Source organism: Anomaloglossus baeobatrachus, chromosome 2 (genome assembly GCF_048569485.1).
Source record: "Anomaloglossus baeobatrachus isolate aAnoBae1 chromosome 2, aAnoBae1.hap1, whole genome shotgun sequence".
Taxonomy (NCBI): Eukaryota; Metazoa; Chordata; class Amphibia; order Anura; family Aromobatidae; genus Anomaloglossus; species Anomaloglossus baeobatrachus.
The window spans coordinates 58,424,647-59,578,079 of NC_134354.1; the positions used below are offsets into that span (position 1 = coordinate 58,424,647).

The following is a 1,153,433-nucleotide window of genomic DNA, read 5'->3' on the forward strand; positions in this document are numbered from 1 at the left end:
AGAAGGGGCGGTGCCTAAGCCAATAGGAAAATTTTGCTTTCTGATATCAGCTTTGTTGGCTGAGGCCCCACCCCTTCTTGTCACATGGTATCACCTCAACACAGGTCCTGGAAGTGAAAAGTTACATCGATTGTATAATACTTATGTAATTCTAACAGGAGGAGGAGATAAGTATGAATTTTCCCCCATGGCAGACGCCATGCCGTACTTTTAGTACCCTTATGGTTGCTAATTGCAGAAACCCCCCACAAGTGACTGTATTTTCACAACTAGATCCTTCAATGATTTTATACAGGGTATAGTGAGCATTTCGAACCAACAGTTACTTTACAGAATTTGATAACATAAGGCCGTCATATTGAGAATTTTCTTTTTTATTCACAAAAGTGTTGCTTTAGCCCAAAATTTCTCAAATTTTGAAGTAGGTAACACCAAAAAGTGGACCATACAGTTTGTTACCCTTTTTTGTGTGAGTGCAGTGGTACCTCCCAAGTAGTCAAAACGTTCTGTTTGGAGAAACGGGACAGGTCCTAATGGAAGAAGCACTATGAGAATTTTGGAACACAAATGTGGCCTTACTTTGAATACATTCTCATATTTTCAGAGCCTGTGTTTTTCAAGAACAAAAGAAAACCCCCATAAATGTCTTTTCAGATAACTATACCCTCAAATTTATTATCTAAGGATGTAATGAATAGTTTGATATCTCCTTTTTTATGTAGTTGATGCATTACAAGTTTGAAAAAATTTCAATTTGCATTTTTTTTCACTCATGTGTATTAATCTTTTTGTATGTTCTGAGGAACTTACTTAAAATTTTATTATATTATTTTTCCAGTATTTAGAAATACATCCAATGTGGTAGCAATGTGAGTACTGGACACATTGCTGTGACTATAATAGATGGTGCATCATTTGGTCTTCAGAGTAAAATTAATGGAATTTCAAGACCCAATTCAAAGCTCAAAGAGACATTAAGCTACTGAACAGGAATATCCTTCAAGGAATTATTACTCACAAAGGGTACACATGCCCCTAAAAACACATTTGCTGATTAGAAAATGTAGTCTTGCTAACAAAACAGTTGTCCTATAATTGGGTATATTGTAGCAGGAAGAGAAAACTATTCTGGGGTGAACGGCAAAATGTTCAAAATGTGGTGGAAAATGCAGCCAACTATGTGGCAAACCTGAGTTTGTTCCACAGATGAAAATAAGCCATGAGAACTAGAAGGATAAATCTTTCAAAGAAACTAATCGTACAACATCTGTTAAGGTCCATCAATTGGTATATATGAGGGTCGAATGCAACAAGTGATGTGGTACACCACATGAGGCTCTGGCCCACCAAGGTAAGAACAGATTTGTACACAAAGCAACCAATCTCCAACAGAATTCTGATAGTATTGTTTGGTACAATATATTCAGCAAGAACCATGCAGTAAAGCCCATAATGTATACAAACGGTACAGCCTCATTGTTAGAGATCCCCCAATAAAATGATTGTGCCCGTATCACCAAGATAAATAATATATAAGAAATATGAATACAAAGAAATGTTTAGCAAGACGTTCGTAAAAACCGTCAAAGAAAGTAAAATGGTTAAAAATGTTTATGTAAATGATCAAGTCCTGGAATTGTCACATGACCGGACTTTTCAAGAACATTTGTGAGGTCCACATTCTGGACATTACAGACATGGCCATGTGGATGAGAATTTGTCTGAATAAAAGTTTATGTGAGTGATCAAGTCCTGGAATTAATTGTGAAATGGGATAAAATGTGTTTCAATTAATATACTCTTTTTGTTACCTGTCCAATAAAACGTCCTCTCTCATGCGGACCACTATAAATTATTAATTATTAACAAAAAAAAAGACGCTACCACACTAGTACTGGAGAAATGCGAGTGCTTCTTATTACTTTTTATGCAAAGTTGTTATATGTAGCAATCTGTATGAGGTAGATTATTCCTTTTTTGCACCAGGTCCTGATACGGTTAAAGCACCTTGTCCGATAGGTCAACGCTACCGATAAATTTCTTGTACTTTGTTATGCAGACCGGTTTCTCTTTGTCGTTTGTCGTGCTCCTGTCTGATCATCACAGTGGTGTCTGCATGCAGGGTGGTCGTATGTAGACGTCTTTTCTATCATCCATATCTCTTCACGTAGTTGGGCACTTACCAGTGAGAATGTTGCCCCCTTCTCTAAATGTCTGCACATCACTTGTGATGGGAAATCAGCTTTTTTTTCTGACTGTTCCATAGGTATTTGCAGCATGGAAGGATTTGTATAGAGGCATACTGGTATAATTATTGTTGGTGAACACAATGTACATGTACACGTAACCTTTATGTGGAAATGGTGTTATTAGCTTCCAGACAATTTTACCAGGGATGCCATTGTCTGGGGACAGTTTGGTGGGTGGATTTGGTGGTCCATACCTTCATATATTAGAAAGGTGCATGTGTACCCAGTTGTGTTCTCACACATTTTGTATAATTTGATCATATATTTGGATCGCTTAGAGGAGATAAATCGGCGGAATGCTAGACGGCCCTTGAAACTCATCAAGGACTCGTCAACTACAACATATGAATTTAAAAACAAATCTTTTAGGAGAAAAATACAGGGGGGGGTCACAATTTATTTCCCCAATCATAGTTGGGGTCATTTCTTGGGGGGGGCTTAATACTTGTCAGTAAAGTAAGGGAATCTCAAAATGGCTTTATAACAGGACATGACAGCTGAAAATACAGGGGTCCTGTGGACAGATTTTGTTGCCCAGTAGGAGCGAGAAGTGGGTTTTTTTTTTTTTACTAATCCCATGTTCAAGGTAATACGAATCCTTAAGGAGGGAAATCAGGAACCTCAATTTATTTAGCTGATTATAGCTAGTCATTTCTTGGGAGGGCATGGTAACTGTCACTAAAGTAAAAGAAAAGGGACTCATAATGGAAATAGGACATGACAGATGCAAATACAGGGGTGCTGTAGACAGATTTTGATGCCCAATAGGAGCAAAGAGTGTTTATTTTTTTAACTTAACCCATGTTCAGGGTAATACCTAAAAAAATAATTTTATTTCAAGGACATGTGTGAGGATCCATGAGTGAGAATGAAGTCTATTGTCGGGGATATAATTTGTTTTGTGGGCAATTAATTGGAGGACTTCTGGGGAATCAAATATTTGTGACAAATCAAAGGGGGTAACATTTTTGACATCTACTTTGTTGTCAGGACTGCTAAAAAAAGGAGTAATTTGAGAGGAAAATGACTGGACAGGATAACACAGAGGAGTGGGGACTGCAGAACTTGACCCTGGCTTGAACATTTCAGCAGTGACGACTGACTCCACCACCATCAGGCTGTGGGATCCCATGGTCTGAAAACAGTTCTGCTTCAGATGCAAATTCGGTATATGTCCTAGAACAGGCAAAACAAAGCAGCGTGTACCTCTTCTTCACAGTAAACATTCTGCACTCTTTTTACTTTATATCACTGCCTAGCTAAAAAAAAATAACCTAAAACCAAACTCACTAATATTTTCATATATATAGCCTTAAATCCAATCCTAGTTTTAACCCTAACCCTTACGGTAACCTTAACCATTGCTGGGAAAAAATGAAAAATTATAAAATTATAATAGCAATAAAAAATAATAATAATTTGACTAGGGACATTACACAGGGGAAAGGGAGTATGGCTAATAGGGTAATTAAGATATTGTGGAAGGATTTATTGGAATCTAGCTAGAAAATGTTATTGTTCACTATTTCATCCCTGTGATAGAACCTGGTAATAAAAATAGCAGCCCCCTGCCGTGGCACACCACATTAGATGCACCAATTCTGGTGCTTTGCCTCAGCTCTTCCCGACTGCCCTAGTGCGGTGGCAATCGGGTTAATAGTAATTGCTGTTCATGTCAGCTGTGTAGTGTCAGCTGGCATCAAGTCTTCCTATTATCAAAGGAGAGGTGTCTATTAGACTTCCCAGTTACTAACCCAGTAATGCGCATTTCCCTGGCGTGATAGACGCAATACACATCAGTGCTCATTCTCCTGTGACTTTTTGATTTACTGTGTGAAATTTAATCGGATGAAGGTCAAAGTGTGACCGAAACGTCATTTATATTTTTCACACAAAAGAATTACTGAATAAAGTGTTTCTTCTTTTTGCACAATCCATTGTGAGTGCCGGATTCTTTTTCTGATATATAAGGGTTTGGACCCTATCCTGGCACCTCCTTGTCTAACAGAGTGCCATACTTCTTTTTTTAACACACGTACACATAGATTGCGCCCAAACAGAACATGGAAGTCATATGGAACATACACATGGATGGTCAAACAGATGAATAACATGGAAAGTGACATATGAGCATTTTTTGTGGGCACATATGAAGGTGGCCTAATGCAAATACAATTATAATAATGTCTGAGAGAGGATAAATGTATGGTATTTTTCACTGCTGTTTTGTCACACACTATGTATAATGTGTATTGAGTGTTTTGTGGCTTTTTCACTCTATCTCTTACTCTCATTATCCAGATTCACCACAAAACAGCTGCTGCATTCACTGCCTCAGCTTTTTAACAGACTATGACAGCTTAGCTATACAATGTGATGTGACAGCTGCCAGACATTTTGGGTAATGTACAGTATGTGGCCGTGTTTGGGTTCATTTGAGCCTTTTCTGGCTAATGCAATCTTCTAATTTGTGTAATATATTATATTTTGTTTTGAGTAAATCATTTGCAAAGTGTTCAAATTCAGCGGGTCCAGGGAATTTCTTAAAATTTAACACAAATGTATTTTGCTTTGTGGGAACCTGGGAAGAACATTACATTTTAAAAATAGGGGTACCTTTATTTATTGAAACATTTGAGTAATTTGTATTTATAGCTATTTTACACATACAGTATTTAAAGATATAGCGGCACATTTAAAGATATTTTTAGACAGAGAAAAAGAAAAGTAGACAATATCAAAATGTGCCAACTTTCTTAAAGGAGATCATGTTGTTTGATAAATCAAATTTTAAGAATGTCTGGTCTACCTTTACACCACCTATTAGTTGATATGTACTCTGTGCCAGAAATGGGTGCCACAATTTTGTTGTCTTTTTATGTTCATTATCCTGCATGTTAAGCAATGTCCCTGCTCGCAGATGGGTTGAAAGAACCTGTATAGGGATGTTAGGAAGATTTGGAGTCAGCTTGAGGTGAGTGGAGGAGGTGCCCCCCCTCCCCTCTCCCTAGCGGCAGGGACCTCTATTGTATCATGACCCCGGTGTTCCCCCCCTTTTTGTGTTTTTGGTAGTGTGTCAGATGCCTGTGGGTCTGATTACGTATGTCACGTGTTATTTATGGACATATTATCCTCCGTGCATGACAAAAATGTGGTGCAAGTCACAATAGACTATTTTTTGTGTAAGTTACTCCAGAATTCTGTTACACTAGCTTGATAAATATTACACATTTTTGTCAAAATTAACCAGCTCTGTAAGTAACTTTGGCGGCAACTGAAAACACATTTTCTCTTCCAATACGAATACATTTTCAGAGTAAACTTTTGGAGTCATCTGCTCTTTACTTTTTCTTACCTGACTTTCCTCTTCGTTTGTAAGTAACATCTATTTTAGCCAATTTAGATTCACCAGAAGAAATTTGCAGAGCCTCTAATGTGTGTTTGGCTACTTTCTTGTGTAAATGTTAGGGTCTCTGCGAAGGATTACATAATGTCAGTGATACCCGTGGGAACATCTTTCATGGCAGGACATCTCTGTTATATGGTCGGAAGGATAGATAGTTATAGTCACAGAAGAGGGCACAAGAGTAAAGGGCGAAGAAATGACTGATACTAACAAAATTGGCATTTAGCTAATTTTTTAATAAGTAGACAATCAATCACATTCTTTGACTCTTCACTTACTAAATTATGGCCTTCGGTAAATATAATGTTAAAAACTCTTTGTCAAAGAAGAGTTTTTGGGAATTTTTTTCCTATAGTTATTCCCGCAAGCTAACTTGTCATAAAGAGACTTTGGCCCCATTCTTAGTTATGCTAAATATCGTATAGATTTCAGCTAAATGACACTCATATCCGTGCAATATAAGATATACAATATCTTCACGGTATTTAATATACCACAGGAGAATGGTGTACCCATAAAACCATTTGGCAAACTAGAAAGTCAAAACAAAGAAAGCTATGCTTTTGTTAGAATTCATGGTTAGAGATAAGCAAATATATTTGTCATGCTTGCCGGGTGTAGCAAGCACAGCGGGGTGCATTCAGACTTAAGTGCATCTGATTCACTACAAAAAAACACACATAAAAGGGGTTACCGGGGACATTAAAACAATGGGAGGCCCTGGAACTAGTGAGAGGGTTAGATGGGCACCTCCTAACCTCACCTGAAACTGTCCCTTCTCTCCTCACCAGTCCCTATACAGTCTCCACAACTGTCGCCAAGCAAGATCCTGAGACCTAGTAAAGGCCCTGTAGTAACCTTGACTAGTGAGTGGCAGGTGGGGTTCACTAGACCTCACTGCTGCACTAAAAACACACCAGGGTAACAAAGACAAACAGGGGGGAAAGTAATCTTCCTCAATGGCGGCCAGGACACAAATTACTTTGTATCTTTTTTTTTTTAAATTCTTTTATTTATAAATGTAATCCTTTAACAGTACACGTAACAGTTCTTAAGATCAAATGGACCTTTGTAAGATATATTCAACACACCAAAAAATAGGACATAAGGCACACTTTACATTTTTACATCGTGACAGAAAATGTTCCCGCAAATGCCCCCTTTCAGGTGTATAGACATTCAGGGTTCCATCTAGCTTTTTCAAAGAGTAAATTCACATTTAACAGGTAACATACGTAACTCACCAAGAATAGTAATAAACGAAAGAGGAAAAGACCAGAAAGAAAGCAAGAGAAATAAAACAAAGAATAGAAAAGAATGAGAAACTGGGGAAAAGGAGGAGAGGAGGAGGGGGGTGAGGTGAGTGTAAGAAGGGGTGGGGAGGGCTGGGAGGTGGAGGGGCCAGGTGAGTGTAACAAGGGGTGAGGTCTGGGGATCCGCTTATGTATTACTTTCTGTGGTTCCCTCAGCCGCCTCAACACCACCCACCAGAGCACGATAGTCCTCCGAGTGCTGGAAGTCCATCCACTCCCGCCACGTGGCCCAAAATTTCTCATATGAGTCGTGTAATGATGAAGTTAGATCCTCCATATACATGAGGTCATTGACCTTATTGATCCATTGAACCAGCGAGGGGGGTGCCATGCTCCTCCATCTCTCTGGGATGCACACTCTCGCCGCCATGATGAGGAATTTCCTCAAAGATTTTTTGTATATTTTTTCAGAAGTCCCGCAGTGATGTAACAGGGCAGCAGCAGGTCCCAATTCCTCCTCTCCACTCGTCACCCGTGAAATGATATCAGACACTCCCCTCCAGAAGGGCCGGATCGCCTCACATTCCCAGAACACGTGTAGAATGTTGCCCTCTGCTGTGCCACACCGCCAGCATATGGGATCAACCATTGGGAACATCGCATATAACCTCGAAGGTACTCTGTACCATCTGGTTAGCAGCTTGTAACTGGCCTCTTGAAACCTGGAGCTGATGGAGGATGTGTGCGCCAATCTGAAGACCCTTTCCCACTGTGTTGGTGTCAGCTGGATTCCCAGATCCAATTCCCACTGTGAAGCAAAAGGGGGGATTTGTTGGTCCGGGGGCGAAGATAGGAGCGAATATACTGCCGAAAGAGAATGCCTATCATGCCTGGTCCCATACATATTTGTTCAAACTGTGTCTTGGGTCGCTGAAAGAGGGATCTGGCTGGAAGGCTACTGAAAAAGTGTGCCAGTTGCAAACATCTCCAATGACCAAGTGAGATGGGATCCTGTTTAGCTGAGAAACCCTCTACCGACGGCCAGGTGTCCCGGTTTTCAAAGCCCTCTACCCGATCCACCCCGCCCCGAACCCAAGACTGAAAAACTGGATCCGCTCTGCCTGGCTCAAAGGCAGGATGGCTCAGGATCGGCGTCAAGCTCGATTGCCTGGGTAAAATTTCTGATTGCACCTTCCCCGTATTACAGTATGTCACAGTTGACCCGATAGTTGGATGTGTTTTCAAGCTTGCAGGGACCTCTGAGAGCACCCATGGCAATTTGTTGAGGGGAATTGGGGAAAAGGACTGCTCAATTTGTATCTAAGCCTTTTGAGACCCGTTCCTGCACCAATCAATCATTCTAGTTAGATGACCTGCTAAATGGTACCTTCTCATGTCTGGCAGCCCAATCCCCCCACTACACTTGGTCCTGTGCAAGATAGCTTTTTTTATTCGTACCGATTTACCTGCCCAAATGAAGGAGGACTGAATGGGCTCCAGAGATTTGAAAAATCCTGAGGGTATTTTGATTGGGAGCGCCTGCAGTAGATATAGAATTCTAGGTAAGATATTCATTTTGTAAATCTGGCTTCTGCCAAACCAAGAGAATAATGATTTCACCCATCTGTCACAGTCCAGCCTAATGGAAGGCAGCAGAGACGGGAAATTCTGAGAATAGATCAGACCAAGATCCCCAGTCAGCCGTATCCCCAGGTAATTTAGAGATTGGGATGCCCATTGGAAATTAAACGATCCCTTCAACTCTTCCACCTCTTTGGATGAGAGATTTATGTTAAGGGCCTCAGATTTCGGGAAATTTATCTTGAAATTTGATAAACTGGAGAATCTCCGGAATTCCCTCATTAAGTTGGGCAGGGAGATCCTGGGGGCTGACACGAAAAACAGGAAATCGTCCGCATATGCAGCTACTTTGTGCGTAACATGGCCCACTCCAATACCCGCAATATCTGAGTTGGCTCGTACGTGTCTGAGGAAGGGTTCTAGCGTCAAGATGAAGATTAAGGGAGACAGCGAATATCCCTGATGGGTGCATTAGATATTTTAAATGGGTCCGACAGAATCCCATTCACTCGGACTCTCGCCGAGGGTACCTAGTATAAAGACATGATCCAACCCATCATTCCACTTCCCAACCCCAGACACCCAAGCGTGGCTTCCATAAAGGTCCAATCCACTCTATCAAAAGCCTTTTCGGCATCTGTTGACAGCAGGATACAGGGTAGACCCCCAATTTTAGCTTTATATATCAAATTAATGGCCTTAACTGTGTTATCACGTGCCTCACGACCCGCCATAAACCCCGCCTGATCTGGGTGGATTATTTGAGAGATCAGAGGTGCCAGCCTGTTTGCAAGGATTTTAGCAAATAATTTTGTATCCACATTCAACAGGGATATCGGGCAATAGCTAGCACATTGTGTTGGGTCTTTCCCCATCTTAGGTATTACCGTGATGTGTGCTCTCAATGAATCTGCATTGGGAGTTGAGCCCTCTCAAGCCCTAGAATTAAAGGCTGACAGGAGGTGTGGGGATATAATCTCCTTAAGTTTTTTGTAGTATATGAGGGGGAGTCCATCAGGCCCAGGCGCCTTTCCCGATTAGGATGACCCTATTGCGTCCACCAGCTCTTGATTTGAAATTGGAGTTTCCAATGCGGCAATCTCAGAGTCTGTCAACCGTGGCATTTTTGCTTCTCTGATGTACTTTAAAATTTTACTTTTAATAGATGATTTTGACAAAGTGGGCTCATGTGTCTCTATTATCTAATTGTCTAATTATATAAGAATGCATAGAATTTTTGGAACGTCTCCGCAATTTCTGCCGAAGAATGTAATATTGAGCCCTCAGGGTGTGTAGGGGAAACTTTTGATATAAAGGTTGTCGCCTGTTGTTGTCTGAGTGCTCTCGCTAATGTCTTGCTACACTTGTTCCCGTATTCATAAAAATGTCTACGGCATCTATTAAGGACCCCTTTTGCTTTGCTGTTAAGTAATTTCCGTAGCTTGTCCCGGACTTTGAATAAGGCTCCTCCCACCTCTGCCGAGGGCATCTGCTTAAGTTGTGTCTCCAGATCTCTCAGCTGTGTTAGCAGTCTGTTGACCTCTAGTTCCCTTTCCCTCTTTCTTCTTGCCCCTTGCTGTATGAGAACCCCTCGAATAACACATTTGTGGGCCTCCCAGACCGTCTTTGGTGATGTATCCCCACCCGCGTTCAACGTAAAGTATTCAGTCAGGGAGTTCTGTACTGATTGAAGGCTTTCAGGGTCCTCCAGTAGGGAAGTGTTCAGTCTCCATTGCCACTGCTGTGGAAACGGAGACTGTAGCACCATAGACACAGTGCAAAGTGCATGGTCAGAGGATGTTATGCTATCTATCTGGGCTTTGGAGATCCTTTCGAGGTCTTTATGTTTTACAAAAAAGTAGTCCAATCTGAAGTATACACCATGTGCATTTGAATAGAAAGAGTAGTCCCTGTCAGTCGGGTGCAACAATCTCCATGTGTCCACGAGCTGCTGCTCATGTAATAAGCACCGCAGCCTGTGGAGGGCTGATGTAGAATGTGCAGAGGCCCCCAAGGAGGTGTGCTGAGCTGGGTTTAGAGCGATATTGAAATCCCCCCCCATAATGAGTGTCCCCACATTGGGGAGGTATATAGAAGCTAATGTGTAAATATGCGTAGCGATCCTGCCCTTCACCAACAATAGCCGTCCCCTGTCATCACTGCGAGAGTCCATGAATTCCCAAGGGATTGCGCGCGAGACAAGAATACTAGTACCTCGGGAGTTCGGGTCTGGCGAGAAGCTATGATACGCCTCAGGGAACCAGCGTGATGTCAATTTAAATGGTTTATGTTTGCACAGATGCGTTTCTTGCAGGAAAGCAATTTGGACCCCCGTTTTTTTTAATGTATTTGCCAGGATAGACCTCTTACCCGGGCTATGTAAACCTTTCACATTCAATGTCCCACATTTCACCTCCGAGTTCCCTGGTTTATGCATGTTGGGTCAGAAACAGTGTTGAACCCCCTACAAAACACTGACCGAATACGGGAAAGTGGGGTAAGAATCGGGTGGGAGGGGGGGATCAAGAATCAGGTAGAAAAAAGAACTAGCAGCAGAGAAGAAAGAGCAGAGAGAGAAAAAAAAAAGCGATAAGTATTAGCAGACAGAAGATATGAACAGTAACAGCTGGCCTAAAGGAATGGCCAGTAAGTTTCACACAATAAAACTATGCAGTCTCTGAAGAACTTAGAGACCTGGTGCTCTCCAGATGGGAGAACCACCCTTGGAGTGCGTGGAAGACCAAGGGCAAAAGCCAAACAAGCTCGAGGCAGAAATGACAATATTATAGTGAACTGAAAACCCACGTCTCACCTCCCCGTTACACGACAGGGCAATGAGAGGCACATTTCTTAGAAGAACAACACGTTTATCAGACTATCCATCAACATTATCAATTGAAGGTTCCATGTGAGACCCCCTCAGGGGGAGAGAGAGAGTGGGAGAGTGAGAGGGGGAGAGAGAGACAAAGAGAGGGGGTGTGAAAGGGAGAGCGAAAGAGATAGAAAAGGGGAAGAAAGGGGAGAAAAAGATAAAGAAGAGAGAGAGTGGAGGAAGAGAGAAAAAGGGGCGAAAGAGAAACGATAGAGCACAGAGAAAGAGAAGAAAGAAAGGTACGAGAGAGAAAAGGAGGAGCAAGAAGAGAGAGGAGAAAGAGAGGGAAGAGAGTGAGAGAAGAGAGAGAGAAAAAGAGAGAAAAGGGAGGAACACAAACGGATAAAGAAGAGCATAGAGGGGGAATAATAATCTCTCCACCTCTCTCCCTCCCACCCAAGAAAAGAGATATAAATACATTTCAAGCAGCAATTAACCCAATATTTATGATGATCGCGTCCGGCCTATAAGGGGCCATCCTCCCACATCTCCCGCTCCCCCCACCAAAAGATAGAAAACCGCAATCAGACCCAAGTCTTCAATCTGGCTCCTCCTGGGAAGATTCTCCGGCCGGCTTGGGATCTCTGGAACTCTTCTGAGGTCTTGCACGGCGGTGTCCACCTCCTCTTCTTCTTTGGGGTAACCCGGCGGGTCTGTCCATATGTAGCCAGTTAGGGATCTCTACTGCCGGTGTATCAAGAAATTGGATCCACCTCCACCTCCTCCGGCCGCTTCAGCAGATATTGGTCTCCATTGTGGCGTACTATTAGGTGAAATGAATGTCCCCATCTGTAAGATGCTCCTTTCTCTTTAATTTTTTGTAGAATAGGGAGGAGCAGACGCCTCATATACAGGGTTCTGGCCGATATGTCAGGAAAAAGCTTGATTTCAGACCCTTCATAAGAGACGGTTCCATGGACCCATGCCTTCCTCAGTATGGCTTCTTTATCCATGTAGTAATGCAGTCTGCACAGAACATGTCTCCTGGCAGAACACTGTGTGGACTCTGTCGATCACATAAGTGGAGTCCTCTGCAGCTCCCATCACTTTGTTGAAAATTAAAGTTACAGACTTAGGGAGGGCTGCTGCTGCTATCTCTTCTGGGATGCCTTTAAAACGAATATTATTTCGCCTCCCCCTGTTTTCTTGATCATCTAACAAGATGGCGACATTTTGCAGGTGTGTACTGGCTTTGGATAGATTTTGCTCCAGTGTGTTAACTCTTTCAAATAGTGTAAACACATCATTCTCCACTGCAGTGGTGCATGTATCCAGAGCATCAATGTCCCCTTTCACAATGGACAGAGCCCTCTCATGTGCCGCCTCCATTTTAGTAACTAGATTGTCCAGGTCATGTTTGGTGGGGAGAGCAGCCAGTAGCTGCAGGATGCGCTCTGTATCCATAGTGGAGCTTCCTGGGTTAACTCCTTGTGTGATCTGACCTCCATTTTGGTTCCCCTGACTATGTGGGGATTGACTGCTTTGGGAGTCTGACAACTCCTGACATGCCTGGGAGGCCCTGCTTTCATTACCCCCATGCATATCTCCATCAGTGCCCAGACTCCTGCTCTCTTCACCAGCATGGCTCATCAAGCTCTGCTGTGGGTCCTGAACTCCACCGCCCCCCTCCTTCTGAGTATTCTGTGCAACAGCCTCATCTCCTGTATACCCCTGCACCACTGATCTCTGTGACAAAAGCGGAGATCTCGGTCCCAGCTGATCTCTGACGGCACCGCCCTGTACCTGCACGCTATGCATCGCCACCGCCACTTCTGTCCCGCTGCCACCACTGACGGCTGCTGTTGCTGCAGGCACCTGCCTCATGGATGCAGGCACCATTACTGGAGCAGGCCTGGAGACCGGAGAGAGCTTCCCCCCTTTGAACAGATGATCCACTGCTGCGCTGCTGCTTCTCAGGGCCGGTGGTCCGGTCTGTGGTGCTGTGCCTCTCTTCCCCGGCATGTTAGAGAGTGCCAGGTGGGTTTTGCTATGTTACTTGCCACCTCAGCCTGCAAGAGCTCCTACAGAGCACGTCTGCCTGCCATCAAGCTCAAGCCACGCCCCCTACTTTGTATCTTCAGCAGGAATTGCTAGAATACCCTGCTATTTAAAGCTTAACAGGAACTGCTTAGGAAAAGCTGCAACTGAAAAACTGGCACTTAACCATTGAAGTGCCAAAAGAAATGAAACCCTTTTAAATGAAAAGAGCCCTATGAGAGGTTCCTGTAGAAAGGCTGTCAATGGTCTCAATATGCAGGGAGACGATCGTGACAATCTTTGAGTGGAATTGATTTTTACTTGATTATAACAAAATCTGCCTTCGCCAAAATGCAGATTTTTTCATATTCACTTCTGGGCAGATTCAGCAAGCAAAAAAGGAGATAGCTGGCTGTCATTCTACTGGACTGTAATGTTTAATGGTTAATTTTTTTTAAAATACTTACACTAACCATACCAGTTACCTCTCCTGACCTTCCGCTCCTTACTGTATCGCATACGGTCCTCATCACATCTTCTTATCACCGCCACCAAACAGAGAATCCCCAGACCTCTTCACATTAGTTGAAAATGTCTGGCCAATACATTTCTGCGCATGCACACGCAAGGACACGGCACACGTCATGATGTTAAGATGTCGTGAACGTAAAAAGCAATTGTGCTATAACATCCCAGGTAACAACAGATCCAAAGCTCTATATCTAGCAAGAAGAAGCTGGGGATTCAGAGCTCAATGGGGGTAATAAGAATATGTGCCGAGGACCAAGCAGTAGACAGTGAAGGGTGGAGAGCCACCCAAAGAATGGGCCGCACAAAGGTGGAAATAAATATTTTGTTTATCGTCTACATTTTATTTTTATTATGCCCTGGGGTCTCCCAAGTCCCCAGGGCATCATACGGGGTCATTTGATTTCTGTACAACAACTTTCCTGATAATCAAATTTCACCAGGAAAATCTGCGCAATTTGACAAACTGAAATTTTTGTCAGATCTGCTCATCTCTATCCATGGTTGTATATTTTTAAACATTTTCTTATTCTCTTTTGAAGATTGGGCTCTGTTGGCAGGAAGAATTAAGAACTGATTGCTAGTGTGTGTTTTTTTTCTTTTTTTCCTTCTATATTGTATGTCATATGTACAGATAAAAAGTATTGAGTTCATAAAATACTTTTTAATTTTAACCAAAATATCTTGGTATCTGGACACCATGGAGTAAATGAATGGGGTGTTCCTGGACTGAGGACCTATCTTTAGGAAACAGCAATAGGAAGAAAAAAATCCAGGTTCAATGAACTGGGAATAAAATCTTTCCAGGCTTTATTACAAACTTGCTCTTAAAATCCAAAATCGGCATAGAGCTCTGACAAAGGACCATGTGTCTGAAACGCGTTGTCGTTTGTTTTTTATACTCCTTTTCTAGCCCCTTGGAGTCATGTAATGTCATTTTATCTTTTCTATATGCCGCTCTTGGATTTTAAGAGCAAGTTTGTGAAAAAGCCTGTAAAGATTTTATTCCGAGTGCATTGGAGCTGGTATGTTTCTTCCTATTGCTGATTCTTACACCGGACAGGGTACCTCCGTGTTCCATGGAGGGGAAGCCCAGGTACAGGTGATCTGGCTATACTCCACTTTGCTATCATTAGGAAAGGTTATAAATATGGGATCAGAGACCCAGCACCTTATGAACAGCTGCTACCTGGAACATTGTATAGATCTGATAGTCCAATAAATTATTTCTTCTGGAAAATCAACAAAACTCCTTAATTCCATGGCCATTTTCCAGTTTTTCACCCCCGTCATCCAAGAGCTATAGCTTTATTCTTTTTTTCCATCCCATTAGCCGTACGAGGGCTTGTTTTTTGAGGGACAACTTTTACTACATACTGGAAAATGTGAAAAAAAATCCAATTGCCGGGAAATTGCACAAAAAGTGCAATCCCTCAATTGTTGTCTGGATATTTTATTAACCAGGTTCACTCTATGCCAAAACTTACTTGGCAATGTGATTTTCTAGGTCAATATGGTACATAGATCCAAAACATGTATATCTTTTTAACCTAAGTGATGACCTTTTTTATTTACAAATTTAAAAGTAAAAAAAAAAAATTGCTTTTGTTGCCTTTTTCTGAGACCTGTAACATTTTGACTTTACAGGATTTGGAGTTGAGTGAGGGTATGATTTTTGCACCCTGAGTTGATGGTTTTACTGATACTATTTTTGAGTAGATATAATTTTTGGATTGCTTTTTATTCAATTTAATTACAAATTTGCAACCGACAAAACCCCATACTTCTGAGGTTATTTTTTTCTCTGTTACACTGTTTACCGACTGAATTAATTTATTTTAGATTTTGATAGACTGGTTATCTTTGAATGCAGTGATACCAAAGATGTGTATTTTTATTTGTTTTAAATTTTATTTTCAATGGGGAAAATGTGGCTGATTTGAGTGTTCGTTCACAGGAGGATCGTAATGACAGGCACAAGGGTCATCAGCAGATAACTGGCTGTCATTTTTCCCCATTGGCGCACCACAGTTACACAACAGGCCTGCCTATGAGAACATGGAATGATACATTTCCCGCTAATGCATGTTAAATTCCGCTGTCAGAGATTGACAGCGGGATTTAGGCTGGTTTCACATCAGAGGTATTTTGCCGCAAATCTGGATCCGTCACAAATGCAGTACAGTTCAATACAGTTCACTGGGATCGCGGCAAGCGGCTGTCACATGCGGTCATGTGACCGGAACGTGCCACGATGCCTGTGAACTGTATTGAACTGTACTGCATTTGTGATGGATCCGGATTTGCAGCAAAATACAGCTGATGTGAAGCCAGCCTTAGCTGGTTAACAGCTGCAGCAGGTCTCTGATCCACCCTCGATTGTTAAGGCTGCTTTACACCAGACAATCTATCGTGCGATAGATCGTCGGGGTCACGGTTTTTGTGACGCACATCCAGCATCGCTCGCGATGCTGGCCTGTATGTCACCTCCTAGCAATGCAGTATTGCTCACAAATCGTGAGTCGTGTACTGCTCGCTAGGTTCCATAATATCGTTTAATTTAGTTGTTCATCGTTTCCGGGGTAGCACACGTCGCTCCGTGTGACACCCCGGGAACGATGAACAGCAGCTCACCTGCGTCCCGCAGCCGCCGCCGGCTATTTGAAGGAAGTTGGTGGGCGGGATGTTTACGTCCCGCTCATCTCCGCCCCTCCGCTTACATTGGCCGGCGGCCGTGTGACGTTGCTGTGACGCCGAACGTCCCTCCCACTCCAGGGAGTGGACGTTCGCCGCCCACAGCGTGGTCGCACGAGAGGTAAGTACGTGTGACGGGGGTTACTGACTTTGCGCGACACGGGCAGCGATTTGCCCGTGACGCAAAAAGGACGGGGGTGGGTACGATCGATTGTGTAATTGCACAATCGGTCGTACCGTGTAAAGCAGCCTTTAGAGTCACATGATGGTTTATTAAATCAATGTGTCTTCCAGTGTCTCTCTGGTCCTCTTCTTGGTCGCATTACTTGTACTTCAACTTTCTGGTTCACACTGGTAATTAATTATACAACAGCAGCGCCATGGCAACACGATCCAATGCCGCCGCATGAGTGTGACTTTGTACCAGTCAACTTTCAGCTTCTTTGATGCTGGGTGTATGCATCCTGGCTTCAAAAAGGTTCACTGCCCATCATCTGAAGTTGTCCGTATTTCTGATCATACACATTACTCCTCTCTGTAGTCGGGACACATACACCGGGCTTCTGAGTAGTGCACATGACCAGAAGTGTGGTGATTTCTGATCCTGCACATTGAGCCTACGCCTAGCACTGGACGCGCTGAATACTGAGAGGTACACATGGCCTTGTATAGAGATACAGTGATGCTGGGTATTGTATAACATGTTATCATGCCAACAGGACCAACTAGCCAGGGAACTAAGACTCCTGCAACTAGACACAGCCCCCATTAGCTTCTCATAAACAATCTTTACAAATACTTTTTCTAAAGATCTGTTTATATATGCTACTATAGGTTGGGGCAGTTAGATTCTAGATATACACCCAAAACCGTTTGTGGTTCTGGGTGCACTGGGGACCTGACAGATTCCCTTTAAGAGAATTTAATTGGAAGCTCATTTTTATGCACATGTAAATAATTAATTTTTATTTTAAAGACGTTTTCCCCTCAAACTGTTTTATTGCATAAAACTGTGTTACTGTGTATGAAGTGTAGTATAAGGTTGGTAATATATTAATCGAATACCATCTTACCCGTGTTCCAGCACCTTTCCGGTCCCCTTCTGGGTCACATTACTTGTATGTCAACTTTTCAGCTCACACTGGTGTTTATTTGAGAGGTGGAAGTGGCTCTTAGGCCATGTTCACACATTGAGTATTTGATGAGTTTTTACCTCCGTGTTTGTAAGCCAAAACCAGGAGTGGGTGATAAATACAGAGGTTGTGACATGTTTCTATTATACTTTTCCTCTGACTGTTCCACTACTGGTTTTGGCTACAGATACTTACCAAACATTAAACGAGTTGCTGTGGCCTTACTATATAATTCTATGGAGTGTCAGAATAAGATTTCATAGGCTTACATTGTATCCTGTCTTCACGGCTCACACATAACCCAGAACGTGAGTCATCAACAAAGGATAGCCATCACGTAACCTAGAATGCAGGGCTAGGAACAAGGTAAGTCGGCGATCAGAGAGTATATTACTGCACTGACAAAACACTAAATATTCCCATGTTTAGGCAATAAAAATTATGATGAGGGCTTTCTTGAAGTTACCCATTAATATTAGATATATTGTAGTACATTGGACAGAGGTGTAACTACAGGGGGTGCAATAGCTGGATTCAGGGACAAGATGACACCAGTATTATAAATAACACATTAGGTTGGGCATAGGGATTTTGCTACAGATTTTGAATGATCATTCAGAACCCCCCAAAAATGGGGTCCACCATTTATAAATGTGTCTTTTGGAAACTGAATAATTAAAGTTTTTTTTATATAAGTGTTTTTTTTTTGTTTCTTTGAAATAACTAGTGATATGTAGAGATGGGCGAGCACTACAATGCTCCGGTGCTCCGTCCTCGAGTCAAGCAGGTCGGACAAGTATAATGGAAGTCAATGATTGGGCAGTTTGCCTCTCCACCCACAGACACTCAGCCATAAAGAGAACATTTCCATGGGGAGAGAGGGTGAGGCTTTTTCATTTGACATACTACATCTGAGCGCATTGTTTTAACCCCAGTGAGAGCTGGTAAGAATCCGTGAATGGCTCTCCTAGGGGTAAAATTGAAAAGAATGTCCAGCACCATAGGAATCTTTGAATGAATTTTTCTTCTTCTTTATTCAAAAATCACAACATAGTGAAATGCAACCATAAGTAAAGATTCATTCCGAAATGCATCAGGTGGGAATTGACTGAGACTTACACTATGTATTTTAATATGTTTTTAATTCACTATGTTGTGATATTTGAATAAAGAAAAAAGAAAAAGTCAGTCAACAAATATTATGGTGCTGGAATTTCCTTTCATTTTTTTCCTCGTTCTGTGGTTGCAAGCCACGTCTGTGCACCTGTGGGTCTGCAAAATTACGGTGAACCATTCCCGTTTCCCCTCTCCCTGGGGTGCCTGCACACATCATGCACTGAAGTAACCCTGATCATTGTGATCATTGTTTCCCAGCTGAAACATCCAAGCACTCCTGATACTTGACCCAGCTCCACTCGTATCTGATCACCCCAATGCTCGATTAAGTAACAAGCAGTGGCGAGCACGCTCACTCTTCATTAGTGGTGAGTAAGAACTACTATGTTCGGATGCTCAGTACTAATTAAGAGCAGATGAATGCTTGGATGGGCGAGACCTGAGTACCCAAGTATAGTGGAAATCAATGGGGGTCTCAAGAATTGTTTCCAGGAAATTTTCCGGAAAAATGCTCGAGTTCCCCATTGACTTCCATTATATTCAGGTACACGAGTCCCGACCATCTGAGCACCAACTGCTCAGAACGAGTACAGAGCATGGCAGTGCTCGCTCATCACTAGTCAGAATATTTGCAAGAAATGTACTTGATATATTAATTCATGTTGAGTGATATCTGTGATATGCTTGTTTGCTAAATGTTTTTGACTGTTGTGTAATAAAATAATAATTTAATGTATATATATATATATATATATATATATATATATATATATATATATACACATGGTGGGCCATAAGTATGGATATACCGTGGGTGGGCCATTCGCTTGGATACAACCTGATAAAATGGAAGTGGTTGCTGATATCACCTTACCGTTTGTGGCATATTAGTACATGGGAGGGGCAAAACATTTGAGGCTGGGTGACCCCATGTTGGTCATCTTTTTTACCAGGGTGCATCCATACTTTTGGCCCACCCAGGGTGTAGCCATACTTATTGCACACCCTGTTTATATATATATATATATATATATATATATATATGTATATACTGTATTATATATTTATATATATATATATATATATATATATATATACATATATATATATACATATATATATATATATATATATTTATATATTATACAGAGCCTTCACCAATGTCTAATTGTCCATGTGTTTTGACATATCATGTGGAACTGTGCTTAAATCAATCGCCACAAAATATTTATAAAAAAGAATCTTTATCCAACCACATTTCCAAGTGAACAACCTGTGGAACATAAAGAACTTCACAGCTGGATGACAACAGACTTATATTTTTTCCCATAGCATAGTATATATTTTACAAAAAAATCATAAAAAAGCATGAAAATGTTAAAAAAAAAGTTCCTATGCACATATGAACAAAAGAGAAGTGTCTGTGTTCATCTGAAAATATTGACCGTTCATGTTAGGAATATTCGTTGTTGCATCTAGAAATGAACATAATAACTAAGATTGTCTTTGCTTTGTGATGTCAGCCATGACCATTTAAAGGGCTCTCCACCTTCATATGACTTTATGATTTATGTATATTTAGCTAATGTATTACCAAAGTTGACCTATTATTTGGATTTTCTTCACACAAATATTTATATCAAGGGTACGATTTCTTGGCAAGCCATCCTCTATTGACACATTTTTATACCGGAACCAAAACTGAGATAAGTTCAGTTATATAAAGACATTAAAGTGCTGCCCTAAGACCACCAGGCTTGAGGGTGTCCCCATTAATAGCCCATCAGTGCGGAATATAGATTGATACAAGTTTCTTTCCTCTTTACAAGGTCCTTAATCCAGTGTTCTCCAACTCCAGTCGATAAATCCCACCCATAGATCATGTTTTCAGGATGTCCTTAGTATTAGGGTACATGCAAACTTTCAGTATTTGCATTATACAAATTAATGGGTGCATGAGACTTAGGGGTACTTTGCACACTACGACATCGCAGCTGCGATGTCGGTGGGGTCAATTCGAAAGTGACGCACATCCGGCATCGCTGTCGATATCATAGTGTGTAAATCCTTTTTGATACGATTAACGAGCGCAAAAGCATCGTAATCGTATCATCGGTGTAGTGTCCGACATTTTCATAATTGCGCAGCAGCGGCAGTACGATGTTGTTCCTCGTTCCTCTGCGGCAGCACACATCGCTGTGTGAGAAGCCGCAGGAGCGAGGAACATCAGCTTACCTGCCTCACCGCGGCTCACGCTGGCAATGCGGAAGGACGGAGGTGGGCGGGATGTTTACGTCCCGCTCATCTCCACCCCTCCACTTCTTGTGGCCGCCTGCCGTGTGACGTCGCTGTGACACCGCACAACCTGCCCCCTTAGGAAGGAGGCGGGTCGCCGGCCAGAGCGACGTCGCAGGGCAGGTGACTGCATGTGAAGCTGCCATAACGATAATGTTCGCTACGGCAGCGATCACAAGATATCACTGCTGTGACGGGGGCGGGTACTATCGCGCTCAGCATCGCAAGCATCGGCCTGCGATGTCGTAGTGTGCAAAGTACCCCTTAAGAAATTTCATTCATTTTGCTGTCATCGGCAAACCCTTCAGGTCTGAGGCCCCGATAATAATTTTATCACCTTTGTAAGGCCACCTTCACACATTCAATATATCGTCAGAATTGTAACAGTATTTGTAAGCTAAAACCAGGAGCAGGTGAATAATGCAAATGTAGTGCCATGTTTCTATTATACTTTTTCTATAATTGTTTCAATCCTAATTTTGGCTACAAATAATGATGCAAAACACTGACCACATACTGAATTTTTTAACATGACCCAATAATACGGAAATCCTGAAAGCACGATGTTTTCGTGGGCCTTGAAAATAGAGTTGAGGGACACTGATTTAAGCCTTGGAAGAAGGTCAAATAACTCCCTTCTTATCCCCCATATACAGAAAAAGTCTCAATCTCCAGGATAAAAAGTTGGTGGTGGCTTCTTATTTCTGGTTCTCAAACACCATGTGTTGGGTTTAATTACAATGACCAGTTCAGTTTTGAGGATCATGTGCATGTCTAAAGTCAAAGCATGCCCTAAAAAATTTTTTTTTTCTCATTTTAAAAGAGAGTCAATGAGATAATATATTGAAATTATCATAGCGGTTGTTACTGCACTTTGTTTGGGGCACTAATTAGTAATGAGCGAGCACTCAGTCAGTACTGGAAATAAGCAGTTGGATGCTAAAATGGGCTCGATTTAAGTAATGGAAGTCAATGGGAAGCTCTAGCATAGAAGATTGTCTAAAAAATGCTTGAGCTTCACTTTGTCTTCCATTATACTCGGTACTTGAGTTGCACATATCCGAGCATCCAACTGCTTGTTTTGAGTACTGAGCACCCGAGCATAGTAGTGTTCGCTCATCACTAGTTATGAGTACGAGCACCCAAGCATGGTAGTGCTCACTCATCACTAGTTACGAGTACCAAGCACCCGAGCATGGTAGTGCTCACTCATCACTAGTTACGAGTACCAAGCACCTGAGCATGGTAGTGCTCACTCATCACTAGTTACGAGTACCGAGCACCCAAGCATGGTAGTGCTCGCTCATCACTAGTTATGAGTACGAGCACCCAAGCATGGTAGTGCTCACTCATGAAAAGTATCAATTCAAAATAAATGCAATGATACCCCTTTGAATAATTTGTAGCACAAGGTATCTATCTCTGAAATCACCACTTATCAGAAGAATGGGGTCTCCTGAGAAGGTTAGGTGTTTGCTAAGTGTTGAAGCAATCTTTCTAAAACTTCTATACATTTAAATTGAGGATTGTGGACTGGTCACTTATCTATTCAGTTTGTGGTTGGATGCAGCCACTCAGCTGGATGAAAATGTGGCTTTAGTAATCCTGTTGACCTGAAAATAGAGGTGGAGTTATCATTTACTGGACCTTACAACCTGTGGATTGTCCCATAATGTCTGAATCACCTTTGGAATACCCCTTTTCTCACTTTTGAAAGGTCCAATATGTTCATCTGTGGACAACCCCTTCTGATTCCACTTGCTTTCCTGGTTAAACTTAAAGACCCTATACTCACCTCCCATTTAGGAGCCGTTCCATCACTGTCGGTAATCATAGTTTGAGGCTCATGTGACTTTGTGACGATACATGAGCCACACGTCCAATCACCATCGGCTTCTGTCTCCCCGCCCTGATATGACACTACAGTTGCCACTTACGTTCTGTTGATTACTCCTTTTGTCTGAAGTAGTGGCGAGAGAGGCCAGTGGTGATTGGACGTGGGGCTTGCATGATGTCACAATATCTTGTGAACCCCAAATCGTGATTACTGATGGTGCTGGAATGGTGCCAGAATAGGAGGTGAGTGCAGGGTCTTCTATTTTAACTGTGGGAAATAAGTGTAATCAGAAGGGGTTGTCCTAGCAGTGGACAACCCCTTTAAATGTATCTTGCCCATGCACGTTTTATCAGGAGTATAGGGTGCCTTTTACTTTCTAGGCAATGAAAATTAAAAAAAAATCCTCCTGATATAAATATATGTCTAAGAAATAGTTACACACAACAATTGGGTTAATTGGGTATTTAAAAGAAAAAAAATGCTTAAAGTCATGCGAAGGTAGAAAACCCCTTTAATATAATTTGCAATAATAATTAGAAGTTTAATCATCGCAACATGTGTCAAAGAAAATAAACCAGTTCAACGTATAATACAATTTGGAATCACATTTTGACAACATAAGCGATAGTTATACAGATCTCTGTAAATATCATATAAAAATGTAAGAATATTTTTTTTTTCAGTTTTGACATATCTTACAAGTTACTATAAACTGTCTCCCTCCCGAAGACATTAAAAATATACATGAATAGATTGTAACATTTGTTTCTCTTTCCATAAAATGCTTCCATAGATTTTCGGCATGCCCCTACTGCATACAGAAACGTAGCGTTCCGGGTCAGAAGTTTTACATTTGCTAGTTACTGTATCTAGTTTTATATTCCATTACACAAATGGTAACATTCAATAGCAGTAAAAGCACTAGAATCTGGTTTACATTGTATCTTCTAATATATATTTTAAATCTATAAAAGCTAGTCTAATATATAATGCATACTTGTATGTATCATAAAAAAAAAAATATCAGACTCCACCATGAACAAATTCCACATCTTAGTCCAACTTAGGGTCTTCATATGTAGCATGAGCAACCTTACTATACACTCTAGAAAAGATAGGATAGATATATACAACCAGTTCCTCAATATGGAACCCATAAATAAACCTCAAAAACCAAGAACATTAATCTTGAGTTTTGACTGATACAAATTAAGACCATTCTGCATCTTCTATAAGATCTGTTGAGCAGTCCCATGTCATTGAGAGGCATAGTTAACATTTCAGTCAGTTGTTGATTTAAGTACGTATCCATCCTCACCTTTCCTCTTAGCTCCATATATCTCAAGATAATTGAAAGGAGGTGACAAGATGCCCCCCAAAAAACCCCAATAAAATGCTACTTTTTCGATAATCTGTTAGGAAACGTTTATTATTAGTGATTGATGAGCACTAAAATACTCGAATTCTTGTTTCTCGATTCGAGCAGGTCATACACTCAGACAAGCTTGACGCAACTAACGAGCATTATGGAAAGTCAATGATTGGCCCATTCGGGTGTCCACCTACATATAGTGAGCCATAAACATGCACGAGGGAGGGCGTTTTTTTTTGGACACATTACATCCAAGAATGTTGCTTTATTCCCCAGAAGAGCCATCCAGAGACTGGGGATCCTGCATATATCATGAAGTGAAGCAAGCCTATGCCTTGTGGTCATTTCACAGACAAAATATCAGAGTACTCACGATACTCAGTCAAGTTCCGCCAGTACCTGAGCACCCCAATGCTCTAATGACTAACAAGCAGGGCAGAGCATGCTTGTTCATCAATTGTTAATATTATGTACTGTATGTGTCTATATGGTTGTGATGTGGATTATAGGCTGTATTTTTTTTGGCCAATATGTTAAGCTAATGTATTGAGTTTGTTTTGTAAGATATTGGAGACTTAAAGAGGTTGTCTAGGACTTTAACATTGATGGTCTATCCTCAGTATAAGTCATCAAGATCTGGTCAGGGTGCAACACCAGGAAACTCTATTGATCAGCTGTTCCCGCTATCACCGTTGGCCAGAAGAGCTGCACAACAAAGCTCTGTCAACTGTATAGTGGCTGCCATTGTAAACTACACATCTTATTGATTAGAATAGGAGATGGATATCCAGAACCGAGCCACGACCACTATACAGTAGATGGAGCTGTGTTGTGTATCTTTGATGCCAAGCAGTTCTGGCCAGCAGTTGCACCAGGAATAGCTGATCGGTGGGCATCCCAGGTGTCACACCTAGAGATGAGCAGTTCTGTCGAGGCTCGGTTTGCTGGCAGCAAATGAGCCTAGCTCCACAGGCTCAAGCTTGACCCGAACTCCAGGTCTATCCAATGATTGGCAGTTTGAGTCTCCACTCACATACAGCCAGCCATAAGCAGATCGCTTCCTGGTGAGGGTGGGCGGGCTTATTCAAACCTTTTTTTGTTACTTACTACATCCGAGCTCACGGTTGTTACCCCCAGTGTGAGCCGATCAAATACTGCACAGGGCTGAGTATCAAGCGTGTCTAAGCACAGTGTTACTCGCGTGAGCTTTGTTCGCACATAAAGCATCCAATCTCCTGAACCTAAACAATGATTTTTAAATTTGGCGTTCAGTTCAAAAACTGAACTTCAGGTTCGCTCATCTCTAGTCACACCCCCACTGATGACACATTGATTGCCTATCCTAAAGAAAGTTCATTAACGTTTAAGATCCAGACAACCTATTTAACAAAATGTTAGGAAAGATAAAGGTGGACACAACTTTATTTACAGCTGCCATTGAGGAAATTCAATTACTCTATGGGTACTCAAATTTTTCAATAACAAATGTTAAAAAAAAAGAATATTTACCCTTTCACGACCAAGGACGCATCTGTACGTCCTTGGCCACGTGTGTCACTTTAATGCGGGTTTGCGTGGTGAGCCCACATTATTCCCCGCTCACGTCTGCTGATCTGATCAGCAACCCCTACCTCATGCTGCTCTCAAATTAAATAACAAGAACTGCTGACCAATTCTCTTAAAGTCCCAGACAACCCCCATATGCTGGAAAGTGAACTCCCACTTTATGATTACAATACCAGATCATGTCCTAGTACGTAAGTCCTTGTGAATTTTTTACTTTATAGTTAGAGTATCTTGTAAAACATATTTTATGTTTTTTCATGAATTTAATAGCATTGGTCCTGAAAATTAACAGGTTTTACAGTACAAAATATCTGTAGAATTTTAATGTCTGATTCGGGGAAGCCCAACAGAAGGGTTCAACAATACCCCTCAAAATCAACTAAGAGGTTTTTGAAGGATCATTGAAAGAAAATTGTGGAGAACCAATCAAGTGGTCTTTGTGAAAAGTGACAGCTCACTGCCTGGGAAATAGGGGCACATTTCCTTCTGCCTCAAATACTTCATGTTAGTGAATCGCAGTAGTGAGATCAATGAACAATTTAATGGACTGCATGTATGTTTACTCTCTTAGCTTGGCAAGAGTGGATCATCAGAAAATGGTTGTTTCTAATGTTTAAACTTTTTTTTGTGTTTAATGTCTTGTTTAAAACATTTAAACATTTTTTTTGAACCACAATCTGTCTAAAAATATTTTAAAAAATTAAACATCTCAACTTCCTTTTCTTTCAGGAAGCCTTTCAGGAGTTTCATTATCATCACAGACTGGATTACAATAAGGCCAGAGTCACACTTGCGAGTGTTTCGGCAAGTCTCGCATCGGCATCACCGGGCACGGCCACACACTCTCTTGACAGGAGTGGATAGGCTGTTTGTATTTCTATACAACTGAAACGCTCCTGTCAGGACAGTGTGAAGCCATTCCGGGTGATGCCGATGCGAGACTCGCCGAGTCACTTGCAAGTGTGACGCTGGCCTAACAGCTAACACCTCTGTACACAGTTGATAATACAGAATCCTCCATTCACAATAGGCAATGTTGCAGCTCCTAGTGTCTCCCCGCAAGCTTCTTAGATGCTTCAATACCAAAAATTGGGTCAGTCTTTGCTTTTAATGTAAACTTAGATTATTTGAAAGATTTAAAAGTATACATGTAGAATATATTGTCCAGTGTGAAAATCGCTCAATTTTAATTTTTATACCGATTGTGATGTGAAAAATAAATAAATAAAAATGACAAAAATTAAATAAAAACACAAATTTAACAGTAGGTTATTTTATAATTCCCTTTATGGGTTTACTTGACAATATATGGCAATCTTTTACTTCTACCATCTGTTGTCAGCTGTAATAGAGTGTGCCACAAGTGTTTAATTTCCCTGCAGCACTCCCGCTGGTAGAATTAAGTATTACACAATTCTCATTTAAGTCAGTTAGATATGAATTGGGAGTTCCAGAGCAAGATATGGTATTTATGTATATATATTAAAACGTGTTTTGAACCCAACAACAACCCCTTGCAAGTATCGAGCAGCATACAAGCATCATAGTTAAACAACTGCAAGTAAAATGATGAAAGCATAGAAATGTACAGTTATTTCTGTGATGTCTAAATTACTGAAGAAAAAGCTTGATTACATTCTCTCTAAATAATACAAATCAATATGAGCTATCTACAGTGTGTCGTAATTACATTAATTTTGCAAGAATTAACTTGGAGATTTCATTTTTGCAGTCATTTTTGCTTGCATGCTCCCATTTGTGTACTAATGAAATCTGAATGTATTATACATTTCATAAATATGCATTTAGATGTGGTTCATCTACTGTTGCCTTCGGATTTTGGATTCGAGTAATAAAGTTGAGGTCAGAGTCGAGAGGAAGATCTCTCAGAAAATGTATATATGCAAATGCGCCACGAACATTACCAAGGGAATGTTCATACAATATCTTTATGTTGGCTGTAGAGAAGACCCTGCTCCTAAATCCACTTTAAAAACTGCTTAATTTTAATTAAAAATAAACTTACCGTATTTTTTGGCTTATAAGACTCACCGGATTATAAGATGCTCCCCAAATTTAGAGAAAAAAAGTAAAATAAAAAGGGATCAGTCTTACATTCCACTGATATCTTACCGGGGCAGGGGATGGCAGTGGTGGTGGAGCAGGGTCGCAAGAGACAGGGGCAGTAATGGAGCAGGTCGATGCTGAAGGCAGTGCGGGCAATGGGTGTCCCAGATGCTTTGAAGTAAGCAACTTCCAGAAATTGTCGGCAGTGCGGGCTTCAAAGAAATGGCGTCCAAAGTCAGTGCATGCGCAGATTGAGCTATCAGCTCAATAACAAGCCGAAGTCTCATCTGTGCACCCACCACCTCCGGGCACTATTTTCTTTAAATCCGCTATTGGGAGATCAATGGGCCGGAGGCGGCATGTGTGCAGATGAGGTCTTAAGCCAAAAGCTCCATCTGCGCATGCGCTGCCTCCAGTCGCCATTATTTGAACCCCAAACTGCCAACATTTTCAGAATGCCCCTGCCTGAAAGCCCACAGTTGCACCAGCCCCAGCACAGCCCGCCGCTGCATAGGCCCCAGCACAGCTCACCACCGCACTGGTCCCAGCATAGCCTGCTTTTACACAGCCCACCACCAGACAGCCCACTGCTGCATAAGCCCCACCATCCTGCGTCTCCTCACCACTACCTTCCAGTAAGGTGCAGTCGGATTTTAAAATGCACCCCTAATTTTCCTCCCAACTTTTTTGGAGGAAAAGTGTGTCCTATAAAACCAAAAATACGGTACTAACAATATAAAGAGAAAACATCTCTTGTGTACATGTTGCTCTTTATTTCCATGTGTGAAAAAGAACAAAGGTGTTAATCCTTTAGGCATTTTCCCCCCCAAAACAGTTCAAAATTTGCCCTCTTTATGATAAATCCAAATTTTCAGCAAAAAAGCATATGGAAAATAGAGGCAGAAGGAACATAAAGGAGGGCACCAGGTATGGAAACTATATCGTAATGTTTATTCAAGTTTAATAGAGGTATAAATAATATAGAGATGATTTATTAAAATGTGTTCAGATTTTTGCATTTTTTTAATTTTTAAAACATTTTGGAAATTTTGTTTTCAAGTTCCAACCACAATTTGTTTGAAAAAACTGAAAACTTTTTAATTTTGAAACTGGCCACCTGGGTCTATTTTAGAAGTGAACGCTACTACAGTTGTCCATGATTTAGGATTGGTCCTATTCACGCTATTAGACCTTGTGAATCTGACTGTATTTTCAATCTGACTGTTATCCACAAAAAAGAAATGGATTGCACTCGAATCAATTTAATGAAGCAGTGCAGATAAACGTTTTATTTCACTGATCGATTCAGCGTGTGAAACAAATTTCAGATTGGACAACGTTTGTCGGAGAATCGGTTGGCACTTGGATCAGATCACACTTGGATGCCATATGATGGCATTCTGATTTTCATAGACTGAAGTCATGGAGAAGGTGCTGAAACAATTTTTTTTATGTATTAGAGGTATAACAATTGCAAACCAAACAGAAAAACCCTCTAAAATAAATTAACCTTTATTAAATAATTATGCTAAAATCCCACGCAAACAAATCCAAATAAAAAGGTGTTCTGTACAGTCTAGACAAAGGTATCTTAGTGGACTAACTACGGTAGTGGTAGGGATCAGTGGTAACTAGTGAGGGTTTGGGTATCGGCAGTCCAATCACAATGTTAGAATATGGGCCTAGTCCTACACTTACTGCTGCCTAAGGCCGGTGTCACACTTGCGACTGCCTCGCGTGTATCTCGCGCGAGTCTCGCTTTGCATCACCCGGCCCGGACTGTCTCCTCACAGGAGTGGGTAAAATGTATAGAGATACATGCAACTGACCCGCTCCAGTGAGGAGAGCATGAGTCCAGGCCGGGTGATGTAACACGAGACTCGAGCGAGATACACGCGAGGCAGTCGCAAGTGTGACAACGGCCTAAGACTGATGGTATTGCCTCTGTTGTTAGGCAGTGGTAAGTGTAGGGCTAGGCCCATAATCTAACATCGTGATTGCACTGCCGATACCCTAACCCTCGCAGATTACCACTAATCCCTACCCCTACCGTAATTGGTCCACTAAAGCTGGTGTCACACACAGCGACAACGACAACGACGTCGCTGCTACGTCACCATTTTCTGTGACGTTGCAGCGACGTCCCGTCGCTGTCGCTGTGTGTGACATCCAGCAACGACCTGGCCCCTGCTGTGAGGTCGCCGGTCGTTGCTGGATGTCCAGCTTCATTTTTTGGTCGTCACTCTCCCGCTGTGACACACACATCGCTGTGTGTGACAGCGAGAGAGCGATGAAATGAAGGGAGCAGGGAGCAGGAGCCGGCGTCTGGCAGCTGCGGTAAGCTGTAACCAGCGTAAACATCGGGTAACCAAGGGAAGACCTTTCCCTGGTTACCCGATATTTACCTTCGTTATCAGCCTCCGCCCTTGCTGCCAGCGCCGGCTACTGCTCTGTGCACATGTGGCTGCAGTACACATCGGGTAATTAACCCGATGTATACTGTACCTAGGAGAGCAAGGAGCCACCGCTAAGCGCGTCTCCCTGCTCTCTGCACATGTAGCGACGTTATGATCGCTGCTGCTTCTGCTGTGTTTGACAGCTAAGCAGCGATCATAACAGCAACTTACAAGGTCGCTGTTACGTCACAGAAAATGGTGACGTAACAGCGACGTCGTTGTCGCTGTCGCTTAGTGTGAACCCAGCTTAAGTTACCCTTGTGTAGACTGTACACAACACTTTTTTGTTTGGATTTGTTTACTTGGGATTTTAGCATAATCATTTTATAAAGGTTAATTTATATTGGAGGGTTTTTCTTTTTGGCTTGCAATGGAGAAAATACAGTCATGTGAACCCAGCCTTATAGAGTTGATCTACAATACCAAGATTGAAATTGTTTATGTGAAAAAGAGAACAAAAATACTTTTATTTTTTCCGATTTCGGATCCTTTCAAATTTATGCTATTCCAAAAATAAGTATTATTAAAATCATTTTGCTTTCTCTATTGGAGAGATCTCTGAAAATAGAGAGAAGGATTTGTTTATTCCGCCAAAACCATACACAGTACTGTAATACCAAAGAAACTCTATAGAGAGCAATTTTTAAAAAATTGCTCTTTTTCCAATTTTCAACAACTTGCGTTGACACATATGTCATATTAGATTCATAAAGGGCTACCAAATACACGTCATGATGTCCTGGTTAACCAATGAAACAAAGACGATGATTCCTTTTCTTAGCTCCTTACTTCTTCCAACAGTAACCCTTGGCTGAGAGTTTATTGAAACCGTTCAACTTTACATTTCACACTGTGTTAACATTTAACATAGTTCATATAAAAAATAAAACTTTAAAATTTTTTAAACTTAATTTGTAAAAAAATAAAAACAGCTATAATTAATCTCAACTTTACTTATTTTACAGGAAATCTAAGTGGAAATATCCAGATCTACATTATTCTCTACGTTGGCCATGTTTACCAATCCCTACCGGAAAGCCTGATTCTGGCACGACCCATTACACATTAGTATATATTTTTCTTTTCTGGATTCTACCTAATGAACAGACTGTACTGGTCATCGGTATTAAAACTTATGTAAATGAGCCGCACATAAGAAAAAAAAGTATGCATTATATATTAGCGTAGCGGATTTGCCAACCACAGGACGTCTTTTTAACAAGGAAATAAAAGGAAATATTTTATAAATAGTACACTTTATTTTATAATAAATTAAAGGAATTTTTGCAGTCATTTTCAACTTTATACATTTATACTGTTATCAGTCAGACAAACATACTAAATTAATCAACAAAACCTTAAAGTACAATAGATGTGAGTTGTTCAGGTATGGACACGGACTGACAATCGAAAGCTAATATTAGCCAATAATTGCCTGCAGCAGAGTGCTGACATTGGGTGTGCATCACCAATCTCCCTCATTGAGTGATTATGGGCTGAATCATGCTATGCTTTACTGTCAGTTTCTTTTGTTTGGATGATGTCATTCGATATTTTGATCTCAATTGTTTCGGCACTGAGAGCTTCTTTGCCATTTTCCTCCTTTAGTAATAATTTCCTACAGAAAAGACAAACATAGATCAGTAATCAAACAGAATAGGAATACTGTGCCAAAACATAGAATATAACATATGTGTATGTATATATATATTTATATATATATATATATATATATATATATATATATATATCTGTATATACACACACACGCACACACACACACACACACACACACACACACACACACACACATACATATATATATATATATATATATATATATATATATATATATATATATATATATTTATATATGTACTGTATATACACATATGTATATATATATATATATATATATATATATATATATACATATGTATGAATGTATGTATATATGCGTGTGTGTGTGCACTGTATATATATATATATATATATATATATGTGTGTATATATATATAAATATATATATGTGTGTATATGTATATATATATATATATATATATATATATACATATATGAATATATATATGTATATATATAAAAATGTATATAAGAATTAAAAATATATATATGTATATATATAAAAATATATATAATAATTCTCTGAGAAAATGCCATATACGCAGATATAAATAATGAACAGACTCCAGGTATAATATGTTTCCTATAAGCAACAATAGAGCAATGAGTCCAACAATTGAGATATATTCAGAAATTGCAAAATGTTGATAAAACAGAAATGTTTATACTCATACTGTAGCAAGATGTATTCACACTTGGCATACTATTATATAACACCTAGTATCAGCACATGTAGGGGTTAAACGTTATTCTGTCCCCCATTGTTTTTGAGGCTTTAAATAACATATGTTTATATTTCTTACTGTGATCCGCCTGTATTCACATACATGCTTAACATGTGTTTATACCCACACTGTGATCAGGATGTAATCACACTTGGCATATTGCCATACAATACTTAGAATTAGTACATGCATGGGTTAAATGTTTTTCTGTCCCCCATTGTTCCTATAAGCTTACAGGGACATATGTCTTATTTTGTCTTACATGCTTATCTTTTATACTGGTGTATATTGTTCCTCTAGGGTAGCTTTCATGTTTTGCATGTTCCTGGGAATATTGGTCTTTAACAAAATGGCGATCACGCTCCGCGCATCCGTGCTCACGCTTCAGATCCTCTATGCTTCTGAAGGAATCTCAAAACTGGTGAGGGTGGGTCAAATGACTTTACTGAGGATTTCCTCTTACCCCGCATGTCAGTGTGATTGCTGGAAGAAAATAGTATGTGATCATGGCCATTAGCATGCATGCACAAATTAGCGCACCCCCTTATTACACCTATCAGTATGGTATAGAGGATTGTAGGACACACAATCTCACATAGCCTTCTGAGAAGTGTGCGAAATGCGCATCGGGGCCCATGGTCGTCATCCTTTCATCCCCTAAGAAGGACAAAATGGGTGAGTGACACTGTGCTCAATGATTGAGTACATTCTGCACTAGCAATGCATCTTAGTTATACAGTCATGGCCAAACGTTTTGAGAATGCTACAAATATTATTTTTTACAAAGTCTATTGCTTAAGTTTTTCTAATGGCAATTTGCATATACTCCAGAATGTCATAAAGAGTGATCAGCTTAACAGCAATTACTTGCAAAGTCAATATTGGCTAAGAAAATTAACTTTAACCCCCTAAACACATTTCAACATCATTGCATTCCTGCCTTAAAAGGAGCAGCTAACATTGTTTTAGTGATTGTTCCATTAACACAGGTGTGGGTGTTAATGAGGACAGGGCTGGCGATCAATCAGTCATTATTAAGTAAGAATGACACCACTGGACACTTTAAAAAGAGGCTGGTGCTTGGTATCATTGTTTCTCTTCAGTTAACCATGGTTATCTCTAAAGAAACACGTGCAGCCATCATTGCTCTGCACAAAAATGGCCTAACAGGGAAGAGTATCACAGCTACAAAGATTGCACCTCAGTCAACAATCTATCGCATCATCAAAAACTTCAAGGAGAGAGCTTCCATTGTTGCCAAAAAGGCTGCAGGGCGCCCAAGAAGGACCAGCAAATGCCAGGACCGTATCTTAAAACTGTTTCAGCTGCGGGATCGGACTACCAGCAGTGCCGAGCTAGCTCAGCAATGGCAGCAGGCTGGTGTGAGTGCTTCTGCACGCACTGTGAGGCGGAGACTCTTTGAGCAAGGCCTGGTTTCAAGGAGGGCAGCAAAAAAGCCACTTTTCTCCAGAAAAAACATCAGGGACCGACTGATATTCTGCAAAAGGTACAGGGAGTGGACTGCTGAGGACTGGGGTAAAGTCATTTTCTCAGATGAATCCCCTTTTCGATTGTTTGGGACATCTGGAAAACAGCTTATTAGGAGAAGAAGAGGTGAGCGCTACCACCAGTCTTGTCTCATGCCAACTGTTAAGCATCCTGAAACGATTCATGTGTGGGGTTGCTTCTCAGCCAAGGGAATCGCACCACTCACAGTCTTGCCTGAAAACACAGCCATGAATAAAGAATAGTACCAGAATGTCCTCCAAGAGCAACTTCTCCCAACTGTCCAAGAGCAGTTTGGCGCCCAACAATGCCTTTTCCAGCATGATGGAGCACCTTGCCATAAAGCAAAGGTGATCACTAAATGGCTCATGGAACAAAACATAGAGATTTTGGGTCCATGGCCTGGAAACTCCCCAGATCTTAATCCCATTGAGAACTTGTGGGCAATCATCAAGAGACGGGTGCACAAACAAAAACCAACAAATTCTGGCAAAATGCAAGCATTCCTTATGCAAGAATGGACAGCTATCAGTCAGGATTTGGTCCAGAAGTTGATTGAGAGCATGCCAGGGAGAATTGCAGAGGTCCTGAAGAAGAAGGGTCAACACTGCAAATATTGACTTGCTTCATTAAATCATTCTAACTGCCAATATAACCTTTTGGTACTCATAATATGATTGCAATTATATTTCTGTATGTGATGTAAACATCAGACAAACACAATTAAAAACCAGAGGGCAACAGATCATGTGAAAATATAATTTTGGTGTCATTCTCAAAACGTTTGGCCATGACTGTACACTGGACAGTCTATACAATTATTAGGGGGTATCCATATAGGATTACTTAGCTTTTAGCTTGGTCTGGTTGGATTGCATGTTGTGACTAGCTTCTGCCATAAAAGCACCTTAAAGTGATACATGTATGTTAATATCTGGTGGACACTGTTAACCTAGATGGCATATTGATTCTTTGTCACATATATCCATGTTTTACTAAATGTGTTGGCTGGGGATGTTGGGATGTATCAACTGTCTGTTTGCACCTGAGCTCTTCTGATACCTTTATCTTGAATGGATTTTTCTGTCTGTAAGTGTTTAATAAAAATTTTGCATTTTTTGAATATATCTCAATTGCTGAACTTATTGCTCCTTTTGTTGCTTATAGGAAACATAATACATGTGGGACTCTACTCTTTCCCTGATTACATAACTAGGATTGGAGTTGAGCGAATCTATTCAAGACTAATAGAATTTGAATTAAAAAAAAAAGGATAAAAATTTCTTGCTATTTAGTTCGGGCAAATCTCGCAAAATTATGCTGGACCATAATGGAGCAGCTATTTCTATTTTCCTGGAGCCTGGTCAACTGATTGGCTCTTCTATCTCCTGACTTCTATCTTCTTCCTTCCTTCCGGTCACGTTTTCCAACCACTAGGCTCCATGCATTTGTGGTTTACAAAGCATATCAATGATGTGCATCAGGCTTCACAAGGTCACATGTGGCACAATACACACCATGACTTTAAAGTTGCCGCTCAAGACATCAAAGTAGGGCCCAAATATTGGAAGGTAGGAATGTAGAAGAAAAAAAGATACCAGATACTATGTTTCTCCAAAAATAAGACAGGGACTTACAATATTTTTGGCTCCAAAAGATGTGCTAGGGCTTGTTTTCAGGGGATATCTTATATTTTTATTGGCATCAGCGATTGGAATGTGTAAATAGAAAATGAATATTCACCACTTCCCTCACCCATAATCCTACCCCCCCCCCCCCCCTTGGATAACTGATCAAGGGGATGGCTTGTCCCTGAAACACATTGTTTGTCTACAATAGAAATGTATCACCTGTAGTATGAAAACTTCTATCCACAGCAGATCACATTTACCCATTCTGTCCACATATCCGGAAAAGGGTACAAAAGCCGTATCTCAGGGTAGTATTATAGTATAGTACACAACTAAGACTTAATTTTTAAGTAGGGCTTATATTATAAGCATACTCCAAAAAGGCCAAAAAACCCTGCTAGGGCTTATATTCAGGGTAGGTCTTTCTTTCGGGGGAAACACGGTAAATAAAAAAGCCGATTGGATGACTTGTATAAGGTACAGGCATCATCAAGGATGACTATAAGATTTTTCAAAAATATCTTCTCAGTCTTTTACCTTTTTTCTTGAATTTATTTAATGTAAATTTCTTCCCTGAATTGAACAACTTTGCTAAATTTAATTTTGAGAAAATCGCCCAGCCCTAACTAGGATCATACCGTTATTTGCGTGCATTCTCAAAAACTTTCATATACAGGTCATGGCATTTACGTGATACATTGTGAATCAGCATAGATGATTTTCAGTTTAAAACAAACAGACATTGCGTTAAATACCTTTAATGAAAGTCATTGGCGATATATTTACAACCATATAGGCAAACAGTTGCACATTCCTGGGCAAAATGTTTTTCTGTGTCACATGGCTATATTGAATTAAATGCTCATGGTGGAAACTTATCATTATTGTTCATTACCAAAGGAGTGATAGAAGTAATTAAAACTCCTAACCGGGACAGAATATCATCTGACTTTGAATCGATTCTTCAGTTTCACTTGCCATAATTTTTCTTTTATAAGATGCACCGGATTATAAGATGCACCCCAAATTTGGAGATAAAAAATGTGGTCCGTCTTATACTCCTGTGGCGTCTTACCAAAGGGGGGTGGCAGCGGTGGTGGAGTGGGGTCACAGGAGGAAAGGACAGTGCTGGAGTATGGCGACGCTGCAGGTGCCATGCTGGCTGTTTGGAGCAGGGCAGTGCGGTGGGTGTCACAGATGAAGCTCTCGGCTCAAGAACTCATCTGTGCACACGCCACCTTCGGGCGCCATTTTCCTTAAGTTCGCTGCTGGGAGATCAATGGGCCAGAGGCAGCGTGTGCGCAAATGAGATCTTGAGTCAAGAACTTCATCTGTGTATGCCGATTTCAAGCGCCATTATTTGAAGCCTGCACTGCAGACAGAGGATCTCACACACTGCACCACCATGCTCCACACAGCCCCCACCGCAGCTAACATAGCACCCACCGCAGCTAGCATAGCCCCCATCGCAGCTAGCACAGACCCCACCACAGCCAGCACAGCCTCCACTGCAGCCAGCACAGACCCCACCACAGCCAGCACAGACCCCACCACAGCCAGCACAGCCTCCACCGCAGCCAGCACAGACCCCACCACAGCCAGCACAGCCTCCACCGCAGCCAGCACAGACCCCACCACAGCCAGCACAGCCTCCACCACAGCCAGCACAGCCCCCACCACAGCCAGCACAGCCTCCACCACAGCAAGCACAGCCCCCACCACAGCCAGCACAGCCTCCACCACAGCCAGCACAGACCCCACCACAGCCAGCACAGCCTCCACCGCAGCCAGCACAGACCCCACCACAGCCAGCACAGCCTCCACCACAGCCAGCACAGCCTCCACCGCAGCCAGCACAGACCCCACCACAGCCAGCACAGCCTCCACCGCAGCCAGCACAGACCCCACCACAGCCAGCACAGCCTCCACCACAGCCAGCACAGCCCCCACCACAGCCAGCACAGCCTCCACCACAGCAAGCACAGCCTCCACCACAGCCAGAACAGCCTCCACCACAGCCAGCACAGACCCCACCACAGCCAGCACAGCCTCCACCACAGCCAGCACAGCCTCCACCACAGCCAGCACAGCCTCCACCGCAGCCAGCACAGACCCCACCACAGCCAGCACAGACCCCACCACAGCCAGCACAGCCTCCACCGCAGCCAGCACAGACCCCACCACAGCCAGCACAGCCTCCACCGCAGCCAGCACAGCACCCACCACAGCCAGCACAGCCTCCACCGCAGCCAGCACAGCACCCATTCTCCACCTCCCGATAAGCTACTTTTGCATTATAAGACACACCCCTCATTTTCCTCATTTTCCATTTTGTGAAAAACTTTGCCAAATCTGGTAAATTCAATTTTGAAAATATTCAATCATTTCTAGTTTAGACACATTGTCATTAATCATCTACCAACAGATTTTTGCAAAATCCTGATTTATTTAAAGTTGATCATCTCGCATGACACATTCAGGATTTGTGAAGCTAAGAGGAAAGGTAGGAAGGTCATCTGTCACAAGGAGGTTTTTACAAACATCGCCGACTGTCATGGTGGCATCAGGATTTGTGGAGACTACAGATTCTGGCACTCTGCCTGCCAACTTCTCTGATGTCTGTAATCAGTGCAGGCAGACTCAGGCGTTGACCCACAGACTTGTAGTTCATAGGCGGATTAGAAAAATGTAATCTCTGCTGGGCTGCTTGTTAGTTTCCTTTGATCACATGCTGTGGGTGAGCCAGTCACATTCGCTCTCCTCCTATACATGCTGGCTGGACACTTCCTTTAATGTCAGCTCTAGCTTCTCTATACTGGTCTGGAGAGGTTTTGTGAACTAGACTTACTAGTGGTAGTTGTACTTTACGGCTGTGAGTGGTTGTGGGGTTAGCCCTTGTTGGCCTTTTGTTCCTGCTAGAATCTTGCTTTTTTCCTTAGTTTTCTACTGTTTGTTCCCATGAGTTTTAAGTGTGTCTGATTTTTGTTTTTTCCCTGTCTGTCTTAGGCCCCCTTCACACGCACATGTCTCCGGTACGTGCTCGGTCACGGGCACGGGCACACATAAACCCATTAAAATCAATGGGTTTATGTGCACGCACATGTGCAGCCATTGGCCTGTGCCTCCGTGTGGAGCAGATGTGAGCCCATGTGCTCCACACGGATGAAAAAGAAAAAATTTCAGCTCACCTGCTAGCCAGACTGCTCAGATCTTCAGGGTGCACGGATCCGCTGGTAGGTCCAGGCCAGCCTGAGGTAAGTGGTAACAATGAAGGGGAAGGAGGATCCAGCACAAATTCCTTTAGTTAAAAATAATTTCTTCCTTTATTTAATGTATTAAAAACATTCTGAGACCGAAGATGAAGACATATTATAACGCATAGGTACTCTTTACGCGTTTCGGACTTAAAAATTAAAAACAACAAAGTCCTTAGTCATAAGTGCATAAGTGCTTAGTCCATAAGTTATGACTAAGGACTTTGTTGTTTTTTATTTTTAAGTCCGAAACGCGTAAAGAGTACCTATGCGTTATAATATGTCTTCATCTTTGGTCTCAGAATGTTTTTAATACATTAAATAAAGGAAGAAATTATTTTTAACTAAAGGAATTTGTGCTGGATCCTCCTTTCCCTTCATTGGCTCCACACGGATGCATGTCCATTTTTCTCTGGCAGCACGGGTGTCACACGGCCCGCACACGTACCACACGGATGTAGTGTGGATGCGGTCCCGTGTGACACGCGCCGGAGAAAACACACGTATCAGAGAAAAAAATAACAAATCTTTACTCACCTTGTCCTGCCCTGCTGTCTCTGCCGCTGCTGTCACTTGCTGCCGACGGCCGCTCATTATGCTCATTTAATGTTCACTTCACTGCGGCAGAAGCGGTAGCAGCGGGGAGTTGGCAGGAACGGAGATCGAAGTTCAGCACCACGGACAGCGATGCCAGGGGCAGGTGAGTTGAAAGTTCTCGTTCTCCGTGTGTTATCACGCCATGCCATAAACACGGCACACGGAGGGGAAAACACACCTTTGACATGTCTGTGAAACACGTAAGTGATTTTCACGGACGTGTGAAGGGGGCCTTAATCTGTGTTGCTATCACACTCCTGTCCCTATTTTCCTGGAGGGGATACTTTAGTTATCGTCAAGCGAATAGTGGACTCTGGCATCTCCACCATGAGGGGTAATCCAGAGGTTAGGAGTAGCCCAGGTTCCCCCACTATGAGGGACAGTATAGGAACCCCTGCCCTTGCTATCCTACAGTAACATTGTGACAACATCTTTAGAATGTGCCATTTATAAAATTAGTGTGGCAAAGATATGTGCTTGTAGGCCTGTTACTCTACCTCTGCCCAACTCTACAACTCTACTGTCTCCTCCCCAAAATCCTATAGAATGTAAGCCCCTGAGGGCAGGGCCCTCTTCCCTTCATACCAGTCTGTCTATTGTAATTTGTATATGTATTCTGTATGTAACCCCCTTCTCATGTACAGTACCATGGAATCAATGGCGCTCTATAAATAAATAATAATAATAATAATAATAATAATAATAACTTCTCGCTTCTACCGCACACAGACATTTTAGTAAAGCATGTTTGTTTGCTAGATCATAGAATGACCATATTTTCAGATGTAATAACTAGAATCATATAATCATATTACCAGCCATTACAGAATAATATGTAAGAATTATTACTTTGGGTCTGATTCATTAAGACATTATTAATGAGTCTACTGTGGTGAGAGTTGCCTAATTCAGTAACAGGTGCACACCACTTAAAGAAAAGTTAACTTGTCAGCAGAAACAACCCTTCTAAGCCACCTATATGGACATTTAGGTCAAAGATAGTTGAATAAAATGATACTTTACTATTTGAGATCCGATGTCTAATTCCAGAGAAGTCCCTGGTTTTTTTATAATATGTAAATGAGTTGTTAAGACCTATTGGCAAGACATAGATCTCACTGAGAATCTGCTTTCAGAACTTATTTTAAATGAACGGGGTAAGCTACCAGTGAGAGACATGTAATGACTGACAGTCAGCTTTCCTGATCTACATGTCTCATACTGATAACTTCCCCTTTTATTTAAAATAAGCTCTAGAAGCAGATTCTCAGGGAGATCTATGTCTGTCCATAAATCTTAACAGCTCATGTACATATTAAGATAGATATGAATGTCTTTGGAATAGCAGATTGGATCGAAAATGGCAAGATATTATTTTATTCAGCTTCCTATGACCTACATGAACATATAGACAACTTCAGAGGTGTGAGAGGGGTGATTCTACTGATAAACGCCCTTGAATGAATTAGGCTCGTATTACAACTGTCAACCAGTCTATTGGCACTCACCATGTAATCAGATATAAAACAGCTATTTATGTTCCTTACATGCTAAAGAGATATACAAAAAGAATATTCTACATGCTTTACATGGTCCGGTCTCTAAAGGCAATTTTAAATGCAAAAACTATTCCTACTGTAGATATACACTACAGTTTAAAAGTTTAGGGTCACTTAGATATTTCCTTATTTTTGAAAAGAAAGGCACAAAGAAGCTAATATTAAATTAAACAGAAATACACTCTATACATTGTTAATGTGCTAAATGACTATTCTAGCTCCAAACGTTTGGATCACACAGAAGAACATTTGTGAGACACAGAACTACTGAAAAGATGCTGGAAGAGTGCCTGACGCCATCTGTCAAGCATGGTGGAGGCAATGTGATGGTCTGGGGTTGCTGTGGTGCTGGTAAAGTGGGAGATTTGTACAAGGTAAAAGGGATTTTGAATAAGGAAGGCTATCACTCCATTTTGCAACGCCATGCTATACCCTGTGGACAGCGCTTGATTGGAGCCAATTTCATCCTACAACAGGACAATGACCCAAAGCACACCTCCAAATTATGCATGAACTATTTAGGGAAGAAGCCGGCAGCTGGTATTCTATCTGTAATGGAGTGACCAGCCCAGTCACCAGATCTCAACCCTATTTAGCTGTTGTGGGAGCAGCTTGACCCTATGGTACGCAAAAATTGCCCATCAAGCCAATCCAACTTGTGGGAGGAGTTTCAAGAAGCAAGGGAGGAAATATCTCCAGATTACCTCCGCAAATTAACAGCTAGAAGGTCAAAGGTCTGCAAAGCTGGAATTGCTGCAAAGGAGCATTCTGTGACGAAAACAAAGTGTGAAGAGAAAATTATTATTTCAAGTAAAAATCATTATTTCTAACTTCATCAGTGTCTGGACCATATTTTCCATTCATTATGCAACTCATTTGATAAATAAAAGTATGATTTTTCATGGAAAAGACAAAATTATCTGGGTGACCCCAAACTTTTGAACTGTAGTGTTCTTTATTCAAAAATTCATTAAAATTTTCACCCATAGAAAAAAACACAAAATAAACCAAATCGTAGTCTCACACTAATCATCAAGTTTTTCAATAAACCTGATATAGTTATATTGTTTATAGAGCTGTAGTGTAATTTAGTATCCACCATTTAGTTAAACAATGTATTAATTGTCCAATTCAGTTATCTATGCTTTTTTTTTTTTACTATTGTCAATTATTTTACTTAGGCAAAATCATCCAGAATCTAAGTAAGCTATTAAGTAAGGACATTGAATCTATTAATACCAGCAAAGGTAGCAAGTGGCCAATTAATCTACAAGATACAAACAATGCAGACCCACAGGTATTGTGTTTTGTAGCTATAGAACAGCTCCTATTTCTTCCACAAAGGGACTGCAATAAAATTCTAATAAAGGCTGAAGCCAAATGGATTATATACATCGGACCACTGGGAAAACAGGGCCTAAATGATAAAAATGATTGAAGTGTTTTCATATGATGCTTGTGTGACTATTTTGAAGCTTATAGATTTATACTTGTATGTATGTGTTTTTATCTTTGTTCTAATTGTCTATTAGAGTGGAGTGTATAAATTATAAATGAGTGCACCTTTATGTAAAAAGCCATTGACCTTCTTAGACGTGTCCTGAGACTCCCATTGCATGTAACCATACTTAGATTTTTAATGACTCAAAACTTAATGAAGAAGAATAGTGCCTTGGATGAGTGTCGTTCTTTACTTTTGACTTTGGAGTACTTTAAACCCTATTGATTATTGAACTAAGTACCACTTTTATTGGCCTTTATAGCCCACATACTCTTACATAATATATACATTAGATTCTTATTAGTGATAGTGCTGGTTCTGACCTACATAAGAGACAAGTAATAAATAAGTATTGCATTTAGTGTTGAGTGAGTAGTTAACTATTTGTACTCGCTATGCTGTTAGCGAGTACTGTCCGCTACGTATATTCGTTACGAGTAGCTGGCGCAATGTAAGTCAATGGGAAATACTCGCTAAGTAGCGAGTAACCTGAAAGTCCTACTTTTCATGTAAGTAGCGAATAGTACGGCTTTCGGGTTTCTCGCTACTTAGCGAGTATTTCCCATTTACATATATTACACCCGCTAATTGTAACGATTATGCAAGTAGCGGACAGTACTCGCTAACAGCCTAGCGAGTATGAATAGTTAACTACTGGCTCAACACTAATTGCAATATCTAGTCATGGCATAATGACCCATGAATGAAAACAAAAGTATAAGAATGCCAAACAGAGTATTGTTATGCTACCAATCCCAGAGGTGAAGCAAGCAAGAAAACCCATCATAAACGAGTCATAAACCTGATAAAAAAAATCCAAAACACCACAAATGCAAACTTTCCAAGAGGATATAGCATCATCAATAAGTACAATATCCTTTTTTTTTACAGAGATTTTGTCACAATTTCTATGTGCATAACATTTTGTATTGTTCTGCTATGCTCTCCTGCAGAGCCGGTATACATTGCTCATGGTGCAGAGCATTTTGCAGGATGAATGCTCTGCTGGTTAGTTCACAGCATTAGGTTCTACGTTGCTCCTGGGTGATGCTCATACAGATGCTTCTCAATCCCTGTGATTGCTCTGCTTCATTAGGGAGCTTGTTATATCAGGATGCCACCAGTCGTACATTCTGTTCACAGTTGTTCTGTTGGCTCCCGTGGTGCTCTGTGTTCATATCTTGGCTTCTCGACTCCGGACTTTTGTTGCTCCGTCTCAGCCTGCCTCCCCCTGTTTCTGTTGTGACTTTCTGGCTTCTGACCTTAGACTTCCTCCTGACCATGTCCCAACCTGCTCCCTGTATTTTGTTTGTACTCTCTTGGAACCCTGACCTTCGGCTTGTATCTTCTGACCTTGTCTCTGTCTGCCCCGTAAACTGTCGTGTCCTCCTGGTTTATGATCTCAGCCTGTCTGGCTACCTTTCCATTTACTGCATGCAAGTAGCTTCTAGCACCACCTAGTGACAGTCATCACAGATCTCTGAGTTCTCTAAAGTGGAAAGATCCATTCTTCAGAGTGGACTCACTTTTTCACCTATGAATGGTCTTGACAATTTCACTAAGTTTGACATACTCTCATTTTTCAGACAGCTATCCTTCAAGATTCTTTAGGACTTGGAATGGTGTAAAGTACTTAACATATTAAGACAAACAAGTTTCAATTATTTTAACAGCTACTAGAAGAGAGTACAAAATCTATGAATACGCAATCATCTACTTTCTGAAGAAAACCATCCACCTCTAATGTTCCATTTAAAGTCTTCCCCAACCTTGGAAATTGTTTCTAACATTTTGCACAAAAAAATAAAGAAATAAAGCCTTAAGTATGTAGGGCAACACTAGACAAAGAAGATATAACGGGTTATTTAAATCATCATATAATAATACAGGATTTGTGAGAGGTTGATAAAGGAACACATATCCTGTGGCTGTTTGAGCCACATTTCTGAGCTTAAAGGGAAACTTTTTAAAAGGATATTTTTACCCTTTTACGACCAAGAATCAACTGGCAAGTTACCTTTAAATTCTAAGACTATAGCCTGCTTTACATGTTACGATCTAGCATACGATATCGTATGCGATCGTAACCGCCCCCATCGTATGTGTGGCACGTTCAATTTGTTGAATGTGCCGCAAAAACGATTAACCCCCGTCACACGTACTTACCTTCCATACGACCTCGATGTGGGCGGCGAACGTCCACTTCCTGGAGTGGGAGGGACGTTCGGCGTCATATCGACGTCACGCGGCAGCTGGCCAATCGAAGTGGAGGGGCGGAGCTGAGCGGGACATAAACATCCCGCCCACCTTCTTCCTTCCGCATTGCTGGCTGGGAGTTGTAGGACACAGGTAAGATCTGTTTATCGTTCCTGGGGTGTCACACGCTGCGATGTGTGCTATCCCGGGTACGATGAACAATCTGACGTTCAATTCTAGAGAAATGAACGATGTGAATGCGAAGAACGTTTTACCGTTCAATCGCAATCGCACTTACCTGTCACACACTGCAATGTACCTTACGATGCCGGATGTGCGTCACTTACGACGTGACCCCGCCGACACATCGTAAGATACATTGTACCGTGTAAAGCGGGCTTTAGACACTAATGCATTAGACACCAGAAATTAGGAAAAACTATTGAAACACAGAAGTGACTGGCTATATTCAAATAACTTGGGCACCAAACCAATAGACACCAGAAACAACAGCAATAAAACACAAAGAGGAGGTAAGTAGTGAAACCAATGGAGAATAAGTCACTGGAAACATGATTCTCAACTGTAAACCTAGCAATTAAAGAGTACAGTGCATCTCTACAGCCAGTAATACTGACCTCAACATATTAAGGGGGCCTCAAAAAAAAAAAAGGGAAAAAAAAGGAACATTATGGGACAAGCAGATGGGTTAGAACAGTTATTGACCATTATCTCTGTAGAGAGCAGCAGGTATTTGCAGATTTTACACTTGCAGGACCTGTGCCGGGTACAAGTGGGCAGTATCTTGTAGTGCAATCAAAGTCCAATACCCACTCCGTAATGCTCCGACTGCTAAAATCACACCGTCTGTATCCCCGCCATCTCTGAACGCTGACAAGACAGGAGAGGTAGTGGCTCAAAGTCTCCTGTGCGAAGAAGCCAGATCTGGTTTACTCCTGTAAACCTCAGTTTAGTGGAGGCATAATTGTGCAAAAGCTACGGGCGCATCATACGGGCGCATCATACGGGCGCATCATACGGGCAGGCCGAATCGGTGCTTCTTTTTCTTGACAGATTTGGAATTTGTCAGCCTGCGGAAGCCGTAAATGACGTAAAAGTGCCGCACATCTAGATTAGCCAGGGTTTAATCAAAGGATATTAATAGTCACATACACACGTACAGTATATACACACATATATACACACATATATACAAACATATGACTTTTACACAGCTAAATTTAAGGCCAATATTATCTTGATGTTTATTTTTTATACTTCTTTAAAAAATGGTTTAACAAAATTTATTTTATTTTTTTTTGCAAATTATTCACTTTAGGTTTTTGATATATTGATATTTACCAAAAGATTGTACATTGATAATAGATCATTGTACACAGAAAATTGTGCACAAATCCTAACTATTGATGATGAAGGAAAAAGCTAAATATTTCTTCTGGTTTTAGATTGCATGTTTGGGCAGAACACTTTTTGCATACTCATTACTAATATGGATTTTGCTTCCCTTAGGTTTGCACAAAAGACATATTGGTCACCAGTATAGCACTACTGACCATGTTTACTATCTTAGTTGACACCAATATCTGAATAAAAGGCTATATGGCACAGTTTGGGAACCAGTGCATATGTATCAGTGATGGTGAATTAACCACGGTTTTGTGGTTGGATCATTTCACCAGAGTTGAGGGAAGGAGGTTGTTAGCCAAAAATCTCACAATACATGACCCTATCCATTCTCTTTTCAATACAGTACAATCATCCTGTCCTCTTTGCAGAAAAGCACCCCTAAGGTATGATGCTTTTACCACCATGCTTCACAATGGGGATGGTGTTCGTGGGGTTGTACTCAACTCTTTTTCCCCTACCTATATAGTATAACTTGCTGATTTCAGAGGATCTTTCTACTAGGACTTCCAGTGATCCAAAAATTATAGATTAGGGTGTCTGATAGATACTTAACTATCAGGCACCCCATTACTAACCCAGCAAGCATAGAATTAAAAGAACATACACAGGTAAAAATAACTATTTGAATAAACAGTCCCTCACATGCCCTCATTCACCAATTCATTAATGAAAATAACAACTCGCACTAGGTGTCAAATATAGGCAACACCACATAATATTTATTCCATATTCACATTTGTTTGCAGGGCAATTACCCCTGTTTTGATTCCTTTTGCAGCCCCGTAAGCCCTTTGAATGACTATTTTACAGCCATTTTACAGCTCACAAGTTTGGGTCTCCATTAACTTACATGGGGTTTGCCATCTGGGGTGCATTTTGGGTCAAGTTTGGGTGCTGAACTGAACTAGTTTTTTAAAGTCCGGCCAAACTCAGCAAACCCGAACATCTAAGGGTCAGCTCATTACTATTCATGAGAGCAAGTACAGATGAATGACCACAAGGTGAAAACCATTATTCAGGCTGAATAACAGAAAGGCCTGATTAGACTTTGCCAAAAAACATCTAAAGAAGCCATCTCCATTCTGGAAAAGCATTCTTTGTACAGATGAAACTAAGTACAAAGAACACAGTATGGAGAGGGCTTGGAATGGCTTATAATCCAAAGCACAACACATCCTCTGTAACACATGGTGGAGGCAGTGTGATGGCCGGGCATGCATAGCTTACAATAGCTGAGTCACTAGTGTTGATTGATGATGTGACTGAAGACAGAAGCAGCCAGATGAATTCTGAAGTGTACAGGGTGATATTTATGTTCAGGGTCTACCAAATGCAGCAAGGTTAATTGGAAAGTGCTTCACAGTACATATGGACAATGACCCAAAACATATCGCAATAGCAACACAGCAGATTTTTAAGGCACGTAAGTGGAATATTTTGCAATGGCTGAGTCAATCACCAGATATCAACCCCATAGAGCTGCATTTCACAAGTTTATGACAAATCTTAAGGCAGAAATACCAACAAACAAGCAACCACTGGAGTCAACTGCAGTAAAGGCTGGCAAAGCATCAGAAAGGAGAAAACTCAGTGTTTGGTGACATCCATGGCTTCTAGACTTCAGGCAGTCATTGCCTACAAATAATTCTCTACAAAATATTAAGAATAAACATTTTATTTATGGTAAAGTAAATTTGTCCAATTACTTTTGACCCTTAAATTGTAATCGGCTATGTAGAAACATGGTTGCAATTTCTGAACGGTTCACAAGATATTTTTGTTTAACACCTTACTTAAACCTGAACGTCACATCTATTACATTCAGTTGTTTCATTTTAAGTAAAAAAGTAAAAAATAGTGACATACAGAGCTCAAATCACTAAGATTTGGTCACTGTCTAAATATTTCTGTACCTAACTGTATGTTGGAGATGTCATTATACAGATATTGATCCTATGGGGGAAGACAACAATACACACATAATCAGTGTTCCCATGCTCCTGTTGTCATATATTAGGTAGTGATGAAGACTAATGATGAGCAAGGGAGCTCGACACTGCTTAATACTCGATCAAGCATCAGGGTGCCCGACTACGCTATTGCGGGTGCTCGGATGTGTCATTCATGAATGATCTAACTCAAAGAGCTGGATCCTTTCATTGAATGATGGGAGCTGCTACCCCAGTGAGAATTGATTGCAGTATCTGGGGGTAAAACCAATGTGTTTGGATGCTCTGTGTAAAAACGAAAAAAACAGCCCACCCTCCCGAAATCCTCTGGTTATGGCCGGCTGTATGTGGGCTGAGAGCCAGACTTCCCAATCATTGACTTCCATTACACTTGTTACTCGATTTGAGCCCCTCAGAGAATTCGACCTGCTCTTAAGGCCACTTTACACACAGAGATAAATCTTTTGCAGATCTGTGGTTGCAGTGAAATTGTGGACAATCAGTGCCAGATTTGTGGCTGTGAACAAATGGAACAATATGTCCATGATTTCACTGCAACCACAGATCTGCCAAAGATTTATCTCTGCGTGTAAAGTGGCCTTTACTCTATTCAAGTAAAGAGCATTCAAGCATTTTTGTGCTCGTTCATCATTTATGGTGACAAACAATAGTGCCGTATATTCCAGATATTTTTTACATTCCAAAATTTGGTGACCTTTTATACATTACAGTCATATGAGATCAGATGAAAGCAGCAGCACTCTTGGGTTTGGTCTGTATTGCAGTTTATTCCCATACAAGTGATTGCCAGACACATGTTGCCTACAACTGGATCATCAGTTCTAGGGGGGAAATTACATCCGTTCTATAACATTGGTCAAGCTATTTAAAGGGAACCTGTCAGGTCCAATAAGCACCCAGAACCACGAGCAGTTCTGATGTATATTGCTAATCCCTGCCTAACCGTCCCTGTATACACTAGTATAGATAAAGAGATTTTTAGAAAAAGTATGTCTAAAGATCTTTTACCATATGCTAATGAGCGCAGATAATAGTCCCCTGGGGGTTAGTTCCCTGGCCAGTCGGCCCCATTAGCATGTTAGTACATCCCTGTGGGTGTACTAACATGCTAATGAATACGCAGGGTCAGAGGATGATCTCACTCACCTCTTTGCTGTCATCGCGTCTGATGGGGGATTTCGGCTCAGTGCGCATGACCCCAGAGTTTGGGTCATGCGCACTATGAATCTGGGTGTACATGTCCTGGCTTCAAACTGAAGTAGTGTGCATGACCCAAACTCCGGGATCATGCGCACTGAGCTGAAATCCAGCGTCGGACGTGATGGCAGCGGAGAGGTAAGTGAGATCATCTTGCACATTCATTAGCATGTCAACACGCCCACAGGGATGTACTAACATGTAAATGGGGCAGCTGGCCAGGGAACTAAGCCAGGGGACTAGTGCCCTCCCTCATTAGCATACGGTAAAAGATCTTTAGAAATACTTCTTCTAAAGATCTCTTGATTTATGCTAGTGTATACAGGGACGGTTAGGCAGGGATTAGAGATATGCAGATATGCACCCGGAACTGCTCGTGGGTCTGGGTGAATATTGGACCTGACAGGTTCCCTTTAACTATTTCTTCACTGAATATTCCACTAATTACATATTAATATCAGCCCTCACTTCACCTCCATAAAAACGCTTCATAAATATCAGTCACAACTTCTGCTTAACGCTAGCACCTACCAAGAAAAAGCAAGAAAAAACAGACACGTAGTGTTTATTGTGGATTTTAAAAACACATTTTCTGCTGTCGCCACTTTTTATCATTTACACTTCAGTTACAGGCTTTTTTGCAAATGCGATTTAATGAAGCACCGATTCTACACATGACAGCAAATTTCTACACCACTCAGACAGCTAAGGGCAATATCTGCTAAAATGCTTTCTCTCGCATGCCTCCTAAACAGACATCATTTATTTACAGGTGCAGCAAAAGGAAACATCAATTTAGCAGAGTAGAATTTGTCATATAGTGTGATGAGGATTTTTGTATTGTTTCATCGAGCTGTAGATAAACCTTCTGATCTAACATCTATTGCATTTACTACATCAAATATGAACTAATCAAGGTAAGCTAAAAATCATTATAGAATGATTTCTATAGCACAAACTTTCAGAGCTTAACCTGGTCCTTTCAGCTATTTTGATATTTCTATTTTAGTAAATCCTGGAACACCTTGTCTTATATCTCTATATTGTGCCTTTTAGTGATGAGCGGGCACTACCATGCTCAGGTGCTCGGTACTCGTAACTAGTGATGAGCGAGCACTACCATGCTCGGTACAGTACTCGTAACTATTGAAGAGCGAGCACTACCATGCTCAGGTGCTCTTTACTCGTAACTAGTGATGAGCGGGCACTACCATGCTCGGTACAGTACTCGTAACTAGTGATGAGCGAGCACTACCATGCTCGGGTGCTCAGTACTCGTAACTAGTGATGAGCGAGCACTACCATGCTCAGGTGCTCAGTACTCGTAACTAGTGATGAGTGGGCACTACCATGCTCGAGTGCTCAGTACTCGTAACTAGTGATGAGCGGGCACTACCATGCTCAGGTGCTCTGTACTCGTAACTAGTGATGAGCGGGCACTACCATGCTCGGAAGCTCGATACTTGTAACTAGTGATGAGCGAGCACTACTATGCTCGGTACAGTACTCATAACTAGTGATGAGTGAGCACTACCATGCTCAGGTGCTCTGTACTCATAACTAGTGATGAGCGGGCACTACCATGCTCGGAAGCTCAGTACTCGTAACTAGTGATGAGCGAGTACTACCATGCCCGGTACAGTACTCGTAACTAGTGATGAGTGAGCACTACCATGCTCAGGTGCTCAGTACTTGTAACTAGTGATGAGCGTGTACAACTATGCTCTAGTGTTCGGTACTCGCAATTAGTGATGATCGAGCCCTACCATGCACGGGTGCTCAGTACTCGTAACAAGTAATGATGTGCGAGTGCTCTTCACTCTAGTGGAGATGGTTGGACACTCTTACGAGCTCAACTCGAGTATAATGGATGCCAATTATTGCGCAGTCCTGCTCTACGCCCACATACAGCCAGCCATAACCAGATTATTTCCAGGGGAGGATGGGCTGTTAATTTTTATTTTTTTACACACTGCAACTGAACACGTTTTTACTGCAAATGAGAATCATTCAGAAACTGAAAGTGCCTCCCACTGGGGTGCCGGCTCTCATCATTTCCTGAAGGAGCTGGCTCTTTGAGTTGGATCATTCACAAATGACACATACAATGACTCCAATATTTGGCTGAGTACTAAGAATATTCAAGCACCCCATTGCGCGATCTAATATCGAGCAGTGGCTAGCACACTCGCTCATAATTAGTAACAAGCAGTTGGATACTCGGAGGAGCGGAGCTTGATCGAGTATAATAGAAGTCAAAGGGGAAACATGCTCGAGTTCCCAATTTCCTTCCATTATACTCGGGTACTTGAGTCGAGCCCATCCAAGCATCCAACTGCTCATTACGAGTACTCAGAGCCCAAGCATGGTAATACTCACTCATCACTAGTGCATTTCTTTTCTACAATTTCTGCAGGTTAACATCATTTTTTACATTTCAGGTTCACTTTAGCAAACACATAAAATGAGGGAAAAAAATCAATCTAAACACTGGAGACCAAGATTACAGGTGTCTTGTAAGTTTTCTGCCCTTGACCATACACAAAAACTTTGTGAAGATCAAAGTTTCAGTGTTAATGTACAGTATATGCCAAGAAGCTAAATACAGCCCTAACCTGACACTTTGGACTTTATATTAAAATTATGGCATATTTTCATCATCTATAAAGGTTATGTGAGAAAAAGGAAATGTTCTGTTACTTTCTCGTTTTAGGTTCATATTTCTCATTCCACTAAAAGCATCTTAATAGCACATTTTTCATTTTAGTAATCTGTTAATAATTCTTTAGGTCAGCACTTTATTAAAACCATGATATTAAGCTTTATTTTTCTAAAGTGTACACCATAAGGTCTAGTTTTGCATCATAATAACATGACCACATTATTGGGTCGACATTATGGCCACAACATTATGATAGGATGCAATTCATTCGTAGACAAACTTGAGACTCTATAGTGAAAAATACATCTATGTAGAGCTGACATTTTATTTTTTTGCATTTTGGATAACTTGTCCAAAACTCATTAGTAGCCATTGTTTTACATGACAGTTGAAAAACAAAGAATACATAACAAGGATGGGAATATGAGGTCTGGATAACTTTTAATTTTGTTATAAATTCTGCATTTTATATATTGCTGATAATACTGATATGACCACTTAACACATAGCCAACATTCACTGTGAATGGGAAATTAATGATAATTATACAGTAAACTGCACACGCTCCAACTATACTGTGTAAGCTCTGTTGTACTATGGTAACTCTGTTGTACTATGTAAGCTCTGCTGTGCTTTGTTAGCTCTGCTGGACTATGTACACTCAGCTGTAAGGTGTTAGCTTTGCTATACTATGTTAGCTTTGCTGTTCTATACAAGCTCTGTTGAACTGTAGTAATTCTGCTATACTATGTAAGCTCTGCTGTATTACCCAGTCATGGGTACGGGATTGAAATAGACCAGGTGAGTGCTGCCAAGAGCAGTTCTACTATTCATATGTGAGGCCGTATGGCACATTTTATAAAAATATTTTAGTGTAGGACTGCCTCAAATGAGATTTGCCGTGAAGTGGCGAGGCAGCTCAAGAAATTGCAATTTTTTGCCAAAAATCTCAAAAAATTTTTTTTTATAATAAGTACAGTTTGGAATTGTTGGTGCTGAAGTGCACATTTAGTGCTGGCTTTTTGTTTTTTCTTCATTGAATTGGTCGGTGGTTGACCTCCACCTTGCTATGCACCCCAATTTGGGATGTATTCCATCTGTCTAGATTTTGGCGGTTGGTGACTGTTCACATTAGGTCATCAGGCCTTGTCCACGGGCTATTTACTTCATGCAGCGTTTGCTTGGACCTGTCCCGCCCACAGCCATGGCTCAGTCATGGGTACGGGATTGAAATAGACCAGGTGAGTGCTGCCAAGAGCAGTTCTACTATTCATATGTGAGGCCGTATGGCACATTTTATAAAAATATTTTAGTGTAGGACTGCCTCAAATGAGATTTGCCGTGAAGTGGCGAGGCAGCTCAAGAAATTGCAATTTTTTGCCAAAAATCTCAAAAAAATTTTTTTTATAATAAGTACAGTTTGGAATTGTTGGTGCTGAAGTGCACATTTAGTGCTGGCTTTTTGTTTTTTCTTCATTGAATTGGTCGGTGGTTGACCTCCACCTTGCTATGCACCCCAATTTGGGATGTATTCCATCTGTCTAGATTTTGGCGGTTGGTGACTGTTCACATTAGGTCATCAGGCCTTGTCCACGGGCTATTTACTTCATGCAGCGTTTGCTTGGACCTGTCCCGCCCACAGCCATGGCTCAGTCATGGGTACGGGATTGAAATAGACCAGGTGAGTGCTGCCAAGAGCAGTTCTACTATTCATATGTGAGGCCGTATGGCACATTTTATAAAAATATTTTAGTGTAGGACTGCCTCAAATGAGATTTGCCGTGAAGTGGCGAGGCAGCTCAAGAAATTGCAATTTTTTGCCAAAAATCTCAAAAAAATTTTTTTTATAATAAGTACAGTTTGGAATTGTTGGTGCTGAAGTGCACATTTAGTGCTGGCTTTTTGTTTTTTCTTCATTGAATTGGTCGGTGGTTGACCTCCACCTTGCTATGCACCCCAATTTGGGATGTATTCCATCTGTCTAGATTTTGGCGGTTGGTGACTGTTCACATTAGGTCATCAGGCCTTGTCCACGGGCTATTTACTTCATGCAGCGTTTGCTTGGACCTGTCCCGCCCACAGCCATGGCTCAGTCATGGGTACGGGATTGAAATAGACCAGGTGAGTGCTGCCAAGAGCAGTTCTACTATTCATATGTGAGGCCGTATGGCACATTTTATAAAAATATTTTAGTGTAGGACTGCCTCAAATGAGATTTGCCGTGAAGTGGCGAGGCAGCTCAAGAAATTGCAATTTTTTGCCAAAAATCTCAAAAAAATTTTTTTTATAATAAGTACAGTTTGGAATTGTTGGTGCTGAAGTGCACATTTAGTGCTGGCTTTTTGTTTTTTCTTCATTATGTAAGCTCTGCTTTAATGTGTTAGCTTTGCTGTACTGTGTTAGCTCTTCTGTATTGTGTTAGTTTTGCTGTACTATTTAAGCTCTGCTGTACTGTGGTAGCTCTGTTGTACTATGTAAGTTCTGCTGTGCTGTGTTAGCTCTACTGTGCTATGTTAGCTTTGCTATACTATGCAAGATATGTTGTACTGTAGTAAATATGCTGTACTATGTTAGCTCAGCTGTACTATAAAGGTTCTAATAATAATAATAATAATAATAATAATAATAATAATAATAATATACTGTATTAGCTTTGCTGTACTATGTAAGCTCTATTCTACTGTGGAAACTCTGCTGCACTGTGTAAGCTCTGTTGTACTGTGGTAACTCTGCTGCACTGAGTAAGCTCTGTTGTACTGTGGTAACTCTGCTGCACTGAGTAAGCTCTGTTGTACTGTGGTAACTCTGATGTACTGTGTAAGCTCTGTTGTACTGTGGTAACTCTGCTGCACTGAGTAAGCTCTGTGGTACTGTGGTAACTCTGATGTACTGTGTAAGCTCTGTTGTACTGTGGTAACTCTGATGTACTGTGTAAGCTCTGTTGTACTGTGGTAACTCTGATGTACTGTGTAAGCTCTGTTGTACTGTGGTAACTCTGATGTACTGTGTAAGCTCTGTTGTACTATGGTAACTCTGATGTACTGTGTAAGCTCTATTGTACTGTGGTAACTCTGATGTACTGTGTAAGCTCTGTTGTACTATGGTAACTCTGATGTACTGTGTAAGCTCTGTTGTACTGTGGTAACTCTGATGTACTGTGTAAGCTCTGTTGTACTGTGGTAAGTCTGATATACTGTGTAAGCTCTGTTGTACTGTGGTAACTCTGATGTACTGTGTAATCTCTGTTGTACTGTGGTAACTCTGATGTACTGTGTAAGCTCTGTTGTACTGTGGTAACTCTGATGTACTGTGTAAGCTCTGTTGTACTGTGGTAACTCTGATGTACTGTGTAAGCTCTGTTGTACTATGGTAACTCTGATGTACTGTGTAAGCTCTATTGTACTGTGGTAACTCTGATGTACTGTGTAAGCTCTGTTGTTCTATGGTAACTCTGATGTACTGTGTAAGCTCTGTTGTACTATGGTAACTCTGATGTACTGTGTAAGCTCTGTTGTACTATGGTAACTCTGATGTACTGTGTAAGCTCTATTGTACTATGATAACTGTTGTACTATGTAAGCTCTGCTGTGCTGTGTTAGCTCTGCTGTACTATGTACGCTCAGCTGTAAGGTGTTATCTTTGCTATACTATGTTAGCTTTGCTCTTCTATACAAGCTCTGTTGAATTGTAGTAATTCTGCTGTACTATGTAAGCTCTGCTTTAATGTGTTAGCTTTTCTGTAGTGTGCTAGCTCTTCTGTATTGTGTTAGCTTTGTTGTACTATTTAAGCTCTGCTGTACTGTGGTAACTCTGCTGTACTGTGTTAGCTCGGATGTACTATGTAAGCTCTGCTGTAATATGTTAGCTCTGCTGTTCTATGCAAGGTCTGTTGTTTGTGGTATCTCTGCTGTACTATGTAAGCTCTGTTGTACTGTGTTAGCTCTGCTGTACTGCATTAACTCTGTTGCACTGTAGTAACTTTGCTGTATTATATAAGATCTGCTGTACTGTGTATGCTCTACTGTGACGTTAGCTCTGCTGTACTGTGTTAGCTCTGCTGTACTGCATTAACTCTGTTGCACTGTAGTAACTATGCTGTACTATTTAATAGATGCTGTATTATGTAAGCTCTGCTGTAATGTGTTAGCTCTGCTGTACTATACAAGCTCTGTTATACATGGTAACTTTGCTGTACTATGTAAGCTCTGATGTACTGAGTTGTCTCTGCTGTACTATGTATGCTGTGGTGAAAATACATTAGCTCTGCCTTACTGGCTAAACTCTGCTGCACTGCGTTGGCTTTGATTGTACTGTGTTAGCTCTGTTGTACTGTTGTAATGTGTTAGCTCTGCTGTAGCTGGTTAGCTCTGCTTTGGTGGGTTAGCTAATTTGTAATATGCTTGCTGTTTATTTCACTGCAAAACTGAAGGTGTTTATAACAGCAAAGTGTCAGTCATTACATGTCTCTCTTGTAAAGCTAATAGGTCCTGAAGGCAGACTCTCAGGCAGGTACAACCCATAGAATTTGACAGCTCATTTGCATAGAAGAAAATGTGAATTTCTGTGGAATAAGACATCGGATCATAGATAACAACCTATCATCTCATGCAGCTTTTTACCTACACACCCATATAGATTGCTTAGGAAGGTATAACACCCTTACCGGCATTCCTGCACTGTCCTGCTCCCCTTCAATTGTGTGCTTGGTGGTGCTCTCAACTTCCTGGCTGCTCAGCAGTGGCTGCTTTATGCACATGCTGAACAGGGCTCCAGGAACTGCTCTTAGTGTGCCTTGTCTTAAAGGGTCAGTGCACTGTAACCTGACAGTGCCTCTCAGACTATGGCTTAGAGGTATTAGGTATTTAAGGCACCTTCCCCTTAAGGAAGGTGCATGGGCAATATGGTCTTTACGTTTTTAATTCTCAGATCTCTAAGTGCTGCTGCTGTTTAGTGCATTGAGCCACATTGCTAATACCATTCTGTGTTCCAGTAGCTGACAAATTCACTGCTGCTGCATCGCACCCTGTGGGTCAAGTCTGCTATACCGGCTGCATCATACTTTATTACCCAAGTCTGCTGCATCAGCCATGCCAGTTGCACCTATTATCAGTTACTGTCCATGTACATACCCCTGCGGCCAGCTGTCACAGCTCCAGTGTTCCTGAGTGGCACCTGGTTTCCACCTACAGCACAACACCCTCACCTTTAGAAGCTCTGGTGAAAACCTAGTGAGATTCTACAGTCAAGCTCCTCTAGTTTTCCTGTGTGTTGTGGCCCAGTGGGTCCACTCCTTGCTCGCACCCACAAACATTACAGAAGGTTGATGCTACTGACAGATTCCCTATAAGCCTAGGGCTACACAGCAACTTTGACAGCAACACCAGTTGTGCTTCCAAAGTTTGCTAGGTGTTGCTGCTACATTGCCGTGTAATACACGTTAATCGGGTTACACTTTGATCTCGAGGGTCCTGTACATGGAGGTTTCAAGAAGTTGAACCAGATTCAAAGAAGTCGTAGTACACTCAGGGTCGCAATGAGATCTTAATAATTTATATTGCAATGTAAAAAAATTGTTTAAAAGAACTGAAGTCCTCAGTGGTTGATACCTTTTAATGGCTAACTGAAAAGATGGTAATAATTACAAGCTTTCGAGACTACTCAGGTCTCTTCATCAGGCATGGTATAACACAAAATCTGAAGAGTCACATATTTATACACAACAGGACTTAGAATAGTGCAAAAAAAAAAAAAAAAAAAAACAAGTTATATAAAACAGAACTCTCTCTATGGCAGGGGGGCAAACTGTTGTGGCCATAAATATTGCTGCAGTTCAGTGTGAAACTTTTATTGTCCTCTGATCAGGGTCTGGTCCAGGCTGTGACACGCTCGGATGGTCAGAGGAGCACATCTTTTAACTGATGTAAAAAGACATGAATCCATGAGACACATTCCTTCCTACTCTGAATGTGTCAAAGGTCATCATAAGTTTGTACTCCCAAAGTCTCCTGTCTCTCTGGGACTTGAAATTTCCTTTCAATACCATGGGGGAACACTATTCTCCTTAAGGAGACTTTGCAAGCCAGCCTGGCTGCCAGGTAAGGGGACTTATAGCTGCCACGCCCCTCTAAGAAATATTCAAATTGTCTCTCCAGTAAAGGAGACAAACTCTAGCACAGCGCCACCTATTGGAAGTAGCGATCCTAAAAGTCACAAGTGGATTTTCAACAATCCTTTGCACTATGACTCAGGATATATAAGCCAGATCAGAATCCCAATTTGCAGACACGGTGTTTCGGGGTGCTTGCTCCTCGTCAGTGCAAAGTATGGGGGTGTCTGATCTGGCTCATGAGAAAGCTATGTGGGGACAATACCATACTACAATACAATACTTTCAATACCAGCAATTTCATGTCCATGATGCTGTGGTCTGAGTTACAAAAATGTTTGATATATACGATATATGCAATATAATATTGCAATGTAGCAATTGACACTTAGCAAACTTTAATTGCGCCCAACCTGTATAGCCCCAACCGTAACCAAACTCTTTAGGTAGCCACATTAATTATATTTTATTATATTGATAATAGTATTGTGTAATTTTCTCAAAGTAGCTTATATTTTAGTAAGTATTGGCTTGACAATATTCACTTTGGTTATGTTCCCAACAAGTATATCAACTTTTTATTATCGGAGACCAGTAACTGAAGTTGTTTTATGCTGAGTAGACGCCAATAAACACTTACATGAAATATTGCAGACGAGTAAATTACAGTTCCCTTGAGATGTCCAGCGGTATGACATATATGGTCTTCAAAACCCAAAGTGTTTTGACATTTTATAAAATACTGATACTATCATATGCACCCATGGTAAAGATTATGAAATGGCAGGTGTTATAGCTTGATAGCTACACTGACAGATGGCGCACTAGAAAATGGTTTTAGATAGTGTATATAAAAAGAGAAGTTTTAAGAAACTTTGCAAAGAAACGATGAAGTGTACGCATGAAAGATGGGATGGAAAACAGAGTAAGAAGCTGCATTTGGCTCCAATAGGATGGTGGGAAATGCATGTAATGAAATATTTCTGTTTGTGAAAGTTTCATTCAAACACCAAACGAATAATGCATCCAATATGGTGTTAATGTGGTTAGTGCTGGTGAATGATAAAGAAATGGAACCTATCATACAGAAATAAGACTAAACTGTGTAGCAGTAACTACACTAAAGGCCGCTTTACCCGCAACGACATCGCTAATGAGATGTCGTTGGGGTCACGGAATTCGTGACGCACATCCGGCCTCATTAGCGATGTCATTGTGTGTGACACCTACGAGCAACCGCTAACGATGCAAAATACTCACCTAATTGTTGATCGTTGACACGTCGTTCCTTTCCCAAATATTGTTGCTGCTTTTGGATACAGGTTGTTCGTTCTGCGACCGTACCTGTGTCCTCCGGCAACAAGGTGGTCGTGACTTTCCTGCGGCTGCTGTCTGCCCCTCCGCTTCTATTGGATGCCTGCCGTGTGACGCCGCGCAAACCGCCCCCTTAGAAAAGACAAAGGTAAGTCCATGTGACGGGTACTAGCGATTTTGTATGCCACAGGCAGCGATTTGCCTGTGACGCACAAACAACAGGGGCGGGTGCGATTGGCAGCGACATCGATAGCGATGTCGCTGTGTGTAAAGTGGCCTTAACACACCAAGAATGTATCAGAAATTCCTACCTGAGCACTATATTGATATTAATTGACATATTGTACATTGAAATCATTCATCAGGATTCTCTTTTTGTGAAGGCCAAAATTAGAGAAAACATTGAATAAGTGTATAAAAAGAAAACGCAAAAAAATAAAAAAATGCAAACTATATAATCTCATATGATATCTAAGTCCTCATGCACATAGCTAAAGATGAGCAGATCTTTTGAAATTCTAATTTGCCGACTGCTAAATTTTTCTGAAATAAATTGCTTTGCGGTATATAAATTAGTGTGACTCTCAATACTGGAAAGCTTCTAATTGCTTAGAAAATCCACATGGAGAAGAGGAGAGAAAGGAGCTTCCTTATACTTATGTTCTACAGAAGAGAGATCAAGGACTCCACTGTCCATAATAGCTTACTCACTATAGGAGAGAGGACCTTGCTGACCATAAGAGCTTACACTCTACACAAGAGAGATGATCCTGTTGAATATAAGAGCTTTCTCTCTATAGAAGAGAGAGAGAGAGAGAGGACCATACTGACCTTAAAAGCTTACCCTCTACAGGAGAAAGAGAGAGGACCTTACTGACCATAACAGTATTTCTCTCTACAGGAGAGAGCTTGTGAGGACCCCACTGACCATAAGAGCTTACACTCTACAGAAGAGAAAGAAAACCCTGAAGACCAAAAGAGCTTACACTCTACAAGAGAAGGAGAGAACCATGCTCATCATAAAAGCTTACACTCTACAGGAGAGAGAGAGGGCCCCATTGACCATAAGGTCTTTCTCTCTGCACTAGAGAGAGAGAGAGGACCATGCTGACCATAAAAGCTTACTCTCTACAGAAGAGAAAGAGAGAAGACCCTGCTGACCATAAGAGCTTTCTCTCTACAGAAGAGTGACAGAGATCCAGGCTGACCATAAGAGCTTATACTCTACAGAAGAGAGTACCCTGCTGATCATAAGGGCTTACTCTCTACAGAAAATAGAGAGAGAAGACCCCACTGATTATAAGAGCTTACACTCTACATGAGAGAGAGGACCATGCTGACCATAAGAGCTTACATTCTACAGGACAGAGAGAGAGGACCATGTTGACCATAAGAGCTTACTCTCTACAGAAGGGAGATTTACAAACCACCATTGTACAATATATGACCCGCTAAATATTGTAGTTGCAGTGCATTATGGGGAGTTTAACACATAGACAAGAAATTACATTTGCCTATTTTCTGATGCTTCAGCAGTGTGAGAAATGGTGTTGGGCAACTTTTTTCTTAGTTATAAGAACCACAAATCAAATCACAAAATGTTTGAATTTGCATAAAATCACAAAATTGAGGAAGTTCAATTTGAACTTTATTCTCAGCAGATCAATACGATTATCTCTACACAGTTTCTACACAAGCTCCATGCAGGGTTTCTAACCTAATATTTTCTTTTTGTGGACTATTAAAGACTAATTAAATCTATAGATTCTAAGTGATACTTGTCCAGAGATTTGACCACTATTAGGAATGTAATGAATTAACAGTATAACCATGGGCCTGCCCAGCCTTAGAATATCAGCCCCCAGCTGTCGGCTTTATCATGGCTGGGTATAAATACTGGAGGGGACCACACACCTTTTTTTAAAATTATTTATTTAAATAATTTAAAAAAACTGCATGGGGTCCCTCATATTTTGACACACAGCCAAGACAAGTGCATGGCTGGGGGCTGCAGCCTGTAGCCATAGTTTTTATCTGTGCTGGGTATCAAAGTATGGGGAGACCCTACGCCAAAGTTTTCAGCTATTTATTTATTTTTACACCAGTATAGGTACACACACAGCATGTGCAATTGCAAGCAGTCACACTGTCACACAGGCTGGAGGCACAGTCTGACTGCAACCAATCACAGATACCGGGACTGCCAGTGGGCAGGGAAAGCAGTGCATACGCATGAGATTAATGAGCGGCTATGGAAGTAGTGTTACAGCCACGTGGAGACTGGTAAGTATAATATGCCTGCTCTAAGCCGCCTAGCCCTTTCTACCACCATTTTAAAGCACTAGATTTGGGTCCCAGCAGATTTATATGGGGATCACTGTCCGGCCAGATATCTGGAAATAATTCCAGGCCCAAACCATTTTTTTTTTTTTAAATCCGGTTGGTTCAGTTGACTACAGATATCTGCGGGTGTGCCCATCACTAATTACCAGCATTTACTCTGAGCTGAAAATGATAATTACAATAACAGTCACACTTAGGTAGAAAAAAAAAATACATACGCATATTTTGTTTTGTTTTTTTTTCTACAGAAAATGAATGATGGAGTAGAGAGATGGCTGCACATCTGGCAGTTCTCAAACAAACAGGAAACTGGGCAGTCGTAGTAGATAAATAATAGTGGTAGTTTATTGTACGATGGTGTCTCACAGAATATGCTTAGCATTTTGGTCACAATGACCTTCTTCAGATTTACATGATTCTGTGGAAGGGTTAATATGGTGCAGATAATTGTTGATAATTAGCAGATCACCGCTGTGTAGAGGAGCTGATGATAAGCTTATCATTGGACACTCTACACAGCGGTGATCCACTTTACAATCAGCGCTTATCCACACAGAACCTTCAGCAGAATTATGTGAATCTAAAGAAGGTCATTGTAACCAAAACTTTCTGTGAGACACCATCGTACAATACACTGCCACTATTAACTATCTACTATGACTGCCAAGCTCTTTGTTTGCTATATAAAAGGTGTTGGACCTTTTTTGAGCACCAAGTTATACAGGAATTCCTTGTCCCTATTTACAATCTACCAGATCTCAACTTTCATTTTTTTAGAAGTACCAAATATTGTCAAGGAAATATTCTCAGATGCATTTCCATCTCCCATGGCACTGAAAAAGAAAACTCAACTCATTGATGGTCAGACACTGGCCGTAATGGTGGATTGACTAAGTCCTTTCTGGTGATAGGTGGAAATCAAAGGTGGGATAAATGTCTCTCCTTCAAAGTAAAGGCTGGATTCACACGATGGTATGGCATCCGATGCGAGTGCATCGGATGTGATATGCTAATGACCCTCAGCCCCCGCTGTGTAGCCAGCGGGAGCCAAGTGTCATGTAACTGTGTTCTGATCCTAAGATTGGATCACAGCTGCGGAGGAGAAGGTGGGCGCTGCGGAGGAGAGGTATAGATTAATTTCTGCATCTCCTCCATTGTCAGCCTGCGTATATTGCACTGAACTTGGATGTCATCTGAGTCCGATGTTTTACTCGCACCCATAGACTTGTATGCGTGCGAGTGACACGTCTCTCGCTGACAATTACAGCATGCTGAGGCTTTTCCAGAATCTGGATGAGAAAAAAGCTGATCATCTGCTCTGCCTCAATGACTAACATTGGTCCAAGTGCAAAGCGAGATTTTCATATGAGTGTACCCTAAAGGAGAGTATTTTTCTAGTATTTTGCCATAGGTAATCTGTGGAAAGCGGTACAGTCTATGTGCACAAGTCATTGCCATTAAAATGAAGCCAAAATCAAGAAACTTAATTTTTAAAAAAAAATAAAGCAAAGTAACCTTGGTAAATATAAAGAATATGAATGATGAAAACTATGAGTTTAGAGTTCCCTACACTTATTTGAGTGATAAGTTAGCACTTGTGTTGAGTGGACCCGGATCCGCAAAATCCGGATCCGCACGGTTTGACCGCCCGATCCGAGTCCGACCAGTACCCGGGATTCGGGGTGCATGATTCGGATCCGTTTTTTTTTTCTCTCTCTCTCTCTCTCGTCCCGGATCCGGCTCCCCATTGATTTACATGGCCGCAGATTCCGGATCGGATCCGGACTTCGGCGGCAACTTGATCCGGATCCGACGGACCCGGATTATTACCGATCCACTCAACTCTAGTTAGCACTTTACAGTTTCTACCCTACCTGCAGCTTGTTATAAATAAACAAACTACGCTATACTCACCTTCCATGGGGCATCCAAGATGTCTCTCCTGCTGCACTCAGTGCCCGACTTTGGCTTTGGCACTATCATCATGTTGACAGCACAGCAGCCAATCAGTGAGCTCAGCAGTTCAAAAGGGACATTCCATCTATATTGACAGAACTTCTAAGCTCCCTGATTGGCTGCCGTGCTATCAAGGTGAAGTTAGCACTGAGGCCAATGCCAAGTACCATGCGCAATGGCATAGAGTAACCAATGGATTGGGAGCAGGTGAGAGTTTAGGAGGGTTTGTTAATTTATAACAAGCTGCAGCTGGGATAGAAGCTTAATTAAAAGGGAACAACCACTTTAAAACTAACAATAACATAAACTGAGCAAAAGGGTCAAAATGAAGTTGACTTTCCTATTTTATTCTAACAGTTCAACTTGCCTACAAATAAGTGGTGGGTCTCAGTAAAACAGCCCTATATTTTTCTTTTTTGATTTAAACGGAATGATGCTTGTTGGGTCTCATTTATCTATGGTGTCTTACAGTAAATAAATATAAATATTTTTTGCACATAGCAAATAATAATTTTCAAAATGTAGTATAAGAAATAAATGAGGTCAATCATATTCTTCCCTGACAGTCGAGTTCAAGTCAATGGAAATGAAGAAAGGGCTAATCTTCTGTGCCGCCACACAGTTCAGATGATGTAGATCAAATATGATTTATTGGTCAACGCATTTCAAAGCCCTCAGAGACTTCTTCATCAGGACAATAATATGATATGTGGTGCAGGGCATGAACCCTTTCTTCATTTCCATTGTTTGATCTCCGTGTGGGTTCTGCAGCGGCCTACAGGGTTTTATGGTGGTTCTGACCTGCACATCCACATGAGGTGAGCCTCTTTGTGTTTTTTCTCTTTTAATTTCTAATTGGATAAGACCCTTTTGAGCAATTTTTCATTCCAGCGCCTTCTATTGCCAGACTTGTCGTATTGTAATAGTGGAGACCAACAATATGTACACACAGGCTCATTCACGCAAACACACAACTAATCTGCCGGTCCATTTCTCAACCTTGCCATTCCAGCACAGATAATACATGATCAATGACAAAAAACAGACAGTCAATGTCCAGGACAAGATTATGAGAAGCCAAAGGAAGTGGCTGAGGAAATGTTCCAAGCAGGTGGACTTCAGCAGAACATGTAGACGTGTACTGACATTACTTCACCAGAAGCCATGTTGCGTGTTGGCAGTGCTAAGAGGGGATACAATATGATCAGAGATCTAAATAGGTTTCTTATTTCCCAAAAATGGCCACAGAGGGTTCAGATTATTGTAGTCTACCTCAAATTACACCAATGCACCTCTTTTTTTACATTGAATTTAGTTGTATAAAACATGTAAGCTAGGACATGGGATATCATCAAAAATACACGATTTTAAAGACACCTTGTGAAGTCAATGTCTATCTTACTGTATGATTTATGCATTACACAATTTTGACACTTTCTAAAGAAAGTATTACCGGTGTGATTATATTTTGTAAGCTGCTTTCCCAAATTGGTATGTTGTATTTACAACCAATTAACACATGAACATAAATGACTGTACAAATTACATAACCGAGAAAGCATATCCAGAGAAGGTGAAACGAAACATTTAGATAGGCATTGTGAACCGCAAAGATGTCTTAGAATTGTTGGCTTTACTGCTATGTTTATAAGAAACAACAAAACATGAATACATACTCAGGTTCTGTAAGAGGTGTTGTTTCATTGGGTTCATTAACTGGGCTCCCATCATGATTTGTAACTCTTTCATCCTCAGCTCTCATCTCTACTATGGGTTCTTTTGATGCATCTTTCCTACAAGATATCAAGCATTCCCGAAATTATGCATATACTACGTAGATATGCAGCAGATTGGAAATTATAATTTGTTTTTTTGCAGTAATGGATATAACGGCCTACTGAAATGACTGAGCGATAAAGGTGCCCGATTAGCGGAGCTGATTACCCTCATCCAGGTAGAATGGATCGAAGTGGGGATTTGCTACTAACCAAATATACCATCTATCCATAGGATGGATGATAAATGTATATAGCATCACTGTTGGGACCCTCATGATTAGTAGTATTCTCCCTTTCCATTCCAACCAAGGAATAGCTTGAATGAAGTGGCAGTCAAAGGTGCCTATGGCTTTTTCCATCATTTCCATAGAGTTAATATGGTTATCCAGTCGTATAATATTATTGGTCAATTATCTCAAAGCATAAGGGTGGCGTTACACGGGACAATATATCGTGCGATCGCATTCGCGATCGCATTCGCCCCCATCGTTTGTGCGTTATGGGCAATTTGTTGCCCGTGACGCACAAAGTCGGTAACCCCCTGTCACACGTACTTACCTCCTGAACGACCTCGCTGTGGGCAGCGAACAACCTCTTCCTGAAGGGGGAGGGACGTTCGGCGTCACAGCGACGTCACACAGCGGACGGACAATAGAAGCTGAGAGGCAGAGATGAGCGGGACATAACATCCCGCCCACCTCCTTCCTTCCGCATTGCCGGCGGGACGCAGGTAAGCTACGTTCATCGTTTCCGGGGTGTCACACGGAACGATGTGTGCTGCCTCGGGAACGATGAACAACCGGCGCGCAGAAGGATGATCGATTTTTTGAAAATTAACGACGTGTCAACGAGCAATGATAAGGTGAGTATTTTTGCTCGTTCACAGTCGCTCGTAGCTGTCACACGCTACCATATGTTAAACGATGCCAGATGTGGTTCACTAACGATGTGACCCCGACGACATATCGTTAGATATATCGTAGCATGTAATGGGCCCTTTAAAGGGAACCAACCATCAGGATTTTGCTATATGAAGTAAAAGCAGTGCCATACTGGCACTTGGATGCTGAATCCAGACATACATTTTGTTAAAAGATCGGATGCTTCATTGCAGAAATATCTTTAGTCAAAGTTGAAGAAATGCACATTGATTGACGTGTTTGACGTGATTGATGTGTGCACCTGGGGCAGGCCTCTGTGGGTCAGGCCCTCAATGTATATTCTTCCTTCTGCATCTTGTATTGAATGTCAACCACAGCAATGACAGCATGGCACTATATTTAAATAAGGAAAAGGGTGTTTGCAAAACAAGATGCAGGAGAAGGAATATACACAGGACCCGACCCATAAAGGCCTACCCGCGATGCATATGTCAATCAAAGTGCAGTGCATTTCTTCAACTTTGATATTTCATCAACCAAGCATCTGATCTTTAAACAAAAGGTATGCTTGGATTCAGCATCCGAGTGCCATTATAACACTGCCTTTACTTTATATAACAAAATCCTGCTGGTTGGATGCCTTTAAGGACACTTAGTAATATAAGTATCCTGCTAATAGCCCATTTGGGACTATAGTTACTTGTCCTCAGAAGTATTTTAGTGCAATTCTGTGAGATGATGCTCCAATACTTGCCTACAGTATAAGACAAGAGCTCCTTGAAACCATTGTGTAAGAGCATTAGTAACTAATGTGATCTTTGGGGATCAGGCAATATGATGTTTCTAGTGAGGAAAATCAATCTTTCTTTAATGGCAGTGCCTCACGCTGCATTTCCTGGCAACAAGATTGAGAACTGATGTCTATATTTAATTTTGTGCATGCATGATATTTGGGTGGGTATGTAAATGCACATTGAAATATTTTTGGGTTTTTATTTTTATTTTTTAAGGGGAGGGGGTCTCTGGATAACCGATTTAAAGGGAACTTTCCTGCTAAGCTAGCCCTTCTAATCTGACACCATGGAAGTATAGCATCTTTTAATGTATTCTAAAAAGCAACTTTTTTGTAGATAACATATTGAACTAATATAAAGTTAACCTTAAAGCTGCACTTGCACTATGCACATTAGTGGTTCACTAGTCAGGGGGTGTTGGTGAGCCTGGAGTTATCCTCCCACAAGTCATGAAAGTACGCCTCTGTGGGCATGATTTACTTGATTTGTAAGATCATCATCATTGCAAATATCACACACAGCGCAATGTTTTACCTCCCTGGTAATGGGTAATGAGGCTGCACATGCCTCAGTGTAAAGCTCCTCCTCGGGTGTCAAAGTCCTCTGTCAATGTTCTCTCCCTGGGCATAGTCAAGGCGCCGATGAAGCTAGGCACGTACACCTGGCTTCATTGTACATTCCCCTGGAGGGAGAACACTGCATTTATGTACAATATTTGCAAAGCATAATTTACATAAATCTTGGCTGTTTAGGGGGTTATGGCAGCTGTCACATTCCCTTTAAATAAAGCACCATTGCTCCTTTTAAACTCCCTCTCACTGACGCTTCTGTGGTAACAAACGGTATGGAACCCTATGTTCTAGTGATCCCAAGAGTCACAGAATTTGGGTTCCCAGTGATCAATCATTTACCGATCATCCTTTGTAAAGATTATAAATATAATTAAAAACCCTTTTTTATTGCTACTAACTGCATAGTGTCCCTCACAAAAAAAGGACCAACAGCTATTTCAAATGTGGAACTTAAGCTAATAACTAGTGGATTGGTAGACCACTGAGTTAATTTGATGATTGAAGTCAGTTTCATTACTAGCAAATAGTGATGAGCGACCTTTACCATGCTCGGATGCTCAGTACTCGTTAAGAGCAGTAGAATGCTTGGATGGGCATTACTTGAGCACCCAAGTTTAATGGAAATCAATGGGGGACTCAAGCATTCTTCTGGTAAATCTTCCTGAAAAATGTTCGAGTTCCCGATTAACTTCCATTATATTCTGGTGCTCAAGTAATGCCCATCAGAGCATTCAACTGCTCTTAATGACTACCGAACACCCAAGCATGATAGTGCTCGCTCATCACTATTTGTGAAATAAATTCTTTTAATTAGTAGTTTTTAAACAAAGGGCTATTTACTGTAGCTTTCCCTCCTCAATTCCAAAAATAATTTATTTTTTTAGTCATTTCAGCCAAATACTATTGTGTTTACATTGACCAAAATATTGTTGGTCAAAATACTGTAGATTTGCCAACCTTGTACAGCATTGTTGCTTTGTAGAAAAATATATAACTTAAAAAGCTTGCCCGCTTGTTTAACATTAATGGACGATCATTAAAATAGGTGTTTAATGTCTGATCAGAGGAACACCTGGCACCATCGCCCATCAACTCTTCCCAGTGTCTGCGGCACCTGGTATTGCTAAGTTGCGGAGTTGCACAGCGCAGCTCCGTCAACGGAAAACTGGCTGCTCCCTATTGATTTGAATAGGTGGTTGATTTCCAGTATCCTGGTATGACCATTATATAGTTGATAGAGTTGTGCAGAAGTTCTAGCTGGCAGCTCCGGTATCAGGAAGAGATGAACAGTGGGGGTGTCGGGTGTTGGACCCTGGCCTATCAGACATTGATGACCTATCCTAAGGGGTATTTTGCACACTACGACATCGCAAGCCGATGCTTGCAATGCTGAGCGCGATAGTCCTCACCCCCGTCGCAGCAGCGATATCTTGTGATTGCTGCCGTAGCGAACATTATCGCTACGGCAGTTTCATACGCACTCACCTGCCCTGCGACGTCACTCTGGCCGGCGACCCGCCTCCTTACTAGTCCCAGTGACGTCACACAGCAGGCGGCCAATAGAAGCAGAGGGGCAGAGATGAGTGGGTCGTAAACATCCCGCCCACCTCCGTCCTTCCGCATAGCCGGCGTGAGCCGCGGTGATTCAGGTAGGAGATGTTCCTTGCTCCTGCGGCTTCTCACACAGCGATGTGTGCTGCCGCAGGAACGAGGAACAACATCATACCATCGCTGCAGCTACATTATGGAAATGACCGACGCTACACTGATGATACGATTACGACGCTTTTGCGCTCGTTAATTGTATCATAAAGGATTTACACACTATGATATCGACAGCGACGCCGGATGTGCGTCACTTTCGATTTGACTCCACCGACATCGCACCTGCGATATCGTAGTGTGCAAAGTACCCCTAAGAATTGGCCTTCAATGTTAAAGTAGTTGGTAACCCCTTTAAAGCATTTTAACAAAATAATTATTTTAATTCAGTTGAAAGGGAGTCTAACTAAGTGCGTAGCCATGTAGAAGATATAGATACACCATAGAACAATTGCACTTTTAGTTCTGTATCTGCCAAAATGCTCAGTGCACCAATCCTAACAAAGGTTTTGCATGTGCCCACCTTTATAACGTGTGATTCACAGCACAGGCTTGACTGAGCTTTCACTGTAGACCGAGCTCGCAACAGGCAAAAGTTTATATATTTTGTAAGAGTTATATCCCCTACAAGGCTAAAATGCTTAGCTGATATTAGTTTGGGCTGACAGAACCTCCATAACTTTGAGGGTAAGTTACATAAACCATAACATTGCAGTGATTTCAGTGTTATGCTATAATAAAAAAGTTACAGTATATATTAAAAGTGTGTGGAAAATATAGAATTCAATATTTCCTCCCAAACACAGGAACATTGAAGTTGCAATTCAACTATGAAAACTGTTGCTTGACGTTTTGCTTTCTTTGGACATTCAATGTCATGTTGAATATTAGAGAAAGATTTAGCTAGGAAAGTGTTGGCCAGCCAATGGTCTGGAATGTATGTGTGGATCTTGAGCCCATTGTATTTAGATCCCCAACAGGAAAGTTATAGTAATACTGAACCTATGGACAGTGTATGTCTACCATGCATGCGGTATGTACTTGGGCTATAGTTTTTCTTTTAGTACACCAATTGCCATAAAAGAAAGTGGATCACTAGCTCAAAATAATAGGGGACTCCTAAAATCAGGAGATCTTAGGCTGTGTTTATATCACATTAAGTGTTTTCTTTTAATGAGTATGTCAAAAGGATCTGCTGAAATATGACTTCCATTGTAGTAAGATATGTAGGCTATTGGGTGCCTTTAAGAAAAAAAAATGATATATACACCACACAATATAGTTCTGGGTGTAAAATAGCTCATTATACATTTTAGAGCAAAAAGAAAAAAAATATGCCAACATATTCCAGCCCAATGGAGGCCAAAAGGACCCCTATAAACATATTGTATGTTTCTCATGTGTTGTGAACAAAGCTTATGGAGCCCATACACCTATACTTGCTTCACAGGCTTTGGGCCAAAAGCTATTACCTCCAACCCCACTATAAACATGTGTGATCATCTTAACCATGCCAATATGTATTCTATTTATTTTATTTCCACGGAGGGGAGTAGTTCACTAATGGAAAACTCTTGTGATAGTTTAAGATGGCCATCAAAAGTAAAAATGATCTTTCTTCCCCCACACAACATCTGTTTAAGAAAAATCGAGAATTGGGAGGTTTCCATACATTTATGACAGACATCCGGTCTCACCAAAACTGGTAGATTTGACCAGCTTTGCTCTAAGGTACAAGGAATAAAACGAAAAAATATATGTATATCGCAAGGTATAATGAATGGTGAAAAAAATATCCGAAAAAGGAGCAGCACAGCAGAGGAATGTGTAAATATGGTAGCAAAAATCAAACAGACATATAGAGAAAGCCTGAAAGAATCTATAAATGTATTATTAATATTAATATATTTATAATATATTAATAAGTTAATATACATTAATTAATTTAATTAATTTAATAATTAATATAAATTAATATTTTTTATATTTTATATATATATATATATATATATATATATATATATATATATATTACTTATAATTTACATTATATATATTTATTATAAATATTTTGACCACAAAAAAAATATCATAGGGGAGAAATAATAAAGCCAATAAAAAAGGTGACACTGCATGTAATAATAATAGTAGGATATGGTGACAAAGGAGCAGGCCAATACTCAAATTATACCATATAAATATTTAATAAATAAAGGTAGGTATTGGTTTTAAGAGACTTTACCTGCAGTCATAACTTCCCTCTGCTGTGCCGACACAAAATCCCGACGCGCGTTTCGGTATGTTACCTTCATCAGGGTTAACATACCAAAATGTCACCATTCATTATACCTTGCGATATACATATATTTTTTAATCTTATTATTGGCTATTTTTTTCATTATCGGTTGTATAATTATAGTAGCCTGTCCATGTATTTTGTGTGGATGTAGTTGCATATTATTGCCACTTGGTATTTATTGCCTACACTCGCTTTGTTTTGGCATATATTTGGTTGTATCTAAGCTTCGAGGGTAAAATTCAATAGTCAATAGAATTAGCCCCAAAACAAACAACAAACCTCAAAACTGCTCAAGAAATGATATCTGGCATCTGAAAGAACCAAATAATTTAAGTTTATTTTAATTATCAGTAACATCAATGACATAGGTAAGTTTCAGTCACATCTAACATTTTGAAATCATTTCTTGCCAAGTCAAGACCGGAGTGTGATACAAGAAGCGTACAGTTACACATTACTGTACTGAAGAACTCTTGAGCAATGAGTGCTTTCTGGGTTAGTTTTAATATCCCGCAAGATGATCCAATAAATAGAAAAAAAAAAATCTGTATCAAAGAGTTCACATTGAAAGAGGTTTTCAGTACATCGAGTGCTTCAATTGTACATTTCATTCCTATGACACATTTTCTGATCTTCAGAGTGCACCTTATTAAGGTCTGTGCAATACATATTTTTTTCTAGAGAAACACATTGGTTAGATTTGAGAGCTACAGATACTTACATAAAAATCTGCCGAAAGCTTTAGAAATGGAAATTGACTTGTTTTAGGACATTACTTTTAGCCTAAGTATACATAATTTTACCTAACTTAATCAAAGGTCTTCTTTTGGGAGATATAGACAAATTCTTTGGGGAATTAAAGTGAGAATACTATAGATGTTGCAATGTATAACAATCTTGGACCTTCTATTTAGAAGGGGTTTTCTTCCCAGTATTTTTTTTTTTACAAAAGGCATAGAATAAGCTGGAAAGAAAACCCCTAAATTTGCAAATACCACTCCACCCATGTCCTGCAATCTTATTACAATGCCCCCCCAATTTTTACTTTCTTATATGGCAATGACATTATTACAAGAAGACATGTAACCACTGCAGATAGTCATCTTGAGTGATTTTTTACAGTGGTCAAATGTCTATGTCATGCCACAACAGGAAGCAGGAACTTAAAGGAATCGGACAGTATTAGAATGGGAACGGAGAGGAATAAGTGAAGTATTACCGTATTTTCTGAGGGAAAAATGGGGGTGCGTCATAAAAACCGCATATGGCTTACTGGGGCAGCAGTGGTGGCACAGGTTAGCGATACGGCGAGCTCGGAGGATGTGTCACTGCAGTAGAGCAGCTCAAGAGGGTCAGTGTGCAGCAGTGGAGGGCCGGCGAAACTACAGGCTCATGGCGTGTCACGGCGGCGGGTGCCATTAATCTGCAGGCGGAGTGCGGGCTGCTTTGAATCGCCAGCGGTTTACGCGATGGACTTCCAAAAAATGGCCACAGAGGGCAATCTTCGTACGTACCACCTCCACGGCCATTCTCTTGCAGTCCATTGCGTCAACCGCTGGCAACTTAATGGAGCCCGCAGTCTGCCGGCAGATCAATGGTAACTCGCCACAGTAACACCTCATGAGCCCACAGTATCGCTAACCCTGTTATGCTGCACACTGACCCTCTTGAGCTGCAACACCCCTTCCTCCGAGCCTGCAGCAACACCGACCCTCCTGAGCCGCGATACCCCCTCCTCCGAGCCCGCAGCATTGGCGACCCTGCCTCCTGTGACTTCTTGAGCTGCTCCACCCCCGCTGCTCCCCCCTGGTAAGCTAATATAAGAAGCACTAGGATTACAAGACAGATCCTCATTTAAAAGTAACAATTATTTTTTTCATATTTTCCTCCTTCAAATTTGGGGTGCGTCTTATAATCCAGTGCGTCTTATAAAACGGATTCTACGGTAATTCCTTCACTGTCTCTATTATTGTTGTAAAAACAAAAAAAAGCTAAAAAGAAAACCCCTTTAAAGTATAATAATTGTATTAATCTTGCTTTTGGCCTCCCACAAATGTTGGCAATTTGGAGAAGAAAGTAACCATGATTTTATTGTGCAACCTATTTGTATATACATTTTATTTCTTTTGTAATACATATTTCCTAAGGATTGTTTTACCAAGATTTGAAAATCTCAGAAACTTTAATTACAAACTTAAAATAAAAAAAATGTGTAGATGAAACCATGATGAAATATAATGGTTGGAGGAGATAGCCAAAAGGTTGCTGCTGTCTTTCAGGAACAGTACCAATCTGATTGTCTGTGTCTAGTGATGTTGTTCAGCACCATGCCCTTGTTCCTGTTTTCTATCTCATACAACCTTTTTAATGACATTTATTAGACATATAAAATGTTAAACACAATATTATGTTTGGATAAACATGGTTTAATGAAAAAATGATGCTTAGTGATGAGCGAGCACTGACATGCTCAGGTTGTTGGTACTCATTAAAGGGAATCTGTCACCAGTGTTATCGGATATAAACTAAAAACACCACCTTACTCAGCATCTATGATGCATTTTAAAGGTTTTGAATTATCCTGCCCCCCTGTATAACCCAAAAAAACCTTTTGAATATCTTCTGTACTGCATGCAAATCTGACCAGTTCGATCAGATGGATGTCATTGCAGCGGCTCCTGTCCCATTCTCTCTACTGCTAATTGAGATCTTTTTGATATGATTGAGGTGGATGACGCATCCAGCGTCATCTACATAGGTGAGCAAAATCTCGTGACTCTGCATGGACATTGCCATATCTCAGAGGCGCACTTTGATCTGCCCTTCTCTGGGCAGAGTCTGAAACCTAACTGCGCATGCGTTAGCACACATATTTCTCGCTCCTGCTTACCGGAACCATTTGAAGTGAAGGGCACCTGTGCGAACCGTTGATGTCCCTGTGCAGGCGTGAGATTTTGTTTGGCTATGTGCATGACGCAGGATGTGTCACTCACATCAATCATATCATGAGGATGGCAATTAGCTGCTGAGAAGAAGGACAGGGGCCACTTCAATGATGCCCATCGGACTGGCCAGTCAAAGTTCAGGAGCTATTCAAAATGTTTTTGAGGGTTTATACAGCGGGGTCAGGACTCAATAGACAAATTTCTAGAATGCACCACAGGCACTGAGTAAGGTGGTGTTATTAGCTCATATATGAAAAAAACTGATGACAAGTTCCCTTTAAGAGCAGTTGGATGCTCAAATGAGTGTGACTGGAGTTCCTGAGTATAATAGAAGTCAAATGGGGGACTGGAGCATTTTTCAGGAAGGTTTCAAATTCCCCATTGATTTTTTTACACTCCCATAATCCGGTCGTGCCCATCCAATCATCCAACTGCTCGTTATGAGTACCGAGCACCTCAGCATGGTGGTGCTCACTCCTCACTCATGATGTTGCATGCATGATTGTAAGAGCATTTATAAGCTCATGTAACTCCCATAAAGGTCAAAGTTGGTTTGACGATAAGTGAATCTCTCCATTAAGATTAATTTCAAGAACTGACCCTGCTCCGTGTCCTGTCTCCCAGATCTTTACTAATATGACATTTATGAATTGTCTGTTTAACATGTCAGTAAATTCTCTCATGTAAATGTTAATTATTTAGGAATAACTAATACATTTTTAAATAAGGTCAACATTAGAGATGAGCAAGTCTTTTGAAATTCAAATCCAACAGCTTTGTTAACTTTTTTCTAATAATTTGATTAATGACAAATTGATTTACAGTGAATCCAAAGTACATTAATTATCCTAAAAAGATGGGTAATACATTCTGAAGTCTCCTGGGACTGTATCAAACCCTTTATGTTACTCACCAGTCTCCGTTTAGGAGCCAGGCCTTGTTTCCTTTTCCCTATGGCTGTTTCCCTTTGTACTAGTCCATATCATGATAACCAGGTAAAAACCTCTGATCAATTGTTTTTGGGCTGTTTACACCCTAGTCACTTCAATCAAAATAATGCATCATACAAAGCTAGCTTTCCAACTGCCTATAAATGTCTGCTAATTATTTGGGAACCTCCCCTCTGCAAGTAAGAACCAGTTGCCACTACTTTATTGCTATTTTGTAATTAACCATTACCTAGCTACAAGTTTCTTTTTGCTTACATCACTGCTGAAAACCATAACTGTGAAGCTAGTTACCAGATTATTTATTCAATTACTCCTGTGTCACATCTTGGCAAGCATGAATAAGTTGTCATTACATTATTGCTATCCTGCTATCAACTTCATTCCTGCTGGAAAATAGTAGATTGCACATACTTCTCTGTTTTCCATGTAAACAAATATATCAGTGCTAGAATATATCAAATTCCTTTTCATCTACTAATCCCATGTGTATCCTCAAACTTGATTCTGCTTCCTCTGGTGTTTTCTACTTTGCTTGTCTGTCTGCCATCATGAAAGTCTGTCCAACTGTTTTGGACCTAGCTAATCCAAAGACCATTTAGAAATATCTCTTTGCTGCTCTATTGCCTCTGGCTTGTGCTGCGCAATATGATTTACAGCTTAGTACTAGTGATGAGCGAGCATGCTTGTCACTACTCGGTACTCGCACGAGTATCGCTGTACTCGGGCTGCTCGGCGGGGACCGAGTAATCTCGCGATACTCGTGCTGTACTCGTGGTCTTCATTTCTGCATGTTGGCGCTCTTTTGAGAGCCAGCCCTCATGCAGGGATTGGCTGGCAGACCACTGCAATGCCACAGCCCTGTTAGTTGTGGAATTGCAGTGATTGGCCGGCCTGCACAGCGTGACCGAGCCTTTATATCGGCCGGCGCGCTGTGCTCTGCTCACAGCTATCCAGACTGTCAGTGCAGGGAGAGTGTCGCTGATTCAGGGAAAGCTTTGCGGCCCTTTATAGCTTTTTCAGTTGCAGGGCTGCAAACAGTGTGACCAAAAGTCCTTCTCAGGACTATTCTAGTTGTATACAGGCAGGCAGGGTATAGCCAGGTCGGAGTACAGTAGCAGAGTCCTTCTCAGGACTACTGTTGCTATATACAGGCAGGGTATAGCCAGGTCTGAATACAGGCTAGTGACCAAAAGAGTCCTTGTCAGGACTATTGTACCAGTATACAGGCAGGCAGGCAGGCAGGGTAGTGGTGACCGTATACCAGCCTTCATCATATCTGGGGCTGGTGTACACAGTGTAAAACAGTCCAGATAGTGTCTGACTTGTCTGTAATTGTCGCTCCCCAAAAAAACCTGTTAGGTTCTTATTGCGTCCGTGCTTGGTTTTTAAAACCGCACGTGTGTGCCTGTTGGTGGCAGCGTACAGGTGCACTTGTGTGCAATTTCCAGAAACTTTAATATAACGCACAAGTAGTGAATATACACGTCAGCAGTGCACAGCATTGCAAAATGCGCAAGGGCATTGGCAAGGAACAAGGAAGTGGACGTGATGGTGGTGCAGGCAGAGGCCGAGGTCGTGGGCAAGCTCTAATTTCGCCACAACAAAGGGCCACATCTAGTCGCTCGCACGTCCTGTCCCAAATTCTTGGGGACCGCAGCAGTACACCGCTCTTGAACCAAGACCAGTGTCAACAGGTTGTTAGTTGGATAGCAGATAATGCTTCCAGTCAGATTGGCACCACCACAAACACTCTGTCTTCCACACGGTCAAGTGTCAGTAGCCGTGATACTGCACCGCACATTTCTGAACCTGATCCTCCTTCCTACCACCAGGCTGAGTACACGTCCTCCTCGGACATTAATGATCCCACACTTGGACACTCGGAAGAGCTGTTCACGTTTACATTCACACATTCTGGCCTCTCGCCAGCTCATATTGAAGTGGGTCATGAGGAGATCGTCTGTACAGATGGCCAAATATTTGAGCAGCCACGTTCTCATGAAGTTGGCAACATGTCTCAACAAGTGGTGGACGATGATGAGACACAATTGTCAGGAAGTCAGGAGGAGGAGCAGGGTGCGGAAGAAGAAGACGACGTGGTGGATGACCCAGTAACTGACCCAACCTGGCAGGAGGATATGCAGAGCGAGGACAGCAGTGCACAGGGGGAGGGAGGCGTAGCATCACAACAGGCAGTAAGAAGCAGGGTGGTGGCCCCAGGCAGAAGTCAGGCAACCGTTCCCCGGAACAACACGACGACACAAGGTGCCTGTACAAATGTTAGGTCTTCCCGAGTCTGGCAGTTTTTTAAGTTGGATCCAGATGATTCAAAAAAGGCCATTTGCAACACCTGCCGTGCCAGCATCAGCAGGGGTACCAAAACTAGCAGCCTGACCACCACCAGCATGATCAGGCACATGTCAGCCAAGCACCCGACTTTGTGGGAAGTACAACAGAGTCGAGGAGCAGTGCTTGCTGATGTCACTGCTACGTCTTCGCTGGTTGTGCATGCGAGCCAATCCCCTGTCCATGCTGCCTGCGAACAAGCCTCCTCCACTCCTGCACCTGCAGTTGCCTACGCAGAAAGAACACCATCATCAAGCACGTCCTTGTCCCAGCGCAGCGTTCAGTTATCCATTCAGCAAACCTTTGAACGCAGGCGCAAATACACTGCCAACACCCCACATGCCACAGTTCTAAATGCTAACATTTCGCGACTGCTTGCACTGGAAATGTTGCCTTTTAGGCTGGTGGAGACAGAAGCATTCCGTGACCTGATGGCGGCAGCTGTCCCACGTTACTCGGTCCCCAGCCGCCACTATTTCTCCCGGTGTGCCGTCCCCGCGTTGCATAACCACGTGTCACAAAACATCACACGTGCCCTGAACAACGCTGTTTCACCCAAGGTCCACCTAACCACAGACACGTGGACAAGTGCTTGTGGGCAAGGCCGCTACATCTCGTTGACGGCACACTGGGTTAATATTGTGGAAGCTGGGACCCAGTCTGAGCGAGGGACGGAACACGTCCTTCCCACACCAAGGTTTGCAGGCCCTACCTCAGTCAGTGTTTCACCCACACTCTACAGCTCCGGAATGTCATGCTCTTCAGCCTCCTTCTCCTCCTGCGCATCCTCATCCACTGTGCCCTCCACACCAGTCACAAGCTGGAAGCACTGCAGCACTGCCTCGGCGAAGCGGCAACAGGCTGTGCTGAAGCTAATCTGCATAGGTGACAAACCCCACAATGCAGAAGAGCTGTGGACAGCTCTGAAACAGCAGGCAGATCACTGGCTCACACCTCTGAACCTAAAGCCAGGAAAGGTCGTGTGTGACAATGGCCGGAACCTGGTGGCGGCTTTGAGGCGAGGCCAGCTGACACATGTTCCATGCGTGGCCCATGTGCTCAACCTCGTGGTTCAGCGGTTTATAAAGTCATACCCAGAGCTGTCTGATCTGCTGGTAAAAGTTCGCCGCCTGTCTGCACATTTTCGAAAGTCACCTACTGCTTCAGCCGGCCTTGCCGGCTTTCAGCGCCGTTTGCATCTTCCGGCTCACAGACTGGTGTGTGATGTCCCCACGCGTTGGAATTCAACTCTGCACATGTTGGTCAGGATATGTGAGCAGAAGAGGGCAGTTGTTTAGTACCTGCATCACCTAAGCCGTCGGGAAATGGGTCAAACTCCACACATAACACCTGAGGAGTGGAGATGGATGTCAGACCTATGTACCATCCTCCAAAACTTTGAGGACTCCACCAAGATGGTGAGTGGTGATGACGCCATTATTAGTGTCACCATACCACTACTCTGCCTTCTAAAACGGTCTCTGCTGAAAAACAAACATGATGCATTGCAGGCGGAGCGCGATGAGTTGCAGCAAGAAACAGTAGTGGGTGTGGGTGATAACACACAGCCCAGCCTCGTCTCATCACAACGTGCAGTGGAGGACTATGACGAGGAGGAGGATGAAGACATGGAGCAACTCTCCGGCCAAATTGAGGATATGACATGCACACCAGTCATATCCTCGGTTCAGCGTGGCTGGCCAGAGGACAGGGTAGATGAGGAGGAGGAGGAGGAGGAGGAGGAGGAGGACAGCATGTTCAGTCATCTTGTTGGTCAGGCTACTGAAGTCCTGGCTGTTAAGAGTCTGGCGCACATGGCTGACTTTATGGTAAGCTGCCTGTCTCGTGACCCTCGCGTTAAGAACATCTTGGCCGACAATCATTACTGGTTGGTAACACTGTTAGACCCACGCTACAAGGAGAACTTTTTGTCTCTTATTCCCGTGGAGCAGAGGTCAACCAAAATGCAGCAGTTCCGGAAGGCCATACTCACGGAAGTAGGCAAAGCATTCCCCTCACAAAACGCTAGCGGCATAGGTCAGGAATCAGTGGACAACCGAGGCGTACAGCCGAGAGAGGCACAAGTCCAATCCGCCAGAGGTAGGGGAACAGTCTTTAAGATGTGGGACAGTTTTCTCAGCCCCTCACGTACCACAGCCCCTGAGGTGCGGGGTAGTGCCACAAGAAATCCTAAGTTTGCCCAGATGCTGAAGGAGTACCTTGCAGATCGAATAACTGTACTCCGACATTCCTCTGTGCCTTACAATTATTGGGTATCCAAGCTGGACACGTGGCATGAATTGGCTCTCTACGCCTTGGAAGTCCTGGCCTGCCCTGCTGCTAGCGTTTTGTCAGAGCGTGTTTTTAGTGCCGCAGGTGGAATCATTACAGATAAACGCACCCGCCTGTCAACTGAAAATGCTGACAGGCTGACTCTGATCAAGATGAACAAGGGTTGGATTGGGCCAGACTTCACCACACCACCAGCAAATGAGAGCGGAATTTAAAGTTTGCCATGTACCTCCACTCACCCATGGGTACACACTTCTGGACTTTGGATAATCGCTGGACTGCTCCTCCTTCACCTCATGCGCCACCATGATGATGACCGTTACAAATTGCAATACTTAGGCCTTTGTTTCAGGTATACCCCCAGTGGTAAATTTTTTCGCCCATTCTTTGCAGAATGGACATTACAACGACAGGAGACCCGCTCCTTTGCAATGGGAACAATGTTTTGAGGCCCTCATGCACGTCTCTACCCAGGGACAACGTGGGGCCTCCCAATTTTTGGCTGCCCTGCCTAAGGGCTATACTATAATACACCCACTTCCTTAAAATGGACACTTAATGTTTTGAGGCCCTCATGCACGTCTCTACCCAGGGACAACGTGGAGCCTCCCAATTTTTGGCTGCCCTGCCTAAGGGCTATACTATAATACACCCACTTCCTTAAAATGGACACTTAATGTTTTGAGGCCCTCATGCACGTCTCTACCCAGGGACAACGTGGAGCCTCCCAATTTTTGGCTGCCCTGCCTAAGGGCTATACTATAATACACCCACTTCCTTAAAATGGACACTTAATGTTTTGAGGCCCTCATGCACGTCTCTACCCAGGGACAACGTGGAGCCTCCCAATTTTTGGCTGCCCTGGCAAAGGGCTATACTGAAATAGACCCACTTCCTTACAATGGGCACTTCAGGTTTACAGGCCATCATGCACGTCTCTATCCAGGGACAATGTGGAGCCTCCCAATTTTTGGCTGCCCTGGCAAAGGGCTATACTGAAATAGACCCACTTCCTTACAATGGGCACTTCAGGTTTACAGGCCATCATGCACGTCTCTATCCAGGGACAATGTGGAGCCTCCCAATTTTTGGCTGCCCTGGCAAAGGGCTATACTGAAATAGACCCACTTCCTTACAATGGGCACTTCAGGTTTACAGGCCATCATGCACGTCTCTATCCAGGGACAATGTGGAGCCTCCCAATTTGTGGCTGCCCTGGCAAAGGGCTATACTGAAATAGACCCACTTCCTTACAATGGGCACTTCAGGTTTACAGGCCATCATGCACGTCTCTATCCAGGGACAATGTGGAGCCTCCCAATTTTTGGCTGCCCTGGCAAAGGGCTATACTGAAATAGACCCACTTCCTTACAATGGGCACTTCAGGTTTACAGGCCATCATGCACGTCTCTATCCAGGGACAATGTGGAGCCTCCCAATTTGTGGCTGCCCTGGCAAAGGGCTATACTGAAATAGACCCACTTCCTTACAATGGGCACTTCAGGTTTACAGGCCATCATGCACGTCTCTATCCAGGGACAATGTGGAGCCTCCCAATTTTTGGCTGCCCTGGCAAAGGGCTATACTGAAATAGACCCACTTCCTTACAATGGGCACTTCAGGTTTACAGGCCATCATGCACGTCTCTATCCAGGGACAATGTGGAGCCTCCCAATTTGTGGCTGCCCTGGCAAAGGGCTATACTGAAATAGACCCACTTCCTTACAATGGGCACTTCAGGTTTACAGGCCATCATGCACGTCTCTATCCAGGGACAATGTGGAGCCTCCCAATTTTTGGCTGCCCTGGCAAAGGGCTATACTGAAATAGACCCACTTCCTTACAATGGGCACTTCAGGTTTACAGGCCATCATGCACGTCTCTATCCAGGGACAATGTGGAGCCTCCCAATTTGTGGCTGCCCTGGCAAAGGGCTATACTGAAATAGACCCACTTCCTTACAATGGGCACTTCAGGTTTACAGGCCATCATGCACGTCTTTATCCAGGGACAATGTGGAGCCTCCCAATTTTTGGCTGCCCTGGCAAAGGGCTATACTGAAATAGACCCACTTCCTTACAATGGGCACTTCAGGTTTACAGGCCATCATGCACGTCTCTATCCAGGGACAATGTGGAGCCTCCCAATTTGTGGCTGCCCTGGCAAAGGGCTATACTGAAATAGACCCACTTCCTTACAATGGGCACTTCAGGTTTACAGGCCATCATGCACGTCTCTATCCAGGGACAATGTGGAGCCTCACAATTTTTGGCTGCCCTGGCAAAGGGCTATACTGAAATAGACCCACTTCCTTACAATGGGCACTTCAGGTTTACAGGCCATCATGCACGTCTCTATCCAGGGACAATGTGGAGCCTCCCAATTTTTGGCTGCCCTGGCAAAGGGCTATACTGAAATAGACCCACTTCCTTACAATGGGCACTTCAGGTTTACAGGCCATCATGCACGTCTGTATGCAGGGGCATTGGTGAACCTCACAATTTTGGACTGCCCTGGGAAAGGAAAATACTACAAAGACTCACTTCCTCAAAATGGGCACATTAGACTCAAGAGGCCTTCATGTACGTCTCTTCTCAGGGACATCGGAGTGCCACACAATGTTTTCACGTAAAATCTTTCATGTATTAATCTCAAAAAGTAACATACACCAGCTCTATCTCACTATAGGGTATGTGCCCTTAACATTTCTGCCATGAAAAATCATTTTGGGGTCATTTTGGAAGGTTTTCTGGTGAGTCCGTAAAAATGGCGTGAAACGCGGACAAAATTGTTCACAGCTGTGACTTTTGAGTGATAAATGCTTCAAGGGGTCTTCCCCATGCTGTTGCCATGTCATTTGAGCACTCTTCTGAGACTTTTGTGACATTTTTAGGGTTTCTCCATGCTGCCGGGGGGTCATTTCACAAAAATACTCGGGTCTCCCATAGGATAACATTGGGCTCGTTGCTCGGGCCGAGTACACGAGTATCTTGGGAGGCTCGGCCCGAGCTTCGAGCACCCGAGCTTTTTAGTACTCGCTCATCACTACTTAGTACTTCATTCTCACCAAGGAATCTAGAACACTTTTAAGCTCAATGATGCAAATACAACCTTAGTAAGATGAAAATGATCTCAACATATGTGGTGTCACGGGTGACAGACAGTCATGTGATTTCTGGCCATAGAAGTCACAGCGTTAGGCTGCACAGAATGCTCCCTGACTTTCTATTGTTCCTGCAGTCAGTATACATTGGTATAGGGAAAAGGGAGGGAGCCAGCACTGCCTATGAATGGCATGCAACAATAAAAAGTGTAATATTCACAAATTCATTCCCCCTGTAACAATTCAATGAGATTTTTAGCAAATGATTGATCAATGATTTGAGACCCTCTGCCCCGTCACTGCAAAATATCATTATATGAGACCGTATGGTACAATATTAATTTATTATATAGAGTAGGGACTCCCCTATAGAGATTTGCCGTGACGTGGCAGGGGGGCTCAAATCATTCATCAATCGTTTATTACAAATCTCATTGAATTGTTACAGTAGGAATGAATTTGTGAATATTACCATTTTTATTGTTGCATGCCATTCATAGGCAGTGCTGCCCCCCCCCCCTTTTTTGCATTCATTGGTATAGGTAGCTTTCCTACTGGATTCATCTCTCTTCCTTTCGGACCCAGCAGGACCTTACCTTTCACTTAGCTGCTGATCATCAGCATTCTCTTGGTGCTTAAGTACCCCTTCCTTTCAATCCTATGCCTGGTGCTAGTGATATTTTCATTTCCGGCAAGCCTTGGTTTTAAGCAGGTGGCTTTGCACTCCTCTGTTGTATCATTGCTGAACTCCAACCTGAGTCATCTAATGATAAGTAGTTCATGCATTTTCTCCCTGTGTGTCCCCCCTTGTGTCATCTATAGTGTTTAGTGGGGTTAACGAAGAGCTCATCCCACCCGTTCCCTATTTAGGGCCCAGCACTAGGGATACCTACGGTCAAGTATCCAGCTGAGGTTTTTCCTTCCTTTCTCTTTTGTCGTTCGCTTGGTACTTCCCTGTACCTAGTGTGATATATTGCTATGGGGAAAAGTATTTTAACATGTGGAAATTAATAGATTGTTCCTCATGCACTAATCTTCATAACTAATATTCTGTCACACACACTGTCTTGTTCATTGTTTTCTGTCTTCCTCTGCCTTTTTCTATTGCTAAACTGTGAGCTATAATATCCTCTGTAGATTCACCACAAACCATCTGCGGCAGACCCTGCTTCTCCTCCCATACAAGGTATGATAGTCGCTACTGATTAGATGGGCTATACCATGTGAAGTGATAGTTGCAAATCAATCTGCGTAGCATAGAGTTTGAGACAAATGTCCTAAAATTTGCAGTTTCACATCAATTCAAACATATTGAGATTCAATACCAGCTTGTGAAAAAAAAACCCTTACTCAGCACCATTTCCCACACTACTGGAGCATAAGACAATGAGCATATGTCTTTTTGCATGACTGCGCCGGCCTCCCCATAATTCCCAGCAGATATTACATCGAGAAGTATGATATGTTGTACAGTGGTGGTCAGTACCTGAGTAATCACAGATTAGTGTTTCCCAGAGGAGCAACATTTGTCAATGCTATCCGCATCCAGAGTCACAGGATAAGTCTCTATCTTCTGTAGAGTGTTAGCTCTTCTGTTCAGCAAGAGGTTCTCTCTCCTGTAGAGTGTAAGCTTTTATGATCAATGGGGTCCTCTCTCTCTCTCTGTTTATCTCTCTCTCTTTCTCTCTCTGCTGTATAGTATGTGCTCTTATAGACAGTGGGGTCCTCTGTCTCTCATGTAGAGTATAAGGTCTTATGGTCCGAGGGGTCCTCTCTCTTTTTCTCTCCTGTACAGTGTAAGATCCTATGGTCAGAGGGGTCCTCTCTTTTTTCTCTCTTTCCTGTAGACTGTAAGCTCTTATGGAGGGGTACTCTTTCCCCATTACATGTATTTTCTGGGCAATTACAAGCTTTCCAGTATTATGATTCTTGTAAATTTATTCGCCGCAAATCAAATTTCGAGGGAGAATTCAGCTAAATTGGCGAATTTGAATTTCAAAAGATCCTCTTTTCTCTAGTTGCAAGCCAAGGTGGGGATGTCCATCTGGCCACAACTATGGAAATGTTAGCCTACTCATGCAATCTTCTGCAATGTGTAAATTAGTGGCAACTATTGCAGATGATTTGAGGAAAGGAAAGAATCCATCGTTGAAATTTGTCTAATTTCTAAAACTTATCAATTGGATTTGCTCATCTTTTGCAACTCAGAGGCCCCTCTTTATTACTTTTGAAATATTTAATTAAAATTAAATTATAAAAAAAATTTGTGAAAAAATAAACATGTTTATTATGTAATGCTACACAACTTTTTTTATATGATATAGAAAGGAAAAGAGGTGCAAGGACAATGAAATGTTTATAATTCTGTGACATAATATAGTAAAAAGCATTATATAATTACATATAGATGTGTTCAATTTTGTAAGGGATACAAGAGGGTCTCTACCACATCTTTAGTACAATTCACAGAATTTGCAATATCATATGTTTCACAAATCTAAAACCTGAGCTCTATTACTCAAGAAGGACATGGTTGTGTTGTTTAGACACCATATAGTGTTCCTTTTCGGCACATGATATGATTTGGATAGTGAACATTTTTTTTTATTTTTATTTCTAAGACTAATTTGTCTGTATCATTTTCACCTTTTACCTATAGTCTGTTTTTCTTATAAGCCTTCCTTAATAAGCTTCTTCTTAATAAGGTATAAAAAAAAGAACACTAAAAATATAAAATATGGGAATTTAGAAATAATTGCTTAGATACCATCTTAAGATGTTTTAGGGATAAAAGGTTTTATTTTTAAAGGTTCAAATAATCATCCTTCTCTCAATGCCATTAGTAAAGACCACAACAACATGTACATGTCCAACTAATTGGCACAGTGTTCAGAGGACTTTAAGGGAACCTGTCAGGTACAATATGCAGCCAGAACCACAAGCAGTTCTTGGTGCATAATTCTAATCCCTGCCTAACCATCCCTGTATACACTAGCATAGATAAAGGGATCTTTAGAAAAAGTATATCTAAAAATCTTTAACCGGTTGCTTATGAATGAGGGGACTAGTCCCATGGGCGTTAGTTCCCCGGCCAGTCGCCCCTCATTAGCAGGTTAGTATGCCCCTGTGGGCGTGCTATCATGCTAATGAATACGCAGCATCACAGGACGATCTTTCACCTCTCCGCCGCAATCACGTCCTATGGGGGATTTCGGCTCAGTGCGCATGACCTCGGAGTTTGAGTCATGAGCAATGTGAAGCCGGGTGTACGCGTCCTGGCTTCAATCTGAAGTAGTGCACATGACCCAAACTCCGAGATCATGCATACTGAGCCGAAATCCAGCAATGGCGGCGAGAGGTGAGTGAGATCATCGTGTGACTCTACGTATTGATTAGCATGTTTGCACGCCCACAAGGGCGACTGACCGGGGAACTAACGCCCAGGGGAATAGTGCTCTCGCTCATTATCATACGGTAAAAGATCTTTAGAAATACTTTTTCTAAAGATCTCTTTATCTATTCTAGTGTATACTTGGAGAGCTAAGCAAGGATTAGCAATAACAAACGAAGTGGAGTAAAGCTTGACACGCCCAATGGAATAGGTCACCACACATCCATGGAGTGCAACGACATGAAGTCTGCCAGTTAGACTATAACTTGAATAGGAGGAAAAAATATCGGCACATCCAACGTAAAATAATTTATTTATTTATTTTCACATGGTATTAAAAAAGTCCATCCATATTTAGAAGACCCTGACGCGTTTCCGACGCAAAAGAGCGTCCTTAATCATATGCTAACATTTTTAGTGAGCTCTAGACATTTATAGGCAAAGATCAACAATATAGTTAGAGACAATTTGTAACACATGATTAAAAATCACACACTAAAAACAAAAAGTAAGATTGGACAAAAGGAAGGGTGAAGGGATAGTGAAACACCATAGTATAGAGTATCTCATATAAAGTGCCATTAATAATATTTCAGCAATGACATAGATCAAGTCATATTTAATCTCACTGCAATGAACAAGGATTAGCAATATGTACCCAGAACTGCTCCTGGTTCTGAGTGCATATTACACCTGACAGGTTCCCTTTAAGTTTCTGAATAAAAGCACATTATCATCCTGGAACTGTTAAAAATGAAATCCATCCAAAAAATAATCAAAAGCCAAATTGCCATAAAGTTAGTGTAGGAAAAAAGATTACAGGACTAACCATAGTGGACCGAAACCCCTTTAAAAGCCAAAAATGCTCTCTTCGGCAAATCATTGATAGTCCTATGTCATTGGTCCCATCAATGAATTTCTACGTTCAGTTGTAGAAACACCAATATAATGTAGTGAATATATACAGTAACAACATACAAACCACATACACACAACACACTGTATGTATATATATATATATATATATATATATATATATATATATATATATATATATATATATATACTGTAGATAACTGCAGGTCAGTGGACAAATAAAAGAAGTATCTACAGATTTTCGCAACATTATATATAAGGACGACACTTACAATAATGTTGCTAATGTTGAAAATCTTGATTACATTTACAATATTGAGGGATAGCTATAAATAATAGATGATTGTAGCGACAAAACCAAAACTTAAAATCAGCAAAATGTAAAAACAATTATGGTAATTGAAGGTTGAAAGGTATGTGAAGTTCTTGATATCTTCTGAAATATCCATGAGCTGAGACCACCACTAATGAATGGGTTGTAGCAACCTCCAGATCCCCTTAGTTTTAGCAACCTTTAATTATCTTCCAGTTGAAAGTAAATTATGATCTTATTGATTTTAAGTCAACGACTTGACTGTTAAAGTCCCCAAACACATTAGATAGATTTCAGCTAAATAATCGTTCAACTAGCAGGTATCTTCGTTGACTCCTTCATACACAGGAACACTTGTCCAAGACATTCTGTGTTTTCTATGAGAAGGTCACTGCTAGACTCCTTCAACCAAAGAATGAAATGATTGTCTGTTGAACATCAGACAAGCCAGATACTTTTGTCGGGATGGAGCTGGGAGACCACCATACACATTGGTACTGTAGATCTCACTAATATAGGAAGGTTTGGACAATGCTAGTCTAATGTATGGGGCATTAAGAGACTGAAGTCAAAGCAAAGTAGTAGAAGCCAAACAAGACAAAACCATTGGTAGTGATATTGGCAAACGTCTGATAGTTGGGTTAAATTTTGTAGTAAATTAGCAAACTCTACAATTTGAAAGGATAATGAAAAACTGAATATGAAAAGATAAATTCTTCACTAGCCTTAGCTCATTGATTTCACTTATCATGCACAGAACTTTAAGGGCATAGCTGTACCCTCTTTATATTATGGCTGTTAGGGTATATAGAGGTAGTGGTCCTGGAGTTTACACACGGCATACATTCTAGTTTCCTTAAATTAGGCTTGGAGAAAAATTGTGCTGGCGATACTGATAAAATATAAATGTTCATAACATAGATATGGTTAAACATTTTACTATTCCATTTTCCTTTTTCTGATATCCTTCTTTAGAATTATTGCACCTTATGTTTGTAATCACCAAAAAAAGGTATAACAAGTTCATATATAATTCACTATACTTTTTGTGCAAAATTTGAGATTTTTTTTTGTTCAAAAGGTTTTTTTTCGGACCTTTTAAAGGACATTTAAAAGAGACAAGTATTTTTTCTCACAAGTATGCAGCTTTTCCTTCTTCTAATTCTTTACTTTTTCCGCTGGAGCCACTTTTCTTCCCGCAGATCCGTCTGGTTATACACATAAGCAATCCGCACTGTCTCATAAAGAAGCAACTGACATCCGTCACAACGAGAATTAGAAGGAGAGCGGCTATTGCCAAACCGATGACTGCTCCAATTCCAAGGCCACTGAAGAGGGTATCTAAAGGGAACAAAAAACATTTAATACTTTTGATTAGCTTTATGTATAGGCCAATTATCATTATTTTGATTTATGAAAATGGATCTAGAATTAAATGTTGCAATGTCAGAAATAAATGGCTGATTTGTTTGTTATATATTGACTTTCAAGGTAAGGGGACAGATCATAAAAATCATTAGTAAGATTATGGGTTTTTTTTCCAGTATTTTGGATTCTGTTTATTATGAGGCTATGAATAATGATGTGCGAGCACAAAAGTGCTTGAGTAAAAATAAGGAAGAACGACCGGGCACTGCAACCCCAGGTATGTACTCATGGGTTGTGGTTCACATTAGATGTTGGATCTCTGGCAGACTCCAGTGGTGCTCAGCTAGTGTAGATATAGTGATCCAGTGAATTCTTTGAAGTAGAAAGAGTGGCACTTCACGAAGGAGTATTTGCGATGTTTTAATATATCATTGTAAATAGAGTTACAACATAAATGGGGAGGGGGAGTGCAGATATGCCGGACGACGGCCATTTCGCACTAAAACAGGTGCTTCCACAGGTCGGACCTGTGGAAGCACCTGTTTCAGTCCGAAGCGGCTGTCGTGCGGTGTACCTGCATTCCCCCCTCCCCATTTATGTTGTAACTCTGTTTACAATGATATATTAAAACATCGCAAATACTCCTTCGTGAAGTGCCACTCTTTCTACTTCAAAGAATTCAAAAGTGCTTGAATGCTCTTTACTTGAGCTGAGCAGGTTGGAAGCTCTGATGGTTTTGACTCGAGTAACGAGTATGATGGAAGGGTAATGATTGGGCAGTTTGGCTCTCTGCCCACATACGGCCGCTATAAGCAGACTATTTCCGAGGGCTCTGTGTCGGATCGCTCATGAACCACACAACCGAGCACAAGCTATACTCGGCTGAGTAATGAGTGTACATGCTTGAGGATCAAGCAGTGTCGAGCACGCTTGCTCATTAGTAGCTATCAAAGCTATGCCACATAAAAGAAATTGCAGTTACGAGCAAACCCTAGTGGAGCTTTTTAATTTACTGAGCTCTATCTAATAGCACTATCTTTGCTGTTAAAAACACTGGAAAGCCTGATGAGCAATCAGTATATAAGCATGTATTGAGCCTTATTGTCATGCCTTGGTTATGGTCCGGGTGCCTTCTGTGCTGTGGTCTGTTTCCCTCTCCCCTGGAGCACAGTTAGTTTCGGTCGCTGTCGAGGTTCTGAACTATTAGTCTCTCTTATTTACACTATTGATATTCATTGCCTTTCAAAACACGTATTTCCAATTATGTAATTTGGTCTGTCCTATTACCCAGTTGGTGTTACTATTTAAAATCTCCCCAGGCTTCCATTCTCCACTGGTGATATTTCTAAAGTGGACCCTGCTTGGAATGACAGTCTCTTGGTTTTGTGTGTTTGCTGGTTTATTTACTTTTGATTTACCTAATTTTACTAATTTCACCTTCCCCCGATTTCTTAAGAAGGTGCGTGAAACCCTTGATGGCCACTTAGGGATCTATTGGTCCAAGTGGTTATCTGAGTTATCCTGTCAGGTTTTTTTGAGTCTGCACAAGGACCTATAGGGACTGCACAGCTAGGACCTCAAGCCTGGACAAGAACCGTATGGTTCAGATGTAGCAGTCTTAAGTAAAACTTATTTTACATTATTTACTGCAAGTGCACTGTTATGTGCAAAACACTTTTCAAAATAATTGACAATTAATTCTGTCAAAGATGCAGTAAGGTGGCTGCATGACTTTTTTATTGCAGAGTGTAAGGTAAAAAAAAATATTGGGGTTATAATAGTTTTCTACTCTCTCTGATTTTGTCAACAATGAGCATTAGAATCTTTCCCTATTGTTTCCTTTTGCATTGGATCTGCATTGTACATGGCTAATACCTCTCTGTGAAACTATGGAGTTTAAAACCGAGGTTCAAATTTCTACAAACAGGTTCTTTCTATTGCCATAGGAAGGGAAGGGAAGAGATGGAGACTCCTTAGTTATTTGTTCTTAACTACCGCCTCTCCATATTAAAAGAGTGTCACAGAAATGGGTGGGGGTGAAGAAAAACTAGACAGTACTCAACACGTCTTAAGGGTGCTTTACACGCTGCGACATCGCTAGCGATAGCTAGCGATGTCGTGCACGATAGCACCCACCCCCGTCATTCGTGCGACATTTGTTGATCACTGCCGTAGCGAATATTATCGCTACGGCGTCACACGCACATACCTTTTCAGTGACATCACTGTGACCGCCGAACAATCCCTCCATCAAGGGGGAGGTGCGTTCGGCGAAATAGCGACGTCATTGCGGCGTCACTAAGCGGCCGCCAAATACCAGAGGAGGGGCGGAAATGAGCGGCTGGAACATGCCGCCCACCCTCTTCCTTCCTCATTGCCGGTGGATGCAGTTAAGGAGATGTTCGTCGCTCCTGCGGCGTCACACATCGCTATGATGAACAACCAGCGGCATTCACCACCAACGATATTATGAAAAGGAGCGACGTGTCAACAATCAACGATTTTTGACTTTTTTGCGATCGTTGATCGTCGCTCCTTGGTGTCACATGCTGCGATGTCGCTAACGGTGCCAGATGTGCGTCACTAACAACGTGACCCCGACGATATATCGGTAGCGATGTTGCAGCATGTAAAGTACTCTTTAGACCTGTAAACAGGTGATGCCACATGAACAACAGTAACAAAGTGGTCAAATTGGGACAATACTTGTCCATTTAGCAGACCAGTTTTGACTTACACACCTGGTTCAGCCAAATGATAAGGAACCATCCATTATAGTACTTTAGTGTGAAATGACCCTTGAAGACGATGAAGCTCCATAAGTTGAATAGGACATTCCATGCTATTGCAGCATCCAGGAATCCAGTTTAGCTATTAAGTTCTTTGAATCCCACATATGTATGGTCCCAGGAATCTTGGTGCTTCTTCTTAGGCCGGTTTCAGATGTCCGTGTTTTAGGTACATGTGACATCCATTTTTAACACAGATGCCACAAATACCCATGTTATTCTCTGGAGTTACACAAATATCTGAGTTTTCACATGGACCGTGTGACCCCGCGTGGCCCCACATGTACACACAGAGACAAGTCCATCACCAGAATCACACAGATCACACATTGCTGGGGACAACATTGCCGGGGGGGGGCAAATCCCACCAAGGACAACATCTGCAAGGAAATTGTATGTTCTCCCCGTGTTTGCTAGGGTTTCCTCCGGGTACTCCGGTTTCCTCCCACACTCCAAAGACATACAGATAGGGACTCTAGATTGTGAGCCCGAATGGGGACAGTGTTCCTGATGTATGTAAAGCGCTGCGGAATATGTTAGCGCTATATAAAAATAATTTTTTTTTTTTTTGCTGAGGTCAGCATCGCTGGGGACATCATCGCCAAGGACAGCATCGCCGAGGACAGCATCAATGGGGACAGCATAGTCGGGGATAGCATAGCTGGGACAGTGCCGGACACAGCATCGCCGGTGACAGGTGAGTATTCCGCAAGGAAGTAGTGTGTGCACTGATGTCCTGGAGGTCATCCAAGTTCCCAATGAACTCTAGTGAACCCGTGAAGTCACCATCGCGACACACGCTGTAGCGTGGGTGTCACGGTGGTGACATCAGGAGGTCATCTGAGTTTATTGGGAACTTTAATGACTTCCAGGACATCACTGCACACACACTGCTTGCTGGATACTCACCTGTCCTCAGTGAGGCTGTCCCTGGCAATGCCCCTGCTTCCAGGTCTGAGTTGCAGTGAATATTCAATGAGTATAATTAGCGGGGGTCACAAGCAGGACACAGCAGAGCTGAAGAAAACAGTGCTGGATACAGGTGAATATAGAAAATCTTTTTATTACAAAGACGCATGTTTTCTCCGGCATGTGTCACATGTATGCAAACACAGATGTCACACGTGTAACACACGTATGACCATACCCATGAATATAGCTTGTACCAGATTAAACATGGATGTCTGAAACCGGACTTAGTGTTCTTAGCTCCCTCTTCCCAATCTCACATGCTCGCTGCTTGGGGGTAACTCTAGACTCTGCTTTCTCCTTCAAGTCACACATCCAAGCACTCTTCACCTCCTGCCATCTCCAACTCAAAAATATTTCCTGGATTCGTACATTCCTTTCCCAAGAAGCTGCAGAAACACTAATGCATGCAGTTATCTCCTGCCTGGTCTTTTACAACCCCCCTACTTTGTGGCCTCCTTTCTAACACTCTCGCACCCCTACAATCTATTCTAAACTATGCTGCTCAACTAATCCTCTTGATGACCACTACTCCCTGACACCTCCTCTCTGCCAATCCCTTCACTGGCTTCCCACTGCCCAAAGACTCCAGTTCAAAACCCTAACCATGACATACAAGGCCGTCCCCAACCTCTCTCCTCCATAGATGTGTTTACTAGTCTTCTGGTACTTACCAGCCCGTAACCCCTGATCCTCATAAGATCTCATTCTCTACTCCCCTCTAATTTCCTCTTCCCACAATTGCATCCAAGATTTCTCCTGTGCATCTCCCATACTCTGGAACATTTGGCCAAAACATATTAGACTCTTGCTTACCTTGAAAAGCTTTAAAAGGAACCTGAAGACCCACCTCTTCCAACAAGCCTACAACCTGCAGTAAGCCTCAGTCCGCTATAGCACGGCATGACCATCTCCACCCTCATCTACTGTATACTCATCCTTGTAGATTGTGAGCCCTTATGTGCAGGGTCTTCTTATTCTCCTGTACCTGTCTGTGCCTTGTATTGTTTATTATTGTACTTGTCCCTACTATGTATACCCCTTTTCACATGTAAGGTGCCATAGAATAAATGGCACTATAATAATAAAAAATAATAATAGTGTATGAGACATCTTTAGTGTAAAGCATCCACTTTTTTAATTCATTTTGTCTTTTTTTGCCTTAAATACTAAAAGTACATTGCACAGTTGCACATTTAGAATCTGCAGTGGATTAGCAAGAATTCAAATACATTTTCCTTTGAATTATTTTAGAAAAATATAATATTTCCTGTTGTGTGATAGGGATCTATGTCTGATAATGAGGGCTGTGTAGAAGGCTCACGTTGCTGCATTAAAATATTATTTTTGTACTGACGAGTTTTGTGATTGACTGCTGTTTGAGTATGTATCAATGTTCTGCCATGCTGATGCCATGCTGAGATACAATGCAGCTAACCTCACTGTATTTTTAAATATATTTAATCACTAAAATAAGCTAGCTTCTTAACTTCTCTTTTCTTTAACACAAGAGAAAAACATTTTCATTTGTCATTCTTTTATTTCTATAGAAAATAAAAAAATTGCATATAAATTGAGCAAGCCAATTTAGCCAATTCACGGAAAAACAAGTTGCAAATTGTTGGAATTTGTTGGGTTTAGTAAATTCTTGAAAATTCATCACAAATTCAATTTGCATTAAATCAGTTTTCTCATTTCTGCATACCACCTTTCCGCCTATTTACTAAGACTCTGACAATCATAAGAACAGGGGTCTGGTATCTACCCTTCAGTAGAGTGGTTCTTGCACACTAGCGCCGCTGCTCCATTCACAATGTGCAGACTAAGGGGTACTTTGCACGCTGCGACATCGCAGACCGATGCTGCGATGCCGAGCGCGATAGTCCCCGCCCCCGTCGCAGCAGCGATATCCTTGTGATAACTGCCGTAGCGAACATTATTGCTACGGCAGCTTCACATGGACTCACCTGTCCTGCGACCGTCGCTCTGGCCGGCGACCCGCCTCCTTGTTAAGGGGGCGGGTCGTGCGGCGTCACTGCGACGTCACACGGCAGGCGGCCAATAGGAGCAGAGGGGCGGAGATGAGCAGGATGTAAACATCCCGCCCACCTCCTTTCTTCCGCATGTCCTACGGAAGCCGCAGTGACGCCGGTAGGAGATGTTCCTCGCTCCTGCGGCTTCACACACAGCGATGTGTGCTGCCACAGGAGCGAGGAACAACATCGGACTGTCGCGTCAGCGTAATTATGGATTACGCCGACGCTGCACCGATGATACGATTACGACGCTTTTGCGCTCGTTAATCGTATCATCAAGCCTTTACACACTACGATGTCGCATGCGATGCCGGAAGTGCGTCATTTGCAATTTGACCCCACCGACATCACACCTGCGATGTCGTAGTGTGCAAAGCCCGCCTAACAATAGACTGCCGAGTACAGTAACTACCTTATCTTTGTCCCATGAACTATGAATGGGTCGACAATGCGAATGTGCTGCACTGCTTTGTCAAACACTGACATACCCTTTCTCAATAATGATAATGGTTGGGAATCCCAGTGGAGGGACCTATGCATAGAAGACAGCTCTCTAGCCCTGTAAAGTTTTAAACCATTCCTTTTGCCTGAAAAAATGAAGGGGTATATTGGTTCTCCTTAAAAGAAACCAGTACGGAGTCTAAGCATTGATTGTTGGGGGTTTCAGAAGATGAACTTATCAGTAATAACTAGCAATGAGTGAGCGCGCTCACTACTCCTAGATACTTAATCAAGTATCGGGGTGCTCGGTTACTCGTGGTGCTCAGCCGAGTATTGTGGTGCTCAGATGTATAGGCTGTGAAACAAGAATGCAAACAGCTGTCTCCCTTCACTGAATGATGTTTGCAGGACCCAAGTGAGAGCCATCTGCAGTGTCTGAATGGCTCTCTCCTGGGATAAAAAGAATTTTTTTGGATGTAGAGTGTCAACAAAAAAATAAAAATAAAACGTCCTAATTCCCACCGGAAATGCTCTGTATATGGCAGAGCTAACATACCCAATCATTGACTTCCATAATACTTGTTACTCAAATTGAGCCTTTTCAGAGTGTCAGACCAAATCGACTCAAGTAACGAGCACTAGAGCATTTTAGTGCTCCCCTTCTCTAATATTAACCCTGTGTTGCCTCAAGGAAATTACATTTAACCAGACAGATTCTACTCTTCATTGATGAGAGGAAACATCCCGAAACAATCAGTACATAAGTTTTTAGTTTGCCATTTATCTCTGTTCATGTTACAAGGCTCAGCGATAGACAACGACTTATAGGGTAGATATCTAACCTCATATTTTTTTGTTTGGACAGGATACAGCCAGGCCCCTTTCTGTTGGGCCTTGCATTGTAGAGTGTCTGTCCGTGCATGATACACAGTGGGGTACGGCTTGGTAGCCCGCCTGATCTAATAGTATAGGTGTCACCTAATAGGCTGCGGGTTTGTGACTGTGCCATCTGCATGTGAACAGCGCTCTATGCAAGCCACTAGTGTGCAGTTTTATCATCTAGCAATCGCCCTCCTCCATTCCATGGAGGTGTGTGTGTGATTTGCTCCTCCTGCACCTGTGACGCTTCCACTTTAGTGGGGGTTTAGCTGTATCCTGCTAGAGTACTAGTTTTTGGCCAGGGCGATGTACACGCTGCAGCCCATCTTGCTGTAAGTAATACTTAATTTTTGGAGGATATTTTCCTCTTTTTGTTGCTATGTTTACGATCTCGTTATGTGTGACGGTACCTTAAGTCTCCTCGTTTGCACTTGCGAGATAGTTTCTTTTAATCTGTGAGAGAGTTTAATTTGCCTCCTTTTTTTTAATAGAATACCAGACACAGCTGGTATCTTTTAGAAAAAACAGTAATACCAACAATTTGCTTAAAGGCTATGTAAAGGCCCCTTTACACACTGAGACTTTCTAGCGATCCCACCAGCGATCCCAACCTGGCCAGGATCGCTACAAAGTCTCTGGTGAGCTGTCAAACAGGCAGACCTGGCCAACGACGCAACAGCGATCCGGACCTGCAGAACGACCTAGCTAGTCTTTGGGGACGTTGTAAAGCAGCTTTTTGAAAGGGAAGTTGCTAACAAAGTCACTGTAAAGTCCTTTTACACACTGAAACTTTGCTGCACAGCGGGAAACAAAGGACCAAAGAATGGTCCTGAACGATTTGTAGCGATCAGCAACTTCACAGCAGGGGCCAAGTCGCTGATGTGTTTCACACACTGCAATGTCGCTGGGGAGGTCGCTATTGCGTCACAAAACCGGTGACGTTACAGCGATGTCGTTTGCGATGTTGCAGTGTGTAAAGGGGCCTTAAGTCAGACAAAACCCACACCGATGAGAGGCGAAAACTACAAAGAATGTTGTTTGTAAATTAGCTTCCGACTTGGAATTTAATATTAAGAAGATTGCAAGGCTCGTAAAAGCGTTTGACAATGACTTATAGGGTAGCTAGCTCTCCTAGGTGGTGAGTACTAATTTATTTTGTTTTGTGAAAGAACTAATTTGCATAGTAAAAGTTAATAAAATATACAGTGTCCGTACAGTCATCGTACACAGAACTATAAGAGGATATGAGCATGCTGACCGTGGGTTGCCATATGGTTTGACACAAAAGATTGAACATACTATTACTCCCCAGCACAATGCTTTCTACTAGTAGGCTCGAAGCACATCATTTAGTCCTAAAACGCAACTTAATTTTCTATTTTGTTTTCCTGTTGCTATCAATTCCCAGCTCTCTGCTGGGATCAGTAAGTGACAAGTGGGAAAAAAGTGAAATGACTTTACATTTCCAAGTTAATAGCAAAATACAGAGGAGAAATATAGTCACTATAGTCAATAACAATGCAGGACTACAATCGGGTCTCAATGTTCTACTGTTTGACCAAAACGTCCATGAGAATAACGGCCCTTTCTCTGTAAATTAATGATTTTTTTAGCCCTTGAAATTATAATTTAATAGTAAAAAAGAAAATTGAAATTTATGAAGGTGGAGAAGTGGCTTTGTGTGCCAGCTTCACTGTGAAATCTTCTAATTAAGTAATTAAGATGCATTAATTCAAGGAATCAGAATGTGCCTGCTGACAAGACCTACATAACAAGAAAAAATATGACTACGGGGAGTAGAGAGTACTCATATATCTACAATACATAATGTTATGTATGTAGGTATATATATCCTGTATGTGCATAAATAACATGCAGAAGAGCTGAATTTATTATTCTGAGGAAAGTACTGGCAGAAATCGACATATTTAAGACAGATTTGACCCTCCTTTTTATATTAGGTCCAAAGTATTATTCTGTACCTAGCTAATAGTATATGAATAGAGCTTTTCCAGTGTGTACTGTAATGTTGCCAAAGGTGAACTTTCATCAGTTGGAGGACAAAAGTAATTGCAGCCTGTGTGTGGGCGATATACACCAGCATGCCGTTTGTTTCACTGTATAAGAAAGCACAACTGACTGTGCTTTCCTATACAGAGGGACAATGCACACAGAGGTATATTATGGAGTATACAATTCTTAACAGTGGGTACCTATGGTGGTCTGATGCTGACTGGACCTAGCTTTAGTTGTACAAATCTAGGCTGAGAAATTATATTATCCACCAAAACACATAATATTGACTGATACTTAAAGGGAATTGGTCATTAGAACCAACCAACTGTAAGAACTGTAAAGATCGGGGATCGTACTGATCACACAGTGATTGTGTACACGATCCCGTTCACGAGCTTTCCTGGGAAGCTCGTGTTACAGATCGGGTCCAAGGGCTGTAAAAAAAACTATATTGTGTCCCGATCTCGATCTTTACTAAATGATCGGGCGAGGCTCCCAATCCCGACCATCGGGGGGATCGCCCATTACTACTCCTAAGCCATCTACATGGAATGCAGTTCTTAAAAAGATGAATGAAATGATACCTTGATAACTGCAATCTGATGTCTTACTCCAGAGTAATTCACAGTAAATACATAAATCAGCTGTTAAGATCTATGGGCCGGATGTAGATCTCACTGAAAATCTGCCTACAAAGCTTATTTTTATAAAAAAAAGGGGTGTTATCAGTGTGAGACATGTAATAACTGACAGTCTGCTCTCCTGATCTACATGTGTCACACTGGTAATGTTCTGTTAAAGCATCTCTTTTAAGACTTTTGTGGCACCTTCACAACCAGCGGGTTTTTTTTAGATTGTATCTGTTAAAAGGGGTGTTCATCCTAGGTACACAAGTCTGCAATCTGTGTAACTGAAGACTTGTGAATCCTCCCTAGGTGCAAAGTGCACACTCTCAGGATTCTACAGTGCCTTCGCCAGGAGTGGGCTGTCAAGTGACCACAAGTGTGTGATTTGCACACTTCCAGCCACATTATGACAAGACTCAATTCACTTGTACTGATCTAGACTGCGCTCATCTAGTTGGCATGTAACAGCATGTATGAAAATCACATACTCTCATTATACCGTAGAATACTCACAGTGCACACTTTGTGCGTTGTGTGGATTCACAAATCTACAGTCACATAGAGTGATTGCAGTCTTGTATCCCAAGGCTTGAAAATGCCTTTAATAGTGAATATTTTCCAGGTGGATGCTCCCAGAAGAATGATCTGGTCACAACTTATAAACTCTGAGGTTCTAGGAACTTGAAGCTATTAATAGAACTTCATAATAGACTGAATATATGCACAGCATGTCATTTTTATATTGTTGTACATATATATATAGTCTTTTGGCAATTTTTTTTTATTATTATTTGTTCTACTCAGAATTTAGCCTAGATCTGCTTTAAAACTACATCATGTGCACATACGCTAAAAGAGTTTTCCAGTTCCGGCAATTACGTCACATGTCATGATATTGATGACTTGCATTTATGACCTATGGGCAGTCATCCAAATGAAGGTCAATATCAACAGCCCCTTTCAACACATATTGCAGATCTAACCTAGAAAGGCTGAACTTTGTGGACCAGTGTCTTTTTTTACCATTTCCACGGATGATTAAATACGCCATTATAAAGTTACCTATGTCACAGTCTAAAGGGTACTTTACACACAACGATATCGCTAATGATATATCGTCGGGTCACGGTGTTCGTGACGCACATCAGGCGCCGTTAGCGATATCTTTGTGTCACTAAAAGGAGCGACGATTAACGATCACAAAAACATCAAAAAAAGTTGATCGTTGACACGTCGCTCCTTTTCATAATATCATTGGTGGTGCATGCCGCTGGTTGTTCGTCGTTCCTGTGGCATCACACATCGCTGTGTGTGACACCTCAGGAATGACGAACATCTCCTTACCTGCGTCCACCGGAAAGGAGGAAGGAAGGAGGTGGGCGGCATGTTCCTGCCGCTCATCTCCGCCCCTTCTCTGCTATTGGGCGGCCGCTTAGTGACGCCACTGTGACGCCGAACGAACCACCCCATTAAAGGTGAGATTGTTCGGTGTCTCCAGTGATGTTGCTAAGCAGGTATAGGCGTGTGACGCTGCTGTAGCGATATTGTTCGCTACGGCAGCGATCACCCCCATGACGAAACAGCGACGTGGGCGGGTGCTATCGCGCACGACATCGCTATCTAACGCTAGCGATGTCTCAGCGTGTAAAGCACCCTTAAGAAGAGGAAGGAGAAGGTAAACTGCATATTTGACCTGTAAACAATGGCATGATCTTTTACTCCAATTTCCTCTTGCTGGAAAACTTTGATAGTTAGAGGGCTAAGGCAGCAAATGCAATCACTGTCCATAAAAAAAAATATCTAAATAAGGGACTAGAATTTTTCCAAATCTACTTTAGCGTTTTCTTTGTGATGAATAATTCACTGCTAAAAGTAAGAAAATTATTTATATTGGAGAGAATTCGGCACTAGAGATGAGAAGACCCATTGAAATTCGGGTTCTGTGGGTTCAACTGGGCTTTGGATAATGTTCAGACGGGACCGGTGACTGATTGGGCAATTCGGCTCTCCGCTTCCATGCAGCCAGCCATAAAAAAAGCTCTTCTGGGGAAGGGAGAGTGGTGTTTTTCCATATTTTTGGTGCACACTACATCCAATCACACTCTTGTTACCCCCTAGTGTGAGCCGTTTAAACACTGCAAATGGCTCACACTGGACTGCGTATCAAGCATACCCGAGCACAGTGATGCTCGCTTGAGGAGTTTGCATACATAAAGCAACTAAACTCTGGACTTGAAAGTGGATTTTTTTGTAAAGTCTGTGTTTGGTACAAACATACAACTTTACTGTTTGAGTCTGCTCATCTCTATCTACACTGTTAGGATAGACGGTAGAATAAATTACTTATTTATCAGTAATACAAGTGTAAAAGGGTGTGACGTTTCATTCTAGTCTATGAGGCATATTTAATCTATGAATCAAAAAACGATTATGTACAATACAGACCAAAAGTTTGGACACACCTCCTCATTCAAAGAGTTTTCTTTATTTTCATGACTCTAAAAATTGTAGATTCACATTGAAGGCATCAAAACTATGAATTAAAATTTATGAAATGAAATACTTAAAAAAGTGTGAAACAACTGAAAATATGTCTTATATTCTAGGTTCTTCAAAGTAGCCACCTTTTGCTTTCATTACTACTTTGCACACTCTTGGCATTCTCTTGATGAGCTTCAAGAGGTAGTCACCAGAAATGGTCTTCCAACAGTCTTGAAGGAGTTCTCAGAGATGTTTAGCACTTGTTGGCCCTTTTGCCTTCACTCTGCGGTCCAGCTCACCCCAAACCATCTCGATTGGGTTCAGGTCTGGTGACTGTGGAGACCAGGTCATCTGGCGTAGCACCCCATCACTCTCCTTCTTAGTCAAATAGCCCTTACACAGCCTGGAGGTGTGTTTGGGTTCATTGTTCTGTTGAAAAATAAATGATGATCCAACTAAATGCAAACTGGGTGGAATAGCACGCCGCTGCAAGATGCTGTGGTAGGCATGCTGGTCCTGTATGCTTTCAATTTTGAATAAATCCCCAACAGTTTCAGCATCAAAGCACCCCCACACCATCACACCTCCTCCTCCATGCTTCACGATGGGAACCAGGCATGTAGAGTCCATCGGTTCACCTTTTCTATAAAGACACGGTGGTTGGATCAAAAGATCTCAAATTTGGACTCATCAGACCAAAGCACAGATTTCCACTGGTCTAATGTCCATTCCTTGTGTACGTTAGCCCAAACAAGTCTCTTCTGCTTGTTGCCTGTCCTTAGCAGTGGTTTCCTAGCAGCTATTTTACCATGAAGGCCTGCTGCACAAAGTCTCCTCTTAACAGTTGTTCTAGAGATGAGAAGGTGTGTCTAAAATTTTGGTCTGTATGGTATGTTTGACTATATTAGAAATCTTTTCATTGTATGATTCTTTCTTTCTATATAGGCTCTCACTATTATAGTGATGCTATTTCTATGTGATTTCATGGACACCTCAGGCCCGGTATAATATATATCCATATTATATTACATATTTTTTTATTTGTACTTTTTAACATTAGGTCATGATTAGTTATGTTTAATTCTCATGATATATATCCGTATTGTTTTTGAATTTTAGTCTGTCTGATGATGGTTGGCTAGACTGAAACGTCATGCACTTGTAGACTTGTATTACGTATGAATAAATATTTTCTTCTATATCTTAAGAGTGACAATATCAGAAACATTTCCATTGGACATGTTAATGCTGCATTGATTTTCCACAATACAAAGCCACTCCATAGCAAGGAAACTTTTTAGCAAAAATTATTGACAAAAAGTAGTTTTAGCTCAAAATAATACAAATTTTTATTAGAAAACATCCAAAATTTATTACAAAAATCATTATAAAAAAAAAAAATCAGAACTATATCATTAAAATCTATATGAGGTAGTGGTGTGACTGATACACCCAGTCAAAGGTGGTGAAGGTAAATAATAAGGGGTCCCAGATAGGCAGGGAGATTTATTGCCAGGAGAGCATCTTTAAAGTAATAATAGTAAACCTGCATTCAATAGTCCTAGGAATCAAATTAAATAGTCTCGATCACCCATCTGAGAAGTAGTCCCCACCAGGACCCTACGAAAACTGATTCAAACGGGCGTTTCACATGACTGTTATCCGCTTCTTCAGGAAGAGGATTGAATTAGTGTTTTTTGTAATGATTTTTCGTGATACATTTCTGGATGTTTTCTAATAAAAATTTGTATTAATTTGAGCTAAAACCACTTTTTGTCAATAATTATATCGTAAGATTGCCTGATTCCTATATGTTTGGATGTTCATGGGATTGAACCCTATCCATGTACCTTTTTTGATAGGGAGTGCCGTATTCCTATTATAGTACTTATATAGAAAGTCATTTGCCATTTTATTGAAAAGGTGACTTTTTTTTAAAGCTCATGTGCTTGGTTTATTGGCACACCTATTTATTAATTGTGTCTGATGATAAGCATGCATTTCCAACATTTATTGTATACAGTGTGTCCACAAATATTCGGTCCACCGCCATTAACTTGAGAACGGCGGCAGCTATAAGCATAGAAGTGGTGCCTAGGTATAGTAAAGTAGCCATGCGCTATGCAATGAAACCACCTATAGCGCCACTGGGTGGAAAACAACGGAGTTAGCATTTTTATCTCGAAAACGTAATGAGATAGAGAAAAAAAGTGAATTAAAAAATTGTAAGGCATCATCAATTCAATATAAATCGACACTTTGCATACAGAAATGCTATGATATGAAACCTATGACCCCCTCCCAAAACATTGAATGCTGGTCACGCTTATGGCGCTCATTTAACTTTGATGCTCAAAGTAGCCACCGTCAGCTGCAATGCACATCTGGACTCTGGACAGCATACTGTATCTTGCTGCACGTTGTGCAATATGAAAAGTGACACGTTTGCACAAGCATGTGTGATACGTCGTCGTAGGTCCTGCAATGTTGGTGGAGGGGGTCACATACACCTGCTGTTTGATGTGACCTCACAGAAAGAAGTTCAATGGGGTCAGGTCAGGTGAGCGTGGAGGCCACTCCATGCAGCCACCATACCCAATGACTTGTAGGAAGGTCTCCATGACGTATCGCTTCACCTCCGCAGCCTTGTGAGTTTTACACGTTCTAATCATAGCATTTCTGTATGCAAGGTGTCGATTCGTATTGAATTGATGATGCCCTACAATTTTTTAATTCACTTATTTTTCTCTATCTCATCCCGTTTTTGAGCTAAACATGCTAACTCTATTCTATTGTTTTCCACGAGATGGCCCTATAGGTGGTTTCTGTTGTGAATGTCAGTTATGCTTTAGCTGCTGTGAGGCTCCCTCTTGTGGCCAGGAATGGTTTGGACAGAGACCTGGTGTGCTGGAGCAATGGGCGTTTCCATTGCTAACTGTCTGCCTATTTAAACCTTGGTCTGCTAGCAGGCTTAGCCACTTCTCATTTGTTCTTCAGTTTACCAGCCTTCTCATCTTGCTCCAGACCACATCTACCCTAGATAAGTGCTTGGTTCTTTCTTATGTTGTTTTGTTCTTATCTGGGTTTGTCATTTACTGTGGTTATTGTCAGTTCATTAGCTTACAGGAATCTTCCCTCTCTGTGCTTAGCTGGGAAGCTCCCTGCAGCTATGTTTGGAGTATTGCTCCTATAAGTCCATGTGTTTTTTGCTTCTTGAATTTGTAATTGTTCCTGCTTTCTGTTCATTGGTTTGACAAGAGCGCCTGATATAGGACAGAGTTCAGATCGTGCGATCTGTGGACTTTTTGTACTATCAGGCATTTGGATGTTTGTAGGGTTTTTCTCTGGCCACCATCAGCCCCTTTCCTATCCTTTGCTATTTAGTCAACGGGGCCTCACCTTTGCTAATCCTATCATCCATCTGTGTATTGTGTTTTCCTATATCACCGTAGTCTTTGAATGTGGGGGGCTTGCTATACCTTTGCGGTCTATTTCTGAGGCAGAGAGCTATTCATCCTTCCTTCCTTTAGGATAGCTAGTTCTCCGGCTGGGTTCGCGGTGCATAGGATGTTAGTTCACCCCTCAGCTACTTCTAGTGTTGATGGTTAGTAAGGGGGTGGCGGCCAGATTAGTTGCCAATGCTCTTGTCACCTTTTTTGCCAATGATCTATTTTGATCTTCCATGGCTCCGGATCATAACAGGTTTCATTTCGTAGTGCATTGCTACTTTACTATACCTAGACACCACTTCTATTCCTATAGCTGCTGCCGTTCTCAAGTTAATGGCGGTGGACAGGATATGAGTGGACACACTGTATAGTAGATAGCAGAATTATACAGTGGGTACGGAAAGTATTCAGACTACTTTTAATTTTTCACTCTTTATTTCATTGCAGCCATTTGATAAATTCAAAAAGTTCATTTTTTTCTCATTGATGTACACTCTGCACCCTATACCCCATCTTAACAGAAAAAAAACAGAAATCTAGAAATTTTTGAAAATGTTTTAAACAAAAAAAACTGAAATATCACATGGTCATAAATATTCAGCCCCTTTGCTCAGTATTAAGTAGAAGCACCATTTGTAGCTAGTACAGCCATGAATTTTCTTGGGAATGATGCAACAAGTTTTTCACACCTGGATTTTGAGATCCCCTGCCATTCTTCCTTGAAGATCCTCTCTAGTTCCATCAGGATGAATGGTGAATGATTTTGGACAGCCAATTTCAGGTCTCTCCAGAGATGCTCAATCGGTTTAGGTGAGGGCTTTGGCTGGGCCAGTCAAGAAGGGTCACAGAGTTGTTCTGAAGCCACTCCTTTGTTATTTTAGCTGTGTGCTTAGGGTCATTGTCTTGTTGGAAGATGAACCTTTAGCCAAGTCTGAGGTCCAGAGCATTTCTTCCAGGATATCTCTGCACTTGTTTGCATACATCTTTCCTTCAATTAAAACCAGCTGTCATGTCCCTGCAGCTGAAAAACACCACCATAGCATGATGCTGCCACCCCCATGTTTCACTTTTGGAATTGTATTGGGCATGTGATGAGAAGTGTCTGGTTTTCTCCACACATGCCACTTAGAATTATCACCAAAAGTTTTATCTTCGTCTCATCAGACCAGAGAATCTTATTTCTCATAGTCTGGGAGTCCTTCATGTGTTTTGTTTGCAAACTCTATGCGGGCTTTCATATGTCTTGCACTGAGGAGAGGCTTTCGTCGGACCACTCTCCCAAAAACGCCCGACTGGTGGAGGGCTGCAATGATAGTTAACTTTGTAGAACTTTCTCCCATCTCCCTACTGCATCTCTGGAGCTCAGCCACAGTGACCTTGGGATTTTTATTTACCTCTCTCACCAAAGCTTTTCTACCACGATTGCTCAGTTTGGCTGCATGGCCAGGTCTAGGAAGAGTTCTGGTGGTCCAAAACTTCTTCCATTTAAGGATTATGGAGGCCACTGTCCTCATAGGAGCCTTGAGTACTGCAGAAATAATTTTGTAACCTTGGCCAGATCTGTGCCTTAATTCTGTTTCTGAGCTCCTTGGGCAGTTCCTTTGACCTCATGATTCTCATTTGATCTGACTTGCACTGTGAGCTCTGAGGTCTTATATAGACAGGTGTGTGCCTTTTCAAATCAAGTCCTATCAGTTTAATTAAATACAGCTGGAATCCAATGAAGGAGTAGAACCATCTCAAGGAGGATCACAAGGAAATGGACAGTATGTGATTAAATATGAGTGTCTGAGCAAAGGGTCTGAATACTTATGACCATGTGATATTTCAGTTTTTCTTGTTTAAAAAATTTGCAAAAATTTCTACATTTCTGTTTTTTTTCTATCAAGAAGAGGTGCAGAGTGCACATTAAAAAGAAAAAAAATGAATTTGAACTTTTTTGAATTTACCAAATGGTTGCAATGAAACAAAGAGTGAAAAATTTAAAGGAGTGGGAATACTGTCCGTACGGACGGTATATGTTGCTCTGTGATACTGTATTTTTCGGACCATAAGACGCACTTTTTTTCCTCCAAATTTGGGATGAAAGTGTGGGGTGCGTCTTATGGTCTGAATTTCAAAGCGGGGTACCTGCAGGTTAGGGAGCTGTGGGGAGGGAGCGGCTGTGGAGTGGGATCACAGGAGGCAGGGAGGGTTGCTGCTGCAGGAAGCCGGCGGCTGGAGATACCACGTGTACCCGCTGTTTAAAGTAAGCGAATATTCATTAGCTGCTCCCCGCCCACCTCTCTCTGTTGTCTTCAGTCAGTGCCTAAAAGCAGGTGTGAAGAGCAGCAAATCAATACTTGTTTAATGTAAACAGCGGACACACATGAGTGCTCCAGCCGCCGGCTTCCTGCAGCTGCTGGGGAGACTGTGTGTCCGCTGTTTAGGAGGCAGGAGCAGGGTACCGCTGCAGTTTTGTCTGGCCCGGAGGAAGTGCACATCACTGCAGTGTCCGGGCCAGAGCACGGCATACCTTCACAGCACAGCCGCATTCTCTGTGCTGAGTGCTCACATTGCTTTCAGTTTGGTCCTGCCTCTGCACTAGAAACAAAGTCTCCCGTAGCTGAACAAGGACCTGCAGTGATGTAATGAAGAGGGGTGGGCCAGAACAGCACAGCGCCCAGCCTCTTCATTACATCATGCAGGTCCTCTTCATATAAGGGAGACTTTGCTTCTAGTGCAGAGGAAGGACCAAACAAAGTTAGGTGAGCATCACATCTGTAAAATTCAGGCAATAAATAAATTTAGTATATAAAGGCATTATATACACACACACACACACACACACACACACACACACACACACACCAAGTTGGAGGATCACACACATAAGGATGGGGAACATACATATTCCATGATGGGGGCCATATCTACCTGGAAGGGACTCAAAATGGGGTTATGAGTACCGAATTTGGGGATATTATTACCTCCATAACATCGTCAGCAGCAGACCCCCCCCCCCATAACAGTGTGTCATGACCACATTTTTTTACTTTATTTTTTTGTTCTATTTTTTTCCTCCTCTAAAAACAGGGTGCGTCTTATAGTCCGGTGCGCCTTATAGTCCAAAAAATACGGTATATATAGCGCACCATAATACAAAATACAACCACAAATCTAAACCGACTGAAAATGGAGATGATAGATGATAGATAGATAGATAGATAGATAGATAGATAGATAGATAGATAGAGTTACGTATATACATATTTGAGACAAACATTTTTCAAATTTTTTTTCTGTACATTACCATAATGGATTTTGAATAAAACAGTTCAGATGCAGTTGGAGTTCAGACTTTCTGCTTTAATTCAGTGGGTTGAAAAAAAAAATGATTTTTTTAAACTCAATCTCTTCATTTCAGGGGCTCAAAAGTAATTGTATAAATTAAAAATTTGGAAATAAAATGTTAATTTCTAATACTTGGGTGAAAACCCTTTGTTGGCAATGACTGCCTGAAATATTGAACTCATGGTCATCACCAGACACTATATTTCCTCCTGTTTAATGCTTTGGCGGCCTTTACTGCAGTGGTTTTCAGTTGCTGTTTGTTTTTGGGTCTTTCTGTCTAAAGTTTAGTTTTTAACAAGTGAAATGTGGCTCTATTGTGTTGAGATCAGGTGATGACTCGGCCATTCAAGAATATTCCACTTATTTGCTTTAAAACACTCCTGGTTTGCTTTGGCTTTATATTTTGGGTCATTGTCCATCTGTATTATGAAACACCGACCACTCAGTTTTGCTTCATTTGGCTGGATTTGAGCACATCATATGTCGTATGTCTCTGAAAACGCCAGAATTCATCTGACTGCTTCTATCCTATGTCACATTATCAATAAACACTAGGGACCCAGTGACACTAGCAGCCATGCATGCCCGGCCATCACACTGCCTCCACCATTTTTTACAGATGATGTGGTATGCTTTGGATCATCCACTGTACCATGCCTTCACCATACTTTTTTCTTTCCAAAATTCTGGTAGAGAATCTTGGTTTCATCTGTCCAAAGAAAGTTTTTCCAGAATTGGGCTGGTTTCTTAAGATTTTTTTTTTTTAACAAAGTCCTATCTAGCCTTCTTATGTCTGAGGCTTATCAGTGGCTGCACCATGCAATAACCCCTCTGTATTTTCTTCAATGCAGTCTTCTCTTTATGATAGATTTGGATATTGATACACCTACATCCTGGAGAGTGTTCCTCACTTGGCTGGATGTTGTGAAGATTATTCTGTGATCATCCACCACTGTAGGTGTCCAGGTCTTTTGCATTGTTGAGGTCACCAGTGCTTTCTTTCTTTCTTAGGATGTACCAAACTGTATATTTAGCCACTCCTAATATTGTAGCAATTTCTTTGATTTTTTTTTCTATTTTCGCAGATAATGGATGGCTTGTTTCACCTACATGGAGAGCTCCTTTGACCACATGTTTACTTCTCAGCAAAAACTTCAAAATCCAAGCACCATACCTCAAAACAACTCTAGGCCTTCTATGAGCTTAATTGAGAAAGAAATAACAAAATAAATACAAACAGGGCTCATTAAATAGCCTTTTAGACTATTGTCAAATTACCTTTGGGCCCTTCAAAAACCATATGTAAAGGAGCTGAAACTCCTACACGCTTTATCAAATTTTATGTCATTGTCCATTATATAACTATAACCTGAATATGTTTCAGTATACGGGTAAAAAAAAAATTGCATCCGTGTCCAAATATAAATGGACCTAACTAGATAGATAGATAGATAGATAGAAGGAATGGAAGGTTAATCTTCCATTAATGTCAAAATTGCCTAAGGTCTTTGCTGAGGGAGGTTTTGCTTTGTGTTTGTGAAATTTCTCAAGAGACTATTTCTTGTGACATCTGAAGAATTAATAAACTCCTATCAGAGTTAATCCCCATAAATACTGAACTTCACTGTATCGATTTAATACTTACACCTGCATTTCCCAAAAGGTATTTGTCACAGCAGCATCTTAGGCGGTGATGAGAAAATGGTCTTCATTTTTGTGCTTTATTTTTATGGTGAAAAAATATTACAATTTAATTTTCTACTTAAGTTATTGGAAATGATAAGGAATCTGGTGCAGACCAACCCAAGAAGAAATGTTTTGATTTCTATATATCTACATAAGATCTACAGATTGGCAGTATTTTCTGACAGTTCAATAGCTTTAGTATTATCACATTTGCAACATAGATAAATTCTAAATACTAAAAAAAATTATAGTTGCTGTATAATAGATTATTGTTAAAAAGAACTCATCATAGTATAAAAACATAATAATTAATTAAGATATGCAAGGAACTCAGCAGTCACCTGGTTGTAATATACACTACTCTACGGTGATATCAGGGAGAACCAGAAGATTTAGTACCAACACAGATAGGAAACAAGGAATACTATAATAGTATATATATATATATATATATATACATATATATATATATATATATGTATATATATATATATATATAGTATTCCTTGTTTCCTATTTTTATTGGTACTAAATCTTCTGGTTCTCCTTGGTATCATCATGTTCTTTGAAGTTTGCATCTGGTTGAGGAACATCAGTTGAGGTATTCCTGGCTTTCACGAAAATCAGTATGGCCATGATTAAATTGTATTCACTATTCTACGGTGGCTGGATTGACTAATCAAAGCCGCTAAAGGGCGCTTTACATGCTTTTAATGCTCGTTAAAGCACCCGCCCCCGTCATTTGTGCGTCACGGGCAAATCGCTGCCTGTGGCACACAATATCGATAGGATGCATAGCGACGTCGCTGTGGGCAGCGAACAACCTCTTTTTTAAGGGGGAGGTTCGTACACCATCACAGCAACGTCACACAGCGGCCCGCCAATAGAAGCAGAGGGGCGGAGACCAGCCACATTAATGACACGCCCACCTCATTGCCGGAGGACGCAGGTACGTTGTTGTTCATCGTTCCCGGGGTGTCACACATAGCGATATGTGCTGCCTCAGGAACGACCAACAACCTGCATCTAGCACCAGCAACGATTTTTTTAAAATGAACGACGTGTCAACGATCAACGATTAGGTGAGTATTTTTGATCGTTAGCGATCGTTCGTAGGTGTCACACGCAACGACGTCGCTAACGAGGCCGGATGTGCGGCACGAATTCCGTGACCCCAGTGATATCTCGTTAGCGATGTCGCTGCGTGTAAAGCGGCCTTAACACAAAAATCCACAAGACGACAATCAGGTAAACTTTGGAGACATTGGGTAAATCACTTTGCAGGCTCATTCAGTAGTACTTTCTCAGGATTCCTGATTCAGAAGCAATGACAATGTAGCGTGGCCCCACATATTATACTGGTCTGGTAAACTACCAAAAAAGATGCTCACAATATAATGATTGTTTTACATCAACACTTGTTGTTCATGTAAATGAAAAAAAAAATGTATTATGTAGTAGCGGATGAAGTTTTCTGTACTTCAGATTACTTTAGGTTTTTGCATGGAGGTGTCATAAATAGTGATGAGCGAGTACGCTTGTCACTACTCGGTACTCGCACGAGTATCACTGTACTCGGGCTACTCGGCGGGTACCGAGTAATTTTGCGATACTCGTGCTGTACTCGTGGTCTTCATCCCTGCATGTTGGCGCTCTTTTGAGAGCCAGCTCTCATGCAGGGATTGGCTGGCAGACAACTGCAATGCCACAGCCCTGTTAGTTGTGGAATTGCAGTGATTGGCCGTCCCACACAGCATGACCGAGCCTTTATACCGGCGGGCGCACTGTGCTCTACACACAGCCATATCGTATTCCCTGTTTTCCCCGCCCACAGGCGCCTATGATTGGTTGCAGTGAGACACACTCCCACGCTAAGTGACAGGTGTCTCACTGCACCCAATCACAGCAGCCGGTGGGCGTGTGTATACTGTGCAGTGAAATAATTAAATAATTAAAAAAACGGCGTGCGGTCCCCCCAATTTTAATACCAGCCAGATAGAGCCATATGGCTGAAGGCTGGTATTCTCAGGATGGGGAGCTCCAAGTTATGGGGAGCCCACCAGCCTAACAATATCAGTCAGCAGCCGCCCAGAATTGCCGCATACATTAGACGCGACAGTTCTGAGACTGTACCCGACTCTTCCCGATTTGCCCTGGTGCGTTGGCAAATCGGGGTAATAAGGAGTTAATGGCAGCCCATAGCTGCCACTAAATCCTAGATTAATCATGTCAGGCGTCTCCCCGAGATACCTTCCATGATTAATCTGTAGGTTACAGTAAATAAACACACACACACCTGAAAAAATCATTTATTAGAAATAAAAAACACAAACCAATTTCCTCGTAACCAATTTAATAAGCCCCAAAAAGCCCTCCATGTCCAGCGTAATCCAGGATGGTCCAGCGTCGCTTCCATCTCTGCTGCATGAAGGTGACCGGAGCTGCAGAATCCACCGCCGCGCTCCTGTCAGCTTCACACAGCAACTGAGGTGAGTAGCGCGATCAGCTGAGCTGTCACTGAGGTCACTCGCGGCCACCGCTGGATCCAGCGGTGGCCGTGAGTTACCTGACTGACAGCTCAGCTGATCGCGCTACTCACTTCAGTTGCTGTGTGGAGGTGTCAGGAGCGGCGGCGGAGTTTAGTGAACAGCTGTGCAGCGCCGCGGCAGTGATCGGGGAACGGTAAGTGTGACAGAGGGGGAGACTGACCGATAGACTGTGAGAGGGGGACAGACAAGACAGAGAGAGACCGACCGATGGACTGAGGGAGATAGAATGAAAAAAAAAAAAATGACCGACATCGCTAGTAAAAAGTGCGTTTTGGACATCGGAGTGCCACACAATGTTTTCACGTAAAATCTTTCATGTAATCTCAAAAAGTAACATACACCAGCTCTATCTTACTATTGGGTATGTGCCCTTAACATTTCCGCCATGAAAATTCATTTTGGTGTCATTTTGGAAGGTTTTCTGGTGAGTCCGTAAAAATGGCGTAAAACTCGGACAAAATTGTTCATAGCTGTGACTTTTGAGTGATAAATGTTTCAAGGGGTCTTCCCCATGCTATTGCCATGTCATTTGAGCACTCTTCTGAGACTTTTGTGACATTTTTAGGGTTTCTACATGCTGCCGGGGGGTCATTTCATAAAAATACTCGGGTCTCCCATAGGATAACATTGGGCTCGGTGCTCGGGCCGAGTACACGAGTATCTTGGGATGCTCGGCCCGAGCCTCGAGCACCCGAGCTTTTTGGTACTCGCTCATCACTAGTCATAAACATTTAGGGTCAGACTTCAATTTTTGAACCAACCTAATAATTGGCATCATGATTAAGGGTGAATGCACACCTGAAACGCATTGATGCATTCGCTACTATAGCGGTTTTCTTGTGAATGTTGATATCCCATGTACTTGAATTTATCAACTAATAAAGAAGACATTGTTCATTTGAGCTGGGCCTTCCTGTTGTCCCTCAACCTAATAATTGCCCTTATTTCGGTACATATATCTTAGAATTTTAAGACTGTAATTGGCATGAAATGTTTGAGGGATCTTAAAGGATATTTAGCACAATAACGGGAACATTTATTCATAAAATTAAAGATATGATCCTTAAACTAATTAAAAATAGAATGACACGTGACATTAATGGACTGGAATCTGACCACAATCACTTAGAATACCCTGGAAACAGCGTCTTTATTTCCAATATACCGTAGTTAGTTTAGTACCAGACACCAACAATAAAGAAGAGTTATGCATATTTTGGAAGACAATAGACTGTTTTCTGCACATCCTCTTGCAAATTAACTCTTTCATCTGAATTTGAAATTATTGTAGAAAGCAAAGAATAGTCAATAATCTTACCTGCAATAATATTAGGTTTTGGTGGCATTATAAATTCATACATTGTTGGCTCCGAATGTCCAAGTCTATTTGTTGCTATGATCTGAACTTCATATCCCATATTCCATTGTAGATGCTCTAGAACAATATGGTCTTTATTCCCAAGGAACTTTTTCTCCAGCCACTGATCTTCTTTGTCTTTCTGTAGGATAAAATAAAAATGTTATTGTTTTCATGAATCTAACTATACAAGTTTAATGCATTATGTAAAAATAAGCGAAGAATTCAGGTTCCAGTGTTGGGATAGTGTGAATGCTATGACGAGATTGGTCAATAATGCATACGACGCAAGAACTTACTGCAGAAGGGTATTTTGACTTTACATAAAACGTTGAAAGGTGTAGGTGCTCGTGAGGTATGTATTATCGGTGAATCATGTGTTCCAGAATAGATAAAAGGGATATTGTTGACTATTACTATCAATTGGTAAAAGAAAGCAGTGCCATACTCTCAAAATTGAAAGGTTAACACAGTTTACAATGCCCCAAACTTTAGATTTGAGAATTACTCAATGGATGTGTGATGCCCTAGTACAAGGTGTTGGGTGTTGCTAGATACACCAGTGGAGGAGAGGTATGATGTTGAACACTAGATGTCGCTAGAAAACACTAGTAGAGTAATCTGAACAAACCAAAGATCGGGAGCTGGGAATACACATCAGGTACAGAGGGTAACAGCGGAGCCGAGGTCAGAATACAAGCCAGGGTCAAGAAGTCACGTAAGGTACAGTGGGCGAGAGCGGAGCCGAGGTCATAATACAAGCCGGGGTTCAGGGAGTGAGGTCAGAGACAGGGAGATAGATGGAGGAGGGTACTAGGAACGAGGTAGCAGGACAAGATCAGGAAAGTTACTCACGTAAGCCAGCAAAAACAGCTGCGATACCAGAACTATCACTGGCAATGTTCGAGGTAAAGTAACTCCAAGATAAAGCAGGGCAATCACCTGGAGCAAGGCTCTAATGAAAAGACCCCTCCCACAGGGCCCGGCACCGGCACAAACAGTCCACTAGAGAAAACTACAAAAACACACATTGGCTCTGCAGGAGAGCAGAGACGCTAATTAGAATTATGACAGCCTGCTTTTGATATTTGCTACTAAATTGTATGCGGAGTTTAATATAGATTATTATATATTGTTAGACTACAAATTAGATATCAAAATATATATTTTTATAAAATTTAAACTTCTTCCGAGCTGTATAGTCATATCTGTATGGACATATCATCTGTCATACATCTCATTTGGTAAATGTCTTAACCTTATTAAATGCGGATATTAAAAAGAGTGATTCAAAAATTTAATTTGGCATAAAGCAAAGCGAAGACCTAAGGATAAGATCCGCCATACTCGCTAATGCAAAGGGCAACGGCTTAGGTGTTGCTCTAGACTAAAGGGCACTTTACACGCTGTGATCTCGTTAGCGAGATCGCTAACGAGCATACCCGCCTCTGTCGGTCAGCGCACAACATCACTTGTCCCCGTCACATGGACTTACCTTCCCTGCGACGTCGCTCTGGCCGGCGAACCACCTCCTTTCTAAAGGGGGCGGTTTGTTCGGCATCAAAGCGACGTCACACGGCAGCCGTCCAATAGAAGTGAAGGGGCGGAGATGAGCGGGCGGAAGATCCCGCCCACCTCCTTCCTGCCTAATTGGCGGTGGACGCAGATAAGGAGATGTTCATCGTTCCTGCGGTGTCACACATAGCGATGTGTGGTGCCGCAGGAACGACGAACAACATCATACCTGCAGCAGCAACGATATTATGAAAAGGAGCGACGTTTCAACGATCAACGGCTTTTTACGTTTTTGCTAACGTTGATCGTCGCTCATAGCTGTCACACGCTGCGATGTGGCTAATGACGCCGGATGTGCGTCACAAACACTGTGACCCCGACGATATATCGTTAGCGATGTCGCAGAGTTGAAAGCACCCTTAACTCCTTAACCCCTTCACGACCGCGGGCCGTAAAATTACGTCCTATTTTAACGTGACTTAACGACCAGGGACGTAATTTTACGGCCTAAACTTCATTTGATTGCCGTGGCCATAGCAACGGCTTTCAAATGATGTCCCCTGCTGTTTCTTACAGCAGGGGACCTTTGCTTGACCCCAGGGGGGGCGGCATCGCCACCCCCTATCGACGATCGATGTGATTGGCTGTTCAAATCTGAACCGCCAACCACATCGATCGCACTAATTTCGGCAAAAATAATGCCCGAATTAGTGCGATCCTGTGAGATCCAGCTATGAGATGCCGCAGCTGCAGCAGCATATCATAGGTGGACCTCAAACATGCCGCCCCCAGCCCCTGCAGCACTGATTGGAGCGATCGTGCTATGACGCGCAATCGCTCCAATCAGTGTGCAGTGGGGCGGTCTGATCTGCCGGTGGCCGCCCTCCCCAGGCCTGTGCTGGCCTGTGAGCCCTCCCCCAACATGTCTGCAGCGTGGAGTGGCTGGTACTTTTGGTACCACGCCACCGCTGCTGCCGCCGCCGCCTCTGATGTCTCCACCGCTGCAGCTCTAATGGTAAGTATTCCGCTCCCTGCGCGCTCCCGTGAAGGCCCCTGCGCGCTCCCGTGAAGGCCCCTGCCCGTGCCCCCCCCGATCTGCCCCCCTACGCCCCGATCTGCCCCCCTACGCCCCGATCTGCCCCCCGGCATCCCGATCTGCTACCACCGCTGCTGCTGAGGTCACCGCTGCTGCTGCAAAGTGAGTACTGTGCTCACTTTGCAGCCCGTGCGCGCTCCCGTGGTGCCCCTGCGCGCTGCCGTGATAGCCCCTGCCGTGCCCCCCCCGCGATCTGCTCCCCCCAACCACCACCCCCCCCCCGACATCCCGATCCGCTCCCCCCGCGATCTGACTGCCTCCCCCATTATTTCTATTCTGCTTCTGCAGCTCCCTCTCCGGTCTCCCCCTCTGCTCTCCCCCCCTCCCCCTCTGCTCTCCCCCCCTCCCCCTCTGCTGTCCCCCCATCCCCCTCTGCTCTCACCCCCCCCCTCTGCTCTCACCCCCCCCCTCTCCCCCTCTGCTCTCCCCCGACGTCCTCTTACCTGTCTTCACCGGCCTGATCACATCTGCGTCCATCGCTGGGTCCTTCCTGGGCATTCTGCTGATCTGCCTGCTGCTCCTGTAAAGCTGTCCATCTCTCTGCCATCTGTTCCTCTGCAGCTCTTCTGGTCAGTGATCCTCCTGCTAGTCCTCTGGGTACTGTGAGTATAACTTTTTTTTTTTTTCCGTATCCCCTGTCCATTTTTACACCTCATCCGTCCGTGCGTCCCGCCAAGCGCTGATCAGGGATGCAGATAACGGATCGGCATCCCTGCTCAATTTTTGGCGTGACTTTTTTTTCCGTATTCACGACGCTTTTTGTATCGCATCCGTCCGTGCGTCCCGCCGAGCGCTGATCAGGGATGCAGATAACGGATCGGCATCCCTGCTCAATTTTTGGCGTGACTTTTTTTTCCGTATTCACGACGCTTTTTGTATCGCATCCGTCTGTGCGTCCCGCCGAGCGCTGATCAGGGATGCAGATAACGGATCGGCATCCATGGTCAATTTTTGGCGTGACTTTTTTTTCCGTATCCCCGACGCTTTTTGTATCGCATCCGTCCGTGCGTCCCGCCAAGCGCTGATCAGGGATGCACATAACGGATCGGCATCCATGGTCAATTTTTGGCGTGACTTTTTTCCGTATTCACGACGCTTTTTGTATCGCATCCGTCCGTGCGTCCCGCCAAGCGCTGATCAGGGATGCACATAACGGATCGGCATCCCTGCTCAATTTTTAGCGTGACTTTTTTCCGTATTTGCGACGCTTTTTGTATCGCCTCCGTCCGTGCGTCCCGCCAAGCGCTGATCAGGGATGCACATAACGTATCTGCATCCATGGTCAATTTTTGGCATGACTTTTTTTTTTACGTATCCCCGACGCTTTTTTTTATCGCATCCGACCGTGCGTCCTGCAGCGGCCAATCAGTGCACTGCGTCTGTGCGTTTGAAAAGTCAAATGGCGCTCCTTCTCTTCTGAGCCCCGCCATGCGCTCAAACAATTACTTTCCACCACATGTGAGGTATCTGCGTACTCAGGAGAAAATGCACAATACGTTTTATGGTGCATTTTTTCCTGATAGCCTTGTGAAAAAAAAAGCTACCTAGTTGAAGCAACCGTTTTGTGGTAAAAAAAAAAATTTTTCTTTTCACGGCTCAACGCTATAAACTTCTGTGAAGCCCCCAGGTGTTCAAAGTGCTCACCAAACATCTAGAAAAATTATTTGAGGGCTCTAGTTTCCAAAATGGTGTCACTTGTGGGGGAGCTCCACTGTTTAGGCACCATAGGGGGTCTCCAAACGTGACATGGCGTCCGCTAATGATTCCAACCAATTTTGCTGTCAAATGGCGCTCCTTCTCTTCTGAGCCCCGCCATGCGCCCAAACAATTACTTTCCACCACATATGAGGTATCTGCGTACTCAGGAGAAAATGCACAATACATTTTATGGTGCATTTTTTCCTGTTACCCTTGTGAAAAAAAAAGCTACCTAGTTGAAGCAACCGTTTTTGTGGTAAAAAAAAATTTTTTTCTTTTCATGGCTCAACGCTATAAACTTCTGTGAAGCCCCCAGGTGTTCAAAGTGCTCACCAAACATCTAGAAAAATTATTTGAGGGCTCTAGTTTCCAAAATGGTGTCACTTGTGGGGGAGCTCCACTGCTTAGGCACCATAGGGGGTCTCCAAACGTGACATGGTGTCCGCTAATGATTCCAACCAATTTTGCTGTCAAATGGCGCTCCTTCTCTTCTGAGCCCCGCCATGCGCCCAAACAATTACTTTCCACCACATATGAGGTATCTGCGTACTCAGGAGAAAATGCACAATACATTTTATGGTGCATTTTTCCTGTTACCCTTGTGAAAAAAAAAGCTACCTAGTTGAAGCAACCGTTTTGTGGTAAAAAAATTTTTTTTTCTTTTCACGGCTCAACGCTATAAACTTTTGTGAAGCCCCCAGGGGTTCAAAGTGCTCACCAAACATCTAGAAAAATTATTTGAGGCCTCTAGTTTCCAAAATGGGGTCACTTGTGGGGGAGCTCCATTGTTTAGGCACCTCAGGGGGTCTTCAAACCCGACATGGCGTCCGCTAACAGGTGCAGCTAATTTTGCACTCAAAATTTCAAATGGCGCTCCTTGCCTTCCGAGCACTGCTGTGTGTCCAAACATTTGATTTCCACCACATATGAGGTATCTGCGTACTCAGGAGAAAATGCACAATACATTTTATGGTGCATTTTTTCCTGTTACCCTTGTGAAAAAAAAAGCTACCTAGTTGAAGCAACCATTTTGTGGTAAAAAAAATTTTTTTCTTTTCACGGCTCAACGCTATAAACTTTTGTGAAGCCCCCAGGGGTTCAAAGTGCTCACCAAACATCTAGAAAAATTATTTGAGGCCTCTAGTTTCCAAAATGGGGTCACTTATGGGGGAGCTCCATTGTTTAGGCACCTCAGGGGGTCTTCAAACCCGACATGGCGTCCGCTAACAGGTGCAGCTAATTTTGCACTCAAAATTTCAAATGGCGCTCCTTGCCTTCCGAGCACTGCTGTGTGTCCAAACATTTGATTTCCACCACATATGAGGTATCTGCGTACTCAGGAGAAAATGCACAATACATTTTATGGTGCATTTTTTCCTGTTACCCTTGTGAAAAAAAAAGCTACCTAGTTGAAGCAACCGTTTTGTGGTAAAAAAAAATTTTTTTCTTTTCACGGCTCAACGCTATAAACTTTTGTGAAGCCCCCAGGTGTTCAAAGTGCTCACCAAACATCTAGAAAAATTATTTGAGGCCTCTAGTTTCCAAAATGGGGTCACTTATGGGGGAGCTCTATTGTTTAGGCACCTCAGGGGGTCTTCAAACCCGACATGGCGTCCGCTAATGAGTGCAGCTAATTTTGCGTTCAAAAATTCAAATGGCGCTCCTTCCCTTCCGAGCTCTGCCGTGCGCCCAAACAATTGATTTTTACCACATATGGGGTATCAGCGTACTCAGGAGAACATGCACAATAAATTGTATTGTGTACTTTCTCTTTTCTCCCTTGTAAAAATGAAAATTTTATGGCTAAAGTAACATTTTTGTGTTAAAAAGTAAAATTTTCATTTTTTCCTTCCACATTGCTTTGGTTCCTGTGAAGCACCTAAAGGGTTAATAATCTTATTGGATGTGGTTTTGAGCAGTGTGAGGGGTGTAGCTTTTAGAATGGGGTCACTTTTGGGTATTTTCTGTCACCTCGGCCTCTCAAAGTCACTTCAAATGTGATGTGGTCCCTAAAAAAATTATTTTGTAAATTTTGTTGGAAAAATGAGAATTTGCTGATGACCTTTGACCCCTTCTAACTTCCTAACGGAAAAAAATTTTGTTTCGAAAATTGCGCTGATGTAAAGTAGACAAGTGGGAAATGTTATTTAGTAACTATTTTGTGTGACATATCTCTCAGATTTATGGGCATAAATTTTCAAAGTTTGAAATTTGCGAAATTTTCAAAATTTTCGCCAAATTTCCTAAATTTTCACAAATAAACGCAAAAAATATCGGCCTAAATTTACCACTGACATGAAGTACAATATGTCACGAAAAAACAATCTCAGAATCGCCAGGATCCGTTGAAGCGTTCCAGAGTTATAACCTGTCAAAGTGACACTGGTCAGAATTGCAAAAAATGGCCCGGTCATTAGGGTGTTTTAGTGGCCGGGGGTGAAGGGGTTAATGGACAGACTATAAGCATCCATAAAATAGATCGGGATAGGAGGAGGTCAAATCTTTACCAAGAACATTCAAGTTTTGTCTTTTATAACTAATGTCCACATATCAATGACATTTTATTCTTCTTTATTCTTATTATTCTGAGATAAAATAATAATAAATAGCTTTACAGCAGTTTTAGGGGTTTTTTTTTCTGATGTAGCGCTCCAAATCTCAGTTTTTGGCATAAATTTAAAAATGACGCACCATTAAAATAAAAAGTGACCAGTTTATGTTATTCTTTTATTCATGCTGCTCCTCTGATTTTGCTTGGTTTTTATTTGACCGATTTTTTACAAATCAGTCATATGGTTACATGGTTAAGGGCGTGTTATATAGTGCTCCTCTTCCAGGGGTCATTGCTCACAGAATTTTCTGGGTCCGTACCTTTCATTGTTTTTCAAGATTATCCGGTATTATTAAGCAATAAAGCCCCTATTATTCCCCACACATGTCTGCTGATCTCATCAGCAGACATGTGCAGCTAACAGAGATCCACCCATGCCTGTTAACCCCTTAGAATGCGCTGTCAATCTCTGACAGAAGAACCTATCCTGCTCCGGTGGGGATCGTGCTGTTCCCCGCCAACACTGGTCCCGTGATGCCAATAGGTTGTCATGATAACGGGCGTCAACTGATGACCTCTGTCGCTGTCATGACTCACTTTCTGTGTATGCCAGCAGAGCGTCGTCATTCACAGGAGATCAGCAATTCTGATGATCAGAGCAATGCTGAAGCACCGCTCTTATTAGCAGAAGCAAATGGATAGTGCACGCATAATGTTCCCTAAGGGGACTGGTAAAGTCAATTTAAAAAAAAAGTTTTAAAAAACAACCTTAAAAGTTCAAATCACCCCCTTTTGCCCCACTGAACATAAAATTATTAAAAAAAACATATTTGGTATTGCTGAGTTCAGAAAGGTCCAATCTCTCAAAATATAAAATCAATTAATCTGATTGATAAAGGGCGTAATGAGAAAAAAATAAAAAACACTAAAATTACATTTTATTACTCACTGCAACATTGCATTACAATTCAATAGCAGGCGACCAAAACATCCCGTCTATACAAAAATGGTATAATTAAAAACATCAGGTCAAGAAGCAAAAAAATCACTGAGCTCCAGATCCCCAAAAATGAGAACCCTACAGGTCTCGGAAAATGACGCCAAAAGTGCATTACATTTTTTGACAAACTTCTCAATTTTTTTCACTAGTTAGAATTAAAATTATACATGTTTTGTATCTACAAACTCATACTGACCTGGGGAATCATGTTGCCCGGTCAGTTTTGTAGTGTGTAGTGTAGAGAACATGTTAAATAAAAAAAAACAATTGTAGAATTGCATTTTTGTTGCAATTTGACTGCACTTACAATTTTTGTTTCCTGTTTTCTACAATATGGGGCAGAATGGATAGTGCCATTCCAAAGTACAACTCATCTCACAAAATACAAGCCCTTACATGGCTATATTGATGGAAAAATAAAAAAGTTATGGCTTTTGGAAAAATAAAAAAGTTATGGCTCTTGGAAAAATAAAAAAGTTTCAGCTTCTGGAAAAAGAGGAGGGACAAAACAAAAACGAAAAACAGAAAATCTCCCCGAGGTGAAGTGCTTAAGATCTGAAACCTTGGTCAAAGTTATCTGAGCACACAAATCTCCAAGGGTGTCAAAACTTTTGCATTGGCCAATTTTCCTTTTTTTTAATTTTTAAAAACAGGAAAATATTTTTTTTACCTAAAATACAATGAAAATTTGTCATCTTTAACTTTATGCCATTTAGAGATCAATTCATCTTCAACTTGCTTAACTGTTCACAATAACAGTAATTTTGACCAGGGGTGCACAAACGTTTGCATGCGTCTGGTGTGCAAGCTTTCGTGTAGCCTGACCTGGGTTTGACCGGATATTCCGAAGCACCCATTTCAATAAATGATTTAGACTAGGCTTACGAGAGGAAGGCATAAGTTGAATCTGTGAAGCTTCACATTGACCTACTAGGCTTGAAGGCACATTGTTACATTCCAAAAAGTTTTCTATGGTCTATTAAATGTAAGAAATTCAACCAATAAATTATATGGCTTATAATTACTAGGCAATAGTTTCATGGTAGATACATAGAAGGTGCTCGATGATTAGGTACTGGAGACCATAGGCCCAAATTCCTTTCTTCCACATCTGCCATCTGCTGTCTAGTCTACGTCTGCCGCAGGGTCTCAATCACAGATTTTCTAGAAAAGGAAACACTTTGGCTGCAGTACAATATTTCAAGCAGCATAATTTGCTAATATATACAATTGTAAGAAAGGACTTATACACTTGAACGCAAAGAAGTATTGAAGACTGATGCTTATCTCACCAGGGAAGCAGCTGAACTCATGAAACAATGCAAATGAGACAATTAAAACAACTACTTAAAACATAAAAGATTCTTCTACCTAGATGGGGAGAAAGTATAGTAGAGCTTGTATTATAAAAGCAATTATCTACAAGAGCTCCCTTTGGCCATAGTTGAATTAGAAACAGGAGATTTTAGCAATTAATTGTCACAAGCTACAAACAGCTTGACAACCGGTGAAAAGTGGTGACGATAAACCTGGTTAATAAAAATAAAAATAACAAAGAAATGGCGTGTTTTTTTGGCGTTTTCTGCTATTTTGAGTTTTTTAAAAAAATTATAGTATTCAAGGACTAGTCAGAACTACAAAATGCTAGAGGGAATTTGCAATACAAAGATAGAAATATTAGATAATACTAAAATATTTAAAAAAAAAAATAAAGATTTCAATGTTTTAAAAGTATAAGCTTTTTAAAGGGTATTTTTTGTACTTTTTAGACCTTTTCCTGCACGCTAACCCAGGTATACCTATCATGCTAGATACGGGGAAGTGACAAGAGAGAAAGGTAAGGGAAGGGGATCCCTGTGTCTAGGCAAGTTGGAGATGGTGACCCCTGACCAAACCTACTGCTAATCCCTCACCACCCTAGATAGGTTTTGCACCTTTGCGCTGAACCAGATACCTGATCCTAGGTATCCTGGACCCTAAATAGGGAACAATTGGGATGAGTTCTATGTCAACCCTACTAAACACTAAAGGAAAACATAAGGAGGACACACGGGGGAAAAAGGATGAACTATTTTATCACAAATGACTCAGGCAGAAGTTCAGCAAAGCTTCAGCAACAATACTACAGATGAGAGCAAGTCATCTGCTTGCAACTAGAGCTTAAATGAACTGAATAAGATCACCAGCACCAGCCCAGGGAAGAATATTTGCGCACCAAGAGAATGCTGATGATCAGCAGCTGGGTGGAAGGTTAGCTCCAATTGGGTCCTAAAGAGGGAGAGATGAAAATCCACCAAGAAAGCTACCCAGCACAATGAATACTGACAGCAAGAACAATAGAAAATCAGGGAGCATTTTGCGCAGTCAAACACTATGACCTTCTATTGCCAGAAACCAAATGACTCTGTCACCTGTGACACACCCATGGAAATAACTCATAGTTTGCCATGATGTACAGTAAGGTGCAGATGAAAATATGGCTAGAATAGTTGTGTCTATGCCAGTTGATAATTGTAAAGACCATGACATAGAGAAACCTACTATTCCAAATGTTTTAACCCTAAATTAGTGATGGGTGAGCGTGTTTGGCACTTGATCAAGCATTGGTGTGCTCAGGTATTTGCGGAGCTTGACCAAGTATCTTGGATGCTTAGATGTTTTGTCCCTGAAACAATGGCCATAAAGCACAGGCTTCCTTAACTGCATGATGTGTGCAGGCACCCCAATGACAGCCATTCTCAGGCTCTGAATGGCTCTCTCGGGGATAAAATAACATTTTTGGATGTACTGTGACAAAAAATCCATCTGCTTTCTCTCCCCCTTGAAATGCTTTATTTATGGCTGTCTGTATGTGGGCAGAGTCAAACTGCCCTATCATTCCCCTTCCATTCCATTTGTTACTCGAGTTTAGCCCTTTCAGAGTATCTGACCCATTAGAGCACCCGAGCATTTTAGTGCTCGCCCATCACTAATAACAATCTGTTCCGATAACTGTACTTTTTTGACCCCTTGCATTAAAATCACTGGGAATAATGGCTTTATGCTGAAATCTTAAGCCTCTTCATTTGTCAAGCACTGCATTATGCTATTCTTAAAATATACCATATTATCCGGTTTATAGAACACACCGAATTATAAGATGCACCTCAAACTGAGAGTTAAAAAAAAGGTAAAAAAAAATGGGTGTTCATCTTACAAACCGGTGGTGTCTTACCGGGAGCTGGCGGTAGCAGTGGGGGGCAGGGTCACAGGAGGCAGGAGCGGTGGTAGAGTAGGGCGAGGTTGCAGGGGGCAGTGCGGCGGGTGTCCAAGATGCTCACTGTGGGCTCAGTGAAACAGGCACCTTCCAGGAACAGTCGGGCTTCAAGGAAATGGTGCTCAGAGTCGGAGTGTGCGCAGATGGAGCTCTCGGCTCAAGATCTCATCTGCGCACACACCACCTCTGGGCACCATTATCCTTAAATTCACTGCCGGAAGATCAATGGGCCCGAGGCAGTGTGAGCACAGATGAGATCTGGAACCATGAAGTCCATATGCGCAGGTACCAACTCCAGGCCCTAGCACAGTATCCATGGCCAGCAGCCTGTGGCTCGCAGCCCGCAGCCACAGCACAGCACCCACGGCCCCAGCACAGCACAGTGGCCGTGGCCCCGATTTAGCACCCGTGGCCCATGGGCTCGGCATAGCACCCGTGGCCTGCAGTCCCAGCACAGCAATCATGGCCCCAACACAGCGCCCGCAGCATTGCTCCTGCGACCCCTCTCCACCATCCCAGTAAGTAATATTCAGAAATATATATACAGTGGGTATGGAAAGTATTCAGACTCCTTTACATTTTTCACTCTTTGTTTCATTGTAGCCATTTGGTAAATTCGAAAAAGTTATTTTTTTCTCATTAATGTACACTCTGCACCCCATCTTGGAATAAAAAAACAAAAATGTAGAAATTTTTGCAAGTTTATTAAACAAGACATGACGGAACTGGATAGGATCTGCAAGGAAGAATGGCTGAGGATCCCCAAATCCAAATGTGAAAAACTTCATTCTCAAGAAGATTCATGGCTTTACTAGCTCAACACTGAGCAAAGGGTCTAAATACTTATGACCATGTGATATTTCTGTTTTTCTTGTTTAATAAATGTGCAAAAATTTCTACATTTCTGTTTTTTTTCTGTCAAGATGGGGGATGGGGTGCAGAGTGTATATTAATGAGGAAAAAAAGGAACTTTTTTGAATTCACCAAATGGCTGCAATGAAACAAAGAGTGAAAAATGTAAAGAGGCCTGAATACTTTCCTTACCACTGTGTGTACTAAATATATATATATATATATATATATATATATATATATATATATATATACAGTACTGACCAAAAGTTTGGACACACCTTCTCATCTCTAGAACAACTGTTAAGAGGAGACTTTGTGCAGCAGGCCTTCATGGTAAAATAGCTGCTAGGAAACCACTGCTAAGGACAGGCAACAAGCAGAAGAGACTTGTTTGGGCTAAAGAACACAAGGAATGGACATTAGACCAGTGGAAATCTGTGCTTTGGTCTGATGAGTCCAAAGTTGAGTTCTTTGGATCCAACCACTGTGTCTTTGTAGAAAAGGTGAACATATGGACTCTACATGGCTGGTTTCAACCGTGAAGCATGGAGGAGGAGGTGTGATGGTGTGGGGGTGCTTTGCTTGTGACACTGTTGGTGATTTATTAAAAATTGAAGGCATACAGAACCAGCATGGCTACCACAGCATCTTGCAGTGGCATGCTATTCCATCCGGTTTGCGTCTAGTTGGACCATCATTTATTTTTCAACAGGACAATGACCCCAAACACACTTCCAGGCTGTGTAAGGGCTATTTGACTAAGAATGAGAGTGATGGGGTGCTACGCCAGATGACCTGGCCTCCACAGTCACCAGACCTGAACCCAATTGAGATGGTTTGGGGTGAGCTGGACCGCAGAGTGAAGGCAAAAGGGCCAACAAGTGCTAAGCATCTCTGGGAACTCCTTCAAGACTGTTGGAAAACCATTTCCGATGACTACCTCTTGAAGCTCATCAAGAGAATGGCAAGAGTGTGCAAAGCAGTTATCAAAGCAAAAGGTGGCTACTTTGAAGAACCTAGAATATAAGACATATTTTCAGTTGTTTCACACTTTTTTGTTAAGTATTTAATTCCACACGTGTTAATTCATAGTTTTGATACCTTCAATGTGAATCTACAATTTTCAGAGTCATGAAAATAAAGAAAACTCTTTGAATGAGAAGGTGTGTCCAAACTTTTGGTCTGTACTCTATATATATATATATATATATATGTATATATATATGAGTATATATATATATATATATATATATATATATATATACTTATATATATATATATATATATATATATATATATATATATATATATAAACATAATACAAGTTAATGAAAACTAACCATAATATGAAGAATGGCTAAAATATTTTTAGTGAAGCATTTCTAAATTAAAGAAATTTAGCAAAAATAACAATAATAATAGTAATATTAAAGGTATTAATAAAAATGTGATTTTCCTCTAGCTAGAAAGGGAATAAAGTTGTCAAGTCTTCTCTTTTCAAAAGCGCACCACTCCCCTGCCTCCCTGTTTTCTGCTTGGCGGGGAACATTGCATTCCTGAAGATTTATGAAAAAAAGGCCTCTATCAAAGTTGCAGTTTTTCTTTAATTAAAGTCAAAGAAAAAATAGTTTAAACAATATAAGACCCAGAGCATGTGCACTAAAAATGGGAATTCAGATGTTCATACATTCCATTCATACATTTCCATTCATTAGGATTCTTCATGTGTCTGCTGCTCCACAAAGTAAATTGTAATTGAATAGGATTTTCTACTTCACAATACAACACAATCTGCACAAGAATAGTAAAAGCCATGATGGATCCCAAAGAGAGAAAAAGAAGAAAAGAAGGATTTATACTTTGGATCTAATCCCCTTTTGGCTAAAAAAAGAAACACATCAACTACTGCGCTGTGTTAACAAGACCAAAGAAGAAGTTTAAGAATATTTCACTTATTTTAGTAACGGTTAGGAATTTAGATGTAAGGTAGGAAGCCGAGTTTACATTCTACAGTTTTGGTGGGATATGTGAAGGCTATTTTAATAATCATTTCAGTGACAATAAAAAGTCTAAATAATATTTTTTAATTAAAATAAAAAAGTAAAAAAAAGAAAATAAAATTTTTTGTCGGCTTTACACTTTTCATTTTGGTGCAGTATTTGAAGGCTATTTTACTAAATGACATTTATAACAAAAAAAGTCTAAATTATCATTTTTTTTAAATAAAATAAAAAAGTAAATAGAGCTTTATATCATCTTTACACAGTTTATTTTGGTGCGAGATCTCCAAAGATTTTTGAAAGTAAAGTCAGTATGTTACGTGTAAAGATTGGACACATCAAGTCTGCCATTATTGGAGATACTTCTAAAGATTTGCTCTTCTTTTTGACAAATCCATCGACAAGGAGGCCAAATTCCCCTATGTATTTTAATATTAATGAACAAAATATGACATCCATAGATCAAAATGTACATATAGACAGGGATTATCCTGCTAGACCAAAACTATCAAGCCATAACTTGTACTCTTCAAAAGGCCTACACAGGACTATGAGCACCAAACCCTTCCATCAGAAGTCATCAGATACTTGGAGGCTATATCCAAGAAATAATGGAAACGTAGGAACCTTCCATCAGAACTGATCAGATACTTGGAGGCTATATCCAAGAAATAATGGAAACATAGGAACCTTCCATCAAAACTGATTAGTGATGAGCGAGTACTAAAAAGCTCGGGTGCTCGAAGCTCGGGCCGAGCATCCCAAGATACTCGTGTACTCGGGCCGAGCAACGAGCCCAATGTTATCCTATGGGAGACCCGAGTATTTTTGTGAAATGACCCCCCGGCAGCATGGAGAAACCCTAAAAATGTCACAAAAGTCTCAGAAGAGTGCTCAAATGACATGGCAACAGCATGGGGAAGACCCCTTGAAGCATTTATCACTGAAAAGTCACAGCTGTGAACAATTTTGTCCGCGTTTTACGCCATTTTTACGGACTCACCAGAAAACCTTCCAAAATGACCCCAAAATGATTTTTCATGGCGGAAATGTTAAGGGCACATACCCAATAGTGAGATAGAGCTGGTGTATGTTACTTTTTGAGATTAATACATGAAAGATTTTACGTGAAAACATTGTGTGGCACTCCGATGTCCCTGAGAAGAGACGTACATGAAGGCCTCTTGAGTCTAATGTGCCCATTTTGAGGAAGTGAGTCTTTGTAGTATTTTCCTTTGCCAGGGCAGTCCAAAATTGTGAGGTTCACCAATGCCCCTGCATACAGACGTGCATGAGGGCCTGTAAACCTGAAGTGCCCATTGGAAGGAAGTGGGTCTATTGTAGTATAGCCCTTAGGCAGGGCAGCCAAAAATTGGGAGGCTCCACGTTGTCCCTGGGTAGAGACGTGCATGAGGGCCTTTAAACCTGAAGTGCCCATTGTAAGGAAGTGGGTCTATTTCAGTATAGCCCTTTGCCAGGGCAGCCAAAAATTGGGAGGCTCCACATTGTCCCTGGGTAGAGACGTGCATGAGGGCCTCAAAACATTAAGTGTCCATTTTAAGGAAGTGGGTGTATTATAGTATAGCCCTTAGGCAGGGCAGCCAAAAATTGGGAGGCTCCACGTTGTCCCTGGGTAGAGACGTGCATGAGGGCCTCAAAACATTAAGTGTCCATTTTAAGGAAGTGGGTGTATTATAGTATAGCCCTTAGGCAGGGCAGCCAAAAATTGGGAGGCTCCACGTTGTCCCTGGGTAGAGACGTGCATGAGGGCCTCAAAACATTAAGTGTCCATTTTAAGGAAGTGGGTGTATTATAGTATAGCCCTTAGGCAGGGCAGCCAAAAATTGGGAGGCTCCACGTTGTCCCTGGGTAGAGACGTGCATGAGGGCCTCAAAACATTAAGTGTCCATTTTAAGGAAGTGGGTGTATTATAGTATAGCCCTTAGGCAGGGCAGCCAAAAATTGGGAGGCTCCACGTTGTCCCTGGGTAGAGACGTGCATGAGGGCCTCAAAACATTGTTCCCATTGCAAAGGAGCGGGTCTCCTGTCGTTGTAATGTCCATTCTGCAAAGAATGGGCGAAAAAATTTACCACTGGGGGTATACCTGAAACAAAGGCCTAAGTATTGCAATTTGTAACGGTCATCATCATGGTGGCGCATGAGGAGAAGGAGGAGGAGTCCAGCGATTATCCAAAGTCCAGAAGTGTGTACCCATGGGTGAGTGGAGGTACATGGCAAACTTTAAATTCCGCTCTCATTTGCTGGTGGTGTGGTGAAGTCTGGCCCAATCCAACCCTTGTTCATCTTGATCAGAGTCAGCCTGTCAGCATTTTCAGTTGACAGGCGGGTGCGTTTATCTGTAATGATTCCACCTGCGGCACTAAAAACACGCTCTGACAAAACGCTAGCAGCAGGGCAGGCCAGGACTTCCAAGGCGTAAAGAGCCAATTCATGCCATGTGTCCAGCTTGGATACCCAATAATTATAAGGCACAGAGGAATGTCGGAGTACTGTTGTTCGATCTGCAAGGTACTCCTTCAGCATCTGGGCAAACTTAGGATTTCTTATGGCACTACCCCGCACCTCAGGGGCTGTGGTACGTGAGGGGCTGAGAAAACTGTCCCACATCTTAAAGACTGTTCCCCTACCTCTGGCGGATTGGACTTGTGCCTCTCTCGGCTGTACGCCTCGGTTGTCCACTGATTCATGACCTATGCCGCTAGCGTTTTGTGAGGGGAATGCTTTGCCTACTTCCGTGAGTATGGCCTTCCGAAACTGCTGCATTTTGGTTGACCTCTCCTCCACGGGAATAAGAGACAAAAAGTTCTCCTTGTAGCGTGGGTCTAACAGTGTTACCAACCAGTAATGATTGTCGGCCAAGATGTTCTTAACGCGAGGGTCACGAGACAGGCAGCTTACCATAAAGTCAGCCATGTGCGCCAGACTCTTAACAGCCAGGACTTCAGTAGCCTGACCAACAAGATGACTGAACATGCTGTCCTCCTCCTCCTCCTCCTCCTCCTCATCTACCCTGTCCTCTGGCCAGCCACGCTGAACCGAGGATATGACTGGTGTGCATGTCATATCCTCAATTTGGCCGGAGAGTTGCTCCATGTCTTCATCCTCCTCCTCGTCATAGTCCTCCACTGCACGTTGTGATGAGACGAGGCTGGGCTGTGTGTTATCACCCACACCCACTACTGTTTCTTGCTGCAACTCATCGCGCTCCGCCTGCAATGCATCATGTTTGTTTTTCAGCAGAGACCGTTTTAGAAGGCAGAGTAGCGGTATGGTGACGCTAATAATGGCGTCATCACCACTCACCATCTTGGTGGAGTCCTCAAAGTTTTGGAGGATGGTACATAGGTCTGACATCCATTTCCACTCCTCAGGTGTTATGTGTGGAGTTTGACCCATTTCCCGACGGCTTAGGTGATGCAGGTACTCAACAACTGCCCTCTTCTGCTCACATATCCTGACCAACATGTGCAGAGTTGAATTCCAACGCGTGGGGACATCACACACCAGTCTGTGAGCCGGAAGATGCAAACGGCGCTGAAAGCCGGCAAGGCCGGCTGAAGCAGTAGGTGACTTTCGAAAATGTGCAGACAGGCGGCGAACTTTTACCAGTAGATCAGACAGCTCTGGGTATGACTTTATAAACCACTGAACCACGAGGTTGAGCACATGGGCCACGCATGGAACATGTGTCAGCTGGCCTCGCCTCAAAGCCGCCACCAGATTCCGGCCATTGTCACACACGACCTTTCCTGGCTTTAGGTTCAGAGGTGTGAGCCAGTGATCTGCCTGCTGTTTCAGAGCTGTCCACAGCTCTTCTGCATTGTGGGGTTTGTCACCTATGCAGATTAGCTTCAGCACAGCCTGTTGCCGCTTCGCCGAGGCAGTGCTGCAGTGCTTCCAGCTTGTGACTGGTGTGGAGGGCACAGTGGATGAGGATGCGCAGGAGGAGGAGGAGGCTGAAGAGCATGACATTCCGGAGCTGTAGAGTGTGGGTGAAACACTGACTGAGGTAGGGCCTGCAAACCTTGGTGTGGGAAGGACGTGTTCCGTCCCTCGCTCAGACTGGGTCCCAGCTTCCACAATATTAACCCAGTGTGCCCTCAACGAGATGTAGCGGCCTTGCCCACAAGCACTTGTCCACGTGTCTGTGGTTAGGTGGACCTTGGGTGAAACAGCGTTGTTCAGGGCACGTGTGATGTTTTGTGACACGTGGTTATGCAACGCGGGGACGGCACACCGGGAGAAATAGTGGCGGCTGGGGACCGAGTAACGTGGGACAGCTGCCGCCATCAGGTCACGGAATGCTTCAGTCTCCACCAGCCTAAAAGGCAACATTTCCAGCGCAAGCAGTCGCGAAATGTTAGCATTTAGAACTGTGGCATGTGGAGTGTTGGCAGTGTATTTGCGCCTGCGTTCAAAGGTTTGCTGAATGGATAACTGAACGCTGCGCTGGGACAAGGACGTGCTTGATGATGGTGTTCTTTCTGCGTAGGCAACTGCAGGTGCAGGAGTGGAGGAGGCTTGTTCGCAGGCAGCATGGACAGAGGATTGGCTCGCATGCACAACCAGCGAAGACGTAGCAGTGACATCAGCAAGCACTGCTCCTCGACTCTGTTGTACTTCCCACAAAGTCGGGTGCTTGGCTGACATGTGCCTGATCATGCTGGTGGTGGTCAGGCTGCTAGTTTTGGTACCCCTGCTGATGCTGGCACGGCAGGTGTTGCAAATGGCCTTTTTTGAATCATCTGGATCCAACTTAAAAAACTGCCAGACTCGGGAAGACCTAACATTTGTACAGGCACCTTGTGTCGTCGTGTTGTTCCGGGGAACGGTTGCCTGACTTCTGCCTGGGGCCACCACCCTGCTTCTTACTGCCTGTTGTGATGCTACGCCTCCCTCCCCCTGTGCACTGCTGTCCTCACTCTGCATATCCTCCTGCCAGGTTGGGTCAGTTACTGGATCATCCACCACGTCGTCTTCCTCTTCCGCACCCTGCTCCTCCTCCTGACTTGCTGACAATTGTGTCTCATCATCGTCCACCACTTGTTGAGACACGTTGCCAACTTCGTGAGAACGTGGCTGCTCAAATATTTGGCCATCTGTACAGACGATCTCCTCATGACCCACTTCAATATGAGCTGGCGAGAGGCCAGAATGTGTGAATGGAAACGTGAACAGCTCTTCCGAGTGTCCAAGTGTGGGATCATTAATGTCCGAGGAGGACGTGTACTCAGCCTGGTGGTAGGAAGGAGGATCAGGTTCAGAAATGTGCGGTGCAGTATCATGGCTACTGACACTTGACCGTGTGGAAGACAGAGTGTTTGTGGTGGTGCCAATCTGACTGGAAGCATTATCTGCTATCCAACTAACAACCTGTTGACACTGGTCTTGGTTCAAGAGCGGTGTACTGCTGCGGTCCCCAAGAATTTGGGACAGGACGTGCGAGCGACTAGATGTGGCCCTTTGTTGTGGCGAAATTAGAGCTTGCCCACGACCTCGGCCTCTGCCTGCACCACCATCACGTCCACTTCCTTGTTCCTTGCCAATGCCCTTGCGCATTTTGCAATGCTGTGCACTGCTGACGTGTATATTCACTACTTGTGCGTTATATCAAAGTGTGTGGAAATTGCACACAAGTACACCTGTACGCTGCCACCAACAGGCACACACGTGCGGTTTTAAAAACCAAGCACGGACGCAATAATAACCTAACAGGTTTTTTTGGGGAGCGACAATTACAGACAAGTCAGACACTATCTGGACTGTTTTACACTGTGTACACCAGCCCCAGATATGATGAAGGCTGGTATACGGTCACCACTACCCTGCCTGCCTGCCTGCCTGTATACTGGTACAATAGTCCTGACAAGGACTCTTTTGGTCACTAGCCTGTATTCAGACCTGGCTATACCCTGCCTGTATATAGCAACAGTAGTCCTGAGAAGGACTCTGCTACTGTACTCCGACCTGGCTATACCCTGCCTGCCTGTATACAACTAGAATAGTCCTGAGAAGGACTTTTGGTCACACTGTTTGCAGCCCTGCAACTGAAAAAGCTATAAAGGGCCGCAAAGCTTTCCCTGAATCAGCGACACTCTCCCTGCACTCACTGTCTGGATAGCTGTGAGCAGAGCACAGCGCGCCGGCCGATATAAAGGCTCGGTCACGCTGTGCAGGCCGGCCAATCACTGCAATTCCACAACTAACAGGGCTGTGGCATTGCAGTGGTCTGCCAGCCAATCCCTGCATGAGGGCTGGCTCTCAAAAGAGCGCCAACATGCAGAAATGAAGACCACGAGTACAGCACGAGTATCGCGAGATTACTCGGTCCCCGCCGAGCAGCCCGAGTACAGCGATACTCGTGCGAGTACCGAGTAGTGACAAGCATGCTCGCTCATCACTAAAACTGATCAGATACTTGGAGAAAATATCCAAGAAATAATGGTAACATAGGAACCTTCCATCGGAACTGATCAGATATTTGGAGGCTATATCCAAGAAATAATGGTAACATAGGAACCTTCCATCAGAACTGATCAGATACTTGGAGGCTATATCCAAGAAATAATGGAAACAAAGGAACCTTCCATCAGAACTGACCAGATACTTGGAGGCTATATCCAAGAAATAATGGTAACATAGGAACCTTCCATCGGAACTGATCAGATACTTGGAGGCTATATCCAAGAAATAATGGTAACATAGGAACCTTCCATCAGAACTGATCAGATACATGGAGGCTATATCCAAGAAATAATGGAAACATAGGAACCTTCCATCAGAACTGATCAGATACATGGAGGCTATATCCAAGAAATAATGGTAACATAGGAACCTTCCATCAGAACTGATCAGATACTTGGAGGCTATATCCAAGAAATAATGGAAACATAGGAACCTTCCATCGGAACTGATCAGATATTTGGAGGCTATATCCAAGAAATAATGGAAACATAGGAACCTTCCATCAGAACTGATCAGATACTTGGAGGCTATATCCAAGAAATAATGGAAACACAGATCCTGAGTCAAGGTGACTGAATTTATTCATGAGGAATTGAATCCTATTCAAATTTTACAAAAATCAGTATTATCCAGAATGCAGATTTTATTGCAATTTGCTCCTCATGAATTTAGTAAAAAATGGCAGGTTATTTGTCATTTGCTTGAATAATAATGGGCTGGTAAATAACTAATATGCACCTCGCAGCTCACCTCCCTGGATACTTTATCTGCATGAGCTCCACCATTCGGTCCTTGGTGCCTCTTCTTATTGAGGCCGTGCGCTGAAACCATAGACATATTCATACTTTTTTCCATCTTATATACTGTTTCATGCATTGTAAGCAGGGATTTGGTAATCAAGTTCTTTTAGGCTAATCCATCATTTGTAACTTTCAGAAGTGCCGCAAATATTTTCTGAGCAGCTGTACTTTAGTCTTCCAGTGGAGTAAACAATGTATATAACTGTTTTTTGCAGTATGTACTGGTACGTCCAAGGTCGTGTCCCTGCCTTTGATGCGCTCTCGCACACCGATCTTGCATCTTTCCCTGCACATGTCAGTTGATCTGATCAGCCGAAATTTGCCTCTAGCTCTCTATCAGAGATCCACCTGCGGCTGTTAACCAGTTACATTCTGCTGTCAATTGCAGGATTTTACATTACAACAAAATGCAATAAGAGGCAATCAAAACATCGCATCTACACAAAAATGGTATCAGTAAAAATGTAAGTTTAGTGAGCAAAATATATGTCATTACACAGCCCCAGAATCAGAAAAATGGAAACATTCTGAGTCTCAGAAAAAGGGACTTTTTTCACAGCATTCTAATAAGTTGTAAAATAGGTCTTAAAGGTGGTGTCTGTACTTTATATGGTAAAACCTGGTGACAGGTTTCCTTTAAAGCGTACCTCTCATTTCTGTTGATTTCTCAGTATAAGTTGTTGTGTGTAGATACATAAGGAAGGACACTTCCTCTGAATATTATATTGCGTGCATCGTGAATTTTACACCAGTTGTCACTTCTGCAGATTCTACCACTCATTTTTCAGTTCTAGTGGGTGGAGACCTTCTACTATGCTATCAACCACACACATCAATTATATGAGGGAAATGAGAGCTTCTTGCTCTTATTTTCCTACGTATCACATAGACAGAAGAAGAATCAACATGGTAGACATTATGAAGCACGACTAAGCAGTGTACCAGTGAATCCAGCTCAGGGAGAAGCTAAATTATTTACTCCAAGAGCTGCTGCACATCTGTGTGTTTTTACCAATCTGCTGCACACTCTTCCTTCACCTATCCAATCTGTAAAGTACATTAGGAAGCGTAACCTGACTCCTCACTAAAATGACAGTTTGTCTTGCTTTAGCCAAGATAGATTTGAGATGTTTTTCCAGAGTTGGTGCTGAATAAAGAAGACAAGGATGATGGAAAGAAGTGGTTCATTAGTAGAGAAAGAAGCAAATTACTCTACTGAGAATAAATTACAGTTATGTGTCTTCTATTTATTTATACTACTGCTTGATTCAAGCTTGTTAAACATTAAGTGATTAATAAAAAAAATCTATCACAGTAGATCGTATATGTCTGTTGCTAATGTTAGAAAAATTCTAAATATGAAAAAATATTCACTATTTTGTAATGTTTATGAAATAAATTATCTTTTTTAGTTTTTAAAAATAGTCAATGAGTTTCAAAAACTTCTCCATTTGATTGACAGTGAACGAAATAGCAAGTTTGTAAATCACTTTATCACTAATGATATCCATTAATACTGCCGTCTCCCCTACTATGCTGTCACCTCGATCTCATCTCTCATTATAGTATTGTCAGCTCCAGCTCTTCTATCTACTTCTATATTAGTCTTACCTTGATCCCTCCTCGATTTTTCTCGTTCTCCCCCTTAGTCTCAGCATCATCTCTCCTCTCGATGTCACTATGCTGCTCTCACCAGATCTTTCCTCTTTCTTTCTTAGTTTTCTACCTTGGCTCAGCTTCATATGTCCCTTCTTTGACATACCTAACACAAGTTTACCAAAAGGGAGGAAATACTGTTTAGGGCTGACATCTGATTGGTCACTGCAGTTAGGGCAGACGTTCCATCATGTATAGTCCTGGCAGGGAGGTGACCTCCCATTGAAACTTTGCAGCAGCTTAAGGACTTTTTTTTTTTTTATAAAAATAACCAAGATATGTTCTCCAAAATTAGAACATAATGGGAAGACCAGAATAACAAGCTTATGTATTTATTTCATATACTGATGAAACATCAGGAACAGGGTAAGTTATAGTATTTTTGCAAATTTGCACTAAGGTAATTATTGTTAAATGGACAAGAGCTATATCTTTGGGTTCATTCAAAAGTCTAATATTTCCACGCATTAAAAAAACTGACTGACTTTTTTGGATCAGACTTTGGTCTAAGTTTGATCATAAAGTGGTCTGTGTCATCATTCTTTTTTCAACCGTAGAGACAAAAAAACTTTGTCTTTCCTGATAGTCTGTGAAAATCGAACCACGCTCAAATGTCATCTGAGGGCTGACCGATTTTTCCATGGACTGCAGATTTTGATCCAACCCTTGTATCAAAATTGGACTTCTCTGCAATTGCCTATAGATCGCTTGATACATGAAAAACCATGGACATTAGAAGAGCCTCATTGTCTATTACAGGTCCGTGGAAAGAACACATGAAAATCGGACATCTGAATGAGCATAAATTTTGACCATGACGACCACGGTCAATAATAGTTGGCCTCCCAGTGGTGATCTCATGGAGACATCTTCTATGTCTGCATGATCACCCATTTGTACATGTAGTTAAGAATGTTTGATTTACTTTGAGATAATAATATACTGTGCAGATACAGTCATATGAAAAAGTTTGGGCACCCCTATTAATGTTAACCTTTTTTCTTTAGAACAATTTGGGTTTTTGCAACAGCTATTTCAGTTTCATATTTCTAATAACTGATGGACTGAGTAATATTTCTGGATAGAAATGAGGTTTATTGCACTAACAGAAAATGTGCAATCCGCATTTAAACAAAATTTGACTGGGGCAAAAGTATGGGCACCTCAACATAAAAGTGACATTAATATTTGTAGATCCTCCTTTTGCAAAAATAACAGCCTCTAGTCGCTTCCTGTAGCTTTTAATGAGATCCTGGATGAAGGTATATTTGACCATTCCTGTTTACAAAACAATTCCAGTTCAGTTAAGTTTGATAGTCGCCGAGCATGGACAACATGCTTCAAATCATCCCACAGATGTTCAATGATATTCAGGTCTGGGGACTGGGATGGCCATTCCAGAACTTTGTAATTGTTCCTCTGCATGAATGCCTGAGTAGATTTGGAGCGGTGTTTTGGATCATTGTCTTGCTGAAATATCCATCCCCTGCGTAACTTCAACTTCGTCACTGATTCTTGCACATTATTGTCAAGAATCTGCTGATACTGAGTTGAATCCATGCGACCCTCAACTTTAACAAGATTCCCGGTGCCGGCATTGGCCACACAGCCCGAAAGCATGATGGAACCTCCACCAAATTTTACTGTGGGTAGCAAGTGCTTTTCTTGGAATGCCGTGTTTTTTTGCCTCCATGCATAGCGCCTTTTTGTATGACCAAAGAACTCATCTTTGTTTCATCAGTCCACAGGACCTTCTTCCAAAAAGTAACTGGCTTGTCCAAATGTGCTTTTGCATACCTCAGGCAACTCTGTTTGTGGCGTGCTTGCAGAAACGTTTTTCTTTCGCATCACTCTCCCATACAGCTTCTCCTTGTGCAACGTGCGCTGTATTGTTGACCGATACACATTGACACCATCTGCAGCAAGATGAAGCTGCAGGTCTTTGGAGGTGGTCTGTGGATTGTCCTTGACTGTTCTCACCATTCTTCTTCTCTGCCTTTCTGATATTTTTCTTGGCCTGCCACTTCTGGGCATAACAAGAACTGTACCTGTGTTCTTCCATTTCCTTACTATGTTCCTCACAGTGGAAACTGACAGTTTAAATCTCTGAGACAACTTTTTGTCTCCTTCCCCTGAACAACTATGTTGAATAATCTTTGTTTTCAGATCATTTGAGAGTTGTTTTGAGGAGCCCATGATGCCACTCTTCATAGGAGATTCAAATAGGAGAACTACTTGCAAGTGGCCACCTTAAATACCTTTTCTCATGATTGGATACACCTGCCTATGAATTTCAAAGCTCAATGAGGTCACAAAACCAATCTAGTGCTTTAGTAAGTCAGTAAAAAGTAGTTAGGAGTGTTCAAATCAAGAAATTGATAAGGGTGCCCATACTTTTGCACCAGTCAAATTCTGTTTAAATGCGGATTGCACATTTTCTGTTAGTACAATAAACCTCATTTCAATCCAGAAATATTACTCAGTCCATCAGTTATTAGATATTTGAAACTGAAATAGCTGTTGCAAAAACCCAAATTGTTATAAAGAAAAGAGGTTAACATTAATAGGGGTGCCCAAACTTTTTCATATGACTGCAAGTCAACTTATAGAATGGGTTAATAAATAGAATTACTTTTAAGAAGTAAAATGATGATACCAATGTAAACAAAAAGAGTAAAATTACAAAATATCACTACTAAAGAGAATACTTACTATACTACCTCTGGTGCGGAAAATAATCATCTCAACAGTAGGATCCGTTCTGTGAACTATACAGGGAGTCTTTCTAATCATCTTATTTTTCTGACATTATCCTGCTCCTCTCAGCTATTTATTTAGAAGATCGGACAGCATTGTTTATGTTGTTGCTATTACATATGACATGGAACTACACTCTGGATACAGTTCTAACCAATATACAGAGCACTGTCATATCTACTATTTATCAAGACAAACCGCGGTGTCTGCACATAGAAATAATAAAGATATTACTGGTAAAAAGCTGGGGAAAAAACATCAGCTAATTAAAAAACAATAATATAATTGAAAAACAATAATATTTATTATCATCCTTAACCTCTTTGACATCCAATACAATTTCCTGTTCTGGCCATTTAAATCCTATTATAATTGAGAAAAAAACATCAAAACAGAATTTTTCAATATGAATGAATTTTAGTAAAATAAATCAACAGGAAATCAATTTATTCACATGTGAATGATAAACAAGGCATGAGTTTGGGTTTTCTTTAGTTGCAGTTGAATTTTTGGAATGTCCTCCCCCGGGGGGACTCAGTATAGGAAAAGGTTAAAGGGAATCTGTCACCCCGTTGACTGTTTTAAGCTCTTACTATGGGCATACAGGTAATAGGATGGTGAATATTGTCCTAACTATATGACTCATAGTAGATGTCTTGTTCCACAAATATTACTTTAGATTACTATATGCAAATTATCCTACTAGGCTACTGGGCGTTGTGTTTTGGCTACTGGGTCGTTGCTTCTCTGTAAGAAATCCCCAACTCCGTGCTGCATTATCCTTCCTGTTACCTCCTCTCGGCGTCACAGCTTGCAAATCCTGCGCATGTGTAGCAGAGTGTTCTTCAGACTGCGTTCATTCACCCCCCCCACCCATTGAATCTACTGCACATGGTGAGTCAGGTCCACTTCTGTTATTGGTGCGCTGTTCTAAGTTGTCCTCCCAACTTCCTGCCTGCAGCAGGGCAGGTAGACATACACACATACCTGAGCGATTTTGCAGGCAGGGAGTCGGGAGGACAACTTAGAACAGCGCACTGATAATGGAAATGGAGCTGACTCACCAGTGCATGCGCAGTAGATTCAATGGGGGGGTGAATGAACGCAGGTTCAAGAACACTCTACTGTGCACGAGCAGAATTTGCCAGCTGTGACTGTAACACTGACTGAGAGAAGGTGATAGGAAGGATAATGTAGCATAGAGGAGGAGATTTTTGACAGTAGAACACTTAACCAAGTTAAAGAAAACCAAATCTCCAAGTGCAGATGATTTACACCCTAGAGTTCTGAGGAAATAATAGTACCGCTGCCATAATCTTCAATAAGTCATAGGAAACAGGAGTGATCCCTGTAGATTGGAAAAGAGCAAATGTGATTCCTATGAACAAAAAGGGGGAAAAGGAGGATACAGGGAATTACAGGCCAGTAAAGGCCACGTCTCACTAAGCAACATCACTAGCAACATCGCTGCTGAGGTACGACACGACTTTTGTGACGCAACAGCGATATTGCTAGCCATGTTGCTGTGTTGACATCCAGCAACAACCCGGCCCCTGCTGTGAGGTCGCTGGTTGTTGCTGAATGTCCTGGACCATTTTTAAGTTGTTGCTCTCCCACTGTGAAGCACACATCGCTGTGTGTGACATCGAGAGAGCAACAACTGAATGTGCAGGCAGCAGGAGCCGGCTTCTGCGGACGCTGGTAACCAATGTAAATATCGAGTAACCAAGAAGCCTTTTCCTTGGTTACCCGATATTTACCTTCGTTACCAGTGTCCGCCACTCTCACGCTGTCAGTGCCGGCTCCCTGCTGCCTACACACGTAGCAGAGTACACATCAGGTAATTAACCCGATGTGTACTTTGGCTAGGAGTGCAGGGAGCCAGCGCTAAGCGGTGTGCGCTGGTAAACAAGGTAAATATCGGGTTGGTTACCCGATATTTACGTTAGTTACCAAGCGCAGCATCGCTTCCACGCGTCGCTGCTGGCTGGCGGCTGGTCACTGGTTGCTGGTGAGATCTGCCTGTTTGACAGCTCACCAGCAATCTGTGTAGCGACGCTCCAGCGATCCCTGACAGGTCAGGTTGCTGGTAGGATCGCAGGAGCATCGCTTAGTGTGACAGTACCTTTAGTCTAACATAGGAAAATCCTTCGAGCAAATTGTCAAGGAACATTTACTCAGGTATCTGGATGGGAAGGCATTAATTAACCAGAGCCAGCACGGCTTTATGACCAACAAATCTTGCCAGACCAACCTGATATCCTTTTATAACAAATTCACTGAATGGTCGGAGCAGGAGAATGCTGTGGATATAATATACCTAGACTACAGTAAAGAATTCGATAAAGTATCACATAAAATCCTCATTGAAAGAGTGATCAGTTATGGAATCAACAAAAAAATCAGATAGATTCAAAATTGGCTTAATGATCTGGCACAACGAGTAACACTAAATGACTACACATCAAAGTGGTGGAAATTCAAAAGCAGGGTGCCACAAAGCTTTGTCCGGGCCTGGGCCCAATGCTGTTTAATATCTTTATAAATGATCTGGACAATGTAATTATTGGGAAACTTGCAACATTTTCTGATGATGCGCAGTTAGGAGGAGTAGTCAACACTAGAGAAGCAAGACAACGTATTTAAAAGGATCTAGACACACTCGAACAATGGGCTGAGGAGAACAGAATGGTGTTTAACTGTGAAAAATGCAAAGTCCTACATCTGGGTAAAAGAAATGTAATTTAACATAAATCCCTAACTAAAACTTAACATTTAATGATACTCTTAAAAGGTACAAAACCACAATTCAAATTGATAAAACAAACCGGTGCACAGAAGAGAGTGCCTACAATATCCACTTACTCCTGTGCCCTACCTAGCCGTAGAGGTTGGCTAAGTGTATCTTATTGTCCCCGCATTTGTATAGGTTCTCAATAAGAACACTGGTGACCTCCTGAATCTTGAGGAGGTTTTTGTGAACCCAATTTTTTCACATTATCACTTTATGTTATGCGCACTGCACTTTATCTTTAATTGTAGGGGTTCACAGGGCAATAGCAGAGACAGCTGTCGGTGAGTGGGGGTGCCACATCGTATCTTTAGGGTGCCAACCTACATGGCTAGATAGGGCACAGGAGGAAGTGGATATTGTAGGGACTGAGTTTCGCTCTCTCTTCTGTGCACCAGTTTGCTTTATCAAATTGAATTGTCATTTTGTATCTTTTAAGAGTATCATTAAATGTTAAGTTTTAGTTAAGGATTGGTATGGTAAATTTAAAAGAAATGTGAAAAGCATAAATAGTATGGGAGGAATAGAACTAGGTGATAGCACCGGGGAAAAGGACTTGGGCGTAATAGTAGATTTCAGATTCAACAAAAGCCAATGGTGTGGTGCTACAGCTAAAAAGGCCAACAACACACTACTACAAGGTGACAAGAATTAGACATTACTACAAGGTGAGGACTAGAATGGGCACATTACTACACAGAGACCAGAATGGGGCATTACTACAACATGAGGAACAGGATTGCACATTACTAGAAGGAGACAAGGATTGGGCATTACTACAAGATGAGGACCAGGATGGGCACATTACTACAAGATGAGGACCAGGATGGGCAAATTACTACAAGATGAGGACCAGGATGGGCACATTACTACAAGCCGTTGGTCAAAATTATTATATGGTGCTAATTGTAAGACGATATTACTAACAAGAAGGGGATAAAATGTAAAAAAAAAGTTAAAAAGCATGTAAAAAAATTCAAAAGAAGGCATGAATTTTTTTTTTACCGCTAAAAATGCTGTTTTCTATTTACACTAAAATATACAAAACAAGTGTACGTTTGCCATCTCCACATTCGTAATGATATAAGCTATAAAACTGCACCATAACTCATACAATGAATGTAATTTTAAAAAAAATAATAGAAAAAAAACAAAAAATGTTAAAAAAAATGTGATCAAAATGTGTATAGAAAAAAAATGGTATCACTAAAACTGTGACTTTGTCCAGCAAAGAATGCGGCTCGGCCAAATTCAAGTTTTTTCTCTGTGCGGCCCATATACCCAGCCAAGTTTGAGACCCCTGGTTTAAAGAGTTAAAAACTCAAGGTTTGATTATTGTGAATTTTTCAGAGTTTTTATCAAATTTTAATTCTTGTTTTCATAAATAAACGCAAATCATATAGACCTAAATTTACCACTGACATGAAGTACAATGTATCATGAAAAAAACAATATCAGAATCATTGGAAAAAGTTGAAGCATTTCAGAATTATTACTACGTAAAATGAAACTGGTCAAAATTGAAAAATATGGCCCGGTCTGTAACGTAAAGACAGGTTTCAGCGGGAAGGGGTTTAATTGGAAAAAAAAATGTCCCCAAAGGTGGACAACCTCTTTACTAATATGCAATATGCTCTATCAGGGACAAAACAAATGTACAGTATACATTACCTTGTTTACAAATTTTATACTGAAATTATATTATGTATTTTTCTCCATTTATGAGTAATGCTGCATCAAACAGGATATAAATTATAAATGCATGTCAGACAGGTAACCTCATATTGTAAGACATTTTAAACTTATATGTAGTCAAATAAGAAAAGAAGCCCAGAACAAAATATTAGACTTTCATACTGTGCCCCTGGTAAAGTGGTGAACTGCAGCGAATATAAGAGGAGCTTATACCGCCTCCATTCAGTACATGGTTATCAGATCTATAAAACCTCCAAATTTTATGTAGCTGTATTTCTGCATCCTTGTTGGTCTCGGGGCACTATTCATACTTCATATTTTTTAAAAACTTGCATGTTAAATAAAGTAGTATGCATTGCTAACAATATATATTATATAAAGCTGAGTGTATGTATGTGTGTATGTCCGCTAAAGGAATTTGCACCGTCGCATATACAATCACAACATTTTGCACAGACACTCCATTTGACTCAGGGAACGTCATAGACTATGTTTTGAGGGGAAATTTTAACCCCGCACTTTACAGTTATTTGTCAAAAAACCTGCCTCCATTAAAGTTAATGGAGCTGGGAGACACAATCCAGCCACAACTTCAGAAGAATGCGCAGCCACGTCCTTAAATGGAATGATGGTGTGTCACAATGCAGCCAGGAAAAGAGACAAAGACAGTCACAGACACAGTCACAGAGAAAGGGAAAGTGACAGACAGGCACAGGGAAAGAGACAGACATAGGGAAAGAGACAGACAGGGAAAGAGACAGACAGGAAAAGAGATAGAGAGACAGACAGGGAAAGAGATAGAGAGACAGACAGGGAAAGAGAGAGACAGGGAAAGAGATAGAGAGAGAAAGGGAAAGAGAGAGACAGGGAAAGAGAGAGAGACAGGGAAAGATAAAAAGAGACAGACAGAGAAAAAGACAGAGAGACAGACAGGGAAAGAGACAGAGAGAGAGGGCAGACAGACACAGACAGAGACAGAGAGAGGGAGACAGACAGAGACTGGGAGAGAAACAGAGAGACAGTTACTATCCTGGGCAGCACTGGGAGTTACAGCTAGTTATTAATATTATTTATTTTTAGAGCACTATCAATTCCATGGGTCTGCACATAAGAAGCGTTTATATATAAAACACAAATTCGAATGACAAAGAACAAACTGACAGTGACAGACTGGTACAGAGGGGAGAGGGCCTTCGCAGACGTACAGTCTACAGTATAATGGGTAGGGAGACAGTAAGTTGAGTGTTTTCAGCAGCTCTGATGGTGTGGAGGCAGCAGGTGGGTTATAATATTCATTTCCACGAAATAAGCCAAAATCGTGTTACTTCCCTAGAATCTTTCAGCCTGGAAAACGTCTGTTGATTTATAGCTCAATCTCAATGTATTCTGAGTTTGATGTGACAAACAGCAGAATCAGACAAAAGAAGGACTTAATCCACCCCTTAATGTTACTGTCACTGTGAGATATGCACAAATAAAGCATACTGTCTGTTTCTTCTCCCTTTTACGTAGCATGATGCGCCTACAGCTTTGCTACTGTATTTACAGTATGATGGGCGCACAGCTCCTCTATAAGTAGTATGATGGTTCTCACTGCTCCCCTATATAGAGTTAAATGGGCCCACAACTCCTCTATACACAGTAAAATGGGCTCCCCTATAAGTAGTATAACAGCCAACAGTTCCCCTATGCACAGTATGATCAGCACACAGTTCCCCTTTAAGTAGTATGATGGCCCCACGGCTTCCCTATACACAGGATGATGGGCACAAAACTCCCACTTTATAATGGCCCCAACACTATGTAATGGCCCTCACATTGTATAATTGCCAAACAGTAGTCCCCAGACTTTAAATGGACTCTCACTGTATGAAGGCCACACTTTAGCTCCAAAACTGTATAATGGCCCTAAAATTAGCTCACACCCTGTATAATGGCCCCCACAGTTGTCTTCACACTGTATGATGGCATCCACGACATAGCGCAAATATATAAGTGACTGCAGACTTGTGGATTTAGACTTGACACCACCTTTAAGTTTTGCCTTAAGCACATGAAATGCATGCTCAATAGGGTTGACCCGAATATTATAATTGGCCCTTGGTAAATGGGGCAGTTTTACAGATTTTTGAAAACTATGTCCCTTGGTTATTTGATAGCTGCTACCTTTTCATCATTTACTTTAAATTTATAATTATGATAATATGATACCCTGGCCAGGCCAGGTAGTCACAGATAGGCCCCTGCACAACACCTTCCCTCACAGGTAACAGCAGCCGACCTTTAAACCCTAGTCATCCCCCCTCAGGGCTAGATGGACACACCAGGGGGCGGAACCAGGCGATTGGAAGACGCACACCAAGGAGTCTAGACAGCCTGGGGCGGGAAAGTAAACAGTAGAGCGTTAGAGATCAAGTTGGAGAGGAGTGTGGGCTAGAGCTGTGTCCAGCTCCAGCAGAGGCGAATACCCCAAACTGAACAACCCCAGGGTAGGAGCTCTGGTGCCTTTGGCTAGGAGGCAGACGGCGGTCTCCGTCTGCAGGAGCCGGGAAGACGGCTTGGTGGAACCGAGGTGGACCGGGACAGGGTTGTAGCCCGCTGTTACCGACCCAGGGAACTGACTCGGAAACCGGAGCACACAGGGGGGTACTCGGACCCTGAGGTCGGGACCAGAAGCGACTGGAACCGGTTAGTTAATTGATTGAGGCCAGGAATAGAGGTCCTGTCCCACCCAAAGTCCCTATTAGAAGACAACAGCCCACCGAGGTGGATAAAAGGCTACCGCCAAGGCTCAGAGATCCTACGGGCCAGCGTCTGCGGGCAAGGGCTCCTTAGGCCACATCCAGCCGGGAGCAGACTCCTGAAGTTGCAAGCACAGGCAGTCCACAATTCTAAAAAGGTACAGGAGAAAGACAGAGACCACCAGCCGGGTGGGGGAACCAGAACGCAGCCGGCTGCGGGCACCGACCACCTTCACCTTGGTTTACCAGAGACTCATGTGTTTCCTTAATACTGAGTACACCAGCACCCTTTGGTCACCCATCTCTCTGCACCAAACCCCAACGGATCCCGGCGCCACCATCCCTGCCCACTGAGGGATTAACAACTTGCTGCATAACATCTCCCACGGGTGCCTGGTAACTGCAGCGATGGTGTCCAACCTCCCCACACACCGTGGGTGGCGTCTCGAACTTAATACGGCTCAGCCCGTACATACACGTCTTACATCCACCACCTCCTACCCTTTTCATTCGGAGTGTCCGCGGGACTTCCCGGGTCCTGAGACCCTCGAGCCACCCACCGGAAGGTCCGGATCCGAGCAGCGGCAGGCTGCTGGCACGGGGGTGGCACAATAATTTTTGGAAATTTTCATATACCAATAATTTAGTTAGTACATATTTATTGATGCTGTGCAACCCCTAAGTGCATTGTTTCAAGGGAACCAATCAGGTCCAATATGCACCCAGAACCAAGGGCGTTACTTCCCCCAATTAGTCCGCTGTCTTAGCATGTTAGCACATCCACGGCTCTACACCTAGTATTGAACTAGCATTCTCCCCCTCCATCCTCTGCATCCATCTCACCTGGTTCTCAGATCTGTTCCCGAACATAAAATCCTTTGTCTCCAGACATACACAACTACCTCATAGCCTCTCACTTACTCTCATAATTTCTGCTTCTTCGCACTGCTGGTGATATCTCTCCAACTCCTCAAGACTTCTGCCTCCTATTCATGATCTAACACTAATTTCCGCAACCTATCTAACCTCATACCCATTCACCCAGCACATGCTTCCCCAGTCACTCCAACAAGAGCTCTATGGAACGCTCACTCTGCTTGCAACAAACTTTTATACATACACCTTATCACCATTAACAAACTTTTCTTCCTCGGCATCACAGAAACTAGGTTCGCCTCTCTGACACAGCCTCTCCAGCTCCACTTTCTTACAGTAGTTTCCATTTCTCTTACACACCTCACCCCAGCAACAAGCAAGGTGAAGCAGGTGATTTTCTCTTGTTTGATAATTACTCCTTCCCCTCAATTAGACAGCCATCTTTCATTACTCTTTCTTTTTTGAGGTGCACTCTGTCTGCTCCAATGCCCCTTTCAACTTCCAATTGGTTGTCATTCACAGCCCCTCCCCCAAGGCCAACCACCAATGTTTTTGACCACTGCACCACCTGGCTACTTAATTTCCTGAAATCTCCACTATCATCATGGGTGATTCAACATCCCCATTGAGACTTCCCATTTAGCTGTCTCTAATCTTCTAACACTCTCTTCCTCCTTTGGCCTCACTCAATGGTCCTCTACAGCTACCTAGAAAGAGAGCCACATACTGGACCTCATCTTTATCTTCCTCTGTTCCCTATCTAACCTCTTTAACTCATCTCTCCCCCTGTCTGACCACAACCTACTTACAGTTTCTTCCCTTTTCTTTTCAAGTGCACAATCCCCATCCCACAAACTTACACACCCTCGCAGAAATCTCAAAACATCTTGTTTACACTCACTCTGTAAGTCCCTATTACCTCTTGCAGACATAGGTTCCTTACATGATGCAGATGCTGTTGCAACTTTACATAATACCATAATTACTGCATCTCTCAAATCAGCTGTTCTCCTCCAGCATACTAAAGATCGCAACATTGGCACACCAGCCTGACCATAGAACTGAGGTGGGATTTCAGGGTTTGCTGAGCAGAGATGGAAGAGATCCCATTCCCACGAGCACTGCACCAGATTCAAACAGTCGCTCAGCAACGTCCAGTCCACACTCACAACTGCAAAACAAACCTACATCTCATCTCTCATATCCTCCTTGTCTCACAAACCTAAACAGCTATTCAACACTTTCTATTCTCTCCTCTGCCTCAGCACCTCCTCCCTCTCTTCTCATCTCAGCTGAAGACTTTGCCTCATTCTTCAAACAGAAGATTGCAACATCAGAGAAAGCTTTGGCCTACAGTCCCTCATAATTTCTTAGCTCTCTTCCTCCAAAACCAGCTTTTTTGCTGTGACAGAAGATAAACTTTCCTTTTTTACTCTCCAGATCACATCTCACCACCTGTGCACTTCACCCTCTCCCATGCCTTCTGATCTACAAGCTCACCACAGTTTCCATCCCAACCCTAACCCAGCTCTCAATCTATCATTAACAACTGATGTCTTTCCATGATCATGCTTTAAACATGCCATGATCTCATGCATCCTCAAAAAGCCCTCTGTGATCTCACCCATCCTCTGTGTCTAGCTATCGCCCAATATCACTTCTCCCTTATGCCTCAAAACTAATGGAACAGCATGTCCAACTTCAACTGTCCTCCTACCTCTCCATCTGATCCATCTTTCACTGGTTACAATCGGGCTTCAAACCACATCATTCAACTGAAACTGACCTAACTAAAGTCACTAATGACCTAATAACCACCAAAACCAAGTGACACTACTCTGTCCTCCCCCTCCTGGACCTGTCATTTGTCTTTGACACAGAGGACCATTCCCTCCTATTACTGGTTCTTTCATTTCATGGTATCACAGGCCTTATCTTGGATCTTTTCATACCTAACAGACCAGACATTCAGCATCACCCACTCACAAATCGCTTCCTCATCTCGCCCCCTATCTGTCAAGGTTCAATTCTTGGACCCTGCTTTTCTACATGTACACCATTAGCCTGGGAAAGCTCATAATTTCCTGCGGCTTTCAGTATCATCTTAATGCTGACAACACACAGATCTATCTTTCTGGACCAGATATCACCTCCCTACTAACCAGAATCCCACAAAGTCTGTCTTCTCGGACAAAACTGAATTAATCGTTTTGACCCCATCTCACTTAAGCCCCTCAACAAGATCTCCTACTCTCCTTCTCTCTTACCTCCTATTCCCACAATCACATACAAAATTTCTCCCATTCATCCCTTATACTTTGGAACGCTCTACCCCAACATATCAGACTCTCGCCTACCATGGAGACCATCAGAAGAAACCTGAAGACCTACCTCTTCTGACAAACCTGCGACCTGAAGTAACCCTACATCTACTATACCACTGCACTACCAGCTCTACCTTCACCTACTGTATCCTCACCCATCCACTGTAGACTGAGCCCTCACGGGCAGAGTCTTCTCTCCTCCTATACCAGACTTTGACTTTTACTGTTCATGAATATTGTACTTGTTTCTATTATGTATACCCTTTTCCACATGTAAAACGCCATGGAATAAATTATGCTATAAATAATAATAATAATAATAATAATAATAATAATAATAATAATAATAATAAAAAATAATAATAATGTATGGATGACAAAAAATTCTAGATAGTAAAAAGAAAATATAGCAAAACTTTACTATTGTGGATTTTTTTTCCATTGTCACTTTTCAAGGAAATACAAACATTAGTTCATCGATTTAAATTAAATTGTATTCTTTCACCTATCAGTACACACAACAGAGTTACGGCCCGACGCGCATAGGTAACATTTCCATTTTTAGTGGAGCTTCGAATTAATTTAAAATGTAGATTGCGTGAACATCAGGGAATAAATTTAACATTTTGACAAATGAGTGAATTGTAAATTAAAACATTTCAGAATTAATGTTATTTGTTTCAGTGTACAACTCGACAATGAATTCCTGTTCATCCAGTGTATCATTAGAATTCCATCGAATTCACTTACCATGAAAAATAAGGCAACTGATACTTCACTCTCAACAAAGTTAACTGCAGTGATTTTTTTTTTATGCAAATTGATACAAATAGGAGATAACATACGAGCAATACAAGATAGATTATGTAAGGATTTTTAATGAAATCTCCATCTTTTATCATTCTGTCAACTTAGATTAAAAATCCCTTATTAATTTCCTTATCTTTAGTCATGGAAGATAGATTATTAGAACACACAGCTCCAAATACAATGTACAGACACAAGACTAAAAGATAGCATGCTACAGTTGCGGACATAGACAGAGGAGGGCCTCTGTGAAAGACTTTTATATGGGCCCTTTGCAGTCCAATAGCTCATCATAAAGCACAATTCCACCTGTTTTAGATGTAGAAATGGCCCACTAAGCTTTTGGCCCCACTTCAGCTGCATACCCATAGTCACGACTAGTGGGAGCTTAGATGCTTACTGTATAGAGAGTTTTATTAACCATGACATACAATGCCATCCACAACTTGTCTCTTTCATACATTTGTGACCTGCACACAACCTCAGATCATCACAAGACCTCCTTCTATACTCCTCTCTTATCTCCTCATCCCACAATCGCATACAAGATTTCTCCCGTGCCTCCCCCATACTCTGGAACACTCTACCCCAGCATATCAGACTCTTGCTTACCGTGGAAAGCATCAAAAGGAACCTGAAGACCCACTTTTTATGATAAGCCTACAACCACCAATAACTCTCAGACCAGTACACTACTGCACAACCAGCTCGGTCCTCACCAACTGTATCCTCACCCACGCCCTATAGACTGTGAGCCCTCGCAAGCCGGGTCCTCTCTCCTCCTGTAGACTATGAGCCCTCTTGGGCAGGGTCCTCTCTTCTCCTGTAGACTGTGATCCCTCGCAAGCCGAGTCCTCTCTCCTATAGACTATGAGCCCTCGCGAGCCGGGTCCTCTCTCCTCCTGTAGACTATGAGCCCTCTCGGGCAGGGTCCTCTCTTCTCCTGTAGACTGTGATCCCTCGCGGGCAGGGTCCTCTCTCCTCCTAAACCAGTCTGTTTTTGTAATGTTCATGATTATTGTACTTTTTTTTATGTATACCCTTTCAACTTTTAAAGTGCCATGGAATAAATGGCACTAAAATAATAATAATAATAATAATAATAATAATAATAATAATAATAATAATAATAATAATTAGATTTAACCGCTTTTCACTTCATTATGTATATATTCATCATGACGTGGGTACAGCTGTAAGGCCCCCTTCACACGTCCATATAAAACATATACATGAAAAGCCGGTATTGATGTTTTGGATCAATGTGTCATCACTGTATCATCGGTGTATCATCCATGTATTATTTGTGTGCCAATTTTTACCATCCGTGTGTCATCAGTGTTTTATCCAGCATGGATCAAGAAATAATAAAAAAGGTTGTTCACCACTTTAACATTGATGGCCTGTCCTTAGGATAAAGCATCAATGTCTGATCAGCCGGGGTCTGACACCCTGCACCTGTGCCGGTCAGCTGCTTCAGGTGCCAGCAGCGGCAGCAATGCTCACTTTCAGAGCTGCCCCGTCAACTGATTTTGGCTGCAGCCGGGTACTGCACATCCGCCTCCCATTGATTTTATGGGAAACTGGATGTGCCGTACCCTTCCGTGGCTGCTATTAAAAGACGGTGAAGCTCCAGAACTGAGCATTTCCGGCAACCTGCTACTGCCACCGGCACCAAGAACAGTTGACCGGCACCAAGAACAGTTGATGCGGTGTGTTGGACTCTGGCCAATCAGTCATTGATGAAAGAGGAAAGAAGGAAGCACTGTGAGGGACCTTAGTAAATTGGACCCTAGCAAAAATGCCAAGGGCGCTTACCTGGAGGGGTTGCACACCCTTGTACAACAGCGGTGAATTGTGAAACAAATGAGTACAATAATCCAGCCAGACGCTGACAATTCCTCTGAGTGTTTCTGTGGGCGTGTCCTTCAGAAGGTCATGTGATTGGTCGGATCACATCACTACAGGTACTAGCAGCTCACAGAGGATCACGTACCAGCCAGTGAAGTAGTTGATTTAACCCAGGCTGCTCCCGCCGTTGATCCCCCAAAGAGAATAGATGAATGGAAGACAGGAAAAAACAAGCGGTCCAGCGGAGTGCCAAAAAGGAGATTTTCTTCTGTCTTTTAAAAGCCTTTATTGAGCATAAACCACAACGTGTTTCAATAGGCAGGCTATGTTCATCAGGTGGATGAAGGTAACGTGCCTATTGAAATGTTGCGTTGTGATTTATGCTCAATAAAGGCTTTTAAAAGACAGAAGAAAATCTCCTTTTTGACGCTCCGCTGGACCGCTTGTTCTTTTCTGCCTTCCAATCAGACATTGATGAACTATCCTAAGGGTAAGCCATCAATGTTAAAGTAGTGGACAACCTCTTTAAATTACAAAGATGCTCCTATAATTTTTACTTAAACACATAAAGCACAGACAGCACACTGATGCCATCCATGGGCAGTACAGGTTTTTCCTGGCCCCTAAAGGCTGCTTTACACGCAATGACATCGCTCGCGATGTCGCTCATGAAAGCTCCCGCCCCCGTCGTCTGTGCGTCATGGGCAAATCGCTGCCCGTGACGCACAATATCGCTAACACCCGTTACACGTACTTACCTTCTTAGCGACGGTGGGCGGCGAACAACCTCTTCGTTAAGGGGGAGGTTCGTGCGCCATCACAGCGACGTCACACAGCGGCTGACCAATAGAAGCGGAGGGGCAGAGAACAGCCGCATTCACGTCACTCCCACCTCGTTGCCGGAGGACGCAGGTAAGCTGTTCGTCGTTCCCGGGGTGTCATACGTAGCGACGTGTGCTGCCTCAGGAACGACGAACAACCTATGTCCACAATGACCAATGAGATTTTGAAAATGAACGACGTGTCAACAATCAACGATTAGGTGAGTATTTTTGATCGTTAACACTCGCTCGGAGCTGTTACACGCAACGACGTTGGATGTACATCTTGAATTCCGTGACCCCCAACGACATCTCGTTAGCGATGTCGTTACGTGTAAATTGGGCTTTAGACTTGTATTGGCCCTTGTCATCCATGCTTCAGTAAAAATGGACATTTCTTTGAGTAGTTTACACGAACACAAGGTCCATGTAAAAACAAGTCTCTCTATAGAGATTGTACATTGACAGTGAGGTGTCAGTTATAGGAAGGAGCATGTCGGACTGCTGTGACAATATAGTCCAGCAATGATAATCACTAGATGATAAAGCCTTTAGTTTAAGTAAACAACAGTACAAAGCCTAATAAAAGAGGCATAGTTGATTTTTATTTTTTTAACCCCTACGTCATGCTGTCCTCAGATTACATAGCAAAAACCTGATGGCCGATTCCCTTTAAAGAAAACAGGTCACTGAAAGCAAAATGACTTGTCATAAAGAGATAGTAGGCAGGCAGTGGGCGGGGAATAGGAAGAAAGGCAGGAGTGGTACAAGTGCAAAGTCCAACCCTACTGTACTTGTGACTCAATTGCATAAGATTATTAAAATGTATTTTTCTAAAACGGATTTCTAAAAGCATGAGATAGATTTATTCAGCATCACAGCGCTTTTACACATATCACTAGTTTGAGGTAAACAATCCTCATGACAGGTTTCCTTTTAGGGATAAACAGTATGCACTAAGCTCCTTAGCTCCCTCTAGTGGCAGCTGTAGATACACAGGATTTACAACATTGCAACATAAAAATGAACCTTTGACCAGGTGCAATATTTAAAGAATCTTTTCAAGATAAAAATTGCTATTTAATATTAAACATGTACTTTATTAATTTTTGAATGAATGAAATAAAAAATATGCAATACTCACACTTTTGTATTTGACAACATAATTTAAGATTGGAGCGCCGCCATCATCTTGCTTCGTTATGCTTAGCTTAAAGCTCTTGCCCGCACCAGGCTGTCCATGAATAGACGGAGGACTTGGCTCACCTGAAGAATACACAAAGACATCCACTTTTATAATGATATGTTAGTGATGATAATTCTTCATTAAAGATAATCTATCAGGAGGTTTCTCCTACTTAATCTGAGAGCAGTGTAAAGTTGAGGCAGGGATCTTGATTCCAGTGATGTATCACTTACCAGGCTACTTGTTATAGTTTCAACACAATCTGTGTTTTATCAGCAGGAGATTATTACTGCAGGACAAGGAGTCATGAGCCAGGCAGTCCAATTAATCTCTGTAACTCCACCCCCCACTACTGATTCGCAGTTTGCTGATAATATTCAGTGTACACAGGAAGCTGCTAATCAGGGGTGTGGATGGGGTTATTCAAGATTCTGACCACAGCTACATCTACTGCAGAAAAAAAACAGAGATTCTATCAAAACTGCAACAAGAAGCCTAGTAAACGACACATCACTGGAATCAGGAGTTCAGCCCCTACATCATGCTGCTCTCAGATTATACAGAAAAATCTGTTGACAGATTCCTTTTAATAACCTGTGTTCATGAAACCATTTTACTTTGCTGTTAACATGTCATTGTGCCTCAGGCTGGCAGAATTTTATTTTCAATATTCTAGAATATTTTACACTGTAAGGGTTGAGGATTGGATTTTATATTGGAGAAGATCTAGGTCTCGGTGTAGATTTGTCGCTCATGTGACATAATTTTGTTGGTAAAATACTATGGAAACTCCTTAAAAATGTGCACATAGGGCTTTTTTTGCTGTTTTGTATGTTGGGAATTTTATTTTTCTGATCTGTTTGATGCAGTGGTTAAATACTGAGAGCTTTTTCTAGAACAACTCAAGAATTGATATGTTGCTTCTACAAGTCCTGGTAGACGGCTGCGCTGACTTTGGTCTTGATAAAACACAGTGGAGCTACACCAGCAGGTGACATGGCTCCCCAAACCATCACTGTTTATAGAAACTTCACACTAGACCTCAGCAGCTTGGATTGTGACCTCTCTACTCTTCCTCCAGACTCTGGGACTGCGATTTCCAAATGAAATGCAAAATTTACTTTAATCTGAAAACAACACCTTGGACACTGAGAACAGTCCAGTTCTTTTTCTCCTTCGCCCAGGTAAGATGCTTCTGGTGTTGTCTATTGGTCATGAGTGGCTTGACACAAAGAATGCGACAGTTGTAGCACATGTCCTGGATATGTCTGTGTGTGGTGGCTCTTGAAGAACTGACTCCAGCAGCAGTCCACTCCTTGTGAATCTGCCCCAAATTTTAAAAAACCTTTTTTCTTAACAATCCTATCAAGGCTGCGGTTATCCCGGTTGCTTGTGCACCTTTTTCTACCAAACTTTTTCCTTCCACTCTACTTTCCATTAATATGCCCGGATACAGCACTCTGTGAACAGCCAGCCTCTTTAGCCATGACCTTTTGTGGCTTACCCTCCTTGTGGAGTGCGTCAATGACTGCCTTCTGGACATCTGTCAAGTCAGCAGTCTTCCCCATGATTGTGCAGCCTACAGAAGCAGACTAAGGGACCATTTTAAATGCTTGGGAAGCCTTTGCAGGTTTTGTGGTAATTATTCTAATTTTCTGAGATAATGACTTTTGGGATTTTATTGGCTGTAAGCCATAATCATCAATATTAACAGAAATAAACACTTGAAATAGATCCCTCTGTGTGTAATTACTCTATATAATATATAGGAATAGATCACTCTGTGTGTAATGACGCTATATAATACATAGAAATAGATCCCTCTGTGTGTAATGAATCTATATTATATTTAGGAATAGATCCCTCTGTGTGTAATGACTCTATATAATATATAGAAATAGATCCCTCTATGTGTAATGACTCTATCTAATAAATAAAGCTGTGTGTATGTATGTGTGTATGTATGTGTGTGTGTGTGTGTGTGTGTGTGTGTGTGTGTGTGTGTGTGTGTGTGTGTGTGTGTGTGTGTGTATGTCCGCTAAAGGAATTCGCACTGACACATTTACAATCACAAAATTTTGCACAGACGCCTCATGTGACTCAGGGAACGTCATAGACTATGTTTTGACAAGAAAATGTAACCCCGGGCTTTACAATTACTCTCCAAAAAACCTGCCTCCATTAAAGTGAATGGAGCTGCAAGTTACAAGCTATTAACAGTATAATAAGCTTATGTGTGAGGTAATATTATGTCGATGGAGAGACAGATACAAACAAACAGACACAGACAGACAGACACAGACTGAGAGACAGACAGGCACAGATAGAGAAAGAGGTACACAGGGAAAGAGACAGAGACAAACAGAGACAGACAGAGACAGATAGGAAAAAAAAGCCAGACAGACAGAAAGAGACAGACAGAGGAAAATAGGGAAAGAGACAGACAAGGAAATAAGCAGAGAGAGACAGACAAAGACAGTTGGGGAAAGAGACAGACCTGGAAAGAGACAGACAGCAAAAGAGACAGACAGAGAGACAGAGAAAGACAGGCAGGAAAAGACAGGGAGAGAGACAGACAGGGAAAGAGACAGATGGGGAAAGAGAAAGACCGGGGAAAGAGACAGATGGGGAAAGAACCAGACGGGGAAAGAGACACACCTGGAAAGAGACACCTGGAAAGAGACAGATTGGGAAAGAGAAAGACCTGGAAAGAGACAGAGAAGGAAAAAGACAGACAAAGATAGATAGGGAAAGACAGGGAAATAGACAGACAGGAAAGAGACAGACCGGGGAAAGACAAAGACCAAGGAAAGAGACAGTCCGGGGAAAGACACAGATGAAGACAGAGAAGAAAAGAGACAGACGGGGACAGAGACAGACGTGGAAAGAGACAGACCTGGAAAGAGACAGAGAGGGAAAGAGACAGACAAAGATAGATAGGGAAAGACAGGGAAAGAGACAGACGGGGAAAGAGACAGACCGGGGAAAGAGACAGACCGGGGAAAGAGACAGACCAGGAAAGAGAAAGACCGGGGAAAGAAACAGACCGGGGAAAGACACAGATGAAGACAGAGAATGAAAGAGATAGACCGGGGAAAGACACATATGAAGACAGAGAAGGAAAGAGACAGACAGGGACAGAGATAGACATGGAAAGAGACAGACCTGGAAAGAGACAGACAAGGAAATAGAGAGACAGAGAGACAGACAAAGACAGACAGGAAAAGACGGGGAAAGAGCCAGACGGGGAAAGAGACAGACCTGGAAAGAGACAGATAGGTTTAGACACAGACAAAGATAGACAGGGAAAGACAGGGAAAGAGACAGATGGGAAAAAGACAGACGGGAAAAAGACAGATCGGGGAAAGAGACAGACCAGGGAAAGAGACAGACAGTGAAAGAGACAGAGACAGATGGGGAAAGAGACAGACCTGCAAAATGACAGACCTGGAAAGAGACAGACCTGGAAAGAGACAGATGTGGAAAGAGTCATATGTGGAAAGAGTCAGACATGGAAAGAGACAGACAGACACAGAGAGAGAGAGACAGACACAGAGATAGAGAGAGAGATAGACACAGAGATAGAGAGACAAAGACAGACAAAGAGATAGAGGCAGACAGACACAGAGACAAAGAGAGAGACAGAGAGACTGATACAGAGATAGAGAGGAATAGGAATAGATCCCTCTATGTGCAATGACTCCAGAAAATATATGTTTCCATTTTTGTATTGAATTACTGAAATAAATTAACTTTTTGATGATATTGTAATTTATTGAGATGCACCTGTATTCCTTTTGTGACTTTTGAAACAGTTTTATTCCGTAAATATGGCTACATACTAAATTTGTCCTCATATTTGGCTAAAAGAAATCACAAGAGGTAAATGCAATGGAAAAAATAACTAGTAAATGTAGCACATGCTGTAAAATCTCTTCTTCCATAAAACGTAACTTGATGATTAGTATAGATAATTAGGTAACACTTGTCATCAGTGTGCTTACTATAATATCCCAAAATATTAGACCATATCGATATTAGAGAGGAAGAGCCATAAGCGTAAACTCCCTATAAAAGTCAGAGAGAAATTACTAGGCCGGGGCCACATGGGGGACTACTGCGATCCTCGCATGACACTCCGCTCATGCTGGCAGCACAGCGAGAGATGAGTGTCATGCGAGTGTCACTGCGACTGAGGTCTGATCATGCGATCGGATCACAGCTGTGGGGGAGGGCCAACTCTGAGGAGGGGTGAGCCAGCGCTGAGGAGGGGTAGGCCGGCTCTGAGGAGGGGTGGGCTGGCTCTGAGGAGGGGCAGGCTGGCTCTGAGGAAGGGAGGGCCAGAGCTAAGGAGGGGAGGGATTTATCTCCCTCTCTTCTCTGTTGCCAGCTATTGCCATTCTCGCTCTGCACTCATTACACCGGTGTACTACGAGGGTAGTGCGATTTTTCTCTCGCCCCATAGACTTGAATGGGTGCGAGAGAAACAAGGATCGCATTGCACCCGCAGCATGCTGCAAATGTTTTCTCGGTCCGATTAGGGCTGAGAAAATAATCGCTCATGGGTGCTGGCACATAGGCTAATATTGGTCCGTGTGGAATGTGATGTTTTATCGCATCCCACTCGCTCCGATTTTCATGACGTGTGTCTTAGGCCTTAAAGAATACCTCATACTCCGACAGACGCAATTTTCTAAGGTTTGAATTCTATGGATCTCCTTAGGTTGCTCGTCATATAAACCTTGTAAAGCACACCCCACGATAAAGACAATAAAAACTAGCATACTGGGAGCACTAATTGACAAGGCCCATATCTCTGAAACAGTTCAACCAAAAAAAGAGCTGAAAAAAACCCCAAATACTCATAGGAGAACTGGGAGGTAAATACAAGCAACACTGGCTACTAGGGATGAGGAAGTCTGTAGATCAATTGAATTTGACGGCATTGCTGAATTTTCCCCAAAAATGTGTTTTGCAATAAATACAGTAAATTCGCTAAAATTTCATCCTCCACCGGCCGCCATGAAGGTACAGTATATGCAGTGTCGCTATGCATTCATTAGCATGTTGGTACACCCACAGCACCGTGCTACCATGCTATGTGGGCCGACTAGCCAAGGGAAGTTACACCCTTGTGACTAGTCCCTGGAATCATTAGCATATAAGACATGATCTTTAGAAATACTTTTTCTAAAGATCTCTTTATCTATGCTAGTGTATACAGGGACGGTTAGGCAGGGATTAGCAATAAGCACCCAGGACTGCTCATGGTCCTGCGTGTATATTGGACCTGACAGGTTCCCTTTAATCTTATACAAGCTTTTTTAACAATGTACTGTTCAGGAATAACAAGCTTGCATTGAGGAGAGTAGAAAACCTACTGACTAGGCTTAAAATGATAGCACTGACTGCAAGGTTAAACTGTAAATGCGACATTTATGCAAAAACAATTCCCAACTGGCTTTTAATAAAATTTTCCACCAGTAAACTGCACAAGTCAAGAAAATCCAAGGTTGTGCTCTACTTCAGAACGCGATAAATTTAATTGATCCAATTATTGCAAAAAGGTGTTTAGTTTTGTGCTCAATTTGTGTGAATTATGGGCTCTATTGTAAGAGTTCAGAAAGCTTTATAGTAAGGGACGGCACCTAGGTGAGCGCTGTGTACGGCAGCGGGCGGCCCCTAATTAGCCGCACTGTCTCTACGCTCCTTAAATTACAGAGGGACCAGTAAAAAAAGAAAAAAAAAAAATCAGCTCTGTACTTTTCCTTTTTATCAGCAGTTTTTAAACAATTCTACGATGCTGCACACAAAGGCTTCTGAGGAGCACAGAGAACAAACTTTCCATTCCCTTGATGTTAAAGACACAATGATCCAATGAATGAAAATAAACTGAGAATGGTGTAGAAAAATATAAAAGACACACCTCACTGATCATTCAGCGCTGCCGACCTGATACTGCCTGGCCCTCCGCCAGTCTCTACTTCCTGCTGCAGTCAAAACATCATGGGAAAGGAACATATGACCGCTGCAGGCAATCACTGGTATTACAGGGATTGGTGTTGGCCGTGGGAAGCTGCTTTGTAAGTACGATAATTTTTGTACATATTTCTATGGTGTTATAACTTATTTTTTTTTGGGTCATATGGGCGTCTCCGGTGCCTCCTTTTTGGGCCATCTTTGTTGTCCTTCTTCTGAAGCCGGGGTGCATGACGTGTCTTACGTCATCTACACTCACCGGCATCGAGGTCCTGCGCAAGCACAATAATACTTACCTAAACGGACGCTGCGGTGGAGTTGGATCATAAGGGCATCTCCGTTCTCTGGTGCCGACACCTCCTGTTTCGGCCATCTTTGTCCTTCTTCTGAAGCCGGGGTGCATGACGTGTTTTACGTCATCTATACTCGCCGGCATCGAGGTCCTGCGCAGGCGCACTTTGATCTTCCCTGAGCAGGGCAGATCAAAGTAATGTAGTGTGCTTGCGCGGGACCGGCGAGTGTTTATGATGTAGGATGCATCATGCACCCAGGCTTCAGAAAGAGGACGAAGATGGCCGAAAGAGGAGGTGCCAGCACCAGAGAACGGAGACGCCCTTATGACCCAAGTCCACGGCAGCGTCCGTTTAGGTAAGTATTAGTGCGCCTGCGCAGGACCTCGATGCCGGTGAGTGTAGATGATGTAAGACATGTCATGCGCCCCGGCTTCAGAAGAAGGACAACAAAGATAGCCCAAAGAGGAGGCGATGACACTGGAGAATGGAGACGCCCATCTGACCCAACTCCACCACAGCTACCGTTTAGGTGAGTATTATAAAGTGATTTTTGCGTTCTACACAGCGACCTGGGCTCTTACAGTATATACAGCATGTTAGAATGATGTATATAAGAGCCCACTGGTGGTGGCCACAGCTTATAGGGCCCAAATCTGGTGACAGGTTCCCTTTAATGTAAATTTCAGTCTTCATTAATGATGAGCAAGCACTAAAAAGCTCGAGGGCTCGTTACTTGAATCAAGCAGTTTGCATTTTTTTACAGGATCGGCTCGAGTAATGAGTATAATGGAAGTCAATTATTGGGCAGTCCGGCTCTCCACCCACATACAGTCAGCCATAAATAGAGAATTTCCCGGGAAGGATGAGTAGACTTTTTTCTTTTACACACAGCATCCATACAAGTTCATTTTACCCCTAGTGAGAGCCATTCAGAGAGTGCGAGTGACACTCATTCAGTGAAGGGAGGCAGTACTTTGTGTCAGATCAAGAGCAACAGAAACAAGCACCCGCGATACTCGGTCGAGTACCAAGTGCAGTTGCTTTAAAATACTTTTTCTAAAGATCCCTTTATCTTTGCTAGTGTATACAGGGACAGTTAGGCAGGGATTAGTAATATACACCTAGAACTGCTCGTGGTTCTGGGGGCATATTGCACCTGACATGTTTTCTGTTTACAGTGACTATTAGATGTTGTTCTATACACATGGTGGGCCATAAGTATGGATACACCCTGATAACATGGAAGTGATTCCTGATATCACCTTACCGTTTGTGGCATATTAGTACATGGGAGGGGCCAAACATTTGAGGCCGGGTGACGCCCATGGCGGGCATCTGCAAAGCTGCCATTTTGAATTCAACTTGAATTTTTTTCAATGAGAAGGGGGTCATGTGAAACATTAAATACATAGAGAATTGCACAACAAAAACAATAGTCTTCTCGTATTTAACGTATCTTTATTCATTATCGAGTTGTTGACACGTTTGTGACATGGAACAACAACAGTAACCCACTAAAGGATGTGCTCAAAGTGCTGCCCATTGTGTTGAATTGTCAACCCAATTATCTTCTCCCACTCTTGACACACCGAGAGCAATACCGCAGATCCAGGATGTGGGGCACATGAAACAACAGACACAGGAGGCCTGTAGGAGCATTTCTTCTGCGGTATTGCTCTCGGTGTGTCACGAGTGGGAGAAGAGAATCGCGTTGACAATTCAACACAATGGGCAGCACTTTGAGCATATCCTTTAGTGGGTTACTGTCATTGTTCCATGTCACAAACGCATCAATAACTCAATAATAAATAAAGCTATGCTCGTATGAGCCACCATTGTTTTCTTGTGCAATTCTCTATGCGTTTGATCTGTCACATGACCCCCTTACCATTGAAAAAACTTAAGTTAAATTCAAAATGGCGGCTTTGCAGATGGCCGCCATGGGTGTCACCCAGACACAAATGTTTGTCCCCTCCCATGTAAAAATATGCCACAAATGGTAAGGTGATATCAGGAACCACTTCCATTTTATCAGTGTGTATCCATACTTATGGCCCTCCCTATATTTATGTATGAATTTATTTTTCTTTTCATATCTATATCTATCATCCAATCTACATCACATCTGTCTATTTACCTATCTAATAGGATGAAAGAATAAAGCAGCACTGATTCAAAGGTATTTATGGGTGCAAGCCTTTGCCTACCCTAACCTACTGTATCCTCACCTATCCCCTGTAGACTGTAAACCCTCGCGGGCAGGGTCCTCTCTCCTCCTGTACCTGTCTGTGTCTTGTACTGTTTATGATTATTGTACTTGTCCCTATTATGTGTACCCCCTCACTTGTAAAGCGCCATGGAATTGATGGCGCTATAATAATAAATAATAATAATAATAAGGATCACCTTTATTCCATGCCATTCAGGCTACAAAAACGAGCCTTTCTCAAGTAAATACATGGTGTACTTCAAAGCTTGAAAAGAAAATTAGCATAACAATACAAAATAAATGTACAGGAACCAAATACATGATTAATCAGTGTACAATACATAATTGTGCAATCTCCAATAACAGTGGCCACAACAAAATGCTATAGTCAGATGTGTAAGTATGGGTTCAACGCATGAGTCCAAGACACCATTGAGCGGGACCGTTGTGAAGTGGCTGATTACAATTGTAGGGGCGCAATTTAGGTGTAGTGACTTTAAACATTTAAGTGGCCAATTAATTCTACATTATTATGCCAAATTATGCTACTACATCGCTATATTACTAAATGGGCTTCCGATCTTTTTTGGCAAGAGCACTGCTTCCCTGCCACCGAGCTTCCTGCTTTCCAGAGCCCTGTGCGCTGGCCTAATTGACAGTTTGGACCAGCGGCATAATAAACTGCAGCCCTGAGGGTGATGTTATGGAGACAGGTCTGCAATGTAGGAAATGGCCATCGGGGAAGATTTGGCATTCCCCTGATTTAATTATCCTTCACATTATTCTGTTTTAAAAAGAAAGGGAGGATAAGAGGCGGGAAAAAGCACCGTGATATGGAGAACTATGAAATTGGTTGCATGTTGAATTGACAGCCAGCGGACAATGGAGCCAGAAGAGGTCAGCAAGATTATGTCAGTAAGAAACAAAACATTCTTGGATAATCTTAACAATATTCTTATGATGTTCTTTTTTAGACAAATATTTCATAGAGTAGCATAGTCTAGCATATTCTAGAATAGTTCAAGAGAGCAGCATTGTATCAGAAGAGGGAGCTAATGACACAATAGAACGCATACAAAGAAATCACTACATGATGACTCCACAACCAAAATAAGACAAAGGGGTGATTTTTGAAAGTTTATCAGATGTCTAGGTTTCCCTCACGCTAGGGGAACTAGACTATCCCTGTCCTCCAGATTACCCCTGATGATGGAGATGCCGGAGTCCCACCTTACTATTCTCCTGCGTAAAGATGATCTGTTATCTCCTCGCACAGGCAAGGAAGGGGCAGGAGTGTGATGAAAACACAGGTGAGACAGACAGGGATAAAAGAAACTCAGCAACATCGCACACTCAAATGAATAAACATTAAGAAATAAAAAGGAAAAAGCAAGAGAAGTAAGGCAGCAACAAAAGGACAACAAGGGTTAATACCTCAACCACACACAAAAATAATATCACAACAAGCCCTAAGTCTGAATAAATCCACCTCTCTAGGTCAGTATAGTCAAGCTATAGCTGGCACTATAAGAACCGTCCAGCCAGCATACATAGGAGGAGAGTGAATGTGACTAATACTCCGAGAGCAAGTAGATTAACAAACAGTCCACAGAGATTAAAACCTTGATAGCCTGCCTATGAACAGGTCTGTTAATCGACAACCAAGTCACGCTAAGCTGATCACATACATCAGTTAGTAGGCAAAATGCAAGAATCTGAAGTTTCCTCAGATCCACCATGACTGTATGTGATGCTTGGCAAAACCTTCTTGTGACACTTACTTGATATTGATCTGTGCAATCTTTTCTTAGTAGACAAACTTAAATCTTTGTTTCTTTCACTGAAAGATTCTAAAGTAAAGCGGGCTTTACGCGCTGCAACATCGCTAGCCGATGCTAGCGATGTCGAGCGTGATAGCACCCGCCACTAACGTACGGCCGATATGTGGTGATCGCTGCCGTAGCGAACATTATCACTACGGCAGCGTCACACGCACATACCTGCCTAGCGACGTCGTTATGACCGGCAAACCGCCTCCTTTCTAAGGGGGCGGTTCGTTCGGCATCACAGCGACGTCACTAAGCGGCCGCCCAATCAAAGCGGAGGGGCAGAGATGAGAGGGACGAACATCCCGCCCAGCTCCTTCCTTCCTCATTGCTGGCGGGTCTCAGGTAAGGGAAGGTTCCTCGTTCCTGCGGTGTCACACGTAGCAATGTTTGCTGCCACAGGAATGAGGAACAACATCGTTACTGCAGCAGCAACGATAATTGGGAATAGGGGGGATGTCACCGATTAGCGATTTTGAACGTTTTTGCAACGATTCAAAATTGCTAATAGGTGTCACACGTAACAACATCGCTAACGCGGCCGGATGTGCGTCACAAAATCCGTGACCGCAACGAGATCGCTTTAGCGTGTAAAGCCACCCTTAGGCTGCATGCCTCATCTATGGGTACAGTTGTACAGGTTAGAAAACACCAATTTTTACACTACAAAGATCCATAGCAGACATTAAATCTTTTCTTTTTTGCAGTTAATCATGATGTATTGGCGCTGCAAAACATTGGTGATAAAAGTTTTTCATATCCAAATATGAAAATAATTTGGATTGAATTTTTGTCTGCATTTAGCCATGACAGCAACAATGCCATTAAACCTGCAAACAAAGGAGTTTGGTCATTGTAATGGACAATGTGGTATAAATAGCTTAAATAGAGGTTTAAAATTAACTTTTTTTGAATGATGGCCAAATAAGCATAATTACTAATGAAAACTTCAGGAATGTATCTATAGTTAGAACATACAGCCAGATCTTTAATATACTGTGATGTTCCAAATCCACAAAACTTTAAACAAATCTCTTGATGTTCAATTGCTTTTGGTACTGGATCAATTTTAGCACAATAGGTGTCTTCTAATGATGAGCGAGCATGCTCGACACTGCTCGATACTCGACTGAGCATTGGGTTGTTTGGGTATTCTCGGCACTAGGCCAAGTTTCACAGGTGCTCGGATGTGTCATTCATAAACGATCTGACACAAAGAACTGGCTCCTTTTAGTGAATGATGGGAGCTACCTCTCAGTAAGAGTGGCTTGCAGTCTCTGAATGGCTCGCATAACATTTTTGTATGCTGTGTGTGAACAAAAAATAAAATGCCCTCCCCTGGAAATCCTCTGTTTATGGCTGGCTGTATGTAGACATAGAGCCAGAGTGCCCAATAATTGATTTCCATTAAATATACTCATTACTCGAGTAGTACCCGTCAGAGAGTCCGACCTGCACAACTCGAGTAACGAGGAACAGAAGACACTCATCGTTAGTGTCTTCCAAAATGGAAGGCTGAACCAACTCGAGAAATAGAGTGCATCTTATATACAAGACACCTCTGAACTTTTACAGAACTTGGGCCAGTTGTTTTACCCTCACCTGGTCACCTATTATTAGCACCTTTTGATGTATCATTACACACAATCATGTCATGAGAGCAGTATCTCTGCAGTTAGTTGTAAATTATTGTCTACAACATACTTAGAGTAGAGTGCTGGTGTTTATACACTCCTTGTTGAAATTAGTAATTTTTTTCCTTGGTTTAAAGATTTTTGTGCTGCAATGTGTTACCGCCATAGGTGAAAACATGATGCCCACATATGCAAACATTGTTATGGGGGAAGTAGTGGAGGACCTTATCTATGTGTACAACTATGTTACTCAAGTTTTAAAATGGTGGAGATTCGTAGATGATGTCTTTCATGTGTTCCTTAATTTTCTTTAATTCCCTTGATTTAGAAATTCAATTCACCTTGAGACTTTGAGAATAGTATTCATTTTTGGTCATGTTGGTGACCCAAGAAGATGCATAACAAATTGCAACACTTTATGTCACAACAAAGGACAGGAATAATTTTTTGAAATATGAGAGCAATCATTCCTTGAATATGTAAGATTGCTAAATATATATACAATTTGTCAGAACAAAGTATAACACCACAAAGGTATAGAACAACTTTACTATGATGGCACAGAAATTGGAGCAAATGTTTAAATACAAAAAAAATTGTGCAAACACCTATAAGAAAGTTTGAATACCAAAATGTTGAAAAGGGATAACATTATTATAGACCACGCTTCATGAATAAACCATATAACCCATGCAATCAACCAAAATAATGGTTGAAGAAAAGTGACAAGGTCTTAATATAAAAACAACAATATTTATTAATCTCAGGTTAAAAAATAGAAATGGATAACATACAATACAGCAAAATGGTGCTTCATTGATGGTAATACATATGCACTGGGGGACACGAATGACCAAATGACCAAAACCTTTTAATTGATAGCAGAATGTTACTCAATTTGTCATACAGGTTATGCTGAAAATTATTTAAACAACTAATAGGAACATTAGGCTTTCAGAAGCAATCACCATTTACATACTGTGTGTATATATAGCCCAGACATTAATATGACTACATAAATATCTCTTAGAAAGTAAAATAAATGCCCAGAGGCTGAATAAGAGCATGAATATATGCAGCCAAAAGTAAATAAAGAAGAAAGGTCATATACCTTAGAATAGGCTGGTCTCGGTGCCTGGTCAGCGTCACCTCACCCCGACACGTGTTTTGCCCAAAGCGTCCTCAGTTTTTCTGAGGATGCTTTGGGTGAAACACGTGTCGGGGTCACAGAGCACCCCACTCACCCACTTATGAGAACTTTCTCCACTGTAGATTTCTGTTTTGCTGCTCTTGCTCTCTTGTCTGCTTTCTAAAAATCTTCACAACACACTAACGGAACCAGGAACTGACGGCATTGGTCTCCATCCTGGCTCATGAGGTATTAACCCTGCCATTTCTAAACTAGAGTCTATCTAAGAGCTATCTAAGAGTGAAAAGGAAGAAAGTGACCTCTTGTATCCAGTGGTTAGTACTGCAGCACAAAGGGAACTTAACACCTGTTACCAAAGGAAACCATTGTAGAAATACAAACATTACACAAATATGATTGGTGTCTTCAGAGGTGGAATGCAACAGCCTGCCCACCTCCTCACAAATAGTCCCAGGAAAAAGGTATAAATAGATTAGAGTATGGATTTCAAGACAGAGCCTTAAAGGACACCAAGAGAGAGGGCAGAATGGGGAGGTTGCATGGGAATGGGAGATGCTAAATGTACAATTAGAAAGGTAAAAGGAGATCCAGAAGAGGGCAAAGTCTTTGAGCTCAAGGGAAGAGAAGATATGGGGTGGGAGGGAGTGGTAAATTGTTTTAAAGGCATAGGACGTCTAAAAGGAGGAGTATAGATAATTGTCTGTTAGCTTTGGTGGTAAGTAAGCTGTTTGTAAATTTGTTTAGGGCACTTCAGTGGAGTGATGGGGACAGAAGTTGGCTTGTAGGCTGTTGCATAGTGAGTTTGATGAGGAGTGGGAGTAAAGTTCAGTACATGCTGTTTGAAGAGTTTTGGAGGCAAACATGAGAAGCAATATGGTATAATAGCTCTACACAGAGGGTGGGTTGAGGGGTGGCTTCTTAAAGATGGATGTGATAGTGGAACGTCTGAAAACAGAAGGGAAGATACCAGAAGTTAATGATAGCACACAGAGAGGATTTTTCTTCAGAAGTTAATGATAGGTTTAAGAGAAAGATTAGAGCCAAGATAAGCATGGTGGTGAGATTGGGGAGATGGTGGAATGGCAAGGTGATCAGGTGGGATATAGAGAGGACAATAGTCTGCTATATGGAGGAGTTGTGGTGGTTGATTAGTGAATACTTGTCTGATTAGTCTTCTGGAGAGAAGAGGGAAATCGGAGAGGGCAGTGGTGTTCGGAGGATCAATCTATCTGTCTCCATCTATCTATTATCTATCTATCTATTATCTATTCATCTATATCTATCTAATATCTATCTATTATCTATCTATATATTCCTCTATATTTATCTATCTATTCCTCTATCAATCTCTATCTATCTCTATCTATCTATTCATCTATCTATCCATATATCTATTCCTCTATCTATTATCTATTTATCCATCCATCTGTTTGTACCAAGGACTATGACAAGAACAAGGGGGCATTCTTTTCGATTGGAGGAAAGAAAATTCCTACATCAGCATAGAAGAGGGTTCTTCACGGTAAGAGCAGTGAGGCTCTGGAACTCTCTTCCTGAGGAAGTGGTGATGGCCAACTCACTGAATGAATTTAAGAGAGGAATGGATGCATTTCTTGTTAGCAAAAGTATAGAAGGTTATAAATAGCATAATCTTACAGGTAGATAGAAGAGCGACCAAGATTATTAGAGGAATGGGTGGGCTGCAATACCAAGACAGGTTATTAAACTTGGGGTTAGTTAGTTAGGAAAAACAAAGGCTTAGGGGGATCTAATCACAATGTATAAATATATGAGGGGACAGTACAGAGACCTTTCCAAAGATCTCTTTACACCTAGGCCTGCGACTGGAACACGGGGGCATCCGCTACGTCTTGAGGAAAGAATGTTTAATCATAATCACAGATGAGGACTCTTTACTGTACGAGCAGTGAGACTATGGAGCTCTCTGCCGTATGATGTTGTATTGAGGGATTCACAAGTAAAATTTAAGCAGAGCCTGATCGCATTAATTGAAAAATATAATATTACCAGTTATGTATATTGGATTTTATGACAGGGTGTTGATCCAGGGAACTAGTCTGATTGCCGTATGTGGAGTCAGGAAGGAATTTTTTTCCCCATTGGAGCTTATTTGACACATTGGGTTTTTTTTGCCTTCCTCTGGATCAACATGTTAGGCTACAGGTTGAACTAGATGGACTTAGAGTCTCCCTTCAACCTTAAAAACTATGAAACTATGAAACTATGAAACTATTTATTATCTACCCATCCATCCATCCATCCATCTATCTATCTATTATCTATTCATCCATCCATCCATCCATCCATCCATCCATCTATCTATCTATCTACTTACATGACAGAAAGCTTAGAGATGGCATTAAATGTGACAGATAACTTTGTCCTAACAGTAAATTGCACTAAGATAATTTTATGGGGAAAACAAAACAATATTACACTGCCATGAATAAAAAGAACAGCTATTGATGTTGTTTGCAGGCCACATCAGATGAGTGCCGCAGCCTTTGCTTTCACGGGGAAGTCAGCAGCATCAGGGTCATGTCCCTTCTGTTACACAACAACGAATGTTCAGTACAATTGCAATAAAAGCATTGTCTCAGGTTCACTTTAGAGTTAATATGTTCCACTGCTGCAGAAAGTTCATGTGGTCCCATTAAGGTAGAGCCAATAACCATATTGTTTTACTTACAGAGAAAATAGGGATGTCCACTTTTAGGGGACTGACAGTTCTCGTAGGCTATTCGTGATGGAATGCAGAGTGCTGCAATTTCCAGCAGAATAAGATTGTCAGCCATTTTTATACTTTTATAGAAATGGCAGTCATTGAAATTAAAATATTTCTGTGGTGTATTTTATACAATAGTTAGAGGATGTCACTGGATAACACTAAGCTTACGATCACCGTTGATGTCGCTCAACGATGCAAAGTGAATAGTGATGATGTATATGCAGCACTCGGACGAGAAGCACTCCGCTCAGCCACAACTAAGCAACGGTACAATAGGATAAAGAGTTGCACACTAGTCACAATGTGTAGGGGAATACTGAAAAGCAAAACTGCTATGGGAATACTAGAATGAAAAATACAATGAACTATCTGAAAAAATGAAAAACATGAAAATGGAATATACATAACTGCTATGAATAATATGAATATAAGAGATGTTTAGCCATTGTATTGATCAATGCAAAAGAGCCCCAAACCCATGCCAAGGTAATCTCTATTTTTGGGGTCTGAGAAACCCGCTCCACCCATAGCCATTTGTGTTATTTCACATGTAAAGCTTGATCCTTTGCTTCCCATACAGAGCAAGTTTTTTAACTGCAGGTGAGGTTACACATAGGTTAGGGACCCCAAAAATAGAAATTACCTTGGCGTAGTTTGGGGCTCTTTTGCATTGATCAATACAATGGCTAAACATCTCTTGTATTCCTATTATTCATAGCAGTTATGCATACTCCATTTTCATGTTTTTCATTTTTTCAGATAGTTAATTGTATTTTTCATTCTAGTATTCCCATAGCAGTTTTGCTTTTCATTATTCCCATATACATTTTGACTATTGTGCAACTCTTTATCCTATTGTATAGTTGTATGTTTTTGAATCTTGCACCTTGTTCACACCATTGGAGTTCCAGACGTACATTCTTTAAAAACTAAGCAATGGCACTATGACAGTTTGAACCTCTTCACCCTTAGGTGAGTGGAATTACACATATTCACCTTTTACTACTATAAACAAGTGCATCTCAATAAATTCGAATATCATCAAAAAGTTTATTTATTTCACTAATTCAATACAAAAAGGGAAACACATATATTATATATAGTCATTACACACAGAGTGATCAATTCCTATATATTATATAGTCATTACACACAAAGGGATCTATTTCAAGTGTTTATTTCTAATAATGTTGATGATTAGGGCTTACAGCCAATGAAAACCCAAAAGTCATTTTCTCAGAATTATGTAAGATCAACTGAAAAAATGATTTTAAGCTCAGAAATATTGATGCCTACTGAAAAGTCTGTACAGTAAATGCCTCAATACTGTACAGTCGTTATCTCAGAAAATTAGAATAATTACCACAAAACACCTACATAGGCTTAATAAGCATTTAAAATTGTCACTTATTCTGGTTCAGTAGGCTACACAATCATGGGGAAGACTGCGGACTTGACAGATGTCCAGTAGGCAGTCATTGACACACTCCACAAGGAGGGTAAGCCACTGCTAAAGAAGCTGGCTGTTCAAAGAGCACTGTATCGAAGCATATTAAAGGAAAGTTGAGTGGAAGGAAAAAGTGTGGTAGAAAAAGGCGCACAAGCAACCGGGATAAATGCAGCCTTGATAGGATTGTTAAAGGCCTTTTAAAAATGTGGGGGGATATTCACAAGGAGTGGACTGCTGCTAGAGTCAGTGCTTCAAGAGCCACCACACACAGACGTATCCAGGACATGATCTACAGCTGTTACATTCCTCGTGTCAAGCCAATCATGACCAATAAACAATGCCAGAAGTGTCTCACCTGGGCCAAGGAGAAAAAACTGGACTTTTGCTCAGTGGTCCAAGGTGTTGTTTTCAGATGAACGTAAATTTTGCATTTGATTTGGAAATCGCGGTCCCAGAGTCTGGAGAAAAGAGGAAGAGGAATCTCTTTGTGAGAACCCCAGTTTGATGCACAGTAAGCTTCTTAGAAGGGAAAATTATCCGCTTTAGCTGGTCATAAAATTTAACCATCACCAGACTGTGGCTTAATGCCCTTTTTACTGAAGAAAACAGAGGGAAGCCAAAGACTGATAAATTGACTAAACAACATTTTCAACCAAAAAGTTCAAAAGTGTTCCTAATCCCACCATAAAAGACTCAACTTTCTTGCAAACAGTTGGGTCCAAGCGTGCATTTGGTGGGATCCTGACATGCAGAGTAGAATCTCACAACGCCTGTGGTCCCCTCACTGTGAAAGCACAGCATCTCATGTATTTTTTGGATCATTTTGTGTACTATCACATCCTTGACAAAGTGTTGATACCCTCCATGACCATCTAATAAAGGATGCATCAGAATAATTTTAGCTCAAATGACAGGATCTTGCAATAACATGAGATCTTGTGCTCTCACTAGCATGAGGGAGAAAGAGTGGTGGGTTACTGCTATGCATGTCGGGATCTCCCAAAATGCAATGCACCCAACGTTTGGTCCTTTACGGAAAAAGTTACCAGTCTAGGACTGCTCACTGCTATTGTAAAAAGGGCAGCCGCTACAAACCAGTGATAGGTGCTCTTTACTTATCTGGGCTTGGGACAAAAGTGTCACAATTCCCAGTATGCCACTATGGCATGTATGTATTTTGCATATTTTTGGTCGTGTGCCAACTAAACTTCTATTGAGAGAAGCCAAATAAGTCCATATACATGGACATGCTGCCATAATTCCTGGTTTGTGACTGCCATTTACAGTCACAAGTAGTGACTGTAACATTTTATTCCAAGCCTGGACAAGCTCGTTATCAGTGAGGTAGTGATTTAAGCAATTTGATAAGCATAAAGCAAGTTCCATAGAGTTTAGAGCATTTAAATTTGATTTGTTTCATTTACAACAAATTAAAGTGAATTTTAAGATGATGTGAATGGTTCCTAGGTACTTTGCACGTTGCGACATCGCTACTGCGATATCGTCGGGGTCAAATCAATAGTGAGGCACATTCGGCACTGGTAACGATGTCTCAACGTGTAAAGCATAGGAGAGAAGATGAACTAGCGTGAAACAGTCAAAAATCGCTGATCTGTGTCACGTCGTTCATTTTCATAATGTTGGTGTGTCCGCAGGTACGATGCTGTTTGTCGTTCCTGCAGCTCCACACATCGCTGTGTGTGAAGCCGCAGGACCGACAAACATCTCCTTACCTGCGCCCGCCGTCCACCGGCAATGCGGAAGGGAGAAGGTGGGTGGGATGTTTACATCCCTCTCATCTCCACCCCTCCGCTTCTATTGAGTGGCCGCTTAGTGACGTCATGGTGACGTCGCTGTGATGCCGAACGCACCTCCCCGTTGAAGGAGGGATTCTTCGGCAGTCACAGCGACATCGCCAACCAGGTATGTGCGTGTGAAGCTGCCGTAGCGATAATGTTTGCTACAGCAGCTCGCACTACATATCGCATGTGCGACGGGGGCGGGTGCTATCACGCTCGGCATCGCTAGCATTTGCTTCTATGAAAGTGCCATTTTCTGAGGCGGCTGCAGACTGCAATTCGCAGCAGTGGGGCCCAGAAAGCTCAGGCCAACCTGTGCTGCGTATTCCAATCCCCAGCTGCCTAGATGTACCTGGCTGGACACAAAAATGGAGCGAAGCCTACGTCATTAGTTTTCTAATTATTTCATGAAATTCATGAAATAATAAAAAAAGGGCTTCCCTTTATTTTTGGTTCCCAGCCGGGTACAAATAGGCAACTGGGGGTTGGGGGCAGCCGTACCTGCCTTCTGTACCTAGCTAGCATACAAAAATATGGCGAAGCCCACATAATTTTTTCAGCAAAAAACTTCTGCATACAGTCCTGGATGGAGTATGCTGAGTATGCTGAGCCTTGTAGTTCTGCAGCTGCTGTGTGTCTGTATGGAGAAGAGCAGACAGCAGCTGCAGAACTACAAGGCTCAGCATACTCCATCCAGGACTGTATGCAGAAGTTTTTTGCCCACCAAAAAAATGACGTGGGCTTCGCCATATTTTTGTATGCTAGCCAAGTACAGCATGCAGCCACGGGCTGCCTCCAACCCCCAGTTGCCTATTTGTACCCGGCTGGGAACCAAAAATATAGGGAAGCCCTTTTTTTTTTAATTATTTCACTTATTTCATGAAATAATTAGAAAACAAATGACGTGGGCTTCGCCCCATTTTTGTGTCCAGCCGGGTACAACTAGGCAGCTGGGGATTGGAATCCGCAGCACAGGTTAGCCCGAGGTTTCTGGGCGCCTCTGCTGCGAATTTCAGTTCGCAGACGTCCCAGAAAATGGCGCTCTCATAGAAGCGCCATCATCTGGAGCTGTATCCAACTCTTCCAACAGCCCTGGAGCCGGGTGGCTTGTTGGGTAATCATGAGTTAATACTGGCTTTGTTTTACTAGCCAGTATTAAGCCAGAGATTCTTAATGTCAGGCACGTTTGACCCGGCCATTAAGAATCTCCAATAAAGGGTTAAAAAAAAGACACCACACAGAGAAAAAATACTTTAATAGAATTAAATACACAGACACATTAGAGACTCCATCTTTATTACCCCCTGTCAGCCCAATAAATCCCCAATAAACCAGCGCTGATAAGAGGTTTTTAATAGAGGCTTAAATTATAAGCAGCAATTTCAGCGTTCCAAGTGCCTTTAAATGAATTTGAAGAAACTGCACTTCAGGATTGTAGTGAGGATTGTAGTGAGGATGAGGTGCCCCAGCCCATTACTTGATGGGCTGGGGCACCTCATCCTCACTACAATCTTCACTACAATCGGGAAGCAGCGTGCAGCCTTCCCTCCGTGAGTGATCAGTGCTGCTAGCGGTAACAGCGGTAACGCTGACGGACGCGTTACCATAGCAACGGTGCTCCCGGAGCCGCCGTTAGCGGTGACGTCACCGCTAACTGCGTTGCTATGGCAACGGTGATCTCCGTTACTGACCGGCTGTGTCAGCCGGTCCCTAACGGAACGGGGAGTCGACCGTGTGCTAGAGCATATCGCCGGTACATGGCGATACACAAATGTGCACCGTGTACCTGAGAGATGCACTCGCAGGTCCTACATGACGTGCCATGTGACCAGTCTGTAGCCAATGAGATAATAGCCATGTGACTGGTCACATGGCTATTTTGACGTCACGATAGGTCCTGCTTCTCTGCTGGCAGTGCCGGTCACCGGGAGGATTCAGCGATCATCGGATGGAATAGCGGCAGGAGACAGAGTGCAGGAGGGATCGCGGGGACCGGTAAGTGTTATGGCAATGTTTATTAACTGTTTGTGTACATTTATCATGCATTTTTATGTGTTTGTGATTGCCTCCCATTATAGCCTATAGGTTCGAGTTCGGTTCGTCGAACGTTCGACGAACCGAACTCGAACGGGCCCCCCGTTCGGCGAACCGACCTCGAGCCGAACCGCGACCGGTTCGCTCATCTCTACTATGGAGGTCTTTTGTAGGCTGATATATATGTGAGATTGTGAAGAAGTCATTGCCCGTGAAAGCACCCCTAGAGGTGCAAAACGGTACCGTCGTCCTTGTGCTCCGCTCCCCCTGCTCCCTCATGTTTGTATCACCTGTCTGCAAAAAGGAAAATAAAATAGATTTCTTGACACCGCAGAGTGCTGCCAAAACTTCTCTTTTTTATGTCATTGCCTATTTTATCTTCTATAATGTCTACCAATGGAAAAAGCCACAGCGAAACGCGTCAGGATGTTATTGGTGAGGCTGTTATAACATGTAGCACTGTGTTATTTTCTCAGTAGGCATTTTTTTTTATACCTTTTTTTATATATCAGGCTTTATCATAAGCTTTTTGATATTGATTGTTACTATACCGTTATTAGTATTTATTTGCCTATACAATACCCTCTTGTCACAGTTGCTACCTAATTAGCCTGTGTCTTTTCTTCGTGAATAATCCTTTTTCTTATTGCATTATTTTTTTGACCCCTTTGTTTGGCATTTGATATTTTGTCATAATTTATTTATTTGATGCTATATCTTAGGGGTACTTTGCACTTTGCGACATCGCTACTGCGATCTTGTCGGGGTCAAATCAAAAGTGACGCACATCCGGCGCCGGTAACGACGTCGCAACGTGTAAAGCGTAGAAGCACCGATAAACGATCGCAAAAGTGTCGAAAATCGGTGATCTGTGTAGTGTCGGTCATTTCCATAATTTCGCTGCAGCGACAGGTACGATGTTGTTACTCGTTCCTGCGGCAGCACACATCGCTGAGTATGAAGCCGCAGGAGCGAGAAACATCTCCTTACCTGCGTCCCTCCTGCAATGTGGAAGGAAGGAGGTGGCGGGATGTTTACGTCCCGCTCATCTCTGCACCTCTGCCCCTCCGCTTCTATTGGCCGCCTGCCGTGTGACGTCGCTGTGACACCGCACGACCCGCCCCCTTAGGAAGGAGGCGGGTCATCGGCCAGAGTGACATCGCAGGGCAGGTAAGTGCGTGTGAAGCTGCTGTAGCGATAATGTTTGCTATGGCAGCTATCAAAAGATATCGCATCTGCGACGGGGGCGGGGACTATCGCGCTCGGCACAGCTACAATCGGCTAGCGATGTTGCAGTGTGCAAAGTACCCCTTACAGTTTGTCATTATGACTATTAATGTATGATATATTTTGATACTCAATGTTGGCAAACTGATGATTATATAGTGCCATGAGGTACATTTGATTGGTATATCTTTTACGTTTCCTCTGTACTATTGTTTTACAACTTTTAATAATAAAGATATTTTTGCAATAAATTCGTTTGAGTCCTTTCAGGGTAGTGTTTGTAGGTTTTGTGTTTACCACTGTATCACTGCCCGGCTTTATATACGTCTGAACTGGCCTTGTTTTTTGTGTGGTGGTCAAATTAGTAGGTTTAAAGAGTATTTTCTATCGTTAACGGCCGCTCGTTGGTGTCACATGCAACGACGTCGCTAATGATGCCGGATGTGCGTCACGGAATCCGTGACCCCTGCGATATATCGTTAGATACGTTGTTGCGTGTAACGGGGCCTTAAGGTGAGCTCTTTCCTTAAAACTTAAGTCAGATAACAGCCACTTTCTTTAAGGCCCACTTCACACGCACGTGTCTCCGGTACTTGCTAGGTCCGTGCCCGCATGTACCGGAGACATGGGCACAAGTAAACCCATTAAAATCAATGGGTTTATGTGCACGCACGTGTGCAGCCATTGGCCCGTGCCTTCATATGGAGCAGACGTGTGTCCATGTGCTCCACACGGATGCATGTCCATTTTTCTCCGGCGGCACGGGTGTCGCACGGCCCGTATACGGACCACACGGATGTCGTGTGGATGCGGTCCCATGTGACACGCGCCGGAGAAAACTCATGTGTCAGAGAAAAAAATAACAAATCTTTACTCACCTTCTCCTGCCCTCCTGTCTCTGCCGCTGCTGTCACTTGCTGCCTACCGCCGCTCATTATGCTCATTTAATATTCACTTCACTGCGGTGGAAGCAGCAGCATTGGGGAGTCGGCAGGGCTGGAGACCGAAGATCAGCACCACGGACAGCAGCGCCAGGGACAGGTGAGCAGAAAGTTCCCGTTCTCCGTGTGTTATCACGGATAACACACAGAGAACACACGTAGTGCCATAAACACGGCACATGGAGGGGAAAACGCACCTTTGACACGTCCGTGAAACACGTGCGTGATTTTCACGGACGTGTGAAGGGGGCCTAAGATGAAGCCTTTCACGCTCAAGTTTGATTAGAACTGATGGAAGTTTGACATCTTATTGGTGGTAAAAGAAATCTTGGCAGGTTGGATTTGGTGACTTTTCTTAGTAGGGTACAGATTGATAATGAAGTGCTTTGCTTCCTCCATGTGATCCATTTCAGTAAAAATGATGGAAAAGTACAACTTAATATCTGCTTTTTCAAATTTGGAAACTATTTAAATCTAAGCGAAAATATCAACCAATTCTGCTTCCATTAAATCTAGACCGATTAGCTTTCAATAATCATTCCCTGAAATGAGAATATAGTGAAGGTTCTTTGGTTTCATCATTCCAGTATGAAAAATTTCCAAATGTGTTGAAAGCCTCTTTGAATGAAGACTTGGAGATCTATTTGTTTAGGAGCCTAAAAGTATATTTTGAAAGATCTAATCAGTAACCAGTAGAGAACAACAAATATATTCAATTGGAATTGAATTCTATTGAAATATTGGAAAAACTGCATTTACCAAAATGCAGATTTTTTTGGAATTTAGATGTATTTAGCAAAATGACAATCTTCTGGTTGCCATTTTGGTGAAACATGAAGGGTAATCAAGAGACTTAAAAAAACAAACATACTTATACTCTAAGGCGGGCTTTGCACGTTGCTATATCGCAAGCCGATGCTGAGATGTCGCACGCGATAGTCCCCGCCCCCGTCGCAGCAGCGATATCTTGTGATTCCTGGCGTAGCGAACATTATCGCTACGCCAGCTTCACATTCACTCACCTGTCCTGCGACGTCGCTCTGGCCGGCGTCCCGCCTCCTTCCTAAGGGGGCGGGTCGTACAACGTCAGAGCGACGTCACACGGCAGGCGTCCAATCAAAGCGGAGGGGCGGAGATGAGCAGGATGTACACATCCCGCCCACCTTCTTCCTTCCGTATAGCCGGCGGCGGCAGGTAAGGTGATGTTCCTCACTCCTGCGGCTTCATACACAGCGATATGTGCTGCCGCAGGAACAAGGAACAACATCATACCTGTCGTGGTAGCATAATTTTGAAAAAGTCGGAGCCTACACCGATGATACGATAACGACGCTTTTGCGCTCGTTAATCGTATCATATAGGATTTACACACTACGATGTCGAAAGGGACGACGGATGTGCGTCACTTTCGATTTGACGTCACCGACATCGCACGTGTGATGTTGCAACGTGCAAAGCCGCCCTCAGGGTGGCTTTACACGCTACGAGATCGCTAGCCATTGCTAGAGATGGCGAGCGTGATAGCACCCGCCCCTATCGTTATGCCGATATGTGAAGATCGCTGCCGTAGCGAACATTATCGCTACGGCAGCGTCACGCGTACTTACCTGCTCAGCGACGTCGCTGCGATCCTTAAAACAAACAAAAAAATGAAAACAAATTATAGGTTAAAAATATTGTTATTAGTGATGAGCAGACCCAAAGATATTCGCGTTTGGTGAACCAACACGGGGTAAAAAAAACATCGCGATCAGTGAACGAACTTAACCCTGAAAAATGAACACAACACAAGTCAATGGGGAGCCTAAAGGCCGCTTTACACGCTGTAACATTGCTAGCAATTGCTAGCGAGGTCGAGCGCGATAGCACCCGCCCCCGTCGTTGTAACGATATGTGGTGATTGCTGCCGTAGCGAACATTATCGCTACAGCAGCGTCACACGCACATACTTGTGTAGCGACGTCGCTGTGACCGGCGAACCTCCTCCTTTCTAAAGAGGCGGTTTGTTCAGAGTCACAGCGACGTCACAGCAGCGTCACTGAACCGCCGCCCAATAGAAAAGGAGGGGAGGAGATGAGCGGCCGGAACATGCCGCCCACCTCCTTCCGTCTTCCTTTTCCGGTGGACGCTGGTAAGGAGATGTTTATCGTTCCAGCGGCGTCACACATAGCGATGTGTGCTGCCGCAGGAACGACAAACAACATCGTTAATGCAGCAGCAACGATATTTGGGAAGATGGAAACATGTCACCGATGAGCAATTTTGAACGTTTTTGTGACGATTCAAAATCGCTCATAGGTGTCACACACAACGACATAACTAAAGCGGCCGGATGTGCGTCACAAATTCCGTGACCCCAACGAGATCACTTTAGCGATCTCGTAGCGTGTAAAGCCACCTTAAGTTCGAGACTGTAAAGTGGTTGTAGTAAGGGCTAGGGGGCTGCAAAAGTACCTGAATAGAGGTAAGAGCATGCCAACTGCCATGCAAACAAATGTAAATAGGTAAATGACTTAAAGGGCTTCTGACACCATACTAATTATGGTTACCTATCAAGTAAATGAAGAAACTTAATATTTTCACAGTTACTCCCCCAGAGATAGATTTCAGAGATTCTCCACAGACCAACTATTTAAAAATTACAGAGGTGTTCTAATGAAACCACACAGTCAAGATTTCCAGACTTCCTCCTCAAGGCAACAAGTTTAACCAATGTCCTCTGTATAGCTTGTATTCCCAGTTCACCCACATAGTCAACATTGCCAGTGTAACTAAAGAGTGTGAATTACACATCGAGGCCACAACAGAGCCTCTTTAAACAGTTGCCCCACACAGCCAAGTTTGACAAAGTTTATGCACAGAGAGTAAGCTTAAAACGTAGGCCTCAATAGAGCCTCTTTAAACAGTTGCCCCTCTCAGCCAAGATTGCCAGACTTCCCCCACAGAGCAAGAAGTTTAACAAATTTGCCCAATGTAGTCTGTATTCCCAGTTCTTTAAAGAACCAAGATTGACAAAGTTACACCCCAGACCACTGAATTGTAAAAAAGGCCCATAAACAGCCTCTCTACAATGTTAACTCTCACAGCCAAGATTGTCCGAGACCCACCACACAGCACTTAATGTTTAAGTCCTCTAAACAGCCTGTTTACCCAGTTGATCTTCACAGTTCTCATTGCCTGAGATCCACCACACAGTACCCAATTAAAACAGAGATGGGCCACTGAACCCCATTCAACAGAGTTCTCAAAAACCAGAAGTGACAGGTGCCTGACTTGTTAAGGTCCCCACTATTTTCCTTATTTTCAAAGGGGTGACGTTGATGGAAAATGGCAGATCTCTTCAGGTGCCAACTTTCAGCAGGAAACTGATTCTATGACTGCCTGTTTTAACAGTTCCTACACAGGAGCTAATTTTCTCCTCCAGTGGTGGACAGTCTAGTTGCTGCATTTAAAAAGCTTGCAGTTGCATATGGAATCGAGCCATCTAGATTTTTTTACTGCTAGCCCAAGCCATTTACACTGGAAGTGGCTCACCCAAGCTGCTCAGTGTCTATCCCGGGAATCCAAAGCATTTATTTTGAAAAAATTGCAAAGCAGGTAGCTCTGAATACAACAGCTTTGAATAATGAACTAAGACTCCATTTCCATTTTGGGGTTTGGTGATAGTGCAACCATTAAGAGATTACAACGCTTGTATGCTGTTTTGTAGCGCTACACAAAGCTGTGAGAGTATAAGGTTGCAGAGCTATTGGTACAGTAAGAGCTATTGGTATAATAGGGCACACTGTGGAAAAACTGTTTTTTCAGCTAGATTGGGCAAACAAATTACACCTCCTGTATGCTGTTTTGTACTACTATGCAAAGCTGCGGGATGTCACACTTTTAGACTTGCAGAGCTATTAGTACAGCAAGGTAGCTAGAGAACAGATTCAGCAAAGATGAGGCCCAAACTATCTGCATAGGAAAGGATAGGAAAGAGCACTGACTGCAGCTGTAAAAACGCTAGTAAATACCAGCACGCCTGATATGGAAAAATACTGAGCCTACACAGGTTCTCCCCCACTATATCAGTACTCTGGTGTTACTGGGATCCAAGAAAAACATTGATATAGAGGAGGGACTGAATTTTGTACCAAGCATGACAAAACACAATACATAGCAGTACATGGAGCAAGGTACACAGCCATTCCCAGCAGGGAATGATCCACCTCCACCAAGAACTCCCCACAGGCAAAATAACAAGAAAGTGGAAACCATAAGCAAAGGTACAAAGACCGACTTACCTGAGAGGAGTTTTGACAGACACGGGAGAAAAGGGCTGGCTTCAGAATGTCTTTAGCACACAGGAGATACATTGAGCACCAGCAAGGAACAAAAAAACACTACTCAGTTATATAGACCCAGTCAGAATATCCTGATTGCCAATCCTCCCCAGCTGTCTGGTTTCTATTCTGCAAGCCAATTTCACTACCACTGACAAAAAGAGGGAGCACCAAACTGGAATCCAATTCAAATGTATTGACAACAATGTACACTGCTGTTTTTAACATACAAAGCTGTGGGATGCAGTGCTGTATTTGATTTACAATTAAATGCACCTATAACTATCCCTCACTCCTACAGTATCCTATCACTACAATGTATTTTTGTCCCTAACTGCCCCTATCACTGTCCCTCACTCCAACAGCATACTCTCCCTATTCTAGTGAAGGCAAAATGGCGCTGCGGCCTGTGATACGGCCTTTATACCGGCCGAGTCATGGGGTGCAACAGCAAATCAGAGCCATGCCAATACTTGGCATCGCTGCAATGGCTCCGGAAGTGCCCACAGCCTAAAAACTTGCTGATTGGCTGCTCTGCAACCTTTCATCAAGCTTTATTCGGATCACAAACCCAAACAGGATGTGGACATAGAGGCAAAAGTCTGTGTTCGGTGTGTAGCACCAGACACATGGTGTTCAGCACAAACATTAAGCTTTACAGTTCTCGTTCGCTCATCCCTATTTATTATAAACAATATATTTTTGCTACCTGCTCATTTTTGGTGACCAAAGGAAAGAAAAAGTTATCACTAATGTTGGTCCATAAAGTGCCAAGATGCACAACTTTTTTCTGGTCTGAGGGTTACATTACCAGATTAAGTCTTTTCAATAGGCTAAAGGTGTATTACCATCTGAGATATTTTTGGAATAAGGAGAGCTTGTCCATGACCTAAGGCAGAGAGTGACATGATAGTTTTAATGTGGGCCCAGGGATGCAAAATGTCTACACTGTCCAGCTTCTAATGAAGGGCCTAAAGGAGTGTTGCACAACTTATATTGTATCCTTTACATCTTTATATCATGCACCAGCCTCTAGATCCAGAAAAAAACAAAAAGTAGAAGCTTTTCCTGGAATGTTTTTATTAAACAATAATGTTCCACACTATAGAACATAGAATTACACAATGCAATAATCAAATGCATAAAACACAAAGGATCAAATAGATGTAACAGGTGTTTTATACTTACGAACAGGAAGAGTCTGAAAAATTTCTATTTTACTGTATTCTCCTTGTCCTTTTCCATTAACAGCAGCAACCTTGACTTCGTAAGTCGTATTAGCTTCTAAATTGGCCAGAACAACAATAGCTGCAGGAAAAAAAATACCATTAAAGTAATAACATTAAAATACATAACAGTAATTCACATAGCAGCTTGTAAATATACCATTTAAATAGTGTCACATCTCCATGTCCTACTTTTTCACATCTTAGAAAGAACTGATCTTCTCATAGGAAATCCGTGATACAACCATGATGCTTGTCTACGGAAATATCTAAAAGCATATTTGCCCTGGAATATAACAATGATGCAGAGTCTTACTAGATTTTACTAGCATCCGAGGCTTTGTATTTTTAAACAACTTGGTCAAGAACGGATTTGTTGGTGCACCTCTCCTTGGATCAAAGCATGCCATGTACTCTACAGCCCATCTACCATACTTGATATTCCTGTTCATAGTTGAAGAAAAACAATTCATTCTATAGACAAATTTATAAATTGATGTTCTAGAGTCTTATAATGAACTAGAAGGTGGCCCGATTCTAACGCATCGGGTATTCTAGAATTTATTGTGTAGTTAATGTATGAGTTTTGTTATATATATAGATGTTGTTGTGTGTAGTTGCCAAGTGTTTGTGTAGGGCGCTGTAAATGTTCTGGGTGTTGTCTGGGTGTGGGAGTGTGTGAGAGCGGTGTTGTTTGTCTGTTGCGTTGTGTGTCTTGCGTTGTTTGTGGAGCGCTGTGTGTCTGCAGCATTGTGTGTGTGTGGTGCTGTGTGTGTTGCACAATTTGTGTGTGTGTGTCTGTGGGGGGGGGTGCGCGTGTGTGTTTTGGGGGGAGGTATGTTTTGTGCAGTGTGTGTGTGTTGGAGGAGTATTACTGGGGGGAGAGGAGTATAATAGGAGGAGAAGTCCCGGGGAGAGAGGAGTATAATAGGAGGAGAAGTCCTGGGGAGAGAGGAGTATAATAGGAGGAGAAGTCCTGGGGGGAGAGGAGTATAATAGAAGAAGTAGTCCTGGGGGAAAGGAGTATAATAGGAGGAGTAGGCCTGTGGAGAGAGGAGTATAATAGGAGGAGGAGTCCTGGGGGGAGAGGAGTATAATAGAAGAAGTAGTCCTGGGGGAAAGGAGTATAATAGGAGGAGTAGGCCTGTGGAGAGAGGAGTATAATAGGAGGAGGAGTCCTGGGGGGAGAGGAGTATAATAGAAGGAGTAGTCCTGGAGGTGAGGAGTATAATAGAAGAAGTAGTCTTGGGGGAAAGGAGTATAATAAGAGGAGTAGGCCTGGGGAGAGAGGAGTATAATAGGAGGAGGAGTCCTGGGGAGAGAGGAGTATAATAGAAGGAGTAGTCCTGGAGGTGAGGAGTATAATAGAAGGAGTAGACCTGGGGGGAGAGGAGAATTATAGGAAGAGTAGTCCTGGGGGAAGAGGAGTATAATAGGAGGAGTAGTCCTGGGGGGAGAGGAGTATAATAGGAGGAGTAATCCTGGGGGAAGAGGAGTATAATAGGAGGAGTAGTCCTGGGGGGAGAGGAGGATAATAGGAGGAGTAGTCCTGGGGAGAGAGGAGGATAATAGGAGGAGTAGTCCTGGGGGGAGAGGAGGATAATAGGAGGAGTAGTTCTGGGGAGAGAGGAGGATAATAGGAGGAGTAGTCCTGGACGAGAGGAGTATAATAGGAGGAGTAGTCCTGGGGAGAGAGGAGGATAATAGGAGGAGTAGTCCTGGGGGGGAGAAGAGTCTAATAGGAAGAGTAGTCCTGGGAGGAGAGGAGTCTAATAGTAGGAGTAGTTCTGGGGGGAGGAGTCTAATAGGAGGAGTAGTCCTGGTGGGGGGAGGAGTCTAATAGGAGGAGTAGTCCTGGGGGGAGAGGAGTATAATAGGAGGAGTAGTCCTGGGGGGAGAGGAGTATAATAGGAGGAGTAGTCCTGGGGGGAGAGGAGGATAATAGGAGGAGTAGTCCTGGGGGGAGAGGAGTATAATAGGAGGAGTAGTCCTGGGGGGAGGTGTCTAATAGGTGGAGTAGTCCTGGAGGAGGTGTCTAATAGGTGGAGTAGTCCTGGGGGGAGGTGTCTAATAGGTGGAGTATTCCTGGGGGGAGGTGTCTAATAGGTGGAGTAGTCCTGGGGGAGAGGTGTCTAATAGGTGGAGTAGTCCTGGAGGGAGATGTCTAATACGTGGAGTAGTCCTGGGGGGAGAAGTCTAATAGGTAGACGCACGGCACACACGCGGTTCCCCTTCTCCATCGCTTGCCTACACATACGCATTGGTATCCCCAGCAACCGCTATACCTCTCAGGCTTTCCACATAGCCCTTATCTCCTGACATTGAGAGCCCCAGACCATCTGAAACTATTTGTTTTAGTCTACCTATACCACAGTGCATAGTCCTATGCATACATATTAAGATTGGCATCCTGGCTCACCATTGAGTCGGGCACTATGTGAATATCCCACAATAGCAGAGACGGCAGCCTTTTCCCTACATAAAGAACCACATACAACTCAGACGGGTTTTTATTACCGATCTACGATTGGAAATATCTACATCTATCACTAGATAAGATATTTCACATATCCAGACAAGTGACTGTCCATACCAGCACTGTTCTTTCCGTCCATATCGGTACTCTTGCATATCTAGTCAGTCTGTCCGACCAGATGAAGGCCGAGATTAAGGCCGAAACGTTTTAAAGGCGGACTTTCTGCAATTGTACAGCAATCCCTACTTTTCTTTCAATAAAAAGATATAGAAAAGGATCCAGACTTTTCATTACTTTTATTAATTTTGACTTCCAATTGGGAAATACAACAGTGTGCCGGAGTTATCTCCTGTTTCTCGTGGCATTTTTTCCTCCTGAGCACCTGTGATAGGTGACGCTAGGTCCTCTTCTGTTTTTAATATGTAGAGTAGTCCTGGGGGGAGGTGTATAGGTGTCCAATGTGTGCGGGGGGCGTGGCCGAGCAAGCAAAGTGTTTGGGGGGCGTGGCCCAGCGGGCAGAGTGTGCGGGGGGCATGGCAGAGCGAGCAAAGTGTGCAGGGGCGTGGCCAAGTACGCAAAGTGTGTGGGGGGCGTGGCCGAGCAGGCACAGTGTGCGGGGAGCATGGTCGAGCGGGCACAATGTGTGGGGCGTCGCCAAGAGGGCAAAGTGTGTGGGGCGTGGCCCAGCGGGCAGAGTGTGCGGGGGGCATGGCAGAGCGAGCACAATGTGTGGGGGGTTTGGCCGAGCGGGCTTAGTGTGCGGGGGGTGTGGCTGAGTGGGCACAGTGTGAGGGGGGCATGGCCGAGCGGAGCCGAGCAGGCACAGTGTGTGGGGGGCATGGCCGAGCGGGCAAAGTGCGTGGGTGGCGTATCCGGGCCGAGCCGACCGGCCAATGCGTGCGGGGGGCGGGGCCGGGACGAGCCCAGCAGCCAATGCAACGGTTGTCACTGTAATGACGTCATTTTGGAGCAAGACAGACAGACAGAATAAGGCAATTATATATATATATATATATATATATATATATATATATATATATATATATATTGATGGCCCCCAAATGGTAAAGTTTTTAATTTTGAAGCTGTCATGATCTGCGGTGCTCTGATCTCCAGCAGAGCCAATGCTTTGTATTATGCTCACAGGTTGCTTCTCAGCCGTCGGGTCCTGTGCTGGTGTGGGAAGAGGCCTGCATTCAGGTGCTGCATTCTGGGTAAGTGCTCAGCTTCATTAGAGAGCAACTTTACCCAGAATGCTGCAAGTCATAGTTTCTGCTCTGCAGTGAGTTCTCTGGCTCCCGTGAGATTTGTTGTTCTGATCTTGCCTCACTACCACCGACCCTTGTTACCCTTTTCTGCCCAAGCCCATGACTCTGATGTTATCCCCTGGCTTCTGACCTCCGGCATGTACCCTGACCTCACCTCCGCTAGCTCCCTGTGTACCTTATCTGACTTCCAGGCTTCTGGCCACTGACGTGTTTGACTTCCCTGTCTCTAATAGCTTCTAGTGACACCTAGTGGCGTATCGTCACATTAGCATCCCATCCAAGGTAAGAGTTGTTGACTGTCAAAAAAGGTCCTAATAACAACACAAACATAGTCATCAAATATGCTCTACATTTATTTCAAGACCTCCTCCCAATAACAAATTACAAGGGTTTTTCATGGTGATAAAATCAAATGGATAAATGGGAAACAAGACAAAATAGAGTAATAGATTTAGTACATATTTTGCACAGTTTTATGGCAGAGGTGGAGAGATGAGAATTTTAATTTAATGTGGAGAAGCTGGAGGCGTAAAATATAATCACATGATCTATTCATGGAGCTGCACGAAATTGTAACTTTAACACTTAACTTCCCTTTTCACGTTCGAAAACCCACAGTGATCATAAATATTTCCCAAAGAACAAAGAAAGAACCCTGCTGGAAAGAGTTGAGTCTTAGGATCGAGGCTCGGGGTTCGGGCTCAGAAAGTAACATGAAAATTCCTGTGGTGAGAATCACGCTGGGCTCATGCGTGAGTGTTGTCCTGCATTATACGCGTTGTGGTTAGTGTATGATTGGCTCAAATTTGGCTTACATTCAGCTTTCTGAGATGTCTTGTTCAGGGAGAATAAAAAAAAAAGCAACAAACACTGCCGCCCACCTCCGGAAGTGTTTTATTTTTGGCCCATAGCAAAACATTTTTGGAGGAGGGTGGGCGGTGTTTGTTTTATTCTAAGTTTCCGTGAACAAGACATCTCAGAATGTTGAATGTAAGCCAAATTTAAGCCATAAAATCTATTTTATCAATAATCGTGTAAGTTATACCCTAAAAACCAATGGACAATCTTCAAAGAGACCTACTCGAATTATATCTCCAAATTTAGCTGCTTTAAAGGTCCCATATACAGGGTGGCCTATAAGTATAAATACACCCTGGGTGGGCCATAAGTATGGATACACCCTACCGTTTGTGGCATATTAGTACATGGGAGGTGCAAAACATTTGAGGTCGGGTGACGCCCATGGTGGCCATCTGCAAAGCCGCCATTTTGAATTCAACTTTACTTTTTTTATCAGGGTGTGTCCATACTTATGGCCCACCAAGGGTGAATCCATACTTATAGCCCTACCTGTACAATAGACTAATCAAACTGAAATTAACGGATTTGACAAATAGACATATATATATATATATATGTGGGCCCCAGATTTCGGACTGCCAATCCTTTTGTTCTCCCAGGGATAAGGCTCTCTCATAGCGAGCACAAGAAAGCTTGGTCAAATTATTGCGTCTGTGTACTGGAAAATCAGCCTAGGTGGTTGTCGGACAAACGATTGGCCCAACCATGATTCGACTGAAAGCCATCTAATATGTATGATGGGCTTAAGTCCATTATGACTTAATGTAATTACAGTGGATCAGTCATCTGACTATGTGACCTGATGTAAAGGCCACGTCTCACTAAGCAACATCGCTAGCAACATCGCTGCTGAGGCACGACTTGCTAGTGATGTTGCTGTGTGTGACATCCAGCAACAACCTGGCCCCTGCTGTGAGGTCACCGGTTGTTGCTGAATGTCCTGGACCATTTTTTAGTTGTTGCTCTCCCGCTGTGAAGCACACATCGCTGTGTGACAGCGACAGAGCAACAACTAAATGTGCAGGCAGCAGGAGCCGGCTTCTGCGGACGCTGGTAACCAATGTAAATATCGGGTAACCAAGAAGCCCTTTCCTTGGTTACCCGATATTTACCTTCGTTACCAGCGTCCGCTGCTCTCACGCTGTCAGTGCCGGTTGCCTGCTCCCTGCACACGTAGCCAGACTACACATGGGGTAATTAACCCGATGTGTACTCTGGCTAGGAGTGCAGTGAGTCAGCGCTAAGCGGTGTGCGCTGTTAACCAAGGTAAATATCGGGTTGGTTACCCGATATTTACCTTAGTTACCAAGCGCAGCATCGCTTCCACGCGTCGCTGCTGGCCGGGGGCTGGTCACTGGTTGCTGGTGAGATCTGCCTGTGTGACAGCTCACCAGCAACCCGTGTAGCGACGCTCCAGCGATCCCTGCCAGGTCAGGTTGCTGGTGGGATCGCTGGAGCATCACTTAGTGTGACGGTACCTTAAGGGCAGAAGAGCATTGGGTCTACAATCTATGACCTTCTAAAAATTAGTTAGTATAATTACTCACTTTGTGTTCCATGTGAATGGACAACTTTCCATATATCTGAAGACACTTCTTTAAAATCCATTTGGTAGTGATGTATAGGGACACCACCATGGGAGTCCGGTTTATTGAAAAAGATTTTGGCGTATGTCTGTGAAAGCTCTATAACTCGCAAACCATGTGGACTGGAAGGCACATCTATGGGACAAAAAAAAAATCTAAGTTAATAAATATAAAGTCTTCAAGCATGAAACATGAAAAAATAAAACTTCATACTTCATAAAAGAAAGATATGTCGGGTTTTGCTTTCTATTCCCACTCCTGTCTGCCTTCCTGTCCTTCCTCCCCTGTCTCTGTTATTACAGGAAGAGGAAGGAGGGAGGGAGGACAGGCAGCATACAGGAGCGGGAATAACTAGCAAAGCCCGGCCCAACTATTAGATATTCTGCACCTATCAAACAAGTAACAGTGAATTTCACAGACTTTATTTGCCTATATTTCAGAAACTACGGTATACATCCAATCTCACAACTAAAGGTATGTTTAGCATCAGCCTGAAAGCGCCAGTATAGCACTGGGTTTAGTTTACATAGGAAAATCCTGGTGGCTGGTCCTCTTTAATTGACATCAATGACATGGGTTATACCCATGGGGAGAACCAAGGAAACATGAGGATAAGAATGGTTTAGCCTCTTCCTGACCTTTTGAATTTCAGCTGCCATTTTGGAAATGATTTTGGCAAATAGGAATTTTCAAGGAAATTAATAACAAATTTAGTTTATTTCAAATTAATTTGCACATCTCAGTGTATTGCCATTGGTAGTCATGTATAAACAACACATGACATTTATCATCTCCGAAGCATGTAATTTCCAAACCATGTTGACTAAGTTTTAAGGCCGCTTTACAAGCTCGAGCGATCTCGTTGGGGTCACGGAATTTGTGACGCACATCCGGCCGCTTTAGCGATGTCGTTGCGCGTGACACCTATGAGCGATTTTGCATCGTCGCAAAAACGTGCAAAATCACTAATCGGTGACATCCCCCCTATTCGCAATTATCGTTGCTGCTGCGTGTACGATGTAGTTCGTCGTTTCTGCGGCAGCACACATCGCTATGTGTGAAACCGCAGGAACGAGGAACCTCTCCTTACCTGCGGCCGCTGGCAATGAGGAAGGAAGGAGGTAGGCTGGATGTTACGTCCCGCTCATCTCCGCCCCTCCACTTCTATTGGGCGCCCGCTTAGTGATGTCGCTGAGATGCCGAATGAACCGCCCCCTTAGAAAGGAGGTGGGTCGCTGGTCACAGCGATGTCGCTAGACAGGTAAGTAGTGTGATGGGGACTAACGATGTTGTGCGCCACGGGCAGCGATTTGCCCGTGTTGCACAACCAATGGGGACGGGTACCCACGCTAGCGATATCGGTAACGATATCGCAGCGTGTAAAGCGGCCTTTAGTTGACATTACAGAAATGATATTGCACTTGTATTCAGAAATTGTTTTACTCAACAAAGAATCTGTCTAGAATAAAACAGTAAAGAGTGGTCAATAACCATCATGAGGGCAGAGTACAAGTGCATGGTCTCCTCTACAGAGTCTATTTCTAAGGTGTATGCTCCAGTAGGGGATTGGGAGCATCGGAACAGCTCAAACACAGCAGCCACCAACACAAAAAGCAAGAAGAGAGAAAATGTACATTTACAAAACCTAACAAAGAGGTAAAAAGTACTTAAATATGCTTCTTTAGAACATTTCAGGCAGTGCAACCTTTTTTATAATGATAGGTAGAGTGTACTCTTTAAAGATCATAGCAATAAAATGACCCGTTTCACTATGTACAGAAAACCATCATGAGCCGTTTCAATGCTCCCTTAAGACCACTCTCAGAAATGATTGCAGTCTTTGGTGCCAAAATCCAAAGGAAAGAAAAAAAAATGTAATAAAAATCAGATTTTATTCTGTGTTCTTCCAGCAAAAGGTTACGGCAAAGCTCTACCATGAGTGTGGCTGGTGAAACATCAGTTTTCTCCAATTACATGAGTTAGTTTTGATTTTAGATGTTAAACTATTTGTCACATGAGATATGTTTATTTTAGATTTTTACATATACAAATTTATTTTATATTATTTTTACCACATTTTTTTCCTATTATGCTCACAACAGTGAGCATAATAGGAACAGTGAACAGTGCAGTGAGTGCAGTGTTTGCTGCAACTATTATTACTTTAGCCTTGCTTTTGGGGTACAAATAAAAACTTTCTGGGTACAAATAAAATAAGAATTTTCATTGAGTCATGCATATTATACCTGATTTTAAAAATCAAGAACTCATATACATGAATGTATTACAGCTCCTGGCATATGCAGAATTCAATAAGTCCATAATATACAGAAATGGTTCCCAAACTCCAGTCCTCACGACCCCAACAGGTCATGTTTTAAGGATTTCCTTAATATAGCACAGGTGATGCCTTGATAATGATTCCATCACCTATTCAATAGTAAGGAAATCCTGAAAACATGACTTGTTGGGGGCCATGAGGACTGGAGTTTGGGAAACACTGGTGTACAGTATATCGTTGGCTATGAAAAAACATACAAAGTTTTCCTTCTTAACTTTTTCTCTTGGCTCGATATATCATGAAATGACCAGTTTAAAAAAAACAAACAAAAATAACAATAATTTTGTGACACTCTGTTTTGAGACGTTTATCCTGTATGTGACAATATGTGGACACTCAGTGATTTTCAAAGGCACTGCAGCCTGTCAAGGGTTTTTTCTAGCATGTCCAAAAATGTAGTGAATTTATACATTATCTTGACAAATTGGAGTTCTTAATAAATATCCCAAATATGGCTAATGTAAATATATCTTTCCCTGACGCCTCATTGGGGGACACAGGACCATGGGTGTTATGCTGCTTAATCATAGGAGGACACTAAGTAGATGCAAAGATGTTAGCTCCTCCCCTGCAGTATACACCCCCTGGCCCAGCCAGGCTACTTCAGTTTTAGCTTAGTGTCTATAGGAGGCACATCTCTGCAGACTACTGCAGCAAGAATTTTTTGTTTTTAGAGGGCGACGGTTCCTTAGGGGACCGATTTCCCAAAACCATCAACAGGCAGGAACGCAGAGTGTTGCCTCCCCGTACCCCCTCTTGCGACACTGGATCCTGGGCTGTTACTCACTGGACGACGGGTCTCACAGGCACCGATTTTCCAGAGCCCAGAGCTGATGAAAAACGTCCTCAGTCCCTCTGGCAGGCTCTGAGTTGACACACGCTCTGCACCAAGTGTGACCAGGCACAGCAGGCATCAGAATCTCCACACTGGAGCTGAGGTGAGATCCTCCCTGACAGGAATTGGAGCTGAGGAATCGTCCCTGACAGGAATTTTAGCTGTGGAATCCTCCCTGACAGGAATTTTAGCTGAGGAATCCTCCCTGACAGGAATTTTAGCTGAGGAATCCTCCCTGACAGGATTTTTAGCTGAGGAACCCTCCCTGACAGGATTTTTAGCTGAGGAATCCTCCCTGACAGGAATTTTAGCTGAGGAATCCTCCCTGACAGGAATTTTAGCTGAGGAATCCTCCCTGACAGGAATTTTAGCTGAGGAATCTTCCATGACAGGAATTTTAGCTGATGAATCCTCCCTGACAGGAATTTTAGGTGAGGAATCCTCCCTGACAGGAATTTTAGCTGAGGAATCCTTCCTGACAGGAATTGGAGCTGAGGACTCCTCCCTGACTGGATTCACATGGGCTGATTGCAGACTCCTGCATAGCATCCACCGGTGGTGGGGGGAGGGGGAGACCTCCCAGGACTCAGTGCACCCACAGCTGTGGTACACTTATAGAGTTTTTTTCTGTCCACCATTGTTGTGCAGGGCTGGAGGGGGGAGTCCCTTCCCACCATTTTATTATATTTCCTCATGTCGACATTGCTGTCGGAGCTAAGCCCCGCCCCCTCCGACACACGATAAGCCATGCTCCCTCACGAAAGCGCGTGTAGCTCTCCTCACACAGAAGCTCTGCAGAGCACCGCTCCCTCTCATTGTGATCAGAGCCTGTGGGTGTCTCTCAGAGCTGGCTTCCTCCTTCCCACAGGAACTGGGACACAGGAGGAGGAGGGGAGAGGGGTCATCAGAGTTCTGGGTGAGTTATATCCTCACTTGTTTTCTCACATTAGCTCTGCAAAACATTGCTCCCTCATTACAATCAGAGTTTGTGGCTCATCAGCCAGGGGCTGCAGTCACATGTTTTATGCCCTGCACAACTACAGCAACAGCTATAAGACTTCTAAGTACAGCTATTATTCAGCCTGCACTACCTGCCACGCTGAGCTACTAGGGGTTGATAGCACCTTTTCCTTCTGTGAGTCCGGTGCCCCTGTAGCTTTCCACCCCACCAGCACCGCAGCAACCACTGCCAGCCCAGAGCCTACGGCTCCCAGTCCCCCGGAATGGGCACAGTTCCCAGAACATGGTGCTGGCTATGCAACATCGTCCTCACACCCTTCGGGGCCCCTGGACAGACCGCAGCCTGTTGACACCTCTATAGAGGTTCCTTCTGATAAGAATCAGCCCTCTGCTTCACCGGTTGCAGATCAGAAAAAGGGCATGACCCCCATGGTTCTCCCTCAGGGGTACACAGATGGGGTTCTCCCACATGTTCCTCAGTCTCTGAGGAGCCGGAGGAAGGGGAATGATGTTTGTACCAGGATGATTCCTTGGTTTCAACCTCCCCGAGCGATCAAGCTGCAATGGACTCCCTTATTGCAGCAATCAACCAAACTCTGCATGAGGAAGCTCTCCCATCCATTACTACTGACCATGGTGTCTCCTTTAAAAGGGTGAAGAAACCTCAAAAAAAAAAAAGTTTTTGCCGGCGCTTCGGTATCCGTAAACTCATGGAGTCCCGGTACTCCTTTGGCTTAGCTGTCTCTAAGGCCTGGCCCGATCCGCCCTCAGTGGACCCCCCCCTCTCCCGGCCTCCCGCCTGCCTGAAAGACCCTCCTATCCTTTACTTGATGGATCCTCCTTCAAGGACCTGACAGACAGACAAGTAAAGCAGCTCGATCGCTCCGCCTTGAGGCAGCGGGTCCCTCTCTCCTTCCGTGTGGGTCGCACAGGCACCAGGAATACCAATTTTCCTCAAACCCTCACAGAAGTAACAGTTCACATTGCTGCGGTGGCAGAGTACCTCATGCAGGCCTGCCTCGACGCTGCTACCTGTGCAGTTTTTGCCGCCTCAAATACCATAGCCATCCATAAGGCCCTCTGGTTCCGTTAATGGAGAGCGGACTCGGGCCTTAAGAAGAAGCCTCTCACAGTACTCCTTTCCAGACCAATGGTTTGGTGATCGTCTGGACAGGCTCTTTTTTCTGACGCCGTGGGAGGAAAAGAGTACCTCCCTCCCTCAACTCTAGCCCAGGACATTTTTTACTAGACATGCAGGGCCCGACATTCTCAGCCCTCCCCAAGTCCAACTCGTCCTGGCAGTCTAGACAAAGTCCAAGGAGTCTCGTCCTCCTCCATCTGGGCTGCTGCCTCAGACCATAAATGGGTGCAAGACCCTGTGTCTTCCGGTTACCACACTGAATTCTGGACCCGATCCCCGGGTCGGTCTTTTCTCTCAAACCCCCCAAAGACTCCAAAACACTGCGAGGCCTTCTCCTCAGCAATCCACTCCCTCCAAACGGCGGGGGTGATAGTACCTGTTCCAGACGGCGAGAGGTTCAAGGCCTTCTATTCCAACCTCTTGTGGTCCCCAAAAAAGGACGGGTCAGTTCGACCCATTCTGGACCTGTAACACCTGAGCAAACATGTGCACGTAAGGAGATTCAGAATGGAGTTCCTATGGTCCATTATTACCTCTATGGTCAAAGGAGAATTCCTTGCCTCCATAGCTATCAGGGACACGTACCTGCACTTACCCATCGCCCCAGCTCATCAAACGGTCCTCCGCTTTGCGGTTCAGGACTTCTTTTTTTTATTTTCATTTGTAGCCCTACCCTCGGCCCTGCCACAGCACCAAGGGTGTTCACCAAGGTCCTGGCGGCCGCCATGAGTGCTCTTCGCGCCAGGAGAGAATGGCTGTTCTGCCTTGCTTGGATGACCTCCTCATCAAGGGCTCAACCAGCGTGCAGATTTCTGTGGCACCCTATCCCGCTTAGGGTGGCTTCTGACTCCAGTCAAATCATCTCCCGGTCCCATCAAAATCCATCACCTCCCTGGGCATGTCCCTGGACACCCTTCAGGGCTTGATATTTCTCCCTCAAGACAAGGCGACCGCTCTACAACAAGCGGTACACTGCCTTCTACATACTCCTCTCGCTCCATACGATTCAGTATGAGAGTGCTAGGTAGAATAGCGGTGGCTATAGAGGCAGTGCTGCTCGCTTAGCCACACCACCGCCCACTGCAGCTTGCGCTTCTAGCTGCCTGGGACAAGAGCTCCTTTTCCCTGGATGAACTTTTCACCTGACGCCTTCAGTCAGGTATGTTCTTTTTTGGTGGCTTCAGCCCTCTTCCATATCGAGAGGGAGATTTCCTCTCCAAAGCTGACTGGCTACTCTTGACCACGGACGCCAGCCTCTTAGGCTGGGGAGCAGTGTACTGGCTCCACACTGCTTGGGGATGTTGGATGCCCCAGGAGTCTTTCCTTCCCAGAAATCATCCTGAAAATCAGCGCGATCTTTCTCGCGCTCAGCTCGTTCCCCCATCTGCTCCACCCAGAAGTGTTCCCACACATCTGCACTCGCTGGGGTACACCAGACGTGGATCTAATGGCCTCAAGGTTGAACGCAGGTACCCGCGTTCTTAGCCAGGTCACGCGATCCACAGTCCATCGGCGTGGATGCTCTAGCCTCCTCCTGATGTCGCTTCCATCTACCTTACATGCTTTTCGCCTCTGCCCCTGCTGCCGCGAGAAAACAGATAGCTCAACGCAGAAGGAGTCCCAGTGATACTAACAGCACTGGACTGGCCCAGGCGTGCCTGTGACGCCAAATTAGTACAATTGCTTATGGCGCCTCTTAAGCATCCGAGACCTGCTGACCCAAGGGCCCATTTCCCATCAGAACTCCAGAGCCCTGAAGCTGACGGCCTGGCCATTGAGACATGGACTTTAACAAGAGCGAGATTCTCTCCCGCGGTCATCTCCACCATGATCAGTGCCTGAAAGCCGGCCTTTATCCCGTATTTACCACCGTACGTGGAAAACTTTCCTTTTCCAGTGCAGGGAATCTAATGTCCAACCTATACCTCTGGCAATACCCAAAATTCTTGATTTTTTGCAGTCAGGTTGCAAAAGGGGTTGGCCCTCAGCTCCCTTAAGGGGCAGGTTTCATCTCTCTCAATATTCTATCAATGTCGTCTAGCTTGCAATCCGCAAGTCAAGACCTTCCTCCAGGACGTTTCCCATCTAGTTCCCGTAGTACAAACGGTCACTGGACCCATGGGACCTCAATCTTGTTTTGGACAGTCTCCAGAGGTCCCCTTTTGAACCTCTTAAGGAATCTTCTCTTGCTCTTCTCTCCTAGAAGGTAACCTTCTTAGTGGAGATTACGTCCATCAGACAAATTTCAGAACTGGCAGCACTCTCTTGCCGCAAACCCTTTCTGATCTTTCATCAGGAGAAGGTGGTTCTACGCCCCTTCCGGATTTTCTTCCGAAGGTTACTTCCCCGTTTCATTTGAATGAGGACATAGTTCTACCTTCCTTTTGTCCACACCCAGTCTAAAGGGTGGATAGGTCTCTACATTCGCTATACCTTGTGAGGGCTCTCAGATATTACGTATCCAGGACAGCCCCTTTAGGAACATGGACTCCTTGTTCGTCATTCCTGAAAGGCCTAAGAAAGGACAGGCAGCTTCATAGGCAACACTGGCTTGCTGGATTCGCTCTGCAATCCAGGAGGTCTACTGCTTGCAACTCAAGCCCATTCCTAGTGGGCTGTGGACTCATTCCACACGAGCAGTTGGCGCCTCTTGGGCCATTAGGCATCAGGCTCCAGTGGAACAGGGGTATAAGGCTGTGACCTGGTCTTGCCTACATACTGTTTCAAAGCATTACCGAGTCCATACCCAGGCTTCTGCTGAGGCGAACCTAGGTAGGAAAATTCTGCAAACGGCAGTGGAGCACCTATTTCAGTAGGTGCTCCTGGCTATCTAGGACTGGTTCCTAGTCCTTGGGTTGCATTGTTTATTGTTTACCCACCCAGGGACTGCTTTAGGACGTCCCATGGTCCTGTGTCCCCCAATGAGGCGTCAGAGAAAAACGGATTTTTGTGTACTCACCGTAAAATCGTTTTCTCTTAGCCATCATTGGGGGACACAGCACCATTCCTGTTGCCCTGTTGGGCCTTAGCTTCTTTCTGTCTCAGTACTATTTTGTTAGGAGTATTCACTCACATTTTTTGTTACTTGTTCTCTTACTGCTTGTGTACTAAAACTGAAGTAGCCTGGCTGGGCCAGGGGGTGTATACTGCAGGTGAGGAGCTAACATCTTTGCATCTACTTAGTGTCCTCCTATGGATAAGCGGCATAACACCCATGGTCCTGTGTCCCCACAGATGGCTAAGAGAAAACGATTTTACGGTGAGTACACAGAAATCCGTTTTTTAAGGGAACCTGTTAGGTGCAATATGCACCCAGACCCACAAGCAGTTCTGGGTGCATATTGCTAATCCCTGCCTAATCGTCTATGAATACACTAGCATAGAGAAAGATCTTTAGAAAAAGTATTTCTAAAGATCCCATATGATATGCTAATGAGGCCAATGACTAGTCATAAGGGCGTTAGTTCCCATTTCTAGTCGGCCCCCTTTGCAATGTTAGTACACCCACAGGGGCGTGGTAATATGCTAATGAATGTACAGCATCAGAGGATGGTCGCACTTGCCTCTCTGCTACCATTGCGTTCAACTCCTGGATTTCGGCTCAGTGCGCATGCTCCCGGACTTTCGGTCATGTGCACTACATTCTCTGATGCTGCGCATTCATTAGCATGTAAGTACGCTCACAGAGGCAAGCTAACATGCTAAGGGGGCCGACTAGCCAAGGGAACTAAAACCCTTGTGACTAGTCCCTGGTCTCATTTGCATATCATATGGGATTTTTATAAATACTTTTTCTAAAGATCCCTTTATCTATGCTACTTTAGGCTGGGACTGCTAGGCAGGAATTAGAAATATGCACCCAGAACTACTTGTGGTTCTGGGTGCATATTTCACCTGACAGGATCCTTTAAGATTTTTTTTTTCTCATACATGTAACTCCAGGTTCCATCATATCACTTCTCTGACAGAATATGGTCCTATACTGATAAATAAATTGGCAGCACAAGGTGTGCCCATTGTCATGCCCACAGTTGTGGACCCATTGCTCCAAGTATTAAGCAAATTTGTGATCTGAACTCAAAAAGAGAAATGGGGTTGGTCTCTCCCAAAGAGGATGTTGTGGAGCACATTCCTGGGCTTATGTTAATGTTTCTGATATTGTGATTTAAAAGTTTGATAATTAAGTTACTAAAATGGTTTCTAAACTATGGTTTTCTAATTACCACGCGACTACATGTAAGATATCATTAAGGTCACTGACCACATCTGAAACTCATCAGCTGGTGAGAATTTATGAAACAGTTTTGTGTCTTTTAATTGCACCTTTTTGAGACAATAACCTTTTGTCATGGCTCGACTCATGGGCTCGATCCAGTGACCTCTGGTTCTGTGGTCAGTTTCACTCTCCATTGGACCACAGCCTGTTTGGATCAGTCCAACTGTTAGTTTTCTTTTCTTTGTCATACCTTTTTGTTTTCTTTCCACTCAGGTGAGTTCACTTCCTTGTTTTGTTTGCACTATCACATCTTGGGGAGGCTATTAATTCTCACCATGCACATTCTTCAAGATGGCTACATTCCAAGGTTGATGGATGTTTGGAGTGCCAGCTCCTCAGTTCTAGATAATCTTGCTTAATTGTCTTTTTTGTATTTCCCTGCAGTTTGTTTGTGTGCTCACCTTCCCAGCATTCTCCAATTCCGTTTTAATTGGGATTTGGAGCAGGATTTAACCCGTAAGTATTTTTTGGGTTTGTTTCAGCTTCTTCCATCTGTATGACTGTGTGAACACTTATTTAGCCCTGTGTTTCATCCACTGCCTGTGTGCACTTATTTTATGCTCGTTGGTGTTCTGTGTTACACTTGGTTTATAGTTTAGGGCACAGTTATGGACACTCAGGGTCAGCCGACGTTGAATGGTGGTGCCATTCCATAACTTTACGGTTCCAGCTCCGTGGTCAGAAAGGGACAAAACAAGGTCAGGTTTAGGGCACTTATAGTCTGTATGGGGACCTGTAGTTAACATTTCTACTGGTTTGTTTGTCAACGTGTGAATGGAAGAGCTCAATTATAACACCTTTATGCTACACACTCAATCACTCTGGACATATTGTCTATTTGCATTATTGTACATTAAGCAGGAACAAGATTTGTACTGTATTATGGACCCAAACCGAAGCAGCTAATCATATTCTTACTATGAAACTACATGCTACTCCCAGTGATCATGTTAAGGCATTCTGGAAATTTTATATCTCTTAAAGTATGTTATACATCCAGAATGGTGCTATTAAATAATCATAAGACCAATCTTCATAGATGATCTGTATGCTGTGCTTGACTAAGACCTGCTGGTGAGACAACAATATCTCATGGTTGGATGTAAGCATCAGATGTCTGGTCAGCGGTACATCATGCCCAGTCATGAGGTTTTCCGCTTGGTGATTTTCGGCTTTACACTATAAATACCACACAAGTTATACTTTAGGGAAATCATCCACTCAATTTAACTCATATCCCAGACTGTCAAAATGCAACATTTGTAATCATGTATAAAAACGAAATACCAACATCTCAAAGGGAATACAAGACAAATATAAGTCCTTAAGCCTTTTCTGAGTGACTAGCAAAATTATTCATCTCGGAGGCAAAAGAACCCAAATAAGCATTAGTAAAAATCTGTTATACAGGAATCACACTGCACATACCAGCCAATGTCAGCACATACTCCTGAATCCTTGATCCTATTGAATTGATCGCTGTGCAGTTGTATCGGCCAAAGTCATTGTCTGATATTGGAGTAATCTAAAAAAAAAAAAAAGAAATAAAACCTTTTTATACATAAAAGTTATGCTCAGGACTTGAGAAACCTAAGTACATTGCAACATTATTCTTGTTAACTCTGTACCATTTATGCTCCACCACATTCATGTCATTGTTCACCAGCTGTAAGCAATCCTCTGACATCTGCGTAATGCCATGCAATGAGATCATGACAGTCAATCAATGTCTGGCTCTAAGACATTCCCTTCATGAGAACATTTGTTGGCCACCATGCTCACCTGACATGAAATTACATGGCAATCAAATCATTGTATGATGCTGGAGAAAAAGATGAACCATAGGCCTCGAGTAAGAACATCAATACAATAGGTATATATTTGGGGGTAAAGCAAACCTTGTATTGGGTTTATAAGTTGTTTAAATTTGATGACATCCTTAGAAAAGGATGAAACTGCAGTGTAAACTGTGGAGTTTTTTCCCCTGCATTTCTTGATCATTCTTACACTCTTGGAAGTATCAGATTATGATGATCCTTTATCCAACATATTTAGGTTTTGGATGCAAGCCTTGCTAATTTTTGATTTTTATTTATTATGCAGCATTAGATTTTTTTTAGTTTACTTTTTTTTTACTACTTCCCTATTCTGCTGTGTTGTTTTTTTTAACTTGGAAACATACATTTTATATATATATATATATATATATATATATATATATATATATATATATATATAACTATTTTCAGAGCAGCACTTGAAACTTAATCGGGTGCAAAAATCCTTCACAATATCCTACCATCCTTTCAATATTTCCAAAAAATCAGAAGGCAGCACTCCACTTTTCTTTCAGGTAAAAACTTCTTTAATGGCCCATACCACAGAGCGTTTCAGTCAAAGGCTGACCTTTTCCAACAGTGACAGTTTATATACAGTATATATCCAAGGAGTAGAAAGCCACGGCATACACCATCCAATATTCCAAGGTGCTTTATTTCATGATGAAGTGCAGATAAAAATAGCGGGGAGAGAGCTGGGTGCAGGCCCCATAAAGATGGCCAATGGCCGTTTCGCACCTCTAAGAGGTGCAAAATGGCCGTCGGCCATCTTTAGGGGGCCTGCACCATGCTCTCTCCCCACTATTTTTATCTGCACTTCATCATGAAATAAAGCAACTTGGAATATTGGATGGTGTATGCCGTGGCTTTCTAATCCTTGGACATTGGTCTGGATTTTGTTTTCCTATGCCCCGTGCACCCATCACTTTTTTCCATGAGGAGGACTTAAGCTGACATGTTTATCCAGTTGTAAGGTAGAGCACGGTTTGTTTCAGAAAACGCTTCTATTTGAGATATATATATATATATATATATATATATATATACAGTATATACAGTGCCTTTCAAATGTATTTCGCTCCCTTGAATTTTTGCAACCTTTACCCACATTTCAGGCTTCAAACATAAAGATAAAAATGTTAATGTTCTGGTGAAGAATCAACAACAAGTGGGACACAATTGTGAAGTTGAACAATATATATTGCTTATTTTAAACATTTTGTAAAAAAGAATAAACTGAAAATTGGGGGGTGCAATATTATTCGGCCCCTTTACTTCCAGTGCAGCAAACTCACTCCAGAAGTTCATTGAGGGATCTCTGAATGATCCAATGTTGTCCTAAATGACTGATGATGATAAATATAAGCCACCTGTGTGTAATCAAGTCTCCGTATAAATGCACCTGCTCTGTGATAGTCTCAGTGCTCTGTTTAAAGCACAGAGAGCATCATAAAGACCAAGGAACACAACAGGCAGGTCTGTGATACTGTTGTGGAGAAGTGTAAAGCCGAATTTGGTTACAAAAAGATTTCCACAACTGTAAAGTTCCAAGAAGCACTGTGCAAGCGATCATATTAAAATGGAAGTTGCATTATACCACTGCAAATCTATCCATGACCCTGTCATGCTGTCCCTCAAAAATGTCATCTCAAACAAGGAGAAGACTGACCAGAGATGCAGCCAAGAGGCCCATGATCACTCTGGATGAATTGCAGAGATCTACAGCTGAGGTGGGAGAGTCTGTCCATAGGACAACAATCAGTCGTACACTGCACAAATCTGCCTTTATGGAAGAGTGGCAAGAAGAAAGCTATTTCTCAAAGATATCCATAAAAAGTGTTGTTTAAAGTTTGCCACAAGCCACCTAGGAGACACACGAAACATGTGGAAGAAGGTGCTCTAGTCAGATGAAACCATTTGAACTATTTGGGCACAATGCCAAACGATATGTTTGGTGTAAAACCAACACAGCTCATCACCCTGAAAACACCATCCCCACTGTCAAACATGGTGGTGGCAGCATTATGGTTTGGGCCTGCTTTTCTTCAGTAGGTACAGGGAAGATGGTTAAAATTGATGGGAAGATAGAAGGAGCCAAACATAAGACCATTCTTGAAGAAAACCTGTTGGAGTCTGCAAAAGACCTGAGATTGGGATGGAGATTTGTCTTCCAACAAGACAATGATCCCAAACATAAAGCAAAATCTACAATGGAATGGTTCACAAATAAACGTATCGAGGTGTTAGAATGGCCAAGTCAAAGTCCGGACCTGAATCCAATCGAGAATCTGTGGAAAGAGCTGAAAACTGCTGTTCACAAACACTCTCCATCCAACCTCACTCAGCTCCAGCTGTTTGCAAAGGAAAAATGGGCAAGAATTCCAGTCTCTCGATGTGCAAAACTGATAGACACATACCCCAAGCGACTTGCAGCTGTAATCGCAGAAAAAGGTGGCGTTACAAAGTATTAACTTAAAGGGGCCGAATAATAATGCACGAACCAATTTTCATTTTATTTTGTATAAAAGTTTAAGATAAGCAATAAATTTCGTTCAACTTCACAATTGTGTCCCACTTGCTGTTGATTCTTCACCAGAACATTAACATTTTTATCTTTATGTTTGAAGCCTGAAATGGGGGAAAAGGTTGAAAAATTCAAAGGGGCCGAATACTTTCACAAGGAACTGTATATGCATACACCCACACACACACACCCACACACACACACCCACACATTCACTATATACAGTGCCTTGCAAAAGTATTCAGCTCTAGCGATGGGCGATCCCGATCTGTAAAGATCGGGGATCGTACCGATCACATACAGATCGTATATGATCCCGACCACGAGCTTTCCTGGGAAACTCGTGTTACAGATCGGGTTGAGATCGGGTCATCATGGGCTGTTAAAAAAAAGCACATTATTAAAAAACATTGTCATTATACTTACAGGTCCTGCAACGCATCCTGCAGACTCACAGCCACTCCTGCTTCTGAGTCCTGTGCTGCCAGTAACCAGCAATGACTTTCAGGACCTTCAGTGACTGTCTAGTGTTAATGTTGATTGGCTTACAGATTGGTCACATGACTATGACGTCATTGAAGGTCCTGGTAACTGAACTTTCATGTAACTGTGCGAGTGTTGCATCATGGTGCACAATCTTCCTACAGGAGCGGTCGGCTGCATCTACTTCTATGTAGCTGAAGTGCTCCTGTCCTGAGATTGTCAGACCATACAGAGTGATGCAATGCGAGACACAAGTGCAATTATATCCTCACTGTCAGCCTGCATCTTGCTCTGTACAGAGCGATGTAGCAGAGCTGACTTGGCTCTCTGTGCTTCTCACTGTGTCTATGCACAGTGATGAAGCTGACAATGCTCTACCTGTGGATTATGTCGGACTAAGGATTGTTTTAAAATAAAGATGGAATCTCTAAGTATTTTTTTGTTTTATTTCTAATAAAGAAAAAGTTTGTGTTATGTTTTTTTTTTTTACTGTTTACAAGAAATTCATGGTGGCCATGTCTAATTTGGCATGACACCATGAATTTCAAGCTTAGTACCATCTGAGAAGAAAAGCTGGTATTAACCCTTTTATTACCCAGCGTGCCACCGCCATATGGGCCACTGGATGAGCCGGGTAAAGTGCCTGGAAAGGGCGCTAAGAAACAATGCGCCATTTCCAGGGAAGAATGCAGGCTGCCGAAAATCACAGCCCCCAGCTGCCTAGCTTTACCTGACTGGCAATCAAAATACAGCGGGAGCCCATGCATTTTTTTTTAATTATTTTTTTTCTAAATAATTAAAAAAAATTAATGGACTTCCATGTATTTTGATCACCAGGTAGGTAAAGCCAGGTAGCTGGGAGTGGCAGCCCATAGCCGTCCACTTTATCTGTGCTGATAATCAAAAATACCCGGGAGCGCTATGTTATTTTTTTAAATTATTCATCTTTATTTATGCAACTATATATTGTTTACAATGTATATATATATATATATATATATATATATATATATATATATATATATATATATATATATAATCTATATACAGTGCCTACAAGTAGTGTTCAACCCCCTGCAGATTTAGCAGGTTTACACATTCGGAATTAACTTGGCATTGTGACATTTGGACTGTAGATCAGCCTGGAAGTGTGAAATGCACTGCAGCAAAAAAGAATGTTATTACTTTTTTTTTTTTTTTTTTTTAAATTGTGAAACGTTTATTCAGAGGGTCCGTTATTATTCAACCCCTCAAACCACCGAAATTCTGTTTGATTCCCCTAAAGTATTAAGAAGTATTTCAGGCACAAAGAACAATGAGCTTCACATATTTGGATTAATTATCTCTTTTTCCAGCCTTTGATGACTAATTAAGACCCTCCCCAAACTTGTGAACAGCACTCATACTTGGTCAACATGGGAAAGACAAAGGAGCCTTCCAAGGCCATCAGAGACAAGATCGTGGAGGGTCACAAGACTGGCAAGGGGTACAAAACCCTTTCCAAGGAGTTGGGCCTACCTGTCTCCACTGTTGGGAGCATCATCCGGAAGTGGAAGGCTTATGGAACTACTGTTACCCTTCCACGGCCTGGACAGCCTTTGAAAGTTTCCACCCGTGCCGAGGCCAGGCTTGTCCGAAGAGTCAAGGCTAACCCAAGGACAACAAGGAAGGAGCTCCGGGAAGATCTCATGGCAGTGGGGACATTGGTTTCAGTCAATACCATAAGTAATGTACTCCACCGCAATGGTCTCCATTCCAGACGAGCCCGTAAGGTACCTTTACTTTCAAAGCGTCATGTCAACGCTCGTCTACAGTTTGCTCATGATCACTTGGAGGACTCTGAGACAGACTGGTTCAAGGTTCTCTGGTCTGATGAGACCAAGATCGAGATCTTTGGTGCCAACCACACACGTGACGTTTGGAGACTGGATGGCACTGCATACGACTCCAAGAATACCATCCCTACAGTCAAGCATGGTGGTGGCAGCATCATGCTGTGGGGCTTTTTCTCAGCTAAGGGGCCTGGCCATCTGGTCCGCATCCAAGGGAAGAAGGATAGCACGACCTAGCTGGAGATTTTGGCCAAGAACCTCCGCTCCTCCATCAAGGATCTTAAGATGGGTCGTTATTTCATCTTCCAACAAGACGACCCAAAGCACACAGCCAAGAAAACCAAGGCCTGGTTCAAGAGGGAAAAAATCAAGGTGTTGCAGTGGCCTAGTCAGTCTCCTGACCTTAACCTAATTGAAAACTTGTGGAAGGAGCTCAAGATTAAAGTCCACATGAGACACCCAAAGAACCTAGATAACTTGGAGAAGATCTGCATGGAGGAGTGGGCCAATATAACTCCAGAGACCTGTGCCGGCCTGATCAGGTCTTATAAAAGACGATTATTAGCTGTAATTGCAAACAAGGGTTATTCCACAAAATATTAAACCTAGGGGTTGAATAATAATTGACCCACACTTTTATGTTGAAAATTTATTAAAATTTAACTGAGCAACATAACTTGTTGGTTTGTAATATTTACGCATCTGTTAATAAATCCTGCTCTTGTTTGAAGTTTGCAGGCTCTAACTTATTTGCATCTTATCAAAACTGCTAAATCTGCAGGGGGTTGAATACTACTTGTAGGCACTGTATATATCTATATATATATATATATATATATATATATATATATATATACACTGTATATACAGCTCTGTCAAAAATTAAGAGACCACTGCAACAATTTCAATTTTTCAGATTTTTCTCTTTATATTTTTGAGTAAAATATAAGTTGCTCTTTTATTCTATAAACTAGTATTTTCAGAAAATAAATACAAAAATGTATTGCTTGGAAATTCGGAGACATGTTGTCAGTAGTTAACATTTTACTCAATAGTATAAAGAGAAAAATCTGAAAAACTGACAATTTTGCAGTGGAACCTTAATTTTTGGCAGAGCTGTATATGCATATATATATATATATATATATATATATATATATATATATATATATATATATATATATATATATATATACATATGTATATATATATATATATATATGTATATATATATATACACATGCATATATATATATATATATATATATATATATATATATATATATACACACAATATATAGTTGTATAAAAATACATACATAATTTAAAACAATGACCAATGACGTAGCGCTCCGCAATATTTTTGATTCTCAGTGCACAGAAAGCAGACGGCTACGGCCTGTCACCCCCATCTGCCTGGCTTTACCTTGGCTGGCAATCGAAATACAGGGAAACACTTTTTTTTTTAGTTATTTAAAAATATAGTTAAAAAAAATGTGTTGGCTCCTGCTGCATTTTCTATTGCTAAGGTTAATCCAAGCAGCTACTGGCTGCTACCCCCAGTGCTTGCTGTTCCCTTCGATGGCAATGGAAAATCCAAAAACTAAAAAAAAAATTACTTATGCTTTGCCATATTTTTGTATGCTAGCCAGGTACAGCAGGCAGGTACGGGCTGTCCCAACCGCTAGCTGCCTATTTGTACCCAGCTGGGAACCAAAAATATAGGGATGCCCTTTTTTTAATTATTTTATGAATTTCATGAAATAATTTAAAAAAAAAAAAATGATGCGGGCTTTGCCCAATTTTTGTGTCCAGCTGGGGATTGGAATCCTCTGTGCAGGCTGGCCCAAGCTTTCTGGGTTCTCCTCGCTGCGAATTGCAGTCCGCAGCCACCCCAGAAAATGGCACTTTCATAGAAGCGCCATCTTCTGGCGCTGTATCCAACTCTTCCAGCAGCCCTGGTGCCTGGTGGCACCCTGGGTACTAAGGGGTTAATATCAGCTTTGTTTTACCAGCTAGTATTAAGCCCAAGACTCTTTAATGTCAGGTCAAATTTGACCTGGCCATTAAGAATCTCCAATAAAGGGTTAAAAAAAGACTCCACACAGAGAAAAAATACTTTATTATAAATAAATACACAGAAACACTTAGAGAATCCATCTTTATTACTCCCTCTCACCCCTCCACGATCCTGGTCTTCTGTCTTCTTTAACCAATCTAGCGCTGCTATATCAGACAGCGCAGGTGGAGAAGAATGCTTCTGCGATATTTAAAAAAGGTAAACAGGGTGGATCCAGGTACATCTAGTAACTCTGACATCAGAGGTGTGCATGGTTTTTGAGGGCATTTTCAGAAATGACATGCAACAATATATTAGAGAGAATAATATAATAACTGATAATCAGCACAGATTCACAAAAGATAAGTCATGTCTAACCAACATGTTGGATTTCTATGAGGGGGCAAGTTTAAATCTGGATATTGGTAATAGAGGTGTTGAAATTTATTTGGACATTGCAAAGGCATTTGATACTGTGCCACATAATAGGCTTGCAATCAAGCTCCAGATGCAGAGACTAGGGGAAACTATAAGTAGATGGGTAAGGAATTGGCGAAAAGATAGGAAACAAAGAGTAGTCATAAATGGTACATTCTTTATTTTGGCTGTAGTCAGCAGTGGGGGACAGCAGGGATCTTTGCTAGGACTGATTCTTTTTAATATCTTGATTAATCATCTTGTGGATTGGGTTGAGAGTAAACTGACAGTCTTTGGTGACGACACCAAACTATGTAGGACATTAAAAACTGACCTTGATAGTACCATATTACAAAATGATCTGGATAAGATGTTGGAATGGGCAGACACTTGGAAAATGAGATGTAATGTTGATAAATGTAAAGTAATGCACCTAGGATGGAGTAATCCTATAACTGCGTATATATTAAATGGAAGCAAATTTGTGACTGAAGAAAAGGGGAAAGACTTGCATATTGTGGTTACAAGTAAGCTGAGCAGCAGCACTCAGAGCATATAAAAAGAGAGATTAGATCCCGTAATCCCAACGTAGTTTTACCCCTCTATAAATCACTTGTAAGGCCACATATAGAATATGGGATCCAGTTTTGGGCTCCACATTTTAAAAAGGATAAAAGGATATTAAACAGTTAGTCAGCTCAAACTAGATTATTGGAAGGAATGGAAGTCCTCCCATATGATGAGAGGTTGAAAAAGTTGGATTTGTTTAGCTTAGGAAAAATACATCTTAGAGGATATCTTATTTATATGTATAAATACATGTGTGGTCAATATAAAGGACTGGCACATGACACATGACATGTTCCTTCCATAGTCAATACTAAAGACCAGGGGGCCTTTCAGGCAGCAAAATAGGAAATAGTTTGTTACAGTTAGAGCAGTCAGACTGTGGAATGCCCTACCACAAGAGGTAGTAATGGCAGACACTATAACAACTTTAAAAAAAAGGGCTGGATGATTTTTTTTCAGTACACACAACATTGTCAGTTATAAATGATTTACTGAAAAAAGGTATAATTGGTGGAGGAAGGTTGATCTAGATAGACCTACTTTAGGTCCTTTTTCAATCCATGCAACTATGCTACTATATAATGCTGAATGTGTCCTTTTGTCTAAAACTGGGCCAGCACGTGTGCAGTGCTATATTCACGTGAACATAAAACTGCACACACACCAGCCTTTACCTCCACCCAGCCACAACAGATGCGTCATGATGCGGGAGAGGAAGTGTCTCATTACAAAGATGCCACACAAGAAACATCTTATGATGGTTAAAACCAGCAAGCTGTTTCAAGACCTTTGCAACCAACTTTATTGTTGCAAAACATACTCATTACATTGGCTACAGAAGAAATTCGAAACTACTTAAGGTTCCAGGGAGCACTGTGTCCGTCTCAGAAGAGAATTCAGCTACTCTGAGAGTTAACTATTTAGTATGAATAAGTAATGGACATTGCTGTTGCTCGTCTGTATTCACAGTAATTAATGCATCATATCATTATTGTTTGATAACAGCACCACCTGCTGACAATTTGTGCATTGTTGTGGTTCAGTTCGGAAGGTATTATGTGAATTTTCGGGATGCACTGTGTTTTTTTTGTCAGAGAGTTCAGCAGCCATTTTCATCTTTCCTTTTCATTCGTAAACATGTTAAATCCTCATCTGTATCTAGATGTATATTAAGCCTGTTCACTAGCATAGATGGTAAGAGAATTATTTGTATCTTATATGTGTTTGTGTACTGTTTAGTCATGCAGTTAAAATTCTGTTGTTGTATCTGTATCATCCTATAGTTTTACCCTTTCCTGTTATATCTACCATGAATAAAGACGTTTACAGTGTCGCGGGCGGGGAGGTACGCCGCCGCTGCGCTCGCTAATGCTCGGGTCTGGCGCTGCTGCGGCTGCTGCTGCTCGGTGGCTCGAGCGGTGGGCCGGATCCGGGGACTCGAGCGGCGCTCCTTGCCCGTGAGTGAAAGGGGTGGTTGGTTTGGGGGATTTAGTCCGTGACGTCACCCACGGGTTGTGGTGAAGATGGGCACCACCGCTGCTGATGACGGGGATCCCGGGAGCGATGGTAGGGAGCAGCTGGGATGTTGTTTTCCCCCTCTGTGGGTAGGAGTCGGTGGTCCCAGGGCCCGGTGGTGTGACGGGGAGACAGGGTCGGTGAGGTGCAGGGTTGCAGGGACAGCGCGACGCGGTGCCGGATGGCACGGGTGTACTCACTCAGTAAGAGATGCACAAAGTCCTCGGTAAACCAAACGGCTGGATGGACGGGTCCCGCAGCCGGTTGCAGTGTCACTCACCGGACAGGTGATGGCAGCTGTCTTTCCCTGCACCTTTGTGTACTTGTTTGACTACGATGGATCCCCAACGGTAGTCCGCTCTCCGGTGTATGGGTGCCGGAGAAGCCCGTTTGCCCTCAGGCGCTGGCCCTTGGGTCTCTAGCCTAAGGCGGTAGCTGTATACCCTCACGGTGTGGGCAGTTGCCTTCTGTTGGGTCTTTGGCTGTTAGGAAACCCCTGGGGTTCCTGTCACACTCGGATTTGACTGTTGACGGTGACTCCAAGCCTAGTCGGGGTCCTATGGCCCTGCCTGTGTGTGCTGGCTTCACTTCGCTCCCCGGTCGGTACCGGCAGGCCAACGCCCGACCCCGGTCCTACGGTTCCGCGTCAATTCACCACTCCTGCAGACGGCCACCACCGTCTGCCAACCTTGTTGTCAGTGCCTGGGCCCCAAACCCAGACACCCTTCACTTCAACCTCCTCTCACTTCAACCTCCTCCACTGTTCTCCTGAACTCAACTCCTTCACTCCTAAAACTGAACTGCACTTTTCCTGCCTCCAGGCCTGTGAAATCCTTGGTGGGTGGGGCCAACCACTTGGCTTCGCCCCACCTGGTGTGGACATCAGACCCAGGAGGGAGGCAACAAGGGTTTTGTGTTTGGCTAATGTTACTGTCTAATGGGGGTGGGGGTGTTTGTGTGTTACCTGTGACGACCTGGCTAGTCCAGGGCGCCACAACAGTACAACAGCCTAGTTCTTAAGTAGAAGACATGGGGGTTTATCTACATGTCACACTACAAACCATGCTAACGTGTGTGAGGACAGTATAGGTCAAAATCCATAAGTGGAAAAAACATGATTTCACCCTAAACTGGCCACAACCAGATGCTCCCTGCAAGATTTCAGACAGAGGAGTGAAAATAATTATGAGACGAATTGTCCGAGAGCCAACAACCTACTGTGGAGAGCTTTAGAAAAATATGGAATTATCAGGTACAATTGCTTCACAGAAAACGATAAGTAATGCACTCAACCTCCTTGGCCAGTATGCTGTCACGCTAGGTATAGGGAAGTACCTAGCAAACAGTGAAAGAGCAGGGACACCCTGTGTCTAGCGAAGGGGGAGATGGAGACCCCTGACCAAGTCTACCGGTGGGCCTTGGCTTCCCTCACCACATTAGATAGGTTCTGCACTTATGCGCCGAGCAGGAGACATGGCCCATGGCTGACCTTAAATCTGGGCTCTAGGTAGGGAACAGATGTGATTAGCTCTACATCAACAAGGAAAAAAAACAACAACTTATCTAAAAAAAATTCAGGAAGAGGGACAGCAAAATACAACAACGTTACTCCAGATGCTTTCACATTTTTCACCCAAAATTGACAGTAAAATTAAACCTAGTAAAAAACAAAGACCAACTAGCATGCCTAGGATTGAGACGTTTAGCACACTCAAGGTATGATAGGTGTTTATGGTCTGTGATTACGGTAATGGGATGCACTGCCCCCTCCAACCAATGACGCCATTCCACGAAAGCCAACTTAATTGCCAAGAGTTCTCAATTGCCAACAAAACAGTTTCTCTCTGCAAAAGACAATGTTTTGGAAAAGAAAGGTCATGGACATCATTTAGAAGGAGACGTACCCTGTGACAACACAGCCCCAACCCCTATCTCAGACGCATCAATCTCAACGATAAAAGGCTGTGAAATATCAGGCTGGAAGTGTGGAAAAACATCTGTTTGAAGAGAAAAAAGCCTGCTGGGCAGAGTCCGCCCATTTAGGAAAACCTGACCCCTTTTTTGTCATGTCAGTGAGAGCTTTCACAATTACTGAAAATTTCTGAATACATTTCCAGTAAAAGTTAGTAAACCCTAGAAAGCACTGCAATGCTTTCAGGTTTTCTGAACATAGTAAAGTAACACATGAATCTTCTCTGGACCCATCCAAAACCCCGAAGACGACAACAGGTACTCCAAAAATTGCACATCTTGAACAGCGAAAACAAAGTTCTCCAGTTTGGCATACAGTTTGTTATCTATAAAGTTTGTTATCTCTTAAAATCTTAAAATCTGTAATACCTGTTTTACAAGTATCTGAAGTGTCTCCATATTAGGTGAATAAATCAAGCTATCGTCCATCCAAATAAACCACCACAAACCTGCCCACCAAATGGTGAAAAATATTATTCAAAAATGTTGGAAAACAGCAGGGGCATTAGTGACACCAAATGGCAATTTCAAAATGCCCCTCAGGTGTATTGAAAGTAATTTTTCATTCATCACCTTCTCTGATTCTAACCAGACTGTAAGCCCCCCTTAAGTTCAGCTTGAAGAGCCATTTAGCGCCCACAATCTGGTTGAATAAATCTGGAATCAGAGGAAAGGGATATGGGTCTCGGACGGTAATCTGATTAAATTCATTTTTTTTCTTAACAATGAAGAACCCTGCAGCCACGGGCGAAGAGGAGGGTCTGATATGTCCCTTCTCCAGACTATCAGCAAGGTAATCTTCCATGGCTTGTCTCTCTGAACCATAAAAATTATACAGTCTAAATTTGAGTAGTTTTGCTCCAGGAAGCACATTAGTGGGGCATTTAAATACATCATGAGGAGGTAAATCCGGACACCCCCTCTCTGAAAATACATCCCCAAAACCCGACAAAAATGCTGGTAAGGTCTCAGTAGAAACCAAAAAGAGAGAAATGTTCTGGCAATTATCAAGGCAGTAATCTGCCCACTCCACAATCTTCCTGGATTGCCAATCCACTGCAGTATTATGTTTCACCAACCAGGGTAGACTCAATACAATAGGAGTGGAAAGGCCCTCCAAAACATAGCAGTAAATGACTTAACAATGCCGGGGTCCTACCCTCAGTCTTATATCATGTATAATCTATGTCAGGCATACCTGAGCAAGTGGCGCTGAGTCAATGGCATAGATTGAGATGGGTTAGCCAACATACTTCAGGTAAGCCCATGAGTTCTAACAGAGCTTTCACCATGCTGACTCCTGCTCCATGGTCCACAAACACAGAAATGTCTCAGGCCTGCTCTACAGCACCACCTTTGTTGTCAGAACAAACCAAGAATTACATGTAGAAGACAAACACACACCCTGATTGTGCACTCCCACACCACCAAGGGTCAGCTGAGCCCCAAATGTTTCTTTTTGCTTAGGAATCGAGAGGCAGGCTCCAATAAAATGACCTTATTTACCACAAAAAAACAAACATTTTTTATGGCGGATCTCAGTGGAAGCATGGGAAGTAGTGGGACCTTCAGGATTTGAAGAATGTTTGTGTGGAAGAAAGGACCAAAGTCACACCTGAGCAATGCAGGTGACTAGGTTCTCCATATAGGAGAAATCTTGAAGCTATGATCAACAAAAAAGGCTTTCATATGAAGTATTAAATAAATGTCAGTTAGCATATTCAATACTTTTTCCTTGGGTGATTTTTCATTATTAGACCCAACTTAAAGAAGTGGTTCACCCATATTTTTTACTGGCCACAATGATATTATGTTAAGAACCAAGGTTTTTATCAAATACTGAATTTTAGTCTATGTTACCTCTAGAAATACATCTATGCCTAAGGTTCAGTTTATATAACACAGCAAAAGGACCATTTTTAATCCTTGTAGAAATTATCTTGGATTTAAGTGTAAAATGAAGGTCTGGTAAATGGACTTGATCGTTTTTGTACCAGAGTTGGGTATTACCAGCAGGGTGTAGTTGATAGTAACACCATAAATTAAAGGGGTTGTTCATCCATATTCATTATTGGCAACAACGATATTATGTTGAGAAACAAAGTTTCTCTTAAATACCTTGTGTTGCCATTAATGCCTGTGGTCGGCACTATTGCGGACTGTTCACCCCATCGCCTGACCCCGAGCTCCGTGACCATGGGGATCCAGTGATGTCACGTCAACTTCCTGCTCACCTGACATCATGGGCCAGCCCCAGTCTCTGTGAGTCACTGGGCTGTGGGCGAAGTTTCACCACTCTTTACAGCCCAGCATCCTTTCTGCTTGCACGCTCTGCAAGCAAAGGAGAAGTGAGCAGGAAGAAACTGAGCTGTGATCAGTGGGGAAACTGTACCCACAGTCCAGTGACTCACGGAGACTGGGGCCAGCCGTGGTGATGTCTGGTGAGCAGGAAGTTGACGTGACGGCACTGGATACTCAAAGTCATGGAGCCCGGGGGTCAGGTGATGGGAAAGAGCGGACTTCAATAGAGCGCTCACAGGCACTATTGGCAACACAAGGTATTTGTGAGAAACCTTGTTGCTCAGCATAACATTTTTGTGGTGAGTAATGAATATGGGTGAACCACCCCTTTAATTTATGGTATTACTATCAACTACAGCCTGTTGGCAATACACAACTCTGGTACACTTAAGATCAAGTCCATTAACCAGCCCTTCGTTTTATACTTTCTTCCAACATAATTTCTACAGGGGTTAAATATTGTTCTTTTGCTATGCTATATACAGTGCCTACAAGTAGTATTCAACCCCCTGCAGATTTAGCAGGTTTGATAAGATGCAAATAAGTTAGAGCCTGCAAACTTCAAACAAGAGCAGGATTTATGAACAGATGCATAAATCTTACAAACCAACAAGTTATGTTGCTCAGTTAAATTTTAATAAATTTTCAACATAAAAGTGTGGGTCAATTATTATTCAACCCCTAGGTTTAATATTTTGTGGAATAACCCTTGTTTGCAATTACAGCTAATAATCGTCTTTTATAAGACCTGATCAGGCCGGCACAGGTCTCTGGAGTTATCTTGGCCCACTCCTCCATGCAGATCTTCTCCAAGTTATCTAGGTTCTTTGGGTGTCTCATGTGGACTTTAATCTTGAGCTCCTTCCACAAGTTTTCAAATGGGTTAAGGTCAGGAGACTGACTAGGCCACTGCAAAACCTTGATTTTTTCCCTCTTGAACCAGGCCTTGGTTTTCTTGGCTGTGTGCTTTGGGTCGTTGTCTTGTTGGAAGATGAAATGACGACCCATCTTAAGATCCTTGATGGAGGAGCGGAGGTTCTTGGCCAAAATCTCCAGGTAGGCCGTGCTATCCATCTTCCCATGGATGCGGACCAGATGGCCAGGCCCCTTGGCTGAGAAACAGCCCCACAGCATGATGCTGCCACCACCATGCTTGACTGTAGGGATGGTATTCTTGGGGTCGTATGCAGTGCCATCTAGTCTCCAAACGTCATGTGTGTGGTTGGCACCAAAGATCTCGATCTTGGTCTCATCAGACCAGAGAACCTTGAACCAGTCTGTCTCAGAGTCCTACAAGTGATCATGAGCAAACTGTAGACGAGCCTTGATATGACGCTTTGAAAGTAAAGGTACCTTACGGGCTCGTCTGGAACGGAGACCATTGCGGTGGAGTACGTTACTTATGGTATTGACTGAAACCAATGTCCCCACTGCCATGAGATCTTCCCGGAGCTCCTTCCTTGTTGTCCTTGGGTTAGCCTTGACTCTTCGGACAAGCCTGGCCTCGGCACGGGTGGAAACTTTCAAAGGCTGTCCAGGCCGTGGAAGGCGAACAGTAGTTCAATAAGCCTTCCACTTCCGGATGATGCTCCCAACAGTGGAGACAGGTAGGCCCAACTCCTTGGAAAGGGTTTTGTACCCCTTGCCAGCCTTGTGACCCTCCACGATCTTGTTTCTGATGGCCTTGGAATGCTCCTTTGTCTTTCCCATGTTGACCAAGTATTAAGGCTGTTCACAAGTTTTCAGGAGGGTCTTAATTAGTCAGAAAAGGCTGGAAAAAGAGATAATTAATCCAAACATGTGAAGCTCATTGTTCTTTGTGCCTGAAATACTTCTTAATACTTTAGGGGAACCAAACAGAATTCTTGTGGTTTGAGGGGTTGAATAATAAAGGACCCTCTGAATAAACTTTTCACAATTTAAAAAAAAAAATAAAAAAAGAAATAACATTCTTTTTTGCTGTAGTGCATTTCACACTTCCAGGCTGATCTACAGTCCAAATGTCACAATGCCAAGTTAATTCCGAATGTGTAAACCTGCTAAATCTGCAGGGAGTTGAATACTACTTGTAGGCACTGTAAACAAAACCTCAAGCGTAGATGTGTTTCTAGAGTTAACATACACTAAAATTCAGTACAATGTACAAGAAAAGGAGATCCAGCACTCTTCTGAAGTCAAAAGATTTTCATCTTTATTGTCCTCAGTTGTCCTAAATCTTTCCATTCCAAATATATTCAAAGTCTGTTGGCCAAGCTTGGTTCTGTTGGACCCACTTGGTAACCGATACATTGGATGTTACATACCTGGAATGGTTTTCCTCTAAATCTTTAGGTAAGATATATACAGTATGTTTGATACTACTTGTATTTTTTTTGTGCTTATGTATCTAAAGATATTGCCTCCAAATAGTAGTTGCCCAATCTGTAGCTCTCTAGCACATCTCCTATTTGTACGAAAGCATTCATAGAGTATCAGGACTTGTTAATTGCAGCTACGCTCTTGTGACTCTGTATCAGTATTCTGCTGAGCTAATAAAAACAGATTATAGAGAATTTTGATAATATAAAAAACCACACTCTTGACTTTCAAAGAAAATCATGTCTCTGAAGAGTAATAAAATGGATTTGAGCTAAGTAATGAATATAGTGATAGAACGTGTAATTTTAATAAATACATCATTTTTGTCATCTGAGACATTGTACTACTCAAAGAAAATAAAACTGTGCCATAAATAATGAATGTGGCAGTGATTATACCATGTATCTACAAATATCTGAACATGGGTTTATGACTTACAGCTTGATAAATGTTTGTTTAGTCTGCCTGGCCCAAGACCTTTGATGATTAATGGCACAAAAACTCCCCATAATTCTCCCTGGTGCTAAGAAAATTGAGAACTTGTAATATTCAAGAAGTTGAACCTCGCCCAATTTTATGAGTAATTGTCTGAGAAAGAACACTGCCGAGAGAACAAAATCCAAACTAGTGTAAGGAAGAAGAAAATCCAAATGATCAATGTATGGATTATCGACTTGTTAAAAAATGTAAAAAAAAATATAAAAATGAAAAGTGCTGGAAATAACCATTCTGCACTTAAAAGCATAAACAGGAGAACATCTGTTGGGGCACATTCATAAGTTTCCTATTTGGTGCAAAAAAAGCTTCAGTGAAAACTCTAACCATGACATACAAAGCCACCTGCAACCTGTCTCCTCCCTACATCTGTGACCTAGTTTCAAGATACTTACCAGCACGTAACCTCCGATCCTCACAAGATCTCCTTCTCTACTCCCCTCGCATCTCCTCTTCCCAAAATCGCATGCAAGATTTCACCCGTGCCTCCCCCATACTCTGGAAATCTGCCAAAACACAACAGACTCTTGCCTACCTTGAAAAGCTTCAAAAGAAACCTGAAGACCCACCTCTTCTGCCACACCTACAACCTGCCGTAACCCTCAGTCCTCCATAGCACCACACAACCATCTCCACCCTCACCTACGGTATCCTCACCCATCCCTTGTAGACTGTGAGCCCTCGCGGGCAGGGACCTCTCTCCTCCTGTACCAGTCTGTGCCTGGTTTTGTTCAAGACTATTGAGCTGTGTCTCTATTATCCAAAGAAAGAAAAGTCCGGCACTAAAACCACATTCACTGCTCCTCATCCATTTTTAAGTAATGCAGTGCAACAAATAGGTCACAACAGAAACTGACAAAAAGCACCTGTGGTGCAACACTCCATTAGATCACATAAAATAACTCTGAAATAGAAGAAGAAAGGAGGTGGCACTCACCTAGTAAAAATCTTAGTTTATTCTTTAAAAAATAGACATCAAAAAGCAGGGAGGGATGTGGGGGGCATCAGAGATGACTGCTGCCATTTTGCGGCGCTTCATCGGGTCAAGACTTTTGTCGTCTCTGACGCCCCTCACATCCTTCCCTGCTTTTTGATGTCTATTTTATAAAGAATAAATGAAGATTTTTACTTGGTGTGTGCCACCTCCTTTTTTCTTCTATTCCGGTGTGTCTCTATTATGTAGCAATAGTAGATACAGGCTCAACCGCCTACAGTAGGTGCTTAGCGGAAAAAAGTTACTGAAAATAGCAATGTATAACTCCAGCACTCAAATGAAATTTAGAGGCCAAAACATTTTTTGATGCAAGTGAATTTATTATTACTAGACAGACTGCAAAGTGAACCTCAACAAGAGCAACACCACCGACGTTTCAGCATAGAGCCTTTTTCAAGGTAGTTGCATTATGTACAAGAGCAGGAACACATTGGTCACAACGGACGACAGATATGAGAAAATAGAAGTAAGGTTTTTCACATTTGCAGAATGTGCTCACTTGTAGGGAGTGCTGATATCGCTAGAGAAGGTGAGTGCAGGGATGGCCCGAGGAGAGCAACAGTGGCAGTGGTCGTGGCAGCAGCGGCGTGTTTCTATTAGATAAACCCTTTTTTATATGTAAAGCACATTGGAATAAATGGCACTATAATAGTAAATAATAATAATAACAACAACAACAACAACAACAACAACAACAACAACAACAACAACAATAATAATAATAATAATAATAATAATAATAATAAAATATAGTACCATCTAAGTAAATAAGATTTTAACAAATCCCATCTATGTGGATTTTTTTTTAATTTTTGAACAGTAATTGACATTAGGTGCAGATTTTAAGAGCAGCAAAATGGGTTGTTTTTTGGGTAAAATCTATGGGAAATGTCAGCCATTCCAATGGAAATCTGCAGCATATCTGAAACAAAATCTTCAGCAGATTTTGCTGCTGATAACCTGCAAATATATTGTAGAAGAACCTGCTCCAAATACACGACATGGAATATTAACATGAAATTGGTGAAAAAGAGGCACAGAAACTAGGGAAGCATCTACAACAAAAACCTAAAGATTAGAATCACCAGATCCATATTGTACTTTTCACATAACTTTTTTTGCTATGGTCCCCAAAAGTGCTATAAACCTACAACCGATTCATAGATAATAATATAAAAATATAATAATATAAAGTAGTCTCCAAGTGGATTTGAAATATCACTTTATTTTATTAGATAGAAAATGTATATATTTTTTATATTTTTTATGGATACACACAGTGCAGAAAGTGCAGTATAAAAACACACAGTACGTTTAGGTGAACAAAAACAAAGGACAGTGTGACCTAAGGTCCCCACATGGCAACCACATTAAACCAATTTATATTTATGCACATAATAGAGGATTATTCAACATTCAGAGAGCAGCCTGATTATATATATGTACACAGAAATATATCACACCAAAATTTGCAAATAAATAGTAGGATAAAGTGCTTAAATATAGTACTTAGTTACCAGTCTCATATGCTGTCATATTGCACACGTCATATTGCACATATCCCAACCATTGTTATCATAGTTGATCCACGATTACAGTTAAACATATATTGCACATAAGATGGCCTAATTCAAGAATTGGTGCTCACAAAATTTTTTTTTTGAATAACACTTATCAACAATGTAAGGTGGCTCATAAAAACAGATTGAATGGAAAAAATGAAAAGGTTGCAGCCTGTATGGGCATTAACAATCAGCTCAGCAATTACAACATCCATCAGTTTCTAAGTACAATATGGGGAACCTCATCCCCTGAGATAGCCACCTGATGTTGCCATGCCTGGTCCATGGTCACACCGCCCCACACACCTATTTTTTTTGTGAGCACCAATTCTGGAATTAAGCCATCTTATGTGCAATATATGTTTAACTGTAATCATGGATTAACTATGATAACAATGGTTGGGATATGTGCAATATGACGTGTGCAATATGACAGCATATGAGACTGGTAACTAAGTACTATATTTAAGCACTTTATCCTGCTATTTATTTGCAAATTTTGGTGTTGGGATATGTGCAATATGGTAAGTGTGCAATATGACAATATATGAGACTGGTAGTTAAGCACTATGATTAAGCACTTTATCCAACTATTTATTTGCAAATTTTGGCGTGATATATTGCTGTGTACAAATATATAATCCGGCTGCTCTCTGAATGTTGAATAATCCTCTATTATGTGCATAAATATAAATTGGTTTAATGTGGTTGCCATGTGGGGACCTTAGGTCACACTGTCCTTTGTTTTTGTTCACCTAAACGTACTGTGTGTTTTTATACTGCACTTTCTGCACTGTGTGTATCCATAAAAAAATATAAAAAATATATACATTTTCTATCTAATAAAATAAAGTGATATTTCAAATCCACTTGGAGACTATTTTATATTATTATATTTTTATATTATTATCTATGAGTCGGTTGTAGGTTTATATCTAAGCCTGTGGAGCCCAATGACCATTTTGCTATAGGTGAACAGAGTTTCTTATCTCTTTGCTATGAAGTCACTATGTGCTTTATTCATTCTGATTATGTCTTTATTATCTTCACATTGTTACACTACTGCAGTCTTTAAAAGAGATGTTCACCCCGTGGACAATTTCAAGTTAAATACCCGACTATCTGTTATGATCGTCCCCTAACACTCTCACAGTGATTGACAAACAAGGGTAGATGTAAAACCAGAAATCCATAGGTCCCAAAACATGCCAGTACTGGTCCTAGACCTGACCCTGATTTATCCCTGCCTGACAGTGGAGGTTGGCAAACTAAAATTACGTAAAGGCTCCCCCACTCATTGAAAACTAACCCTGAATGTCCTTAACTGCTCTCTAAGCAATAAACCAAGTATAACACAAAGACAACAATAAATATAAATAAAGTGTACACAGGAAGAGGGTGAGACACATGACTAGGAACATGCAAACACAGTTGTAAAGGAATGATGGAATACAAGAAACCAAAAAGTTACAGAATATGTACAAATCTTTCTAAACCTAGTAGAAACAAAATAGTAGATAACTGCGAAGGGATTGACACAAACAAACTTCAGGGAATAGCAAGAGCAATGTCTCAGTAAGAAAACCTTAACTGAGGAGTTGGGACTCCAGACAACCATCCATCCAGAAATATAGCAAGCTATGAAGTATGTGAGTAGTGAGGATTAATAGCCCCTGTGAAAATGTGATTGGGCAAACCAAACAAGAAGGTACACACATCTGAAGTTAAACAGGAAGGCAAAGCATAATAAATAAAGACAAGAGATCCTTCAGAGATTGGGCCAACACAAAACAGGCTGTGGTCCAACCAAGTGGGAAACCGACCATCAACCAGAGAATATTGGTTCAAATGCTGGAGTGGAACAATGACCCTATCCCAAGTAAATTCACAAAGACTTCTTCTCACGTCCCACACCGATGCCGTTACAGCAAAGTCAGCATTAAGTCTTTCGTAGTTTGTGTATCGTATGTCACGCGATCGCTGCAGCCAATCACTAGTCATTAACCGACATACTGCCTTTAGTATGTCATCAGAGAGGACACTTACTCTGAAGGAATAGTGATGAGCAGTAGCCGATCCGCAACTTCTGGCTGCAGTGCTCATGGGGCATTCTAATGGGACGAGATTACCGAGAAAACCAGTACCAACATCAATGGAACTGCACTGGTACAGGAGTTGATTATAAGCATTGATTATTTTACCTTTTGAGTCAGACATTTAAGAGTTTAATATTTAGACAACTCCTTTAAAACATACTTAAAATGTTAGATAAATACGTCCAAACCAAATTCCTGCAAGATCGGTCAACTATGTAATGTTTATGGGGGCCTACCAACTGTTTTCTAACAGATTATGTAGGAGGACATAAGGAGAGGGTGGTTTGAAATCAATCACCTGATTCAGCAAGCTGATAAGCCTTTGCTAGAGGTTTCTGGAAATGGCTCTTTGATAAAGGACATAGAGAAAGATAGCTGCCAGTTGAACGATATCTAATGTTTACTGTTAGTTTTAGCTGTAACATAACTATGCTTACTAGCCTTGTTCCATGTCGATATTGTATTTTATTAGCCACCTAATAACCTCTTTAAAGGAAATCTATCAGCAGGTTTTTGCTATGTAATGTGAAGACAGCATGCTGCAAGGGTTTTTATAGAGATTTCAGCCATGTGCCTCTTATCAGAAAGTGTGTTTCTGTTTACCTGCAATGTCAGTTTAACCTTCAATAGCTTTATAATTAGTCAGAATAAAAAGCGCATGAGCTTAAGTCCGATTCTGCCCCCCTTTTCAATTAGCAGTTTCTAATAGTCTATAGAAATGTACACTGAAAGTGTGGGATAGGTGGGGACAGCTTTTTAAGCTTTGCTACATACTAAAACTAAAATCTTTGATTGTGTCAGAATGACTGCACCCAGTAATTTAAGTAATACATTGTTGAATTCAGGATCTCTTTGCTTACATCATGCTACCTTTAGATGAGGAAGCAAGAAACTGTTGACAGATTTGTTTACTTGTCCCTGACTTTCCCTTTCAGCAGTCAAGGGATTAGTGCAAGACTGCTGTCAATCAATGTCATTGCTACGGAGGAGCAGTGTAATTCACATTCTGACATGCGCGGGGACAACAGGGAGTAGTTGAAAAGCCATCCCTTTTCTCCACCATTCTGCTCTCTCTGCACAAAGCAGGATGGGCCTCCTCCACTGCTCAGTGGTATTAATTGTCAATGGTCCAGGACTCGTTCAGTGATTACTGGCAGGAAGAACACAGACAATTACACATTTTTTGTAACACCTTTGTTTAACATTTATGGCTAATTCAACCTTCATTACAGAGTATTAGGAGGCTGATAAAGGGCTTAAATACTTTTTATGAGTACATCCAAATTCCCTTTAACTTCACCATTTTGCCCATTGCTCTTGTGCTGTGACAATAAAAATAATTATCTATACATCATGACATATTAGTATTAATTACTGTACTTTTATTATTTATTAATAAAGCTCTGGGATTTTACCCTGTCATATGACATCACTGCAGAGATTATTTCCATACCATAACATCACTGTGAGCAGTAACCGTGTCCTATGACTCCCCAGTGTTTTTTATTCTTATATTGGGGTCTAGGGGAAAAACATTTTTCCTTGGGGAGACTGACACACCAATATTGCTTGCCAGTGAGGAGACTTAGAGTTGCAATGCTCCTCTGAGAAATATGCAAATTGTCTCTTCAGGTAGGAAGAAGACGAACTCTAGTGCCACCAATTGGAAGTAGCAATCCTAAAAGTCAAAAGTAACCCTTTAACGAGTCTTGTCATATGACTTGGAATTTATGCCAGATCAGAACCTCAATTTGCAGACAAAGTGTTTTGGGGGGATTGACCCTCATCAGTGCAAACTATGAGATCTGATCTTGCTGTATGAAAAGCTAAGACGGCTCTAAGGGGAAAATGTTTCTCCTTGCGGAGACTGACACACCAATCTGGCATGTGAGTGAGGAGACTTATAGCTGCAATGTTCCTTTGGTGTGTTAAGCCTGCTTTACACGTTGCAATTTCACATACGATTTCGTATGTGATTTGCAACGCCCCCATCGTATGTGTGGCACGTTCAATTTGTTGGACGTGCCGCACATACGAGTAACCCCCATCACACATACTTACCCTTCCATACAACCTCGCTGTGGGCGGCGAACTTCCACTTCCTGGAGTGGGAGGGACGTTCGCCGTCACAGCGAGGTCACACGGCAGCCGGCCAATAGAAACGGAGGGGCGGAGATGAGCGGGACGTAAACATCCTGCCCACCTCTTTCCTTCCGCATTGTGGGCCGGGAGCTACAGGACATAGGTAAGATCTGTTCATCGTTGCCGGGGTGTCACACACTGCAATGTGCGCTACCCCGGGTACGATGAACAATCTAACGTGCAATTCTAGAGACAGGTACGATGTGTATGCGATGAACGTTTTAACGTTCAATCACAATCGCACATACCTGTCACACACTGCAATGTACCTTACAATGCCGGATGTGCGTCACTTACGATGTGACCCCGCCGACACATTGTAAGATATATTGCAGCGTGTAAAGCGGGCTTTAGTCTCTGCAAGGAGAAATGTTTTCCCCTTAGACCCTGTCTTAGCTTCTCATAAAGCCAGATCAGATTTCATACTTTGCACTGATGAGGGTCAATCACCCGGAAACACCATGTTTGCAAATTGAGGTTCTGATTTGGCATAAATACTAAGTCATATGAGAAGACTCGTTAAAGGGTCACTTTTGATTTTTAGGATTGCTACTTCCAATAGGTGGCGCTAGAGATTGTCTCTTTCCTCTCTGAAGAGACAATTTGTATTTTTCTTATATTATGACATCATTGTATTTCTTATTCTTCTTTTAAGATATCAGTTTGCTCATTTTGTGTTCATGAATATTGTGCGATGACATCACTGTGTGCACTATTTCCATATTAGTTACAGTGAGTTTTCTGTTTGACCTCATATTCTTGATTATTCCTATTTTGTGACATGACTGTATTCATAAGAGAATTGTGCTCACCTCTAACAGAATCTTCTTCCCGTCCCTGTAGGTTTTTATATTTGTTATATTCCGTGCTGGTAACAGAATTTTTTCTCTACTCCAGAAAATTGATGATGGTGGATTGGAAATAACATCACAACTGATATTAATTGGATTGTTTTCCCAAGAATAATAGATGGTTTGATTTGAAATAAATTTCGGTGCATCTGTTGGAAGACGAAGTTTGCAGTGAATATTACAAATGAAATACGTTTGCTTTGGAACATTTAAATTGATTTGTCACATTTGCAGATATAACTTCTATATGGATCGAATGAGGCTCTGGTGAAAAAGAAAGAAAAAAAATCATAATAAGGTATGAAAGGTAGAATTGCAAACAATATTTGAAGCAAAACAAAGCAATATGAGACAAATCTACAGTAAACTAAAACAGAATGTGCCGGAACATTCACATGAGCTGCTCCCGAGGTACTGAGTGCTATCAAACCGGGTAATTAAAATGAAGCATGTCGAATAAATTAAAGGAGTATTCTGAGTCTTTAAAAAATATAGAAATATACCTACAAGTGCATTAATGCTTATCAGGCCTTAATTAAAAGGATCGAAAAATAGGATAATTCCTTAAAAAATAAAGAAAGCAGTACTCCAAAATTCCTGTTATGAAGAGTGAGGAATTGGGCACTGCATTAGGTCAATAATTCCTCACTTTTCACAACTAAAATTTCGGAGTGTTGTCTTTATTTGTCTTTATTTGTTATAGATTGGCCAATTTGCTTATGCCTACCAGCCACGACAAGGCATGCCTAACTTTACTGGTACCCTAAACTATTTTATTCGACATACTAAAGCCTACAAATTTAAAGAGCAGGTCGGATCCTGCAATAATCAAATGCAGCCTTAGCGTTACTCACCTGTCCCGGGCTATAACAGCGGGCTTTGCATTCTTCCCTTATAGCTAGTTCTCTCTTTGCTTACCCTTACTGGGATACTACGATAACAAACTAAGCAAATATGATGTCATCCCCCAATTCCTCCTAAGGCTAGCTCAGTCGATACTGCACAATTTAAAGAGTACCACCCACCAGGATTTTCCTATATAAACTAAAGCCAGTGCTATACTGGCGCTATCATACTGATTCTATACATAGCTTTAGTTGTGAGATCGGATGTATAGTTTCTGAAATATAGGCAAGTAAAGTTTGTGAAATGCCCTGTTACTTGAGTAACAGCAGCTACAAAATATCTAAAAGGTGGGTTAGGTTTTCCTAGCTATTCCCGCTCATTTCTGTCTTCCTGTCCATCCTCCTCTTGTAATAACAGAGATGGGGGAGGAAGGACAGGTAGGCAGATAGGGGCGGGAATATCTAGCAAAACCCGACTCACCTATTAGATATTCCGTTGCACCTATCATCAAATGGTGCATTTCCCAAATTTTACTTGCCTGTATTTCAGGAATTATAAATCCAATCTCACAACTAAAGGTATTGTGAGGTAGCGTCGACGGCTGCGCTGCAGAAGACACGGGATCCAGGCACCAAGGTTCACAGCACACGGTTTGTTCCAAAGAAAAAGTCCACAATAGTACATATGTGCCTTTCCGGCAGAGAACTCAGGGAGATGTGATCACTCCCTCACACCCGGCACACCTGCCCTTGTTCCTGAATCTATTTAACCCTCCCTTCAGCCTGTAGGGAAACAGCATTAACCCTATAGTGGATTATCATGGAGTGAGCACAACCGGGGCGAGACATACCGGCCGTCATAGATAACCCCGGTCACAGTCTCACACACCCCCCCCCTCAGTTCAAGCGTGCGGGGTTGAACTCCTGCCATCAAACACGGGCCGCGGGACATGGCATCGGCGTTGCCCTGCAACCTACCGGCCCGGTGTTCAACCGTAAACCGGAAGTTCTGCAGAGAAAGGAACCACCGGGTAACCCGGGCATTCCGTTCCTTGGCGGACCTCATCCAGACCAGTGGAGAGTGATCCGTCACCAAGCGAAACTGATGTCCCAGCAGGTAATAGCGTAGGGACTCCAAGGCCCACTTGATCGCCAGGCACTCCTTCTCCACTACGCTATAATTCCGCTCGGGAGGGGTGAGATTCCTGCTTAAGAAGGTGACGGGGTGTTCCACCCCCTGAACCACCTGAGACAGCACTGCTCCCAGGCCGACCTCCGAGGCGTCAGTCTGTACTATGGACTCTTTCCGGAAATCAGGGTTTACAAGAACGGGCTGTCCGCACAGGACCCCCTTCAGGGCCCGGAAGGAGTCCTCGGCCTGCGGAGTCCAGCGCACCATGACGGACTTCTTGCCCTTGAGAAGGTCCGTCAAGGGGGCTGATAGTCCCGCAAAATCTTTTACAAACCTCCTGTAGTACCCCACGATACCCAGGAAGGCCCTAACCTGCTTCGTGGTCAGGGGTCTAGGCCACTTCTGGATCGCCTCAACTTTGTTAATTTGGGGCTTAATCACTCCTTGGCCTATTACGTAGCCCAAGTAGCGGGCTTCTGTGAGTCCCAACGCACATTTCTTGGGATTGGCTGTCAATCCGGCTGTTCGAAGCGCGTCTACCACCGCTTGTACCTGTTCCAAGTGGGTCTGCCAATCGGAGCTGTAAATAATGATGTCATCAAGGTACGCTGATGCATACGCCTGGTGCGGTTCCAGCACTAAGTCCATCAACCTCTGGAACGTGGCCGGAGCGCCATGTAACCCAAAAGGCAAGACAACATAGTGGAAGAGACCCTCCGGCGTAACAAAAGCGGTTTTCTCCTTGGCGGACTCCGTTAGTGGCACCTGCCAGTACCCCTTGGTCAGGTCGAGCGTGGTAAAATATCGCGCCTGTCCCAGCCTATCAATCAGCTCATCCACCCGGGGCATGGGGTAGAGATCGAACTTGGATATTTCGTTCAATCTCCTAAAGTCATTGCAGAACCTTAAGGAGCCATCGGGTTTTGGTATTAGGACAATCGGACTAGCCCATTCACTCCGGGATTTTTCGATGACCCCCAGGCGTAACATTGTCTTTACTTCCTCCGATATGGCTTGTCGTCGAGCCTCCGGTACTCGGTATGACTTCAGGCGTACCTTCAGGTGGGGCTCGGTGACAATATCATGTCGTATCAGACTGGTCCTACCGGGCAGCTCGGAGAAGACATCGGGGTTCTGCTGAACCAACCGTCTGGCCTCTCGCCTCTGAGTCTTGGTGAGGGCTTCTCCAATCCTTACTTCCGGTTCGTCCTCTCCAGAGGTCGCTGGAGCCGGATGTGAACGACCCGAAGAGGAGGGAGGTGGGGAAAAAACAGCCATCAGGCTTTCCCGTTCCTGCCACGGATTTAATAGGTTGACATGGTATATTTGTTCAGGTTTCCGCCTACCGGGCTGCAATACTTTATAGTTAACCACCCCGACTCTTTCCTTTATCTCGTAGGGGCCTTGCCACTGAGCCAGGAATTTACTCTCCGCCGTGGGAATCAATACCAACACCCGATCCCCGGGATTAAAGGTCCACATGGTGGCTTGTCTATTGTAGCGGCCGCTTTGCGCGGCCTGAGCCTCCTGTAAATGCTCCTTCACAATTGGCATGACCGCGCTTATGCGGTTCTGCATACCCAAAATGTGTTCAATCACACTTTTATGGGGGGTGGGCTCCTGCTCCCAGGTTTCTTTTGCCAGGTCCAACAATCCCCGGGGATGTCGCCCGTATAACAATTCAAAAGGCGAAAACCCCGTGGATGCCTGTGGCACCTCTCGTATGGCAAACATCAAATAGGGAAGCCTCATATCCCAGTCTTTCCCGTCTTTGGAAATCACCCTTTTGAGCATGGTTTTCAAGGTTTTATTGAATCGTTCCACTAAACCATCCGTCTGAGGATGATACACGGACGTACGCAACTGCTTGATCTGGAGTAGCCGGCATAGCTCTTTGGTCACTTTAGACATGAATGGGGTCCCCTGATCCGTAAGGATCTCCTTGGGCAACCCCACCCGGCAGAACACAGCAAACAACTCCCGAGCTATAAGCTTGGCTGCAGTATGTCTGAGAGGTATCGCCTCTGGATACCGGGTGGCATAGTCAACGATCACTAGGATATGCTGGTGCCCTCGAGCAGACTTTACGAGGGGCCCCACCAGATCCATCCCTATCCGTTCAAAAGGGACTTCTATAATGGGTAACGGTACCAACGGACTGCGAAAGTGGGTCAGGGGTGCGGTAAGCTGACACTCCGGGCAGGTTTCGCAGAACCGTTTTACCTCCCCAAAGACCCCGGGCCAATAGAACCTTTGCAATATTCGCTCCTGCGTTTTCTTGACCCCTAGGTGACCACTCATCAGGTGTTTATGAGCCAAGTCGAGGACCCGCCGGCGATACGGCTGGGGCACCACCAACTGCTCTACCCCTACGCCCCGTATTTCATCTACCCGGTAGAGTAAATCCAGCTTAAGAGCGAAATGGGGGTATCTTACCTGGGCACCAGGCAGCTGTGCCACCCCGTCAACTACTGTCACCCGACTCCGGGCATGTATTAATGTAGGGTCCTGGAGTTGGGCTGTCCCAAACGTATCCGGGGACGCCTCCAACTCCGGGATGGGCTCGACCGTCTCAGCCTCTCCTGCCAATACCTCTAGGGGCGACCTATCAGGTTCACATCCTGTCCCTATCATGGGGACCCCTACGGCAGGCGTCCCGGATTCAGGATTGTAGGGCTCAGGTCCCGGACTGACCAATATCTGAGGGGACTTAGGAGGTCCCTTCCATAAAGTCCAAAAATAGGGCAGATCCCTTCCTAGGATCACATCATAGGGAAGAGTATTAATAAGTCCCACCTCATGTTGCACCTGACCGCAAGGTGCTGTGATGGTGACTATCCCCGTGGGATAGTCTCGGCGGTCCCCATGTATGCAAACCACCCCCACGGTACGTCCTGTGGCCTTTACTTTAGCCCTTAGGGTTGATCGCACAAGGGTCACTAAGCTTCCGGAATCCAACAAGCCTGTAACCGGACATCCATTCACCTGAATTTGGCACAAGTGGGGCTCCGTCTCCGGGGAGACCAGGTCAGCGGTACACACCACCTGAGCATACATTGAACCCCGCCGGGTAACCCCACAATCCATGGGCTCCGTGGTGAGTGGACACTGGGCTTCCATATGTCCCACCCGCTGGCACCGCCAACATCTAATAGGGAAGGACACCCCCTTGACGATTTGTCGTTTAGGGTACATAGTTTTCCGGACCTCAGGGACGGAGGGTGCGGCTTCAGACGGGACGGTAGCGGACTCCCGCACCGGTGTCAGCGGTGGGTCCTTGGCCCTAGGCTTGGAGGGGCCGGACCGACGGGCGGTACGCAAAGTCTCAGTGTCCCGTATCAAGTCCTGCGTAGCCACATGCCGCTCTACCAGGGACACTAATTGGTCCAGGGTACTCGGGTCACCCTGTCCGACCCACCGTTGAACGGTGACGGGTAAAGTGCGCACAAAACGATCCACTACTACCCTTTCCACCATTTGCGCCGGGCTCAGAGTGTCAGGCTGCAACCACTTTTTTACAAGATGTAACAAGTCATAGGCCTGGGAGCGTACGGGTTTGGCTTCCTCAAAGAACCACTGATTTACCCGCTGAGCCCGTACATAGGTATTCACCCCCAACCGAGCCAGTATTTCGGCTTTCAGGGTCATATAGTCAATGGCGTCCTCGGTACAGAGGTCCAGGTATGCTTTTTGGGGTTCCCCCGTCAGATAGGGTGACAATACCTCAGCCCACTGCGGGGTCGGCAGCTTTTCCCGCTCGGCCACCCGTACAAACACCGCCAGGAACGCTTCCACATCATCACCCGGGGTCATCTTTTGCAACGCTTGTCTCACCGCTTTCCGGACGCTGCCGTCGTCACCCGGTCCCTGGGTTGTTGCTGCCGGTCCGGCACGGATCGACTTGGCCAGGAGAACCATCTGTTCTTGGTGCCTTTTTTCCTGCAATTGCAAGGCTTGCTGCTGATGTGCATTGGCCTGATCCATCTGTTCTTGGAATTTTTTTTCCTGCACTTGCAAGGATTGGAGCAGGTGTGCATTGGTCTGTTGCTGCTGTGCATTAGCCTGTTGCTGCTGTGCATTAGCCTGAGCCAAATGCTTTATTATGTCCTCCATGGCGTCGCCGGGTTTGGGCTGTAGTATAGCCGCTCGAATCCAGGACATGCGCAGCTGGGTCACCAGGGATGGATGCTACACCTCACCGGCTGTCATGCCCGCCGATTCTCCACCATATGTGAGGTAGCGTCGTCGGCTGCGCTGCAGAAGACACGGGATCCAGGCACCAAGGTTCACAGCACACGGTTTGTTCCAAAGAAAAAGTCCACAATAGTACATATGTGCCTTTCCGGCAGAGAACTCAGGGAGATGTGATCACTCCCTCACACCCGGCACACCTGCCCTTGTTCCTGAATCTATTTAACCCTCCCTTCAGCCTGTAGGGAAACAGCATTAACCCTATAGTGGATTATCATGGAGTGAGCACAACCGGGGCGAGACATACCGGCCGTCATAGATAACCCCGGTCACAGTCTCACAGTATGTATAGAATCAGTATGATAGCACCAGTATAGCACTGGCTTTAGTTTATATTGGAAAATACTGGTGTCTATTCCTCTTTAAGTATTGAGATAGTAATGAACTTTGATACCATGTGGTTTCCAAGAGTGAAGTTACCTTTCCACAAATCTCTGCAACAGCCAGCTTTCTGTTTATCTGCTTTCTTGCTTCCAACATAAGTTCAGCTAATACTTTAGCTATTAACACCTACAACTCCTTTACAAGAAGGTACCTGTTAATGAAGTAATCTCAGCTAATGCGGAAGGTTTTCTATCAACAACTCAGCTGTGTGTTGCCTCCTAATAATGACCTTGTCTATGTTATTCTGGCGCTGCCACATGTACAAATCTGCTCTATCAAGTAAAAGCCGCTTTACACGCTGCGATATCGTGACCGATATCACTAGTGTGCGCACCCGCCCCCATCGTTTGTGCATCACGGGCAAATTGCTGCCCGTGGCGCACAAAATCGCGCGGACCCGTCACACGTACTTACCTGCCTAGCGACGTCGCTGTGACCGGCGAACTGCCTCCTTTCTAAGGGGGCAGTTCGTTCGGCATCCTAGCGACGTCACTAAGCGGCCGCCCAAAAGAAGCGGAGGGGCGGAGATGAGCGGGACGTAATATCCCGCCCACCTCCTTCCTACCTCATTGCGGGCAGCCGCAGGTAAGGTGAGGTTCCTCGTTTCTGCGGTGTCACACATAGCGATGTGTGCTTCCGCAGGAGCGACGAACTACATCATAGCTGCAGCAGCAACGATAATCGAGAATAGGGGGCATGTTACCGATTAGCGATTTTGAACGTTTTTGCGACGATTCAAAATCGCTCATAGGTGTCACATGCAACGACATCACTATAGCGGCCGGATGTGCTTCACAAATTCCGTGACCCCAACGACATCGCTTTAGCAATGTCGTAGCGTGTAAAGCGGCGTTTACTGAAACTTCATTTTAGCTTTTCTGGTGCTTCAATATCTTCTATTCAGTTTTCCAGGGCAGTCTTCACATTTGGCTCTGCTGCATCTAGTGCAAACTGCTTTGCTTAGTGTAGTGCTGTCTTGCACATCCAGTTGTTATGGTCATCACTGTTCCACGTGCCATCCAGCAAGTCTTACTCTGCTGTATCATCACTTCCAGTCTGTGCTACTCACTCTGACTTATGGCTTAGAGAATTCAACTGACCACGATAGTCTATTTCACATACTAATAAGAGGAGTACTCAGCCAACTATGGAGCCAGTCAATAACTTCAACAATAATTTCAAATGTATGCTACAAAAATAGAAATGTGACCACATCATCCAAACAGAATGAAGAAGTGTGAACAGGTGTAGACTTGTCACGGCCAGGGATAGAACCTTTATCGGCCATAAATGACAACACACAGGAATGGGGAAGGAATGTCTTATAGCTAGGGAGTGGGTGAAGTGGTGACACTTGACTAGGACCTGCAACTCAACCTCACAGTCCTAACAGACTCTACAGGTTCCACACCAGTCGCTGAGTTCAAATACCTGGGGACCTATTTCACTCTAGCAAATGGGCCCTAAGTAAGGATGGAGGGTATGAGCTCTTCGTAAACACAACTATCACTAAAGGAGGACCCAACGGTTCCGCAATACAGGGAAAACACAACAGCTATCACCAGAGCTCTGGTAGATAGCAAAGACAACACTTATCTGAGCTGACGCAACCACAGGAGTCTGGAGCAATAGAACAACATGACTTCTCCACAGCTCAGTCAGGGACAATCTATAAACCACACCAAATATCCCCAGAGTGAAGCTTATAAAGGAAGTCAGAGGCTGCCAACAGAGATGAAAAACTGCCAGATACCCAGGGTCCTAGAGTCCGCAGCTGAAGAAAGAAGGAACTGTCAGATGACTACACATGCATCCAATCTCTAGGATTTTCTTACACTCACCACTACAGGATTGTCAGCCGGCCGTGAGACATCCGTGACAAGACTCCCACCAAGTTGCACCTGTTAAGACTTCATTAATTCTGTTAGCTTTTTTGGTCATATCTTTTTTGTACCATACATTTTTAGGTGGTGAGTGCTTTCATATGTAGCCAAGCACTCCTCCAAAAAAAGGAGGGGTTTTTTTTACTAGTGCTTGATCCTATCAGCGCTTTAACTTTGGAATCCTTGGCTTAATACATGAAAGGTTTGTCTGACTGTAGGGTCCCAGCAAAAAAAAGTTACACTTTGTCTTGGCTGGCATGCACAAGTGAATTGGATAATTTCTGGGCTAAGTTCCTGCATTTCAGAGCCTCAATTCTAATAATGTTGGGACATAAAGTACAAAAAGCATGAATGCAGTAAATTGGAAATTTCTTATAGACATATTTTATTCAAAACTGAACACAGAGCAGAGGGTGAAAGTTGGACATGTTTCCAGTTCTTTAGAAAAAAAGATCCATTTAGAAACTGATGGGAGCAACACATCTCAAAAACGTTAGCACAGGACCATGTAATTGCTGGAGTTTTGGGAAGGTAACATTGTCCTATTCTTGTCTCATGTAGAATTTTTGCTGCTCCACCGTTCGGGGTCTTCTGTACCTAATTTTTTGTTTCACAATGCACCAAAGGTTTAAAATTGGTGAAAGGTCTGGACTGCAGGTGGCCGATTTGTCACCAGAACCCAGGTCAGTATGAGTACAGAGATCTCCTTCATTATACTGTAGAGCTCCTTCCAGGAAGCAGTGGTGTACCTAAGTGTTGGTAACTAATTGCAGTATGCGGTTGTATAAAGAGCTGCTGATAGGAAAGTTATATTATAAGATTGGCTGGTTTCAGGCAGTAGAAAGAAGATATACAGTATATACACTGCAAGATTGGATTCCATATAGAGAGGGTAAAAAAAGATCTATAGTACAGGATGGGGCTCTGTGTACAGGTGCTATGATTAATTGAGCTGCTTATTGCCTGCTGTTGAGAGATAAGGGATGTTAAACTCCATAATGCTGCTCTGTTGATGCATATGATAGAGGATAATCCTCCCGAACATGGATAAGCAGAGGAGTATTTTGAGTTTTGATAGATGTGGGTCCCATTGTTGGGGCCCCATCCGCTATATTACTACCCTGCTGATATGCCCTAATTGTACAGGATGGGAATAACCCTTGACCCATCTTAATGTTATAGTTAAAGAACATTTGTCACCAGGTTTTTGCACCATATATGAGAGCAACATGATGTAGAGACAGTGACCCTGATTACAGTGCTGGGCTGCCTACTGTAATTTTGATAAAATGTAGTGCATTATATTCATGATCTTCGCCCCACTGTTTGGCAGCTTTCCGCCCATGCACAGTGTATCCAGAAGGCTGTTTATCAGTACTGTGGTCAGAGTTATACAGAGCTCTGCTTTAAGAGTTAAGGCCGCCCCATTACACGCAACGACATATCTAATGATATATCGCCAGGGTCACGGATTCCGTGACGCACATCCGGCATTGTAAGCGACGTCGTTGTGTGTGACACCAACGAACAGCCGTTAACGATCAAAAATACTCACCTTATCGTTGATCGTTGACACGTCGTTCATTTTCAAAAAAATGTTGATTGTTGAGGACACAGGTTGTTCGTCGTTCCCAAGGCAGCACACATCGCTACGTGTGACACCTCAGGAACGACGAACTACAGCTTACCTGCGGCCGCCGGCAATGAGGAAGGAAGGAGGTGGGTGGGATGTTACGGCCGCTCATCTCCGCCCCTCCACTTCTATTGGGTGGCCTCTTAGTGACGCCGCTGTGACGCCACACAAACCGCCCCCTTAGAAAGGAGGCGGTTCACCAGCAACAGCGACGTCACTAGCAGGTAAGTCCGTGTGACGGCACCTAACGATTTTGTGCGCCATAAGCAGCGATTTGCCCGTAACACACAAACGACGGGGGCGGGTGCTTTCACCAGCGATATTGCTAGCGATATCTCTGCGTGTAACACCCCCTTTAGATCTGTATCAGATTAAACTGTGATTTTATCAAAACTGAAGTAAGTGGTACATCATTGGAATCAAGATCTTATATGTTATTCTCAGATATAGCAACAAAAACCTAAGGAAAGATTCCCTTTAACATTTTTTTCTGTTTTTCATTATCCCTGCAAGAATTGACCAATTGACCACAGGGATAAATGATATTAATTGCAATAAATCAGATCTTTATGATTATAGAGTCTTACCCATAGAAAGTAGCCCCTACAATGTGCTGCTCACTACCTAGATAGATTTCCAACACGCGTTTCGTGATGTTACATTACCGCTTTGTCAGGGAGAGATACGTCTGTCCTTTATAGACAGTAATATTTTCATTATCTGGTGTGACAACTTTGTCGAAATAGCTAATCCAATGCTCTATTTCCCCTTGACAGACATAATACACAGAAAGTGACGTACATTCCACATTCAGGTACATGCTCTTTTGATGGCCACCAATCCTGCTTGCGGCTTCACAGTCATATCTTCCTGCATCTGATAACATCACATTTCTAATGCGTAAAGAGGACTTCCCATGGTGTCCTATGCTTTCTATACGATCATCTTGGCTCTGTTCATGTTACATGTCAAGAAAATAAGTAAAATGTTATTTCATAATAATACACAGTAATTACCAATACATATATAACTGAACCCAGCTCAGGAATATTTCACAACCTACAAGGGGCTTCAACCACACGACAAGAATTTTATACACCAAAATTTTGAGTTGTCTAATTTAAATTCATTGCTAATGAAGAAGCTTGAGATTACATTATTGCATTAAGTATCAAGAAAGGAGAACACTTGGAGCATTAAGCGGCTTGAAATGCAAATACTTTTATTAATCAAAAAAGTATAGAGATTATTAAAAAACACACATTAAAAATAAGGTGCTACAAGATGTTACAAAGAAGGGGGATAACAATCCAAAAGTGAGCAGACAACAAAGTGTTCCTTTGATGGTGGAATATGGGGGGTTGTGTATAATTTTGTGTAGGTTCATATTTTAGGCATGGTGCTCTGTCTATTCTATGTATTATTTGTCCTGTCTGCAGGTTTATAACCCCCTGCAGTGCTTCTATCCCTAGGTGTGGGGGAGGGGAGCCTGGAATCCACCCAAACTCTCTATTTACCTGGGGGATTATTCAGTCTGTCTCTGAACTTCAAGAGAGGAGCAGGAAGATTCATCCTTTGGGGAGAAGCTGCAGCTACAGGCAGCACCCCACAAAGACATTAATAAACCCCGATTTCCCTGGAGAAGGACTGCTGGGGGATTGTGACTGATCCCTGGGACATTTATCCCATTACTGGACTATTTTACCCTCTATGTGGTGGATTATTTTTATGGACCTTCTAATTTGCTTGGAATAAATGTTCTTTGGATTACTCACTCATCTCTTGCTCTTTTGACTGTGTGCTATCGGAGAAGGACCCCGTGAAAACTCCGTATTGGAAAATCCAGGGAAGACAACCAGATTTAGAGACAAATGGGAAATAGAGCATTGAATAAGCTATTTAGACAAAGTTGTCACACCAAATAATAAAATATTACTGTCTATAAAAGGACAGACGGATCTCTCCCTGACAAAGCGGTAATGTAACATCACGAAACGCGCGTCGGACATCTATGTAGGTAGTGAGCAGCACATTGTGGGGGCTACTTTTCTATGGGTAAGACACTATAATCATAATTGGGGAATGTATTTAGGACAATGCTTTTTTAATGTATTTGTGTCGTTTATAGACAGTAATATTTTCATTATCTGGTGTGACAACTTTGTTTAAATAGCTTATTCAATGCTCTATATCCCAATATGGAACACTTTGTTGGCTGCTCACTTTTGGATTTTTACCCCCCTTCTTTGTAACATCTTGTAGAACCTTGTATTTAATGTGTGTTTTTTAATAATACACTCTTTTGATTAATAAAAGTATTTGCACTTTAAGCCATTGAATGCTCCCAGTGTTCTCCTTTCCTTGTATTTCATAATGGAGTGGCTTTATTATTAGACATTTACTAATTTTTGAGATGTTATTCATTAATTCAATGTTGTATATTGCATTAGGTTTGTCTAAATTGCAATGTCAGGGGAGAAAATGCTGGAAAGACAATAGCGCAAATATGATCTTATCCGGAGAACCAAATTGTAGGAAAACTATTTGCAAATAAAATACGGTTTATTAGTCAACACGTTTCAAAGATTAAACACTTCTTTATGAAGATAATCCATGGCTCTGACAAATGCATTTTTCTACATCCATTTTATAGCCTTTTCCAGGTAGCACACAGTTAACTGAAAGTTGCAATGTCAGGCAGAGTCCATCGACAAGTATGATGTTGGAAAATATCGGCTGGTTTTGCATTACTCTCATACAGTTCTCTATTTTCGTTAATGAAGCAGTATAACTAGCCATACGTCATGTCTTCCCAGCGCACCATGGGTGGGATGAAACAAGAAAAACCCTTCTTCCTATAGTTTTGCAGACTAGCTCAAAGTTGATTAATCAAAATACAGCATCTGATCGAGACTAGCCATCGCAATTAGAAGAGTATTTCTCATGCCTGGAAAATAATTGCTTTTTAAATTAAGGCATAAAAGTAGTTGTCTCTAAAATGATAACTAGTCATGAGCGAGCACTATCATGGTTGAGTGTTTGGTACTCGAAACGAGCAGGTTGGCTTAGATTACCAAGTATAATGGAAGACAACGGGAAATTCGAGCATTTTCCTGGAAGATCTTTCTGAAAAATGCGCAAGTATCCCATTAACTGCCATTATGTTTGGTCTTCAAGTTGAGCACTTTCTGAGTGTCCAACCTGCTCGTTATGAGCACCAAGCACCCGAGCATGCTAGTGCCGCTCATCACTAGTTATGAGTACTGAGCACCTGAGCATGGTAGTGCTCAATCATCACTAGTTACGAGTACCGAGCAAACGAGCATGGTAGTGCTCGCTCATCACTAGTTACGAGTACCAAGCAAACGAGCATGGTAGTGCTCGCTCATCACTAGTTACGAGTACTGAGCACCCGAGCATGGTAGTGCCCACTCATCACTAGTTACGAGTACTGAACACTCGACCATGGTAGTGCTCGCTCATCACTAGTTACGAGCACTGAGCACCCGAGCATGGTAGTGCTCGCTCATTACTAGTTATGAGTACCGAGCGCCCGAGCATGGTAGTGCCCACTCATCACTAGTTACGAGTACTGAACACTCGACCATGGTAGTGCTCGCTCATTACTAGTTATGAGTACCGGGCACCCGAGCATGGTAGTGCTCGTTCATCACTAATGATAACCCCTTTTTATATATCCTGTAAGGGCATAAAGTTAGAAGTCCATGAGTAATAACATTCTCTTTTATGCAAAGTGAAGAGTTGTAAGAAACAACCCCAGCTCTGGAGAACTTATTTGAGTGGACACCATGTAATGCCACGTTGCTGCTGCTATGGCCACTGCAGAAGAACTGTAAAGGTGGGTCTAAAAGTGATAATTTGCCAGACTAAAATCAATTATTAAAAATCAATTAGTTGATCCGTAGCAGATGCGTATTTAGAGAAGGGCTTGCCGAGACAGGACAACTTTTTTCATAAAATGTAATTTTAACTTTTTAAGAAAATAGCTCCTCACTGTTAATAAAAATATGCCTTATGGAAAGAAAAAATAAATTGTGTAAATCTGTTTTTTTGGAATAGAAGCACAGTGGCTTATTATACACCTTTGATAAGAATGGAGTCTGACTGATGGCTGTTCTCCTTGCCCAGAATTGACAACCTCATTCTAAGTGAATCAACAATCATAGTTAATGTGATATGAAATAGCTAGAAGGGCATGTATATTGGCATGGCCCTGGACTATAGCATATAATAATTGTCAAGAAATGAGTTTTTTTCCAAGTGGGTTATAATATATCCATCTCTCTACATGTTTGCATTTTTTCCAAGGCTATTTAGAATAAAATAACAGACACGAATAAGGAAAGAGGAAAAAAAATCTCATTCTTCCAGGCGAGAAATATTTCAAGTTCATAAATATAAACAAGAGCATCCATAATTTATGAGGCTTCCAGCAAGTGTCCGTACTCTCAATGTTTACCACTAAACTCTGGAAATAGCAGTAGTTCCTTTTTTTTACTGAGAGGAGATAAACAAAGGATAAATTAATGGTTTAGGAGTAAGAAAAATTGCAACTAATGACTCCAAAATGTGATGAACTGCACTAATCAGCTGTTATGACGGACTCCATACTCATAGACCTCCGGAAGATCACAGTGTACAGAGACAAAACACCACAGCTCCATCCAGTGAGCATTCTTGGGTACTGTCGATTAGCTCCTATTGACGTAAATGGGAACAGAGATGCAGTACCTGTGAACGGTTGCTAGTCACAGAGCTAGTCTACAGAGTTGTGGTGTGCCACCTCCGTACACTATGTACTTTTGATGTAAATGGGAGCTGAAATGCAGAGCCCAAGAACGGTCACTAGTTTACAGAGCTAGTCTACAGAGTCTAGTCTACAGAGTCGTGGTGAACCACCTTCGTACACTATGTACTTTTGAAGTAAATGGGAGCAGAGATGCAGTACCTGAAAATGGTCACTAGTCTACAGAGCTAGTCTACAGAGTCATGTCTACAGAGTCTAGTCTACAGAGCTAGTCTACAGAGCTAGTCTACAGAATCTAGTCTAGTCTAGAGATGCAGTACCTGTGAACGGTTGCTAGTCACAGTTAGTCTAAAGAGTCTAGTCTATAGAGCTGTGGTGTACCACCTTCGTACACTATGTACTTTTGACGTAAATGGGAGTTGAGATGCAGTACCCGAGAACAGTCGCTAGTCTGCAGAGCTAGTTCACTGAGCTAGTCTACAGAATCTAGTCTACACAGTTTAGTCTACAGAACTAGTCTACAGAGTCTAGTCTACAGAGCTGTGGTGTACCACCTTCATACACTATGTACTTTTGGCGTAAATATGAGTTGAGATACAGTACCTGAGAATGGTCGCTAGTCTACAGAGGTAGTCTACAGAGTCTAGTCTACAAAGCTGTGGTGTGCCACCTCCATACACTATGTACTTTGATGTAAATGGGAGCTGAAATGCAGTACCCAAGAACGGTTACTACTTTACCGAGCTAGTTTACATAGTCTGGTCGCTAGTCTACAGAGCTAGTCTACAGAGTCTAGTCTACAGAGTCTAGTCTACAGAGCTAGTCTACAGAATCTAGTATACATAGCTGTGGTGTCCCACCTCCATACACTATGTATTTTTGACGTAAATGAGAGTCGAGATGCAGTACCCGAGAACAGTCGCTAGTCTGCAGAGCTAGTCTACTGAGCTAGTCTACAGAATCTAGTCTACAGAGTCTGGTCTACAGAGTCTGGTCTACAGAGTCTAGTCTACAGAGCTGTGGTGTTCCACCTCCATACACTATGTACTTTTGACATAAATGTGAGCAGAGATGCAGTACCTGAGAATTGTTGCTAGTCTACAGAATCTAGCCTACGTAGTCTAGTCTACAGAGTCTAGTCTACAGAGTCTACTCTACATAGTTGTGGTCTACCACTTCCATACAGTATGTACTTTTGAAGTAAACGGGAGAAGAAATGCAGTACTGAGAATGGTTGCTAGTCTACAGAGCTAGTCTACAGAGTCTAGTCTACAGAGTCTAGTCTACAGAGCTAGTCTACAGAGCTAGTCTACAGAATCTAGTATACATAGCTGTGGTGTACCACCTCCATACACTATGTATTTTTGACGTAAATGAGAGTTGAGCTGCAGTACCCGAGAACAGTCGCTAGTCTGCAGAGCTAGTCTACTGAGCTAGTCTACAGAATCTAGTCTACAGAGTCTGGTCTACAGAACTAGTCTACAGAGTCTAGTCTACAGAGCTGTGGTGTTCCATCTCCATACACTATGTACTTTTGACATAAATGTGAGCAGAGATGCAGTACCTGAGAATTGTTGCTAGTCTACAGAATTTAGTCTACGTAGTCTAGTCTACAGAGTCTAGTCTACAGAGTCTACTCTACATAGTTGTGGTCTACCACTTCCATACAGTATGTACTTTTGAAGTAAATGGGAGCAGAAATGCAGTACCTGAGAATTGTTGCTAGTGTACAGAGCTAGTCTACAGAGCTAGTCTACAGAGTCTAGTCTACAGAGCTAGTCTGCAGAGTCTAGTCTATAGAGTTGTAGTGCACCACCTTCATACACTATGTACTTTTGACGTACATGGGAGTTGAGATGCAGTACCCGAAAATGGACGCTAGTCTACAGAGCTGTGGTATACCTCCATACTATGTACTTCTAGTAGACTCACGATCTCATAACAAGATTGTGGGTGCTAGATGATGAATATTGCTATAACTACTGCTTGAAAAGCTGTAGGCCAAATAAATTTGGCTGTTCAATATTAATATCATTAAGAAACAGGTCTAGGTCTTCACAATTCTGTAGAGATCAACCAATAGTGACAGCATAACTGCTTAACGATGTATGTTGGCCCCATGTTAACAGTGGACATACTTACAGTGGACCTTTTCGCTGATCCACATGGGAATTCTTAAGTATAACACCCCTGTCAATAAAAGGGCGGTACTCCATTTAAGGGAGAGCCCTTCTGGTGGACCTGCCAAGCTCATGCTCAATTCTGCTGCCCAGTTATTTGAATGGCTTCCATGGGAATACAAGAATCCAGACTTATGATGATCTGCTCATTGCCAGAAAGTTCCTATCTTCATGAGACAGCAATTTTAACTTGACAAGTTTAGTTGAAGAACTCCAACGTCCCTTCTGCTAAGACCAGAGGATTCTCTATAGAGGGTGTATTGTCTTTTAGTTTGCAGAAGCTAAAGGATATACCTTGGAGATCAAAATTAGAGAACAATATATGATCACTTGCTCTTTTCAGTAATTATGTCATCTACATTTGATTTTTTTTTAAGGGGTGCACCATGCCACTAGAAGTGTTTTACAAAGATAAAGTTTATCAACATAAAACATTTATTTTGCCCAAAACATGATGATCATAATTAGAGAACAACAATGACTGTAGCACAGAGAAACATTATAACTACATTTTCTGAAGGTAACAACAGTCACCAATCAGTAGGATGTGTACAGGCCTTTTCTTTGAATAACCACAGCACATCTGCAGCCACAGGACATCACTAGTCTCTCACACTGCTCTGGTGGGATTTTGTTCCACACTTCCAGTCTCTTCCACAGTTCTTTGACTGTTGTGGGTTTCTTGACCATAACTTTGTCCCCAAGGATTTTACAGAGGTTTTATATTGGGTTTAGATCAGGACTCTGGGCAGCCATTTCATTGTTTCAATATATTCTGTTTCAAGGAACTGCTTTACCCATTTGGCTGTGTGATGGAAGGCATTGTCCTGCATGAAAATTGCTGGCTGATTGAGTGATGAATGCAAGGAATCACGTGTTGTTGAAGAAGGTTCTGATACACACTTGCATTCACTCTGCCATGTAGCTATATGAGAGATCCAACTCCTGCTGCAGAAAACATTCCCCAAACCATGACCCTTTCTCCACCACCTTTTACTGACTTCTTAACACACTTGGGTTCAATCTTTCCTCAGTTTATCAACAAACCTAATATTTTCCATAAGACCCGTCACTAAAATGAACTGTGGACTACTTCTCCTCTGCCCACAAAACATGCTCCTCACCAAAGGAGAGTCTAGCCTTTTGATTCAATCTGTTAATGAGAGGTTTTATCACTGCAGAGTGGGCTTTCAGTCCAAATGCTCTTAAACGTTGTGACACTGTATGACGAGACAGATACTTGACCTGTTTAGTGCTTAACTGGTGAGCAATTATACCTTCAGTGTTAAAATGGTTACCCATGGAGATTCTCCACATTATACTTTCCTCTCTTGAATTTGTCTTTTGAGGGTGACCAGCCTTCTGGGGGGACTTGAAACAGATTGTGATTTTGTAAAGATGCAATATTCTTGAAATCACAGACTTGAAATGACCAACATCTCTTTCTATGGCTGATAGGGTCACCCCTTTAGGCCTTCATTTAGACAACCTGCTGCTTGAGGGTTTCAGTCACTTTGGAAATAGACACCATTTTTATGAAGTCAGTGGAAACTGGAAAGTTAGGCTGCCAGTTACATAGAGTTTGTCAGATAGTTAAGGAAATTAGCACCATGTGCCAGATTAACACCAATCACTTGGAGGTATCTGAAAGTGTTCTCTAATTTTGATTATTTACATTTTAAGCATGTGCTTTACAATAAATTCAATTTATGATATAGGCTTAAAATAGTGCGAGTTTCCTCATGTTAGGATATAATCACATAGGATGACACAATGACCGCAATATTTAGGAAATTGTGTGCTGTTCTCTAATTTTGGTCTCCATTGTATATTTTTTTCTTTCTAATTTGATTGACTAGTTGATATGATGTAAATGTAAAAAATTACGAAGCTCCCACCTTATCTCCATCAGTGAAAGTCTTTCCGTCACTTGCTCTCTTCCATGTAATCTCCGGTATGGGTTCTCCTTCAGCTTCACATGTCAGGGTTACATGACCATTTTCAACCGTAGTCTCATTTTGTAATTGTATAATATGAGGCTGCACTGTTAAGAAAATTAATTAAATTACTGCTTAAATTATTTAATAGTGTAACTTAGCAACAAGACTCGTGGGCTGGAGACGGGCTTGTATTCCATATCGCCGAGGTTCGTTTCATCTACTGGCGACAATAACAGTAAATGGCTTTCCTGTGCTATACTGTCTATTCAGGGTTACTGTCTGGACACTTAGTTTTATTCAGCAGGGTTTTATATAATGGTCCATGAAATTAAATTAATTCCCTGAAGATACACTTTTATTGTATATATTCAACAGCACTGATATAATGGTAAACTCTGTATTGTTGCAAGATACAGTTATACCAAGTAATATGGCTATCATTAAGGCAGCAGTTGGGAGTGGTACCCATTACTGAACATCCCCTCCTTTGCATAAGGCTGGGGCTACATGGTGACTTTTGGCTGCGTACCAGGCTGAGCAGGGAAAGATCGCAAGTGTGATGACTGTCATAAGGTGGCGCTAGACAATACTAGTATGCAGTAAATGGAGAGGTAAATAGACAGGCTGGGATCATAAACTAGGATGCCATGACAGTACACGGGGGGCAGACAGAGACGAGGTTGGCATACAAGATGAAGGTCAGGGTTCCAGGAGAGTACATACAAGATACAGGGAGGAGGCAAGGATGCGGTCAGGAGGAAATTCGAGGTCAGAAGCCAGGAAGTCACAACAGAAACAGGGGAGGACAGGCAGAGATGGGTAAACAGCAGTCCGGAGTCGTGAGACCAAGATCTAAACACTGAGCACACGGGAGCCAACAGCACAACTGTAAATAGGACGTACGACTGGCAGCGTCCTGAGCTAACATGCTCCCTAAAGAAGAAGAGAAATCACCGGGAACGAGAAGCATCTGTGAGAGCACCTCCCAGGACAGCATGAAACCCAGTGCTGTGAAACAACCAGCAGAGCATTCATCCTGCAAAATGCTCTGCACCATAGGCAAAATATACTGACTCTGCAGGAGAGCATGGCAGAAAAATACAAAATGTTCTACACATCGGAATTGTGACAGCAGGTAAATGGAGTCACATTATGACCTCTAGGCCGCAACAAGCAATATGCAAAATGTCCGCTCCAGTTGAATTTTTTTTTCAACTTGTTTGTTGTGGTAATGGTGGTACTCTGGGGGTCAAAATGTGACCTGAATTAACTGCTTCATGCTGCAATCTGAAAAAACTGACAACACTTCCTAACAGACAAGTGTGAACAGGTGCAAACTGGACGTGAAATCCACTCTAACAACTAAACAGCTTCACTCTGAAACGCTAAGGCATGCAAGAAAGGTGAGGTCAAATGCAGCAGAATCACCTCTAGGCCCATAACTGCTCTGAGTAAGCACCTACTTGCAAGATCCTAGCACCATAACAAAAATAGGCAACGTGCTGGATAACCCCTTCAACTTTACACAGGGGGTTTCAGGCTCTGTATCAAAAAAACTAAGCTCTGGGCCACTTTAAAGAAAAAATAAGAAATGATGACACAAAGGATGTCAGAGTATTTAGTGGTCTTCAAGGGTGAACATCCACTGTTAAATGCCATGAAATGCAATAAATCAGTAGAAATAATAAAATATCACAAGCTGCATAACAATAATAGTAAACACCAAATATACATATATGTCAGTATAAAACTATACATTTTTATAAATTCTGAATTTCTTTCCAGGTGCAAATTGCAATGTCGTCTGTAATTCTTCCCTTACAGCAGGAGATTTCACATTGTATAGCCGTAACACTGAATAATCCTCCAATTCTCCGCTAAGGTTATAAAATCAGAAGTCCTCAGTGATTTTTTTTGTATTCTCTAAAATGACATTTTATGTGCCAAAAGTGCTGGAAGCAACAGTACATTTCTCAAAGAAGCCCTTGTGAAAAAAAAAAGAATCACCGTCAAAATGTTACTTTCTTATATTATCTCAGTGTATATATTTAACTCCCAGTATAAGATGCAGTGTATAAAAATGCTATTGCTGCTTCCTAACAATATAGTATAGAAAATGTGTATTGTCTTTTCCAAGTTAAACCTGTAAGTATTTGATTGTGATTTTGCATAGTGATGAAAGTAAAGAGAACCTTCCATCATGGAATATTCGTTGCAGAGCTAAACAAAACATAATTTTTTTTTATTATTATTTATTCTCTCTGTTTTGGATATATTATCTTGTAAATTTTGGGATATAATTTATGATAAGTGCAAGGGGGCATTATCAGTGATTTTTATCTGGGGGTGTGTACATCTTCCCCTGTATGTTGCTGACCAATCATAATAAGTTAGCAACATACAGGGGTAAAAAGAACCCACCCCCACAATAGCTTACATCAGGCTTTCTGCTGTATGAAATATGTATAGACAGTCAGGTTGCTCTCCTCCCTGATCACACTGCAGAGACATGCGTGACTACAGTACCAAACAAACGTTTGGACACACCTTCTCATTCAAAGAGTTTTCTTTATTTTCATGACTCTGAATAGTGTAGATTCACATTGAAGGCATCAAAACTATGAATTAAAACATGTGGAATGAAATACTTAAAAAAGTGTAAAACAACTAAAAATATGTCTTATATTCTAGGTTCTTCAAAGTAGTCTTTTGCTTTGATTACTGCTTTGCACACTCTTGGCATTCTCTTGATGAGCTTCAAGAGGTAGTCACCGGAAATGGTTTTCCAACAGTCTTGATGGAGTTCCCAGAGATGCTTAGCACTTGTTGGCCCTTTTGCCTTCACTCTGCAGTCCAGCTCACCCCAAACCATCTCGATTGGTTTCAGGTCTGGGGACTGTAGAGACCAGGTCATCTGGTGTAGCACCCATCACTCTCCTTCTTAGTCAAATAGCCCTTACACAGCATGGAGGTGTGTTTGGGGTCATTATCCTGTTGAAAAATAAATGATGGCCAACTAAACACAAACCGGATGGAATAGCACGCCGCTGCAAGATGCTGTGGTAGGCATGCTGGTTCTGTATGCCTTCCATTTTGAATAAATCCCCAACAGTGTCACCAGCAAAGCACCCCCACACCAACACACCTCCTCCTCCTCCATGCTTCACGGTGGGAACCAGCCATGTAGAGTCCATCCGTTCACCTTTTCTACAAAGACACGGTGGTTGGATCCAAAGATCTCAAATTTGGACTCATCAGACCAAAGCACAGATTTCCACTGGTCTAATGTCCATTCCTTGTGTTCTTTAGCCCAAACAAGTCTCTTCTGCTTGTTGCCTGTCCTTAGCAGTGGTTTCCTAGCAGCTATTTTACCAAGAAGGCCTGTTGCACAAAGTCTCCTCTTAACAGTTGTTCTAGAGATGAGAAGGTGTGTCCAAACCTTTGGTCTGTACTGTACATGTGTCAGAGATCTATGTAATTTTGCTAAACTGTACAAAGCCGGCAAAAGGTTAACATATCAACAACAACAACACATTGAATAGCTCATCCCTCATTATTCCAACTGCCTTGATGTCTAAATGAGGGATAAGAAGGGAGACACCTAGGGTCCGATTAATCAAAGCCTATTTGCAAGAATTCAAGAATTCTGAAGAGAAAACCTTTGAAAAGTTGCAAAATGAATGGAAATGAGCTGTAGTATTCACTCATCAGCCCTGTTCAAGATGTGGCTAAAGAAATTCACATTCTGAGGTTCCAGAGTAACAATCTCAAGATTGCTGAAGATTGAGAGGTCCGGTTAGTGGGCCTCAAGAAATCAGTAAGTTACCCCCTTTTCAGTAGTTAGGAGTTCTACAATTTTGGAAATGGTCTTTTAAAAGAAATTCTTAAGCACAGAAAGACTAATCAATAGTGATGAGTGAGCGTGCTCACCACTGCTCGATAATCAATCGAGCATCGGGTGCTGGAATAAGTTCATTACTCAATCATTTATCAAGTTTGCTCAATTGCCATGCACGAGTCCCTGCCCAGTATGTATGCAGCTGTTAGCCAATCAACATGCAAGGATTGTCTGTCATACACGGTAATACTGCAGCCATGTTGGCTACGAGCATTACTCTGATGGGTCCGCCACATCGCATCATCGGGTCTGTATAAAGTGACAAAATGACCGGTACACTCTCATCTGGAAGTAGTTAAGGGAGAGTTGATCTGGGAGGGAGAGGTTACATTAGAGCAGGCATATAGGCAGGATTTAATTGCTATAGCAGTAATTTTATATCACTGCTGCACCATTAAAACAAAAGTCCTTTACAGGGCCACATACTGTCCTTTCTCAAGTAAAACAGCAGTTACCTGCATATAGTGTAGGGATAGGTGGTGACAGAGGGATAGTTTTGGATTAGATACATATAGGCAGGGTTTATTGCTTTACAGTCCTTCAATAGGTATACTGCTGCTGCAACCTAAAACAAAAGTCCTTTTCTGGGCTACATATTGTTTTTTCACTCTTAATACTGGAGAGTTTGCAGGCATACATATACCTAATTTAATATGTGCAAAGTGTGCAGTAAGGGATGGGGAAGTGGATGTGCTATTGATGGTGACTACAGAGCCAAAGACAGTGGGAAAGGTGAAACTGAGCCTGCTGCGGCAGTAGAACAAACACACTCATCCACGAGACCTAGCTTTGTGTCCCATTTTTCAGCGGGTGCGAGACACCAGAAGAGTACGAACAGCCAATACCCATGGCTCTTCCCACCCTCATAAAACCAGCGCCCAGCTGTCTGCTTTAATTTGGCTAGTTATCAAAAATGAGGGGGACCCCATGCCGTTTTTTTTAATTATTTAAAATTTGAAGAAATCCCTATTTTTGATAACCAGCCCAGGTAAAGTTGACAGCTGGAGGCTGCTATTATCAGAGTGGGAAGAGCCATGAATATAGGCCCCTTCCCAGCCTGATAATATCAGCCCACAGCTGCTGCTTTATCTTGTCTGGTTAGCAAAATAGGGTGGAACCCTAAGTCATTTTTTAAAATTACTTATTTATTTTTACACTACAACAAAGCAAACTGTCTGCAGAACGTTGGCAGAGAGGGCAGTGGGGGAGTGTATATTAGTCTGCCTGCAACCAATAACAGGCACAGGCATGCAGTGTGGGCGGTGGGGGGAGTGTACATCAGTCTGATTGCAACCAATCACAGACAGCAGCACACATGGTGGGGGATGTGTATAGCAGTCTGACTGCAACCAATCACAGGTGCAGGCACAGAGCGTGGGCGGTGAGGGGGAGTGTATATCAGTCTGACTGCAGCCAATCACAGATGCTGGCACAGAAGTTGGTGGGGGAAGCAGTGAATATTCATGTAGTTTAATGAGCCTGCTAAAAAAAGAGTCTGAACGCTGTGTTATCATCTGGGAAACACAATATGTATAATTGTCCAATTCTTACCCCCATTTTGCTTACTTTGCAGCCCCCTACCCCTTAGTACAACCATTTACAGCCATTTTATATCACAGAAGTTTGAGTCTCCATTGACTTTTATGGAGTTCGGCATCCGAGATCAAGTTCGAGTCAAGTCCATTTATCGAACTGAACTTTTTATTTCAAGTCCGGACGATCTGCCAAATTGAATCATCTCTAGTCATGTGTGATAATGACTGTAACCTGGCTGCAGCTCTAAAGCTTGGCAAACCTCCAAACGTACTTGATTTGATCAGGTATTGTTTGAGGACAGACGTGCTTTAGGTGGTGAAAATCACAAATTCCTACATTGATTGTCTGTGGAAGCAAGTTTGAAGTTGACTCTTGTGCTACAATAATATTGTCCTGGAAACAAATGCCTTTATCTTCTGCCCTTTGAATATTTCATAATAGTGTAATGTGTATCTTCTGTCACTAAAGAAACAATTTGATTTTTGAAAATATTTGAGCTTTCAGAAAAGAGTGTCATTAGTACATAACAGACTTACCAAACACTTGTAGAAATGACTGCTTTTCTGTAAATCCTGCTTTGTTAGTTGCTCTGCAGGTGTAGGATCCAGCATCACTGTTAATTATATTTTTAATAGTTAGCTCTGTATTGTCTTCTCGTAATGAATACTTGTCATTTTCATCAATCATTTTTCCATTCCTACAAAGAAAACCATCAATAAGTAATCACAAAGCAAATGGACCCTAATATAGAAAAAGAAAGAGGCTGATATCTGCATACAAAAGAGTCCTCTATCTACCTATCTATCTATCTATCTATCTACCTACCTATCTATTTATTTATCTATCTATTCATATAGAATGGTTAATAGTTTCTGTATGTCTGGATTTTTAATACTTTATTTACATTAGTACATCTTGTTAAAGTTCATAGCCGCTGTATAGTCTCTCTAAAAATTCAAGGTTTTATTGTTGTCTAGAATATTTTCTTATCTTAGGACCCTTTGCACACTACGACATTGCAAGCCGATGCTGCGATGCCGTGCACGATAGTCCCCGCCCCCGTCGCAGCTGCCATGTCATGGTGATAGCTGGCGTAGCGAAAATTATCGCTACGCCAGCTTCACATGCACTAACCTGCCCTGCGACGTCGCTCTGGCCGGCGACCTGCCTCCTTATTAAGGGGGCGGGTCATGCGGCGTCATAGCGACGTCACACGGCAGGCGGCCAATAGAAGCGGAGGGGCGGAGATGAGTGAGACGTAAACATCCCGCCCACCTCCTTCCTTCCGCATAGCTGGCGTGAGCCGCAGGACGCAGGTAGGAGATGTTCCTCGCTCCTGCGGCTTCATACACAGCGATGTGTGCTGCCGCTGGAACGAGGAACAACATCGTAACATCGGTCATTTCCAAATCATGGAAATGACCGACGCTACACCGATGATACAATTACGACGCTTTTGCACTCGTTAATCGTATCAAAAAGGCTTTACACACTACGATATCGACAGCGAGGCCGGATGTGCGTCACTTTCGATTTGACCCCACCGACATCGCACCAGCGATGTCGTAGTGTGCAAAGTGCCCCTTATATGCATGACTCTTCTGTACTTCTTAACTTAAAGGTCATATGATTAACTGGTAAATTTCCACTAGAAGCATTTATGCAATATCATGTTGGTCTATAAATGGTATAAATTATCTGTGCATTGGCTAATAAACAGAAACTGATCATGCTTACAGGAACTCAGGTCTTTTCTTTGAGTGCTCGATGTTGAATATGCCTAAGGAAGCCTAATTCTGTCAGGACATCATTGGTGCTCCCATAAGCTGACCTTTGAGTCAGAGCAGAGCAGCTACATCAGTTTTTGGCGCCCAATGTGGGGCCATTGCCAACCAGCCTATTTGGAAGAAGTGTCAAGGGCCCTTGAAACAGTGAAATTTCATCTGCAGCAAGGTTAGAAGTGTTATTCTTAAATTTTATTTCACTCTAATTTCTTGAATTTCTGGGTAAGGCTATATACATGGTTCATGAACTCTGGCATCACCAGTGAGTATTGTGTTTTTCATGTATGTCTGAATGGGAGTTGAAAAATAGAGTAATAAGTTAATCTGTTGTCTGTCTATTAACTGATTGCATAGTACTGTGGTACGGAATCAGTCTATGTATGATTACATTTGCTGTGTTTTGCTGTGGCCATCTTTGATGGGCAATACACTGGTACACTGGTCTAGGTATATGTGTTCATAGTGAGTTTCATACTAATTCCTAGATAAAGTAGGCAGGCGGTAAGTTTTATATTAATGAGAAGCCTCCGAATAACATAAGTGATGAGTAATTGAGATAAGGGACTTTGTGTAATAATATGCACGTATAAATTAATGGTTATAGGCCATACTGTTCATTGTGCAAAGGTGTTTTGGTTGTGAAAAGTCAAGGGGCAGAGCCATATAGAATATTTACGTGGATACCTGATGAGACCCCATCCTTGGAAGGTGTATTGTTATATATCCATACATCCCATATCTATACTATATGAAACTTTGACAAAATTTAAAGTAGTCAGTATACAGCTTGGATAACAATGTAAATTCGGTGCCTTCTAAATAAGTCAACACAGCCATTAATGTCAAAACCACTTACAACAAAAGTGAATACATCCCTAAGTGAAAATGGCCAAATTGTGCACCATTATCCATTTTCCCTCCCCAGTATCATGCCCACTCATTAGTGTTACAAGGTGTCAGGTGTTAATGGGGATCAGATGAGTTATATTTCGTGTTATCACTCACACACGCTCTCCTTCTGGTCACTGGAAGTTGAACATGGTGCCTGATCGCAAAGAATTCTCTGAGGATCTGAAAAAAAGAATTGTTGCTCTACATATAGATGGCTGAGGCTATAAGAAGATTGTCAACATCCTGAAACTCAGCTGCAGCACAGTGACCTAGACCATACAAAGGTTTAACAAGACAGGTTTCACTCAGAACATGCCTCAACTAAAGAAGTTGAGTGCAGGTGCTCAGTATCATAACCAGAGGTTGTCTTTCAAAAGAGACATATGAGTGCTGCAAAACTTGGTGCATAGGTTACAGGGGTAGGGGGTCCACCTGTCAGATCATACGACACACACTGCATCAAATTTCTCTACACAGCTGTCGTCCCAGAAGGAAGCTTCTTCTAAAGATGATGCACAAGGAAGCCAACAAACAGTTTGCTGAAGCCAAGCAGACTAAGAACATGGATTACTAGAACCATGTCGTGTGGTCTGATGAAACAAAGATAAACTTAATGGGGTCAGATGGTGTATAGTATGTGGTGGAAACCAGGTGAGAAGGGAAAAGACAAGTGTGACCTGCCTAAAGTCAAGCACGATGGAGGGAGTGTCATGGTTTGGGGCTGCATGAGTGCTGCTGTCGCGGGCGGGGAGGACGCCGCTGCTGCTGCGCTCTCGCTAATGCTCGGGTCCGGTGCTGCTGCTGCTGCTCGGTGGTTCGAGCGGTGGGCCGGATCCGGGGACTCAAGCGGCGCTCCTCGCCCATGAGTGAAAAGGGTGGTTGGTTTGGGGTATTTAGTCCGTGACGCCACCCACGGGTCGTGGTGAAGATGGGCACCACCGCTGCTGGTGACGGGTATCCCGGGAGCGATGGTAGGGAGCAGCTGGGATGTTGTTTTCCCCCTCCATGGGTAGGGGTCGGTGGTCCTGGGGCCCGATGATGTGACGGGGAGGCAGGGTTGGTGAGGTGCAGGGTTGCAGGGACAGCGTGGTGCGGTGCCGGATGGCACGGGTGTACTCACTCAGTAAGAGATGCACAAAGTCCTCGGTTAACCAAACGGCTGGATGGACGGGTCCCGCAGCCGGCTGCTGTGTCCCTCCCCGGACAGGTGATGGCGGCTGTCTTTCCCTGCACCTTGATGTTCTCATTTGACTACTATGGATCCCCAACAGTAGTCCGCTCCCCGGTGTATGGGTACCGGAGGAGCCCGTTTGCCCGCAGGCGCTGTCCCTTGGGTCTCTAGCCTTAGGCGGTAGCTGTATACCCTCATGGTGTGGGCGGTTGCCTTCAATCAGGACTTTTGCTGTTAGGAACCCACTGGGGTTCCGGTCACATTCGGATCTGACTATTGTCGGCGGCTCCAAGCCTGGTCGGGGTCTCATGGCCCTGCCTGTGTGTGCTGGCTTCACTTCGCTCCCCGGTCGGTACTGGCGGGCCAACACCCGACCCCGGTCCTACGGTTCCACATTGCTTCACCACTCCTGCAGACGGCCACCACCGTCTGCCAACCTTGCTGTCAGTGCCTGGGCCACAAACCCAGACACCCAAGTGCTCACTCCTCTCACTTCAAACTCCAAACTCTATCTGTCACTTCTCCCGCCTCCAGGCCTGTGAACTCCTCGGTGGGTGGGGCCAACCACTTGGCTCCGCCCCACCTGGTGTGGACATCAGACACTGGAGGGAGGCAACAAGGGTTTTGTGTTTGGCTGGTGTCCCTATCTAATGGGGGTGGGGTGTTTGTGTGTTATCTGTGACGACCTGGCTAGTCCAGGGCGCCACACTGCCAGCTGTGGAAAACTACAGTTCATTGAGGGAACCATGAATGCCAACATGTACTGTAACATAGTGAATAATAGCATGATCCCTTCCCTTTGTCTTCCTACATGATGACGACCCCGAACTCTTTTCAAAAACGCTCATTGCCTTGCTAAAGAAACTGAAGGTAAAGGTGCTGGACTGGAAAATTATTTCTCCAGACCTAAACCCTATTAACCATCTGTAGGCTTCCTCAAATAGATGTGGAGGAGCTCTAACATCCACCAGCTCCGTGCTGTCATCATGGAGGAAGGAAGAGGGTGCAGCCGCTCATGTGAAGGTCTAGTAAGCTCAATGTCAAAGAGAATAAAGGCAATGTTCGAAAATAAAGGTGGTAAGATAAAATATTGACATGTTGGGCATAATTTGGCCATTTTCATTTAGGGGTGTACTCACAATTTTTTTTGCCTGTGGTTTATACATTAATGGATGTGTTGAGTTATTTAGAGTGAACCAAATTTACACTGTCATATAAGCTGCACACTGACATTGTATCACAGGGTCAGATCTTCAGTGTCGTCCCATGAAAAGGTATAATAAAATATTAACAAAAATGTAAGGGGTGTACTCACTTTTGTGATATAATGTATCTAATTATCTATCATTACAAATAATTATAAAAAAAGAATAAGGCTCCATACTCCATGACTATCAACTATTTAAAGGTTACTGTCATTTATCCATGACTATAGCTGCGACTCCATTTATCAGTCAGGCTTCCTAACATTTGTTTCTGCTACACTGGTAATTACAACCAATCTATTTTCTGTCTCTCTTTCCCTCTCTAGCTGCATAATAAATACAGATATTAAAACACAATTTGAAAAAAAAAATTGAAGAACAAGAAACTTTGTAATATATCCTTTAAGGAAAATGTATTTTTCTCAATTTAGGAACCACTTCATGCTCTTACTCCTGACTCCTAATTTTTCATACTGAAATATAACTAAAGTCTGCCAAGCTCAAGACAAGATGGAATTGTCAGACTCTGAGGGTTCAGATGACATTTGCTATTTGAGTTCTATGAACATGGTAGGAGGAGGGAAGAGCAGAGTAAGAAAGATTGTGATAATCACGTACATGCCTTTGATTTCATTTACTGGCAAATTTGTATTAGGGTGATGGCTAACTGATGGTCGGGGAAATGTCAATCGCACATGTTTGATTTCAGATTTGTTAGGGAGATAAGTAGAGATGAGCGAACCTTTGGAGATTCGATTTTCTGGCAGCAGTCGAACCGAAACTCAACAGGCTCGAACTTGGCCCGAACCGGTTCAAAATGACTGTTTGGCAGCTCTAGACTCCACCCATATACAGCCAGCCATAAGCAGATCACTTCCAGGGTAGTGTGGGTGGGCTTTTTTTTTTAGTGCACACTACATGTGATCATGTTGTTGTTACCCCCAGTGCAAACTGCTCAAACACTGCAAGCAGTTCATAGAAGGCTGAGCACCGAGCATAACCAAGCACAGGGCTGCTCGCTAGAGTCAAGTTCACACATAAAGCACCCGAACTCTGTTTTTTTTAAGTTGGGGTTCGGTTCGAAAATTGAACCTCGGGTTCACTCATCTCTAGAGATAAGCTGCCAGCCGACGTTTGAATTACCAGATTTCTCAGGAGGAGTGCTCAGCCGAATGAGTGCTCCTATGTATGGTAGAGTCAGCTGAGATAGCGGTTGACAACAGCATTGCTTAGACAACAGCACTCTAATGTATATGGCCGGCTTAAGAGATTCTCAGATTTACAATGTTTAACTCTAGGGATGATCGAATATCACAAATATTCGGCAATATTCGGCTTTGCGAATATTCGATGAATAGGTCGCCGCTATGTGAATATTCGATGCGCAATGTAAGTCTATGGGAAACCTGAATAGTTGTTATTCGGGTTTCCCATAGACTTACATTGCACATCGAATATTCACAAATAGTCGAATAGTGGCGATCTATTCATCGAATATGTGCGTAGCCGAATATTAGAGGTATTCGATCATCCCTATTTAACTCCTATACAGATTTTCACTGCAGGGATTCAATAGGTCACATTCTCAGGTTAAAGTAGATTTTAACTTTTAATGGTACTGTTGATATTATCAAAAACAGACCAAAAATGTTAGCAATAGTTAGTCATAAAATGCCAAGAATATGTTCAAGTAAACATCGTGTGATATTGTAGATCAATTCACATTAAAATTGCAAACACTGAGCAGAGTTTCAAGGGTTCAGCCGAAAGGCAGTGTGAGAAAACTAACCAAAGTCAGCACTTAAGGTAATAAAAAGAAGAAATGGTGCAAATAAATGAGTTACACCAAGCTCAATGACCATATCAATAGTCTGTGGTCATTAGACTGGAGCCCTTTACCTGCCAGAATTAGTGGCACAACAATGACCGCCAAGGTTAGCTAAGCAAAAGAAGGGCGGGAATGCCATTGGTAAAAATGTCGCTCGTAGGGCTCCTAAACATATTTTGTAGCTGCTGGACTAGATACTGCAATATTAGCTAGTCAGGAGTCACCAAGACAATGTCCAAAATAAGAAAAAACACAGGCGCTGACTGTTTCCCATAATAGTAACTGGTTCCATATGTATAAAAACTCCTAATGTATCTACCACTTCATAACTGCTTACTGATAATTGATTACAGAATTGCAATCACTCAATGTACCTGAAGACACGTGATATCTCGCGAAAAAGCCATAGGCTCTATCCGGACAGTGACAGAAGAAAAGTTTAAATAACCAGCTTTGTGTTGTTAAGAGCTTCGAAACAAACTCAATTTTTTGTTCCTAGTTTTCCTCGCTGTCACAATTCCTATGTGCGGAACATTCTGTATTGTTCTGCTATGCTCTTCTGCAGAGCCGGTATATGTTGCCCATGGTGCAGAGCATTTAGCATTTGCTATGCTGGTTGTTTCACAGCACTGGGTTTCACGCTGGTTCTGGGAGGTGCTCTGCTTCATTAGGGAGAGTGTGTTAGCTCAGGACGCCACCAATCATACTTCTTGTTTACAGTTGTTCTGTTGGCTCCCCTGGTGCTCAGTGTTCAGATCTTGGTCTCTCGACTATGGACTGTTGTTTACGCGTCTCTGCCGGTCCTCCCCTTTTTCTGTTGTGACTTCCTGGCTTCTGACCTTGGACTTCCTCCTGACCACGTCCCCGCCTGCTCCCTTTTTTTTGTATGTACTCTCCTGGAATCCTGACTTTCGGTTTGTATCTTGACCTCGTGTCTGTCTGCTCCCCCTGTGTACGGTTGTGCCCTCCTGATTTATGATCTTGGCCTGTTTGACTACCGCTCCATTTACTGAATACAAGTATTTTCTAGTGCCATACAAGTAGTGTCTAGTGCCACCTTGTGAAAGTCATCACACTTGCAATATGAAATCTATCCAATAGATGGGTAGGAGATTTTGGGCTGAAAGAGAATAAGTGGATGATGCTGGTTGTACAACATTAGCTTTGGCGGATACAAAAAAAATGACACCAAGGGAAGGAAGATGGACACTGCCGATGGCAAACCGCAATGAATCATCCAGAGAAACCTGGACTTAAGGGTGCTTTACATGCTGCGACATCGCTAACGATTTATCGTCGGGGTCACGGTGTTTGTGACGCATATCCGGCGTCGTTAGCGACATCGCAGCGTGTGACACATACGAGCAACCTTCCCGATTGCAAAAGTGGTATAAAACCTTGCTTTTGGAGAGGTCGTTCAAACACCTAATATCGTTGTCTGGTGAGTAGCGATATTGTTTGTCGTTCCTGCGGCAGCACACATCACTATGTGTGACACCGCAAGAACGAGGAACAACTCCTTACTTGTGTCCAACCAGCAATGAGGAAGGAAGGAGGTGGGCGCGATGTTATGTCCCGCTCATCTCCGCCCCTCCTCTGCTATTGGGCGGCCGCTTAATGATGTCGCTATGATGCCGAACGAACCACCCCCTTAGAAAGGAGGAGGTTCGCCGGTCACAGCAACATCGCTAGGCAGGTAAGTCAGTGTGACAGGTTTAAGCGATGTTGTGCGACACGGGCAGCGATTTGCCCATGACACACAACCGACGGGGGCGGGTACGCTCGCTAGCGATATTGATACCGATATCGCAGCGTGTAAAGTACCCTTAACACTAGACATGAAACTTCATGTATGATGATGCCCTTTACCAAAGAGTTGTGAAGTGAAATATTTCCTTTTAGATCAATAGTGATCAGGTAGTTTTAAATTTTGACCCACAGGACATTCTAACAGACTTATTAATGCTATGCTTGTATGAGCTAAGTTACATGGTTAATAGTAACATCATTATTACGGTTGAAAAAAGACAAATGTCCATCAAGTTCCATTGAGTAATGGACATTCCAAAAAAATGACCATCAATAAAGATTAAGAATACGTTTCTTTTGTAAAACAAAGAAATGCAGAAAAAAAAACAATTGACAAAAATGTATTTCTGAAACCTTTCTATTGATTTTTTTAACATTATACAACAGGGACTAAATAGTTAGTAATGATATAGTTCTGCTAACTCTAAATATTCCACATGGTTGTCTACAGGCTGCTAAATTATATATGACTATATACTGTTTTTCTGCTGTACGCCGACAAACATAAAATGAAACTTGCTTGCCATTGTGTTATTTGAGCCTAAGGGGTCTCATTCCTCTTTCTGGATACCGACTACTGATGTAAAGAACCTTACATGAAAAGCAATGGGAGACAGGTATGGAAAATAACACCTCAAGTACAAAAAAAATCTTTTTCTATAGTACCACCTATTGGGCGCAGCTAACCAAAGCAGTAGACAGAGAGAGTGAGACAATAGGGGTCAATGAGGGTTTGGGGGGGCAAGGGACATGTAAGGAAAATAGGAAGACGAGGAGTAAAGAATGTGTTAATAGTATTAAATGTCTGGTGTAAAATGCAAGAAGTTTAGCAAACAAAATTAATTAATTGGAGACTCATGTCAACCACGAATTATGATGTGATGGGTATTACGGAAACCTGGCTGGATGAGAGCCATGACTGCGTGACAAACGTAGAGGGTTACACTACCTTCAGGAAGGACAGGAAAGACAAAAAAGGTGGAGGGGTGTCTATATTTATCAAATCTAACTTAAGACCTGTGCTCAGTGACGACGTAGGGGGGAGCAGTATGGGTAAATGTACACTGGGAGGGGAAAAATGGAAAGCTGCTAATTAGAGTTTGCTATAATCCTAGTAACAGCTGAACAGGTAAAGGATGAAATGCTGCAACAAATTAAAAGGCAGCAAATAATACTAACAATCAGAACTTATTATGGGGGATTTCAACTATCCAGACATTCAGTGGGACATAGAATCTTCTGGTTGTGCTAAATTCTGTAAATTCTTATTTACAATTCAAGACAATTACCGCTCTTAGTTGGTAGTTGAACCGACCAGGGGAGATACTTTGCTGGATTTGGGCCTGTCGAATAGACCATATACATTTTCAGATCTACAGGTCCGAGAGTCATTGGGCAGCAGTGATCATAATATGGTAAGTTTCAATATAATATTCAATAGAACATTTCAAAGGGGAAATGCTAAAACCTGGAATTTTAGAAAACCCAATTTCAACAAATTAAGGGAAGAGCTTAAATGTGTAGATTGGGACAAAGTCATGGTAACTGAGAATATCGAACATAAAGAGGGTAAGTTTAAGGATATACTACTAGAATCTTGTGGAAAACATATACCCTCTGGTAATCAAATGTCAAGGAATAAAAAGAAATCACTATGAATAAATAAGACTGTAAAAAGTATAATATAACAAAAACAAAAGGCAATCAAAATCCTGAAGGCTGAGAATACAGTAATAGCATTTCAGAAATATAAAAATATCAATAGGAAATGCAAAAAAAGAAATCAAGCAAGCAAAATTAGGTACTTAAACAAAAATTGCCAAGGGCATTAAAATAAATCCCCAATTGTTTTATAAATACATCAATGCCAAAAGGAACACAAAGAATGATATTGGCCCCATAAAAAAATAACAGGACAATTATAAAGGACAAAGAAAAAGCTGAGATATTAAACAGGCACTTTTTATCCGTTTCACCAAGGAACTGACTGTTCCAGGGATCATTCAGCAAGTTAAAAATCAAAGTTCACCACCTCATTTAACTAATTTAACACAAGAATAAGTACACCTGTATCTGAGTAAATTAAACATTGACAAATGCTCTAGGCCAGATGACATTCATCCACAGATATTGAGGGAAATGAGCTCAGTAATTGACAGACCACTGTATCTCTTCTTCTTAGACTCTCTTGTAACAGGGTTGATGCCTCAGGATTAGAGGATTGCTGATGTGATACCGATATTTAAAAAAGGTAAGAGGTGGTAAGAGGTGGATCCAGGCAACTACCGTCCAGTAAGCCTTACATCAGTGTTGTGCCAAGTTTTTGATGTCACTTTAAGAAATGAAATGCAAAAATACATTTCAGAGAAATATAACTGACAACCAGCATGGTTTCATGAAAGATAAGTCGTGTCTAACCAATATGTTGGGGTTCTATGAGGAGGTGAGTGCAAATCTGGATATTGGTAATGCAGCTGATGTGACTTATCTGGACTTTGCAAAGGAATTTGATACTGTACCACATAATAGCCTTATACTAAAGCTCCAGAAGCAAGGACTAGGGGAAACTATAAGCAGATGGGTAAGGAATTGACTAAAAGATAGGAAAAAAAGAGTAGTCATACATGGTACATTCTCTAAATGGGCTATAGTCAGCAGTGGGGACTGCAGGAATCTGTGCTAGGACCAATGCTTTTTAATCTCTTTATTAGTGACTTGCGGTTGGGATTAAGAATAAAGTGTCAGTCTTTGCTGATGACACCAAACTATGTAGGATATTAAAAACTGACCTTGATAGTACAATATTCAAAATGATCAGGCTTGGATGTCGGAATGGGCAGATACTTGGCAAATGAGATTTAATGCGGATAAATGTAAAGTAATGCACTAGGACGGAGTAATCCTATAACTGCGTATACATTAAATGGAAGTAACGTATTGTTACCCCTCTATAAATCACTTGTAAGGCCACATCTGGAATATGGGATCCAGTTTTGGGCTCCACATTTTAAAAAGGACATTCAGAAGTTAGAGTCAGTTCAAAGATGAAAACTAGACTACTACAAGGAATGGATGGAAGACCTACCATATGATGAGAGGTTGAAAAAGTTAGATTTGCTTAGCTTAGAAAAAAGACGTCTCAGAGGAGATTTCATTTATATGAGACATAGAGAATATTATGTATTATGTGCTCTTGTGAATTATTTGTGTATAAAAATTAAATTCTGTGAGTTTAACATTTCTGATAATTTATGTTTGTTTTGCGCTATGATTTATATAGTAAAAACCATATCTTTATAATGTTTGCCCCTATATATATATATATATATATATATATATATATATATATATATAGGGTTATTTCAATCTATGTAACTGAAAACTATCTAAAATATAAAGGGACCCATCTATAGCTGTTTCAGAATTCTTGCTCCTCATCAGTGCAGAGCAAGGTGCTTATAGGCTGCACAAAGAGCGCTTAATTTAAAGGTAGACTAACTAGGTTCTGAAATGTTCTTGAAACATTTCTAACTTCTTACATGTGTGACAGATTTACACTTTTTTCATGGAAATCCAAATTTGTTGCATGAATCCAGCACAACAACCTGTAGTTACCATTTTTCTGGATTATTTTTAGGACCAGAAAAGAGTTAATAATTGAAAAAAAGTTATTCTCACCAGCTATAAGTCTACCCTTCATCTGTATTTTCACCACGACTCCCAGATGCTAGCTTTGGATCGGTCATCAGACTGGTCTTTGCTCTTCGAACTGGATTTCCTTCTGCTAACTAGGTCTTGTGGTGACATGGAGCATAATGCACGATGAGTGATGACATGGGGCTACGTCAGTGCTGGCGGATTGAAGACTGATCCAAAAAACAATCCAATGACCATTGCAAAGAAAGTATGAGTATGTGGGGAGCTGCAGCTGCAGGACAGAGCAAGGGGCAGGCCTATGACAATATGTCTAAGCTTATTTTTACTCCCTTTCAGGTCCTAGATTTAATTTTTCCTGCTGAATAGAGAGACCTCTGAGCATCATAAATATCTTTCTGGTGCAGACTAGCTTTAGACTATATATTTAGCGACAAATCAAAAATCTCTATGCTGGATCACTACTAATAAATGTCATTATCAAAAATAAAGGTAAAAGAAACACCCAATAGAGGATAAAGTGATGCAAATAGAAAAAGTAAAATTCAAATATTTTATTTAATGAAAAAAATATGAAATCAAATATTAAAAATATAAAAAATAGTAAGCATATATAGAATATAGACAGGAGGATACCCAAAAAGAGGGGGTTAACAGGTATGTATTATGGCAGACCTTCCAGGATTTGTAACCAGGAGAAACAAATATCAACAAAAATAGTTCAGCAGCAGTGATATGTCATAATAGGTGGTGGTGTGCCTTCATAATGCAAGTAGAATTTGAATACCATACTGTGTAAAATACACAGTGATATTTCAGTAGCGTTCAGAAAAATGTTTACTATCACCTAACAAAATAATACCATGCTGGATATGCTTATGAGATTAATGGTCATACCTGTTGTGTGGCTGATTATTCCGGTGCCCCGCTGGCCCCGACGCGCGTTTCATTGTGCATGACTTTCTCAGGGTAGCGTTAGTGTTGCATCACTTTATTCCCTACTGGGTGTATTTTTATTAATGACATGTTATATTTAGATTGTCTCAAAATCTAATTTGAGTAAATTTGCCGTAAAAAAAACTCCAGGGACTTTCTCATCTCTGGTTAATGCTCCAATTAATTTACAAAGAACACATTAGGGAACCAAAGAATACAAAAAAATTGAATGAGAAAATATTTTATGAACAAAATAAAAGGTGTTTCTAGCTTTTTAAGAAGCTCAGGCAATCTGCAAGGAAGCTACTAAACAGAGAAACCAATAACAGGGGTCTGGACTGAGAGACCTCATTATTGTGGTTTATATCATTACATGGTAGATAGTTGGATTCTTCTGGGTTAGTTGGTTTCATTGTTCCCATATTAAACAGAACTTAGGTTAAATGCCATTGACAAATCACTTTCTAATGGGTGACAGTCCAATGTTTATCACACTATCTTTAATGAGAAGCCGCATTCACTTCATCAATGCAATGTCAAGATGTATTTTTCAATGGAGCTGCTTTAGACAAGACCTAGCTACCTGCATCTCCCTTTCTTATCATTGATATGCACCTCTTCCCAGCTAGTGCACAGTGTTTAGTTCTCCCTGGAATAAAATGTGTCAATCACAGTAAATCACACCGCACACTGAAGATAGCTGTCAAGACCTCTCTTCTTACACAGTGTAGGCCTGGAGGCTCTTCGTTAAATCTGGACATTACTGCAGATCCTATGGAGGTATGGAGACCAAGAGCTCAGTACACAAATTACAATACCTTTCAGACTAGAAGAGACAAAATGACACATCATGTACTCATCCGATTTGTTCGTTCTAGGCGGAGAGCCAAAAAATAAAGAAAAAGGAAAGGAAACAGTATAAGGTCTGTAGATGCTTCACTGCTGCTAAGAAGCAACTTGCCTGGGGAAATCATGGCTTAGTTATGTTGGCAAAGTTTGAATTTACAATTGTATTTTTTATTATTATTGCCATGGCCAAGTTTGAGTTGGTGGGACGCCAATGCCATCTTTTAAACTTGGATCCCTTAACAGTTATCACAACTCCATTGACTTCACCTTTTCTACTCTATTGACGTCAGCGTCGAAATTTAAAACTTTTTCAGCAAACATGGATAAAAAAATCACACAAAGCAAATTCTGTAACTCCTCATTTAATATATGTCATCTATAATTTCTTTGTCCTTTTTTCTGAGGGTGTTTTTGATCCTCTTTAGCTATCATGACTATAACAGGGTAGGACTCCTATCTCACCATCTCCTATGGCTACACCTTTTGGGTAAATAATTTGTCTTTAACTCCTCAGATGAGCATACAACAAATACAAATATATAATAGAGGAGCCTACCTGAAGCATTAATGAGTTTTTACGTAGAACACATGGGTTGCTTTCCTTCTGATCTCTTAAATTTTCAAGGGATAAAAGTCTAAAGGGACAAGGCTAAAGCTGGCCATACACATTAGGTGCTTTGGCTGATCATGCAGCCATCTCAGGCCTCTCTCCAGTTGTAGGGTATCAGCTCTGGTAGGCAATGGCAGGGACATAGTAAAGAGTAGATATGAGCGGACCTGAAGTTCAATATTCAAGGTGCGGGTTCAATCACAGACTAAAAAAGCCCAGAGCTCAGGTTCGACGTTCAAGCAAGTTATGAGTGCAAATGTAGTGCTACTGAGCCACTCAGGGCACTACAAGGAACTGCATCCTCAAGGGGATGCAGGACCTACCCTCTGGGACCTGGAGTATTAGTGCCGATACCACCAAAGCACAACCAAAATCCTAGTTCTCCACTCCATACTGGGCATACAGGGTTAATCTGTAAGGGGATGGTCGCCTGGAGATAGGAACGAGTCCTCTGATTAGCCAGCCCAGTAGGAGGGTCAGACAGTTAGCTGGTGGCACACAGTGAGGTGTGCACACGTGTCCGAGCTGGGTCGCTGCAACGGTGACCCCAGGGGCACAGGAGAGAGGTCGCCAGAGCGGGTATGGACAAGTACCGCTGGGACCGGAGCACGCAGGGAGCACAGGGCCCTTGATCAGGCGCAGTTCTATACGGTCTGATAAATACCTGCATGGTGGCATACCTCTAAGGACTTTACTGAACCAAATAATCTGGGGGCATCAGCAGTAAAATACGATCGGGGTTTTGACACTTACCTCCCCACAGGGTCCGCACTGCCCGCTGTACGATGAAGGAGACTGATACCCCAAAGGGACAGTTGGGCCCCAATGCTTCAGGCTAAGGGACCCAACCAACAGAGAGTGTCGGGGACAGAGCCACCTGGGTCACTACATTGGCACTGATACTCCAAGGGACCTGAACAAGTGGTCCAAAGGTCGGAGTGAGTAGAGACTGTTCCTTCCAACTCTGTGTGGTCTCCGTTATTGCCCCATACATCTCCCAGGCACGGTCCTACCTGCGCAGGGCCCAACAACATTGCTGAAACCACCACCATCCCAGGGAGTACCCACTTCAGCAGTGGCGGTTCCACAATTTTAACCACAACCCGCAGCTGGCATCACATGAACATTAACTCCTATCTCCCCTGTAAATACTCCCTTTATAAAAAGCACCCAGGGCACGGGACCGGGCAACGGCCACCACAGTGACATCCCCAATTGTATATACTGCCCGAGACCGAGTACCCCATAACCCTGGGCGACACATATACCACTCAAGTGAGCAGCACTGTGCTTGGGTATGATTGATGCTCAGCCATTTGCAAGCAGCTTGCGGTGGTTGATCAGCTTGCACTGGGGGTAAAATCAGCGTGATCAGATGTAGTGTGCAAACACAAAAAAAGTGTTCTGCTTATGGCTGGCTGAATATGGGTAGAATCATGAACTGCCCAATGAGTGACTTACATTGAGGTTCAGGTCAAGTCTGGGTCCCAAACCGAACTTTATCTAAGGTTCGACTGTACCCTCCAACTGAACTTCCAAAGGTTCATGCATCTCTAGTATAGAGGCATACAAAGATTTTCAGTGCAAAATTTCTGTTTTATTCACACTGATAACAAACAGAAAAACACACAGTATTACTTCAAACAAGAATGTAAAGAAAAGGTCCAGCTTGTCCAACAGCAAAACAAAAGTCCAGTCCATTCAGGTATGTTTTTCCCACAAAGCCTGTTACAGCTTCCCAGCCCAAATCAAAGTGAGAAATTCTGGCTGCCTATTTATGCTGTGCTAATCCTACAGCTGTGCAAGTCAGGCATTGCCCCAAAAACCTGGATTAGCAGTGAATATTCAGGCCAGGTTTGACCTCCTTACCTGCTGCTTACCAGTGCAAAAATCACTTGTTAGGAGGAATATATCTACCCCCTACCACCATACCCTTTACAGCATCACACCTACTCAGAAGTGCTCACTTGGCTGAGAGCTCCTGTGTTCTCTATGAGAAAGCCACAAATAGACATCTCAGTAGACAGTTCATCTCTAGGAGAACTATATGTTCGTCAGTCCAAAATTGGACATGCCTGATCGACATCTCCTCTGACAATTAGTTGGCGACATCCCCATACCCATTGAAGTGTGGGCCAAAGTCTCTAGGTTTGACTGTCTTGAATTAAGGTGCTGAATTTAATTATCTTTGTGTCTTTGGTGTAGAGAGAAAATTGGGGAGAGGCTTCTGCTGCAGCCACCTGTCTTGAGGTCTAGACATTATTTCTCATTTTAAATTGCAATGTGAAACAAAATATTTTTCCTTTTTTTGTAATTTTTCTATGTTCACTCTTCATTTAAGATATTAAAAGTAAATTCTTACCTGTGCCAGCTGATATGAGGTTTGGGAGATCCAGTAGCTCGGCAGAATATGGTAATTTCCTCTTGGCGATCTGCAGTTGCATTGAAGGATCTTTGTTGAATTAGGATAGCTGGTGGAACTGAAAAAAAGATATTTAACAAATAGTTTACCTCTGATTTTATATAATCCGTAATAGAATAAATTGATTTATTACTTTTTCATAGTTTTTCCGCTTAAAATTAAAGTGAACATGTTTAAAAGCTCATTTTAATATCAGGCAAAAAAATATTTCAGAGGGAATACGCAGTCATTCTAAAATGCATTTCCAAAGAAAGTACACCGGCTTCATCAGAGCTAAGAAATCTATTCACTAATAATTAAAGTTTGTTGTCTTGCTGTACAAAGGCTAGTAAGACGTAGTACAGAGTATTCCGCACTAGGAGGCAGTAGAGTAGTGATTTAGAGACAAAGTCACACTGTAACAGGAAGACAGCTGAAGTAAAGCAGAGTAACTTCAGCAGGCAATTAACAGGTGAACCACCAGGGGGCAATAGAGTAGTCAAACAGTCAGGGTCTAGGCAGAAAAGTCAAGTCACTGCAAAGGGAGGATCAAAATCAAGTCAGAAAACAGAACCGAGTCGGAAGCCGGGAGATCAGGTATGCAGAGGGAAACACAAACAACTGAAAGGAGAGGGAAGTCAGGGACTGGGACAGATGGATGAATGGGGAAGGGTACAGGTCAGGACACAGTAGCAGGGGGGCAGGACAGATCAGGAACACTCACCAGAGCCAGTATACATGCTGCAAGGCAGAAATATCACTGGCACTGAACAGGTAGAGAGGCAATAAATAGCGTCCTGGAATCCGGAACGAGGCAAGGGAAGTGAAGCCCGAACATGACCAGGCCAGAGCTGGGTGCAACCACAGGAGGGAAAAGCCGGCCTGGATCATGACATTTGTATTGTGAAAACTGGTAACAAACCCACTTTATGGATGTTTCACAAGAATCGTTTCATCCTACAAGTCACATAAACGCTCGTCCACAATCATTGCCAACGGAGAACATGTCCAGGGATCAAATGAAAGAATGTTTGAATGTCATCGATCTCATTTTTTTATGCATGAATAAGAACATTCTCTTATTGGCAGTATGTATCTTCACTGGAAACTTAAACGAGGGTAGAGGAAAAGAATAGAACACAATATACTGTATTTTTGATGATCACACCCTATGCGTTCTTATCTGTCCCTGTAAAAAGATCCTTATATAATTTCCTCTGATGCAAAATATAATCTAGGAGTGAAATAACGAGAAGTAGCAGATACCAATATTTTCATAACAGAATTTTTTTCGTACGGTCACATAATGTCTGCGAGTAAACAGCATAGAAATATTTGTAAACAATATTCAAGTATCTAGAAAGGTTTCTGTTCTGATCGTCATGATCACTCAATTCTTCGAGGCGTCATATGGGCATTTATGTGTAAATGCAAATCCTGTACATGTTCTCAGTGTCACCAATTCACTAACCATAATAATCTTTCCTCATCTCCCTGTTTCTCTACACCAGTCACATTCCTGATAAAGCAGAAAAATAACCTGCAAATACAAAACAATCCACCGTTTACTCATTCTCAACTCCTCTCCTGCCTCCTCCTGCCCACGACATCCTTATAGTTACTCTCAACATTATTATTCTATTATGTAAATACCTGCGTAATATAACATGCAATAGGACATGACACCATTTTTCTTTACAGATTAGTTTTGAATATATTAAAAAAAAATCTACTCTTGTGACCCTATATATTAGAGGCAAAGAGAGATTTAAGGTGGGCACATAGACTATGAGCACTGTTGTATGGATCTGTACTGCTTAGATTCATAATTCATAGTGGCTCTATTTTTTCCATTCCATGCACACACACCGCTCTATTGTCCGTTTCTTAGGTTTAGAGGGAATATGTAATTAGAAAATAGCCTTTTATTTAAGGAGGACCTGTCACTTGTCCAAAAAAATTGAGTTAAAGGGAACCAGCCAGCAGGATTTTCATATATAAAGTAAAGCCAATGCTATACTGGCGCTAGGACGCTGAATGTAAGCATAGCTTTTGCTCAGAGATTGGATGTTTTATTTCAGAAATATGTGCAAGTAAAGTTCCAGCAATGCCCTGCTATTTGATTGACAGGTGCAACAGGAAGGGAATTTGTGAGTCGAGTCTTGCTATCTTTTCCGGCCCTTGTCTTCCTGCCTGGCTCCCCCCCCTTCCCGTCTCCGTCATGGATGTTAATTACGGCACAGGCAGACTGACAGGGACTGGAATAGATAGCAAGCCAACCCACATATTCCCTTCCTGTTGCACCTGTCAATCAAATATCAGTGCATTGTGGGACCTTTACTTGCAAATATTTCTGAAATCAAACATCCAATCTCTGAACAAAAGCTATGTTTACATTTAGCATTCTAGCACCAGTATAGCACTGGCTTTACTTAAGATATGAAAATCCTGCTTATTGGTTCCCTTTAAATAGCCTGTAAAAATGCATGGCCACCCCTGATTCTGATGCTCTTTTCTGTTTTGTGCTGTGTCACTCCATTGCAGAGATATTCCCATCTTTTTCTTTGGGAGCGCTCTGTGAAATCTCTACTTTGTAGACCAACTGGGGGTGTGAAATTTCACCCCTACCTCCCAGATGCTGATTTAGCAGTCTATCAGTCTCAAAGTCATTGACTGCATCTGGGAAGGAAGGGTTAAAATGCATGCCCTAGAGAAGATTCTGAAGAAATGCCCTGTTGGTCTGCAAAGCAGAGATTTCACATTGTGTTCCACAGAAGAAACAAGTGTAAATATCTCTACAATGGAGATACAGTGAAAAATGGAAAAAAGTGGCACAATCAGCAGAGCTCAGGAATGTTTAAATGGATTTAACTTAATGTCTTAACTTAAGAGCATGTCCTCTTTAAATCATATTTCATTCTAAATCTATTTTTATAGCGCGTTTTTATTAATTTTGCCTATCAGAATTTAAAAAATAAAAAAATAAATAAATAACTTGCAATTTTTACACTGGCCACTAAGCCATGTATAATTAGAGACTATTTCTTCTTCAACATAAGGATATTAGCAGCAAAAGACTGGCCCAGTGTAATGTAAAAAAAAAGAATGACAGCGTCCTCCTTAGTGCTTGTCAAGCATGCTTGACAAAGACAAACTTATGTTGAAACGTGCATATTACTGCCCTTTGATGGAATAAAGAAAGGAGAGAATCTGCATTCTTTTTTTTACATGGTATGTGGAATCAAGTGATCCCTTGATACTGGATGGGCCTCCCATTGCCGTCGGATTGTGTGCTTGACTATAGGTGCTCAGTCTGCTTTGTTTCTATGATTATTGGCCCAGTGTAATGTCTGTATGAAGACATCAACTTAAAAAGCAAACTTGGTCAGACTTTGCACTAATCACTTTGTCTAGCAGGTCTCAGAGGCGGGGACCATTGGGTTGCATCCACAGAGAAGCTGCTGGCCAAAGGAGAAAGATTGAGGGAAATGTTGTCAAACTAGCTAAGTAAGTAATTAAAGGGACAGAACCAGACACCAAACCAGGAAACAAAACATAGTCACAGAAATAGCTGGGGTCAAGTACCATGTGGTTAGTAAAGAGCAAAGTCAGACAAGAGTCAGGAAACAAGACACATCAGGATCAGAATATCATAAGAGCACACTAGCAGTGCAAAGATATGAAATACAGTAACTGGTAACTCCAATCAGACTGGAGTTTCAATAGGGTGTGGTATTACATCATTGGCCCCAGCAGTGAGCTGATTGCATCTGCTGAGCAGCTAGACCACGCACATCCATTCTACCTAACTGGGCGTTACAACAAGTCAGAGCCATACCAGAATCCTTAACTGGACAGCCAGAAATATTGGCAAAAGCAAACACAATACAGCTTTCACTTTACCAGAGCGATAAAAGCTAAGGTCTGATTGGTTACTATGGGAAACAATGACAGTTTGACTATTAGACAGTCTTGATAAACAAGGCCCAGCATGTCTTTCATTTTCAATGTGAATCCGGAGCCATGGGTACAGTTTACAATATAAATCCTGTCCACAGGAGACTTACTATATCTAAATTACATCAATGCAGTGGGGACCCTAAACCAGAGGGGGGTGAGCTGGGCACTTGCCAGGGCGGAGCTTAAAAGCGAGTGCTGTTGGGTCCCGACGTCCAAGGTTTCTCCCAGGTGGCTGCATTATGTTGCCCCCTCCCCCCGGACTGGGTATGTCTTATATATAATGGGGTTGTCTCAAGTTCAGAAACTGATAGAACTTCAAGGTGCTTTTAAAGACAAGCAATTTTGTATTTTATCCTTTGAATAAAAATCCCCTCCGTTCTCAAGAAAGGAAAGATTTCTAATTTTATAGTGCACAGCTTTTCTTAGGTTACTGACTGTTCATCATGCAGTCTAAGAGTGATTGGCTAACCTAGGCAAGGAGGGTGGCATGAGCATGTTCTATGAATTGAGCCTGCTTGTGCCACTCTGACATAGTCCTCTTATACTTTCTCCATGGAAGGGCGCTCAGTTCGGACCAGTGGTGTAACCATTCAATTGGTCTAAAGTGTCAATCTTCTGGAGCACACCACCCCTAGTAGGGTGGACCAAGACAAAAGAGGACCCTGTGCTAGAACAATGCCTGGACCCTTTGCAGTCTGGTAGCTCATCATAATGCAGAATTTGACATACCTTGGAGGTGTTAGTGGTACCCTTACCTCTCACGTTTTTAGGAGAACACCACCCTTAGTAGAGTGGACCAAGACAGAAGAAGGCCCTGTGCAAAAACATTGTATGGATACTTTGCAGTCCGGTAGCTCATCATAATGCAGAATTTGACATACTTTGGAGGTGTTAGTGGCACTCTTACCTGTCACGTTTTAAGGAGCACACCACCCCTAGTAGGGTGGACCAAGACAGAAGAAGGCCCTGTCCAAGAACATTGTATAGACCCTTTGCAGTCCGGTAGCTCATCATAATGCAAGAATTTGACATACTTTGGAGGTGTTAGTGACTCCCATACCTCTCGCGTCCTTATTCTGCCCAGGTGGCACCTGTGGTATGACCGTCTTTGACCCCCAATAAAGCAAGAACTCGGCAGCCGTACAGCAGTACGCTCCTCTAGATTGATCTTGAGAATACCATTTAAGCCCTCGATTAAAGCCTTGACATCAAACATGTCTGATTTTACTTGCAACATTTTATTATTGTTCTCATGGATGACTATTACATTGGGAACAGAATTTCATTAGTTTATAATCCAATATTGCTAATTGCTGTGTTTTGTGGAAACGGCAGAACGACCTCTACAGGTTTGCCGATCGGCATCACTATTCCACCTGCCTATTTATAAATATTGCTGCTACTGGTGCCATAATATTAGGAACTCTCACTGCTGAAATATTTTATGTACTTGTTATTTAGCAGTTTCCATGGTAACAATACAGCGCGGGCACTGCATGTGTCACCAGAATACGACTTGATGCCACATAAGCTCTCTGAAATATTGATTTGTAAAAGTAAAAACAGACCTGTAAGCCGCATTCATCAATTTATTGAGAAGAAAAGCCACATACTTTTTGTCCTTAAGTGTATGATCAAAGGCAGAAAAGAAGCGTGAATGTCACACCTAATGACTAGATAAGAAGGTGCGGAATACACAGTGAGCAGGAGGACTATACTGTATGGTCTCCTACCCAAGCTAGAAATTACAAGTGATGCTGGAAAAAGGCACATTTGCTCCTCTGCCAAGCACCACTGTGGCATGAAACTCCGTGGTCTTCCAGAAATAATTAGAAAGTGATCCATGCCAAGTATAATTACTAGCTACTTGATAATTCCACAATAGATATCCAGCATCATCAGGAATGCTAATTTTTGGGTTTAATTTGACTTTCAAGCTGCCCTCTATGAGTTTCCTAATTATTTCAAAATGTGATTGTTGTGTTACTTAGTCAGCATTGGTGAGATATTGATCCAGCTTTAGGGTATGTTCACATGTAAAGTATATCTGCACTATTTCTGCATCTCTTTCAAGGCAAAATGCAGTGGCAAAAATACATTTTTAAGTGATTTTGCTGAGTGATTTTTGTGCAGATTTTTCCCATTCATTAGCTGAAAGTACTGACATTCTGCAGATTTAGATCTGCACCAAATTCAATAGTGTGATAAGCCTCTGCCAGGCTTCCGTTCAGGAGTTCCACTAACAAATGCACCCAGCCAGAGTGGGGAACCTCCATCATGACACACTGCTGCTCAAAATCCTTGAAGAACTCTTCCACATCTCCAGAAGCCTCATCAAATGGCTTGAAGTCCACCCGGGTGATCTGCACAGGCTCCTGGATTGCTGAGTTTACACTCCAACTCACATTACTCCCTCTGTCGGACTCCACTGCTTCATCTCCGCTGTGCTCGGTGAGCAGCCTCCTCCTCATACTGCTGAGATGAACCAGGTCCAAGAGCTGCCATCTCTATTTCAAACCACACCAACCACTGGCTTTTTGGGGCAGGGATCCCCGTCCCCAGTGCTTGTCCGTCAGACATCTGTAAGGAGGTGGACTGGCTCGCACCCACCAGTAGATCAACTAAGGCTTCTTTACTCAGTCCCTGGTAGCTCAGGCCCAGATCTCTGGCTCTCTCCTTTAGGCCTGTGCCACACATCCGTGCCTCCGGCACGTGTTTGTCATTTTTTACACGTACCGGCGGCACGGAGACACTTTAACCAATGCTACCCTATTGTAGCAGGCACACACACGTAAAACCACACGGAACGTGTGTCCGTGTGCGTTTGTACGTGTGTGCGATTTTCAAAGCGCTGACATGTCCGGTTTTTCGCCGGCAGCACGGGTGTCACACGGCCCGCACCCGCACCACACGGGTGTAGTGTGGATGCGGTCCCGTGTGACACGCGCCGGAGAAAACACACATGTCAGTTAAAAAAAAAAAAAACATTAACTCACCTTCTCCAGCCCTCCTGTCTCTGCCGCTGCTGCCTCTTGCTGCCGACCGCCGCTCATTATTCTCATTGAATATTCACTTCACTGCCTGGCAGCAGCAGCAGCGGGGAGACGGGAGGGCTGGAGACCGAGGATCAGCACCACGGACAGCAGCGCGGACATCAGGAAGGACCAGGTGAGTATAATAATTACTGATTCTACGTGTGCTATCGCGGATAGCACACGTAGAACACACGTGTCACGCACGTACCAGAGACACGTACTTACCTGCACACAACACGCAGGGAAAATACGTGTCTCTCGGCACGTGCGTGAAATTCACGTGAGTGTGGCAGAGGCCTAAGACTGGATGCAGTCCCGTTTTTGTACTCACTCTATGAGTTGATCTCCATTAAGCTGTGCTCTGTTGATCTCACCGCTGCCACCAGTTGTGACAGGGTCCTTCTCCCATATCACACAATCAACAGAGCGAGAGATAGCTGTACAATCACAAGAGCATTTATTCCAAGCAAATCAAATGGTCCATAACATAATCCACGAAACCGAGGGTAAAATTAGTAAAGAAACACGAATATAGTCCAGAATGCGATAAATAAATGTCCAGGTCTCCCTGGGAAGCTGCAGCTTTCCTCAGAGGTTCAATCTTCTTCCTTCTCTCTTCAAGTTCCCAACAGACTGATTGAATCTCCAGGGTAAGCAGAGAGTTTACAGTAGGTGGACTCTAGGCCCACCTCCCTCCACACCCAGGTATGGAAGTGCCTCAAGAGGCTATAACCTTGCACTATAGGGGGTGATTACTTATAAACAATATAATGTACACACAAGCAGTACAAATAATGGTCAGTGAAACAAGCTTAAAATAGGAATCTGTACAGCAAGATACACCTCCCCCCATATCCCACGATCACAATGGTGATAGACAACTCAGCCATCCAATCAGAGGCATGCTGAGCTGTCAGAATGGTGATAGACAGCTCAGTTGTCCAATCAGAGGCTGGGGAGTGTTGCGCTGTCTATATGGTGATAGTTCAGCCATCCAATCGGAGGGTATGGTGTGCTGGAGAATCAATCCAAGGGAAGGGGGGGCGGAAATATCCAGCACCGATGTTTAAAAAAGATCCTTTATTTAATCTTATTAAAACATGTCTTCAACAAATAGTGCAAATACGCCTTACGTTTTGGAGACATGGACCTTCTTATTCATAGGCGTGCTGGGTTTCCTCCTTGTGTGTCCAGTTCGAAGTAATTTAGCTGGCTCCCTGCCTCCAATTACTACTGCCAGTTTTAGCTTTAAGCTCAGTGGTGTCTGAGTGCCTTGTTTTCCTGTGCTCAGTATCTGATCTATTTTTACTCCCGCTTGGACTTTTCTTCTATCCGTTTGCCTAGCCCCATTGTCTTTATCCACTACCCTTCTGGAATTCTGACAATCCCTCTTGGTTGCTGACTCCAGGCAAATGAACTTACCAGACTCAAGGCTAGTTCATGAGTAGTGACTAGAGTTACAATTTTGCAGTATTTATTAGAGAGCTGTTTATGGTATATGTATTTACTTAGGGCCATCCAGTCGTTGTGATGTGGATTACAGCCTATCAAGAATTATAGTAGCAGGGAGTAAACAATTATTGAAAAATGTATTTATTACGAAAAATCATGTCCTATTTTTTTTTCAGAAAACGTAAGGGTTGATACATCTGTAAGCTTCTGATGCTAAAGCAGGTAAACAATTGCTGATTCTCAATCTTTAACATTACTCTCTATTTCCCTGTATCTTATTTTAAAAGGAGAAAGACAAAAAACATTTAAAGCCGGTAAGGATTAGGAGGTATCAAAAAGTGATGTAAACTGCAGTATAATAATAATAATAATAATAATAATATTAATAATTTTATTCATTTATATAGCGCTATTAATTCCACAGCGCTTTACATACATTGGCAATACTGTCCCCATTGGGGCTTACAATCTAAGTTCCCTATCAGTATGTCTTTGGAGTGTGGGAGGAAACCGGAGTACCCGGAGGAAACGCCCGCAAACACGGGGAGAACATACAAACTCCTTGCAGATAACAAGTACAATGCATGCAAATATACTAATGCGGGCGTCACACGAGACGATCTATTGTGCGATGCATCGTCGAGGTCCGCCCCTCCGCTTCTATTGGCCGGCGACTGTGTGACATCGCTGTGACGCTGAACGTCCCTTCCCCTTTAGGAAGAGGATGTTCACCGCCCACAGCGAGGTCGCTCAGCAGGTAAGTACATGTGACGGCGGTTTAACGACTTTGTGCGACACGGGCAGCGATTTGCCCGTGACACACAAACGATGGGGATGGGTATGATCGCTCGTGCGATCGCACGATAGATCGTACCGTGTGACGCCCGCATTAGACTCAAAAACAATGCTTTGCATCAGGTATTGTAAGAAAATAACTATAGGTATGCTTATATACATATAGCAAAGTATCTTATGGCCCAAATGTGTGTTACGTCAATCAATTTTTTAGCAATACATGCCTCTAAAGGCCCTGTCACATGCAACGACGTATCTAATGATATATCGCCGGGGTCACGGATTCCTTGACGCATATCCGTCATCGTTAGCGACGTTGTTGCGTGTGACACCAACGAGCGACTGTTAATGATGGAAAATACCAAATCGTTCATCGCTGACACGTCGTTCATTTTCAATAAATCGTTGATTGTTGAGGTTGCAGGTTGTTCATCGTTTCCAAGGCAGCACACATTGCTACGTGTGACACCACGGGAACGACGAACTACAGCTTACCTGCTACTGCCGGCAATGAGAAAGGAAGGAGGTGGGTGGGATGTTACGGCTGCTCATCTCCTCCCTTACGCTTCTATTGGGCGGCCGCTTAGAGACGCCGCTGTGATGCCGCACAAACTGCCCCATTAGAAAGGAAGCGGTTTGCCGGCCACAGTGGCGTCGATAGGCAGGTAAGTCCGTGTGATGGCTCCGATTTGCCCGTGACGCACAAACGACGGGGGCGGGTACGCTCGCTAGCGATATCGCTGCGTGTAAATACCACTTAAGGCTGCAGTCACACTTGTGTGTTACTCGCACGAGGATCACATCGCACTGCCCGGACCGGCCGGTGGCTCTCCTGACAGGGATATTTTAGCTGCATAGAAATACATGGATTTGACATGCCAAGTCAGGAGAGCCACAAGTCGATCTGGTAGTACGATGCGATCCTTGTGGGAGTCACATGCAAGCGTTACTTCAATCTCAAAAGTAGATAATTTATAAGATGTCCAAATATTAATACATAGTGAGTATAATAGCATCTATAATACTTAATGACCCTTCATTACAGAACCCCCTAAAAAGGAAGTTTACTCACTTACTTGTCCAGTGACTGACCGACAGAAGAGGTAAATCATACAACTGTCGTGCTCTTTGCCTGCTGTCCACCCACCTCAGTAAATCCAATCCAGCTTCCCACATCCAACATCCCTTGTGGCCAAAAAAATCAGCAGCTTCAACTGGCCAGTTAGTAAAAAGAGCTTAATGTGCTGTGCTTAATGGCTAGAAAAGTCCTTTGTTGTTTCAAGCTAACCACTGTGACTGCATCTATGTGCAATGAATTTGCCTGACCAAGCTGGGTAGAGGTCAAATTAGACATTTTCTTATGGGACCTCAAGATTTATTTGACCCAGTGGCATAGTCTGTGTTGGCCACTTGGGTGGTTGCAAGATTTCACACCCCATCCATACTTATGATTCTTATTTAGCAGTACTGGAGAGCAGTGTGGCCCACCAGGATAGGTGAGGAAAGCAGCAGATGGTTACCTTCTCATTTCGGTCTGCCCCATTGTATAGAAGTGAAAATGAGCATGTATTCGACTGCTTCTTTCCTCAAAATCGTAAACCATAGACGACAAAGCTCGCAATGTTAAAAATTAAGCTTTCTTATCTAACTTGCTGCCCTTGCAGAACAAAGCAGCCAAAGCTAAAGCCAAACCCACAGTTCTCTCACCTGGGCTTTTTTGAGAGGAGAGACAGAGACCTGCCATAAAAGCTGTCCCAAATTTTAAAAAAGTTACCCTCATAAAAATAAATACATAAATAATGTTCTAATAAACTTTAAGATTTACATGCGTTATATTTAATCATAAGCAGGGTTGTTTTAATCTCTTTAATGCAAAAAAACAGCTGTATTAATGTGCCAGTGACCCTAACCTATTTTCCTAGGAAAAAAAAAGATGGAAACAAATAGCAATGAACAACAGTATTTGGGTGGTATGTACTGGCTTATTATTGGACTATTACAACATGGAAGTGTGCAAATTAACAAACCCTAAGGGGCATTGTTTCTGCTTTTGGAGTGGCATGCCTGACATATCAGTGTAAGGAGACACATAAGCCATTTAATGCTCTGCTGGGAAATTAAATATGCAAATTGCCTCTTCAGGAAGAGGAAGTGGATTTGAACCCTAGCACCACTTATTGGAAGTAGCAATTCTAAAAGTCAATATTTACCCTTAAATAAGTCTAGTCATATGACTTAGGCGGGCTTTGCACACTGCGACATCGCAGCCCGATGCTGCGATGCCGAGTGCGATAGTGCCCGCCCCCGTCGCAGCAGCGATATGTGGTGATAGCTGGCGTAGCGAAAGTTATCGCTACGCCAGCTTCACACACACACTCACCTGCCGTGCGACGTCCCTGTGGCCGGCGACCCGCCTCCTTGTTAAGGGGGCGGGTCGTGCGGCGTCACTGCGACGTCACACGGCAGGCGGCCAATCAGAGCGGAGGGGCGGAGATGAGCAGGATGTAAACATCCTGCCCACCTCCTTCCTTCCGCATATCCTACGGAAGCCGCAGTGAGGCCGGTAGGAGACGTTCCTCGCTCCTGCGGCTTCACACACAGCGATGTGTGCTGCCGCAGGAGCGAGGAACAACATCGGACCGTCGCGTCAGCGTAATCATGGATTACGCCGACGCTGCACCGATGATACGATTACGACGCTTTTGCGCTCGTTAATCATATCATCGAGCCTTTACACACTGCGATGTCGCATGCGATGCCGGAAGTGCGTCATTTTCAATTTGACCCCACCGACATCGCACCTGCGATGTCGCAGTGTGCAAAGTGCCCCTTAGTATAAAAGCCAAACCAGAATCTGAATTTTGAAATATGTTTTTGGGGATGTTTGGCTGTATGAGAAGCTTACACTAACATATGAGGCATGTCATGCTCCACATAGAGAAATGTTACCCTTTAGTAATCAGAAACCTTTCATACAACACATCAGATCTAATGTTTTGCACTGATGAAGGGCAGCAGCCTAAAAACATGTCTGTAAACTGAGATTTTGTTATGGCTCCTTATCCTAAGTGAAAAAGGAAAGCTTATTAAAGAGTTAATCATGACTTTTAACCCCTTCAGCCCCGGGGCACTTTCTGTTTTTGCCTTTTTGTTTTTTGCTCCCCTTTTTCCGAGAGCCGTAACTTTTTTATTTTTCCGTCAATCTTGCCATATGATGGCTTGTTTTTTGCGGGACAAGTTGTACTTTTAAATAAAATCAGAAGTTTTACCATATAGTGTACTGGAAAACAGCAAAAAAAATTCCAAGTGTGGAAAAATTGCAAAAAAAGTGTGATGGCACAATAGTTTTTGGGATCTTTTATTCACAGTGTTCACTATATGGTAAAACTGATATCTGGGTATGATGCCTGAGGTTGGCACGAGTTTGTAGACACCAAACATGTATAGGTTTACTTGTATCTAAGGGGTTAAAAAAAAATCACAAGCTTGTCCAATAAAAGTGGCGTACGTTTTGCGCCATTTTCCGAAACCTGTAGAGTTATCATTTTTGGGATCTATGGCTCAGTGATGGCTTATTGTTTGCGTCTCAACCTGATGTTTATAATGGTACCATTTTTGTGCATATGTTACGTTTTGATCGCCTATTATTGCATTTTGCGTAAAACTTGCGGCAACCAAAAAACGTAATTTTGTCGTTTGGAATTTTTTTGCCACTACGCCGTTTACCAATCAGATTAATTGATTTTATATTTTGATAGATCGGGCATTTCTGAACGCAGCGATACCAAATATGTGTATATTTATTTATTTTTTGAACCCTTTACTTTTCAATGGGGGGAAAGGGGGTGATTTGAACTTCTAGGTTTTTTTCTTTTATTTTTTAAAACTTTTTTTTTACTTTTTTTTATTTTACTAGTCCCCCTAGGGGGCTATAGCGATCAGCAATCCGATCGCTCTTATATATCTGCTGATCACAGCTAAACAGCTGTAAACAGCAGATATAGTCACTTCCTGTTTTCTTCTGCTCGGGGCCGAGGGAAAACGAAAGTGAAACATCATAGCTGTAGGCGTCATCACATGACCCTGTGCTACCATGGCAACTACCGAAAGTCACGTGATCACTCACGTGACTTCCGGTGGGGGCGGCGGTAAGTACAAAACATGGCCGCACGCATATAGATCTCGCTGCCAGACTTTGGCAGCGAGATGTAAGGGGTTAATGTTACGGGTGGAATACGATTCCACTCGTAACATGCAGACACACATGTCAGCTGTTGAAAACAGCTGATATGTGTGCCGATCAACACCGCCTGCCCACGGCAGGGGGCGGGACTTAACGGGACACGCTCCATGACGGAAATATCCGTCCATGGTCGTGAAGGGGTTAAGGTTGCTAATTCCAAAAGGAGGCTATAGAGTTTACGTCCTCTTCTTCTTCAAAGAGTCAATTTGCATACAAAACTATTACAACACGCACCCTTTGTGAAATAGGCAATTGGTTTTAAATTACTAAATTGTGGACAACAAAAAAATATGCTTTGCACATCTTACAATCCATGAATTTCCAACTTATCAAACTATTTTGAGGATCATCAAATATCAGAAATTCCAAATACATGCGGGCGGATTAGGGGTTGAATACTTTTACAAGAGACCAACTTCACAAAACATATGTACAAAAATTTGTTCAAAAAATTGTGTGTGATGATCCTGTGTGAATTTATCATGTACAATATTAAAAAAAAGAAAAATTAACACTTGTTGAACCCAGGATATTTTTATATCATTATCCATCTTTTTAATATTTTTCTTGTGTGTTTGTCTAATAAAATAATAAAGAATTTAATGTTTCATGAGAATTTGGGTCATTTGAATTATTTGGAATTTACAATCCATGAAGTTCACATTTTGTGACACACAAGCCTTGGTTTCAAGATTTAGATTTAATAGTAACATATGTGTTAAGGAGTTTAATGCTCTCCTAATTGTTTGCATTCTATGAAGAACAAAAAAAGGCTGTTATTAAAATGTTCTTAGAGCAGTATATCTGAGATCAATAAATTCAGTCACACTGAGTGACCATATAGCTACTGTAGCTCCCTATGTATCACTTGAATCTTTGCATTAGTCTTTACAGACTGAAACTACTTGTCACGGCTGAGGATAGAACCTATACCGGCCATAAAAGACAACACACAAGGAAGGGGGAAGGATTGCCTTACAGCTAGGGAATGGGGGAAGTAGTAACCCCTGACTATGACCTGCAGCTCACCCTCACAGTCCTAACAGACCCTATACAGGTTCCGCACATGTTGCAAAGCTGTAATACTTTGGGCTCTATTTCACCCTAGCAACTAGGCCCTAAGTAAGGATGGAGGGTATGAGCTTTTTGTCAACACCACTATCACTAAAGGAAGTCACAAGGGAACAACAATAAAGGGGAAAAACAACTGCAATCACCAGAGCCCTGGTGTTATGATTCAGGGACCACGGAGGATCAAAAAATGCAGAATCCCAAATAGTAACAAAGTGGCTGGAACCTTAATGGATTGCAGACCTAATCCTGATACACAACTAGAAGTAGCCGTGGGACGAGCCTACAATAACCTAGTTGTCTCGACACAGCCAGAGAACTAAATATTCTCACAGATAGAAATATAAGAAAGCTAATCTGCCTCGTAGCAGTCCCCAAAGATAGATAGCCCCCCACATGTAAAGGCTACGGTGATATAGAAAAACACAATACAAAGCCAGAAAAGACAGATTCAGCAAAGGTAAGGCCCAAACTATCTTCATAGAAAAGGATAGGAAGGAGCACTGTCAGTAACCGTAAAAACCCTAATATATACCAGCACTTCTGATATGGACAAATCCTGAGGTCACACAACCTCTCCCCCACTGTATCAGCATTCTGATGGTACTGGGATCCAAAAACACTAATACAGATGAGGGACTGAATTAATAAAAAGCATGAAAAACACAATATCTTGCAGAATCATGGAGCTAAGTATCCAGACACTCCCAGCAGGGAATGATCCCATTCCACCAAGAACTCCACACAGACAAAATAGGAATCAAGCATTAGTATTAAGCATAGATAAGACAACTATAAAGTGGAAAACAAACAACAGAGGTACAAGACCACTTATCTGAGAGGAGTTCTGGCTGTGAGCAGAGCTGGTAACAGAATGTCCTTAACACACATGAGACCATTGAGCACCAGCAAGTAACAAGAGAAAACTACTCTCAATTATATAGTCCCAGTCTGACTCTGATTGCCAGTTCTCTACAGATGTGTGGATTTCATTCCACAAATCAACTGCACTGCCAGCACTGACCACAAGAGAGAGCCCCAAACTGGAAAACATATTCACAACACCTGGTAAATAGCAAAGACAAATACTTATATGAGCTGCAGCAACTACAGGAGTCTGGAGCAACAGAAGATTACTTCTATGCAGCTCAGTCAGGAACAAACTATAAACCGCACCCAACAACACGTGCTTCCAATCTCTGGGATTTTCTCACACTCGCTGCCACAGGAGTGTCAGCCGGCCTTCACACATCCGAAACACTACTACTACAATTTTCAATGTACCTTAGCTTAGCACAGCAGTAGTATACCACAATCAGATAATGACTTTTTCTCTCCCTATGTGGAATGAGCTGGGCTTTTTGACCTCCTATCACTACAAAGTACGAACATAAAATGGTATTCCCTGGCTAGTCTCCATTCTCCAGCCTCTCTCTTGGCCAATTAGTGTATTATTATTTTGACATGTTAGAGATGTGGCACATTAGATTAGAGAGACAAATGTGTTGCATATAATGCTAATATCACAATGAGGGCATTAGGAATGCTCAGAGGCATAACTTGTAATTATTTCAGCCTATGTAAAATACCTACCATGAGTGAAATATAATTTGGTTGGTTCCTTTTCTGACTAGCAGACCTATGGGACGCTTTAGGTATCAAGGGGGAGAGCAGCTGCTTCCTCTACACCTTCTAAATTTATACCCCTGTGAATCCTTTATATTTAGTGTGTACAATTCAGAACCTGAATTCCATAGCAGTAAACATCATGTATTCATTTTGGAAAAGGAGATTTAAAGGGGTATTCCCATCTCCAAGATCCTATCCCAATAATAATAATTATAATAATAATAATAATAATAATAATAATAATAATAATATTAGCAAATACCTCCAATTATAAATGTAGTATATCTCTCCTGATATAGCCATGTCTCTTACCTCATGTGCAGGGCATTGGAGCTTTGGTATCTATGATTACAACCAAGAGCAACTAACTGTCACTATAAGTGGATATAACCATATGTCATGACTCTTTTATGGCTCTGCTCGTGTAGAGCCACTGCATGTGTTTTTTTTCCTTCTGTCGGTTTCCTCCGGGGGTTAGGAAATTAGGGAGGAGACTATTCTGGCCGGCCTTGTTCCGGGGCTTCACGTTGGTTTTTATTGGAGTTGTTTCTCTCTGTACTGTCAGTAATAGTTAATGCTTTGCAGTATGCACTGCCAGGTTGCGGTGAGTTTCTGATCTTGTCCCACTTCCAAGTACTCCCTCCTCTGATCTCCGTTCTGTCCCATCCAGTCCCGTCTTGTCTTACTGCCCTGTCTCTATACCACTCTCCTCTGACGTCCATTCCATACAGTCTTGTCTTACTTCCCTTGTTTCTGTTCTCGCTCTCCCCTTGCAATCCCCTCTCTGCTCCCTCCTCCATACTTACTTGTCTGCTTGGCTTTTGACCCCTGTGTGTACTCTGACTTCGGCTCTGCTTCATTCTGGCTTTTGACGTGACCTCCTGGCCTTCCGACCCTCTCCTCTCACTCGATTTCAGCTTTGCTTGCTCCTCTGTACAGACATGACTTCCCGGCACTGACATTAGGCATACTGACCACACTCTTGCATCCCCGCATTGGTGCTATTGACCTCCAGTGAGCTTGTGCTACACTGCACTTAGGAGCAATCCATTCTCCTTGAGTTCCTGCGCTCCCTAGTGGTAGCATCACAGGTTACCTAAGCTGCAATGTCCTGCCCATAAGTGTAAGGACATGGCTATATCAGGAGAACTATAATACATTTATAATTTGAGGTATTTGCTAATATTATTATTATTTCACCTACTACATATTGGGAGACGAATACCCCTTTAAGCCTAAGTTCTGCATTTGCCTAATATATAATTAATATCATAATAAGTATAATTGAATTAGGAAATATTTTATTCAGCCATATTATTACATAATTTAACACTTCGGTCCATTGCAATTACTTAAAGACTAGTTAATTCTGAAAATAACGTTCAATAACACAGTTCCTTGGGATTTTCACGGTTATGAAACCATCATGCATCAGTCTATTCAACTAATTAGCAGAATTCGCAATATTATTACAACTCTTGGTCAATGATTTCTTTGTCAGTTGCACGGTTTAGCCGAGGACAATCATGATTCATTGTATTTACCAATTCCATAAAGAATGAGCAATTGTATTAAATTCACTAGTAAAATGAAATTCCCATTTCTGTACTTGTCACAGTACGCACTGACTCTTCAATATGTCAATCATCCTGTTGTCAGTTTTTCCTCAATATTTTGAGCTTAATGATGCAATTTTTTTGTGTTCGTACGTCTCCAATCTGCTTCATATTTACCTATTTAACATTTTTAAACATTATGTAGAAATGTACTTAATAATCCTAAACCAGGTACAGACATTTTTACCCTAAGCATGTTTGTAGAAAAAAAATCTCAATTCACGTAACAAAGTCTGTAGAATTCTGATTGCAGTCCCTATCTGGAATTTCTTTTCTTTGTCATTCTGATCTTAGATGTCCAGTGGGTGGAGCTATGAAGTGGGTGGAGCTATTAAGTGGGTGGAGATATGGAGTGGGTGGAGATATGAAGTGGGTGGCGATATGAAGTGGGTGGAGTGTCTGCTATCTGTGTCTGTGTTCACATGCTTATACAGGGATGGCTGTCAATCATTAAGTGACACCACCCACTAGAATCTAAAGTCGAGAATAAGCAGAGTTGTAAATGAACAAAATACAAGTTACACTAATGAGCAAAAGGGTAACAATGTTTTGAACTTTTGATTTTCAGGCTCCATATCTCACCATCAACTACAGCTTCGATGGTGAGTCTATGTTCATTTTATAGGCAGTCATCTTGGCTATCATAAATTTGACTTGCAACTATTTAGCGTATGATTAGTTATGCAGATTCTTGTCATGTCACTGTATTGCTACTGTTTTATTACTGGTGGAGGAAATATCTTTTTGTTCCTGTATACTACAAATTACAACCTGTTCTCACATTCCCTAATAGCTCAGTGTGTTATTAGGTTGACTCCTAAGCAAAAGGTCACTGGTTCGAATCGAGGAGAAGCCATGAAGAAGATTTCCCAAGAAAAGACAAATAGCATCATCCAGCTCATCAATAGTGGTCTCTTGGCCAAGAAAATTGCCAAATTGTATCGTGAAAGTGCCATGACAGTTGGAAGAATATGAAATGAAGTTCATCCATTTATTCAAAAGCCAAAAGGTGGACATCCAGGCAAAATATTGGAACCAAAAAGTCAGTTCTTCACAAAGTATATTTGCAAAAAACACAGCAGTGGAGGCGGCTCATAGCTTCATAATAGTGAGATCACAGATGTCCATGCAAGCACCGTGAGATGCAAGTTACACAAGTCTGAAATGGTGACCCGAAAATAGGTAACAAAGCCTCGACTTCAATATCACCATAAGAAGCATCGGCGCAAGTTTGCAAAAAAGTAGGAAACGGGGACAGCAGAAGACAAGTGATTGAGATGAGAAAAAAGTCAATAAATTAGGCTCTGATAGGTGTAAATGGTTCTGGGAGAAAAAAGGTAAAAAGGGGCTATCAAATCGAGAAATTGAAGGAACTGTCACATTCAATGGAAGAAGCCTGATGAAATGGGGTTGTTTTAAAGCCAAAGGCATTGGCCACTTGACCAAGATGGTCTCTACACACATTTGTATCATCACCGCTCACACTGAAACAGCCAGAATCATGATGTCATGATGTCCGCTGTGAAATTGTGCACACTTGTGAAGAACCATCCTGGGTAGAGCCCAGCAGACTCGAGTAGTAAATTTTAGTGTTCATACCAAAGATAGACTTTACACAAAAAATCAGTGTCCAAATTCAAAATTAGAGTGCTTTACGTATGCAAACCACTCAAACAAGCATTGATGTGCTCAGGTACACTCGGTGCTCGGCCCAGTGAAATCTGCTTGCAGTGTTTGAATGGCTTGCAATGTGGGCACAAGAAAAAAAAAATGAAAAAACCCACCCTCTCCCGGAAGTATTCCATTTATGGTTAGCTGTATGTGAGTGGAGAGCGAAACTGCCCAATCAGTGACTTAAATGGAATTCGGGTCACATCTGGCTGAAACCACCAAACCGAACGTCAATACTGGAGATCTACTGATCTCTTTTCCTGGGCTTTCTCACGCTGGGTCAGGACTAGAGTTGAGCGCGGTTCGTGGTTCGTGGTTCTCCAGTTCGCGGCTCGAGTGATTTTGGGGCATGTTCTAGATCGAACTAGAACTCGAGCTTTTTGCAAAAGCTCGGTAGTTCTAGAAACGTTCGAGAACGGTTCTAGCAGCCAAAAAACAGCTAAATCATAGCTTGGTTTCTGCTGTAATAGTGTAAGTCACTCTGTGAATCAAACTATTATCACATTTCAGTGTATAGTGTGCGTGAACAGCGCCTTCAGATCACTGCTGTTTCTATAATGGCGATCGCCATTTTTTTTTTTTTTTTTTTCTTGTCTTCCTTCCCTAAGCGCGCGCGTCTTGTGGGGCGGGCCAGCATGTCAGCCAATCCCAGACACACACACAGCTAAGTGGACTTTGAGCCAGAGAAGCAACGGCATGTGTGATAGGATCTGCATGTCACATGTCCCTGCATTATAAAACCGGACATTTTCTTCACGGACGCCATTATCTGCCTTCTGCGTCTTTGGTGTCAGACATCACTGTCGCAGCTCCGTCTTCCTGAGTCCTATAGCCGATACAGCTGTATGCGCTGCATACACAGCGTTAGACAGCTTAGGGAGAGCACTTTATAGCAGTCCTTTTAAGGGCTCCAACCGGCAGGGTCAGAGAGCCATAGGTGACAGGTCCTGCAAACAGCAACAGCGTCTGTGTAGCCCAGGTCAGGGATTTCCTACCTGCATTTCACCATTAGGAGGGAATAGAAAGGCAGGCTTCCATTCCTCTACCCAGAGCACCACAATCCTGCCACTGTACCCTCTTGTCCTCTGCACACTCCAACTGATAACTAAGCCATTATACTAGCAAACACTCAGTGTACCTAGTGGCATCCTATACGTGGCTATTGGACTTTGCTATAGTCCCACTAGTGCAAAGACATTTGCAGAGCGCGTCTGCCTGCATTGCACACTACAACTCATTCTAACCAAGCCATTATACTAGCAAACACTCAGTGTACCTAGTGGCATCCTATACGTGGCTATTGGACTTTGCTATAGTCCCACTAGTGCAAAGACATTTGCAGAGCGCGTCTGCCTGCGTTGCACACTACAACTCATTCTAACCAAGCCATTATACTAGCAAACACTCAGTGTACCTAGTGGCATCCTATACGTGGCTATTGGACTTTGCTATAGTCCCACTAGTGCAAAGACATTTGCAGAGCGCGTCTGCCTGCGTTGCACACTACAACTCATTCTAACCAAGCCATTATACTAGCAAACACTCAGTGTACCTAGTGGCATCCTATACGTGGCTATTGGACTTTGCTATAGTCCCACTAGTGCAAAGACATTTGCAGAGCGCGTCTGCCTGCGTTGCACACTACAACTCATTCTAACCAAGCCATTATACTAGCAAACACTCAGTGTACCTAGTGGCATCCTATACGTGGCTATTGGACTTTGCTATAGTCCCACTAGTGCAAAGACATTTGCAGAGCGCGTCTGCCTGCGTTGCACACTACAACTCATTCTAACCAAGCCATTATACTAGCAAACACTCAGTGTACCTAGTGGCATCCTATACGTGGCTATTGGACTTTGCTATAGTCCCACTAGTGCAAAGACATTTGCAGAGCGCGTCTGCCTGCGTTGCACACTACAACTCATTCTAACCAAGCCATTATACTAGCAAACACTCAGTGTACCTAGTGGCATCCTATACGTGGCTATTGGACTTTGCTATAGTCCCACTAGTGCAAAGACATTTGCAGAGCGCGTCTGCCTGCGTTGCACACTACAACTCATTCTAACCAAGCCATTATACTAGCAAACACTCAGTGTACCTAGTGGCATCCTATACGTGGCTATTGGACTTTGCTATAGTCCCACTAGTGCAAAGACATTTGCAGAGCGCGTCTGCCTGCGTTGCACACTACAACTCATTCTAACCAAGCCATTATACTAGCAAACACTCAGTGTACCTAGTGGCATCCTATACGTGGCTATTGGACTTTGCTATAGTCCCACTAGTGCAAAGACATTTGCAGAGCGCGTCTGCCTGCGTTGCACACTACAACTCATTCTAACCAAGCCATTATACTAGCAAACACTCAGTGTACCTAGTGGCATCCTATACGTGGCTATTGGACTTTGCTATAGTCCCACTAGTGCAAAGACATTTGCAGAGCGCGTCTGCCTGCGTTGCACACTACAACTCATTCTAACCAAGCCATTATACTAGCAAACACTCAGTGTACCTAGTGGCATCCTATACGTGGCTATTGGACTTTGCTATAGTCCCACTAGTGCAAAGACATTTGCAGAGCGCGTCTGCCTGCGTTGCACACTACAACTCATTCTAACCAAGCCATTATACTAGCAAACACTCAGTGTACCTAGTGGCATCCTATACGTGGCTATTGGACTTTGCTATAGTCCCACTAGTGCAAAGACATTTGCAGAGCGCGTCTGCCTGCGTTGCACACTACAACTCATTCTAACCAAGCCATTATACTAGCAAACACTCAGTGTACCTAGTGGCATCCTATACGTGGCTATTGGACTTTGCTATAGTCCCACTAGTGCAAAGACATTTGCAGAGCGCGTCTGCCTGCGTTGCACACTACAACTCATTCTAACCAAGCCATTATACTAGCAAACACTCAGTGTACCTAGTGGCATCCTATACGTGGCTATTGGACTTTGCTATAGTCCCACTAGTGCAAAGACATTTGCAGAGCGCGTCTGCCTGCGTTGCACACTACAACTCATTCTAACCAAGCCATTATACTAGCAAACACTCAGTGTACCTAGTGGCATCCTATACGTGGCTATTGGACTTTGCTATAGTCCCACTAGTGCAAAGACATTTGCAGAGCGCGTCTGCCTGCGTTGCACACTACAACTCATTCTAACCAAGCCATTATACTAGCAAACACTCAGTGTACCTAGTGGCATCCTATACGTGGCTATTGGACTTTGCTATAGTCCCACTAGTGCAAAGACATTTGCAGAGCGCGTCTGCCTGCGTTGCACACTACAACTCATTCTAACCAAGCCATTATACTAGCAAACACTCAGTGTACCTAGTGGCATCCTATACGTGGCTATTGGACTTTGCTATAGTCCCACTAGTGCAAAGACATTTGCAGAGCGCGTCTGCCTGCGTTGCACACTACAACTCATTCTAACCAAGCCATTATACTAGCAAACACTCAGTGTACCTAGTGGCATCCTATACGTGGCTATTGGACTTTGCTATAGTCCCACTAGTGCAAAGACATTTGCAGAGCGCGTCTGCCTGCGTTGCACACTACAACTCATTCTAACCAAGCCATTATACTAGCAAACACTCAGTGTACCTAGTGGCATCCTATACGTGGCTATTGGACTTTGCTATAGTCCCACTAGTGCAAAGACATTTGCAGAGCGCGTCTGCCTGCGTTGCACACTACAACTCATTCTAACCAAGCCATTATACTAGCAAACACTCAGTGTACCTAGTGGCATCCTATACGTGGCTATTGGACTTTGCTATAGTCCCACTAGTGCAAAGACATTTGCAGAGCGCGTCTGCCTGCGTTGCACACTACAACTCATTCTAACCAAGCCATTATACTAGCAAACACTCAGTGTACCTAGTGGCATCCTATACGTGGCTATTGGACTTTGCTATAGTCCCACTAGTGCAAAGACATTTGCAGAGCGCGTCTGCCTGCGTTGCACACTACAACTCATTCTAACCAAGCCATTATACTAGCAAACACTCAGTGTACCTAGTGGCATCCTATACGTGGCTATTGGACTTTGCTATAGTCCCACTAGTGCAAAGACATTTGCAGAGCGCGTCTGCCTGCGTTGCACACTACAACTCATTCTAACCAAGCCATTATACTAGCAAACACTCAGTGTACCTAGTGGCATCCTATACGTGGCTATTGGACTTTGCTATAGTCCCACTAGTGCAAAGACATTTGCAGAGCGCGTCTGCCTGCGTTGCACACTACAACTCATTCTAACCAAGCCATTATACTAGCAAACACTCAGTGTACCTAGTGGCATCCTATACGTGGCTATTGGACTTTGCTATAGTCCCACTAGTGCAAAGACATTTGCAGAGCGCGTCTGCCTGCGTTGCACACTACAACTCATTCTAACCAAGCCATTATACTAGCAAACACTCAGTGTACCTAGTGGCATCCTATACGTGGCTATTGGACTTTGCTATAGTCCCACTAGTGCAAAGACATTTGCAGAGCGCGTCTGCCTGCGTTGCACACTACAACTCATTCTAACCAAGCCATTATACTAGCAAACACTCAGTGTACCTAGTGGCATCCTATACGTGGCTATTGGACTTTGCTATAGTCCCACTAGTGCAAAGACATTTGCAGAGCGCGTCTGCCTGCGTTGCACACTACAACTCATTCTAACCAAGCCATTATACTAGCAAACACTCAGTGTACCTAGTGGCATCCTATACGTGGCTATTGGACTTTGCTATAGTCCCACTAGTGCAAAGACATTTGCAGAGCGCGTCTGCCTGCGTTGCACACTACAACTCATTCTAACCAAGCCATTATACTAGCAAACACTCAGTGTACCTAGTGGCATCCTATACGTGGCTATTGGACTTTGCTATAGTCCCACTAGTGCAAAGACATTTGCAGAGCGCGTCTGCCTGCGTTGCACACTACAACTCATTCTAACCAAGCCATTATACTAGCAAACACTCAGTGTACCTAGTGGCATCCTATACGTGGCTATTGGACTTTGCTATAGTCCCACTAGTGCAAAGACATTTGCAGAGCGCGTCTGCCTGCGTTGCACACTACAACTCATTCTAACCAAGCCATTATACTAGCAAACACTCAGTGTACCTAGTGGCATCCTATACGTGGCTATTGGACTTTGCTATAGTCCCACTAGTGCAAAGACATTTGCAGAGCGCGTCTGCCTGCGTTGCACACTACAACTCATTCTAACCAAGCCATTATACTAGCAAACACTCAGTGTACCTAGTGGCATCCTATACGTGGCTATTGGACTTTGCTATAGTCCCACTAGTGCAAAGACATTTGCAGAGCGCGTCTGCCTGCGTTGCACACTACAACTCATTCTAACCAAGCCATTATACTAGCAAACACTCAGTGTACCTAGTGGCATCCTATACGTGGCTATTGGACTTTGCTATAGTCCCACTAGTGCAAAGACATTTGCAGAGCGCGTCTGCCTGCGTTGCACACTACAACTCATTCTAACCAAGCCATTATACTAGCAAACACTCAGTGTACCTAGTGGCATCCTATACGTGGCTATTGGACTTTGCTATAGTCCCACTAGTGCAAAGACATTTGCAGAGCGCGTCTGCCTGCGTTGCACACTACAACTCATTCTAACCAAGCCATTATACTAGCAAACACTCAGTGTACCTAGTGGCATCCTATACGTGGCTATTGGACTTTGCTATAGTCCCACTAGTGCAAAGACATTTGCAGAGCGCGTCTGCCTGCGTTGCACACTACAACTCATTCTAACCAAGCCATTATACTAGCAAACACTCAGTGTACCTAGTGGCATCCTATACGTGGCTATTGGACTTTGCTATAGTCCCACTAGTGCAAAGACATTTGCAGAGCGCGTCTGCCTGCGTTGCACACTACAACTCATTCTAACCAAGCCATTATACTAGCAAACACTCAGTGTACCTAGTGGCATCCTATACGTGGCTATTGGACTTTGCTATAGTCCCACTAGTGCAAAGACATTTGCAGCACGTCTGCCTGCGTTGCACACTCCAACTAATTATAACTAAGTTGCATTGTCAGGGATATTTATTCTTTATTATTCTGCTGTTAATAAAGCTAGACCACCACTGCAATCTTCACCACCTCTCAATTTTTACTACCACATTTTCAGTCCACAATCTTGTCGCAATCAACATGAGTGGCAAAATGACAGATGCTGGTGGAAAGGGGAAGAGGCGTGGTGGAAAAGGCAAAAAAGGTTTTGTCCGTGGGGAAGGTGGCAAAGCTCCATTATCATCTGCTGAAGATAGACCATCTACCAGCAAAAGTAAGATGTCTACTACTTACCGTGGACAATCCGATGTGCTCCCTTTGTTACGGACACGAACAACAGGAACAAAGGTAGATGATGGGCAAAAAAGGAAAATGCTTGAATGGATCTCAAGTGGTCCAACAAGTGCCCTCTCTGCCACTTCAAGTACCGCATCCAAAAAACACCAGTCCTCTGAGTTGTCATCCCAATCAAACTTGCTTTCTCCCAGCTCTGAAGTCTCCATCAGCCCTGCACAGTATGGTGGAACTGAGATGGCTGAGTCTGCAGAGCTGTTCAGTCACACTATAGCCTGGGAATCAGAGGTCTGCTCCCAAGCTACAGTGAGTACAGAACAGGAAATGGTCTGCAGTGATGCCCAGAACCTTTGTGACTCAGATTCAGGCCGTGAGGACCAAGTTTCTGAGCATAATGTTGACCCTTTGTCACAAACTGTAACACCTGTGGTTATAGACAATGAGGAACATACTGATGAAGATGAGACGCAGATACCCGATTGGGATGACAACTTAAATATTCCGTCAGGGCAAGAAGAGGCTCGGTCTGAGGGGGAGGGGAGTGCAAACACAACAATTGATGATGACGTTCTAGATCCCACCTACTGTCAACCCCCAGTCAGGCACTCGAGGAGGTCAACAGAGGCGGTGGAGGAGGATGCAACCGACGACGAAGTTACCTTGCGCCTTCCTGGACAGAGTCGGAGCACTGGTAGCACGTCTACAACTGCATCCTCAGCCACCACTCTGCCTATGAGCATTATTCGGGGTGGATCAACAGGTCGCATGGCCTCTAAGCCTTGCCTAGCCTGGGCCTTTTTTCACATCGAAAAAGATCGCCCAACTCATGTGATATGTAACATTTGTCATGATTCTCTTAGTAGAGGTCAAAAGCTCAGCAGTTTGACAACTTCTTCCATGAATCGTCACATGAATAAATATCATAAGTCCCGGTGGGAAGCTCACCGTGCTGCAATGCGGCCTAGCGGAGCGAACCATCCACCGCCCGCCCCTTCCACTGCATCCGCGCGCTCTTCATCTTCTAGGACTGTGGGGACAGCTGCCACACCTGTTTTTCCACGCAAAACTTCCACCACTGTAACCGCAACAGGCAGTTTGCTTGTAAGGTCGTCAGTTGGTTTGGAAGGGGAAACAAGTGAGTGTGTACAGCTCTCTCAGACATCGATAGCACCAACGTTGGATGAAGGCAACATCATGTCTCCGCCTGCACTTTCCTCACAAACCTGCATTTTTCAAGGGACACCCTACTCAACACCGTCTACACACAGCAGCCAGATCTCTGTCCCTCAGATGTGGTCAAATAAAAGGCCACTTCCTCCGACCCATGACAAAGCTAAGAGGTTGACTCTATCCCTCTGTAAGCTGTTGGCTACCGAAATGCTGCCTTTCCGCCTAGTGGACACACAGGATTTTAGAGACCTTATGTCTGTCGCTGTGCCCCAGTACCAGATGCCTAGTCGCCACTACTTCTCTAAGAAAGGTGTGCCCGCGCTACACCAGCATGTCGCACACAACATCACCGCTTCCTTGAGAAACTCTGTGTGTGAACGGGTGCATTTCACCACCGATACTTGGACCAGTAAGCATGGACAGGGACGTTACATGTCGCTGACTGGGCACTGGGTAACTATGGTGATAGATGGTGAAGGGTCTGCTGCACAAGTCTTGCCGTCCCCACGACTTGTGTGTCAATCCTCTGTCTGTCCAAGTTCCGCCACTGCTTCTGCATCCTCCACCTCATCTGGGTCCTCCACCTCCGCCCCAAGCCTGCCTGGTCAGGCCACCAGCGTTCTCACTGCGCAGAAGGAATCACGCACCCCTCATTACTATGCTGGCAGCAGAGCGCAACGGCATCAGGCGGTCTTTAGCTTGACATGTCTTGGTAATAAGAGTCACACAGCTGAGGAGTTGTGGTCAGCTTTGCGGTCCGAGTTTAATAAATGGTTGTCTCCACTCAAACTGCAGCCTGGTAAGGCCGTGTGCGACAATGCTGCAAACCTGGGTGCGGCACTTCGCCTGGGCAAGGTGACACACGTACCTTGTATGGCTCACGTGTTGAACCTTGTCGTGCAGCAATTTTTAACACACTATCCCGGCCTAGATGGCCTTCTGAACAGGGCACGAAAACTGTCAGCTCACTTCCGCCGTTCAAGCGCCGCAGCAGAGCGACTTGCATCGCTCCAGAAGTCTTTCGGCCTGCCGGTTCATCGCCTGAAATGCGATGTGGCGACACGCTGGAATTCAACTCTCCACATGTTACAGCGACTGTGGCAGCACCGCAGAGCCCTGGTGCAATACGTCATGACGTATAGCCTGGGCCAACGAGATGCAGAGGTGGGGCAGATCACCCTGATGGAGTGGTCTCAGATCAAGGACCTATGCACCCTTCTGCACAGTTTCGACATGGCGACGAATATGTTTAGCTCTGACAATGCCATTATCAGCATGACGATTCCAGTCATTTACATGCTGGAGCACACGCTAAACACTATTCGGAGTCAGGGGGTGGGACAACATGAAGGGGAGGAACTACAGGAGGATTCATATGCGCAAGGGACAACAACATCACGAAGGTCCAGACGTTCATCATCACCAACGCAGCAGGCATGGGACCATGGGGGACAGGGATCGACAAGGGCGCATAGTAGCAGGCGAAATGTTGAGCAAGGTGCAGGAGAACATGAAGAAATGGAGGACGAACTGTCCATGGACATGGAAGACTCAGCGGATGAGGGAGACCTTGGTCAAATTTCAGTTGAAAGAGGTTGGGGTCAGATGTCAGAGGAAGAAAGAACGGGTAGCACCTCTATGCCACAAACACAGCATGGACTTGGTCCGCATGGCTGCGCAAGACACATGAGTGCCTTTTTGTTGCACTACCTCCAACATGACAGTCGTATTGTCAAAATTAGAAGTGATGATGACTACTGGATTGCCACACTATTAGATCCCCGGTACAAGTCCAAATTTTGTGACATAATTCCAGCCATAGAAAGGGACGCACGTATGCAGGAGTATCAGCAGAAGCTGTTACTAGATCTTAGCTCGGCTTTTCCACCAAACAACCGTGCAGGTGCAGGGAGTGAATCTCCCAGTTGTAACTTGACAAACATGGGACGGTCTCGTCATCTTCAACAGTCTACCCGTACCAGTAGGACCTTTTCTGGTGCCGGTAACAGCAATTTTATGGAATCTTTTCATAATTTTTTTAGACCCTCTTTTGCAAGGCCACCAGAGACAACAAGTCTGACACATAGTCAACGGCTGGAGAGGATGATACAGGAGTATCTCCAAATGAACATCGATGCCATGACTGTGCAACTGGAGCCTTGCTCCTTTTGGGCTTCAAACCTACAAAAATGGCCAGAGCTCGCAACTTACGCCTTGGAGATTTTGTCGTGTCCAGCTGCCAGCGTTGTCTCTGAACGTGTATTCAGTGCTGCTGGGTGTGTGCTGACAGATAAGCGCACGCGTCTGTCCAGTGACAATGTGGACAGACTGACGTTCATCAAAATGAACAAGTCATGGATCCAGAAGGAATTTACTACCCCTGTGTCATCCTGGGGAGAGTAAATGCTTGTGGATTTGGAATGTGCTTGATGCAAATCAAAACATCCTGTTTGCAACTAGGGCCCAAGTGCTGCCACTGATGGGGTGGGTGTCTGTGTGGCCCAATTTTTGGAAAAAAGGGAGACTCCGCTTGGAGTAACCCTTGCTTGCTGTGTTTTTAAAAGAAGCCAAGATGAACAGAGCTGGGATCAGGAAAGACTTTGCTACCTACCCCGGTGTCATCCTGGGGACGGCTAAGAATAGCGTATTTTTGAATGTGCTTGATGCAAATCAAAACATCCTGTTTGCAACTAGGGCCCAAGTGCTGCCACTGATGGGGTGGGTGTCTGTGTGGCCCAATTTTTGGAAAAAAGGGAGACTCCGCTTGGAGTAACCCTTGCTTGCTGTGTTTTTAAAAGAAGCCAAGATGAACAGAGCTGGGATCAGGAAAGACTTTGCTACCTACCCCGGTGTCATCCTGTGGACGGCTAAGAATAGCGTATTTTTGAATGTGCTTGATGCAAATCAAAACATCCTGTTTGCAACTAGGGCCCAAGTGCTGCCACTGATGGGGTGGGTGTCTGTGTGGCCCAATTTTTGGAAAAAAGGGAGACTCCGCTTGGAGTAACCCTTGCTTGCTGTGTTTTTAAAAGAAGCCAAGATGAACAGAGCTGGGATCAGGAAAGACTTTGCTACCTACCCCGGTGTCATCCTGGGGACGGCTAAGAATAGCGTATTTTTGAATGTGCTTGATGCAAATCAAAACATCCTGTTTGCAACTAGGGCCCAAGTGCTGCCACTGATGGGGTGGGTGTCTGTGTGGCCCAATTTTTGGAAAAAAGGGAGACTCCGCTTGGAGTAACCCTTGCTTACATTGTTTTTAAAAGAAGCCAAGATGAACAAGTCATGGGTCAGCAAAGACTTTGCTACCTACCCCGGTGTCATCCTGGGGACGGCTAAGAATAGCGTATTTTTGAATGTGCTTGATGCAAATCAAAACATCCTGTTTGCAACTAGGGCCCAAGTGCTGCCACTGATGTGGTGGGTGTCTGTGTGGCCCAATTTTTGGAAAAAAGGGAGACTCCGCTTGGAGTAACCCTTGCTTGCTGTGTTTTTAAAAGAAGCCAAGATGAACAGAGCTGGGATCAGGAAAGACTTTGCTACCTACCCCGGTGTCATCCTGGGGACGGTTAAGAATAGCGTATTTTTGAATGTGCTTGATGCAAATCTAGCTGTGAAGTGTACAACTGGGGCACAACTGCTGCCACTGAAGGGGTGGGTGTGTGTGGGGCCCAATTTTTGGAAAAAAGGGAGACTCCGCTTGGAGTAACCCTTGCTTGCTGTGTTTTTAAAAGAAGCCAAGATGAACAGAGCTGGGATCAGGAAAGACTTTGCTACCTACCCCGGTGTCATCCTGGGGACGGCTAAGAATAGCGTATTTTTGAATGTGCTTGATGCAAATCAAAACATCCTGTTTGCAACTAGGGCCCAAGTGCTGCCACTGATGTGGTGGGTGTCTGTGTGGCCCAATTTTTGGAAAAAAGGGAGACTCCGCTTGGAGTAACCCTTGCTTGCTGTGTTTTTAAAAGAAGCCAAGATGAACAGAGCTGGGATCAGGAAAGACTTTGCTACCTACCCCGGTGTCATCCTGGGGACGGATAAGAATGGCGTATTTTTGAATGTGCTTGATGCAAATCTAGCTGTGAAGTGTACAACTGGGGCACAACTGCTGCCACTGAATGGGTGGGTGTGTGTGGGGCCCAATTTTTGGAAAAAAGGGGAGACTCCGCTTGGAGTAACCCTTGCTTACATTGTTTTTAAAAGAAGCCAAGATGAACAAGTCATGGGTCAGCAAAGACTTTGCTACCTACCCCAGTGTCATCCTGGGGACGGCTAAGAATAGCGTATTTTTGAATGTGCTTGATGCAAATCAAAACATCCTGTTTGCAACTAGGGCCCAAGTGCTGCCACTGATGGGGTGGGTGTCTGTGTGGCCCAATTTTTGGAAAAAAGGGAGACTCCGCTTGGAGTAACCCTTGCTTGCTGTGTTTTTAAAAGAAGCCAAGATGAACAGAGCTGGGATCAGGAAAGACTTTGCTACCTACCCCGGTGTCATCCTGTGGACGGCTAAGAATAGCGTATTTTTGAATGTGCTTGATGCAAATCAAAACATCCTGTTTGCAACTAGGGCCCAAGTGCTGCCACTGATGGGGTGGGTGTCTGTGTGGCCCAATTTTTGGAAAAAAGGGAGACTCCGCTTGGAGTAACCCTTGCTTGCTGTGTTTTTAAAAGAAGCCAAGATGAACAGAGCTGGGATCAGGAAAGACTTTGCTACCTACCCCGGTGTCATCCTGTGGACGGCTAAGAATAGCGTATTTTTGAATGTGCTTGATGCAAATCAAAACATCCTGTTTGCAACTAGGGCCCAAGTGCTGCCACTGATGGGGTGGGTGTCTGTGTGGCCCAATTTTTGGAAAAAAGGGAGACTCCGCTTGGAGTAACCCTTGCTTGCTGTGTTTTTAAAAGAAGCCAAGATGAACAGAGCTGGGATCAGGAAAGACTTTGCTACCTACCCCGGTGTCATCCTGGGGACGGCTAAGAATAGCGTATTTTTGAATGTGCTTGATGCAAATCAAAACATCCTGTTTGCAACTAGGGCCCAAGTGCTGCCACTGATGGGGTGGGTGTCTGTGTGGCCCAATTTTTGGAAAAAAGGGAGACTCCGCTTGGAGTAACCCTTGCTTGCTGTGTTTTTAAAAGAAGCCAAGATGAACAGAGCTGGGATCAGGAAAGACTTTGCTACCTACCCCGGTGTCATCCTGGGGACGGCTAAGAATAGCGTATTTTTGAATGTGCTTGATGCAAATCAAAACATCCTGTTTGCAACTAGGGCCCAAGTGCTGCCACTGATGGGGTGGGTGTCTGTGTGGCCCAATTTTTGGAAAAAAGGGAGACTCCGCTTGGAGTAACCCTTGCTTGCTGTGTTTTTAAAAGAAGCCAAGATGAACAGAGCTGGGATCAGGAAAGACTTTGCTACCTACCCCGGTGTCATCCTGTGGACGGCTAAGAATAGCGTATTTTTGAATGTGCTTGATGCAAATCAAAACATCCTGTTTGCAACTAGGGCCCAAGTGCTGCCACTGATGGGGTGGGTGTCTGTGTGGCCCAATTTTTGGAAAAAAGGGAGACTCCGCTTGGAGTAACCCTTGCTTGCTGTGTTTTTAAAAGAAGCCAAGATGAACAGAGCTGGGATCAGGAAAGACTTTGCTACCTACCCCGGTGTCATCCTGGGGACGGCTAAGAATAGCGTATTTTTGAATGTGCTTGATGCAAATCAAAACATCCTGTTTGCAACTAGGGCCCAAGTGCTGCCACTGATGGGGTGGGTGTCTGTGTGGCCCAATTTTTGGAAAAAAGGGAGACTCCGCTTGGAGTAACCCTTGCTTACATTGTTTTTAAAAGAAGCCAAGATGAACAAGTCATGGGTCAGCAAAGACTTTGCTACCTACCCCGGTGTCATCCTGGGGACGGCTAAGAATAGCGTATTTTTGAATGTGCTTGATGCAAATCAAAACATCCTGTTTGCAACTAGGGCCCAAGTGCTGCCACTGATGTGGTGGGTGTCTGTGTGGCCCAATTTTTGGAAAAAAGGGAGACTCCGCTTGGAGTAACCCTTGCTTGCTGTGTTTTTAAAAGAAGCCAAGATGAACAGAGCTGGGATCAGGAAAGACTTTGCTACCTACCCCGGTGTCATCCTGGGGACGGTTAAGAATAGCGTATTTTTGAATGTGCTTGATGCAAATCTAGCTGTGAAGTGTACAACTGGGGCACAACTGCTGCCACTGAAGGGGTGGGTGTGTGTGGGGCCCAATTTTTGGAAAAAAGGGAGACTCCGCTTGGAGTAACCCTTGCTTGCTGTGTTTTTAAAAGAAGCCAAGATGAACAGAGCTGGGATCAGGAAAGACTTTGCTACCTACCCCGGTGTCATCCTGGGGACGGCTAAGAATAGCGTATTTTTGAATGTGCTTGATGCAAATCAAAACATCCTGTTTGCAACTAGGGCCCAAGTGCTGCCACTGATGTGGTGGGTGTCTGTGTGGCCCAATTTTTGGAAAAAAGGGAGACTCCGCTTGGAGTAACCCTTGCTTGCTGTGTTTTTAAAAGAAGCCAAGATGAACAGAGCTGGGATCAGGAAAGACTTTGCTACCTACCCCGGTGTCATCCTGGGGACGGATAAGAATGGCGTATTTTTGAATGTGCTTGATGCAAATCTAGCTGTGAAGTGTACAACTGGGGCACAACTGCTGCCACTGAATGGGTGGGTGTGTGTGGGGCCCAATTTTTGGAAAAAAGGGGAGACTCCGCTTGGAGTAACCCTTGCTTACATTGTTTTTAAAAGAAGCCAAGATGAACAAGTCATGGGTCAGCAAAGACTTTGCTACCTACCCCAGTGTCATCCTGGGGACGGCTAAGAATAGCGTATTTTTGAATGTGCTTGATGCAAATCAAAACATCCTGTTTGCAACTAGGGCCCAAGTGCTGCCACTGATGGGGTGGGTGTCTGTGTGGCCCAATTTTTGGAAAAAAGGGAGACTCCGCTTGGAGTAACCCTTGCTTGCTGTGTTTTTAAAAGAAGCCAAGATGAACAGAGCTGGGATCAGGAAAGACTTTGCTACCTACCCCGGTGTCATCCTGTGGACGGCTAAGAATAGCGTATTTTTGAATGTGCTTGATGCAAATCAAAACATCCTGTTTGCAACTAGGGCCCAAGTGCTGCCACTGATGGGGTGGGTGTCTGTGTGGCCCAATTTTTGGAAAAAAGGGAGACTCCGCTTGGAGTAACCCTTGCTTGCTGTGTTTTTAAAAGAAGCCAAGATGAACAGAGCTGGGATCAGGAAAGACTTTGCTACCTACCCCGGTGTCATCCTGGGGACGGCTAAGAATAGCGTATTTTTGAATGTGCTTGATGCAAATCAAAACATCCTGTTTGCAACTAGGGCCCAAGTGCTGCCACTGATGGGGTGGGTGTCTGTGTGGCCCAATTTTTGGAAAAAAGGGAGACTCCGCTTGGAGTAACCCTTGCTTACATTGTTTTTAAAAGAAGCCAAGATGAACAATTCATGGGTCAGCAAAGACTTTGCTACCTACCCCGGTGTCATCCTGGGGACGGCTAAGAATAGCGTATTTTTGAATGTGCTTGATGCAAATCAAAACATCCTGTTTGCAACTAGGGCCCAAGTGCTGCCACTGATGGGGTGGGTGTCTGTGTGGCCCAATTTTTGGAAAAAAGGGAGACTCCGCTTGGAGTAACCCTTGCTTACATTGTTTTTAAAAGAAGCCAAGATGAACAAGTCATGGGTCAGCAAAGACTTTGCTACCTACCCCGGTGTCATCCTGGGGACGGCTAAGAATAGCGTATTTTTGAATGTGCTTGATGCAAATCAAAACATCCTGTTTGCAACTAGGGCCCAAGTGCTGCCACTGATGTGGTGGGTGTCTGTGTGGCCCAATTTTTGGAAAAAAGGGAGACTCCGCTTGGAGTAACCCTTGCTTGCTGTGTTTTTAAAAGAAGCCAAGATGAACAGAGCTGGGATCAGGAAAGACTTTGCTACCTACCCCGGTGTCATCCTGGGGACGGTTAAGAATAGCGTATTTTTGAATGTGCTTGATGCAAATCTAGCTGTGAAGTGTACAACTGGGGCACAACTGCTGCCACTGAAGGGGTGGGTGTGTGTGGGGCCCAATTTTTGGAAAAAAGGGAGACTCCGCTTGGAGTAACCCTTGCTTGCTGTGTTTTTAAAAGAAGCCAAGATGAACAGAGCTGGGATCAGGAAAGACTTTGCTACCTACCCCGGTGTCATCCTGGGGACGGATAAGAATGGCGTATTTTTGAATGTGCTTGATGCAAATCTAGCTGTGAAGTGTACAACTGGGGCACAACTGCTGCCACTGAAGGGGTGGGTGTGTGGGGCCCAATTTTTGGAAAAAAGGGAGACTCCGCTTGGAGTCACCTTGCGGTGTTTTACATGACTTTAGAAGGGCGTGCCATGCCTATATCTGTGTGTCCTCCTCTTTTTCCTTGTCCAGCTGTTTTGTTTTCGCATGAGTACATGTCCTTGTCACTTTCCCATGTGTTTGTGTTGTGTTGTGAGTTGTTTGTCACCTTTTGGACACCTTTGAGGGTGTTTTCTAGGTGTTTTACTGTGTTTGTGATTGCCTGCCATTGTTTCCTATGGGCTCGAGTTCGGTTCGTCGAACGTTCGACGAGCCGAACTCGAGCCAGACCCCCCGTTCGGCGAACCGCCTCGAGCCGAACCGGGACCGGTTCGCTCATCTCTAGTCAGGACTTCAAGCTTCCATGGGACTTGGAGGAAATTTTAGTGTGAGAGGTAGATATAAGAAGAAGTGCTGAAGACTGCGTGGGTGATGTTGAGGAGTAGAGGGGTCGGGAAGGTAAGAAGGGGGAGTAAGTTTGTTATGGTCCTGACCTGGAGTGCATTTCTGTACTGTGACTTCAGTGGAGCCTGTATCTACCTGTGTGCCGCATTAAACATCCTGCTGGGGTTCAGTGTCATTCAGTAATACTGTGACGGGCTGTTTCCCTGCGCCGGAGCACTCGCTGGTTGTAGGAGGGGCTTGCTCACTTGCCTAGGATTCTGGGTGATTGCTATGCCTTATCTGGGAGTGCTTGCGGATAGGTGGCGTATTTCTGTGTTCATTGCAGTAAGTGCCTGACTCCTGTTTGTCTCGTATATTGATCTTGGTACGGACCGTGGACTGTTTCCTGACTTTGCTCTCTCTGCTCCACTGACCCTGCACTGCCATCTGACTGTTAACCTCTGATCTCCTCTTGACTACATATTTGCTTGTCTCTCATCCTTTATGTTACCTACTTGTTACCTGACCCCAGCCTGTGCCTCAACGTCGCTCCTGTCTGCCCCTTGTGTTTAGGCGCGCCCTACCGGTTCTGACCTCGGACTGCCTGACTTCCCCACTGCTCTTGATATACGCTTGCTCACATCACCATCGAGTGTATGACACCATATTTCACCACCTAGTGTCAGACTCTCACCCCACAGTGTGAGCACAGTATCATTACAAAGTACTTTTTTTGGTTTTTTTTTAATATCTTACGCGTATTATACTTGGGAGTCTGGATAGACCTCAGAGGCACATAATAGGGCACATTACATTCCCGTAAGTTCTCTATGAATCCAATTTCATGGCATAAGCAGGCAAATGCGAATGTTGCCCGATTCGCTCATCTCTGTAGATAACCAATTTAAACCTTTCTTAACTTCTTTGTATTTGTCAATATTTCCGTTATCTAATAAATGAAAATCCCCTGTTGACATTATAGGCAGAGAGCCGCAAGAACACAATTATAATAATATTATGTAACAATTATTTCTCACCATTCACAATGACAAAGATATCTCGGAAATCAATTTCTCCTCTAACCTCGACTCGCCCCTCACATCTGTAAATGCCTTCATCTCTTTTACTGATGTTCATAATCTGAAGATTATTGTTTGCCAACATTGCAAATCGACCTGAAAGAGAGGAAGAAGTAAACAAGGGTCAGGAAGAAATGAACTGAAGGATGATGTGGGGCTGATGATTCGGATTTCTAAACAGTTTTGCTCTAACACTATCAGACATTTCATGAAAAATGCATTGCCCGATTTGAAAGTAAAATGTAATTTTCAAAGTTTAATATTTTTCATCTACGCCAAGAAAGACTACAGTGTACGCTAGAAAAAAAGCAATATTTTACCACCATTATTACTCCATAGATTGTTAAACCGATGAAGAAAGAATCTGGTTTTGCACAACAATGGCTATAAGGTCACGATTAAGGGATGTTATTATATTTCTTCACATGTATTAACCCTGTCACCGATAGGATAAATGATGGCAATAATCAAACCCCAAAATCATTTACTGTCCTGGCCAAATATTGATGTTATTTTCTGAAAAGAATATAAATGTAAAAATTATGAGGAAAATATAAATATTATCAATGGAGTCTTTGTTTATTTTTAAATTAATGTAAAATATTTGTTTTTCGCTGTGCTGCTCACTCCATCTTCCCCCTCTTATCTCAATAGAGTATAAAGACCCCGTTACATGCAACGACATCGCTAACGAGATGCCTCTGAGGTCATGGAATTTGTGACGCACATCCGGCCTCGTTAGCGACGTCATTGCATGTGACACATATGAGCGACCGCTAACGATCCCAAATGCTCACTAAATCGTTGATTGTTGACACGTCGTTCATTTTCAAAATATCGTTGCTCGTTTGGTACGCAGGTTGTTCGTCGTTACTGAGGCAGCACACATCGCTACGTGTGACACCCCGGGAACGACGAACAACAGCGTTCCTGCGTCCTCCAGCAACAAGGTGGGCGTGACGTGAATGAGGCTGCTCTCCACCCCTCCGCTTCTATTGGTGGCCCACTGAGTGACGTCGCTGTGACACCGCACAAACCGCCCCCTTAAAAAAGAGGTTGTTCGCCGGCCACACCGACGTCGTTAGGAAGGTAAGTTGGCGTGACGCGTACCAGCGATATTGTTCGCCACGGGCAGCACAAATGACGGGGGCGGGTGCGATCGCTAGTAACATCGCTAGCGATGTCGCTGCGTGTAAAGCAGCATTTATACAATGTATAATCCAACAACTGGCAGTCAAGATGGATTTGAGCTGTTTTCAGAGTGGATGATGAGTTTAAAGAGTCAGATGACGAGGCGAAAAGGGGCTCATAAATGGAGAAAGAATCATATTTCTCAGATAAGAATAATCAGAGCTAGTTCCACCTTTAAAGGGAACCAACCATCAGGATTTTCATATATAAACTAAAGCCAGTGCTATACTGGCACTATCTTGCTGATTCTATACATACCTTTAGTTGTGAGATTGGATGTATACTTTCTGAAAAATAGGCAAGCAAAATTTGTGAAATGCACTGTTATTTGATTGATAGGTGCAATGGAATATCTAATAGGTGGGTCAGGTTTTGCTAGTTATTTCTGCCCTTGTCTACCTGTCTGTCCTTCCTCCCCTTGTCTCTGTTATTAGGGAGGAAGGAGGGAAGAATCACAGGAAGGTAGAAAGGGGCGGTAATAACTAGCAAAACCACATCCAACTATTAGATATTCTGCAGCACCTATCAATCAAGTAACAGTGCATTTCACTAACTTTACTTGCCTATATTTCAGAAACTATACATCCAATCTCACAACTAAAGGTATGTTTAGACTCAGCATGATAGCGCCAGTATAGTACTGGCTTTAGTTTATATATAAAAATCCTGGTGGTTGGTCCTGTTTAATGCCAGCTATAATCTATACAAATCTATGGAAAAATTAACTGTAATCATTTGGAGGGAGAAAAGAAAACAGAAGTGAAATAATGAAGTTGCTAAAGTGTGAGCACTTATAAATGGGGATCTGGTTGTGTTCAGAATTAGCCAATCATGCTTAACCTCATGGTAAATAGTAGTCATTGCACAGCTAACATCATTTACAGTGATTCTGACTCTCCCCTTATAAAGTTTAACTGTTGTAGTAGGATTTTCTTGACATTTTCTGAGATGTATGTTACAGCACAAGTCATGGTCCATAAACAGCTTTCAACACAGCAAAGGAATCTCATCATTGAAAGGTATCAGTCAAGATAGAGCTGCAACAAAATTTTCAAGACATTTGATAAACAATTAAATATTTTAAAGATGGTCATCAAGAAGTAGCTCAAATTTGGCACAATTACCTAGAACTGGATATCCTTGAAAATTGATGAAAAGAAAGGAAGAAAATTCCTGCAGGAGGCTGCCAAGAGACCTACAGCAACATTAAAAGAGCTGTTGGAATTTTGGGAATGACTGGTTGTGTACTGCATGTGACAACAATTGTCTGTATTCTTTATATTCTTGCCTATGAAGTAGGGTGGATTGACAGAAAGCTTTTCTTACAAACAAAAACATCCAAGCTGGCTATGTTTACCAAAACCTACATCGAGACTGCTGAAAGCATCTGGGAAAATGTGTTAGGGCGGCTTTGCACGTTGCAACATCGCACATGCGATGTCGGTGGGGTCAAATCGAAAGTGACGCACTTCCAGCGTCACTTTCGAGATCGTAGTGTGTAAATGCTAGATGATACGATTAACGAGCGCAAAAGCGTCGTTATCGTATCATCGTTGCAGGCTCCGACTTTTTCATAATTATGCTGCAGCGACGGGTACGATGTAGTTCCTCGCTCCTGCGGCTGCACACATTGCTGTGTATAATGCCTCAGGAGCGAGGAACTTCACCTTACCTGCCGCCGGCGGCTATGCGGGAGGAAGGAGGTGGGCGGGATGTTTACATCCTGCTCATCTCCGCCCCTCCGCCGCTATTGGCCACCTGTCGTGTGACGTCGCTATGACGCCGCACGACCCACCCCCTTAGGAAGGAGGCGGGTCGCCGGCCACAGCGACGGTCGCAGGGCAGGTGAGTGCATGTGAAGCTGGCGTAGCGATAATTTTCTCTACGCCAGCTATCACAAGATATCATACCTGCGACAGGGGCGGGGATTATCGCGTGCGACATCGCAGCATCGGCTTACGATGTCACAACGTGCAAAGCCCACCTTAGGGTCTAATGAGACCAATTTTGACTTTTTTGGCCATAATTCCAAAAGATATGTTTAGTGCAAAGCCTACATTGTACATCACATAAAGAACACCATACCCAAAGTGAAGCACAGTGAAGGCAGTATTATATTTTCAGCTGTTTTTGGCACCTAGAACTGGTGCTCTTGTTATTGTGAAGGCAATTATGAATGACTTCAAGTATCATGTAGTGTTATATCCAAACCTTGAAGCGTTTGCTAAAAAGATGAAGATGAATAGGAATATCATTTTTCAACATGACAGGGATCCTAATCATAACTCTAAATCAATAAAACAAATGGCTTTGCAAGACAACATCACTGGTTTGGAATGGTTCAGCCAAAGCCCAGACCTGAATCCAACTAAAAATCTATGTGATGACCTGAAAAGGATGCTGTATACAAGAAATACCCTCAAAATCTGACAGATTTTGAGCTATTTCACTGAAGACTGGGCAAAGATTGCCAGTTCTAGAAGTGCCATGATGATAAACTCCTACCTAAATATATTGAATGATGTTATAAATTGAAAAAGGTACTTCAACAAAGTACAGATGCATCTCAATAAATTAGAATATCATCAAAAAGTTAATTTATTTCAGTAATTCAATACAAAAAGGGAAACACACATATTATATAGAGTCATTACACACAGAGGAATTTATTTCTATATATTATATAGAGTCATTACACACAGAGGGATATATTTCTATATATTATATAGAGTCATTACACATAAAGGGATCTATTTCTATATATTATATAGAGTCATTACACACAGAGAGATCTATTTCTATATATTATATAGAGTCATTACACACAGAGGGATCTATTCCTATATATTATATAGAGTCAATACACACAGAGGGATCTATTTCTATATATTATATAGAGTCATTACACACAGAGGGATCTATTTCTATACATTATATAGAGTCATTACACACAGAGGGATCTATTTCTATATATTCTATAGAGTCATTACACACAGAGGGATCTAGTCCTATATATTATATAGAGTCATTACACACAGAGGGATCTATTTCTATATATTATATAGTCATTACATACAGAGGGATCTATTTCTATACATTATATAGAGTCATTACACACAGAGGGATCTATTCCGATATATTATATTGAGTCATTAGACACAGAGGGATCTATTCCGATATATTATATAGAGTCATTAGACACAGAGAGATCTATTCCTATATATTATATAGAGTCATTAGACACAGAAAGATCTATTCCTATATATTATATAGAGGCATTACACACAGAGGGATCTATTCCTATATATAATATAGAGTCATTAGACACAGAGAGATCTATTCCTATATATTATATAGAGTCATTACAAACCTTGGGATCTATTCCTCTATATTATATAGAGTCATTACACACAGAGGGATCTATTTCAAGTGTTTATTTCTGTTAATGTAGGTGATTATGGTTACAGCCAATGAAAACCCAAAAGTCATTATCTCAGAAAATTAGAATAATTACCACAAACCACCTCCAAAGACTTCATAAACATACCGTATATTTAGAGAAATGCACTAAAAATGCAGATCCACACACGACTGCATCAATAAAGTTTTATATAAGCCAAATACCAGGAGTAATTAAAAACAAAGCAGTTGTATTTAATATGACATACCAAAAGTGGAAAGTTTAAAACGCGTGTAAAAAAAATCACTAAAAAAAACCTCCAAGAAAATCCAGATTAACCTAATTTACATAATAGGTGCAAAGATGCTGCAGATATTCTGTAACATCAAAATTCACCAAATGCTCATTGTGAGAACGTAGCCTTAGAACCCAGAAGTTTCAAGTTACTCCTCTGCATAGGCAGAAAGTAAGATTTTCCACCATCTTTGTATTCAGTTTCTTGCTTTGCCCCAGGCTCAACTTATGAGACGTCTGCCTTTTATCATCCTAAATATGCAAATATTTATCACAATGAACACCATCAAGTTCTCGGTCATTCATCTTTGTACATAGGTCAGTTTTCTGTTTTCTGTTTTTGTATTTTCACTTTTTATTTATTATGCCATATAGGGAACCTTATAAACAGCCCCTATAATACAGTGTCCGGAGGCATTAAAATGCAGGACTGATTATTTGGTTGACATTTCACTATAGGTCTGCCTGCAAAATTTCAGCAAAAGATTGTCATTTAGTGAACTTCTAAAAATGACAGCACAGGACTCCAAAAAATTATTGCTTAAGGTCGTCAATTACATTTTAAACCCAAAAGGTCAAAATAATAAAACATTAAAATGGCTCCTTCAGGTTTCTCTTTGGTTTAGCAGTAAAATTGCTGACACTTTCTACTTTAGATTTAGCTGCATTGATGTATAAATATGGGACTTTTTGCTTACACGTGCATGTTCATCAGAGCAATGGCTATAGATCAGTCATGAAAAAAAGGCCGGCAATGTGGCGGATTTACTTCTCCTAACTGCGCCATATTTATCTAAGTAGTTCATGATGTCTATAAATGTGGCACATCTGTGGATTGTTTAATCTAAGCTTATACATTAGTAGAAGAGATGAATGGATCTTTTGAAATGTGAATTTACTGACTTTGTTGAAATTTCCCCCAAAATTTGATTTGTGGTGAATAAATTTGCGTAAATCTCAACAGTAGAAAGCTTTTAGTTGAGAGCGAGGGCAAGAGAGGTAAAGGGAGAGAGAGGGAGAGAGAAAGGGAAAAGGAGGAGGGGGAGAGAGAAAGCGAGAGAGAAAGGGGGAAGAGAGGGAAGGAAAGGGGAAGGGGGAGTGGGAGAGGGAGGAAGGGGGCGAGAGAAAGGGAAAAGGAGGAGGTGGAGAGAGAAAGCGAGAGAGAAAGGGGGAAGAGAGGGAAGGAAAGGGGAATGGGGAGTGGGAGAGGGAGGAAGGGGGAGAGAGTAAGGGAAAAGGAGGAGGGGTAGAGTGAAAGTGAGAGAGAAAGGGGGAAAGAGAGGGAAGGAAAGGGGAAGGGGGAGTGGGAGAGGGAGGAAGGGGGAGAGAGTAAGGGAAAAAGAGGAGGTGGAGAGAGAAAGCGAGAGAGAAAGGGGGAAAAAGAGGGAAGGAAAGGGGAAGGGGGAGTGGGAGAGAGAGGAAGGGGGAGAGAGAGCGAGAAGGGGAGAGAGAGGGAGAGAGAAAGAGAAGGGGAGATAGATTGAGAAAGTGAGAGAGGGAGGGGGGAGGGGAAGAGGTAGAGGGAGAGAGGGTGAGAGGGGGAGAGAGAGAGATGGGGAAGGGCAGAGAGAAAGAGAGAGAGAGTGAGGGGGAGGGAATGAGAGGGTGAAGAAAGGGAGAAAGAGGGGGGGGAGAGGGAGGTGGAGAGAGAGGGGGAGAGAGGGAAAGAGGGAAAGGGAGACAGAGGGAGGGGGAGCGAGAGGGAGAGAGAGGGAGAGAGGGAAAGGGGGAGAAGGGGAGGACAAGAGGGGGAGGGAAGGGGGAGAGGGAAAGCAAGATAGGTGGGGAAGGGCAGAGAGAAAGGGAAAGAGAGAGGGAGAGGGAAAGAGAGAGGGGAGGGGGATAAAGACAGGGGGTGGGAAGAGAAGAGGGAAAGAAAGGGAGAGAGAGAGGGAAAGGGGGAGTGGGAGATAGAGGGAGGGGGAGAGAGAGAAAGGGAGAGGGGGAGGGGAAGAAGGAGAGGGAGAGTGAGAGAGAGATGCGGAGAGAGAGGGGGAGAAAGAGAGGGGGAAGGGGAGAGAGAGGAAGAGAGACAAGGAGAGGGAGAGAGAAAGCGAGAGAGGGAGAGGTGAAGGGGAAAGAGAGGGAGAAAGAGAAGGAGAGGGGGAAGGTAGAGAGATGGAGCGGGGGAGAGCAAGAGGGGAGGAGAGAAGGAAATTAAAAGGAAGAGTGAGAGAAAGTGAGAGAGAGAGGGAGAACTCACTGATCCACATAGCTATAGCACTACAGAATACAGAGACTGACTCAGTGACTAGAGTTGGAAAATGACTACCATACAAACTGCTCCACTGTGAGCCGCTGATCTGTGATGTCCCAGGTACTGACCACCATTATAGAAGGTATGATAATCTGCTAAATGTCATAGCTGCAGGACATTATAAGGAGGTGCGTGCCATGCAGAAAGACATCGGCCCGCTCTCTGATGCATCAGTAGAAATTTGATCTTCCTTGATTCAATCCACTTGTCTCTTTCTATTAGGTTTTCTTTAAGGCCACGTGCACACATTCAGTATTTGGTGAGTTTTTTACCTCAGTATTTGTAGCCAAAACCAGGAGTGAAACAATCAGAGGAAAAGTATAATACAAACACGGGCACCACTTCTGTATTTTCTACCCACTCCTTGTTTTGGCTTACAAATAAAAAACTCACCAAATACTGAACATGTGCACATAGCCTTACGGGATGTTTCCACGATGCTCTTTTGAGGAGTTTTTGATGTTGTTGATTTTCTGCACCTAATATGTAAATCATGTTAGGGTATGTGCGCCACTAGGCGTTTTTTTCACGCTGCGTTTTTATGTGCGTTTTTGTCTCAAAAAACGCACCCGCGGCTAAAAAATGCAACAAAAACGCATGCGTTTTTACCGCGATTTGGTGCGTTTTTTTGCTGCATTTTTGCTCACTGCGTTTTTAATCAGTGCACAATGCCATTAAAGATTGTTGATGAAAGAAAAAAATGTCTGATGTCATTTCCTTCTTCAAAATGTTCATTGTATGCAGGAGAGCAGACAGCTGCAGAACTAGTGTATGCAGGAGAGCAGACAGCAGCTGCAGAACTACAAGGCTCAGCATCCTCCATCAAGGACTGTATGCAGGAGTTTTTTGCCCAAAAAGAAAAAAAAAATGACATGGGCTTCGCTATATTATTGTATGCTAGCCAGGTACAGCAGGCAGGTACAGGCTGCCCCCAATCCCCAACTGGCCTATTTGTACCCGGCTGGGAATTAAAAATATAGGGAAGCCCTTTTTTTTTTTTAATTTCATGAATTTCAAGAAATAATTAAAAAAAAAAATTACATAGGCTTCGCCCAATTTTTGAGTCCAGCCAGGTACAACTAGGCAGCTGGGGATTGGAATCCGCAGTGCAGAGTGCCCATGCTTTCTGGGCACTCGCACTGCAAATTGCAGTCTGCAGCCACCCCAGAAAATGGCGCTTTTATAGAAGCGCCATCTTCTGGCGCTGTATCCAACTCTTCCAGCTACCCTGGTGACTGTGGCTCACTGGATAATAATGGAGTTAGGGCTAGCTGTATATTTTCAGCTGGCCCTAAGCCCGAAATTCATGGTGTCACGCCAATATTAGACATGCCCACCATGAATTTCTAGTACAGATAAAAAAAACCACAACACACAGAAAAATATTTTTATTGGAAATAAAACACAACACAATTAGTCACTCCATCTTTATTGAAATAAAGAACCCACCTCCGCAGTAATCCTGGGTCAAGGGTCTCGCGTCGTCCAATCCGGATCCAATATCATCTGATCGGTTTGCTGGAAGGCAAAGCGATCAGATGATGTGTCAGGTTAAAGGACGTGAATCACATCACACATCAGCTGATTGTATAAAAGCCGATTATACAATCAGATGATGCATCAGTGCAAAAAAAAAAAAAAAATACTCACGTCTGTGTTGATTACCGGCAGCTCCTGCAGCGATCGGATGAGAGTCTGATCCTGTCCCATCGCTGCAGGAGCTGCCGGTAATCAGCTGATGAAGTCCCCTGACGGCAGGATCAGCCGATAGCCGGCCGGGCGCGAAAAAGCCGGTGACACCGCGAGAATTACCATCAGCTGATGCGTCAGGTGACTGCATCAGGTGATCCACCGCCAGGTCCTGCAAGCTTCGTACGTGCCCCGGGGAGACTGCACACAGCCAGAGCGGCGGTACTGGGAGGAGATGGGAACGGGCATGGCACCGGGATCCTGCAGACAGGTGAGTATATATGACATTTTTTTTTTCTACTGTTCACTTTTGTTTTCGCTGCTTCCTCCACCTCCCACCCAGACATGGTGCCGCACGGAGCTGACATGGCACCGGGCGGGTTGTGGACGCAGTGGTGACGGTACCGGGAGGATTCATGCTTCTGTGTTTACCAACAGAAGGAATCCTCTTCCTGTACACGTCACTTTACTGCCCACCCCTTGCGTTTATAGCTGCGTTTTTAGTCATAGAAACACAGCTATATGCATTTTTCACTGCGTTGTTGAACATCTCATTGAACTCAATGGGTGAAAAACACAGTGAGAAACGCAGAAATAATTGACATGCTGCATTTTTGTGGTCACCACAAAAACGCAGCTACAAAAAAACGCTGTGTGCAGACAGCACTTCTGAAAACCCATAGACATTGCTGGGGAAGCAATGTCACTGCGTTTTCAGCACAAAAACGTGGTAAAAAAACGCCGCTAAAAACGCAGCAAAAACGCCTAGTGCGCACAAGGCTTTACTTGTGTTTTTTTCCATGTGTTTTTTGTGTTATTTTTCGTCAATGCATTTTTATCATTTTTTTGTCTTTTCCTGGTGTTTCATGTTCTAAATAAAGTTACTCTACTTCCTGGTAATTAGCTTTGCCAAAACTTTATTACTAGACAGATGTGCGGATTACATGCACTTTTGATGTTTTTCCACAGTGAAAACGCACTAAAAATTAATGTGCGTTTTTTACCTGAGGATTTTCTGCATCTAACACATGTCTGTGAGAAGAATTTGCACAAAAAAACTTAGCATAACCACAAGAGAAATTGACTTGTTGCGGATTTAAAGCATGCACCGCAGGTCAGTTTACGATGAGTAAAAAAGAAGCATTGTGGTAGGAGATTGATAGAAAGTCCATCTACCTTTTGGATGCAGCAAAAATACGCATTGTTAAAACTCACTAAAACTCACTGATCGTGGGAACACAGCCTTAAGTCTTCACACTTAGAACAAAATTTTACATCAGCGGTTATTTAAATTTACAAGACCAAATAAAGTTTCCTATGTTATCTTTTTTTTTACGTACCCATAAACTTAAATAGCCAGATCTAAATATAGAAAACACTAGTACATATTGTCATTTTGACTTCAAGGGAACATTCAGCCCGTGGCACCCTACTGAATATCATTGGTCTGACAGCTGTCATAAGTTTTTACGAACAACACCTGGTCCAAAAATAGAGACGTTTGAACAAAGCCTCAAGTCAATTTTTTGTACTTCTCTTTGTAAGGCCTCCTTCGCAAATCTGTGTCTCCGGTATGTGTGATGTCTGATTTAACACATACCGGAGACACGGACTCACGTAGACCCATTAAAATCAATGGGCTAGGTCATACATCCGTGGTTTCACATGTGTCCGTGAGGAATGGAGCACACGCGTGTCCATCTGCTCAACATGGCAACATGTCCGTTTTCTGCCGGAAGCGCTGGTGTCACATGGACCACACACTGATATGATGTGTGACATCAGTGTGAGACGTGTGAGATGTACTGCAGAAAATACAGGTGACATAAAAATAACGGATTTGTATACTTGTTTCCAGTGCTGCTGTCTCTGCCTCTGCTGTTACTTCCGGGCCCGCTCATTATACTGATGTATATTCACTGCACTGCACTGACCGCAGCCCCGGATGCAACAGCAGTGCCAGAGACAGGTAAGTATACCAGCTCATGCTGTCCGTGTGCTATCTGGATGTCGCATGGATAGCACAGGAACAGCACACGTAAAACCCACACACGAACATATGCACACACATATGCACTTTTACCATGGACCGTCCAAAACTTTTGTGTTTTCACGGATGTGTGAAGGAGGCTTAAGATAGCATATTACATGCCAAATGTATCAAATGTGGTTGAAGAAACACCGATATGTGGTCAATGACAGACTATATGACAGAAGGGAAGGTAGAATTATTGTAACTAAAGAAATATAGCAAATACAGTGGAGAAAAAAAGTATTTAGTCAGCCACCAATTGTGCAAGTTCTCCCACTTAAAAAGATGAGAGAGGCCTGTAATTGACATCATAGGTAGACCACAACTATGAGAGACAAAAGGAGAAAACAAATCCAGAAAATCACCGCGTCTGATTTGGCAAGATTTGTTTTGCAAATTATGGTGGCAAATCTAGAAACATGGAAGATTTCTGGCTCTCAAAGACCCGTAACTTCTTTTTTAAGGGGCTGGTCTGTCCTCCACTCATTACCTGTAGTAATGGCAGCTGTTTGAACTTGTTATCAGTATAAAAGACACCTGTCCAAAACCTCAAATAGTCACACTCCAAACTCCACTATGGTGAAGACCAAAGAGCTGTCGAAGGACACCAGAAACAAAATTGTGGCCCTGCACCAGGCTGGGAAGACTGAATCTGCAATAGGCAAGCAGCTTGGAGCAATGAAGTCAACTGTGGGAGCAATAATAAGAAAATGGAAGACATACAAGACCACTGAAAATCTCCCTCGATCTAGGGCTCCATGCAAGATCTCACCGCATGGGGTCAAAATGATCACAAGAACGGTGAGCAAAAATCCCAGAACAACACATGGGAACCTAGTGCATGACCTGCATAGAGCTAAGACCACCGTAACAAAGGCAACCATCAGTAACAAACTACGCCGCAAGGGACTCAGATCTTGCAATGCCAGACGTGTTCCCCTGCTTAAGCCACTACATGTCCTGGCCTGTCTGAAGTTTGCTAGAGAGCATTTGGATTATCCAGAAGAGTATTGGGAGAATGCCATATGGTCTGATGAAATCAAAGTAGAACTGTTTGGTAGAAATACAAATCATAGTGTTTGGAGGAGACAGAATGCTGAGTTGCATCCAAAGAACACCATACCTTCTGTGAAGCATGGGGGTTGGCCACATCATGCTTTGGGGCTGTTTCTCTGCAAAGGGACTAGGACAACTGATCCGTGTACATGAAAGAATGAATGGGGCCATGTATCATGAGATTTTGAGGGCAAACCTCTTTCCATCAGCAAGAGCATTGAAGATGAAACATGGCTGGGTCTTTCAGCATTATAATGATCACAAACACACCACCAGTGCAACAAAGGAGTGGCTTCGTAAGAAGCATATGAAGGTTCTGGAGTGGCCTTGCCACTCTCCAGATCTCAACCCCATTGAAAACCTTTGGAGGAAGTTGAAAGTACGTGTTACCCAGTGTCAGGCCCTAAACATCACTGCTCTACAGGAGATCTGCATGGAAGAATGGGCCAAGATACCACCAACAGTGTGTGCCAACCGTATGAAGACTTCCAGAAAATGTTTGACTTTGTCATTGTCAGCAAAGGATATATAACAAAATATTGAGATGAACTTTTGTAATTGACTAAATACTTATCTTCCACCATAATTTTCAAATATAATCTTGCCAAATCAAACGCGGTGATTTTCTGGAGTTGTTTTCTCATTTTGTCTCTCACAGTTGTGGTCACCTATGATGTCAATTACAGGCCGACCTCATCTTTATAAGTGGGAGAACTTGCACAATTGGGGACTGACTAAATACTTTTTTCCCCACTGAATGAAGAGATATCAGAAAAAAAAATATTTCTATTTCTGCAATTCGAAATGGTGCAAACTAATAAAATACACTGCATATCATTATTTTAAACAATCATATAATGGTATAAAATACATAAAACAGAATTGCGTGTTTGTAGGTATGTTTTAAAGCATTCTTTAAAGAAAGAGGAAAATACAGCTCTGGCAAAAATTAAGAGACCACTGCAAAATTTTAAGTTTAACTGATTTTTCTCTTTACAGGTATATTTTTGAGAAAAATGTATAATGTTCTTTTATTCTATAATCTACTGACAACGTCTCTGAATGTCCAAGCAATAAATTTTGTATTTATTTTCTGAAAATGGGAAATGGTCAAAATCACAAATAAATGCACTGCTTTCACACCTCAAATAATGCAAATAAGACAAGTTCATAATCATTTAGAAAAAAATAAATACTAATGTTTTAACGCATGAAGAGTTCAGAAATCAATATTTTGTGGAATAACCATGATTTTTAATCACAGCTTTCATGCGTCTTGGCATGCTTTCTACCAGTCTCTCACACTGCTTTTGGGTGACCTTATGCCACTCCTGGTGCAAAAATTTAAGCAGTTCTTATTTTGTTTTATGGCTTGTGACTAGCCATCTTCCTTTTGATTACAATCCAGAAGTTTTCAATGGGGTTCAGGTCTGGAGATTGGGCTTGCCATGACAGTGACCTACAAAAGGGAATGGCAAATGGCAGCTGGGGTGAAGTCATGTAAAGCCTTTCATCAATGAGAAGCAAAGGAAAGCCAAGTTGAAATTTGCCAAAGACAATAAGACTTAGGCGGGCTTTGCACACTACGACATCGCAGCCCGATGCTGCGATGCCGAGTGCGATAGTGCCCGCCCCCGTCGCAGCAGCGATATGTGGTGATAGCTGGCGTAGCGAAAGTTATCGCTACGCCAGCTTCACACACACACTCACCTGCCGTGCGACGTCCCTGTGGCCGGCGACCCGCCTCCTTGTTAAGGGGGCGGGTCGTGCGGCGTCACTGCGACGTCACACGGCAGGCAGCCAATCAGAGCGGAGGGGCGGAGATGAGCAGGATGTAAACATCCTGCCCACCTCTTTCCTTCCGCATATCCTACGGAAGCCGCAGTGAGGCCGGTAGGAGACGTTCCTCGCTCCTGCGACTTCACACACAGCGATGTGTGATGCCGCAGGAGCGAGGAACAACATCGGACCGTCGCGTCAGCGTAATCATGGATTACGCCGACGCTGCACCGATGATACGATTACGACGCTTTTGCGCTCGTTAATCGTATCATCCAGCCTTTACACACTGCGATGTCGCATGCGATGCCGGAAGTGCGTCATTTTCAATTTGACCCCACCGACATCGCACCTGCGATGTCGCAGTGTGCAAAGTGCCCCTTAGACCATAGAGGACTGGAGTAAGATAATCTTCTCTTATGAGTCTAATTTTCAGCTTTGCCCAATACCTGGTCATCTAAGGGTTAGATGGAGACCTGGAGAGGCGTACAAGCCACATTGTCTTGTACCCGCTGTGAAATTTGGTGGAGGATTGGTGATGATCTGGGGATGCTTCAGCAAGGCTTGAATTGGACAGATTAAACTCTGAGAAGGACACATGACTCAAGCCACATACAAGGTTATCCTGGAAAAACAGTTGCTTCCTTTTGCTCAGGCAATGTTCCCCAACTCTGAGGACTGTTTCTTCCAGCAAAACTGTGCACCATGCCACACAGCTAGGTCAATGAATGTGTGGATGAAGGACCAACACAACAAAACCCTGTCATGGCCAGCCCAATCTCCAGACCTGAAACCCATTGAAAACCTATGGAATGTGATCAAGAGGAGGATGGATAGTCAAAAGCCATAAAACAAAGAAGAACTGCTTACATTTTTGCACCATGAGTGGCATAAGGTCACTAAAAAGCAGTGTGAAAGACTCGTGGAAAATATGACAAGACGCATGAAAGAAGTGATTACAATTCATGGTTACTCCACAAAATATTGATTTCTGAACTCTTCCTGAGGTAAAACATTATTAGTATTGTTGTTTCTAAATTATTATGAACTTGTTTTCTTTGCATTATGTTAGGTCTGAAAGCAATGCATTTTTTGTTATTTTGACCATTTCTCATTTTCAGAAAATAAATACAAAATGTATTGCTTGGAAATTCGGAGATGTTGTCAGTAGTTTATAGAATAAAAAATAATTTATATTTTACTCAAAAATATACCTATAAAGAGAAAAATCAGAAATACCGAAAATTTTGCAGTGGTCCCTTAATTTTCTGCCAGAGCTGTATATAACATAACATAAATCAGTAATAAATATACATAAATCAAATCTTCTCAGCCACTCAGGCAGTCTACTAGTTTTGCACAAAAGAATTGTTAATTTAGGTGCAAATTAGATTGATAAAAATATTGCAAATGAATAATACATTTTCTACATGTTAAATTTGCTAATTGAAAAAGGTGCAAATTTCTATAAATTAATGGAAAATGAATATTAACTGGGCCCCCATAAATGTGGTTCAAGATATAAGTCTGTGTGCACACAGCATCTTTTTCCGGTGGATTCTGCACTGTTTTTGCCTGAAATTTGAAGCAAAAGTGCACCCATAAAATGAGCATAATGCATAGAAATGCCAATATGACTTTGCTGTGCAAATGTTCTGTCTTCTGCTGCTTTTTTTAACTACTTTAGGAAACCCTGAAGTGGGCAAAAGAAGTGGCATGCTCATTCTTGGATGGTTTTCAATGTCAAGCCAACCGCACTCTATACGTAACAGGACAGCAGCAGCGGAGTCACCACAACAACAATGGCAAATGGCACCGCTGCTTCACAAAAATGGCCATCAGTGCTATCCTAAAGCAGTTTACCCTGAGGAATCTTGACCAGCATCTAAAGGAGCCCAGGTGCACAGTCTTAGGCCTCATTCAGACATGTGTTTTTCATGCACACAAACGGCACCAATGTCATCAGTGTTTTTGAATCCATGTGTCATCAGTGTGTAGTCAGTGTTTGGTCAGTATTTTAACTGTGCATCATCAGCGTTTTTCACGTATGGTACATGTTCTTTCCGTGAAAAACACAGAATACGTGTGCTACAGACTCGTCTGAATAAAGGCTGCTTTACACGCAGCGACATTGCTAGCGATTTCGCTTGTGAAAGTACCCACCTCCGTCGTTTGTGCATCACGAGCAAATCACTGCCTGTGGCGCGCAATATCGCTAGCACCCGTCACACGAACTTACCTGCCTAACGACGTTGCTGTGGCCGGCGAACTGCCTCTTTTCTAAGGCGGCGATTCGTGCGGTGTCACAGCGATGTCACATGGCAGCCGTCCAATTGAATTGGAGGGGCAGAGAGCAGCCGCAGGAAAGTCACGCCCACCTCGTTGCCGGAGGACGCAGGAATGGTGTTGTTTGTTGTTCCTGTGGTGTCACACATAGCGATGCGTGCTGCCTCAGGAACGAGGAACAACCTGCGTCCAGCACCATCAACGATATTTGGGATTTGAACGACGTGTCAACGATCAACGACTAGGTGAGTATTATTGATCTTTAGCGGTCGTTCGTACGTTTCATCCGAGGCCGGATGTGCGTCACAAACTCCGTGACCCCGACATCTCGTTAGCGATTTCGTGTGTAAAGCCCCCTTTAGGCTCATTGACATGTCAGTATTAGGGATGATCGAATACCCAAATATTCGGCTTCTTGAGTATCCGACGAATAGGTCGCCTCTTTGTGAATATTCGATGCACAATGTAAGTCTATGGGAAGGCCGAATAGTTGTTATTCGGGTTTCCCATAGACTTACATTGCGCATCAAATATTCGCAAATAGTCGAATAGCGGTGATCTGTTCAGCGAATATTCGCGAAGCCAAATATGTGTCGAATTCGATCATCCCTAGTCAGTATTTGATCAGAATTTTCCATACCAAAATCAGAAGTGAAACAACGGCTATGTTCCCATGTCCAGTAACCAGTAGTTTATGGAAATTAGATTTGTTAATGGATTGCTATTTATCTTCCATTTGAAACTGATTCAGTAAGAAAAAAATGAATCCTTTACAAACTAAAGAAAACAGGGGGAAAAATAATCAATTAATGAATCCGTTTTCTATAGACTCCCATGTTAAATAAACATCGAACAAAAATCAAATTTTTCAAACTGAACAAAAAAGTTGTATCTGCATAACTTTTTGCCAATGGATTGCTGCTGGATCAAATCTAACGGATCATTATTGGACATGTAACCTTAGTCGTAGGGTACGTGCCCATAATCAGGGTTCATAGCGCTTTGGGTGCAGAGTGTTTTCACTGTGTCCAAAATGCTGCATTGTGCTGTACAAGCACAGTGGACGGGATTTAGAGAATTCCCTGCCCACAGTGCTTCTCTTTAATGCTCTGCAAACTGTTTGTTCTTGCAGAGATGCGAGTGTTCTCAGTGGGAGAGCCTAGCGAAAATACGCTGCATCAGTGACCCTGATCGCGTGTGCAGACAGCACATTCTCCCACACATGACTGATGGACTAGTGAATTGCGCTCCTGGTAACCTAATAAATAAGACACCACACACTGCGTGACATGGATTAAAATTTTGGCCACAGCAGCCCTTTATTTTTTATAAGAAAAAACATCAACAAGAAAAAACAAGATTATCGGCCCAGAGATGTGGTTGTTATAAATCCCAGCCCCATATCCCCCTCCGCCGTGTACACCTAGCTCAAGGGGGAATCTGGGTATACCCCTTGATCATTTTCCTTGTGTCCGCTGAGCTCCTCCCCAGGGACCCATCTATTCCACTGTCCACTGAGCTCCTCCCCAGGGACCCATATTCCACTGTCCGCTGAGCTCTGGCCCAGGGACCCCATTAAAAACATAATTCTCCAACCAACAAAGAGGGGGTTTAAACAACCACATCCCGCCGCCGCCAAATGCTGCTGTAACATACAATATTAAAATGTTAATACAATATTAATATGTTGATATGACATTGTCAATTTGGATACATTACTGATAACAATTGATACAATACGATACAATACTAATAATGTTGATAAAATACCGATGATGTTGAATACCAAAACATTGTTAGAACATTGACAGTGTTGCAAAGTCCTGATATTGATACATTTCCCTTTATTATAGGGAGGGTGGGTGGGACAACTGCTGGTTCAGTCTTTGAGTCCAGGACAAAGGAATGACACCTTAACATGGGACCTATTTCTTATATGGCCCCTGCCCCCATCTCTCCTCCTGCTCGCTCACCCCCCACCACATTCCTTAGGTAAAAACCCCATCCCTTACTCCTTAACCCTTTCCTGGATCTATCACTGCCTCAGTCATGTACGTTACGGCTATCTGCCTTCACTCTGCTTGACTGATGGACTAGTGAATTGCGCTCCTGGTAACCTAATAAATAAGACACCACACACTGCGTGACATGGATTAAAATTTTGGCCACAGCAGCCCTTTATTTTTTATAAGAAAAAACATCAACAAGAAAAAACAAGATTATCGGCCCAGAGATGTGGTTGTTATAAATCCCAGCCCCATATCCCCCTCCGCCGTGTACACCTAGCTCAAGGGGGAATCTGGGTATACCCCTTGATCATTTTCCTTGTGTCCGCTGAGCTCCTCCCCAGGGACCCATCTATTCCACTGTCCACTGAGCTCCTCCCCAGGGACCCATATTCCACTGTCCGCTGAGCTCTGGCCCAGGGACCCCATTAAAAACATAATTCTCCAACCAACAAAGAGGGGGTTTAAACAACCACATCCCGCCAAGACTCGCTCTTGTGACACCTTACAAGAGTGAGTTCCTCCACAACTTAATGGCTCGTTCTACTCCTTCTTGTATTCCCAACATCCATATATCAATGCCAATGTCATTAAGATGTACCTTATCATCTCTCCAAAATTGTTCCTTTGTATTTTCCAGCATCTGGTGACGTATGGCCACCCCTCCGTTTTCCAACACAAATTTTGTTATTTTTTTATTAACCTTTATCCTTGTATTATTGATGCGAGCCACTGATCGCGCTGTTCTCCACATTTGTCTAGCTACTATATCCGACCAGACCACCACTGTTTCTGGGTAAGACCTCCATAAATTCAACATATCAAGCTTTATGTTCCTAACTAAATGTCTTGATGTTCTTATTGCTAAATCATTACCACCTAAATGGATAAGTAAGACGTCCGGGGGGCGGTAGAACTCCACATGATACTGGATTTCTTTTAACAGCTGATGCCACTGCATTCCCCTCTTTCCTATCCATGTCACCCGTGCCAAGGAACTGGGCAACCCCAACTGTTTGCCATTAGGCCTGACTGCTGCACGTAAGGCCCCCCAAAAAACAAATGAATGTCCCATGATCCAAACCAGGCATTGCTGTTCAGCTAAAACAAAAAACAAAAACACAATTATCACACAATTGTCTAAATGAAGACACAACTACTATAAGATTACCAAAATGTACACATATATATATATACATGTACGCCATTTATAATAAATGCAATCTAATGTAACTCTTAAATCTGCTCGATTCCCATCTCCCGATTTTTTTAACTATGTCAGGCCCTAAGCCCCATCTAGCAGCTTCTGTGGCTGCTCCTATCCTAAATGAGTGTGAAGTGAATGCGTTTGGAGACTCTCCCAATATTGTCAGGCATTTTTTAAGAACTGCTGTGAATTGAAATTGTGACAATGACTTACAATCCTCATGAATTAGTAATGAACCTTGGATATTTGGCCTTATTGAGACATAGTTTCTAAAACAGATGACCGGGCAGGCCCTGGAACCGCTTAAAGGAAACAATGTGATCCATTTTCCTCTACCCTGTTGATCAGTTTTTGACTTTGCCAGAAAACATTCCAATCTGTCTGTGTACTGATGCACGTCCTCGGCTTGTAGACCCCCACTTCTGGTGGAGCTACTCGACACTAACTCGCTGATTCTAAAAGCTCCAAAAAAGGCCAGTGTGAATGCACAACTAAAGAGAAACACTTCAAACGGACTGCTACAGACGCGGCCTAGTACACTCAGTATCTGCTGCAATAACTGGAAAGAAATCGGACGCCGTTTATCTCTGGTCTTCTTACAACTTTTCCTGTAACCCTTTAAGGCCTGCTTAACTAAAAAATGCTTTGTGTAATCAGTGAAGTCGTGCAACTTAAACCAAAAAGCTAATCCAGACATTTTACTATCAATACTGGACAATGAAGTACCGTCCACAAAGGCCCTGCTAATGTAAAATAACAACAAGGAAACATTGTCATGTACACTGGCATCATGTGCCACTAGAGCACACAAGTCTTCCCATTCCCTCCATGCTGACTGGTACCTCTGCCATGTGCTTACACCCACAGACCGTTCTATCAGAGCGTATGCGGTGTCACTGGCAGTGACCACAGAAAATCCGGACACTTCTTGCCTTGTACCTCTGCCATCGGGGCTAACGAACGGAATCTGTCCCACTGAAAACGAGACAGAGCATCAGCCACAGAATTGCACACACCGGGGACATGCACAGCTGTAATCTGACAATTTGACTTTAAACAGCGCAGCACTAGATGACGCAGCAACGTAACAACAGGCAGGGAAGAAGCTGATTGTTTGTTGATGACTTCTACAACTCCCAAGTTATCACAATGAAATCTCACTTTTCGGTTTTGGAAAATATTGCACCAAATTTCACAAGCAACCACTATGGGGAACAATTCAAGGAGTACTAAGTTTCGTGTTAACCCATTGTTTCTCCAACTCTCTGGCCACCTATCTGCACACCACTGTCCAGAACAATATGCACCCAAACCAGTTGACCCCGCTGCATCAGTGTGGATGTCTAGATCAAAATTTGAAACCGGTGGTCTGATCCACAATGACCTCCCATTAAACTCCATTAAGAACTGTTCCCATACCGCCAGATCGTCCTTTAATGTTCTAGCCAGCCGCACAAAGTGATGTGGAAAGGTTATGCCTGAGGTAGCTGCAGCTAGGCGCCTACAAAAAACTCTACCCATTGGAATAATGCGACACGCAAAGTTCATTTTTCCTAACAGCGATTGTAGATCCTTTAATCTGATCTTACGGTGAGATCTAGCTTCTCTGACTGCCTCCAGCAGATCAATGACCTTGTCATCCGGTAATCTGCACTCCATTGCTTCACTGTCAATCAAAATTCCTAAAAACTTGATAAGTGTAGACGGGCCTTCTGTTTTATCTGATGCTAATGGTACTCCGAAACGCTTAAAAACCGACTGAATCGCTGCCAATAATGAAGCACAAACAAATGACTTTGGTGGACCAATACATAGGAAATCATCTAGATAATGCAGGACAGAACGCACGCCGGCTTCCTTCTTTACTACCCACTCCAAAAATGTGCTAAATGATTCAAACAAGGAGCATGAGATGGAGCAGCCCATCGGTAAACACAAGTCTACAAAAAACATTCCCTGCCACTGACAACCCAAGAGATGGAAGCTTTCTGGATGGACTGGTAGAGTCTAAAGGCAGCTTCAATGTCTGTTTTTGCCATTAAAGCTCCTCTGCCGTACTTCTGTACCCATGCAATCGCTATATCAAATGACGTATACGAGACTGTGCAAAGTTCCTGATCGATTCCATCATTAACTGAGCTTCCATGAGGGAAGGACAGATGATGGATCAGCCTAAACTTATTGGGTTCTTTCTTTGGGACCACTCCCAATGGAGAGACTCTTAAGTTTTCTATTGGCATTTTGGGGAATGGGCCTGCCATGCGGCCCAGGTCAATTTCTTTGTTTAGTTTTGTGGAGACAATGTGAGAATATGTATAAGTTGAAGCAAGGTTACGAGAACAGGTTAATGGGCCCGAAGTAGATGGGATCTTAAAACCTTCTGAGAAACCCTCCCCCAGCAATTGTGCTGCTTTTCTATCTGGGTACCTGCTTAGATAGCCCACCATCTCCCCGAGTCTAATTGGGGTTTCCCCCTTTTTGGTTAATCTCTGCTGTTGGGGTTTTATTTCGTGTAAAGCATTTTGATAGGCTATGGTTTCCACTACAGAAGGTGCATTCATGTCTGTACCTGCATGTGTTTCCGAATCTGCACTGGCTATCATTGAACTGCCAGCAGCAACCTTTTCTGTTTGCTGCCGACAATCCGATTGCTGATGATCTGCCGACATAGCCCTGAAAGGGCTGATTAACCCCACGTGGCGCTGTCATGAGACGCATCCATAAACCAATATCTTTGTGATCCCAACGAATCCCTTGGCGACCAGCCTTTCGTTGGCGAAACTGCTCATCATAGCGCAGCCATGCTAAACCTCCATACACACGGTGCGCCTCCCCGATAGAATTCATGTAACAAAATAAGGCAGAGCAATGTTCAGGAGTTTTTTGGCCTATTACACTTGCTAATATGGCAAAGGCCTGGAACCAATTGCTAAATGTTTGGGGGATGAGACAATACCGTCTTTCTTGTTCCTCTCTTTTCCTCTCATCAAACCTTACTCTATCCAAGTTATATTTTTCTAAGGGCAATAATGAAAATATTTCCACATATTCGTCGGCCCAAATCTTCTCCCTAACCTCCTGTTTCAAATGAATTCCTAGAGGACCCTCAAAACATACATATAATTCTCCTTTTGCTGCATCAGATAATGTAACCCCTTGTGAAATTACTGCGTCCTCCTGTGTCTCTGGATCAGCACACGACTGACTTACCATCTCCGATGTCCGGCGACCATTCCCGCACCATGCAGCAATAGGAGAAGAAGTTATGGGTAAGCTAGACTGACTCAAAGCCTCCTTAACCCCTGACACTAATTGCTGTACTACTGAATTAAGATCCCATCCTACATTGCCGGGACCCATACCCCCAACTGCGCCCACTGGACTCATTACAGGTGTTGTTACACTAGATATAGGACAAGAAAAATTGTTCTCACCAATACCTGGCTGCGTCCTAGGTTGACCAGCCGTCCGTGACGTATTAGTTATAGTCTCTACAGCCCCTTCATTATTGAAGTGCTGCGTGCTGCTGCCCTCTAGTGGGGAGTCGTTATCTGTGTCATAGTCATTGTGTGGAATCTCTTCTGAGTCTTGTAGCTGTAGATTTATTGCCTGACTCACATCCTGAGCCGGCCGATGAAGTCTTTGTCTGGTTAAAGTACTTTTGCGCAGTTGTCTTTTTGGATTCCTACCACTCCTCGTGTAATGAGAACACGGATCCGGAAATGTTGTGTGTCCTAAGCCCATCCCCCCGTGTTGGTTCATTTCCTGGGGTGAGGCCGTATGATGTCCTCTAGAATGATGCAAAGTTTGTTGAGGAAGTTCTAAGGATTCATGGTGGACTGTGGTCACGTCAGTTGTAGCTTGTGTGGCTGCTTCTCTGGCTGGCATCTCAGTAGAGCTGGACTTTCTCCTTGGCCTTCTTGGTGTCTCTCTGGTTAGATGGTCTGGCTCTTTTCTCTGTCCCTTGTTCTTCTGACACTGTACTTTCCTTCCTGGTTTGTAAGAAGGATCAGAGGCCGTGCTGCGCTTTGCTCTTTTCCTAGAAGTAACAGAAGGACTTATGATCCTATTGTGAGTCCTATTGGCCATTTCAGAAGTTAGTCTCTCAGGAGGTCTTGATCTTCTTAGAGTTTGATGTTCAGAAAGTTCAGAAGGGACAGATGCTGTATCCCGGGCACTCTTCAGCAATTCGTCTAGCTGGGCCTGAATCCATTCGGGCCTACACGTCAAAGCCGCAGCCTGAACGCTCTTCAGCAAGGCATCCATACTGCTTGTTCAGTCTTTGAGTCCAGGACAAAGGAATGACACCTTAACATGGGACCTATTTCTTATATGGCCCCTGCCCCCATCTCTCCTCCTGCTCGCTCACCCCCCACCACATTCCTTAGGTAAAAACCCCATCCCTTACTCCTTAACCCTTTCCTGGATCTATCACTGCCTCAGTCATGTACGTTACGGCTATCTGCCTTCACTCTGCTGGACACTAGCATCTCCGCAAGAGAAAATACGCAGCATCCAGAATGTGTGGAAGGCTGACCATGGGCACATGTCCTTACCGAAAAAAACTATAATTAAAAAACTGACAGCTGCTTTGTGTTTTAGAGACACTCTTGGTTTTGCAACACAAATACTGATTAAAAATACTGATTAGGCCTCTTTCACTCGTCAGTGAAAAACATACATGTTTTTCACTGATTAAAGGTGCGTATGTCCCTTCGTGTGCCATGATTTTGGCACATGTGTGTTCTCTGTGTGCTATCCTTGATAATACACGGAGATCAGGCACTTATACTCTGCTGTCCATATTGCTGCTGTCCAGGGTGCTGAAGTCTCTCGCAATGCTGTGTCCGGCCGCCACTGTCTCCCCTCTGCAGCTACTTCCAGGTAAGCTGTGCAGTGAACATGCATGAGAATAATTAGCCGGCCTAGAAATAGAAGACAGCAGCCGCCGGAGACAGCATCGCTGGAGACGGGTGAGTTTAAAAAGCTTTTTTATTTTAAATGTACGTGATTTTTTGGTACGTGTTTCATAGATCACACCATAGTGTGGTCCATGGGACATCAGTGATGCCAGAAAAAAATAGACTTGTCTTGACTTGCGAAACACACGGACATGCAGGTACGCCACACAGTGAGAAATCACTGATATGTGCGCAGAGCCATTGATTTTAAATGGGTCTGCGTATGTCTGTGATTCTGATACGTATAAAAACAGTAACATACGTACCAGAATCACTTAAACTGTCTTTGGGGCACAAATTAAGCCAGAACTCTATTCTTATGAAGCTTAGTCAGTCCCACTGTGTGCAATGGCAGTATTAAAACAAATATCAGCTTTATTTTTTAATTTATTAATTTTTTTATTCTAATCCCTTATAGTTTGCTTTAGGATTTTATCGAAGGCCTACTGTAGTTAATTCATAGATGTTTTACATTTTTGTGACAAAATACAAATTAATCAGCACAGTGAGGAATATTAACAAACTGAAACCTGTGAAACCCAAACTAATTAAAACTGCGATAGACAACGAAGATGAGAAAATTTAATTAACAAACTATTATTTGAAAGTTATCACTAAGCGTCCAATTCATTATTATATGATTAGTATTACTGCATCTCCTGATCAGTTTTCTTATTGTCAAACAAAGTAGCTGAAGGACGAGCAGTCCACTTTCCCATGTGCAGTGATTTTCTATTGAATGAGGCTGATGTGCCGGTCTGTGAATGCTCCTCCATAGGTAGCCGTTATGAGAAAAGGAGAGTTGTGAGGGAGGTTTCAAGAACAAGTGCAGCAGAAGAGCCTGTAATCAAGGGCGTAATGATTGCAGTCACAGAGGTCGTGTCCACGACCGGGCCCAAGGGGGACCGCCAACCCCAGTACCTGCTTTAGCTGGTTATGCTTCTGAAGGCACACATACAGCTTAAATACATTGCTGCACAGAGACCTGATGGGCCCCTGCGGTGCAATACAAGACATCAACTAAACAGTGACTGGCTGCTAACGTTGGCAGCACCGTGACTGGGGGAACATGACAGTGATGTCATGCATCATTACAGCGCGGACGCCAATGTTAGCTGCTTAGCATTGCACACTGGCTATAAAGGAGGAAACCTCGTGACAAGGGAGCCGGGAAAGGTGAGTCGAATCTTTTTATTTTGCTTGCGTTAAGATACACAATAGAGACATATAATCCAGAAAGGGGACATATTTACCAGCATGGTGACATATATAGCAGGGTGACGACCAGGATGGGGACATACAGTTGAAATGAGACGTTTACATCTACTATCTAAAATAGACACATCTGCATGTTTTTCTCACTATCTGACATGAAATCAGAATAAACCTTTCCCGTTTTAGGTCAATTAAACTACCAAAATTATTAATATTTGACAAATGCCAGAACAATGAGAGGAGAATGTTTTAAGGCATTTTTATTACTTTCTGGAAAATCTAAATTTTACATATACTAAGAGTACTATGCCTTTTAACGATATGGGACAGCCCATATGATGATGGATGTCTTTGGAAGCTTCTGATTCTGAGTTAGAGAGAAACCTGTGGATGTATTTTTTTTTAAACATCTTTTTTTTTTTTTTTTATTAAACTTTTAAACATATTTTGATGCACACTTGAAACACACTGCTTCTTTGTGTAGCGTCATGGGAAAGTAAAAATTATTCAGACAAGATCTCAGGAAGAGAATTGTGAAGTTGCACAAGTCTGTTTCATCCTTGGGTGAAATTTCCAGATACCTGAAGGTGCCTCATTCATCTGTAGAAACAATTATACACAAGTAAAAACAAGATGGGAATGTCCAGTCATCATACCGCTCAGGAAGGAGAAGCTTTCTGTGTTCCAGGGATGAACGTGCTTTGGAAAGACATGTGCATATCAACCCAAGAACAAAAGCAAAAGACCTTGTGAAGATGCTGGCTTAAGCTGGTAAGATTGTGACATTATCCACAATGAAATGAGTACTGTATCAACATGGGCTGAAAGGCCACTCTGCCAGGAAGAAGCCATTACTCCAATAGAAACATAAAAAAGCCAGATTAATGTTTTCAAAGGCACACAGGAACAAAGACCTTAATTTTTGGAGACATGTCCTGTGGTCTGAGGAAACTAAAATTGAACTGTGTCGCCTTAATAACCATCGTTATGTTTGGAGCAAAAAGGGAGAAACTTTGAAGCCTTAGAACACCATCTCAACTGTGAAACACGGGGGTGGCAGCATCATGTTGTGGGGTCGTTTTGCTGCAGGAGGGACTGATGCACTTCACAAAATAGATGGAATCATGAGAAAATTATGCTGCTAACTGCAGACCTGTCTCTAATCTCCCATTCATCTCCAAACTCCTGGAACGTCTGGTCCACTCCCGTTTAATCCGCTGTCTGTCAGATAATTCTCTCCTCGACCCTCTTCCGCTCCATACATTCTACTGAAACTGCTCTTACTAAAGTCTCTAATGATTTACTAACAGCTAAATCTAATGGTCACTACTCCCTGCTGATCCTCCTGGATCTCTCTGCTGCATTCAATACTGTGGATCACCAGCTCCTACTCACTATGCTCCGCTCTATCATTCACTGTATCCTTTGCTGGCTCCTCTTCCTCTCCTCTTCCCCTTATGATCGGGGTTCCTCAGGGTTCAGTCCTAGGCCCCCTCTTGTTTTCTCTATACACAGGCCCTATTGGACAAACAATCAGCAGATTTGGTTTCCAGTACCATCTCTATGCTGATGATACCCAACTGTACACATCTTCTCCTGACATCACCCCTGCACTATTACAAAATACTACCGATTGTCTGTCCGCTGTCTCCATCATGTCCTCCCTCTATCTAAAACTGAACCTGTCAAAAACTGAACTTCTCCTGTTTCCTCCCTCTCTTAACCTTCCGAAACCCAATATTACCATTTCTGTGTGTGGCTCTACCATTACGCCCCAGCAGCACGCCCGCTGTCTTGGGGTTATATTTGACTCCGATCTCTCCTTCACTCCCCACATTCGTTCACTTGCTCGTTCTTGTCACTTCCACCTCAAAATCATCTCAAGAATTTGACCTTTTCTTACCGTTGACTCTGCAAAAACTCTTACTGTCGCTCTCATTCATTCTCGCCTGGATTATTGTAATTCTTTACTAATTGGTCTCCCTGTTACTAAACTCTCCCCCCTCCAATCCATTCTGAATTCTGCATCCAGAATCATTTTCCTCTCCAACTGCTTCACTGATGCCTTTGCTCTTTGCCAGTCATTGAACTGGTTGCCTATCCGTTACAGAATCCAATATAAACTTATCACTCTCACTTACAAAGCTCTCCACAGTTCCGCACCACCCTACATCTCCTCCCTCATCTCTGTCTATCACCCCACCCGTGCCCTCCGCTCTGCTAATGACTTAAGACTGACATCTTCAACAATTCAAACCACCCACTCCCGTCTTCAAGATTTCTCACGAGCTGTGCCTATGCTCTGGAACACACTACCAAGAGAAATCCGATTAATTACCAACATCCACACCTTTAAGCGGGCCCTAAAAACGCATTTCTTTAGACTAGCCTATCACCTCACTGCCCTGATCTAATCTAGTCCCTTTCTGCCCTTCAAAAAATTTGCTTCCAGTTCTCGTCCCCTGTACCTGTATAAATTCTCACCAATGCTTTTGAATACCCTATTAAATCGATGGCTGGAACATATATGACAATCTTTTCTCCCCCCCATTCACCTTTTGTGTCTCCCCTATTTCCTCATAGACTGTAAGCTTACGAGCAGGGCCCTCACGCCTCCTGGTATCTTAATTTTGTTATTTTATATTGTCTCATATTGTCTGTTCATGTCCCCTCTTCATTGTAAAGCGCTGCGGAATATGTTGGTGCTATAGAAATAAAACTTATTATTATTATTATAAAGAAGATTATGTGGCAATACTGAAGCAACATCTCAAGACATCAGCCAGCAACTTAAAGCTTGGGTGGAAATGGGTCTGCCAAAAGGACAATGACGTGAAGCATACTGCCAAACTGGTTACAAAGTGGCTTAAGGAGAAACAAAATAAATGTTTTGGAGTGGCCATCACAAAGCCCTGATCTCAATCCTATTGAAAATTTATGGGCAAACATGAAAAGGCCGGTGCAAGTAAGGTGACCTACAAACATGGCTCAGTTACACCAGTTCTGTCAGGAGGAAAGGGCCCAAATTCCTACCAACTATTGTGAAAAGCTTGTGGAAGGATATCCAAAATGTTTCACCCAAGTCATAGAGTGTAAGGGCAATGGTATCAAATGCTAATGAAATGGATGTAAACTTTTGACTTTGCAGAAAGTAATACAAATGCCTTAAAACATTCTCTCTCCCTCATTATTCTGGCATTTGGCAGATATAAATAATTGTGGTTCCTAATTGGCCTAAAGCGAGAAGGGCGTATTTTGATTTCATGTCAGATAGCGAAAAAAAAACATGCAGATGTGTCTTTTTAGATAGTGTATGTAAACTTCTGGTTTCAACTGTATATATCAGGAAGGGGACATATTTACCAGGAGCAGCCCAGGATGAGGGCACATATACCAGGAAGGGGACATATTTACTAGGATGGGAAACATATTGTCATGGGTGTGTCACAAGTGACAGCAGTCCTGTTGTGTCCGGCTATAGAAGGTCACAGCCTTTTGGCTGCACAAACTGTTCCCTGACCTTCTATCATTCCTGCCTGGTTTTCATCCTTTTTTCTCTAGGACAATAGGGAATTTTTCAGCCTGTCAGCTGCTGTTCATCAGTACTTTCCTTGTCTATATATATACCTTCACTTCCTATTACTTGGTGCTGGTAATATTTGATATATCTTTATCAAGCCTTCAGTGCAAGCAGGCAGTTTGCATATATCAGGAGAATCTTGGTGGTTGTTGCACCTTCTCTCCCTGAGACAACTAGAGATAAGTTGTTTGTGGGTTTTCCCTTGCTTGTTTTCCCTGTATGTACTTTAGCACCTAGTAGAGTTGACAAAGAGCTCATCCCATCCTTTTCCGACCTAGGGCCCAGATCAGGGTCAGCCTAGGGTCAGGTATCCGGCTCGGCGCATACTTGCGGAACCAATCTAGTGCAGTGAGGGAACCCAGGGCCCAATAGTAGGCTTAGTCAGGGGTCACTATCTCCCTCTTCCCTAGACACTGGGTTTTACCATCCCTTCCCTTTCCTTACGCTATTCATTTGGTACTTCCCAGTACCTAGCGTGACACATATATACCACAATAAGGGACATTTTTACTAGGATGGGCCCAGGTTGTAGGGCATTTACCAACATAGGGGACATATTTACCAGGAAGACACATGGGATGGGTACATTAGAACAGGGTGGTGGACACTTCTACATATTGGGGGATGGCAAGTGGTATGTCTTTATAGGAGTTAGAGTGGGGCAGGTCCGAATTTTGCACCGGGGACCATTAAACTCTACTCACCCCACTGCCTGTAATAATTATATAATAGTAATTATGAAAAAATCAGGTCCTCAACACATTTTGTTAAAATAAAGATAAAGTTCATAATTCACAATGGACTTTTTGTGTCACATGTCCACTTAAATATTTTTTTGTAGTTATTTTAAACTGTAATGGTAGATGATGGTCCTACATGAGGGACCTCTCTATTAAATTAGCAATCCATGTAGGTTGCTGAAGATAGATTCTCCAAACCAGAACCCTTCAAACCAAATACCCATGAAAATAACACAAACTACATCCACTTTATATAAGACTAGCTGTACTATCCGACTTCGCCCGGGTTAATTACTGTTGTTAACAAAATACAATGTATTAACAAAAATGTATTCTGTACACAAAAAATCACAGAACAAATAGAAATGTAATTATTAAAAGGCAAAAACTAAGCTAATAGAAGCATTTTGCAACATATATTTCAACACCACAGATATTCCACACCGATTTAACTAAATTGGCAAAGTAATGTGCTCCGTCTGTCTCTTTCCAGGTCTCTTTCCCCGTCTGTCTCTTTCCCTGTCTGTCTCTTTCCCCGTCTCTCTCTTTCTCCATCTGACTCTTTCCCCGTCTGTCTCTTTCCCCGTCTGCCTGTCTCTTTTTTTCTCTGTCTCTATCTCTCTGTTTCTATCCCCATCTGTCTCTTTCTAGGTCTGTCTCTTTCCCGGTCTGTCTCCCCGTCTCTTTGTCTGTGTCTTTTCCTGTCTGTCTCTTTCCCTGTCTGCCTGTCTCTGTCTGTCTCTTTCCTTGTCTGTCTCTATTTCTCTGTCTCTTTCCGCATATGTCTCTATCAAGGTCTGTGTCTTTCCCCATCTATCTTTGTCCATCTCTCTGGCTGTCTCCTCCTTCCCTGTCTGCCTGTCTCTGTCCCTGTCGGCATGTCTGTCTGTCTCTTTCCCATCTGTCTCTTTCCCCATCTGTCTCTTTCCAGGTCTGTCTCTTTCCAGGTCTGTCTCTGTTTGTCTCTTTCCAGGTCTGTCTCTTTCCAGGTCTGTCTCTGTCTGTCTCTTTCCCCGTCTGTCTCTGTCTGTCTCTTTCCCTGTCTGTCTTTATCTCTCTGTCTCTTCCCCTGTCTGCCTCTCTGTCTGTCTCTGTCTGTCTCTCCGTCTGTCTCCCTGTATGTCTCTTTCTATCCGTCTCCCCACCGACATCTTATTACCTCACATACAGTTAGGTCCATAAATATTTGGACAGTGACACAATTTTCACAAGTTGGGCTCTGCATGCCACCACATTGGATTTGAAATGAAACCTCTACAACAGAATTCAAGTGCAGATTGTAACGTTTAATTTGAAGGTTTGAACAAAAATATCTGATAGAAATTGTAGGAATTGTACACATTTCTTTACAAACACTCCACATTTTAGGAGGTCAAAAGTAATTGGACAAATAAACCAAACCCAAACAAAATATTTTTATTTTCAATATTTTGTTGCGAATCCTTTGGAGGCAATCACTGCCTTAAGTCTGGAACCCATGGACATCACCAAACGCTGGGTTTCCTCCTTCTTAATGCTTTGCCAGGTCTTTACAGCCGCAGCCTTCAGGTCTTGCTTGTTTGTGGGTCTTTCCGTCTTAAGTCTGGATTTGAGCAAGTGAAATGCATGCTCAATTGGGTTAAGATCTGGTGATTGACTTGGCCATTGCAGAATGTTCCACTTTTTTGCACTCATGAACTCCTGGGTAGCTTTGGCTGTATGCTTGGGGTCATTGTCCATCTGTACTATGAAGCGCCGTCCGATCAACTTTGCGGCATTTGGCTGAATCTGGGCTGAAAGTATATCCCGGTACACTTCAGAATTCATCCGGCTACTCTTGTCTGCTGTTATGTCATCAATAAACACAAGTGACCCAGTGCCATTGAAAGCCATGCATGCCCATGCCATCACGTTGCCTCCACCATGTTTTACAGAGGATGTGGTGTGCCTTGGATCATGTGCCGTTCCCTTTCTTCTCCAAACTTTTTTCTTCCCATCATTCTGGTACAGGTTGATCTTTGTCTCATCTGTCCATAGAATACTTTTCCAGAACTGAGCTGGCTTCATGAGGTGTTTTTCAGCAAATTTAACTCTGGCCTGTCTATTTTTGGAATTGATGAATGGTTTGCATCTAGATGTGAACCCTTTGTATTTACTTTCATGGAATCTTCTCTTTACTGTTGACTTAGAGACAGATACACCTACTTCACTGAGAGTGTTCTGGACTTCAGTTGATGTTGTGAACGGGTTCTTCTTCACCAAAGAAAGTATGCAGCGATCATCCACCACTGTTGTCATCCGTGGACGCCCAGGCCTTTTTGAGTTCCCAAGCTCACCAGTCAATTCCTTTTTTCTCAGAATGTACCCGACTGTTGATTTTGCTACTCCAAGCATGTCTGCTATCTCTCTGATGGATTTTTTCTTTTTTTTCAGCCTCAGGATGTTCTGCTTCACCTCAATTGAGAGTTCCTTAGACCGCATGTTGTCTGGTTACAGCAACAGCTTCCAAATGCAAAACCACACACCTGTAATCAACCCCAGACCTTTTAACTACTTCATTGATTACAGGTTAACGAGGGAGACGCCTTCAGAGTTAATTGCAGCCCTTAGAGTCCCTTGTCCAATTACTTTTGGTCCCTTGAAAAAGAGGAGGCTATGCATTACAGAGCTATGATTCCTAAACCCTTTCTCCAATTTGGATGTGAAAACTCACATATTGCAGCTGGGAGTGTGCACTTTCAGCCCATATTATATATATAATTGTATTTCTGAACATGTTTTTGTAAACAGCTAAAATAACAAAACTTGTGTCACTGTCCAAATATTTCTGGACCTAACTGTATAAGCTTCTTATACTATGAATGTCTTTTGTTCCTATAGCAACCAATCACAGCTCCTACTAATAACCTGTAGTTCCAGGCTCCATTTACTTTAATGGAGGCATGTTCTTTAGAGAGTAACTGTAAAGCGCGGTGTTAAATTTCCCTGTCAAAACATAGTCTACGACGTTCCCTGGGTCACATGAGGTGTCTGTGCAAAATTTCTTGATTGTAAATGCGACGGAGCGGATACACTTTTCGTTTCACTTTTTCCCCATTATGTAGATAGGTGCAAAATTAATTGGTAAATTGGAACACACGTGGTTAAACTTTCGCCTCACAACATAGCCTATGATGCTCTCGGGGTCCAGAAGTGTAAGTGTGCAAAATTTTGTGGCTGTAGCTGCGACGGTGCAGATGCCAATCCCAGACATACACACACACACACACACACACATTCAGCTTTATATATTAGATATTCAATTATTTTCCTTATAGAAAAAGTGCTGTTGGATTTATATAAAAATAAAATCCTTTAGTTAATAATCCTTCTTAAAATTCCATACGAACCCGACTAATACAAACCCGACTAATACAAACCCGACTAATAGAAACCCGACTAATACAAACCCGACTAAAATTCCATATGCATTTCTGTGAAAAACGTTTCACAAACCACGCGTTCTGACTGGTAAACAGTAAGTTATTATTATAATTAAGGTCATTTAACAGCCGAAACGCGTCATGCATGAGTTTGAATCAATATTAAACAGAGACCTCATATTTTTATAGCAATCCAGCCAAACTTTTTCTGTTTTCATATTCACTTGCTGAAGCTGACGGGTTTCTTCTGCATACTTCAAGACAGCTGAGTGTATATATAGAACTACTATAGGTGTGCATATTATTCAAAAATGTCTTAATAGTCTGTATGTTAAAGACAAAGAACATGAAATTACTTCTGAAATCGAAAGAACAAATTAAGAAATATCTTACAACTTATGAAACAAAAGATAAAACCTCTGGTGAAAAACATAACTTAAAACGTTACCAAAATACTAACTGTCATCAATGTCTGTTACATCTCCACCGTTACTCAACCATCGGACCATTGGAGCCGGCGAGCTGCTGACATGGCACACCACTTCTGCATCTTCTCCTTTCCGGAATTCCTGGGGTGATCTGACCTCTTCAAATGTCAGTTTCTCTAACGTAAAGAGAAATTTAATATTATTTCACTTCCCTATGAAGAACATAAAAGAAAAAAAATACTGTAAATACAATTCCTATTTCATCTTTTCATATCTGGCAAAAGTTGGCGGTGGAGTCAGGAGTCTAAGGGGTCCTTTGCACATTACGACATCGCAAGCCGATGCTGCGATGCCGAGCGCGATAGTCTCCGCCCCCGTCGCGGCTGCGATATTTTGTGATAGCTGCCGTAGCAAATATTATCGCTACGGCAGTTTAACACGCACTCACCTGCCCTGTGACGTCGCTCTGGCCGGCGAACCGCCTCCTTCCTAAGGGGGCGGGTCGTGTGGCGTCACAGCGACGTCACACGGCAGGCGGCCAAAAGAAGCGGAGGGACGGAGATGAGCAGGACGTAAAAATCCCGCCCACCACTTTCCTTCCGCGTTGCAGTCGGGACGCAGGTAGGAGATGTTCCTCGCTCCTGCGACTTCATACACAGCGATGTGTGCCGCTGCAGGAACGAGGAACAACATTGTACCGTCGCTGCAGCCAAAATAATGAAAATGACCGACACTACACCGATCATATGATACCTGACGCTTTTGCGCTCGGTAATTATAGTTAAAACGATTTACACACTACGATGTCGAGAGCGACGCCGGAAGTGCGTCACTTTCGATTTGACCCCACCGACATCGCACCTGCAATGTCGTAGTGTGCAAAGGGCCCCTAACTATAGGAGCACAAAGCTAGCAGTCACGCCCCGGTTCCTTTGCCCAGGAATGATTTCATCAATGCTATAAGTGACACAAGGTAGATAAAGGGTCTGGTTAACTCTATAATAACTGGGCAATTTTTAATTTTTGCTTTTTCGTTTTTTCCTCCAATTATTCTAAACACCATATATTTTTTATTTTTCCCTTGACATAATCGTGTAAGGGCACAGGCATCCTTTCCCGGCAAAGATGTGGGTATGGCTTGCGACCACCAATATGTCACCATAACCTTTGATGTTGCAGAATTTCAAGGTTACTTGTGTCTTTTCATTGCGTTTTTTGTGTTTTATTATTTTTTGTGCTGCCTTTTTTATCTCTTTTGTTTTGTCTTGTTTTAAATAAAGCTCCTTGGTTTTTCATACTTTCTAGTATATGGCTTTGACAGGAAATGCACTAAAAATGTATGTGCACTTTTTACCTGTAAATTTCATGGATCTAATGCAAATTTATGGGAAAAATCTGCACATAGAACTCAGTGTACTCGCATGAAAAATTGACGTGCTGAGGATGTAAAATGCACCACAGGTCAGTTTACGCTAAATAAAAAAGCACAGTAGGTTTTAGGCTTTGTGCCACCGATGAGTTTTTAGTGAATTTTTAAAGCGGCATATTTAAGTGGATGGTATTAATTATTATTATTATTATTATTATTATTATTATTATTATTATTACTATTATTATTTTTACATTATATATATTTATTATTATATATTAATAGAAATCTCCTGTAAATTGGCCTGCGGTGCGCGTTTCAAATCTGCAACAAGTCAATTTCTCTTGCAAGTATGACTACATTTATGTGCAGATTCTCCCAATTGACTTGAATTAGATCTGGAAATTCCACAAGTAAAAAACACACATGCATTATTAGTGCATTTCAACTGTGGAAAGTCTTCAAAAATGCTTGTGATCCGTACATCAGTAAAAAAGTGAAAGCTAAGTACAAAAAAAGTGTCAACAGCTAAAAAACCCCACAAAAACCTTAGCGTAAAAAGTGCGATAAAGAATACTGTAAAGAAACCTAAACTAACCTCATTTACAAAATATGGGCAGAAATGGTGCAAAAATTCTGCAGCATCAAAAACTCACTGAAAATTCCTTAGGTGGGTAACCTAAAGGGATATTTCTACATTATCAAGTTAGTAGAAAAAAAGCTGGAAGACAAATAGAGCACAAATAGGGTCTTACTAGATGACACCAGGGTGAAAAAAAACTCTCAAGGAGAGCTCACCTTTGGCAGCTGTGTGAGCCACAACTGACTGTTAGGCCGCTTTCACACTGTGTTGTGACCTCCCTTCAGTGGTCCCGTCTAAGATTCTGTCCGAATCCCCCACAAAACACGGTTCGGACACATGCGCCGACAGTCCCATTGACCATTTTTGGGAGTATATGCGACTGAGTGCCCGCCTGCAGAAAGCGTACAGTATACGGCAGAAAATGGTGCAAGACAGAGCACACGGTGAATCTGTCTGCACCATTACAGTCAATGGCCTCATGCTTCCGAAACACGTTTTGTGGGGGGGTTTCATACGGAATCCCCGACAGGACCATTGAACGGAGGTCCCAACGTAGTGTGAAAGTGGCCTTAGAAACCTGAACACCATGGCTACTGCGGCTCCACATGGAGAAGAGGATGACCGTTGGATAGACATGGAAGACGTCATGCTATTGTGAAGATAAAAAAGATCCAGCGGGTATTAACAGTGATTTTTATTTCAACATGTTTCTGAGAGAAACCCCTCTCCTTCCTCAGGAACAATCACATGTGATTGTTCCTGAGAAAGGAGAGGGTTTCTCTCCGAAATGCGTTGAAATAAAAATCTCATGTTATTATTCCTGAGGAAGGAGATGGGTTTCTCTCTTAAATGCACTGAATTAAAAATCACTGTTAATACCCTCTGGGCATTTTCCATCTTCACAGCAGCACAGTATCTTTCTTGTCTTGTCTATCCAACAGTCATCCTTATCTTATCAAGTTATCACCTATCCATAGCTGATCACTGGGGGTGACACAACTTGAACCTACATTGTTTCTGGGCATTGGCCCCTGAAAGGGCCCATTAGAGTGTGGAGCAGTTGTGATGTATGCATGCCACCTCTCCTTTTCATGGCCTTTGGAGCTGCTGGACACAGGTGTGCATTGTACTCAACTATTTTTAACAGTCCCATGCACATTGAATAGGACCTTGACACAGTTATAGACAATGTTCCATTCTATCGTGCCATTTTTGAGACCTATTGTCTAGATCATGGGTCCCAACCTGTAGCTCAGGAGCCACATGTGGCTTGAAAGCCCGTGATGTGTGGCTTGCGACTGTCTTCCAGCTTGGTATATTAGCACTAGGTCTAGCAGGTCTCCAGATGGTGACTTTTGGGAGTAGCCACTGTAGAAGAGCATATATGGATTGGTATAAGGTTGGGACCCCTAAACGTCCTTGGTGCGATTTCTGGGAACAAGCTTTGGCTGTCATTATGCCGGTAATGGGGGCTCTGAATGTCCCTACTGTGATGGGGCAGGAGCTGGATGCGACTCTCGACATCTGAAAGGTTGGAGACCTCTGGTCTAGATCAATGAGGATCACCAGTGGTCAAAAAAGCTCTGAACAATACCTAGGTACAATTAGAAAAAATATGTACAGTACAATTTGTACACACCATTATAATGTGTTGCTCCCCTATATATACAGTATATTAGTCTTTGGGATAACATTGGCAATAAATAGTTGTAATTGTGGTGATTAAATTAAAAGGAACACATAATTGTTATTAAAGGGGTATTCCCATCTTCAAGATCCTATAACAATATTCAGTAGGTATAATAATAATAAAAATAATAATAATAATAATAATAATAGCAAATACCCCCAAATAGAAAAGTAGTATAATTCTCCTGATATAGCCATGTCGTTACGTCATATGAAAGGCATTGCAGCTTAGGTATCCATTGTTTCGATCAAGTGAACTGAGTAACTAAGTGCCATTATATGAGCCGTTGTAACCATAGATACCTAAGCTGCAATGCCCTGCACATGAGGTAAGATACATGGCTATATCAGGAGAACTATACTACATTTCTAACTGGAAGTTCTTGATAATATTATTATTATACCTACTACATATTGGGATAGGATCTTGGAGATGGTAATAACCCTTTAATCGTGATCACATGATGTTATTTTTCCTGAACAAGGCACCATAAGATGCAAGAGAAAAAAATCTGTAATTCTCAGCCACAGCATATTAATCACATATGACATTGTTTCAAAAATACTCACGGTAAATTTCCAGAACAACTGTAGACTCTTGAGTATGCCCCCTTGAATCAGTAGCTTGGCAACGATATATACCGGCATCATCTATGTTGGCATTGTATATTGTGAGCCATGATCTCATGCCCTCTCGTTGTGCCACCACTCTCTGGTTTGATGTTATCTTCTCTCCTTGCGGATTATACCAGTCAATTGTTTCAGCCTCTCCTAAAACTATTACAAAATAATACTTTCATTACCTTTTAATTCAGCACTTTTATAGCAAAATAAAAATAATCTTTAATTGGTCAAGGTTTTACAAAACACAACATAAATCAATGATAGAGGCAAATGTAAGAAACATTGTAATATAGCTGTCATATTCCTCCACCCTTCATCGGAAAGTCATATTTCTTCCTGAAAAATCAGCCCAGAAAGAAGATAGTCAATCATCTCACTGCGGGATCAGATTACAGCCGCCTATTGAAGTCTACAGAATGAGGGAAGAAATCGAGAGAAACAGATCATGCACCAGCTTTCGAGTGTTTTATTTCACCCCAGAGATTCACGGCTGCATTGATTAGTTAAGTGGAACATCTGCATCATCTTAACCTCGTGCAACGTCTTTTTATTGATCTGAGATTTAAGAGAATAGCATCCCCTGACAGGTGAAAATGCAGCAGCTGTTGGCTGTACACTACAGCTGACACCCTGCTGCAGCGACCACAATCAATGTTAGGATCGACCATGGCCAATTATCCCCTTAGATTGTCAATAGTGACAATGGCTTTTAGGCTGAATTCAAGTCCTGTAATCATCTGTTAAGCGGATCCTGCAGAGGTCTGTTGGGAAAAAAAGTTGTGCAAGCACATCTTTTTTGACCTTTTTTAAATATCTGATGTCTCCCGGATCCGAATTTTTAACATGGGAGCCTACGGAGAATGGGTCAGTTGGGAAACTTATTTCTGCCGGATACAATTTTTTAACATTTCCCGTGAATTGCCATCAGGAAAACAAAATGACGACCTCATGTGTCAATGGGGGTAAAGAGGGACACCCCACACTCTGTTAGGCCTCTTTCACACATCTGTGAAAAACCACGCATATTTTTCACGGACGTGTCAGAGGTGTGTTTTGCCCTCCGTGACCCGTGTTTATGGGCTACGTGTGTTCTCCGTGTGTTATCCATGATAACATTTAGCTCTGATAAAGTAAAAGGGTCTGAGCTGTTATACTAATCACAACCTGTGGATTGATATGACATTTTTTTCAGCAGAAAGCAACATTTTTTAACAAAAAATTCTGGAAAGCCCAAATAAATCAAATATCTCTTTTTCCTTACATTATAAACAAAAGGGTCAAAGAATCTAAGGACTAAGGTTGTATTTGCTAGGATGGGGGCTACACACTGTGCATTGAATTTGCATCTCTGTTTCTGTCTGTAATGTAGAATGATAGAGAAAGAGAAACATATACAGTGTGTCCACCCATATCCTGTCCACCACCATTAACTTGAGAATGGTGGCAGCTATAGGCATAGAAGTGGTGTCTAGGTATAGTAAAGTATCTATGCGCTACACAATGAACACCTATAGCGCCACCTGGTGGAAAACAACGGAGTTAGCATTTTTATTTCAAAAATGGAACAAGATAGAGAAAAAAAGTGAATTACAAAGTTGTAGGGCATTATCAATTCAATACAAATCAACATCTTGCATACAAAAATGATTAGAACATGTAAAACTCACAAGGCTGCGGACGTGAAGCAATACCTCATGGAGACCTTCCTACAAGTCATTGGGTATGGTGGCTGCGTGGAGTGGCCTCCACACTCACCTGACCTGACCCCATTGGACGTCTTTCTGTGAGGTCAGATCAAACAGCAGGTGTATGCAACCCCTCCACCAACATTGCAGGACCTACGACGACGTATCACAGATGCTTGTGCAAATGTGTCACCTACCATATTGCACAACGTGCAGCAAGATACAGTATACTGTCCAGAGTCCAGATGTGCATTGCAGCTGATGGGGGCCACTTTGAGCATCAAAGTTAAATGAGTACCATATGCGTGACCAGCATTCAATGTTTTGGGGGTCATGGGTTTCATATCATAGCATTTCTGTATGCAAGGTGTCGATTTGTATTGAATTGATGATGCCCTGCAACTTTGTAATTCACTTTTTTCTCTATCTTGTTCCGTTTTTGAGATAAAAATGCTAACTCCGTTGTTTTCCACCAGGTGGCGCAATAGGTGGTTTCATTGCGTAGCACATGGCTACTTTATCATCAGTGCTGAATTTACATTATGATTTCATCCTTGGCAACTTTACACATTCTATATATAATAATGATATAAAAAGTGAAGAACAATACGAGAATAAGTGACATACCTGTGCATGTGAAGTACTTGGACTGTCCTACGCTAATCTCAACTTTGCTCAGCGATATCGACACTTGAAGTAAAGCTGTACAACAAAAAGAAAGATATGATGGAATTACTCATTAATTTACTCTTTAAAAATATTAAAAAATATATTCAATTTACAGATGTGGCACAACTTATTTTGCAATCAACTCGTAATATCATAAAGATGACCTCCATCTGGAATTCTTTTCTGAACACCAAAACGTAGGGTTCATTCACATGTCAATGATTTGTAGACTCGAACTGGGAAGTTCAATTGAATCAACACCAGACATATCTCGGTGCTTTTGTGTGGACCAGTCATTTTGAGGGAAAAAATTGACATGTAAACTGAAGTTGTTGGTTGTATTAATCACCTAGGCAGGTTAACAATGCAATTATCTTTATTTGTTCCATCAATGGTCTTACAGCAACTACAGGTAAATGGCCAAAACGAGATGCCCACAGTCCAAGAGATCACAAGCCAGGACCGGTAGTTCCACTGCCACTGTACCAGGCAACATCCATTGTCTACAAACCTTTTCTTGCCCTCAGCTTTTGAATCATCAGCCAATATAGTCTGCAGTCATAGCACAGCGAGCAGACAGTCCAGCACCACTGACTCTAACGCGAGTTAAATTAGCAAAAGAAAAATCACTAGCCAAGGAGGAGATCTGGGACACAAAAATAGGAGGTGCCAATCATAGGAACCATAAAGGCAAAATCACAAATAAGAAGGATGAGAAAAGGCACTCACCAAAATTGAGAATAGGTAGGGGGAGGATGAGGAGGGCAAGGACGATGGCTGCCATTTCTCACTTAGAGTAGCGCTTCTACGGGTCTACGGGTATGGACCCATAGAAGCGCTACTCTAAGTGCAAAATGGCAGCTGTCATCCTTGCCCTCTGCATCGTCTCCCTACCTATTCTCAAATTTATTAAATAAAGGACCTTGTTTTACATTTTGGTGAGTGCCTTTTCTCATCCTCCTTATTTGTAGTCTGCAGTCTCAACCTATCCTCCTCCAGATGATGGATACCATGACTATAGGATGTATATCGAGCTCAAGCTGACAACAACCTCCATTTCATTGTCGGTACCTCAAGCCGCTCTCTCAGGATTGAATCCAGCCCCCAAAGCTAACTGTGCATTGGTGGAGGTATTTTCTTAAGGATGAACCCCTCACCTTAGACTGCATGGGAGAGTCCCTGTAGTGATGTCACCTCCAACACAGGGGGTCTACTATTCCCATCCCCATAATTGGACTACTTGCTGGGAGAACAATGGATTAATTAAGGCCCTTTAGACACAAAGGGGAGTAATAGAAGAATTGTTTTACTCTAATTATTAATCTCCTGCCTGGCCTTCTGTGTATCTTAAAATGACAAGCAAGTAAACACAACAATGAGACTAAAAATGATATTGACATAACCAGTGCTCCATTGTGGAAAGAGTCTAAATCCCTTAGAGCTATGGGCTCTGCTCTATGTAGATTGGTCCATTAGTTTTTAGTCCGCAGTCAGCTCCTTACACTGAACTATCCCACAGAGTATAATAGGAGTGATATCTGTGAAACATATGGTTAGCACTTGCATGAGAAAAATAGACAGCTTAGGCTTCAGATGTTACCAGTCCATGGATTACATGGCTGGCCATTTTATTGAAAGTCCAGCATGCAATGCTCCTTTTTAACATGGAGTAAAGATGAATGCCAAGACAAGTGAGAGCTTGCTGACCAGTGTGGGTCCCATCACAGAATAGGAGACTGAAATGCTCTGTAAGAATGGTGAGGTAGTTGCACATTTATTATCTTTGGGACTACCAGAGAAAGCTGCTTACAACAATCGGCATTATCTGTTTTTTTCCAGCAGTTTTTCACGGGTAGTCTCCGGTGAACCCAGGCAAACCTAAGCTGGCCCTAAGACTGCCGCCCCTGAGCTCGCCCTAACACCCAGAGGTACTCTTAATGGTAGGGAGGTCCAGGTCTCCAACCTAGGCCATATCTCCTGTCCTTGTCCCTGGTGTTATGAACCCCGCTCCACAACCCACCAGTTGGGGGGAATGGGCAAGAACAGAAGACTACACCGCACCGACAAATATGGACAGACAGGGGTAAAAATAAAACAACAACTTCTCGTACATATGGCAACCATACACAAAGAAGCCTCTACAGTGTATGAGGGAAAACAACATAAAAGTGGGGAAGTAGACAAACTACTGGGAAACTAACATACAATAAACAACCACACCCGGAAATGCTGCAGCAAACACCTATGCTGCAGCCCAAAGCAAAACAAATAGAGAGAGTTCCACAGCTCCTTCCATCACCTGGCACAGCTTCCAAATGATAGGAAATAACCCCCCCTGGGTGGATGTAGAGGGCATTTATAGAACCTGGGCGTGGTCCCAACTTGAAACACTTGACCAATAGTCTAGAGCTGCTGAAGGAAACCTAGCATTAACCCTCTGCTCCCCAAAGGAAAGGGAATTAATTTAATCAGCAGAGTCCCACAAGACAAAGTGAGACTTTGACCCAAAACATGTTGCAAAACTCCACAACAGAGGAAAGTTCATAACACAGTTCCAAGTGTGGCCACCACTTTATCCTTTCTGGTTACAACCGCATTGAGCAGTGGTTATTCATGAGCATCAACAATTCATTAACTGCCTCTGGACTTCCGGAGATACATTAGCTACTTATATCTTTCTTTGGATATTCCAAGCATGGTCATAGCTCTATTGCATATCCCTGTTCTCAGAATCATTGAAAGTCTCAGCAGACGGACAAACCTTTACCAATCACCTTAAATAACAACCATGGGCTGCCCTTTAAAGAGGAGTGTTCACTAGATTTTTTCATTTTAATTGAGCACCTCTTCCAATTGCTATTGCGTCACTGATTCTGGACCAGTCTTTCTTTTTCTTTTCTATCCTTCTGTTCTAAAGATATACTCCCTGATAATAAAGGTGAAAACTGTGTAAGTAGCATAAAGCTTGTTTTGGGAGTGGCCATTTTTTGATTGGTCAGCATGAGAGGAGAAAAGGCTAACGCAACAGAGAAGTTCTGAGGCACATGCCCGGTTTGCTGAAGGATAATTTTGCGAAATTATTAATGGGTGCCAAAACTTTTTAAGTGAGGGACTTAGAAGAAAAAGAATAACTGTTCCAGAAACAATGGAGCAGCAGTAGTTGGAAGATGTTCTCAATTTAAATTAAAAAAAAATAAATCAGTGAAAAGTCCACTTTAAGTGATTAAAATGAACTTGTCTTCCCTAACCTATGCAATCATCTGTAATGATCAAGGGTCTCTTGGTGCAGGGAAAGCTTGTGTCACAGAACTAGAATTCTCAGCTGTGATGACTGTTACTAGGTGGCGCTAGACACTACTTGCATGCAGTAAGAGAGGGGAGCCAGCACGATCTGAAAATGGCATGCATCATATAAAAAATGCAAATTCACAGATTTATTCCAACTGTACTATAATATAAATTGAGATTTTTGGCAAATAATTGATCAATTCTTTGAGCCACCCCTGGCAACGTCACTGCAAATCTCAATAGGGGGGTCCTACATTGCATGTAGTAAATGGAGAGGTAATCAGACAGGCTGAGATCATAAACTAGGAGGCTGCGACAGTACACGGTGGGGTGGGCAGACAGATATGAGGTGAACATACAAACAGAAAGTCAGGGTTTCAGCAGAGTACGTATAAAATACAGGGAACGAGCGGGGACAAGGTCAGGAGGCAGTCTGAGGTCAGAAACCGGGAAAGTCACAACAGAAATAGGGGGGAACAGGCAGAGATGGGTCAACAATAGTTTGGAGTTGAGAGGCCAAGATCTGAACACTGACCACCATAGGAGCCAACAGCACAACTGAAACCATGAAGAACGACCGGCGGCGTCCTGAGCTAACACACTCTCTAATGAAGAACAGCAATTACAGGGAACGAGAAGCATCTGCGTGAGCACGTTCCAGGACCAGCATGAAACCCAGTGCTGTGAAACAACCAGCAGAACACTCTGCACCATAAGCAACATATATATCGGCTCTGCAGGAGAGCATAGCAGAATAATACAGAATGTTCTACACATAGGAATTGTGAAACCAGCATGCACTGAAAGCCTAGGCCTATCATAAAAGGCTGATAGCTGAAACATACGGCGACTACTGTACTGCACAATGTATTCATTGTGTATATGAAAAAGTGTCTTAATATTACTTCATGTGCTGAGCAGAAAATCTGTGTGCTGCACCAATGAGTTCAACTAATGGAAAACATACTCTCTGCGGACAGAGCTCCGTCACACCACTGGCCCATGTCATAGTCTGTATATTCAATGAGGAAAATATTATCTGTGACAACCGCTGTGTAAATAGCGCTCAGAGAAGTGAGTCCGCCTTAACTAAATTTCTCATTTGCACACTGCCACCAGAGAACAGCTTAAAGCGCTCCACAATCCTTGCAATTAAAAAAAGAAAATATTCAACTTAATTGCTTATTTGTGCAGGTCAGTTACTATATCTGTTTAGTGAGTAATATTTCTCTAATAGATTTCAAACTACATGTTTAAAAAACATATATTTTTTATTTTTTTAAATTTCACACCATTGTGTAAATTACCTAATGAACAAAATGTGCCTATTGGTTTTTTAATTAAGTAAAAAAAAAATCTGAGTCACCACTAGCGGGATATTATTGAAGGCACATTTATAAAGCTGCTAGGAAATTCTAGAATGCATCTGACTTTAGTAAGCTCTTTAAAGCAGTTATCAAAGTTAATTACGAAGATGCCCACAAGCATCAATACTGCTGAAAAACAAGAATATAGATACAGTCAGCGATTTCATCTCCTTTCAATACTTCTTCTCCGCACTTGTCTATATTGGTTTCCGCTATCATAGCTGGTAAACCCCATGTGATTGCGTCAGCCAATCATTTCACTAAGTAGTCTAATGCAATGTATTATTAAGCGTTGGAGGAGATTGAAGAAAGGATCACTGAAGATCGATGAGGATTAAAACATCTGACTTTAATGTTCTACATGTTTCGGAGTTGTATAACCCCTTCTTTAGGAACAAAATGTACATTACTGATTTTTGTTCCTGAGGAAGGGGTTATACAGCTCCGAAACGCGTAGAACAATAAAATCAGATGTCTTATTCCCCATTGATCTTTAGTGATCTTCTTCTGGCAGTGTGGATTAACTCTTTTCTTCCATCTCTTCCAACACTATCTTCCTGGGTTCTGCAGCAGCCATCCTTATCACGTGTTTTTAATGGTTGTGTTTATAACACAACCGCACCAGGTTAGTGCACCTAATTAAATTCTTTCTAGTACCACCGGATAAGACACCATTTGCTCCCTCCCCTTCTTTTTCATTTCAGTTTCTACTACGTAATGTATCACTAAGGACAATGATTGGCTACCTATGGCTGACTACAGTACATGAAAGACCAGCAGAATCTATATTTTTATCGTACCTTTATGAGTAGGTCACCACCATTTTTATTTTTTTTTATCTTTATTTTTTTACTGGGAACAAAAGGTGACTTAAAGGTTTATGTTTTTATTATTTTTCTTAGCAATTTATTTTGTTTTTGTTTTATTTTATTTTGTTTTTAATTTTACACTTAGTTTTTTAGTTTGCCTAAAGGACTTGACCCTGTGATCATTGGATTTCTTTTACTATATACTGTAATATTTCAAGATTGAAGTAAAAAGTACAAATCATGGTCTCCTATGCAGCTCAGCTAAAGGCTACTTTACACACTGCGATATCGGTCCCGATATCGCTAGTGTGGGTACCCGCCCCCATCTGTTGCGCGACATGGGCATATCGCTGCCCGTGCCGCACAACATCGCCCACAGCCGTCACACATACTTACCTGTCCGGCGACGTCGCTGTGACCGGCGAACCGCCTCCTTTCTAAGGGGGCGGTCCGTGCGGCATCACAGCGACGTCACTGAAACGTCACTGAACCGCCGCCCAATAGCAGCGGAGGGGCGGAGATGAGCGGGACGTAACATCCCGCCCACCTCCTTCCTTCCGCATAGCAGCCGGGAGGCAGGTAAGGGGAGCTTCCTCGTTCCTGCGGCGTCACACGCAGCGATGTGTGCTGCCGCAGGAACGAGGAACAACTTCGTTACTGCTGCAGTAACGATTTTTGAGAATGGACCCCCGTGTCGCCGATTAGCGATTTTGCACGTTTTTGCAACGATGCAAAATCGCTTATCGGTGTCACACGCAGCGGCATCACTAATGCGGCCGGATGTGTGTCACAAATTCCGTGACCCCAACGACTCCACATTAACGATGTCCCAGCGTGTAAAGCCCGCTTAAGACTTTGGTTTAATAAGGGTACAAGCATTATGTATATGGGGGCCTTTAGCAGGAGCTGTGCTCCCATGGCATGATGATGTTGTGAGGGGATCAGTGGGGGTGCCATAATAAGTCACACCACTTATATATCACTGTTAGAGATCGAAATGCTGCAGACAAACAAGCGCAACAGGGTCTTAGCAAAACATAAGGGTGGTACTATGCTAGCAAGTAAGTAATGGTGGTGTCACCTACAACCAGAGCAAGTGTGAAAATTGCAATATTACTATTTTTTTTAATGCAGATTATGATATAAAAACGGCCACTGCCAAATAAAACAGAATACATTTAACATAAAGCCTCATCTAAATAATAATTTTTGATGATAAATTCTCTTTAAGTTGACTAGTTTCTTAAGCTGTAGTCACATGAGCGTTATTCTCTCATTCGAGAGAACTGGAGCGATTATGGTAATGACACTCCGATCAAACTCTGATCAGTGATTGAGCTGAGTGCCATTCACTGTGACCTGATTCTCAAATTCAAAACAGAGGTGTGAAGAAGACGGAGAACTTCTCGATCTTCATTTTCCGTGTCAGATGCAGACCGATGTTGTGTGCGCACCCATAGACTTGAATAGGTGCGTGCCATCCCATATATGATGCCATTTTATCTCATGACAAACTGGCATGAAATAAAATTGCTGGTCAGCACTGACTTGTAGCAATAAGATTGGTTCGAGAGCTCAATTGTGTTATACGCTCATGTGAGTGAGCCCTTAGAGAGATGGTGCTTCTATATGACAAACACCTAGTCAGGAATTGGTAGCCAACTGTGATCTTGGGTTTGATTTCTTGCACTGCAGGCATTGGTGCTCAAGTTGAAAGGTAATGGCATAGCAACCCCAATGAGCCTGTCATGTGCTGTCCGGATACACACTACTGGATGACAGCAAAGGCATCGGAACCTGTTCACATTGCAGAGTTCGACAGTTAATCTGGTTTCTCTTTTGTGCTGAGCTCTGCCGGGCATTGGCAGAGTTGTGTCCACTGCTCCCAGCCGTGTAGGATGTAATCCTTCTCTGAGAGTCAGGTTGCTGATTACATGCCAACTGGTCTCTCCCAATTTAACACTTGGTAGTTTGTTAGGATGTCACCAAAGATAGCATCTGCTTATGATCTTGTGAATATCCTGTGTCCTTGGCAATCCTCCTTGGTGACTCGTATTCTGCTGCTTGTGTGTTATGGAAGTGCCCCTTAGTGTACATTTTGTCCTCCCTTATATTTTATTTCCCCCTGTCCCTTTATTGTCAGTGCTTTATGGTTGTTTGCAGTGTGAGCGATTTTTTTTTTCAATTACCCTGTCCATGTCTTTTGGGAGGAGGGGGGTTATTTTGGTTACCTGCCCCCAGCCTAAGGAGGAGAGCTTGGAGTTAGTTGGTCTAAACCTTTTGATAATATGTGAGATGTAAATCATCAGTGTGAGGTGCCATAGAACATGCTAAGAATTTGTGAGTGAGGAAGCCCTGGCACAGCCACCATGGGGGTGCACCTATGGGCTGTAGACAAAGGAAAATAAAGTGCCTAAGTGGAGCATGTTGGTTGGACAGAATGAAATATGAAGTGATCTAATTTGCCTGAGTTGAGGTGCATAAATAGACCATAATATTGAATAGAGGAAAGTCAATGAACTGATAGAATGAACTGACAGACCAGCAGAGTGAGAGAATGGCTGCCCAGAGGACAAGTAAGGGTCCGGTTCCTTCAAAGCATGTAGAGTGGGTGTACTAATGGAGCTCAGATTGATGGACATTTAATGGGTTAATGTATGGGATAATGTACAAACTCCAACCGTGCCTTTTGTATGGCATCTAATGAACATGCACAAATGTCATTTTATAGGGAGGAGGAGCAGGGCAGCTGTGACATTGTTTATTGTGATTGGTGTATCCTGTGTTATCAACTGTGTTTACCGTTGTCATTCTATGATAAGTAGTTGCTGAAAACTCCAAAGATAAATTGTATGAATGTTAGGAGTACAGGGGTGTTAGGTCTGGGCCTGTTCATGAGACAGGAACATGCTGGAGGCCCAGACCTGGCTACCATCAAGCCTACCTCTGGAAGAAGGGTCAGCACTGAGATCCCACTCTGAGGGCCTGTTTAGGTCTCCCCTGCTATCCTAGCCCACCTGTGACAAAGCCTTACTGTTAAAGGAAAGGTGCAACCTTGAGTGTTGCTTGAAGACAGAGCCAGCATCTACCACAGCAGTATAGTAGGATGATGAAAGTCCGGTAAACGTTGGCATAATCATGGTCCATTGATTACTCAGAATGTAGTCGTGCCATTGCTGTAATAAAAGGTTAACAGCAATGTTTTAGAATCTTCTATGGGAGGAATAGCATCAGCTGAGACAGCTCAGTTCACCTTTGGTTCCTTTACTGTCAGGACACGGCATTCTGTAAACTCTGAAAACTCTGAATGTGAATACAAGGTGGTGACATACGGAAGCGTATTGTGCAGCCGTAAGGTGAAACTAAAGTTATTTTGTAAGCCCTTTATATAAGATCAAAAGTAACTCCAAAAATAATCAATAACAGGTGTCAAGAAGTCGATCAACAAAAAGTACTCGCAAAGATAATTGTGTCGGAGAAAGTGCTCTCAAAATGATGATACATTTTCCAAATTGATTTTCATGGCACTTGCTTAACCTTGTAGCTTTGGCAAGTGTTCCCTTCATTCCTTACTTAGTACTAAATTTACTTCTCTTTAAACAAATCAGCATTTTTCCCAATGGTTGCTTATAGAACGTGCAACTCTAAGGGTGAAAAGGCTTAGCACTAAAACTATAAAGTGAGGCAGTTACCCTGCTACAATCAACTTCATTTAATAATGTAAGTGCCTCCAGGACTAAGTGCAGAAAGCTTTTATTTTTGATGGTTACCTCATGTGCCCCTTGCACAACATTCCATGTACCTCTCTGAAAATGGGGGTAAGCAAGGTGACGCATGGCGCTCAATGTTTTTAAGGGTCTGGAAACACAGCTTATCTCTATAAAAAAGTCAAAGAAAACTAGAGCTCCTTTTTGTAATGGATGATAGGATCCCTCTACTCTGTTCTTCCTAGACATCACCTAAATTAATTAAGGGAGGTGCAAAGTAAACAGAGATATGTACCATCCAATACAAATGGAAGTTAGTTGGAACCTATTTGGCATGGAGTGACTCTTCAGAGACTGACAGAGGCACACCAAAGAAGACGGTATGTTGTAAGTCACTCATGATGGAAATTATTGAATCAAGATCAAGAGAGGTAATTATTCTCCTATACTCTGCCCTGGTCAGACCCCACCTGGAATAATGTGTACAGTTCAGGGCGCCCCGATTCAAGAAAGACATTGATATATTGGAGCAATTTCAGAGAAGAGTAACCAGGATGGTAGAAGGTCTGCAAACCATGTCATATGAAGACCGGCTAAAAGAACTAGGGATGTTTAGTTTGCGAAAGAGAAGGTTGAGAGGAATCTTAATAGCGGTCTACAAACATCTGAAAGGAAGTCACCGTGCAGAAGGACCTACTCTATTCTCATTAGCATAAGGAAGTACAAGAAGCAATGGGATGAAAGTAAAAGGAGTGAGATTCAGATTAGACATTAGGAAAAACGTTCTGACAGTGAGAGCAGCCAGAGAGTGGAACAAGCAACCTCGGGGGGTAGGGTGGGCAGTCAGAGAGTGGAACAAGCAACCTCTTTGGGTAGTGAGCTCTCCATCAATGGAATTCTTCAGAAACGGAAACTGGATAAATATATAGCTGGGTTGATTTAGGAAAACCTGCATTGGTTTGGACCTGATGGTCCTTGTGGTCTCTTCCAACTCTACCATTCTATTCTTTTCCATTACAGCAGGTCCCCATCCCCAGTAAGGGCAATGAATAGTAATGAAACGGTCAACATAATAAAGCTGTTGGGATGAAAGAGTTCTTTATATAAGTTGAAGGATAGAATTAGGGTTCACAATATCTTTTCTCTCCCTAACCTCTTTTTAAATCAAGAACAAGAATGTATGAGAAAGAATGGTTTACAATTAGTTGAAAAAGAAGTCTTCCCAGAAAGCAGCCATATCATCTTGAAACCTCTCAGAAAGCAACAATGCCATGTTTCTTAAGCATAACTCAAAAATTATCTGTAATGAGATGTAGTCCTAGCATTTATTATCATTTTATTCACTATAATACAGATTTCATAGGCTTTGATGGACCAATGAATGCTTTCAAATTTTGTATGAGAGCAAAAAGAAGATTTTTAGCTGTCAGTTTTTATATAAGTCCAAGAAAATACATCACTGAAGCTGGCATTATGGAGCTATTCTTCACGAGAAACATTAAATAAACTACTACTATACACGGAGCACCATATGGTGGATCACACAATTTCTGCAGATCCATCTTACTGGGCTGTTATCTTCGATTTCTAAAATTAACAAAGTCAATGAATTTTGTTGGGTTAATTCCCCCTCTAATCACTGAAAACTGTTTTTGCAGTAATATGTGATAGAATATAGCGTTAAAATATAATTAAAGGGAACCTGTCATATGTAAGAAAGCTATTAATCTGCATATATGGGGTTAATAGAGTTGAAACCTGCCCGACACCTGCACATGAAACCCTGCTGCAAAGAGGAAAAGACATTTAATCCTCCCGGCAGCATTTGGCTTTCAGTTACAGGTGTGACACCAATTTATTCAGTCACCGTTCTGTGTATGGAGAGTGGGTACTGTAATCACGCCCCCGTACTGACTGAAAGTCACTCAATATTAGAGGAGGCTGTCAGTTAGTGAATGGGGTGTAGTTACAGACGACACACTCTATACCTAAATCAGTGACTGAACCTTCACCGGCGTTGCTCCATTACTTTAAACCCTAAAGCTGCCAGGAGAATTAAAGTTCTTTTCCTCCTGACATCGGGGTTTATTGTGCAGTCACAGGGCAGATTTCAAACGCTATTAAACTGCAGATTAAATCCAAATCTGCAGGTAATAGCAATTTTACATGTGTCAAGTTTCCTTTAAAAGCAAAAAAAAAAACATTTTGTTTTTACATATTTTAGCAGGTATGTGTGAGGATTAGGGGTTGACAGAAAATTGTAAATGTTGAGTAAAGAAATATTTAATAACAGATATTTTTTCTATAGTGGCATCATATACCACAATATACAATAAATATTGACAAAATAAGACATTAGAGAGTAAAACAATATTATACACACAACAAGGGCAGTGAGAGCCCTGATTTCAAACTAAAGGCCGCTTTACACGCTGCAACATCGCTCAAGTGATCTCGTTGGGGTCACGGAATTGGTGACGCACATCCGGTTGCTTTAGCGATGCCGTTGCGTGTGACACCTTTGAGCGATTTTGCATCGTTGCAAAAACGTGCAAAAGCGCTTATCGGTGACATGGGGGTCCATTCTCAAATATCGTTGCTTCAGCAGTAACAAAGTTGTTCCTTGTTCCTGCGGCAGCGCACATCGCTCCGTGTGACACCGCAGGAACGAGGAACCTCTCCTTACCTGCCTCCTGCCCGCAATGCGGAAGGAAGAAGCTGGGCGGGATGTTCGTCCCGCTCATCTCCGCCTCTCCACTTCTATTGGGCGGCGGTTCAATGACACAGCTGTGACGTCGTTGTGATGCTGAACGAACCGCCCCCTTAGAAAGGAGGCGGTTCGCCAGTCACAGCGACGTCGTAGGGCAGGTAAGTAGTGTGACGGGTCTGGGCGATGTTGTGCGCCACAGGCAGCGATTTGCCCGTGTCGCACAACCGATGGGGGTGGGTCACGATATCGCAGCGTGTAAAGTGGCCTTTACAATCTATGAAAACTTCTTTCCTTTTTATATATGTATAAATCGAATATTAGAAATAAAAAGTGACATTTTTGATAAACTTTTCTAAAAAAGTATGTGGCTCGTAAGTGATTAATAATTTTGTGTGCTAGAATCTTTTTTCCCTTTATTACCGTATTTAAGGACTCTTTATACTGTATTTTGCTGCAGCAATTCCCCTAAAATAAAGTGTAATGTTAATTTTAGAACGTTCCTAACTTATTTCTCTATTTTATGTAAATAATGAAAAGTGCGGTAATGTTATAAATAAGAAGTTTTGCTTAAGGCTGGAATAATTTAATAGAATGAATAATCAGTCTTGACCTACTTTAAAAATCAGGTAAACTACGATCCACGGTCTATAAATGAACATCGTCGTTACCATTGGAGGTGCTATAATTAGGCTATGAACATCAACATTTTTCAAACTATGTCAACTAATCTCTAAAGACAAATGAAAGGGAACAAAAATAGGATTTTATCTAATATCATGTTTAGTATAAACAATTTAATTTCTCTCTCTGTATGTTGGTTATACCCACCCAGGAGTGTTAGATTCTTTACTAATTAGTGTAATTTATCATGTTATATGGTAGAATTATCATATTCTAATATATCCAAATAAAATGTTTAATTTCATTCTGGTAGAATTAGGATTTAAAAATATAAATGGGAGGATAAATCCAGATATATACAGTATTACTGTTAATAATAATTATTTTTTATTTATATAGTGCCAACATATTCCGCAGCACTTTACAAAACAGAGGAGACATGTAAAGACAATTTTAGAAATTACAGGATAACATAATTCTACAGAAGCCAAGAGGAGGGAGGATCCTGCTAGACCGCTGCATGAATGGTCAAAGGCCAGTAGGCATACAAGTACAAATGCAGAGGGCTATTAAGTGCATAGAGGGTATAAACAGATAAAAAGGACCAGATTTTGAAAAAAACAATTGTAAAGGTAGAAAAGTGTTTTGAGGTGATAGGTCAGTATAAAGAAATGCATTTTTTAGAACACGCTTAAAACTGTGGGTACTGTGAATTAAGCGAATTGTTCTTGGTAGTACATTCTAGAGAATTGGTGCAGCTCAAGAGAAGTCTTGGAAACAGGAGTGAGAGGTTCTGATTATAGAGGATGTCAATCTTAAGTCATTAATCTAGACAAAAAGACTGACGGCACTCCCAAAACTGCAATGTGAACAAGTGCATAACTGAACATGACATGTGATAAGAAAAAAAGAGGCATTTGCATTCTGAAATGCTAAAGCATTAAAACCATGAATGTAAGAATATATACATGCATTACTGCTAAAGGAAATCTAAGAAAATATGAGATATTTAGCATACAAAAACAGCCTTTTTATATCTGCCCAGTAGCCACGTCAAGGCATATCGTCTTTACTGGGTACCTACTCTGACCTGAAGCCTCTCTTTGGGTATAAAACCTCCTGTGTATGGGTGAATAGAAACCTGCCATAGAGGATAAAATCCCCTGTGGTTAGTGGGGGAGGAGTGCACAGTCAGAAGGCATAACCCAAGTTAATCTAGACAAAAAGACTGACAGCACTCCCATCAGCTGGTATTGTGAATTAAGTGAATTGTTCTTGGTAGTGTGTTCTGCAAATTGTTTTTGGTAGTGCATTCCAGAGAATTTGTGCAGCTCAAGAGACGTGTTGGAGATGAGAGTGAGAGGTTCCGATTATAGAGGATGTCAATCTTAGGTCATTAGTGGAACAGAGGGCACCGGTAGGGTAATAGACAGAGATGAGGGAAAAGATGTAGGGCAGTGCAGCACTGTGGAGAGCTTTGTGGGAGTGAATGATAATTTTATATTATACTCTGTAGCTGATAGGCAATCAGTGCAAGACTGGCATAAAGTGGAGACCAGTATGAACATGCGCTTATAACTTGTTTTGGCTCATTTCTTTTTGTTTTTCTTTAGTTTCTTGTACTTAGTACAAATAGTGTGTGGCCCCTTTTCCAGTCGAGCATTTCATCTATTGCTTCCCATGGCTGTGTGTCCATAGTCGGGACCCAGTCACTCTATGCCCTGGTTCAGATTGAGGTCTGTTTTGACTGATTATAGCCTCAGTCCACTGATGAAGCCAGACATGGTGAAACATGTTGGGGAGGCTAATAGGTGAATGTTCTTAAATTAGCTGAATTAGGGAGTGATAGTTGAATGCATTACAATAGGAGAACAGGTGTGCGTCCTGTCAGCATACTGAAGATGCAATAATCTATAATAGTCCTCTCTTTCCGCTATGCTTTAGATGGTCTAATTACAATCAATAATAATAATGTTAAGATTTAGGTTTTGAGTTAGGGTATGATTATGCTAATCGCTCTCTGATCAGACTTTTACCAGAGTATGATCCAATTTTCTCAGCTATGGAGAAGATAGAAAAAAAAATTCTATGTCTTCTCAACTCTGTCAGTTAATGAGTAAATTAGAGATGCACTAGGATATCATCCGAGTGCGGTTCGATCTATTACACAGACTCACTGACTTGCATAGCCGATTTACGAAGGTAATTTGGAGATGCTACAATCTTTTCCTCAAAAAGATTGTTTTGTTTTTGTTTGTTTTTTCACTACACCCTAATTTTGGTTATATTCCACCTGTCTTGATTTAGGCAATTGGTGACTGTTCACATTCAGTCATCAGGCCCTGTCCACAGGTTATTTACTTCAAGCAACATTTGCTTGGACCTGTCCCGCCCAGAGCCATGACTCATGGCTACAGGATTGAAAAAGAAGTAGGTGCTGCAAAGAACAGTTCTACTTTTTCATATGTGAAGCCGTATGGCACATTTTATATAAAAATATTTCAGTGTAGGACTGCCCCAATGAGATTTGCCGTGACGTGGCGGGGTAGCTCAAGAAATTGCAATTTTTTGCCAAAAATCTCAAATTATAATAATAGTACAGTTTGGAATTTTTGAGTGCAGTAGTGCCCATTTGGTGCTGGCTATCTTGTTGTTTTTTTTTCAATCTTTTCCTCAGTTAGACTCAGTCTGAGGAAAAAAATGGTCATGTGCAAAGCCCTATAGACTGACATTCGTCCGAATACAATCCAATGTTTTGTTGGATTGCACTAGGACCAAAATATAGTCGTGTGAGAGAGCACTAAGGCTGAGTGATGAGGGTTTCTGAATTTAGACTGATGACGATCAGATGATTACAGGTTAGCTTCTAATTTTTTATTATTTATTTATTGAATAAATAAATTAGATAAAGTATACCTGGATATATTATTCTTTTTTGGTTTTCTAGCTTCTAATTTAAGAAGGTTTATTTAATTAATTACTCCATAATGTTTATACACAAGTGTAATTTACTCACCGTATTTTTCGGACTAGTAGACACTTTTTAACAAGAAAAACTCCTGCTAAAAAGTATTAAAGTGTTTGCATATTATCGTCAGAGGTCTGATGACACAAAGATAAACTTATTTGGTTAAGGTGGTGTCAAGGGTGTGTGGCAGCAACCAGGTGAGGAGTACAAAGACAAGTGTGTCTTGCCTACAGTCAGGCATGGTGGTAGAAGTGTCATAGTTTGGGGTTGCATGAGTGTTGCCTTCTGTGGGGAGCTACAGTTCATTGAGGGAACCATTAATGCTAACATGTACAGTGACATACTGAAGCAGAGCATAATTCTCTCCCTCCCGAAACTGGGCTGCAGGGCAGGATTCCAACATGATTAACCACCTCAAACATACCTCCAAGGCAACCATTGCTTTGCTAAAGAAACTGAGGGTAATGGTGCTGGACTGGCCTAGCATGTCTCCAGACCTAAAACCCTATTAAGCATCTGTGGGGTATCTTCAAGCCGAAGATGGAGGAGGGCAAGGTCTCTAACATCAACCAGCTCTGTGATGTCATCATAGAGGATGGAAGAGAATACAGTGGCTCCTGTGACGCTCTAGTGAGCTCCATGCCCAGGAGAGTTAAGGCTGTGTTTGAAAATAATGGTGGCCACACAACATATTGACACTTTCAGCACAATTTGTCCATTTTCACTTAGGGGTGTACTCACTTATGTTGCCATTAATGTAGACATTAAAGGCTGTGTATTGAGTTATTTAGAGGGCACATCAAATTTATACTGTTATACAAGTTGTACTGTACACTGACTACTGTACACTGTATCAGAGTGTCATATCCTCAGTGGGGGGGGGGGGGGGGTTTGGAGGGGAAGAAACATACATTGTGAGTAACATGATTTGTAGATTGTCTGTTTATCACATTATGAAATTATGTTAATTTCTAATATATTCCAAATAAATTTGTTAAATCCTTTACGTTGCCAACTTAAGCAGAGTAGAAAAGTAAAATCTCTGTCCCAGAGAGGCATGAACGTGAATGCAAGAGTTGGTGATGAAAGCTGGGCAAATGCCAGATCCCGAGAGCAAACTGGGCACACAAGCTAATAATTTTATGAGTCTCCTCAATTAAAAATATTATCTGCAGACCGCGCTGAATTCCCGCTCTGACACTCGGCTCCCATTCTGACACTACTGAAGGCTTCTGGTTCTGCACTGAAATCCTGATGCGGTGCCAGGTTTATTCCTATAATTAAGCACTTGAAGGGACAGTAAACCTATAATGAGTCTTATCTGCAGTTCCCGGGAATTTTAGTGGAAATGTATCAAAAAATTCAAAGTTCTTTCTTTTAAAATAAACATCTGGATGGTAAATTATGTATTTATTATATTTTTAAATTATTGCAATAATTATTATTGACTCATTGGTCATACTTTGCCTAGTATACAGGGTGCTTTATGGAACAGTATACTGTTACTGTATATACCTTATAGCAGCTGGAATGAATCGGATTAGAGACCTGTCAGCTATAGTAATACATTTTTTCTAGTATTTACTTGTATCATTCATACATTTTTTTTTTACTGTTTTTTTTTTGTCAATAAGGCATGCCCCTATAGGTTTTGACACTGTCCAATGAGTTTGCACAGTGTCAAACCGTGAAAAAAACATGATCTATGGACAAGGATAAAGGTAACATTCAGTTGTAAAGGTACCTTTAGGGTATATACCGTGTTTCCCCGAAAATAAGCCCTACACTGAAACTAAGCCTAGCAGAAGTTTTCAGCAAGGTTTAAATATAAGACCTACCTGGAATATAAGCCCTAGTCGCGGTTCAATAATGAAGGGTGCATGCAGCTAAAAGAGTTAAGGAATACTGCAGGACACTTCATTATAATGAATAATTCTATAATTATAGAACGCAGACACCCCCAAAAGAGAGAAGAAAGAAGAGAAAATACCCCACGATCATAATAACGAGATGCCGACCAGGAGCAATGGAATGCATCAAGGACCTGCGCGGAACGCACACCCACACACATCAGATCACACACACAATCATCAGATCACACACACATGAGATCACATGCACACACATGAGATCGCACATACACACAATCACACATTGGATTGCACACACACACTCATCACATCCAGCGATATCGATTGTTTCTCGCCGGCATACGTACGTGGGACACTGTGCATTGGTGTGCCAGGACCTGCGGATGGAACGCATGGAGGACCCAGTGGTGGAATGCATCATAGAGACAAGAGAGAAGAGAGTCCCCTGCTGGTTGGAAGCAAGTAGTATCACTGGATGTGGTGAGTGTGTGCACGCGCGATTGTATGTGCGATCTCATGAATGTGTGTGTGTGTATAAGTGTGTGTGTGATCTGATGTGTGAGTGTCAGCCAGAAGGAGAGGAGGACGGTGTGCAGCATACCTGCTGGGAGTGCCCGCTGAGGATCGCAGTTGGACCTGGGAGCCCTGCTGATGCCCGGTATCTGGTAAGACGATCCTGGGAAGTGGGATCTTTATTTTTTTTGGTGCAGTAAACTTTCCCACAACCAAGTTTCCCCAAAAATAAGCCCTACTCTGAAAATAAGCCCTAGTCCTTTTTTCGAGGCAAAAAAAAAATATAAGACAGCGTCTTATTTTCGGGGAAACATGGTGCTAGCATAAAAGCCCATACTGTGGACAATTCACATGTGAAGGGCACAAGTGTCATGTTACTCATACACATACTCAGTAGTTACTTTTAAAATTGTTCTTCCCCCATTGCTATTTTGATTTATTAGCAAGATATACAACTTTTTTCTGTCTGCAATAAACCATTCAAACAACAACAATATAAACAGATAAACATAACTAATATAAGAAATGGTTTCTTCAAATCAAACACAAAATTCCACTCTTATTGACTATTAGCTGTAGTACCCGGCGTTGCCCGGGATAGTAACTTTCTCTCTGTCTCAGACCCAGTCTCTGTCTGTGTGTCGCTGTCTGTCTGTCTCGCTGTCTGTCTCTTTCCTTGTCTGTCTGTTTCTATCTCTCTGTATTTGCATCAGTCTATCTGTCTCAATCTCTGTATCTGTCTGTCTCTCTCTCTCTGTCTCTTTACCCGGTCTGTCTCTTTGCCCGGTCTGTCTCTTTGCCCGGTCTGTCTTCTCACGCTCTGTCTCTTTCACACTCTGTCTCTTTGGGTGTCTGTCTCTTTGGGTGTCTGTCTCTTTGGGAGTCTGTCTCTTTGGGGGTCTGTCTCTTTCCCCGTCTGTCTCTCCCTGTCTGTCTGTCTTTTTCTGTCTCTCTCTATCCGTCTATCCTATCTTATACTAACAGTTTATTTTGTTCCTATAGCAACCACTGACAGTTGCTTTATAGCCTGCAACTCAAAGCTCCATTCAGTTTATTGGCTGCAGGATTTTTGTAGAATAACTGGAAAGCACAGGGTTAAATTTTCCTGCCCAAACATAGTCTATGACGATCCCTGAGTCACATGGGGTTTCTGTGCAAAATTTTGCCATTGTAAATGCGACGGTGTGGATTCCTTTAGCGGACATACACACACACACACATACACACACACACACACACACACACACATACACTGAGCTTTATATATTAGATTGCTTTCTCAGATGTATCCACCTACTAATGGCAAGCACCTTTACTACCTTGTAGAGCACCACTGGCTGTATAACCTGCTGCAAATGTGATACATAGTCTGATACCAGATTCTGTCAGTGAACCTCATTAACCTAAGCCAATTACTCATTCCAAAAGCCCTCCAGTTCACCAATATTCTTGGGTTTGTGTAGTGCGACTTCCAATTACACCAAAGATTTCCTAAGAGAAACAAGTCTTCCAGGACTTTAACGTTACTAGAGATGCAGTTGGAAGCACAGTTCAAAAGTTAAAAATTCTACACTAACTGGGCATGACATAAAAAGGAAGCTATCACTTGCTGTTAGCAGATTGCTGAGGATGTAATGGGTCAAAAACAGTTGAGTGACACTAAAACATCTGCAGCAAGATTTGGTGGTATGCATAGGAAGGTTCATATTAAATGCTGAAGTTTCCATGTCTAAACTGTAAGTTGTACAACTCGTGTCACCCAAAATCACAAGAATAGTCACCTGCAATTCACCCAAAACCAGATAAATAATTCACAGAAGTTTGGGGATTCTGCTCATTTGAGTGATGAAACAAAACTGAATTTTCTTAGGCCCATGGATTAATGGTATGCTCGTGCAAGAAAGAATGAAGCAGATGATGATAAGAACATCTGATTTACAGGGAATCATGACAGAGGGCTCAGTGAAACCTGAGGTGAAGAATTGGGGTGACACAGTGATGGCTACAGAAAAGGATGGCAGTGGCTTGATGATGTCTACACTGAAGCATGGTGGTAGCTTGAAGATGTCTACAGTGAAGATTGGTGGCGATTCAGTGATAACTACAGAGAAACTTAGAGGTGGCTTGATCATGCCTACAGTGAAACTTGGTGGTGGCTTGATGATGCCTACAATGAAACATGGCAGCATCTTGTTGACACCTACAAGTGAAGCATGGCTGTTCTTTGATGATGCATACAGTGAAACAAAGCTTTGACTCGGTGATGCTCTGGGGCTGCTTTGCTTCCTGAGATACTGGAAACCTTCAGTGTGTGGAAAAAAAGATTGACTCAGTAAAGCATTAAAAAAATGCAAAAAGAAAATATAATGCCTTATGTGAGGAAGCTGAAGCTTCGGTGTCATTGGACAATCTAACAAGTCAATGAAACTCAATCATGACCCAAAGTCCACAAAGGCTTGACATCAGAAGCCCTGGAAGATTTAGGAGTGGTCGTGATGGTTGCTTGATTTGAACCTCAGAAGATGGAGAAATTAATCTCTCCTTCTCTTCACCTGTGATCCGATTCTCACATGCAATGGAATAGGAGCATAGTAGACGACACTCACCTCATGATCACAGCAGAATTTGAGCTGAGTGTCAATAGCACATAGCATCCATTTTCTCGCATATGATGCTATACGCTTGTGTGACCCCTACCTAATTCTCATCTTTGTGACTGCTATTTCTTCATGCTATGTTGTAGTGTTAACCATGTACACTAGATTTCCCTCTCAATATGATCTACTGTAGATTTGACTTGTAGCAAGAAAAGGAGACATGTGGCTGAAGCCACATTGTGTCATAAAGGAACCTTTTGTTCCTGAGCAAAATGTTTGGTGACCCTGATCTCATGCTACAATGCAAAGGGTGAAATATGGCCATGTATATAACTTCTGAAGATAATAGTGACTTTGTCACCAATCTGAAGGAGTATTAGAGAGGTCACAGTAGAACCTACATGTCCTTGTCAAGGAGTCAAGGTCAAGAGACGGGTACCAAGAAGAACTAGGGAGGTTTCCTGATGTCAAGGGGGGAAGTCTAAGAGGGCCCTGGTCTATGGAAGGTTTGGGAGTAACCTAAAGTATAAGTATCGTTAATATACAGACTTAGTTCAAACATTATCATACTGTATATGGCCGTAATGGCCAAGTAATTCTTATCCAACTGCAAAGCTAATAAATATTCCCCAATACTGCAAACTAGGATTTGATATCTCACTTTTCTGAAGTCACATTAAGTAAGAAAAATCTACATGGAAAACAAATTAAATATAAAAAAAATATAAATTAATTCCATCAGAATATCAATCTGCTCTGAAAGAAGAGTATTGAAGAATCTATATTTTAGCTGCCATGAAATCTGACAAGCCTTGTATCAATGTCATAGAGAAAGGCAGTTTAATTTTAGGCTGTGAGAGGATAGGCATTAGCATGTGAATGATATGAAGCCATTACTGTTGTGTTTCAGCCATTTCTTCTCTTTCAAAAGCGCCGCTAAGCCCTCACTCAAAACAGTCTGTTCAGGGCTGAAAACATTAACTACCGGCAGAAAAAAAGTGATGGCCGCTAAGTGCAAGAAAAAATGGCAACATTCACATAATCAAATTAATCGTCGCAAAAAAGAAATTTCAATGCATTCATTTTACATGATAAAGTAAATGTTACTTTTTTTAAGGATATTGGGATGTTAATGCAGATGATTATGTAAAACGCACAGTAATGACAAATAATGTAAATGGGCACTGTTCTTACAACAAATTTTGCATAACTCAAGTGACCATACAAAACTGTATTACAATTTAGCAGAGAAATTAGATTCTTTTTCTATTTACAAGCTACATTTCTCCATAACCATGCTGCCAGAACTCATCATTCACTATTAAAAACGTTCAAATCTACTGTGTACAAGACGAGATAGACAGCCGGAAAATGGGATGTCAGGTTACACCAATATGTCACGGACCGGGCTGGAGACAGTCACTCAGATGTCCCTCTGCTTGGTCGTGACACTGCAAATCTGTGATGAAACCGCACTTTGCAGCCCCACCCTGACATCTCCAATAGGCGTGACCACACAAGATGACCTCGTCACTTCTGCCAAAAAGCGATATTCTGCGCACCCAAGGGGTACGTAAAGTCCACTTGGCACAATGCAACACTGATATCTCCTGTCCCCGCGGACACTGGGAGGCATGGGAAGGGGAACCAAGTCCACACAGGACTAAATCTGTCAGGAGGATTTATGACTCACTACAAAATCTGATGATTCTGTTCCAGAGACGGTGAGGGCACCAGCCCTCTGATCTTACATGGATATTGGGACAATAAAATTTTTACACCACTAATCAAAGCTAATTAAGGATTCACTCTCTAAGCTCAGTGTTTGTTTATTTAAATATCTTTTTATTATACCGCCTCTACTTTGTGTATATATGTATGTTTATTTATATATTGTGTAATACCATGGCTGATGAAGGGAAGTCTCGAGAGCTTGCTTTGTAACATCATTTATTTTAGTTAGTCATTAAAAGGTATCCGAACTATAGGATTAAAATTTTGTTTCTCTCACTGAGAGCAATCAATCATTTTTCTATTGGCTAACATGATACCAAAACTTTTCTTTTCTTTTAAGGTTACACAGTGTATTGACGTTTTAAGAGATGGAAACAGGGTGTCCAACTGTCCAGAAATTCCAGAACAGTCCATAAAAATTGCTCACTTTTTTGCCCTTTCCATAAAAAATCATCCTCTCCTGGGGTCTGGCTCTACATGTGGGGAGCCGAACCATCCGAGCTGCGACACCATCTGCAGCCTCCGCAGCTCTGGCTAATCTAATCCCTGGCCGCACATTGCAGGTGGCATCATGGGACAACAACTCCCAACATCTTCAACCCCTTCATCCTCATCTCCCCAACATCATGCCACCATCCATCCCTTTGTGGACACCTCGGGATCATGAAATCGGGCAGAGCCACCCGTGACATCCCCTGACCATCACCGGCCCAGTGACGAGTATTCCCAAGTCCCCATGGGGTGCTTAAGTTACAACAAACTCAAATTGTCCTGCGGGTTTGTAACAACGGAAAGCAGGAAGCTGCGGGCATCTGTTAGCACTATGGTGCTCATATCACTGTGCACAATGTGTCATTTAAGAAAGCTCTATTAGTCTTCTGGACTGAGTGCTGTTATTCCTGACGTCCTGCTAGACATCAAGTACTAATATGAAAATATATGTTAATAAAGTCTTGCTGATTCAACGATTTCAAGGGATAACCAGCAGGTTCATTTCATTTGCTGTCCTGCATGACAGCCTATTTAAATTGCATTCTGAAACCCTGTCATTGCTACTGCTCCTTGTGTTTCTTTAGAGATAACCATGGATAACTGAAGAGAAACAATGATACCAAGCACCAGCCTCCTTTTAAAGTGTCCAGTGGTGCCATTCTTACTTAATCATGACTGATTGATCACCAGCCCTGACCTCATCAACACCCACACCTGTGTTAATGGAACAATCACTAAAACAATGTTAGCTGCTCCTTTTAAGGCAGGAATGCAATGATGTTGAAATGTGTTTTGGGGGGTTGAAGTTAATTTTCTTAGCCAATATTGACTTTGCAAGTAATTGCTGTTAAGCTGATCACTCTTTATGACATTCTGGAGTATATGCAAATTGCCATTAGAAAAACTTAAGCAGTAGAACTTGTAAAAATTAATATTTGTAGCATTCTCAAAACTTTTGGCCATGACTGTATCTAGAAACAAAAGAAAACAGCAGCACTCTGTCAGCACTAAGATAAAAGCAAACATAGAATATATGAAATTTAAACTGTATTAATGATATATTAAATATAATTATAAAACTGATGATACTTAGTGGATAAATTAGCCAATTCACGTGAACCCATCAACCATGGCGAGGTGACATTTCTTAGATGGGACCTTAAACCTAACATTAATCAAACATGCCTCTCCCAAACCTACAAATTTAAAGAACAGGTAGGATCCAGCACTAATTAAAAATAACCTTGGGCTCAAGGGAGGAGTTGTTTTTAAATAGTTTTCCAAGTATATTCCATACAGTATTAATGTAGTTTAAATTTCATATATTCTATGTATGCTTAGATCTTAGTAATTGGAGAGTGCTGCTGTATTCTTTTGTTTGTATCTTAAGCGGTTATAGCAGCTTGCACCTGTTCACACTTTTTTTTTCGTTTTGGAAGTGCGGATCAGTTTTTTTGCAGTATCTATCTATCTATCTATCTATCCCTCTATCTATCTATCTATCTATCTATCTTTCTAAATCCCAGTATTTAAAGAGAATTAGTTCTTATCTTTTTTGGTCTTGCATATTTTTCTTTTAGCCAGTCTGTTTCTGGTTATTATAAATCTACAAAAGCTACAAAACTTCTAACGGACTGTGCTTATTTCTGTCATTAAAGGTTAAATATAATCCTATCGTTCTACAGGTACTTAAATAAAAAACATAGCTAAAAGCAGAATCTATTTTCAGGATTATTGGAAAATTAATTGGAAGTTATTAAATGATCTGTGCATATTATAGACTGCGTTAAATAACAATTTTATAAATGAACTAATTTAATGGGATATGGGGCATTCGTCCAACCTATCTTACACCACAGTAATTAAAGCACAAGTCTCCCCTGTGTATATGGCACTTTGCCGATATTTTTCAAGTAGAAGTTATCTACAGTAAGTTTCTGTTTATTGCACAGTCAATTTTTACAGCTTATAGGCTTAAACTAAGATAGAATAATATAATTTACAGACTTTAAAATTTTAAAGTGATTTTCTGATACCCTAGCATTATTGGCCAAGAGATATTGGTAGGGAACTGCAACTTACATAATTAAATAGAATGAACAGCCATACCACTTACTGCAACCACTTACACCAATTACTATAACCTCCTGCTCTGTAGTCTCCCCTCGAACACTCTCACATCCGTACAATCTATCCCAAACTCTGCTACCCGACTAATCCACCTCTCCTCCCTCTATTCCCATACTTCTCTCTGCAAATCCTTTCACTGACTTCCCATTGCCCAATAACTCCAGTTCAAAACTTTAACCATGACAGACAAAGCCATCCACAACCTGTCTCCTCCATACATATGTGATGTGACCTGGTCTCCTGGTACTTACCTGCACGTAACCTCAGAGCCTCACAAAATCTTCTTCTTTATTTCCCTCTTATCTCCTCTTCCCACAATCGCATACAAGATTTCTCCCGTGCCTCCCCCATACTCTGGAACAATCTATCACAATATATTAGACTCTCGCCTACCTTGGAAAGGTTCAAGAGGAACCTGAAGACCCACCTCTTCCGACAAGCCTACAACCTGCAGTATTCCTTAGTTCACCATAGCATTGCTCAACCTGCTCTACCATTATCTACTGTATCTTCACCCATCCTTGTAAAATGTGAGCCCTCATGGGCAGGGTCCTCTCTCCTCCTGTAGACTGTGAGCTCTCATGGGCAGGGTTCTCTCTCCTCCTGTAGACTGTGAGCCCTCATGGGCAGGATCCTCTCTCCTCCTGTTGACTGTGAGCCCTCACGGGCAGGGCCCTCTCTCCTCCTCTAGACTGTGAGCCCTCATGGACAGGGTCCTCTCTCCTCCTGTATCTGTCTATGCCATGTATTGCTCATGATTATTTTACTTGTCTGTATTATGCATACCCCTTTTCATATGTAAAGCCCATGGAATTAATGGCACTAAAAAAAACTAATAATAATAACAGGCACAGCTTCCCATAGAGATAGATCTATGTAATTATGAGAATATGGAATTAAGGCAATCAGAGGGGGATATTTTCTGAACTGATTTGTGGTTGTCTAGACAGAAAGGCCAATGGTGTTAGGGTCTGGAAAACTCCTTGAAGTTTGACCTATCCAGTTTTTTGTATATATGTGTGAACTTCTTTACCTTTCCTCCAAGATCAACAAATTCAGAGAAGATACACAAAACAAACCATGATTTTGTGATACTCTGTCACAAGATGTTACTATTATATGTGTCAGTGTGTGGCAACCCAGGGGTTGTAGTCCAAAATTTAAATATGCCCGCATTGCTCAACCAACAGCATAACCTTGCGATCATATTCTAAATCCAAAAGATCATCTAATCATCATTGTTGGCACTTAACAATAGTAGAACACTCTTAGAGATATCTTATTAAAAGGAAATAAATTGTGGCACTCACTCATTAAAGGAGTGTAAGTCGAGACCGCTCCATGAACTGGAACATTTCAGATGTTTCCTTTATTGTTTACTGTTGGTTGTTTGTGTTACCGGCCACTGTTATTAGTTTGGACATTCATAACACTAGGAAGCTCTTTTCAGTTGGGTTACCGATACAGCCAACTTTAAATTTGACTAAGCTCCTCCGATGCTACAGAGGCATAGCTGCCTCTTCTAGAATAATTGGGTGCACACAGATTGGGCCAATTAATAAACAATCCTGCTAACCCAAACTGTTAATGAAGCAAAAGATAACCGGCAAGTAGGAAGATGGGAGTCTTGGAAGCTAAGCTAATTAAGAACATGAGCAAACCCTTTCAATCAAACTTGCTGAAAGGTAAGTGTGACCAAATCTGAATATGCAGGGATTTATTGGGCTCAGTAGTAGAAAATATTGTAAGGGCTGCACCTTGATCTCTCCAGAACATGTATTTACACACAGAAAAAAATATCGATATTGTCACTGGTCACCTCCAAATGGGGCTTTCTGCTAGATGATTGTGGCTCATTACTTTCTCAGGACCAGTGCCCACTGGGGAATTCTCTGGCACCTTAGTAGGCCAGTTAGAGGCTCTATAGATGAAACTGGAACCAGTGAGATGACATCCACAATACATGGATATAATATATATGGACAATTCATGTAAATTTTAAGCCGGATATTCAATAAGTGGTCAATTAGTGTGGATTCAAGCAGTCCCATACCCCTTTGTATACATATAACACATGAATTAATAAGTGTATTTTAGCTTTGAATTCCATGTACTTAGTTTGACTGCAGAATCTCTTTCCAAGAGCACAAGAAACAGAAGACTATCCAAAACACAGAAACTAAAAATTGCTGCAGAATGACAGCAGGGAAGTTTCAGCGCTTGCAGCACATGCAATAAATGTGCTTCATAAATAGTAAACCAATTACTTTCTGCACATGACTCAGAAAATCAGCCCATAATACATAGTAAGCAAATAAAGCTAATATGTAGCACAAAAAGTATCTCATATTTTTCAGGTATTGACCAGTAGATGTGGTGCTCAGCCAAAAAACATGTTAAATTTAATTGAAATAAAGGAGAAAAATATGGGCACTGACAACTGGTTCTGTATAAAAATAGTACTTTATTGGGACATCATGTGAAGGATATAGAATAAAAGGAATGACAGCTGTTTCGTGTGTCACCATGCTTCCTCTGTCTCACCAGTGAGCATGGTTTTTTTTATAGTAAATTGGTGCACCAGGGAAGGTGTCAAAAAATATTTTTTAAAATAAAGTATTTTTGTGTTTGTGTTTTTTCTTTTGACTTAACTGATAGACACCTATTCATTTCTAACAGCAGGGCTTGATGCCAACTGACATTACAGAGCTAACAGTAACGTTAACTACCATTACTTTGATTGACAAAGCACCAGGGCACTCGAGAAGAGCTTGGTGAAGTGACAGAATTGGTGCATCTCATGTTATGTGCCAATTCTGGGGTGACAGCAGGCTGCTCTTTTAAGGCTGAGAAGGGCCAAATAACCATGGACCCTCCCAGCCTGATAATATCAGCCTACAGCTGTCTGATTTAGCTCTGATGTTTAACAAAAATAGGGGGACATCACATCATTTTTTAAAGTTATTCATTAGGTTAAACACACTTTAGGGCCAGTTGAAAGTCACTAAAGAGTGTAAGTGTATAATATGTAGGGGGATTGTGAAATTATATATCTGCAGGATATCAATCTATCTATCCATCATCTATCCATCTATTATCTCTTTTTGCTGGATTACTAGGGACATTATAGACAAATCATTGAATATTCTTGTTATATAGATGCTCACATTAATTTAGATAAGGTTCACTTGTAAAATAAAGTCTCTAATACAACAGCCCATATAAAAAAGTGCTGAAAAATTATTCCTTTTATACCTGATACAGTCATTGAACCTTATGAGATTCCACATTATTTAAAGTTCTTGACTTTCTAAAGCATAGACTGTTACAGAGAATCAGTATCCAATAGGTATATAAATAATATTCTGTCTATTGAAGTCCTTGCCTATTTCTACTACCCCTTTTCAGTTTTGAAGGTTTTGTAGAAGCGCTCGCTAATTGCAGGGGAATGGTAGCAATGAATAGTGCAGTAGAAATCAATGAGCCCTCTGTATACTGCATAAATGAGCACGTTCTTCCAAACCGCTACATACGGCTCTCGCCACTGACCAGTACAAGGTGAAGATTCCAATTAGCCGACCCCTTTATAAACTAAATAGAACATTAACTATGGGAAACATAACATTGAGCTTCTGGGTCCCAATACAAAATCCTTACCCTATGTACCATGCACCATTTATAATTCTGACATTTCCAGCCCTTATGTTAAACTTGCATTTTAGAACGAGGAGCAATCTAAGCATAAAGGTGCAGAAGTTGAATATGTAGCATGACACGATTATTCAGCTGACGCTTGTTACGTTTCCAGTCTTTGAACCATATGGTGCCTTTCAATAAGAAGGAGTTACAGAACTTCTGAAGGCAGAAACTATGCATTGTTCACACAGGACTGCATGAGACACAATTGGTCGTATTACAGAAGAAAAAGCCAGAAAAAAAAATGAAAAAGGAGTAGTAGGGCAGTGTGAAATCACAACAGGCGCCCGGCTTCTCGATACTCACAAAAGAACTGGCGTTGTATCTAACTTTTATCCGACATGAAAGAAGATCCATGCTTTCTGATCGCGAAAACGGTCTAAATTGACGAAAAATATCATTCTGAGCTTTAGATACGAAGACACTTTCAATTAGTACATTCTCCTAAGTCTTAAAGGGTTATTCCCTAAATATTGAGTTATCATCTATCCTTAATGATCTCTGGGGATTTGACAACTGGGTGTCACAGGAGTGTCATGTGTGACAGACAGTCATAATCATGTGGTTTCTGGCCATCAAAAGTCACAGTGTTTGGCTGTGCAGAATGCTCCCTGACTTTCCATTGTTCCTGCTGTCAGTATTCATTGGTATAGGCAGCTTTCCTACTGGATTCACCTATCCGTTTTGGACCCAGCAGGAGCTTGCTTTCCACCCAGCTGTTGATTGTCAATATTCCCTTGGTGCTTAAAAACAGTTTCCTTAATTTGGACTATGCTGGGGATATTGTCAGTTCCTTCAAGCTGATGTTGCAAGCAGATGGTTTGTACTTGTCATGGTTCGCCTCCCTGTCCACATGGCTAGGGGGTGGAGCCTTCTCTCGAGCCTCACTTCCAGACCCTGGATGCCTTAAAAGCTGGCATTTCCAGTGAACCAGTGCCGGCTATAAGCTTAGCACTGCTTTGCCTGTGATTGCTGGTCCTGTGAGTGATATCCTGATCTGTCTGTTCCTGTGCCCCCGTGCCCTTGTCTGTGTTCCATCCCCTGGTCATCCCTCCTGTCCTCTGTCCCCTCTCCTATTTCCCCACTCGGTTGCTTATTTTGGTACTGACCTTGGCCTGACTTTGACTCCGCTTTTGCTCGTCCCTCCAGTCCTGCTTCTGCCCGTACGGTGTTTGACCCAGCCTGTGTGACTATTCCTTGCATGCTCTGCAGCTCTGCTTCTCAGCTGTGCTTTGAGGTAATGCATGAGAACGCTGTGAATTCACTTCCTGTTTCTCATTGCTCTGTGTAGTGTATTATGCTACAGAGCTCTGGCTCCCCCTGGTGGCAGCATTACAATACTCCTCTGTAGTACCACTGCTGACAGTTCTTCTGAACTCCTACCTGTGTCATCTAATGATGACTAGTTCATGCTATTCCCCCTGTGTGTCCCCCTTGTGTCTTCTTTAATTGTTTAGAGGGTGATAATGAAGAGCTCATCCCATCCGGCTCAGCGCATAGATGAAGAACCTATCTAGGGTGGTGAGGGACTCCAGGGACCAGCAGTAGGTTTGGTCATGGGTCACCATCTTCCTTTTCCCTAGACACAGGGTTTCCCTTCCCTTCTGCCGTGCGCTTGGTACTTCCCCATTCCTAACATGACACTGAGACCCCCATGATTCCAAGTTTGGGGAAATGTAGTAAGAATTCAGCTGTGCAGAGCCCAGCTGTGAATGCAGCGGAGAAGCACATGCTTAACCTCTACGACTTTTATTGTCTACGGGACTGTCATTTCCTAGGTTCCATAGCCCAGATCTTGTGTCTCAGTGATTAGCCCCCCAGCAATAAGTTATCCCAGGGATATGGGATTACATCATATTTTGGGATTAACAATTTAAAGTAAAATGATTAACATTTTAGGAATACTGCATAGTAGAACGTTACTGATAAGCAAATACATGTAGAGTTTTGGTGTTAGACTTTCCTTTTTGCTTCTCTAAATGGTCTGAATTAAGAGAAGCACTGTGAAAGAAGTCAGCACAGAATCATAAATGAAGTGGTTACATGACCGCCATCAGTGTGAAACAGAGCAGAATCTTAACCGTGAGTATGTTACACACTATTAGAATTCAGCATGCTAGACTCCTTCTCTGGTTTTATACAACCCCTTTAAGGTGGCCATACATTTTAGGCCGTTTAGCTGACAGCTATCTCTTCTGACTCCTCCATAAAGATGAACGCTCAGCTCTACTGAGAGATTATTTTGCTCTTTTGGGTAGAGCGGACCATGCAGTTGGTAGGATCTGTTTTCATTCGAAAACAAAAAGATTGGGCGTTTGAATTTCAACTGATGATTTTTAGAATGTGCAGGAGTGAGAGGAAAGCAGAAGGGTTGGTTCCTGTAAAAAAAGGTATGAAAGCCTCTACATGCTGTTCTGGGGAGTCCTGCTTTCAGTGAAGAGATACAGCAGTGCTTGTAGACTTATTTACAGTCAATGCTCTACTGGAAATGTTATGCAAAATAACTCTCTCCAGAATGGAAGAAACCATCAGCCAAACCTGAAACTCCTCCAAATTCCAATGAAAACCAAATCAGCTATTCACTGGTCTCACTTCTTTTTAGAGATGTACCTGTTTTGGCCAATATAAAAGCAAATTTACATATTTTATTCCCATGCTTCACTCCAAGATAATAATTTTGGTCTTTTCAATGAGTGCCAGTACACTCCGAAGCTTGGTAAATTACTGAAGAAATTGACTTTTGTGCTCAAAAAGATTATGCAACAGTGACGAGAAAGGTGAGAACGTTCCTACGGAAGCGCCCAATAATGTGTGTGTGGAGGGACGGAGGCTGCTGGGGGTTGGGGGTGTCAGCAATTTGCTACCTTTAACTTGGAAGTCTCAAGAACCAATTCCAAAATCACTTTGGTTAGACAAAAGGACAAAATCTTCAACTTCCATGGCTATGCAGAGTAGTTGTTACTAGGGATGATCGAGTACCCTAATATTCGCTTCGCCGAATATCTGGCGAATACATCACCTATTCGTGAATATTTGATGCGCAATGTAAGTCTATTAGAAACGCGAATAATTTCACGTTGGACTTAACGGCGAGCTGTAGTGACTTGGGAAAAGGCAGAAACAGTACGGTAAGGTTGGAAATCACTCTCTCTCTATCTCTCTCTTGCTGGGCCCGGCCTGTCACATCAGATGTGTTCATTGGCTGGAAAACAGGCGCCAGGAAGTCAGAAATGAAACTGAAAGTATCGGAGCGGATACTGTTTTTTTCATTGGATACCGAATGGTGCAAATAGTCTGTTATCTGTCGGACACCGAATAGTGGCGAATACATTCGCTCATCCCTAGTTGTTACCAAAGATGGCCTTGAAGTGTAGCATTTACATGTTGGTGGTTTTATGAAAATATTTAAGTTCTCTTTAATCCATCTACATTCTCTCACAATACTAATTACACTTCTCCTAATTACAAAAGCTCCAACATTGTTTAGCTCCGTAGGAACAATTAAGATACAATGCATGAAACTAGATGATTGAAAATCAGAGAAGAAGATGAGTGTGCCAATCTTGCATAAGGCAGTGACCTGTTCAATTGTATTATGCTACTCAAGACAGAGATGAATGTAACAATAGCAGTATAATAAAGAAAAATTGGATCGAGCTGTCAATAATTTATCAGATCATTTACATTATAACAGCAGCAGAGGAGTAGAATTACTCTAGAAGAGACAGTGACGTGTCTAGTGATGTGATTATGTGATAGAGAACAGGGATTATTAGATATGATAGAATCGATTCGCACAACTTCCCATCGGCCAGGTTAGTAATATGTGACCTCTGGACAGGAGCCCTGTGAATCTTACCTCCCGGCATCCCTTGCTCTTCCTTTGAGAAGCTAGGCTGACGTTACATCATCATTGTGGCAGGACAAACACCACATATCACCATTTTGGCTAATTAAAGAAGGAGTTGGGTATGTGGGGAGGTAAGAAGAGTCACAAGGGTCGCATCCAGATTGATGAGCTGGACAATGGACTGGCCATGTCCTGCAAATCAATTTTGCCACGTCTAGTGGGGCTAGATCGGATTATAACTAGAGACAAGCAAACCCAAATATTAAAGTTTGGTGGTCGTTTCGACACAGCTTTATGTATGCAAACCACTCAAAGGAGTAGCGCTGTGCGCGGGCTCACTCGGTGCTCAACCCAGTGTGAGCCAATTGCAGTGTTTGAAAGGCTCGCACTGGGGGTAACGACAGCCTGATCGGATGTAGTGTGCACAAAAAAATTGGGGAAAAAACCCACCCACCACTTCTGGAAGTGATCTGTTTATCATTGGTTTCATGTGGATGGAGAGCAGAACTGCCAATCAGTGAATTCAAATGAAGTTCGGATCAAGTCTGGGTCCAAAACAAAACTTTATCTAGAGTCCGACTGAACATGCTGAACAGAACTTCCACAGGTTTGCTCATGTCTAATTGCAACTAGTTGGATCAGTAGATGAGTATATTGATCTTGTTGGAGGTAGTGACCCGTAAGCTTATATACTTACAAACTATTATATAATGGCTTCATGTGGCAAGACAAAGTAATGAATATTATAATCATAAGAATGTGTGATCTTGTGGGAGAGAAGGAATGAGACCGTGGAGAATGTGAATAGGAACACGTCTTGTAGACTGTGGAGAGTGTTAATGAGGAGAATAAATGTTCACTCCTCACACACCTTTTTTTATCTCACGCTATCGCACCTTGTATAATGACTATCCATATAACACAAATATATATTTTAGTAATCAGCAGGCAATTATTGTTACTGCTAATTTTACAGCTACCCGTGGTATTACATACCTGCTCCTAACTCTAAAGTAGGATAGTTATTTAGGAATACTCATAGGTGTTGGATGTCACTTTAAATATTGCTCAATGTTTTTAATGATTTATTTTCCAACTAGATATGTTGCAGCTTTTGTATGTGAGATTACCCTTATTTCCAAACAAATGAACTCAAAACACAGAAAACATAAGACCAGATCCATCAGAATGTTTTTGCCAGAAAAACTGGAGTAAAACAATGGGAAAAAGATAAAAAAAAAAGTGTGACTTTCGGAGATTTTACATCATCTTTGGACAGCTCCGGCAAAAAGGGTGGCACTACAGAAGAGCCTGGGTGGAGCAGCTGAGACTATGCATACCTATCAAATTCTTCAAAATAGGAACCATACACTATGCCAGAAATGTTTCTCCAGTTTTTCACGGACTCATAGACTTGTATAAGAAATTTTGAAACATGACTCTGACCAAATGCAGAAATGTAATAAAATATTTAGCAAAAAACATGGAATATGAACAGCTTCATAGATTATAATAGGAACATGTTCTAGCCATGGAAATCTTGGATTGAACACGCAGGTGATTCATGGACATCTGTATGAGCCATTATTCTTAAACTGCACAAAACTAGACAAAAATGTCTTGAAATGTGCCAAATTGATCAAGATGTATGCTATTTGATAAATCTGTCTAATTTTATTGATGTCTACTAGTCTATATTTATACTGCGTAGTAATTGGCTTACATTGCACCTAAAATGTATATCGCAATTTTGGGGGATTTTTCGGAACATTGTGTTGCTCTTAGCTATGCTCCTTTCCTAATTAGCCACTTCCGATTTCAGTGAGACCAAACCATCTCATCCAACAAAATGTAAAAAGTGTCTAACACACACACTAAATATGGTACAAGTAATGACCAAGGTTTTTTGGACCAATTTTGCCAAAATTGTTGACCATTTAGAGTGATAAATAAGCCATATGGTATTGAAAAGGACAGACAACCGCAAACAAAGTGAACGTCAGATGAAGTGATGGGTTAATATCCATTGGTTTCATAGGATCCCATGACTGACTATGTGACAAACAACAACGAATCAACCAAACATTTTTTAAAATGTCATTATCACAGTGCCGATACTCTTTAATGGCATCAATGACTCCACTAAAGATAACTTTAAAACTGGAATGACATTAATACACCATCCTTCAGAATAATGACTTCTAAACTTTGTATTGTCTTTACAATGTCTACAAATATCAGAAAGGTAGTCACAGGATAGACGGAACCACACTATTCTCATTAGCACAAGGAAGTACAAGAAGCAATGGGATGAAACAAAAAGGAAGGAGATTCAGATTAGACATTAGGAAAAACTTTCTGACAGTGAGGGCAGTCAGAGAGTGGAACAGGCGACCACGGGAGGTAGTGAGGGCAATCAGAGAGTGGAACAGGCGACCACAGGACAAGGTGAGGGCAGTGCATGGACAGGCATCCACGGGAGGTAGTGAGCTCTCCATCAATAGAAATCTTCAAGCGGAAACTGGATAAACATATAGCTGGGAAGATTTAGGAAAACCTGCACTCTCAGGGGGTTTAACCTGATAGCCATTAAGTTCCCTTCCAATTCTACTCTATGATTCTATGATATAGATAAAGTTATACAGTATGTAACAAATGTTAGTACACCGCTAACATTTTTGTAAATACTTTATTATATCTTTTCATGGAACAACACTGAAGATATGACATGTTGATACAATATACAGTAGTCGGTGTACAGCCTGTATAACAGTGTAAACTTGGTGCTCTCTAAATACCTCAACACACAGCCTTTAATGTCAAAACTTATGGCAACAAAAGTAAATAGATCCCTAAGTAAAAATGACCAGATGGTGCCCAAAGTGTCAATATTTTGTATGGCCACCATTATTTTCAAGCACTGCCTAAACTCTTTTAAGCATTGAGTTTACTAGCACTTCACAGGAGCCGCTGGATCCTCTTTCATCCTCCATTACAACATCCTGGAGCTGGTGGATGTTAGAGACTTTGCACTCCTCCACCTTAAATTTGAGGATGCCCCACAGATGCAACCAGCAATTTCCCCTGACCCACCTCATCACTGGGGACTGCCAGAAGGGATACTCATTTTGATGCAAGCTCCAGCGAGCATGTGCTCCACACTAATGACCACATCAGGAATTCAGCCCCCACATCAGTGAGTACCCTTTATAAACATCTTGAGACACATGTAATACTTTACAGCCCACCAAAAAAGCCCAAGCAAAATGCGTGTCAGGTCTCTGGTCACCCACTAGGAGCATTGAGTAGGTAACGGGTGCATTTCTTAAAAAAAACTCTTTATTGTTAGGACATTTTTATGAATGATGATGATGTATACCGTACAAATACAATTCTACTTGGGTTGTATATGTCCCTATTTACTCTGTATTACAAAATATTATTGTGTGCACAACCTTGTTAACTACTCGTACCACCCCTCTTTATTTTGTGTGTGATTCCTTGATCTACATTTTGTCCACCCGAGTCTCTACTACTCATGTATTTTAATTTTTATTTATTTATTATTTTATTATATTTTTATATCATTTCATTGTAAATGATAAATAAAGACTGACCACTTTTTTAGTATGGATCTCTGACTCCCAATGTCTTTTGTAGGATTTATATTTTACTTAGCTATTCAACTGGCACCATATTGGAACTGGCTCTCCTGATGAAGAAGTGAGGAGTACTTCAAAACGCATTGAATAAACCACCCTTATACAGTTTCTACCTATTGGCTATTTCATCATCTCTTGCAGCGCAGAGGCAACCACAGCACTATTCTGTTTTTTTGGGGGTATTGCACACTTACTAGTGGAAGATGGAGCCAGTGGCACCATCCTCCACCAACGTGTTCACCGCTGTTTGCATCCTTTGGATGCAAATACCAGTGACATCAGGCAGCAGACAGTCAGCAAGAGAGGGCATAGTGAGATCTGCGGTCACTGGTTTCAGCCCTTCAGCTGTTTCAGTCCTTGGGCCGAACTGGAACAGCCTGAGGGTCAGATGTAATCCGTGAGTTGCACTTTGTCCAGCCCTGGGTTAAAAAATGGGAGCTAGGGTTAACCTGGGAGTCGGACCTATTAATGTCTTGTGCAAAGCCCATCCATGGAAGTACTACCGTGTTTTTCCAAAAATAACACATCCCCCAAAAATATGCCTTAGTAGGGATTTTCAGCATTTTCGGAGCAAGGCTTAAAAATATAAGCCCTACTCCAAAAATAATCAAGGAAAGTAGAGAATCAACGGCACATACCATCCGGTTTCCAGAAAAACAGATTCTTTTATTGGTTCCAAAAGTGCATATAAAAGGCAAGAGGAGAGCTCGATGCATGTCTCCTCAGGACGACGACCGTTTCGTGCTATACAGCACTTCTATGGGTCCACCGGGTGGACCCATAGAAGTGCTGTACAGCACGAAACGGCCATCGTCCTGGGGAGACCCGCACCCAGCACTCCTCTTGCCTTTTATATGCACTTTTGGAACCAATAAACTAATCTGTTTTTCTGGAAACCGGATGGTATGTGCTGTTTATTCTCTACTTTCCTCGGATCGGATCACACACTCACCCCACCCAGCAACACCAATTTCTTCTCGCCGGCAGAATCCTGAGAGGCTCTGCAGTGAAGCGCAAGGACTTGCCACCACAATGCTAGCTTACAGGACCTACGACATGTGACTTCCTCCCATCGTTCCCTGAGGCTGGAAGTATTCTGAATCGCTGGATGTGATGAGTGAGTGAGTAGGGGGCTTTACACGCTACGATATCGTTAGTGAATTATCGTTGGGGTCATGGTGTTTGTGACGCACATCTGGTGTCATTAATGATATTGCAGCGTGTGACAAGTACGAGCGACCTTAAACGATCGCAAAAGCGGTCAAAACCGTTTGCCGCAGAGAGATCGTCCTGAAACCAAAAATTGTTCTCTGCTTATTAGTGATGTTGTTCCTCGTTCCTGCGGCAGCACACATTGCTGTGTATGACACCGCAGGAGCAACGAACATCTCCTTACCTCCGTCCACCGGCAATGCGGAAGGAAGGAGGTGGGCGGGATGTTACGTCCCGCTCATCTCCGCCCCTCCGCTTCTATTGGATGCCTGCCGTGTGACGTCGCTGTGACGCCACACGAACAGCCCCCTTAGAAAGGAGGCGGATCGCCGGCCAGAGTGACGTCGCAGGGCAGGTAAGTCCATGTGACGGGTGTAAGCGAGGTTGTGTGCCACAGGCAGCGATTTGCCCATGTCGCACAACCGACGGGGGTGGGTACCATCGCTTGCGATCTCGCTAGCGAGATCACAGTGTGTAAAGTGCCCTAGCCTGTGTGTGTGTGATCTGACGTGTGAGTGTAGGCTAGAAGCAGGGGAGGACGGCGTGCAGCATAGCTGCTAGGAGCGCCCACTGGAGGTCACAGAAGGACATGGGAGCCACGCAGACGTCCAGGTCTGGTAAGTATGAGTCTCCTGGGAAGTGGGGGGGGGGGTGCTTTTTTGTGAAGGGTAAACTTACCCCCAACCATATTTCTCCAAGAATAAGACCTACTCCAAAAATAAGTGCTTGGGGGGGGGGGGAAGTATTGGACAGTTTCTTATTTTAGAAAAACACAGTATTAAAAGCTGTGAACCTTCTACAAACAGTGTACCATTAAAGAAATTATGAGTTTTGACCCTTGCTATGATCTTTTATACTATATGTAAATTAGAAAAGAAAGAAAAAATGGCAATAAGGTACCAAAATAAAAAATATATATATAGAAAGGAGCCCTAATATTAAAATGTTAATATACTATTCTACCATTTTAATCCGAATTAATAAAATATTAACATTTTAATATTTGGGCTCCTTTCTATATACTATATGTAAAGCATACAATCACATTTCAGAAGTTTCCAGGTAATGTTAGATTATATTTTGTGAACCATGTTGACAATTTCAGCTAAAAGAACTAAAAAGCTTTGGGATATAGCTTAGCAAAAAGCTAATGGAGATGAAAGCTAAACTCTGCTTTCTGTATGTACCATATGCATCATATTAAGATTATGTAGGATAAATGGCACAAGATTGGGTAGAATTACTCAGGTTTGCAAGGGTAAAATTGCTTGAAAAGTAAGAGGTGAATTTAATATACTTTCAACCAATAAAAGTAAAGAAAAAATTCCATCCTCTAGAGTTTTTTCACAAACACTGACTCCATAGGCTTTTTCTTGCACCATATTTTGACCCTTTTGTGTGATCTTTGCAAGATAATTTTGGTGTCATTAGATTGGTTGGAATTATTGGACGCTTAAAGGATTCTGATGAAGATTTTCATGCAAGTCCAAAGGAGCAACAGCTTTTTTAAAGCTCAAAATAAATTATTTAGTCAGGGATCTTCCTAAACAATCTGCAGAACTTTCAGAATCTAGACTAAAGGAAAAGAAGCTGCAGGCTCCTGATACCTCTTTTTTATGGTACAGAAGCAGAGAAAAATAATTCCTTTCATACTTTTTTTTCAAGACAGCGCTCAAGTGTATTGCAGTGATGTTCCGGAACTGATGGAAAAACGAAACATTGAGTACAATGTGGGTGATTGGAGACTGTTTATTGATTGATCCAAAAAAGTCTGAAATCTGTGCTACTGCAGAATGGCAGCAAGTATGCTTCAGTACCTGCAGGCATTCTGCACACTTGTAAGAAAGCTACAAGGATTTAAACTTTATTTTCAAGAAACTTAACTTTGCGCATCAAAGATGGTCAATATGTTGTGAAGGGAAAGTTCTCTCTTAGCGTATCCTCCTTGCTGCCCAAGGAGCAAAGTATTCATTCTTTTTGTGTGAATGGGGCAGCCGGGACAGGACTCATCACTTGAACCAAATAGCTTGGCCAACAAGAACATCTTAGCAACTTGGGCTCAAGAACATAGTTGCGGAAAGTTTATTTGATACCACTAAAGTTCTCCTGTCATCACTCCACGTGAAGTTTGAACTGATGAAGCTCAACTGAAAGGATACTTTTAAGTACTTTCCGAAGCAAAATTGAAGAACTTGGTCATACTGGTGGATTTCCCGATGAAGAGGTCATACTGGTGGATTTACTGATAAAGAAGTGGGGTAACATTTGGAAACATGCTGAATTCAACCTCCTTGCATTATACCTCTCTTGGATGTGTGTCACATCTCCAGCAGCACAGTAACAGTTTCACTTTTACAGTGTTCCCAAGAAGACCAAAGAAAGCCATTTTTGCAGTTTCAGATTTTCAGAAACTCATGAAGGATGACATGTTCGAAACAAAAATAAAAGCTGTTAAGAAAAAGGATTAGGATTTTTTAAATAAGTTGTGAATACAATTCTAGGTGACGATAAAGATCCAAAATTTAAGAGCATAGTGGAGAACATTCTAAAACATTTCATAGCCTTTTGTTGTCTGATAAATTTGAAGTTACATTGTTTACATTCCCATTTGGACGACTTTCCTGAAAACATTGGTGCTGTTAGCGAAGAGCATGGAGAACGATTTCATCAGGATATCAAGGAGAGGGAATGACGATACCAACGTGGGTGGAACGTGAACATGACGGGTGACGACTGCTTGATGCTTCACAGAGAAGATCCGCAGGCCATATATAAGAGTAAAGGGCTCAAGAAAAGCTTTGAAGAGAAAAAGAAAATGCACAATATATAATTTCTACTAAAGTTGCAGGATGAATGCTCAATAAATTTATATATAAAATATTGTGCACATTTTTGTCTACAATAAAGAGTTTTCTTGTTCATCTTGCTTGATCATAATTTCACCTGTGTTTTGTAGAAAATCCATATATGACAGATACAGGGAGTAAGAAAATACGGGGATCAATCATTGTATTGAAACATTTTTATAAACTAAAATTTTACATCCCTGTGTTATTTGAACACAGACTGTGCAGTCTGTAAAACAGAATGAAATATCGATTAGTCACCACTAATGCAAGCAAATTATTAGTAGCTGTAAGGAATCATTTTTCTACAAAGTCACAACACATACTTTATTTTTCATCTGAATTATTTTCATTTTTTCTTTAAATGTACTCATCTTGTATTGAAGGTTCTAGTTGTAGAATTTTTAACAACAAGCACATTGTCAAAAAAGAAAAGGTTCTGGCATGCAAAATTCCAAAAGTTCTTATAAGTTTTTACCCACGTCAATTCATTTTTTTCATTTCATTGTTCTGCTAAGAGCAGATAAATGAAACAGATATACAGTGGGGAAATAAGTATTTAGTCAGCCAAAAATTGTGCAAGTTTCCCACTTAAAAAGATGAGGTCGGCCTGTAATTGACATCATAGGTAGACCACAACTGTGAGAGACAAAATGAGAAAACAACTCCAGAAAATCCCCGCGTCTGATTTGGGAAGATTTTATTTGAAAATTATGGTTGGAAATAAGTATGTAGTCAATAACAAAAGTTCATCTTAATATTTTGTTATATATCCTTTGCTGACAAGACAGAGGTCAAAAGTTTTCTGAAAGGCTTCATAAGGTTGGCACACACTGTTGGTCTCCTCTAGAGCAGTGATATTTTGGGCCTGTCACTGGGCAACACAGATTTTCAACTCCATCCAAAGGTTTTTTATGGGATTGAGATCTGGAGACTAGCTAGGCCACTCCAGAACCTTCATATGCTTCATACAAAGCCACTCCTTCATTTCCCTGGTGGTGTGCTTGGGATCATTATCATGCTGAAAGACCCAGCCACGTTTTATTTTCAGTGCTCTTGCTGATGGAAGGAGGTTTCAAAATCTTTCAATATATTGTCCTTTTCATTCTTTCATGTACACGGATCAGTTGTCCTGGTAACTTTCCAGAGAAACATCCCTAAAGCATGATGTTGCCACCCCCATACTTCACAGTAGGTATGGTGTTCTTTGGATGCAACTAAGTATTTTGTCTCCTCCAAATATGAGTTGTGTTTCTACCAAAAAGTTCTACTGTGGTTTCATCAGACCATATGACATTCTCCCAATACTCTTCTGGATAATCCAAATGCTGTCTAGCAAACTTTAGATAGGCCCGGACATGTACTGGCTTAAGCAGGGGAACATGTCTGGCACTGCAGTATCTGAGTCCCTGGTGGCGTAGTGTGTTACTGATAGTAACCTTTGTTATGGTGGTCCCAGCTCTATGCAGGTCATTCGCTAGGTCCCCCCATGTGGTTCTGGGATTTTTTGCTCACTGTTCTTGTGATAATTTTGAACCCTATGGGGTGAGATCTTGCATGGAGCTCCAGATCGAGGGAGATTATCAGTGGTCTTGAATGTCTTCCATATTCTTATTATTGGTCCCACAGTTGATTTCATCACATCAAGCTGCCTGCCTATTGCAGATTCAGTCTTCCCAGCCTGGTGCAGGGCTAGAATTTTGTTTCTGGTGTCCTTCAACAGCTCTTTGGTCTTCACCAAAGTGTGACTGTTTGAGATTGTGGACAGGTGTCTTTTATACTGATAACAAGTTCAAACAGGTGGCATTACTATAGGTAATTCAGACAGAGCAGCCTCTTAAAGAAGAAGTTACAGGTCTGTGAAATCCAGAAATCTTGCATATTTTTAGATAACTAAATACATATTTTCGACCATAATTTGCAAAAAAAAAAATCTTGCCAAATCAGACAAGGTGATTTTCTGGATTTGTTTTCTCATTTAGTCTCTTATAGTTGTGGTCACCTATAATGTCAATTACAGGCCGACCTCATCTTTTTAAGTGGGAGAACCTGCAGAATTGGTGGCTGACTAAATACTTTTTTTCCCCACTGTATTTAATTATTTCACTGTGTCAAACAAAAGCAGAGTAGCCCAATTAATTTATATGGTGTCCATCGTTAATTTTTAAAACAGAAAAAAAGTTGTGATTGCAGATCAATGGGGCCCCTCTCCATATATAAATTTATATATACACTAATCACAAAAAGTTAGGGAAATTTGTTGGCGCCCTCAACTTAACATTTGGTTACACAACCTTTGGAATAATAACTGAAATCAATAACTTCCTATAACCATCAACAAGCTTCTTACTCTTCTCAGCTGGAATTTTGGATCACTCTTCTTTTGCAAACTGCTCCAGGTCCCTCATATTTAAAGACGTCTTTTCTCAACAGCAGTTTTAAGATCTTTCTACAGTTGTCAATGGGATTTAGATCCAGCCTCATTGCTGGCCACTTCAGAACTCTCCAGGGCTTTGTTTCCATACATTTCTGGGGCTTCTTGAAGTATATTTTGGGTCATTGTCCTGGTTGAAAACCCATGACCTAGGATGCAAACCCAGCTTTCTGACGTTGGGCACTACATTGTGACCTACATTTTTTTGGTAATCTTCAGATTTCATGCTGACTTGCACACAGTCAAAGCACCCAGTGCCAGAGGCAGCAAAAGAACCCCAGAACATGTTTCAGCCTTCACCATATTTGACTGAAGGTACTGTGTTCTTTTCTTTGTAGGCCACATTCCATTTCAGTAAAAAGTAGAATGATGTGTTTTAACAAAAAGCACTATCTTGGTCTCATCTATCCACAAGACACTTTCCCAGAAGCATTTTGGATTACTAACATACATTTTGGCAAACTGCAGACTAGTTATTTTATGTCTCTGTCTCAGAAGTGGGGTCCTCCTTGGTCTCCTGCCACAGCAGTTAATTTCATTCAAATGTTGACAGACAGTTCACAATTACACTGATGCACCCTGAGCCTGCAGGGCAGATTGAATTTCTTTGGAACGGGACTAAAGGCCCAGTCACACACAACGACTTACCAGCGATCCCGAAAACGATGCGACCTGATAGGGATCGCAGGTAAGTCGCTGGGAGGTCGCAGGTGAGATGTCACACAACCAGATCTTACCAGCGATGCAGGAACAATACAGGTCGCAGTAGCGACCTGTATAACGATCTCAGCAGTCACTGTGACCCTGTCACACAGTGTCAAACACAGCGATGTGTCCTACCCAGCAGGACATCGCCTTTGAAGAAAATGACCTGGACCATTCTGCAACGACTAGAGATCTCACAGCAGGGGCCTGATCGCTGGTAGGTGTCAAACATAACAAGATCGCTATCGGGATCGCTACTGCGTCACCAAAACGGTGACTCAGCTGCGATCTCGCTAGCGATCTCGTTATGTGTGACAGTACCTTTAGGCTAATTAATGATCATCCAAACAATCCTGCATTGCAACATTTCATTAGCTGCTGTGCCATGGTTTGTAAACTTCTCGATTCTTTTGGGCACCATGGACAAAGGAACATCAAGATCACTAGAGCTGGACTAGTAACATTTAAATTATTGATAATTTTCAACAATTGTGGTTCTCATAGTCTCAGACAGTCCTCCTCTGTAAATATATATATATATATATATATATATATATATATATATATATATATATATATATATATATATATATATATAATATATATATACTAGCTGTATTACCCGGGATAGTAACTGTCTCTCTGTCTCTCTCCCAGTCTCTGTCTATGTGTCGTTGTCTGTCTGTCTCTCTGTCTGTCTCTTCCTTTGTCTGTCTGTGTCTATGTCTCTGTCTGACTATTTCTAGCTCTGTCTGTATTTGTATCAGTCTATCTGTCTCCATCTCTGTGTCTGTCTGTCTCTCTCTATCTCTGTGTCTGTCTCTATGTGTGTGTCTGTCTGTCCCTTTCCTCGTCTGTCCCTTTCCCCGGCTGTCTCTTTTCCAGGGCTGTCTCTTTTCCAGGGCTGTCTCTTTCTAGGGCTGTCTCTTTGCCTGTCTGTCTCTTTCCAGGTCTGTCTCTTTCCCCATCTGTCGTTTTCCTCATCTGTCTCTTTCCTGGGCTGTCTCTTTCCCAGGCTGTCTCTTTCCCAGGCTGTCTCTTTTCCAGGGCTGTCTCTTTTCCCGGGCTGTCTCTTTTCCAGGGCTGTCTTTTTCCCCATCTGTCTCTTTCCCTATCTGTCTCTTTCTCCATCTGTCTCTTTCCTCGTCTGTCTCTTTCCAGGGCTGTCTCTTTCCAAGGCTGTCTCTTTCCAGGGCTGTCTCTTTCCAGCAATGTCTCTTTCCTCGTCTGTCTGTTTCCCCGTCTGTCTCTTTCCAGGGATGTCTCTTTGCCAGGCTGTCTCTTTGCCAGGCTGTCTCTTTGCCCGTGCTGTCTCTTTGCCCGGGCTGTCTCTTTGCCCAGGCTGTCTCTTTGCCCAGGCTGTCTCTTTGCACAGCTGTCTCTTTGCCCGGCTGTCTCTTTGCCCGGGCTGTCTCTTTGCCCGGGCTGTCTCTTTGCCCGGCTGTCTCTTTTCTCGGGCTGTTCCTTTGCCCGGGCTGTCTCTTTGCCCAGCCTGTCTCTTTCCAGGGCTGTCTCTTTGCCTGGCTGTCTCTTTCCAGGGCTGTCTCTTTCCCCATTTGTCTCTGTCTGTGTCTCTGTCTGTCTGTCTTTTTCTGTCTCTCTATCCATCTCTCCACCGACATCATATAACCTCACGCATAAGCTTCAAATAACAGTTTATTTTGTTCCTATAGCAACCACTGACAGTTGCTATTAATAACCTATAGCTCCCACCTCCATTCAGTTTAATGGTGGCAGGATTTTAGAGACTAACTGTAAAGCACGGGGTTACATTTTTCTGTCAAAACCTAGTCTACGATGTTCCCTGGGTCATATGGGGCGTCTGTGCAAAATTTCGTGATTGTAAATGCTACGGTGCGGATTCCTTTAGTGGATATACATACATACATACACTGAGCTTTATATAAAACTAGCTGTGCTACCCGGCTTCACCCGGGTTAATAACTGTTGTTAACAAAATACAATGTATTAACATTCCCGGGATAGAATGTATAATAGAATGTATTAACGCCCGGGATAGTAACTGTCTCTCTGTTTCTCTCCCATTCTCTGTCTGTCTCCCCCTCTGTATATCTCTCTATCTCTTTGTCTGTCTGTCTCTTTCTCTGTCTGTCTCTGACTGTCTCTGTCTCTTTCTCTGTCTGTCTCAATCTCTTTCCCTGTCTGTCTATCTATCTCTTTACCTGTCTGTCTCTTTCCCTCTCTTTCCCTCTCTTTCCCTGTTTCTTTCCCTCTCTTTCCCTGTCTCCCTCTCTTTCCCTGTCTCTCTCTTTCCCTCTTTCCCTCTGTCTCTTTCCCTGTGTCTGTCTCTTTACATGTCTTTGCTTGTCTCTTACCCTTTTAACTTAAGGTCACTCCTCAACCTACTTTGAAGTATCAAAATACCACTTATATAATATTTATACACAGAGACAACCGTGGTAGAATTTTGAATAAAACATAATCTTTATTATATCATATTAAAATTAATACAGCAAAAGAGTCCTCAAGGGTTAACTAGGCTGCTGGAGTAGGTCAATAACAGTGATGGTGGATAATTTACAGTTTGATCACAGTTACAGACTGGAAATATAGTGCAATAATTTATACAAAAAAGCACATATCATACTTTCCTATCAATACTGTTTGGTGATCATGTATCCCACTAACAGTTAATTGGTTGTAACCACTATTTTCAAGTCATATAATTTTGGTAATTGTGATATAACCAGAGCTTCGCCCATGCGGCAAGGGGCACCTAGTAATCAGCCGGCATTGCCATAGTATGAAAATTTGTCCCCGACCGCAGCGACACTACTAGTACATCACAATAAATTCATCCAACCATTAATCCCGTGTTTGTTTGTTACTGTTGGAATCGGGTTAGCAGTGGTAGCCCGTAAACCGTCTGCACCATATATCCTATATAGTTGGATCAATTCCACGGTAACTAACAGGGATACAACACAGTAAGTTTGTACAAAAAATCCAATACATGATTTCCTATTGATGTTATTTTAAGGTGATGTACTCAATCACACAATGACCAATTCCAACCATGATATCAAGTGTCAGGACCATGTAATAGTTACAAAGTAGTCCAAGTTTCGCCCGAGTGGCTAATGACAAGAAAATAGTCATGACACCATAACCACGGCTTGTTTTCTTATCCACAATTATAGTAAATAAAGCGTTACTGACCAAATCACAGTAAGTCCAGGCAACCACCAGTCCCTACGCGCGTTTCACCTCTTCTTCAGGGGACGTGTGATGGACTGTGTGCAGGTTAGATATATATATATAGTATAGTGTATTGATCTTAATTGGGAAAAGAGGAACTTCCTGCAATTGGCTCGGCTACAACCGGGCCTGTTATTGGAGGAGCCAGGTGTCAATCAGCAGCCCCATTGCATTCTGGCCCATATACAGCTGTAGGTACTCCATATGATTCCCATTAAAACTATCCGCCAATGATTGCATGCCGTGCCACCCCCACCGGGACATGTATCCTAGCAACGCATAGCGTCACATCCGGTCGCGTTAATACGGGCCTAGTCAATCATTCTCTGCTAAGCCTACGTCACTAGAATACGTTCCTTGGTAACAGAGAACACGCCCCTCCCGATGACGCTAGTGGAAGGGTGGAGTCAACCACATCATGACACGTGACGTTTGTTTATAACACAAAACGTCACATCTAGTGACGCTAAGAAAGGGGCCTGGTTAGTCATGCTCTGTTAGGTCAACATCGCTGGAACTGGTTCCTTAGCAACGAAGAGCAAGCCCCAATCGATGACGCTGGTAGGGGGCGGAGTCACCTATGTCATAATTCGTGACGTTTATCCATGGTAAGATCCGCCCAACCCATACACGTCAGCAGCTGGTTCGTGCATTGATATCATACCGCCCCGTTTCGGCAGATGCTTGTGGAGGACAGAGTTAATCAACGCATAGCGTCATGTCCGGTTGCGTTAATACGGGCGTAGTCAATCATTCTCTGCTGAAGCCTACGTCACTAGAATACGTTCCTTAGCAACAGAGAAAACGCCCCTCCCGATGACGCCAGTGGAAGGGTGGAGTCAACCACGTCATGACACGTGACGTTTGTTTATAACGCAAAGCGTCACATCCAGTAACGTTAAAAGGGGGGGCCTGGTTAGTCATGCTCTGTTAGATCAACATCGCTGGAACAGATTCCTTAGCAACGAAGAGCACGCCCCAATCGATGACGCTATTAGGGGGGCGGAGTCACCTATGTCACGAATCGTGACGTTTATCCATGGTAAGATCCGCCCAACCCATACACGTCAACAACTGGTTCGTGCATTGATACCATACCGCCCCATTTCGGCAGATGCTTATGGAGGACAGAGTCAATCAATCCATATACTTCACAATACTAGATGTAACGTCCGGCCTCAGCAAGGTCCGCCCCTCCTCTTCACAGCATCAGATGGGACGCTCATCACCAAGATAGTCACAATTAACATCAAAAAGTGACATCTGATTGGTGTCAGGCCAATCCGCCCATCCCATGTTCCCATGGTGGCAGAAGACCTTCGACCACAGGGCACAAGTGCCACACACCCGATTCAGCTCCCACCATCCCGGTACATATCTCGGGTCAGTCGACACAGCAGTAACATTAACAGCTACAGCAGCCCCAACCATATAGCCGCATAAGTCCGACTCCCCAATTAAACCATTCGTGACATAGGTGACTCCGCCCCCCTAATAGCGTCATCGATTGGGGCGTGCTCTTCGTTGCTAAGGAAGCTTTGCGTTATAAACAAACGTCACGTGTCATGACGTGGTTGACTCCACCCTTCCACTGGCGTCATCGGGAGGGGCGTTTTCTCTGTTGCTAAGGAACGTATTCTAGTGACGTAGGCTTCAGCAGAGAATGATTGACTAGGCCCGTATTAACGCGACCGGACATGACGCTATGCGTTGATTAACTCTGTCCTCCACAAGCATCTGCCGAAACGGGGCGGTATGATATCAATGCACGAACCAGCTGCTGACGTGTATGGGTTGGGCGGATCTTACCATGGATAAACGTCACGAATTATGACATAGGTGACTCCGCCCCCCTACCAGCGTCATCGATTGGGGCGTGCTCTTTGTTGCTAAGGAACCAGTTCCAGCGATGTTGACCTAACAGAGCATGACTAACCAGGCCCCTTTCTTAGCGTCACTAGATGTGACGTTTTGTGTTATAAACAAACGTCACGTGTCATGACGTGGTTGACTCCACCCTTCCACTAGTGTCATCGGGAGGGGCGTGTTCTCTGTTACCAAGGAACGTATTCTAGTGACGTAGGCTTAGCAGAGAATGATTGACTAGGCCCGTATTAACGCGACCGGATGTGACGCTATGCGTTGCTAGGATACATGTCCCGGTGGGGGTGGCACGGCATGCAATCATTGGCGGATAGTTTGAATGGGAATCATATGGAGTACCTACAGCTGTATATGGGCCAGAATGCAATGGGGCTGCTGATTGACACCTGGCTCCTCCAATAACAGGCCCGGTTGTAGCCGAGCCAATTGCAGGAAGTTCCTCTTTTCCCAATTAAGATCAATACACTATACTATATATATATATCTAACCTGCACACAGTCCATCACACGTCCCCTGAAGAGGAGGTGAAACGCGCGTAGGGACTGGTGGTTGCCTGGACTTACTGTGATTTGGTCAGTAACGCTTTATTTACTATAATTGTGGATAAGAAAACAAGCCGTGGTTATGGTGTCATGACTATTTTCTTGTCATTAGCCACTCGGGCGAAACTTGGACTACTTTGTAACTATTACATGGTCCTGACACTTGATATCATGGTTGGAATTGGTCATTGTGTGATTGAGTACATCACCTTAAAATAACATCAATAGGAAATCATGTATTGGATTTTTTGTACAAACTTACTGTGTTGTATCCCTGTTAGTTACTGTGGAATTGATCCAACTATATAGGATATATGGTGCAGACGGTTTACGGGCTACCACTGCTAACCCGATTCCAACAGTAACAAACAAACACGGGATTAATGGTTGGATGAATTTATTGTGATGTACTAGTAGTGTCGCTGCGGTCGGGGACAAATTTTCATACTATGGCAATGCCGGCTGATTACTAGGTGCCCCTTGCCGCATGGGCGAAGCTCTGGTTATATCACAATTACCAAAATTATATGACTTGAAAATAGTGGTTACAACCAATTAACTGTTAGTGGGATACATGATCACCAAACAGTATTGATAGGAAAGTATGATATGTGCTTTTTTGTATAAATTATTGCACTATATTTCCAGTCTGTAACTGTGATCAAACTGTAAATTATCCACCATCACTGTTATTGACCTACTCCAGCAGCCTAGTTAACCCTTGAGGACTCTTTTGCTGTATTAATTTTAATATGATATAATAAAGTTTGTCTCTTACCCTGTCTGTCTCTTTTCCTCTCTTTCCCTGTCTGTCTGTTTCCCTGTGTCTGTCTCTGTCTCTTTGTCTGTGTCTGTCTCTTTACCTGTCTGTGTCTGTCTCTTAACCTGTCTCGCTCTTTCCCTCTCTTTCCCTGTCTGTCTCTTTGTCTGTGTCTGTCTCTTTGTGTCTGTCTCTTACCCTGTCTGTTTCTGCCTCTTTCCCTGTCTGTGTCTGTCTCTTTCCCTGGCTGCATTGTGACATGCCAACATTCCATTTAAAGGTGTGGCTGTGCATTCTTCTGAAGTTCTGGCTGCACTGTGGCTCCCAGCTCCATTCGCTTTAATGGAGGCACGTTTTTTGGTGAATAACTGTAAAGCGCGATGTTAAAATTTCCCCTCAAAACATAGCCTGTGACGCTCTCGGGGTCCAGAAGTGTGAGTGTGCAGAATTTTGTGGCTGTAGCTGCGACGGTGCGGATGCCAATCCCGGACATACATACATACATACACACACACACATACATACACACATTTTGCGTTATATATTAGAGATAGATATATATATATATATCTCCCTCTCACAGACATTGCATTTCTACACGATGCAGATGCTGCTGCAACTTTATACAACACTACAGTCTCTGCAGCTCTCGAATCAGCCGCCCCCCTCACACACACCAAAACTCGCACAATCAACAGGCAACCCTGGCACACCAGTCAGACTAAAGAACTGAGACGGGCTTCCAGAATTGCTGAGCGCAGATGGAAGAGGTCTCATTCCACTGAGCACTTCATTGCATATAAAGAGTCCCTCACCACTTTCAAGTCCACACTCACTGCTGCAAAACAAACCTACTTCTCATCCCTCATATCCTCTCTCTCTCACAACCCTAAACAGCTATTCAACACTTTTAATTCTCTCCTCCGTCCTCCAGCACCACCTCCCTCTCCTCTCCTCTCAGCTGAAGACTTTGCCTCTTTCTTCAAGCAGAAGGTTGACAACATCAGAGCAAGCTTTGGCCCACAATCACCACAGCCCCTCATCATAGCTACTCAGCCTTCTTCCTCCAAATCCAGCTTCTCCACCATGACAGAAAACAATCTCTCCACTCTACTCTCAAGATCACATCTAACCACCTGTGCACTGGACCCGCTCCCATCACATCTCATCCCCAACATCACCGCAGTCCTCACCCCAGCCCTAACCCATCTCTTCAACCTATCACTAACAAGTGGTGTATTCCCTTCATGCTTTAAACATGCCTCTATTACACCCATCCTCAAAAAGCCCTCCCTTGACCCATCCTCTGTGTCAAACTATCGCCCCATATCCCTTCTCCCCTATGCCTCAAAACTACTGGAACAGCATGTCCATCTTGAACTGTCCTCATACCTCTCCTCCTGCTCCCTCTTTGACCAGCTACAATCTGGCTTCCGACCGCATCATTCCACTGAAACTGCCCTAACTAAAGTCACTAACGACCTACTAACCGCCAAAGCCAAGCGACACTACTCTGTCCTCCTCCTCCTGGACCTGTCCTCTGCATTCGACACAGTAGACCATTCCCTCCTACTACAGATTCTCTCATCTCTGGGCATCACAGACTTGGCCCTATCTTGGATATCCTCATACCTAACCGACCGAACTTTCAGCGTCTCCCATTCTCACACAACTTCCTCATCTCGCCCCCTATCTGTCGGTGTTCCCCAAGGCTCAGTTCTTGGACCCCTGCTGTTCTCCATCTACACCTTCGGCCTGGGACAGCTCATCGAGTCCTACGGCTTCCAGTATCATCTCTATGCCGATGACACACAGATCTACCTCTCTGGACCTGACATTACCTCTCTACTAACCAGAATGCCACAATGTCTGTCTGCTATTTCATCCTTCTTCTCTGTGCGATTCCTAAAACTTAACATGGACAAAACAGAATTCATTGTCTTTCCTCCTCCTCACTCATCTCCTCCAACAAGCCTTTCCATCAAACTCGATGGTTGCTTACTCTCCCCAGTCTCACAAGCTCGTTGCCTTGGAGTGACCCTCGACTCTGCTCTATCCTTCAAGCCACACATCCAAGCCCTCTTCACCTCATGCCGATTACAACTCAAAAACATCTCCCGGATCCGTGCTTTCCTTAACCAAGAATCAGCAAAAACATTAGTGCATGCCCTCATCATCTCCCGCCTCGACTACTGCAACCTCCTGCTCTCTGGCCTCCCTTCCAACACTCTTGCACCCCTCCAATCTATCCTAAACTCTGCGGCCCGCTTAATCCACCTCTCCCCTCGCTACTCCCCAGCCTCGCCACTCTGCCAATCCCTTCACTGGCTTCCCATCACCCAACGACTCCAGTTCAAAACACTAACCATGACATACAAAGCCATGCACAACCTGTCTCAACCTGTCTCCTCCCTACATCTGTGACCTAGTCTCCCGGTACCTACCTGCACGCAACCTCAGATCCTCACAAGATCTCCTTCTCTGCTCCTCCCTTATCTCCTCTTCCCACAATCGCGTACAAGATTTCTCCCGTGCATCCCCCATACTCTGGAACGCTCTACCTCAGCACATCAGACTCTCCCGTACCGTGGAAAGCTTCAAGAGGAACCTCAGGACCCACCTCTTCCAACAAGCCTACAACCTACAACAGCCCTCAGTCCAGTAGACCACTGCGCAACCAGCTCTGTCCTCACCTATTGTACCATCACCCATTCCCTGTAGACTGTAAGCCCTCGCGGGCAGGGTCCTCTCTCCTCCTGTACCAGTCTGTTATGTACTGTTAATGATTGTTGTACGTATACCCTTTCACTTGTAAAGCGCCATGGAATAAATGGCGCTATAATAATAAATAATAATAATAATAATATATATATATATATATATATATATATATATATACGTATGTTTAACAGTTTTCTTCCATTACTTCACATGTGGAGCTTTAAATACTTCTCCCTCACCCGAAAAACCAAGCATATTCTAAATATGCAATTAGCAAATAACTTATGACTTCTTTAAAAAAAAAATTGCGAAATGAACTCCTGAAAGTAATGTTCCCTTTGCTTATAAAAATAAAAATATTAAAGATTCCTCTTGAATTACACAATGTTTTCAGATTTTCAGAAATACAGCAAAGTAAAAGTATTAGTATTATAATTATAGTTGAGTATTTTATATAGTACAGTTACAAATATAAATTATTAGTTTGTACTAAACTTGCTATGTTATTTGCTTCGTAAGTACCAGGTACTGTAGTTTGTCATTTGCATTCAGATACTTCCAAAATATTGTAAAGCTTTAAAGTGACTCACTAAATTCTTGGTACCCCACCTGGGAGGAGCATGATGTGGTGAAGAGATCCTGATCAATGTACAGTGCTTTGAAAAAGTATTCATACCCCTTGACCTTCTACACATTTTCTCAAGTTACATCAACAACCTTTAATGTATTTTGTTGAGACCAACACTAAGTAGCAAGTATATGTGTAGTGTATTGACAATAATACGTTTTTCCAAATTTTCAAAAAATATTAATCTGAAAATTGTGACATGCATTTGTATTCAGCTCAATACTTTGCAAAACCACCTTTTGCTGCAATTACTGCTGCAAGTTTTCTGGAGATGCCTCTACTAGCAGAAAATTTTGCTCATTCTTCTTACAAAATAGCTTTATCTCAGATTGGATGAAGGCATCTATGAACAGAAATGTTCAAGTCTTGTCACATATTCTAAATGGGGTTTATTTTTGGACTGGGTCATTCACACACATGAATATGCTTTGACCTAAACTATCCATTGTAGCTCTGGCAGTACGTTTAGGGTTGTTGTCCTGTTTGAGCCTATGTCCCAGTTTCAAGTCTTTTACAGCCTCTAACAGCTTTCCTCATAGCATGATGCCACCACCATGTGTGACAGTGGGTATGGTGTTTTAAAGGGTGATGTGCAGTGTTAGTTTTCTGCCACACTGTCACGGGAATGACACGGTAACTAGGCTTAGGGACACCTAAATTCACCCTCAGACTAGGAACCCTAAACTCACCCTTATTCTAGAGGTACGCGAGATGGCGGCGAGGTCTGTACTGCCTGCCTTAGCCCTAACTTCTGAGTATCCCTGGTCTAACACCCCCTCTCCCCCACCCATGTGAGGGCATTGACATGAGTAATGAATTCCACAAATACCAATAGACAGGGGAAAACCAAGTCTCAAACTTACTACAAGCACACACAGGAGAAAAGGCAATACATGCTCAAGGAGGAAAAAAAGTACAGGGAAAAATAAACAAACAAGCAGGATATTTACACCGCACAACAAAATGCATACAACAGTTTACCAAGACTGGATCACTACGCACAAAGACCAGCATCACTGCAGCGAGCTAGAGCTATATTCGGCATGTGAGGCTAAGTTCCATGCATTTTTCTATGGCAGAGGCGTCTGTGATAGGACGTCAGCAACCTGTGACTTCAACAGAAATTCACCAGCCAGCAGGAATTAACGCCTGCTAAACCGATGACCCGAGAGCACTTAACAGTTGACGCCAACTCCAGCTGAGCAACTAAGGAGCATCAGGTTGCCTGCCAGACTCTGCATTGTGAACAAAGTCTGAAGTCGCCATGACACAAAGTACGTGAGGGGCAGAACACCGTAAGACACACACACATAGCATTTTGCATTTAGCCCAAAAAGTTCTACTATGGTCTCATCTGGCCAAACCATATTTTTCCTCAAGCCATGTAGAGGATACAGCATTAGCAGAAAACCATTAGTGGTGTGGTCAGAGTTATACAGAGCTCAGGAATTTAAAGAACAACATGACAGGTCTACTAGTCATCTGGTGATAATTTCCTGCTGCGAAAACATTGATTTTATTGGAACAACAGCAAGTAGCCCAGTAGATGACAAATTGCTGAAATAAGGGTCTTGGTCCTAAAAGAGCATATTCAATTTAAAAAAAACAAAACAACTGGGAAAGTTGTTACGAGGGGGACCCGGGGAAGCGTGCCAAGATGGGGAATGGACAGCTTCCGCCGGTCAAGGTCCACTGTGCGGTGTAAGGGACCGCTGCTATGGTGGGTGAAGAGTGAGCGGGTTGCTGCTAGCGATCGTCTGGAATGTCACAGACGATCTATGTACACCGGTCTGCCCTAACCCGTGTGGGTTGTATAGCAGGGATCACACGGCTCGGTGTACCTGTTGCACGGGGAAGCACAGAGGTGCCCACGCACGTGTGCCAGTGGAAGTCACGAGAATATGGCACGAGGGTAGCACAGAGGTGCCCACGCATGTGTGCTTTCAATAACCAGGTGAGTCCGGTGGAGACTCGAGGAGCTCACCTGGGACAGGAACACGGCCTGTAGAAGGAGCTACTGCCGGAGCAGCAAGGCAGGGACACGGCCTGCAAACCAGGTGCTGCCTAAGCAGCAAGGGCCAAGCCCACAGAAGACGATAATGCCTGAGCAGTAGTGTGGCAGCACGCTGCCAGACATCCAAACATAGAAGGACGGTCGCGCGCCGCCATGATGGCAGGAGGAGCTTTTAAAGAGGTGTAGCTCCAGCCAAGGGCGGGCGCGAGGCGGAGATGACGGACTTGACCCAATCAGGATACACGACATCCCAGCCTGGCCAGTCAGGATTCACCACGTCACCAGCCTTGTCATCAAGCCGTGTGACATCAGTGGGCGAATCAGGATCCACCAAGCATAGCACATGCTCACCCTCCTGCCTCTGGGAAATAGAGGCGGGATCCTCGGTCTCACAATGTGTAGAGATAACGGGAGTCTCACTGCTTCCCTGAGCAGCAAACTTCTGCACATTGCGCAACCTCACAGACCTTCGAGGCTGCTGAGCAGGAGGAGCTGTGGCAGGCAAGGAATGGGAGACCGCCTCATTTCTTGCAACAGGAGTACCACTAGGTGTCACCCTTGTGCTGCCTCTCTGAGGAGGTTTATCCTGCACTCTGCACAGTCTGGCAGACCTTCGGCGCTGCTGAGCAGGAGCGCTCATGGCAGGCAAGGAGACTGTCTCATTCCTTGCCACAGGAGAGCCACAAGGTGTAACAGAAAGTAATGTACTAAAGAAAAATGAAACCTAACCTACTGAATTTTTCAGCTGATTTTCCATTGGTTTTCCATTTGTTGACTTTGTTTACATATGGCTGTATTTTGACCACAGCAGTGAACCAGTATCCGCACCAGTCCTGTGTTGTAGTACTACCATTAGTGACAGCTAGAATTCCACCACTGACTAGTGGTGACTACATGCAAGCAACAAAAGGGAACAATGCCGGAGGGTCAGCGCTGAACTGACAAGGGAAAGAATTGATGAGTCTGTCTTCTTAAGATATTTGTTTGCTTAATTCCATTATATAGTAAAACCAAACTCCACTTTGGATCAGAAAAAAATATTAATGGAGCAATCAAAAATACATTGCTGTGTAGGTGTACCAAACAATAATACCTTATGCAAGGGTCCAGAAAACTCCCTAAATTCATTCATCAAGGCTTTCATTAAACACCAGTGTTTTTCATATGCTAATTAATACTGCGACTTAAAATTATTAAGAAAAAAATCTATTTTGTTCTCATTAACTCTACCAAGCCTTATCTTTTTCAAGATCGAAAATCCAAGATCACCGAAAAAGGGCACAGTGCTAAGAGTCACCATTCTCTATAGTGTTTGATGTGGTCTGAACACTGCCATAGTCATAAGATTACACTAAATGTCACAAAGTAGGTGGTGGTTCTGGTCACATTGTTTGCACTTTGGTCTTCAACTTATATCTTTTGATATCACCAATTAATTAGTGTGAAAAGCCTGCCGGATCATGCCTCATCTCAATTTCCAAGAAACCTGTGACAGGAATGAGCTGTTACTTTGTACATTTTCATTTTACTTCAACTACAGCAAATTGTCAAAAAAGTACAACAAGGTTGGCATATGTGAGAACTATTTCTGAGAATACAAAGATTTGTACAAGATTCTAATAGATTTATTTTATATTTTAGGAAATATTATGATTCTGTAAACCAATGTGATAAATTACTGTAATGTTTCTAGGTGCCATATGACTGTGAAATCTTGCATCTTATTGGTGTTAATGGCTTTAGTACCTGTAGTACCATGAGACTTAATGGTTTAGGTAAGCCTATCCACATACCTCCACCCATGGACGTGTCTCATGGTGTCTTATTGTATGACATATGTTCAGTGTGTGGAGGTTGTTATACCTCTAGAAGGAACCTCTGAGAGATAGAGAGGATTCACTTGTCTTTACCAGACAAGGTGTCTGTGGAGGCTGCTACACCTCCACCAGGATACTTCTGGGAAGGAGTTGTATCCAAACTGTAATACTATTGTATGGTTTGAGGATTTCGATAGCGTTAGGGCAATGACAGCCAGAGACGAGTTTGTGGTACAAGATGTTTATGATATGTAACCACGGTAGATACACAACAGAAATACACAGTATAACAAACACAAAAATACCTTTCTGAAACGGAGCGAAGGGGATTCCCGGGGCCACGCACCGGACTCCCCCAGGGAGACCACCAGAGCGAACCCCTATACAGGGACTGTCCGGCAATCAACCCCGGAAGGCCTAAATGCGCCGCAGCCGGGACACAAGGGGCAAGCGGTAAAGTCCAGAAGTGTCCGTACGGAATGAAAGTCCAGAATGGTTATGAACCGGAAGAAACCGGGCAGACGTGCTGACAAAAGACGGCAGATGGAGTCCGGGCACAGTTTGAAGAAACCGGGTATGGTCCAGAGTCGGTCGGTAGATCTTCAGGAGGATCCAAAGGTAATCCAGTAGCAGCAGCAGCAAAGCAGGAGCACACAGCAAGCAGTATACTCAGGCACTGGACTAAGCTTAGAGGCGGCCTTTTAAGCAGCTGGACAGGAAGTAGGGCAACAGAACACAAAACTCCATGTTAACCGAGGGCAAGCTTTTTCAAAAGAGGACTGGAAAACCCGGAAACCTGACATTACTCCCCCCCCCAGAAACGGCCTCAGGACGGGTCAGGGCCCGGCTTGTCCGGGTACCGTCGATGAAACTGAGCGATCTTCCGTGGTGCTCGAATGTTACCCACCGGTTCCCAGGAATCGTCCTCGGGGGCGTACCCCTGCCAACGTACCAGATACTGAAGCCGACGACGATGAAGCCGGGAGTCAATAATGTCCTCAACCACGAACTGCTCCTCGCCGTCGACCATCACAGGCGGAGGAGGAGGCACGACACGACCATGAAACGTATTGGGAGAGACGGATTTGAGGAGAGAAACATGAAAGACCGGGTGTACCTTTAGATGGTGCGGTAACCGCAGCCGACAGGCCACAGGGCTCACGATCCCGGTGATCTTGAACGGACCGATGAATTTTTGTCCCAGTTTCTGCGAAGGAACACCCAATCTCAGGTTCTTGGTGGACAACCATACAGAGTCCCCTACCTTATACATGGGTGCCGGTCTCCGGTGAGCGTCTTCCGACCTCTTGTAACGCTCCTGAGCTGTAGCCACAGTGTCCTTCAGAACCTCCTGATTTTGTCGTAGCTCTGTTAATCTGTCCTCCACCGCAGGCACTGAGACCGCAACCGGTGACCTAGGCAAAATAGTCGGATGGTAACCCAAGTTAGCAAAGAAGGGCGTTACCTTAGTGGAGCTGCTCTGAGTGTTGTTATATGAGAACTCCGCCAACGGAAGCATCTTCAACCAATCGTCCTGCAGATGGCTGACATAACAGCGAAGGTATTGTTCCAGTGTTTGATTGGTCCGTTCGGTTTGCCCATTTGTCTGAGGATGGTATGCAGAAGACAAACAGACATCAATCTGGAGTGCCGTACAACACCCCTTCCAGAACCTAGACGTGAACTGCACGCCCCGGTCAGAGATGATCTCGTCTGGTACCCCATGCAATCGGAATACGTTCTGGATAACCAGATCCACTGTCTCTGCGGCTGAGGGAAGACCGGCACACGGAATAAAGTGAGCAGCTTTAGTCAACCGATCCACCACCACTAAAATGGTATTGTGACCGTCTGAGACGGGCAACTCCACAATAAAATCCATTGAGATAGACCCCCAAGGGCGAGATGGCACGGGTAACGGTTGGAGGAGTCCTGTAGGAGCCACACGAGGGACCTTGCACCGGGCACAAACCACACATGAGTGGACATAGTCCTTTACGTCCTTTAAACAGGTAGGCCACCAGAAAAAACGGTTCAGAAATTCCTGCGTCTTCTGTACCCCCCTATGACCAGCCAACACGGAGTCATGGACCAACTTGAGAACCCGAAGTCTTACGGCCTCCGGGACATAAATGCGTCGCTCTCTCAACCACACACCATTCCGAAGAACAAGAGTTACATCATTCGGGGGGGCAGCAAGAAATACGTCACCATCATAGGCCAGCTTGATGTCCTTCCACAAGTCCTGGTCCTGGATTACTCCAACGAAATTGGCATCCGATAACACGGTCTGAGACGGGGTTCCAGGCACGGAGTCCACGGCGTAGATTCGGGACAAGGCATCGGCTTTCCCATTACGTGAACCTGGACGGTATGTAACGACAAAATTGAACTGGTTAAGGAATAGGCTCCAACGGGCTTGCCGTGGAGACAGGCACCTGGCAGACTTAAGAAATTCCAGATTACGATGATCTGTGAGTACTATCACTTGCTGCGCGGCTCCCTGTAAGTGGTGTCTCCATTCCTTGAAAGCGGAAATAATCGCTAACAATTCCTTGTCCGCAATGTCATAGTTCCTTTCTGCAGGGGACAACCGGCGGGAAAAGAAAGCACACGGATGTAAGAGACTCTTGTCCCCAGTCCTTTGTGAAAGGATGGCCCCTAATGCGTAGTCGGAAGCATCGACTTCCACGATAAAGGGAAGTGCGGGATTCGGATGTACCAATATAGGCGCTGAGGTAAAACAAACCTTGAGACGATGGAAAGCTTCCTGGGCCTGGGCGGACCACACAAACTTCTGTCCTTTCTTGGTTAACAGAGTGATGGGACGAACGATCTCTGAAAAATTACGGATAAAACGTCGGTAAAAGTTGGCAAAACCGACAAAGCGTTGTACCTCCTTGATGTTCCCCGGTTCCGGCCAGTCTAGAATTGCTTGTATCTTGCCAGACTCCATGTTCAGTCCCTGAGGAGAGATGACATAACCTAAGAATTGTATTTGTGAGCAGTGGAACTCGCATTTCTCCAGTTTGATGTACAGGTGGTTTTCCCTCAGCCGGGTAAGTACGGTCTTGACGTGTTCCTGGTGTTCCTGTAGGGAATCAGAAAAGATTAGGATATCGTCCAGATAAATCACCATGAATTGGTCCATGATATCCCTAAAAATATCGTTAACTAGATGTTGGAAAGTCGCGGGAGCGTTACAAAGTCCAAAAGGCATCACTAGGTACTCAAAATGTCCATACCGACATCGGAACGCGGTCTTCCACTCGTCTCCGGGACGTATACGGAGTAGATTGTATGCCCCACGGAGATCCAATTTGGTGAATATTTTTGCCTGTTGGACCCTCTCCAATAGCTCAGGAATCAACGGTAACGGATACCGGTTCCGGATAGTTATTTTATTCAGTTCCCGGTAGTCAATACAGGGTCTCAGAGTCCCCTCTTTCTTTTTCACGAAAAAGATGGGTGCCCCTGCTGGTGAGGTAGACGGACGAATGAATCCCTTAGCTAGACTTTCATCAATGTATTCTTTTAGTGCTTCTAGCTCAGGTGCCGCCAACGGGTAGACATGACCAAACGGGATCTCCGCCCCTGGGAGTAAGTCTATGGGGCAATCATACGGTCTATGCGGGGGAAGCCGATCGGCTTTTCTTTTGTCGCATATATCCGCAAAGTCATTATACACCGGGGGTAGAACAGGTACCTGTACAGTGCCCTCCGCATTCGGTGTTACTGGAACCGGAACAGTTGGACTAATGGTCGGAATACTCTGCGGGGGGAAGGATATTTCCTTAGTTTCCCAATCGATGACCGGATTTGTAGACCGTAGCCACGGAATACCTAGAATAATCGGAAAATGAGGAGAAGAAATTAACATGAAAACAAGGGTCTCCTGCTGACCTGGCTTCATGACGCATTCTAGCGGTACGGTTTCCCGATCAACTGGTCCAGAGATTAACGGAGATCCGTCAACCGTCTCCATGGTAACCGGTGAGGATCTTTGCTGAGTCCGGATACCGTGTTTCCTGGCAAAAGAGGAGTCCATGAAATTTCCCCCTGCCCCAGAATCTATCATTGCAGAGGTAGGTATTAGCTGTCCCTCCCACCGGATCTGAATGGGGAGCGAGCAATGGGTATATTTCCCTTCCGAGTCCTTCGGTGAGGTTGACATTACAGTCAAGGGAAATACCGCATCCAGGTGTCCACTTGCCTCAGAGATATCGGACTCTGCGTCCGTGTTGTCACACTCTGCCATGGCTGCCAATACCTTATTTGGGCGATTCGGACGTTTCGGGCAGTCGATCAAGAAATGGTCCGATTGACCGCAATAGAAACACAAACGCTCACGGAGCCGGTGTTCGCGACGTTCATTGGTCTCTCGCTTTTGCAGAGAGTCCACTTGCATAGGAACGTCCTCGGCCTCCCGTGGCGTCCTGAGAGCGGGTTCTCTGGAAGGAAAGGCAAAGTTGTTTACACGGTTTACAGCTGCCCATTTTTCCTGCCTACGTTCCGTCAAGCGGGTATCAATACGCACACAGTGCTGGAGAAACAGTTCAAACTCCCCTGGAGATTCGGAACGAGCTAACTCGTCTTTGATGGTACCGGACAAACCCTTTCTGAAAACAGACAATAATGCATTGTTTCCCCAGTCGGTGTCTACCACTAACCTCTTAAATTCAGTGGCGTATTCAACGACAGAACGCTTTCCCTGACGTAAGGAAAGGAGAGCCGATTCAGCGGTAGCATGGCGATTTGGATCATCAAACATCTGCGCCATTGCGGTCAGAAAGTCCTCTAGGTGATTTAAACGGATGTCCCGGTTCTCTATCATAGGATTAGCCCAAGCCAGTGCTCGTGAGGTTAATAACATAATTATACATAACACTTTGGACCGGTCAGAACGGTAATAATCAGCATGTACATCAAAAAACAGTATACATTGGTTCACAAATCCACGAAACTGACTATGGTCACTATTGAAACGGAATGGGGGTAACCTAGGCATACCGGCAGCTGATACGGACGTAGTGGGGCCGGCTTCCTGAGCCTCCACTCTGACTTGCAAATCCTGTATAGCTGGACCCAGTACCTGGTGATCATGGCCCAGCTGTGTCTCCACATCTCTAAGTTTAGTCTGCACCACCTCCATCTCCTGCTGCAAGGAGTTAATCATAGAAAAGAGCTGATCTACTCGTGTCTCAGTCATTGCCCCAGCGAAATCCTCTTAAGGCCTGAGTATAATGTAATACTATTGTATGGTTTGAGGATTTCGATAGCGTTAGGGCAATGATAGCCAGAGACGAGTTTGTGGTACAAGATGTTTATGATATGTAACCACGGTAGATACACAACAGAAATACACAGTATAACAAACACAAAAATACCTTTCTGAAACGGAGCGAAGGGGATTCCCGGGGCCACGCACCGGACTCCCCCAGGGAGACCACCAGAGCGAACCCCTATACAGGGACTGTCCGGCAATCAACCCCGGAAGGCCTAAATGCGTCGCAGCCGGGACACAAGGGGCAAGCGGTAAAGTCCAGAAGTGTCCGTACGGAATGAAAGTCCAGAATGGTTATGAACCGGAAGAAACCGGGCAGACGTGCTGACAAAAGACGGCAGATGGAGTCCGGGCACAGTTTGAAGAAACCGGGTATGGTCCAGAGTCGGTCGGTAGATCTTCAGGAGGATCCAAAGGTAATCCAGTAGCAGCAGCAGCAAAGCAGGAGCACACAGCAAGCAGTATACTCAGGCACTGGACTAAGCTTAGAGGCGGCCTTTTAAGCAGCTGGACAGGAAGTAGGGCAACAGAACACAAAACTCCATGTTAACCGAGGGCAAGCTTTTTCAAAAGAGGACTGGAAAACCCGGAAACCTGACACAAACCTGTATAGGAAGACCCGCAAATGAAACAAACTGTGATACTGTGTTTATGTTCTTTGAAGCTGGGAAATGGCTTGTGTTAAGATCCTGGCGAGAGGTTTATGTGTTGCTGTATCAGCCAGCTGGACTTTTCAAGTCAAAGTGTTCCTGTCATTGCAGAAAGGATCAAGCTCAGTGAGTAACCCTATATACACACAGAGGGTGAAATAAGTATTGCTAAGTAATTATATTTCTAAAGGTGCTACTGAATTGAATTTCTTACCAGATGTTGGTAACAACCCATCCAATCCACACAGGCAAACAAATCCATCCACAGATATCTATAAATTATGGTAAGTGTAATAATGAAAAATGACACAGGGAAATAGTATTGAACACACTAGCTGAAATATATTTAATACTTTGTACAAAAGCTTTTGTTGGTGATAAGAGCTTCAAGAAGACACCTTGTGTATGGAGACACCAGTGGCATGCATTGCTCAGGTGATTTTGGCTCATGCTTCCATACAAACACTCTTCAAATCCTGAAGGTCCCATGGGCTCCTTGTATGAACTCTGAGCTTTAGTTCCTTCCGAAAATGTAGTTTTGGATTAATGTCAGATGATAAGCAGGGTCATCCTAGCAGCTATGGTTTTTTCCCCAAAAACCAATCAAGAGTTTCTTTGGCTGTGTAATTGGGATTACGGTCTTACTAAAATGTCCACCCTCATTTTACCGTCATTATCCAGGTAGATGGCAGCAGACTTTTATCAATAATGTCTAGGTACATTTGCCCATTCATCCTTCCTTTAATCCCATGAAGTTTGCCAGTGCTGTATGCTGAAAAGCAAATCCATGCTATGATGTTCCCACATTCAAATTTCATGGTCTTTGGAGTTTTTTGCAGTGCCTTTGGGTCTCTAAATATGCTGTGTATTATTGCATCTAAAGAGTTCAATTTTGGTCACATCTGAAGAGTTTATTTTCTCCCAGTATTTAACAGTCTTGTCTAAATGATGTTGAGCAAACTTTAAACACTCTTGCACATGTTTGTTGTTCATTAACGGAGTTTTGCGTGTTGAGTGTGCATAGAGGCCATGGAGGGTGAGTGCATTACTTATAGTTTTCTGTGAAACAATTGTACCTGCTGATTCCAGGTCTTTATGTAGCTCTCCACAAGTGGTTCCTGGCTTTTGGACAACTCTTCTGATTTTTTTTTCACTCCTTTTTCTGAAATCTTGTGGGGAGGACCTGGTCGTGGCTAGTTTGTTGCGAAATCATGTTCTTTCCACCTCCGGATTATGGCCCCAGTAGTGCTCTTTGGAAGCTTCAATGGTTTAGAAATTCTTCTGTAACGAATACCATCACTTGTTTTACATATTATTATTGTTATTTATTATTATTGTAGTTCCATTTATTACAAGGCGCTTTACATGTGAAAAGGGGTATACATAATAAAAAGAAGTACAATAATCATGAACAATACAAGGCACAGAACGCTACAGGAGGAGAAAGGCCTCTACCTGCAAGGGCTCACAGTGTACAGGTCATGAGATGTTTCTTGTGTGGCACCTTGGTAATGACACACCTTCTTGTAGGCCACCCATTGAACCAGCCAACATTATTTTTCACTTAGTGGCAAAATTGCTTTCTAATTACTGATTACTTTCAGCTGGTGTCATGACTTTCAATCTGGCTCCAACTTTCTCTGATTGCTCTTGCCAGATCAGCTTTGCAGGTTGGAGCCTTGTCATGGACCATTTTCTTCAACTTCCACCAAAGATTTTCAATTGGATTGAGATCCGGACTATTTGAATGCCATGTCATTGACCTTATGTGTCTTCTTTCAAGGAATGTTTTCACAGTTTTTGCTCTATGGCAGGATGCATTATCATCTTGAAAAATGATTTCATCATCCCCAAACATCCTTTCAATTGATGGGATAAGAAAAGTGTCCAAAATTTCAATGTAAACTTGGGCATTTATTGAAGATGTAATGACAGCCATCTCCCCAGTGTCTTTACCTGACAGGCAGCCCTATATCATCAATGACTGTGGAAATTTACATGTTCTCTTCAGGCAGTCATCTTTTTATTGCTTAGCTTTTCTGTATGTAAATCCCATTTCCTTTAGGCGGTTTCTTACAGTTCGATCACAGACATTGACTCCATTTTCCTCCCATTCGTTCCTCATTTGTTTTGTTGTACATTTACTGTTTTGGAGACATATTGCTTTAAGTTTCTTGTCTTGACACTTTGATGTCTTCCTTGGTCTACCAGTATGTTTGCCTTTAACAACCTTCCCATGTTGTTTGTATTTGGTCTAAATTTTAGACACAGCTGACTGTGAACAATCAACATCTTTTGCAATATTGCGTGATGATTTACCCTCTTTTAAATGTTTGATAATCCTCTCCTTTGTTTCAATTGACATCTCTCGTGTTGGAGCCATGATTCATGTAAGTCCACTTGGTGCAACAGCTCTCCAAGGTGTGACTACTCCTTTTTAAATGCAGACTAACGAGCAGATCTTATTTGATGCAGGTGTTAGTTTTGGGAATTAAAATTTACAGGGTGATTCCATAATTCTTTCCTCATAATTGAGTGATTTCATAATTTTCCCTCCTGTTTGGTCTTGAAAAGTAACCGTTACTGGTAGCACAATATGTTTTAATAATTTTTTTTAGTGTTTCTTAAAGCCAGAAAGTTGACATTTGAAATTACTTTAGTTTTGTGCCATGTCTGGTCTGTGATCTGCTTTTTTAAACAAAAGTAAACAACTGAAGGAACATCCTCAGAGCCAGGTGATTCCATACATTTTGCCAAGGGTTGTATTATCCTTATATAAATCACTTGTAAGGCCACCACATCTATAATATGGGATCCAGCTTTGGGCTCCACATTTTAAAAAGGACATTTGGAAGTTAAAGCCAGTTCAAAAGGCGGGCAACTAGACTTCTACAAGGAATGGAGGCCTCCCATATCATGAAAGGTTGAAAAAGTTAGATATGTTTAGCTTAGAAAAAAATGATGCCTGAGAGGAGATCTTACTTATATGTATAAATACATGTGTGGTTAATATAAAGGACTGGTACATGACTTATTACTTTCAAAGACAATACTAAGGACCAGGAGACACTCATTACAGGTGGAAGAAAAACAATTCCGGAAGTTAAAAAGGAAAGGGTTCTTTACAGTTATAGCAGTCAGACTGTGGATTGCCCTGCCACAGGAGATAGTAATTAGTGATGGTTGAGCACTAATATGCTCGAATCCTTGTTCCTCGATTCGAGTTGGTCACACGCTCCAACAAGCTCAACATTGAGTAATGAGCATTATGGAAGTCAATGATTGGTCAGTTCTGGTCTCCATCCACATACAGCCAGACATAAACAGAGCATTTCCAGTGGAAGGGCGGGGTGTTTTTTATGTCACACTACTTCCGAGGACGTTGTTTATTCCCCAGGAGAGCTATTCAGAGACTGTGAATGGCTCTCCTTGGGCATCCTGCTCCCATCATGCAGTGAAGCAAGCCTGTGCTTTGTGGTTGTTGTTTCATTGCCAAAATATTAGAGCTTCCGCAATATTCGGCCAAGCTCTGTGAATTCTTGAGCACCCTTAGGGTTGATGCAGTAACAAGCAGTGCTAAGCATGCTCGCCCATCATTTTTAGTCATTGAAAACACTAGATCAGCATTTATAGAAGGGCTGGAGGGTTTCTCACAACAAATGGCATTGAGGGTTCTAAATAATCTAACAATATTGTATAAAATGTGGAGAAAGTGGACCTCTAGAACAGTGACAGATTTATTCACAAATTCACAATACCAGTTCTGCAGCCAAATCAATTGATAACCTGAGAAACTAGGTATCAGATTTTTTTTAATAACTTTTTGCAGTATAGTGGTACGTGTGACTAGTTAAGAAATGTCGGTTCATTAAGCAAAGAAGCCAAGTTGCTAGTATGAACAGAGCTTTATGAGTATAGCAAAGGTTTTGCATAAACTGCATTATTTTATTATTTTACTATTTAGAAATCCCAATTAATAGCATTCTATTCATAAATACCCATGTTACTAGTCAACATATGAATGAAAAGAAGAACCAGGAGCCTTAATGGCAAAATACAGAACTTTATCAAAATATCAAAGTTTAAAAGACAGATCACGCAAATATACAAAAATTAGTGAAAGTGCTGAAATGGTGTAAATGGATGAATACCCACAGACGTATGAGGGGCAAAAGGGAAAGAGTAGGATGTCCGCCAGACCCAGGGGAGCCTTTAACTTAAAACCACCAAGTGCGCTATAGTAGCACAAAGAGTTAATCATTAGTACAGTGAATAAACATAAAGGTGGTTTAGGAAAATTTCAAAAATATTTTCATAACAGCTTACCAATGGGTGGAAGTACCTCCCTTGTGCGCCTCACACGTGTGACAAGAAAACCTCTGACGCGCGTTTCGTGTTAGTTGTTCGCTTCCTCAGAGAAGGTTCTTTGATTTTTTGATAAATAATGTTTTGTTTTTTGCCATTAATGCTCCTGGTTCTTCTTTTCCTTCATATAATGATGGAATGGCTCTTCTGCACAACTTATAGATATTGAGACAATGTGCGTTGTTCGTTTATTTATGTATCTTACTAGTCAACATTAAGTAATATTTAAGAGTCATTTTCTTATTTGACGATTATACCAGAGGATCTGAAACAACTTGTTTTCATTTAAAAAAACTAAAGGCCGCTTTACACGCTACGACATCACTAGCAATTGCTAGCGATGTCGAGCGCGAAAGCACCCGCCCCATCATACATGCGATATCGTGTGATCGCTGCCGTAGCGAACATTATCTCTACGGCAGCGTCACACACACATACTTGCTCTGCGACGTTGCTGTGACCGGCGAACCGCCTCCTTTCTAAGGGGGCGGTTCGTTCAGCGTCACAGCGACGTCACAGCAGCATCACCGAATCGCCGCCCAATAGAAGCGGAGGGGTGGAGATGAGCGGGACGTAACAACCCGCCCACCTTCTTCCTTCCTCATTGCGGCCGGCCGCAGATAAGATGAGGTTCCTCATTCCTGCGGTGTCACTCATAGCGATGTGTGCTGCCGCAGGAGCGACGAACTACTTCGTACACCGAGCAGCAGCAATATTCGAGACTAGGGTGGCATGTCACCGATGGACGATTTTGACCGTTTTTGCGATGATTCAAAATCGCTCATAGGTGTCACACGCAAAGACATCGCTAAAGTGACCGGATGTGCGTCATAAATTCCGTGACCCCAACGAGATCGCTTGAGCGATGTCGTAGCGTGTAAAGCGGCCTTAAGTGTATTGAAAATTCCCAGAAATTTCTTTCCTAATTTTTCATTTACTTCTTTTTAGTCTCTAACTGTAATTCAATATTAGAGTAATATATGGAAATATATAAAGAAAGGTTAGATATAATAGGAAATTCCCCATCTGCTTTACCTAACCCTTCTCACTATCCTGTGTCTGGATGCAGAAGGAGCCTCTCCCCTCTGCTGTCTCAGCAGAAATATATAAAAAATTGTAAATTCTGCTACTTTGCTAAACTGAATGATTGCAGCTATCCATGGTGGCTAGTGGCTGTGGCTCAGTGGTTAGCATTGTATGGTGGTTGAGTGGTTAGCTCTGTTGATTTTCAATGATGGGGTCCTGTGTTTATATCCCAACAAGGACAACATCTGCACAGAGTTTGCGTGGGTTTCCTCTGGGTTCTCCGGTTTCCTCCCACACTCTAAAGATATACTGATGGGGAATTTAGTTTGTGAGCCCCAATGGGGACAGTGCCGATTATGTATGTAATATGCTGTGGAAAAATATGGCACTATATAAGTAAAACAAACCTTATAGTTTTGCGCAACATTTCTACAAGACTGTACATTTCAGGAACATGCAGAAAATCCTGCAGGTTGACAATCAATATGTGGAGGTGTAGTCATTAGGGATGATCGAATACCTCAAATATTCGGCAACATCCATATTTCCGACTAGGTCGCCGCTATTCGACTATTTGCGAATATTCGATGTGCAATGTAAGTCTATGGGACTTACATTGCAACTATTCGGGCTTCCCGTAGACTTACATTGCGCATCGAATATTTGCATAGCGGCGACCTATTTGTCGGATATTCGTGAAGCTGAATATTGCCGAATATTTGTGATATTCGATCATCCCTACTAGTCATATATTGTTCTGCCCTATCATAACACAATATATTTGCATTGTACAATGTGCTACTTTAGGGAATTCTTCACTCGTAAACTGCTCCCGGGAATTACAACTTTTGCATAATTCTTTAAAACTATGAACAAACTTTTTCGAATAGAGAACGCTTTGTGTATGTACATTTTCTTATTTATTATGTATGAATTCTAAGAGAAAAATCCCCTAAATATTATATTACAGATTCAGCACAGAACTATTTGTTTGTTTGGAGCCCAAATCACTCTTACTGTACAACTGGATTGCAGCCTAAACTCTATTCTTAGTAACTCTTCTTAGTAACTCTCATTCTAAAATCTTTGAATACAGTCAAGTCTATGGCCCTGATTCATCATTTGCATGTTTTTAGTAACTTGTTCCTTTTGTCTTAAGGTATTCGTTGACTTTTATTGCATAAAATTCATTAAAATGGCGAACACAGATCAAGAGTAAAAAAAAGGGCTTCTTTCTTGTCATTACCCATTTTTTACATTTTGTGCAAAAAAGTACCTCTTTTTCAAAATGCCTCAAAAGTTGTGAAGCTTGAAAAACATACATAAAACTACCCCAGGGGGAGACTTCAGTAGAGTTAAGCAAAATTTTGCAACTTTTTAAGAAGTCGTAAATGATTAATCATTCGAAAACATCTGAAATCACAAAATGTCACCAACAGAGTGAAAAAAACAAACAAAAAAAAGGTGAGCACAAATAAAAAAGATTTTCTAAGTGGACGTTGTTTTTACTCTAAATCTACTGTACCTTGAAACAGTCCAAATAGCAAAAAAGGCCTAGCTCTAACCGTTAGTCGGTGTTCAGGAGTAAAAATAGAAAATCACAATAGTCTCATACACTCCGGAACTCAAAAAAAAACAGGATTTTTCGCGAAAACGATGAAACCGTTTTTTTGTTCCTTTCATCTTTATAATTCTATAATAATTCACTAACTAGTTGTTTACCTTCTACATAAGCACTGAGATTCTTCCACTTTTTCTTGGTCACAGTATGACTTTTTTATTAATTTTTTTCCACTGACATTATGCATGTATTTTGATATCTAATTCTATTTTATTCTGTTTGTATTAATAGACAGTTCATTGAAAAAGGCTTATGATTATGATGTAATAAGCCGAAACATTTGTTCAAATTGTCAGTCCTTGATGACTTCAAGATATCTTTTGTTACCAATAAAACTTTATAATTTTCACGAAGAATCCTGTTCTTTTTTGAGTGCCAGAGTGTATGAGACTATTGTACCTTGAAAGACTGATGTAGTTAACAGGGGGCAAAGGAGGCGGACATCCGACAATCACAGGAGCCAACCATGGAGTTACCGCTACTGTAAACTGCATCAGCATGCACAGGGAGACTGCCAGAAAAAGTGGAGGCGTGGAGCGACGTGATGATGTCATCATGTTGGGACTCTGTGTTGGTCCTGTCTTTGCCGGACTCCTCAGGATCCATGGATAGGTGAGTATTAGATGTTCTTTTCTTCTGGGAGGATACGGGGGATCACTATACAATGTGGAGGGATTACTGGGGGCCATGTTACAGTATGGGAAAATACTTGGAGTCATTTTACAGTGTGGGAAGATACTAGGGGCCATGATTCAGTGCAGGAAAAATATTGGGCCATATTACAGTGTGGAAGGAATAGTGTGGGCCATATTGTGGAGACATGATGGTCAGAGGTGCTCTCATCTACTCCATGGCTGCCTTTAGAGAGACCAAACAGACTGGGGCTTATCCCACTGAACAGCCGTACTCGTTCCCCATGGGTAAAAAACTTCTCAGACAATAGAGGGTGCAGTTACCCCACTAAAGTAAGATTTTATTGGTTTCCTAACACACAAAAGTACAAAGTACATACAAAACAAGGACAAAAGATGGTGCAAGTGACAGAGTCTCACCCTTCCACTGACATGTCAGGGATCAGAACCTCCACAACTTGGAGCCATCCAGGGCCACTATCCCAGCCAGCTACTTTTGGCAGGCACCCACTGAGATGATAGTTTAGCAACATGACCAAGCACAGCAAGGTATGTGGCCAGGTTACTGAATAGTCCCAACCTGGGTTCTCCAGATGAATTTGTGGACTTAGTGTTGGGTGGTAGCACAGTTCTGTAATTCACTAGCAGGAACCATGGTCCCTAGGCTGAAGTCCTGTAGAATCACACCATTGACATGAGAAGGCTCCTCTTTAGATCATTCAGCTTCCATTTCAGGGCATTGTGTCCCACAGGATGCAGGGAAGACAAACATAGCTGTTCCCTCAGTGTTTGCTAGTTCAATTAGACTGCATTAAGCTATGTGCACATGCTGCGTTTTTTTGACGCTGCGTTTTTGGCCACTAAAAACGCACAAAAACTCACCCGCGGCAAAAAAACGCATGCGTTTTTACCGCGATTTGGTGCTTTTTTGGCTGCGTTTTGCTACGTTTTTGATCTCGGCATTTTTCTGCGTTTTTCCAATGCACTGCATGGGGGGAAAATGCAGAAAAAAGCAGGAAAGAATTGACATGTCCATTTTTTTTTAAGCTCAAAAATGCAGCTTAAAAAAAAAGTTGTGTGCGGACAGCAAAAATGAAAACTCATAGACTTTGCTGGGGAAGCAAAGTCATGCAGTTTTGAGGCTAAAAACGCACCCGAAAAACGCGTAAAAATGCCGCGAAAAACGCACTGTGTGCACATAGCCTAATTGTCCTCTAAATGAGGCAATCTAGTACACCACAGGGGACTGATGCATTCTGCAATTACCAGGAATTCCACAAGTTACTATACAAAAAGGGCACTGGAAAGTCCTCCATGAAATAGTGGCCCATGACCCTTGACCCACTGAACAAAGCAACAATACATCTGGCACAATTAGGAATAGTTCATTCCCACACAAGTGGCTAGATATTCCTCATTGATGCTGAGTCATCACAGTCTTCCCCCTTTTTGATTCATCTCGGAGACTGTTGTATCCTAGTGTAGGTTGCTGTTGACGATGCTGCCATACATGATAGGCTTCCGATCATCCTTCTTCACTTGCGGGACAATCCGTCGGCATTACCATGATCTTTGCCCTTTTTATGTTAGACAATCAAATTTAAATTATAGGACTGTAGGGCCAGAATACATCGGAGGAAACATCCACTGGGGCAACTAAACAGTGGTAGGGGGCTACTGTGGGGCCCATTATGCAGTGTTTAGGGAGCATTGTATCTGTGGCGCCCCTGACCTGGTCAGGCACCACTGAGTACTGCACCCATGCTGGGGACAGTACAATACAGGTAATCCAGAAGGCTGACCGAGGTGTGACTACACAGGCGCATAGTGATCAGGTCTCACACATGTACCTTTGGGAGGACCCCTGGGGATCCCAGGAGGGGGCAAAGCCTTCACCTCCACTGGAATAGTGGAGGGGGTAAAAAGCCTCCATCTCCACTCAAGGGGTGTGGTGGAGAGCCTGGTTGCTAGGTGGCGTAGGCAAGAACAGGAGAGGAGGAGCAGTGAGCCGGTTCAGTGCAGAGTCCAGGGAGCTCCGAAGAGGAGCTGACCCCTTCCCCTGGAGCTGTTGCAGTCTGACAGCGTCCGCGCAGTGGCTACCGACGGGGGAGAACGGTCACCTAGGAGTGCTACCCGAAACCCATCTCCAGCTAGAGAGAGAGCACAGAGTGGGAAGTAAGGAGACTGCTAGGGAGTACCAGGCCCAAACGGGCGGCAGATCCCGGAGCGGGGATAGATCCACCTTTCCCTGCTAAACCTGCCGGTGTGGGGCCCTCAAAGCCCACACCACAACACCACAAAAGCCGCAGCCACGTAGCCACAGTTAGGGCCCATAGTTCACAGGAGGCAAGCAGCTGGAGTGATCTGGCCCAGGCAACAAGCAAACGGCAAACGAAGGGGAGTGAGGCTTCAGCAACTTCCCTGGGTGACCCCCATAGGGACTAAAAGTCGGGGTTACCCCAAACCACCAAGGGCTAAGGAAGGCGAGTTGGTAGTCACCATCAGAAGTCAGCCTGAAGGATACCTGGTTCCCACCTGGTTCATCCCAGCTACGCCCGGGTTACTCACCCTGCCATCTGAAGTGAGTAAAACCCCTGAAAGACATCCTGCGTGTGTGGAGTTATTCTGCGCCTTGTGGTACTACGCACCTACACAGGGCCCTGGGGCTTGCCTCACTCTCAGGAGGCTATTCCAACTAACTGCACTCACCATCAGCCCCAGGCGTCCCTCAACCTGCAGTGGCGGTCCCCACTGACCGCAATACTGAGAGTGGCGTCACGACAAATAGAAGATTCCCTACCTGTGACAAAGATCCAGCCGAGTGGAGTCCCTGAAGGTAATGCACCGACACTACACCTGTGGGGCTTCACATCTGGCGTCACGAACAGGATAAGGACTAGACCTGTCCAGACAGGTGACCATGTGCCTGGGCGGTCCGCTTGAAAAATTGGAAGCGCCGCCATATTGCCACCATGAAAAGCGCGCTGAAAAACAACAGCAGCCCGCGCTGGGAGAAGTTACCGCCCACGAAGAGGTGTGGCTACCCAGAGATCCCCTGCAGAGTTCTGACCTCGCTTGTGAAGAGAGCGGAAGCGTCCAGAGACGGCGGAACGGAAAAGAAGCCAGCAGCTTGTTGTTAGAGAAAATGGCGTCTGAATGCAGAGACCCAGAGCCAGGCTCCGCTGCCTGGTGGTGTCGGGAGCTCGCCGAGTTCTGCGATCAACTGGAGGCCAGGGTCGGAAGGCTGATCAGAGAGGGACGGACGGAGTTTCTGTGGATGACCGCGGCGGTTCAGGCCTATGAGGGGAGAGCTGCGCGCCGAGTGCCAGACCGGGCGGTGACGACTCAGACCCCGATGCTGCCACCGATGGGTGAGTCCAGTGATGCCCCTGCCAGCGCGAGTGCCCCGATCCCTGTTGCCACGCCCGCGGTCCCTGAAGAGGCGTCCGGCGCGGCGACGCTGAAGCAGGCCGCAGCCACGCCAGGTGCAGCCCGCCAAGCTCAGGCCGCCGCAGCGATGCCCTGCTCGGCCCACCAAGACCCGGTCCCTGCAGCGACGCCCAGTCCGGCCCGCAGGGAACCGGCTGCCACCGCGACCCTCATCCGCGCCGCAGGTGTGACGCTGACCCAGGCCGCCGCCATGCTAGGCCCGGCCCGCCGAGACCCTACCGCAGCCGCAACGCTTGTCCGCGCCGCAAGTGAGGTGCTGAACCAGGCCGCAGCCCCGTCAGGTGCGGCCCGCCAAGCCCAGACCGCTGCAGCGACGCCCAGCCCAGCCTGCAAAGACCCCATCGCAGCTGCGACGCCGATCCAAGCTGCGCCAGAAGTGCCCATCCAGGCCGCCGCCATGCCAGGCGCGGCCCGCCAAGACCAGGCCGCCGCCATGCCAGGCGCGGCCCGCCAAGACCAGGCCGCCGCCATGCCAGGCGCGGCCCGCCAAGACCAGGCCGCCGCCATATCGGGCGCGGCCCGCCAAGATAAGATTGCATCACCATTTCCCCCGGCCTGCAAGGCCAGAGCAGCCACCGCTCCCCAGCTCAAGGAGGTCCCTGCAAGGAAATCCCTGATAGGTGAAGACTCCGCATACTGGCAGCTGAAGGCTTACCTGGAGGCCAAGTTCCCACAGGAGATGGTGGATCAGTACATGCTACCTCCGCACACCCCCAAGAGGATTTCGGCAACCCCTGCAGCAACCACGCCGAAGAGTCCCCCGCCTGGGCCTGCTGATGAAAGTCCATCCCCAGCACTGCCACCAAAGGAGTGCTCAGAAGAACTAAGGGGGAGGGGAGGCCAGGAAGCTGAGGAGCTGACTCAGGAGCCACCAGCAGTGGACCCATGCCCAGAGCCGGAGATGTTGCCATATTCCCGCTGGGATGAGGAAGACCTAACACCGTCTGCTGAAGAAGATATACCCAAAAGCCTCACCTGGGAGCTTGTAAGCTGTACCTCGCAGAATCCAGCCCGCAAGACACGGCGCCGTAGCAGAACCCAGTTTTCCCCTGCACCGCCATCCCCAGAGCAGAGAGAAGTCACGGCCCGAGACTTAGAAGAAAAACGGTTCCTGAGAAGAGCCAAAGCACAGGTCAGAGGACCCCTTTGTAGAGGAATTGTGGAAGATTTTAACTTGAAGAGCGGATACGGCTTTATAGTGGCATCAGGTATGAAAGAGGGCATTTTTGTCAATAGACGAGACGTCAGAGCCCACTTGCCCAGAGGACATCCTGGAAGAAACCTAAGGATGGGAGACACAGTGCAGTTTACCATGCATCAAGGCGAAAGAGGCTGGTATGCGCTAGATGTAACGCCATGTCCTAAAGGAAAAGCCATAGGCACAGAAGAAGAAAGGAAAGATAGAGAAGGAACAGAGAAAGAACCTACTGATGAGACTACCACAGACGAAGAAAGAGGTCAAGGAAGCAACAGGTGCCGCAGCCCTACAGGCCCAAGCCCTGGTGAGGAAGAGTCTGCATAAAGTTCATGTAAAGTAAAGCAAGTTACCAGTTTTGAAGTTTTTGCAACGTTTTAATGTTTAAGCAATGTGCCCACATAAACTAATGTGAGAAATGAACCTCAAGGCTATGAACTGGCTATAGCCACAAACTCTCGCAGTGTAAATAGTTACACCAGAGGGCACCACCACCACCAGAGTCAGCCTGTTTAGGGGCTTGGCTCGTCTGCAACCAGGGGGCACGTCCGTATATAGGGCCTTGGCTCACCTGCGACCAGAGAGCATGCCTGTTTATGGGGCCTGGCTCTCCACCACAAAGAGGGTACCTGGTCAGCACCAACTGTGGAGGCCGCCTCTACATCCTGCCAGAAGAGGCTGAAGGCGCGGATCCACCAGGCCAGGTATACCCTGAAGACCACCAGACCATGAAAGCCGCCTCTACATCCTGCCAGAAGTGGCTGAAGGCGCGGCCAACGTGAGAGGGTTTTGGGTGGGTTAACGGACTTGTGGGTGGAGGGTGGTGATGTATGGTACCTGGTGCTTTTAAAAATGTTTTACCATGTTTTAATGTTTTATGCATTTTAAAATGTTGTCTTGCAGCCCGAGGACGTGCTGGTGATAACTAAGGGGGAATGTGGCGCCCCTGACCTGGTCAGGCACCACTGAGTACTGCACCCATGCTGGGGACAGTACAATACAGGTAATCCAGAAGGCTGACCGAGGTGTGACTACACAGGCGCATAGTGATCAGGTCTCACACATGTACCTTTGGGAGGACCCCTGGGGATCCCAGGAGGGGGCAAAGCCTTCACCTCCACTGGAATAGTGGAGGGGGTAAAAAGCCTCCATCTCCACTCAAGGGGTGTGGTGGAGAGCCTGGTTGCTAGGTGGCGTAGGCAAGAACAGGAGAGGAGGAGCAGTGAGCCGGTTCAGTGCAGAGTCCAGGGAGCTCCGAAGAGGAGCTGACCCCTTCCCCTGGAGCTGTTGCAGTCTGACAGCGTCCGCGCAGTGGCTACCGACGGGGGAGAACGGTCACCTAGGAGTGCTACCCGAAACCCATCTCCAGCTAGAGAGAGAGCACAGAGTGGGAAGTAAGGAGACTGCTAGGGAGTACCAGGCCCAAACGGGCGGCAGATCCCGGAGCGGGGATAGATCCACCTTTCCCTGCTAAACCTGCCGGTGTGGGGCCCTCAAAGCCCACACCACAACACCACAAAAGCCGCAGCCACGTAGCCACAGTTAGGGCCCATAGTTCACAGGAGGCAAGCAGCTGGAGTGATCTGGCCCAGGCAACAAGCAAACGGCAAACGAAGGGGAGTGAGGCTTCAGCAACTTCCCTGGGTGACCCCCATAGGGACTAAAAGTCGGGGTTACCCCAAACCACCAAGGGCTAAGGAAGGCGAGTTGGTAGTCACCATCAGAAGTCAGCCTGAAGGATACCTGGTTCCCGCCTGGTTCATCCCAGCTACGCCCGGGTTACTCACCCTGCCATCTGAAGTGAGTAAAACCCCTGAAAGACATCCTGCGTGTGTGGAGTTATTCTGCGCCTTGTGGTACTACGCACCTACACAGGGCCCTGGGGCTTGCCTCACTCTCAGGAGGCTATTCCAACTAACTGCACTCACCATCAGCCCCAGGCGTCCCTCAACCTGCAGTGGCGGTCCCCACTGACCGCAATACTGAGAGTGGCGTCACGACAAATAGAAGATTCCCTACCTGTGACAAAGATCCAGCCGAGTGGAGTCCCTGAAGGTAATGCACCGACACTACACCTGTGGGGCTTCACATATCCATCATGCTATGTATGTGGGAGCTGTAGGAGGTATCATGCTGAATAGGGAGGAACTATATTTGGGGAACTCAGGAGACATTCATAAATATTAAGTTGACACATACTGTATAAAGCATTATTGTTATAGGGGCACTCAGTGTATTGTGAATGTGATATCGGTCACAGTGGAGCCATTATTACTTTTGAGGGCAGAAAATGTGGGCACTGTTTTCTGGGGCACTTGTACAATACATTAATATTTTTATTAATGGGGCAATGTTACCATCTGTAACTGCAATGTAATATTTTATATGGTCTACAGGAATGGTATCTACATATAGTGATTTTTAGTAGCTGCCCAGTCATCTTTTGAGGTTCCTCTGTACCAATGTTTAGGCTGCACCACCATGGTTGTACACATGGTTACCTGTTAGGGGCCACACTCAGATGTTATGACCCCCTGAGCTGATCCCCTAGCTATGCCTCGGCCCCAAACCTATGATAAGCTGCAGTGAAGATTAAAATGCCCTGAAATGATTTAAAGAGAATCTGTCAGCAGGTTTTTGCTACCTCACCTGAGAGCAGTGCAATGTGGACAAAAAGATCCTGAATCCAACGATGTATCACTTAGATTAGTGGGTTCAGCGGTTCTGACATGATCAGAATTTTTAGATTTAGCCATGTAGCGGAGTTGATAATGTTGTCCCGCCCACAGCAGGCTCTCAATAAAGATTGTACATTGACTGTGAGGTGTCAATCAGAGGAAGGGGTGTGTCAGGCTGCTGTGCATGTAACATTGTAGTCTGAGCAATGAGAAGGGTCCTGCTGCTTAAACAAACATAGCAAATAAATAACAGATTGGACCTTGAAAAGAAAGGCATCCCATTCTGTTTTTTAATCCTTGGAGCATGTTGTCTTCAGGTCACATAACAAAAATCTGCTGATAGATTCCCTTTATGTTTTTTCAAGAATTTGCTTGTATAGACATATCCCTTTATTTTTCTAGAGTGGTTGCAAAACCAAAGGAAATGCAGATCTACAATGGAAAACTTTTAATTATTGCGCTTCATGCGTTTCTCTATATATTACAAAAATCAGTATGTGGTTTTCATCCCTCCCCATATTTTCTACTTTTCATTCATAGTTCCACAATGGGCTGACATGTATAAACCAAGGGTAGATTGAAAGTAGTCTAGATTCTAAGGGGTACTTTGCACGTTGCGACATCGCTGCTGCGATATCGTCAGGGTCAAATCTAAAGTGACGTACATCCGGCGCCAGTAACGATGCCGTAACGTGTAAAGCCTAGATGCGCTGATAAACGATCGCAAAAGCGTCATAAATTGGTGACCTGTGTAGCATCGGACATTTTCATAATGTCGCACCAATAGGAGATGCGATGTTGTTCCTCGTTCCTGCGGCAGCAGACATCGCTGTGTGTGAAGCCGCAGGAGCGAGGAACATCTCCTTACCTCCGTCCATCGGCTATGCGGAAGGAAGGAGGTGGGGGCGGGATGTTTACGTCCCGCTCATCTCCACCCCTCCACTTCTATTGGCCGCCTGCCGTGTGACGTCGCTGTGACGATGGACGACCCGCCCCCTTAGGAAGGAGGCAGTTCGCTAGCCAGAGCGATGTCGCAGGGCAGGTAAGTGCGTGTGAAGCTGCCGTAGTGATAATGTTTGCTACGGCAGCAATCCAAGATATCGCACGTGCGACGGGGGCGGGTACTATCGCGCTCGGCATCGCAAGCATCAGCTAGCGATGTCGCAACGTGCAAAGTACCCCTAAGGCAATAACAGACTATTATCCCTTATGAACTCTCATAGTAAGCCTGGTAAAAACAATGCAACTGACATTCACCTATCTTAAAGGGAACCTTTCATGTGAAAAAACGCTACTAACCTGCAGATACAGGGTTAATCTGCAGGTTAATAGCGTTTTAACCTGCCTGGCGTCGGCACTTAGAGCCACGCTATCAGCACTTAGAACCCCGCTGCCAGGAGGTTTATTCCTCCCAGCAGTGTTCGGCTACCAATCATAGATGTGTGATGCCGGTGTGGGTTAAGTCACTGCTTGGTGTATGATGAACATAAGCTGTAACCGCTCCCACACACTGACTGACAGATGGATCTCATACTGTGCTGGCTGTCAGTCAGTGCGGGGAAAATTGAAAGGGATATTAACCTGCATATTGACTCAATATCTTCAGGTTAACAGCATTTTTTCACGTAACAGATTCCCTTTAAAGGGAACCTGTCATCGGATGTTCATAATACTTACCTAACGGTTGGTGCAAAGCAGACGAGTCGGATGGGCGTCTCGTTTCTCCGGATCCCATGCCTCCTCTTTCAGTCATCTTTGTCCTCCTTCTGAAGCTAGTGTGGATGACGTGTCCTACATCATCTACACTAGCCGACAGTGAGGTCCTGCGCTGGCGCACTTTGAGGGCAGATCAAAGTGCGCCTGCGCATGACCTCACTGTCAGCTAGTGTAGATGACGTAGAACGTGTCATCCACACTAGCTTCAGAAGGAGGACAAAGATGGCCAAAAGAGGAGGCATGGGATCCGGAGAAACGAGACGCCCATCCGACTCGTCTGCTTCACGCCGACCGTTATGTAAGTATTATAACCATCCGGTGACAGGTTCCCTTTAAATGCTTAAGGTCCCTATGTGCATGGGTGATATGCCCATGTATCTTTCCTTACGAAACAAAGGTAAAGAGGTAAAAAGACAAGACTTAGATTAACATATCAATGGGCAGATGTACTATTATGATCCGCTAACAGGCTGTCATCCGGCATGGTGCACTAAACGTATCAGTGTTACTGACACATTATACATGCCTTATACTTATGCATTTATTATTAAAAGCAGCCACCCTCCTCCATGGATGGTCAGTGTGTAAGTGGTATATTTTACAGACCCCTGATTTTTAATATAGGGGTCTATTGTATCCTGTAATACATTAGTATTGTGACCAGGTATTAGTAACTATGGTTGCTTTTTTCTGTGATGGTATCTTGATGTCCATTTTGGTTAACTTGAGCAGACAATAGAGTAATTTGGTGAAAAGGCTCATATCTAGTTTTGATGTACTTTATTATGTGTTTATTACACTATTGGGCCATCAGCTAAAAACAGAGATGTGGCTTCACGGGAAAAGTGTGGCTTAAATGTAAACGGCGTGGCCTTCAGTGTGCCAAGATTTTGATGGAAAAAATATATTTAAATGTCTAAAACAAACTAATTAGGAGTTAGAGGAAAATTAGACAAAATTTACAAAGACCTACCAATTTTATCATCCAACATGAGCCACGCTACTAAATATGGTGAATTTTGTGTCTATTAGAGAAGACTGAATATTTTTCAATTGTAATTGATTTATTAAAATGCAGATTTTTTTGTAATTAGCCACAGCGGGGATTCAGCACATTGGCGGCCTCTGAAGCTGGGGAACGTTGAGCACCATCGGCTGCAGGCAGTACTTTATCCGTCTATTGATGCATGTACACCAAGCAATGAATACAGACCAGAAAACTGACATGAATTGGATTTAAATATCAATCACTTTTACTGAAAGACATTGCCTGTTTCTTATTGTCATATTCAAAGATAAAAATAAAACCTAAAACAAAAATTTGAAGGGAACAAAATTCTAAAGGAATATCATAAGGCTAAAAAATAAAAATACTTATAGTAAGCATACCGCTCATGTTTACAGCCATGCCGCTTCTCACCATCACCTGACCAGTCCTTGACGCATCTTTTTATGATCATCGGGCCTCTTGACCCTACGCAGAAACTTCCAGTTCTGATGTGACTTGGTACATTTCTCCGCATGCGAACAATATCACAACGTCATGCTGTCATGTTGTTTGTGTAGCCAAACCCAAGAAGTATGTGGACCGGGGATTTAAGCGATCATGACAAGGATCAGAATATGAGATGAGGACCAGATGGGTGATCTGAGGGTAACAGGGGCCGGACAGGTAGGCGCAAGGTGGGTATAAAGTTTATTTTTTATTTTTTTTTTTACATTTTACATTAATTATACTCTGGAGTATTGTAAGACCCAAGAGCACAGTAAGGGACATTACATTCACGAAGAACAACTTCTCTGCGCAAATCAAATTTCCCTGGAAAATAGGAGAATTCAAATTTTGCCTGATCCTCATTCATACTATTTATCCTACAGTTGAACTGTAAAGGGTGCTTTACACACTGCAACATCGCAAATGATATATCGTCGGGGTCCCGTCGTTAGTGCCGTACATCCAGCGCCATTAGCGACATCGCAGCGTGTGACACCAAGGAGCGACGATCAACGATCGCAAAAACTTCAAAAATCGTTGATCGTTGACATGTCGCTCCTTTTCATAATATTGTTGGTGGTGCATGCCGCTGGTTGTTCTTCGTTCCTGCGGCGTCACACATCGCTGTGTATGACACCGCAGGAGCGACGAACATCTCCTTACCTGCGTCCACCGGCAATGAGCAAGGAATGGGTGGGCGGCATGTCTCGGACGCTCATCTCCAACCCCTCCTCTGCTATTGGGCGGCCGCTTAGTGACGCCGCAGTGACGTTGCTATGATGCTAAATGCACCTCTCCCTTGAAGGAGGGATTGTTCGGTGGTCACAGCGACGTCGCTGAAAAGGTATGTGCATGTGATGCTGCCGTAGAGATAATATTCGCTACGGCAGCGGTCACCAAATGTCACACGAATGACTGGGGAGGGTGCTATCACTCGCAACATCGCTAGCAATCGCTAGTGATGTCGCATCGTGTAAAGCACCCTTTAGATAATATTGAACAGAATTAGTAAATCTGCACCAAACTTTCATAAACATGGAGAGAGGAGAGGGGCCCAAAGTGAAGTCACAGCCATCATTGATTCTACAGTGGGAAAATAAGTCTTGGATACACTGCCGATTTTGCAAGTTTTCTCACCTACAAATAATGGAAAGGTCTGTAATTTTTATTGTAGGTACAATTCAAGTGTGACAGACAGAATCCAAAAAATCCAGAAAATCCCATTGTAGGATTTGTAAATAATTAATTTGCATTATTGCATGAAATAAGTAGTTGATCACCTACTAACCAGAAGGAATTCTGGCTCTCACAGACCTGTTATTTATTCTTTAAGACGCTCCTACTCTGCACTCATTACCTGTATTAATTGCACCTGTTTGAATTCATTACCTGTAGAAAAGACACTTGTCCACACACTCAATAAATCACACTACAACCTGTCCACCATGGCCAAGAGCAAAGAGCTGTCTAAGCACACCAAGGACAAAATTGTAGACCTGCAGAAGGCTAAGGTGGGCTACAGGGTAAAATGCTAGCAGCCTGGTGAGAAGGCAAAAACTGTTGGAACAATTATTTGAAAATGAAAGAAATACAAAATGACTGTCAATCTTACTCAGTCTGGGGCTCCATGCAAAATCTCGTCTTGTTGGGGTAAGGATGATAGTGATAAAGGTAAAAAATCAGCCCAGAACTACAGGGGAAGACCTGAAGAGAGCTGGGAAGCTAGGACCATAGTCTCAAAGATTACAGTTAGTAACACACTACGCCTTCTTGGATTATAAACCTGCAGAGCACGCAAGATCCCTCCGCTCACACCAGCACATGTCCTGGCCAATTTGAAGTTCACCAGTGACCATCTGGATGATCCAGAAAAAGCATGGGAGAAGGTCATATGGTCAGTTGAGACCAAAATAAAACTTTTTGGTATCAACTCCATTTGCTATGTTTGGAGGAAGAAGAAGGATGAGCATAACTGCAAGAACACCATTCCAACCGTGAAGCATGGGGGTGGAAACATGATACTTTGGGGGTAATTTTCTACAAAGAGGACAAGACAATTGCAATGTATTGAAGAGGAATGGAAGGGGCCATTTATCGAGAGATTTTGGCCAACAACCTCCTTCTCTCCATAAGAGCATTGAAGATGGGTAGTGGCTGAGTCTTCCACCATGATATTGACCTGAAACAAAAAGCCAGGTTAACTAAGGAGTGGCTCCATATGAAGCATTTCAAGCTCCTGAAGTGGCCTAGCCAGTCTCTAGACCTGAACCAAATAGAAACTCTTTAGAGGAGCTGAAACTTAATGTTACCCAGTGACAGCCCCGTAAAAGGAAAGATCATGGAGAAGATCTGTATGGAAGAGTCACCAAAATCCCTGCTTCATTGTGTGCAAACATGGTCAAGAACTATGGGATACATCTAACCTCTGTAACTGCAAACAAAGGCTTCTGAACCAAATATTAAGTTCAGTTTTTCTAGTGTGTAAAATACTTACTTTATGCGGATGGCAATGGAATTTTCTGGATATTTTGGGGGGTTCTGTATGTCACATTTGAAGTATAAATATGATAAAAATGACAGATGTCTCCATTCTTTGTACGTTGGAAAATTTGCAAAATTGTCACATTATCAAATACATGCTTGTAAACAAGTTGCATAAAAGAAACTTGCTGCAGATTGTAGATCCTAAAATCCTTGCTAGCTTTCTTGGCCATTGTTGGAAGAGCAGTTCTGCAATATACACTGCTAACTAAGTAAAATGCTGTCAGACTAATGGAAGAACGCGATTTATGAGCTCGTTTTATTAAGGTAGAGAGGAGCTCTTAAAGTGTTTTATATAATAAAGTATATATATATATATATATATATATATATATATATATATATACAGTCAGGGCCAGAAATATTTGGACAGTGACACAAGTTTTGTCATTTTAGCTGTTTACAAAAACATGTTCAGAAATACAATTATATATATAATATGGGCTGAAAGTGCACACTCCCAGCTGCAATATGAGAGTTTTCACATCGAAATCGGAGAAAGGGTTTAGGAATCATAGCTCTGTAATGCATAGTCTCCTCTTTTTCAAGGAACCAAAAGTAATTGGACAAGGGACTCTAAGGCCTGCAATTAACTCTGAAGGCGTCTCCCTCGTTAACCTGTAATCAATGAAGTAGTTAAAAGGTCTGGGGTTGATTACAGGTGTGTGGTTTTGCATTTGGAAGCTGTTGCTGTGACCAGACAACATGCGGTCTAAGGAACTCTCAATTGAGGTGAAGCAGAACATCCTGAGGCTGAAAAAAAAGAAAAAAATCCATCAGAGAGATAGCAGACATGCTTGGAGTGGCAAAATCAACAGTCGGGTACATTCTGAGAAAAAAGGAATTGACTGGTGAGTTTGGGAGCTCAAAAAGGCCTGGGCGTCCACGGATAACAACAGTGGTGGATGATCGCCGCATACTTTCTTTGGTGAAGAAGAACCCGTTCACAACATCAACTGAAGTCCAGAACACTCTCAGTGAAGTAGGTGTATCTGTCTCTAAGTCAACAGTAAAGAGAAGACTCCATGAAAGTAAATACAAAGGGTTCACATCTAGATGCAAACCATTCATCAATTCCAAAAATAGACAGGCCAGAGTTAAATTTGCTGAAAAACACCTCATGAAGCCAGCTCAGTTCTGGAAAAGTATTCTATGGACAGATGAGACAAAGATCAACCTGTACCAGAATGATGGGAAGAAAAAAGTTTGGAGAAGAAAGGGAATGGCACATGATCCAAGGCACACCACATCCTCTGTAAAACATGGTGGAGGCAACGTGATGGGATGGGCATGCATGGCTTTCAATGGCACTGGGTCACTTGTGTTCATTGATGACATAACAGCAGAGAAGAGTAGCCGGATGAATTCTGAAGTGTACAGGGATATACTTTCAGCCCAGATTCAGCCAAATGCCGCAAAGTTGATCGGACGGCGCTTCATAGTACAGATGGACAATGACCCCAAGCATACAGTCAAAGCTACCCAGGAGTTCATGAGTGCAAAAAAGTGGAACATTCTGCAATGGCCAAGTCAATCACCAGATCTTAACCCAATTGAGCATGCATTTCACTTGCTCAAATCCAGACTTAAGACGGAAAGACACACAAACAAGCAAGACCTGAAGGCTGCGGCTGTAAAGGCCTGGCAAAGCATTAAGAAGGAGGAAACCCAGCGTTTGGTGATTTCCATGGGTTCCAGACTTAAGGCAGTGATTGCCTCCAAAGGATTCGCAACAAAATATTGAAAATAAAAATATTTTGTTTGGGTTTGGTTTATTTGTCCAATTACTTTTGACCTCCTAAAATGGAGTGTTTGTAAAGAAATGTGTACAATTCCTACAATTTCTATCAGATATTTTTGTTCAAACCTTCAAATTAAACGTTACAATCTGCACTTGAATTCTGTTGTAGAGGTTTCATTTCAAATCCAATGTGGTGGCATGCAGAGCCCAACTCGCGAAAATTGTGTCACTGTCCAAATATTTCTGGACCTAACTTTATATATATATTCATATATATATATATATATATATATATATATATACATATATAACTTTAAAGTAATTGCCACTCTTGTATTATTATCTCAGTGCACACTGTATGGTAATCAACTTCACACGCTCATCATATACATAAAACAATGGCTCATTATATACTTTACATATGATTTTTTTAGCATATTGCCTAAAACCGGAAAGATTTTTGATGTTTTTATTCATCATCAGCTGGAAACAATTTCAGCAAACCCTAGGCACGAAGAGAGTAGATCAATGTGAAATATTAAACTGCGAAACACCTAAAAAGGTGGAGAGCCGTAAGAACGAGCACTATCGGCTGCAGGCAGTACTTTACCCGTCTACTGATGCATGTACACCAAGCAATGAATACAGACTGCGAAATTGACTAGAATTGGATTTAAATGTCAATTACTCGCACTGTAAAGACATTCGCCTGCTTCTTATAGCCAAATTCAAAGATAAAAATCAAACATAAAATAACAATGGTTTCTAGGAAAAAATATCGCCGGCAAAAACCATATCAGCAAACACCGTAAGCGGCGTTATAAAGTCGTGTTTTAACTGTTTTCTGTTTCATTGACTTTGCCTGAAAGTAGCAATGAGAGGTAAAAAAAGGAAGCTAGGCTATAGTCCTAAAGCAGTTTTGGAGTTCTCGTCTGATAGCAGACCATTCATTATTAAACAGATAGCGGAAGCACAGCCGGGCGTGAAAGAAAACAAATTTCTCGACTCTTGCGTATTCTTTGCCTTCGAATACACAAGGTTGGAAATGTAGCGCTTCATTGTTGTAATGCTCCTAAAATTATGCATTCAAAAAAAACAACTCAATAACCTGCTAGATTGCATTTTATAAGGAAAATAATAACCAGGGACACAGCTTTGGGCAAAGGAAATTGCAGATTTCATGGAATGGAAAAAAAAAAGGAAAAAGGTAACAACGTCTTCTGTAATCACCTTGGTTCTTTATAGTCCTTAGCACAGAGCCGTATAACCTATTCACAATGTCACAGGCTGTTTTCCATATGATTTCTACATGCAAGGAAATATGCAAATGAAGAGTAGCTCTCCGGCTATGTGTTATTACTTGTGATTCTTGCAAGACTTTTATATTTTAGTTTATATGTGATAGGTATTTTCTAGGCACAAAGAAATGTAAAGTCAAAATATGGGAGAATGTTAGTAATGCTTAATAATACAATAGGAGCTTATTATATTTAGTTGTCCTTGATAAAATGTAGCTATGCCATGGGGTACTGTGTTAAAACTGAAGAAGTTATAACAATGAACCATTCATTTAAAAAAAAAAAATTATATGTAGTACCACCAAAAATTAATTTGTTTAGAATTTAAAAAAAAGGTAAAATTCTAGAAAAATCTTATTCATGGGGAATTCGATTTGGGTCAAAAAACAATGACAAATCATACTCACTTAACCTCTTAGAGGGAATCTGTCAAGTGATTTTGTAGTACAATACTAATGTTATCTTTAAATAAGGCTTAAAGTGACCTTTCAGGATCAGTAAGGTCTATTGCTCTACCTTTTCCTGGTATTCTGGTGTAAGTTCCATAGAAATCACTATGTTGTGCTCTTTAATCAAGTGTATGTATAAACAATTTACATATTCTCTGCTCCTCCTTCCATCATTCACTATCACTGCTGGCAGTATGGATGAGGGCAACAGTGCAAATTCAGTTCAGATCTACTATCATTGAAGTCAGAGTGGAGGTGTGAATATGCAGTTTATATTTATAAATGCTTGACTAGTTACTATGGCACACTGATTTCTATGGACAACAAGATAACAGGAAGAGACAAAGCTATAACAGTTGCTGATCCTGAAAGGTCTCCTTAAACCATATTTAATGATAACATTAGTATTGTACTATAAAATCAGCTGACAAATTCCCTTTAACCGCCCCTGTTGCAGCAGCTCTTTGCAAGCCCTCCATTGGCTTCTTATTCTCTTGTTGCCCCTGTGGCCATTCCCATCTTCACTATTGACTGGCACTACAGGTGCTGGCAAGACCTTGCCTTGCCTTCTAACGTCATAAGGTCATAACCTCATGAAATAGGGTGACGCACATTCTGATTTCATGACGTCAGAACGTGCTTTTGGGGAAAGCTGAAAGAGAATTGTTGGTAAAGGTCAAAGAGGAGGTGGGCATCAAAGAAGAGCGGTGGCCTAGGAAGCCTATTGGAGGATAGGTCAAGAATTGCTGCAGAAGGGAGTGACTTAGTGAGTATAATTTTTTTTCTTTTCTCTTCTAAGCCAATAGTTTATAATAATTTAGGGTCGGGAGATCCCAGAGCATGATAAATTACGGTACTTTATTTAACAGTAATCGGGGCACATCTGATTTGCATCAAATAAATTCCATGCAAATCAAATTTTACAGTAAAGCTTGAGCAAATTACTGAATTTGAATTTTGGCACATCTTTAGTCATCACTGTTGGCACACAGAATACATTTTACCACCCAAGGTAAGCATCAAGGGATACACTGCCAATTTTGAAATGTGGGGAATTACCTAGGGTGCGCAGAGCCTTTAACTTAGATGCATTAAGATAATATTCATATTCACATCATGTCGTAAGGATACATTTTTTTGATTAGTAACCTTTGGATTTCTACTGTAAAGTGGCATTTATATTGCAATATAATCGTGAACAGGGTTCGATAAAAACTTGAAATGATCTTTTGTGCAACATAAAAGATCATCATTCTCAGCAGTGGATCATCGTTTGTAACAGGGCTTGCACAGGCTAGAACAATGGCAGCCTATGCACATTGAGCCACCCAGGTATAGATCGATCAGTGCATATCATTTACTTTGGAATACCTGTGTGAACAGGCATTTATATGACTGTCGATCAGTAAAAGTTGACCGTTCCGGTCGCATCGTTCAACCAGTTGGTCCATATTAATGGACCTTTACAAAGAAAATCTGCTTTGCATTTTTACTCAAAAATGGTGCTTTAGGCTGCTCAACACACTTTTAATCAATGAAAGTGACAATGTACAGTATTTCCTGCACTTGAAATGGTCTACAAGGATTGTAAAGCACTTGGCAAAGAGTAAGGAATGTAATTAAAAAATAACCATTACTTATCTTTTGAATGTTTCACCAACCAAGAAATAGATGTTCCCACCGGTCCTGCAATGATGACATCTCACCCATTTTTTTATATGATTGCTGCAGCCAATCACCGGCCTCAGCGGTCATGACTACTGATGCATAACTGAGTGAAAGGCGGATGCAATTACTGTAGGAATGGCAGGGTAATGTTGGAGCGGAGAATTATTTAATGTGTAATGGTTATTAATTCTCTCTTCCCAGTCTCTACTCTTGGCAACTTTACTAAGAAAACTCGTTAACAGATGGTAGAGCCCCTTAATCTAAAATGTGGCTGTGGTCTCAGAAGGTAAACTGGCTATAACAAACTTAATAGGGAAACTCTTCTCCCTTTGCTACATTGTACCACAGATATAATATAACACACATAGACTAAGGGCGGCTTTGCACGTTGCGACATCGCAAGCCGATGCTGCGATGTCGCACGCGATTGTCTCCGCCCCCGTCGCAGGTACGATATCGTGTGATAGCTGGCGTAGCGAAAATTAGCGCTACGCCAGCTTCACACGCACTCACCTGCCCTGCGACCGTCGCTGTGGCCGGCGACCCGCCTCCTTCCTAAGGGGGCAGGTCGTGCGGCGTTATAGCGACGTCACACGGCAGGCGGCCAATAGCAGCGGAGGGGCGAAGATAGGCAGGATGTAAACATCCCGCCCACTTCCTTCCTTCCACATATCCTACGGAAGCCGCAGTGAGGCCGGTAGGAGATGTTCCTCGCTCCTGCGGCTTCACACACAGCGATGTGTGCTGCCGCAGGAGCGAGGAACAACATCAGACTGTCGCGTCAGCGTAATTATGGATTATGCCAACGCCGCACCGATGATACGATTACGACGATTTTGCGCTCGTTAATCGTATCATCTAGGCTTTACACAGTACGATGTCGCATGCGATGCCGGATGTGCGTCACTTTCAATTTGACCCCACCGACATCGCACCTGCGATATCGTAGTGTGCAAAGCCTGCCTTAGAGCACCAGAAACAAATCTTTGGCATCCCAAACATTCACACGCAAACTGTGAATCACATCTGAGACCGAGGATCTGCAGTCACATTAAGCAGTTTGAGTAATCAAACAACAATTCTCCCGTAAAGTAGTACGGCGGTATAAAGCTGATATTTACAGCATCTGTTTGTTTTCTTTGAAACTTTACAGTGTTTGGGAAAAAAGGAAGACTCTCCCTGTAACATGTTGTCTGTGTATTAGACAGTATTAATCTTCAGATGGGTTCCTTTTAAAATGTAAACACAATCCAAGCCTGCATATTGACATACACAAAAGTATCAAGCTAAAACACATTAAAGGAAGTCTGTGACCTCAAAATTCAAATGAAATCCTTGATACATTCAAGTAGAATAGATTTCACTACTTTAGTTTTACCGATTATTAACTATTAGTTAGTTAATAACATGTAACATAATAACATTAGTTAGTAGCATGGTAGTGCGCACTACTATGCTCGGGGGCTCAGTACTCGTAACTAGTGATGAGTGAGAACTAGCATGCTCGGGTGCTCAGTACTTGTAACTAGTGATGAATGAGCACTACTATGCTCGGGGGCTTAGTACTCGTAACTAGTGATGAGCGAGCACTACCATGCTCAGGTGCTTGATACTCGTAACTAGTGATGAGTGAGAACTAGCATGCTCGGGTGCTCAGTACTTGTAACTAGTGATGAATGAGCACTACTATGCTCGGGGGCTTAGTACTCGTAACTAGTGATGAGCGAGCACTACCATGCTCGGGTGCTCGATACTCGTAACTAGTGATGAGCGGGCACTAACATGCTCGAGTGACTATACTCGTAACTAGTGATGAGTGGGCACTACCATGCTCGGGTGCTCGATACTCATGACTAGTGATGAGTGAGCACTAACATGCTTGGGTGCTCGATACTCGTAACTAGTGATGAGTGAGCACTACTATGCTCAGGGGCTTAGCACTCGTAACTAGTGATGAGCAGACACTACCATGCTCAGGTGCTTGATACTCGTACCTAGTGATGAGTGAGCACTACCATGCTCAGGTGCTCAGTACTCGTAACTAGTGATGAGCGAGCACTACCATGCTCAGGTGCTCGGTACTAGTAACTAGTGATGAGCGGACACTACCATGGTTGAATGCTTGGTACTCATAACTAGTGATGAGTGAGCACTACCATGCTCAGGTGCCAGCTATTTGATTCAGGCAGTGCTTGCTCTGGGGAAGTGAGGGCTGTCAATCAAATTGGTGAGCAGAATGTTAAATAAGGAGTAGGAATGATGCACTGGGCCGTTACCAAAGGTTCACCATGGATCCCTCATTTCACGTGTAACAAAACTTTTTTTTTCCATATTAAACTAAACTAGTGAAATCTGTACTCTATGTCTGATATTTAGATGGACTGAGTCTCCCAAATGACAGTAACTAGTTTCATTTGAGCTTTGAGGGTGAAGGACTTTCTTTTATTTAAAAATTTAATAGACGATTTTGTAACAAATCAACTTCAAATATTTTTCTATTTTTTATTTTTGGATTAAACTACTCACCTAAAGTTGAAAGAAGCACATAGTAGTTCGAAAATGTCCGCACAAGAGAGGAAAAAGGAAGAAAGAAAAACAGTGAGTAAAAATGTAAAAACATAAAAAAGCACAACACAACAGTTACCTTTATGCCTCTAAGAGAATTTCCGCCCTCGCTACATTTTTAGCTCCATCATTCGGTGCTGACTCATTTTTCAATATATTTGTATCACATTTTTTTCTAACATAGAGCTGTAATTACCCAAAAGGAAGGTAGGAGAGGAACAATCTATAAACTGCATACGGTATGCCTCTCCGTGTCTCCGGTGAATCATCTCATTTAGTTCCTCTTTTACATGAGAAATGTGTTTGGAGCTTCAACCATATTAGGTTTTCTACACTTGGGATATCTATAGCCTATCCTTATAGGTCATCATATATTGGTGAAAGTCTGACACCCGAATCCCCAAGTTATCAATTGTCTTTGTATCTGGCAGCCAGATTTTTGCTATGAATATACAGTTTTCTGGGCCATTCCCTGGTACTGCACCTCAGATCAAATACACTTCAATAGGAGCTGAACTTCAGAACCTAAGAATAAGTCAACAGGATCTCAACGTGGTTGCTAAAGCAAAATTATACTTTATCCACCTGGATCTAACAATATATAGTATATCCAATTAGATGCTGCTCAAATGACCTGACCGGTGCAGTCAATCACAGGCAGCAGCAGTCTCATGGAATTGTAACATCACTGCTTCCACAGGTAGGTGAAGGTAGGTCAATATTTTTTTATATATCTCATCCCTTGGGCACAGTTTTATTTTGTCCGGATAACTTCTTAAAGCTTGGAAAACCCCCTTCAAGATTTTATATTAAAATGACAACTAGTATTAGGAGGTTGACATTTACTCTGAGACCAAAGACACCAGCATTATTACTATACAAACTTCACAATTATCTGCACTTTATGCACGATCACCTAATAATCACCCTCTATAGTATAGTGATACACAGATATGTCCTTGATGTCATATTTTGAAAGACAAACAGAAAAGATCTTAGTGTAGATTTATAAATAATAAACAATGGTATAACTGATATAGTCCCTTTAATTGCTATTCAATGATGAATATGTTTCTTCTAACCGCATTAAACTGTGAAATTTATGGGGTTCGGAGATTGCCACATTCTGAGAGGAGCTACACGCCTCGGCCAACCTAAGGCTACATTCACACATCTGTGTGTCTTATCGATGAAACTCGATTAGAACTCTGAAGCATCAAGTCCATCTTCCTAGTTTAGTTTGTGTCTCACAGACCCCATGAACTTTAATGGCGGAGTCAAATCCAGACAAAACATGTGAGAATACATGTTCTGAATCTGACAGATTGGAGACATGGACTTGTTTTTAAAACTGATGTGTTTATAGATCAGTGAAGCTCTGTGGGTCCATATGCTGTCCGAGAAAAAAATGGACAGTACTAGGATGTGTCACATCGATATATGAATGTAACCAAACCGGCAAAACTTTCAAAGTGGTTCTAGCTGGGATACCAACATTATTATCTAGATCAGTGGTTCCCAAACTCCAGTCCTCATGACCCCCAACAGGTCATGTTTTCAGGATTTACTCAATATAGCAAAGGTGATGCCTTGGTAACGATTCCATCACCTGCTCAATAGCAAGGAAATCCTGAAAATATGACTTGTTGGGGGCCATGAGGACTGGAGTTTGGGAAACACTGATCTAGATAAAAGAGCAGCCCAAGGTTAAATTGGATATTTTATTGCCATATGGGCACACTAGACAAAACACTACATACACAGTGGATATACAGATATGATGGACATATATGCAAATACAGGTGGTAGCACACCAAGTATAAGCAGATGATATGATAAAATAGACCCTAGAACTGCGCAGTCACTTGGAAGGTGTGCAGTTTCAGGGAGTCCCGGTTTCTTCCAACACAATACGATGGTGTGACCGCCCTTAGAAGAGCAAACCGGACCGCTGCCTCACACGCAATTAACCCCTACATCGATCGCTCCTTTTCCTGCCCCTGGGGTGGTCCTAGTTTCCTTCCCCTTGGATCCTGAAGCTAAAACTTCAGAACCTATAATGGATCATATCTCCACAGCGGAACATCATAGGGAGGTGGTATTGGTGCTATCAGATACGGCCAGACCCCCTTTACACTTGGAGACCAAACACAGCTTCTCTACTTGGCTTCTACTAGCTATTCCACTTATCTCCCCACCCTGGGGTGCCAGAATGGTTTGAGACTCATGCGGGCATTCATCCTGGTCCCGAGGCTCAAAAATTTAATCACTATACAGCTAACTCAGTAACTCCTCGTGAGATTATGGCTTTTGCCTTTCTGTGGGGATTTTTTGAAGCAGTTAAGCAGTAGAGATGAGCGATCCTGACAAGGATTGGATTGGTTAAGGATCGCCTCTCTCGCCTGAGATTACAATCGGATCAACGATCCTAGCCATTCTGATTGTCACATCTAAGCGTCGGGATTGTCACATCTAAGTGTCGGGATTGTCACATCTAAGTGCCGAGATTGTCACATCTAAGTGCCGAGATTGTCACATCTAATGGATGCGTCAACTCCAGGCAGCTGCATGCTGCTATTTTTAGGCTGGTGGGCTCCTAATAAGCACAGATCTCCCCTCCTAATAAGCACAGATCTCCCCAGCCTGAAAATACCAACCCCCAGATTTTGGGCTTTATCTTGGCTGAGCATCAAAACTGAGGGGAAACACATGCTTTTTTAAAATAATGTATTTATTTAAATAAAAAAATAAAAATAATAAAAAGACACATGTGGTTATTTTAATACACAAGATAAGCGCACGGCTGGTTGCTGCAACCTGTAACCATATGTTTTATCTGTGGTATCAATACAGGGGGAGACCAATTATTTTATTTACGGAATTATCACAAGTATAAGGACACAAACGAGTGTGTTTACAACCAATCAAAGACGCTGTCTCAGAGAGTGGGGGCGTGGTCCAACTGCAGCCAATCAGAGACGCCGGTGGAAGGAGAAAGCAGTGAATATACATTAGTGATAATTATATATATAATATAAGATCCGGAAGTAGCGCAGCAGCCACAGGGCATGGTAAGTCTGTACTGGTTTATCCCTTTTGCTTCCTTTTTTTTTACAGTGGCCAATCACAGAAATGCAAACACTTGACATGGCTGCGATGGACAGAGAGAGGATGGTGTTTTCTATCTGATAATTTACCGATCCTTGGCAAGTTTGTTGACTTTTGCGGTAAATGCTCAGTACATGTCCGATCCCAATCCGATCCGGCAAAAGATTGTACGATTTTAACATTTTCCGATCTTTGGCAATCAGGATCGCTCATCTCTATTAAGCAGTTTGAGCTCCTAGCAGAGGTTCATTTTGCTCGAAGGTCACAATGAAAATGATTTTTGGTGGAGGTCTATATCTTAAACCAGATATGATACAGTCGATTGGCCCAACATTATAGCCTCCTTATTCTTCTCACACTCATTACTAATCAGTGATAATCTCTGATTCAACTCTGAATCATTTTGTGTTGTATTGTATGAGGCAAAACATTGTCCTATCACCAAATTAATGTTCCTTATTAGAAAGAAGAAAAGATCTTGCAATTGTCACAATGGTCGCTAATCATTACATTCATACTTTCTGTTCTTCGCATGGAAATGCAATGGACTTAATTAGCCCGTACTTTATTATTTGTGTAAAATCATTATCTGAGCAAACTCCAATCTGGGAAAAAGTCATTGTGCAGGAAGGGGGAACCGGGACATCAATATAGGATGACTATATAGCAAAACTATAGGACCCACCAATTGTGATTAATGGGCCCTATAGTATCTCATGTGTATAATGGTATCATCTTTCATTGTAATCCTCTCTGTGATGATGAGATTGCTGAAAAGTCTTCTCTATGGAACATGCATGCAGTATGAGCCTAATATTAGGCCTATTTGGTAGCATAAAAATTACCATTTTTAAAAAAATAAGATATTGATATTTAAAAAGCATAATCAGAACACATTTCCTTAGAAATAAATTATTTGATTGGAAATTAGCCAGTTGTTAAAGAGGACCTTTCTCCAAATTTTTCACTGTACACAGGGTGTAATAGTTGCTGAAGAGCTAAATAACACATTTTTTATTTTTTCCTCTCTGTTGCAAAGATATTATCATGGGGGCGTGTACTTCTGACCAATCCAAAGCAGGTAGCATCACTCAAAGGCAAGAAAAACACACCCTCACCATAGCTTAGAGCAGATTTCTCAGTGTGTAAGATGTAATGATACAGCTCTGATCTCCTGGTCTAACCTCCTGCATGAGTCAGTGTGAATGAAAGGGCAGTGCAGCTTAGTTAAGCCATGTCACATTACAAACCCTTCTATCTGCTCTCCTCCTCTCATGGCACTGTCAGCCCACTATACTGCTTCTCCCTCTCCCCGCTGACTGTACGTGTGTCAGTGTTGAAACTAATGTCTGTTGTGCTCAGACTTGTAATTGACTTTCAGTGAGATCAGAGTAGGGCCAGGACAAGGTGCTGATTTTGTCTCTCCCTCACATGAACCCTCAGCCCCCATGTAAAGGAATGGGTCAGAGACTAAAGTAACAGGACCAAAAATGCACCCCTCCCCCGATTGTGTCAGGTAGCAGGCTCTGATGACCACTTCCAGCAGAATTGTTATCTGTTTCATCTAAAATACCTGCTAAAGTAAAAAAAGTATCAACAGGGAGCATGTTTTCATAGATAGATATAGAATCATTTATTGCTTGCAGACCAATTACACTATCCTATATTTCACCAGAAACACTATCAGACTATCAGTACATCAATGTATTATCAGAATCTCCATCAGTACATGAATACATCACAGGAACCACTGTTAGTAAATGAATACAACACCAGTACTATAATCAGTACATAAATACGTCACCAGAATTACCATCAGTACATGAATACATCAGAAGGATTACTACTAGTACATTAATCCATCACCAAGCTTAGCACAGCAATAAATTATTATGTCAAATCAGCCCCATATACAGTTGTATCTCATGAACCTACTACTCCCAGTATATCCATAAATTTAATAAGGAGATGCTGGGAGATGTTATCAGTCATTATCAGATTTCAGACTATATAGTTACCACAGTACTAATAAGAGGCAGTCAGTGTCAACATGTAAAAATTACATCCAGGTACCTTATAGGTGACATTTTCTCTGATTAAGCAGATTCTTTGTTTTCATCTCTATCTTGTCCAGATGCCTTAATGACTTTTCACATCCACGGCTCTTTTCTACAGATGACCCTCTTCTCCCGTCTTCTGCCGCATATCCCGACGCAGTTCCCTTTAAATATAAGAGTGTAATTAAAATGCCCTCTGAGTAAAAATATATGTCCATATCATGGTCTAAATAAGCTTCCTATGGTTTATAGCCTACACACTGTCTGCCTTTATGATCTACACCCGTGATACTGTTCACTTTAATAAGGTATAACCAATACTTGTATACCATTAACAGCTAAAACCGACACACTGTCTGCCCCTATGAACTACAGCCTATACATCGTCTGTTCCCTCTCCACTGTTTTCCCTTACACTCTCTATAGCTCCACACTTTCCCCCTGCCATGCTAAATAATATCCCCCAAAGCACCTCACAAAGTGTGATATCCACCACAGCCTTATAATATACAGTATAGGTCTTGCATAGCCCCTATACAGTATTATTACTCCAGCCTCCAATATAAAGTCCCTAACAGTACCCAATACAGTATGGTCACCCTCTTGTTATATCCCCACAGCCCCTCCTGCAATGTTTCCATAGTAGTGGCCCACTCTTGTGAAGTCGCCACAGCCAGCACCCTACTGTAATGTCATCACAGCCAGCCCCACTTGTAATGTCCCCATAAACAGCTCCTTATGTCCCCATAGACAGCCCCTCTTGTAATGTCTACATAACCAGCTCCTTATAAACACATAGCCAGCCTAGTCTTGTAATGTCCCCATGGCCAGCCCTCACTTATAATGTCCCCATAGCCAGCCCCCTATGTCCCTATAGTCAGCACATTATGTCCTTATAGCCAGTCCCTTAGGTCTCCATAGTCAACCCCCATAACAAGCCCTTAGGTCTCCATAGTCAGCCCCTTATACTGTATACCCATTGCTAGCTTCTTATGTCCCCATAGCCATTCCCCTCTTGTAATGACTCCATAGAGAGCCCCTTATGTCCCCATAGCTAGCCCCCTATGTCCCCATATTCAGTCCCCTCTTGTTATGTCTCAAGGTCCTAGGTATGGCCTCCATTGCAATGAATGGAAAATAATAGAAAAGGTTTATACTCACCTAATCAATGCACCATGTGAAGCATAGTTTTGTCTCCTCTTCAAACTGGTGCAGCAGTGGCCATTGGACGACACGATGACATCACATCATCACAATGTCTTACGTCCTCTGCATACGTCAGAGATCCCAGCAGAGCACGTAGCTGATTACAGCTAATTATAACTCCTCTGCTCCTGTCCCAGATGGCAACAACATCAATTATATTGACGTATAACAGACTTGAAGACAATTAAGTTTGGAGAAGGAGCAACTGGAGTGCAGGTAGAGAGAGGTGTCAGCGGGGTTTCAGACTGACACTGCTCCCCTGTGTGCCCCCAGCAACCATTGTGCTGAATGTCTGTGATTGGAGCAAAGTGATGGGCGGCTGTAGGCATTCAGCAATGTCAGGGTTTTTTTTTCTCTCCAAAATGCACCCCCCTTGGGTAGATTGAAAGAGTCTTTAACAGGAGTTAAAGGGTCTGTGCTGCCAATGGGCCAGGTATGAGGAGGACAAAAAAAGTAAGTATAATCCAAGTAATTTATTGGGTCACCACATTTCGAGATAATAAATTCTTCTTCAGGACAAAAACTACATATAGTAGATATGTATTTTTATTTCCTGAGGAAGTTATTACTTTGAAATGCAGAGACCCAATAAACTACTTGGATTACACCTCCCTGGTGTGTGTCCTCCTCATATCTGGTCCACCGGCACTGAGAATTAATAACCCTTAACCTCTTGCTATACTCTCCTACAAGTTGAACACAATAGACATAAATTTGATCCTTTCAGGTCTCATCTCTGGACAGTGTGGAGGAAAGGGCTGTACAGTAGAGGTGACTGTGTTATTATCGGAGGAGAAATGATAGAAGGGTTTGTAATGTGACACAACTAAACTGAGCTGTACTGCCCCTTTCCCCACATTGACTCATGTAAGAGCGAGGACGTAACGATAGCAGTCGCAGAGATCGCTACTGTGACCAGGCCCAGCAGGGTTAGGGGCAGCATGCCTGCCTTGCAGAGAAGCAGCGGGCTCCTCTCTGATAGAGAAAATGCACTATTCAGTCGCAGACCATGCAGCCACTATGGAGCCTGTGAGCCATCGCACACAGCAATGATGAAGGTTGGAGCGGAGCGCTCTGCTCCATCCTTCATCATTCTCAGCCTGTGCCTGTGATCGACGTCTCAGTGCAGCAGAGTGCGATAATGTCACTACTGCGCGACTGCTGTGCTGAGACATGCAAAGTGCAGGATGCTGACCGGAGGGGAACGCGGAGAGGTGAGTACTTGTTTAGTTTTTTTTTAATCAGTGAGTGCACAGTGATCAGAGGCCTATGGGGTGCATAAAACGGTATGGGGACTGCATAACAAAATAAGAAAGACACCTTATACATGGACTATGAGGGTGCATTATAATACAGGGAATTCTATGTGTTGCATTAAATGGTATGGGGCTGGCTTATAATGTATGGAGGCCTATGGGTGTGCATTAAACAGTATATGGACTGAATAATACAATATGAAGGATTATGGGGGCTGCATAATAATATATGAAGGATTATGTGGGACACATTATACTATATGGAAGGCTATGTGGGGGCCATTAAAGTATTTGGAGAGATATATATGAGGGGGGACAAAGATACAAGCATGGGATGGGAAAGTTTTGTGCTGAGGGAAAGAGGCCTTTTTCCATGCTTTGCTATACATCTTTCCCTCAGCACCCAGCTTTCCCATCCACTGTTATCATGGGAAAGCTGGGTACTGAGGGAAAAATGTATAGCAGAGCATTGGGAAGTTGCATGCTGAGGACAAGATAGATATTAGAACATTGGAAAGCTGGGTGCTGATAGAGGGATTTCAAATCATGGGAAACATGAGTGCTGAGGGAAGGAGCCAAGTGTCAGCAATATTATCCTGTACCCCCGAGTGACGGCGTCATTATCCCATACCCCGAGTATGTACGGTTGAAGGGGCAGGTCGAAACTTTGCACCTGGGCCCATCAAACCCTAGTTACTCTAGGAGGTTAAACCAGGAGATCAGAGCTGAATCATTATACATCTTACACACTGAGAAACCTACACTGAGCTATTGTGGGCATCTTCTTCTTTCTTCTTTCCTTCTTTAATATGAGTGTTGTTGCCTGCTTATGATTAGGGAGAAGAAGTACACACCCCCCAGTGAAAACCATCTGATGACGCCCACTTGGTATGAGAATTAACTCATTAACAGCCAAATTCTTTGCTAATATCTCCGCAATGGAGAGGAGAAAAAAATAAATAAATAAAATGTGTTTTCGCTCTGCAGCTGCTATCACATCTGTGACCAGTTCAGCATGAAAAATTTGATGAAAGGTCCTCTTTAATTGAAGGAGAGACTGAAATAAAAGTATTTCCTTGATACTATATGTGCTTTTAAATAGGACAATAGTTTCACAATGAGTTATGATTTTGCATGTAATGTGCACACTATTGGAATCTTATGTTATATTCCTAGGTGCACATACATCATGGTATCACGAAAAGCTAACATACTATAAATGGGGTCTTTCATCCATCATCTGGTTCGTGCAAAACCTTCTTATTAATATGGGCTTGTGATAAACTTGCATTGCCAGGTGCAGACGGTCCAAATCAGCAGAGGAAAGCGAGAAAGGAGACTATAACGGATGGAGCTGAGCCGTTTACTGCGGGAAAGCATGGAAGATTGTTTATCATGACAAACCATAGAATATCTGGGCCAAACTCACAGCTGCAGACAGCCTGACCTATGGACTGTATACATCTGCTCAGTTTCATTCTATGTCTACATATTTTAATAAGGATCGGTAAAAATAATTGATTACTATGTATTATTTTTATTAACATTTAGCAATATTATTGAGTAATAATGTAGCGCCCCTGAGCCACTCAGGGCACTACAAGGAACTGCATCCTCTTGGAGATCCAGGGCCTACCCCCTGAGAACTAGAGTACCAGTGACGATACCACCAAAGCACAACCAAAATCCTAGTTTTCCAATCCACACCGGGACAAAAGGGTTAATCTAGTAAGGGGGAGGTCGCCTAGAGGTAGCAACGAGTCCAGGGATTAGCCAGCCTGGTGGAATGGGACAAGCAGAACAGGGGCACACAGAGAGGTGTGCGGATGTGCTCGAGCTGGGTCCATGCGACGGTGACCCGGGGGCACAGGACACAGGTAGCCAGGGCAGGTACAGACAAGTACCGCTGGGACCGGAGCACGCACGGGGCACAGGGCCCTAGATCAGGCGCCAGTCCTACATGGCTTGACAATCACCTGCACAGTGAGGACACCTTCATGGACTTCACTGAACCAAATAATCCGGGAGCATCAGCAGTAAACTAGGATCGGGGTTTGGACACTTACCTCCCCACAGGGTCCGAACTGTCCCCGTATGGAAAAGGAGACTAATACCCCAAAAGTGACAATCGGGCTCTATGCTACGGGGACACAACCAACAGAGAGTGGCGGGGACAGAGCAACCTGGGTCACTACATTGGCACTGATACTCCATGGGACCTGAACCAGTCATCCACGGGTCGGAGTAAGTAGAAACTGTTCATTACAACCGTGTGTGGTCTCCATTATTGCCCTTCACATCTCCCAGGTACGGCTCTACCTGCAGAGGGCCCAACATCATTGCTTCAACCACCACCAGCCCTGGGAGTACCCACATTCAGCAGCGGCAGTTCTACACCCTTAACCGCAACCCGCAAGTGGCATCACGTACATTAACTTTCATTCCTACTTTAAATAATTCTCCTTTTACAAGAGAATTCCCAGGGCACGGGACCGGGCAACGGCCACCAGAGTGACATTTCTATTTGTAACCGCCCGGGACCGAGTTCTTTCTTCTCTTGAGGACACAATAACTCTCCATAGTAGTTCTTTTTTTTTGTGTTCAATAAGTCTGTCCTCATTTGTGTGTAATCCCTAATTATAGAGTGTATGCATAAATTAGAAACTTTTTATTATTCATTGATCTTGATTTGCAGTAAACATTTAATAATTATTATCCCTAATTATATGAAGGTGATAATTTGTCTTAATCATGTGATGATCACGCTTGTTACAAGAATGAGTTCTAATGACTGTATATCAACAGTAAAGGCAAATAAAAGAAACTTTGTAGTATATTTTATCAACTTATTACTTTTTTCTTCCTTATGAGCCATTTATCCCCCACTGCAACAGCACTGCGTCTTGAAAAGCAGAGTGAGAAAACAAGGTAAATCAAACTGATATATGTCACAGTTCTGATTTGCGGAGCATCTCGTGCTGTGTGATGTTCTGTCATGCTCTCTTGAAGAGCCAGTAATTGCCTGCTCCGCCACGCAGAGCATTTTGCAGGTTTAGATGCTCTGCTGTTTGTCTTGAGCTCCTGTGGACAGGTTGTTTCCCAGTCCTGATGCTGGGAGGGGCTTACTCAGATGCTCCTCGTTCTGGGTGATTCCTCTGCTTCATTAGCGAACATGCTCGCCCAGAACATCGCCAGTCATATTTCCTGGTTCTGCTGTAAGTGCTCTTGGTTCCCGTTTGTGTACAGTTATCTGATCTTGGCTTCTCGACCCTGGCCTATAGTTGACTCGCTCTGCTCTCCCCCCTGACTTTGTCGTTACCGCCTGGCTTCTGACCTCAGGCCTTCTCCTGACCACATCTCCTCCTGCTCCCTGTATCCTATACGTACACTCTTAAAATCCTGACCCTCGGCTTGTATCTTGACCTTGTCTCTGCATGCTCCCTGTGTCCTGTCGTGTCCTCCTGGTTTCTGATCCCGGCTTGTCTGACTACCTCCCCGTTCACATTACACACAAGTAGTATCTAGTGCCATCTAGTTACTAGCATCATACTAATGCCACATAGTGTTGAATATCACAATAAAGTCTTCTGTTTATCTCCCCCAGAATTGATTATTCACAGGTACATTGCTTAGTACTGTAGTATGATGCTGGGAATGCTGCTGCTACTTCTGATCATGCCCTAAATAGAGGCAGAAAAGCAGGAATCCCTCAGAATTGTTTCTGTCTACTGTGTATGAAAGACATCATAGCAGTGAGCCGCCACCTCTTAGCTCAGAGACAACTGTAAAATAAAACATCCTTAGTAAGGGATTCACTCACCTTCTTGACCATGGATAACTAAGCTGCAATGCCCTGCACATGAGGTAAGAAACATGGCTATATCAGTAGAACTATTCTACATTTTTTTTATTGGAGGTATTTTTTAATATTATTACAGCTACTACATATTGGGATAGGACCTTAGAAATGGGAATAACCCTTTAAGATGCGAACTTGGTGCAGAAATTCTGAAGAATCAAATACTCAACAAACACTGATTGTGGGAACGTATGCTTAGAAGAAGAAGAGAAAAAAAACAAATAAACTAAAAATACATATTTCGGGAAGGGATAAATGATTAATCATTAACCAAACAAACTGAGGTGGCCTGAAATCTAGCACATGGCCCCAAGAAGGTGCAAATATACCACATGCAGCCAGAGCTGGACCAAGGGACAGACACACACATACTGATACTGTATACTTGTGAATATATTACACAGCTTTTAGCACTTAGCAAAAGAAAAACATTTCAAAAACATCTTTTGTAAAAAAACAAGATGTGTTATTCCTGTTTTTCAGAAAGTTTCTGCAGGTTGTTATGGCGGTGGGAGATGTGACCCTCTCTCTCTAGAAGACCTTCAGGTCAACCCGACACATGAGCATGCCGTGTGACCTTTATTTTAAGCAGATGGATGAATTCTAGTATATTTTAGGATCTAGTAAACACTATAAATATGCAAATGTCATAGTTTATTATTGGATTTTTTTGTACAAACACAGAAGGTAGATCTAAAAATGCTTCTCAGGTAAAGCACCGCTCCAGCGTTTTTTTATTGCACCTACTATCCGTTTGAAATGTGTTCTTTTCTCAGCAACTTTTATTCTGCAGTCATTTACAGTGTTCTATACTACAGAATGGTAATGTATCTATAAAAAATGGACGTCATAGGGATGGTTAATGCGCTGTTCGTTTTTTTCTCATACCCATTAAATTGCATTATTATTTTTTATTATTAGTATAGGTGGGAAACCAAAAGTAAAGGAACTGAGTGTGCAGGTGTCGCGGGCGGGGAGGAGGGTGTCAGCACACCGCGCTCACCCCTTCTGCTCGGGTCCGGCAGTTGCTCCTGGTGGCTCGAGCTGCGGGCCGGATCCCGGGGTGTCTCGAGCGACACTCCTCGCCCGTGAGTGAAAAGGGGGTGTTTGTTGGGATTATAGTTCGTGACGCCACCCACGGTTGTGGTGATGGCACCACCGCTGCTCAGTGTGGGGGTCCCGGGGATGGTGATGGGAGCAGCCAGGTGTTGTGTTGCCCCTCCGTGGGTAGGGGTTGGTGATCCCGGGGCCCGGTGAAGAGATGCAAGGTGTAGGGCCTGGAGGGCGCAGGGACGCGGGGGCAGCGCTGTGCCTTGCGGCACTATGGTACTCACTCAGCCTGACACGGACACAGTTTGTACGGTAAACCAACGGCTGGTAGGACGGTCCCACAGACGGCTGCACCTGCACTCCCGGTAGGTGACGGTGACTTCTCTCTTCCTTGCACCTGTGTGGTCTGGTGGTACCGGTGGATTCCCTCCGGTTACCCGCTCCCCGACTGCAATCTGGGCCGGAGGAGCTCTACACTTTGCCCGCAGGCGCTGGCCCTGGGGAAACTGGTGCCTTGGCGGTGGCGGTGTCTCCCCGTTAATGGTCGGGCTGTTGCCGTCAATCGGGACTTTGTTGTTGGGGGATCTGCGTCCCCGTCACTGACGGATTCGGCAAATTGGGCGACTCCTAGCCTTGCCGGGGTCCGAGAGGCCCCTGCCCTGGTGCTGACTGTCCTTCGGAACACTGCTCCAGACCACCGGGCACACAGCCAACGGGGTCCTTCCAGGAACTTCCGAACTGTCCCACTCCGGACAGTCACCGCCGTCGCTGACCTTGCTGTTCTAGCCCTACACACAGCTGGGCTCTCAGGCTTCTCCTTCTCTCTGCTCTGTCACCACTTCTTGCTTTCCTCCTTTTCCACTTTCCTTTCCTTCACTTTCACTTCTGGTTGTTTCCTCTAGCCCTTCACTGGACTTCACTCTTCCCCTGCCCGGGGCTAACTGCTCTTCACTCCTTCATGTCCCTGACAGTTCTGCCTGGTAACTTCCTGCCTCCAGAGTTGTGAGCTCCTTGGTGGGCGGAGCCAACCGCCTGGCCCACCCCCTGGTGTGCATCACAGACTCCTGGAGGGAGGCAACAAGGATTTCTGGTTAGCAGGTGTGCCTACCTGGAGTGTGGGGTGTAATGGTGTTGTTATCTGTGTCCCCTGGCTTGCCCAGGGCGACACATTCCCCCTTAGCAAAATGCAGACCGTCCGCGGGCTGCCGTCCTACACCGGTTTTATTTTTCTGTAAAAGGGGATAACAAGGGTTAAACATAACATTAGCATAACATTTTTAATCAACTCTTCCCAAGACGGGAGGCACATTTTACTTTAAACGTTGCAACGGTGTATGGTCACGGTTTACGCTCTCTCCCACCCAAGCAACCTGGCCCTGATGCTGCTCCTAAAACCCAGGCAGCACCCCTTGACCCACAGTCCAGCACAAGTCACCCGAGCGGGATCTGTCCTTGCCCTCCAGAGGGTAGCCACCGGTCCCTTTGGTGGCTGGGCCCTGGCCTGCTCTGCTCAGGGCCCTCCCTCCAACCTGCCTCTCCGGAGGCGGCATTGCGGAAACGGTAACGGCACCCAACATATTTACAAGCCACTAACGTTTGTGGTTGCCCTGCAGAGTTCACGGGCTTGTCCATGGATAGTTCCCATGCATTTTAAACGGTCCCCATGGGGACAACGGTGCCGGCTCCTGCCGGTGGCAAATCACTGCAGCAAATCAGGTAACAAACTCGGGTAATCATCTTTCATCATTGCAGAATTTTCAAAAACTTTCAAACAAATAACTCAGTGGTGGTCCCAACGGGGGACGGTGCGCCGGGCATTCGCTGCCCTACTGGGTGTTTTCGTCCTCCTCACCCGGCTCGGGGCGGAAGGACACGGCCACCAGCCCCTCCAGTGCATGGCAAGCACGGCGCGGAAGGGCCGCCCGATACCCGTTGCCTCCGGTTCGGGGAATATAAGTGGCCTCCATGCCGGGCAGGGCAACGACCTCCTCCTCTTCTTCCGACACAGGCGCAGTGTCAGGCCCGGAGTCGCTATCTTCTGCCCCTGCCGCAGTCACAGAGGGAGGCGCACCCGATGGGCCAGGTGCGGTACAGCACGCGAGTGCATAGGACGGAGGTAACACAGGAGCCAGGGGCAGACCGGGCCCCTCAGCCGCAGCGACCGGTCCCTCGGGGACACAGGGGCGTGGGTCATTCTCCAGCTCCTCCATCACAGCCTCCACTCCATACACTCGGGCCACAGCAACTAGCGCTTCCACCTCCGCGGCCCACTGCTCCATCAACCCGTCAATCTAACTCCGATAGTGGCGGCAGATCCCCGCCGCCCGGGCCCTCAGCCATGCCGCTGTTCCGGACACCGGCTCGGTAGTCTCTGCCGGACTAGGTGGAGCGGACATTTTCCATTAGGGTCAACGGACCGGGGGAGTCCCAGTGTGTTTGTTGCGACGCCACACTTACATGCGTCCAGCCGCCATCTCGTCCCCCTTAGCTCTTTCCGGCCCCTCCTCTCTCGGGGCGGGGTTTTGGCCTTCGCGCTTCTACTGCTCGAGAAGACGCTCGAGCGGGAACTTTTCGCGCCAAAGATGGTGGCTTCTGAAATTTTTCTGCCGGATATCTCCGGCGGTCACAAGGCGCACCTCTACCTGACGGCAGAGCGGTAAGATCCTGTTCGTGACGCCAAGTTGTCGCGGGCGGGGAGGAGGGTGTCAGCACACCGCGCTCACCCCTTCTGCTCGGGTCCGGCAGTTGCTCCTGGTGGCTCGAGCTGCGGGCCGGATCCCGGGGTGTCTCGAGCGACACTCCTCGCCCGTGAGTGAAAAGGGGGTGTTTGTTGGGATTATAGTTCGTGACGCCACCCACGGTTGTGGTGATGGCACCACCGCTGCTCAGTGTGGGGGTCCCGGGGATGGTGATGGGAGCAGCCAGGTGTTGTGTTGCCCCTCCGTGGGTAGGGGTTGGTGATCCCGGGGCCCGGTGAAGAGATGCAAGGTGTAGGGCCTGGAGGGCGCAGGGACGCGGGGGCAGCGCTGTGCCTTGCGGCACTATGGTACTCACTCAGCCTGACACGGACACAGTTTGTACGGTAAACCAACGGCTGGTAGGACGGTCCCACAGACGGCTGCACCTGCACTCCCGGTAGGTGACGGTGACTTCTCTCTTCCTTGCACCTGTGTGGTCTGGTGGTACCGGTGGATTCCCTCCGGTTACCCGCTCCCCGACTGCAATCTGGGCCGGAGGAGCTCTACACTTTGCCCGCAGGCGCTGGCCCTGGGGAAACTGGTGCCTTGGCGGTGGCGGTGTCTCCCCGTTAATGGTCGGGCTGTTGCCGTCAATCGGGACTTTGTTGTTGGGGGATCTGCGTCCCCGTCACTGACGGATTCGGCAAATTGGGCGACTCCTAGCCTTGCCGGGGTCCGAGAGGCCCCTGCCCTGGTGCTGACTGTCCTTCGGAACACTGCTCCAGACCACCGGGCACACAGCCAACGGGGTCCTTCCAGGAACTTCCGAACTGTCCCACTCCGGACAGTCACCGCCGTCGCTGACCTTGCTGTTCTAGCCCTACACACAGCTGGGCTCTCAGGCTTCTCCTTCTCTCTGCTCTGTCACCACTTCTTGCTTTCCTCCTTTTCCACTTTCCTTTCCTTCACTTTCACTTCTGGTTGTTTCCTCTAGCCCTTCACTGGACTTCACTCTTCCCCTGCCCGGGGCTAACTGCTCTTCACTCCTTCATGTCCCTGACAGTTCTGCCTGGTAACTTCCTGCCTCCAGAGTTGTGAGCTCCTTGGTGGGCGGAGCCAACCGCCTGGCCCACCCCCTGGTGTGCATCACAGACTCCTGGAGGGAGGCAACAAGGATTTCTGGTTAGCAGGTGTGCCTACCTGGAGTGTGGGGTGTAATGGTGTTGTTATCTGTGTCCCCTGGCTTGCCCAGGGCGACACACAGGGATGTGTCTTAAAGGGAACTAATCACCAGGATTTTCGTATATAACCTAAAGCTAGTCCTATACAGCCATTATCAGGCTGATTCTATACATACCTGTAGTGGTCAGCTCGGTTGTTTAGGTTTTGAAATCCAAGAAAGTAAAGTTTCTAAAATTAGCTGCTTCTTGAGTGACAGCAACTGATGATCAGATAATATCTGTGAAGTATTCAGAGTTATCCCATTCCTCTGTTAGAATTAGCATAAGAATGATACAAATGACCTAGCAGGACCTGTGGTGAGGTCATACCCATGTGACCAGAAGGGGCGGGGCCTCAGCCAACTAAATTGGATATCAGGTCACATGGGTATGACCTCACCACAGGTCCTGCTAGGTCATTTGTATCATTCTTATGCTAATTCTAACAGGGGGAGGGGATAACTCTGAATACCCCCCCAGATATTATCTGATCCTCAGCTGCTGTCACTCAACAAGCAGCTGATTTTATAAACTTTACTTGGATTTCAAAACCTCTATATCCGAGCTGACCACTAAAGGTATGTATAGAATTAGCCTGATAGTGCCAGTATAGCACTGGCTTTAGGTTATATACAAAAATCCTGGTGATTGGTTCCCTTTACAAGGAATCTGTCAGCAGGTTTTTGGTATGTAAGCAGAAGCCAGCATGCTGCAGGGGTTAAAAAACAAAAATCAACTGTGATTCTCTTATCAGGTTCCTGCTGTTGTTTACTTACACTAAAGGCTCTATCACTTGGGGATTATCATTGCTATGTCTTTATATGGGCAGGTGCAGCTACATGTCTAAAGCTAAAAATTCAGATTGTATCACTGCGCAACCAGCTCTGTCCTCACCTATTGTGCCATCACCCATTCCCTGTAGACTGTGAGCCCTCGCGGGCAGGGTCCTCTCTCCTCCTATACCAGTCTGTTTTGTACTGTTAATGATTATTGTACGTATACCCTCTTTCACTTGTAAAGCGCCATGGAATAAATGGTGCTATAATAATAAATAATAATAATTATTAATCTAAGTGATATACCATTGGATTCAGAATCTCTGCCAACATCATGCTGCTCTCAGACGAGGCAGCAAAACCTGCTGACACATTCCCTTTAAGTAATGGCTCTTTTTCCCCTTTGACTTGGTTGTTATTTTTATTTTCCCTCGTCATCTTTTTTCTGAAGCAAAGAGACCAGCCGCCCAGAGCAGAAAGAGAAGTAGGAAGCGTTCAATCAATACTAGATACCAATGAGCAAAGCAAACAAATGTGCTGAGACAGACAGTATAACACAAGAAACAGACTAATCCATTTATCCCCAGCTAATTAACTGGCAATAGATGGCAGTAATTAAGTTTGATTATTTCAGCCATCTTTAAATTATGATTTATGGCTCCTGGAATATTGCAGATCTAATTCAATGATAACATACCATGAAAGCTGACACAAAGGAATCGCCGGGTACCAAACACTGTCATTTATTTGCCAGCAGATACTGAAAACTTGACACATCAATTCTCATTGTTCGTGCCCTACAATTGTTAAGCTTAATGGAACCTAATGGAATTTGTACTTACAAGCGGCTGTACAAGGATAAGCAGATAATGTAGGAATTCACCAGCTCTGATTTGCCAAATAAAATTATATATTTAAACTGAAAAATTTGAATAAGAACGATTGCAATTTTATAGAAATGGTGAATAAATGGGATTTAATAATATACGTAGTAATAAAAGGGTTGGATTTTTAAAGAAATGCTTAAAAAGGAGTAAAATAAAAAAGAAGACATACATAGTGTCGACACGACTGTGGCTGATGCTGCCTGGTTCCCTGCCGGTCTCTATATGCTGATAAGGATGTAGACATGTGACTGCTCTTAGCCTATCACTGGTTTAGGGGATCACTGTTCTAAGCAGTGATTGGCTGCTGTAGCGAGACATCATAACTGCACCAGAAAGCAGAGACTGGAGGGGCAATGTCAAAACAGGAGAGGTGGAGGATTTGTTTATTTTTTGTATCCAATTCTGAGGACTTTGATCATTTATTTTTTTCTCCCCAGAACGTTTTATAACATAAAACCATCATAAGGTTTTTGCTCCCCCATCTGAGAGCAACATAATGTAAAGTCAGAGACGCTGATTCCAGCGATGTGTCACTTACTAGGCTACTTGCTGTCATTTTAATAATATTGCTGTTTTATCTACTGCAGATCTATCAGTTCTCTGAATGCTGAGCTCTGTGTAACCCCCACCCACACCACTGATTGGCAGCATTCTGTGCATAGGAAGGAAGTTGACAATCAGTGGTGGGGGCAGGGATTTTTATAGAGCCCATAAATATGTAGGACTACATTGCAGCAGGTTTACTAGTCCTCTAATGATAATCTCCTCCTGTTAAAACATTGATTCTATGAAAACTACGCTAGGCAGCCCTGCTTGAATCAGAGTTTCTGCCTCTACATTGTGATGCTCTTATACTAAGGGGAAAAAACACCTGCTGACAGATTCCCTTTATGTTATATTTATGGGATATATCATTAATCTATGAGTAAGGAAATGCAGCACACATTCTCCCTTATACAGTATATACGCCAGTATATATGCATGGATGCACATCTCTAATAACTAGAGTTGGGACACATTGATTTGCAAGATCTGGTCCACCGGCCAGGTAAGTAATCTGCTGCCCTGTATGGAGCCCTAAGGGGAACATGATGGTATCCCCTACTCCTGTTTTGATTAGCCGTCCTGCCGCAACATCCCAAGTGCATCACACCAGGCCAGCTAATCAAAAGGAGAACCACGGATATGGTGGCAGTTTTCAGAGATCTACTGCAGCAGCCACAGGTTACTGATGAGGCCCGATGGCCACGTTACTGTGAATAGATGACTATATATCAAAGGCATATAAACCCCTAAACTAAAGACCTATAAATAAAGCTTAACTTTTATTCATTCAATTGATAAATAATTACATAAAGTACACTATACACACACAGTGCAGGAACAGCTCATCTAATCCCTTTATGGAGATACACAATCTTATCTCTCCTATTGAGATTATTTACTAATCACATAGTCTTTCTTGTCACCAGCCATTATTAGTAAATGCTGTCTTGGCCCTAGCTGTTAAAATCCTAAAGGTAAAGCCTCTCCAACATGTTTCGCCTATACAGGCTTCAACAAGGGGACATGTGAGGCTCCAAAGTGAGGCTCTGATAAGACTGTGAAAGGGATATGCACCAACTCTGCTAATAACTAATCACATGAATCTGTGGTAATAGTATGTACACTTCATTGAAGCCATAACTGAACCAGCTTATATATTTCCAACCAAACCCTTTTACAAACATGTAGGAGTCTGCTTACTACAATTGATATGTTAATTTCAGGTCCAGAAGTTGACTTTTGTACACCTATAAGGTTAAAAAATTTCATGGCTGCAGCCCAAAACATCAACTTGCTAAAACAGATCATGATATTTAAATAAAGGAGTCAAAATTCTCACAAAAAATTAAGTTCATTAACGCAATAATCTAGAACCTCCCTTGAAAGGCTGCAAACCCCATCACAACCACTGGGTGGCTACAGACAGACACACATAACCTAAACATCTCCTGACAAATTAGGTTACTTTCACACTTGCGTTGAAAGACATTCATTACAATGCGTTGTGTGACGCATGTAACGGATGCCTTGCAAATAGTGTGATAATAAAAGCAACAGATTCTTGGGAAATAGTGCGTTGCGTTGAGTTTTCTAGCCGCGAGAGAGAGAGAGACCATCATCACCGCACACGCAGGCACTATCGCACTCATCATCATCACACACATCCCGGCACTATCGCACTCCTCATCATCACCGCACACACCAGTACTCTCACCCCCATCATCACCGCACACACAGGCATTACCTCAGTGACGTCCCTGCTGCCAGTGCGACTCACTTCAGTTGCTGTAAGGAGCTCACAGGAGCGGCGCTGTTCTACTGCCGCTCCTGTCAGCTTCATGTAGCAGAGCTGGATGCATTGCGGGACCTTGTGGATTATGCCGGACCTGGAGGGGTATTTGGGGATTGTAATAAAGTGGTGAAAGAGGGGGGAGGGGTTGTCTTTAATTCCAAATAAAGTATTTTTTCGGTGTATGTGTTTATTTACTTTCACTTACAGGTTAATCATGGAATGTGTCTCCTAGACGCCTGCCATGATTAACCTAGGACTTAGTGGCAGCTATGGGCTAGCATTTAACTCCTTATTACCTTGATTGCCACCACACCAGGGCAATTCGGGATGAGCCTGGTAGAGTCCTGGGACTGTCGCATCTAATGGATACGGCAATTCCGGGTGGCTGCTGGCTGATATTTTTAGGCTGGGGGGCTCCCCATAACATGGGGCTTCCCATCCTGAGAATACCAGCTTTCAGCCATGTGGCTTTATCTTGGCTGGTATCAAAATTAGGGGGGCCGCACGTCGTTTTTTAAATTATATATTATTTATTGTACTGCACAATATAGACCTGCCCACCGGCGGCTGTGATTGGTTACAGTGAGACAGCTGTCACTCAGCGTGGGGGCGTATCTGACTGCAACCAATCATAGGCACTGGTGGGCGGGGAAAGCAGTGAATACTAGATGGAATAATGAGCGGCCGGCTTTTTCAAAAGAGGAGAAGCCACCAGAGGAGTGTGACAGCCGTGCAGCACTGCGGCAGTAATCGTTGAGTATGAGGGAGGGTGTGAGAGGGGGGAGAGAGACCAGGACTGATTTTAAGCGATTTAGATTGTTCTGCTGGACATGCTGAGCATGCTCACTAGAACGTGATGGAATCCGTCAGCGGATTCCGCCGCTTAGTGCATTGCGGCGGAATCCGCCCCCATAGACAATCATTAGAGACCTTGGCGGATTCTAAGGGAATCCGTCAAAGTGCGTTTTTTTAACAACCCAAGAAACGCTACATGCAGCGTTCCCTCCGCCCGACGCTGCGTCAAAATAACGATGCAGCATCATCCAGCGGATGCAACGCAAACACTTGCATTACAGTGCGTCATCAATACAAGTCTATAGAGAATAGCGCAGTGCGTTAACGGACTGTGCTTTTCTCCATAGTGGCGGATTGCGCTGAACGCAAGTGTGTAAGTGACCTTATAACTAGAGATTAGCGGGTTCATCCGGACTTTAGATAAAGTTCGGTTTGGGACCCGGACTTGACCTGAACCCCAATGGAAGTCACTGATTGGACAGTTCGGATCTCTGCCCACATGGAGCCAGCCATAAACACAGCACTTCTGGGGGCGGGTGGGTGGAGTTTTCTATTTTTTTTGTGGGGGACACACTACAGCTGATGATGCTGTTGTTACCACCAGTGTGAGCCGATCAAATACTCTAAGCGGCTCACACTGAGATGAACATCGAGCGTATCCGAGCACAGAGATGCTCATATGAGTGGTCTGCATATGTAAAGCACCCGATCTCCGAACTATTTTGTTTTACAGTCTGAACACTGAACCTTGGGTTTGCTCATCTCTAGTTATAATGATATATTTTTATTTATCTTTTTTTTAAAGCTGCTAATCTGATCAGTTGATCCGATACATTCATTTTAGGATTTGTTAATCCAGGAATAAAAATAATACTAGACACATCTATAAAATTTTGGTGTGACAATTTTTGGGGTCATTGGGTCATAGCACTAATAATTCCCATCAATCAGACATGGAGAACACATGCTATCATTATTTCACCAAAATAAAATATGTAGCAGGAAAATTCCTTTGAAAGACCACTGAACACAGAAAATATGTGAGAGAATCAAGTCTTTCCTATTAATATTGATTTCTGTTTTATTACAATAAAAACCTCTAAACCATATGTACAAAATTATTGTTTGTACTACCAGGAATCCCTCCAAAAACAAGAACACCGAGCTACAATATTCACACTCGCTCTGCTGTGTCTGCAGTAATAACTGATGAGTCCTGCCCTCCTCCGTCTGCCATTTCAAACTCCAGGGAATGAACACTTGTTTTGTCTGTAATATTTCCAAAATACTGTTTCAGAAAAAGGCAGCATGTTTTGCAGACTGTCAGTATCAAGAAGGTCATCTATCACCCGTTTATTCTTAGTAAAACTGTTAAATCGAATATGTCATGAAAAAACATTATTAGCTTGAAGATATAGGGTTTATCTTAGGTCTAAAACACACTTCCGCAAAAAAATCGTCCGTGTGACACGGTCCGTTTTTCGGGTCCGTGTTCCGTTTATTTGGGGCATTTCTCCGGTACGTATGGCATCCGTGTGATGGCGTATGCGAGCCATGTGTACGTGTAAAATGTCCGTGTTTGTGTGTAAAATGCCCGTGTATGTGTACGTGGAATGTCCGTGTGGAATGTCCGTTTGTGTGTTGCACAATGTCGTTGATACATGTCGGCTGACAGCAGACAGAGTTGCGCGATGAGAATGAACTCGGGTGAACTTCACCCGACTTTATTGTCATGCCGCGGCTCTGTCTGTGTGCCGCGTACTAATTAGCGGTCACCTGTGAAGGATTCACCAGTGACCGCTAATCCCCCGAGTAACTGAAGTGCGCAGCCCTCTCTCATACTTACCGCTCCCCGATCACCAGTGCGGCGAGGAACAGCTGTGCAGAGAATACGCAGCAACAATTACTTTGAATATGCCGGCCGCTCATTAATCAATCTCGTATTCCCTGCTTTCCCCACCCACAGACGCCTGTGATTGGTTGCAGTCAGACACGCCCCCACGCTGAGTGACAGCTGTCTCACTGCACCCAATCACAGCAGCCGGTGGGCGTGTCTATACTGTGCAGTAAAATAACTAAATAAATAATTTAAAAAAACGGCGTGCGGTCCCCCCCAATTTTAATACCAGCCAGATAAAGCCATACGGCTGAAGGCTGGTATTCTAAGGATGGGGAGCATGATTTTCTCACTATTTGACATGAAATCAGAATAAACCTTTCCCGTTTTAGGTCAATTATGAGCCAACATCATTTATATTTGCCAAATGCCAGAATAATGAGAGAGAGAATGTTTTAAGGCATTCTGCAAAGTCAATGGTTTACATACTGCACACTTTAGATTACTATTCCTTTAAATAATAAGGTACAGCCCATATGATGATGTCCCATCTTTGGAAGCTTCTGATAGGTTTAATGGCAACATCTGAGTTAATTAGAGACACACCTGTGGATGTATTTTAATGCACACCTGAAACACACTGCTTCTTTGTGTAAAATCATGGGAAAGTGAAAAGAAATCAGCTAAGATGTCAGGAAGAGAATTGTGCACTTGCACAAGTCTAGTTCATCCTTGGGTGCAATTCCCAGATACCTGAAGGTGCCTCGTTCATCGGTACAAACAATTATATACAAAAATAAACAAGATGGGACTATCCAGCCATCATACTGCTCAGGAAGGAGATGGGTTCTGTGTACTAGAGATGAACGTGCTTCGGTCAGACATGTGTATATCAACCCAAGAACAAGAGCAAAAGACCTTGTGAAGATGCTGGTGGAAGCTGGTAAAATTGTGTCATTATTTACAGTGAAACGAGTACTGTATAAACATGGGCTGAAAGGTCAAACTGCCAGGAAGAAATCATTGCTACAAAAGTAATATATAAAAGCCAGATTAATGTTTGCAAATGAACACAGGGAAAAAGACGTTAATTTTTGGAGACATGTCCTGTGGTCTGACAAAACTAAAACTGAACTGTTTGGCCATAATGGCCAAGGATGCGTTTGGAGGAAAAAGGGAGAAGCTTTCAACCCTAAGAACATCATTCCAACTGTGAAACACAGAGATGGCAGCATCATATTGTGGAGATGTTTTGCTGCAGGAGGGACTGGTGCACTTCACAAAATAGATGGCATCATGAGACAAGATTATGTGGTAATACTGAAGCAACATCTCAAGACATCAGCCAGAAACTTAACACTTGGGCGGAAATGGGTCTTCCAAATGGACAATGACCTGAACCATACTGCCAAACTTGTTATAAAGTGGTTTAAGGATAACAAAGTAATTGCTTTGGAGTGGCCATCACAAAGCCCTGATCTCAATCCTAGTGAACTGACAATTTATAAGAAAAGCTGAAAAAACAGGTGTCAACAAAACAACCTACACATGGCTCAGTTACACCAGTTCTGTCAGGAGGAATGGGCCCAAATTCCTACCACCTATTGTGAGAAGCTTGTGGAAGCATATGCAGCATCACTCTGATCAGCACAAATGCAGTGTTCATATGAGTGACGGTGCTCTGTCGGTTCTCACAGGAAGTGAGTCATGGTAGTGTCAGGGGTCATCAGCTGAACCTGCACTACCATGGCGCCCTATGATCACATTACTGGGCTGCCAAAGGCAGCGATGAATGGTGCAATCCTCGTCACTGCCCTTTAAATCACGCTGTCAGATTTTGAGAGCGTGATCTAAGTGCTTAGCAGGCGTGGGTGGATCTCTGACCCACCCACTTCTGTTAGCCGCACATGTCTGCTGATCTGATCAGCAGACATGTGAGGGGATTACTGCGGGTTCGCCACTGAAACCAGAGGTAACTGTGGGGAGGAGTTCTTAGATGTATATATATGTCCAAGCCGTGAGTGGGTTAAAGGGAACTTGTCGCATCACATAACATTATTACCCTACAGATATTGTGTTGTTCTGCAAGTTAGCAGCAATAGAAAGCTGCATGGCTGGCGTAATAAAAGCTTAGCCGACAGGAGGAAATTAACTTTATTCCATCCTGGGAGTCAACAGCTGTCACTCTACAGGCATGCTCAGAGCACCTTCAGTCACAGGTTACTATAAACGACTATATACACACACCAAAAACTTTAACTTACAGCCGGCTCTTCCCTGATGTGTCTTTAGTTTTTGAGCACATGTTTATTAAAGAGTAACTAAAAATCAATGACCTTTGTGTGAAGCCCCGCCGGTGTTGTATCGGTGCATACCTTCAGGGACTCCACGTAGCTGGATCTGGTCACAGGTAGGGAATCTTCAGTGTTTGATCGTGACGCCACTCTCAGTATTTGCGGTCAGAGGGGACCGCCACTGCAGGTTAGAGGACGCCTGGGGCTGATGGTGGGTGCAGTCGGGTGTAGTAGCCTCCTGAGAGTGAGGCAAGCCCCAGGGCCCTTTGTAAAGCTGTAGTACCACAAGTCGCAGAATGACCACACACAGGCAGAGTGTCTTTCAGGGTTTTTACTCACTTCAGGTGGCAGGGTGAGTAACCCGGGCGTAGCTGGGATGAACCAGGTGGGAACCAGGTATCCTTCCGGCTGACTGTATGAGGGTGACTACAAACTCGCCTTCCTTAGCCCTTGGTGGTTTGGGGTGACCCCGACTTTGAGTCCCTATGGGGGTCACCCAGGGAAGATGCTCCAAGCCTCTCTCCCCTTCTTGTGTTGCCGTGTGCTTGTTCCCCGGGCCAGGCCACTCCAGCCTCTTGCCTCCTGTGACCTATGGGCCCTACTTGCGGTTACGTGGCTGCGGCTTTTGGTTGTTGTGGTGTGGGCTGTAAGAGCCCCACACCGGCAGGTTTAGCAGGGAAAGGTGAATCTATCCTCGCTTCGGGATCTGCCGCCCGGTTGGGCCTGGTGCTCTCTAGAAGTCTCCTTACTTCCCACTCCGTTGCACTCGCTAGCTGAAGCTGGCTTTCAGGCAGCACTTCTAGTTGACCGTTCTCCCCCGTCTGTAGCCACTGCGCGGGCGCTGTTAGACAGCAGCAGCCCCACAGGTCTGCTCCTCCTCTCCTGTTCTTGCCTACGCCACCTAGCAACCAGACTCTCCACCACACCCCTTGAGAGGAGATGGAGGCTTTTTAACCCCCTGCCACTATTCCAGTGGAGGTATAGGCTTTGCCCCCTCCTGGGATCCCCAGGGGTCCTCTCATGGGTACATGTGTGAGACCTGATCACTATGCGCCTGTGTTCCACACCCCTGTCAGCCTTCTGGATTACCTGTATTGTACTGTCCCCAGCATGGGTGCAGTACTCAGTGGTGCCTGACCAGGTCAGGGGCGCCACATTCCCCCTTAGTTATCACCAGCACGTCCTCGGGCTGCAAGACAACATTTTAAAATGCATAAAACATTAAAACATGTAAAACATTTTTAAAAGCACCAGGTATCAGACATCACCACCCTCCACCCACAAGTCCGTTAACCCACCCAAAACCCTCTCAGGAGGCAGGTCACCGGTCCTTTTGGTAACCAGATCTGGGCCATCCGTTTCCCCAGACCTTTCCTCCAATCTTCCTCTCCCGTTGGCCGCGACTTCAGCCACTTCTGGCAGGATGTAGAGGCGGCTTTCATGGGCTGGTGGTTTCAGGGTATACCTGGCCTGGTGGATCCGCGCCGTCAGCCTCTTCTGGCAGGATTCAGAGGCGGCCTCCACAGTTGGTGCTGACCAGGTACCCTCTTTGTGGTGGAGAGCCAGGCCCCATAAACAGGCATGCTCTCTGGTCGCAGGCGAGCCAAGGCCCTATATACGGACGGGCTCCTCCTGATTGCAGACGAGCCAAGCCCCTAAACAGGCTGACTCTGGTGGTGGTGGTCCCCTTTTGGTGTAACTATTTACACTGCGAGAGTTTGTGGCTATAGCCAGTTCATAGCCTTAAGGTTTATGGTTTTCTCACAATAGTTTTTGTGGGCACATTACTTGAACTTGAGAACGTTGCAAAACAAACTTTTTCAAAACTTTAACTGATAACTTCTTTCTTTACTTTACTTTACTCCTCTTTTTCACTAGGGCGAGGGCACGTTGGGCACTGGCACCTGTGACTTTCCTGCTCTTTGTCTCTTTCTTCATCTGTAGGATCTTTATCTTTCCGTTCTTGGTCTTCATCTGTTTCTACATCTGGTTCTTTATCTCTATCTTGTCTTTCTTGTCTTTCTTGTCTTTCTTGTCTTTCTTGTCTTTCTTGTCTTTCTTGTCTTTCTTGTGGCATGGGATGGCTGTAGGGTTTGCTGGTACGTAAGGCTACATCAAGTGCGTACAATCCCCTTTCACCTTGGTGCATGGTAAACTGTACCAAATCTCCCATTTTCAGATTTCTGCAAGGGTGTCCTCTTGGCAGATGAGCGTTCACATCTCTGCGGTTTACAAATATCCCTTCTTTTATTCCTGGTGCTACAATGAAGCCATAACCACTTTTCAAGTTGAAATCTTCCACTACGCCATAACACAGGGGTCCTCTAGCCTGGGCTTTGGACTCTCTCAACATACGCTTCTCCTTTAGGTCTCTGGCGGTGACTGCTCTCTGTTCAGGAGACTGTGGTGCTGGAGCAAACTGTGTTCTTCTGCGCCGTGTCTTGCGGGCTGGATCCATGCCTGTGGGCTCCCAGGTGAAGCTCTTAGGCAGCTCTTCTTCTGCAGAGGGGGTCAGGTCCTCCTCGTCCCAGCGGGAGTATGGCAGCATTTCCGGTTCTGAACACACAACTGCTACTGGTGACACTGGAGTCGGAGTCAACCCTTCTGCTTCCTGGCCTCCTCTCCCCCTTAGTTCTTCCTGGCACTCCAGCTGTGGCAGTGCCGGGGATGGATGCTCTTCAGCCGGCCCAGGTGAGGGACTCCTTGGTGTAGCTGCTGCAGGAGTTATCAGGAGACTCCTTGGGGTATGCGGAGGGGGTATGTATTGGCTCACCAGCCATTGTGGAAATTTGGCCTCCAGGTCAGCCTTCATCTGCCAATATGCAGGGTCTTCACCCACCGTGGGCTGCCTATCAGGGACCTCTGTGGACCGGGGAGCGGTGTCTGCTCTGGCCTTACAGGCCGGGGAAAATGCTGAGGTAGTCTTTTCTTGGCGGGCCGCGCCTGGCATGGCGGCGGCCTGGTCTTGGCGGGCCGCGCCCTGTATGGCGGCGGCCTGGTCTTGGCGGGCCGCGCCTGGCATGGCGGCGGCCTGGTCTTGGCGGGCCGCGCCTGGCATGGCGGCGGCCTGGTCTTGGCGGGCCGCGCCTGGCATGGCGGCGGCCTGGATCAGTGTCGCTGTTGCAGGGGGCTCTGTGCAGGCTGGACTGGACGTCGCTGCAGCAGTTTGGGCTTGGCGGGCCGCGCCCTGTATGGCGGCGGCCTGGTCTTGGCGGGCCGCGCCCAGGATGGCGGCGGCCTGGTCCTGGCGGGCCGGGCAGGGCATCGCTGCAGGGACTGGGTCTTGGAGGGCCGCACCTGGCGTGGCTGCGGCCTGCTTCAGCGTCGCCGCACCGGACGCCTCTTCAGGGACCGCGGACGTGGCAGCAGGGGTCGGGGCGCTGGCGCGGGCCGGGGCATCATTCGACTCACCCGTTGTTGGTAGCACTGGGGTCTGCGTCGTCGCCGTCCCGCCTGACACCCGGCATGCAGCTCTCCCTTCATAGGCCCGAACCGCCGCGGTCAGCTCCTGCAGTTCCATCCGTTCCTCCCGAATCTGCTCCACGACCCGGGTCTCCAGCCGGTTGCAAAACTGGGCCAGCTCTCGGTACCACCAGGCAGCGGAGCCTGGTTCTGGGTTCCTGCGGTCAGACGCCATTTCTTCTGCGCCGTCTTCTGCACGGTCTCCCAGCAGTGGACTCTTCGCTGCCTCCTGTAACAAGCTGTCCAGTTTCTGCTCTGCCTCTTTCAGCAGCTCCTCTCCCAGCAGCAGGCTTGTGGCTCCCTTTCTGTTCCGCCGCTTCTCGACGCTTCCACTCTCATAGCTGGCAAGCTCAGAACTCTGCAGGGGATCTCTGGGTAGCCACACCTCTTCGTGGGCGGTAACTTCTTCCAGCGCGGGCTGCTGTTGTTTTTCAGCGCGCTTTTCATGGTGGCAATATGGCGGCGCTTCCAATTTTCCAAGCGGACCGCCCAGGCACATGGTCACCTGTCTGGACAGGTCTAGTCCTTATCCTGTTCGTGACGCCAGATGTGAAGCCCCGCCGGTGTTGTATCGGTGCATACCTTCAGGGACTCCACGTAGCTGGATCTGGTCACAGGTAGGGAATCTTCAGTGTTTGATCGTGACGCCACTCTCAGTATTTGCGGTCAGAGGGGACCGCCACTGCAGGTTAGAGGACGCCTGGGGCTGATGGTGGGTGCAGTCGGGTGTAGTAGCCTCCTGAGAGTGAGGCAAGCCCCAGGGCCCTTTGTAAAGCTGTAGTACCACAAGTCGCAGAATGACCACACACAGGCAGAGTGTCTTTCAGGGTTTTTACTCACTTCAGGTGGCAGGGTGAGTAACCCGGGCGTAGCTGGGATGAACCAGGTGGGAACCAGGTATCCTTCCGGCTGACTGTATGAGGGTGACTACAAACTCGCCTTCCTTAGCCCTTGGTGGTTTGGGGTGACCCCGACTTTGAGTCCCTATGGGGGTCACCCAGGGAAGATGCTCCAAGCCTCTCTCCCCTTCTTGTGTTGCCGTGTGCTTGTTCCCCGGGCCAGGCCACTCCAGCCTCTTGCCTCCTGTGACCTATGGGCCCTACTTGCGGTTACGTGGCTGCGGCTTTTGGTTGTTGTGGTGTGGGCTGTAAGAGCCCCACACCGGCAGGTTTAGCAGGGAAAGGTGAATCTATCCTCGCTTCGGGATCTGCCGCCCGGTTGGGCCTGGTGCTCTCTAGAAGTCTCCTTACTTCCCACTCCGTTGCACTCGCTAGCTGAAGCTGGCTTTCAGGCAGCACTTCTAGTTGACCGTTCTCCCCCGTCTGTAGCCACTGCGCGGGCGCTGTTAGACAGCAGCAGCCCCACAGGTCTGCTCCTCCTCTCCTGTTCTTGCCTACGCCACCTAGCAACCAGACTCTCCACCACACCCCTTGAGAGGAGATGGAGGCTTTTTAACCCCCTGCCACTATTCCAGTGGAGGTATAGGCTTTGCCCCCTCCTGGGATCCCCAGGGGTCCTCTCATGGGTACATGTGTGAGACCTGATCACTATGCGCCTGTGTTCCACACCCCTGTCAGCCTTCTGGATTACCTGTATTGTACTGTCCCCAGCATGGGTGCAGTACTCAGTGGTGCCTGACCAGGTCAGGGGCGCCACATTTGCATATCTTTTTATCTTAATTTCTGTAAAAAAAATGTTGTTGATTTGCCTAACTTCACCACTATTACATATCAGAATGTACTCATTTGGAGTACAGATGATGGCAGTGATTAGTGATAAAATAATCACTCAGCACCTGTCTACTCCTCCTAAGTTCTAATTATCAAAACAAACTTCTGCAAGAACTTTTCGACAAAATTAGTGAGACAGTGGTGCTCAGCTGACCTTCTCACTGCCATCATCAGTACTCTAGATAAGTACATTATGCAGCTGAAGGCAGATTAATACACTGGGCGAAAGCAGGGGCTTGGAAGCCACTTGTATGCAATTTATATTATAGGAATGAAGACAAATCCCCTAATAAAGGGATTTTAAAAGTTTCATAACTTGGAGTGTCACGTCCCCACTGGAGTTTGCTCCTGTGACTTTTGCTTTGATCTCCAGATGCCGCTGTATTCCCATCATGAGCAGTACTGTGATGAGGAGGAGTCAGAGGCTCTGGTGGGTGCAGGCTCTACCCATCCACTAAACTGGGTTTCACTAGGACTTGCAGTACCACTGGCTGACTGTGGTGGCATGTGCCTTCCAGCTGAAGTTACCACCTTTCAGCCAGGGCCAATGGGAAAGCACCACACCCTTCTTATTCCTCCTCCAGTCTGCTGGTCACCGCCAGATATAGCCTTTGTATATTCACTGCAGCGTCTATGGTTCCTTGCCCTTGTACTATTGCTACCTGTGTTTTGACCTCTGCGTGTTTCCTGACCATTCTCCTGCCTGCCATTTTTGTACTTTGCTGCCATCCCTGGTTCGACCTTAGCCTGATTTCCTGACTACACTCTTGTCTGTTGATTTTGTCCCTTTTTGTACCTTCTGGTTTGACCTTGCCTTCCCTGGATTGCAGCCATCCATAGGCAGTGACCTCCCGGACCCTGTAGTAATTCTAGATCCCTGTATAGGGGTTAAAGGGTTTTGGGGTTCTCGGGATCCTGCTTAGTGGGCTGCTTACTTCTAGTCTGTCCGTGACAGTCACCCTGAGTCTGTGGTCATGGGCAGACGTCACATGGAGTTATTCTATGGATTTGATCATGATTGTTGAGTCAGGTTTAACCCTTCATCATACAACGCAAATCAACATTTAATGGATTTATGCCTGATCCGACCGCATCCTGAATGCAAAAACGTCAGAATGGATCTTCATTCTGCGAGTGTGAATGATGCTTTATTTTTATTTCCTGTAATATTTAACCAGGATATAGAAGACAATTTGACAATTTGGTACAGAACATTTCTTCGGTTACTATGCCTTTAACATCGAAGAAATATAAACGTATGGGTTTCTTTTTAACTCAAACTTCTATTAAAGGCGTCTTAAAATGAACCAAGTCAATGTAATCTGTGAACAGAAAATAAACCATGAAAGAACAATTTCTGAAAATAATCTAAAATTCAGAGAAGCGAAGAAATGGAATCGCTGGGATGAAACAGATGTATATTGATAAATGACTGATACAGCGGGATATAGCAAACACATATATTTTTATACACAGCAATTTTCCACTGAGACGATGAAAAAATAATTATTTGAACGAGATCAGTGAAGTTAATTCAACATACAGCGGCCATAGCTTATGATTAGTGCAATTAAACATCAGGCCTGACATACAGTAATATAAGCACAGGCAGAAAGCAATTATACAAAATCCAATTATTCTGCCTTCTTGGTAAAATCATTCCTAATTCCTGTTAAACTGACAGTTTTAGGGATTGTGATTTAACTACTTTAAAGATAATCTGAACGTAGATTTCACTGCATTAATCTTTTCTATTCTGGGTGTGAAGCGATGATTCCTACAAATAAATATGTAGAATGATAATTAGTAGGGATGATCGAATGCCTCAAATATTCGGCTCCGCGGATATTTTCCGAATAGGTCGCCGCTATTTCACTATTCGCGAATATTCTATGCGCAATGTAAGTCTATGAAAATCCCGAATAACAACTATTCATAACTATTCGGGCTTCCCATAGACTTACATTGCGCATCGAATATTCACATATGGGCGACCTATTCGGAAAATATTCGTGAAGCCGAATATTTGAGGTATTCGATCATCCCTAATAATTAGTAGATGCTATAGCTAAAACGCATGCAGACTGCTTTGTAGAACAATGGCACACAGGTTTGGCATCATGGTCTAACCACCAGTAAGCCCTTATATATAGCATTCTAGAATTCTGTATATAAGAGCCCAGGCCGCTCTGTATAACATAAAAAATACCTTTTTTATACTCACCTGCGGGGCGGTCGGGTCCGATGGGCATTGCTAGTCTTGATCTGGTGCTTCCTCTCTTCTTGCGATCACCGTCCTCCGTTTTGCATCATGTGGATGGCACGTCCTACATCATCCACATAGAATCCTCCATTGCGGTCCTGTGTGTGTGCACTCCTCTCTGCCCTGCTGAGGACAGAGCAAAGTATTGTAATGCACAGATGAAGGGAAGGGTCAAAGACTGCCTGCGCATGTGCACTGCAATACGCCGCCCTCGGCAGGGTAGATACACGTGCACGTGCGGAAGGGCACAATGGAGGCCTCTGTGTGGAGGGTGTAGGACGCGTCACGGAGCTGGGAAAGAGGACAGTGATCGCAAGAAGAGAAAAGGCGCTGGATCAAGACCAATGATCCCCTTCAGACCGAGGCCAGTATAATACAAGGTGTTTTTTATGTTCTACACAGTCTGGGCTCTTACATACAGTATTCTACAATACTGTATATAGGGTATACTGGTGGTGGCCACAGTTCTTTTTCATCAGAGTTTCATTAGAGCTTTGTCAGAGCTTCATCAATTTTTTTCACTAATGATAAAACAAAATGTTTCTCCACCATCTCCTATTAGTCAATGAAAAACAGACAGCACACGTGTGGTATCTGAGTGATCTTCGATTTTTTTTCAATGGACCCATAGACTTTAATTTCTGACTTTGATCTGACTCTCAATATCAATAACAATAACTGCGATTTTGCAAGGACCTCTTGGTCTGAGGGAAAAAAAAAAAAAAATGTACGTGTCAACAGTCAAATACACTTTCATAGGTACGAGTGAAAAACATGGATAGCACTTCTATGAGTAAAGCTGAGGCCTAAATGAGGCTGTAGGATCTGTTCCGATGATGAGTTTTTGACTATTTTTGCCATGTCAAAAATGTAGTGTCTTGGGCCACATGTATACTCGAGTGTAAGTTGAGTATTTGGTGAGGTTTTTTTTACCTCAATCAAAATCTAAAAACTAACATTCAAATGATTTTTTTTCCATTAAAAATAAATAAATAAATACATAATAAACATATTTGCTAATGTAAAAGTATTATTTATCAAAAAAAAAAATACATTTTTCTTCTCACTTTCCTACTTTTCGACTTTCTTTTTTTTCTTCCTCTTTCTCTTTCTTTCTTTCTTTCTTTCATTTCTTTTTTTCTCTCTTTCTTTCTATTTTTTTGTTCTTGTGAAAGAACTTCTTAACTAAAATTAATATCACTTATTTCATTCCTTCTTCACCATGCCTCCTTATATCTTACTACCATCAGGAAGTAATATAAAAAAACCACCAGCGCTCACACGTTCAATCTCCCACCATTGCGACACCAATGCTCCAGTGGTCTCTGCTCATCTTTGTTTACTTCCCTGCAGAAATGAGGTGGCATCCTTGTGACAGCTGCAGACAATCACTGCCTCAGGCTGTTAGCGACTGCTGTGGTTTCAGTGATATAAGTCATGTTATTGTTACAGCAAAGTAAACATCAGGGATCTTATGAACATCAACACTTGGGTGGAGGGGGAGTACTGATTTTTTTTTTCTTCAATTTCATTTTAGCACATTTCTTGCCGTTAGCCATTTTTTTCAAACTCTTGGACAACCCTTTCAGGTCTGTATGAAATTCTTGCCAAAGATATTCCATTGAGACTCTACAAGATTCAGTCGTATAAAAACGTCAGCTAGAACATTCTCTTATATTACCGTAGTATTATTCTACTGATCGTGGAGATCCAGGTATTCCTACTGATCAGAAGGTCAATGTCATCACCTGGTATTATGTCCTACTATATACTGATTGGCTTTTCCCATTGTTATAGACCAGGGCATATGGCTGAAGTTTTGTGTTTAGGCAACTGCCTATACATTTTATCTCTTTGGTTGAGACTGTTGATATGTATAGAAAATACTGAAGTAGGTGATGGCAATCAGCTCCCCACACATTAATTTAAAAAATTGAATTCTGCATAAATTCTTCAATCTTGACTTGACAACAAAATAGACCAGTGGCAGCAGGAGAACCATGATGTTTTTGACTTGAAGAGGTTCTTAGTACAGTCAGTGTGCTAGCATCATTAGGATGGCATCAATATCTCACCTATTGTACCATCACCCATTCCCTGTAGACTGTGAGCCCTCGCGGGCAGGGTCCTCTCTCCTCCTATACCAGTCTGTCTTGTACTGTTAATGATTGTTGTACGTATACCCTCTTTCACTTGTAAAGCGCCATGGAACAAATGGCGCTATAATAATAATAAATAATAATAATAATAATAATAATAATATCTGATCGGCGGACTTCAAATATTGTGACTAATAATGGGTGAACAAGCTCAGCACTGCTCGTTACTCAATCAAGCATTAGCGTATTTGGATACTCGCGGAGCTCGGCCAGGTATCGTGAGTGCTCAGATGTGTCCATAAAACAACAACCACAATGCATAGGCTTGCTTCACAGTGAGAGTCATTCACAGTCTCCAAATGGTTCTCCTGGGGGATAAAACAACATTCTCGGAGGTAAATTAACCAATATAAAAAGAAACCCACCCTCCCTTCCGCCGGAAATATTGTTATGGCTGGCTGTATGTAGGCAGAGACCAAAACAGGACAATCAGGCAAAATCATTGACAATCCATAATGCTCATTACTCATGTCAAGCTCTTCCGAGTGTCTGACCAGCTTGAATCAAAAGCAAGCATTCGAGCATTTCAGTGCTCGCCCATCCCCAATTGTGACCACTACTGCTCAGTGTGAGAAAAATGTGTCATTTCAATCATTCTATGGCTATTGTTCACATGTCCAGTAATTATATGTGAGAAAGGATCAAGAAGCAATGCGTTAACAAAAGTTGCGTAGACACAAATTGTTGTCCACCTAAGAAAAAATTGATTTCTACAAGATCAGGTTTTTTAATATTGACATCTAGGGAAAATGGATCCATTAAATAGACATTTGTTATTCTTTCACTTAAAAGGATCCATATTTTTGGTTTATGGGATCAGCTTCCAATGGAAAAAGCAGATGTCTATTTACCGGATCCGTTTCCCATAGACTTCAATGTTAAGAAAACGGATCCAGTAGAATTAATTTTTTTTTTGTCAGCGGATTACTGCTGGATCCTTTATAACGGATGATATCTGGACAGATATCAATTCTTTGCAATTGTAAATTATTATTTAGAGAAAATGTCTTTGTAAAAATTTTTGCAATACTTTCAACTTAACTGTAGAGCTATTTGAATACAGAAGTCCTTTCCATCACCCTACAGATCATGCTGCAAAAAATAAAAACTGTATCCCCAAATAAAACATGGCAAGTGTGAACAGTTGCCAGCTGACGTGGTTGATGGGCACACATGGATTAGCCAATTTGTGCACTAAGCACTAGAGATGAGCGGTTCTGTCGAGGTTCGGCAAACAAACCGAGCCTCCACTGATTTGAGCTTGACCTGAAAACCGGAGCAAGCCACTGATGGGAAGTTTAAGTCTCTGCATACAGCCAGTCATAAGCTGATCACTTGCCGGGAAAGGTGGGTGGGTTATTTCCAAAGATTTTTTGGGTTGCATGCTACATATAATTGTGCTGATGTTCCCCCAGTGTGAGCCATTCCAACACTGCAAACCAACTCACACAGGGCTGAGCACCAAGAGTACCTGAGCACAGTGTTGCTCGCGTGAGTAAAGTTCACACGTAAAGCATCCAGACCATGATTTTTTAAGTTGGTGTTCTGTTCGAAAACTGAACCTCGAATTCACTCAACTCTACTAAGCACCTTTATTTATCTAAGTATATTTCATATGGCATTAATGCGTTTAAAATGTTATATATTCCATGTTTGTTTATATCTTAGCTCTTACAGATCATACCGTATTTGTTAAATACGAAAATTCTATTTTGTTAGCTGTATACAAAAAAAGGCAAAAAAACCTCCAGAAATACAATAAATTACAAAATAAAGCAACATAATGTAAAAGAAATAAAAATAATGTTTACAGAAAAAACGCTGAATACAGTGCACAACCTTAACCCCTAAGGTCCACAGAAAGAAAGAATAATTGTTTGTTCCATGAAGGGTTCTTTAACGCTGTTTTGAACATTTGCCAGTGAAGCTTTTTGTATCCTGCTTGCTATTCATGATGCATACAGCGTGCCAAGCATTTTAAAGTATGATTGACTTTTACACATTAGAACAAAAGTTCTGTATGAGATTTTAATTGGAAATCTTTCCTGTGTGACATTTTAGAATCTTCCACTTCAAAATCTGGCTGGTACAAAGTACCAAAAAGTCAATGTGTGACTCATATAAAGGCTCAGAAGCTGATCTCCTTTTGTTTAAAGATATTCACTTTGTAACTTCAGGTATCTGATGCATCATACACTGATATTAATATTAACATAGCGTTTCCATCCTTATGTGAAATATGCTATAATATGAGCACTAAGGGAAAGACTTTTGCCGAGACCATTGAATTTTGCTAAAGGTCATTTGCAAATGAAGGAAAGAACATGGAAATGTTGTAAAATCCAGGATGTTCTTACTGTTTTCCTACCTGTTAAAATGTACATATAGTTACAAAAAAAAATCACAGTCGCTTTTCAGGTTGCATACATATAAAAAAAAAAATCACAGTCACTTATCAGGTTGTATATATACACTATAGGTCAAAAGTTTAGGGTCACTTAGATATTTTCTTATTTTTGAAAGGAAATCACATTTTTTAATGCAATATCTACATAGGTGTATATAGGCCCATTTCCAACAACCACCATTCCAGTGTTCTAATAGTACATTGTGTTTGCTAACTGTGTTAGAAGGCTAATGGATGTTAAGAAATCCCTTGAAAACCCTTGTGCACGTATGTTAGCAAAGCTGAAAACAGTTTTGCTGATTAGAGAAGCTATAAGAGTGACCTTCCTTTGAGCTAGTTGAGAATCTGGAGGATTATATTTGTTGGTTCCATTAAACTCTCAAAATGGTGAGAAAAAGAGAACTTTCATGTGAAACTCGACAGTCTAGTCTTGTTCTAAGAAATGAAGGATATTTCATGCGAGAAATTGCCAAGAAACTGAAGATTTCCTACAACGGTGTGTACTTCTCCCTTCAGAAGAGAGCACAAACAGGCTCTAACCAGAGTAGAAAGAGAAGTGGGAGGCCGCGCTACACAACTGAGCAACAAGACAAGTACTTTAGAGTCTCTAGTTTGAGAAATCGACGCCTCACAGGTCCTCAACTGGCAGCTTCATTAAATAGTACCCGCAAAATGTCAATGTCAACAGTGAAGAGGCGACTCCGGGATGCTGGCCTTCAGGGCAGAGTGGCAAAGGAAAAATAAAATCTGAGACTGGCTAATAAAAGGAAAATTAATATGTGCAAAAGAACACAGACATTGGACAGAAGAAGTTTGGAGAAAAGTGTTATGGACAGACGAATTGAAGTTTAAGAAAATTTGTGAGATGCAGAACAACTGAAAGGATGCTGGAAGAGTGCCTGACGCCATCTGTCAAGCATGGTGGAGGTAATATGATGGTCTGGGTTTGCTTTGGTGCTGGAAAAGTGGGAGATTTGTACAATGTAAAAGGGATTTTGAATAAGGAAGGCTATCACTCCATTTTGGAACGCCATGCCATACCCTGTGGACAGCACTTGATTGGAGCCAGTTTCACCCTACAACAGGACAATGACCCAAAGCACACCTCCAAATTATGTATGAACTATTTAGGGAAGAAGCAGGCAGCTGATATTCTACCTGTAGTGGAGTGGCCAGCCCAGTCACCAGATCTCAACCCTATTGAGCTGTTGTGGGAGCAGCTTGACCGTATGGGACGCAAAAAGTGCCCATCAAGCCAATCCAACTTGTGGGAGGGGGGAAACATGGGGGAAAATATCTTCAGATTACCTCTGCAAATTAACAGCTAGAATGCCAAAGGTCTGCAAAGCTGGAATTGCTGCAAAGAGAGCATTCTGTGCCGAAAGCAAAGTTTGAAGGAGAGAATTATTATTTTAAGTAAAAATCATTATTTCTAACCTCGTCAATGTCTGGACTATATTTTCCATTCATTATGCAACTCATTTGATAAATAAAAGTATGATTTTTTTATGGAAAAGACAAAATTGTCTGGGTGACCCCCAAACTTTTGAACTGTAGTGTAAGTGAAGTGCACTAGAGACAGAAGTTTTGTGTCTACCCCTTTAGGGCTTCTTTATCTAATTATGAATGCATTTGCAGTCCTTTTGATAATGTTTGTTTCCTATGCCTCATTTTTCCACGAGTAGGTAGGCTTTTTTTCAACACATTACCCATGACTGAAAAGATGTCTTTCCACATCTGCGACTCTCCCATCACAATGTACAATCCCACAGACCCAAGGAAACAAAAATGAGAGAAACTGCAGTTGAACTTCCTCCATAATTGAATATCGTATTATTCCTACCATTCAATGTAACAATTGTTCAGTTTGTTTCTGCATTGCCTTTTGCATAACTGAAGTGTAAGTTTATTTTTTTTAAATTATTTTTGAAAATATAACATGGAGCTGAGAAGTGTTGCAATCAGCATGGTAGAGTCGATGTTATCTTCAGAGATACATTGATGAAAGCTTTGGTAAATTTACAATTTGTATCCTGACATCAGGATTATGCATGTTAAAATAAAGGTATTATAATATTGAGTACACACCTCCTTCCATCATGTGACCGCTTACAATTACAGCATGGTCTGCGGTGTTTGTAGGAATCTCGCGCATGCGCGTTTGGCCACCTGGTCTTAAAGTGGAAAATGTCCCTCTCTTATCTCCGGTGCGCGTGCCCAATGACGGCACTGGGCCGCGCGTGCGCACTGGCCATCTGAGTGACGATTATTGTGGAGGTGATTGGATGGCCCGCAGCTGATCTGGCGATTGCGGGCTATTTAAATCCCTCCCTAGCATGCAGATCCATGACGCTTCTGAGGACGGTGGCACAATATCAAGACAGGATTCTGCTGTTTGGCCCCTGATCTGGATTAGAATGGCGCCATGGATCTGCATGCTTGACATCACTCTATCTACAAGTAGGTTTTATTACCTTGGTTTTTGCTAAAAATATCTCTCTCCACGTGTTTGGTGTAATTTCTGTGCTCTACGTCTATTTGACTGCCGATTGGATTTATTTGCTTTCATAGCCTCCTGATGAACCACATTATATGTGGGGAAACGCGTTGAGGTGGAAATCATAAGCAATCTATTTGATGGTCGGTGGTTCTTTTCACTGAAAGTGGGACTGGATATTATACACCTACCTGGATTTTTAGACTGTATTATCCGAGTGATATTTACATCTATGTATCACAACCCTTGAGGAATCCATCATAAAGTCCTGAAAGTTAAGTCTGATTTGGTGTATGTCTCATCTGTCCAGCATCAATTTTCACTGTTTATACATTGAACTCTAATAAAATTCACTGACCATATGAATGTAAACCCTGTGCTTGATCCTCAAGACCAGGGGTGATCAGAATATTGATCAGAATATTGTTCTGTCTTGAGATATTATGTGTGTTGCTTTTGTTCACTGAAAGTTGTGGTATTTATAATATTTTAATAATTATAATAAATATATTATATATATATATATATATATTATATAATATATATAATATATATAATAAATATATATTATATATATTATATAAGTTTTTTGAATTCTATAAATAGTATTCCCTAGACCTTGAGTCTATTTGCTTCACAAAATAAAGGTATGACCATAAAGGCGCTGTTATACTGATTCAATAGATACCTTTAGTGAAGAAACCGGCATTCTGGTTGTTGTTTAATCACCATTAGAAATGTGGGTTTTCTAAGCTTTACTAGGGGAATTGGGGTTAGTCTGTGGGGCGGGACTGTGGGTAGGGTCTTCGTCTCAGCCCCGGCCATCCAGCTATTTTTGGTGTCTGTTTCTTCTTCCTGTTTTAAATCTCATGTGAGTGCCAACTTAGCCGTGGTGGCGTTATCACCCAGTGGGCTTAAGTAAAATGGTTTCTTTAAAGGCGCATGCACAGATTAAGATAATCAAGCCAAGATTAAAATATGCACATACTCTGTCACTGGCCCAATTTCTTGAATACTACAGTGAGATCAATGTGATGAAGCACCACCCGCAGCTAGGACAGCACTGTTACAAAATTTAAAAAAAGAAGCAACATACAACAGGCAGCAGAGGCACAAAGTAAAAGCATTGAATAAATGAAGAAAGAGGTGCTCAAAATGCAAAGAAAAATAAGGAAACCAGCTGAAATCTAGCAGTAATTAATCCAATTACTTAGTAAAAAATATTAGCTAGTTAAATTGTTGTCCAATAAAAAGGTGTCTCATTACCAAGGTGCCACACAACAAACATCTCATCATGGAATAAACCAGTGAGCTGTTTCCAGACCTACAAAACTTATTGTTGCAAAACATACTGATGGTATTGATTACAGAAGAATTTCCAAACTACTGAAGGTCCCAGTGAGCAAGGTTGGGGCCATTATCCGGAATCAGAAAGAACACCATTCCACCATTATCTGGCTTTGCTTAGGAACTCCTCACATGATTTCAGACAGAAGAATGAAAAGAATCATCAGAAAAATTGTCCAATAGCCAATGACCACCTGTGCAGAGCTACAGAAAGACCTGTAATCAGCAGGTACAATTGTTTCTAAGAACACATTAAGTAATGCACTGAACCTCCATGGCCTGTATGCACGCTCACCAAGCAAAACTCCACTGCTTAATAAAAAGCAGGTTCAAGCATGTTTAAAGTTTGCTCAACAACATTTAAACAAGGATTTGAAATGCTTGGAAAATATAGACAGATTAGATGAGACTAACATTGAACTCGTCGGATGTCATAATACACAAAATGTTTGGAGGCCAAAAGGCACTGCATATTACCCTTATATAACCTTACCAACTATGAAGTTTGGAGGTGGGCACACCATGGTGTGGGGCTGTTTTTCAGCCTACAGCACTGGCAAATATCATATGATTGAAGGTAAAATGAATGGACAAATGTAACAACACTTACTGGATAAAATTCTGCTGCCATCTAGTCACAACGATCTCATGGGAAGATAGCTGTCTATCTGATAATCATATGACCCACCTTAGCTTTATTTTTATGGTTACATTGAAATTCTTGTATCAACTAGTCAGTGTTAAAGGGGTTGTCCAGTCTAAAATGATAACTCTGCAGTCAGTCTATGTGACTGTAGACTTATGAATCCTTCTAGCATCCACATTGTGCGCTGCAAGAAATCGCTGGTATCTGAGCTGGGAACAGTGGTCACATGACCGCAATTATGTGATATGCATGTTCCAAACCAGAACCCGACTAGTGAGCATTGTCTCACTTAATACAAATGTATGGAGAGGCTAATAGGCATGGCCATCCAGTGGGAATGACCTTGCTTAATACATTTGTATTGAGCAAAGCCATGCCCACTATTCAGGTTCTTGCTGGAAATATGCATAGCGGACAACTATACTGCGGTAAAGTGACCATAACTGCCAGCTAAAAAACCCGTTGACTTATCACAGCACACAGTGCGTGCACTGGGAACACTCATAAGACTTATCAGGTTAGACCGGACAAACCTTTTTACCTGTCACTGACTGCTGTTCCTTAACTCTCAAGCAGGTTTTGCATCGATGTCTACTAGAGATTTGCGAACCTGAGGTTTGGTTTTCGAACTGAATGCCAAATTTAAAATTCAAGATTAGGGTTCCTGGATCGGATGCTGTACAAGTGAACAAAACTCGTCCAAGCATCGCTGTATACATCCCTGTACGGCCACTTGCAGTGTTTGAATGGTGTTAGATAGCAACAGCGTGCTCGGATGTAATGTGCGACAAAAAAAAAATTTGAAAAAGCTGGCCGCCCACCCTCCTCCGGAAGTATTCTGCTTATGGCTGACTGTTTGTGGGCGGAGATGCAAACTGCCAATCAATGACTTGATTCAGGGTTCAGGTCAAGTTCGAGCCTGTGGAGGTACGCTCTTTGCTGCCGGTAAACCGAGCCTCGACGGAACCGCTCATCTTTATTCACTACTTCATTCTACCATATTCTGTGTCCTTGAATCTGCTGCTAGGTCAAACTCTTCCAGTCTAGAATAGCCAATATGCACCTGGGTTTTTCTTCCTCAGCTAATACTGCAATACCCAAAGCTTCTTAAGAATATACTCCCCCATCATGCATTGTCTGAGCTATGAAATTCTTAGACAAACTAAATTAGCTTAGATTGCTTTGTCTACACCTTAATGATCTTTCACCCAAACTTTACGTACAACAGCTGTGGCAAAGAGAGATAGAATCAGGATCATCTCACCAGAATTTGCCTTGCTTATCCATTGCAACTTAGGTGTCCGCTGCTCCCAGACAGACGGCGTGTTGTTCATAAAGGACTAAACTCTCTGCCTACTTTTAATTAACTTTCTCTTTAAGTTAAAAATGCTGTAAAGGCGTTGTCTCATGTTGTTTTAAGAGCGCAACGCTCTGCAGCCTTCCCGATAATTGAAGGCTTTGCATCTGCATCATCGGAGAAATGCCGGGACACAGACGATGGCCAAACCCATTTATGGAGGTGCCGATAAATACTACAGAGGCAGCGGGTAGCCTGTGCTTCACAACAGAGAGGATGTTTAATGGCAAGTAAAATGCAAAGTTGCCTATTTTTACAAATACTTTACATTTTTACCTATTTAATAAAATGAGGCAAGCTTTTTTAACCTATATTTAATCTACAGACCTTAAAAAGAAAAGTGTCAACACACAAGATACGTATGGAGTGTAGTATAACATCATTTTATAGGTAGTGAAAATTGGTTAAGGCTGATCAATGTGAGGAATGTCTACTTAGGTTTTATTGACTTTTTCTGAGGTTGACTTATGCCCTGTTCATTGACTTTATTCTTACAAGATAACTAACAGCCAAAGGGCAATTCTTTATGTGACAGATTGTTGGAGAATACATAGGTCTGAAAACACTGGACAACCGATATATGAAATTACAGTATCATTAGTCTATAGCGAAAAAGAAAATGACATGTTGGACAGAAAATATCATGCTATGCTTCCGGGATTTACAAGATGGACAAGTGAACATATTGGGCCCGATTCATCAAAGCTATTACACCAGTATTCTGGTGTAAAAAGCTTTAAAAAGATGTAGAATTTTGGGACAACTTGGGGCTGTTTTAAAAATTTGTGACATTTGGCATTCTCACGCCATTTTTGCCTCATTCCTACAAGTAGGATAGGTCAGCCGCTCAGTAATTCATAATGCTGGAGTTTACTATGCCACAAACCTTACTCAAGCAGGGATTGGAGGAGGATTTGGAGGACTCGATATGTCCGACACATCTGACTCCAGTACGCCCCCTCATGATTGAAGAATTGGGGCCACAATTTTAAGTTTTATAACTTTGAAATAAAGTGGATAAAAAAAAATTGATACACTGCCCATTTTGCAAGTTTTCCCACCCACAAAAAAAGGAGAGATCTGTAATTTCTTCTCGTAGGTACACTTCAATTGTGATAGCCAGAATAAAAAAAAATCCAGACAATCACATTGCTTGATTCTTAAATAATTAATTTGCATTTTATTGAATGAAATAAGTATTTGATACAATAGAAAAACTGATCTTAATATTTGGAACAGATTAATAAAGGTAATTTTTGAGATTGTGGTCCCAAGTCTCTTCATGTCATTGACCAGGTCTTACTGTCTAATTCTGGGCTGATTTCTGACCTTTCTCAGAATCATTCTTACCACACAAGATGAGATCTTGCATGGAGCCCTAGACTGAGTAAGATTGACATTCATCTTGTGTTTCTTCCATTTTCTAATAATTAACCAACAGTTGTTGCCTTCTCACCAAGCTGCTTGCCTATTGTCCTGTAGCCCATCCTAGCCTACAATTTTATCCCTGGTGTCCTTAGTCAGCTCTTTTGTCTTGGCCATGGTGGTGAGGTTGGGGTATGATTGATTGAGTGTGTGGACAGGTGTCTTTTATACAGGTATCGCTTTCAAACAGGTACAATTAATACAGGTAATGAGTGCAGTCAGCTCTTTTGTCTTGGCCATGGTGGTGAGGTTGGGGTGTGATTGATTGAGTGTGTGGACAGGTGTCTTTTATACAGGTATCGCGTTCATACAGGTACGATTAATACAGGTAATGACTGCAGAGTAGGAGCTTTTTAAAGAAAAAAAATAACAGGTCTGTGAGAGCAAGAATTGTTGCTGGTTTATAGGTGATCAAATACTTATTTCAGGCAATAAAATACAATTTAATTATTTAAAAATCATACAATATAATTTTTTAATTTTTCTTTATTCTGTCTGTCACAGTTGAAGTGTATCTACAATAATAATTACAGACCTCTTTATTCTTTGTAGGGAGGAAAAGTTGCAAAATTGACAGTGTTTCAATTACTTATTTCTCCACTGTACACTTGGTCAACCTATATTTAGTATAGTGTACTGATTTTTCTCACTAATAGGATCCCCTCAATATCTTCAAAACTCTTACTATCAAATGTCCAAACCACTAGAATAACCCCAATACTGGATTTGCTTATAAGAAGGCTAAACGTAACACATATAGCAAAAATTGCACACCAAATAGTATAATACACAATATCATTAGATCCAAAAGTGCAAATGGACAATTAAAGGCTTCTAAAAACAAACACCACATACATAATGCAACCTGGTAACAAGTGCATATGGCCTCAATAGGAAACAACACATATAAGTAATACAAGGACCCTATAGCAAACACAAAGCACTTATTAAGCCATGAGTGTGGAATAATCTATAAATGTGTACAAACATTTGAATGTATTGCCAACATGAAATACAGTGCCGAGGAATTAGAGCAAAAGTGTACAAGATTAACAAAAGCCCTAATAATAATCTCAATGATGTGACATCTAAGGTAACATTTGCAAAGTCACCCAGGCATGTAGGCGGATGGGGGAGACTATGACACCATGGCAAAATAGCAAATTCATCCCTTCATTGGTGCTGAAGGCTCATTATTTACTGGAAATATCAACAGATATAACAAGTAAACTAGAAACTATTCATTTAAATTGTGTCTGTGTGTGCCATAGTAAGCATGGAGAACAGAACGAGGATCAGAGAACTGTCTCAGGACTTTAGAACCAAAATTGTTATAGAATATCAACAATCTCAAAGGTACAATTCCATCTCCAGAGATCTTGATGTTCCTTTGTCCAGGGTGCATAACATAATAAAGAAGTTCACCAACCATCGCACTGTAGCTCAAGTTTCTGGATATGGACGGCAGAGAAAAATTGATAAAAGGTTGCAATGCAGGTGGTGGATGAACAGCCCCAATCAAGTTCAAAAGAAATTCAAGCTGTCCTGCAGGCTCAAGGTACATCAATGTCAATGCAAACTATCTGTTCACATTTTAATAAAATTAAATGTTACGGCAGGAGACCAAAGAGGACACCACTGCTGACACAGAGACATAAGGAAACTAGGCTGTAGTTCGCCAAAATGTACGTGACTAAAGCAAAATCCTTCTGGGAAAGCATCTTGTGGACAGATGACACCAAGGCACAGCTTCTTGATAAAGCACAACACTTTACTGTTTACTGAAAACGGAATGAGGCCTACAAAGAAAAGAACACAGTACCTACAGTCACATATAGTGGAAGTCCAGAAATGTATTGTGGTTGTTTTGTTGCTTCTGGCACTGGGTGTCTTGACTGTGTGCAAGGCATCATGAGATCTGAAGATTACCAAAGGATTGAGAGTCACAATGTAGTGCATAGTGTCAGTACACAGTGCGTGTGTCCTAGGTCTTGGGTCTTCTAGAACGACAATGACCCCATAAATACTTCCTGAAACAACCAGAAATGATTGGAAACAAATAGTAGAAAGTGGCTGCAATGAGTCCAGATATAAATCCCATTGAACTCCTGTGGAGAAATCTTAAAATTTGTGTTGGGTAAAGACGTTTTAAAATATGAAAGACCTGGAGCAGTTGCAAAAGAAGAGTCTGAAATCTAGTTAAAAGGTATAAGAAGCTTTTTGATAGTTCTAAAAAGTTATTGATTGCAGTTTTTTTTTTATTACAAAGAGTTTGCAACCAAGTATTAAGCAGAGGGTACCAACAATTGTGTCCAGCCCATTTTTGGAGTTTTGTGAGAAATTATGTCCAATTTGCCTTTGATTTCTGTGAAGTTTTTTTGTGTGTTGTTCCGAAACATACAAAGGAAGTAAACATGTGTATAAGAAAACATGTAACTGCAGTAATTTAATGGGAGAAATACTTCATTTTCTGGAACAATTTCAAGGGTGCTAACTCTTTTGGCCATGACTCTTTAAATATTTTTTTTAACTGGGGGAACTATGAATATGAATTATTTCAATTAACATCTCCAAAAACACATTTCCTTTACATATATCACATGCAGTACTCAAACCCCACACGCTTATTCAAGATTAATGGTTCCACTTCAGAATAAGTAGCAGGTCAAGAAGAAGTTATGTTATCTATCTATTCTACCTATATCTATTTTTCTAGGTTTCTCTCTATATACTGTATATGCATATAAATGTGCATTATATATTTTTTTTAATTGAACTTGTATCATTTTCCAAGAAGCTGAAAGTAGCGGAAAAGAGAGCGTTATTTGTAATGGCATGCACTGGGACTGCTCATTTTATTAGCCAATGGAAATATAAAAGACTCGATTCAGATGACTTTTCAGAAAAAGCTGCGGTGAGTACATTGGGTATGATGTGATTTGTGATTTTTATGACATACTGTATATCTTGCGTTTTTTACCAGTTTTCTCCTCTGTGGACTCTAAATGTCAGTTATCTCTGAGCTACTGGAAAGTGATTACCTGCTTCGATCTCCATGAGATGGAGTACACATAGACATGAAGGAGTCCTGCTCTGCTGTCTCTATGTGCACCTGTCTAGCAGCAGCATAGTAGATGTCACGGTTTTAACTTGCAGTGCATATTTTGTGCTGTGACGTCCTGTTATGCTCTCCTGCGGAATCGGTGTTCACCTGTTTCTCCGCACAGAGCATTTTGCCTTGATGCTTTGCTGTCTAGCACTCCTGTGGATGAGTTGCTTCCTCGCACTGGGTCCTACGCTGGTGCTGGGAGGGGCTTGCTTACATGCTCCGCATTCCAGGTGAGTAGGTGGAATGATGCCAGTCGCATATCCTGTTGTGCAGTAAGTGCTCGGCTCCTGTTATGTCTTGGTATCTGATCTTGGCTACTTGAACCTACTCTGCCTGCCCCCCTGGACCTTGTTGTTATCTTCTGGCTTCTGACCTTGGATCTCCTCCTGACCATGTCACTGCCTGCTCCTTGCATCCCATATATACTCTCCTGGTGTACTGACCTTTGGCCTGTATCTTGACCTTGTATCTGCCTGTTCCCTGTGTTCTGTAATGTTCTCTTGGTTACTAATCCCAGCTTGTCTGACTTTCCCTCTGCTCTCTCAGTACATCTAGTTACTAACTTCATATTACATTACATAGTGTTTAGCTTCCCTTCCATCACTTCCTAGTGATTAGTATCACACTACTACGTAGTGCCAAGCATGACAGTAGATATTATACAGAGATACTGAGCAGTGCAGCTGTTAATTCAGCTCAGTGTTGTGTGAAAACTCTAGAAAGCAGCCTCCTGACCACGTCCCTGCCTGCTCCTTCCTTCCCATACGTACTCTCCTCGTGTACTGACCATTGGCCTGGATCTTGACCACGTCCCTGCCTGCTCCTTCCTTCCCATACGTACTCTCCTCGTGTACTGACCATTGGCCTGGATCTTGACCACGTCCCTTCCTGCTCCTTCCGTCCCATACGTACTCTCCTCGTGTACTGACCATTGGCCTGGATCTTGACCACGTCCCTGCCTGCTCCTTCCTTCCCATACGTACTCTCCTCGTGTACTGACCATTGGCCTGGATCTTGACCACATCCCTGCCTGCTCCTTCCTTCCCATACGTACTCTCCTCGTGTACTGACCATTGGCCTGGATCTTGACCTCGTTTCTGCCTGCTCCCTGTGATCTGTTGTGTTCTCTTGATTACTGATCCCAGCTTGTCTGACTGTCCCTCTGCTCTCACAGTACACTAGTGGTTCCAGCGCTATCTATTTACTAATTTCATATTACATCACATAGTGCCTAGCTTCCCATCCACCGTCACCTAGTGACTAGTATCACACTACTCTGTAATGCCAAGCATTACAGTAGACATTATACAGAGATACTGAGCAGTGCAGCTGTGAATTCAGCTTAGTGTTGTGTGCAAACTCTAGAAAGCAGCCCCAATTATGTCTTTCTGTGTCTAACTCTAATCCATTCTTGCCCCCTTTCCTTTTTACATAGACTTCCATAGACCACTGTAATCTGATCCATCAGTTTAGCTGACAGTCCATTTGTCTTGATTGCAGCTGCTAAGTGAACTATTACTTTAGGAGGCAGGAGCAGGAAAAGTGGCTCATCAGTGGAGAAATAACCATATTTGTCAAATAAGATATGTTACAATTGTGAGCATATCGTTGATTTATGCATACTTTGCTGAAATGAGAATGACCATTTAAATCTTGAATTTAAGTGGCAGATTTGGCTAAGTGCTCCTATTTCCTAGTACGTTTAATACAATTTGTGTTATAAAATATTATTTCTATCACTTATCTGAAGACTACTTCTATTACAATTGCCTTGGAACATTTGGTGCATTGCATTTTACATAATGTGCTAGTCTTAATTTCCTTATTTATGAGTTATAAATATTTTATGAAAACCACAACAGAGAACATATTTATCACAGCATCCAATAGATTTTCTAATCTAGAAATGATGAATTAAAGATAAATATTTATGAGTAAATCATTTCATGAGTGTGATTGCCGGTAGCATAGTGAATAGTTCTGCTGCATGCCATTCAGGACATGATATATACATTATACACATTACATTGCAGACAGAAGCTGTGTCTGATCTCTAAAACTACTCACAAATCAATAATTCTCCATACACATCTACAGTGTTATACTAATTGTCCACTCAGCGACACACTGTGCTACTAAATACAGAAATCAGAAATAAACCATAATAACATTACACACCCATCCTACAGTCCAAAATCTGGAACAGGAGCCTTGTCAAATGGGGCAAAGGAAGCTTTTGAACCTTCTCAAGCTTCAGGACTCGGGTGCCAAAACTTTCCATTAATTAAGGTAAAGATTGAATTTGCCACCCTAGTCCTACCGAATATACTCGTATACCGTATATACCGGTATATACGTTTATACTCGAGTATAAACCGACATGAGAATAAGCCAAGACACCTAATTTTACCACAAAACCTGGGAAAACGTATTGATTTGAGTTTAAGCCTAGGGTGGGAAATGCAGGAGCTACTCCTAAATTTCAAAAATAAAAATAGATACCAATAAAATGTAATGTGCTCATCCTTGTCCCCCTTGCAGTAATGTGCCCCATCATTGTCCCCCCTTGTAGTAATGTGCACCATCCTTGTTTCCTGCAGTAATGTGCCCTGTAGTAATGTCCTCATCATTGTGCCCTGTAGTAATTTGCCCATCCTTGTGCCCTGTAGTAATGTGCCCATCTTTTAGTTACATGTCCCATCTTTGTGCCCCTGTAGTAAAGTGCCCATCCTTTAGTAATGTGCCCTATCCTTCTGCCCTGTTGTAATGTGCCCAATCCTTTTCTCCTGTAGTAATGTGCCCTGTAGTAATATGCCCCATTCTTGCGTTCTGTACTAATGTGCCAATTCTTTAATAATGTCCTCCTACTAGTCCCCATATTATGCTTTTTTTCAGACAAACACATGGCGCAGCAAAGCATTCAAATGAAGTAAAGCGCTGACAGCAGATGGCAGTGGTGGCCCTATGTACAAGCCGTGATCATCGTGGGATCCATGTGTCTGCATTCCTCAAGAAGCAGGTAAGAGAACACCATGTGAACAGTGGACAGGTGTGAAAAAAATTTTAATGGACCCTCACTCTAGTATAAGCCGAGGGGGCATTTCAGCACAAAAAATGTGCTGAAAAACTTGGCTTATACTCGAGTATATACTGTATATCTACTAAATAGTCCAACTAAAGTTGGGTTGCACATATCCCATCAGCCATCCCAAATCGACCTTCTGCACTCCTTGAGCCCCTATTTTCATAGAACAAGAAGCCACAATAAAAAATGATCACTATAGTTTTCGAAGTGGTATTTTACTTAATAATATGTGATATAGGGAAAGAAACAAGCAAAGTCGGAGGATAATGTATTTACTGAACAACAGTTACACATCATATATTAGGATCTCCTATTTGGTGATCCACACGTAGAGCAACAGAAGAGCTTTTCTGAATTGAATAATTCACCTACAGGTAGACTGTATCACCTGTATCATTATTATTATCGCTAAAGCAATAATCGGCTACGCAGAGCATCTTCCACCATTAATAGCCCATTATTACCTGATCGTGGAGAAGGAGTTAACTAACAAAAGATTGTAAATATGACACTCAAAGGGATTTTCTGGGACTTTAAAATTGAAAGTCTATCCTTAGGATCTGATCAGTGGGGCTGCAACTCCCAAAACCCCCACCGATCAGCAATTTATGGTGCCAGTAGAGCGGCACAGGAAAGTTCTGTCAACTGTATAGTGGCCACAGTTAAGTACTGCCTTGTTTCCCCAAAAAGAAAACACTCTCATATTTTTTTTCTTTTTGCCCCAAAAATGTGCTAGGGCTTATTTTTGGGGTAGGGCTTATTCTCAAGGAAACACAGTTGGGGGAAAGTTTACTCCCCAAAAAATGCAGACCCCCTCTTACTAGGAGAACCATACTTACCAGACCCAGATGTCTGCTTTGCTCCAGATCTCCTGCGATCTTCGGTGGGTGCTCCCAGCATGTATGCTCTATGCGGTCCTGCTTGTGGTCGACACTCACATACATCAGATCGCACACACACTCATACACAAACACATCAGATCGCACACACACTCACCACATCAGGCGATACCTATTGCTTCCGGATAGCAGAGAATCCTGGGGCACAGCATGGTGGAATGCATAGAGGACCTGTGGTGCAACGCATTGATGCGTTAAACTGTCGGGTTCTTCATTCGTTCCACTGCAGGTTCACGCGCTCCACTGCACTACGTCTTAGGATCGTCTGCAGGCCAGAAGCAATTGGCATCACCAGATGTGGTGAGTGCGTGTGTGCGATCTGATGTGTGATTGTGTGTGTAATATATAATGAAGGGTTTTGCATTATTCTTTAACTTTATTAGCTACATGGACACTTCATTAGGGAACCGCGACTAGGACTTACTTTTGGGGTAGGGCTTATATTTAAAATACTGAAAATTCCTGCTGGGGCTTATTTTCGGGGAAACACAGTCAAATCAATAGGGGTGGATGTGCAGCACTTGGCTGTGGCCACTATTCCTTTTGACAGAGCTGGGCAGATCTGCAACTTAGCAGTGCTAGTTTTCAGTACTGGTGACAGCTGATCGCCTGAGGTACCGTTTGTGGCACCACCACCGATCAGACATTTTCTAAAAATAGGCCATCACAACACATTTATCTAAAAAAAAAACCCCAACATTTTCTTGTATTGACATACTAAGATTAACTTTTACAAGCTAGCTTTACTTTAGGCTACATTTGATCACGCTGTTGTTTTTACCCCAAGTAAGAGCCTTTCAAACACTGCGAGTGGCTCGTACTGAGTTGAGCCTTGAGTGTAAGAAGTCACAGTGATGCGCGTTCGAGTGGTCAACATACATAGAGCACCCAAACTCTGAACTCAAACACTGATTTTTTTTGTAAACTCTGCATTTGTTACGAACCCCAAATTTTACTGTTCAGGTCCACTCATCTCTAATAATGATCCATAACTACGGTACCCTCTCCAACAATGTGATATAATTTCTTTTCTTGACATATTTCAATCCTTGCAGTAACTTATCTAGAATGCACACTTAATTTAAATCTGAATTTTTTTATCTAAGAATTTTTTTTTTACAGAAAGTATATGCTTATTGACCTATTAATATGCATGTGAAAATATTATAGACAGATTTTTATTTTTGAATAATAAGATTCTGAAAATACCAAATTCCTGATTAATTTAGATTCTTACGGTTGACAAGAACTGGGACACAGCAATGATACAAAACTATAAGTATTAATGTAGATCTGTTGAATGAATATATTAAAGGGTTTGGTTTCGGTCTGGGTTTATTTATCTGGAGATGGCTGCAGAGATGAAAAAAGTTTCAACTGGAAAATCTGTAGCCAGGGGAAATCGTCATGGCAGTCTGGACCATAATGAGAAGAAAATTCAATGTATCATCCATAACATAAAACTTCTGGAGAAATGTTTTGTGACACTCCCATGTAAGTCCGCCAGGAAATGTAAAATAAGGTTTAGCTTATGTAGAGACTTTTTGTAATAGAACTGACTTTAAATATTAACCTACAGCTGCAGTACAAAGAGAATGTCAGTACACACAGTACAGCACGGGTTTGCTTTTTTTTTCTTTTTTTGCACCAATTTTCAAAAAAGATAAAATAAAAAAAAAATCTGTGGGATAATTGTAATTGACAAAAATTATCTGTGGAATAATTTTAATTATCATCTAATAATAATAATCAGATCATTTTGATTATACAGCTGCAGTACAAAGAGAACATTAGTACAGTACAGACCCGTTCACTTTTTTTTGCACCAATCTGCAAAAAAATTATTCATGGGATAATTTACCTCCTTTTTATTTTGATCCAGATTTTCAACAATTTGAATTTCCTTTTTTTTTTTTTCACTTTAACTTTTAAGGGTGATGTTCTTGTATTATAAAGTTAATTGTTAAACCTGGTCAGGCTAAAAGGTGGACAGGTGCCATAGCCGTCATATATAGATGTGTCCACTCTTACTTCTTTTTTTTTTTTAAAAAAAAACTTGGTTAAAAACTTTAATCTGTCATCAAACAAATTCAATACATTACTGTGATATGCTAGTACAACCCTCCATAGGCTGCATTATACATAACAGCCACAGGGTGGACATACATAGACACATATAACATTATCAGCTTCTGACAGACTTTCACAAAATTAGATTTTGTTTTTGATTTATTCTTAACTAAGCTGGTTATTTTGAACAACTTTTTTGGGATATGTTGACTAAATGCAAACTTAAAGAGCTATTCCAACAAAAAAAGTTAATTTTAAAGTTCATTTTAATCAATAGATCATGTAATAATAATAATTTCCACAATTGGATGGTTTAAAAAAATGGGGTTTTTTTATAAGATAATGTTGTAAATCTGCCCCTGCTATGTACTGTGTAATGGCCATGTCTGATTGTACAGGGACATGGTCTGATCATACCACATCTCCTAGGCAGGGGAGAATGCAAAAGAGTATATAGACATTTGCTTTGAGTCTTTTCTTGACAGCATTTCTTGTGGTGGCACATAACTGGGCCAGAGTATGCAGGGGGATGATTTCTTATTTTAATAGCTAAGTCAGTCCCTTTTCTCTTTTCCTCATCTGTTTTGACATAGAAAGGGGCTGGCTTAGCTATTGAACTGAAGTCTCGCCCAGTCAGTTCTTACACTCTTTCAGTCAAGTACCAACACAAGAAATGCTGTCGTAGGAAAGGAAATGTAGCTACTGGGACCTTGTATGGAGTAGGAATATGTGGATAGGAGCATATCACCTAATAGAAACATATTAGCAAGGACTCGAGTGGATGACTATAATTTTTGGTCTAAGTGCGATCCAACAAAACATTGGATCGCACTCGGACCAATGTTATACAATGAGGCAGCGCACATGTCTAATTGCAGCATGCATGATTTGCCTGTCATACTAGTTACGGGGAAGTACCAAGCAAACGTCAAAAGGGAAGTGAAACTCTGTATCTAGGGAAGTGGGAGATGGTGACCCCTGACCAAGCCTACTACTGGGCCCTGGCTTCCCTCACCACCCTAGATAAGGTCCGCACCTATGTGCTGAGTCAGATACCTGACCCTGGCTGACCCTGAAGTAGGCCCTGGGTAGGGAGCGGATGGGATGATTGATTAGTCAACCCCACTAAGCACTACAGAAGATACAGGGATCACAAACACAGGAGATGACACAGGGGGAAGTGAACAACAATTTATTTTCAGATGACTCAGGGAGAGGTACAGTAACAACCACAAAGGTTCTCCAAATGTATACAAGCCGACTGCTTGCACAGAAGACTTGTTAAGAGTGTAAGTGCTATCACCAGCAAAGAGTAATATGGAGAGAATGTATATAAAGACTCCAAGGGAAGCCCTGATGAAAAGCAGCTGAAAGGCTGAGGAACTCTGCAGGGTCCTAAAGGGAAAGGGAAAAAAAACAAGCTGAAACAATAAAAGGTCAGGGATCAGTTTGCGCAGCCAATGTCTATAGTCGGACATCACAGGCCTGTCTGTCACCCATGATACATCCATGACATTGCTTAGAAGATTTAGATGGCAGCAGACCATTCAAGTCTAAAGGGAACTTTACACGCTGCGATATCGGTACCGATATCACTAGAGAATGTACTCGCCCCCGTCGGTTGTGCAACACGGGCAAATCGCTGCCCGTGGTGCACAACATCGCTAACACCCGTCACACGGACTTACCTTCCCTGCGATGTCGCTCTGGCCGGTGATTCACCTCCTTTGCAAAGGGGGCGGTCCGTGCAGCGTCACAGCGACGTCACACGGCAGCCGTCCAATAGCAGAGGAGGGGCGGAGATGAGCAGCCGGAACATGCCGCCCACCTCCTTCCTTCCGCATTGCCAGTGGACGCAGATAAGGAGATGTTCGTTGTTCCTGTGGTGTCACACATAGCGATGTGTGCTGCCGCATGAACGACGAACAACATCGTACCTGCAGCAGCAACGATATTAGGGAAATGAACGACGTGTCAACGAGCAACGATTTTTCACGTTTTTGCGCTCATTGATCGTCGCTCATTGGTGTCACATGCTGCAATGTCGCTCACTGTGCCGGATGTGCGTCACTAACGACGTGACCCCGACGATATATCGCTAGCGATGTCGCAGCATGTAAAGCACCCTTAAGAGTATGGGGAAATGTCAGAAAGGATGAAAACCGAGTGAGGACCGATTTCACCGACAGGCAAAATGGAGAAGATTGGGACATTTTATGTATTCTTCCCACAATGAAGAAAAATGGATGATCAGAATTTGATTAGAATAATCAGACCATTTTTCTTGGAGAAAATTCATTTTGTGTGACCTTTGCCTCAGGCCGATAACTTTCCAATTTAAACCCATTTAAATATTTTAAGAAACACATGGGAATAGCAGAAACATTATTTGGAAGTATGGTATGAAAAAATAATTCTAAATGACTAGTTTCTGTGCTCCTTAATTTTATGAGCATGCCATATTCAGAAGTACATTTTAAAAACTACTTACAATAATTCTAAGATGTAGGATACGCCAGGAAAACTTTTCACTTAAGTGCAGTGAAAAAAAAAAAAAAACGTTTGCTCCTGGGAATCTAGATAGCCAGTAAGTGAGTGCAAAGAGTTAAGCACATTTCTATCTACTCCACTTGTCTTTAAATGGCAGTAATAAAATGCTAGCTCACGCGACTTTGATGATCAATAATCCCAGGTTTCCCTGCAGTTCTTTGGCGCATGTTTAAAAGTATGCCCCTACTATGAAGGCAAGACCTAGTCCACCTAGTTTTTCAATGGCGCTTTTACTCCTTCATTTTTTGTTAGAAAGTATTGCTGGAGCCATGAAGTTTAATTTGCTCCTCGATATCCTACGGTGTTTGTGAAAAAGCCCGCTTAGCCGGGGCTCCTTTTATTCCTCACCGAGGCATGAGTGCCTGATTTATAAGTACACGTCTTGCTTTTCCTGCTGCTACCTTATATAAACTCAGACTTGTTTTTGTATTCCGAAAAAAAACATAGACGCTTTATGAAAACAAGTTTAGGATAATGATTAGTGAATATACAAAACACTGCTTTTACTAGACGATTATTCTTCAAAGCTGCTGTTAATTGTGCACAGATCCAGCTGGTATAGAAATTCTTACAGACAATGATCTGTGGGAAAAAGTATGCAAATTAACTCTCATGCGGAAGGAAGAAAACTGATCCTCTAGCAACACTGATGCATAACCTATTAAAGGGAATCTGTCATCAGGTTGTTATACTTGACACCGATCTCGCCTTCACCTCCTATATACAATCTTTTGGCTTCTCTTGTCGCTTGCACCTCAAGAACATCTCTAGAATCCGCCCCTTTCTCCCAATGGAAATGACAAAAACCCTCACTCTAGCCCTGATCCATTCCCGCCGTGACTACTGTAACTCTCCATTAATTGGTCTCCCCCTAACTAGACTCTCTCCTCTACAGTCCATTCATAATGCGGCAGCCAGGGTCACCTATCTGGCTAACCGCTACTCGAATGTTTCCTCTCTGTGCCAGTCATTGCACTGGCTACCCATATATCACAGGATCCAATTCAAACTTCTTGTTCTCATCCACAAAGCTCTCCACATTGCGGCACCCCGCTACATCTCCACCCTCCTCTCTGTCTATCACCCCACCCACACTATGCAAATGACTTTTGACTAACATCCACACTAATCCGAACCTTCCACTTCCGGATCCAAGACTTCTCCAGAGCTGCATGAATCTTCTAGAATGCTCTACCCCAAGAAGCTAGGATGAATCTCAACTTCAGACACTCTCTAAAAACGTAAACATTTTTTAGGGTGACCTATCACACTCTTTAGCCGAATTAAATTCCCATAGTTCCTCCACGACCTCTCACAACATAACCCCACGTCAAACTCCACCGCGCCCAAATGCATCTCAAGGTTCTGGCTGACTGGTAAAGGCAACCATTATCTATCCCCATTTCTTTTAGTTGGCTGGATTGTCATTGTAAGTAAGCACTTGTACCTTGCCCCCCCCATCTCATTGTAGATTGTAAGTTCTCACAAGCAGGGTTATCTTTTTTTTTCATACTCTATTTATTGTATTCTCTATAACTGTTACTTGTTTGCATATGATCCTCCTGAATTGTAAAGTGCTGCGGAATATGTTGGCGCTATAGAAATAAATATATATTATTATTATTATCCCTTCTGAAAGCAGCTGGATGTAGGGGCAGAAACCTTGACTCCAGTGATGTATCACTTTATGGGCTGCTTGCTACAATTTTGATTAAAAACTGTTTTGTCTGCTGCACAGCTACTTGTTTTCTGAATGCTGAGCTCTGTATAACTCCGCCCACACCACTGATTGGTAACTTTCTGTGTACACTGTGCCTAGACAGAAAACTACCAATCAGTGGTGGGAGCGTGTTGGACTACATGGCAGCAATTTTACTAGTCCTTTAATGATAATCTGCTGAAAAAATAATTTTATCAAAACTACATCATGCAACCCAGTAAGTGAACCATCACTGGAACCAGGGACTTGGCCCCTACAATATGCTGCTCTCAGATTAGGTGACAAAAACCTGGTGACATATACTTAAATGAAAAGTTTCTTTAAAGTCAGTAATAGAGTTTAGAAACCGGGTGTATGCCGCCATTTCTGAAGAGTACTTAGGGGTTGTAACTGGCACAACCCTAATAAGTGAGTGTATTCACCTTGATTTCTTCAATCCTTTTGCCTGGTAAGACCCAATCTGCGCTTTATTCCGTAGCGTCAAAATTTTCTTTAAGGCTATGTGCGCATGCTGCGGTTTTTTTACGCTGTGTTTATGTGCATTTTTGGTTGCAAAAACCGCACATAAACGCACCCGCGGTAAAAATGCAGCGGTAAAAACGCGACACGTTTTACCGCATTTTTGGCTGCGTTTTGCTGCGTTTTTCCAATGCATTGCCTGGGTGGAAAAACACACACAAACGCAATAAAGAATTGACATGCTTATTTTTTTTTTTTACCTCAAACAAAACTGCACTGTGCAGACAACAAAAATGAAATCTCATAGACTTTGCTAGGGAAGCTAAGTCATGCAGTTTTGAGAACAAAAACGCACAAAAAAGCACCGCAAAAAGGCGCAAAAACGCGATAAAAAACGCAGCGTGTACAGATAGCCTAAAGGGAACCTTTCAGCAGGTTTTCGCTATGAAGACAGCATGCTGCAAGGTTTAAAACATAGAATTCAGGGATGCCTGTGTTGTCAAGGTCCGATTTATTGGTTATTTGCCATGTCTGTTTAACCAGACATTACAAATGTCTGAGCTCATTGCTTAGACTACAATGTCACTCACATGGCAGTTCCCTCCTCTGATTGACACCTCACTGTCAATGTACAATTTCTATAGAGTGCCTGGTGTCAGAGGGGACAGATTTTCGGCTATGCTACATGACTAAATCTAAAAATTGTGAATGTGTCAGACCGGCTGCACCCAATAATTTAAGTAATACATCATTGTATTCAAGGCCACTTTGTCTACATTATGCTGCTCTCAGATGAGGTATGAAAAACCTGCTGACAGATTCCCTTTAAGTGGAATTTAGCAGCAAAAGGAGATATATCTATCAATAGACAAAACGGCCTTGCAGTTATTGCTCATTGTGAGTACTGAGTAGACTATTGGTTGCCTGGATGAGATATCTTACCAGGAATAATGTCGAAGTCATCATATACAGCCACAGTTACCCAACTCTACCGCTTAACTAAATCTGTAGTCAAATATCAAGGTTCTTTATTGGATCGCACAATATATTACAGAGTTACTACCTATAGTTACTTCCTTATGTGACAGAGCTAATTTGTGCATGGTACGTATACACAGTTGTGCTCAAAAGTTCACATACCTCGGCAGATTTTTTGCTTTTTTGGCCTTTTTTTAAAGAATATGAATGATAACACAAAACCTTTTTTTACACTCATGGTTAGTGGTTGGGTGAAGCCCATTAATGTCAAACTACTGTGTTTTCTCTTTTTAAATCATAATGATAACCAAAGAGATACCCTTATCAAAAGTTCACATACCTTGGTGATTTTTACCTGAGAACATGCACTTAAGTTGCCACAAATGGGTGTGAATGGCTAATAAAGGTAACATTCTCACCTATGACCTGTTTGCTTGTAATCAGTGTGTGTGCATAAAAGCTGAGTGAGTTTCTGGGATCCAGACAAACTCTTGCATCTTTCATCCAGCCACTGACATTTTTGGAATGTGAGTCATGGGGAAAGCAAAAGAATTGTCAACGAATCTACGGGAAAAGATAGTTGAACTGTATAATACAGGAAAGGGATACAAAAATATATCAAAGGAACTGATAATGCCAGTCAGCAGTGTTCAAACTGTGATTAACAAATGGAAAATAAGGGGCTCTGTAAAAACCAAACCACGATCAGATAAACCAATAAAAATTTTGGCCACAACCGCCAGGAAAATTGTTTGGGATGCAAAGAAAAAGCCACAAATAATATTAGCTGAAATACAGGACTCAGTGAAAACTAGCAGTTTGGCTGTTTCAAGATGCACAATAAGGAGACAAATGAGGAAAAATGGTTTACATGGTCAAGCCACCAGAAGAAAGTCATTACTGCCCAAATGCCACAAAGTGTCTCACCTACAATATGCCAAACAGCACAGAAACAAGCCTCCAAACTTTTGGAACAAGGTAATTTGGAGTGATGAGACCAAAATTCAACTTTTTGGCCACAAACATACAGTATATGTTACATTTGGAGAGATATCAAAAAGGTCTATGATGAGAGGAACACCATTCTTACTGTAAAGCATGAAGGTGGATTGCTGATGATGTGGGGATGTGTGAGCTACAAAGGCACAGGAAACTTGGTCAAATTGAAGGAAAACTTAATGCAGCATGTTATCAGCAAATACTGGAAGCAAATTTGCACTCATCAGCCTGGAAGCTGCGCATGGGATGTACTCGGATCTTCCAACATGACAACGATACAAATCACAAGGCCAAGTCGACCTGTCATTGGCTACAGCAGAACAAAGTGAAGGTTCTGGAGTGGCCATCTCAGTCTCCTGACCTCAATATCATTGAGACAGTCTGGGGAGAACTCAAGCGTGCAGTTCATGCAAGAAAGCCCAGGAATTTACATGAACTGGAGGCTTTTTGCCAAGAAGAATGGGCAGCTTTACCATCTGAGAAGATAAAGAGCCTCATCAATAACTACCACAAAAGACTTCAAGCTGTCATTGATGTTAGAGGGGGCAACATGGGGTATGTGAACTTTTGATCAGGGTCATTTTTGTTTGTCATTATGATTTAAAAAGAGAAAACACAGTAGTTTGACAATAAATGACTTCGCCCAACCACTAACCATGAGTGGAAAAAAGATTGCGTGGTATCATTCATATTCTCTGAAAAAAGGCCAAGAAAGCAAAAATCTTCCGGGTTATGTAAACTTTTGAGCACAACAGTACATATGGCAGAACTAATTTAACATTAAGCTTTTTTAGCCACCATTTTCTATGTTTTTCAGTATCTGGAAAATTATTTCTGGATTGTAGATGAATCTTCTTGTAATCATTTAATGTATTTTTGATCAACATTTCAAGAGAATTTCTAGCGCATACATGAAGCCATCCTTATCTCCTAACACAGCCCACATCAAAAGAGTATTCTATTTTCCTCCATAAAACTTTTAGCTTTCTTTACAGAGAAATACATCTGTCTAGCACTAAATGTTGGTATCATTGTCCACAAGCAGTAGCCTTACTAGCCATTTACCTGACATTACATAGATATGTGTTGCCAGATAACATCAAAAACATTAGTTATGTATTGCCAAAGCTGACCTGAGAAGGATTCAGGAGAGCTACAGATTTTAGTCTAAAGTAAAGAAAAACGCCCATGAAAGGCGACATACTGCGCTCTGTGAAGCTGCTTGCTGGTTATGGGTTCTCTGACATTAAAATAGATTTTATTTTTTCAAATTTGAGTATATTGTATTGCTATTTGTACAGCGATTAAACTAAACAGGTGAAATGGAAAGTATAATAATAATATTATTATTATTATTAATTTTTATTTCTATAGCGCCAACAGATTCCGCAGCGCTTTACAATTCAGAAGTTCATATACAAGCAATAGTTATAGAAAATACATTAATTAAAGCAACAAATGCAACCCTGCTCGTGAGTGCTTACAGTCTACAATGAGGTGAGGTGGGAGGACAAGGTACAGGTGCTTATTTACAGTGACAATCCAGCCATCTCAAAGAAAGAAATGGGGGATAGATAATGGCTGCCTTTACCTGTCAACCAATCTTTGAGATGCTTTTGGGTGCATTTGATGGAGAGTTATGTTGTGAGATGTAGTGGAGGAACTATTGAATTTAATTCGATTAGGAAGTGTGATAGGCCATCCTAAAATGATATGTTTTTAGGGAGCGTCTGAAGTTGAGTAAGTTGTTGATCATCCTGGTTTCTTTGGGTAGAGCATTCCAGAGGATTGATGCTGCTCGAGAGAAGTCTTGAGGCCCCGTTACATGCAACGACGTATCTAACGATATATCACTGGGGTCACGGATCCCGTGACGCACATCCGGCATCATTAGCGACGTCGTTGCGTGTGACACCAACGAGCGACCGTTAACGATGGACAATACTCACCAAATCATCCATTGTTGACACGTCATTACTTTTCAAGAAAACGTTGATTGTTGAGGACGCAGGTTGTTCGTCGTTTCCGAGGCAGCACACATCGCTATGTGTGACACCTCGGGAACAACGAACTACAGCTTACCTGCTGCCGCCGGCAATGTGGAAGGCAGGAGCTGGGTGGGATGTTACGGCCACTCATCTCCACCCCTCCGCTTCTATTGGGCGGCCGCTTAGTGACGCCACTGTGATGCCGCACGAACCACCCCTTTAGAAAGGAGGCGGTTCGCCGGCCACAGCGACGACGCTAGGCAGGTAAGTCCGTGTGACGGCTCCTAACGATATTGTGCACCACAGGCAGCGATTTGCCCGTGATGCACAAACGACGGACGAGGGCGGGTATGCTCGCTAGTGATATCTGGCAGTGGGAAGTTCGGATTAGTGTGGATGTTAGTCAAAAGTTGTTTGCAGAGCGTAGAGAACGGGTAGGGTGATAGACAGAGAGGAGGGTGGAGATGTAGGGGATGCCGCACTGTGGAGAGCTTTGTGGGTGAAAACAAGCAATTTGAATTGGATCCTGTGATCCTGTGATATATGGGCAACCAGTGCAATGACTGGCACAGAGCAGAGGCATCCGAGTACCAGTTAGCCAGATCGGTGACCCTGAATGCTGTATTAAGGATGGACTGTAGAGGAGAGAGTCTAATTTGGGGGAGACCATTTAATAGAGAATTGCAGTAGACAAGGTGGGAGTGGATCAGGGCCATGGTGAGGGTTTTTGTAGTTTGTATTGTTTTAACTAAGGAAAGGTTAAGTTTTAATTAACCAATGTCCTTTGTGTTATAGGAAAATATCAAGCTGAAAAAAGAATAATATAAAATGTCAAATTTTAACTAAAGAATCAGGAAACATAAAGTGATAGGGAACTTAGTAAAATATCTAATGTGGAGACATAACAGAGACAGGACACAAACACTGGATTGTACTACTACTCCATATTGTTTGACACTAATATTTATAAATATCAAAGAGAGAAAATATGACTATTCCAACCAATCAAAGCACCTTATAGGGGTACCTATTGTGACCAAATTTGTTGCTATGTTTTCTAGAAATTATTTTTTATTTAAATATGCTAATGAGGCAATTGGTGCGCCCTGGCTGTGTCGATCTATTCAGTGCACCTTCCCATCTATTTGTTTTCCATCAATATCTGCTATTCTCTGTCTCCTGCAAAGTCAGAGCTATTAATTAAGAAAGAGCAGGGTGGAGATCAATGGAAAATAAGTAGGTGGAAAGGGCCACAAGCTGCTTGGTCATGCCAAGTGGGCACAAAGAGCTTTATTAGGAAAGTTGAATCAAAAACAATTGCTAGTAAATGCCGTTATTCTGTGCTTGGTTTGAACAGTCATTTTGTTTTGACAGACTCCTATTAAATATGTGATATAAGCTTTGTCATTTATACTTTTAAACATAAAAATAGGGTGAAAATGGCATCAAAGAGTAAAAGTCTAAAGGCCGCTTTGCATGCTACGACATTGCTAATGCGATGTCGTTGGGGTCACAAAATTTGTGACGCACATACGGCCGCATTAGCGATGTCATTGCGTGTGACACCTATGAGCGATTTTGAATCATTGTAAAAACGTTCAAAATCGCTCATCGGTGACATGGGGGTCGCTTCTCAAATATCGTTGCTGCAGCGCGTACGATGTAGTTCATCGCTCCTGCCGCAGCACACATCGCTCCGTGTGACGCCGCAGGACCGAGGAACCTCTCCATACCTGCCGCCGCCCGCAATGCGTAAGGAAGGAGATGGGCGGGATGTTAAATTCCGCTCATCTCTGCCCCTCCACTTTGATTGGGTGGCCGCTTAGTGACGTCGCTGTGACGCCGCACGGACCGCCCCCTTAATAAGAAGGCGGTTCGCTGGTCACAGCGACGTCGCAGGGCAGATAATAGTGTGACGGGTCCGGGCGATGTTGTGCGCCACGGGCAGCGATTTGCCCATGTCTCACAACCGATGGGGGTGGGTACCCATGCTAGCGATATCGGTACCGATATCGCACCGTGTAAAGTGGCCTTAAAAAAACTTGGCATGCGACATTGCTAACTTTATATCATGAAGGTAGTTATGCAAAAACCCATAAAGAAATCTATAATCTGCTGTAGTTATGGGTATAAAAATAGCAAAGAGCAATCTACAGCCCACGAGCTAACATGGAAATGACAACCCCAACATACCCTGATAAATGATGGATGTTAGAGCATGCTGGGAAGCACGTTTTACTATTTTTCTATTACTACACCTGATCTCAAAACTTATGTTGAACTTCTTTATTTTGACATCAATAATGATGAGCGAGCGCACTTGGCACTGCTCGATATTCAAGCAACGGGGTGCTTGGGTACATTCAGTACTCAGCTGTGTATCATGGGTGCTCAGATGTGTCGTTCGTGAACAATCTGATGCAAAGAGCCGACTTACTTCAGTGAATGGTCTAAGCCTGCACCCCGGTGACAGCCGCTTGCAGTCTCTGAATGGCTCTCACTGAGGGTAAAAACAATATGTTTGGATAATGTGTGTATAGAGAAACCAAACCCAGCCGACCTTCCTCTGGAAATGCTCTGTTTATGACTATGTCATGATTCCATTGCGCAAAAAACTCTGTATTGTTCTGCCATACTCTCCTGTAGAGCTGGTATAATGTGCCTACGGTGCAGAGTGTTTTGCAGGATGAATACTCTGCTGATTGTTTCACAGCACTGGGTTTCATGCTGCTCCTGGGAGATGCTTCTCATTCGGTGATTTGTCTGCTTCTTTAGGGAGCATGTTAGCTCAGGACGCCACCAGTCGTACTTCCTGTTTACAGTTGTGCAGTTGGCTGTTGTGGTGCTTAGTGTTTAGATCTTGGTCTCTCGACTCTAGACTGCTGTTTACTTGTCTCTGCCTGTCCTCCCCTGTTTCTGTTGTGATTTTCTGGCTTCTGACCTCAGACTTCCTCCGGACTGCTGTTTACCGATTTCTGCCTGTCCTACCCTGTTTCTGTTGTGATTTTCCGACTTCTGACCTCAGACTTCCTCCTGACCACATCCTCGCCTGCTCCCTGTATCTTGTATGTACTCTCCTGGAACCCTGACTTTCGGTTTGTATTTCAACGTCGTCTCTGTCTGCCCCCGTGTACTGTTGTGACCTCCCGGTTTATGATCCTGGCCTGTCTATTTCTACATTTACTGCATACTAGTATCTAGCATCACCTTGTAACAGTCATCACAGGCTGGCTGTATGTGAGCGGAGAGCTGATTTGCCCACTAATTACTTCCATAACACTTGTTACTCGAGTTGTCCCCATCAGAGCGTTCAACCTGCTCGACTCAAGTAACGAGCACCCGAACATCATAGTGTTCACTCATCATTAGCCAACAATAAATAATCTTTTAATTGAATTCTATGGAAAAACTAAGACTTCTAGAACAACAAAAACAGAAGGTTTCCAATGTTATGTTATGCAATAACGTCATGTTAGTAGAAGAAGGGGCATTGGAAAAATCACAAACATAAGTATGAGTTATCCAGCTATCAAAGGGATTGAACATCTAATTTTAAGGCCTTTAAAACTGTTCTATTAAACCAAGGGAACATGAATCTCGTGAAACGCGTTGTAATGTACAGACTATTTTATTGATACATTCATTACTTAGATACGCTCAGACATGGTGTCATTTTTCCTGGATTCCAGTTCCGGTCTCCTTTCTCTTTTGCTCCCCAGGCTAACTTGGCTTTGGTTGTTAAAGAGGATACGACAACGGCAGCAATTTGCAATCACATTTTTCAGTAACTTGTCATGTTCTTTACACTTACTAAACCAAGCAGCGCCTGTATGTTTTGATTTTATTTCTAAACTGTTATGTTCTAGATATCACATCTTTTTGCATTGTGCAAGTGTTTCTTCCTCTCCGTATGTAGTCTTGCGTTAGCTTTTACAATATTGCACCACCCACTGCAGAACATAATGGTGAAATAGTAATTGCCAGCTAACGAGCTATAAATGCATCAGTTTTTGTTAGTTTGGAGAAATTTATAGAAAAATAGGACTAAAAAATACCAGGTAAGGCCATGCAAGAAAATGGAAGAAACTAAGGAGAAGAATTTGAAGACATGGTTTCCTTTTCCATCTTGATAAGGCTTTGGATATCTACCCAGCTTTGTTCTTCTGACATTTAAACAATGTATCAAGTGGTTTTCTCATATGTTATCTAAAACATACAATACTTGACACTTAAAAGGCGCTATATCATCCATCACTTGTTTCTTCCCTTAACCCCTTCAGCCCCGGGGCACTTTCCGTTTTTGTTTTTTGCTCCCCTTCTTCTGAGAGCCGTAACTTTTTTATTTTTCCGTCAATCTTGCTATATGAGGGCTTGTTTTTTGCGGGACAAGTTGTACTTTTAAATGAAACCATAAGTTTTACCATATGGTGTACTGGAAAGCAGCAAAGAAATTCCAAGTGTGGAAAAATTGCAAAAAAAGTGTGATGGCACAATAGTTTTTGGGATGTTTTATTCACGGTGTTCACTATATGGTAAAACTGATGTGTGGGTATGATGCCTGAGGTCGGTGCGAGTTTATAGACACCAAACATGTATAGATTTACTTGTATCTAAGGGGTTAAAAAAAATTCACAAGTTTGTCCAATAAAAGTGGCGCACGTTTTGCGCCATTTTCCGAAACACGTAGCGTTCTTATTTTTTGGGATCTATGGCTCAGTGATGGCTTATTTTCTGTGACTCGAGCTAACATTTTTAATGGTACCATTTTTGCGCAGATGCTACATTTTGATCGCCTGTTATTGCATTTTGCGTAAAACTTGCGGCGACCAAAAAACGTAATTTTGGCGTTTGGAATTTTTTTGCCACTACGCCGTTTACCAATCAGATTAATTGATTTGATATTTTGATAGATCGGGCATTTCTGAACGCGGCGATACCAAATATGTGTATATTTATTTATTTTTTAACCCTTTAATTTTCAATGGGGGGAAAAGGGGGTGATTTGAACTTTTAGGTTTTTTGTTTTTTTTTTAATTTTTTAAAACTTTTTTTTACTTTTTTTATTTTATTTTACTAGTCCCCCTAGGGGGCTATAGCGATCAGCAATCCGATTGCTGATCACTATCTGCTGATCACAGCTATACCGCTGCAAACAGCAGAAATAGTCACTTTCTTTTTTCCTCTGCTCCGTGCCGAGGAAGAATGAAAGTGAAACTTCATAGCTGCAGGCGTCATCACATGACCCTGTGCTACGATGGCAACCACCGAACGTCACGTGATCACTCACGTGACGTCCGGAGGGGGCGGCGGTAAGTAGAAAACATGGCCGCGCGCATATAGATCTCGCTGCCAGACTTTGGCAGCGAGATCTAAGGGGTTAATGTTCCGGGTGGAATGCGATTCCACTCGGAACATGTAGGCACACATGTCAGCTGTTGAAAACAGCTGATATGTGTGCCGATCCACGCCGCCTGCCCGCGGCAGGGGGCGGGGCTTACCGGGACACGATCCATAACGGAAAGATCCGTCCATGGTCGTGAAGGGGTTAAAATCTATCTAACGTATCAATCAATTGATCGGTCCATCTGCCTTTCAGTCTATCTTGCGACAATTTCATACCTTAGAGTAGAAATGTTGTCACTGCTAATATGGGCTACTAAACCACCATTTGCTTGCCATATTGCTTGGTGTGCTGCCTCCCTTACTTTTCATCAGTCTACCTATCCATATACGAGATTTTATATCTATCTCAGTATTAATCTCATTATTTATCTATCTAATTGTCCAATTCATGAGAGCCCACCAGCTACGATGTGGTGTCAATTTCTATGATGGCACCCTAAGCTTAATTTTTTTTATTGTCTAGATTGATAATATATTGAGAAACAAAGTTTCTCTCAAATACGTTAAGTTGGCAATAGTGCCTGTGAGAGGTGCTATTGCAGACCGCTGTTCCCTGCTCTGTGACCCCCGGGCTCCGTGACCTCGGGGATCCGGTGACGTCACGTCAAGTTCTGGACACGTCATATCCCTGCGCCCGGCCCCAGTCTTCCTGACTCACTGAGCTGTGGGCGATGTTTCATCGCTTGTCACAGCGTAGCGAGTCTCCTGCTTGCAGCCCTTTGCTGTGATGGAGGAGGGAGGAGGGAGCAGATGGGTTGTGATGAGCGGTGAAACACCACCCACAGCCCATCACTCACGGACACTGCGGCTGTGGGCGGTGAAACACTGCCCACAGCCCACCACCCACAGCTGCAGTGTCCGTGAGTGATGGGCTGTGGGTGGTGAAACAAAAAGCTCAAACTTACTGCAGGGGAGAAGACAATCCATGCTCATGGAGAAATAAAGTAACAGGGAGGAAATAAACAAGCAACAAGGATATTTCCACAGTACACTAAATAGCATACAACCGTTTACCTACAACTGGGTCACCACGCACAAAGACCCATAACGCTGGAGCAAAGCTAGAACTATATTCAGCATGTGAAGCTAGGTTTCACCATCTTTTAAATGGCGGAGGTGGCTGTGATAGGACGTCAGAAACCTGTGACCCCAGCAGATATTCACCAGCCAGCAGGAATTTATTCCTGCTAAACCCAGGAGCAAAGAGCACTAAACAGTCAACGCTCAACCTTGGCTAAGCAACTAAGCAGCATCAGGTTGCCTGTCAGACTCTGCAAGGTGAATAGAGTCGGGAGTCGCCATGACAATCTCATCATATATCTATCTCTTATTATTCGATCTATCTGTTATCAATCTATAGATCATTTATTTTCATGTACAGTACATTTAAACCTGAAAATATATTTTTCTACATCTATCTATGAAACATGGATTTATCACTCTCATATCAAATTCTTCTTTCTACTGCATCTTTTAACAGTATTTGTCTACTCTTGCTCCCGTTCTCATTTCTATCTGTCTCATTCTTTTTCTCCCACTTCCCATCACTCCCTCTTTTTTGTTACTATCTCTACCCTTCTTTTCCATAGTATTATTTATTTACTATGTATCCAGTTCTTATACTCTATCTTCCTCTTCTCTACTGAAATCCATATCTCTTATTTCACCCTCCTTCTATCTTATCATCTTGCTGTTGGCACTCTCTTCTCAGTTCCTCTTGTGCCTTTGTTCTGTATGCCGGATGTGTTGCCTCTGGCAGTCTATTTACACTCTCTGAGGTGCACAAAGGGGAATAAAACAGAGCACATATACTTATATTTTACTACAAATAATCAAAAAGATCTAAAAATATCATTATAGTCTAACAAACATAACAACAATAGAAAGACTGACATCACCGTCAACTATAAAAACCATAACTCTTACCATAGTCAAAATAACCGTCCTTTTGACTATAAGCAATGATAATTGAGTCACAAAGGAAAAAGTAGAGAAAAAGCCTTTTAAATAAGTGGAAATAAAGATAAAATTTCTTAACACGGTTAGATAAACATAGAGAAGAAGCCTCTGAAATATGGGGAACAATAAGATTTCTTGACAAGTTATTGAAGGGTCGCTTTGGAAACCAGGGCATGACTGCGATACATTTGTATTGTCCTGGAGACTCATTTTCCTCTGTACATTTTATCTCCAGATAGAACGTAGAAAGCAGAAAATGCTGTACACAATGTACAATGAGATGCAATTTGGTTTTACAGAACATAGCTGTAATTTAACAATATAGAAAATAAAAAAAAAAATCACCTAAATGCAGTGTAAAAAGTTCCTGTGAATTGATTTCTTTGTTTGCTCTAATTGCTGATGATCAACTTAAACTGCATCTGCCATTTCAAAAGTTAAAGGATGACACAGAATTGGCGCAAGTCCCAGAAGAGGGAGCGAAAAAAAAAGACTTATGGATTTAGGCTGCTTTGCATTCTGATCAGGAGCACACAGTAACAACATTATAAGCAAGAGCTGCGAGTCTGGGAACGATTTGTGGATTTGGGAAATAAAGACACAGTGTGCGAGAAGCAGAACTTGTACAGTGCAAGACGAGCAAACATGGAAATGAATGACGGCGTGCTGCTGAGGACATTGCGTTTGATAATGTTCATTTTGGTTTCGAATGAAGGTTGTTTTTTTATTTATAAAATTTTAAATATTGGAACAAAAAATGATTTTCTAATGCATGATCGATGGATAGAGGTGGGATAATGACTAAAATTGCCTTCAACTAAAAAATGGAAAATAGAATATGCATGTTTGTATTTATTTTATATTATATTATATTATATTATTAATTTATGTTTTTAATTAAAGGGAACCTATCAGGTGCAATATGCAGCAAGACAAAAAGGCTGACGGCACTCACCAAACTGAAGTGTGAACAGATGCATAACTGAACATGACATAAAATAAAAAACAAAAAAAAACAAACAAAAAACAGTTTGCACTCTGAAATGCTAAAGTATGAAAACTATGAATGTGTGAATCTAGACCTGCATTACTGCTAAGGGGAATCTAAGAAAAATTTGATATTTAGCATATAGAAATGGCCATTGGTATAGCTGCCCAGGTTTTGGGGTTTTTTTGTATTTTTGTTTTATACAATATGCAGCAAGAACCATGAGTGGTTCTGGATTGGAAAATAGAATAAATATGTTTTTATTTATTATTTATATTATATTATTAATTTATGTCTTTAATTAAAGGGAACCTGTCAGGTGCAATATGCATCAAGACAAAAAGACTGACGGCACTCACCAAACTGAAGTGTGAACAGGTGCATAACTGAACATGACATAAAATACAAAATAAAAAAACACAACCCCCCCCCAAAAGAACAGTTTGCACTCTGAAATGCTAAAGTATGAAAACTATGAATGTGTGAATCCAGACCTGCATTACTGCTAAGGGGAATCTAAGAAAAATTAGATAATTAGCATATGGAAATGGCCATTGGTATAGCTGCCCAGGTTTTTGATTTTTTTTTGTATTTTTGTTTTATACAATATGCAGCAAGAACCATGAGTGTTTCTGCATTGGAAAATAGAATAAATATGTTTTTATTTATTATTTATATTATATTATAATATTAGTTTATGTCTTTAATTAAAGGGAACCTGTCAGGTGCAATATGCAGCAAGACAAAAAGACTGATGGCACTCACCAAACTGAAGTGTGAACAGGTGCATAACTGAACATGACATAAAATACAAAACAAAATAAGACAAAAAAACCCCAAAAAACAGTTTGCACTCTGAAATGCTAAAGTATGAAAACTATGAATGTGTGAATCTAGACCTGCATTACTGCTAAGGAGAATCTAAGAAAAAATAGATATTTAGCATATAGAAATGGCCATTGGTATATCTGCCCAGGTTGGTTTTTTTTGTAATTTTTTTATGTACAATATGCTGCAAGAACCATGAGTCATTCTGGATTGGAAAATAGAATAAATATGTTTTTATTTACTTTTTATTTTATATTATGTTATGGTATTAGTTTATGTCTTTAATTAGAGGGAACCTGTTAGGTGCAATATGCCCCCAGAGCCACGAGCAGTTCTGGGTGTATATTGCTAATCCCTGCCTAACCGTCCCTGTATACACTAGCATAGATAAAGAGATCTTTAGAAAAAGTATTTCTAAAGATCTTTTATGATATGCTTAATAAGAGCAAGGACTAGTCACAAGGATGTTATGTCTCCCAAATAGTCCGTCCTTTTACCATGTTAGCACACCCACAGGGCTTGTTTTCTAGAAACAAGCAGCAATGGATGTTGCTGAGTGAAAATTGCAATTATACCAATATAGTGCTTGTACAATGTGCCCAACTCGTGCCTCTGGAAAATTGCACCCTGCAAATTAGGCGAGCTCCCTCATTACAGTAATGCCAAACATGAGGACACTGTATGTGGTTTAGGCACAGAAGGGAGGGGGTTATTTGGATTCAGAGCATGGATTTTGCTCGATTTCTCATTGAGATACCATCGCGTTTTTCCAGAACCTTGATGTTACCAGTAACGTGAAAATCCCCTATATTTCCATTGATAGATAATACACCTGAGTGGGGACTTGTTTCTTTTTTTGTCGGTTGAATTGAAGATTTTATTAGAAACATTTTACATATTATTTAAACAAGGCAGAATAAATATGAACCACACCGTATTACGATCTTTGAGAGGCAGAATAAATAAATCAACAGCAGGTCAAAAATTGCTTGTATTTACAGTGTCTTGCGAAAGTATTTGGCTTCTTTGAATTTTTCAACCTTTTCTCACATTTCAGGCTTCAAACATGAAGATAAAAATTTTAATATTATGGGGAAGAATCAACAACAAGTGGGACACAATTGTGAAGGTGAACGATATTTATTGGTTATTTTAAACGTTTGTAAAAAAGAATAAACTGAAAATTGGGGCGTGCAATATTATTCATCCCCTTTACTTTCAGTGCAGCAAACTCACTCCAGAAGTTCATTGAGGATCTCTGAATGATCCAATGTTGTCCTAAATGACTGATGATGATAAATATAATCCACCTGTGTGTAATCAAGTCTCCGTATAAATGCACCTGCTCTGTGATAGTCTCAATGTTCTGTTTAAAGCACAGAGAGGATCATGAAGACCAAGGAACACAACAGGCAGGTCCGTGATACTGTTGTGGAGAAGTTTAAAGATGGATTTGGTTACAAAATGGTTTCCAAAACTTTAAACATCCCAAGGAGCAGTGTGCAAGCGATCATATTGAAATGGAAAGAGTATCATACCACTGCAAATCTACCAAGACCCGGCCGTCCATCCAAACTTTCATCTCAAACAAGGAGAAGACTGATCAGAGATGCAGCTAAGAGGCCCATGATCACTCTGGATGAATGGCAGAGATCTATAGCTAAGGTGGGAAAGTCTGTCCATAGGACAACAATCAGTCCTACACTGCAAAAATGTAGCCTTTATGGAAGAGTGGCAAGAAGTGAGCCATTTCTCAAAGATATCCAAAAAGTGTTATTTAAGGTTTGCCACAAGCCACCTGGGAGACACACCAAACATGTGGAAGAAGGTGCTCTGGTCAGATGAAACCAAAATCCAACTATTTGAGCACAATGTCAAATGATATGTTTGGCATAAAAGCAATACAGCTCATCACCTTGAACACACCATCCCCACTGTCAAACATGGTGGTGGCAACATCATGGTTTGGGCCTGCTTTTCTTGAGCAGGGACAGGTAAGATGGTTAATATTGATAGGAAGATGGATGGAGTCAAATACAAGACTATTCTTGAAGAAAACCTGTTGGAGTCTGTAAAAGACCTGAGACAATGATCCCAAACATAAAGCAAAATCTACAATAAAATGATTCACAAATAAACCAAATAAACTTATTCAGGTGTTAGAATGGCCAAGTCACAGTCCAGACCTGAATCCAATCGAGAATCTGTGGAAAGAGCTGAAAACTGCTGTTTACAAACGCCTCCATCCAACCTCACTCAGCTCCAGCTGTTTGCAAAGGAAGAACAAGCAAGAATTTCAGTCTCTCGATGTGCAGAACTGATAGACACATACCCCAAGCGACTGCAGCTGTAATCACAACAAAAGGTGGCGCTACAAAGTATTAACTTAAAGGAGCCGAATAATATTGCACGCCACAATTTTCGCCACGCCACAATGTTATTTAATTTTTAAAAAAGTTTAAAATAAGCAATAAATTTCATTCATCTTCACAATTGTGTCCACTTGTTGTTGATTCTTCACCATAACATTAACATTTTTATCTTTTTGTTTGAAGTCTGAAATGTGGGAAAAAGTTGAAAAATTGAAAGGAGCTGAACACTTTCGTAAGGCACTGTATTTTTTATTCTATTCATCAGTGATTAGACGGTTGTGTTCTTTGAGTCAGTACAATTACAGCGATACCAGATTTATATTTTTTTTTTTTAGGTTTGGTTACTATCACAGTAAATAACGGGTTTTTTTTACCCAAAATTTTTTTCATCACCAAAAAAATCTTTGAAAAACTATAATTTTCCTAAATTTCTGTTGACAGAGTCATGTGAGGGCTTGTTTTTTCTGGGATGAGTTGACGATTTCATTGGTACCATTTTCGAGCACATAACATTTTTGTATATTATTTTTTTTCTTCCTATATTTGCGACTCAGAATGAGCATGAACCAGCAATTCAGGATTTTTATTTTTATTTACATCATTCTTTGTGCAGTAAAAGTGATAAGACCGGTTTATTCTTCGGGTCAGTACAATTACAGTGATACCACATTTATATCATTTTTTTGTTTTGCCAATTTACCACAATAAAAACTATTTTCTAGAAAAAATATTTGTTTTTGCATCAATTTATTCTGAGAGCTATAATGTTTTTATTTTTTAATGGAGCTGTATGGCAGCCTGATTCTTGCGAGACTAGATGACAATTTCAGTGATAACATATATTTACATGCAACTTTTTGCTCAAGATTTAATCCACTTTTTTTCAGCAGTATGATGAAATAATGTATTTTTTGGCTATTTATTTTTTTATGGTGTTCCCTGAAGGGGTTAAATAGTGTGACAATCAAGTTTTTTGGGATGTGGCAATATCAAATGTGTGTACTTTTTTTGGTTTATTTTTATTTTTACATAAATTTACATGTTAATCGGTATAATATTTTTCTCATTTTTTTGTTCTTTAAATTTTTTTACTTTTTTTACTTACTCCCCCTTTGAGACATTACATTTTATTAGTCTTATTGCTGGTATTGCCATGCAGACTGACAGAAATAAAACAGAGAACCTGTGGACGAAGAGGCGCAATAGGGTCTTACCCGGTATATGAGAGGAGAGGAGGTGAAGGGATGTGCTCACCTGTAGGAGTTGTGAAAGGTCACAACACCTGGAAGACCATCTAAGGCTATGTGCGCACGCTGCGTTTTTTTGACTCTGCATTATTATGCATTTTTGACAGCTAAAAACGCACAAAAACGCATAAAAATGCACCCGCGGCAAAAACGTGCAAAAAACCGCACCGGTAAAAACACATGCGTTTTTACCGCGTTTTGGTGCGGTTTTGGCTGCGTTTTGCGGCGTTTTTGATCTCTGCGTTTTTCTGCGTTTTTCCAATGCATTGCATGGGGGGAAAATGCAGAAAAACGCAGGAAAGAATTGACATGTCCATTTTTTTTAAGCTCAAAAACGCAGCTTAAAAAAAAAGTTGTGTGCGGACAGCAAAAATGAAAACTCAAAGACTTTGCTGGGGAAGCAAACTCAGGCAGTTTGGAGCCCAAAAATGCCCCAAAACACACCCGTAAAATGCGCAAAAACGCTGCGAAAAACGCACTGTGCGCACATAGCCTAATCATGGAGATAGCTGCAGCTCCGGAGAATCAGGCAGATAGTAGTATCAAGGGAAAACAGGTTTTCCTCGCTTGTCACCACTCCAGAGATGGAAATTAATACATCCAAGTCTTTATTAAGAACGCTATATACAGGTCAATGCGTTTCTGGGGTCACAGCCCCCTTCTTCAGGACAAAATAGCACTGGCAAGGATATCTGTAGACTGACAGAACGCCTGTTATTCCATGCTACTGGCATTGTCTAACAGGCTACCGTATCCTACAAACCCAGAGGTATTTATTTGATCCCGGGCTGCCATGGCAATGATTGGGACCCCATGATCATGTTCCTAGGTTCTGATCAAGTTACAGAAGGAGCACACTCCCTTTCCCAGCTCATTAAATGCTGTGAATGCTATTGATCACAGCTTTTAGGGGTTTAACAGCCAAGGACAGTGCAGTAACCATCCCTGGCTTTGACAGATGGAATTTGGCTATCACTTAAGTTGACTTTCTTGCGGTGATTGTGCAGCCACTACTCCTGTGCCCCACATGATCCTCATGACTTACCTATACGTCATATATCGAGAACTCCTTCCAGACCATGACGTATCAGTACGTTGAAAGGTCACGTGGGGTTAATCTCTACTCCAACACTTCAATGTAGGAAAAACTTAAATTATTGTTCATTCTAAAAGACTCTATAGACAAACTTATAACCGTGATAATCTAATTACTTCTCCGTAGTAAGCTGAGTACTTATGCAGATGTGTATCAGACCCAAAGGCTTCTAAGTGCACAGGACAATATTAACTTCAATTTCCTAATAAGTTATTTCATAATAAATTTATGAGAAATATTAAAGACTGAGGCTCGCGGGAGGAGCTGCCAAAAAGTAAAGTATAACATAGAAGTTACAGAATTCTGAGACTTTCTCAGATGTGGCATACCTTTGTATGAACGCACACCCAATTTATGGTCATAGATTACAAACTATGGAATGCCTAATAAGAAGTGTATCAGAGAAGTACCATATTTTTTGGATTATAAGACGCAGTTTTCCTCCCAAAAATTTGGGAGGAAAATGAGGAGTGCATCTTATAATCCGAATGTAGCTTACCTGGAGGTGGTGCATGTTGGAGAGAGGTAGCAGGCGGCAAGGACAATCCTGTGAGCACTGTGCTGCAGTGGCTGTGCTGCGGCAGCTGTGCTGGGACTGCAGGTGCTGTGCTGTGGCGGCTGTGCTGGGGCTGTGGGCACTGTGCTGCGGCGGCTGTGCTGGGGCTGAGGGTGCTGTGCTATGGATTGTGAAGGCTTCAAATAATGGTACCCAGAGTCGGTAAGTGTCGGAGCTTTTTTCTCAAGATCCTCCAGCAGCGGACTTAAGGAAAATGGCGTCCAGAGGTGGCACATGCGCAGATGAGATCTTGGCTTGTCATTGAGCCAATAGCTCATTATACACACGTGCCGACTCCGAGTGTCAATTCTTCGAAGCCCACACCGCACAGTTTCTGGGACAGCATCTGGGACACCCGCCGCACCGCCTGCAGCATCGCCCTGCTCCACCCCCGCTGCCGCCCCCCTTGCAAGACACCACCGGATTATAAAACGGACCTCTCTTTTTCACCTTTTTTTCTCTACATCTGCAGTGAGTCTTATAATCCGATGCGTCTTATAAACCAAAAAATACGGCAATATAGTATATCACACTGGTTCCATCTGCTACAGGTTTATTGTTATAAATATAAATGAAATGTAGAGGCAAATCAGTCACTTGATGGGCAATGGTGGCACCTTGGGGTATCCATGACATGTAAGCATACAATTTGGCAATAGAATCTCCACAGAGTTAAAATGGCTGTTTTACAAATCACATACAACTTACACCCTCTGGACTCTGACTTATAATGGGGTTCATTGGGTAGTTTTTGAGCCTTCTGTAGTTTTGATCCTTAAAATCTACTGTGTCAGTCAATAGAGCCTATGAGTGCTCTGTGCAAATAGAATATAAGTAACCAAGGAATAATTCATTTTGTCCTTCTCGCCAACTTTACTGGACAGCATTTTTTTTATTTGCACAATAGACATTGCTGTCATACGTAAAAATTGTTATATCCCAAATAAGACAGGTTCATGCAAGTTGCAAAATGTCACTCGCTTCAATATTTGAGTTTCCTTAATTAAGAGTCACACTTTTGTGTCTGCTGAAATAAACATGCAAAAAACTGACACCAAAAGTCAGTTCTGTGAAAGACTCAAGCGTTTGTGTCATAATGCAGTTTGGTGTGAAAAGCCATTTCTCATTGCTGTGACACATTGAAAGGAAATTGGTCAAACACTTACACTGGGTGACCCTCCTGAGCTTTTAGAGATGACAGAAAGAATGGAGTTAGACATTATACCTGATGGCTGACACATTACTTGCAGGAGAAAGAGGAAAAGAGTCTGCTGACCATAAGAGCTTACACTGTACAGGGGAGAGAAAGAGAGAAAAAGAGAGAAAAAGAGAGAGAGAACGAGAGAAAGAGAACCCACCTTACCATAAGAGCTTACACTCTACAGGAGAGAGAATCCTGCGGACCATAAGAGCTTACACTCTACAGGAGAGAGAATCCTGCAGACCATAAGAGCTTACACTCTACAGGAGAGAGAATCCTGCGGACCATATGAGCTTACAGGGGAGAGAGAGAGAGAGAAAGATAACCCAAATGACTATAAAGAGTAAAGCGGGCTTTACACGCTACGACATCGCTAATGCGGAGTCGTTGGGGTCACGGAATTCGTGACGCACATCCGGCCGCATTAGCGATGCCGTTGCGTGTGACATCGATAAGCGATTTTGCATCGTTGCAAAAACGTGCAAAATCGCTAATCGGCGACACGGGGGTCCATTCTCAAATCTCGTTACTGCAGCAGTAACGAGATTGTTCCTCGTTCCTGCGGCAGCACACATCGCTGCGTGTGACGCCGCAGGAGCGAGGAAGCTCTCCCTACCTGCCTCCCGGCCGCTATGTGGAAGGAAGGAGGTGGGCGGGATGTTACGTCCAGCTCATCTCCGCCCCTCCGCTGCTATTGGGCGGCGTTTCAGTGACGTTTCAGTGACGTCGCTGTGACGCCGCACGGACCGCCCCCTTAGAAAGGAGGCGGTTCGCCGGTCACAGCGACGTCGCCGGACAGGTAAGTATGTGTGATGGCTGTGGGCGATGTTGTGCGGCACGGGCAGCGATATGCCCGTGTCGCGCAACAGATGGGGGCGGGTACCCACACTAGCGATATCGGCACCGATATTGCAGTGTGTAAAGTAGCCTTTAGGGGTACTTTACACACTGCAACATTGCTAGCATTTGCTGGCGATGTTGAACGCAATTGCACCCACCCCCGTCGCACGGCCGATATCTGGTGATCGCTGCCGTGGCAAACATTATCGCTACGGCAGCGTCACACGCACATACCTGCTCTGCGACGTCGCTGTGACCGGTAAACCGCCTACTTTCTAAGGCTCCTTTCACATTGCGTTTGTGCAGTCCGTTAGACGTATACTGTAAACGTATACGTTTAACGGACTGTGCTATTTGGTCAAATTTGTCCTATTTTAGTACTGTCAAAACGTATATGTTAAACGTAACCCAATACGTTTGACAAATTCTGTGTGTGGAGTAAAAACATATCCATTTGTTCATTGTTAAAGTACAATAAAGTTTTCTGCTGACAATTTTTTTTCTGTGGGTGTATCCAGTGTATGTGTGTTCTTCTTTCCAGTACATTGATGAAGGAGTAGCAGCAAGATGATTGTGTCTTTGCTTGTGAAATATCGTTTAATGCAATTGCATAGGAGGCAGAGAAGACGCAGGAGATTTTGGGTGCATGAAGTTAACTATGTGCGAGAAAGTGAGAAACTATGTGCGACACTTCTGGTCACGTTACAACATCACATGATGGGTCACATGTCTTTTCTTATATTGACAAGGTTTCTGAAACGCAATAATAACGTAGACCGCAAATATGTACAATCATGGATCATACGGTACAATGCTTTTTCCATAGACTCTAATGTTAAAATAAACGTAAACGTTTAGTGTACGTTTTCAACAACGAACAGAAAAACGTAGTAGTATACGTTTTCCGGTACGTTTCAAAAAACGTACTTGTACCAAACGTATGCTATTTTCACATGCGATCGCATACGTTTCTTAATGGAAGTCTATGGAAGCGTTAACGTATACGTTTGGGGTGGATTCAAACGTATACGTGTAACGGACTGCAGAAACGCAATGTGAAAGGGGCCTAAGGGGGTGGTTCATTCAGCGTCACAGCGACGTCACAGCAGCGTCACTGAACCGCCGCCCAATAGAAAAGGAGGGGAGGAGATGAGCGGCCGGAACATGCCGCCCACCTCCTTCCTTCCTCCTTTTCCGGTGGACGCAGGTAAGGAGATGTTTGTCGTTCCAGCTGCGTCACACATAGCGATGTGTGCTGCCGCAGGAACGACAAACAACATCGTACCTGCAGGAGCACTGATATTATGGAAATGAATGACATGTCAACGAGCATCGATTTTGCACAAGTTTTTGCGCTCGTTGATCGTCACTCATAGGTTTTACACGCTGCGATGTCGCTACTGGCTCCAGATGTGCGTCACTAATGACGTGACCCAGATGATATATCGGCAGCGATGTCGCAGCATGTAAAGTACCCCTTACACTCTATCGGAGAGAGAGAGGAGACGCTGCTGATCATAAGAGCTTACACTCTATAGGAGAGAGAGAGGGCTCTGCTGATCATAAGAGCTTAAACTCTACTGGAGAGAGAGAGAGAATCCCAGTGACCATAAAAGCTTACACTCTAAAGAAGAGAGAGGATCCCAGTGATCATAGGAGCTTACACTCTACAGGACAGAGAAAGACAGGACTCTACTGACTATAAGAGCTTACACTCTACAGGAGAGGGAGAATTCTGCTAACCATAAGATCGTACACTCTACAGGAGAGAGAGAGACCTCTACTGACCATAAGAGCTTACACTTTATAAAAGAGAGAGGACCCTGCTGTCCATAAGAGTTTACATTCTACAGGAGATAGAGAGAGTGAGAGGACCCTACTAACCATAAGAATTACACCCTAAAGGAGAGAGAGAGAGAGACCCTGCTGACTGTTCCACATTGACCATACAAGCTTAGATTCTACAGGAGAGAGAAAGACAGGACTCTACTGAGCATAAGACTTTACACTCTGCAGGAGAAAGAGAGACTTATCCAGGGACTATGGAGATGGAAAAGCGACGCTAAAGCGTCGAAAATCGGTGATCTGTGTAGTGTCGGTCATTTCCATAATTTCGCTGCAGCGACAGGTACAATGTTGTTCCTCGTTCCTGCGGCAGCACACATTGCTGTGTATGAAGCCGCAGGAGCGAGGAACATCTCCTTACCTGCATCCCGCCTGCAATGAGGAATGAAGGAGGTGGGCGGGATGTTTACTTCCCGCTCATCTCCGCCCCTCCGCTTCTATTGGCCGCCTGCCGTGTGATGTCGCTGTGACGCCGCGCGACCCGCCCCCTTAGGAAGGAGGCGAGTCGCCGGCCAGAGCGACGTCGCAGGGCAGGTAAGTCTGTGTGAAGCTGCCGTAGCGATAATGTTCGCTATGGCAGCTATCACAAGATATCGCATGTGCGACGGGGGCGGGGACTATCGTGCTCGACATCGCTAGCATCGGCTAGCGATGTCAGAGCATGCAAAGTACCCCTTAGACTCTAATTTCTGTATTCATGCACTTGTGACAGATCACACAAGCTACCATCATGCTGTGAATTTCTGTATAGTGCTACCGTCAGGTGAACACACATGACACAATCATTTATATTTTTTATTCCCAATAATTAATTTTTTTTTATAGGCTTTATTTTTGTGTTACTAAAGAGTATCTACCATACAGTTTGTCTGTATTCAATGAAACCTTTTATCTGTCGGTACATGGTGCTCATCGGTCACATGTATCAAGGGGTTTGAATACTTCTTCATTTATATTATGTATTCTAACTAGGAGCTGCCTACATAGATGATGTACGAAAAAATGGACATAAGAAGGTCATTATTATTATTCATCCCGTACATTTACCATTCACTGCTTACCACTTGTTAAAACAAAAGAAAACATAAAAGAAACTAAAGCATTCATGTGAAAAAAAGGAAAAATTATGAAGCGTACTAGCATTCAGACACTCAGCACCGGCCTATTTAACCCTTTACTGGCCTCATCTAGTATGACACAGAATACTAAAACCTGTAGAAGCCAGAAGGATTAGGTTTAAAGGGAACCTGTCACCATTTTTTCAGCCTATAAGCTTCGGCCACCACCAGTGGGCTCTTATATAAAGTATTCTAACATGCTGTATGTAAGAACCCAGGCCACTGTGTACAACATAAAAAACACTTTATAATACTCACCTAAACCGGTCGCTGTGGTGGATGTGGCTAAGATGGGCGTCTTCGTCCTCCGGTGACGGCGCCGCCTCTTTCAGCCATCTTTGTCGCCGCCTCTGTCGTCCTTCTGAAGTCGCGGTGCATGACGCATCCGACATCATACACACTCACCGGCATTCAGGTCCTGAGCAGGGCAGATCGAAGTATTGTAGTGCACCTGCGAAAGAGGCGGCGCCAACACTGGAGGACCAAGATGCCCATCTGAGCCACATCCACCGCAGCGACCAGTTTAGGTATTATAAAGTGTTTTTTATGTTCTACACAGCATTCAGAATGTTAGAATGCTATATATAAGAGCCCAATGGTGGTGGCCGCAGCTTATAGGTTGAAAAAATGGTGACAGGTTCCCTTTAATACTTGCCTTTTGGAGACAGAGGGTTAAGATGTTGCAAACACCATGCACATGATGAACACTTCACAAGGCCAATGGAGGACTTGACTTATTGTTGTAGACAATCAAGAAAAACAAAAAGCCAGCACTAAATGTGCACTTCAGCACTAAAAATTCCAAACTGTACTTATTATAAAAAATTTTGAGATTTTTGGCAAAAAAATTGCAATTTCTTGAGCTGCCTCGCCACGTCACGGCAAATCTCATTTGAAGCAGTCCTGCACTAAAATATTTTTATAAAATGTGCCATACGGCCTCACATATGAATAGTAGAACTGCTCTTAGCAGCACTCACCTGGTCTATTTCAATCCCGTACCCATGACTGAGTCATGGCTGTGGGCGGGACAGGTCCAAGCAAATGCTGCATGAAGTAAATAGCCTGTGGACAAGGCCTGATGACAATGTGAACAGTCACCAGCCGCCAAAATCTAGACAGGTGGAATACATCCCAAATTGGGGTGCATAGCAAGGTGGGGGTCAGCCACCGACCAATTCAATGAAGAAAAACAAAAAGCCAGCACTAAATGTGCACTTCAGCACTAAAAATTCCAAACTGTACTTATTATAAATATGAGATTTTTGGCAAAACATTGCAATTACCATGGAATTTTTTAGTGCTGTAGTGCACATTTAGTGCTAGCTTTTTTGTTTTTTCTTTATTGTTGTAGACATAAATTGTCTTCTCTGGGGTTTTTTTTGTGCGTATCCACTACTTTTTTTGGTAAAGTGACAACTATTTCAACTTGCTGGATCACACTTGAGCAATGCTAGTCTTCAAAGAAGAGCAGGTGCTCCTGATTCATAAAGAGGGGTATGTATCTAGATGATTCTGGAATGATGGATGAGTAGCGTACACCTCTGTGTGTTTGCCACATATCCTACTCCAGTCTCTGCTGGAGTAAGATATTTGGAGTAGCAAATGCTCCAATATGTCAGAAAGTTAATGAGTGGTGGTTACCATTAGAGATGAGCAAACCTGAAGTTCGGTTTTCAAACCAAACACCAAAGTCAAAAATCAAGGTTGGGGTTCATGGATCAGATGCTGTATGTGCGAACAAAACTTGTGCGAGTATCGCTGTGCTCAGGTACGCTTGGTGCTGCTCAGCTCTGTGTGAGATGCTTGCAGTGTTTGAATGGCTCACACTGGGGGTAACAGCATTATCACATGTAGTGTGCACCAAAAAAAAAAAAAAGTTTGAAAAAGCCTGAAAACTCTCCCCCGGAAGTATTCTGCTTATTGCTGGCTGTATGTGGGCAGGGACTCAAATTGCCAATCAGTGACTTGATCTGGGATTTAGGTCAAGCTCGGGCCTGTGGAGGCTAGGCTTGTTTGCTGCCAGCGAACCAAACCTCCACGGAACCGCTCATCTTTAATTACCATGCCCCTGTCCTGCCACAGCTCCACCATTTTTAGAACTGAGGAAAAAGGGCAAAAACAGAAAAAAGTTGCCAAATTTTTTTTATTTTTTTTTTTAAAATTCTTTATTTAACATTTTAGAATACAACATAGATGCCAAATTTTAGAGCAGTCTTGAATTGCGACAAAAATAGGCAACTTTTCAAAGCTTTTTACACCAGAATTGTCACATAAAACATGAATCAGCTCTTTGGGAGAATCAGATGTCCCTTTTATAATGTAAGATATACAGCCTTGTTCTGGCACTGAATACACCTACATCATAAAATCCACTTATGGCTCAAACATACACCTGGCGAGTCATAACTTTAGTCTTGTGACTCAGAAGAAGACCAGAGTGGCGATGGATACCAGAGAAGACAGAGATCATTGACTATATTAAATCACCACCCATACATGCACATAAATTTATCCCGTAAACATTTTTAATGGGAGAGGGGCAATAGTAGGACCTGTGGAGTAGAACAGTGGGCCAATAGTAGAACCTGGGGAGTAGAATAGTTGGCCAATAGTAGAACCTGGGGAGTAGAGTAGTTGGCCAATAGTAGAACCTGGAGAGCAGAATAGTTGGCCAATAGTAGAATCTGGGGATTAGAATAGTTGGCCAATAGTAGGACCTGGGGAGTAGAACAGTGGACCAATAGTAGAACCTGGGGAGTAGAATAGTTGGCCAATAGTAGAACCTGGGGAGTAGAGTAGTTGGCCAATAGTAGAACCTGGAGAGCAGAATAGTTGGCCAATAGTAGAACCTGGGGATTAGAATAGTTGGCCAATAGTAGGACCTGGGGAGTAGAACTCTGACTGCAAGGTTTACTCATTGGGAGTCTCATCGAAATAACTATTTTTCCAGAGCTTATAGTCTTTGGACCTTTCTAACAAGTAGGCTTGTTCTAACTGGAGTACCCCTTTAAATCCAACTGAATGGAATTTCATTTTACTCCACATTACTTCTACCCTGTCACTACATTTCCTCTACCTCTTTTAGAACATTTTTAAAAACCATATAGAGGCTCATCACCAGCCTGTGATCTGTTCTAGATGTGTTAACTGTGGAAACAAGGTGGAAGCATTGATGTACACGACATTGTTTCTCTGCTTTTCAACAACTGATAACTGTATCTTTATATAGAACACTGAAAAAAACTACAAAAATGCAATCTTCTTTTACTAAGAAAAATATAACATGGAACAAAATCATACAAGATTGAAATAGTTTATCATAGAACTCGAGGGCCATCAAATGGTTACAGGCTATAACACAATTAAAGGGGTATTCCATAAATAAATATTTCTTTAATTGTAAGATGATGTTTATTCTAGATATTTTTCAATGGGAATCATTTAAAAAAATCTTCATGTGCATATTAATGATGAGCAAGCATTCATGCTAGTGCTTGATACTTGATCGAGCATCGGGGTGCTTGGGTACATTTGGTACTTGGCCAAGTGTCACAGTTGCTTGGATGTGTCATTTATGAATGAGCCAACACAAAGAGCCGGCTACCTTCAGTGAATGATGAGAGCTGGCACCCCAGTGAGAGTCACTCACGGTCTCTGAATGGCTCTCACTGGTCGGATGTCATATTCTAAATATAAAAACCACTCACCCTTCCCCGAAATTGCTCTGTTTATGGCTGTACGTGGGTGGAGAGTTTAACTGCCCAATAATTAACTTCCATTATACAAAATACTCAAGTCGAGCCCATCAGAGCAACCAACTTCCTTGACTCAAGTAAAGAGCAGTCAAGAAGTTTTGTGCTTGCTCATCATTAGTGCCTAAATTTGATGTTAAATATAGAGTTGAGCGAACCTTTGGAAGTTCAGTTTGACAGGTACAATCAAACCTTAAAAAAGTTTGATTTGTGACCCAGTCTTGGTCCGAGCTTCAATGGAAGTCAGTAATTGGGCATTTCGTAGTTTCACCCACATGCAGCCAGCCATAAGCAGAGCACTTCCGGGTGAGGGTGGGTGGGGTTTTACAACTTTTTTGTGTGCACACTACATCTGATCACACTGATTTTACCCCAAGTGTAAACTGTTCAAACACTGCATGCAGCTCCCACAGGGCTGAGCAGCACTCATACTCAAGCACAGCGTGGCTTGCTTGAGTGATTTGCACTCGTAACTCAATTGAACTTCGAACCTAAACTTTGCTTTTTGGAATGTCGGTTTCTGAAGCTGAAATCCAAGCATTTAACCTTAGGTTCGCTTATCTCTAGTCTAGTTGATGATCTTTTCATCCCCTCTCGCAGGCTCCAGCCAGCGCAGGTAGCTCATGTAGACCAGATGAATCCTCCTGAGTGATTCATGCTATTGTAGAATATATAATTCAGTGCACTCTTGTCTTTTTATCACTAGAACTGGACACATTACGTGGATGTTCTAAGAGTGAATCAAAGGAGAAGCAGGGGGCTATAAAATTCTAGTTTTCACCTTGCAACATTTTAATGATAAAAGTTATTTGTTTCACTAAAACGTTGCAAACAATGTACAAAAATTACTGACGCACATAAAATTACAACAGAATGGAACCGGAGAACATATGCACTAAAATTTAGATACTCGCTAAAAATTCTCAATTATAAAAATTCGCAATTGAGAAATCAGTTTAAAATGTTTTATAAAGTAGATTTTAAATAAGGTACAACAATTACAAAAAAAAATAAGATACAAATGAACAATAGGAGAAACACTCTGAAAATAACAATAAAAAGGGAACAAATGCAATGATGAATCAGGCCCTAAACTACTGTATACGAAGTATCTCAGGTTTAGACAGCAGAAAATTGGTAAAAAAATATCTCATATTAGTTAATATCTTCCCTGGTAGGTTAAGAGAGGGTTAACACAAACATTATTTAAGAAATAACCATAGCTAAAATAATTAGCAAATAGTGATGAGCGAGCACTAAAATGTTCAGGTGCTTGGTACTCGATCTCAGCAGGTCTGACGCTCTGATAGGGCTCAACTCCATATAATGGAAGTCAATGATTGGGCAGTTTGACTCTCCACCCACATATAGTCAGCCATATTCAGAGCTTTTGGGGGGGCACAGTAAATTAAAAAAAAAAAATTATAACCCAGTGAGAGTAATATAGATACTACAAATTGCTCCTAATGGCATGGCTGCTCACATCATGCAGTGAAGCAAACCTGTGCATTGTGGTCATTGTTTCACTGACCAAACATCAGAGTACCTGTGATACTTGGCTGAGTACCGCGAGTACCTGAGCATGCTCACTAGGGATGATCGAATACTTCGATTATCTGGCTTCGCGAATAATTTCCGAATAGCGGCGAGGTATTCGGATATTCGATGCACAAAGTAAGTCTATGGGAAACCCGAATAGTTCCGAATAATTGTTATTCGGGTTTCCCATAGACTTATGTAGAGCGCTGCCACACCCCAGGCCCTTTAGATACTCGGTTCCGGGTGGTGGATAATGGGGATCACCATCACAGGTTGCCGTGCCCGGTTCCGTTACCTGGGGGCGCTCGGTAACAGGGTTATTTTGTATGTCACTTGTGATGCCACTGGCGGGTTGCGGTAATAAGATGTCCCGCCGCTGCTGTGGTTTTAGGGACAGATGGTATAGCATCAAGTGTGTTTGCACCCTCCGCCAGTAGGGGCTTAAGTCCCATGTAGGTGTGCTGCACCTTGTGGTTCGCCAGTAATAGACATGACACAGTTCTTGCACATTAACTGATATTTACTCACTTGACGCTGCAAGTGCAGTTTGGCACGGCTGGTCAACCGACTTTCCTTTGTCCCAGTGCTGACGTGAGTCCCAGTTGAGCCCTCCATGCACATGCAGAGCTGATGGTCCCCTTGTCTGAAGCTGTTGGTGACCTGCGGTGCTCCGCTCCTTTGTATTTTCGGGCCCAGTATGACAGGCCTCGCGGTCCCTTGTGGGGTAGACTTCTTCTCTGTGCCCTCTCCCGGGTCCTATATATGAGGCTGTGTCCCTGAGTCTATGGGTGGTGTGGTACCCTGGAAGTCACCACAGACGGCTGGATCAGCAGACCGCTTGGAGCTGTCGTCTACTCTGGGGTCAAGTACCCCCTCGTGCGTAGTGCCTGGGATATGTCTAGCCTCAGGCTACTACCACCTTGTCACCTTTTGGGGGTCTCCTCACAATCCTCACACCCCTCTCACTCTCTGGCTCCTTTCAACTGTCACTCCTTCAACTGTCGTTTTTCCTCTCTCTCAACTCTGCCTAGCAACACCTGTTGCTTCCCACAAGCCACACCCCTTTCCCAGGCTAACAGCTAAGGGATTGGTTCTCACATCTGACCACTATTAACCCTCTACATGCTGTGCCCAGGTCTCAGGGAATGTGCCCCTACCTGAGTGTGAGGTGTGGGTTGTCAGCATAGGGTGTTCCAGAAAGCCTTAGGATCCTGCAGATCACTGGGGTAGCATATCCCAGGGTGCTGCACTTACATTGCACATCAAATATTCGTGAATAGTCGAATAGCGGCGAGGTATTCAGAAATTATTTGCGAAACCGGATAATCGAAGTATTCGATCATCCCTTATGCTCACCCATCATTATTAGAAAAACATTTCATATGCTTTAACGTTGAAACATAATGTGGACATTAGTAGCAAGTCTTGTAAATGTAGGATTACATTGAGAATTAAGGGAAACCTGAAAGACAATACATGCTGCCCGAACCACACTGTCAAGCATATACTGGATTCTTCATTTCAGCCAGTCATGTGTGACATTGAGTCACTTCTCATGGACGAGCCATCGAGATAGGAGGGTATATCATAAATACAGGGGTGGGACAACAGCATAGTCAGGTAACAGTCCGTGGTCAAAATTCCAAGAAGGCAGCAAATCAGGACAAAGGTGATACTCAAACAGATGGTCAAGACAAATCCAAAGTCAGGCAGCAAAGATCAGGATATACAAACTCAGAGCACAGACCAAGCACTCAACACTTGAGCAAAGCTATAACTGGCACTGATGGAAGGCAGAGAGGCAGGTTAATAGCAGAGGAATCACCCAAACACAGGTGACATCACAAGGAATCCTTGCACGCCCCAATCCTGATTGGATGACTGAACTGACAATCACCATTCTGATAGCTCAGCATTCCCCTGTCTTTGATTGGACAGCGGAACTGTCCATCACCATACTGACAGCTCAGCAGTCCCCTGCCTCCAGTTTGATAGCTGTACTGTCCATCACCATATTGACAGCTCAGTACGCCTCTGCCCAAAATTGGATAGCTGAATTATTATTCACCATGTCCAGCCACAGCTGTAAGAGCAATAATGGCACTAAGTTTTGACTATGAAATGCATTTCAGTCAAAAATATACTCTTTTGGATTGACAGGTCTTTCCCTACATGTGTGTATTGCGTGAGGTGGCATGGTTGGACTATCTGGCAGCAGGTTTACTAATCCTTTAGTAATAATCTGCTGATAAAATAGTGGTTTTATATAAACTAAAGCAAACAGCTCAATAAGTGATACATCACTGGAATCAGGATCTCTGCTACTATGTTATGCTGCTCTCAGGTTATACAGAAAAAACCTAGTGAGACAATTCGTTTTAATCTAGTTTTTTCATTAAATTCTATTGCCGCAGTTGTAACATTGGATCCATTGCCGTGCTGTTACATGTGTGGCAGAATGACTGGTAGTGCAGTCTTATAATATGTCACCAGTTTAACAAATCTGTTCATGACATTTCTTCTCTCCTAAATCTTCCCCCATCACCTGTGAGTGATATCATTGAGAAGTGGAAGAAACTGCAACAAAGTAGAGACCACATAACATTACACAGCGGGGGGCCGAGTGCTGAGGAGAAGAGGGCAGAAAAGTTATGAATGCTCTGACTTCGTAACTACAGAGTCCAAACCTCCTATGTTATTAACAAAAAATGTGCTCCTACTGGGAGCATCATGGCTGTGCCTCTGTATGCAGCCTTACATCACCAGTGTTACGAATCAGTGCCACCACAGCCGCAAGCAGCCTGCTGCAGTTCCTGTTGCGCCCAGGCGCCGGCTGCCATTTTTGTCCGTCATCAAGCTGGCTGCTTCTTCCTCCACGTCCAAGTGTGGAGTGGCGGTTAGTACGCATGCGCGCGTCGATTTGCCCCAGCCAGAGCCTAAGTCCAGTGTGTCGCCAAGTGAGCATGCTCAGCCTGATAGTGCCATTTCTGAGGCTAAGTCCTAGGTTCAGACTACTGAGCATGCTCCTACACTTAGTGCGAAAAGCCTCTTTGCACAGGTACTTCGGCATCGTGCTGTGTCTAAGTCCTGTGTTGTGCCTACTGAGCATGCTCAGGCAGATAGTCTGATTTCTGAGACTGTTGTTCAGGCTACTGAGCATGCTCAGGCACTTAGTGCATCAGAGGGTAGGTCCGGTAAGGACCTCACTGGGCATATCTGTGAGGTGGCAGGCTCTGATAGGCCGACACACATCAGGTGTCCTGATGATGTGGCCACTCCGGACTGGCTCGTGGAGGCCCGCCTCTATGACACGGCACCTCACCATTGGTCGTCAGATGACGACTGGTGAGGTGTTTGGGGCGTGGCTGCCATGAGGTCATCAATGATGTGGCAGTTCCGGATAGGCCGCTGGTGACATCGCTGATGACATGGCACTCTGCTATTGGACCTTGGTGGTTCCACCCTGGGTTTGGGGCGGACCCAGGTTATAAAAGGGGCTGGAGACAACATGGAGGTGTGCAGTCTTCACTTAGAGTTCATGGTGGCATAAGCTTTGTTGGAAGCGGTAGGTAGGGCTAGGCGAACGGTGCCTGTCACGCCAAGATTCGTAGCTCAGCACATCAGGGTCAGGCGCCGTGCTTCCTTGCTGCCGTTCCAGTTGTGCTATAGCAGTCCAATGGCCTTAACTGGGCTGCGGCTGCTGTGTTACTTGTACAGTTGTGTCCTCTATGCACACGGTCATACCTGCTGCGTCACCTGTCCGAGAGTGCCCTCTACGCACACGGACAGCGTACCTGCTGCGCCACCTGTCCGGTTGTGTCCTCTACACGCACGGACAGCGTATCCCAGAACCCCTGTGGAGTTAACAGGGTGTTCCTGGATTGGGTGTGTGAACCCTATATCCCTCCTCGGCTTGCCAGTCAAATGCTACTGGTTTGACTACCTGGTGTGACGTGTCCTTCACACACGTGGCCAGTCGAGTGGTGACTAGAAACGCTAATCGGAGGACCGCTTGGCCTGATGTGTCTTACACACGTGGCTGACTGGGCGCTGTCGCAGCGGTCTTCTCGGTCAACGCCAACTGGGTACCATCCGGCCTAATGTGTTCCCTACACACGTGGTCGGAGTAGCGCCCCCTCCACCGAAACTCTAACTGGGTTGTCATCTGGTTTGACGTGTCCCTACACACGTGACCGGTTCCCAGGTCTCCTGGGTTATCATCAGCTCTATAGTCTCCGCCTAACCCACAGGGTGCCAGCAGCTCCATTGCCATCTGGAGTACGGTGGGCCCCAACTGGCGATTGGGATATATACCCCCTGGTCCTAATCTGGCGGTCCCCCCATAACAACCAGGCACAATGCCAAGTGTTAAATGGAGTAGTGTAAAAGATGCCACCACTGGACTCTGGAGTAGTGGAAACATTCTATGGAGTGATGGATCACTTCTCTATCTGGAGTCAGATGGACAAGTCTGGGTTTGGTGAATAACAAGAGAACGTTACCCACCATACTACATTGTGCCCGCAGTACAGCTTAATGGATGAGGAAAAATCTTATGGACTCGTTTTTCAGGAGTCACCCCAAACCTTTTCTATTCAGCGGAAGGAAATATTAACACTTCATCATGGAAGGCAGTTTGGACAATTGTAGCTTCCAAAATTATATGAATAGCTTTGGGAATTCTCTTTTGTGTTCCCCATGACTATGCCCATTGCAAAAAGATCCATATAGGCATGATAGGCATGATTGGGGATGTTTGGTTTGGAGGAAAATGACCAAAGTTCAGACCTCAACTCCATCAATATCTTTAGGATGAACTAGAGCAGAGATTGTGAGCCCAGTCCACTCCTCCAAGATCAGTGTATGACCTCAAAAATGCTCTTCTGAATGAAGGGGCAAACATTTCCACAGACACCTCCAAAATCTTGTATAAGGTCTTCACATATGAGTAGAAGCTGTTGTAGATGGAATAGGAGACATGATTCATGTACAACTCTGCTTGTGTGAAGCCATTGTATGTGTTGCTTTTCTGCTGTCTACATTCTCCAGGGTTAAGTCTCATGGGAGGAGTCTATTCTGTTGTGCCTCGTTCTGGTGGTCATGCTGCCTTATCTTGGAACAGTTTTCCTCGGTACACCACCAGTGATAGTTCCTGCTCTGCAGTGTGCGCTTCTGGTTCCTGTGAGTCTGTTCTGATCCTGCCCGCTACCTAGTACTCCTTTCCCTGATCTCCATCCTTCCCATCTTATCTGACCTCCTTGTCTCCCTAACCCGCTCTCTGCTTTTTTATCCCGTCTCCGCTCCTTCCTCTATACTTAGTTGTCCTCTCGGTTTCCGACCCCGACTTGCTATCTGGTTATGGCTATGCTCCCCTTCGGCTCCTGACAATATCTCCTGGCTTTCTCACCCTCGACTCTCTCTTGACTCAAGCTTCACTTACCCCTCTGTAGCTACGTGACTTCTCAACACTGACCTTCGGCTTGATTGATCTTTCTGTTGCATCCTTCGTGGATGCTAGTGACCTGTGGACTTGTGCCTAACTACACTTAGGGGTACTTTGCACATTGCGACATCGCTAGCGATCTCGTTAGTGATGTGAAATTCTAGATCACAAGTTCAATCTTTTGAGATCGCACATGCGTAAAATGACCTATGTGCAATCTCGAAAGATCGCACTTGCGATCTAGAATTTCACATCGCTAACAAGATCGCTAGTGATGTCGCAGTGTGCAAAGTACCCCTTAGATGCACTACATCCTGCCTGAGTACCGGCGCCCCCTAGTGGTAGCATCACGGAGACTAACTCTATATTAATACTTAAGGTTGCTTTACACGCTGCGATATCGCTAACGATATATCGTCGGGGTCACGTAGTTAGTGCCGCACATCCGGCGCCGTTAGCGACATCGCAGCGTGTGACACCAAGGAGCAATGATCAACGAGCGCAAAAACATGCAAAATCGTTGCTCGTTGACACATTGTTCATTTTCATAACATCGCTGCTGCCACAGGTATGATGTTGTTCGTTGTTCCTGCAGCCTCCTACATCGCTTTGTGTGACACCGCTGGAGCGACAAACATCTCCTTACCTGCGTCCACCAGCAATGAGGAAGGAAGGAGGTGGGCGGGATGTTACATTCCGCTCATCTCCGCCCCTCGATTCTATTGGCCGGCCGCTTAGTGATGTCGCTATGACGCCGAACGCACCTCCCCCTTGAAGGAGGGATTGTTCGGCAGTCACAGCGACGTCGCTGACCGGGTATGTGCGTGTGACGCTGCCGTAGCGATAATGTTCGCTACGGCAGCGAGCACCAAATGTCGCACGAACGATGAGGGCGAGTGCTATCGCGTTCGACATCGCTAGTGATGTCGCAGCGTGTAAAATACCCTTAACAGATGCCAAAAGTAATGTCACCAAAGCGCCTGTATGTGTAATGTGTACTTCTGTCCAAATAATGCATGTCCTGTGTGTAATGATAATGAAACAAAATGATAAAGAAATTAAACTGTATATCTAAAAGTTTTGTACACATGGAGGGGCACAAATTTCTATTGCACACAATTTTCAGTAATGTAGTAGTAAGTGTTAAAGCTTTTCAGCAGGATTTTTCCACGCTTTGCAATATGAATAGTGCATCAAATATTTATTTCCAGTTATTACTATTAATAATGAGGCTTGTGCTGAATAAATACTAAGTCTTGAATATCTGCAATTCGAGCTTCCTCTTTGCTAAATTAGTAAAATTCACTTGTAGAAATTTGAAGTAAGATCAGGCAACGAATATTAAACAGTGGTTATTAGAGAGTAGCTAAAATGGCAAAGTAGAATTACTGATTATCCTCTATGTATATTTTATCATGTTTCATGGCAGGAAAGTAAAAGAAATGTAATTTTATTACAACAAATAGAATCACGATGGAAAAGCTTTTTTCATGTGATATGACAACGTACAGTACATACTGCCTTTCCCTAAGGCCCGTTTCACATGTCAGTGAAAAACACAGACGTTCTTCACTGACGTGTAAAACACGCACATGTCCCTCCGTGTTCCGTGATTCACGGCACATGTGGGTTGTCCATGTGCAATCCGTGATCCGTGATTGCATATAGACATTACTCACCTGCCTTCACTGCTGCTGTCCATGGTGCTGATCTCCTCGGGTCTCCAGCGTCCGCCCACCGCTCTCAGCACCTACTTCCTGGTCAGGTTTTCCTGCTCTCATGAATATTCATGAGCCAGGCAGAAACTGCCGAGAGCGGAGGCTGCAGAGCGAATCGCAGGCAAGGTAAGTTGAAAATATTTAATATTTAATATGTCCGTGATTTTCTGCTACGTGTTTCACTGATTACACACGGAGCACACCATAGTGTGGTCCATGGGTCATCAGTGATGCCAGAAAAAAACTGACTTGTCTCCGTGCAGAATCACGGCCACGCAAGCACGCTGCATGGAGACACGTTCAGTGAAAAATCACTGATGTGTGAGCAGACCCATTGATTATAATGGGTCTGCGTATGTCAGTGATTCTGGTACGTTTTAAAAAAAGCACAAACGTACCAGAATCACTGACATGTGAAAGGGGCCTAACATTTATAAATTATCAGAGAGAGACAGTCATCAGACAACTCACACAATGGGACTGGTGGCCATCGTCATTCTTTCCAGTACTCTGTTCCAACTGTGGTGGTGGTTGTATTCTCTGACCACTAGATTGCCCACTGGATGACCACTCAGGTTTGACCTTTTCACTATAGTAATCTCCTTGTTGGCCCTCTTAGCTGTATTCTGTTTCAGCTATGGCTATGGTAGTGAGTGTAGTCTATGACCACTACAGTGCCCACTTAATGACCACTCTGGTTTGACCTTTGACTGGATTAATCACCTGTTTGCTTTTCTTTGCTGTACTCTGTTCCAGCTATGGTAGTGAGTGTAGTTTTCTGACCACTAGATTGCCCACTGGATGAAAACTCTGGTTTGACCTGGGACTGCATTAATCTCCTGCATAGTCCTCTTTGCAGTACTCTGTCTCACTATGGTAGTTGGTGTAGTTGCTGACCACTAGATTGCCTATTTAATGACCACTCTGGTTTGACATGGAACTATTATTCTCCTGCATGGTCCACTTTGCTGTACTCTGTTCCAGCTATGGTAGTGGGTGTATTCTCTGACCACTAGATTGCCCACTTAATGACACCTCTGCTTTGACCTGGGACTCTATTAATCTCTTGCATGGTCCTCTTTGCTGTACTCTGTTCCAGCTATGGTAGTGGGTGTAGTCTCTAACCACTAGATTGCCCCCTTGATGACCATTCTGGTTTCACCTGGGACTATTATTCTCTTGCATGGTCCTCTTTGCTGTACTCTGTTCCAGCTATGGTAGTTGGTGTATTTTCTGACCACTAGATTGCCCACTGGATGACCACTCTGGTTTGAAATTGGACTGCATTAATCTCTTGCTTGGACCTCTTTGCTGTTCTCCGTTCCAGCTATGGTAGTGGGTATAATCTCCGACCACTAGATATCTCACTTGATGACCACTCTAGTTTGACTTGGGACTGTATTATTCTCCTGCTTGGTCCTCTTTGCTGTACTCTTTTCCAGCTATGGTACTATAGATTATATTAATCTCCTCTGCCTGTGAACTCTACCTCTTTGTATTCTGAATTGTCTATATCCAACTTTGTTTCTGGTTCTGATTCAGTTCTTCTTTGTAATTTTTCTGTTTTTTAACCATCTCTCTGCTCACTCAACCAGTCAGCAAGTGCTCTGTAGACACAAACTGAGAATCCTTGCAGCAAAGTCGAGATCTCTGCACAAGGGCTAAAAGTTTCAAAGTCTGACTGTAGAAGCTTGTGTTGTGCTGATGGTCTCATTAGAGTAGGATGGTTAGACCGGTCATACCCATTAGAAGTATGATGGCCTGTTCAGCAGTCAGAAATCTCTTCCAAATCTTTGTTCCTATAGACCCGTTCTCAAATTCGCATCCTCGCAGCCCACCACCAGATCAAATTTTCAGGAATTAGTATTGTACTTGTTACCTTGGATCAGAAAATAGTGCAATATCATCACTAATTTTTCTTCTGGACACAGAACTTAATATTCTAACATTTTTGTTTATTGCTAATTATTGCTTATCCTTTATTGTGGGTGGTAATGACTGGTCCTTGTAGTATAAATTCTTTATAAATTTAGGGACAGTTTAGGTCACAGTAATACCGCCCACTAGACTCATATCACAAACACCGGTATTTCAATGAGCAAAATTCAAGTTTTACTGAATATTTTCCAACAAGACTATATATAATTCTACTCCGCTTCTTCACTTTACCGTTCTCTACACCGAACGGACCTCAACATGAAAAGTTCCCTTTAATCTTATTACATACAGAAAATAAAATTTCCCACCAGATTGACATGGTTACTGTAAATTGTTTGCCACCGTCAAAGGGAATTACTGAAGAAATATATCAGACTAGAAATGGAAACAAGGCCATCTCCAAGCTCCGAGACTCCATAAACTACAATGAAAGCTATTAAACTCCAAATGGAAAAAGTCTTAGAAGTGACGTAAATCTTCCCTGCAGTTGCTTTCATATGAAAATGAATCTAGTGGTGAAGTAAAAATTGAGCCAAGAATCAGAAACTGCATAAACCTATCAGGTCAGTATCTGCATTCCGATACAATAAGGGTAAAATAAAAATGAACATTATTTTACTTCCAATTAATGTTGCATAACAATATAGGCCCATGGAAATAAACAATTATTACCTAGAACATTTTGCTCAAAAATGACCACCATAATCTTTCTGATATTAATATTGACTGGTCAAATGGACATTAAAGGAAACTTGTCAGATCCAATATGCACCCAGACCCACGAGCAGTTCTGGGTGCATATTGCTGATCCCTGCCTAACCATCCCTGTATAAACTAGCACAGATAAAGGGATCTTTAGAAAACTTATTTCTAAAGATCGTCTATGATATGCTAATGAGATCAGGGACTAGTCACAAGGGCATTAGTTTCTTTGGCTAGTCGGCCCACATAGCATGCTAGCACTCCCCTGTGGGAGTACTAACATTCAAATGAATGCACAGCGACGCCGCACATACCTCACTCTTGATGGCGACTGCTGCAGTATGAATGCGCACTGTGCATGATCAGGAGTCCCAGGACTTTTGATCATGTGCACTAAACTGATGCCGGATGTAAGCTTCTCAGCTTCAGTGAGGTATAGTGCGCATGACCAGTAGTGCTGGGACTTCCGATCATGTGCAGTGCGCATCCATCCTCCGCCAGCCGCCATCAAGAGTGTGATATGTGCGGCGTCGCTGTGCATTCATTAGCATGTTAGTATACTCACAGAGGCGTGCTAACATGCTATGTGGGCCGACTAGCCAAGGGAATGAATGCCCTTGCGACCAGTCCCTGTGCTTATTAGTATATAATAAATGATTTTTAGAAATACTTTCTTAAACGATCCCTTTATTTATGCTACTAGATACAGGGATGGTTAGACAGAGATTAGCAATATGCACCCAGAACTGCTTGTGGTTCTGGGTGCATATTGGACCTGACAGGTTCCCTTTAACTTTTATTTCCTTATACAGTGGAACCTTGGTTTACGAGCACAATCCATTCTGGGAGTGTGCTCATAAACCAAGTTACTCGTTTAGCAAAGCAAAATTTCCCATAAGTAATAATTGAATCTCAGACAATTTGTTCCACAAATTATGCAATGTCCCATCCTGGTCCCCTATTGTGCTATTCCACACACGCACAAACACGCACACACACACACGCACACACACACACACACACACATACATATTATGCTCACCTTATCCTCCGTTCCCTTGGTGGCCTCCTGGTTCTTGTAGTCCGCAGGCGTGTGTATCCGGTAACCATCGCAACTGATGTAGGAGCTTCCGCTGTCAGCGCTTCAGCAGCAGACGTCATACGCAGGAGCCGCTTGCCTTTGATTGGCCAGCACGCTGACGTTAAAGGCACGAGGCTGCCTTTGAGAAGCGCTGACAGTGGAAGCTCCTGCATCATCGCGATGGTTACCAAATACAAATACCTGCGACCTACAAGAACCAGGAGGCCGCCAAGGTAACAGAGGGTAAGGTGAGCATAGTGTGTGTGTGTGTGTGTGTTTGTGTGTGTGTGCGGACTGCAAGAGCGTGTCAGAGCGCGGTGAAAGTTTGGAACCGGAAGTGTTTGCGGGGAGTATTTGCTCGTACAGCAAAGCATGCTCGTAAACTGAGTTACAAATTTACAGCAAGCTTTGCTCGTATAGCGAAATACTCACACACCAAGTTACTCTGAGGAACCACTGTACATTTATAAATTTATACGTATATAGATACTTTTGCATTTTTTATGATACGGAGTATAAAGCATTGCTGTTTTGCCATTATTTTTTGGCCTATTATTGAGTAAAAAAAGGTTAAAATATAATATTTTATGTTTATACTATTTTTTATTGATGTATAATAAATATCTTATGTAACAGTTATATTGGTAAGCCTTAGCAAAGGTCACATCATTGTGAGTGCAGGTGTGAATTTACAATTGCCCGGATTTGTTTTTATTATTTTTTTTTATGTGCTACATTTTTCTTTTACTTTTTATTATTCATGTGTTCCCAAGAGGGTTAGAATGACTTTAGAAGATTTTTACTATCTTTTTTTCTTATTTGCTTTACACCTGGCACTTCCGCAGTAAAACAGCCCAGAAAGAAAACAATAATCACTACCAGGACAATAGAACAGGAAAGAAGAGAGAAGGCAGCTCACCACTAATTCCAAATGGATCCACAGAGCCCAGATGACCGTGGCTGGCTTCCACACTAGCAAAATAGAAATGGATGAATGGATCTGGCATCTGTTCTTCATAAAATGATTAGGCATTTATAGGCATTAAGGACTGAGGTCCGAAACGCATAAGGCGGGGCCCAAGAACTTTTATTGTTGTTTTTATTGAAATAATAAAGGAATAATTTTTTGAGGAACGGATGCCGGATCCATTTATCTATTTTCTATACTATCAGGACTATATCGGGTCTAGGCAGATCTAATACCATGGTCATGAGACCTGCCATCTTTTCATCAGCTGATCACTAGGATAAACTGAAGCAGAAGCAACACTTAATATCGGGTAGGCAGCAGAAGTTAAGATTCTATCTTCCCTTGTTGATGACTGCCTATCATAGACAGTCAAGAACCTGAGCCAAGGCTGCACAGATTCCCTTTAAAGGGAACCTGTCATGTTAAAAAACACTATTAACCTGCAGATATGGGTTTAATCTGCAACTTAGTAGAATTTTGACCCTGCCCAGTGGCACTTAGGGGTACTTTGCACGTTGTGACATCGCTAGCATCGGCTAGCGATGCCGAGCGCGATAGTGCCCGCCCCTGTTGCACATGCGATCTCTTGTGATAGCTGCCATACCGAACATTATCGCTATGGCAGCTTCACACGCACTTACCTGCCCTGCGACGTCGCTCTGGCCGGCGACCCACCTCCTTCCTAAGGGAGAGGGTCATGCGGCGTCACAGCGACGTCACATGGCAGGCGGCCAATAGAAGTGAAGGGGCAGAGATGAGCAGGACGTAAACATCCCGCCCACCTCCTTCCTTCCGCATAGCCGGTGGAGGCAGGTAAGGAGATGTTCCTCGTGCCTGCGGCTTCACACACAGCGATGTGTGCTGCCACAGGAACGAGGAACAACATCGTATCACCTATTGGTGCGACATTATGAAAATGACCGACGCTACACAGATCACCGATTTTCAACGCGTTTGCGACCGTTTATCGGTGCATCTAGGCTTTACATGTTGCAACGTCGTTACCGGCAATTTGACACCGACGATATCACAGTAGCGATGTCGCAGCGTGCAAAGTACCCCTTAGAGCCCCACTGCCGGGAGGAAATAAACTTTATTATACCGAGCAGCATTTGGCTTACAGTCTGAGTGGTGGTGCCGCCGCGGATTAAGTCACGGCTCAAGTGTCTAATGAGCGGTAGCTGCAGCCACGCACTGACTGGCTATCGACAGTTCATTTACTCCTGTCAGCAGGGCTCTAAGTGCAGGCACCGGGCAGGTTGCAATCGGTATTAACCTGTAGATTAATCCCAAAGCTCCAGGTTAATAGCATTTTTTTCACATGAAAGATTCCCTTTAAGAACTCTAAGAAAAAAAAACACATTAATGACTTTCCTAAAAAGGAGTATTGATGTTAAGAGATTAATGATAATTTTAATGACCAGTGGAGCCATATCTCATCAAATGGGGCATCTAATGATGATTCATGACCTGAGATATTCCTAAAGATACACAAATGACAGAATGAGTTATATGAAGAAAATCTTTGTACAGTGCCGGACCAAGTCATGATATTCTAAAATATGAGCTGAAATATGAGTTAAAAATGAATTCAAAATTAATTATCAATTATTTTAAAATAAATGTTATATTAAAAAAGCAACAAGATATAAAATAAAAATAAAATCAATTAATTTAAATGTTTAAAATAAGAAACTATAACAATGAAATATTTTAAAATACTGTAATAAATGTGTGGAGATTGTTTCATTTAGGTAACCCCTTTTTGGGGGACGATGCCTTCGCACACAAAACTATGTTATAATATGAAAGCAACAATATAAAAATAGAAGAAAATAAATTAATTTAAATGCTTAAAAAAAGAGAAAATGTTAAAAATAATTACATGACGGATAGTGATGATTCAATGTACAAAAAGATCATATTCGGCAGTTCCCTCAAATTTGGTCAGGTAATTCAATTTGCTTGCAAATTTATTCAATCTAGACATCAGAGATACCGGACTCTAGAGTTATCACTAGAGACGACAAAGAAAGATTACCATAAAAGTAAAGAACATTTTTCAGAAATAAACATAGGGTGAAAAAATAATAATACTAACTACTCAACTGTCTAAATGGCATAGCCCCAGCACAGCTCCTTTAAACTATTTCTTTCTTTGTCCACTGAATCAACGGAAGGAGGGATTCCCAGCCAGTAAGCCAGTCTCCCACGCTAGTACTTGCCAGGCCTCAAACTAAGTAACATCTGTGATGCGACGAGGGCAGGCACAATGAGTCCAGCATGGCCATTCTTTGTCCACTGCACGCAACACCCTCTTATTCCATTCTTGCACAGTGTTGGGGCCTTCCGGTAGTGAGTAGACTTCTAATCTGGGTTGCCAACCATACAGAAATTCCAGAAGAGTCAATACACATAGGGCACTTTTTTGCCCTCTCTGTGAAAAAATGCGAGGTGTCCATGATTTCTTTGAAGCTGTAAACACTTTTACAGTTTAGTTTAACTCTTATTATCATTATTTTACAGATTGCATTGAATGTAATGTATAAAGTGTAGACAAATATCCCTTATAATGATTTATTAAGGCTTTCCAATGTCCATAAAAATATTGTCCATGATTTTTTGATAATAAAAAGTCTAACTTGTTGACACTGCTTCTGATGTCACAAGGCTTAATGGTGTCATGAATGGTCAAGGCCTAGTCAGCGTCATGGAAAATACATGTCATGATGTAGTGATGCCATGAAGTATGTTGTGTCAGGGGTCTACTTATCCCCGGCATAGAGTGAAAATATATGAAGGAGATGTTACGTGTAGCAGACAAGTAAAAAGAGTCCATAGTGAGCTATCAAAAGGACCATAAGTGGGAATGCAGCAGTAGGATAAGTAGCGACATAGTGACTAATTTTTTGTTTTTCACTTCTTTCCGGGCTCTGTACAAATCATCAAAATGGCAGTAACCAAAAATAATGTAAAAATTCAGATTCACAAGAATTCAAATTTTTGTAAAATTTGAAGCAAAGAGCATTTGCCTCAACCAAGTTGCCCATCTCCAATAACAGCTATTTAAATTATTGTTATACTATGATTATTATCCTTATTTGTTGATTATAAGTAACCAATAGTGATGAGCAAGTACTACCATGCTTGTGTGCTCAGTATTCGCAACTAGTGATGAGTGAGCACTACCATGCATGTGTGCTCAGTATTCATAGCTAGTGATGAGTGAGCCCTACCATGCTCGGGTGCTCAATACTCATAACCAATGATGAACGAGCACTAACATGCTCGGGTGCTCAGTACTCGTAACTAGTGATGAGTGAGCACTAGCATGTTCGGGTGCTTGGTATTCGTAACTGGTGATGGGGGAGCACTACCATGCTCGGGACTTGAAACAAGACGTTGGATGCTTTGATAGGCGCAATTTGAGAACCCAAGTATAATGAAAGTCAAAGGGAAACTTGAGCATTTTTTCTGTAGATTACTATCTCATCACTAGTAACCAGCTTTGTAATTCAGTACATAGCCAGTATGGGTCTTTTATAGAGATGAGCGAGAACTAAAATGCTCTAATGCTCTTTATTCAATTTGAGCAGGTCAGATGCTCGAACGAGCTTGATGCAAGTAATGAACATTATGGAAAGTCAATGATTAGCCTGTTGGGTCTCTGCCCATATACAGCCAGCTATAAAAAGAGCAATTCCAGGGCGAGGACGTTTTTTTTTATATCCCCCGGAAGAGCTGTTCAGAGACGGCAAATGGCTCTCTCTGAGGTGCCTATTCATATCATGCATTGATGCAAAACATCCAAGCACCTACGATACTCGGCCAAGCACCACGAGTACCCGAGCACCCCTATGCTCGAGCGAGTAACAAGCAGTGCCGAGCATGCTCACTCGTTGCTAGTCTTCCAGAGTGAGAGCTGCTATTGTTAACAGATCTTGACTATATTTTCTGAGGGGGAACCCTTAGAACCGGTTTCTAACCAGAAATTTCTAACCGGAACCCTTCTCTTCTCTTTGATGTTTACTATTATGGTGAATTCATGATATATTTCTAAATAGTTCCAAAATTCATATAAACTTTTAATTCAATTATAAAGGTATAATCTTATTTTATGCATTTGCATTTCTTCAATATTGTTATTATGTTTACTAATATATCCTACAATCTGATTTATAGTTTTTCTTTTGGGTATTTTTGTTGGTTTTTCATTTTGCAATTTCCAGTTTTCTCATCGTGCATATTTATTCAGTTTGGTATTTGCATTTTTTAAAGACTTGCTAGCAAATAAACAGAATATTCATGATGCTTCTCATCATTATCAAGTCATTATAAGTGTTCTTCATCTTGCAGCGAGGACTGTCTATATCCGGCAGACAGCACTGAACTCCATATAACAATGATTCATGTTGTACTAGCTTGTGCTAATGAAGAATTACATAATGGATAAGGCACTAGAAAATATTTATTCTTCACTCCAGCTGCAATTGTTTCAGCAACTGCTAAATATTTAAATGTGGCTTTTTACAGATTAAGCCTATTTTGAAGTATTTATCATTAGCTGTGATTGCAGTGCCCCTTACTCGCTTGATTGTGTCTCTGACTTACTTGCTGGAGGGATAATGGCACGCTGAGAATTTCTAAACATGGTGTCATTAAAACCTTGAAGTGAGGACTTCTATTTTCAATATTTGATAAATAGAAATTTAGATGGTTATGTAAAATAAGTCATAACTACAGTCAACATTTCGTGGCGACAAATCCCTCAAAGCTAACATCTTAAAGGGAATAGATCGGAGGCTTTGAAGTGGAGAACATTTGCCTCGTATTTCATACCAAAAATTACATTCATCAGACAATATATTTGCAAGTTGATATGTGTAAACCCAATAAAATGTCAACTAATATGGGTTAAGTAATAAATAAAATATAATAATATTACCTCCGCACACGCTTGTCTTTTTCCATCCATCACCGATATGGTCTTCATTGGGCCATCTCCGGCATCTTCCGGCACCTGGCATCTCTGAGGGTCTCGGGTGCTCTGTAGACTGTGACACACAACACGTGATTTTATGACATGCTTCATGCAATGTCATAATTTTGTGAACTAATCAGCACAGGAGAAGCTGATGATGCCAGTCGGTAGAGGTCCCAGATGTGATAAAATGCCAAAGATGACCCAATGATAACCACATTGGTGACTTTACCAATAAAGATGACTTAAGGGGGCTTTACATGCTGCGACATCGCTAGCGATGTCACTCATGAAAGCACCCGCCCCCGTCGTTTGTGCGTCACAGGCAAATCATTCACCATGGCGCGAAATATCACTAGTACTCGTCACACCAACTTACCTTCCTAGCGACATCACTGTGGGCAGCGAACAGCCTCTTTTCTGAGGGGGCGGTTCGTGCGGCATCACAGCGACGTCACACGGCAGGCGTCCAATAGAAGCGGAGGGGCAGAGAGCAGCCGCATGAAAGTCACGACCACCTCGTTGCCGGAGGACGCAGATACGGTGTTGTTCGTCATTCCTGGGGTGTCACACATAGCGATGTGTGCTGCCTCAGGAACGACGAACAACCTGCGTCCTGCAACAGCAACGATATTTGGGAAATGGACGACGTGTCAACAATCAACGATTTGGTGAGTATTTTGCATCGTTAGCGGTCGCTCGTAAGTGTCACACGCAACGAAGTCGCTAATGAGGCCGGATGTGCGTCATGAATTCCATGACCCTCTCTCGTTAGCGATGTCGTTGTGTGTAAATGGGCCTTTAGTCAGTCCAAGTCTAACAAAAAAGTACATGCACTAAAAACAAGTGATTTAAAAAAACATTTGAAAACAAAAAAAGTACCTAAAATTTATAGGATATTGTGCTGTAACACACAAGGCACAATATACACTTAAAAAGGCCCAACTTCTGTCCGAGGTATTACTTCCTGCACAATACACTTCCATAATTTTGCAACAGTGGCAAATACAAAAGCGCAGTTAAAGCTTGCCCAATTGCTTTAGATCAAATTTAGTTTGTCTTCAAGCTTGCTGCTTAGCATCCCCACTAGTCTCCATTCACAGACCGCCGGTCTTCCTCACACAAGTGACATCAGGTCTTTGGCAGTAGAGATGAGCGAATCCATGGAAGTTGGGTTCAGTGGGTGGGTGCAGCCAAATTGACTCTCCATGGATTCGAACTTGACCCGAACCCCAATGGAAATCACCGATTGGCAGATCGGGTCTCTGCCCACATGCAGCCAGCCATAAGTAGAACACATCTGGAGGAGGGTGGGCAGGTTTTTTCCATTTTTATTGTTTGATGCACAGTACATCCGATCACCCTGTTTCCCCCCACCCCCACCCCCAGTGTGAGCCATTGAAACACTGCATGTGGCTCGCACTGGGCTGAGCAAACACCAAATCTGGGCACAGCGATGCTCACATGAGTGTTCAGCATACGTAAAGCACCTAAACTCCGAACTAGATTTTTTTTTTTTGTAAAAACTAAAAATAAGGAATCTTCTTGGCAACAAAAGATATTTATAGGATTAGAAAAATATAATCCACAAAGACAAGTGACATTTTGACCTCTACTGCCTTTTTTGCTTCTTGTACAATATGCTGTAAAAGCAGCAATTTAGAGATGGACAATCGACATTGTGCCACTCAGACATTTTGTAACTGCCCCTATCTTGTTAGTCTCAATAATCAGTTTAATGTTCAACCACTATATACTCTCCATTAACATGTCATAACCGCTATTGTGTACATCAGAAATATATTTTACACAGTATCAGAATAGAGTATCAAAATATAAAAACTTTTCAAGGACTAGAATATGTCAACTGCTATTGCGCTAATGACCTCAAAGGAAATACCGCACATGGATCGCTAATATTAATCCAAGTATATCTGTGATCTAAGAGCACTGGCCACATAATCACAGCTGCTGACCACCATCAATAGTTTTACAAACTGGGTCCTGTTTTCCTAGAGACTACGATCAAGTGATCACAATTTTGGCAATAGCCAGAACCTTCATAATAAATGTAATTCCTGAAAGATTGGGAAAACTAAGCATAGCACAATGAGCCATAGAACAAAGGTTAATGTGTAAATATATTTAAGGACAAACTATTGAGGTTCAGTTATAAATGTATCCTTAAATATCAATATGATCCTTTGTTTTGTTGATCAATATGGGATGTTGATATGCTAATGTTCTTTTTGTTCTTTGCACTATCACAAATTAGGGACACAGGTCATTTGCAATATTTGCATCCAGTGTGAAGGTCCTGACTAAAGCTGGTGTCACACATAACGACAACGACATCGCTGTTACGTCACCATTTTCTGTGATGTAACAGCGACCTTGTAAGTCGCTGTTATGATCGCTGCTTAGCTGTCAAACACAGCGACGCAGCAGCGATCATAACGTCGCTACATGTGCAGAGAGCAGGGAGCCGCGCACACTGCTTAGCGCTGGCTCCTTGCTCTGCTAGCTACAGTACACATCGGGTTAATTAACCCGATGTGTACTGCAGCTACATGTGCACAGAGCAGGAGCCGGCACTAGCAGCAAGAGCGGCGAAGGCTGGTAACGAAGGTAAATATCGGGTAACCAGGGAAAGGTCTTCCCTTGATTACCCGATGTTTACAGTGGGTACAGCTTTCCGCAGCTGCCAGACACCGGCTCCTGCTCCCTGCTCGCTTCATTTCGTCGCTCTCTCGCTGTCACACACAGCGATGTGTGCATCACAGCGGGAGTGCGACGATGAAAAAATGAAGCTGGACATTCAGCAACGAGCAACGACCTCACAGCAGGGGCCAGCTCGTTGCTGGATGTCACACACAGCGACAGCGATGGGACGTCGCTGCAACGTCACAGAAAATGGTGACGTAGCAGCGACGTCGTTGTCGTCGTCGCTGTGTGTGACACCACCTTAATGCTGAAGTTGCAAACACATGACCGCAATTACTAGGCAAACAGGGCAAAATTAGTAGAGACTTCAGAAATGCAGTTTAGCTTCACATACATGATTAATCTAAGTAAATAGCATTTAAACCCTGTATAGCTGGCTTACTGGAAGTGCGGCTATAGAAAGAAAATGAAGTTATATCCTCCCTGCAGCTGCTCACTCATCATTATTTCTGCAATACAGGGAGTGCAATGTTACTGAGGACTTGTAAGGGGTGAGAATTATTTCTTTTATTTTTTTCACTCTACATTTTTCTCACATAAGACACAATTCATTCACATTGAATAAATTCGATGCAAATCAAATTTCTAAGCCAAATTCAAGGAAAGTGCAAAATTCTAATTTTGTTAGATTCACTCATTACTAATCATTGTATAACAGTTATCAAGACTGCAATCAATGTAATTAGCTATTCTAAATAATAAACATATGCTACATAATATATGCTAGAAGTCAAGAGAATAAGGTCCTAGGAAGCAAACAATATGTGCCAAAATAAAAATTTGAGTTATTGTTGAGCATAGATTTCCTTTAAGGGGCATAAAAAAGTAACACATACAAATTCTGTTTATTTAGAAATATAATTGGTAGATAGTAGAGTTGGGAGGATCACTTCATGAGATTTCGGTCCACCAACCAGGTCAGTGGACTCTAGAAGAGTTCAACAAACCTGAGGTTTGGTTTTCGAACCGAACACCAACTTAAAAACATAGGGTTCGGAGTTCAAATGCTTTACATGCGGACTTAACTCGCATGATCAATGCTTGGTGCTTAGCCCGGTGTGAGCTGCTTGCAGTGTTTAAATGGCGCACAGTAGGGGCAACAACAGTGTGATGACATGTAATGTGCAACCCCAAACAAAAATTTGAAAATGCTCGCCCATCCTCCCCCGAAAGTGATCTGCTTATGGCTGGCTGCATTTGGAAGGAGACTCAAACTGCCAATTAGTTTATCCGAACCTCCTCGGGTAAGGTTCGGACAGGTGGAGGTTCGGTTCATTTTCTGTCAGCAAACCAAATCTACAAAGTTTCGCCCATCTTTAGTCTCTGGCTATTTTACAAAATAATCACAAATGTCTTCTCTTTTGGGATTTATGGCTTTTCATTAGCCAGGTCGGTGTGGCATCATCTGTACGTCACATTATACTGATGACATTGTACAAGCCTGGCTAATGAAAAGCTGTACTGGCAATCCTGGAAAGTCACAGATTTGCAAGCATCCTGTCCAGTGAGCTGAGACTGCTGACCTACATGATGGACCAGGTTTCCAAGAATTAATACACCCAAGTCATGTCTATCAGAGTTATTGGGCAACTTTTGGGATGCTGAATTTATTATGCAACAAAATGTAAAATTAAATTTTTCACATTTCAATTAATTACTAGTGATGAGCGAGTACTAAAAAGCTCGGGTGCTCGAGGCTCAGGCCGAGCATCCCAAGATACTCGTGTACTCGGCCCGAGCACCGAGCCCTATGTTATCCTATGGGAGACCCGAGTATTTTTATGAAATGACCCCCGGCAGCATGTAGAAACCCTAAAAATGTCACAAAAGTCTCAGAAGAGTGCTCAAATGACATGGCAACAGCATGGGGAAGACCCCTTGAAGCATTTATCACTCAAAAGTCACAGCTGTGAACAATTTTGTCCGCGTTTTACGCCATTTTTACGGACTCACCAGAAAACCTTCCAAAATGACACCAAAATGAATTTTCATGGCGGAAATGTTAAGGGCACATACCCAATAGTGAGATAGAGCTGGTGAATGTTACTTTTTGAGATTAATACATGAAAGATTTTACGTAAAACTTTGTGTGGCACTCCGATGTCCAAAACGCACGTTTTGTGCTTTTTACTAGCGATGTCGGTCATTTTTTTTTTCATTCTATCTCCCGTCGGTCGGTCTCGCTCTGTCTGTCTCTCTCTGTCTTGTCTGTCCCCCTCTCACAGTCTGTCGGTCATTCTCCCCCCTCTCTCTTACTTACCGTTCCCCGATCACTGCCGCGGCGCTGCACGGCTGTTCACTAAACTCCGGCGGCTTTTCCTCTTTTGAAAAAGCCGGCCGCTCATTAAACAATCTCGTATTCCCTACTTTCCTGCTTTTCAGCGCCTATGATTGGTTGCAGTGAGACACGCCCCCACGCTGAGTGACAGGTGTCACACTGCACCCAATCACAGCAGCCGGTCGGCGTGTCTATACTGTGCAGTGAAATAAATAATTAAATAATTAAAAAAAACGGCGTGCGGTCTCCCCAATTTTAATACCAGCCAGATAAAGCCATACGGATGAAGACTGGTATTCTCAGGATGGGGAGCTCCACGTTATGGGGAGCCCCCCAGCCTAGCAATATCAGTCAGCAGCCGCCCAGAATTGCCGCATACATTAGATGCAACAGTTCTGGGACTGTACCCGGCTCTTCCCGATTTGCCCTGGTGCGTTGGCAAATCGGGGTAATAAGGAGTTATTGGCAGCCCATAGCTGCCACTAAATCCTAGATTAATCATGTCAGGCGTCTCCCCGAGATTCCTTCCATGATTAATCTGTAAATTACAGTTAAAAAACACACACACCCGAAAAATCCTTTATTAGAAATAAAAAACACTAACAAAGTCCCTCATCACCAATTTATTAACCCCGACAAACCCTCCATGTCCGGCGTAATCCACAGACCTCCAGCGTCGCGTCCAGCTGTGCTGCATGAAGGTGACAGGAGCTGCAGAATACACCGCCACTCCGGTCAGCTTCACACAGCAACTAAGGTGAGTATAGCGATCAGCTGAGCTGTCACTGAGGTTACCTGGATGCAGCGGTGGCCGCGGGTAACCTCATTGACAGCTCAGCTGATCGCGCTACTCACCGCCGTTCCGGTCAGCTCCATGCAGCAACTGAGGTGAGTATAGCGATCAGCTGCTGTCACTGAGGTTACCCGCGGCCACCGCTGGATCCAGCGGTGGCCGTGAGTTACCTGACTGACAGCAGCTGATCGCGCTACTCACCTCAGTTGCTGTGTGAAGCTGACAAAAGCGGCGGTGTATTCTGCAGCTCCTGTCACCTGAATGTAGCAGAGCTGGACGCGACGCTGGAGGACTGTGGATTACGCCGGACATGGAGGGTTTGTCGGGGTTAATAAATTGGTGATGAGGGACTTTGTTATTGTTTTTTATTTCTAATAAAGGATTTTTCGGGTGTGTGTGTTTTTTAACTGTAATTTACAGATTAATCATGGAAGGTTTCTCGGGGAGACGCCTGACATGATTAATCTAGGATTTAGTGGCAGCTATGGGCTGCCATTAACTCCTTATTACCCCGATTTGCCAACGCACTAGGGTAAATCGGGAAGAGCCGGGTAGAGTCCCAGAACTGTCGCATCTAATGTATGCGGCAATTCTGGGCGGCTGCTGCTGACTGATATTGTTAGGCTGGGGGGCTCCCCATAACGTGGAGCTCCCCATCCTGAGAATACCAGCCTTCAGCCGTATGGCTTTATCTGGCTGGTATTAAAATAGGGGGGGACCGCACGACGTTTTTTTTAATTATTTATTTATTTTACTGCACAGTATAGACACGCCCACCAGCTGCTGTGATTGGGTGCAGTGAGACACCTGTCACTCAGCGTGGGGGCGTGTCTCACTGCAACCAATCATAGGCGCCTGTGGGCGTGGAAAGCAGGGAATATGAGATGGCTGTGTACAGAGCACAGCGCGCCCGCTGGTATAAAGGCTCGGTCACGCTGTGCAGGCCGGCCAATCACTGCAATTCCACAACTAACAGGGCTGTGGCATTGCAGTGGTCTGCCAGCCAATCCCTGCATGAGGGCTGGCTCTCAAAAGAGCGCCAACATGCAGGGATGAAGACCATGAGTACGGCACGAGTATCGCGAGATTACTCGGTCCCCGCCGAGTAGCCCGAGTACAGTGATACTCGTGCGAGTACCGAGTAGTAACAAGCATACTCGCTCATCACTATTAATTACATCTGGTAAACTGAGAAAAATTACCTAACAACATTTAAAAATAATATCAGTGACCCATATAGCCACCTTTCTTTTCAATAGGAGCTGTAAGCCTTCGATCCATGAAGTCTGTGAGTCACTTAATCACCAAAGCCTCTCAGACACTGATCAGAGAGGTGACTGTTTTCCTTCACCATAAATCTCCTACTTAAACAAGGCCCACAAATTCTCAAGAGGGTTTAGGTCAGATGAGGAAGGGGCCAGGTTATTATTCCATTATTCTTTTATCTTTAAGGCCTTTGCAGGTAGTCGAGCAGTGGACACATCAATGCTGTGATGGAAAATTGTCCTGATAAAAGTCATGGTTTTCTTGAAAGATGCAGATCACTGGTTGAAGAAAGTGTCTTCTTAAAACTGGTGGTCAGTTTGTGAGTAAAGTTTGAGTCCATCTTCATCTTGAAAAGGTTCAACTAGCCAGCCCATGGCAGTACCCCACCTTCATCTAGCTGGTAACTGAGTTGAAGTGATGGTCTGTGCCAATTACTGATCCAGGCACAGGCCATCCATCTGTTCTGTCAAAAGTCTCTCTTATCTCATCAATCCATAAAACCTTTGAAAAATCCATCCCCTTCAGTGCCTTGTCCAGTGGGGGTCAGTTTTGGTTTTCATTACCTCGGCCGTGTCTCTGAGTGCTGAACATCTTGTCTTTCTTGGCTCTCTAGGGAGGTTGAAGTTCTGCAATATGACAGCACTGGAGGATAATGGCTTCATGGTCACTTCACATTTGATTCTTCTCAAATGTTTGTCAGTTAATGTGTGTCTTTTTTTTTTATCTTTTTTTTTGCGAACCTGTGACTATTTGCAACACAAATTTTGATGCTTCTGTAATCAAGGCCCATTATTTTAGCAATCTCAATAGTGCTGTATCCCTCCATGAGACTTTTCATAAGTTTTGACTTTTCAGATTGTCTTTCCAGGTATGAAGATGAACTCTAGTGCCACCTATTGGAAGTAGCAATCCTAAAAGTCAAAAGTGACACTTTAACGAGCCTTGTCATATGACTTAGGATTTGTGCAAAATAAGAATCCCAATTTGCAGACACGGTGTTTTGGGGTGATTGCCCCTTTTCAGTGCAAAGTATAAGGTCTGATCTGGCTTTAGGAAAAGCTAAGATAGGGTATAATGTGGGAAAATTGTTCTCCTTGCGAAGGCTGACAAACCAATTTGGCTGCCAAAGGGTCACTTTTGAGTTTTAGGATTGTTACCTCCAATAGTTGGAGTTTGTCTACTTCCTCCCTGAGGAGACGATTTGCATATTTCCCACAGGAGCATTTCAACTATAAGTCTCCTCACTGGCAGCCACATTGGTTTATCAGTCTCCGCAAAAAAAAAAGTTTTCCCCTTAGACCCTGACTTTTCAGAGTCAGTTACATCTCATTTTTCGCCCATTTTTACTGAGGAAAAAATGCTGCCTAATAATTCTGCACATCTTTATGAAGAATGTTGATATCCTGAGACCGCACACAAACACAAATCACCTGATCTGCTTCATCCAATAAGCATTCAGCTTGGAGGTGGAAATATCTACATAAAAATGATGATATGGTCAAAATACTCACCGAATAATTGTGCCCACAGTGTAGAGCCATTTTCCATCCTGTAAGGACTGAAATGTTACTTTACATTTACTGGTGAGATTTTCTTTCCCGGAGAAAAGCGCTTTTAATCCAGCTCGTTCAGTAGAAAGTTAATGGGCACTTGACTGCATTATCCATAGTAAAATTTAAATGCTTTTTATCCCGGAGTTGAGATGCACTCATACATACATCCAAGGTCATGTAATAGTTGACAGCTGTCATCTAAAAGTGACATAGTGTCCAATTTTGACCGAGAGGCATATCATTTAGAAAGCTTAAAATATCACACAGCTAACTGTCATTTGACAATAACATTTCGCAGGATCTCGCGCCAACTTATTTCAGTGGAAATGATAAGGCTACATTTTCATTCAACATATTATGTTCATATCTGTATATTTAAAGAGCAGTTAATGTCACCATTCCTATTCATATCAAAGAGTCTCCAAACACTTGACAATCAAAGATCTTATAATGGTATATTCTAATTGTCCTTCTTCATATTGTCAACGTCATGCCTGTGAAGTTTCAAGACAAATACTGGATGACTTGGTCCTCAGAATGGATCTGAAGAAAGATTAACATCATATCTGACGTAAATGGATATTTAATGTGAAGGTCCATTTTTTATGACCTTTTTCTGTCCATGGTCAAACGAAACTCCAAATTCCTTATCTAGAGTTACACAATGCATTTCTCTTAAATATACAGTCATGGTCGAAAGTGTTGGCACTAGTGTTGAGCAAGTAGTTGACTATTCATACTCGCTATGCTGTTAGCGAGTACTGTCCACTACTCGCATATTTGCTATGAGAAGCTGGCACAATGTAAGTCAATGGGAAATACTCGCTAAGTAGCAAGTAACCCGAAAGCTGTACTTTTCGTGCGAGAAGCGAATAGTACGGTTACTTGCTATTTAGCGAGTATTTCCCATTGACATACATTGCGCCCGCTACTCGTAACGAATATGCAAGTAGTGGACAGTACTCGCTAACAGCATAGCGAGTACGAATAGTCAACTACTTGCTCAACACTAGTTGACACCCTTGAAATTCTTCCTGAAGATAAAATATTTCTCCCAGAAATTATTGCACGTGCACATGTTTTGTTATTTTTGTGTGTATTGGAACAACACAAAAAAAGAAAGATAAAGTTAAATTGGACATAAGTTCAAACAAAACCCCCAAAATGGCTGAACAAAACTGTTGGCACTCTTAAGTTGATATTTGGTTACACACCCTTTGGAATAAATAACTACATTGAATTGATTCCTATAACCATCAAGAAACTTGTTACATCTATCAGGTTTCCCATTTTTGAAAGTTGACTTCTTTTAACCATGTATATGTCCCATCTGTCATCATGTGCATGTCCCATCTGCCATCATGTGCATGTCCCATCTGCCATCATGTGCATGTCCCATCTGCCATCATATACAGGTAGGTCCAGAAATATTTGGACAGTGACACAAGTTTTGTTATTTTAGCTGTTTACAAAAACATGTTCAGAAATACAATTATATATATAATATGGGCTGAAAGTGCACACTCCCAGCTGCAATATGAGAGTTTTCACATCCAAATCGGAGAAAGGGTTTAGGAATCAGAGCTCTGTAATGCATAGCCTCCTCTTGTTCAAGGGACCAAAAGTAATTGGACAAGGGACTCTAAGGGCTGCAATTAAATCTGAAGGTGTCTCCCTCGTTAACCTGTAATCAATGAAGTAGTTAAAAGGTCTGGGGTTGATTACAGGTGTGTGGTTTTGCATTTGGAAGCTGTTGCTGTGACCAGACAACATGCGGTCTAAGGAACTCTCAATTGAGGTGAAGCAGAACATCCTGAGGCTGAAAAAAAAGAAAAAATCCATCAGAGAGATAGCAGACATGCTTGGAGTAGCAAAATGAACAGTCGGGTACATTCTGAGAAAAAAGGAATTGACTGGTGAGCTTGGGAACTCAAAAAGGCCTGGGCGTCCACGGATGACAACAGTGGTGGATGATCGCCGCATACTTTCTTTGGTGAAGAAGAACCCGTTCACAACATCAACTGAAGTCCAGAACACTCTCAGTGAAGTAGGTGTATCTGTCTCTAAGTCAACAGTAAAGAGAAGACTCCATGAAAGTAAATACAAAGGGTTCACATCTAGATGCAAACCATTCATAAATTCCAAAAATAGACAGGCCAGAGTTAAATTTGCTGAAAAACATTTCATGAAGCCAGCTCAGTTCTGGAAAAGTATTCTATGGACAGATGAGACAAAGATCAACCTGTACCAGAATGATGGGAAGAAAAAAGTTTGGAGAAGAAAGGGAACGGCACATGATCCAAGGCACACCACATCCTCTGTAAAACATGGTGGAGGCAACGTGATGGCATGGGCATGCATGACTTTCAATGGCACTGGGTCACTTGTGTTTATTGATGACATAACAGCAGACAAGAGTAGCCGGATGAATTCTGAAGTGTACCGGGATATACTTTCAGCCCAGATTCAGCCAAATGTCGAAAAGTTGATCGGACGGCGCTTCATAGTACAGATGGACAATGACCCCAAGCATACAGCCAAAGCTACCCAGGAGTTCATGAGTGCAAAAAAGTGGAACATTCTGCAATGGCCAAGTCAATCACCAGATCTTAACCCAATTGAGCATGCATTTCACTTGCTCAAATCCAGACTTAAGACAGAAAGACCCACAAACAAGCAAGACCTGAAGGCTGCGGCTGTAAAGGCCTGGCAAAGCATTAAGAAGGAGGAAACCCAGCGTTTGGTGATGTCCATGGGTTCCAGACTTAAGGCAGTGATTGCCTCCAAAGGATTCGCAACAAAATATTGAAAATAAAAATATTTTGTTTGGGTTTGGTTTATTTGTCCAATTACTTTTGAACTCCTAAAATGTGGAGTGTTTGTAAAGAAATATGTACAATTCCTACAATTTCTATCAGATATTTTTGTTCAAACCTTCAAATTAAACGTTACAATCTGCACTTGAATTCTGTTGTAGAGGTTTCATTTCAAATCCAATGTGGTGGCATGCAGAGCCCAACTCGCGAAAATTGTGTCACTGTCCAAATATTTCTGGACCTAACTGTATATGTCCCATCTGCCTTAAGGTTTATGTCCTATCTTCCATCATGTGTACGTCCCATCTGTCATCATGTACATGTCCCATCTGTCACTATATGTATGTCCCATCTGCCATCAAGTGCATGTCCCATTTGTCATCATGTGTATGTCTTATCTGCTATCATGTGTATGTCCCATCTGCCATCATGTGCATGTCCCATCTGCCATCATTTGTATGTCCCATCTGCCATCATGTGCATGTCCCATCTGTCATCATTTTTATGTCCCATCTGCCATCATGTGCATGTCCCATCTGCCATCATGTGCATGTCCCATCTGCCATCATGTGCATGTCCCATCTGTCATCATGTGCATGTCCCAACGCCATAATGTCTATGTCCCATCTGCCATCATGTGCATGTCCCATCTGCCATCATGTGCATGTCCCATCTGCCATCATGTGTATGTCCCATCTGCCATCATGTGCATGTCCCATCTGCCATCATGTGCATGTCCCATCTGTCATCATATGTATGTCCCATCTGCCATCATGTGTTTGTCCCATCTGTCATCATGTGCATGTCCCATCTGCCATCATGTGCATGTCCCATCTGCCATCATGTGTATGTCCCATGTGCCATCATGTGCATGTACCATCTGTCATCATGTGCATGTCCCATCTGCCATCATGTGTATGTCCCATCTGCCATCATGTGCATGTCCCATGTGCCATCATGTGCATGTCCCATCTGTCATCATGTACATGTCCCATCTGCCATCATATATATGTCCCACCTGCCTTAATGTTTATGTCCTATCTTCCATCATGTGTATGTCCCATCTGCTATCATGTGTTTTTCCCATCTGCCATCATGTGCATGTCCCATCTGTCATCATTTGTATGTCCCATCTGCCATCATGTGCATGTCCCATCTGCCATCATGTGCATGTCCCATCTGCCATCATGTGCATGTCCCATCTGTCATCATGTGCATGTCCCAACGCCATAATGTCTATGTCCCATCTGCCATCATGTGCATGTCCCATTTGCCATCATGTGCATGTCCCATCTGCCATCATGTGCATGTCCCATCTGTCATCATATGTATGTCCCATCTGCCATCATGTGTTTGTCCCATCTGTCATCATGTGCATGTCCCATCTGCCATCATGTGCATGTCCCATCTGTCATCATGGGTATGTCCCATCTGCCATCATGTGCATGTCCCATCTGCCATCATGTGCATGTCACATCTGCCATCATGTGCATGTCCCATCTGTCATCATGGGTATGTCCCATCTGCCATCATGTGCATGTCCCATCTGCCATCATGTGCATGTCACATCTGTCATCATGTGCATGTCCCATCTGTCATCATGGGTATGTCCCATCTGCCATCATGTGCATGTCCCATCTGCCATCATGTGCATGTCCCATCTGCCATCATGTGCATGTCCCATCTGTCATCATATGTATGTCCCATCTGCCATCATGTGTTTGTCCCATCTGTCATCATGTGCATGTCCCATCTGCCATCATGTGCATGTCCCATCTGTCATCATGGGTATGTCCCATCTGCCATCATGTGCATGTCCCATCTGCCATCATGTGCATGTCACATCTGCCATCATGTGCATGTCCCATCTGTCATCATGGGTATGTCCCATCTGCCATCATGTGCATGTCCCATCTGCCATCATGTGCATGTCACATCTGCCATCATGTGCATGTCCCATCTGTCATCATGGGTATGTCCCATCTGCCATCATGTGCATGTCCCATCTGTCATCATGTGCATGTCCCATCTGCCATCATGTGCATGTCCCATCTGTCATCATGGGTATGTCCCATCTGCCATCATGTGCATGTCCCATCTGCCATCATGTGCATGTCACATCTGTCATCATGTGCATGTCCCATCTGTCATCATGTGCATGTCACATCTGCCATCATGTGCATGTCCCATCTGCCATCATGTGTATGTCCCATCTGCCATCATGCGTATGTCCCATCTGCCATCATGTGTATGTCCCATCTGTCATCATGTGCATGTCCCATCTGTCATCATGTGCATATCCCATCTGCCATCATGTGCATGTCCCATCTGTCATCATGTGTACGTCCCATCTGCCATCATGTGCATGTCCCATCTGCCATCATGTGTATGTCCCATCTGCCATCATGTGCATGTCCCATCTGTCATCATGTCCATGTCCCATCTGCCATCATGTGTATGTCCCATCTGCCATCATGTGCATGTCCCATCTGCCATCATGTGTATGTCCCATCTGCCATCATGTGCATGTCCCATCTGTCATCATGTGCATGTCCCAACGCCATAATGTCTATGTCCCATCTGCCATCATGTGTATGTCCCATCTGCCATCATGTGCATGTCCCATCTGTCATCATGTGCATGTCCCAACGCCATAATGTCTATGTCCCATCTGCCATCATGTGCATGTCCCATCTGCCATCATGTGCATGTCCCATCTGCCATCATGTGTATGTCCCATCTGCCATCATGTGCATGTCCCATCTGCCATCATGTGCATGTCCCATCTGTCATCATATGTATGTCCCATCTGCCATCATGTGTTTGTCCCATCTGTCATCATGTGCATGTCCCATCTGCCATCATGTGCATGTCCCATCTGCCATCATGTGTATGTCCCATGTGCCATCATGTGCATGTACCATCTGTCATCATGTGCATGTCCCATCTGCCATCATGTGTATGTCCCATCTGCCATCATGTGCATGTCCCATGTGCCATCATGTGCATGTCCCATCTGTCATCATGTACATGTCCCATCTGCCATCATATATATGTCCCACCTGCCTTAATGTTTATGTCCTATCTTCCATCATGTGTATGTCCCATCTGCTATCATGTGTTTTTCCCATCTGCCATCATGTGCATGTCCCATCTGTCATCATTTGTATGTCCCATCTGCCATCATGTGCATGTCCCATCTGCCATCATGTGCATGTCCCATCTGCCATCATGTGCATGTCCCATCTGTCATCATGTGCATGTCCCAACGCCATAATGTCTATGTCCCATCTGCCATCATGTGCATGTCCCATTTGCCATCATGTGCATGTCCCATCTGCCATCATGTGCATGTCCCATCTGTCATCATATGTATGTCCCATCTGCCATCATGTGTTTGTCCCATCTGTCATCATGTGCATGTCCCATCTGCCATCATGTGCATGTCCCATCTGTCATCATGGGTATGTCCCATCTGCCATCATGTGCATGTCCCATCTGCCATCATGTGCATGTCACATCTGCCATCATGTGCATGTCCCATCTGTCATCATGGGTATGTCCCATCTGCCATCATGTGCATGTCCCATCTGCCATCATGTGCATGTCACATCTGTCATCATGTGCATGTCCCATCTGTCATCATGGGTATGTCCCATCTGCCATCATGTGCATGTCCCATCTGCCATCATGTGCATGTCCCATCTGCCATCATGTGCATGTCCCATCTGTCATCATATGTATGTCCCATCTGCCATCATGTGTTTGTCCCATCTGTCATCATGTGCATGTCCCATCTGCCATCATGTGCATGTCCCATCTGTCATCATGGGTATGTCCCATCTGCCATCATGTGCATGTCCCATCTGCCATCATGTGCATGTCACATCTGCCATCATGTGCATGTCCCATCTGTCATCATGGGTATGTCCCATCTGCCATCATGTGCATGTCCCATCTGCCATCATGTGCATGTCACATCTGCCATCATGTGCATGTCCCATCTGTCATCATGGGTATGTCCCATCTGCCATCATGTGCATGTCCCATCTGTCATCATGTGCATGTCCCATCTGCCATCATGTGCATGTCCCATCTGTCATCATGGGTATGTCCCATCTGCCATCATGTGCATGTCCCATCTGCCATCATGTGCATGTCACATCTGTCATCATGTGCATGTCCCATCTGTCATCATGTGCATGTCACATCTGCCATCATGTGCATGTCCCATCTGCCATCATGTGTATGTCCCATCTGCCATCATGCGTATGTCCCATCTGCCATCATGTGTATGTCCCATCTGTCATCATGTGCATGTCCCATCTGTCATCATGTGCATATCCCATCTGCCATCATGTGCATGTCCCATCTGTCATCATGTGTACGTCCCATCTGCCATCATGTGCATGTCCCATCTGCCATCATGTGTATGTCCCATCTGCCATCATGTGCATGTCCCATCTGTCATCATGTCCATGTCCCATCTGCCATCATGTGTATGTCCCATCTGCCATCATGTGCATGTCCCATCTGCCATCATGTGTATGTCCCATCTGCCATCATGTGCATGTCCCATCTGCCATCATGTGCATGTCCCATCTGCCATCATGTGCATGTCCCATCTGCCATCATGTGTATGTCCCATCTGCCTTAATGTTTATGTCCTATCTTCCATCACGTGTATGTCCCATCTGCCATCATGTGTATGTCCCATCTGCCATCATGTGTATGTCCTATCTGCCATTGTGTATGTCCCATCTACTATCATGTGTATGTCCGATTTGTCATTATGTGAATATCCCATCTGCCTTGATTTCTCTCCTCCATCATCTTCATATCCTGGTGAAACCTCTCGCCTTGTTCCTTGCTGAAATCTCCAAGGTTATCTGGAAATCTGCTACAAATGGTTATGAAAATAGTCCATCTTCATGCTCATATTAACTACCAAATTTTTGAAGTTAGTGATCATATCTTGCACCAATTCTTCATAATTGTCTGCTCAATGATTAACCAAGTTGTTCTTTCCAACAGAGACAAAACTCTTGCAGGTTGAAGCCTCGGTGTCATTCATGCAATGTGGTAAACTTGGAATTGTTCATGAGTTTATGAATATGAGCATCATCAAAGATTCTAGCTTTTAGTATATAGCCAGTCCAGGGAATGACCTATAAATGTTCTTGAAGAAATTACAAGATTTGCCCAAAGCCTTAAGAAATTACTTTACTAATCCTAGCTTAATATGAAGCGGTGAGAGAATAATTTTGGTCTTGTCCAACAGCGGTGTATTGTCAACAATCATTTCTTCCCTTGTAGACCATGACACTTTTCTTCAATGATCCTGCTTTCCCTACTATTCCAGAGGCACATGAAACATGAGTACTTTGCGTATCCAGATTCCTGTCCAAGCAAGAAGTTCACCATCTTAAGATCAACACAAATCGATCACTGATGTTCATGACAATGGATTTTCTGTGATACGATGTTTGTGTTTTCATAGTCTTCCTTATGTTTTTTTGAGTGAACAATGGGAAGAGACGTCACCATTGTGCAAGAGAACACATTGAAGCTTCTAATGGAGTTGTCTATAAAAATCCGCCAGCCTTCTGGTCAATATTTCGTTAGTCCCATTTGAAGTACAATTCCTGGGATATCATTGCAGTACACAAGTTCTGCCTCTTGTTCGAAATATAGGAGAATCTTCTCTTCTCTTGTCTGATAGGCTGTAATTTTAACTTCCGACTTTATAAGATTTTGTTCATTAACCCTGGGCGCAAACGTAAAGCGCCCTAACTCCGAACTTGAACACTGTTTCTTTTGTAAACTCTGTACTCAGTACAAACGCTGAACACCAAACTTCGGGTTCGCTCATCTTTAGTCCTTAACTCAAAATATCACAAACTAAGATGACAAGCTTAAAAAACAATGTAATTTTAGAATAATATGTTGGGAGATGTTTATGCGCTATAATTCTACATGCAGCCCCCAATTATGTGAGATAAGTGTTGGCTATTATAGGGAATATTTTTTCAATGTGATTGTCATGCAAAACTAGGTGACAGTCCAGTTAATTTGTGCAACTCCGCCCCCACTATTAATTTCCAGCTTGTGGACAATGTACAGAGTACACAGCAACCTGACAATCAGGGGAGTGGGCGGAGTTATACAGCTCAACATTGCAGTCACTACTAGGTCTACTTTATGGAAAACAGATGCAGTGACCCACGGTGGAGGCACCAGATGTTGCAGTGGGGCCAGCTGAGATGAGATATGTAGTTCCACTGGCAGCAGATGGTAATGTCATGGTAGCTGAACCCTAAATGCTTCCCTCGTGTCTACAACAATTGTCAATAGCGGGAGGTGGCACGTACGGAGATGGCATAGGACCCCCCAGAGGTGCTCCTATGGATGTGCTGTCTGAGTGCAGTTGTTGGAGTGCCTATGATGTTTATGCCATTACAAGCAGCCAAACACACAGGTGACCTTGCAAACACTTTATTGAAGTGAATAATAGCATACAGTCTGTTTCTTAAAGGCAAAATGGCGGCAGTTCACTGTATAGGGTGCACTTAGTATTTTGTCTATGAAAGTAGCTGTCTTCTCCTTATCAATCAAGCAAGCTTAGGCCTCTCAGGGTGGCTGGAGTAAAGTTCTCCTCACTTGCTGTAGGAGTTAAAATAATGCACAGTCTGGGTAATGCTTCGTTGACGGAGGGACCTTCATGGGTTGTCTCCCTCTGGCAACACACTGGTGCCTTGGAGCTACTCACAGTTTTGGCGCTACCATTCCCTATTGCAGAGGGTAGGGCAGATAAAGTTTGTGGCACAGAAGTCACGTTACACTGGTTCTGGCCTGAAGCACATAGGAAACCAGTATGCAAGAGAGCTCATTTTCAGGCATATCTCTCCTGGATGTAGGAAGCTTCACTCCTTTGTTGAGGTGATTATATGAAGAAATGGATGTCCCCTCAGCATGGACTGGGATAGAGATTCTGGGAGTTCCTCCCTTTCTCCTGATTAGACTGGATCAGACTTATTTGATCTGGTTTACTAGATGTGTCAGAACTGAGGTGGAGGCTCCTCCCAGCCATTTGCATGGCAGCTTGTTGTGAGGAGAATGAACACCTAACTTTCATATGCATACATTGACCAGTAGATGGCAGCAAAGTACATTTAACAATCCCCAGTGTATGCACAGCATAACATAATGCAATTCATACTGCCTGACTCACAGTGCACAAAGTAATTCCGGCACACTGTAACAGATCTACTGCCACACGACAACTGTTTTATTCAGCAGAAGTAGAATGGGTAACAGGATACCACACAGAGATCCTATCAAAACTGCACTAAGTAGTCCATCAAAGTATTACAGCTTTAGAATCAGCCCCTACATTATGCTTCTCTCAGATTTTTTTTCAGTATCTGGAGTTAAGACAAATAATACAGTCTTCACCTCAGTTTTCTGCTTTGGTGAAAAAAAACCCCTTCCTGTTTTTTTTCTAGCTTTTTAAAGCTGTAAAGTTGAAATTAGTGTCCTATATAAATAAATACATGAATAATCAAATGTCAAAAGAGGCTATGGTTACATCTAGAAAGATCTGGGAATGACAGCTTTGAATGAACTCGGATAAAAAAAATAATAATTGTAAATGCTACCAATATTACATTTTTCTCACTAAAGGAAAGAATGATTTGATTGTTATTTATAGGTTTCATCGTTCCCTGGCTTTCTTATACAAAATTGGTTTTATTAGAAAGTCTGAAGTATTTCATGTGTATTGGGTTTGTCTGTCTGTTGGGGAGTTTTGGAAAAAGGTTATTTATTTATGGTCAAATAATTGAATGTCAATCTTCCATCTGACCCCTTTCTGTCTATTTGGCAATTTTTCAAAAGTTAGGATTGACTGTCGTCTTAAGGATTCAGTCACTTTAATACTATAATTTGCTAGTGCTATTGTTAAAAACTGGATTATATCTAGAAACTAGCTGTAGTACCCGGCGTTGCCCGGGATAGTAACTGTCTCTCTGTCTTTCTCCCAGTCTCTTTTTTTCTGTCTCTCTATCTGTCTGTCTGTCTGTCTCTTTCCCTGTCTGTCGCTGTGTGTCTGTCTGTGTCAATCTCTCTGTCTGTCTCTGTATCAGTCTCTGTATCTGTCTGTGTCTACCTCTGTGTCTGTCTCTCTCTATCTCTGTGTCTATCTCCTTCCCCGACTGATTCTTTCCCCATCTCTTTCCCCATCTGACTCTTTCCCCGTCTATCTCTTTCCCCGTCTGCCTCTGTCTGTCTCTTTCCCCGTGTGTCTTTCTATCTGTCTCTTTCTTTCTGTCTGTCTGTCTGTCTTTCTTTTTTCCTATCTGTCTCTGTCTCTGTCTGTCTCCCTGTGTGACTCTTTCTCTGTCTGTGCCTGTCTGTCTCTGTCTGTCTGTGTCTCAGTGTCTGTCTCTCCACCGACATCATATTAACTCACACATAAGCTTCTTATACTATGACTGTCCTTTGTTCCTATAGCAACCAATCACAGCTCCTATTAATAGCCTGTAGCTCACAGCTCCATTCACTTTAATGTAAGGAGGCTTTTTGGAGAGTAACTGTACAGCGCGGGGTTAAACTTTCTTGTCAAAACATAGTCTATGAAGTTCCCTGAGTCACAAGAGGTGTCTGTGCAAAATGTTGTGATTGTAAAGGCGATGGTGCGGATTCCTTTAGCGGACATACACACACACACACACACACACACACACACACACACACACATACATACACACACACATACACACATACATACACACACACACACATACATACATACACACATACATACACACACACATACACACATACATACACACATACACCCATACATACACACATACATACAAACATACATACACATATACATACATACATACATACACTCAGCTTTATATATTAGATGTACTTTTTATAAAGAAAACCTGCAGGTTAGTAATAGCCACAGGTTTCAGAAGTTTAATATGTTTATCAATATAAAACATAAGCAAAAAGTTTTGGAAATTTGGGCAAATTTTAGTTTTTGTTTCCTTCTCGAAGGGGTGGAGGATAGAGATGAGTGAATATTAAAAAAAATAACTATCATTGTCATTTCTTATTTCTTGATGTATACATATAAGCATGATAAAAAAGAAAAATTAAATTAAATAAAACAAATAGTAATGGGTCTGTCAGTGGTCGCCTGGCAGGTGTAAAAATTAGTGATGGGCGGGCGTGCTTGCACTGCTCGTTACTCGATAGAGCACCGGGTTGCTCCAATGTGACTCGAGTACTCATTATAATGGAAGTCAATGGGAAACTCAAGCATTTTCAAACTCAGATGCTCAGGACTTGATCAATAATGCGCTTTGGTGAGCCCACTTGCCCATCTTTACTAAAAATGTCTACCAAGGACAGACTTAGCACAAGCCCTTCTGTTTATTAGATTTCAGGAGAAGACAAGGCCTTCACTCTTTAACCCCTGTACAGAGATCTGAATTTACATAAGGGCCCTGGGCTAGGGCCACACATAAGGCTGTTGGGCAGTGATGCAGGCTGGCAGTAGTAGTCAAATTGCCAGGTCAGTACCAGGAGGGCAGTAAAGTAACCAAGTCATAAGACATATGATCCGGCCAATTCTAATAAATGTCCAAACAAGTGTCCCATCTTACACAGTGAAGGAAATAATTATTTGATCCTCTGCTGATTTTGTAAGTTTGCCCACTGACAAGACATGAACAGTCTATAATTTTAAGGCTAGGTTAATTTTAACAGTGATAGATAGAATATCCAAAATAATATCCAGAAAATCACATTGTAGAAATTATAAAAATGTATTTGCATTTTGCAGAGAGAAATAAGTATTTGATCCCTCTGGCAAACAAGACTTTATACTTGCTGTCAAAACCCTTGCTGACTAGCACAGCAGTCAGACATTTTTTGCAGTTGATGATGAGGTTTGCGCACCTGTCAGGAGGAATTTTGCTCCATTCCTCTTTGTAGATCATCTCTAAATCATTAAGATTTTGGGGCTGTCACTTGGCAACTCAGAGCTTCAGCTCCCTCCATAGGTTTTCTATGGGATTAAGGTCTGGAGACTGGCTAGACCACTCCATGACCTTAATGTGCTTCTTTTTGAGCCACTCCTTTGTTGTCTTGGCTGTGTGTTTTGGGTCTTATCGTGGTGGAAGACTCAACGACGACCCATTTTTAATATCCTGGTGGAGGGAAAGAGGTTGTCACTCAAGATGTTATGGTACATGGCTCCATCTATTGTCCCATTGAAGTAGTCCTGTGCCCTTAGCAGAGATGTTAAAGTATCTTGCAGAGCAAGTCAATATTAGGCAAGTATTCTGATACCAAAATCCATGAAAAAAACCCAAACAACTGTCATGATTCATGCAGTGTTCTGTGCTGGAGATCACATTTCCTATGAAAAGTAAGGTTGGCTTATAAGAAGTGCTCTCTCTTCATTTTCATGCTCCTAATTTATATTTAGCACTTCCCTCTTATTTCACCAGTCTCATTATATGCCACGCTGGCTTCTCAACCTCCACCTCAATCAGCATGTCTATCTATAAAAATCATGTTCAGTAGACAGACCAGAATGGAATAGATGGTGGGTATGGGATGACACAAAGTAAATGAATCACAGATGCTGGTGACCATGTAACATGTTCCGGGATGGAGACATCAGCACCAAATCGGTAAAGTAAGATGATTACAATTTAGAGGGAATCTGTCAGCAGGTTCTTGCTATGTCATTTGAGAACAACATGATGGAGGCAAAGAGATCCTGAATCCAATGATGTATCACTTAGATTACAGGGTGCAGCCATTCTGACACAATCAGAACTTTTAGGTTCAGCCATGTAGCAGAGCTGAGCGTCCTGTCCCGCCCACATCAGGCTCTGTATAGAGATTGTACATTGACAGCAAGGTGTCAATCAGAGGAGAGAGTATGCCAGACTGCCATGCACATGACATTGTAGTCCAAGCAATGAGAAGTCCTGCTGCTTAAACAACATAGCAAATAAACAACAAATCGGACCTTGACAAGACAGGCATCCCTGAATTCTACATTTTATCCTCCTACAGCATACTGTCTTCAGATTACATAGCAAAAATCTGCTGACTGATTCCCTATAAGTATTTATAGAAAATGGGAGCCTTAAAAGGGCTTTAAACGCAGCGACATCACTAGCGATGTCGCTTGTGATAGCACCCGCCCTCGTCGTTTGTGCGTCACGTGCAAATCATTCACCATGGCGCACAACATTGCTAGTACCCGTCACACGTACTTACTTTCCTACCGACGTCGCTGTGGGCAGTGAACAGCCTCTTTTCTAAGGGGCGGTTCGTGCGGCGTCACAGCAACGTTACATGGCAGGCGTCCAATAGAAGCGGAAGGGCGGAGAGCAGCCGAAAGAAAGTCACGCCCACCTCGTTGGAGGACTCAGGTACGGTGTTGTTCGTCGTTCCTGGGATGTCACACGTAGCGATGTGTGCTGCCTCAGGAATGATGAACAATCTGCGCCCAGCACCATCAATGATATTTGGGAGTTGAACGACGTGTCAACGATAAACGATTAGGTGAGTATTTGTGATCGCTAGCGGTCGTTCGTATGTGTCACACGCAGCCACGTCGCTAACGAGGCCGGATATGCGTCACGAATTCCGTGACCCCCAACGACATCTCGTTAGCAATGTCGTTATATGTAACGGGGCCTTTAGTGAAAACTTGGAGTAGTTGTAAACAAACTAATATAAAAGATAAGAATATTAAATAATCCTTTGCAGATCTTGATTCAAAAGAAAATCACCAGACTTTAGGGGAAGAAGATTCATTAATTTTTGCATGGTGATACATATAATAATATTTATGCTGTAGCATAAGACATAAAATCTTACCATATGAGGAGCATTTGTATCTGTATTATGCAGTCATTTTTACATTAATCATTCTCATGGAATGAATTATTCTTTCTTGTAAAACATTTACAGCCTTATTGTGCTTTTAAAACTTTGCAGGTGCACAGAAGGTACTAAACACGACTTACAGTTTTACTTTATATTATTGATATGAAACAAGCAGTAAAACCGCATTACCATGTGACAGAGGGATGTGGCGCCTCAGTGCGTGAGGTTTCCATAATCCTATTTTACAATTCTTTTGGGCTGAAAAGTATTTGATGAATGTAACATTTACTATACATTTATCTTGAAGACTTGTATATTGCATGTCTTTATGCAGATAATCTCTTACTTTGAAGGCATAAGACCGTATCAATGCCTGTGTGATAGCTAAAAGCATTAAGGATTGGATCCAGTCATGTGTTACACCATGTCACCAATCCAGTCCTGCATGGCATACATGTTACATCATGTCACCTGTTCAATCCTACATGGCATACGTGTTATACCATGTCAACAGTCAAGTCCTACATTGTAGACGTGTTACACCATGTCACCAATCCACTCCTGCATGGCATACATGATACACCATGTCACCAGTTCAATCCTACATGGCATACGTGTTATACCATGTCAACAGTCAAGTCCTACATTATATACGTGTTACACCATGTCACCAATCCAGTCCTGCATGGCATACATGTTACACCATGTCACCAGTTCAATCCTACATGGCATACGTGTTATACCATGTCAACAGTCAAGTCCTACATTGTATACGTGTTACACCATGTCACCAATCCAGTCCTACATGGCATATGTGTTACACCATGTCATTAGTAAAGTACTTCATGGCATACACGCACCATGTCACCAATCCAGTCCTAAATGGCATACGTCTTACACCATGTCACCAGTTAAGTCCTACATGGCATACGTGTTATACCATGTCAACAGTCCAGTTCTACAGCATATACGTGTTACACCATGTCACCAGTCCAGTCCTACAGCATATGCGTGTTACACCATGTCAACAGTGCAGTCCTACATGGCATACGTGTTACACCATGTCATTAGTCCAGTCCTACATGGCATACGTGTTACACCATGTAATTGGTAAAGTCCTTCATGGCATACATGTCACACCATGTCACCAGTTCAGACCTACATGGCATATGTGTTACACCATGTCACTAGTAAAGTCCTACATGGCATACCCGTTATACCATGTCACCAGTCCAGTCCTACATAGCATACATGTCAAACCATGTCACAGTCCAGTTGTAAATAGCATATGCGTCACACCATGTCACTAGTAAAGTCCTACATGGCATACATGTTACACCATGTCACCAGTCCAGTCCTACATGACAACTGATCATTTCTGCATCTGACTTTCTGGGTCTGGCATCTTGGATGCTTCTGGCACTTACTAGGCCTCAATGATGCCATGATATTAAATTACTTAGTTGCATAGTAAATGTCGGAGGTGTCCAGATTGACGCGCTGAGGACGCCAAACATCTACCACTGAGAACCTTACTGGTTGCACAAATTGAATTGCTTATCTCTGAGCCCCCCCCCCAAAAAAATTTGCCATGCCATGTACTGGCTGTAAAAATTCTGCATCAATAATACCATGCCATATAGTGACCAATATATCTGCACTATAAAATACAATATGACATGTCTGCAGTGTTAACACCAGACCTTCTAGGAGGGTAATGGGTATTTTATCATTTTGAAAATTTTTGAAAATTTTGAAGATAAATAAAGAGGAAATGTAATAACATAATAAAATATGAAATTTCTACCCTGTTCAGTCCAGCTCTGTGCTCCGGTGGGCCCTGCATGTTCTGCAGTGATGAAATGTTGAGCACTCACATGTCCCCGCTGCAGCCAATCACTGGCCTTAGCGTTGTAGAATACAAGTACATGTGACTGCTGAGGTCAGTGATTGGCTACAGCAATCATGTGAAAGACTGATGTAGTTTAATTTCTGCAAAACTAGCGAGCCGACTAGAGCGTCAGTACAAACAGGCCAAGGACTGTATGGGTAAATTATAATTATTTTATTAGCACAATTCCTGTTCTTAGTAGTTTTTTGCCAACGTAAAAGCACTTTGGAAATTCACTTTAGCATCCAATAATTTTCATACAAATAACTCAAAATAAGAAATAAAAGCAAATTTATATTTTTCCATTTAAATACCATAGAAGTGGATTTCTGAGTTGTTTGGAACCATAATTTGGCAGCCATAAAAATTTCCAACCCCTAATACACCACTTTATGCCTTTGATTTCATAAGTATAAAGCACGGCTTTTAAGGAAAACGTGGCACTGATCTACAGGCAGCGTGTATCAGGCACTGGCTGTATGATTTCATCCACTATGTTTGACTCTGAAACGTTGCGAACTTTCAGAGCAAAGTATAGCTCAATATCTGCCGAAGACTGAGCCGCACAAGAGACTGGACGGACAGGTGGTTCCCCGGCCGGTTCACCCCCTCTTGCCCTGTACAGGGAATAACCTGTAAGTCAAGAGCAATTGGAGAGGAGAAGCTGCTGGCCATCTTGAGAAATGGGTCTCTCCCAAACCTGTGTGTACAGGGAGTAACCTGTCAGTCCAGGGCAGTGGGAGGAGACAAGCTGCGGGATCCACCTGTTCGACTAGTCTACAGTGCGGTCTAGGTCCTCGGCGGCAATTGAAGTATGTTTTTCTATGACACGCCGCAGCATTTCAGAGTCAAACATACCCGGATGAAATCGTACAGCTGGTCAGATTCACTTTACGGGAAAATATAATTATTAGAGCTATTAACAGTGTCAGGTCCTGTTTGTTAGTGTACAGAGTTTCTATGGTTCTATAACATATTGTCTCTGTACATGAGCACATCAACTATATCTTTCAATCTATCTATCTATCTATCCATTTATCTATCTATCTATCTATTTATCTATCTATCTATCTATTTATATATCTATCTATCCATTTATCTATCTATCTATCTATCTATCTATCTATCCATTTATCTATCTACAGTTAGGTCCAGAAATATTTGGACAGTGACACAAGTTTTGTTATTTTAGCTGTTTACAAAAACATGTTCAGAAATACAATTATATATGTAATATGGGCTGAAAGTGCACACTCCCAGCTGCAATATGAGAGTTTTCACATGAAAATCGGAGAAAGGGTTTAGGAATCATAGCTCTGTAATCCATAGCCCCCTCTTTTTAAAGGGACCAAAAGTAATTGGACAAGGGACTCTGAGGGCTGCAATTAACTCTGAAGGCGTCTCCCTCGTTAACCTGTAATCAATGAAGTAGTTAAAAGGTCTGGGGTTGATTACAGGTGTGTGGTTTTGCATTTGGAAGCTGTTGCTGTGACCAGACAACATGCGGTCTAAGGAACTCTCAATTGAGGTGAAGCAGAACATCCTGAGGCTGAAAAAAAAGAAAAAATCCATCAGAGAGATAGCAGACATGCTTGGAGTAGCAAAATCAACAGTCGGGTACATTCTGAGAAAAAAGGAATTGACTGGTGAGCTTGGGAACTCAAAAAGGCCTGGGCGTCCACGGATGACAACAGTGGTGGATGCTCGCCGCATACTTTCTTTGGTGAAGAAGAACCCGTTCACAACATCAACTGAAGTCCAGAACACTCTTAGTGAAGTAGGTGTATCTGTCTCTAAGTCAACAGTAAAGAGAAGACTCCATGAAAGTAAATACAGAGGGTTCACATCTAGATGCAAACCATTCATCAATTCCAAAAATAGACAGGCCAGAGTTAAATTTGCTGAAAAACACCTCATGAAGCCAGCTCAGTTCTGGAAAAGTATTCTATGGACAGATGAGACAAAGATCAACCTGTACCAGAATGATGGGAAGAAAAAAGTTTGGAGAAAAAAGGGAACGGCACATGATCCAAGGCACACCACATCCTCTGTAAAACATGGTGGAGGCAACGTGATGGCATGGGCATGCATGGCTTTCAATGGCACTGGGTCACTTGTGTTTATTGATGACATAACAGCAGACAAGAGTAGCCGGATGAATTCTGAAGTGTACCGGGATATACTTTCAGCCCAGATTCAGCCAAATGCCGCAAAGTTGATCGGACGGCGCTTCATAGTACAGATGGACAATGACCCCAAGCATACAGCCAAAGCTACCCAGGAGTTCATGAGTGCAAAAAAGTGGAACATTCTGCAATGGCCAAGTCAATCACCAGATCTTAACCCAATTGAGCATGCATTTCACTTGCTCAAATCCAGACTTAAGACGGAAAGACCCACGAACAAGCAAGACCTGAAGGCTGCGGCTGTAAAGGCCTGGCAAAGCATTAAGAAGGAGGAAACCCAACGTTTGGTGATGTCCATGGGTTCCAGACTTAAGGCAGTGATTGCCTCCAAAGGATTCGCAACAAAATATTGAAAATAAAAATATTTTGATTGGGTTTGGTTTATTTGTCCAATTACTTTTGACCTCCTAAAATGTGGAGTGTTTGTAAAGAAATGTGTTCAATTCCTACAATTTCTATCAGATATTTTTGTTCAAACCTTCAAATTAAACGTTACAATCTGCACTTGAATTCTGTTGTAGAGGTTTCATTTCAAATCCAATGTGGTGGCATGCAGAGCCCAACTCGCGAAAATTGTGTCACTGTCCAAATATTTCTGGACCTAACTGTATCTATCTATCTATCCATTTATCTATCTATCTATTTATCTATCCCTCTATCTATCCCTCTATCTATCTATCTATCTATCCATCTATCTGTCACCTTCTGTCTATTCCTGCAGACATTGTTCTAAAGAGAACAAATAAGCTTTGTGTATAAACACAGTTGTCTTCTTATTGGAATGATATAGACAGTCGGAAATGCTTTTAGATTTCTCTTTGTAAATGAAAGGTGGTAAGAGCTGTGAAGAAAAGTTCACTAATTGCTGCAGTGGGGCCACCAACTACTCTATAACACGGTATAATTGACAAGCTTGTATCTTCACGAGAATGGAATAAATACAATAACCTATGAAACTGCCTAAACGAGTACTACCATCATTTTTTTGTGTCAAACCTGTACAAATACACAACTCCAGGCACATTAAAGGGAGGTGAAAGACACCCAAGTATCATGTCAGAACATTGAAAACTGTTTACATCAGTGTGGTCTGCGTGCTAGAATACCTACAAGGTACCTGACAACATCACCAGGCACATGCATCACTGTACGGAGCACCACTGGACCTCAGTGCTGTTCACACTGAGCAGAAATGATGATCACCAATGATGTTGGAGACTTCAAGGAAAGCATCACCCACTGTTGTCACCTGACGAGCCTTTGGCGGTGGTGGTTACAGTGTGGGCAGATGTGTCTAGTCAGTACAGAACTGCCCTACACTTTGATAACATCTACAAGGAGTTTGTATGTTCTTCCTTTGATTGCATGGGCTTCTTCCCACACTTCAAAGACATACCAATAAGTTTAATTTATGAGCTCTATTGGGTATAGTGATGATAATTAGTGATAGGTGAATAGTAACTATTCGTGTTTGGATTATTCATAACGAATCCCAAGGTACTATTCTGGTATTCATCATAATAATAATAATGAACCTAATGCAATTCAATGAGGAGCCCGAGCATTTCTCTTGTCGTGAAGAAAACTGGAATAGTACTCGATAGTCGGTGAGCATATTATGAACATGAATAGTTACTATTCACCCATCACTAACGATAATTTCTGTAAAGCCCGGCAGAGTAAGATGGTGCTAAGCAATGCACAATAATTAATAATGAGCAAGCACTACCATGCTCGGGTGCTTGATACTCGTAACGAGCAGTTGGATGCTCGGATGGGTGCAACTCGAGTACTGAGTATAATGAAAGTCAATGGGGAACTCAAGCATTTTTCCAGAAAATTTGCCCTAAAAAATGCTTGAGTTTTCCATTGACTTCCATTATACTCCGTACTCGAGTCGCGCCCATCGGAGAATCCAACTACTTGTTATGAGCACCAAGCACTTGAGTATGGTAGGGATCGCTCATCATTAATACTTTAATACTAATATATTACAAGAAGCCTAATCACTGTAAAACAACAAACAGAGCAGGTCTTCAATCTTTTCTGGTCCAATGCAAGCCCCCATCCACTGTTCCATTTTCTATGTTTTAGCTCCACAGACACATTGATAGTGCTCATCACCGCTATAGCCAATAACTGATCTCAGCGGGTGTGCCAAGGTAAACATTATGAGCCACCAAGCTTAGTGATTGGTTACAGCAATGACAAATTCCGTTGATGTAATGTCACAAATGGAGCCAAAATACAAATACCCAAGCAGCAGTGGTAAACCAGCACCGGACTCGGGGAAGGTTAGTTCTTTGTTTATTTGATATTTGTATTATTTTAGAGTCTTTGGGATCACATTTTCTGAAAGTGGAAAACCCTTTTAAGATAATGACTATGTGACATGTACTACTGACTTAGCTTATTTATTAAAAAGAGTTATAATGATATCTGTTATATATTAATCTAGCAGCTTCCAGGTCCAATTAAATGCTTGATTAATATATTTGTCTGAACAGTTTATATAACAGAACTATTTTGTAATATAATTAGAACTTATCTCACTGTTCCACTCAATTTCCCATATGAACCTTTAATGTACTCAAAGTAGTGAGTGAATACAAAAACTTTACATTATATAACTTATGTATATACAGTACAGACCAAAAGTTTGGACACACCTTCTCATTCAAAGAGTTTTCTTTATTTTCATGACTCTAAAAATTGTAGATTCACATTGAAGGCATCAAAACTATGAATTAAAACATGTGGAATGAAATACTTAAAAAAGTGGGAAACAACTGAAAATATGTCTTATATTCTAGGTTCTTCAAAGTAGCCCCCTTTTGCTTTGATTACTGCTTTGCACACTCTTGGCATTCTCTTGATGAGCTTCAAGAGGTAGTCACCGGAAATGGTTTTCCAACAGTCTTGAATGAGTTCCCAGAGATGCTTAGCACTTGTTGGCCCTTTTGCCTTCACTCTGGGGTCCAGCTCACCCCAAACCATCTCGATTGGGTTTAGGTCTGGTGATTATGGAGGCCAGGTCATCTGGCGTAGCACCCCATCACTCTCCTTCTTAGTCAAATAGCCCTTACACAGCCTGGAGGTGTGTTTGGGGTCATTGTCCTGTTGAAAAATAAATTATGGTCCAACTAAACGCAAACCGGATGGAATAGCATGCCGCTGCTAGATGCTGTGGTAGCCATGCTGGTTCTGTATGCCTTCAATTTTGAATAAATCCCCAACAGTGTCACCAGCAAAGCACCCCCACACCATCACACCTCCTTCTCCATGCTTCACAGTGGGAACCAGCCATGTAGAGTCCATCCGTTCACCTTTTCTACAAAGACACGGTGGTTGGATCCAAAGATCTCAAATTTGGACTCATCAGACCAAAGCACAGATTTCCACTGGTCTAATGTCCATTCCTTGTGTTCTTTAGCCCAAACAAGTCTCTTCTGCTTGTTGCCTGTCCTTAGCAGTGGTTTCCTAGCAGCTATTTACCATGAAGGCTGCTGCACAAAGTCTCCTCTTAATAGTTGTTCTAGAGATGAGAAGGTGTGTCCAAACTTTTGGTCTGTACTGTGTGTATATATATATATATATATATATATATATATACCGTATATATTTGTGCTATACATTTGCGTCATTATAATTTAATATACATAAGACGGAATATATTGATAATACTAATGCAAAATAGCAAAGCTGTACTGTTATACTGAAGCACATGGGTATAATAGACTTATAATAACTCTACTTACAGAACGTCTGTTGTGTTGCTTACTATAAGAAATACCTTTTTTTAATTAGTTACTACAGCTCAAAGGAGAAAGGAAATACATACTTCATTATAAAGATGTTGAGCAAAAAACATATTTTATGTATGCGGATTTCAGCATTTGCAATATGGCATATGAAAACAAATTATTCATAGCGCCGTCTGTTTGTTTCCTAGTCCATTATTCTCTTCCTATTAATAACTGGTCAGAATACTGCAGAACTGCTATGTTCCAGGATTGTTTTCCCAGCATTATAATTAATCCTTATTCCCCCTTCCTAACCTCTCTTTTATTATTATCCAGTTGAATATAACATATCTTTTTAGAAAAAGAAAATTTGCATATTCATTATAATCTGGAGAGCTTGTGCACATCATTTTTTTCCTATACTTTGTGATGTACTATACTCTATGATGTGGTATAATGTGTTTTGTACTATACTGTCTGATATGCTATACTGTGTGGTATACTATACTGTGTGTTGTATTAAACTGTCTGATATGCTATACTGTGTGCTGTACTATACTGTGTGATATGCTATACTGTGTGATATGCTATACTGTGTGATGTACTATACTGTGTGATATGCTATACTGTGTGATGTACTATACTGTGTGATATGCTATACTGTGTGTTGTATTATACTGTCTGATATGCTATACTGTGTGATATGCTATACTGTGTGATATACTATACTGTCTGATATGCTATACTGTGTGATGTACTATACTGTGTGTTGTATTATACTGTCTGATATGCTATACTGTGTGATGTACTATACTGTGTGATATGCTATACTGTGTGATATGCTATACTGTGTGATGTACTATACTGTGTGATATGCTATACTGTGTGATATGCTATACTGTGTGATGTACTATACTGTGTGATATGCTATACTGTGTGTTGTATTATACTGTCTGATATGCTATACTGTGTGATGTACTATACTGTGTGATATGCTATACTGTGTGATATGCTATACTGTGTGATGTACTATACTGTGTGATATGCTATACTGTGTGATGTGCTATACTGTGTGATGTACTATACTGTGTGATATGCTATACTGTGTGATGTGCTATACTGTCTGATATGCTATACTGTGTGATGTACTATACTGTGTGATATACTATACTGTGTGTTGTATTATACTGTGTGATATACTATACTGTGTGATATACTATACTGCCTGATGTACTATACTGTGTGATATACTATACTGTCTGATATGCTATACTGTGTGATATGCTATACTGTCTGATATGCTATACTGTGTGATGTACTATACTGTGTGATATGCTATACTGTGTGATGTGCTATACTGTGTGATGTACTATACTGTCTGATATGCTATACTGTGTGATATACTATACTGTCTGATATGCTATACTGTGTGATATACTATACTGTGTGTTGTATTATACTGTCTGATATGCTATACTGTGTGATGTACTATACTGTGTGATATACTATACTGTGTGTTGTATTATGCTGTCTGATATGCTATACTGTGTGATATACTATACTGTGTGTTGTATTATACTGTGTGATATACTATACTGCCTGATGTACTATACTGTGTGATATACTATACTGTCTGATATGCTATACTGTGTGATATACTATACTGTGTGTTGTATTATACTGTCTGATATGCTATACTGTGTGATGTACTATATTGTGTGATATACTATACTGTGTGTTGTATTATGCTGTCTGATATGCTATACTGTGTGATATACTATACTGTCTGATATGCTATACTGTGTGATATACTATACTGTGTGATGTACTATACTGTCTGATATGCTATACTGTGTGATGTACTATACTGTGTGATATACTATACTGTGTGATATGCTATACTGTGTGTTGTATTATACTGTCTGATATACTATACTGTGTGATATACTATACTGCCTGATGTACTATACTGTGTGTTGTACTATACTGTGTGTTGTATTATACTGTCTGATATACTATACTGCCTGATGTACTATACTGTGTGTTGTACTATACTGTGTGTTGTATTATACTGTCTGATATGCTATACTGTGTGATATACTATACTGTCTGATATGCTATACTGTGTGATATACTATACTGTGTGTTGTATTATACTGTCTGATATGCTATACTGTGTGATGTACTATACTGTGTGATATACTATACTGTGTGTTGTATTATGCTGTCTGATATGCTATACTGTGTGATATACTATACTGTGTGTTGTATTATACTGTGTGATATACTATACTGCCTGATGTACTATACTGTGTGATATACTATACTGTCTGATATGCTATACTGTGTGATATACTATACTGTGTGTTGTATTATACTGTCTGATATGCTATACTGTGTGATGTACTATATTGTGTGATATACTATACTGTGTGTTGTATTATGCTGTCTGATATGCTATACTGTGTGATATACTATACTGTCTGATATGCTATACTGTGTGATATACTATACTGTGTGTTGTATTATACTGTCTGATATGCTATACTGTGTGATGTACTATATTGTGTGATATACTATACTGTGTGTTGTATTATGCTGTCTGATATGCTATACTGTGTGATGTACTATACTGTCTGATATGCTATACTGTGTGATATACTATACTGTCTGATATGCTATACTGTGTGATATACTATACTGTGTGTTGTATTATACTGTCTGATATGCTATACTGTGTGATGTACTATACTGTGTGATATACTATACTGTGTGTTGTATTATGCTGTCTGATATGCTATACTGTGTGATATACTATACTGTGTGTTGTATTATACTGTGTGATATACTATACTGCCTGATGTACTATACTGTGTGATATACTATACTGTCTGATATGCTATACTGTGTGATATACTATACTGTGTGTTGTATTATACTGTCTGATATGCTATACTGTGTGATGTACTATATTGTGTGATATACTATACTGTGTGATATACTATACTGTGTGATGTACTATACTGTCTGATATGCTATACTGTGTGATGTACTATACTGTGTGATATACTATACTGTGTGATATGCTATACTGTGTGTTGTATTATACTGTCTGATATACTATACTGTGTGATATACTATACTGCCTGATGTACTATACTGTGTGTTGTACTATACTGTGTGTTGTATTATACTGTCTGATATGCTATACTGTGTGATATACTATACTGTCTGATATGCTATACTGTGTGATATACTATACTGTGTGTTGTATTATACTGTCTGATATGCTATACTGTGTGATGTACTATACTGTGTGATATACTATACTGTGTGTTGTATTATGCTGTCTGATATGCTATACTGTGTGATATACTATACTGTGTGTTGTATTGTACTGTGTGATATACTATACTGCCTGATGTACTATACTGTGTGATATACTATACTGTCTGATATGCTATACTGTGTGATATACTATACTGTGTGTTGTATTATACTGTCTGATATGCTATACTGTGTGATGTACTATATTGTGTGATATACTATACTGTGTGTTGTATTATGCTGTCTGATATGCTATACTATGTGATATACTATACTGTCTGATATGCTATACTGTGTGATATACTATACTGTCTGATATGCTATACTGTGTGATATACTATACTGTGTGTTGTATTATACTGTCTGATATGCTATACTGTGTGATGTACTATACTGTGTGATATACTATACTGTGTGTTGTATTATGCTGTCTGATATGCTATACTGTGTGATATACTATACTGTGTGTTGTATTATACTGTGTGATATACTATACTGCCTGATGTACTATACTGTGTGATATACTATACTGTCTGATATGCTATACTGTGTGATATACTATACTGCCTGATGTACTATACTGTGTGATATACTATACTGTCTGATATGCTATACTGTGTGATATACTATACTGTGTGTTGTATTATACTGTCTGATATGCTATACTGTGTGATGTACTATATTGTGTGATATACTATACTGTGTGTTGTATTATGCTGTCTGATATGCTATACTGTGTGATATACTATACTGTCTGATATGCTATACTGTGTGATATACTATACTGTGTGTTGTATTATACTGTCTGATATGCTATACTGTGTGATGTACTATACTGTGTGATATACTATACTGTGTGATATGCTATACTGTGTGTTGTATTATACTGTCTGATATACTATACTGTCTGATATACTATACTGCCTGATGTACTATACTGTGTGTTGTACTATACTGTGTGTTGTATTATACTGTCTGATATGCTATACTGTGTGATGTACTATATTGTGTGATATACTATATTGTGTGATATACTATACTGTGTGATATGCTATACTGTGTGATATGCTATACTGTGTGATATACTATACTGTGTGTTGTATTATACTGTCTGATATGCTATACTGTGTGATGTACTATACTGTGTGATATGCTATACTGTGTGATGTACTATACTGTGTGATGTACTATACTGTGTGTTGTACTATACTGTGTGATATGCTATACTGTGTGATATGCTATACTGTGTGATATGCTATACTGTCTGATATGCTATACTGTGTGATATACTATACTGTGTGTTGTATTATACTGTCTGATATGCTATACTGCCTGATGTACTATATTGTGTGATATACTATACTGTGTGAGTACTATACTGTGTGATGTACTATACTGTCTGATATGCTATACTGTGTGATGTACTATACTTTGTGATGTACTATTCTGTGTGATGTGCTATACTGTCTGATGTGCTATACTGTGTGATGTACTATACTATCTGATATGCTATACTGTGTGATGTACTATACTGTCTGATATGCTATACTGTGTGATGTACTATACTGTCTGATATGCTATACTGTGTGATATGCTATACTGTGTGTTGTATTATACTGTCTGATATACTATACTGTGTGATATACTATACTGCCTGATGTACTATACTGTGTGTTGTACTATACTGTGTGTTGTATTATACTGTCTGATATACTATACTGCCTGATGTACTATACTGTGTGTTGTACTATACTGTGTGTTGTATTATACTGTCTGATATGCTATACTGTGTGATGTACTATATTGTGTGATATACTATATTGTGTGATATACTATACTGTGTGATATGCTATACTGTGTGATATGCTATACTGTGTGATATGCTATACTGTGTGATATGCTATACTGTCTGATATGCTATACTGTGTGATATACTATACTGTGTGTTGTATTATACTGTCTGATATGCTATACTGCCTGATGTACTATATTGTGTGATATACTATACTGTGTGTTGTATTATACTGTCTGATATGCTATACTGCCTGATGTACTATATTGTGTGATATGCTATACTGTGTGATGTACTATACTTTGTGATGTACTATTCTGTGTGATGTGCTATACTGTCTGATGTGCTATACTGTGTGATGTACTATACTATCTGATATGCTATACTGTGTGATGTACTATACTGTCTGATATGCTATACTGTGTGATGTACTATACTTTGTGATGTACTATACTGTGTGATGTGCTATACTGTCTGATGTGCTATACTGTGTGATGTACTATACTATCTGATATGCTATACCGTGTGATGTACTATATATACTGTGTGCTGTACTATACTGTGTGATATTCTATACTGTCTGATATGCTATACTTTGTGATGTACTATACTGTCTGATATGCTATACCGTGTGATGTACTATATATACTGTGTGCTGTACTATACTGTGTGATATTCTATACTGTCTGATATGCTATACTGTGTGATGTACTATACTATCTGATATGCTATACTGTGTGATGTGCTATACTGTCTGATGTGCTATACTGTCTGATGTGCTATACTGTCTGATATGCTATACCGTCTGATGTACTATATATACTGTGTGCTGTACTATACTGTGTGATATTCTATACTGTCTGATGTGCTAAACTATATGATGTGCTCTACTTTTCAATCGCTGTGGCGTAGTATATGATGCGCTATACTAAGTGATTTGCTATACTATGCATTGCTCTATACTGTATGATGTACTTTGCTATGTGATGTGCTACACTATATGATGTTCTATATTCAGAGCCAATTCTAGCTTTTCTGATGCCTGAAGGTAAACAGCTCCTCTGCCCTCCTGGCAAAGCAGTTTAAACTTCCAGTGAATAAACACACTTCCATCATTGATTTTTGGGTTTTGCATGTACAGTATTCATTTGTTATTATTTGGTCATACTAGGGAACTGATGACTGATGACTTATACCGTATACACAATAGCCCAGTATTGCAGAATAAAGAACAAATTATTGTACAGGAACCAGCACCATAACTACCATCAGCACATGAATACATCACGAAAACTATCATCGGTACAGGAATTTATCACCAGAACCACCATCAGAAAAGTAATGCGTGACTAGAACCATCAAAAGTACATGAATACATCACCAGCCCCAACATCAGTATGGGAATACAATATCAGAAGCACTATCACTACATGAAAACAGTACAGCAGTACAAGAAGAGCATCAGAGCCACCCTCAATGCATGAATATATCACCAACACCAACATAAGTACATGAATACAGCACAAAGTTTACCATAGCAAACAACTGTAATGTCAGATCAGCTTCCCCTCCCCGAAATACACAATTGTATCACATTAACCTACAACTTCTAGACTGCCTTTGGCAATGGTAAGGAGATACTAAGTGGTACTTTGCACCCTGAGACATCGCTAGCCGATGCTAACGATGCTGAGCGCGATAGTATCTGCCCCCGTCGCACATGCGACATCTTGTGATAGCTGCCGTAGCGAACATTATTGCTACAACAGCTTCACACGCACTTACCTGCCCTGCGACGTCGCTCTGGCCGGCGACCCGCCTCCTTCCTAAGGGGGTGGGTCGTGCGGCGTCACACGGCAGGTGGCCAATAGAAGCGGAGGGGCGGAGATGAACGTGACATAAACATCCCGCCCACCTCCTTCCTTCCGCATAGCCGGCGTGAGCCGCAGGACGCAGGTAGGAGATGTTCCTCGCTCCTGTGGCTTCTCACACAGCGATGTGTGCTGCCGCAGGAACGACGAACAACATCGTAACATCGGTCCTTCCGAAATTATGGAAATGACCGACGCTACACCGATGATACGATTTTGATGCTTTTGCGCTCGTTAATCGTATCAAAAACGATTTACACACTCGGATATCGACAGCGATGCCGGATGTGTGCGTCACTTTCGATTTGACACCACCGACATCGCACCTGCGATGTCGTAGTGTGCAAAGTAGTAGAGTTGGTATTTCTAGTCATCATCAGACAGTGTGCAGTTTTAATGCCAGCAACCACCTCCTCCATGATATGGTAGGCTGTGAGTGGTTGTCTCATCGGTATTCTGCATCTGTGTTGCCCCCACCTTTATCATAGGGGGCGGCTGCATCCTGCGAGTGCATTTGCTGTCTGACCTGTTGGCTAATGGCGGTTTTTGGTGAGTTTTTTCTGTGACTTCTTTTGAATTTATGTCCTTTTCTGTGAATCGTCATCATCAGACTGAGGAGCATACAGAACCACAGCACTGATTATACACTGACAATAAACATTTACTTTCAGGTTCTTTAAAGTGTAACAACCATTTTAATTTTTATTTCATAAATCAGATTTGCTTCTTTATCTGACAGAATTGATCAGTCGTTATCAAAATTCTTAATACTGAGGTAAAATCTGGCAGTTGTGACTGAGGAGATTCTATGACGATGGGAGGAGGGAGGAGCTAGAGGCAGAAGGAGGAGCTAGAGGTAGAGCTACGCCCCATCCTCCTTCTTCTATCTACTTACAATCTCATCAGTAACAACTGCCATCTGCTATCTCAGTAATGGGAAAGTCACACAGCCACACATACACATTATAATGCACCATAGGCAGAAGAATAGCCCTCACATCCCCCATAAACATTAGGATTTCCCCACAGCCCCCCTAAACACAGTATAATGCCACTTAGCCACCTTATACACATTATGAGGACCCATAATGTGCTACACTATGTGATGTGCTATACGATGTGATATGCTGTATTATGTGATGCTCTATATTATGTGTATATGTATTATACTATGCAAGGTGCTATACTATGTCATGTATAATAAAATGTGATGCCCCCCATTCAGCCACACTTTGCATACACATGTAAAAAAATGATTCTTCTCATTTCTTCTTCGTTCCTCTAGCGATGACAATAACATTACACCGATGTCAGCTGCTAGACTCTGATTGGCCGGCGGCTGGTATTAGTATTTCTTGGCAGAGAGCTGGTTTGTGTGTTGAAATACATTTCAATTGAATGTGCATCTAAGGCGGGCTTTGCACACTACGACATCGCAGGTGCGATGTCGGTGGGATCATGTCGAAAGTGACGCACTTCCTGCGTCGCTCTCGACATCGTAGTGTGTAAATCCTAGATGATACGATTAACGATCGCAAAAGTGTCATAATCGTATCATCGGTGCAGCGTCGGCGAATTCCATAATTACGCTGACGCGACGGTCCGATGTTGCTCCTTGCTCCTGCGGCAGCACACATCGCTGTGTGTGAAGTCGCAGGAGCAAAAAACATCTCCAACCTGCATTACCACGGCTCCCGTCGGCTATGCGGAAGGAAGGAGGTGGGCGGGATGTTTACATCCAGCTCATCTACGCCCCTCCGCTCCTATTGACCGCCTGATGTGTGACATCGCAGTGATGCCGCACGGCCCGCCCCCTTAATAAGGAGGCGGTTCGCCGGCCACAGCAACGTCGCACGGCAGGTGAGTGCATGTGAAGCCGCCGTAGCGATAATATTCGCTATGGCAGCTATCACAAAGATATCGCAGCTGCGACGGGGGCGGGGACTATCGCGCTCGGCATCGCAGCATCGGCTTGCGATGTCGTAGTGTGCAAAGCCTGCCTATGGGTGCACATTCAGCTGAAACAAAGGTTTGTTGTCGGTGACCCCCTGGACAAAACTATGATTGTCTCAGGAGCTCCGTTGCCTGCAAGCTGCATGTTTGAGACCTTTGTACTGTACTATGTTATGGCTGTGCTATACCATGTGATTTTATAGCTGCAAGACATTATGAGAAAGAGTGTGTGGTTACACCTGATTCATGTGAATCCCAGTCTACATAGTACAGTATTCTCCACTGCAAAATAGCAAGCATCTTTCCAATTTGCGAGAGTTGAAATGCAATTGTTTGAATTTGCCGGTCTAGTGAATTTCCAAAAATTTGTCATGAATTCAGTCTGAATTGAATCAGTTCGCTCATCTCTACTATAATTAAAATAACAAGTTTGCAAATTCGATCCAAAATACAAAATAGAACTCTCAGCTTTTCTATCGTCTCACCACAGAACTTCAAGCCATTACTGAGAAAAGCTATCTGGACATGTGGAATGTCATATGAGTCCACACCGGTTGATGCAGTTTTCCTTATTGTCTAAAATATCTGTCCCTTTTTGTCAATTTGTGCAAACTGAATAGCAAATTTTGGGAATTTTTTGATTCACATAGAATGGATTTGCTATGTTCTACTGCTCACAAATATCCTACTGAAAACCTAATATAAAAGAAGAGTCAACTAGATATGCAAAACAGATGAGTATATAAAACACCTTGCAGTAATAGTATGATGAGTGAGAGCTAGAATGATTTTTTTTTTTAGAAAGAGAACTGAACATTTAAGCGTAAGCCACACGGCATGAAAATCGGTGCGAGTGGAGTGTGATAAAACATTGTATTCCACTCGGACCACTATTAGCCCATGTGTCAGCACACATGAGCAATTATTTTCTCAGCCCTAATCGAGCCGAGAAAACAATCGCAGCATGCTGTGACTGTAATGTGAGACTCCTTCTCTCGCACCCATTCAAGTGTATGGGCGAGATAAAAATCGCACAGCACTCGCGGTACACCGGTGTACCGTGAGTGCAGTGCGAGAATGGCAATAGCCAACTACGGAGGAGAGAGGGAGATAAATCCCTGCCTCCCATCCTCAGTGCTGGCCTGCCCCCCGCAGCTGAAGTCCGCTCACACGGTCGGACCTCAGTTGCAGGAACACTCGCATGACACTCGGCTGTGCTGTACTGCCAGTGTGAGCTGAATGCCATGCAAGAGGATCACAGTAATCCCCGTGTGGCCCCAGCCTTAGGCTTAAAGTGAACCTGTCATCAGAAATTTTGCTTTAAACCTATATGTTTCCACCTCTGCAGCTCCTGGGCTGCATTCTAGCAAGGTTCCTGTTGGTTTTTTGTTCCCTTTTAGATCAAATATAATACTTTATAAAGGTGTACCTTTTGGGATGAAAATTTTCTAAATCGTCCATGGGGGCGGGCTCTCTGGTGTCCGTTATGTCCATCCTGCCGATTTACGACGTCCCCCAACGAGATTATGGGCGGCGCTGTGATTATCATTGCAAGTGCCCACCCATAATCTAGTGCACGCGCTTTCCTCTCTGCCTCCAGCGTTCTGCGCAAGCGCTGGCCGTAACCGGTGGTGTCCTGCTCCGATCCTCCCATCAATTTCCTGCTACAGGGAAAGATGGGAAAGAGGGGACGTGCGGTCATCTGGCCAGCGCTTGCGCAGAACGCTGGAGGCAGAGGGGAAAGCGCGGGCACTTGCGATGACAACACAGCGCCGCCCATTCTCGTGCCTGCGCAAACGTCACCAGCGGTCACACTGTGCACGCAGTGCACAGTCCCGCTACAGTGGCACTGCGCATGCGCCGGACCACGGGCTCACTGAGCGGCAGTGGAAGTATGAAATGCTGCGTTGGGGGACGGCGTAAATCGGCAGGATGGACATAACGGACACCAGAGAGCCCGCCCCCATGGACGATTTAGAAAATTAGCATCCCAAAAGGTACACTTTTATAAAGTATTATATTTGGTCTAAAAGGGAGCAAAAAACCAACAGGAACCTTGCTAGAATGCAGCCCAGGAGCTGCAGAGGGGGAAACATTTAGGTTTAAAGCAAAATTTCTGATGACAGGTTCCCTTTAAGTCAACAAGACAGGGGGTGGTTCATGCCAGTCTTGATGAGTGGATTAGAAGACATGAGGTTATCAGAAGCTACTAATTCATTAGGAAGCCTATGGCTTGAAATGATTCAGGCACAACTGAAAAGTGGTGTGAACCTCTTGTGGCCTGGCTACAAATCTTACTCCAGGTAGAGACTGGAGTAAAGTATCTGTCGTAAGGAACGTCTCAGTTGGTAATCAATCAGGAAAAAGCTGTGGAGAGGTAGCACAATAGGGTCTTACCAGATAAAAACCAAAAACAAAGAAGTCAACCTAAAGGGTTGGGTCGCGCTATTCACCATTCTGCAGAAGGGATATAAATTAATCCATGTCTTTATTGAATTATGCCACTACAGTTCCTGTTGGTAATGAATTAGCTGTGGTGTCATCCGCAAGTCCCCCCCAAAACTGTTGTGAAAATGCCCCAAATTTTGCAACTTTTCAAAGCGATTAACGATAGAATTGTGGGATGATTGTTGTGTTGAATTGGGCCAGAATGGCCAAACCCTCATAATGAATAAGATATTAAAGCATCAGGATGACCTAATGTCCATAGGAGAAGACTGAATGACGGCAGGCATTGGGCCTATATGAGCCCGGACAGGTAGAGATAAAACTTCTATAAAGTGACTTACAATCTCAAATGTAAGAAATGAACGAGCTTACCAATTAAAAATTAAAATGTAGTATTGATCATAAAGAAATTGCATAGAAAGAAACAGCAAATCAGAGGTAATTGCTCTGACAGAACATATTGAAAAAGCGATCTGATTTGCACACCACAGCATTTATGAGTAAAGGTGATTTCAGTTTAAAGCTCATTATTAATATTTATATACGGTATATAAATATATATTATCTGCCAACAGTCAAGAATCTCCAGAACCAGCAAATATACAGTAATGTAACGTATTAAAGGGAAAGTGTCTCGCTAAAATATAACGATTGCATAAATTGTAAAATGAGTGAATCAATGATGGAAAGCTAAAACAAAGAACATTAAAGCAAATCCCCTACTGTATAAGATGGGCACAGTAATTCTGTGGAGTCAAATTAGTTTAGAATTTTCACAAATTTGCCAATTGTAATTAATCCAAATTTTTGGGAATTCAATTTGTGTAAGTTCTGATTAATGCTTTATTGATTGGTTCATATAAAGTGAGGAAAGAGACAAAAAATAATAAAAGATCCGATTCGGATTGCTTTTCACCTATTCGTAACACTAAAGTTGACTCTTCAGCCCTCATTTCCCAGGCACCTACTCAACTCCGGTCTCATCTTCAGACTTTGCAGGTGCTTCAGACTCAATGCATATTTTGATGTCATGATGTCATATCATGACGAGTGTCAATCCATGTGATAATAAGATAAAAAGCATGTCTTAATATCACAATGTCACTACATGCATCAAACCCTAGTATGGTGAAACAGAAGAAGAGTGAAGAGGAGACTCACACCGAATCAGAACAGAGGCCTTGGAAACCAATGTAGGATTGACCGCTTGGGACCTGCAATAATAGTGATAGGCTGGGTGAGACCATCCCTTTATTATGCTTTTGGGATTCGAAGGTGCATAGTATAGAGCTGTTATTGGTGACATCGACTCTGGGAATCTTCCAAAATGCTTGAATTCCCCATTGACTTCCATTATTCTCGAGAACTCGAGTCTCACCCATCCGAGCACCAACTGCTCGATACAAGTACCAAGCACCGAGCATGGTAGTGCTCACTCATCACTAGTCTTGAGTTGTAAGGTCTCTGTTCAGACTAGTTGCACTGCATAACAATCTGCTATGATAAGATTGACTGATTGCAGCAAGTAGGTACAAATTATAGTTGCAGTCAGGCCGTAGAGCCTTAGTGAGGCACATAAAGTTAATCTACCCCATGTCAAGAGACTAATACTATAAATGAAGAATACGTTGAGTGCGTTTTATTGATCATTGCATTTGAGTACCAACCCAGTGCACAGATCCTTTATATTTATATAACTAGTGTTGAGTTAGCACTACTATGCACGCGTGTTCAGTAATCATAACTAGTGATGAGTGAGCACTACCATGCTCGGGTGCTCAGTACTCGTAACTAGTGATGAGCGCGTACTATCATGCTTGAGTGCTCGGTACTCGTAACTAGTGATGAGTGAGCACTACCATGCTCAGGTGCTCAGTACTCATAACTAGTGATGAGCGCGTACTATCATGCTTGAGTGCTCGGTACTCGTAACTAGTGATGAGCGAGCACTACCGTGCTCAGCTGCTCGGTTATGATAATCAATGGGGAACGCAAGCATTTTTCAGGGAAATCTTCCAGAAAAATGCTCAAGTTACCCATTGACCTCCATAATACTCGAGTACTGGAATCACGCCCATCCAAGCATCCAACTGCTCATTATGAGTACCGAACATCCAAGCATGGTAGTGCTCGCTCATCACTAATAATTAAATAGAAATAATAAGAAATAATAGTAGTATTAATAATAATTAGTTATGTGCGAGCGAGCCGCCACTGCTCATTTTTCGGGGCGCAAATTGAGTACTGACTATAATGGAAGTCAATAGGATACTAGAGCATTTTTAACCTTCGTCCGGCTGAATAGGTACAATTGTAACTATTCCGTTTTAAAATTGCAATAATTTTATTTGTCGAAAAGCCGTAGAGGGCTGAAATTTCGTGAAATCTCAGCAGTTTTGCTCCAGAATATATTGGCCAAATTTCAATTAAATATCTCCACCCCCTTCCGAGATAAGGGGTCGAGAAATTTTGGCAAAATTATGCAACCTGATGAAGGTTAAACTTTGATGCTCGATGCTCGAGCGAGTAATGAGCAGTGGCAAGCGAGCACATTCACTCATCACTAATAGTAATAATAAAAATAAAATAGTACAACTAATAATAATAAATGTAATACTACTACTACTACTACTACTACTACTACTACTACTACTACTACTACTACCACCACAAATAGTAATAATAATAATAATAATAATAATAATGATAAGAATATACTACAACTAATAATGATCAATGTAACACTACTAAGACAAATAGTAACAATAATAATAATAATAATAATAATAATAATAATAATCATAATAATATGAATGTCATAATAATAATAATAATAATAATAATAATAATAATAATAATAATAATAATAATAATAACAATATACTACAACTAGTAATAATAAATGTACTACTACTGCTACTACTACTAATAATAATAAAAATAAAATAGTACAACTAATAATAATAAATGTAATACTACTACTACTACTACTACCACGTATAGTAATAATAATAATAATAATAATAATAATGATAAGAATATACTACAACTAATAATGATCAATGTAACACTACTAAGACAAATAGTAACAATAATAATAATAATAATAATAATAATAATAATAATAATAATAATAATAATAATAATAATAATAATAATCATAATAATATGAATGTCCTAATAATAATAATAATGATAATAATAATAATAATATACTACAACTAGTAATAATAAATGTACTACTACTGCTACTACTAATAATAATAATAAAAAAAATAAAATAGTACAACTAATAATAATAAATGTAATACTACTACTACTACTACTACAACTACTACTACTACCACAAATAGTAATAATAATAATGATAATAATATACTACAACTAATAATGATCAATGTAACACTACTAAGACAAATAGTAACAATAATAATAATAATAATAATTATAATAATAACATGAATGTCCTAATAATAATAATAATAATAATAATAATAATAATAATATACTACAACTAGTAATAATAAATGTACTACTACTACTACTACTACTACTGCTACTTCTACTACTGCTACTACTACTACTACTACTACTAATAATAATAATAATAATAAAAATAATAATAATAATAAAATAATATACTACAACTAGCAATAATAAATGTACTAATACTACTACTGTTACTACTGCTACTACGACTAATACTACTATTACTACTACTATTACTGCTACTACTAATCACATTAATAATAATAATAATAATAATAATAATAATAATAATAATAATAATAATAATAATAATAATAATAATAATAATAATATACTTAATAAAAAATATCTAATGATTTTTTAGAGCTGATACTATATTAAGAACTTCTGAAGGCCTGGCCATATATGTGTTACGTTTTGGATAGATTAGACTGGGAATTCAGCCATCTACGCATTATCTCACATTTCTTCCCCATCCAATACTTCAGGTTGTTCATCATTATAAACAGACAGCTTTGCGTGATTCATTCTTATTCATACTGATAGCAATTAATACAGTTTATCTTCTTATACGTCTTGCTGTAAAGCTGAAAATAGCTCCTGGACTGTGTTTGTAGGTGGAAATGTATCACAGAGAATCCACTGTGTATGATAGTCCCATAAATAGATCCCTGTCATTGCGTTTTAGGTTCCCGTCCTTGTTTGTGTGCTCTTTTTTGCTGTTGTGTACATTATGTTGCTGGATTATTCATGCCGCTTTATAAAGAAGGTGTCTATGCTGTTATACTGTAAAATAGATCTGGGCGCTCATTTGTATGCCGAGATACAACATGATCTGTCTCCTAACATATCTGAATAATTCAATTACCGTATCTGGCAGATAATAAAAATGAGATTGTGGAGACTATGGATAAATATGACCGAGGTTCCCACCTGGTGGCTGTGGATCATTTTTTGGTCCACTGACTCACCAAAATCGTAACAAACAGGTGTGTCCATTTAGTGAAACATGCCCCCATACAGTAATGTGATGCCTACATTCATGTTGCTACTAGAGATAAGCACATTTAACACAATTCTATTAGCCAAATTCCATTGACTTTGGCCAGGAAACTTGATTTGTGTCAAATGTATGTAATGTCAATCCACTTACTGTTAAAAAAAATATTATTACACTTTCAGGCCTCTCCAAACATAATGAATGGAGGGTTTAAAACTAGTGATGGGCGAGCACTAAAATGCTTGACTGCTCATTACGTGATTCGAGTTGGTTAGATGGTCTGGTGAGGTCGACGCAAGTAACGGGCATTATGGTAAGTCAATGATTGACCTGTTAAGGTCTCCACCCACATACTGAGCATTTCTGGGGGGAGGGAGGGTGTTTTTTTGGGACACATTATGTCCGAGAACGTTGTTTTATTACCCAGGAGAGTGATTCATTGACTAGGACTGGCTCTCCCTGGGGCCCTGCACACATCATGCAGTGAAGCGAGCCTGTGCTTCTGGTCATTGTTTTACACACAAAATGTCTGAGCACATGCCATACTCGTGGAGCTCTATGAGCACCCGAGCACGCTAATGCCTAATTGAGTAATGAGCATTTACCCATCATTATTGAATGCACATTGTCCCTCACCCGCTCCAAGCCCAATCCTAGCTCACATTCTCAACTTGACCTGATTTGTACTTCAAATTGTCAAAAATTGGGTTCTGTTTAGTGATGAGCGAGCACAAAAATGCTCAAGTGCTCTTTGCTCGAGCAGGCTGGAGGTTCTCATGGGCTCAACTCAACTAACGAGCATTATGGAAGTCAACGATTGGACAGTTCAGCTATCTGCCCCTGTATAGCCCGACATAAACAGAGCACTTCCGGGGAAGGGTGGGCTGTTTTTTTTTTTCAACACACATCTTCCAGGCACATTGTTTTTACCCCCAGTGAGAACCAATTCAGAGACTGCAAGCGGCTCTCAGTGGGGTGCCGGCTCCCGTCTTTCACTAAAGAGAGCTCACTCTTTGTGTTGGTTCTTCCAGGAAGACACATCCAAGCACCCAGGATACTCAGCTAATTGAGTATCAAGCAGTGGCGACTACGCTCACTCATCATAGTTCTTTCAAATCCAAATTTTTGGTGAAAGTCATAGTGAAATTAATTCTCCTTCAGTCAATTTGCTGATCTCTAGTTGCTATTGGTCAGTTGTTCGAATGTCAGTTCTTATAAGTGAGTAATGCAGAACCTATGATGTATGTAGTATCATAGGAGTCCTACAGTATATGTATACACTATTTGCACTTCTATGCCTTGAACATCCTTATAAGCCATTTCTTAGCTGGACATTAATAAGTTATTGCCTCAATTTTGAGGGACCTATCAGCATGTCTTTGGGGAATAGGAGGAAACCCACATAAACACAAGGAGAACATACAGACTCCTTGTCTATATTGTCCTTAGAACCCAGAACCCCAGTACTGAAAAGCAACAGTGATAATTACTGAGCCACCTTGCTGCTGCACTTGCAATCAAAGTGATGCAATCCTCAATGCAAATTAGGTTTATTAGCAAAATTGACAACCTTTCTGCTGTTTAAAATGAATAAAATAAACAAGATCAATTTAAAAAGCTCATTGTCATGATTCATGCACGGCTCTGCCATTCCTGAGCAGGTGCATGTATCCTGCCTCTGGGAGGGGCCTGTTTGTTCTGGCCTCGTTCCAGGGGTCACGCCACCATATCTTGGTGCTGCTGCCTCCGGGACGCCGCCCGTGATATTTCTAGTTCTGCTGTGTGCCATTCCTGTGAGACGTTCCCTGGTTCTTGTCTTGCTACCCGGTACTGTTTGTCCTGATCTCCATTCCCGTTGCCCGACCTGACTTCCATCCCTCTTGCCTGACCTGACCTCCGTCACCCCCGACCTGACCTCCGCTTCCCCGGCTTGTCCTGATCTCTGTTCCTGTCGCCCATCCGTACCTCCATCCCTCCTACCTCTCTTTTCCTCCATACCTCTCCGTCCTCCGGTCTCCTGTCCTGTGTTCCCCACATCCTCCCCTGTGCTTACTTGCTTTCCTGGTATCCGACCTTGGCTCTGTTCTTTGACTTTGGATAGTTTTCTCCTCAGTACAAACATGATATCCCGGCTTTGACCCTCACTGTGTTAGCGACCTCTAATGGACTTCTGTCTAACTACACTCAGGAGTCCCTGTGCCCCCTAGTGGTTGCTTGACACTCATCAGAAGTAATAATTATTACAGGTGAGTTTTCCAAATCCCTCACAAAATGCCAATTTTACCAACTACGCAACCTCAGAATTATTCACCCCTTCATGGCAAGTATCTTTAGAACTTAGTAGAGCCCTTCTTGTTGTTATGATCTGCTGCAAATGAGATGCATGTTCAGATATCATCTTCTGGAGTGTTTCTGAGAAATCTTAAACCCATTCCTCATGGGCAATGGCCCCAGTTCATCATTATTCTTCGGTTTTCGTGCAGCTACTGCTTCCTTCAAATCCCATCAGAGTTTTTTTATGAGGGTCAAGTCATACGAGTACAACAGCCACTTCAGAATCTTCCTGAAACCAAGCCTTAGTGGACTTTGGGGTAAGCTAGGGATTACATGTCAATGAAAATATACAACTTTACGTTGGACTTGAAATATTTTACAATATCTGTTACATTTTTCATCTGAAATTATATATATATATATATATATATATATATATATATATATATATATATAATTATCTTTCATTTGTAAATAAAATCCACACACAGTTACATGTAAACAGACTGTATGACATATGCAACCAAGCTGAGCTATAAAGGAATAATAAAAGCTGGAAAATATTGTAAATAATGAAAAGAAATGAAAACACCAAAAAAATACTGAATAAGACATTCAGCTGTTCTGACATATTGACCTTAGCTCTGAATAACATTCGTATCTCACATGTATCTCAAAGTGCTGCACTGAAAAACAGCATTATCACAAAACCCAGATAAAAAAAAAATCACAACATATACTGGTCCACTATTTCATTTTACGCATATAAGCCAATGGTGCTTCTGGTCCACAATGCAAAATTTGTAAGGGTGTATTCACATGTAACAGTTGTGTTGGTTACAATCCACAAGTATTTCTGAATGCTACATCCATAAAATGAGACATTTATAGAAATTAACGATGAGTGAGCACTACCATGCTCGGGGGCTCAGTACTCGTAACTAGTGATGAGTGGGTACTACCATGCTTGGGTGCTCAGTACTCGTAACTAGTGATGAGCGGGAACTACCATGCTCAGGTGTTCAATACTCGTAACTAGTGATGAGTGAGCACTACCATGCTCAGGTGCTCAGAACTCGTAACTAGTGATGAGCGAGCTCTAACATGCTCGGGTGTTCAATACTCGTAACTAGTGATGAACGGGCCCAACAATGCTCAGGTGCTCGGTACTCATAACTAGTGATTAGCGGGCACTGCCATGCTCGGGAGCACAGTACTCGTAACTAGTGATGAGCAAGCACTACCATGCTCAAGTGCTCGGTAACTGTAGCTTGTGATCAGTAAGCATTGCCATGCTTGGGAGCTCGGTACTCACAACTAGTGATGAGCGAGTACTACAATGCTCGAGTGCTCGATAACTGTAACTTGTGATCAGTGAGCACTACCATCCTAGGGAGCTTGGTACTCATAACTAGAGATGAGTGAGCACTACCATGCTTGGAAGCCTGGTACTTTTAACAAGCAGGGTTGAGCAGGCATGCTCAGCAGTGCTTGTTACTCGACTGAGCATCGGGTTACTCAGGTATTTGTGGAGCTCAGCCAAGTATCGTGGTGCTCAGATGTTTAGTCCATGAAACAACAATCCAAATCCATAGGCTTGCTTCACTGCATGATGGGTGCTGTCACCCTAGAGAGGGCCATTCACAGTCTCTGAATGGCTCTCCCAAGAAATAAAACAGAATTCTTGGATGTACATAGTATGACCAAAAAAAAAAATGCCAGAAATGCTCTGTTTATGGCTGGCTGTGAATGAGCAGAGACCCGAACAGGCCAATCACTGACTTTTGATAATGCTCATTACTCACACTGAGCCCATGCAGGCGTATGATCGAGTCAAAATGAGTAACGAATATTTGAGCATTTTAGTGCTTGCCCATGACTAGTGCACAAGCAGTTGGATGCTTGGATAGGCGTGACTTAAGTACACAAGTATTATGGAAGTCAATGGGGGACTCAAGCATTTTTCTGGTACATCTTGAGTCCCCCATTGACTTCCATTATAGTCGGGTGCATGAGTTGCGCCCATCAGACCATCCAGTTGCTCGTTACAAGTACAAAGCACCCGAGCACGGTAGTGATCGCTTATCACTACTAGAAATGTGTCAAACATTTATGGGTCCCAAATCTAAACTGATCCTTGTGGAATTATTAATTCTGCAACTATGAACTACTCCCCTATAAAAATTACCCTTTCCATAGTATCATCTCTACTGAGCTCATACAAAATGTTTTTCCAAAATTCTAGTAAGTAATCTATAATTTACATTACGACCACCCAGGAGCTACAGATATGACATATACATCTACCAACACGGCGTTGCAAAATCATTTTTCTTAATAAGTGGCCTTCTTGAGCCACTCTTTTTGGCACCAGGCTAGCCATGAAAAAAGGAGAGGAAGGACATATCTGTGAAAACATCCCAATGAGCATAACGTTCCAGATTCGCACGGAACCATCATTCTGGAACATTGGAATGAAAAATGCTGTCAAGTGTCGAAGGAAAATGTTTCTACACAGAAATAACTGTATATGTTGTCAGTTGTGGATGTAACTCTGTGTATTATGGCTACTGTTAAAGAGATCAATGTGAAGAGACATCAATATTGTCTCTGTATCCTTCCATATATCTAATATTCTAGCAAAACATCAAACACAGGCTTAGGCCTCTGCCACACTCACGTGTAAAAAACGTACGTTTGGTGTAGTCCGTTTTTTGTGTCCGTGTTCCGTATTTGCAGTCCGTTTTTCCCCTCCGTGTGGTGTCCGTATGCATATCGTGTGTCATACGTGTGTACGTGTGTGCGTTTTCCTGTGCGTGAAATACGTCAGTGTGTGTTCCGTGTGCAGTCCGTTTTGTGTGCGTGTTTCACATGTTTCACACATTGAGATAATGGTGATTACTTGGAATTAAATGACACATAGGTGTATGTGATTAGGACCTAAATATAAGTTAACTATAAGCTCTTTCCTGCTTGTATTATGTCTTGGAGCACCTATGTGTTGAGACAAAATTGTGGCAATGCCATTATCCACGGAGGCCTTAGTGTTTTTATGTTGGATTATATCTCGTCGTTTTGGCGTTAGACGGCACATGTTGCATTATGATAATGTAAGAAGAACCAGATTGTGGGTGCATCCACTAATGATGATGCGGCCTATGCATGGTCATTTCCATACTTTATTTTTTGAGTTACGGAATTTCCCAGATAAGTTTTTTTCATACTGCCGGTTGTCAGTTGAGAGTTTTGATTACTTACTAAATATTTTACGACCTCATTTGCAACATCAGGACACTTGGATGCGGCTTTCCATTTCCCCAGAGGAGAGATTTATGGTGACTCTGAGGTAATATATTTGTTTTTTTTGTAATTTGTGTAAATGTGTTATTTTTCACAGTGAAATGTGTAATTGATCCTTATTGATGTTATCTCATTTTTGATTCAATGTTTGTGTTTTCTTATGATTGTTTGAATTTTAAAAAAATAGTGTTAATTGTAAATCATTCTTTGTCTTGTTTTCATAGATTCTTGGCGACTGGTCAATCTTTTAGTGCTTTACATTTTGATTTTTTGTTGGGGAGATCAACCATTGCCGTTATAGTACGTCACACATGCGACATGATATGGCAACATTTAAAAGAAGAAATGATGCCTCAGCCAAACAGAGAAGATTGGTTGAAAATCTCTAAGGGCTTCAAGGACTCTGTTGACTTTCCTAACTGCATAGGAGCTTTGGATGGCAAGCATTTCAGAGTTAAAAAGCCACCAAACTCTGGGTCACGTTATTTCAATTTTCATAAGTTTTTTTCCGTTGTTATTTTGGCATTGGTTGACACAGAATACCGATTTATTTATGCAGACATTGGGGCCTATGGTAGTGCCTCAGATGCCCGTATTTTCCGTTCATCCAGATTAGCCCAACGCCTGCAAGAAAATTCATTATTGATCCCCCCTCCAGTTGCCCTACCTGGTACATCTGGACCGTTGGCACCATATGTGATGGTAGCAGATGCAGGATTTGCATTATCCAAACATGTTATGCGACCATATCCAAGGAGATCCATTGATGACAGGAAACAGTACTTTAATAATCGGCTAACTAAAGCAAGACGTTATGTGGAGTGTGCATTTGGTATTTTAGCTAACAAATGGCGCATTTATCAGACAACGATTCAGTTGCAGCCAACCTTTGTCACATCTGTACTCAAGGCTACCATAGTGCTTCACAATTACTGTCGGATACATGAAGGAGGAACTTATGTGGATGATGAATTTCAGATAAACCATGTTGTTAATCCCACAGGTGAACCTATGTCTCATAATTCCGTGACATCTGGTTTACAAATTAGAAATTTATTTACTGATTACTTTAATTGTTTTGATGATAATAATAATAGTGATGATTGTTAAGATTGTGATGGTTTTTGGTTGATAACAATATCAAATTATTTTATTATAGGAACTTGGTTAATTTTTCTCAACATCTCTGAGCTTAAATCAAACAAGTATTAAAGGGGAAATGCGTTATTCATAAACTGTCATTTCTGTTAGCAACATGGTTTTCTGAATGTTGTATGTATGTGTATGTACATTTCTGTGTTAATATCATGTTTTAGGAAACATATTTGTAACTTACAACATTAATAATGTTAATCGTCTATTGAAAAAATGCTATATTATTATTAAATATCCAAAATAAACATGTGTTTTTTCTTCAAAAACATAATTTTTTATTACGAATAAGCATATTAATCCATAAATTAAGGATGTTATTTTTTCACATCCACATTAAAAATGTACATATTGTTCATTTTGTGTTAAATTTTTCAAAACAAAAATTTTAATGCTAATCTTCATAACATACAAAATATACTTTACATACAAGAGTCATTGTAAAGAAAATGTGTGCATTGCTTACAATGTTGAAAAATGTCGGCCAATTAAGTTGCTATCATGTTGGACATTGACATAGACCAAAAAATTGTAAGCTGTGTTTTCAGAATATTAGAACTAATCTAACCATCAAATTGGTTGGGTAAAACTGTGTTAATACATTTCCAAACATAAAGGCCATAAAACATATATGTGATCCGTCACTAAGTATAATCACACATTTTTTTGAAATCTTTTCAACTCTGAGTTTGCACATTTTTGGAAATCCCTCTTTTTTAACATTTTGACACATTCATCAGATTTGTTGTTTGTTTTTTAAGATTCGCAAAAATGTGCATCACAAGTCAACAAGATCTTCTAGTGAAGTAACCTGAGTGTTGCTGAGTATGTTGTTTTGTGTGGCCTCAGAAATGGTATTTTCAGGAATGGAAGCAGTTGTTTGCTGAACAACATTCCTATTACTAGCTACAGTAGTGTGTGGAACAGTCTGTTGCATGCTGGTTTGTCCCAACACATTGCCTGTGGTTGAGTACACCTGTGGATCTACATGGGTAATTGGGTATTGTGTGTGTGTATGTTGTTGACCTTGAGGATAGTTGACTGATGTTTGTAAGTGTGGTGTAGGTAACATAGTTGAGATTGGATAATGAGGCATCATGAATGATTGTGGGTATGTTGAACCTGGAAACAAATTAGGTAAACCACCAATATTTGTGGGTTGAGTAAAGTAACTAGTAGTTTGAGTTGGTTGTAAATTCATATAGTTCAAGGGTTGCTGAGAGGTAGCACTTTGTACTGTGCTTAAGGCACCAGTATTGGTTGCAACATACCCTTGTCTAATTGGTGTTGGGAATAACGTACTTGAAGCCATTGAAGGTTGAGCAGATTGTTGTAATAGTGGATTATTGACTATTACAGTTGCCATTGTTGTTTGTGTTGAAATTGTGTTTTGATTGTCTGTTGTGTTTGGGACTGTATGTTGTTGCATAATGGTACGCCAATTTTCTATGGCCTCATACACTCTCACTGGTTCCTGTTCTGCCTGACTAGCTGACAGTAGGGTCAGCATAGCAGCTCTTACACGTTCCTGTCTATCTGAAGGAATTTTGGTTAAGCTAGTTGATAAAGAGCGACAAAAACGCTCGGCATCTGTTTCGGGAATTAAAGTGTTCATTATGTGAATAATGCGTGTGTCAATTATTTCCGGTAAGGATCTCATTTCCTCAGGTCTGCGGATTCTTCTTGCACGTAGAGGTTGTGGTGCAAAACGTGGAAGTACATTTGTTTGTGTTGCTTGTGTAGCTGGTGTGGTTGTTTGTTGGGTTGATGAGCCTTGGGTGTTGGTTTGTGCACTCTCTGTCCCACCCTCATGTGATTCAGTTGCTGCATCTTGTTGAGTCTCAGGAATTTCAATGTCTTCTCTGGCAGGTTCTTGTTCTGATGCTGAGGTGGCTGTAGCAGAGGGACCTGCTGTTGGTTCATCATCAGATTCGTCCAGATTATCCTCCGTTCTATAAGAAATGTAAAAACATATTACAATCGTAACATTTATGTTTGTCCAATTTGCTTCAGGGGTTTTTTTTTTTTTTTTTTTTTTAAAAAAAAAAAAAACTTACTGTGTAACTTCTAAGATGGGTGCTAGGAAGCTTATTTGTTCATAGTAGACATATCTGCGTTTGCGCCCTTGGCTGGATGAGGATGGCATAGGGTTGTACTCCCTTCGGTACTGATCACGGGCTGAACGCCAACGCCTTTTTACCAAGTCAACTGGGGACAATTAACAAATATGTCACTTGCAACATTCACAATAAATCTGCACACATTAATTTAAATAATGTTTGTGAAATGTAATATACAATTTAACACAATTATGTTGGTCAAATACTTAGGATGAAATATAATTTATTTAGATATTCTTCATTCAAAAACATGTTTAGACATTCACACAAAAACAAATAATATTTCTGAATAATTATATTTTAAGTCATTGTCATCTATATTTAAATTATAATTCGGTGTTTTTGCAATGACATTTGGCTAAAAATTACTCGAAATATTATTTGCTACATGTAGGTAATGATATTGACATGTCATTTTAATCATTTTTTTTTTTTAAAAAAAAAAAAAAAAAAAAAATTTTCAAGTGTGATACTAAATTTTGACTAATCCAACAGGGAATTTAAAAACACATGACAGTTTAATCAGTTAATTAAGTTAATTCATGAGGAATTCCAAGTCAGATTACAAATTTAAGTATACTTCGATTTTTTACACTGATGAAAGTTTGGTGATACTATGAAAAAAGTGTACAGGAACTCAATATATTGAGTAGTACATACACCAAATCTTCTCATAGGATTTTACACTAAAAGACAACATAACTATGCCAAAACAATCACAGTTTGAAAGTATGAATAAATCCAAATATAGATATTAAATAAAAAAATATAAAAAAATACAACAACTTACCATATTTAGCACGCTTTGCAGGAGAACATCTAGACCATGCATTATTGGGGTACACTTCCTCAGCTACTTGATTCCAATGGCGATCAACTGTCAGTCGGTCATGGTAACCATCTACACGTGTATCCCATAATGGTGGGTGAGTCTCGACAGCTGTTATAAGTTTCTCCGTGTCCACCCGTGGTGCCATTATTATATTTCGAAGACGAAAGTTTGCTCAAAATAGATCTTGCAATACACAGAACTCCTACTTCTTGCTTGCTCACTCCTTCTGCAAATGCACAGTTAGTTTTGTGCAAGAAAATATGTTAGCAACGCCACCTGAAAGTATTTCAGAGTGTAACAAACTTTCTAATTAAAACACGGACACGGACCACACGGATAGCATACGGAGGCCATCCGTATCACGTACGTGTAAACACGGACCCATAGGATTTAATGGATCCGTGAGGACGTGATGCCGGTGGAAAACGGACATGTCAGCGCTTTTTCGACACGCACAAACGTACGCACGGAACGGACACACGCTCCGTGCGCAAACACTGACGTGAGGCTTTTTAGATTAAAAATAGTATGTCAACATCAGCACGTGTCTCCGGTACGTGCAAAAAATGCCAAAAACGTACCGGAGGCACGGATGTGTGGCGCAGGCCTTAGAGAAACATGGCTGGTTTCTTTCACGATCAGGACCTCAGCTGACCATGGGTTGTGGGACGGCAGCTCAGTTCCATGAAATTAATTGGAAATAAGCTTCGCGACTATACAGAAATTAGAGACGACCTTTCTCACTCCTGAGAAAGACAGAAAAAAAGCTTAGGAAGATGAAAATATGAGATTTGTCTGATATACATATGATTAGTAAATCAGATGATTTCCCCAGGTACTCGGGGGATTCAGTTTTTACATTTATTTTACCAAACTAAGTGCAAAATCTTGGGATTCTCTTTTTTTCAGAGGAACAAACAGTGAAGGGGAATTTATTCTAGAACGTGCATGAATGATACAAAGAGCTTTGTGTTCAGTTATGTCAGATTTTATAGGGGACTTCTGGTGGCATGGGCATACTGGAACCAGTCAAATGTTTATACAGGATTGACTTGTGTATTATGCCTGCAAACTAAAGAAAAAGGACATACCGTATTTTTCGGAACAGACTATAAGACACACCCCAAATTTAGAGGAGAAAATAGGCAACAAAATTAGAATGTTTAAATGAGGGTCCATCTTCAAGTCTTATGGTCAGACTTATAGGCCAAATGTATCTTCCCGGCGGAGAGGAGGGCGCCAGGTCTTAGAAAAATGATGGCGGAATGAGTAGGGTGATGTTAAGAGGAGGGGACGTACTGATGGTATAAGACAGGTGCCATTGATCTCCAAGAGACAAATGTGATGGACTTCAGGAAAATGGAGCCAAATGCCCCATTTTCCTGAACTCCACCATGTCCATTGTTGGGAGATCAATGGTACCTGCGTCATGTTGCTTTGACAATACCTCTCCCAGTCCAGGGCCCACAGCATTGCCCCACTCATGCCACCGCCGACTCCCACTAACCTCGCTCCACAGCCTTGCACCCCCCTAGTAAGCTGCATTGAACTGATAAGACGCACACCCATTTTCCTCCACAAACAAATTTGGGAAAAAAGTGCATCCTATAATCTGAAAAATAAAGTAACTGTTTTACATGTTTAGGCCTCATTCACACATCAGTATTTTTGGTTAGAATTTCATGAGTATTTGTATGCCAAAACAAAGAGTGTCTCCGAAACATGGAATGGGTAGAAATCTTTCAATTATAGTTTTTCTGTGTAAGTTCTACGCCGGGATTTGTCATAATAACACTAATACAAAAATACGGAATTCTAAATCTGCAAAAGGAGATATTATCTGCTTATAAACAATATCTACTAAAGGAGGACAAAGCAACTTCTAAAGGGTTACTGTACAAGAGGAGGAAATAATTGCTTTATGTGCTAATGTGTAATCTACTAGGGTGGACACAGCTGCTTGTGAAGAGTTAATCTGAGTATCACACTATATACAGTATATCACAATACTTTTAATGGGACAACACTGAAGATATGACACTTTGACACAATATACTCAACAAATAGCCATTAATGTCAAAACCACTGGCAGCAAAAGTGAGTACACCACTAAGTGAAAATGGACAAATAGTGATCAAAGTTTCAATATTTTGTGTGGACACCATTATTTTCAAGCACCGCCTTAACTCTCTTGGGCATAGAGTTCACTAGAGCTTCACAAGAGACACTGGATCCTCTTCCATCCTCCATGATGATATCACGGAGCTGATGGATGTTATCAACCTTGTGCTCCTCCACATTCTGTTTGAGGATGCCCCACAGATGCTCAATAGGTCTGGAGACATGCATGGCCAGTCCAGTACCTTTATCATCCATTTATTTAGGAAGGCAATGGTTATCTTGGATGTGTGTGGTCATTATCACCTTGGAATTTGAAAGGAGGGGATCATGCTCTGTACAGTATGTCACAGAACATGTTGGCATTCATGGTTCCCTCAATGAACTGCAGCTCTTTACACTCATGAAGCCCCAAACCATGACACTTGCACCACCATGCTTGGCTGTGAGCAGGACACACTTGTCTTTGTACTCCTCACTAGTTCCCACCACCCACTCTTGACACCTTCTGAACCAAATAAGTGTATCTTGGTCTCGACAGACCACAGGACATGGTTCGAGAAAATAATGTCCTTTGTCTGCTCGTCTTCAGCAAACAATTTACGGTCTTTCTTGTGCATGATCTTTAGAAGAGGCTTCCTTCTGGGATGACAGGCAAGCAAACCAATTTGATGCAGTGTGCGGCATATGGTCTGAGCACTGACAGGCGGACCCCCATCCCTGTAACCTCTGCAGCAATGCTGGCAGAACTCATATGTGTCATTTCAAAAGACGACCTCTGAATATGACGCAGAGCATGTGAACTCAACTTCCATGGTCCACTATGGTGAGGCCTGTTCTATCTAGTTAAACTGCTGTATGGACTTGGCCACCATGCTGCAGATCAGTGTCAAGGTGCTGACAGTCTTCTAATAGCCTCGGCCAACTTTATATAGAGCAACAATTCTTTTTTTTCAAATCTCCAGATAATTCTTTGCCATGAGGAGCCATGTTGAACTTCCAGTGATCAGTATGAGAGAGTGTGTGAGAGATAACACCAAATTTAACACTCCTCCTCCCCATTCACACCTGAGACTTTGTAACACCAATGAGTTACATGGCACTGGGGAGGGAAAATGGCTAATTGGGCACAATTTGTCCATTTTCACAGGATTGTACTCACTTTTGTTTCCAGTGGTTTTGACATTAATGGTTGTGTGTTGACTTATTTAGAGGCCACCAACTTTACACTGTTATACAAGCTGCACACTGACATTGTATCAAAGTATCATATTTTGAGTGTTGTTCCATGAAAAGTTATAATATACTATTTATGTAGAGTGTACTCACTTTTGTGATATACTTACATATCGTCCATATCATTCAAAATGAAGAGAAAGTTGACAGGGTATATCTCTATGGGTGCTTTTTGTAGACTCCATCTCTTCCTGATGCTTCATAACATATAAGGATTAGGGATGATCGAATACCTCAAATATTCGGCTTCGCGAGTAATTTTCGAATACCTCGCCGCTATTCGATTATTTGATGCGCAATGTAACTCTATGGGAAGCCCGAATAGTACCGAATAGTTGTTATTCGGGTTTCCCATAGACTTAACATTGAGCATCGGATATTCGCGAATAGTCGAATACTGGCGAGGTATTCGGAAAATATTCGCGAAGTCGAATAATCGAAGTATTCGATCATCCCTAATAAGGATCCTTCTTACGCAGCAACATAGATGACTACATCCAACACACAGTAAGATAGATCTTCTCTTGTATTTACAAGATCCATGAACAATAAAAAAAATAAAATTGGCTTCCAAATTGTAGAGATGAAATGTATCACTTTCCAGTTTTAATCTCATTTTACCAAACTGAATATTTCCCATTTGCATTTTCTCAATCTTCACTTATCTGGGAGGAGAATATTCATCACATGACTGCATTTTTGCCAACTGTTTCGTATGGAAGCTCCGATAATTTACACATAGATGACACATATGCTGTGTGGGAAATGTAATGTATCGTGAGTCACAGAGAAACAGCCGCCACTTCCAATCACTTCTATGTAGAAGCCATACTGTGAAAATGACTATAAAGAACATAATTAGACAACGCACACAAACATTACGAGTTGGCCAAGTTTTAATTTAGACTCATATTTTCCTTTAATCTGTTAACATTTGCATTGGTTAAGAAGGCTTTTGCAGCATTACGATACATATGGCTAAGGGAAAGTTTGCTATAGGGACTGCCCAATGATAAAGTACGAAAGATAAGCCAACTACACACACGTTATTTTAAGGTTCTTTACATATTCATGGATGTTTCAAGATCTACTTTTTTTTCATATCATCTGAAACAAAAAAACCTAAAGCAATGCACTGTCTTCCTTCCCTCATTCCCTACAGCAACATAAAACAGCTTTTGGTGCAAATATTAGTTAAATATTAGGGATGATCGAATATCACAAATATTCGGTAATATTCGGCGTCGCGAATATCTGACGAATAGGTCCTACTATGCGAATATTCAATGCGCAATGGAAGTCTATGGGAAGCCCGAATAGTTGCTATTCGGCAACTATTCGGGTTTCCCATAGACTTACATTGCGCATTGAATATTCGCAAATAGTCAAATAGCGGCGACCTATTCGGCGAATATGGGCGTTGCCAAATATTTGAGGTATTCGATCATCCCTATTAAATATGCATAGAAAGTCAAGTAATAGAAAAAGCCCAGCTAACGGTAATCCTTCCTCTGGATTGTAGTTTGGAGCATAGATCCGTTTATGTCAAGCTGTTGGTGTAGCAATATACCAAGATTCAACTTCACAAACTCGACCATCTCTATTAAATAAAATTCATAGAGTATAGCATTGCCAGGACCTCAAGTGGTCAACCTTCTATGTATTTTGGATGTCACGACTAAAGATGAGCAAACCTGAGGTTCAATTTTTAAACTGAACACAAACTTAAAGGGAACCTGTCAGCAGATTTGGCGACTATAAGCTGCAGCCACCACCAGTGGGCTCTTATATACAGAATTCTAACATGCTGTATACAGTATAAGAGCCCAGGCCGCTGTGTAGAACGTAAAAAACACTTTATAATACTCACCTAAATGGTCGGCACGGTGCAGACAGGTCAGATGGGTGGTTCTGTTCTCTGGGCATGGTGCCTCCTCTTAAGGCCATCTTTGTCCTGCTTCTTCTGAAGCCAGGGTGCATGACACGTGCTACATCATGCACATGCGCCGACATTGAGGTCCTGCACAGGCGCACTTTGATCTGCCCTGAACAGGGCAGATCAAAGTATTGTAGATCGCCTGCACAGGACTTCAATGCCGGCGCATGTGCATGGTGTAGGGCACGTCATGCACCCCGGCTTCAGAAGAAGGAGGACAAAGATGGCCAAAAGAGGAGGCGCCGTGCCCAGAGAATGGAGCCACCCATCTGACCCATCTGCATCGTACCGACCATTTAGGTAAGTATTATAAACTCATTTTTACGCTCTACACAGCAACTTGGGCTCTTATATACAGCATGTTGTTTCAATCAGCAGGAGAAAAGCAGGTTTAGAATACCGCGCCAAACCACAAGAGTCCAGGTGAAGATAGTAAAACTCTTTTCTTTATTTTCACAGGTCTACGTGTTTCAAGGACATATCCGTCCTCTTCCTCAGGACAAATGTGCAGAGAATACTATAGCCATGTTAGAATGCTGTATATAAGAGACCAATGGTGGTGGCCGCAGCTTATAGGCCCCGAATCTGGTGACCGGTTCCCTTTAAAAAACATCAAGGTTCAGGTTCGAGGTTCGGATGCTTTACATGCGAACTTTACTCACCGAGCTTCGCTGTGCTCAGGTACGCTCGGTGTTCAGCCCTGTGTGAGCCACTTGCAGTGTTTTAACCCCCTCACACTGGGGGTAACAACAGCATGATTACATGTACTGTGAAACTCACTTGAAAAAGCCCGCTCACTCTCCCCCAGAAGTGATCTGCTTATGGCTGGCTGTTTGTGGGCGGAGACTCAAACTGCCAATCAGTTACTTGCTCCAGGGTTCGAGTCCAGATTGAGCCTGTGGAGGCTCAGCTTTGTTTGCTGCCGGCAAACCGAACCTCTACGGAACCGCTCATCTCTAGTTATGACTAAGGATGCTGCAACATCCAAAATGCATTGAAGGTTGACCCCTTGAGGTCCTGGAAATGCTGTACATTATGATTTTATTCAATAAAAAAGTTTGAGTTTGTGAAGCTGGATTTTCTTGGTGTATATGCAAAAAAAGTGTCCTAGTTCTCTTTCTGTACTTTGAGAGATTTATCTTCTTTATTAGCACCACCCAGCACTTTAGATGCATGGACATTATTCTAATAGGTTGCCCAAACATTACTTATCTTTTACTTTTATGCCTGTATGCAGTTAGACAGAAGAGCAAAAGTAAAAAGAAAAAGCCTCATCCCAACTTCTTAAATTCAATATTTTAGCTTTTTTTGGCTCTACAGATGGATTAAACCTGACGACAGACCGCAGACATCAAGAAGGAAGATAGAGGACAGCCACGTGCAATATTTGCGTGCAATTTGAAGATTTTTAGGGATGGGTGTAAAACACTATAAAATAAAGTAAAGTGAAATGTGGATGTCTATTACATGAGATCAAGTTGTCTAAAAGTATAGGGACCACTTACTCTAAGTACTAGTAGATGGAACACAAAGAAGGTCTGCCTAAAATGACAAAAGCTTTGTAAATACAACAAAGTCAAAAGATAAAAGGGTTATCCGGGACTTTAACATTAGGAAAAGTCATCAATGTCTGATTTATGGGGGTGTCACACTAGGCATCTCCACCGATTATCTGTTGCTGGTGCAGATACCGGCCGAAACTACTCAGTTACACAGCTGCACAGCACAGCTCTGTCAACTGTATAATGGCCGCGGCCAGGTACTGTACTTCCACCCCCTATTCAGATCAATAGGGGGCAGCGGATATGCAGTACCTGGCTTTCGTCAATATTCTGTTGACAAAGCTGTGCTGTGCAGCTCGGCAACAGCGTAGTCCGGGTAGGGATAATACCAGGAACAGATGATTAGCGGAGGTGTCGGGTGTCAGACTCCTACCAATCAGACATAATGATCTATCCTAATGAAAAGTCATCAATGTCTGATTGGTAGCAGCATGACACTAGGCACTTCCATCGATCATCTGTTGCTGGTGCAGATTCTGGCTGAAACTACTCAGATCCAAAGCAGTACAGCATAGCTCTGTATAGCGGTCGCCGCCAGGTACTGTAAATCCACCCTTTATTCCGATCAATAGGGGGCAGCGGATATGCCATACCTTGCTGTAGCCATTATTTTGTTGATGGAGCTATGCTGTGCAGCTCGGCAACTGCACAGTTCCGGCCGGCAGCAGCACCAGGAACAGTTGATTACCGGAGGTGCCGGGTGTCACGCTCTCACCAATCAGACATTGATGATCTATCCTAAGGGGCACTTTGCACACTACGACATCGCAAGCCGATGCTGCGATGCCGAGCGCGATAGTCCCCGCCCCCGTTGCAACTGCGATATCCTTGTGATAGCTGCCGTAGCGAACATTATCGCTACGGCAGCTTCACATGGACTCACCTGTCCTGCGACCGTCGCTCTGGCCGGCGACCCGCCTCCTTATTAAGGGGGCGGGTCGTATGGCGTCACTGCAACGTCACATGGCAGGCGGCCAATAGGAGCGGAGGGGCGGAGATGAGCGGGATGTAAACATCCCGCCCACTCCTTCCTTCCGCATATCCTACGGAAGCCACAGTGACGCCGGTAGGAGATGTTCCTCGCTCCTGCAGCTTCACACACAGCGATGTGTGCAGCCACAGGAGCGAGGAACAACATCGGACCGTCTCATCAGCGTAATCATGGATTACGCCGACGCTGCACCGATGATACGATTACGACGCTTTTGTGCTCGTTAATCGTATCATCGAGCCTTTACACACTACGATGTTGCATGCGATGCCGGAAGTACGTCATTTTCAATTTGACCCCACCGACATCGCACCTGCGATATCGTAGTGTGCAAAGCCCGCCTAAGGAAAAGTCATCAATGTTAAAATCCCAGACAACAAATAACTCAAGTTAAAAAAAAAAACTGCTCAAAATTGCCAAGTTTTTTAATCCCATCTTATAATACGTAGTTAGTTATTTAGTGTATTATTACTATTACTGTCACCACCAATATAACTTTCCGATATGTAACATATTTAATTCCTGCAGTCAGATCAGTGGTAGAATGACCCTTAAAAAGTTAGAGAAATAATGTCAAGGTTGTTGTCACTTTCCTTCCTCCACCCACACTTGAGAACTTTTGCTTTCATTCCTTTTTGGGCAGTGACAATCTTTAGTCTATGATAATTCATGATGAAGTGTATTTTCACATATCTTTTTTTCCAAAACCACATATTTGCGTTTGTGTTCAATAAATGTTGTCAGCAGAACCGGCACCGGCACTGTATGGTCATGTATGGTCATGGTGCCAAATAATCTCACCTAATTCAATTTGATCCAAACGTTCCAATTGCTATGGAAGCTTACACTTGACTACAGATTAAAAGAAAGGTTTATTATTTACCGGCATCACCTTTTAGCTGAATCGTTAGTAGGGTGAAAACATCCAGCTTCTTACTTAAAGTGCTGCTTCAAGCTCCCCATTCTGGTACCGATATAATTCATTTTTGGTGTAAATGATGATGTCCTGGTCACTGAAAATGACTTCAGCTTGTACTAACGTGATGTTATGCCCTTAAGTCATTCAACAGTCTACAAGCAAATAAGATGTCTAAGACATTCATTACTGCGCGTTTCATTCTTCTTTCCATACTGTGCCATCGTGCCAAACCGCAAACAACGGTTAATGACACTCGAAGGCTTTATTCTAATGAAGGGCAATGAGTAACGTTTCCCCTTGAACATTCATTTTATTTTGACTCTATAACTGCTTTACTGAAAGAGCAATATATATATATTGTATAGTATAGTGTAGTATATACATATACTGTTCTATCACTTTTTCCAGCACTGGCTTTGAAGTAAGATCTCAAAGGGAACCTGAAAGGTGTGCAAAATGCACCTAGAACCATGAGCAGTTCTGGGAGCATATTGCTAATCCCTGCCTAACTGTCCCTATATCTAGAGATCTTTAGAAAAGATGAGTATTTCTGAAGATCCTTTATGATATGCTAATGAGCACAGGGACTAGTCGCAAGGGCATTACTTCCCTTGACTAGTTTGCCCTCTTATCAAGTTAACATGCCCACATGGGTGTGCTAACATGTTATTGTGTGCCCATTGCCTACCGTCAACAATGGTGATGCACGTTCCTGTGTCAATTGTCACCACATCAGATGCCGGACTGTGCGCATGATCAGAATTCAACGCACTTCCGGTAATGTGCATTAATGAAGCCGGGTGTACGTGTCCCAGCTTCAAAGAAGTCTTGTGCACATGACCGGAAGTGTCGGGTCTTCTGATCATGTACACTGCTCAGTGTCTGATGTGGTAACAATGGACACAGGTACATACGTCACCGCTGATGACGCTAGGAGATGTACAGTGAAAAATTGCATGTTAGTACACCCCTGTGGGCATGCTACCATGCTAAGAGGATGGACTAGTTAGGGGATATAATGCCGTTGTGACTAGTCCCTGCGCTCATTAGCATATGATAAAGGATCTTTAGAAATACTTTTTCTAATGATCTCTCTATGTATCCTACTAGATACAGGGGTGGTTAGGCAGGGATTAGCAATATGGACCCAGAACTGCTCGTGGTTCTGGGTTCATATTGCACCTGACCGGTTCCCTTTAAAGGGGGTTGTTTGGTCTGGAAAACCTCTATATTCAAATACTTTATGAAATAATTCATAGTTAATACTTAAATGTCCCATTCACGACCCTCCTTGTATCAACCATAGTGGGGAACATCATTTATTGTCGAAAGGACCCTTCAAAGTCTTGCATTACCCAAATGGCCATATATTTCAATGTACAACTGTGTAGTGCCTTATTTTCCCTGAGGTGGCACTGTCGGTAAACGGTTTCACTGATTCTGGATGATCTATCGGTGTAGACCATTGTGACAAAGTGGAATATTCGAAAGCAGATGACCCCTTCTTCTTTCGCGCTCAATAGAGAAATAGTTTAATATCATCATGTTGGCACATCACCAATGATATAAGAATCCATTATATGAATGTGGTAGATTTTTTCCTAGTGATGCTAGCTACAATAATACAGATTTTAATCATTCTAATTTATGCACGCTGCTAAAATCCCATCAGAATTGAAGAATTTATGTAAGAAGCAATGAACCAGAATGGATACATCCTGCACATACTGATCGAGCTCAGCGCTATCCACCTGTATGAGACCCACGACTATGTGCAATAAAAGCATAAGTGATTGAACACACATCTGAAGAGAAATAATGCATGTTTTCAGGAAAATGTTAATTACAATCCTCCAGCTACTTGTATGCGTCTCCATATAACAATATAGTAATCAAGAACATACGATACTAAAGCCGGCATAGGTGAGATTCCTGCATGATGGATCATACTGAGGAGACAGGAGAAAATGTCCATTAACTTCCCTGCTATGGCCATGTGAAGTGGGGTCTCGAGCCCCCAAAGTACTAGAGTCTGGGGTACAAATCCAACCGGGGCAATGACTGCTGGTATTATGCACTGCAGATATTTGGGGAAGAATTTCCCTGATTTCCATTCAAACTCCAAAAAGATCAATGTAATGAAAGTCAATCCACAGAAAGCCAATGTAAAAGCTTCCGAAGAAAGCGCCACCAGTGAGCTCTGAAAATTAAGAATTCCCATAGGAATAAGGAGTAACAATAAAAGTACAGGCTCTGGGAAAAGCTGGCTCCACAGAAAAGTAACGCAGTAAAGTCCTGCCCTACAGCGAGATGGAGGAGGGGAAAATGGAAGAAGTAACCGGGATACAAGGAACAAAAGCCAAAGGGGTGGTAGAATGGATACAACAATGAACAGGTAAGTAAATAAATAAATAAATGAGTAAAAATAACAGTGTTGATGATGATGACCAGAAAGAGGAGGATGATGGTGTTGGTGATGTATCTTCAAGTGATAATGATGATGTAGAGCTGCCCTTAGATGCAAATGGCAATATATGGATCTATGGACAGTCCAAGGATTAACACTTCTGTCGATCCATCCATCTATCTATCTATCTATCTATCTATCTATCCATCCATCCATCCACCCATCCATCCATCCATCTATCTATCTATCTATCTATCTATCTATCTATCTATCTATCTATCCATCCATCCATCCATCTATCTATCCCTCTATCTATCTATCTATCTATCCATCTATCGATTATCTATCTATCTATCCATTATCTATCTATCCATCCATCATCTATCTATCTATCAGTCCATCCATACATCTATTTATCCATGCAACTATCTATCCTAATTATCTATCTATCCTTCTATCTAGTTAAAAAAGATGAGACCTTGGTGCAAGGCCCCCAAACACCATATATCCAAAGGCAAAGATATAAATAACAAAATAGCAGGCAGCACTCCAGAAGAATTAAGAAAAAGTGGACTTTATTAGCTCATATGGCATGGCCTTATGGGCTAATAAAGTCCACTTTTTTACTTTTTTCTGCAGTGCTTTCTGCTATCCATCCATCCATCCATTGATCCCTCTATCTATCTTATCTATCTATCTATTATAGATAGTATGCATTTGTTTGCATGTCATATAAACACTGACATAATAATAATAATAATAATAATAATAATAATAATAATAATAATAATACACTATAACATAATATTAAATTACTATTTTTTATTATATTAATGAGGGGATATGGATGAAGATGGTAACCAGAATGGTGATACTCATGGTAGTTTAACATATTATTATTATTATTATTATTATTATTATTATTATTATTATATAATAATAATAATACACTATAACATAATAATATTAAATTACTATTTTTTATTACACATTAATGAGGGGATATGGATGAAGATGGTAACCAGAATGGTGATACTCATGGTAGTTTAACTTATTATTATTATTATTATTATTATTATTATTATTATTATTATTATTATTATTAACAATAATAATAATAATAATAATAATAATAATAATAATAATAATAATAATAATAATAATAATAATAATAATAATAATAATAAATATTTCATATATAAAACAAATATACTGTATGTATATAAAAAGTTGACCATGACTTGAAAACATAAGGTTCAATTCATTAATTATTTAATAAATAAAATAAAATCTTCAAGTCAAAACAGTGTAATTAATACATTTTCATGGTATTTTTTTATCTTTTAATATAGATACTTTTTATTTGTAAACAATTATTTAAGCATAACCCCCCCCCCCTGCCCATGGCTGACTGAGTCTCCTGGTTGTTTGCCACTAGTGATCTCACTTCTCTCTGTGTTTGCCCAAACTAAAGGCTTGATCTTTTTTACGCCCAATGCAGAATCAATGATTTTAAATGAGCTTCTCGTGACTCCCTACTGTCATATTAATGGAGCAGGAACAGTATAGAGCAGAAACCTGGTTGAGTAAACACACAAGCATTAGATGGTTCCAAATCCTGCCTGAATTCACCACTATGCTAATAACGAGGCGCCTGTAGCTGGCATGCATCTCTGAAGAGCGCAGATAGGACCACAAGGATTCGCACACTGACCAGTAAATGGCCAGCGCATTGGTTTCCAGCATCACATTCTGCTGAAATATTAATGGATCAGGCGCTAACATCTCATTATGGCAGCAAGTTCTGCTTCCTCCAAACACTAATTGGTTTCTAAGCCCCTCTCTCAGTGGCTGCCAGTGACAGGTCAGCTCTGCAGACTAGCTAGGGCTCAATGTATTATTGGACATGATTACACTTAGTATTCTTTTATTTAAATAGCAATTTATGTTTTTATTTACAAATATATTTACAAATACAGAAATAATAATAAAACAACCCATCCATTCTGAGAAGTCAAGATACAAGATGGGCAAAATAGATACCAGTGAGCAATTATACGCTGGGTCTGGGAGATTGGGGGGTCTCCACTGGGATTTTGTTGTGCACCAGGATCTTGAATATTTGGCCTCTTGTTGTATAAAGAAATGAAAGCTTCATGTCCAAAATGTCAAGGTGTGCTTCAGAAATGATAGAAGACAGTCCTGGAGAGTGTGAGCTCAGCCCAAGACATAGCTGAGAAAGCTCTCAGCCCCAAACATAGAGCTCTGGCTCCCCCTGCTGGCCGAAAAGCGGAACACCCCGACCCCAGTCTTATCTTCCCTCCCATTAACATGCAGAACTTGATGTTCTTTTTTTTTTCTTTTTTTTGGTGGTGGTGACTTGATAATTACAACCTCAGCTTTCCAGCCCCTCAGCAATCAGAAAACAACTTAAAATTGGCGTCAAATTAACTATCATTACTTGTATTTATCATCTCCATGAGTCTTATAGTAAAAGGAGGCAAAAAGTGGAGCAATAAATCAACCAAAATGATAGTGGGGAAAAGTCATAAACAGCAATATTTATAGATAAGAGATAGATAATATGGCCTGAAACTGTGAAGACATCTAGGTCTGAGCCTCTACTGTATATATATATATATATATATATATATATATATATATATATATATATATATATATACATATATATATATATATATATATAATATATATATATATATATATATATGTGTGTGTGTATAGTATATATATATATATATATATCTAAAGTGAATATATCTATGTATATATGTATATATATATATATATATATATATATATATATATATATATATATATATATATATATACAATACGCACACACAGACACCACACACTGTACATGGCCATTTCACATACCTGTAAATGGGTAACATGTCATATAAGATCCAAACACAACCCCATTAATGATACAATATGGCAATAGTAATGCAATAGTGAGTGTCCCCAGCTCTGCAGCTGGCAGTGATCGGCAGGGTGAGGGCTGGCTTGGGGCAGTTGATGGATGTCGATCTTCCTACCTTGCCCGCTGGTGACAAGTAATCCAAGCAGGTAGAGATGAGGGAGTTTCATGGTCAGCGGCTCCGGTGCTGGACAGCTCCTAGTTCCCGGCTAGTTGTGGCGGATCAGTGCTGGGATCAGCAGTGATGGGATCAGCAGTGATGGGATCAGCAGTGATGGGATCAGCAGGGCTGGGATCAGCAGGGCTGGGATCAGGCAGGGCTGGGATCAGGCTGGGGTCGGTCCTGGCCGCTCCTCTTGTTGCATACAGAATGAGTACAGTGGAGAGATGCAGATCCGGATGTGCGGCTCCTCTCCGCCCGCAGCACCAGTCCCAGCAAAGTGATGAGGAGCCGCGGCTGCCGCTCTATATCACCACAAGGCGGCCAAGGTGTTCATCCGCAAGAAGCACGTCACCCGCTCCTGGCTCACGGATTCGTCCGCGCTGCAGCCTCTGGCAATGCAAAAAGAAAGGATGCGAGGAGTGTGGTGCTGAACTTGTGTGATGGAGGCTGAGAGCAGTGAGTGCAGGAGGAGGGAGTGCAGGAGGAGTAGTGAGTGCAGGAGGAGTGAGTGCAAGAGGAGTGAGTGCAGGAGGAGGGAGTGCAGGAGGAGTGAGTGCAGGAGGAGTGAGTACAGGAGGAGTGAGTGCAGGAGGAGTGAGTACAGGAGGAGTGAGTGCAGGAGGAGTGAGTGCAGGAGGAGTGAGTACAGGAGGAGCGAGTGCAGGAGTGAGTGCAGGAGGAGGAGTGAGTGCAGGAGTGAGTGCAGGAGGAGGAGTGAGTGCAGGAGGAGTGAGTGCAGGAGGTGGAGTGAGTACAGGAGGAGTGTGTGCAGGAGGAGTGAGTACAGGAGGAGGGAGTGCAGGAGGAGGAGGGAGTGCCGGAGGCTGAGAGCAGTGAGTGCAGGAGGAGGGAGTGCAGGAGGAGTGAGTGCAGGAGGAGGAGGGAGTGCAGGAGGAGGAGTGAGTGCAGGAGAAGTGAGTGCAGGAGGAGTAGGTACAGAAGGCGTGAGTGCAGGAGGAGTGAGTACAGGAGGAGTGAGTGCAGGAGGAGTGAGTGCAGGAGGAGTGAGTACAGGAGGAGCGAGTGCAGGAGGAGTGAGTACAGGAGGAGTGAGTGCAGGAGGAGTGAGTACAGGAGGAGTGAGTGCAGGAGGAGTGAGTGCAGGAGGAGTGAGTACAGGAGGAGTGAGTACAGGAGGAGTGAGTACAGGAGGAGTGAGTGCAGGAGGAGTGAGTACAGGAGGAGTGAGTGCAGGAGGAGTGAGTGCAGGAGGAGTGAGTACAGGAGGAGCGAGTGCAGGAGTGAGTGCAGGAGGAGGAGTGAGTGCAGGAGTGAGTGCAGGAGGAGGAGTGAGTGCAGGAGGAGTGAGTGCAGGAGGTGGAGTGAGTACAGGAGGAGTGTGTGCAGGAGGAGTGAGTACAGGAGGAGGGAGTGCAGGAGGAGGAGGGAGTGCCGGAGGCTGAGAGCAGTGAGTGCAGGAGGAGGGAGTGCAGGAGGAGTGAGTGCAGGAGGAGGAGGGAGTGCAGGAGGAGGAGTGAGTGCAGGAGAAGTGAGTGCAGGAGGAGTAGGTACAGAAGGCGTGAGTGCAGGAGGAGTGAGTGCAGGAGGTAGATTGAGTGCAGGAGGTAGATTGAGTGCAGGAGGAGTGAGTGCAGGAGGAGAGAGTGCAGGAGCAGGGAGTGCAGGAGGAGTGAGTGCAGGAGGTAGAGGGAGTGCAGGAGGAGGAGGGAGTGCAGGAGGCTGAGAGCAGTGAGTGCTGGAGGAGGGGTGAGTGCAGGAGGAGTGAGTACAGGAGGAGAGAGTGAAGGAGGAGGATTGAGAGCAGGAGGAGAAGTGAGTGCAGGAAGAGTGAGTGCAGGAGGAGTGAGTACAGAAGGAGTGAGTGCAGGAGGGGAAGTACAGGAGGTAGACTGAGTGCAGGAGGAGGGAGTGCAGGAGGAGTGAGTACAGGAGCAGTGAGTGCAGGAGGAGTGAGTGCAGGAGGAGAAGGGAGTGCAGGAGGCTGAAAGCAGTGAGTGCTGGAGGGGGGTGAGTGCAGGAGGAGTGAGTGCAGGAGGAGGGAGTGCAGGAGGCTGAGAGCAGTGAGTACTGGAGGAGGGGTGAGTACAGGAGGAGTGACTGCAGGAGGAGTGAGTGCAGGAGGAGGAGGGAGTGCCGGAGGCTGAGAGCAGTGAGTGCAGGAGGAGGGGTGAGTGCAGGAGGAGTGAGTATAGGATGAGTGAGTGCAGGATGAGGGAGTGCAGGAGGAGTGAGTACAGGAGGAGGAGTGAGTGCAGGAGGAGTGAGTACAGGAGGAGTGAGTGAGTGCAAGAGGAGTGAGTGCAGGAGGAGTGAGTACAGGAGGAGGAGTGAGTGCAGGAGGAGTGAGTACAGGAGGAGTGAGTGCAGGAGGAGTGATTGCAGGAGGAGTGAGTACAGGATGTAGAGTGAGTGCAGGAGGAGCAGTAGTGCAGGAAGCGGAGCAGTGAGTGCAGGAGGAGTGAGTGCAGGAGGAGTGAGTGCAGAAGGTAGAGTGAGAGCAGGAGGAGTGAGTGCAGGAGGAGTGAGTGCAGGAGGTAAAGTGAGAGCAGGAGAAGTAAGTACAGGAGGAGTGAGTGAAGGAGGAGGAGTGAGTGCAGGAGGAGTAAGTACAGGAGGAGTGAGTGGAGGAGGAGTGAGTGCAGGAGGAGTGAGTACAGGATGTAGAGTGATTGCAGGAGGAGTGAGTGTAGGAGGAGTGAGTGCAGGAGGAGTGAGTACAGGATGTAGAGTGATTGCAGGAGGAGTGAGTACAGGATGTAGAGTGAGTGCAGGAGGAGCAGTAGTGCAGGAGGCGGAGCAGTGAGTGCAGGAGGAGTGAGTGTAGGAGGAGTGAGTGCAGAAGGTAGAGTGAGATCAGGAGGAGTGAGTGCAGGAGGAGTGAGTGCAGGAGGTAAAGTGAGAGTAGGAGGAGTACGTACAGGAGGAGTGAGTGCAGGAGGAGGAGTGAGTGCAGGAGGAGTGAGTACAGGAGGAGTGAGTGTAGGAGGAGTGAGTGTAGGAGGAGTGAGTGCAGGAGGAGTGAGTACAGGAGGAGTGAGTGGAGGAGGAGTGAGTGCAGGAGGAGTGAGTACAGGATGTAGAGTGATTGCAGGAGGAGTGAGTACAGGATGTAGAGTGAGTGCAGGAAGAGCAGTAGTGCAGGAAGCGGAGCAGTGAGTGCAGGAGGAGTGAGTGCAGGAGGAGTGAGTGCAGAAGGTAGAGTGAGAGCAGGAGGTGTGAGTGCAGGAGGAGTGAGTGCAGGAGGTAAAGTGAGAGCAGGAGGAGCAGTAGTGCAGGAGGAGTGAGTGCAGGAGGTAAAGTGAGAGCAGGAGGAGCAGTAGTGCAGGAGGAGTGAGTGCAGGAGGTAAAGTGAGAGCAGGAGGAGCAGTAGTGCAGGAGGCTGAGGCTTTAGGAGCACCTTCCTCTTCTATGTGGCTGTTACACTGGATGTTATGTGTAAGAGATGCTATTCCCACACACAGGAGACAGTGAGAACTCTGTGTCCTTCCCTCCCTCCTATCACAGTTCCTCCTCCACTACAGACACATTACAAAGTTGTATGTTATTCACAGTTTTGGGTGCACTGCTTATATATTCCATTGTATGGGACCAATCACAGCTACACACTGAAAGGGAAGCTGCTAGATGTCTAGAAATGACAGGTAGACATGGACGGAGAGAAAGAATAGATAGCTAGAAACTCTTGAGGATGCGACCAAGCACATACTGGAGGAGCACGCCAGCACCATTTTCACCTGGTTGTGCCTCATCAGGAGAGAATTCAGCTAAACTATGTAGCTGTTCAGAGACCAGTCAGCACCCTGCACCATGGTACATGCTGCCGGCCAATCAGAGACTAGCAGAAGACGACGGATGGCATGTCAGTGACAGCGGGCACATATCGACTTCTGGCTGTTACACGGCTATAGAAGAGGATACTGCATGTGGGAACGGGAACCCCATTGAAAACCTCTGGAATATAATCAAGAAGAAGATGGATAGTCACAAGCCATCAAACAAAGAAGAACTGCTTACATTTTTGCACCAGGAGTGGCATAAGGTCACCCAAAAGCAGTGTGAAAGACTGGTGGGAAGCAGCCAAGACGCATGAAAGCTGGGATTACAAATCATGGTTATTCCACAAAATATTGATTTCTGAACTCTTCATGAGATAAAACTGTCGCGGGCGGGGAGAAGGGTGTCAGCACACTACTCTCACCCCCTTCTGCTCAGGTCTGGCGGCCGCTGCTCAGTGGTGGCTCGAGCTGTAGGCCGGATCCCGGGGGTTCTCGAGCGGCACTCCTCGCCCGTGAGTGAAAGGGGTTTGTTGGGTGTGGGGATTGTTTATTGTCCGTGACGCCACCCACGGTTGTGGTGATTTCACCACCGCTGCTCAATATGGGGGTCCCGGGGATGGTGATGCGGAGCAGCCAGGTGTTGTGTTGCCCCTCCGTGGGTAGGGGTTGGTGATCCCGGGGCCCGGTGATGAGATGGGGGATGCAGGGCCTGGTGGGCGCAGGGACGCGGGGGCAGCGCTGTGCCTTGCGGCACTGTGGTACTCACTCAGCCTGAGACGTTGACACAGTTTTACGGTAAACCACACGGCTGGAAAGACGGTTCCCACGGACGGCTGCACTTGCTCTCCCAGTAGGTGACGGTGATGTCCCTTTTCCTTGCACCTTTGTTTCTGTGTTGGTAGCGATGGGTCCCCACCGGTAACCCGCTCCCCGGCTTCAAGCTGGACCGGAGGAGCTCTACTCTTTGCCCGCAGGCGCTGGCCCTGAGAAACTGGTGCCCTGGCGGTGGCGGTGTTTCTCCTACAATGGTTGGACTGTTGCCTTCAATCGGGACTTGGTTGTTGGGGGATCTACGTCCCCTTCACTGATGGATTCGGCAAATTATGGCGACTCCTAGCCTTGCCGGGGTCCGAGAGGCCCCTGCCCTGGTGCTGACTGTCCTTTGGTACACTGCTCCAGACCGCCGGGCCACTACCCGTCCGCGGTCCTTCCAGGAACTTCCAAACGGTCCCCCTCCAGACAGTCACCGCCGTTGCTGACCTTGCTGACTCTGTCCTGCACACAGCTGGACTACTTCAGGCTTTCTTTCTGTCACCTTTCACCTTCCTTCAGTTTCTCCTACTCCTCCTTTACCACTTCCACTTCGCTCCTACTTTCACTTCCTCCTCCTAAACTGAACTTCACTCGAGCCCTGCCTGGGCTAATCTGCCTGGTACTTCCTGCCTGGAGAGCTGTGTTCTCCTCGGTGGGCGGAGCCAACCGCCTGGCCCACCCCCTGGTGTGGACATCAGCCCCTGGAGGAAGGCAACAAGGATTTTAGTTTAGCTTAGGTGTGCCTAACTGGGGTGTAGGGTGTGGTGGTGTAATGACCTGTGACCCCTGGCTTGCCCAGGGCGTCACATTCCCCCTTAGCAAAATGCAGACCGTCCGCGGGCTGCCCGTCCAACACCGGATTTATTTTTCTGTAAAGCATAAAAAAGGTATAACATGGTAAACGGTAACATATTTACATTTTTAGTAAATCTTCCCATAACGGGAGGCACATTTCTTTAACGTTGCAAAACGGTTTACGGTTACAGTTTCCGCTCTCTCCCACCCAAGCAACCTGGCCCTGATGCTGCCCCTAAAGCCCAGGCAGCACCCCTTGACCCACAGTCCAGCACACGGTACCCGAGCGGGATCTGTCCTTCCCCTCCAGAGGGTAGCCACCGGTTCCTTGGTGGCTGGGCCCCAGCCTGCTCTGCTGAGGGCCCTCCCTCCAACCTGCCTCTCCGGAGGCGGCATTGCGGAAACGGTAACGGCAAACAACTTATTTACAAGCCACTTAACGTTTGTGGTTGCCCTGCAAGTTCACGGGCTTGTCCACAGATAGTTCCCATGCAAAACTTTTTAAACGGTCCCCACGGGGACAACGGTGCCGGCTCCGGCCGGTTCAATCACAAAGACAATCAGGTTACTGTTCGGTAATCATCTTATCATCAATCTCTGCAACTTTTCAAACTTTTTAAACAAGAATTCACACAAACTTCCTGGTGGTCCCAACGGGGACGGTGCAACGGGCATCCGCTGCCCTACTCCGGACTTTCAGGCTCAGGTGCTCCTTCCAAGGGAGGGGGCGCGGCGCTCACTCGGGACTCTTGGCTGCCCCTTAACTTAGCGTCCAGCGTGAACCACCCCCGCTCCCCACAGTGCCGGGTGTATTGCACGATATCGCCCGGCATCAGGTTGCGGCCTGGATGCTCTTCAGGCAGGTGGGCATTCACATCCCGCCAGGCTATAAACACTTCGGCCTCCAGGCCCGGTTCGTAGATAAACCCATAGCCCCGGCGGACATCAAACAGCCTCACCTGCCCCTCGTACAACGGGCCCCGGACACGGAACGTGGCCTGGCGGAGGTTCTCCTTCTCCCTTATCGCTCTGACCACCAGCTCAGCCTTCTTCCGTTCCCTCTCAGCGATCTCCAGGCCCAGCGGTACCGGCTCCCTATCCCAATACGGCGCTGCAGCGAGCTTCGGCGCACGGGTCGGGCCCCGCGGGACATTCTGGACGTTGCCCACTGTCAGGAATCTGGGCGGCGTGTCCCGCGGTGTCTTGGCCTTGGGCGCTGCCTTGCAGCAACAACCCGGCGCTACCTCAGCCGAGGTGTGGGGGATGGGCATAGGGGCTTTCCGCTGCTGGGCCTTTGGCTCGGAGCGGGTCATCGGCTCCGGCTCGGGGGATTTTTCAGGGGATGACTCCGGTTCAACCTTCGGAATCTTCCACGGCAACACCTCCGGTTTACTACGGGCTCCAGCTACAGGTGGGTCCGCCTGGGCGGGGACGCTGGGTACTGCTACCGGTTGCGGTGGTAGCAGGCCTAATGGCGGGGTCACGGCCCCCGGAACGGGTGGCGAGGAAGGCAGTGGAGGGAGAGGGCTTGGACCGGGTCCCTCAGCCGCAGCGACCGGTCCCTCGGGGACATAGGGGCGTGGGTCACTCACCCTCCCTTTCTCCGCTTCCTCCTCGCGTCTCCGCACGGTGGCTATAACATCCGCCATGTCGGCCTCCCACTCCTCCATGAGGAGCTGCATCTTCACCTGCAGCCGTTGGTAGAGCTGGGCGGTCCGGATCTCCACCCACGCCGCGGTTCCAGGCGCGGGGGCTACAGTGTCGCGGGACGGCACCACATGGTGACTTCTACTTCTTCTTCCAGGAACGGTATGTCTGCAGAGTCCTGGCGTCCCTGCTTTTATAGCTGCAGCTACATGCAGCCAGCCGCCATCGCGTCCCCCTTAGCTCTTTTCGGCCACTCCTCTCTCGGGGCGGGATTTTGGCCTTCGCGCCTCTGCTACTCGAGAAGACGCTCAAGCGGGAACTTTTCGCGCCAAAGATGGCGGCTTCTGAAATTTTCCTGCCGGATATCTCCGGCGGTAACAAGGCGCACCTCTACCAAACGGCAGAGCGGTAAGATCCTGTTCGTGACGCCAAGTTGTCGCGGGCGGGGAGAAGGGTGTCAGCACACTACGCTCACCCCATTCTGCTCGGGTCCGGCGGCCGCTGCTCAGTGGTGGCTCGAGCTGTAGGCCGGATCCCGGGGGTTCTCGAGCGGCACTCCTCGCCCGTGAGTGAAAGGGGTTTGTTGGGTGTGGGGATTGTTTATTGTCCGTGACGCCACCCACGGTTGTGGTGATTTCACCACCGCTGCTCAATATGGGGGTCCCGGGGATGGTGATGCGGAGCAGCCAGGTGTTGTGTTGCCCCTCCGTGGGTAGGGGTTGGTGATCCCGGGGCCCGGTGATGAGATGGGGGATGCAGGGCCTGGTGGGCGCAGGGACGCGGGGGCAGCGCTGTGCCTTGCGGCACTGTGGTACTCACTCAGCCTGAGACGTTGACACAGTTTTACGGTAAACCACACGGCTGGAAAGACGGTTCCCACGGACGGCTGCACTTGCTCTCCCAGTAGGTGACGGTGATGTCCCTTTTCCTTGCACCTTTCTTTCTGTGTTGGTAGCGATGGGTCCCCACCGGTAACCCGCTCCCCGGCTTCAAGCTGGACCGGAGGAGCTCTACTCTTTGCCCGCAGGCGCTGGCCCTGAGAAACTGGTGCCCTGGCGGTGGCGGTGTTTCTCCTACAATGGTTGGACTGTTGCCTTCAATCGGGACTTGGTTGTTGGGGGATCTACGTCCCCTTCACTGACGGATTCGGCAAATTATGGCGACTCCTAGCCTTGCCGGGGTCTGAGAGGCCCCTGCCCTGGTGCTGACTGTCCTTTGGTACACTGCTCCAGACCGCCGGGCACACAGCCTCCGGGGTCCTTCCAGGAACTTCCAAACGGTCCCCCTCCAGACAGTCACCGCCGTTGCTGACCTTGCTGACTCTGTCCTGCACACAGCTGGACTACTTCAGGCTTTCTTTCTGTCACCTTTCACCTTCCTTCAGTTTCTCCTACTCCTCCTTTACCACTTCCACTTCGCTCCTACTTTCACTTCCTCCTCCTAAACTGAACTTCACTCGAGCCCTGCCTGGGCTAATCTGCCTGGTACGTCCTGCCTCCAGAGCTGTGTTCTCCTCGGTGGGCGGAGCCAACCGCCTGGCCCACCCCCTGGGGTGGACATCAGCCCCTGGAGGAAGGCAACAAGGATTTTAGTTTAGCTTAGGTGTGCCTAACTGGGGTGTAGGGTGTGGTGGTGTGATGACCTGTGACCCCTGGCTTGCCCAGGGCGTCACAAAACATTATTAGTGTTGTTCTTTCTAAATGATTATGAACTTGTTTTCTTTGCATTATCTGCATTGTTTTGTTATTTTGACCATTTCTCATTTTCAGAAAATAAATACAAAATTTATTACTTGGAAATTCAGAGACGTTGTCAGTAGTTTATAAAATAAAAGAACAATTTACATTTCACTCAAAAATATAAAGAGAAAAATCAGAAAAACTGACAATTTTGCAGTGGTCTCTTCATTTTCGCCATAGCTGTGTATGTAATCATACTATCAGGAGCGGCGTGGACGTGTCACCAGTCTTCAGTCCTCGGTTAGGTGCACAACATGCTGTGAAATAAAGGGCTGAAGAGTAAAGTAATTACATGATCATAAAAGATGGATGGTCACCCTCAAAGGTCAGCTCACTTTTGTTGAGTCGTCGGTAATCTGTACTTGGTTTATCAGTTTATTAGTAGAAATAATCTTATAATACAGCAAGGAAACTAGATTATTGGATCAAAAGTATCAACCTAAACATCAGCCGTCAGATGACAATCCAGCTCAGGCTTCCACTTGCTGGAGTATCCCCGCTAACAGTCTATGGATTGCAGCACTTGTTTCTCATGTCTCTCCCCATACAGGTGTATTAGAGGTTATTTTTACAGACAGTGCTCCATTTTATTCATGGATCCACCACAATCCTCCTGTTTCTGCAGTGGAATATTTTAACACACTACCTCGAAAATAAGCCCTACCCCAAAAATAAGCCCTTGTCACAATTCAATAGTTAAGTGTCTATGCAGCTAAAAAAAAGTTAAAAAGTACTGCCGGACACTTCATTATAGAAAGCAGACGCCCCCAAAAGAGAGAAGAAAGAAGACCCCACAGTCATACTCACCAGATGCCAAACGGGAGCAATGTAACGCATTAAGGACCTGCAGTGGAATGCATCAAGGACCTGCAGTGGAACGCACACATGAGATCGCACACGTACACACATCACATCACGCACACAGAACAGATCGCACACCTACACACATCACATCGCGCACACAGAGCAGATTGCACACATCAGATCGCACAGCTACACACATTACATTGCGCACACACAACAGATCGCACACATCAGATCGCACACATGAGATCGCACACCTACACACATCACATCGCGCACACAGAACAGATCGCACACATGAGATCGCACACCTACACACATCACATCGCGTACACACAACAGATCACACACATCAGATCGCACACCTACACACATCACATCGCGCACACAGAACAGATCGCACACAGCAGATCGCACACCTACACACATCACATCGCGCTCACACAACAGATCGCACACATCAGATCGCACACCCACACACATCACATCGTGCACACATATCAGATCGCACACATATCAGATTGCACAAACATCAGATCGCTCATACATCAGATCGCACACCTACACACATCACATCAGGCACACACATCAGATCGCGCGTACATCAGATTGCACACATCAGATTGCACACACATACTCACCACATTCAGTGATCCACCGCAGGTCCTCACGCTCCACTGCACTGAGTCCCAGGATTCTCTGCTGGCCCGAAGCAATCGTTATCACCTGATGTGAGGAGTGTGTGTGTAATCTGATGTGTGTGAGTGTTGGTCAAAGAAGGAGAGGACGGCGTGCAGCACAGCTGCTGGGAGCGCCCACCAGAGATCGCAGGAGGACCTGGGAGCCACACAGACGCCTGGGGTCTGGTAAGTATGAGTCTCCTGGGAAGGGGGGGTTTGCATTTTTTTGAGGGGGTAAACTTTCCTTCAACCGTGTTTCACTGAGAATAAGCCCTACCCCAAAATTAAGCCCTAATGCATTTTTTGGGGCAAAAAAAATATAAGATAGTGTCTTATTTTCAGGGAAACATGGTATTATACTATTAGATTGGTACATAGCACACAATGGCAGACCACTTAAAGGGTTTCTGTCATCAAGGTTTCCGAATCTGTACTAAAGTTATCACCTTCAAAGCACCTTTCCAGCATTTTTTTTTCACCCCTGAAGTGTTGATTTTAATCTAATCAGCCTCCAGCGACTTCACCTTTTACTTATGCCGCTCCAGTCCCATGGCGCCATCTTGTGTTTGTAACCTATGACAGTCCAGAAACTCCCAATGCAAGTTTATGAGAGCCAGAAAAAGGCTGTCATAGACTTGTATTGAGATATGACCTCCAGCATGCTCCATAAAACACTGTAGCTGCCAGCAAATCACAGATCAATGGGATCTACTGATTACTTTTTCCCTCTGAAGAAGCTGTTTATGTGACCATGCATATGGGAAACGTATGTTGGGGTCTTCTGCATATGGGACTGTATCCTGATACTTGTTAACCCTTGGTGTCCCACGCACACACTGTTATGTTATTTGGAATATATTTATACAGTAATTTTGTGCTCCTTGTTACATTGTGGGTTCCACATCCGGGTTAATATTGGTGTCTGTTACATCCCTTCTAATGCACTTTAACCTTTCCAAGGGCTTTGTGCAATAATCTGTTTATCCATTTATTTATATATCTATTTAATAAATCTATGTTTTGAGATATGCAGGATAAGTTGGGGCCTCATAAACACGTTGATGGCCTTAATAGACCAGTTAAAGGCGGCAGTATTAGTTTATACTGGGAAAACATGGGACAGGTTCCCTTTAAAAAGAGTAGCACAGCAGATGTATTAGTGGCGTTTGCTGTATCCGTTCTGCAGAGGATATAGTGTGTTGAGTTTAGAGACAATTTAAGGAAGGACAAATCTGTATATAAAATGTAATTCCTGGTTTAATAAATAATTGATGAGCTCGATGACACTTTTCACTCAACAGTAAGATGATTTCTAGAAAAAAAGATGATAAAGGTCTTTTTTAAGGCAATTGATGAGCACAGCATAGCAAAATCCAAGGAATCACCAAGGCTGACATTTGCGATATATCTCACAGCGAGGTATTTCAGGCTGTGTATCTTTATCCATCCATCTTTCCAAGTCTGTCTTTAATTAGGGCTAAGCTGTATTCTGTCTCTTCCCCAGTTCATTTGAGGCTTTGTTAGGCACATAAAGAGGTAATAGGGATAGGATCCCATCTGACGTTCGACCATCGTTTCGCCTGTAGGTAGTGCTCCACATTTTTTACATTTGTAGCTGTAAGAGACTATTCATCAATTTTAGAATACTGTTGTATATTACTTTTATATATTTATGTATAATTGGTCTTAGTGTATATGCACCTTCACATTAGTTTGATACTATAGGCATGTTGGAATTGCCTAGGCTTGCCCCCAGGAGAAGCTATTTGCGAAACGTGTGTCGAAGTGAGTGACACAGTGCTGGTTTAGTGTTTGCAGCAGTGAGTGTATATACACTACTCACAAAAATATTTGGCTTTCAGGTGAAATTTAGGGTAAACAGAAAAAGTTCATTCTACAGTGATATTCTTTCATGAAAAGAAGGCATCTAATTAGAACCCTGCAATGGAGATTTCTTCATCTCAAGCAATTTTTTGAAACAAAAGCCAACAACAGTGGTGTGTATACCCCCCAAAAATGTCAATAACTTAATTACTTGTCATGTGGCTTTGAGTATCAATTACAGCTGACAACGACGTCTCCTGCTGTTCACAAGTGGAGTTTTACTCTACTGAGGCATGGCATCACACTCTTTTTGGCTCTTTTTGAAGGGTGGCCTTCTGGTCATTGAGGTTCTGGTGTACAGAGTTAAAAGCCTCTACACAGTGACTCAACTAAATCCAAAGGTTTTCTATGGGATTCAGATCTGGAGAAAGTGCCTGTTGCTCAATTTGAGGTCCCACAGTCCCCAACAGATGTACCCTATAGATGTCACCTTGATGAGCTGGAGCATTGTCACCCATGAAGACGAAACGAGGCCTGTTTTGTTCATGCGGAGGCACAATGACTGGATTAATGAAGTTATTCCAGTACTAGGGGCTTGTCTCTGAACCATTCACAAAGCTTAGGGTTGTTCTGTAGTGACTAGCAACACCTCTACCTCCAAAGGCTGCTGACAATATGGATGATGGATACCGCCCTCTTTGATGTCTTCAACATCATTGGCGGCCATCATTTCTGCTCAGCATGAATTGAATTTCATCAGTAAACAGCACTTGGGCCTACTGGTCCCTCATCCAAAATAGATGACATCTGCGCCTGCTGCTGTAGTCAAGTACCCTTGCAGGTCATCTAGCACTCAGACCATGCTGATGTAAATAGTTTTGAATGATCTGACATGACACATGGGTAACTTTAATTACCCTTATAAAGTATGTGCCTGGAGTTGTGTGGCATTCATCATGTTATTCTGCATAGCATAGTTCACAATGAAGCAGTCATCATTGTGGGATGTGGGCAAAGGATTTCCAGTTCTATGCCTTTCTGTGACTCTTCTAGTCTCTCTGTATCTCTGTTGTAACCTGCTGGTGACACTCTGTGACATTCTAAGTTCAGTGGCCACTTTCGTCTGCCAACTTCCCACTTGAAGCCCCAAAGTAGTGCGGTACTGTTGATCAATTGTTAGGTGTCCTCTACAGAAAGGCTCTCCATTTTGAACTTTTTTAATGTGTTTTTAGAATTTCGGCTCAATAGATTAATATTTTATATTTCTAAAATAGTTCCTTTTTTGAATAATTTATTTAATTTGTTCTGAAAATGTTGAATTATCCTAGGGACGTAGCATGTTTAAAAGTGTTTTCCACAATGAACACAATGGCTCTGCTTTTTTATTCTTCAAAAAGCAGTTCACCTCCACTACAAGAGATGTATCTAATATTGAATTGATGGCTTTAAAGGAGACAGGAAAAAAACCCTCTTAAGAATATTCGTAGAGATTATTCTTTTACATTGTCATCACATAATGATGCATTCACCATTCTCCAAATTTTTCACAATATAAATATGTTTTTCATGTTATAACAACCCTCAACAGGCTGCAGTTCACATCACAACCAGAGGGTGGCCACGTGTAGACACATAGAGCACAAACCTCTCTTGTCAGAGTATCCCAATATCGAGATGTTGCACCCTATGGGGCAAAACGGTTACTTTTTGGTTTGTCTATATACAAGAAGATGCTACAATATTTATTATTTATTTTTATAGCACCATTTATTCCATGTCACTTTAAATGTGAAAAGGGTATACATAAAAACAAGTACAACAATCATAAAAATTACAAAAACAGACTGGTACAGGAGGAGAGAGGACCCTGCCCACGAGGGCTCACAGTCTACATGAGGAGAGAGGACCCTGCCCACGAGGGCTCACAGTCTACAGGAGGAGAGAGGATCCTGTCCGCGAGGGCTCACAGTCTACAAGAGAAGAGAGGACCCTGCCCACAAGGGCTCACAGTCTACAGGAGGAGAGAGGATCCTGTTCGCGAGGGCTCACAGTCTACATGAGGAGAGAGGACCCTGCCCGCGAGGGATCACAGTCTACATGAGGAGAGAGGACCCTGCTCACGAGGGCTCAAAGTCTACAGGAGGAGAGAAGACGCTGCCCACGAGGGCTCACAGTCTACAGGAGGAGAGAGGACCCTGCCAACGAGGGCTCACAGTCTACAGGAGGAGAGAGGAGCTTGCTCGTGAGGGCTCACAGTCTACAGGAGGAGAGAGGAGCCTGCCCGCGAGGGATTGCAGTCTACAGGAGGAGAGAGGACCCTGCCCACGAGGGCTCACAGTCTACAGGAGGAGAGAGGACACTGCCCGCGAGGGCTCACAGTCTACAGGGAATGGGTGAGGGTACAATAGGTGAGGACAGAGCTGGTTGTGCAGTTGTGTTCTGGTTTGAGGATTACTGTAGGTTGTAAGCTTGTTGGAAGAGGTGGGTCTTCAGGTTCCTTTTGAAGGTTTCCATGATTGGTGAGAGTCTGATATGTTGGTTAAGAGTGCTCCTGAGTAGGGGGGAGAGGTGGGAGAAATCTTGTATGAGATTGTGGGAAGAGGAGAGGAGAGGGGAGTAGAGAAGGAGATCTTGTGAGGTTCTGAGGTTACGTGCAGGTAAGTACCTGGAGACTAGGTCACAGATGTAAGGAGGAGACAGGTTGTAAGTGGCTTTGTATGTCATGGTTAGTGTTTTGAACTGGAGTGTTTGGGCAAAGGGAACCCAGTGAAGGGATTGGCAGTGAGGAGAGGCCGAGGAACAGCACGGGAGAGGTGGATTAATTGGGCAGCAGAGTTTAGGATAGATTGGAGGGGTGCAAGAGTGTTAGAAGGGAGGCCACAGAGCAGGAGGTTACAGTAGTCGAGATGGGAGATAATGAGGGCATGTACTAATGTTTTTGCTGATTCTTGGTTAAGGAATGCATGAATCCGGGAGATATTTTTGAGTATTTGCCTATTTTGTAGTTGTCTGTGATAAAGCAGTGGCTAGCTTTACCTTGGTACCCATAAGATTCACAAATAATCAGAAATGGCCAGTCCTTACAGTTCAGGAATTCAGAATTACATATATTATATTGTAGATTTATAGACGCTACACATTTAATACATTCAAAACCCTCTTAGACATTCGACGTCTCCATCTTACCGGCTATTAATTGAAATTTAGACATAAGAGCAAGATATTTTGCTGACGTTTACAGAAAAAAAATGTATTTCATATTCCTAACGCTCGGGAAAAACTGAATAAAGTGTCCTCAAATATAGTATTAATAAAATCGTATATATATATATAAAAAATGACTAAAGGGCTGGTTGAGGAAATTCTCGCCTGGAATACTGAAGAGTGGTGACAGGGATATGTCCTAACGCTACAATAGATGATGTGACTCTGACAAGCAGCTGGAATGATACAAGAAGATTTTTTTCTCTTTTTTTTGTGTGACAGATATTCTAAGCAGACAACAATGTGAACATTATCTGCTCTCCCGCTCCCGAGCCGGCCCTGTGACTGCCGGGAGACGGTATGTGCTGTATCTTTCATTAGGAACAGCCCAGAGGCAGAAGAACAGAAGAGCCTTGTGATCACACGGAAGCATGTGTACAATATTATCTCGGCTGCTGCTACATTGTAAACCATATCTATATCTTTAATTATCCCTGCGTTCCTTGTAGTGGCGGTGTATTAAGACAGAGCCATCGGTGAGGCATTACCAGTGTAATAGGTTATTGGCAGCTATGTGCTGCTTTGATTTGAGGAGTCTCACGAATTGAAGGGAACGCTTAGCTGTCATTCTAGGATTCTAGTTTTCAAAAGGAGCTGTTGTGTGTGTTCAGGAGAAATAACACTATTTTTCTTCTGTTACGTGACTGGTATCCTTCATCTTTTCATTCTGCAAGCTCTGACTAATTTTCAGTTGACTCTAAGCTAGTGGATGAAAACTAGCTGCCATGAAATCTCCTATGAAAAACAGTACACAATGACATGAGGGCTTCCTCCTCTACTGTCCTTGTATACTACATGTTCAGCAGCAGCATGGTGGATATTCTTTACTCAAGAAGTAGGAGGGCACCAAATCCTGGGATCACCCCTGGCACTGAAAGCTAATGTTTAATAAAGAGGAAAGAAGTGCTAAAGAATTGAGGGATCACCATATATGGTGATCCTTCAATTTTTTGGCACTTCTTTCCTCTTTATTAAACATGGTGGATATTCTCTGACAGTACTATACAGTGTAGCTGTGAATCCAGCTCTAAGATAGGATACAACCTTAAAACACTCACTATTCGGCAGCTATAGGCATAGAAGTGGTTTTTAGGTATAGTAAAGTATCCATGCGCTACGCATTGAAACCCCCTATTGCGCCACCAGGTGGAAATCAACGGAGTTAGCATTTTTATATTTCGAAAACGGAACGAGATAGAGAAAAAAAGGGAATTACAAAGTTGTAGGGCATCATCAATTCAATAGGAATCGACTCCTTGTATACAGAAATGCTATGATTAGAACGTGTGAAACTCACAAGTCTGCGGACGTGAAGCGATACCTCATGGAGACCTTCCTACAAGTCATTGGGTATGGTGGCTGCGTGGAGTGCCCTCCACACTCACCTGACCTGACCCGATTGGACTTATTTCTGTGAGGTCACATCAAGCAGCAGGTGTATGTGACCCCTCCACCAACATTGCAGGACCTAGGACGACGTATCACAGATGCTTGTCAAACGTGTCACCTACCATATTGCACAACGTGCAGCAAGATACAGTATGCTGTCCAGAGTCCAGATGTGCATTGCAGCTGACCGTGGCCACTTTGAGAATCAAAGTTAAATGAGCGCCGTATGCGTGACCAGCATTCAATGTTTTTGGGGGGGTCATGGGTTTCATATCATAGCATTTCTGTATGCAAAGTGTCGATTCGTATTGAATTGATGATGCCCTGCAACTTTGTCATTTACTTTTTTCTCTATCTCGTTCCGTTTTCAAGATAAAAATGCTAACTCAGTTGTTTTTCACTAGGTGGTGGTATAGGTGGTTTCATTGCATAGCGCATGGCTACTTTACTATACCTAGACACCACTTCTATGCCTATAGCTGCCGCCGTTCTCAAGTTAATGGCGGTGGACAGGATATGGGTGGACACACTGTATATTATCAGTAGCAAGAATCTGTATGTTTTTATGTCTATGCTTATGATATCTCTTTGTCACACTGTCCATACCTCCTCTCTCCCCCGCACATCTCCATAGGCTCTTTATTCTGATATGTCAGTTAGTTGGGAATCGGCTTTACTTATTTTGGCTATTTTTAAGCTTGAGCTCAAGACAGAGGGGTATGAGAAGATGTAGCTCATGAATAGGGGTCTAAGCAAATATCTATGCTAAGGCCTCTTTCACATGTCAGTGATTGAGGTAGGTATGTGCTAGTTTTTATACGTACCAGAATCACGGACATACGCAGAATCATTATAATCAATGGGTCTGCGCACACATCAGTGATTTTTCACAGGCTGTGTCTCCATGCGGTGTACACGCGTATCCGTGATTGCCACACGGAGACATGTCCATTTTTTTCTCGCATCACTGCCGTCCCACGGACCACACTATGGTGTGATCCGTGAAAAACGTACCAAAAAAAATGGACATTGAAAATAAAAAACATTATTAACTCATCTTCTCCAGCGCTGCTTGTATCCGGCCTCTGCTGCCTCTGCTTCAGAGCACGCTGCTTATTCTCATGCATATTCATGTAAGCAGGAGCAGCCAACCCGGAAGTAGCTGCAGCGAGGGTCAGCGCTGGCCAGAAACACAGCAGAGCTGAAGAGTTCAGCACCATGGACAGCACGAGCGGGGACAGATTAGTGTACGTCCATGTGCAAACATGGATAATGGAGCATGGATCACGGATTGCACATGGACAACCGACGTGTGCAGTGCATCACGGCACACGAAGGGACATATGCGTTTTTAACACGTTAGTGAAAAATGTCTGTGTTTTTCACTGACATGTGAAACAGGCATAAGACATAGTACACAGTTTCCTATATTTGCTTGAACTATTCACTTATGCAAATGTTTGTTGAAATGACAACAACCGATTAACATACAAATAGTGCTGAAAGGGTTAGCATACTGTTCAACTGCATTGAACTCTACTGACAGTTTGAGACCATAGGTTTAGTAGCATAACTAGAGTCCAATGGCTCTTGGTGCAAAATGGGCCCACACCCGCATGTTGGCCAGATGTATGGGCCATAGCAGCATTCAAGATCCTATAAGGAGATATATTACCCTCCATCCTGGCCCCTTCCAGTAATCATATCCCTCAATATGGGCATATTCCTGTAATATTATCCTCCATCTTCTCCCCATTGTTTAATTATGTCCTTCATTATTGGCCCTTTTCTATAATAGCATCCTTTATCCTGCTCCCTTCATGAAATCATGTCACCCAATCACTGGCCCATTCCCTTAAGAATAGGCTAAGTAATTACACAGTCCCGGGGAGCGCTAAAGAGGAGAAAGATGGTTTCTTGCTTAAAATGCTTAAAAAAGAAACAAAAGAATTTTAAGCAAAAAACCATCTTTAGCGCTCCCCGGGACCGTGTAATTATTTAGCCTATTCTACATTCTCTCATTGGGACTCACGGCAGGAGCTGCTTTAAGTCTGAGGCTGGAAACCCAAACTTGGATCAGCGGTGACGTGGACTCCACGTGGCCAGTCACATGACCGCTCCACAAGACACAGATCACTCAGACAGAGGAATTCCCTAGTGTCGTCTGGGTTACCGCCCAGCTCCACAACCAACGCGTAAACCGAGGCTGTGCAGGGTTGCATAACCTCTCCAGGTGAGTGGATACAATACCTTTTTAACACCTGTGTCCCTGAAATCCTTCACATGCCCTCCTCCTCTTCTTTTTCATTCCCATAATAATGTCCTTCGTCCTAGCCCTGAACCTATAACAATCTCCCCTATCATGGACCCTTTCCTGTAATAATATCCTCCATCCTGGCTTCTTCCTGTAATAATGTCCTCCACCCTGGCTCCCATCCTGTAAGAAATTCCCTCCATCCTGGAATCCTTCCTACGCTAATGTCTCTCATACTTGGCCCCTTTCTTTAATAATGTCCTTCATCCTGGCCCTGAACCTATAATAATGCTCCCTATCATGGACCCTTTCCTGTAATAATATCCTCCTTTCTGGCCCCTTCCGGTAATAATGTCCTCTATCCTTGCCCCCATTCTGTAAGAAACTCCCTCCAATCTGGGATTCTTCGTAAGTTAATGTCCCTCATACTGGGTTTGTTGCTGTAATAATGTCCCCCATCATTACCTGCATGCTGTAAGAATTATCCCGCATCCTGGCCCCTTCCTACTATAATGTTGCCATCGTGGGCTGCACTCTGTAAAAACAATTGCCCCCATGCTTGACCCATTCCTAATACGAGATGTCCCCATCTTGGGTTGCAGCCTGTAAGAACTGTCCCCCATCTTGTTCCCTTTCCTACTATAATGTCCACTATTCCGCTGCTCTTCGCCAATATATACATATATAGCATATGGAAGGTGAAGGTAACAGTGATTCCAGTGGTGATAGGAGCACTTGGAGCAGTTGGAAAAATGGCTGCAACAGATTCCAGGAGCAACATCTGAACTCTCTGTCCAGAAAAGTGTGGTGCTGGGAACAACTAAGATCCTGCTCAGAACCCTCAAACTCCCAGGCCTCTGGTAGAGGATCCGAGAATGAGGAAGGACAAATAACCACCCATAGGGGGTGAGAAGGGAGGAATTTTTTTTTTTTTTAGTTTATATATATATATATATATATATATGAAGTTTGGAGAGGCCGGCAGCTGTTTTTGGCTTCCAATCAACTAGCAGCACATGGCACCTCAGCCATTTACAGCCTTTGAAGGGTTCCCCACCATCGGCTGCCGGCCACTGGTTAACTGATGGCTTGTATTTCAGTTCATGGACCCAGCAGATATCAGCACAACAATACACCTTAGTGCAATGTGTGTCCTGGGACGTGTATCCAGCTTAAATAGGCGCCGGTATCAGCAGCAGGCCTTCTTATACTACCACGATCATTACGCCCCTGTGTGTCTTTGTGTGACTTGCATGGTCACAGTGAGAAATTTGATTTGGAAATGGGTTTGCAAGGACGAAAGAAATCAATCTCAAGTTGCTTTTACTATAGTAGTATAATAGTGTACAAGCACTACTACCCAGGAATAACTATTTCAGCGTTATTGAATAACTTCCCTTTGATATACAGAAGTGCGATAACATATATTGACACTCCCAAAAAAGTGATTTTACTAACAAGCTCATTCAAGACCATATGGCAAAAATTAGTATACCCCAATTAAAGTCTTTGAAGCAAAGCTAAAGTTAAGACTACAAGAAAATTTCTTAAAACAAAGAATAGAATTGCATCACTCTCACAAAGATGTCCAGGCCGACCAGGAACATTAACACCTAAACAGGAGCATCTTCTGTTGAGAAGGATTAAATAAAGTCAATGTGCTAGTTCACTGAAATTAGCTAAAGAACTAGAAAGCCAAACCAGAGTGAGTGTTTCCGGTGGTAAAATATGGGGTAAAGTATAGAGGAATGGTATGCAGGGGTGTCGTCCATGAATGAAGGCTCAATACACGGAGAAGCCCATTTACAATTTGGCAGGGCCCATGCTCAAAAATATGAAGACTTCTTGGAGTGATGAGTCCAATATAAATGTTTTTGGAACTGATGGCTTCAAAACTGTATGGTGTCACAAAAGTGAGGAGTAGAGAGAAAAATGAATGGTGCATATAGTGACACATGGTGGTGGATGTGCCTTATGGGTGGCAACATGAGTTTTCCTGCTGTCGGGGAGCTACATGTCATTGATGGTATCATGAATTCACAAATGTACTGCGCTATAGAGAAAGAGAAGATGCTCCATCACTCCGTGCGCTTGGTAAACGTCCACTTTCCAACATAACAGTGATCCAAAACACATATCTGTTGGATTTCTGAAAAAAGAACAGGGTAATAGTGATTCAGTGGCCAAGTGTCTCCTGATCTGACCCCAACCGAACACCTATGGGGAATTCTGAAGAGACAAGTTGTCATCACTCTCCAACCAGCATCCAGGCTCTAATAGAGTTCCTTCTTCAAGAATGGGAAAAAGATAGATGGATACAATATGTCGTCAACTTGTTCCTTCCATGGATTGAAGACTTGGTGCTATTTTGAAATCATGGAGGACATACAAAATACTAAAGTAACAATTTGTATTGAACTAAGTTTTGTGAGAACTGAAGATTTTGTATTGAAAATTATATTATTAACCTTACTTTCATGCTATTGGTTACAAAATGAAATTTAGACTTGTTCAATTTTGGAAATTGTTTGTGGTGGTTGAGATACTATTTAACACTTTTATGCTGAGCAGTTTTTATTGGCACTACTGTTTTGATGCCTTTTTCTGTTCAATAATGTGGAAATTAATATATAGACTGTAAAAATGTACAGCTACAGTATATAGGGACAATGTAGAGATTAAAGTATAGGTCATTAATATCAGATAGCAGCTGAACCGTGGAGATGTTTGTGTCAGACGCCGTCCTATCAGGTCCTGCAGCTACTGGATGTAAACACTGAACGATGCTTGTGTGCCGGGTGCTACAGAACAGCTTCTATTCTTACTACAGCTCCGCTCATTGTTTGCATCCAGCAGCAGCTAGAGCTGCCGGCATCTGATCTTTGGGGGTGTTGGGTATCAGATCCCACCTCTCCTAGGGATATGTTATCAATAACTTGGGACCAGGTAACCCTTTTACCATTTATGCAGTCACAACTATATGTAATCTGCTGTTTGTCTGCCTATGTACAAAAATGCAAAAAATGTGAGGATTAGTGATGACTGCCATGCTTGGGTACTTTGTAATTGTAATGAGCAGTTGGATGCTCAGATGGGCACGACATAAGTATCCGAGTATAATGGAAGTCAATGGGGGTCTGAAGCATTTTTCTGGGAAATCTTCCAGAAAATGCTCAAGTTCCCCATTGGTTTCCATTATATTCGGGTACATGAGTCGCGCCCATCAAAACATCCAACTGCTCATTACAAGTACCAAGCACCTGAGCATGGTAGTGCTCATGTGAAGCCCCACAAGTGCTGTGTCGGTGCATTACCTTCAGGGACTCCACGTAGCTGGATCTTGTCACAGGTAGGAGATCTTCTTTTAGGATTGTCGTGACGCCACTCTCAGAATTGCGGTCAGTGGGGACCGCCACTGCAGGTTAAGGGATGCCTGGGGCTGATGGTGGGTGCAGCCAGTTGTAATAGCCTCCTGAGAGTGAGGCAAGCCCCAGGGCCCTGTGTAGGTGTGTAGAACCACAAGGCGCAGAATAACTCCACACAAGCAGAATGTCTTTCAGGGGTTTTACTCACTGTTGATGGCAGGGTGAGTAACCCGGGCGTAGCTGGGATGAACCAGGCTGGAACCAGGTATCCTTCAGGCTGACTGATGAGGGTGGCTACCGACTCGCCTTCCTTAGCCCTTCTGTGGTTTGTGGTAACCCCGACTTTTAGTCCCTATGGGGGTCACCCAGGGAAGTAACTGCTCCCCTCGTTTGTTTGCCGTTTGCTTGTCGCCTGGACCAGATCACTCCAGCTGCTTGCCTCCTGTGAACTATGGGCCCTAACTGTGGCTACGTGGCTGCGGCTTTTGTGGTGTTGTGGCGTGGGCGTTAAGGGCCCCACACCGGCAGGTTTAGCAAGGAAAGGTGGATCTATCCCCGCATCGGGATCTGCCGCCCGTTTGGGCCTGGTACTCCCTGACAGTCTCCTTACTTCCCACTACACTGCTCTCTCTCCAGCTGTGTGTGGTGTTCGGGCAGCACTACCAGGTGACCGTTCTCCCCCGTCGGTAGTCACTGCGCGGACGCTGTTAGACTGCAACAGCCCCAGGGGTCTGCTCCTGACGTCTGCTCTCCCTGGACTGCTGCACTAAACTGGCTCACTCGTGGGACCTGCACTGCTGCTCCTGTCTGAGCTCCACTTCCATGCTCCTCACTCCTCCACACTCTGCTTCAGACTCTTTTCTCCTCCTTCTCTTTTCCCCTTGTGCCTGCCTACGCCACCTAGCAACCAGGCTCTCTACCACACCCCTTGAGTGGAGATGGAGGCTTCGCCCCCTCCACTCCTCAAGTGGAGGTGAAGGCTTTGCCCCCTCCTGGGATCCCCAGGGGTCCTCCCAAAGGTACATGTGTGAGACCTGATCACTATGCGCCTGTGTAGTCACACCTCGGTCAGCCTTCTGGATTACCTGTATTGTACTCTCCCCAGCATGGGTGCAGTACTCAGTGGTGCCTGACCAGGTCAGGGGCGCCACATTCCCCCTTAGTTATCACCAGCACGTCCTCGGGCTGCAAGACAACATTTTAAAATGCGTAAAACATTAAAACATGGTAAAACGTTTTAAAACCACCAGGTACCATACATCACCACCCTCCACCCACAAGTCCGTTAACCCACCCTAAACCCTCTCACGTTGGCCGCGCCTTCAGCCACTTCTGGCAGGATGTAGAGGCGGCTTTCATGGTCTGGTGGTCTTCAGGGCATACCTGGCCTGGTGAAGCCGCGCCTTCAGCCTCTTCTGGCAGGATGTAGAGGCGGCCTCCACAGTTGGTGCTGACCAGGTACCCTCTTTGTGGTGGAGAGCCAGGCCCCATAAACAGGCATGCTCCCTGGTTGCAGGCGAGCCAAGGCCCCATAAACGGACGTGCTCCCTGGTTGCAGGTGAGCCAAGCCCCTAAACAGGCTGGCTCTGGTGGTGGTACCTCTGGGGTAACTATGTACACTGCGAGAGTTTGTGGCTATAGCCAGTTCATAGCCTTAAGGTTCATGGGTTTCTCACATTAGTTCATGTGGGCGCATTTCTTAAACATTAACTTTGCAAACTTTTCAAAACTTGTCAAACTGGTAACTTCTGTACTTCTTTCTTTACTTTATGCAGATTCCTCCTTACCAGGGCTTGGGCCTGTAGGGCTGCGGCACCTGTTGTTTTCTTCATTTCTCTCATCATCGGAGGTAGTCTCATCAGTGGGTCCTTTATCTTTCCTTTCTTCTTCTGTATCTGTTTCTTTTTCTTGTGGTATGGAGACAACTGGGTTTCTATAGGAATCTCTGGTACATGGCGTAACGTCAAGTGCATACCATCCTCTTTCTCCTTGGTGCATGGTGAATTCCACTGTATCCCCCATCTGTAAGTTCCTTCCTGGATGTCCTCTGGGCAAATGGGCTCTAACATCCCTTCTATTCACAAATATGCCTTCTTTTATACCAGGAGCTACTATGAAACCATATCCACTCTTCAAACTGAAATCCTCTACTACACCACGACAAAGTGGACCTCTAACCTGGGATTTGGCCCTTCTCAGGAACCGTTTCTCTTCCAAGTCTCTGGCCATGACTTCGTCTTTCTGCTCTGGAGACTGCGGTGCAGGGGAAAGCTTGGTTCTGCTACGGCGCCGTGTCCTACGGGCTGGGTTCTGCTGGGTTTTTACTTCACTGCCTGCAGGCCCCCAGGTGAGGTTTCTAGGCAACTCTTCCTCTTCATCCCAGCGGGAATACGGCAGCATCTCTGGCTCTGGGCATGGATCCACTGCTGATGGCTCCGGGGTCAGCTCCTCAGCTTCCTGGCCTCCTCTCCCCCTTAGTTCTTCGGAGCACTCCTGTTGTGGCAGCGCCGGGGATGGGTGGTCATCAGCAGGCCCGGGCTGGGGACTCTTTGGCGTGGTTGCTGCAGAAGTCGCCTTGGGGGTGTGCGGAGGGAGCAGATACCGATCCACCATCTCTTGTGGAAACTGGGCCTCTAGGTCAGCCTTCAGCTTCCAGTATTCGGGGTCCTCTCCTATCAGGGACTTCCTAGCAGGGACTTCCTTAAACTGGGGAGCGGTGTCTGCTCTGGCCTTGCAGGCCGGGGTAAACAGTGGTACATTCTTGTCTTGGCGGGCCGCGCCCTGCATGGCGGCGGCCTGAATCAGCGTCGCTGTCGCAGTCTCAATCAGGGTCGCAGCTGGAGTCTTAGCGGGCATCACTACCGTGGCCGGTTCTTGGCGGGCCGGGCAGGGCATCGCTGCGGCGGCCTGAATTGGCGTCGCAGCTGCGATGGGATCTGTGCAGGCTGGGCTGGGCGTCGCTGCAGCGATCTGGGCTTGGCGGGCCGCACCTGACGTGGCTGCGGCCTGGTTCAGCACCTCACTTGCGGCGCGGACGAGCGTCGCTGCTGCGGTGGGGTCTTGGCGGGCCGGGCCTAGCATGGCGGCGGCCTGGGTCAGCGTCACACCTGCGGCGTGGATGAGGGTCGCGGCGGCAGCCGGATCTTTGCGGGCCGGGCAGGGCATCTCTGCGGCGGCCTGGGCTTGGCGGGCCGCACCTGGCGTGGCTGCGGCCTGGTTCAGCGTCGCCGCGCCGGGCGCCTCTTCAGGGACCGCGGGCGAGGCAGCAGGGGTCGGGGCATTCGCGCTGGCAGGGGCAACACTGGACTCACCCATCGGTGGTATCATCGGGGTCTGAGTCGTCCGGTCTGGCACTCGTCGCGTGGCTCTCCCCTCGTAGGCCTGAACCGCTGCAGCCATCTCCAGAAGCTCCGTGCGTCCCTCTCTGATCTGCCTTACGACCCTGGCCTCCAGTTGGTTGCATAGCTGGGCAAGCTCCCGACACCACCAGGCAGCGGAGCCTGGTTCTGGGTTTCTGCGTTCAGACGCCATTTCCTCTGCGCCTTCTTCTGCACGATTTCCCAGCAGTGGACTCGTCGCTGCCTCCAGTTGCAGGCTCTTCAGTTTCTGCTCTGCCTCTTCCAGCAGCAGGCTTCTGGCTCCCTTTCTGTCCCGACGTCTCTGAACGCCTCCGCTCTCTTCACTTGCGAGGTCAGGACTCTGCAGGGGATCTCTGGGTAGCCACACCTCTTCGTCGGCGGTAACTTCTCCCAGCGCGGGCTGCTGTTGTTTTTCAGCGCGCTTTTCATGGTGGCAATATGGCGGCGCTTCCAATTTTTCAAGCGGACCGCCCAGGCACATGGTCACCTGTCTGAACAGGTCTAGTCCTTATCCTGTTCGTGACGCCAGATGTGAAGCCCCACAAGTGCTGTGTCGGTGCATTACCTTCAGGGACTCCACGTAGCTGGATCTTGTCACAGGTAGGAGATCTTCTTTTAGGATTGTCGTGACGCCACTCTCAGAATTGCGGTCAGTGGGGACCGCCACTGCAGGTTAAGGGATGCCTGGGGCTGATGGTGGGTGCAGCCAGTTGTAATAGCCTCCTGAGAGTGAGGCAAGCCCCAGGGCCCTGTGTAGGTGTGTAGAACCACAAGGCGCAGAATAACTCCACACAAGCAGAATGTCTTTCAGGGGTTTTACTCACTGTTGATGGCAGGGTGAGTAACCCGGGCGTAGCTGGGATGAACCAGGCTGGAACCAGGTATCCTTCAGGCTGACTGATGAGGGTGGCTACCGACTCGCCTTCCTTAGCCCTTCTGTGGTTTGTGGTAACCCCGACTTTTAGTCCCTATGGGGGTCACCCAGGGAAGTAACTGCTCCCCTCGTTTGTTTGCCGTTTGCTTGTCGCCTGGACCAGATCACTCCAGCTGCTTGCCTCCTGTGAACTATGGGCCCTAACTGTGGCTATGTGGCTGCGGCTTTTGTGGTGTTGTGGCGTGGGCGTTAAGGGCCCCACACCGGCAGGTTTAGCAAGGAAAGGTGGATCTATCCCCGCATCGGGATCTGCCGCCCGTTTGGGCCTGGTACTCCCTGACAGTCTCCTTACTTCCCACTACACTGCTCTCTCTCCAGCTGTGTGTGGTGTTCGGGCAGCACTACCAGGTGACCGTTCTCCCCCGTCGGTAGTCACTGCGCGGACGCTGTTAGACTGCAACAGCCCCAGGGGTCTGCTCCTGACGTCTGCTCTCCCTGGACTGCTGCACTAAACTGGCTCACTCGTGGGACCTGCACTGCTGCTCCTGTCTGAGCTCCACTTCCATGCTCCTCACTCCTCCACACTCTGCTTCAGACTCTTTTCTCCTCCTTCTCTTTTCCCCTTGTGCCTGCCTACGCCACCTAGCAACCAGGCTCTCTACCACACCCCTTGAGTGGAGATGGAGGCTTCGCCCCCTCCACTCCTCAAGTGGAGGTGAAGGCTTTGCCCCCTCCTGGGATCCCCAGGGGTCCTCCCAAAGGTACATGTGTGAGACCTGATCACTATGCGCCTGTGTAGTCACACCTCGGTCAGCCTTCTGGATTACCTGTATTGTACTCTCCCCAGCATGGGTGCAGTACTCAGTGGTGCCTGACCAGGTCAGGGGCGCCACACTCACTCATCACTAGTTACGAGTATTGAGCAGCCGAGCATGGTAGTGCCCGCTCATCACTAGTTTCGAGTACTGAGCACCCAAACATGGTAGTGCTCACTCATCACTAGTTACGAGTATTGAGCAGGCGAGCATGGTAGTGCTCACTCATCACTAGTTACGAGTACCGAGCACCCGAGCATGGTAGTGCTCGCTCATCACTAGTTACGAGTACTGAGCACCCGAGCATGGTAGTGCCCACTCATCACTAGTTATGAGCACTGAGCACCTGAGCATGGTAGTACCAGCTCATCACTAGTTACGAGTACAGAGCACCTAAGCATTGTAATGCATGCTGATCACTAGTTACGAGTACCGAGCACCCGAGCATGGTAGTGCCCGCTCATCTCTAGTTACGAGTACCGAGCACCCTAGCATGGCAGTGCCCGCTCATCACTTGTGAGGATCAGTTTATGGGATTTAAAGGGTAAAATTAGTGTTGAGTATGATGCCAGTATGGCAAGACTTTAACACCTTGCATGCTTCTTTAATAAAGTAAATATGCAAATTGCCTTTTCAGAGAGGAGAACTTGACCTCTAATGCCACATATTGGAAGTAGCAATCCTAAGAGTCAATATCAACCCTTGCCGTATGACTTAGGATATAAACCAAATCAGAATCTCAATTTTCAGACACAGTGTTTCAGGGTATTGCCATTCATCAGTGCAAAGCAAGAGATCTGATTTGGCTAGGTGAGAGGCTAGGACTGCAGGCTAAGGGGTAAGGTTTCTCCTTGTGGAGATTGACATGCCAGGTCTGACATGCCAGTAAGAGGAAATTTAAATGCCTTAAGTGCTTCCCTGGAAAATTAAATATGCAAATTGTCTCTTCAGAGAGGAAAAGGATTTGAACTCTAGTGCCACCTTTTGGACGTAACAATCCAAAAACTCAATATCGACGCTCTAACAAGCCTTGCCATATGACTTAGGCTATAAGACAATTTAGAATTTGGATGTACAGCCACAGTTTTTCGAGGTATTACCCTCATCAGTGCGAAGTATAAGATATGATTTGGCTAGATGAGAGACTTAGAGGGGCTTTACACGTTGCAACATCGCTACTGATATATTGTCGGGGTCTCGTCGTTAGTGACGCACATCCGACGCCGGTAGCGACATCGCAATGTGTAAATGCTAGGTGCGCTGATGAACGAGCGCAAAAGTGACAAAAATCGCTCATTTGTGTCACGTCGTTCATTTTCATAATGTCGCTCCTGCTGCAGGTACGATGCTGTTTGTCGTTCCTGCAGCTCCACACATCGCTGTGTGTGAAGCCGCAGGAACAGCAAACATCTACTTACCTGCGTCCACCAGCTATGCGGAAGGAAGAAGGTGGGCGGGATGTTATGTCCCACTCATCTCCCCCCTCCGCTGCTATTGGCCGGCCATTTGGTGACGTTGCGGTGACGACGCTGTGATGCCGAATGCACCTCCCTCTTGAAGGAGGGATTGATCGGCAGTCACAGCGACGTCGCCGACCAGGTATGTGCCTGTGACGCTGCCGTAGCGATAATGTTCGCTACGGCAGCAAACACCATATATCGCATGTATGATGGGGGCGTGTGCTATCGCACTGGACATTGCTAGCCGATGCTAGCGATGTCGCAGTGTGTAAAGCCCGCCTAAGACTGGGATTAATAGGCGGCAATAAAGTTCAAGTCCTCATCCTCTCAGAAGAGCCAATTTGCATATTTAATTTCCCAGAGGGACAAGCAAGGCATTTAAGTGTTCTCATACTGGCATGTCACACTCAATAACAAGAAACCTTACTCCTTAGATCCCAGTCTAAGGCGGGCTTTGCACGCTGCGACATCGCAAGCCGATGCTGCGATGCCGAGCGCGATAGTCCCTGCCCCCGTCGCAGCTGCAATATCCTTGTGATAGCTGCCGTAGCGAACATTATCGCTACGGCAACTTCATATGGACTCACCTGTCCTGCGACCGTCACTCTGGCCGGCGACCCGCCTCCTTATTAAGGGGGCGGGTCGTGCGGCGTCACTGCGACGTCACACGGCAGGCGGCCAATAGGAGCGGAGGGGCGGAGATGAATAGGATGTAACCATCCCGCCCACCTCCTTCCTTCTGCATATCCTACGGGAGCCGCGGTGACGCCGGTAGGAGATATTTCTCGCTCCTGCGACTTCACACACAGCGATGTGTGCTGCCGCAGGAGCGAGGAACAACATCGGACCGTCGCGTCAGCGTAATTATGGATTACGCCGACGCTGCACCGATGATACGATTACGACACTTTTGCGCTCGTTAATCGTATCAGCTAGGCTTTACACACTACGATGTCGCATGCGATGCCGTATGTGCGTCACTTTCAATTTGATCCCACCGATATCGCAGCTGCAAAGTGCCCCTTAGCCTCTCACCTAGGGAAATCAGATCTCATTTTTTGAACTGATGAGGTGCAATACTCTGAAGCACTGTGTCTCTAAAATTGAGACTCGTGTTTGGTTTATATCTTAAGACATATGGCAGAGCTCGTTAAAGGGTCAATGTTGACTTTTAGGAGAAACTATACCTCTTAGATCCCAGTCTTAGGGGTACTTTGCACACTACGACATCGCTAGCCGATGGTAGCGATGCCGAGCGCGATAGTCCCTGCCCCCGTCGCAGCTGCGATATCTTGTGATAGCTGCAGTACCGAATTATTATCATTATTGCTACCGCAGCTTCACATGCACTCACCTGCCCTGCGACATCGCTCTGGCCGGCGACCTGCCTCCTTCCTAAGGAGCGGGTCGTGCGGCATCACAGCGACGTCACATGGCAGGTGGCAAATAGAAGCAGGGGCCGGAGATGAGCAGAACGTAAACATCCCGCCCACCTCTTTCCTTCCTCATTGCAGCCGGGATGCAGGTAAGGCGATGTTCCTCGCTCCTGCGGCTTCACACACAGTGATGTGTGCTGCCGCAGGAATGAGGAACAACATCGTAACATCGGTCCTTCTGAAATTATGGAAATGACCGACGCTACACCGATCATACGATTTCGACGCTTTTGCGCTCGTTAATCGTAGTAAAAAGGATTCACATACTCCGATATTGACAGCGACGCCGGATGTGCGTCACGTTCGATTTGACCCAATCAACATCGCACCTGCGATGTCGTAGTGTGCAAAGTACCCCTTAGTCATTCAGCTAAATTAGATCTCATACTTTGCACTGATGAGGGGCAATACCCTGAAACACCATGTGTGCAAATTAAGATTCTGGTTTAGCTTATATCCTAGTCATATGTCAAGGTTCGTGAAAAGGTTGATATTGACTTTTACGATTACTACTTCCAATAGGTGGCACTAAAGTTCAAGTCCGCTTGTTCTCCGAAGAGGCAATTTTCATGTTCAGTTTATGGGCACTTATGACCATGACAACTAAATATGCACAGAGTAGAGATTCATCTATGCACACTACTGTGTGTTCATAATTATACGGGCACTACTGTTTACCTAATTGTGTTAGAAAATAAGTAAATGCATATTTCACAGCTATATGAGATTTTGGCACTATTATATAGCTGCCTTGCATATGATAGTCAAGTTATTAAACTATATGCACCACTGAGTAGGCATGCCTATTGCATAGTTACTAGAGTTGATAAGAATCAATTTTCATGACCACTAGATTGGTCTGTGTCTATTTGACAGATGTCGTGAGAACTGGAGACTTTAAAGGGTACTTTAAACGCTGCGATGTCACTAGCGAGCGTACCCGTCCCCGTCGGTTGTGCGTCACGGGCACATCGCTGCCCGTGACGCACAACATCACTAGAAACAGTCACACATACTTACCTGGCTAGCAACGTCTCTGTGACCGGCAAACCGCCTCCTTTCTAAGGGGGTGGTTCGTTCAGTGTCATAGCGACGTCACTAACCAGCCATCCAATAGAAGTGGAGGAGCGGAGATGAGCAGGCCAAACATACCGCCCACCTCCTTCCTTCCTCATTGCCGGCAGGACGCAGGTACGGTTATGTTCCTCGTTCCTGCGGTGTCACACAGCAATGTGTGCTGCCGCAGGAACGACGAACAACCTCGCTACTGACCAGACAACAATTTTAGGTAAATGAACGACCTCTCACAGACCAACAATTTTTACCTCTTTTGTGATCGTTTAAGGTCGCTCATAGGTGTTACACGCTGCGATGTCGCTAACGACGCCAGATGTGCATGACAAACACCGTGACCCCGATGATATATCGTTAGCGATGTCGCAGCGTGTAAATGGCCCTTAACAGTCACGATGGTTAAAAGAAGATGTCCCGAGGTCTGGGCTGGGGACAGTGAGGAGCAAAGAGATGAGAATGAGGTGAGTATAAACATTTTTTTCACATCTTCCCTTTATTATGCTTTGAAGTCCAGAAAGATCCCACAGCATTATAAGGGACATTCAGTTTGCAGAGAGCAACTTCTCTGAAAATCAAGTTTCCTGAGAAAACCATTGCAAACAGGCAAATTCAAGAGAATTTTCTTATTGTACTATTATGTACCTTTCTGAGTGACCCTTTTTATGCTGTGAGATGTCTCCAGACCCCAGAGCACAAAAAATGCAAGATCCAAAAAAGAAATAATATCCTTGTGCTCAACTTATAACTCACTCTCTACCCCCTCCATTCCTCACAATTCTGTTCAGTCTTCAGCGATTCTCCTTTTCACCATCTAGAGCACTAAAATCACCAACCATCGTTTGATCTCCCCATGTTTGCGAGGATTTCTTCCTGGTTCTCCGGTTTTCCTTCACACTCCAACGACATACTGATAAAGAATTTAGAGTGTGAGTACCAATGGGCACAATGATGATGATGTCTATAAAGAGCTGCGGAATAAGGTGGATCTACTGTATATGTGCAAAGTTTAAGTAAATATAAAGCTAGACTCTGATAAGGCCCTAAAAAGTCTGCATAAGCACACAAAAGGTCAAAACGCCATGACATGATGATGTGTCCCATGACTTTGAGCATGCATATGTCGAAGGTGGGCTTGCCTTGCACCGATTATGGTATGTACTCTTTATATTATATTAGGTGCTGATTGTATATGTTAATATTTTGTGCTGATAGCTGGGTACAAGTTTCAGATACAGTAGAATGGGACTGTTACCAAAGATGCCACCTAGTGGTTGGGCTCAGATAGTGGCAAAATGGAAAAGATAGTGTTAAAGGGGAAGACAGATGTGGGAAAGAGGATTGTTGGGAGGTCTTAAGAGCAGCCAGTCTGGAAAAGGGTGCAAGGGTGAGAAGACTTGGTCTTTGTGCTAGGGACAGTCAGTGAACCCTGAGGTGATCTTGAGAGGTCCGGAGTCTACGCCTCACGCCGGCAGGCTTAGAGAGTTGTCCTGCTGGAGAGCTGCTGGGGCCCAAAACTGGACAAGGTGAGCGAAGTCAGGGGGAAGAAGACACAGACCCCGGAGCTTGAGAACGAGGTCAAGAGGTTGCACTGCACACTGAGAGGAAGGAAGCACAGAAAAGCCATGTGTGATGCCTTGGCCTATCAGGTCGTCACAGGGTTTTGTGAAATCTGCCCTTCTGTGTAATATCCACCTCCTCTTTGGTTAAGGATCCCTAACCATTGGTGTTGCCAAGAACAGTTAATCAAAATCCTAGGAACACTCTGCACCACACCCACCAGACACACCAATGGACGGCCTGAGTGGAATAGGGTAGCCCACTTTGGGGGATGGTTACAGGAAGGTCAGGAGTGTCAGGAGACAGACAGTTGAGCAGTGACTCTCGAGAGGAGAGGTCACAGGAGAGAAAGGAGGTCAGGTGCTGGGCTCCTTGGAACTACTAGGTGGCAGACATTGGTCTGGGCTTTGTAGGAGCTGGACCCCGGTCACAGGGGGATCGTGACAAGGGGCACGGACTGTCGAGGAGGACAGCCAGTGGCTTTGTGCCATCACCAGGCTGGGGCCAGGGCACGATGGGGTACGTGGACCCTTGGTCAGGGAGTAGCTTCAGGTGTCCTGACAATTTACCCAAAGAGGACGGAGCCTTCAAGATCCGTTCTCCCCCCGCACCAAAATCGAGGTACTAGCGCGATGAGGGGGATAGGACTTTCCACACATACGGTCCAGAAAATCCCAAACGTGAACCCTGAGAGCAAGCTCCTCCAGTTAGCCATACTGGGGAGCGGGACCCAATTAGTTTCATACTATAGGGACCAACTAAAGGACGAGGTGCCAAGGCAAAGGTCACAGAATAACAGGCAACACCAATAGGCATGGGATCCAGGCGTGCTCCCTTCAAGCGGCAGCGGTGTCAAGAACTTTGGTTTACTACAGTTGTTGGTGTCAGCGTTATTGAACTGAGGGAGTACGCAAGTGACCCTTACTGTCCCAACGGCACATCTCTGTCACAACCACCGAGTCCCGGGGCATCCCCCCTACCCGTGGAAGGGTTAAACACATATCTGCCCACACCATTGCCAGCAGGTACTCCCAACCGCAGCGGTGGTACTCCACCTTACCACGCACCACGGGTGGCGTCACAAATTTTCCACACCATCCCCTGTACATAACCCCCCTTCATTTGAGGAGCCGCACGACCCCCAGGTCCGGAGCTTTCTCGAGCCACCGCGTATCCGGATCCAAGCAGCCCGGCTGCTGTCACGGGGGCGGCACAGATGTCTGTCATAACTGAGTGAAAAATAAAGTGAACTTTCTGGTTGGCTAAGCAAACACTGGTGTCGTGTGTGTTACCAAGAGTCTACAATGATGATCGCCAGTGGGTGATGAAACTTCAAGAAACCAGTACATGTCATACACTCTACCCGAGATCCTAACAGCGCTCAGTGGCTCCTTAGCGAAGGAGTTCGGTGCCCGGCCTGCCCGTGGCTGGCACCTTCCCTCAGATACGCAGAACCCTCTCTCATCAGAGCTAGTAGTCCTGACACATCTAGGGATTTCTGGGTTTGTAGCAACAGTAATAAGATGCGATGAAGACCAGGCAGTTAATGGTGAGAAGTGGAGGGGCCACAGAGCTGAGTATTTGGTGAATAACCATTTGATGTCCCTTTACAATTCGGTATGCTGAAATCGAAACGAATGCAGAAACGTATGATGTGGATTTTTGTAATATTTGAGTAGCATTGAATTCCACTAGAATATATATATTCACTCATCTCTATTAGAAACATACATTCTCAAAATACAACGAAAGCTAGTAAGCAAACATAAGGCGCCAAATGGTGTCTCCAGTGATGTTTGATTACATCCTATATTATATGATTGATATAAAATGAGAGTACATTGACATGCCACATGTTTTCATGAAAGTCACCTTAGCCTAATAGGAAATACATGAAGTACTTTGTAGCTTGAGCAATGTCCGGATCCCAAGGTGTCACTAAAGTGATCTCTAAATCCTAGTGCACCCAAAGCCAAGGGCAAAGCGAGAACCAGAGGAGCGTTCTTAAGATCTTCCGAGATCCCCTCTAAATAATATCAAATTATTCCTGTTCTTAATGGTATGACTGCTGCCTATTAAAGAGCGACAGCTTAAGAATTGCATCAGGAAGAGGTAATATTTTGACTTGGATCGCAGGTTTTTGATGAATGTGCCTTCTGTCAGGCTATCACGTTAGTCACACTCATCCTACTTCTCATTCAGCTCACACTTCTCTGTATTATCCAGAAAGAATTTAAAGAAGGAGAGTTTTGCTGTGGCGTTCTCCTCCAGTCCTTTCTTTTTTTTTCGTCTTTGTACCTTGGAGTTGCAAAAAGCAGAAAGTCGGTGTATGAAAAGGGAGAAACAACACGAAAAATGCAAAATATCATTCCGATATGTGCAAGAATATCTTCCTCCTTAACTAAGAACAGTTTAGTATTTTTTTTTTTTTTGAAGGGTAAACAGAATTATGTGATGGACAAAAATAGGATCAGTTGCTGAAAATCCAAAGCGAAATATTCTTATAGAGAACAAGCGTCTTGATTTTACTGCAGTAAATAATCTGCAGTGAGACTGTAGTGAGGAGCCGAGCAGCAATACTCATGTATATACTGCAGGCTTCAGCTACGGATGCATTACTAATCAGGGGATCAAACACCATTTTATCACTTAGGTATTTTTAACCCTTAAGGCCCCCTTCACACGTCAGTGATTCTGGAACTTTTGTGCTTTTTTTTCTATGTACCAGAATCACAGACATACGCAGACCCATTATAATGAATGGGTCTGCACACACATCGGTGATTTTTCACTGACCGTGTCTCCATGCGGCGTTCACGTGTGTCCATGATTGCCACTCACAGACATGTCCGTTTTTTTCTGGCATCACTGATGTCCTACTGCGTGGTCTGATCCGTGTGTCATCCGTGAAACACGTGCTCGAAAAAACCGTACTTATAAAATAAAAATCATTTTTACTCAACCGGCTCCAGCGACGCTCTGTGCTGCCGGAGCTGCCTGTGCTGCCTGCTACTTCTGAGCCGTCTCATTACTGTCGGCATGACACAGCCGACCCGGAAGCATCTGCTGTGGAGGTCAGCACCGGCAAGATGCTGCACCACGGGAGCGTTCAGTACTAAGGAGAGCGGGAGCGGACACAGGTGAGTTGATCGCTATGTGCAATCACGGAGAACGGAGCCCGGACTGCACATAGACAACCTATGTGTGCCGTGAATCACGGAACACGGAGGGACATGTGCATGTGCACCGCCCCCAGGCGAGCAGCAGGGGTGCTGCCGCCGCTCGGATCCGGATTCGCGGTGGCTCAAGGGGTCTCCGGACCCGGGGGTCGCGCGGACACTCGATTAAAAGGAAGGGGGGATTTTGGAAAGTTTGTGACACTACCCACGGTGCATGGTAATATGAGAGACCACCGCTGCTGTTGGGGAGCATGGTGACGATGGTGTGGCAGCCTGATGTTTAACCCCTCCGTGGGTAGGGGGTTTGTGCCCCGGGGGCCCATTGGTGATGGGAGATGTTAGGGTGCCGTTGAGGGATAGGTGCAGGGGATTTCCAATGTACTCACTCAGTCCCAGAATAACCACACCGACAACTTGTAAACCAAAGTTCTGAGCACCACCGTAGTCCGCGGGGAGCACGCCTGGATCCGTGCTCTCGGTGTTGTTGTTGGTCTGTGGCCCTATCCCTGGCACTTTAGTCTCACTTGGACCCGTTGGTATGAAACTCTCCGTGTCCCGTTCGCCCGTATGGCTAACGGAGTGAGCTTGCTCTCAGGGTTCACGTGTAGGATTTCTTTGGACTGTAGTGGCAAAGTCCTATGCCATCGGTGCGCTAGTACCCCGATTTTTGGAGCGGGTTGGGGATGACACTTGAAGTCTTCACCCCCGTTGGGTAAATTACCGGAATGCGTGAAGCTACTTTCCGGCCCTGGCCCCTGCCTGGTGATAGCTCAAGGCCACCGGTTGCCCTCCTTGGCAGATCCTTGCCCCTTGACACTGTCCCCTGCGACCGGGGTTCCAGCTCCTACCAGGCCGAGAACAACGTCTGCCACCTAGTATACAGGAGTTCTCCTCCGTGGCCTCTCCTCACGAGAGCCATTTCACCTCCTCTCTCCTTCACGCTCAACTCTTTTGCTCAAGCCCCACTGCTCAACTGTCACTGTCCTCACTTTCTCCTCACCAACCCCCCATGTGTGCGGCCCTATTCCCTTCAGGCCCCCCAATGGTGTGTCTGGTAGGTTCAAGTGGGAAGTGTTCCTAGGATTTTTATTGGACTAGCTGTTAACAACACCAGAGGACTGGGATCCATTAACCAAGGAGGGTAGATACTGTGCAGAAGGGCAGGTTGCACAATACCCTGTGACGACCTGATAGGCCAGGGCGTCACACCTGTTATAAAATGGACCTAAAGGAGTTGTCTACTAAGAGCAGGATAGCAGATGAGTTGCGGATCACTGGAAGTCCCACTGCTGAGTCCCCACCAATCATCATAACAGAAATAATAAAGAAGTGTTGTCCTCATCTACAGTTCGGGTCTAGAAATATTTGTACAGTGACAAAAGCTGTTAATTAAATATATTCAAGATACAGTTTTAATCAATATGGGCTTAAAGTGCAGACTCTCGGCTTTAAAGTGAACCTGTCAGGTGCAATATGCACCCAGAACCACGAGCAGTTCTGGGTGTATATTGCTATTCCCTGCCTAATTGTCCCTGTATCTAACATTCTTTCAACTAGTCCCTGTGCTCATTAGCAAGTCATAAAGGATCTTTAGAAATCCTTTTTCTAAAGATCTCTTTATCTATGCTACTAGATACAGGGACGGTTAGGCAGGGATTAGCAATATGCATCCAGAACTGCTCATGATTGTGTATGCATATTGCACCTGACAGATTCCCTTTAATTGGAGGATATTCACATCATAATTGGGTAAATTGATTATTGCTAGTAATGAGTGAACAATACCATGGTCGGCTGCTTGGTACTCACGAAGAGCAATTGAATTCTCGGATGGGCGCGACTCGAGCACCTGAGTATATTGGAAGTTAATGGGGGAGCATTTTTCTTGGAGTCCCTCATTGACTTCCATTATACTTGGTTGCTCGAGTTGTGCCAGTCCAAGGATCCAACTGCTCCTAAAGGGAATCTGTCAGCAGGTCTTCGCTACCTTGTCTGACAGCTGCATGATCTAGGCAAAGACATACAACGTTGATTACTGGGTGCAGCTGTTTTGACACAATCATTATTTTGAGATTTAGCAATATAGCAGAGGTATGAAAGCTGTCCTACCCACACCAAGCTCTCTATAGAGATTGTACATTGACAGTGATCTGTCAATCAGAGGACGGGGTGTGTCAGATTGCAAGTGGTTGGACCAGATGACCATGGAGGTCCCATCCAACTCTACCATTCTCTAAGTCCCTGATACTATTACCTTTCCTCATAGTCAGTAGTAACTTTTAAGTCTATAGTTGACATTTTTATGGTATCAGACAACACAACATAATAACCACTGCATACCAAGAAGTCCCGCCATTTTGGAAATCCGTGACCTGCCATGATATTGTGGTCCTTGTCAAAGTTGCTCAGATGCTTAGGCTTGGCTTTTTTCTTGTAGTTGCAGACGTTGAATCCCTATACACTAGTATTGAGCATGAGGACGGTCTGAGGGCAGTTCGATTTTACTTGAGGTCGAGAAGTTGGGACGGACAGATCTGTGAGCTGGTTCTGGAGCTCCTCGAGTATGTACTCACCCACAACTTTTTTATTTTCAAAGATAGATATTATTTACAGAGACGGGGCACCGCAATGGGAGCGGCCTGTATGCCCTCGTATGCAACCCTCTTTCTCGGATTCTGGGAGAGGGGTTTGTTTGGTGATGGGGTGCACAGGCCGCCTCCAAGGTGCAGTTGTGGGTGAGGTACATTGATGAGTTGCTTTTTATTTGGCAGGGTACCTCTACATCACTCGAGGAGTTCATGAACCATCTCAATCAGAATATGTATAACATCAAATTGACATATAAATATAGTCAAAGTGGGGTGGAATTTTTGGACATTAAGTGTTGATGGAAAATCTATTTGGTCTCACTTCCAGGGAATTGAGGGTGAGAGTAAGAGAACATGTGATGGGGCGGCAAAGACGGCAACCAACGATGCAGAATTGAAAACAATCCCCAGACATTTTAAGGCCTTTCTTGGCTGTAATCCAAAATCCTTTAGTGTCAGGGGGATTTACGTTGTTCATATGGGTATACGGGGTGGTGACAACAGGAAGTTATTGGCCCAGAGGGAGGTGAAGTGGATTACTATATGAGACACTGTGTCTCCCAAAGGGTTAAATGAATCTTTGAGCTTTTCCTGTTTTCTATAGTCCGGTTCTTACTTTCAATGAATATAATTTTTATATACCAGCAGTTTTTAATTTATTTTGTATATGTCTAAATTGTGCTACAAAAGAAGTAATTTTTACACAGACTTTATTTTTAATATTTTCTTTTCTGCCTTTATATGATTATTGCAGGTCTAACCCTATTGAATCCCTGGATACATGAAATAATAAAATATGAAGGGCTTTCACCTTGTCGTTATGTCTATATATGCCATATCCAGAGGAATCTGTCACAGTGACAGTTCACAATTATGAAGATGAGCACAGCATACCTATTGGATTAAATACTTTTATATGTTATGGCTTTATGTATATGGTAACATGTCTGATCAGTAATTCAATTTTCCTAGGGGCATATTGTTACAAGAACCTTCACTACTTGGTGTAATTTTTCATAGTAACGACCTTTCCTCGCTGCCTGTGTGCATGTCTGCCGCCTGTGCGTGTCTGTGATGTTTTGCATCGGCATCTTCATGGGGATGGGGGCGTGTATATAGCGTCTATGGTTACTGGTGACTCTGTGCGCACTCCCCTTGTTTATCCTCATGATGGCTGGTGTGGGCAATCCTAAGCGCGGGACACGTGGTGCGCATGCGCCGACGGCTAGCTGGGATTGGTTGTTGGGACTAGATAGGTCCTTTTATACACAACCAATCCAGTTATATGACCGGGACTTTAAGGTCCTGCAATTCTCAGTCTATATCATTTCTCCCGGATGAAGCGGTCAATTAACATCACGAAACGCGCGTCGGAGGTTTCTTTGGCAGTCAGAGACACACTGGTGGGGCTACTGTTTCCATGGGTGAGAGTTTATTTTCGTTTGGAGGGCAACTGATGAGTTTACTTTGCCTAATTGTGGCCGGGACAAGGAGCAATATAACGGATTAATATGTGCAACAGCTCCCCCTTTTGTTCATTGCCCTCTATTTAGTTATTATTTTATATCTTGTACTCTCCCTGTACCTCCCTTTAATTTATACCTTTGTGTCTGCCTCTTGTGGGATTAGATTGTGAAATGTTTTCTCCCTTTCCCTTTCCTCTCCCCCCCCCCACAAAAATCCTTTTTGTGAACATCTAGTAGCACCTTGTTTTTAATGTGTGTTTTTCTTTATTTACTATTTATGATATAACTATTGATTGGTTAATAAATATATATTTTTATCTCCGCTATTTAATCTCTGTTGCGTTTCTTCATCTCGTTGTTTCCTATATCTGATTATGGAGTAGCTTTATGATTAATGGGTTACTTAATTTATGAAATGTTGTGCATCAATTTGTTTTTGTTGTATTTTGGCATTTTTCTTGATTGCATTTATCTGATTGCTGATTAATATATATTACCATCCTTTGAGAGGTTCCATTGTCATTTCACCTGACACTAGTTTTTATATTGCCTTCTTTTCAGGTGGGGGGATAATAATTAGACCTCCAAACCCAATAGGATTCGTCTGTGACTGCTGCCTTTGCCTCCCTGATGGCCCAATTTTTTTTCCAGAAGAATAGTGAAATGGATCGAATTCCTAGTACTGTATAAGTGTTTTTTCTTTGGCCTGTGGTATTACAGAAATGGCTAAATTAGGCAAAATCTCTTTAATGTATGTATGAAATGACAGTAGGACAAAAGTTTGCTTCTGTTGGTGAGTCAAACTTACATTTGTTGTTTTTGCTTTATACCAATATGGAGTTTCCCAGTTAGGAGCAGTATATATATATTTCTGCAGTACGTGTCTTCACCTATCAATCCTTACACTTTTCATGATATAACAGATCTGCTACGTTTGGGAATATCACCAAGACAGGTCAATCGTGCATTACCTAGAAAGACACGCATCCATTTCCACAGACTACATTGTTTCTTCTAGTTAGAAATTGTATGAGTGATACAATTGATAGTTTATCTGTAGAGTAAAGATATTTACTTTTCTCTTAATCATGGATACTTCATGTGGTGGGTTGTGGGTGGCAGTAAAATTCAAAAACAATTCATAGCAAAGGACAAAAATTTAAAAAACACAGAAAAAAAATTCAGTCTTCCTGATCAATGCCGGAACATAACACCAAAGCACTACAGGATGCAGCAGACTCCCATGATAAACGCGGGGGCTCCCCAAGTGCCAAATAATGTTGTGACAACCAATCACAACCTACCATTAATGGAGAGGGTGGTTGCTTAATAATATAAATACACACAGATGAGGCTTGCCTAATGGGCCAGTCACACAGGTGCATGTGATACACAGAATCTGGCTTAAAACCTATTGATGGCGCCAATACTATTTGGTCAAGAGGGTGCCCAGCACTATATTAGTGTACCTTACAGGACAAATACCCCAATTTACTAGGCCAGCACTAAACAGCTTTGCTGCACCTTGCAAATGATAAAAATGTGCAATAAAAAGTCGAAAACATATAAAATAGATGAGGAATTGGTGGATATTTTAGCCAAAATGTGCAAGATTGCAACCCATGTCAAGAGTGCTCACTGTCTTTCAAGTCCCTACACTAAATTCAAAAACAGTTCAGTCACGAATGGCTGACAATCCAATGGCAGTGAGTGTTGTTATATGACAGTTCCCTGCTTCTGCAGCAGCGGACTCTAGGACCCTGGGAAACTGTCAGTTTTTCCTCTCAATGGCCAGCCTCTGACTTCCTTTATAAACCTCACCCTGTGGGGGGATTTGGGTGCGGTTTATAGTTTGTTCCTTGCTGAGCTCTGGAAAGGTCATCTTCTGTTGCTCCAGACTTCTGTGGTTGCTGCAGCTCAGATAAGTGTTGTCTTTTGTTATCTACCAGGGCTCTGGTGATTGCAGTTGTTTTTCCCCTGTATTGTTACCTTGTGCCTTCCTTTAGTGATATTGGTGTTGATGAAGAGCTCATACCTTCCATCCTTACTTAGGGCACAGATCAGGGTTGGCCTAGAGGGAGGCATTCCTGCTCGGCGACAGGTGCAGAATCTGTTTAGGGCTGGTGACGGCAGTGAGGGTGAGCTGCAGATTGTTATAAGGGGTCACTTCTTCCCCCTTTCCCTAGCGATAGGGAATTCCTTTCCCCTTCCCTTTGTGTTGTCATATACAGCTGGTGTAGCTTCTGTCCCAGGCTGTGACAAATTCACAGAAAAAGACAAAAATTCAAAATATATCACAGAAAAAAAGGCAGCTTTCCTTACCAATGCAAGATCATGATACCAAAGCACTATAGGAAGCAGCAGACCACCATGTTAAACAAAGGGACAATACAGGAGGAAATTACTGATGAGATAACTGTTCATGGATGGGGTGGGTGTTTAGTATTATAAATGCACACAGATGAAGCTTGTATAGGGCACTTGTGAGCATCACATCATGGATAGGTGATAATTTCCACACTTGACACAATCCCATTAATAACTTCATCTGCAAATACTTTTATCTAGTCTAATTCTATCAAATTTTAAGAAATCCTTCATTGCTATCGCCGCCTCTTCTCACAAATCTTATATTGTTAGTATGTTTCTAAGAACAAGTACTATACTAAGACATAGTAATCACTTCCTAATTCAAGTGATTACTGTGAAATTGCAGATATATTTGGACTATTCATCTGCAGAATGTCACAGATTGCTTAGGATTAATACAGATGTGTCCTTTCTTACTTTTTAATGTGGCCTAAGATACCCTGAGATACATTTCAATAGTTAATTGCACTAATCTGTTGGATGTTGTTTATGCCTGTGATGGTTTGATATGGTGAGCTTGGTATTATTTTCTTTGTGTTTATATTTTTACTGATTTTAGGAGTGTTCCCTTTTTTAATATCATTGTGTATTCCCCATCTTGTCTAAAATCTTAGTTAGTATACAGAAGGTTTGTATCATGATTCTGCTCTGCGGTGCTCTGCTCTCCTGCAGAGCTTATGCTGGGCCTCATATTTTTTCCTGATTCCCGGTCGAGTCCTGTGTGGTATAGGAGGGGTCTGTTCTTTGGAGCTTCGTTCCAGGTGATTGCTTTCCTTTATCTGGGAGCTGTTTCTCCCAGAACACCGCCATTAAAGGTTCCTGATTTGCAGTGCTTGCCTCTGGTTCATGTAAGGGTCTGACCTGATCTTGTCCCACTACCTAGTTCCACTGTTCCTCTTCCATCTCCCTACCTACTGACTTGATTCCCTGACTCCTTGACCTCGGCTTGTTCCCGGACTCCGGCTCTGCTCGCTCCCTTGAACTTATGTGGCCTCTCTGTTTTCTGACCCTGGCTAGTTCCCTGACTTCGGCTCTGCTTGCTCCTTTTGTCATTTACATTATTTCCTGGCTTTTTGACCCCTGGCTTGTTTGACTGCCCCTCACTAAGTGTTTCTAGTGACACCTAGTGTACTAATCCGGAAGATCCACTACATTTGTGTGCCTGGTGAAACCTAGTGGTTTGGTGTCTTATTGCACTCGGGTTCTCGTCATCAAATTTTGGTAATTGAATTATCTAATTTCTTGACTGTCCATTCATTACTCCACTGCTCTGAAAAAATACTGAAATCACCCCCTGTAGTGCCTATTTCCCTAGGGAGGCCTGAAAACCAGTCTACCTGTCTGCCTACCCTTGGATATAAGGATTGTGCCTGAGAAGGATAAGGGAGAAGCAGAAGATGGATCATCTGTGGGATAGCTGATTCTATGGCCAGCACCACAGAGACACTTGGAGAGACTCTGACCACCCTGGAAAAGAGTGCTGCAGGATTGTGACTCTCATCTCCTGGCATTCATCCCATTACTGGACTATATCCATTTTCCTGGACTATTTTTCCCTCTGTTTGGTAAATTGATTACCTGTGTGGTAAATTGTTGTTACCTGTGGGGTAAATCTGTGGGGTAAATTGTTTTATGGACCTTCCGGTTTGCACGGAATAAAGTTTCTTGGGATTGTTCACTCATCTTTCGTTCTTTTGTTTGTGTGATACCAGAGAAGGACCCCATGACAATGCCATTCATGCCTGAGTGATAGTGTATTAAATGATTGTTGTGATAATTGTTAGTCCCTAATAAAAGTGCATGGATGAAAACATTGTGGTAATTAAATACTACCTGAAACTTTGCATAAAAAAAATCCAATGAGAGAAATGCTAGTAGCACTTTTTTCCTTTAGTTAATAAAACTGCCATAAGTTTAAATCTGAAATCTTCATTCCTTCATTTTCAGCCCTTAAGGCCTTTTTCAAACATCAGTGGAAAGCACACACATTTCTCACTGACGTGTTGAAGGTGCGTATGGCCCTCTATGTGCCGTAATGTTGGCACACGTGTGTTCTCCGTGTGCTATCCATGATATCACACAGAGAGCAGGAACTTTTTACTCACCTGTCCATGCCGCTGCTGTATCTGGTGCTGATGTCTCTGGCGCTTCTGCTTCTGGGTCCATGGTGCATTGAATATGCATGAGCATAATGAGCAGGCCAGGAAGCAAAGTGACAGCAGCGCCAAAGACAGCAGCGCTGGAGACACGTGAGTATAGAAAATAATTTTGTTTCACAGACACATGTTTTCTCCGGTACATGTCACACAGATCACATCACTGTGTGGTCCATGTGACATTCATGGTGCCAGAGAACAATTAACTTTCCATCGTGCGGAACACACAGACACGCGTGTACGGACACATGGTCCATGAGAAATCACTGATGTGTGTGCAGACCCATTGATTTTAATGGCTCTGCGTATGTCAGAGATTCCGGTACGTATAAAAACGACGTCATACGTACCGGAATCACTGATGTGTGAAGGGGACCTAATATGTAATTTTCAGCCTAATCTAAGTTTCTGATTCTTCTCTTATGGCCGTGTCTCTAGATAAGCTTGAAGTGAGATCTTTGTGTATCGAAAGAGCTGCTTACTTCATATGTTAATATAACAGCACAGCTTCTATCCTGCAATTACTTATTCTTCATGTGCTTTTCTTGTGTTCTGTATCCTGCTTTATCTACCCTGTCTGATATACTTTCTCCCCTTTCCATGGTATGGAAATTTTTTTACAATGCTTTCTCTGCTGCTATTTCTAACACTGAGTGAAGGCAAAAAAGATCAGAGAGAGTCATCAGAGTCACGAGTTCCGGGAGGTTCTGTTCGAAGGGAGCAAATGAGCCGGGCCTCCAGTAGCTCGAGCTTGACCCGAACCCCAGAGCAAGTAACTGATTGGCAGTTTGAGTCTCCGCTGACAAACAACCAGCCATAAGCAGATCACTTCTGAGCTTTTTACATTTTTGGGGTTGCACACTACATGTAATCGTGCTGATGTTACCTCCAGTGTGCGCCGTTGAAACACTGTAAATGGCTCACACAAAGCTGAGCACCAAGAGTAACGGAGCACAGCAATGCTCGTATGAGTAAAGCATCCGAACCCTGAACCCGAAGCATGATTTTTTAAGTTGGAGTTCGCTCAACTCTACTCACGATCACAAGCTCTGATGGATTTGTTACATTTTTGAAAATCAATCAGCTCGGTAAAAAATACATGTAAAAATAGAAAACAGCTCACCTTGGGATTAAAGTCAGAATTACTTATCATTTATCCAAATTATTTACCAACAGTGAACTTCATACAATATTGTTTTTTAAATGATAACTGATGATGGCTAATAGAGAACCTCTCTGATGTATTTCTGATGCAATGGCACTCCCCTAATTATAGAATATCCTTTCATATTCTAATAAGGGTTGTCCATTGCCCCAGAAATTTGTTAGAATGTGACATTTAAAAAAAAAAAAAAATTAAATAAAAAATTCCAAATAAAATGTAAATGATATAGTTGGATGATGTCAGTATCACATTTTTTTTTGTCTAAAAAATTACACCTTGTAGCAGAAAAATGGTAGAAAAATAATTGATGAAGACTGTTCACAAAGTTTTTTACATTTGCATATAGGAAGCAAATGAATAATATAAAATAAATTCTGTGCAAATATTGCCACTTAGGTAGGTCTGAATTTAAGTTTCCTACCGCACCGAAAAGATACCAGGCTGTGTACAAAATAGACAAAACATAAATCTTCTGCTCCTGCGTCCTGACCCTCCAGGCACAATGGACAAGCCTAAAATGTTAATATGAATGCCAGAGGGACAGATTCAGGACTCTTTTAGAAAACTGAACAAATTTGCCTGTAGCTACTTAATATTTTCCAAGATTAGCAGTCAGCGGCTTTACCTGCCATTGCAATACAGTACTGAAATACACACTTTCTATATGATTTAACCTTTATATTGTGGATTACTGCACAAATATGCATGCAGAGGAGGAAACTGTGTTAAGGATTAACCTCAAATGCCAGCCGGAACATACTTAAAGGACTTGTGCCATAAAAACAGTATCTGTTCAAATTCTTATCGTTACCCCATCTATAAGCAAGAATGGAACAATTCTTAAAGGGAACCTGTCACCAGTTTTTTGCCTTATAAGCTGCGGCCACCACCAGTGGGCTGTTATATACAGCATTCTAACATGCTGTATATAACAGCCCAGGCCACTCTGTAGGACAAAAAAACACTTTATAATACTCACCTAAACCGGTCGCTGTGGTGGATGTGGCTCAAATGGGCGTCTTCATCCTCCGGTGCTGGCACCTCCTCTTTCGGCCATCTTCGGCCTCCTTCTGAAACCTGTCTGCATGACGCGTCTGCGTCATACACACTCGCCGGTCCTGCACATGCGCACTAAAATACTTTGATCTGCCCTGCTCAGGACCTGAATGCCGGCAAGTGTGTATGACGTCGGAGGTGGCCGCAGCTTATAGGGAAAAAAACTGGTGACAGGTTCCCTTTAACCCCTGCACCTACGGGCAATTTTCCGTTTTTCATTTTTATTTTTTCCTCCCCTTGTTCTGACAGCCATAACTTTTTTATTTTTCCATCAGCATTGCCATATGAAAGCTTATTTTTTGTGAAAGGAGTTGTACTTTTGAATGAAACCATTAGTTTTACTATATAGTGTACTGGAAAAAGGGAAAAACATTCCAAGTGCATTTGGAATTGTTAAAATTGTGCAATTGCACAATTGTTTTTGGGATATTTTATTCACCGTGTTCACTATATGGTAAAACTGATGTGTCACTGCGATGCCTCAGGTTGGTACATGTTCGTTGATACCAAACATGTATTGTTAACAAGGGAAAGATTGGATATAAAATAATATGATGCCAATCATCGCCCGAAGTCCGCTGGACAGATGACAAGGCCACCATGGAACTGGTAGACGCACACAGCAACACAGGTGAACTGAAATAGGAATGAAGAGGATGTTAAGGTCACACCCCAATGTGCACTGTGTCCCTGTTAATTTTAGAGGTACACGTGTGCTGGTCACGTGTGTAGAGACACGTCAGACCAACAGGTGACCCAGTTACACTCATTAGGACACCAGAGACATAAACCAGGAACCGGTCACGTGTGTATGGGGCACGACTGCCCGTAAACAGGTATACAGGTGTCGGTCACATGCGTAGAGCCATGTCCGACTTGAAGTGAGGCCTCAGATCCTATATGGCACTGTGCTGTCAGGCACTGTGTGGTCAGGGAAGCTTGAAACTTTCCCCATCCAGACAGATTCTGGAAAATCAATGTGAAGTATGATCTTCCCTAGGGTCCTGCCGCCATGGGTGGCGTTGGTTCCGTGGGGAGAAAAGATCACTCTCCCCGCAGCAATCGTTGTGAACTTCTCCTCCTTCCCACCAGAGCACCTGTAAGATACAACTGCTCTGTTACTCTCCTACTGGAGAACTCCCTAACTGTTGTGTTGGCTCCTGACTCTCCCTGCTGGCTGCACCTCACCTTTTCCGGGTTCTAAACTAGTGGGACTGGGGCCCCTGTTGAGGGCATCCTATAGATTCCTCTCTGTCAGCGACCCTTTTATTAACAGGGCAACCTGTTGTGTATTTGAGTGTGCAATGTGGTGAAACTGGGACTGACCTCCTCAGGAACTGGGTTTAGCATTACATCCAATGTTGGGTGCAATACTCTGTGGCGACTGAAGCCTCAGGGGTGCCACAATTGCGTCATGAGGCTGCAGATGGTGGAGGAGAAAAAGACGATCTCCGCTGCGGCCGTTAATAAAATTTTGACAGTGTGATCTAAGTGGAAATCAGATGCCTGTTAGCCCCACATGTCTGGTGTTCAAATCAGCAGAAATGTACAGGGATTACCACCAGTACAATGCAGTAACCGGCGATGATTACCGCTATACGACCAATGACGTAATGGTATGCCCTTGGTCTAAAGGGGTTAATACATGTAATTTCTCTTCTTTCAAAATGTAACCATTCTCCCATTAAAGTGCTAAGTATAAATGAGTACACCCCAACAGATTTTTCATAAAACCTTTAGTTTCCTTTTGGTATGACTATTTTCCTTGAGATGCCATACTATAAAATGCTCCCACAAATGTGGGCCATTGATTGCCAACAAGATTTTTTATTTTGTACACCCAGAAAATTAGTTTTGCTAACAAATTCATTCAATGTAAAAATGCAAAAATTGGTCCACCCCATTGAAAGTTTTAGGAGCAAAGTCAAAGTTTAGACTACAAAACTCTGATTAACAAGAATTCAATCCCAGATAAGTCTAATTATTCACTAAACAGGTGTCCAGCAGACAGGTCAGCAGAAAGGCCATTTCTTAACAAAGCAAGGCCCTTCCCATTTCATGTTGTCAGCAAAGGCACCACATGGAAGAGAAATGTCACAAGACCTGAGGAAGAAAATATTTTCTCTACCCAAGAAAGGTAAAGGCTACAAGATTAGGAAACCCTTACTTATCAGTCAGAATACAGTGATACAAAAATTTAACAAAAATGGACATGCAGTCATCTCACAGAAACTTCCAGGCCGACTATGAAAGTAAACACTTAAACTAGAGCGTCTTTTGACCAGACAGATTGAAGAAAATCAACATGCAAGTCTACTGCAGTTAGCTAAAGAACAAGAAAAAGAAAACCAAACCAGGGGGACTGTTTTGGGTGAAACAATGAGGCGCACACTGCAGAGGAAGGGCATGTATGGATGTTGTCAACAAATGAACCCATGTATAAAAAAGCCCACCTACAATTGCTGAAGAATATGAAGACTATTGGGACTCTATACTCTGGAGTGATGAGACCAAGTTTTGGAACTGATGGTTTCAAAACTTCATGGCTTTCCAGAGGTGAGGTGTACAATGAAAAAGGCATGGTGCGGTGCCTACAATAAGACCTGAGGGTGGAAGTGTCCTTATGAGGGACTGCATGAGTTCTCCTGGTGTCCAGAGCTACATGTCATTAATGATATCATGAATTCACAGATGTTTGGCTCTATATAGAAAGAGAAGATGTTCTGTTGATTGCCATCTAATGTGTTTGGCTGACTTACGACTGGATAACTGACTGACCAAGCAGGTGCATTTTGAAAGGGATAATGTGTAATGATGCAAGCCTTTGAATTTAAAATATGAAAGAAAAAAAGGAGAATTCTGCATATATAATACATACAATAATTTTGTGTGTAGAATCCAATAGAAAAAGAAATGAGGTCTATGCCGCGCTCATACTTAATTATATATTAATATAATTCCTTTATTGTTCATACAGGTCGAGGCATTTTAGAGACATCCGTCTCCTTCATCAGGACATCAGAGGAACAATATATTCCTTTGATGTCCTGACGAAGGAGACAGATGTCTCTGAAACGTGTCGACCTGAACGAACAATAAAGGAATTATATTACTATCTAATTGAGTATTAGTGTGACATAGACCCCATTTCTTCTTCTATTGGATTATACGACTTACACCTCAGGGCTGCAGCTGATACTATCATTGTATGGGCTTCACAGGGGTTGTGACTTTGCACAACCTGAAAAGGTGAGTGTACCGTAATCCTTGCTTTTTTAATCTTCCTACTGGGTTAAGACCCTATTGCACTTATCTACTCCACAGCATCAGTACCTGAATAATTTTGTGTGGGTATTGGTAAGTGAAGAAGGGCTATGTCCTTATAATAGGCCTGCATGTTAAGGTGACAGATCTGCTACTTCTCCACCCCATGTTTTTTTTTTGCATTTTTTCCTCCCCTTCTTCCAAGAGCTATAACAGTTTATTTTTATATGAACATAGCCGTACAAGGGCTTGTTTTTTTTGAGACGAGTTGTACTTGTGAATGATACAATCTTTAACACTAGAACTACTGAGGTAGTCATTTTGACTACTTTGCACCATGTATTTCTATATAGGTGTCACGAGTCCAGTAGTTCTAGTGTTAATGCTATATACTGCACTGGAAAATGAGTAAAGAATCCAAGTGTACTGAAATTGCAAAAAAGTGCAATTTTACAGTGCTTTTTATTTTTTTTTATTTACCATTTTCACTAAATGTAGAACTGACCATTAGATATCACTTTCTAGAGTATGAGTAAATAGATACCAAATATATGTAATTACTTTTTTATTTCAATGGTTAAAAAATAAAGAAACTTTTATGAAAAGTAAAAATTTGATTGTATTGCAAATTTCCAAGACCTGTACCATTTTAATTTTTCAGGATCTGGGGCTATTTTAATATCAAAACTTTCACAAGAAAACCGCTATAATAGTGTATGTATCAACGCGTTTCTGGTTTGTTTCCATTCTTATTCATGATTAAGGCTGGAAACACACCACAAATGTGTTGATGCAGTTTTCTTGTGGAGGTTTTGATGTCCCATATACTTGAAATTCTCAAGAAATAAAGAAGATATTGTTCATTTGAGCTGGACTTTCCTGCTTTACTTGCCCAAAAAGTTACACTCCTATAATCAACCAAACTTACAATAAAGAGAAAACTGAGCAAATTCTCTGCAGTAAGTAAATAATTAAATTAATTGATATTAATAGTACATATAAAAAATCATAGGTTACTTAGTTGACACTATTTGGATCAAAAGAGCATAAAAGCCTTCCAAACACCATAGGGTGCACCCGATCAGGATGGTCCCTAACTTTTGTATTTTGCTATATGTCCACAGACCTAAAAATTGACTGGGGCAGAGCAGGACACAGGCTTGACTATTTCGCACCTGTTCGTGTGAAGCTATATAGACCAGATGCCCAGCCAAAAAAGGAGGAGTCACGACTCTGTATGTACAAAATACAAAACACTTAAGAAAAAACTAAGAAATGCGTTGGACACAAGTTGGTGTAAGTGCAGTATGCAGGTGCACAGTCACAGTGGCCAGTTAAAGGCAAAACTTAGGGTTTTTATCTTTTATTTCATCTGCTAAATGGCCACACTGTAATCTACCAATATTTTTTTTAAAATAAAAAAGAACGGCTCAAAAATAGAAATAATCCAGTATTATTCTTTCTTTCTTTCTTTCTTTCTTTCTTTTTCTCTCTTCTTATTTCTATCATTTTCTTTCTATCACTCACTTTCTTTCTTCCTTTCTTTCTATCTTTCTTCCCTTGTTTCTTTCTTTCTATAACTCTTTCTTTATATCATTTTCTTCTCTCTTCTTTTCTTTTTCTTTCTTTGTCTCTTTCTTTTTTCTTTCTCTCTTTCTATTGCTCCCTTCTCTTTCTTTCTTTCTCTCTTTCTATCGCTTTTTCTTTCTATCGCTCTCATTCTCTCTTCCTCTCTTTCTTTCTTCCTTTCTTTCTCTTTCTTTCTATCGCTCTTTCTTTCTAGCACTATATTTCTCTCTTCATTTCTTTTTCTTTCTTTTTTCTTTCTCTTTTTCTTTCTATTGCTCCCATTCTCTCTTTCTTTCTTTCTTTCAGAATTTTTAGGCAAATGAGTATTTTGATCACATGATACTTTTTATACATGCTGTCCTGCTCCAAGCTGTATAGGCTTAAGAGCAAACTACCAATTAAGTAAATCAGGTGATGTGCATCTCTGCAATGAGGAGGGGTGTGGTGTAATGACATCAACATCCTATATAAGGTGTGCTTAATTATTAGGCAACTTCCTTTCCTTTGACAAAATGGGTCAGAAGAGAGATTTGACGGGCTCTGAAAAGTCCAAAATTGTGAGATGTCTTGCAGAGGGATGCAGCAGTCTTGAAATTGCCAAACTTTTGAAGCGTGATCACCGAACAATCAAGCGTTTCATGGCAAATAGCCAACAGGGTCGCAAGAAGAGTGTTGGGCAAAAAAGGCGCAAAATAACTACCCATGAATTGAGGAAAATCAAGCGTAAAGCTGCCAAGATGCCATTTGTCACCAGTTTGGCCATATTTCACAGCTGCAACATTACTGGAGTATCAAAAAGCATAAGGGGTGCCATGCTCAGGGACATGGCCAAGGTAAGGAAGGCTGAAAAATGACCACCTTTGAACAAGAAACATAAGACAAAATGTCAAGACTGGACATAGAAATATCTTAAGAATTATTTTTCAAAGGTTTTATGGACTGATGAAATGAGAGTGACTCTTGCTGGGCCAGATGGATGGGCCAGAGGCTGGATCAGTAAAGGGCAGAGAGCTCCACTCCGACTCAGACTTCAGCAAGGTGGAGGTGGGGTACTGTTATGGCCTGGTATCATCAAAGATGAACTTGTGGGACCTTTTCGGGTTGAGGATGGAGTGAAGCTCAACTCCCAGACCTACTGCCAGTTTCTGGAAGACAACTTCTTCAAGCAATGGTACAAGAAGAAGTCGATATCGTTCAATAAAAACATGATTTTCCTGCAGGACAATGCTCCATCACATACATCCAACTACTCCACAGCGCGGTTGGCCAGTAAAGGTGTAAAACATGAAAAAACAATGTCATGGCCCCCTTGTTCACCTGATCTGAACCTCATAGAGAACCTGTGGTCCTTCTTAAAATGTGAGATCTACAGGGAGGGAAAACAGTACACCTCTCGGAATGGTGGCTGCTGCACGCAATATTGATCGTAAATAGATCAAGCAACTGACAGAATCTATGAATGGTCGGTTGCTGAGTGTCATCATAAAAAAAGGTGGCTATATTGGTCACTAATTTTTTGGGGCTTTGTTTTTGCATGTCAGAAATGTTTATTTCTAAATTTTGTGCAGTTATATTGGTTTACCTGGTGAAAATAAACAAGTGAGATGGGAATATATTTGGTTTTTATTAAGTTGGCTAAATATTCTGCACAGTAATATTTACCTGCAAAAACAGATATCCTCCTAAGACAGCCAAATCTAAAAAAAACCCCACTCCAACTTCCAAAAATAGTAAGCTTTGATATTTATGAGTCTTTTGGGTTGATTGATAACATAGTTGTTGATCAATAATAAAAAAAATCCTCGAAAATACAATTTGCCTAATAATTCTGCACACGGTGTATTGCTTTCTCTTTCTATCACTCTCTTTCTCTCTTCCTTTCTTTCTTTCTTTTTCTCTTTTCTCTATATATTGAAGCCACTCCTATTCTTTTTGATTTGAAATTATTATTGGATTTAGTTTCAGTAACCTCCAGCTGAGAAGAAAAATGGGATGAGCTGCAACTGACTCTTCCGTTTGCCAAAACATTGAAATGGGTTGTAGCAGTTAGCAGCACTACATGGCCACATACTGCTCCTGCCGACATTTCAGCAGTTCCCATTGACATTCCGCTCTCTTTGTTGACATGGCAGGACTACCAACATCATGCAGATTGACAACCGACTCCTCCCTGCCCAACTGAGGGAAGCCAGCTGTCAATGAGCATGTCACCGGCTCCTGTTCTGTCAACAGGACAGCCCGGAAAAAGAAGAGCTGCTGGTTGGCAGTTAGCGGGAGATTTGCCGGCAGGAGCTGTCAGTTGCTGAGCTGTGATGGTGTTGGGTACCACATACAGTGCTGGCCAAAAGTATTGGCACCCCTGCAATTCTGTCAGATAATACTCAGATTCTTCTTGAAAGTGATTGCAATCACAAATTCTTTGGTATTATTATCTTCATTTCATTTGTCTTCAATGAAAAAAAAAAATAAAATTTGTCATAAAGCCAAATTGGATATAATTCCACACCAAACATAAAAAAGGGGGTGGACAAAAGAATTGGCACTGTTTGAAAAATCAATGATGCTTCTCTAATTTGTGTAATTAACAGCCCCTGTAACTTACCTGTGGCACCTAACAGGTGTTGGCAATAACTAAATCACACTTGCAGCCAGTTGACATGGATTAAAGTTGACTCAACCTCTGTCCTGTGTCCTTGTGTGTACCACATTGAGCATGGAGAAAAGAAAGAAGACCAAAGAACTGTCTGAGGACTTGAGAATCCAAATTGTGAGGAAGCATGAGCAATCTCAAGGCTACAAGTCCATCTCCAAAGACCTAAAAGTTCCTGTGTCTATGGTGCGCAGTGTCATCAAGAAGTTTAAAGCCCATGGCACTGTGGCTAACCTCCCTAGATGTGGAAGGAAAAGAAAAATTGACAAGAGATTTCAACGGAAGATTGTGCGGATGGTGGATAAACAACCTCAACTAACATCCAAACAAGCTCAAGCTGCCCTGCAGTCCGAGGGTACAACAGTGTCAACTCATACTATCCGTCGGCGTCTGAATGAAAAGGGACTGTATGGTAGGATACCCAGGAAGACCCCACTTATTACCCCGAGACATAAAAAAGCCAGGCTGGAGTTTGCCAAACATTTACCTGAGAAAGCCTAAAACATTTTGGAAGCATGTTCTCTGGTCAGATGAGACAAAAGTAGAGCTTTTTGGGAAAAGCCATCAACATAGAGTTTACAGGAAAAAATAAGAGGCATTCAAAGAAAAGAACATGGTCCCTACAGTGAAACATGGCGGAAGTTCCCTGATGTTTTGGGGATGCTTTGCTGCCTCTGGCACTGGACTGCTTGACCGTGTGCATGGCATTATGAAGTCTGAAGACTACCAACATATTTTGCAGCATAATGTAGGGCCCAGTGTGAGAAAGCTGGTGTTCCTCAGAGGTCATGGGTCTTCCAGCAGGACAATGATCCAAAACACACTTCAAAAAGCACTAGAAAATGGTTTGAGAGAAAGCACTGTAGACTTCTAAAGTGGCCAGCAATGAGTCCAGACCTGAATCCCATAGAACACCTGTGGAGAGCCCTCATAATGGCAGTTTGGAGAAGGCACCCTTCAAATCTCAGGGACCTGGAGCAGTTTGCCAAAGAAGAATGGTCTAAAATTCCTGCAGAGCATTGTAAGAAACTCATTGATGGCTACCGGAAGCAGTTGTTCGTAGTTTTTTTTGCTAAAGGTTGCGCAACCAAGTATTAGGCTAAGGGTGGCTTTACATGCTGCGATATCTGTCCCAATATCGCTAGCATGAGACCCGCCCCCATCGTTTGTGCGCTACGGGCATATCGCTGCCCGTCGCGCACAAAATCGCGCACCCCCGTCACACATACTTACCTGCCTAGCGACGTCGCTGTGACCGGCGAACCGCCTCCTTTCTAAGGGGGCGGTCCGTTCGGCGTCACAGTGACATCACTAAGCGGCCGCCCAATGTAAGCGGAGGGGCGGAGATGAGCGGGACGTAACATCCCGCCCATCTCGCCCCTTCCGCATTGTGGCCGGAGGCAGGTAAGGATAAGATCCTCGTTCCTGCGGCGTCACACGTAGCGATGTGTGCTGCCGAAGGGACGAGGATCAACTTCGCCCCAGCGACAGCAGTGATAACTGGCAGCGGACCCCCATGTCAACGAGGAGCGATTTTGGACATTTTTGCAAAGATCCAAAATCGCTCCTAGGAGTCACACGCTACAACATCAATCACTAAGGTTGACAAATCTCCGGGCCCGGATGGCATACACCCCAGAGTACTACAGGAATTGAGTTCTGTGATAGATAGACCATTATTTTTAATCTTCTCAGATTCCTTAATAACAGGGTCGGTCCCGCAGGACTGGCGCATAGCAAATGTGGTGCCAATATTCAAAAAGGGGACAAAAACTGAGCCGGGAAATTATAGGCCGGTAAGTTTAACCTCTACGGTTGGTAAAATCCTTGAGGGTTTCTTGAGAGATGCTATACTGGAGTATCTCAAGAAAAATAACCTTATGACAGAGTATCAACATGGGTTTATGAGGGATCGATCCTGTCAAACTAATTTGATCAGCTTCTATGAAGAGGTAAGTTCAAGCCTGGACCAGGGAAATGCAGTGGATGTTGTGTATATGGACTTTTCAAAAGCTTTTGATACGGTGCCACACAAAAGGTTGGTACATAAAATGAGAATAATGGGGATAGGGGAAAATATGTGTAACTGGGTTAAAAACTGGCTCAGTGATAGGAAACAAAAGGTGGTTATTAATGGTACGTACTCGGACTGGGTCTCAGTTCATAGTGGGGTACCACAGGGGTCAGTATTGGGCCCGCTTCTTTTCAACATATTTATAAATGACCTTGTTGGGGGCATGCGGAGTAGAATTTCAATATTTGCAGATGATACTAAACTCTGCAGGGTAATCAATACAGAGGAGGATAATTTTATATTACAGGGAGATTTATGTAAATTGGAGGATTGGGCTGAGAAGTGGCAATTGAAGTTTAATGTAGATAAATGTAAGGTCATGCACTTGGGTAGAGGAAATAACATTTATGATTATGTACTTAATTGTAGAACACTGGGTAAAACAGACACAGAAAAAGACTTGGGTGTATGGGTGGATGGTAAACTTCACTTTAGTGGACAGTGTCAGGCAGCTGCTGCCAGGGCTAATAAAATAATGGGATGTATTAAAAGAGGTATAAGTGTTCATTAAAAAAATATAGTTCTACCTCTGTACAAGTCACTAGTGCGACCGCACTTAGAATACTGTGTACAATTCTGGTCACCGATATATAAGAAGGACATAGCTGAACTGGAGAGGGTGCAGAGAAGAGCCACCAAGATTATTAGAGGAATGGGTGGGCTGCAATACCAAGACAGGTTATTAAACTTGGGGTTATTTAGTCTGGAAAAACGAAGGCTTAGGGGAGATCTAATCACAATGTATAAATATATGAGGGGACAGTACAGAGACCTTTCCAAAGATCTTTTTACACCTAGGCCTGCGACTGGAACACGGGGGCATCCGCTACGTCTTGAGGAAAGAAGGTTTAATCATAATCACAGACGAGGATTCTTTACTGTACGAGCAGTGAGACTATGGAACTCTCTGCCGCATGATGTTGTAATGAGTGATTCACTACTAACATTTAACCAGAGCCTGGACGCCTTTCTTGAAAAATTTAATATAACCAGTTATGTATATTAGATTTTATGACAGGGTATTGATCCAGGGAACTAGTCTGATTGCCGGATGTGGAGTCAGGAAGGAAATTTTTTCCCCATTGGAACTTGTTTGCCACATTGGGGTTTTTTGCCTTCCTCTGGATCAACATGTTAGGCTACGGGTTGAACTAGATGGACTTAGAGTCTCCCTTCAACCTTAAAAACTATGATACTATGATACTATGAACATCGCTACAGCGGCCGGATGTGCGTGACAAAATCCGTGACCCCAACGAGATCGCTGTAGCGAAATCATAGCGTGTAAAGACCGCTTAAGGGTGCCAATACTTTTGTCTGGCCCATTTTTGGAGTTTTGTGTGAAATGATCAATGATTTGATTTTTTGTTTCATTCTCTTTTGTGTTTTTTCATTGCAAGCAAAAGAAATGAAGATAACACCAAAGAATTTGTGATTGCAATCATTTTCAAGATGAAACTGAGTATTCTCTGACAGAATTGCAGGGGTGCCAATACTTTTGGCCAGCACTGTATAGGCAAGTAATTGCCTCTGATAACAACTACCCACCTGTTAACGTTTTTGGTACATAGTAAAAAAAATAAAGTCCTTAACCAACCCCGTAATGAAATTTACTGAAAGGTAAGGGTGGACACATCTGCACAATTTAATGGCTATTGTAGGGACTTAGGGGATGATACATGACAAAGAGATTTAAATACTCAAATACTCCCAAGACAGTGCCGTTGAACAGATGAACAGCCATTTGTATAATGCAATACATATGGAGATCAGCAAAAATACAATGTAAGTCATATTAAGAGAAAAAAAGCCTCACAGTGCAAAACATATTGATTAAAAAATTCAAAAACAGTAATCAGAACACAAAGAAAAAGAGCATTTTTGTCGTCTGGTTCTCTTTAATTTATCCATCAATTTAGACATGCAGTTCACAGAGTTAGACATACAGTTCTTCTGTCTACACAATGCAACATAATCACTCAGTGAAAGTATTTCTTTATTGTCTCCGCACTTATCATCTGCTGAGCCTGTAACTGTGGGGAGGTGTGATACAACCGAGTGACATTAAGCCATGGCCAAGAAATGACAGTCCCTGCGCTCCTGCAAAGTTATTCAATTGTGCCCTAAAGGAATAAATCCCATTATAATACCTATGACAAGTCTATTGCTGTGAGCTTTGTCTTTAAATATTACCCGTCATCCTTATAGCGCCAGTTCATTGCATACGTTAGGAAATGTCATGTAGAATATTCAGTAGGTTGAAGAATAAAACATTACAAATAGAGATGAGCAAATGTGCTGAAATTCAAATTCAGAAGATTTGCTTGATTTTTTCTTGGAAATTTAATTCACATGAAACTTATACCATGGAAATTGAATGCGCCTCATTGTGGAGATACGGGGGTTAGTGGGGTTAGTGCTCTCATCCGCTGGCCCAGCCGCCTTTAGAAAGACCGCATGGACTAAAGGCCCCGTTACACGCGTCGATTTATCATGCGATCGTACCCGCCCCCATCGTTTGTGCATCACGAGCAATTTGTTGCCCGTGTCGCACAAAGTCGGTCACCCCTGTCACAGGTACTTACCTCCCAAACGTTCTCGCTGTGAGCGGCAAAAATCCTCTTCCTAAAGGGGGAGGGACGTTCGGCGCCATAGCGACGTCACACAGCGGCCGCCCAATAGAAGCAGAGGGGCGGAGATCAGCGGGACGTAACATCCCACCCACCTCCTTCCTTCCTCATTGCCGGCGGGACACAGGTAAGCTGTGTTTGTCATTCCCGAGGTGTCACACAGAGCGATGTGTGCTGCCTCAGGAACGACGAACAATCTGCATCCAGGAATGTGACCGATATTTTGAAAATGAACGATGTGTCAACATGCAACAATAAGGTGAGTATGTTTGCTCATTAACAGTTGCTCGTAGCTGTCACACGCTACGATATGTCAAACGATGCCAGATGTGCGTCACGGAATCCGTGCCCCCGACGACATATCACCCTATATATCGTAGCATGTAACGGGGCCTTAAGGCTCATCCCAACTGAAAGCCTGAAATCCTTACCCGTGGGCAGAACACTACTCAGACAGCACAGGGTGCGGGAATGGCAAAAATTAACTTTATTGGATCCCCAACAATCAAAGGCATATAACACAAAACCATGCAAATCACACAATATGACAGGCAACAATGTCTAACCCTTTTGGTGGCTCACCAGGGATTAGAGTATTTGTGCCTTCGGAGCTATGGGCCACATACCTCAAACCAGCAGCACCCTGCTTTTGGCAGGCACCCACCGGGAACAGGATAGTGACAAGCGTAGGAAGTTTCACGAGCACAGCAAAGTCCGTAGCCAGGTAAATGATTTGTGCCAACCTGGGTTTCTTCAAGCCGGATCCTAGAATCCTCATTGGCGATACTCTGACAAAATGTAATTCAGTTTCTGATCCCCTAGCCGGCGTCACAGTGCCTAGGCTGGGTAAAGGACTTCCAACTGGGACCAAAACCCCTAGATTGAAGCCATGTAGCAAAGAACACCCTGGTGACTCAAGCACACCTTTTTTACATCTCACGGGAACTCATCCCAGGGTATTGTGGTCTTACCAGAGTGGTGGAATAAGGCTGTGCTCTTATTGGGTGGTATTCCAATTTGCATAGTTAATTCTCCTGTATAATTCTCCTCTAAGTGAGGTAGACAGAGAGGCTGAGGGGATTTACATTACATTAGCAATACATAACCTCAGACAATAGAAGGCTCTGATCAGTCCAGCGGAAAACAATGACTTAACAAACACAAGTTACCACACAAAAGGGACCCATGTCTGGCCAAATTAAGAACATTAACCACTGACAGACATTGAACAGGTCTGTGTCTTCACACTCATGATGTTCTGAGTTCTCTTCTCACCCCAGAGCCCGTGTTTGACTCTGTGGGAGGAGTTGGTGGTGTATGGGTGGAGTTACAGATCTGTGCTCACTTTTGACTTGCAGCCCGGGAAAAGGAATGATGAGAAATGTAGTAAGAAGGGAGAAGAGGATTCTGAAAATGAAGTGATCGCTATGACAACAGAGCTAGTGCCTGGAAACAAGAAGCGTTTGGCAGAAAAGTTATATGGGGTTATATAGTAGCATTATTCTAAAGAATTTATGGCAAAACTAGTAACTGAGTCAAGGTAGTGAATTAACTCTTCAAAGTTAATAAATCTCTTGGTCTAAATGAACTAACCAGTGATACTATAAAAATACAATTCTCTCCTGACTTCTTTCTGGAGTGTCATGGTTATTGCTGGAGGCTCCTCATTTCTCAATGACTGCAGTGCTAACCTCTCTTGTTTTACTAGCAGAATTGGAAAAACCTGCTGGTAGGCCTCACAATTTTCATCCATCATTTCTCTTCACCCCTTGTTCTTTAAGACATTATTCTGCCATTAATGCTCTGAGACTCTGAGATCTTATATACCCCCATATCTACAAACCACTCATAGGCAAATGTGTTTCATTAAATGAGTCATCCGCTCTTTCTTTATATTAGCGAACGTGAAGGTTACTCATCCTGTGGTTTATTCAGATCTCTTTCTAAATTAAATGGCATGTTACACAGATGTCCATTTTAATCTCAGGATGGAGCTCCTAGCCCAACATGATGATGGAGCTCCTACCCCAAGATGATGATGGGGCTCCTAGCCCAACATGATGATGGAGCTCCTTGCCCAACATGATGATGAAGCTCCTAGCCCAACATGGTGATGGAGCTCCTAGCCCAACATGATGATGGAGCTCCTAGCCCAACATGATGATGATGAAGCTCCTTGCCCAACATGATGATGGAGCTCCTAGACCAACATGATGATGAAGTTCCTAGTCCAACATGGTGTTGGAGCTCCTAGCCCAACATGATGATGAAGCTCCTTGCCCAACATGATGATGGAGCTCCTAGACCAACATGATGATGAAGCTCCTAGCCACACATGATGATGAAGCTCCTAGCCCAACATGGTGATGGAGCTCCTAGCCCAACATGATGATGAAGCTCCTACTCCTACATGATGATGGAGTTTCTAGCCAACATGTGGCAGAATTATCTGGTATTGTGGCTGATTTCACATGATTATAGACTGCCCAGTATGATATACCTGCTACATATATGTCTATAAACCAGTTAGCTCAGATACAGACATATCACGTCATGTCTCTTGATGCAAGAATGGTCCATGTTTCATGAATATATGAAGCTGCCTTTAGAGAAACAAGTTTAGCAAGAGAAAACAAAAAATAAGCCAGTTCGCTGACAATGGGATCCTATTTCCTACCCAAGAGACTTCTCTGAAAACTCTCTCAGGTCTCCTTCTTTACTTTAGAAACATAAAAAACTTTAACATTCCAAATTGTTGACTTTGAGCATGGAAATAACAAGTATATTATTTCCAAGGAAGCCCATCATGGGTCTATGATATAATGCTTCCCAAAAAAACATGCAATATAAATCTCCAACAGACAAAAATAAAATAAAAAAGTGGGTAGTTAATCAAGAGAAGTGGTCATTATTGGTCTGACAGGATAAAACTGCAGGAAAAAAAAAATTACTTACAGAAATCTATACCTTTTTTTTTTGGCGAGGGGGCAGGTGAGTTTAAAAATAGGTAATTAGAGGTAAGTAAAACTTTGCAGCTTTGCTAGTGTTTTGTTTGCCTGAATTTCCTTAATGGAGTTGTTGTTATCTTTATATAAAATTATGGAGAACTAAAGGGCACTTTACACGCTGCGATATTGCTATCGATTTCTCTAACGAGCGCACTCGCTCCCGTCGGTTGTGTGTCACGGGAAAATCGCTGCCCGTGGTGCACAACATCACTTACACCCATCACACAGACTTACCTTCCCTGTGATGTCGCTGTGACCGGTCAACCGCCTCCTTTCTAAGGGGGTGGTTCGTGCGGCGTCACAGTGACGTCACGGCAGCCGTCCAATAGAAGCGGAGGGGCGGAGATGAGCGGCCGGAATATCCCGCCCACCTCCTTCCTTCCTCATTGCCGGTGGTCGCAGGTAAGGAGATGTTCGTTGTTCCTGCAGTGTCACACACAGCGATGTGTGATGCCGCAGGAACGACGAACAACCATCGGCATGCACCACTAACGATATTATGAAAAGCAGCGAAGTGTCAACGATCAACGATTTTTGACGTGTTTGCGATCGTTGCTGTCACACGCTGCGATGTTGCTAACGACGCCGTATATGCATTGCAAACACCGTGACCCCGACGATATATCGTTAGCGATGTTGCAGCATGTAAAGAAGATCCCTTAAAGCTTTAATGCAGATCCTAATTTCAGCCTATATTGTAGAGTATAAGAACAATACAGCGCCTGAGCAGGATATTGGAAAGAAGGAGTAGTTTTTTTTTTATATTTGCTGAGATTGGATACCAGAGGGAACTGATACATGGAATAGGAAGGGAAGACGAGATATTTATCTGTAGCTTTATGAAGTCATATTGAGTTAATCATCTGTGTCAATCACAAAATCAGGACAGATTTTTATCCACTAGAAAAAAACAATATAGGTTCCTAATGAATTGCTGAAATCGTCCTACCCGTTTAAAGCTTAAAACTGTTCTACTATTTAGAAATAAAGAACAGTCACATACTATACGTTTAATTTTGCTACAAAAGATCTGTTTTGCGTATGTTAAACTTTTCATTGCCTTGTAATCACAGTTAATTGCTTTTTTTACTGTCTTTTCTGCATTAGTAACACTTTACTCACAAGTCAAAAAGTACAGCAGACGGTTCAGCTCACTGGCTGTCATTAGAGACACATGAAGTTCTGAGTGACAGATTTCAATTAAAAAACTCAACATGTTTCCCATTTCCTAATGTAACAATTCAAACTCCACTGTCTTTAAAGTTAATTCCATGAATAGTAATGGAGTAACGTGTCTGTAAGCAACAGTAAAGGTCCAGTCACACTAAGCAACTTACCAGCGATCCCAACAACGATAGGGATCGCTGGTAAGTTGCTAGGAGGTTGCTGGTGAGCTGTCACACTGCGACGCTCCAGCGATCCCACCAGCAACCTGACCTGGCAGGGATCGCTGGAGCGTGGCTACACGAGTTGCTGGTGAGCTCACCAGCAACCAGTGACCAGCCCCCAGTCTCCTAGTTACAGCACACATCAGGTTAATTAACCCGATGTGTGCTGCAGCTAAATGTGCACAGAGCAGGGAGCAGCGCACACTGAGCGCTGGCTCCTTGCTCTCCTAGTTACAGCACACATCGGGTTAATTGCCTGATGTGTGCTGCAGCTACATGTGCACAGAGCAGGAGCCGGCAGCACAGGCAGTGAGAGCGGAGGAGGCTGGTATCAAAGGTAAATATCGGGTAACCAAGGACAGGGCTTCTTAGTTACCCGATGTTTACATTAGTTACCAGCCTCAGCAGAAGCTGGCTCCCTGCTCACTGCACATTAGTTGTTGCTGTCTCGCTGTCACACACAGCGATCTGTGCTTCACAGCAGGACAGCAACAACTAAAAAATGGCCCAGGACATTCAGCAACAACCAACGACCTCACAGCAGGGGCCAGGTTGTTGCTGGATGTCACACACAGCAACATCGCTAGCAACGTCACAAAAGTTGTTCGTTACCAGCGATGTTGCTTAGTGTGACGGGGCCTTAAGACCAAGAAGACACTAGATACAGGTTACATTAATAAGATTAGGCAGCTTGTATATTGCTAGAATTCTTAAGATGCTCTGTAGTATCTGGCTCCAAGACATTAAGAACGCATTGGTGGGACATACCAGAAAAGGACTTGTGTTTCCCTCACTTTCCAAAGATGTTTGATCAAATTGCAATCAAGGAAATTTGAAGGCTAAGTTATCGCACTCATTATGGTCGCCCAGGGGCGGCGAGCGTCCGGGAGTGGACCTACTAGGCCATACATTGGACTCCTCTGAGGAAGCAACCAGTAGCAAACCTCTACACAGGGATTGTCTGGCGCAGGGATGGGCACATTACTGTTACACCTTGTGGCTCCCCTGTTGCAAGGAATGATGTGGTCTCCCATTCCTTGCCTGCCATGAGCCCTCCTGCTTAGCAGCGCAGAAGGTCCAGGAGACTACACAATGTACAGAGAATAGCTACTCAGGGAAGCAGCAAGAATCTCGTTATCCCTGCACCTTGTGAAGCCACAGATCCCGCCTCTATGTCTCAGAGGCAGGAGAATGGGCATGTGCACCACGTGGCAGGTTTTGATTCGCCCACTGACATCACACGGCTTGATGACGAGGCTGTTGATGTGGTGAACCCTGATTGGCCGGGCTGGGACGTCATGGATCCCGATTGGGTCAAAACCGTCGTCTCCGCCTTGCGCCCGCCTTTAAGTGGAGCTGTGCCTCCTTAAAAACCCTGCTTTCCAATATGGCGGCGCGCGACCGTCCTCTTTTGTTGGATGACTGGCAGCGTGCTGCTATGCTGCTGTACAGGCATTATTGTCTTCTTGTGGGCTTTGCTCTTGCTGCTCTGGCAGCACCTTGTTTTGCAGGTTGTGTACCTGCCTTTGGTGAGCTCCTCGGGACCTCCTCGGACTCACCTTGTTATTGAAGCACACGTGCGCAGGCACCGCTGTGCTACCCTCGTGCCACGTTTCCGTGACTTCCGTTTGGGCACACGTGCGTGGGCGCCACTGTGCTTCTTCGTGCAACAAGTGCACCGAGCTGTAAGCCCCGTCCCATACAACCCTCACGGGTTAGGGCGAGCCGGTGTACGCAGATCGTCTGTTACGTAACAGACTATCGTCAGCAACAACCCGCTCACTCTCTAACGACGATAGCAGCGGTCCCCTACACCGCACAGTGGACCTTGACCGGCGGAAGCTGCCTCTTCACCATCTTGGCATGCTTCCCCGGGTCCCCCTCGTAACACATTACTACATTATATGTGCGGTGGATGTGTGGTGATTGTGCGGTCACAGATGAGAGAAGGAGGATCACTGTTCGGTACTACCAATGATTGGATATACAGAGCAGTGATATCTCATCTGTGCAGCACAATCACCTCACATCCACCGCACATATAATATAGTAATGTGCCCATCTTTGCTGGGGCGATGAGAGGTCACTGGTGAGCAGAATATTGACAGCCAATTTGTGTGCGGAGGGTGGATCTGGACAGTGAAGCCGGGCGGTGCCAGCTCTGTGAGGTTCGGCAGTCAAGCATGCCATGTTGGTTGAGCTGCATGTAAACAAAGAGCTATAGAGAATTAGGCTGCGTGCGCACTAGAAAATGGACTTTTCCTAAGAAAAATCCGCCCCCTCTGGTAGAATACTGCACCTGCGGCAAAACCGCGGTAAAACCACACCCACGTTTTTGCCAAGATTTGAAGCGTTTTTGCCGCGGGTTGGTCCCTGCAGTTTTTACCATTATCTATGGCAAAAACCGCAGGTACCTGCAGAAAAGAAGTGACGTGCTCATTAATTCCGCATCGGAAATTCCGCGGGTAAATCCGCAGGTATAAAAAAAACTGCAGTGTGCGCACAGCATTTTTTTAAACCCATAGGTTTTACTGGGGAATGACTGCAGAAATGTTGGACACATTTTCTGCAGCAAATCTGCGCCAAATCCGTGGTAAAATCCGCAGTAAATTTGCAGCGTGCGCACATAGCCTAAAGAGATAATTCAAGAGGAACAAAAGTTAGAAAACAAAAAAGGTAATGTAGTGGTGTTTTATATGACAATACAGCACAGATTAGTTTACAAATAGTTTTGGCATTTATGTCGGACAACTCTTTTAAGTACATCGAGTTAGACTGTTATAGCATTATTCCATTAGTTTATTGTGACACGGGGTTTAGCTTAAAATTCACCAAATGTCAGGGCTGCATCTGATCCTGTTCACACAGCAGAGGCTGACACTATACATTTGGTCTCTTGTTAGGCTTCTCAGATTCTCTAACAGGCTTGGACATCGACTCTTTGGTTCGGGTTTGCAGGAGTTAAGTTCTGCTAGACTGGTGATTGTCTCTGGAGTCACATGTTGTGAAAGACCTATCACAGCTACTCCCTGCCCTTTTTAAGATGGTGGATTTGATCCTCCCACATGCCGATTACAACTTTTGCGATACCGGTCCTTGTGCTGAGCTGTTTAAGTTTCTGGAGATCTTCTGTGCATTATTTGATGTATTGTGGAATTATTCTCAAAGTCTATTTATTTCCTCCCTGTTCTTTATTTTTCTCTTGTCTTACTTCTGTGTGTGCTTGCCGTGTTACAGAGTTTTGTTTTTTCCTGTTTGTCTATTGTGTGGGATTAATCTGTCCTGTCACGACTATCCCAAGGAGTGGGGAAAAAGGCGTATTAGAGCAGGGTTAGGCTGGCCATCCAGACTTCTTCACCATCAGAAGTACCTCTGGGATAAGGAACAGCTAGGGTCCCCTTAGCCCGAAGGCCAGTCTAGGAGCCCTGGTCCCCAGTTATTCCTTTTTAGTGCATGACATTTAGGAATGTTAGATGTAGAAATTTGGCACTCAAGATCAATGTGAATAGTTTTTTTTATTGAGAAGAACTTGTAGGACCAGCACAAGCACAGATGTTTCGATCAAAGACTTACATCAATGTGCATGCAGAGGGTCCTCAGAAAGTATAGGAACTGGGTAAATGGAGTAATTGTGTATGATGCAGTATCATTGCCACATAGAAACTGGTGGACAGGGCGTCATACCCAGTTATGTCATTTGCCAAGTTGCTATACTTTCTGAAGACCCTCTGCATGCACACGGATGAAGGTCTTTGACCGAAATATCTGTGCTTTTGCTGGTCCTTCAAGTTCTTCACAATAAAAACACTATTCACATTGATCTTGACTGCCAAGTTTCTACATCTACTTGAGACGGTTTTGGACCCTACTTGTGCACCACACCAGATATGCCGTGTGTATCAACTCATATTTATGAATATTAGACATGCTTATTTTAAATGCTACATCTTTTAATGATAATCATAATATTTAGCTGCCTAAAACTACCACCAGGTGGAGCTCAGGAGTCTAATATATACAGATTTGATATTGGGAGCTACTATAGGGAGCTTAGATTTAGTTGGCCATCCCACTTAAATTTTGGACTCAGTCCCAAACATTTCAAATTAGTATACTAATTACTACACTAATCATTTCCCTATATTAAATCTACCCATGGCTTAGAAGATTCTTAATTTTTCTTATGATGTCATATTTCTTTATGTCGGTACCATTAAATGCTCCTACATTATGTAATCCCACAAGTGCTATTAGTCACTCTTTAAAGTCTAATATTATATGGTGCTTTGCTTGCAAAATCTGGAACCTTCCTTTGCCCCCAAAAAGATTCTAACAGAAAAAGTATTTGTGAATTTTTGATGTTAAAAGCTTTTCTCCAAGCTATCGAATCCAACAATTCAACTAAAAGTAAATAAAAAGGACCAGCGATTCTCGCATAGTAAGAAATCCATATTGTTAAAAATGAGTATGGTAATGAGCTCATTAAAATTTGATGTAGGTTGTATTTAATGAGCAGTATTACAGTATCTAAGTAATAACTATTAAATCTTAAACTGCAGTTAAATCTACAAAGCAACCTTTAAAAGCAGGGATAAATCTTAAAACACATTATTGCCGTAAAGGAAGTAATGGGGGGATTTACAAATTCTACCAGAAAATGAGGACAGAAAGAGACGGAAGGTTATATTCTGTATAGAATGGAAGCTCCTGGATATATAGAAACATGAAGGCGACAAAAGGAAAAGCTGAATGTGTTAAGATTTCGCGCACATTTACATTGAAGCTATTCTTGCCGTTCGGATCCCCAAACGGTTCTACAAATGTGTAATTTATGCAACTCTGCGCTCCTTTCTGTGCAAGAATCCAAAAGAAAGCCTTCAAGACTAAAATAATACGGCCGATACCCGGTCTTCAAAATACTTCATTGTATGCGCTCAGTATATTTTTAAAGCGTGCCTGTCATATACGTGTAGAGAAGGAAACCCATTGTGTGGGATGTAAGAGGCTTCAGAAAAACACTAGGAATTGAATATCAATGGAAATGTTATTGTTCTGTACAGTAGAAATAATGACGATCAGATTAATATTAAGTAGTGATGACACTAAGGAGCAAAGATTAGGTCAATTCTCTGAACAAAACATACTGAAGAAAAATATAAACGCAACACTTGTTTTTGCTTCCATTTTTCATGAGCTGAAATCAAAGATCTAAGGGGTGCTTTATCGGTAACGATATATCGTCGGGGTCACGTAAGTAGTGACGCACATCCGGCGCCGTTACCGACATCGCAGCGTATGACACCAATGAGTGACGATCAACGAGCACAAAAACGTGAAAAAGCGTTGCTCGTTGACAGGTTGCTCATTTCCTTAATATCGTTGCTGTTGCCATTACGATGTTGTTCGTCGCTCCTGCAGCACCACATATCGCTATGTGTGGCACCACAGGAACGACGAACATCTCCTTACCTGCGTCCACCGGCAATGAGGAAGGAAGGAGGTGGGCGGGATGTTACGTCCCGCTCATCTCCGCCCCTCCGCTTCTATTGGACGCGTTCCGTGTGACGTCTCTGTGACACCGCACGAACCGCCCATTTAGAAAGGAGGCGGTTTGCTGGTCAGAGCGACGTCGCAGGGCAGGTAAGTCCGCGTGACGGGGACTAACAAGGTTGTGCGCCACGGGCAGCGATTTGCCCGTGTCGCACAACCGACGGGGGCGGGTACGCTCTCTTGCGATCTTGCTAGCAAGATCGCAGCGTGTAAAGAACCCTTAAGGCTTCTTCTCTCAAATGTTTACAGATTTGTTTAAATCTGTATTAGAGAGCACTTTAGTTTTGACGATATAATTAGGGATGATCGAATTCTTCAATTATCCGGCTTCGCAAACATTTTCCGAATACCTCGCCGCTATTCGACTATTTGATGAGCAATGTAAGTCTATGGGAAGCCCGAATAGTTCCGAATAGTTATTATTCGGGTTTCCCATAGAGTTACATTGCGCATCGAATATTCGCGAATAGTCAAATAGCGGTGAGGTATTCGGAAATTATTTGCAAAGCCGGATAATCGAAGTATTCGATCATCCCTAGATATAATCTATCCACCTCACAGGTGCGACATATGAAGATGCTGATTAGACAGCATGATTACTGCACAGGTGTGCCTTAGGCTGGCCACAATAAAAGGCCATCCTAAAATGTCCTGTTTTACAGTATTGGTGAAGCTGTCAGAAAACTAGTTAGTATTTGGTGTGACGACCATTTGCCAGTCTGCCATCTGCCCTGTACAGTGAAAATCGGGATTCATCCATAAAGAGAACACCTCTCCAATGTGCCAAATGTCATAGAATGATAACACAGAGTAGAAGAAGAAAGGGTTCTCAATTCCGCGCCAAGGACCCAAACGGATTTGATGTTCTTTGCCTGTTGTCCTGATGAAGGGAGCTGTGACTCCTGAAACGCGTTGCCCTGTGCATGATATTAAAGAAGCATTAATCTCCTTCTGAATCCGTTTGGGTCCTTGGTGCAGAATTGAGAACCCTTTCTTCTTCTACTCTCTGTTGTCAGCCATACTTGGGACTGCTGCCTGGACCCGGATTCTTATATGCTTGCAAAGTGGTTGTGACTTGCACAACCGCTATAGGTGAGTTTGATTTTACATTTGTACCCTTCCTATATTGGGGTAAGACCCTATTGCACTTTTTTTCCTCAGCTCTGTCTTGATTACTCTGAAATGTCATAGAATGTGATCATTTGCCCACTCAAGTTGGTTACAAGGAAAAACTGCAGTCAGAGAGAGACGCCAAGGAGGACGACGAGCAGCAGATGAGTTTCGATGAGACGGCTTCTGACTTTTTGTGCAGAAATTCTTTGGTTATGCAGACCGATTGTTGCAGCAGCTGTCTAGGTGGCCGGTCTCAGACAGTCTTGGAGGTAAAGATATTGGACTTGGAGATCCTGGGCTGGTGTGGTTACACATGATCTGCGATTGTGAGGCCTGTTTAATATACTGTCCAAGTAAACATTCAACTTGGGGGCAACGGCTCTGGTGGTCATTCCTGCAGTCAGCATTCCATTGCATATATCCCTGAAAATGTGCGACATCTGTGGCATTGTGCTGTGTGACAAAACTGCACATTTTAGAGTGGCCTTTTATTGTGGCCAGCCTAAGGCACACCTGTGCAATAATCATGCTGGCCAGCCTAAGGCAAACCTGTGCAGTAATCATGCTGGCTAATCAGCATCTTTATATGCCACACCTGTGAGGTGGATGGATTATCTCAGAGAAGTGATCACTAACACAGATTTACAAAAATTTGTGAATGATATTTAAGAGAAAAAGGCTTTTTTGTGCACATAGAAAAAGTCTTAGATGTTTGAGTTCAGCTCATGAAAAATTGAAGCAAAAACAAAATGTTAAGTTACCACCAGAGTCCGCTCCAGTGACTTTTGCTCCGATCGCCAGGCGACGCCGTGTTCCTGCCGTGGATGATGCTGGTGATGGGAGAGGAGTCGATGCCAACGGCACCGGTGGACGCAGGCTCCGATCATCCACTGTGCTTGGTTATCTTGGGATCTGCAGTCCCACTGGCTGACTGTGGGTGGCCTGTGTCTTCCAGCTGAAGTTGCCAGCATTCAGCTACAGCCAATGGGAAGACATCACACCCTTTTTAGTTCCCCTCCTGTCTGCTGACCTTTGCCAGAGATAGTTCTGATTTCCTGGCTCCTGGTCCGCCCTATTCTGTTTTGTGATTCCTGTGTGCTGACTTCTGCTTGTTTCCTGACCATCCTTCTGTTTTTGTATTTCGCTGCCTAATCCAGATTTGACACCCCCACCCCCATTAGACAGGGACATCAGCCAAACAAAAATCCTTGTTGCCTCCCTCCAGTGTCTGATGTCCACACCAGGTGGGGCAGAGTCAAGTGGTTGGCCCCACCCACCGAGGAGTTCACAGGCCTGGAGGCGGGAAAAGTGACAATTGAGTTGAGGAGTTTGAAGTGAGAGGAGCTAGCACTTGGGTGTCTGGGTTTGTGGCCCAAGCACTGACAGCAAGGTTGGCAGACAGTGGTGGCCGTCTGCAGGAGTGGTGGAGCAACGCGGAACCGTAGAACCGGGGACAGGCGACGGCCCGCCGGTACTGACCGGGGAGCGAAGTGAAGCCAGCACACACAGGCAGGTCCATCGGACCCCGACCAGGCTAGGAGCCGCCGTCAATAGTCAGATCCGAATGTGACTGGAACCCCAGGGGTTTCACAACAGCAAAAGTCCCGATTGAAGGCAACAGCCCACACCGTAAGGGTATACAGCTACCGCCTAAGGCTAGAGACCCAAGGGCCAGCGCCTGCGGGCAAACGGGTCCTCCGGTACCCATACACCGGGGAGCGGAATACCGTTGGGAATCCATAGTAGTCAGAAGGAGAACATCAAGGTGCAGGGAAAGACAGCTGCCATCACCTGTCCGGGTTGAAGCACTGCAGCCGGCTGTGGGACCCGTCCATCCAGCCGTTTGGTTTACCGAGGACTTTGTACCTTTCTTGATGAGTGAGTACACCCGTGCCATCCGGCACCGCGCCGCGCTGTCCCTGCAACCCTGCACCTCACCAACCCTGCCTCCCCGTCACAACATCATCGGGCCCCGGGACCACCGACCCCTACCCACGGAGGGGGAAAACAACATCCCAGCTGCTCCTTACCATCGCTCCCGGGATCCCCGTCATTAGCAGCGGTGGTGCCTATCTTCACCACGACCCGTGGGTGGCGTCACGGACTAAATTCCCCAAACCAACCACCCCTTTCATTCACGGGCGAGGAGCGCCGCTCGAGTCCCCGGATCCGGCCCACCGCTCGAGCCATGGAGCAGCAGCAGCAGCAGCCACAGCAGCGCAGGACCTGATCGTTAGCGAGAGCGCAGCAGTGACGGCGTCCTCCCCGCCCGCGACAGTTATAACCAAAGGCAACTAACTAACTGTCACGGTATGGTGAGTGTAACTAAGGATTCCTAAGCTCAAATGCCCTGCACATGAGGTAAGAGACATGGCTTTATCAGGAGAACTATACTATATTTCCAATTGGAGGTATTTGCTAATATTATTATTACACCTACTACATCTAGGATCTTAGAGATGGGAATAACCTTATAAGTTCTCTGTTGCCTTCTCACCTGTGATCTGAATCTCATATGTGAGCGAATCGGATCCCAGTAAATGAGTAAATGACACATTTTCAAAAATGGCTCTAAGACTTAATTATTACATAATTACAGACCCATAAGCTTAAAGGGAACCTGTCACCACTTTTTCGGCCTACAAGCTGTGGCCACCACCACTGGGCTCTTATATACAGTATTCTAACAAGCTGTATATAAGAGCCTAGGCCACTGGGTATAACATAAAAAAAACCACTTTATAATACTCACCTAGAAGGTCGCTCCGATGCACAACAGTCGGATGGGGTGACGCCGTTCTCCGGGACCGGTACCTCCCCTTACGGGGATCTTGGTCTTCCTTATTCTGAAGCCGCGCTGCATGACGCATCTACGTCATACACACGCGCCGGCATTGAGATCCTGCGCAGGTGAACTACAAAACTTTGATCTGCCCTGAGCAGGGAAGATCAAAGTGTGCCTGCGCAGAACCTCAATGCCGGCGTGTGTGTGAACGGCGCCACTCATCCGACTGTTGTGCACCGGAGCGACCTTCTAGGTCAGTATTATAATGTGTTTTTTTATGTTATTCCCATTGGCCTGGGCTGTTATATGCAGCATGTTAGAATGCTGTATATAGGAGCCTAGTGGTGGTGGCCACAGCTAAAAACTGGTGACAGGTTCCCTTTAACATACTGTATATTGTGGAAAAATTGTTTGAGGGCATTTTTTTTACAGGAGCATGTGAAATGTGAAATAATTGTATATGATAGTATGATTAAACTAAATACAGAAGTTGTCAAACAAACCTTAATTCTTTTTAAAACAGTGTGAGTAGAAACCTGGACAGAGGGCCAGCTTTGGATATAACGTTATATTTTGCAAAGGCATTTGACACTGTCCTATATATTTAACTAATAGGTAAAATAAAGTCTATAAACTTAGAAACTAACATTGAAAACTGTCTCAAAGATCGCACTTGGAGAGATGTGGTGAATAGCTGCTATTTTGAATGATCATTGATAAGGTCTATATCCCAAGGTTCAATTCTGCTTCTATTATAGCTTGGGATATAGCACTTATCAAACTATTCTACATAGTTTGGTGGTATCTGCAATAATTAAAACAATACTATCAATCCCATCGTAAATGCCATTAACAAATAAATGTAATAATAATTATTATTACATTTATTTGTTAATGGCATTTACGATGGGATTGATAGCATTGTTTCTAATTTTGCAGATGCCACCAAACTATGTAGAATAGTGCAGCCTATAGAAGATGTTCATAAGTGAAAGGTGTGTACATTGGAGAAGAAAGGCACACATAAGTAGGGCGCACATCGAACAATGATATGAAAGGTCATGCAATATATAAATATTTTATTGGGTCAAAAAAAGTGAAAAACACACAATTAAAAACAATTAAAAAGATAGACAATATACAAACAAGGCCTCAAGATATTGTAGTATGGCTCCAGGATAATATACCGGTAAGTACAATCATCAAAAGTACATATCAAGAATTTGAATAAATATCATGGTGTTACACCAGTAATACAAAGAGACTGACACGGTATAAAGTCAGCATGCAGTAATTGTGAGCAGAATATACAAAAACCACAAAATAGATTGGGTTACCTATGGGGACGAGGAGTAAGGTTGCAGACACTATGAGTACTGGAAATAATGATTCATTCATATAAAATCACAGTTTCTCTTAGAAAGGCAGGCATAGTGCGATTGTGGAACCAATATATATGTGAGACATACCTGTGATGATGTAACAAAACACTGAACAGATTGGAGTTACCAATGGGGACAGAAAATGAGATCATAAGTGCTGCATGCACTGCAAAGAGTAATGATTCACAAGTGCAGAATCATGGTTCCCATTATTGGTACAATCATAGTATGATACAATGCTGATTGAGATATATATATATATATATATATATATATATATATATATATATATATATATGCAAAGATAGCTATGATTGTATGGCAAGAGAATAGTAGAGCACTAAAAAAATTATTATAAATCGTGAACACAATACCAGTATAAATAAAAAAGGCATACAAGGTAATCCAAGCTGTTAGTGCCAGGTGATATAGGCAAGCATGGTTGCAATGGTACAATGAACAATATAAGAACGTGTACAAATGAAATTGTACCAAACACCCAGCTGTAAAAGGAATCACACTAAAAAACAGCCAGTCAAGTTGTGAATCATACGCCCCGCTGTGGCGGTAAGCCACCAAAGTAGGGAGTCAATTCAAGCAGATGGAAAGGCTGAGAATCCCCCAAGGTGAGGAGAAATCAAGCTGCCATAATTACCAACTGGGCCCGGTGTGGTCAAAAAAACTGCATGCTGGATTCAGGAAATGAATGGAACAAAAATGAGGCCAAGAAAATAGCCCCAAGCGTAGTGCTGACAAGCAGCTTCGTCAGCGCTACGTGTGGGGCTATTTTCTTGGCCTCATTTTTGTTCCATTCATTTCCTGATTCCAGCATGCAGTTTTTTTGACCACATCGGGCCCGGTTGGTAATTATGGCGGCTTGATTTCTCCTCACCTTGGGGGATTCTCAGCCTTTCCATCTGCTTGAATTGACTCCCTACTTTGGTGGCTCACTGCCACAGCGGGGCGTATGATTCACAACTTGACTGACTGTTTTTTAGTATGATTCCTTTTACAGCTGGGTGTTTGGTACAATTTCATTTGTACACATTCTTATATTGTTCATTGTACCATTGCAACCATGCTTGTTTATATCACCTGGCACTAACAGCTTGGATTACCTTGTATGTGTGGCGCCCTGGACAAGCCAGGGGCCACAGAGAACAACACCAACACACCCCACACTCCCAGCAGGCACACCGAAGTCAGACACAAAACCCTTGTTGCCTTCCTCCAGGGGATGTTCAGGGGATGTTCACACCAGGGGGTGGGCCAGGCGGTTTGCCCCGCCCACCGAGGAGTCCACAGTCCTGGAGGCGGGAAAACCAGGCAGATAGAGTTTGGAGTTGGAAGTGAAAGGAGTGAAGTGACAGCTAAGCAGCCTGAAGTTGGTCCGGGTGTGTGGCCCGGACGGATCAGCAAGGTTGGCAGACGGTGGTGACCGTCTGCAGGAGTGGCCGATTGGAGTCTACCGTAAGGACCGTGGATGGGCGGTGGCCCGGCGGTACCGGACCGGTACGCAAAGAGAAGCCAGCACCATCTGGCAGGGGCTTACGGACCCCGGCAAGGCTAGGAGACGCCGTGAATTTGCCGAATTCGTTAGTGAGGGGAACCTCCTGGGTTTCCCAACAGCCAAGTCCCGACAAAAGGCAACAGTCCAACCAAGTGAGGGAGACACCGCCACCGCCAAGGCAACCGTTTCTCAGGGCCAGAGCCTGCGGGCAAAAGGGGCTCCTCCAGCCCATATCCAAGCTGGGGAGCGGGTTACCGGTGGGAACCCATTGGAACCATCTACCGTACATAGGTGCAGGGAAAGGCAGTCGCCATCAACCTGCCGGGAGAAACAACACCACAGCCGTCTGTGGGACCCATCCATCCAGCCGTGTGTTTTACCGAGAACTGTGTCCTCATCATTGGTTGAGTGAGTACCACCATGCCGTGTGGCACAGCGCTGCCCCCGCGACTCTGCACCTCGCCAGGCCCCGCAACCTGCCTGCCATCCATCCCTACCCCATCACCGGGCCCCGGGACAACCAACCCCCTACCCACGGAGGGGAGAACTAACAACAAAGCTGCTCCCTGTCACCACTCCCGGGATCCCCGTCCAGAGCAGTGGTGGTGTCACCAATCTCACCACAACCGTGGGTGGCATCACGGACAATAATCAAAACCCACACAATCAAAATCCTCCCCTTTTCACTCACGGGCGAGGAGCGGTGCTCGAGTCCCCGGGATCCAGCCCACCGCTTGAGCCACCACAGAGCAGCAGCGGCAGCCGCAGCAGCAGCAGCGGCCGGACCCGAGCAGTGGAATAGCGCAGCATCCCCTCCTCCGCCCGCGACAACTTGGCGTCACGAACAGGATCCTACCGTTCTACCGACTGGTGGAAGTGCGCCTTGTGTGACCGCCGGAGGTATCCGGCCGGAATATTTGAAAAGCCGCCATCTTGGGCGCGAAGAATTCCCGCTCGAGCGTCTCCTCAAGTAGTAGAGGCGCGAAGGCCAAAACCCTGCCCCTGTAACGGAGGGGCCGGAAAGAGACTAAGGGGGACGGAAACAAGATGTCTGCGCCTGACGGAGCCGCTGGAGGAGCGGCGGACGCAGCCGCGGAAGCACCCATAGATGTGAATGGGCCTGCCCAGGTCCCGGCCGCATCGGCGGGGGGCGCCGCGGCCCCAGCTCTCGCTCAGGTGATGTCGTTCTCTTTGCCTTATGTGCCTGGAGCTGCCTGGCTACCGCAGTACGATGGGAAACCTGATGCCTTGCAGGTTTTCCGAAAAAAACTTAGTCCGCTGCTAGAACTGTACCCCCTGACTGATAAGCAACGTGCAGCGCTAGTGCTGGGGCAGCTAACCGGCGCGGCTGAGCAAGAGGCGGAGACCTGGGCCGAGGGGGACCGGTCCTCTGTAGCCACCATATTTGAAAAGCTGCAGACTGCATTTGAGACCCGTACCGAGGCAGAGTTGCGGATGCAGTAATATCAATGCCGACAACGGCCCGCAGATAGCATTTGGGACTATGCCCTGCGCCTGCAAACCGCACTCCGCACACTAAAACAGGTGGACACCATCAACAGTGTGGACAGTAACAAAATGTTAAGTGAGCAGTTTGTGCACGGGATGAGGTCCTCAGAGGACTGCAAGCAACTCAGGCTGTGGGCCCTAGAACATCCTGATGTGGACTTTGCCGTATTAAAGGAACGGGCCATCAAAGCTCTGCAACCCCCTGCATGTGAAGCTCCTGAGCCAGCCCCGTGGCCGGTTGAGACTACTCCCGTCGTAGTGGCCCCTACTCCACCGGCACCTCCAGTGCCTACAGCCCCAAGCGGAATGATGGAAGAGCTCGCTGCTCAAGTTCGCCACATGGATGGGGACCTCGCTAAGATTCTCGCCGCACTCCAGCCTCCGACTAGATCCCAGGCCCCGGTGAAGATGCAGCTCGCCGACAGCCCTGAGGACGTCCCCTGGATGCAGCGGAGAAGGGCCAATGACTCACGGAATGTGCCCCCAATCTGTTACAGGTGCAGCAAACCCGGCCACTACTCCCGACGGTGTCCGTTAAACGAGCAACCCCTGGGGCCACGGGCCAATCCTCAGGAGTAGAACCCCATGGCCCCCCAGACTGGCGGGACCGGTACATTGGGGCCCGGCCCATCATCCCCGTGGCTGTGGACGCATACCGGTGATGGCTCTCCTGGATACTGGATCACAGGTAACCACTATACCATACACACTGTATCAACGGTATTGGGGAAAAGATGAGCTGGCTCCCCCAGATGCCAGTATAACACTGATTGCTGCTGATGGACTCCCATTGACCCAAGTGGGATACAAACAAGTGGCCATGACTGTGGGGCGAGCTGAACTGCAACACCAGGGAATGATTGTGATAATGAATGAACCCAGTGATCATAACCCGAAGGTAGTCCTAGGGACCAACGTGATGGAGCACTGTATGAGTGACGTGCTGACCCTACTGCAGCAGCTGGCCGCCATGGCGGCGGGTAGCCGACAGAGAGCTGTTCAGCGTGAGATCCGAGCCTTGATGTACCGCCAGCATGTGAACTTGACAGGAGGAGAGATTGGTGGGGTGAGAGTGATGGATGTTGCCCCTTTGATTGTGCCTCCAAGGAGCGAGATGATGATTTGGTGTAGGGCAGCGGCAGGGCCCCAGGGGCGTGACTACCCTGCCATGATAGAGCCCATGCCCTCTGAACACTGGTCCACAGTAATGACCACCCGAGGGGTGGTAGATGTAAAGAAGGGGAGAGTGCCCGTGAGGGTGCTGAACTGCGGGGAGGAAGAAGTCAGGCTTCCCCGGTACGCTACCCTTGCCAAGTTGTTCACCTTGGATCCCCACACCATCCACGAGGCCATTCCCCTAACCTCACCACCTACCGCCAGCACTCACCCATCCCAAGGGGAGTTAGACGAGTGGTGTCGACAGCTACACGTAGGCACTGACGATACCCCTACACATCACAAAGAAGGGGTATACCGGGTGGTACGGGAGTATGAGCGGGTTTTTAGCAAGCATCCCCTAGACTTTGGGCAGATTAAAGGGGTCCAACACCATATCCCCACCGGTGAGCACCCCCCTATCAAAGAGAGGTACAGGCCTATTCCCCCTGCACACTACCAATGTGCCAAGGACATGTTGAGGAACATGAAGGAGGCAGGGGTTATTAGGGACAGCTGTAGACACTGGGCCGCCCCGTTGGTACTGGTTAAGAAGAAGGATGGCACCATGCGGATGTGTGTGGATTACCGAAAAATTAACCAGATAACACATAAGGACGCTTACCCTCTGCCCCGTATTGAGGAATCTCTGGCTGCGCTGAGAACTGCTAATTACTTTTCCACCCTTGACCTCACCAGTGGGTACTGGCAGGTGGCTGTGGCACCAGAAGACCGCGAGAAGACTGCATTTGCTACCCCTATGGGACTCTGTGAGTTTAATAGCATGCCGTTCGGGCTGTGCAATGCCCCTGGAACCTTCCAACGGCTGATGGAATGCTGTCTGGGGCATCTAAACTTTGAGACTGTCCTGCTGTACCTGGATGATGTGATTGTGTACTCCCAGACATATGAATCCCACCTGGAGCACCTAGCCGAGGTGTTCGCGTCCCTTGCCAAATATGGGATGAAGTTGAAGCCCTCAAAGTTTCATCTGCTGAAACCCAGAGTGCAGTACCTAGGGCATGTGGTCGGTGCAGAGGGTGTCGCCCCTGACCCTGAGAAAATCACCGCGATTCAGGACTGGCCGAGGCCGACCACGGTGAAGGAGGTGAGGCAGTTCCTGGGCCTGGTGGGGTATTACCGTCGCTTCATCAAGGGGTACACGAAGATGGCTGCCCCCATGCAAGACCTCCTCGTGGGACAGACCAAAGGTGGTAGACCCCTAGGAGCCCCATTGGTGTGGGAAGAAAGGCATGAGGAATCCTTCCGTCAGCTGAGAGCGGCCCTGACCGGAGAAGAAATCCTAGCATACCCTGATTACAACCACCCCTTCATCCTTTACACCGATGCCAGCAATGTAGGCTTAGGGGCAGTCCTATCCCAGGTCCAGGACGGAAAAGAAAAAGTGATTGCTTATGCCAGCCGGAAGCTCCGACCGACTGAGAGGAACCCTGAGAACTACAGCTCTTTCAAGCTTGAACTCCTGGCACTGGTGTGGGCTATCACCGAGCGGTTTCGCCATTATCTGGCAGCAGCTAAGTTCACCGCTTTCACGGATAATAACCCGCTGACCCACCTGGGCACTGCCAAGCTGGGCGCGTTGGAACAGCGGTGGGTGGCTAGGCTAGCCAACTACGATTTCACCATCAAGTACAGGGCTGGTCGTGCCAACGTTAATGCCGATGCACTCTCTCGGATGCCCCACTTGTTGGAAGAAGGGCCTGAGGATGACAACCTCGAAGAGATTGAGCTGCCCGCATTTCATCAGCCACCGACTGAGAAGGTGCATGTCTATCAACAACGGGTAAACCTGGACCCGCTGCCCAGCCAGGAGTGGCAAGAAGCTCAGGACCAGGCACCCACTGTTCGCTTAGTCAAGATCTTGGTGGAGCAAGGCGCTGCTGGAATAGACCCTGCCGCCCCAGCTGAAGCCCAACGCCTGTGGCGACAACGGACCCGGCTGTGTCTACACCAGGGGAAGTTGTACTGTGAGCTGATTAACCCGAAGACTCATGAGAAAATCCGCCAGTTGGTGATTCCCCAAGCTAATGTGCCCACCGTCCTACAAGCGTACCATGATGGTGCCGGACACTTCGGATGGAAGAAACTGGAAATGCTGTTGAGAGAGCGGTTCTATTGGAGCTGGACGCGGGAGTCTGTAGAGGCCTGGTGCCGAGAGTGTGGCCCTTGCACGCTAAGAAGGAAGGACGAGGCCAGCCAGAAGGCGCCCCTACACCCGATCGTTACACATCAACCGCTGGAGCTGGTCGCCCTGGACCATGTAAAGCTCACCCCCAGCCGAAGTGGGTACACCTACGCTCTAACCATAGTAGACCACTATTCAAGGTTCATGGTGGTTGTCCCAGTCAAAGACCTAACTGGCCGTACCGCCGCTAGAGCGTTCCAGGCTTATTTCTGCCGACCACATGGATACCCTGAGAAGGTGCTTACTGACCAAGGCCCGGCCTTTGAAGCGGAGGTGTTCCATGAGTTTTGTCAGTTGTACAGCTGCAAGAAGATCTGGACCACGCCTTACCATGCCTAAACCAACGGCATGTGTGAGAAGATGAACCACTTGGTCCTGGGCCTCCTCAAGACATTGCCGCTAGAAGAGCGCAACCTGTGGCCGGAGAAGCTACCTGACTTGGTCGATATGTACAACAATATCCCTTCCAGCTCAACGAAGTGTACCCCAGCATACCTGATGAGGGCTCGCCTGGAAATGGGATTGGAAGCCCCAGAAGCACTCCCTTCGACAGCTGAATGGGACACCCGGCGGAGGGTGCAGTACCGATAGATTCAGGAATATGTTGAGAAGAACTTGAGTCGGAGTCGGGAACAACAGGAGCAGCGCTTCAACCAGAAGGCGTCTGCTGGCCCTTTCTAGCCTGGAGATGTAGTGCTGAAGTGGAAGAGGAGGACCCACAAGCTGGATGATCAATGGGAGCAAACCCCATATGTTACACAGCCCACAGGATGGGAAGATGGGAAGGCCTACCAGATCAGTCGAGACCAAGGGGGCACTTTGGCCACGGTTTCCCGGGACCATCTAAAGAGGTGCCCACCAGCATTGAGGGCAGCGGCTGAAGTTCCAATTCCTAAACCGACGGAGAAGGCAAAAGAGGTAATCCACACCGTGATGGGTGACTTCCCAGTGGACTGGCCTACACAGAATGGCGCGGTGATTCTTCCAGTGATACTGTTCCCACAACCCGTGGATGAGGAAGTGATGGAAGTGGTCGACCATGAGCCAGTGCCCAGGGATGAACCTGTACCCAGCTCCCCTATGCCTCCGCCTGCCTCACCCGATAGCAGGGAAGAGGAACTGATTGCTCCCTCTGCCCCACTGCCTGTCCCCACTGACACAGGACCCCGGAGGTCCACTCGTCCCAACTTAGGTAGACCCCCACTTAGGTACAGGGAAACTACTCTTTAAAAGGGGAAACATTGTGTGTGTGTTAAAAGTACTGTTTGAAAATGATAAGTAAATAATCTACCGATGAAGTCATCTGATTTGCAACGTGATTTGAAACCGGTCGTTGCCGGCAACTGGTCCCCGTTGGGACCCCCCCTTCACCATTATGCATAAGGAACTCCTTATGAACAGGCCCGAGAACTAGCAGGGCAACCACAAACTAGTGGCATGTAAATAATGTTTGTTGTGGCTTCTACCATGACCGCCTCCGGAGAGGCAGATTGGAGGAAGGGCCCGCAGTGGAGCAGGCTGGGGCCCAGCCACCACCGGAACCGGTGGCAATTCTCTGGGGGTTTCAGGGGTTCCCCATGGATGTGGGTCCCCTGAAAAGGACAGAACCCGCTCAGGCAACTGGTGCAGGACTGGGGTCAAGAGGTGCTGCCTGTTTGCTTAGCGGCAGCATCAGGGCCAGGTTGCTTGGGTGGGAGAGAGTGGAAGCCGTAACCGTTTGCAACGTTTAAGTAAGAGTACCTCCCGATGTGGGAAGATGTTATTATAAATGTGATCTGTGTTTTACTGTTTTTTATATTTTCCAGTTGGTGAAAATAAAACCGGTGATGGACGGGCAGCCCGTGGACGGTCTGCATCTAACTAAGGGGGAATGTGGCGCCCTGGACAAGCCAGGGGCCACATAGAACAACTCCAACACACCCCACACTCCCAGCAGGCACACCAAAGTCAGACACAAAACCCTTGTTGCCTTCCTCCAGGGGCTGATGTTCACACCAGGGGGTGGGCCAGGCGGTTGGCCCCGCCCACCAAGGAGTTCACAGTCCTGGAGGCGGGAAAACCAGGCAGATAGAGTTTGGAGTTGGAAGTGAAAGGAGTGAAGTGACAGCTAAGCAGCCTGAAGTTGGTCCGGGTGTGTGGCCCGGACAGATCAGCAAGGTTGGCAGACGGTGGTGACCGTCTGCAGGAGTGGCCGATTGGAGTCTACCGTAAGGACCGTGGACGGGCAGTGGCCCGGCGGTACCGGACCGGTACACAAAGAGAAGCCAGCACCATCTGGCAGGGGCTTACGGACCCTGGCAAGGCTAGGAGTCGCCGTGAATTTGTAGAATTCGTTAGTGAAGGGAACCTCCTGGGTTTCCCAACAGCCAAGTCCCGACAGAAGGCAACAGTCCAACCAAGTGAGGGAGACACCGCCACCGCCAAGGCAACCGTTTCTCAGGGCCAGAGCCTGCGGGCAAAAGGGGCTCCTCCAGCCCATATCCAAGCTGGGGAGCGGGTTACAGGTGGGAACCCATTGGAACCATCTACCGTACATAGGTGCAGGGAAAGGCAGTCACCATCAACCTGCCGGGAGAAACAACACCGCATCCGTCTGTGGGACCCGTCCACCCAGCCGTGTGTTTTACCGAAAACTGTGTCCTCATCATTGGCTGAGTGAGTACCACCGTGCCGTGTGGCACAGCACTGCCCCCGCGACCCTGCACCTCGCCAGGCCCCGCAACCCGCCTGCCATCCATCCCTACCCCATCACCGGGCCCCGGGACAACCAACCCCCTACCCACGGAGGGGAGAACTAACAACAAAGCTGCTCCCTGTCACCGCTCCCGGGATCCCCGTCCAGAGCAGCGGTGGTGTCACCAATCTCACCACAACCATGGGTGGCATCACGGACAATAATCAAAACCTCCACAATCAAAATCCTCCCCTTTTCACTCACGGGCGAGGAGCGCCACTCGAGTCCCCGGGATCCGGCCCACCGCTCGAGCCACCACAGAGTAGGAGCGGCAGCCGCAGCAGCAGCAGCGGCCGGACCCGAGCAGTGGGAAAGCGCAGTGTCCCCTCCTCCGCCCGCGACATATGCCTTTTTTTTTTATACTGGTATTCTGTTCACGATTTATAATAATTTTTTTAAGGCTCTACCATTCTCTTGCCATACAATCATAGCTATCTTTGCATATATATATCAGCATTGTATCATACTATGGTTGTACTCATAATGGGAACCATGATTCTGCACTTGTGAATCATTACTCTTTGCAGTGCATGCAGCACTTATGATCTCATTTTCTGTCCCCATTGGTAAATCCAATCTGTTCAGTGTTTTGTTACATCATCACAGGTATTTCTCACATATATATTGGTTCCACAATCGCACTATGCCTGCCTTTCTAAGAGAAACTATGATTTTATATGAATGAATCATTATTTGCAGTACTCATAGTGTCTGCAACCTTACTCCTCGTCCCCATAGGTAACCCAATCTATTTTGTGGTTTTTGTATATTCTGCTCACAATTACTGCATGCTGACTTTATACCGTGTCAGTCTCTTTGTATTACTGGTGTAACACCATGATATTTATTCAAATTCTTGATATGTACTTTTGATGATTGTACTTACCGGTATATTATCCTGGAGCCATACTACAATATCTTGAGGCCTTGTTTGTATATTGTCTATCTTTTTAATTGTTTTTAATTGTGTGTTTTTCACTTTTTTTGACCCAATAAAATATTTATATATTGCATGGCCTTTCATATCATTGTTCGATGTGCGCCCTTCTTATGTGTGCCTTTCTTCTCCAATGTACACATTTTGTTTTCACACATAGGGCAGCACTCCCGTGTTCATCTCAGGCTGTGCATCCCCCCTTTTCACATAAGTAAAAGGTGGACTTGGACAACTGTAAAAAGTTTAGCAAATTTGTCAAATTTAAGTTTCAGTAGATTCGCTCATCCCTACTACTTGGCAAAGAATGTCAGTTCATGGATTTTTTTTTTTTTTACTAAAAGGAAAAATGTTTCTTTACAAGTAACATTGTATAAAATAGAAATAATTTGACCCAAAAACTGAAATAAATGTTAACAAATTCAGTAAAAAATAGACCACTTTAAGGTGTAAATAGAGGTTAAAAGGTGATAAGTTTCTTGCTTTACATTCTATGTAGAATGAGGAACAAACAATTTGACTCCATCCCTGTTTGTTCCATTGTTGGAGAGAACCCTTCAAATGTCTAAAGAACGTCGTGTCTTATATTTCATGGATGATGGCAGCGAGCGTGGCTTTTTAATGGTGTCCTTGAAAGAAAAGATCATGCTCAGACATGGCGTTTTCTTGCTGTCACAATGCAATGGGCGCCATTCATTATTCACATGAATTACTTGACATGACAGGAGTATAGTGTTCAATGTAAATGCAAACATTTGAAAAATAATGGAATTTCTTATTCTCGGTTTTCTATTTCAAGAATTTGCCTCTAGCAAGAAAAAAAACAAAACATAATTATGGCAGGCAATGTTTACTAAACTTGAAATTTTTATTGTCTTCCCACTCATAGGTTGTACTGATCTATAACTACAAGAAGTGGATCATATAGAAAATGTCATCCAGAGGCAGCTAATAGTCAGGGTGCATGTTTTGTATCATCACATGGATGTCAGCTTATGTAGAACATACAATAGGGGTATGACTTTGCCTTTGAAGCTGCAGCAGATTGCTTGTTGTATATTATCCATGCTGATGTTGTATCTCCAGTTCTTAAATACTTCAGATACTGGATTTTCTGCAGTTTTCAAGAGTTATTCAGTATTTCAAATGATATTTCAATAATTTAACCAGATAATGTGCTTTGACCCCACAGTATTGTATATCTGTGGGGTAAAAGCTCCTGCTCCTACAATTTAGCAAAAGCAGGTATAGTCTCTGGCTGCCAGACACTTGGGAAAACTCAAAAACAGTTATTACCAATTCTGTCTTCTTGATTAACGCTATTTGATGAACAGAATCATCAACATTGCTGATCACATGATTGCTGTGTGTCTGTCCATCATAGCAGCACTGCTCGATTCTATCCAGGGCTGCCACCAGAAATTTTAGGGCCACATACTCGTAACATTTTTGCACCCCCTTATGAATCCTCCCAGGTTCCATCCCAGCTTTACCTTCACCCCTTGAAACTTCCACAATCAGACCACCCACTCTTGGAAACCCTCCTACATATGTGATTACACAAGATACATATACATATATAATACAGAGACTGCTGCAGGCTGTATACATAATAGAGACTGCTGCAGGCTGTATACACAATAGAAACTGCTGCAGGTTGAATTCACAATAGAAACTGCTGCAGGTTGAATTCACAATAGAGACTGCTGCAGGTTGAATACACAATAGAGACTGCTGCAGGTTGAATATACAATAGAAACTGCTGCAGGTTGAATACACAATAGAGACTGCTGCAGGTTGAATATACAATAGAAACTGCTGCAGGTTGACTACACAATAGAGACTGCTGCAGGTTGAAAACACAATAGAGACTGCTGTGAGCTGTATACACAATAGAGACTGCTGCAGACTGTATAAAAAATAGAGAGTGCTACAGTCTGTGTACACAATAGAGAAAAGATAAAATGGCACGGCAATTCTGTTAAAGTTAGGTTGCTCAGGTAGAATCTCTGACAGTATGGTTTGGTGAGGGCTGGCAACAAGGACCTGACTGACAATTATTATGTCCCCTGAGGAGTCTGAGTGACGAAACGCGTCGGGATGTCGGGATGTCATCAGGGTCAGCATAGGGGTCCAGCTTGAGACCTAGTTGTGGTCCATCCTTGTGAGGACGGAAGTTCGGGGCAGCAGTCATTTCTTTTTTTGTACCCAAGGAGTGGTAGGGTCAGTATATGGTGGACGATTCTACTGTTTGGGATCAAGAGACTGCATGACCTCACACGAAAAGGGACTGGGTGAGACCATTCCTTTTCTAATACCTGAAAATCTATTGCGTATTAACGTATTTGTATGACTGACCACTGTCAGGAAGATGAATGCATATTGATTTGTTTTTTTAGGTATTATTTCTTTTGTTGTGTTTTTTTGTCAATTGGACCACTGTCCTTTGCTCACAGCAACATCACTTTTTGGTTTTGTTTGTTTGGTTTTTTTCTTGTGTTTATTTTCTCTTGTGGCCATCACTAGATAGGACCCCTTGTGGGTATGTCGTTAATTGGCTGACCTAAGTGGCCATGGTGTATTCACCTTAGGCCCCCTTCACACGTCCGTGAAAAACACGCACGTGTGTTACGGGCCGTTTTTCGGGTCCATGTCCCGTTTTTGTGTCCGTTTTTATGGTCCGTGTGGCACCTGTGTGAATTGCGTATGCTAGCCGTGTTTGTGTGCAGAACGTCCGTGTGTGCGTGTGGAATTAACGTGTATGTGTACGTGGAATGTCCGTGTGGAATGTCCGTGTGTGTGATGCACAATGTTGTTTATAAATGTCGGCTGACAGCTGACAGAGTTGCGCGATGAGAATGAACTCGGGTGAACTTCACCCGACTTCATCCTCATACCGCGGCTCTGTCTGTGTCGAGTACTGATTAGCGGTCACCTGTGAAGGATTCACCGGTGACCGCTAATCCCCCGAGTGACTGAAGTTTCCCCCCCCTCTCTCATACTCACCGTTCCTCGATCCCCGGCGCTGCACGGCATTCACACTGCTGCGGCGGCTTTTACTATTTTGAAAAAGCCGGCCGCTCATTAAACAATCTCCTATTCCCTGCTTTCCCCGCCCACCGGCGCCTATGATTGGTTGCAGTGAGACACGCCCCCATGCTGAGTGACAGGTGTCACACTGCACCCAATCATAGCAGCCGGTGGGCGTGTCTATACTGTGCAGTAAAATAAATAAATAAATAATTAAAAAAAAACGGCGTGCGGTCCCCCCCAATTTTAATGCCAGCCAGATAAAGCCATATGGCTGAAGGCTGGTATTCTCAGGATGGGGAGCTCCACGTTATGGGGAGCCCCCCACCCTAACAATATCAGTCAGCAGCCGCCCAGAATTGCCGCATACATTATATGCGACAGTTCTGGGGCTGTACCCGGCTCTTCCCGATTTGCCCTGGTGCGTTGGCAAATCGGGGTAATAAGGAGTTATTGGCAGCCCATAGCTGCCAATAAGTCCTAGATTAATCATGTCAGGCGTCTATGAGACACCCTCCATGATTAATCTGTAAATTACAGTAAATAAACACACACACCAGAAAAAAATCCTTTATTAGAAATAAAAACACACACATATACCCTGGTTCACCAGTTTAATCAGCCCGAAAAAGCCCTCCATGTCCGGCGTAATCCAGGATGGTCCAGCGTCGCATCCAGCTCTGCTGCATGGAGGTGACCGGAGCTGCAGCAGACACCGCCGCTCCGGTCACCTCCACGCAGCTAATGAAGACAGCCGTGCGATCAGCTGAGCTGTCACTTAGGTTACCCGCGGCCACCGCTGCATCCACCGCTGGATCCAGTGACAGCGGGTAACCATAGTGACAGCTCAGCTGATCGCGCGGCTGTCTTCATTTGCTGTGTGGAGCTGATAGGAGCGGCGGTGTCTTCTGCAGCTCCGGTCACCTCCATGCAGCAGCGCTGGATGCGACGCTGGACCATCCTGGAGTACGCCGGACATGGAGGGCTTTTTGGGGCTGATTAAAGTGGTGAACCAGGGTATATGTGTGTGTTTTTATTTCTAATAAAGGATTTTTTTCGGGTGTGTGTGTTTATTTACTGTAATTTACAGATTAATCATGGAGGGTGTCTCATAGACGCCTGACATGATTAATCTAGGACTTATTGGCAGCTATGGGCTGCCAATAACTCCTTATTACCCCCGATTTGCCAACGCACCAGGGCAAATCGGGAAGAGCCGGGTGCAGCCCCAGAACTGTCGCATATAATGTATGCGGCAATTCTGGGCGGCTGCTGACTGATATTGTTAGGGTGGGGGGCTCCCCATAACGTGGAGCTCCCCATCCTGAGAATACCAGCCTTCAGCCGTATGGCTTTATCTGGCTGGCATTAAAATTGGGGGGGATCGCACGCCGTTTTTTTTTAATTATTTATTTATTTATTTTACTGCACAGTATAGACACGCCCACCGGCTGCTGTGATTGGGTGCAGTGTGACACCTGTCACTCAGCGTGGGGGCGTGTCTCACTGCAACCAATCATAGGCGCCGGTGGGCGGGGAAAGCAGGGAATAGGAGATTGTTTAATGAGCGGCCGGCTTTTTCAAAATAGTAAAAGCCGCCGCAGCAGTGTGAATGCCGTGCAGCGCTGCGCCGGAGATCGGGGAACGGTAAGTATGAGAGAGGGGGGGAAACTGACCGACAGACTGTGAGAGAGGGACAGACAGACAGAGAGACCGACAGAGAGACAGAGAGACCGACCGACGGACTCAGGGAGATTGACCGACATACACAGAAATAGAAAGAATAGCCGACATCACTAGAAATAAAAACACCAAACGGACACGGACTATAGGTAGATGCATACGTGTTTACTATCGTGTGTGCACATACCCATAGACTTTCATTGTGTCCACGTGTGCGTGCTCCGTGCAGATAACGGACATGCATCCGTGCAAAACGCACACACATACGGATCACGGACACGCACACACGGACATAATGAAATAACGGACGTGTGACCACAATCATAGATTAACATTGGTGCACGTTTGGCCGTGTCTCCGGCATATACGGAAACGGACCAAACACGCACGTGTTTCACGGACGTGTGAAGGGGGCCTTAGATAGTGATGGCTTTATGAGTCTGACTTGTTTGCATTAGAGTAATTAACGTTCCTCTTTTTAGGTCTATATTAATAAAGGAGTATATTTTAATGCTTTTTTGCACACTAACTAATTGGGATTGCTGATTTACTGCTCAGGTAGGGTCCAAGTCCCTTATACAAAAATTAATACCATGCACTCCAATGGTATGAAAAAATTATTTTTTTTATTGCAACTTCATAATCAGTTCGACGTTTCGGTCATATACTAGATCTTCTTCCAGAACTGGTAAAATGAGAACATAGATACAATTTTAGGAACACAAGTACAATGTCCTACTATATATTTTCAATGCAATTAGATTATGAATCATTATGTCAAAGAAAGAAAAACGAAAAAATGAAAATAAGGAAGTTTGGGAGGAATAAGGGAAGAGGAAGAGGAGATCTGAGTGAGTGATATTAGTGAAAAAAATTATACAAAGTGAAAATGCAACATAAAAGTTATTATTTAAATACTATGTTTTGTGGAAACGAAAATAATTTATATGTACATATACAGTATTTTCGTTCACACAAACATAGTATTTGAACAGGGGATACTTAGTAGTACATTGGTATCACCAAGAGGGTCCATAAAGAGTGTCTACCATGCTAAAGAAAATCCCCTCTATGTATTCATTATCCCGACATGTTTCCCGCCCTTCTTTGGGGTTCATCAGGGGTAGGTGGACTAATACAGTTCTTAGAAGAGGCCACCTGATAGTGCCTTCATCCAAAGATAACCATGTCCGGGATATAAATATCAATGGTCCACGTTAGGCATGGAGCGGGGTCAAATCTGGCCACCCTAGCTGTAAATGTAAATGTTATGAGTTCCCCAATAATTCCATTGTCCAAGTCATTTATAAAGATATTAAACAGCACTGGACCCAGGACAGAGTCTTGCGGCCCCCACTTTTGACTTTCCTCCAGTTCGATGTCTAGCCATTTAGTATTACTCGTTGTGCACAATTTTGAATCCATCTAACTGATTTTTTGTTCATTCCATATTTGATCATTTTTTCAATGAGGATGTCATGTGATACTTTATCGAATGCGTTACTAAAGTCAAGGTATATACTATATCCACAGCATTCCCCTACTCCGACCATTCAGTGACTTTGTTACAGAAGAAAATCAGGTTGGTCAAACAAGACTTATTGGTCATAAAGCCGTGCTGGCTCTGGTTAATTAATGAATTCCCATCCAAATACCTAAGTAAATGTTCCTTGACATTTTGCTCCAAGATTTTTCTTTCAATAGAGGTCAGGCTTACTGGTCTGTAATTCCCTGGATCCTTCTTTGTCATTTGTGCCTACACGTATCAGTAGGAATGGGTAGTCGCCCTTGGAACTTAGGAGGTTTGGTATCCTGTCCGTCACATAATTGATTTTTGCTCCCACAAGGCAGCATACTTCTCATGCAGATGAGTCCGGCCTGCAGACAGCTGCCTCCATGCCTCTTAGTAGTAGCTACCACTCTTCTTTCTTCCTAGGCACACTATTTTTGACACTTCTGACTGTTTCTGGGTGAATTTTGGTATCGTCTTGAATTGTGCCATTTTCGTTATTCTGCATGAGGGTTTGATAACGGTTCCCAGGATGTGTGGGCGGTGACGGCTTGGTGATCCGCTCATTCCTTTTGGTCATGTGTATGCATTTTTCTGCCTATGTAGGTACTCTGAAGCTTTTCTCCCTTTCCGTGTCCTGAAGGGTTACTTCTGTTTTGTCTAAGAAATCCTCTCCTTCTTTAATGAGCTTCATTGTCGCTATTCTTTTTTCTAGCCCTTGTACCTTTTCTTCTGGTTTGCATTTGTAGCAGGTGAAGTTGTCCTTTTTGATCAGGTAGATCTGTTAACATGTAGCACATGTTGCAGCTCACCATGTGGGTTTTTACCTCTTCCATATTGCTGTTAAATTCAGATGAATGTTCCTGTGTATGTTTTTTTTTTACATTACCTGTGTGTTCGCTGCCCCGTTCGTATGAAGTAGACAAATTTTCATGCCGATCGGCGCACGGTTTTGTGATGTGCACAAAGCAGCAAGACCTGGCTAATCCCAGCATTCAGTTTAAGGAGACTCTCCTTTCTTCCTAGAAAGCACTGGAAATATGCAGATGAGACTCCCTGGTGCTCCAATAAAGAACCTGTATTGGAAAATTTAGTTTTTTGTAGTTGAAGAACCAGCAATTGATACTGCCAATAGTCATTTTTAATCTAAATTAAATGTAGTTGAACCTGAAATCCTTAAAAATGTAGTATTTTCTTAAGAAAACTTTAGTGTCACCATCATTAAGCAGGATTCAGCTGTTTTCTTAGCTTCCTGATATTTGATTCATAGTGAATACTGAGAATTTTAGTAGGTAAATGCTAGCAGAGCCAATTGGGAAACTTCTTCCAAACCAAGAAATCTTTATATATCTATATCTATCTGAGTTTTCTTTCTTTACAGGACTCTGAAAACTGTAGATTCACATTGAAGGCATCAAAACTATGAATTAACACACGAGGAAGGAAATACTTAACAAAAATGTGTGAAACAACTGAAAATATGTCTTATATTCTAGGTTCTTCAAATTAGCCACCTTTTGCTTTGATTACTGCTTTGCACACTCTTGGCATTCTCTTGATGAGATTCAAGAGGTAGTCTTTAATGAGGAGGTGTGTCTAAACTTTTATATATGTTAGGTGGAGGAGTCTGGAAGTGGCTTTCTCACATCTCCTCACATTAAGAACATGTGAATACTCAGACCAATTGTATGTTAATATTCATGAGTATGTCACAAGATATATCTTTGGGTTGAACAGATATTTAAGATGTAGGGATTAGGGAATGGAGAGTTCATTCACAGAAATCCAGTTCTTTGGCCAAGTCAGTACATCATGACCACTGGATGGGAGACCTTCAAATATTTTTCTCCTTCTGATGTTCCTGGGTCTTCTTTTAATTAGCTGTACAATTTCACATGAATTTTATTCCTAAATAATGATGTTGTACCAGACCTGGTTAATCTAAAGCGGAGGCAGAAATGTTGGGTATTAAGCAGATTTGTAGGCCTCCCATTGTCACGGTAGTCCTCCTGCTATTTTGAGACTAGTGACTGCCTTAGGACTGGAGCCTCCCATCTCCATCTTGACTACTCATTTAATCGAAGTTTCCTTTCCTTTGGTGTCTCATGAGTTAATTTCAGGTTTTGTACCCAGCACCTCTGAGCAGGGCAGGTCAGCTGTTGTTGCTTTGGACCCACACCCATTTAGGTTAAATACTGGAGCCTTTCCCGCAGACCCTTATGCTGTTAGAATTATTTCTACTTTGGCCAGCCAGGTGGAAGGAACTGCTGAGGGTTTGTCCTGTGCCCATCCACCTGCTACTATTGAAATTTGATGTTTTGTATACTTCTGTTTATTCCTTCCTTCTGTCTTTCCTTTCCCTCTGTGTTTATTAGTTTAGTGGTGAGTCTTGTGTACTCATTGGCCTACTCACTAGGCAGAGAGAGTTTAGAGCCAACTGAGGGAATAAGGTATCCTGCTCGCCAAGAGGTTGAAAGAACCTGTATAGGGACGCTAGGGAGCTCAAGAGTCATCTTGAGGTGTGTGCATGAGAATGCCCCTCGCCTCTTTCTCTGGTGGCAGGGACCTCCGTTGTATCATCGTCCCAGTGTTTCCCCCTTTTTGTGGTGTTTTTATAGTGTGTCAGACGCCCCTTTGGCTGATCGTGTATGTCACGCATTACATACGGACATCTCCTACTGCGTGCATGACACTCAACCAGTGATCAGTAAGTACTGACCTGGGTAATTGATCAGAATCCTGTGAATTAATTCTCCAATCTCAACTAAGGTGCATGGGCCCCTTTAGACTGAGCAGAGCTGCCTTGATTACACAGTGGCAGCGATAAGTAGGGGTACTGGTATTTTTAAAGGTTCCAGCCAGCATAGGTGTGGAAGCAATGTCAGGTTGCACCAAGATGGAGACACAAAGTTCTGAATTAGACTTTATGATTTGTCAGTCTTTTTTTCCTGTTATATGGTATCATCAATACAACTAAAGAGGAAATGGGTAACTCAAAGGGGTGGTAAATTTAATCAAAATGGAGATCAAAGGCAGAAATGGTAGAATAGAGAACTCAGAAGTATACAATAAATACAGTCATATGAAAAAGTTTGGGCACCCCTATTAATGTTAACCTTTTTTCTTTATAACAATTTGGGTTTTTGCAACAGCTATTTCAGTTTCATATATCTAATAAATGATGGACTGAGTAATATTTCTGGATTGAAATGAGGTTTATTGTACTAACAGAAAATGTGCAATCCGCATTTAAACAAAATTTGATAGGTGCATAAGTATGGGCACTTCAACATAAAAGTGACAGTAATATTTTGTAGATCCTCCTTTTGCAAAAATCACAGCCTCTAGCCACTTCCTGTAACTTTTAATGAGTTCCTGGATCCTGGATGAAGGTATTTTTGACCATTCCTGTTTACAAAACAATTCCAGTTCAGTTAAGTTTGATGGTCGCCGAGCATGGACAGCATGCTTCAAATCATCCCAGAGATGTTCAATGATATTCAGGTCTGGGGACTGGGATGGCCATTCCAGAACATTGTAATTGTTCCTCTGCATGAATGCCTGAGTAGTTTTGGATCATTGTCTTGCTGAAATATCCATCCCCTGCGTAACTTCAACTTCATCACTGATTCTTGCACATTATTGTCAAGAATCTGCTGATGCTGCGTTGAATCCATGCGACCCTCAACTTTAACAAGATTCTCGGTGCCGGCATTGGCCACACAGCCCCAAAGCATGATGGAACCTTCACCAAATTTTACTATGGGTAGCAAGTGCTTTTCTTGGAATGCCGTGTTTTTTTGCCTCCATGCATAGCGCCTTTTTGTATGACCAAACAACTCAATCTTTGTTTCATCAGTCCACAGAACCTTCTTCCAAAATGTAACTGGCTTGTCCAAATGTGCTTTTGCATACCTCAGGTGACTCTGTTTGTGGCGTGCTTGCAGAAACGGCTTCTTTCGCATCACTCTCCCATACAGCTTCTCCTTGTGCAACGTGCACTGTATTGTTGACCGATGCACAGTGACACCATCTGCAGCAAGATGATGTTGCAGGTCTTTGGAGGTGGTCTATGGATTGTCCTTGACTGTTCTTACCATTCCTCTTCTCTGCCTTTCTGATATTTTTCTTGGCCTGTTACTTCTGGGCTTAACAAGAACTGTACCTGTGTTCTTCGATTTCCTTACTATGTTCCTCACAGTGGAAACTGACAGTTTAAATCTCTGAGACAACTTTTTGTACCTTCCCCTGAACAACTATGTTGAATAATCTTTGTTTTCAGATAATTTGAGAGTTGTTTTGAGGAGCCTATGATGCCACTCTTCATAGGAGATTCAAATAGGAGAACAACTTGCAAGTGGCCACCTTAAATACCTTTTCTCATGATTGGATACACCTGTCTATTAAGTTCAAAGCTCAATGAGGATACAAAACCAATTTAGTGCTTTAGTAAGTCAGTAAAAAGTAGTTAGGAGTGTTAAAATCAAGAAATTGATAAGGGTGCCCATACTTAGGCACCTGTCAAATTTTGTTTAAATGCAGATTGCACATTTTCTGTTAGTACAATAAACCTCATTTCAATCCCGAAATATTACTCAGTCCATCAGTTATTAGATATATGAAACTGAAATAGCTGGTGCAAAAACCCAAATTGTTATAAAGAAAAAAGGTTCACATTAATAGGGGTGCCCAAACTTTTTCATATGACTGTATAGTCTTACTTTTCCAAAAGTTGAATAAATTTATTAATAGAATATATCTATTAATATAGAATAATTCTGTATACCTGTACCTTGATGTATAAATGTAGGTACTCATATTCTTATTACATTTTTCCAAACGTTCTTTGAATACCTTGTTAGTGAATAATAAAACTATGGCTCTTTTTGTGAGAAATACATCAATCACCTATTTGAATTTTTGACCTATATGCACGTCAATGTAAGTCATTAATTTAGAAATCAATAGCATGTAGTGTTTCATTGTCATCTTTCAGCAAACTGATAGCTGATATGCCGGTATTCATAAAGGTTTCATCTATAAAGAGGAGCAATTAGGAGCACGTCCCATTACATGGAGTCAAATGACAATAAGTACAATATGTACATGAAATATCATTTTGACAAAGAACATCATCAAAGATATCTGAACATTGGCAGCCGATGTCTTTTCTTTAATGAAAATTGTCTTTCAATAATTATAGAAGTAGAGAACAAACTACATTTTCAAAGCCTATTATTTCCCTGTTTGCCACAAAATGTATCTTTTGCAGACATAGAGGAATTTAGCTCTTCAGATATGTTACATTATTCTCGACTCACAAAATACGGCTCAAAATTGTATAAGCATTACATTGTAACATATCATAAAAGTTCTATAAATTACGTAATTAAAAATGTCTGGTTGAGAATTTTCTATTAACCGACAGCGTATTTGTACTTAGCGACTGGAATTTGTTGATTTCCATAATTTCTCCAACAGGTTTTTCTTACAGGGGGCTTCTCCCCTTTTAAAATCATGGAGGAAGGTTGGGATTGAAGCATGGGCATATTCTCCATGAAGCTGGTCCCGTGAGTATAGAAATCCAAAAAATAGTCAAAGGGGAGACCTGAAAATATTAAAATGGTTCTCTAGTAGAAATAGTGTGAATCAATTTGCAGGACCTGGTTCATTGACCACGTCATTCTATATGGGACCTCCAGACAAGAGCCCATTCTATTGCCTTCTACCTGATAGCATCCATGGTTTTCTTTTGATTAGCTGGCCTGGACAATGTCACATGTGATACATGATGTTCAGGAAGCAACAGTCCAAGGAAACTCTTCTCTGCTACAGCCGGATTGTCTCTCGGGCCTAGTTCATACTGAGTCACTGTTTTCTACTTGCACTGATCACAGATTTTCCACTGGCACTGGTCATGGTCTTCTACTGGCGCGGATCCCAGGCTTCTACTGGTACTTACCACTGGCTTCACTGATGCTAGTCACAGTCATATGTTATGACTAAGGGGTGATAGACCCCAAAACTCATAAATATGTTATACAGTATGTGATTTCTATATTGTGATCTTACCTGGATACTGCATATGCCATCTGAGTTCGAATTTTTAATGGATTTGGAATAAAGCGTCAATTTTTAAGTGTTGGATGATTTTTTAAAATTTCATTGGATTTATGTCCGTGTACTAAGAAGCAGAGGTTAGCTGAATATTGTGCTTTTTCTTCCACTGGCACAGGTCACAGTCTTCTACTGGTGCAGCTCATGGATGTCTAATAGCACAGGTTTCTACTGGCGCTGGTAACAGTCATCCACTGGCATAGGTCACAGTCTTCTACTGGCATGGGTCATGGGCTTCTATTGGCGCATTTCACGGTCTTCTACTAGTACGGGTTATGGGCTTCTACTGACACTAGTCACGGGCTTCTACTAGCACAGGCTTATTCTCTCGCTGATCACAGTCCACTGGCACAGGTAACATTCTTCTACTGGTGAAGGTCATTGGCTTCTACTGGCGCTGTTCATGGATCTTTTACTCAGCTCAGGTCACCGATCTTCCTTTTTGATCAAGTATAGTTCATGCCTTCTCTGAGATCTGACCACTATATGACACTTTTGGGGCAATGGATCTGTATGCCTCCTTCCCTTCCACATGACCTTCCTGGAACAGGATTCTCCTCCTCTTCTTGGCCCAGCCAGGCCTTTTTATATTTAGTAGCTGAGACACAACTATCACCTGACTTTGTGTCTCTTCTTATTCCTTCCCTCTAGGAAACTGACAAGTTTCTTTGTAGTTCTGGTTGTCCTTACAATTTCTTGCCACTAGATGGCAAAGTTCACTTATTTCAGCTTCAGAGATCCTCAACTCCTTTACATTAAAATGATACATGACAATGCACATGTACAAAGTGCTTACCCCAAATGCATTTCACAGTATACATTTTATGCAAAATGGTTCTTTATATATGCAACTCTTTTCCATACAAACACTGTATAGCCCAAGAGGCATAAATACAAGTATGGCAAGGTTCACCGCATCTGTAGAAATGCTGAGGCTGAAGCGATTGTTACATTCAGTATCAATAAATGGTATGCAAAAAAAATAAAAATAAGAGAACTGAAGCATGCTGTTTATAGACAGCTAAATAATTGAAGGTAAAAATATGCATGATATTAGCAGAAAGTGTTACAGATGAAAAATGATTATATCATGCATGTAATTTTCAACCAATATCTTGGCTTTAAGTATAACCATGGAGAAAGAAAGTGTGTATAGGACAAGATAAAAAGAAGCCATAGCTGAAACATATGTAGACTGCAAAACAATAAAAAAAATAGGCAAATAATTATTGGGTGGTGTCACAGAAGAAATAAACATGAAAATACTGCTTAACATTTTTACATAATACATAATTATAAGTGACCTTAACATATTACATATAAAATAATTATTTTCAATAATATTAAGCTATGTATTGACAATAATAATATAATAATTATAACCACACATTTCTTAAATTAATTTTTTTACTAAGGGGCAAATTACAAAGTTGTAGTTGCCGATAGGAGTTTCTATTGACTTCTCTTTGAAATAAGAAGATACCGCACACTTGCAAAGAAATCACTTGTTTTTGGATCGTCATATTTTGAGAGGCAACACTTATACAATTTCCCAATTTTTATAAGACACTTTTAGAGAGACAAAATTATCAAAAAAAAGTAATCCTGAATTTAATTTTATTTTTTATGTTTTTATTTTTTAAACAATATTTGAATGTCGGTATAATTGCCATTATATATTTTTATTATACAAGATGGTATAATCGCACTGATACCAAAGTTGTATTGGTTTATTTATATTGTGTAACTGGCAGACAGGAGTAATATTGATTGGGGTATATATCTCACCCAGAAAGTTTATCTGAATGAGATATTGTGATATTGCTGCAGTAGCCGTGCTGTGGAGCTAACTCAGCTCAGGGAGTTTGCCTAATCACAGCCACATGAAATGCTGAATAAATCTTTCAGTAGAGAGGAGATACAGCCTGAGGAGTAGAGATGAGCGAACCGGTCGCGGTTCGGCTCGAGGTCGGTTCGCCGAACGGACGTCCTGTTCGAGTTCGGCTCGTCAAACGTTCGACGAACCGAACTCGAACTGCATAGGAAACAATGGCAGGCAATCACAAACACATAAAAACACCTAGAAAACACCCTCAAAGGTGTCCAAAAGGTGACAAACAACTCACAACACAACACAAACACATGGGAAAGTGACAAGGACATATACTCATGCGAAAACAAAACAGCTGGACAAGGAAAAAGAGGAGGACACACAGATATAGGCATGGCACGCCCTTCTAAAATCATGTAAAACACCGCAAGGTGACTCCAAGCGGAGTCTCCCTTTTTTCCAAAAACTGGGCCACACACACACCCACCCCATCAGTGGCAGCAGTTGTGCCCCAGTTGTACACTTCACAGGTAAATTTGCATCAAGCACATTCAAAAATACGCCATACTTAACCATCCCCAGGATGACACCGGGATAGTTAGATAAGTCTTTGCTGAACCATGACTTGTTCATCTTGGCTCCTTTTAAAAAACACAGCAAGCAAGGGTTACTCCAAGCGGAGTCTTCCTTTTTTCCAAAAATTGGGCCCCACACACACCCACCCCTTCAGTGGCAGCAGTTGTGCCCCAGTTGTACAATTCACAGCTAGATTTGCATCAAGCACATTCAAAAATACGCTATTCTTAACCGTCCCCAGGATGACCCCGCGGTAGGTAGCAAAGTCTTTCCTGATCCCAGCTCTGTTCATCTTGGATCATTTTTAAAAAACACAGCAAGCAAGGGTTACTCCAAGCGGAGTCTCCCTTTTTTCCAAAAATTGGGCCCCACACACACCCACCCCTTCAGTGGCAGCAGTTGTGCCCCAGTTGTACAATTCACAGCTAGATTTGCATCAAGCACATTCAAAAATACGCCATACTTAACTGTTCCCAGGATGACCCCGGGGTAGGTAGCAAAGTCTTTGCTGAACCATGACTTGTTCATCTTGGCTCCTTTTAAAAAACACAGCAAGCAAGGGTTACTCCAAGCGGAGTCTCCCTTTTTTCCAAAAATTGGGCCCCACACACACCCACCCCTTCAGTGGCAGCAGTTGTGCCCCAGTTGTACAATTCACAGCTAGATTTGCATCAAGCACATTCAAAAATACGCCATACTTAACCATCCCCAGGATGACACCGGGGTAGTTAGATAAGTCTTTGCTGAACCATGACTTGTTCATCTTGGCTCCTTTTAAAAAACACAGCAAGCAAGGGTTACTCCAAGCGGAGTCTCCCTTTTTTCCAAAAATTGGGCCCCACACACACCCACCCATTCAGTGGCAGCAGTTGTGCCCCAGTTGTACAATTCACAGCTAGATTTGCATCAAGCACATTAAAAAATATGCCATTCTTATCCGTCCCCAGGATGACACCGGGGTAGGTAGCAAAGTCTTTCCTGATCCCAGCTCTGTTCATCTTGGATCATTTTTAAAAAACACAGCAAGCAAGGGTTACTCCAAGCGGAGTCTCCCTTTTTTCCAAAAATTGGGCCCCACACAGACACCTTATCAGTGGCAGCACTTGTGCCCTAGTTGCAAACAGGATGTTTTGATTTGCATCAAGCACATTCAAAAATACGCTATTCTTAACTGTCCCCAGGATGACACCGGGGTAGGTAGCAAAGTCTTTGCTGAACCATGACTTGTTCATTTTGGCTCCTTTTAAAAAACACAGCAAGCAAGGGTTACTCCAAGCGGAGTCTCCCTTTTTTCCAAAAATTGGGCCCCACACACACCCACCCCTTCAGTGGCAGCAGTTGTGCCCCAGTTGTACAATTCACAGCTAGATTTGCATCAAGCACATTCAAAAATACGCTATTCTTAACCATCCCCAGGATGACACCGGGGTAGGTAGCAAAGTCTTTCCTGATCCCAGCTCTGTTCATCTTGGATCATTTTTAAAAAACACAGCAAGCAAGGGTTACTCCAAGCGGAGTCTCCCTTTTTTCCAAAAATTGGGCCCCACACACACCCACCCCTTCAGTGGCAGCAGTTGTGCCCCAGTTGTACAATTCACAGCTAGATTTGCATCAAGCACATTCAAAAATACGCTATTCTTAACCATCCCCAGGATGACACCGGGGTAGGTAGCAAAGTCTTTCCTGATCCCAGCTCTGTTCATCTTGGATCATTTTTAAAAAACACAGCAAGCAAGGGTTACTCCAAGCGGAGTCTCCCTTTTTTCCAAAAATTGGGCCCCACACACACCCACCCCTTCAGTGGCAGCAGTTGTGCCCCAGTTGTACAATTCACAGCTAGATTTGCATCAAGCACATTCAAAAATACGCTATTCTTAACCGTCCCCAGGATGACACCGGGGTAGGTAGCAAAGTCTTTCCTGATCCCAGCTCTGTTCATCTTGGATCATTTTTAAAAAACACAGCAAGCAAGGGTTACTCCAAGCGGAGTCTCCCTTTTTTCCAAAAATTGGGCCCCACACACACCCACCCCTTCAGTGGCAGCAGTTGTGCCCCAGTTGTACAATTCACAGCTAGATTTGCATCAAGCACATTCAAAAATACGCTATTCTTAACCGTCCCCAGGATGACACCGGGGTTGGTAGCAAAGTCTTTCCTGATCCCAGCTCTGTTCATCTTGGCTTCTTTTAAAAACAATGTAAGCAAGGGTTACTCCAAGCGGAGCCTGCCTTTTTTCCAAAAAGTGGGCCCCACACAGACACCTTATCAGTGGCAGCACTTGTGTCCTATTTGCAAACAGGATGTTTTGATTTGCATCAAGCACATTCCAAATCCACAAGCATTTACTCTCCCCAGGATGACACAGTGGTAGTAAATTCCTTCTGGATCCATGACTTGTTCATTTTGATGAACGTCAGTCTGTCCACATTGTCACTGGACAGACGCGTGCGCTTATCTGTCAGCACACACCCAGCAGCACTGAAGACACGTTCAGAGACAACGCTGGCAGCTGGACACGACAAAATCTCCAAGGCGTAACTGGAGAGCTCTGGCCATTTTTCTAGATTTGAAGCCCAAAAGGAGCAAGGCTCCATTTGCAAAGTCATGGCATCGATGTTCATTTGAAGATACTCCTGTATCAACCTCTCCAGCCGTTGACTATGTGTCAGACTTGTTGTCTCTGGTGGCCTTGCAAAGGAGGGTCTAAAAAAATTCTGAAAAGATTCCATAAAATTGCTGTTACCAGCACCAGATACAGTCCTACTGGTACGGGTAGACTGTTGAAGATGACGAGACCGTCCCATGTTTGTCAAGTTACAACTGGGAGAATCACTCCCTGCACCTGCACGGTTGTTTGGTGGAAAAGCTGAGCTAAGATCGAGTAACAGCTTCTGCTGATACTCCTGCATACGTGCGTCCCTTTCTATGGCTGGAATTATGTCACAAAATTTGGACTTGTACCGGGGATCTAATAGTGTGGCAATCCAGTAGTCATCATCACTTCTAATTTTGACAATACGAGGGTCATGTTGGAGGTAGTGCAACAAGAAGGCACTCATGTGTCTTGCGCAGCCATGCGGACCAAGTCCACGCTGTGTTTGTGGCATAGAGGTGCAAACCGTTCTTTCTTCCTCTGACATCTCCCCCCAACCTCTTTCAATTGAAATTTGACCAAGGTCTCCCTCATCTGCTGAGTCTTCCATGTCCATGGACAGTTTGTCCTCCATTTCTTCATGTTCTCCTGCACCTTCCTCAACATTTCGCCTGCTACCATGCGCCCTTGTTGATCCCTGTCTCCTATGGTCCCATGCCTGCCGCCTTGGTGATGATGAACGTCTGGACCTTGGTGATGTTGTTGTGTCTTGCGCATATGAATCCTCCTGTAGTTCATCCCCTTCCTGTTGTCCCACCCCCTGACTCCGAATAGTGTTTAGCGTGTGCTCCAGCATGTAAATGACTGGAATTGTCATGCTGATAATGGCATTGTCAGCGCTAAACATATTCGTCGCCATGTCGAAACTGTGCAGAAGGGTGCATAGGTCCTTGATCTGAGACCACTCCATCAGGGTGATCTGCCCCACCTCTGCATCTCGTTGGCCCAGGCTATACGTCATGACGTATTGCACCAGGGCTCGGCGGTGCTGCCACAGTCGCTGTAACATGTGGAGAGTTCAATTCCAGCGTGTCGCCACATCGCATTTCAGGCGATGAACCGGCAGGCCGAAAAACTTCTGGAGCGATGCAAGTCGCTCAGCTGCGGCGCTTGAACGGCGGAAGTGAGCAGACAGTTTTCGTACCCTGTTCAGAAGGCCATCTAGGCCGGGATAGTGTGTTAAAAATTGCTGGACGACAAGGTTCAACACGTGAGCCATACAAGGTACGTGTGTCACCTTGCCCAGGTGAAGGGCCGCACCCAGGTTTGCAGCATTGTCGCACACGGCCTTACCAGGCTGCAGGTTGAGTGGAGACAACCATTTATTAAACTCGGACCTCAGAGCTGACCACAACTCCTCAGCTGTGTGACTCTTATTCCCAAGACATGTCAAGCTAAAGACCGCCTGATGCCGTTGCGCTCTGCTGCCAGCATAGTAATGAGGGGTGCGTTATTCCTTCTGCGCTGTGAGAACGCTGGTGGCCTGACCAGGCAGGCTTGGGGCAGAGGTGGAGGACCCAGATGAGGTGGAGGAGGCAGAAGCAGTGGCGGAACTTGGACAGACAGAGGATTGACACACAAGTCGTGGGGACGGCAAGACTTGTGCAGCAGACCCTTCACCATCTATCACCATAGTTACCCAGTGCCCAGTCAGCGACATGTAACGTCCCTGTCCATGCTTACTGGTCCAAGTATCGGTGGTGAAATGCACCCGTTGACACACAGAGTTTCTCAAGGAAGCAGTGATGTTGTGTGCGACATGCTGGTGTACACCTTTCTTAGAGAAGTAGTGGCGACTAGGCATCTGGTACTGGGGCACAGCGACAGACATAAGGTCTCTAAAATCCTGTGTGTCCACTAGGCGGAAAGGCAGCATTTCGGTAGCCAAGAGCTTACAGAGGGATAGAGTCAACCTCTTAGCTTTGTCATGGGTCGCAGGAAGTGGCCTTTTATTTGACCACATCTGAGGGACAGAGATCTGGCTGCTGTGTGTAGACGGTGTTGAGTAGGGTGTCCCTGGAAAAATGCAGGTTTGTGAGGAAAGTGCAGGCGGAGACATGATGTTGCCTTCATCCAACGTTGGTGCTATCGATGTCTGAGAGAGCTGTACACACTCACTTGTTTCCCCTTTAAAAACCAACTGATGACCTACCAAGCAAACTGCCTGTTGCGGTTACAGTGGTGGAAGTTGTGCGTGGAAAAACAGGTATGACAGCTGTCCCCACAGTCCTAGAAGATGAAGAGCGTGCGGATGCACTGGAAGGGGCAGGCGGTGGATGGTTTGCTCCGCTAGGCCGCATTGCAGCACGGTGAGCTTCCCACTGGGACATATGATATTTATTCATGTGACGATTCATGGAAGAAGTTGTCAAACTGCTGAGGTTTTGACCTCTACTAAGAGAACCATGACAAATTTTACAGATCACATAATTTGGGCGATCTTTTGCTATGTCAAAAAAGGACCAGGCTAGGCAAGGCTTAGAGGGCATGCGACCTGTTGATCCACCCCGACTAGTGCTCAGAGGCAGAGTGGTGGCTGAGGATGCAGTTGTAGACGTGCTACCAGTACTCCGACTCTGTCCAGGAAGGCGCAAGGTAACTTCGTCATCAGTTGCATCCTCCTCCCCTGCCTCTGTTGACCTCCTCGAGTGCCTGACTGTGGGTTGACAGTAGGTGGGATCTAGAACTTCATCATCAATTGTTGTGTTTGCACTCCCTTCCCCCTCAGACCGAGCCTCTTCTTGCCCTGACCGAATATTTAAGTTGTCATCCCAATCGGGTATCTGCGTCTCATCTTCATCAGTATGTTCCTCATTGTCTATAACCACATGTGTTACAGTTTGTGACAAAGGGTCAACATTATGCTCAGAAACTTGGTCCTCACGGCCTGAATCAGAGTCACAAAGGTTCTGGGCATCACTGCAGACCATTTCCTGTTCTGTACTCACTGTAGCTTGGGAGCAGACCTCTGATTCCCAGGCTATAGTGTGACTGAACACCTCTGCAGACTCAGCCATCTCAGTTCCACCATACTGTGCAGGGCTGATGGAGACTTCAGAGCTGGGAGAAAGCAAGATTGATTGGGATGTCAACTCAGAGGACTGCTGTTTTTTGGATGCGGTACTTGAAGTGGCTGAGAGGGCACTTGTTGGACCACTTGAGATCCATTCAAGCATTTTCCTTTTTTGGCCATCATCTACCTTTGTTCCTGTTGTTCGTGTCCGTAAAAAAGGGAGCACATCGGATTGTCCACGGTAAGTAGTAGACATCTTACTTTTGCTGGTAGATGGTCTATCTTCAGCAGATGATAATGGAGCTTTGCCACATTCCCCACGGATAAACCCGTTTTTTCCTTTTCCACCACGCCTCTTCCCCTTTCCACCAGCATCTGTCATTTTGCCACTCATGTTGATTGCGACAAGATTGTGCACTGAAAATGTGGTAGTAAAAATTGAGACGTGGTGTAGATTGCAGAGGTGGTCTAGCTTTATTAACAGCAGAATAATAAAGAATAAATATCCCTGACAATGCAACTACGGCCCTTAAACTGGCAGCATAAATTGCTAGTATAATGGCTTAGTAACTATCAGTTTGAGTGTGCAATGCAGGCAGAGGTGCTGCAAATATCTGTGCACTACTGGGACTATACAGAAGTCCAACAGCCACGTTTAGGATGACACTAAGTTCACTCAGTGTTTGCTAGTATAATGGCTTAGTTATCATGAGTTGGAGTGTGCAATGCAGGCAGAGGTGCTGCAAATATCTTTGCACTACTGGGACTATACAGAAGTCCAATAGCCACGTTTAGGAGGCCACTAGGTACACTCAGTGTTTGCTAGTATAATAGCTTAGTTATAATGAGTTTAAGTGTGCAATGCAGGCAGAGGTGCTGCAAATATCTGTGCACTACTGGGACCATACCTCCCAACTTTTTAAGAAAGCAAAGAGGGACAAAGAATGCGGCGCGCGCAGCGCGCCGCGTCAAATTTTGACCACGCCCCTAGCCACACCCCTAGCCTCACCCATTTGGAAGTAAGGGTCATTCAGCAGATGCCCCGGACTGTTCATTCATATTTATAGCAGTCAGAATTTTTTTATATTTCTGTGTCACTATATGACATGTTGCTTATTTGTGCCTATAAAGCCGTGTTCACACGTTGCATAAATTCTGTTTCTTTTTGTTTCTGTCTGCACCAAACTACACAATAACAATCTTCTCTGTTTTTTCCATTTTTGCTGCATTTTTTTTGCCTTTTCTCCATTATTTAATGCGTTTTTGGTTCAGATGTGAATCTGCGTTTTTAAGTGTTTTTATTGTACAGAGAAGCTTTTTCCTGCATTTTTTTAAGCTCCACATAGAAACCTCCAGAGAACCCCCCCCCCCCGAAAACCGCAGAATTCAGCAGCGTCTTTTCATGGAATCACATCCACTTTACTTGGATAATTAAACACAGCAGAATAAATGTGCAAGGAAACAGCAGAAAAAAATGCAGCATTTACACTACATGTGAATATGGACTAATTGTCCAAGCAAAGTGGATGAGACGTCCTGAAATCTCCGCTCCTGGTGCGTGGAAAGACGCCGCTGAACTGTGCGCATTTGGTGTTTCTTTCTTTATAAGCTTCAGGATTCACATCAGCAACAAACATGTATCAAATAAGGGGGACAATGTATAAAAAATACCGCAAACACGCAATAATCAGAGAACATTGTTATTGCACTCGTGGCGCGGACACCTGCAGAAAAAATGCCGCATTTACGCTATGTGTGAACACGGCCTCAGTGATCCATTTTTATTACTTTTTTATGGGTTTTAATAAAGAAAAATAATAAATTGCGCCTTTTTTTCCCGCCATTTACCGATCCCCATAAATAATCTGATCGCTGTGTTGTTCAGGTCATTACAATTACAGGGACACCAAATATGTCCATGTTATTTGCTGATTTGTGATGTTTATTATTTTATAAAAAAGTGCAATAAAATTACATTATTCTATTTTTTTTATTATTTTTAGTAACTGTATTAGAAGAAAAAAAAATCCTCTTTTCCTCTCCCTCTAGAATACATGACATAGAGATGCTGCTCTGTACAATGTAGCTGTGTCCTGTGTAATCTGCTGCGTAAGAGGCTGCATTGTAGGTTCATTTATGTGAAATCCTCCCTCTGACATCATCAGTCCTAGTGGCTCAACAGCTAGAGCAGCTAGGAAAGCTAGGAGGCTGCAGGACACAAGTTTTGAACGTTGCTGGTTTGAATCCAAGGTGGTGAAGATAAAAAAAAATAAAAAAAATTGTATTTGTATTTTTTTCCTCATTTCTTTATAGTAGTTTTATGGGAACAAATGAATCTGACTCTCTCTTTCACCAACATTGAGATACAGTATTTATCTATCTATCTATCTATCTATCTATCTATCTCTATCCCTCTATCTATCTATCTATCTCTATCCCTCTATCTATCTATCCCTCTATCTATCTATCCCTCTATCTATCTATCCCTCTATCTATCTATCCCTCTATCTATCTATCTATCTCTATCCCTCTATCTATCTATCTATCTATCTATCCCTCTATCTATCTATCTATCTATCCCTCTATCTATCCCTCTATCTATCTATCTATCTATCTATCTCTATCCCTCTATCTATGATTCTATCTCTCTATCTATCTATGATTCTATCTATCTATGATTCTATCCCTCTATCTATCTATGATTCTATATCTATCTATTATCTGTCGTTTATCTATATATCCCTCTATCATCCATCCCTCTATCATCCATCCATCCCACTATCATCCATCCCACTGTTAGGGCCAGATGGACGGGCAGACCCGGGAGGTGGATCCACTGGGCCGAACTCCCCGATGAGGGAAAGGAGTCCGGTAGCCGGAGCACTTTAGGTAGCAGGACAGTCCGTGCACTGGAACACAATGGAGAAGTCCCTGGGACCACGAGGTCACTGATGGTGGTCCGGGTGACGGAGCTAAGGTTCGGAAGCCGTGATGATGTCTGGCGGGGTCCGGAACCGTTGGAGCGAGATGACGGGTCACCGCAGGGATCAGAGATGGTACGGACTGTCAGGATGGCAGATGGGCAGCGTTCGGGGTTCGAGATACAGCAGGACCGGATGGCGATGCAGGATCGGCTCTAGAAGACAGAGAGGTAAGTATCTCACAGAACACAAGGAGACCTGACTCCTAGCTTGGGAAAACACGAAGAACAGACCCCACTCCCTTGGACATTAACCCCCTTTATACCCTGTACCTGTATGCATCATTTCCTGTCAGTGGACACTGGCCCTTTAAGAAAGGGTCAGTGACCGCGCGCGCGCCCTAATGCGCATGCGCGCGGCCCGGGTGCCAGAAGCCAGGGCAGGAAGCTGAGAGGAGGACGCAGCAGAGCCGGCCAGGGACTGGGAGGCCGACGGGCGCCGGGAGCGGGAACCCGGAGGCTTGGGAAGCGTGGGCACTGGAGGCTGGAGAGCGGGGAGCGTGGCAGGTGAGCCGGGGAGCGGAGCAGAGGACCCGGGGAGCGTGACACCCTCCCTCTATCCCTCCCTCTATCTCTCCATTCATCCCTCCATTCATCCATCCATCCCTCCCTCTATCCCTCCATTCATCCATCCATCCCTCCATTCATCCCTCTATCATCCATCCATCCCTCCCTCTATCCCTCCCTCTATCCCTCCATTCATCCCTCTATCATCCATTCATCCCTCCATTCATCCCTCTATCATCCATCCATCCCTCCCTCTATCCCTCCTTTCATCCCTCTATCCCTCCATTCATCCCTCCTTCTATCCCTCCATTCATCCCTCCATTCATCCCTCTATCATCCATCCATCCCTCCCTCTATCCCTCCTTTCATCCCTCTATCCCTCCATTCATCCCTCCTTCTATCCCTCCATTCATTCATCCCTCCATTCATCCCTCTATCATCCATCCATCCCTCCATCCCTCCATTCATCCCTCTATCATCCATCCATCCCTCCATCCCTCCATTCATCCCTCTATCATCCATCCATCCCTCCATCCCTCAATTCATCCCTCTATCATCCATCCATCCCTGCCTCTATCCCTCCATTCATCCCTCCCTCTATCCCTCCATTCATCCCTCCTTCTATCCCTCCATTCATCCCTCCATTCATCCCTCTATCATCCATCCATCCCTGCCTCTATCCCTCCATTCATCCCTCCCTCTATCCCTCCATTCATCCCTCTATCATCCATCCATCCCTCTATACTTCCATTCATCCCTCCATTCATCCATCCATCCCTGTATCCCTCCATCCATCTTTGCAGCTGAATAACCTGCTTCTGTTGTCTGCAGTATAGAGGTCAAGATAACAAAATCTTCCTAATGCTTTCAATACAGGCAGTAGCTCAGTGGTAAAGCTGCTGCCTTTGAAACAATGAACTCACAGTTCCATGAGTTCGAGTCCCGGCCGCCCCGAGAATCCAATGATAATTTAATTTAATTTATTCACTCCACTGAGGGGAGGAGCCGGGACATCAGCTGTGAGCCACGGGAGTGCCCTGATAAATCGTGCAAGTCCCGCAGAATCCGGGACGGTTGGGAGGTATGCTGGGACTATACAGAAGTCCAACAGCCACGTTTAGGATGACACTAAGTTCACTCAGTGTTTGCTAGTATAATGGCTTAGTAACTATCAGTTTGAGTGTGCAATGCAGGCAGACGTGCTGCAAATATCTGTGCACTACTGGGACTATACAGAAGTCCAACAGCCATGTGGCACCCCAGTGTTGCCACAGTAACAACATAAAGGGTTAACTCCCCACACACAACACCAAGACCTCCTCGCCAGAAGGGGGAGACCATGCTGCTTCCCTGAATATTCTGGTGGGGGGAGGAAATGGTCAGTAGTTTCAGTTTGTGAGTTCAGTGCAGAGCACTGAGGAGACAGGATCTCTGCAGGTTGGAAGCTGGCTCAAGCTCACTTCAGGATCCACTGACCAATTCCAGGCCTAAGCCGAGGGTCTGAGGAAGGAGACAGAGTACACAGAGGAACATTCCTGGGAGGCAGAGCATTGCAGAGCTCTCCCCAGTGGAGCACATAGAACGGATGCTGGATCTGAGACTGCAGGTTACATACTGTACAGTTAACACCAGAGAAGTGAGGATTCCACATTCTCTATCTGTACCACAGACACAAGCAACATAGGAGAGTTCAGGAACATACTAGGAAGGACTCGAGTTGCCTGTCAGGTCGGTACCTAGGAGCAGAGCAGAGCCGGCTGCATAGTTCACACAGCAGCAGGGCCACACAAGCACAGTGCAGGAAAAGGGAGCCAAAACGACCCGGCTGGGTGGGAGAAACCCTGAACCCCTCACAGACTCCGTGGACAGTACTCTGCTGAATACCATCATCAGTAAAAGACAAAGAAACTGCAAAACCGTGAGTCTGCCTGTTTATTGTGCTCGTGTCCTGCACTCCCCCCATAGACTAACACACTGCCCCAGGGAAAAGGCTCTACCCGTGGGGAGCCGTCCCATCTCAAGCTGCCTTCCATCACCCCCGGAGGTTCTGCAGCAGCGGTGGTCATCTCTGATCACATTCCACGGGTGGCGTCACGAACATAACCCCCCTTTTTATTGTGGAACCAGGGAGCACGGACCGGGTCACGACACCGTGATCCCCTTTCCAGAAGCAACCCCTTGGCCCGGTTCTGGGTATCCCCTTAACCCCTGGCGACACAGCCACGTTTAGGATGACACTAAGTTCACTCAGTGTTTGCTAGTATAATGGCTTAGTAACTATCAGTTTGAGTGTGCAATGCAGGCAGACGTGCTGCAAATATCTGTGCACTACTGGGACTATACAGAAGTCCAATAGCCACGTTTAGGATGCCACTAGGTACACTCAGTGTTTGCTAGTATAATGGCTTAGTTATAATGAGTTGGAGTGTGCAGAGGACAGGAGGGTACAGTGCCAGGGTTGTGGGGCTCTGGGTAGAGGAAAGGAAGCCTGCCTTTCTATTCCCTCCTAATGGGGAAATGCAGCGAGGAAATCCCTGACCTTAGCTACACAGACGCTGTCTCTGTTTTCAGGACCTGTCACCTATGGCTCTGACCCTGCCGGAACGAGCCCTTAAAAGGACTGATAGAAAGTGCTATCCCTAAGCTGTCCAGCGCTGTGTATGGAGCGCATACAGCAGTATTGGCGATAGGACAAAGGACGGAGCTGCGCCAGTGATGTCTGACACCAAGGACGCAGAAGAGATAATGGCGTCCTGGAGGAAAATGTCCGGTTTTATAATGCATGGACATGTGACATGGACATCCTATCACACATGCCGTTGCTTCTCTGGCTAAAAGTCCACTTAGCTGTGTGTGTGTCTAGGATTGGCTGACATGCTGGCCCGCCCCACAAGACGCGCGCGCTTAGGGAAGGAAGACAAGGAAAAAAAAAAAAAATTATACAAACAGCAGTGATCTGAAGGCGCTGTTCACGCACACTATTCACTGAAATTTCATAATAGTGTGAGTCACAGAGTGACTTACACTATTACAGCGGAAAGCCAGCTAGGAATTAGCTGTTTTTTTGCTGCTAGAACTGTTCTCGAACGTTTCTAGAACTATCGAGCTTTTGCAAAAAGCTCGAGTTCTAGTTCGATCTAGAACAGGCCCCAAAATCACTCGAGCCTAGAACTGGAGAACCTCGAACCGCGAACCGCGCTCAACTCTACTGAGGAGTAAGGGGCACTTTGCACACTACGACATCACGACATCGCAAGCCAATGCTGCGATGCCAAGCGTGATAGTCCCCGCCCCCGTCGCAGCTGCGATTTCATGGTGATAGCTGCCGTAGCGAACATTATCGCTACGGCAGCTTCACATGCACTTACCTGCCCTGCAACGTCGCTCTGGCCGGCGAACCGCCTCCTTACTAAGGGGGCAGGTCGTGCGGCATCATAGCGATGTCACACGGCAGGCAGCCAATAGAAACGGAGGGGCGGAGATGAGCAGCACGTAAACATCCCGCCCACCTCCTTCCTTCCACATAGCTGGCGTGAGTCGCAGGACGGAGGTAAGATGATGTTCCTCGCTCCTGCGGCTTCATACACAGCGATGTGTGCTGCCGCAGGAACGAGGAACAACATCATAACATCGGTATTTCCCAATTCATGGAAATGCTGGACCCTATACCGATGATACAATAATGACACTTTTGCGCTCGTTAATAGTATCAAAAAGGATTTACACACTACGATGTCGACAGCGACGCCGGATGTGCGTCATTTTCGATTTGACCCCACCAACATCGCAGCTGTGATGTCGTAGTGTGCAAAGTGCCCCTAAGGCTGGTTTCAGATGTCCGTGTTTCAGGTACATGTGACATCCGTTTTTAACACGGATGTCACACATACCCATGTTATTATATGCTGTTACTCACACGTCCATGTTTTCTCATGGACCGTGTGGCCCCGCTATTCCTCGCGCGCACACTCGCTGACATGTTCGTTTTTTCTCTAGCAGCACAAGTGTCACATGGATCGCACACTGATGTGATCCGTGTGACATCAGTGTGACACGTACCGGAGAAAACACGGGTCTTTTTAATAAAAATATGTTCTATATTTACCTGTATCCATTGATGCTGTCTCTGCTTCTGCTGCCTCCCGCTCCTTACTGCTGCTCATTATACTCACTGAATATTTAGTGCCATGTGGGGCTGAAAGCCGAAGCAGCGCTGGGGACTTCAGTGCCGGGGACCGCATTGCTGGGTGAGTATACAGCAGAACGTGTGTGTGTGTGTGTGTGTGTGTGTGTGTGTGTGTGTGTGTGTTTAATGTATACATGATGTGCGCTATGTGTGTGTATCTGCTCAGTGTATCCATGTGTGTCTGCTATGCATGTATAAATATGTGTGTATATGTGCTCAATGTATACGTATGTGTGTGTGTGTAGTGAGAACCTGGAACATCATGGAGATAGCATCGGGGACTCATCACAGTTCCCAATAAACTCTGATGAACCCGTGAAGCTGTAGCGCGAGTGTCGCGGGGGTCATCAGGTGTCATCAGAGTTCATTGGTGACTTAGCTTAGGGCGACAGCTTAACCTAGCGGGTCCCCCTGAGCCCCACCTAACAATTACATCTAACCTTCTGACTCGAGACTCTAGCCTAGTGAGGAACCAACTATATAACGCTACTGTTGGTTCTTTTGTTTGGTTCGTCCTTGCACTCACTCAGACATAGGGACAGAGAGGGTCAGCCAACTGGAACGGGGGGTGCCCTAAAACTTACAGCACCCTCTGTCGTCAGGAAGGGTGAGAAGAGGCTGTCAGACCAGTAACATTGATAACCTGTGGCAACCTATCTATCGCTATGATTTCCTCACGCTGAGCTATCTCTTGCTAACACTCACTAGCACTGTTTTGTCCTCCATGTTATTTGGAGCGAGACACTGTGTGTCCTGGTTTTAGATTGCAGGATTAAAGATTATTATTTTAGAGGTATTGTTTCTGTGGTTTTGTGTGGCCTCCAATGACCTCCTGGTTGTGACTGTGCTTGCAGAATACTCGCCTGTCCAGAGGTGCTGTACCCAGCGCTGTCCTCGCGCTGCTCCGGCTTCCAGGTCCCGAGTGCAGTGAATAGTCAATGAATATAATGAGCGGCAGTCAGGAGCGGGAGGCAGCAGAGCCGAAGAAAACAGGTAAATATAGAAAATCTTTTTATTACACAGGCACATTTTCTCCAGTACCTGTCCCACGTATGCAAACACAGATGTCACACGTATGATACACGTATGAACATAACCATGTGTGGGACTTGTACCTGATTAAACACGGATGTCTGAAACCGGCCTAACATGCTGTGTTGTGAGCTGGACATGGACAATGCTGCAAACTAAAGACCAGTGACTGGAGATTCAAGCCCCTGGTGGCATGAGTCAGTAACAACGTATGTTAGTAAGCGCCCACACGGGCATGTGTTTATTGTTTTCTGTTGCATGTTTCTTTACAAAGTCTCTGGCTGAAAATAAAAGCCGCATATTTATTTTATATGGACCGGTTTTTGTCTGTCACTGCCGTGCTACCCTATAACGCTCCCAGCATGTTACAATCCTTATACTTTTCTACACAAAAGGTAACTTTAAAATAAACAAAAAATATTCGCCGAGCCGGACACCTGATACAGAACATGGGATGAGCTCTTCATTAACCCTACTAAACAATAAAAAAGACACAGGGGGAAAGCACATAAACAACTTATTTCCAGATACCTAAGGAAGAAGTTCAGCAAAGAGCAACAACAATTCTACAGATGAGTGCAAGCCACCTGCTTGCATCCAGAGCTTGTGAAGGAACTGAATATCACCAGTACAAGTCCAGGGAAAATGAAAGTATATAAACCTAAGGTAAATTACACATGATTATCAGCTAAAAGGAAGAGGAGGTCTGCTGGCTCCTAAAGAGAAAAGGTCGAAAATCCAGCAGAGGAGATACCTAATGCACTAAATAATGACAACAGGAATAATAGAAAGTCAGGGAGCATGTTGCAAAGCCAAACCATGTGACCTTCTATTGCCAGACACCACAGAACTGTCTGTCACCCAAGACACACCTGTGACAGGTGGCTCATTATTTTTCGGTGAGGAATTAATGGGAACCTGATAGCTGATACTTACTGCTTGAACCAAGGGCATGATGTATCCGCTGCTATTTGATTTCAGCTAGGTTTAATTGACTCTGAAACATTGTTGAATTTAAAAGAAAAACATACTTTAAAATCCATCAGAGACCAAGAAGCATGTACACTACTGTTCAAAAGTTTGGGGTCACCCAGACAATTTTGTCTTTTCCATGAAAAATCATACTTTTATTTATCAAATGAGATGCATAATGTATGGGAAATATAGTCCAGACATTGACGAGGTTAGAAATAATGATTTTTACTTGAAATAATAATTTTCTCCTTCAAACTTTTGTTTTCGTCACAGAATGCTCCTTTGCAGCAATTCCAGCTTTGCAGACCTTTGGGATTCTAGCTGTTAATTTGCGGAGGTAATCTGGAGATATTTCACCCCATGCTCCCCCCCCACAAGTTGGATTGGCTTCATGGACACTTTTTGCGTCCCATACGGTCAAGTTGCTCCAACAACAGCTCAATAGGGTTGAGATCTGGTGACTGGGCTGGCCACTCCATTACAGATAGAATACCAGCTGCCTGCTTCTTCCCTAAGTAGTTCATGCATCATTTTGAGGTGTGCAGCCAGTGCCACATACATGTCCCATGTGGTGTGAGCAGGAATGTTAGCGTTCAGACTCCCTTTAGAATATTAGTACAAAAAATGCAAAATTAAATAATACATTATGTTTCTATACAGTGTCCACCCATATCCTGTCCACCGCCATTAACTTGAGAACCGCGGCAGCTATAGGCACAGAAGTGATGTCTAGGTATAGTAAAGTAGCCATGCGCTACGCAATGAAACCACCTATAGCGCCACCTGGTGGAAAACAACAGAGTTAGCATTTTTATCTTGAAAACGGAACGAGATAGAGAAAAAAAGTGAATAACAAAGTTACAGGGCATCATCAATTTAATACGAATCGACACCTTGCATGCAGAAATGCTATGATATGAAACCCATGACCCCCCCAAAACATTGAATGCTGGTCACGCATATAGCGCTCATTTAACTTTAATGCTCAAAGTGGCCACCGTCAACTGCAATGCACATCTGGACTCTGGACAGCATACTGTATCTTGCTGCACGTTGTGCAAAATGGTAGGTGACACGTTTGCACAACCATCTGTGATACGTCGATGTAGGTCCTGCAATGTAGGTGAAGGGGTTGTATACACCTGCTGTTTGATGTGACCTCACAGAAAGAAGTCCAATGGGGTCAGCTCAGGTGAGTGTGGAGGCCGCTCCACACAGCCACCATACCCAATGACTTGTAGGAAGGTCTCCATGAGGTATCGCTTCATGTCCGCAGCCTTGTGAGTTTTATACATTCTAATCATAGCATTTCTGTATGCAAGGTGTTGATTCGTATTGAATTGATGATGCCCTACAACTTTATAATTCACTTTTTTTCTCTATCTCGTTCCGTTTTCGAGATAAAAATGCTAACTCCGTTGTTTTCCACCAGGTGGCGCTATAGGTGGTTTCATTGTGTAGCGCATGGCTACTTTACTATACCTAGACACCACTTCTGTGCCTATAGCTGCCGCCGTTCTCAAGTTAATGGCGGTGGACAGGATATGGGTGGACACACTGTATGTTCTGAGAATTAATTCATCACAGATTCCAAGATTTCTTTTTGAAGTCATCCAATAAGAACTTTTATTGTTTGCTTCCAATGTATGCTGATCACAAGATATATCTCTGACATCCTTACTGTAAAAAGCCATGAACCTCTGCACACACATGACCAAAACACATTTTTATCCTTTGGGAAGTAACAATGAAGCTTCTTATCATCACAAGCAGAGATCTCAAAACCCAAGCGACACTGATATGTGAAGTACCGTATCCTGAAGAATTGTGCTACTTTTCATTTCCATGTTATATTTTCTGAATTCGCAATATCACAAAGCCTATATATACACCGACTCTCTGTTTTTAGCTCTCTTATACTGCGTCATTGCTGAACACAGGTTTCAGGCGAAATCTTAAACCATCTTAGCAGTCATAAATTTTTAATACAAGACTTTCAGGATTTAATTTCTCCATTTGTAACGATCTGCTAACAGTAATATTTTGACTTGACATTATTTATAATCTTTTAACAATACACTCGATGTAACTTTTGAACATTTCATCTTAATTAATTTCTGCATGTCGTTCCAGCTCAGCCTTGTAATATTCTTTAACATTTAGGTGAAACAAAATATATTATTTTATATGATTTTTTCGAGCTTAAAGGATATGCGGCTAATGACTGTGCTGAGAGAGAATTGATTTTGTGAAACGCTTTCTGACTGACTTAGAACCCAAAGAGAGACCTAATTATTTTTATGTTTATTTTTAAGCAATGACACACTTTTTATTGCATGGGGATTATATGGTACCGCGCTAATTGCCAAAGAAGGATTCATTGAAACTTTCAAAAAGCTTCTTTGACTAATTGAGCAAAGCCTTGAATTCTATCTTGTATCTTTCCTTTAGAGAATAGAGAAATCATTTGTTTATTAAAACTTGGTTTTATGTTGTTTGTGTATTTTATGAATGCTAAAATGTAACCACTTTACGACCTTGGACGTACTGTTGCATCCAAGATTGTGTCACTCCAATTGATGCAGGCTCACGCATTGAGCCCGCATCTTTCCCTGCACAGGCCTTTAACAGCTGCTGATAGTTCGGAAATCCACCAACAGCTGTTATCCAGTTAAATCCCACTGTCAATCTCTGACAGCGGGATTTAACATGTTCCAACACAGAGTGCACCATTCTCCACTCCCATCTGCGCTCCCATGATGTCATTGTGTGGTGCCTCAATGGGGTGTCATGAAAGCCAGAGATCAGCTGATGACCATTGTGTCTGTCATCAACAAAAAGGAAAAGATACCACACACGAAAAGGCAGTAGAACTTATAGAGTGTGTGTATATCTATATATATATATACTAGAAATAGGCTGGATGCTATTGCATCGGGAGTGTGGTGAAATTAACATATGTCTATGCTCTGTCTATGCTTAGTGCTGCTGACAGGAGCAGTGGACATGTGTCACAATGTTTGTGCTTTGCAATATATCTGTTGTATGTCATCCCTCCACATTTGTGTATTGTATGTGTTGCGTGATTTGACCTCTTTCACCCCTGGGCACTGTCTCTTCCTTGTTGTGTGCTGTATATTGGTATCTGGTGTTGTGTTTCTTGAGTTGTGTTCACTATATGGTGTCTCCCCTGTGTGCTGTGTGTGTTTACACTGTATGGTCTCTTGTAAGCTGTTGTGACTATAATTGGAAGAGGTACATTGTTTTGTGCAGTTTGATGTGTGTGATTGTCTGTTCCCAAAGTGGATTGGCGATGTCAGGCAAGGGCGGGCCTACCCGGCCACGCCTCCTTACTGCTCCGTGACATCGCAAATGTGTTCTTTAAAACACCAACTCCTAATTATACCTGGATGTGGTATGGGTAGCACAATGTTAGACTGGGAACAGAATTGTGCTTACCCAGCCCGCAATTTGGGTTCCGCCTTCACTGATGTCCCTCGTTACCATGGCTATGATGTGGGTGCGAACTGCAGCTGCACAACCGACATTGCCGCAGTGCATTGTGGGATATGGTTACATCCGCAACTGGCAATTATGTATGTAGATATATAATTCTGCATATTGTGAGATACTATTTCTTTACCTTTCATTATTAGCTACCTTTTTGGGGTACTGGGTATCATGCTTTGTCATGTTTGGTGTGTGTTTATATCTTGTGATTTGTAATAAAATAAAAATTATAAAATATATATATATATATATATATATATACAGTATATATATATATATATATATATATACACATACAGTACAGACCAAATGTTTGGACACACCTTCTCATTTAAAGAGTTTTCTGTACTTTCATGACTCTAAAAATTGTACATTCACATTGAAGGCATCAAAACTATGAATTAACACATGTGGAACAAAATACTTAACAAAAAAGTGTGAAAAAACTGAAAATGTGTCTTATATTCTAGGTTCTTCAAAGTAGCCACCTTTTGCTTTGATTACTGCTTTGCACACTCTTGGCATTCTATTGATGAGCTTCAAGAGGTAGTTACCGGAAATGGTCTTCCAACAGTCTTGAAGGAGTTCCCAGAGATGTTTAGCACTTGATGGCCCTTTTGCCTTCACTCTGCGGTCCATCTCGATTGGGTTCAGGTCTGGGGACTGTGGAGGCCAGGTCATCTGGCATAGCACCCCATCACTCTTCTTCTGAGTCAAATAGCCCATACACAGCCTGGAGGTGTGTTTGGGGTCATTGTCCTGTTGAAAAATAAATGATGGTCCAACTAAATGCAAACCGGATGGAATAGCACACTGCTGCAAGATGCTGTGGTAGCCATGCTGGTTCAGTATGCCTTCAATTTTGAATAAATCCCCAACAGTGTCACCAGCAAAGCACCCCCACACCATCACCTCCTCCTCCATGCTTCATGGTGGGAACCAGGCATGTAGAGTCCATCCATTCACCTTTTCTGCATCGCACAAAGACACGGTGGTTGGATCCAAAGATTTCAAATTTGGACTCATCAGATCAAAGCACAGATTTCCACTGGTCTAATGTCCATTCCTTGTGTTCTTTAGCCCAAACAAGTCTCTTGTGCTTGTTGCCTGTCCTTACGAGCGGTTTCCTAGCAGCTATTTTACCATGAAGGCCTGCTGCACAAAGTCTCCTCTTAACAGTTGTTCTAGTGATGAGAATGTGTGTCCAAACTTTTGGTCTGTACTGTGTATATATATATATATATATATATATATAAGGTTGTGCTGCTTCTTCATGTGCAGTATCTTACTATGTGTTGATGGTTTATTTCTATACTGCACTAGCTTGCACCCATTGATATATTGCTTTTAACATGTACTTAACTTAGCGGTGTACTACCTATTCTATTAATATATACCCTTGTGTCTGTCATGACACTCTTCCTGTGATTGTCAGCTGTGAGCCGACGTTCATAGGAGATCGTGATTTGTGCTGTACAGAGCGGTGCTGATGCTGATGCCCAACTCTGCACAGCACAAGCGAGTGGATGATCGCAATTTCAAGTCCCCTAAGAATAATAGTAAATACAATAAAAAGTGAAAAATATGTAAAAAAATATGACAAAAATCAAAAAAGCATAACGTTCAAATCACCCCCTTTTGCCTCATTAATATTAAAAATTAAACAATATAAAAATCATATTTGGAATCGCTGCTTTCAGGATTTTCCAATCTATCATAATATAAAATAAATTAATTTAATTTGTATACAGTGAAATAAAAAAATTAAAAAAGTCAGAATTACATTTCTTTGGCCACTGCAACGTTGCAATAAAATACAATAGAAAGTGATCAAAATATTGTATCTACCCAAAAATGGTATAAGTAAAACAATCATGTCAGGGTGCAAAAAATAAACCATTGCTTAATACTAGATCCCAAGAAATAAAAATGCTACTGTTTTTGGAAAATAACGCATTATTTTTTTACTACTTAAATAAAATAAAAAAAAAAACTATACATGTTTGGTATCTGTGTACTTGTCATGAACTGGAGAATTATACTACCCATTCAATTTTACCATGTAGTGAAAATGGTAAATAAATAAAAAAAAAAAACTAAAAGCCAATATTGGATTTACACTCTTTTTGCAATTTCACCACACTTGGATTTTTTTTGCCATTTTCAGTACACTATATGGTAAAATGAAATTTGTTCAAAAGTACATGTTGTCCCGTAATAAACAAGCCCTCATATGGCTACATTGATGACAAAATGAAAAACGTATGTCTCTGGAAGAAGGAAAGGAAAAAACCAAAAGCAAAAAGACAGAAAATCGCAAAGTGGTGAAGGGATTAATTAGATGATTGAGGATTTGCATTTGGAACAATTGAAATGTCACAAGGTTTAGAGTAAAGCGGCCTTTACACGCTACGATATCATTAATAAATTATCGTCGGGGTCACAGTGTTTGTGACTCACATCCGGCGTCATTAACGATATTGCAGCGTGTGACGCTTATGTGTGACCTTAAATGATCACAAAAGCGGCAAAAATCGTTTGCCTTGGAGAGGTTGTCCAAAAACAAAAAATTGTTTTCTTCTAATTAGCGATGTTGTTCATTGTTCCTGCAGCATCACACATCGCTGTGTGTGACACCACAAGAGCGAGGAACATCTCCTTACCTGCCTCCACCGGCAATGCGGAAGGAAGGAGGTGGGCGGGATGTTTATGTCTTGCTCATCTCCGCCCCTCCGCTTCTATTGGACGGCTGCCGTGTGACATCGCTGTGACGCCGCACGAACCGCCCCCTTAGAAAGGAGGCGGATTGCCAGCCAGAGCAACATCACAGGACAGGTAAGTCCGTGTGACGGGGATAAGCGAAGTTGTGCATAACGGGCAGCGATTTGCGCATGTCGCACAACCGACAGGGGCGGGTACGATCACTTGCGATCTCGCTAGCGAGATCGCAGCGTGTAAAGCCCGCTTAAGACCTGTATTAAAAATAAGTAAAAAGGAAACAACATTGCAACAAACAACTTTCAGGTCGGATGCACATTTGGCTTTAGCTTCACAATCTTTATAGTCCTCTGGTTTTTATTGTTTTTTTTTAACTAATCTGAAATCAATTCCCTTGATACAACAATAAAAAACAAAAGGCACCTACTATGTGAACACAGCCTAAATGTTTTGCATGTTAGTTTTTGTACGTTTGTCTTTTATTTTAATCTTTGTTAATAAAACATGTATATGCATGTGACTCATTCTAACTTCTGAAAATATCTTTTGCTGGAGGAAAAGCTAATTAATATCAATATACAATGCATAAGGCATAAGGTACAAGTAAAATATATCTTTGTACCGTGTTAGCCAGTAGAGATAAAAAAAAATAGGCATAAGGAAAACCTAAGGTTCAAAGTAGAATGTAACTGTAAAAGGTTCAAAAGTAGATTGAAAATGAACTGCACCCATATTGTTGTGGTGCTGCTTCCGACTGTAAATACGAGTATATATATCAGTATGGGTGCAGAGCCTTCCGCTCCAAAAACCAAACCATCTAGATAAAAAGCAACAACTGGAAGCAGCACCCAAAAGAATATAGCATGAAAAGGGGTTTAATTAGCCCATGGTGGTGAGGTTTCAGCTCTAAATTGAAAAAGGACCACCCTCCGGAACCAAAATTTTGGCAGTATGAGCTACAAAAACCACTTTTGATGCCACATCCTTTGGAGTGCTGCCTCCAGATGTTGATATATATATATATATATATATATATATATATATATATATGTATATATATATATATATATATATAGTGGCCATAAAATAACCTAAGGTGTTTGGAGCCGTGTGCAGACTGACCCGATGGAATAGAATTGGCTGAAAATTGGTATGTATGCTATTCAAGGCACAGGGAAACAGGGGTCATCTTAAAAACAATTTTTTACCAAAACTCCCCACCAGGTGAAAAAGTGGCGCTGTACAGTGAGTGTGTGGCCCAAACATGGTGTGCTGATAATTGGAGATGTCACAATTGTTCCACAGACTAGCATAACTGTTCCTAGTGGCCACCATCATGCATGGTGATCATGTTCATCCTATACAGAACATGCTCGACGCTTGCATGTAACATGTCTGGTGGGATGCTGCGCACTTCCAAAATGATGCGGTCTTTGAGGTCACCCAAAGTGATGACATTTCCCCAATAAACACTCTCTTTCAAGTGTCCACAAAACCAGAAATCACAAGGATTGAGATCGGGCGAACGCGGTAGCCATGCGTTAGGGAAGGTGCGGCTCACAAATCCTGTCATTGGGAAAATGTGCACGCAGAACGTTGTTTACACAATTTGCAATGTATTAGGTGCTCCATAAAGCATGAAGGTGGTCGTCTGAAGACATTGCCGCTGTTGGAGTTACGGAATGACCACTGTTTCCAGAATTGTCTGGTATCTCACTGCTGTCACGGAACAGGTAGTATCCCCAGTTGGCCTCATTTCTTCATAAAATAATGGTCCAAGAATGAATGATGAGGTGAAGCCACACCAAACAGTTACCTTTGGCGAATGCAGCAGAACCCCCTCAAACACATGCGGATTTTCGGTGGCCCATATGCGACAGTTTTATGTGTTCACCGTTCCATTAAGGTAAAAATGCACTTTGTCGCACCACAGAACATTCCATGGCCAATTTCCATCCACTTCCACTCTTGCCACATGAATGCAAATGTCATGCGGGTATCATTGTCACATGGAAGAAGTTGTTGATGATGACTAATTTTGTACGGATATGCCTGCAAGACCTTTTGGAGAACTTTCCACACTGTGCTGTATGGGAGCCCTAATTACCTGGAAACACTGTGTGTACTGCTGTTTTCGGCAGGGTTGTTTATGCCCTGTTCCATGATGGCAGTGGCAATGTCCTCCACAACATCTCTGCTTACCGGTTGTTGTCCACGCCCTGGCTGAACACTCGGTAACCCTATTGCCTAAAAACGTATCATCATCTTTCTCAGCAAATTGACAGCCATTAGACTGCTACTTGTGTGAAGGTCTTTCAAACTACGAAAGACCCTCAGTGCAGCTGTAGCATTCCTGACATTCTCATAAAACAACCGCACTAACAGCACACAATCCAGCAAAGAGACAGGCATCTTGCAGAATGAGTTGCTCACTGTACAGCGCCACTTTTTCACCTGGTGGGGAGTTTTGGTATAATTTTTTTTTTAAGATTCTATTTCCCCTTGCTTTGAATAGCATACATAACAATTTTCAGACAACTCTGTCCACTGGGTCAGTCTACACACGACTCCAGACACCTTATGTTATTTTATGGCCACCTTGTATATAGTGCTTAGTATAAACAAGTACATCCCTGTTGAAAATTAAAAAATATGCAGAGTGAGGTGAATTGCACCTTTATTAATCCCTACATGTTTGTGAAAGGCTCACTGGAGCTAAAATGTTGAATAAGTTAATAACAGGTTAATTTCCCTGGTTGACCCCTCACCGTCCATATTTGTTGACTTGGTGACTGTTGAATTAAGTCTTTAGAGATTTGAATCGCTACTTTCAAATTTCCGGTGCTGCTGGCTTTCTGTTAACTCCCTTAGAAATATAAGATTTTAATCAATATCTCTGACCAATTTCTGAAATTTTGACAATCCTGAGTTTCCAAGAAGATTATTTTTTGATTTATAATATAGTACCCGGCAATGAAGCTTTGTTTAGTTTTTACATACAGTAGTTGTTGATCCTGATAGCAGCTGAACGGCAGAGATGTTTATGTCAGACGCCATCCTATCTGATATTAATGACCTATACTTTATTCCCCACATTGTGCCTACGCATCTATACATTTTTGCATTGTCCACATATTAATTTCCACATTGTTGTACAGAAAAGGGCATCAAAACAGTATTGCCAATAAAAACTACTTTGGTTGATGTCCTGGTCCTGAGGAAGAGGATTCAACCTCGAAACGCGTAGACCTATGAAATAAATAAGATATTTATTCATCAACTACTCTACATCTTCATTTGACTGATGCGCGGCGTTAACCCCTTCTCTTCTCCAATTTGAATGGTCATCCACGTGGGGCTACGGCAGACGCCATTATCTTATGCTTGGCAGTGGTTGTGACTTTCACAACCACAGTAGGTGAGTGTATATATTTTATATATTACTCCTGTCATCTGGTAATACCCTATCAACGCTTCTTTTTTCTACTCTTATCAATAAGAACTGCTTAGCATTAAATAATTAATTAGTATCTCAACCACCATAATCAATTTTCAAAAGTTGGACAAGTCTAAATTTCAAAGTAGATTTTTTTAACCAATAACATGAAAGTAAGGTTAATAACATAGCTTTCATTACAAAATCTTCAACCTTACTCAAATTAGTTGATACAAAAAAACTACATCCAGTATTTTGTATGACTTGGAATAAATGATCAAGTTGGTGAAATATTGCAATACCATTCTAATTCAATTATTTGAGATCAACCTCTTTTAGAGCCTGGCTGCTGTGTGTAGAGTGATGACAATTTGTCTCTTCAGAATTCTCCATAGGTGTTCGATTGGGTTTAGGTCAAGAGATATATCTGCCCACAAGATGTGTGTTTTGTATCATTGTAATGTTTGAAAAATTCATGTACCAAGGGAACAGAGTGATGAGAGCATAGTCTTCTTCACTGTAAAGAAGTACATCTATAAATTCATGATATCATCAATGAAATGTAGCTCCCTTACACCTGGAGCACTTTTACAGCTCCACATAAGGACACTGCCATGACTATATTACTCTGTAGACAGAATGCATTTTGATACAGTTTTGAAGTCATCAGTTTCAAAGACATTTATTTTGATCTCATAACTCCAGAATACAGAGTCGAGTAGCCATCTTGTTTTCAGCGTGCACTCTGACAAACAGTAGGTAAGTGTTACGGGTGACCAGGGAACACAATGAAACCTATGATTGCCCTAAGGCAGGGACCCCTGCGTTCACCCTTACACAGGGAGGTACCCTTGAAGGTAGGGAGGTCCAAGCCTCCAACCTAGGCCCCATCTCCTATTCTTGTCCCTGATGATAAGACCCCCCTCCTCAACTCACCACCAGGGGCAAGAACAGAAGTGTACAACCCCACCGACAAATAGAGACAAAACAGGGGTAAGAATGATGACAACTCGTACATAGTGCAACCAAATACAAAGGAGCCACTAAAAGTGCACAAGGGGTAACAACATAGAAGGGGGAAAGAAAACAGACTACTGGGTAACATCCATGCCATGCAACCAGCACACCTAGAACTGCTGCAGCAAGCACCAATGCTGCAGCCCACAATGCACGTCTCAGAGACAGGGTTTCACCAGCTCCTTTCTCCTCCTGGCCAAGATTCCAAATGGTGAAAATAACCGGCACTCTCTTGTGGAATTAGAGGTTATTTATAGGACCTGGTAGTGGTCCCAACCGGAAACACCTGACCAGGAGTCAGGAGCTGCTGGAAGGTAAACCAAAATTAACTGTCTTCTCCCCAAAGGAAAGAGATCCATTTAATCAGCAGAGTCTCCCAAGATAAAGTGAGACTCTGACCCACAAAACTTTGCAACAGAGAAAAGACTGTGACAGTAGGCATTTTGGGTATGGTATTTTGGAGAGGCTTCCTTCATGGATGACGCCCATGTATGCCTATTCCTCTGCAGTGTACGACATATTGTGTCACATGTATTGGGAAACAATAATGCTAGTTTGGCTCTCTACCTATTTAGAAATCTGCAGTGAATTTGCATGTTGATTTTTTTCAACCCTTCTCATCAGAAAACGTTCTTTTTTTAGGTGTCAACTTCTCTCATCAGCCTGGACATCTCTATGGGAGTGTTGCAGTTTCATCCCTGTTAATTTTTATTGCTCAAGCCAAATAATTAATGCTCTGTATTGCTATCACTTGCCAACAAATGTCAGGGTGCAGCTTGGGAGAACATGCAGATATCCCAGGGGTGTCATTAAATGTCTGAGGACACCAAGGGAGTTCACACAGATATCTCAACGCTTCCACCAATTTGTCATAGTATCACACACAATAGAATAAGTATTGGGCTAAAAAATATGTTTATTCATAAATATTAAAACCGAAGGAAATTTCATAGCATTTATTCATAAGATATGCCAGGGACAAGGTGGTATTGAAACACAAAAAATTGCAGAAAATTATAAAAAAAAACTGCAAAAGAATCTAAAAAAACAAAATTATTAAAAAAAATTGCAAAAAATTACAAATGGTCAGAAGTCTGCCAAAGTATAGTCCATAAATAAGTATAGATCCACATAAGCAGAGTATAATATGAAAGTAATGAGACACCCCATGTTGACTGTATATAAGTAAGTGCTAGAAAAGAGCAGGATCAAAATGCAAAGTGCCATAAGAGAAATAAGAATACACTTAGTGGGAGAACAATAGAGTATACACTTGTCCCGGCCACCCCAACGCCCGTTTCATCAAAACTTCATGAGTAGGCATAAACAGCACCCCACTGCCACCTCTCAGCAAGACAATATACAATTAACTGATGATTAGTGATGAGAGAGCGCTACCACACTTGGGTGCTCGATACTCGTTAAGAACAGTCTCAGAAGCGTATGACTCAAGCTCCCGAGTATAATGCAATTCAATAGGGGACTCGAGCATTTTTCCAGAAGATTTTTTTTGCAGCTTATAGTCTCTTAAGAGGACTAACAAACACAGTGAAAAGTTACACAAATTGTTTTTAAAATTTTTGAAAAAAGTAAAAAATCTAAAAGTTCAATTTACCCCTTTCCCCCCCAATTAAAAATAGATAATAAAATAATATTAGGATTTTGTTAATATGTTTAAACAAGTTTGGTTCTCAAGTCCTCAGACAATTCTCTTCTCCTCTTTCTTTTCTCCACGCTTAGTGTGGCACACACAGACACACAATGAAAAGATTGAATCAACTTCTCCCATTTTATATGGTTTCAGATATGATTTTCATATTGCCCAAACCTGATACCTGTCACAAGTAAGATTGAGAGAGCATCATATGCTTGAAACAAAGTTGTTTACCCGCAATTTTGGAAGGGTACCAATTTTGCCTGGCCCATTTTGGAAGTATTGTGTGAAATTATGTTCAATTTGCCTATTTTAACTCTTTTTTTGTGCGTTTCTCAAATACACACAGGTAATAAACATTCATAGAGGAAAACATGTAATTGCAATAATTTTCTGGGACAATTTCTAGGGTGCCAACAATTTTGTCCATGACTGTAGGCATAGTCTTGGTCTTGTCTTTCCCAGAATCTGTGGTGTTCCACAATCTGGACACTTCACAATGTTATTAAACATTGGAACAATATGCCGTAACATTATAACATGGGAATTCCCAATTAATGTCACTTCAGTTTAAAGAATCCTTTCCCTTTAAACCAATTATGCTCTATTAATGCCAAATGGTAAAATGTACCCATGTGAAAAACTGATAATATTGAGCTCTAATCACATGCCTTTTATTACCACATTCCGATATAAGTCTTTATATGTCACATGTCAATATATATAGCCTAACACAAGAATAAAGAGGTAATGGGCTAAGGATTATGAACACAGTCATGCGTGTAGTCATCGTAGATGGATTCATAGAACTCATTGAGTTTATTTATAGCCATAATCACTGACATGATTAAGAATATTTATATTAAAGCACGTGGCCAATGGCATATGTTTTAAGTCGGAGCATGTATATTGAAACATTACCGCAGCACGACAAGAATGAATATTCTCTCTCAGGTGCATACATAATACTCCCTTTTATTGTGCTTCCTGCAGTGCCTTATTGTCTGATTCACAAGTCACTTAGCCTTTTCAAAATTATGTGATACACTTGACTTACCTCTTCTTATTTCTCCATTAATTTTTACAATACGTGCCTCATAAATGGATTTCTAAATTATACTCGATGCAATTGACCAGATTACTTGAAAAGGCTATTTATGACCTTTCAAGTTATTCAGATTGCAAGTTGCAAAAGGAAATAAATAGAAATAGAAAACATTTATATGGCTGTCATGCTGTGTACCCTTTATACTTTAAGTGAAGTAGTCCAAGCAATGGATCAGTGGATACAGCTATGGAAATGTTAGGAGACGGATATGTGAAACATAATGATAATTTGCAGCATATGGTGCTGTGAGTATGGTATATGTAGGCATAACACCAATTTGCAGATTGCAGATGTAGCAACACATATTTTTACACAAATTTCATCTAAAACTCTAGATTCATGCAATACATTACGGGCAAAATACCAGAAGCCAGATGAAACCTTGACGGGCTGTAATTCTCATTGCAACTAGTGATTAGAGATGAGCGGACTCTTAAAAATTTGGTTTGGCGGGTTCAGACAGACTTTAGATAAAGTTCAGTTTCGGACCTGGACTTGACCTGAATCCCAATGGAAGTCACTGATTGGGCAGTTCTAGTCTCCGCCCACATACAGCCAGCCATAAACAGATCTCTTTCCGGGGGGGCGGGCATGGTTTTTCCAATTTTTTTTGTTACACACTACATTCAATAACGCTGATTTTACTCCCACTGCAAGCGGCTTAAACGGGGCTGAGCAGACCTGAGCACAGCGATGCTCTCTTGAGTTGTCAGCATATGTAACGCACCTGAACTTTGAACTCCAACACTGATTTTTTAGTAAAGCCTGTGTTTGGTAGGAACACTGAATTTTATTTTTTAGGTTTTCTCATCTCTACTATTGATGAGTGGACCCATGGAAGTTCGGATTCGGCTGAACTTTGGTTCAGTTCGGGACTTGGACTTGACCTGATCTTTACCCCGGACACCAAATTACATATAAGTCAATGGGTACCTGTATTTCTGTCCTGCAAAATGTCTGTAAAATAGTGGTATTATGGGCTGTGGGGCTGTAAAAAGAAACAAAATGGGGACAATTGTCCTACAACTATGCAGATATGTAATACATTAAATAACCTATTTTTGATAGCTAGTGCAGGTAAAACAGACAGTTGCTGGCAGCAAACCTCAGCTGTCATCTTTTTACCTTGGCTGGTTATTAAAAAAAAGGGGGATCCCATGCCTTTTTAAAAATATTTAAATAAAGAATTTTACAAACATGCTGTGGGATCCCCCCTATTTTTCATAGCCAACCAAGGTAAAGCAGGCAGGCAGCTTGGGTCTATCAGGCTGGGAGGTGGCATGGTTATTTGGCCCTTTCCAGAATAAAAATAGCATTCCGCAGAATTGGCGCATCACATTAGATGTGCCAATTCTGTCACTTTACCTGGCTCCTCTGATTGCCCCTCTGCAGTGTAAATTGGGGTAATACTTGTGGGGTTGATGTCAGCTGTGAATTGACAGCTGGCATCAAACCCATGGGTTAGTAATGAATAGACTTCTTTAAGACACCTCCATTATTAACTCTGCAAATAAACAGTTAAAAAAGACACAGAAACAGAGGAAAAATAAGTTTATTTGAATAAAGAGCCCCCACCCACCATAGTTCACCAATTTATTGCTTGAAAATAATCCTTGAAGTTCCGACACAATCCAATGAGTAATATCCCATGACATCGATTCCTATGGAGCATAATTCTGTAAACTGTCCCAGAATGAGACTACAGAGGTCAATATCCGGCAGTGACCTATGGCCTCGTTCTGAAAACGTTCTGAGAACAAAGCTCGATAGGAAACAATAGGTGTTGTGAGATATCACATCATTCGAATAAGTTGAAATTTCCAGGATTTATTTTTAATTAATTTGTGAACCAGGGGATGTGTCTTTATTCCACAAATGGATTACATCAGAACTTCAAAGATTTTTAAAAATGAAAAAAAATTGATGAATGAGGGAGTGTGGGAAAGTCTTTAGAAGAGTGCCACCAGTGTAGCCAAACATAGTTAGAAATGTCCAGACATCACTGAACACTATTCAAACCAAGCCTCTTAGGTTCACAGTCTAACAAGTATGGTGTAGAGCACAATAATATAAAGACCTATAAAGAGTGTGCTATTAGAAACAGGGGAGTAGAGGTCACTGCTGTTACTGAGGTCACCTGAGGTCAGGTTACCTGCAGTCACAGGAGGAGGACTGTGGGAACCTCCAACTGTGACTGCAAATCACCTTAGTGACATCACCGCTGATTGTGTGGCTCAGTCTATGCCTAAAGTTACAGCATGCGGTCATGTTCCATGATCGCGCTCTGTGACTTCAGATATGTAGCAGAGTTGGAATCGTCATGGGACCTCGTGTCAATTACGTCAGACCTGCAGGAAGTGTTTTGTGGGCTAATAAAATGGTGAAAGTGGGTGTTTTTTGTGTTTTATTTCAAATAAAGGATTTTTTTGGTATTTGTGTTTATTTACTTTCACTTACAGATTAGTAATGGGAGCGTCTCATAGACCCTCCTCATTACTAATCTAAAAGTTAGTGACAGCTGTGGGATGTTATTAACCCCTTATTACCTTGATTTCCACCGCACCATGGCAATCAGGAAGAGCTGGCTAAAGTGCTGGGATTGTCGCATCTAATGTGGCAGTACTGGTTGGCTACAGGCTGCTATTTTTAGGCGGGGAGCAGCCCCAGCCTGAGAATAGCAGCCCTCAGCTGTTGGGTTTGAACATGGCTGGGTATCAAAATTGAGGAGACCACACACCGTTTTTTAAAAGTATTTATTTAAATAATTAAAAAAAAAGTTGCGTGCAGTTCCTGTTATTTTGATACACAGCCAAAAAAGCGCACCGCTAGGGAATGCTGCCTGTAGCTGTATGCTTTATCTGTGCTTGGTATCATAATATGGGTGAACCCTATGCCAAATATTTTATTTATTATTACTGTATAATACAGACCCGGAGACAGGGCCTATGTTTGGTTGCAGGTAGACGTTGTCACACAGGCTGGGGGTGTATCTGACTGAAACCAATGACAGATGCCTGGAGAGTTGGTGGGCGGGGAAAGCAGTGCATATGAAATTAAAATAATAATGAGCGGCCCTGGAAGTGAATTTGCGGCCGCAGGAGCAGTTACAGCCGTGCCGGAGCCTTGGTAAGTAAGCGCTTGCTTCATTCTTATTTTCTCTATTTTTCCCTTATTTTTATTTATTTCCTGAGTTGCCGGATCTGGATAAACACCCGGAATCCAGGGCCCGGGCCCAGCATTTGGGTAAGTTTGAAAATGTGCTGATCCGGACTCTTACATTCCATCACTACTCAGGACCCAAACGCTGCAAAGCAATGGGTTTAACCAATGTGCCACTGTGCTTCCAATATTAGAGAAACATTGTTTTTGTCTATCAATTAATAGGATCTTGTTTCCTCATATATCTTTAGTTAAGTTACAAGTCTGACAAAGTTCAGGAACTGCCCACACCGCCGTGGAGAAAGCTTAATGAAAATATTTCTTATGTTCTTATTCTCTTTTAAGGCAAAACTGTTGTTTCAAAATAATGTAAAACTCACCCACACATCATAGAACAAATGAATACTTGCTGCATGTTGGTGGTCTGATCTCTTGGACCCCACCTTTCCTAAGGGCGTGTGCATATTTCATGCATTTACGCTGCATCTAGCACTGCAGCGTAAATACATGCGTCCTGCGTCCTCTGCACAATCTATGAAGATTGTGTGTAATCCTTGCGCACGATGCTTTTATGAACGCAGCGATTTGCATGCTGAAATTTTGATCCAAATCCGTGCGTTCAAAAATGCAGCATGTCACTTCTTTCGTGCGCTTTGGATGCTGCTCCCACTCTGTCTATGGGAGAGGCATTATGCAGTGTTTCTGCAGCGATTTGACGTGCACATGTGCTGCCAAATTGCTGCAGAATTTTCAGCATGTACGTGCGCACGAGCCCTAAGAAAGATCCCTGAAATGCCCTTTCAGAATGGAGCACAAGCTACAGAGCAAGTCCATGCTGACATAGCATTTCAAAGTTTTGTTTTAACACGTGCAAAAAACTGAGGATTTAGCTATTGGTTAACACCATGGAGCTCTATATTTTCCTAAGTTCTACTTTACAGAATGCTCCCATTCTTGATATTATATAAAGGGGTGCTTCAGTGCCTAAATATTCCTTTCAAAAATATCTATTTTTACACCCAATTAACTCTTGTAATTAGCTTCATCATAAATTTCCTTATACTCCTTCGTATCTTGTTAATCCTTCATTTTTTTGTTTTATTTCTTGTGACTTTTCATTTGAGAGGAATCTCAAATGTAACGTCACAGGAGGCTGGGGCTGCACTCACTCCCCATACTGTCTATCACTGGAACAAGACATTATCAAGAGGTGGAGCTGCAGTTACTTACTATAGTTTCTTGTATCACTGTCCTCTGAAGATGTCCTTTATCCATTGGGATAGAAGCTGTTGGAGAGCCGAGTACAGCACCAGCAATCTGCTTCTATGTTTGATACAACATCTTCTGTACGTGAAACCAGACATCATCAGGAAACAGAGATAGAAGCAGTGTGTGACCACAGCACTGCCTCACAGCTTCTATCGCTGCCTTCATTGAATTATTGAATTATCATCAAATTACTCCCACTGCTATCATCTCTCATTGATGATGATTCTTTTTAGGGTGATTGTAGATGCTGTGTGATGGTATTTGTGTCACTCACTGCTTTTAGATCCACCCCCTGATGACATCTAGTTAAACAGATGGAAGCAGAAAGCCAGCTCTGCACTACTGTATTTTTCGGACTATAAGATGCACCAGACCATAAGACGCACCCTGGTTTTAGAGAAAGAAAATAGGAAAATAAAATTTTAAGCAAAAAATGTGGTCATGACATACTTATGGGGCGAGGATCTGCTGCTGACACTGTTATGGGGGTAATGTCCCCAAATTCTCTACTAAGGTACCCCATCCTGATAATGATCCTCCTGCCTTGTATATGATCCCCATCCTTGTATATATGTCCCTCATCCTGGTATATATTCACATCCTGCTATATACCGCCATCATGGTATAGCCCCCATCCTGCTACATAGCGCCATTCTGGTATATGGCCTTATCCTGCTACATAGCGCCATCCTGCTATATACTGCCATCCTGCTATATACACCCATCCTGCTATATACTGCTATCGTGGAATATGCCCCCATGCTGCTATATACCCCCATCCTGCTATATACCCCATCCATCCTGCTATATACTCCCATCCATCCTGCTATATACCCCCATCCTGCTATATACCCCCATCCATCCTGCTATATACCCCATCCATCCTGCTATATACCCCAATCCATCCTGCTATATACCCCATCCATCCTGCTATACACTCCCATCCATCCTACTATATACCCCCATCCTGCTATATACCCCCATTCATCCTGCTATATACCCTCATCCTGCTATATGTCCCGCTACATGTGGCACACAAAAAAAAACAAAAAACGTTCATACTCACATTTCCTTGCTCCATGCAGCATCGCTCCTCGTCCTGTCAGCGCCGCTGGAGTGGGGAGCCGTCCCCATTCCCCTGCAGCATCACTATCTCCTCCTGTCTGCCTGTCAGCTGACCTGTGTGGAGACTAGTGGTGCACATAGAGATGACGTCATCGCTGTGCTCACTGCTCTCTACACAGGTCAGCTGGCCGGCACAAACAGGAGGACATTGCGGTGCTGCAGGGGAACGGTGATAGGTGAGTATACTGATTCACTGCACCCTGCGCTGATGATGATGCGCGGGAAGCAGTAAATATAGCTGCACATGATCACTCTAGGCTGTAGTTGCCAGGGGTGATCACGCGGTCCGGCTGTTTACTATGCGCGCATCCCCCACCCATCATCCCACCCACCTGTCAGCGCCAGCTTCAGCACTGAGGGATGATGGGCGGGAGGATGGACTTCCATATGAAATGAGAGGGCCCACGTGGTCACAGCAATCGCTGCTACAGCCTGCTCATGCCGCTGATGACCTGCTCCCCCTTAGCACCCTCATTCCCCCAGCCACATTAAAACTATAAGATGCACCCCCCACTTCCCCCCAATATTTGGGGGAAAAAAAGTGTGTCTTATAGTCCAAAAAATATGGTACATTTTCTACAACTTCTATCAAGAAACTATAAAAAGTAACTGCAGCCTCATCTTCTGATGAAGCACTGTCCCTGGAGGGGCAATAGATGCTGCAGGGAATTGAGTGCAGCCCTAACCTCCTAGGAGGTCTCATTTGAGTCTCCTCTTAAACAAAAAGTCACAGGAAATGAACTAGATAGGGAGAAGTGTAGATTAATGTATGATAAAGCTTTTTACAGAAATGGTTAGGATATAGGGACAATATTTTGAAAGGACAATTTGGGTACCAGACCAACCCTTTAATGTCCTTCAGTAGACTACAGCTAAATTCTGTGAGAACAGAACAGCACTGGCATGAGCCACTTGACAGGTAGAAATGGAAATCCTATAGCTGCTGTTTAAAATTGGACGTAGCGTAATAGTGATGCTTGAATGATAGAACGTGCCATTGTATATGAGCCATTATGTTGTCTGGTCCAACAAAAGAAACAGCTTAAAAGAAAATATTACCATCATTCACATGCCTATGAATTTGAAAGAAAAAGAATGGTTGTTAGAGTATCAAGAAGAAATAAATCCTAGGGAAGTTGAAGGTCACTTGTGAATACTTATTGGAAACGTACACAACATATGTAATGCACGTAGCAAAGCTAGAAATAAAAAGCCACGTGTGATCTTTGACTTCACTGAAATTTTTTTCCCCATATTTGGTCCCTCAACACCTTTTAGAGGACAGAAAATATTTGTGCTTTCATATGTACAACTAAATTGTAATTTACGACTTTCACACAATTTACTTAACCCCTTCTTTTATGAAGCAATGCTACCTTAAAGAGTGATATTTTCTGTGACTACTTTCATTGTTCTGCTTCATTCACTCTTGAATAGGTCATGATCTATGGTTCTCAACAGTGGCCACTACATACCGTGTTTTTCCAAAAATAAGACCTCCCCTAAAAATAAGCTTTAGCAGGGATTTTCAGCATTTTCGTATCAAGGCTTAAATATAAGTCCTACCCTGAAAATAGGCCCTAGTCGCGGTTCAATAAAGAAGTGTCCATGTAGATAAAAAGTTAAAGATACTGCAGGACACTTCATTATAGACAACGGACACTCCGCAATAACACTCATCTGAAAAATAGTTAAAAAAAAATGATGTGGGGTCCCCCCATTTTTGATAGCCAACTAGGGTAAAGCAGACTGCTGTAGCCTGAAAAACACAGCTGTTAGATTTACCGTGGCTGGGGATCCAATGTGGAGGTCACCCCAGGCTCTTTTTTATATTTATTTTCTAAATAATAATAATTACAAAAAAAAGTAGGGTCCCCCCCAAATTGGATCACCAGCCAGCCACAGCAGCAGAGTCCATGTTGTAACTGTTGCTACCAAAGCTGCAATGCCCTGCTCATGAGGTAAGGGCATGCCTAATCAGGAGAACTATTCTATATTTCCAAATATTGGTATTTGCTGATATTATTGCTATTCCACCTACTATATATTGGGGATAGGATCTTGGAGATGGAATACCCCTTTAAGTCCAGTTCTCCAGCTGAATGAATACTAAACAACAGAGCTCGCTATTTAGATGTGTTTTCTTGTGGCGTATAACGGACTCTCATGTTTGGTAGTCGTTCAGCAGGGAAACTATAAAAGCAAATCCCTCCATTTGGAAATGTAGTATATAGCTCTCCTGATCAATTATGTTCCTTACCTCATGAGCAGGGCATTGCCAGTTGCTTACAGATGCATGGTTACCGCCACTCACTGTGTCTAAACACAGGAAGCTGAGCTGACAGCTGCTCTGTGCATGCGGCAGCGTCTATTGTGAAGGAGGGGGCCGCGGGGGATCAAAACTGCACAGGTACCGTGGGACACCAGGTAACACCGGTAGGGTTATAGGGGGTGACCTGGCAGGGCCTGGGGAGGAGTTTTCTGTTGCATGTGTCATGATTTGCGTGCGGCCATCTTGGATTTCCAGGAGTGGGTCGGGGGGGGGCACTTTGGCGACATCGGGGGACCGGAGAGGAGATTTATTTCCCATCTGACATGTTTGTTCATGCCAGATGGGAGATAAATAATTTTTTACAGGCGTTGTCATTTACTGTAACGTGATTATCGGTATACGGTGTATACCGGTGATCACGTGAGCGGGGATCGGAAAAACCGGCCTGAATCATGATCTCAAGGGTCTCAGCTACCCCGTGAAACCCCCGGAGATTTTCTGATGCTGTGGGGCGCTATTCACTTATTTCTGCCTGCTGTTTATAAAGGGAAGACCAGAATAAGGCTTCATTCACATGACCGATCCGTTTTTGCGGTCCGCAAAAAACAGTCCGTTTTTTTCATGGGTGCATCCGTGTGGCATCCGTTTCCGTTCCATATGCGGTCCGTATGTCATCTGTTTGTCATCCGTGTGCCTTCCGGTTTTTTGCGTACTGCAAAAAACCTGAAGGAGGGAAAATACATAAATTTACCCAGGATCCATAGCTTCAACCTATATGAGGCGGTCCCATTTTCTACTGCTTTTCACAGCATAGAGCGCTCTGGTGATTTTCTCGTGCTTGTACACTTCATATCAGTCTTTTCTGTCATTATAATGGCAGAAAGACACATCATGTCCCACTCTCCTGCATTTTGTAATTTTGCACCCTTTGGTGCCTTTCATGTGGCACCAAAGGGTGCTTAGCCTTGTATTTAGCAAAAAAAATAATAAATTTAAAAAAAATGACGTAGGGTTCCCCCTATTTTTGATAGCCAGCTAGGATAAAGCAGACGGCTGCAGCCTGCAGACCACAGCTGGCAGCTTTACTTTGGCTGGTAATCCAAAACTGAGGGCACCCCACGCTGTTATTTTAAATTAAATAAATAATTAAAAAAAAAAAAACAGGTGGGGGTCCCCCCAAAATTGGATCACCAGCCAAGGTAAAGCGGACAGCTGGGGTCTGATATTCTCAGACTTGGGAGGTCCATGGTTATTGGACTCTCCCCTGCCTAAAAATTGCAGGCCGCAGCCGCCCCAGAAGTGGCGCATCCATTAGATGTGCCAATCCTGGTGCTTCACTACAGCTCATCCCGTTGCCCTGGTGCGGTAGCAAACGGGGTAATATATGGGGTTAATACCAGATGTGTAATGTAACCTGGCATCAAGCCCTGGAGTTGTGAGGTCAGGCATCTATCAGATACCCGACATCACTAACCCAGTCAGTGATAAAAAAAAATAGACGACAAACACATTTTTATTTGAAAAACACTCCTCAAAACATTCCCTCTTTCACCAATTTATTAGAAAGAAAAACAAATCCAGGTCTGCTGTAATCCAAGCGGTTCCCATGATGATCCATACCATAGTCACTGTCCCAGTCAATGAAGATTAGAATGTTCCCCATTGGCTGGGAGAGCAATGCAGTGACCTGAGCTAACATCAATGGGTCAGCCCAGGTCACTGCAGGGCATGACAAGTGCTGCTGTCAGGAGCGAGGTACATTACCTGCGGTGACGATCTCCTGCACTGCTGATAGCAGAGCTGTCACTTACTTTAATGACCGCCGCCTTCACAGCCAAGTATCGGGGGAGCATGTGATGTCACTGCTAGTCACAGTCTTGGGTCGGCAGCGAGATGAGGGGATGTGACAAGCGGCAGCCATGGAGGACAGTGACAGCGCTGAGGTCGGGAGGGCAGGACTTCATCACCGCAGGTAAGCCGTGCAGGGTAATGTTTGTGGAGTGAGAGGTGGGTGGAGCCAAGTAGGGTAATGTGTGCAGAGTGCGAGGTGAGTAGAGCCAAGCGGGGCCATGTGTGCGGAGTGCGAGGTGGGTGGAGCCTAGCGGGGACATGTGTGGAGGCGGCGGAGTGCGAAGTGGGTGGAGCCTAGCGGGGCCATGTGTGCAGGTGGCGGAGTGCGAGGTGAGTGGAGCCTAGTGGGGCTATGTGGCGCTGAGGACGTCAGTGCCGGGGACTGCATGGCTGGGGACAGGTGAGTGTGAGTGTGTGTGTGTGTACATGCCGAGTGCAGGAGAAGGCGGAGCCGAGCGGGGAAGTGTCAGCTCCCTGCACACGTAACCAGGGTAAATATTGGGTTACCAAGCAAAGCTCCCTGCACACTGTAGCTGTAAAAAGCCCTGCTTTTGGTGATCGACCGTTCCCGAATGTAACTCGAACTGTCGAGCTTTTAGCAAAAAGCTCGAGTTCGAGTTCGATCTCGAGCACCCCCCAAAATCACTCGAACATGAAATTGGCGGACCTCGAACCTTGAACATCGCTCAACTCTACTCTTAACCTGGTGGTCCCTTGTGCTGCTGCAGTGCTTGCATCAATCTTATGTCCACCCCTGATTTGGTATTTGTCAGTGTATTTTGAGCTTTGAAACAAATTTCTAAACATTTTTACCCTTACATCTTTTTTAATCAATCTCTTAGTTCTACCTGCTGATTCAGTTAGCTTTTTTATTTCTCTTTCCTCATCTCCTATGCCACCAATGCGTGCTGCTGCTTTTCTTGAATCCCTGGGCAAAGTAATACCAGATGGCACATTAAAGGGCATTAAAATCACTGGAAATATAAGTCCCTGAGTTGTTCTCTTATTTGAAGACTTTTAAAGTTCTATTCATCTGTTTCTGAATTATTTTGGTCTCCAACGTGGATAATAGATGCTCAGCGCAGACCACTAATGACGACCATAACTGCGCTAATAGGGTATGTCACTTAGCAGTTAGAGGCATAGAAATTTGCAAATTTATGTTCTGTGACAATGCTGAGTTACAAATGCAGTAGAGCTTAACTTTTGGCACATCTTTGTACGATATGTGCATGTGATCTGTGGTTTCACATGATTAACTTGTACAAGTATATAAATGGTCAATTCAAAAAATATAGTGAAAAGCTGTATCATGTAAATCTCCCTCAAAAGACATAGAAGGACTCCTGTTTTCTGGAAAAAAGGCTCTTTCTCCATAGGATACCAGGCATTTTTACCATGTGTAATATTAAATGAAATCGGTCACCAAGTTTTTGCTTTAAAATCTGAGAGCAGCCTAATGTAGGAGCATAGACCCTGATTACAGCATTGTATCACTTACGGTGCTTTCACACATCTGGTTTTTGCCGTCAGGCACAATCCGGTGTAAAAACTGATGCAATGGATCAGGCAAAAAAACTGATCAGTTGCATCAGTTTTTTCCATCAGTTCTTCCAGTTTTTGGACGGATCCATTGTGCTACAGAGCACACTGTAATGCGTTGTATGTCACAATATGACGGATCGGACACCCGTAGGCTTTCATTGTACATGACGCCAGACGGCGCGGTCCATTTTTTGCCGTTGCCAAAAACGTTCCATGCTGCGTCCTTTACGGGAGCTGGACACAGAAATTATGCCGGATGCAATGCACGTCGAATGCAACGCAAGGGCATCAGGGACAATCTGGTGCTAATACAATTCAATGAGGAAAAAAATACAACCGGCGCCAGATCCGTTTTATCTGGTATTTGTCGGATTGTGCCTGACGGCAAAAAGCGGATGTGTGAAAGCATCCTTACTATGCTGTGGTTTGCTGGTGCAATTCAATTAGTGTTTTATCAGCAGGCAATTATCACTTCAGTACAACTGGTCTTGTACCTTCTAGACAAGCCTCGCCCCCAGCAATGATTAGCAGTTCTCAGCCACTATACAATGTATACATAAAGCTGTCATAAGGGTGGGGTTATACACAGCTCAATAACTTAGCTCTGCAGCAGAGAAAACTGTACTGTTGCATTCAGTTAATTGATATACAGTCATATGAAAAAGTTTGGGCACCCCTATTAATGTTAACCTTTTTTCTTTATAACAATTTGGGTTTTTGCAGCAGCTATTTCTGTTTCATAAATCTAATAACTGATGGACTGAGTAATATTTCTGGATTGAAATGAGGTTTATTGTACTAACAGAAAATGTGCAATCCGCATTTAAACAAAATTTGACCAGTGCAAAAGTATGGGCACCTCAACATAAAAGTGACATTAATATTTTGTAGATCCTCCTTTTGCAAAAAAAACAGCCTCTAGTCGCTTCCTGTAGCTCTTAATGAGTTCCTGGATCCTGGATGAAGGTATGTTTGACCACTCCTGTTTACAAAACAATTCCAATTCAGTTAAGTTTGATGGTCGCCGAGCATGGACAGCACGCTTCAAATCCTCCCACAGATTTTCGATGATATTCAGGTCTGGGGACTGGGATGGCCATTCCAGAACATTGTAATTGTTCCTCTGCATGAATGCCTGAGTAGATTAGGAGCGGTGTTTTGGATCACTGTCTTGCTGAAATATCCATCCCCTGCGTAACTTCAACTTCATCACTGATTCTTGCATATTATTGTCAAGAATCTGCTGATACTGAGTTGAATCCATGCGACCCTCAACTTTAACAAGATTCCCGGTGCTGGCATTGGCCACACAGCCCCAAAGCATGATGAAACCTCCACCAAATTTTACTGTGGGTAGCAAGTGCTTTTCTTGGAATGCCGTGTTTTTTTTCCTCCATGCATAACGCCTTTATGTATGACCCAACAACTCAATCTTTGTTTCATCAGTCCACAGGACCTTCTTCCAAAATGTAACTGGCTTGTTCAAATGTGCTTTTCTATACCTCAGGCGACTCTGTTTGTGGCGTGCTTGCAGAAACGGCTTCTTTCGCATCACTCTCCCATACAGCTTCTCCTTGTGCAACGTGCACTGTATTGTTGACCAATGCACATAGACACCATCTGCAGCAAGATGAAGCTGCAGGTCTTTGGAGGTGGTCTGTGGATTGTCCTTGACTGTTCTCACCATTCTTCTTCTCTGCCTTTCTGATATTTTTCTTGGCCTGACACTTCTGGGCTTAACAAGAACTGTACCTGTGTTCTTCCATTTCCTTACTATGTTCCTCACAGTGTAATCTGACAGTTTAAATCTCCGAGACAATTTTTTGTATCCTTCCCCTGAACAACTATGTTGAATAACCTTTGTTTTCAGATCATTTGAGAGTTGTTTTGAGGAGCCCATGATGCCACTCTTTATAGGAGATTCAAATAGGAGAACAACCTGCAAGTGGCAACCTTAAATACCTTTTCTCATGATTGGATACACCTGCCTATGAAGTTCAAAGCTCAATGAGGTTACAAAACCAATTTAGTACTTTAGTAAGTCAGTAAAAAGTAGTTAGGAGTGTTCAAATCAAGAAATTGATAAGGGTGCCCATACTTTTGCACCGATCAAATTTTGTTTAAATGCAGATTGCACATTTTCTGTTAGTACAATAAACCTCATTTCAATCCAGAAATATTACTCAGTCCATCAGTTATTAGATATATGAAACTGAAATAGCTGTTGCAAAACCCAAATTGTTATAAAGAAAAAAAGTTAACATTAATAGGGGTGCTCAAACTTTTTCATATGACTGTATTTCTGGATTCAGGGTTTCTGTCCCTACCTCATGATGCTGTCATATTACATAGCAAAAACCTGCTGACAGATTCCATTTTATTTGTTGAATAGTCTAACTTAGGATCTGGTCTTTGGTTTCAAAGACAACATACATGTATTTTTTTTAAGAAAATAACAAATATGTAATATGTAAATATTTAACATTCTTAGGTTTGATTCAGTCGATCGATACTCGGGATCATTAAACATGAATTTGCTCTTTTAGGGCTCTTTGGTTGACAATCTATCATTGTACCTATTCCCATTTCCTTTACACTCTCATTTCTCGGTTAAACTTTATGGAAGCTTCATTTTTCAACTGTCCTATGTAACGAAGTTTTGGTGAACGTAATATATTATCTGAAGGTGGTAAAATTGATTATCGGAGATTATAAAAACAAGGCTGCCTTTTTTAAATCATTTTTTTCATTGGCACTCGTTTTTTGGGCTGTCTCTATTATTGAAGCTTTAAGGAACTGCAAAAAAATGTTACTATACACAAATGATGTTGTTCTAAAATGTGCATGACAAATGTATTTCTATCTATATGTAGATGTGCCCTTCCTTCTTTTTTCTATCAATTTGACACATTCCATAGTTGAGTTCAATAAGATGGCCAGATTTGAAAAAAATCTATGATTTTTGATACTCTGTTAAAAGATGTTTACGGTAGCAAAAAAAAAGAAGAATTTGCAGCATGTATCTCTAGAGATTATTGAACTCAAAGTTTGGTGTTCGGTGTTCATACCAAACACAGATTTTACCAAAAAAAACCCCCAAATTCTGGATCGACTCATGCGTGGATGTCTGTGCTCGGGTACGCTCGGTGCTCACCCCAGGGTGAGCCGCTTGCAGTGTTTGATCAACTTGCATTGGGGGTAACAATAGCGTGATCAGATGTAGTATGTACAAAAAAAGGGAAAACCTCGCCCCGGAAGTTATCGGTCTATGGCTGGTTGCATGTGTGCAGAGACCATATAGTGACTTCCAATGAGTTCAGGTCAAGTTCGGGTGCCAAACTGTTCTTAATTTAAATTTATTTCTGACCTGGGACAATTTACTCCTCCTTAAGACAACCTGGTAGCTCCAAGCTCACCCAAACTCACCATTTTGATACTGAACTTAGCGTGGTCACACGATCAACATAGCATAGGATAGCCCAGAACTCATGGACTCAAGTGATCCGCCAGCCTCGGCCTCCCAGGAAGCTGGAATTACAGGTGCATGCCACAACGCCCGTGCAGATCAGTAGTGGAACTGTGCCTGTGAATAACCAGTGTAGAACAGTCTGGACAACACAGCGGAACACAGACTTTAGAGCTGGATGTTGTGGCGTGCACCTATTATCCCAGCTTCCTGGGATGCCGAGGCTGGCTGATCACTTGAGTCTAGGAGTTCTGGGCTATCCTGTGCTATGTTGATCGGGTGTCCACACTAGGTTTGGTATCAATATGGTGAGTTTGGGGGAGCTTGGAGCTACCAGGTTGTCTTAAGGAGGGGTGAATTGGCACAGGTTGGAAACGGAGCAGGTCAAAACTCTTGTGCAGATCAGTAGTAGGACCACGCCTGTGAAAAACCAGTGAAGAGCAGTCTGGACAACACAGTGAAACACAGACTTTAGAGTTGGGTGTAGTGGCGTGCACCTATTATTCCAGTTTCCTTGGAGGCCGAGGCTGACGGATCACTTGAGTACAGGAGTTCTGGGCTATCCTGTGCTATGTTGACCAGGTGTCCACGCTAAGTTCAGTATCAATATGGTGAGTTTGGGGGAGCTTGGAGCTACTGGGTTGTCTTAAGGAGGGGTATATCGGCCAAGGTCCGAAACGGAGCAGGACAAAACTCCCATGCAGATCAGTAGTGGGACCATGCCTGTGAATAACCAGTGTAGAGCAGTCTAGACAATACAGCGAAACACATTAATTTAAATTTAGGCTGCACCCGCTGAACCAAACTTCCACGGGTTTGCGTCATGAAACTTCCTCTTATATGTAAAACCAGTATATACCATGGGAGAGAGTGTGATCACTGGGCAAGCTGAAATTTACTGTAACAAGCAGTTTTTTTGATAAAACCATCCCATTGATTGCTGATATCGAAGTGGATACTTCTCTTTATATGCCACATAGTAGACTCACCATATGAAATTGGGTAAACATTGACTGTTAGTTATATTGAGCAGCAAATTATACATTATTGCAAAAATAATGGCAATAAAATGCAAGAATATTAAGGGGCATACATCTATTCACATGTCAAAACCATATAACACCTTAAAAGCAAAAGTTATAAGTAGAGCCTGCCTGATAAAATACAGTAAATTTTTCGAACAAGTCACCCGTTACACGGTGAATTAGGGATCTCAAAGGCTAAACTACAGCAATATATCTCTAATATTGCCAAAGACAAAATGTTACATATCTTGACAGGGCATAAAATATATTCATCGCCATATTAAATACTATAATTCCTAAAAAAAAGGCCCCTTTGTCTCCACTACAGTATATGATCTGTATAATTGCTCAGTCAGGGAAGGTCTTAAAGAAAAAGATTTCAGGGAACAGTAGTCGTAAAATGCAGGCTAAATGAATCAATCTAAAGAACAGGTAACATCGAAAATGATTGCTTTATTTAATAGAGTTCTGACAACTTTTTAACATTGATTGAGGTCAAACAAAGAAATGAAACCAACTTCACAGTAAGAGTGAGCCAAGTTCTTCTAGATTAGAGCTAGTCAAAGAAAAATACATTCAAGTTGTTCTTCTATATAGAAAGCCTTCATTGTATGTTTCAATTATAATGTTATACCATTGTGAACCGTATGATGCACAAGGTTATTTGGCTCAATACTTCTTAGTTGTGAATTGCACAAAGGCTCAAAAAAGCATTTTCAGTATGGAGTTTCTTTTGTTTCTTGCACTGGATATATTCTAGAATTATCAAGATATGTATCTACTCTTATTTTCTTTAGTTCTGTGCTAAGCAACAATTTGCCAAAGAGATCATTTAGATGTCTATTTTTTGCATAAAAGTGCTGTAAGTGGTTTTTACGGGTAGCACTCATACCTATGAAAGTGTATAGGGCCATTCCATGGCTTTTCGTGGACAATACGGTCTGTAGAAAATCACGAATATATGTTGGACTTTGATCCAAGTGTTAAGCCGGCTTTACACGCTGCGACATCGCCCGAGCGATCTCGTTGGGGTCACAGAATTTGTGACGCACATCCAGTCGCTTTAGCGATGTCTTTGCATGTGACACCTATGAGCGATTTTGAATCGTCGCAAAAACGGTGAAAATCGCTCATCGGTGACATGGGGTCCATTCTCAAATATCACTGCTGATCGGTGTACGAAGTAGTTTGTCGCTCCTGCGGCAGCAAACATCGCTATGTGTGACATCGCAGGAACGAGGAACCTCAACTTACCTGCGGCCGCCGGCAATGAGGAAGGAAGGAGGTGGGCGAGATGTTACATCACGCTCATCTCCGCCCCTCCGCTTCCATTGGGCGACGGTTCAGTGACGCTGCTGTGACGTCGCTGTGACGCTAAATGAACCGCCCCCTTAGAAAGGAGGCGGTTCGTCGGTCACAGTGACGTCGGTAGGCAGGTAAGTAGTGTGACGGGTCCGCACGATGTTGTGCGCCAAGGGCAGCGATTTGCCCGTGTTGCACAACCGATGGGGGCGGGTACACACGCCAGCGATATCGGTGATGATATCGCAGCGTGTAAAGCGGCCTTAAGGTCAAAATGTATGGGTTTATGGGACGGACCACACTAAGATGACATCTCAGTCCGGTCCAATTTTTTAGAACTATCAAAATGGAGAAGGTGGAGAAACCTTTGTTTTTTTCATCATGTTTGAGAAAAACAGAAAAAAATAAATTCAGACATCTGAATGAGACTTTAGTAGTAACATTTGCAATTTTTTTAAAAAATATTTTGGGTCCTTATCTTCAAGTTAAAAATGGGGTTCGGGCCACAAAACAGTGATCTCGTGCAGTGTGGTCAGTTTCCTTCCATGCTAAGCCACAGCCTGGTTGGTCCCTGTCCAAATGCTAATGGTATTTTAATTTTGCTTCTATCCTTCTGGTTTGTGGTTATCTGTAGAGATGAGCGATGTTCGATTCGAGCCGTTCGCCAATTTCAAATTCAAGTGATTTTGGGTGGTGTTCGAGTCATTCGACGAACTCGAATGATTTGCTTCAAGCTCAGCAACGGTTCGATCACCAAAAGTGTGGCTTTTCACAGTAAGGCTATGTGCGCACGTTGCGTATCTGCATGCGTCCTGCGTCCCCAGCACAATCCCTCTCTCTTTCCTACTCACCGATTACTGGCGCGGCGCTGCACGGCTGACACAAAGCTACGGCGGCTTTTCCTCTTTTGAAAATGGCTGCCGCTCATTATTTAATCTGGTATTCCCTGCTTTCCCCACCCACTGGCGCCCATGATTGGTTGCAGTCAGACATGCCCCCACGATGAGTGACAGCTGTCTCACTGCAACCAATCACAGCCGCCAGCAGGCGGGTCTATATCGTGCAGTAAAATAAATAAATAACTAATAAAAAAAACAACAACTTGCGTTTCCCCCTAATTTTGAAACCAGAAAAGATAAAACCACACAGCTGGAGGCTGGTATTGTCAGGATGGAGAGCGCCATGTTATGGGGATCCCACCACTCTACCAATATCAGCCAGCAGCTGCCCGGAATTGCCACATCCATTAGATGTGACAGTCCCGGGACTCTACCCGACTCATCCTGAATTGCCCTGGTGCGGTGGCCCGAGATACCTTCCATGATTAACGTGTAAGTGAAAGTAAAGAAACACACACAACGAAAATTCCTTTATTTGGAATAAAAGACAAAAAACCCCCTCATTTACCTCTTAATTAATCCCCAAAGAACAATCCAGGTCCGAAGTAATTCACATGATGCTTTCAACTCTGCTACATGAAGCTGACAGAGAGCGCCATAGCACACGAGCGCTCTGTGTCAGATCCAAGTAGCAACTGACGTGAGCCGTTCTGTCACTGGAGACTTCACTCAGGTAGTGCCTGCATGTGATCTCTCTCTCTCTGCAATACAGAGGTCAAGACTACCAAATCTTCCTATGCTTTTTATTAAAGGCAGTGGCTCAATGGGTAGAGCTGCTGTCTAAGGAGAATTACTTCACGAGTTCGAGTTCCGGCCGTCCCAGTGAAGAATTTAATTTAATTTATTTATAATTTTAAATTATTATTATTTATTTATAATTATAATTTAATTTAATTATGCACTGAGGGGAGGAGCCGGACATCAGCTGTGAGCCACGGGAAACACCTCTAAAACCGGAGCAGTTCATAGAATGAGGATGCATTGCTCTCTCCTGTCCCTCCACTCTCTCCTCTCTCTCCTCTCCCTCCAGCATACAGTCCAGGATGGAGGATACTCAGCCTTGTAGTTCTGCAGCTGCTGTCTGCTCTCCTCCAGACAGACAGCAGTTGCAGAACTACAAGGCTCAGCATGCTCCATCCAGGACTGTATGCAGGAGTTTTTTGACCACAAAAAAAAATTACGTGGGCTTTGCCATATTTTTGTATGCTAGCCAGGTACAGCAGGCAGGTACGGCTGCCCCCAACTGCCTATTTATACCCGGCTGGGAACTAAAAATATAGGGAAGCCTTTTGTTTATAATTATTTCATGAATTTCAGTCCGCAATTGTAGTCCGCAGCCGTCCCAGAAAATGGCGCTTTCATAGAAGCGCCATCATCTGGCGCTGTATCCAACTCTTCCAGCCGCTCTGGTGACGGGTGGCTCGCTGGGTAATAATGGGTTAATACTAACTTTGTTTTACTAGCTAGTATTATGCCAGAGATTCTTAATGTCAGGCAAGTTTGACCTGGCCATTAAGAATCTCCAATAAAGGGTTAAAGAAAAGGACACCACACAGAGAAAAAATACTTTAATAGAAATAAATACACAGACACACTTAGAGACTCCACGTTTATTACTCCCTCTCACCCCTCCATGATTCTGGTCTTCTGTCTTCTTTCTCCTTCAACCCATGAGGCTCTGCTACATCAGACAGCACTGCATGGGAGGAAGATGCTGCTGCTCCCGTGCAGTCTAATCACTCAGTGAGTGAGCAGAGGCTGCGGGTTGTAAGCGGTGATGTCACCGCTGCCACCATTGAAATAGTAATCTGACAGGCGGGTTACAATAGCAATGGTGGTCTCCGATCATCTGATTCCCAATGCCGCTATTCACCGGCTGTGGCATCCAGTCCTTGCATGTGGGCTGACTCTGTAAAGAGCGCCCACATGCAGGAAAGAGGAGCCAAGCATGTGCCCAAGCATCTCGCCGGTACATGGAGATGCTGTAATGAGCACCGCGTACCGGAGAGATGCACTGACAGGACCTAGCATGACGTCTAGCCATGTGACCAGTCTGTAGCCAATGAGATAATAGACACGTGACTGGTCACATGCTATAACGACGTCACGGAAGGTCCTATCATCAGTGCTGGTTACCGGGAGGGCACAGCGATGATCGGAAGGAAAAGCAGCGGGAGACAGAGTGCAGGACGCGACGCGGGGACCTATAAGTATAATGGCAATGTTTATTAACTGTACTGTAAGTGTACATGTATAATGTGTTTGTATGTGTTTTTGTTTGCCTTGCATTTTTTTCAATGGGGTTTGAAGGTGTTGGTCGAACGTTCGCTGAACTAAGCCGCTGTTCGACGAACCAAACCAAACTCGAACACAAGGGGGGGTGGCTCAACACTAGTTATCTGGTGTTCTCACTTGCTCTTTTTCTCTGTTTTAGCATCTGGCATCCCTCAGGCTTCAGTCGCCACAGGGTACTGCACCTCACTTAAGGTGGGGTACACTTCCTTGATCCAGAGGAGGTCAGTACCAGTTCCACCACACACCATCTCATACAGACAACCAGGTTGGCCTCCCCTTTGGGGACCGGCTAGGGTTGAGTCTTAAGGCAGTCACCAAACATGGGGGGCTGACACCAACTAGCAACAGGGAACCGGGGGAGGGACAGCCACCAGGGTGAGTTAGAAGTAAAACAACAGTTAGGAAGTTCTCCAGCAGGAGAGGAAAAGGGCAGTCGGGTTTTACCAGTGAATCATGAATGGATAAGAAAGTCGGGTTTAACACTGCGCTAAAACCATGAAGCCAAACGATGTGATGAATTCTTTGCTATATTTTCTTTATTTAGGCCAGGTCTACGCGTTTCAAAGGCATGTCCGCCTTCTTCATCAGGACAAAGGAAAAAACAGCATGAGGTATCATGCTGTTTTTTCCTTTGTCCTGATGAAGAAGGCGGACATGCCTTTGAAACGCGTAGACCTGGCCTAAATAAAGAAAATATAGCAAAGAATTCATCACATCGTTTGGCTTCATGGTTTTAGCGCAGTGTTAAACCCGACTTTCTTATCCATTCATGATTCCCTGTTGCATCATCGGGGCTGCTGCTTGACCATTTTCTGCATACATAGGAGTTGTGCCTGTCACAACTTCCATAGGTGAGCACCTGTTTTCATTTTCTAAGCCTGCATTGTTTGCCAGATAAGACCCTATGTGCGCTTTTCTCTCCACAGCATTTGGGTTTTACCAGTGGCACTTGTGGGACACAGGAGTCAATACAGTCGCCGAGGGGGGAGCTTCAGTGCTCCCTTGGGACAGGCGCAGTGCAAGGTGCAGAATCCTAGTTTAATTATACTTCAGGTTGTCCACCAAAATCTGCAGGCTAGGGGGATTGCATGTCCCTCCATCCCCCACAGTTCTCGGAGCACAGTGCTATATAGTATCCACAGTCGTGTTTCAAGGCAGGCCTCACAACGGACCCACGGCACCTGCATACGGAAAGGGAGTAAAACACTTTTCAAGAACTGGGGTCCCCAACAGCTCCAGGCCATGGGGATCTAACACCAAGCTCAAGGAAAAAGGGACCACCGTCCACTGTGTAAACATCCGCCCATCTCCTTCCTTCCGCATAACCTACGGAAGCCGCAGTGACGCCGGTAGGATATGTTCCTCGCTCCTGCGGCTTCACACACAGCGATGTGTGCTGCCGCAGGAATGAGGAACAACATCGGACCGTCACGTCAGCGTAATTATGGATTACGCCGACGCTGCACCGATGATACGATTACGACGCTTTTGCGCTCGTTAATCGTATCATCTAGGCTTTACACACTGCGATGTCGCATGCGATGCCGGATGTGCGTCACTTTCAATTTGACCCCACCAACATCGCACCTGCGATGTCGCAACGTGCAAAGCCCGCCTAAGAAAAGAGAATCTTGAACTCGCAGAGACTGTGCCCGCCTGTCCTTCCCAGCGATAGCTGCGGCGGCTATTCCCTGGCCGCATACCGCAGGTGGCGTCACAAAATCAACCTCGACCATCATCTTTCACCTCCAACCCCTTCTTTCATTGTACACCTCGGGGCCATGAAACAGGGCAGAAAGGGCAACCCGTGACATCCCCAAACCTGACCTTACCAGGCCCGGCGACGAGTAATTTAAACCCTTGCCCCGTGGGTGCTACAATCACATCCTGGGTGGGGCTATTTTTGCTCTTCTTATACCAACATTATCTGCTTGTTCTATTTCTATGTGGATGACTGCTAAGAAGTTCCAACCCTGCAGCTAAGGGATTTAGGCAGAGACCAATGTTGGTTTCTCTGTGTATTCTCTTTTACATTTCCTACACCTACCTTTTGTTACCTGTTAGTTTGTTAATAGTAAACTTATGGATGCTGGAGTCTGCCAGACCAGCATTGGAGAAAAAAGGGTTCTCAAGCAAAATTGATGCCGAGCTTGACCCTGAACAATGAACCCCATACAAGTCAATGGGGATGAGATTTTTGGGGCAGTAAAAAGGGCCTTAATGTTTCCTGCAGCCATCCCCCCTAGGGCCTCCATGTGTTATGCATCCATCCCCCCTCCCCCGGGCCTCCATGTGTCCTGCAACCAGCTCTCCCAGGGCCTCCATGTGTCATGCAGCAAGCCCCCCCCCAGGGCCTCCATGTTTCATGCAGCCAGCCCCCCAGGGCCTCCATGTGTCATGCAGCCAGGCCCCCCCAAGTACTTAATGTCTCCAGCAGCCAGTCCCCCCCAGGGCCTCCATGTGTCATGCAGCCAGCCCCCCCAGGGCCTCCATGTGTCATGCAGCCAGCTCCTTCAGGCCTCCATGTGTCCTGCAGCCAGCCCCCCAGGGCCTTCATGTGTCCAGCAGCCAGCCCCCTAAGGCCTCCATGTGTCATGCAGCCAGCCCCCCCAGGGCCTCCATGTGTCATGCAGCCAGCTCTACCACGACCTCCATGTGTCATGCAGTCAGCCCCTACCAGGGCCTCCATGTGTCATGCAGCCAGACCCCCAAGGGCCTCCATGTGTCATGCAGCCAGCCCCCCAGGGCCTCCATCTGTCATGCAGCCAGCCCCCAGGGCTTCCATGTATCAGTGAAAGAAACAGGCACAAACAGTAGTCTCTTTACCTTCTCCTCTTTTACTTGGCAACTGTTTAGTCCAGGGAGACCGTCACAGGAGGTAAAGATGATCCGGCCGGCCTGGAAGTGCCTGGGGGTGATCTCTTTGGCCAGTTGAGTATGAGGCCTACTCCCTGCTCTTTCTTTTCTTCTACAGGATCCTGCACTCTGAATTTAGCAATGGCCCTCTTGCTGCTGGGTCCGGTGGTTCGTCCCTTTTTCTGTGTGGTAGGCTACGCAGGCCCTCTCGGGTGCTTCTCTGCTGGAGTCCACACCGGGCCCTTGGAATGCAGCTGTACCTTCAGATTGCTGATGGGTCAGGGGGCTTGCAGCTCTCCTGCCCTCCGGATTCGGCCTCCAGGGAAGGATTTTATACCCTGGCAACCACAGACTCCGATGTCTGAGTCTTTTCTGTGCCTCTCTGCAAATCTTGCATCACTGGGCCCAGCGATTCTAGCTCTAGGCCCCAGTTCCACAAGACAGCACACTCTGCGTCTGCACTCTCTGCTCTCTCTATACAGACTGAACACTAACTCCTCCCTCAGGTCAGACTTGAGGAATGCTCCCTGGAACTCCAGGTTCAGAGCTCCCCCTGCTGGCCTGAGGGAGAAACTGCGTTGGATGTTGAACTTACTGGCCAATGTTTCCCCCAATTACCTCCAGGCTCAGCATTAACCCTTTGGAGGGGCAATGCTGTTGTGGCGACCAGGTCCTGGGGCGCCACACTCCCCCTTAGTTAAACTCAGTACTCCCGGACTGAAGAAACAAAAATAAAATATAACATGTTAACATTTCATCCCTTTATGGGAGGCGCATTACTTAAACGTTACAAACTTAAATAAAACTATAAGAGTCTAGTGTGGCTCCCTGCCGGGTGTCCAATACACTGCTCCATGGGGGACTCGCTGCGATAAGACCCCCAACATAGGCTCTGGGCGTGCGTCAGAGCATTGATGACCCCACTCTATGCACGCCGGACGGGTTTTTCTTCAGGGGTGCTGAGCACACTGGTGCTAACTATGTACAGTAAAGTGTTGGCCACCCATAGTCCAGTGGCCCAATTGTCCATTTACTTAATCATTTAAATAAAAAGCATTTTATACACAACATTACAGACATTTTAAATAACTATATACATTCTAATAGGTACTTTTTCTTTTTACTCTCAATACCTTGGAGGGGGCTGTCCCCGAGTGCTGCGTTGGGACCTGCGTAGCTCTGGTGTTTGTCCCTGACTACTTGGTGTATGCACTACCTCAGTGCTACTGGTAGGCCTAACTCTGAGAGGTATGCGTGATGGTTGCCTACGTGGTCTGAGATTCGCCAAGGGTACGACAGGTTCACTACTGGCAGGGGGTTGATTCTCCTGTTCCACTGCTGGCGTGTCATCTTGTGTTGGGTCGGACAGTTCCTTAGGTGGATCTGGAACCTCTTCTGTTTCTGGCTCGACCAATTGCAGGAACGTCAAGACTGGTACCACTATAGCATTATTTAGTCAGGTCCAAGTTTTGGGGAATTTTCCAAGTATTGTTTGGATCATCTCTTCCTCTTTTTCTTGAATTTGGGGACTTTCTTGTACTTCCTCTACTTCCTTTTGGATTTTGCACCGTTCAGGGCATGCTTTCAGGCGGTCTCTAGAAACTGCTTGATAGGTCTTGCCTTCATCTTTGCTTATGAGACATACTTTACTATTGTCAAAATTGGAGGGAATAATGGTATAGGGTTCATTCTCCCACTGATCATCTAATTTATGTGCTCTCCGCTTTTTCTTGAGGACCTGTTCTCCAGGTGCTAAGGGAGTCGCTGGGGCTGTTTGATTGTAGTTCTTTTCTTGTCTTATTCTTGCTTGGGACAGGCTCTTTTCTACGCATTCCTGAACTTTGCGGTACTGCTGTTGTCGCTCTGTATCCCAATCCTCTATCTCTTGGAGCGCTTCAGGTGACACAGTTCCCATCTCAAAGTCTACAGGTAACTTGCCAGGTCTTGCTCACATCAGGTAAGCAGGCATGCAGTTGGTCGAGTTTACTGGGATATTATTGTACAAGTCCACTAGATCTGGTAACTTCTCTGGCCATTGGTTTCTTTCTTCCAGAGGTAGAGTCTTGAGCATATCAATAACCACATGGTTCATCTTCTCGCATAATCCATTGGTTTGAGGGTGGTACGGTGTTGTTCTTATTTTCTTACAGCCGTACATGTTACAGAACTCTTGGAACACTTCTGCCTCGAATGCAGGACCTTGATCAGTCAGTACCCTTTCAGGATAACCGTGAGGTCGACAAAAGTATGCCTGAAATGCTCTAGCTGCAGTTCTGGCTGTCTGGTCTTTCACAGGCACTACTACCAGAAAATGAGAGTAATGGTCCACAATGGTGAGGGCGTAAACATAGCCTGACCGGCTTGGTGTTAACTTCACGTGGTCCAGGGCCACCAACTCTAGGGGCTACTCTACTTCGTGACAATTGGCTGTAGGGGAGACCTCTGGCTGGCATCATCCTTCCGCCTCAGGTTACACGGACCACAGTCTCGGCACCACTTCTCGACTGCCTTTCTCATGTGCACCCAGTAGAACCGATCGCGGAGTAGGGTCTCAAACTTCTTCCACCCAAAGTGTTCTGCTTTATCATGGTAAGCTGCTAGGACCATTTCAGCATCCCTCTGGGGGACCACTATCTGCCAGACGAGTTCATTTGTTCGCCAGTTGACATATCTCTTGCATAGCTTGCCTTGGTAGGTGAACAGTCGCCCCCTCTCCTTCCACAGCTGCTGGGCTTCTTGTGGAGCATCTGGACCGAGATGGGTCTCAGCTTGTGCTAGTTTTTCTTTGACCAATCGCATGGACGGGTCACCGTTCTGTGTCTCTTCCCAATTATGGTGAAGTAATGGGTTGACCGAGACCTCGTGCTGACTCGAGCGCTTCCCTCCTACAGCATGCTCACACTGGGAGACACCTTGGTGATGGAAAGCCGGTAACTCTATCTCTTCGAGTTCATCCAGGTCTTTTCCAGACTCGGGTAAGTGAGGCATTCTGGACAGCGCATCAGCATTGTTATTCTTCTTGCCAGCCTGGTACTTGATGGTAAAGTCAAAGTTAGACAGCCGGGCCATCCATCGCTGCGCCAATGCACCTTGATTGGCTGTTGCCAGATGTGTCAACGGATTGTTGTCCGTGAAGATGGTGAACTTGGCCGACGCCAGATAGTGCTTGAAGCGTTCAGTCACTACCCAAACAATAGCGAGGAACTCCAGCTTGAAGGAACTGTAGTTTTCTGGATTCCTTTCTGTGGGATGAAGCTTCCTACTGGCGTAAGCTATCACTTTCTCTCTGCCTCCCTGCACCTGGGACAGAACTGCTCCCAGTCCCACGTTGCTGGCGTCTGTGTACAGTGCAAACGGCTGGCTGTAGTCAGGGTAGGCCAGAATTTCTTCTCCAGTGAGAGCCCCTTTCAGCCGGACAAAAGATGTTTCTATTTGGCTGTTCCATTCAAATGGAGGGCTTTGCTTCTTAGCCTTCTTTGGCTGGCCCACCAGGGGATCTTGAAGAGGCGCTGCTATCTTTGTGAAACCATCAATGAACCTTCGGTAGTAGCCCACCAGCCCAAGGAACTGCCGCACCTCCTTTACCGTGGTGGGTCTTGGCCAGTCCTTGATTACTGTAACTTTCTCCGGATCAGGTGCCACACCTTCTGCGCTGACCACATGACCCAGGTACTGTACCTTTGGCTTCAAGAGGTGACATTTGGACGGCTTTATCTTCAGGCCATACTCCGACAAGGACTCAAACACTTCTGCTAAGTGCCTCAGGTGGTCTTCGTAGGTCTTGGAGTAGACTATGATGTCATCCAGGTACAATAGCACGGTTTCAAAGTTGTAATGGCCCAAGCAGCACTCCATCAATCTCTGAAATGTCCCTGGTGCGTTGCAGAGCCCGAACGGCATACAATTGAACTCGCAGAGACCCATTGGTGTCGTGAATGCAGTCTTCTCCTTGTCAGCCCCTGCCACGGGAACCTGCCAATACCCACTGGTGAGATCCAGGGTGGAGAAATAATTAGCTGATTTTAAGTGACTCTTCTATTCTGGGTAGTGGATAAGCATCTTTATGTGTAATGCAGTTAATTTGTCTGTAGTCAACACACATTCTCATTGTACCATCTTTTTTCTTTACGAGCACTAGTGGAGCTGCCCAGGGGCTGCAAGAATCTCTGATAACCCCAGCCTCCTTTATTTCCCGTAACATTTCTTTGGCACGCTGATACTGTGCTGGGGGTACAGGGCGGTATCTCTCTTTAATGGGATGATGGTCACCAGTGGGGATTTGATGTTTAACCCCTTTTATCTGCCCAAAATCTAGGGGGTGTTTGCTGAAGACCCGCTCGTATTCCTGTACCACCCGGTAAACCCCATGCTTTTGGTGTGAGGGGGTGGAGTCGGTGCCCACATGTAATTTTTGGCACCAGTCTTCCAGCTGTCCCTTGGAGCCATTGTCTTCCGCCTGGTCGGATGGGATCAAGGGTTCCACTGTTTTGTTAATATTGTTACTGACAGTGTACAGCTTTGCTACAGTGGCGTACCGGGGCAATTTGGCTTCCTCCTCCCCACAATTCAGGACACGGACGGGCACTCTTCCCTTGCGGACGTCTGCTACCCCTCTGGCTATCAGGACTCCAGGCCTACTGTCTGAATACACAGGTTCCACCAGGGCCTGGTAATCTTGACCCTTGAGGCCTATTGTTGCCCGACACCATATCAACATTTCACTTTTTGGGGGAATTGCAATGGGGAGAGGGTCACTTACCTTTACACTGCCAATTTCTCCTCCGGCCAGCTCTACCTGCTGCCTTCTCATCAGGGCTCTGATCTCCCTCTGTAGGGCACGCTGCTGCCCGGAGCTGGCAGTTTCAGACGCCTGCTGCAACAAAATTATCACTTCGGCAAGACAATTTTCCATCACATTTGTACCAATGGTTAGCAGTGGGTTAGATTCCCTGCGATCAATATCTACAATTATCATCCCCTGACATGGCAATTCTACCCGCCCCACTTTAATGGTTACCTCCTTATACCCAATTTGAGGCAAGGGCTGACCATTACTGGCCACAATTGTTAAATCATCATCTGGGCCATGGTCAATGTCTCAATCAGCCCAATATCTTTTGTACAGTTTATAAGGGATGGTTGTTACCTGGGACCCCGTATCCAGGAGGGCATTCAAAGGGATCCCATCCAGCACAATAGGAAGGACCGGTCGTCCTCCCACATACTTGCTGCAACTGGGGTTTGAGCCGGGCTTCCTTACACCTGGGGGTTGGCTCCTGGCCCCAGGTTCGGCCCATTTAAAGGACAGTGTCTTGCAATGTGGCCCGCCTGGCTGCAGCGGCGGCAGATCGGTTGTCCAGTTGAATCATACCAGTCTGTGTCTTTTCCTCGGGTCGGCGGAATCCTCCTCTGTCGCATCCATGGGACGTCATCTGGGCTGGAGGCCAACTCGATTCTTGCAGGCGATTGGGTCACTTGTAGAGACTGCACGGTCTTGGCAAGGGCAGCTACGGTCTTGGTCAGCTCCTGGACCTGCTGTCTAAGCTCTGCAGCGGGATCATTATCCAGGGTCTGCGCCTCAGCCCCTGCAGTGGCTCGTGTTGCAGGCACCACCCCTGGGTACGTGATAACAAGAGGCCGGAGGGGTACTGTGTCATTCGGCATAGATTCTATCAGTACCCGGATGGCCTGGTCCTTAAACTTTGCAAAGTCCAGAGCAGGGTTCTGCAGGACCTTGATACGCAGCTGTGTCCTGTGGGCATCTGACAGGAGCCCTTCTATAAACTGCTCAGTTAGGAGCTTGTCTTCTTCACGTACACTCTCTGGGTCCACCTGTTTAATTGCTCTCAGGGCCTCCTGCAAGTTTAAGGCATAGTCCCGTATGCTGTCTGTGGCCCGTTGTTTGCACCCAAAGAATCTCATTATAATTTCTGCTGCGGTGCGGGTTTCAAAAGTACTCTTTAACTTAGCCAGTATCTGGGTTGCTGTCCCTTTATCTGTGGTCAGGCCAGGACTTCACTTCACGCTGGCCCGCGCCGGCTAGCTGCCCCATTAATATGCCCTCCTTCTGGCTCTCAGTCAGAGGATACACTCTAAACAAGCTGTGCTGCCTTTCTCTGAAGTCGCTCAGGGTATGTGACTCCCCGGAGTACTGCGGCAGCCATTCTGCTCCCGGGATGTACGGCATTGTGATCGGAATTACCAGCGCTACAGCGGGGGCTGGGGCGACGGCGACTGGGATTGCTCCGGCTGGTGCTGTGGCGTCTCGGGCTATGGCAGCCACCTGCTCTCCCTCTGAGTCGGACATCTTCCTCCCCCTTAGTGAACCTTACCAGGCTCCGTTCACTTTTCAAAATCTCTTCCGGGTAGCGTGGGGTTAACGACCCTCCGCTCTGATGGCGCACTCCCTTCGAGCTCTTTTTCGGGCACGCCCCCCTTCTTCCTGCGCTCAGCGAGGCTAATGGCGGCGGCAGTTTTCAAACAGTAACACAGTCTTTTAAGCACAGTTTCTGCAGGCGCACAGTACCCGGTGGGACCGGGCACGAAATCCTGTTCACAGCGCCAAAGTTGACTCGCCCACCCCAGGGCTATGGGACACCCGGTGCCGGGCCGGACTAGTCCAGGGGTCATCAGTGGTGGCGGGGCCCGAGTCCGTGACCCTGGTGGGTGTCAATTAAATACAGTTAGATCCAGAAATATTTGGACTGTGACACAATTTTCGCGAGTTGGGCTCTGCATGCCACCACATTGGATTTGAAATGAAATCTCTACAACAGAATTCAAGTGCAGATTGTAACGTTTAATTTGAAGGTTTGAACAAAAATATCTGATAGAAATTGTAGGAATTGTACACATTTCTTTACAAACACTGCACATTTTAGGAGGTCAAAAGTAATTGGACAAATAAACCAAACCCAAAAAAAAATTTTTTTTATTTTCAATATTTTGTTGCGAATCCTTTAGAGGCAATCACTGCCTTAAGTCTGGAACCCATGGACATCACCAAACGCTGGGTTTCCTCCTTCTTAATGCTTTGCCAGGCCTTTACAGCCGCAGCCTTCAGGTCTTGCTTGTTTGTGGGTCTTTCCGTCTTAAGTCTGGATTTGAGCAAGTGGAATGCATGCTCAATTGGGTTAAGATCTGGTGATTGACTTGGCCATTGCAGAATGTTCCACTTTTTTGCACTCATGAACTCCTGGGTAGCTTTGGCTGTATTCTTGGGGTCATTGTTCATCTGTACTATGAAGCGCCGTCCGATCAACTTTGTGGCATTTGGCTGAATCTGGGCTGAAAGTATATCCCAGTACACTTCAGAATTCATCCGGCTACTCTTGTCTGCTGTTATGTCATCAATAAACACAAGTGACCCAGTGCCATTGAAAGCCATGCATGCCCATGCCATCACGTTGCCTCCACCATGTTTTACAGAGGATGTGGTGTGCATTGGATCATGTGCCGTTCCCTTTCTTCTCCAAACTTTTTTCTTCCCATCATTCTGGTACAGGTTGATCTTGGTCTCATCTGTCCATAGAATACTTTTCCAGAACTGAGCTGGCTTCATGAGGTGTTTTTCAGCAAATTTAACTCTGGCCTGTCTATTTTTGGAATTGATGAATGGTTTGCATCTAGATGTGAACCCTTTGTATTTACTTTCATGGAGTCTTCTCTTTACTGTTGACTTAGAGACAGATACACCTACTTCACTGAGAGTGTTCTGGACTTCAGTTGATGTTGTGAACGGGTTCTTCTTCACCAAAGAAAGTATGCGGCGATCATCCACCACTGTTGTCATCCGTGGACGCCCAGGCCTTTTTGAGTTCCCAAGGTCACCAGTCAATTCCTTTTTTCTCAGAATGTACCCGACTGTTGATTTTGCTACTCCAAGCATGTCTGCTATCTCTCTGATGGATTTTTTCTTTTTTTTCAGCCTCAGGATGTTCTGCTTCACCTCAATTGAGAGTTCCTTAGACCGCATGTTGTCTGGTCACAGCAACAGCTTCCAAATGCAAAACCACACACCTGTAATCAACCCCAGACCTTTTAACTACTTCATTGATTACAGGTTAACGAGGGAGACGCCTTCAGAGTTAATTGCAGCCCTTAGAGTCCCTTGTCCAATTACTTTTGGTTCCTTGAAAAAGAGGAGGCTATGCATTACAGAGCTATGATTCCTAAACCCTTTCCCCGATTTGGATGTGAAAACTCTCATATTGCAGCTGGGAGTGTGCACTTTCAGCACATATTATATATATAATTGTATTTCTGAACATGTTTTTGTAAACAGCTAAAATAACAAAACTTGTGTCACTGTCCAAATATTTCTGGACCTAACTGTAGGGCTGGTGACTTGGGGGTGAATAAAGTTTATGGTTGTTGTGATGCCACTTGTGGTTTGCGGCTATTAAGCCGCCGCTGCTGTATGAGGCCTCCGGGGTTGATGGAGTGGCAGCTTGGATGGTCCTGCTCCCCACAGGTGGAGCGGTGCCCCGGGGCAACAGTTGGTGCTCGTAAGAGTCTATGGTGTGATGTTGTGTGAATAATATGGTGCAGGGCCGACAGGCAGTGAAAGAAACAGGCACAAACAGTAGTCTCTTTACCTTCTCCTCTTTTACTTGGCAGAAGTTTAGTCCAGGGAGACCGTCACAGGTGGTAAAGATGATCCGGCCGGCCTGGAAGTGCCTGGGGGTGATCTCTTTGGCCAGTTGAGTATGAGTCAAGTTTACATATTACCTCTAAAGGTCCAGGGGATATTACTCTGATTTAGTCATAGAAAAATCCCCAATTGTGAAAATATTAAATTTTATTCAAATAGAAAATTACCACCAATAAGTGCACTTAGATATACAACTCAATTGTCTTACGCCAATTGGATGGCAACCCCTGATCTTGAATATCAAGACCAGGGTTTACAAATAACCAAAATTGGTTATTTGTAAACCCTGGTCTTGATATTCAAGATCAGGGGTTGCCATCCAATTGGCGTAAGACAATTGAGTTGTATATCTAAGTGCACTTATTGGTGGTAATTTTCTATTTGAATAAAATTTAATATTTTCACAATTGGGGATTTTTCTATGACTAAACCAGTTGAGTATGAGGCCTACTCCCTGCTCTTTCTTTTCTTCTACAGGACCCTGCACTCTGAATTTAGCAATGGCCCTCTTGCTCCTGGGACCGGTGGTTCATCCCTTTTTCTGTGTGGTAAGCTGCGCAGGCCCTCTCGGGTGCTTCTCTGCTGGAGTCCACACCGGGCCCTTGGAATGCAGCTGTACTTTCAGATTGCTGATGGGCCAGGGGGCTTGCAGCTCTCCTGCCCTCCGGATTCGGCCACCAGGGAAGGATTTTATACCCTGGCAACCACAGACTCTGATGTCTGAGTCTCTTCTGTGCCTCTCTGCAAATCTTGCTTCACTGTGCCAAGCGATTCCAGCTCTAGGCCCCAGTTCCACAAGACAGCACACTCTGCGTCTGCACTCTCTGCTCCCTCTACACAGACTTACACTAACTCCTCCCTCAGGTCAGACTTGAGCAATGCTCCCTGGAACTCCAGGTTCAGAGCTCCCCCTGCTGGCCTGAGGGAGAAACTGCGTTGGATGTTGAACTTACTGGCCAATGATTCCCCAATTACCTCCAGGCTCAGCATTAACCCTTTGGAGGGGCAATGCTGTTGTGGCGACCAGGTCCTGGGGCGCCACACAGCTACCCCCCCAGGGCCTCAATTTATCATTCAGCCAGCCCCCCCGGTCCTCCATGTGTAATACAGACCGCCCCCCAGGGCCCCCATGTGTCATGCAGACAGCCCCTCAGGGCCTCCATGTGTCATGCAGCCAGCTCTCCTAGGGCCTCCATGTGTCATGCAGCCACCCCCCCGAGCCCCCATGTATCACGCAGCCAGCCCCCCTGGTTCTCCATGTGTCATGCATCCAGCCCCCCAGGGCCTCCATGTGTCATGCAGCCAGCCCCGCAGGGGCTCCATGTGTCATGCAGCCAGCCCCCAGAGCCCTTATTTATCATGCAGCAAGCCCCCCGGTTCTCCATGTGTCATACAGACAGCCCCCCAGGGCCTCCATGTGTCATGCAGCCAGCCCCCCCCAGGGCCTCAATGTGTCATGCAGCTAGCCCCCCCAGGGCCTCCATGTGTCATTCAGCCAGCCCCCCCAGGGCCTCCATGTGTCATACAGCCAGTGCTCTCAGGGCCTCCATGTGTCATGCAGCCAGCCCCCCCAGGACCTCCATGTGTCATACAGCCAGTGCTTTCAGGGTCTCCATGTGTCATGCAGCCAGCCCCCACCAGGGCCTTCATGTGTCATGCAGCCAGCTCCCCCCAGGGCCTCCATGTGTCATGCAGCCAACCCCCCCCCCCAGGGACCATGTGTCATGCAGCCAGCTCCTCCAGGCCTCCTTGTGTCATGCAGCTAGCTCTTCCATGTGTAATGCAGCTAGCTCCTTCAGGTCTCCATGTGTCATGCAGTCAGCTCTCCTAGAACCTCCATGTGTCATACAGCCAGTGCTCTCAGGGCCTCCAGATGTCATGCAGCCAGCCCCCACCAGGGCCTTCATGTTTCATGCAGCCAGCTCCCCCCAGGGCCTCCATGTGTTATGCAACCAACCCCCCCCTGCAGGGACAATGTGTCATGCAGCCAGCTCCTCCAGGCCTCCTTGGGTCATGCAGCTAGCTCTTCCATGTGTCATGCAGCCAGCTCCTCCAGGCCTCCGTGGGTCATGCAGCTAGCTCTTCCATGTGTCATGCAGCCAGCTCCTTCAGGCCTCCATGTGTCATGCAGCCAGCTCTCCCAGGGCCTCCATGTGTCATGCAGCCACCCCCCAGGGCCCCCATGTGTCATGCAGACAGCCCCCCAGGGCCTCCATGTGTCATGCAGCCAGCTCCTCCAGGCCTTCATGTGTCATGCAGCCAGCTCTCTTAGGGCCTCCATGTGTCATGCAGCCAGCTCTCCCAGGGCCTCCATGTGTCATGCTTCCACCCCCCCGAGCCCCCATGTATCATACAGCCAGCCCCCCAGGGCCTCCATGTGTCATGCAGCTAGCCCCCCTAGGGCCTCCATGTGTCATGCAGCCAGCCCCCCAGGGCCTCCATGTGTCATGCAGTCAGCCCCCAGAGTCTCCATTTATCTTGCAGCAAGCCCCACGGTTCTCCATGTGTCATGCAGCCAGCCCCCCAGGGCCTCCATGTGTCATGCAGCCAGCCCCCCCAGGGCCTCAATGTGTCATGCAGCTAGCCCCCCCAGGGCCTCCATGTGTCATGCAGCCAGCCCCCCAAGGGCCTCCATGTGTCATGCAGCTAGCCCCCTCAGGGCCTCCATGTGTCCTGCAGCAAGCCCCCCAGGGCATCCATGTGTTATGCAGCCAGCCCCCCAGGGCCTCCATATGTCATACAGCCAGTGCTCCCAGGGCCACCATGTGTCATGCAGCCAGCCCCCACCAGGGCCTCCATGTGTCATGCAGCCAGCTCCCCCCAGGGCCTCCATGTGTCATGCAGCCAGCCCCCCCAGGGACCATGTATCATGCAGCCAGCTCCTCCAGGCCTCCATGTGTCATGCAGCTAGCTCTTCCATGTGTCATGCAGCCAGCTCCTTCAGGCCTCCATGTGTCATGCAGCCGGCTCTCCCAGGGTCTCCATGTGTCATGCAGCCATTCCCCCCCCCGATCCTTCATGTGTCTGGCAGCTAGCCCCCCAGGGCTTCCATGTATCATGCAGCCAGCCCTCCAGGGCCTCCATGTGTCATGCAGCCAGGCCCCCCCCCAAGGACTCCATTAGTCCTGCAGCCAGCCTTCCCGTGTAATCACTGATTTGTAAAAATAAAAAATAAAAAAACAAGTACTCACCTCTCTTTTCCTTCCACCGCAGCTCTGTCCTCACCTCTACTTGTTTCACCGCTGCTTGTCCTCACTTCTGTCCTCATTCCCCCATGGACTGGTCGGCATCTTCCTGTGCTCTGTGCTCTCATCACACACAGCAGTCGCAAAGGAGTGACGTCACCGCGCAGGCACGGAGGAAGACTGATGATGCATAGAGCGGCGCCGGCCAAAACATGGTATCCATCCACAGACATCTGTTTCGGGGTATTTGCCTCTCATCAGTGTGGAGTAGGAAACTGGCCAGGGGGCATTGCTCTAGAATCACTGCGTTGAGAAACACGTGATGGTGTCTCTGCGGTGTTGGATGTTGATCTCCATAAGGTCAACCATCCTTGCTTATGTAGTCTTCTACTAGGCACTGCTCCCACTAGCCAGTTTCCTACTCCACACTGATGAGGGACAAATATCCCGAAACAGCTGTCTGTGGATGGATACCATGTTTGGCATAGGTGGTCTCCTTGACTTGAGACTGCCCTTCCCGTGGTTGTTCCTTCCCGGTGAAAGACCTGGCTTGTTTCTTGCCAGCGTTGAGAAATATGTGATGGTGTCTCCGAAGGCTTTCTTGCTTGCAGAACGAAGGCCTGTGATCCCCTTGCTGATCGCTGCCTGTGCTGGGGCTGTGCAGTCAGCACTTTATTTCAGAGGACAGATTCCCGGGCACTGCGCAGAACCAAGCTCTATATACAGCTACTGCAATGATTAGCCGCCAGCCAATCAGAGGCAGCAGCTGATCACTGGAGAAGCTGCATAGAGAGCTCGGCCCTGCGCAGTGCCTGAAAATCTGCCCTCTGATATAAAGCTCTGTCAGCTACAGCCCCTGATGCTGCTTGCAGCACCTAGCCCATGGCCCCCTTGCTGATCGCTGCCTGTGCTGGTGCTGCGCAGTAAGCTCTTTCTATCAGATGACAGATTCCCCCGTTGCTGCTCAGATGCGAGCTCTGTATAAAGCTACTGCAATGATAAGCTGCCGGCCAATCAGAGGCCAGCAGCGGATCACTGAAGAAGCTGCATAGAGAGTGCTCCCTGTAAAGCGCCCAGGAATCTGTCCTCTGATATAAAGCACTGACAGCTGTGGCCCCTGCACCAGCAGTGTTCATCAAGGGGGATGCGGCTGCAAGAAGCAAACAGGCCACCGAGGGAATGAGGACAGGTGAGAAAAATTTGTCTATGTTTTTTTTGAGTGTGTGAAAAATGTCACAATGTGGAACACTAGTTCAGAATGGAGCATTAATACAAGAAGAGGACCCCAAGGGGACATTACTATAAGAAGAGGATCAGGAAAGGGAACATTACTATAAGATGAGCAGAAGGATGGGGCACAATACTATAGGATGAGCAGAAGGATGGGGCACAATGCTATAGGATGGGCACAATACTATAGGAAGGATGCAAAACTATAGCATGGGCAGAAGTATGGGGCACAATATTATAGAATGGGCACATTTATTACAAGATGGGCAAAAGGATGGGGCACATTGCTACATTATATGTGCCCATATTGACCTCTGCTAAAGGTCTTTGCTGGGCAGACTACTGACAGCCAAAGATTGCGAAGAGGGCGGGGCTGGACACTGAGGCCGGGCGGTGCCAGCTCTGTGAAGTTTGGCATAGGAAGATTCATGTTTGTTTAAGCTGCAGGTAAATAAAGCGGCTGCAGAAAATAATGTGATAGTTCAAGAGGAACAAAAGTCAGAAACAAAAAAAAAATTATGTAGAGGTGCTTTCTATGACAATACTGCACAGATTAGCTTAAATTTTTTTTAGAGTTTATGGCGAACAACTCCTTTGAAGCCACAAACCAGCTCTGAAAAAAACCCGCCAAACTTTTGGAAATGGAGCTTTAAGACTGGTCAGAAATACAGCACTGTAGTTAAATAAATAGAAGTTGACCCAAAGTGGAAAACAACTGTGGCGCCCTGGACAAGCCAGGACGTCACAAGCACTACACCAAAACACCCCACACTCCCGGTCAGGCACACCAAAGTCAAACAAAAACCCTTATTGCCTCCCTCCAGGGTCTGATGTCCACACCAGGGGGTGGGCCAGGCGGTTGGTCCCGCCCACCGAGGAGTTCACAGTCCTGGAGGCGGAAAAAGAAGGCAGTTTAGTTGTGGAGTTTGAAGTTAGAGGAAGGAAAATGTGGTAGTGGAGCAACTATCTGACGGCGTCCGGGTGTGTGGCCCAGATGGAACAGCAAGGTTGTCAGACGGTGGTGACCGTCTGCAGGAGAGGCCTATTGGAGCTAGCCGTAAGGACTAGAGATGAGCGAACCGGTCGTGGTTCGGCTCGAGTTCGGTTCGTCGAACGGAGGTCCCGTTCGAGTTCAGTTCGTCGAACGTTCGATGCACTCGAACCGCATAGGAAACAATGGCAGGCAATCACAAACACATAAAAACACCTAGAAAACACCCTCAAAGGTGTCCAAAAGGTGACAAACAACTCAACACAAACACATGGGAAATTGACAAATACATATACTCATGCGAAAACAAAAGAGCTCGACAAGGAAAAAGAGGAGGAGACACAGATATAGGCATGCCACGCCCTTCTAAAATCATGTAAAACACCGCAAGGTGACTCCAAGCGGAGTCTCCCTTTTTTCCAAAAATTGGACCCCGCACACACCCACCCCTTCAGTGGCAGCAGTTGTGCCCCAGTTGTACACTTCACAGCTAGATTTGCATCAAGCACATTCAAAAATACGCCATTCTTAACCGTCCCCAGGGTGACACCAGGGTAGGTAGCAAAGTCTTTGCTGAACAATGACTTGTTCATCTTGGCTCCTTTTTAAAAACACGGCAAGCAAGGGTTACTCCAAGAGGAGTCTCCCTTTTTTCCAAAAATTGGGCCCCACACATACCCACCCCTTCAGTGGCAGCAGTTGTGCCCCAGTTGTACACTTCACAGCTAGATTTGCATCAAGCACATTCAAAAATACGCCATTCATAACCGTCCCCAGGATGACACCGGGGTAGGTAGCAAAGTCTTTGCTGAACCATGACTTGTTCATCTTGGCTCCTTTTAAAAAAACACAGCAAGCAAGGGTTACTCCAAGCGGAGTCTCCCTTTTTTCCAAAAATTGGGCCACACACACACCCACCCCTTCAGTGGCAGCAGTTGTGCCCCAGTTGTACACTTTACAGCTAGATTTCATCAAGCACATTCAAAAATACGCCATTCTTAACCGTCCCCAGGATGACACCGGGGTAGGTAGCAAAGTCTTTGCTGAACCATGACTTGTTCATCTTGGCTCCTTTTAAAAAACACAGCAAGCAAGGGTTACTCCAAGCGGAGTCTCCCTTTTTTCCAAAAATTGGGCCACACAGACACCCCATCAGTGGCAGCACTTGTGCCCTAGTTGCAAACAGGATGTTTTGATTTGCATCAAGCACATTCCAAATCCACAAGCATTTACTCTCCCCAGGATGACACAGGGGTTGTAAATTCCTTGTGGATCCATGACTTGTTCATTTTGATGAACGTTAGTCTGTCCACATTGTCACTGGACAGACGCGTGCGCTTATCTGTCAGCACACACCCAACAGCACTGAAGACACGTTCAGAGACAACGCTGGCAGCTGGACACGTCAAAATCTCCAAGGCGTAAGTTGAGAGCTCTGGCCATTTTTCAAGATTTGAAGCCCAAAATGAGCAAGGCTCCATTTGCAAAGTCATGGCATCAATGTTCATTTGGAGATACTCCTGTATCATCCTCTCCAGCCGTTGACTATGTGTCAGACTTGTTGTCTCTGGTGGCCTTGCAAAGGACGGTCTAAAAAAATTATGAAAAGATTCCATAAAATTGCTGTTACCAGCACCAGATACGGTGCTACTGGTATGGGTAGACTGTTGAAGATGACGAGACCGTCCCATGTTTGTCAAGTTACAACTGGGAGATTCACTCCCTGCACCTGCACGGTTGTTTGGTGGAAAAGCCGAGCTAAGATCGAGAACAGCTTCTGCTGATACTCCTGCATACGTGCATCCCTTTCTATGGCTGTTATTATGTCACAAAATTTGGACTTGTACCGGGGATCTAATAGTGTGGCAAGCCAGTAGTCATCATCACTTCTAATTTTGACAATACGAGGGTCATGTTGGAGGTAGTGCAGCAAGAAGGCGCTCATGTGTCTTGCCAGCCATGCGGACCAAGTCCACGCTGTGTTTGTGGCATAGAGGTGCTAACCGTTCTTTCTTCCTCTGACATCTCCCCCAACCTCTTTCAACTGAAATTTCACCAAGGTCTCCCTCATCCGCTGAGTCTTCCATGTCCATGGACAGTTCGTCCTCCATTTCTTCATGTTCTCCTGCACCTTCCTCAACATTTCGCCTGCTACCATGCGCCCTTGTTGATCCCTGTCCCCCATGGTCCCATGCCTGCCGCGTTGGTGATGATGAACGTCTGGACCTTGGTGATGTTGCTGTGTCTTGCACATATGAATCCTCCTGTAGTTCCTCCCCTTCCTGTTGTCCCACCCCCTGACTCCGAATAATGTTTAGCGTGTGCTCCAGCATGTAAATGACTGGAATTGTCATGCTGATAATGGCATTGTCAGCGCTAAAATTTTCGTCGCCATGTCGAAACTGTGCAGAAGGGCGCATAGGTCCTTGATCTGAGACCACTCCATCAGGGTGATCTTCCCCACCTCTGCATCTCGTTGGCCCAGGCTATATGTCATGACGTATTGCACCAGGGCTCGGCGGTGCTGCCACAGTCGCTGAAGCATGTGGAGAGTAGAATTCCAGCGTGTCGGCATATCGCATTTTAGGCGATGAACCGGCAGGCCGAAAGACTTCTGGAGCGATGCAAGTCGCTCAGCTGCGGCGGTTGAACGGCAGAAGTGAGCAGACAGTTTTCGTGCCCTGGTCAGAAGGCCATCTAGGCCGGGATAGTGTGTTAAAAATTGCAGGACAACAAGGTTCAGCACATGAGCCATACAAGGCACGTGTGTCACCTTGCCCAGGCGAAGGGCCGCACCCAGGTTTGCAGCATTGTCGCACACGGCCTTACCAGGCAGCAGGTTGAGTGGAGACAACCATTTATTAAACTCAGACCGCAGAGCTGCCCACAACTCCTCAGCTGTGTGACTCCTATTCCCAAGACATGTCAAGCTAAAGACCGCCTGATGCCGTTGCGCTCTGCTGTCAGCATAGTAATGAGGGGTGCGTGATTCCTTCTGCGCAGTGCGAACGCTGGTGGCCTGACCAGGCAGGCTTGGGGCGGAGACGGAGGACCCAGATGAGGTGGAGGAGGCAGAAGCACTGGCGGAACTTGGCAGACAGAGGATTGACACACAAGTCGTGTGGACGGCAAGACTTGTGCAGCAGACCCTTCACCATCTATCACCATAGTTACCCAGTGCCCAGTCAGCGACATGTAACGTCCCTGTCCATGCTTACTGGTCCAAGTATCGGTGGTGAAATGCACCCGTTGACACACAGAGCTTCTCAAGGAAGCGGTGATGTTGTGTGCGACATGCTGGTGTAGCGCGGGCACACCTTTCTTAGAGAAGTGGGGGCGACTGGGCATCTGGTACTGGGGCACAGCGACAGACATAAGGTCTCTAAAAAGTGTCCACCAGGCGGAAAGGCAGCATTTTGGTAGCCAAGCGCTTACAGAGGGATAAAGTCAACCTCTTAGCTTTGTCATGGGTCACAGGAAATGGCCTTTTATTTGTCCACATCTGAGGGACAGAGATCTGGCTGCTGTGTGTAGACGGTGTTGAGTAGGGTGTCCCTGGAAAAATGCAGCTTTGTGAGGAAAGTGCAGGTGTAGACATGATGTTGCCTTCATCCAACATTGGTGCTATCGATTTCTGAGAGAGCTGTACACACGTACTTGTTTCCCCTTCCAAACCAACTGACGACCTACCAAGCAAAGTGCCTGTTGCGGTTACAGTGGTGGAAGTTGTGCGTGGAAAACCAGGTGTGACAGCTGTCCCCACAGTCCTAGAAGATGAAGAGCGCGCAGATGCACTAGAAGGGGCAGGCGGTGGATGGTTCGCTCCGCTAGGCCGCATTGCATCACGGTGAGCTTCCCACCGGGACATATGATATTTATTCATGTGACGATTCATGGAAGAAGTTGTCAAACTGCTAAGGTTTTGCCCTCTACTAACAGAATCATGACAAATTTTACAGATCACATAATTTGGGCGATCTTTTGCTATGTCAAAAAAGGACCAGGCTAGGCAAGGCTTAGAGGGCATGCGACCTGTTGATCCACCCCGACTAGTGCTTAGAGGCAAAGTGGTGGCTGAGGATGCAGTTGTAGACGTGCTACCAGTACTCCGACTCTGTCCAGGAAGGCGCAAGGTAACTTTGTCATCAGTTGCATCCTCCTCCACCGCCTCTGTTGACCTCCTCGAGTGCCTGATTGTGGGTTGACAGTAGGTGGGATCTAGAACTTCCTCATCAATTGTTGTGTTTGCACTCCCCTCACCCTCAGACTGAGCCTCTTCTTGCCCTTACCGAATATTTAAGTTGTCATCCCAATCTGGTATCTGCGTCTTATCGTCATCAGTATGTTCCTCATTGTCTATAACAACAGGTGTTACAGTTTGTGAAAAAGGGTCAACATTATGCTCAGAATTTTGGTCCTCACAGCCTGAATCAGAGTCACAAAGGTTCTGGGCATCACTGCAGACCATTTCCTGGTCTGTACTCACTGTAGCTTGGGAGCAAACCTCTGATTCCCAGGCTATAGTGTGACTGAACAGCTCTGCAGACTCAGCCATCTCAGTTCCACCATACTGTGCAGGGCGGATGGAGACTTCAGAGCTGGGAGAAAGCAAGTTTGATTGGGATGACAACTCAGAAGACTGGTGTTTTTTGGATGCGGTAGTTGAGGTGGCGGAGAGGGCACTTGTTGGACCACTTGAGATCCATTCAAGCATTTATTTTTTTGGCCATCATCTACCTTTGTTCCAGTTGTTCGTGTCCGTAAAAAAGGGAGCACATCGGATTGTCCACGGTAAGTAGTAGACATCTTACTTTTGCTGGAAGATGGTCTATCTTCAGCAGATGTTAATGGAGCTTTGTCACCTTCCCCACGGACAAACCCTTTTTTTCCTTTTCCAACATGCCTCTTCCCCTTTCCACCAGCATCTGTCATTTTTGCCACTCATTTTGATTGCGACAAGATTATGCACTTAAAATGTGGTAGTAAAAATTGAGAGGTGGTGTAGATTTCAGCGGTGGTCTATCTTTATTAACAGCAGAATAAACAACAATAATTATCACTGACAATGCAACTACGGCCCTTAAACTGGCAGCAATGTTTGCTAGTATAATGGCTTAGTAACAATGAGTTTGAGTGTGCAATGCAGGCAGACGTGCTGCAAATATCTTTGCACTAGTGGGACAATACAGAAGTCCAACAGCCACGTTTGGGATGCCACTAAGCTCACTCAGTGTTTGCTAGTATAATGGCTTAGTAACAATGAGTTTGAGTGTGCAATGCAGGCAGACGTGCTGCAAATATCTTTGCACTAGTGGGACAATACAGAAGTTCAACAGCCACTTTTAGGATGCCACTAAGTTCACTCAGTGTTTGCTAGTATAATGGCTTAGTAACAATGAGTTTGAGTGTGCAATGCAGGCAGACGTGCTGCAAATATCTTTGCACTAGTGGGACAATACAGAAGTCCAACAGCCACTTTTAGGATGCCACTAAGTTCACTCAGTGTTTGCTAGTATAATGGCTTAGTAACAATGAGTTTGAGTGTGCAATGCAGGCAGACGTGCTGCAAATATCTTTGCACTAGTGGGACAATACAGAAGTCCAACAGCCACTTTTAGGATGCCACTAAGTTCACTCAGTGTTTGCTAGTATAATGGCTTAGTAACTATGAGTTTGAGTGTGCAATGCAGGCAGACGTGCTGCAAATATCTTTGCACTAGTGGGACAATACAGAAGTCCAACAGCCACGTTTAGGATGCCACTAAGTTCACTCAGTGTTTGCTAGTATAATGGCTTAGTAACAATGAGTTTGAGTGTGCAAAGCAGGCAGACGTGCTGCAAATATCTTTGCACTAGTGGGACAATACAGAAGTCCAACAGCCACGTTTAGGATGCCACTAAGTTCACTCAGTGTTTGCTAGTATAATAACTTAGTAACAATGAGTTTGAGTGTGCAATGCAGGCAGACGTGCTGCAAATATCTTTGCACTAGTGGGACAATACAGAAGTCCAACAGCCACTTTTATGATGCCACTAAGTTCACTCAGTGTTTGCTAGTATAATGGCTTAGTAACAAAGAATTTGAGTGTGCAATACAGACAGACGTGCTGCAAATATCTTTGCACTAGTGGGACAATACAGAAGTCCAACAGCCACGTTTAGGATGCCACTAAGTTCACTCAGTGTTTGCTAGTATAACGGCTTAGTAACAATGAGTTTGAGTGTGCAATGCAGGCAGACGTGCTGCAAATATCTTTGCACTAGTGTGACAATACAGAAGTCCAACAGCCACTTTTAGGATGCCACTAAGTTCACTCAGTGTTTGCTAGTATAATGGCTTAGTAACAATGAGTTTGAGTGTGCAATGCAGGCAGACGTGCTGCAAATATCTTTGCACTAGTGGGACAATACAGAAGTTCAACAGCCACTTTTAGGATGCCACTAAGTTCACTCAGTGTTTGCTAGTATAATGGCTTAGTAACAATGAGTTTGAGTGTGCAATGCAGGCAGACGTGCTGCAAATATCTTTGCACTAGTGGGACAATACAGAAGTCCAACAGCCACTTTTAGGATGCCACTAAGTTCACTCAGTGTTTGCTAGTATAATGGCTTAGTAACTATGAGTTTGAGTGTGCAATGCAGGCAGACGTGCTGCAAATATCTTTGCACTAGTGGGACAATACAGAAGTCCAACAGCCATGTTTAGGATGCCACTAAGTTCACTCAGTGTTTGCTAGTATAATGGCTTAGTAACAATGAGTTTGAGTGTGCAAAGCAGGCAGACGTGCTGCAAATATCTTTGCACTAGTGGGACAATACAGAAGTCCAACAGCCACGTTTAGGATGCCACTAAGTTCACTCAGTGTTTGCTAGTATAATAACTTAGTAACAATGAGTTTGAGTGTGCAATGCAGGCAGACGTGCTGTAAATATCTTTGCACTAGTGGGACAATACAGAAGTCCAACAGCCACTTTTAGGATGCCACTAAGTTCACTCAGTGTTTGCTAGTATAATGGCTTAGTTACAATGAGTTTGAGTGTGCAAAGGGCAGGAGGGTACAGTGGCAGGGTTGTGGGTCTCTGGGTAGAGGAATGGAAGCCTGCCTTTCTATCCCTCCTAATGGGGAAATGCAGCGAGGAAATCCCTGACCTTAGCTTCACAGATGCTGTCATCTTTTGTAGCTGTTAAACTCTGTTTTCACGGACCTGTTACCTATGGCTCTGACGCTGCCGGTATTAGCCCTTAAAAGGACTGATAGAAACTTCTATCCCTATTCTGTACAGCGCTCTGTATGGAGCGTACACAGCAGTATCGGAGATAGGAGCTGCGCCAGTGATGACTGACACTAAGGACGCAGAAGGCAGATAATGGCGTGCTGGAGGAAAATGTCCGTTTTTATAATGCAGGGACATGTGACATGGACATCCTATCACACATGCCGTTGCTTCTCTGGCTAAAAGTCCACTTAGCTGTGTGTGTGTCTGGGATTGGCTGATATGCTGGCCCGCCCCACTACACGCGCGCGCTTAGGGAAGGAAGACAAGGAAAAAAAAAAAATGGCGATCGCCATTATCCATACAGCAGTGATCTGAATGAGCTGTTCCCGCACACTATACGCTGAAATTTCATAATAGTGTGAGTCACAGAGTGACTTACACTATTACAGCGGAAAGCCAGCTAGTAATTATCTGGTCTTTTTGCTGCTAGAACCATTCTCGAACGTATCTAGAACTATCGAGCTTTAGCAAAAAGCTCGAGTTCTAGTTCTATCTAGAACAGCCCCCAAAATCACTCGAGCTGCGGACTGGAGAACCTCGAACCGTGAACCGCCCTCAACTCTAGTAAGGACCGTGGACGGGCGGTGGCCCAGCGGTACCGGACCGGTACGCAAAGAGAAGCCAGCACCATCCGGCAGGGGCTTACGGACCCCAACAAGGCTAGGAGTCGCCGTGCAATTTGTCAAATCCGTCAGCGAAGGGAACCTCCTGGGTTTCTCAGCAGCCAAGTCCCGACAGAAGGCAACAGTCCAACCGAGAGAGGGAAACACAGTCACCGCCAAGGCTAAAGTTCCCAGGGCTAGAGCCTGCGGGAAAAAGGGGCTCCTTCAGCACATATCCAAGCTGGGGAGCGGGTTACTGGTGAGAACCCATTGGAACCGTACACACTACACAGGTGCAGGGAAAGGCAGTCACCATCAACCTGCTGGGAGGAGAAACACCGCAGCCATCTGTGGGACCCGTCCATCCAGCCGTTTATTTTACCGGAGACTCTGTGTTCATCATTGGCTGAGTGAGTACCACCGTGCCGTGCGGCACAGCGCTGCCCCCATGACCCTGCACCTCACCAGGCCCTGTAACCCGATTGTCATCCATCCCTACCCCCTCACCGGGCCCCGGGACAATCAACCCCCCTACCCACGGAGGGGAGAACCAACATCCAAGCTGCTCTCTGTCATCGCTCCCGGGATCCCCGTCCAGAGCAGCGGTGGTGTCACCAATCTCACCACAACCATGGGTGGCGTCACGGACAATATCCCTAAACCACAAACATTCCCCCCTTTTCACTCACGGGCGAGGAACGCCGCTCGAGTCCTCGGGATCCGGCCCACCGCTCGAGCCACCACCGAGCAGCTGCCGCAGCAGCCGGACCCAAGCAGTGGGAGAGCGCAGCGTCCCCTCCTCCGCCCGCGACACAACAATGACACAGTGTACAGAGCTGTGGTGTTTAAGCTCCTTACATTGTTGATTGCCACCCACCTTAGACCCTGATAACTACTTATCTGGGTTTTCTGGGTGTCAGATCTCTACCAATCTGATGTTTATTATCTATTCTAGAGTCTTGGGACTCTCCCCTCTTGAATTATGCCTAAACCGAATAAAAATGACACATTGCTGGAAATGTGAACTATAAAAGTTACCATTAACAATATTAATTATACTGTTGGACAAATGTAATTAAACAGAGTTAATTAATAGAAAGAAATAATTAAATGAGGTGGTGCAACCTTGGCCGCTTTTTGGATGGCATTTATTATATTTTTGGCCTTATTCCCTACACGTGCCACACTTGCCAATTTATACTTTGCTATCTCCTCTTCTGTTGAAGATGTTGAGGAGAAGTGGAACAAAAATTGTTTTTCTTATGTCTTTTTTTATACTAGGAATTATGAGTCCAACAATAAAAGATTGGCAGCACTCAGCGGTGAAAGAAACTTTAATCGTGCTTCATGCAGACAGGTGAAACAATGGCAAATGGGGGAGGTATGGGGGAGAGAGCACGTAGGACAACGGTACCGTTTCGCACCACTAGAGGTGCTTTCACGGGTCCACATGATTTGAAGTGGACCCATGAAAGCGCCCCTAGTGGTGCGAAACGGTACCGTGATCCTACGTGCTTTCTTCCCCGTACCTCCCCCATTTGCCGTTGTGTCACCTGTCTGCATGAAGCACGATTAAAGTTTCTTTCACCGCTGAGTGTTGCCAATCTTTTATTGTTGGATGGATATGTTCTGACCCTTGGCAACAGTACCTCCGGACCTGTCGGACTCCTTCTATCCAGGTTATCAAAGGTGAAGACTCACAGACCACATTGCAGGACTGCATGAGTTAACGTAGTTTTTCCATACAGGACGGACCTGATTCATAAGACGGCGTTGTTACCGACGGTGTCAGTAGTAAGCAGTGCCCAGCATTGTTTCATCTATTTTCCCACTGCTCAATTAGCACATGAGTGGTCACCACTCATAGACAAGTCACGTGACGAAGTAGTCAAATGTTTCAGAATCACATACCAAGAGAACACATCATGGACTAATGGGATAGACAAAATCATAGTGATGTCATAGTCTGAGGTCAGAATAGTGAATCAAAGCAAAAGGGAAACCCAAAGGGATGGTCAGAGGAGGTTCAAGGTATGGCAGCAATAGATCAAAACCCATAGCACAGAAAAAATGCACCAATGGGAAAAATGCTATGAATGGGAGTGATCTGAGACTGAAGGCTGCTTTACACCAGACAATCTATCGTGCGATAGATCGTCGGGGTTACGGTTTTTGTGACGCACATCCGGCATTGCTGGCGATGCCGGCCTGTGTGACACCTCCTAGCGACGCAGTATCGCTCACAAATCGTGAGTCGTGTACTGGTCGCTAGGTTCCATAATATCGTTTAATTTAGTTGTTCATCGTTTCCGTGGTAGCACATGCCGCTCCGTGTGACACCCCGGGAACGATGAACAGCAGTTCACCTGCGTCACGCGGCCGCCGCCGGCTATGTGAAGGAAGGAGGTGGGCAGGATGTTTACGTCCCGCTCATCTCCGCCCCTCCGCTTCCATTGGCCGGCAGCCGTGGGACGTCACTGTGACGCCGAAAGTCCCTCCCACTCGAGGAAGTGGACGTTCTCCGCCCACAGCGTGGTCGCACGAGAGGTAAGTACGTGTGACGGGGGTTACCGACTTTGTGCGACACGGGCAGCGATTTGCCCGTGACGCAAAAAGGACGGGGGCGGGTACGATCGATTGTGAAAATGCACAATCGGTCGTACCGTGTAAAGCAGCCTTGACTGTTCAGCTAAGTAGTTGAGCAATAACAGAAAATAGGGGACACCTGAAGAAGTCCAGTGCTTCTTAAGGGTGCTTTACACGCTGCGACATCACTAGCGATTGCTAGCGATGTGACGAGCGATAGCACCTGCCCCCGTCGTTGGTGCGATATGTGGTGATCGCTGACGTAGCGAACATTATTGCTACGGCAGCGTCACACGCACATACCTATGCTGCGACGTCGCTCTGACCGGCAAACCGCCTCCTTCCTAAGGGGGCGGTTCGTGGGGCATGACAGCGACGTCACACGTCAGCCGTCCAATAGCAGAGGAGGTGCGGAGATGAGCGGCCGGAACATGCCGCCCACCTCCTTCCTTCCTCATTGCCGGTGGACACAGGTATTGCAATGTGTGCTGCCGCAGGAACAACAAACATCGTACCTGCAGCAGCAACGATATTAAGGAAAGGAGCGACGTGTTAACGAGCAACGTTTTTTCGTGTTTTTGTGCTCGTTGATCATCGCTTTTTGGTGTCACACGCTGCGATGTTGGTAACGGCGCCGGATGTGCGTCACTAATGACATGACCCCGACAATATATCGTTACCGATATCGCAGCGTGTAAAGCACCCTTTAATCTCAGATGGCTGGGCTGTCAATTAACATACTGACAGCTGAGCACACCCGAGCACTAGATTGGATGACTGAGCTGTCACTCACAGACTTACAGCTCAGCATGGACCTTATTCCATAGTGCAGCAAAACTGCCACTCATTGCATCCAAGACACAAAGCGGACGAATCAAGACAGAATCCCCTCTTCTAATGGGGGCCAATAGACACCCTGGTTTCTCAGAAAATCTAAGATGGAAGACCCTGACCAAACAAGCCTTCACAGAACAAGCTGGAACCCAGTATCTCTTCTTAGATCTCTATCCCTCCAATGCACAAGATATTGGAAAGAACTTTAGACCCTCCGAGAATCCATGTACTCTAAACCTTCATCATCTGAAACAGGGGTAGGCAAGAACAAAACAGACAACATTGAAGGGACAAATTATTTTAACAAGGTTCAGTGGAAAACATAAGGCACAAGACGGGACCAAAGAAGTTTTAATCTAAAGGCAACTGGACTGACTACCTCCAGGATGTCATACGGGACAATATATTTAGGACCCAACTTTAACAATGTCACCTTCAGCTTAATATTTTCTATGAGAAATAGGGATGATCGAATACCTAAATTTTCGGCTTTGCGAATATCCGACGAATAGGTCACCACTATGGAATATTTGATGCGTAATGTAAGTCTATGGGAAGCCCGAATAGTTCCGAATAGTTGTTATTCTGGTTTCCCATAGACTTACATTGTGCATCAAATATTCGCGAATAGTTGAATAGTGGCAACCTATTCGGCAAATATTCGTGAAGCTGACAATTTGAGGTATTTGATCATCCCTAATGATAATCAAACTTTATCTCCTACTTTGAAAATGTAACCTGTTAAATGCTTCCTATCAACAACCCATTTTTGATGAATTTTAGCCACCCCAATATTCTTTGAAATCTTCCTCCAGACATTTCTAAGATTCTGTATTGGAAATTCTACTGCAGGACACCCTGAACTCCTAGATAATTCACCAAAATGAGGATGAAAACAAGAATTTCAAAAAAGGTGAGGTTCCAGTGGACTGATTGACCTGACTGCTAAAGATGAACTCATCAAGAGGTAAAATTGAGGGCAGGTGCTCCTGCTGAGCTGCAACAAAACTTATTAAAATGTGTTCCAACAACTCATTTGTCCTCTGCTTCTGACCATTGATTTTGGGGTGGTAAGCAGAAGAAAATGACAAGTCCCCTATTTTTCACAAAACACTCTCCAGAATTTGGAGATACAATGTTCAGAGTGATTCCATGCAACCTCACCACATGATTGATAAACAATCTTGACAGTGTTTCGCCACTAAGTAACCCTGATAATGGGACAAAGTTGAATTATTTACTGAATCGATCAACTAGCAATGAAATAGCAGTTTTCCCGAAAGAACAGATAATTCAGCAATGAAAGTCCATGGACAAATGAGTTCACAGTCTTTCTAGAATTGGCAGTGGAGCCAATTCTCCAGCCGGCCACGACACACATTAGTGTGTGCGCAAGTTTCACAAGCAGATACAAAATATTTAATATCATTATACATGGATAACCACCAAAGAGTCTATCAATAGCTATGACCCCAGGGTGACCACTGAAAAGGGGCTGTTGTGTCCCTGTTTATTTCTTTATTCTGTCACTGTTCTGTCCCTCCCTGTGCTGTGCACTGTGAGACCTGTAAAGTACACAGTATCCACTCTGTTATTGGCTCAGATCTGTAATAATCAGCTGGTAACAGAGTGGCATGCCGGAGTCCCGTGACATCACCAGTGGAGCAGTGCAAGTCTCCTGCATGCTGGGTATAGGCACCCCTCTTTTAATGGCTGATCATTACAGATCCTCAAAGAGAACAAAGTGTAGGGAGGCACAGAACAAAGACAGCAGGGAGAAAGCGGGGATGAGTTCACCAGAGGTCACAGTTGTGGTACCATGGGAACAGACTGCTTTGATTTGAGGTCAACTTACTGACGTCACTGCTTTCACAGCTGCAGTTCCATCAGTGGTAAAGGATGCTACAGTGATTGGTCATGTTTTATAATGTAACCACACACTGTGACCTCGGGATGTAGCAGAGCAAGGATCATCATGGTGGGGATTACGTAGAACCTACAGGGGTGTTTTGGGAGGGTAATAAATTGGAGAAAGAGGGTAGTTTTTGTTTTTTTATAAATAAAGGATTTTTGTCCTTGTTTTGTGTTTATTTCTTTTTGCTTACACAATTAGTAATTGGGGTCTCATAGACAAATACCCATTAGTAATCTAGGGCTTTGTGGCAGCTGTGATTTTCTGACAAATCATAGATGTCAATAACCCCATATATTGCACCAATTGCCACCGCAAGAGAGCAATGAGGAAGAGCCGGGCAAGGGCCAGAATTGGCTCATCTAATGGATGCACCAATTCTGGGGTGGCTGTGGGCATCTCCAGTCTGAGAATGCCAGACCCCAGCTGTCTGCTTTATCTTGGTTGGGTATCAAAAGTGGGCGGGACCTGACATTTTTTAAAATTATAACATTTATTTTTTTTGCTTCCATTTTCTGTTATTTCTTTTGAACAGTAACACAAACATTCCTGAGAAGTCCTTGTCTAGTATGGACATCAAACTTTACAGTTCGAGTGTGCTCATTACTAGAGGTAAGCAGACATGTGAAAGTTTGGTTCACTGGGTTCAGCCGGACTTTAGATAAAGTTGAGTTTGGGACTTGGACTTGACCTGCACTCCAATAGAAGTCATCCCTTATGCAGCGAATGATAAACAGAGCACTTCCGGGGAAGGGTGGGGTTTTTCCATTTTTTTGGTTTGAGCACATGACATCTGATCACGTTGTTGTTACACCAAGTGCGAGCCACTGAAACACTGCAAGCGGCTCACACTGAGGGTACCCAAGCACATCAAAGCTTGCACGAGTGGTTTGCATATGTAAACCACCTGAACCCAGAACACAAACTCTGGTTTTTTTTTTGTAAAACCTAAGTTTGACAAGAACACAAAACCTCAGGTTCACTCATCTCTACTCATCACTAATACTTATAGATTTCAAGTGCTTAGGGAACATTTTAACCAACCAGTGTAAGCCTATCAGCTATAACAATACTACTTTAGAACTTTGCCCTAAGTAGACTCACCTCACTTCTGTTCAGAAGTCTTTAAAATGAACTAAGCATAGGCAGGATTCACTCGTGTTGTGCTACGATTCACAAAAACAGCTTTCAATTGGTGGTTATACTGTATTACCAAAATGGAGGAAGCCATAAGCCCTGAAATGTGCAGTGCAAAAATGAAAATTGGTATCCACTAGCATGTATAAAAACGTACTGTAAGCAAAAGCAGCAGATAGGATAGACTGGCACTGGTCCGTTTCGTGATAATGCTACTCCCAATAACTGACATGTAATTGGATAAACTGTCTTATTCTCCGGTGGTGCTCAGTGGTACAAATAATGTTCTGATATACACAATGCTAGAAAAAGCAGAAATTCCACATCACTCACCAAGATGTAGAATAAAGTGGTTTATTACATTAAAGGTAAATCAGTATACTTAATCCCTGACAAAGGGAAGCATTACGCGAAACTACCGCAAGTTTGTTTAACCACATCCATTTAGCGCTAATGGAATAAACTACAATATTTTACATTTTGTTGACTGACATGGAACTTCTATTTTTTGAAACATTGTACTGTATACAGTATACATATTATTTTGTTACAATATTGATTCATTTACCTAGAAATTTGAAGTTCTTTGGGCACATCTTGATAAAACTTTGTGAACATATACACCAGTTTCCTACAGTTAGGAACTTTGTGACATCAGAAAAAAAGAATAAAGCAAGGAATAAACAAAAACACTCCTGAGACATATAACAAAACAAAGACTGACTGATACACCACAACATCAAAATGAAACAAATAAAAAATGTTTGTGAAAGGCTAAAGATAAGCACTACAGGTGACAATATAATAGAAGAGTAAAGGCCGCTTTACAAGCAACGACATCGCTAATGAGATATCGCTGGAGTCACGGAATTCGTGACGTACATTCGTCCTCGTTAGCGACGTCGTTGCGTGTGACACGTACGAGCAACCACTAACGATCAAAAATACTCTCCAAATCGTTGATTGTTGACACGTCGTTCCTCTCCCAAATATCGTTGCTCATTTTGGACGCAGGTTGTTCCTCGTTCCTGAGACAGCACACATTGCTACGTGTGACACCCCGGGAATGACAAACAACAGCGTTCCTGCATCCTCCGGCAACGTGGTGGGAGTGACTTGAATGTGGCTGCTCTCTGTCCCTCCGCTTCTATTGGTAGCCCGCTGATTGACGCCGCACAAACCGCCCCTTTAAAAAAGAGGTTGTTTGCCGCCCACAGCGACATCGCTAGGAAGGTAAGTCCGTTTGACGTGTCCTAGCAATATTGTTCGCCACGGGCAGCGATTTGCCCGAGACGCACAAACGACAGGGGCAGGTGCGATCGCTAGCGATATCGCTAGTGATGTCGCAGCATGTAAAGCGGCCTTAAGTCTTATCTATAACACAATACACAAGAAACTTAGAGCTAAAGAGGAAGAGTGTGACAACATCATAAAATAGTCTAAACCAAAAAAGAGAATATAGACATTTATCATATTATCATCAACATAGAACACATGGAAGTAGCTCAAAGGGAATTTTACCATCATCACAATAGAATACTGGAAAGGAAATCTCGTTAGACTCATACCTGCATTGAAGCCTCCACTAGGAGCTTCCATCATTTTTCAATATTGCAAACTGTACAACAGACTGCGCAATTTGTTTCTGGTAAAATGACTGGCACTATGACGAACCCCATTATGAGCAAATTGGGACTGTCTGGGACAGTTGGTGTCTGTTATGAGACTGTCATGATTCCTCTGTGCAGGGCATCCTGCACACAGGTGATGCTCTGCCGCACCTTCCTGAACTTCAGAGCTGGCAGTCACATGTGCAGAGCATTTTGCATTTGGAGATGCTATGCTGTGTTTCTTTGTGCACAAGCTGACAGGTTGTTTGACAGCACTGCATTCCATGCAGGTTATGGGAGGTGCTTTCTTAGGTGTTCCATCTTCCTGGTAATTGCTCTGCTTCATTACTGAGCATACTCTCCCAGAACCTCACCAGTCGTATTCTCTGGGTCTGCAGTTGTGCTCTTGGATTGTGCCTGTGTTTGTGTTCTAATCTAAGTTTCTTGACCTCCAAACGTTCACTGACTCCTCTCTGCCCGCTCTCTGTTTTTGTTGTTACCTCCTGGCTTCTGACCTCAGACCGTTACCTGACAACATCTCTGTCTGTTCCCTGAATCTATACGTACTCTCCCGGAATTCTGACCCACAGCCTGTGACTTGACTGCGTTTATGCTTACTCCCTGTGTCCTGTCATGCCCTCCTGTTTCCTAACCCTGGCGTGCCTGACTACCCTTCAGTCCATACTATCTGTAAGTAGTGACTAGCATCACAGAGACAAATACTATCTTGGCCTGAATGCTTCTATTTTATTCTCAAATTAGAATAATGCAAATCAAAGTTTTTATGTAAACCCAACATAAGACATCGATTCAAGAACAATGAAAACTTAAAACTTTAAATTTTATTTTGCAAATGTAAAAAACATTATATAATATAGATACGTTCTATTGAAACATCAAAAATGGTAAATCCTAGAAAATAATGCAAAGATTACTATAAAGCCTTCTTTACACGCTACAAGATATCTTATGATGTGTCGGCGGGGTAACGTCGTAAGTGACGCACATCCGGCATCGTAAGGTATGTTGTAGCATGTGACAGCAACGTGCAATTGCGATTGAACGAAAAACCGTTCATCGCATGCACGTCGTTCATTCCTGACGAATTGTATGTCAGATTTAGAGATGAGCGAACCGGTCGCGGTTCGGCTCGAGGTTGGTTCGCCGAACGGACCTCCCGTTCGAGTTCGGTTCGTCGAACGTTCGACGAACCGAACTCGAACTGCATAGGAAACAATGGCAGGCAATCACAAACACAGAAAAACACCTAGAAAACACCCTCAAAGGTGTCCTAAAGGTGACAAACAACTCAAACACATTGGAAAGTGACAAGGACATATACTCATGCGAAAACAAAACAGCTGGACAAGGAAAAAGAGGAGGACACACAGATATAGGCATGGCACGCCCTTCTAAAATCATGTAAAACACCGCAAGGTGACTCCAAGCGGAGTCTCCATTTTTTCCAAAAATTGGGCCACACACACACCCACCCCTTCAGTGGCAGCAGTTGTGCCCCAGTTGTACACTTCACAGCTACATTTGCATCAAGCACATTCAAAAATACGCCATTCTTATCCGTCCCCAGGATGACACCGGGGTAGGTAGCAAAGTCTTTCCTGATCCCAGCTCTGTTCATCTTGGCTTCTTTTAAAAACACATCAAGCAAGGGTTACTCCAAGCGGAGTCTCCCTTTTTTTCCAAAAATTGGGCCACACAGACACCCACCCCATCAGTGGCAGCACTTGGGCCCTAGTTGCAAACAGGATGTTTTGATTTGCATCAAGCACATTCAAAAATACGCCATTCTTATCCGTCCCCAGGATGACACCGGGGTAGGTAGCAAAGTCTTTGCTGATCCCAGCTCTGTTCATCTTGGCTTCTTTTAAAAACACATCAAGCAAGGGTTACTCCAAGCGGAGTCTCCCTTTTTTTCCAAAAATTGGGCCACACAGACACCCACCCCATCAGTGGCAGCACTTGGGCCCTAGTTGCAAACAGGATGTTTTGATTTGCATCAAGCACATTCAAAAATACGCCATTCTTATCCGTCCCCAGGATGACACCGGGGTAGGTAGCAAAGTCTTTGCTGATCCCAGCTCTGTTCATCTTGGCTTCTTTTAAAAACACATCAAGCAAGGGTTACTCCAAGCGGAGTCTCCCTTTTTTCCAAAAATTGGGCCACACAGACACCCACCCCATCAGTGGCAGCACTTGGGCCCTAGTTGCAAACAGGATGTTTTGATTTGCATCAAGCACATTCAAAAATACGCCATTCTTATCCGTCCCCAGGATGACACCGGGGTAGGTAGCAAAGTCTTTCCTGATCCCAGCTCTGTTCATCTTGGCTTCTTTTAAAAACACATCAAGCAAGGGTTACTCCAAGCGGAGTCTCCCTTTTTTTCCAAAAATTGGGCCACACAGACACCCACCCCATCAGTGGCAGCACTTGGGCCCTAGTTGCAAACAGGATGTTTTGATTTGCATCAAGCACATTCAAAAATACGCCATTCTTATCCGTCCCCAGGATGACACCGGGGTAGGTAGCAAAGTCTTTCCTGATCCCAGCTCTGTTCATCTTGGCTTCTTTTAAAAACACATCAAGCAAGGGTTACTCCAAGCGGAGTCTCCCTTTTTTTCCAAAAATTGGGCCACACAGACACCCACCCCATCAGTGGCAGCACTTGGGCCCTAGTTGCAAACAGGATGTTTTGATTTGCATCAAGCACATTCCAAATCCACAAGCATTTACTCTCCCCAGGATGACACAGCGGTAGTAAATTCCTTCTGGATCCATGACTTGTTCATTTTGATGAACGTCAGTCTGTCCACATTGTCACTGGACAGACGCGTGCGCTTATCTGTCAGCACACACCCAGCAGCACTGAATACACGTTCAGAGACAACGCTGGCAGCTGGACACGACAAAATCTCCAAGGCGTAACTGGAGAGCTCTGGCCATTTTTCTATGTTTGAAGCCCAAAAGGAGCAAGGCTCCAGTTGCACAGTCATGGCATCGATGTTCATTTGGAGATACTCCTGTATCATCCTCTCCAGCCGTTGAGTATGTGTCAGACTTGTTGTCTCTGGTGGCCTTGCAAAAGAGGGTCTAAAAAAATTATGAAAAGATTCCATAAAATTGCTGTTACCGGCACCAGATACGGTCCTACTGGTACGGGTAGACTGGTGAAGATGACGAGACCGTCCCATGTTTGTCAAGTTACAACTGGGAGATTCCCTCCCTGCACCTGCACGGTTGTTTGGTGGAAAAGCCGAGCTAAGATCGAGTAACAGCTTCTGCTGATACTCCTGCATACGTGCGTCCCTTTCTATGGCTGGAATTATGTCACAAAATTTGGACTTGTACCGGGGATCTAATAGTGTGGCAATCCAGTAGTCATCATCACTTCTAATTTTGACAATACGACTGTCATGTTGGAGGTAGTGCAACAAAAAGGCACTCATGTGTCTTGCGCAGCCATGCGGACCAAGTCCACGCTGTGTTTGTGGCATAGAGGTGCTACCCGTTCTTTCTTCCTCTGACATCTCCCCCCAACCTCTTTCAACTGAAATTTGACCAAGGTCTCCCTCATCCGCTGAGTCTTCCATGTCCATGGACAGTTCGTCCTCCATTTCTTCATGTTCTCCTGCACCTTGCTCAACATTTCGCCTGCTACTATGCGCCCTTGTCGATCCCTGTTCCCCATGGTCCCATGCCTGCTGCGTTGGTGATGATGAACGTCTGGACCTTGGTGATGTTGTTGTCCCTTGCACATATGAATCCTCCTGTAGTTCCTCCCCTTCATGTTGTCCCACCCCCTGACTCCGAATAGTGTTTAGCGTGTGCTCCAGCATGTAAATGACTGGAATCGTCATGCTGATAATGGCATTGTCAGAGCTAAACATATTCGTCGCCATGTCGAAACTGTGCAGAAGGGTGCATAGGTCCTTGATCTGAGACCACTCCATCAGGGTGATCTGCCCCACCTCTGCATCTCGTTGGCCCAGGCTATACGTCATGACGTATTGCACCAGGGCTCTGCGGTGCTGCCACAGTCGCTGTAACATGTGGAGAGTTGAATTCCAGCGTGTCGCCACATCGCATTTCAGGCGATGAACCGGCAGGCCGAAAGACTTCTGTAGCGATGCAAGTCGCTCAGCTGCGGCGCTTGAACGCCGGAAGTGAGCAGACAGTTTTCGTGCCCTGTTCAGAAGGCCATCTAGGCCGGGATACTGTGTTAAAAATTGCTGCACGACAAGGTTCAACACGTGAGCCATACAAGGTACGTGTGTCACCTTGCCCAGGCGAAGGGCCGCACCCAGGTTTGCAGCATTGTCGCACACGGCCTTACCAGGCTGCAGGTTGAGTGGAGACAACCATTTATTAAACTCGGACCGCAGAGCTGACCACAACTCCTCAGCTGTGTGACTCTTATTACCAAGACATGTCAAGCTAAAGACCGCCTGATGCCGTTGCGCTCGGCTGCCAGCATAGTAATGAGGCGTGCGTGATTCCTTCTGCGCAGTGAGAACGCTGGTGGCCTGACCAGGCAGGCTTGGGGCGGAGGTGGAGGACCCAGATGAGGTGGAGGATGCAGAAGCTGTGGCGGAACTTGGACAGACAGAGGATTGACACACAAGTCGTGGGGACGGCAAGACTTGTGCAGCAGACCCTTCACCATCTATCACCATAGTTACCCAGTGCCCAGTCAGCGACATGTAACGTCCCTGTCCATGCTTACTGGTCCAAGTATCGGTGGTGAAATGCACCCGTTCACACACAGAGTTTCTCAAGGAAGCGGTGATGTTGTGTGCGACATGCTGGTGTAGCGCGGGCACACCTTTCTTAGAGAAGTAGTGGTGACTAGGCATCTGGTACTGGGGCACAGCGACAGACATAAGGTCTCTAAAATCCTGTGTGTCCACTAGGCGGAAAGGCAGCATTTCGGTAGCCAACAGCTTACAGAGGGATAGAGTCAACCTCTTAGCTTTGTCATGGGTCGGAGGAAGTGGCCTTTTATTTGACCACATCTGAGGGACAGAGATCTGGCTGCTGTGTGTAGACGGTGTTGAGTAGGGTGTCCCTGGAAAAATGCAGGTTTGTGAGGAAAGTGCAGGCGGAGACATGATGTTGCCTTCATCCAACGTTGGTGCTATCGATGTCTGAGAGAGCTGTACACACTCACTTGTTTCCCCTTCCAAACCAACAGACGACCTTACAAGCAAACTGCCTGTTGCGGTTACAGTGGTGGAAGTTTTGCGTGGAAAAACAGGTGTGACAGCTGTCCCCACAGTCCTAGAAGATGAAGAGCGCGCGGATGCACTGGAAGGGGCGGGCGGTGGATGGTTCGCTCCGCTAGCCGGCATTGCAGCACGGTGAGCTTCCCACCGGGACTTATGATATTTATTCATGTGACGATTCATGGAAGAAGTTGTCAAACTGCTGAGGTTTTGACCTCTACTAACAGAATCATGACAAATGTTACATATCACATGAGTTGGGCGATCTTTTTCGATGTGAAAAAAGGCCCAGGCTAGGCAAGGCTTAGAGGCCATGCGACCTGTTGATCCACCCCGAATAATGCTCATAGGCAGAGTGGTGGCTGAGGATGCAGTTGTAGACGTGCTACCAGTGCTCCGACTCTGTCCAGGAAGGCGCAAGGTAACTTCGTCGTCGGTTGCATCCTCCTCCACCGCCTCTGTTGACCTCCTCGAGTGCCTGACTGGGGGTTGACAGTAGGTGGGATCTAGAACGTCATCATCAATTGTTGTGTTCGCACTCCCCTCCCCCTCAGACCGAGCCTCTTCTTGCCCTGACCGAATATTTAAGTTGTCATCCCAATCGGGTATCTGCGTCTCATCTTCATCAGTATGTTCCTCATTGTCTATAACCACAGGTGTTACAGTTTGTGACAAAGGGTCAACATTATGCTCAGAAACTTGGTCCTCACGGCCTGAATCTGAGTCACAAAGGTTCTGGGCATCACTGCAGACCATTTCCTGTTCTGTACTCACTGTAGCTTGGGAGCAGACCTCTGATTCCCAGGCTATAGTGTGACTGAACAGCTCTGCAGACTCAGCCATCTCAGTTCCACCATACTGTGCAGGGCTGATGGAGACTTCAGAGCTGGGAGAAATCAAGTGTGATTGGGATGACAATTCAGAGGAATGGTGTTTTTTGGATGCGGTACTTGAAGTGGCTGAGAGGGCACTTGTTGGACCACTTGAGATCCATTCAAGCATTTTCCTTTTTTGCCCATCATCTACCTTTGTTCCTCTTGTTCGTGTCCGTAAAAAAGGGAGCACATCGGATTGTCCACAATAAGTAGTAGACATCTTACTTTTGCTAGTAGATGGTCTATCTTCAGCAGATGATAATGGAGCTTTGGCACCTTCCCCACTGACAAAACCTTTTTTGCCTTTTCCACCACGCCTCTTCCCCTTTCCACCAGCATCTGTCATTTTGCCACTCATGTTGATTGCGACAAGATTGTGGACTGAAAATGTGGTAGTAAAAATTGAGAGGTGGTGAAGATTGCAGTGGTGGTCTAGCTTTATTAACAGCAGAATAATAAAGAATAAATATCCCTGACAATGTAACTTAGTTATAATTCGTTGGAGTGTGCAACGCAGGCAGACGTGCTGCAAATGTCTTGGCACTAGTGGGACTATAGCAAAGTCCAATAGCCACGTATAGGATGCCACTAGGTTCACTGAGTGTGTGGTAGTATAATGGCTTAGTTATAATTAGTTGGAGTGTGCAACGCAGGCAGATGCGCTCTGCAAATGTCTTGGCACTAGTAGGACTATAGCAAAGTCCAATAGCCACGTATAGGATGCCACTAGGTACACTGAGTGTGTGCTAGTATAATGGCTTAGTTATAATTAGTTGGAGTGTGCAACGCAGGCAGACGTGCTGCAAATGTCTTGGCACTAGTGGGACTATAGCAAAGTCCAATAGCCACGTATAGGATGCCACTAGGTACACTGTGTGTGTGCTAGTATAATGGCTTAGTTATAATTAGTTGGAGTGTGCAACGCAGGCAGACGTGCTGCAAATGTCTTGGCACTAGTGGGACTATAGCAAAGTCCAATAGCCACGTATAGGATGCCACTAGGTACACTGAGTGTGTGCTAGTATAATGGCTTAGTTATAATTAGTTGGAGTGTGCAACGCAGGCAGACGTGCTGCAAATGTCTTGGCACTAGTGGGACTATAGCAAAGTCCAATAGCCACGTATAGGATGCCACTAGGTACACTGAGTGTGTGCTAGTATAATGGCTTAGTTATAATTAGTTGGAGTGTGCAACGCAGGCAGACGTGCTGCAAATGTCTTGGCACTAGTGGGACTATAGCAAAGTCCAATATCCACGTATAGGATGCCACTAGGTTCACTGAGTGTGTGCTAGTATAATGGCTTAGTTATAATTAGTTGGAGTGTGCAACGCAGGCAGATGCGCTCTGCAAATGTCTTGGCACTAGTAGGACTATAGCAAAGTCCAATAGCCACGTATTGGATGCCACTAAAAAAACACTTAGTGTGTGCAAGTATAATGGCTTAGTTATAATTAGTTGGAGTGTGCAACGCAGGCAGACGTGCTGCAAATGTCTTGGCACTAGTGGGACTATAGCAAAGTCCAATAGCCACGTATAGGATGCCACTAGGTACACTGAGTGTGTGCTAGTATAATGGCTTAGTTATAATTAGTTGGAGTGTGCAACGCAGGCAGACGTGCTGCAAATGTCTTGGCACTAGTGGGACTATAGCAAAGTCCAATAGCCACGTATAGGATGCCACTAGGTACACTGAGTGTGTGCTAGTATAATGGCTTAGTTATAATTAGTTGGAGTGTTCAACGCAGGCAGACGTGCTGCAAATGTCTTGGCACTAGTGGGACTATAGCAAAGTCCAATAGCCACGTATAGGATGCCACTAGGTACACTGAGTGTGTGCTAGTATAATGGCTTAGTTATAATTAGTTGGAGTGTGCAACGCAGGCAGACGTGCTGCAAATGTCTTGGCACTAGTGGGACTATAGCAAAGTCCAATAGCCACGTATAGGATGCCACTAGGTACACTGAGTGTGTGCTAGTATAATGGCTTAGTTATAATTAGTTGGAGTGTGCAACGCAGGCAGACGTGCTGCAAATGTCTTGGCACTAGTGGGACTATAGCAAAGTCCAATAGCCACGTATAGGATGCCACTAGGTACACTGAGTGTGTGCTAGTATAATGGCTTAGTTATAATTAGTTGGAGTGTGCAACGCAGGCAGACGTGCTGCAAATGTCTTGGCACTAGTGGGACTATAGCAGAGTCCAATAGCCACGTATAGGATGCCACTAGGTACACTGAGTGTGTGCTAGTATAATGGCTTAGTTATAATTAGTTGGAGTGTGCAACGCAGGCAGACGTGCTGCAAATGTCTTGGCACTAGTGGGACTATAGCAAAGTCCAATAGCCACGTATAGGATGCCACTAGGTACACTGAGTGTGTGCTAGTATAATGGCTTAGTTATAATTAGTTGGAGTGTGCAACGCAGGCAGACGTGCTGCAAATGTCTTGGCACTAGTGGGACTATAGCAAAGTCCAATATCCACGTATAGGATGCCACTAGGTTCACTGAGTGTGTGCTAGTATAATGGCTTAGTTATAATTAGTTGGAGTGTGCAACGCAGGCAGATGCGCTCTGCAAATGTCTTGGCACTAGTAGGACTATAGCAAAGTCCAATAGCCACGTATAGGATGCCACTAAAAAACACTTAGTGTGTGCAAGTATAATGGCTTAGTTATAATTAGTTGGAGTGTGCAACGCAGGCAGATGCGCTCTGCAAATGTCTTGGCACTAGTGGGACTATAGCAAAGTCCAATAGCCACGTATAGGATGCCACTAGGTACACTGAGTGTTTGCTAGTAAAATTGCTTAGTTTAAAAAAGTTGTAGTGTGCAATGCAGGCAGACGTGCTCTGCAAATGTCTTTGCACTAGTGGGACTATAGCAAAGTCCAATAGCCACGTATAGGATGCCACTAGGTACACTGAGTGTTTGCTAGTAAAATTGCTTAGTTTAAAAAACTTGGAGTGTGCAATGCAGGCAGATGTGCTCTGCTAATGTCTTTGCACTAGTGGGACTATAGCAAAGTCCAATAGCCACGTATAGGATGCCACTAGGTACACTGAGTGTGTGCTAGTATAATGGCTTAGTTATAATTAGTTGGAGTGTGCAACGCAGGCAGACGTGCTGCAAATGTCTTGGCACTAGTGGGACTATAGCAAAGTCCAATAGCCACGTATAGGATGCCACTAGGTACACTGAGTGTGTGCTAGTATAATGGCTTAGTTATAATTAGTTGGAGTGTGCAACGCAGGCAGACGTGCTGCAAATGTCTTGGCACTAGTGGGACTATAGCAAAGTCCAATAGCCACGTATAGGATGCCACTAGGTACACTGAGTGTGTGCTAGTATAATGGCTTAGTTATAATTAGTTGGAGTGTGCAACGCAGGCAGACGTGCTGCAAATGTCTTGGCACTAGTGGGACTATAGCAAAGTCCAATAGCCACGTATAGGATGCCACTAGGTACACTGAGTGTGTGCTAGTATAATGGCTTAGTTATAATTAGTTGGAGTGTGCAACGCAGGCAGACGTGCTGCAAATGTCTTGGCACTAGTGGGACTATAGCAAAGTCCAATAGCCACGTATAGGATGCCACTAGGTACACTGAGTGTGTGCTAGTATAATGGCTTAGTTATAATTAGTTGGAGTGTGCAACGCAGGCAGACGTGCTGCAAATGTCTTGGCACTAGTGGGACTATAGCAAAGTCCAATAGCCACGTATAGGATGCCACTAGGTACACTGAGTGTGTGCTAGTATAATGGCTTAGTTATAATTAGTTGGAGTGTGCAACGCAGGCAGACGTGCTGCAAATGTCTTGGCACTAGTGGGACTATAGCAAAGTCCAATAGCCACGTATAGGATGCCACTAGGTACACTGAGTGTGTGCTAGTATAATGGCTTAGTTATAATTAGTTGGAGTGTGCAACGCAGGCAGACGTGCTGCAAATGTCTTGGCACTAGTGGGACTATAGCAAAGTCCAATAGCCACGTATAGGATGCCACTAGGTACACTGAGTGTGTGCTAGTATAATGGCTTAGTTATAATTAGTTGGAGTGTGCAACGCAGGCAGACGTGCTGCAAATGTCTTGGCACTAGTGGGACTATAGCAAAGTCCAATAGCCACGTATAGGATGCCACTAGGTACACTGAGTGTGTGCTAGTATAATGGCTTAGTTATAATTAGTTGGAGTGTGCAACGCAGGCAGACGTGCTGCAAATGTCTTGGCACTAGTGGGACTATAGCAGAGTCCAATATCCACGTATAGGATGCCACTAGGTTCACTGAGTGTGTGCTAGTATAATGGCTTAGTTATAATTAGTTGGAGTGTGCAACGCAGGCAGATGCGCTCTGCAAATGTCTTGGCACTAGTAGGACTATAGCAAAGTCCAATAGCCACGTATAGGATGCCACTAAAAAACACTTAGTGTGTGCAAGTATAATGGCTTAGTTATAATTAGTTGGAGTGTGCAACGCAGGCAGATGCGCTCTGCAAATGTCTTGGCACTAGTGGGACTATAGCAAAGTCCAATAGCCACGTATAGGATGCCACTAGGTACACTGAGTGTTTGCTAGTAAAATTGCTTAGTTTAAAAAAGTTGTAGTGTGCAATGCAGGCAGACGTGCTCTGCAAATGTCTTTGCACTAGTGGGACTATAGCAAAGTCCAATAGCCACGTATAGGATGCCACTAGGTACACTGAGTGTTTGCTAGTAAAATTGCTTAGTTTAAAAAACTTGGAGTGTGCAATGCAGGCAGATGTTCTCTGCTAATGTCTTTGCACTAGTGGGACTATAGCAAAGTCCAATAGCCACGTATAGGATGCCACTAGGTACACTGAGTGTGTGCTAGTATAATGGCTTAGTTATAATTCGTTGGAGTGTGCAACGCAGGCAGATGCGCTCTGCAAATGTCTTGGCACTAGTGGGACTATAGCAAAATCCAATAGCCACGTATAGGATGCCACTAGGTACACTGAGTGTTTGCTAGTAAAATTGCTTAGTTTAAAAAAGTTGTAGTGTGCAATGCAGGCAGACGTGCTCTGCAAATGTCTTTGCACTAGTGGGACTATAGCAAAGTCCAATAGCCACAGATAGGATGCCACTAGGTACACTGAGTGTTTGCTAGTATAATGGCTTACTTAGAATGAGTTGGAGTGTGCAGAGGACAAGAGGGTACAGTGGCAGGATTGTGGTGCTCTGGGTAGAGGAATGGAAGCCTGCCTTTCTATTCCCTCCTAATGGTGAAATGCAGGGAGGAAATCCCTGACCTGGGCTACACAGACGCTGTTGCTGTTTGCAGGACCTGTCACTTATGGCTCTCTGACCCTGCCGCTTTGAGCCCTTAAAAGGACTGCTAGAATGTGCTCTCCCTAAGCTGTCTAACGCTGTGTATGCAGCGCATACAGCTGTATCGGCTATAGGACTCAGGAGGACGGAGCTGCGACACTGATGTCTGACACCAAAGACGCAGAAGGCAGATAATGGCGTTCGTGAAGAAAATGTCCGGTTTTATAATGCAGGGACATGTGACATGCAGATCCTATCACACATGCCGTTGCTTCTCTGGCTCAAAGTCCACTTAGGTGTGTGTGTGTCTGTGATTGGCTGACATGCTGGCCCGCCCCACAAGACGCGCGCGCTTAGGGAAGGAAGACAAGAAAAAAAAAAAAAAAAATGGCGATCGCCATTATAGAAACAGCAGTGATCTGAAGGCGCTGTTCCCGCACACTATACACTGAAATGTGATAATAGTTTGATTCACAGAGTGACTTACACTATTACAGCAGAAACCAAGCTAGGATTTAGCTGTTTTTTGGCTGCTAGAACCGTTCTCGAACGTTTCTAGAACTATCGAGCTTTTGCAAAAAGCTCGAGTTCTAGTTCGATCTAGAACATGCCCCAAAATCACTCGAGCCGCGAACTGGAGAACCACGAACCACGAACCGCGCTCAACTCTAGTCAGATTGTTCATCGTACCCGGGGTAGCGCACATCGCAGTGTGTGACACCCCGGGAACGATGAACAGATCTCACCTGCCTCCTGCAGCTCCCGGCCAGCAATGTGGAAGGAAGGAGGTGGGCGGGATGTTTACGTCCCGCTCAGCTCCGCCCCTCCGCTTCTATTGGCCAGCTGCCGCGTGACGTCAATGTGACGCCGAACGCCCTCCCACTCCAGGAAGTGGACGTTCGCCGCCCACATCGAGGTCATATGGTAGGTAAGTATGTGTGATGGGGGTTAATCGTATGTGCGGCACATTCAACAAATTGAACGTGCTGCACATACGATGGGGGCGTTGCAAATCGCATACGATATCGTATGCGAAATTGCAACGTGTAAAGCAGGCTTAACAATGTAAGAGTAAAACATCCTTTAGGTAGAGGCAAACACCATTCAGACATGACACAATGGAATTAAGCTTATACAGAATATCACAAAGGGGAGAACATCTCACACAGTTTTGTAAATATTTTATTATATTATTTCATAGGACAACACTGAAGATATGACACATTGATACAATGTAAAGTGGTCAATATACAGCTTTTATAACAGTGTAGATTTGGTGTGTCCTATACATAACTCAACAAAAAGCAAATAATGTCTAAATTGATGGCAAAAAAGTCAGTACACCTCTAAGTAAAACTGGCTAAATTGTGCCCAAAGTGTCGATATTTTATGTTGTCATCATTATTTTCAAGCTGGTGGATGTTAGAGACCTTGTGCTTCTCCACTTTTTGCTTGAGGATGACCCACAGATGCTCAATAGGGTTTAGGTCTGAAGACTAGAGATGAGCGAGCCTGATCAGACAAATTGGTAACTTTCAAAAGCATATGATCCTTGGCGGGAGTGGCCCGGAATTGGTAAATCAACTATTTGGCTGAAAAGTTGAAAATGTTTAGTTAGGATCGGCACATGTTCGAGGATTTTCTAATCTTTTAATATTACTTTCGCTTCTGTAGTGGTGCTGTATGATGAGTGGGGGGGATGTGTTTGATGAGAGTAGGGTATGGGGAGATGGGGAGAGGTCAGAGGAGCGGCAGATTTTTTTTTTTTCTTCTTAACTTTATGTGTGGATGTTCCCTGCAGCCAATCAGGGCACAGATAACATCCACAGCATTCAGACACAAGGGTTTGTGTCATTAGTTGCCTAAAGGGCACTTTACATGCTGCGATATCGCTATCGATATCGCTAGCAAGCGTACCCGCCCCCGTCGGTTGTGCGTCATGGACAAATCGCTGCCCGTGGCGCACAACATTGCTTATACCCGTCACACAGACTTGCCTTCCCTGCGACGTCACTGTGGCCGGCGAACTGCCTCCTTTCCAATGGGGTTCGTGCAGCGTCACAGTGACATCACACGGCAACCGTCCAATAGAAGCGGAGATGAGCGGGTGGAATATCCCGCCCACCTCCCTCCTTCCTCATTGCCGGTGGAAGCAGGTAAGGAGATGTTCGTCGTTCCTGTGGTGTCACACATAGCAATGTGTGATGCCGCAGGAACGACGAACAACCAGCGGCATGCACAATCAACAATATTATGATTTGGTGTCAACAATCAATGATTTTTGACGTTTTTGCGATCGTTGATCATCGCTTCTAGCTGTCACACGCTGCGATATCACTAACGACGCCAGATGTGCGTCACAAACACCGTGACCCCAACGATATATCGTTAGCAATGTTGCAGCGTGTAAAGCACCCTTTAGTCACATATCACTCCTCTTATAGAATGCGGACACGTGGCGTCTTCACCGTTTTCTCATTGCTAAAGTTTATGGAAGGTGCTGCGGCTGCTACTGCTAGACAATTAGCTTAGCTAGGAGTTAAATGATAGGTAGTTGAGATAGATAAGAGACCAATAGTGTAGAATAGGGAAGTACAGTGTAGGGAATGTTGTTGTGTGCCACAAATCTGCATTTCATCATGAAATGCTAGGCTAGCTGATAGTGTGCGCTAGTTCAAACTTGCTTTTTAACTAAATAGGGCCACAACTGTGTTCTAGCTCCAAAGAGAAATTTCTGCCTCTAAGGCCCGTTTCACACGTCAGTGAAAAACACAGACGTTCTTCACTGACGTGTAAAACATGCACATGTCCCACCATGTTCTGTGATTCACGGCACATGTGGGTTGTCCATGTGCAATCCATGATCCGTGATTGCACATGGACATTACTCACCTACCTTCACTGCTGCTGTCCATGGTGCTGATCTCCTCGGGTCTGCAGCGTCTGCCTACCGCTGTCAGCACCTACTTCCTGGTCGGGTTTTCCTGCCCTCATGAATATTCATGAGCCAGGCAGAAACTGCCGAGAGCAGAGGCTGCAGAGTGAATCGCAGGCAAGGTAAGTTGAAAATATTTAATATTTAATATGTCCGTGATTTTCTGGTGCGTGTTTCAATGATCACACACGGATCACACCATAGTGTGGTCCGTGGGTCATCAGTGATGGCAGGAAAAAACTGACTTGTCTCCGTGCAGAATCACGGCCACGTGTGCACGCTCCACGGAGAAACGTTCAGTGAAAAATCACTGATGTGTGAGCAGACCCATTGATTATAATGGGTCTGCGTATGTCAGTGATTCTGGTACGATTTTAAAAAAGCACAAATGTACCAAATTCACTGACATGTGAAAGGGGCCTAACTAGTACAAAATTTGTGCTCCAGCTCAAATTGTCTCTCCAGGACAGGAGACAAACTCTAGCGCAGCGCCACCTATTGGAAGTAGCGATCCTAAAAGTTAAATGTGGATTTTTAATAATCCTTTACATATAACTTAGGATACATATGCCAGATCAGAATCCCAATTTGCAGACACGGTGTTTCGGGGTGCTTGCCCTTCGTCAGTGCAAAGTATGGGGTGTCTGATCTGGCTCATGAGAAGCTTTGTGGGGACCACGGGGGAACACTATTCTCCTTATGGAGACTTTGTAAGCCAGTCTGGCTGCCAGTGAGGGGACTTATAGCTGCCATACCCCTCTGCAAAATATTCAAATTGTCTCTCCAGGACAGGAGACAAGCTCTAGCGCAGCGCCACCTATTAGAAGTAGCGATCCTAAAAGTTAAATGTGGATTTTTAACAATCCTTTACATATAACTTAAGATATATATGCTAGATCAGAATCCCAATTTGCAGACATGGTGTTTCGGGGTGCTTGCCCTTCGTCAGTGCAAAGTATGGGGTGTCTGATCTGGCTCATGAGAAGCTTTGTGGGGACCACGGGGGAACACTATTCTCCTTATGGAGACTTTGTAAGCCAGTCTGGCTGCCAGTGAGGGGACTTATAGCTGCCATGCCCCTCTGCAAAATATTCAAATTGTCTCTTCAGGACAGGAGACAAACTCTAGCGCAGCGCCACCTATTAAAAGTAGCGATCCTAAAAGTTAAATGTGGATTTTTAACAATCCTTTACATATAACTTAGGATATATATGCTAGATCAGAATCCCAATTTCCAAACACGGTGTTTCGGGGTGCTTGCCCCTCGTCAGTGCAAAGTATGGGGTGTCTAATCTGGCTCATGAGAAGCTTTGTGGGGACCATGGGGGGAACACTATTCTCCTTATGGAGACTTTGCAAGCCAGTCTGGCTGCCAGTAAGGGGACTTATATCTGCCATGCCCCTCTGCAAAATATTCAAATTGTCTCTCCAGGACAGGAGACAAACTCTAGCGCAGCGCCAACTATTGGAAGTAGCGAGCCTAAAAGTTAAATGTGGATTTTTAACAATCCTTTACATATAACTTACTCCAGCTCAAAAATACTATTTTTTTCTCTAAATTCTCTAAATAGTGCAAAATGTGTAGTTCACCTCAAAAGAGCAATTTCTGCCTCTTAATAGTGAAAAATCTCTACTGCAGCTCAGACTTGCTATTTCTGCATCTAAATAGGGTCCCATATGTGCTACAAGCAGGTGTCTATTTCATCATCTACTTAGAGATTGCTAAATCTGTGCTCTTGCTAGCATGTGCAACAACAGCATCTACCTTCTGATACCTAAATCTCTAGTCCTATGGCCTGCAGCAAACAGGCATTTCAGCATATAAATATTGTTTGATTATTCTGTGATACTGCCCCAGTATCTCATCATAGATCAAAAGATTGACATAATAGCCATGCGTGTTTGGAATTTTGTTTTGCCTATTAAATCTTAACAGCATTAGATTTAAGTATGAATTCTCCAATGTGAGGTTTTTTGTGATTCTGACTGAGCTCTCATAAGAACATAAATTAATATATTTATGGGAGTAGAAGTTTTGCTATTGTAGCTTTAGTATGATCCGGCAAATATTTTATTTACTTAATATAGTAAAAGTGCAGCCTTCCTAATAATAACTAGCAAGTGCAGGTGCCAACGTGTTATATCCTGCCCTGTTCAGGTTTGGAATTGAGTCAGAGCATTTGGCTCATCGAAAATCACTGACACAACTAAAAGGCTTTCACTTAGATATTTGTGATGTGTTCAAAATGAATTGTGCAATTTAGAATTCATATCATGAAGCTATTTAATCACATCGAATAAAAGCTGAAGGCATGACCCATCATTGTTTTGCCTCCTCTGCAGATGTAGTCTTTGTAGCAGGACCGGAGCCATATTACTTCTCGGTATTGTCATTTGCTAAGCATAAGACCGCCAACTCAATTATTCTACATCCTATTTACAACGCATTAGCAGGATAATATCCTCTTTACTTAGTTATTCATATTGCAGAAAACTCTACACGAGGCAACAATAGATCAGAGCCATGTAATTTAAGGCTTTTATAGAAAAACAAAGCTTCAGCCTGAACATGATGGAAACTTGTAGCGTGACCCAAGAAGACCTCGGGCAGTGGTTCTCTCACCCAATCAGTACCACCTGCAATGACTCTCTAGATGGCACCTTTGGATTATGATTAGAGAGAAAGATGCCAACTTGACTTGCTGAAGCTATTTTCATAGTTCATCACTTCTTCCCAATGAGGACAACGCAACACAAATAGTGCAGGCAACATGGTTGCGATATGCTTTAAAAGTCATATTTGTGGCTCCTTCTTTGTAGCATTTCTATTCTGTAGAATGTACTGTACAATGTAACGCAGCATAAGCCTCATGATAATGGTCACTACTACAAATGAGCAAGACAATTTTAAACAAATCAAATTAGTCGTAAACATTCTAAAAAAATAAGATTTACTGAAAGCCACATTTTTCAGCATTTGCCATTTTGTTAGATACTGATAGGACCATGAAGGGGTTGACATAAAAAATCCTTTTCCTTACTCATTTTTACATTGCATCTGCTAAAACTTCCCACACTGTTGCTCTTCCATTGTTCCATTTTGGCACTTGAGGCCGTGGTGCAGAACATTCTGTATTGTTCTGCTATGCTGTCCTGCAGAGGCGGTATATGTTGCCTATGGTGCAGAGTGTTTTGCAGGATGAATAAATGCTCTGCGGGTTGTTTTTCAGCATTGGATTTTACGCTGGTCCTGGGAGGTGCTCTTTCAGATTCCTTTCATTCCTGGTGATTGTTCTGCTTCTTTAGGGAGTGTGTTAGCTCAGGACATCGCCAATCATATTTCATTTTTACAGTTGTGCTGTTGGCTCACATGGTGCTCAGTGTTCAGATCTTGGTCTCTCATCTCCAGACTGCTGTTTACCCATCTCTGCCTGTCCTCCCCTGTTTCTGTCTGACTTCCTGGCTTCTGACCTCAGACTTCCTCCTGACCGTGTCCTTGCGTGCTCCCTGTATCTTGTATGTACTCTCCTGTAACCCTGACCTTCGGCTTGTATCTTGACCTTGACCTCTGTCTGTCCCTCATGTACTGTCATGCCTTCCTGGTTTATTATCTTGGCCTGTCTGACTACCTCTCCATTAACTGCATACTAGTAGTGTCTAGTGCAACCTTGTGACAGTCACCACACTATGATTGCCAGGGACCTATGATGGTAATGTATGAACAAGCGCAGAAACACTGCCCTTATGGCGAGTAGGGCAATATCGATAGGACTAAATTTATTCAGACTGAGTCTCATCTGCCAGCCGAATAAAAGCTAATTTTGAGAGATTTGCTGACTTAATACTAACTCAGCGATGCAATAAATTTGCTAAGGGAAAGCTTGTAAAGTAATGACATCACACCTTGTGCCATGACCTCGTGAGCATGCGCAGAACCATCTGGGACCCCATCAGACCCAGCTCTGTGTGACAAACCCGGTGATTTCAGTGTGAGTGGTGGGGATCAAAAGTTTGAAATAGGACCTGATGGAGAGTATGAAGATGGTTTTTTTTAACCTTTTAATGGCTTGTATGACTCAGGAAAAAAATCTGCATCTTGGAGAAGATGCATTTTTGCAAAATTTTGAGTGAATCTAATTACACTTAAGAGATTATCCACCTTTTCGGACTATCTTCTTTTTTTTATCTTAAATGCATGCATTTTGCAATAAAACATCTTAGGGGTTGACTTGCACTCAACATTTTGCACTGTTTGCCTTCTCTACCCACTGGCATGGTCTATTTCTGGCTGTAGAATGAGTTAAATGAGAATGTGTCAATGACCTGGTTTTGATGGTCTGACAGGTTGGTAATGTTTATCCTCTTTTTCAGAGCTCCTATGAGCTGATTTGTGACCAAAGAGCACATCAAAGCTGAATGTGCACAAAAACAAAAAAAGTCTGTAAAAAAACAAAGGTTTCAAAGTTTTTAATGCAAATAAAACAAACCCCTTTTTTGGTACTGAGTCCTGGGGAAAATTTATGGATTTTTCAGCGTTTGGATCATTGTTGATAGCTGTAGATTACACTTTCTACCAGGGTGTGAGTTGCACCAAAAACTGTTTTAAAATACATTTTCATCATTCTCTGCACCTTAACTTGTGCGTTTTGTGCTGTATTGTGTTGTGTAAGTGTAAGGGGGTGCTGGGCCTGTGTGCCCCGCCCTGAAAGCATCAATCATCATTATAGAACAATAATGTAAATAGTATTGATATGTACAGTGGGTACGGAAAGTATTCAGACCCCTTTAAATTATTAATTCTTTGTTTCATTGCAGACATTTGGTAAATTCAAAAAAGTTAATTTTTTTCTCAGTAATATACACTTTTTACCTCATCTTGACAGAAAAAAACCCAGAAATGTAGATATGTTTGCACATTTTATAAAAAAATAAAAACTGAAATATCATGTGGTCTTAAGTATTCAGACCCTTTCCTTAGTATTGAGTAGAAACTCCTTTTGGGCTAGTACAGCCATGAGTCTTCCTGGGAATGATGCAACAAGTTTTTCACACCTGGATTTGGGGATCCTCTGACATTCTTCCTTGCAGATCCTCTCCAGTTCTGTCAGGTTGGATGGTGAATGTTGATGGACAGCCATTTTTAGGTCTCTCAAGAGATGCTCAATTGGGTTTAGGTCAGGGCTCTGGCTGGGCCAGTCAAGAATGGTCACAGAGTTGTTCTGAAGCCATGTCTTTGTTGTTTTAGCTGTGTGATTAGGATCATTGTCTTGTTGGAAGGTGAACCTTCGGCCAAGTCTGAGGTCCATAGCACTCTGGAAGAGGTTTTCTTCCAGGATATATCTGTACTTGGCCACATTCATCTTTCATTCAATTGCAACCATTTGTCCTCTCCTTGTAGCTGAAAAATACCTCCCTGGAATGATGCTGCCACCACCATGTTTCACTGTGCTGAGGTATCTGGTTTTCTCCAAACATATCGCTTAGAATTATCACCAAAAAGTTCAATCTTTGTCTCATCAGGTCAGAGAATCTTATTTCTCATAGTCTAGGAGTCCTTTATGTGTTTTTTTTACAAACTTTCTGCGAGCTTTTATATGTCTTGCACTGCTGAGGGCCACTCTGCCATAAAGGCCTGACTAGTGGAGGGCTGCAGTGATAGTTGACTTTGTGCAACTTTCTCCCATCTCCCTACTGCATCTCTGGAGCTTAGCTACAGTGATCTTGGGGTTCTGCTTTACCTCTCTCTGACCAAAGCTCTTCTCCCACGATTGCTCAGTTTAGCTGGATTCCCAGGTCAAGGAAGAGTTCTGGTGGTCCCAAACTTCTTCCATTTAAGGATTATGGAGGTTACTATGTTCTCAGGGACTTTGAGTACTGCAGAAATTCTTTTGTAACCTTGGCCAGATCTGTGCCTTGCCACAATTCTGTCTCTGAGCTCCTTGCACAGTTTCTTTGACCTCATGATTCTCATATGGTGTGACATGCACTGAGAGCTGTGAGGTCTTATATAGACAGGTGTGTGCCTTTCCAAATCAAGTCCTATCTATTTAATTAAACACAGCTGGGCTCCAATGAAGGAGAAAAACTATCTGAAGGAGGATCACAAGGAAATGGACAGTATGTGACTTAAAGATGAGTGTCTTAGCAAAGGGTCTGAATGCTTATGACCATGTGAAATTTCAGTTTTTCTTGTTTTTCTTGTTTAAAAAATTTGCAAAAATTTCTATATTTCTGTTTTTTCTGTCAAGATGGGGTGCAGAGTGTACGTTAATGAGAAAAAAAATGAACTTTTTTGAATTTACCAAATGTCTGCAACAAAACAAAGAGTGAAAAATTTAAAGGGGTCTGAATACTTTCTGTACCCACTGTATATTGTATTTATGCTTAACTTGCAGATGTGACCCTCTAGTGGCCGGATTTAGATACTGCTTCTTAGCAAGTATTGAAGGTGGCCTACTGACAGGGACAGTGAGACAGTGAACATTTAAGAGACAGAGTAAGAGATAGTAGAGATAAGTGAGTTAAAAACTGTGAGTGTGCAAGACAGCTAAATACTGCAGATCAAAAGAGTGGGTTGTTGTGGCAAGGCCAAACAGTAGTACAGACTCTAAAGCAGATGGAACAACAGAGCACCCCTAACCCACTATAGTGAGTAACAGACCCCAACCTGAGCAACTCGAGTCACAACTGTTTCAAGAAGTACTAGTCATATAGCAGATCTTGGACACAAACTTGGGTGAACAGGTCTGCATGGAAAAGCCAGTAGACAAACGTTGTCCAACAGAGGTCAAAAACCATTAGCTATAGCAGGTCCCCAAGGGATAAAGGTGACCATGGTCGTGCAGGACTCCATGACTTTACTGAGTGGAACCGTGGTGTCAGACAGTCAGGGAGAGGACATTGGAACAACCGCAGTAGTACCTGGAACTATGAAGCAGTCTGCAGTAGAAGTGTGCTTTAAATCAAATGTTCCAGTCATAGCCAATACAAAAGCAGGGGCAGGGAATGCAGCAGCAATTTTATGGTGAAACAAGATATTGAGAGATGTCACCACTCACAGCTGAGCCATAGAAATAGGAAGAGATAATGTACAGCAGTGAAGATTAGTGTGCATGGAACAGGCTTTTGGTTACCATCAGTTATAAATCCATTGAGGTAATTCTGAAATTACTATGGCTGTGTTTGTGTAAAAAGGATTGAAAGGGGGTTGAATACAATCCTAAGAGACATTGGAGTGTTATACAGTTTTTTCAGGAAATTGGAGACTTTGTTATGCTTTCTGAAAAATGTAGCAACACTTGAGACTTCAAATTCCAAAAGGTTTGTTCATCTCTAGTGATTCCAGTTGTTCAACGAATCCACATATGAACCTGGAAAACAAATGTTCCAGGGAGTTTATTTTTGAAGAGGTACCAGCTACAGTGGGGATCATAAGTATTGGATACACTGACGACTTTCCAAATTTTCCCTCCTACAAAGAATGGAGAGGACTGGGTTTTTTTGCAGGTACACAACTGTGACAGACAGAATAAAAAAAATCCAGAAAATCACATTGTATGATTCTTAAATAATATGTTTTCATTTTATTGCATGAAATAAGTGTTTGACCAACTACCAACCAGCAAGAATTCTGTCTCCAACAGACTTGTTATGTTGTCTTTAAGAAGCTCTCTGCACTTATTACATGTAATAATAACTTGTTTGAACTCCTTACTTGTATAAAATGCACCTGTCCGCACACTCAATCAATCACACTCCAACCTCAACACCATGACCATGTATAAAGACACCAAAATTGTAGACTTACACAAGGCTGGGATGGACTATAGGACAATAGGCAAGCAACTTGGTGAGAAGGCAACAACTGTTGGCACAATTAGCAAGTGGAAGAAACAGAATATGTCTGTCAATCTTACTTGCTCTGGGGCTTCATGCAAAATCTTGCCTCATGGGGAAAGGATGATTCTGAGAAAGGTCAGGAATATGCCAGAACTACATGGGAGGACCTGGTCAACGAGCTGAAGAGAGCTGGGACCACAGTCTCAAAACTTTATGCTGGTAACACACTAAGTTATCATGAATTAAAGTCCTGCAGGGCACGCAAGGGCCCACTGCTCACACCAGTACATGTCCAGGCCCGTTTGAAGCTCGCCAATGACCATCTAGCTAATCCAGAGGAGGCATAGGAGAAGGTCATGTGGTCAGATGAAACTAAGGTAGAACTTTTTGGTATCAACTCCATTCAGTGTGTTTGGAGGAAGAAGGATAAGTACAACTTAAAAATACTGTCCCAACCATGAAAAATAAGAGTGGAAACATCACATTTTGGGGGTACTTTTCTGCAAAGAGAACACAACAACTGCACCGTATTGAAGGGAAGACAGATAGTGTCAGATATTGCAAGACTATGGCCAACAACCTCCTTCCCTCAGTAAGAGCATTGAAGATGGGTCGAGGCTGAGTCTTCCAGCATGAAAATTGTCTGAAACATACAGCCAGTGCAACTAAGGATTGAATCCGGTAAGAAGCATTTCAAGCTTCTGGAGTGGCCTAACCAGCCTCCAGTCCTTAACCGAATAGAAAATGTTTAGAAGGAGCTGAAGTTCAAAGTTGTCCAGTGACAGCCGTGAAATCTGAAAGATCTGGAGAACATTTGTATGGGGGAGTGGGTCAGAATTCCTGCTGCAGTATGTGCAAACTTGGTTAAGAACTACAGGAAATGTTTGACCTCTGTAATTGCAAACAAAGGTTTGTGCACCAAATATTAAGTTCCGTTTTTCTATTTTATCAAATACTTTACATTTTATTTCATGCAATAAAATGTAAATTGGTTATTTAAAAATAATACAATGTGATTTTCTGGATTTTGTTTTATTCTGTCTGTCACAGTTGCAGTGTGCCTACGATAAAAATGACAGACCTTTCCATTCTTTGTAGGTGGGAAAACTTGTAAAATCAGAAAGTTATTTTCCCCACTATATAAGACCATCGTCCACCATCATCCAGCTTACCTTTAAATAGCCTATTTACTGGACTCAGGATTAGGCCAGAGTTAAGGGTGCTTTACACGCTGCGACATCGCTATCGATATATCGTCGGGGTCACGTCGTTAGTGACGCACATCTGGTGCCATTAGCAACATGGCAGTGTGTGACACCAAGGAGCGACGATCAACAAGCGCAAAAACGTGAAAAATTGTTGCTCCTTGACATGTCGCTCCTTTTCCAAATATCGTTGCTGCTGCAGGTACAATGTTGTTCGTCATTCCTGCGGCAGCACACATCGCTATGTGTGGCACTGCAGGAACTTCTCACATCTCCTTACCTGCATCTACCGGCAATGAGGAAGGAAGGAGGTGGGCGGGATGTTCTGGCCGCTCATCTCCGCCCCTCCTCTGCTATTGCACGGCTGCTGTGTGACGTCGCTGTGATGTTGCATGAACTGCCCCCTTAGAAATGAGGCGGATCGCCGGCCAGAGCGACGTCGCAGGGAAGGTAAGTCCGTGTGACGGGTGTAAGCGATGTCGTGCGCCATGGGCAGTGATTTGCCTATGACACACAACCGACTGGGGTGGGTACGCTCGCTAGCGATATCAGTACCGATATCGCAGCGTGTAAAGTACCCTTTACACTTGTGAGTGACTCGCGAGAATATCGCATTGCATCACCCGGCACGGCCGCATGCTTCACTGACCGGAGCAGTACAGCTGCATGTATTGCTATGCAGCTGAGATACGCCTGTCTGGAGAGTATGCGGCTGTGCTGGATTATGCGAGACTCGCGTGAGTCTCTTACAAGTGTGACTCCGGTCTTAGGAGGTGACCACTATATCTAGCTGTCTCTATCATTTCCTTGAAGCTACTGAACTTGAACATAAAATTCAGCTGTAAACAGAAGCTATTAATAATAATAATAATAATAATAATAATAATAATAATAATAATAATAATATTAATAAAAAAATTATATATATATATATATATATATATATATATAGTGCTTATATACTTACATTTCTCCTTAAATACTGCTGCCCTAGGCACCTGCTCCGAGCGCTAAATGGCAAATATAGCTCTGTGATGTTGAAAACTGTAAGGAATAGATTCAGAAGAAATACTGTGAATCTTTATTTTCTAAAACCTTAATACTCTTTTATTACGATGTGCATTTATAGTAAATCTAATAACTTGTCTGGATAGATTTCATCTATGGAGCACATAGAAACATGTGGTATTTTTCCGTTGGGTTATAAGAGTGCGTGCATTCATTCTTGGAGAGTGGTTTAATATAGTGAATAATCTTGCATTGTCGTAGGGTAAGGCAGACAACCTCGGATTTATGGTTCAGGATGCTTTTGAAGAAGCAAAACAGTTTAATGCGTATGACTCAACTTCAAGTCACGAGGTCTCCATTCCGTGAAAGCATTAATCTACACAGAAAAGAAACCGGAATATGCGGGAAGTTTAGGCGAATATCAAATCCATTTAGAAATATGAATAATAACATTCCTGTCTGTCCTCCCCTCTAAAGCTCATTGTAAATGCTACATGCTGACAGATTTCAACCCGATATGTCAGGAAATATATATGCAGTCAGAACAGACATATAGTGAATAGTAGTACTAATAATAATAATATAAAAAAATCTATGTTGGCAAGTTAGATTCATATAGAATTGAAAATAAGAAAAAACATATTCATTTTCTCCCTGCAAAATTGCTGACAGAATAACGTGAGCTTTCATCGGAATGGCAATATGAGCTGTTGTTGGGTGTCTGCTGTCAGAGTATTAATTTCTATGCATAGCACCTATTGTATCAGCAGCAGCAAGTCTGGTTGTCAGTCACATTATATTTTCTTCCATTCCTTTCTATGAAATGTTACCAATTGTCATTAAATCGATATTAGGCTGGATTCACATGATAGTATGGCATCTGAGGTGAGTGTATCAGATGCAAGATGCTAATGACACTCGGCTCCCACTGTGCTGCCAGCATGAGCCAAATCTCATGCAACTGGGATCTGTTCCTGTGATCGGATCACAGCTGGGGAGAAGAGGGAGGGATTAATCTCCTCATCTCCTCCATTGTCAGCCTGTGCATATATCACACTGCACTTGGAGGTCATCTGAGTGCAGTCCAGTGTTTCACTCGCACCCATAGACTTGTATGGATGCAATTGACACATCTCTCACTGACAATTGCAGCATGCTGCAACTTTTTGCTCATCCAGAATCTGGATGAGAAAAAAGCTGACTGTGACGGGGTCCTTCTCCCATATCACACACACAATCAACAGAACGAGAGATGGCTGTACAATCCAAAAAGCATATATTCCAAGCAAAACAAAATGGCCTATAACATATTACACAAAACAGAGGGTAAAATTAGTAAAGAAACACGAATATAGTCCAGAAAGCGATAAATAAATGTCCAGTTCTTTCTGAGAAGCCGCAGCTTCTTCCACAGTATCAATCCTTCTCTCCTGAAATTCTCAAAACAGACTGACTCTTCCCCCAGGTAAGCAGAGAAGTTAGGTGGATCCCACTACCCCTCCCCTGACTTAGGAACAAAAGCCTGGTAGGGGAGGGATTAAACCTGCAAAGAGGACAATGTACACACAAGGAACACAGAATGGACAGTGAACCGTGCCCAAACATTAACCCACACAAAATGGTACACAAGCCACAATATTCCACAATCACACTGACCATCTGCTCTCCCTCATTGACTAACAATGGTATGAGTGCAATGCGAGAGTTTCTCACATTGCACTTGTCTGAGTCCTACGCTTAAAATGGTGGTCTGGTCAAAAAAAAGTTATAACCTATCAAGGGAAAGGATGATGAGTGGAGATCCGAGCGCTGGGACCCAACCTAATCGGGTCAACAGGGCAAGTTTATCCCCGTTAGAATAAAGCGAGAGTGCGAATGAGTAACTGCTGCTCTATTTCTTCCTTATGAGGCTGCCAAGCACTGCATATTATCTAATATATAAAGCTGAGTGTTTGTGTGTATGTTTATATGTATGTGTGTGTGTGTGAGTGTGTGTATATCCACTAAAGGAATCCGCACCATCGCATTTGCAAACACAAAATTTTGCACAGACACCCCATGTGACTCAGAGAACGTCATAGACTATGATTTGACAAGAAAATGTAACCTTGCGCTTTACAGTTACTCTCCAAGAAACATGCCTCCATTAAAGTGAATGGAGCTGAGAGCTACAGGCTATTAATAGGAGCTATGATTGGTTGCTATAGGAACAAAGGACATTCATAGTATAAGAAGCTTATGTGTGAGGTAATATGATGTTGGTGGAGAGACAGACACAGCAGACACAGATTGAGAGACAGACAGACAGTCAGACAGACAAGCACAGACAGAGAAAGAGGCACACAGGGAAAGCGACAGAGACACACACACACACACACACAGATAGGAAAAAAAAGCCAGACAGAGACAGAAAGAGACAGACAGAAAGACACACGGGGAAAGAGACAGACAGAGGCAGACAAGGAAAGAGACAGATGGGGAAAGAGACAGACGGGAAAGATACAGACAGCAAAAGAGACAGACAGAGAGACAGACAAAGACAGACAGGGAAAAACGGAGAAAGAGACAGACGGGGAAAGAGACAGATGGGGAAAGAGACAGATAGGGAAAGAGACTGATGGGGAAAGACTGATGGGGAAAGAGGCAGACGTGGAAAGAGACAGACAGGGGAAAAAGACAAACCTGGAAAGAGGCAGACCTGGAAAGAGACAGACGGGGAAAGAGACAGATGGGGAAAGAGACAGACGGGGGAAAAGACACACCTGGAAAAAGACACACCTGGAAAGAGACAGACAGGGAAATAGACAGACCGGGAGACAGTGTAATGACAGACAGGGAAAGACGGGGAAAGGGACAGACCGGGGAAAGAGACAGATGGGGAAAGATACAGACAGCAAAACAGACAGACAGAGAGACAGACAAAGACAGACAGGGAAAAACGGAGAAAGAGACAGATGGGGAAAGAGACTGATGGGGAAAGAGACTGATGGGGAAAGAGACTGATGGGGAAAGAAACTGATGGGGAAAGAGAGAGACGTGGAAAGAGACAGACAGGTGAAAAAGACACACCTGGAAAGAGGCAGACCTGGAAAGAAACAGACAGGGAAAGAGACAGACAGGGAAAGAGACAGACCGGGAGACAGTGTAAAGACAGATGGGGAATGACGGGGAAAGGGACAGACCGGGGAAAGAGACAGACGGGGAAAGAGACAGACGGGGAAAGAGACAGACAGATGGGGAAAAAGACAGACAGATGGGGAAAGAGACAGACCGGGGAAAGAGACAGACCGGGAAAAGAGACAGACGTGGAAAGAGACAGACGTGAAAAGAGTCAGATGTGAAAAGAGGCAGACGTGGAAAGAGTCAGACATGGAAGAGTCAAACGTGGAAAGAGTCAAACGTGGAAAGAGTCAGACGTGGAAAGAGACAGATGGGGAAAAAGACAGAAAGACACAGAGATAGAGACAGACAGACAGACACAGAGATAGAGACAGACAGACACAGAGATAGACAGACACACACAGAGACATGAAGATAGAGAGAGACAGAGAGACTGATACAGAGACAGACAGAGAGATAGAAACAGACAGACACAGAGACAGACAAGGAAAGAGACAGACAGACAGAGACAGACAGACAGAGACTGGGAGAGAGACAGAGAGACAGTTACTATCTCGGGCAATGCCCAGGTACTACAGCTAATATATATATATATATATATATATCTCCCGTATCCTGGTAGAGTATTTGTCTTTGGCCTGGGCGATGTACACACTGCACCCCATCTTTGCTGTAAGTAATACTTAATTTTTGGACTATATTTATTCCTCTTTTTGTTGCTAATTTTATATTTGCCACATATTTTGCACAAGATGCGATAACAGGCGATCAATACTTAGCATCTGCACAAAAATGGTACTGTTAAAAACGCCAGCTTGCGATGCAAAAAATAAGCTATCTCTGAGCCATTTATCCAAAAAATAAAAATACTACGGATCATGGAAAATGGTACAAAAAGTGCGCCATTTTTTGGATAAACCTGTGATTTTTTTTTAATCCTTTAGATAAAAGAAAACCTATACATGTTTGGTGTCTATGAATTTGCACTGACCTGAGACATCACATTGACACATCACTGTTACCATATAGTGAACATGGTGAATAAAATATCCCAAAAACAATCAGGCAGTTGCACTTTTTTGCAATTTTTTTGCACTTGGAATTTTTTTGCCGTTTTTCAATGAACTATATGGTAGAACTAATGGTTTTATTCAAAAATACAGCTCATCCTGCAAAAAATAAGCCCTCGTATGGCAAGATTGGCAGAAAAATAAAAAAGTTAAGGCTCTCGGAAGAAGGGGAAGAAAAAAAAACGGAAAAACGGAAAATCGCCTGTGGGTGAAGGGTATGACTTGCAGCAAATAAACTGGATGCAAATAGAATTCCGTGGCCAAATTTAAGTAAATCTGCCAAATTTGAATGTTAGCAATTTTTTAATAATTAATTATTACTTAAATTATGTGTTCCACTAAAGTTATACAGTGACTGTAGGATGTAATTGTTGTATTTAGGAAACACAGATTCAGTAGCCAGTATGAAATTTTGGGGTGTTTGGTACAACTAGGGGTTTAAAACAAGCTAGAGAATAGTTTGCAGCCAACATATATCTTAGCCCAGCGAAATACTTTAATCATATTTGGCAGTGACTTGAAAATACCTACACATCTCTTTCAAGTACAAAGAAAATGTATTTAAAAGCCAATTTCTTGTCACTGCTCCATCTGTTTTTCACTGACCCTTAACTGAGAATTAAGAAAAATACTACATAATAAAACTCCTACACGGTTATGATTAGTGACTCTATTGCAATATATAATGGAAGTTGTCAAATCTCTGCACACTTTTTAAATATCTGATTTATAAAGAATGAAAGCTCATGGAGGTCTATAGGTTCATGACGCCATTTTTCTGAGTCGTAAATGACCATCAAATGTTTAAAAAGAAAAAAATTCTTTATGCTCACCGTATTGATTACTTATTGTTCCTCGGCAATTCTGCTCAGGAACTTCTGTTTGCACCGACGTTATTCTTCAAGAATTTATTATTTTAATAATAATAATAATAATGATAATAATAATTATTATTATTATTGTTATGTCTCTGTAGATCCCAGGAGAAAATATTGTGATGTGTAAAAAACAATAAAAAAATTACTTTTACTCACCATACCGCTCTTTCCTTCAATCCTGTTACTCCTCCCCATGCCCCATCTGGTCCTTGTCACCAGAGGTGCAACTGTAATCGGGCCCAGGGTTATAGGGGCCCGCCGACCCCAGTGGGTGTTTCAGTTGGATGTGTGTCAGAGGACACACATCCAGCTGAGATGCATTGCAGCATAGAGACATATCAGGTCCCTGCTCTGTAGTACAAGCTGCCGGCCAGCAGCTGAGGCTCTCAGTAGCGTGACAGGAGGCGCATGACAGTGACGCGCAGCTGGCCATTGCGTGCTGTCTACAGAAGATATCGTTCAACATGGGAGTGGAGAGTGGCGAGTAAAGGATATTTTATATGCGGTGTATATACTGTGTATATATATATATATATATATATATATATATATATGTATATATATATATATATGCATATAGATACTGTATTCATAATATATATATATATATATATATATATACATACAGTCATATGCAAAAAATTTGGGCACCCCTATTAATGTTAACCTTTTTTCTTTATAACAATTTGGGTTTTGCAGCAGCTATTTCAGTTTCATATATCTAATAACTGATGGACTGAGTAATATTTCTGGATTGAAATGAGGTTTATTGTACTAACAGAAAATGTGCAATTTGCATTTAAACAAAATTTGAACGGTGCAAAAGTATGGGCACCCTTATCAATTTCTTGATTTGAACACTCCTAACTACTTTTTACTGACTTACTAAAGCACTAAATTGGTTTTGTAACCTCATTGAGCTTTGAACTTCATAGGCAGGTGTATCCAATCATGAGAAAAGGTATTTAAGGTGGCCACTTGCAAGTTGTTCTCCTATTTGAATCTCCTATGAAGAGTGGCATCATTGGCTCCTCAAAACAACTCTCAAATGATCTGAAAACAAAGATTATTCAACATAGTTGTTCAGGGGAAGGATACAAAAAGTTGTCTCGGAGATTTAAACTGTCAGTTTCCACTGTAAGGAACATAGTAAGGAAATGGAAGAACACAGGTACAGTTCTTGTTAAGCCCAGAAGTGGCAGGCCAAGAAAAAAATATCAGAAAGGCAGAGAAGAAGAATGGTGAGAACAGTCAAGGACAATCCACAGACCACCTCCAAAGACCTGCAGCTTCATCTTGCTGCAGATGGTGTCAATGTGCATCGGTCAACAATACAGCGCACGTTGCACAAGGAGAAGCTGTATGGGAGAGTGATGCGAAAGACGCCATTTCTGCAAGCACGCCACAAACAGAGTCACCTGAGGTATGCAAAAGCACATTTGGACAAGCCAGTTACATTTTGGAAGAAGGTCCTGTGGACTGATGAAACCAAGATTGAGTTGTTTGGTCATACAAAAAGGCGTTATGCATGGAGGCAAAAAAACACGGCATTCCAAGAAAAGCACTTGCTACCCACAGTAAAATTTGGTGGAGGTTCCATCATGCTTTGGGGCCTGTGTGGCCAATGCCGGCACCAGGAATCTTGTTAAAGTTGAGGGTTGCATGGATTCAACTCAGTATCAGCAGATTCTTGACAATAATGTGCAAGAATCAGTGTCGAAGTTGAAGTTATGCAGGGGATGGATATTTCAGCAAGACAATGATCCAAAGCATCGCTACAAATCTACTCAGGCATTCATGCAGAGGAACAATTACAATGTTCTGGAATGGCCATCCCAGTCCCCAGACCTGAAGATCAATGAAAATATGTGGGATGATTTGAAGCGTGCTGTCCATGCTCGGCGACCATCAAACTTAACTGAACTGGAATTGTTTTGTAAACAGGAATGGTCAAACATACCTTCATCCAGGATCCAGGAACTCATTAACAGCTACAGGAAGCGACTAGAGGCTGTTATTTTTGCAAAAGGAGGATCTACAAAATATTAATGTCACTTTTATGTTGAGGTGCCCATACTTTTGCATCGGTCAAATTTTGTTTAAATGCGGATTGCACATTTTCTGTTCGTACAATAAACCTCATTTCAATCCATAAATATTACTCAGTCCATCAGTTATTAGATATATGAAACTGAAATAGCTGTTGCAAAAACCAAAATTGTTATAAAGAAAAAAGGTTAACATTAATAGGGGTGCCCAAACTTTTTCATATGACTGTATATATATATATATATATGTAAATATATATATATAAATATATATATATATATATATATATATATATATATATATATATATATATATATATATATATATATATATATATATATATATATATTATATTATATTATATTCTATACACACATTAGAGCATTAGAGACAGAATTGTACTCTATATACCAGGAAAGAGCACAGGTTGGGGACATATATTTGGACATGTATACCAGGATGGGCCCAGTTTGAGGACATACATACCAGGAACCTTAATGAGGATAAATACACCAGGATGGGCTCAAGATGGTCACATATATGTGCCAGGATAAAGGCATACATTCCAGGAGTGGGATATATATAGCAGGATGGGGCATACATTCCAGGATGTGCCAGGATGAGGACATGCATACTAGGATGGGCCCAGGATAGGGACATATATACCAGGATAGGGGATATATGTACCTGGATGGGGAACATATATACCAGGATGAGCCCAGGTTGGGGGACAGACAGAAGCAACCAGAATTTTTGTACCTTAATGTAACCAAAATGCTTTTGAATATAGCTATAGTCATTTAAGTAAAGAAAACCGGGTGCCAAAAGTTTTGCATATACAATTTATTGATCACAACATAGAAAGTAATTCATTGTTTACAATACCATAATGAAGTATTTTGTAGCATAACCGAATCACTGCATCACACCGACAGGGTATTGAAACCACTGGATATTCAAGACATTGTGAGGAATCTTGCTCCATTCCATTTGCAAATCTGTAACACATTCATCTTTACTGCTAAGAGTTCAGGCCCAAACTCACCGCCCTAACTTATCCCAACGGTTCTCTATAGAGTTTAAATCATATGATTGGCTCGGCCATTACAAGAGGCAGACATTTTTCTTTGATAACTAATTTTTGACTAAATTGGATGTGTGCTTAGGATCATTGTCTTGATGGAATTTCCAGCCCCTGCCTACTTTGGTTTTACTATGTGGCACATTACATTCTCCATTACATCCTTCTACATCAGGGGTCTCAAACACGCAGCCCGTGGGCCGCATGCGGCCCTTCAGGCGGCTTCTTGTGGCCCGTAGTCCTGTGGACCCGGTAAAGATGGCGACTGGTGCAGGGGCCGCAGCTGCCAGCTATTTATTTCAGCTTACAGCTATGTCTTTGTCTCGCACAGTGAAGTTCTCCTTGCAGAATGCAATAAAAGCCGCCAGTGGCTGTTGTGCAGTTAGAACTGCTCTGCACGCGCCAGCAGAAAGTTCAGCGGTGACAGCAGCTGTGATCATTACCGGGTCCCTATGCCGGAGTGCCGCCGACGGAGGATAGGTGAGCAGAATGTTTTTGTGTGTGTGTGGTGTGTGTGTTTCTGTTGCTGGCTGAGGCTGCACAGGGTGTGTGTGTGTTAGTTGAGGCTACAGAGGGTGTGTGCGTGTCTTGCTAGCTGAGGCTGCACAGGGTGTGTGTGTGTGCGTGTGTTAAATGAGGCTGCACAGGGTGTGTGTTTGTGTGTAGCTGAACAGGGTGTGTGTGTGTTAGCTGAGGCTGCACAGTATGTGTGTGTTGCTAGCTGAGGCTGAACAGAGTGTGTGTGTGTGTGTGTGTGTGTGTGTGTGTGTGTGAAGCTGAACAGGGTATGTGTGTTTGCTGAGGCTGCACAGGGTGTGTGTGTTGCTAGCTGAGGCTGAACAGAGTGTGTGTGTGTGTGTGTGTGTGTTCGTGTGTGTGTGTTTTGCTAGCTGAGCCTGCACAGAGTGTGTGTGTGTGTGTGTGCTAGCTGAGGCTGAAAAGAGTGTGTGTGTGTGAGTGTGTGTGTGTGTTTTGCTAGCTGAGGCTGCACAGGATGTGTGTGTGTGTGTGTGTGTGTTGCTAGCTGAGGCTGAAAAGAGTGTGAATGTGTGAGTATTTTGCTAGCTGAGGCTGCACAGGGTGTGTGTGTGTATTGCTAGCTGAGGCTCCATAGAGTGTGTGTGTGTGTGTGTGTGTGTGTGTGATTACTACAAGAAGAAGACATGCATGGGGCACGTTACTACAAGAAGGGGACCTTCATGAAGCACATTACCACAAGAAGGGGACCTGCATGGGGCACAATATTATAAGAAGGGGACTTGAATGAGGGCACATTACTACAAGAAGGGATCTGTAATACTATTGTATGAACTGAGGATTTCGATTGCGTTAGGGCAATGAAAACCAGAGACGGGTTCTTGGTCCAAAGAAGTTTTATAATATGCAACCAACAATATGTACACAGGAAAGACATAAACACAGTAGAACATAAACACAGTAAATACCTGCCAGGTTCAGAGCAAAGGGGACTTCCCGGGACCGTGCACCGGACTCCACCAGGGAAGCCACCAGGAGCGGACGCCTATACAGGGGTTGTCTGGCGATCACCCCAGAAGGCCTAAATGCGCAGCAGCCGGGACACGAAAGGGCAACAGGTTATAGTCCAATAAGTCCATACTGGATGTGGAACACGGGTCCTAGGGTGGATATGTCCAGGAAGGGACCGGGCACAAACGCCAACCAGAGACGGCAGACAGAGTCCGGGACCAGTGAGGACACAGCTCGATGAGACCAGGTGGAGTCCAGGGCCGGTGTCAGGTGATTCATTAGGATCCAAAATAGCAACCAGGAAAGGAGAGCAGCAGGGCAGGAGTAGACAGGAAGCAGTATACTCAAGCAACTAGACTAAGCTTAGGGGCAGGCTTTTAAACAGATGAACAGGAAGTAGGGCAACAGAACAGAAAACTCCATGTTAACAAAGGGCAAGATCCTTCAGAAGCAAGCTGGAAATCCAGGAACACTGACAGGATCCTGCATGGGGCACATTGCTACAAGGTGGGACAAGGATGGGCGAATTACTACAAGAAGGATTCCTGCATGGGGTAGATTACTACAAGAAGGGGATCTGCATGGGGGAACATTAATACAAGAAGAGGACCTGCATGGGGCCATTGCTACAAGGGGACAAGGTTGCGCACACTTTTACAGAATAGGGAACGGGATGGGGCACAATACTACAAGATGTAGGCCAAAAATACTATGCGGTGCTTATTGTAAAACTGCATTACTTACAAAAAGGGGAAAAAATGTAAAAAAAAACCCACGTGTTTTATATTTTTATATATATATATATATATATATATATATATACACATACAAAAAAAGTACACATTTGTTATAAATAGACAAATGAAAAATGTTTAAAAACAGTGATCTAAGGGTGTATAGAAAGAAAAAATGGTACCACTACCATTGTCACTTTGTCCTGAAAAGAATGAGGCCCCTCAATTTTTTTTTTTCTGTGTGTGGCCCATACACCAGCCGAGTTTGAGACCCCTGTTCTACATGGTAGTATTCATATTTTGATAAATTCTATTCAGAGGGTCAATGACAGATGCAGAAAAGCAGCCCCAAATCATATTACCACCACCATGTTTCACTGTAGGTTTTTGGTACCTTACATCATTATGTTTTTCAATTGGGTGGTACATATAATGCTGCCATCACTAGCAAACTTTGAACTTGGATTCATCCGACCACAACATCTCAGCCCAATCTGTCTCTTTCAATTGGCTGTGTTTTAGGCCCCCTTCAAACGCATGTGAAAAAAACAAACCGTTTTTTCATTGACGTATTAAAGGAGTGGTTTGCTCCCCGTGTGCCGTGTTTGTGGCACATGCGTGTTCTCCGTGTGTTATACGTAATAACACACGGAGAACAGAAAGTCCCACCTTACCTAATTCTTCTGGAGCTGTCTGTAGTGCTGAATGACAGTGTCCAGCACAGGCCACGCCCCTCTGACACTGCTTCCGGCCCCCAGTGAAGAAGATGAGTTAATCAAATTCACTGGGGGTCGGATGCAGGTGACAGCCGCGGCAAATACTGCAGGGCTGGTGGAGGTGAGTATGTTTGTTTTTTTTTATTTTTACAATAACACGTTTGTTTCTCCGGCTTGTGTCACGTGGGACCGCATCCACACTACATCCATGTGGTACGGGTGTGGGCCGCGTGACACCCTTGCTGCCGGAGAAAAATGGACATGCCGCCGTATGGAGCACACGGGCTTACGTCTGCTCCACACGGAGGCACGAGCCAATGGCTGAACACGTGCGTGCACATAAACCCATTGATTTTAATGGGTATACGTGTGCCTGTGTCTCCGGTACATGCGGGAACGGACCTAACATGGCCTTAGGCAACTGGAACTTGTGCACTCAAGCCTTCTGCTTTTAGCCGTCGCACCAGTTTGGCGACTCACTTTGACCCCATATTCTTCGTTTATTTCATGTGAAATCTGTCCAGCTCTTTTATGGACATCAGATACATTTTCTTAATAATGTGATCAGCTTTGGAGGAAGTTGTGTATGGTCGTCCACTTCTAGATTTGTCAGCGGCTCCATAACTTCTTTTTCTTTCTTTATTATACGTGACAATTGACTCTGGGAACAGTTGAATTCCATCGCAACCTCTTTTCAGCTTTTACCTGACTTCACTCTCTGACTCATAAGCTTCCTGACATCTGGTGATAAATGTGGCTTTGTCTTTGCCATGTTGTATAATTAAAACACACAAAACCAAAAAAATAGGGAAAATTAGATTGCTCATGACAAAATAGCAAATCATTTTGTTGCTCAACTAATGTGAAAAACTAACACATAGAGATAAAACAATTTCAAACAAAATTTTCATCCTTAGAACTGACAACCATTTGCTTCCAGTTTACTGAAATCACCAAAAAAATTGCATCATATAACCAAAGAGAACTAATCACACTTCTAAAAATATGCAAAAAGTTTTGGTCGCTACTGTGTATACCAAGATACACCCAGGATGGGGAACATATATACCAGGATGGGCCCAGGATGAAGACATATATGCCAGGATAGGGGACATATTAAACAGGATGGAAAATATATATACCAGGATGGGGCCTATGATGGGAGACATATATACCAGTATGGGGTCTAGGATAGGAGACATAAATACCAGGACAGGAGACATATATACAAAGATGGGAGACATTTATACCAGGATGGAGGACATATATACCAAGATTGGACCTAGGAGGAGAGACATATATACCACGATGAAACAATATGGTAAAAAAGAGAGGTCCGGATTTAATGCTGCGCTAGAACCCACAAGAATCCAAGGATATATGATGAAATCCTTTTTCTTTATTTCTGCAGGTCAACGCGTTTCAAAGACATATCTGTCTTCTTCATCAGGAGAAAAAGCAAAAATAACAATATTGTTCCTTTTGCTTTTTGTCCTGATGAAGAAGACGAATATGTCTTTGAAACGCGTTGACCTGCTGAAATAAAGAAAAAGGATTTCCTCATATATCCTTGAATTCTTGTGGTTTCTAGCGCAGCATTAAACCCGTATCTTTTTTACCATATTTTTTCATCGTTTTCCTCAGAGCTGCTGCTGACCACCATTTGAAATATATGTGCTTATAAGGAGTTGTGCCTCACACAACTTTATCAGGTGAGTGTGCCTTTGGCACCCTATCTGTGAAATCCCATACGGGTAAGACCCTATGTGTGCTTTCTCTTCCACAGATAAATAATATATGCCACAATAGCAAACCCATATTCCAGAATGGAGCCTAGGATATGGGACATATACTGTATAAAAGGGTAGGAGACTTATATACAAGGATGGTGGACATATATAGCAGAATAGGAGACATATATACCAGGATCGGAGACATATATAACAGGATGGGGACAAATATAACAGGAAGGGGAACATATATACTAGGAAGAGGCCAGGGATGGGAAACATATATACCAGGATAGGAGACTAATATGCTAGGAAGGGGGACATATATGCCAGGATGGGAGACATATTCCAAGATTGAAGACATATACCACAATAGGGACAAATATACCTAAATGGGGGACATATATAACAGGATGCAGCAAAGGATGGGGGACATATATAAACGGATAGGGGACTTATATGCCAGGATGGGAGCTATATGATTATATATATTATATATATATATATATATATATATATATATATATATATATATATATATATATATATATATATATGTATATATCAATATCAGGATAGGGGACATGTATACCAGGATGGGAGACATATATTTACCAGAGACATTCATATTTACCAGGATATTTACCACATGTAAAGCAGTCATGGCTAGGTTAGGCCATGGGTTCAATTCGTAGACCTAAGTCTACCTTCAACCCTTAACACTATGAAACTATAGTCAATACCAGGTTAGAGTGACTTTCAAATGACCACATTCATAGCGATGTTTCGGGGGTCTGCTATTCATGTGGTCATTTGAAAGTTAGTCAAATCTGACAGCGAACATGGTGGCTTTACACGTGGAGTGCTGATAAATCATCAAGATATTCATGTCGTATCACACCATATGTATTTGATTGAAGAACCATCATGTGCATTCTGTGTCTGGACGATCGTATCTCTTATTCATTGCAGTATTGAAGGCCCACGGACTATATGAGGTATAAATGCATATGGCCGATCATGCTATTGCACCTGTGAAACTAGCTAATCTGGGAGGATTTTGAAAGAATTCAACCACATGCTGTGTCTCCATATGGGACAAATGTGCAAAATTTTGTAGCATTGTAGTACACGGACTTGTAGTATCAATCTCCTTCTAGCCAAAAGTGCATTAGCTTCTGGATGTATTAATGTGTAGGGATATGCAGATCTATTCTGATAATACTGAATTTGGACAGATGAATGTGATCAATGTGTGGCGCCCTGGACAAGCCAGGGGCCACAGAGAACAACACCAACACACCCCCACACTCCCAGCAGGCACACCGAAGTCAGAACACAAAACCCTTGTTGCCTTCCTCCAGGGGCTGATGTCCACACCAGGGGGTGGGCCAGGAGGTTGGTCCCGCCCACCGAGGAGTTCACAGTCCTGGAGGCGGGAAAACCAGGCAGATTAGTTGTGGAGTTTGAAGTGGAAGGAGGAAAGCAGTAAGAGAGCAGCCTGAAGTTGGTCCGGGTGTGTGACCCGGACAGATCAGCAAGGTTGGCAGACGGTGGTGACCGTCTGCAGGAGTGGCCGATTGGAGTCTACCGTAAGGACCGTGGACGGGCGGTGGCCCGGCGGTACTGGACCGGTACGCGAAGAGAAGCCAGCACCATCTGGCAGGGGCTTACGGACCCCGGCAAGGCTAGGAGTCGCCGTGAATTTGCCGAATTCGTTAGTGAAGGGAACCTCCTGGGTTTCCCAACGACTAAGTCCCGACAGAAGGCAACAGTCCAACCAAGTGAGAGAGACACCGCCACCGCCAAGGCAACCGTTTCTCAGGGCCAGCGCCTGCGGGCAAAAGGGGCTCCTCCGGCCCACATCCAAGCCGGGGAGCGGGTTACCGGTGGGAACCCATTGGAACCATCTACCGTACATAGGTGCAGGGAAAGGCAGTCACCATCAACCTGCCGGGAGAAAACAACCCCGCAGCCGTCTGTGGGACCCGTCCATCCAGCCGTGTGTTTTACCGAGAACTGTGTCCTCATCATTGGCTGAGTGAGTACCACCGTGCCGTGCGGCACAGCGCTGCCCCCGCGACCCTGCACCTCACCAGGCCCCGTAACTGCCTGCCATTCATCCCTTCCCCATCACCGGGCCCCGGGACAACCAACCCCCTACCAACGGAGGGGAGAACTAACAACAATGCTGCTCCCTGTCACCGCTCCCGGGATCCCCGTCCAGAGCAGTGGTGGTGTCACCAATATCACCACAACCGTGGGTGGCGTCACGGACAATAATCACAAACCCCCACAATCAAAAATCCCCTTTTCACTCACGGGCGAGGAACGCCGCTCGAGTCCCCGGGATCCGGCCCACCACTCGAGCAACCAACCGAGCAGCAGCAGCAGCGGCCGGACCCGAGCAGTGGGAGAGCGCAGCGTCCCCTCCTCCACCCGCGACAAATGGAGTTTCTTGTTTAGTGCTCACTAAAGGCCACTTTACACGCTACGACATCGCTAAGCGATCTCGTTGGGGTCACGGAATTTGTGACGCAAATCTGGTCGCTTTTGCAATGTTGTTGCGTGTGACACCTATGAGCAATTTTGCATCATCGCAAAAACGTGCAAAATCGCTCATCGGTGACATAGGGGTCCATTCTCGAATATCGTAGCTGCTGCAGCAACGATGTAGTTCATCATTCTTGTGGCACCACACATCGCTCCGTGTGACACCGCAGGAATGAGGAACCTCTTCTTACCTGCGTCCGGCCCACAATGAGAAAGGAAGGAGGTGGGCGGGACGTTATGTCCTGCTCATCTCCGCCCCTCCGCTTCTATTGGGCGGCCGCTTAGTGACATCGCTGTGATGCTGCACGGACCGCCCCCTTAGAAAGGAGGCGGTTCACCGGTCACAGCGACGTCGCTATGCAGGTAAGTAGTGTGACGGGTCTGGGCGATGTTGTGCGCCACGGACAGCGATTTGCCCGTGTCGCACAACCGATGGGGGCAGGTACCCACGCTAGCGATATCGGTACCAATATCGCAGCGTGTAAAGTGGCCTTAATTTATATGTTTGCATCAGGCATGGCTGATGAACAGACCTGAGTAGTCTGGAAAGCTTTCTATTTATTACCATAGTTTCAGTTAGCCATCAAAAGGTATCAACCACTGAGGACTTGCAGTTCCTTTAAACATTTTATTTTTATTTTGCTGGAGTCAACTTGATGAACTAGTCCTTTATATTTTGTTGATTTAGAACTACTGTAAGTGAAATGTCAAGCTACTACTAGGGGGCGTAGTGACTCAGGTAGGAAAAGGGCTCTTGAGTGCAGTTATACAGAAGCCCACTAGAGGTTACTAGCACAAGAGCAGCGATAGTGATAAGTCAGGGTTAAAGCTGGGATATCGCGTCTGTACTGAGGAGAAAACAAGCCAAAGTCAAAGAATAAAGCTGAGGTCGGATATTGGGAGAGCAGGTAAGCAAAGGAGATGGAGGAGAAGACACAGAACATCACCGGAGTTAGGAGGACCAGGAGGTGCGGAGGTCAGGTGGGGAAGGAGGGACGGAAGTCAGGACAGGCAAGAGGGATGGAGGTCAGGACAAGCAGGGAAATGGAGGTCAGGTAGGACAAGTAAGATGGAGGTTAGGACAAGCAGGGATATGGAGGTCAGGTTGGAAAAGAGGGATGGAGGTCAGGACAAGCAGGGGAATGGAGGTCTGGTAGGACAAGAGGGATGGAGGTTAGGTTGGATAAAAAGGTCAGAGAAACAGTGCCAGGTAGCAGGACAAGAAACAAAGAACTTCTCCCAGAACAGTGCACGCAGCACAGCCGGAAAAATTACCAGTGGTGTCCAGGAGGTAGCAGCACCAAGATACAGTCGTGCAACCCCAGGAATGAGGCCAGAATGAACAGACCCCTCCCCAGAGATGTAAACCCTGGAGGCAGGATACATGCACCGGCTCAGGGACGGCAGAGCCATGCATGAATCATGACATGAATAAGGCTTATATGAAGGTATGGTGACGGTTTAAGAGAGGTTGTGAACTGACAGGTTCCTTTTAAAGTACTGCACAAAAAGCTTAATGCTTATCGTCTAAACAGTAAACTATCGTATTTCCAGTTCAGAGATCAGATGTTTTAATGCTACTTTTGAAAAAAAAAAAAAAAAAGAAGGCTGTCTAGCAGTATGTTCAAATAGAGGTTTCAGATTTACTGTATGTGACATCACTTACCCGACCACTGCCAACTCCAATATTAAAAGAACCTATTCTATGAAGAGTGACATATAGTATCTATAAAATTTTTCTTAAAAAAGGGCATAGCTTGCCAAAGTTAGCAGCAAATTGTAACTTAATAAAGTGTCTTGTGTCTGTTTAAGATGATTTAAAAAGTTCAGACTGTGTATATATCTGATATACTACCTTTTATCATTTATTCGATTAGCACTGTAGGCCATAGTGATGACAGACTTGGGCACGCAGGGCACTTTCCATTGGAAAGAGGACAAATATATGGATGCATTGACAATATTACAGAATTATTCTGCTATGACATTTTCAGGGGCATCTGCTGACAAATCATTCATTAATTTTGATTTGCTTTTAGCCACGTAAGATGAGGAAGATGTTCTTCCAAAGAGGATGTTCTTCTTTTGAAGGCAAAAAATTCCTACTTATGAAGGTGATACCAAAAAGGCAGATATGTGCTCCTATGATGAATCTAGATCAGGTGTGGGCAATTAATTTTCCCGAGGGGTCGCATGAGAGACTGAGGCTGGTGTGGAGGGCAGAAACCAATAGGCTGACATATTAACATATTAATTATAAATGTTATTTTATAATAATAATTGTATCACTTAATGTTGACCAGAAATAAGTATGCTGAAATGCTGCTATGTATAGTATGAGCCATCACACAGTCCCCTCTATTAACAGCATGGGCTCTCACTTATCTCTCTGTATACAGAAAGAGCCCCCAAGCAGCTCCCTACATACATAATGAACCTCACATAGCCCCATATACTGTATGAGCCCTCACACAGCCTCCTATATACAACATGAGTCTTCTGTATCTCCCTTTATACAGTATGAGCCTCCACATAGCCTCCCTAAATACAGTAAGAGCCCCCACCAAGCCCCTACATGCATTATGAGCCCCAAATAGCCCCTATAAGGAGTATGAGCCCCCACATAGCCTTTCTATAAACAGTATGAGCCCACACACAGCCACCTACATACAGTATGAACCCCCACATAGCCTCCTATATACAGTATGAGAACTCAATTATCTATATAAAGTATATACTCTCATACAGCTCCTTATGTACAGCATGAACCCTAACTTATCCCATTGTACACAGTATGAGCCCCACAAAGCCTTCTTATATATAGTAAGAGCCCCCCACAGACCGCTACATACATAATGAACCTCACATAGCCCCATATACTGTATGAGCCCTCACACAGCCTCCTATATACAACATGAGTCTTATGTATCTCCCTTTATACAGTATGAGCCTCCACATAGCCTCCCTAAATACAGTAAGAGCCCCCACCAAGCCCCTACATGCATTATGAGCCCCAAATAGCCCCTATAAGGAGTATGAGCCCCCACATAGCCTTTCTATAAACAGTATGAGCCCACACACAGCCACCTACATACAGTATGAACCCCCACATAGCCTCCTATATACAGTATGAGAACTCAATTATCTATATAAAGTATATACTCTCATACAGCTCCTTATGTACAGCATGAACCCTAACTTATCCCATTGTACACAGTATGAGCCCCACAAAGCCTTCTTATATATAGTAAGAGCCCCCCACAGACCGCTACATACATAATGAGCCCCACATAGCCCCTATATACAGTATAAGCCCTCACAAATCCTCTCTACATACTTTATGAGCCCCCATACAGCCCACTACATACAGTATGAACCTCCACATAGCTCATATATATAGTATGAGCCTCCATCATAGCCTTTTTATATACAGTGTCAGTCTCCACGTAGCCCCTCTATATATAATGAGAGCCCACATAGTCTCCTATAAACCACATCCGCATGAGCTGCCACATAGCCCCCTATTTACAGCAGGTGTCCTGGCAACTTGCTTAGGGCTCAAATGCACACACTCCTCACCTCTTGAAGAAGCAGTGCACACTATGCAAATTACTTTTGCCTAGCGCTGAGAGCACAGGCAGCTTAAGGCACATTCTTCTGTTGGGAGGTGCCTGAGCAACATTGTTCCAAGTTAGTCCTGCACCTACTAATTTCTTGTCAGGTCCCTGAACCTGTACCCCCCTTTTCCTGCCTACCTGAACCTGACCAGTTTGAATCAGAACCTGTCCATACTGTGACGCCCTGGCAAAACCAGGTAGTCCCACATAGGCCACCACAAAACACCTTCCCTCACCTAGGTTACATACAGCCGACCTGAAACCCTAGTCACCCCCCTTTGGGAAAGATAGGCACACCAGTGGGCGGGACCAGGTGGTAGGAAACACCCACCTAGGGGTCTAGACAGCCCAGGGTGGAAAAACAGTGAAGTTAAGTTCAGTTGAGTCTGACAGCCGAAGTGTGAAGTTCAAGTTGAGAGGAGTGGAAGCTGGGGCTAGGTGTAGCTCCAACCGGAGGAGAAACTCAAGTTGAACGGTGCCAGGGTCTGCTCCCTAGTGCCATTGGCTAGGTGGCAGATGGTGGTCTCCATCAGCAGGAGATGGGAAGACGGTACGACAAATCCGAGGAGGACCGGGACAGGGTTGTAGCCCGCCGGTACCGACACCGGAGAACTGATGACATCACCCCCGTTCCCGGAGAAAGCAGCGCACGCAACGATGATGGACCAGGCAGTCCGCCTGGCCGCAGCAGAGGCAGCCCCCGACCTGAAGTCAGCGCCGCCAGAGATGCTGACCGCTCCCAAGCTCCCGGCCTTGGCTGAGGTGCAGCGGGGATGCACCTGCGGGGCAGCAGAGCGGGCCATGACACAGCAGAGCCCTCCATTGCCAGTGGTTCTGGTCGTAGCAGGCACGGAGGGAGTCTGGCTGGGCCCAGCCCCCCGCGCTGGTGGAAGCAGAGCATGCAGCAAGTGCTCCGTACTGGGAGCGTCAGCGGCATCAGCTGAACAAAGAAATAGCGGCCCGAGAAAAGAGAAAGGTGGAGGTACTGTCCCGGACATATACGGAAAATGACCATCTCCGAAATGCCACCTTCCGGGTGCGGGGCCCAACATACCAAGGCCAGCTCCGGCACTTCAACACCCAGAGAGGCTGGGGTTTCATATATGAGCCGGGCCTGGAGGCCGAGATCTTCATATTCCGGAGAAATGTGTCCCCTCATCTGACTGTTCGCCATCCAGACCAAGACCTGGAGCCTGGAGAATTGGTCTCGTATTCCCGACACTGCGGAGAGAGGGGGTGGTTTGCCCTTGATCTGAGGAAGTGGGTGAAAATGGGCGCCCAGCTGCACACCCACCCCTCTCCACCATTCTCACCTGATTAAGTGTTAAGGTAGCAGTTCCCGGCTACCCAAGTTATGCAAGTCCCCATTGGGACCATTTATAGTTAAAAAGTCTTGTTTACAGTTCATGGACCATGGCTTTGGACTGGAAAGCCAACCCAAAAACTATTGGGTTTTGTAAATAATCCCTGACCAACCTTCTCACCCCTGTTGCAGTCTCTGGAGAGGCTGATTGGAGGAAGAGCCTGCAGTAGAGTCGGCTGAGGCCCAGTCACTAGCCAAATCAGTGACTAACCTCTCCAGGGGTCCCCAGACTTGGGGCCCATGACAAAAGAATGCCGGGTAAGGAACCTTTTACCCGGCCCGAAAAGGCATCACCCAGATCTGTCCTGGACTTGGGCAAGGGGTGCGCACCAGTGCTTAGTTGTGGCACCAGGGGGCATCCCGTCCTGGTTTTAAATGTGCAACGTTTAAGTACTGTGCCTCCCGTAAGGGAAGGAATTGTTCAAATGCTAGTATATTTGTAATGTGTTTTTCTATTTTCTTACAGTTGCTGTTAAAAAAAGGTTGATGGTCGGACAGCCCGCGGACGGTCTGAATTAAACCAAGGGGAAATGTGACGCCCTGGCAAATTCAGGTAGTCACACATAGTCCCCCGCAGAACATCTTCCCTCACCTAGGTTACATACAGCCAACCTGAAACCATAGTCACCTCCCCTTAGGGAAAGATAGGCACACCAGTGGGCGAGACCAGGTGGTAGGAAACGCCCACTTTGGGGTCTAGACAGCCCGGGGTGGGAAAAACAGTGAAGTTAAGTTCAGTTGAGTCTGACAGCCGAAGTGTGAAGTTCAAGTTGAGAGGAGTGGAAGCTGGGGCTAGGTATAGCTCCAGATGGAGGAGAAGCTCAAGTTGAACAGTGCCAGGGTCAGAGCCCTGGTGCCTTTGGCTAGGTGGCCAACGGTGGTCTCCGTCAGCAGGAGATGGGAAGATGGCTCGGCAGATCCAAGGAGGACTGGTTGTAGACCAACGGTACCGACACCGGAGAACTGACCCGGAAACCGTAGCACAGAGGGGGTACTCGGACCCTGAAGCCAGGACCGGAACCAATGGCCTAGCTAATTAACCCATTGAGGGCAGGATTACAGGTCCTGTCCCAACCAAAGTCCCAAAAGCAGCAGACAACCACCCACAGGGGGATAAGGCCACCGCCAGGGCCCATAGATCCCACGGGTCAGCGTCAGCGGGCATGGCTCCTTAGGCCCACAACCAGCCGGGAGCGGACTCCTGAGTTCCAGACCCAGCAGTCCACAACACACAAAAACGGTGCAGAGGAAAGGACAGCGACCACCAGCCCGGGTGGGGGACCTGAATGCAACCGTCCGCGGCGGCCGGCCACCAGCACCTTGGTTTACCAAAAGACTCATGTGATTCATTTACTGTGAGTAACCAAACATCCCCTTGCACGTCCGGGCGCACCAGCCCTTGCCTTCGCTATACCCTGCACAGAGACACTGGGTCCCCAGGCAACCATCCCTACCCACGGAGGGGTTAACATCCAGCTGCCACTACATCTCCCCAGGGTGCCTCACAACAGCAGCGGTGGTGTCCCACTTCACCACACACCGTGGGTGGCGTCATGAACTTAATACAGCCAAGCCCGTACAACTACGTTCCCCCTTTTCATTCGACGTGTCCGCGTGACCCCCGGATTCGGAGGATCCCTCGAGCCACACACACAGCGGGTCCAGATCCGAGCAGCGGCGGCTGCTGGCACGGGGGCGGCTCAATACCTATACTTGATCTGGACCATGTACCTAAACCCATGGTCTAGTCTACTCTTTACTGACTCTGTTCCTGTCAAAACTAGCCATCCTGACTGAACAAATCATCCAGTGTGAAACAGCCATTCCTTCTAAGCCAGTTCCAGTATCCAATCCTGCCTGTTACTCTGAGCTAAGTATCTACGTACCTGACCACTCAGGTAAGCTGCTGCAATCCGGGGACTGCCCTGGAGTGGTACCTTGTGTCTACCAGCAGCCAAGTCCAGCTCCACTATCAGAATTTCTGGTTAATACCTGCTAGGGACTTGGCAATGCCTCTCTAGGGTAATCCTGGTCTGTGGCGCAGTGGTCCACACCCACGTGTCTGAAAGCATGTTCAATTGCCAATTAGTGACTACAACATTCATTAAAGCAGCTGACTCAATGCTGTACTTAGCGAGATGAGAGATGAGAGTTCTCTAACTACCCAGCGCCAGTGAATATCTCTACTTTACAGCTATTCACAGCCGCCAGAGGTGTATTTGTGGATTATGGACTATGACAGAGCTTGGTGGGACATTTTTTATAACAAATTGGTAAAGAAGAGATAGTGTGGTTGTGTCTTTATTCAAATAAAGAGTTTGTTTGTATGTCTTTTCTTTTTTTTACTTACTGGAATAGTAATGGGGGTGTCTGATAGACATCTCTCTATGACATTACACAGCTTACATCAACTCAAAAAAATATTACCCCGATTGTCACTTCAACAGGGCAATTAGGAAGAGCTAGTGTGAAATTCACATTAGACGCAACAACTCTGGGGCAGCTGCGAGCTGATATTTTTAGGATGGATAAGTCCAAATATCCTTGGACCTTTCCAGATTTATAATACAAGCCCAAAGTTGTCTGTTTTACCTTGGTTGGTTATCAAAACTTGGGGCGACCTCATGGCATTTTTTTTCCTAATTATTTATTTATAAGGTTAAACAAAGCAAAAAACACCCTTTAGTGATGCACGAAAGGCACTAAAGGGTGAAAGTTTTCAAACCCTGCTCTATTCTAATGCAGTCCCACAAATTCAAATGTTTTCTTTGTGTGGCCCATATACTTAGCTGAGTTTGAAACTACTTCTCTACGGAGTATGTTTTCAGCTTTTTTAGTCAAACAGACTAAAGGGCGCTTTACACGCTGCAACATCGTTAACAATTTCGCTAGCGATCGCACCCGCCCCCATTGTTTGTGCCTCACGGGAAAATCGCTGCCCGTGGCAAACAAAATCGCTAGTAAGCGTCACACATACTTACCTTCCTAACGACGTCGCTGTGACCGGCGAACAACCTCTTTTCTAAGGGGACGGTTTGTGCGGCGTCACAGTGACGTCACACGGCAGGCGTCCAATAGAAGCGGAGTGGCGGAGAGCAGCTGCATGAAGGACACTCCCACATCGTTGCCGGAGGACGCAGAAACTCTGTTGTTTGTCGTTTCTGGGGTGTCACACATAGCGATGTGTGCTGCCTCAGGAACGATGAACAACCTGCGTCCAAAATGATCAACGATATTTGGGAAATGAACAATGTATCAACGATCAATGATGTGGTGAGTATTTTTGATTGTTAGCGGTCGCTCGTACGTGCCATACGCAACAACATCGCTAACGAGGCCGGATGTGCATCACGAATTTCGTGACCCCAACGATATCTCGTTAGCGATGTTGTTGCGTGTAACGGGGCCTTAAGTCTAAAGTTCTAGTGACTCTGCATTAAGAAATTTAGTTTTTTCTTCTTGAATGTAATTCATTGAATGAAATCTAAAGGGGAAGCTATTCTCCTTACGAAGACTGACACACCATTCCAGCATGCCAATGAGGAGACTTTTTAGTCACGTTGCTCCTCCTGGAAATATTCAAATTGTCTCTACAGGGAGGAAGAAAATGAACTCTGGTGCCACCTATTGCAGGTAGCAATTCTAGAAGTCCAAGTGACCCTCCAACGAGTCTTGTCGTATGACTTAGGATTTATGCCAGATCAGACCTCAATTTGCAGACACAGTGTTTCAGGATGGTTGTCCCTCATCAGTGAAAAGTATGAGATCTGATCTAGCTGTATGAGAGGCTAAGACTTAATCTAAAGGGGAAGCTATTCTCCTTACGGAGACTGACACGCCATTCCAGCATACCAATCAGGAGACTTTTAAGCCACAAAGTTCCTCTGGGAAATATTCAAATTGTCTCTCCAGGGAGGAGCATTGCAGCTTAAAAGTTTCCTCACTGGCATGCTGGAATGGTGTGTCAGTCTCCGTAGGGAGAATAGCTTCCCCTTTAGACTAAGGGGCACTTTGCACGCTGCGACATCGCAGGCCGATGCTGCGATGCCGAGCGCGATAGTCCCCGCCCCCGTCGCAGCTGCGATATCCTTGTAATAACTGCCGTAGTGAACATTATCGCTACGGCAGCTTCACATGGACTCACCTGCCCTGCGACCGTCGCTCTGGCCAGCGACCCGCCTCCTTATTAAGGGGGCGGGTCATATGGCGTCACTGCGACGTCACACGGTAGGCGGCCAATAGGAGCGGAGGGGCGGAGATGAGCGGGATGTAAACATCCCGCCCCCCTCCTTCCTTCCGCATATCCTACGGAAGCCGCAGTGATGCCGGTAGGAGATGTTCCTCGCTCCTGCGGCTTCACACACAGTGATGTGTGCTGCCGCAGGAACGAGGAACAACATCGGACCGTCGCGTCAGTGTAATCATGGATTACACCGACGCTGCACCGATGATACGGTTACGACGCTTTTTCCGCTCGTTAATCGTATCATCGAGCCTTTACACACTATGATGTCGCATGCGATGCCGGAAGTGCGTCATTTTCAATTTGACCCCACCGACATCGCACCTGCGATGTCGTAGTGTGCAAAGCCCGCCTAAGTCTTAGCCTCTCATACAGCCAGATCAGATCTCATACTTTGCACTGACGAGGGACAACCATCCTGAAACACCGTGTCTGCAAATTGCGTTTTTAATCTGGCATAGATCCTAAGTCATACGACAAGACTCGTTGGAGAGTCACTTTGACTTCTAGGATTGCTACCTCTAATAGGTGGCAACAGAGTTTGTCTTCTACTTTCCTGAAGAGGCAATTTGAATTATTGAATGAAGAAACATATATTTAACAAATTCTTTGCCTAAACATAAATGTTTAATTTATTTGTTTTGCAACTTTTAAGTTCACAATGAAACATTAACAGACCATCTAACCTGTGTTACATTAAACATTATAGATCCAATATGTGTTAAATTGTCATTGAGCGCTAGTGAATTTTATCAATTTTCTGATTCACCAGGTTGCATCTGAACATTTACTTGCTTAACAGTACAAAAAGCAGTTGGATAAAATATTGCAAATACTTCCTACAAACCGATTTGTAATAATTAAATAAAATTTTATATGCTTGTGCGCCTCTTACATGTTTAACCTGTTTTTAACTATTGATGGTAAATAAATGACAGCACATTACTTCGCTCTGTGCAGTGCCAATATTTGTTTATGATTAATGGTAAGTCTAGGGTCTGGATCCCCTGAGTCCCGCAGGTGCTGGGATTGCAGTGCAGAATGCTAGTTCTGCTCGATAACATCACCGGGACCTGATTGTCTCAGGTCCCAATGATGTTATTTATCCCTGTTCTATCTTCTATATGGCACTATCAATATCAATCTAGACGTTTGTGAGAGGGAGTGTGATCCTCCTCTCATTCCTCCAGCTCCAAATAATATGATTTCAGTGAAGCAGAGGGTTTTCAAGGTAGTCGTAAGTCAAATAATGACCTTCGTGTCTGTCAGATATGGTGGCCTGTTAGAACCAGCTAGAAGCAAGGTCTAACAGGCGTTCTGTTAGGGGTACTTTGCACACTATGACATCGCAGGTGCGATGTCGGTGGGGTCAAATCGAAAGTGCCGCACATCCGGTGTCGCTGTTGACATCGTAGTGTGTAAATAGTTTTTGATACAATAACGAGCGCAAAAGCGTCAAAATCGTATCATCGGTGTAGCGTCGGTCATTTCCATAATTTCGGAAGGACCTATATTACAATGTAGTTCCTCGTTCCTGCGGCAGCACACATCGCTGTGTGTGAAGCCGCAGGAGAGAGGAACATCACCTTACCTGCATCCCGGCTGCAATGAGGAAGGAAGGAGGTGGGCGGGATGTTTACGTCCCGCTCATCTCCGCCTCTCTGCTTCTATTGACCACCTGCCGTGTGATGTCGCTGTGATGCCGCACGACCCACTACCTTAGGAAGGAGGCGGTTCGCCGGCCAGAGCGACGTCGCAGGGCAGGTAAGTGCATGTGAAGCTGCCGTAGCGTTAATATTCGCTATGGCAGCTATCACAAGATATCGCAGCTGCGACGGGGGAGGGGACTATTGCACTCGGCATTGCAGAAATCGGCTTGCAATGTCGTAGTGTGCAAAGTATCCCTTAGTGTCATACTGCCGGGTTTAATATATTGCAATTAGTAATGGGTGGATAGTAAAATATTCAATGTTTGGATTACTCATACCAAATACTTAGTATTATTGTAGTATTCATCACAAATAACGAACCTAATGCAAGCAAATGGGGAACCTGAGCATTTTTCTGGGAAATCGTCAAGAAAAATGCTTGAGTTCCCCGTTGACTTGCATTAGATTTATTATTTGTGATGAATATTGCAGTAGTACTAGGTATTCTGTAAGGTGGGCTGAAGGAGCAGTGAATATTCATGAAATTTAATGAACTGACTCAGAAGCAGTTTGACAGCAGCGCAAAAAATTGATAAGTAAAATTATCCTGCTTTAATTCACATTTTGCTTCTTTATGCAGCCCCCTAACCCTTACTAACACCATTTCATAGCACTTCAGTTCGGGTCCCTTAGACTTATATGTGTTTCAGCCTCCTGAATCACGTTCAGGTCAAGTCTGGTCCCGAACTGGACTTTTTTATGTCTGGCCAGAACCTCCTAACCTGAACATCTGTGGGTTCGCCCATTTCTACCCATGTGTCTTTTAAATGGAGTATTTCAGATAAAAATCATACCTGGCTGCAATCACGTACAAAGGCTCTGATTCATTCTACCAGTAGTTTGGGCAGCATGAATCGAGTGATAGGCTCCTTTTAAGGACTATATTACATTACTGAATTCAGCACCCTCCAGTACAGTTTGATACAGTACAATGGCAGCGCGACATGCTTTCATATGACCGGAGCATGTGACCCGGAAGTTGTGGCGCTGCTATTGTACTGTATCACACTGTACTAGAGAGTGCCGACTCAAGCAATCCGGCGAAAAGCGTGAAACGGCCCTAATGTCAAACCCAATTAAAAGGGAGGGGGCAGATGAGTGTGAAAAGGTTTGGGGAGGGATATTTGATTTCTTTTAAAATTAGAGGATATTGCAGTAGTTTAGTCAAGATATCTGAGCAGTGCTCCCATTTTGGAAGTCTTTTGTGTTTTAGAAAAAGATTGAGATGTAAAGTTTACATCTGATTTTAGCTTGTGTTAGTTCTTGTTAACAGTGATTTTGCCTAATAAATATTTTTTTTATTATTTTTAGCTGTTGTGCTGTAGACCCTTAAGGTTTTTTAGTCAAAACCTACGCATACTTTCTTGTACCAAAAAGGTTAATTATATCCCTTCTTCCTAGAATTATGAAAAACATTGAAATAATGTATTTCCAAGTAGAAGGATTAATCCAGAACTCATTATTTTGCTCGGATGTAAGGAGAATGTTAAAGGTGGAATATAGAATTAATTTTTACATGTGTAACAGCATAAGTAGAAACTACGGCAAGACGAGGCTATGGCTCTCACTCTCATTTTCCATTTGCACTTCTCCAACATAAATGTTAATTGGCATTCAAACAAACTTTATCCAGCGCGCTTGTCATGTAGCTGTTCATCCATAAATAGTGCATAATCCACTATTATCTTGTTGACTAGATTATGATTAATTTCACACATCATTGTTCATTAAAATAATATGTACCTATGCTCCAGTTGTGTCTCACTTCAAAGCTCAACCGCTAACACATTCATGGTCAATTAAGTCTCCTTGAAAATGAAAGGTTGAAAGTGTTATTTCTTATTCTTTGGCATTTGATATGCTGTTAAATTTAGTATTATATAAATCAATTATCAAATAAAAATGAGTAGGAGGTTTTTCTTTTTTGCATTTACATTTTCTGTCCTGTGTAACTGCTCGGAAAATTATCATTAGTTTTAGCTTACATATTTTTACTGTATTTCTTAATAAAAAAATATTAAACATGTAAAAAAGGTTTTACCATGATTTACAACAATTTAAAAAGCAAAACATTTTTACAGTAGAAATAAAAGTATTTATATGTTTTAAATGCTATTTATTAGAGATGAGTAAATCTCTAAAATTCAGAATTAGGCCCCCTTCACACGTCAGTGAAAAAGACACACTTTTTCACTGATGTGATAAAGATTTGCATGTCCCTTCGTGTGCTGCGTCCATGACACTGCTCTCTATAGTGTTGATATCTCCTGTGATGCTCTGTCTGGCCGCCGCTTTATCCCCCCTGCAGCTACTTCCAGGTCGGCTGTGTAGTGCATATGTATGAACATAATTAGTCTGCCTGGATGTAGGAGACAGCAGCGGATGAAGACAGCATCGCTGGAGATGGGTGAGTTTAAAAAACTTTTTATTTTAAATGTACATGATTTTCCTGGTATGTGTTTTATGGACCACACCACTGTGTGGTCCATTGGACATCAGTGATGCTGGAGAAAAATGAACTTGTCTCCGTGCGGAACACACGGACACAGTCAGTGAAAAATAACTGATGTGTGTGCAGACCCATTGATTTTAATGGGTCTGCAAATGTCCATGAATCTCGTACGTATAAAAACTGCAACATACGTACCAGAATCACTGACGTGTGAAGGGGTCCTTACACAGATTTTTAAAATTCAGGGAGAAGGGGGAATTCAATTTGCAGCAACAGATGCAAATTGAATCTCCTGGGAAGGGGTTTGAAAAAAACTATTATACTCACCTCTCATTGAAAAAACAAAACAAAACTAAAACCTCGTTAAAAAAAAATATATTTCTATTCTTATTGGTCCCCCTTCTTTAGACTTCTTGGTCACCTCCACTATTTTGTTACAATTTAGTAACAAGTATTGCTGTTTACAAAAAAAACCCCAAAAATTATGGCCTAAAGGCTTCTTTACATGCTGCGATATCGGTCCCGATATCGCTAGCGTGGGCACCCACCCCCATCGGTTGTGCACATGGGCAAATCGCTGCCCGTGTTGCACAACATCGCCCAGACCCGTCACACATACTTGCCTGCCCGGCGACGTCGCTGTGACCGGCGAACCGCCTCCTTTCTAAGGGGGCGGTTTGTTCAGCGTCACAGCAACGTCACAGCTGCGTCACTGAACCGCCGCCCAATAGAAGCGGAGGGGCGGAGATGAGCGGGACGTAAAATCCCGCCCACCTCCTTCCCTTCGCATAGCGGCCGGGAGGCAGGTAGGAGAGCTTCCTCGTTCCTGCGGCGTCACACGGAGCGATGTGTGATGCCGCAGGAGCGATGAACAACTTTGTTACTGCTGCAGCAACAATAATCGAGAATGGACCCCCATGTCACCGATGAGCGATTTTGCACGTTTTTGCGACGATGCAAAATCGCTCATCGGTGTCACACGCAACAACATCGCTAATGCGGCCGGATGTGCGTCACAAAATCCGTGACCCCAACGACTCCGCATTAGCGATGTCATAGCGTGTAAAGCCCCCTTAAGCAGTAATGTGCCCAAGTCTGACTAAAATTTCAACGCAAAAAGACACAGTTGTGTTTTGGAAAATGTTTTATCTCACAAGTCAGATTTTAAAAGGTCTGTCTTCCTGCAAAATCAAGCTCATATAAACAGGTAAGGTGATGTGAGGAGTAGAGTTGAGCGCGGTTCGTGGTTCGTGGTTCTCCAGTTCTGGGCTCGAGTGATTTTGGGGCCTGTTCTAGATCGAACTAGAACTCAAGCTTTTTGCAAAAGCTCGATAGTTCTAGAAACGTTCGAGAACGGTTCTAGCAGCAAAAAAATAGCTAATTCCTAGCTGGCTTTCCGCTGTAATAGTGTAAGTCACTCTGTGACTCACACTATTATGAAATTTCAGTGCATAGTGTGCGTGAACAGCGCCTTCAGATCACTGCTGTTTGTATAATGGCGATCGCCATTTTTTTTTTTTTTCCTTGTCTTCCTTCCCTAAGCGCGCGCGTGTAGTGGGGAGGGCCATTATGTCAGCCAATCCCAGACACACACACAGCTAAGTGGGCTTTTAGCCAGAGAAGCAACGGCATGTGTGATAGGATGTCCATGTCACATGTCCCTGCATTATAAAAACGAGTATCTGGCCGTCCGGACGCCATTATCTCTTCTGCGCCCTTGGTGTAAGACATCACTGGCGCAGCTCCGTCCTTTGTCCTATCGCCGATACTGCTGTATGCGCTCCATACACAGCGCTGGACAGCATAGGGATAGCACTTTCCATCAGTCCTTTTAAGAGCTCGTACCGGCAGGGTCAGAGTTAAGGTGACAGGTCCTAAAAACAGAGACAGCGTCTGTGTAGCTAAGGTCAGGGATTAACTAAGCCATTATACTAGCAAACACTCAGTGTACCTAGTGGCATCCTAAACGTGGCTATTGGACTTTGCTATAGTCCCACTAGTGCAAAGATATTTGCAGCACCTCTGCCTGCATTGCACACTCCAATTCATTATAACTAAGCCATTATACTAGCAAACACTCAGTGTACATAGTGGCATCCTAAACGTGGCTATTGGACTTTTGTCTAGTCACACTAGTGCAAAGACATTTGCAGCACCTCTGCCTGCATTGCACACTCCAACTCATTATAACTAAGCCATTATACTAGCAAACACTCAGTGTACCTAGTGGCATCCTAAACGTGGCTATTGGACTTTGCTATAGTCCCACTAGTGCAAAGATATTTGCAGCATCTCTGCCTGCATTGCACACTCCAACTCATTATAACTAAGCCATTATACTAGCAAACACTCAGTGTACCTAGTGGCATCCTAAACGTGGCTATTGGACTTTGCTATAGTCCCACTAGTGCAAAGATATTTGCAGCACCTCTGCCTGCATTGCACACTCCAACTCATTATAACTAAGCCATTATACTAGCAAACACTCAGTGTACCTAGTGGCATCCTAAACGTGGCTATTGGACTTTGCTATAGTCCCACTAGTGCAAAGATATTTGCAGCACGTCTGTCTGCATTGCACACTCCAACTCATTATAAGTAAGCCATTATACTAGCAAACACTCAGTGTACCTAGTGGCATCCTAAACGTGGCTATTGGATTTTTGTCTAGTCACACTAGTGCAAAGACATTTGCAGCACCTCTACCTGCATTGCACACTCCAACTCATTATAACTAAGCCATTATACTAGCAAACACTCAGTGTACCTAGTGGCATCCTAAACGTGGCTATTGGACTTTGCTATAGTCCCACTAGTGCAAAGATATTTGCAGCACCTCTGCCTGCATTGCACACTCCAACTCATTATAACTAAGCCATTATACTAGCAAACACTCAGTGTACCTAGTGGCATCCTAAACGTGGCTATTGGACTTTGCTATAGTCCCACTAGTGCAAAGATATTTGCAGCACCTCTACCTGCATTGCACACTCCAACTCATTATAACTAAGCCATTATACTAGCAAACACTCAGTGTACCTAGTGGCATCCTAAACGTGGCTATTGGACTTTGCTATAGTCCCACTAGTGCAAAGATATTTGCAGCACCTCTGCCTGCATTGCACACTCCAACTCATTATAACTAAGCCATTATACTAGCAAACACTCAGTGTACCTAGTGGCATCCTAAACGTGGCTATTGGACTTTGCTATAGTCCCACTAGTGCAAAGATATTTGCAGCACCTCTGCCTGCATTGCACACTCCAACTCATTATAACTAAGCCATTATACTAGCAAACACTCAGTGTACCTAGTGGCATCCTAAACGTGGCTATTGGACTTTGCTATAGTCCCACTAGTGCAAAGATATTTGCAGCACCTCTACCTGCATTGCACACTCCAACTCATTATAACTAAGCCATTATACTAGCAAACACTCAGTGTACCTAGTGGCATCCTAAACGTGGCTATTGGAGTTTTGTCTAGTCACACTAGTGCAAAGACATTTGCAGCACCTCTACCTGCATTGCACACTCCAACTCATTATAACTAAGCCATTATACTAGCAAACACTCAGTGTACCTAGTGGCATCCTAAACGTGGCTATTGGACTTTTGTCTAGTCACACTAGTGCAAAGACATTTGCAGCACCTCTACCTGCATTGCACACTCCAACTCATTATAACTAAGCCATTATACTAGCAATTGATGCTGCCAGTTTAAGGGCCGTAGTTGCATTGTCAGGGATATTTATTCTTTATTATTCTGCTGTTAATAAAGCTAGACCACCGCTGCAATCTACACCTCCTCTCAATTTTTACTACCACATTTTAAGTGCACAATCTTGTCGCAATCAACATGAGTGGCAAAATGACAGATGCTGGTGGAAAGGGGAAGAGGCGTGGTGGAAAAGGAAAAAAAGGGTTTTTCCGTGGGGAAGGTGGCAAAGCTCTATTATCATCTGCTGTAGAGAGACCATCTACCAGCAAAAGTAAGATGTCTACTACTTACCGTGGACAATCCGATGTGCTCTCTTTTTTACGGACACGAACAACAAGAACAAAGGTAGATGATGGCCAAAAAAGGAAAATGCTTGAATGGATCTCAAGTGGTCCAACAAGTGCCCTCTCAGCCACGTCAAGTACCGCATCCAAAAAACACCAGTCCTCTGAGTTGTCATCCCAATCAAACTTGCTTTCTCCCAGCTCTGAAGTTTCCATCAGCCCTGCACAGTATGGTGGAACTGAGATGGCTGAGTCTGCAGAGCTGTTCAGTCACACTATAGCCTGGGAATCAGAGGTCTGCTCCCAAGCTACAGTGAGTACAGAACAGGAAATGGTCTGCAGTGATGCCCAGAACCTTTGTGACTCTGAATCAGGCCGTGAGGACCAAGTTTCTGAGCATAATGTTGACCCTTTGTCACAAACTGTAACACCTGTGGTTATAGACAATGAGGAACATACTGATGAAGATGAGACGCAGATACCCGATTGGGATGACAACTTAAATATTCGGTCAGGGCAAGAAGAGGCTCGGTCTGAGGGGGAGGGGAGTGCAAACACAACAATTGATGATGAAGTTCTAGATCCCATCTACTGTCAACCCACAGTCAGGCACTCGAGGAGGTCAACAGAGGTGGTGGAGGAGGATGCAACTGATGACGAAGTTACCTTGCGCCTTCCTGGACACAGTCGGAGTACTGGTAGCACGTCTACAACTGCATCCTCAGCCACTACTCTGCCTCTGAGCATTATTCGGGGTGGATCAACAGGTCGCATGGCCTCTAAGCCTTGCCTAGCCTGGTCCTTTTTTGACATAGAAAAAGATCGCCCAAATTATGTGATCTGTAAAATTTGTCATGGTTCTCTTAGTAGAGGTCAAAACCTCAGCAGTTTGACAACTTCTTCCATGAATCGTCACATGAATAAATATCATATGTCCCGGTGGGAAGCTCACCCTGCTGCAATGCGGCCTAGCGGAGCGAACCATCCATCGCCTGCCCCTTCCAGTGCATCCGAGCGCTCTTCATCTTCTAGGACTGTGGGGACAGCTGTCACACCTGTTTTTCCACCCACAACTTCCACCACTGTAACCGCAACAGGCAGTTTGCTTGGTAGGTCGTCAGTTGGTTTGGAAGGGGAAACAAGTGAGTGTGTACAGCTCTCTCAGACATCGATAGCACCAACGTTGGATGAAGGCAACATCATGTCTCCGCCTACACTTTCCTCACAAACCTGCATTTTTCCAGGGACACCCTACTCAACACCGTCTACACACAGCAGCCAGATCTCTGTCCCTCAGATGTGGTCAAATAAAAGGCCACTTCCTGCGACCCATGACAAAGCTAAGAGGTTGACTCTATCCCTCTGTAAGCTGTTGGCTACCGAAATGCTGCCTTTCCGCCTAGTGGACACACAGGATTTTAAAGACCTTATGTCTGTCGCTGTGCCCCAGTACAAGATGCCTAGTCGCCACTACTTCTCTAAGAAAGGTGTGCCCGCGCTACACCAGCATGTCGCACACAACATCACCGCTTCCTTGAGAAACTCTGTGTGTCAACGGGTGCATTTCACCACCGATACTTGGACCAGTAAGCATGGACAGGGACGTTACATGCCGCTGACTGGGCACTGGGTAACTATGGTGATAGATGGTGAAGGGTCTGCTGCACAAGTCTTGCCGTCCCCACGACTTGTGTGTCAATCCTCTGTCTGTCCAAGTTCCGCCACTGCTTCTGCATCCTCCACCTCATCTGGGTCCTCCACCTCCGCCCCAAGCCTGCCTGGTCAGGCCACCAGCGTTCTCACTGCGCAGAAGGAATCACGCACCCCTCATTACTATGCTGGCAGCAGAGCGCAATGGCATCAGGCGGTCTTTAGCTTGACATGTCTTGGGAATAAGAGTCACACAGCTGAGGAGTTGTGGTCAGCTCTGCGGTCCGAGTTTAATAAATGGTTGTCTCCGCTCAACCTGCAGCCTGGTAAGGCCGTGTGCGACAATGCTGCAAACCTGGGTGCGGCCCTTCGCCTGGGCAAGGTGACACACGTACCTTGTATAGCTCACGTGTTGAACCTTGTCGTTCAGCAATTTTTAACACACTATCCCGGCCTAGATGGCCTTCTGAACAGGGCACGAAAACTGTCTGCCCACTTCCGCCGTTCAAGCGCCGCAGCTGAGCGACTTGCATCGCTCCAGAAGTCTTTCGGCCTGCCGGTTCATCGCCTGAAATGCGATGTGGCGACACGCTGGAATTCAACTCTCCACATGTTACAGCGACCGTGGCAGCACCGCCGAGCCCTGGTGCAATACGTCATGACGTATAGCCTGGGCCAACGAGATGCAGAGGTGGGTCAGATCACCCTGATGGAGTGGTCTCAGATCAAGGACCTATGCACCCTTCTGCACAGTTTCGACATGGCGACGAATATGTTTAGCGCTGACAATGCCATTATCAGCATGACAATTCCAGTCATTTACATGCTGGAGCACACGCTAAACACTATTCGGAGTCAGGGGGTGGGACAACAGGAAGGGGAGGAACTACAGGAGGATTCATATGCGCAAGGGACAACAACATCACCAAGGTCCAGACGTTCATCATCACCAACTCAGCAGGCATGGGACCATGGGGGACAGGGATCAACAAGGGCGCATGGTAGCAGGCGAAATGTTGAGGAAGGTGCAGGAGAACATGAAGAAATGGAGGACGAACTGTCCATGGACATGGAAGACTCAGCAGATGAGGGAGACCTTGGTCAAATTTCAGTTGAAAGAGGTTGGGGGGAGATGTCAGAGGAAGAAAGAACGGGTAGCACCTCTATGCCACAAACACAGCATACACTTGGTCCGCATGGCTGCGCAAGACACATGAGTGCCTTCTTGTTGCACTACCTCCAACATGACCCTCGTATTGTCAAAATTAGAAGTGATGATGACTACTGGATTGCCACACTATTAGATCCCCGGTACAAGTCCAAATTTTGTGACATAATTCCAGCCATAGAAAGGGACGCACGTATGCAGGAGTATCAGCAGAAGCTGTTACTCGATCTTAGCTCGGCTTTTCCACCAAACAACCATGCAGGTGCAGGGAGTAAACCTCCCAGTTGTAACTTGCCAAACATGGGATGGTCTCGTCATCTTCAACAGTCTACCCGTACCAGTAGGACCGTATCTGGTGCTGGTAACAGCAATTTTATGAAATCTTTTCAGAATTTTTTTAGACCCTCTTTTGCAAGGCCACCAGAGACAACAAGTCTGACACATAGTCAACGGCTGGAGAGGATGATACAGGAGTATCTCCAAATGAACATCGATGCCATGACTTTGCAAATGGAGCCTTGCTCCTTTTGGGCTTCAAATCTAGAAAAATGGCCAGAGCTCTCCAGTTACGCCTTGGAGATTTTGTCGTGTCCAGCTGCCAGCGTTGTCTCTGAACGTGTCTTCAGTGCTGCTGGGTGTGTGCTGACAGATAAGCGCACGCGTCTGTCCAGTGACATTGTGGAAAGACTGACGTTCATCAAAATGAACAAGTCATGGATCCAGAAGGAATTTACTACCCCTGTGTCATCCTGGGGAGAGTAAATGCTTGTGTATTTGGAATGTGCTTGATGCAAATCAAAACATCCTGTTTGCAACTAGGGCACAACTGCTGCCACTGAAGGGGTGGGTGTGTGTTGGGCCCAATTTTTGGAAAAAAGGGAGACTCCGCTTGGAGTAACCCTTGCTTACATTGTTTTTAAAAGAAGCCAAGATGAACAGAGCTGGGATCAGGAAAGGCTTTGCTACCTACCCCGGTGTCATCCTGGGGACGGTTAAGAATAGCGTATTTTTGAATGTGCTTGATGCAAATGTAGCTGTGAATTGTACAACTGGGGCACAACTGCTGCCACTGAAGGGGTGGGTGTGTGTGGGGCCCAATTTTTGGAAAAAAGGGAGACTCTGCTTGGAGTCACCCTTGCTTACATTGTTTTTAAAAGGAGCCAACATGAACAGAGCTGGGATCAGGAAAGACTTTGCTACCTACCCCGGTGTCATCCTGGGGACGGTTAAGAATAGCGTATTTTTGAATGTGCTTGATGCAAATGTAGCTGTGAATTGTACAACTGGGGCACAACTGCTGCCACTGAAGGGGTGGGTGTGTGTGGGGCCCAATTTTTGGAAAAAAGGGAGACTCCGCTTGGAGTCACCCTTGCTTACATTGTTTTTAAAAGGAGCCAAGATGAACAGAGCTGGGATCAGGAAAGACTTTGCTACCTACCCCGGTGTCATCCTGGGGACGGTTAAGAATAGCGTATTTTTGAATGTGCTTGATGCAAATGTAGCTGTGAATTGTACAACTGGGGCACAACTGCTGCCACTGAAGGGGTGGGTGTGTGGGGCCCAATTTTTGGAAAAAAGGGAGACTCCGCTTGGAGTAACCCTTGCTTACATTGTTTTTAAATGGAGCCAAGATGAACAGAGCTGGGATCAGGAAAGACTTTGCTACCTACCCCGGTGTCATCCTGGGGACGGTTAAGAATAGCGTATTTTTGAATGTGCTTGATGCAAATGTAGCTGTGAATTGTACAACTGGGGTACAACTGCTGCCACTTAAGGGGTGGGTGTGTGTGGGGCCCAATTTTTGGAAAAAAGGGAGACTCCGCTTGGAGTAACCCTTGCTTACATTGTTTTTAAAAGAAGCCAAGATGAACAGAGCTGGGATCAGGAAAGACTTTGCTACCTACCCCGGTGTCATCCTGGGGACGGTTAAGAATAGCGTATTTTTGAATGTGCTTGATGCAAATGTAGCTGTGAATTGTACAACTGGGGCACAACTGCTGCCACTGAAGGGGTGGGTGTGTGTGGGGCCCAATTTTTGGAAAAAAGGGAGACTCCGCTTGGAGTAACCCTTGCTTACATTGTTTTTAAAAGAAGCCAAGATGAACAGAGCTGGGATCAGGAAAGACTTTGCTACCTACCCCGGTGTCATCCTGGGGACGGTTAAGAATAGCGTATTTTTGAATGTGCTTGATGCAAATGTAGCTGTGAATTGTACAACTGGGGCACAACTGCTGCCACTTAAGGGGTGGGTGTGTGTGGGGCCCAATTTTTGGAAAAAAGGGAGACTCCGCTTGGAGTCACCTTGCGGTGTTTTACATGATTTTAGAAGGGCGTGCCATGCCTATATTTGTGTCTCCTCCTCTTTTTCCTTGTCCTGCTCTTTTGTTTTCACATGAGTATATGTCCTTGTCACTTTCTCATTTGTTTGTGTTGTGTTGTGAGTTGTTTGTCACCTTTTGGACACTTTTGAGGGTGTTTTCTATGTGTTTTTATGTGTTTGTGAATGCCTGCCATAGTTTCCTATGCGGTTCGAGTTCGGTTCGTCGAACGTTCGAGGAGTAGAAAATTGTCAAAGATGAACCAAAATTTTATCGTGTACTAAATATGTAATAAGTCAAAAATTGTGGTGAAATTTCTAGCTGTACTACGATTGTGTCAAAATTGTGGACATATTATATCAGCCTAACGAATGTCAAGTAAGAAGTGGCTAAAAGAAGAGACTTATCTAAAGTGTCTATCAATTTGAGATAAATCTATCACACACCATGAGCACGGTGATAAATTTGGCACATTATCTATGTATTTGGTCTTGATTTAAGCTGTCTAAATTTAAGACAACTTTAATACATCTGTTGTGAATGTCATCTGTGTGGGTGCTGTTTTGAAGCTCCCTCTGGTGGCCAGGAATGGTAGTGGCACTGAATCTGAGCCATTGACTCAGACAGGTGTTGGTGTTAAGTTGTAATTAGGGAAGTCCTATTGCAGGCAAGTCTGGTCTATATAGGAGAGCACTTTTTGCCTTGCTGGTGACGGTTATAATTGAATTTTCCTCAGTCTCTTTTCCTGGCTTGGAGTTCTGTCCTTTGCTGTATCCCTGAGCAAGACTTCTACAGATAAGTTCTCAGATGTTTCCTTGCTTCCTGGTTTACAGGGTGGTTGTTTTTCCTTGTTTTGCTTTCTATCTGTTTTCTTGCAGGTGGTGTTTGGTTTCACTTGTGTTGTGAACATGGGGGTTCCCCCTTTGCTAGCTCTCCTGCAGGAAAAGTGATTTTCTCCCTGTTTAACTTGAATATTTGCTCTTCTGTATTTTTTGTGTTCTTTTTGGTATTTTGTTCTCCCATTATTTACAGGAGTACCTGATAGAGTGGGGGTGAGGTCATTCGACTGCCAGGGTCATTTTTTACTATCAGGAGTTTGGTATTTTTCTACAGGGATTTTAACTGACCACAATCAGTTTCCTTTCCTTTTCTTTGTGTCAAGTTAGTTGGGCCTTGCTTTTGCTAAATCTATTTTTCCCATATGTGTATTGTGTTTTCCTACATCACCGCAATCTTTATATGTGGGGGGTTATCTACTTTTTTGGTAACTTCTCTGAGGCAAGATAGATTTCCTTATTTCTCTCTGTGAGGCATAGCTAGTTTCTTAGGCTGTGACGAGGTGTCTAGGTTTTTAGGAACGCTCCACGCCTACTTCTAGTGTGGTCTGATAGTTAGGGGATTGCAGTCAGCCCAGGTTCCAACTACTCCTGTTTTCTTGGTGTTTTCTCACCAATGGGAGTTTTTTGTAATCTTCCACGGTTACCGGATCATAACATACATCTCTCCCAGTGTTCTGTATATTAAGATTTGTTTTCTCTGTTGTATAAAATAAAAAATGATCCCCCTCCCCAAACAAAAAATATGACTATTGTGGACCTGAGAAAGATATTTAAACACAGCCTATGAAAATGAAAATTTTTAGAATTTATTACATATTTTACAAACATAAACAGTTGTTACTTTTTTTTTCCATTATCCTAAATGGGTAAAATTGTAATGTTCTTGCAAAAATAAGTAACTTTTCAAATTACCTCTTTATGCTCAAGAATTGTGGCCTCTTAAATTAAACAATGCACAGCAATTTGTGCTGCCAAAAGAAAATCTAAAAAAGTGTGAAAAATCAAGAAAAAATTTCTATGCAATTAACTAGGTCTTTGTGTCTACTGGAATATCTTGGGCTATAAAGTGCCATTGTATAGCAGCAAGGCCAAAAGTTTCTTGCATTGACATTTAATGTGATTTTGGTACATTTTGATTCAAGGATTAATTGCTTACAGTATCATTGAAGTTCAAGTCGCACATTCATCCTGGATTGTTTAACATCTCCATTATAGATGTGATCCTCTCTGATAAATAATGAATACAAGGCAAGAAGCCAAGTACTTAGAATGATGGTCAAATGTTTTGAAAGCAGTCGTTTCATAAGGAATTATTCTTTTTATTGAGGTAATATTTGCCAAGTGCCATTCATTCCGAAGCAATACTTGTGACCCAGCTCTATTAATTCATCTACGATGAATGGAAGGTTGACAGAAATAAAAGATAAACTGAAGCAAGCTTACTTCTTTCTATTGGAAAGTCATATTGTAACTAAAAGCAGATATAAGGCTGATTTTATACTTTATTGTAGTTTAGCACATAGGCAGCATTGTGGTACAGTAGGGAATTCTATATTCTTGATGACCTGGGGACCTTTGTGTAAAGGAAATGTTCATGAATGTAATTGTTTAGACATGTGTGTGCTTTATCGTAGCTAAAATGAGGAAAGTTGTCAGTATGGTTGTACTGAAACTGTGTGCTATTAATCAATGTAGTTTGATTTTGAAAAATACTCAGTGCAAGCACAAAATGAGTAAGAATAAATTACTACCATATTTACTCGAGTATAAGCTATGTTTTTCAGCCCATTTTTTATGCTGAAAATGCACCCCCCAGCTTATACTCAAGTGACGTTCCCCTAAAAAATTATTCTCACTTGTCCTCTATTCCTGCGGTGTTCTCTTACCTGCTTCTTGCAGTTCACAGGCTCATAGACCCCTCAATGATCACGCCCGGTAAAGGAGGCTGCCGCTGACATCATGGCTTTACTGCAGTTGAATGCGTTACGGCACCGCAAGCATTCAACTGAAGTAAAGCCATGATGGCAGCCTGCAGCAGAGACCCCATGCACCGGACGCGATCATGGCGGGATCTATGTGACTGTGGACTGCAAGAAGCAGGTAAGAGGACATCGCAGGAATGGAGGATAGGTGAGAATATTTTTTTTTGTGTGTACACAACTGCATAATAGGGGATAAGAAGGGAACCTTAATGAGGACATTATTAAAAAATGGGCACATTAGTAGAGGGCTCATTAGTAAAGCCTGGGCACATTACTGCAGGGCACATTACTAAATGATGGGCACATTATTATGGGGCACAAAGATAGGCAGATTAGTACAAGGGGGCGACAAGGATGGAGCACATTACTACAGGGCAGAAAAATGGGGCACAATACAGTTAGGTCCAGAAATATTTGGACAGTGACACAAGTTTTGTTATTTTAGCTGTTTACAAAAACATGTTCAGAAATACAATTATATATATAATATGGGCTTAAAGTGCACACTCCCAGCTGCAATATGAGAGTTTTCACATCCAAATCGGAGAAAGGGTTTAGGAATCATAGCTCTGTAATGCATAGCCTCCTCTTTTTCAAGGGACCAAAAGTAATTGGACAAGGGACTCTAAGGGCTGCAATTAACTCTGAAGGCGTCTCCCTCGTTAACCTGTAATCAATGAATCAAAGGTCTGGGGTTGATTACAGGTGTGTGGTTTTGCATTTGGAAGCTGTTGCTGTGACCAGACAACATGCGGTCTAAGGAACTCTCAATTGAGGTGAAGCAGAACATCCTGAGGCTGAAAAAAAAGAAAAAATCCATCAGAGAGATAGCAGACATGCTTGGAGTAGCAAAATCAACAGTCGGGTACATTCTGAGAAAAAAGGAATTGACTGGTGAGCTTGGGAACTCAAAAAGGCCTGGGCGTCCACGGATGACAACAGTGGTGGATGATTGCCGCATACTTTCTTTGGTGAAGAAGAACCCGTTCACAACATCAACTGAAGTCCAGAACACTCTCAGTGAAGTAGGTGTATCTGTCTCTAAGTCAACAGTAAAGAGAAGACTCCATGAAAGTAAATACAAAGGGTTCACATCTAGATGCAAACCATTCATCAATTCCAAAAATAGACAGGCCAGAGTTAAATTTGCTGAAAAACACCTCATGAAGCCAGCTCAGTTCTGGAAAAGTATTCTATGGACAGATGAGACAAAGATCAACCTGTACCAGAATGATGGGAAGAAAAAAGTTTGGAGAAGAAAGGGAACGGCACATGATCCAAGGCACACCACATACTCTGTAAAACATGGTGGAGGCAACGTGATGGCATGGGCATGCATGGCTTTCAATGGCACTGGGTCACTTGTGTTTATTGATGACATAACAGCAGACAAGAGTAGCCGGATGAATTCTGAAGTGTACCAGGATATACTTTCAGCCCAGATTCAGCCAACTGCCGCAAAGTTGATCGGACGGCGCTTCATAGTACAGATGGACAATGACCCCAAGCATACAGCCAAAGCTACCCAGGAGTTCATGAGTACAAAAAAGTGGAACATTCTGCAATGGCCAAGTCAATCACCAGATCTTAACCCAATTGAGCATGCATTTCACTTGCTCAAATCCAGACTTAAGACGGAAAGACCCACAAACAAGCAAGACCTGAAGGCTGCGGCTGTAAAGGCCTGGCAAAGCATTGAGAAGGAGGAAACCCAGCGTTTGGTGATGTCAATGGGTTCCAGACTTAAGGCAGTGATTGCCTCCAAAGGATTCGCAACAAAATATTGAAAATAAAAATATTTTGTTTGGGTTTGGTTTATTTGTCCAATTACTTTTGACCTCCTAAAATGTGGAGTGTTTGTAAAGAAATGTGTACAATTCCTACAATTTCTATCAGATATTTTTGTTCAAACCTTCAAATTAAACGTTACAATCTGCACTTGAATTCTGTTGTAGAGGTTTCATTTCAAATCCAATGTGGTGGCATGCAGAGCCCAACTCACGAAAATTGTGTCACTGTCCAAATATTTCTGGACCTAACTGTACATTTTACTGGTATATATTTTTATTTTTGAAATCTACCTGTTGCTGTGGCATTTCCCACCCTAGGCTTATACTCGAGTCAATAAGTTTTCCCAGTTTTTTGTGGTAAAATTAGAGGCCTCGGCTTATACTCGAGTATAGACGGTATTTATATCTTGGAACTTCTTCCTCTCTGTAGCAGCCCTATCAACCTTGAAACACCAATCTCATTTTTTTAGTGAGCTATACGTATATAAATATATACTCTGTATGTGTATATATATATATATATATATATATATATATATATATATATATATATATAGTGGGAATGGAATATATTCAGACCCCTTTCAATTTTTCACTCTTTGTTTCATTGCAGCCATTTGGTAAGTTCAAAAAAGTTCATTTTTTTTTCTCATTAATGTACACTCTGCACCCGATCTTCACAGAACAAAATCTGAAATGTAGAAATTTTGAAAATTTATTAAACAAAAAAACCTGAAATATCACATGGTCGTAAGTATTCAGGCCCTTTGGTCAGTATTGAGTAGAAGCACCTTTTGAGCTAGTACAGTCATGAGTTTTCTTGGGATTGATGCAACAAGTTTTTCACCCCTGGATTTGGGGATCCTCTGCCATTCTTCCTTGCAGATCCTCTCCAGTTCCGTCAGGTTGGATGGTGAACGTTGGTGGACGCCATTTTCAGGTCTCACTAGAGATGCTCATTTGGGTTTACGTCAGGGCTCTGGCTGGGCCAGTCAAGAATTGTGTATATAGCACTGGTAATTAAAATATAACCTTTATTAATAAATATTTAAAAATTCCAAACACCCAACAATTGATACCACAAGGTATATTAGCACAAAAATACAAAATAGATGTACATGAGACAAAACACAGGGTAGCTTTTTATGCTTTCTTATTATCACTCCTATTATACTCATGTGCATCCACAAAAATTTAAGGTGACATTGTGCAAAAAACGTTTTTCCTCCACAATTGCACTTAGCCCAGAGAGTATCACTCCTATAAAGTGGCTATGTGCAAAATCTATAATCATATGACCATGTGGTCATTGGTAAACAGGGAAAAAAATAACAATTTAAAGTGACAAATGTGCTCAAAATGCTAAATAATGAAATCAATGGTAGCAGTGGGATTTCTGCTCACCACTTATCCCACAGCAAACCAATGAAACTGGTGTTACCTTACACTCAGTGGGGGGGCGACTTTTTGCATACCACACATTACCCCAGGCAACACCAGTGTTACTCAATGTCCTCCTTCCCGACGCGTTTCCACAGCAGCGATTCCTCAGGGGAATTGGAGGTTATACTGTCAGAGGCATGTTGAGCTGACAATGAGAATCAAGTGATACCTTGAAAGGTGTGAGACTTTTATAAACTATTGCACCACCCACTTCATTAACCCCTTCACGACCATGGACGGAAAGATCCGTCCTTGTGCCCTGGGCCTTAACGACCAAGGACGGATCTTTCCGTCATGGCGGAATCGCGGCACCGGAGCCTCCGGTGACTGCAATATGTTAACAAAAACCGCAGATTCGGGGAGGAGGGGACCTGTTCCTGACCTTAGGAGGGGTGGTGCCTCCTCCCCGGACCTACGGAGGCTGTGATTGGCTGACGAACGCCGCTCAACCAATCACAGCCACTGTAATGTTCCAGCCATTTAAAATGACTGAAACATTGAAATCCAGCCCTGGCCAGTGCAGCTGTAGCACTGGCCATTGGCTGGAGCTGGGTGACCTCACTGGATCACCCTCCCCCAGCTCCAATGCTCTGATTGGAGAGATCGGCCTTGTGACCGATTTCTCCAATCACAGTGGACCTGTTGCCGGTGACCGCCCCCATCAGCTTCACTTGTCCCTGCAGCACGCCAGCTCACTGAGCACAGTGAGCGTACACAGTGCAATGGCAGGGCGACAAGCTCCGGTCCCATGCTGTTATGAGACCAGAGCGTGGGACCCGGAAGTTGCCGAGCTGCCATTGCACTGTACGAAAAGCGTCCCGATCCGCCGCCGCTGCCCTCCGCGATCTGCCACCTGTCTCCCCGATCTCCTGCCCACACCCTCACCCCCACACCTCCCGATCCGCTGCCTCCGCCGCCCTCCATCTGCCACAGTGCCACCGCTCCCCCCAATCTGCTGCCCGGCCCCTCACCTCCGTGCAGCAGATCGGAGGGAGCGGTGGCACTATGACAGATGGAGGAGGACAGGGATCGTGCACCCTGTCCTCCTCCATCTGTCATAGTGCCACCGCTCCCTCCGATCTGCTGCCCGGCCCCTCCCCCTCGTGATCGGTGCCCGCCCCCTCCCCTCCGTGATGTGCTGCTCGCCCCCTCCCCTCCGTGATGTGCTGCTCGCCCCCTGCCCTCCGTGATGTGCTGCTCGCCCCCTCCCGTCCGTGATGTGCTGCTCGCCCCCTCCCCTCCGTGATGTGCTGCTCGCCCCCTCCCCTCCGTGATGTGCTGCTCGCCCCCTCCCCTCCGTGATGTGCTGCTCGCCCCCTCCCCTACGTGATGTGCTGCACGCTCCCCCCACCTCTCACCCCCGTGGTCAGCTACCCACCCCCTCCCCTGTCACCGCCGTGATGTGCGCTCCCTCCCCTGTCACCGCCGTGATGTGCGCTCCCTCCCCTGTCACCGCCGTGATGTGCGCTCCCTCCCCTGTCACCGCCGTGATGTGCGCTCCCTCCCCTGTCACCGCCGTGATGTGCGCTCCCTCCCCTGTCACCGCCGTGATATGCGCTCCCTCCCCTGTCACCGCCGTGATGTGCGCTCCCTCCCCTGTCACCGCCGTGATGTGCGCTCTCTCCCCTGTCACCGCCGTGATGTGCGCTCCCTCCCCTGTCACCGCCGTGATCTGTGCTCCCTCCCCTGTCACCCCCCTGATCTGCTGTCCACTCTCCCTCCACCTCTCACCCCCGTGATCTGCGCTCTGCTCACCTGTCTCCCGTGATCTGCGCTCTCTCACCTCTCACCCCCGTGATCTGTGCTCCATCACCTGTCACCCCGTGATCTGTGCTCCCTCACCTGTCACCCCCGTGATCTGCTGTCCGCTCTCCCTCACCTCTCACCCCCGTGATCTGTGCTCTGCTCACCTGTCTCCTCCATGATCTGCGCTGCGCTCCCTCCCCCACCTCTCACCCTCCCCGATCTGCTGCCTCCTTCATCTCCTGTGATCCAGCTGCCTAGATCCATCCTGTAGGGTAACTATCCCCAATCTCACCTCCCACTCCCCTTCCCACCCATCCCCCCCACCCGCTCCCTCCCCCCATCCTCTGCCGCTCCTGCATCCACTGCGCCCTCTCCCATCCGCCCCCACCCTATCCCAGCCGCCGTCTCACAATCACAGATGCTCCCTTTAGATGCCGCTGCCCCCCCATCTGCTGCCGCCCCATCTGCGCCCCCCCCCCATCTTCCGCTGTTTTTTTTTTTGTATGCCATGGGGGTCTAGTTTCCAAAATGGGGTCACATATGGGGGAGCTCCACTGTTTCGGCACCTCAGGGGGTCTCCAAACAGCATGGAATACGCTAATTATCCCAGACAATTTTGCGTTTGAAACGTCAAATGACGCTCCTTGCCTTCCGAGCCCTGCTGTGCGCCCAAACATTTGATTTCCACCACATATGAGGTATCTGCGTACTCAGGAGAAATTGCACAATACATTTTATGGTGCAATTTTTCCTGATACCCTTGTGAAAAAAAAGCTACCTGGTTGAAGTAACAATTTTGTGGTAAAAAAGTTTTTTTTTATTTTCACGGCTCAACTCTATTAACTTTTGTGAAGCCCCCAGAGGCTCAAAGTGCTCAATAAACATCTAGATAAATTCCATGAGGGGTCTAGTTTCCAAAATGGGGTCACATGTGGGGGAGCTCCACTGTTTCGGCACCTCAGGGGGTCTCAAAACGCAACATGGTGCGGCTAACGATTCCAGCTAATTTTCTGTTCAAAAAAGTCAAATGGCGCTCCTTCCCTTCCGAGTCCTGCTGTGCGCCCAAACAGTAGTTTTTCGCCACATATGAGGTATCTGCGTGTTCAGTAGAAATTGCCCAACAAATTTTGGGGGTTCATTTAATCCTTCTACCCTTGTGAATATGCAATATTTGAGGCTAAATTAACATTTTTGTTGCAAAAAGTAAAATGTTCATTTTTTCCTTCCACATTGCTTTAGTTATTGGGAAGCACCTGAAGGGTTAATAACCTTCTTGAATGTGGTTTTGAGTAGCCTGAGGGGTGCCGTTTTTGGAATGGTGTCACTTTTGGGTGTTCTGTGTCATGTAGACCTTTCAAAATTGCTTCAAATGTGATGTGGTCCCTAAAAAAAGTGGCTTTGTAAATTTTGTTGTAAAAATGAGAAATTGCTCATAAACTTTGAACCCCTATAACTTCCTTAAATTTTTTTTTTTTCCCAAAATTGTTCTGATGTAAAATAGACATGTGGGAAATGTTATTTATTAATTATTTTGTGTCATATGTCTCGTTGGTTTTAGAGCATAAAAATTCAAAATTTTCAAAATTTTCGCGAAATTTCCGTTTTTTTCACAAAGAAATGCAAAAAATATCGGCCTAAATTTACCACTAACATGAAGCCCAATATGTCACGAAAAAACAATCTCAGAATCACCGGGATCCGCTAAAGCGTTCCAGAGTTATAACCTCATAAAGTGACACTGGTCAGAATTGCAAAAAATGGCCTGGTCTTTAGGGTCAAAATAGGCTTGGGGCTGAAGGGGTTAATCATTCTGCACCTGGTAAGTCAGGCTAAGCGCAAGACTACCAGTTCATGTTACTAATGTAACGCCCACATTGCATGTCATAAACGAGAGGCGGAGCACAGATAGGGCTGTTCATATGACAAGCAGAGCACCGTTTACCTCCGCATTACGTGCTGAAGGGGGCGTTACAGGCGGTCACGTGATCCGTCATGTGGCAACGCATCATCGCCACATGACTCAAAGCGCCGCCCATCATATCACAGTAGCCTTGTACCACTGAGTATTGCTGTATCTTACAAAGCGCCCACATTACATTCAATCCAGGGGCAGAACCTATGCAATATCATCCATATTCTTAGATGGATGATATACACTTCCGAATTACGTGCGGAGGGGGGCGTTACAAGCGGCCACGTGACTGGTTACGTAGTAACGCATCATCATCACGTGACCTCAGGCATCATCCATCACGTCATGTACTGCTGGGCATTACTATTCCTTGTAAAACGCCCACCTTTTCAGCTCTTACGGTGCCATTCAAATGTCAGGCAACCATATACTTCCGCGTTACGTGCAAAGGGGGGGCGCTACGAGCAGCCACACGATATATAAAGTAACCAGGTATCACTGAGCATTATTGCTACTTATATGATCAGTCACCTGATCTGGCATTATAGATACGTCACCCTACACTCTATTCTGTCAGCATTACCCTGCTAAGCAAAATCATCCCCTAAAGAATCTAGCGATGTCGCTGTGTCTAAAGTGCCCTTAAGGTCCAGAGCATTCTAGAAGAGGTTATCTTTCAGAATATCTCTGTACTTGGCCATATTCATCTTTCCTTCTCTTGTGACCAGTTGTCCTTTCCCTGCAGCTGAAAAACTTCCCATAGCATGATGCTGCCACCACCATGTTTCACTGTTGGGATTGTATTGGGCAGGTGATAAGCAGTTCCTGGTTTTCCTAGAAAACAGGCACTGTGAAATGTGAGCTATAACTTGCCCTTGTGTATGGGATCTGACAATAGTCCACTTTTTCATTTACTATTGCAATGAATTTGGCTGTCCAAAAATTTCAGAGAATTAGGAAGTTATTACTCCTGGATGTAGAAGGGAAGAAAATCATTGAATCAGGAATAAAGGAATAAATAGTAAACAGCAATTTGTTATTTGACTTCAATTCACTTGGTCCGTTGTGTGTTATTAAAAAAATATAAATGTGATCATTTTCTTTATTTTTTTTAAGTAATATTGAAGCCAAAAGCTTGATAGTCGCCTGCTTTCATGAAAATGTCTAAACTATTTTAGAACTTTTCCATTTTATTCACTAATAATTAGTAGGTCTGTTTGGTAGGTGCTTACCTCAGTTTAATTGCTAGTTAGGAATTCTGCCGCTTTGCACCTTCTTTTTGGAAGTGAATTGACGCTCAGCTATTAATAACTCAAATTCCTCTCCTACCGCTTCCTTTCTGAATTCCATTATACGTACAAGTATCCCAATTATAGATTCCAAGTGAATAGCAGAGTCAGTAACCGCTTCCCTATGGGCACTTTTTATATAGTACATAGTAAAAATATAACATGGTGAAAAATAATAATTACAATGAGGAAGGCTTCTTCCTATGCGGGAGCTCTGAAAGTTATTTTAGTTTGTGAAAGACAAAAATTAGAATTTTGCTTTAGAAATTAATGGGCTGAAAATGTGTTTTTTAAAATCAGATTATGTTACACGGAGAAATGGAGAAATATCTAAATTCAATCTTTATTTCCCTGTAAATTTAAAGGCATTATTATTAGGGATAATCGAATACTTTGATTATTCGGCTTCGCGAATATTTTCCAAATACCTCGCTGCTATTTGACTATTCGATGCGCAATGTAAGTTTATGGGAAGCCCAAATAGTTTCAAATAGCTGTTATTCGGGTTTCCCATAGACTTACATTGTGCATCAAATATTCACGAATAGTCAAATAGTGGCAAGGTATTCGGAAAATATTCGCGAAGCCGAACAATCGAAGTATTCGATCATCCCTAATTATTATTATTATTTTGTTTTTTGTTTTTTTTAATCAAACAAGTTTTATTGGGTACAATGTAGTCATAGCAAATCATGGCATAATCAGAATACAACATATACAGTGCCTACAAGTAGTATTCAACCCCCTGCAGATTTAGCAGGTTTGATAAGATGCAAATAAGTTAGAGCCTGCAAATTTCAAACAAGAGCAGGATTTATTAACAGATGCATAAATCTTACAAACCAACAAGTTATGTTGCTCAGTTAAATTTTAATAAATTTTCAGCATAAAAGTGTGGGTCAATTATTATTCAACCCCTAGGTTTAATATTTTGTGGAATAACCCTTGTTTGCAATTACAGCTAATAATCGTCTTTTATAAGACCTGATCAGGCCGGCACAGGTCTCTGGAGTTATCTTGGCCCACTCCTCCATGCAGATCTTCTCCAAGTTATCTAGGTTCTTTGGGTGTCTCATGTGGACTTTAATCTTGAGCTCCTTCCACAAGTTTTCAATTGGGTTAAGGTCAGGAGACTGACTAGGCCACTGCAACACCTTGATTTTTTTCCCTCTTGAACCAGGCCTTGGTTTTCTTGGCTGCGTGCTTTGGGTCGTTGTCTTGTTGGAAGATGAAATGACGACCCATCTTAAGATCCTTGATGGAGGAGCGGAGGTTCTTGGCCAAAATCTCCAGGTAGGCCGTGCTATCCATCTTCCCATGGATGCGGACCAGATGGCCAGGCCCCTTGGCTGAGAAACAGGCCCACAGCATGATGCTGCCACCACCATGCTTGACTGTAGGGATGGTATTCTTGGGGTCGTATGCAGTGCCATCCAGTCTCCAAACGTCACGTGTGTGGTTGGCACCAAGGATCTCGATCTTGGTCTCATCAGACCAGAGAACCTTGAACCAGTCTGTCTCAGAGTCCTCCAAGTGATCATGAGCAAACTGTAGACGAGCCTTGACATGACGCTTTGAAAGTAAAGGTACCTTACGGGCTCATCTGGAACGGAGACCATTGCGGTGGAGTACATTACTTATGGTATTGACTGAAACCAATGTCCCCACTGCCATGAGATCTTCCCGGAGCTCCTTCCTTGTTGTCCTTGGGTTAGCCTTGACTCTTCGGACAAGCCTGGCCTCGAAACGGGTGGAAACTTTCAAAGGCTGTCCAGGCCGTGGAAGGCTAACAGTAGTTCCATAAGCCTTCCACTTCCGGATGATGCTCCCAACAGTGGAGACAGGTAGGCCCAACTCCTTGGAAAGGGTTTTGTACCCCTTGCCAGCCTTGTGACCCTCCACGATCTTGTCTCTGATGGCCTTGGAATGGTCCTTTGTCTTTCCCATGTTGACCAAGTATGAGTGCTGTTCACAAGTTTGGGGAGGGTCTTAATTAGTCAGAAAAGGCTGGAAAAAGAGATAATTAATCCAAACATGTGAAGCTCATTGTTCTTTGTGCCTGAAATACTTCTTAATACTTTAGGGGAACCAAACAGAATTCTGGTGGTTTGAGGGGTTGAATAATAAATGACCCTCTGAATAAACTTTTCACAATTTAAAAAAAAAAAAAAAAAAAAAGAAATAATATTCTTTTTTGCTGCAGTGCATTTCACACTTCCAGGCTGATCTACAGTCCAAATGTCACAATGCCAAGTTAATTCTGAATGTGTAAACCTGCTAAATCTGCAGGGGGATGAATACTACTTGTAGGCACTGTATATATATATATATATATATATATATCTCAAGGTTCACAATATTCTTTATATAACTAAAAATAGTCCGTCCGTTTTACCCCTCCCATTCCACTATCCCCTCAACTAAACCCCTTGTGAGAAAATTTAGCAATACTAGTCATACCAAATACAATTCAAATTCACATACCCCATTGTTTACCGAAGTTAGGAATGGCGCCTCTTTTGATATAAATTCTTTTCTTCATTAAAATGATATTATTTAGACTCTCAATTATCTCAGACATTCCAGGTGGACCACCGGCCAACCAGTGTCTAGCAATCGTTTAGTACATATAGGCTAATTTACAGCTACAGTCATGTCTGACAGTGTTTGCACCCTTGAAATTGTTCCAGAAAATGAAGTTTCTCTCCCTAAAATATTGCAATCACACATGATTTGTTATACACATATTTATTTCCTTTGTGTCTATTCCAATAACACAAATAACACTGGGGAACAATTTGAAAAAAAAAATTCTGTTGAGATAGGTTTTTGAGCTGATTTATACTAAAATTGGCATGCTGATTCCAAAAATGTAGTCAGTTTTTTTCTATCACGTCAAGTTTTTCCTCCTCAACTTACCTGCCATAGAAGCACAATTGCACTGATTTCTGTAATAAGACTTGTTATCTGAGTACAATTCCACTCATATAGAGCTACGTGGCAACTTGTAAGAGTAGTCACAGCTGAGACAGTGTGGTGAGAGGTGTGTGCAGCTTCCAATACGTCATAATTATCAACATCTTTACACAAAAAATGTATCATAGTAGGAATAAATAGGATTTGTGATAGCTTTTCTCTTTACATTGGGCGCTTAGTTGTAATTTATATATCTTTTATGATTTTTTTCTTTGTTAGTTTTCAAAGCTTGTAACTTTCCATCTCAGTGTTTTATTTACTTATGTACATATTTCCTTTGCTTCAGATCATGTCTTCTCCTTCTTCCTCTCGTCGTAAATGCCTAAACAACCCTGACTCCTGCTATATTTGTGGTGTTTTCACCATTCCAGTTCAAAGGGCAAACATCAGTGCATTTGTCAAACAAGCATATTTTGCATATTTTAAAGAAAAACTCGGTGATCAAGATAAGCCATGGGCCCCTCACATAGTGTGCAAGCAGTGTGTCGAGAGTTTACGGATGTGGACCAAAGGAACACGTGAAAAGTTGGCATTTGGTATCCCCATGGTGTGGAGAGAGCAAAAAAGTCATTCCACAGACTGTTACTTCTGTTTAGTGAAAACATCAGGATTTAACAGGAAAAATAAAAGTAAAATAGAATTTCCAAATCTCCCGCCAGCTATCAGACCAATGCCTCATTCAGCTGAAATTCCAGTGCCAGTTTTCGAACAGCTACCATCTCTAGAAGTTCTGAGTGATGTTGACGAACACAGTGACAGCAATGATGCAGAATTTGAAATTCCCAAGGATTCAATTTGTAAGGGATTTGATCAGCACGAGTTAAATGATTTAGCACGCGAATTGGGCTTATCAAAAAAAGCTTCAGAATTACTAGCATCAAGGCTGAATGAGAAACAGTTACTTGAACAAGGAGCGAAGGTATCATATTTTCGTACTAGAGAAAGTACATTTTTGCAGTACTTTCGGTGTGACAGTGGTTTTGTGTTTTGCCATAATATTCCTGGTTTACTACAAGAATTAGGGCTTTCAATGTACAATCTAAATGAATGGCGACTGTTTATTGATAGCTCAAAGCGGAGTCTTAAGTGTGTCCTTCTACACAATGGCAATTTATTTGGTGCAGTCCCTATTGGGCATTCTGTCTCTCTTCATGAAGAACATGGAGATGTAAAGAGAGTTATTGAGTTATTGAAATATGACACACACAATTGGATCATCTGTGTTGACTTTAAAATGGTTTGCTTCCTTCTTGGTCAGCAACGTGGGTACACAAAGTATCCCTGCTTTCTCTGTATGTGGGATAGCAGAGCTCGAGAAAAGCATTGGGTTGAGTCGAATTGGCCTCCAAGATCTGGTCTTAAATCTGGAGATCCTAACATTCTACATCAGCCTCTTGTTGACAGGAAGAATATACTATTCCCACCTCTGCACATAAAACTAGGTCTCATGAAGCCATTTGTAAAAGCATTGCCAACTGACGGCGACTGTTTTAAGTACATCATGTTGGCACTTCCTGGACTGTCCATTGAAAAAATCAAGGCTGGTATGTTTGATGGTCCACAAATTCGACAGCTCATCAAAGATGAACATTTCACCAGGGTCTATGTCAGATCTTGAGAAGAATGCTTGGTTATCATTCAAAGACGTCGTCAAGAACTTTCTTGGAAATACACGTGCAAGTACCATATTTTTCGGATTATAAGACGCACTTTTCCTCCCAGAAATGTGGGAGGAAAGTGAGGGGTGCGTCTTAAAATCCGAATGTAGCTTACCGGGGGGTGATTGAGAGAGGTCACAGGAGGCAAGCACTCTGTGCAGGGGCTGGTGTGGCTGCTGTGGTCAGCGGCGGCCGGCGGAGCTAATGTCTGCGGTGGCCGGTGGAGCTGATGTGTGCGGCGGCTGGCGGAGCTAATGTCTGCGGCGGCCGATGGAGCTGATGTGTGCGGCGGCGGCCGGCGGAGCTGATGTGTGCGGCGGTGACCGGTGGAGCTGATGTGTGCGGCGGCTGCCGGTCGAGCTGATGTGTGCGGCGGCCGGCGGTGCTAATGTCTGCGGCGGCCGGCGGAGCTGATGTGTGCGGCGGCGGCCAGCGGAGCTGATGTGTGCGGCGGCGGCGGGTGGAGCTGATGTGTGCGGCGGCGGCCGGCGGAGCTGATGTGTGCGGCGGCGGCCGGTGGAGCTGATGTGTGCGGCGGCGGCCGGCGGAGCTGATGTCTGCGGTGGCCGGCGGAGCTGATGAGTGCACTGGCGGCCGGCGGAGCTGATGTATGCGGCGGCGGCCGGTGGAGCTGATGTGTGCGGCGGCAGCCGGCGGAGCTGATGTGTGCCGCGGCGGCCGGTGGAGCTGATGTGTGCGACGGCCGGCGGAGCTGATGTGTGCGGCGGTCGGCGGAGCTGATGTGTGCGGCGGCGGCCAGCGGAGCTGATGTGTGCGGCGGCGGTGGGTGGAGCTGATGTGTGCGGCGGCGGCCGGCGGAGCTGATGTGTGCGGCGGCGGCCGGCGGAGCTGATGTGTGCTGCGGTGGCCAGCGGAGCTGATCTGTACGGCGGCGGCAGCCGACGGAGCTCATGTCTGCGGCGGCAGTGGCCGGCGGAGCTAATGTGTGCGGTGGCGGCCGGCGGAGCTGATGTGTGCGGTAGCGGCCGGCGGAGCTGATGTGTGCGGTGGGCGGCGGAGCTACTGTGTGCAGCGGCAGCCGGCGAGGTACAGGTAAAGACTTCAAATAATGGCGCCCAGAATCCGCGCGTGCGCAGATGGAGCTCTTGGCTCAAGAGCTCCATCTGCGCACGCGCTGTCTCTGGACGCCATTTGTTTGAAGCACGTCTTCAGAATAACCCTTGCCTCACCGCCCCCCTCACAGAAAAGAGCATGCAGAAAGCAGAACCAGCACAGGGCAGAGCAGAGCCAAGCCTGCACGGAGCAAGGCAGAACCAGCATGGGGCAGAGCCAGCACGGGGCACAGCAGAACCAGCAAGGAGCAGAGGCAGGAACGAACAGAGCAGAGCCAGCGTGGAGCAGAACCTGCAGCCCCAGCACAGCGGTAAGTCACCACCAGATTATAAAACAGACCCCTTTTTTTTTTACCTATTTTTTCCTCTGAATTTGCGGTGCGTCTTATAATCTGGTGCATCTTATAAAACGAAAAATACGGTAATTACAAAGAAATTGTTCAGAAACTATTGGAGAGCTACAAAGCGCTTGGTTGCAACATGAGTATTAAACTACATTTTCTGCATTGCCATCTTGCCAACTTTCCGGAAAATCTTGGTGCTGTTAGCGATGAGCAAGGTAAATGTACATTTTTACCTTAAATACTTGCATATATATATATATATACCGTGTTTTTCCAAAAATAAGACACTGTCTTATATTTTTTTTGCCCCCCAAAAAAGCGCTAGGGCTTATTTTTGGAGGAGGTCTTATTCTTGGAGAAGCACGGTTGGGGGTAAGTTTACCCCCCAAAAAAGCAGACCACCCCACTTCCCAGGAGACTCATACTCACCAGACCAGGACGTCTGTGTGGCTCCCAGGTCCTCCTGTGATCTCCGGTCGGTGCTGCACGCCATCCTACCCTGCTGCTAGCTGACACGCTGACACACACAGAAGACCCCAGACACACACAGCAGATCACACACAGACACACAGCAGATCACAGATATACACAGCAGATCACACACAGCAGATCGCAGGCACACACAGCAGATCGCAGGCACACACAGCCAATCACAGATACACACAGCCGATCACAGATACACACACAGCAGATCACACACAGAGACACAGCAGATCACAGATATACACAGCAGGTCGCAGGCACACACAGCCGATCACAGATACACACAGCCGATCACAGATACACACAGCAGATCGCAGATACACACAGCAGATCGCAGATATACACAGCAGATCGCAGATATACACAGCAGATCTCAGGCATGCACAGCCATCACAGATACACACAGCAGATCACAGATATACACAGCAGATCGCAGATCACACACAGCAGATCTCAGGCATGCACAGCCATCACAGATACACACAGCCGATCACAGATACACACAGCCAATCACAGATACACACACAGCAGATCGCAGATATACACAGCAGATCACACACAGCAGATCTCAGGCACACACTGCCATCACAGATACACACAGCCGATCACAGATACACACACAGCAGATCGCAGATATACACAGCAGATCACACACAGCAGATCTCAGGCACACACTGCCATCACAGATACACACATCCGATCGCAGACACACACAGCCGATCACAGATACACACAGCCGATCACAGATACACACAGCCGATCTCAGATACACAGCAGATCACACACAGCCATCACAGATAGACACATCCGATCGCAGGCACACACAGCCGATCACAGATACACACATCCGAACGCAGACACACACAGCCGATCGCAGACACACACACACAGCCAATTGCAGACACACACACACACATCACATCACATCCAGCACTTACGGCAGCAGAGAATGAAGCAAGTCACGTGTCCAGCCGCAGGTCCTGTTCGCCGCGCTGCACCGCACTGCCTCTCAGGATTCTCCTGGCGAGAAGAGATCGGTGTCACTGGATGAGGTGAGTGTGTATGCAATCTGATGTGTGTGCGATCCGATGTTCGTGTGTGTGTGTGTGTGATTTATTGTTTGCGTGTGAGCTGATGTTTGTGTGTGCGATCTGATTATGTGTGCGATCTGACTGTGTGTGCGATCCGATGTTTGTGTTTGAGATCTGGTGTGTGTGTGAGATCTGATTGTGTGTGTGTGTGTGTGAGAGCTGATGTGTGCGGGTGTGTGATCACTGCAGGTCCTGCCGCTCAGTGTCGGGTGAGTGTAATTGCCGGGTGCCGCTGTGTATAATGAAGTGTCCTGCAGTATCTGTATCTTTTTTAGCTGAATGGACAGTTCATTATTGATCCGGGACTAGGGCTTATTTTCGGGGGAGGGCTTATATTTAAGCCTTTCTCCGAAAATGCTGAAAATCCCTCCTAGGGCTTATTTTTGGGGAAGATCTTATTTTTGGAAAAACACGGTGTATATATATATATATATATATATATGTCAGGACCGGGAGGACTGATGGGCCCAGGAGGTGGATCCACTGGACCGAGTATCCCACCGGAGGGCAGGGTACACGGCAGCCGGAGCACTGGCGTGGCCGGGACAGGTATAACCAGGTCAGCAGAGTCACAAAGTTCTTCAGGACGGTAAGGAAACAGGCACAGGTACCAGGGAGCAAAGACAAGAAGTCTACAGGACACGGCACCAGGGGGCCTGAGCACCTAGCACAAAAGACAAAGCTTCTAGACACGTTGATCAGGCAACGCCCCTATGGAAAGGCCAGTCTTATATATCCAGCACAGCCGTATGTCACATCCTGCTTCAGGTGTGCTGGGTCCATAAAACCAGGATAGTGGGCGCGGCCTGGTCCTATACAGAGGCATGAGGCTAATACTCAGAGTCAGACTCATGAGACCAGGAGCAGGACACAGGAGAGCACGAGCGGCAGCCATGACCGGTGGACACGTGGAGTGGATCAGTGGGTAAGGAGCAGTGCAATGACAGTGAGGCCGGATCGGTGGGTACGGAGCGGTGGTGCGATGCAGGTGCGACTGGATCAGTGGGTACAGAGCGGTGGTGCAATGCAGGTACGACTGGATCAGTGGGTATGGAGCGGTGGTGCGATGCAGGTGCGACTGGATCAGTGGGTATGGAGCGGTGGTGCAATGCAGGTACGACTGGATCAGTGGGTATGGAGCGGTGGTGCGATGCAGGAACCGGCTCAGTGGGTAAGGAGGGCTGCTGGGACACCGGGAGCGTGACAGTACCCCCCCCTTGAAGCCCCCCTCCCCGCGGCCGGGACATGTAGGCGCGCCGAAGAGGGGCAGCAACGTACTTCCGGGACAACCAGGACCGAGCCTCGGGGCCGCAATCCACCCAATCGACCAGGAAGGACTGCCTACCCCGGACCGTTTTCATGGCCACTATGTCCCGTATCGGAGAACCCAAGTCAGCGGCAACGGAGGCAACGGATAAGGGAAGACAGTCAGAAGCAGGACTGGAGTCGTGGGCGACCGGTTCGGGCATCTCGGACCGGGTACAGGAAAGTGTGTCATCCTCAGTAGCAGGGGGCATCAAAGTCTCAAGTGCCAGGGATGGTGGAACGACGCTGGACTGCGTCGACTCTGCTTCTGGGTCCGGTGGCACCACAGGCACAAGTGCCAGGAGCTGTGGTACACCGCTGGACTGAGTCGTCGCCTCTTCTTCTTCCTGCGGCATAGCAGGCTCGGGTGACAGGGGCCGAGGAACGGGCTGTAGGCAGTGGTCATGACACGAGGACCCCCAGCGGTTAATAGCGCCAGAGTGCCAACTAATGGCAGGGTCATGAAGTTGAAGCCAGGGCAGGCCCAACAGGAGCTCAGGAGCCATCCTCGGGATCACAAAGAAGGTGATGGTCTCAGTATGCAAAGTGCCAACCTGGAGTCTTACTGGTTCAGTGGTATATCGGACAGGTTCGTATAGCAGTTTGCCGTCCACGGAGGCGAACCAGAGGGGCTTGGCAAGCGGGATCACAGGTACTTGGTATCGGTCCACTGCAGACTGGCGTATGAAATTACCCGCCGCCCCAGAATCGATGTGGGCCTCTGCTGTGAACCTGGTCTTCTTCGTCGTCACCTGGACAGTCTGTGTAAGTGGAACGGAGGGGATTCCGGTGCCAAGGGTAGCGGTTCCCACCATCCCTTGGGCCTGGGGTCTACCAGGTTTCTCAGGGCATGTCCGAAGCATGTGTGACCCGTCTCCACAATAGAAGCACAGGCCCAGGGCGAGCCGTTCTGCACGGCGTTGCTTGGCTTGGTTCAGTCGGTCAATTTGCATGGGTTCCGGGAACATGTCACAGGAAGGCAGGGGCAAAGGAGCGGTAGGCCTCTGCGGGGACAAGGCGTGACGGGGTGGTAGCTTCTCCCGGAATACCTCTTTGGTTCGCTCCTGGAAACGGAGGTCAATCCGGGTGGCTAAGGATATTAAAGCGTCCAAGGTGCGTGGAACGTCACGGCCAGCAAGCTCGTCTTTGACGCGGCCAGAGAGTCCTTCCCAAAAGGCCGCCGTCAAGGCCTCATTGTTCCAGCCCAGCTCAGAGGCGAGCGTGCGGAACTGGATGGCGTATTGGCCGACGGTCAGGGTCCCTTGGCGTAGCCGGAGGAGCGAAGAGGTCACTGTGGTGGTACGTCCGGGTTCATCGAATGTACTTCGGAAAGCGTGCAGGAATTCCCGGATGTTAGTGGTCATTGGATCCTCATTCTCCCACAGGGGGTTAATCCAGGCTAGAGCTTCGCCTTCCAAGTGCGACATCAGGAACGCCACTTTAGCCTGGTCTGAGACAAACAAATGAGGAAGCAACTTGAAATGCAGGGAGCACTGGTTCAAGAAGCCGCGGCAGGACTTGGGATCCCCTGCATAGCGAGGCGGAGCAGCGAGGCGAAGTTGCGAGGCCGTGGCGGAAACTGGTTCGGAGCCGGAGACTGGTTGCTGCGTGGACTCAGACGAGGCAGCGGTCTGCAGCGTATATAACCGGTGGTCCATGGACGCCAGGAATTTCAGCATCCGGTGTAAGGTGTCACGCTGTTGCACCAGTTCCTGGCGTAGTTCGGCCAGCTCAGATGTTTGTGCTCCAGCGGGATCCATGGCCTGATCAAACTGTCAGGACCGGGAGGACTGATGGGCCCAGGAGGTGGATCCACTGGACCGAGTATCCCACCGGAGGGCAGGGTACACGGCAGCCGGAGCACTGGCGTGGCCGGGACAGGTATAACCAGGTCAGCAGAGTCACAAAGTTCTTCAGGACGGTAAGGAAACAGGCACAGGTACCAGGGAGCAAAGACAAGAAGTCTACAGGACACGGCACCAGGGGGCCTGAGCACCTAGCACAAAAGACAAAGCTTCTAGACACGTTGATCAGGCAACGCCCCTATGGAAAGGCCAGTCTTATATATCCAGCACAGCCGTATGTCACATCCTGCTTCAGGTGTGCTGGGTCCATAAAACCAGGAGAGTGGGCGCGGCCTGGTCCTATACAGAGGCATGAGGCTAATACTCAGAGTCAGACTCATGAGACCAGGAGCAGGACACAGGAGAGCACGAGCGGCAGCCATGACCGGTGGACACGTGGAGTGGATCAGTGGGTAAGGAGCAGTGCAATGACAGTGAGGCCGGATCGGTGGGTACGGAGCGGTGGTGCGATGCAGGTGCGACTGGATCAGTGGGTACAGAGCGGTGGTGCAATGCAGGTACGACTGGATCAGTGGGTATGGAGCGGTGGTGCGATGCAGGTGCGACTGGATCAGTGGGTATGGAGCGGTGGTGCAATGCAGGTACGACTGGATCAGTGGGTATGGAGCGGTGGTGCGATGCAGGAACCGGCTCAGTGGGTAAGGAGGGCTGCTGGGACACCGGGAGCGTGACAATATATATATATATATATATATATATATATCCTTTGTAAAAAACATGATAGTGTTAAAAAACATATTTGTCATGCCTATTTCTTATATATTTAATTTTTTGTTCATATTTGTACTATTTAAAAAAAAAAAAAACTACACTTTTTAGGTACAGTAGTTTACATATTTTTGAGAAGACAAAAATCCTATAGTTCAAAAACTTGATGTGATAGAGAAAAACTGAGATCATTTCTGGATTCAGCATCCAAAAATTAATTAAGAACAGTTGTCTGACCTAACTCCTAAAAAATTGTGTTCCCCAGTGTAATAGGTACAAAAAAGGTAAATTGAACATAATTTTACACAAAAAATCCAAAATGGACCTGACAAATTTGTTGGCACCCTCAGCGATATATTTGGTTGCACACCCTTTGCAATAAATTACTGCAATCTAATCACTTCTAAAGATGAGCAAACCCAAACAGTAAAGTTTACAAAAAAATCAGTTTTTGAGTTCAGAGCTTGGGTGCTTTATGTATGCAAACCACTCAAGCGACCACTGCTGTCCTTTGGTATGCTCAGTGCTCAGCCCAGAAAAAACCTCTCCCTCCATTGGAAGTATTTTGTTTATGGCTGGCTAAATTGGGCAGTACAGCTTCCGCCCACATCAGTGATTTCCAAAGGAGTTCAGGTGAAGTCCAGATCTAGAATAGAACTTTAGGCCAGATTCACACTTGCGAGTTACTTGTCTTGCACTCGGCATGAACTGTCACTTGCCGTACAGGAGCGTGTCTGCTGCATAGAAATACACACAGCTGACTCGCTCCTGTCCTGAGAGCGTCAAGCCATACCAGGTGATGTGATGTGAGACTCGCATGTGTCACTCGCAAGTATGACTCTATCCTTATCTAAAGTCCAGCTTAAGGGGTGCTTCACACACAGCGAGATCGCTGCCGAGATCGCTGCTGAGTCACGCTTTTTGTGACGCAGCAGTGACCTCATTAGCGATCTCGCTGTGTGTGACACTGAGCAGCGATCTGGCCCCTGCTGCGAGATCGCTGCTCGTTACACACAGCCCTGGTTCGTTTTCTTCAAAGGCGCTCTCCCGCTGTGACGCCCAGATCGCTGTGTGTGACAGCGAGAGAGCGACAAATGAAGCGAGCAGGGAGCAGGAGCCGGCATCTGGCAGCTGCGGTAAGCTGTAACCAAGGTAAACATCGGGTAACCAAGGTGGTTACCCGATATTTACCTTAGTTACCAGCCTCCGCCGCTCTCACGCTGCCTGTGCTGCCGGCTCCGGCTCTCTGCACATGTAGCTGCTGTACACATCGGGTTAATTAACCCGATGTGTACTGTAGCTAGGAGAGCAAGGAGCCAGCGCTAAGCAGTGTGCGTGGCTCCCTGCTCTCTGCACATATAGCTGCATTACACATCGGGTTAATTAACCCGATGTGTACTGTAGCTAGGAGAGCAAGGAGCCAGTGCTCAGTGTGCGCGGCTCCCTGCTCCCTGCACACACAGCTAAGCGGTGTGCGCTGGTAACTAATGTAAACATCGGGTAACCATACCCGATGTTTACCTTAGTTACCAGTGTCCGCAGCTTCCAGACGCCGGCTCCGTGCAAGCGCAGCGTCGCTTGCACGTCACTGCTGGCTGGGGGCTGGTCACTGGTCGCTGGTGAGATCTGCCTGTTTGACAGCTCACCAGCGACCATGTAGCGACGCAGCAGCGATCCTGACCAGGTCAGATCGCTGGTCGGATCGCTGCTGCATCGCTAAAGTGTGAAGGTACCCTAACCCACAGAATCCAATGGGGGTGCTTATCTCTACTTGCTTCCTGTAACCATCAACAAGCTTCTTACACCTCTCAACTGGCTGTGTGTGACATCTGATATCTGCCCGATATGGGATGTTGGAAAGGGGTGAATTACCTATATTAATATATTTTCTGGACTTGCAGTCCTTACTAGGGATGATCGAATACCCTAATATTCGCTTCGCCGAATATCCGGCGAATACGTCACTACTATAAGACTATTCGCGAATATTCAATGCCCAATGTAAGTTTATGGGAAACCACAATAATTTAACGTTGGACCTAACGGCGAGATGTGGTGACTGGGGAAAAGGCAGAAATAGCACGGGCACAGTCTCTCTCTCTCTCTCCGAATGGCGCGAATAGCCTGTTATCCGTCGGATACCGAATAGTGGCGAATACAACCCTAGTCCTTACCAAAAAGAAAGAGAGACAGGAAACTACACACAGTGCCCCTGCTTCACCAAGAAGTATGTATCAGTTTTCTGGCAAGAAAAATCTGCTGGACACTATGCATGATTTTTACGCAACTCAAAAAGGAGCAAAAATGTTAAAATGTTTGGCACTGCTGCACATAATGTACGCCAGCTCAAGAAATATTTTGGAAAGTAGTCAGAGCTTAGCTGGAAGGGGATGCTGCTTTGTGTGATTGAAAAAGTCATCATAGTTATAAGCCACAATTTTAGTGTAAATTACAACAAAAATGTTCCGTGCCCCCTTTCCAGAGTACATTACTTCCGGCGGCTCACGGATGCTGAAAGATGCAGCAAATTAAGAGGGGCACATCAGATTTGAATATTTAGGCTAAAACATTTATTAATTACTTTACTTGCTGTGCACTGAAAAAAACAAAGGATAAGTTCACTCATTTTTTTATGTAAATTTTTCAGGGTGGAAAAAAATCTTCTAAAGAACGTAAGTTTTAATGCACCTTTTCTGATTTTTTATGCCCTTTTTTCCCAGCATTCTTTATGCATTTTTACTAAGAATGTGGGATGTAGCAGCAAGGGGCGTTTTTCCAATTCTGTAAAAAACAAAAACAAAAACTCCACCAAAAACATCTGAAAAGCTGTAGCAAATACTGTATCTGCATTTTAAAGCAATTTACAGATAGAAAATGCCCCAAAGGATTTAAACTCTCTTTAACGCTGTAAAAACACGTCTGGAAAATTGCACAAAGGATCAAAGATTCAACAAGACCAAAATTTTTCTCGTAGGTCTTGATGAGGGTAGATGCAGCTCGAGTGTAAGATACCTTATTAATTAAGAGGCACACAAAGTGGCATGCGCCTCCATATGCGACTTGCCACAGATCTTTCTAGTAAGGGTTGTGGGGTAGTGAGGGCTGCGTCCCGGCTGTAACATTGGCCAGAGACCCGGCGGTGATCATGGGGATACAGCACCTGAACCCCCGCGATGGGCATGACTAAAAAAAGTAAAAAAAAAGGGATAAAATGCACAAACGAAATAAAAAAAGTGTGTTTTTCAGCTGCTTTTTCCGGCCAAAACATTTTTTTTATGTGTCAAAAAGAGGCAAACAAAAAAGCAATGTGGGCACATAATTCACCTTAATGTGAATTGTTTCATAGATTCCATGCAAAAAAAACTGTTTAAAAAGCTAAGTGAGTTTGTAACCTGAAAACCAGATAGAATGTCTCATAAAAAATATACAATGAGTTTTGCTGATCTCTCTCTCTTTGAAAATAATGAAAGCCTAAGGGTGGCTTTACATTCTGCGATATCCGGCCCGATATCGCTAGCATGCGACCCACCCCCATCGTTTGTGCGAAACGGGCATATCGCTTCCCGTCGCGCACAAAATCTGGCACCCCCGTCACACGGACTTACCTGCATAGCAAGGTCGCTGTGACCGGCGTACCGCCTCCTTTCTAAGGGGGCGGTCAGTTCGGCGTCACAGCGACGTCACTAAGCGGCCGCCCAATGAAAGCGGAGGGGCGGAGATGAGCGGGACGTAACATCCCGCCACCTCCTTCCTTCCGCATTGTGGCCGGAGGCAGGTAAGGAGATGTTCCTCGTTCCTGCGGCATCACACGTAGCGATGCGTGCTGCCACAGGAACGAGGAACAACTTCGCCCCTGCGACAGCAGCGATAACTGGCAGTGGACCCCTATGTAAACGAGGAGCGATTTTGGACGTTTTTGCAACGATCCAAAATCGCTCCTAGGAGTCGACATCGCTACAGCGGCCGGATGTGCGTCACAAAATCCGTGACCCCAACGAGATCGCTGTAGCGAAATCGTAGCGTGTAAAGCCCGCTTTACCCCAACAATTAAATATCAATAACATTTCACATTGCAATATACAATATATCATCCATTGCTACATACCATTACAAAGTGACATAATGTATTAAAGTGGATTTATACTCATTTATAGAACAGTTTACATCAAAATATACACCGTATAAGTTTGGAAAAGTAACAAAGAAAAGGAAATCTGTATTTCTCTTAAGTTGTAACTCATAGGAGGAGAGATTAGACACTGAAGTAAGCTCAGTGTAAGGCCTCTTTCACACATCAGTGATTTTGGTACGTATGTGACAGTTTTTATACATACCAGAATCACAGACATACGCAGACCCATTAAAATCAATGGGTTTGCGCACACATCAGTGATTTTTCACTGACTGTGTCTCCGTGCAGTGTACACGCGTGTCCGTATATTCCACATGGAGACATGTCCATTTTTTCTGGCATCACTAATGTCCCATGGACCACACTATGGAGTTTTCCATGAAACACGGACCAGAAAGACACGTACATTAAAAATAAAGAGCATTTTATACTCACATTCTCCAGCGACGCTGTCTTCAGCCGCTGCTTCCTCCTCCTTCCTGCTTGGCTACTTATTCTCATGCATATTCCTTTATGCACAGAGCAGCCGACCAGGAAGTAGCTGCAGCGAAGGTCAGCGGCGGCTGGATACAGAGCAGAGCTGAGGAGTTCAGCACCACGGACAGCAGGAGCGGGGACAGGTGCGTATACAGTATACATCCATGTGCTATTGCGGATGACGGACACGGATCACGGATTGCACATGGATAACCCACATGTGCCGTGATTCACGGCACACAGAGGGACATATACATTTTTTCCACGTCAGCAATCAGACTGCTGATCCTTATAGTCCCCTAAGGGGACTAATAAAATAAAAGTAAAAAAAAGTTTTAAAAAATGAAAAAAAAAATAAAAAAAACTTAAAAGTTTACCCCTATTTGCCCCATTGAAAATTAAAGGGTTAAAAAATAAAAAAATATACACACATTTGGTATTGCCGTGTTCAGAAACACCCGTTCTGTCAAAACATAAAATGAAATAACTTGATCAGTAAACGGCATAGCGGCAAACAAATTTCAAATGCCAAAATTATGTTTTTTGGCTGCCGCATATTTTGCGCAAGATGCGATAACAGGCGATCAAACGTAGCATCTGCACAAAAATGGTACAGTTAAAAACATTAGCTTGAGACACAAAATATAAGCCATCCCTGCGCTATAGATCCCGAAAAAGAAGAACACTACGGATCTCGGAAAATGGTGCAAAAAGTGCGACATTTTTTTGGACAAACTTGTGAATTGTTTGTGACCCATTAAGGCCCCGTTACATGCAACGACATATCTAACGATATATCGCCGGGGTCACGGATTCCGTGATGCACATCCAGCATTGTTAGCGACGTCGTTGCGTGTGACACCAATGAACGTCCGTTAACGATGGAAAATACTCACCTGTACATCGTTGACATGTCATTCATTTTCAAAATTTTGTTGATTGTTGAGGACGCAGGTTGTTTGTCGTTCCCGAGGCAGCACACATCGCTACGTGTGACACCTTGGGAACGATGAACTACAGCTTACCTGCGGCCGCCGCCAATGCGGAAGGAAGGAGGTGGGCGGGAAGTTCGGCCCGCTCATCTCCGCCTCTCCGCTTCAATTGGGCGGCCGCTTAGTGATGCCGCTGTGGCGCCGCACGAACCTCCCCCTTAGAAAGGAGGCGGTTCGCCGGCAACAGCGACGTCACTAAGCAGGTAAGTCCGTGTGACGGGTCCGATCAATGTTGTGCGCCACGGGCAGCGATTTGCCCGTGACGCACAACCGATGGGGGCGGGTTCGTTTGCTAGCGATATCGCTACCAATATCGCTGCATGTAACGGGGCCTTTAGATAAAAGTAAACCTATACGTGTTTGGTGTCTAAAAACTCATACTGACCTGAGGCATCACACACATACATTATCTTTACCATATAGTGAACGCGGTGAATAAAATATCCCAAAAAGAATCAGGCAGTTGCACTTTGTTTGCAATTTTTCCACACTTGGAATTTTTTTGCCATTTTCCAGGTAAAAAATATGATTTAATTCAAAAGTACAACTCCTCTTGCAAAATATAAGCTCTCATATGGCAAAATTGACAGAAAAATAAAAAAGTTACAGCTCTCAGAGAAAGGGGAACGAAACCCCCCCCCCGGAAAAAACAGAAAATCGCCCAGGGGGAAGGTGTTAACATTGTTCTGAGGGCTATCCGATAAAACACCAGATAGCCCTTGTACGTGTCGTACACTCGTGTGAGCGAGCCCTCATGTCTGCTTTACACGAGTCGACCGATCATGCGATTTCATGATCGATCGTACCCGCCCCCCATCGTTTGTTTGTCTTGGGCAAATCACTGCTCGTGTCGCACAAAGTCGTGAATCCCCCATCACACGTACTTACCTGCTGAGCGACCTTGCTGTGGATGGCAAACATCCTCTTCCTAAAGGTAGAGGGACGTTCGGCGTCGCAGCGATGTCAAACAGCCGCCGGCCAATAGAATCGGAGGGGCGGAGATGAGCGGGACGTAAATATCCCTCCCACTTCCTTCCTTCCGCATAGCTGCCGGGAGATGCGGGACGCAGGTAAGATGTGTTCATCGTTCCCGGGATGTCACACGGAGCGATATGTGCTACCCCAGGTATGATGAACAACCGACGCCATTTTAATTAAGCAGTTTTTTTAAACTGAGCGACGAGTACACGACTCACGATTTGCGTCGCTCGGAGGTGTAACACGAGACGACGTCATGAATGATGCCGGATGTGCGTCACGAAAACCGTGACAGCGCCGATGCATCGCACAATGGCTCGTCTCGCATAAAGCACCCTTTAGAGTTAGGATCCGCAGCAAAAGAAATTATAAATAGTAAAGGGGATTTCATGGATGCATTATTGTTATGCTTATTACTTTGTGACAGTATTACAATGTCTGTAGCTAAACAGGCTGCAATAATTGAAATGGAGGACGACACACATTTAGGAGTATGAGGGGTACTTTGCACACAACTACATCACAAGCCGATTGTAGCAATGCCGAGCGCGATACTCCCCACCCACGTCGCACATGCAATATCTTGTGATAGCTGCCGTAGCGAACACTATCGCTACAGCAGCTTCACATGCACTTACCTGCCCTGCGACATCGCTCTGGCTGGCGAACCGCCTCCTTCCTAAGGGGGCGGGTCGTGTGGCGTCACAGCGACGTCACACAGCAGGCGGCCAATAGAAGCAGAGGGGCGGAGATGAGCGGGACGTAAACATCCCGCCCACCTCCTTCCTTCCTCATTGAAGCCGGGACGCAGGTAAGGAGATGTTCCTCGATCCTGCAGCTTCATACACAGCGATGTGTGCTGCCACAGGAATGTGGAACAACATCGTACCTGTCGCTGCAGCGACATTATGGAAATGCCTGACACTACACCGATCATACAATTCCGACACTTTTGCGCTCGTTAATCGTAGTAAAAAGGATTCACATACTCCGATGTCGACAATGACGCCGGATGTGCGTCACTTTCGATTTGACCCCACCGACATCGCATCTGCGATGTTGTAGTGTGCAAAGTACCCCTAACTGTCTAAGGCTATGTCCGCACGTTGCTTTTTACCTGCTTTTTACCTGCTTTTTTGCTGCTTTTTCAACTGCAGCGTTTAATGCCAAAATGGTTGTGTTCTGCTTTTCATGCAAAGTCTATGGGAATTTGGGTTGCAAAATCCAAATGGCAAAAACAATTGACATGTGAATTGTTTTTGTCATTTGGGTTTTGCACTGCAAAGCTGAGTTTTTGACCAAAGTTCTGCAACAAAAAGGCTGCAGTTTGAACTGCATAGTGCGGACAAGAAACCCAAATTCCCATAGACTTTGCTTGAAAAGCAGAACACAACCATTTTGGCATTAAACGCTGCAGTTGAAAAAGCAGCAAAAAAGCAGGTAAAAAGCAACGTGCGGACATAGCCTAACAAAAGCACATGGGCCCAAATTATCAAGAGCAGTGTGAACAATGCCGATGTTGATGAGAAAGCATGTGCAAGTTAAACACTACCGATTTATTAAGATGTACACACCTTTTAATGAATCAGGTACATCTGAAAAGTGTTAAACTTATAGAAAGATGGAGCCATATAATCACCAAGATGGAAAAATAAAAAATGTATACTTAATTGAACATTAATTAAGACAGACAAAATAAATACATGCATAGTGTAAGTTCATGGTGCAGACAATAAACTAGCTAAAGTGCCAGAAAGAGTGCTGATATACTTGGGGGGGATTCCACCAAAGGGGTTGGTGACCCTCAGATCGCCTTCGTGAAACGCGCATCGAGGTTACTCCGGTGCCAAATGCCACTGATGAATATTAGGGGTAAGTGTAAAGATTTTTCTCTGTGCCATACTTTTTTTTAAATCGATTGATCTTGTTACTAACTGCTGAACACTCTTTGTGTATACAACCTATTGGAAGTGCAATCCTCCCCCTAAGGATACTGACATTCTTTCTGGCACTTTAGCTAGTTTGTAGTCTATTCCATGCACTTTCACTATGTATGATTTATTCTGTCTTTCTCAATTAATGTTCAATAAAGTTGAAAGCTTTTATTTTTCCATTTTGGTGATTATATGGCTCCATCTTTCTATAGGTTAAATGCTTGCATTGGAGTTTTTTTACAGCTTTATAAGCAATGGTGATGATCCTGTCAAGGAGAAATTCCATAGTTTCGGAAATTTCCTTCTTAACAGTGAATGTCTGCTGAAATATATGATTAATAGTCACTGAGTGCTCCGATCTACACTTGTAGTCACTGGGGAAATCTCTGCAGGTTATCAGATGCGTCTCATATCTAAAAAGTGGTAGGCACTTCCATGTACAGTCATATGAAAAAGTTTGAGCACCCCTATTAATGTTAACCTTTTTTCTTTATAACAATTTGGGTTTTTGCAACAGCTATTTCATTTTCATATATCTAATAACTGATGGACTGAGTAATATTTCTGGATTGAAATGAGGTTTATTGTACTAACAGAAAATGTGCAATCCGCATTTAAACAAAAGTATGGGCACCTCAACATAAAAGTGACATTAATATTTTGTAGATGCTCCTTTTGCAAAAATAACAGCCTCTAGTCACTTCCTGTAGCTTTTAATGAGTTCCTGGATCCTGGATGAAGGTATGTTTGACCATTCCTGTTTACAAAAAAATTCCAGTTCAGTTAAGTTTGATGGTCGCCGAGCATGGACAGCACGCTTCAAATCATCCCACAGATTTTCAATGATATTCAGGTCTGGGGACTGGGATGGCCATTCCAGAACATTGTGATTGTTCCTCTGCATGAATGCCTGAGTAGATTTGGAGCGGTGTTTTCGATCATTGTCTTGCTGAAATATCCATCCCCTGCGTAACTTCAACTTTGTCACTGATTCTTGCACATTGTTGTCAAGAATCTGCTGATACTGAGTTGAATCCATGCGACCCTCAACTTTAACAAGATTCCCGGTGCCGGCATTGGCCACACAGCCCCAAAGCATGATGGAACCTCCACCAAATTTTACTGTGGGTAGCAAGTACTTTTCTTGGAATGCCATTTTTTTGCATCCATGCATAACGCCTTTTTGTATGACAAACAACTCAATCTTTGTTTCATCAGTCCACAGGACCTTCTTCCAAAATGTAACTGACTTGTCCAAATGTGCTTTTACATACCTCAGGTGACTCTGTTTGTGGCGTGCTTGCAGAAACTGCTTCTTTCGCATCACTCTCCCATACAGCTTCTCCTTGTGCAAAGTGCGCTGTATTGTTGACCGATGCACATTGACACCATCTGCAGCAAGATGAAGCTGCAGGTCTTTAGAGGTGGTCTATGGATTGTACTTGACTGTTCTCACCATTCCTCTTCTCTGCCTTTCTGATATTTTTCTTGGCCTGCCACTTCTGGGCTTAACAAGAACTGTACCTGTGTTCTTCCATTTCCTTACTATGTTCCTCACAGTGGAAACTGACAGTTTAAATCTCTGAGACAACTTTTTGTATCCTTCCCCTGAACAACTATGTTGAATAATATTTGTTTTCAGATCATTTGAGAGTTGTTTTGAGGAGCTCATGATGCCACTCTTCATAGGAGATTCAAATAGGAGAACAACTTGCAAGTGGCCACCTTAAATACCTTTTCTGATGATTGGATACACCTGCCTATGAAGTTCAAAGCTCAATGAGGTTACAAAACCAATTTAGTGCTTTAGTAAGTCAGTAAAAAGTAGTTAGGAGTGTTCAAATCAAGAAATTGATAAGGGTGTCCATACTTTTGCACCGATCAAATTTTGTTTAAATGCGGATTGCACATTTTCTGTTAGTACAATAAACCTCATTTCAATCCAGAAATATTACTCAGTCCATCAGTTATTAGATATATGAAACTGAAATAGCTGTTGCAAAAACCCAAATTGTTATAAAGAAAAAAGGTTAACATTAATAGGGGTCCCCAAACTTTTTCATATGACTGTACCTAGCCACAAATCTTACTCCAGTCAGTACTTTTTTCTAAACCCTGCCATTTTAGAGATGTGGGAGGCTCATCAGTGCAGCTATCCCCTGTCTCCTGAGATGAGCTACAAATTTGGCTTCATCCCAGCGGCTCATTTTAAAAATGGATTTAGTAACAATACTGTTATCCTACAATAATGTGAATCATATTTCATCCCTCAATCTATCACACAATCATAGTCCTTAATAAAGTTATAAAGCAATGCTTTATGTGGGACATAAAAGAGTTTTAAAGCACTAATAATTTTACACTGTACAAATATAAACGCATCATAATTACACATTTACGACTAACGCTAGGGTTTATGTTTCTGAGTCTACAAGCAAAATGTTAATTGAATCATATATTTTTCATATCTATGGACCTTAGGGACAACGTCTTCATAATAAATAATACGAGCATGCAGCAAGATATAAGAATGTAGATGTGGGTAATTTAGTGATTTGCTAGAATTTATTGTACTGTAATGGCTAAAATGTAAAAGTGTTAAGTAGGGGAGCAAAGGTGAAAACAATAAAGACAAAGGGTGTTGTATATAATAACTGATCACTTTGTGTTTCCAAACATCAATGTATGAAAAGTGTTTAAATAATATTAAATGGTTATTGTACTTTTAGACAACTTGATCTCATTTGAGAAAAAAATATAATAAATTCATGACTTGTTACTACTTTATTTAAAAAAGATTTTATCTTACCACCTCATCCCATAAAAAATCACTTCAAAGTCCAAGGCAGTAGGTGTCATGCTGTACAAAAGCTAGTAATACGTAGTACAGCGTAATCCCCACTAGGTGGCAGCAGAGTAGTGAAGAAAGAAACACTGTTACATTACAGAAAGGCGGCTGAAGTACAGCTGAGTAACTTCAGCAGGCAGTTCACCAGGGGGCAATAAAGCAGTCAAACAGTCAGGGTCAAGCCAGGAAAGTTGAGTCACTGCAAAGGGATTATCACAATCATGTCAAGAAACAGAACTGAGTCGGAAGCCGGGAGATCGGGTATGCAGAGGGAAACACAAACAACAGACAGGAGAGGAAAGTCAGGGACAGGCAGACCAACGGGAAAGGGTACAAGTCAGGACCCAGTAGCAGGGAGGCAGAACAGATCAAGATCACACAAAAGAGCCAGTATACATGCTGCAAGGCAGAAATATCACTGGCACTGAGCCATAGGTAGAGAGGCAATATATAGCATCCTGGGATCCAGAACGAGGCAAGGGAAGTTAACCCCTGACATGTCTGGGCCAGAGCTGGGTGAAACCAGCAGCAGGGAAAAGCCGGCCTGGATCATGACAGTAAGTCTCTCTTTTCTAACTTGATGTCCCAGATCAGACTAGCACCAAGAATGCTGAAGCAAATTACATGAAAGAAGAGTGGATCTCTATCTTTGTGTTCTTGTTCTCCACATTCACACTGCAAACAGGCATTAAGGCCTCCTTCACATGTCCATGCAAAACACCAATATTTTGCACGGTCCATGGTGAAGGTACGTATGTGTGTGCATGTGTCTGTGTGTGTGTTTTACGTGTGCTTTCCCTGTGCTATCCTTGTGATATCTGGATAGGACACGGACAGAATGAACTTGTATACTTACCTGTCCCCAGTGCTGCTGTCTCCTACGCTGCTGTTACTTCTGGGTCCATGCTGCGTGCAATGAATATGCAATGAGCATAATGAGCGGGCCCGGAATCATCATCACCATTAGAGACAAGTAAGTATATAAAAAAAATATTTTTATGTGACCTTTGTTTTCTCTTATTTGTGTCACACTGATGTCGCACGGATCACATCAGAGTGCGGTCCCGGTTATACCCATGCTGCCGGTAGAATTCCAGTGATGCTGTTACTTGTGGGTCCATGCTGAGTGCAATGAATATGCAATGAGTATAATGAGCGGACCTGGAAGCATCATCAGTGGCGGAGACAAGTAAGTATACAAATTCTTTATCTTTATGTGACTTGTGTTTTCTCCGGGACATGTCACACTGATGTTGCATGGATCAAATTGGTGTGTGGCCCATGTGACACCTGTGCTGCCAGAAGAAAATGGACAGATTGCCATGTGGAGCACATGGACATGTGTATGTACCACACAAACACACGGTCCATGTCAAAACATGGCCATGTGTGCATACCCATTGATTTTAATGGGTCTATGTGTGTCCTAGTCTCCGGTACATGTGAAAACAGATGTCAAACATATGGATGTGGGAAGGAGGCCTAATCTGTCTCCAGGTTTTTGCTACCTCATCTGAGAGCAGCATAATGTAGGAAAAGAGACCCTGATGCCAGCAATGTGTCATTTAGCTTACTGTGTGTAGTAGTTGTGATACAATCAACGTTTTTATATGTGCCATATGGCAAATATCAGAAGGATGCTCCCATCCACATCATACCTCCATGTACATTGTCTATTAACAGTGAGCTGCTTATCAGAGGAGGGGTATGGTATGATCAGACCAAGGCTCACATGCCATGTAATCCAAGCAGTCATGATCTCCTGCTGGTAAAAACCTTCATTGTATGGAAATAACACACAGCTTAATAAGTGACATATTGCTGAAATCAGTGTCTCAGCCCCAACCTCATACTGACCTCAGCATAACTGGCAAAAACCTGCTGACAGAAATTAAAGTGCACCAATCACCAGGATTTTCCTATATAACTTAAAGCCAGTCTTATACTAGCACTATCATGCTGATTGTATACACACCTTTAGTTGATAGCTAGGATGTATAGGTTTTGAAACACAAGCAAGTAAAGTTTGTAAAATGAGCAGCTTTTTGAATGACAGCAGCTGCCAATCAGCTGATAGCTGGGGTGGGTGTTAATAGTGATTTTTGCCCCCCGGCCTGTCTGTCCTCCCCCTATCTGTCATTTATGCTAATTCTATTATAGAATCATTTTACTAAGTGGCTAGAAGGACCTGTCCTGATTTCATACCCATGTGACCAGAAGGGGTGAGGCCTCATCCAACATAGCTGATACCAGGAGGCAACAATATTTTTCTGTTGCTTGATGCCATTCCCCTTCTGGTCACATGGGTATGACATCAGCACAGGTCTAGCCACTTAGTAAAATGATTCTATAATAGAATTAGCATACATAACAGATAGGGGGAGCACGGGTAGGCAGGGGGCGGGATTCACTATCAAAACTCATCCCAGCTATCAGCAGATCGGCAAAGAGTAATCACTCACTAAATGGAGTGGATGATGAGTTATAGAGAATGAGAATGAGAAAGACAAATTTAAGACAAATTGAAAGCAGATCAAACTGTTGTGGGGCTATCCTGGCAGTCAACTAAACCTTAAGCTCATTATGAAAATTGAAACAAATTTACCTTAAAGTTTCAAGGTCACTTGATTGAAACCAGCTTTTGTTCAGTGGGAGCTGTGAACCCACAATTTGCATAATCCTCATTCATCTTCTACGATCTTTTGAATAAAATAAAGTCTAATGGTATTTTGACAGACCTTCTTTAATTGAGCGATTTATTATGTGGTGAATGTATATTTATTCGCTTTGTGCTGATGCTGTGCAAGGACTGATATGTCAAATGGCATATCAACATAGACTACCATGCCAGCTGCTTTTTATCTTGCACTTAAGCTCACGAATTCACACTTGAAATACTCCAAGTATTTTACAACCAGCTTTGTTGTTTATTAAAAACATACAGATTACTGTATATTTTTACATTTAAAGAAACAATCCAAGTTTTAATCCCATGTTGCATCAGTACAGCATCAAAAGAACAGCTAGAGCCCTGACCATCTTTCCCTGTTGTGGGGACACTGATTTCCTTTCCTTCTATATTCTCCTAAATAGATTATAACTATACAAAAAGGGAGACATAACTGTGATTTCATATATTATAACTATGTGATGGGCACTCTGCAGTTATCATCATAATCTTTGATAAGAACTTCTATTCCCTTCACCTTGGGTGGAGTATTTCAATGGCATACTGTCACGATTCACCTTGGCCTCTGCTCCTTGCGGAGCCACTGGGTTTTGTCTATTGCTCAGTTGTTTGTATTCCCTGGGTCCTGGCCGGTGGGCAGAGCTTGTTTGGTACCTCGTTCCGGTAATTGTCTTGCTTTATCTTTGGGCTGTTTCCACCAGTGTTAGTTTCTGCTCTGCAGTGTGCGCGTCTAGTTCCCGTGAGTTTGTTCTGATCACCGTCCCACTACCCAGACTCCTCTCCCTGTCCACCACTCCATCCATCTTGTCTGTGCTCCCTGACTTCCTGACCCTCTGCTTGCCTTGTTCCCTTAGTCTATCTTCCCACTTTTTGTACTAACGTTCCTCTTTGGCTTCTGACCTCGGCTTGCTCTCTGACTATGGTTCTGCTCCCCATCTGTATCTGACGTTACCTCATTGCTACCGACCTTAGGTTTCCACATAACTCTGGCTCCTCTTCCTCCTTTGCACTGACGTGACCTCCTGACTCTAACTCTCGGCATGTACAACCATTCTGCTACCTCCCCGTCTAAATACTGGTTAAATCTAGTGGCCAGATGCCGCATTTCACTCTACATCTCTCCTGTGTACCTGTACCCCCTGGTGGTAGCATTACACATATTTCATACAATTGCATCATATAGGATTTTCTACTGACTTAGTTGATTTTCCTCTTCATACAACATAGATGCATGTCATTCCCATGGGGTCATCATGTGTTCTCCAATATATTTGGAACAGTCTCACAACTGAATTACTTAAAAAATGTGTTCCTGTATAGCTAAAAGAGATGATACTTTTGGAAAGGAAAATAATGGTCACACCACATATAGATTTGATTTTAGATTTATCTTTTGTTCAGTCACTTTCTATTTTTGTAATTTAGAAAAAAAAATATTAATATTAGAGATGAGGGGTTCTGAGAAAATTAGAATTTGCCAAATCACTTTGAAAGTGTAATTGTTCTCTGCAAATTAGATTTTTCCTATTAGGCTCTGGGGTCTCTCAAACATGTCAGAGCATAATTAACATAACATTTAAAAAAGCAACTAATGCTCACCTCAACTCAACTGTTCTGACTAGAGATGAGTGAATCCATGGAATTTCTGTTTGGTGGGTTAAGTCAGACTTTAGATAAAGTTTGGTTTGGGACCTGGACTCGACCTGAACCCCAATGGATGTCACTAATTGGGCAGTTCGGGTCTTTGCCCACATGCTGCCAACCATAAACAGAACATTTCCATAGGGAGGGTGGCAGAGTTTTTCAATTATTTTTGTTTGTTGCACACTACATCTGATCACGCTGTTGTTACCCCAAATGCAAGACATTGAAGCACTGCCCGCGGCAAGCACTGGGCTAATCATCGAGCGTACCTGAGCATAACGATGCTTGCATGAGTGGTTGGCATACATAGAGCACTTAAACTCCGAACCAGAACTCTGAATTTTTTTATAAAGCCTGTGTTTGGTATGAACATCGAACACCAAACCTTGGGTTTGCTCACCTCTAGTCCTGACTCCCCTACTACATCTGGTACTGCTTGTACAGTTTTTCGGTTTTCTTTCAGCAGTTGGTGTCTTCACTCAAGAGAAGAGTTTCTCACTGCAAAAATGTCCTGAAGGTCAACACGTGTCATGAAATTGCAGTGTTATGATGCACCAAGACCTTCTACGTCTGCTGTCTTCACTGTAGAACAGTACGTCTGGCTAAGACCAGGCCTTGGGAGTTCACGGTACATCGTGATGTCATAGTGTTACATTGTATGATAACCACCAATGCTGTATCACAAACTAATATCCTGTAGTGGAGTAAATACATTCACAAGTGACTGCCAAAAAAGAGGCCCTAAAGGTAGCAGGCATAACAGGAAAAAGAAAACGAGAGGACTAGACTATTAAGTGAAAAAATGACACAATTTTATTTAACAAAGAGTGGATCACAAACAGTAAATTCAATATGACCACCGTGCATTAAAAACAAGCATGAGGGGTAGTGTGGCAGAATGTGAGGTCAGTAATGAGTATAGCCAACCGACATGAGTAGAGTAACAAAATTAAGGGAGGATATGAACAAAATTGCACTCAAAAGAGTATATATAGATGTAAATACCCTCCACTCATCCTACTAGGGCACATGTATAAAGTACAAAATATTTAGATAATGAAACTTAAAGTGCCAAGTGCAGGAAAGCATAAGTCAAGATGGGTGAATAGAATGGTAATAACTATCTGATCACAACTCATCACAACACAGCACAAGAAATAGTTAATTGAGGTAGAATGTGTATATTACCTAAAGTGCCAAATGCAGGATGGTTATACAGAGAAAGTTCAAATCAGTCACAGCTACCCCACAAAAGGACCTAGAGACCCCCAACGTATGTTTCGCTAGGGTTTCTTTTGCTTCATCTCCCTTAATGATGAAGCAAAAGAAACCCTAGCGAAATGTATGTTTGGGTCTCTAGGATCTTTTTGGGGGCAGCTGATACTGATTGGAACTTTCTCTGTATACCATTTTGCACGTGGCTTTTTAGGTAATATGCACATTCTACCTTAATTAACTGTTTCTTGTGCTGTGTTGTAATGGCTTTTTTATGTTGTTTATAAAATAAAGTCAGTGCATGGAATCTGTTCTAAATTTCGGACATCGCCTAACCTATAAATTTAAATGTGATAGACTACAATGCAAGAACTTTTTTGCACTTTATGACATCCCAAAATATATAAAAACTACTGAATCTATTACATATTTGCAGGTGTATTAGAATAAAAACCATAATGCAAATTAAGAATACATTTATAAATCCTATATTATCATATCCTTTGACTGACATTTGCAAATCCATTTAAAATAACAAAGACATTGTGAATTTTCATTTTCTAATTTATTCCTTTAATGTTGAACCATGTCCAAGGTTTTAGAAGAGCAAGTCTGCTACTGCTTATATGTTAAATACAAGCCAATACCATAAAATCAAAACAAAGTTAAACAACTTTACAAAAGGCAGAAATAGCTTTTTAAGGATTCACAAGGGGACTTTTGGTCTCTTTCCTGTAAGCAGCTATCATGACAAGATTGATGTTTAGTGGCATAGTAACATTTCACAAGGCAGCTGTCTGCTCAATAATAATAGGAGAGAGTTATCTATCTTCATTGTGTTCCATTAACATGCACCTCGAATCTATCACAAATAATGTCTACAACTCTACTTTATGACTTCATATCACTGTCAGTTAAATATTCTTAAATATTTTGGCTCATATGGTCTACGTGATATCTTTTAATTTGAGAGAATTTTATGCTCTGAACCGGATGGAGGAACACATTGTGGTGGTTGTAAGCCAGATTTTTATCTACATTCAAAATGTTACGGTGGAACGTAGTTTATGTACCTTCACAGCTGTCAAAACAGGATTTACACAATGAAGGCATTTTAAATATATTCTATGAGTGAAGAGGAACCCGAGGCAGATGAAAATCAAATTTAGAATGTTAAAAATGTTCTAACATCTGTTCCAATAACTTCTTGACAATGATTTGTTGTGGTTGGTGTCATTAGGGTGGTATTGTGTCAATCAGCTTTACAGTTTGTGTTCTTGAAAAGAATATATAAATAGAAGACAATTTTCGCAGTTTAGCAGATTTGTGAAACACTACAGGCTAATTAAATTATTTTTACAAACTTGAGTTCAGTCCAACATATGTTGGCACAGTCTGTGATGCTTGTTGAGTAACTTATTTTAATAGCGTGAGAAAGGTTGTCCCGGACTGTTGACTATTACGGAGAAATCTGTTCAATGGTGATCAAATGTTCAACGATTTCAGACTTTGATCAAAAAATAGGAACATGAATTAAATATGGTTGGTTCTGATCTAACTGGCATATAAAATACAGAGTAATACAACAATGGTAGCTATATGTAGACAAAGAAGAAATGAAATATCTACAGTCAAGTCATGGGGATTTCTATGGTTCAAACTTAAATAATTTCCTTGTCAGAGAGGTCTAAAAATAAAAGGTGATACTAATTTACATAAATAAAAGAAAGTCCCAGCTCAACTGTTTCACAGACCGGCATGCACGGATTAGCTGTTGGTTTTTAAGTACGATCCTGTTCGTGATGCCAATTGAATCGACCATCAGGGCTTTCGATAGGGGGTTACTCTGGTGCCGGGACTATGGATACTTTACTCTCGATGGGGTTATCACAGGTGGTCGATCCCGGCTTCGCGCCCTGGGCGCTCACTCTGCGGCTGTGGAATGGGGTACAGGGATGATTTTATGGATATACGTGACGCCACCTGTGGTGTCTGGTAAGCGGCATACACCAGCGCTGCCCGCGGCCGACCTCTGAGGTGATGGTGACGGCAGCTTAAGATCTCTCAGCTCCCCACAGGTGGAGCTATTTTACCTCAGGGCGGCGGGTCGCTGACCAGGAGGGAAGCGACCGAGCGGTGATGGCTGCCTTCTTCTCTGACGTCGCAGGGTCCTGTCAAACAGCGGAGAGACGACACACCGAGTCCACATCAGCTTAAACAAGTCCTTTTTACTGGCATCTGGTTTGTTTTGCACAGTACACAGGAGAAACCATTCGGTTACCAGAAGGCCAATAGTAACAAATTTCGGAGGAGATTTAATGACAGAGTCTCTCTGTGAGGTAACCTTTCTATGTCTCTTTCTCGGTTCCTGCTCTGAGGGCTCTGTGACTCCCTCTTTAACCCACTCGTTAGTCTCGTCACTGGTTTTCCCAGGGGTCTGATACTGCACGATTTTTTTATCTATCCCACAACAGCGTCGTGGACTCGGCTTCGGGTTAGTAGTCAGACTCTTGATGGGTACCGGGACTCCTCTGATTTAAGATCCCAGGTTAATGGTCAATGGTTTGGGGATAAACCTGACAAACCTCCTCGGTTCCGTTATACCGGTGTCGACCTGAACTCTTCAGCCGGCTCTTGCCAGACCTAAAGTGTCCCCTTTCCGTCTGGGTTACCCCTTTTTCTGTGTCTTTCTTTTCTTTTGGGGTACCCTCGCTCAGGATGTCAGGCCTATGTTATTTCTAGCTTTTCTTTCAGTCATCAATTTACTCTCGTCTCTTCTTGTCACTCCTTACTGACTGACTGTTAACTCCCTAACTGTCACTCACTCAGTCGTCCTGCCAATCACGTCGCGTGTCACGCTCAGCTAGGCTCCACCTTTTTATGGACCTACTATATAAACAGTCCCAGGAATATGAAGGTAGGGGCTGCTGAGTCAATGTTACTCAATCTAATATAAGACTCTGCATTTCCTCTCTCTTTCACCTGTAACCAACGAGCACTGCACCTTGCTGATAAGGTGCTGTATTCCCCTTTAGTGCCTAACCACAGGGGCGCCACAGGTGCGTGTGAAACATCGCACTGCACTCGCATGTCATCCGAGTGCAGTGCGATGTACGCAGAGACATGCAGTGGAGGAGATGGGAGGGGAATTGCTCCCTCCCTTTTCTCTGCAGCAGTTATCGGATTGCAAGATCAAATTACCGTTGTATGACCCTTGGCTGACACTCGCAGCAGAGGGTCATCAGCATATCACTTCCGATGCTCTTGCATCGGAAGCTATGCGCAAGTGGAACCGAGGCCTACAATCAAGACAATGGCTTAAAGGTGTAGTCCAAAGACCAAAGTAATTTTCATTTTAAATCCCTATTTAGTGCCATAATCTGAACAATTTTCTAATATACTTTCAGTAAATTTCCCTATTCTTCCCTTACTACAATAACTACTTTTCCATTTTTTTCACTTTAAGAAATCTAGTGCTTGTAGTATTCCTACAGTAAAACAGCCTCTCCCCCCTAATGATTCTTGGTCTCAGCACTAGGCTCCATAGTGTTTATTATAGAATCACTGGACGTCGGGGGATCTCTAGTTGCATCGGATTACGTTGACCAGGTTGGGGTTTTTGGGGGAGCTATAAAAGTGGTGAACAAGGGACTGTGTCTTGATGTTATTTAATTAACCTTTCTCTTTTAAGGTCATTTAGGTTCCATTATTGTACTCCATCAGATTCCAAAGATTACGTCTGATCTTCATTTTTTGTGTGTTTTTTTAAATAAATAGATGAATGAGGGAGTGTTTTTTTTTTTAAAATAAAATAGTCTTCCCTGTGTCTGTGTATTTTTTTGACTCTTTACTTGGCAAGTTAGTAATGGGGAAGTCTGAAGTGAATATGCTAGAAAGGGTATAACAAACAATAAACCTTATAGTCATGTCTCCTCTGCCCTCCTACCTCTCCCAACCACTGTCCCTCCTCGTTCAATCTGATCTTCTTCCTTTTAGGATTAGCCCCCTTCCTTTTTTTTTTCTTTCCAGTCTCCAATTAACTTGAAATGTGCCTCACGTGACCATTTGGGGCCTAGTGATGTATGATCTCCACTTGAAACATGTAGAGACAAGAACAAAAAGGAGACAATTGGAAAAAACGAAATATAGAGGAATGCAAAAATGAACAGAAGGATTGGTATGGGAAGAACAGTGAATAGCGGATTATAAAAGTTTATTTTATTTTTGAAATCCCCTACTGGCCCTCAGAATCCAGCAAAATGGTGGCCCTTTAGCAGCTATTTTGCTCTATACAAATCAAACTCCAAAAATTTGGAATTATTAGTATTTCTCATTATGATTTATTTTGGGGGGGAATTCATAGTGAATTTATTTGCTTTAGATTCTGTTCTCTTATCTGTACTATTTGACAATATTATGTTTGTTTTAAGTACATAGAACATATTAACCCCTTCACGACCATGGACGGATATATCCATCATGGAGCGTGTTCCGTTAAGCCCCGCCCCCTGCCTGCGGCAAGGGGGCAGCGATCGGCACACATATCAGCTGTTTTCAACAGCTGACATGTGTGCCTGCTAGCCGCGGGTGGAATCGCTTCCACCCGTGGCCATTAACCCCTTAAATCTTGCTGCCAAAGTCTGGCAGCAAGATCTGTATGCGCGCGGCCATGTTTTTTACTTACCGCCGCCCCCACCGGAAGTCACGTGCGTGATCACGTGACTATCGATGGTTGCCATCGTAGCACAGGGTCATGTGATGACTCCTGCAGCTATGAAGTTTCACTTTCGTTTTCCCTCGGCCGCGAGCAGAGAGAAACAGAAAGTGACTGAATCTGCTGTTTACAGCTGTATAGCTGTGATCAGCAGATAGATAAGAGCGATCGGATTGCTGATCGCTATAGCCCCCTAGGGGGACTAGTAAAATAAAAAAAAAAGTAAAAAAAAAGTTTTAAAAAATAAAAAAAAAACAAAAAACCTAAAAGTTGAAATCACCCCCCTTTCCCCCCATTGAAAATTAAAGGGTTAAAAAATAAATAAATATACACATATTTGATATCGCCGCGTTCAGAAATGCCCGATCTATTAAAATATAAAATCAATTAATCTGATTGGTAAACGGGGTAGTGGCAAAAAATTTCCAAACGCCAAAATTACGTTTTTTGGTCGCCGCAAGTTTTACGCAAAATGCAATAACAGGCGATCAAAACGTAGCATCTGTGCAAAAATGGTACCATTGGAAACGTCAGCTCGAGACGCAAAAAATAAGCAGTCACTAAGCCATAGATCCCAAAAAGTAAGAGAACTACGTGTTTCGGAAAATGGCGCAAAACGTGCGCCACTTTTATTGGACAAACTTGTGATTTTTTTTAACCCCTTAGATACAAGTACCACTATACATGTTTGGTGTCTACAAACTCGCACCAGCGTCAGGCATCATACCCACATATCAGTTTTACCATATAGTGAACATCGTGAATAAAACATCCCAAAAACTATTGTGCCATCACACTGTTTTTGCAATTTTTCCGCATTTGGAATTTTTTTGCTGTTTTCCAGTACACCATATGGTAAAACTTATAGTTTCATTTAAAAGTAAAACTTGCCTTGCAAAAAAACAGCCCTCATATGGCAAGATTGATGGAAAAATAAAAAAGCTACGGCTCTCGGAAGAAGGGGAGCAAAAAACAAAAATGCAAAAACGGAAAGTGCCCCGGGGCTGAAGGGGTTAATGAATGCATTTCATAATCGACGTATTTTGTTAAGGACTCCAGGTCCTCAGTATACAAATTCAATATATAATCCAAACTTTCTAGCAAAACAAATGATAACGTCTGGGTGGTGACATATAGACACACTGTATAGCATAAACATCTCCAAAAAGAACATTACAGAACTATATTTTATTTTTATTTTTTGTTTTTCAAAGCTTTTCATCTAAAGCTACTTGAGATATAATCGGAAAGAGAATGTGAGAGATGGAAAATGATATACCGTATTTTTTGGATTCCAACACACACTTTTCCTCACAAATATTTGGGAAGAAAATAAAGGGTTCTTCTTGCAATCTGAATGTAGCTTACCAGGGGGTGGAGAATGGGTACTGTGCTGGTGGCGGGGTCTGTACTAGTGGCGAAGGCCTGTGCTGGTGGTGGGGTGCCATGCTTGCGGAGGGGCCGTGCTGGTGATGGGGGCTGTGCTTGATGCAGGGCCCAGTGCTGGTGGTGGGGGCTCTGCTGGCTGTGTGGAACAATGTGGTGCAGTGGGTGTTCCAAATGCTCTGTCAGCGGTGCAGGCTTTAAAGAAAGGGCACCCGTAGTTGCCACATGCGCAGATGGAGCTCTTGGCGCAAGATCTCATCTGCACATGCGCTGCCACCAGCTCATTGATCTCCTAGCATTAGACTTAAAGAATATGGCATCCATGCACAGATGAGATCTTGGCTTGTCATTGAGCCGAGAGCTCAATCTGTGCATGTGCCACCTCTGGGCGACATTTCTTTGAAACTTTGAAGCCCACACTGCCAAAAGAGCATCTGGGAATGGGAAACCTACTGCACCACCCTGTTTTGCATGGCCCTTGCTGCCAGGACAGACCCCGCAGCCAGGACAGACTCCACAGCCAGCAGAATCCCAACAGCCAGCATGGCCCCCACAGCCAGCACAGCCTCCACCACAGTATTGCCCCACTTTGCCTCCCTTGACCCCGTGCCCCCCTCCATTAAGACTCCACCAGAGTATAAGACGGATACCATTTCTTTTTACTTTTTTTCACGAAATTTGGGGTGCGTCTTATAATATAAAATGTAAAACATGGTATCTGTTTGCTCTTATTTAAAAAAAAAAAATATTTTGGTTGTGCTTAGAAAAAAATACTATATTTGTAGTAGTGTAAGTGTTGAGATACATATCTGGTAGAGATAAAACATGGCAGAACCCTGGTTTAGCATCCTTGTCGGTACTCCATAATAGGGTAATGAAAATTTCCTAATTTGGCACACAAATGTCAACTATCTTGCCACTACTGGAATTTACTAAGCCTCACATGATGGAATTACATCAAAAGGAGATTGGAAATGACATAGGTGCCAATGGTGTGGAGTTTCCAGTGCAAGCAATAAAGTTGTCCGCGCCGTGGTCTGGCTGTAAATAGTTACTGACATAATTCTGGTCCAGTACTCAGCAAGTATTTTTTCTTAAAGGGAACCTGTCATGGGAAAAAATGCTCAAATACTAATATAGCCTAATCCAATGTAATAAAAGAGGGGAGCCAGCACGATCTGAAAATGGCATGCATCATATAAAAAGTGCAAATTCACAGATTTATTCCAACTGTACTGTAATATAAATGAGATTTTTAGCAAATAATTGATCAATTCTTTGAGCCACCCCTGCCAACGTCACGGCAAATCTCAATAGGGGGGTCCTACACTATATTATGTATTTCATGTGCCATGCTGCCTCCTAGATAAAATTAAAAGCAGAACCATAATGGAGCACACATACCTGTAACCTGTATATATAACCTCTTATATGTTGCAAAAAAGGCAATTGTGTATAGAGGCCAGCCCAGGTCCCAGCATGTGGAGCAAGCTCTACACATACCAGGACTACTCCAATGTAATGCAGAGCTGGCTGTCAGTCAGTGTTGGGGGCTCGGTTACAGCTGCCACTCTCTATACACTGAGCAGGGACTGAACCAGATTAATGCTTTTACAATGACTAAAATCTGACTGCTGCCAGGAGGAATAAAGTTAATTTCTTCCTGGCAGATGGTTCTAAGTGCTGGCAGGTTCAAAACACTATCAACCGGCAGATTAACCCCATATCTGCAGGCTAATAGCATATTTCACATGACAGGCTCCCTTAAACTCTAATATCTAGACTTGTTTTCAGGTCTTTATTATTGTAATATTTGAAGGATCCTTTTATATAATATGGACTAATCTTTTTGGCCATTGTGATCCTTTAAACTCCAATATACACATGAATTTATGCAATTGGAGATATACAGAGTGGTAACCTTTAAACATTTTAATGATTTGCAAGTGCCTGGTATAAAATGACCTTTCTCTATCTGGAACACTCAGTTGATTGATTTACCTGCTAAAATTTTCTAACAGTGACTAATCTATGCTTACCTGCATGCTTAGCCATTCATCTGCCAAATTACTATAACAAGCATCGGCGGATACGATTCAATTACAGTGTATGTTCTGTCTGCATTTTAAAGTATAGTTATGTTCATTTTCTAAAGTGCTGATTGTTGCTAACACCTACTTGATACATTTCCTATATAATTGTGAAATTTTAAACTAATGTAAATTAAATTAGTGTTACGGCACTTCCTATCATAATTGATTGTTCCTTAGACTTGCTTGTTATGTATTAGTCAGCTTTTTCTGATGGCAAACACCGCATTGTATAATATATCTTTTGAATGATTATGTATCATGATACTAATGTACCTTTCCTTTCTAATAATATATAGACGACTTATTGGTTGAAAATAGCAAATCCATTTGAGACACATTGAATTTGCTTTGAATTAAAAAAGAAATTGAATTATACAAAATTAAAAAAAATTATGAATCATCTCATGCGAAAACAGCAAAATGATGGCTGTTGGTGGAAGCTACCATTTTGCTGAATTGTAGTGAACAGAAAAATAAAATAAAAAATCCAATAAAATACAATTCATCTTTAGTACATGGAAACATACTGTTACGGTTCGGGGTTCTATTCTGTTGTGCCTCGAACCAGTCCAGTCCCATCATTGACTCCTACATTGGGGTCAGTAAAATCTGCAGCGCCACCTGGCCGTTGCTTGAGGCATCAGGTGGCTAGAGTTTTATACCCTCCGGAGTCTAAGTGCTCATGCAGCCAAACTGACCATGTATGTGATGTCATCGATGACAAGGTGGCCAATGATTGGTCAACAGTGACATCAGCTATGAAGTGGCAGCCACTGATTGGTCAGTGTGACATCAGCAATGACGTGGCAGCTCCTGTATGGCTGCAGCTGATACCATTACCACATGTCATGTGGTCTGGGCCATGGTGGTTGCTATAAAATGTCGGTAGCTCCACCATCGGGGCGCGAGTGTCACAAACCATATGCTCAGGAGGCAAAAGGAGCTGTGGAAAGAGAAGGCACAATAGGGTCTTACCCGGTATGACACAAGGGGGTGAATGCAAATAAAAGCACTCACCTGGTAGGGTTGTGCCAGTCACAACCCCTTAGCAAGCATATATGTAGCGTGGAAGGCAGCAGTCCCGCAACGAAGAGGTATATCAGATAGCAGGAGAAAAGCAGGTTTAAATACCGCGTCAAACCACAGGAGTCCAGATGATGTTATTAAATTTCTTCCCTTTATTTTCACAGGTCTACGCGTTTCGAGGACATATCCGTCCTCTTCCTCAGGACAATGTACAGAGAATACTATCTAGTACTATCTATGTAGTATTCTCTGTACATTGTCCTAAAGAAGAGGACGGATATGTCCAAACGCGTAGACCTGTGAAAATAAAGGGAAGAAATTTAATAACATCATCTGGACTCCTGTGGTTTGGTGCAGTATTTAAACCTGCTTTTCTCCTGCTATCTGATATACATACCATATGCTGACAGCTTAGGTGGCTATCCTGGCCGTCGGAGTGTTTGGGTTCCAGCGCCATTTCCTGCAGTGTTTGTGGTAGGTGTTTGAATGGATATTTCCCTGTGTACCCGGTAACGCTAACTAGGTGATCCACGTGGTCTGACATGCTCCTTCGCTTGTGACCAGTAGTCTGCAGTGCCAGTGGCAGACCTGTGTGTATATGCCATTGTACAAATGATTTTAGGCCAGGCGCTAGTACCAGGTATTCGTATCTAGGTACAGCTGTGTTTCGGCATGGTGAGGGTCAGTGTCCTTATGGTCTGACGTGCCTCCTATGCATGTGACTAGTCTTCAGCGTCAGTGGCAGAATTGTGTGCTGTGTGTGCCTGCCCTGGGTTCCCAGTGATGCTAACTGGGTGGCCTGCTCAGTCTAACGTGTCCTCTACGCACGTAACTGATTCCTTCGTTTATGTACACGGTCTGACGTGCTCCTGTACGCACGTGACCAGCTCAGTGGTACGTTCCAGGTTTCTCAGTGATGCTAACTGGGTTACTTTTCGGTTTGTCGTGTCCCTACACACGTGACTTACTCGTGTACCTGTGAGATTAACAGGGACACGTTACATGTTGGGGTGTGCCCTTAAACATCCCCTTCACCTCCTTTGTGTTTTCCTGAGTTGCTGTATTTCGTCCTCCTGTCCTTTAGTGGCTTTAATTCCTGCCCGGCGAACTTTGGGCGACGATTTGATATCATATTATTTTATATTCAATTGTCCCCTCCGTAAAGTATACCCCCCTAAATATATATTAATAACTTAACGTGAACCTGTCAGGTCCAATCTGCACCCAGAACCAGGAGCAGTTCTGAGTGCATATTGCTTATCCCTACCTAACCGTCCATGTGTCTAGTAGCATAGATAAAAAGATCTTTAGAAAAAGTATTTCTAATGATCTTTTATCACATGCTAATGAGGCCAGGGACTAGTCGCAAGGGCATACTAACGTCCTATTCAATGCAGCATCACCAGCGGTGATGCATATACCTTTACCTGCTGTGACCGCAGACTTGAATGATCGGCACTTCCAGTCATGCGCAGTATGAAGGTGGGTGTATGTGTCCCAGCTTCAGAGAGTTCTAGTGCGCATGACCGGAAGTGCTGGAACGTTTGATCAGTGGTGACAGCGGACACTGGTATGCGCGTCACTCATTGAATAGCATAATAGCATGCCCCTATAGGCCGCTGTGGGCATGCTTCCATGCTAAAAGGGCGGAATGAGAGCAGGAACTATCGCCCTTACGGCTAGTGCCTGTCCTCATTAACATATCATAAAGAATCTTTAGAAATACTTTTTCTAAAGATCTCTTTATCTGTGCTACTAGATACAGGGGCGGTTAGGCAGAGATTACTAATTTACTAATATGCATCCAGAACTGCTTGTGGTTCTCGGTGCATATTGCACCTGCATGTTGCCTTTAATAAATGTAAGTAAATTGTTTTAATAATTCATCCATAGCGGTATACTAGCTTTCAAAAACAAAATCCAATACGCTTCTCTAGTGAATATGCATGTGTCCCAATTACAAGTTTCTTCACTTACTTTATGCCGAAAACATCTAATTATTCTAAGTTTCTATTGTGTACAGAAACAAAATGTATAGAAACCCTTGACACTTTATGGTCATTTTTATTAATAATATTTATATGTTCTGATATTCCAGTTCTTAATTTTTGGTTGGTGCATCCAATGTAGAATAAATCGCAAAATTTTCAATGACCCATATTGACTATATAGTGACTGTCACAATTTATAAATGACTGAATTTTGAAAATTTGTTTCTGATTACTGGATTGATAACCTCTGTGGTCTTGGTGCACATATTGCATTTAACTTCACCACATTTTTTTAAAAAAGCCATGTAAGGATAACCTTGTTTTTGATTTCCATTTTTAGATTGGATCAAATTTGGGGAGAGCATATTTTTCATATGGACAAAACAATCATCGATCTCGGGGAGACCAGCCAGAGAAAATACTGGCGGCAGCCAGCGAAGGCGCTCAACACAGTGAAATCCTGGGTGCATTGTCCCCTAGGATGTATGCAAGTCAAAAAGGTCCGTGGAGCCTCTGTTAGGAGTCTCGACATGGAAAATAGACAGATATCAGTTCGCGAAGGACCTAGCCAAAGAGTGGCTCTTTGTAGGAGACCACCTTAACCACCATATTAAGTGGCCCTTTTAGTCAATATCCAGCTCTTGACGAGTTTAAAGATATGGCAAGGACAGCTAAATATGGTGGTTATGGTGGTCTCCTGGGATTTGGGACCTGATGAGGCCTGGAACGTCACTGCATGCACGTGTCAAGTCACAAAGTCTTGACATCACAAAGTCCACCTTGACCCTGCGTGCACATTTCAGTGCTTTAACGGAAATAAAAAGAAATGTCAAGGACTGGATGGGGGATAGTGAGGAGCAGAGGGGCCAGAGAAGCAAGCAATACATTAATTATGTTTTCATTTTTTAACTTATTATCGACCTCTTATGGTTGGCAAATGCCGATTTTGTGTAATATTCAAGTAGAATAAATTCAACTTGAGTGCATTTGCATATGTCTATTATTTTTCATGGTTATTTTACTAGGATTTTGGGGGGAGATTAAGTGCCTTGCGAAGTATTCGGCTCCTTTGAATTGTTCAACCTTTTCCCACATTTCAGACTTCAAACATAAAGATAAAAATGTTAATGTTATGGTGAAGAATCAACAACAAGTGGGACACAATTGTAAAATTGAACAAAATGTATTGCTTATTTTAAACTTTAAAAAAAAATAACCGAAAAGTGGGGAATGCAATATGATTCATCCCCTTTACTTTCAGTGCAGTAAACTCACTCCAGAAGTTCATTGAGGATCTCTGAGTGATTCAATGTTGTCCTAAATGACTGATGATGATAAATATAAGCCCCCTGTGTGTAATCAAGTCTCCGTATAAATGCACCTACTCTGTGATAGTCTCAGTGTTCTGTTTAAAGCGCAGATAGCCTCATGAAGACGAAGGAACACAACAGCCAGGTCCGTGATACTGTTATGTAGAGGTTTAAAGCCGCATTTGGTTACAAAAAGATTTCCAAAACTTTAAACATGCCAAGGAGCATTGTGCAAGTGGTCATATTGAAATGGAAGAAGTATCATACCACTGCAAATCTACCAAGACCCGGCCGTCCATCCAAACTTTCATCTCAAACAAGGAGAAGACTGATCAGAGATGCAGCCAAGAGGCCCATGACCACTCTGGATGAACTGCAGAGATCTACAGCTGAGGTGGGAGAGTCTGTCCATAGGACAACAATCAGTCGTACACTGCACAAATATGGCCTTTATGGAAGAATGGCAAGCATTAAGCCATTTCTTAAAGATATCCATAAAAATTGTCATTTAAAGTTTGCCACAAGCCACCTGGGAGACACACCAAACATGTGGGAGAAGGTGCTCTTTTCAGATGAAACCAAAATCGAACTATATGGGTACAATGCCAAACAATATGTTTGGCGTAAAAGCAACACAGCTCATCACCCTGAACACACCATCCCCACTGTCAAACATGGTGGTTTCAGCATCATGGTTTGGGCCTGCTTTTCTTCAGTAGGGACAGGGAAGATGGTTAAAATTGATGAGAAGATGAATGGAGCCAAATACAGGACCATTCTTGAAATAAACCTGTTGGAGTGTGCAAAAGACCTGAGACTGGGATGGAGATTTGTCTTCCAACAAGACAATGATCCCAAACATAAAGCAAAATCTACAATGGAATGCAGTAGTAGTAAGAAGGATTTGCCGGGCACTACTTTCACTGAGGACTGTCCACATTAAACAATCAGCAGCTAGTTGTAAAAAGCACACGCGGTGCTATTGATCTCTGCTGCGACCAGAGGAGACTTCCAGGTCGGAGTATACTGAATACAGCTGCGGGGTGCTTGTTCCAAAAGCATCAGAGCATAGAACATTAAGCAAAGGAAGAAAAAAGGAACGGCACTCACCGGTAATTGCTGTGAAGTGTTCAGATTTATTTCATGGTCAGAGGATACATGCTTCAGCGTTACAGGGAGGGAATGAGGATTGTTAGCAAAAAAAATGGAATGATTCACAAATAAACGTATTCAGGTGTTTGAATGGACAAGTCAAAGTCCGGACCTGAAATCCAATCGAGAATCTGTGGAAAGAGCTGAAAACTGCTTTTCACAAACGCTCTCCATCCAACCTCACTCAACTCCAGCTGTTTGTAAAAGAAGAGTGGGCAAGAATTTCAGTCTCTCGATGTGCAAAACTGATAGACACATACCCCAAGCGACTGCCGCTGTAATCGCAGCAAAAAGTGGCGCCACAAAGTATTAACTTAAAGGGGAAGAATAATATTACCCCACTTTTCAGTTTTTTTGTTTTTTAAAAAAGTTTAAAATAAGCAATAAATTTCGTTCACCTTCACAATTGTGCCCCACTTGTTGATTCTTCACCATAATATTAAAATTTGTATCTTTATGTTTGAAGCCTGAAATGTGGGAAAAAGTTGAAAAATTCAAGGGGGCCGAATACTTTTTCAAGGCACTGTACTAATATGCAATATACTATATAAGTATATCAAGGAGACCATCCGCAACCTCATCAGGAGCATGCCCGGGCGTTTTAGGGAGGTCATACAGGCACGTGGAGGCTACGCACAATACTGTGCCTCATTTTGACTTGTTTCCACTTTCATTTTGTGTGTGTCTTCAAATCCAGGCCTCCATTGGTTAAAACGTTTGATTTCCATTGATGATTTTTGTGTGATTTTGATGTCAGCACATTCAACTTTGTACAGAACAAAGTATTCAATGAGAATATGTCATTCATTGAGATCTAGGATGCGTTCCCTTTAATTTTTTGAGCAGTGTATATATACACATTTTTTTTTTATTACCCTGGTAGCAAAGTAGCAAATTTATTTGTGTTTTTCCTGGTATCTTAGCAACCTTTACATTATTTTGCTTTTCCATTATGAGATTAAGAAAAATGATGTTGTCTTCAGTCTTTTCAACTCATCTAATATTAATATACTAATCTATTGAGGTTACAAATGTGTCACATTAGTAAAAAACAATGGATTCCTCCGTTTCTGCAGCTAGAGTTTGCACTGTATTGTAATGGCTTACAGTCCATTTTGCTCGTGTATGGAAGTCACCATGCCTGCTTTGTACTTTGAAATTTATAGAATATTTTGTATACTCTGTTTACAGCAATTCTCATGTCAAGATCACACATATGAGATATTCAATTACATACTTCTTTCAAAGTTTTACTTTAAATTACAATTGCTTAACCCCTTCACCCCCAGGCAATTTTACATTTTTTTGTTTGTTTGTTTTTCCTCCCTTCTTCCAAGAGCCATAACATTTTTATGTTTTTTGTCAATATAGCCATATGAGGTCTTGTTTATTGCGGGACGAGTTGCAATTTTGAATGACACCATTCATTTTATAGTATAATGTACTGGAAAATAGGAAAAAAGTTGAAATGATGAAATTGGGAAAAAAGTGCAATTGCACAATTATTTTTTTTTTTATTTACCATGTTCGTTGTACGGTAAAATTGACTTGGCAATATAATTCTCCAAATCAGAACGAATTCGTAAATTTATAAGAAATGAAAATTTTGCTTTTGTCACCATTTTCTAAGAACCGTGACATCTTTATTTTTCAGTATATTGGGCTATGTAAGGGCTTATTTTTTTGTGCCTTGAGTTTACGTTTTTACTGATACCATTTGGGTGCATATACCTCTTCTTGTATTGTGTTGCAATGCTGTGGCAGCCAAAAACTTTATTTTTTGCATTTTGTTTTTTTTTTCATTACACTGATTACTGGCTAATTTATTTTATGTATTTATAGGTTGGAAATTTCGGAATTCAGTGATAGCAGGTATGTGTATTTTTTATTGTTTAATTTTCAATGGGGCAAAAGGGGGGTAGTTTAAACTTTTGTGTTTTTTCATGTTCTTAAAGGGAACCTGTCAGCTGCAATATGCATCAAGAACCACGAGCAGTTCTGGGTGTATATTGCCTAATCTCTGCCTAACTGTCCCTGTATACACTAGCATAGATATAGAGATCGTTAGAAAAAAATATTTCTAAAGGTCATTTATCATATGCTAATTAGTACAGGGACTTGTCACAAGGGCGTTACATACCTTGGTTTGTCAATCTCCTTAGCATGTTAGCACGCCCCTATAGGCATGCTGACATGCTAATGAATGTGCAGTGTCAGAGTCATGGTCACGCTCACCTCAGTTGCCATCACTGGTTTTCAACTCAGTGCGCAAAATCAGAACGTTTCTGGACTTCCGGTCATGCATACTGCACCAGTTTGAAGCCGGGAAGCGTACACTCGGCTTCATAGTACACATGACTGGAAGTCCGAGACTTCTGATCATGTGCACTCAACCGAAAACCAGCAGTAGCAACCAAGAGGTGAGAGTGACTATGCCTCTGATGCTGCACATTCATTAGCACGTTAGTATGCCCACAGGACCGTGCTTACATGCTAAGGGGGCCAACTAGCCAAGGGAAGTAACAGCCTTGTGACTAGTAACTGGCCTCATTAGCATATGATAAAAGATAATTATTAATACTTTTTCTAAAGATCTCCTTATCTATGCTACTAGATGCAGGGACAGTTAGGCAGGAATAAGCAATATGCACCCAGAACTGTTCGTGGTTCTGGGTGCATATATCACCTGGCAAGCTCACTTTAAAAACTTTTTTTTACTTTTTACTGTATTTACTAGACCACTTAGTGGAGTAGAAGCTGCAATCATGCAGTTGCTTGTGCTATAGCGAACAGTGACTCAGCAATAGCACCACTCTGTATAACAGAAATCATGATCTCTTATGAACGTTGGCCATGGGCCGGTGTTCACAGGAGAAATATAATGACATAGGGATCATCAGCTGACCCTTGGCTGTCCTGACAATGCATCAGTCCCCTACAATCACATCAGGGGCACTCTGATGAGCAGGAAAAATTATGCAACCCCCCCTGCCCGTGTGTGAAAAAGACACTTAAAGAAGTTGAAGAATATTTTATAGGTAAAAAAAGACACTTAAAAGAGTTGAAGAATTTACAGGCTGCATATTTAAAAGGGGGATTCACTACTCTACAGTAGTGACTATGTCGCGGGCGGAGGAGGGGACGCTGCACTCTCCCACTGCTCGGGTCCGGCTGCCGCTGCTGCTGCGGCCTGCTGCTGCTCGGTGGCTCGAGCGATGGGCCGGATCCTGGGGACTCGAGCGGCGCTCCTCGCCCGTGAGTGAAAGGGGTTTGGTTTTTGGGATAGTTTATTGTCCGTGACACCACCCACGGTTGTGGTGATTGTATTGACGCCACAGCTGCTCTGTATGGGGATCCTGGGAGCGATGACAGGGAGCAGCAAAGTTGTTGGTTCTCCCCTCCATGGGTAGGGGGTGGTCGTCCCGGGGCCCAGTGATGAGTTGGGGGATGAGGGATGGCGGGGCCGGTGCAGGGCTTGGTGGGGTGCAGGGTCGCGGGGGCAGCGCTGTGCCTCACGGCACTGTGGTACTCACTCAGCCTGAGATGGTGACACAGTTCTCAGTAAAACACACGGCTGGAAAAACGGTTCCCACGGACGGCTGCTGTTGCTTTTCCCCAGTAGTTGATGGTGACGGTCCCTTTTCCTGCACCTAAGTCTAATGTTGGTAGCGATGGGTTCACACCGGTAACCCGCTCCCCGGCTTGGATATGGGCCGGAGGAGCCCCTCTTTGCCCGCAGGCGCTGGCCCTGAGAAACTGGTGCCTTGGCGGTGGCGGTGTCTCTCTCTAACGGTTGGACTGTTGCCTTCAATCGGGACTTAGCTGATGGGAGACCCAGGAGGTCCCCTTCACTGACGGATTTGGCAAATTCACGGCGACTCCTAGCCTTGCCGGGATCTGAAAGGCCTCTGCCAATGGTGCTGGCTTCTCTTCGTATACCGCTCCAGTACCGCCGGGCCACCACCCGTCCGCGGTCCTTTTGGCAACCTCCAAGCAGCCTCTCCTGCAGACAGTCACCGCCGTCTGCTGACCTTGCTGTCTCAGTCTGGGGCACACACCTGGACCAACTTCAGGCTCTCTCAACTGTCACTTTCTCTGTCACTACTCTCACTGTCCTCCTTCTCCTTCCTCTCTTGCTCCTCTACCACTTCACTGTTTACTCCTTCACTTCCCTAGCTTGACTCAACTGCCTGGTTTTCCCGCCTCCAGGGCTGTGAACTCCTCGGTGGGCGGAGCCAACCACCTGGCCCACTCCCTGGTGTGGACATCAGCCCCTGGAGGAAGGCAGCAAGGATTTTTGTGTAGCTTTGGTGTACCTATCCGGGGTGTAGGGTGTGGTGGTGTTATGACCTGTGACCCCTGGCTTGCCCAGGGCGTCACAACTACACCTCCGTAAAACTGATACAGGAGGCTTTTTGTAAATACCTTTTGTTGCCAATTCAGCCTCTGAGCGATGCCACTGTAGTCCGCTCTTCCCCATCGTGTGACCCCGTGAGCTCCATGACCTCTGGGATCTGGTGATGTCAAGTGAACTGGAAGTTGACTTGACATCACTTCAGCCGGCCCCAGTCTTCCTGAGTGACTGGGTTATGGGCGATGTTTCACCGCTAGTCACAGCACCACATCACTCCTGCTTGCAGTGTTCTGCAGTGAAGGAGAGAGCACATGACATGCTGGGCTGTGATGAGTGGTGAAACGCCATCCACAGCCTAGTCACTTAGGAAGGCTGGGGCCGGCCGTGGTGATGTCAAGTCAACTAGAAGTTGACGTGACATCACTGGATTGCAAAGGTCACAGAGCCCCTGGGGTCACATGATGGGGAAGAGTAGACCGCAATAGCGCCGCTCAGAGGCTGAATTGACAACACAAGATATTTACAAAAAGCCTTCCCTATCAGTTTTACAGAGATTTGGTCCCTACTATAGAGTAGTGAACCACCTCTTTAAAAAAATGGAAAAAAAGAACCTCCTCACCAAAAAAAAACAAAAAAACAAGCACATGTATTAGATTTCTGAAGCATCATTGCTGTTTCTGGTACTGTAAATCACAGCTTCTTTTCTGCAGAAAAAAAACAAACAAACTACAAAAAACCATTGCCATGTAAACATAGCCTTAGTCTGCAAACAGTTGTATTTTGTTACCATGGAAACACAAAGGGCTGCATAGGACTGTCGAGACAAGAGTTAGAAACTTTTTAATCAATATTATTGGAATTTTTCTGAATTCCTATTTGAGATAAATTATAGATACCCTAATGATGTCAAGTAGGGGCATACTATTTTCTACTTTATTCTACCTCTATGGTTATTAACATTTATATAGTCTTCAAATTTTTCGGTACTGTTTAAAAAAAAAAAGAATATTCAATTTTTACTTAATCTATTCGAAAACATTTTCTGAATGAACAATAAATTCATAAATCTCTTGTACTACATGTTCTGTCCTTTTATTAAATGGACCATTATATAATTCACCTTTATGACAAAATTTCCAACATTTATAATTATTATGGATTTTTTAAACAAGATTTGTATCCATCGGTGACATATTCATCTTTTAATTCAATTGCTCTAAACCAATGTTTGAACGGGCAGCAATTTGTGCCAGCGTACAATGCACTTCATTGGCCAGGTGCCGAATACACTACATTTCAAAATGCATAATTCAAAGAACGGCTTGAGATAATAGGCTTTCCCAGAAGCTGAACACTTAAGTGTTTTGGAAATTCTTACACATTTACAACATTTGCATTTTCAAAACATATTTTATACATTGCCGGATCCTATTTTGGGATATATCACAAGGATTACTTATGCAAAATAAAGCTCAACATGAAGACCTGTTAAATTGTATCAGCACCTAAAGGAGAATAGAAATACTATGCTTTTCTCCATTCTATAAAGTTGTTTAGCATTTATGAAAACATTCAGTAAAATGTAAATGATGATGTAGCATATTTATAATGAATGCTTGTATGCTCCATGAAGAATTTACTGTTTGTGCCTCCTTGTATTTACACATTTAGTCATCTACAGTTACAATCAAAAGTAGCCATCCCCAATTACAAATTAGGTTTTTGGCAACATTTACCAAATTTATGCTAATTGCAATTTAAATATTGCAACATAGCAAAGGTTAAGTTCACATATCTAGTAATCATCCGTTAAAATGGATTTAGCAGCAATTTGTTGGCAAAGAAGCTGTGTAAACACAACTTTTTTTGTTCGTTCAAAACAAAAAAAAAATATATATATATATATATATATATATATATATATATATACACATACAGTATGTATTTTGGCAAGATCCATTTTTATAACGTTAAAGTGTCAAGCTGCCACCAGAGGGAGCCGGAGCTCTGCAGCAGAAGACACTACACGGAGCAACAAGAACCAGGAAGTAGATACACAGTGTGTGCTCGTACACTGCCTCACAGCACAGCTGGGGAGCAGAGCAGTGGGGCATGGGAGGAATGGTCAGGCGGGCCGGGTCAAGCACAGTACGGGCAGAAGAAGGACCGGAGAAAAGAGCAGAAGCCGAGGTCAGTACTAGAGGGAGAAACCGAGTGGGGCGGTATGAGAGGGGACAGAGGAATAAGGGGACGACTAGGGGACGGAACACAGACAAAACATGGGGGTACAAGCACAGATGGATCAGGATAACACTAACAGGACCAGCAATCACAGGCAAAGCAGCACTGAGCTTATAGCTGGCGCTGGTTCACTGGAGATGTTAGTTTTTAAAGCATCCAAGCTCCGTAAGTGAGGCTCTAGAGAAGACTCCGCCCCCTAGCCATGTGGATGGGGAGACAGAACCGTGACATAAGTCTATGGAAAACGAATCATTTAACTGATTGCTATTTAGCGATCCATTTGAAACTGATCCAGCAAGCAAAAGAACAGGTCCTTTACAAGTGCAAGAAAGATGGATGGTCAAACAGCAATCAGTTAAAGAGCACCAATCATCAGGATTTTCCTATATAACTTACAACCAGTGCTATACTGGTACTATCAGGCTGATTCTATACATACCTTTAGTTGTCAACTAGGATGTATAGGTTTTGAAACAAGAAACAAAAGCAAGGAAAGTTTATAAAATGAGCAGCTTTTTGAATGGCAGCAGCTGCCGATCAGCTTATAGCTGGGATGGGTTTTGATAGTGACTCCTTACACCTGCTTGTCCGTGTTCCTGCTATCTGTTATTTATGCTAATTCTATTACAGAATCATTTTACTAAGTGGCTAGAAGGACCTTTGCTGATGTCATACGCATGTGACCATAAGAGGCGGGGCCTCAGCTAACAGTAAAATATTGTTGCTTCCTGGTATCAGCTATGTTGGCTGACTCCCCGCCCCATCCAGTCACATGGGTGTGACATCAGCAAGGTCCTTCTAGCCACAGCCATTATTAAAACATTTCTATAATATAATTAGCATAAATAAAAGATAGAAGGAGGAAAAACAGGCACGGGGGAGGGAATCACTATCAAAACCCACCCCCGCTATAAGCTGATTGGCAGCTGCTGCCAATCAAATAGCTGCTTATTTTACAAACTTTACTTGCTTGTGTTTCAAAACTTATACATCCGAGCTGACAACTAAAGGTATGAATAGAATCAGCCTGATAGTGGCAGTATAGCATTTTCTTTAGGTTATATAGGAAAATCCTGGTGGTTGGTGCACGTTAACAGATCCATTCTCTATAAATTCCCATGTTAAAAAAAATGCATCTTGCAAAAATTAACTTTTTCAAAAAGGTCAAAAAAGTTGTGCTTCCAGAACTTCTTCTCCAAAGGTTTGCTGTTAGATTAGATCTAATGGATGATTACTGGACATGTGACCTTAGCCTAACATAATAAGAGGTTTCTCCAAGCTCAACACAAAATGCCACTTTCAATTATTGTCATCTCCAAATTTATTCAACCCGTTCCTAACAAGCATTTTTAATATTAAGCAGTTACTTTACCTGTTATGACCTTCTGCAGATGGGATGCATGGCCAGACACCAGCTTCTGACAAAATAATAAGCCATTCACATCGGCAACATTCTACAGTTCTTAAATTTTCTTGGGTTGTCAGACTTAAGAGAGTGGTCAAAAAAAATTATGAGAATAGTCATTGTCTTGAAAAGAACAAGGAAAATCATACAAAATGATCAACATATTGAACACTCCTAGAGGCTCAGTAAATGAACAGTTTGCAATTTCAAGTTAAAAAATCATTGGCTACACTACCTGCAAATTTCAGATAGGAAAAATTTGAACTTACATTTTTTGGTGAATTTTTGTTGTAAAATTTGAAACAAATTTGGTTTGCCTTAACTCGCTCATCTCTATTTGAAGAATAACTATTGTCTGTTTGGTTTGTTTGTAACTGCAGTTGACTATATGTGGAGAGTTACATACAAAGAGAAAAATAATACAATCATCAATGAGGATGCAAGCATCCAGTATAAATCTGCTACATAAGAATTTCCATTTTCAAGAATGTTTGTTATTAGTGATGAGCGAGCATGCTTGTAACTACTCGGTACTCGCACGAGTATCGCTGTACTCGGGCTGCTCGGCGGGGACCGAGTAATCTCGCGATACTCGTGCTGTACTCGTGGTCTTCATTTCTGCATGTTGGCGCTCTTTTGAGAGCCAGCCCTCATGCAGGGATTGGCTGGCAGACCACTGCAATGCCACAGCCCTGTTAGTTGTGGAATTGCAGTGATTGGCCGGCCTGCACAGCGTGACCGAGCCTTTATACCGGCCGGCGCGCTGTGCTCTGCTCACAGCTATCCAGACAGTCAGTGCAGGGAGAGTGTCGCTGATTCAGGGAAAGCTTTGCGGCCCTTTATAGCTTTTTCAGTTCCAGGGCTGCAAACAGTGTGACCAAAAGTCCTTCTCAGGACTATTCTAGTTGTATACAGGCAGGCAGGGTATAGCCAGGTCGGAGTACAGTAGCAGAGTCCTTCTCAGGACTATTGTTGCTATATACAGGCAGGGTATAGCCAGGTCTGAATACAGGCTAGTGACCAGAAGAGTCCTTGTCAGGACTATTGTACCAGTATACAGGCAGGCAGGCAGGCAGGGTAGTGGTGATCGTATACCAGCCTTCATCATATCTGGGGCTGGTGTACACAGTGTAAAACAGTCCAGATAGTGTCTGACTTGTCTGTAATTGTCACTCCCCAAAAAAACCTGTTAGGTTCTTATTGCGTCCGTGCTTGGTTTTTAAAACCGCACGTGTGTGCCTGTTGGTGGCAGCGTACAGGTGCACTTGTGTGCAATTTCCACAAACTTTGATATAACGCACAAGTAGTGAATATACACGTCAGCAGTGCACAGCATTGCAAAATGCGCAAGGGCATTGGCAAGGAACAAGGAAGTGGACGTGATGGTGGTGCAGGCAGAGGCCGAGGTCGTGGGCAAGCTCTAATTTCGCCACAACAAAGGGCCACATCTAGTCGCTCGCACGTCCTGTCCCAAATTCTTGGGGACCGCAGCAGTACACCGCTCTTGAACCAAGACCAGTGTCAACAGGTTGTTAGTTGGATAGCAGATAATGCTTCCAGTCAGATTGGCACCACCACAAACACTCTGTCTTCCACACGGTCAAGTGTCAGTAGCCGTGATACTGCACCGCACATTTCTGAACCTGATCCTCCTTCCTACCACCAGGCTGAGTACACGTCCTCCTCGGACATTAATGATCCCACACTTGGACACTCGGAAGAGCTGTTCACGTTTCCATTCACACATTCTGGCCTCTCGCCAGCTCATATTGAAGTGGGTCATGAGGAGATCGTCTGTACAGATGGCCAAATATTTGAGCAGCCACGTTCTCACGAAGTTGGCAACGTGTCTCAACAAGTGGTGGACGATGATGAGACACAATTGTCAGGAAGTCAGGAGGAGGAGCAGGGTGCGTAAGAGGAAGACGACGTGGTGGATGATCCAGTAACTGACCCAACCTGGCAGGAGGATATGCAGAGCGAGGACAGCAGTGCACAGGGGGAGGGAGGCGTAGCATCACAACAGGCAGTAAGAAGCAGGGTGGTGGCCCCAGGCAGAAGTCAGGCAACCGTTCCCCGGAACAACACGACGACACAAGGTGCCTGTACAAATGTTAGGTCTTCCCGAGTCTGGCAGTTTTTTAAGTTGGATCCAGATGATTCAAAAAAGGCCATTTGCAACACCTGCCATGCCAGCATCAGCAGGGGTACCAAAACTAGCAGCCTGACCACCACCAGCATGATCAGGCACATGTCAGCCAAGCACCCGACTTTGTGGGAAGTACAACAGAGTCGAGGAGCAGTGCTTGCTGATGTCACTGCTACGTCTTCGCTGGTTGTGCATGCGAGCCAATCCCCTGCCCATGCTGCCTGCGAACAAGCCTCCTCCACTCCTGCACCTGCAGTTGCCTACGCAGAAAGAACACCATCATCAAGCACATCCTTGTCCCAGCGCAGCGTTCAGTTATCCATTCAGCAAACCTTTGAACGCAGGCGCAAATACACTGCCAACACCCCACATGCCACAGTTCTAAATGCTAACATTTCGCGACTGCTTGCGCTGGAAATGTTGCCTTTTAGGCTGGTGGAGACAGAAGCATTCCGTGACCTGATGGCGGCAGCTGTCCCACGTTACTCGGTCCCCAGCCGCCACTATTTCTCCCGGTGTGCCGTCCCCGCGTTGCATAACCACGTGTCACAAAACATCACACGTGCCCTGAACAACGCTGTTTCACCCAAGGTCCACCTAACCACAGACACATGGACAAGTGCTTGTGGGCAAGGCCGCTACATCTCGTTGACGGCACACTGGGTTAATATTGTGGAAGCTGGGACCCAGTCTGAGCGAGGGACGGAACACGTCCTTCCCACACCAAGGTTTGCAGGCCCTACCTCAGTCAGTGTTTCACCCACACTCTACAGCTCCGGAATGTCATGCTCTTCAGCCTCCTCCTCCTCCTGCGCATCCTCATCCGCTGTACCCTCCACACCAGTTACAAGCTGGAAGCACTGCAGCACTGCCTCGGCGAAGCGGCAACAGGCTGTGCTGAAGCTAATCTGCATAGGTGACAAACCCCACAATGCAGAAGAGCTGTGGACAGCTCTGAAACAGCAGGCAGATCACTGGCTCACACCTCTGAACCTAAAGCCAGGAAAGGTCGTGTGTGACAATGGCCGGAACCTGGTGGCGGCTTTGAGGCGAGGCCAGCTGACACATGTTCCATGCGTGGCCCATGTGCTCAACCTCGTGGTTCAGCGGTTTCTAAAGTCATACCCAGAGCTGTCTGATCTGCTGGTAAAAGTTCGCCGCCTGTCTGCACATTTTCGAAAGTCACCTACTGCTTCAGCCGGCCTTGCCGGCTTTCAGCGCAGTTTGCATCTTCCGGCTCACAGACTGGTGTGTGATGTCCCCACGCGTTGGAATTCAACTCTGCACATGTTGGTCAGGATATGTGAGCAGAAGAGGGCAGTTGTTGAGTACCTGCATCACCTAAGCCGTCGGGAAATGGGTCAAACTCCACACATAACACCTGAGGAGTGGAGATGGATGTCAGACCTATGTACCATCCTCCAAAACTTTGAGGACTCCACCAAGATGGTGAGTGGTGATGACGCCATTATTAGCGTCACCATACCGCTACTCTGCCTTCTAAAACGGTCTCTGCTGAAAAACAAACATGATGCATTGCAGGCGGAGCGCGATGAGTTGCAGCAAGAAACAGTAGTGGGTGTGGGTGATAACACACAGCCCAGCCTCGTCTCATCACAACGTGCAGTGGAGGACTATGACGAGGAGGAGGATGAAGACATGGAGCAACTCTCCGGCCAAATTGAGGATATGACATGCACACCAGTCATATCCTCGGTTCAGCGTGGCTGGCCAGAGGACAGGGTAGATGAGGAGGAGGAGGAGGAGGAGGACAGCATGTTCAGTCATCTTGTTGGTCAGGCTACTGAAGTCCTGGCTGTTAAGAGTCTGGCGCACATGGCTGACTTTATGGTAAGATGCCTGTCTCGTGACCCTCGCGTTAAGAACATCTTGGCCGACAATCATTACTGGTTGGTAACACTGTTAGACCCACGCTACAAGGAGAACTTTTTGTCTCTTATTCCCGTGGAGGAGAGGTCAACCAAAATGCAGCAGTTCCGGAAGGCCATAGTCACGGAAGTAGGCAAAGCATTCCCCTCACAAAACGCTAGCGGCATAGGTCAGGAATCAGTGGACAACCGAGGCGTACAGCCGAGAGAGGCACAAGTCCAATCCGCCAGAGGTAGGGGAACAGTCTTAAGATGTGGGACAGTTTTCTCAGCCCCTCACGTACCACAGCCCCTGAGGTGCGGGGTAGTGCCACAAGAAATCCTAAGTTTGCCCAGATGCTGAAGGAGTACCTTGCAGATCGAACAACTGTACTCCGACATTCCTCTGTGCCTTACAATTATTGGGTATCCAAGCTGGACACGTGGCATGAATTGGCTCTCTACGCCTTGGAAGTCCTGGCCTGCCCTGCTGCTAGCGTTTTGTCAGAGCGTGTTTTTAGTGCCGCAGGTGGAATCATTACAGATAAACGCACCCGCCTGTCAACTGAAAATGCTGACAGGCTGACTCTGATCAAGATGAACAAGGGTTGGATTGGGCCAGACTTCACCACACCACCAGCAAATGACAGCGGAATTTAAAGTTTGCCATGTACCTCCACTCACCCATGAGTACACACTTCTGGACTTTGGATAATCGCTGGACTGCTCCTCCTTCTCCTCATGCGCCACCATGATGATGACCGTTACAAATTGCAATACTTAGGCCTTTGTTTCAGGTATACCCCCAGTGGTAAATTTTTTCGCCCATTCTTTGCAGAATGGACATTACAACGACAGGAGACCCGCTCCTTTGCAATGGGAACAATGTTTTGAGGCCCTCATGCACGTCTCTACCCAGGGACAACGTGGAGCCTCCCAATTTTTGGCTGCCCTGCCTAAGGGCTATACTATAATACACCCACTTCCTGACAATGGACACTTAATGTTTTGAGGCCCTCATGCACGTCTCTACCCAGGGACAACGTGGAGCCTCCCAATTTTTGGCTGCCCTGCCTAAGGGCTATACTACAATAGACCCACTTCCTTACAATGTGCACTTCAGGTTTACAGGCCATCATGCACGTCTCTATCCAGGGACAATGTGGAGCCTCCCAATTTTTGGCTGCCCTGCCTAAGGGCTATACTACAATAGACCCACTTCCTTACAATGGGCACTTCAGGTTTACAGGCCATCATGCACGTCTCTATCCAGGGACAATGTGGAGCCTCCCAATTTTTGGCTGCCCTGCCTAAGGGCTATACTACAATAGACCCACTTCCTTACAATGGGCACTTCAGGTTTACAGGCCATCATGCACGTCTCTATCCAGGGACAATGTGGAGCCTCCCAATTTTTGGCTGCCCTGCCTAAGGGCTATACTATAATACACCCACTTCCTGACAATGGGCACTTCAGGTTTACAGGCCATCATGCACGTCTCTATCCAGGGACAATGTGGAGCCTCCCAATTTTTGGCTGCCCTGCCTAAGGGCTATACTACAATAGACCCACTTCCTTACAATGGGCACTTCAGGTTTACAGGCCATCATGCACGTCTCTATCCAGGGACAACGTGGAGCCTCCCAATTTTTGGCTGCCCTTTCAAAGGGCTATACTAAAATAGACCCACTTCCTTACAATGGGCACTTCAGGTTTACAGGCCATCATGCACGTCTCTATCCAGGGACAATGTGGAGCCTCCCAATTTTTGGCTGCCCTGCCTAAGGGCTATACTACAATAGACCCACTTCCTTACAATGGGCACTTCAGGTTTACAGGCCATCATGCACATCTCTATCCAGGGACAATGTGGAGCCTCCCAATTTTTGGCTGCCCTGCCTAAGGGCTATACTATAATACACCCACTTCCTGACAATGGACACTTAATGTTTTGAGGCCCTCATGCACGTCTCTACCCAGGGACAACGTGGAGCCTCCCAATTTTTGGCTGCCCTGCCTAAGGGCTATACTACAATAGACCCACTTCCTTACAATGGGCACTTCAGGTTTACAGGCCCTCATGCACGTCTGTATGCAGGGGCATTGGTGAACCCCACAATTTTGGACTGCCCTGGCAAAGGAAAATACTACAAAGACTCACTTCCTCAAAATGGGCACATTAGACTCAAGAGGCCTTCATGTACGTCTCTTCTCAGGGACATCGGAGTGCCACACAATGTTTTCACGTAAAATCTTTCATGTATTAATCTCAAAAAGTAACATACACCAGCTCTATCTCACTATTGGGTATGTGCCCTTAACATTTCCGCCATGAAAAATCATTTTGGGGTCATTTTGGAAGGTTTTCTGGTGAGTCCGTAAAATGTCGTAAAACGCGGACAAAATTGTTCACAGCTGTGACTTTTCAGTGATAAATGCTTCAAGGGGTCTTCCCCATGCTGTTGCCATGTCATTTGAGCACTCTTCTGAGACTTTTGTGACATTTTTAGGGTTTCTCCATGCTGCCGGGGGGTCATTTCACAAAAATACTCGGGTCTCCCATAGGATAACATTGGGCTCGTTGCTCGGCCCGAGTACACGAGTATCTTGGGAGGCTCGGCCCGAGCTTCGAGCACCCGAGCTTTTTAGTACTCGCTCATCACTATTTGTTATTAATAGTGATGAGCGAGTACTAAAAAGCTCGGGTGCTCGAAGCTCGGGCCGAGCCTCCCAAGATACTCGTGTACTCGGGCCGAGCAACGAGCCCAATGTTATCCTATGGGAGACCCGAGTATTTTTGTGAAATGACCCCCCGGCAGCATGGAGAAACCCTAAAAATGTCACAAAAGTCTCAGAAGAGTGCTCAAATGACATGGCAACAGCATGGGGAAGACCCCTTGAAGCATTTATCACTGAAAAGTCACAGCTGTGAACAATTTTGTCCGCGTTTTACGACATTTTTACGGACTCACCAGAAAACCTTCCAAAATGACCCCAAAATGATTTTTCATGGCGGAAATGTTAAGGGCACATACCCAATAGTGAGATAGAGCTGGTGTATGTTACTTTTTGAGATTAATACATGAAAGATTTTACGTGAAAACATTGTGTGGCACTCCGATGTCCCTGAGAAGAGACGTACATGAAGGCCTCTTGAGTCTAATGTGCCCATTTTGAGGAAGTGAGTCTTTGTAGTATTTTCCTTTGCCAGGGCAGTCCAAAATTGTGAGGTTCACCAATGCCCCTGCATACAGACGTGCATGAGGGCCTGTAAACCTGAAGTGCCCATTGTAAGGAAGTGGGTCTATTGTAGTATAGCCCTTAGGCAGGGCAGCCAAAAATTGGGAGGCTCCACGTTGTCCCTGGGTAGAGACGTGCATGAGGGCCTCAAAACATTAAGTGTCCATTGTCAGGAAGTGGGTGTATTATAGTATAGCCCTTAGGCAGGGCAGCCAAAAATTGGGAGGCTCCACATTGTCCCTGGATAGAGACGTGCATGATGGCCTGTAAACCTGAAGTGCCCATTGTAAGGAAGTGGGTCTATTGTAGTATAGCCCTTAGGCAGGGCAGCCAAAAATTGGGAGGCTCCACATTGTCCCTGGATAGAGACGTGCATGATGGCCTGTAAACCTGAAGTGCCCATTGTAAGGAAGTGGGTCTATTTTAGTATAGCCCTTTGCCAGGGCAGCCAAAAATTGGGAGGCTCCACGTTGTCCCTGGATAGAGACGTGCATGATGGCCTGTAAACCTGAAGTGCCCATTGTAAGGAAGTGGGTCTATTGTAGTATAGCCCTTAGGCAGGGCAGCCAAAAATTGGGAGGCTCCACATTGTCCCTGGATAGAGACGTGCATGATGGCCTGTAAACCTGAAGTGCCCATTGTCAGGAAGTGGGTGTATTATAGTATAGCCCTTAGGCAGGGCAGCCAAAAATTGGGAGGCTCCACATTGTCCCTGGATAGAGACGTGCATGATGGCCTGTAAACCTGAAGTGCCCATTGTAAGGAAGTGGGTCTATTGTAGTATAGCCCTTAGGCAGGGCAGCCAAAAATTGGGAGGCTCCACATTGTCCCTGGATAGAGAAGTGCATGATGGCCTGTAAACCTGAAGTGCCCATTGTAAGGAAGTGGGTCTATTGTAGTATAGCCCTTAGGCAGGGCAGCCAAAAATTGGGAGGCTCCACATTGTCCCTGGATAGAGACGTGCATGATGGCCTGTAAACCTGAAGTGCCCATTGTAAGGAAGTGGGTCTATTGTAGTATAGCCCTTAGGCAGGGCAGCCAAAAATTGGGAGGCTCCACATTGTCCCTGGATAGAGACGTGCATGATGGCCTGTAAACCTGAAGTGCCCATTGTAAGGAAGTGGGTCTATTGTAGTATAGCCCTTAGGCAGGGCAGCCAAAAATTGGGAGGCTCCACGTTGTCCCTGGGTAGAGACGTGCATGAGGGCCTCAAAACATTAAGTGTCCATTGTCAGGAAGTGGGTGTATTATAGTATAGCCCTTAGGCAGGGCAGCCAAAAATTGGGAGGCTCCACATTGTCCCTGGATAGAGACGTGCATGATGGCCTGTAAACCTGAAGTGCCCATTGTAAGGAAGTGGGTCTATTGTAGTATAGCCCTTAGGCAGGGCAGCCAAAAATTGGGAGGCTCCACATTGTCCCTGGATAGAGACGTGCATGATGGCCTGTAAACCTGAAGTGCCCATTGTAAGGAAGTGGGTCTATTTTAGTATAGCCCTTTGCCAGGGCAGCCAAAAATTGGGAGGCTCCACGTTGTCCCTGGATAGAGACGTGCATGATGGCCTGTAAACCTGAAGTGCCCATTGTAAGGAAGTGGGTCTATTGTAGTATAGCCCTTAGGCAGGGCAGCCAAAAATTGGGAGGCTCCACATTGTCCCTGGATAGAGACGTGCATGATGGCCTGTAAACCTGAAGTGCCCATTGTCAGGAAGTGGGTGTATTATAGTATAGCTCTTAGGCAGGGCAGCCAAACATTGGGAGGCTCCACATTGTCCCTGGATAGAGACGTGCATGATGGCCTGTAAACCTGAAGTGCCCATTGTAAGGAAGTGGGTCTATTGTAGTATAGCCCTTAGGCAGGGCAGCCAAAAATTGGGAGGCTCCACATTGTCCCTGGATAGAGACGTGCATGATGGCCTGTAAACCTGAAGTGCCCATTGTAAGGAAGTGGGTCTATTGTAGTATAGCCCTTAGGCAGGGCAGCCAAAAATTGGGAGGCTCCACATTGTCCCTGGATAGAGACGTGCATGATGGCCTGTAAACCTGAAGTGCCCATTGTAAGGAAGTGGGTCTATTGTAGTATAGCCCTTAGGCAGGGCAGCCAAAAATTGGGAGGCTCCACATTGTCCCTGGATAGAGACGTGCATGATGGCCTGTAAACCTGAAGTGCCCATTGTAAGGAAGTGGGTCTATTGTAGTATAGCCCTTAGGCAGGGCAGCCAAAAATTGGGAGGTTCCACGTTGTCCCTGGGTAGAGACGTGCATGAGGGCCTCAAAACATTAAGTGTCCATTGTCAGGAAGTGGGTGTATTATAGTATAGCCCTTAGGCAGGGCAGCCAAAAATTGGGAGGCTCCACATTGTCCCTGGATAGAGACGTGCATGATGGCCTGTAAACCTGAAGTGCCCATTGTAAGGAAGTGGGTCTATTGTAGTATAGCCCTTAGGCAGGGCAGCCAAAAATTGGGAGGCTCCACGTTGTCCCTGGGTAGAGACGTGCATGAGGGCCTCAAAACATTAAGTGTCCATTGTCAGGAAGTGGGTGTATTATAGTATAGCCCTTAGGCAGGGCAGCCAAAAATTGGGAGGCTCCACGTTGTCCCTGGGTAGAGACGTGCATGAGGGCCTCAAAACATTGTTCCCATTGCAAAGGAGCGGGTCTCCTGTCGTTGTAATGTCCATTCTGCAAAGAATGGGCGAAAAAATTTACCACTGGGGGTATACCAGAAACAAAGGCCTAAGTATTGCAATTTGTAACGGTCATCATCATGGTGGCGCATGAGGAGAAGGAGGAGCAGTCCAGCGATTATCCAAAGTCCAGAAGTGTGTACCCATGGGTGAGTGGAGGTACATGGCAAACTTTAAATTCCGCTCTCATTTGCTGGTGGTGTGGTGAAGTCTGGCCCAATCCAACCCTTGTTCATCTTGATCAGAGTCAGCCTGTCAGCATTTTCAGTTGACAGGCGGGTGCGTTTATCTGTAATGATTCCACCTGCGGCACTAAAAACACGCTCTGACAAAACGCTAGCAGCAGGGCAGGCCAGGACTTCCAAGGCGTAGAGAGCCAATTCATGCCACGTGTCCAGCTTGGATACCCAATAATTGTAAGGCACAGAGGAATGTCGGAGTACAGTTGTTCGATCTGCAAGGTACTCCTTCAGCATCTGGGCAAACTTAGGATTTCTTGTGGCACTACCCCGCACCTCAGGGGCTGTGGTACGTGAGGGGCTGAAAAACTCTCCCACATCTTAAAGACTGTTCCCCTACCTCTGGCAGATTGGACTTGTGCCTCTCTTGGCTGTACGCCTCAGTTGTCCACTGATTCCTGACCTATGCCGCTAGCGTTTTGTGAGGGGAATGCTTTGCCTACTTCCGTGACTATGGCCTTCCGGAACTGCTGCATTTTGGTTGACCTCTCCTCCACGGGAATAAGAGACAAAAAGTTCTCCTTGTAGCGTGGGTCTAACAGTGTTACCAACCAGTAATGATTGTCGGCCAAGATGTTCTTAACGCGAGGGTCACGAGACAGGCAGCTTACCATAAAGTCAGCCATGTGCGCCAGACTCTTAACAGCCAGGACTTCAGTAGCCTGACCAACAAGATGACTGAACATGCTGTCCTCCTCCTCCTCCTCCTCCTCATCTACCCTGTCCTCTGGCCAGCCACGCTGAACCGAGGATATGACTGGTGTGCATGTCATATCCTCAATTTGGCCGGAGAGTTGCTCCATGTCTTCATCCTCCTCCTCATCATAGTCCTCCACTGCACGTTGTGATGAGACGAGGCTGGGCTGTGTGTTATCACCCACACCCACTACTGTTTCTTGCTGCAACTCATCGCGCTCCGCCTGCAATGCATCATGTTTGTTTTTCAGCAGAGACCGTTTTAGAAGGCAGAGTAGCGGTATGGTGACGCTAATAATGGCGTCATCACCACTCACCATCTTGGTGGAGTCCTCAAAGTTTTGGAGGATGGTACATAGGTCTGACATCCATCTCCACTCCTCAGGTGTTATGTGTAGAGTTTGACCCATTTCCCGACGGCTTAGGTGATGCAGGTACTCAACAACTGCCCTCTTCTGCTCACATATCCTGACCAACATGTGCAGAGTTGAATTCCAACGCGTGGGGACATCACACACCAGTCTGTGAGCCGGAAGATGCAAACTGCGCTGAAAGCCGGCAAGGCCGGCTGAAGCAGTAGGTGACTTTCGAAAATGTGCAGACAGGCGGCGAACTTTTACCAGCAGATCAGACAGCTCTGGGTATGACTTTAGAAACCGCTGAACCACGAGGTTGAGCACATGGGCCACGCATGGAACATGTGTCAGCTGGCCTCGCCTCAAAGCCGCCACCAGGTTCCGGCCATTGTCACACACGACCTTTCCTGGCTTTAGGTTCAGAGGTGTGAGCCAGTGATCTGCCTGCTGTTTCAGAGCTGTCCACAGCTCTTCTGCATTGTGGGGTTTGTCACCTATGCAGATTAGCTTCAGCACAGCCTGTTGCCGCTTCGCCGAGGCAGTGCTGCAGTGCTTCCAGCTTGTGACTGGTGTGGAGGGTACAGTGGATGAGGATGCGCAGGAGGAGGAGGAGGCTAAAGAGCATGACATTCCGGAGCTGTAGAGTGTGGGTGAAACACTGACTGAGGTAGGGCCTGCAAACCTTGGTGTGGGAAGGACGTGTTCCGTCCCTCGCTCAGACTGGGTCCCAGCTTCCACAATATTAACCCAGTGTGCCGTCAACGAGATGTAGCGGCCTTGCCCACAAGCACTTGTCCACGTGTCTGTGGTTAGGTGGACCTTGGGTGAAACAGCGTTGTTCAGGGCACGTGTGATGTTTTGTGACACGTGGTTATGCAACGCGGGGACGGCACACCGGGAGAAATAGTGGCGGCTGGGGACCGAGTAACGTGGGACAGCTGCCGCCATCAGGTCACGGAATGCTTCTGTCTCCACCAGCCTAAAAGGCAACATTTCCAGCGCAAGCAGTCGCGAAATGTTAGCATTTAGAACTGTGGCATGTGGGGTGTTGGCAGTGTATTTGCGCCTGCGTTCAAAGGTTTGCTGAATGGATAACTGAACGCTGCGCTGGGACAAGGACGTGCTTGATGATGGTGTTCTTTCTGCGTAGGCAACTGCAGGTGCAGGAGTGGAGGAGGCTTGTTCGCAGGCAGCATGGACAGGGGATTGGCTCGCATGCACAACCAGCGAAGACGTAGCAGTGACATCAGCAAGCACTGCTCCTCGACTCTGTTGTACTTCCCACAAAGTCGGGTGCTTGGCTGACATGTGCCTGATCATGCTGGTGGTGGTCAGGCTGCTAGTTTTGGTACCCCTGCTGATGCTGGCACGGCAGGTGTTGCAAATGGCCTTTTTTGAATCATCTGGATCCAACTTAAAAAACTGCCAGACTCGGGAAGACCTAACATTTGTACAGGCACCTTGTGTCGTCGTGTTGTTCCGGGGAACGGTTGCCTGACTTCTGCCTGGGGCCACCACCCTGCTTCTTACTGCCTGTTGTGATGCTACGCCTCCCTCCCCCTGTGCACTGCTGTCCTCACTCTGCATATCCTCCTGCCAGGTTGGGTCAGTTACTGGATCATCCACCACGTCGTCTTCCTCTTCCACACCCTGCTCCTCCTCCTGACTTCCTGACAATTGTGTCTCATCATCGTCCACCACTTGTTGAGACACGTTGCCAACTTCGTGAGAACGTGGCTGCTCAAATATTTGGCCATCTGTACAGACGATCTCCTCATGACCCACTTCAATATGAGCTGGCGAGAGGCCAGAATGTGTGAATGGAAACGTGAACAGCTCTTCCGAGTATCCAAGTGTGGGATCATTAATGTCCGAGGAGGACGTGTACTCAGCCTGGTGGTAGGAAGGAGGATCAGGTTCAGAAATGTGCGGTGCAGTATCACGGCTACTGACACTTGACCGTGTGGAAGACAGAGTGTTTGTGGTGGTGCCAATCTGACTGGAAGCATTATCTGCTATCCAACTAACAACCTGTTGACACTGGTCTTGGTTCAAGAGCGGTGTACTGCTGCGGTCCCCAAGAATTTGGGACAGGACGTGCGAGCGACTAGATGTGGCCCTTTGTTGTGGCGAAATTAGAGCTTGCCCACGACCTCGGCCTCTGCCTGCACCACCATCACGTCCACTTCCTTGTTCCTTGCCAATGCCCTTGCGCATTTTGCAATGCTGTGCACTGCTGACGTGTATATTCACTACTTGTGCGTTATATCAAAGTTTGTGGAAATTGCACACAAGTGCACCTGTACGCTGCCACCAACAGGCACACACGTGCGGTTTTAAAAACCAAGCACGGACGCAATAAGAACCTAACAGGTTTTTTTGGGGAGCGACAGTTACAGACAAGTCAGACACTATCTGGACTGTTTTACACTGTGTACACCAGCCCCAGATATGATGAAGGCTGGTATACGGTCACCACTACCCTGCCTGCCTGCCTGCCTGTATACTGGTACAATAGTCCTGACAAGGACTCTTCTGGTCACTAGCCTGTATTCAGACCTGGCTATACCCTGCCTGTATATAGCAACAATAGTCCTGAGAAGGACTCTGCTACTGTACTCCGACCTGGCTATACCCTGCCTGCCTGTATACAACTAGAATAGTCCTGAGAAGGACTTTTGGTCACACTGTTTGCAGCCCTGCAACTGAAAAAGCTATAAAGGGCCGCAAAGCTTTCCCTGAATCAGCGACACTCTCCCTGCACTGACTGTCTGGATAGCTGTGAGCAGAGCACAGCGCGCCGGCCGGTATAAAGGCTCGGTCACGCTGTGCAGGCCGGCCAATCACTGCAATTCCACAACTAACAGGGCTGTGGCATTGCAGTGGTCTGCCAGCCAATCCCTGCATGAGGGCTGGCTCTCAAAAGAGCGCCAACATGCAGAAATGAAGACCACGAGTACAGCACGAGTATCGCGAGATTACTCGGTCCCCGCCGAGCAGCCCGAGTACAGCGATACTCGTGCGAGTACCGAGTAGTTACAAGCATGCTCGCTCATCACTAGTTATTAACAGTATTAAAAAAATAATGTCCTCTAGAAATGCATAGTATATCTAATGTAACATATCTTGCACCCTTTCCTGTAATTATGTACCCAATCCTTACTGTAATGTCTCCCTTCCTGTAAAAAGGACCTCCATCCTGGCCTCTTTCTGTAATAATGCCTCCCATCCTACACTGTGTGCAGAATTATTACGCAAATGAGTATTTTGATCGCATGATACTTTTTATACATGTTGTCCTACTCCAAGCTGTATAGGCTTGAAAGCCAACTACCAATTAAGTAAATCAGGTGATGTGCATCTCTGTAATGAGGAGGGGTGTGGTGTAATGACATCAACACCCTATATAAGGTGTGCTTAATTATTAGGCAACTTCCTTTCCTTTGGCAAGATGGGTCAGAAGAGAGATTTGACGGGCTCTGAAAAGTCCAAAATTGTGAGATGTCTTGCAGAGGGATGCAGCAGTCTTGAAATTGCCAAACGTTTGAAGCATGATAACCGAACAATCAAGCATTTCATGGCAAATAGCCAACAGGGTTGCAAAAAGCGTGTTGGGCAAAAGAGGCGCAAAATAACTGCCAATGAATTAAGGAAAATCAAGCGTGAAGCTGCCAAGATGTCATTTGACACCAGTTTGGCCATATTTCAGAGCTGCAACATTACTGGTGTATCAAAAAGCACAAGGTGTGCCATACTCAGGGACATGGCCAAGGTAAGGAAGGCTGAAAAACGATCACCTTTGAACAAGAAACATAAGATAAAACGTTAAGACTGGACCAAGAAATATCTTAAGACTGATTTTTCAAAGGTTTTATGGACAGATGAAATAAGAGTGACTCTTGATGGGACAGGTGGATGGGCCAGAGGCTGGATCAGTAAAGGGCAGAGAGCTCCGCTCCAACTCAGATGCCAGCAAGGTGGAGGTGGGGTACTGGTATGGGCTAGTATCATCAAAGATGAATTTGTGAGACCTTTTCTGGTTGAAGATGGAAGAAGTGAAGCTCAACTCCCAGACTTACTGCCAGTTTCTGGAAGCCAGCTTCTTCAAGCAGTGGTACAAGAAGAAATTGGTATTGTTCAAGAAAAACATGATTTTCATGCAGGACAATGCTCCATCACATCCATGCAACTACTTCACAGCGTGGCTGGCGAGTAAAGGTCTAAAAGATGAAAAAATAATGACATGGACCCCTTGTTCACCTGATCTGAACCCCATAGAGAACCTGTGGTTCCTCATAAAATGTGAACTACAGGGAGGGAAAACAGTACACCTCTCTGAACAGTGTCTGGAGGCTGTGGTGGCTGCTGCATGCAATGTTGATCGTAAACAGATCAAGCAACTGACAGAATCTATGGATGGTCGGCTGTTGAGTGTCATCATAATGAAAGGTGGCTATATAGGTCACTAATTTTTTGGGGGTTTGTTTTTGCATGTCAAAAATGTTTTTTTTTAAATTGTGTGCAGTTATATTGGTTTACCTGGTGAAAATAAATAAGTGAGATGGGAATATATATATATTTTTTTTAAGTTGCCTAATAATTCTGCACAGTGATAGTTATCTGCATAAACAGATATCCTCCTAAAATAGCCAAATCTAAATAAATCCACTGAAACTTCCAAAAATATTAAGCTTTGATATTTATGATTCTTTTGGGTTGATTGAGAACATAGTTGTTGATCAATAATAATAAAAAAATCCTCTAAAATACAACTTGCCTAATAATTCTGCACTTGGTGTAGGTCCCACTATGTAATAATGTCTTCATCCTGCCTCCCTCCTGTACTATTATCCTCTATCCTGAGCCCCTTCCCAAAAGAATGTCCCCATCCTAGCTAATTCCTGTAATAGTATTCCCCATCAAAAGACCCTTGCTAATATAATATCCTCCATCCTGGACTCCTTCCTATAATAATGTCACAAATTGGGTTCCATCCTATGATAATGTCCTTCATTCTGGTCCCCTTCCTAGTATAATGTCCCCCATCCTGGGTGCTTTCAGTATTAATGCCCCCCCCCCAACTTCCACTCTTATCAAACTCACTTTAAAAAGACAGTGATTCAGTAGCCAAGGGTCGCCAGATCTGAACTCAATAAAACACCTATGGGGAGTCCGAAGAGACAAGTTGTCATCACTTTCCATCCAACATCCAGGCTCTAAATAAAGGTTGTTCTTGAGGAGTGGGAAAAGATAGATGTTGAAGTATGTCGACTACTTGGTGCTTTTTTAAAAAAAAAAAATATGGAAGTCATGTAAAATACTAGATGTAGTACTTCTTGATGTGGGATGTATTCATTTTTGTATAAACTGATTTGCGTACAGCTGAATATTTTGTAATGAAAGTTATTTTTTATTAACCTTGCTTTCATTTTATGGGATACAAAATGTTTTATTGAACTCCGTCTTTTCAAATTTTTGAAAATTGTTCTTGTATTTAGTGAGATATTAATTAAAATTATACTTTTCAATTATACTTTTTTTCACGCATTAATGTTGAACACTGTATATTAATCGGTACTCAACTGCATAGCTGAAGCCATGTTAGGAGAAAACAGTCAAACCAACGACAATCTCACACATAAAAATGATCAACATCAATGATGAGTATGGATGAGAGGACTGATCAGCATAAAATCGAGTTCCAGTTATATTTCCTAAAATTTGCAGTTTCACATGGTTTTGAATATTTTATGATTCAAGGTGTGCAAGGAAGAATAAAACTTGCATAGCACCACTTCCCATACTAATGAAGCAACAGAGAGCTAATATCATTTTGCATTGTAGCACGGTCCTGCACATAATATCCTGCAGCTATGACATCTATAGGATATCACACCTTGTATGGTGAGTGTCAGTACTGGGGCCATCACAGATCAGCAGATCAGTGCTTCCCATTGGAGCACAGTTTCAGCAGCAGAATAGTTTTCCATCTTCAGAGCAACTGGGTAAGTCTCTCTCTTCTGTAAAGGGTCAGCTGGGCCCTCTCTCTTCCTCAATTCTGTAGAGTGTAAGTTCTTATGGTCAGTGGGGTCCTCTCTCTTTACTCTGTAGAGTGTAAGTTTTTATGGTTAGCTGGGTTCTATCTTATTCTCTTGCCTGGAGAGTTTAAGCCTTCATGGTCAATGAGGTTCGCTCTCCCTTTACTAAAGATTGTAATCTCTTATTATCAGCCGGGTCGTCTCTCTCTCTTCTCTCTTTCTCTCTCTCCCCTTTCTCTCTCCTCTCTCTTCTCTCTCTCTCTCTCTTTTTCTCTCTCTCCTCTCTCTCTCTCTCTCCTCTCTCTCCTCTCTCTCTCCTCTCTTTCTCCTCTCTCTCCTCTCTCTCTCCTCTTTCACTTCTCTTTCTCCTCTCTCTCTTCTCTCTCTTCTCTCTCTTACCGTTCTCTCTCCTCTCTATCTCTCCTCTCTCTTCTCTCTCTCTTCTCTCTCTCTTCTCTCTCTCTCCTCTCTCTTTTCTCTCTCTTCTCTCTCTCTCTCTCTCTCTCTCTCTCTCTCCTGCTGAAAGTAAGCTTTTTGGTAAGTGGGGTCCTTTCTCTCCTTTCTATACACTCTAAGAACTAATGGTCAGCAGGGTCATCTTTCTCTTTCTTTCTCTGCAAATTGTCTCTTCATTGAAGAAGGAGACAAACTCTAGTGCCACCAATTGGAGGTAGCAATCCTAAAAGTCAAAAGTGACCCTTTAACAAGCTTTGTCAAATGACTTAGGATTTATGCCAGATCAGAACCAAAGGGTCACTTTTGACTTTTAGGATTGCTACTTCAAATTGGTGGCACTAGAGTTTGTCTCCTTCCTCCCTGAAGAGACAATTTGAAATTTCCCAGAGGAGCATTGCAGCTATAAGTCTCCTCACCACTGGCAGCCAGATTGTTGTATTAGTCTCTTCTGGGAGAAACGTTTTGCCCTTAGACCCCACTATAGCTTCTCATACAGCAAGATCAGATCTCATACTTTGCACTGATGGGGGGCAATCACCCTGAAATGCTGTGTCTGCAAATTGAGGTTCTGATGTGGCATAAATCCTAAATCATATGACAAGGTTCAATAATGGGTCACTTTTGACTTTTAGAATTGCTACCTTCAGTAGGTGGCACTAGAGTTTATCTACATCCTCACTGAAGAGACAATTTGCATATTTTCTAGAGGAGCATTGCAACTATAATTTTCCTCACTGGCAGTCAGATTGGTTTGTCAGTGTCTGCAAAAAGAAACGTTTTCCCGCTTAGTCACCTGGAGAGTGTAAATTTTTGTGGGCAGCTGGTTTCTCTCTCTCTTCTGCCTGGAGGGTGTAGTCCATTATGGTCTGTGGGTTCCTTGCTCTCTTTTTTGTATAGTGCAATCTCTTCTGGTCAGTGGTTTTCTCTCTCTTTCGATCTTATCCCCTTGTGTATTTCCAAGCTGTCCAGTATTGAGAATAACACAAATATATTTAAGCATTCAGAGAAAATTCAGCAAAATGTGAATTTGAATTTACAAGGATTGTCTAATCTCTAATAGTAAATGGAGTGCCCTGCAAACACTTTACACTAGAATATAGGAGCTTCAGTATACCCACTGGCTCTCGGGCTTTTCAGGGTGTTACCTCAAGTCAGTGTTTCTTAGATGACACTTGCTACAATATAAGTTAATATACTAACATTTAAGAATATATGAAACATACAATATAATATATTCACAAGTAACATAAGTTAATATATGACATCACTATTAATATGTTGTATAAAAGTAAATAAAAGCAACTCCATTCCCCCTGTCAATGCATCACCAACCCCCATTATCTATTCCGCTCCAATGTCTGATCCTAATTATTTTGTAGGCTGCGTAGACTGCAAGCTCCCAAGGGCAGGGCTCTCTCCCTTCTTTAGAATTTAGAAAAGAAAAATCCTGTGGTCAGTGTTTCATAAAATTTCTTGTTTTTATTTATTCATATTAAAAAAAATGTCATGTACATATTCCGGACAACTGTCCCGGCTGACGCATTTCGAACTACGTTCTTTCTCAAAGGACGTGGTCCGAAACGCGTCAGGTGGGACAGTTGTCCGGAATAGGTACATTACATTTTATAAATGTGACTCAATAAAGACAAGAATTTTTATGAAAGATGAACCACAAGATTTTTCCTTTCTAAACTTTGCCTTACATGGTGGATGCCAGACACACAGTCCCTGGTCCGAGGATCCATAGGAAGATCGGTGGCCTCACTAAAACTCCTTTTGACCCCCTTCTGTACCACTCTGTCGCTATCAGTTTGTTTATTGTAATTTATATTTGAATTTTTGTATGTAACCTCTTCTCATGTCCAGCACCTTGGAATCAATGGTGATCTATAAATAAATATTAATAATAATTCCTGTTTTTTAGGATTCCCTGCAAAATAGTTTTTTAAAAAAAAATGGTTAAAATGTCCCATTATTTAGAATCAATTATTTAAATATGTGAAAACACATCAAAGTAAAACTTTTATCTTTCGGTGCACTTCAGTACACAGTCTTGATTGAATCTTGGAGGGTGACTACATCACTATATATAAAGGAACACATGGACTACAACCCATTGATCATGGTGACTAAACATGGTGGCCTTGAATTATAAGCAGCTGATCATTCTTTGACTGTCACATGTGTCATATCCTCTTCATCAAAATAATTGACTTTTCTTTTTCAACTATTTTTGTCGAAAATGCATGTGAAAATAAAGGAGTCCCACTGATAGATAGAATTGTCTCACATAGAGAAGGCTCAGTGTCCGCAGAGGATACAATGCAAACATTGTATGTCCTTTATCAAGTACTGTGACATGTCCTGGTGGAGTAATCATAGTGACTTATGATTATTAATACAGTGCTGGAGAGTGACGTATGTGTATATATAGAAAGCTATTGAGAAAGGTGAGCAATATTACTTGAAAGGTCAAGACTGTGTATGTGTTAAATGCATTTCGGTTCTATAATATATACTTCATAGCTATCTTACTACCTTCTGATTTGTTAATCTCTTCTAGACCTATGATTTATATTTACTTTATCTGTTGCATATCTTGACGCACCTGCATCGTTCCCTGCACATGTCGTCTGATCTGATCAGCTGACATGTGCCTATAACAGTCATTGTGCCTATAAAAGCCATTGTATCTACCCCACAATAGTATTAGTAAAAATGTCACGTTGGTGAGAAAAATATAATCTCTGTCATGCCGTGTATGACCAGTTGGGAATATGACAGGATGGGGGGGGGCCCTGCACTTACCCTCAAGCTTTTGGGGTGCTCTAGGCTTACCCTCTACCCAAAAATATGCTTGATGCAATGTCTGAGCCCCCAGCCTCTCTCTATCTCCTGTCCTGACCCTACTGAGAATGTCCCCTCTATACCCACCACCCAAGGGGATGGACTGGGACAGAGACCCCAACTCTCTACCAACAGACAGGGGGTGCCAACTGAAATGCACACACACCAATAATTCACACCAGGGGACTACAAAAGATGCAAAGGGAGGGGAAACAAAGAAAAAGAGAAAGTAACTAAAATGGGTACTTTCACACCATGCAACAGCAGCAGCAGCAACAGCAACAGCAGCAGCAACAGCAACTGCAGCAGCAACAGCAACAGCAGTAGCAACAGCAGCCACAGCAGCAGCATAAGCAGCAACAGCAGCAGCAACGGCAGCAGCAAACACCTCCACACTGCTTCAGGTCAAGCTCCAGAATGATCTGAATAACCGGCAACCCCTACTGGAATCAGAGGGTATTAATCAAGGCCGGAAGTGGTACTAGAAGTAAACACCTGGGTTGGGGTAATGAACTTGCAGCAGGCAAAGCAAAGCTAACATTAACCCCTGAGTTGTCAAAAGGAACAACATGTTTAAAGTGCATGGTCTCAGATGCTACAATAACACAAAAAACTAGCCCTGAGCCTGTCTCTAGTCACAAGACAGATAGTGACAAATGTGACAAGCTCTCACACATCCACCCACAGTTCCTCAAAAATGAAAATGTTACAGGTCTCGGAGGACAAAGGAGATAACAGCAACATATTTAATTTACAAATTTCTGAATTTTTTTCACCAATTTATATAAAAAAAAAAATATATATATATCTAATATATAAAGCTGAATGTGTGTATGTGTATATGTGTGTGTGTCTGTGTATGTCCGGGATTGGCACCTGCACCGTCGCAGCTACAGCCACAAAATTTTGCACACTCACACTTCTGGACCCCGAGAGCGTCATAGGCTATGTTTCGAGGGCAAATTTTAACCCCACACTTTACAGTTATTCGCCAAAAAACCTGCCTCCATTAAAGCGAATGGAGCTGGGAGCCACAGTGCAGCCAGAATGCAGCCAGTGTCCCAATGCAGCCAGGGAAAGAGACAGACGCAGCCAGTGAAAGAGACAGACACAGACAGGGTAAGAAACAGACATAGACAGGGTAAGAGACAGACACAAAGAGACAGACACAGACAAAGAGACAGACTGACAGGGAAAGAGACAGACAGAGAAAGAGAGGGAAAGAGAGAGACAGGTTAAGAGACAGACATAGACAGGTAAAGAGACAGACACAGACAAAGAGACAGAGACAGACACAGGGAAACACACACAGTGAAAGAGAGGGAAAGAGACAGACAGGGTAAGAGACAGACAAAGACAGGTAAAGAGACAGACAAAGAGACAGACACAGGGAAAGAGACAGAGGGAAAGAGACAGACAGGGAAAGAGAGGGAAAGAGACAAACAGGGAAAGAGAGGGAAAGAGACAGACAGGGAAAGTGACAGAGATAGAGAGACAGACAGGGAAAGAGATTGAGACAGACTGAGAAAGAGACAGAGACAGTCAGAGACAGACAGGAAAAGAGACAGACTGACAAAGAGATAGAGAGAGAGACAGAGAGATATATACAGAGGGGGAGACTGACAGACACATTTTTGTTAATACATTCTATTTTGCTAACAGCAGTTATTAACCCGGGTGAAGCCGGGTAGTACAGCTAGGGGGAGACAGACAGAGAATGGGAGAGAAACAGAGAGACAGTTACTATCCCGGGCGTTAATACATTCTATCCCGAGAATGTTAATACATTCTATTTAGTTAACAGTTATTAACCCGGGCGAAGCCGGGTAGTCCAGCTAATATATATATATATATATATATATATATATATATATATATATATACATACATACACAGTACAGACCAAAAGTTTGGACACACCTTCTCATTCAAAGAGTTTTCTTTATTTTCATAACTCTGAAAATTGTATATTCACTTTGGAGGCATCAAAACTATGAATTAACACATGTGGATTGAAATACTTAACAAAAAAGTGTGAAACAACTGAAAATACGTCTTATATTCTAGGTTCTTCAAAGTAGCCACCTTTTGCTTTGATTACTGCTTTGCACACTCTTGGCATTCTCTTGATGAGCTTCAAGAGGTAGTCACCGGAAATGGTTTTCCAGTAGTCTTGAAGGAGTTCCCAGAGATGCTAAGCACTTGTTGGCCCTTTTGCCTTCACTCTGCGGTCCAGCTCACCCCAAACCATCTCGATTGGGTTCAGGTCTGGTGACTGTGGATGCCAGGTCATCTGTCGTAGCACACCATCACTCTCCTTCTTAGTCAAATAGCCCGTACGCAGCCTGGAGGTGTGTTTGGGGTCATTGTCCTGTTAAAAAATAAATGATGGTGCAACTAAACGCAAACCGGATGGAATAGCATGTCGCTGCAAGATGCTGTGGTAGCCATGCTGCTTCAATATGCTTTCAATTTTGAATAAATCCCCAACAGTGTCACCAGCAAAGCACCCCCACACCATCACACCTCATCCTCCATGCTTCACGGGGGGAACCAAGCATGTAGAGTCCATCCGTTCACCTTTTCTGCGTCGCACAAAGACACGGTGGTTGGATCCAAAGATCTCAAATTTGGACTCATCAGACCAAAGCGCAAATTTCCACTTTTCTAATCTCCATTCCATGTGTTCTTTAGCCCAAACAAGTCTCTTCTGCTTGTTGCCTGTCCTTAGCAGTGGTTTCCCAGCAGCTATTTTACCATGAAGGCCTGCTGCACAAAGTCTCCTCTTAAAAGTTATTATAGAGATGTGTCTACTGCTAGAATTCTGTGTAGTATTGGCCTGGTTTCTAATCTGAGCTGTTTTTAACCTGCAATTTCTGAGGCTGGTGACTTGGATAAACTTATCCTTCGCAGCAGAGGTGACTCTTGGTCTTCCTTTCCTAGGGCGGTCCTCATGGGAGCCAGTTTCTTTGTACCGTTTGATGGTTTTTGCCACAGCACTTGGGGACACTTTCAAAGTTTTCCCAATTTTTCGGACTGACAGACCTTCATTTCTTAAAGTAATGGCCATCAGGCCACTCGTTTTTCTTTACTTAGCTGCTTTTTTTATGCCATAATATAAATTCTAACAGTCTTTTCAGTAGGACTATCAGCTGTGCATCCACCAGACTTCTGCACAACACAACTGATGGTTCCAACCCCATTTATAAGGCAAGAAATCCAAGGGCCAACAAGTGCTAAGCATCTCTGGGAACTCCTTCAAGACTACTGGAAAACCATTTCCGGTGACTACCTCTTGAAGCTCATCAAGAGAATGCCAAGAGTGTGCAAAGCAGCAATCACAGCAAAAGGTGGCTATTTTGAAGAACCTAGGATATTAGACATATTTTCAGTTATTTCACACATTTTTGTTAAGTATTTCATTCCACATGTGTTAATTCATAGTTTTGATGCGTCAATGTGAATCTACAATTTTCAGAGTCATGAAAATAAAGAAAACTCTTTGAATGAGAAGGTGTTTCCAAACCTTTGGTCTGTACTGTATATATATATATATATATACTCAAACTGACCTGTAGAATAATACTGTCAGGTGAGTTTTACCACGCGGGCAGGCGGCGGCGGTCGGCACACTTATCAGCTGTTTTCAACAGCTAACATGTGTGCCTGCATGTTGCGAGTGGAATCGCTTCCACTCGCAACATTTAGCCCCTTAAATCTCGCTGCCAAAGTCTGGCAGCGAGATCTATATGCGCGCGGCCATGTTTTTTACTTACCGCCGCCCCCACCGGAAGTCACGTGAGTGATTACGTGACGTTTGGTGGTTGCCATCATAGCACAGGGTCATGTGATGACGCCTGCAGCTACGAAGTTTCACTTTCGTTTTTCCTCGGCACGGAGCAGAGGGAAACCGGAAGTGACTGAATCTGCTGTTTACAGATGTATAGCTGTGATCAGCAGATAGATTAGAGCGATCGGATTGCTGATTACTATAGCCCCCTAGGGGGACTAGTAAAATAAAAAAAAAAAGTAAAAAAAAAGTTTTAAAAAATAAAAAAAAAAAAAAACCTAAAAGTTCAAATCACCCCCCTTTCACCCCATTGATAATTAAAGGGTTAAAAAATAAATAGATATGCAAATATTTGGTATCGCCGCATTCAGAAATGCCCAATCTATCAAAATATAAAATCAATTAATCTGATTGTTAAACGGCGTAGTGGCAAACAAATTCCAAACCCCAAAATTACGGTTTTTGGTCCCCGCATGTTTTACGCAAAATGCAATAACAGGCGATCAAAACATAGTATCTGCGCAAAAATGGTACCATTAAAAATTTTAGCTCGAGACGCAAAAAATAAGCCATCACTGAGCCATAGATCCCAAAAAATGAGAACGCTACGTGTATCGGAAAATGGTTCAACACGTGCGCTACTTTTATTGGACAAAATTGAGATTTTTTTTAACCCCTTAGATACAAGTAAACCTATACATGTTTGGTGTCTACAAACTCGCACCGACATGAGGCATCACATAGATACATCAGTTTTACCATATAGTGAACACGGTGAATAAAGCATCCCAAAAACTATTGTGCGATCACACTTTTTTTGCAGTTTTTCTACACTTGGAATTTTTTTGCTGTTTTCTAGTACAATATATGGTAAAATCTATGGTTTTATTTAAAAGTACAACTTGTCCCGCAAAAAGCAAGCCCTCATATGGCAATATTGACGGAATAATAAAAAAGTTACGGCTCTCGGAAGAAAAGGAGCAAAAAACAAAAAACGGAACATATATATATATAACACACTAGAAGGTGGCCCGATTGTAACGTATTGGGTAGTCTAGAATGTGCATGTAGGTTAGCAGATTGAATAATAAGGTAATGAATGGACTGGATGGGTTAGGTTTAATTTAGTATATTCTTATAATTCTTTATTGGTTTATAGGCTCTTTAGCGCACGCGGTGTGGCGACGATTGTCACTGTAATGACGTCATTTTGGAGCAAGACAGACAGACATAATAAGGCAATTATATGCAGCATCCTGGTCTGTGTCCCATCCTGGTATAGTCTCCATCCTTGTATGGCCCCCATCCTGGTATGTGGGCTGATGCTGTGATGTGGCCCAATGCTGATATGTGCCCCCATCGTGGTGCAGCCACCATCCTGACATGTGCCCCCATCCTGCGGGGTGATGTGTAAAGGGGGCGGAGTGCGGGGGGGGTGGAGCTGAGCGGGGCCATGGCACTGAGGACATCAGTGTTGGGGACTGCATTTCTGGGGACAGGTGACTATCCAGGTGTGTGTGTGTGTGTGTATAAATTGGGAGGGAGGAGGTTGGAGGGTGGAGCCGAGTAGGTTAATGTGGGGGGGCAGAGTGTGGAGGGTGGAGCCGAGCGGGGCCATGAGGCTGGGGACGTCAGTGACGGGGACTGCATGGCTGGGGACAGGTGACTATCCAGGTGTGTGTGTGTTGTAAATAATTATATGAAATGAAACATCAATGATTCAAATTTATATAGCTTATTAAACTGCTAAGACAGGATCTGAAAACCGAATATGGGAAACCTTCCAAATTTTTTTTTTTTTCCTTCCCCTTTTTTTCTCCTCTTCTTTCTCTTAATAGATATACAGAAGATCAGTTCTCAGGTTAAATCCCTGCTCTAGTGTCCAGATCAAAAATCCATTTAGCTTCACGAATACTAACCTGTCTGTCCCAATTGCCACCCCTCCTTGTTTTATCTACTTTCTCAATGCCGAAAAAAATGAAAGTGAACCTCCAGAAAATGTTTTGAAACTACAGATATTGTCCTTTTGGCAGACTGGTTTAGGAGCTGGGGATCATATATACTGTATGTTATAAAATCCGCTTTTTAAGTTCTCTAGTGGTTTTTCTGATATATAGTTTTTTACATGCTACACATAAAACATTATATACAAAATGGCTGGTATCACAAAGGATGAAAATTGTAATATTATAATTTTTGGCAGTTGTATGTGAAGAAAGGAGTCGGGGGCGGCAGACAGCGGGAGCATCGATAGCGGGAGCAGCGAATTCGGAGCCGGACGGGGGCCATGTGTGCAGTTGGGAGGAGCCGAGCGGGGCCATGGCGCTGGCGGCGTCAGTGCCGGGGACTGCATGGCTGGGGACAGGTGACTATCCAGGTGTTTGTGTGTGTGTGTGTGTGTTTGTGTTCAGTGTATACAGGCGGAGGGCAGAGGGCGGAGGGAGTGGAGCCAAGTGCGGTAATTTGTGCGGGGGGCAAAGGCGAGTGGTGGGTATGTGTTGACTGGGTTCGCTCAGTGTATACAGGCAGAGGGGTTGGAGCTAAGTGGGGTAATGTGTGTGGGGACAGAGGCGAGCGGTGGGTATGTGTCGGCTAGGTTCCCAGTCTTGGCTCCCAGGGGTGCAGCAATCATCGGGAAGTCAGGGCTCCGTGTGGGTGCGGGAAAAAGTGTCGGGCGTCGTCCTGTCGGCCCATAGTTCGGGCTGTTCAGTTAGCTGAGACGTTGGTCTCAGGCTCTTTAGCACTCGCGGTGTGGCGATGGTTGTCACTGTAATGACGCCATTTTGGACAAGACAGACAGAATAAGGCAATTATATATATAGAAATACAAGTTATTATTAACTATATTCTTTATTTCACAGACCCCCAGCACCATCCCATAACTGTAAAGCCAGAGTTCGGTGTTCGGACGCAAGTTCGTGTTATCTTGATCCCGATCTTAATCTTCAATCTGCTAATAACCTTTGTATTACTGTAATTGTGTTTTTTTGTTAATATTCCTATTGTGTTGGGGCCACATGTTATTGTCAACAGCCCTCACTGTATTTCTATTTTACTTTGCTTCAGCAATTTGTTTGTGACATTGTTATAAATAAAGTTGTTTGAACTTATAATGTGGTTGAGTTCATTGTGATGCATTACCTAAAGTCAAGGTTTTCTTTACTTGTTGCTAAATTTGGTGACTTTGGTAGAAAAATATGACTTTTACTGTATACTCATAGGGTCATATCTTTTTGTTTGGTTTATAATTGTAGCCGTGTGCTGTATCTGTGCTGGTGTCATAATATAGGAAGACCTTACACCAACTGTTTTATTTTAACACCACGATAGTCACCCGTAGACACCGCCTGTGATTGGAAGCAGTCAAACTCTGTCACACAGCCTGGGGGCATGTCTAACTGCCACCAATCTCAGACGCCAAGACTGCCAGGTGGGCGGGGAAAGCAAGTGCATATGGATGAGCAAAATGCATGGCCCCTGAAGTGAATCTGTGGCTGTGGGAGCTTTTACAGCCGCGCCGGATCCTCGGTATGTATGATGCACTTGCTTCATTCTTATTTTCTTAATTTTTCTTTTTTTTTATTTCCCAAATACTTGTTCTAGATCAACACCCGGGATTCCCTGATAATTCCAGGCCTGAGGCTCGATACTTGAGCACGTTTGAAACCGTGCGGATCAGGACTTTTAGAATTGCTACTTCCAATAAGTGGAACGAGACTTTGCCTCCTTCCCCCCTGAAGAGACAATCTGAATATTTTGAAGAGAAGCATTGCAGCTATAAGACTCCTCATCACTGACAGCCAGACTGGTTTGTCAGTCTCCGCAAGGATAATAGTTTTCCCCTGAGACCCCAGTAGACCTTCTCATTCAGACAGATCGGTCTCATACTTTGCACGGATGAGGGAAAATCATCCCGAAACACCGTGTCTGCAAATTGAGATTTTGATCTGACATAAATCCTGGGTCATATGAAAAGGCTCGTTGGAGAGTCACTTTTGACTTTTAGGATTGCTACCTCCAATAGGTGTTGCTAGAGGTTGTCTCCTTCCTCCCTGAAGAGACAATTTAAATACTTAAATTGATGCTTACGCTTTAATGTTTATTTTTTTGTAGTATCAATATTTTGACTCATGTTTAGTTATAAAAAATAGCAGAAATGTTTAATTTAATATCAATTCAACATTATTGGATGCAGTTTAGTGATAGTTAATAGCTGGAACAAGAGGTTCATGGATTTTAATTATAAAGGAATGATAGACAATATTAATTCTGCTTTTTTGTAAGACGGTAATTACAAAAATTGTGTGAGACATTAAAAAGTGTGTACTGTATATTAATCTTCCAATTATGTCACAATAAATTGGACTCCAGGTTCCATTTGCAGCCGGTAAATCTTTTTGTTCCCATTAATATGCATATCATTTAATCATGCAGTACAACATGTTTACCCTAATCCAAAATGTAAATGTAGAAACCAAGATCAATTAATCTAAGGTCCCCATGAAAAAGAATATTAGGAAATTCAATTGATTAAACTTTTCTCATGGGGATTGAATAGGAAAAAAAGCAACTCACTAAAACCAATCAGAAGTTATTACTTTTTGATTAATCCAAACTAGTGCCGATAATCAACATGATACAGCTGACAAAATAGATTATGTCAATGAATTTTAAGTAAAAGACAAATCACTGAGTATATTTAAAGGTTATGGACTTAGAAGGGATATATTAGACAAGGTGTATTAGACACAGGTGTGCACATTTTTATATGTATTAGTTTTATTTCTTCCTTTTTTCTGTTTTTCTTTAGAGTGAATGATTAGTTCAGGAGTCAAGGCCTAGAAATGAGAAAAGATGGCTCATAAGTGTAGAAAGAAGGATATTTCTTTGATAGATATATTACAAAGTCTCATAAATTTGCATATACTACTGATTTATGCAAAATTTAAATAAATGGTAGTGATTATTTATCAGGTTTCTTATTCTTTGAAAATGGAGCTTAGCGAACCTCCCTAAGTTTGGTTCAGGTAGATTCACTCAATTCAATTGGAAAATTCAATTTTGCATCAATGAAAATTGAATCAGCCAGGATGAGATATATAAACCTATTTCACATACATCTCTCCACCGTTCTCCACATACCTGTTCCGCTGCTTCTGGGCCGCTAGCTGCATTAAGTTGGGTTTTCCATTCAGTAGGACTTACACAATTACATGGAGCATGATGCACATCATTGATGCGCGTTGCAGTACATGACGTCTTCTGTGGTGGGTCGCACATTGTTGGTGTTCATGGCTCCCTTTACAAAGGTGTTGGGCCTAGTAAATGGAAGATTTTGCTAGATGTGGCCAGAGCTTTGGGACAAATTAAATAGTAAGTAAAAGACCCTAATAGAGGACCAGTAGAGGATGGGCCAGTGCAAACAGTGCCAAGGGAAAGTGAAGACAAGGTTTTTTAACTTCTCATAAGCCCCAGTGAAATGGCACCAACTTGACATTTTACTGGATTGGCCAACAAAGAATCACAACAAAAATTTAATTGAGGGTGATTTTCTTTTAAATGGAATCTGTCGGGTGCAATATGCACCCAGAACCACGAGCAGTTCTGGGTGCATATTGCTAATCCCTGCCTAACTGTCCCTGTATTTAGTAGCATAGATAAAGAGATCTTTAGAAAAAGTATTTCTAAAGATCCCATATGAAATGCTAATAATACCAGCGACTAGTCGCAAGGGTGTTACTTTCTGTCATGCTGTACTAGTGGGGCCATTGAGAAACACTGGAGAAGCTGTTTCTAGATTTAGTTAGCAGACTACCCACTAGAGGGTGCAAAAACAATAGAATAGTAAGCAGGGCGAGTCACTAAACCAGATGAGAAGCAAATTGTGGTCAGGTGCTAGCCAGAGGTCGGGAACCAGGAAGTAACGCGAAGTTCAGAACGGAGAAGTGGAGCCAAAGTAAGGTACAACAAAACAGGGTCAGAGATCGGGAGATCAGAGCTACAAACAGGGACAGAAAAGTCATGGGACAGGACTGGAAAATCAGGATGAGCTGAGCAGTCAGATGGTAAAGGGAAATGCAGGAACAGGAGAGACACAGGTAGGGACTGGGAAGTCAGAAGGAGCTGGATAGACAGACAGTAAGGGAACAGGTGAGGTCAGGATGGAGCTGAGAGGTTGGATGGTTCAGGGATCACTCACATGAGTCAGACTCACATTCTGCAGAGCAGGAACAATTACTGGCGGTGTTCCAGTAACAGCAGCACAAAGATTTAGTGGCCTGACCACCGACATGAGGTGGATGGAATAAACCCCTCCCATGACCTGAAACCCAGGAGAAAGAAATGTGCAATGGCTCAGTGGTGCCTGAGCCTAGCACAGATCATGACGCTTTCCTTGGCTAGTCTCACCCCTTAGCATGTAGGCTTACCCCTGTGGGCGTGCTAACATGCTAATGAATGCACAGAATCAGATGATGGTCACCTTTCTACTGCCATCGTTGGACTTCAGCTCAGTGCGCATGATCCCAAACTTTCAGTCATGTGCACTACACAAGTTTTAAGCCTTGACGCGTACACCCGTCTTCATAGTGCGTATGACCAAAAGTCCTGGATCATGTGCATTGAGCCGATGGGGCGACTAGGCAAGGGAAGTAACGACTTTGCGACTAGTCCATAGTCTAATTACAATATCAAATGGGATCTTTAGAAATAGGCAGGGATTACCAATATGCACCCAGAACTGCTCGTGGTTCTTGGCGTATATTTCACCTGATGGGTTCCCTTTAATAATGGTATTTTATTCTCCTTGAATTTATTTGCCCATCTGAAGCATATTTAAAAAAAAAAGTTTTTAGTACCTTTTTGTCTGATTATATCTAGTATTTCATGGAGCTTTTGTTTGACTACATTGTACAGCTTTTATATATACATGTACAAAATGGATAGTTTGAATAGACTTTGCCTTAAAAGTATTTAAGCGCTTTTTGTAGTGCCCGATACCAGGCCAAGGGTCATAGTTTAACCTTGTCCATGTCAATGACACTTTGAGGACAGCTCACTGGGGTTTTTTTCTCTCTGTTTCTATGAAAAGCGCATTTAATTATTTTAAATTTGACAGATGCATGGTGATTCTGTACAAATGGATTTACTTGATACAGCGCCATTCAATCTGCAACTAGAAAGTACAAAGGGAAGCTTTGTCAGCTTTATTTCTGCAATAGGTATGTTTCATTTTATCTCTAATTTATACTTGCCACAGAGCTTTTAGATGAAGGGCAGGGAAGGCATACGGTAATTCTATGCAGCTTACTTTTAACTGAAACTATTTGAGTCAAGCAGCAACTGGAGATGAGGAGGTTAGCTTTGTCAGCTATCTTCATGAAAGAATGTTTAATTTTCTTCCTTATTTTACACTTGCTGAAATGGAATATAGACAAAAGTAACAAGGACGCATTTAGAGATTTAATGTAGCAGACCTTGCATGAAACAACAGGAACTAAATAAAAGTTCTGTTACTTCTCAAATCAATGGGATAAGGAAGATAATAATACTTGATAATACAGTGCAGAAGGAAAAGATTTATAACTGAAAGGGAAGAAAAGATATGTTATGAACTGGCTTTATATGACACCAGAGCAGCGATGAAAAGTGGCTTATTGGAAAGCCCTTTGGCTCTGTTCTTTTTAATGTGTTCTTTGTTTGTCTATATATTAAATGAGTGTCTGGATTTTGACCATAGTTTAAGAAATTATTAGATGATGTACGGTCTAATGCTATTCTGTAAAAGAATGTGGCTAATGAAATATGAAGATTAATGCATTGCAAATTATTTTTGGAAAAATAGGATTAACACGTTATATACATTTAGTACCCTTCCCAACATTGGATGTACTAGTACATCCTATAATGTGGTATGTTCCTGTAAATGGACATACTGGTATGTCCTGGCAATCGTGCAGGCACAGGAGCTGTGCCCATGTGATAGCCACCAGAAGATCGACTTAAGTTTTAGTCGAGCTCCGGCTGTTAGAGCCTGGGCCACCACAAGACATGTAACCTACTAAATGCTGTGATCAATAAAGATTTAGGAGCCAGGAAGAGTGAGAGACTTCTCTCTCCCTCAATCGGGACCCTTGCAATGGGATCATGTGGTCCTGATTGTTGCCATTGCAACCCAAATAATGACTTTCTTTTTAGCTGACTACTGTTGCCTATTGCTGTCTATGCTTTAGCTAACTACTGTGGCCTGTTAGACCATGCAAGGAGCATGGTCTAACAGGCGTTCTGTCAGTATTAAACTGATAGGTATAATACATTCCCATGAAATATCAGTGATCAGACTCACAAAAGTTAAAGTTATTTAGGGGCACTAAATAAAAATGTTAAGCAAAATATTTTTTTTTAAAAAAATCCCTAAATAAATAGCAAAAAAAAAAAATATACCAATAAACATGTAAATTTATGTAAAGAACAGTACACATAAGCATTGATTAAAGCGTAATCTGCCAGTTTTGTGCACTTCTGAAAATACAGTCACCGCTAAACAGAGACCAGATGGAGTACTTAGTAACTCTGCTGTCTCAATATAGTGAATGGATCCCTCAGGGGTGTCATCTAAATCATGCCATTTTGAGAATTTGATGGAAATGCTGATGTAAGTGCTCAGCATAGAGTACAGGATAAATGAGATCCAAAATGTCATGTAAAATGTTCCCAATAAAAGATTCAACTAATTTCACAAAAAAAACAAACAAGTTTCCACTCAGGTCCCTCATTTGTTACTGGACATATGTTACTTGTAACATAAAAGCTCTGGAAAAGCAAAATAATTCCTTGGCCCCCAAACAAAATCCCGCAAAATCTGTACTCCCAAATCCAAATGCACCCCTCTTTTCTGAGCCCCACAATGTGCCTAAACTCCATCTAGCATCTACATGCTGTATTTCACATTTCTGTAGTATGGAGAGTTTCCTCAATTTACCAGGTGTGTGTCTCTAGAAGCACGAATTGGACTCAATCTAGGGGTACTACAATGTCGAATTTCAAATTTTCACTCACTTTTCTGGAAAACACCCTTGGAGCCAAAATAGTTTCTAAACCATTGGATAAATTCACAGATGGGTTCCAAAATGCAAATACTTGACAGGGGATTCAGCTCTTCTGGCACTTAAGGGCTCCTTATATGGAGTCCATAAACTATTCTAGGAACATCCGTGCTCAACTGGTCAAATAGCACTCCGAGTCCTTACCTCCCTCGCAAGTCTCGCCATGTGGCTAAGCAATACTGTACAGCCACATATGGAGTATTGCCATGCTCAGCAGAAATTGTGTGATAGTTTTTGCTGCCATTGTTATCCATTTTCCCTTGTGAAAATATAAAATCTGAGTTTAAAACAAAGTTTTTATGGTAAAAATGTAATTACCTTTTTTTTTTACCCCCCACTAGGATAAAGTTATGTGACACAACTGTGGTGCCAATATGATCACTGAACTCCCAAATTAATTCGAGATTTGTATTTTGTAAAATGAGGTCACTTATAGGGGGTTTTGATGTTCTGGCAACTTGAGGGCTCTGTTAATGTTATATGGCACCCACAAACCATAACAAACAAAATTTGCATTACAATATGGTGTTCCTTCACTTCTGAGATTCCTACTGTGCCTTGAAAGTAGTTCCCGATTACTGGTGGAATATTGGCACACTCAGGATAAATTGCACAACAAACTCTGTGGCCCATTTTTTTCCTATTAGCTGTTATAAAAAATTAAAAACTAAAGGATGAAACATTTTGTGGAAAAAATGTAATTAATCTTTTTCACCACCCAATGGTATAAAATACTGTGAGGTACTTGTGGTGTCAGTGTGCAGCCCCCGCGACAACAGCCGGGTTGCTCAGATCCGGATCTGAGGGGCCTCCATACCCGGGGGTTGGGGTCGTGCGGCCACTCAAATAAAACGGGAAATGTTTACATGGGGCTGTTTTGTTAAAGTTCGTGATGCCACCCGTGGTCCTATCCCCCTCGTTTTTGGAGCAGGTGGAGAGCGGATCTTGAAGGCTCTGTTCTCATCAGGTAAATTGTCAGGTTGCCTGAAGCTACTCCCTGACCTATGGTCCACGTACCCCGTCATGCCCTGGCCCCAGCCCGGTGATGGTAAAAGGCCGCCGGCTGCCCTCCTTGGCAATACCGTGCCCCTTGTCACGATCCGCTTTGACCGGGGGTCCAACTCCTACTAGGCCCAGACCACTGTCTGCTACCTAGTACCTCCAAGGAGCCCAGCTCTTGACCTCCTCTCACTTCTTGTCTCTCCCTCTACTAAACTCACTCCTGACACTCCTGACACCCCTTTGACCAACCCCCCAAGTGGGCAACCCTATTCCACTCAGGCCGTCCACTGGTGTGTCTGGTGGGTGTGTTGCAGAGTGTTCCTAGAATTTTAATTAGCTGCTGTTGGCAACATCATTGGTTGGGGACCCACAACCAAGGATGACATGGATATTGCACAGAAGGGCAGATTGCACATTACCCTGTGACTACCTGATAGGCCAGGGCGTCCCATCAGCATGCTCACTGCACCTTTAGATGAATTCAATAAAGGATTGTTTGTAATATGCTATCTTATGGACTCTGCCCATTTGACATGGCACCCTCAAACCATTCCAGCAAACTCTGCACTCCAATACCCTCTCTTTGAATTCTGTGCCTCAAAAGTGGTGTCTTCCACGATTGGGATATTGGCAATCTCAGGAGAAATTGGGGCAAAGCAACATTGCATTGGAAAAAATGGGCATCACGATTCCTCTGTGCAGAGCATCTTTCACATTAGGAGATGTTCTGCTTGGTTTTCCTGTGCTTCTGGCTGGTAGGTTTATTGACATCGCTGGCTTCCATGCTGGTTCTGGGAGGTGCTGATTGCTCAGGTGTTCAGTCTTCTGCATAATTGCTCTGCTTCTTTAGTGAGCATGCTCTCGCAGAACCCTGCCATTCGTACATTCTGGTTCTGCATTTTTGCTGTTGGACTGAGTTCCTGCCTGTGTTCTGATCTTGGTTTCCTGACCCTGGGCTGCTGTTTGACTCCTCTCTTCCTGCTTTATGTTCCTGCCATGACATTCCAGTTTTTGACCTCGGAGAGTTAACTGAGCACATCTCAGTTTTCTGCCTGAACCTGTTATGTGCCCTCCTGGGTACATCATTTCTGATTCGTGTCCTGACTACGCCTGTGTGCACTCCCTGTGTCCATATGTGTCCTCCTGTTACCAGCCCCTGGCTTTCCTGACTATTTTACCATTTGTATTACCCATAAGTATTGACTAGTATCACACTGGGATATTTTAAATTACTCAGGCCAATGCTAAACAATTCTGTGAATTGCTTGAAAGTGAACTATGCTCACTGCACCCCTAGATAAATTCCAAAAGAGGTGTAGCTTCCAAAATGGCATTACTTGTGGACGTTTTTGCTGTTTTGCTATGTCAGGGGCTCTTCAAATGTAACATGGTGTCTGTAATCTATTCCAGCCAAAATGACTCTCCAAAATTCAAATAGCGCTCTTTCCTTTCTGAACCATACCATGTGCCAAAAAGTAGTTTTCCACCACATATCAGCTATCAGTGTACACAGGAGAAATAGCACAACAAATTGTACAGTCCATTTTCTCCTGTGACCCATGTTGAAATTAAAATGTTGGGCAAAAGAAAAATGTTTATTGGAAAAGGTATTTTTTTCATTTTTACTGCTCAACGTAAATACATTCTGTGAAGCATCTGTGGGTTCAAGATGCTCATTATACCTATAAATGAATTCCATGAGAGATGCAGTTTCCAAAATCATGTCACTTGTGGGGAACTCCATAGTTTAGACACATCAGTGGTTCGGCAAACATAACATTTCTTCCAGGATCTATTTCAGCCAATTTTGTGCTCAGAGAGCTGAACTGGTTATCAATGTACTCAGGAATCAGGATATATTGCACAACAAAAACAATATTTTTGGGGGAAAAGGTGAAAGTTATTTTTTTCCCTTCCACATCTCTTTTAATTCCTGTGAAACACCTAAAAGGTTATCAAACCTCATGAATGTTTGTTTTTGCAGTTTGAGGGGTTCAGTTTTTAAAATGATGTCACTTTTGGGTATTTTCCCTCAGACCCCTCAAAATTACTTAAAATGTCCCTAAAAAAATTGTTTTTTGTAAATTTTGTTGGAAAAATGAGAATGAGCTTGTCATCTTTTAACCCTTTTAACAAAAAAAGTGTTTACAAAATGGTGCTGATGTAAGGGATATATGTGGGGTATGTGATTTACAAATTATTTTGTGATATATCTCTCAGGTTTACAGGCATTAAAAGTTTAAAAATGTCAACTTTTTTAAACTTTTTTAAACTTTTGCAAAAATTCTGATACTTTTACATGTAAACATAAAACATTTCAACCTATATTTACCACTAACTTGAAGTACAATGTGTCTTGAAAAAAACAATCTCAGAATCACCAGGATCCGTTGAAGCATTCCAGAGTTATTACAACATAAAGTGACACTGATCAGAATTGTAAAATTTGGCCGTGATAGGAAAGTAAAAACAGCCCTTGGCGGTAAGTTGTTAACTAGTGATGGAGTGTATTCATTACTATTTACTATTCGCAGAATAGTACGGTACTCGGGATATTTGTTAATCTGCGAGTAATAGTTTATTCGCCTTGCTATATTCGGATTTCCCACCCAGCTGTTTTGTCGGCTGATTTGTAGCCACTAAACATGTTGGGCTTCTTAACCAATCATAGTAATGCCGCAGCCATCTTGGCTGCGGCATTACTGTGATTGGCTGGCCGCCACCATTTTGTACACAATACATTGCCAGCATCTCTCTCCAAGTGCTTCCTACTCACTGATCATGGTGCAGCACGGCTGTCACGCTGCCTTTCATTCTTCTTCCCTACCGCTCATTAGCCTCATCACATATTCACTGCTTCTCTTGGTGACTGGTTGCAGTCAGACGCGCCCCCACGCTGAGTGACAGATCTATGATTGCAACCAATCACAGCCACTGGTGGGCGGGTCTATATCGTGCAGTAAAATTAATAAATAATTTTAAAAAATGGCGTGCGATCACCCCCAATTTTGATACCCAGCCAAGATAAAGCCTCATAGCTGATGGTTGGTATTCTCAGGCTCGGAAGACCTGCATTTTTGGGATCTCCCAAGTCTGAAAATATCAGCCAGCAGCCGTCCGGAATTGCTGCATCCATTTACTTCGCTCCTCCCGAATGTCCTTGTGCAGTGGCAATCGGGGTAATAAGGAGTTAATGGCTGCCCTTAGCAGCCTATAAGTTGTAGGTTAATCATGGCAGGCATCAATGAGACACTCCCCATGATTAATCTGTAAGTAAAAGAAAATAAACACAAGCACCAAAAAATCCATTAATAAATCCTGAAATAAAATACAAAAAAACCCCTTGTTCACTACTTTATTAATCCCCCATACAGCCTTCCAGGTCCAATGTAATTCACACAAGGTCCCACATCAGTCCTGACTCCGCTACATCCAAGCCTGGAGAGACCGCAAACACGTCCGGTCTCTCCAGGCTCTGGGAAACACTGGCAAGAAGGACCCGGCTGCCAGCAGTGACGTCACTCAGTTCATCACAGCAGTCATATCCTGGTTCCCACGGTTTGATCTCTCGTGACTTGAAGCACTCTGGTCTAAAGTGAAGGACCATGTTCTGCACCCTGCACTCCTTGGACTGCATTGTTAGTGTTAAAGTGCGGGGCTAGTTCCACTCCCCACCAGCACTTCAAAACTGACAATGCCTTCCGGGTAGAGCAGCTCACACTGGGGGTAAAATCAGTATGATTACATGTAGTGTGCATGTGGTGCCCCTGAGGCTTCAGTCGCCACAGAGTACTGCACCATATTTAAGGTGTAGTGCTTAACTTAACTTAGATCCGGAGAAGGTCAGTACCGGTTTCCCCAGTTACACACTAAAATACACAACCAGGTTGCACTCCTCAATGGGGAGCGGGCTAGGGTAGGGTCTTATGGTTCCCTTCAAACATGGGGGTCAACACCCCCTAGTGACAGGGACCTGGGGAGGAGCAGCCACTGAGGGGGATCTAGGAGTCAACACAAAAGTTAGGAGGAGTTCTCCGGCAGGAGAGGACAGGAGCAGATGTTTCTTACCGGTGCTTGATGGGACACAGGAGTTCACGCGCTTACCGAGGGGAGAGCTTCATTGCTCCCTCAGAACTGGTGCCACACGGGGTGCAGAAACCCTAGGGAAGATCATTCTCCAAGATGGTTTTCCAGAATCTGCCGGGACAGGGAGGTTTCAACCTTCCCTGGCAACACAGAGCCCGGGGCTTTGGACAGCACCAGGCTCCACTACGGAGCCGCAGCACCTGCAAAGAGGGACAAGAGTACTACTTGAGATGGATTGAGGTCCCCAAGTATCTTTAGACCACAGAGATTCAACACACACAGCACTAAGAGGAAGGGACTCACCGATCATCACACTGGATTGACCTCCGAAGGATTCCGGGTTCGACAGGGCCCATCACAGCGGGTGAACGGTACTATTGAGGCGAGCGGCATAAAGAGGGAGTAAAGACATCTGGAACAACAACAAGTGACTCGGAATCTTATTACCGGCACCGCCGCCTCGCGCCTCGGGGCTAAAGGCCATCACTGCTCCCCTCATCATCCTCCCTGTGGAGAGCGATACCATCTCTGGCTGCTACTACCATCTGCCCTGGAGGACAGTGACAGAAGCGACGGCTAATCCTTGGCCGCGTACCATAGGTAGCGTCACCATACTCATCCAACTACTACCCCCATCATCTACCCTCCTTATTGGTGTACATCTCAGGACACGAAGCTGGGCAGGCCACCATGACATCCCAGATCATCACACCAGCCCGGTGATGAATAACGCAGGTACGAGATCCCCCGTGCCTGATTACCCCTACCCCCTGGGTGCTACATGCACACACACAAAAAATAATTGGAAAAATCTCACCCACCCTACCCCAGAAATGTTCTGTTTATGGCTGGCTGCATGTGGGTGGACCCACAAACTGCCCAATTAAAGACTTCTATTGAGGTTTGCTTCATGTCACAAACCAAACCCTATCTAACTTTAGACTGTGCCCTCCAAACCAAACTTCCAAATGTCCATGCATCTCTAATACTGAATCATTATCTCTCCCAACATCATCTGTCTCTAGAGAGTCAGGATGCCCCCTTTATCATTAGACTGTCAGATGAGCTTGCCAATATTAGTCTAGTATGTAACTTTAGGGGAAGAAAATAAATTTAACATGCACATGTAGACTTTTCAACTACAGTGCATTAATACACAAAGAAAACACTTTTGCATTTCAAACATACTAGCATTGTACATTCATCAATGTTTTATATGAAATCATAATTAGAGATGAGCGAGTATGCTTGTTACTACTCGGTACTCGCACGAGTATCACTGTACTCGGGCTACTCGGCGGGGACCGAGTAATCTCGCGATACTCGTGCTGTACTCGTGGTCTTCATGTTGGCGCTCTTTTTAGAGCCAGCCCTTATGCAGGGATTGGCTGGCAGACCAATGCAATGCCACAGCCCTGTTGTGGAATTGCAGTGATTGGCCGGCCCTCACAGAATGACCGTGCCTTTAGCCCGACACTTCCCCGCTCGGCTACGGCCCCTCCCGCACTCCACTCCGCGTGTATATTTATATGCACGCTTACACACACACGTACGTTTTTTTATTTAATTTACAGTTGTATGGTTTCTACATGCTGCCGGTGGTCATTTAAATACTCGGGTCTCCCATAGGATAACATTGGGCTCGGTGCTCGGGCCGAGTACACGAGTATCTTGGGAGGCTCGGCCCGAGCCTCGAGCACCCGAGCTTTTTAGTACTCGCTCATCACTAATCATAATGTCTTTATTTCCCCCAAAATGTTTAGCCTACGAAAAATGTCCTCATAGAGGTAATCTCAAAATAGAGCTTACTGCAATGTTATAGGTTACATTTCCTTTCAAGAACCACTCTTTCAAATGTATTGTGCATTAATAATCAAAGAGCATATTAAATTATAAATAAAATATTTTTATTTTTCGGCATCTGTTGCTCATTGATGGCTTTATTTTTATTTATTTTTTTTGTCTCAAGCTTACGTTTTTAATGCGACCATTTTTGCGCAGATGCTGCATTTTGATCGCCTGTTATTGCGTTTTGCCCCAATATTTGCGTTGACCAAAAAATGTAATTTTGACTTTGAAATTTTTTTGCCACTACGGCATTTACTGATCAGATTAATTGATTTTATATTTTGATAGGGCAATTCTGATACCAAATATGTGTATATTTATTTTTTAACCCTTCAATTTTCAATTGGGCAAATGGGAGGTGATTTGAACTTTTTATTTTTTTTTACTTTTGTACATTTTTTAAAACTTTTCTTTTAAATTTTTCATTTTACTAGTCCCCTTAGGAGACTATAAGAATCAGCAGTCTGATCTCTTGTTCAGTTTCTTTAGATCAGAACAGCATTTCTTCGATTTGCAGAAAAGCAGCTCTGCTCCTCACACACAGTAGTCTGCCAGGTGTATTAGGAAGTGACTCATGATAGCCACAGGAGTCATCACATGACCCTGTGCTACCATGGCAACCATCGACTCTTTGTGATCACGTCACATGACTTCCGATGATGCTGGGAATTCAATCCTTACTGCGGAGTTCTGTTAAATGGCACCGTCGGATTTTGACAGCGAGATGTAAGGGGTTAACAGGCGTAGGTGGATTGTTGATCCATTTGTGCCTAGGAGGCACACATGTCAGCTGTTGAAATTAGCTGACATGTGCGGGGATCGCCGCCATCTGCTTGCCGCAGCTGGCGGGGATTACAGTGACAAGATCCATGGTGTATCCAGTACATCATGTTTCGCAAAGAGGTTAAGGTTTTCAAAGCAAACCATGCTTTTGTCCTGGTTGTTTTCAAAGCATATCACAGGTGGTCCCCTGATTCAGAATGCATTTTATACCTTTTTTTATGGAGAAATTGTACTTAAAGTGTCACAACATTTTTATGCAAATTATTGTTGCACAAAAATGTTGTGATGTTTCGGATTCGCACATCAGCTCCACTACCTATTTGAAAAATAACGAGGAACTTAGGAAAAATATTATAGTTGAATGATAAATTACATTCATCAAAATGTACGCCACAAAAGTAGCTCACATTTTGACAGAAATATACATTTCCTGACCAGAGTAAGTATCTTATGTTGGTTTATGACAGCTGAAAAATGTACGAAATTCATTAATAGCCTATTAATGAGTTTGATCCATCTTTTTCCAGCACATCCTTTATCAAGAGAGTTATTCAAGATACCAACCTTGTAAAATTGGGAGTCATAATGTTTATGACTTCTTTTCTACGCAGATTTGAAGCATAGGTCTAGATTCAAGAGGTGGGCTCAAAATATTAACATTAATGATTTATCTTTAGGTAGGTTATCAATGTAAGATCAGAGGATGTGCAAAACCAAGCAGCACTAAGTACCCTTGCCAATAAGCTGTTTCCTGTGCTGCTACCGGAATTACTTAGGTGCGGAGCTGAACTGTTCCATTGATGACAAGGTACTGCTCATTTATCCTTTATTGATTCGAATAGGGGGAAAATGTGCAGTACTCAGCCCTGGCTACTATACAGTTGACGGAGCTGGGCAGCTCTACAACTGAATAGTTTTGGCAGCATTTCCAGGAGCAACTAATAGGCAGGGGTACCAAGTTTTGCACCTTTACCGGTCAAACATTGATGACCTACCCAAAAGATAAATCATTAATGTTTAAGTCCAAGATATCCCATTAATATACTTTAACCCCATTATGACCGCGTTACTTTTTAAAACGGCGGCAGAATCAGGTACTTATTCCTTTCTGCCGTTTTAAAACGGCGGGCAGAAATAAGTGTATAGCGCCCCCCAGCGTCAGAAAATTTCCGGGGTCTCAGCTGCCGGGGGTAGCTGAGACCCTGGAGATCATGATTCGGGCTGTTTTTTTTGGTCCCCAGTCACGTGATGACCGGTATACACCGTATTCCGATCATCAAGTTATAGTAAATGACATCGCCGGTAAAAAATGATTTATCTCCCATCTGGCATGATCAAACATGTCAGATGGGAGATAAATCTCTTTCCCGGTCTTCTCCGGTCCCCCGGTGTTGCCAAAGTGCACCCCCCGACCCCCAACCCCCTCCCGAAAATCCAAGATGGCCGCGCGCACCGGCAAGCACAGCAGCGCGCCGCCCGCAATCACCCTTTTCCTTTGGTTTCTGTCGTATGTGCCATAACACATGCGACAGAAACCTGCTCCCCAGGCCCTGCCAGGTCACCCCTTAATCCCCCGGTGTTCCCCGGTGTCCCCCATACCTGTTGGAGCGCTGATTCCCCGCAGCCCCCTCCTCCTTCACAGCAGACGCCGGTCAGTGCGGTCACATGTGCAGAGCAGCTGAGCTCAGCTTCCTGCTTTGCTTTCAGAGAGCTGGCTGGCTGCTGCTGCTGCTCGCACTCTGCAGCTCTGACCCGGGGAGAGTGGGTGCAGATTCTTTGCACCCACTCTCCTCAAATGGATGGTCTGCACTCCTAGAAAATGGGGGATACGTTCCCTGAACGTGCCCCACATATTCTAGAAGGTCCAGAATCGCCGCGGGACGTCGAAATGGATTACAGCGGACGGATTTTTTTTTTCTTTTCTATAAATTGGTGAATGAGGGAAAGTTTTGGGGAGTGTTTTTTCAAATACATTTTTTTTTGTTGTGAAGTTTTTTTTTAATTACTGTCAATTAGTTATGTCTGGTATCTGATAGACGCCGTGACATCACCAATTGCTGGGCTTGATGCCAGGTGACATTACACATCTGGTATCAACCCCATTTATTACCCCGTTTGCCACCGCACCAGGGCAACGGGATGAGTTGGGGCGAAGTGCCAGGATTGGCGCATCTAATGGATGCGCCACTTCTGGGGCGGCTGCGGCCTGCTATTTTTAGGCTGGGAAGAGTCCAATAACCATGGCTCTTCCCACCCTGAGAATACCAGATCCCAGCTGTCAGCTTCACCTTGGCTGGTGATCTAATTTGGGGGGACCCCACGTTTTTTTTTTAATTATTTATTTATAAATAATGAAAAAAAAAACAGCTTGGGGAGCCCTCCAAATTGATCACCAGCCAAGGTGAAGCTGTCAGCTGTGGTTTGCAGGCTACAGCTGTCTGCTTTACCCTAGCTGGCTATCAAAAATAGGGGGGACCCCACGTCATTTATTTTAATTTTTTTTTTTGGGCTAAATACAAGGCTAGGCACCCTTTAGTGCCACATGAAAGTCACTGAAGGGCGCCAGCTTAGAATATGCAGGGGGGTGGGATGGTATATGTGTTTGACATCTATCCATTCATCCATTGTAGCATTTTAGGCTGTGTCCCCACAATCAGGGTTTGCAGCGTTTTGGGCGCAGAGTGTTTTCCCTGCGTCCATAACGCTGCGTTGTGCAGTAGAGGCACAGTGGAAGTATTTTTAGAAATCCCGTATTCTCCGCAGAATAAACTGACCTGTGGTGCAGCTTCCCGAGCCTCAGCATGTCAATTTATGCTGCGGAGACAAGAGTGTTCTCTGCAGGTAGCATAGAGCTCCACAGCAGCCTGAACCCAAATCGTGCTCATGGGCAGCTGCGTTCTCCCGTGGACAACACTCACATCTCTGCAGGAAGGCTGGCACTGTGTACTAGACGCCGTGTCTCTGGATCATGGTCATATAGCCTAAGAGTGAGAAATTTGTTGCTACAGCAACATTTTTGTAAAGTACCTGTGGATTCAAAATGCTCACTATACTCCTGTATAAAATCCTTGAGGGGTCCAGTGTCCAAAATGGGGTCACTTGTGGGGGTTTCTGATGTATAGGTACCCAAGGGGCCCTGCTAATGTGACATGGTGCACGCAATTTATTTCAACTTTTCCAAAATTCAAATGGTGCTCCTTCCATTCCAAGCCCTGCCATATATCCAATCAGAGGTTTTTGGCCACATGTGGGGTATCCCTGCACTCACAAGTAATTATATAACAACCTGTGGAGTCCACGTTTTGTTTTTGCCTCTTGAAAAAGTGAGAAATGTGATGCTAAATCAACATTTTTGTGAAAAAAATGAAAATTTCAATATGGCAACCTAAGCTTATCAAATTCTGTGAAGTATTCGTGGATTTAAAATGCTCAATATACACCTAGATAAAAGACTTGAGGTGTCTTGTTTCCAGAATGGGGTCACTTGTTGGGGACCTCCACTGTTTAGGCACCTTAGGGGCTTTCCAAATGCAACATAACGTCCGCTAATTATTCCAGCCAATTGTTCAGTCAAATGGCACTTTTTCCCTTCCGAGACCTTCTGTGCACCCAAACAGTTGATTTCCACCACACATAAGGTATCAGCATACTCAGGAGAAATTGCACAATAAATTTTATGCTGATTTTTTCCGTGTACTCTTGTTAAAAAAAAAAGCTATCTGGTTGAAGTAACAATTTTGTGGTAAAAATATATTTTTTTTATTTTCACAGCTCAAAATTATAAACTTCTGTGAAGCACCTGGGGGTTCAGGGTACTCACCAAACATCTAGATAAATTTCTTGTGGGGGTCTACTTTCCAGAATGGGGTCACTTGTGGGGGACCTCCACTGTTTAGGCACCTCAGGGGCTCTCCTAATGCAACATGTCGTCTGCTATGGATTCCAGCCAATTTGCAGTCAAATGGCACTCCTTCTCTTCTGAGACTTGCCGTGTGCCCAAACAGTTGATTTCCACCACATACAAGATATCACCAAACTCAGGAGACATTGTGCAATAAATTTCATGGTGATTTTTTTCCTGTTACCCTTGTGAAAAAAAAGCTACCTGGTTGAAGTAACAATTTTGTGGTAAAATTTTATTTTTTTATTTTTATGGCTCAACGTTATAAACTTCTGTGAAGCACCTGGGGGTTCAGGGTACTCACCAAACATCTAGATAAATTCCTTGAGGGGCCTAGTTTCCAATATGGGGTCACTTGTGGGTTTTATTTCTGTTTACGTACCTTAGGGGTCCTCCAAATGCGACATGGTGCCCGCAATCTTTTTCAGCCAAATTTCCTTTCCAAAATTCAAATATTGCTCCTTCCGTTCGAAGCCCTCCCATTTCTCCAAACAAAGGTTTCAGACCACAAGTGATGTATTAACGCGCTCATAAAAAAGTGGGTAACAAACATTGGGGTCAAATTTTTGGAATTATCTCTTGAAAAAGTGAAAAAAATTGATGCTAAAGCAACATTTTTGAGAAAAAAATGAAAATTTTCAATGTGATAATGTAACGTTATCAAAATCTGTGAAGTACCTGTGGGTCCAAAATGCTCACTATACCCCTAGATAGAAGCCTTGAGGGGTCTAGGTTCCAAAATGGCATCACTTGTGAGGGGTTTCTTCTGTTTAGGCACCTTAGCGGACATGTAAATGCAACATGGTGCCCGCAATCTATTTCAGCCAAATTTGCTTTCCAAAAATCAAATATTGCTCTTTCTGTTCCGAGCCCTCCCATTTGTCAAAACAAAGGTTTCTGACCACATGTGGGGTATTGGCACGTTCACAAGAAAGTGGGTAACATGTTTTGGTGTTCATTTTGTTGTGTTATTTCTTCTAAAAGTGAATAAATTTGGGTTAGAGCAACATTTTAGGTAAAATTTTATTTTTTTGCTTTTTTTCATTCCACATTGCTTTTGTTCATGTGAAGCACCTGAAGGGTTAATAAACTTCTTGGATGTGGTTTTGAGTACTTTGAGAGGTGCAGTTTTTAGGATGATGTCACTTTTGGGTATTTTCTGTCACCTCGGCCTCTCAAAGTCACTTCAAATGTGATGTGGTTCCTAAAAAAATGGTTTTGTGAATTTTGTTGAAAAAATGGGAAATTGCTGATGAACTTTGACCCCTTCTAACTTCCTAACCCCAAAAAATGTTATTTCAGAAATTGTGCTAATGTAAAGTAGACAAGTGGGAAATGTTATTTATTAACTATTTTGTGTGACATACCTCTCTGGGTTAAGGGCATAAAAATTAAAAGTTTGAAAATTGCAAAATTTTCATCAAATTTCCGATTTTTTCACAAATAAAAGCAAAAAACATTGTTCTAAATTTATAACTATCATGAAGTGCAATATGTCACGAAAAAACAATGTCAGAATCATCGGGATCCGTTGAAGCGTTCCAGAGTTATAACGAGGACTTAACATCTGTATGTTACCTCAGTATGACTATATATATATATATATATATATATATATATATATATATATATATATATATATATACGTAGACATTTTAACTACCAATGCCACATATTATATTACCTGTTAATATTTCTATTAATGGTAATAAACATTGTTCACATTTTACAGCTAAAATATACAAAAAAAATTACTGGGATCATACAGAAATAGAACACAAATGAGAATATATCACGTTTGAAATACAGCTATAATCTTTTGGGACTGAAAATCCCTTTTAAATATTCATGAAGACAAAGAATCTATCAAGCAGGAGCTAATCTTCTATTTTAGTTAAAGCAACACACAAGAAACATGTCCATCAGCTCGCTAGGTGGTACACAAGACGGTCTTGAGATCTATTGTTACAGACTGAACAACGGGAAATAAGAAAATGGCTTAGTAGAAAGAAGGAAAGACTGATACTCCTAGGGAATTTTACAAGCCCCACAAAAATAATCTAAAGCCGAAAGTTGAATGGCAGATTTAGAAAAGCCCGGAATGAGCGAAATATAGAAAATATTGTAGAGTGTGAAGACATAGTTTATAGGAAAGTTGATACTTTGATATGAAGTTGAAAATGAGTTAGTTAAAACTTTTTATCATGAAGTTAATAATTTACAAAAAATAGGGTTTAGGTCAAGGTATGAAAGAAAAACCAAAAACTCTGACGAAACGGAAAGATACATACAGAACCTAGTCCAATAAAGCAGATCTTCATTTACTGATAACCTGAGGATACTACAGAATTCAATAATTTATTTTCCATTCCATTCTTAGCCTCTGTTCACATATAAGATTAGTGGCTGGACAGTTCTTCTTTTGCCTGAATAGGAGAAAGCTGATAAAAAAGCTATACACTTTGAGAAAAAGTCCAGTAGCAAAACTTATCCTGTGGCATATGTGTGTTATGGGGAGGTAAAAAGAGACTAGCGGTAACACAGATATGGACATATTCTTGTTACATAATATTTATGCCGGAATTTCACAGAATTGGGCTAATAAAAAAGGTAAAAAATAAAAAATCACACATTATAAAATGTTGAAAGAAAATATTGGTACAAAAATGTATTTTTTAAAATCTGGTGGCTTAAGTATGCTTACTAGAGATGAGCGAACCTGAGGTTTGGTGTTCAGTGTTCCTACCAAACACAGACTTTACAAAAGTCGGATTTTGAAGTTAGGCCTCAGTTACACTTATATTTTGCACGGACGAGTGCAATCCAATAAAACAAGACTGAACTCGCACCAGTGCAAAACTATGGAGCAGTGTCCATCTGCAATTCATTTGTCATGCCCTGTCGGCATGAGAAATGAATCACAGCATGCTGTGTTTGGCAGCGAGTCTCGGCTCACCCCCCCTTCATACAAGTCTATGGGTGTGTTGGAATAATAGATACGAGGCACTCCCAGATTAAGGTGAAGTATATTAATTTATTTCATATTTCAGTGTAGTTAGATGTTGCGGCCAAGACATGGCCTTCATCAGTAACTAGCACCTAAAATGGATATAGTACTGAAAACTGCAGTTATGAGCAGTTGTAGAAAAACTAGTGAATAGGTATCTGTGGTTTCCAGTCTATTACTGCTATCATAGAAATTTGTAGAAACGCTAGTCAATATGCATCTGTGCTATGCAGTCTGTCACTGCTGTCATAGGTAGCTGTAGAAGCACTAATCAATTTGATTCTGTGTTGTGCAGTCTATCACTGCTGTTATAGGTGGCTGTAGAAGCGTTAGAAACACTGTACTTCACTCGCATGTCATCCCAGTCCAGTGCAATGTATGCAGAGATAGGCCACGGAGGAGAAGGAGAAAGTGCTCCCTACCCCTCTCCTCCGCAGCTGTGATCTGATCACAAGATCAGATCACAATTCCAGTGTTCCAGAAAATGAAGTATTTCTCCCTGAAAATTATTGCAATTACACGTGTTTTGTTTATTTCCTTCATGTGCATTTCAACAACACAAAATAAAAACAGAAAAAAGGCAAATTGGACATAATCTCCCACAAAACTGCAAAAATGAGTCGAAAAAAATTGTTGTCACCCTCAACTTAATATTTGATTGCACACTCTTTTGAATAAATAACTGTAATCAAATCACTTCCTCTAACCATCAACAAGCTACAGTGCTGGCCAAAAGTATTGGCACCCCTGCAATTCTGTCAGAGAATACTCAGTTTCTTCCTGAAAACGATTACAATCACAAATTCTTTGGTATTATTATCTTCATTTAATTTGTCTTCAATGAAAAAAAACAAGGCAAAAAGCCAAATTGGATATAATTCCACACCAAACATAAAAAAGGGGGTGGAAAAAAGTATTGGCACTGTTTGAAAAATCATGTGATGCTTCTTTAATTTGTTTAATTAACAGCACCTGTAACTTACCTGTGGCACCTAACAGGTGTTGGCAATAACTAAATCACACTTGCAGCCAGTTGACATTGATTAAGGTTGACTCAACCTCTGTCCTGTGTCCTTGTGTGTACCACATTGAGCATCGAGAAAAGAAAGAAGACCAAAGAACTGTCTGAGGACTTGAGAATCCAAATTGTGAGGAAGTATGAGCAATCTCAAGGCTACAAGTCCATCCCCAAAGACCTGGAAGTTCCTGTGTCTACGGTGCGCAGTGTCATCAAGACGTTTAAAGCCCATGGCACTGTGGCTAACCTGCCTAGATGTTGAAGAAATGAAAAATTGACAAGAGATTTCAACGCAAGATTGTGCAGATGGTGGATAAAGAACATCGACTAACATCCAAACAAGTTCAAGCTGCCCTGCAGTCCGAGGGTACAACAGTGTCAACTCGTACTATCCATCGGCATCTAAATGAAAAGGGACTGTATGGTAGGATACCCAGGAAGACCCCACTTCTTACCCCGAGACATAAAAAAGCCAGGCTGGAGTTTGCCAAAACTTACCTGAGAAAGCCAAAAACGTTTTGGAAGAATGTTCTCTGGTCAGATGAGACAAAAGTAGAAATTTTTGGGAAAAATCATCAACATAGAATTTACAGGAAAAAAAAGAGGCATTCAAAGAAAAGAACACTGTCCCTACAGTCAAACATGGCGGAGGTTCTCTGATGTTTTGGTGTTGCTTTGCTGCCTCTGGCACTGGACTGCTTGACTGTTTGCATGGCATTATGAAGTCTGAAGACTATTAACAAATGTTGCAGCATAACGTAGGGCCCAGTGTGAGAAAGCTGGGTCTCCCTCAGAGGTCATGGGTCTGCCAGCAGGACAATGACCCAAAACACACTTCAAAAAGCACTAGAAAATGGTTTGAGAGAAAGCACTGGAGACTACTAAAGTGGCCAGCAATTAGTCCAGACCTGAATCCCATAGAACACTTGTGGAGAGATCTCAAAATGGCAGTTTGGAGAAAGCACCCTTCAAATCTCAGGGACCTGGAGCAGTTTGCCAAAGAAGAATGGTCTAAAATTCCAGCAGAGCATTGTAAGAAACTCATTGATGGTTACCGGAATCGGTTGTTCGCAGTTATTTTGGCTAAAGGTTGTGCAACCAAGTATTAGGCTAAGGGTGCCAATCCTTTTGTCTGGCCCATTTTTGGAGTTTTGTGTGAAATGATCAATGATTTGATTTTTGTTTCATTCTCTTTTGTGTTTTTTCATTGCAAGCAAAATAAATGAAGATAATAATACCAAAGAATTTGTGATTGCAATCATTTTCAAGAAGAAACTGAGTATTATCTGACAGAATTGCAGGGGTGCCAATACTTTTGGCCAGCACTGTACATACAAGTCTCAACTGTAATTTTGGCTCAACCTTTTTTTGTAAAGGCCCTGTCACACACAGAAATAAATCTTTGGCAGATCTGTGGTTACAGTGAAATCATGGACATATTGTTCCATTTGTACACAGCCACAAACCTGACACTGATTGTCCACAATTTCACTGCAACCACGGATCTACCACAGATCTACCACAGTTCTACCACAGATCTATCTCTGTGTGTGACAGGGCCTTAACTCCTCCCGGTCTCTCATATTTGAAAGTGCCTTCTCCCATTAGCAATTTTAAGATCTATTCACAGGTGTTCAATAGGATTTAGATCTTGACTCAATGCTTACATCTTTAAAACTCTCCAGCTCTTTGTTTCTATCGATTTTCGATTTTTGGGGTCATTGTTCTGCAGGAGCACACATGACCTTGGAAGCAAACCCAGCTTTCTAACACTGGCCACTACATTGCGACCCAAAATCCTTTTGTAGTCTTCATATTACATAATGTAGTCCACACAGTCCAGGCCCCCAGTACCAGAGGCAGCAAAACAACCCCAAAAAATCTGGGAACCTCCACCATATCTTACTGTAGGAACTGTGTTATTTTGTTTGGAGGCCTCACTCTGTTTACAGTAAACAGTAGAATCTTGTGCTTTACCAAAAGTTCTATTTTGATCTTATCTGTCCAGAAGAGACTTTCCTAGAAGGATTTTGGCTTACTTACATACATTCTCTCAAACTGTAGTCTGGCCTTTTTTATGTCTCTGTGTCAGCAGTGAGATCCTCCTGGTTCTCGTCCATAGCGTTTTATTTAATTGAAATGTTGAAGCATAGTTTGCACTGACAATGATGCACTCTGAGCCTGCAGGACATCTTTAATTACTTTGGAACTTGACTGGGGCTGCTTATCCACCATGCAGGCTATTTCTGCATTGCAACCTTTCATCATTTTTTTCTCTACCATCCACATTTAGGGAGATTAGCTACAGTGCCATAAGTAGTAAACCTCTTGATTATGTTGTACACCATAAACAAAGGAACATCAAGATCTCTGAAGATGGACATAAAATTTTGAGATTGTTGATATGTTTCAACAATTTCGGTTGCCAAGTCTTCAGACTGTTTTCTTCTCTTTCAATTCTCCATGTTTAGTGTGGCACACACATTGCAGAAATTGAGTCACCTTCTCCCCTTTTTTTATCTAGTTTCAGGTGTGATTTTCATATTGCCCACACCTGTTACTTGCCACAGCAGAGTTTAAAAGTTCATCACATGCTTGATACAAAGATGTTTACCCACAATTTTGTAAAAGTGCCAACAATTTTGTCCTGCACAATTTTGGCTTTTTGAATGAAATTATGTCCAGTTTGTCTTTTGTTTCTATTTATTTGTGTTGTTATACACATACACACAGGAAATAAACATGAATATTTCAAAACATTTGTAATTGGAAAAGTTTTCTAGAGGAAATACTTCAATTTTGGAACAATTGAAAGGTTTTTTTTCAACAATTGCACTTTCGACCATGAATGTACATGCATTTTTTCATATAACCCAATTAAAAAGAATGAGTTAAGTGGTATAAATAACTTATGAAAGGGCTGTCTGCTGTTTCTAAGGGACATGTTGCTCTCCATTTTTTTTAACTCATTGCTTTACCAGATGTTTGATAATAAGAAAAAGAGAAATGTCTGATAGAGGAAAGCTACAAGCGCTTCAAGAGATTTATAGTTAGCATTTATCAATGCCACCAGTCTTCTCCATCAAGAGAAAGAAGAATTTACACAAGCCTTTATCAACAGAAAATCTGTGGTTACTTCTCCAAGATGTTTGGAACAACCTCCCTGACAGCATTCTTTCATAAACGGTGAGCTTTTGTACTTAGCATTGATGCTTTGATGTGTCATTAAATGCAAAAGTCACTAAATATTGATTTGATTTAGATTTCACCTTTATTCATTTACTTTACATATTGTTAATTGATCATCAAGGTGTAATCAATTTCTGCTGCTGCAGATTTGAACAGCTGACATGTGTGCCTCGCAGGTACAGGTGGATCCGCTATCCACCTGAGCCTGTTAACCCCTAAAAATGTGTTGTCAAAATGTGACAGTATAATTTAAATGCCCGCAGCAGTAAATGCGCACTTACCTGCCCACATCAGCGGTACCGTGACATGATCACTTTGAGACAATGGTTGCAATGGTAGCACAGGGTCATATGATGACTCATGTAGCTGTCATGGCTCAATTCCTATAACAGCTGGCAGAGCAGCCACAGTTACAAGAAATGAGCATTTCTGGTGATCTAAGCTGTGTAGCTGTGATGAACAGAAATAATTGAGCGATCAGATTGCTGATCCTTATAGTCACCTAGGGGGACTAGTAAAGTAAAAAAAAGAAAAAAAAAGTTTTATAAGATTTAAAAAAATCCAAACGTTCAAACCACCCTCTTTCTCCCCATTGAAAATTAAAGGGTTTAAAAAAAAATATACACACATTTAGTATTGCCATTTTCAGAAATGCCTGATCTCTCAAAATATAAAATCAATTAATCTCATTGGTAAATGGTGTAGCGGCAAAAAAAAACAAATGCCAAAATTGTGTTTTTTGGTCACCACAAATTTTGTGCAAAATGCAATAACAGGCAATAAAAACATAATATAAAAACTGAGCCATAGATCCCAAAAATGAGAATACTATGGGTTGCGGAAAATGGCACAAATGTGCGTCACTTGTTTTCGACAAATTTCTGTTTTTTTTTAACTCCTTAGAGAAATGTAAATATATCAAACAGAAGCGGTTTCTGCAACAAACTGTGCTCTACCTTATAACTCGATAAACATGTCAGCTTAAGTCCTCCTCATGGAAAAAGTGATGGGTGCACGGGGCATAGGAAAAGAACATCCAGACCAATGTCCAAGGAGTAGAAAGCCACGGCATACACCATCCAATATTCCAAGGTGCTTTTTTTTCATGGTGAAGTGCAAATAAAAATAGTGGGGAGAGAGCTGGGTGCAGGCCCCCTTAAGACGGCCGACGGCCGTTTCGCACCTCTTAGTGATTTGATGGGTCCAATCAGCTCTCTCTCCACTATTTTTATCTGCAGTTCACCATGAAATAAAGCACCTTGAAATATTGGATGGTGTATACCATGGCTTTCTACTCCTTGGACATTGGTTTAGATAAAAGTAAACCTATACATGTTTAGTGTCTGCAAACTCATACCGACCTGAGGCATCACAATCACACATCAGTTTTACCATATAGTAAAGAAGGTGAATGAAATATCCCCCAAAATATCATGCAATTGCACTTTTTTGCAATTTTTCCGCACTTAGAATTTTTTGCTGTTTTCCAGTACACTATATTGTTAAACTAATGGTTTCATTTAAAACTATAACTTGTCCTGCAAAAAAAAGCCCTCGTAGGGCAAGATTAATGGAAAAATAAAACAAAAATACGACTCTCGGAAAAGGGGAGCAAAAAAGATAACGAAAAATGGAAAATTGCCCAGGGCTGAAAGGGTTAATATTAGGGATGATCGAATACTTCGATTATTCGGCTTCGCGAATATTTTCCGAATACCTCGCCGCTATTCGACTTTTTCGCGAATATTCGATGCACAATGCAAGTCTATGGGAAACCCAAATAACAACTATTCGGTACTATTTGGGCTTCTCATAGACTTACATTGCGCATCGAACAGTCGAATAGCGACGAGGTATTCAGAATGTATTCGCGAAGCCGAATATATGAGGTATTTGATCATCTCTAGTTAATATGCATCATTTTTCACATCTGCCTAAAACTTTTGCACAGTACTATATATTTTACCGCCTTAGGGCGCGTGCCCATGATCAGTATTTGCAGCGATTTGGATGTAGCATGCCTCTGCTGCATCCAAATGCTGCATTGTACAGTACAAGCAGAGTGGATGGGATTTCTAAAAATCTCGTGCCCATTGAGCTTGTTTTTTTCGCAGCAAAGACTGACCTGCAGTGCGTGTTTCCAGACCGCAGCATGTCAATTGTTTGCTGCCGAATTGCATGCATCCTCCGTAGGGAGAACACAAGTGAGAGACCGCAGCGCACTGAACCCTGATTGTGGGGACAGTCAGCTGCGGTCTCCTGCGTTCTATGGCAGAGGAGACATGTGCTCCCACCGGTCAGGACCCGCTGTGTTCTGAACGCAGCGAGTCCTGATGGTGGGCACATACCCTAAGTCTATGTGACCACGGGAGCTTGTTTCTGCGGATTTTGTCGTGGAAATCCTGCGGATTTTTCTGGATTTTCCAGATAAATCCGCAGGTTTTAGCATGTACAGTCACTCCCCATGTTATCCTATGGGACATGAGGAGTGCTGTGTCCACAGTGCGGAAAGTGCGGCTGCCGAACATGCTGCGGATGTCCTCATCCGCACATATAATTGCATGTCAATTATTCATGCGGAATTACCTGCGGATGTCCCGGCCCTCCGCTATGGAGATAGAGGCCAGGACGTCTGCAGGTAATTCACATGAATGTCCGCATGTTTTCCGCTAAAAATAGCTGCGGACGCCGGCGAGCAGCTGCGGGAAACATGCGCTCGTACCTGCGGATACATCCGCAGGTACGAGCGCCCGTAGGCACATAGCCTAACAGCGCTTATCCCCTGTTTTGCTATTAAATAATAACCACTATGCTGTAAATACAACTGTGCTGTTTAGCGCTATACAGTGTTTACTATACACACAGACAGCATAAAACAGCTGATCGGGGGGGTAGCACTTGTAGACCCCTTATAATAAATCATTGATCACCTATCTAAGGATTTTAAACATTTTTTACTATAAATTATAAATATAATATTCTTTATAAATGCTTTTATTTTAAACTATTGGTAAAGAATTTTGTTTATGTTTAATAATATATCCTTAGCTTTTTTTCACCTTTTTCTCAGCTTGTACAGTGGGAAAGGTTACGATTTATTACACAGCCATAGTTCCACACAGCTAACAAACAATGATATGAGATGTTTTTGGCATCCAGAAAAGAAATCCATATTTGAAGTAATTTTTGGAAAGAGAATAATTCATAACAGTGGCATAAATCAATTTTTCTAAGTTCTAACACAAGAAGAGACCAGATACCTGAAAAGTTAAACATAAATCCCATGGGGGAAGAATAAAATAGAAAAGCTGCCTGTCTATTGTGCTAAGGAGCTGAGCAGTAAAGATGAGTGAATTGGAGAAAAAAAATCACATAAGTAATTTGCAGCATGTAACAACAACGATCCTTTTCTGCCTAACTTAGCAAATTTGCAGGAATGAGAATGTCTTGCCACTGGTCACACTTATTATTCCAGACAAGATTCCTATTGATTTTGTGACGCACTTTAAAGTGAGTGACATTCAGCAAATAAAAAAAATATTATTTTTGGGGTATTAAAATGGTCAAGATCATTCCTCATCCCTATGTTTATGTGTCTAATGTAAGCTTTTTCTGTATTTACTAACATGTAATTTGCCAAAATTGTGACATTTAACCCTAGAACACGCAACCATAGAAATCTACACTTTCACATACCTGGAGCCTTTTAGGCCTGTGTGCAAATAACAAGAAGTAAAGGGAGCTTTACATTCAACAATATCGCTAGCGATCGCACCCGCCCCCATCGTTTTTGCGTCACTGGCAAATCGCTGCCCGTGGCGCACAATATCGGTAACACCCGTCACACGTACTTACCTTCCTAGCGACGTCGCTGTGGGCGGCGAACAACCTCTTCATTAAGGGGGAGGTCCGTGTGCCGTCACAGCAACGTCACACAGTGGCCAACCAATAGAAGCGGGGAGCGGAGAACAGCCGCATTAACGACACGCCCACCTCGTTGCCGGAGGATGCAGGTAAGCTGTTGTTCGTCATTCCCGGGGTGTCACACGTAGCAATGTGTGCTGCCTCAGGAACGATGAACAACCTACATCCACAACAGCCAATTATATTTTGAAAATGAACGACGTGTCAACGATCAACGATAAAGTGAGTATTTTTGATAATTAACACTCGCTCGGAGCTGTTACATGCAATGACATCGCTAACGACGCCGGATGTGTATGTATATATATATATATATATATATATATATATATATATATATATATATAACAATATAATATATACAGTTAGGTCCAGAAATATTTGGACAGTGACACAAGTTTTGTTATTTTAGCTGTTTACAAAAACATGTTCAGAAATACAATTATATATATAATATGGGCTGAAAGTGCACACTCCCAGCTGCAATATGAGAGTTTTCACATCCAAATCGGAGAAAAGGTTTAGGAATCATAGCTCTGTAATGCATAGCCTCCTCTTTTTCAAGGGACCAAAAGTAATTGGACAAGGGACTCTAAGGGCTGCAATTAACTCTGAAGGCGTCTCCCTCGTTAACCTGTAATCAATGAAGTAGTTAAAAGGTCTGGGGTTGATTACAGGTGTGTGGTTTTGCATTTGGAAGCTGTTGCTGTGACCAGACAACATGCGGTCTAAGGAACTCTCAATTGAGGTGAAGCAGAACATCCTGAGGCTGAAAAAAAAGAAAAAAGCCATCAGAGAGATAGCAGACATGCTTGGAGTAGCAAAATCAACAGTCGGGTACATTCTGAGAAAAAAGGAATTGACTGGTGAGCTTGGGAACTCAAAAAGGCCTTGGTGTCCACGGATGACAACAGTGGTGGATGATCGCCGCATACTTTCTTTGGTGAAGAAGAACCCGTTCACAACATCAACTGAAGTCCAGAACACTCTCAGCGAAGTAGGTGTATCTGTCTCTAAGTCAACAGTAAAGAGAAGACTCCATGAAAGTAAATACAAAGGGTTCACATCTAGATGCAAACCATTCATCAATTCCAAAAATAGACAGGCCAGAGTTAAATTTGCTGAAAAACACCTCATGAAGCCAGCTCAGTTCTGGAAAACTATTCTATGGACAGATGAGACAAAGATCAACCTGTACCAGAATGATGGGAAGAAAAAAGTTTGGAGAAGAAAGGGAACGGCACATGATCCAAGGCACACCACATCCTCTGTAAAACATGGTGGAGGCAACGTGATGGCATGGACATGCATGGCTTTCAATGACACTGGGTCACTTGTGTTTATTGATGACATAACAGCAGACAAGAGTAGCCGGATGAATTCTGAAGTGTACCGGGATATACTTTCAGCCCAGATTCAGCCAATGCCGCAAAGTTGATCGGACGGCGCTTCATAATACAGATGGACAATGACCCCAAGCATACAGCCAAAGCTACCCAGGAGTTCATGAGTGCAAAAAAGTGGAACATTCTGCAATGGCCAAGTCAATCACCAGATCTTAACCCAATTGAGCATGCATTTCACTTGCTCAAATCCAGACTTAAGACGGAAAGACCCACAAACAAGCAATACCTGAAGGCTGCGGCTGTAAAGGCCTGGCAAAGCATTAAGAAGGAGGAAACCCAGCGTTTGGTGATGTCCATGGGTTCCAGACTTAAGGCAGTGATTGCCTCCAAAGGATTCGCAACAAAATATTGAAAATAAAAATATTTTGTTTGGGTTTGGTTTATTTGTCCAATTACTTTTGACCTCCTAAAATGTGGAGTGTTTGTAAAGAAATGTGTACAATTCCTACAATTTCTATCAGATATTTTTGTTCAAACCTTCAAATTAAACGTTACAATCTGCACTTGAATTCTGTTGTCGAGATTTCATTTCAAATCCAATGTGGTGGCATGCAGAGCCCAACTCGCGAAAATTGTGTCACTGTCCAAATATTTCTGGACCTAACTGTATATAAAATGATTATTTTGTCTAACAGTTTTTTATATAAAAGTTGTTGTAAACATGATGAAGAAATATTTATTTTCAAAAACTTTCCTTTTCAACTTTACTGATTACCCCAACAATATTCACATATTATTTTTTTTGGAAGAATGTTCCTTGCAGACATTTTGTCCACAAGTAGTACAGAAACGCTCAGATTTCCTTTCCTTCTTTGATGGGAAAATATAACCGCTTTCTTTTTTTTATCTTGGCTCTGGATGTGCCTGAAACTGTATATACCACGTCGGATCATAGCTTCTGTAATTTGCCTTGGCAAGCATTTTCTGTTGCTTCGCTCCATGGTAGACATCAAAAGTTCAAAGACAAAGTAAGACAAGATAAAGACAAAGTCTTCCCCAGCAACAGTACAGACAAAAAGACTGAGGATTACATGTGGACCAAGTACAGGCCTAAAAGGCCCCAGGTATGTGAATATGAGGTAGTCCCAAAAAAGGGTTGTTTTACCGAAATGCCTATAACATAAAAATATATGAACAACTGAAAATTACTAACAACTATATACCTGAGGAATACTTAGAGTTTCAAAATTCGAACTAAAGTAATCTTGCAGAAAATAGAAAACAAGTACCATATTTTTCGCTTTATAAGACGCACCGGAATATAAGACGCACCCCAAACTTAGACATAAAAAAGATAAAAAAAAGAAAAATGGGGTCCGTCTTATACTCCGGTGTTCTCTTACCGGAGGGGGGCAGCAGTGGTGGTGAAGCGGGGTCACAGGAGGCACAGGTTGTGCTGGCAGGCGCGGCAGGTCAGTGGCAGCGGGGTCCGTGGTTGCAGGTGCCGTGGCGTCCGTGGTTGCAGGCGCGGTGGCGTCCGCGGTAGCAGGGTCCGTGGTGGCGGCAGCAGCCGTGGCGGGTGAGCCGTGCAGCAGGCCGGTGCAGTGAGTGTCCGCGGTCCCGGTACAGTGGTGGCAGCGGCGGCGGCGACTGCTCAGTGGTGGCAGGGACTGCTCAGTGGTGGAGTGTGTCCGCGGTCCCGGTTCAGTGGTGGCAGCGGCGGCGGCTCAGTGGTGGGAGCGGCGGCAACTGCTCAGTGGTGGCAGCGGCAGGGACTGCTCAGTGGTGGAGTGTGTCCGCGGTCCCGGTTCAGTGGTGGCAGCGGTGGCGACGGCTCAGTGGTGGGAGCGGCGGCGACGGCTCAGTGGTGGGAACGGCGGTGACGGCTCAGTGGTGGAGTGTGTCCGCGGTCCCGATTCAAGTAATGGCGCCCGGAGCGACGCATGCGCAGATGGAGCTCTCATCCAAGGGCTCCATCTGTGCACGCGCTGACTCCCGGAGCAGCGCGTGCGCAGATGGAGCTCTCATCCAAGAGCTCCACCGGCGCCATCATTTGAAAGTGGGACTGCGGACAACTGGTAAGCTGCACAGCCGCTCGCCCCGCATGCACAGAGTGGCAGCCAGCAGGCTGCCCGCCCACCCTGCGTACAAGCTGCTGGGTACCTGTGCTTGCGTGCGGTGGCAGCCGGGTACCCATGGCTGTGTGCGGGCGGCAGCTGGGTGACTGTGTGAGGGCGGCAGCCAGGTACCTGTGTGAGGGCGGCAGCCGGCTGCCACCCGCACGGGCACGCTCGCACACAGCACCCGGCTGCCGCCCGCACACAGCCGTGGGTACACATCTGCCACCGCATGCAAGCACAGGTACCCGGCTGCCGACCCCTCACAGCACCCGCCCGCACACAGCCACGGGTACCCGACTGCCGCTGCACGCAAGTACAGGTACCCGGCCGCTTGCATGCAGCCACAGGCACCCGGTCGCCCGATCGCCTCAGACAGGACCCCCCCCCCGGTACTGCTTTATAAGACGCACCCCCCATTTTCCTCCCAAAATTTGGGGAGGAAAAGTGCGTCTTATAAAGCGAAAAATACGGTAACCTAGCAGGCCTGCGAGGCCCCAGGTATGCATTCTAGGGTTAAAGTGGTTGTTCTGCTAAAAGGCTGCAGTCAATCTGGACTGCCAAAAAAAAGACTGGAGACTTCTGAATCCTTTACAGTGTGTGTCACATTGCATTGGCATACACGTGGTCACGTACCAGCTAGACATTCTTGCTTTTCTCAATTCAAGTGAATTGAATGAGGCCGAGCACGATAGCCATAGTGTGGCAGAAGTACGCAAATTGGAAACGTTTGGTATTGTAGAGTGGGTGGGGAGGTAGTCGTGGATGAGGAATTGACTTCAGACGCCACGACACACAACAAAAAATAGCTGGCCGTGGCTGGGTGTGTGGACTTCTGCCATACAGGCTGAACTCTCATACTGCCAGTGGTTCCAGCTGACCATAACTGGATAATGACTTCCAAGCACAACAAAATCAACAGTTTACCTTTAACCATAACTTTTTACTGTATGGTTCAATCTCACTCACAACTTTACATTTTTGATAACGAACACATTTTCCAGCATGTTACAGTTTTATACAACATTATAAGACAGAGGATAACTTCCCTCTGGATTACATTTGATCTAACTGCATCGGTGAGTCCTAGAACAACCCAGTCTAGTGTTATAGTATGCACCGTGACGGTCACCTTTCTTTCCTGCTGTTCCATGTCATGTCTCTTTAGGGGTGCCATAATGACCAAAGTGAAACTTTGCACACCTGGAGATTTTTTAGGAAACTGCTAGGGTGGCTAACTGTGTTCACACTCCAGTTAAGATTAATGCTGTACCATGAAGGTTTAGGGGCTGTGGCATTGCGGACTATAGCATAAGCAATCAAATGATCATAGGTTCAATTCCCCTAAAGAGGCTAATAAATACAGTGAAAAGTAAAAATGAAAAAAAATATGAAAACAAAATAAAAAATATTTAAAAGTTCTAATCACCTCCATTTTCTCTCATTAAAAATTAGGAAATGCAAAAAATAAAAAAAAAAATTTGGTATCATTTTTATAAGTCTGATCTATCAAAATATAAAATACATTAAATCTAAGCGGTAAACAAGAAAAAAATTAAAATGCCAGAGCTGCAGTTTTTTGGCGGCTGCAGCAACTGAAAAAGTGTAATAACAGGTGATCACAACATTATATATAACCCAAAATAATATTATTAAAATGTCAGCTCAGGTCACAAAATACACAGCTCCATATCTGCAAAATTAAAAATGTTATGGCTCTTGGAAAGTGGGGACTTAAGGACATTTTGTTTTTTTTGTTTTTTACAAATTTTTGATATTCTTTTCACTATTGAACTAGAATAAAAATGTATGCATGTTTGGTGTCTTCGTAAATATACTGACCTGGAGAATTATACTGATAAGTCATTTTTACTGTAAAATGAATGCTGTGAATAAAAACTCAAAAAAAATTAAAGAATTGCACTTTTTTTGCTATTTTGCTACATTTTGAACATTTTTTCCCGCTTTCCGGTATACTATGTGATAAAATGGTTGGCGCCATTTAAAAGTACAACTCATCCTGTAAAAAATCAAGTGCTCACCCGGCTATATTGACAGAAAGCTACCGTAATAAAGTTGTGCCTCTTGGAATAAGGGGATGAGAAAAGAAAAGCGCAAAAAATAAAAATAGGCTGTTTCTTAAGGGGTTAATGTTTACAAATTTTCTAACATATATTGTTAATTATTAGTTGAATATTTTACTTTTTCAATTTTTAAAAATGCAAGCTTTTATCCAAATCACCTTGAAAAGATTGTCACATCTACTAGAGTCTATTTCTAAGCCCATGATATTATTGGTGTTACACTGTGTACTGCGATGTGTTCATTTATGATCTCTCTATATGAAACTCTCATTGTTCCGATTGATGAACTGGAAGGGAAAGCTTTCTTTTCTGTTTTGTATTTCAGGTGCTGAGAAACCAGATGCTTCCTGAATCCTGATATGTTCAACATTATTGTTTTCATTTCAAAAGTAAATCTTTTTTTTTTTTTTTTAGAAAATAACACATTATTTCTTCACGAGATATAAAATATAAATATCTGAGATGGAAAATATATTTACAAAGTATAATTTTATTATTTTACATTTTTTCACACTTTAATGTCTCGAAAATAACTTTTCAATTTTTCATAGATTTGGTGCAGTTTCTGTATGCGTCATACAAAAATCATTGTCCAATGCAGCTATTATAGATCTGCTTCTACCTGCAAACAATATTTCCTCCTAACACTCACCTGTTACCCTCAAAAGTAATAATAATCATTCAATACACCAACATCTAATATATAAAGCTGAGTGTATGTATGTATGTGTGTGTATGTGTGTGCATGTATGTGTGTGTGTATGTGTGTGTGTGTGTGTGTATGTATGTGTGTATGTGTGTGTGTGTGTGTGTGTGTGTATGTGTGTGTATGTATGTATGTATGTATGTGTGTGTATGTGTGTATGTATGTGTGTGTGTGTGTGTGTATGTATGTGTGTATATGTGTGTGTATGTATGTATGTATGTGTGTGTGTATGTGTGTGTGTGTGTATATGTGTTTATGTACAGTATGTATGTCTACTAAAGGAATCCGCACCGTTGCATTTACAATCACAGCATTTTGCACAGACACCCCATGTGACTCAAGGAACGTCATAGACTATGTTTTAAGGGGAAAATTTAACCCCATGCTTTACAGTTATTTGCCCAAAAAAATCTGCTGACATTAAAGTCAATGGAGCTGGAAGCTACAGGTCATTAATAGGAGCTGTGATTGGTTGCTATAGGCAATGAAGGACATTCTTAGTATAAGAAGCTTATGTGTGAGGTAATATGATTTTGATGATTTTGGTGAACAGATGGATAAAAAGAGAGACAGAGAGAGAGTGACAGACATAGAGACACAGAGAGAAACAAAGAGAGATAGAGAAACAGACAGAGAGAGGCAGAGAGAGAGAGTGACAGAGAGAGTCAGAGATGGAGAGAGAGGCAGACAGAGAGAGACAAAAGAGAGAGAGACAGACATAGACAGATAGAGAGAGACAGAGAGACAGACAGACAGAAAGATTGAGAGAGAGACAGACAGAGAGAGAAAGACAGAGAGAGAAACAGAGACAGGCAGGGAGGTAGAAAGACAGAGAGAGAGAGAGAGACAGATGCAGAAAGGGAAAGAGATAGAGAGACGGATAGACAGACAGAGAGACACAGAGAGAGATGGATAGAGAGACAGAAAGAAAGACAGAGAAAGATAGAGAGAAAGACAGAAACAGACCGAGAGAGAGAGACAGAGAGACAAACAGAGAGAGAAAGACAGACAGAGAGGGAGACTGGGAGAGAGACAGAGAGACAGTTACTATTTCGGGCAATACTGGGCACTACAGCTAGTCGGTTATAAAATAGAGATTTTTTCCAACACCATAGCCATTATTGGAAGCTTAGTCATGTTTCTTACAGAAAAAAAAATGGATTTCGGATATCAGTCTAAAAAATATGTTTGCTCAACTGTATTGAGTTTTTGCATTTCTTGTGAAATGATTTCTGAATAGGGAAATAATTGTATTTGTTTTTTGAATACTATTGAATATTCCCAGAAATGAAAACATTGAACTATGATGGTCTACCTCACAAAATGCATACAATAAAAAAAATGTCACAACCAATTTATCCAGCTCCATACATCTGGATCTAGAACTGCCAAATGCAGGTTACAATTGGCCTCTCCTGCTTCTGACAATATTCTTAGTGAAGAGGATGTAATGGGTTTTATGAAATATATGAAATATTCATCTTAATCAAACTGCTGATGTCACTGTCAGAGGCAACATTATTCTGTTTAAGTCAGTGTTCTGCATAGTCATCTTCCTTCTTTACAAGAACAACTTGCTTCACTTAAACTATTGGATACAATAATCAGTCACCATTTGTACTCAGATGACTTGGAGTTGGAGGAGATTCAGATGCCTAGCTGTGTTATTCTCTCTTTCTTCTATGGTAGTACAGTCATGAGAACTAACATCTGAGGTGTTAGTACTATATAATTGTGATGATTATGTTCATTGTGTGACGTACAGGGCCTGAGCAATAGATTGAGGTGTTGAGGAGGAAGGGATTTCCTGTTCCGCGCGCCTGACATACGCTACATCAGCAATATGGAAGAGAAGAATATCCCCTGCAACACATGCTACATGTTTACGGATCTGCTGCACAAAAAATCCAACTTCACCTGTCAAAAGTGTAAACGTGTTGCCCTCTTAGAGGAAAATGTGTAGGGACTGGAAGAAAGAATAGCAACTTTGAAGCTAATTAAAGAACATGAGGACTTCTTGGATGAGGCAGAAGCAACCATTCAGGATATGGAAAGTGAGAAAAGCTTCAGAACACATACAGAGGCTGAAAAGTGGACACATGTGACCAAAAGAAGCCAGCGTATCAAGTGGTCGTCACCACCCACACAGCTTAGCAACCAATATGAAGCCCTCATGCTGGAGAACGAAAATGGCACAGCTCAGGATGATACCATATCTACAGGAGAAGACACAGTATCATCAAAAAAGTTACTTTGTTAACAAAATCAGAAACAAAAGACACTCAAAAGCACTCAGGAGCAACAAGCAGTGCGTCCAGAAAGAAAAGAAGAGTGGTAGTTATGGGCGACTCACTACTAAGAGGCACGGAGGCAACTATATGCAGGCCGGACATAACCGCACGAGAAATATGCTGCCTCCCGGGAGCAAAAATCAAGGATGTGTCCAACAGGATACCGACTATCCTTGGATCCAAGGACGAATACCCGTTCCTATTGATACATGTAGGAACAAATGACACGGCAAGAAATGATCTACCAACTATTCGTGAAGACTTTGAAATTCTGGGGAAGAAAATAAAGGAACGGAACGTACAGGTTGTTTTCTCATCAATCCTCCCAGTCGATGGCCATGGTGTCAGAAGATGGAATAGGATATTAGATTTGAACAACTGGCTACGACGATGGTGCAGGCAGCAAGGATTTAGATTCTTGGACCATGGAGTGAATTACCTCTACGGTGGACTTCTCGCAAGAGACGGGATACACCTCACAAAACCTGGGAAACACAAGTTCGCCAGAAGGCTTGCCACACTCATCAGGAGGGCTTTAAACTAGAAGAAGAGGGGATGGGAGAAAAAACAGCAGAGAAGAACTTGCAGCAGAAGGACAAACTAATCAAGCATACTATATGCCGTAAAGAGGACCCAAGACAGGGTACTAAGAAGGAAGCTAAGAAAAAGGGAGCAAAACTTCTTTCCTGCATGCTGACCAATGCAAGAAGCCTGACCAATAAGATGGAAGAACTGGAGCTGGTAATGTATGAGGAAAAATACGACATAGTAGGAATAACTGAGACATGGTTAGATGACAGTTATGACTGGGCGGCTAACCTGCAAGGATATGAATTGTTTAGGAGGGATCGTAAAAACAGGAAAGGGGCTGGAGTCTGTCTATATATAAAGTCCAGTTTAAAGCCCAGACTAAGAGAAGATATCCAAGAAGGATATGAAGAGGTGGAGTCTCTATGGGTGGAGATACAAGGAGGGAAAACTAATAAAATCCTCATAGGGGTTTGTTATAAGCCACCAAATATAACAGAAACTACTGAAAATATATTATTGAAACAAATAGACAAAGCAGCAAATCACAATGAGGTGATTATTATGAGGAACTTCAACTACCCCGATATAGACTGGGAAACTGAAACCTGCGTATCTCAGAAAGGAAACCGGCTTCTGTCAGTAACTAAGGATAATTATCTGTCCCAACTTGTGCCGGGCCCAACTAGAGGGGCAGCCCTTCTCGACTTAATTTTAAGCAATAGGCCAGATAGAATAACAGACGTACGAGTGGATGGGCACCTAGGGAATAGCGAGCCATACCATACGGAAATAAAAGGGCTAGGAACAGGAGAAAACCAATGTGGCTAAATAAGGATGTAAAAGGGGCAATGAATAATAAGAAAAAGGCATTTAAAAAGCTAAAACAAGAAGGCAGCGAAGAAGCATTAAAAATATATAACGAAAAAAATAAAATGTGTAAAAAACAAATACATTTAGCAAAAGTAGAAACTGAGAGACTCATTGCTAAGCAAAGCAAAACAAATCCCAAACTATTCTTTAATTATATAAACTGAAAAAAGATTAAAATTGATGGTGTTGGCCCTTTAAAGAATAATGAGGGTAAAATCATAGAAAGCGATGTGTGAAAAGCAAATGTTTTAAATACTTTTTTCCCAACTGTGTTCACACAGGTAAAGCATATGCCACGGGAAATGCAGAGTGATCACGTAAACGCTTCATTAAGTATGACCTGCCTAACCCAGGAAAAACTGCAGAACCGACTTAGTAACATTAAAATTGACAAATCACCAGGCCCTGATGGCATTCACCCTCGGGTATTAAGGGAGTTAAGTAATGTGATAGACAGGCCCTGGAAACTATAGGCCGGTAAGCTTAACATCTGTTGTGGGTAAAATGTTTGAAGGGTTTTTAAGGGATACTATTATGGAATGTCTCAATGTTAATAATTGTTGAACTCCATATCAACATGGATTTATGAAGGATCACTCCTGTCAAACTAACCTGATCAGCTTCTATGAGGATGTAAGCTCACACATGGACCGAGGAGAATCATTAGATGTCATTTATCTCGACTTCGGTAAAGCATTTGACACTGTCCCACATAAAAGACTGCTAAGTAAAATGAGAAAGCTTGGACTCGGGGAAAATGTGTGTAGATGGGTAGGTAGCTGGCTTAGTGGTAGAAAACAAAGAGTGGTTATTAATGGCGCATACTCAGATTGGGCCAGGGTTACTAGTGGGGTGCCACAGGGTCTGTATTGGGACCCCTAATATTTAATATATTTATTAATGATCTGGTGGATGGTTTACAGAGTAAAATATCAGTATTTGCAGATGATACAAAACTATGTAAGGTAGTTAACACAAAGGAGGACAGTTTGCAACTACAGATAGATTTGAGTAAATTGGAGAATTGGGCTGAAAAATGGCAAATGAGGTTTAACACAGATAAGTGTAAGGTTATGCACATGGGAAGGAGAAACAGATGCTACGATTACTTACTAAATAGGAAACCGCTGGGGAAATCAGACATGGAAAAAGACTTAGGCATCTTACATAGTTACATAGTTACTAAGGTTGAAAAAAGACCTAGGTCCATCTAGTTCAACCTTCCTCCACCAGTTCTACATTTGGTCGCAAAGTCATTTATAACCAACAATGTTGTGTACTGAGGAAATCATCCAGCCCTTTTTTGAAAGCTGTTATAGTATCTGCCATTACTACCTCTTGTGGTCGGCATTCCACAGTCTGACTGCTCTAACTGTAAATAACCCTTTCCTATTTAGCTGTCGGAATCGCTTTTCTTCCACTCGACGTGAATGCCCCCTGGTCCTTAGTATTGTCTTCGGAAGAAATAAGTCATGTGCCAGTCCTTTATATTGACCACACATGTATTTATACATCTAAATGAGATCTCCTCTGAGATGTCTTTTTTCTAAGCTAAACATATCTAACTTTTTCAACCTGTCATCATATGGAACAGTCAATAAGAATCTAAATTGGAGTGCCCAGTGTCAGGCAGCAGCCACCAAAGCAAATAGGGTGATGGGATGCATTAGAAGAGGTCTGGGGGCACGAGATGAAAACATCATTCTCCCTCTGTACAAATCACTCGTCAGACCACACTTGGAGTATTGTGTGCAATTTTGGGCGCCGGTGCTCAAGTAAGACATTACTGAACTTGAAAGGGTTCAGAGGCGGGCTACTAAAATAATAAATGGAGTGGGTGCATTACAATACACGGAAAGGTTATCAAAATTAGGTCTATTTACTCTAGAAAAGAGAAGACTTAGGGGAGACCAAATAAATATGTACAAATATATCAGAGGGCCATATAGAGATCTCTCCCATGATCTGTTTGTACCAAGGACTATGACAAGAACAAGGGGGCATTCTCTTCGATTGGAGGAAAGAAAATTCCTACATCAGCATAGAAGAGGGTTCTTCACGGTAAGAGCAGTGAGGCTCTGGAACTCTCTTCCTGAGGAAGTGGTGATGGCCAACTCACTGAATGAATTTAAGAGAGGAATGGATGCTTTTCTTGATAGCAAAAGTATAGAAGGTTATAAATAGCATAATCTTACAGGTAGATAGAAGAGCGACCTAGATTATTAGAGGAATGGGTGGGCTGCAATACCAAGACAGGTTATTAATCTTGGGGTTATTTAGTTTGGAAAAACAAAGGCTTAGGGGGGATCTAATCACAATGTATAAACATGTGAGGGGACAGTACAGAGACCTTTCCAAAGATCTTTTTACACCTAGGCCTGCGACTGGAACACAGGAGCATCCGCTACGTCTCGAGGAAAGAAGGTTTAATCATAACCACAGACGAGGATTCTTTACTGTACGAGCAGTGAGACTATGGAACTCTCTGCCGCATGATGTTGTAATGAGTGATTCACTATTAACATTTAAGCAGAGCCTGGATGCCTTTCTTGAAAAATATAATATTACCAGTTATGTATATTAGATTTTATGACAGGGTGTTGATCCAGGGAATAGTCTGATTGCCGGATGTGGAGTCAGGAAGAATTTTTTTCCCCATTGGAGCTTATTTGACACATTGGGGTTTTTTTGCCTTCCTATGGATCAACATGTTAGGCTACGGGTTGAACTAGATGGACTTAGAGTTTCCCTTTAACCTTAAAAACTATGAAACTATGGATGTCATCAGAGTAAAGACTATGGACTACTGTGATAGAGTTAAATGATCTACAAGAGTCAGATCTGTTTTTACTTTGGTCAGTTAAAAAGCAGGTGATATCATAAGTTCTGCTTGAGGAGGAAACTAAAACTCTAGTTAGGGTCATTGGTGGTGGCAAATCCTTCATTAAGGCATTTCAGGTGTCGGAGTTTGTTTCCAAATTGCTAGCCATCAAGTGTGCTGACACTGCAGGTGAACAATTTGTTGTAGTCATCGAGTTTTTAATAGACAAAGAGGTACAGCCCTAAATAAGAACATGAAGCAACTCCTCCTGATCGTTTGGGAGATCAAGTTGGAGCACAAAAATGAGTAATTTGTCCTCCTACTCCTCCTTTTGCTTGTCTATCATAATTATTCACAATTACTGCTTGTCCTCAGCTGACTACTTATCCTCCTCCTTCTCTGTCAGGCAGTCAGATAGTCACCTTGGATTTTGTGCTGAGGAAATAAGTATGCACTTTCAGTTATTAGGTTATGTACCAACTCAACTCCAATCTCATCAAGTTTCTGGTGGCATAGTCAATGCCACACAACTCTTTGGATTCCAATATCTTACTGACATTTCTCTATGTGTAATAATTTGTAGCAGAAAAGGGTGTCCACTCTGTGCTATCATGTGGAGAAAAAGTTTGGCCTCTCGACTTGTCATTGACCTTAAAAGTGCACTGCACTGTAAACACCTGGAAGAAAAACTAAGGACAAAGTCAGTATAAATATGTTACATACCATGGAGTGATAGGAATGCATTAACAAAACCTAGACAGGTGTTGAAGCTTCTACAGTTGTGTGCTAGGTATAGTTGGTTATCTACTTTTTCCTACACCTCTCTAGTATCCCCCTTAATGAACATGACCTAATTTACAGTTGCAACAGGGCTCACTTTTGCATCCTCTTCCCATCCTCCGTTTTTACTCTGTAGTAAGGTGAAGCACTGTCGAGTTTGCGAACATAGGTGACAGAAGCCATACAGCAGATGATTTGCTCATCTGCATAAAGCAGCAATTGTCACTCTGGATAGTTCCCTATCAGCTACAACTGGAATTTGTCTTAAGTGCTAATGGCTGGAATATTGTGACTGCCTTGAATATGGAAACAGTAACTCATGTTCCCTGCATGGCACATGTCCTGAATTTAAAATTTCTTAAAGAGGACAAACCACCAGAATTTCCCTACATAAACTAAAGCCAGTGCTATACTGGCGCTATCATGCTGATTCTATACATACCTTTATTCGTGAGATCGGATGTATAGTTTCTGAAATACAGGCAAGTAAGGTTTTTGAAATACACTGTTACTTGATTGATAGGTGCTGCAGTCAGGTCAGTCAGGTCAGTCAGCTCAGTCAGGTCAGTCTTGAGGATTCTATAATTCTCTGTGCTATTTAAAATTGTCATGCACATTGAATTATAATCTTCATGATCTAGGATGACAATATTGCCCCCTTTGTCAGAGGACTTGGGGACAATATTTCTATTTTTCTCCAGATTATCTATTGCTTCCAATTCCAACTGATTCAAATTGGAGGGCATTTTTGAGTTATGAGTAGAGATGAGCCACCCCACTAGAGTTCGAGTTCGGTTCGGTTCGTCGAACGGAGGATGAGTTTGTCGAACGTTCGACGAACCAACTCGAACCCCATTGAAAACAATGGCAGGCAAACACAAACACATAAAAACACATAATACATGTACACATACAGTTAATAAACATTGCCTTAACACTTACAGGTCCCCCCGATGCTTCCTGCACTCTGTCTCCCACCACTTTTCCTTCCGATAATCGCTGCTTCCTTCCGGTAACCAGAGCTGATGATAGGACCTATCGTGACGTCAAAATAGCATGAGACCAGTCACATGTCTATTATCTCATTGGCTACAGACTGGTCACATGGCTAGACGTCATGCTAGGTCCTGTCAGTGTATCTCTCCAGTACGTGGTGCTCGTTCCAGCATCTCCATGTACCGGCGAAATGCTCTGGCACATGGTCGGCTTCCCTGTCCATGCATGTCGGCGCTCTTTACAGAGTCAGCCCACACACAAGGACTGGCTGCCACAGCCAGTAAATAGCGGCACTGGGAATCACGTGATTGGAGATTGCCGTTGCTATAGTAACGGTGGCAGAGGTGAAGTCACCACTTACAGCCTGCAGCCTCTGCTCACTCACTGAGTGATTAGACTGCACGGAGCAGCAGCATCTTCCTCCCATGCAGTGCTGTCTGATATAGCAGAGCTACATCTAATGGGTGCGGCAATTCTGGGGGCGGCTGCTGCGTGATATTGTTAGGGTGGTGGGCTCCCCATAATGTAGTGCTCCCCATCCTGACAAAACTAGCCTCTAGCTGTGTGGCTTTATCCTGGCTGGTATCAAAATTGGGGGGAACCGCTTTTTTTTTTATTACTATTTTTTTTTTTTTTTACTGCATGATATAGACCCGCCCGCCAGCGGCTTTGATTGGTTGCAGTGAGACAGCTGTCACTCATTATGGGGCCATGTCTGACTGCAACCAATCATGGGTGCCGGTGGGCGGGGAAGGCACGGAATACCTGATTAAATAATGAAGCGGCAGCCATTTTCAAAAGAGGAAAAGCCGCTGGAGATTTGTGACAGCCGTGCAGCGAGGCACCCGTGATCGGTGATTAGGAAAGAGAGAGGGATTGTGCTGGGGACGCAGGACACATGCAGATGCGCAATGTGCGCACATACTGTGAAAAGCCACTCTTTTGGTGATCGAACCGTTCTCGAACATAACTCAAACTGCCGAACTTTTAGCAAATCATTCGAGTTTGTCGAATGACTCGAACACCCCCCAAAATCACTTGAACATGAAATTGGCGAACCTCGAACCTCGAACATCGCTCAACTCTAGTTATGAGGTTTCATTTTTCTCAGATCTCCTCAACTAATTGCAAAAAGAAATCTATGTTCCCATAATCACCAGTTGGGGGCATCTTGGTACGCCTCCTCTTTAAATCAGTAAAGGGGCCCTGTCCTAAATCCTGCATGTTGTCATCCATAAGGCCCATCAGGTTGCTGAATACATCCAAATCCTCTTCATCCACCCCTAAAGCCAAACACTGCTCCCTATCATTAGATCTAAAAAAACGTTTTCCATTTTGATTTGTGGCAAAACAGATTTAGATCCTTCACCCAGGAGAACAAATTAAATGGTGTCGTGGGCACAAAAGATAAACCTTTAGTAAACACTTGAAATTCCTCCCTTTAAAATTGTTGTCGACTTAAATCGACAACCTTTCCTGCTCAATCAGATCCCACTAGAATCAACCCTTGTTGATAAAGCTGTTGGGTGCTTGTTGGCCTAAAAAAGATGAAGAGGATGAAGATGAGGCTGAAGGTCTATAAATTGTCCTGCTGAAGTCCTCCTGCTCTATAAGAGGGGTTGCTGATAGGTCTTTGGCTTTACCCAGAAAGAAACGAGACAGGATGATGAAACTTTAGATTTATACATACTCTCCACTGATGTCAACACAGTTCTTACATCGGTATTCCAAGTTCTGTAAGCCTAGCAAAAAGAAGGATTTCGGTTGTGTCTCAAACCAGGCATACGTAGCAGCCGTGGCATCAGAAATGGTGGAAAATTTGGTATCCTTGAGGTGTTTCTTCAGGTTTGGAAACAGATGATAGTCGGAGGGAGCTAGATCAAGTGAAAAAGGTGGGTGGTCAACCAGCTGGAAGCCCAGTTCTGTCAGTTTGCCGTGGTTGCTTGTGCAGTGTGAGCGGAGGCATTGTCTTGCAGGAACAAGATTCCTTTGGACAGCTTGCCATGCCATTTGGCCTTCAGAGCTGTCTTCAATTGGTTTAAAAGTTCAATGTAATACCTTGCATTGATGGTGGAACCCTTTTGAAGGTAGTCCACTAGCAGCACGCCCTCCTTATCCGAGAACACAGATGTCATCACCTTAGTGCCTGATTTTTGCACCTTGAACTTTTTCTGGATGCGGAGAACCACTGTGCCTCCACTATTTTGACTGTTCCTTGTTTTCAGGGTCATACAAATAAATCCAGGTCTCATCCATAGTGGTTAGTCGGTCCTGGAAATTCTTATCATTCTGGAAATGCTAACAAATGGACCTGGAAGTTTTAACTTGCATGCTTCTCTGATCTGTTGTCAAACATTTGGGGACCCACTTTGCAGATCACTTCCTTATGTCCAAATGTTCATGGATAACGACACAAACACGATCACAGGAAATCCCCATGATGTCTGCTATTGCTTTAGCTGAATTTCATGGATTCTCCAGTATGAGGTCGTGCACAGCATCGATGATCTCCAGAACAACAACAACCACTCTCGATCGTCCAGGACGTTCCTCATCATTGGTGCTGAAGTGGCCCATTTGAAATTTAGCAACTCAGTTCTTAACTGTCGAATATGAAGGGCATTGATCCCATAATGTTTGTGACAAATCACCATGAATATCCTTTGCGGACTTTCCTTGCAAAATTTTATCTCTCCTCTGCTCTCAGTTGCTGTGAATATCACAGTATACATCGCCATTTTGTTTTCCCGCGTGTGTAGAACACTGTTGCCAAAAGCAGCAAACACAAATTTTTGAAAACATATATTAGACCCATAAGACTTTCATGTGATGTAACATTTGTTACCATAGAAAAGATCACAAAGCCAAAGACTTATCAGCAGTCCCTCGTAGCATGCTGTCTGGAGCTCAGATTAAAATTTCAATATAACAGCTTCTCTTTAAAATGAGTTTTTTATTGTGAGACCAATGTTCAATCTGTCGTGATTAGTGATGTTCAAGCATTAAAATGCTCAGTTGCTCATTACTCGAGCTGAGCAGTTTTAATGCTCTGGAAGGGCTCAACTTGAGCATTGAGTATAATGAAAGTCAATGACTGGGCAGTTCGGTTCTCCACTAAAAACATACAGCCAGCCATAAACAGAGCATTTCTGGGGGGAGGGAGGGCAGGTTTTTTTCTTTTTTTGCCATTTAAAGGCTGCAATTTGCTCTCCCTGGGTGTCTGCTCACATCATGCAGTGAAGCAAGTCTGTGCTTTGTGTTCATTGTTTCATGGCCGAAAAACATCCAAGCACCCATGATACTTGGCCATGCTCCCCGATGCTCAATTGAGTATCGAGCTGTGGTGATTATGTTTCCTTATCATTAGTCTTGATCTATTTCTATCAAAGCTCTTAACTTAAAAGGATTACAGCAGACATTTACCATGTTGAATAGTGAAACAAACTGTGTTATTCTGGCAAAGCAGAAGTATAATGACTGTAAACAAAGTCAAAGGTTATCTTTTCTTCTACCTATGGCCACATGATACTGCAATGGAATAGAAAGCACTATGGTTTTTTGTTCTTAGGTAGATATGAGTCTGTAATAAAAAATACAGTAAAGGTCCAGTCACACTAAGCAACTTACCAGCGATCCCAACAACGATAGGGATCGCTGGTAAGTTGCTAGGAGGTTGCTGGTGAGATGTCACACTGCGACGCTCCAGCGATCCCACCAGCAACCTGACCTGGCAGGGATCGCTGGAGCATCGCTACACGAGTTGCTGGTGAGCTCACCAGCAACCAGTGACAAGCCCCCAGCGCCGCGTGGAATATGCTGCGCTTGGTAACTAAGGTAAATATCGGGTAACCAACCCGATATTTACCTTGGTTACCACCACACGGAGCTACACGTGCAGAGAGCAGGGAGCAGCGCACACTGAGCGCTGGCTCCCTGCTCTCCTAGTTACAGCACACATCGGGTTAATTACCCGATGTGTGCTGCAGCTAAATGTGCACAGAGCAGGGAGCAGCGCACAATGCTTAGCGCTAGCTCCTTGCTCTCCTAGTTACAGCACACATCGGGTTAATTAACCCGATGTGTGCTGCAGCTAAATGTGCACAGAGCAGGGAGCAGCGCACAATGCTTAGCGCTGGCTCCTTGCTCTCCTAGTTACAGCACACATCGGGTTAATTAACCCGATGTGTGCTGCAGCTACATGTGCACAGAGCAGGAGCCGGCACTGACAGTGAGAGCGGAGGAGGCTGGTAACAAAGGTAAATATCGGGTAACCAAGGACAGGGCTTCTTGGTTACCCGATGTTTACATTGGTTACCAGCCTCCGCAGAAGCCGGCTCCTGCTGCCTGCACATTTAGTTGTTGCTGTCTCGCTGTCACACACAGCGATCTGTGCTTCACAGCAGGAGAGCAACAACTAAAAAATGGTCCAGGACATTCAGCAACAACCAACGACCTCACAGCAGGGGCCAGGTTGTTGCTGGATGTCACACACAGCAACATCGCTAGCAACGTCACAAAAGTTGTTCGTTAGCAGCGATGTTGCTAGCGATGTTGCTTAGTGTGACGGGGCCTTTACGCTGCAAAGGTGATTATAGAAATTATTTTTATTTCACAGAAACGTGGTTTTCTCCGGTACATGTCACACTGATGTCACACGGATCCCATCCGTGCAGTCTGTGTGACACCCGTGCTGCTGGAGAAAAACGGACATGTCTACACATGGAGCACTCAGGCACATGCATGCTCCACATAGACACACACCATGGGATAAACATGCATGTGTGCACAAACCCATTGATTTTAATGGGTTTATGTTTGCCCGTGTCTCCGGTATGTGTGAAAATGGGTGCCACACATTTGGAGACATGGATGTGGGAAGGAGGACTTAAATGGAGCCCAGTGAAATGCAAGATTTTCTTGTGTCTGAAGCTTGAGGATGTTTGCTGCCCCATGATTGGTTGTAGGAACATCCACAGCCAATAAAGTTGATATACAAAATGGCGCCATGCACGTCTAGCTTCTCCCGAGTCCTCACCTCCTCCATTCATTAAATACATCCCCCCAATTCAAAAAGCATTTTTTTTTTAAATTGCGATCAGTGATTAAACAAAACCGAACATCACCTACTTTTGGGGAAAGGGCTCGGGGATACCGAGCCGTAACAAACAGGCTAAAGGCCGCTTTACACACTGCGATATCAGTTCCGATATCGCCATCATGCGTACCCGCCCCCATCGGTTGTGCAACACGGGCAAATCTCTGCCCGTGTCGCACAAAATCGCCAGACCCGTCACACTACTTACCTTCCCTGTGACGTCGCTGTGATCGGCAATCCGCCTCCTTTCTAAGGGGGCAGTTCGTTCAGCGTCACAGCGACGTCACAGCAGCGTCACTGATCCGCCACCCAATAGAAGCGGAGGGGCGGAGATGAGCGGGACGAACATCGCGCCACCTCCTTCCTTCCGCATTGTGGCCAGGAGGCAGGTAAGGAGAGGTTCCTCGTTCCTGCGGTGTCACGCGTACCGATGTGTGCTGCCGCAGGAACGAGGAACAACTTCGTTACTGCTGCAGTAACGATATTTTAGAATGGACCCCCATGTCGCCATGAGCAATTTTGCACGTTTTTGCGACAATGCAAAATCGCTCATAGGTGTAAAACCCAACGGCATCGCTACAGCGGCCGGATGTGGGTCACAAAATCCGTGACCCCAACGAGATCGCTGTAGCGATCACGTAGCGTGTAAAGCCCGCTTTAGGCTCATACTAAGTTTGAAATTAGTGAACCTTTATCGAACAGTTTCGCTCATCTCTACTAAAGTAAGGAAATAAGGGACAGCACCACCTGAAAGTGGGATCTCCTAGGTACAAAAAAAGCACAATTGTAAAGGGAGAAAAGAGTGTACCAAATGAAGCGGGATCACCACATATCATATAAAAAAAACTAATTTTATTTGATCAAGTATGAAAGACCACACATGACACTGAATACAAAAATACAAAATTATATCTGTTAAACACCTCTAAAACCATTTAAAAACCAAACACATAGATACAAAGAGTATAACCCACATATGATAAGAGTGGAAAATGTTGAGTCCACACACAATAATAACAATCCTGTGTATGAGTCCTAAATACCCCTGTGGTCAAGCCATCAATACAGACCAAAATAGGAGGTTGTAGAAAGTCAGATAAAGGCATGGGAATCTACTATAACTTTGGGGAGAGATTTTAGCTAGCCAGTCTGATAATAACAGAGGCATGGGGTCTCAGCTGATGAGGGGTCCCGGTGTTATAAACCATGCAACTAGCTCAACTAATACATTAAGGAACAAAAGAAATAGAGATCCAGGAAACCCAATAGAAACCTGAAGATATCTATAGCTAGAGGATCCCAGCCAAAAAGCAAACACTACAAACCTCCATGTGAAACCTCAGTGGAAAAAGTCCAGGGCAGGACAAGAGAATGTGGTGGACCTGGAGCGGGTTAACACTAGAAGTCCCAGAAATTTTGAGCTCCCCCTGAAGTCCTGAAAGAGGGTCAAATGACCCTTAGTCCAAACTGACAACTGAGAACTCTGATGGCTCCAATTAGCATCCTTTCATTTGTAAATGTGGCCATTGCCTGAGGAATCTGCAGGGAGCAATTGTGTGGATCCACCTCAACAAAGGATGTTAGCTAAAATCCTTCAGGTCATTCGACCCGTCTCTGGGTTCCAAAGGTAGAAATGTTAAATGACCCCTCTCTGGGACTTCTAGTGTTAAAGCCCCACGCATATCGCCACTGTTCGGTGGCTTTCTCAAGGGCTCATACCTACTAATGCTCAATATCAGTAAAACCCATTCTGGTAGCTTTGAGCTTACAAAACTTCATTAATTTCATGCTGGTTGTCACTATCCATTCAAATGCAAGGTTTTATATTAAAACCACGAGGACTGCATACAAAAATTCAGATAGCAAAGCAATAGTAAAGGAAAATATTTATCTAGACACATTTACATTTCTTGAGTTTGCTGTATTACCTGCTCCTGTATAGGAGAATAATTATTATTTATAGAATTCAGTAGAACAGAAGATCCATTGGGGGAATTATCATAAAACAACATGATAGCATCCACAGCACAACAAAGGAGCCAGAATGTAACCAGGGATTGAATGTTTTATTCCATAATGTTAACAATATAAAATATATTTATTATCTTTATTATAAATATTTCCAATGCATTGTTCTGTATGATTACTATTATTAGATGATTGCTTCTTCACAGGTCAGGTGCTATTGTTTCTCCTTACTTTATTCTGCACTATCACTTCCATCATTCCTCAGCACATAATTTTATGAACAGCTACAGCCACTGCCAACTCTGCCTGCTGAAGAGGACAATTTAATTATCCTTCCCTCAATATTCTTCTAAATAAGCTAAGAGAATAAAAGTATACAGTTATGGAGGATGAACTGTAATCTCCTTTTTATTACTGAGTGACAGGATCTGTCTAATCATCGTCAGTAACTACAATAGAAATTTGGTTCCCTTGTGTTGTGCCGAGGCTGTGTGTAGTACATGGAATTTCATCATACATGTAATTCTGATACTTGCTTGAGTGACGCAGAGATTTCCATAAACTCAAGAAGCAAAGACTGATTCTCTTTTTCAGATCAAACCATAAAAAAGGTGAGAAACTGAAATATTTTGGCTGGCGTTTCACTATAAATAAATTCTTAATAATGCAGGCATTTATCCTAAACTAAAAGATGCTACTGTCCTTAAATGACTGCTCATACACCTATTAAAGGGCCTTAAAGTGAACCTGGCAGGTGCAACATGCACCCAGAACTAGAGTTGAGCGCGGTTCGCGGTTTGTGGTTCTCCAGTTCGCGGCTCGAGTGATTTTGGGGGCTGTTCTAGATCGAACTAGAACTCGAGCTATTTTGCTAAAGCTCGATAGTTCTAGATACGTTCGAGAACGGTTCTAGCAGCAAAAAAAACAGCTAATTCCTAGCTGGCTTTCAGCTGTAATAGTGTAAGTCACTCTGTGACTCACACTATTATGACATTTCAGTGTATAGTGTGCGGGAACAGCGCATTCAGATCACTGCTGTATGTATAATGTATAATATTTTTTTTTTTTTCCTTGTCTTCCTTCCCTAAGCGCGCGCGTGTAGTGGGGCGGGCCAGCATGTCAGCCAATCCCAGACACACACACAGCTAAGTGGACTTTTAGCCAGAGAAGCAACGGCATGTGTGATAGGATGTCCATGTCACATGTCCCTGCATTATAAAAACGAGTATCTGCCCGTCCGGACGCCATTATCTCTTCTGCGTCCTTGGTGTCAGACATCACTGGCGCAGCTCCTATCGCCGATACTGCTGTGTACGCTCCATACACAGCGCTGGACAGCTTAGGGATAGCACTTTCTATCAGTCTTTTTAAGGGCTCATACCGGCAGGGTCAGAGCCATAGGTGACAGGTCCGTGAAAACAGAGTTTAACAGCTACACAAGATGACAGCGTCTGTGTAGCTAAGGTCAGGGATTTCCTCGCTGCATTTCCCCATTAGGAGGGATAGAAAGGCAGGCTTCCATTCCTCTACCCAGACCCACAACCCTGCCACTGTACCCTCCTGCCCTTTGCACACTCAAACTCATTGTTACTAAGCCATTATACTAGCAAACACTGAGTGAACCTAGTGGCATCCTAAACGTGGCTACTGGACTTCTGTATAGTCCCACTAGTGCACAGATATTTGCAGCACCTCTGCCTGCATTGCACACTCCAACTCATTGTTACTAAGCCATTATACTAGCAAACACTGAGGAAACTTAGTGGCATCCTAAAAGTGGCTGTTGGACTTCTGTATAGTCCGACTAGTGCAAAGATATTTGCAGCACCTCTGCCTGCATTGCACACTCCAACTCATTGTTACTAAGCCATTATACTAGCAAACACTGAGTGAACTTAGTGGCATCCTAAACGTGGCTATTGGACTTCTGTATAGTCCCACTAGTGCAAAGATATTTGCAGCACGTCTGCCTGCATTGCACACTCAAACTCATTGTTACTAAGCCATTATACTAGCAAACACTGAGTGAACTTAGTGGCATCCTAAACGTGGCTATTGGACTTCTGTATCGTCCCACTAGTGCACAGATATTTGCAGCACCTCTGCCTGCATTGCACACTCAAACTCATTGTTACTAAGCCATTATACTAGAAAACACTGAGTGAACTTAGTGGCATCCTAAACGTGGCTATTGGACTTCTGTATAGTCCCACTAGTGCACAGATATTTGCAGCACCTCTACCTGCATTGCACACTCAAACTCATTGTTACTAAGCCATTATACTAGCAAACACTGAGGAAACTTAGTGGCATCCTAAACGTGGCTATTGGACTTCTGTATAGTCCCACTAGTGCACAGATATTTTCAGTACGTCTGCCTGCATTGCACACTCAAACTCATTAATAATAAGCCATTATACTAGCAAACACTGAGGAAACTTAGTGGCATCCTGAAAGTGGCTATTGGACTTCTGTATAGTCCCACTAGTGCACAGATATTTGCAGCACGTCTGCCTGCATTGCACACTCAAACTCATTGTTACTAAGTCATTATACTAGCAAACACTGAGTGAACCTTGTGGCATCCTAAACGTGGCTATTGGACTTCTGTATATTCCCACTAGTGCACAGATATTTGCAGCACCTCTGCCTGCATTGCACACTCCAACTCATTGTTACTAAGCCATTAAACTAGCAAACACTGAGGAAACTTAGTGGCATCCTAAAAGTGGCTGTTGGACTTCTGTATAGTCCCACTAGTGCAAAGATATTTGCAGCACGTCTGTCTGCATTGCACAGTCAAACTCATTGTTACTAAGCAATTATACTAGCAAACACTGAGTGAACTTAGTGGCATCCTAAACGTGGCTGTTGGACTTCTGTACCATCCCACAAGTGCAAAGATATTTGCAGCACGACTGCCTGCATTGCACACTCAAACTCATTGTTACTAAGCCATTATACTAGCAAACACTGAGTGAACTTAGTGGCATCCTAAACGTGGCTATTGGACTTCTGTATTGTCCCACTAGTGCAAAGATATTTGCAGCACGTCTGCCTGCATTGCACACTCAAACTCATTGTTACTAAACCATTATACTAGCAAACACTGAGTGAACTTAGTGGCATCCTAAACGTGGCTGTTGGACTTCTGTATCGTCCCACATGTGCAAAGATATTTGCAGCACGTCTGCCTGCATTGCACACTCAAACTCATTGTTACTAAGCCATTATACTAGCAAACACTGAGTGAACCTAGTGGATCCTAAACGTGGCTATTGGACGTCTGTATAGTCCCACTAGTGCAAAGATATTTGTAGCACGTCTGCCTGCATTGCACACTCAAACTCATTGTTACTAAGCCATTATACTAGCAAACACTGAGTGAACTTAGTGGCATCCTAAACGTGGCTATTGGACTTCTGTATAGTCCCACTAGTGCACAGATATTTGCAGCACCTCTGCCTGCATTGCACACTCAAACTCATTGTTACTAAGTCATTATACTAGCAAACACTGAGTGAACCTTGTGGCATCCTAAACGTGGCTATTGGACTTCTGTATAGTCCCACTAGTGCACAGATATTTGCAGCACGTCTGCCTGCATTGCACAGTCCAACTCATTGTTACTAAGCCATTATACTAGCAAACACCGAGTGAACTTAGTGGCATCCTAAACGTGGCTATTGGACTTCTGTATTGTCCCACTAGTGCAAAGATATTTGCAGCTCGTCTGTCTGCATTGCACACTCAAACTCATTGTTACTAAGCCATTATACTAGCAAACACTGAGTGAACTTAGTGGCATCCTAAACGTGGCTGTTGGACTTCTGTATCGTCCCACAAGTGCAAAGATATTTGCAGCACGACTGCCTGCATTGCACACTCAAACTCATTGTTACTAAGCCATTATACTTGCAAACACTGAGTGAACTTAGTGGCATCCTAAACGTGGCTATTGGACTTCTGTATTGTCCCACTAGTGCAAAGATATTTGCAGCACGTCTGCCTGCATTGCACACTCAAACTCATTGTTACTAAGCCGCCATTATACTAGCAAACACTGAGTGAACTTAGTGGCATCCTAAACGTGGCTGTTGGACTTCTGTATCGTCCCACAAGTGCAAAGATATTTGCAGCACGTCTGCCTGCATTGCACACTCAAACTCATTGTTACTAAGCCATTATACTAGCAAACACTGAGTGAACCTAGTGGCATCCTAAACGTGGCTATTGGACTTCTGTATAGTCCCACTAATGCAAAGATATTTGCAGCACGTCTGCCTGCATTGCACACTCAAACTCATTGTTACTTACTAAGACATTATAATACCAAAAATTGAGTAAACTTAGTGGCATACAAGAAGGGGCTGTTGTACTCCATTAGTGCCCCACTGGTGCAAATCTATGTGCAGCACCTGTGCAGGACACCCTCCTGCTCTGTTTTTAATAAGCTATAATGATAGCACAAAATACTGCCATTTAGTGGCATCATAGAACTAGCTGTTGTATTTCATTATTGTCCCACTGGTGCCAAGCTATTTCTAGCACCTCTGCATGACACCCTCATGCACATTTTGCTACGCTAATGTTATAGCAAACTCAGGGAATTCATTGCTGCATTTGATAATTCGGAGGGATAGAAAGTGAGGCTTTCTTTAGCTTTTCCTTCTGTTCATAGACAGCATCTCCAAGAGCAATTTCCCCTCCACGTCTAAGTGTGGAGAGGCAGCTAGTGCGCATGCGTGTGCCGATTTACCCCAGTTGCAGCCTAACTACAGTGTTTCGCCTAGTGAGTATGCTCAGTCTGACTGTGCCATTCCTGACGCTAAGTCTTCATTTCAGGATACAGCGCATGCTCCCACACTTAGTGTGAAAAGCCTCTTTGCACAGGTACTTGCATTCCATGCCGGGTCTAAGTCCTGTTTTGTGCTGAGACACCATGCTAAAGCTGATAGTCTTTTTTCAGAGACTCTATTTCATGCAACTGAGCATGCTCAGGCACTTACTGCATCAGAAACTAGGTCCGGTAATGAACTCTTTGGCCCTGCCCCTGATGTGGGGGGGCCCATATAGACCACAGGGCATCAGGTGTCCTGACAATGTGGCCAGGCCACTCCGAAATGGCTTGCAGAGGCCTGCCCCTATGACTTGTCACCTCATTATTGATGGTCAGATGATGACTGGTTAGGTGTTTGTGTCGTGGCAGCCATGAGGTCATTATTGAAGTTGCGGTTCAAAATAGGACGCTAGTTATGCCACTCATGATGTGTCACTCTGCTTTTGTCTCCAGGAGGTGCATTGTGGTCCACCCTGGTTTGGGGCGGACCCAGGTTATAAAACGGGCTGGAGCCAACAAGGAGGTGCGCAGTCTTCTATTATGCTCCGAAAGAGCACACCTCCATGTGTTGAACCCATTGCGGCTTTAGGCCAGAGGTAGGCAGGGATAGGGCGTCGATGCAGGCCGCCACCACAGTTGGTAACGCAGAACGGTTAAGACCAGCTCCTGTCCTACAAGTCCTGCTTGTGCAGCCCAGTGGCATTAACAGGCCTGCTGCTGCTGATGCGCCTGCTGTCCACAGGTGTGGCCCCAATGCACACGGTCAGCGTACTCAATGGCCCCTGTGATGTTAACAGGGAGTTCCTGGGCTGGGTGGGCGTGTGGACCCTGTGACGCTATCAGGGCTCCCAGTCTCAAGATCCGAGTGGCGTCTATCTTTGTTCAGGCAACTATTAGTTTCATAGCCACACAGATCTGTATCCTCCACCTAACCTTCCATTTGCCAACCTCTCCTTTTCCATTTGGGAGCACGGTGGACATTGACTGCTGATGGGGATATATACCTTTCTCTTTCTTTTCTTATTAATTTTCGTTATATACCGGTAACATAGTATATACCACCTTATCCAAATCTGCCAGTCCCACCGTAACAGATGGTGTTTCTTCATCAAATGTTACTTTTGCTTAACCACCAAACCCACGGACAAACATTTTTTTCCCCTTTCCAACACACCTGTTCCCCTTTCCACCAATATTTGTCCTTTTTCAACTCATTTGGTATATGACCAAAAGTGCAACTCTGCAGGGACACCGTACTCAATGCCATCTCAGCCCAGCAGCCAGCCCTCGGTCCGTCAGATGTGGAAAAGTAAAAGCCCATTTCCTCCTATCCATGACAAAGTGTTGAGATTCACTCTGTGCAGCACTGGTGTTTACTGGAAAAGCAGATCTAAGAATCCGTACCACCTTCTGCAGATACTCCTGTATACGTGCGTCCCTTTCTATGGCTGGAAATATTTCGCCAAATTTTGTCTTGTACCGGGGATCTAACAGTGTGGCAACCCAGTAGTTAGCATTACTTCGAATTCGTACAATCCGAGGGTCATGTTGTAGGTAGTGCAGCAAGAATGCGCTCATGTGTCTTGTGCATCCAGGAAGACCAAGTCCTTGATTTGTTGGTGGCAGAGAGGTGAGAATCGTGCCTCCTTCCTCTGCCCTCTCCCCCCAACCTCGCTCAACCGAAATGTGAGCAAGCTCTCACTCATCTGCTGAGTCTTCCATGCCCATCGCAAGTTCGTCCTTCATTTCTTCATGGGCTCCTGCACCTTCCTCAACAATTTTTGCTGATACTATACGCCCTTGTTAATCCCTATCCCCCACCATGACTGCCGCCTAGGTGCCGCTCAACGTATGGACCTTGTACATCTTATTATCCCTTCTGCATATGACTCCTCCTGTACTTCCTCCCCTTCCTCTTGGACCAACACCTGACTCCGAATAATGCTTACAGTGTGCTCCATCTTGTAGATGACCAGAATTGTTACGCTGAGAATGGCATCGCTAGTGCTAAACATCTTCGTCGACATTTGTAAACTGTGTAGAAGGGTGCATAGGTCCTTGATCTGACACCACTCCAGCAGCGTGATCTGCACCACCTCTGGATCAAGTTAGCCCAGGGTATACATCATACCGTATTTCAGCAGTGCTCTGCGGTGCTGCCACAGACGCTGCAACATGTGCAGATTCCAATTCCTGCGTGTCGGAACATCGCATTTCCGGCGTTTAACCGCCAGACCCTAAGACTTCAGGAGCAATGAAAGTTGTTGAGCTGCTGGGTGCGAAGGATGAAAGTGAGCACATAGCAGCGTGCCCGCTGCACAAGGCCATGTAGGCCGGGATGATATTTTAAAAATTGCTGGAGAATCAGGTTCAACACGTGAGCCATAAAAGGCATGTGTGTCACATTGCCCTGACGAAGGGTCGCAGACAGGTTTGCATCATTGCCGCACACGGCTGTTAAGTCACCAACGTAGTCCACTCAATCAATTTGTACTCCAGTCGCCAGGTGACAACGTATTCCTTTCGTGCATAGTGCTGATGATGGGAAAGGAGTCGATGCCTGCGGCGCAGGTGGACGCAGGTTATTGTCACCCACTGGGTTGCGTTACCTTGACAAATTCAGAACCACAGGCTGAATGTAGGTGGTGGGTATCTCACAGATTAAGTACCATCATTCAGCTACAACCAATGGGAAGACACCACACCCTTTTTTAGGCCCCTCCTGTCTGCAGACCACTGCCAGACAAAGCTATGAACCTTTTGTTACTGTTACCCCCAGTTCAGTTTTATGAGTTTGTGTGCTTGTTACCTGACTACTTTTCCTGCTTGCTGTTTATGTACCTCGTTGGCCGATCCGCATTTCATCTCTGCTTGTTTTCTGATTAAGTCCTGGCCATCCCATTCTGTTCCTCTTCCTCAATTAATGTTTTTGACCCTGCATGACTACTATTCTCTGGAACTGCAGCCTTCCACAGGTATTGATCAACTTGGGCCCTGTGTAATTCCAAATCACTGTATAGGGGTTAAAGGGTTTCAGGGTTCTGGGTGTCCAGCTTGGTGAGTGGCTTGCCTCTAGCCTATCCTTTACAGCCCATCTGAGTATGTCGATCCAGGCAGGCATTACACCGTGCCCTCTGCAGAAGGCCATGTAGGCCGGGATAGTGTTTTAAAAATTGCTAAACAACCAGGTTAAACACGTGAGCCATACAAGGCACGTGTGCCACATTGCCCTGAAGAAGGGTCGCAGACTGGTTTGCATCATTGTCGCACCCGACCTTCCCTGGCTGCTGGTTGAGTGGAGACAACAATTGATGAAACTCGTTCTCACTCTCCAGAGCTAACCGTCCACAATTCCTCAGCGGTGTCTCACATTTCCCCTACATTTCAAAGTAAACATTTGACCGCCTGATGGCCTTGAGCTCTGCTGCCAGCATAGTAAAGAGGTGTGTGGGATTCCTTGAGCGCAGTTACAAGGAAGGGTGGACTGACCACACAGGGTTTGGGTCGAGGTGGAGGACCCATACGAGGTTGAGGAGGCAGAAGCAGTGGAGGAACTTGTACATACAGAGGAAGGATTGACACACAAGTCGTGGGGACGGCAAGACTTGTACAGAAAACTCTTCTCCATCTCTCACCATAGTTACCCAGTGCCCAGTCAGCAACATGTAACTCCCCTGACCATGCTTACTGGTCCAAGTATCTGTGGTGAATTGCACCCTGTCACACACAGAGTTTCTCAAGGAATCGGTGAGGTTGTGTGCGATCTACTGTGGTAGAGTGGGCACGCCTTTCTTAGAGAAGGATTGACGACTGGCCATCGGCTCTTGGGGCACTGCAATGGGCATAAGGTCTCGAAAATCCTCGGTCTCAAAAGGGTGTAAAGGCAGCCTTTCTGTTGCCAACAAGTTGCAGATGATAAAACTCAACCTCTTACGCATGTCATGCCCTTCGAAAATCATGTAAAACACAGCGAGGGGACTCCAACCACAGTCTCCCTCGTTGCCACTAATTGGGCCACACACACCCCACTTGACTGGCATCAGTTGACCCCCCTTTTGAAAAAGAAAAAGAAGCTTTGCATGAAACACTCTCAAAAATACGCGTGCCTTTCCCGTCCCCTGGCTGACCCAGGGGAAGAAAAGTCCTCTGAGAGCCATGACTTGTTCATCTTGGTTCTTTTAGAAACACAGCGAGGGGACTCCAACCACAGTCTCCCTCGTTGCCACTAATTGGGCCACACACACCCCACTTGACTGGCATCAGTTGACCCCCCTTTTGAAAAAGAAAAAGATGCTTTGCATGAAGCACTCTCAAAAATACGCGTGCCTTTCCCGTCCCCTGGCTGACCCAGGGGAAGAAAAGTCCTCTGAGAGCCATGACTTGTTCATCTTGGTTCTTTTATAAACACAGCGAGGGGACTCCAACCACAGTCTCCCTCGTTGCCACTAATTGGGCCACACACCCCCCACTTGACTGGCATCAGTTGACCCCCTTTTGAAAAAGAAAAAGAGGCTTTGCATGAAGCACTCTCAAAAATACGCATGCCTTTCCTGTCCCCTGACTGACCCAGGGGAAGAAAAGTCCTCTGAGAGCCATGACTTGTTCATCTTGGTTCTTTTAGAAACACAGCGAGGGGACTCCATCCACAGTCTCCCTCGTTGCCACTAATTGGGCCACACACACCCCACTTGACTGGCATCAGTTGACCCCCCTTTTGAAAAAGAAAAAGATGCTTTGCATGAAGCACTCTCAAAAATACGCGTGCCTTTCCCGTCCCCTGGCTGACCCAGGGGAAGAAAAGTCCTCTGAGAGCCATGACTTGTTCATCTTGGTTCTTTTATAAACACAGCGAGGGGACTCCAACCACAGTCTCCCTCGTTGCCACTAATTGGGCCACACACCCCCCACTTGACTGGCATCAGTTGACCCCCTTTTGAAAAAGAAAAAGAGGCTTTGCATGAAGCACTCTCAAAAATACGCATGCCTTTCCTGTCCCCTGACTGACCCAGGGGAAGAAAAGTCCTCTGAGAGCCATGACTTGTTCATCTTGGTTCTTTTAGAAACACAGCGAGGGGACTCCATCCACAGTCTCCCTCGTTGCCACTAATTGGGCCACACACACCCCACTTGACTGGCATCAGTTGACCCCCCTTTTGAAAAAGAAAAAGATGCTTTGCATGAAGCACTCTCAAAAATACGCGTGCCTTTCCCGTCCCCTGGCTGACCCAGGGGAAGAAAAGTCCTCTGAGAGCCATGACTTGTTCATCTTGGTTCTTTTATAAACACAGCAAGGGGACTCCAAGCACAGTCTCCCTCGTTGCCACTAATTGGGCCACACACACCACACTTGACTGGCATCAGTTGACCCCCCTTTTGAAAAAGAAAAAGATGCTTTGCATGAAGCACTCTCAAAAATACACGTGCCTTTCCCATCCCCTGGCTGACCCAGGGGAAGAAAAGTCCTCTGAGAGCCATGACTTGTTCATCTTGGTTCTTTTAGAAACACAGCGAGGGCACTCCAACCACAGTCTCCCTCGTTGCCACTAAATTGGGCCACACACACCCCACTTGACTTGTATCAGTTGACCCCCCCTTTTGAAAAAGAAAAAGATGCTTTGCATGAAGCACTCTCAAAAATATGCGTGCCTTTCCCGTCCCCTGGCTGACCCAGGGGAAGAAAAGTCCTCTGAGAGCCATGACTTGTTCATCTTGGTTCTTTTAGAAACACAGCGAGGGGACTCCAACCACAGTCTCCCTCGTTGCCACTAATTGGGCCACACACACCCCACTTGACTGGCATCAGTTGACCCCCCTTTTGAAAAAGAAAAAGATGCTTTGCATGAAGCACTCTCAAAAATACGCATGCCTTTCCTGTCCCCTGACTGACCCAGGGGAAGAAAAGTCCTCTGAGAGCCATGACTTGTTCATCTTGGTTCTTTTAGAAACACAGCGAGGGGACTCCAACCACAGTCTCCCTCGTTGCCACTAATTGGGCCACACACACCCCACTTGACTGGGATCAGTTGACCCCCCTTTTGAAAAAGAAAAAGATTCTTTGCATGAAGCACTCTCCAAAATACGCTTGCCTTTCCCGTCCCCTGGCTGACCCAGGGGAAGAAAAGTCCTCTGAGAGCCATGACTTGTTCATCTTGGTTCTTTTAGAAACACAGCGAGGGGACTCCAACCACAGTCTCCCTCGTTGCCACTAATTGGGCCACACACACCCCACTTGACTGGCATCAGTTGACCCCCCTTTTGAAAAAGAAAAAGATGCTTTGCATGAAGCACTCTCAAAAATATGCGTGCCTTTCCCGTCCCCTGGCTGACCCAGGGGAAGAAAAGTCCTCTGAGAGCCATGACTTGTTCATCTTAGTTCTTTTAGAAACACAGCGAGGAGACTCCAACCACAGTCTCCCTCGTTGCCACTAATTGGGCCACTCACACCCCACTTGACTGGCATCAGTTGACCCCCCTTTTGAAAAAGAAAAAGATGCTTTGCATGAAGCACTCTCAAAAATACGCGTGCCTTTCACGTCCCCTGGCTGACCAAGGGGAAGAAAAGTCCTCTGAGAGCCATGACTTGTTCATCTTGGTTCTTTTAGAAACACAGCGAGGGAACTCCAACCACAGTCTCCCTCGTTGCCACTAATTGGGCCACACACACCCCACTTGACTGGCATCAGTTGACCCCCCTTTTGAAAAAGAAAAAGATGCTTTGCATGAAGCACTCTCAAAAATACGCGTGCCTTTTGCCTCCCCTGGCTGACCCAGGGGAAGAAAAGTCCTCTGAGAGCCATGTCCACATTGTCAGTGGACAGACGCGTGTGCTTATCTGCCAGCAGACCCCCAGCAGCACTGAAGACAGGTTCCGAGAGAACGCTGGCTGCAGGACACGACAAGATCCCCAAGGCGTACGTGGCAATCTCAGGCAATTTATCCAGATTGGAAGCCTAAAATGAGCAGGGCTCAAGTTGCACAGTAATGTCATCGATGTTTCCTTGCATATACTCATATACCTGTGTGTCTTCCTCTTTTTCCTTGTCCAGCTCTTTTGTTTTCGCATGAATATAAGTCCTTGTCACTTTCTCATGTGTTTATGTTGTGTTTTGAGTTGTTTGTCACCTTTTGGACACCTTTGAGGGTGTTTTCTAGGTGTTTTTATGTGTTTGTGATTGCCTGCCATTGTTTCCTATGCAGTTCGAGTTCGGTTCGTCGAACGTTCGACGAACCAAACTCGAATGGGAGCTCCGTTCGGCGAACTGACCTCGAGCCAAACCGTGACCGGTTCGCTCATCTCTACCCAGAACAATGAGCAGTTCTGGATGCATATTGCTAATCCCTGCCTAAGGGTATGTGCGCACGTTGCTTTTTACCTGCTTTTTACCTGCTTTTTTGCTGCTTTTTCTTCTGCGCTGTTTAATGCCAAAATGGATGTGTTCTTCTATTCAAGCAAAGTCTATGGGAATTTGGGTTTCTTGTTCACACTATGTTGTTCAAAATGCTGCCTTTTTGTGGCAGAACTTTGGTCAAAAACTCAGCTTTTCAAAGAAGCAACATGTCAATTGTTTTTGCCATTTGGGTTTTGCACTGCAAAGCTGAGTTTTTGACCAAAGCTCTGCCACAAAAAGGCAGCATTTTGAACAACATAGTGTGAACAAGAAACCCAAATTCCCATAGACTTTGCTTGAATAGAAGAACACATCCATTTTGGCATTAAACAGCGCAGAAGAAAAAGCAGCAAAAAAGCAGGTAAAAAGCAGGTAAAAAGCAACGTGCGCACATACCCTAACTGTCCCTGTATCTAGTAGCATAGATTAAGAGATTTTTAGAATTTTTTTTGTAATAATCCTGTATGATATGCTAATGAGGTCAGCGATTAGTTGCAAGGGCGATACTTCCCTTGGCTAGTCGGCCCCCTTAGCATGTAAGCATTTCTCTGTGGGCGTACTAACATTCTACTGAATTTGCAGCGTCATATGATGGTTGCGCTCACTTCTCTGCTGCCATCGCGTCCAACTCCTGAACTTCGACTCAGTGCTTTTGGGGTCCACTAACCCCCTTTGCATGATCCCTAGGCTCCATGACCTCTGATGTCCAGTGATGGCACATCAACTGTCGTGGGCTGCAGTCTTCCTGAGTGACGGCGCTGTGGGCGGCGTTTCACCGCTCATCACAGCCAAGGGCTGTGCTTTTTCCTGCAGAGCACATGCAAGATGCTGGGTTGTGATGCAGGGCTATGAAGAGCACTGCGCAACACATGTTACACAAATGGAATGGTGGCACAAAAAAATTAAAGAAGCTTCAACATCAATTTCATTATAAGAAGCGTTGGCTCGAGTTTGCAAAAAAGTAGAAAAAGTTGACAGTAGAGGATTGGAAATGAGCGATTTGAAGCGATGAGGTGAAAATAAGTAGACTAGGGTCTGATGGGTGCAAATAGTTCTGAAAGAACTGTGGGAAAAATGACTAATAGATCGAGAAATTGAAGGAACTGTCAAGTTCAGTGGAGGAAACCTAATGATATGGGGTTGATTAAAAGCCAAAGGCATTGGATTCTGGACCAGGATCAATGGTGTTCTCAAAGGTGAGCTATATGCAATTATCGTACAAGATAAGTTAGTCCATATACTCAAGTGCTATGGGTATGAAAAGGACAACATAGTGTTCCAGCAGGATGGTTACCCTAAACTTACATCAAGATTGGCAAAAAAGGATTCAATGACAATGAAGTAGAGGTGCTGGATTGGTTTGCACAGTCCCCAGACCTCAATCCATTCAAAACCTTGTGGGTAGAATTAGCAAAAAAAGGTCTATACATACCCAAGTGAGCTGACTAGTATGCATTAGGAACATTTAGAAAGGACCTGGGATCAGATTTCAATTGAGACTTGCTTGATTTTGATCAAGAGCATGCCTGAAAGGATTCAGGCAGTGTTTGAAGCCAAAGGTAAATTGACAAAATACTAACAAAATAATTAAAATTAAAATTTAGATTTTGAGGTGAAAACAGTAACACTGCAGTGAAATGAGAAGATTCTCCATAGCTAATCATAAATAGTTGCAAGACAAATTTATGTATGACACAGATCAGATGATTGTCTATAAAAATGAAGGTTGTTTCACGCGCAGAGCTGTAGTGATTGGTAAGATATGAGCTTAAAAATCAAAAGTTCAAAACATTGTTACCCTTTTGCTTGTCACTCTTTCAAAAAATAATTTTCTTTGGGCTTGACATATACAAATTTAACAATTTTCAGCAGTGCTTTATTAGTGCCTAATTTTTGCATCACATGCTGTAGATTTCATTTGTCCCATTTTTTGGTACATGTAACTTTTTATTACAATTTATTAACTCTTTGAAGACAAAGAACAATGAAAAAAAAGCAATTATCTTTTTTTATTTATTTATTTTTTAAACACCAATTACCATTGGATACAATGTCATGTTATTCATATACGATCACCGTTATTCGAAATACCAAATAGGTTTATTTATGTTTTGCCGGCGGGTTGAGCAGCATGAACCACCTGACAGTTTCATTTTTATCCAGAGCTCTAAAACAATAAAAGAGCTAGCAAAACTTCATTTGTAAGGCTCATAAGTCACAGTAGAAATTCCAGTTTGAAGTTTTTGTTCACTTTTTGAATTTGATATGGATGAAAAAACTGAAAAAAATGAAGCAAAAAAGCACAATTGAATAAAAAACATTTTTGACAATATCGTCAAAAGAGGTTGAAAAATATGGACTAAGTGATTGTCTAGGATAGATGTTTCAGTGGAAAATTTATAATGGTTATTACTGTCTAGCATGCAAATTTAAAAAAAAGAAAAGTAAAAACACAAAAACCTCCAAAAATGAAATAAACTGCCAGGTCAGATGAACGTCTTGGTATTTTTATGCTGTACTTTAGTGTTATGATGTTAGACGATTATTAAAAAGTTACTTTGACAGAAATATTTATTTTTGTTTTTTATAAATGTCAGATTTCAATAGATTATAGTACTATTGAAATATTAAGTGGACACAGTGACATTTAAATTGTCCGTCCAGGCATTTGACTTACATTAAAATGGCACATGTTCTGCTATGTTCCTGAAATATTCATGAAGGTAAACAAAATACTATAATACAAGTTCTTTGTTTCATATCAAAGAGATTCAAGAAAGGAAAACTTAAAAGTGAGAGTTTGAAACTGCTTATATAACTTATATTAACTCTTTTCAGACACTGGAGTTAAGGGGGCTTTACACGCTGCAAAATCACAAGCGATGTCGCTAGCGATAGCACCCGCCCCCGTCATTTGTGCGTCATGGGCAAATTGCTGCCTGTGGCGGACAAAATCGCTAGTACCCGTCACACATACTTACCTTCCTAAAGAAGTTGCTGTGGGTGGCAAACAGCCTCTTTTCTAAGGGGGCGGTTCGTGCAGTGTCACAGTGACGTCACACGGCAGGCGTCCACTATAAGCGGAGGGGCGGAGAGCAGCCGCATGAAAGTCACGCCCACCTCGTTGCCGGAGGACGCAGGTACGGTGTTGTTCGTCGTTCCTGGGGTGTCACACGTAGCGATGTGTGCTGCCTCAGGAACGACGAACAACCTGCGTCCAAAATCAGCAACGATATTTGGGAAATGGACGACCTGTCAACAATCAACGATTTGGTGAGTATTTTGCATCGTTAGCGGTCGCTCGTACGTGTCACGTGCAATGACGTTGCTAGAGAGGCTGGATGTGCGTCACGAATTCCGTGACCCCAACGACATATCGTTAGCGATGTCATTGCGTGTGAAGCGGCCTTTACAGCAAATGGATATACCAGTACATCTAGGTGATTAAGCAGGCACAGAAATGTGCCCTTAAGGCCTGTTTAACACGTCAGTGAAAAACACAGACGTTTTTCACTGACGTGTAAAAACTGCACATGTCCCTCCATGTTCCGTGATTCACGGGTTGTCCATGTGCAAGCCGTGATCCGTGATTGCACATGGACTTATGCGACCACAAGCCGGGGAGCGGACTCCTGACGCTGCAGGCGCAGGTAGTCCACCATCACACAAACGGTACAGGAGAAAGGCAGTGACCACCAACCGGGTGGGGGACCAGACTGCAGCCGGCTGCGGGCTCCGACCACCATCACCTTGGTTTACCAGAGACTTGTGTGTGTTACTAATCGTGAGTACATCATTGCCCTCCGGCCGCCCATCTCCCTGCACTGCCCATCTACTCCCCCAACGGGTCCCGGGGCCACCATCCCTACCCACAGAGGGGTTAACAATATGCAGTGCAACATCTCCCCCGGGTGCCCCGTAACCGCAGCGGTGGTGTCCACCTTCACCACAACCCATGGGTGGCGTCACAAACACAAACATGGCTCTGGCCGTACACCTACATCCCCAAACTGCCAGCCCCTTTTAGATCAGAGTGACCGTGGACCCCTGGGTCCGGAGACCCACGAGCCACCCACTGAAGGTCCGGACCCAAGCGGCTTGGCTGCCGCCGAGCACGGGGCGGCGCATATATATAATAAACAAACCTCTAATTGAAGAAAGTTTCTCTCAGGCAGTGTGGTAGCTTCTATATATTTCTTACTCTGGATTTAATATTCTCTCAAGCTTAAAAAAATGCTTAAACATAATAAAGAGGCTGCTATGTAGGTAATTAATTTGCAGAAACAGCCTATAGTATTATTGTGGTGCCTACGATTGTTAGATGCAATTAATTATTCACTGCAAAAATCTTAAATGTTTAGATTTTTTTTTTTACATTTCTCCTTTATAGTTTATATTTGTTTTTAATGTTCAAGATCCATGTCCTTTAACCAAACTGCAATGAAATTTAGGGGAAACTTAAATTACATGGGTATTCAAAAAGAGACCTCCTTTTGCCCTCAAGAGGCTTGTTATACACCTCTTGCAGAAGTTATACAAAACGTCCGTTGGGGCAGCCAGGATGCAACAACATTTCACCAACTATCCATATGCGTAAGTGCTACACATGATTGTTTTTTTTTTATTTTTTTATAATTTTCTCTAGTGGGAAAGTCAGTTCTACTTCTAGAGAAGGTATCTATGGCCTCTTACCACTAGGCAATGTGTGTCCACTGAGGTTCTACAGTGTGTCCATACAAGACTTGATAGCTGGTTTATTAACTTATTACATATGTCTCCATATTTTAAAGCAGCACTTTGCTCTTATGTATTGGCTATTTATTTGGAATTTTTTTGTAATAACCGTTGAGCTAAAATATTGTTTCTTTTTAAAGCTATTGTTTTCATGACTATGCACTAAGTAAGCTATATTAAGTTTGTAAAAGTAGCAACACATATAAAAAACAAATATAAATGAGGCATCCCCATAATGGTGCTAATCAAGGGAAAAAATTGTCTTATTACTTATGCCACCCTATAAACATCATAAAAAAGTAATAAAGAAAAGTGATTATTTGTTATTTCTGCATCCCAAAAATTACAACATAGCTATATGCACATTTATTCTGTGCTCTATGCTGAGCAGTTATGCCTGTGTTTCCATCTACATCTTAAAAACTAGATTCAGGCAAAAGTCCCAACTGATCCATTCACTAAAATAAGGCAGGCAAAGGTGCACACACAGGTCCAACCGTTTTTAATCTTGTGAGTACAAATACAGCTTTAGAAAGTGACTTCACCATGCAGTGGGGAAAAAAGTATTTAGTCAGCCACCAATTGTGCAAGTTCTCCCACTTATAAAGAAGAGGTCTGCCTGTAATTGACAACATAGGTAGACCACAACTGTGAGAGACAAAAGGAGAAAACAAATCCAGAAAATCACCGCGTCTGATTTGGTAAGATTTTTTTGCAAATCATGGTGGAAAATAAGTACTTGGTCAATAACAAAAGTTCATATAAATATTCTGTTATATATCCTTTGTTGGCAATGACAGAGGTCAAACGTTTTCTGTAAGTCTTCAAACACAATGAGTTGTGTTTCTACCAAACAGTTCTACTTTGGTTTCATCAGACCATATGACATCCTCCCAAAACTCTTCTGGATAATCCAAATGCTCTCTAGCAAACTTCAGATGGGCCCGGACATGTAGTGGCTTAAGCAGGGGTACACGTCTGTCACTGCAGGATCTGAGTCCTTAGTAGCATAGTGTTTTACCAATGGTAGCCTTTGTTATGGTGGTCCCAGCTCTATACAAGTCATTCACTAGATCCCCCCATGTGGTTCTGGGATATTTACTCACCTTTTTGTGATCATTTTGACCCCACAGGATGAGATCTTGTGTGGAGCCCCTGATCAAGGGAGATTATCAGTGGTCTTGTATGTCTTCCATTGTCATATTATGGCTCCCACAGTTGATTTCATCACACCAAGCTGCTTGTCTATTGCAGATTCACTCTTCCCAGCCTGGTGCAGAGCTGCAATTTTGTTTCTGGTGTCCTTCGATAGCTCTTTACTCTTCACCATATTGGAGTTTGGAGTGTGACTGCTTGAGGTTGTGGACAGGTGTCTTTTATACTGATAAGTTCAAACCGGTGCCATTATTAAAGGTAGTATGTGGAGGACAGAGGAGCCTCTTAAAGAGGAAGTTACAGGTCTGTGAGAGCTAGAAATCTTGCATGTTTTTAGTTGACCAAATACTTATTTTCCACGATGAATTTCAAATAAAATCTTGCCAAAGCAGACGAGATGATTTTCTGAATTTGTTTTCTCCTTTTGTCTCTCATAGTTGTGGTCTACCTATGATGTCAATTACAGGCCTCTCTCATCTTTTTAAGTGGCAGAACTTGCACAATTGATAGCTGACTAAATACTTTTTTCGCATTGTATCTATGGATACTAACGTTGCAGTAACTAACCACTTATTTAATAGCACAATGCACTGACAGATTTTTCATATTTTTAAAGTGAAAACAATCTAAAAGTATCCATTTTAGTCATTGTCATAAGGTGGACCAATCTGTGCAGAAAAATTGTTTACTACATGCACATCTAAAATGTAGCAAGCCCACCTCTGACACTGATTTCAAATTTCATTTTCTGTAATATTATGTAGTTTTGCTTCTGCTTTTTGAGAATGGAGAAAAAAATGTGCCATCGTGATTCAGCTACCCCATATTACTGATCAACTGCACCGAGTTTGGGTATTTTGTAGATAACTACTCCCATCGTCTTTACTGCTGCAGTTATTCAACATTTCACTGTTTTGAATATTTCATCCATGTTTCAGGGTTTTCTTTTCCTGTCTCTATTGTTGAGCTGTGATCTCTCACGAAATCTATCTATAGTTTAATAATCCTTAAACACTGCATTGCCTGCTTGGATTTTTACTAAGGCTACAATAGCCCCTCCTGATTGGCTGTGCTGTACCATGTGATTTGATACCTGTATAGTATTGTGAGGAAGTACACAAAGTAGCACCTGAGGTCATGTAAGGTTTTTGTGTCTAATTCAATATTCTGCAATTTGTAATAAGGTGGTAAACATTTTTTGTGATTTACACAGATCAAATTCCAAAATTTCTTGAATTCACCAGGCCCTTCACGTTTTATAAAATTCAACTCTAAATCAATTTGTTTCAAATTGATTCAATCATCTCTAGTCTACATGTTGCCTTTACTGTAGTGGAATAAGTGTCTCCAGAAACACAAGCTAGAAACATTATAGTGAGCACTGATCTGATACATTTGCAATATTTACTGTGCAACAAGTGTATTGTTATTTCTGAATAAACTCTCTAAAGTCAATATTGTCACTACACCCATTGATGAATTCTCAAAGGGGTGTAATTTCCAAACTTCGGTTCCTTAATAGATATTTTTGCATTTCTGGCACTTAGGGGCTCTGCAAATGGCACATGCCAACTATTCCAGGTTTACCTGTTCTCCAAATGTTACATACAGTGCCTACAAGTAGTATTCAACCCCCTGCAGATTTAGCAGGTTTGATAAGATGCAAATAAGTTAGAGCCTGCAAACTTCAAACAAGAGCAGGATTTATTAACAGATGTATAAATCTTACAAACTAACAAGTTATGTTGCTCAGTTAAATTTTAATAAATTTTCAACATAAAAGTGTGGGTCAATTATTATTCAGCCCATAGGTTTAATATTTTGTGGAATAACCCTTGTTTGCAATTACAGCTAATAATCGTCTTTTGTAAGACCTGATCATGCCGGCACAGGTCTCTGGAGTTATCTTGGCCCACTCCTCCATGCAGATCTTCTCCAAGTTATCTAGGTTCTTTGGGTGTCTCATGTGGACTTTAATCTTGAGCTCCTTCCACAAGTTTTCAATTAGGTTAAGGTCAGGAGACTGACTAGGCCACTGCAACGCCTTGATTTTTTCCCTCTTGAACCAGGCCTTGGTTTTATTGGCTGTGTGCTTTGGGTCGTTGTCTTGTTGGAAGATGAAATGACGGCCCATCTTAAAATCCTTGATGGAGGAGCGGAGGTTCTTGGCCAAAATCTCCAGGTAGGCCGTGCTATTCATCTTCCCATGGATGCGGACCAGATGGCCAGGCCCCTTGGCTGAGAAACAGCCCCACAGCATGATGCTGCCACCACCATGCTTGACTGTAGGGATGGTATTCTTGGGGTCGTATGCAGTGCCATCCAGTCTCCAAACGTCACGTGTGTGGTTGGCACCAAAGATCTTGATCTTGGTCTCATCATCCCAGAGCCCAGAGAACCTTGAACCAGTCTGTCTCAGAGTCCTCCAAGTGATCATGAGCAAACTGTAGATGAGCCTTGACATGACGCTTTGAAAGTAAAGGTACCTTACGGGCTCGTCTGGAACGGAGACCATTGCGGTGGAGTACATTACTTATGGTATTGACTGAAACCAATGTCCCCACTGCCATGAGATCTTCCTGGAGCTCCTTCCTTGTTGTCCTTGGGTTAGCCTTGACTCTTTGGACAAGCCTGGCCTCGGCACGGGTGGAAACTTTTAAAGGCTGTCCAGGCCGTGGAAGGCTAACAGTAGTTCCATAAGCCTTCCACTTCCGGATGATGCTCCCAACAGTGGAGACAGGTAGGCCCAACTCCTTGGAAAGGGTTTTTTACCCCTTGCCAGCCATGTGACCCTCCACAATCTTGTCTTTGATGGCCTTGGAATGCTCCTTTGTCTTTCCCATGTTGACCAAGTATGAGTGCTGTTCACAAGTTTGGGGAGGGTCTTAATTAGTCAGAAAAGGCTGGAAAAAGAAATAATTAATCCAAGCATGTGAAGCTCATTGTTCTTTGTGCCTGAAATACTTCTTAATACTTTAGGGGAACCAAACAGAATTCTTGTGGTTTGAGGGGTTGAATAATAAATGACCCTCTGAATAAACTTTTCACAATTTAAAAAAAAAATAAAAAAAGAAATAACATTCTTTTTTGCTGCAGTGCATTTCACACTTCCAGGCTGATCTACAGTACAAATGTCACAATGCCAAGTTAATTCCGAATGTGTAAACCTGCTAAATCTGCAGGGGGTTGAATACTACTTGTAGGCACTGTAGCTCTACTTAGCTCCCGAGCCTTTCTGTATGGCCAAACACTAATGTATGATCACTTATGTAGGATATTTCCTATATTCACTTATTCTTATCTAACTAATGGTATAAAAGTTTGTGAAACAAGTGTGGTACCAACAAGCTCACTTCACCTCTAGTTGAATTTGTTAAGGAGTATAGTGATGAACGAGTGTATTTATTACTAGTTGCTATTCGCAGAATAGTTTGGTATTTGGGCTATTCGTTATATTGTGAGTAATGGTGTATTCACCTCGCTATATTCGGATGTCCTGCCCAACATGTTTGGCACCTGATTTGCAGCCAGTGAACCAGCTAGGCTTCTTAACCAATCATAGTGATGCCGCAGCCATTTTGGCTGTAGCATAACTATGATTGGCTGGCCGACACCATTTTGTGTGCAATACATTGCCAGTGTCTTTCTCCAAGCGCTTCATACCCACCGATCACAGGCGCAGTTTTCACACTGCTTCCGCTGCCTCTGCTTCTTCTTCCCTACCCGCTCATTAGGCTCATACATATTCACAGCACTTGCTCATTAGCCTCATTACATATTCACTGCTTCCCTCATACACTGATGGCCGTGATTGGTTGCAGTAAGACCTGCCCCCATGCTGAGTGACAGCTCTCTGACTGTAACCAATCACAGCCACCGGTGGGCGGGTCTATATCGTACAGTATAATCAATAAATAAATAATTTAAAAAAACAATGTGCAGTCTTCTCTGTTGTGAATGTCAGTTATGCTTTGGCTGCTGTGAGGCTCCCTCTTGTGGCCAGGCATGGTTTGGTCAGAGACTTGGTGTGTTGAGCAATGGGCGTTTCCATTGCTAACTCTCTGCCTATTTAAACCCTGATCTGATAGCAGGCTATGCCGGATGACAGTTGTTATTTGTTCACCAGCCTGCTTCATCCTGCTCCAGACCACATCTACCTCAGATAAGTGCTTTGCTCTTTATTTGTTGTTTGGTTCTTTTGGCTCTTATCTGAGTTTGTCATTTGCTGTGGTAGTTGTCAGTTTATTTGCATGCAGGGATCTTCCCTCTCAGTTGCTTAGCTGGAAAGCTCCCTACAGCTATGTTTGGAGTATTGCTACTATAAGTCCATGTGTTAGTTTCTTCTTGAATTCATAATGATTCCTGCTTTCTATTCATTGATATGACAAGAGCGCCTGGTATAGGACGGAGTTCAGATCTAGTGATCTGAGGGCCTTTTTGTACTATCAGGTATTTGGATTTTTGCAGGATTTTTCTCTGGCCACCATCAGTCCCTTTCCTGTTCTGTCCTATTTAGTCAGTAGGGCCTCACCGTTTGCTAATCCTATCATTCTATCTGTGTATTGTGTATAGTTCACCCCTTGGCTACTTCTAGTGTTGATGGTTAGTAAGGGGATGGCGGCCAGATTAGTTGCCAATGCTCTTCTCACCTTTTACCAATGATTTATGGGAGTCTTCCATGGTTCCGGATCATAACACTTCTCCAATTTTGATACCCAGAAAAGATAAATCCTCACAGCTGAGGGTTGGTATTCTCAGGCTGGTGAGACCAATGTTATTGGGAGCCCCCAACCTAAAAATATCAGCCAATAGTCACCCGAAATTGCCACATCCATTAGATGCGACAAGCTCGTTCAATAAAATTCAGCTTTTAATGAAAACTTTTAAAATATACAAATTCATTCCTATTGAATATTTACCATTAAATGTATGCCTCCAAGTCTTGGAAAAAATCCAATGCATATGCCACACACCAGACGCGTTTTGAGCGCATGGCTCTTAATCTTTGGTACAAAGTTTAAGAGAGGAAAAGTTTTTTTCAGCTCACCCGTAGTATTATTTCACCTAGCTCCAGGACCCAGAACGGTGCAGGGATGTAAATTCCGTGTTCAGGAATATAAAGCAGCAAGTAGTGGAAATTCCTTTCCTGATCCAGCAACACGTCCGAGATAGATGTGAATTAAAAATTCATTTTATTGAAAAATTGTTAAAATACCAATCATCAGAATGACATCCAAAAATTTTTTTCTTTAAAAAGAAAGCGTCTTACGCGTTTCTGGCCATTGTGGCCCTTAGTCATAGACATGTCTTAGTCTATGACTAAGGGCCACAATGGCCAGAAATGCGTAAGACGCTTTCTTTTTAAAGAAAAAATTTTTTGGATCTCATTCTGATGATTGGTATTTTAACAATTTTTCAATAAAATGAATTTTTAATTCACATCTATCTCGGACGTGTTGCTGGATCAGGAAAGGAATTTCCACTACTTGCTACAAAGTTTAAGAGCCATGCGCTCGAAACGCGTCTGGTGTGCACCATAAGCATTGGATTTTTTCCAAGATCCAGACATTTAATGGTAATTACTCGATTGGAATGATTTGTATATTTTAAAACTTTTCATGAAAAGCTGGATTTTATTGAAATTGGAAGCTGGATCATTTATTCTTTCACCAACCCCAGAGCTTTACTTCACTCATCCCGAATGCCCAGGTGCGATGGCATTTGGGGTAATGAGGGAGTTAATGGCAGCCCATAGCAGCCACTAAGTCCTAGATTAATCAAGGCAGGCATCTATGAGACACTCTCCATGATTAATTTGCAAGTGAAAGTAGATTAATACAAACACCAAAAAAACCCTTTATTTCAAATAAAATAGAAAACCACCCTCATTCACCACTTTATTAACCCCAAAACACCCAAGTCTGAGGAAATCCACATAAAGTCCCACGACGGCGCTAACTATGCTACATCCAAGCATGGAGAGACTGAAAACATGTCTGATCTCTCCAGGCTCCGGGAAACACTGACAAGAAGTACTCGGCTGGCAGCAGTAACGTCACTGAGTTCATCGGTGGTCATGCTTGGGTTGACCTGAAGCACTCTGGCCAAAAGTGCAGGAGCATTTCCTGCACCCTGCCAGTACTTTAATAATGACAGTGATGTCATGAAGGTGCAGGTTGCCACGCACTCCCCGGACTGCATTGTCAGTGACTGTTAAAGTGTGGGCCTTTCCCACTCCTCGCTAGCACTTCAACACTGACAATGCCGTCTGGGGAGAGCGTTGATCACAGCCTGCCAACCTTGGGTGTCTCTCAGCTGCTCCTCTTGGCAGAACAAACAGCTATGACAGGAGGAGCTGCCAAGGACCGAGGTCAGTACATGCTGCAGCGAGCAGTGATCACTGCCTGAGGTGTCTTGTCAGCTCCTCCTAGCAGAGCACACAGCTCTGACAGGAGAAGCTGCTGAGTACCGAGGTCAGTACATGCTGTGGCGAATGGTGATTGCAGCTCACCATCTGCTGTGACCCTGGGGTGTCTCAGCAGTTTGTTATGGCTCAGCACACAGCTGTGACAAGAGGAGCTGCCGAGGACCAAGGTCAGTACATGCTGCGGCAAGGGGTGATCACAGCCTGCCATCTGCTGTGAGCCTGAGGTGTCTTGGCAGCTCCTCCTGGCAGAGCACACAACTCTGACAGGAGGAGCTGCCAGAGACCGAGGTCAGTACATGCTGTGGTGAGCGATGACTCAGTTCCCGCAGTACAGCGTGTGTCGCAGCGATGATGTCAGGGGTTCCCTGGCATTCATTCTGAGTGACATGCCAGCAGATTGTGCGGCTCACTTCAATTGCGGCCTGAACCTCACAGCGGGCAGTCCTGTTCTATGGTGCTCACTTTTAGTGTCATATAGAGCAGTGCTGGAAGCGTTGTGGGACCTTGTGTATATGGGGAGTTAATAAAGTGGTGAAAGAGGGGGCTTTTTGTCTTTTATTACAAATAAAGGATTTTTTGGTGTTTGTGTTCATTTACTTTCACTTACAGAATAATGATGGAGGGTGTCTCATAGACGCCTGCCATGATTAATCTAGGACTTAGTGGCTGCTATGGGCTACCATTAATTCCCTCATTACCCCAATTGTCACCGCATCAAGGCATTCAGGATGAATCGGGTAAAGTGTCGGGACTGTCACATCTAATGGATGCAGCAATTCAAGGTGGCTTCTGGCTGATATTTTATAGGCTGGGGGCTCCCAATAACGTGGATCTCCCCAGCCTGATAATACCAGCTCTCAGCTGTGAGACTTTACCTTGGCTGGGTATGAAAATTGGGGGGATCGTATGTCATTTATTAAAATTATTTATTTAATTATTTATTTTACTGTACAATATAGACCTGCCCACCGGTGGCTGTGATTGGTTGCAGTCAGACAGCTGTCACTGACCTTGGGGACGGGTCTGACTGCAACCAATCACAGACGCCAGTGGTCGGGAGAAGCAGTGAATATGTAATGAGGCCGCAGATTAGTCTTCACAATTTCCTAGGCAGCACGAATGATGTGGCCAGAACATGTTGAGGCAGTTTTAGATTATATAGGATCAGTGCCTCCAGTTCCTTTCCATTGTCTTCCACCTGGTCCACACCTGAAAGCTCAGTGTCATCTTCTACGTTCCATGGTCATCCATGGTAGAAGAGTACGTGTCCACACATATCGCAGTGCTAGCTGATGGTTCTGCACCATTTAATTTCTGTGTGTCAAAATTGAATACATGGCATGAACTTGCAAAAACATCTTGGAAGTGTTGACCTTCCCTGCAGCAAGTGTACTGTCTGAACTTCTGTTCAGCACGGGAGGAGGTTCATCACAGACAGGTACATCTGCATATTATCAGCTAATGTAGACAGGCACAGTTTCATTAAAGTTAATAAGTCGTAAATTACACCTGACTTGTCAATTTACCTTTGGCTGAGTTGACAACTATACCACCTACAAAAAGATATTGGTATACTCTATTTGCAATGCCCAGTGTTTTGGAGACACCAAAAATACAGTAACCCTTAAATATAATATCACATTGAAAACACAGTAAATAAATGATTGGCAGCCTCCTCCTCCAAAATTCTTTTTCTCGCCAGTGTGCAGCCAGGTCTCTGGCCTTAAGTTTTTTTTAAAAAACTACCTCTTGCAACTTCTCACAAGGGTTTGTGGCCTTAATTTTTTGAAGAAAAATTGCTCTTGCCACTTCTCACCAGGGTCTGTGGCTTAGTTTTTAACAAAATTCTATTTGTCGCCATTCTGCAATCAGGTCTGTGGCTTTAGGTTAAAAACAATAGTAGTTACTGTGCACCAGGCTTTATCTGTCACAAACCTGTAGCTGTGCTACAGCAGGCACAGTGTTGAAGAGCTCTGAAAAACAGTTGTATTACAGCACAGTGCAAGAGTGTTGGATCTCGGGAAATTTTGGCTGTGAGAGTCAAGTGGATTAGGATGCTGTTTCGGAGCCTTTATAAAAAAAGGTTTTCTGGAGGAATGGAATCTGTAAATTTTAAACTACAATACACCTCCAACTGATGACAGCTTGTTGTTGCCTCTGGGCAGCATGGCTAACATGAGCAAATTCTTGCTGCAGTGACTGCCAAGTTCCCCTGACTTTTACCAGTGCGGTTTACTGGGTGGCTAACCTGCTAGATATCTGCTACTATGTCAAGGTGCCATGGTTATTTCCATTCTCGTCGGGTGGACAAGTTCCCTCTTCATCACGGCTATGGTACCACCAAACCTGGAAATGGAAAGAGTCTTATTTCACTATTCAAAGCTGAGATATTCAGACATAGCTGTTTGTTTTGAACAATTTTTTTTTCCAAGTAATAACTTTGGATTCCCAGGGTAGACATTGATCAGCATGAGTGAGCCACTTCAAGTTTAAATATCTGGGAATGGCAGTAAAAGTCTAGCTGGCATACCTTCGGCTCGATTCCAATTCCAACTCCAACTATCAACCTTTTATATGCAGCAAGTAGACTGTCCACTACAGGAGCAGAAAATTGTCTCCTGTGTAGAAACTGTTAAAACAGGCAGTCTAAGAATTGGTGCTCTGCTGAAAGCACAAAGTTGACACCTGAGGAACATGGGCATCTTTTGTCAAAATCCCCCCCTTGGAAACGAGCAAAGCAGTGCAGACCTTAACAAGTCAGTTACTTATGGTTTTTCAGCACTCTGGTGGATGTGGTTCCTTGACCCATCTCTATTTTAGTTGGTGCTCTGTGGTGGATCTCGGACAATGAGAGCTGTGAGGGTCAACCGGGTAAATAGGCTGTTTTAGGGCCTATTTTACAATTTGGTGGTCTCTGGGTAAACTTTGCCAGTCTTGGCTTTGTGGGTGTACTGTGAATACAGGCTATACAAGGGATATTATTTGTTAAACTTGTTGCTTTGTGGGTAATATATGTCATTGTTTTATGTCTGTCTGCTTTGAACAACATTTTTTTCAAAAAAAATTCCTATGATAGACAGTGAGCAGTATAGGTGAGAAACGTCAAGTCTAAATGGCTGGGACTAGCAGTAGCAAGTCTAGCTTGTGGACCACAAGCTTGATCACAAATCCAACTACAAGCTTTTTAACTGCAACATCTATATTGTACGCAACTGGAGTTGAAAATTAGGCTCTGTATGAGGAGCGTGATAAAGAGGCTCTATTGGGGCTTTTTTAAAAAAAAATGTTGTTCTGTGAAGGTACCTTCCAATCTTGGCTGTAATGGTGAAATGTAAAAACAAGGTAGGCAGGGTGTAATATAATGTGGGCTGCACCTTGGGCGGAAGCTGTTTGAGCGCATGTCTCAACACTACCAAGTATTGGTGCACATTTCTGTCGGTGATTCCTCCTACTACTACTCCGCTTCATCCACTTCCTCGTCATCAGGTCTCTAAGCAACCCTTTTCAAATTGTTGGTCTATGGAGAATCTCTGAAATCCATCTATGTGGGGTCACTTTTAAAATTTTTAGTTTTTTCATTTACTTGCTATGTAACCATAATTGTTATGATGACAGAAGCCCAATAAGTCACTTACCTATCCACATTTGTTTTCAGGGGAATTGGCATGCTCTTACCCCCCTTTAGGCTCCTTTTGCAGCCTCCTAGCCCTTACTATGACTATTTTACAGCCCCTAACTGGGGCTTCTCAATTACTTATATGGGGTTCATTGTTCGGGTTCAAGTTCTGAGTCACTTTCGGCTATCAATCCCAATTTTTTTTTTGGTCCATGCTGGTTCGGTGAACTGGAATATTCATGGGTTCGCTCATCGCTAAAGAAGAACAATTTAGTAAAAAGTAAGTTTTTTACATTTTTTTTTTTTACTTTGTGTTAAAACTTCAGATGCTTCAAAGAAAATAACAAACTTTCTTAATACTTTTTTAAAATACTATTAAATTTACTTGAAGAGATGCAAAATTGCATTGAGCGGGCTGCAAAGGCATTTTAATAGCTTCACTTATTGTTCTGTTTTATAACATTCAATGGTCTACTTGTTTTGTAATGGAGATTCTGCAAAACAGTAGAGATCATATATTATCTTTTCAGTGAAATAGTTATTTCAATATAATAAAAAATTTCTAGCAAGATAATCTTTTACCTTTTTCAAAAAGTGAGTAGCAGAGTGATGGGCAGTTCTGTCTTTCAGTGCCTTAGAATCCGAGTGATCCAACTTTTGCATAAAGCTCGGATTGTATAATTTGTAAAACCACATATTCTAAAATATATTAGTGAAATAGTATCAGTGAAATAGTTATTTCAATATAATCAAAAATTTCTATCAAGATAACCCTTTACCTTTTTCAAAAAGTGAGTAGCAGAGTGATGGGCAGTTCTGTCTTTCAGTGCATAAGCTCGAATCATATAATTTGTAGAACCACACATTCTAAAATATATTAGTATTTATTTAACTTTTTTTTAAATTGGAACAAAAATTAGTTTTACAATTGAAACTTTTTTGTTTTGAAGTAAAATTTGTCTGCATTTTGTAAAATTCAAAAAGAAAGAGATTAAATTGACATTTTATGTGAATTTTGCCTTGACGACTAAATTTTGATAAGGAGATTGTACTGGTGAAAAAGTTTGAGTATTGAAATGCTTCTAAAAGCAGATTTAAAAAAGACTTTTATAGTATAAACTTTGACTTATCTGCATTGAAAACTTACTGTACATTGTGAAATAAATCACCATATAGAAAAAGGTGTGTTCGATTTTAAGCTGAATAAACGTATTGGACAAAAGTTGCAATTTCAAAATGTTTTATTCTTAAAGGTGAATAGATGGTTGAAAAGAGAATTATAGTTATAATTATTACACTGACGAACATAAGGGTAACAATGATTTGATCTTTTGACTTTCAGGCTCCATATCTCACCATACACTACAGTTTTAAGTATGAAACTACCTACATTTTAAAGACAATCATGTCGGCTATCTCATACAGCAATTTGATTTGAAACTAATTCGCATATGATTTATGCAGATTCCTGTCATGTCACTGCATTGTTGCTGTTTTGCTCCTAAAAATCTAAATTATAACTTTTATTATCTTGTTAAAATTTTGTAATTCAACCTTTGGATTTCAACACTGTGTCAATCCTTCTGGGCATTTTCTAGAACATTATGTTTTGACCAAAATCTGATCCTTGGTCTCTTCTACATGTTCCCATTGTTGGTGAAAACTGGGCGACTCACTTGTATTTACAATGTAGTCTAATAATGCTAAACCACCCATAGGTGGAAAAAACGCACTAAAACAACCTTCATTCATACCATATATAAGCCTCATAGCTACTTTAGTGCCTGTATTTTTGGTCCAAAAGTACATCTAAATAGGCAAAGTATATCTTGATGGTGACTACCTGGTGATGGGTAAGTTAGCGCTGGAGTGTGAGCAGGGTACATGCATCCCTCGACCCTTGTGCATTTCAGCAAGTGTGTCTTTGTTGGGGACATCTTGTAGGATACTCACATACAGCTCAGCATTGAGACCACCATTGATCCTGGTTAAGTTTTCAACACCTTTGGCTGTGAAATACTCTTTTTGATATCATGCTTTCTCCATCAAAACTTGACAGTTACTTCAAATTGTCTATCCGTTATCCCCTTTTTCCCTTGATTTTTCCAAACCCATTTGTACCCATCAGAGCCAAGTCTATTGACTTTCTTCTCATCAATCCAAATCATTTGCTTCCAATGTTGTACTGTCCACTTTTCGTACTTCTTTTGCAAACTCAAGCCAATTCCTCTTATGTCAATCTTGAAGTCGAGGCTTCTTTACTTTTTTTGAGCCACCATTCCAGACTTGTGTAAACATGTGTCACAAGGTGGTTACATGGACATCTGTGACCTCGCTATTAAGAAACATACGAGCCACCTCCGCTGTCATATTTGTCGCACCAAAACTGATAAACCTTGTGATGAGTTAACTTGTTGACTCCAATATTTTGCCTGAAAATCCAACTCTTGGCTTTTGAATGAATGGACGGACTTCATTTCCTATTCTTTCAACTGTCATGGCACTTACATGATGTAGTTTGGCAATTTTCCTTATCAAGAGGCTGCTATTGATGAGCTGGATGCTCCTGATTTTCATTTCCAGGGAAATGTATTTCATGGCTGCTTCTTGATTAGAACCAATGACTTTTTGCTTGCAAACCTAACTAGTAACAAACTGATCTATTAGAGAATGTAAGAACAGTTTGTAATTTGTAGCATACAGGAGGAAAAATGTGTTCCACCACCATTACCAAAACAGTAACAATGCAGCGAAATTACAAGAATCTGCATAACTAATCATATACTAAATAGTTGCAACTCCAATTTATGTCTGAGATATCCAAGGTAATTGTCTATAAAATGAAGGTAGTCTCAAATTTGAAGCCCCAGTGGATGATGAGACGTGGAGCCTGCAAGTGAAAAGTACAAATTATTGCTTTCCTTTTGCTCATCATTGTAGCTACCCCTTAGGCCTGTTTCACACGTCAGTGAAAAACACTGACGTTCTTCACTGATGTGTAAAACACGCACATGTCCCTCCGTGTTCCGTGATTCATGGCACACGTGGGTTGTTCATGTGCAATACGTGATCTGTGATCCCGTGATTGCATATGGACATTACTCACCTGCCTTCACTGCTGCTGTCCATGGTGCTGATCTCCTCGGGTCTACAGCGTCCGCCCACCGCTCTCAGCACCTACTTCCTGGTTGGCAGTTCCAGCTTTCATGAATATTCATGAGCCAGGCAGGGGCTGCCGAAAGCAGAGGCTGCAGAGCGAATCGCAGGCAAGGTAAGTTGATAATTTTTAATATTTGTTTTTGTCCGTGATTTTCTTGTACGTGTTTCACTGATCACACACGGATCACACCATAGTGTGGTTGGGTCATCAGTGATGCCAGACAAAAACTGACATGTCTCCGTGCAGAATCACGGCCAAGGGTGCACGCTGCATGGAGACACGTTCAGTGAAAAATCACTGATGTGTGAGCAGACCCATTGATTATAATGGGTCTGCGTATGTCAGTGATTCTGGTACGTTTTAAAAAAAGCACATACGTACCAGAATCACTGACGTGTGAAAGGGGCCTTAAAGATTAGAAAATCTGAAAAAAAAGCATTTATATTCTAAAGTAGGTCAGTACATGATTGTTTCATTAAACATGCTATTACAGTGCCATCATAATCAGCGGCGCTTTGCAAACATCATTATCACTGTCTTCATTGGGGCCCATAATTTAAATTTACTATCAGTATGGCCACAGACCATTAAAGCGCCATTACAGAAAACTAGTGTAAAAATCTTGGAAAAGTGGAACAATTTTTACTCATCTTGGAGTTGTGGAAACATTTTGCGACTACTGCCATTTTCACAGCTGGATCAGGACGGGACCATGAAGTTAAATATCATCTAATTCTTGAGGAGCTGTGGTATTTCTTACTCCAGGATCTTACTCTAGTCGCTGATTAGAGTAAAATTTATGGTGAGGCGTACATCGCCCCTCATCAAGACCAGTGTGAAAATCGTCTTGATGAATTTAGACCTATATCTCTGTAGTTTGGGAGGAAACTCATGCAAATGTTGGTAGAACATAAAAGTTTGTGTACGATATTGTCCTCAGTAGGATTTCAACTCAAGACTCCAGATATAGCAACAATATTAACGCGTGAGTGACCGTGAACATAGAATTAAGAGTAGAAAGTGCATGAAAAAATATTTTTTTAACCCCTTTACCCCCGAGTGACTTTCCATTTTTGTTTTTGTTTTTTTGCTCTTGCTCTTCCGAGAGCCATAACTGTTTTAGTTTTCCTTCAATCTTGCTTTTTTTCCGGATGATTTATATTTTTAAATTAAACCTTGAATTTTACCATATAGTGTACTGGAAAATGGCAGAAAAAACTCCAAGTGTGGAAAAATTGCAAAAAAAAAATGTGAATGCACAACGGTTTTGGGGATATTTTATTCACTGTGTTCATGGTAAAACTGATGTATCATTTTGATGACTCAGGTCGGTATGAGTTAATAGGTACTAAATATGTATGTTTACTTTTATCTAAAGGGTTAAAAACATTCAGAAGCTTGTCCACAAAAAGTGGCACACTTTTTATTTCATTTTCCATGACCCGTATCGTTCTTATTTTTCAGGACCTGGGGCTCAGGGATGGCTTATTTTTTGCATTTTGAGCTGAGGTTTTTAATGGTACTATTTTTTCACAGATGCTACTTTTTGATCGCATATTCTTGAATTTTGTGCAAAATTTTCAACTACCAAATAACATATTTGTTGCATTTGGCTTCTTTTCTGCAATGCCGTTTACCGATCAGATTATTAAATTTTATATTTTGATAGACTGGGCATTTCTGAACCTGGCGATGCCAAATGTGTGAATATTTTTTATTTTTTTAACCCCTTCAGCCCCCAGGCGCTTTCTGTTTTTCCGGTTTTTTTTGCTCCCCTTCTTCCGAGAGCCCTAACTTTTTTTATTTTTCTGTCAATATTGCCATATGAGGGCTTGTTTTTTAATGGTACTATTTTTACTCAGATGCTATGTTTTTATCCCCTGTTATTGCATTTTGCGTAAAACTTGTGGCGACCAAAAAACGTAAGTTAAGTGTTTGGAATTTTTTTCCGCTACGCCATTTACCAATCAGATTAATAGATTTCATATTTTGATATATCGGGAATTTCTGAACGCGGCAACACCAAATATGTGTATATTTTTTATTTTTTTAACCCTTTAATTTTCAATGGGGTGAAAGGGGGGTGATTTGAACATTAAGGTTTTTTTTAAAATGTTTTTAAAAAAAATTTTATTTTTTTTTTTACTAGTCCACCTAGGGGGCTATATAGATTAACAATCCAATCGCTCTGCCCTATCTGCTGATCACAGCTACACAGCTGTAAACAGCAGATATGCTCACTTTCTTCTTCAGTCGGCTTCAGGCTGAGTGAAACCGAAAGTGACTCACATTACCTACAGGCGTCATCACATGAACCTGTGCTACCATGGCAACCACCGAAAGTCACATGATCACGCACGTAACTTCCGGTGGGGGAGGTGGAAAGTGAAAGTAATGGCCGCGCGCAAATACATCTTGCTGCCAGATTTTGGCAGCGAGATGTAAGGGGTTAAAATTTGTAGGTGGAAGCGATTACACTTGTAACTTGCAGGCACACATGTCAGCTGTTAAAAACAGCTGATATGTGTGCAGATCGCTGCGACCTACCCATGGCAGAGGGCAGGGATTAACCTCACACGATGCATGACGGATAGATCCGTCATGGGTCGTGAAGGGGTTAATCCTTTAATTTTCAATGGGGTGAATGGGGGGTGATTTCAACTTTTAGTTTTTTAATTTTTTAAAACTATTTTGAATTCTTGAATTTACAGTGGGTACGGAAAGTATTCAGACCCCTTTCATTGCAGACATTTGGTAAATTCAAAAAAGTTCATTTTTTCCTCATTAATGTACACTCTTCACCCCATCTTGACAGAAAAAAAAACAGAAATGTAGAAGTTTTTGCAAATTTATTAAACAAGAAAAACTGAAATATTATATGGTCATAAGTATTCAGAACCTTTGGTCAGACACTCTTATTTAAGTCACATGCTGTCCATTTCCTTGTGATCCTCCTTGAGATGGTTTTACTCCTTCATTGGAGTCCAGCTGTGTTTAACTAAACTGATAGGACTTGATTTGGAAAGGCACACACCTGTCTATATAAGACCTCACAGCTCACAGTGCATGTCAGACCAAATCAGAATCATGAGATCAAAGGAACTGCCCAAGAAGCTAAGAGGCAGAATTGTGGCAAGGCACAGATCTGGCCAAGGTTTCAAAAGAATTTCTGCAGTACTCAAGTTTCCTAAGAGCACTGTGGCCTTCATCATCCTTAATTGGAAGAAGTTTGGGAAAACACCAAAAACTAACACCAAAACTCTTCCTAGATCTGGCCATCCAGCCAAACTGAGCAATTGTGGGAGAAGAGCCTTGGTGAGAGAGGTGAAGAAAAAACCCAAGATCACTGTGGCTCAGCTCCAGAAATGCAGTAGGAAAATGAGAGAAAGTTCCACCAAATCAACTATCACTGCAGCCCTCCACCAGTCGGGCCTCTATGGCAGAGTGGCCAGATGGAAGCCTCTCCTCAGTGCAAGACATATGAAAGCCCACATAGAGTTTGCAAAAAAACACATGAACAATTCCCAGACTATGAGAATTAAGATTCTCAGCTATGAGGAGACAAAGATAAAACTTTTTGGGGATAATTCTAAGAGGTATGTTTGGAGAAAACTAGGTACTGCTAATCACCTACCCAATACATTCCCAAAAGGGAAACAAGGTGGTGGCAGCATCATGCTATGAGGCTGTTTTTCAGCTGCAGGGACAGGACAACTAGCTGTAATTGAAGGAAAGATGAATGCGGCCAACTACAGAGATATCCTAGAAGAAAACCTCTGCCATAGTGCTCTGAATCCCAAGACTGACGAAGGGTCACCTTCCAAGAAGACAATGACCCTAAGCACACAGCTAAAATAACAAAGGAGAGGCTTCAGAACAACGCTGTGACCATTCTTGACTGGCACAGCCAGAGTTCTGACCTAGTGGGCCCCAGGCTAAAAATATCAGCCCAAAGCCACCCAGAATTGTCACATCCATTGGATTAGATTAGATGGAATAATCCCAGTTCTTTACCTTGCTTCATCCTGATTGCCTTGATGAAGTGGCAATCGGGATAATATAAGGGGTTAATGTCAGCCGTAATTTGTCAAAAAATCACAGCTGCCACTAAACCCTAGATTATTAGTGGGGAAGGATCTATGAGACCTCTCTATTACTAACCCTTTAAGTAAAAAAAACCCCACTAATAAAGAAAAATCCTTCATGTAAAAAAACAAAAACACACCCTCTTTTATCAGTTTATTAACTCCCCAAACATCCTCGCAGGTGTGATGTAAGCCAAACGAGATCCCACGATGGTCCCGACTCTGCTACTTTCAGAGTCTACAGTGACTGATAATATGACCGACCATTACAGCAGCAGGGGGACCCAGCGGTAACAAGCATTGAGGTCAGTAAGGTCAGCAGAGGTCAAACACCCCGCTGCTTTCAGTGAAAGCGGAATCCACTGCTGGATTGCCATGCAATCATGTCCCGCAATCTGGCAGTGGGTTCCACTTTCACTGAGAGCAGTGGGGAGCCCCAGAATGACCTTAATGTCAGATTGTCAGATTACTGTGGCACCATATTCTGCAATCCAATAGTCCAGCAATCCAGCAGTTGTGAGACCCAGAAATGTTAATGGAGCCTTTAAAAGAGTCTTTAAGTTTTTTGGACAACTGGAGGCTGAGAACTCTGGTAACAGATCAAAGCTTCCATTTGTCCGAAAACCTGGGAACTCTGAAAGCTCTCTTGTTAAGGGGGCCATAAATTTACAGTGATGCAATCTAATTATGCATCTACCTTAACCCCGTCTGCACCCAAATTATGAGTCATTTGTTAGTAGCATGCATACTATTCTTCCATACAGACCAGAGAAATGTACACGGATCTGCATAGAAAATATGACTGGTTAACATTCTTTGAGTTCCCAGCTGCTGGGACATCTGGAGGCTGTGAACTGTTAGCAGAGTTCACAACCTCCTGGTGTTCCAACAGCTGGGAACTCCAAGAAAGTCTGCATTAAGGTTTTCAGGCCTCATAACTACCAGACTGTAGCACTGCTGTGCTGCTGTGTCCCACAATCTGACAGTCTGGCAGAACATGCAGATTGGTTGCAGGGATTTGGTGCATACATTTTATCACTAAACCTGTATCTCTTGGCCAAAAAATCACACAAAAATGGTTTTGACGTCGTGCAGACATTTTAGCGCCACATTTGCATCTCCTGGCAGCAAATCACACCAAAATGATGTCACAACCATTTCTGTGAGGTTTTCTGCCTGGAGATGTAGATTTGGTGCTAGAATTTATACACTAAATTCCTGCACCAAATCTGCCTCTCTTGGCAAAATATTGCATCAATAGCGTGTCAAAACCGCATCAAGTTTTTTTTGACAGAAGATGCAGAATTGGTGCAGGAATTTGGTGAATAAATTTCAGCACCAAATCTGCACCTCTTAGTAAAAAAAACCCTGCAAAAACAGTTTCGATGCCGTTTCGGTACAGTTTTCTCTGAGAAGATGCAAATTTGGGGAAGAAATCTGGTATAGATATTTCAGCAGCAAATTTGCATCTCCTGGCAGAAAACTGCACTGAAATGTCATCAAAACAGTTCTTGTGTGGTCTTCTGCCAGGAGATGCAGATTTGGTGGTGGAATTTATACAAACCTGCATCTCCTGGAAAAAAAAATGGCATCAATACGTTTTGATGCGTTTTATTGCCAGAACATGCAGATTTGGTGCAGGAATTTGGTGTAAAGTCCAGCACCAAATCTGCATGTTTTGGCTGATAAAATGTGGTTTTCTGCCAGGAGATACACATCTGATTTAACTCAGTTTACCTGAAATTAGATCAGTGGGTTCAATGAGTTCAGATAAGGTGAGTTTACCTGTTGTCACAGGTAGGATACCATGGGAACCTCCAGCTGTTAGCGCAGATAAACTCAGTGACATCACTGCTCACAGCTGCGGCTCAGTCAGTGTCTTCCTGAAGCCACAGCCATAAGTCATGGTTTCTAATTTTCCCCTGCTCTCAAAATCAGTATGTAGCAGAGGCATGATTGTCATGGGATGTCGTGGTGGGGATTTTGTCGGACCTGGGTATTTTGGGGTAAATAAATTGGAGACAGAGGGTGTTTTTTTTTTTAAATAAATACATTTTCTATGTGTTTTGTGTTTGTTTTTTTACTTACAGGATTAGTAATGGCGAGGAGTGTCTCATAGATCTCTCCTTATTACTAATCTTGGGCTTAGTGACAGCTGTGAGCTGTAATTAACCCCTTATATTATTCTGATTGCCACCATACAAAACAAAGAGGATAAGCTGGGTAAAGCTCTGTGATTGTAACATCTAATGAATGTAACAATTCTGGGTGGCTGAGGGCTGCTATTATTAAGCTTGGGGACCCATTAACCATAGGACTTCCCAGCCTGAGAATACCAGGTCCCTGCTGTCGGCTTTATTATGGATTGGGATCAAAATTAGGAGGGACACCACACAACATTTTTATTTAGTTATTTATTTTACACTCTAATAGGGGACCCAGACAGCTATTGTGAGTGCAGCCATTCATAAGTGCCAACAAAGAGGATGGGTGGGGGAAGCAGTGTATATGTATGAGATCTAACGAGCAGACCTGGAAGTAGTATGACAGCCACGAGGAATCTCGATAAGTCTACCTGTCCTGCTTAAATCCCCATAATCCTCTGACAATATTATTCCCAGAAAAAAAGTGAATCAGAAATGCATCCAAACATTTTACCCATGCTATTCCCATTCAGTTTCAACACTTTTCTATTCTTTTCAGCATTTTTACAACCCTTACAGACCGACTTCCAAGGTCCTCCTGAAAATTTTTTGAGTTTCCCATTGACTTGCATTGAATTTGCTATTCATGGCCAGTACACGAATAACAGAAATTATTTGGCCCGAATAAGCTGAACCTAAATATTTCACTACTCACCCATCTCTAAGAGTGAGCAGTAAAATGTTTAGGTGTTTGTTAGTCGTAGTGAGCACATCGAAATGCTGGGGTGCTCACCTCAAGTAATGAGTATAATGGAAGTCAATAGTAAACTAGATCATTTTTCAAGAAGACCCACACAGGAGGTCTGGAAAATTGCTGAAATGGATAGAAAAATGGATCAAGTAGAATAGAAACTGTAGGAGAAAGATGATTGGATGCATCTCTGACTCTCAGGTCATTGCTGTGGACAATGTTGTTAGATTATTTCTTGACTTTGTGGAGAGACACAATGGATTTCATTGGTAATTTTTTTTAGGAAACATTTTTTCCTGTATAATGATTTGTATATCAGGCCAATCATTCACTTGATCTTTAATAAAGCATACACACATAAATTAATTCTTATTTATCTAACAGGATGATGACAGCTGTCCAGACCTTCATCCCACCACAAAAAAAACTTGGAAGTAATCCATGGGGAATTAAATTTTCCTCAGTGACAAAGTGAGGGGCTACGTGCCCTCTAGTGGTCTCAGGGCATTAACTCTTCTAAGAGTGCTGCTAAAACTGTTTGGGTACAGCTGTAGGACCCTATTGAAAGAGATGATGTCCTCTACCCAACTCTCAAAAAGATGAAAGGGTATTCTGCAGAGATGGATTGTGGAGCTGGGCTATCAGTTGGTCGCCTTTGTAGACGTAGTGTAATCCTATTTTTCCAATGTGTACATAAACATTGGTCAGTGCAGATACTTTCCTCTTCAGTTGGAGAACCTTTGGAGTGGACCTGTGATGCCCATGATATACAACGTGTGAACAGCTCTGAAGACTCACCCATTTGTGGTTCCCCACAGTCAGTTTGCTGGTTGGAGATTTATGACGCACGTACAAACAAGTGCAATGTTGGTGGCACCTCTGGGAAATGAACTATGTGGGATGTTGAGGTGTAGGAAGAGGAGGATAGACCACTTAATGCAGCTATCCACTAGAGCACCTGTTGTTTATCTGTAGAGCGCTGCCACACCCCAGGCCCTTGGGATACTCGGTTCTGGGTGGTGGATAATGGGGATCGCTGTCACAGGTAGCCGTGCCCGGTTCCGTTACCTGGGGGGGCGCTCGGTAACAGGGTTATTTTGTATGTCACTTGTGACGCCACTGGCGGGTTGCAGTAATAAGATGTCCCGCCGCTGCTGTGGTTTTAGGGACAGATGGTATAGCAGCAAGTGTGTTCGCACCTTCCGCCAGTAGGGGCTTAAGTCCCATGTAGGTGTGCTGCGCCTTGTGGTGCACCGGTAATAAACACGACACAGTTCTTGCAGATTAACTGGTAATTTACTCACAGGATGTTGCAAGTGCAGTTTGCACGGCTGGTCAACCGACTTTCCTTTGTCCCAGTGCTGACGTGAGTCCCAGTTGAGCCCTCCGTGCACATGCAGAGCTGATGGTCCCCTTGCCTGAAGCTGTCGGTGACCTGCGGCGCTTCGCTCCTTTTCTTTCCGGGCCCAGTATGACAGGCCTCGCGGTCCCTTGTGGGGTAGGCTACTTCTCTGTGCCCTCTCCTGGGTCCTATATACGAGGCTGTGTCCCTGAGCCTATGGGTGGTGTGGTACCCTGGAAGTCACCACACACGGCTGGATCAGCAGACCGCTTGGAGCTGTTGTCTACTCTGGGGTCCAGTACCCCCTCGTGCGTAGTGCCTGGGATCTATCTACTCTCAGGCTATTACCTCCTAGTCGCCTTTTGGGGGTCTCCTCACAATCCTCACACCACTCTCACTCACTTGCTCCTTTCAACTGTCGCTCCTTCAACTGTCGTTTTTCCTCTCTCTCAACTCTGCCTAGCAACACCTGTTGCTTCCCACAAGCCACACCCCTTTCCCAGGCTAACATCTAAGGGATTGGTTCTCACATCTGAGCACTGTTAACCCTCTACATGCTGCGCTCAGGTCTCAGGGAATGTGCCCCTACCTGTGTGTGAGGTGTGGGTTGTTAGCATAGGGTGTTCCAGAAAGCCTTGGGATCCTGCAGATCACTGGGGTAGCATATCCCAGGGGGCTGCATATCAGCCTCATTTCCAAGTTGAAGCGATGTGCAGGTGTCAAAGAAATCTAGTGTAGTAGGCTGTCCAGTAATGGAAGTTGTTCTCATTCTTCTAGGGATAGGATGAGCCAGTGTTTGCTCAATTTTACTAAACAGAACTTCCCACACTTACACCTCGCCTATTCCCCTTCCACGACAAACTCATCGTGATTTACCACTCATGGTTGATGTACCCTTCACCTTTAAAACAGATGTTTTGCAAACCCTACGCCCATGCCTGTCAGACACATGACACAAAAGATGAATTGTTTTTTCCTCCCTGAATTGGCAATATTGTGAAACCCCTAAAAAGTACCACTACCTACCAATGTGATTCACTGTGTAATTTGGAGAAGATACAGAAAAGTGCCAAGAAGACCATTTTAGCTTGTTCAATAGCACATTTTCAGCAGCCACCACTAACAATACATTTAAATGTATTTCACTGCGGAATTTGAGCAGACAATTAAAGTTGCCAAGAACCACTTTTTAGATAGTTCCTTAGCAGCTTTTTAGGCTAGGAACTAATAAGTAACAATACCTATAACTGTATTTGAAAAAATTTGAGCAGTTAATTAAAATTGCCAAGAAACACTTTTTACATACTCATGTATATTTTTTAAATGTTTTTAGTGTTTGGCAAAATTTGGTGAGTTTTCGACTTTAATAAAGATGAATTTTGTATCAATATTTTTATGTGGGGAACCCATTCTTGTAATACGTTTTTCTACTTATATTGCTCCTTAAGTAACAATACAAATAACTGTAGAAAATGAGAGAAAATAGGACTTTGTGTGCCAAAAATACGTACCAACATAATTAATATTGCCTAATACAAAAAAGTTGCATATAAAACTTTGTTTTTATTAAATATAAACGATTGGGATAACAAATCGAGAAACAGTACAATAATTCATATGTAGTACAGGAAAACGAGGACAAGGGAAAAATTGGCACAATGAACCCTGCATAGTAATTAAAGTAGGCGGACTCATAGAAACTAGCCTGACATATCAACAGTATATAGCAAATGCTGATATGCAAAGGGATTCAGTCAGCATAAAAATCTGACAGGGGGTTAAATGTAATCCAAAAGGACCAGTTTATCATCCATCTAAGGATATAAATGAGCCCAAAGATAGGTCATAGTAGTCCATATATATAGATGGGAAGGTAGGTCCATCCAAACAAATAACTCACCCATGTGGAAGGTCACGTCAGTTGGAGTTTAGTTGGAGTGTGCCCCTACGCGTCTCGCAGAAAGCTTCATGATGGAGAAGAGATGTGGAGTGGTTCCAGTCCACATCTCTTCCCCCTCATGAAGGCTAGTCATGTCAGGCTAGTTTCTATGAGTCCGCCTACTTTAATTACTATGTAGGGTTTATTGTGCCAATTTTTCCCTTGTCCTTGTTTTCCTGCACTATACATGAATTATTGTACTGTATCTCAATTTGTTATCCCAATCCTTTATATTTAATAAAAACAAATTTTTATCTGCAACCTTTTGGTATTGGGCGATATTAATTATGTTGGTACGTATTTTTGGCACACAAAGTCCTATTTTCTCTCATTTTCTCCTCCTTATTGTAAGAATGTGCTGGAGCGGCCTTGAGATAGCTGCATCAGTGGTTCCACAAGTGCGGGTTTCCTTTATGATAATACAAATAACTGTGTTTGCAGAATTTTGAGCAGGCAATTGAAATTGCCAAGAAACACTTTTTACATAGCTTCCGAGCAAGTTTTTTAGGCCAGGCACTAATAAGTAACAATACCTATAAATATGTTGGCATGCGTAATTTGGAGCAGACAGCAATACATAGCAATACCTATTTAGATGCTTCACTGGCAACTTTTTAGCAGGCACTACAAGTACCAATTCCTATTTCTATCATGAAATGTGCCAACTTGTGGCACACACACCTTTCCCTACACTGCACATCCCTTTTCCAAACTATTGCTCTCCTATCTATCTCAACTCCTTAGCATTAAACCCCTAGATAAGCTCACTGTCTAGCAGCACCAGTGGCAGGACCTTCTCAAACATTTCGCATTCACAAAATGACACCGACGAAACATGTCCACAATTTATATGCAATCTAACATGTGACTTAGGCAGCCAATCACAAAAGCCCTTGTGTTTGAACCTTGTGGATGTTTGCTGCACCGTGATTTGCTGCAGGAACAACTGGAATTAAAGTTAAGTATAAAAGGCACCGCATGCCAATAGGCGCCTCCCGGTCAAGAGTCCCCACCTCCTCCACTGATTTTACCTATGCCCACATCAGACAGCATCACAATCCTATACAAAAGCCGAAAATATTATTTCAAAAGCATTTTATTAAAAAATAACCATTTTAGTTTGTGTCACCTTTATATTAGGCCTGTAACATTTTTTTATTTTTCCATCAATAGATCTGTATGATTGCTACTTTTTCTTCATGGCGAGTTATCATTTTTAGTGCTAACATTTCAGTTATATGCAATATTTATATTAGTGTATTTTTTGTGGCATTTGAAAAGAGGGCTTCATAGGAGAAAAAGATGGCATGGGGCATGTCATTGGACCTTCACTGCCAATGCAACCCATCATCATCCTGTTAACACATTGAGGAATGTAACAATGGATACCCAAATCGCTGTGCCTATCTGATCCTGCCACCTAAAACACGGTGTCAGTGATTGACAGTGGCATTTCCAGAGTTGATCAGCAGTAATCAGAGCTCTGGTTGCAGCTGGTAGAGACAGATGAGGGTGTAAATCACAGCCAGCGCCTGCGGTGAATGCTGCGGGTTCAGCTCCTGAGTACGCACCATACAAACACAAATAACATGTACAGTTGCAATTGCAATTTAATATGTTTTGATAATTATACTGAAAAAAAGAGATACTACATGTTTTATGTTAGCGTAAATGCAAATGTCAGAACAAGTGTTAATAGAGATTAAATGAAAGTATTTTGTTAAAAAAATATTAAAATAATCACAAAACTTTTTGTTCCTTTCTAAATGGCATTTGCTTGGCGAAACATAATTAGATATAGTCCTTATAAATAAAGAGAATATTTCTTTCCCAAAACTTCCAAAAGCTTTGACTTCAGAAATGTTAATACATTGTTAAAATTTATGCCGGTGATAGATGTGGTACATTATGTAGTTTATTATCTTAAAAGCATTCATTCCGCTTCATAAATGGGTTCTTTTTTCTGACAGATTTTGGCAAGGTCAAAAATATTAATAGGTTGAGTAAAATAAAATAAAAACATTTAAAATTTATTGAACATTTATATAACAACCTGCCATAGTTCAACAGATTTAATATATTCAATAATGACATTTCAATTGCAATATATAAGATTTGTTTTTCCAAAGCAAGTATGTAAAATCCCGAACACAGGATATAAATATTTTAGGAGTCCATAAAAATAGCTTTCGCAGCTTAATTAAATGAGGGGGACTGTATTGAAAATATATTTACAATCTAGACAGTCTTTTATTTAAAGAGAACATTAACTTTTTGCAAAGTTTACACTTATGTATTAGTAAATTACATTCCCAATAATACACTTACAGTAAATAAAAAAAGTCTAAACATCCTTGCTAAAATGCCAGGTGATTTTGTCATGTAAAAAATCATGCCAAGAAGTTTCAAGCTAGAAATTGTTCTACCTTTAATGTCACCATAATCTGTACAAATCCATTGGAAAGCAAACAGAAATCATTTTGAGGGAGAAGATAAAAATAAAATATCCCAACTAGAATGATATAGTTGCATAAGTGGGACCACCCTGTTCTATATTGACAAGCAAAAGGGTAACAATGTTTTGTTTTTTTTATTTTTGGTCTCCATATTTTAATATCCACTTTAGCTCTGAGTGTGAGACTACCGTAATTTTATAGACAATCATCTTGGCTATCTCACACATAAAAATTACTTAGAACTATTTAGCATGTGATTAGTTATGCAGATTCTTGTTAGGTCACTGCATTGTTACTAATTTGCTTCTAAAAATCTATTTTTTTTTTATTATTATGTTAGTATTTTGTTAATCTCCTTTTGGCTTTCAGCACTACCTGTATTCTTCTTGGCTCTCAATCAGATGGAAGTATGTCTCGGCTGAAATCTGATCCTGGTCTCTTCTGCAGATTTCCAATGTTGGTGTGCACTGATTACATAGTTTTTAAGGCTGAAGGAAGACCTTATATCCATCTAGTTCACCCTTTTTTTAGTGCCGCTGTTCTGCAGCGTTGAACCCGTGGAAGGCTAAAACCCACAGAGTAGAATCAAATTTTTTCATAGGGAAAAAAAAATATTTCTCGACTCCTAAGCTGAGTCAACTATCTACCTGTAATATTATGTTATTCATAACCTTCTTTGACTTAATTGGGTATGAATAAAGCTTGTCCTTCAACTCTACCCACAAGTTGAGTTGAGATCTGGGACTGAGGGACCCATCCAGCACCTTTACTTCATTGTTATTTAACCATTTCTTCCCTAATCTCATTGTATGCTTTGGCTTGTTGTCCTGCTGGAACACTATGTCGTCCTATTCATACCTGCCTTCAATTTCTCGATCCTTTTTTTCCCATGTTAGATGTTACACCCAAGAGTGCATAGGATATTGACTTTCATCTCAACACGCCAAATCACCCATTTCTATTCTTCTAATTTCTACTTTTTGTATTTTTTGTAATCTTATGACGATATTTTTTGGGCACAATTCCAAAGTTGGGTAACGTACATAACACGGTGCTTGCATGGATGTCTATGATCTCACTATTATTATTTATTATTATAGCGCCATTCATTCCATGGCGCTTTTCATGTGGAAAGGGGGGCATACGTAGACAAGTACAATAACACACAGTCTACAGGGGATGGGTGAGGAGAGAGGACCCTGCCCACGAGGGCTCACAGTCTACAGGGGATGGGTGAGGAGAGAGGACCCTGCCCGCGAGGGCTCACAGTCTACAGGAGATGGATGAGGATACAGTAGGTGAGGGTAGAAATGGCCAGGCAGCGGTATACTGGACTGAGGGTTACTGCAGGTTGTAGGCTTGTTAGAAGAGGTGAGTCTTCAGATTCCTTTTGAAGGTTTACATGTTAGGAGAGAGTCTATTACAAAGTATACGAGAAGAAAGAAAAACATGATTAAATGGTCCATATAATATGCAATTAAATTTATTGGTCAAGTCTTGGGGAACACAGCACCACAGTGATATTAAAATCATTGCAAACTACTCAAAACTGGTCATCCAGTTATTAAATAGTTAACACAATATACCAGGTAGCAATTCCTTGCCATATCTCATTCTTTAATATATCACTGCTTATATATCAACAGGCTCACTGATATAATGAACCAACAATATACAAAACGATAGCTGTTTAATCAAAATTCCCATCAGTATATAGGGACAGCATTGCCACTTCAATGATTTACATATAATCCAGAGAATTCCCTAGCATGAAGGGAGGGGGGGAGAGAAAGAAAGGGTAAATAAACCTGTGGAATGTGAGACTGGATAAGATAAGGAATATAGCTACCTGTATTAACAATGGAGACCAGCCAGGTACACAGGAAGCCTGGAATTGCTACCTGGTATATTGTGTTAACTATGTAATAACTGGATGACCAGTTTTGGGTACTTTGTAATGATTTTAATATCACTGTGATGTTGTGTTCCCCAATACTTGCCCTATAAATTTAACTGCATATTATATGGACCTTTTGATCGTGTTTTTCTTTATTCCTGTCTACCCAATAAACGATTGTCCATTATATAGTCCCTATATTCCACATGAATATTAATATGATATTCTATGCACTAATGATATTGATTTCACATGGTTAATCATGTGGAAGTACGTCTCGTCATCAGTCTGTTTATACAAAGTATACGCACCAGGCTTGTTTGTCGCAACGGAATTGATAAAAATCTTGTGATAAACCGACTTGTTGACTCTAATATTTTGCCTGGATGTTCCCCTCTTGCCTTTTGAATGGAAGGACAGACTTCATTTCATATTTTTCCAATTGTCCTGATATTCACATGACGCAGTTTGACAACTTTCTTGGTGGAGAGACCACTATTGATGAGCTGGATGATGCTGTTTCTCTTTCCTTGCGAAATCTTCTTCATGGTTTCACCTGAATTCAAACCAGTAAACTTTGTTTTGGGAAATAACCTAATAACACACTTATCTATTTAAGAAGAGAGCAGGTTGTAATTTGTAGTATGCAGGAGGAAAAATATTTTTCCACCACCAGGAACTAAATAGTAACAAAGCAGTTGCATGGCAAGAAACTGCATAACTAGTCATATGCTAAATAGTTGCAAATCAAACTTATGTATGACATGGCCAAGATGATTGTCTATATAATGAAGGTCATCTAATATTAAAAGCTGTAGTGGATGGAGTGATATGGAACCTTAAATTAAAAAGTTCAAAACATTGTTACCCTTTTGCTCATCAGTGTAATTTTGGATGCGGTTGTGTTGAGAATAAGCCAATCATATTTCAAGTCATGGTAAATAGTAGTTAACACACAGCTAGCATCATTTACAGTGATTCGGATTAACCGCATATAAACTTTAGTTAATATTTTCTTAGTTGCATTTAATAGTAAATGCTATGGTCCGAAAACAACTTACAAAACATCAAGGGGATCTCATTGTTGAAAGTTACCAGTCAGGAGTAGAATACATTTTTTTCCTAAACATTAGTTATACTATGGAACAATGTGAAGATGGTCATCAAGAAGTGGCTTATATATGGCACCAGAGTGACATTACCTAGAACTTAATGTCTATCATTGATTAAATGAGAAGAAGAAAATTAGTGCAGAAGGCTACAAAGATGCTTAAAACTATATTAAAGAGCTGCAGGATTTTCTGGTAAGTAATGGTTGTGTACTCTATGTGACAATAATTTCCCATATTCTTCATATGTCTGGTCTGTTTGGTAGGGTGACAATGCAAAAGCCTTTTTATTTAAAAGAAAAACCTCCAAACCAGGCTATATTTTATAAAAACCTACTTCAAGCCTGCCTAAAATATGTGGAAAAATGTGTTGTGGTTTGATGGCCACATTTTCAAAAGGTGCATTTTGTGCAAAGCCCACACTACACATCACTAAAGCAACATCATACCTACAGGGAAGCACTGTGGAGGCAGAATAATGCTTTGGGGCAGTTTTTTAGCACCTGCAGTTTGGTGTTTAGTTAAGGCAGAGGGAATAATGAACATCTGCAAATATCTGTCAATTTTTCAACAAAACCTTAAAATCTCTCCTAAAAAACTGAAGATGAAGAGAAATTTCACCTTTAAGCATAAAAACAACCTGAAGTATATCTTCAAACAATCTAAAGAACTGCTTTATCTGAAGAAAATCAGTTTTGCAATGACTCAACCAGAGCCCAGACTTGAATCCAATTGAAAATCTCTGTGTTGAGCTAAAGAGGGCACTGTACACAAGAGATGACTTTAAAATGTGACAATTTTGAAACACCACTGCAAGGAAGAGTGCTCAAAGATTGCCAATTCTAGATGCTGATAGACTCCAAGAAACTGAATGCTGTAATAAATTATTTAATGAAGTATCACTTTAAGGTTGTGCAGATTTTCAACTATATTAGTATTTTAAACATAGCAACAAAAAGAGGAAAGTATCCTCCAAAAATTAAGTATTACTTACAGCAAGATGGGCTGCAGTGTGTACATCGCCCTGGCCAAAAACTAGTACTCTAGCAGGATACAGCTAAACCCCCACTAAAGTGGAAGCGTCACAGGTGCAGGAGGAGCAAATCACACACACACCTCCATGGAATGGAGGAGGGTGATTGCTAGATGATAAAACTGCACACTAGTGGCTTGCATAGAGCGCTGTTCACATATGCAGATAACACAGTCACAAACCCGCAGCCTATTAGGTGATGCCCATACTATTAGATCAGGCGGGCTGCCAAGCCTTCCCCACTGTGTATCATGCACGGACAGACACTCTACAGTGCAAGGCCCAACAGAAAGGGGCCTGGCTGTATCCTGTCCAAAAAAATATTTAGTGTAGGGACCTACAAGCATGAGGTTCCGTGACGCGGGTTGTAGGCTTACGTTTTTATGGCCATAAATACCAACAAAAACCTCATATTTATTTTTTTGGACAGGATACACTATTCGGTATCCGACAGAAAACAGGCTATTCGCACCATTCGGTATTCGACGAATAAAACTACATCCGCTCCTATACTTTCAGTTTCATTTGTGACTTCCTGGGATCTGTTTTCCAGTCTCCAGGTCCGGCGTAATGAGAGAGAGAGAAGAGAGAGAGAGAGAAAGAGAGAGACTGTGCCCGACCTGTTTCTGCCTTTTCCTCAGTCACCACCGCTCGCCATTAGGTCCAACGTGAAATTATTCTGGTTTCCCATAGACTTACATTGGGCATCAAATATTCTCAAATAGTCGAATAGCGGTGATGTAGTCGCCGGATATTTGGCGAAGCGAATATTAGGGTATTCGATCATCCCTAATGATAATCATTGGAACTATGAGTTGATACAAGTTATGTCAATAAAAAGTTATATAAATGATATATTTTACATTTTTCATTAAGCCTCCCTTTTCTTTGATTATAGCTTGACACACTCTTTCACATTTCACTTTTTCACTCTTCTTTTTTGTAAAGTGCCTTTCACTGTGAGGATCTTCGTAGTTTAGAATGGGTACATGTGGTATCCATGAGAAAAAAACAGATTCCATATAACGTATTTTTCGCTTTATACGACGCACTTTTCCTCCCAAAAATTTGGGAGGAAAATGGGGGGTGCGTCTTATAATCCGAACATAGCGGTACCTGAGGGTCCTGTCTGTGCGGCGATCGGGCGGCCGGGTGCCTGTGGCTGCGTGCAAGCGGCCGGGTACCTGTGCTTGTGTGCAGTGGCAGCCGGGTACCCGTGGCTTTGTGCGGCCGGCGGCCGGGCGCTGTGTGCGGCCGGCAGTCGGGTGCCCGTGTGGGTGGCAGATGGCTGCCGCCCTCACACAGGCACCTGGCTGCCGCCCGCACACAAGCACAGGTACCCGGCCACTTGCATGCAGGGTGGGCGGGCAGCCTGCTGGCTGCCACTCTGTGCGTGTGGGGCGGGCGGCTGTGCAGCAAGTGTTACCCAGTTTGTCCGCGGTCCCACTTTCAAATGATGGCACCGGGAGCGGGCGCGTGCGCAGATGGAGCTCTTGGATGAGAGCTCCATCTGCGCACGCGCTGCTCCGGGAGTCAGCGCATGCGCAGATTGAGCCCTTGAATGAGAGCTCCGTGTGCGCATGCGCCGCTCCGAGCGACATCACTTGAATCGGAACCGCGGACACACTGGGAAAACACGGCATCGGTCTGCTCCACCCTTGAGCAGTCGCCACTGCCACCACTAAGCCGTCACCGGCGCTGCCACCACTGAGCCGTCACCGCCGCTGCCACCACTGAGCAGTCACCGCCGCTGCCACCACTGAGCCGTCACCGCCGCTGCCACCACTGAGCAGTCACCGCCGCTGCCACCACTGATCCGTCACCGCCACTGCAACCACTGAGCAGTCACCACCGCTGCCACCACTGAGCAGTCACCGCCACTGCCACCACTGAGCCATCACCACCGCTGCCACCACTGAGTCGTCACCGCCGCTGCAACCACTGAGCCGTCACCGCCGCTGCCACCACTGAGCCATCACTGCCGCTGCCACCACTGAGCCATCACCGCCTCTGCCACCACTGAGACATCACCGCCGCTGCTACCACTGAGCGGTCACCGCCGCTGCCACCACTGAGCCGTCACCGCCGCTGCCACCACTGAGCCGTCACCGCCGCTGCTACAACTGAGCTGTCACCGCCGCTGCTACCACTGAGCCATCATTTAAACCTGGACCGTGGACACTGCAACACTCACTGCACCGGCCTGCTGCACGACTCACTCGCCACCGCTTCTGCCGCCATCACGGATCCCACGGCTCCTGCCACCACGGACCTGCTGCCACTGACCCGCCGCGCCTGCCAGCACAACCTGTGCCTCCTGTGAACCCACTTTACCACCACTGCAGCCACCGTAAGGTAAGAGAACACCGGAGTATAAGACGGACTCCATTTTTCTTTTTTTTACCTTTTGTATGTCTAAATTTGGGGTGCGTCTTATAATCCGGTGCGTCTTATAAAGTGAAAAATATGGTATAACATACTATGAAGTACATATATACTCCATAGCAAAAAAATAGCCAATACACAATATAAAATATATAAAGTTTATTAATACATAGAATAAAAGACCAAGGTAAAAACTAATGAAAGTAGTGCAAAATAGCACCACAAACGGCACAGCAGGGGGCAGTTGAAGAATATCTCAAAAGCAGTGCAGTGCACCACAAAAAACATATATTTGTATATAGTATGTATATAGTTTTACAAAATATAATCCAAAGAGGAATAAAACAACCTCAATAAAGAGCAAATATAGCCAGTATATAGTATACTATTACAATAAATAATGAGATACAAATCAATATATATAGCACACCAAAATGGTTAATAAATATCTGTTTATCACAATATGCAATAAAGTGAAATATACACTACCCACAAACCAAGCTAAACATTGGATGGTAAATAAACTAATTCAACAATGTTGGCCTGAAGATGTAATAAATTTATGATATAATATATAAAAATGTGTTTCCAAAATTGTGTGTTATATGAACTAAATAAGGTGCAAGTGTTTACCTGAGGGCATGTCCCACTATTGCCGGGCCGACACCAGGACCCTACACATGTTTCGGCGTGTAGCCTTCACCTGCTATCAGTTGCTTAAATATAGATGTTGCATGCGCTTAAGTACAGTACTATATACTGTTGCTGTTTAAAGCTGATGTTGAGTTTCAGCCTTTATACAGTTAGGTCCAGAAATATTTGGACAGTGACACAAGTTTTGTTATTTTAGCTGTTTACAAAAACATGTTCAGAAATACAATTATATATATAATATGGGCTGAAAGTGCACACTCCCAGCTGCAATATGAGAGTTTTCACATCCAAATCGGAGAAAGGGTTTAGGAATCATAGCTCTGTAATGCATAGCCTCCTCTTTTTCAAGGGACCAAAAGTAATTGGACAAGGGACTCTAAGGGCTGCAATTAACTCTGAAGGCGTCTCCCTCTGGGGTTGATTACAGGTGTGTGGTTTTGTATTTGGAAGCTGTTGCTGTGACCAAACAACATGCGGTCTAAGGAACTCTCAATTGAGGTGAAGCATAACATCCTGAGGCTGAAAAAAAAGAAAAAATCCATCAGAGAGATAGCAGACATGCTTGGAGTAGCAAAATCAACAGTCGGGTAAATTCTGAGAAAAAAGGAATTGACTGGTGAGCTTGGGAACTCAAAAAGGCCTGGGCGTCCACGGATGACAACAGTGGTGGATGATCGCCGCATACTTTCTTTGGTGAAGAAGAACCCGTTCACAACATCAACTGAAGTCCAGAACACTCTCAGTGAAGTAGGTGTATCTGTCTCTAAGTCAACAGTAAAGAGAAAACTCAATGAAAGTAAATACAAAGGGTTCACATCTAGATGCAAACCATTCCTCAATTCCAAAAATAGACAGGCCAGAGTTAAATATGCTGAAAAACACCTCATGAAGCCAGCTCAGTTCTGGAAAAGTATTCTATGGACAGATGAGACAAAGATCAACTTGTACCAGAATGATGGGAAGAAAAAAGTTTGGAGAAGAAAGGGAACGGCACATGATCCAAGGCACACCACATCCTCTGTAAAACATGGTGGAGGCAACGTGATGGCATGGGCATGTATGGCTTTCAATGGCACTGGGTCACTTGTGTTTATTGATGACATAACAGCAGACAAGAGTAGCCGGATGAATTCTGAAGTGTACCGGGATATACTTTCAGCCCAGATTCAGCCAAAAGCTGAAGTTGATCGGACGGCGCTTCATAGTACAGATGGACAATGACCCCAAGCATACAGCCAAAGCTACCCAGGAGTTCATGAGTGCAAAAAAGTGGAACATTCTGCAATGGCCAAGTCAATCACCAGATCTTAACCCAATTGAGCATGCATTTCACTTGCTCAAATCCAGACTTAAGACGGAAAGACCCACAAACAAGCAAGACCTGAAGGCTGCGGCTGTAAAGGCCTGGCAAAGCATTAGAAGGAGGAAACCCAGCGTTTGGTGATGTCCATGGGTTCCAGACTTAAGGCAGTGATTGCCTCCAAAGGATTCGCAACAAAATATTGAAAATAAAAATATTTTGTTTGGGTTTGGTTTATTTGTCCAATTACTTTTGACCTCCTAAAATGTGGAGTGTTTGTAAAGAAATGTGTACAATTCCTACAATTTCTATCAGATATTTTTGTTCAAACCTTCAAATTGAACGTTACAATCTGCACTTGAATTCTGTTGTAGAGATTTCATTTCAAATCCAATGTGGTGGCATGCAGAGCCCAACTCGCCAAAATTGTGTCACTGTCCAAATATTTCTGGACCTAACTGTATCTCACCTTCTACTACAGCTTCGAACATGAGGCTACCATCATTTTATAGACAATCATCTTGGCTATCTCAGACATAAATTTGACTTGCAGCTACTTAGCATATGATTAGTAGAGTTGAGCGCGGTTCGTGGTTCGAGGTTCTCCAGTTCTAGGCTCAAGTGATTTTGGGGCCTGTTCTAGATCGAACTAGAACTCGAGCTTTTTGCAAAAGCTCGATAGTTCTAGAAACGTTCGAGAACGGTTCTAGCAGCAAAAAAACAGCTAAATCCTAGCTTGGTTTCTGCTGTAATAGTGTAAGTCACTCTGTGAATCACACTATTATGACATTTCAGTGTATAGTGTGCGTGAACAGCGCCTTCAGATCACTGCTGTTTCTATAATGGCGATCGCCATTTTTTTTTTTTTCCTTGTCTTCCTTCCCTAAGCGCGCGCGTGTAGTGGGGCGGGCCAGCATGTCAGCCAATCCCAGACACACACACAGCTAAGTGGACTTTTAGCCAGAGAAGCAACGGCATGTGTGATAGGATGTCCATGTCACATGTCCCTGCATTATAAAACCGGACATTTTCCTCCAGGACGCCATTATCTCTTCTGCGTCTTTGGTGTCAGACATCACTGGCGCAGCTCCGTCCTGACTGAGTCCTATCGCCGATACAGCTGTATGCGCTCCATACACAGCGTTAGACAGTTTAGGGAGAGCACTTTCTATCAGTCCTTTTAAGGGCTCAAACCGGCAGGGTCAGAGAGCCATAGGTGACAGGTCCTGAAAACAGCGACAGCGTCTGTGTAGCCAAGGTCAGGGATTTCGTCGCTGCATTTCACCATTAGGAGGGAATAGAAAGGCAGGCTTCCATTCCTCTACCCATACCCACAATCCTGGCACTGTACCCTCCTGTCCTCTGCACACTCCAACTCATTATAACTAAGCCATTATACTAGCAAACACTCAGTGTACCTAGTGGCATCCTAAACGTGGCTATTGGACTTTGCTATAGTCCCACTAGTGCAAAGACATTTGCAGAGCACGTCTGCCTGCATTGCACACTCCAACTCTTTTTAACTAAGCCATTATACTAGCAAACAGTCAGTGTACCTAGTGGCATCCTAAACGTGGCTATTGGACTTTGCTATAGTCCCACTAGTGCAAAGACATTTGCAGAGCACGTCTGCCTGCATTGCACACTCCAACTCTTTTTAACTAAGCCATTATACTAGCAAACACTCAGTGTACCTAGTGGCATCCTAAACGTGGCTATTGTACTTTTGTCTATTCACACTATTGTAAAGATATTTGCAGCATGTCTGCCTGCATTGCACACTCCAACTTTTTTTTAACTAAGCCATTATACTAGCAAACAGTCAGTGTACCTAGTGGCATCCTAAACGTGGCTATTGGACTTTTGTCTATTCACACTATTGTAAAGATATTTGCAGCACGTCTGCCTGCATTGCACACTCCAACTCTTTTTAACTAAGCCATTATACTAGCAAACAGTCAGTGTACCTAGTGGCATCCTAAACGTGGCTATTGTACTTTTGTCTATTCACACTATTGTAAAGATATTTGCAGCATGTCTGCCTGCATTGCACACTCCAACTTTTTTTAACTAAGCCATTATACTAGCAAACAGTCAGTGTACCTAGTGGCATCCTAAACGTGGCTATTGGACTTTTGTCTATTCACACTATTGTAAAGATATTTGCAGCACGTCTGCCTGCATTGCACACTCCAACTCAATATAACTAAGCCATTATACTAGCAAACAGTCAGTGTACCTAGTGGCATCCTAAACGTGGCTATTGGACTTTTGTCTATTCACACTATTGTAAAGATATTTGCAGCACGTCTGCCTGCATTGCACACTCCAACTCATTATAACTAAGCCATTATACTAGCAAACACTCAGTGTACCTAGTGGCATCCTAAACGTGGCTATTGTACTTTTGTCTATTCACACTATTGTAAAGATATTTGCAGCATGTCTGCCTGCATTGCACACTCCAACTTTTTTTTAACTAAGCCATTATACTAGCAAACAGTCAGTGTACCTAGTGGCATCCTAAACGTGGCTATTGGACTTTTGTCTATTCACACTATTGTAAAGATATTTGCAGCACGTCTGCCTGCATTGCACACTCCAACTCTTTTTAACTAAGCCATTATACTAGCAAACAGTCAGTGTACCTAGTGGCATCCTAAACGTGGCTATTGTACTTTTGTCTATTCACACTATTGTAAAGATATTTGCAGCATGTCTGCCTGCATTGCACACTCCAACTTTTTTTTAACTAAGCCATTATACTAGCAAACAGTCAGTGTACCTAGTGGCATCCTAAACGTGGCTATTGTACTTTTGTCTAGTCACACTACTGCAAATCTCTGTGCAGCACCTCTGCATGACACCCTCCTGCTCTGTTTTTAATAAGCTATAATGATAGCAAAAAATACTGCCATTTAGTGGCATCATAGAACTGGCTGTTGTATTCCATTAGTGCCCCACTGGTGACAAGCTATTTCTAGCACCTCTACATCACACCCTCATGCTCTGTTTTTAATAAGCTATAATGATAGCACAAAATACTGCCATTTAGTGGCATCATAGAACTGGCTGTTGTATTCCATTAGTGCCCCACTGGTGACAAGCTATTTCTAGCACCTCTGCATGACACCCTCCTGCTCTGTTTTTAATAAGCTATAATGATAGCACAAAATACTGCCATTTAGTGGCATCATAGAACTGGCTGTTGTATTCCATTAGTGCCCCACTGGTGACAAGCTATTTATATCACCTCTGCATGACACCCTCCTGCTCTGTTTTTAATAAGCTATAATTATAGCACAAAATACTGCCATTTAGTGGCATCATAGAACTGGCTGTTGTATTCCATTAGTGCCCCACTGGTGACAAGCTATTTATAGCACCTCTGCAGGACACCCTCATGCACATTTTGCTACGCTAATGTTATAGCAAACTCATGGAATTCATTGCTGCATTTCATAATTCGGAGGGATAGAAAGTCAGGCTTCCTTTAGCTTTTCCTTCTGTTCATAGACAGCATCTCCAAGAGCAATTTCCCCTCCACGTCTAAGTGTGGAGAGGCAGCTAGTGCGCATGCGTGTGCCGATTTACCCCAGCTGCAGCATAATTACAGTGTTTCGCCTAGTGAGTATGCTCAGCCTGACTGTGTTATTCCTGACGCTAAGTCTTCATTTCGGGATACAGCGCATGCTCCCACACTAAGTGTGAAAAGCCTCTTTGCACAGGTGCTTGCATTCCGTGCCGGGTCTAAGTCCTGTTTTGTGCCTAGACACCATGCTAAAGCTGATAGTCTTTTTTCAGAGACTGTATTTCATGCTACTGAGCATGCTCAGGCACTTCCTGCATCAGAGACTAGGTCCGGTAATGAACTCTTTGGCCCTGCCCCTGATGTGGGAGTCCCATATAGACCACAGAGCATCAGGTGTCCTCCCAAATGGCTTGCAGAGGCCCACCCCTATGACTTGTCACCGCATTATTGATGGTCAGACGATGACTGGTGAGGTGTTTGGGTCATGGCAGCCATGAGGTCATCATTGAAGTTGCGGTTCCAAATAGGACGCTAGTTATGCCACTCATGACGTGTCACTCTACTTTTGTCTCCAGGAGGTGCATTGTGGTTCACCCTGGTTTGGGGCGGACCCAGGTTATAAAAGGGGCTGGAGCCAACAAGGAGGTGCACAGTCTTCTATCATGCTACGAAAGAGCACACCTCCATGTGTTGAACCCATTGCGGCTTTAGGCCAGAGGTAGGCAGGGATAGGGTGTCGATGCAGGCCACCACCACAGTTGGTAACGCAGAACGGTTAAGACCAGCTCCTGTCCTACCAGTCCTGCTTGTGCAGCCCAGTGGCATTAACAGGCCTGCTGCTGCTGATGCGCCTGCTGTCCACAGGTGTGCCCCTACGCACACGGTCAGCGTACTCAATGGCCCCTGTGTTGTTAACAGGGAGTTCCTGGGCTGGGTGGGCATGTGGACCCTGTGACGCTAACAGGGCTCACAGTCTCCAGATCCGAATGGCGTCTAACTCGGTTCAGGCTACTATTAGTTTCATAGCCACACAGCTCTGTATCCTCCACCAAACCTTCCAGTTGCCAACCTCTCCTTTTCCAACTGGGAGCACGGTGGACACTGACTGCTGATGGGGATATATACCTTTCTCTTTCTTTTCTTATTAATTTTCGTTATATAGCGGTAACATAGTATATACCACTTTATCCAAATCTGCCAGTCCCACTGTAACAGATGGTGTTTCTTCAGCAAATGTTACAGTTGTTTAACCACCAAATCCATGGACCAAAACTTTTTTCCCCTTTCCAACACACCTGTTCCCCTTTCCACCAGCATCTGTCCTTTTTCAACTCATTTTGGTATATGACCAAAAGTGCAACTCTGCAGGGACACCGTATTCAACGCCATCTCAGCACAGCAGCCATCCCTCGGTCCCTCCGATGTGGACAAGTAAAAGACCATTTCCTCCTATCCATGACAAAGCGTTGAGATTCACTCTGTGCAGCACTGGTGTTTAGTGGAAAAGTAGATCTAAGATTGCGTACCACATTCTGCAGATACTCCTGTATACGTGTGTCCATTTCTATGGCAGGAATTATTTCGCCAAATTTTGTCTTGTACCGGGGATCTAACAGTGTGGCAACCCAGTAGTTAGCATTACTTCGAATTCGTACATTCCGAGGGTCATGTTGTAGGTAGTGCAGCAAGAAGGCGCTCATGTGTCTTGTGCATCCAGGAGGACCAAGTCCTTGGTGTGTTGGTGGCAGAGAGGTGAGAATCGTGCATCCTTCCTCTGCCCTCTCCCCACAACCTCGCACAACCGAAATGTGAGCAAGCTCTCACTCATCTGCTGAGTCTTCCATGCCCATCGCCAGTTCGTCCTCCATTTCTTCATGGGCTCCTGCACTTTCATCAACACTTTTTGCTGATACTATGCGCCCTTGTTAATCCCTCTCCCTCACCATGAATGCCGCATAGGTGCCGCTGACCATCTGGACCTCGTAGATCTTGTTATCCCTTCCGCATATGACTCCTCCTGTACTTCCTCCCCTTCCTCTTGTCCCAACACCTGACTCCGAATAATAATTACAGTGTGCTCCATCATGTAGATGACCAGAATTGTCACGCTGAGAATGACATTGCCAGTGCTAAACATCTTCGTCGACATTTGTAAACTGTGTAGCAGGGTGCATAGGTCCTTGATCTGACACCACTCCAGCAGCGTGATCTGCACCACCTCTTGATCAAGTTATCCCAGGCTATATGTCATACCGTATTTCAGCAGGGCTCTGCGGTGCTGCCACACACGCTGCAACATGTGCAGAATCCAATTCCTGCGTGTCGGAACATCGCATTTCCGGCGTTTAACTGCCAGACCCTAAGACTTCCGGAGTGATGAAAGTTGTTGAGCTGCTGTGTGCGCACGATGGAAGTGAGCACATAGCGAGTGTGCCCGCTGCACAAGGCCATGTAGGCCGGGATGGTGTTTTAAAAATTGCTGGAGAATTCGGTTCAACACGTGAGCCATACAAGGCACGTGTGTCACATTGCCCTGAGGATGGCCCGCAGCCAGGTTTGCATCATTGCCGCACACGGCTGTTAAGTCACCAACGGAGTCCGCTCCGTCAATTTGTACTCCGGTCGCCAGGTGACAACGTGTTCCTTTCATGAATAGTGCTGATGATGGGAGAGGAGTCGATGCCAGCGGCGCAGGTGGACGCAGGTTATGCTCACCCACTGGGCTGCATTACCTTGACAGATGCAGAATCTCTGGCTGAATGTAGCTGGTGGGTATCTCACAGATGAAATACCATCATTCAGCTACAACCAATGGGAAGACACCACACCCTTTTTTATGCCCATCCTGTCTGCAGACCACTGCCAGACATAGCTATGACCTCTGGTTACTTTTACCCCCAGTTCAGTTTTATGATTTTGTGTGCTTGTTACCTGACTACTTTTCCTGCTTGCTGTTTATGTACCTTGTTGGCCGATCCGCATTTCACCTCTGCTTGTTTTCTGATTAAGTCCTGGCCATCCCATTCTGTTCCTGTTCCTCAATTAATGTTTTGACCCTGCCTGACTACTATTCTCTGGAACTGCAGCCTTCCACAGGTATTAATCACCTTGGGCCCTGTGCAATTCCTAATCCCTGTATAGGGGTTAAAGGGTTTCAGGGTTCTAGGGGTCCTGCTTGGTGAGTGGCTTCCCTCTAGCCTATCATTAACAGCCCATCTGAGTTGTGGATCAAGGAAGGCGTTACACCGTGCTCTCTGCAGAAGGCCATGTGGTCCAGGATAGTGCTTTAAAAATTGCTGGACAACCTAGTTCAACACGTGAACCACACAAGTCATGTGTGTCACATTGTCACAGCGAAGGGCCGCACCCATGTTTGCATCATTGTCGCACCCGGCCTTCCCTGGCTGCTGGTTGAGTGGAGACAACCATTGATGAAACTCGGTATCCAGAGCTAACCGTCCACAACTTCTCAGCGGTGTGACTCACATTTCCCATACATTTCAAAGTAAAACTTTGACCGCCTGATGGCATTGAGCTCTGCTGCCAGCATAGTAAGGAGGTGTGTGGTAGTGCTTGTGCGCAGTTACAAGAAAGGGAGGCCTGACCACACAGGGTTTGCGCCAAGGTGGAGGACCCACACGAGGTTGAAGAGGCAGAAGCAGTGTATTAACTTCTACATACAGAAGAAGGATTGAAACAACTCGTGGGGACGGCAAGACTTGGACAGCAGACCCTTCTCCATCTCTCACCATAGTTTGCCAGTGCCCAGTCAGTGACATGTAATGACCCTGTCTATGCTTACTGGTCCAAGTATCTGTGTTGAAATGCACCCTGTCGCACACAGAGTTTCTCAAGGAAGTGGTGATGTTGTGTGCGACATGCTGGTGTAGCGCGGGCATGCTGTTCTTGGAGAAGCAGTGGTGATTGGGCATCTTGTACTGGATCACAGCGACAGACATAAGGTCTCTAAAATCCTGTGTGTCCACTAGGCGGAAAGGCAGCATTTCGGTAGCCAACAGTTTACAGAGGGATAGAGTCAACCTCTTCGCTTTGTCATGGGTCGCAGGAAGTGGCCTTTTATTTGACCACATCTGAGGGACAGAGATCTGGCTGCTGTGTGTAGACGGTGTTGAGTAGGGTGTCCCTGGAAAAATGCAGGTTTGTGAGGAAAGTGCAGGCGGAGACATGATGTTGCCTTCATCCAACGTTGGTGCTATCGATGTCTGAGAGAGCTGTACACACTCACTTGTTTCCCCTTCCAAACCAACTGACGACCTACCAAGCAAACTGACTGTTGCGGTTACAGTGGTGGAAGTTGTGGGTGGAAAAACAGGTGTGACAGCTGTCCCCACAGTCCTAGAAGATGACGAGCACGCGGATGCACTGGAAGGGGCAGGCGGTGGATGGTTCGCTCCGCTAGGCCGCATTGCAGCATGGTGAGCTTCCCACCGGGCCATATCATATTTATTCATGTGACGATTCATGGAAGAAGTTGTCAAACTGCTGAGGTTTTGACCTCTACTAAGAGAACCATGACAAATTTTACAGATCACATAATTTGGGCGATCTTTTTCTATGTCAAAAAAGGACCAGGCTAGGCAAGGCTTAGAGGCCATGCGACCTGTTGATCCACCCCGAATAATGCTCAGAGGCAGAGTGGTGGCTGAGGATGCAGTTGTAGACGTGCTACCAGTGCTCCGACTCTGTCCAGGAAGGCGCAAGGTAACTTCGTCGTCGGTTGCATCCTCCTCCACCGCCTCTGTTGACCTCCTCGAGTGTCTGACTGTGGGCTGACAGTAGGTGGGATCTAGAACTTCATCATCAATTGTTGTGTTTGCAATCCCCTCCCCCTCAGAACGAGCCTCTTCTTGCCCTGACCAAATATTTAAGTTGTCATCCCATTCGGGTATCTGCGTCTCATCTTCATCAGTATGTTCCTCATTGTCTATAACCACAGGTGTTGGAAAGGCAGCATTTTGGTAGCCAACAGTTTGCAGATGCTGAAAGTCAACCTCCAAGCCATGTCATGCCCTTCTAAAAGCATGTAAAACACAGCGAGGGGACTCCAACCACAGTCTCCCTCGTTCCAATAACTGGGCCACACACACCCCACTTGACTGGCATCGGTTGACCCCCCCTTTTGAAAAAGAAAAAGATGCTTTGCATGAAGCACTCTCAAAAATACGCGTGCCTTTCCCGTCCCCTGGCTGATCCAGGGGAAGAAAAGTCCTCTGAGAGCCATGACTTGTTCATCTTGGTTCTTTTAGAAACACAGCGAGGGGACTCCAACCACAGTCTCCCTCGTTGACACTAATTGGGCCACACACACCCCACTTCACTGGCATCAGTTGACCCCCATTTTCAAGATGAAAAAGATGCTTTGCATGAAGCACTCTCAAAAATACGCGTGCCTTTCCTGTCCCCTGGCTGACCCAGGGGAAGAAAAGTCCTCTGAGAGCCATGACTTGTTCATCTTGGTTCTTTTAGAAACACAGCGAGGGGACTCCAACCACAGTCTCCCTCGTTTACACTAACTGTGCCACACACACCCCACTTGACAGGCATCAGTTGACCCCCATTTTCAAGATGAAAAAGATGCTTTGCATGAAGCACTCTCAAAAATACGCGTGCCTTTCCCGTCCCCTGGCTGACCCAGGGGAAGAAAAGTCCTCTGAGAGCCATGACTTGTTCATCTTGGTTCTTTTAGAAACACAGCGAGGGGACTCCAACCACAGTCTCCCTCGTTGCCACTAACTGTGCCACACACACCCCACTTGACTGGCATCGGTTGACCCCCCTTTTGAAAAAGAAAAAGATGCTTTGCATGAAGCACTCTCAAAAATACGCGTGCCTTTCCCGTCCCCTGGCTGACCCAGGGGAAGAAAAGTCCTCTGAGAGCCATGACTTGTTCATCTTGGTTCTTTTAGAAACACAGCGAGGGGACTCCAACCACAGTCTCCCTCGTTGCCACTAACTGGGCCACAAACACCCCACTTGACTGGCATCGGTTGACCCCCCCTTTTGAAAAAGAAAAAGATGCTTTGCATGAAGCACTCTCAAAAATACGCGTGCCTTTCCCGTCCCCTGGCTGACCCAGGGGAAGAAAAGTCCTCTGAGAGCCATGACTTGTTCATCTTGGTTCTTTTAGAAACACAGCGAGGGGACTCCAACCACAGTCTCCCTCGTTGACACTAACTGTGCCACACACACCCCCCTTGACTGGCATCGATTGACCCCCCTTTTGAAAAATAAAAAGATGCTTTGCATGAAGCACTCTCAAAAATACGCGTGCCTTTCCCGTCCCCTGGCTGACCCAGGGGAAGAAAAGTCCTCTGAGAGCCATGACTTGTTCATCTTGGTTCTTTTAGAAACACAGCAAGGGGACTCCAACCACAGTCTCCCTCGTTTACACTAACTGTGCCACACACACCCCATTTGACTGGCATCGGTTGACCCCCCCTTTTGAAAAAGAAAAAGATGGTTTGCATGAAGCACTCTCAAAAATACGTGTGCCTTTCCCGTCCCCTGGCTGACCCAGGGGAAGAAAAGTCCTCTGAGAGCCATGACTTGTTCATCTTGGTTCTTTTAGAAACACAGCGAGGGGACTCCAACCACAGTCTCCCTCGTTGCAACTAACTGGGCCACACACACCCCACTTGACTGGCATCGGTTGACCCCCCCTTTTGAAAAAGAAAAAGATGCTTTGCATGAAGCACTCTCAAAAATACGCGTGCCTTTCCCGTCCCCTGGCTGACCCAGGGGAAGAAAAGTCCTCTGAGAGCCATGACTTGTTCATCTTGGTTCTTTTAGAAACACAGCGAGGGGACTCCAACCACAGTCTCCCTCGTTTACACTAACTGTGCCACACACACCCCACTTGACTGGCATCGGTTGACCCCCCTTTTGAAAAAGAAAAAGATGCTTTGCATGAAGCACTCTCAAAAATACGCGTGCCTTTCCCGTCCCCTGGCTGACCCAGGGGAAGAAAAGTCCTCTGAGAGCCATGACTTGTTCATCTTGGTTCTTTTAGAAACACAGCGAGGGGACTCCAACCACAGTCTCCCTCGTTGCCACTAACTGGGCCACACACACCCCACTTGACTGGCATCGGTTGACCCCCCCTTTTGAAAAAGAAAAAGATGCTTTGCATGAAGCACTCTCAAAAATACGCGTGTCTTTCCCGTCCCCTGGCTGACCCAGGGGAAGAAAAGTCCTCTGAGAGCCATGACTTGTTCATCTTGGTTCTTTTAGAAACACAGCGAGGGGACTCCAACCACAGTCTCCCTCGTTGCCACTAACTGGGCCACACACACCCCACTTGACTGGCATCGGTTGACCCCCCCTTTTGAAAAAGAAAAAGATGCTTTGCATGAAACACTCTCAAAAATATGCGTGCCTTTCCCGTCCCCTGGCTGACCCAGGGGAAGAAAAGTCCTCTGAGAGCCATGACTTGTTCATCTTGGTTCTTTTAGAAACACAGCGAGGGGACTCCAACCACAGTCTCCCTCGTTTACACTAACTGTGCCACACACACCCCACTTGACTGGCATCGGTTGACCCCCCTTTTGAAAAAGAAAAAGATGCTTTGCATGAAGCACTCTCAAAAATACGCGTGCCTTTCCCATCCCCTGGCTGACCCAGGGGAAGAAAAGTCCTCTGAGAGCCATGACTTGTTCATCTTGGTTCTTTTAGAAACACAGCGAGGGGACTCCAACCACAGTCTCCCTCGCTTACACTAACTATGCCACACACACCCCACTTGACTGGCATCAGTTGACCCCCATTTTCAAGATGAAAAAGATGCTTTGCATGGAGCACTCTCAAAAATACGCGTGCCTTTCCCGTCCCCTGGCTGACCCAGGGGAAGAAAAGTCCTCTGAGAGCCATGACTTGTTCATCTTGGTTCTTTTAGAAACACCGCGAGGGGACTCCAACCACAGTCTCCCTTGTTGACAATAATTGGACCACACACACCCCACTTGACTGGCATCAGTTGACCCCCATTTTCAAGATGAAAAAGATGCTTTGCATGAAGCACTCTCAAAAATACTCGTGCCTTTCCCGTCCCCTGGCTGACCCAGGGGAAGAAAAGTCCTCTGAGAGCCATGACTTGTTCATCTTGGTTCTTTTAGAAACACAGCGAGGGGACTCCAACCACAGTCTCCCTCGTTGCCACTAACTGGGCCACACACACCCCACTTGACTGGCATCGGTTGACCCCCCCCTTTTGAAAAAGAAAAAGATGCTTTGCATGAAGCACTCTCAAAAATACGCGTGCCTTTCCCATCCCCTGGCTGACCCAGGGGAAGAAAAGTCCTCTGAGAGCCATGACTTGTTCATCTTGGTTCTTTTAGAAACACAGCGAGGGGACTCCAACCACAGTCTCCCTCGTTGACACTAACTGTGCCACACACACCCCACTTGACTGGCATCGGTTGACCCCCCTTTTGAAAAAGAAAAAGATGCTTTGCATGAAGCACTCTCAAAAATACGCGTGCCTTTTCCGTCCCCTGGCTGACCCAGGGGAAGAAAAGTCCTCTGAGAGCCATGACTTGTTCATCTTGGTTCTTTTAGAAACACAGCGAGGGGACTCCAACCACAGTCTCCCTCGTTTACACTAACTGTGCCACACACACCCCACTTGACTGGCATCGGTTGACCCCCCTTTTGAAAAAGAAAAAGATGATTTGCATGAAGCACTCTCAAAAATACGCGTGCCTTTCCCGTCCCCTGGCTGACCCAGGGGAAGAAAAGTCCTCTGAGAGCCATGACTTATTCATCTTGGTTCTTTTAGAAACACAGCGAGGGCACTCCAACCACAGTCTCCCTCGTTTACACTAACTGTGCCACACACACCTCACTTGACTGGCATCGGTTGACCCCCCTTTTGAAAAAGAAAAAGATGCTTTGCATGAAGCACTCTCAAAAATACGCGTGCCTTTCCCGTCCCCTGGCTGACCCAGGGGAAGAAAAGTCCTCTGAGAGCCATGACTTGTTCATCTTGGTTCTTTTAGAAACACAGCGAGGGGACTCCAACCACAGTCTCCCTCGTTGCCACTAACTGGGCCACACAGACCCCACTTGACTGGCATCGGTTGACCCCCCCTTTTGAAAAAGAAAAAGATGCTTTGCATGAAGCACTCTCAAAAATACGCGTGCCTTTCCCGTCCCCTGGCTGACCCAGGGGAATAAAAGTCCTCTGAGAGCCATGACTTATTCATCTTGGTTCTTTTAGAAACACAGCGAGGGGACTCCAACCACAGTCTCCCTCGTTTACACTAACTGTGCCACACACACCCCACTTGACTGGCATCGGTTGACCCCCCTTTTGAAAAAGAAAAAGATGCTTTGCATGAAGCACTCTCAAAAATACGCGTGCCTTTCCCGTCCCCTGGCTGACCCAGGGGAAGAAAAGTCCTCTGAGAGCCATGACTTGTTCATCTTGGTTCTTTTAGAAACACAGCGAGGGGACTTCAACCACAGTCTCCCTCGTTTACACTAACTGTGCCACACACACCCCACTTGACTGGCATCAGTTGACCCCCATTTTCAAGATGAAAAAGATGCTTTGCATGAAGCACTCTCAAAAATACACATGCCTTTCCCGTCCCCTGGCTGACCCAGGGGAAGAAAAGTCCTCTGAGAGCCATGACTTGTTCATCTTGGTTCTTTTAGAAACACAGTGAGGGGACTCCAACCACAGTCTCCCTCGTTGCCACTAACTGGGCCACACACACCCCACTTGACTGGCATCGGTTGACCCCCCCTTTTGAAAAAGAAAAAGATGCTTTGCATGAAGCACTCTCAAAAATACGCGTGCCTTTCCCGTCCCCTGGCTGACCCAGGGGAAGAAAAGTCCTCTGAGAGCCATGACTTGTTAATCTTGGTTCTTTTAGAAACACAACGAGGGGACTCCAACCACAGTCTCCCTCGTTTACACTAACTGTGCCACACACACCCCACTTGACTGGCATCAGTTGACCCCCATTTTCAAGATGAAAAAGATGCTTTGCATGAAGCACTCTCAAAAATACGCGTGCCTTTCCCGTCCCCTGGCTGACCCAGGGGAAGAAAAGTCCTCTGAGAGCCATGACTTGTTCATCTTGGTTCTTTTAGAAACACAGCGAGGGGACTCCAACCACAGTCTCCCTCGTTGCCACTAACTGGGCCACACACACCCCACTTGACTGGCATCGGTTGACCCCCCCTTTTGAAAAAGAAAAAGATGCTTGGCATGAAGCACTCTCAAAAATACGCGTGCCTTTCCCGTCCCCTGGCTGACCCAGGGGAATAAAAGTCCTCTGAGAGCCATGTCCACATTGTCAGTGGACAGACACGTGTGCTTATCTGCCAGCAGACCCCCAGCAGCACTGAAGACAGGTTCCGAGAGAACGCTGGCTGCAGGACACGACAAGATCCCCAAGGCGTACGTGTCGAGCTCAGGCAATTTATCCAGATTGTAAGCCTAAAATGAGCAGGGCTCAAGTTGCACAATAATGGAATCGATGTTTCCTTGCATATACTCATATATCTGTGTGTCCTCCTCTTTTTCCTTGTCCAGCTGTTTTGTTTTCGCATGAGTATATGTCCTTGTCACTTTCCCATGTGTTTGAGTTGTTTGTCACCTTTTGGACACCTTTGAGGGTGTTTTCTAGGTGTTTTTCTGTGTTTGTGATTGCCTGCCCTTGTTTCCTATGCAGTTCGAGTTCGGTTCATCGAACGTTCGACGAGCCGAACTCGAACGGGACCTCCGTTCGGCGAACCGGCCTCGAGCCGAACCGGGACCGGTTCGCTCATCTCTAATGATTAGTTATGCAGATTTTGTCATGTCACTGCATTGGTACTGTTTTGCTCCTTGTAGTGGAAAAATATTGTTCTTCCTGTATACTACAAATTACAACCAGTTAGCACATTGCCTAGTAGCTTAGTGTGTTACTACACTGATTCCCAAGCAAAAGGTTACTTGTTGGATTAAAGGAGCAGCCATGAAGAAGATTTCCCAAAGAAAAAGAAACAGCATCATCCAGCTCATTGATAATGGTATGTCGGCCAAGAAAATTGCCAAATTGCATCATGTGAGACCATGACAATTGGAAGAAAATGAAATTAAGTTTATTCATCCATTCAAAAGGCAAGAGGTGCACGTCCAGACAAAATATCAGAATCAACAAGTTCACTTATAGCAAGGTCAATCAGTCCTTGCGTGACAAACACGGCAGTGAAGATAGCTCATATGCTTCATATTAGTGAGATAACAAACACCCATATAACCATCTTGTGACGTCTGTTACGCAAGTCTGGATTGTTGGCCTGAAAAAGGTAACTTCAATATCATCATAAGAAGCATGAGCTCCAGCTTGCAAAAAAGTCTGAAAAATTGTCAGTAGTAGATTTGAAAAAGGTGATTTGGAGTGATGAGTTGAAAGTCCATTCACTAGGCTCTGATGGGTGCAGATGGTTCTGGATAAAAACAAAGGGATAAGAGCTGAAGACATTAAAAGAACTTTCAAGATTGGTAGATGAAGTCTGTTGATATGGTGTTGTTTCACAGCCAAAAGCATTGGAAACTTACCAGGATCAATGGTGATCTCAATGCTTAGCTATAAATGAGTATCCTACAAGACAAGTTACTTTGTACACTCATTTACTATGGGTATGAAAAGGACACCATAATGTTCAAGCAGGACAATAATCCGAAACATAAGTCGAAATTGGTGAAGAAATTATTAAATGGCAATGAAGTAGAGGTGCTGAATAGAGATGAACCACCACCCAAGTGTTCGAGTTTGGTTAGGTTCGTCGAATGGCAGGTGTGTTCATTGAACGTTCGTCGAACACTTTCGAACACCTTCGAACACCATTGAAAACAATGGCAGGCAAACACAAACACATACAAACATGCACAAACACGAACGCACACACACACATATTATGCTCACCTTACCTTCTGTTCCATCGCCGGCCTCCTGGGACTTGCAGTTCGTCAGTACAAGATGTGTATCGGGTAACCATCGCGACCGATGCCGGAATTTCCGCTGCCAGAGCGTTGACATCAAAGGCAGGAGCCACTTTCTTCTGATTGGCTAGCGTGCTGCCTTTGAGTAGCTTCTGACAGAGGAAGTTCCTCCCTCGTCGCGATGGTTACCCGATACACAAAGTTCGCCGCTACAGGATGTGTATCGGGTAACCATCGTGGCCGGATCCTGAACTTCCCCTGCCAGAGCGCTAACGTCAAAGGCAGGAGTCGATGGTTACCCAATATACATCCTGTAGTGGCGAACTACGTGTATCAGGTAACAAGCGCGATGAGGGAGGAACTTCCTCTGTCAAACGCTACTCAAAGGCAGTGCGCTAGCCAATCAGAGGCAAACGGCTTCTGCCTTTGACGTCAGCGCTCTGACAGTAGACGTTCCGGCATCGGTCGCGATGGGTACCCGATACACATCTTGTACTGGCGAACTGCAAGTCCCAGGAGGCCGCTGATGGAACGGAAGGTAAGGTGATCATAATATGTGTGTGTGCATGTATGTTTGTGTATGTTTGTGTGTGTTTGTGTGTTGGAGTGTGTTTGTACGTGTTTGTGTGTGTTTGTGCATGTGTGGAATGGCACAATAGGGGACCAGGATGGGACATTTAACAAGTTGTGGTAGGAATTGTCTGCATTGCAATGATTTCCTATGGGAAATCTTGCTTTACTGAACGAGTAACTTGGTTAACAAGCACACTCCCAGAACGGATTGTTCTCGTTAACCAAGGTTCCACTATATTAACATTGAATGACAGTATTATTGTGAAAAGCCAGTTACGCTTTTGGTGATCGAACCATTATCGAACATAACCTCGAACTGTCGAACTTGAAGCTAATTGTTCGTGTTCGTCGAACGACTCGAACATCGCCTAGAACAGGTCAATTTTGAGATTGCCGAACAGTTCTATTTGAACACCGCTTATCTAGTGCTGAATTGGCCCCAAGAGCCCCCAGATTTCAACCCAATCGAACGCTTGTGGGTAGAGTTGAAGAAAAAGGTGTATACATCCCCATGTGAGTGGACCATTATACAAAAACATTGGTAGCATGTACAAGACCTGTGATCGGTTGAGACAGGCTGGAATCAGATTCAGAGCATGCTCACTAGGATTCAGGCAGTGTTGAAAGTCAAAGGTGGATTTATAAAATACTAACAAAATAATAAAAATTAAAATTTATATTCTTGGAGAAAAACAGTAACAATGTAGTGATATGACAATCATGTTCTAAATAATTGCAAGTCAAATTTATGTGTGAGATAGCCAAGATGATTGAATATGAAATGAAGGAAATCTCACGTAAAAATCCGTAGTGGTTGTTTAGTTATGGAGCCTGAAAATCAAAAGTTCAAAACATTGTTACCCTTTTACTCATCAGTGTATTAGGAGGATAAATGATATTTCCAAAAAAATTGAGGAACATGCACAAAGTAATAAAACAATGTAACATTGTGGGTGTATGGACATAAGTTGTAAGTATAAAAGTAAAAACTTGTAACATTTTCTTTTCTGTATCTTGCACTCCAGGAAGTTTTCACTTGTTTATGGATAGATTTAGTATGCATCTGTTATCTTGGAAGAAAGTTGCCGGGACAGAGCTCAGGGGTTCTTCGTGAAAACAATCCCTGGAGCTCAGCTGTGATTACAAACCTGTAATACAGAATCTTGAGTCTGTGTTGCTTTGTGAGCCCATGTCTTGAAGAAAGCAACAAAATATCCAGAAGGAATGCATATTTTTTTTTTTATTTTTATTTAAGTATTTTCAAAGTATAAAATTAAGAAAATGTTGACAAATATGACATGGTCCATACTTCTCTTGACACTGGAGGAAGTATATTCACAAATATATTTTAAGGTAGACTAATCAGTGTCCCCATATCATTTGAAACAAAACTGCTTTTTCTCTTAAAAATTGCAATAATATTTCATAGTTTCATAGTTTTTTAAGGTTGAAGGGAGACTCTAAGGGGCACTTTGCACACTACGACATCGCAAGCCGATGCTCGCGATGCCGAGCGCGATATTCCCTGCCCCTGTCGCAGCTGCGATATCTTGTGATTGCTGGCATAGCGAACATTATCGCTACGGCAGCATCACATGCACTCACCTGCCCTGCGACGTCGCTCTGGCTAGCGAACCACCTCCTTATTAAGGGGGCGGTTTGTGCGGCATCACTGCTACATCACACGGCAGGCGGCAAATAGCAGCGGAGGGGCATGAGTCCCTTCAGCATAGTCGGCATGAGCTGCGGGTAGTAGGTAAGGTGATGTTCCTCGCTCCAACGGCTTCACACACAGTGATGCGTGCTGCCACAGGAGTGAGGAACAACATCGTACCGTCGCATTTAATTTAGGTCACTCCTCAACCTCATTGAAACTGCCAGAACACCACTATGCAATTTTATACACAAAGAAAATGTGGTATGAATCCTTTTAAATAAAAATAATCTTTATTATAATTACATTAAAATTGATACAGCAAGTGAGTCCTCAAGGGGTTAACTGAACTGCTAGAATAGGTCAGTAACAGTAATTGTGGACAGTTGACAACATGTAATACATACAAAAGGATCACAATATTTTGATCATAACAATCAAGGATGTAATACAGTGGATTATACGTAAACACACACTGAAATTTCCTATTAATACTGTTTGATGGTAATGTACCCAACCTCAATACTACCAGTTGTGATCACTTATCTATGTGTCATATCCATATAGTGGTTGTGGTATAACCAGAGCCTTGCTCACATAGCTAAGGGCAATCAACTAGTTATAAATGGCATAACCACAGCCTACAATTTATCCACAGTTATAGTAATAAGCACTACTGACCACTTCACAGCAAGTCCAGGTAACCGCCAGTCCCTACGCGCGTTTCACCTCTTCTTCAGGGGACGTATGGTGGACTGTGTGTAGGTCAGGTATATATAGTATAATAGATTAGTCTAAATTGGGAGAGGATGGACTTCCTGCAAATCTGCACCGACAGAATCCAGCTTTGCTATAGGAAGAGTCAGATGTCAATCACTGACGTAGTTGTACTCAACATACAAACAGCTGCGATTAACACATGTGACTGCTATTTAGCCTAGCCGCCGGTGATCACATAGTGTGCTTTCACTAATGAGATATATCGCTTGGCAACAAAAGACGCCATGTCAAATGACGCTAGTGAAGGGGGCAGAGTCAACCGCATCACAGGACGTGACGCTTATTTGTGGTAAGAACCACCCAGCACATACGCGTCATCAATTGAACAGTGTGTTAATGTAATGTCATCCTGTCATAGCGGACGCTGGTAAAGGGGGCAGAGTCAAACTAGTACAACCACGTCACAGGACATGACGTTTGTTTCCGGTAAGGTCCGCCCCTCACATCCACGTCACTGGATGAAGCGTATGTTGTTATGGTAACATTACACAACAACGTCCTGCTAGTATTAAAGTCAATCCTTTTGCCCCGCGCCATCGGACATGGCAGGCGTTGCTACGGTAACAAAGGGCGTCTGGCTGGTAGATGTATATCACACATAGCAAACCCAGTTAAATTATATTGTAAGGGCATGATTTCAGGGTCAGTCAGTATGGCGGCAGCACTCGTAGTCAGACGGCCATAGTTCACATGTTTACAAAAACCCAATACCCGCTTGATCATAGACAAGTGACATAATTCATCCACTTAGCTGGAAGCTCATATTCAAGGCAACGAGGGACACGTAACTATAAAGGTCGGGCTGTCCAGAAGGAAAATTCAAGTATATCCGTCATGTGTACCTCAAACCCTGTAACATATATAGTTACAGCCGTAAAAACCAATTTATCCAAGCTCTAGTAACAGCCAAAGCAAATATACAGACTATATCAAAAGGTAATCACTGAAAACCTCACCCATCTCCAAAATTAAATAACCTAAATCACAACACCGCATACCAAGCTTCAAGCCATTACCCATTTGTGTATAAAACCGTACCGTCGCAGCAGCGTAATTATGGAATTCCCCGACACTACACCGATGATACGATTACAACGATTTTGCGCTTGTTAATCGTATCATCTAGGATTTACACAATACGATGTCGAGAGCGATGCCGGAAGTGCGTCACTTTCGACATGACCACACCGACATTGCACCTGCGATGTTGTAGTGTGCAAAGTTCCCCTAAGTCCATCTAGTTCAACCCGTAGCCTAACATGTTGATCCAGAGGATGGCAAAAAAAAACAACCAAAAAAAAACCATTTATAAGATTAATTTAAAAATCTCATTTATTATCAATATTAAACAGTATGTATACAGTTGGAAATCTACAGCTTTGTATGTACATGTCACTTTGTAAATAAACAATATATTTATTGAAATGGTACCACCAAAATACAATTTATTCAGTTTATGTTAGTATGTTATTAACACTATAATATTTATATTAACACGTAATATATACGTAACAAAAATATAAATGCAACACTTTTATTTTTGCTCCAATTTTTCGTGAGCTGAAATAAGAAAATTTGAGTTTTTCTATGAATAGTAAAGGCCTTTTTCTCTCAAATATTATTCACAAACGTATCTGAATCTGTGTGAGTGAGCACTTCTGCTTTGCCGAGATAATCAATCCACCTCACCGGTGTGGCATATCAAGATGCTGATTAGACCGCATGGTTATTGCACAGGTGTGCCTTAGGCTGGCCGCAATTAAAGGCCACTGTGAAATGTGCAGTTTTACAGTATTGGTTGGGTTAGAAAATCACTTAGTATCAGGTGTGACTATGATTTCCATCACGCAGTGCAGCACATCTCCTTTGCATAGAGTTAATCTCATTGTTGCTTGTGGCTGTCATGGGTGTGCCCCACTCTGGGATGACTTCTGAAGAGTCTGGTACCAGAAGGTTACAGCGCTTTATTGTGCACAGATCTGCAGCTTGTGTTTTTCTCTTGATGCTGTAGGGGCTAATGACTCTTTCTTAACTGTCTGTCCATTAGAGCCTTAATCTTAGGTGGAGCTCTTTGTGATCACTCTACTTCACTATAAATATTCACATGTCTTAATATCAGATGCTTGTTATAGAATCTCATCATTCTTATGCTGACCACTTTTGAAGAAACCAGTCTCTGGATGAAGGGGAAGTTTTGTGACAATTGCAGCTGTGGTGTAAGCTGCTTTGGAGTTGTTTGGAGTGTCTCCTTTTTGTGTCTAATCCCCATGTCTGTCTCCCTGAACCTAGGTTGTATTATTGCAGTCAGGAGACTAATACTCTCATTGCCATTCTCACTAGCCAGGGTGACTGCAGGGCAAGTCAGTGATTATGCACATGTGTCGCCCCAGGGACATCGATCCAGCTTCAGGGACGCCACAGGGTCTTTTTTTAATATGGCAAATAGGTATGTTAGTTTTTTGTAAATGTGTCATGACGCCACTCACGGCTTGCGGTCAGGGATATGGATGACCGCCACTGCAGATTTTATGAGCGTCTGGGGTAGTCTGCAGTCAGATGGTGTGGCCTCCCGTGAGTGAGGCAGGCTCGAGGGGCTCAGGTGTGTAGAATAGCGGGTCCCAGAATAATTCAGTCTCAGTCCAGAAAGTCTTTCAACTCGTTTTTACTCACTTTAGTTGTTATTGTGAGGTAACCCAGGCGATGCTGCGATAAACAACGTAAGAACCAGGGCTCCGTCAGGCCAGTCTAAGGGTAACCGGTTAGCTCGCCTTCCTAGCACTTCTGTGTTCGGTTATCCCCCTGACCTGAAGTACCATGGGGGTCTATCCAGGGAGTCGCTACTGCCTTTTCTCCCCATTTTGGACCAGTTTCCGGCAGCGTGGACCAGGTGACATAGCTTCTGGCTCTGTCTCCTTATGGGTCCCTGCGTTGCTGCTGAGGCTTGGACTCTCTGTGGTTGGTGAGGTACTTGTAGTTCCCCTCACTGGCAGGTTTAGCAAATCATTAAAACGGGGTCTGCTCTAGAGATCTGTTTCCCTTACGTGCCTAGTCACCCCGGACACTTCTCTCTGACTGCCCAGGTGACCGTTCTCCCCCGCCAACTGTCACTACATCGCGCAGGGTTTGACTAGTGTGAGCGCGCGTATCCCTTAATAACCGCTGCTTACCACTAACAGACTGGCTCACTCCTCTCCTTTCCTGACAACCTCTTCACTTTAGCTCCCAGCCCCTCCAATACACCCCTTGAAAAGAATTGAAGGCTAGCCCTCTCTGGAGACTACCCAAGGGTCCCCTCTAAGGTGTGGAAGACCTGGTTTCTATGTGTCTGTGCGTACACACCTCATTCTAGCCCTTAGGATTACCTGGAAGTACTGTCCCAGCATGGGTGCTGTACTCAGTGGTGCCTGACCGGGTCAGGGACGCCACACACATGATCAGCAATGAGGGGAAGGACTCATGTAGGGACATTATCAAGGGCAAGGATCAGCCTCAATTGAGTGCAGTAGGAGATTCCGGACCCCTCTCCCTAGTGCCAGGGCCCACCATTGTATAGTGTATCTGGTGTACCCTGCTTGTTGTGGCATTCTCCGGGGGTTCCTTTATTCCTGGTGGAACAACGGTAGTCACTGCAGGACAGTGGCCTGTGGAATGTTGGTCTACTCCTCTTCAATGACTGTTCAAGTACTTGTCAATATCCAGCAAATTTACACAGTATTGTATACACTGATCCAGAAAATCCCAAACATGCTCAATGGGTGACATGTAAAACTGGGATGCTGTTATCTTCCAGGAATTGTGTAAAGATCTTTGCAACACAGGGCTGTTCATTTTCATGTAGCAACATTATGATATGGTCATGGATCAATGGCACAAAAAAAGAGCCTCAGAATTTCTTCATGATATCTATGTGCATTGAAAATGGCAGCAATACAATGCATCTGTGTTCGATGTACATAATATATGTCTGTTCATGCCATAATCCCATCGCTACCATAGGCCACTTGATTCATAATATTGATATCAGCATTCCATTTATCCACATCATGCACATGAGGTCTGCCATCAGTCCAGTAAAGTGAGCACCCGGATTTATCTGTGAGGCGAACACCTCTGTAACGTGCCAGACACCATTAAATATGAGCATTTTCCCACTCAAGTTGTTTACAAAGATGAATTGCAATCAGGTGGATACGCCAATGAGGACAACCACCATTGAGATGAGATGCCCTGTGACAGCTTCTGACAGATTGTGCAGAAATTCTTTGGTTATGCAAACCGATTGTTGCAGATGTCCAGTTGTCTGGTCTCAGATGATCTTGAAGGTAAAGATGCTGTATGTTGAGGCCTTGGGCTGGTGTGGTTACACCAGGTCTGAAGTTGTGTGGCCAGATGAATGTACTATCAAATTCTCTGAAACGCATTCGGAGACGGCTTATGGTAGATAAATGGCCATTGAATTCATAGACAATAGCTCTGGTGGACATTACTCCAGTCAGCATGCCATTTCAATACACACTCAAAACTTGACAAATCTGAAAAATTGTCCTATGTGATAAAACTGCCCATTTCAGAGTAGCCTTTAATTGTGGCCAACCTAAGGCACACCTGTGCAATAATCATGCTGTCTAATCAGCATCTTGATATGCCACACCTGTAAAGTGAATAAATGATCTCAGCAAAGGGAAAGTGCTCACGAAACATTTATGAACAATATTTGAGAGAAAAAGGCCTTTCGCGTTGAAAGAAAAATCTTTACGTTCAGCTCATGAAAATGGGGCAAAATCAAAAGTGTTGCAGTTATATTTTTGTTCAATATGTGTTAACTACAGATGAGTTTATCGATTTGATGCAAATAAAATTCTTTTTAGAATTTTTATGAATTTGCTGCATTGGGGAATATACATATAAAGCTAATTTACACTGACAAGTAAAAGGGTAACAATGTGTTGAACTTTTGACATTCAGGTTCCATATCTCACCATCCACTATAGCTTTGAATGTGAGAAAATCTTCATTTTATGGACAATCATCTTGGCTATCTCATACATAAATTTGACTTTAAACTATTCAATGTATGGTTAGTTGTGCCGATTCTTGCAATGTCACTGCATTCTTACTGTTTTGTTCCTAAAAACATTTTGTACTTTTTTGCAACTTGAGTCCCTGCTTCATATGACAATATTGAAGGATTCTATACCTTTTTTTAGACTTGTGTAACATGCATGGCATGGTGCTTGCATGACGTCTGTGTTATCACTATTATGAAGCATACAAGTCACCTCCACTGCCATGTTTGTCAAGTCAGAACCGATAGATCTTGTGATGTGCCAACTCGTATATTTTGCCTGGACGTCCACCTCTTGGCTTTTGAATGGATAGACAAGCTTCATGTCTTATTCTTTCAACTATCATGACACTCACATGTTGCAGTTTGCCAATTTTCTTGTTCAAGTGGCTATTATCGATGAGCTTGATGATGCTGTTTCTCTTTTCTTGTAAAACCTTCTTCATGGCTACTGGTTGAATTAAACCAGTGATCTTGCAATTGGGAATCAACGTAATAACACTGAGATGTTGGAGAATGTGAGAATAGGTTGTAATTAGAGATGAGACCTGTGGATATTCAGGTTCTCTGGGTTCGGCAATACTTTAGTTAAAAGTTCAGTTCGGATTGGGAATAGACTTTTCCCAAACTTGATGCCTGACCCCGAAATCCATATAAGCCAATAGAGACCCAAATATCTGTATTCCAAGATGGTCATAATAAGGGCTAAGAGGCTGAAAAAAAGAAAAATGGGAACAATTGCCATGCAAACAAATGTGAATAGGCAATACATTTTAAAAAATTACATTAGCTAGTGCCTATTTTTAATAATCAACCCAGGTTAAGTACACAAATGCGGGCTTCAATCATCAGCTGTCAGCTTTGCCTTGGCTGGTGATCAAAAATAAAAGTGATCCCATGCTCTGTTTCATCTTCATCATCCTGGTAGATGGTAGCACATTTTTATCAAGAATGTCTCTGTCCATTTGTTCATTCAACAATTATTGAATATTCTGAAATTTGCCCCCCACCGTGATGTTTATACCTCCAAATTTCACTGATGGTATGGTATTTTTGGGGTGATATCCAGTGCCTTTTTGCCTCCAAACAGGGTGTGCATTATGACATCCAAATAGTTCAATTTTGCTCTCATCTGACCAGACTATATTCTCCCAGTATTTTTCAAACTTGTTTTAATGTTATTTAGCTATCTTTAAATATGCGTAAAAATGCTTTATGTTCGAGTGTGCACACAGGCCAAGAAGGTTAAATCCATTACTTATCGTTTTCTTTGAACCAATAGTACCTGCTGATTTAACGTCTTTCTGTACCTCTCCACAGGTGGTTCTTGCTTTTGGACAATTTTTTTTAAAATTCTTTTCACTCTTTTGTTGAAGGCCTTTTTCACATGTCAGTGATTCTGGTACATATGCTGTAGTTTTTATTATATGTACCAGAATCATGGACATACGCAGACCCATTATAATCAATGGGTTTACGCACACATCAGTAATTTTTCACTGACCGTGTCTCTGTGTGGTGTACACTTGTGTCCGTGATTGCCACATGGACATTTTTTTCTGGCATCACTGATGTCCCACGGACCACACTATGGTGAGGTCCATGAGACACGTACCAGAAAAACACGGAAATTGAAAATAAAAAGCTTTTTAAACTCACCTTCTCCAGTGATGCTGAGTTCGCCAGCTGCTCTCTGCTTCATCCTAGCTGGCTCATTACTGACATGCATATTTAGTTATGCAGCCACAGCTGACCCAGAAGTAGCTGCAGAGGTGAAAAACAGTGGCCGGATGCTGCATTGCCGGACTTTTCAGCACCACAGACAGCAGGAGTGGGGACAGGTGAGTTTATCTCCATATGCAATCATGGATAACATATCACGCATTGCACATGGACAACCCACTCTTTTTCTTCCTGTGTTCAATGCTTTTCCAAGCTTAAATGCATATTATTACAAATAGCTTAATTTATGGACATCTATGTTTAATTTCTTTGCCTATGGGAATTGGATGGGTTGTTACCGATATCTGTCAATAGCAGCTTTAGAAATATATTTACTTAGAAAATTGGTGACATGTTCAATACATATTTCACCTGCTCTATCTTTTTTTTGTAACAAATCAAATTTACAAAATATTAAAGGGGTTGTTCAGCTGTTCTTCAGCTCCATTCATATTGTTTACATCCTGGTAACCAAACCAAGAAAGAAACCATTTTTCACTACTAAAGGCTGCTTTACACTCTGCAATCTCGCTAGCGAGATCGCTAGCGAGCATACCCACCCCTGTCGTTTGTGCGACACAGGCAAATCGCTGCCCGTGGCGCACAATATCGCTAGCCCCGTCACACTACTTACCTTCCCGGTGACGTCATTGTGGCCTGCGAACCGCCTCCTTTCTAAGGGGGCGGTTCGTGTGATGTCACAGCAATGTCACACGGCAGGCGGCCTATAGAAATGGAGGGGCGGAGAGCAGCCGAAGGAAAGACATGCCCACCTCGTTCCCGGAGGATGCAGGTAAGCTGTTGTCCGTCGTTCCTGGGGTGTCACACGTAGCAATGTGTGCTGCCTCAGGAACGACGAACAACCTGCGTGCAAAAGCAGCAACGATAATTGGGAATAGAGCAACATGTCAACGATCAACGATAAGGTAAGTATTTTTGAATGTTAGCGGTCGCTCGTACGTTTCACACGCAACGACATCGCTAACGAGGCCGGATGTGCGTCACAAATTTTCTGACCCCAACGACATTTCGTTAGCAATGTCACTGCGTGTAAAGCGGCCTTAACACTTGAATATTGTATTATTAAAAAGACAGGCAATATCCTTAGCTCTCATCCTAATATAATATTAAAAAAATTGTATAAAATAAATAATACTGAAAATCTAGACCAGTAGATACAGTAGCTTGTGCACCTGTAACCCTTATATTCTTTCACATTGTAATTGGTATATGATTGATGATATTTTGGCACCTGGTAGTTTTTAATATGTATGGTCAACCACCTGACGACTGTGTCAAGCAGATTTATGTAAATTACTTTCCACTGAAATTGAAAATGATAAAATATAGCCTGTAAATTACCAACTAAACCAATAGAGATTTTTCTTTTACTATGTTGCATTAATTTGCAATTTAAAGCAGATATAAATTAATTTTAGTTAAAACTTATAATAATACAATGTGTTGTTTAAAGCATCCAATGGATCTTAGCCTACGTAAACCTATAACAATATCTCAAATTAGGTATATACTATGGTTCCTCAAAATATTTAGCTTCACAATGTCTTATAAATCCAAATACTTTTTTATTACATTTGTTTCATAGTTTCTTCAAGCATAGAGCTGAAAGTGTGGTACATAATGAACACACAAATATGGCAAGTTCACATGGAGAAACTATATGGATTTACAAATCTGGCAGTAAACAATGATGCTACAGAGAAAATAATAGCAAAGATGAAAGTTTACAGCAGAAGCATTATGTAAAAAATGCTGAAAGAGAACAACATGCGTAGATACATCATACAATGAACATAAGATGTTACCATGTCAACATAAAAAATATAAACAGAGGGGCGCAAGAAGAAATGTTGGAGACCTTTACCAGGAAAATGCACTTTGAGAAATATCAATGTCCACATACAAGGAAGTAGAAAAAACAACTATTATTTTCTGGTTGAGCTTTCTTTATCGTTTTGCTACCATGGGATAAAATTAGTCTTTTGCCCGTAATGGGAACATTGCGTACCATTAGATCTGTTTCTACACAGAGCTTAGAAGTATTCAGCTAATTTATTTTTACATATGTGATGTCATAGACTGAATGGAAAATGTAATGTCCTTCCCATAGAGGAGTGAGGAACAGGTCACTCAGTGGTGCAGTATCAGGTAGTAAGCTATATGGCGCTGAGGACACCAGAGATGGAGGGAAGTCATTCAGGCCGGGGTCAAAACCGAAGGAACGCAATGAGACTCAGGGAGCCGAAAGGAGCGAGGTCATAATACAAGACTCAGGTGGCCAGGAGAGTTCATACAAATACAAGGGACAGGCAATGGCATAATCAGGAGGGGAGCCAAAGTCGGGTGACAGGCAGGATTGGAAAAGTCAGGGAGGAGAAGGCAGAGACGAATCAGTTAGAGTTCAGTCCGAGGTCGAGTACAAAGATCAAATTGCTGAACAACTAGGAGCCGGGCGCTTACCACAACTAACTAGAGAATAGGACTGGCACCACTCTGGGTGCGAACACTCCAAAATTAAGCAGGGCAATTACCCGGAAACGGTGCGTGAGAGTAAGCCCCTCCCACAATCGGCAAACGACAAAGTGCAGGGAACCTCCAATCACAGGGCAAAGAATACCAAATACCATAAATACACGCTAGACATGGCACAAATACGGATATAGGCTCTGCAGGAGGACACAACAGGAGGCCCCGGCACCGGAGCCTCACCACAAGTTAGAGCCATGACAGAAAATAGAAGAATTAACTGGGTAAGGTCAAAATGAGCAATTGAAAGGATTCATTGCTATTTAATATGAGGATTGAAATAAATTAAGAGAATATAAACTTTGATGGTAGTGCTTTTTTTAATATTGGGCCTCACAATCACTATCATACAATTTATTTTACCAATAGTTTTCACTTCCGTGACTATAAAAAGCAGTATATATGTTTCATTGACTGTGTCGGTAGAAATATTTCTTTGTGGGGAATAATTTTGTAATATGCTGTTATTTGGAGGTACCTTTAGAGGCACATGGGGTGTTTATGACAACATAAGAAAAATGTGCAGGGACACTACCATTTTCTTGTATACACTATGTTTTTATTTAGTACAATGAACTCCATATGCTAAATGTGCTGTCTATGTAACTTTTTAGCACCTTATTAGTGCATAAACATGTGTTAAAGAATTTTCATACACTGAGCATTCTTGCAAAATAACTACTGTATGACTGAACAGACAAATTACTGGTAAAATTAAAGGGAAGGTGTAATCGAAAAAAAAAAATTCAATAACTGAAAAAATGTAAAGTACTAATGTCAAGGTTAAAATGACGATGATGATGGTGAGACTCAAAAGGTCTCTCGGGATCTGACTGCTTTTTCAAATTAAAATGTCATGAGTGCACTTCGAGACTAAATAACTGGACAGCAAGTCAGTTACATCTATCTCCATGACTGGCTCTGACCAAGTGATCTGTATTATTTGAAAAAACTCTAGACCGAGCAGTAAGGGGGTGTAAACAAAAGTTTTAGTCCAATCAAGTATCGCAGGGCAGAGCTTCATGACGTAGAGAGATCTGCACATCCTCCTTGGATTGGTCAGTCCAGGCTCCAAGAATTTCTTTGTCCATCGTCCCATGTGCAAAACAGGAAGTGGCAGCCATCTTCAAGCTGTATACATATATATATATATATATATATATATATATATATACACACACACATATACACATATATATACACATACACATATACACATATATACTGTGTCTAAGGAAAATACACTGAATATGCAATATACATGTTAGTAAGAAACAAAAGCATTCACAAATATGTGTGTTAGTTCACATCTGCTAGACTATATGCCTGAGTCTATGAAATGGCTGAATTAAGTATTTTTTCCTCAACACTAATGTTTAAATATTATTTGTTTTTAATTGAACAAAATATATATAAAAAAATAAAAAGTGTAATATTTTCCACTGTTAAACACTAGGGGGAGAAGCTACTGAAATCCTACTGATACCCTACTGTAGCATTATCTCATTACAGCTGCAGTAAAAGTGGGCAGAATCTGCTCTCCTGTGTGTAATGTCACCTCCCCCTCCCAATCTGGGTGTTTCCAAAAGGATAAGGGAAGATGAAGTTTAGGATCACAGTGCAAAGCCATTTTGTTGGTGACCACAAATGTCTTAAGTGTCACCAAGGACAGTTGGAGTATCATACAGGATAGGATTAGATACCCAGCTCAGGAGACAGTATCACACACAGGATAGGATTAGATACACAGCTCTGCAGACAATATCACAGGATGGGATTAGATACAGCTCAGCAGGCAGTATCATACAGGAGAGGATTAGATACAGCTCAGCAGGCAGTATCACATAGGGGGGTATTAGATACACATCTCAGCAGGCAATATCACACAGGAGATTATTAGATACACAGCTCAGCAGACAGTATCACAGGATGGGATTAGATACAGCTCAGCAGGCAGTATCACACAGGAGAGGTTTAGATACACAGCTCTGCAGACAGTAACACACGATAGGATTAGATACAGCTCAACAGGCAGTATCACACAGGAGAGGATTAGATACACAGCTCAGCAGGCAGTATCACACAGGAGAGGGTTAGATACACAGCTCAGCAGACAGTATCACACAGGAGAGGATTAGATACACAGCTCAGCAGGCAGTATCACACAGGGTAGGATTAGATACACAGCTCAGCAGACAGTATCACACAGGATAGGATTAGATACAGCTCAGCAGACAGTATCATACAGGAAGGGGGAGGAGCGCCAGTACTCACATAGGCCAGGGGGAGAGAGCGGGGGTGTTATTGGAGACGGTAGCAGCGGCGGGGGGGTGAGGAGCGCCGGTAATCACACAGGCCGACGCGGGGGGTGTTATTGGAGATGGTAGCATTGGTGGTGAGGGGAGGGGTGCCCTGTACTGACACATCCCAAACAGGTAACAGGGGAAAAAATACAGCACACAGCATATGCTCTGAGCTGCACAAACATGGTGCTGATCTCCTCCCTCTGCTGTGATCAGTGATCCAAGATGACAGCCCCCAGTGCTTCAGTAAAACTAAAATTAAATAAAAACTAAATGAACAGTTAGTTTAATTTTGTATTAAAAGTACTTGATTTCATAATCACTATTTTTAATACAAAAATAAAATATGCAACACTTTCCCTTTAATAATTTCAAACCTAAGTAAAAAATCTTTTAGAACCCCTTACACATCAGCCAACTTTACCCTGGGTGGAGACTGGAAGTCATTTATATCCGCTTCTTGCTTCATGAATATGGCTTCTCTGGCTTGTTTTCTTCAAGGGTAAAGTGTCACTTCCCACTTCTCTTCAAGGGTATAGCCTCTCTGGACGTTTGTCTTCATGGACAGAGCATTGCTGCCTTGTTCTCATATTATATGTAGTTTACCTATCTTGTCCTCTTCAAAAGTAGAGTGTTCCTGTCTTATTCTCTTCACCGGTAAACATATCTTCATGAGTTGGACATTGCTGACATGTTGTTGTTGGGTGGAGTCTTCTTATCTAGACCTACTCATGGTTAAATGGTTAATGTCTTTCTGACCTGTTCTCTGCATGGTTAGAGGTATTTGCTTCATCAGTGGAGCCTTTCTTCCAGGTTCTCTTCATAGCTGGAGCCACCATGGGATGTTCTTTTAATGGGTGTAACCTTTCTTACTTGTACTATTCATGGGTGGAGCCTTCCTAGATCTCATGGTTAATGGCTAATGTCTTTCTGCCCTGTTCTTTTCATGGTTCTAGTTTTTTTGTCTTCCCTGGAGCCTTTCTTCAGGTTCTCTTCATAGCTGGAGCCTCCCTGGGCTGTTCTATTCATTGGTGGAACCTTTCTTACTTGTACTATTCATGGGTGGAGCCTTCCTAGATCTCCTCATGGTTAAATGGCTAATGTGTTTCTGCCCTGTTCTTTTCATGGTTCTAGCTTTTTTTTCATCACTGAAGCCTTTTTTTCCAGGTTCTATTCATATTTGGAGTCACCCTGGTCTATTCTTTTTAAGGGTGGAACCTTTCTTACTTGTAGTATTCATGGCTGGAGCCTTCCTATCTAGGTCTCCTCATGGCTAAATGGTTAATGTCTTTCTGCTCTATTCTTTTCATAGTTTTTTTTCTTCACTGAGCCTTACTTCCAGGTTCTCTTCATAGCTGGAGCCTCCCTGGGCTGTTCTATTCATTGGTGGAACCTTTCTTACTTGTACTGTTCATGGGTGGAGCCTTCCTAGATATCCCCATGGTTAAATGGCTAATGTCTTTCTGCCCTGTTCTTTTCATGGTTACAGGTTTTTCCTTCATCACTGGATCCTTTCTTCCAGGTTTTCTTCATAGTTGGAGCCTCCCTGGGCTGTTCTCTTTATGGGTTGATCCTTTATTATGTGTACTATTCATGGGTGGAGGCTTCCTATCAAGATCTCCTCATGGCTAAATGGTTAATGTCTTACAGCCCCATTCTATTCATGGTTACAGCTTTTTCCTTCATCACTGGAACCTTTCTTCCAGGTTCTCTTCACAGTTGGTGCCTCCCTGGGCTGTTCTCTTCATGGGTTGAATCTTTATTACTTGTACTATTAATGGGTGGAGCCTTGCTGCCCTGTTTTTGTAATTGGATTTTGCTTACATTCAATTATTTTCTTTTAGACTCTTATATAAATTATTGTGCATTGCCATGATAATTACATTGCTGAGAAGGCTGTTCTATAAAACCAGATTTTTTCAGAAAGTCAATTTTTGAGGCACAAAGGAAAAGGCAACTGCTTCACATAGTGTGTTTTAGCTTTTATATACAGTCATATGAAAAAGTTTGGGCACCCCTATTAATGTTAACCTTTTTTTCTTTATAAAAAATTTGGGTTTTTGCAACAGCTATTTCAGTTTCATATATCTAATAACTGATGGACTGAGTAATATTTCTGGATTGAAATGAAGTTTATTGTACTAACAGAAAATGTGCAATCCGCATTTAAACAAAATTTGACCGGTGCAAAAGTATGGACACCCTTATCAATTTCTTGATTTGAACACTCCTAACTAATTTTTACTTACTTACTAAAGCACTAAATTGGTTTTGTAACCTCATTGAGCTTTGAACTTCATAGGCAGGTGTATGTAATCATGAGAAAAGGTATTTAAGGTGACCACTTGCAAGTTGTTCTCCTATTTGAATCTCCTATGAAGAGTGGCATCATGGGCTCCTCAAAACAACTCTCAAATGATCTGAAAACAAAGATTATTGAACATAGTTGTTCAGGGGAAGGATACAAAAAGTTATCTCAGAGATTTAAACTGTCAGTTTCCACTGTGAGGAACATAGTAAGGAAATGGAAGAACACAGGTACAGTTCTTGTTAAGCACAGAAGTGGCAGGCCAAGAAAAATATCACAAAGGCAGAGCATAGGAATGGTGAGAACAGTCAAGGACAATCCACAGACCACCTCCAAAAGCCTGCAGCTTCATCTTGCTGCAGATGGTGTCAATGTGCATCGGTTAACAATACAGCGCACGTTGCACAAGGAGAAGCTGTATGGGAGAGTGATGCGAAAGAAGCCGTTTCTGCAAGCACGCCACAAACAGAGTCGCCTGAGGTATGCAAAAGCACATTTAGACAAGACAGTTACATTTTGGAAGAAGGTCCTGTGGACTGATGAAACAAAGATTGAGCTGTTTGGTCATACAAAAAGGCGTTATGCATGGAGGCAAAAAAACACGGCATTCCAAGAAAAGCATTTGCTATCCACAGTAACATTTTGTGGAGGTTCCATCATGCTTTGGGGCTGTGTGGCTAATTCCGGCACCGGGAATCTTGTTAAAGTTGAGGGTCGCATGGATTCAACTCAGTATCAGCAGATTCTTGACAATAATGTGCAAGAATCAGTGACGAAGTTGAAGTTGCGCAGGGGATGGATATTTCAGCAAGACAATGATCCAAAACACCGCTCCAAATCTACTCAGGCATTCATGCAGAGGAACAATTACAATGTTCTGGAATGGCCATCCCAGTCCCCAGACCTGAATATCAGTGAACATCTGTGGGATGATTTGAAGCGTGATGTCCATGCTCGGCGACCATCAAACTTAACTGAACTGGAATTGTATTGTAAACAGGAATGGTCAAATATACCTTCATCCAGGATCCAGAAACTCATTAAAAGCTACAGGAAGCGACTAGAGGCTGTTATTTTTGCAAAAGGAGCATCTACAAAATATTAATGTCACTTTTATGTTGAGGTGCCCATACTTTTGCACCAGTCAAATTTTGTTTAAATGCGGATTGCACATTTTCTGTTAGTACAATAAACCTCATTTCAATCCAGAAATATTACTGAGCCCATCAGTTATTAGATATATGAAACTGAAATAGCTGTTGCAAAAACCCAAAATGTTTTAAAGAAAAAAGGTCAACATTAATAGGGGTGCCCAAACTGTTTCATATGACTGTATGTAACTTGTTTTACATTAACTCTATTGTTTTTGTTATTGCATTGACCTCACATTAAACTGATAGAACATAAACAGCAAAACCAAACTAGGTCAAATGAGGAAAAAAATCGTAATCGTAAACTTCACTTTTACTTTAAATTGATTCAAAACTATTCTCAACACTGGAAAGCTCCACAGCAGCAAAAAATGGTTAACGATACTGTTTGCAATTAAACTTTCTCTGAGAGACAGGTAAGGTCATTTGTCACCTTCTGATTTATGATCTATCTAAGAAATATATTAGCTGTAAAAGGGGTATGTGAATGCTCCATTAACCAGGGATAATAGTTGGAATATACTTCATTTTTTCCATGTGACTATTCTTAGTATGTGCTTTTAATAAGTACATCACTTAAACCTTGCTACCTTGTTCATACGCCTGTGATATCGGTTAAAAGAATATTCGCCTTTTGGTACATTCCAGCCAGTTCGGAAGGAACGTGCTGCCTGGTTTTATATTTAGCAAATATGAAATCATGATAGAAGAGATAAATGTTAATAAATCTTTACTGATGAGAAATCCACTAGAGGCCAAGAGACAATGTCCTTTACATGAAGAATATCCTAAGTAATCCAATAACATTTCATCATGCCTAAATATTAATTCACCTATAAAGCCTGCTTTACACCTTACAATTTCGCATACGATATCGTATACTATGTGACATGCCCCCATCGTATGTGCGGCACGTTCAATTTGTTGACCGTGTCGCACAAACGATTCTTTCTCGTCCCATGTACTTACCCTTCCATAAGACCTCGATGTGGGCGGCGAACATCCACTTCCTGGAGTGGGAGGGACGTTCGCCGTCACCGCAACGTCACGTGGCAGCCGGCCAATAGAAGCGGAGGGGCAGAGATGAGCGGGACGTAAACATCCCGCCCACCTCCTTCCTTCAGCATTGACGGCGGAAGCTGCGGGACGCAGGAAAGATGTGTTCATTGTTCCCGGGGTGTCACACACAGCGATGTGTGCTACCTCGAGAACATTGAACAACCAGACGTTCAACGTTTAGTACTTGAACGACGTGCATGCAATCAACGTTTTAACATTCAATCGCAATCGCACGGAGGTTTCACACTCTACAATGTAACTAACGATGCCGGATGTGCGTCACTTACGACGTGACCCCGCCGACACATCGTTAGATGAATTGTAGCGTGTAAAGCAGGCTTAAGTGTAGCAATTTCTATATGAATTTACTACAAAATGGAGGGCAAGTCTCAACTCACAATAGGCTAGTTTTATAGGCCAGTTTGCAGAAGACGATCACTAAAATAAAGTGTTACCTTTTCTGCTAAATGTAAAAATATATTATTCATATTTTACAGGCTTACTTATAAAATTGTATGACAAATACTAGCAAATTATATTAAAATAACCAACACTGAAGTGTTTTAGGCAAACTAATAATTATTGATACTGAATGAGACCATCGGGGTGTACAGAAAAGGATGGATTGCTTTCCCTATCAAGGCACTCCCTTCTGTGCCCTGCCTGCCAACGGAGGTCAACATCCTATATTACGACATGGCGCCCCCACTCACAATTGGCTGCCCCTATCTTCAGGGAAACACGTCAAAGCAAAGCAAAGCTCGAGGAAAAGTTTGGATATTACCCTACACCTGCCAGTGTGTATTATTATAGCACCTTACTGTGCTTTGCACGTTATTTAGTTCTCCGGCAGGGATGCGTAGGGTAAAGATAGGGGCAGCTGACGGTGAGTGGGGGTACCACATCGTACTATAGGGTGCTGACCTCCGCTGGAAGACAGGTCACAGAAGGGAGTACCTTGATAGGGCAAGCAATTCAACCTTTTCTGTGCACCCCAATGCTCTCATCCAGCATCAATAATTATTTGTTTGCATATCAATAATCATTTGTTTGCTTCAAACACTTTGATGTGGGTTATTTTAATATATATAATAGATTGATGTTTTTATGGGTATTTTTCTATGTTTTGCTATTCAATCTGACCCTCAATATTACCACTTTTATATACAATTATTGATAAAAAATACTAAAGCATATATGTCAAATTCTAGCCCTTGTGCCAAATTTGTCCTCCAAGGTGATTAAAGTTGGCTGCAAGGAAATACCATGTTTTTCAAAGAATAAGACACTGTCTTATACTTTTTTTTGCCCCCAAAAAAGCACTGGGGCTCATTTTTGGGTAGGGCTTATTCTTAGGGAAACACAGTTGGGGTAAGCTTACCCCCCAAAAAGTAGACCCCCCTTTCCGAGGAGACTTATAATTACCAAACTCCAGACTAGAGATGAGCCACCCCACTAGTGTTCGAGTTCGGTTCGGTTCGTCAAACAGCGGGTGTGTTCGCGAAACGTTCGACGAACGTTCGACGAACACCTTCAAACCCCATTGAAAACAATGGCAAGCAAACACAAACACATACAAACACATAGAAAACACAAAAAAAGGTTCAGTCAGCTTACCAGCGTAGAAGCTACAGGACAAATCAGGGGGTGCACAAATCGATCCAGATGAGCAAGTTCTGGTATGAAGCACATAAACACAGAGTAAACTCCTTCTATGGTGTCCAAACGTGAAACTACTCAGAAGTCCTTATAGGGCAAGGACATGTGACATACACAGCAAATGAAACATGCCCATGCTTGTGTGTAAAAAATGCGGTGTGTGTGTGTGTGTGTGATTGGCTGACAGCCTGGCCAGTCCCACTGTATGCGCGGTTAGGAACAAAAAAATATGGAGATTGTCATTGTTTCAGGAACCCTCACCCCCTCCGCACACTATACACTGAATTTGGATATTATTATTAACATTGCGTACATTGCGTAGTGTCCATGCTTATAATTCTGCAGCGATTTAGCAGCACATGTGAATGTATTGTGACTGCAGACATGATGCAGAATGTATGCGCGCTGGATGCTTGCTCTGCCATTCAGCTTGGCTCCATGCCTGCTGACAGCAGAAGGTACTTTAACACTTGCGTTGAACGGCATCCGTCACAATGCGTTGTGTGACGCATGTGATGGATGCGTTGTAAATAGTGTGATATAAAGGCAACGAATTCCTTTGAAATAACACGTTCTGTTAAGCCAAGAGAGAGAGAAAGAGAGAGAGAGCCCCCATCATCATCACCGTACACACCCTAGCACTACCACACTCATAATCATCCCTGCACATATCCTGGCACTACCGCACTCATCATCAAACCCGCACACACCCTGGCACTACCGCACTCATCATCATCCCCGCACATACCCTGGCACTACCGCACTCATCATCATCACCGCACACACCCTGGCACTACCGCCCCCATCATCATCCCCACACACACCCCGGCACTACCGCACCCATCATCATCCCCGCACACACCGCTGCACTACAGCACCCATCATCATCACTGCACACACCCCAGCACAACCACACCTATCATCATCACCGCACACCCCAACACTACCGCACTCATCATCACCGCACACACGCAAGCACTACCGCCCCCATCATCATCACCGCACACACCCCGACACTACCGCACTCATCATCACTGCACAACACAAACACTACTGCCCCATCATCATCCCCGCACACACCCTGACACTACCGCACCCATCATCATCCCCGCACACCCCCCGGCACAACCGCATCAATCATCATCCCCGCATACATGTGCAAGTACTACCTGAGTGAAGTCTCCGGTGACAGCGTGGCTCACTTTAGTTGGTATGTGGAGCTGACACAGAGCGGTCGTGTTCTACGGCGCTCCCTGTCAGCTTCATGTAGCAGAGCTGAAAGTGTCATGTGGATTACTTCGGACCTGGATGGGTGTTTGGGGATTAATAAAGTGGTAAATGAGGTTTTTTTGTCTTTTATTCCAAATAAAGGATTTTTTGGGTGTATGTGTTTATTTACTTTTACTTAGAGGTTAATCATGGAAGGTATCTCGGAGAGACGCCTGCCATGATTAACCTAAGACTTAGTGGCAGCTATAAGCTGCCATTTAACTCCTTATTACGCCGATTGCCACTGTACCAGGGCAATTCTGGATGAGCCGGGTAGAGTCCCAGGACTGTCGCATCTAAAGGATGCGGCAATTCCGGGCAGCTGCTGGCTGATACTGTTAGGGTGGTGGGCTCCCCATAATGTGGCGCTCCCCATCCTGACAATACCAGCCTCCATCCGTTTGGCTTTATCTTGGCTGGTATCAAAACTGGTTGGACCGTGGTTGGACCGCTGGTTGTTTTTTTTTAATTATTTATTTATTTTACTGCTCGATATAGACCCGCCCACCGGCGGCTGTAATTGGTTGCAGTGAGACATCTGTCACTCAGCGTGGGGGCGTGTCTAACTGCAACCAATCATAGGCGCCGGTGGGCAAGGAAAGCAGGGAATACGAGATTGAATAATGGGCGGCAGCCATTTTCAAAAGAGGAAAAGCCGCCAGAGCTTTGTGACAGCCGTACAGCTGATCGGTGAGTAGAAAAGAGAGAGGGATTGTGCTGGGGAAGCAGGATGCATGCAAATGTGTGCGCAACTTGCGCACATAGCCTTACTGTGAAAAGCCACACTTTTGGTGATTGAACCAATATTGAACATTAACTCGAACTGTCGAACGTGAAGCAAATTGTTTGAGTTCGTCGAACGACTCGAACATCGCCCAAAACAACTTGAATTTGAAATTGGTGACATTTCTATTCGAACATCGCTCATCTCTACTCCAGACGTCTGCTTGGCTCCCAGGTCCTCCTGTGATCTTCGGTGCTCCCAGCAAGGATGCTGCATGCCGTTGTCCTCTTCTTCTGACCGACACTCACATACATCAGATAGCAAACACACACTTATACTCATACACACACATCAGGTCACACACACATTCACTACATCCAGCGATACCGAATGCTTCCAGCAGGGGAAGATGGGATGCAGTGCAGTGGAGCGAAAGAACCTGCAGTGGAATGAATAGAGGACCTCTCCTTAAACTGTTCCCTTTCAGCAAATTTCTGGTTCTGTCTGCAGTTTATTATAAAAAAAACAAAACATGCTTCATTTACAGGAATGCATTTAAAAGATTATCTCAAAAAAGAACATTTTTTGCACACATCAAATTGTGGAATTTATTTTTTATAAGATCTATTACCTGAGATGTACTTTGTTGGACTTCCCCTTTAAACCCTTCATGACATGATGTATATTTACATCATATGTCATGTCCCTGCCTTTGATACTGGCTCACATACTAAGCCAGCATCTTTTCCAGCATCTTGTACCGCTAACATCCTTTGGTGTATCAGAGACAGCGAGATTTGACATGTGCCAGCAGGAGTGTGTGCCACTCCTTGCTCCCATCGGTGCAGTTGTGACGTTATCGAGGGGTGCCTATGGGTTGTCATGACAGCCAGGTGTCTGCTGATGATGCCTGTGTCATTACGCTCTTATGTTATTACTTTCCTCCTGTGAACACTGGCTGACAGCCAGCGTTTGTAGGAGATTGTGATTTCTGCTGTACAAAACAATACTGACACAATGCTGTGTATAGCAGAAGTGATCAGATGATCTTCAAGTCCCCTGAGGAGACCAGTATTACCAGTAAAAATATTTTAAAAAATATGAAAAATAATAATTACAAAAGTTCAAATTACTCCCCTATTGCTCCATAGAAATTAAACAAAAAAAATGAACATATTTGTTTTTGCTGTATTCAGAAATGTCCGATTTATCAAAATATAAGGTCAATTAATTGGATCAGAAAACAGCTTAACAAAAAAAAAACCAAACCAGAATTATGTTTTTTGTCCACTGCAGCACTGCAATAAAATACAATAAGAAGTGATCAAAATATTTTTTTTATAGCCCAAAATGGTATTAGTTAAAATGTCACAAAAAATAAGCTATCGCTTAGCCCTAGATTACAAAAAAAAATATTATGTTTCTTGGAAAATGGCTGCAGAAGTGATTTTTCTTTCTTACAAACATTTGAATTTTATTCTCACTTAAAAAATACGTATATATATATATATATATATATATATATATATATTTATTTATTTATTTTTTCTATCTACATACTCATATTGACCTGGGGATTCAAATTGCCAAGTCAGTTTTACCATGTTGTTAACCAGGTAAATTAAAAAGAAAAAACAGTGCGGAATTGCACTTTTTTGCAATTTCATAGTGCTTGGAATTTCTTTTCTATTGTCCGCTATACTGTGTGGCAAAATGGCAGAATTAATGGTGTAATTTGAAACTACAACTAATCCAGCAAAAAAACCCAAAAATATAAATATAAGCATATATATATATATATATATATATATATATATATATATATATATATATATATATATTTATATATATATATATATATATATTTATACTAGCTGTAGTACTTGGCATTGACCGGGATAGTAACTGTTTCTCTCCCAGTCTCTGTGTGTCTGTCTGTCTCTCTTTGTCTCTGTCTGTCTCTCTCTCTCTGTCTGCATGTCTCTTGGCCTGTCAGTCTGTTTGTCTCTTTCCCTGTCTGTCTCTCTATGTGTCTGTCTGTCTCTCTGTTTGTCTGTCTCTCTCTGTTTTTGTCTGTCTGTCTCTGTCTGTCTCTCTGTCTCTTTCCATGTCTGTCTCTGTATCTGTTTGTCTGTCTCTGTCTATCTCTCTGTTTCTGTTTCTGTCTCTGTCTATTTGTGTGTCTGTCTTTCTCTGTCTGTCTTTTTCCAGGTCTGTCTATCTGTGTGTCTGTCTGTGTCTGTCTGTCTCTGTCTCTATCAGTCTCTGTGTCTATCAGCCTGTCTCTGTCTGTCTCTCTCTATCTCTCGGTCTATGTGTTTCTGTCTGTCTCTGTGTGTCTGTCTGTCTTTTTCCCTGTCTTTCCCTGTCTGTCTGTCTCTTTCCATGTCTGCCTCTGTCTTTCTGTCTCTTCTGTCAGTTTCTTTCCCTGTATGTCTTTCCCTGTCTGTCTGCCTTTTTCTGTCTGTTTGTCTTTTTCCCTGTCTGGCTGTCTGTATCTCTGTCTCTTTCCCTGTCTGCCTCTGTTTGTCTCCTTCCCCATGTGTCTTTCTGTCTGTCTCTTTCTCTGTCTGTCTGTCTAGCTTTCTTTCCCTATGTCTTTGTCTGTTTGTCTCTGTCTCTTTACCTGTATGCCGCTCTCTGTCTGTCTGTCTCTCTCTCTGTCTGTCTCTCAGTTTGTCTCTGTGTGTGTCTGTCTCTCCACTGACATCATATTACTTCACATATCAGCTTCTTATACTAAGAATGTCCTTCATTGCCTATAGCAACCAATCACAGCTCCTATTAATGACCTGAAGCTCACAGATCCTTTCACTTCAATGAAGGCAGGTTTTTTAGAGAGTAACTAAAGTGCGGGGTTAAATTTTGCTATCAAAACATAGACTATAATGCTCCCCTAGTTACATGAGGCATCTGTGCAAAATGTTTTGATTGTAAATGCGACAGTGCGGATTCCTTTAGTGGACACAGACACATACACACACAGACACATATGTGACACCCTGGCCGGGCCAGATAGTCACAGATAGGGCCCCGCACTACACCAGTTCCCTAACAAGGTGACAGCAGCCAAACATTTAAACCCTAGTCACCCCCCTCAGTGCTTGATGGACACACCAGGGGGCGGATCCAGGTGGTTGGACACGCCCACCGAGGAGTTTAGAGAGTATGAGGCAGAAAAACACAGTCAGTTTAGTTTGAGAGTTCAGTGGAATAGGCAGGCATGTGTGTCAGGTCTGCAACTAACTGATAGGTGCTAGGGTAGGAGCCCGGGCGCCTTTGGCTAGGAGGCATACAGAGGCCTCTGCCTGCAGGAGCCGGGAAGATGGCTCAGTGGAACCGCAGTGGACCGGGACAGGGTAGTGGCCCGCTGGTTCCGACCCGGGGAACTGACTCGGAAACCAGAGCACAAAAGGGGGTACTCAGACCCTGAAGCTAGGTCCAGAAGCTACTAGGGGCTAGTTAATTACCTGATTGCCGCCAGGACTATAGGTTCTGTCCCACCCAAAGTCCCGACTGAAGACAACAGCCCAACGAGGGGGATAGAAAGCCACCGCCATGGCAGAGAGATCCCACAGGCCAGCGTCTGCGGGCAATGAGCTCCTTAGGCGACCACAAGCCGGGGAGCGGACTCCTGTAGTTGCAAGCACAGGTAGTTCACCATCACACAAACAGGTGCAGGAGAAAGGCAGAGACTACCAAAGGAGTGGGGGACCAGACTGGAGCCGGCTGCGGGCACCGACCACCATCACCTTGGTTTACCAGAGACTAGTGTGTGTTTACTAATAGTGAGTACATCAGTGCCCTCCGGCCGCCCATCTCCCTGCACTGTCCATACCCCAACGGGTCCCAGGGCCACCATCCCTACCCACGGAGGGGTTAATAACTTTCTGCGCAACATCTCCCCCGAGTGTCCCGTAACTGCAGCGGTGGTGTCCACATTCACCACAACCTGTGGGTGGCGTCACGAACTTAAACACGGCTCCGGCTGTACACCTACGTCCCCAAACGGAGAGACCGTGGGACCCCCGGGTCCGGAGACCCTCGAGCCACCCACTGAAGGTCCGGACCCGAGCGGCTCGGCTGCCGCCGAGCATGGGGCGGCACGCATACACTCAGCTTTATATAATATATATATATGTACATATTAGAGAATAGATGAAAAATACATAGAATAAGCGTAGTTTTTGGAGGTGTCAGAATTCAGAACTTTCATCATCTAGGCTTATTCAATATTTAAATGAGAAGTAAGGATGAAAACTATTGCAATTAAGGAAATCAGAGCAGAGTTGGGGAGGTGATGTCTTTTGGACAAAAAAAAAAAATAATTTGGATTTCATTAAAAATGTCGCAGTTTGAATGAGTTAACGAAAAATCTGTCATACAGTTAATTTTGACAGTCTTTCTCTGGGCTCTTTTGTGCTGATATATGACCACATATCACATCAAAGTTGAACTGAACTTTACTGTCATGAATCAGTTGAAAGACGCTCAGAAAAAAGACAAATAACACAGTCATCGTCTTCCCATCAGAATGATCTGAGTGACAGATTCTCAATTAATTAAATCAAAAGACAGAACAAAATTGTTCCCAAAAGTGTCCATATTCATAAGGCATCACTGATAGTAATAAGTGCAAACAACGACTATAGTTTAAACTGTTTTTAATATATTTTAAATAAACTAACAATTACTAACATCATATATGAGAGGCATTCTTACAAATACAGATTTGCAAAATATATTTCAAAACAATTAAAGGGACAGCCCCATCTCCAAGATCCTACCCCAATATGTAATAGGTTTAATATTATTATTATTAATAATAATAATAATAATAATAATAATAATAGCAGCAAATACCTCCAATTAGAAATGTAGTATAGTTCTCCTGATATAACCATTTCTCTTACCTCATGTGCAGGGTATTGCTGCTTAGGTATTTATGGTTCCAAGGGTACATCGGTGTTTTTTTATTCCCGATGAAGGAGTCATTCTAGACTCTGAAACGTGTTGAATAATAAACATCACGAAGATTAACCCAATTAATTTAATTAAAACTTAATTTTTATCTATAAAATATTTAAAATATTTACATTTTTGACAAACAACATACAGTATATTTTATTCCAATTCTTCACAATTGGGTCATATTAAACAGAGGAAGAGTGGTCCAATATTTTTTGCACAATTCCACTCTGGGGAAAAAAATCACTAATTCAGGATTGAAAAATGAGTATTATTGTTACGAACCGGCGCCGCCATAGCCGCAAGCAGCCTGCTCCGGTTCCTGTTGCGCCCAGGCACTGGCTGCCGTTCTTGGCCGTGCCTCGGGTCGTCCAGTTGGCTGCTCCTTCCACCACGTCTAAGTGTAGAGAGGTGGCTAGTGTGCATGCGTGCGCCGATTTACCCCAGCCAGAGTCTAAGCCCGGTGTTTTGCCTAGTGAGCATGCTCAGCCTGATTGTGTTATGTCTGAGACTAAGTCCTCAGTTCAGGCTACTGAGCATGCTCCCACAATTAACCCTAACAGCCTCTTTGCACAGGTACTTGGACTTCGTGCTGTGTCTAAGTTCTGGGATGTGCCTACTGAGCATGCTCAAACTGATAGTCTGCTTTCTGAGCCTGTTGCTCAGGCTACTGAGCATGCTCATGCACTTAGTGCATCAGAGGCTAGGTCCGGTAAGGACCTCACTGAGCATGTCCGTGAGGTGGCAGGCCCTGATAGGGCAGAGGGTGTCAAGTGTCCTGATGACGTGGCAACTCTGGACTGGCTCGCAGAGGCCTGCCCCTATGATCTGGCACCTCAACATTGGTCGTCAGACGATGACTGGTGAAGTGTTTGGGGCGTGGCTGCCATGAGGTCATCAATGACGTGGCGGTCCCGGATAGGTCGCACGTGACGTCACTGATGACATGGCACTCTGCTATTGGACCTTGGTGGTTCCACCCTGGGTTTGGGGCAGACCCAGGTTATAAAAGGGGCTGGAGACAACATGGAGGTGCGCAGTCTTCATTTAGAGTTCTTGGTGGCATAAGCCTTGTTGGAAGCGATAGGTAGGGCTAGGCGAACGGTGCCTGTCACGCCAAGATTCGTGGCTCAGCACATGAGGGTCAGGCGCCGTGCTTCCTTGCTACCGTTCCTGTTGTGCTAGAGCAGTCCAGTGGCGTTAATTGGGCTGCGGCTGCTGCGTCAGCTGTTCAGTTGTGCCTCCTACGCACACGGACAGAATACCTGTTGCGTCACCTGTCCGAGAGTGCCCTCTATGCACACGGACAGTGTACCTGCTGCGCCACCTGTCCGGTTGTGCCCTCTACGCGCACGGACAGCGCACCCCAGAACCCCTGGGAAGTTAACAGGGTGTTCCTGGATTGGGTGTTTGAACCCTATTATCCTCCTTGGCTTCTCAGTCAAATGCTACTGGTGTGACTACCTGGTCTGACGTGTCCTTTACACACGTGGCCAGTCGAGTGGTGGCCAGAAACGCTAATCGGAGGACCACTCGGCCTGACGTGTCTTACACATGTGGCCGACAGAGCGCTGTCGCAGCGGTCTTCTCGGTCAACGCTAACTGGTTACCATCCGGCCTGACATGTTGTTACACACGTGGTCGGAGTAGCGTCCGCTCCACCGAAACGCTTACTGGGTTGTCGTCTGGTCTGACGTGTCCCTACACATGTGACCGGTTCCTTGAGTTATCTCAGAGCCATCCAGCTCTATAGTCTCCACCTAACCCACAGGGTGCCAGCAGCTCCATTACCATCTGGAGCACGGTGGGCCCCGACTGGCGATTGGGATATATACCCCTGGTCCTAATCTGCCGGTTCCCCCATAACAATTATATTGTATTGTTTTTTCCATAAAGAATACCACAGATATATAAAGAAGAGTATTTGGAACAATCTCACTGGTTTCCTGGAGATCTTGTTATCGCGGTCCATTCTTTTTCGGCTCAAATCTACCACATCCTGTAATTAGATAATTTTTCAGGGAGAGTCCATAGTGCCCTATTTGTCCCTATTTTGTGCTGGCACTGGCACCCCAAAGAACTCCTGCCCTGACAAGGGAAGTCCGCATCTATGTACCATGTACCCCTTGACTGTCAATGATAGTGTCTCCCAACGCATTTCTTCTCTTATAGTAGAGGGTCATCAGAGGATCATGCATTAGGGGATCATGTTACCAGCTTAGATGTAGCTGGGATGGTGGTGGCATAAGGTGAATGATCCCCTAATGAACCTCTACTTATGAAATAAAAAGGCTCCTTCCACTAGTTAGAACACATTGCGACTGTGTCTGTTACAAATTACTAAGGCCGCTTTTACATTGCGTTTTTACCTACATCCTCTGGTCTCATCAAGGCATCCGTCCGAACCCCCTTCTTCCCCGGCAAAATGTGTTTCGGACGCTTACAGGGCCATTGACTATAATGGAGCAGACGGAGTCAGTGTGTGCTCTATCCTGCACAATTTTTGGACATATATTCCATCTGCTTCGTTATAGTCAATGGCCCTGTCGGCGCATGCGTCCGAAACACATTTTGCGGGGGGGGGGGGGCGGGAAGGGGGTTCAGACGGATGCCTCGACGAGACCAGTGAACATAGGTAAAAACGCAATGTGAAAGTGGCCTAAGATAATAAAAGCAATTCAAGGTCATCTAAGATAGTAAAACACAAGGAAAAATATATTTTTACATCCAAAAAAATAAGTAAGCAATTCTGAAAAAAATATAAACTCTAAATTGCTGAAAACAAAAAATGCTGAAAATGTTTGTTGGGGTGTTTTGCTTTATTGGTTTAATAATTTTGCTGCACAACTGAAATACAAACATTTTGTATTTCATAAATATTATTTGATGTTTTGGCAAAATTAATTTGTTCTTTAATGGCAGATTTTTGCCTGTGAGTGCTGCTTTTTGTCTGTGTGCACTTCCACATAATAAATTATTTGTTCTACGATTGTAATTCTTTTTCAAGTGAAAAGAAAGCAATTTAATAATAGAAAATGGTTTATCTACTTCCTATGCTCCTTGATGACAATTCTTGTAGGAATACAAATAATCAATGCAATAATTTGCATATCAATATAAATTAAAAATGTTTTGACGTTGATTTCTACAATATAAGTACAGAATCTTTGTGACCTATATTCTGATCATAGCAACTAAAAAAAAATCTTCAAAATGATTCACTCTTTAAAGTGAATAAAAAGTAAAAACTGTAACATTTCTTTCCAGCATAGATTGTCATATCTTGCAACAGTGAATAAAAAAAACCCTAGTAGTTTTTTAAAGTATTAAATCAAACCTAGAGAATAAGATGAAACACAAATATGCAATACATAAAGAGTAATATTTCTTTGTGCATAGAAAGTTATGAAGCTTTGAAAATCACTTTATTAGAGAGTTTGACTTTAATTCTCTAAAATTAATAGCTTAAAAGTGGTTTCCAGAATCCTCTTATCCTCCATTCTATTTGTGTTGTGAAACTGAAATAACACAGAAGGGGGGCACAAATGGTGTCTTATCCGGTGGTACCGGAAAAAAATTAATCATTTGCACTAAACCTGGTGCAGTTGTGTTATAGACACAACCACTATAACCATGTGTTGAGGATGGCTGCTGCAGGAACCAGGAGGATAGCATTGGAGGAGATGGAAGAAAAGGGTTAATCATAATCAGCACTGCCAACGAAAGATCACTGAAGATCAATAGGGATAAAGATATTGGATTTTATTCTGCTACACATTTCGGAGGTGTGTAACCCCTTCTTTAGCAACAAAATCAATAATGTACATTGTACAAAGTATATTATGAATGTGTTAGGAAAAGTTAGGATAAAAGAAAGTGGGTGACATTAGTAGTGGAAAATGTCTTTAACCCTAGAACGCATACCTGGGGCCTCGCAGGCCTGCTATGTCATTTGTTTTCTATGGAAGATTGAATTGCTTGCACGTTCTAGGGTTAAAAAGGGACTCCCATCTCCAAGATCCTATCCCAATGAGTAATAATAATAATAATAATAGCAAATGGCTTCAATTAGAAATGTAGTATAGTTCTCCTGACATAGCTATGTCTCTTACCTCATGTGCTGGGCATTGCATTTTTGGTATTCATGGTTACAACCATGAACAACTAACTAACTGTCACTATATGAGTGGATATAACCTTTGATACCTAAGCTAAAATGCTCCGCATATGAGGTAAGAGACATAGCTATATCAGGAGAACTATACTACATTTCGGATATGTTTGTGTGAACCCAGACTTAAGGCCGCTTTACACGCAACGACATCGCTAACGAGATATCGTTGGGGTCAAGGAATTCATGACGCATATCCGACCTCGTTAGCGACATTGTTGCGTGTGACATATACGAGCGACCGCTAACGATCAGAAATACTCACCAAATCGTTGATCGTTGACACGTCGTTCATTTTCCAAATATCGTTGCTCTTTTGGGATGCAGGTTAATCGTCGTTCCTGAGGCAGCACACATCGCTACGTGTGACACCCTGAGAATGAGGAACAATAGCATTACTGCGTCCTCCAGCAACGAGGTTGGAGTGACATGAATGGGGCTGCTCTCCGCTCCTTTGCATCTATTGGTGGCCCGCTGTTTGACGTCGCTCTGACGCCGCACGAACCTCCCCCTTAAAAAAGAGGTTCTTTGCCGCCCACAGTGACGTTGCTAGGAAGGTAAGTCTGTTTGATGCGTCCTAGCGATATTGTTCACCACGGGCAGTGATTTGCCCGTGACGCACAAACGATGGGGGCGGGTGCGATCGCTAGCGACATCGCTAGCGATGTCACTGTGTGTAAAGCGGCCTTAAGGCTAAGGCCACATGAGCATTTAGCATCCAATGCGAGAGCATCGGATGTGTTATGCTAATGTCCCTCAGCTAATGCAATCAGATCACAGCTGCGGAGGAGAGGGACAGACCATAGTCTCTATCTCCTCTATTGTCAGCTGATGTGTATATTGCACTGCACTTCGGTGTAATGCGAGTGCAGTGCGATGTTTCTCTTGCACCCATAGACTTGTATGGGTGCGAGTGAATACGGATCGGATTCCACCCGCGATTGTTTTCTCGGTCTGATTAGGGCTGAGAAAACAATCGCACATGGGAGCTGCCCCATAGAGTAATAATGGTCCGAGTGGAATGTGATTTTTTTATCGCATTCTACTTGCTCCATTTTAATAGCTGTGTGTCCTAGCCCTTAGGGGTACTTTGCACACTACGACATCGCAAGCCGAAGGCAGCGATGCCGAGCGCGATAGTCCACGCCCCGTCGCCGCAGCGATATCTTGTAATAGCTGCCGTAGCGAACATTATCGCTACAGCAGCTTCACATGCACTCACCTGCCCTTCGACGTCGCTTCCTAAGGGGACGGGTCGTGCGGCGTCACAGCGACGTCACACGGCAGTCGGCCAATAGAGGCGGAGGGGGGAGATGAGCGGGACGTAAACATCCCGCCCACCTACGTCCTTCCGCATAGCCCGCGTGAGCCTCGGTAATGCAGGTAATCTGATGTTCCTCGCTCCTGCGGCTTCTCACACAGCGCTGTGTGCTGCCGCAGGGTAACAAGGAACAACATCGTACTGTCGCTGCAGCGTAATTATGAAAATGTCGGACACTACACCGATGATATGATTACAACGCTTTTGCGCTCGTTAATTGTATCATAAACGATTTACACACTACGATATCGACAGCGATGCCGGATGTGCGTCACTTTTGATTTGACCCCACCGACATCGCAGCTGCAATGTCGCAGTGTGCAAAGTGCCCCTTAGAGTAGGATACAGATGCAGATCATTTCACTGCCAACATCTGTACTCCAATTGAAGACATTCTGATAACAATGAAGCAGAAAGCATGTATATAAATTCTGGAAAAACAGTGATTTGAAAGCCACTTATGGGCAATTTCTTAAAGGAACTAAGTCAAATTTCTTAATATATGGATTTGCATGCTAGATAAAATAATAATAATAATAATAATAATAATAATAATAATAAAATAAAAATAAAGTTTACTTAGTCTTTAACTCTAAGAAAGCAAATTAGCATTTTTCAAGAATATGCTTGGATTAGACTAATTTTCTTCAATGCAGGTTTGATTTAATAATTTAGCATTGCAATGAATTAAGTAGTTCTATTTGGAGAATTCCCAGAAATCAGTTGCAATGAAAAGTAATAATCTAAACTTTCAAAGAAACAGATAAGTCTTGTACATATCATATGCTGATGCCAATGCTTTATTGAATCTAGCCACATTCAGACTTATTGAAAATAGTTTGACATTTAAGCAGTTTTTATTGAAATTGTGTAGTTCAAAGAAATAAGCCATGATGGAGTTTTACCATCATCCATTTTATTAATCCCATAAAAATGAAAGATATAAAAACCATAACCCATATCACTGCTTTTTTCATCTCTCAACAGTAGATAGAAAATGAAAAAGCATACATTTTCTCTTATTTTTATTATTTTTTCATTCTTTCAAATCATTTTCCAGTTGCAATCATTTTTAAGATATATACAAATGGCACAACCGTCACGTTTCATGCGAGCTCTTAGAATGACAGAAAGGCCATTGTTTAGTCAAAATGGATCAATTGTGTTGATATCGGCAATAACTGCTGTACCATTAAGGAGATGGAATAAAGTGTAAACAAAGGAACACACAGAAGGTATCTACGACATAGAGCTATGGGATTTCATTTTTACCATCATAATAATAATAATCATAAAGCACATATAATGAAGTTATAAAATTGTACAAGGGAAAATAAAAGAATATGGAAGAAATAAAATTCTTAATTAATAATTTGTTTAATTCATCGTGTAAAATGATAGCATATTCTTACAAATAAATTGAAATTCTATATTATTATTATTATTATTATTATTGTTATTATTGTTATTATTATTGATAGTAGTATGGTAATTACCATATTTTCTGAATTGTAAGACACTTTTTTTTCCAAAACTGGGGGTAAAATGGGTGTGTGTTTTACAAAATGGATATGGCTTACCGGGGAGGCAGTGGTGGACCGAGGTCATAGGAGACAGGGTCACAGGATGCCCTCCAGGGTTGTCACGTTGGGCGCCATTGATTTACGGGCGGGTGCCATTGATCAGCGGGCGGTTGGGCTGCGAGGGTGTCACAGGATGGGGTGTCTCAGTGGTGGGTGCATTGAGCTGACTGCCAGCTCCATTGACTCGTTCACAGTTGATGTAATAAACTTCAAGAAAATGGCTGCTTAGATGGCGAGTGTACAGATTGACGCAATGGACTTCAAGTAAATGGCCGTAGAGTCCTACCTGCACGTGCACCACCTCAGCAGCCACTTTGTCCATCTCATCAACCACGGGCGATTTAATAGAGCCTGCAGTCAGCTCAATGCACCTGCTGCCGAGACATCCATCCTGTGACACTACCGCTGTCCGCTTGCCTGTAGATCAATGGCACCCAGCATGACACTCCTGATTGCATCCTGTGACCCTGCCTCCTATGACCCCACTCCACCACTATTGCCCCGGTAAGCCATGTCTGGGGAATGCGATAGCACTCGCCTCTTTAACCCCGAGCCTCCAGTATCGCCGACCCTTATGATCCACAATACCCCCTTCTCTGAGCCCTCAGCATCACCTACTTTGCCTCCTGTAACCTTTCTGAGCCGTTCCACCACTGTCGCTCCCCCCTGATGAGCATTAGGATTGAGACGCACTTGGATTATAAAACAGACCCTCATTTTAACATTAAAAAATATTTTTTCCTATTTTCCTCTTCTAAACTTGGATGGTGTCTTATAATCCGGTGCGTCTTATAAAAAGAAAAATACGATAGTTTTTTGCAGTTAAAAAGATGAAGTAGAAAAAACTATTACCGTATTTTTCGCTTTATAAGACACACCTGATTATAAGACGCACCCCCAAATTTGGTGAAGGAAAAGTGATTTTTTTTTTTAATGTTAAATGGGGTCCATCTTATAATGCCAGTGTCCCTCTAACAAATCATATGGGGTATATGTCCCTCATAGCACCCATCCTAAAATTAGCCCCCTTTAATCTGTATATTGCCCCCTTATATTGAATATAGCCCCCTTGTGATGGCACACGTTCCCCTGTGCTGCCTATGGCCCCTATAGATCGCACAAGTCCCCCTGTGTTAGATATCGCTCCCATAGTGCTGGTCATGGCCCCTATATAGATCGCACAAGTCCCCCTGTGTTAGATATTGCCCCCATAGTGCTGCCCATTGCCCCTATACAGATCGCACAAGTCCCCCTGTGTTAGATATCGCCCCCATGGTTCTGCCCATGGCCCCTAAATAGACCGCACAAGTCCCACTGTGTTAGATATCGCCCCCATGGTTCTGCCCATGGCCCCTATATAGATCGCACAAGTCCCCCTGTGTTAGATATCACCCCCATGGTGCTGCCCATGGCCCCTATAGATCGCACAAGTCCCCCTGTGTTAGATATCGCCCCCATAGTGCTACCATGGCCCCTATATAGATCGCACAAGTCCCCCTGTGTTAGATATCGCCCCCAGGCTGCTGCCAATAGTAAAATAAAACACTCTTTCCTTACCTCTTCCAGCGCTGATCTCCCTCCATGCTTCTGTTCCTCCACTTCCTGGTTCTCAGTGCGGTCATGTGAACGGCACAGCAGACTGAGATCTCTGCATGCCTGATCACAGTGGAAGCAGGGACACCGGGCAGAAACGCTGGAGGGGGTAAGTAAAGCTTTTTTATTTTAGAATGAGTAGCAGCATGGGGGCCATATCTAACACGGGGGGGACATGTGCCATCACAGGGGGGCGCAGGGACAAATAATATGCACCGCTCCCCCAGCCCATCACTGCGGTGCGATTTCAGCACCGCCAGAGATGGACAGCGGCTGTGCATATTATATGAGCGGGAGCAGGAGATCTAACGCTGCATCCTGCAGCGTTCACCTGCCCCCAGCAGCTCCCCCACCTCCCCTGGACCCCACAGTGTATATATATATATATATATATATATACATATACATATACCCCCCCCCGTATATTTGGCTTATAAGATGCACCCCCTACTTTCCCCCAAAATTTGGGGGAACAAAAGTGCGTCTTATAAAGCGAAAAATACGGTATATGGTTGGTCTGCATAATTATCTGTGTTCTATTTCAAGGCTTCTGTTAAAGAGATTATCCACTTCTTAAAAATATATATTTTAATGTCAAAGAAATTTAAAGATGTAGGCTTTCCTAAACTGAGGCTGCATTTACATTGGCAATGCAATCAACAGTGGTTAGCTATATGCAATGCAATTGACAATTGTTTAAAATGGATCAACCAGCAGCATTTTCATACATAAAGTAAAGCCAGTGATATACTGGCCCTAGGATGCTGAATGTAAGGATAGCTTTTGTTTTGAGACTGGCTGTTTTATTTCAGAATTATGTGCAAGTAAAGTTCCAGCAATGCCCTGCTATTTGATTGACAGGTGCAAGAGGGGTGGGAATATATGGGTTAGGTTTTGCTATCTATTTCCTCCCCGTCTGCCTGGCTTTGGTAGATGCTAGTTGGTTGCACTCATATCGAGGAGCACAAGTTTACATGACAACAATTTCAACCTGTGAGCCAATACATGGATCATTTGGATTTCTGCAATGAAAAGTGATCATTTTACACAGGAAGGTCAAATTTAAACAATTTGTAAATATTTATGCTATATATTGTTAATTTAGTTCCAATTAGTGATAAGCGAGCATACCACGTACAACCAACACTCCTGGTCATGGCTAATTCAAATAGATTATATTCTAGAATAATACTGTTCTTCGCTGCAATTAGTATAGGGGTAGCTGCTGGAGTAGGGATAGTGTATTCGAGGCATCTAGTCAGTGATTATTGCTTTCAGTCCTTGGTGGCTCTGCATACTACCAAAAGTCCAATCAAGGCCAATTCAAATCAATTCTATTCTGTCATAATACCGCTCTTAGCTGTATGCATAACTAAAAATGCGATAGGCATGTGGTACAGGACAGGGCAGTGGACATCTGGCTGATGGTTTTGCACACAAAGGCCACGGGCATAAGCAAAAGCACAATGAGCCTGCTGTGGGAGCAAACCAAACACATGCATCATCCAGACTTAGCTTCCTGTCACACTATACAAGGGATTGTTTGCTCTCAGTGAGAGAAACAAAATTATAATTTTATAGTTGTGATACCTTTTAATGGCTAACTAAAATAAATGATGTTACAGAGCAAGCTTTTGAGACTTATCAAGCCTCTTCATCAGGCATGGTATAACAACATATCTGAAGAAACACAAATATATAAACAAACAGGGCAGAGGGAGGGCATAATAAAAAAGGCATTTAAATAAACAAACACTAAACTTAGAATCCTTAATTAGCTTGTATTAGTGGTGTGAAAGCTTTCCTGTCCCAATATCCATGTAGGATCAGAGGCGTGGTTTCCTCACAGTCTCTGAAGGAGACACCTCAGATTTTGTAGCGTGTCATAAATTCTCCTGACAGGATGAGTCCTGTGTTAACAGAATCAAATGTTATACCATGTCTGATGAAGAGACATGAGAAGTCTTGAAAGCTTGCACTGTAACATCATTTATTTTATTTTAGTTAGCCATTAAAAGGTATCACAACAAGAATATAATTTTGTTTCTCTTGCTGAGAGCAATCAATCATTTTTCAACTGGCTAACATGGTACCAAAATGTTTTTCTTTTAACTTTACAAGGGGACACAGGACACCAATGTTGAAGCCATAACAGCTGGAGCAGGTTGTGGGTTGGATGGCAGATAATTCTTACAGGCAATTTACCAGCACTACCCTGCCTTCCACATGATCCAAGCTGACTAGCCAAGAGTCTGGGCAACATAATTCTCACCCCGATACTCCTTCCTCTCACCGAGGCCAGTCCCAGTAGATAAGTGAACCCACAATTGGATGCTCCAAGGAGTTCTTTACCTTTCTATTTTAGGCTTATTTTGGCCTCTCACTGTTCACATTTCAAAAGGAACATAAGGAGATTGTGTGCATTTATCCCCAAATATATGAGGAAACATGCTCAGAAGAAGCTGACTGTGGGGAAAAGCAATTACTGTCTCAAGAGGTGGATGATGATCAGACATAGTTGCCAATTACTCATTTTAAGTCAACCAGTCAAGAAGGAGGAACAGAGTGAGGAAGTGAAAGCCTCAGTGATGAATGATGAAGTCACTGACCCAACCTGGTAAGGTGGCATGCAGAGCGGGGAGAGCAAGAGCAGCAATGCAAAGGGGTGGGATTTGCAGCACCAGAATAGGCAGGAAGAAGCAGTAGGATGGCCATAAGGAAAAGGCGTCTCTCTCTCTCTCTCTCTCTTGTTTTCACTGCACATGCTCAGCAGTGGCGGCTTTTGTGAACGATCAGCTGATTGGCTGGCTATTGTGATCAATCAGCTGATCGCCCGGCAGCAGGCTATTGTGAACAATGAGCTGATCGCCCAGCGGCCGGCTATTGTGAACAATCAGCTGATCGCCCCCGGCGGCCGGCTATTGTGAACAATCAGCTGATCGCCCGACGGCCGGCTATTGTGAACGATCAGCTGATTGCCCTGCGGCCGGCTATTGTGAGCGATCAGCTGATTGTTGACAATAGCTGGCCGCCGGTAAAACAGTAAGGAAAAACAAAACAACGGATCGTTTTTTGCACCATCAGTCACACAATGGATTGCAACTGATGCAAAACGAAGCAAGTGTGAAAGCAGCCTTATCTATGGACCTTCTCATTTTGTTGGTCTCCATATACACCTTGAGGTACCATAGGGCATTTCATCCTCTATGTGACCCTTGCTTATGTTAGTTAATATTTCATATCATGTGGATTTTGGGTGTAACAGACCTGATCTTGTAGTCATTATTTGTACATGCCTTGCACACTATTGATGATTTTATATTTGCATTGTTTATTGTGCAGCATTATTGACTTTTCTGGGGTTTTTCACATTGTTTATATTGTGGCTGGTGACTGATGGTCTTATTGGGGTTTCATACCATGTGGTTTTAAATGGATTTATTTGTATACTTGTAAAGTGTGGTGTTTCATAAAGTTTTTTTTATTGTCATTTATTAGTGGTGTGCTCTATATATACATATGCTGGCGCTTTCTTCTTTCCCTTCACCAGCATGAAGAAGGCACATGAACCAGGCACATACGTGTCATACATGCACACAGAGCACAGTCAGGCCACTCATAGACAAGCACTAATACACAGGCACATATATGTCATATATGCACACAGAGCACATTCAGGCCACTCATAGACAAGCACTAGTACGCAGATATATGGGAACATACATGTCATACATGCACAATGAGCACAGTCAGGTTCATACATGTCATACATACACACAGAGCACAGTCAGGCTCATACATGTCATACATACACACAGAGCACAGTCAGGCTCATACATGTCATACATGCACACAGAGCACAGTCAGGCTCATACATATCCTACATGCACACAGAGAACAGTAAGGCTCATACATGTCATACATGCACACAGAGCACAGTCAGGCTCATACATGTCATACATGCACACAGAGCACAGTCAGGCTCATACATGTCATACATGCACACACAGCACAGTCAGGCCCACTAATACTCAGGGTCATACATGCACACCCAGGCACCACAGTCCGACCCTGTACACAGACATATACATATTAGAGGAGTTCTTACCTTCCCTCGGCTTGTCTCCCGTCTGCCCCGCAGACTCCATGGTAGAGTATAAATTCCAGTAGGCTAAAAGACCTGTGCTGACGTCATTCCCATGTGATCAGAAGGGGCGGGACCAACATAGCTGATTTCAGCAAGAAGCTCCCCTCTTGTACCATATAGTGGATGGGAGGAAGCATGGCCACGCCCCCTAACTAAGCCGATCACGCCCACTAAGAAGGTCCTGCTAGCCACTGGGATCTAGCTACAACCCAGGCTCTATTGCAGATCGCAGATCCTTGGTAAGCATCAGTGCTGAGTGCAGGGTGCACTGCGTGACGTCACAGTTAGCAGCCGCAGCCGCGTCTGTTATCTGTGACATTGCAGCCGCAATGCAGATCTGGATGACATAGAATCGGGCGGCCTCAGCACTGCCTCTGGTGGTGCAGCCTGGGCCCCCTGCCCTAGCCCAGCCTGTGGCTACCAGCTTGGGGCTGTATGTGAAGTATGGAGGGCCCACTAAGGACCCGGGGCCTACCGGGGGATTACCCGACACCCCGCTGGCCCAGACCGACACTGGTTACATGTCCATCACCTCTTCCTCCTCCATTTGTTTCTTGGCTCCTGCAACTTCACTAATAGTTTGTATGGTACCATGAATCCCCCTCACCTTTGTTACAATAGTCCGGAACTTACAGATATTGGTCTCCCTTCCATATCCTATTCTGCTTTTTTCTCTTCCTCTGGGACCACCACCTCTTCCCACAGACTATTCAAAGTCTGCTCCAGCATGTACAGTATATGATAGGAATAGTGATGCTGATGATAGCATTGTCAGTGCTAATATCCTAGAAGCCATTTAAAATCTCTGCGGACGGGTGTAGAGGTTCTTTATCTGTGCCCACCCCGCAAGCGTGATTTGCCCCACAGCCGGACTGCATTGGTTCAGGCTATTCATCATGACATACTGCACCAGGGCTCTTCACTGCGGCCACAGTCACTGCAAGATGTGAAGAGTGGAATTGCACTGTCGGCACATCTCATATTAACTTGCTAACCGGTCGGCTGAAACACCTCTGTAGCGATGCAAGTTAATTAGCCACGGAGTGCAAATGGCGTAAGTGGTTACACAGCAACTGTGCCTTCTGATGCAGTGAATTCAAGATAGGATAATGGCCTAGAAATTGCTGTACAACCAGATTGAAGGTGTGAGCGATGCAAGGCACATATTTTAGGTTGCGCTGTGAGGGCTGCCATCAAGTTTGCACCTAATTCGTATACTGCTTCCCTAGCTCCAGGTACTGTAGAGACAGCCATTGCTGAAACTCAGCCTGGATAGTTGTCCATGTCTCTTGAGCTGAGTGACTGCATTCTCCAATGTATTTTAATGTCAATACGGCCTGATTGTGGTGAGCACTGGCTGCAGTTTATGGAGGTAGAGGGGGATCCCCTCTGCATTGTTGGTATGCATATTACATTAAGAGAGCTGTTGAGTGCGCAGGTGGAGGCCCTAGAGGAGGTGGACGAGGCAGAAGCAGAGGAGGCAGAAGCAGTGGAGGAAGTGGTAAGTACACAGGTTTGTTCCACAAGCCTTGGGGATTTCAAACATTGTGGAACAGCCCCTTCCCCACCTGCTCCCACAGCCACCAAAGTCACCCAATGCCCAGTCAGCAAGCTGTAACACCTCTAGCCATGCTTACTTGTCTAGGTGTCAGTGGTGAAATGCACCCAGTTAGACACAGATTTTCAAGAAATAGATGATGTTGTCTGTAACATGCTGGTGTAGCACAGGCACAGCTTTATTATAGAAGTAATGGTGACTGTGCAACTGGTACAGGAGGATTGCCAGGGCCATCAGCTTTTGGACATCATCTGGATCCATCAGGTGGAAAGGCAGCATTTCAATGGCCAACAGTTTAGATAAGAAGTTTAAACTCTTAGCTTTGGAATGTGTAATAGGATATAATCTTTTTCATGAACACAACTGCAGGATCTCTGTTCTCTGAGGACAAGAAGTTCGTAATTAGGGATGAGTGAACCCGAACTGTAAAGGTGGTAGTAAGAGCAGGACAGTTATTCATACCATTTTTCCCAGTGTTTCTCAGTTGATCCCGCTGCAGTCAGACTCTTTTCCAGACTTGCTATATAAGGTTCACAAATATTCACTGCTTCTCCCGTCCACACTCAGTGTCTGTAATTGGTTGGAGACTGCTATGCACACCCCACCCTTTGTCCGCATCTGTGATTGGTTGTAGTCACTTTGTTGTATAGTAGTGTAAAAATAAATAAATCATTTAAAAAATTACGTAGGCTCCTGCCATATTTAGATAACCAGAATGGGTAAAAAAAGCTACAGGCCGTAGACCCCAACTGTGAGCTTAACTGTAGCTTGATATCAAAATAGAGGGGTAAAAAGACATAGTGTCCCCCCCCAGTTTTGATATCCAGTCATGGAAAAGCAGAAAGGTCGGGGTTGGTATTATCATGATGGAAAGCGCCATGGATATTGGCCCACCTGCTTAAAAATACTGCCCGCTGCTTCACAGAATTGTCGCATACATTAGATGCGACAATTTCAGGCTTTAACCAGCACATCTCGATAGCACTGGTGCAGTGGCAATTAAGGTAATATAAGGGTTTAGTGACAGCTGTGATTTGTCAGCTGCCATCAAGCCCTAGTATAATAATGGGAGGTGCCTATGAGACTATCCCCTTACTAATTCTGTAAATAAAAAGAAAAAAAACACCCCAAAAAATTGTTTTTTTAAATAAAATACACATACATTCTTTCACCCCTTTATCAACCCCCAAACACCCTTGCAGATCCAACACAAGCCATATGAAGTCCAACAACGATCCCAGCACCACTATATCTGGAGCACTAAAAATACAGGCACCAGCAAACACTGAGAGCAGTTGGGGGACCGGCTGTAAGCAGGTGACTTCACTCAGTTCACCGGAGGTCAATTAAAGGCTCCCCCACTATCCTCCAATCTAGTCGACCATCCAGCATCATTGTCGTGTGAGTCCCAACATTACATTTTAAAGTAACAATTTTAAACCAAGAATGACAAAACAATGACAAAACAATGACAGACAAAAACATAAAAATCAAAATAACCTCACAAAAAAGGCATCTGTATTTACCAGTACCAATATATAATGTTAAATATACTACAGGATGCTGCAGAGTTCCACCTTTCAGACTGTGTTAGTACAGGGTTTTTTTAATTTTACTAATAGCAATTTTATTTATTTAAAAAAAAAAAAAAATAAAAACATTTGATATCACTTTGTGTAAAAGTCATGTTTAGCAAACATTACACTGATTGATTTCTTAATGCCTATCTCTTGGGTTTTCAATGGATGGACGGCCTTCATTTTGTGTTCTTCCAACTTTCATAGCACTCACATGACGCAATTTGGCAATTTCTTAGTCAGAGAGACAGCTACAGATATGATAGATAATGCTGTTTCTGTTTCTTGGGAAATCTTCTTCATGGCTGCTCCTTGATTTGAACCAGAGACTTTTCTCTTAAGAATCAACCTAATAACACACTGAGCTATTAGGGGATGTGAGAGCAGTTTGTAATTTGTAGTATACAGGAAGAAAAAGATTGTTCTACCTCCAGGAGCAAAACAGTAACAATGCAGTGAGATGATAAAAATGTGCATAACTAGTCATATGCTAAATACATACAAGTCAAATTTATGTATGAGATAGCCAAGATGATTGTCAATAAAATGAAGAATCTTCTTCCATCCGGTGCATTGGGGGTTATTATACCTTAGCACTAGTGGGTAATACTCACCAGACGTCTTGCCCATTACTGAAGACTATTGATGTCGGCCTCTATTACTAGGAAAGCCAAACCAATTAAGAAAGAAAATTGACATTACTACTATCTGGATATGATGAAATCCTTGGTTCTTCCCCTGATGAACCCCTAAAAGAAAAAATTTAGGGGATAAACGCGTCGGGATTAGGATTTGCTACAGTGATCCTAGCAGATAAGTTCCCTGCTGGGATTTTTTGCTACTACTTAACATCACTGGTATATCATTACCAAATTTCATCTGCATAACTGTGCAGGAATATATCTATGTACAGTTAATTATTTGGCTATCATATTTATGATGATCAATTTTCAGTCAATATTTATGGATTTCCAAATTTGATGCAAACACACTAACAAGCATCACTTTTCTTGTTTTTTCCTTTTTATTATAAAGGATTAGCTGCATCAGGGTTGCCTAGTTGCCTAGGTAACCAGTTTATTATAATGACTTTTTGACTATTTTTTGCACCTTTTATTCTTGGTGGTGGGTGCTCCTGCGACTTGCGGGTTAAAGGGACAGAATAGGGAGAGCCGACGAGGAGCGGGGGGTACCCAATACCTTATGGTGCACCTCCGCTGGTAGGTAGGTAAAAGAGAGGGTTAGACTATTCCCCCCTCTCTACTTCTCCTAGAATTATAGGGTATTTAACCTAGTAAAGACCAAATCATCTGACATTTGATTTTTGCTACCTAGAACCCTACCCTAGGGTTTAGACAACAGTTTCCCTCATTTCTTCACTCTGGCCCGAATCTCTTTTGTCCTGTTATTCACCTCACTTGACCAGTGTTTTTTTGACAATATAAGAGTTATTACGCTCTGTATTTTAGAGCATTTTAAAAATTTGATATAATAAATATTGCTTTTAGGAGTTTTTTTCTTTAGGTTTTTTGAAATCTTCTTCATGGCTGCTCCTTGATTTGAACCAAAGACTTTTCTCTTGAGAATCAACCTAATAACACACTGAGCTATTAGGGGATGTGAGAGCAGTTTGTAATTTGTAGTATACAGGAAGAAAAAGATTGTTCTACCGCCAGGAGCAAAACAGTAACAATGCAGTGAGATGATAAAAATGTGCATAACTAGTCATATGCTAAATACATACAAGTCAAATTTATGTATGAGATAGCCAAGATGATTGTCAATAAAATGAAGAAAGTCTAATGCTAAAAGCTGTAGTAGATGGGGAGATATGGAGCCTGAAAGTCAAAAATTCTAAATATTGTTACCCTTTTGCTTGTCAATGTAAAACACAGGTGATCAGATGATTGCATCTTCAAGTCCTCTATGAGAACTATTAAATACAGTGAAAATTAAACAAAAGAAAAATATTAGAAAATAAAAAAATTAAAAAGCTCAAATCACCCTCTTTTTGCTTGATTAAAAAGAAAACAATTAAAAAAATAAATGTACACATATTTGGCATTGCTAAATTCATAAATTCATAAATGCACATTCTATCAAAACATAACAGGTATTAATTAAGTGGCAAACAGTGTATTGAGAAAAAAAATCAAAACTCCACAATTATATCTTTTTATCTTTGCAATGCTGAAATAAAATGCAATAAGAGGCAATCAGAACATCTGATAGACCCCAATATGGCATCAGTAAACATGGCAGCCCAGGGTAAAAAAAAAAAATAAACCATCACACAGCCCCAGATCCCTCAAAATAAAACTCCCCCAAAAAAGTATTAGATATGTTGGCCTGGGCTAACTGGACTGGTTGCCCTTTTTTGCTGTGAGTACATTTTATAATACTTTTTTGGGGGAGTTTTTATCTCCTCTTCTTGTTGCTATTTTTAATATTTATCAGTGTAGGGACCCGCAAGCGTGAGGATCCGTGATGAGGATTGTGGGCTTACGTACATTGGCCAATTTACAAACTAATACCTCACATATATTTTATATGTATTTTTTGCACTTTGACTATGCGGGGTGCAGCCGGGCCTCTTAATACGGCTGTGCATAGTGGAATTTCTGTCCCTTGCATGCTGCAGTGAGTAGTGTCCGAGTAACCCGCCTAATCTAATAGTAAGGGCGTGGTAATAGGTTGCTGGCTGGACACCATGCGCATACAAGTGTGAACAGTGCCCTATGCGCGCCACTGGTGTGCAATTTACCTTGCACCTGTGAAGTGTCCATCATGTTGAGAGGCTTGTCTGCATCCTGTTTGTGCATTAGATGTGTTGGCCTGGGCTAACTGGACTGGTTGCCCTTTTTTGCTGTGAGTACATTTTATAATACTTTTTTGGGGGAGTTTTTTGCATACTGGTTATAGAATGCTAAAAAAAAAAAAAGCGCCATACTTGTATTTCTCATATCAGATGCTTTGTTGTTGAAATATCATCTTTATCACTTTATGTAAATGAGCTCTTCCAGGCTATGAAGGTGGTGTTATCATCCAGGCAGCATCCGCCCCATAGCCTGGAAGAGCTCATTTACATAAAGTAATAAAATATGCTTTTTCTACAACAAGGCATCTGATATGAGACATACATGTATGATAGTAAAAGTTGAGACAGATTCCCTGTGAAGACTATAGGGGGCTTTACACGCAATGACATCGCTAACGAGATGTCGTTGGGGTCATGGAATTTGTGACACACATCCGGCCTCGTTAGTGCCGTCATTGCGTGTGAAACGTATGAACGACCGCTAACGATCAAAATTACTCACCTAATCGTTGATCATTGACATGTCGTTCTAATCCCAAATATCGTTGATGGCGGCACTTTCTTTCGGCTGCTCTCCGCCCCTCCGCTTCTATTGAATGGCTGCAGTGTGACATCGCTATGACACCGCACAAACTGCAGCCTTAGAAAGGAGGCAGTTTGCCGGCCACATCGACGTCGCTAGGCAGGTAAGTACGTGTGAAGGGTCCTAGCGATATTCTGCGCCACGTGCAACAATTTGCTCATGATGCACAACCGTCGGGGGCGGGTGCTTTCGCGAGCGACATCGCTAGCGATGTGGCTACGTGTAACGCAGCCTTAAGGGGTAGCTTATGCATGTAAACTATATGGCTTGTTGGCACTGACTATATTGTGTGCATGGCATTGGGAGTTAACATAAGTTGTGGCAGCATTGAATGTGTTGGATGTATGGATTCAATCTTTACCCTGAGTGAGGGACAAGTGGGCAATTAAATTGTTGAGTGATGTGGACGCCCTACGTCTGCTACTCGACTTCGCAGAGTAAAGGCCTGAGGCCTAAGACACTCAGCATGAAAATTGAAGTGATTGGAATGCGATATAACATCGCATTCCACTCGGACCAATATTATCCTACGTGCCAGCACCCATAAGCGATTATTTTCAAAGCCCTAATCGGACCGAGAAAATAGTCGCAGCCTGCTGCGGGTATAATGCGATCCTTGCTTTTATCACACCCATTCAAGTATATGGGGTGAGAAAAAAATCGTACTGCACTCGCAGTACACCGGTGTAATGCGAATGCAGGGCGAGAATGGCAATAGCCGACTACGGAGGACAGAGGGAGGTAATCACTCCCTCCACAGCGCCGGCCTGCCCCTCCTCAGGGCTGGCCCACACCTCCTCGGCACCGGACTCTCCCTTCCTCAGGGCTGGCCCGCACCTCCTCAGCGCCGGCCCACCCCCGCAGCTGTTGTCTGATCGTATGATCGGACCTCAGTCACAATGACACTCCCATGACACTCAGCTCCTGCTGTGCTGCCAGTGTGAGCCGAGTGTCATGCGAGGATCGCAGTAGTCCCCTGTGTGGCCCCGGCCTGACTGTGACACTTGTAAGAACATGCTTTCATGTATTTTGTATCTTACAATGAATATTTTAAAAATAAAAACCAAAGCAATAGTGGAAAATTTTATCTTTCATCTCATTTATTTATATCATTTTTTAAATAAAATTATATTTGAAAATGGATAGTGTCATTCAAAACTACAACTCTTAAAAGAAAGGGAGGGAAAATTGCAAATGTAAATACAAAAAAGTGACTGCAGAGGTAAGGGGTTAAACACTATGGAAGATAAGACATGATGACAAGATGATAAAAAATGATAAGATCATTTCTAGTCATAGGACTCTCCACCTACACACTTTCTTATCTTTGGATTTTATATTCATCACATTTTCATTTGCAGGCATTGCATGTAGCAAATGATTTCTTCTGTCATCAACTACAGATCACATTACAGACTGTTCTAGAGCAACCGGAATAGATAACAAAGCAGTTTATTATCTCTTGCCTTCATTTCCTAAAAGAACATGTGATTTGTTTAACTCCTTCCCCGATTCCTTTTCCCATCAACATATCTTACATAATACTTAATGTATATTAACCTGATTTTAATCCAATTTTGTCTTATTCATTTGTTATAATCTCTAATCATAATTTTCATAGTTTTTATTTATGAAACTTATCCTCATCTACAAACAGAATCTAACGAACTTTAAAGTGGATTAAAAGGAAACCTGTCAAGTCCAATATGCACCCAGAACCAGGAGCAGTTCTAGGTGCATATACAGTGCTGGCAAAAAGTATTGGCACCCCTGCAATTCTGTCAGATAATACTCAGTTTCTTTTTGAAAATGATTGCAATCACAAATTCTTTGGTATCATTATCTTCATTTAATTTGTCTTCAATGAAAAAAAAAATTGTCATAAAGCCAAATTGGATATAATTCCACACCAAACATAAGAAAGGGGGTGGACAAAAGTATTGGCACTGTTTGAAAAATCATGTGATGCTTCTCTAATTTGTGTAATTAACAGCACCTGTAACTTACCTGTGGCACCTAACAGGTGTTGGCAATAACTAAGTCACACTTGCAGCCAGTTGACATGGATTAAAGTTGACTCAACCTCTGTCCTGTGTAGAGTTGAGCGCGGTTCGTGGTTCGTGGTTCTCCAGTTCGCGGTTCGAGTGATTTTGGGGGCTGTTCTAGATCGAACTAGAACTCGAGCTTTTTGCTAAAGCTCGATAGTTCTAGTTACGTTCGAGAACGGTTCTAGCAGCAAAAACCCAAGCTAATTACTAGCTGGCTTTCCGCTGTAATAGTGTAAGTCATTCTTTGACTCACACTATTATGAAATTTCAGCGTATAGTGTGCGGGAACAGCGCATTCATTTTTTTTTTCTCCTTGTCTTCCTTCCCTAAGCGCGCGCGTGTAGTGGGGCGGGCCAGCATGTCAGCCAATCCCAGACACACATTATACTAGCAAACACTGAGTAAACTTAGTGGTATCCTAAAATGGCTGTTGGACTTCCATTAGTGTTCCGCTGGTGCACATCTATTTGCAGCACCTCTGCATTGCACACTCAAACTCATTGTTACTAAGCCATTATACTAGCAAACACTGAGTAAACTTAGTGGCATCCTAAAAGTGGCTGTTGGACTTCCATTAGTGTCCCGCTAGTGCAAATCTATATACAGCACCACTGCATTGCACACTCAAATTCATTGTTACTAAGCCATTATACTAGCAAACACTGAGGAAACTTAGTGGCATCCTAAAAGTGGCTTATATATGAGATGAGGGCAAAATGTGACAAATAATTATAACATCAAATCCAGACTACACCCTATTAATTGATATAGAAACAAGAGGACTATGGGAATAGTAGTCACAAGGTCATAGGATGACCAATTCAAAATAACAACAGTCACTACTTTTTTGCAAAAATATAACAAATATTTTATTAGTATAATAAATAGCAAAAAAGTGACATAACACAATGACAACAGCATTAGACAAAGATCAGGCTTCAACAAGGAGATGCCACTGACACAAAAGAACCAGGAGTCCACCGTTCATTGGGGAGGCAGAATCACCCAAATAATAGGTGGGACATGGCCAGAGAAAGCAACGGATAATGGACCCAGATAAACCCAATGATCCGAGATGCGCGCACCTGTTATAGTGCGCACCAAAAGGGATCAACATACATAGGGGATCCAATACCCGGAGGGTCAGACCATGTACCACACCACAATTATAGCAGGGACAGGTATTAATCAAAATGCATCACATTAACATACAAAAGTCCCTGTGCTGCACTCACCCATAATGAGGAAGGTGGAACCCGAGTAAAACGTGCCCCGACGCGCACGTTTCGAACGGCCCCCCCGAAGAAGACATCGAAACGTGCGCGTCGGGGCACGTTTTACTCGGGTTCCACCTTCCTCATTATGGGTGAGTGCAGCACAGGGACTTTTGTATGTTAATGTGATGCATTTTGATTAATACCTGTCCCTGCTATAATTGTGGTGTGGTACATGGTCTGACCCTCCGGGTATTGGATCCCCTATGTATGTTGATCCCTTTTGTTGCGCACTATAACAGGTGCGCGCATCTCGGATCATTGGGTTTATCTGGGTCCATTATCCGTTGCTTTCTCTGGCCATGTCCCACCTATTATTTGGGTGATTCTGCCTCCCCAATGAACGGTGGACTCCTGGTTCTTTTGTGTCAGTGGCATCTCCTTGTTGAAGCCTGATCTTTGTCTAATGCTGTTGTCATTGTGTTATGTCACTTTTTTGCTATTTATTATACTAATAAAATATTTGTTATATTTTTGCAAAAAAGTAGTGACTGTTGTTATTTTGAATTGGTCATCCTATGACCTTGTGACTACTATTCCCATAGTCCTCTTGTTTCTATATCCTAAAAGTGGCTGTTGGACTTCCATTAGTGTCCCACTAGTGCAAATCTATGTACAGCACCTCTGCATTGCACACTCAAACTCATTGTTACTAAGCCATTATACTAGCAAACACTGAGTAAACTTAGTGGCATCCTAAAAGTGGCTGTTGGACTTCCATTAGTGTCCCGCTAGTGCAAATCTATTTACAGCACCACTGCATTGCACACTCAAACTCATTGTTACTAAGCCATTATACTAGCAAACACTGAGTAAACTTAGTGGTATCCTAAAAGTGGCTGTTAGACTTCCATTAGTGTCCCGCTGGTGCACATCTATTTGCAGCACCTCTGAATTGCACACTCAAACTCATTGTTACTAAGCCATTATACTAGCAAACACTGAGTAAACTTAGTGGCATCCTAAAAGTGGCTGTTGGACTTTCATTAGTGTCCCACTAGTGCAAATCTATTTGCAGCACCTCTGCATTGCACACTCAAACTCATTGTTACTAAGCCATTCTAATAGCAAACTATGCTGCCAGTTTAAGGGCCGTAGTTGCATTGTCAGGGATAGTTATTGTTGTTTATTCTGCTGTTAATAAAGATAGACCACCGCTGCAATCTACACTACCTCTCAATTTTTACTACCACATTTTAAGTGCACAATCTTGTCGCAATCAAAATGAGTGGCAAAATTACAGATGCTGGTGGAAAGGGGAAGAGGCGTGTTGGAAAAGGAAAAAAAGGGTTTGTCCGTGGGGAAGGTGGCAAAGCTCCATTAACATCTGCTGAAGATAGACCATCTTCCAGCAAAAGTAAGATTTCTACTACTTACCGTGGACAATCCGATGTGCTCCCTTTTTCACGGACACGAACAACTGGAACAAAGGTAGATGATGGCAAAAAAATAAAATGCTTGAATGGATCTCAAGTGGTCCAACAAGTGCCCTCTCCGCCACCTCAACTACCGCATCCAAAAAATACGAGTCCTCTGAGTTGTCTTCCCAATCACACTTGCTTTCTCCCAGCTCTGAAGTCTCCATCCGCCCTGCACAGTATGGTGGAACTGAGATGGCTGAGTCTGCAGAGTTGTTCAGTCACACTATAGCCTGGGAATCAGAGGTGTGCTCCCAAGCTACAGTGAGTACAGACCAGGAGATAGTCTGCAGTGATGCCCAGAACCTTTGTGACTCTGATTCAGGCCGTGAGGACCACGTTTCTAAGCATAATGTTGACCCTTATTCACAAACTGTAACACCTGTGGTTATAGACAATGAGGAACATACTGATGACGATGAGACGCAGATACCAGATTGGGATGACAACTTAAATATTCGGTCAGGGCAAGAAGAGGCTCAGTCTGAGGGTGAGGGGAGTGCAAACACAACAATTGATGAGGAAGTTCTAGATCCCACCTACTGTCAACCCACAGTCAGGCACTCGAGGAGGTCAACAGAGGCAGTGGAGGAGGAGGCAACTGACGACGAAGTTACCTTGCGCCTTCCTGGACAGAGTCGGAGTACTGGTAGCACGTCTACAACTGCATCCTCAGCCACCACTGTGCCTCTGAGCACTAGTCGGTGTGGATCAGCAGGTCGCATGCCCTCTAAGCCTTGCCTAGCCTGGTCCTTTTTTGACATAGCAAAAGATCGCACAAATTATGTGATCTGTAAAATTTGTCATGGTTCTGTTAGTAGAGGGCAAAACCTCAGCAGTTTGATAACTTCTTCCATGAATCGTCACATGAATAAATATCATATGTCCCAGTGGGAAGCTCACCATGCTGTAATGCGGCCTAGCGGAGCGAACCATCCACCGCCCGCCCCTTCCAGTGCATCCGCGCGCTCTTCATCTTCTAGGACTGTGGGGACAGCTGTCACACCTGGTTTTCCACGTACAACTTCCACCACTGTAACCGCAACAGGCAATTTGCTTGGTAGGTCGTCAGTTGGTTTCGAAGGGGAAACAAGTACGTGTGTACAGCTCTCTCAGACATCGATAGCACCAACGTTGGATGAAGGCAACATCATGTCTACGCCTGCACTTTCCTCACAAACCTGCATTTTTCCAGGGACACCCTACTCAACACCGTCTACACACAGCAGCCAGATCTCTGTCCCTCAGATGTGGACAAATAAAAGGCCATTTCCTGCGACCCATGACAAAGCTAAGAGGTTGACTTTATCCCTCTGTAAACTCTTGGCTACAGAAATGCTGCCATTCTGCCTGGTGGAAACACAGGATTTTAGAGACCTTATGTCTGTCGCTGTGCCCCAGTACCAGATGCCCAGTCGCCACTACTTCTCTAAGAAAGGTGTGCCTGCGCTACACCAGCATGTCTCACACAACATCACCGCTTTCTTGAGTAACTCTGTGTGTGAATAGGTGCATTTCACCACCGATACTTGGACCAGTAAGCATGGACAGGGACGTTACATGTCGCTGACAGGGCACTGGGTAACTATGGTGATAGATGGTGAAAGGTCTGCTGCACAAGTCTTGCTGTCTCCACGACTTGTGTGTCAATCCTCTGTCTGTCCAAGTTCCGCCACTGCTTCTGCGTCCTCCACCTCGTCTGGGTCCTCCACCTCCGCTCCAAGCCTGCCTGGTCAGACCACCAGCGTTCTAACTGCGCAGAAGGAATCACGCACCCCTCATTACTATGCTGGCCGCAGATCACAACGGCATCAGGCGGTCTTTAGCTTGAAATGTCTTGGAAATAGGAGTCACACAGCGGCTGAGTTGTAGGCAGCTCTGGAGACTGAGTTTGGTAAATGGTTGTCTCCACTCAACCTGCAGCCTGGTAAGGCCGTGTGCGACAATGCTGCAAACCTGGGTGCGGCCTTTTGCCTGGCCAAGGGGACACACATGCCTTGTATGGCTCACTTGTTGAACCTTGTTGTCCAGCAATTTTTAACACACTATCCCGGCCTATATGGCCTTCTGAACAGGGAACGAAAACTGTCTGCTCACTTCCGCAGTTCAACCACCGCTGCTGAGCGACTTGCATCGCTCCAGAAGTCTTTCGGCCTGCCGGTTCATCGCCTAAAATGTGATGTGCCAACACGCTGGAATTCGACTCTCCACATGTTACAGCGACTGTGGCAGCACCATCGAGCCCAGGTGCAATACATCATGACGTATAGCCTGGGCCAACGAGATGCAGAGGTGGGGCAGATCACCCTGATGGAGTGGTCTCAGATCAAGGACCTATGCACCCTTCTGCACAGTTTCGACATGGCGACGAATATGTTTAGCGCTGACAATGCCATTATCAGCATGACAATTCCAGTCATTTACATGCTGGCGCACACGCTAAATACTATTCAGTGTCAGCGGGTGGGACAACAGGAAGGGGAGGAACTACAGGAGGATTCATATGCGCAAGAGACAACAACATCACCAAGGTCCAGACATTCATCATCACCAACGCGGCAGGCATGGGACCATGGGGGACAGGGATCAACAAGGGCACATGGTAGCAGGCGAAATGTTGAGAAAGGTGCAGGAGAACATAAAGAAATGGAGGACAAACTGTCCATGGACATGGAAGACTCAGCGAATGAGGGAGACCTTGGTCAAATTTCAGTTGAAAGAGGTTGGGGGGAGATGTCAGAGGAAGAAAGAACGGTTAGCGCCTCTATGCCACAAACACAGCGTGGACTTGGTCTGCATGGCTGCGCAAGATACATGAGCGCCTTCTTGCTGCACTACCTCCAACATGACCCTCGTATTGTCAAAATTAGAAGTGATGATGACTACTGGCTTGCCACACTATTAGATCCCCGGTACAAGTCCAAATTTTGTGACATAATTCCAGCCATAGAAAGAGACGCACGTATGCAGGAGTATCAGCAAAAGCTGTTACTCGATCTTAGCTCGGCTTTTCCACCAAACAACCCTGGTGCAGGGAGTGAATCTCCCAGTTGTAACTTGACAAACATGGGACGGTCTCGTCATCTTCAACAGTCTACCTGTACCAGCAGTATCGTATCTGGTGCTGGTAACAGCAATTTTATTGAATCTTTTCAGAATTTTTTTAGACCATCCTTTGCAAGGCCACCAGGGACAACAAGTCTGACACATAGCCAACGGATGGAGAGGATGATACAGGAGTATCTCCAAATGAACATCGATGCCATGACTTTGCAAATGGAGCCTTGCTCATTTTGGGCTTCAAATCTTGAAAAATGGCCAGAGCTCTCCACTTACGCCGTGGAGATTTTGTCGTGTCCAGCTGCCAGCGTTGTCTCTGAACGTGTCTTCAGTGCTGCTGGGTGTGTGCTGACAGATAAGCCCACGCGTCTGTCCAGTGACAATGTGGACAGACTAACGTTCATCAAAATGAACAAGTCATGGATCCACAAGGAACCTACTACCCCTGCGTCATCCTGGGGAGAGTAAATGCTTGTGTATTTTTAATATTCTTGATGCAAATCTAGCTGTGAAGTGTACAACTGGGGCACAAGTGCTGCCACTGAAGGGGTGAGTGTCTGTGTGGCCCAATTTTTGGAAAAAAGGGAGACTCTGCTTGGAGTAACCCTTGCTTGCTGTGTTTTTTAAAAGGAGCCAAGATGAACAAGTCATGGTTCAGCAAAGACTTTGCTACCTACCCCGGGGTCATCCTGGGAACGGTTAAGTATTGCGTATTTTTGAATGTGCTTGATGCAAATCTAGCTGTGAAGTGTACAACTGGGGCACAAGTGCTGCCACTGAAGCGGTGAGTGTCTGTGTGGCCCAATTTTTGGAAAAAAAGGGAGACTCCACTTGGAGTAACCCTTGCTTACATTGTTAATGTCATTGTTAAAAATGATCCAAGATGAACAGAGCTGGGATCAGGAATGACTTAGCTACCTACCCCGGTGTCATCCTGGGGATGGTTAAGTATGGCGTATTTTTGAATGTGCTTGATGCAAATCTAGCTGTGAAGTGTACAACTGGGGCACAAGTGCTGCCACTGAATGGGTGGGTGTGTGTGGTGCCCAATTTTTGGAAAAAAAGGAGACTCCGCTTGGAGTAACCCTTGCTTGCTGTGTTTTTTAAAAGGAGCCAAGATGAACAAGTCATGATTCAGCAAAGACTTTGCTACCTACCCCGGTGTCATTCTGGGGACGGTTAAGGATGGCATATTTTTGAATGTGCTTGATGCAAATCTACCTGTGAAGTGTACAACTGGGGCACAAGTGCTGCCACTGAAGGGGTGGGTGTGTGTGTGGCCCAATTTTTGGAAAAAAGGGAGACTCCACTTGGAGTAACCCTTGCTTGCTGTGTTTTTTAAAAGGAGTCAAGATGAACAATGTCATGGTTCAGCAAAGACTTTGCTACCTACCCCGGTGTCATCCTGGGGACAGTTAAGTATGGCGTATTTTTGAATGTGCTTGATGCAAATTTACCTGTGAAGTGTACAACTTGGGCACAACTGCTGCCACTGAAGGGGTGGGTGTGTGTGGGGCCCAATTTTTGGAAAAAAGGGAGACTCCGCTTGGAGTAACTTTGCGGTGTTTTACATGTTTTTAGAAGGGTGTGCCATGCCTATATCTGTGTGTCCTCCTCTTTTCCTTGTAATGCTGTTTTGTTTTCGCATGAGAATTTGTTCTTTGTTTGACGCTGCGTATTCATTAGCATGATAGCCCACCCACACGGACCTACTAACATGCTAATGGGGCAACTGCCAAGGGAAGCAACTCCCAGGGGACTAGTCCTCTCGCTCATTATCATACAATAAAAGATCTTTAGAAATACTTTTTTTCTAAAGATCTCTTTATCTATGCTAGTGTATACAGGGACAGTTATGGAGGGATTAGCGATATGCACCTAGAACTGCTCGTGGTTTTGGGTGCATATTGGACCTGACAGGTTCCTTTAAAATGTTTCCTACTGTGGAGCAGAATATTGATACCAAAAGAGGAAGGATATGAGCTATTGAAATAGTAATGTGCAAAAAGGTGTTTCAGCATTATGACCACAAAAAAAGCCATAGGATCTCTGTGTGGCACCAAGAGACACCACCATATGATATTCTACAGATATGGCATTCATTACATTTACTGTTGAGTAGAGATGAGTGAACCTGAGGTTTGGTGTTCTGTGTTAATACCAACCACAGACATTTAAAAAAAAACAAAAAACAGAGTTCAGGTGCTCTACGTACGAACACCACTCCCGAGCATCGCTGTGCTTAGATACATTCAGTGCTCAGCCCAGTGTGAGCTACTTGCAGTGTTTGAACGGCTCACACAGGGGGCAAGATCAGCATGATTGAATGTAGTGTGCAACAAAGAGAGAAAAATGGAAAAACACTGCCCACCTTCCCCAAAAATAATCTGTTTATGGCTGGCTGCATGTGGGTGGAGACTCAAACTACCCAATTGATGACTTCCATTGGGGTTCAGGTCAATTTCATGTCCCAAACCGATCTTAATTTAAAGTTCAACTGAACCCGCCAAATCGAACTTCCACAGGTCTACTCATCTCTACTCTTAAGTACAGATGAGAGAACCCGAACTTTAAAGTTCAGTGTTCATTCCAAACACAGACTTTACAAAAAAATCAGCGTTCACGTTCGGAGTTAGGGTGATTTATGTATGTGTGTTGCCCCAGGGCTATGGAGTACATCAGTCTCGGGCGGTGTATTACTGGGGAGATATTACATGGTGGTTGTTGCCTGTTTCCGTGACCCTGGTGTCGCTTTAAAAAGGGTTTATATTTACAGGAGATTTGAAATAAAAGTTTTTATCGTGACGCCACTTGCGGGTCGCGACTATTTTGTGGAGCCACCGATGCACAGTTCTCACTACTGGAGCTGGTGTTGATGGCAGCCTGGATGTTGGGCCAGGCCCCAGGGGATAGATGATGTTGTTGGGCGCAGAAAGAAAGTAGGCCACACAAGGGGTTGCAGTGTAACTGGGTGGCCATCCACTGGGTCCAACCCTAGTATGTCTCCAGTCTTTGGGAAATGGGGGAAAAACAGGGATTATATTGTGTTTTGTTGTTAATGGCACTGGAATTCTGGGTACCTAGGGGTAGGCCCTGCATCTTTCATAGGATAAAAAACAAAAAGCCAGCACTAAATGTGCACTTCAGCACTAACAATTCCAAACTGTACTTATTATAAAAATTTTGAGATTTTTGGCAAAAAATTGCAATTTCTTGAGCTGCCTCGCCACGTCACGGCAAATCTCATTTGAGGCAGTCCTACACTAAAATATTTTTATAAAATGTGCCATACGTCCTCACATATGAATAGTAGAACTGCTCTTAGCAGCACTCACCTGGTCCATTTCAATCCCGTACCCATGACTGAGTCATGGCTGTGGGCGGGACAGGTCCAAGCAAATGCTGCATGAAGTAAATAGCCTGTGGACAAGGCCTGATGACTTAATGTGAACAGTCACCAATCGCCAAAATCTAGACAGATGGAATACATCCCAAATTGGGGTGCATAGCAAGGTGGAGGTCAACTACCGACCAATTCAATGAAGAAAAAACAAAAAGCCAGCACTAAATGTGCACTGCAGCACTAACAATTCCAAACTGTACTTATTATAAAAATTTTGAGATTTTTGGCAAAAAATTGCAATTTCTTGAGCTGCCTCGCCACGTCACGGCAAATCTCATTTGAGGCAGTCCTACACTAAAATATTTTTATAAAATGTGCCATACGGCAAATATTTTAGTGTAGGACTGTCCCAAATGAGATTTGCCGTGACGTGGCGAGGCAGCTCAAGAAATTGCAATTTTTTGCCAAAAATCTCAAAATTTTTATAATAAGTACAGTTTGGAATGTTTAGTGCTGAAGTGCACATTTAGTGCTGGCTTTTTGTTTTTTCTTCATCTTTCATAGGATGCAGTACCTTGTAGCTCCCTGATGGCTTCAGGAGCGCTACATATGCAAACCACGTGAGCGAGCAGCATTGTGCTCAGGTACACTCGGCGCTCGGCCCAGTGGGAGCCACTTGTAGTGTTTGAATGTTTCTCACTTAGGGTAAAATCAGAGTTTTTATCATAAAAAAGAGAAGTTTTGGCAGCACTCTGCGGTGTCAAGAAATTTTTCTTTTTTGCAGACAGGTGATACAGACATGAGGGAGCAGGGGGAGTGGAGCACAAGGACAACGGTACCGTTTCGCACCTCTAGGGGTGCTTTCACGGGTCCATACCCCTAGAGGTGCGAAACGGTACCGTCGTCCTTGTGCTCCGCTCCCCCTGCTCCCTCGTGTCTCTCTTTTTTATGATATTAGTAATTGCTCTGGCTTCTTGGCATATAGCACCACGGTAGTTAACAGTTATATAACAGTTAAAGAGGTGGAAGGGTGAGTATAAGGTAGGGGGCAAGTGACATAGATTTAAAGGGAACCTGTCACCACTTTTTGGCCTATAAGCTGCAGCCACCATCACCAGGCTCTTATATACATCATTCTAACATGCTGCATATAAGAGCAAAGGCCGGGGGTATAACATAAAAAACACTTTATAATACTTACCTAACGGTCATGCAGTTGGCCTTATGGGCGTCTCCGTTGTCCGGTGCCGGCGCCTCCTCTCTGCCATCTTCATCCTCTTTCTGAAGCCTGGGTGCATGACGCGGCTACGTCATACACACTCACTGTTCCTGCTCAGGCGCACTACAATACTTTGATCTGCCCTGCTTAGGACCTGAATGCTGGCGAGTGTGGATGATGTCGGACCCGTCATGCACCGTGGCTAGAGAAGAAGGAGAACAAAGATGGCCAAAAGAGGCGGCGCCGGCACCGGACATCGGAGTCGCCCATAAGGCCCACAGCGCGACCGTTAGGTAAGTATTATAAAGTGTTTTTTATGTTATACCCCCGGCCTGGGCTCTAATATACAGCATGTTAGAATGCTGTATATAAGAGCCCGGCAGTGGTGGCTGCAGCTTATAGGCCAAAAAAGTGGTGACAGGTTCCCTTTAAAGAACCACACCAGCGCTGAAATAAAAAATAATAAAACCGCTGGAGTGCAGCTTGAGGTTTCGAAGACCTTATAGTGGAAATGAACTTTGCTGAATATACTAGTGATGCGCTATGAAATAGTAATAGTTTTCATCAAGAATAACAATGCTACAGGCTACAGTTAAATAATTTCTCCTTTACCTGTATGAAATAGTATAAATTTACAGAAATAAGATGATTCTGCTGTGATCACATCTACAATGAACTATTAGCGGATGTGAACATCTGTATTTACATTGCCAAAATCTTAGCTTACAGGAAAATTGCAGAACACATTACCACTTAATGATTCCTGGAAAATTTCACTGTTTTTAATAAATGAAAAGAACTTTATTCTAACCATCCGCTGGACTATCACTGGCCCAATTCTTTGTAATTGTTAATATTACATTATATTGGTCAAAACAATGGCTTTGCAATAGGGATAGTAATTTAGCTGACAGAGTGGATTCAGCAATTTCTAAATTAAATGAGCCCTTTCCGCATCTCTTGAACAATCTGGTAGTTAATAGACCGGGAAGAGCATCTTTCTTGAAGCTAAAGCGTTAGCGTGTCAATTAATGAAATCTCAATATTAAAGCAGGTGTTCAAAGAAATTATAATCTCAGCATATATTCTATGAATGAGTGTTTTTCATTTCCGTAGTTTTGAGGAACATGCAGAAAAGTTTTATTGAAGCAAAAATAAAAAAAGTAGTGGACTATCATGAGGATGTAGTATAAATACAACTATAATGCATAGCTACATATCGCTTAAATTGAACCAGCCAGCAGGATTTTCATATATTAAGTAAAGCCAATGCTATACTGGTGCTAGGATGCTGAATGTAACCATACTGTTTGCTCAGAGATTGGATGTTTTATTTCAGAAATATGTGCAAGTAAAGTTCCCGCAATGCACTGCTATTTGATTGACAGGTGCAACAAGGGTGGTAATATGTGGGTTGGGTCTAGCTATCTATTCCTGTCCCTGTCTGCCTGCCTGGCCTTGGTGGATGCTAGACTTTATGGGCTGCATTTCGAACACGCCCCTATTACGTGACAGAAATGACTCATACCTGGAAGGAACCTATACAGTCTAGCATCTACCAAGGCAAGAGACAGGAAGAGAATATGTGGGTTGGGTCTTGCTATCTATTCCCGTCCCTGTCTGCCTGCCTGGCCTTGGTGGATGCTTGACTTTTTGGGCTGCATTTCGAACACGCCCCTATTACGTGACAGAAATGACTCATACCTGGAAGGAACCTTATACAGTCTAGCATCTACCAAGGCAGGAAACAGGAAAGAATATGTGGGTTGGTTTTTGCTATCTATTCCCGCCCCTGTCTGCCTGGCTGGCCTTCCTCCGGCTGTCACAATCATAGACACTAATTCCAGGGCAGGCAGACAGACAGGTGCAGGAATAGATAGCAAGACCTGACCTGTTGCACCTGTCAATCAAATAGCAGTGCATTGCTGAAACTTTACTTGCACATATTTCTGAAATCAAACATCCAGTCTCAGAACAAAAGCTATGCTTAGATTCAGCATCCTAGCACCAGTATAACACTAGCTTTACTTTATATATGAAAATCCTGCTGGTTGGTCCCATTTAGGGGCTTATACAAAATGCACAGCCCTATTCATGGGAGCTGTATGGTAGCATACTGCACATTGATGCATTGTATCACATATTATATTAAAATACTGCACTATGGAGACTCCGTATACCATCATATTTTCCAGTGGAAGATATGTATTTTTCAAAAGCCGTGATCACATGCCATAAAGTCTATCAGGATTTGAGAAGCAGATTCTACACAGAATTTTAATACATTTTTGGATCCATATTTGTATTGGTAGCAACAATTACATAAAACTATTGCATCCCTCTTAAAAAAATGAAGGATTCACAATGAAACTGTACAATTTCGTAGATAGGTAAAGATGATTTATTATACAAATGTAACAATTTTAAAACAAATCCTCAGTGTGCCATGAACGTGCATTTGATAAGATGGGTGCTAGACCAAAAGTCGCAGTGCAGGTGTTTCCTATTACAAAGTAATTGAGCGACCATGCTGCTAAATTCCACAAGCATGCCAAATGAATAAAAAAGCATTCTACAACAAAATTGCTGCTACCTCTGTATGGCAGCAGTAAAATAATGTACTATATGCATTATTAGGCTATGTGCCCACGGTAGAATGTTGCTGCGGATTTTTCTGCATGAAAATCCGCGACTTTCCCGGCAAATCCGCACCTTTTCAAAGGTGCGGATTTGCCGCGGATTTACCGCGGATTTACCGTGGATTTTGGTGCAGATTTTTATTTTTTTTCCCAATTCTGAAGCCAAAATCCGGATCAAAATCCGCAACAATAATTGACATGTTGCAGATTTTTCCGGATCAAAATCCGCGGCAAATCCGCGGCGGAAAAATCCGCAGCATGGGCACAGCATTTCCAAAATGCCATAGAAATGGCTGGGAAGTGCCGCTGCTGCAGATTTTCTGGAAATCCGTGGTAAATCCGCGAGAAATCCGCGGCAAAATCCGCGCATTTTCCGCAGCGTGGGCACATAGCCTTATAGTTATGTTACCCTGCTTCTTTCCAGTGTGTAAAGCTGAAATAAAAGCTGTTATTAAGGTGCTGTTTTTGCAGTAACTCAAACATCAATAAATTTGCAGTCACACTGACTCTGCAGATCCAGCACCTCACTAACACTTAAACCTTGGATTTTTCATAGACAGCATTTATGCCTTTTTTTCTATACCTATATAATGAGCTATGTGAACTGACCTTCGATCCATAGGCTATACAATTCTGAATTGGCCACTGATTACTCTGTCATTTATCTTTTATAGTCCTTGTAAAAGACCTCACTTATTGGCTGTGCTGGACCACATGATGTGATAGCTACAAAGTGTTGTGGGGAAGCCTGCACTGTGGTGCTGTAATGCGGTTTATGGTTCCGAACTCATTAGGTGCTATGGCAGCGTTAGGCTCTGTTCACACTGCAGAGTCTGACTGGCAACCTGATCTCTCCTAGTTGTTCAGCCAGAGCTGGGTGTCGGCTGTTTCATGTGCACTGTTCCTCAATCATGCAGGATTTAATTCCTGCTTATCTGTGAACTCTGCTAGGAGCTCAGGTTGCTAATTACCAATCTCAGCTGTCTCTTTCCTATATAAAAGTCTGGAATTGCTATAAGTGCCAATAATAGTTCAGCTTTGCTGCAGCGAATACAGGTCCCATTGTAGTGATCCAGAGTCTGGTGATCTGTTGTGTAATTTCCTGTGTGGTGTGGAAATATTCCTGTTAGTTTGCTTCCTCCCTGTGTTTTATTTCTTCCTGGTCTATTGTCTCTCCCCTGTGTCTAATTGCACTGTACATGTGTTTTGGTGTTTCCCCTGTCTGTAATATTTGTGGGGTTTGCTTCTCTGCTCCCGGCCCTTTCCTGGGAGGGGGGAGGTGGGTGTTGTTCAGGGTTCAAACAGTAGATAGGGTCCCGCTGGCAGTCCGGACTTAGCTACCATCAAGCCTACTTCTGGGATAAGGGACAGCGCAGGGTCCCCAGTCCGATGGCCAGTTTATAGGTCCCTGCTCAAGTTACCCCCACACGTCCATGACAGGTGCCTGATATAATCCTTCCCCATCCCGCCTTGAATTTATCCAACTACACCCATTTTGGCTGCACTGATTCAAACTGGCAAGAAAACAATACAAGTTGGAAAAAAATTGTGCAAAATGTTTTTGATCTGTGAAAGCATTTATGCCATTTTTCTCTTTTAAAATCTAAAATAAATAATGTTTAAGATAAGTTAAATCAATCAATCTTAGAAAAAATTATCTTTGACACAGAGTTGATCTGACATAAAGGTTTCACACTATACACAGTAGATGAAGGAATTTGACATTGCCTGTTCATATATTATTGTTCATGCTCTTTATATTACTTTGGAGCTTATTACCTTGGAATTTCTCTTTCTTTTTTTCCATTGTACACTTTTTGTGTGGTCTTTGTGTTATAAGACATGAAGAATAGGTTAGTTTTACCCTGAAATTCATTGATCGCCGAAGACTTCATTTTAAATTATCCTTGGAGTTCTTTCTTTTACTTAGTAAAGTCTGTTATCCTTGATTTTATTATTTTGTTATACAGCCCATAAATTGGTATATCAATGATGCCAATGTTGGCTGCAATGTGATGTCAGGAGAGCAATGATACAAAACAATGTCACATACTAGATTGTAACCTTAGCTGTTGTTATAGATCTAATAGCATTGCTATTTGCTACTGTGACTGATTTAACTAGAGACTTGAAAACATCAGGTTGTGTTTGTAATATGTAATCATTCTTGGAATATACAATATATTTAAATCCTTGTGCTGCTTTTTTCGATTATATTGCCTGTTACGTTAAAGCACCCATTATGATACGTTCATGTTAAAATAGTAAGAGTGGTCTGTAAGCTTTCCAATCAGATCTGTTTTTATGAAACACTGTCATTCTATTTACCACAATGTAACAATTTTGGAGCATCTGTTATTAGAACGCTGTGCTGCTGCTCTATTGTTCCGCCAACAAATTTATGAAAAATGTATCAACGGTTTCTATTTGTAGGCGTGTGAATAAGGACACACCCCTTTGTCAAGAAGTCTGCTATTATCCGGATGACATTTTTATATACTTCTGGGAGAAAGAACAAAGGAATGAAACAATGCAGACTGTTGAAAAAATATGCTCCACAACTATTATTTCACTTAAGTCTTAACCAGAAGCTCAACTGTGGGGGTAATTTCTGTCCTGTGTCAAAAAAGTATGGATATCAAAAAAGTGCGTGGAGCCTCTGTTAGGAGTCTCAACACAGAAACCAGCCAGATATCCCTCCAGGAAGAACCCAGCCAAGGGGTGGCTCTTTTTAGGAGACCACCATAACCACCATATTAAGTGTCCCTTTAAGTCAATATCCAACTTTTTGACAAGTTTAAAGATATGACAAGGGAAATACCAAGGCCAAGTATCCATCCACAGACAGCTGTTTCGGGGTATTGCCCCTCATCAGTGTGGAGTAGGATTCTGGCCAGGTGGGAGCAATGCTTAGTAGACCAACAAGACAAAGCAATCATTGATCTCGGGGAGACCAGCCAGAGATGGTTTGATTTGTATATTTCCCAGGGGGCAATGTACCTAGGATTTCACTGTCTTGTGCGCCCTCGCTGGCTGCCGGCAGTGTTTCCTCCTCCTGGTCTCCCCGAGATCAGTGATTGCTTTAAAAAAGTATGGATGGAATCTTAAATGAAAAAAATTAAAGAGTTATTTCCATCTCCAAGATCCTCTCTCAGTATGTCGTAATAATGTTAGCAAATACCTCCAATTAGAAATATGGTATAGTTCTCCTGATGAGCTATGTCACTTACCTCATGTGCAGGGCATAATAGTAGATTCGATTAGTTGGGTGATAGTAGTCATAACCATGGATACCTAAGCTATTGAAATGTCCTGCACAGGAGGTAAGTGACATAGCTTATCAGGAGAACTATACTATATTTCCAATAGGAGGTAATATTAATTATTATTATTATTATTATTATTATTATTATTATTATTACTATTATTACTACACCAACGACATTTTGGATAGGGTCTTGGAATTGGAAATATCCCTTTAAATACTCTTATTTAAAACTTTTTGACCCCGTGAAAGAGTACTTAAGGGTGCTTTACACGCTGCGACATCGCTAGCGATCTCGTTAGCGATGTGACACCGGATCTCAGATGCGATCTGCCGAGATCGCACATGTGATCGGCGCTACAAAACTGACCTATGTGCGATCTCGACAAATCGCATCTGCGATCTAGCGTGTCACATCGCTAATGAGATCGCTAGCGATGTCACAGCGTGTAAAGCACCCTTTAGCCACCTTCTAATTTATGGGGGTTTTTTCTGTCCTATGTGGAATAATGCAGATGGTATAGAGGAAAATTAGGCAAGATCAATCCCTGGTAGAAGACATCATGCCATTATGGCCAAGCAGGTTTTGATATTCCTTGGTCACTCAGATGAGATATCCTCCACTGCAGAATTAGTGTCCCAGCACACTCCAGAGCCTGAAGATATTAAACCAGATTGCCTAAAGGTTGGTCAGCTTCAGCAATAATCAAGTATGCGCACTGAGGAAATAAGGAGGTTCTTTTAAATGGGATATGTCAGCAGGTTTTTGCTATGTAATCTGAAGACAACATGCTGTAAGGGTTAAAACACAGATTTTAGCCTCTCTTATCAAGGTCTGTGCTGTTGTTTATCTACAATGTTTGTTTTAGCTTCAGGAGATTTTTATTGCTGGATTAAGTCAGCTAGAGGTCAGATAGTCCGCCTTGTTCCCAACTTTGCTAAGCACCTCACTGTCTATAGACATTCTACATAGAGAGAATAGAGTGGGTGGGAGAAGCTGCTATATTGCTTTATGTGAAAATTGTGATTGTTTTAGAACCAGTGCACTCAATAAACTAAGTCATAAATTATTGGATTTAGAGAATGTTTGCTTACATCTTGCTGCTCGAAGATGAGGTAGCAAAAATCTGCTGACAGATTCCTTTTTACAGTCCATGTCTGACACTAGTAAGTTTGGCTCTATTTAGCATACTCAACATGATATTTGAATTCAGGAGTGAATAATTCCAACAGAAAGTATTTTTAAATTTGATCAACCTTGAGCAGCCATGTCTGAATTTTGGGTAGATCCTTGTCAAAGGCTCTTGGCATATCAGACTTGCCATTGGTCAAGGTTAACAAATGCCACCTGGGCCGGTCCGGCCTTGAATTGCATTGATTGCTACACTATTAGCAATATTGGCATCCTGAGACACTGGCTCCCTGCACTGTCACTTACTCAAGCAGGACGTGGGCTACTTCGGATATTCAACCTGCTAGAAATCATTGCCACGTAAACTGACAAGCAAAAGGCTTACAATGTTTTGAATTTTTGACTTTCAGGCTCCATATCTCACCATCCACAACAGCTTCAAATGTGAGACTACCATCAATATATTGACAATCATCTTGGCTATCTCATACATAAATATGTCTTGCTACTATTTAGCATATGATTAGTTATTCTTGTAATTTCACTGCATTGTTACTGTGTTGTTCCTGGTGGTGGAAAAATCACTTTCTTCCTGTATACTAAAAATTAAAAGTTGTTCTCACATTCCCTAATAGCTCAGTGTATTATTAATTTAATTCCCAAGTGAAAGGTCACTAGTTCAAATTGAGGAGCAGCCATGAAGATTTCTGACGAAAAGAGAAACAGCATCATCCAGCTCATCGATAGTGGTCTCATTGCCAAAAAAATTGCCGAACTGCATCATGTGAGTGTCATGACAATTAAAAGAATAGAAAATAAAGTCCAACCGAGCATTCAAAAGCCAAGAGATTGAGATCAAGGCAAAACATTGGACTCAACATGTCGGCTCATCACAAGGTCTACTAGTGCAGGAGCGACAAACCCATCAATGGAGGTGTCACTTTTGCGTCATATTAGTGAGATCATATCATATCTCACTATAATCCATGCAAGGACTATGCAACCCACATTACATGTCTGGAATTGTGCCCCGAAAAAGGTGAGGGATAGAATGTGTGAACAGCTCTTGAGACTAAGGCCCGTTTCACACGTCAGTGAAAAACACAGACGTTTTTCACTGGCGTATAAAACACGCACATGTCCCTGCGTGTGCCGAAAATAACGGCACAAGTGGGTTGTCTAAGTGCAATCCGGGCTCCGTTCTCCGTGGCCCGTGATTGCACTTAGAGATTCACTCACCTGCGCCCGCTCCCGCTGTCCATGGTGCTGATCGCTCCCGTGACGCAGCATCCGGCCGGCGGTGACCCCTGCAGCAGCTGCTTCCGGGTCGGCTGTGTCGCGCATAATGAATATGCGCGACAGTAATCAGCCGGCACAGAAGGAGCAGGGAGAACGGGCTGCAGAGGACATCGCTGGATGCCGGGTGAGTTAAAATGTTTATTATTTTAAATGCACGTTTTTTTCTGGCACGTGTTTCACGGACCACACCACTGCGTGGTCCGTGGAACATCAGTGATGCCAGAAAAAAATGGACATGTCTCCGTGCAGCAATCACGCACACGCGGGTACGCTGCACGGAGACACGTGCAGTGACAAATCACTGACGTGTGAGCAGACCCATTCATTATAATGGGTCTGCGTATGTCAGTGATTCTGGTACATTTAAAAAAAGCACAAACGTACCAGAATCACTGACGTGTGAAAGGGGCCTTACTCATGTGTGGTTTCCTACAGTCAGTTTCCAAGTAAGCAATTTGTGACGGGGCCGCAAATAAGTGTAATTGGGGTGACCCCTTTGAGGAATGAACTGTGTGTGATATTGAGGTCCAGGAAGAGGAGGCAACTTGATGCAATGCTTGACATTCACTCCAGTACCTTTTGTTTATCAGCCTCATTTCGAAGTTGAAGCGATGTACGGATGCCAAATAAATCTAGTGGAGTAGGCTGTCCAGAAATGGAAGTTGCTCTCATTTCTCTTGGGATAGGAAGAGCCAGCGTTTGCTCACTAGACCTTTGACTAACAGAAGTTCCCACATGTACACCTCCAACACCCTGCCTATTCCCCTTTCTACGACAACCTCATTGTGATTTACCAGTCATGGTCAATAAACCCTTCACCTTTGAAACAGATGTTTCGGAACCCTACGCCCACACCTGTCAGACACCTGACACAAAAGATAAATTATTAATTTCCTGCCTGAGTTGGCAATATTGTGAAGGCACTAAAAAGTACCACTACCTACAAATGTGGTCCACTGCGTAATTTGGAGCAGACATGGTAAAATGACAAGAAGAACTTTTTAGCTTGTTCAAAGGCAAATTTTCAGCAGGTACGACTAACAATACCAATACATGTATTCCAGAGTGTAATGTTGAGCTGGCAATTTAAGTTAAAAAAGTAACACTTTTTAGATACTTCTTTACCACCTTTTTTAGGCTAGGCACTAATAAGTAACAATTCCTTTAACTGTGTTTCCAGAATTTTGACTAGGCAATTTAAATTGACAAGAACCACTTTTTAGAAACACCTTAGACCACAACAGAAGGCAGCCTGATGAGACAACAATGCAATCCATTGTGTATTTTGGGAGCTTGGGCATAAGACCTCTGACCTTTACCACAATACCGGAGTCCCCTGATGATTCCTATACAATGAAATGCGTCGGGACAAGGCTAGGAACGGTATAGGGCTATAAAGTGAGGCTTAGTTGTGGGCTGCCCTTGTTAGGGCAGAAGCTTGTGGGTGACAGGGGAACTGATTTTCTCTAGGGATGTGTAGGGTCAGTAACAATATGAACATGGAAGGACCCACACAGAGGAAACCCTGATGTACCCCAAGCTACCTGATATTGGTGAGATTGTTTCATGTTATTCTCATCTGATGCATTTATACTGATACTGTTACTGTCAGTTCCTCCACTGAGGACCAGTATACAATATCTTTATTTGTTATTTTGAGGTTTTTTTATTATTTTTTTTGTACTCACTATATGGACCACTGTCCCTTTGAGTGAAATAATCTACTCAATTATTGTTTGTGTTTGTTGTGTTTTTTTGTTTATTTTGTTATATCTTTAGGCTTCTTGGCTACCATTTATACAGCATATGGTATTGTCTGTATTAGGATTAAAACTTATATTTTAGCCTTCTTGAATTGCTTCATACACTACTTATCAAGTGGCTTCCCTTTAACGAGGACTGCTATTTCAAAAAATATGTCAGGAGATGGAAGTAGTCCAACAATTTTCTTATCATACTAATTGTATAAGTATCCTGTTGTATTACTTTTATAACAGAATTAGAACTAGGTTATATTTAAAATTTTGTGTAGTTGTTAATAAAGTTGGTCCATGGGTCCCATTTTTTATGAAATCTATTCCGAGTTATTAATCAGAGCATGGTTCTCTTTGTAGAATCCATGAAGGTTTTTTTTTTTCTATTATGTCATAAATATTTGGAATTTTATCGGATTTCCAACATGCCATGTGTACGTTATAAATTAAAATTGCTACTGTGTGAATATAGACATTGACAGACCTATGCTGACAATGGATAGTGATAGCTGACCAGTATGACCAGAGATGTGGGGACCCAATTCAGAGGTAGCTTCATTGTGATCGTTGTAATCAGTTAGTTAATCTGACTGACCAATTGCAGCATGTGATTGGTGGGAGGTGCCGAAATTTCTCCACGTCCCGTACGATCACTACAGGAGCTTGGCTCAGTTGACCACCGAGCTCATGCATTAACAGCCAGGAGTGGCGAGCACATCACCCCTGGCTGATTAATCATCTAGATGATGTGATTAATAGCAATCGCGGCATTTTGAAGGTTGTGAGACATCCCAGAATATTTATGTAAACAAAACTGTATCCAGAACGACATGATCAATAAAACTGCTTAGAGCATGGAATAATTGTGAACTTATCCTAAATGTTCTATACCCCAAAGTGCCAGTATTAAAAACTTCAACTCAAGCCCCTCAAAAGGTCCTTACTAAGGTTCGTCATCTGTTAACAGAAATATAGGGGGTTTTCATGTTATTGGAGCACAAAGGCTGTGGAAATGTGCTATGGTTCCACAACAATAAAAAATCTAGCAAAATCTGTGCTGCCAAATCAAAATGCCCCCCTCTTTTTTGAGCCCACAATGGTGACTAAATCGCAGTCATGTTTGGTATTACTAAAATGACGAGAGCCTGCTGAATTTACAGGGTACAGGTCTCCAAAATCTCAAGCTGGGCACAATGTATGGGCACTACAATGGCAGAATCCCATTTTCACTCTGCAACATCTATTTCAGCTTGTTCCTGGAAAACACTCATGGAGTGTCAATCATCACTACACCTGTAGATGAATTCTCAGAGGTGGTGCCACTTGAGGGAGATTTCTGCTCTTATGGCACTTACGAGCTCTGTGTCTGGAGTCTAGAAAGTATTTTTGTAAATTCTTGCCTCCAAAAGTCAAATAGAACACCTTCCCTCCCAAGTCTCACCATTTGGCCAAACGATACGGCACAGATATATGTGGGGTATTGCAATGTTCATGAGAAATTGTGTAATAATTATTCAGTCATTTTTGTCTATTTCCCCTTATAAAAATGTAAATTATAGTAATAAAAAGTTAATTATTTTTCCTTTACACAATGGTATAACATTTTCTTAATCCTATGTGGTGTGAATGTTCTCATTGCACTGCTACAAGATGTTATTTAGAGGTGTAGTTTTAAAAATAGGTCACTTATGGGGGGTTCAGCTTTGGTGACATCTCAGAGGCTTTGTCAATGTGATGTCGCGGGCGGGGAGGAGGATGGCAACGCTGCGCTCTCCCACTGCTCGGGTCCGGCCGCCGCTGCTCTGCGGCTGCTGCTGCTCGGTGGCTCGAGCGATGGGCCGGATCCCGGGGACTCGAGCGGCGCTCCTCGCCCGTGAGTGAAAGGGGGGTTGTTTTGGTGGTGGGGTATTTGGTTATTGTCCGTGACGCCACCCACGGTCGTGGTGATTTCAGTGACACCACCGCGGCTCTGAACGGGGATCCCGGGAGCGGTGACTGGAGCAGCTAAGTTGTTAGTCCTCCCCTCCGTGGGTAGGGGGTTAGTGGTCCCAGGGCCCGGTGATGAGGTAGGACAGGATAACAGGTGGGTTATGGGGCCTGGTGAGGTGCAGGGACGCGGGGGCAGCGCTGTGCCGTACGGCACTGTGGTACTCACTCAGCCTGAGACGTTGACGCAGTTCACGGTAAAACACACGGCTGGAAAGACGGTTCCCACGGACGGCTGCTGTTGCTTTTCCCCGGTAGTTAACGGTGACTGTCTCTTTCCCTGCACCTAGTACTTCTGTTGGTATCGATGGGTTCCCACCAGTAACCCGCTCCCCGGCTTGGATATGGGCCGGAGGAGCCCCTCTTTGCCCGCAGGCGCTGGCCCTGAGAAACTGGTGCCTTGGCGGTGGCGGTGTCTCTCTCATCCGGTTGGACTTTTGCCTTCAATCGGGACTTAGTTGTTAGGAAACCCGGAGGTCCCCTTCACTGACGGATTTGGCAAATTCACGGCGACTCCAAGCCTTGCCGGGATCCGAAAGGCCCCTGCCAATGGTGCTGGCCTCACTTTGTGTACCGGTCCGGTACCGCCGGGCCACCACCCGTCCGCGGTCCTTTCGGCAACTCCGTTCAGCCACTCCTGCAGACGGTCACCGCCGTCTGCTAACCTTGCTGTCTCTGTCCGGGGCACACACCCGGACGCTGTCAGTTTGCTGCTCTCTTGCCACTTTACTCCTCACACTTCCACTGTCTAAACTCAACTCTGCTCTTTTTCCCGCCTCCAGGACTGTGTACTTCTCGGTGGGCGGGACCAACCGCCTGGCCCACCCCCTGGTGTGAACATCAGCCCCTGGAGGAAGGCAACAAGGGTTTCTGGTCTAGCTTTGGTGTACCTAACCGGGATGTAGGGTGTGGTGATGTAGTTACCTGTGACCCCTGGCTTGCCCAGGGCGTCACATTCCCCCTTAGCAAAATGCAGACCGTCCGCGGGCTGCCCGTCCAACACCGGTTTTATTTTTCTGAAAAAGATAAGAAAACAATACAAGTAGAAGAACATCATCCCACAACGGGAGGCACTTTTCTTAAACGTTGCAAACGGTTAACGGTTATGGCTTCCGCTCTCACCCACCCAAGTAACCTGGCCCTGATGCTGCCCCTAAGAAACAGGCAGCACCCCTTGACCCCAGTCCTGCACCAAGTTACCCGAGCGGGATCTGTCCTTTCCAGGGGACCCAAGTCCATGGGGAGCCCCTGGAACCCCCAGAGGGTAGCCACCGGTTCCGGTGGTGGCTGGGCCCCAGCCTGCTCCACTGCGGGCCCTTCCTCCAATCTTCTTCTCCGGAGGCGGTAGCGGTAAGCTGCAACAAAACATATTTACATTCCACAAGTTTGTGGTTGCCTTGCAAGTTCTCAGGCATGTTCATAGGAGTTCCTATGGAAAACAACTTTTTAAATGGTCCCCACGGGGACAATGGTGTCGGCAACGACCGGTTTCAAATCACGGTTGCAAATCAGGTGACTGTCACGGTTTCATTTCTCATCATTCCTTTTCAAAACTTTCAAACTTTTTCAAACTTTAAACACACACTGGTGGTCCCAACGGGGACTGTGACAACGGTGCTCTGCTGGCCTTACTCTGATCCTTCCAAAGGAGCGGCCCCCTCTTTCGCCACCAGCATATCAAACATGCAGTGGCAGGCCTGCTGCGAAAGGGGTGCCCGGTATCCGTTTCCACCATTCCACGGGGTGTAATAAACCACCAGCTCTCCCACATAGCGGGGGCGCTCATTTGCCGCCACGCTTCCAGGGGTGTGTTCAGCACCGGAGCTAGAGTCACTGGAGTTGTCATCGCTCATCTCTGCGTCAGGCGGGTTGCCGCCAGCTGCCGCAGCCTCCCAGCCTCCAGCGTCCAACACTTCAGGTTCCTCTGCAGTAGTGTGGGGCAGTAGATCAGGTTGATCAACGCTGAGACGCTCCAATAATAGTGGTAGGGATGATACGAGGGCCGTGACAGGGCCGGGCCCCCCAGCCGCAGCGACCGGTCCTGATAGGACATGGGGACGTGGGCTACCCCTTGGCTCCATCACATCTTCTCCCTTCCCATACATCGGGGCGGTTGCAACCAGCGCTTCCACTTCATTGGTCCACTGCTCCATCATAAGGAAGATCTGACTTTGCTGGCGTCGGTGGAATTCCATTCCTCGGGCCTTCATCCATGCTACGGTCCCGGGCTCGGGATCCGGCGCAGTCACTGCCGGGGCTTCGGGCATATCCTCATTAAGGGGCCGCGGTTCCAGCGGCTCCCACGGAAGCGATTCAGGGGGTTCCTGAGCGTCTGCAGCCGACTGATCCACCAGGGCGGGTTGACAGGGTATCGCTACCGGTTGAACAGGTAGCGGGCCTAGTGGCGGGGCGGCAGCAGCTAACGCAGGTAGCGGGGAGGGAGGTAGAGTGAGCGGGCGCAGGCCGGGCTCCTCAGCTGCAGCGGCCGATCCCTCGGGAATACAGGGGCGTGGGTCCCTTACCCGCTCCTCCGAATCCTCTTCCATCTCGCGCCTCCGCATAGCAGCCACCACGTCCGCCATGTCGGTCTCTCACTCCTCTAGGAGGAGCTGCATGTGGGCCTGCAGACGGTTACTCAGCGGGACGGTCCGGTCCCTCAGCCACATCGCCGTGCCGGGTGTGAGAGCATCCTCGTTGGTAGTCGGACTGTGCATTTTGGCAATAAAGGCTTCCAGGAATACAGTATCACTGCAGAGTCCTGGCATCTCTGCTTTTATAACCGCGGCTACATGCGATCAGTCGCCATTTCGTCCCCCTTAGCCTCTTTCCGGCTCCTCCTATATCAGGGCGGGGTTTTGGCCTTCGCGCCTCCACTACTCAAGGAGACGCTCGAGCGGGAACTTTTCGCGCCAAAGATGGCGGCTTCTGAAATTTTCTGGCCGGACACCTCCAGCGGTACCAAGGCGCACCTCTACCAGACGGCAGAGCGGTAAGATCCTGTTCGTGACGCCAAGTTGTCGCGGGTGGGGAGGAGGATGGCAACGCTGTGCTCTCCCACTGCTCGGGTCCGGCCGTGGCTCGAACGATGGGCCGGATCCCGGGGACTCGAGCGGCGCTCCTCGCCCGTGAGTGAAAGGGGGGTTGTTTTGGTGGTGGGGTATTTGGTTATTGTCCGTGACGCCACCCACGGTCGTGGTGATTTCAGTGACACCACCGCTGCTCTGAACGGGGATCCCGGGAGCGGTGACTGGAGCAGCTAAGTTGTTAGTCCTCCCCTCTGTGGGTAGGGGGTTAGTGGTCCCAGGGCCCGGTGATGGGGTAGGACAGGATAGCAGGCGGGTTATGGGGCCTGGTGAGGTGCAGGGACGCGGGGGCAGCGCTGTGCCATACGGCACTGTGGTACTCACTCAGCCTGAGACGTTGACACAGTTCACGGTAAAACACATGGCTGGAAAGACGGTTCCCACGGACGGCTGCTGTTGCTTTTCCCCGGTAGTTAATGGTGACTGTCTCTTTCCCTGCACCTAGTACTTCTGTTGGTATTGATGGGTTCCCACCGGTAACCCGCTCCCCGGCTTGGATATGGGCCGGAGGAGCAGCTCTTTGCCCGCAGGCGCTGGCCCTGAGAAACTGGTGCCTTGGCGGTGGCGGTGTCTCTCTCATCTGGTTGGACTTTTGCCTTCAATCGGGACTTAGTTGTTTGGAAACCCGGAGGTCCCCTTCACTGCCGGATTTGGCAAATTCACGGCGACTCCAAGCCTTGCCGGGATCCGAAAGGCCCCTGCCAATGGTGCTGGCCTCACATTGTGTACCCGTCCGGTACCGCCGGGCCACCACCCGTCCGCGGTCCTTTCGGCAACTCCGTTTAGCCACTCCTGCAGACGGTCACCGCCGTCTGCTAACCTTGCTGTCTCTGTCCGGGGCACACACCCGGACGCTGTCAGTTTGCTGCTCTCTTGCCACTTTACTCCTCACACTTCCACTGTCTTAACTCAACTCTGCTCTTTTTCCTGCCTCCAGGACTGTGTACTCCTCGGTGGGCGGGACCAACCGCCTGGCCCATCCCCTGGTGTGAACATCAGCCCCTGGAGGAAGGCAACAAGGGTTTCTGGTCTAGCTTTGGTGTACCTAACCGGGGTGTAGGGTGTGGTGATGTAGTTACCTGTGACCCCTGGCTTGCCCAGGTCGTCACAGTGACATGGCACCTGTAAACCTAAATAGTAAAATATGCACTCCGATATGGCGCTCCATCAGTTCTGAGTTTTGCACTGTCCCTGTAAGGCCTCTGCCACACTCACGTGTCTCCGGTACGTGTGTGCCTTTTTTTTCCACGTACCGGAGACACAGGCCCACGTGGTCCTATGTATTGTTATTGTTTTGGACACACGTAAGTATTCAGGAACGGAATGTGTGTCCGTTCCGTACTTACGTGTGTCCGTTTTTTAAAAACACTGACATGTCCGTGTTACTCTGGCAGCACGGGTGTCCCACGGCCCGCACCCATACCACACGGATGTAGTGTGGATGCGGGCCCTTGTGACACGCGCCGGAGGAAGACACATGTCAGTGTAAAAATAATAAAAACACATACTCACCTCCACCATACCTGCCGTCTCTGCCGTGGCTGTCCCCTGCATCCATCCCCCAGTGAATTTGAACAACGCTTCTTCTTCACTGGGGGCCAGAAGAAGCATCAGCGGGACGTGGCTTTGGCCGGACGCTGTCATTCAGCACCACAGACAGTGCCGGATGATGCAGGTAAGGCGGGGCATTCCGTTCTTCCTGTGTTATTACGTATAACACACGGAGAACATGTACGTGCCATAAACACGGCACACGGGGACAAAACCACCCCTTTAACACGTACGTGACAAAAATATTACGTTTTGCCACGTGTGGCAGAGGCCTAAAGTAGTTTCTCACCAAATATAGGGTATTGCCATACTCAAGAAAAATTGAGTAATGCATTTTATTGTCCATTTTCTCCTGTTACCCTTGTGAAAAATTAAAGATTTAGATCTTCAGAATTATTATTGTTTAAAAAAAGTAATGTTTCATTTTCACAGCCCAATATTATAAAATTCTGTGAAGCACCTACAGGCTCAAGATGCTCCCCACACCCCTAGATAAATTCCATAATGGGTGTAGTTTGCAAAATGTTGTTACTATTGAGGGGTTTTTGCTGCCTTGGATCCTTGGCAACTCTACAAATGCGACATAGCGTCTGCAATATATTCCAGACAATTTTGCACTTCAAAAATCAAATAGCGCTTCTTCCTTTCCGAGCCCTGCCATGAGCCCAAACGAACATTTCTGACCCTATATCTGATATGCCTGTACTCAGAAGACACTGGGCAACAAATTATGTTGTCATTTTTCTTTTGTTACAATAATGAAAATGGAAAATTGATCTAAAACAACATTTTTGGGGAAAAAAAATATTTTTAATTTTAAGGTCTGTTTTAAAATTCTATGACGCACCTCCGGGTTCAGGATGCTCAACAAACCTCTGAATAAATTCCTCTATTTAGGCACATCAGGGGCTCTGCAAAAACGGCATGTCATACGCTATCTAATATTGACAATTTTGTGCTCCTAAAATCAAATGGTGCTCTTTCCCTTCCAAGCCCTACCATGTGTTCAAACAGTAATTATCCATCACATATGTGGTACTAGAGTTCTTAGGAAAGATTGATCAATACTTTGTGTGATACATTTTCTCTTGTTACCCTATGAAAAATTTGGAGCTCAAGCAACAATTTTGTGGGAAAAAAAAGTATATTTTCATTTTCATGGCTCAACGTTATAAAATTCTGCTAAGCGCCTGTGGATGCAAAGTGCTTACCACACATCTAGATAAAATCCCTGAGTGGTGTAGATTCCAAATGGGGTAATTTGTTGGGGGTTTGCAGTGATTAGGCACATCAGGTGCTCTGCATACACAATATTGTATCCGCTATATATTCCAGACAATTTTGAGTTCCCAAACGGTGCTCCTACCATTCTGAGCCCTGCCATGCGCTCATCCAAAAGTTTTCCATCATATATGAGATATCAACATATTCAGGAGAAATTTTACAACACATTGGTCTATTTTCTTCTGTTAACCTTGTGAAAATGCTAAACTTCTTGCTAAAACAACATTTTTGTAAGGTAAAGGTAATATGTTCATTTTTTTTTTCCTTCCATGATCCTTTCGTTCCAGTGAATTACCTAAAGATTAATAGACTTAAATGTAGTTCTGAGCTCTTTGAGTGGTGCAGTTTTTGAAATGGTCTCACCTTTTGGTATTTTATGTCATATAGGTCACTTAAAGTTACTTGAAATGTGATGTGGTCCCTAAAAATATTGGTTTGTAATTTTTTGGGAAAAATGAGAAATTGGTCATAAACTTTTAACCTTTCTAACAAAATAAATGTTAAAAAAATGTTGCTAGTGTAAAGTAGACATGAGGTAAATGTTATTTATTAACTAGTTGGTTTGGTATAACTATCTAATTTAAGGGCATAAAAATTAAACGCTTGAAAATTGTGTTGTTTTAAAAATTGACCAATATCATGAAGTACAACGTGTCCCGAAGAAACTATAGCACATTCACTGGTATATGTTTTAGAGTTATTATCTCATAAAGCGACACTGGTCAGATATGAAAAATGAGGCTTGGTCATTAACGTATAAAAGTGGCTCAGTCGTTAAAGGGTTAAAGCATAAAGAAACCCAAGAATTACCAATTACAGTGTGTCCTATTTTACTAAATAATTGAATTTGTTACATATTTAACCTCTAACATCTGCTCTCATTATTATTTATTTTGCTCTGTTTGTTTTTATAATTGACATTCCAATCATACAAGCTTATATGTCAAAAATCTTACAGCCTTTTCATATGATGATTCATGGTTTAACGCACTAACAGCTGGTCTTCAAATTCTACTATTTCCCACTAGTATTCAGATTGCTCACTGTAGCTATGATTTTTTTTTCCACCTTCTAAGACTAATTATATTAAAACTGCATTGAACAGAAAATCGCTAAGGTAAATTATGCATATTAAAATTAATTTACAAAAATATTTACTTCTTTCAAAAGCCTTATTGACATTGACAGCCTGATCATTGTGGTGGACAAACTAATGTATTTTTTCTTCTTTTAAATGTTTTTCTAAATATTGATGTTCCCATTAGTAGAATTATTTAAAAATGAGAACCATTTTATTGCTGATTTTCTAAAGATTTGGTTGAGGTGCACCAATCTACTAAGGGCTGTCCAGACCAACAGGAGAAGGAACATGAAACTTGCTGTCATGATTCTGGTTAGCGGTGCTCTGTTATCCTGCAGAGCCTATGCTGGGCTTCACATTTCCTCTGGTTCCCAGTCTAATCCTGCACTGTGTAGGAGGGGTCTGTTCACTGGAGCCTCGTCGGGGGATTGCTTTGCTTTACCTGGGAGTTGTTTAACCCGACTCTCCACCAGTGATAGTTTTTGTTTGGTAGTGCACGTTTCTGGTTCCCGTAAGTGACTGACCTGATCTTGTCCTCTTACTTTGTTCCTCATACCTTGTCCCATCTCCTCCCCTACTCTGAGTTGACTCCCTGTCTCCATGACCTTTGGCTAGTTTCCTGACCCTGGCTCGTCTCGCTCCCGTGTACCAGACTTGTCCTCTTGGCTTCTGGACCTCATCTCATCCCTTGACCTCCGAATCCACTCTTTTCAGGTTCTTGATAATAATTCCTAGTTGATAGACCCTCGGCTCACATTTGACTTTTGCTTGCCTTTCTCCCTCTGCCACTGATGTTATTTCCCTGCTTCTGACCCATGGTTTGTTCTACTATCCTTCAAACGTTTGTCTAGCGACACTCCCTGAAGATATCCTCCACTAGTGTGTCTGTCGATACCTAGTTGTGTAGTGTCTCATTACACCTGGGTGTTTGACATCACACTTGCATTATAAGGTGGACCATTATAAGGTACTTACATTTTTACTGTTTGAAGAAAGTGTCCTCTACTACCTGGCAGTAGGTTTGGAATATAATTTTGAGGCCATCTTAAACCTGAAAAGGTCCAAATTCCTTCTCTTTAATAATACAAGCTAATAGCAGTAGTCCACCTGCACCTTGCTGGTGTCTACGTTAGGCCTCAGACACATTTGTGCATTGCTTCCAATGTGAGTGCATTGGAAAAGATATGCTAATGACCATCAGTTCAAGCTATACTGTGAGCATTAGCCGAGGGTCCTACGACTGTGATCTGATCTTGTAATCAGATCACAGCTGCGGAGAAAAGGGAGGGAGCACTTTCTCCCCCTTCTTTGTGTCCTGTCTCTGCATATATCGACGTGCACTTGGATGACATCCAAGTGTAGTGCAATTTTTCATATGCACCCATGAACTTGTATGAGTGCATCTTGTCCGTGAAGTGTCACTCTCACCTCATCAGTCCATAAAACCTTTGAAAAATCTGTTTCAGATATTTCTTGACACAGTTTTGATGTTTGAACTTTTGTGTCTATTTCAGTAATTTCGGTACGTTCAACCTTCCTTAACACATTTTTTTGCAGCCCTGGTGATTGCAAGAAAACTTTTGATGGTTACGAGATCTCACCCCAATATCATAGTAAGTTTATTTGTGATCCATCCCTCTGTAAGACTTAACAATTTTTTACTTTTCAGATTGTTAAATCTAATTTTGACACATTTTAACTGAGGAAAATAAGCTGCTTAATAATTATACTCAACTACATAAGGGGAGCCGATATCTTTAAGCCGCATTGTAATCATTACACAGATACACATCACTTCATCTGGTTCAAATAAATAAATATTCAAGTAGATCACATCTGTAAATGAACTAATATAACTTAGTAAAATTTATAAAATAAATAAAAGTTGGAAAATCTGCATAAAAATAATGACATGGTCAAAATACTCACTTGCCTAATAATTGTTAACACAATATATATGTCCCATAATGTACAGTTTAAACCATAAGATTACATACACTATTTAAAAAATAAACATATGCACTTTTTACTCACTATCTGGCATGAAATCAGAATAAACCAGTTCTGTAAAGAGGAATGGGCCTAAATTCCTACCAACAATTGAGAGAAGCTTGTGGAAGGAGATCCAAAACGTTTGACCCAAGACATACAGTTTAAGGGCAATGGTACCATATAATGAAATGTATATAAACCTTTGACTTTACAGAAAGTAATAAAAATGCCTTAAAACATTATCTCTCTCTAATTATTTTACCAATTGGAAAATATAAATAATTTTGATTCCTAATTGACCTAAAACAGGAAAGGTTTATTCTAATTTCATGTCAGATAGTGAGAAAAACCTGCAGATGTGTCTTTTTAGATGCTGTATATATACTGTAGATGTACTGTACATCTGGTTTTAACTGTATATGAGTCTTTCATCAACCTGAAGAAGGCTAAAATGTTACTGTGACTTACCTCAGAGTAATAAATATCTAAATACATTTTTCACTATGGATAATGAGACAAACTTACCAGCTTCCGCCAGCATCTTCACAAGGTCTTTTGCTTTTGTTCTTGGGTTGATATGCACATGTCTGACCAAAGCATGTTCATCTCTGGTACACAGAACCCATCTCCTTCCTATGATGGCTGGACATTCCCATCTTGACTTAACTCAGGGTGATTAAGATCTCCATACATCTTTTTTTCATCTGTAAATCAAAACTAGAAGACTTGCTTGTTTTCTATACAGTGCACAACAGCCAAAAAGATATCATGTGTGTATTTTATTTTTTTGCACTGAGTCGGGAGTGAAATGTATGCTTCTTTCTTCCGTTTGAAGATATTGCCAGTGAAATGGTTTCGCACAATGTACATGGAGCCTTAAATACACTTTAAGTGATCCAGTACATTAAACTTTCCATGCAGGTACAGCACAAAAACTCTGTTTGAATACATGAAATAATGTAATTACACTAGATAACATTTCCGATTTGTAAACATAATGCTGTATCTGGTGTGTGACAGCAAAAATGCTTCACTAGATTAACCTGTTGACACTACAATCCCGGAACATAATGTGCTTGAGTTTATATGTCATAGATAACATTTATGAGTTATGACCTTTTAAGTCTATTTTATAGAAATGCAAAGCTGATGGATCCAGCCCAACCATCTAGAAAATATCACAAATTTTCTGTGTTTTTCAGTGAACGTTAATCCAATTTGATCCAATAGAAAGAACAAATATTTATAAATATATAGCACTGTGAATTGTTCCCTACTTGGCCAAAGCTTTTTAAAACTAAGAAGGTTTTCAAGCAAAAATGTAGACATGAGCTTAGAAGACCACATTTGCATTTCCCTGTTCGTGTGGTTTCTTCTGAGAAAATTGATTTACTGAGAAGTTTTTCTTAACAAACGTAATTTCTCTTATCTTGCAATGTGGTCTCTTAATACCCCAGAGTTAGTGATGGGTGGACTGGACTGTAAAAGTCCGGATCTGCACGGTTTCAAAAGTGCCCGGGTGCCAGACCTGGGCCCGGGATTTTGGGTGTTTGATCCGGATCCGGCACTCAAGAATTTTGAAAAAAGGAATACTGGGCACTATCCAGTTAAAATATTAACCAGTTTGTATCAGATCTGCTTTGAAAGCAGCTTGCAGAGCCACGTCTTTACTCAGAAACTCGCACTAGATGGCAGTAAATCAGATTGCAAACCGTGGTGCTCATTTCAAAGTGTCCATGCTTCAGTCCAGAGCATCCAAAAAGATATCAAAAGGCACTCACTGGAATTGCAAATGAAGAAACAGACTTTATTCCAACATCAAAATGCAGGTGAAGGTAGTGAGGGAAGGGGGGCACACCGCCCGTGGGACGACGGCCGTTTCGCATCTAACACCGACGCTTCTACAAGTGAGTGCTTCATACTTACCAAGGCTCTGGCGCAGCTGGAAACTGCTCCCAGGCAACTATCACACTGATCCTGTGGCCTCCCTGTGCCGCTCATCATTGCTCATACTTATGCTCATACTTACTGCATTCCTTGCCCACCGCTTGTCCTGGCATCTGTGATTGGTTGCAATCAGATGTGCCACCAGTCTGTGTGACAGCATCTGAATGTAACCAATTACAAGCAGTCTGCGCATCAGAATCATGATTCATGAACCAGGAGGCTCAGTATGAGAAGCAGAAGAAACATCAAGGACACAGCTCATCCTGAGCCACCTGCTTCATGAATCATGAACCAGGAGACTCAGGATGACCAGAGAAGGACACATTGTGCTCATTCTGAGCCTCCTGCTGCATGAAGCAGGGGGCTCAGGGTGAGCAGCGGAGGACATATAATCATGGGCGCAGCTTATCGTGAGCCTTCTGCTGCATGAAACAGGAGGCTGAGGATGAGCAGAGGAGGACACATCATTGTGGGCACAGAGCTATGCACATTTCCTCTGTCCCCCATGATCTGGATGCATGCAGCTCCAGAAGTGAATGTGCAACCTGGCAGTAGTGGCACGCCATCACAAAGAGCTTTGGTGAGTATACCGCGTGCTCCTATCCCCCTATCCTTTCCACCAATATTTTTAATCACTGGATTCTGGTTCTCATAGACTTATATGGGTACCGGATTCCGGACCAGAATTGGATTTTTTTCAAAAATTTAGCAGGGACCCGCTGGTCCCGGTTTTCTGCGAGTCTGCCCATCTTTACCCACAGAATAATTTTTGTAACATGTAAAAAATGTAAAAAACTTATACTCAACTTAATGCTCACCTCTCTGGTCCCTCAGCTAGTCACTGCCACGTGTCCTGTCTGCGCTGGAATTCTGTGGCCTCGGCTCTCACACTGAGCTACGACCAGGTCTACATGGAGTTATGATGACACTATATCTGCTGTCATTTTCAGTTGTACACAACCCTCTTGACTTTCATGATATTTTCCAGCTTTCTTGAGACCCAGGGATTCCATTGTGAGAAATGATGTGGCGAGGACCGAAGGGGATCAGTTGTAAATGAGTGGGAGAGGTGAACATAAGAATATTTTAATATTTTAAAGATTTGATGGTTTTTGTGGTTTAGAAAAATGGAATTCAGTACCCTACGTCTTATTTAATCCACATGGAAGCAAATTATAAGAGAGGTCTGCATATGGGCAAATGCAGACATTTGTAGAATTCGGGTGGATTTCAATTCCACTCAAATTTATTTACTCAACTCTAGTCAATGGTTTATTTTTAATAATTTAAAATACGGAACATGAATCAACAAAAGAGAGAATGAAATAAAATCTAAATTTGGTGGACAACCTTTTGCCTTCAAAACAGCAACAAAGCGTGATTTCTTCTAGGACTACTTGTCTCTTCATGTGATCCTAGAAAGACTCTATATTGAGGTCAAGGCTCTATGGGGGTCATATCATCTCTTTTAAGACCCCTTGCTCTTCTTTACACTGAAGATAGTCCTTAATAAATGAATGGAATGAAATGAGGGTGGACATTTTTTAAGACAATGATCCCAAAAACACTGGAGACATCCAGACAACAAAGAAACTAGCAATTGGTTTCAGAAAAGGAAAATAAAGCTTCTAGAATGGCTCAGCCAATCACCTGGCTTGAATCTAATAAAAAAATGTATGGAATGAATTAAAGGTTTCATAGAAAAAGCCCATGGGACGTTCTGGATTTGAAAAATATTTTAGTGAAAGAATGGGCCAAAATCACACCTGAGCAAGACATGCCACTAGTTTCTCCATACAGGAGGCATCTTGATGGTGTCATAACCAACAAAGGCTTTTGTACATACAGAGTATTAAATAAATATCAGTAAGCGTGTTTAATACTTTTCCCTCTGTCATACCTCATTATTACACATAACTTAATTTATGGACATTTATGATTTGATATCTTTGCCTATGTAGATTGGATGGGTTATTAGTGACATCTGGTGAAACATTCATGTCACTACTAGCACTTTTAAAAATATATTTACTTAGAAAACTGGTGACGTGTTCAATACTTATTTTACCAGCTGAAATGTTGCAACAACTGCTGTAATTTCTGCAAAAAAAGAAACATTTGCATGTGAACAGTTATTTATGGACATCTTTGGTTTGGTTTGTTTGTGTGGATTGGATAAGTTGTTACCGACACCTGGTGAGAAATTCATATCAATAGCACCTTTAGAAATATATTTACTTAGAAAACTGGTGACGTATTCAATACGTATTTCACCCACTGTGACTGCATTTGTAAGCATTATTCTAACTGGAATTTTAAGAAAAAGCAGGTAAAATAGCAGGTAAAAGAAAAAGCAGATAATTGTTCCCACTTCTAAACTAAATATTTATATATTGCCAGGACAGTATGGTAATGAAAAAAAGGAAAAAATAAAAAAACAATTAAAAAAAACACTTAAGAAAAAAATAGGACTCACACATCTGTAGTATTAAAATTTTAAAATCTTAATTAGGAAAGAAGAGTGGATAAGAATGCTTAGCCTTGAAGGGAGCCACACAAAACAATATATATGAGTCGCCGCAAGCCACGGCGGTTGCCTCAGAGACACCGCTCCACCTCCAGGGACGCCGCACCGACTTCTCTTTGGGATCTTCTCTGGTCACAGGTATGTTAGGTTTATTTGCATGGGAGTCGTGACGCCACTCACGGTTTGCGGTTAGAGTATGGGTGACCGCCACTGCAGCTTTAACGAGCGTCTGGGGCTGGTGAAATCTGCAGTTGGATGGTGTGGCCTCTCGTGAGTGAGGCTGGCCTCAGTCTCAGTCCAATGTGCCTTGCAACTGGTTTTTACTCGCTTTCAAATGTTTCAAGTAGCACCTTGGCGATGCTGAGATACACCAAGAGAGAACCAGGTATCCTTCAGGCTGGCATAAGGGTAACCGCTAATTCGCCTTCCTAGCACTTCTTGTTTCGGACAACCTCTGACTTAAAGTACCGTGGGATTCATGCAGGGAAGTCACTTCTGCCTTTTCTCCCCTTTCTGGCCCATTTGCTGGCAGCGTGGACTAAGGAAGATGGCTCCAGGCTCGATCTTCCTAATGGGCCCCCTCGTTGCTGCTGATGCTTGGACTCTGTTTTGGTTGGTGAGGAACCTCTAGTCCCTCCACCTGCAGGATTTAGCAGACCACTAAATGGATGTCTGGTTCTAGGGACCTGTTCCCCGTGCGTGCTTAGTTACTAGGAGTCCCCGTACTCAACTGCCTGTCCTCTCTTCAGGTGTCTTTCAGGCTGACTGTGTGGCAACTGTTCTCTCCCGCCAGCGGCCACTACGCGTGCAGGGTCTGACAAGCGTGTCCGCTCTCCTGCGTCTCCACTTCAGACTGGCTACCTCCAGCTCCTTTTTCCTGACTGCCACTGCAACAACTAGCTTCCAGCCTCTCTACCTCACCCCTTGATTGGATGTGGACCCCTCCTGGGTCTGCCCAGGGGTCCCCTCAATGGTGTGTGAGACCTGGTCACTATGCGTCTGTGCGTACACACCCTATTCCAGCCTTTTAGATTACCTGTTTGCACTCACCCAGCATGGTTCAGGACCAGGTCAGGGGCGCCACATATACTATAAAAAATAAGGCCCACACATCCCTGGGGCGATTTTCTGTTTTTTTGATTTTTGCTCTCCTTCTTCCAAGAGCCCTATCTTTTTATTTTTCAGTCAATCTTGTCACATGAGGGATGGTTTTTGCAGGATGATTTGTACTTTTATATGAAATAATGAGTTTTACCATATAGTGTACTGGAAAATGGCAATCAAATTCCAAGTGCGGAAAAATTGCAAAAAAAGTGTGATTGCACGATGGTTTTTGGGGTCTTATATTCACATTGTTCACTATATGGTAAAACTGATATGTTTGTGTGATAGCTCAGTTCAGTACAAGTTCATAAAAGTCAAACGTGTACAGGCTTACGTTTATCTAAGGGGCTAAAAAAATATCCAAAGTTAGTCCAAGAAAATGTGGTACACTTTTTGAGCCATTTCTGTGCTTCATGGTATTCTCATTTATCGGGATATAGGGCTCAGTGATGGCTTATTTTTTGCATCTCAAGCTAATGTTTTTAATGGTACCATTTTTGTGCAGATGCTATGTTTTGATCACCTAATATTGCTTTTTGTGCATAATTTGTGACAAACAAAAAACACAGTTTTGTCGTTTGGAATTTTTTTGCCGCTACTCCGTTTACTGATCAGGTTAATTGATTTTATATTTTTAAAGATCAGACGATTCTGAAAGTGGAAATACTAAATGTGTTTATATTTTTTTAACCCTTTAATTTTCAATGGAGTGATTTCAACTTTTAAGTTTTCTATTTATTTATTTATTTTTTACTTTTTTATCTTCTTTTACTAGTCCCCCCAGGAGACTATAAGGATCAGCTGTCTGATTGCTCATTCATTTCTGCTGATCAAAGTTGCACAGCTCTGGTAAGCAGAAATGCTGCATTCTTGTTACAGCTGACACTCTGTCGGCTGTAACAGGAACTATGTCATGATAGCAACAGAAGTCATCACATGACCCTGTGCTACCATGGCAACCATCAGCTCTCTGTGATCACATCATGGGTGGGGCATCCAATGGCGACAAGGAAAGGTGATTTCCCTGCCGTGGCTATTTAACCTCATCACCCTGGCCACTAAAACACCTTTTTGACTGGGTAATTTTTTACAATCTGACCAGTGTTACTTTGACAGGTTATAACTTTGGAATGCTTCCATGGATCCCGGTGATTCTGACATTGTTTTTCATGATATATTGTACTTTATGATAGTGGTCAATTTAGGCTGATATTTTTTGCGTTTATTTGTGAATATTTTGGAGAAAATTTGCAAACTTTGAAAGTTTATGCCCATAAGTCCAAGAGATGTGTCACACAAAATAGTTACTAAATAACATTTTCCACATCTCTACTTTACAGATATTAGTAATTTGAACAAAATACACATCTCAATAATTTAGATTATGTCTCAACAAGACCACTCCATAGAAGCATAAGAACCAAAAAGACCAGGAGTTTTTATAGGCAAAAATAAACAATCTTTATTGATACAAAAAGTACACATATAGAAATATATACGAAGATTAAAATAGTGCTATAAGGGGAAAAGACACCCAGGGACACGTGGGACAGGAATAGCACTCTCATATAGGTGTCAAAAACTATGGGTATATAAGTCAGGCCTCAGTAGACTATAAAGTACAATCATATAATAGGCCAAAAATTCAATTGCTTACCCATTATGTAGAGAGCGTCGCAAGTGCGTCGCTAATGCGTCCCACAGGTCACAGAACCCTACCAACGCGCGTTTTGCGTCATGTATCTCAGCTTCCTCAGGGCGCCCTGAGGAAGCTGAGATACATGACGCAAAACGCGCGTTGGTAGGGTTCTGTGACCTGTGGGACCCATTAGCGACGCACTTGCGACGCTCTCTACATAGTGGGTAAGCAATTGAATTTTTGGCCTATTATATGATTGTACTTTATAGTCTACTGAGGCCTGACTTATATACCCATAGTTTTTGACACCTATATGAGAGTGTTATTCCTGTCCCACGTGTCCCTGGGTGTCTTTTCCCCTTATAGCACTATTTTAATCTTCGTATATATTTCTATATGTGTACTTTTTGTATCAATAAAGATTGTTTATTTTTGCCTAAAAAAACTCCTGGTCTTTTTGGTTCTTATAACTCTACTTTACACTAGCACAATTTTGGAGAAAATAAAAATGTTGTTAGGAAGTTAGAAGGGTTCAAAGTTCATCAGCAATTTTATATTTTTCCAACAAGATTTGCAAAACCATTTTTTTTCGGGGCCCACTTCACATTTGAAGTGACTTTGAGAGGGCTAGGTGACAGAAAATACCCAAAATTGACATCATTCTAAAAATTGCACCCCCTCAAACTGCTCAAAATCACATCCAAGAAGCTTATTAACTCTTTATGTTACAGAAACTAAAGCAGTGTGAAAGGAAAAAAATCTAAATTTTAATTTTTTACACAAATATGTTACTTTTGCCATAAATTTTGCATTTTCACAAGGGTATCAGGAAAACATGCACCATAAAATGTATTGTGCAATTTCTCTTGAGTACGCAGATACCTCATATGTTGTGGAAATCAAATGTTTGGGTGTACGGGCCCAGAAAGGAAGGATCGTCAGTTGATTTTTTTTAATGCAAAATTAGCTGGAATCATTAACATCTGGAAACCCCCTGAGGCACCTAAACAATGGAGCTCCCCCACAAGTTACCCCATTTTGTAAACTAGACCTCACATAATTTATTTAGATGTTTGGTGAGCACCTTCAACTCCTGGGGGCTGCACAGAAGTTTATAATGTTGAGCTTTAAAAATTATATATATTTTTTTACCACAAAATTGTTACTTCAACCAGATAGGTTTTTTCATAAGCGTATTAGGAAAAAATGTACCATAAAATTTATTGTGCAATTTCTCCTGAGTACACTCATACCTCATATGTGGTGGAAATTAACTGTTTAGGCACACAACAGGGCTCAGAAGAGAAGGAGCGCCATTTGACTTTTCAAATGCATGGACGCCGATCAGTGATGTGTATCACTGATTGGCCGCTGCAGAACGCTCACACATATAATGTGCAAAAAATGATGGGGGATAGGGACAAAAAAGAAAGTCCTGCCCAAAATTGAGCATGGACGTCGATCACTGTGCATCACTGATCAGCACTCGGCCGCAGCAGGAGGCAGAAATGGATGAGGTGTGAAAAGCAACTGGGGAAAAGGACAAAAAAGAGTCTTGCCCAAAATTGAGAATGGTCGCCGATCTGTGATGTGCATCACACATCAGTGGTTGACCGCTACAGGATGCACACATGGATGTGGTGTAAAAAGCGATGGGGATATGGACAAAAAAAATATTACACTCACAGGACCAGAGGATTAGTAGGAGGATCACTGACAAGAGCAACTGCAGGAGGAATAGCATATAGAAAGATGGATGGCTTATTACAGGACGCAGCAGCAGCCAGAAAGATGGATGGCCCACTGAGGACCTAGGTAGGACCCAGCTATGGAAGTCATTGAACACTGTGACGACAACTATGGTGAAGTCATTGAACTCAAAGCTGGATTACTGGATTAGGCAATGTTCAAAAAAAGCATCAAAATCACATTTGCATCAAAATGCATCGCATTTAGGTGCGTTTTTTTGTCACAAGAAGCAGATTTATTGCAAAAATTTGGTGTGTAAATTTCAGTAAAAAATCTGCATCTCCTTGCAAAAAAACACAGTTTAGGAGCCTTTTTCTGCCAGGAGATACAGTATTTCTGCAGAAATGTCTGGCTCAGATTTCTGCACCAAATTTGCATCTCCTGGCAGAAAACCGCGCCAAAATGGGATCAAAACCACATTTTTGTGCGGTTTTCTGTCAGATGTTATGGTGCATTGAGAAAGATGTGGTGTGTTCCGTGTCTGAGAGCCTTCAAAAACACCAGGTATGTTTGCTTCTGTAACAGATGACATGCTCTCCCTCACTCTGACTGCTGTGAGAAAACAAGTGGAAGTTTTGAGGATAGAGACCTGTGTAAGAACTTTTCCTGTGGTGACGGTGGAGAAAGAAGCACCAGATGTGGTTGATATGGTGGCCATTGTTTGAGGATGCCCACTAGGCCTTGTTTTAATGCAAAATGATTCCCAGAATAATGCTTGTTGGTTGCACATGTACTGGTTCATGCATGTAGTTTCAAATTTTCGGAAATTGTCTCTACTGAGTCATTTTTTACAAACTTGGCAGATAACTTAAATTGGGTCATCCTTTGCATTCTCAAAAAAGGCACAGGCTAGGCAACCCTTGTTGCCCATGCGAACTGAAGACCCAAAAACTCTACTGGCCACACCCAGAGTTGCGGCTGAGGATGCACTCTTTGTTGTGGCTACATCTATATGTTTTTGTGAGAGAAGCGGCAACGTAACCTCCTAGTTTTCCTCCTCTTCCTCCACCACCTCCTCTGAAGAGTTCCTCAGGTGTGGGTCTCTGGTTTTACACAAAGAGGGATCTACAACCTCATCATCAGTTTCTGTTGTCCCACTCCTCATCCTGAGAGTCAACCCCCCTCCACTTCCTGCCCTGACTGCACTGCACATGTAACTGGGGCATACACTACAGTTTTGTTGCGGGCATACAGCTCTGTAGGGTGCATACAGCTCTGGGGATGCTGATGGCTGTGCTGTGCCTTCTCATCTGTGGGATGGGAGAGCATCACACATTGACTCCACCAACAGATGAACTCCCCCTTCAGTGTATATGCATGCAGCATTCAGCAGTGAACATTGCTTGTACTGTTCGGGTTAAAAGGACTAACAAGTGTGCGAGCCACCAGTAAAGTGAGGCTGGTGGCTTGAGCACTGTATTCCCCAGAAAATGATGAGGGGGCCACAAAATAGATTGCGAATGCCCCCCCCATCTTTTCAGGGCTTCGTAACGTGCGCGGATGCGCCAGGTACTGACGCCAGACCTGAGCAGCAAAATTACTGCACACCAGTGTAGCACCAGTGGTCACTTATTTTTTGGTAATAATTACACTTCTTATGATTGACATCCAATACAGAACATATTGATATTCTTTTTGGCATGCAGTTGCATTAAAAAGCATGCTTGACAGAGCAATGATCTATATAAAAACTTTCTTAACCTTTTAAGAAATTTTTTCAAAGCTATTTTTTTTATTACTTCCAGGAGCCACAACTTTTTTATTTTTTCTTCCACAAAGACATTTGAGGGCTTTTTTATATGTGAGGCAAGCTGTAGTTTTGAATGACGCTATTAGTTTTACCATTCAATTTATTGGAAAATAAAAAAAAAAGTTGCCTATACAATGAAATATGAAGAAGAAAGTGTCATTTATTTGTTTTTTTATCTCCAATGTTCATTCTGTGGTATGTTGTAAAACGTCTTGCTAAATAATAATTATACAGGTAAGTAGAAATAGGAAACTGATATATATTTTATTTTCATTAGAATTGAGGGATAAGAAAACCAGAAATGTGTGAAAAAAATAATGGTTTACTTGTATAGTTTATTTCCAAGACTTATAACATTTTTAATTTTTCATTAGTTGAGCTGTGTAATACTGTAGCTTTGGGTACATGTTACATTTTGATTGTTTTTTAATTGCTTTTTTTAAGAAGTAGTGACCGGAAAAAACAAAAAGCCTTGCAATTCTATTGTTTCAATTTCCTTTTGCATTAGAGTATTTAACTATTGGGTAAATTAATTGTATACTTTATGAAATTAGACTTTTATATGCTTGTCAATACCAAATATTTGTGTTTGCTTTTTATTTCTTTCTTTGTAATGTAGAAGAAAAGGTGGCATAACATGAACTTTAATTTATAAATATATACATGTATATATCTATCTACAGTTAGGTCCAGAAATATTTGGACAGTGACACAATTTTCGCGAGTTGGGCTCTGCATGCCACCACATTGGATTTGAAATGAAACCTCTACAACAGAATTCAAGTCCAGATTGTAACGTTTAATTTGAAGGTTTGAACAAAAATATCTGATAGAAATTGTAGGAATTGTACACATTTCTTTACAAACACTCCACATTTTAGGAGGTCAAAAGTAATTGGACAAATAAACCAAACCCCAAAAAAAAATTTGGAGGCAATCACTGCCTTAAGTCTGGAACCCATGGATATCACCAAACGCTGGGTTTCCTCCTTCTTAATGCTTTGCCAGGCCTTTACAGCCGCAGCCTTCAGGTCTTGCTTGTTTGTGGGTCTTTCCGTCTTAAGTCTGGATTTGAGCAAGTGAAATGCATGCTCAATTGGGTTAAGATCTGGTGATTGACTTGGCCATTGCAGAATGTTCCACTTTTTTGCACTCATGAACTCCTGGGTAGCTTTGGCTGTATGCTTGGGGTCATTGTCCATCTGTACTATGAAGCGCCGTCCGATCAACTTTGTGGCATTTGGCTGAATCTGGGCTGAAAGTATATCCCGGTACACTTCAGAATTCATCCGGCTACTCTTGTCTGCTGTTATGTCATCAATAAACACAAGTGACCCAGTGCCATTGAAAGCCATGCATGCCCGTGCCATCACGTTGCCTCCACCATGTTTTACAGAGGATGTGATGTGCCTTGGATCATGTGCCGTTCCCTTTCTTCTCCAAACATTTTTCATCCCATGGTACAGGTTGATCTTGGTCTCATCTGTCCATAGAATACTTTTCCAGAACTGAGATGGCTTCATGAGGTGTTTTTCAGCAAATTTAACTCTGGCCTGTCTATTTTTGGAATTGATGAATGGTTCGCATCTAGATGTAAACCCTTTGTATTTACTTTCATGGAGTCTTCTCTTTACAGTTGACTTAGACACATATACACCTACTTCACTGAGAGTGTTCTGGACTTCAGTTGATGTTGTGAACGGGTTCTTTTTCACCAAAGAAAGTGCAGCGATTATCCACCACTGTTGTCA

General features: G+C 43.4%; 1 protein-coding gene across 2 annotated transcripts; it reads right to left on the reverse strand.

Annotated features, from left to right (window-relative positions):
* Positions 1-31,639: 31,639 nt before the first annotated feature.
* NCAM2 (neural cell adhesion molecule 2) lies at positions 31,640-610,692 on the reverse strand. Of its 2 annotated transcripts, XM_075335064.1 has the most exons (18): positions 610,259-610,692; positions 343,984-344,058; positions 341,618-341,824; positions 337,439-337,582; positions 303,843-303,980; positions 267,013-267,130; positions 250,450-250,610; positions 244,438-244,583; positions 236,393-236,543; positions 225,425-225,612; positions 200,884-200,980; positions 189,864-190,037; positions 183,674-183,793; positions 154,831-154,952; positions 114,071-114,251; positions 89,267-89,471; positions 65,665-65,781; positions 31,640-32,020 (listed from the first exon to the last, which is right to left on the reverse strand). In XM_075335064.1, the coding sequence occupies exons 1-18, from the start codon at positions 610,308-610,310 to the stop codon at positions 31,909-31,911; spliced, it is 2,508 nt and encodes an 835-aa protein (XP_075191179.1). In that variant the 5' UTR covers positions 610,311-610,692; the 3' UTR covers positions 31,640-31,908. The 2 variants fall into 2 exon arrangements, with proteins under 2 accessions (XP_075191179.1, XP_075191180.1); XM_075335065.1 differs by lacking the exon at positions 65,665-65,781 and having other exon boundaries at positions 610,259-610,685.
* Positions 610,693-1,153,433: the final 542,741 nt, after the last annotated feature.

What these genes read in the sequence shown, in the direction of transcription:
- NCAM2 (XM_075335064.1), bottom strand. Translation starts at nt 610,310, where the DNA reads ATGAAACTCCCTCATCTCTACCTGCTTGGATTACTTGTCACCAGCGGG. An exon ending in ACTTGTCACCAGCGGGCAAG is followed by an intron (nt 344,059 to 610,258) that starts GTAGGAAGATCG and finishes TTTGTTGTACAG; the next exon opens with CTTTACTTCAAGTGTCGATA. An exon ending in ATGTTGTCAAATACAAAAGT is followed by an intron (nt 114,252 to 154,830) that starts GTGAGTATTGCA and finishes TTTATCCTACAG; the next exon opens with AAAGACAAAGAAGATCAGTG.